This window comes from Mobula hypostoma, chromosome 12, assembly GCF_963921235.1.
Source record: "Mobula hypostoma chromosome 12, sMobHyp1.1, whole genome shotgun sequence".
Classification (NCBI taxonomy): Eukaryota; Metazoa; Chordata; class Chondrichthyes; order Myliobatiformes; family Myliobatidae; genus Mobula; species Mobula hypostoma.
This window is the reverse complement of record NC_086108.1, coordinates 53,620,387-54,663,634: the sequence shown is the minus strand read 5'-3', so window position 1 is coordinate 54,663,634 and position 1,043,248 is coordinate 53,620,387. Positions and strand designations below refer to the sequence as shown.

The window sequence follows — 1,043,248 nt, the reverse complement described above, 5'->3', positions numbered from 1 at the left end:
TATCTGAAACAAAATTTTTAGGTGTCATAATAGATAATAAATTAAGCTGGAAACCACATATAAATTATGTCAAAGCAAAAATGTCAAAATCTGTTACAATACTGTACAAAATGCAAGATTTCTTAAATCAAGAATCTTTGTATACATTGTACTGTTCACTTATAGTCCCATACATGACTTACAGCAGTTATAATGGGTGACTTCAATCTACATGTAGACTGGGTGAACCAAATTGGTAAAGGTGCTGAGGAAGAGGATTTCTTGGAATGTATGCGGGATGGTTTTTTGAACCAACATGTCGAGGAACCGACTAGAGAGCAGGCTATTCTGGACTAGGTTTTGAGCAATGAGGAAGGGTTAATTAGCGATCTTGTCGTGAGAGGCCCCTTGGGTAAGAGTGACCATAATATGGTGGAATTCTTCATTAACATGGAGAGTGACGTAGTTAATTCAGAAACAAAGGTTCTGAACTTAAAGAGGGATAACTTTGAAGGTATGAGTCGTGAATTAGCTAAGATAGACTGGCAAATGACACTTAAAGGATTGACGGTGGATATGCAATGGCAGGCATTTAAAGGTTGCATGGATGAACTACAACAATTGTTCATCCCAGTTTGGCAAAAGAATAAATCAAGGAAGGTAGTGCACCCGTGGCTGACAAGAGAAATTAGGGATAGTATCAATTCCAAAGAAGTAGCATACAAATTAGCCAGAGAAAGTGGCTCACCTGAGGACTGGGAGAAATTCAGAGTTCAGCAGAGGAGGACAAAGGGCTTAATTAGGAAGGGGAAAAAAGATTATGAGAGAAAACTGGCAGAGAACATAAAAACGGACTGTAAAAGCTTTTATAGATATGTAAAAAGGAAAAGACTGATAAAGACAAATGTAGGTCCCCTGCAAACAGAAACAGGTGAATTGATTATGGGGAGCAAGGACATGGCAGACCAATTGAATAATTACTTTGGTTCTGTCTTCACTAAGGAGGACATAAATAATCTTCCAGAAATAGTAAGGGACAGAGGGTCCAGTGAGATGGAGGAACTGAGCGAAATACATGTTAGTAGGGAAGTGGTGTTAGGTAAATTGAAGGGATTGAAGGCAGATAAATCCCCAGGGCCAGATGGTCTGCATCCCAGAGTGCTTAAGGAAGTAGCCCAAGAAATAGTGGATGCATTAGTGATAATTTTTCAAAACTCGTTAGATTCTGGACTAGTTCCTGAGGATTGGAGGGTGGCTAATGTAACCCCACTTTTTAAAAAAGGAGGGAGAGAGAAACCGGGGAATTATAGGCCGGTTAGCCTAACGTCGGTGGTGGGGAAACTGCTGGAGTCAGTTATCAAGGATGTGATAACAGCACATTTGGAAAGCGGTGAAATGATTGGACAAAGTCAGCATGGATTTGTGAAAGGAAAATCATGTCTGACGAATCTCATAGAATTTTTTGAGGATGTAACTAGTAGAGTGGATAGGGGAGAACCAGTGGATGTGGTATATTTGGATTTTCAAAAGGCTTTTGACAAGGTCCCACACAGGAGATTAGTGTGCAAACTTAAAGCACACGGTATTGGGGGTAAGGTATTGGTGTGGGTGGAGAATTGGTTAGCAGACAGGAAGCAAAGAGTGGGAATAAACGGGACCTTTTCAGAATGGCAGGCGGTGACTAGTGGGGTACCGCAAGGCTCAGTACTGGGACCCCAGTTGTTTACAATATATATTAATGACTTGGATGAGGGAATTAAATGCAGCATCTCCAAGTTTGCGGATGACACGAAGCTGGGTGGCAGTGTTAGCAGTGAGGAGGATGCTAAGAGGATGCAGGGTGACTTGGATAGGTTGGGTGAGTGGGCAAACTCATGGCAGATGCAATTTAATGTGGACAAATGTGAAGTTATCCACTTTGGTGGCAAAAATAGGAAAACAGATTATTATCTGAATGGTGGCCGATTAGGAAAAGGGGAGGTGCAACGAGACCTGGGTGTCATTATACACCAGTCATTGAAAGTGGGCATGCAGGTACAGCAGGCGGTGAAAAAGGCGAACGGTATGCTGGCATTTATAGCGAGAGGATTCGAGTACAGGAGCAGGGAGGTACTACTGCAGTTGTACAAGGCCTTGGTGAGACCACACCTGGAGTATTGTGTGCAGTTTTGGTCCCCTAATCTGAGGAAAGACATCTTTGCCATAGAGGGAGTACAAAGAAGGTTCACCAGATTGATTCCTGGGATGGCAGGTCTTTCATATGAAGAAAGACTGGATGAACTGGGCTTGTACTCGTTGGAATTTAGAAGATTGAGGGGGGATCTGATTGAAACGTATAAGATCCTAAAGGGATTGGACAGGCTGGATGCGGGAAGATTGTTCCCGATGTTGGGGAGGTCCAGAACGAGGGGTCACAGTTTGAGGATAGAGGGGAAGCCTTTTAGGACCGAGATTAGGAAAAACTTCTTCACACAGAGAGTGGTGAATCTGTGGAATTCTCTGCCACAGCAAACTGTTGAGGCCAGTTCATTAGCTATGTTTAAAAGGAAGTTAGATATGGCCCTTGTGGCTACAGGGGTCAGGGGGTATGGAGGGAAGGCTGGGTTCTGAGTTGGATGATCAGCCATGATCATAATAAATGGCGGTGCAGGCTCGAAGGGCCGAATGGCCTACTCCTGCACCTATTTTCTATGTTTCTATGTTTCTATGTTTACTGTGTAGAGGTATGGGGAAATATATACAAAACAAATACAAACTCAATTTTTCTACTCCAAAAAAAGTCATGCGAATTGTAAATAAGACAAGTTATTATGAGCCAACCAATCCACTATTTATTCATCTTAAAACACCTTAAAATTCAGAGATTTTGTAGATTTTAAAATAATACAAATTATGTATAAAGTAAAAAATGGACAGCTACTATAAAGTATTTAAATGTTGTTTAAAACGAGAGAAAGTCAACATGATTTGAGAGGAATATGTATATTTCAAAAACAGAGGATAAAAACAAATGTAAAAAATCATTGTATTTCAGTCAGAGGGGTGAATCTATGGAACAGTTGTAGTGAGAATTTAAAAACATGCACCATGCTTAACAAGTTAAAAAAAAATTGACAATAATTTAATGAACAAATATAAAATACATGATTTAAAATAAATGGGAGTAATGTAAATAAATGATACTTGGAATTGGATTTTGTGGTAAAGGATTATTAAATTTTTTGCTTTGATGTGATGATTGACACCAAATATGCTGTTGTATAAGCAAGAGGGGTAGGCGTAATAAGCTGTAGCTTCAGCCTACATCCTTCCAGTCTGTTTTAAAGAATATCTATACTTTTTGTTGTAATTTTGTCCTATGAAATCATCGTTGAAAATGATGCTTTTTGTTATGATGGTACTGACCGAAATAAATATCATTCATTCATTCATTCTACAGCACAAATGGCCTGCCATGCTTAGAGTTTTGGTGCAATATAAAAGGCAAGTATACTCAATACACAGCTGAAGTTCTTCAGTGATATCCCAAAGAATAGCCTAATTAAATAAAATTAAAAGAAGATTTCCTGGGATAACAGATTCTTCCGTCTTGTGAAATTGTTTGGGATACAATTATGCAAGACAAAGACATCTCAGATGAAGATCAGTTAAAAGCCTACCTGGAGTGATATTTGCAGACATTTCACTATTTATAATTCACTTAATAATGTTAGGATGAAAATGCTCTTCAGAGGCACATAGAGATAAGAAAGCATCAATAATAACAGTACATTCATGTGTCTAGAAGAAAATATGTTATTTATAGCCGAAATAAGTAAAATGTGGAGAATTTATGAAAAATACTCTTCAATTTGCTGTATTTCTGCCTGAAATTTTTCTAGAAAGAATGGCTCAGCTTTGGCTGAATGGCTCGAATCCTGGCATTCAATAGAGAATGGGATGTAGGGCCAAATCTTGTCTGTTTCTATCCCAGTAAATGTGTACAAGACTCCCTTGGTCCCTGAAGAAAGAATAAAAAGCAGTAAAAAAAAAGTGATCATCATAAAACAATAAGCTCCCGAAAGCCAAATCTGCATAGCTCAGCACTGACTCAGGTAATAGGAGGATGATCTTAAGCCAGTTTACTGAATCAAGCTGTTTACAATCTACTCTCTGCTCGAAAAGTACTGAGCAGTAATGGCACTGTTCCTAGAGTTTGCATAGACTAAGCTTTGTCTACAAGTACTTGAGAGGAGGATCAGGAAATAGTCAGTCAACAAGAGGCAGGCAAAAAGTGTGTTGAAAAACCATCTGTTCTAGGCATCTCAAGAACACCCAAACCAAACTTTCTGAAAGAAACCTAAAATGCTCCTGCCTAAGTATAAAACAAACAACACTAAAGAAATAGCACATTGTCCAGGATGACGCAGCTGTGAATTAGCCCCATGTTAACCCACCAACTCAGCTTAATTGAAGTCAGTAGCATAAAATATGGCAGTGTTTAGGACAATCATCAGAACCTTCTCCGAGAATTTTGACTTCAAAAGGGGGACTCAAGTTATTGTGTGCTTTTGAAAATATGTACAGAAGAATCAGTACGTAAACAGAATTTTCATTATGTGTTGTTATATCATCACAACGTGATAAATAGTGAAAAAGTATCACTTTCACTATCACCAGTACAATACGCTTGGGCTTAATGAACAACTTCTTTGTATGTTATTGCTAATTGACTCACACTGGCATGTACTGTACCAAAGACTAATCATCAAGGTTTTTAAATAAAACTTACAATATGAATCTGTCCAACACTGAAAAATCATTAAGGCGTGGATCCCTCTTCTCTGATGTAGCTGTCATGTTTCGATTGGCAGTGAATAAGATTGAAGACAGTGATAGAATGGGAAACAGGTAGAGAAAGATAGGGAAGCAAGAGAACAAAAATAATGAGGAGAAAAATAAAGAATGAGAAGGATAAAAGTGGAGGGAAGAAGAGAGCATAATACATGAGATGAATGGGAGAGGGATCTGGATGAAATTGAAAGAAGCATGACAGGTGGTGATTAAAGATTAAATATCAGTTTTATTTGCCACATATACATCAGAACATCGAAACTTACAGAGGAATGTTTTGTCTTGAGTCAACAACGAACCCAGTCTGAGACGTCCTGGGGGCAGCCTGCAACTGTCACCATGCTTGCAGCACCAACATTGCATGCCCACAACTTACTAACCCAAACTCGGACGATTTTGGAATGTAGGAGGAAACCAGAGCATGCAGAGGAAACCCACACAGTCACAGGGAGAACGTACAAACTTCTGCTGGTACTGTAATCCGTTACGCTAACTACTATGTTATCTTGCCACCCTAATTGTGGAATTGTGAACCACATTATTGAAGTAGGAAAGAAGAGAATGGAGGAGGGAGGATAAAGAAAAGCAACGAAGCAAAGGGGATCGGAAAGCAAGATACCCGTCAGCAAACCTAATGTCTTTCCTGGGTTAGGAAACTGCTTCATTTGGGCTGGGGGAAGTGCAGTGACTCCGGCGTAGCTACTGTATTTGGGTAAGCAACCTGATGGAGTTGTAAAGTTGCAGGAAATAAAGTTATATAAATCATTGCAGAAAGGAGTACAGTTGACTCTGTGAGATTGGGAAGTAGGCAACTTGCCTCCTTCCTGGGGAATCAAAGATGATTTTTGGTGAAATCATGCACCTCAAAAACTAATCCAATTTTAGGGTATGGCTAAATTCATAGCCTGAACATTTGAAAAACTCTTCACTTCTCACTCTACTGGTTCTGTGACTTTACTGAGCAGCAAAATCAAACAGTTGAAGCCACAAAGTTATTCGCAAGTGTCTATTTGCTCCACTATCGCCATACTGCTCTTATGATTTACAACAAACATTTCTTTTTCTGTACTTTTAATGACTTAAAGGTCTGTTGTTGCATTACCTACTTCTACTGTACCTATTCCAGGCAGAGAAAATGTGTAGTTGCATGAATGGGCACTTAAATCTAAGTGGGAAGAAGATGGCAGCAGCGAACAATTCAACCAAGGACAACATACTCCGGACTGTTCACTTCTTTTCCTTTCAGATATGGTTCTACTGCTGATGGAGCCTGTGATCTACATTTTGGTGATGTGTATTCAGGCTGATTGGGCAATCTGGCACTTCGCTGTCTCTGAGGTGTTCGATGAGGCTTCGAGCAAAGTGTACGACCTTGAGGCCAAGAAGCCTGGAGATGGCACGAGCCCATGATCAACTCCATTCCTCACCGATTAAAGCACTGAGGAAGAGTGAGTCATCTAGGAGAGTGCAGAAGGTGAGAAGATGCTCAGCACCATCTACCAGCCTCGCGCTTGCAGCTGCCAGAGAAAGGTGTCTGCATGTGATGGTTTCCCTCTCCCTCTCGCTGGCTAGTCCCAAAGGATCATCCCTGCATTTGAATGGTCTCTCTCTGCCTTGATAATGTTGGAGGAGAATTGAAAAAACAAGAACACAGTCCTACAAAGACCCTTTTAAGTTCATTAAATGTCTCTTCACATCAGAAAAAAAGTGGAACTTTGAAAACATCAAAGCAGGAACTGGAAGAACACCTGGAAAAGATTCACACCAACTTGAAAAGGCAGGAACATATGATCACTCCATCCAAAATCCCACCAATTCAGCCCCCCAACTACCACCTGGATTTTGACCCTCCAAAGTGAAGAGAAGTGGAGAAGGCAGTCCGATGGCAAAAGTGGCATCTGCTCCCAGACCTGATGGGGTACCATATGGCCCTTATAACAACGCACTGGATGTCTTGTGGTTTCTCTGCAGGCTCATGAAGGTAGTGTGGCAGAGGTGAATAACACCCAAAGCATGACAAAGGGCTGGCGGTGTCCTGATTCCAAAAGAAAAGGATGTAGAAAACATAAGTTAATTTTGACTATTCTGCCTTCTGAACATCAAGGGGAAAATCTTCTTTACTGTAATAGCACAGAGGCTGGCCAGCTACCTGGAGAGAAACAAGTACTTTGATACATCTGTACAGAAAGCTGGAAGTCCAGGGTTCTACAGACATTAGGAACATTCAAGCATGATATGGCACCAGTTCCAAGCAGCTAGGAAGGACAAAAGAAATCCTTGTGTGATCTTCCTGGACTTCGCCAATGCGTTCAGCTCTATTCCCCATGCACTCTTCTGGGAAGCATTTGACTTCTTCCAGGTACCAGAACTCATCACAATGCTGGTAAAGTTGTACTTTCAAGACCTGCAATTGTGCTTCACAACAGCAGATTTTACTACACATGGCAGAGACTGGAAGGAGGCCTTGTGGCAGGTTGCATTGTATCACCCCTGGCTTTCACAATGGCCATGGAGATCATTATCAGGGCTTCAAATTGGATGGTAGATGGTGAAAGAACAAGTGCTGTACTTTGTCTTCCGCCTATTAACACGCTATAACAACACCGACCACTACTGCAGCATGCACCAAGCAACTACTTGGAAAGCTGCAGGAAAACATCAAGTGGGCAAGAATGGAAACAAACCCAGCAAGTCACGAAGCAACTCCATAGTCAAGGGAATGCTGAAAGACATAAAGTTCTTCCTCAGTGATGACTCAGTTCCAACAGTGTCTGAACAGCCTGTCAAAAGCCTGGGTAGATTGTACAACACCAGCCTCACGGTCAAAGAGCAGGTGCAGCAACTAAAGCAACACATCACCAATGGCCTGGGCAACATTGACAAGACCATGCTCCTCGATAAACTGAAGCTCTGGTGTTACAGCTTGGAATCCTACCCCAGGTGATGAGGCCACTCACTGTCTACAAGGTCCCACTGACAACCGTGAAGAAGCTAGAGTGAACCACCAAGTTGTTCGTAAAGAAATGTCCCATCAGTAACATCAGTCTCTATGGTAAAGGAGTCCTTAAACTACCTTTCACTGGCCTTACAGAGGAATTCAAGCATTCTAAGCTGTGTCTACAGATGACACTCAAAGACTCTCATGACAAGACCATCAGTAACGCTACACAGACCTTATCAACTGGGTGGAAATGGACCCCAACTGATGTGCTGCAGCAAGCAACAGCAGCCCTTAGACACAGAGACATAGTGGGACAAGTCCAACAGGGCAGAGGCAGGTTTCGTCTGGCAGCAAGTGGACCACTTGACACAAGGCCACAATTACAAAGCAAAGGAAGATGGTTGTCAAGGAAGTGCGGTAACAAGAAGAGTCAGACAAAAGTGCAAAGACTGTCTCCCTGGTTAACCAGGGGCAATGGATGTGGTGGGAAAGCATTGAAAGGAGGAAAATCATCTGGAAGGACATATGGGAGATGGAAGCAAACAAACTTAGCTTTCTCATCAGAGCTACATGTGATGTGCTTCCCTCACAAAAAAACCTCCACCAGAGGTTCAGTGAGGACCCAACTTGTGCCCTATGCCCGATTCCAGCAACCCTCAAGCATATCCTGGCAAGCTGCAAAACCAGCCTCACACAAGGCAGTTAAATGTGGCATCACAACCAGGTCTTGAAGTGTCTGGTAGCAGCAAACGAGACCAAGAGGATAGCAACCAACTCCTTGCCCCCTAGAATGATTAATGCTCTGACACCAGCAGCATTTGTCCAGGAGGTAGAGAAAAGACCAACTAATCTCCCTCCTAAGCCAAAAACAGGACAATTGAACATGGCCCATGACTGGAAAATGCTGGTGGATTTCAATAAACTCACCTTTCCACCCTTCCAGATAATAAAAACTGAGCTAAGCTGAATATGCCTGAATATGTCTGTATTTCTTGTGCTTTTTTGTTGCTGTTTGCGCAATTTGGTTTTTTTTTTTGCACCTGGGGGAGTTGATGTTTTTCTCTGAATAAGTTCTATGGTTTTCTTTGTTTCGTGGCTGCCTGTGAGGAAGACAAATCTCAGTGTTGTATACTGCACACATACTTTGATTATCAACGTACTTTGAATTTTTGAGTCTTTAAATCTGTCCAGCAAAATTTTAATGGACAGATTCCATGACCCATTCAGTGTATTCTAAACATGTAGAATTCATTATGACTTGCTTGCTGTTTGTTTCACTTGGTTTCATGTGGAGTTACCTGATCCTCTTCCAGTTTTCTCTTCTCTGGCCTTTCTTGTCTTGTCATCCACTGTCTTGATCTAATTATAACCCACTCTTCAGCTCCCATTGTTATTGCTCTTAGCTTTCCAAAGGAATCCAATTGGTTTAGCATTCCAGTTAGGAATTCAGTATTTAATAGAAAGGAAATGAAACATTTTGGGAGTGCGATGGAGTGGTTCAGACACTCTGTTTCAATTTCTGTAACCGAGTGTCCAGATTGATACGGCAAAAATTTCTTCTCATTTATAAATGTCTGCATGATGGACTGCAACAAACAAAATGGCAGTTTTAAGTGGCAGGCATTTGCTAGGTCACTGCAATTAACGCACACGGTCCAGTAATTATCTTTAACATTATCTTTCCCTTAAAGTCCCACAAGAAAATGTATCATAGAGTTGTATATAGTGATATATATGCTGTGGGAATGCTTCACTGCAGCAAGCCCTGGAAGGCCTGTGAAGGTAGAGGGTGAAATACAGGGAAATCCTGGACGAAAACCTGATGCAGTCTGCAAGAGAACTGCAACTTGGGAGAAGATTTGTTTTCCAGCAAGACAATGACCCAAGCATAAAGCCAAAGCCTCACAGAAATGGCTTAAAAACATTGAAGTTAATGTCCTGGAGTGGCCAAGTCACAGTCCAGACCTCAATCCAATTGGGAATTAGTGGATGAACTTGAAAGGGCTGTTCACTCATGATCCCCATTCAATCTGACAGATCTTGAGCAGTTTTATAAAGAAAAATGGGGAAAAATTGCAATGTCCAGATATGCAAAGCTGATAGAGACCTATCCACACAAGGCTGTAATTGCTGCCAAAGGTGCATCTAATGAATACTGACTTGAAGGGAGTGCAATCAATTAATTTGTTTTGTATTTGTAATTAATTTATGTCACTTTGCAGAAATCTGTTTTCACTTTGGCACAAAAGAGACTGCGGAGGCATTAGCAAAAATCTTTCAAAAGTCAATAGATTCTGGCATGGTTCCGGAGGATTGGAAGATTGCAAATGTCACTCCACTATTTAAGAAGGGGGCGAGGAAGCAAAAAGAAGATTATAGACCTGTTAGCTTGACATTGGTGGTTGGGAAGTTGTTGGAGTCGATTGTCAAGGATGAGGTTACAGAGTACCTGGAGGCATATGACAAGATAGGCAGAACTCAGCATGGTTTCCTTAAAGGAAAATCCTGCCTGACAAACCTATTACAATTTTTTGAGGAAATTACCAGTAGGCTAGACAAGGGAGATGCAGTGGATGTTGTATATTTGGATTTTCAGAAGGCTTTTGACAAGGTGCCACACATGAGGCTGCTTAACAAGATAAGAGCCCATGGAAATACCGGAAAGTTACATACGTGGATAGAGCGTTGGCTGATTGGCAGGAAACAGAGAGTGGGAATAAAGGGATCCTATTCTGGTTGGCTGCTGGTTACCAGTGGTGTTCCACAGGGGTCCGTGTTGGGGCCGCTTCTTTTTATATTGTACATCAACGATTTGGATTATGGAATAGATGGCTTTGTGGCTAAGTTTGCTGATGATACAAAGGTAGGTGGAGGGGCCGGTAGTGCTGAGGAAACAGAGTCTGCAGAGAGACTTGGATAGATTGGGAGAATGGGCAAAGAAGTGGCAAATGAAATACAATGTTGGAAAGTGTATGGTTATGCACCTTGGCAGAAGAAATAAATGGGCAGACTATTATTTAAACGGGGAGAGAATTAAAATTCTGAGAAGCAATGTGACTTGGGAGTCCTCGTGCAGGATACCCTTAAGGTTAACCTCCAGGTTGAGTCAGTGTATTCTGACGTTTACAAAGGATAGCAAGGATACGTCATAGAACTACAGGCCAATCAGAATGACATCAGTAGTGGGTAAGTAATTGAAGGAATTCTGAAGGACAGAATCTATTATAATTTGGATAGATAGAGGAGTCAGTGTGGCTTTGTATTTAGAAAGTCTTGTTTGATGAACCTTTTAGATTTTCTGAAGGTAGATGAGAGGATGGCAGTGGATGTTGTCTATCTGGACTTCAGAAAGGCCTTCAAAATGGAAAAGGAATGGGTGATTAAAAAAACACAGAATATAAAAACCATAAATCTGAAAAAGTCCACAGTCCATAGATTCAGTAATCCAATCCATAAATGCAGATTCACGATATCATCTGACGATACCAGCGACAGTCATCAAAAGAGAGGGATACTACATGAGGCAGAGGGGTAGGCCTACCCACCTGCCACAGCAAGCCACAAGATGATAGGTTGCTCACAGACTCCTCTTCTGACAGCGATCAAAAGGCAAGCAGATTCACCTAGGCTCTGGTGTCAAGTAACAATGGAGTTACTATCTCATTCACAGTCACTAATTCATTTTGTCTCACATTCTGTAGAGAATCTACAAAGACTTCCTCCATTTCCTCAGCAACAGTGTGTACCATTCTCTTGGTAGCCCCAGCTATGCAGCACTTGGCAAAATGATTATTTTCCCACAATTATTGCAGGACTTTCCAGAAGCAGGACACATCTTTGGAATGTGGCTACCTCCACACATGCTGCATTTGCTGTTTGAGCCTAACTCTGTGCTTTGCTGTTGCTCTGGGGGACAACTTGTGCTCAGCTCCTCTGTTTTCACAGCATGCACTGCTCATTTTGCCCTGTGCAGTTCCTTAACCTGTGCTTGTGTGGTCTCCACTGCCCTACATTTCTTCACAACCTTGTTCAGAGTTAAATCTTTTTCACGGAGCAATCTTTCTCTGAGCCCATTATTTGAAGTTCCACAAACTGTTTTGCCTCTAACTAGTCGTCTCTCAAATCTCCAAACTCACAGGACTTGCTCAGTAGGCAAAGCTCAGCCAAGTTTTGGTCAAACCTAACACTTATTTGTGGTCACAGGAAAAGAACTTATATCTCTCAAATGTGATGTTTTAACTTAGGATAAAATACTTCCCAAATTTTGTCAACAGAGTGTCCAAAGTAAGGGCTGTCACATCAATTTGAAAGCCACTGTACATGTCCAAATCATCTTCACCAATTACATGCAGGAAAACAGATACTTCCAAATTTTTATCCATCCCACCGGCTCTAATCACTGCTCTAATTATTTATTGAATTGCTGTTTGAAACATATAAGATTATTAAGGGATTGGACATGCTAGAGGCAGGAAACATGTTCCCGATGTTGGGGGAGTTCAGAACCAGAGGCCACAGTTTAAGAATAAGGGGTAGGCCATTTAGAACGAAGTTGAGGAAAAACTTTTTCACCTGGAGAGTTGTGGATCTGTGGAATGCTCTACCTCAGAAGGCAGTGGAAACCAATTCTCTGGATGCTTTCAAGAAAGAGTTAGATAGAGCTCTTAATGATAGCGGAGTCAAGGGATACGGGGAGAAGGCAGGAATGGGGTACTGATTGTGGATGATCAGCCATGATCACAGTGAATGGCGGTGCTGGCTCGAAGGGCCGAATGGCCTACTCCTGCACCTATTGTCTATTGTCTACTGTCAGATATCATTTAGATTGCCAGTAAGGGAGGAATTAGCTTATCCATGACTGAATTTTGGGCTGTCACCTGAATCTCTCTTGGTGAATTTGGGAAACAGCAGCAGCCTAAGGACACAGTATGCTCTCTGGCTGGCAGATTTTCTCCGTCGGAACTTAGTGTTCTTTTCTTAATCACTCACGGTACATTTACTCCCCAAGTTTAGTCCTCGCACCGACTTCTGGCACCGCGTTATGCTTGTTCCTAATAAAGACAATCAGTGTGGATAAAGCTAACACATCGTTATTTACAAAATGGCTCTAGCTCCATACAAGCGTGCAAGACCAGCTCATAGCTTCAGCTTGACGTGGGTGCATGCAACCCGCTCCCTGACGTCACTTCCAGTTCCGGGTGAACTGCCCGCATTGCACACTGGGAACTGAAATTCTTTATTATGTACACACGTAATAACTCAGAAAGCTGATGCAAAAAGGACCAATCCTTAATGCATAATACATGGTTCTGAGTTTGTACTTTAAATTGTACTAAAATGGTGTTTGACCACCAATGCTAATATACACCAAACAGTGGCAGAGAGTCCTTGCAGCTGTGGTACATCATGTTCCAATGTTCTTGCAAATATTCAACACATTTTCTCTGTTTGGGTTTTGTTACAGCTGAAAAATCAGAGAAGCAGTGCCAACACTAGGCTGATACTGGAAGCCACAAAAACAATACAGTTTTCTTTTTGGGCTTTGGCTAGAATAATCTACATCTTTGTCTGAGATAGTACTAATGTATTCTTTTTTCAAGATGAACGCCACCCCCCCCCCGAGATCCTTGTTTTCCCACATTAAAATACTATTGTTTTTAGCAACTACAGAAGAAACCTTTTATATAACTAGTCATGATGCAAAACATGTATTGGATTATATAATTGACTGTGTGTTAAAAATGTCAGAAAACCCATTCCCTTCTCTTCAGTGAAACAGTTCATATGAAGGAGTGATCTGTGGAGTCTCCTCCTCTCCTTTGGGAATTTCAATAAGCTGTTATTTGATGGGGCTTAAGGCCTTGCCAATGATTCAGTTAGTTAAAGTACCATCCAGTGTGGTTTTCAAAATAAAATCCCATAATTAAATCAAGATGCAATTTGAACAAGGTGAATTCTGACAGTGAGAAAAGACCGCAACTGGCCTCTGCTTCTTCAATTAGAAAGTGCCAAAGATTCTACTTTTGACTATTAACACATGAAAAATTTTTTTAGTCAGAGGGTGGTGAATCTGTGGAATTTGTTGCCACGGGCAGCAGTGGAGGCCAAGTCATTGGGTGTGTTTAAGGCAGAGATTGACAGGTATCTGAGTAGCCAGGGCATCAAAGGTTATGGTGAGAAGGCGGGGGAGTGGGACTAAATAGGAGAATGGATCAGCTCATGATAAGATGGTGGAGCAGACTCGATGGGCCGAATGGCTGACTTCTGCTCCTTTGTCTTATGGTCTTGTGATCCATGCTGAATAGTGGATAAACATGCTCTTTAGAGTGAAGATGGGATTGGAATAACCTGTGAGCTTTCTTTGTAGAATAATCTGCTGGTTACTCACTGTCTAAATTCACATAGAAGGAATGGTTACAGGTAATCTAAATCAAGGGAACTTTTGCCTATGGATTGTGTCCGAGATCTCTGCTTTCAAAAGAATAGTATGTAGAACTGTGCAGAGAAAGCATTCACTTTGCAGGAGATAAAGGAGGAAATACCATGCTTTGAAAAAGTAATCAGCCCCCAACCCTTTGTTCACATAAATGAGTATTACAACCAGAGATTTTGATCAATTTAACTGAGAAATTTTATTTGTGAATCACATGCTCCTTTGTTCATAGCAGAGCTCAAAAACAGGAAAAATTGTAGAGCATAAAAGCAAAAAATTCAAAAATAGTCATCCCCCTTTGCTGAGTAATTAGTTGAACCTCCTCTCACAGCTATTACAACCAGTAGTGTTTTTTGGATAAGTCTCCATTAGATTTGCATAACATGATGAGCAAGATTTTCCCATTCTTCCTTGCAAAGTGTCTCAAACTGTGCCAGGTTATTTGGGGAGCGAAGGGGGACTTGAGGTGTTGCTGGAGATGTTTGATCGAGTTAAGGTCAGACGAGTTACGCCACTCAAGAGCATCAATTTTCTTCATTTGAAGCCACCCCATGGTTGCTCTGGCAGTGTGCTTTGGGTTGTTGTCTTGCTGAGATGGTGTTACCTGGCTGATGTACATTATTAGATTTATGCCAGTCGTACCACTAGTGTTGAGACCAAAAAGTATCACTTCAGTCGCATCCGACTATTAGACCTTCTTCCACGTCTTTACAGTATCTTCTAAGTTATGCTTTGCAAAGTCTTTATGGGCAAGGATATGCATTTTTTAACAGTATGTATGGCTTAAATTTTATACTGTGCATCGGCCAGGTAATACCAACCCTACTGTAAAGTATGGTGGAGTTGCATCATGCTGTGGGGCTGCTTCCCAGCAGCAGGGACTGCCAATCTGGTCAGGATTGATGGGAAGATGAATGCAGCTAAATACATAGAGATCCTGGATAAGAACCTGCTAGCCTCTGCCAGAAAGCTTAAACTGAGGGAGGAAGTTTGTTTTTCAGCAGGACAATGACCCAAAGCACACTGCCAGAGCACCCATGGAGTGGCTTCAAATGAAGAAAATTGACATCATTGAGTAGTCCAGTCAGAGTCCTGACCATAACCCGATCAAACATCTTTGGCCAGACCTCAGGATTGCTGTCCATCACCAGTCCTGAACTACGCTGGCATAGCTTGAGCAATTTTGCAAGGAGAAGTGGGCAAATCTCACTCCATCACATTGTGAAAAGTTGATCGAGACTTATCCAAAAAGACTACTGGCTATAATAGCTGCAAGAGGTGGTTCAGTTAAGAACTGAGCGAAGGGGGATAAATATTCTTGAACTGCTGACATTTCTGGTTTTGGATTTTTAGTTTTTCATGCTTTACAAGTGTCCCTGCTTTATGGGTCTACTGTGAAAATAGGAGCAATGTGATTCACAAATAAAAATTCTCAGTTAAATTAATAAAAAATCTCTGGTTGTAATACTCATTTTTATGAACAAAGGGTTGGGGGCCGAACACTTTTTCAAGGGACTGTAAATACAAAGGTGACAACAATGATGTCAAATTCCACCTTCTTCATGGTGATGTTTTATTCCCTTACGTATATTCCAACACCTTTTTCAACTTTCCCAACCATCTCACTTGCCTTTCATCCCATTTACAATCCATCCTGTTTGCTCTCCTCTCCCTTCTCCTACTCATACATCATCAATCCTGTTCATCTTTCCAGTTCTGATGGCAAGACATCAACCTGAAACATCACTTTTTTTTCCTCTCTATCTTCAGAATCTGTCTGTCATGCTGAGTATTTCTGACATTCTTTTCTTTTATTAATGAAAAAGCGGAAAATTACAAATGTAGGGCTTAACTAATACCTCATTGTAGAAATGCAACATCCCCACTGACTCCTGGAAACCTTGAACAAATAGCCAATAAAAACAGAGGATGTGTGCTTGTGAGAGTACTGAGAGCCTTGATAGCAGACGGAAAACCACATAAGTGGCACAAGGAATAGGCAACTTCACAAACTACCACATCATCCACCTCTTGTCCCATCTGTGGAAAAATCAATGATTCCCACATTAGCCTCATCAGTTACCTCAGAACTCACAAACCAGAATGGAAGGAAGTCATCCTCAATCCCAGGACAACCTAAGAATATAAACAATAGCCTAATGGTTATAGTACTGGACTACCAACCCCTAATATCTGTGGGCTAGCCAAAGGAATAAGATGGCAAAAATTCTATATTTTCCCAGATATGTCCTCCAGGTGGTATAGTAAAACTGAGAGCAATGGAATCATAAGAAAATGCATCCAGTGCTTGGGGTGATAGAATGAGATGAAAGTGGTTATCCAATACTAGTCATCAGTCTTAGAAAATCACAATAGGAGTTGCTCAACAGTCTTCTGTTGAGGATAATCTTCACTCTGTCATGAGGTCTGTATTGGGGTTCTTCTATAACAATTTCAGAATTTAGTTCCAGTCATAACACCTACAATGAAGCAGCTCAACCAGTGGGGTTTCCTAAGTGACAAGTAATATTACAGACAGGAATTAACTTAAACAGGGAAAAACTAACCAGATAAATGCTTCACACAGGGCACGGATGAGATCACATCTGGAATACTGTGAACAGTATTGTTTTCTTAAAAAAAGAGCTTAAAGAAATTTTACCAATGTATATATAATAAATCAATCAATAAATAAGCAAGTGGATGAATAAACAAATAAATAACTAAATACATGGATGAATGAAGGAATACATAGTGTAAGAGAGGAATAGTGAGGTAGTGTTCATGCATTCATGGTTTGTTCAGTAATCTGTTGGAGGAGAGGAAGAAACCTTGAGCGTGCATCTTCAGGCTCTTGTACCTCCTCCTTGATGGTAGTAATTTATATCACTTCAAAGTTCAAAGTGGATTTATTATAAAAGTATGTATACTATATACAACCTTGAAGTTTGTCTTAATACAGGAAGCCATAAAACAGAGAAACCGAATAGAACCCATTAAAGAATAAAGAAGATGGTCAAACACCCGAAGTGCAGAAAATAACAAATCGTGCAAACAATAAAAAGGAGCAAATAGCATTCACAACTGAAGTTCATGGAAGTGAGTCCACAGCCATCACTGCAGTCGATTCAGGAGGCCATTTGTTGCAAAGCACATCCTCAATTCAGCACAGAGATGAATAAGCCTCAGAAAGCAGCAAGCTGAACTCTGGCCCGTCCTTCGCCTCCATCCCCAACACCCTGACCTTTTCCATCTGGCCCAGCGCTTAAATTGGCCAAACTTCGAGTCGATCCTCGCTCTCGAACTCAGGCCCTGCCACTTGATTTTTGTCTTGGTTTTTCCAGTGCATTCTAGATGCCTGAAGGGCATTCCATGTCACACATCACTTTGTGATGTTGCTGGTCATTCATGGCTGCTAGATCAGCATCCCAGATGTTTCCGCCGACATAATTATCAAAGCCCTGTTACCATAAGGCCGACAATGGTTTGTGGAGGAGGCAACTGCACTATTAAACAAAGGCTAGATATAAATCAATTCTTGTCACACAGAAACCTGATGTAAGTGCAAGCAGTTGTCCTGACTTCAACTACCGCCTCTGGTAAATCATTCCTTTGACACATTCCTTGCCCATTTTCGGAAATAATTTTATTGATGTCTCCTTACAAACCTTCCTACAGGAAAAATATTCTTTCCCTTTTAGTCATGTGATGCACTGTAAGGTTTCAGTGTTAACGTATTGGCCTCTCTGTAATGTTTCACTGCTAATGTAATGATTTGTCTGTAGCAGCAATGTTTGGGTTATGACTGGAGATAATGCGGCTTGGAATGTGGGGGGGGGGGCGGGCCTATCCAATGAGAAAAATGTTGTTGTTTCTTGTGAGTCTGGAAGAGAGATTTTCCCGGTCTTTGGTCGGCAAGAGGAGAGGGAGGAAGACGCGAATGCAGAGAGAGAGCTGGGAGACCACCAGACGGTGGTCTGGAGAGAGGGGCTGAAGGTTGGCAGCACTTGGAGGAGGTCGATGGTTGATGAATGGCTGTATTTGTGAGCTTCAACGTGCACTTTTGACGTTTCTCTTAAAATGGGCCCTCTTTCTTCTGATTTTCTTTGCTCAGATATATATATCTTTACTCAGATATATATTCAGATTAAGATTTATTAAGTTCAATCAGTTAATTTCATATGGTGTACTGTCTGATATTTTGCGGCTCGGATTTGTAACCGGGCAACACATCACGCAGCATCCACATGAAGGAGATTTCTCGGTTTGGCGGGGCCAGAAGTTGTCTTCCCCTAGATGAGCACGTGCTGGCGAGCCTGAAGGTTACAGTCATTTCACAATTTTTCATAATTACAGTCTTTTCTTGATAATGGAATGAAATATTGAGGTAAAAGAGGATCAAACAAGTTTTGTTGCCTCTCTGTTATCACCAATAAATAGCTTTCGATTTAAAAGGGATCAGCCAACAAAAGTAACAAGGGAAAAAGACCATAAGACCATAAAACATAGGAGCAGAATCAGGCCATTTGGCCCATCAAGTCTGCTCCACCATTTCTTTAGAGCAGATCCATTTGTAGGGTAATTAATGGGTGGAAATCTATGAATAATTCACAACCACCAACATTAGATTGAAGTTCACTTTAAGAAGCTGGTCTGATGTGATGACATAACAACATTGTTTATTTTTCTTGGTTGATAATAAAAGTGAGTTGTTACAGTTTCCCTTAAACGTAAAACACCTCTGCCATTTTAATTACGAAAACCTTTATTGGTCACCCTGATGCTCTAGGACCATTCCAGAGTTATTCAACATGTCGGCCAACACAATCACTTTGAAACTGTTGGAGTTTTGGGAGCAAAATGCCAATGCTTGGTTTCTACAAACTGAGGCCCAACTTGCGCTGTGAGAAGTTTTGAAGGACGACACCAGATATTGCTATGTGGTAGCCTCACTCAGCAGTTCCATGGCAGCAGGAATGGTGAGTCTGTTTGAATGCAAAAAATATTGCACACTGAAAACTCACCTTTAATAGACTTTTGACTATCGGAGTCTCCCCTTGCCCAGCCTCAGGGATGCTAGGCCTTCCAAGCTAATGGACCATATTCTGTCTCTCCTGGTAAGTCACCATCCTTATTTTATTTTTAAAGAACTTTTCATGCAGCAAATGCCTAAGAAAGTTTGTACAGCCCTCGCTAATGCACCCATGAAGGACTATAGGGAGCTTGCTAAAATGGCTGGTAGGCTACACTCAGCCAGGCAGAGATAGATCATTCCTCCTCCTTTCCCAGCCTCAGTAAGCCCGGTCAGCAGGGCCTCCAGCACACACACTCACACGGCTGCAAAGCAGACAATGCTGGGCCTATGTTTTTACTATGCTTGCTTTGGTATGAATACTAGGAAGTGCCAACGGCTTAGCAGCTTCAATAGTGCCAGAGCATCTGGCATCAGGACTCTGTGAACACCATGGATTCCAGCTGCCTGGGCCATCGACTCTTCATTCCAGGCACCCTTTCAGGGCGTCGATTTCTGTGTGACACGGGCATTCAAGTGAGTGTGCTGCCAGCGTCACCTATTGATGAGAAGGCAAAAGAGTGACGAAACCTCGCTGGAGGCTGCCAATGGCAGCAGGATCCAGACTTACAGGACATGACAGGTGACGCTCTGCTTTAGTGGGTGATGTTACACATGAGACACTCTTCTTGGCTAAAGTGGTTAGACCTCTGTCCGGTGCGGATTTCCTGGACTGTTTGTTGACTTTAAGAACTGCCGGCTTGTGGATGTCAAGGACTTTGGATCGGTACTCTACTTGTCCAGTAAGTTCTCCACAACAACTCTGTCAAGCACATGCACCGCTACATGTGAGTTCACTCGACTACAGGGCGAATTCCCAGACTACATTCAAAACTACAAAGCTTCAAAGGTTCATTTATTATCAAAGTATACAATTCTGAAATCCTTCTTCTCCAGATAGCCACGAAACCCAGAAGGCAAAGAATGGAAGCATGATAATCCCCAAATCCCTCCTTCCCACACAAGTAATGAACAAAAATGGAACAGGCACATCAACCCCAAATCCCCCTCCCTGCACACAGACAAATTGAGAAAGATTGGGCGAAAACACAGAATACAAAAAAAACCATAAGGTTGAAAAGGAGTTGACAAACCAAGTCTACATCCAAAATGCAGAAAACCTGGGCAATATTCTCCCTCTTCACAGCAGAATGATCTCACCATTGATACAAAGAAAGTCTCCCCTTTCCATAGCAGAGCAATCTCGCCAGCAATAAAAAGGCAGTCCCCCCTCTCGGTGGCAGCGCAATCTCACCAGTGATAAAAAGGCAGGCAGTCGGCATTTAAATCTCCCTTATCTTTTTAATTGGAAGTGTTAAGGTTCCTGCACACTGCCTCTGCTTCCCGGAATCCCCTTGGAGACTGCAGAGTGCTGAAATACCTAAAAGATCTCCAAACTGCAAATCACAGACTCCAACAGTTCCAGAATCATAATCAATGCAAAACAAACACGTAAAATACATAAAAGAAGGGAAATATATAGTTTCATGATCTATCCAGAAGATGTCAACTAAAGGAGCATTGAATGCAGGTTCCATCTCAAACAGAAGTTCCAACGTCACAAAACATGGGCTTGAGCGCCACATTTCCACAGCTGGCCTGCTGGTCCATGCCCTCACATGTAGACTGGACCAAGAAAAGCTGGCAACCATGAAGGCTGAGTTTGCCAACATGAAAAGGCTTGGCATTGTACACCAGTCGAATAGCCCCTGGGCTTCACCCCTCCACATGGTCTCCAAGTCCGATGGTAGTTGCTGCCATGTGGTGATTACCTACTCCTTAATGAGGCCACTTCCCCCAATCATTACCTGGTCCCATATATCCAAGACTTTTTGGCACGGTTAGCCAGAAAGTCAATTTATTCAAAAGTTAACTCAGTTTGTGGCTACCATCAGGTATCTGTGTGCTAGGAGGACATTCCTAAAATAGCTGTGATAACCCTGCTTGGCTTCTTTGAATTTCCTCGCATGCCATTTGGGCTGATAAAGACAGCACAATTTCCAATGGCTGATGGACTCTGTATTAAAGGACGTAGATTTCCTTTCCGTTTATTTAGATGACTTACTTGTCGCCAGTGTATTCAAATCTGAACACACATCTTGACACACTTTTAGAGTGCTTAAGCCAACACGAGTTGAGTACTAACCCTGCTAAATGCCAGTTTGCATTGTCAACCATTGACTTTCTCGGCCATTGCATCTCAGCAGAAAAGTGCAAAACCCCTCCCATCAATAGCTACTATTATGGATTTCCCACCACCCCACACGACTAAAAAATGACAAGAAGTTTTAGGTACGGTGAATTTCTATCGCCACTTCATTCCACAAACTGTTGGAATTATGCTCCCCCTGTATAGTGCCTTTAAAGGCAATGCCTCTAATTGTGTCACAAACAACAGGAATTCTGCAGATGCTGGAAATTCAAGCAACACACATAAAAGTTGCTGGTGAACGCAGCAGGCCAGGCAGCATCTCTAGGAAGAGGTGCAGTCGACGTTTCAGGCCGAGGCCCTTCGTCAGGACTAACTGGAGGAAGAGTGAGTAAGGGATTTGAAAGCTGGAGGGGGAGGGGGAGATCCGAAATGATAGGAGAAGACAGGAGGGGGAGAGATGGAGCCAAGAGCTGGACGGGTGATAGGCAAAAGGGATACGAGAGGATCATGGGACAGGAGGTCCGGGAAGAAAGACAAGGTGGGGGGGGACCCAGAGGATGGGCAAGGGGTATATTCAGAGGAACAGAGGGAGAAAAAGGAGAGTGAGAGAAAGAATGTGTGTATAAAAATAAGTAACAGATGGGGTACGAGGGGGAGGTGGGGCATTAGCGGAGGTTAGAGAAGTCGATGTTTATGCCAAGAGGTTGGAGGCTACCCAGATGGAATATAAGGTGTTGTTCCTCCAAACTGAGTGTGGCTTCATCTTTACAGTAGAGGAGGCCGTGGATGGACATGTCAGAATGGGAATGTGATGTGGAGTTAAAATGTGTGGCCACTGGGAGATCCTGCTTTCTCTGGCGGACAGAGCGTAGATGTTCAGCAAAGCGGTCTCCCAGTCTGCGTCGGGTCTCGCCAATATATAAAAGGCCACATCGGGAGCACCGGACACAGTATATCACCCCAACCGACTCACGGGAGAAGTGTTGCCTCACCTGGAAGGACTGTTTGGGGCCCTGAATGGTGGTAAGGGAGGAAGTGTAAGGGCATGTGTAGCACTTGTTCCGCTTACATGGATAAGTGCCAGGAGAGAGATCAGTGGGGAGGGATGGGGGGGGGGATGAATGGACAAGGGAGTTGCGTAGGGAGCGATCCCTGCGGAATGCAGAGAGGCGGGGGGAGGGAAAGAATTGCTTAGTGGTGGGATCCCGTTGGAGGTGGTGGAAGTTACGGAGAATAATATGTTGGACCAGGAGGCTGGTGGGGTGGTAGGTGAGGACCAGGGGAACCCTATTCCTAGTGGGGTGGCGGGAGGATGGAGTGAGAGCAGATGTACGTGAAATGGGGGAGATGCGTTTAAGAGCAGAGTTGATAGTGGAGGAAGGGAAGCCCCTTTCTTTAAAAAAGGAAGACATCTCCCTTGTCCTAGAATGAAAGGCCTCATCCTGAGAGCAGATGCGATGGAGACGGAGGAATTGCAAGAAGGGGATGGCGTTTTTGCTAGAGACAGGGTGAGAAGAGGAATAGTCCAGATAGCTGTGAGAGTCAGTAGGCTTATAGTAGACATCAGTGGATAAGCTGTCTCCAGAGACAGAGACAGAAAGATCTAGAAAGGGGAGGAAGGTGTCGGAAATGGACCAGGTAAACTTGAGGGCAGGGTGAAAGTTGGAGGCAAAGTTAATAAAGTCAACGAGTTCCGCATGCGTGCAGGAAGCAGCGCCAATGCAGTCGTCGATGTAGCGAAGGAAAAGTGGGGGACAGATACCAGAATAGGCACGGAACATAGATTGTTCCACAAAGCAAACAAAAAGGCAAGCATAGCTAGGACCCATACGGGTGCCCATAGCTACACCTTTAGTTTGGAGGAAATGGGAGGAGCAAAAGGAGAAATTATTAAGAGTAAGGACTAATTCTGCTAGACGGAGCAGAGTGGTGGTAGAGGGGAACTGATTAGGTCTGGAATCCAAAAAGAAGCTTAGAGCTTTGAGACCTTCCTGATGGGGGATGGAAGTATATAGGGACTGGACATCCATGGTGAAAATAAAGCGGTGGGGGCCAGGGAACTTAAAATCATCGAAAAGTTTAAGAGCATGAGAAGTGTCATGAACATAGGTAGGAAGGGATTGAACAAGGGGGGATAAAACCGTGTCGGGGTATGCAGAAACGAGTTCGGTGGGGCAGGAGCAAGCTGAGACAATAGATCGGCCAGGACAGGCAGGTTTGTGGATCTTGGGTAGGAGGTAGAAACGGGAAGTGTGAGGTGTGGGAACTATAAGGTTGGTAGCAGTGGATGGGAGATGCCCTGAGTGGATAAAGTCAGTGATGGTGTGGGAGACAATGGCCTGGTGCTCCTTAGTGGGGTCACGATCGAGGGGTAAATAAGAAAAGGTATCCGCGAGTTGTCGCTGTGCCTCGGCAAGGTAGAGGTCAGTACGCCAGACTACAACAGCACCGCCCTTATCAGCGGGTTTAATAATAAGGTTAGGATCAGTGCGGAGGGAGTGGCATGAACATCATCGACTTCTCTAACTTCCGCTAATGCCCCACCACCCCCTCATACCCCATCTGTTACTTATTTTTATACACACATTCTTTCTCTCACTCTCCTTTTTCTCCCTCTGTCCCTCTGAATATACCCCTTGCCCATCCTCTGGGTTCCCCCCCACCTTGTCTTTCTTCCCGGACCTCCTGTCCCATGATCCTCTCTTATCCCTTTTGCCTATCACCTGTCCAGCTCTTGGCTCCATCCCTCCCCCTCCTGTCTTCTCCTATCATTTTGGATCTCCCCCTCCCCCTCCAACTTTCAAATCCCTTACTCACTCTTCCTTCAGTTAGTCCTGACGAAGGGTCTCGGCCTGAAACGTCGACTGCACCTCTTACTAGAGATGCTGCCTGGCCTGCTGCGTTCACCAGCAACTTTTATGTGTGTTGCCTCTAATTGTGTGCTTGACTACCCAGTGGGCACGACCAGAGCATTTGGAAACACCTAACGAGCTCTTTCTAATGTGACCCTACTGCGCACACACTCCCCAATGCACCCATAGCCATTACTACTGACAGTTCAGACTATGCTGTGGGTGCTGTGCACAAACAGTTGGTTGGAGGCGTGTGGCAGTTCTTTTCATATCTGTCCTCCTGAAAAAGAAGTACAGCATGTTTGACCATGAGCTTCTTGGTCCCTATCTGGCTAGCCACCATTTCACAGCATTCATTGACCACAAACCCCTCACACACCCGATTTCACAACTGATAGACAACATATCAAGGGGAATAATAATGCTGTGGCTGATTGCCTTTCACAGCCAGCCATTGAGGCCATTTACATAGAGGTTGACTATGCCACTGTGACAGCCGACCAAACTACTGACCCAGAGGTCTAGGTTTACCAAACATTCGTCGCCAGCCTGCAGTTAGCTGACATTAAGTTCAGGGAAGCTGGGGTTTCTCTTCAATGCGATGTCTCAACCAGATGCACTCACCCCCTAGAGCCCGCAAACTGGAGATGTACCGTTTTTAAATCCACTCACGGACTCTCGCATCGGCTGGGAGGCCTCACAGAAACTGGTTGCACTAAAGTTTGTGTGGCACAGCCTCAGAAAGGACATGTATGATTGGACATAAGAACATAATATAAAAAATAGGAGCAGGAGTAGGTCATCTGGCTCATCAAGCCTGCTCCACCATTCAATAAAATCATGGCTGAGTTAGCCATGGACTCATCTCCACCTAACTGCCTTTTCCCTATAACCCTTAATTCCCCTACTATGCAAAAATCTATCCAACCTTGTCTTAAATATATTTACTGAGGTAGCCTCCACTGCCTCATTGGGCAGAGAATTCCACGGATTCACCACTCTCTGGGAAAAGCAGCTTCTTCTCATCTCCATCCTAAATCTACTCCCCCGAATCTTGAGGCTATGTCCCCTAGTTCTAGTCTCCCCTACCAGTGGAAACAACTTCCCTGCCTCTATCTTATCTATAAGATTGGAGTGCAGCCTGTGTTGAGTGCCAGCGGATTCATTTTTGGGTGCCATTGATACCTTTTGAGATCGCTGAGCAATGGTTTGACCATGTCACCGTGGACATGGTTGGTGTTCTTCCTTCTTCTGCAGTTTCACATACCTGCTTACCATGGTGGACCGTACCACCAGGTGGCCAGAGGTCATCCCTCCAGCATCGACGACGGCCACAGACATGGCTCGGGCGTTCATCAGCACCTGTGTTGCTCAGTTTGGCATCCCATCTGATATTTCCTCTGACCGTGGTCCCTTGTTCACATCAGACTTCTGGGCTGCGATGGCCCAGAACCTCAGTGTGAGGTTACATCACACCACGGTATATCAACCCCAGTCCAATGGACTATGTGAGTGGTTTCACCGCTCCTTAAAGCCTGCTCTGAGGGCATCACCGACAGATGAGTGCTGGCATGATCATCTCCCATGGGTCCTGCTGGGGCTCGGAACAGCTCCAAAAGAGGACCTGCAGTCGTCTGTAGCTGAGTTGGTATACAGGCAGCTGTTCCGAGTGCCAGGTGATTTCATTCCTGATGCCACGAAGGCCTGACAGGCCTCTCAACAGTGTTCCACCTTCCTCAGTAATTCAATTCCCTTGCACTTAATCCTATCTCCCATCATGGCGAACAGCACTCTTGGGTTCCTATTCGCCTCGTTCATTTTTGCCCGCCATGATGCACACCAACATGCCCTTAGGACCCCTTACAATAACCCATCTGCATTTTGGAATGAAGAGGAAAGATCTTTATCATAGATATGAGTGTATTTCAGTAGGTTACCTTAAAGCAGCCCACCAAGACTTAGAGGATTCTACTGTCATACCCCGGCATCACGACATGACCATGAGAGTATCAACACATGTCTGGACAAGCCAGTGGCATCTGCTGTTACTCCACCCATGGAACACAGCACCCAAGCCGGACAGCTCGTCTGAGCTCCAGACAGTAGAAACATATGCATAATTCACAACCACCGACATTGAGTTGGAGTTCACTTTAAAAGGGTTGTCTGACATGATGACGTAATGGCGTGAGATTTTTTACCGCACTTTATGTTCTGTGTTTAGTTGAAACAAAAGTGAGTTGTTACGGTTTCTCTTAAACTTAAAACACCTCTGCTGTTTTATTTATGAAAGCCTACAAATTTCCCTCTCAACTCCATTCTCATGCCTTCTCCCCATAACCTTTCACACTCTGACTAATCAAGAACCAATCAACCTCGGCCTTAAATACATGCATTTACCTGGCCTCCACAATTGCCTGCGGCAATGAATTCCAGAGATTACCACACTCTGGCTAAAGAAATTCCTTCTCATCTTCATTCTTAAAGGATATCCTTCAATTCTGAGGCAGTGCCCTCTGGTCCTAGATGCCCCCACCTCCCCACCATAGGAACCATCCTTTCCGCATCCACTCTATCTGGACCTTTCAACATTCAATAGATTTCAATGAGATTCCTTCTCATTCATCTAAATTCCAGTGAGTACAGGCCCAGACCCATCAATCGCCATTCATACAATAACTTGTTCATTCCCAGAATCTTTCTCATGAACCTCCTCTGAATCCTCTCCAATGTCTGGACATCCTTTCTTAAAAAGAGGGCTTACAATACTCCAAGTGAGGCCTTACTTGTGCCTTCTAAAGCCTCAGCATTACATCTTTGCTTTTGTATTTTAGTTCTCTCAAAATTAATTCTCACATTACATTTGCCTTCCTCACCACCGACTTAACCTACATACAAATTAACCTTTAGGAAATCCTGCACAAGGACTATCAAGTCCCATTGTTTCTCGGATTTTTGAATTTTCTATCCAGTTTGAAAATAATCTCTGCTTTTATCCCTTCCACCAAAGTGCATGACCATACCCTTCCCTACACTGTATTTCATCTGCCATTTCTTAGTCCATTCTTCTCATCTGTCCTCATGCAGTCTCCCTGCTTCCTCAATATTACTTGCCCTTTCACTTATCTTCATATCATCCACAAGCTTAGCCACAAAGCTGTTAATTCTGTCATCCAAATCATTGACATACAACATTAAAGAAGTGGTCCCAACACTGACCCTTGTGGAACACCACTAGTTACCAGCAGCCAATCAGAAACGACTCCCTTTATTCTCACTCTTTTCATCCTACCAATCAGCCAATGCTCTGTCCATGCTAATATGTTTCCTATAATACCATGGGCTCTTATCCTGTTAAGCAGTCTCATATACGCCAACCTATCAAAGGCCTTCTGAAAATCCAAGTACACAACATCCTCCGATTCTCCTTTGTCTACCCTGCTTGTTATTTCCTCAAAGAGTTCCATCAGATTTGTCAGGCAAGATATTCCTTTAAGGAAACCATGCTGATTTTGGCCTATTTTATCATGTGTCTCTGAGTGCCCCAAAACTACATGCTTAACATTCCCATTCTGACATGTCTATCCACGGCCTCCTCTACTGTAAAGATGAAGCCACACTCAGGTTGGAGGAACAACACCTTATATTCCGTCTGGGTAGCCTCCAACCTGATGGCATGAACATCGACTCCTCTAACTTCCGCTAAGGCCCCACCTCCCCCTCGTACCCCATCTGTTACCCATTTTTATGCACACATTCTTTCTCTCACTCTCCTTTTTCTCCCTCTGTCCCTCTGAATATACCCCTTGCCCATCCTCTGGGTTCCCCCCCACCTTGTCTTTCTTCCCAGACCTCCTGTCCCATGATCCTCTCGTATCCCCTTTTGCCTATCACCTGTCCAGCTCTCGGCTCTATCCCTCCCCCTCCTGTCTTCTCCTATCATTTTGCATCTCCTCCTCCCCCTCCAGCTTTCAAATCCCTTACTCACTCTTCCTTCAGTTAGTCCTGATGAAGGGTCTCGGCCTGAAACGTCGACTGCGCCTCTTCCTATAGATGCTGCTTGGCCTGCTGCATTCACCAGCAACTTTGATGTGTGTTGCTTGAATTTCCAGCATCTGCAGAATTCCTGTTGTTTGCTTAACAATTGACTTCAACATCCTCCCAACCACTGAAGTCAGGCTAACTGGCCTATAATTTCCTTCCATTTCCCTCCCTTCCTGAAGAGTGGAGTGACATTTGCAATATTCCACTCCTCTGGAACCATGCCAGAAACTACTGTTAAAATTTCATTACTAATGCCTCCGCAATCTTTTCAGCTACCTTTTTCAGAACCCTCTGGTGTAGTCCATCTACTTTCAGACCTTTCAGTTTCCTAAGTTCCTTCTCCCTAGTAATAGCAACTGCACTCACTTCTCCCCCCTCCAATACTCTCGAACTTCTCACTGCTCTAATTATGTACTAACAGATGAAGAGAAGAAACTCACCAGATATTAACCTCACCCAAGCCTGTTCTCTGTTCTCGCCAAAACCTGATAAGCTAAAGCTTCCCCACTCTAATATTAGTCCATTCAAACAATGGCTGCTCCGCTTGTCCCTACCTTAGTTTTATTTGCCCTTGCTAATGAATAGTGACTGTACCGCTGAAGAAAGCCAAAATCTGTGAAAGCTCTTTTTTGAATCTCTCTCCCTAACAGTATGAATTGTAAATGTTAAATCCCTTTAATCATATCACAATAAATAATCTGAAACCAATCTGTCATTCTTCAATATTTCCCACCAGTGAAAGCCTCCAATGATTTCCCAACCTTACTGTATATTTTTCACAAGCACTCTTCCAATTTCATCTTGCAATGTGAATCACTTCAGGAGATTTGCTTCATCAAAGGTTTCTTATAAATAAAAAAGTATTTTCTTTCTAATTTGTAGAAATATGTAACTGTTTTTGTAGTATCTTTGTAATAATGGAACTTGGATGCAACTAGTTCTAGCATCATCATCACGCAGGATTAAAACATCCCCAGTAATGTCATCAGTTCCTGCATGTGAGGAAAAGATCATTTAAATTGTAATGAAGAACAGAATCATGGCAAAATACATTTTAAAAATTATAAAATATCCCTCACAACAACTAGATTAATTGCTGGACTGTATCTTTAAAGACACAATATTTGAGGTAAAAAGAAAATAAGACTGACAGATAGTGCCTCATATTTAAACTTAAATTAGCCTTTATTTATTGCTCTGAGCACGAGAACATTCTTGAACTTCAAGTCAGATAGTAGAGTAAATAATATCAGTTGTTTGTATGGATTAAGTTCTTAAAAAACATTATTGTTTTATCTTAATTACACTACAACTAAACACTTAATAAACCCAATACTTAGGAACATAGAATACGGTACAGGAACAACCCCTTTGGCCCACAATGTTGCGCCATTGTTGCACCAGATAGAGTAGTGATCTACTCCATCTCTGCCTCTCATCATCTTATAAACCTCTATTAAATTTCCCCTCAGCTGCTGCTGCTCCAGAGAAATCAACCCAAATTTGTCCAACTGCTCCTCATAACATTTGTCCTGTAATCCAACCTCTGTAGCACCCTCTCCAAAGCCTCGACATCTTTCCTATAATGGGGTGACCAGAAGTGAATGCAATATTTAGGATGTGACCAAAGAACCAGAGTTTTATAAAGCTGCAACATAATTTCCCGACTCTTTGAAGGATTCATTTGGATTAAGATTTTAAAGACTGGTCCTTAAAGAAGATCAGAAAGTGACACAAATGACCATCTCATGCTCGCTCAATACATCCCTGAGATTACAAAATCAAGCTTATTTTTCTGCTAGGGTCCATCTACTTAAAACTGCTCCTGTTTCATGAGTTTAACTACTTAAAATAATCTCCATTAGCGAAAATATAGAACCAGTGTTTTGTATCAGCCCCACAATGTATGAATCTATATGAATGAACAGACTTTTTTTTCAATTTCCTCCAATTCCTCATTTTTATCTGATTTTCCCTGGTTTCTGTGGACTACTCTAATCATAGTGACACAGCAGAAATCAAAAATGCACCAGTGCAAATGTTAATGCTCAAGTTCTACCATTCAGCGCTATCACTGCTATATTATAGGTACACACAGTGGCCATCTTATCAATTGCACCTGTACACCTGCTCGTTAATGCAAATATGTAATCAGCCAATCATGTGGCAACAAATAAATACTTGCAGACATGGTCAAGAGATTCAGACCAAATGTCAGAATGAGGGAGAAATGTGATCTCATCGACTTTAACTATAGAATGATTGTTGATTCCATACTGGGTAATTTGAGTATCGCAGAAACTGGGATTTCTTGGGATTTACATGCACAACAGTCTCTAGAGTTTACAGAGACTGATTCAAAATAAACTTCCAGTGAGTAGCAGTTCCATTGGCAAAAATGCCTTATTAATGAGAGAGATCAGAGGAGAACGGCCCAACTGGTTCAAACTAACAGGAAGGCAACGGTAACTCAAATCGGCACGTGTTACAACAGTGGTGTCCTAAAGAGCATCTCTGAAGGCACAACACATTGAATCTTGAAGTGGATGGAATACAGCAGCAGAAGACTATAAACTCAGTAGCCACTTTATTAGGTACAGGAGATACCTAATAAAGTGGCCACTGACATTTCTTCAGTCAGTAATAGATTAGGGTCTGTTTATGTAGAAGACCAGGTCATGTGTCTTTGAATATTACCAGAGGTGTAATTTAATGAATGCAATATCTTTTCATCCTGATATGAAATGCCAAAGCAAATTTCTGTAACTACAGGCAAAAAGATTATTCCCTATACAAAAGGGAAGAACTCTTCCACTTCACTGACGAACCCATCTGGCACTGAATTTTTCCTTCAATGTCTCAAATGGGATGTTCAAGTAAATGAAAAGATCAAAATGGTCGATATTATCTGCCTGGGCTAGCGTATGGGAGAAACCTAGTTCATGCATAAAAGATCATATTATCAGACAATTATTTGTCAGTAAAACCAGCAGGAGGAGCTATTCTTCTAAATGTCGAAATAAATCATCTGCATCTGGACATTCTTGGCATAAATATTAAAATGAAATTTTGGAAGCCTTTTCTGTGTGCATGTTTGAAAAGTTAATATTATGAATAAAATTAAAGTACACATGCAAATAGCTTCAGACCATTAAATGTAAACTGTACATACTGCTTTTTATTATATTAGGAAGCTTTGAAGTTGTTGGTAGCAGCTGTTAACAAACAATTTAGCAATGTTATACATCAGTATGGTCCCTATCCCAAAATCACTCAGTCCAAGATTCTTAGAGATAGAATTTACTCACATCTGTAAAAGCACTGATTTATTTATGATAGTCAGCAGATTTCTAAATGGGCATTGAATCCATGAATGTGACCTCATTATTCCTTTTTCTCTATATCTATTTATTTCATAATTTATAATATTTATATCTTGTCACCGTACTGCTGCTGCAAGAGAACACATTTCACATTATATATCACAGTGGTAATAACCCTGATTCTGATTACCATGTCTTAAAACTAAAGTGGTATTTTTGAGGAGGTGATGAAGCTAACTGATGTGGGTAGTGCAGTGGATGTTGTCTACATGAACTTCAGTAAAGCTTTTAATCAGGACACTTGATGGTAGGCTAATTGAGAAGATTAAGACATATGGAATCCCTGGTGACTTGGTGAACTGGATTCAAAATTGGCTTGGCCATAGAAAATGGAAGTTACTGGTGGAGGACTGTTATTCTGACAGAGTCTGTAGCCAGTCGGCTTCTGTAGGGATCAGTGTTTTAACCTCAGTTGTCAGTGATATACAGTATATGAATGATTTGGACAAAAATATAGATGATCTGATTGGTAAGTTTACAGACAATTCAATAATTTGTGACAGTGAAGAAGGTTGTCAAAGGATACAACGAACTATATACTAGTTGAAAATATGGGCAGAAAAATGGCAGATGGAGCTTAATCTAGACATGGGTGGACAAATATTAGAGAAAAATATGAAGTAAATGTCAGGACCCTTAGGAGCACTGATGTACAGAAAGATCTTGTGGTACAAGTCCATAGACTCTTGAATGTGGCAACATAAGTGTTTAGGATGATGAAAAAGGTGTACAGCATTATTGCCTTCATCATTTAAAGTATTACGTATAAAAGATGGGAGGTCATATTGCAGCTATATCAAATTTTGGTTAGGCTGTTTCTGGAGTATTCTGTGCAGTTCCAGTTGCCCCATTAATGGATATAGATCCTTTGAAGAGGCTGCTGAAGAAGTTCAGCAGGGTGTGTCTGGATCAGAATGTATTAGCTATAAATAGAAGGTGAATGAACTTGAATTGTTTTTCTGGAATGCTGAAGGCTGAGGGATAATCTGACAGAAATATATAAATTTATGAGAGATATTGATAGGGTAGATAGACAGTCTTTTTCACAGGATGAAGATGTTGCATAGTAGATGGTATAGTTTAGGGTGAGAGACGGAATGTTTGCAAGAGATTTATGAGGCAAGATTTGTTTAACACGGGTGCCCGGAATGGCAGACAAAGTGATGGAAGGAGTTAAGTTAGCAATACTTAAGAGGCATTTAGTCAGATTCAGGTATCGAGGACTGAAGGGATAGTTCCTATGCTGTTCTGTTCTGTCATAATTACAACATAGTTATTGCCACCCTGGCTAATGTTGCAGAACTCACTGACAATGCAGGAATCAATTCTACAATCATTTTTGTCTGCACAGCACTTTTTCACACAGGGCAGAAAAGAGAACTTGTCACACATTTGTCAAGCAACTAAGATAGAAAATCTGGAGCACAGCTCAGAAATCTATATTGGTTAACTATCTGCTGCGGGATGAAGGAGACTAATAACTTGGGACGCATCTTTTTTCCTTAGCTAAGCTTTGGTAGTATATCAGAACATTATTCACAATTTGTTTCAGGTTCCTTGAACTAGAGGTGGGAAAATATGTTATTACTCCTCATTTTATGTCCGACAATTTCTGCTGTAGTTGGTTATATGAATATTTAATAAGAAACTGAAGGTCAAACATGCTTTTACTTCTCGAGTTCACCGTCCTCATGTAAAGGAAATCCAGCTGGAAGCTAATTCATTAAATAGAATGTGCAGAGAGCAGTTGATGGAAGAGATTGTACACCAGCTATGCTCAGATCACTTCAGATTTAAAGCTTGGATTGACAATGGTTTGGGACATTATCAGAGAATAGGAAGCATGTGTTAAACATCAGTCTGGACTGCATAGCATTCACAAAAAGGATTATTTTCTTGATCAACACCCAAAGTGGTGCAACATGCAGTATTAACGGTAGTGCTCATAATCTCTAACATTATTAGTTTTATTTTATAGTCTTTCAATCAAGTGGCTCTGGTGTTCTTTTATGAAGAAATCAACTCCTCCCTAGTGTTAACTCAAAGCAGTTCAGGCATTGTGGACACAGTGGTTTCTATTAGCGGAGAGCTGAACGGTTGACTCTGAGTTATCTGAGAAAGTGTATCTTTGGAAGGAGATATTATACCCTGCTCCACTCCTCAATCATCTTTGACTTTCCCTCTCCACAAATAACATCTTCTTGTGCCCATGTAGAAGATTTAACACCTGCTTTTTGTTCTTCTTCCTTCTCTTTGACACAGTCATGGGCTCTTTTTCAGGTCAAACAGAAATGTTCTTGTCTTTTAATTTCATGATAAGTATCTGCTGCAACATGTATGGTTTCTCCAACACTGGAAGTATCAAATAAAGATTGGGTCTTGGCCCGAAACATCAACTGATTATTCATTTCCATAGATGCTGCCTGGCCTGCTGAGTTCCTGCAGCATTTTGTGTGTTTTGTTCCAGACTGGATAATACTTTGCTGCACATCTTCATTCAGTGGCCAAGTATGATCCTGAATGTCCAGTTATTTGTCACCTTGATTCTCCATCCCACACCCACCCTGAGCTCTGTTTGTGATCTCCTATACTTTCACATTGAAGCTGACGATCAGCTTAAGGAACAACTTTTCTACTTCCAATTTGGCAAATGTCTGTCTTGCATGCTCAGTAGTGATTTCAAATAGTGATCCTCCAAAAACTGTAATGTTGAGATCTGGAGTATGAATGTCTACTGACCCTTTGCCTCCATAGATTCTGTCTGATCTGCTGAGTTCCTCCTGCAGTTTCTTTATTGCTACAATACTTCGATTCCCATTTACACCTCCTCTTAACCACTAGTTCTTTCTTTACTTATCACATTACTTTTAGCAAACTGTTCTGTTCTGACATTCCTTCCATTTGGCCAGCTAAATTCCCCAACATGAGGTTTAGTAATGTTCCTTTCCTTATTGGTCTATCTACAAACTGCATCAAAAAGCTCTCTTTGAGACCCTTCAGAAATTCCACCTCTCTGGGTTTTAAACACCAGATAATTCCAGAAAATATCTGGCAAAATGAAATGCCTTAGGGTGAAAATCCAGGTCCTGAGTGGCAACTCCTTTGATTGCATCTTCAGAAACAGCTCTATTTCTATCTTTAAGATCTCTATTTTTCCTTCTCAGGGTTCTTTGGAAGACTCTGACCTGGAGTTACATGTGTTCTTTGCGGAAATGGGACCCGCTCTCAGGGTCTCACGACTGGCCGCTATTCAATAGGCCGAGGACACGGCCTAGAAGACTAGCGGGCTTTTCAAGTTTCTGGGATTTCATGGCTCCAGAGCCGGGTGGACTCAAGGTCAGTGCTGCCACAGAAAACTGGTGTGTCGAAGGAGACGGAAGATCAAAAGCAGCAAGCTGGCTGCTGGCTGTGTGCCCAGAGACCCGAGTTCTTTGGGCACAGAGATTGGAAGAAGTGACACAACGGACTTTTAACACCATAAATCAGCGAGTTGTTTTGTTATGTCTTCCCTCTCACTGTGAAACAGGGACACCTCGTTTTCCCTCATTAGGACGAGAGAGAGAGAGCCTGTGGTATGTCGAATACCACGTGAATGAGTAGTCTTTGGGGCACTGCAAGTTTGTGTCTTTATTAATGCTTTGCTGCACGTTTGCGAGCTCGGTGGGGTGGGCTATTGCTTTTTTGCTGGTGGGGGAGGGGAGGTCAATGCTTTGCTGCTGTTTATGTGTGGGAGAGGGGGAGCTTGGGGGTCTTTGGGGTTCTAACATTTAACTGTCATTCATTCATTGGGGCACTCATTTGTTTTCATGGATGTTTGCAAAGAAATATAATTTCAAGATGTATATTGTATACATTCCTCTGACATTAAATGTACCTATTGAAACCTATTGAAAAGCCTGTAGCAACATCGTAGTAGGGAAGATGTTGGAGAAAGCTCCGAGATAGAGATTTAATGATCACTTGGAAAGACAGAGACTAATCAAAGAGCCAACGTGGCTGTGTCAGAGGCAGGTCTGGTTGATCAATTTAATAGACTTCTTTGAACAGGTAACGAAGTGTATAAATGAGGATGGGGCAGCTGAGGTGATTTACATGGACTTAGGTAAACCCCTTGACAAGATTTCATATGGAAACTTGTTCAAACGTTTGGGCCCATTGGATCCGGTGTTTAATTGGTAAACTGGATTCAAAATAGACTCGGCAATTGGAGACAGAGTGTCATGGCTGAGGGTTTTTTTTGTGACTAGCGGTATTCCACAAGGAAACTTTGTAATATATGTAACTGACTTGGATATGCATGATCAAATAGTTTGTAGTGGATCATAATGTTAGGCTGGAGAGAGAGATCGATGTGAGGGTGAAATGGCTGGGCAATGGGTTGAAGCTGGCAACACGAGCAGAAAATGTGGTTAGGAAGGCATTCAGGATCCTGGTTTTCACTAGTCAGGGCTTTGAATACAAAAGCATATGTTATCTTTATAACTTCTAGGCAGACCTCAGCTGGAGTACTGCTTGTATTTCTGATCATCAAGGTAGAGGAAGAAAGTGATCGTGCTGGAGAGGGCGCGCAGGAGATTCACTAGAATGTTGCCTGGGATGGAGCAGTCCCATTATAGATAAAGACTGGAATGAAGATGGCTAAGAGGGGACATGATTGAGGTATATAAAATTATGAGGGGCATAAAGTGGGGAGACTACAGGAAACTTTTCCCCATGTCAGAGGTTGATAAAACATAGATTTACGTTCTAAGGGGACAGAGATTCAGAGGGGTAGGAGAAGAACTTCTTTACCCACAGAGTCTTGAGTATCTGAATGAACTTCACTAGGGAATGGATTTCTGGGTGGCTGACAGCATTTAAGGATTATCTAGATGAGCACTTGAATGGCTTCAGCAGAGAGGGTTATGTCTACGGGGGTAAATATGGAAGAATGTCCACTGATCATGTCATAAGGTGGGGTGGCTGTGAGTGGACCCAAGTGCAAGACACGGACATTGAAGTACTAGGGACAGGACTAGAATACAGGGGGATGGCAAGGACATGGACAGGAAAACCAGGAACCTGGAACAGGACTGAACAAGAGAGCTGGGAGCCCGGGCTTGGACTCCGAGCCAGAGACTGGACAAGGACCCAGTACCTGGATCTTGTCTCTGGCTCGGACCCCAGAACTAGGCAAGGATGAGGCTTGGCAGGCAGGCAGCACGAGGCTGGAGTCTTCAGGCAAGAGGCTAGAAGCTAGAGACTTGGCTAGGCAAGAGACGAGGCAAGGCTTGGCAGGAGGCTGGAGGCTTGAGACGAGGCGAGGCGAGGCTGGAGACTGGAGACTTGAGACGAGGCGAGGCGAGGCTGGAGACTGGAGGCTGGAGACTTGAGGCGAGGCTGGAGACTGGAGGCTGGAGACTTGAGGCGAGGCTGGAGACTGGAGGCTGGAGACTTGAGGCGAGGCTGGAGACTGGAGGCTGGAGACTTGAGGCGAGGCTGGAGACTGGAGGCTGGAGACTTGAGGCGAGGCTGGAGACTGGAGGCTGGAGACTTGAGGCGAGGCTGGAGACTGGAGGCTGGAGACTTGAGGCGAGGCGAGGCTGGAGGCTGGAGGCTGGAGACTTGAGGCGAGGCGAGGCTGGAGGCTGGAGACTTGAGGCGAGGCGAGGCTGGAGGCTGGAGACTTGAGGCGAGGCGAGGCTGGAGGCTGGAGACTTGAGGCGAGGTGAGGCTGGAGGCTGGAGACTTGAGGCGAGGCGAGGCTGGAGGCTGGAGACTTGAGGCGAGGCTGGAGGCTGGAGACTTGAGGCGAGGCGAGGCTGGAGGCTGGAGACTTGAGGCGAGGCGAGGCTGGAGGCTGGAGACTTGAGGCGAGGCGAGGCGAGGCTGGAGGCTGGAGGCTTGAGGCGAGGCGAGGCTGGAGGCTGGAGATGAGGCGAGGCTGGAGGCTGGAGACTTGAGGCGAGGCTGGAGGCTGGAGACTTGAGGCGAGGCTGGAGGCTGGAGACTTGAGGCGAGGCGAGGCGAGGCTGGAGGCTGGAGACTTGAGGCGAGGCTGGAGGCTGGAGACTTGAGGCGAGGCTGGAGGCTGGAGACTTGAGGCGAGGCGAGGCGAGGCTGGAGGCTGGAGACTTGAGGCGAGGCGAGGCGAGGCTGGAGGCTGGAGACTTGAGGCGAGGCTGGAGGCTGGAGACTTGAGGCGAGGCTGGAGGCTGGAGACTTGAGGCGAGGCGAGGCTGGAGGCTGGAGACTTGAGGCGAGGCGAGGCGAGGCTGGAGGCTGGAGACTTGAGGCGAGGCGAGGCTGGAGGCTGGAGACTTGAGGCGAGGCGAGGCGAGGCTGGAGGCTGGAGGCTTGAGGCGAGGCGAGGCTGGAGGCTGGAGATGAGGCGAGGCTGGAGGCTGGAGACTTGAGGCGAGGCTGGAGGCTGGAGACTTGAGGCGAGGCGAGGCTGGAGGCTGGAGACTTGAGGCGAGGCGAGGCGAGGCTGGAGGCTGGAGACTTGAGGCGAGGCTGGAGGCTGGAGACTTGAGGCGAGGCTGGAGGCTGGAGACTTGAGGCGAGGCGAGGCGAGGCTGGAGGCTGGAGACTTGAGGCGAGGCGAGGCGAGGCTGGAGGCTGGAGACTTGAGGCGAGGCTGGAGGCTGGAGACTTGAGGCGAGGCTGGAGGCTGGAGACTTGAGGCGAGGCGAGGCGAGGCTGGAGGCTGGAGACTTGAGGCGAGGCTGGAGGCTGGAGACTTGAGGCGAGGCTGGAGGCTGGAGACTTGAGGCGAGGCGAGGCTGGAGGCTGGAGACTTGAGGCGAGGCGAGGCGAGGCTGGAGGCTGGAGACTTGAGGCGAGGCGAGGCTGGAGGCTGGAGACTTGAGGCGAGGCGAGGCGAGGCTGGAGGCTGGAGGCTTGAGGCGAGGCGAGGCTGGAGGCTGGAGATGAGGCGAGGCTGGAGGCTGGAGACTTGAGGCGAGGCGAGGCTGGAGGCTGGAGACTTGAGGCGAGGCGAGGCTGGAGGCTGGAGACTTGAGGCGAGGCGAGGCTGGAGGCTGGAGACGAGGCGAGGCTGGAGGCTGGAGACATGAGGCGAGGCTGGAGGCTGGAGACTTGAGGCGAGGCGAGGCGAGGCTGGAGGCTGGAGACTTGAGGCGAGGCGAGGCTGGAGACTTGAGGCGAGGCGAGGCTGGAGACTTGAGGCGAGGCGAAGCTGGAGGCTGGAGACTTGAGGCGAGGCGAGGCTGGAGGCTTGAGGCGAGGCGAGGCTGGAGGCTGGAGACTTGAGGCGAGGCGAGGCTGGAGGCTTGAGGCGAGGCTGGAGGCTGGAGACTTGAGGCGAGGTGAGGCTGGAGGCTGGAGACTTGAGGCGAGGCGAGGCTGGAGGCTGGAGACTTGAGGCGAGGCTGGAGGCGAGGCGAGGCTGGAGGCTGGAGACTTGAGGCGAGGCGAGGCGAGGCTGGAGGCTGGAGACTTGAGGCGAGGCGAGGCTGGAGACTTGAGGCGAGGCGAGGCTGGAGACTTGAGGCGAGGCGAGGCTGGAGGCTTGAGGCGAGGCGAGGCTGGAGGCTGGAGACTTGAGGCGAGGCGAGGCTGGAGGCTGGAGACTTGAGGCGAGGCGAGGCTGGAGGCTGGAGACTTGAGGCGAGGCGAGGCTGGAGACTTGAGGCGAGGCGAGGCTGGAGACTTGAGGCGAGGCGAAGCTGGAGGCTGGAGACTTGAGGCGAGGCGAGGCTGGAGGCTTGAGGCGAGGCGAGGCTGGAGGCTGGAGACTTGAGGCGAGGCGAGGCTGGAGACTTGAGGCGAGGCGAGGCTGGAGGCTTGAGGCGAGGCTGGAGGCTGGAGACTTGAGGCGAGGTGAGGCTGGAGGCTGGAGACTTGAGGCGAGGCGAGGCTGGAGGCTGGAGACTTGAGGCGAGGCTGGAGGCGAGGCGAGGCTGGAGGCTGGAGACTTGAGGCGAGGCGAGGCGAGGCTGGAGGCTGGAGACTTGAGGCGAGGCGAGGCTGGAGACTTGAGGCGAGGCGAGGCTGGAGACTTGAGGCGAGGCGAGGCTGGAGGCTTGAGGCGAGGCGAGGCTGGAGGCTGGAGACTTGAGGCGAGGCGAGGCTGGAGGCTGGAGACTTGAGGCGAGGCGAGGCTGGAGGCTGGAGACTTGAGGCGAGGCGAGGCTGGAGGCTGGAGACTTGAGGCGAGGTGAGGCTGGAGGCTGGAGACTTGAGGCGAGGCGAGGCTGGAGGCTGGAGACTTGAGGCGAGGCTGGAGGCTGGAGGCTGGAGACTTGAGGCGAGGCGAGGCTGGAGGCTGGAGACTTGCGGCGAGGCGAGGCGCGGCTGGAGGCTGGAGACTTGAGGCGAGGCGAGGCTGGAGGCTGGAGACTTGAGGCGAGGCGAGGCTGGAGGCTGGAGACGAGGCGAGGCTGGAGGCTGGAGACTTGAGGCGAGGCTGGAGGCTGGAGACTTGAGGCGAGGCGAGGCTGGAGGCTGGAGACTTGAGGCGAGGCGAGGCTGGAGGCTGGAGACGAGGCGAGGCTGGAGGCTGGAGACTTGAGGCGAGGCTGGAGGCTGGAGACTTGAGGCGAGGCGAGGCTGGAGGCTGGAGACTTGAAGCGAGGCGAGGCGAGGCTGGAGGCTGGAGACTTGAGGCGAGGCGAGGCTGGAGGCTGGAGACGAGGCGAGGCTGGAGGCTGGAGACTTGAGGCGAGGCTGGAGGCTGGAGACTTGAGGCGAGGCGAGGCTGGAGGCTGGAGACTTGAGGCGAGGCGAGGCGAGGCGAGGCTGGAGACTTGAGGCGAGGCGAGGCTGGAGACTTGAGGCGAGGCGAGGCTGGAGGCTTGAGGCGAGGCGAGGCTGGAGGCTGGAGACTTGAGGCGAGGCGAGGCTGGAGGCTGGAGACTTGAGGCGAGGCGAGGCTGGAGGCTGGAGGCTTGAGGCGAGGCGAGGCTGGAGGCTGGAGGCTTGAGGCGAGGCGAGGCTGGAGCCTGGAGACTTGAGGCGAGGCAAGGCTGGAGGCTGGAGGCTTGAGGCGAGGCGAGGCTGGAGGCTGGAGACTTGAGGCGAGGCGAGGCTGGAGACTTGAGGCGAGGCGAGGCTGGAGGCTGGAGACTTGAGGCGAGGCGAGGCTGGAGGCTGGAGGCTTGAGGCGAGGCGAGGCTGGAGGCTGGAGACTTGAGGCGAGGCGAGGCTGGAGGCTGGAGACGCGAGGCGAGGCTGGAGGCTGGAGACGCGAGGCGAGGCGAGGCTGGAGACTTGAGGCGAGGCGAGGCTGGAGGCTGGAGACTTGAGGCGAGGCGAGGCTGGAGGCTGGAGACGAGGCGAGGCTGGAGGCTGGAGACGAGGCGAGGCTGGAGGCTGGAGACTTGAGGCGAGGCTGGAGGCTGGAGACTTGAGGCGAGGCGAGGCTGGAGGCTGGAGACTTGAGGCGAGGCGAGGCGAGGCTGGAGGCTGGAGACTTGAGGCAAGGCGAGGCTGGAGGCTGGAGACGAGGCGAGGCGAGGCGAGGCTGGAGGCTGGAGGCTTGAGGCGAGGCGAGGCGAGGCTGGAGGCTGGAGACTTGAGGCGAGGCGAGGCGAGGCTGGAGGCTGGAGGCTTGAGGCGAGGCGAGGCGAGGCTGGAGGCTGGAGACTTGAGGCGAGGCGAGGCTGGAGGCTGGAGACTTGAGGCGAGGCGAGGCGAGGCTGGAGGCTGGAGACGAGGCGAGGCTGGAGGCTGGAGACTTGAGGCGAGGCTGGAGGCTGGAGACTTGAGGCGAGGCGAGGCTGGAGGCTGGAGACTTGAGGCGAGGCGAGGCGAGGCTGGAGGCTGGAGACTTGAGGCGAGGCGAGGCTGGAGGCTGGAGACGAGGCGAGGCTGGAGGCTGGAGACTTGAGGCGAGGCTGGAGGCGAGGCGAGGCTGGAGGCTGGAGACTTGAGGCGAGGCGAGGCGAGGCTGGAGGCTGGAGACTTGAGGCGAGGCGAGGCTGGAGACTTGAGGCGAGGCGAGGCTGGAGACTTGAGGCGAGGCGAAGCTGGAGGCTGGAGACTTGAGGCGAGGCGAGGCTGGAGGCTTGAGGCGAGGCGAGGCTGGAGACTTGAGGCGAGGCGAGGCTGGAGACTTGAGGCGAGGCGAAGCTGGAGGCTGGAGACTTGAGGCGAGGCGAGGCTGGAGGCTGGAGACTTGAGGCGAGGCGAGGCTGGAGGCTGGAGACTTGAGGCGAGGCTGGAGGCGAGGCGAGGCTGGAGGCTGGAGACTTGAGGCGAGGCGAGGCTGGAGGCTGGAGACTTGAGGCGAGGCGAGGCTGGAGACTTGAGGCGAGGCGAGGCTGGAGGCTTGAGGCGAGGCGAGGCTGGAGGCTGGAGACTTGAGGCGAGGCGAGGCTGGAGGCTGGAGACTTGAGGCGAGGCGAGGCTGGAGGCTGGAGACTTGAGGCGAGGCGAGGCTGGAGGCTGGAGACTTGAGGCGAGGCTGGAGGCGAGGCGAGGCTGGAGGCTGGAGACTTGAGGCGAGGCGAGGCGAGGCTGGAGGCTGGAGACTAGAGGCGAGGCGAGGCTGGAGGCCGGAGGCGAGGCGAGGCTGGAGGCTTGAGGCGAGGCGAGGCTGGAGGCTGGAGGCTGGAGGCTGGAGGCTGGAGACTTGAGGCGAGGCGAGGCTGGAGGCTGGAGACTTGAGGCGAGGCGAGGCTGGAGGCTTGAGGCGAGGCGAGGCTGGAGACTTGAGGCGAGGCGAAGCTGGAGGCTGGAGACTTGAGGCGAGGCGAGGCTGGAGGCTTGAGGCGAGACGAGGCTGGAGGCTGGAGACTTGAGGCGAGGCGAGGCTGGAGGCTGGAGACTTGAGGCGAGGTGAGGCTGGAGGCTGGAGACTTGAGGCGAGGCGAGGCTGGAGGCTGGAGACTTGAGGCGAGGCTGGAGGCGAGGCGAGGCTGGAGGCTGGAGACTTGAGGTGAGGCGAGGCTGGAGACTTGAGGCGAGGCGAGGCTGGAGGCTTGAGGCGAGGCGAGGCTGGAGGCTGGAGGCTTGAGGCGAGGCGAGGCTGGAGGCTGGAGACTTGAGGCGAGGCGAGGCTGGAGGCTGGAGACTTGAGGCGAGGTGAGGCTGGAGGCTGGAGACGCGAGGCTGGAGGCTGGAGGCTGGAGACTTGAGGCGAGGCGAGGCGAGGCTGGAGGCTGGAGGCTTGAGGCGAGGCGAGGCTGGAGGCTGGAGACGAGGCGAGGCTGGAGGCTGGAGACTTGAGGCGAGGCGAGGCTGGAGGCTGGAGACTTGAGGCGAGGCGAGGCGAGGCTGGAGGCTGGAGACTTGAGGCGAGGCGAGGCTGGAGGCTGGAGACGAGGCGAGGCTGGAGGCTGGAGACTTGAGGCGAGGCTGGAGGCTGGAGACTTGAGGCGAGGCTGGAGGCTGGAGACTTGAGGCGAGGCGAGGTGAGGCGAGGCTGGAGACTTGAGGCGAGGCGAGGCTGGAGACTTGAGGCGAGGCGAGGCTGGAGGCTTGAGGCGAGGCGAGGCTGGAGGCTTGAGGCGAGGCGAGGCTGGAGGCTGGAGACTTGAGGCGAGGCGAGGCTGGAGGCTGGAGACTTGAGGCGAGGCGAGGCTGGAGGCTGGAGGCTTGAGGCGAGGCGAGGCTGGAGGCTGGAGGCTTGAGGCGAGGCGAGGCTGGAGCCTGGAGACTTGAGGCGAGGCGAGGCTGGAGGCTGGAGACTTGAGGCGAGGCGAGGCTGGAGGCTGGAGACTTGAGGCGAGGCGAGGCTGGAGGCTGGAGGCTTGAGGCGAGGCGAGGCTGGAGGCTGGAGACTTGAGGCGAGGCGAGGCTGGAGGCTGGAGACTTGAGGCGAGGCGAGGCTGGAGGCTGGAGACGCGAGGCGAGGCTGGAGGCTGGAGACGCGAGGCGAGGCTGGAGGCTGGAGACTTGAGGCGAGGCGAGGCTGGAGGCTGGAGACTTGAGGCGAGGCGAGGCTGGAGGCTGGAGACGAGGCGAGGCTGGAGGCTGGAGACTTGAGGCGAGGCGAGGCGAGGCTGGAGGCTGGAGACTTGAGGCGAGGCGAGGCGAGGCTGGAGGCTGGAGACTTGAGGCGAGGCGAGGCTGGAGGCTGGAGACGAGGCGAGGCTGGAGGCTGGAGACGAGGCGAAGCTGGAGGCTGGAGACTTGAGGCGAGGCTGGAGGCTGGAGACTTGAGGCGAGGCTGGAGGCTGGAGACTTGAGGCGAGGCGAGGCTGGAGACTTGAGGCGAGGCTGGAGGCTGGAGACTTGAGGCGAGGCGAGGCTGGAAGCTGGAGACTTGAGGCGAGGCGAGGCTGGAGGCTGGAGACTTGAGGCGAGGCGAGGCTGGAGGCTGGAGACTTGAGGCGAGGCGAGGCTGGAGGCTGGAGACTTGAGACGAGGCGAGGCTTGGCTCCTCCTGGGCAGGGCACGGATCTCCTGGGCAGGGCGCAGATCAGCACCCGACAGAGGCAAGGGACAGGAAGGGACAGAACCAACCCCAGGTAACGGCAAGACGGCCTGGCTTACCTGGGCAGAGGCAAGGGACTGGAAGGGACAGAACCAACCCCAGGTAACGGCAAGACGGCCTGGCTTACCTGGGCAGAGGCAAGGGACAGGAAAGGAGCTAGGTACAGGGTGGCTCCAGGACCAGACAGCAAGGCAAGGCAAGGCGAGACAGAACTTCAGGCGAGCCTAGAGTTACAGGCAAGGCAAGGCAAGGCAAGGCAAGGCAAGGCAAGGCAAGGCAAGGCAAGGCGAGACAGAACTTCAGGCGAGCCTAGAGTTACAGGCAAGGCAAGGCAAGGCAAGGCGAGACAGAACTTCAGGCGAGCCTAGAGTTACAGGCAAGGCAAGGCAAGGCAAGGCGAGACAGAACTTCAGGCGAGCCTAGAGTTACAGGCAAGGCAAGGCAAGGCAAGGCAAGGCGAGACAGAACTTCAGGCGAGCCTAGAGTTACAGGCAAGGCAAGGCGAGACAGAACTTCAGGCAAGGCAAGGCAAGGCAAGGCGAGACAGAACTTCAGGCAAGGCAAGGCAAGGCAAGGCAAGGCAAGACAGAACTTCAGGCGAGCCTAGAGTTACAGGCAAGGCAAGGCAAGGCAAGGCAAGGCAAGGCAAGGCAAGGCAAGGCAAGGCGAGACAGAACTTCAGGCGAGCCTAGAGTTACAGGCAAGGCAAGGCAAGGCAAGGCGAGACAGAACTTCAGGCGAGCCTAGAGTTACAGGCAAGGCAAGGCAAGGCAAGGCGAGACAGAACTTCAGGCGAGCCTAGAGTTACAGGCAAGGCAAGGCAAGGCAAGGCAAGGCGAGACAGAACTTCAGGCGAGCCTAGAGTTACAGGCAAGGCAAGGCAAGGCAAGGCGAGACAGAACTTCAGGCGAGCCTAGAGTTACAGGCAAGGCAAGGCAAGGCGAGACAGAACTTCAGGCGAGCCTAGAGTTACAGGCAAGGCAAGGCGAGACAGAACTTCAGGCAAGGCAAGGCAAGGCAAGGCGAGACAGAACTTCAGGCAAGGCAAGGCAAGGCAAGGCAAGGCAAGACAGAACTTCAGGCGAGCCTAGAGTTACAGGCAAGGCAAGGCAAGGCAAGGCAAGGCAAGGCAAGGCGAGACAGAACTTCAGGCGAGCCTAGAGTTACAGGCAAGGCAAGGCAAGGCAAGGCGAGACAGAACTTCAGGCAAGGCAAGGCAAGGCAAGGCAAGGCAAGGCAAGGCGAGACAGAACTTCAGGCGAGGCGAGGCGAGGCAAGGCGAGGCAAGGCTTCAGGCGAGAAAACAGAAGGCAGAGCAAGGGATACAAGGAGTAAGGACAAGAACAATCCAGCGGCCACACCCTGGTCTCTGGAGGTATTTATACAGCCAGCCCCAACTAGCATCAACTGACTCAGTTAGAGCTCAACAAGAACAGAAACAGGGCAGATAAGAAAACCTGGAGCAAGGGTTGGTGGACCGGACCATGAACTGGAATGCGGACTTAGTGGACCGGACTATGACAGATCAGTGTAGTTGAGTTGGGCTGAATGGCCTTTTTCCAGGCAGCATGATGCGGCAATTCAATAATTTTTTATTCCCTTCCCCTTTCTTGTATTGTAGACACTTAGATATGTCTTTTTTTAGGGAAGTCTTTCACTCTGAAATATTAACCCCATTTTCTCTGTGTGAGCACATTTTCTGATATGCTAAGCACTTAAAGTTTTTAATTCAGATTTCCTGGGTGCTCATTGTGGTAAAAGATCTGCCATGCTGGGTTTGACAGTTAATCAAAATCTGATCCAAGCACTTCCTCACTGCTGTCATGATGTTAGCCCAGCCACTCCCTAAGAAATGCTGGAGACTGATGGCTTGTAAATCCCATAAAATTGAGCTTTTAACAATATCTTGCTTTCAAAAATTGATAGCAATGCAAGTTGAATATAATTCAGACATCCCACCCTGCAAAAACTCATTTCAGGGAGGTAACACCATCAATTTACAGGAGACTTCCGGGAGAGGTGGGATGTCTGCAGTAGAGTAGCTCCTTAGCAGCTGGCCAGCTAGTTTAAATAACGTTAGCAATGCTAATGAACGAATGACACCAGTTAAACTCACCTCAACATGTCTTTTACAGTCTTAACCCACCATGGGCAATAGAAAAGTCACTGTTGCAAACAGTGCAGCGAGCAACACTGACATTATTTTGACCCCTATTAGGCAGGGGTACACTTTAGTGTAATCTGGGGTGACGTACGCTTTATATTTTTTTTGGAACACTCTGCCATGGCGTGCTCTCGCTCGCGCTCTCTCTCTCTCTCTCTCTCGTGGTCGCTCGCACGCTCTCAAGTGCTCTCGCACTCTCGCTCTCAAAAAAATTGATTTCCGTGATATTGTATACAATTTGCGGGCATCAGGGAGCCACTATTAATATGCGGGACACTCCCGGAACTTCCGGGAGAGGTGGGATGTCTGATAATTACTGCACTAAAAATTGCAACCACCCGCTCATAGGCGAAGGTTATACTGAGCAGTACCAACTTACTATTGAGGTGCAATTACTGTACTTAGAGCTGCAGGATTTTTTTATGAATCGAGCTCGTTTAGCCATTGATCTATTCCAGTTGGAAATTCATAAGGCATAGAGTTGGTTTGGGCTCCTATATATTCATTAATTGTTATCTCTTTTTTGATTTCTTTCCTATAATCTCTCACACAGCTGTCTTTCAGGATGCCATTACACGTCTTCCAATTGCCAACCTTTATATGTGACCTTAAAAAAAATGCCAGCCGTCTTTTTACTCAGAAGTAGAAGAGCTAAGACAGATGTTATCCTGACACAATATCCAAAAGCACTTACATTTTCCACTAAGGTTAATGTTTTATAACTAAGAGTTTGAACCATGGCTGACTTTCCTGCTGTCTGATTTAAGAGTGTGGAGGTTATTTATCATCCCCAAATGCTGACTTTAGCAAACTCAGTTAATAATGAGCTTCAACATAAGACTTCTAAAAATAAACAGTTTCACAATTGACAGAGAAAATAAAACTGAGATATGAAAGAAAAAGCCTACAAGAATGCTGAATGAAATAATAAAAAGTATGAAAAACATTATGTTTGCCTGCATCAACACCTACTACATGTTCCCATTTTCACTAAAATTACATTGGCCACTCCATTTTCAGCCTGCACTGCCATTCAATAAGATCAAAGTTCCATATTCATTATTGTCCTAACATTACAAAAGAGATTCAGTTTTGATATTAATATTCGCCTCATAAGCCATGTCTGGAAGAGAATTTGAAGTTCCCTCTACGCGTCTGTATGCAAAAATGCTTTCTGCCATAAACGCTAAGCAAACCACAAAATTACGTATATGTTCAACAGATCTGGCAACGTCTTGGAAAGAATGCTAAAATCTTAAATAAAAGACCTCCCATCAGAACTTTTCCTGACAAATCTCATCGACCTGAATTTTAAGTTCTTTTATTTCTCAATGAGTGCCTCCAATACCTCTTGTCTTTATTTCAGATTTCCACCATCTGCAGCTTTCTATGATTTTCACAACTCTTGAGCAACTGGTTGTGATATCCTATTTGTCTGTGCTACTTTACCTGTATCAACCCTCCTACATCCTTTATCATAAATGCCACAGTTCAGAATCAGGTTTATTATCACAGACATACCCTTAGTGGCCACTTTATTTGGTACAACTATACACAATAAAAACCATAAGAAAGCATAAGGAGCAGAATTAGATCATTTGGTCCATTGAGTCTGCTCTGCCATTTCATCATGACTGATTCATTTTCCACCTCAGCCCCAACCTCCTGCCTTCTCCCCATATCCATTCATGCCCTGACCAATCAAGAATCTAACAACCGCTACCCAATGACTTGGCCTCCATAGCCGCCTGTGGCAACAAATTCCACAGATCCACCAGTCACTGGCTAAAGAAATTCTTCCTCATCTCCATTCTAAAAGTACATCCCTCTATTTTGAGGATGCGTTCTCTGGTCTTAGACTCCCCCACCATAGAAAACACCTTCTGCACATCCACTCTATCAAGGCCTTTCAACATTTGATAGGTTTCTATTAGGCCGCTCCTCATTCTTCTGAATTCCGGGGAGTAGAGGCCCAGAGCCATCAAACACACCTTTCAATCCTGGAATCATTTTCGTGAACCTGCTGTAAACCCTCCCAATGTCAACACATCCTTTCTTAGAGAAGGGACCCAAAACTGCTCACAATATTCCAAGTGAGACCTCTCCAATGCTTTATAAAACCTCGACATTTCATCCTTACTTTTATATTCTGGTCCTCGCGAAAAGAATGCACTGTCTAGGAGAGCAGCATGCATCATCTCGGACCCCCATCACCGAGGCCATGCTCTCTTCTCGCTGCTGCCATCAGGAAAGATGTGCACGAGTCTCACGTCCCATACCACCAGGTTCAAGATCAGTTACTACTCCTCAGCTATCAGGCTCTTGAAGCAGAGAGGATAATGTCACTCGTCTTCACTCATCCAAACACTGAACAAATGGACTCACTTTCAAAGACTCTTCAGCACATATTCTGGATATTTATTGCTTATTTATTTATTTTGGTTTTTTTTCTTTTCATATTTGCATAGTTTAATGATTTTACATATAGACTGCTTGTCTGTCTTTGATCTATGTGTTTTTTCATTGATTCTTTTGTTTCTTTGTTTTTACTGTGAATGCCTGCAAGAAAATGAATCTCAGGGTAGTGTGTGTACTTTGTATTTTGATACATGTACTTTGATAATAAATTTACTTTGAACCTTTTCAGCCATTGAAGGATGTTGTGATTCATTATTAGACAACAAATGGAGAAGCGAAATGGATGTGTAGGATTCATGCAAGTTCGGAGCAAGACAGTAAATTTCACATGAGCATTCATTGAGGCAGTCAAGATGGAGATAAAAAATGCATAATTAATCTGATTCCACATAATCTGTCATTATAACTTAACATTTTATGCTTTGTATCGTTCTGGTGAATATCCAAGGACAGCACATCTTTCCTAAAGTGTGGAGCCCTGACTAATCTTAAATTCTTCTACCATTGATTTATTGGATATGGGTTTCACTGACAATTTCCACACTCTTCTTCAACTGAGACTTGCTCAGCAAATGAGTTAATCACAATGCTATCACAGGACGTAGAATATAGAATAGCATTTCGAAAAAGACACTGGCTGTCCACTCTGTCCATGCCTCTTATCATCTTAGTCACATCTTTCAAAGAGCCTCTTATCTTCCTTCACTCCAAAGAGAAAAGCCCTAGCTTACTCAGACTTTCCTCTCTAACACATCTTCTCTAATCCATGCACTTCTCTCTGAAGCTTCCACATCCTTCATGAGGCAATATAATACTCCATGTGTGGGCTAACCAGATACAGCTAGAAAACTTCCTTGCATCTCTTGAATTCAATCCCCTGAATAATGAAGGCAAACACACCATATGCCTTCTTAACCACCCTATCAACTTGTGCACAACCTTGAGTGATATATGGACAGGAACCCCCAAGATCTTTCTGTTCCTCTATATTGTTAAGAATCTTGCCATTAACCTTGTATTCTGCCTTAATGTACCTTCCAAACTGTGTATCACTTTACACTTTTCTGGATTGACCTCCATCTGTCAATTCTCAAACCAGCTCTGCTTTCTATCTATGTCTCTGACAACCTTCCACACTATCCACAACACAACCGACCTTCATATCATCTACAAACTTACTAACCCACCCTTCTACTTCCTCAACCAAGCCATAAGAATCACAATGAGTCGAGGTACCAGAACAGTTCCCTGCTGAATACCACTGGTCACTGACCTCCAGGCAGAATACACTCCATGTCTCTGCTTCTGTGGACAAACTAATTCTGAATCCACGCAGCCAAGTTTCCCTGGGTCCAATGCCTCCTGACTTTCTGAACGAGCTTTCCATGTGAAGCCTTGTCAAATACCTTACTAAAATCCATATTTACAGCTATAGGTGCAGAAAGAAGGTCTGGAAAATCATCGGGGACACCAGTCAACCCAACCATGAACTGTTTCAGCTGCTTCTGTCTGGCAAACGATATCGCAGCATTAAAGTCAGGACCTACAGACTACCGGATAGCTTCTTTCTACAAGCCATTAAACTTATAAATTCACATGTCTATACATTGTGACAAAGTCATAACGCTAAGATTTTTACTCCCTCAGATTATGGGATGGATGTAAAATTTAAATAAATGCAAATTCACATCCTGATTACCTTATAACTCTCAAGAGCCCTGCTTCCTGAACCATATGTATGCTTCCATCTTCCTCTAGTCAAAGTTAAAGTTCCTTTAAGCTGCCATATTTTCCCTGCCTTAATGGGACAAACCTATCCAGAACCCCATGCAAGTGCTCCCTAAATAATCTCCATATTCCTGCTGTACATTTCCCTGTGAATATCTGTTCTCAACTATGTTTCCAAATTCCTGCTAATTCCATCATAATTATTCCTCCCCTGATTAAATATTTTCCCATACTATCTGCTCCTTGTCCAAGACTGTGATAAAGGTCAGGCAGTTGCAGTCATTGTCTCCGAAATGCTCACCCACAGAGATATCTGACACCTGGCCAAGTTCAATGCCTAGTATTAGATCCAGTATGGCTCCTCCTCTAGTCACTCTACTCATATATTTTCTCAGGAATCTTTCCTGGATACCCCTAACAAATTCTGCCCCATCTAAGCCTCTTGCATTAAGGAGGGGCCAATCATGAGAACAACCTGGTTATTTTTTTGCACCTTTCCAGAATCTCCTCTTGCAGGATGTGAGAAGGCAGAGTGACCTGCAATCTGTAGTGATAGGGGAACAGACAGGGGGTTCTGTGGATGAGAGCTTAATTCCCAGATGGTATGTCATTTCCCAGCTACCAGGGTCAAGGACATCTTAGCATTCTTAAGTGGAAGGATGAGCAGCCAGAGGTCATGGTCCACATCCGTACCAATGACATGGGTAAGAGGGGTGACAAGCCCTGTAAAGTGAGTTCGGGAGTTAGGTGCTAAGTTAAAGGACAAGATCTCCAGAATTATAATCTCATGATTGCTACCCATGCCACATTCTAATGAGGTCAGAAATAGGAAGATCATACAAATTAACATGAGGTTAATGAGATGGTGCAAGGGAGAATGTTTCAGATTTCTGGATCATTGGACTCTCTTCCAGGGAAGGTGGGACCCGTACAGAAGGGGGACTAATATCCCAGCAGGAAGGATTGCATGTGCTGTATGGTGGTGGGGGATTCTGCAGGGGATGGGAACCAGAGTGCCAGAACAGATAGTGGAGTGGTGGTGGAGAAAGATGTTGTTAAGCCTACTTACAAAGTCAGCAGTCAAAAGGTTGAGCAAAGTGGGGCTAATGTTCTGAGCTGCAGATATTTCAGTGCAAGGAGTATTGCAGATGAGTTTAGGGCATGACAGACCGGAGAGCTTATCTACTGAGGCTTTATGGATAGAATTGAGGAATAAGAAAAGTATGACCACATTAATGGGATTATATTATAGACTGCCCAACAGTCTGTAGTATTTGGAGGAGTAAATTTGTAGGGATATCACAGTCTGTTGTAAGAAACATAAGGTTGTGATAGTAGGTGATTGTAACTTTCCACATATTAACTTGAACTCCCATACTGTAAAATGGCTGGATGAGAAAGTTTCCTTATAAGTATCTAGAAGTCCCAACCAGAGAAGGTGCAATACTAGATCTTCTATTGGGAGTGAAACAAGACAGGTGACAGGAGATAGTGTAGGGGAACACTTTGCATCTAGTGAAAATAATGCCATTAGTTTCAAGGAAATTATGGAAAAAAGATAGGCCTGGTCCTTTGGTTAAGATTCTTAATCAGAAAAAGGCTAGTTTTGATGATATCAGAAAGGATCTGGCCAGAATGGATTGAAACAGGTGGTTTTCTCGTAAAGGTGTACTCGGTAAGTGGGAGGCCTTCAAAAGTGAAATTTTAGGAGTACAGAGCTTATATGTTCATGTCAAAATAAAATGCAAGGGTAACAGGTTTAGGGAAGCTTGGTTTTCAAGTGATATTCTGGCCCTGGTTAAGAAAAAGAAGGATGTGCATAACAGTCAGGAACAATTGAGGTACTTGAGGTGTATAAGAAATGCAAGAGGATCCTTAAGAAGGAAATCAGGAAGGCTAAAAGAAGACATGAGTTTGCTCTAGCAGACAAGGTGAGGGAAATTCCTAAGGGCTTTGACAGATATATTAAGAGCAAAAGGACTGCAAGGGACAAAATTTGTCTTTTGGAAGATCTATGGCAATCTATGCATGGAGCTGAAAGAGGTGGAGGAGGTCTGAAATAGATTTTTTGCATCTGTATTTACTCAGGAGACAGTGAGGACTTAAACCGTAAACAGTTTACAGGGGAGGAGGTGTTTGCTGCCTTGCAACAAATTAGGATGAATAAATTCCCAAGGACTGACAAGGTGTTCCTTCAGACCTAGTGGGAGGCAAGTGCAGAAATTGCAGCGATATTTAAAACATCCTTAGCCACATGTAAGATACCGAAGGATAGGAGGAAAGTTAATGTTGTTCTATTATTTAAGGAAGGGTCTAACAGTAAGTCAGGAAATTATAGTCTGGTGAGCCTGACATTAGTAGTAGGAAAATAGTTGGAAAGTCTTCTTAGGGATCAGATATGTAAATATTTGGATAGACAGATTGGATTGTCTGATTAGGGGTAATCAACATGGCTTTGTGCATGGTAAGTCATGTCGAACCAATCTTGTAAAGTTTTTTGAGAAATTTACCTGGAAAGTTGATAAAGACCAGGCAGTAAATGCTGTCTACATGGACATTAGCACGGTCTTTAAGAAGGTCCTACAGGGGAGATTGGTCAAGAAAGTTCAGTTACTTGGCATTCAAAATGAGATAGTAATTGGATTAGACATTATCTTCGCAGAAGAAGCCAAAGAGTGTTAGTAGATTGCTGCTTCTCAGAAGACCTGTCAATAGTTGTGCGCCACAGGGATCAGTGCTAGGTCCAAAGTTGTTTGTCATCTACGTCGATGAGCTGGATGATAATGTATTAAACAGGATTAGTAAATTTGCGATGACATAAAGATCGGGGATGTAGTGGACTGCAAGGAAGACTATCAGAGCTTGCAGTGGGATATGGACAGGCTAGTGAAATGGGCTGAAAAATGGCAGATGGAATTTAATGAAGACAAGTGTGAGCTATTGCACTTTGAGAAGACCAACCAGGGTAGATCTTACATGGTGAGCAGTAGAGCACTGAGGAGTGTGGTAAAACAGAGGGATCGGGGATACAGATCCATACCTACTCGAAAGTTCCATCATAGGAAGATAGGGTCATAAAGAAAGCATTTTGCACTTTGGCCTTCATAAACCAATGTAAACATAGAAAACCTACAGCACAATACAGGCCAACCAATGTAGTGAGTACAGGAGTTGGGATGTTAGGTTGAAGTTGTATAAGACATTGGTGAGGCCAAATTTGGTGTATTGTGTCCAGATTTGGTCAGGAAAGATGTAAATAAAATTGAAAGAGTGCAGAGAAAATTTACAAGGATGTTGCTGAGACTTGAGGACCTGAGTTGTAGGGAAAGGTTGAATCGGTTAGGATGTTCTTCTCTAGAAGATAGAAGAGATGAGGGGAGATTTGATAGAGGCATACAAAATTATGAGGGGTATAGATAGGATAAATACAAACAAATTTTTTTTACTGAAGTTGGTAGATGCTAGAACCAGAAGTCGTGGGTTAATGGTGAAAGGTGAAATGTTTAAGCGGAACATGAGGGGATTTTTTTTTCACCCAGAAGGTGGTCAGAGTGTTGCCAGCTGAAGTGTTGGATGTGAGTTCAATTTCAACATTTAAGAGAAATTTGGATAGGTAGATGAATGGAAGGGGTATGGAGGGCTATGGTCTGGGTGCAGGTCAAATAGGACTAGGTGTTGTGTTCGTTATGAGGGAGAGTGCAGATCACACACCAGCACTGTAGCATGCAGGCTATTCAACTGAACTTTATTGATAGCACTGTTTGTACAATATGTGAACTCCTCCTTTGAGGGGGTGGCTAACTGAGCAGGACAGGATTAACCCATTAACTACCATAACATCTCCCCTTCTTGAGAAAAACTAGATATGTACTTCTTGTCTGTAGAAGCGCATTGAAATTATAGTCACTGAAATTGAGCAATTCAGTTGACTTTACCCATAGCACATAACTTATGCTCCTAACATAAATAAAATAGAATTTTAACTGGCTTTCTCTTTGTTTTTAATTGCCTCTCACTCTCCTTACTTTCCTCGTTTTTCACCAATTCTTTTTTTAAGAACAGTTTTATTTTGTGAAATATTTTCAATATTAGAACGCTTTTTAAGAAAACACTAAATCTAATGGAGGTCAGGATCGAATAACGGAGCACACTGGCAAAGTGAGAGGAGTATTCTGCCTCTTTAGTCACTTGCCCTAAGCATTAGGCTCTGGAGTATATCTCCAGTCCTCCTCAGAGGATCAGAGGTGGAGACGGTTAACAACTTTAAGTTCCTTGCTGTTAACTATTTCAGAGGACCTGTCCTGGGCCCAACACATAAGTACAATTGTGAGGAAAGGAGTCTGTGGAGATTCGGCATGATATCTAAGACTTTGACAAACTTCTATAGATATATAGTAGAGAGTGTCTTGCCTGGCTGCATCACAGCCTGGTATTAATACACCAATGCCTTTGAATGGAAAATCCTACAACAGGTAAGTAGATTCAGCCCAGTAAATCAGAGGTAAAGCCTTCCCAACCATTGACCACATCTACATGAAACACTGTCATAGGAAAGCAGAATCCATCATCAGAGATCCCCACCACCCAGGACATGCCTTTTCTTGTTGCTGCTACCACGTAGAAGGTACAAGAGCCTCAGGACTCACACCACCAGGTTTAAGAACAGTTACTACCCCTCAACCACCAGGCTCCCAAACAAAAGGAGATAACTGTTTTCACTTGTCCATCCGTTGAAGTGTCCCTACAACCAATGATCTCACTTTAAGGACTCTTTGTCTTATTAATTCATGTTCTCATTATTTATTGTTATTTATTTATATTTGCATTTGCACAGTTTGTTGTCTTCTGCACTCTAGTTGATCTTTCACTGATCCTTTTATAGTTACTATTCTACAGATTTGCTAAATATATCCACAAGAAAATGAATCTCAGCATTGAATGTGTTGACATACATGTACGTTGATAATAAAATTTTTTGAACTCTGAACTCTGGTGGCACAGATGAGCAACCACATCTGGTGTAGGTTCCTGAAAGCAGTGGAACAGACGGAGATTCTTGACCAGGTGCAACCACCTCAGGTAAGTGGTCTTGTCATAAGCATCTGGCCACTCTAAATCTTCCTCTGGCTTTTGTGGATGGCATAGGATTACACGCCTGTTCTGCCTGATTTCACGTTGTGATGTTCCGATCACAAATGATCATGGTGCATGCTGCCAGAATATTGTTCTTTTGGTGAATTGGTCTGAAACACAGAAGGAGCTTCATCACTCCTGAGCAGTGACAAAGAATTTGCTCCGTGTCTGAGATCAAACATGCTCTTCATTGTCTCATGCTGTGTTGTCTCAAAATTTCTCACTTTGTCTGTCCAGTAAGTAAGGTTGGAGAGGGGAAGGAAGAATGGGTAGGCTTGTTCTCAGTCTTCGATCCTTTGACGGCTCTGATGGACTGCAGCCATCCGCAAAAAGTGTGGAGCGATAAGCTACAGTGCTTTGTTGGGGTCCTTTGCATTCAATAGGAGACTCTGAACAGTTTGCACCGCTCTTCCCACTTCTCCATTTCTCTATGGCTACTGTGGACTGCTTGTCAGATGTTTGAGCACAAAGACCCTAGCAAAGGCTTTAAATTCTGAGCAGTTGAATCGTGGACCATTGTCCGACAGAAGTATCCTTGGTATTCCATGATGAGCAAATACAGTTTTCAGGTGCTTTATAACTCTTGCTGAGGATATAGAGGACAGCTTGGACACCTCAACATTCCATGAATAGTAATCCACAGTGAGAAGATATTTGTCTCTTTTCAGCACAAAAGTGTCTGTGTTTGCAATTTGCCATGGAAAATCTGGGAATTCTGTGGGACAGAGAGGCTCAGCATGATTTTTGTGCAGTTGTCTGCATGCTTCACATTGTTTTACATAATCTCCCAGTGGTGAATGCAGACCAGGCCAATACATGTACTGCTTTGCCCTTAGGCAACATGTTTCGATGCCTTGATGTCCTCAGAGAATTTGACTGAAGATTTTGGCATGCATAGAAGCAGGAATGACGAGTCTGGAGCCCTTTAGACCATAAGACCAAAAGACATAGGAGCAGAATTAGGCCATTCAGCCCATAGAGTCTGCTCCACCATTCCATCATGGCTGATCCCAGATCCCACTCAACCTCATACACCTGCCTTCTCGCCATATCCTTTGATGCCCTGACTGATCAGGAAACTATCAACTTTCATTTTAAATATACCCACGGACTTGGCCTCTTCCACAGTCTATGGCAGACCATTCCACAGATTGACTATTCTCTGGAAAAACAATTCCTCCTTACCTCTGTTCTAAAAGGTCATCCCTTAGTTCTGGATACCCCCACCATAGGAAACATCCTCTCCACATCCACCTTATCTAGTCCTTTCAACATTTAGTAGTTCCAATGAGATCCCCCCGCTTTCTTCTAAATTCCAGTGAGTACAGGCCCAAAGCTGCCAAACACTCCTCATATGAACAACCCCTTTATTCGCGGAATAATCCTCATGAATCTCCTCTGGACTCTTTCCAATGACAACACATCTTTTCTGAGATATCAGGCCCAAAACTGTTGATACTACCCCAAGTGTGGCCTGACTAGTGTCTTATAAAACCTTAGCATTATCTCCTTGCTTTTATATTCTATTCCCCTTGAAATAAATGCCAACATTGCATTTGCCTTCTTTACCACAGACTCAACCTGTAAATCAATCTTCTGAGAGTCTTGCATGAGGACTCATTAGTCCCTCTGCACCTCTGATGTTTGAATTTTCTCCCCATTTAGATAATAGTCTGCACTATTGTTCCTTTTACCAAAATATCTTATCATATATTTCCCAACACTGTATTCCATCTGCCACTTTTTTTGCCCATTCTTCCAATTTGTCTAAGTCCTGCTGCAATCTCATTGCTTTCTCAGCACGATCTACTCCTCCATTTATCTTCATATCATCCTCAAACTTTGCCACAAAGACATCAATTCCATTATCTAAATCATTGACAAACAATGTGAAAAGTAGCAGTCCCAATACAGACCCCTGAGGAACACCACTAGTCACTGGCAGCCAACCAGAAAAGGCCCCCTTTATTCCCACTTGCTACCTCCTGCCTGTTAGCCATTCCTGTATCCATGCCGGTATCTTTCCTGTAACAACTTTCCTGTAGGATTTATTTTGTTAAGCAGCTTCATGTGTGGCACTTAATCAAATGCCTTTTGACAATCCAAGTAAATGACATCCACTGGCTCTCCTTTATCCACCCTGCTTGTTACTTCCTCAAAGAACTAACAGATTCGTCAGGCAAGATTCCCTTTTACAGAAACCATACTGGCTTTAACATTTTATCATTAGTCTCCAAGTACCCTGAAACCACAACCTTAATAATAGACTCCAACATGTTCCCAACCACTGAGGTTAGGCTAACTGGCCAATAATGTCCTTTCTTTTGTGTTCATCCTTCTTAAAGAGGGAAGTGACATTTGCAATCTTCCAGTCCTCCAGGACCATGCCAGAATCAAGTAATTCTTGAAAGATCATGACCAATACATCCGTTATCCCTTCAGCAGCTTCTCTCAGGACTCTGGGATGTTGTCCATCTGGTCCAGAGAACTCATCCACTTTCAGACCTTTGAGTTTGCCTAGCACTTTTTCCTTTGTAATAGCAATGACACTCACTCCTGCTCCCTGACACTCACGGACCTCTGGCACACTGCTAGTGTCTTCCACGATGAAGACTCTTTGTCCCTCATTACTACCTTACCTGTATAATTTTCCAGTGGTCCAATGTCAACTCTTACCTCCCTTTTACTCTTTATATAACTGAAAAAACTTTTAGTATCCTGCTTTATATTATTGGCTAGTTTGCCTTCATATTTAATCTTTTCCCCTTCTTTTTGCTTTTTAGTTGCCTTTTGTTGGATCATCTAACTTCCCACTCACTTTTATTACCTTATATGCCCTTTCCTTGGCTTTTATGCAATCAGCTTCAAATTGCCTATCCTGCCATTTGAAAACAACTTCCTCTGTGGGACCTATCTATCCTGTGCCTTGTGAACTATTCCCAGAAACTTCAGCCATCTCTGCTCTGCCCAGCAGTATTCACACCACCCCCCCCCCCCCCACCAATCCACCTGGGCAAGCTCCTCTCTCATTCCTCTGTAATTCCTTTTATCCCATTGCAATACTGATACCTGTGACTTATGTTTCTCCCTCACAAACTGCAGGATGAATCCAATCATATTATGATCACTGCCTCCTGCGGGTTCCTTTACGTTAAGCTTTCTAATAAGATCTGGATTATTACACAACACCCAATCTAAGATAGCCTTTCCCAAATAAGGCACTAGCACAATCAGCTCTAAAAAGCCATCTTAGGAGTATTCAACAAATTTCCTTTCTTGTGATTTGGCACCAACTTGATTTTCTAAATCCCCTTACATATTGATGTCCCCCATTACAACTGTGACGTTACCCTTATTACGTGCCTTTCCCAGGTCACTTTGCAATCTTGACCCCACATCTTGGCTACTATTTGGAGGTCTATATATGATTCCCATAATGGTTTCTTTACCCTTGCAGTTTCTTAACTCCACCCACAAAGATTCAACATTCTCTAACCCTCTGTCAACTCTTTCTAAAGATGTAATTCCATCCCTTACAACAGAGCCACACCACCACCAATGCCTTCCTGCCTGTCCTTTCAATACAAAGTATATCCTTTGATGTTCAGCACCCAACTCTGGTCTTCTTTCAGCCACGACTCAGTGATGCCCACAACGTCATACCGACCAATCTGTGATTGCGTCATGAGTTCATCCACCTTATTCAGAATGCTAAACACATTTAAATAAGCTCCTTCAGTACTGCATTCTTCACCCTTTTGAATTTTGCCTCTGTGGTACAATTTCTTTGTTCTGTCTGCATTTGTACCCAATCATTGTCTTACCCTTCCTTACATTCATGTTATACCCATCATCTACTTGTAAACCTGCTGGCTCATCCTCAGCTCTATCATACTGGTTTCCATTCCCCTGCCATATTATTTTAAACCACTCCCAACAGCTCCAGTAAATCTGCCTGCAAGAATATTGGTCCCCTTCGGATTCAGGTGCAACCTGTCCCTTTTGTACAGGACACACCTGCCCCAGAAGAGGTCCCAATTATCCAGAAATCTGAATCCCTGCCCCCCTGCTCCAATTCTTCAGCCATGTATTTATCTGCCACGTCATTCTATTCCTCTCCTCACTGTCACATGGCATGGCCAGCAATCCTGAGATTACTACCCTCAATGTCCTGCTTCTTAGCTTCCTTCATAACTTCCTGTATTCTGTTTTCAGGATCTCCTCTCTTTTCCTACCTATGTCATTGGTACCAATATGTACCACGACTTCTGGCTGCTCACCCTCCCTTATCGGGATATTGTGGGTGCAAACCATCAAGAATGATGAGTATGTCTCTTTCAAGCCAGTAAATCTGGGTTCATGAGCTCCTTCTGGAACAGCTGGACATCCATGCTCAGAGTATTGCATGACCTTGCTGCAGATCTGGTCCTTTTTCAACTCAGTGTGAACATTCTCTAATATTGCAGGAAAACTTTCACGCACCTGAGCTAAGTAGATGTTGGGATCTTCCATGAGGGCAGAGTCAGCTTCTGTCCACTCACTTTTGCGTGCCATCCTCAACAGAGTGGCTGGTGTTGTGAAAGATTTGCCAGGGATATGTTCAATGTCATAAAAGTATATCAGCCTCATTCTGAACCTTCACAGACGTGGAGGCAAGTCATCCGAGCTTTCGAGCTGAGGAGGCTGACAAGTGGCTTGAGGTCTGTTTCAAGTAGGAATTTAGTGCCTGAAGCATTCACAAGCCCACATGAAAGCCAGCATCTCCTTTTTGATTTGGTGTAATGGAGTAGTAGTCAGTGCTCTTGATGCATATGCCACCAGTTTCGATACACCACTGCAGTCTTGCATGTGCACTCCCCCTAGGCCAAAGAAGAAAGCATCTGCTGAGACCTTGGTTGCTTTGTTTGGATCAAAGAATGCCAATGTTGGCAGAAAGTGACTTCTCCTGAAGTGCATCCCGGGTCCAAATGGTTCTCCAAGGAAAGAGGTCACATAATGGCTTTGTTTTCTCTGCCAAGTCTGGAATGAGTTTTCCCAGTTGCTTTACCATGCCAAGGAAACTGTGGATCTCAGATACGTTCGTAGGTTGTGCCACGTTCCAAACTCCTGCCAGTTTGTCTGAATCTGGTTGCACTCACTCTGGGGACAGTTGGTGGCTTAAAGTTTTCACCCCCAACTTTACAAATTCACATTTATTTTTGTTCAGGGTGATTCCAGCCTGTTACAGTTTATCAAAGGAAGCTTCCACTTTTGTCATGTTCCTCACTTGAGCCTCTGAAGATCATCCATATGGCAGACTACTCCTTTCAGTCCCTCCAAAATTTGGTTCATTCTCATCTGAAAGAGTTCAGGGGCTGATAAAGATGCCAAAAGGGAGTTTCTTGAATGCATAGCATTCACATGGTGTAATAAAGGGTTGTGAGCCGCTGTGACTCAGAGGCTAAACAGTCTGCCAGAACCCTGAGTTTGCATCTGGTTTGATGAGGAACTTTGCCCCACCCAACATACCCAATGTGTGCTCAACAGAGGGGAGAATAAACTTCTTCCGCCTCACTGCATTATTCAATTCTGCTGGATCAACACAGATCGTCACTGTGTCATCAGTAGGTCCTTTCACTTTAGTTATGGCATCAAGTGCCTCCATTCTCTCAAGTTCAGCTTTGACTTTGTTCATCAATGGGATTGGTGCCTCATTGCCTCATTGTGGTCAGAGAGTAGGGCATCACTCCTGACCTCAGTTGAATAAGGTACTCTTCGTTTAGTACCCCCAGGCCTGTGAACAACTCCCAGTACTTCTTCTGCCACTGAACATGGTTTAGTGAATCCACCCATGCAATGATGTTCAGCTTCTCAATGGTGTGTCGTCCCAGTAGAGATGGGAAGAGATTCTGAACAACATAGACATCCTTTTTTTCATGAATGGTAGTAGGAAGCTTCTGTTTCCCTGGCTCCTTGAGTAGTTTTGTGGACAGACATTTGGGAATGGCTGTGACATCTGCTACAGTGTCCATTGTAAATGCCACTGCCTCATCTTGCAACTGAAACATTGTACATTAGTCTTGTCTATTTGAATCTAGAACCCCAAGGAAAGCTCTCTCTTTGTCTGAAACATGGTCGTCTTTGAAGTCCTGAAGATCAAGTGACTCTGATTTTTATAATGGCCAACTCTATTGCACTGGTGGTATTTCACTTCTTTTACTGGATAGAGCTCTTTGATGTGGAATGAAGACTTGCCACATCTCCTGCAGCTGGACATTTTACTTGCTGGTTGTTTCGCTTGTCTGTTTTATTTGAACTGAGCTCTACTCTCACCTCTTCCTGAAGTCTTTATGACTGCACTTTGTACCCTTCTTTTTGTGCAGCTTCTAACTTTACTTCACCATCATGTTCATGCCTGAGTTCTGCCTGTTGCTGACAAACATTGTCTGACTATAGTAACAGCTTTCTCTAGTGTGAGATTTGCCTGCAACTGAAGTCTCTCTGACAATTTTGTGTCTAGTAACCTGACAACAATCCTGTCTCTAATGAGCTCATCTCTCAGATTCCCATATGCACAGTGATTTGACAGTTCTGTGATTAAGTTAGTTGCCTTTCATCCAGCTTCTCTTTTTTGGAGTTGAACTTTGCCCTCTCATATATTACATTTCACTTTCTTGTGAAATATTCTTTGAATTTGTTCTTTCTGCATTGTTTTATTCTCTTTTCTCTAAGATCTGTCGGTCCTAATCCACCCATGATCTCATCTGCTTTGTCACCCATGCAGTATATCAGTGTGCTTACTTGATGCTCTTCTGAAGCCTGAGTGAGATTGCTTGTAACCCTAAATCTCTCAAAATGTCTGAGCCATCTCTCAAAGTCCCCTGGTTTAGAGAAATCAGATATCTCAGGGGGTTTTATTTGTTAAGGAGGTACTGCAAGAATTTGCCCCATTTTCCAGTTTGTTTTTTTATTAATTTATTTATTTGGACTACGCAAGTCTTTTTTCTCTCCCTGGGAGTTTGACTCACTTCTCTGCTGTGTCTGTGTACTTCCCCAGGCTAGGGGCCCACAGATTACCACAGTGTATCTACTTTTGGGTGCAACTTGAAGGCATTGCCTAGCAACCATGGCCAATTCTCAGCTCAGTTAGCAAACTAGCATCAGCAGTTTAGCTTGATAAGTCTCCGGACATCTTTTGTAAGTATATGCAAACAAGAACAGTTTTACTGTAAATTCTCTCTCGTTGGGGATCTCACTTGGTCTGCAGCACAAATACATCAACAGCCAACCACTTCTAACACCATGTTGTGTTTGTTATGTGGGAGAGTGCAGAGCACACCAGGATGGCAGTGAATGTAGCTAAATTAGTTGTTAAATTATATTGGCTGTTAATCAGTCAGAAGAGGAACAAATATCAAATTCAGCTTTTAAGACCATTGAGCAGTTAAATCTTGCATAAAATAAAACCAAAGTGTCCAGGCATCTGGGAAGACTTGACTCTCAACATAGTTAGGCTTTGCAGAACAGCAATCAACGAAGAATGCAAAGCTACCAAGCCAAAACCAACAGAATGCAATTAAATAAATATTCAAACAACGTACTACTCCATTCAAAGAAAGCATTGAGCAATGTGTCTAGGCCAACCACAAAAGCAAGTAAGGCGGATGATGAAAAGAATTGAGTAAGTTCATATCCAAAACCCACTCAAAATTACACTGGCAAGGAGGCAATTGTTGAAACTGTTCACTGTGAAATTCATATGAAGTTTTGCAAAAATATGGAACAGACTTCCCAGTAATAGAGATGAAAATTTTTTAATGGTTCCAAAACAATTGGATACAGCAATTGGCAGATGCGAGATTAGATGTCTTTCTTTAAGGATGAACAAAGTGGGCTGTGATTTTACTCACTGACGGATCAACCATTTCTGTGTGATCCAGTTTTTAAACTGGTGTCTAGCAATTTTAAAAAAACAGTTGAGATAAATACAAAAAGTAATATAGATAGCAAACAGAATTATCTCCTTTGTCCCTACGTAAATTAGTAGTACGAAGATGAGGCAAGAATTGAGGGGGCAAAATGAAACACGTATATAAATTATTCATGATGTAACTGAATGGCAGAACAGGATTTGTCAATCTGAATGGTCTACTTTTCTTTATTCAACATCAATTTGCATAGTAAGCATAATGAAGCATTTTGGCACATGGCATAATTTTAAATAAGCAGTTAATCTGAGTGGCATAAAGTCAATTAGGTCAGATGGCAGGTAAACTTTTATGATGTACCTTGAAGAAGAACTGAAGAAGTTTCAACAAAGAATGCCTAATTTAAAGATCTTAGCAAATGAATGTTTAAAGTCAAGAGTTTTGAATGAACAGCACTTATTTCTAATAGAATTCTGGGCTTGGGGGAAATGCAGCTGAAATTGGAAAAACGTGGGATAGTTGCCATGTTTTGTGTGGGGAAGTCCTGTTTCGTAAATCTGCCTTTTTAGACGAGTTAACGAAGTGAACCCTGCTATAATGACCACTCCGTGGCTATTCTTCAGGCAAAATAGGTACGTGCATGTAATGCAGGTGTTTTCATTGATTGTGTAAGCTTCTACTCCGTCAAAGGTAAACAAATGTATCACCACAAAAAGATGATGCATGCAGGTCTGTAGTGAACTGCTGCTGGGTGCCAAGATGCCCTCAACGTCTCTGAATTCTCAAGATGCAGCTGTACTAGCTGGTTGTCGAGCTAAAGTATATGTAGTAAAGCTATCTTGCAGCCTCTCGCTATCACCACACAGTAGAGAGTACTGGGACTGCCTGGCTTGCAAGGGACAGAACCCACAGACCCTCATAAGGTAAGAAGGATAAATGAGAGGCAGCCAGTCGAGCAGAGAAAATACACGTTACAGCTCTCGTTATGGCAAAGTTGAGTTGGGCACCGTCAATCCAGGAAATCAGTATATACTGTTTTATTAGTTCAACTCAAAAGTATCCCCACAACAGCTACTGTATATATGCTTGTTTTAACGCCCCATCCAAATGCTTGACATCAGTTCATCCTTCAACATAAGTGAAATAGCTTTACATATATCAAAAACTTAGCAGAGTACAAGCAAACATTAAACTTGTAAAACACACATAAGCAACCCCGTACTTATGTAGCAGATCTTTACTGATGCTCTTCTACATGTTTCCAAATGATACAACTGCTGTAGCTTTATTTGAGACAGAAGAAGACTGCTTTGAATCTGACAGCTCGGGTGCTCTAGACTGAATTCCTCATGGATTTGAAGCCATGCATTGCTTGATCTGCATCCAATGTAGAGGTAGGTAACCGTCGGATGTGGGACATCAAGTAGGGTACTGAGGGGACTGTGTTAGCTGAGAACGAGTTGAGCCTTCACTTTTTGTCCACATTCCCCATCCGTTCTTATGGGCTGCTTACACGTCCCTGCCAGCAATCTCCCAATTTATGAGAAGTGACCCAGCTTTTCCAGTGTCTCAAAGTGGATCATTATTATTGGGAGGCCATACTGTGCAGCAACATGGCACACAACAAATGAATGATACTCTGCAGCAAGATCAGTACGATCTCAAGGCCACACTATCCTAAGTCGCTCTCATCATTATCAGACCTTTTATCAACAGCATGCAGATCAGTCCTCTTTTTGAAACTGCAACTTGACTTCTTATCTTTTTTTTCTTGCTTGTGCAATCCATTTACTTTTGTCTGCCTGACATGCTCTTTGTATGTGTCCTACCTTGTTGCATTTTCTGCACATTTCAACTTTATATTTGTGTTGGTCTGGTGTATGTGACCCCTGCCGCAGTGGTAACACAACTTGTTTGGCCTAGCTGGTTTTTATTTAGACACTGCCATTTTGTTCACACGCACTCTCATTCCTGACTGACTACAACTCAGTTGTGTCTCTGTCTGCTGTTTACATGAATACAGCTATTTCAACTGCTCTTTTAAATGTAAGTTGTGATTCAGTTAGGAGCTATTTTTGAATGCTTTCTTGCAAGATTCCACAAACTAAACAATCTCTCAGTGCATCATTAAGCCCATCACTGAACTGACAATCCTCAGATAATTTCTTCAATTCTAAATTACACCTCCGCATGCTTCCTACAAAAATGAATCACCTCATATTAAGATGCAGTTGTCATACATCTGCCTATCTCCTATTGCAATCTATCACTATCCTCTTCACAGTACTACTCAATTTTGTGTCACATCTGAAAATTTAGAAACTGCATCTCGCCCCTGTCCCCCATCCTTTCATCGGATCATTAATATTAACTTAAGAAGAAGCAATGTCTCTAGTCCTTGAGAATGTCACCATTCACCTTCCTACTGCATAAAAACAACCACTGACCACATTAAAACTGAATAGTGCACTGCAGAGACAAGCAAGTGTAAACTGTGATGTGATGAAATCTTACCTTCATTGGGAGTTGGGATACTATAGGATGCAGATGAACATGGAATACTTTTTCTTTCCAGGTTCAGCTTGCTGCTAGAAGTTCATATGTACACCTTGCATGGATTCCTTCTTCGGACAACCCTAGCCACATTTTCTTAATTCTGGCAGCAGTTTTTTCTTTTCTTTACTGGGGTCATAATCTACTTCCTCGTCCTAACTATACACAATTGTTTCAAGGAACTCTTTTGGATGCAGATTTTCCTTCTCCGATTCTCTTCCTTAACCACTTCAAAACTAAAATGTAAAAATGTAGAAATGAAACACAATTAGGCCAATTGGCTCCATGGACCTACTCTGCAATTCAATAGGACCATGGGTGATTTTTTAAACCTCAAATCCACTTATCTGAACTAGCCTCCTTTCCCTTGATTTCTCCTCATGTCCAAAAATCTATTGACCTTTTAAGTAGTAAAGCTGAATGATACAAGTCCACATCACACCATCTCACAAAATTTTGACATTGAATTCTAACAAGGCAACTATGGAAATGTACTTGTAGTAACAAAATGACATACTTTCTGCAACAAAATTGAACCTGGATTATACCAGCGTGTTTTGCTAATAGTGTTCATGCAACATTATGGGATGGAACCTGAGTACTTGACAAACTGCAGAAAGATAAGTAGGTTCAGTTACTGGAAGAATGTGAAGTACTCTGGATAAGCATATGAATGGAACACACCCTGTCCTTGAACAGGTGTAGTTTGCTAACATTTGTGTATAAAGGAGTGATGTCTGCTTTCTTCAAAGCTATCGCTGGCACCTCTGTGGTGCTAGACTTCCCTTGCTGCAAGTAAAATAAACACGCTTATGATTGATCCACTCTGAGTTAATTATTGTTTGTTATAAGACATAGTGAAAAGTTGCTTGTCACATTTCAACTGAAATTGTATATTCACAACATCTGCTGTCATTTGTTTGGACAATCAAAGTAATTTTCTGCTATAAGTTTTCCGTTGCTAGAAAAATAGAAGAAGGGGATGGTAGATAAAGTTGGGTGTGACATTATAGTGCCTCCTCCACCATCATGTGGATACTTTTAAATTGAAGAAAGATATAGTGATTTCAATTTTACAAGAAAGGAACCCTGACACCAAAGCCAAATACAGTTGACATATCCATCTGAGAAATTGCAGCCTCTCTGACCATGATGGTACAGCAGTCAACACTCCCACATCACAGTGCCAACAAACCTGGATTTGAAACTTACTTTGGTTGCTATCTTGGTGGAAGTAAGGGGCATGAGTAGAGGGACCTTGTGTTGGAGGAGGCAGTATAACGTCACACCCAGAACTTTATCTACCATCCTCTTCTATCTTTCTAGCAATGGAAAACTTATAGCAGAACATTACTTCGATTGTCCAATTTTTAAGTTACAAAGCTGGAGGGAAATAAGGACTGGGGGATTTAGATAGATGAAACTGCACTCCTGTGAGAGGCATGAACCAGAGGGGATGAACAGCCTTTTTTTTTATTTTACAGTATTTAAAATTTCACAGACTAAATCTGGACTATGGATGTAGCCCAATCACCTATGATTTGTGAGACGAAAGCTCTGGGAGAGAGAGGTGAGAGAAAGATAAATGTTTGATAACCTCTGCTGTTCACAACACCATCATGAATTACCTTCAGAAGGCCCTTGCTGCTATGTTCGACAGTTCTGAGAGGCATATGAGCCTGAGGAAGTTACGATGGTTCTCAAGCAGCTGTATAATCTCCATTGTTGGTCTGTGGTTGTGTCCTCCCTGTAGGTGAGACTGTCACTGATGGATAGGAATCAGCAGCCAGGAAAGTGTACAGTGACATACGCCAAACTCCATAAAGAGCGATAATGCCATAGTAGGTTAAAGCCAAGCAACTACTAACTCACGAGGCAGAGAGTTTGTTTAATAGTCCGGTTTGACTTTGTGACATTTCAAACAAAGTTTAAATTTGCATTCATACAGCACAAAACCTTTGCAGAATTCCTCATAGAGTCATAGAGAAGAACAGCACAGAAACAGGCCCTTCATCCCATCTGGTGCATGCCAAAACCCTTTAAAATACCTCCCCTCCATTGACCTGCACCAGGACCATAGCCCTCCATATCCCGACTATCCATGTAACTATCCAAACTTCTCTTAAATGTTGACATCGAACTCATATGCACCACTTTTACTGACTGCTCATTTAATACTCTCACAACCCTCTGAGTGAAGAAGTTTCCCCTCATATTCCCCTTAAAATTCTCACCTTTCACCCTTAACCCATGACCTCTGGTTGTGGTCCCACCCAACCTCAGAGAAAATAGCATACGTGCATTTACCCTATCTATACCTCTCATAATTTTGTATACCTCTATCAAATCTCCTCTTATTCTTCTACATTCTAAAGAATACAGTCCTAAACTATTCAATCTTTCGTCATAACCCCAGTCTTTCAGACCTGGCAACATCCATGTAAATTTTCCCTGTACTCTTTCAATCTTGTTTACATCTTTCCTGTAGGTACTGTAGGTGACCAAAACTGCATAGAATACTCCAAATTAGGCTTCACCAACGTCTTACACAACTTCAACATCCCATCTCCTGAACTCAGTACATTGATTCATAAAGGCCAATGTGTCAAAAGCTCTCTTTATGACCCTATCTACCTGTGACGCCACTTACAACAAATTATGGACCTGTATTCCCAGATCCCTTTGTTCTACCACTCTCCTCAATGCCCTACCATTCACTGTGTAAGACCTACCCTGGATGGTCCTACCAAAGTGCAAAACCTCACACTTGTCTGCATTAACTTCCATCTGCCATTTTTCAGCCTATTTTTCCAGCTGGTCCAGATCCTTCTGGAAGCCATGATAGCCTTCCTTACTGTCCATTACACCCCAAATCTTGGTGTCATCTACAAATTTGCTGATCCAGTTAACCACATTATCATCCAGATCATTGATATAGATGACAGACACAAATGACCATGCACCAATCCCTGCAGCACACAAGTCACAGGCCCCCAATCAGAGAGGCAACCTTCTACTACGGCCCTCTGATTTTTCCCACAAAGCCAATGTCTAATCCAATTTACTACCTCAGCCTGAATGCTGAGTGACTGAACATTCTTAATCAGCTCCCATACATTATTATCCAGGTAAATGTATCCAGATAATTGTTCAAGACGGATTATGCAACATAAACCAATATCCCAGCTAAATTAGTCATATTAAATTTATCCCAACATGTTTATCTATTTAGAAATTAACTTAATTCCTAATCACTTCATTAAGGCTTACTCCTTTCAGACTTTACCTTCAGTTTAATCTGGGTTTGTTTTTGCTGCTCAGAAAAAAATGATTGATTTTGGCTATGATTCAATAACAGGCAATAAAATGCATCAATCTGTCATGTCCAAAAGTGCAGCTAAATAGAAATAATAACAAATTATTGCATTGAAACCATAAGTCTATGCTCAGAATTTGTGACTGTGTTGAAACTGTAATATAATTTGAAATCTCTTTCCCCTGATTTTAGAGAAATATTTATGTGGCAGGTCTACCATTTGCCAGATGCAATAATAAAGGTCAATTTTAACTCTGCCACACCTGAGGCTGGTATTCATAAATCATTCAAATGTGCTTGGAAACCGAAGCACCTCTATATTGAAATCTGGCTGCACTTGGATTTAGCACCGAAAGGGATCCAGTTCGTCATAATGTCATGTTAATTTTCTTCTATCATTCATGGCACTGGAGGCAATCACTGCTGGCCAACTTTAGCAAAATCTTCATTTCCTTTTATGCAATCATATATTTGCTTTTGGATATTTTGTTGATTTACAACTACTTTATTTACTTCTCCGTTGCCCTCATTTCCATCATCCAATTTACAAAGTACCCTGTAAACCTAGCATGTTGCTTCCCAAGTGCCAATGTCAGAGATGTCTCAGATTGGGTCGACAGCATTATTAAGAGGGAGGGTGGACTGCCAGAGGTCATAATTGCATATTAGTATCCACAACGTAGACAAGAAAAGGGAGGAGGTCCTGAAGAGTGAATATGGGGAGCTCAGAAGGAAGCTAAAAAGCAGGTAGTAATCATTGGATTGCTGCCTGTGCCACACACCAGTGAGGGTAAGAATAGGATAACATGGCAGATGAATGTGTGGCTGGATAACTGGTGTAGGGGGCAGGGTTTCAGATTTTTGATCATTGGGATCTCTTCTGGGGAAGGTATGACCTGTACAAAAGGGATGGTTTACATCTGAACTTAAGGGGGACCAACGTACTTGTGGGCTGGTTTGCTAGAGCTGTTGTGGAGGGTTTAAACTCAGTTGGCAGGGATGGAAGCCAAAGTGATAGGCCAGATGATGGTGCAGTTGGTGTAAAGGTAGATGCAATGTGTGGAGAGACTGTAAGGAAGGAGAGGCAGTGGGTCAGGCATAAATGCAATCAAATGCAGGAGTGCAGAAGAACAGAGGGATTGGGGAAATACAGATCCATAATTCCTTCAAAGTGGCGTCACAGCTAGATAGGGTCACAAAGAAAACTTCTAGTACATTGGCCTTCTGTGCTGATGACAGAAATTGGGATGTTACATTGAAGTTGTACAAAATATTCGTGAGCCCTAATTTGGAGTATTGTGTGCAGTTCTGGTCACCTACCTACAGGAAAGATGTAAATAAGATTGAAAGAGTGTAGAGAAAATGTACAAGGACGTTGCCAGGACTTGAGGACCTGAATTATAGGGCAAAGTTAAATAGGTTAGTACTTTATTCCCTAGAACATAGAAGAATGAGGGGAGATTTCATAGAGGTATACAAAATTATGAGGGGTATAGATACAGTCGGGTGGTGGGGTGGAGACATGTTTCTACCAAAGGAGGACTAAAGCCTTCTTCCCTTCGTTACTCTGCGGGTCACCCACACGCAAGGTTTAGCACCTGCTAAGCCCTCCAACTGCATCATGTGAAGCCATGGGGGCAGGTGGTGAATGGTCGTATGAACAGCTGGTGCACAGCATAAGTCCTACTTATGCGATCACTGACACTAGGCAGACAATCTCTGAAGAGTATTGATAATGGCTGGAGTCACCTGTCTTGCAAAGACACTGCCCAGAAGAAAACAGTAGCAAACAACTTCTGTAGAAAAGTTTGCCAAGAACAGTCATGGCTATGGAAAGACGAGGACGCCTGTGGCATAATGGCAAGGCACATTATGAATAAACGGTGGATAGATAGGGTAAATGAAATCAGTGTCAGGAAAATGTAGAGGAGGGTTGACCCAAAAGCAGAACAGTGGAGATGATTCAGAGGTGAATGATAACTTTAATAATAGACCAGAAAATGACAAGACACAAAACAAGAGAGAACAGAAACGAAACACAGTAGGCAACAAAGTAAACTTCAGGCAGGGAGAGTGAAAGGCCGGAGCAGCTGGTTCGATGATGATTGAAGAGGACAATGGATGAAAACTGGGGTTAAATAAGCTGCACATGATGAGTCTGGACGAGGGGCAGGTGAATCCTATTAGCTGGGTGGAGACAGGGAGGTGCCTGCATGTACAGACTGGGAGTTGTTAGCGGAAAAAGACCCGACAGGACCTCCCCCATCCCACCTGTGGGCGGTTCCCGATGACCCAGGCTGATCTGGATGGGTCCAGTGGAACTCATCAACGACAATGGTTCCAAGATGACACCAAAGGCCTCTCCGCTAGGCCGTACCAATCCTACTCACCTCTGTCCATGACAACATGGATCCATCAGGAACCGTGTAGACTGGGCCGGGTGCACTGAGTGCAGGCAGCAACAAACAGACATACAGCTATGGTCATGGTGGGCCAGCTGAACCAGACTCACTGAAAATCCAAAGTCTGTCATGCACCTGGATGGCTAGAGAGGGGTGTGGAGTGGGCACACTGGAGTGCTTCAGAGTGTTAAACCGCCGACATGTAGATGTGACTGTCAGATGCGTCAGCCAGAGGAAGCTTATGCTTTAGGGCCTGGTGGATCTGATTCTCAAGTTTCCAGGTGATCAGGTTGAGGACCTGAGTTAATGGAATGATGGTCTAAGGGTCGGTCTCCATTTCAGCTGGAATGGACCATCACAGGGTCCATCGCAGGGTTTAGATGGGGCAGAGTTTGTTAAGTGTGTCCAGGACGGATTCCTGTCACAGTATGTGGACAGGCCGACCAGGGGGAATGCCATACTAGATCTAGTACTAGGTAATGAACTGGGTCAGGTCACAGATCTCTCAGTAGGTGAGCATCTGGGGAAAAGTGACCACCGCTCCCTGGCCTTTAGAATTATCATGGAAAAGGATAGAATCAGAGAGGACAGGAAAATTTTTAATTGGGGAGAGGCAAATTATGAGGCTATAAGGCTAGAACTTGTGAGTGTGAATTGGGATGATGTTTTTGCAGGGAAATGTACTATGGACATGTGGTCGATGTTTAGAGATCTCTTGCAAGATGTTAGGGATAAATTTGTCCTGGTGAGGAAGATAAAGAATGGTAGGGTGAAGGAACCATGGGTGACAATTGAGGTGGAAAATCTAGTCAGGTGGAAGAAGGCAGCATACATGAGGTTTAGGAAGCAAGGATCAGATGGGTCTATTGAGGAATATAGGGAAACAAGAAAGGAGCTTAAGAAGGGGCTGAGGAGAGCAAGAAGGGGGCATGAGAAGGCCTTGGCAAGTAGGGTAAAGGAAAATCCCAAGGCATTCTTCAATTATGTGAAGAACAAAAGGATGACAGGAGTGAAGGTAGGACCGATTAGAGATAAAGGTGGGAAGATCTGCCTGGAGGCTGTGGAAGTGATCGAGGTCCTCAACGAATACTCCTCCTTGGTATTCACCAATGAGAGGGAACTTGATGACGGTGAGGACAATATGAGTGAGGTTGATGTTCTGGAGCATGTTGATATTTAGGGAGAGGAGGTGTTGGAGTTGTTAAAATACATTAGGACGGACAAGTCCCCAGGGCCTGATGGAATATTCCCCAGGCTGCTCCACGAGGCGAGAGAAGAGATTGCTGAGCCTCTGGCTAGGATCTTTATGTCCTCGTTGTCCGCGGGAATGGTACCGGAGGACCGGAGGGAGGCGAATGTTGTCCCATTGTTCAAAAAAGGTAGTAGGGGTAGTCCGGGTAATTATAGACCAGTGAGCCTTACGTCTGTGGTGGGAAAGCTGTTGGAAAAGATTCTTAGAGATAGGATCTATGGGCATTTAGAGAATCATGGTCTGATCAGGGACAGTCAGCATGGCTTTGTGAAGGACAGATCATGTCTAACAAGCCTGATAGAGTTCTTTGAGGAGGTGACCAGGCATATAGATGAGGATAGTGCAGTGGATGTGATCTATATGGATTTTAGTAAGGCATTTGACAAGGTTCCACACTGTAGGCTTATTCAGAAAATCAGAAGGCATGGGATCCAGGGAAGTTTGGCCAGGTGGATTCAGAATTGGCATGCCTGCAGTAGGCAGAGGGTTGTGGTGGAGGGAGAACATTCAGATTGGAGGATTGTGACTAGTGGTGTCCCACAAAGAACTGTTCTGGGACTTCTACTTTTCGTGATTTTTATTAACGACCTGGATGTGGGGGTAGAAGGGTGGGTTGGCAAGTTTGCAGATGACACAAAGGATGGTGGTGTTGTAGATAGTGTAGAGGATTGTCGAAGATTGCAGAGAGACATTGATAGGATGCAGAAGTGGGCTGAGAAGTGGCAGATGGAGTTCAACCCAGAGAAGTGTGAGGTGGTACACTTTGGAAGGACAAACTCCAAGGCAGAGTACAAAGTAAATGGCAGGATACTTGGTAGTGTGGAGGAGCAGAGGGGTCTGGGGGTACATGTCCACACATCCCTGAAAGTTGCCTCACAGGTAGATAGGGTAGTTAAGAAAGCTTATGGGGTGTTAGCTTTCATAAGTCGAGGGGTAGAGTTTAAGAGTCGCAATGTAATGATGCAGCTCTATAAAATACTGGTTAGGCCACACTTGGAGTACTGTGTCCAGTTCTGGTTGCCTCACCATAGGAAGAATGTGAAAGCATTGGAAAGGGTACAGAGGAGATTCACTGGGATGCTGCCTGGTTTAGAGAGTATGCATTATGATCAGAGATTAAGGGAGCTAGGGCTTTACTCTTTGGAGAGAAGGACGATGAGAGGAGACATGATAGAGGTGTACAAGATAATAAGAGGAATAGATAGAGTGGACAGCCAGCGCCTCTTCCCCAGAGCACCACTGCTCAATACAAGAGGACATGGCTTTAAGGTAAGGGGTGGGAAGTTCAAGGGGGATGTTAGAGGAAGGTTTTTTACTCAGAGAGTGGTTGGTGCGTGGAATGCACTGCCTGAGTCAGTGGTGGAGGCAGACACACTAGTGAAGTTTAAGAGACTACTAGATAGGTATATGGAGGAATTTAAGGTGGGGGCTTATATGGGAGGCAGGGTTTGAGGGTCAGCACAACATTGTGGGCCGAAGGGCCTGTAATGTGCTGTACTATTCTATGTTCTACAACATCTTTGGAACTCAGTCAGAAGAAGATGATGAAATTAAATTGTTTTGAAGAAGATAACTCACCAGTGGGAGTGGTGGTGAAGCATCATTTGAGCTCCTCAAAAGCATGGCTCATGGCGGCAAACCAGGTTATCCGTGAGGGAGGTGAGAGGAGTGGTGATCTGGCTGTAGTTTCTGATGAAACGGCGGTAGAAGTTGGAGAAACCCAAGAAGAACTCTAGGTGCCTGGTCAGGGTCATTCAACAACAGCACGTACTTACTCCAGGTCCAAGGTTATGCCTTGGGGTAAAAAGACATAGCCCAGGAAGGAGATGGCTGGGGTGTGGAACTGGTACTTCTCTAACCTGCAGTCAAGTTGGTGTTCAAGGAGACACTGAAGGACTGAATGGTCGTGGCAGGCGTGGTTCTGGGAGTTCTTGGAGAAGATGAGGATGTCATTGAGGTAAGTGAGCACAAAACTGTGCTGCAAATCTTGGAGGATATCGTTAACGAAGGCTTGGAAACCGTTGGAAGATCCGAAAGGCATCACTAAGTATTCATAGTGGTCAGTGGGTGTGATAAATGCCATCTTCCACTCATCCCCCGGCAGATGCGGATCAGGTTGTATGCACTCCGTAGCTCCAGTTTGGTGGAGATTTGGGCCCCGCAGATGCACTATCCATCAAGAGGAGAGGGTAGTGGTTCGTAATGGCAATTTTGTTGAGTCCACGATAGTAAATGCCTCCTCTGCACGTAGAGTCAATGAAATGTGGAGGAGGACAGAGAGTGTGACTGGTGCTGGAATGGGGGACCAAATAGGAGGCACCTCGTTTCTATGTGGGGGGCACCACTTCCCGGCTGCTGTTGGTGGTTACTGCTCTGCAGTAGACTCATGTTTTTTCTTCACCAACACACGTTCTTAGGTGGGAGGAGGGGGGGTCAAGAGAGCTCCCCCTAATGGCATGTTTTCTGGAGGCATTTGTAATGGAGGTTCTGAAGCTTGAAATGATTCTGGGAATGGAACTGGGGCTCTGGCAGGTCGTTCCATGAGATACTTGTCAATACAGAGAGCCAGAGTGATGAGGCTTTCAAGGTCGATGGGATCTTCGGGGGAGACAGCTTGTCTTTCAAGCACTCTGAGGAGCCATGATGGTAAAGGGCCAGCAGCGCCAAGTGCATAAATATGTTAGGATGTTTAGACATCAAAGTGGAGGAAGTGTTATGTCTCCTAATGAGTACGAAGATGGGTAAGCCCCAGCTCCTGATGGAACTTACCCCAGGTTATTGAGGGAGGCTAGAGACAAGATTGCTGGGGCCTTGACCAGTATCTCCGTGTCCTCTCTAGGCACAGGCGAGGTTCTGGAGGACTGGTGAGTGGCTAACGTTGTAGCTCTATTTAAGAAGGGAAAAAAGGGAAAATACTGGAAACTATAGACTGGTGATTATCACGCAAGGTGTAGGGAAATTACTGGGGAAAATCCTTAGGGATAGGATATAAGAGTACTTGGAAACCCATAGCCTAATTAAGGAGAGGCAGCATGGCTTTGTGCAGGTAAGTCATGTCTTAACAACTAAATTGATGTTTTTGACAAAGTGACGAGAGAGTTTTGTGAAGGTCAGGCAGTGGATGTTGTCTATGTGGATTTTAGTAAGGTGTTTGTCAAAGTCTCGCATGGGAGGCTAATCCAGATGCTTAGGGAGCATGGTTTTCACGGTGAATTGGCTGTTTGGATTCCAAACTGGTTTGCATGTAGAAGAGAGGGGTAATTGTTGAAGGGGCCTATTCGAGCTGGAGGTCTGTAATTAGTGGAGTTACACAGGGATCTGTGCTGGGATCTCTGCTGTTTGTGATGTATATAAATGATCTGGATAATGTAGATGAGTGGGTTAGTAAGTTTGCAGATGATACCAAGGCTGGTGGAGTTGTAGGGAGTGTAGTTGCAGATATCACAGATGGAGTTTAACCCAGATAAATGTGAGGTATTGCACATTGGTAGGGCAAATGCAAGGAGACAGTACACTGTTGAGGGCAAGATCCTTAAAGCTGGTGCTGAGCAGGGAGACATTGGGGTTCAAGTTCGATAGGGTGCTTAAGAAGCAGGGCCAGATTAACCTAGTAGCAAAAGTAGCATATGCTACAGGCCCTGCATTTTCAAGGGCCCTGCACTAAATGCTTGCAAGCTGCAGTCTGGTGAAATCGGCATCTCACCGTATTCTCACGACGATCTGGCAACGCTGTTGTTTTCATGTCGGGGGAGCTGCATCGTATGTGTGTGTAGGTGTGTGTTGGCTCCTTGCTGTGTCGTGGTGACCTTTGCGTTATCTCCCACACTCCCAACCCGCTGCAATGTGCGCTGTTACGCCGCTGGAGGGCGCACCGCTGACTTTGACTTTGCGCTACATTTTGCCATCTGGAGCAGATGAAAGATTTCTGATATTTTTGGATATGGAAGGTCATAGCGCTGAACAGCTCGCTCAAAGTTTACTTGACTTTTTAAAGGAAAACGACATTGATAAAAAAGACTGATGTGATCAAAGTTATGACAATGCCAGCAACATGAGTGGCAAGTATAGTGGCTTACAAGCACGAATTAAAGAGCTGAATGTGTTTGCAGATTACATTCCATGTTTTGCACATTCACTAAATTTGGTTGGAAAATGTGCTGCTGAATGTTGTCAAGAAGCATTAATTTTCTTTCAATTTGTAGAAAACCTGTACACATTTTTTTCTGCTTCTACTTATCGGTGGGATCTCCTTTCTGCTGCATTTTCTGATGGTGGTGGTCATTTGCCCATTGTGAAAAGAATGTCAGATACCAGGTGGTCAGCTCGTGCAGATGAAACAAAAGCACTTTTACAGTTTTTCTGAAATAAAACAAGTCTGGGATGACATTTCAAATAACAATGATCAGAAGGCAGAGTGTCGACAACAGGCTCATGGACTACTTTCAACCATGATAAAATTGGAAACAGGAATAATGGTCATATTGTGGGATCAAGTATTACAGCGTTTTCAAATGACCAGTGCTTCTTTGCAATCTTCTGGCCAAGACTTGAACAAAGCTTGTGCACTCTATGAATTCTTGCATGGATATATTCAAGTTGCACGGTTTACTTTTTCAGACATTGAGCAAAAAGCCAAAGATCTGACTAAGTGTAAAGATTATCAACAGCAAACTCGAAGAAAACGCAATCAAAATTGCACTTATGATGATTTCAGTGGTTCCAGCACTCTTGATCCACTTGTTGAATCTCAAACACCTTCCCAGAAGTTTAAAAGCCGAACATGTTTTGCCATTATTGACAGTTTGCTTTCTGCCCTGTCAAAAAGGCAGAACACTTATCTAAAGGTGAATGGTGTTTTTGGATTCCTTCATCAGTTACAGTCGTTTACACCTGAAGAGATCATAAAGAGGTTATCAAATCTTATTAAATCATATCCGGAAGATCTGGAAGAAAGACTTGATGAAGACCTTGTGTAGTTTACTGAACTGTTGAAAACTAATCTTGCTTCTCATATTGGCGCCAAACAAGACCTTGTAGAGTTACAGTTGTACCTTTGATAACTGACAATTCTTTGGAGTCGTGTTTTCCAAATGTAGAAAATGCCTTGCGCATCTATTTGTCACTCATGGTTACCAGCTGCAGTGGAGAACGCTCATTTTCAAAACTGAAAAGGTTTAAAAATGAACTAAGGAGCACCATGGGTCAAAACAGATTGAATAATCTCACTCTAATGAGCACTGAATATGAACTTCTGCGTGAAATAGACATTTCCAGTATCATCAACAAATTTGCTCATGCTAAGTTTAGAAAATATATCTTTTAAATTGTAGTTTTGTTACTTTTGACATTGGAAACTGATACCTACATATAAGTAATATTATTACTGAAGTGTCAGACATCTGTTGTATTATCTGGCTGTATAGCAAATGAAAAAATTGAATTATTTATGTTTTAATACTTATGTGCATTTTTAAAATTTAGGACCCCTTTATAACATATGCTACAGGCCCCGCACTAGCTTAATCCGGCCCTGTTAAGAAGGCTTATGGAATGTTTGCTTTTATTAGTTGAGGCATTAAGTTCAAATGTCAAGAGGTTATATTGCAACCTTACAGAACACTAATTAGTCCATGTCTGGAATATTGCATACATTTCTGGTCACCCCATTATAGGAAGAATGTTGAGGCTTTGGAGAGGATGCAAAAGAGTTTTACCAGGATGCTTCCTGATTTAGAGGGCATGTGCTGTCATGAGAGGCTGGACAAATTTGGGTTCTTTAGTTTGGACTGGCAGAAGCTGAGGAGAGATCTGAAAGAGGTTCAAAAGATTATGAGATTATTATTGAACAGATATTCTCTGTCCACTCTGTATATGATGTGGTAAACCATGTATATAGGTTGTAACTGGGTTACCTGTCTGGACATGCCTGGACACGCCCCTCTGCTGACTGCTCCTGTGGCTCCTCCCACAGATCTCTGAATAAAGGCGATTGTGCCTCTGCTCCTCCTCTCAGTCCAGGTCAGATACTCAGCATGGACGTGGGTCCATTTACTGTTATAAAAGCCTTTCAGTATTTACTCTACTTCTAGTCTTTTGGAGTAATTGATAGTGCCTCAATGATAGAGAGTGAACAGAAGAGTATTTGTTTCCCAAGGGGGAAATATCTAATACCAGAGGGCATGCATTGAAGGTGAGAGGGCATAGGTTCAAGGGAGATGTGAGGGGTAAATTTTTTACTCAGAGTTCTGGGTGCCTGGAATGCACTGCCTGGTATGGTGATAGAGACAAATACACTAGAGACTTTTAAGAGATGTTTAGATAGGCACATAAATATGAAAGATGGAGGGATATGGGGATTATGTAAGTAGGAGGGTTTTTTTTAATTTACTTTTTAGTTGATTTGGCACAACATTGTGGGCCAAAGAACTTGTTCCTATTCTATTTCAACTACACTCCGCAAGGCCCTGTATTCCATGGTGTCATCCAGTACAGTGCATGAGCCTTGATACAGGCAAAATATTAGATCTGCTGCTACCCTTTCTCTTCCAGGATGGTCAAAAACCTGGAGCGTCTCAGCAGTGAAGTCCCCATATTTGTTGCAAATAGGGATTTTATTGTCCCAGTTAGCCATGGCCTAGATTAGAGCTCGGCCAGAGAAGAGAGAGGTGAGGAAGGCTATCTTGGCCCGGTCCACAGAACAGAGAGACGGCAGGAGTTGGAAGTGTAATGCACACTGGGACAGGAAGTTGTGATATCAGGTTGGAGATCCACCAAAGTGTCTGGGCACAGGAAAAAAAGGGCTCAGTGGGAATGCTACAGAGTTACTGTACTGAGATGGAGAGGTGGACGAGTGTGGCGAGCAGAAGGTCAATGGGTTCCTGCTTCTTCTGTATCGTGTACTCGTGGCAACAAACAATTTCCTTTAGGTGGGTAAATCGAGGGTTCATCCTGTCAAGAAATGCAGAGGAAGTTTGACCCAAAAGCAGGGCAGCAGAGATGATTCAGCAGTGAACAATAATTTTAATCATAGACCGCAAACAAACAAGCCATAAAACAGGAGAGAAAAGAAACTGTCAAATGGGGGGTGTTAGTAGTGGACCCAAATGCAAGATACAGACACTGAAGTACTAGGAACTGGACTGGACTAGGCTTAGGGACGGGACAGGACCCAGACTGGGAGCTGGGACAGGAACACAGACCTGGGCTAGGACTTGGTTAGGAAAGCGGGACCAGGACAAGGAACTGGGAACTAGGAGCTTGGGCTTGGACTCCGAGCCAAAGACTGGACAAGGACCCAGAACCTGGGTCTTGACTTGGGCTCGGACCCCAAAACTAGGCGAGGATATGATGAGGCTTGGGTTCTTCGAGGCTTGGGTGTGGACTCTAAGCCAGAGACTGGGCAAGGACCCAGAACCTGGGTCTTGACTCAGGCTCGGACCCCAGAACTAGGCAAAGACATGATGTGGTCTTGGGAGACAGGAGCCTCACAGCTTTGGACGAGGACTGGACACTCAGAGCCTTGGACTTGAGAGACAAGAACACAGAGCCAGGACCCCTCTTTGTGAACAGGACGTGGAGCCGGGACTCATATACAGGATGCTGAACTCAACAAGAGAGTTCCCAACACAAGATAGCAGCAAATGGCCAGACCTACCTAGCAAAGGTGTGGACACAGAGACGGTTCCCAACACAAGGTAGCAGCAAACAGCCGGACCTATCTAGCAATGGTGAGGACACAAAGAGACAGTACCAAACAACGATAGACAGTTTCTTATCTTGACACAGCAAGGCTCCGGTCTTGCTATAGCAGTAGAACTTGACAGTGAAACAGGCAAGGCTTCAGAAGGAAGGGGAAGAGAAGGGAACAGCCCAGCCTCAGGGTAACGGCAAAGACGGCCTGGCTTACCCAACAGAGGCAAGGACAGGAAGGGACAGATTCAACCGCAGGGTAACAACAAAGACAGCCTGATTTACCCCGCAGAGGCAAAGATAGGATACTGACAAGACAATCCAGCACCTACAATCAATCCCAGGGCCACATATTCCCAGCCCCAGGACGAGCATCAGGTGCCTATGATTAAGCCCAACTGAAACAAGGGACAGCTGGAAGACCTGGAGTCCGGAGTCCATGGACCGGATTGTGAACCAGAATGCCGACTTCACAGACCGGACCATGACAGAAACTAAACACAACAGGTAAAAAAGTAAACTTTAGGCAGGGAAAGTGAAAGCTAGGAGCAACTGGTTGAGTCTGGCTGGTTCAATGAGCAAACAAGGACTGTGTGTGAGAACTGGGGTTAAATAGGCTGCAGGTGATTGGTCTGGAATTAGCAGTAGGTCCTCTTCTTATCGTGTCCATGGACAATCTATACATGGCCCAGCCAGAACTGGACACATTTTTGCGCCTTGTTGTTGAATTCAGCAAGACCTGCAATAGTACAGGGTTCCTCTAGCAATGGGCATTGCAGGAGAATTTGCATAGTTTGTGGCACAGTTCCACATTCACAAGTTGTCGGGCTGGTTGTATATCCCCATTTGCTTAGTGACACCTTTGAATGACCTACACCAGACCTAAGTCTGTGAAGGCACTTCCAGGTTGCCCAGTTGCAATTAGCTCCTGGGGGAAGGCTTTCATCCGGTGGAATTTCCATCGTTGGGGGTTGTTTGAGACTGGCGAGCCGGTCTTTCCACAAGGCGATGCGCGCTTCAGGTGGGATTGATTGTAATGGAACAACACTGTTCATGAAGCTTTTCCTTGACTTTAGGTGGCTGGGTGTAGGTGTATGACCGTGTAGAGGGTGCCTCTCATCTGATGTTTGATGGAGTCGTTCTTTCTTGCTGGCTACCCTTCTTCTTATAGCGGGGGAGTGATACCCGCCAGGATATATAGGCTGTTGGTGTTTGTTGGTTTTAAACAACCTGTGATAAATTGAAAGCTCGCATTCAGAGTGGCATCCATCTTCTTAACATGAGTAGATCTTTCCCTTGCAGGGCAGGTGTATTCAACAGTAGAATAGCAAAGAGCAAGTGCACTAGATCGCAATGTTTTTGAGCTTGCTCCCCATTTTGTGTTAGTGATCTTATTCAGAATGTTGTTTCATGCACTCACTTTTGCCTTTGTCTTATTGATGTGGTTCTTGAAAGTGAGGCATCTGTCAAGGGTGACTCCTAAGTAGATAGGGTGCTCACAATGCGTCAGTGTTGCTCCACACCAGGTCACTTTAAGTTGGCGCTTGGCTTCATGGTTCCTGAGGTGGAATGCACAAACTTGTGTCTTTGATGAGTTTGCGCAGAGGTGGTTTTCTTCATAGTAGGATGTTAATCCCCTCCAAGGCCTCAGAAAGTGTTTTCTCCATGGTGTTAAAATCAGTGCTTTAGGCAGTGGTGCATAGGTCATCAGCATATATAAAACGGCGTGTGACATCATCTATAGGTTGGTCATTCGTATAGATGTTGTACAGAGCAGTGCAAGCACACTTCCCTGAGGAAGACCATTCTTCTGGATACGTCACTTACTGCGCTTCCCACCTCGTTCAACATAGACCCGGCGATTCTGAAGCATGCTTTCAAACAGCTCTGTTAAGTGAATATCTTTTGTCATCTCTAGGATCTTGCAGAGGAGACGTCTATAGTTCACTGTAGTGTAAGCTGCTGACAAGTCTACAAAAATAGCACCATCCCTTGCTCGAAACCATCTTCGATATATTGTGTGAGGTTGAGCAGTTGGCTTGCTGTTTATTTGCCAGGGCGGAAACCTACTTGCTCTGGAATGATCTTCTCATCTATAGTTGGTGCTATCCTATTGAGTATCAGGCGTTGAAACAGCTTATTAGTTTGGCAAAGCAGTGAGATTGGCCGAAAACTCTTAGGATCTGAGGGATCTTTTCCGGGTGCTATTACATGTGACTTCTGCCAAATATTAGGTAGCTTGTGTGTTGCCAGACAGTTGTTGAGCAATTGTAGGAGCCATTTCCTTGCTTGCTGTCCAAAATGTGTTATCTGCTCCAATGCTATGTTGTCAAGACCAATTGCTTTCTCATGTTTTAGACTAGATATACCAATTTCCAGCTCTTCCGTGGTGAATGATCCAGTGAAGCCAGGGTCATCACTGTACTTCTTCCTATCTAGCTGTGCTCTTGGTTGTTTCTTGTTGGTTTTTCCATTTAGGAGCAACTGGTGTGCAACTTGGTTAGCAGACGCATTGGGATGTGGGGCAGCTTTCTTGGGATCGCCTCCAAGTTTGCGTATGCGAGACCATGCCTTCTTGTTTTTTTTTGTAAGATCTGTTGTCTCTATCAAAGGGTTCCAGGTGTTTTGACGCTCTTCAGAGATACTTAACATCACCCTCTCACCGGTAGATACTGTTTCCTCTGAGAAGGGTCAGATTCAAACATTGAGGCATACTCCCTGTAGAGTTCAGCATTTTCTTTGGTGAGACCAGAGACGTAGTGTGCTCTGCAACCTCGGGGGATCGTCCTTTTGGCTGTTTTCTGGACAGCTTTTGCAAACAGGTTGTAGTGCTCAGGTAGTGGTTTAATACGTTTAACCTTACGGTCAAGTGTTCTTGTGAACCCATTCCAATCGGCCTTCTTGAGGTTGAAGCGCCTTTTGAATGGTACGACGGTTGGTAACACTGCTGCATTTATCTGAATACCAATAGGACGGTGCTGTGTCTGTGGTATTGGGTCTGTGACAAGTTTCTTGCAGAGGCCAGCGATGTCGTTGCTGACAATGGCAAGATCTGGGTTATAACAGGGCCGCGACGTGAACACTTCCACCTTGGCCGCAGCAGTAGGTGAATCCCATTAGCTGGTTGGAGACTAGGAAGTGCTTGCATGTATAGGCTGAAGGGTATCAGAAGGAGCAGGCCTGACAAGCAGGTTTTTTTCCACTGAGGTTGGGTGAGACTATAATTAGAGGTTATTGTTTAAGGGTGAAAAGTGAAATGTTTAAGAGGAACATGAGGGGGAATGTCTTCACTCAGAGGGTGGTGAGAGTGTGGAATGAGCTATTTGTGGCCGTGGTGTATGTGGGTTTGATTTCAACATTTAAGAGCAATTTGGATAGGTACATGGATGGGAGGAATATGATGGACTATGGTCCGGGAGCTGGTCGATGGGGATTGGCAGATTAATATTCGGCATAGACTAGCTGGGCCAAATGGCCTGTTTCTGTGATGTAGTGTTCTGTGACTCCATGACTCTAATTGGTCGGGCTGAGGTGTGTTTACTTTAATACAAGAAGTATCAGGAACAAGGGCAATGAACTTGGAGCATGGATTGGTATATGAAACTATGATATTGTAGTCAGTACAGAAGACTTTGCTGTCATAAGGCAGGAATGACTGTTGGATGTTCCAGGATTTCAATATTTCAGAAGGGACAGAAAATTTCAAGATTCAAGTTTATTTACCATGTGTACATCATTTGAATTAACAACCACCACACCCGAGGGTGGGCTGAAGGCAGCCCACAAGAGTCACACTACATTTCAGCACCAACATAGCATGCCACAATGCTTGTCAGAACAACACGAACCACAAAACAGAATGCAGCAAGCAAGAAAAGAACAACTGCCAAACAAGCCCCGTTCCTCCCTCCTGTCACACACCCACCCATGCAAACGCAGTCCCCTAACCCCAGAGCAGGCTGTCTTCAGCCTCTAGTAGACCTAGACATTGGACTTTGATCTCCCTAGTGGACTCATAGTGTTACATATGCAGATTCAGGGCTCTGGTCAACAGGTCTTGACTTCTGGACTTCCAGTTCAACCCTCAGGCCTCGATCCTCAGCCCGCCAGTCTCTGAATACGAGACCTTGAGCCCCAGACTAGATGAAGATAGGAACCTGAACACTAGGCCTCAAAATACAGTCTCACCAATTTGCAGACTCAGGGAACCATCAGGCCTTGTTCCTCCTGCACACACGGAACTCAAACTCCAGAACCGCCGACAACTTGCTGACCCTGGGGGGGTGGATAGTGACAGCCATTACTCATGCTGGTTTACCAACTGGACATCCAGCTGAACATCCCGATCCAGCCCACAGATAACCCATGTCTGCACTGCTGGCCTTCGAAATCGGAGCAGACACAAGACTGCGACCTAACCTCTAATTCCCCCTCATCCACGTTCCTAAACCCTAACCTGATCCCTAACTCATCTCTCTGTCCCCAAAGCCATTTCTATGAAACTAAAAAAAAATCTAAATCTCAGCCACAACTCAATGAACTCAACACAGAGGGAGTCAAGAGAGTGGCATTACTAATCAGTGATAGTATCAAAGCTGCAGAAAGGGAGCACGTCATGGAGGGATTTTCTGAGTCATGTGGTTAGAGGTCAGGAGCAAGAATGGAGCAGTCACATTGTTGGGAGTATTCTATAGGCTGCCCAATAGCAGCTGGAATACAAAGGAACAGATTGAGAGGGAGATTTTGGAAAAGTGCAAAAATAACAGGTTGTTGTCATGGGTGACTTCAACTTTCCTAATATTGTTTGGCACCTCCTTAGAGCAAGAGGCTTAGATGGGACAGAATTTTTTAGGTGCGTCCAGAAAGGACTCCTGACACAAAATGTGGACAGGCTGACTAGAGGGGACTAGAGGCCAAACTGGATCTAGTCCAAGGCAATGAACCTGGTCAGGTGAAAGATCTCTCAGTAGGTGAGCATTCTGGAGATAGTGACCACAACTCCCTGAACTTTAGCAGAGTGTTGGAAAGTATTTAATTGGGGGGTGAGCTAATTATGATGGAATAAACAGGATCTTGGAAGCATCCATTGGGAACAGATGTTCATAGGGAAATGTACAACAGAAAATGTAGAGGTTGTTCAGGGAGCATCTGCATGGAATTTACTGGATGGAAGGGTGAAGGAACCATAATTGACAAGAGAAGTGGAACATTTAGTCAAGAAGAAGAAAGAAGCATACAAAGATCAGATAGAGCTCTTGAGAGTTTTAAGGTAGCCAGGAAGGCGCTTAAGAAGGGAATTAAGAGAGCTAGAAGGGATCATGAGAAAGCCTTGGAAAGTAGGTTTAAGGAAAACCTCAAGGGTTCCACATATACATGAAGAACAGAAGCATGACTGAAGTGAGGGGCGGACTGATCATGGATAGAAGTAAAATATGTGCCTGGAGTTGGAAGAGGTATAGAAGGTCCTTAATGAATACTTTGCCTCAGTTTTCACCATTGAGAGGGACCTTGATGAATGTGAGGCTAATATGCTGGAACATGTTGAAGTTAAGAAAGAGGATGTTTTGGAACATTTGTAAAAATGTTAGGATAGTTAAGTCTCCAGGGTCAGATGGGATATACCCCAAGTTATCCTGAGAAGTGAGAGAAGATATTGCTGCACCATTGACACTCATCTTTGCATCCTCACTGGCCACAGGAGTAATACCAGAGTGGAAGATGGAAAATATTATCTCTTTGCTCATGAAAGGTATTGGGGATAACCCTAGGAATTATAGATCAGTGAGTGGGAAAACTATTGGAGAGGATTTCTAGAGGTGGGATTCATGATCATTTGGGGTCCTGTGAATAAATATATCAAAGAAGTAACAGAACAAATTGATGAAGGTAGATCACTGGGTATGGTGCATATAGATTTTAGTAAGGTACTCAACGAGTTCCCCACAGTAGACTCATTCTGAAAGTCAGGAGGTATGAGATGCAAGGAAATTTGGCTGCATGGATTTGGAATTGGCTTGTCTACATTAGCAGTGGGTCGTAGTAGATGGAGCATATTCTATACATGACTAATGGTTTTCCTCAGGGATCTGTTCTGGGACCCTGCCCTTCGTGATTTTGTTTAATAACTGACCTAAATGAGGAAGTGGAAGGGTGGGTTATTAACTTTTTCGGTGACATCAAGCTTAGAGGCCTTGTAGATAGGGTGGAAGGTTGTCGTAGGTTACAATGGGACATCAATAGGATGTAGAGCTGGTCTGAGAAGTGGCAGATGCAGTTGAATCCAGAAAAGTATGAAGTGATTCGCTTTGGAAGGTCGAATGAAGGCAGAGTACAGGTTAACGGCAGGATTCTTGGCAGTGTGGAGGAAAAAAGGGATTTTGTGGTCTACATCCATAGATCCTTCAATGTTGCTATGCAAGTTGATAGGGTGGGTAAGGAGTATGATGTATTGGCTCTCATTAGAGAAGGCATTCAGTTCAAGAATTGCAAAATAATGTGCAGCTCTATAAAACTCTGATTCGAGCACACTTGGAGCATTATGTTCTGTCCTGGTGGCCTCTTTATAGAAAGGCGTGCAAGCTTCAGAGAAGGTGGACGGGAAATTTACCAGGATGCTGCATGGATTAGAGAACATATATTGAAGAGGAAAGCTTGAGCAAGCTAGGGCTTTTCGCTTTGGAGTGGAGGAGGATAAGAGGCGATTTGATAGAGGTGTATAGGTGATAAGAAGCATACATAGAATGACAGCCAATAACTTTTTCCCAGGTCATGACTGGAAGAAAGGAAGTTGGGGGAGGATGTCAGAGGTTGTTTTTTTTTCTACATAGGGTGTAGTATGGCTGCACTGCTGGTTTGGTGGTGGAGGCAGATATATTTGGGACATTTAAGAGATTCTTAGATTGGCACATGGATGAAAGAAAACTAGAAGGCCATGTGGGAGGGAAGGGTTAGATCCAGGAGTAAGTTAAAAGATCAGAACAATATTGTGGGGCACATACTGCCCTATGTTCTAATCTATATGTTTGCTCTGAAGATGGATCTTGGCCCAAAACGTGGGCTCTTTATTCAAATCCGTAGATGCTGCCAGAGCTGCTGCTATTCTCCAGTAATTTGTGTGTGTTACTCTAGATTTCCAGCAACGGCAGAATCTCTTGTGTTCATCTTCAATATACGCCAGCTCTGTTGCTCCTTCCACAGATGCCATCTGACTAGTTGAATATTTCTACCATTTTCAACTTTATTGAGGCAAAGTATAAATCTGGCATAACTGTCATTTATTGGGGAAACAACAATATCTTCAATATAAGATACTGCGATGATATCGTGTTCATTTTTTAAATTTCAAAATTGAAGTCCTATAGTCCATGCACTGAATTTGCAAGCTGATATTTTATTTTGCCATTGTATTAATTAGCCTCAAATTACAAGGTAGAAATATATTCTTCATTTGCCATTTCACAGATGTTTAGATTCTTGACCAGTTTTTAATTCAGCCAATTGACAGATCATTATAGGTTCCAAAAGCCAAATAATCTGACAACATTTGTAATAAATCCCATAGAAAACCATAACTATATGCATACTTCCTTCTCCTGAAGTTTTAAAATTGAATAATGCTGTGTTTTTATATGCTTTAAGAGAAGAAAATATTGGGTTCATCTAAAGTTTAAGATTGAATGAATGTACATTTGCACTGTTTGTATTTCTGCCTTAAGCTGATCTTCAAGCTACTTTTAAGTTTTTTGGCATTCAATAGGTAATACTACCGCTTGAAAAAATATTGTTTAGTTCATTCCATTTTAAGATTCCATTTTATGCCAAGGGACATTACAGTAATTTGTTTTGGATTGTCTCAAAGCATTGCAAAATAACTTGAATTTAGGGTTGTAACTCATCCCTCAAAAAACCTGCAGGATTTTCATGGTGCATTAATAACACAAAGCCATGTGAATGGGAAATTTCTTCAGATCTTCCACCCCTGATTACATTGCCTTCATTTTAAGATTGTCATGTCTCACTTTTGGACTACTGTTCTGTCCCTTGTGGTATCTGATCTCATACTCTAACTACCTAGGTACCCATGAATATTAGCTTGGTCATTGTACTACATTGGAAAAAAAATGTGAACAATACTAAAACAGTTGGGTTAAGTTTTAGATTAGCTTTGGACTGAAAGAAGCTAGAAAGTTTGTAGTTCTGAGTAACCACCTGCTGCCTGACTCCATAAGTAAGAATGTATGTATGAACCACTAGAATAATCTGTGAAAATAAAAATCAAGTTCAAGTTTGTTGTCACCTGACTGTATAGATACATAGTCATAGTCATAGTCATACTTTATTGATCCCGGGGGAAATTGGTTTTCGTTACAGTTGCACCATAAATAATAAATAGTAATAAAACCATAAATGGTTAAATAGTAATATGTATCTTATGCCAGTAAATTATGAAATAAATCCAGGACCAGCCTATTGGCTCAGGATGTCTGACCCTCCAAGGGAGGAGTTGTAAAGTTTGATGGCCACAGGCAGGAATGACTTCCTATGACGCTCTGTGTTGCATCTCGGTGGAATGAGTCTCTGGCTGAATGTACTCCTGTGCCCAACCAGTACATTATGTAGTGGATGGGAGACATTGTCCAAGATGGCATGCAACTTAGACAGCATCCTCTTTTCAGACACCACCGTGAGAGAGTCCAGTTCCATCCCCACAACATCACTGGCCTTACAAATGAGTTTGTTGATTCTGTTGGTGTCTGCTACCCTCAGCCTGCTGCCCCAGCACACAACAGCAAACATGATAGCACTGGCCACCACAGACTCGTAGAACATCCTCAGCATCGTCCAGCAGATGTTAAAGGGTCTCAGTCTCCTCAGGAAATAGAGGCGGCTCTGCCTCTTCTTGTAGACAGCCTCAGTGTTCTTTGACCAGTCCAGTTTATAGTCAATTCGTATCCCCAGGTATTTGTAATCCTCCACCATGTCCACCCTGACCCCCTGGATGGAAACAGGGGTCACCGGTACCTTAGCTCTCCTCAGGTCTACCACCAGCTCCTTAGTCTTTTTCACATTAAGCTGCAGATAATTCTGCTCACACCACGTGACAAAGTTTCCTACCGTAGCCCTGTATTCAACCTCATCTCCCTTGCTGATGCATTCAACTATGGCAGAGTCATCTGAAAACTTCTGAAGATGACAAGACTCTGTGCAGTAGTTGAAGTCCGAGTAGTTGGTAGTTGGTACACAACCAAATGAAGCAATGTTCCTGCAGATCACAGTGCACCCACAAAGCATATATCACAAAATGTTATGCACGCTGCAATTTAAGCTAAGATTATCTAACAGGATGCTATGCACTTCATTTCTTAGCAAGTGGTGTGCATGTCCTTGTATCAGTGACTTCTTAAGCCAGACAGCAGTATTCAAAAGTATTTCACTTGTTCCAACTAACTTGTTAGAACCATGATGTAAAGTTAGACATTCTGGTGATGCTACAACTTCAGAGAGTTAAAGTAGATTTTGAAGCGTCTATTTCTGTATAGTTGACTGGAATATTAAAGTCCATAATTAGGTGCCTCATTCTGGACAATTACAGCAGCTTCAGGTTGAGAGTCTCCTCAGGGTCAGTAACATCCGCCTGGCATCGGCTGGAGAAGGGCACAATCACTGGCTGCACAATCTCGGTGCCACTCTTCTCACTGGCCATGAACCTGATTGTCAAGTCAGCGGAGGTGGAATGTAGAGGCCCCATGTCTAGATCTGGTACTCGGCAGCCCCCAATAAGAGCACTCATGGACGACCTGAAGGTGATGGCAACATCCGTCCCTGGGTGCAGATGGCTCCTTCAAGGCTGGAATGGCTCATCTCATGGGCAAGGATGAGCTTTAAACCAGCCAAGTCCAGGTCTCTGGTCCTGAAGAAGGGAAGAGTGGCCGACCGGTTCCGCTTTACCCTGGGAGGGATCCAGATTCCAACAGTGACAGAAAAACCAGTCAAGAGTCTGGGCACGATCTTCAACAGTTCCCTGAAGGACACAGCCGCACTTCAACAAAGCAGGAGCGACTTGATAACCTGGCTCACTGCGATTGATAAACCTGGGCTTCCAGGAAAATTCAAAGCCTGGATGTACCAACACGGAGTCCTGCCAAGGCTACTGTGGGTGTGAATTAGGATGATGTTTCTGCAGGGAAATGTACTATGGATATGTGGTCGACGTTTAGAGATCTCTTGCAGGATGTTAGGGATAAATTTGTCCCGGTAAGGAAGATAAAGAATAGTAGGGTGAAGGAACCATGGGTGACAAGTGAAGTGGAAAATCTAGTCAGGTGGAAGAAGGCAGCATACATGAGGTTTAGGAAGCAAGGATCAGATGGGTCTATTGAGGAATATAAGGAAGCAAGAAAGGAGCTTTAGAAGGGGCTGAGAAGAGCAAGAAAGGGGCATGAGAAGGCCTTGGCGAGTAGGGTAAAGGAAAACCCCAAGGCATTCTTCAATTATGTGAACAAAAGAATGACAGGAGTGAAGGTAAGACCAATTAGAGATAAAGGTGGGAAGATGTGCCTGGAGGCTGTGGAAGTGAGTGAGGTCCTCAATAAATACTTCTCTTCAGTATTCACCAATGAGAGGGAATTTGATGATGGTGAGGACAATATGAGTGAGGTTGATGTTCTGGAGCATGTTGATATTAAGGGAGAGGAGGTGTTGGAGTTGTTAAAATACATTAGGACAGATAAGTCCCCGGGGCCTGAAGGAATATTCCCCAGGCTGCTCCACGAGGCGAGGGAAGAGATTGCTGAGCCTTTGGCTAGGATCTTTGTCCTCGTTGTCCACGGGAATGGTACCAGAGGATTGGAGGGAGGCGAATGTTGTCCCCTTGTTCAAAAAAGGTAGTAGGGATAGTCCAGGTAATTATAGACCAGTGAGCCTTACATTCATGGTGGGAAAGCTGCTGGAAACGATTCTTAGAGATAGGATCTATGGGCACTTAGAGAATCATGGTCTGATCAGGGAGAGTCAGCATGGCTTTGTGAAGGGCAGATCATGTCTAACAAGCCTGATAGAGTTCTTTGAGGAGGTGACCAGGCATATAGATGAGGGTAGTGCAGTGGATGTGATCTACATGGATTTTAGTAAGGCATTTGACAAGGTTCCACATGGTAGGCTCATTCAGAAAGTCAGAAGGAATGGGATCCAGGGAAGTTTGGCCAGGTGGATTCAGAATTGGCTTGCCTGCAGAAAGCAGAGGGTTGTGGTGGAGGGAGTACATTCAAATTGGAGGATTGTGACTAGTGGTGTCCCACAAGGATCTGTTCTGGGACCTCTACTATTCATGATTTTTATTAACGACCTGGATGTCAAGGTAGAAGGATGGGTTGGCAAGTTTGCAGGTGACACAAAGGTTGGTGGTGTCGTGGATAGTGTAGAGGACTGTCGAAGATCGCAGAGAGACATTGATAGGATGCAGAAGTGGGCTGAGAAGTGGCAGATGGAGTTCAACCCAGAGAAGTGTGAGGTGGTACACTTTGGAAGGACAAACTCCAAGGCAGAGTACAAAGTAAATGGCAGGATACTTGGTAGTATGGAGGAGCAGAGGGGTCTGGGTTACATGTCCACAGATCCCTGAAAGTTGCCTCACAGGTGGATAGGGTAGTTAAGAAAGCTTATGGGGTGTTAGCTTTCATAAGTCGAGGGATAGAGTTTAAGAGTCGCGATATAATGATGCAGCTCTATAAAACTCTGGTTAGGCCACACTTGGAGTACTGTGTCCAGTTCTGGTCGCCTCACTATAGGAAGGATGTGGAAGCATTAGAAAGGGTACAGCAGAGATTTACCAGGTTGCTGCCTGGTTTAGAGAGTATGGATTATGAGCAGAGATTAAGGGAGCTAGGGCTTTACTCTTTGGAGAGAAGGAGGATGAGAGGGGACATGATAGAGGTGTACAAGATATTAGGAGGAATAGATACTGGACAGCCAGTGCCTCTTCCCCAGGGCACCACTGTTCAATACAAGAGGACATGGCTTTAAGGTAAGAAGTGGGAAATTCAAGGGGGATATCAGAGGAAGGTTTTTTACTCAGAGAGTGGTTGGTGCATGGAATGCACTGCCTGAGTCAGTGGTGGAGGCAGATACACTAGTGAAGTTTAAGAGACTACTAGACAGGTATATGGAGGAATTTAAGGTGGGGAGTTATATGGGAGATAGGGTTTGAGGGTCGGCACAACATTGTGGGCTGAAGGGCCTGTACTGTGCTGTACTATTCTATGTTCTATGTACTCTGGCCCCTTCTAGTCTATGAGGTGCCAATGTCAACAGTGGAGGCTCTGGAGAAGACCATCAGTCAGTTTCTCCGGAGATGGCTGGGGCTCCCCCGGATCTTAAGCTGCATTGCCCTGTCTGGGCATTCCACCAAGCTACAACTCCCCATCAGCGGCCTGTCAGAGCAATTCAAAGTCACTCGAACCAGGGAGGTTATGATGTACCGAGATTCCTCTGATGTTAAAGTCACTTCGGCAGGAATCTGTGTAAAGACCGGAAGGAAGTGGCAGGCACAGGAAGCTGTCGACACAGTGGAGGCATGGCTCTGGAAAGGAGAAGCGTCAACTGGTTCAGGACGAGATACGAGCAGGAGTGGAGGAAGAACGATACAGCAAGATGGCCGGCATGTTCAAACAAGGTGCCTGGACTAGATGGGAGCATGGGGAACCTCGCAAGTTCACCTGGACAGAGCGCTGGAGAGCCGAACCATTGCACATCAAGTTTCTCATCCAATCAGTCTATGACGTTCTCCCAAGCCCGGCCAACCTGCACAGGTGGGGCATGGCAAACACTCCAGCATGCCAACTGTGCCAGAGGAGGGGCACCTTGGAGCATATCCTAAGTTGCTGCCCGAAGGCGTCGGGGAAGGGCGATACCACTGGTGCCATGACCAAGTCCTAAGGTCTATGGCGGATGCAATCAGCACAGCGATTCAAGACAGCAAAAATCAGCACACTCCCAAACAGTCCATCACCTTTATCAGAGCGGGGGAGAAGGCTCAACATCGGCCTAGCTCCTCAGGAGGGCTTCTTGCCACTGCACGAGACTGGCAGCTCCAAGTCGATCTAGGAACGCAGCTCAAGTTCCCAGAGAACATCGCAGCCACTCGGACATGGTGTTAATATCGGAGTCTACAAAGCAAGTTGTTCTGCTGGAACTTACTGTCCCCTGGGAAGACCGGATTGAAGAGGCCAACGAGCGCAAGAAGGCTAAATATACAGATCTTGTTGCAGGATGCTGGAGCAATGGCTGGAGAGCTCGCTGTGAGCCAGTCAAAGTTGGGTGTTGGGGCTTTGCTGGCCATTCATTACAGCAGACTCTAAAATTCCTTGGAGTTTAAGGACTGCAGTGCAGAAGAGCCACCAAGAACATTCTGGAGGCCGCTGAAAAGACCTCGCAGTGGCTGTGGATCCGGAGGGGGGGATCCGTGGATTAGTGCGCCACTTGGACATGTCGGGGGCTGATCACCCCCCCCCCGGGTTGACCAGGTGAGGGTGTCAGATGATTAAAGACCCAAAACACCCTACGACCCCGGGTTCATCACTGAAGACGTGTTCAAGTAGCACCAAAAGGTGTATTCTACAACTGCTGAGGAAGCATCAATTTTCACTCAAAAAGGCTGATTAAATATTTCCACTTACCACAATGGAAATGATTTGAGCTGAAGGAATGATATGCCAAAAGAAGATAAAATGAACTGTTTTTCAGCTCACAATTTTCTTAAACAATGTTGATACTAACCTTTAATGACAGAATATATGATGTAGTGCTGTGTGGGGTTCAAAAACTGCAAGATGTTTTATGTCAGTCTATTGTGGTTGGGAATCGTAATTGCTTCGTGTGGGGAGTACTGTATAGAGTTCCAACAATTCAGCCTATAGCTTGATTTCAGGATTATCTACTTTTACTCCATGCTGTTGGGAAGTGATCATGGATGAATAATTTGTGATGAGCAAATCCAGGTAAAGTCATAGAGTTCTGCAGCGTGGAAACAGGCCACCCAGTACTCTACACATTTGATCCAAACTGAGCTAGTGCCATTTACCTGAGTTTGGTCGACATTAACCCTTCCTACCATGGAAATGTCTAAATGTCTTTTAGATGTTGGAGTTGTATCTGCCTCTTCAGCTTCCTCTGGCAGCTTGTCCCATATATCACAAGCCTGTGTGTGAAAAAAATCTTTCACCCCTCACCTAAGACGCTTTGTTCTGTAGCTTTAGGCTTCGCTACTCAGTAAAGATTGAGACCATTTACCTTATCTATTCTCCTCACGATTACAAAGGGTGCTGCTGTCCAGGGAAGGCAGCCCAAAGCTCTGCTTATAGCTCAAGCCAGGCAGCATCTTTGTGAATCAGTTCTGCACCCTTTCCGGTTTAGGCAATCAGAACGGTATGAATGTGGTCTCAGCAATGTCTTGTGAAGCTTCAACGTAAAATCACAATTCTTGCTATCAATGCCCTGGCTAATACAGGCAAGTGTGTCAAACACCTTTTTCAGCATCCTCTCTACTTTCAGGAACTATGTACCTGTACCACCACACATATGTCCCCAACTCCCTCTGTTCTACAACACTCTAACAGAGTCCTGCCATACAATGAGGACAGCTTTTACTGGCTGAATTAAGGGATCCTGTGGGATTTGCCACACTCTCCTGTGCACTGTATTTTTCAATAGTTATCTTCTGATTAGTTCATAAGGCAGATGGGGCTAACTTGTCTTACTCGAGAGGTGAAGGTCGCAACTGACATCCTGGCCTACAGTAAAACAAACAGTGTGCTTCTTCGTACTGAATAGTGCACAGATGTACTGTATTCGCTTTTGAAGTTGCCTTGCCACTGCTGGCCGCACCAAATTCAGACTCCAGCCTGACAGCAGGGAGAGAGCTAAACACCATACTGGGTTAAACTAATAATGCAGGGAATATCTTGTGTGTTCCAGCCTCAACCCAAGTTACCAAAGCAGATTAGCTCATATAGCTTACTTCCAAACTGCTTGCTGTAATTTTCTACACAATAGGAAATGGATTTCACATTGCCATGAAGTATCTGAAGGACATACTTTAGACTACATTGGCACTGGATCAAATAAATCAGAGAATGATGTGCAGACCTCAAAATGCATTTTGGAAAATTCTGCTATGTACGGTTCTCACTTCTAAGACAGTCAGGGATGAGTTGTGTTGGTGCAGCACAGATCATAGCGCACTGACATCAACAGAGGCCTGCATACTCCTATGTACCTAAGAGTCTGATCTTACACTCGCCAAGTGTCTGAGACCAAAATATTTGGTTATTCTCTGAGAGATAACCTTCCAGAGCTAGGCACACCGAGGACGACAGCTCGCAATATTTCGTAAGCCATCTTTCAAACTGGCTAATTGAAGTTAAATTCGGTAGAACGGCTGAGGAAAATAAAATATGGTAGAAAGTAAAGGAGGCTAGACAAAAAAGACACCATATTTTTACAATCCGGACACAGTTCCAGAAAATATGCTTTTATTTATAAAATGTTACATAAATTGTTTCTAAACCGAATACAAAATTAAGTTCTTACAGTTAGAATGTTCCTATATTTAGAGACGATATTTAACACTGAAATAGTGTCTCCTGAAGTTTTACTTATACACAAATATTTTGTAGCCAAATATTTAAATACATTCTACCACAGACTAAAATAATCCTTTTTTTAACATGCTGACACTTAATACAATGTAATTTCAAAACATGATTGAAATTGAAAAATATTCTAATTTTTGATTTTATAAAATTCTAAATTTGCCTTTTACTCCATGAAGTCGTCCTTATTCTCCTGCAATATAGTGTAAAGAGGGATTAAAATTTATATTTCAATAATCGAATTATACAGCATCCCAGAGAAAACCTATACTTATTTTTCCCTGCATAGGAAGCTGGGTATTATTGGTGAATATGGCATTAAAGACACAACTGATCTCGTTATGATAAAAGAATTCACATTTTTACACCGTGATATCGTGTGAGCTAATGCCTCCTTGAAAGTTCACTGGAACCTGATACAGTATCAACTCTACAGCTATCAGATTGCCACCCAAGCGACAAGCATCGAAGTAATGGTTTGAAACAGTGCATGCACTGGTAGAGTGCATGCAGCCAGTGGAAGATTTGGATCAGGTTTTGAGGATTAAATTGTTCCTTCCAGTTCAACATTATAAATTATTCAACAATCTCCCAGATGTAATAGTGGCCAGAGGAACTGAAGGAAATTCGCATCAGGCAGAAAATGGTGTTGGGTAAACTGATGGGACTGAAGGCTGATAAATCCCCAGGGCCTGATGGTCTGCATCCCAGGGTACTTAAGGAGGTGGCTCTAGAAATCGTGGACACATTGGTAATCATTTTCCAATGTTCTATAGATTCAGGATCAGTTCCTGCGGATTAGAGGGTAGCTAATGTTATCCCACTTTTTAAGAAAGGAGAGAGAGAGAAAACAGGCAATTATAGACCAGTTAGTCTGACATCAGTGGTGGGGAAGATGCTGGAATCAATTATAAGAGATGAAATAGCGGCATATTTGGATAGCAGTAGCAGGATAGGTTCGAGTCAGCATGGATTTACCAAGGGGAATTCATGCTTGACTAATCTTCTGGAATTTTTTGAGAATGTAACTATGAAAATGGACATGGGAAAGCCAGTGGATGTCGTGTACCTGGTCTTTCAGAAAGCCTTTGATTAGGTCCCACATAGGAGGTTAGTGGGCGAAATTAGAGCAAATGGTGTTGGAGGCAGGGTTCTGACATGGATAGAAAATTGGTTGGCAGACAGGAAACAAAGAGTAGGGATTAATGAATCCTTTACAGAATGGCAGGTAGTGACTAGTGGGGTACCGCAAGGCTCGGTGCTGGGACCGCAGCTATTTACAATATACATTAATGATTTAGATGAAGGGATTAAAAGTAATATTAGCAAATTTGCAGATGACACAAAGCTGGGTGGCAGTGTGAAATGTGAGGAGGATGTTATGAGAATGCAGGGTGACTTGGACAGGTTGGGTGAGTGGGCAGATGCATGGCAGATGCAGTTTAGTGTGGATAAATGTGAGGTTATCCACTTTGGTGGCAAGAACAGGAAAGCAGATTACTATCTGAATGGTGTCAAGTTAGGAAAAGGGGAAGTACAACGAGATCTAGGTGTCCTTGTTCATCAGTCACTGAAAGTAAGCATGCAGGTACAGCAGGCAGTGAAGAAAGCTAATGGCACGTTGGCCTTCATAACAAGGGGAATTGAGTATAAGAGCAAAGAGGTCCTTCTGCAGTTGTACAGGGCCCTGGTGAGACCACACCTGGAGTATTGTGTACAGTTTTGGTCTCTAAATTTGAGGAAGGACATTCTAGCTATTGAGGGAGTGCAGTGTAGGTTCACGAGGTTAATTCCCGGGATGGTGGGACTGTCATATGTTGAAAGATTGGAGCGACTGGGCTTGTATATACTGGAATTTAGAAGGATGAGAGGGGATCTGATTGAAACATATAAGATTATTAAGGGATTGGACACACTAGAGGCAGGAAACATGTTCCCGATGTTGGGGGAGTCCAGAACCAGAGTCCACAGTTTAAGAATAAGGGGTAGACAGTTTAAAACTGAGTTGAGGAAAAACTTTTTCACACAGAGGGTTGTGATTCTGTGGAATGCTCTGCCTCAGAAAGCAGTGGAGGCCAATTCTCTGGATTCTTTCAAGAAAGAGTTAGATAGAGCTCTTAAAGATAACGGAGTGAAGGGATATGGGGAGAAAGCAGGAAAAGGATACTGATTGTGAATGATCAGCCATGATCACAGTGAATGGCGGTGCTGGCTCGAGGGGCTGAATGCCCTGCTCCTGCACCTATTGTCTATTGTCTATTGTCTATAAAGTTCAGAGGCAGTCAGTAAATCCAAAATAATTGCATTTAAAACAAATTCATTCTTGAGTTAAAATTGAAAGATAGGAAAGAAGTAAGGACACTCAAATTCTGAGTAATTTATAATATGAAAGGACAAATTCTACAACTGCTCAAACATTAATATTAGACAAAGGGTGAAATTTCAGTTTCTAAAATTTCTCAGATTGTCAAAACTTGGTACCTTCGGATGTTTGGTTCAACTTGCTATGTTAATTTGTGAGTAAACATAGACATTGTTAATGTCTATACTTATGGGCCACTTGCAAGGAGCGTTACACTAGTCTTCGTTTGCACCTTAAATGAGAACTTAGCAGATTTCCCTCATTCTCTATTCAAATGGATTACAAGATCAATTGTTATGCCATTTTTTTCCACTGACATCTTTAAGACTGATCAAAATAAAACCTAGAGTCCTGGACTGTGAAGAATGGCATAATGTGAGCCAGTAAAAGATCTCCCATTAACCTACCTACATTCAAGTTTACATCCAAGTTACATATCATCCTGACTTGGCAAAGTATTGCCATTCCTTCCTCGTCTCTAATTTCTGGAACTTCCTACCAAAAACAATGAACAAATATCTTAAGCAGAAGGATGACAGCTACTCATGAGTTCTGATGCAGGGTCTCAGCCTGAAATGTCGACTGTTAACTCTTTTCCATACATGCTGCCTGGCCTGCTGACTTCCTCCAGCATTTTTTGTGTGTTGCTGTCACTCCTTCAAAAAACTCAGTCAAATTTGTGAGACTTGATTTCCCAAGCACAAAGCCAAGCTGACTTTCTCCAATCAGTCCTTGCCATCTTCCAGTCCTCTGGTACTTTCCCCATGAGTAAACAAAGGTATAAAAACTTCACCATTTTTTCCTTGCTTGCCACAGTGTTCTCAAATGCACTGGGAACTTATCCACATCAATGAGCTTCAAGACATTAACACTCCTCTTTCACAATGTTGATATCATTGTTTGGTGCTCCAGATCTCAGCATCTGCAGCCTCTTCTCCCACTTGCCATATATCCCTCTACCTGTAAGCAGCCTCTGCTCATCAACCTTTGTAAGTTCCTGTCTAATGCCATCAAAATTAGCCTCGCTCAGGTTTAGGATGTAAGTTAGCCTATCTTTCTACATAAGTATTTAAAAACCAATAGAAATATGATTCTCCAAATGGCAGGACAAGCTGATAAGGCAGTTAAAATGTATGAAAAATTGGCTTGATAAATGAGGTCATTGGATGAAAGGAAGTCAAATAAATCCAAGTATGGCGTCAGCCTCTTTCTATAGGGGTGGAAAAGGAGCACGATAGATCTTCCGGCCAAGGGTTATTTAGCCATTTTTAGCAACACCGAGAAGTATGTGGTTTAATTATATTACTTTTGAATGGAAATGAAAGTATAGATTATCTGCAAACAGATTAGATTTAATTATTACAGTTTGCTAGAACAATGATTGTAAGGGGAATAAGGATAAGTAAATGAATAATACAAAAAATAATTACGTTAAATTTGGTAAAATGTTATAAGAACATAAGATATATGAAGCAGGAACAGGAGCAGACTTTTAGCTTATCACACTTTTTACCTGATCTCTTACCTCAGTGCTACTTTCTTGTATAAATGCCACATACATTGAATTACATAATGACCAAAAATCTATCAATATCTGTTTAGCATATACCTAGGAAATAAGCCTCCGCTGCCCTCTTAATGGAGAAGTCAAAAGATTCATGATTCTTCGAGTAACTGATATTTTTCTCGTCTCGGCGATTGGCTGCTTGTTTTGAGAAAATTTGTTTCAGATGCCTTAGCTAGGGGAAATAACATTTCAGGATCCTTCCTGTCAGATCCTCTAGATGTTCTATGTTTTCAATAAGATCTCCTCTCCTAACTCTTCCATTTCTAATAAAACAATAGTTGACCAATCAGACCATGGATCCTAACCACGCCTGGGTGAGCAATTAAATGACGCTTTCCCCTACCTGGTTAGATCAAACCTCATTGCATACATCATCTCAGATGATTTACTGTATTACATTGTCTTAATTAGCCATCTAAAGAAAAATAAACTGCAACTAAGCAAACTTGAGTTCGCATTTCTGGAAATCAAACAATTCCCATCAAACTAAAGTCCAAATATATGAAGTCATAGAGAACAGCAGCAAGCCCTTTGGCCCATTGTATCTGGACCACCCATCAAGCACTTATCTCCATTAATTCCACTTTGTCTCCCATGTTCCCATCAAATCCCCTGGTCCCCCTCTCAATTCCCCTGCCCCACCTACATGAGGGATACTTTACAGTAGTTAATGGCTTGACAGCCAGCATGGCATCAAGACATGGACAGAAACCAGAGGTCCCAGGTGAAATGATGTCACCTCAGGGAGAACTCACAAACTTTAGTGTTGAACAGTGTACAGAATCAAACGTGTTAGTTTTTACACACATTAAGTTTGTCTTTATTAAGAATAAATGTAACATGGTGTCAGAAGTCAGTGTGAGCATAAATGAATACCATGATGACTGAGAGACACTAGTTCCAATGAAAAAAAAGACGGGCAGCAAGGTAAGAGAACACATAGTGTCCCTAAATTCACCAGGAAATTCAGGTGAAAGGCTGAAAATTCCCATCATGGATAAGCTAAGTAGTCCCACACCTATGCAGTTTACCTGCAATTTAATGGATAACTGGAAATGCCTCAGACAGCAATTCAACATATATTTTCAGCTAGCAGACTTGGAGCGGTTGTTGAAAAATTGGAAGTCTCTATTTTTCGAAATGTAATTGGTGAAGATGCTTTGGACAACTATAACAGCTTTCAAATTGATGAGACAGGCTTTACATTAGACACCCTGATGACAAAATTTGAGGAGTATTTTGTCCCAACTAAAAACATCTTGTTTGAGAAAAACAAGTTCTTTTCCTGTGACTAGAAACAAGGTGTTAGCTTTGACCAATACTTAGTCAAGCTTCACACACTGAGTAAGTCCTGTGAGTTTGGAGATTTGAGAGACTCACTAGTTAAAAACAAAATAGTTTGTGGAAACTCAGATAATGGGCTCAGAAAGAGATTGCTCCGTGAAAAAAAGTCTGACGCTGAAAAAGGCTGTGGATACATGTAAGGCAGCAGAAACACACAAGCACAAGCTAAGGAGCTGCACAGAGCTGACTCGACAGTGCATGCTGTGAAAACAGAGGGGCAGAGCAGAAGGCGTTTCTCAAAGCAATAGCAAAGCAAAAAGGAAGACTTAAGCAGCAAATGCAGCACATGTAGAGGTAGGCACATTCAAAAGACATGCCCTGCTTAAGGAAAGAACTGCAATAATTGTGGAAAGAATAATCATTTTTCAAAGTCCTGCAAAGCTGGGGCTACCAAGAGAAAGATACACACTATTGCTGAGGAAAATCTTTATAGATTCTCAGCAGATTACTGGTGCTGGTATGAGAGAATGGATTGTTCCAGTGATTGTGAATGAGACAGTAATTCCATTCAAGCTCGACAACAGAGCCTAGCTGAATCTGTTATCCATCGATGATTACAAGACTCTCAAAGTAAAGAGCAATATTTACCCAATGAAATTAAAAGTGACAGGCTATACTGGAGAGAATGTTCTTGCAGAAGCGAACTGTATAGTGACCTCCAAGCACAAGGGCAGCACCTAATGGCGCAGATACCGATTGTAGAAAAGAGAGTATAGCTAATATTAAGTCTGAGTGAATGTGTTAAGGTCAACCTCTTGAAAAGAGTTTTCGTAGTGGCTTCACAGTCCAAAGATGACCAGACTTCACTCATGGAACAGTACACAAATGTCTTTGAGGGGCTTGGATGCTTGCCTGTTGTACAAAAAATTCATATAGATGAAGTATGCTGTTGTCCATGCATACAGGGAAGTTCTGTTTGCACTAAGAGACAAACATAAACAAGAACTAGCACACAAGGAACAGATAAATATACAGAAGATAGAAGAACCAACAGATTGGGTGAGCTCACCGGTCATTGTGCAAAAGAAAAATGGAGCATTGTGGATATTTCTCATTCCAAGAGATTTCAATAAAGCCATCAAGAGAGAGCATGTTAGATTGCCAGCATGGGAGCAGATCCTGTCCCAGTTTGCAGGTGCCAAGTGGTTTAGCAAGCTCGATGCATCATCTGGGTTTTGGCAGATGAAGCTTGACGAGGCAAGTTCGAGACTGTGTTATTTCAGCACACCTGAGGGGAGATATCACTATCTTCGGCTACCATATCGGATCCTGTCTGCACTCGATATCTAATATAAAACCATCCACATGATCTTTGAGGGCATACATGATGTTGAGACCATAATGGATGATCTCATCATCTGAGTGTCCACTAAGGATGAGCATAATGCATGACTGAGACAGATGCTAGATGTGACATGGAATGTCAATTTGAAATTAAATAAAGAGAAATGTGAGTTTGGTGTTAAGACACTGACTTTCATAGGAGATGTCATATCGGAAGAGCGAGTGAACCCTAACCCAAGAAAGACATTAGCCATCGACAACATGGAGAGGCCGCAAAACAAAGAGGGGGTGAGACATTTCCAGGGCATGATGATTTACCTGGCTAAGCTCATCCTCCAATTATCTACTGTGTCAGCACCACTTAGGTCACTCCTTGAGCAGCGAAATGTGTGGTTTTGGTGTCATGAGCAAGAAAAGTGTTTCCGGAGGCTGAAGAAAGTCCTTACTGAAGAGCCCCTGCTGACGTTTCACAATCCGGTAAGGTGTACTAGGATCGTGGCTGATGTGTCTCTGTACGGCCTTGGAGCAGTACTACTGCAGCAGCATGATGACACATGACAGCCTGCGGCCTATGCATCAAGGGATTTAACAAGTGCAGAAGCCAACTACACACAAATAGAGAAGGAGCTTTTCACCAGCACATATGCACGTGAAAGGTTCCATCAGTACATCTATGGACAAGCTTTTGAGAAGGAGACAGACTACTGATATCAATTATGTCCAAAGTATTGAATGACTGTCCCATGAGGATACAGTGTATGTTGATAAGGCTGCAGAAGTATGAAGTGAAAATAATCTACACACCTGGAAAATACTACTGATGTGATGTCTCAAGCAGTCAAAAAGAGGGAAAAGAGATTAATGCTGATATACAGCCCTATGTTGACATGATTGTGATCTCCATTCCAGTATCTCCTGATAGAACGGAGAAGATTAAGAAAGCAGCAGGGAAGGATGAAGCAATGAAAGTACTCAAACAGACAATACAGAAAGGATGGCCAGCAGTTAAAAATGACTGTCCAATGTGTATATCGGATTTTTGGCATGCAGAGCTGAACTGTCAGTAGTGGAAAATATTGTCTTCAAAGGGAACAGGTTTGTGACTCCTGTGCTGCTCCAGGAGATACACAAAGGGCATCTTAGTGAGGAAGAATGTAAACATAGAGCTTGGGAAGTGATGTACTGGCAAAGAATGAACCAAGACATCAGCCTGACCACTGCTTCATGTGAAATATGCCTTACCTACAGACCAAATCAACAAGCAGAACAGCTTACTCCACACCCTGTACCAGACAGGCTGTACTTCAAAGTTGGAATGGATTTGTTTGTTGTAATGGGAACAGTCATATTATTGTAACAAACTACTTTTCCAATTAACCAGAGGTTGCAGCACTGCAATTAACGTCCAGCAAAGCAGTTATCACCTTCCTAAAAGATGTGTTTGTGAGGCATGGAGTTTCAGATGAAGTGGTATTACACAATAGTCCACAATTTTCGAACTGTGAATTTGATTCTTTTGCCTATGACTGGGGGTTTAAACATATAACTTAAAGCCCACATCACTCAAAATCTAATAGCCCAGCAGAGCGTTTGGTAAAGGTAATGAAAGGCCTCATGAAGAAGAAAACACAAGATGGACGAGGCAATTTCCACAGAATTTGATGATTTACAGAAGTGCGCCACTGCAGAATGGACTTTCACCAGCCAAATACTGATGGTTCAATGCAAACACATTAACCTGCCAGTGCACAAAAACCTGTTGATACTTAAAGGAGCACACAAGATCAAACTGGCTAAAGTGAAAGGGAAAGAAAAATGGAAACAGTATCATGACAAGACTGCGAAAAACATATCAGTCCTGAAGCCTGGAGACCAAGTCCGGATCCAAGAGCACAATTCTGGCACATGGTCCATGGAAGAATATGTGTAAGAAGAAGTAGTTCCACATTCTTTTCAGATCCAGGTGTATTGAGGGACACCTCTAAGAAGGAACTGTGTGGATTTATGATCACAATCTCCAATCCATAACTGTGACACATCACCTGTCAGTACACCAAAGGGGCCCGCAGATGTAAAAATTGGACATGTTGATCAGAGTTCTCAGAAATCCATGAATATTAATGCCGCAAATGAAAGCAATATATCTGTGCAAAAAAAATCAGATCAAAAAGGATCAACAAACCACGTCAGAGACTGATTGACAGTTGATAAGTGAATAAGGAACTGTGTTGCTCATTACAATTGTTTAATGTAGATATTTTTGTTCGAAAGTAATATTGTTCCTTGCAGGTTTATGAGGACATAGTATTGTGTTTGTTTTTTCTTTAAAAGGGGAAGATGTGCTAGTACGTGTGTACATAATAAAGAACTTCAGTTCCCAATGGGCATTGTGAGTGGTTCACCCCAGAACCGGAAGTGACAATGGTGAACTGGTTGCACGTGCTCAGTGTTGAACACGGTTCAGAATAAAATGTGTTAGTGTTTACCCATGCTAAGTTTGTCAACCAACAAGAGCAATTCAGCTCTTAGAAAACTAAAATATCATTCAAAAACACAAAAAGTGCATGAAAGCATGAAACAGCAAAATTCGAGATGTAAATCTGTCATTTCTGAAACATACCTTCATGGTTTTCACTACATCAATGAGAAACTAAAATATAAATTTTTTTAAAAGCACAGAAAATACTAACTAAGTTACTTCTTTCTTCTGAGGCAATCTTTCAGAATAGAGGACGGTTTACTCCCACTCCAGTTCTATGTGTTCTGATGGCTGATGGAGTACCCACAGACTTACCGACAGATGAGGTGCAACTTGCCCAGTGGTGTTAATATGTGGGTGGTTTGCAAGGTGCTGCATTCCTTTGACCATTCATACTGGCTTTCTTTTTACTTCCAACACATTGAAGCAAATTCTCAGCGTCATCCCAATCTGTCTCCAACATTAGGTCATGGATCATGGGTTCCAAGAGTCAGAAGGGATTTTGCATTGTTTTGAGGAAGTTTTGAGGAAGCTTTGAGAAAATTTCTTCCCATGATAGAGCTCAGAATAGATTGTTTGTTTTCAAGGGTATGCTTAATGTAGCCGATGGAATGTAATTCTGCTTTCGTGCCTGGGATTTTAGCCCATGAGAAAATAATGATATTCTTTAACTTATGCCTCTGTTTTACTTAATGATTTTGCAGATACATTGTTGCTGTGTTAAACCTTATGCTGCTTTCCTGTGATAGAAGGTTATGCTTCTGCATTGGAGAGGATGGCGAATTGCCTCATCAATCTTCCTCTTTGTCCTTGCAGAGAGGTACCTCCCAAGCTACACTTTGAAGGATATTGCCATAAGGGTGACACTCTACTGCAGACAAGTTTGTCTTGTGGAAGTTGAGTGCAGGCCCCTCAACATATGATTCCGTGAATGAACTGCGACTTGGATTTAGGCCTCTAAACATATCATTGTTTGCATATCACAGCTACTATAATGAGCTTGGATGAATCTTGCTGGTTTAGGTTGAGTAATTTGTATTTAATTCTGAAGATTAGCTCTATTTCTGTGGGATCCTTATTGAAAGCAAAGTGAAGAATTGCAACAAGAAATGCTTTCCTGCCGATCACAACAGAGACTTCACCTTCTTAATTTGTGGAAAGTGCCTCGATGATCTTGTCAGCATCGAATACGTTCATTCTAGTTACAGAAAGTGAAGTGAGATTGCTAGTTTGGATGTCTCTTAAAGTGGTAAATTCATAGACTTGTAGTTGACTCACAATATTATAAAGATTAATAGAACCAATATATGAAATAAAATTCAAGATATTGCAAGAGTTATGGGAAAAGCATTGATTTAATCCACTAATTAAGTTGTTTATTACTGGATGTAATCTGATAATTATCAGATGTTGTGAAGGGCAGGGTTGTTCTGAAATAGAGTTGTTTCCCTATTTCAGAATGCATAATGAACTGCTCTATACAGAATGGTTGTGCCGTTTTTCCTCGTCTCTTGAATCTGCTCCATTTTGATTCCAGCAAGTCCACACAGATCACTTGCTCTACTCTCCAAGTCCACACAGATCACTTGCTCTACTCTCTTCTTTATTCCATGTATTCCTGAGGGCAAATATAACCAAGTCAAGAAGATTAATTGCAGAAACCAGCCGCATGCCAGGAGACAGATAATGATCAGGCATTGTTTTTGTAAATTAGGGAAGATTTTCCATCATATTGAGATTGGCTGTAAATGACCGATCAATCTTGTTTATTCATTGCACTTATCCTGATACTCTGTGCAGATTTGACGAGTTGATGACATCAGTTAATGCTATACATAATGCTGACATTGTTTTTGTTTTCCCAGTGAGCAACTTATTGACAAATTCCTTATGGGTCAAATCTTTCTAATCCTTTGAGGACTCAAATTTCTTTTTTTTTGAGTAAACAAATCTTGTAAATTAGTCGATGAAACTAATTGTACCATTGAAATATAGTTAGGGAAAACTCAGCAAGGTCTGAACTATTAACACAGTCAACTAAAACTAAATGAAAAGAATGAGTACAGTTGTAAAGTAAGCTGGTATACAGCACAACAGCTGAGATATTAGCTAAAATTATGTTTACAATATAGCCATATTTGTGACGAGGTTACCTTCTCCACAGGTGGAGGTCTATGTAAACTGCTGACAGTATTTTTGTACAAAACTTCTCTATAATTCTGATTGTAGCTGGATATCATAACAGCCCCATCACAACACTGACCTGTACACACATTCTTATCAATGTTGCATTTGTGAAGCAAGTTTTATTTTCTCCAGGAGTGAGTTAACTTCAAGTTTTATGCTGGCATGGAAATTAGAATAAAATACTGCTATGTAGTGCACAACTAAAGATATTTTTTTCTTGTTGACATTTTGTAATCATATATCTGAAAAACAAGTTCTGCTGCTTCACCTCCTCCCTTATTTGCTTTCTAATTATGTTTGCTGTCACATTCTGTAGATCTTGATATACATATTTTACAGTATTTGAAATAATTCCTTTCTGTTTATTTGTCTCCTTTTGCACTACTTATTTAATGTTTTATATATATATATATATTTGTAATTTGTATTTTTTATTATTATGTATTGTAATGTACTGGTGCCACAAAACAACATATTTCATGACATATGCTAGTGATATTAAGTCTGATTCTGATCCTGTGCTGTCTACTTCAAACTATTTAAAATAACAACAGTAGTTCACCACTTTTATTGCTGTCAAAAGATACAACTTCTGCATTGTTGCTTTCATCCTCAGTTTCAACTTTTCCAAACGGGGAAGAGATCTCAATTGTGTTGGCAATCTGTGAAGAGTGCTCACATCTAACTTACAGACAGCGATTCATTCCGTAAGGATTTGTCTGTTCTCCCTGTGAATCATGTGGGTTTACTCCAGGGGCTCCGGTTTCCTTCCACAGTCCAAAGACGTACCGATTAGTAGGTTAATTGATCATTGTAAATTGTTCTGTGATTTACCTCTTAGGCGGGTTTCTGGGTGGTGCAGCTCGTTGCACCAGAAGGCCCTGTTCCACACAGTATCTCTAAATAAAATAAATAAAAATTAAATAAAAAATTCAGGTAAGAAGTAATAAATACATTTTGAAATATTAAGTGATGCAAGATCAGACACAAGGTCACTCAAATAAGGAGAAAGCATCAAACTTTGATCAGTTGAAAACTGAAATTCGCAGAAAGTTTTCATCATCTGCCATGTTCATTGAAACATATGATATCTTACAACATAGCAGAAGAACTCCCCAACTCCAATCGCTGCTGTCCTTTCTCCCTTTACACCCAGTCATATCATCTATTCCTATCCCATACTCAACCTGCACACCCTCCTCCTTGGACTCCACAAGTTCTCTCTCCACCTTCCTCCAACTCCCTTCCTATGCTCCCACTTCCCTTCCTCCCATCTCCTACTAAACATACCCATTCCTCCAGCTTTCCCATGCCCTCCTTGCTCTGACACATTCAATTCCTCCCTCTCCCTCCCATACACACCTTCACCTCTCACTCTTAATCCCACGCTCATAATATCTCCTTCTCCTTCCATTCCTCCCACACTCATTCTCTCTTACCCCCATTCCCTTTCCACCCACTACTTCTCAGTTACAAGATAATGTGGTTCCATTCTATCCTGTGACCCACAATCTGCTAAAATATCATTGCACCAGTTCTGGTCCCCTGATTATTTACAATATTAATTTCTTCACCAAAGGTGGTTGTCCTTTGCAAGATTTAAAGCTCTGAAATTCCTCCAAAGCATCCCATCACTCTTTCATCTTTTAGACAGTCCTTAAAATCTCACTTGGTGTTCAAGCTTTTAGCTGACTTGTTATTAAATTTAGTTTCTTAATACTTCTGGAAAGGCACAATTGGATGTTTTGCATTGTTATAAGCTCTCTAAAATACAGTTAGCTGTAATAATTTGCATCATTTACCCAGTATAAATGGTATGGTGACAGTGCAGAACAGGCCCTTCCAGCACTTCAAGTCGTGCAGGCTGCAATCCACCAATTTAACCCTAGACTAATCATGGGACAATTTACAACAAACAAATAACCGACTAACCAATACGTCTTTGGACTGTGAAAGGAAACTGGAGCACCCGCAGGAAACCCAAGCACACATGGGAAGGAACGTACAAACTTGCTTACAGGAGACGCCAGACATGAACTCTGAACTCTGACATCCCGGCCACACTAACTGTTACGCTATTGTAGCACCTCAATGAAATTGTGTATTTCGTACCAACAGAATCTCTGAGTCACAATGTTTAGCAAAATAGTTGTTGGGGCTTTAAAGTCGCAGTGATTCTTTTATGAATGAGAAAATGATAACCTGGATCTTCTTAGCTTTATGCTCAAGCTTAGAAGAAATCATGGGTAAAACAAAAGCCACAACTTTTCAATGGACTTTGACATGGAGTGTCATCATCTAGTGAGATCAATTAAATCTCAATTTCTCAGATTTGTCTGGCTCATTGGATCGTCAAAAAATGGGTTTCACTTCCGCATTTCTCTGCACAGATATTGTTGATTTTTTTCTTTTATTTCCTATCACAAATCGCAAATTTTTAAATAGTTGCCCCTTAAACAATTTCAGTCAGCATACTGTCACAGACATTCCCACTGGGTTTTTCCGCCTTTCCCCCCCCATCCCTCTTCCTCTCTGCAACATAACCTGTTTGATTACTCACTTTCCCAGTCTGATAAGGGGTCCTTGACCAAAAGCATCGACATCGATGCTCTTTGATCCACTGAGTGCTGCCAATGTTTGCTTTTCATTTGTATAGCCCAGATGGTGTGGATCTGGGGCTCTCCACAACTTACACAGTACGTTCTCATTTGCGCACCAAGCCCAGCCTTTCACTAACCTTGTGATTTCACTTTTCCATTTTCTTTGCTTATCTAACAAGGTGCTGAGATATTGGGGAGCAATGAATAGCATTCACTACGTAATTGTTGGCGTGACTTAGCATCCGTTCTGCAATGTTTTGTAACTCCAGAAACTAATTGAAAGAAAAACACAGGAGTCCAGGAAAATGTGTCTACTTCATTTCATTTCGGAGAGGCACTCACATATGACATGGTGGTGTAATGACGTATATCTCACATATAACCCATAATGAATTATGTAAACAGACAAAGAATGTTTAATATTAATATACTACTCTCCTCCCTGCTTAGCTATAAACTCCATCTCAATATAGAATGCATTCAACACAAAAATGCAACATTTTGCTCTCCAGTCATCTTATATACAGTAAAATATATAATACAACTGCTATATAGACATCCACATCATAGTAAATTTTAAATTGTCCCATTCAGGTCTAAAGATTTAATCACTGTGGAAGATTTCTTACTCTTGTGGGATAACGTCTTTCCTGACTAGGGATTGGGGGCGTAGGGTCACTTTTCTCGACAGGTGAGACTTCTGGCTGGGAAACAATCTCAGATTTTGGGGCCTCCTCCAAGGTGGTAGTAGAGATTGACTCTGGGACTGCAGGAAGTTGTTCTGACAGTGGAATCCACCTTTCTGCTCTAACAATTGACTCTGCTCTCCTCAGTGTATCGATGTGTTGTCTCCAAATGATATCAGATGCAAACTCCACTATGTAAGAGAGTGGTTCAGTTCTGTCCTTAATCTTCCCAAGTACCGATTTTTGATCACCGCTGTATTCCCTCACCAGAACTGCTTGGCTAAGAGTGAAACATCCAACCTCTTTGTTTGAGGAATCCTTAATTTGTCTCAGCTGTTAGTCCTGCATACACTTTCTGCGACTGGGCTTGAGCAAATCCAAGTGTGAGAGCAAGACACAAACCAAGAACAGCATAGTTATTGTATTGGAGTGTACTGCATTGCAATATGCAAAGAGAAAATTAGCAAGCTCCTGATTGGGTTCAATATCCATTTTGAAAATGGATGGCAGAGGGGAAGAAGCTGTTCCTGAATCACGGAATGTGTGCCTTCAGGCTTCTGTACCTCCTTCCCAATGGTAAGAATGGGAAGAGGCCATGTCCTGGGTGGTGGGGGTCCTTGATGATGGGCACCGCCTTCCTAAGGCATCGCTCCTTGAGGATGTCTTGGATACTACGGAGGCTAGAATCCATGATGGAGCCAACTAATTTTACAAGTTTCTGCAACTTACTTCGATAATATGCAGTAGCACCCCACACCCCCACAACCATATCAGACAGTGATGCAGCCAGTCAGAATGCTCTATACGGTGCATTTGTAGAAGTTTTTGAGTGTTTTAGTTGACAAACAAAATCTCCTCAAACTCCAAATGAAATAAAGCCACTGCCTTGCCTTCTTTATAGCTGCATTCATATGTTGCGTTCAGATTAGGTCCTCAGAGATCTTGACACCCAGGAACTTGAAATTGCTCACTCTCTCCACTTCTGATACCTCTATGAGGATTAGTTTGTGTTCCTTTATCTTACCCTTCCTGAAGTCCACAATCAGCACTTTGGTCTTGCTGAAGTTGAGTGCAGGGATCTTGCTGTGACACAACTGAACTAACTGGTAACTCACTCAGATCAGTGTACTCCATCCTGCTGACATGGCTTACAGTGCTTTCTGCAGACTCTGGACAAATCTTTTCACCAGGCCATTTGTAGCTGGGTGGTACAGTGCAGATGTAACATGTCTTATAACGTTCATTTTCAGGATGACTGAAACTGTTCCACAACAAACTGTGGTCCATTGTCACCGACAAAGTGTTCTGGAACACCTACCCTTGTGATGAGGCTTCTCAATACATCAGCAATATGTGAGGCTCATCCACTGCCATCAAGAAATCTGTTCCCATGAAAGATCAAACAACATCCACACGAATCCTCTGCAGGGCAATGCAGGCCACCGTTCCCAGGGATGGAGAGGCACTGCTCTTGGCATCTTCTGGACATGCTGGCATCCCAAATGGTACATGGCAAGCCGTTGATCTATCCCAGGTCACCAGACAAAGCTTCGAGCCAATGTTTTCATTCAGACCCGAGATTTCATTTAGGTGACCAGCATGTCAGATGGGATGGTACAACAATTCTCAATCCCTACATAAGGTAAGGGCAAGTTCACCTCAGCACTGGTAAAAATGGGGGACCAGGAATTTCTGCTGCACAGTCCAGCCATTTTGGGTGACCATGCAGACCTGAGTCAGTGTGGAGTCTTTTCTGGTTTCCTTTTAGAACAACTCTGCCACAACAGGGAGACTTTAGGTTTGCATTCAGGAGAATACTTCAAGAGGAGTGTCCTCTTTTGTAAATTTTTCATGTGTTTCCTTTCCCAAGGGTAAACAGGGCAAACCATCAGCATTTCCATGATTAGTTGTCCTTTTGAATTTGATCTTGTAATTATGTCCTCCAAGAAACAGAGCACTTCTCTGCATTTGTGCTGCTGCTGCTGTTAGTGGAACACCCTTCTGTGAATTGAAAATGGACACTACATGTTTTACCCCCTAAACCAGACTCAAGGCCTCTCTGTCAATCTGTGCACATCTTTTCTCCGTAAGGGAATGTGATGCAAAGGCTACGTTGCATTCACTTCCATTACTCAGAATATGTGACATGACCGCACTTGTACCATAAGGCCAGGAGTCACAGGCAAGCTTCATTAGACAATATGGATCATAATAGTGACACCAGACACTGACCTCACACAATCTTCTGATATTTTTAACAACGTCTTGAGATTATGGAGATGCTGTTTGTCACCCTCATCAGTAACAATGATGTCATCCAGGTAAAACTGAGTGTCTGGGCAGTTTTGCAACACCTAGTCCATAGCTTTCTGCCAGGGTACGGGTGCAAATGCTACTCCAAAAATAAACCTCATATAATGAGAAAGCCCTTTATGAGTGTTTATGGTGAGAAACACTTTGGACTCTCCTTCCATCTCTGTCTGTACGTAGGCCTCTGCTAAGTCCATTTTGCTGAAATATTTCCCTCCTAAAAGGTTTTCAAAGGTATTTTCTATAGCTGGTGTTGAAGCATATCAGCTCCTGTCTGAATGCTGACTTGGATCCACTCCAATTCACCCATTGAAGTAACAGGTCTACAGCAGATACTATCTCATTGGCTCTTCACACAACCCTGGAACATCTGGACAGCAAAGATGCATACATCAGGATGCTCTTTATTGATTACAGCTTGGCAGTTAATGCCATCATCCCCTCAAAACTAATCAGTGAACTCCAAGACGTAGGCCTTAATACCCCCTTGTGCAATTGGATCCTGGATTTCTTCACTTGTTGACCCCAGTCAGCTTGGATAGGCAAACGCATCTCCTCCACAAACTCCATCAGCACAGAAGTACCACAGGGATATGTACTTAGCCCCCTGCTCTACTCACTTTACACCTGTGACTGTGTGGCTACGTACAGTTCCAACATCAAATACAAGTTTGCTAATGACACCACCATTGTGGGCTGTATCAAAGAGAGTGATAAATCAGCATGCAGGAAGTAGATTGAAAACTTGGCTGAGAGGTGTAATAACAACAACCTCTCACTCAATGTCAATAAGACCATGGAACTGATTGTAGTCTTTGGGAGAGGCAAACCAGAGGTTCATGAGCCAGTAATCATCAGAGGATCAGAGGTGGAGAGGATCAGCAACTTTAAATTTCTGAGTGTCAATGGATGTCCTGGACCCACTATATAAATATTATTGTGAAGAAAGCACAACCATGGCTCTGCTTCCACAGGAGTCTGTGAAGTTCAGCATGTCATCAAAAATCTTGGCAAATGTTTATAGATGTGTGGTGGAAAGTGTACTGACTGGCTGTATCACAGCCTGGTATGGGAACACTAACACCTCAGAGTGGAAAATCCTACAAAAGGTAGTGGATTCAACCCAGTACATCACGGATAAAAACTCCCAACCATTGAGCACATCTACATGAAACATTGCCATAGGAAAGCAGCATCCATCATCAAAGATCCTCACCATCCAGGCCATGCTCATTTCTCACTGCTGCCATCAGGTAGAAGGTACAGGTATCTCAAGACTCGCACCACTAGGTTCAAGAACATTTATGGCCCCTCAGTCACCAGGCTCTTGATAAAAATGGGATAGCTACACTCATTTAAGGACTATTATATTGTTTGTTTCATGCTTGTTCTTTATTGCTATTTATTTATTATCTGCATTTGCACTGTTTGTTTACAGTTAACAGTTCCTGATGTTTACAGTTTACAGTTACTGCTCTATAGATTTGCTAAGTATGCCCACAGAAAAAGAATCTCAGGGTTGTACGTGGTGATACGTATGTACACTGATAATAAATTTTACTTTGACTTTGACTTATCCTGGGGAGAGGGTGTTGACCTGCTTTCAGTACTGGGCTGATGGTAACCTGAAAATGACCACAGATCCTGACAGACACATTCTTCTTGGCTACTGGGACCACTGGAGTTGCCCATGAACTCCACTCAAAACTTCCTCCAGCCTCCATGTGATCTCGCTCACTGGCTACTTTATCATGGATTGTATAAGGAACCAGACTGCCTTTGTAAACCTGGCATTTTCATTTAACACTATTTTATCCATCCTTGATATGTTTCAGTTTTCCAATTCCATCCTTGAACACTGCTGTGGCACCATTCAGTACCTCTCTTAATTTGCTTTCAGTTGACTCCATTGCAGGGATGTGGCATGCAAATAGTGGACGGGTCGCAAATGAAATTGTGGTTGTCTCAGCCAGTTATGGCCCCACAATGCCTGCTTTCTGTTTTTACAACATATAAGCCAACGTGGCTTATTGGTTGTTGTATTTCCCTGTTACGAGTGTCATTCCCACAGGAGTTCTCTATTTCTCCAGTATAAATACTTAGTTGGATATCTGCAGACTTCAGTCCAGTACCTTTGAAATGCCATTCAAACTCATTTTGTGGAATGTCTGAACCAGCTGAGCCAGTGTCCAATTCTATTTTAATTAATTTGCCATTCACTTCTGGTGTAAGCCGCATTGCTTGTCTTTTGTCAGCTTTCACATTGTAAATCTCAAAGCTACCAAGTCCTGTGTCATTCTCATCATTATATGCAGACCAGTGCTCTTTTTGAATCTGAAATTTAACTTTTTATCTCTTTCTCTTCCCTGTACAGTCCACTTAATTTTGTCTGCCCAACATGCCCTTTGTATTTGACCTACATTGTTACATTTTCTGCAAGTTTTTCCTTTAAGCCTGCATTGGTCTGGTGAATGTGAGCCCCTGCCACAACGGTAACACAACTTGTTTGGCCAGGCGAGTTTCTGTTTAGACATTGCAATTTTGTTAACATTCACTTTCATTCCTGAATGCAACTCAATTGCATCTCTGTCTGCTGTTTCCATTAATGCAGTTATTTAAACTGCCCTTTTAAATGCAAGTTGTACTTTAGTTAGGAGTCATTTTTGAATGCTTTCTTGTAAGAGTCCACGAACTAAACCATCTCTCAGTGCATCTTGAAGCCCAACATTGAACTGACAAATCCCTGACAATCTCTTCAGTTCAGCCACAAATGGACACCTCTTTCTTCTGATTTCACTTATATAACCTAAACCATTCTGTAGTCTACAATGGTTTTGGTTCTAAATGTTCCTATATTACATTCACAATATCAGCAAAACTCATTTCAGCTGGTTTGGTTGGAATCATTAACCTTCTAAGCAAACCCATGAATTTTGTCCATTTCCTGCTTTTTTTAAAACTCTAATGTCTCTCTCCCCTTGTGAAGGAATATGTGCTGCACTTTTTAAAAATTTGAATTTCTCTCTCTCTTTTCCAAAGAAAAATATGTTGTACATTTTTTAGCTCAAGCATTCCCTTCAACAAGTAGGTAGCCATCTCAGGTTCATTTAAAAACCTACTCATCACCATTGTTATGTTTTGTAGTTTCAGAAATTAATTGAAAGAAAAACATTGGAGCCTGGGAAAATGTGTCTACTTTGTTTTACTCTACTGAAGCATTCACATATCATGTGGTGGTGTAATAATGTATGCCATTCACATATTACATATAACCTGTAATGAATTATGTAAACAAAGAATGCTTGTTCAAACAATATATTTAGAATATTACTCAGATGTTACTGAAATATTAAATAACAAGTACTTTAATTTCTGAGTTCAAATATTACAGATACAAGACTAACTCATAATAGACATTCCAGCATCAATGTAGATTTAAGAGAATCTCATTTAATCAAACATGAAAGTTGCTGGTGAACGCAGCAGGCCAGGCAGCATCTCTAGGAAGAGGTGCAGTCGACGTTTCAGGCCGAGACCCTTCGTCAGGACTAACTGAAGGAAGAGTGAGTAAGGGATTTGAAAGTTGGAGGGGGAGGGGGAGATCCAAAATGATAGGAGAAGACAGGAGGGGGAGGGATGGAGCCAAGAGCTGGACAGGTGATAGGCAAAAGGGATACGAGAGGATCATGGGACAGGAGGTCCAGGAAGAAAGACGGGGGGGGGAACGACCCAGAGGATGGGCAAGGGGTACATTCAGAGGGACAGAGGGAGAAAAAGGAGAGTGAGAGAAAGAATGTGTGTATAAAAATAAGTAACAGATGGGGTACGAGGAGGAGTTGGGGCATTAGCGGAAGTTAGAGAAGTCGATGTTCATGCCATCAGGTTGGAGGCTACCCATACAAGGGGGAGGTGGGGCATTAACCCAGGTCAACTGCTTGGAAGGCAGCCTTGCCCCCATCTGTTACTTATTTTTATACACACATTCTTTCTCTCACTCTCCTTTTTCTCCCTCTGTCCCTCTGAATATACCCCTTGCCCATCCTCTGGGTTCCCCCCCCCTTGTCTTTCTTCCCGGACCTCCTGTCCCATGATCCTCTCGTATCCCTTTTGCCTATCACCTGTCCAGCTCTTGGCTCCATCCCTCCCCCTCCTGTCTTCTCCTATCATTTTGGATCTCCCCCTCCCCCTCCAACTTTCAAATCCCTTACTCACTCTTCCTTCAGTTAGTCCTGACGAAGGGTCTCGGCCTGAAACGTCGACTGCACCTCTTCCTAGAGATGCTGCCTGGCCTGCTGCGTTCACCAGCAACTTCTATGTGTGTTGCTTGAATTTCCAGCGTCTGCAGAATTCCTGTTGTTCTCATTTAATCAAATGTGTGACTTATGCGCTACTTAAAGAACAGCAGTTTGGAAAGTTCTCAAGTATGCAATTAGTATTCCATGCCTTTGGAATAAAGGATTAATACAGCAAGAGTGGGGAAAAAAATCCTCCAAAGTATTTTGGAATTGCTAGTTTTACATAACTCTGGTGTATTTACTCATGGCTTCAACCCTTTTCTCTTTTTTGCCCATTTTTTGAAACTCCAAAAAAGAATAGGATTATTCTCCAATGTAGAATTTTAAGACAATGTCTTTCAGCTTTGACTTTGGTAGTGGGTGTAGATCATTTTTAATAAAATTGTTTATATTCTAATTTACGAATTAATTCTGATCTATATGCATATAGAGTAAGGAGTTTGTTAATGTGATTCAATATACTGTACCTGGTATTATTATATTTTTTCTTTTGTTTTTTAATATGTATTCTCTTGAACTCTGTATTCTTCTATGTAGAAATCAATAAAAATATTGGGAAAAGAAAGACAATAACTACACTGCAGTACCTTACTCAAATGGGAGCTCACCTAATCAGTCTAGGCATCAGTCAAGTTTGCTCTGATCTTCTGGTTAATATGTCATGTTCTGAAGCAGATGACCCTATTATTGTGACACTAGCACATTCCGTTGGTTTGATGCCATTCACACAGAATCGATTAAAAGACAATTTTTCAGAACACAAAATTTAATCGTAATTTAACAACTTCAAGTTCAATTAGTGTTATGAATATAACCATTTTGGGACCGTTTAGCATTATGTTATGTTTCCAATAGCCTCAAATATAGCTTTTTGTCAATTGTCTTTCCATTTGACGAACCACATTTAGGAGAAATGCTTAAGTGATTAAATTGCAAATCTGAGGTGGGCTCAGCTCCTAAGGGAATACAGACCGATTTAACCCTTGTCCTTTACCATGAAGCGAGGTATCAAATTGCACACATCATCGAGACTCTTCCCTTCCAGTGAGCAAATATATTATTTGTGCAAAGTGAAAGCTAGCAGTTTGGGGTGCCAACTAACTGGAAGCAAAAAAAAAACAAGTCACAAAACAAATTATTTATTCCAAACAGCAAAAAAAAATCTTACAAGCAGGCAAATTTTTAAAAGATTGCATTCTACTTTATTTCGCACTCCGGGGAGTCGAAGTGGGACCCGGAAGTTTTTTATATATCACATGGCTATGAGATTTAATAAAAACACAAAAATGGCGGCAGTCACATTGCGAGAGTGTATTTGCTGCGTCATAAAATAATATGCATGTAAACAAAGAGAGGAGAACGAGGAGAAGGAGGGAAAACGGGGAGAGAGTGTGAGGGGGAACTGAGCAAGTAGCGTCAGCGATGTGGGAACGGTCGAGCTCCAGACGGGGCACTAAGGACGAGGCGAGCTTGCTGGGGTCTCGGGGGCGCTCTGTGGCTGAGCAAGTCTCCTACTGCAATTGTGGCTGCGTTGGCTGGATATGTTTACAATTTTTTTTTATTTAACAGATATGCCTGTATGTGTAGAATTAAAATACCGTGTATTATAATACAGGTTATTATTGTTGCTAGCCGGGGCTTAAAATTGACAAAAAAAAGCTCAAAGTTTAAGCGTGTATTTTTTTTAAACTGATGGAATTACAGTTAATTCAAAATGTGAGTTCCTTCTGAATTTCCTATGGCTTTTATTTGTAAGCGCGATTTGATTATATTCGGAAAACTGTACTGTTTTCTTCGGTTTCCTGTGGTTGGAGAGTTTTTAATTTATCTTTTCCAGATTTGTATGTTTATTTTTGAAGATTTCTGCTGGCTCGTAAGATTGGAAACAACGTCCAAATCTAACTTGTTTACATCGAGGGTCGTGCATGGAGAGGAAGGGCGGAGCAGCGAATTCCTAATTCCTAGATCTCTGGGAAAATCAGCTCCTCCTCTTCACCCTCTTAAACAAGGTAGGCAATGCGACTGACTGTAAGTGAAGAGTAACCCCCTTTGAGACACTTGTATCATCAACACCAAAATTAAATGGAAGAACTTTTTGGTGTTTTGAATTTAATTTATGAATGTTAACTTTATATTACTTGTTCAGAATTGAGGAGGTGCTGGCAAGACCTCTGTTTACTAGTCATTCAGAATTGGTATCAAGAATGTGGGTTACCACAGCTTTGAGCCACTGTGAACCATGTGTTCCCTGTATAGAATTATAAAGCTCACAAGGAATTACAAAGCATACAAGAAAACCATATGGCCAACCTTATCCATGCTATTTGGAAGTGATCGTTAAATTAATCCCATTTAATTCCAGTACTTGATAATAACTCTGCATTGTACGGCTCTTCACCAGCACATTCAGATGTTGAGGGCACTATTACCAATGGCCCTTCTAATTCGTAATGACCAATGCACTCAAAATTCTTGTACTGTGCAATTTTTTTTGCCCGGTGACAAAACAGGTGCATGCTGAATTTTTAAATGGAAATAAACCTGAAGCTGTTGTAAGGATAATAAGCCATTCTGCTTTAAATAAACACTCTGCTGGGCAGAAGTTTGATCCTGTTTTGAATAAAAAGTGGCACTCCTAGTTCCATGTCAGGCTGATGTCTGATGCGGTGGCATTCTTTGGATGATACTTGTCCCAGGTTTGGAAGGTGTTGCCGATTTAACAGATGGTGTGCCAGTGGTGCAGAAGAAGAATTTTAAGTCTAACTTACAATGTCAGTGAAGTAGGCAGCTTAATCTTCAATAGTGTTTTCCCTTTTCAGTGTTGGATTTGACCAGACAAGTGAAGTGCTCCACTGCAGTCCTAACCAATACGTGCAGGGACTCAGCAGGTCAGGCAGTATCTGTGGGGGGGGGGGGGCGGGGGTGGAGTTCAGCAGTTGATTGTTTCAGGCTGAGATTTTTGATCAGGATTCGTGTGGATGCTACCTGGCCTGCTGAGTTTCTCTAGCATTTTTTGTGTCATTCAAGATTTCTAGCACCTTCAGAAGCTCTTCTGACGCTGCGGTCCTGATTTGATGGTGGAAAATCTTTGAAGAATCGACAAGATATTCACTGTAGCGAAGCAGCAAAACCTCCTTTTGTTGCCCCGAGCTTATTTTGCCTGTCTAGTTAAATATCTAGTTTGGTGATCATTAATAATCCAATAACAAATGTTGGGCATAGATTTGTGCTCTGCCTTCCTCTCCCTTTTACACATGGCTGGCATTGTCAAACACAAATTGACACCAAACCACAGAAAGGATAGTGGGACAGATAAGAGTTTTAAGAAACATGTTTACAGAGAAGGAGTGGAAAGTTTTAGAACTCTGAATATCAATGTTAGCTCGCATGCTAGATGAAGGTTTCTGTAATAGCTAAACTGAGCCAGGGGTGAGGTAAGTGGGTCTTGATGATGAATCAGAAAATGTGATGGGACCAGTAATAGGTCAATATGGTACAGACACTTGTTCAACTTTAATCAGTAATATTTGAACAAACTGTAACTGACCTCAGCAATTCTTATTCAAAATACATATACTTGTATTTTTTTGTAATTAGCAACACACCAAACATTTATATAACAAAGATAGAACATTTAGATATTCTAAGAATCAGGTCATTGCCCAAAAAAACATTCATATATTGCTTATTCATAATTGCCATCAAGAATGTGGTGATGAATTACCACATTAAATTGTCGCAGTCATTTTGTTGAAGGGGTGACAGTGTATTTCCAAGTAAGGAAATGTGACTTGGAGGGAGCTTGAAAGTCTGGGTGTTCCTATGTGCCTGCTGCCCTCAACCTCCTTGGTGGTGGTAGTTGTGAGTTTGAGAGGTGATGTCCTAAGTAGCATAAGCAAGTAACTGCAGTCTACGTTTTGCATCTAGGATGCTACAGTGATGGAGGTAGCGCTGTTTGAGAATGATAGGTTGCAGGAGGCTTTGAGTCGATGATGTTGAGGTAATTGAGTATTGTTGGCACTGCAGAAATCCAAGTGGGGACTATTGCAATCACGTCACTTACTCATGCCTTGGATATGGCAGGAGGGCTTTAAGGTGTCAGGAGGTGATTTGTTGATGCAGCCTACCTACAGTAGCTCCTGGCTTGCTCTTGTAGCCACAATACTTTTGAGGCTGGTGTAGTTTAGTTTCTGGTCTGTGGTGTCTCTGAGGGTGTTAATGATGAAGGCCTCACCACAGTAATGCCCTGCACTGTCAAGTCGGAGTATCAGATTACTTCCCATTTATTAGGCCATGCCTGAATATTGTCTAGGCGCCGCTGCATGCATGTGTGGCTTGCTTTATTTAGTGAAATAAAAAGTGTTTTCACCATTTACAATGCTTAAATTGGAAGGATGCTGCAATGTTTGCGACATGCCTGATCCACTTGTAGAGAAAAGAGCAGCCAGCAAAAGGAACAAGATGACCTGGTCCCTAAACCTGAAAGTGTGTCCTCATTCCTACTTTGTTGCTGGCTGTAAATCATGTGGCCCTGATCCCCTAGCGTCATAGGACTGAAGTGATTCATGATTCCTTCTCTAGAATTGGTATTCAGTAGCATTTATTGGCCTGTGAAAGAAGGATGTTTATTAGTTCCTGGTCCTCCATTCCTCATTTTAAATTCTCATCCACAGATTTTAGACCAATGTAAATCAGAAACAGAACTTCAAAGGAACTGATGTTTAAAATGAGGGGAGAATGGGAGGCCGGGCACTGTGCATTATTTTAACAAAATTAAAAACCTTGATAATAGGTCAAGGGCTACAAGTTTAACAAACAAATAAGTAGTACAGTTTTAAACATCAGACCTGTTTGTGATGCTTTCTATGATTAAATGTCTACCAATACATTGGTTCTGTTTGCCCATGGTCACTTGAACAAGGTGCAAGAGACTAGCCAGCACCCATGGAAGTGGAGGTCATCCTGAGCGTGCATCTTTCAGATAGGAAGGGGGAGCAAAGAGTGCTGGACAATATGCAGAATGGCTTTAATTTCTTGTGATATATCAGTTCTTGTTACATTCTTAACCAGTGGTTTCTCTGTATCTTTGCTATGCTCTTCTATTTCATAAGGGTTGTACTGCATCAATAAGTGTAGGGACTTTCTCATATTGTTAAACCTAGATTCTATCTCTGCTTTTGCTTGAAAGCCCATGAATGAAAATGATCATTTTTGTAGCGAGGTGTTAACATAAGTTGTTACAGTTTAATACTAACTCCAGCAATAGTTTGAAGTAACAAAGTTTATATTTTCTCTTGCCCCCCCCATTTGTTTATGTTCAGTCTTTCAACAATGATAACAATGAGGCAGAAGATTTGTTGTTGCAGGGATGCTGTCAAGATTTGCAACTTCATTTAGTGATACTCTGATCTTGTCAAAATATGGAAGTGATAAAGTGAAATTACACTTTTATAGGCCTCTGAATCAAAGTTTAGCCTTACCTGAACTACAGCTTTCATATTTATCTACTTTCCATAACATCCTTTTCAACTTTGATGGTTTCCTGCACCTTCACTTCTGCCCTTCTTCAATTCAGCTAAGAATTGGTGCTTGCACTTTTCAATTTCGTTATTGGTTCAGTTTAGGATTGTTTTTCAGTTAATGACTTTAATAAAACTCAGTATTTTTAGTTTCTAAAAAAATAGGCAAAACTTCAACATAGACTTTTTATGATAAATTGCAAATGAATCATCAATAGCAAAAAAAGTCCACACTTTGAAAGCTGCTTGTAATTCTACTAATTTGAGATTTTTTCTCCTAGCCTACCCATTATACTATTGTGGAGTGTATTCTATCTACTCCATTTGGTTGTTAGTCTGTGTACATGAACCTTTTGAAAGCCATGTTATAAAATTAAAATGGTTTGCTGAGAATATAACAGTTTTATCACTGTCAAGAAGTTGTTTGTGGATTTTAACAGAACAAAAATGGAAAAACTAATTGAAATGAAGACTGAAAAGCACTTTCATATGTAAACTGGTAAGTATTTGAACCTTTCACTGGTGCAAGTATCATGAATAGGTTGGAGAATTCAAATCTAGAGGGGGCATAGATGGATTCCAGTGGTTCCATTGGGAGATTTTTATTAAGCATGGTTATGTAGAACTCACACTGCAAAATGGCTTAGATTCTTAAAACTAGACAAGTGCACACCAAAGGTGGGGAGAGGGGGGAATAAATAACTGAAAGGCTACAATGTGGCAAGCAAATTGGAAGTAAAGATCAGCTTTAGTTTGTCCAAATGATCCTATATTGCACATTTTATGTAATCTTTTCAAGTGGCTGCATATCTATTTGCATTCTGAGCCTTCAGGTGCGGAGTTCTACAGCAGTAATGCTGTGGGTAGTGGGTGCCTGGCAGTAAATTAAAGTGGCATAAAGTCCTGAGTCTGTATACCCGTATTAACGTAATGAGTGCTTTTTAGTATGGTGTTATCAGAGATGTAGGTGCAGGATTCCCTCAGCTCTAAATGTTAAACAAAAAGGGTTATTGTTATCCAATTAATACAATAAATTTGCTTTTAGCTGATCTCTATTTGTAATCAATAGTTGATGAAAAGACAAAAATACCATTGAGAATTTGCTCAAGAATGATTTTTTTTTGTCTGTTTGTTTTATCATAATTTGGAAGTTCTCACGACTCTGATCTCCCTGGGATGAGTGGAGGTCAGAATTTGGGAGATTGAATGATGCTGAGTGCAGGGTCTGGATCATGCAGTGCACTCTTCCCACCTCTTCCGCCCAGTCCTCTTTCCTCCCTATCCTCTACGTAGAATTACCATATGCTTTCTGACATGGGTCCCAAGTGAGCACTTTTGACCTGTGGCTGAGAGCTTTGTCAGGTTTTCAGCTGCTGGAGCAAGGATGGTAGCCATGGCCAAGTGCAGAAAGAATCTTGTCTGATCGTTTTTTTCTTCCCACCCCAGTTCTGGACCCGAAGCCATTGTTTAAATATCCAGTTCTGTGAGACTGGTAAAAATGCCATTCTTCTGAAAGAAACACTTGCATTTACTTTGCATTTTTCTCCCAAGCAGGTTTATAATTGAATAACTTTCTGAAATGTAATCACTTGTAGGTAACACAGTAACAACTTCTGGGCTGTAAGCTTTCCCAAAGAAGCAGTGTGCTAATGTCAGATGATCTATTTTTATGATCTTTTTGGGGGATGATAATTGGGCAAAGGCTGGGAATGAACCTGCTGTTCTTATTAGAGATATGAAATGGGGTTTTTGCAAGAGATCAGAAGAATATTGACAATGTGGTGTATCCTCACCACTGCCAAGTAAGTGAGCCAAGGATTTGTGCAAAAAGAAAAATAAATTATGAAGATGTTTCCAGCAATCTGGCTGATTTGTATTCCAGATTTTGTTCAAGTCTGTTTACAGCAAAGCCAAGTTTGCATTTGGTCTTTAAATCAGTTGGTTCAAAGCATGGAACTTGAGAAACAAATCTGTATAAATACCATAACTGAATGCTATGAATTTGCACACATCCGTGCTTTAGCAATTTGTAGGTTTTATTTTCCATGGTATTTCCAATGTCAATGGAGATGCCAAATTTTAATGTTTTTTTAAATGCCTACAAAATTACATAACATTATTTAAACCGCTTTTTTGTTTTCTAGTTATAAATCTTACTGAGGACACCTTGTGGTTCTTTAGAATTATTGAAGTAACAAAATTATAGATAAAACACTTGATTAACTTTACCCAAAGGGTGATAGCAATGATTGATAGCAAGTTGTTGCTTATTAAAATATTGCAATACAGCACTCTATAAACATTTTGCTCTTTTAGTTCCTGCTGATACACTCTTTCTAACCATCAACTGCTTTCAAAATCTGCTGGTTATCATTTTTAAACAGTGCATAAGACCTGTCATCCATCCTGTTGCATCCAGATTTAATATTTTAATTCCCTTACCAATTTGGTTACATCAGTACATTCTGATATTACTCCAATTATTGACGATTTTCACATATAAATGAGTAATGATACGCATCCTCACTGACGGTCACCATTCACTAGGCTGTACCATCCTGAGAAAGGTCATGGTTCAAATATTTAATGATCTGACTTCCATCGCCCTCGGGCAAAGAATTCCATAGAAGAGTGGAGACATTTCTGTCCTCAGTTTGAAATGATGAGATCCATATTTTATAGTTGTGTGCCCTTCTTCGTGACTCTCCCAACATTTCCCCTGTCAAGTCTCCTTAGGATCTTGCATATTTGGCTGCCTTCACTTCCTATTCTACTGAGCGCCTACGAGTACAGATCCAACCCTGTGTAGCCTGTCTTGAGAAGACAACACCCTCATCCAGTGAATTTGTCTGGGGATCTCCTTTGTGCAGCCTGCAATGTTACTGCGTATATTAGGCCAAACTCTGGATATTATTCCAGGTGTGACCTCAGCAGTTCTGTGTACAACTGTAACAAAAGCTCCTTATTCTTAAACCTTAACCCCCTTCACAATAAAGGAAAAAAATTTATTTTCTTTTTTAAACTACTTAATGTATCTACCTGCTAACATTTTGTGATTAATGTACTACTCCACCTAGATCCTTCTGAATTTCACCCATTTTCAGTCTCTCCCCAGTAAGATATTAATCCATCTTTAATAGTTCCTAATACCATGACCTCACCTTCAATTTTATTTGCCAGGTTTTCACTCAATCTATTATTATTTTGTTACAGGATCACCATGTCTTCCACACGACATTCGTAACATCAGCAGACTTGGAAATATTAATTTTTTCCTTCATCTGGGACATTAATATAAATAATAAATTAGTGAAGGCCAAGACCCATACTTGGAATACTCCATTAACTACAACCCTCCAACCTGAAAACTGGCAGCAGGAAACAGACTCTTCTGCTCATCAGATTTGCACTGACTATCGACCACCCACTTAAAGCAATCCTATATTAATCTTATTCTTACTCTTCTCATGTTCTCATAAACCTGTCTGTTGAAAACTGGCTGTCACGTAGAAAACAATCTGTGGTAAAAACATTTTCTCCAATACCTTGGATTTTAATTCATTCACCAGCCTCAGATGTGGCACCTTGTCAGACACCTTTTAGAAAACTAAATACACTGTATCTACCAGCAAGAGAAAATCTGCAGATGCTGGAAATCTGAGCAAAACACACAAAATGCTGGAGGAACTCAGCAGGCCAGGCAGCTTACCAATAACTATTGTGAAGAGTGAATTGTCATTTGCCATCTTGAAGTATTCGGTCCCAGTTTTCTTAACATAGAATTTCTGTTGCATCTTCAGGTTTTTCTTCATTAACGCCATTGCATCCACTTCTGTTTTGTTCTGATAGATTTTCCATGAACCTTAAAAGATTTAACCCAGTGTTTCCTTCGATAATAACTACAGCTAACTACTGCATATCTTCCTCTAAATATTTTATATTCCCTACCTCATCCTGCCTGCAAATTGGAGACTAATCTTTTGAGTATTGCTTGAATTACAGAACAAAAGAACAGATGAATTGGAAGCAAGACTAATGCTAAAGATTAATGCTGAGCCACTTGCCTCTTGTAAATCTGCATGCTTTAGTATCAGACCTGCCCCAATGACAGCATGTATATCCCTAAATTAGAACGTTATCTCTTCAAGCTGCAATCCAAAATATTAGAGCATGCAATCTAGATCTGCTCTCCACTGCAGTACTATAAAGTTCAAAGGAACTTGCATTTGGCAGGGCAAGGCTTGGAAAGTATACACCTCAGTTGTCATTTTATTCCACATTCTTTGTTGTTTCCAAGTTGCCAACTTGACTTGGAACCTAAACTGTATTAGATTAAACCTACTGCAAAGTTGAAGTCAACACTTGAGTAATTTGGTCAGCTCTGCTCGTCTCTTAAGTGACAACAGGAATGTGATCAATTTCATCAATAGAATCATTCTCACATATGGCTGTGCATGCTTTGGCATAATGGTAATTCCTAGGTTACGTTTTTAAAATTAATTCGGAACCTCTATCTAAACTCCTGTTGTCTTTGTAAGACTTGAATCCTTTTTCTTATGTCGCTGGTTTTGACATGAGCTACAACTTGCAGCTGAGATCTTACTTCACAGTGATTTCTGAAGGAGCTCAGCATAAATTTGGTAAACAATGCATATGAATAGTTTCTTTGCTTGTAACTTCACTAATAAATATCCTACCTACATTCCTACGGTACCAAATGCTGCTGTGGTTTTCCTTATTATTTCCATTTCCTGGCTGTATCATGGTTGTCCAAAAAGTGAAACAAATCTGACAGCTTCAGGATCTGTGGTAGTTTTGGTACTCTTTCATCCTGCAGTTTCCCCTTCTAAATACTATGGTACATGGTCAGTCAGTTGCCTTGCATGGTTTCATTATCTTTGGTCTTGCAATAGGACAAGAATCTGTTCCAGTGTCAATTTTCAGATCTCTTTTTTTCCTTTCTCGATGTTTGAACTTCCCTAGGCCATCTGGAAGTGCTTTTCAAAGCTGATGATTTTATAGATGGAGCTTTATTGTGTTCAATGGCCAGCTGCTGTTGTTCAACCCTATACCTTTGCACTTTGGCATTTCTTTCCACCTCTAGCTTTGTTGGGCTATGTTTCTAGAAATGGTAGGTGAGCTCAATTACCTTAGAGTGTGTCCTTACAGTGCTGGTCACTGAGTGTGCCTGGATATTCATCAGAGGAGGCATATTTTTGGCAAATTTTGCTTAGGCTGACAATCACATGTGCATGTCCCAGCAAAGGTCATTGTGCTGGCCCTCAATCTTGCAAACAGTGAAGCCGAATTGTTAACTACCCTGAATCTTCAGAGCTCAATGCTTTTCCAAGAGCTGCTTTCATTTGTAGGCTACTGAAGTAACTTCTGTTTTTCTAAATATAAACTAGGTCCTTTCTAAAGGGAAGAATTGCTATGAAGTAATTCTGTTTGACAGCAGAAGGCATCCAGTGTAATCCATAGGAGAAAATATTTGCTATGTTTAATCTGTTTCTAAGTTTTAAATATTTTCTCCAGCTTGAGTGTCTGGCTTCCATTTATGCTGCAACAGAACTCAACAAAGTATGGTGGCTTTGATGTCTGCCTGAAGGCTGAGCAGAGCTATCAAAATATGATGAAATTCAGACATCTCAGGCAGCGTCTCAGAGCAGTTGACGCAACACCTTCAAGAGGGAATGGAAAAACTTAAAAACTGCTTCAGTATTTTTAAATTGGGAAAATGTGATTTAAATTAAAAGCCAATCAAATTTCAAAACCGCCAAGATATTCACTGATTGTAGCACTTTATGTAGGTCACAGTGTCGTGTTTATAAACATCCAGATTCACACTATCCAATTAGCATACCACACACTATAGTCTGATGTGGTATAGTGTGTCTTTGTCGGTTGAGTAAGGTATGATAACTGACTTAAAACGTACATGTTGCTGAAAGTGAAACCGTCCAAACCAATAGGAAGTTTTTTTTTGTATTGGCTGCAGTAAAAATAATCCTGAAGTATTCTTTCTTCATTTTCAATAGCCTTGGTGTTAGGCAAGTGAATGCAGAATTAATTTTATTTCAGGTATAGTCCTGGGGCAATCAGAATAAATTTATATTAGATTACTGTATCTGCAGCTTCTCTTTACCTTGGCTGTCATATGTATCTTATTTCAAGTTAATACAGGGATGCTGTCTCTATAAATAATTGCCCTGCCCTGGTATATAGATGAGTAAGATGATATGGGACTGTCTTCAGAGTGTTAATGCTCATTCCATTTGGTATCTGATGCAAGTCCAAGATCAGGCCGTTTACTTCACCGCCATCTCAATTTTAGTGTTTGTGTGCATCTCCTTCCACCATTCTACATCTAACCTCAGTAAAAATATCATCCTGTTCCTTTTTTTTTGCTCTATCTGTTTATCTAACTTCCTCTTAAATGCATAATTGCTCTTATTCACCTAAACCATTTTTGTATGACACCTGGCTGCATGTTCCAGTAATACGTTGCGTAAATAAGTGTCTTTTAAATTTTCTATGCATGACCATGTACATGCCTTCTCTGCAAGTAGAAACTACATCTCCATTTATTCTCTATCAAGCTTTTCAGAATGTTGAAGATCTAATTGTTAAGTTGCCTCTCTCTCTTGTATCTGGAAATGTATATAACTTCTCAGTTCTGGTGATCTCCTGTTTGTTTTTGCACCTTTCATCGACCATTGCTATCTACTCGTATATGAACCTTTCACAGTATTCCAGGTCTAGCCAAGTTCAAATAAAATAATTAACGCAAATATCCATTTGGAGATGAGCAGAGTGCTTTGATTTATTAATCCACATTGGTATTTCAAGTGACTTGTACTTTTGGACTCCATATCCATCACCAGATCTATCCTTTTTAGTGATAGAACTAAGCACATTTATGGTGCAGTGTAACACCATGCACCTGGCAGAAACACAGAATTCAAAGGCTAGGTATTCTATGGAGAGTGACTTGCTTCCTATCTACTCAAAGCCCTTCCACCATCTGCAAGACATACGTCAGGGTTGTGCACATGCTTGGATGAGTGCAACTCCAGTAACCTTTAGTGATAAATGGTCTGTCTGGTATCCCATCTACAGTACTCAAACTCATAACCTACATCACTAGGTCCAACAACATACCTGAAGGCGTGCCACTACCTGCAGATATCCCTCCAAATGAAATATATTGTTACTGCTTCATCATTGCTGAGACAAAATCTTGGAGCTCTCCACCCTCATTAAAGAACTGCAGCAGTTCAAGGTAGTGGCCAGCCTCATCTTCTGTAAAGCAATTAGAGATTTATGTTGATGGTTTGCTAATGATACTCACTAAACAATATATGTGGGATAAAGAACTGATGCAAAGAGATGGGAACAGACTTGGTCTTCCAGATAAGTGTTCTCAAATGGGCAAAGCACTGAATGGATTGTGAATTGGCCCTGCCACATTTGGGCTCAGTTTTTCTTGATTATATATTATTGATTGATTCCTCTGTATAAGAAAAAGTATGTGAATACTGCGAGGTCAAGAGTTGGTTTACTAGTTACATAGGCTTGAGTCCATGAGCCTTACCATACAAATATGGAAAAGTTGGCAGAATACAAGGAAATGAAATGGATTTTGGCAGTGAACATCCTGAACTAAGTTCAATTCAACATGCAAAAGTGTTGAGTTGCCTGTTGGAGAAAGCAATAGCTTGAAATGTAAAATGTATAAATCTTCCCAACTTAACTTCACACTATAATTAGATAAGGGTTTACTATGAAACACTTGAATATGGCAATGTATCTTTGGTCTTTCAGCTAAGAACCTTGACGGCAGCTGAATGCTGACAGGGAGTGACTCTCTGGCTGCCCTGGCTCAGTTATCACAGTGCTGATGCTGTCCATTCTCAAGGTACAGTACTGTGATAACTGAAGGATGGCAGCCACCTGGACATCAGAGCCCTTGCAAAGATATGAGAAGGAACATGTATTGGATTCGTGAAATACTCACCCCAGAACCTGCTGGTAGGTTACTTCCTTCTCAGTTCCATTTTGGAATTGAATAGAAAAAAAAAATTCTGGAAATTGGTCTGCTGAATGCTTCACAGTCACAGGTGGAATTGATGGAGTGACCTGGTTAAATTGTTCATTGTGGTAAAATATTCAAAAACTGATTTTGTTTGTGAATTATTTTGTGACAAATGTGAACATGATTTTGCAGATTAAAAAGCAAAGTAAAGAGCAGATCTCTATGACTATACAATGTATGCAGCTTTATTACAGAGGTTCTTGTGTATTGGGAAACTTTACAAGATATTTTGTCCTATTACGATTTGTATTATCCATTTATTTCACTTCTAATTTTAGATGCGTGGTATACTGCTGAAGGGAGTATTTTAACAGCTAGAAATTTTCTGGAATTTTGCTGGTGTTTTTTAATTCAGTATTGATGAAAGGATGAATTTCCATAAGACATTGGAGCAGAATTAGGCTATTTGGCCCATCAAGTCTGCTCTGCCATTCCATATGGCTGATTTATTATCCTTCTCAGCCCCATTCTCCTGCTTTTTCCCCATAACTTTTGCCATTCTCTCTAATCAAGAACCTATCAACCTCCTGTACCCAATGACTTGGCCTCTACAGTTGTCTGTGGCAATGAATTCCACAGATTCACCACTTTCTGGCTAAATAAATTCCTTCTCATCTTTGTTCTAAAAGGGTATCCTTGTATTCTGAGGCTGTGCCCTAGACACCCCCACCCTGGGATCCACCAGAGGGCTCATGTCCACTTTATCTAGGCCTTTCAGTTTTCAGTAGGTTTCAATGAGATGCTCTGTCATGCTTCTAAATCAAGCACTTCTTATGCATTAACCCTGTTATTTTGCAGGCTAGTTTTTGTGAACCTCCACTGTACCCTCTCCAAAGCCAGCACATCCTTTCTTATATAAAGAGCACAAAACTGCTCATAATACTCCAGGTGTAATTTGACCAGTGCCTTCTAAAGCCTAGTCATTACACCCTTGTGTTTATATTCTAGTCCTTTTGAAATGAATGTTAATGTTACATTTACCATCCTTAACCACGGACTCAATCTGCAAGTTAATCTCTAGGGCAGTTTGCACGAGGACTGTCAAGTTCCTTTGCCCCTCTGATTTCTGAATTTGCTGCCAGTTTAGAAAATAGTCTATGCCTTTATTCCTTTTACGAATGTACGTAACCATACACTTCCCTGCACTGTATTCCATCTGCCACTTCTTTGTCCACTTTCCCAACCTGTCCAAGCATTTCGGCAGACTCAACACCTCCTAACCCTCCAACTATTTTAGTATCATCTGCAAACTTGTCCACAAACCAATTAACTCCATCAGTTTTACTTTAAATTTTTGTTCTGACTTCGTTCTTACACATGAAGTGTCTGGTTGAAATTGTGTGCAGAACTTGAAGTGCTCAACTTGAAGTGCCGACTTTGTGCAAGGCAGTAACAGTGTTACAGCAAGGTAGAGCAGCTGCCTCAGACTTGTGACGGCCCAAATCAATCCTTGTTTGGCTCTCAGAGCCAGCAAGCTCAGTGAATAACCAGGATTGATATGAACCACAAGGGACAGCTTTAAAAAAGAGGACAAGGAACAACTAAAATATAATTTTCCTGAAAAATAATTTCACTGACCTTACAACAATGCATAGATGTCCTATGGAGCTCACAGGTGCACTGTCAATCAATGAAACTGATACAGAGCTGACTGTGGTGAAATCTTCGTAGCTCTGGATTGGTGAGTTACAATGTGTTTAAGGAATTTTGGCGTTAGAGGGAGGTTGGAGATAATGGAGGTTGCAGATACAATTGGGTCCTTTAAGAGCCTCTTAGATAAGTACATAGAGCTTAGAAAAATAGAGGGCTATGTGCTTGGGAAATTCCAGGCTGGTTCTAGAGTAGGTTACATAGTCGGCACAACATTATGGGCCAAAGGGCCTGTAATGTGCTGTAGATTTCTATATTCTATGAATGGTAGCAAGAGTGAAGGTGAAGGGATAAAGTATGGAGCTTACATGTTCTCACACTTGACGAAGTGAGTTCCCCTTTCGATACTCAGTTCCTTCCCATGTCCCAAAAACATGCTGGTTTTTAGTTAATTAGCTGTGGTAAATTAGCTTTGTTGATGGATATATGAGAAGAGGTTATGGGGAATAAGTGGGATAACAGTATTACTGGGATTGTTCTGCTCTGGCATAAGCTCAGTGGGCTGAATGGTCATAAGAAAATGTGAAATATTTAAATGTTTTGCATGGTTAGGCAGCAGTTATAGAATAGTTTGTACAGTTCTGGTTGTCACACTGCAGGAAGGTTGTAATAGTTAATAGAGTTTGTGCAGAAAATAGGCACCAGGATATTGCTTGGAATGGAGGTCTCTAGTTAAGTGGAGAAATTGGATAGGTCAAGTTTATTCTCATTGGAATATATGAGGCTGACAAATGATCTTGGAGATTTATAAAATGGTAGGCTTAGATAAGTAGATAGTCAAAATTTTGTCCCAGTGAGGGGGATGTAGAATTACAGGGTACAAATTTAAGAGGGGAGAAAGTAATATTCATCTGAGAGGCAAGTTTTTCCCCACATGAAGAGAGTAGTAAATATCTGGAACAAGCTTCAAGGTAATGGAGGCAGATAATATGTTTAAAAGGTAATTAATTGGACATGCACTTGCAAGGGAAAGATAGGATATGGATCTAATGCAGCCAGGTGTGATTAGCATAGAGTCAACGTGGATGAGGTGGTATGGAAGGACATATTCCTGTGCTATACATTCCTGATTCTATGAACAAGTAGTACATGGTTCCTTTGTTGCTGTTTATTCATACCCATGGAAAATAAAGTGCTTGCAGGTATTTTTAATCTGTGTTCCCCAGTATATTGATGGATGTCGATGTGAGTGCAGTGTTTATGAGGAATTTAGACAACCACATGAAGAGGCAAGGAATTGTGGGATATGGAAGAGAGCAGGCCGTTTAACTTGACATCATAGTTGCTACAGAGATTGTGGCACAAAGAGCCTATTTTTGTGCTGGACTGTTCTAATCTCTGAACCATTCGCTCTTTTAAAAAAAAAAATTCAGTTCTTTACACGCAAAAATCCTCATGGTACTTAAAAATGGGTAGGCGTGCTTTTGTGGAAATCTTGGCAATAGGGAATTGGCACAAGAAAGATTTACATACGGTAGATCAACCAGGATCGCTTTGGGTAGCACACCAATCTTGAACTATTTGCCGCCTCCTCCCATTTTTCTGTACTCCTTTTGCTACTGATGGAATGGAAAATAGCAGCAAGATATTTGATTCATATTTAGTGTTCATTATTGGAGAATGTGCATGACTTACATTCAGGCCCTTTTTGAAATACTTGAGCATATTTTTGATTGAGTTGATATTTGTAGACATATGTGGCCTACTTGCCCTTGTTAAACTCCTGTGGCATTGCAAAGAGAAGCTAATGTTGGTGGTAGTTTTCAATCAGGGCATGTTTGGAGAAGGAAAATTCAGATATAGTCTAACTTCCAATGCACTGAAAGTTTTCTGCTATACATATCATTGAGTCATTAAAGTAAGACAGTGACTGTCGTACTGAAGATATTGCAAGTTATCACACTTCAGAAGTTTTTAAAAAATATTTTAGTGGAAGCAGAGGCTTCAACATCTCATTACAGGATTCATTATTAAAAAATAGTGATTTCTTATTGAGTAATATGTATTATGAATATTTCTATCAAAACATTTTGAGAGTGAATAAATGAATTAATAACTGTATTTAACCTGTAAAACAGTTGAAAAAGCCTTTTTAATTTTGCCTGCAGGGGATTTTTGTTTTGGAAGTAAAATGATCACTAAACCACATTAGTTTCAGATTCAGTTCAAAGGAATAATGTAAAGGGGAAGATAAAAATATATCCAATCATAAATTTTTTTAAGCGTGAAGGTGAGCCACAGCCGCACTCTTATAGACATCATAATGAGCAATATCCAGTTATAAATTTTCTGATAAAATTGCCAACTATTTAAAGAATACAGGTTTTTACAGCAAGCACATCCTTTTGATTTAACACGGAAAGAAAACAAAACTGACTAAAACACAAAATTGAGTTCCTCTTGATATCTGAGGCTTCCCCAATCTTCTTCAGATCTGAGGTGTTTGGGAGAAGTTCTATATTAGGCTGTTAGTCATGGTAAATGTTGGGTAATGGGATTATATTGACCAGTGACTGGTTTTGAGTGCTCTTATAGAAGAATAGTTCAATATTTGAATGTAGGACCTTCCCACAGCTGCTCTATGTCTGATGGAAATTGGAACTTACTCTGTTAACTGACTTGTCAGAGTTGTCTGGGTAACCATGGTGTAAAATTAGAAATGTTGATGGTGTTTCCAAACAATTTTTAAGCTTTCTCTGGCGTTTCTGCCAACACTACTTTAATAAACTGGGGAAACTCCTCAGAAATTTGAAAATGAAAATCAATGGAGCATATTTATTTTGCTCCTGCGTTTGATGATAGAGTATGGTTTGGGTTAGTGATATTCTGTTGCTTATCTTTGCATACAATATTCATTTTATACTGATCCTTGGAAAAACTATATCTTGACTTGCGTACCACTGGAATTCAAATTCTCAACAGGCCAGCTTGGCCCTTCATTCACCACAGAATTTCTGCAGTAACAGATTTTCTCAAAGATATTCTTGCTTCCACCTTTGATATGCTGATTCCCATTTAAAAACCATTACTTTCTATCAACCTAGCTGTTCCCTAGTTAAACCTTTGTTTGTATTCCCTCATGTTCAAAAGGCAGAGACTTAATGCAGGTAACAACTGATTAAGTAATACACCGAGACCTTCATGAATGACCTTTATTAGTCTTAGGTCCAGCTCTTGAGAGTATTTTTTTTATTCCACACATATAACTTTTCTCTGTTTAAAAATATTTACTGTACTCAATTTTCTCCATCGAAGATTAATTAATTTGTTGATCAATGAGACTGAAATTCTGTCTCTGCTACTTTTCTTCAATCAGGCAATCATTTCAAACCATGAATATTCCTGACCACCCAGTTCCCAAACTTTCATGTTGTATTTGTTCATCTTTATTTGCACAAATTTGCTTTCCAAACTTGTCCATGGGATGTCCCTGCCACTAAATTCAAAAACAAAAACTTCACTGTCCCAAGTCATACCCAGCCATACCTGCTTTCTCAAATATGTTTTAATGGTAAAATATACAAGAAAAAAAATGACCTGTTGCTTCTTGATTAAAATCAGACTTGCATTTACTTAAATATAAAAACAGAAAATGCTGAAAATATAGAAGCGGGACCCCATGGAAAGAGAACAATAATCTTTCGGGTACAGGACGCTGTTGGAATTGATAGAAAATATTGGCCAGGCCATCCACAGTTACCTAACTCTTCTTACCCAAATATAAACACCCAACTTCATTGTTCATATTGTCCTATCACCTTCATACTTGCTAATATCACCCCTCTCAAAAACATAATTACAAGAAAAATCACTCTGTTTTGGCTGAAATTACAAAGTTTTGGGATATTTTTGTTTTTGTTTTGAAGGGCCAATGTGAAGTTGAGGGAATTTTTTTAATGGACTTTAAGATTTGTTTCATGGTTCACTTCACTTCTTGGTTGACCACTAACTGAGTTTATTAAGCTTTGAAACATAGGAACTCAACCCTAGACCTTACACTGTGATAATATTTACATGTAAGCTTACCCATACTATTCCTTCTGCCACCACTCAGACCACAGTGGCAAGCCTTTGCCACTACCTTGTGGTAGACCTGCTTTAAATTTGGAAAGCATGGCAGAAAGTTTAATGGATTAATAGTGTAGCCCAGGATCTTTTTATCTTACTTTACATAATGTGATTTGAAATGCATATGAATCCTAGCAAGTTGTATTTCTAGATAAATGTTAGGCTCTAATATTATACCATTGAATGCACATTATATTAATCCACTCTATGTCCAGTTCTGTCTATCTGATTAAATGTTATTTCTGCTTATCTAAATTTTAAATGCATTTGACAATTCTGTACAATTTGTAAATTACAGTCACATTCCCATGTTCTGCAAATTTGGCTTGTCAGTATTTCCCAGAGTCGAGTTGCAAATTCATATTGAAATCTAAAGTTTTGGTTGGCATTGACTTTCTCATGAACTGTTGAACTGAGATTCCACTTGCTCTTGCAGGTGGATGGTGGTGGGGGAAGCGGGTGGAGAGATCACATGACACAATCTTGATGAGGAACTGGAGAATTTAGTTGGTGCATTTCCTGAGCTCATGAAAGGTACAAAGTAATACAAGTCTGTTATCTTGTATGTTTTTTTAAAAGAAATAATGGGAAAGCCTGAATGGGATTGGGTATTACTTGCAGGACACAAAGTTCATTTATTTCTGAGTTCAATTGGAGGAACAGTCACAAGGGTAATTTTAGGTTATTCTTGTATATTATACCATGCACATTATCCTCAGACACATTTCAATAATATGTTGGTTCAAATAACAAGGTAATTTTGATGGACGCAGATTAAGTGGTTTGAGTTAATTTTCCAAATTAATTTGGCAAAAGCATTTGAACATTCAGTTCATTAAAATTTCAAACATTTTGTGATGTAGCCATTTCTGATGTATATTGTAAGATGTGCTTTGCACTGTGTAAGTTCTACCTGCAGTAATTTTTTTCCACCTCCTCATCAAAGGAAGTGATATTCCAAGTAACAACAGAGCACTATAGTGACAGAATTCTGGGTGTCAGCAAGCAAAGAAGAATCTGTCCTCCTTCCCCTCTTCACCTCATGTCACTTGTATATGTGAATTGTGTGGGAGGTAAAATTACAAACTCACTTTTCTGATACTACTTTCTATCATTCAAGGACCCCTCCAGAGCTAATACCTGTTTAACTGACTTTATTTTTAATTGATAACTTATTGCCCATTGTGCTGCTGGCATTTAGGGCAACAATGAATATCCTCCATCATTGGCAGTGTTTAGGGATTCCTTCATCATGCCATTAGTTTCCTGTTTGTTTAATTGATAGCTAAGTAAATGTATAATTTTAAAGACATATTACACATTTCAATTAAATGTTTTCTGAAGCAATAATGATCGTCTCTCTACTATTCCATCCAATTAGGTGGTTCTAAATTCCTTTATTTACAGTCTGTTATAGTTAATATTCAACGGTTTTAAATTGCAATGGCAATGCACCATATTTTAAAAAAATATTGGACATGTTTTAGCATTTTAAATAATCTTAATGAAAAGTTCTTAAATATTTAATTAACATTTATTGATAGGTTCAAAATGTGCAAGCATAGCTGAGCAAGAGTACTTGATGAGCAAAAAGCTCTATAGGTTTTGGGAAATCCTGAAATAAAAGCACTGGAAGTATTAAGTTGGATGGGCAGTGTCAGAGAAGAGAGAAACTTCTAATCGTGTGTGTTCTGATGAAAGCCCCCAAATGGAAACGTTAAACCCTTTTTCTCTAGATCCTGCTCAGTTTGACAATTATTTTTTTCTGTTTTAATTACTTCATTGACAGGTATGTCTTTAACATTTTCATTTAAATAAAAATGAAATTACACACTTGCCAAAATAAAATTGGATAAAAATGGAAGAACTTTTCACTTCTGAATACTTAACCAAAATATGCTTTTGCAATTTTGTGTTAGTAGTGTTTCATGAAATCGGGGTTCTTCGGTTTGATGACTGTCAATACTTGTGAAACTGAACTTTTTTTTTAGGGAAAAAAAAGATTTTTTTCTTCTGAGTAGCAATTTTTCAAAGTGTCATTCATTTAATCTTAACTTCTCACTTATTAAGACTACAATTTTTCAGATTAGGTTTATTTGAATTCAAAGTATTGTAGTTAGTGTGGTGTATTAGATTCCCAAATCTTTGGGATTGAGGATGACATGTTATTTCAGTTCTACATGCTCTCAGGGCTGGGGCAGGAGGTGTATGATGGGAGTAGATAGTTTGAGGAGCATTGTGCTTCTGCCATTTAGTTTGAGTTTCTAAGTACTCTCCACAGGTGGACATGAGGCGTGCAGTTGACCTCTTGGTAGGACCAAGCTCCGAAAAGATTATCTGTTGTTGGGTATGAGGAAAAAAACACACTAAAAAAACTGGGAGATTGATCCCTAAAGTGGGTGGCTTGTCTATGAAGAAATTTTAGATATGATATGTGAGTTAATAAGAAAGGCAATTTGACAATTTAGAGACGAGGAATGGATGTGCAGAAAATACTTCTTCTTGTGGGAGAATCGAGAGATGGAGGGTACAGTTTAAAAATAAAGGATGACCCATTTACTCTGAAGATTAGGTGATTTTTTTTCCCCCCTGAACATAGTAATCTTTTGGGACTGTCAATGTGTGGCAAAGTGAATTTTTAGATTATCTTGAAGATAAAGTTAGAAAGCTATTTAATGAAGGGGTGAAATTCACTGGTAAAATGATGGGAGGATGGGTGATAATATGTGATTGGGATTAGCAAATCAGCCGTGATTTTAAAAGGTTGTGCAGAGTGAGGGGACGTGGACCATTCCCAAGGCTTGAATTGGACCTAGTGTAAAGTACCTCGCCCCTGGAAGTTTTGGGTGGCCTGCTTACTCATCAGTTAATGTGGGAGGATTTTGTGAAGACAGTTGGTGTCTCTTCACTGCTTTGAATCGGCTGCTGCAGGAGGCCACGTCGCAGAGAAAAGGCAGGGGTTACCGCTGGCTGGTACACGGTTTGTGCTGGGTTTGAAATCTTGATAATCGCTTACTTAATTATTCACATACACACACGCCCTCTTGTTCATTTACAACCATTATTTAAATATTACCGAGACGAGCAGTTAACAGTCGAAACTATTCTTCACGACTATAATACGAATCATTACGATAATATCGCACTTGAAATAACTTCTTGTCCACGTTAATGAATCGTTTCCGGCAGAATGGAAAATCTATCTCTTCAAAGTCGAGCAAAAACTGCTGTTTTAGTTTGTGCGTCTGTGTGGAGGGAGATCACAAGAACTTGCACTCTTAGGATTTTGCTTTGGGAGTTGCGCTATTTAAAACAATAAATACCTTTGTGTTCACTATTTGTTGTTACTGTTCTCAACTCCATAATTTCAAGCAGTTTCTTTCTCAGAGGGGAAAAGGATTTTAGGGACCCTTTAGCGTACAGCCAATAGCGGAATGCCCCTCGCCGTTGATCAATTGTCGGTACAATGGTGCAATCAGCTATTAATAACCAAGTTTGGCCACGGAATCTACGCAGCAAACCTGAGTATGAGTGAATTAGCTCCTTTGAGTTACCGCGAAGCGGTCAAATTCCTGGAATGTTTCTACTGGTACCAAAGTAGCGAGTACTGTTTCTGGGAATACATTTATTGAAGGCGTCAATCACGTAATAAATGCTTTCTTCTGGCAGTGTCGGTGCTCTAAAAGCGTAGATCTTAGTATAGACAAAAAATAAAAAGATCCAATCAAGTGGATGAATCTGCACATCGTGTTTTGCATCGTTGTCAGCAGGAAATAATATCTGCAATTTTAAGATTTATGGATGTGCATGGTAAGTGAGCCGTGAAGTTGATCTATAAACACGCTTCGGCAGATGCTGGCCTGCCTCCCTGCGCGTGGAAACATTGTTAATTGATTTCACGTCCGGGCGTACGAAATCGATATTCCATGGTATGTAATGTAAATTAATAGGCCAGTTATAAATTAATCCAGTGACAGTAGCTTCCAATTCGGGTTGTTTGCTGGTGAGCTGAGTAATACTCTTCGTAGTCGCTTTTAAAAGTAACATTTAAATTTCTCACAGATATGGGGATCAGTCACTTTCCAGAGGCGAAGTTGAGAAGCTGTGGTCATTTTCTCATCAGACCACAGTTTAAAATCTTCAGAATTTCTCTATTTTACATACAGGCAGTTATGGGAAATTAAGTGGGCAGTTTCGTCTTGTTCCAGAGATCGGCTACAGCGTTCCCATACTGAAAGATTATATAGAAAGTTGTATTTGAGCTTCTATATCACGAGATTGTATAATCTTCCTTTCTAGGACTGAGGTAAAATGTGAAAACTACAAAATACTACAGTGCAATGTAGGGACTTTATGGAGTTGAGTTCCTAGAATGAAGTGTGGTTTGCTGCTGGGGCTTGAAACCCTCTGCAGTCGGTAAACCATGACGGTAGAATTCGCTGTTCGTAGTGAGTATTGCAATGGCGAGAAATGACCGTCCTATTGTAATACGTGTAGCACTGTATATATAGATCATCTGATTTCCCGTAAAGTTAATCTGGTTAAATGCACTGCGCCTCCGCTCTCCCTGAGTCAGGGATATTAATTTAAAGTGAAAACATTTCAGGAAGGAATAATTTTCAAGTCCATTCAAGTTTTTGCCTGGCGCGCTATTAATCTAGTTCTTTTAGAGTTAAAAATGTACTGATTTGATTACCAATTCTCCCTAAACGCTCATTGCTCCGCGCGCACACAAAAACAAATGTTATGGGAAATGTGCCAATCAGCATGGAGCTCAATCGGCAATTATCCTCAGCCCACGTACGCTTTCTGGTTACTGCGTTTACGCAACCGTTTCTTTTCAATGCGGAAGTTCCACCCCTCAGCTCTGATAAATATTTTTTTTAATTCCTCCGCAGGAGTATATCCTCAGTCGCGCTTCCCCACATAGCAAAGCTCAGAATAGATTGCCCAAATCGAGGAGGTCAATTGAAGATAAACATAGAGCAGAAATTCTGCAAATCACTTAAAAATAAAAGAAATTATGTTTATTTAATGCATTACATTCTGTTTCATCATTTTTATTAAACTTGTCCTTGCAATTAGTTACTTAGTAAGCATTACATATAAGAAGGGCTTCAGTTACCAGTTCTTTTTGTATTAAACTTTCATACCGTTGCAGAGAAATAATTAAACAAGGAAAATTAGTTCTGACTGACACACAACCGTGCAAATGCCTCTGTAGAGAAGTAAGAGTAGCTGAAATTTTATCAGAGCTGAGGGGAGGAACTTGCACATTGAAAAGAAATGTTTCTGTAAGTGCAAATATCTGAAAGTGTATGTGGCAGAGAAAATTAAGGGAAATCCAAAGAAATTTTATAAAATATATTAAAGGGGGAAAGAGTTAAGAAGTGGAAGAACAGGGCCCCACAAAGACCTCATGGGACATCTTTATGTGGGGGGGGGGCGAGGTCCTTATTGAAAATATCTTCCCTGTTGTTACCATGGAAAAATACATGAAGACTTCAAAACTAGGATCTATATATTCTGCATTGTAGTAGAGGAGGAGGCTGGGTGTCTTAAAAGCTAGGAAGGTAGATGTATCTCCAGGGTTTGACCAGGTATATCTAAAATCATAGCGAGGGGCTATAAGAGACCTTGCAGGAGCCCTGGCTGAAGTCCATATAAACCTCGTGTACAAGGCTGCCCTGATCAATTTCCTTTGTCACTTCACCAAATAAAAAATCCTGTTCATGAGAAATAATTTTAATTTTTAATTTAATTTTTGTTTTAATAAAATGAAAAAAATCAGCCAGTGAGTGGCATTCTAACATGCTGTATCGCTGCATGGTACGTGAACTGCACTGTGGCACACAACAGCTAGACAAACTACCCAACACATCGCTGGCACCATTCTACCCACCATCAATGACAAATGTACAGAAAGGTGTCAGAAAAAAGACCAATAATATCATGAATGAACCCACCCACCCACCCTGCCCCTGGACTATTTGTCCCATCCCATTAGGGATGAGGCTATATAGCATGGATGCCAGGACCACCAGACTTAAAAACAGTTACTTTCCCCAAGCAGCGAGGCTGATCAACACCTCCATCCACTGACCCACCTCTCCACACCTGCCACCACCTCTATCAATTCCTGTAAGTCACCTTTTGTACAGGCACTCCTGTACCTAGCATCAGTTTAGGTACATAAATCAATCTATATATACAGTGGTGCTAGTTTGTGAATCCTGTTGTCTGTTTCTCCATAAATATGACCTAAAAGGTGATCAGACCTTCACATGTCCTGAAACTAGATAATGAGAACCCAATTAAATAAATAACAAAAATCATTATTCATTATACTTGTTCATTTATTTATTAAGAAAAATGATCCAATATTACATGCATTCATTGGGAAAAGTATGTGAACCTTTGCTTTCAGTAACTGGTGTGAGCCCCTTGTATAGCAATAACTTCAACCAAACATTTCCAGTAACTGTTGATCAGTCCTGCACATCAGCTGGGATGAATTTTAGGCCATTCCTACTTACAAAACAGCTTCAACTCTGGGATGTTGGTGGGCTTCCTTGCACGAACTGCTTGCTTCAGGTCCTACTGCAACATAGGATTAAGGTCAGGACTTTAACTTGGCCACTGCAAAAAGAAATGTTCTTTTTAATCCATTCCTTTGTTGCCTTACTCGTGTCTTTTGGATCTTTGTCTTGTTGCATTATCCAAATTCCATTAAGCTTCAGGTGACGGACTGCTACCCTGAAGTTCTCCTGTTAAATATCTTGATACAATGTTGAATTCATTGTTCCCTTAATGATTGCAAGCTGTAGAGGCCCTGAATCAGCAAAGCAGCCCCAAACAATAATCATACATCAAAGTTGCTGGTGAACGCAGCAGGCCAAGCAGCATCTATAGGAAGAGGTGCAGTCGTCGTTTCAGGCCGAGACCCTTCGTCAGGACTAACTGAAGGAAGAGTGAGTAAGGGATTTGAAAGCTGGAGGGGGAGGGGGAGATGCAAAATGATAGGAGAAGACAGGAGGGGGAGGGATAGAGCCGAGAGCTGGACAGGTGATAGGCAAAAGGGGATACGAGAGGATCATGGGACAGGAGGTCCGGGAAGAAAGACGGGGGGGGGGTGACCCAGAGGATGGGCAAGAGGTATATTCAGAGGGACAGAGGGAGAAAAAGGAGAGTGAGAGAAAGAATGTGTGCATAAAAATGAGTAACAGATGGGGTACGAGGGGGAGGTGGGGCCTTAGCGGAAGTTAGAGAAGTCAATGTTCATGCCATCAGGTTGGAGGCTACCCAGACGGAATATAAGGTGTTGTTCCTCCAACCTGAGTGTGGCTTCATCTTTACAGTAGAGGAGGCCGTGAATAGACATGTCAGAATGGGAATGGGATATGGAATTAAAATGTGTGGCCACTGGGAGATCCTGCTTTCTCTGGTGGACAGAGCGTAGATGTTCAGCAAAGCGGTCTCCCAGTCTGCGTCGGGTCTCACCAATATATAAAAGGCCACATCGGGAGCACCGGATGCAGTATATCACCCCAGTCGACTCACAGGTGAAGTGATGCCTCACCTGGAAGGACTGTTTGGGGCCCTGAATGGTGGTAAGGGAGGAAGTGTAAGGGCATGTGTAGCACTTGTTCCGCTTACACGGATAAGTGCCAGGAGGGAGATCAGTGGGGAGGGATGGGGGGGGACGAATGGACAAGGGAGTTGTGTAGGGAGCGATCCCTGTGGAATGCAGAGGGGGGGGGAGGGAAAGATGTGCTTAGTGGTGGGATCCCATTGGAGGTGGCGGAAGTTACGGAGAATAATATGTTGGACCCGGAGGCTGGTGGGGTGGTAGGTGAGGACCAGGGGAATCCTATTCCTAGTGGGGTGGTGGGAGGATGGAGTGAGAGCAGATGTACGTGAAATGGGGGAGATGCGTTTAAGAGCAGAGTTGATAGTGGAGGAAGGGAAGCCCCTTTCTTTAAAAAATGAAGACATCTCCCTCGTCCTAGAATGAAAAGCCTCATCCTGAGAGCAGATGCGGCGGAGACGGAGGAATTGCGAGAAGGGGATGGCGTTTTTGCAAGAGACAGGGTGAGAAGAGGAATAGTCCAGATAGCTGTGAGAGTCAGTAGGCTTATAGTAGACATCAGTGGATAAGCTGTCTCCAGAGACAGAGACAGAAAGATCTAGAAAGGGGAGGGAGGTGTCGGAAATGGACCAGGTAAACTTGAGGGCAGGGTGAAAGTTGGAGGCAATGTTAATAAAGTCAACGAGTTCTGCATGCGTGCAGGAAGCAGCGCCAATGCAGTCGTCGATGTAGCGAAGGAAAAGTGGGGGACAGATACCAGAATAGGCACGGAACATAGATTGTTCCACAAAGCCAACAAAAAGTCAGGCATAGCTAGGACCCATACGGGTGCCCATAGCTACACCTTTAGTTTGGAGGAAATGGGAGGAGCAAAAGGAGAAATTATTAAGAGTAAGGACTAATTCCCCTAGACAGAGCAGCGTGGTGGTAGAGGGGAACTGATTAGGTCTGGAATCCAAAAAGAAGCGTAGAGCTTTGAGACCTTCCTGATGGGGGATGGAAGTATATAAGGACTGGACATCCATGCTGAAAATAAAGCGGTGGGGGCCAGGGAACTTAAAATCATCGAAAACAATAATGGTCCTTCCACCATGCTTCACAGTTGGGATGACACTTTCCTGTTGGTGTACAGTGCCCTTTTTCCTCCTAAAACAGCAATGTCCATTTCTGCCAGAAATTTCAACTTTTGTTTTATCTTTCCAGAGAACATTGTCCCAGAAGCGTTGTAGAACATCCAAGTGGCCTTTGCAAACTTGAGATGTGCAGCAATTTTTTTTGTTTGGAGAGCAGTGGTTTCCTCCGTCGTGACCTTCCATGAGTATCATTCTGTGAACAGAGACTTTAGCACATTCTAGAGATTTCTGCAGGTCTTTAGCTGTTGCCCTTGGGTTCGTTTTCACCTCCTTCGCCGCTGCACATTGTGCACTCCATGTGATCTTTGCAAGATGCCTGCTTCTAGGGAGAGTAGCAACAATACTCAGTTTCCTCCACTTGTAGACATTTTCTCCTGTTGTGGACTAATGAACACGCAGGTCTTCAGAAATGCATTTTCCAGCTTCATGCATCTCTACAATTCTTCTGAGGTCCTCTGAAAGTTGTTTTGATTGAGGTATGGTGCACATAAACAGATCTTTCTTGAGAAGAGCGGCCTCTGTCAGTAGCCTGACTTTGTGCATCTTTTTTATAGGGCAGGGCACCTCTACAACCCACACCTCCAATTCTATCTTGTTGATTGGAACACAACTCCAAAAGCTTTTGTAGACGACGTTACCCCAAAAGTTCATGTGCTTTTTCCAACAATTACATGTAACATTGGAACAATTTTCTCAATATATAAATAAATAAATAGACAAAAAGAACCCAATTAAATAAATAACACAAACAACATAATAATGTGTGCTGCTTATAATGTTTTTGTGTTTATATAATTGGGTTCTCTTCATCTAGTTTTAGGACTTGCATGAAAATCTGATCACATTTTAGGTCATAATTATGCAGAAATAGAGAAAATTTTATGGGGTTCACAAGCTTTCTAGCACCACTGTATAAGCTATCATGGTTTTTTTTAAATTATTAGATTCTTTTATCTTATTCTGGCTTTATAGTGCTGCATTGGATCAGGAGTAACAATTATTTTGTTCTCCTTTACATGTGTGTACAGGAAATGACATTTTACAATCTTGTGAAGGATGTTTGTAGATGGTCTGTCTCCAGAGAAGAATGCAGAGAGATCATGAAAGGGGAGAGAGGTATTGGAAATAGGCTCAATTAACTTCAAGGCAGAGTGGAAGTTTGAGACAAATGTGATGAAATTGAGAAGCTCAGTATAGGTGCAGGAACAGAACCAATACAGTTGTCAATGCAACACTCACAACATGCTGGAGGAACTCAGCAGGTTGGGCAGCATCCGTGGAAACGATCAGTCAACGTTTCGGCTGGAACCCTACAGTTGTCAATGTAGCAGAGAAAGAACTATGCAAGCATGATGAATTCTGCAGATGCTGGAAATTCAAGCAACACACATCAAAGTTGCGGGTGAACACAGCAGGTCAGGCAGCATCTGTAGGAAGAGAAAGAATTATGGAGTGTTTCCAGTGTGGGAGTTGGGGAAGGTACAGTGGACAATAAAGAAGGTTATCAAAAATTACAGGGGCATCTTGATCATCTGAGTAAGGAGGCTGAGGAATGGCAAATGGAGTTTAAATTGGATAAATGCAAGGTGTTGTATTTTGGAAACTCAAATCTAGGTATGACTTTCACGGAGAATGACAGAATCCTGAGGAGTGGTATAGAACATAGGGGACCTTGGAGCTCAAATATATAGTTCACTGAAAGTGGAGTCACAGGTAAGACAGGGTGGGAAAGAAAGCTTTTGGCAAGCTGATCTTCATAAATCAGGGCACAGAGTATGAAAGTAGGGAGGTCGTGTGCGGCCATTAGGGTACTGGTGAGGCCACCCAGCGTATAGTACTCAGTTTTGATTCCATGCTATAAAAAGGATTTTATTAAACCGGAAAGAGTGCATAAAAGATTTACAGGGAATGCTGCCAGAACTTGAGGGAGAGAGTTACATGAAATGTTGGACAGGCTAGACTTTATTCCTTATAGTTTAGGAGACTGGAAAAGGATGCAAGCAGGAAGGACAGCAGAGCAGCAGTGGCTGGAGTTTATGCAAGAAGTGAAGAAGGTGCAAAACAGATATATTCCAAAAAAGAAATTTTCAAATGGAAAAAGGATTCAACCATGGCTGACAAGAGAAGTCAAAGTCAAAGCCAAAGTTAAAGCAAGGGAGAGGGCATACAACGAAGCAAAAATTAGTGGGAAGACAGAGGATTGGGAAGTTTTGAAAAGCTTACAAAAGGAAACTAAGAAGGTCATTAAGAGGGAAAAGATGAACTATGAAAGGAAGCTAGCAAATAATATCAAAGAGGATACTTAAAAGTTTTTTCAAGCATATAAAGGGTAAAAGACAGGTGAGAGTAGATATAGGACCAATAGAAAATGATGCTGGAGAAATTGTAATGGGAGATAAGGGGATGGCGGAAATTTTTGAGGAAATTACAAGTAGGCTAGACAAGGGAGATGCAGTGAATGTTGTATATTTGGATTTTCAGAAGGCCTTTGACAAGGTGCCACACATGAGGCTGCTTAACAAGGTAAGAGCCCATGGAATTACGGGCAAGTTACATACGTGGATAGAGCATTGTCTGATCGGCAGGAAACAGTGAGTGGGAATAAAGGGATCCTATTCTGTTTGGCTGTCGGTTACCAGTGGTGTTCCACAGGGGTCCGTGTTGGGGCCGCTTCTTTTTACATTGTACATCAACGATTTGGATTATGGAATAGATGGCTTTGTGGCTAAGTTTGCTGATGATACGAAGATAGGTGGAGGGGCCGGTAGTGCTGAGGAAACAGAGAGTCTGCAGAGAGACTTGGATTGATTGAGAGAATGGGCAAAGAAGTGGCAAATGAAATACAATGTTGGAAAGTGTATGGTTATGCACCTTGGCAGAAGAAATAAACGGGCAGACTATTATTTAAATGGGGAGAGAATTCAAAGTTCTGAGATGCAACGGGACTTGGGAGTCCTCGTACAGGATACCCTTAAGGTTAACCTCCAGGTTGAGCTGGTGGTGAAGAAGGTGAATGCAATGTTGGCATTCATTTCTAGAGGAATAGAGTATAGGAGAAGGGATGTGATGTTGAGGCTCTATAAGGCACTGGTAAAACCTCACTTGGAGTACTGTGGGCAGTTTTGGGCTCCTTATTTAAGAACGGATGTGCTGACGTTGGAGAGGGTTCAGAGAAGATTCACTGGAATGAGTCCGGGAATGAGAGGGTTAACGTATGAGGAACATTTGTCCGCTCTTGGACTGTACTCCTTGGAGTTTAGAAGAATGAGGAGGGACCTCATAGAAACATTTTGAATGTTGAAAGGCATGGACAGAGTGGATGTGGCAAAATTGTTTCCCATGGTGGGGGAGTCTAGTACGAGAGGGCATGACTTAAGGATTGAAGGGCGCCCATTCAGAACAGAGATGTGAAGAAATTTTTTTAGCCAGAGGGTGGTGAATCTGTGGAATTTGTTGCCACAGGTGGCAGTGGAGGCCAAGTCATTGGGTTTATTTAAGGCAGAGATTGATAGGTATCTGAGTAGCCAAGGCATCAAAGGTTATGGTGAGAAGGCAGGGGAATGGGACTAAATGGGAGAATGGATCAGCTCATGATAAAATGGCAGAGCAGACTCAATGGGCCGAATGGCTGACTTCTTTTTTGTCTTATGGTCTTATGGACTGAGAGGTGATTTTATCGAGACATATAGGATCATGAGGGGCATAGATAAGTGAATGCACTCAGTCTTTTTCCCAGAGCTGGGGTAGCAAAAGCGAGAGGAAATAGATTTGAAGGGAACTTGAGTGGCAACATATTACACAATGAGCTTCCAGAGGAAGTGGTTGAGCTAGGAATAACTTTTAAAAGACAGTTGCACTGGCATATGGGGTTAGCTTGCATGGGGCATTTTAGTGGTTGAAGGGCTTGTTTCTGGGCTGTATAAGTCTATAGTAATCTTAAAAACTCTAATGATTACTCTATGCTGAAATAAATGTGTCTTCTCTCAGGCAGATGATCTGATCAATCATTCTAGTTAGCCCCCACCCCATCTATTACCTCAGTCACTATAATGCACCGTAAACACTTTTAAAAACAAGTCTTGGTGGAGGATCTCTGCCCAAAAAGTTGAATCAGAATCAGGTTTATTATCACCGGCATGTGACATGAAGTTTGTTAATTTAACAGCAGCAGTTCAATGCAATACATAATATAGAAGAGAAAAAAAATAACAATAATAAATAAATACATCAATTACAGTATACATATATTGAATAGATTAAAAATGTGCAAAAAAAAAGAAATACTGTATATTTAAAAAAAGTGAGGTAGTGTCCAAGGGTTCAATGTCCATTTAGGAATCAGATGGCAGAGGGGAAGAAGCTGTTCCTGAATTGCTGAGTGTGTGCCTTCAGGCTTCAGTACCTCCTACCTGATGGCAACAGTGAGAAAAGGGCATGGCCTGGGTGCTGGGGGTCCTTAATAATGGACGCTACCTTTCTGAGACATCACTCCCTGAAGATGTCCTGGGTACTGTGTACGCTAGTACCCAAGATGGAGCTGATTACATTTACAACCCTCTGCAGCTTCCTTCGGTCCTGTGCACTAGCCCCTGCCCCCCATACCAGACACTGATTCAGCCTGTCAGAATGCTCTCCACGGTACATCTATAGAAGTTTTTAATTGTATTTGTTGACATACCAAATCTCTTCAAAGTCCCAATGAAGTATACTCGATGTCTTCCCTTCTTTATAACTACATCACTATGTAGGGACCAGGTTAGGTCCTCCGAGATCTTGACACCCAGGAACTTGAAACTGCTCACTCTGCCTTTGCTGCCGAGTTCCTCCAGCATTTTGTGTGTGTTGCTTGCAAACACTTTAAACCACTTTTTATAATGCTATTCACATTGTAAATGCATGCTGGTACTTTTGTACTTGTGCATATTTTATACTATATCTGTAACCTCATACTCTATAAACAAGTTAAATTCTTTATTAATAATTGTTGAATGTTGCGTGTCATATTAACACACCTCTGCAAATTCCTAATACATGTAAATTTGCACACAGTGTACACTTGCTTGTTATTGCAAATGCCTAGTCAATCAGTCAGTCATGTGGTAGTAACTCAATGCATGTTCAAGAGCTTCGGCTGTTGTTCAGACCGGGGAAGAAATGTGATCTAAGTGATTTTGATGGTGGAATGATGGTTGTTGCTATGCTTTGAGTAACTGCTGATCGTGTACAACAGTTTACACAGAATGGTGCGTCAAACAAAACAAAGCATCCCAGTGAGTGGCAGTTCTGTAAGCAACAAAAAAAGCCTCGTTAATAAGAGAAGTCAGAGGAGAAAGGCCAAACTGGATCAAACTGACAAGAAGGCGACCGTAACTCAAATAACTGTGTTATAACAGTGGTGTGCAGAAGAGCCCCTCTGAACTCACAACATGAGTAACCTTGAAGTGGATGAGCTCCAGCAGCAGAAGACCACAAACGCACACTCAGTGGCAAAGTTATTAGGTACACTAGCCACTGAGTGTATATGGCGAATGAAGTAGATTCTTGACACGAGAGAGACTGCAGATGCTGGAATCTGGAGGGATAAACAAACATTAAAGGAGGGATTTAGCAGGTGGAATAGTATTCTGGGGAGAAAGGAATTGTCAATGTTTCAGGTTGAAATCCTGGATCAGGACTGAAAGAGAAGGGAAATAGCCAGTAGAAAAAGATGGCTGGGACAGAGGCTAGTAGGAGTTTGATGGACCGAGGGCAGAGGGAGGGAGTGTTGAAGGGTGGTGGAACCAGTTGGGGAAGGGGGAGGAATAGAATTGGGAAACTTCATACATGGACCCAGGATGTGGGTGAAAAGGGTGAAGGTGGGCAGTTTTTGGAAAAGCAGGAACATAAAGGCTATCAGTGCTGGAATCTGATAAGCAAGGAAGGTGATCCTGGGAACCATTAGGGGAGAATCTGGGATCTGATGTGATGGGGTGAGCAAGGGAAGAACCAGTGGGTGAAATATATGGGTAGGTGGATGGAACCAGCTGGGGGACAGAAATGGTGTTGGGGAGGGGCCATGTGAAGGGTATGGGAAAGGCAAAAGATAGTCGGACTAGAGGAGAAGTGGAGGGAAAGAGAATGGAAATGGAGGTGAAAATTACTTGAAATTGGAAAATTAAATGCCCATACAATTAGTCTGAAGTGGCCTGTTGAAATGACCTTTTTCCCCCTTCCCATTTCCACACCAACCTATCCATTCTCAGCCTTCTCCATGGGCAGGGTGAAATCCAACACAAACTAGAGGAACAACACCTCACATTTCACCTGGGTAGTCTGCAGCCCAGCAGTATGAATATTGAGTTTTCAAACTTTGGGTAACTTTCTGGGCTGCATAGCTCTATAACCATCTTAAAACTCTGATGATGACTCTGCCATCTTAAAAGTTTCTTCCCCCAGTCAGTTAATCTGATCAATCATTTTAGTTAGCCCCCCTCACCCCTCTCTATCTATTACCTCAGTCATTGTAATGGTTTGTAAGCACTTCAAATCATTTTAATAATGCTGTTTACATTGTAAATACATGCTGGGATTTATGCACATTTTATATCTGTACTTTAAACCTCCCACTACTCTCTCTCCTTCCAAGCTTCTCACATTTTTCCCTTTTTCCACACACCCACATCTTCCCATGACCTATTTTTGACCCCTTCACCCTCCCACTTTCATCCACTTGTTCACCCCATATTTCACCCATTGGATCTCTCACACTCCCTCGTCTGGTCCCTGTCCTACACCGTTCATCTCCGCACCCCCAGTGGTTCCCTTATAGATTCCAGCACTGGTAGCCTTGGTGTTCACAACACCCACTCCCTCTCAGTGTACCAATCACTTCTGACCTCTGCCTCGCCTCTCCTCTTTATACAGGCTAGATCCTCTCCCCATTCTCATCCGAGATACAGGAATTGATCCAAAATGTCAACAACTCCTCAGTCTCCGTAGATTTTGCTCAACCTACTGAATTCCCATCGTAAATTGAGAAATGGCTTGAAACTGAATAGGGTCACTCAACAATACGTATGCTGAGTCCAGACTATTGCTGATTAATGCCAAGACAAGTTCCCATATAAAATCACTGGCCTTGAACATGTTATAAAATTATAGCAGATGGAACATATTTTTTAAAGTTTGTAAGTCTTAAATAGGTAATTTTCTTTGCATCATGCGTAGTTAAGAGCGACCTATTTCTTCTTCTACAAAGTCTATTTGTCAATTTCTCGTTTTAATCACTGCTTGCTGGGAAAGTACAGAACAAGAGTTATTTGTAAAGAAACTGAAGCTTGTAATGACCTTGATGAAACCCGCCTGTTCTGTTGCAAGCTAGTACATTGATGTTTCATTTACCTTATTATTCTGTATCATATGAACACGCAATAGGTCTATTTGAGCACGTGTAAATGTTTTAGAAGATTAAGAAGGAGGCTCAGCGTTGCCGATTTAAATGAGGGTGAAGCGATGACCTAAAAAAGTGCTGTGAAGTTTGGCGTCCAGTGCATTCAGTCATTGCGGATTTCCCCTGCTCTCCCCTAATTCCCTTTATTTCCTCGTGCGCCACCGGGTCACACTGAGCAAAAAAATGTGAACTTTATGGGTGTCGTTTCAGAAATATCACGAATTAATAAATAAATATAACCGGCTATAGATAGAGCTGGAGCAAACACAAAACTGTAAACAGGGTCCCACCAATTACAAGCGCAAACTCCAAAATGACTCTTGCTCTTTAGACGATCGTGTTCTCGGAGTTTCCGTTTATTATTTTTTTCTTTGTCATCGTGTGGGTAGACTTTGAATTATAAACACACAAAAAATTACACTCGCGCATTTCGTAATTTAAATATTTGGAAGACTACAACTCCCAGGAGGCGTGTTGAGTCCAGGGCCTTTGATCGCAGGAACTGCTCACCACGTGACTATGTCGGCGAGGCCGGGGAATAGGCCCCGCCCACTGTCAATCAACGCGATTCAGGATCGCCTACCAAGTGTAGCGCGTTGGAAGGCTTGTTCGTGTCAGGAAGTTTAAACAGCTAAAATAGTAAATATAGAGTGTATCGTAAACCAGAAATAACAACTGAACGGTTTGGAAGGCCTTCATAGTATTCTTCTGTCCGAGGAACAAAAATTGGAGGCTTTATTTTATGTTGCCCGAGGAGAATTTTCAGATAAAGACGAAGAGGATCTAACAAGGAAGTGGTGAGTAATACGAAAGAGTCGAATTCAGTGACATTTGTAAAATAGGTTGATATTTGTTAATAAATGAGAACGTTCATATGATCGCTGTTTACGGTGTTTCTTCAGAAACAAATGTACAATATCAAGCACTGTACTGTAAATTTAAAAAATACGGTCGGCGGCGATATTAATTGTAAGTGCAGATTGTTACGAACCCTGTGATAAAGGAGCAAGGGCTTGTTATTTGACATCAGTGGAATTTCCCCTTTCCCTGAACCAGAAGTTTGGCTCCGTCAGTATGGATGGGTAACCTTTATTGGAATTAACCATACCGAATTTAGGCAAGTGACATATTTTAAACCAGTTACCCAAGTTTGAATGAGTCGGCTTTGGGTGGCTGGGGGGACAAGGAGTTGGATATGGATGCCACCGTTTGTCGTGCTTCGCAGAATATGGGGATCACGGTAGATTCATAAACACGAGAAATTCTACAGATGCTAGAAATCCAAAGCAACACACACAAAATGCTGGAGGAACTCAGTAGGTCAGGCAGCTTCTGTGGAAATGGTCGACGTTTAGGGCCGAGACTTTTCATCAGGACGGAACGATGCCAGAATGAAAGGGTGGGGGGGGGGGAGCGAAGGGGGATTAGCTGGAAGACGATTACATAGAACACAGAATAGTACAGCAACGTACAGGCCCTTTCGGCCCACAATGTTGTGCCGACCCTCAAACCCTGCCTCCCGTATAAGCCCCCACCTTAAATTCCTCCATATACCTGTCTAGTAGTCTTTTACACTTCACTAGTGTATCTACCTCCAAATTGGTGAAGCGAAGTGGTTAGGAAAGGTAAAGGGCTGGAGAGGAGAGTGAACCGAAGCAGAAAGGGAAGGAGGAACGGGCCCTGGGGAAGGTGATAAGGCAGGTAAGAAGCCAGGGTGAGGAATGGGAGGGGGAGGGAATTTTTTTTTACTGTAAGGAGCAATCGATATTCATGCTATCAGGTTCGAGGCTACCCAGACGGAATACAAGGGGTTGTTCCTCCACCTTGAGGGCGACCTCATCTTGGCACAAGAGGAAGCCATGGAGCGGGAATGGGGATCGGAATTAAAATGTTTTGGCCACCGGAAAGTTCCTATGTTGGTGCATGGCGCAGAGGTTCCCCAGTTTATGACGGGTCTCAACAATGCCAAGTGGCCTGCATCGGGAGCACAGGGCACTATAGACGACCGCAGCGCGTTCGCCGATGAAGCGTTGCCTCACCTGGAGGAACTGTTCGGGGGCCTCAGTGGAGATGAGGGAGGATTGAATGGGCATGGCCATTGGATTTCCACCGTCTGCAGAGTTTCACGTGTTTACAATGTAGATATAGGTACCACGGGTCGCATAAATCTTGCTCAATGAGAAAGAGAAGTTATTAAGATGAAATAAAGGAGACAACGGGGGAATAGGGACATCTAGACTTGTGGGGGTGTATCTGAATGCTTTTATATTTCAAAAAAATAACCTATGTTGGAAACAAATCAAAACCTAAGTTCCTAATTATCCATTCCAGGAAAAAAAAGAATAATTTTACAGAAATATGCAGAATTGCAACACGGTATTTGTCTTACTATTTTCTTTCCAAAGCCAGAGAAGGAATATTTTTGGTAATTCCTCAGTAACAAGTTCTGACCCCCCCCCCCCGCCGTGAAGATAGAAAGATTTTCTCAGGTGTCATTTTTTTTCGAGAAATTCTGGTCAAAATTACATCCTTTCCAAGGAATGCAAGATGTGTGCACACCTGATTTCTTTTGATACTGTTGTTCACCAGTCACGGCACAGATCTCGTGAGCGAATTCTTGGCCCAGTGGTAAAATGGTTTTTGTCAGACACGCGTGATTGGCAGACATACACAGACAAGCAGTATCTTCAGCAGTTGTTCAGTATCCCCTTCCTCTTTCAATCACCTCTTCCCGAACTTCTTGTCTTCCAAGACCCTTCACTCAGACCTTTCTCCTTCAGTTGCCAGCCTCTCTCTTCACTTTGGCCTATGCTCTGATAAACTGGGGAGTAAATTTACAGCCGTTGCTGATTCCCCCGATGGCAGGCTCTGGTAGACTGTCCTGGCACTGCCATTAGACCTCCCATGAAGCAAAGAGTGAACCCATTAACTTGTTGCACGTCATCATAAATGTTCCCTTTTGTTTTGTAGTATACCAATATACTCTCCTCAGTTGCAATTAAACTCCATTACATAACCCAAGGAGAGTTCAATAAAGGAATTCTAGGGCTGCACCCAGATGAAAAAGTTAGCTCACAGGTAGAGATGAGATTGAGTTTTGTGGACTGGGCCAGTAACAAATTTGGCAGCTGGTGCTAACCGGCTGTTCAGAGCACCCATCTGCAAGAGTGAAGTGGGGCTCAGTTTTTGCCACATCTGTGGTGATCTGACAAACACTGCAAAAAAGATGTTCTAAAGATTGTCAAGTTGATATGAAGCCAGAAGTGGAGTGGCCCACCTGATTCCTGCAGCTACACTCCTGGTGAGATCGAGCACCGTGAGCTGGGTGGCTGTTAATCCCATCACCTCCAGTTATTTACCATGTTATAACAGCACTGTGCCCACCTCCTGCCATTCTTCATCACTTTAAACAAAACAGAACTATTGTTCATGATCCATAAGAGACTGCATTATTTTTAGTTTGAAACTTATTAGAGAATGGCTATCTTTTGGGTATTATTGACAGTTTAAATGTTTTTAGATTGTTGATGGGAGAAATTGTATTATCAAATAATTTAAATAAGGTTTGAATTGTTTTAAAGTGTTTCACCTGTGTTTATTGTAAATCCTTGTTTTTTTTTGAAGAAGAAGATTGAATGTTTAAGATGTGCAAAGAGATCTTTGTGGTCTTTCTACCTGAGTGCAGTTATGATATTGTTGCCCTGCTTGTCAGTTTGTGGAAAAGATGGTGTAGTGAATATGAATTACAAAAATAGGTCCCTTGGCACAATGGATCCATGTTGGGTTTATGCTCCATTCAAATGCCTGGCTGTTTTTGCTCATTGTTATCCTCTCGTCCCTTCTCCCTCCAATGTTCAGCTTGTATGACCACAATTGAATCTATATTAATTTTAATTGTTTCCTATTCTCAATGCACTGTGGTTGAAAAAATTACTTTTGAATTCCTTATTCCATTTCTATCTTTTATTCTCACTACCTTTTTATAAATGGTCTCGAGACTAGATCTTTCCAACAATTTTCATAATTGTAAAGTCATCTCTTTGGCCACTTTATAGCTGGTTTGAAAACAGATACAATGTGTTAACAGGTATATAAGCAGACATTTTAGGTTGAAGCCTTAATGTATTTTCTCCCTTTCTCTTATCATTTCTGTAATTTGGAAACCAGAATTACTAGTGCCTTGTTCTCTGAGAGATTCAGGTCACTGAGTTCCATGTATTGAATTTGGGTAAAAGATTGGATAATCAGCTCAGTCCCAACATCATAGACAATGGACAAGACAAGGAATATCTAGAAATAATTCTTCATTTCCCAGAATTTCCACTAGCCAAATTGGGAACAGTTTGGCCTCTCCCCAGAACCAATAGATAATCTTAGTAAGGATAGTTCTGGATGCATGTCTATTTTCCATAAATCTATGCTACATTAACAAGGGAAAGATGTTATTGGGCCAGAGTGAGTACAGAGGAGAATTATAAGGATGTTGCCTGGAAAATTAGAACAATTCAGAGTTTTAGCTCTGAAGACATATTGGACAGGCTTGGCTGGAATGGTCGTGTGGTTTGGAGATAAGGAGGCTGAGGAGAGTCTTACTGGAGGTGCATTAAATTATGCTGGTCTTGTATTTAGCAGTTTTTAAGGATCTGTTTCTGTTATAGAGGCATTGTGTTTTTGTCTTTTGCTGACTGTTGTAACCTCAGAAATCCGGGGTGTACTTCTAAGTTTTTGATAGATATGTCAGAGGAGAGATGGGTGGTGCGCAAGTGGAACAGGTCAAAAGCTTTAAGTTCCTCAGGGTCAATATCACAAATGACCTGACTTGGTCCAACCAAGCAGAGTCCACTGCCAAGAAGGCCCACCAGTGCCTTTACTTCCTGAGAAAGCTAAAAAAATTTGGCGTGTCCCCCTAAAACCCTCACTAATTTTTATAGATGCACCGTAGAAAGCATTCTTCTGGGGTGCATCACAACCTGGCATGGAAGTTGTCCTGTCCAAGACCGGAAGAAGCTACAGAAGATCGTGAACACAGCCCAGCACATCACACAAACCAATCTTCTGTCCGTGGACTCACTTTACACCGCACACTGTTGGAGCAGTGCTGCCAGGATAATCAAGGACACGACCCACCCAGCCATCACACTTTTCATCCCTCTTCCCTCTGGGAGAAGGCTCAGGAGCTTGAAGTCTCATATGGCCAGATTTGGGAACAGCTTCTTTCCAACTGTGATAAGACTGCTGAACAGATCCTGACCCGGATCTGAGCCATACCCTCCAAATATCCAGACCTGCCTCTCGTTTTATTTTGCACTACCTTACTTTTCCTTTTCTATTTTCTGTTTATGATGTATAATTTAAATTTTTAATATCTACTATCAATTTGTACTCCAGGGAGCATGAAGCACAGAATCAAATATCGCTGTGATGATTGTACGCTCTAGTATCAATTGTTTGGCAACAGTAAAGTAAAATAATTTTCCTGTTCCTGTGCTGTGTATTCTGTGTACCACCAACATGCAGAGGGGGCAGGGTTCTGGAACTTACTGCATGAAATGGTTGTAAAGGCAGAAGCCATTACCATATTTAAAAATGCCTGAACATACACTCAAAGAACCTGAACCTTTTTGACCTAGATCAAGTGCTGGAAGCTGGCATTAGGCTAGGTAGCTAATTTTCAACCAGCACAGAGGGAGGTCTAAAACTAGAAGGTAAATATTTCAATGAGGGAAATATTTAAATGAGACTTGAGGGAAAAGTTTGTCATGCAGAGTGTGGTGGGTTTGTGAACAAGCTTCCAAATGAAGTGGTAGAGGTGGGTGCAACAGCAGTATTTAAAAGACACTTGGACAAGTACATCGATAGGAAAAGTTTAGAGCAGGGGTTCCCAACCTTTATTATGCCATGGACCCCCCATTAACTGACGGGTCCATAGACCCCAAGTTGGGAGCCGCTGATTAAGAAAGATATGTGTCAAGCACAGGCAAGTGGAACTAGCCTAGGCAGGCAACTTCATTGGTATGGATGATTTGGGCCAAAGGGTGAGTTTCTGTGCAGTATAAATGTGTGACTGTATGAGTCAAATAAAGTTCAAAGTAAATTATTATCAAGATGTGTATATGTCATCAAAGACTACTCTGAGATTCATTTTCTTGCGGGCATTTACTGTAGATCCAAGGAAACACAATACAATGTATGTAAGATTAAGCACAATAGAATTGATGTAAGATTATACACAAAGAGGGACAAACATCCAGTGTGCAAAAGAAGGTGAACTGCAAATATAAAAAGAATGATAATAATACAAAAAAAATATAAAATTAAGAACAAGTTTTGAGCCAGCAGCCTGCAAGCCATCGCTGTGCATCAAGAGCGCCATCTTGAATTTTCAAAATATTACAAGTTTATAATTGTTCTTTTCCAGAGTTATCAGGATTTTCATCCTTGGGTTTATTGCAAAAGGCCATGTGACTCAGGCCATGATTTGTCACTTTCTTTGTAATTTTAGTGAAGTTCCATTGTGAGGTTGATTGGATGAAACTTGTGGGGAATTATGTAGCTTGAGTGTGTCATTCTAACATTAGTAATGTTTTAATGATTGAGTTCGCTGTAAACCATGCCTCAGTGGTGTAAAACATGAGTTCAAGCCCTTTGCTATAATCTAGGCAAAGAGTCAGGTTCACTGCTGACTGAGTTTGCACTCATGCTGTTTTTCAGATGAGTTGTTTTTGCTCTCTTAAATGGACGTAGTATACAGTATACTTCATTATTTAAAGGACTGTTTTTCCATATCCCTGGCCAATACTCAATAAACATCTCTAAAATTAGTTACCCAATTAACATGTTGATTGCCTGCTGCAATGCCTTTTTACAACATTGACTGTTCGTCACTTTCAAATCACTTTGAGATGTTCTGAGATGGAAAGGGAATGGAAAGGAATTGGTTTATTGTCACGTGCAAAGGTACGGTGAAAAGCTTGCATTCTGATTGTATAGATCGAATGATTGCTCAGAGCATTAAGGTAAAACAAGGCAATGCAATAACAATACAGAATAAGTGTAAAATCTGTAAGTGAAAGTGCAGTGAAAGAAAACAATGTGCAAGATTGTACTGAGATAGGTTATGAGACATAACCATGACATTCTTATTGAAACAGTGCGCTTATCACAAAGTCTGTCTTCCATCTTAGTTCAACTGCTACATGCTATTCAATTCAGTTGTTCCTCAAGCATCTTATTGATATTTAACAGCTAATCATTTGGATCTAAATTGTTAAATCTGTCGCTTTTTCTCAAATGAAACTTCTATTTCAAGATTTACCAAGTAGTCATGTTAATCTCTAACAGAAACAAATCCACAAGCCGGAACATTTGATTGAAAGGAATGTCTGGTGAATGGTGCTTCACTAAACAATAAATCAAATTGAACTGTTCAAGTTGGGAAGACTTAAACTAATCAGAAATGAGAAAATCTGCAGATGCTGAAAATCCGAGCAACATACACAAAATGCTGGAGGAACTCAGCAGGCCAGGCAGCATCTATGGAGAAAAGTACAGTCGATGTTTCGGGCCGAAATCCTTTGGCAGGACTGGAAGTTTGAGAAATCAATGTTCATGCCATCAATTAGGTTGAAGGTTACCCAAACAGAATATAAGATGTTGTTTAAGTGTGGCCTTATCCCGACAGTGGAGGAGGCCATGGATGAACATATCGGAATGAGAAGTGAAATTAAAATGGGTGGCCACTGGGAGATCGCGTTTGTTCTGGTGGACGGAGCGTAGATGCTACCAGGGATAGGGTGATAGGGTTCCTCTTGTCCTCACCTACCACCCCACCAGCCTCTGCGTCCAGCACATAATTCCCTGAAACTTCCGCCACTTCCAACTGGATCCCACCACGAAGCACATCTTTCCCTCCCCCCTCCCCAACTTTCTGCTTTCCGCAGGGATCGCTGTCCCTCCCCACTGATCTCCCTCCTGGCACTAACCCTTGCAAGCGGCACAAGTGCTACACCTGTCTCTACACCTCACTTCCATTCAGGGCCCCAAACAGTCCTTCCAGGTGAGGCAACACTTCACCTGTGAGTCTGCTGGTGTGATATACTGTGTCCGGTGCTCCCGGTGTGGCCCTTTGTATATCAGTAAGATCTGTCGTCGATTGGGAAACTGCTTCGCTGAGCATCTACACTCCGTCTGCCAGAACAAGCAGGATCTCCCAGTGGCCAGCCTTTTTAAATCCACTTCTCATTCCCATTCCGATATGTCCATCCATGGCCTCCTCCACTTTTGGGATAAGGCCACATGGGTTGGAGGAACAACATCTTGTATTCCGTTTGGGTAGCCTCCAATCTAATCGATGGCATGAACATCGAATTCTCAAACCTCCAGTAATGCCTCCCCCCCACCCCCAGCCACTTCACCATTTCTCATCCCCTTGTCCCTCTCTCATGTTATCTCCTTACCTGCCCATTGCCTCCCTCTGGTGTCCTCCCCTCCTCCCCTTTCTTTCTTTCATGACCTTCTGTCTTTTTCACCAATCAACTTCCTATCCGTTTCCTTCATCTCTCCCCCTCCAAGTTTCACCGATCGCCTAGCGTTTCTCTCTCCCCTCCCCCCACCTTTCAAATCTACTCAGCTCCTTTTTTATCTCAAGTCCTGCCGAAGAGCTTCAGCCCGAAACATCGACTGTACTTTTTTTCCATAGATACTGCCTCACCTACTGAGTTCCTCCAGCATTTTGTGTGTGTTGCTAAGATTCAAACTAAGTTAGCAGGGGGACGGGATCCAGAGTGATAGGGCTGAGGATGGGGCAGTTGGTAGATAAGTCGACGCAGTATGTAGTGAGACTGTGAGGATGGATAGGCAGATGAATGGGCAAAACTACAGCAGGTGGGATGAGGTGGTGTAACATGGGGGCAAAATCAAAAAGGAATGAATACAGGACTAAAGGTGTTACTTAAATAAATGCTGCATACCGAATTACTACACTACAAAATAATAAATCTTAAAGTTGGGCAGGAATCATGTGGGCATCACTGAGACGTGCCTGAAAGAAGATCACAGTTGGGAGCTCAATAGCCAAAGGATATACTTTTGTATTGAAAGGACAGACAGGTAGGCAGAGGGCCTGGGGAAGCTCTGTTGGTAGAACATGAAATTAAATCCTCAGGCAGAGGTGACATAGGATTGGAAGAATCCTTCTGGGTAGAATTAAGAAACTGTAAGGTAGAAGGATAAACGCAAGAAATTCTGCAGATGCTGGAAACCCAAAGCGACACAAACAAAATGCTAGAGGAACTCAGCAGGTCAGACAGCATCTATGGAAGTGAATACAGTCGACATTTCAGGCTAAGACCTTCCATAGAAGCTGCCTGACCTGCTGAGTTCCTCAGGGATTTTAAGGGTAAAAGAACCCTGATGGGCGTTATATACAGAGCCCCGAATAGTAGCCAGGATGTGGGTTATAAATTTCAATGTGAAATAGAAAAGACAAAATAAAGGCAATGTTATGATAGTCATGGGGAATTTCAATATGCCTGTAGATTGGGAAAATCAGGTTGGTGCTGGATCCCAAGACAGAGAATTTTTTAGAATGCTTACGAGATGTCATTTTAGTGCAGCTCATGTTTGAATCCACTAGGGGAAAGGCAATTCTGCATTGTGTAATGAACCAGATTTTATTAAGGAGCTTAAGGTAAAGGAACTCTTAGGATGAAGTCAGATGTATCAGTATTACAATGGAGTAAAGAGAATTACAGAGTCATGAGAGAGGAACTGGCCAAAGATGATTGGAACAGGACACTAGCAGGGGTGACAGCAGAACAGCAGTGGCTGGAGTTCTGTGGGCAATTTGGAAGGCACAGATTAGATACATCCCAAAGATGAATAAGTATTCGAAAAGGAGAATGAGACAATTGTGGCTGACAAGGGATGTCAAAGACAGCATAAAAGCTAAAGAGAGGGCATAAGATATTGCAAAAATTAGATGGTTAGATAAATTAGATGATGGGGAAGCTTTTAAAAATCAACAGAAGGCAAAGAAAAAACATAAAGAGAGAAAAATTAAAACATCAAGGTAAGCTACCCAATTATATCAAAGAGAATATATATTTTTAAGATATATAAAGAGTAAAAGAGCGGCAGAGTAGATATTGGACTGCTAGAAAATAAATCTGGAGAGGTAGTAACTGGGGACAAAGAAATGGCAAGCAAACTTAAGTATTTTGCATCAGTCTTCACTGTGGAAGACAATAGCAGTAGGCCAGAAATTTGAGTGTGTCAGGGGGCAGAAGTGAATGCTCTTGCTATTAATGACGAGAGGGTCCTTGAGAAGTTGAAAGGTGTGAAGGTAAATAAATCAGTTGGACCAGATGGACTGCACCCCAGAGTTCTGAAAGTGGTAACTGAAGAGATTGTGGAGGTATTAGAAATTATCTTTCATGGATCACTAGATTCTGGAATGGTTCTGGAAGACTGAAATATTGCAAATGTCACTATGCTCTTTGAGAAGGGAGGGAGGCAGAAGAAAGAAGATTATAGCCCTGTTAGCCTGATTTCAGTGGTTGGGAAGATGTTAGAATCCATTATTAAGGAGGATGTTTCAGGGTACTTGGAGGCACATGATAAAGTAGGCCAAAGTCAGCATGGTTTCCTTAATGGAAAATCTTGCCTGACAAATCTATTGGAATTCTTTGAGGAAATAACAGGCAGGATAGGCGTTGGATTTTGTTTACTTGGATTTTCAGAAGGCCATTGACAAAGTGCTGCACATTAGGCTGCTTAGAAAGATAAAAAGACCATAGTATAACAGGAAAGATACTAGTGTTCATAGAAGATTGGCTGACTGGCAGGAAGCAAAGAGTGGGAACAAATGTGGCCTTTTCTGGTTGACTGCCAGTGTCTAGTAGTGTTCTGCAGGAATCGCTGTTGGCAGCTTCTTTTCATGTTACATTTCAATGATTTGGATGACTGATTTGATGGCTTTTGTGGCCAAGTTTACAGATGATGCAAAGATAGATGGAGAAGCAGGCAGTACTGTGGAAGCAGGATATCTGAAGAAGGACTTGGACATATTGGGGAAAGTGGTAGATGGAATAAGGTGTAGGGAAGTATATGGCCATGCACTTTAGTAGAAGGATAATGGTGTAGACTATTGTCTAAATGGGGAGACAATTCAAAAATCCGAGGTGCAGAGGGACTTGGGAGTCCTTGTGCAGGATTCCCTAAAGGTGGTAAGGAAGGCAAATGCAATGTTAGCATTCATTTTGAGAGGACTATAATGTAAGAGCAAAGATTTGATGCTGAGCCTTTATGAGGCTATAAAGTCTTACCCATCTTATTGGTCAGACTGCAGCTAGAATATTGTAAGCAGTATTGGGCCCTTTATCTAAGAAAAGATGTACTAGCATTGTAGAAGGTCCAGAGGAGGTTCACGCAAATGTTTCTGGAAATGAAAGGGTTAACGTATGAGGAATGTTTAATAGCTTTGGGCCTGTACTCGCTGGAACTTAGAAGAATGAGGAGGATTTTCACTGAAACCTATCGAATACCAAAAGGCCTAGATAGAGTGGATGTGCAGAGGATGTTTCCTATAGTAGGGGAGTCTAGGACCAGAGGGTACAGCCACAGAATAGAGGAGCGTCCTTTTAGAACAGAGATGAAGAGGAATTTATTTAGCCAGAGAGTAGAGAGTCTGTGGAATTCATTGCCGTGGATAGCTGTGGAGGCCAAGTTAAGGAGTATATTTAAACCAGAGCGACAGATTCTTTGTTTGTTAGGGTGTCAAAGGTTACGGGGAGAAGGCAGAGAATGGGGTTGAGACAGACAATAAATCAGCCATGATAGAATAGCGGAACAGGCTCATTGGGGTTAGTAGCCTTATGGTCTTGTGGTTTAGGTGACATCATGATTCGAGGGTTTAAAACTTGTAAGGTTGTATAAAGAAGAGATGAAGTAGAATAAGAAGTCACATAATTTATGAGGACACCATAAAATCATTGCTGTGATATTTGACTGAAGACTGAGGTAGTCAAATACTTCAGTGCATAGCTACAGGGTAAATAGATACTTAATTGATCCCAAAGGAAATTAGTATCACAGTAGCATTACAGGTGCACTGATATAAATATAAGAAGAGAAGTAGAAAGGATTAAAAAAAATACCACAAACAGTCTTAACAGCAAGGGAGTCATCACTTCCCCATCTATAAGTTGACTCATTATAGAGATTAATGGCTGAGCGTAGGAATGACCTCATACGGCACACACTGGAGCAGCACGGTTGTCTTATGGTGCAACATTCCTCTATTTAACAGAATAATTTTCCAGGTATTCATCATTTAATGTATGTTGGTTCTAATCAGCTAACAGAAAAATGTGGTATTCCAAGAAGAGGTCAATTGCATCTTCCTGCTAGCAAGCTTTACTTAGTTATCTACTTCAGACAAACAAACTGAATACAAATGTTGTTATACTTGGGGATCCATAAAATATGATGATTAGCTTAATGCTAATAAGTTGAAAGATGTTCTGTTCTTGCAGACGTATATGAAACCATTTAACTACCTTGTGGAGGCTGGGTATGTCTAAAATTGCAAAAGCCAAAGAAGCCTTCTGCAGGCATGCTATAAAAATCAGGCATGTAATAAAGATTAGTGCTGGAAAAACTATCGGGATAAAATACTTAGTCAAAATAATCAAATAGAATCAGAGCAAAACACACACTAAATAATTGAATAGAATCAGAACAACACACACACTAAATAATCGAATAGAATCAGAGCAACACACACACAAAATAATCAAATGGAATCAGAGCAGCGCGTGCGTGCACGCGCGCGCACACACACACACACAAACAAAATGCTGGCAGCATCTATAGAAAAAAGTACAGTCGATGTTTGGGCTGAAACCCTTCAGCAGGACTGAAGAGAAAAAGCTGAGGAGTAGAGGGTGGGGGGAGGGGAGAGAGAAATGCCAGGCAATAGATGAAACTTGGAGGGGGAGGGATGAAGCAAAGAGCTAGGAAGTTGATTGGTGAAAGAGACAGAGGCCATAGAAGAAAAGAAAACAAAGAGGGGAAGCACCAGAGGGAGGTGAATCAGAATCAGGTTTAATATCACTGACCTATGTCATGACATTTGCTGTTTCATGACAACAGGGGGATATGTTTTTTAAAAAAAGTAAAACTACCTACACATGACTGCACAGCCAAATACCTGAGTAGTCATATTGTCAAGTTCACCAATGACACGACAGTGGTGGGGCTTATCACCAACAATTATGAGACGGTATGCAGGGTAGAGGTGGGAGAGCTCGAGGCTGGAGAAAGGCAAATAACCTCTTCCTTAATGTCAACAAGACAAAAGAGATGGTTATCAACTTCAGGAGAACCCGCACCACTCATGCTCCTCTTTATGTCAGCGGCACAGCAAAAGAAACTGTGAGCAGTTTCAAACTCCTGGAGATGCACATCTCGCACAACCTCTCATGGTCCCAGAGTCCATTCCACATAATCAGGAAAGCTCACCAATGCCTCCATTCTGAGGAGACTGAAGAGAGCTTGGACTATGCACATCTATACTCGCATTATTCTATAGATGCGCAGTAGAGAGCACTTCAGCATGCTGCCTCATTCACTGTGGTGGACAGCAAGGCTCTGCAACAGGTAGTCAAAACTGCTTAATGCATCACCAGTACCAGCCAATCGGCTATCAAGAACATGTATGCGGAATGGTGCCAGAAACGGACCATTAAAATCATGAAGGATCCCGCCCAGCCTGCTCATGGACAGTTTGTTCCACTCCCATCAGGGAGGAGACTAGTAGCATCCATCCAGGACCATCAGACTCAAAAACATTTTCTTTCCCCAAGTAATAAGGCTGATTAACATCTCCATTCACCCCTCCACAACCCCCCCCCCCCACTACTTTCTTCCTGTCGGTCACCTTGAGTGGCGACACTCCTGTGCCTAGTGTCACCTTATGGACATGCATTCAATGTATGTATATAAGCTAGCTTGTGTATTTATATCTATTATTGTATTTTTTGTGTGCTGCATTGGATCTGGAGTAACAAATACCTCGTTCTCCTTTACACTTGTACTGGAAATGACATTAAACAATCTTGACCATCTTGACCTATTTGTGCACTGGTTGGCAGCCAGATGGTACTTGGTATCAGTATTATGAAAGAAGAGCTTGAAAAAGTATGGCCATCATGACTGGAAAGAAGGTTTCTCAGGGTGACCTTAGTTTTGAGTACAAAAAACGTTGATTTGGAATATAACAAATGTGCATGTAAGAAGGGCATCTAATTCTATTTTGGTAACTTTTGGGATATGACATCGGGAAAATTCTTTATGTATATAATGACCAGTAGCCAAGTGGCTAAGGCATCAATCTAGTGATCTGAAGGTTGCTAGTTCGAGCCTCAGCTGAGGCAGTGTGCTGTGTCCTTGAGTAAGGCACTTAACCACACATTACTGTGCGACGACACCAGTGCCAAGCTGTATCGGCCCTAGTGCCCTTCCCTTGGACAATATCAATGGCGTGGAGAGGAGAAACTTGCAGCATGGGCAACTGCCGGTCTTCCATACAACCTTGCCCAGGCTTGCGCCTTGGAAACCTTCCAAGGCGCAAATCCATGGTCACGAGACTAATGGATGCCTATATATATGTGAAATGCAGAATAAGTAAACATTGGAATCTGTGTAGCTGAGGTTTTGTTGGATTTTAGGATCCCTCTAGCTGGATGAATCAAGATGGGTTAAATTTTTTTTGCCCATTATTATCTTGGATATCTTTGTGAACTTATTGCCTGTTTGGTGCATTTCTGCTCTTTTCAGTTGTAGATGTAGTTGAAAGCATTGGAAATTAGATCAGTGGTAGATTGCTTGGGTTCTGGCCTAGCACTTGCAGTATATTTTTATGTTTATTGAATGTGGGTGTTGCTGGCAAAGCTAACAAGTATTGCCCAATTGCCATTGAGGACATCAAGGTGGTGAGTCATTGCTCTGAACTGGTAGAATGCTTCTAAAGAAGGAAATTCTGTATCGATGTTGTTTGAAAGATACTTCCAATTAATTATGTTCCCCATGTGTTTGCTGCCCTTGTTTTGTGGTGAAGATTTGAGAGATGCCTCTGGCATGAGCCAGGCTATAGCTAACTGTAGTGCAGAGCCTTCTGAAGGGTGAAACTCCATTGCCAAAAATAACCATCTCTTTTGCCTCAGGGCTCCTTGTTGATGAATGTTGAGTCATCAGGGTTTTCTCTGGGATTGGATGGCAGTTCCATAAATCAGACATTTGAATTTGTCTTTTAATGTTCAGTTCTCTTACTCCATTTTTATATTTACTTTTAATTTGGTATCTTTCTACAAATCTGATATTCACAGAGCTAATCTTCATTGAAGATTTGGAAAAAGTGAGTGTAGGATCATTTGTGACATGATATAGCTGAACAGTAGTTTGCTTTCACCCACCATATACAAACAAAATGGGTTAAAGAGCGAAATCAATTGGCAGGAGGAATCCATTTGAACTTTTAGACCTTTTCAGCTATTTGGGAAGATCTTGCTGATTTTCTACCTCAAGTGGTATTTTCCTGCCCTATCCCCATATCCTTCGAACAATCAGAAAAATATGCATTATTGTTTTGAATATTTCGGCCTCCATAGCCACCATGGTAGAAATTTCCAAAGGTTTGTTCTGCTTAAGTAAAGAGACCATTTCTCCCCTGGATTCCTTAACTGGAGAATTAATGTCCATCCTCTCAAGCCCTGTAATAATATTTTAAGTTTTCAAGTATTCAAGTATTTTAAGTATTCAGTGAACTCTCCCCATGGCAACTATAGCCTCTTTTTTTAGGTAGGTCAAAACTACGCGTTGTACTCCAGGTATAATCTCAACATAATTACAGCAAGAATTGTAACTGGAATTCATTTCATCTGCACCAAAGCTGAATGCTCAATTTAGAGGCTCGTGTCTAGTTGTTGGAATAGTCAAGCCTAGAGATGGTAAAATGCAGATGAGATGTCAACAAGAGATGAGCTGAAGTGGGAGCAGATATATGGAGGTGGAAGTAGACAGGCTTAATGGTAGAATGAATATGTGAGCACCGTGGTGTGAAATAAGACCGCAAATTCCAAACTCTCTGGTTTTGAATACTTCCCAAGGAAAATTAGTGAGTAAGGAATCAAGTTTGTTGAAATAACCAAAATGGAAGTTTTTTGTACTCACCAGTGTTTAGTGGAAGGTTTTGGACTCCCCAGGAGATTCCTGGACAAACAATGTCGACAATGGTGTGCAGAGGTCAAGAAGTAAGGCAGAGGTGAAATCTGGTACTTCCCTGTTTAGATAATGTTTATGTGGAGGAGTTGTAACAAATCCTTGAGAGACACTGGATAAAATTCTACTTGGGTGAGCAGAGGAGCCATTGTGGTTGATTTCTGAGTAAGAATGTATAGGTAAGAAAGGAGCCAGGCGAGTGTAGCCTCATTCAGCTGGATAATGATAGAGAGGTTTTGAAGTGAGGTTGCCAAAGCAATATGACAAGTTATGAAGAATAGATTTCCTCTTCCATGGTCTTATTGGTTGTCATTAGCTCTTTCTGCACGACGGCAGGGGTTCAGACAAATAGTTCTGTCTTGGACGGGCCCGATGCTGGCCCCCTAGGCCTGAGTCAACATAGTAGTAGTAGTGGACGGGCATAAAAGTGGGAGGCTGTTACAATTTCAAGGACTTCTGGGAGGAAAGGGAAACTGGGAAGAGAATAATTCGTTCTGATAGATTTGAGGTTTGATTTTTTTTCCACCGTAGGAGAAAGATGATGATGGTATATTTAAATGATAGTGTTTGAGCATAAACTCTCAGTACTTTTAGCTAATATGGAGACAAAAGTGAGCACTTGAGTGGTTATCTGTTTTATGGAAATGAGGTCACAAGAACAGGAAGAGAGTTTGGAGAGCTTATTCAGCTTGATAAGGCATGTAGGGACATAGGAAGGAAGCTGTTCAAATTGAAATGAGGAACTTGTAGGGGTAAGCAATGAAAGTTCACCCTGGCAGGCAAGGAGAAGGAAAAGTTGTGGCAGAGTTAGTTGATTAGATGGTCTCCAAGTTATTGAAAATAAGCTCACAGAGTTTTGTATTCAAGATGTCTGGGGTTTATGCAGGTGGTTTGCAGTAGAGAAGAATATGGTTACATTAGCAGCGTGGATGTGTCTGTAGTTATGAGTGGTTTTAGCTGGTGGTAAATTACTAAACCCATTATTTGGCATATCTGTTCAAGTCTTGGCATAAGTGCACACTGACAGAGTAAACAAGTATAATGGTTTTGTTTGGAATTAAGGGAAGTAGGTGAAGGCAAGAGTGTGGTTAAGTTAAAGTTAAATGCAGAATACAAGGATAATGTCTGGTAAATTAAAATTTTGCAAGTGAACTGCTTAAGAGTATTTCAGTGTACAGAAACCAAGGAAAGGGTGTCATTGATGGTGAGATAATGTGTTTAGAGAGCAAATGTTCAGATGTGACACTTCTCCGGTTGACATATTGGACATAGTGAACTTATATGTTAAAGCTAAAGAGATGGCTATAAAATTGGATTGGGAAGTTTTATATGACGGATAAGATTGTGAGTACATTGAACTCTGAAGGCAATGATGAAATACAAACCATCTCAATAGTCATGGAGAGCAGTTTTTGAAATTGCAGTAATTAGATGCTGACATTAAATAATCTAAATCTGCTCTGTTAATGTAATCAAATATAATGCTTCTATAATTGATGATGCACACTGGCAATAGTTCAAACAAAATGCTATCTTATTCTCAAAAGACTAGGCCCTGCATAGTTGCAATGTTTATTGGGCATAAATCTTGACGTGTTGGGTAGGGACAGATCGAGCTGCAAAAATGCTAAGAAAGCAGCTTTGATAGCTGGCTAAATGTGGCCCTTGGCATGGCCAAGTGATAGCATGGTCAAAGTATTGTAAATGTTTCTGATCATCAGAAATTTGTAAAAAAAAAATCTGAAGCTATTAAGACAATCAGTTTTTAGAAGCAAAAACAAAACAATTGAAACATTAAAATATTTAAATAACTCATAATTATCAAAAAAATGTAAATTAAGCAAAACTTGGCCCATACTCTCCATTCAATTAAAGGAGATATTATTTAGGTGCCAGGTCCAACCAGGTTTATCTGAGTGTGTTCCACATAGTACAGGCTGGAGATTTATTGGAACATTGTACTTTGCTGCTGAACTTCATCAGGAACCCAGGAACAGTCAGGAAAGTTGTGGTAAGCCAGTGCATTTCTGTTTATGCATACTTGAACAGGAATTCCAAACCTGATGTATCTTTTGGTCAGCAGTAATTCAGGTTGGTGATGTTTATTTAGTATTACAGATTGAGTACCCCTTATCCAAAAATCCAACCTCTGAAAACATGGGAAATCTTGAATGTTTCTTGAGCACTGGCATGACATCACAGATAGAAAATTCCACAAGGTGTTGGGAAGGTTCCTAGGTGATGCATAGGTTTCTGCACATTACAGACAGTTCTGAGAAGTGACCTGACGTGTGTAATATACAGAAGTTAATAACAAATAGAAAAACACTGCATAAAGCGAAAAATTGAGATCTTGATTGTGTATTGAAAGGGTAGGTTCTTCAGCATTGGAGTGAAGCTATGCTGCTTAATGGTATGCTGATCATCATGATCTATCATGACAAACTGAAGGTAATTGTGAATATTCAGGCTGATTGCAGAAATTTAAGAAAAGGCAGAGCATTACATTTGTAAAGATTTGTGGTGATAAAGAGTCTACTGATCAAGAAACTGCGGAGAAATTCATTAAGGAGCTTGTCAAGATTGTCACTGATGAAAATCTAAAATGTTCAACAGCTACATCAGTACTTATGTGTGATAGAACAAACATAAGATGAAGACTGCTTACCAGTAGCACATAAACTGTCGGAAATGAAGGCAATCCCAAACTATATGTTCCAAAATCCAAATCTGGAACACTTTTGCCCCAAGCATTCCGGATAAGGGGCGTTCAACCTGTATAACTATCATTATTGTAAATGTGTTTTTCTAAATCTGTTGTTGAGTTGTGGTTTAAGGCAGAGGTTCTAAACCAGGGTTCTGCGAGAGATTGTGATTTTAAAAAAATAGATACTGTTTTTGAACTTTGTGCAGTGCTAGTGTTCGCAGTGGCGGCAGTAGCCAGGCAGACCCGTTAGCAATCTCGTTAGAGGTCTGTCAGCCCAGTGTGGCTGAGCTCAGGAGCCACTGATCATTGGTGAGCGCTACTTTCAAGAAAATGGTAGACCAGATTTTGCTGAGTGCGAAGATGAAGAATGGCTGCAGAAACTCTCCTACTTAGCAGACATTTTTCATCATATGAACCCGTTGAACAAGTCTCTGCAAGACCCTGGAGAAAATGTTTTGACTTCAAGTGACAAGATTCTTGTATTTAAAAGGAAACTGAATCTTTGGAAAAATCATGTTGCAAAAGGAAATCTTGAAATGTTTCCACTGCTGCTTGGGCTTGAGAATGAGGAAGGATATCACGAAGTCTCAAGTCTTATTGAAAACCACCTGGGAGAACTGCAGAACAAAATTGAACAGTATTTTCCCTCGCTTTCAACACAAGCATATGACTGGGTGAGGGACCCTTTCTTTGTATCTTCTGCTCAGCCTGAGAACTTGACTTTGAGAGAAGAGGAAGAACTTTGAGTTGCGGTCTGATCGTGTACTCAAGATGAAATTTACTGACCTGCCCCTGGGCAACTTCTGATTTTCTGTGAAAGAAGAGTATAGGAAAGTAATGGACATTTTGCTGCAGTTTTCAACTTCTTGCATGTGTGAGCAAGCTTTTTCTGGTTTAATAAGCATCAAGAACAAGGATAGAAATCATCTCATTTCAGTTGAAGCTGAAATCCATGTGTGTTTATCTCAAGTTCAACCCAGAATTTAGTATTTGTGCAGCAGAAAACAAACCAAGGTTTCACATGCTAGGCCTACCTATATTTGAGCCTAATCATGTCACTTAGTAAGAAAATGTTTTTCCAAAGCCTTATATAAAATTGTGTCTTAAGCTATAGTTTTATTGATATTCCTTATGGTCTTTAGTAACTTTAGTATTCAACATGGTCAGTAAATTTTCATGCTGTAAATAGCATAAATTAAAATCCATTTACAACCTTCATTTAAATTAAATTTACCAAGCCTACCTTTTAAAAGAAACTAAATTCCATTTTGGGTTAAGCCAGTTATTTAACAGAAATTTATTATGTTTGCCTTGTGAGTTTTTTAATTTTATGAAAAGATATGAAATAGATTTATTTCAAGAAAGGTAAGTTAGGCTTAACTACCTTTTTTTTTTCAAGAAGGGTTGGCTAAAAATTCATTCTCTACTCAGAAGAGCAATGACAATTATTTTTGGATTATTATATCTACAATTTACTGGTCACGCTAATGTGCGGTAAATGTAATTTTTATGCAGGGGTTCCCTGAGACCTGAAAATTATTTCAAGGGTTCCTCCAGGGCAAAAAGATTGAGAAAAGCTGGTTTAAGAGTTTGAAGGTTAATAAATGTATTTCATATTTTAAAAAGCAGCAGTAGATAAACAGAGTTATGTCTTGGCCTCTGTCTCCTGTACATATTAGCATTTCTCTTTTGATGAATTGTCCAGGTATGATGAAATTGTTCATCATAGATTAGATAACATGGGCACAGACCCTTCAGAAACTCCCAGCTACTCATGAGTTTAGTGTGTTTTGAGTCTAGTAAACACTCAGACTTGCTATATCTAAAACTTTCTTACATGCAGATTTTTGAATGTTATTTTCTTTAGAAATCCAAGTCTACATAAAGTCTTCATAAAGCAAATAGTCTCACATTCTATAACCAAACAGTTTTTTTGATAAACAAAATAGATATCAAGAGCATATTTAATTGGGAAATAAAATTTATTTCCATTTTTTGAGGAAATATGTAATTACAATTTGAAGCATAATTTTTTTCCCAAATTTCTCTTTGAGAGCTTAATTGATGTAAATTCAGGTTAAAAAAAAGAGGAGCCCAATGTCCAATGACTAATCTAGAGTTTTGGCACATGAGGAAATTGCTAGGAATTAGAGTATCAGAAATTGATTACTTATTCCTGAGGCTCATTGGACTTTATTGAAACAGTGTAAGAGTATAAAACATAGGCATGTCAGAGCAGTGGTAGGAGAAAGGATTGAAACTTCAACTCATTCTTGCAGATGGAATGGGTGCAATCTTCAAAGTGCTCATTTAACCTGCATTTAATTTCACCATTTACTGCACACTGTGACCCCGGTATGTAGTGCACTTAACTAGTTGTACAAAAAAGTATCTGTTCTGGCTGAGAGAAACAATGTACATTTAAATGGCAGTTTTTGCAAAACAAGAATCTGACAGCCAGACAGATTGCATACCTAATGTATACAGAATGCTATTTAATAGGTGGAGTTGCATAGCAAAACAGAAATAGATCAACAGTGTATTTCAACTACTCAAACCAGTTCTGTAAATAAGAGTGGATTAGGAATTTACAAATCAGGTTTGTGTTGCTTAATCAGAAACAAAGTGGCATTGATAGGGAGCAATAGTGATCCTAGAACATAGAACAGTACAGTACATGAACAGGCCATTCGGCTCACAGTGTTGTGTCAAGCTAATTAAATTAGTACTCAAATGTCTAACTAAACGAATCTCTTCTGCCTACACAATATCATCCAACTCTTCACTTTCATTGTAACGTACAAGATGACTGTTGATTTTCATAATTCCTAACCAGTTGAAGTAGTGAAATCGTTTCATTTTCATTCCTGGCCATTTCTGGCATTGCCAAGCCTGAATGCTTGAAACTGCAGTGATCAAAACAGCTCTAAATTGTCTTGCTGTTGTTTCTCACCAACTATCAGTGACAAAAAAATCACTGCTTTTTGAACACAAACACAAGTACCAAAACTATTTTAAAAACTGTTTGCTCTAAGCACAGTGTAGTATCTAATTGCCATGCAATTGACATTAGTTGGAAACTGTTAAGCAACAGTCTCCTGTCCCAATTAAGTGGCATAGTGCCCAAATAAACTAAGGGAGTCCTGGTTATTTTCTCGATTTAGTTTATGTTCTTCAAAAGTTGTCCCAAATAGTGGGTAGGTAGCTGAAATCTGCTGTGCTCAGCAAGTTGATTTGGGTTATTTCATTGTGAAAAGATCAATCTGTTTTTCTTTCCACAGATCCACCCTGACCTCATGAGTTTTTTCTGCATTGTCTGTATTTATGTGAAATTAATATTTCATAGCCAGATAGGGGATTTGACAATAATGATCGCACTGTGATATTTAAAAACTTGCACTGTTGAGTGCATCCACCCTAAACGTTTTAGCCATTCTCTGTGTGGAATTAGTGATGTGTCTTTTGCACATTGGTTTGAGGAACTGAGGATATTGGGGAAAAAAATCATTTTGAACCTATGTAACCTCTGGCTAAAAGAATCATTGAGACTGAATAGGAATTTTTAAACTGAAGTAAACTCTCTCTTCAGCAGTTAGCTAAGACAAACTCATTACCAGTTCTCTTTGGCTTACAGAGAGACATTGGGAGGTTGATAACATTATACTTTGTACCCTCATTTGAGTAAGGGGAGGAGGACTCACTGATAAGGACAGGAGTGAGCATCTGTTTGGAATTAAGTCAGGGCCTTGCAAAGGGAATAACTGATAAGGAATCCATCTGTACATCCATCTGTAATTAAACCTTGATTTAGTGGACTCTATTATCTAAGTAATTAGGTTTTGCACCAACAGACTTGGTGGGCATAGCAGTTCTAATAACGTCTTGCAGTAGTAATGTATGGGGCTTACTATGTATAAATATGTGGCTGTAACCTGACTAAGGGAGTCCACTTGTTAGATGGTGGCAGTACTTACGTGCCTTCCCTTTGACAACTGGGTCTCAAACTCCTGCAGGAGAGTGCACAATAAACTGGTGACGATAAGAAGCTGGTCTCCTGAGTTTTACTCAGATTCGACTTTAACAGGTTGTTTGTCTGTCTTTCCCTGTGTATAGTTTCTCATAAATTCTATTGTATTTATTTTCCTATAAGTATCTGCAAGAAAATGAATCTCAAGGTAGTATGTGATAACATATACTGTATGTACTTTTACTCTGCCCAATACAGCATGTACTTTGTTAGAAATATTTAGGCCAGGCCACCTCTGTGAGTTCTTGTGGGACTGTTCGTGGGGATGCTTTAAGAACCCTTTGTCTCCTGTTTGATAGGAACATCTGTAATTGTGTATTTACCATTGTAGTTGCCAGAGAGAGCCAGAGTCCTGAGAGCTTTTGGCTTTAATTTTGTTGTTAGCTAAAGATAATGATTCCCAGATACAAGCCTCTGGTATTAGTGGCCAACAAGTTGAAAGGCCTGCTTAGATAGTCACCAATACTATTTAAATAGCTTTCCATGTGCTGTGTGTCATCTATAGAATACCCTTACAGGGAATTTGTTAAATTTTTGTGGGTATTACCCATTATGTAATTTAACATTGCAACAGTTAATAGTTCTTTGAAAATAGAGTGAGGTAGGAAAGTGAGCATCTGGTGGTCAAATGCCCATTTTCTCTGCTGAGGGAGTTTTCTGCCATCTTCCTGCTAGTGGTGTATATTTCACCTCTGGCCAATATCAGGCAGGCATTGGAGGAGTTGAGCACCATGATCAGGAGTCACAAAACAGCACAACTTTCCCTATCATTTTGGGGGATTCAACCTGGCCAGTTTAAAGAAGTTGTTAACCAGAGGAGCCAATAGACTTGACCACAGTTACACCACCATTAAAAATGGTTATTGAGCCATCTCACACTGGAACTTTGGAAAGTCTGATCACCTAGTTGTATTCTACTTCTTGTGTACAAACATAGAATGAGGACCACAGTACCAGTGGTGAGGACCACAAAGGTATGGTCAAGGGAGGCAGAGGAGTGCTTACAGGATTGCTTTGAATTGATGGATGGGACAGCAGTTATGGATTCATCTTCGAAGCTGAATGCATACACCACAGTTGTCACTGACTTCGTCAAGACCTGTGTGGATGAGTGCATTCCTCTAAGAAGATATTGGACATGCCCAAACCAAGAGCCGAGGATGGGCCAGGAGATCTGCAATCTTTTTGAGGGCTAGATCTGCAGTATTCAAGACAGTGTGGCAGGCCCTATTCCACACTGAATCTCTAGGCAGATAGAAAGATAAATAAATTAATCGGTGGCATTCAAAATCGGTGATCCAGAACTATATGAGAAGTCCAGGTATGCCCAAGGGAAGGCTATTTTAAGAGCAAGAAAGCAATTCTGATTGAAGTTAGAGACGGAATCAGATGCACATCAGCTCTGACAGGGTTTGCAGGCCATTACTTCCTCAAGGCAAACCTAACATCATGAAAGACAGTGATGCTTCACTCCCGGATAAGCTCAACACACTTTACACATGCTTTGAAAGGGAGAATATAACTACACTGGTGCGAATCCCTGCAGCATCTGGTGATCCTGTGATTTAAGCCAGCATCAGAACATCTTTCAAGAGGGTAAACCCTTACAAAGCATTAGGTCCTGATGGTGTACCTGGCAGGGCATTGAAAACGTGCCAACCAGCTGGACAAGTTCACCTTCAGTTTCTCACTGCTGCAGTGGAGATGTTACATCCTCCCCAAACCTGGCCAGACTCTCATTCTGACAGCAAAGTAGAAATTCATTTGGAAAGTGGCTGCAGAATGGGCTTCCTGATGCCAGTAAACATGAGAGCCTACAGCAGGGGTGGCCAACCTTTTACATTTCATGCATCAATTTTCTCACTCATGAGTTCAGATGCGCCATACAACTCTTGTACCCCCATTCAATTCTTGTAAAAATATGTTAATACAGGTGTCCCCCGCTTTTGGAACATTCGCTTTACGAAACCTCACTGTTACGAAAGACCTACATTAGTACTCTGTTTTCGCTTTCAGAAGGTGTTTTCACTGTTACAAAAAAAAAGCTGGCGAAAAAATCAGCACATGCCCTGAGCAGGCGCTCTCCCCGGATTCGGAGTGGCATTCTAGCTGGCATTGCTTAAACACGTGCCTGTGAGCAGCCACTTGCAAGATGAGTTCTATGTATTGGAAAAGCCTAAAAGAGCTCTTAAGGGTGTTACACTTAGCGAAAAACTAGACATAATTAAGCTTTTCGATCGTGGTGAACGAAGTAAGGACAAAGTGAGTTTGGCTTGTGGAAGCTGACGAACATGATGTTGAAGAGGTTTCGGCATCCCATGACCAAGATCTGATAGATGAAGAGCTGATGCAATTGGAAGAAAAAAGGATAACAATCGAAGCCGAATGCATTAGCAAACTGAACGTGAAGCAACTGCGTGAGATTTTCGCTGCAATGATAAAGTACGACTTTAATTTTGAAAGCGTACATAGGTTTAGGGGATATTTGCAAGATGGTTTGAGTCCTTACAAGGAGCTGTGTGATAGAAAAATGCACGCGGCTCAGCAGTCAAGCAAGCCTTCCACATCAGCCACAGCAGACGATGAACCTCGACCTTTGACCTCGAGGCAGGAAGAGATAGCAGATGACCTGCCTGCCCTAATGGAAACAGACGATGACGAGATAACACCCCAGTGTCCCACCACCCCAACCCCCAGGCCACGGACAGATACCAATTCGCAGAGAATGCGGTGGTAGCCGGGAGGCACGCAGCACAGCTTTAAGAAAAAAGCCGAAACAAACAGACTAATTAATTAGGTGCCGCCTGACATGTAGTTGTCGGCCCAGATCAGAGATGACGTAATCGGAAATCGGCACTGATCTGGGCCGACAATTACGTGCCGGGCGGCCCCTAATTAATTAGCATGTTTGTTTCGGCTTTTTTCTTAAAGATGTACTGTGTGCCTCCCGGCTACTGCTGCACCCCTGCATGCTTCGCGGTTCGGTATCGGTTGGTGGCCCGGAGTGTGGGGGCCACTGCACCACCCCAACCTGCGATGACTCAGCCTAACACATGATCATCAGTGTGCTTGGCGCTGAACCAATTCCGGTAAGTGATACTACACTGTACATACATTATTTCTACTTTGTATAGACCGTGTATTTTTACGTGTTATTTGGTATGATTTGGCAGCTTCATAGCTTAAAGGTTACTGGAGAGCGCTTGCACCGTGTTTTTACTAACAGCGCTTGTGTGAGATTTTCTGCCGACCGCGGTTGCATGAGATTTTCGCTACGGAGAACGGTGCAGTAATGATTGTGGAAAAGTATTTCTACTTTATATAGGCTGTGTATTTATCATATCATTCCTGCTTTTACTATATGTTACTGTTATTTTAGGTTTTATGTGCTATTTGGCATGATTTGGTAGGTTATTTTTGGGTCTGTGACTGCTCACAAAATTTTCCCGTATAAATAAATGGTAATTGCTTCTTCACTACGACATTTCGGCTTACAAACTGTTTCATAGGAACGCTCTACCTTCGGATGGCGGGGGAAACCTGTATAGACATATTTAGCATTTTTACATGATATATTGATATATTTTAATATAAAAACAAGATAAACATTACTTACCTTAATGAGACGTTTGAATCTGTTTTGATTTTGCCAAGCTTTTAATGTTTGGAGTTAAATTAATTACTGAGAGCCACAGAGAATTGTTACATATTCCGTCAGCATGATGTAATTATCTTGTGAGCATTATGTCATTATCTCGTGATGGGCATGATGTAATTGTCTCATGATAGCAGGGTGATGATGTCACGTGATGGCATGGTATAAAAGAAAAGCCCACCACTGTGATGCAGTTCTCATTTTTATTATTGGTGCAATGTTGTTGCTACTGGTCGGATGTTTTGGAGATGCCACCGGTTTTGTTTGTTGCACGTTTATTTTTCCCTTACAGTCCAGTATCGGAAAGTGAAGGCATTACCAGAGTTATCTGAGCTCAAAGGACTGGGTAAAGTTAATGTCGTTCAGCGTCTTGGGAATGATCGACCTTTTTGAGTTTTTGTTTGGGAATTGTGGCTTGCACATTTGAGTTAAACCCCTGCAAGGTCGGGAAAGGTTTGTGCAGTGACCACCCTCCAGCCAAAAGGTCAGATCCTTTATTTCTTCATGATTTCTTTGGACAAGGCACCTCTTAGCTGTGATCGGCAGATTCGTCATTACTTCGAAGGAATCGTTGTTTCGGGGAACTCTCTCCTTAATGACTGAATAAATCACTTGGACTTTTGAATTTATCACTTTAAGTCTGTGCTTAGATGAGAACTCGTTAAGAACAGTTCATAACTTTGACTGTTCGATATAGTCGCCTAACTGTTAATTTCCGATTAAGTTAGTCGTTTGTTTACTTTTCTATATTTTGAGTAGAAGTTAATAAATCTCATCGTTTGTTTATAAAACCTGACTCACCTTTATATTCATTGCTGCTGGTCCATAACAGAATCAGTCAGTTGTGACCTCATTTTGTTTTTAATCAATTTCATGGCTGAAAATGCTTGTTCACATCAGTACGTCATTCGAAACGACAGATAAAACTCTGGGCAAATTTTCTTAGTTATGGAAAATATTCACAGGGTAATGGTCGCCAGAAATTAATCATGCCAGAAACATTTGGGACTGAGGGAAGCTCATCAAATTTCATGTGAGAAAGTGTTTTCACAAACAATGCACAATAGTTTTCCTGGCGGACCCACTATAAATAAGAACTCATTTTCCCACTGTTCATTGAATTCATGCTTACTATCACTGTAAGGGTTTTCTTCTTTTAGTTTATTGTTAAGGCTGATAAAATTGGCTTTGTTGTTATAAAAATGGCTTCTCTGTGATGTTAACTGCTGAGACAGTGGTTCTCTCTAGCAGTTAGTTTGGGTTATATTACTGATAAAGAGAATTGTATTCATTTGCTAGCCAATTGGGATAGATGTTATTCTTGTGTGTCTGTAAGCTATTGTTTTCACGGGCTTTGGGGCAGAAGGCACGATGGGGACAGGGAGAGGAGGCGCGATGCCGTAAACTGGGTGACGGAATGGACCCCAAGCAGGAGTCCGAGGCCCAGGGTTTTCGGGAGGAGAACCGAAGAGGAAAGACGTGCTGGACGCTCTCTGGTCAACCACCGTGGTTGGTCCCAGGCAGCGGGTCGAGGAGGTCGGAGGGGGTCGAATGGTGGAAAGAAGACCCCGTTAATTGAGCTCCAACGGTTGTGCACGAAGTGGTTAAACTTTGATAAGTCTGGTGCCTTTTACTTTCCTTTCATATTGTATCTCTATTAATTACACAGTCAAAGTAAGAGTGATAAAGTGTAATCATTTAATCGCAAATGGTGTATTATCTGTTATTTAGCATGGTGGGGTACATCACACAGCATCTACACAAACTTGATTACCCAGTTTGGCGGGGCTGAAGGCTGCTCCCCCTAGGCGAAAGTGAGCTGAGTGAGCCTGAGGCTTACCGGGGGGCTACGTTGTGGGGTTACTCGTCCGGAATATAGATTTTTGTAGGAAGCGGTGTGATTGCCCTCTTTAAATTATGCATGCTGTGGGGACGGAAATCTGGTGTGTCTCTGTGGGATTGCTGGTTGTTACTGTATGCATGTTGGGTGGGGTGGCTGTTGGTACCCCAGAGGTCTTTATTCGAGTTCAGACTAGTGCTGACGAAATGGTGGTGGGACTGCCAGTGTCTATTGGTGCCCCAGGTGAGGCAGGACCATGGGCTGTCCATATTGTTAGGAGAGAGAGGAAAGAGTGGTCTGATTCGGAGGTAGTGTCTACGAATAAATGTTCCAGCTATGGCAGGCTCCGCCTGGTTTTTGGGATAATGTCCACCCCTAAAGGGGCGGAGGCATACAAGACGTGGACGGAGCGGATCTCTCACTTGTTAGATGAGTGGCAAAGCTCGGTTGAGGGAGAGCAGCAGGGATTGGTTGAAAGTTTGAGTAGGCAGGCTGTTGATGTTGTCAGAACTGTCAGGTTCAATTACCCTGCAGTGACAGCTGCCAGTTATCTGAAAGCGGGGGAAAATGCGTCTGGTTCAACTGGAAGTAAAATGCAGCACCTGGGGGCTTTCCATACCTGTGTTAGGAGATTGGGGAGAAGCTTTCAGTGTGTCTTCTCTGGCTGGGGGGGCGGGGGGGCGGGCGCGGCAGCTAAATTGCTTGCAGTGCCAGGGGGATCATTTAAGGGGATCATCACTTTCTGCTTTTCTCTTGCACTATGATGGGTAACTGAATGTAAAAACAAGGCTTAATTTTCGAAAAAGTACAAAACTGCAAATGTTCACAAAGGACGGACAAAGCACAACTCCGTAGTGCACGAGTGTCAATTGTAAATTGACTGGCAAAAACATGCGATGCACCGCTGGTGCAGACGCCTGGTGCCTCAGGATCAAATAAGTATCAAACGTGTATTGAACAGTTATGGAACGACTGCAGAACAAAAGTCCTTCTTTCCTAGTTTGACTCATTGAACATTTTTTTAAAAATTGAAAGCAGATTAACGTGAAAGAAGATAACATTCGCCAAAAGATGTGCACGAAATAATAAAATCATTGAACATAATGTCTAAGTTTTAGATTTATTCTCAGTAAAACCCATTTCTAGCTCTAAGCTCCTTGAATTCCTGTTATAGATTTTTTTTTCTGCAGATCAGTTTTTGGTTAATACTTTTTGCGTGAGTAGGCTTACTTTTTTATTATTATCACTGGTGTGCAATGCACCACTTCTAATCATCCAGTGCGCCACAGGTTGCCCATCCCTGGCATAGAGAGATGTAGTAATCAAAGTTCGAAGTAAATATATTATTTATCAAGGTACATGTATGTCACCATATACAACTCTGACATAACTTTTCTGGGCGTACTCAGAACCATAATCGAATTGAATCAAAGACTGCACCAAACTGGGTGGCGAAGCAGCCAGTGTGCAAAAGATGACTAACCGTGCAAATACAAAAGAACATAAATAAATAAATAAGCAATATATATCGAGAACATGAGATGAAGAGTCCTTTAAAGTGCAAACAGTTCAGTGATGGGACAAGTGAAGTTGGGTGAAGTTATCCCCACTCATTCAAGAGCCTGATGGTTGAGGGATAATAACTGTTCCTGAACTTGGTAGTGAGAGTCCTGTGGTTCCTGTACCACCTTCCCAATGGCAGCAGCGAGAAGAGAACACATCCTGGGCAGTGGGGTTCCACGATGATGGATGCTGATTTCCTGCGGCAGCGCTCTGTGCAGATGTGCTCAATAGTGGGGAGGGCTTTAGCAGTGATGGACTGTGTCATATCCACTACATTTGCAGGATTTCCCGTTCACGGGCTTTGGTTTTTTCCATACCAGGCTGTGATCCAGCCCGTCAGTATTCTCTCCATCACCCATCTATAGAAGTTTGTCTACGTTTTAGATCTCATGCCGAATCTTCTCACACATCTAAGGAAGTAGAGGTGCTGCTGTGCTTTCTTCGTAATTTCACTTGCATACTGGGCCTAGGATAGAACACATCTGCTAAAATGATAACACTGGAGAGTGAAGGTTGCTGACCTCTCCACCCTTGATTCCCCCGATGAGTACTGGCTTATGGACCTTTGGTTTCCTCCTCCTGAAGTCAATAATCAGCTCCTTAGTCTTGCTGACATTGAGTGAGAGGTTGTTGCTGTGGCTCCACTCAGCCAGATTTTCAATCTCCCTCCGATATGCTGATTTGTCACCACCTTTAATTCAACCAACAGCAGTGATGTCATCAGCAAATTTAAGAATGGCATTGGAGCTGTACTTAGCCACAATTGTAAGAAAAAAGCACAGTAGAGCAGGGGACTAAGCACTCAGTGCTGATGGAGATTGAGGAGGAGATCTTGCTGCCAATCTGACTGGGCTCTGGAAGTGAGAAATTCAGGATCCAATTGTGAAAGGAGGTATTGAGGCCAAGGTCTTGAAGCTTATTGATTAGTTTTGTGGGGAACAATAGCGTTGAATGCTGAGCTGTAGTTGATAAAGAGCATCCTGATGGATGCATCTTTGCTGTCCAGATGTTCCAGAGTTGAGTGATGAGCCAATGAAATGGCAGCTGCTGTGGACCCGTCGTGCCAGTAGGCAAATTGGAGTGGATCCAAGTTGCTTCTCAGGAGTTTTATGCTTCATCGCCAACCTCACAAAACATTCCATCACAGTGGATGTAAGTGCTATTGGACGATAGTCATTGAGGCTGGTTACCATGTTCTCCTGAGACACTGGTATGATTTAAAACCTGTTTAAACAGGTGGATACCTCAAATTACTGAAGCAAGAGGTTAAAGATATCAGTGCAAACTCCTGCCAGTTGATCAGCACAGGTCTTTAGCACTCATCCAGGTATCCTCTCTGGGTCGGATGCTTTCCGTGGGTTCACCCTCCTGAAGGATGCTCTCTCGTCAGCCTCAGAGACTGAAATCACAGTGTCAGTGGGGGCTGTAGGAGCTTGTGAAAGTTCTTCCATGTCCTGACGGTCAAGGCAAGCATAGAAAGCATTGAATTCCTCTGGAAGTGAAGCCCTGCCACAGCTGTTGAGCATCATTCATTGAGTTAAGTTTAGCCTGGAATTGCCACTTTACCTGTGAGATGGCTTTCAGCAGATCATACCTGGACCTTTTTGTATCTTACTTCGTCACCAGAACCGAATGCCTCTGACCTGGCCCTCAGCAGATTTCAGATCTCATGGTTCATCCAGGGCTTTTGGTTGGGGAAGACTGAATGATTTTGTGGGGACACAGTCATCTACAACTGTTTTTATAAAGGCTGTGACAACAGTATTCATTCAGATCCACTGATTCGTCCTTGAACACAGAGCAGTCTGCTGACTTGAAGCTGTCCCGTAGCCACACCTCTACCTGCTGCAGTCATCTTTCTTGTCCTTATCAGGAGCCTTGCACTTCACCCTCTGCCTGTATGCCGGGAGGAGCTCAGTCAGGTGATCAGATTTCCTGAAAATGGTCTGAGCATGGTACGGTAGACATTCCTTATCATAGTATAACAGTGGTCACCTATGTTGGGTCCTCTGCCACTCCGTGTTATATGTTGACAGATTTCTTCAGAAAAGCCAGATTGAAGTCCCCATCTGTGATCTGAAATGTGTCAGGGTGGACTGTTTCCTGTTTGGTGACCTCAGCATACAGTATCTCAAGTGTCTGATTATAGTCGGCTGACAGTAGGTAAACTGTGGTCAGGATGACGGAGGAGAATTCTTGGTAAACAGAACAGTCGGCAATGTTCCAAGTCAATGAAGGGTGGGAAGGGGTGTGGGAGGGACAGGTATGACAACAGCAGCACAGAGAGTTTATCATGAAACCTTTTTCCTTTTCTGAATCAGCAGTTCGGTTCATCGAGGTGCCTTCAGATCTGATTGCCGAACCTGGTGTGCTCTGAGTAAACCTTGTCTCGGTAAAACACAGAACACAACAATTACTCATTTCCCTCTGCTACAGCAATCTTGCCCTTGGGTTTTCAATTCTTCAATCTTGTTCTCCAGTGACGACATCATTTGCTAACAAGTTGCTGCGTAGAGAAGTTGTTCCTCTGTATTTCAGCCTGGCTTGGATTCCCCCTGCCTTGCTTCTGGCCTTGGCGATGAACCCTCGTAGGTGCGGTAACTGCTTGCCTGAGAGTTAACGGTTGAGTCCTTCAGAAGATTTTGAAATCTGTAGTTAACATTGTCAGTTCAAAAGTACATTGTTTTAACGTGCTGCAGATTGCAGTGAGAGTAATTCACAAGAGGTATATTGACAGCCGCGGTGGAGGGAATAAAATCCCTGGGCAAAGGAGGCCTAAGGTTTACTTGTGGTATCAAGTGCAACATTCCTGACTCTTGTGGATGTCATTGTCAGTGCAAGCTATCTCGACTTACTCTTTCACTTTTAACCAGTGGTCTGACCCTGCAGTTATGATTGACATGCCTGCATTGTCACCACTCTCCGCCAACAATAGGATTGCAGTCATATTACAACCTGCAGGGTTGAAGCAAGGTTTCACTGCATCACTATTCATGTCTTGCTTGCCTGTTGAAATGGTGGTTTCTTTGCCCACATATTCCATATTCCAGTGAGACAACAGAATTTACTAGTCACCTGCACATAGCATTTGCGTCTGCTATTTCTGGTACTGTCATCCTCTGTAATTTGGGTTGCCAGCTGATTGGTGAAGCACAGCACAAGGCCTTCTGATTGGAACTGACAGGTAACGCCCCCAGAATTGTTCTAAGAGCCAAGTATCTCCTCTGCCAGTCTTGCAGGGTTTGCAAGACATTACTTCTTACAAAGCGAAACCCAATAGCACGAATGGCAGCGATGCTTCACTACCAGATGAACTCAATGCCTTCCATGCCCGCTTTGAAAGGGAGAATATAACTACAGCTGTGAAGATCCCTGCTGCACCTGATGACCCTGTGATCTCTGTCTCAGAGGCTGATGTTAGGCTGTCACCAAAGAGAGTGAACCCTCACAAGGCGGAAGGTCCCGATGGAGTACCTGGTAAGGCTCTAAAAACCTGTGCCAACCAACTAGTGGGAGAATTCAAGGGCATTTTCAACCTGTCACTGCTACAGGTGGAAGTTCCCACTTGCTTCAAAAAGGCAACAATTATATCAGTGCCTAAGAAGAATAATATGAGCTGCCTTAATGACTATTGGCCAGTAGCACTCACTGTAGTGACGAAATGCTTTGAGAGGTTGGTCATGATTAGACTGAACTCCTGCCTCAGCAAGGACCTGGATCCATTGCAATTTGCCTTTTGCCACAATAGGTCAACAGCAGACGCAATCTCCATGGCTCTCCGCACGGCTTTAGACCACCTGGACAACACAAATATGTACGTCAGGATGCTGTTCATCAACTATAGCTCAGCATTTAATACCATCATTCCCACAATCCTGATTGAGAAATTGCAGAGCCTGGGCCTCGTTACCTCCCTCTGCAATTGGATCCTTGACTTTCTAACCGGAAGACCACAATCTGCGCGGATTGGTGATAACATCTCCTCGCTGACGATCAACACTGGTGCACCTCAGGTGTGTGTGCTTAGCCCACTGCCCTACTCTCTCCATACCCATGACTGTGTGGCTAGGCATAGCTCAAGTACCGTCTATAAATTTGCTGATGGTACGACCATTGTTGGTAGAATTTCAGGGGGTGATGAGAGGGTGTACGGCGGGGGGGGGGGGGGAATATGTCCACTAGTGGAGTGGTGTCGCAGCAACAACCTGACACTCAACGTCACTAAGATGAAAGAGCTGATTGTGGACTTCAGGAAGGGTAAGAGGAAGGAACACATACCAATCCTCACAGAGGGATCAGAAGTGGAGACAGTGAGCAGTTTCAAGTTCCTGGGTGTCAAGATCTGAGGATCTGACCTGGTTCCAACATACTGATGCAGTTATAAAGAAGGCAAGACAGCGACTATACTTCATTAGGAGTTTGAAGAGATTTGGAATGTCAACAAATACACTCAAACTTCTAAAGATGTACCATGGAGAGCATTGTGACAGGCTGAATCACTGTCTGGTATGGGGGTGGGGGGGGGTTGCTACTGCACAGGACTGAACCAAGCTGCAGAAGGTTGTAAATCTAGTCAGCTCCATCTTGGGTACTAGCCTACAAAGTACCTAGGACATCTTTAGGGAGCCGTGTCTCAGAAAAGTATTAAGGACCCCCAGTGCCCAGGGCATGCCCTTTTCTCACTGTTACCATCAGGTAGGAGATACAGAAGCCTGAAGGCACACACTCAGCGATTCAGGAACAGCTTCTTCCCCTCTGCCATCTGATTCCTAAATGGACATTGAATTTTTAGACACTAACTCACTTTTTAAAATATATATTATTTCTGGTTTTTGCATAATTTTTGATCTATTCAATAAACATATATTGTAATTGATTTACTTATTATTATTGTTTTATTTTTTCTTCTATATTTTGCATTGAACTGTTGCTGCTAAGTTAACAAATTTCATGACACATGCCAGTGATAATAAACCTGATTCTGATTTTACTAGTTATTAATGCTGTTTTTGAGATTGAGTGTCTGTGGCAAATTAAAGTTATTAAAATCTCTATGAATTTATAACATAAAAAGTGAAAGCTGGGTGACAAACATACTTGACTCACCTGAGTTAAGACAAAACAAAATTGAATTTTGTGTTTGTGCTTCTTTCCTGAACTGTTTTCTTCCTACTAATATTAATGGCTCTACTAAACTTGCACAGAATCAGGCTTGCTGGCCCGATTTCCCAGTACGAGTGCTTGAAAATGTGACAAGATTTGCTGGGTTCCATTCTGGCAAACAGGGCTCTGGTTCTATTTGACTAATCTTGACCAGCTGCACATATTGGAAAGAATGCAGCAAAATGAATCGGTTTACAGCTTTGACCTTTGGCCTTGCAGAGGCTGAAAGAGCTGTGTATGATAGTCCAGTAGGGAGCATGTCCAGTCATGAGAGCTTAGAAATATTGGATTAAAGGAAAAAGCTTATAATCTCACCAAAAAGATCATTATCCACGGATCAGCAGAGAAGGATAAAGTCACTGAGAAACCAAAGTAAGATATAGTCCAATCAAAGCTAGCAAAAAGCATGGAAGTAAATTGTAAAAGCTTCTAAAGTGTTAATGGGGAAGATTAGCTAATGTTAATATAGGTCTTTTACAGAGTGAAGTGGTAAAAATTATATTGTGGAGTAGGAAAATGGCAGATAAATCGTTTGTTCATTTGATATGTGCTCTGCCGTGCCGTGTTGTTTGATGTAGCTGAACGTGGTCTTTCTATAACCATGATGGTTCTTCGCAGGTTTTTCTGCAGAAGTAGTTTGCCATTGCCGCCTTCTGGGCAGTGCCTTTGCAAGACAGGTGACCCCAGCCATTATCAATTATCTTCAGAGACTGTGATCGCATATCCAGGACTTGCGATATGCTCCAGATGGTCATGTGATCATCCACCACCTGCCTCTACCGAAGATGACATACAAAATCTTCTGGAAATAGTGGTGAAGAGCAGGTCTATAGTGAATGAGAAGCTGTTGGAAGTTATCATAAGTTTAAAAAAAAATGAATTGGATGTATTAAGGGGTTTGAAATATGATACATTCCCATGATCTGGAAGCCTGCATCGTTTTGTTTTGTAAGAGGTGGCAATGGGATAAGTAGATATTCTTAATGTCATTTCTGAAAACAGTATCAATTCCAGAAAATTCTATTGGATCGAAACAGTAAATATAAGCCCTCTATTCAAGAAAAGAGGGAGAGGTTAAACAGGGCTAGAATCTTGTAAGAAAGCTGCATGAGAGTAGTTAGGACAGAGTAATTGGTCTGAGCAGAGTCAACGTGGATTGAAGAATAGAAGTTGCATTAAACTATTGCACCACTGAAAGCACTGAAGTAACTCAGCAGAGATCCTACAGAGCTTTGTGTGTTGCTCCAGATTCCAGCATCTGCAGTTTCTTGTATCACTGTTGTACAAACTGCAAATGGATTGTGTGGACTTGGTGGATGGAGGACCTAGTTGTGGGCTGTAAGATATTACTGTAGCCTCGCTTTCAGGTTTGTGGTGGGGGGCGGAGGGGTGTTTGCAGTTACTCTTCAAATTTCTTTTGTCAAATAAAATGGTCTGGTGTTTTGCAATCCCTGATGTGACGTTGAGCACCTTTGCTCCATCTGCAAAAAGGAGTATTTCCCGCTGGCAATCCATCTTAATTCCAATCCCCATTCCCATTTCAATATGTTGTTCCATCGCCTCCTCTACCGCCATGATAAGTCCACTCTCCAGTTGGAGTAGCAAACCTTGTAGTTCATCTGGTTAGCCTCCAACCTGATGGCATGAACACCAGTTTTTTTTCCAGCTTCAAATAATTTTCCCTCATTCCCCTTCTCTTCTCCAATTCCCCATTCTGCACCCTCCCCCTGCCTCTTCTCTTATCTTCACTTGCCTATCACCTCCCCCAGGTGTCTGTTCTCCCTCCCTTTCTCCCTCCCTTTCTCCCTCCCTTTCTCCCTCCCTTTCTCCCTCCCTTTCTCCCCCCCTCTCCCCCCCCTCTCTCCCCCTCTCTCCCCCTCTCTCCCCCTCTCTCCCCCTCTCTCCCCCCTCTCTCCCCCCTCTCTCCCCCTCTCTCCCCCTCTCTCCCCCCTCTCTCCCCCCTCTCTCCCCCCTCTCCCCCCCTCTCCCCCCTCTCCCCCTCTCTCACCCGCTCTCACCCTCTCTCCCCCTCTCTCCCCCCTCTCTCCCCCCTCTCTCCCCCCTCTCTCCCCCTCTCTCCCCCTCTCTCCCCCTCTCTCCCCCCTCTCTCCACCCCCTCTCTCCACCCCCTCTCTCCCCCCTCTCTCCCCCCCTCCCCCCTCTCTCCCCCCCTCTCTCCCCCCCTCTCTCCCCCTCTCTCCCCCCTCTCTCCCCCCCCTCTCTCCCCCCCTCTCTCCCCCCCTCTCTCCCCCCCCTCTCTCCCCCCTCTCTCCCCCCCCTCTCCCCCCTCTCCCTCTCTCAATGCGCTCCCCTATCTGATTCTTTCTTCTCCAGCCCTTTACCTTTTCCACCTATCATCTCCCAGCTTCTCCTCCACCCTTCTGGCTTCACCTATCACCTTCTAGCTTGTACTCCTTCCCCTCCACCTCCACCTCCCTCACTTTTTATTCTGGCTTCTTCTCCCTTTCCTTTTCGGTCCCAACGTAGGGCCTTGGCCCAAAATATTTACTCATTTCCATAGATGTTGAGTTTCTCCAGGATTTTGTGTGTGCTGCTCTGGATTGCCAGCATCTGCATCTGTAGAATCTCTTGTGCTTATGATTCATAATACAACCAGCTAGGAAAAATATTTTGGTATTTTGATTTGCTGCAATTCAGTGGTCCTTTGTGTTTCGCATTCTGGGAGGCAATGCAATGTTATCCAGGTGATATATTCATCTACAGCCTTTGTCTTCTAAACCATCCAAAATTAAGTAAACTAAAATGAGAATTAACTGCAAGAAATTAATCTGACTTTCAGGGTCGAAAGTCCACACTTGAGTGGATAGTTAGTTTTTACAATTTGCTTGATATGCTCTGCACAGACTTCAGCGGACAATGAAATTGGCCAAGTCCTTTGCAATGTATGCAGAATTTCATCAATTAACATTGCTGCCTTAGGTTGCAAAAGTAGTGCACTAAACCAAACTCATCCTAGTTTCTGTTGCAATTTCACTTTGTGTTTTTAAACGAAATAACATTTTGGTATTTGTTTTATAGGATCTAAATGAAAATAGACCTATGTGATGGACTTCTGCTTGAAAAAAAGCAAATCGTATATCTTGCAGATGCAGCCGGTAGTTCCCAATAAAGGCATGGAAGTGTTCAGATATGTAAACAATTCAATCATCAAATGTCAAGAGGGCGAGCATACAGCTGAGGATTTGTGCATTGAAGCTGCCAAGAAATGTGGTAAGAAAAAAAAATGCTGTATTCCAAGAATACATGAACATAAGAAAGGAAGTGGTCTCTTGCATCATTCTCTCAGTCATGTTGTTTTATGGATCATCAAATTCCAATCCAATTCTGATGTAATCTCCCACGATAATTCTGAAGGGATAAAATTGGAAATCAAACTTGTCCTGTCAATGTCTCTGCTGCTGATTTATCTAAATGAAATTTTTTTTGCTCAGTTGGAAAAGGAATAGCCACATCAGCAATTCTTGTAATTGGCTGCCTACCTTTAAATAGAAACAGACAGTGTTAGCAGTGCTTTCTTCTTTTTGTTTGAACATTTATTGTACTGTTAGGTGATCATGTGACATTAGTTGATTCTCGATATTTCCAAATTGTTAGTCAGTATAATGTTGGCAGTCCCTTTCTTACTGATGTAGGTAACTTTGAATTTTGGAGACCACTCAATATTTCTAATATTTTTGTAGGTAGGCAATACTCTTAGGCTAATGTTGAATGTTCTTCCATGAAATATATTTGAAATCAAAATCTTTATGAATTGTGATCGGAGTTTGACTTGGAACAAGATGGGCCCTGCTAAAAGAGGGCACATGACTTTACCCTGATTGCTATATACCAGGTTATTAATTACACCTCTACCATCATTTATTTGCTAAGTCCAAATTAGTTGCTTGCTTGCCGAAATGGGAAACAACATCTGTTGCCTGCCCACTTTTCCATTGTTTCCACTTGTAGCTGCATGCGCAAACTGTTTTTAGTTTCGATATCTGAGTGCAAGCTGAACACGAACATAATAGGTATAGGAGAAATCTGAAAATTCAAGCTCATTTAGATTGTGGACATACTGGAAAATTGATGCCAGAATGTGGTGAATCTGCAGAATTCTTTGCCACAGGCAGTTGTGGAGCCCAAATCTTTATGTATATTTAAGGCAGAGGTTAATAGATTCTTGATGGGTTAGAGCATGAAGGGATAGAGGGAGAAGGCAGGAGATTGCGGCTGAGAGGAAAAGTGGATCAGCCATGATGAAATGGCGGAGCAGACTCTATGGGCCAAATGGCCTAATTCTACTCCTATATCTTATGATCTTCTGGCATCAAACTGCCCTTAATAAGATGGTGATATGTGTTGCAGTGAACTCCAAGGTATTCAACCAATTACAGAAACAGATTGCAGAAATATGCCCACTCAAGATGGTGCGTGTCTTGGAGTTAATTGTGTTCCCACATATTTTCTGCCTTTGTCTTTTTTGGCCATGAAAATTATGGGTGTGAGAAATGTTGCCAAAAGCCTAGATAAGGGGCAAAAAAAAAAATCAATCTTGTTTTGGGTGGTTGGTGGAAAGGAGTTGGGCATGGCAGACTGAAAGACCTTTATTACTATCTCTATTTTCATTCATTTGAAAATGTTAAATTATTATTTGATTGACATAGATGACATAGTCCTGCTCTCTGACCAGATGGAGGAAGCACAGCAGCTACTGACAAAAGTGGAAATTGAGTGCAATAAAGTTGGACTTCACCTAAACGCTAAAAAGACAGAGTACATGGTGTTTAACTGCGACGAAGGTACTCTCAAGACGTAAAGAATGATACCATTAAGGAAGTCTTTGACTACAAGTACCTCGGGTCAAGAATGATGAGTTCAGAGAAGGACATAAAGATACGGAAGGCACTGGCGTGGAGGGCTATGAACGACATGAAGGAAATCTGGAAGTCGAACCTGACCAGAGGGCTTAAAAAGAGGATTTTCATAGCAGTCATAGAGTCCATTCTCACGTACGGATGCAAGACATGGACACTCACCAAGATGATGTGAAAGTCTCTAGATGGTTGCTATACACGAATACTCCCGATGGCTCTTGATGTGAGTTGGCAACAGCACATGACGAACGTCGAGCTGTATAAGAACCTACCGATGCTCACCATTAAAATTGAGGCGAGAAGACTGCAACTAGCGGGGCAGTGTCTACGCCAACCCGAGCTACCTGCCAGCCTAGTCATCATATGGGAGCTCAAGCACAGGAGGATGAACCCTGGGCGCCCTCCCAAGACTATGGTCAACAAGCTCCTAGGAGACAGTAGCACGGCTAGTGTAGATGAACTGAACACACTGATGAGGGAGAGGGAGAAGTGGAGAGTCCGTCATCGTGTCTGATGCCAGCCCCCTAGGCCTGAGTCGATGTAGTAGTATTAGTGATTGTTGTAGTCAATATTACATTGTTTGCCGGATTTCATTTTGTGCTTTAGGTAACATTTTGAATTTTTCTTTTTCAGGTATTTCTCCATTATGCCAGAATCTCTTTGCGTTGTATGATCCAAATAAAAGACTATGGTTTCCTCCAAATCACACCTTCAAAGTTGATGACAAAACAGCCCTATTGTTGCATTATCGGATGAGGTAGGAATTCATTATTTTTTTGGAAACGATGCTTTAGAATACATATTTCATTAAATTTCCATGGGAATGCTTTTTCTTCCTCTCCCAATAGCTGTTGTTTTCTGTTGTTTTATTGGCTACTTTACATGTGCGGGCTTTATTTATTTATTTTTCATTATCAGGGCCGTTGATGCCAAAGCTAGCATTCATTCCCCATTGCACTTGAGAAGCTTGTAGGATTTAGGTCAAGCGTCAACGAAGGAATGGTGCTTTTTCAAATGGAGAAGTTGAATGGCGTGAGGGGGAAGCTGAACAGTAACTGCAGTACATCTTGTAGCTGGTACATGCTGCAGCTACTGTGTGCTGAGGTAGAGAGAATGAAAGTTCAGGGTAGTCGATGGGCTACCAGTTGGGCAGGTTTCTTTGTCTTGGATGGTTTCTTGAGTTGTGCTGTAGCTCTACTCATCTAGGCAACTGAAATGTTTCCATCACAGACTTGATGGATGCTGGCTCGCAGGGGGTGATGTATTTGCTATGGAGTACCCGGCTTTTGACTTTTTCTTGTGGTCACAATTTTTTTATGGTTAATGCTGTTGAGTTTTCAGTCATTGGTGATGCTAGAACATTGATCATAGGAGAGCTGATAATTGTAATGCCTTTCAATGTCAATGGTAGATGGTGAGACTCTCTTTTGGGGAGGGTTAGAGCCTGGTATTTTTGTGGCATGAACAATACTTGCCACTTATCAGCTCCATTGTCTCAAATGTGCTCCATGTGGACCTGATCTGCTTCATTTGCTGAGGAGCTGTAACTGGAATTAAAAATTGTGCAACCATCAGGGAACATATCCAGTTCAGATCTCTTAATAAACGGAAGATCATTGATCAAAGGACACAAGATGGTTGGGCCACGGACACTGCCGTGAGGAACTCTCACTGTTGAATTACTGGGCTGGGACACTTTCAATAATCTGCACCATTTTCACTTTGGTGAAACAGAACTCAGATCACTGGACTTGTAGAGTCAGTGGGCATTGAGATGACAACACTCTTATTCAGCAGGAAATTATGGACCTTGTGTGTCAGGAACAAGGGCACGAGCCCTTTGGCCCAACCAGTTCAAGCCTACAAGATGCTCAGCTAAGCTAGTCCCATTTTCCTGCCTTTGTCCCATATCCCTACAACCTTTTTCTATCCTTGTTAAGTGTTTAAGTGCCTTTTAAATGTTGTTAATATACCTGGAGTGCAGTGCTAGGTAGGCATGGTATTGACAAGGTGAATGCAAATTGCATGATGCTACTTACTGTTTGCTCCGAGCATAACCTTACCATAACCAACACCTTCACCTTCAACCAACATCTTCCAGCAGAAGGCAAAATATAAGACCTCGTGGATGCACACTCGCTTTAAACATTGGCACATGATAGACTTCATCATTGTGAGACATAGTGACATCAAGGATTTTCTTATCACCCGTGCCATGAGAGGTGCAGAGTGCTGGACTGACCACCGTATGATTGTGGCCAAGCTGCATATGAAAGTGCATCCCCCCTTGCGGCTGCAAAAACCCAATAAAAAGCGGCTAAATTGCAACCGCCTGAGAAACACAGAAGCAAGAAGTGAGTTTCGACGCATCCTAGCTGAGAAACTAAGGGAGCTGGAACCTTGTCTGAGCTCAGAAAATACCATGGAACAACAGTGGACCTATATCAGCTCTGCACTCTATGAGGCAGCAGCCCAATCCATCAGCCATAAGAGCAGGAACCACCAAGACTGGTTTGACGATAACCCAGACACCATGCACAACTTACTTAAGGACATGCACAAAGCACACTGGGCAACCTTAGACTACCCGTCATCCCCCAGCATCGAGCAGCATTGGCAGGCAGCTCGGAGGAAAGTGCAAAAGGCAATACGGGCATACAAAATGAGTGGTGGACTGAAAAGGCACACGAAATCCAGTTCTTTGCTGATAATAATGACATGCATAATTTTTACAATGCTGTCAAAACCACCTACGGCCCAATAAATCGATGTGTTACTCCCCTGGAAACAGCAGATAGTCTAACACTTCTGATGAATCAGAATACAATTCTGCTGAGGTGGGCTGAGCATTTTAACACCCTGCTTAATCAGGACTCTGACGCAGACCCCACCATCCTGGACGAACTGCCTGAACTTCCTCCTATCCACAACCTCAGTCTACCACCAACCTTGCAGGAGGTTCTGTCAGCTGTCCATTCCCTTAAGAACAACAAGTCCCTTGGCACTGACAATATCCCTGCTGAGTTACTGAAGAATGGAGGGTACATGTGTATGCACACACTCTACTAGTACATCACAAAGGCCTGGACTGATGAGAACATCCCACAGCAATGTAGGGACAGGATTCGTATTCTGGAGATGGAAAGAACAACCAGAAGACGGCAGAAGAGAGCCAGGAGAAATGCAGCCATGGTTGCCACCACTACTACATATACATGTCCCACCTGCAATAGAGCTTGTGGGTCCTGGATAGGACTGTATAGTCATCAAAGATCTCACCGTTAAAGGAGTGGACGTCGTCATCGGATTTCGAAGGACAACCGAAGAAGGAAGAAGATGAATGTACCTGGCACAATTACTTCCTCTGGCAGCTCATTTCATCTATAGAACAAAGTCCGTAATTTCCTCCTGAATAAGAGTGTTGTTGTCTCAATGCCCACTGCATTCAGCTATGCCAGCAGGTTTTTGTGTCACACTCAGTAAGGTACTGCCTTGGACAGTGATGCTCATGAGGTCAGACTGGTCCTTTATGTAGATAGGCATCGCATTCCACAGGAATAATAGGCTGGTAATCAGAAGTGAGATGGTGCTTTTCCTCTTTCTTTCACAATCCAAGAAGAAAAAGCTTGAATTGTGGCTAAACTGAATTTGACATGGAAACCTGTTGGTCATCATGCAGAGAAACATATTTGGAGTCCAGAGTGACCAAGAGAGGAAACTCAGAAACCCAAGTCATATAAATAATAAGCAGCTGTAGAAATGATTAAGGGCTATTGAAAGCAATAGCACACGTGGCCATTGAAGTTGCACAAAGTTTTACCTGCCTTGTGTTCTCCATGCCAATCGAATGTCTATTCATCTCTCGTTTATGGAGAGATACCTGAACAGTAATAGAGCAATTTAGAGGAGTTGCACCAATTTTTGCTAAGATGCCATGACTTTTTGTTTAGCCTGTGTAGTTAGCCACAATTTATCACTCTCTCTTAGGTTATATTAGATAACCTACTGTTATTTAATGGTCTGAGTATTGAATGAATTAAACGAATTGTATAAAGAGAGCATAGGAAGAGTACATGATTGCTTTAGGTTCCAATTAACATTTTAGTGATATTCAAAGTGTAGGTGAGCATGTTCTGATACTGTTCAGCTACATTTACAATATTTACTGGGAGAGTGTGGAAAGAAGAGAAACCAGTTATAAATATGTGGGCATTCCTCCAAAAGTCAACAAATTGAAATTCCTGCAACTATCCCTGCTTACATTACAGTTCCCTGGTGTAAGCTACACTCTTGTAGAACTGAGTTAGTTCTGGGTATTTCCTCATCGTTTTGAATGTTTGAGGGATCGGTGTCTGAGGGAATGCTTTGGGATAAAACTTGGTATCAGGAATAATTCCAGGAGCAGAAACTATTGAATATTTGGTGCAAAGGTGTCTGCGAACTGGATATTAACAAGCAGAAGTGCAGCCAAAGTCAGTTTGCGTCACCAAATCTGAGCAATCCATTCCAACAACTGGGAGCACATTTTCACAGTTGTGTGTTTCGGTGACCAGTCATATTTGGTGCTTTTTCTCATCCCTAGGAAACCAAACCACAATTGGCAGAGTTCCAGTGGGATAGGCCTACCAATGCACCTGGCGCTGCCAGCTTCACTGTTTACATAGTCTGGAGAAGCAAGTCCAGGCCACTGCCTGTGTCCTTTGTCCTCTGCCTCTTGATGTTAACCATTACAGACATATATTTCTGTTGTTTGCACTGTTCTTTTGTAAGAACAGGCCTTTTGGCCCACAATGTCTGTGCTGACCGCGGTGCCTTTTAAATTATTGCGATCTGCCTGCATCTGGTCAAACTCCCTCCATCCCCTGCACATTCACTTGGCTGTATAAAAGCCTCTTAAATGTTGTTCTTGTATCTGCTTCCTTCACCTCTCCAGTGAGCATGCACCAGCCAGCTACCGCTGTGTGTGGAAAAAAAAAATCCCTATCTGTACATCTTGTAATTTTTTTATATATATACTTCTAGCAGATTGCCTTTCACCCTCCAAACCATGACAGAGAATGCAAGTTTATTACTAATGGTAGAAACTACCATTTCAAGCATTTAATTTACTGGTTCATCTGTAATTTCAGCACACCAACTGAAACTTCAGTGACTTCTGTGTGTCTGCGCCACATCCCGTCTGCTAGCTCAACAGAGCAAATGAAACTCTTTTGGCAAACCAGGCAAATCCCGGTGAACTACTTCTCCACTGTCTGGAAAGCCTCCTCATCCTGCACGGTGGCTTCAAATGTGGCCTAATCAAAGTTTTATAGAGCTGCAATGTGACTGCCCTACTTTTCTGCTTAGTATCCTGACTGATAAAGACAAGTATGCCGTTTGCCTTCTTTACTACCCTGCCTACTTGTGTTGCTTCCATGGAACCTGCTATTTATTGTATACTTTCCTCTTGCATTTAACCTCCCAAAGTGTAACACTCTCACTCGTTTGGATTAAGTTCCGTGTGCCTACTTTTCCAAGTCTGCTGTATCCTCTGACAGCATTTCTCACTTCCCCCAACTTTGCCAACTTTCTTTTCATTTGCAAATTTACAAACCTGCCCACCTCCATTTTCATCCATTGGTCTGATGCCTTCAGTCACATCAGCATTCCTTCACCCCTACTCTCATGTTCTGTGGACAAACCAATTTTGAATCTAATCTACCAAATCTCTGTGGATCCCATTTGTCTTAATCTTCTGGATCAGCCTACCAGAGGATTTTGTTGAGTGCTTTACTGTAGACAGTATCCATTGTCCTACCATCATCAGTTATCAGATTTTGCATGCAAATTCCCTGCTGCGTTTCTGCAGTTAAACTATTTCATGCATCTTGTGCAATGACCAGTGTTTGTTTTGTGAACAAAGTACAGCAATGTGTTCTCTGATCTTTTTTGGTATTTAGCAGTTCCATTGTATTTGCTTTAACTAAAGGTAGTTTAATCATAATTTAAGGTCAAGCCTTTTCCCTTGATCCATCAGGAGTGCTGAAGTTCTGATAAGAGTCCCTGGGATAATCGCCGGCTTGCTTTAAGGTGTAAAGTGGTTCCTTTCAATATAGTTGCGAAATTGAGATTACTTTTGGTGGAAATTTCCATTTCAAACATTTCACTTATAATTACACTTATAACAGCTCAGGATACCAACTAAAGCTTTAATGAATTGTGTCCTTCTGTGCCGTGCCCCCATCTCCCCGCTCTCCAGCAGCAAATTAAATTATTTTCTTGGCAACCATTGCTTTCACCTGAGCTCATTGATAAGTAGCAAACTTTGGGAACAAGCCTGTGACATACAAGGCCTGTTTTGTGGTCTACCTGAACAATTGGTTTGAAAGGTTCAGTGGTTTTCCTTTGCTGCCTTTGCAAAGCAGCAGCTTGATTCTTCTATGCACTTTCCAAAATGTAGCATCTGTTCCAATAATAAATGCATCGGTAGTGAGTCGAACTTTCAGTAAGAGGTCAAACAAAATGGCTAAATGCAGTGCTTATGCATTGTTAACCTGAGTTGCAGAAAATTTAGTTTGGAGTAATATAAACACCAGCATTGCCTTATTTCCTACCTCATGCTATGGAGGTATTGTTTCAAATCTTTATCAATGTGTAAGGACTCTCTCAGGAGGTTGGGAAAATCATGTAGCGCTATTTGAAAGAAGACAAATGGCATTTTCCATGGTGCCTTGGCTATAATTAATCCCCAAATTTACTTGGTTGTTTTCTTCTTCATCTTGTTCTTCTTGGTTCTGTTTCCCAATCACCATCATGTCCACTGGAACTCTGGATGAAAGGAAGCTAGACTGTGATTTGAGGAGCAGCTCTTCAACCGCAGAGGGGAATGAGCTGAGAAGAACCTTGGTGACAACTCGCACTCTGGCAGAGACCAGGGAGATCCCCCTATACTAGAACACTGTCGGAGTTCTGTCTGGTCTTGAGGATGTTGTTCCTGAGGTCTTCTGCAATAACCTCATATTTGATCAGGCTGTGAATTTGTGACTGAAGCTCTTCATTTCTGGTTGTTTTTGTGTTGCTGCTGATAGAAAGTTGCTCCATGCAAATTGCTGTCTTTCCTTTATGTAACAGTAACTTCTGCAAAAGTATTCCATTGACCATGCAGCTCTCTGCCACTAAAGACTCTTGCAGAGTTTTCTGAAGGTATGGTGGGGAGCATTCTGACTGATTTTTATCACAGCCTGGTGTGGAGGCTGCAATGCAAGAGAGTACAGAGGATTTTAGACTCAACCATTTCCATCAAAGGCACAACCCAACCATCTTCAAGGAATTTTGAAGAGAGAGTGCGTGACGCAGCGCGCGCAGCTCTCCGGTGAAATGATATCGGATTTGTAAGTAGGATGCCGTGCACAATTCTGATTTGATGGAGACAGACGTGAGAAGGCTCAGAGGAACATCTGGAGAAATTTCTGAAATGCCCATTTCACTGCCGCTGCTACTGTGCGATCGAGAATCTCCGGAGGGAAGGCCCCAAAATCCCCAGCTTTGCCTGCTGCTGGCAGCCGAGGCTGAGGTCGAAGCGTTCGGCAGAGATGGTGCTCGGTACTCGGTGTCAGAGGGCTGACTGGAGCTCGAAGTTTTCGGACGACTCAGAGTCGGACTGTGGTCAGGCATGGCAGGGAGAGTTTTCTTCCTTCTCCCGTCTGTGTGAGATGTGGGACTTTGAAGAGACTTTGAACTTTTTTACTGTGCCATGGCCTGTTCTTCATCAAGTTATGGTATTGTTGCACTGTTGTAACTATATGTTATAATTAACACACGTCAAAGTTGCTGGTGAACGCAGCAGGCCAGGCAGCATCTGTAGGAAGAGGTGTAGTCGACGTTTCAGGCCGAGACCCTTCGTCAGGACTAACTTTCCAGCCGTGGTGCAGACCAAACAAACCAGCCACACACTGACCAAAACCAAGTCGTTTGCACAAAACTTAAATTTGCCAAAGTTTTCTAGAGCAGAAGTTACTGAGTGTAAAATTCCCCCTTTTTCACTTTCATTTTCCTTTTTATTGCTGAATGCAGAAAAACTTCGTTAGTCCTGACGAAGGGTCTCGGCATGAAACGTCGACTGCACCTCTTCCTACAGACGCTGCCTGGCCTGCTGCGTTCACCAGCAACTTTGATGTGTGTTGCTTGAATTTCCAGCATCTGCAGAATTCCTGTTGTTATATGTTATAATTATGTGGTTTTTGTTAGCTTTTCAGTCTTGGTCTGTCCTGTGATTCTGTGATATCACACTGGAGGAATATTGTATCATTTCTTAATGCATGCATTACTAAATGACAATAAAAGAGGACTGCGTGTCCTCATAATCTAATCTAATCAAGAAGGCAGCATCCATCTCTAATCACCCTCGCCATCCAGGGCATCTTTTGTTACTCTGATCAGGGAGGAGGTAGAGGAGCCTGAAGACTCTCACTCAGTGAATCAGAAACTGTTTCTTCTCTTCTGCCAACAATTTTCTGAATGGCCCATGGACATCCCCTCTTTTTTTTCACTTTGTATTTTGTAAATTTTAGTAATTTTATATCTTTGCACCGTATTGGTGCCACAGAGCAACAATTTTCACATTGTATAAATCAGTGATAATAAATCTAATTCTGGCTCTTCTCCCATTGTGAAGTAAGATGATTGCATTTTATATCCATGATGGCATGAACTAAATTGCTCAAGGAAGGCGTTTTGCACATAATCCACAGATGACATAAATTTAAGTGTGATTAGTATTTCAGATTTCTGCCAAAGTTTTTCTGCATTCAGCAATAAGAAGGAACTTGAAAGTGAAAAAGGGGGAATTTTACACTCAGTAACTTCTGCTCTAGAAAACTTTGGCAAATTTAAGTTTTGTGCAAACGACTTGGTTTTGGTCAGTGTGTGGCTGGTTTGTTTGGTCTGCACCACGGCTGGGAAAAATTAACTGGCATTTAGCAGAAAAGCTAACTGAGGGAGAATCAACATTAGCAGCTCTTAACAATTTGTAATGTTACCACCTATAGTTTAGGACATTTGAAGACCCCTTAAAGCTCCTAAATGTACTTAGTTACAGAGGTGGATCACAAATGACATTACATTGGAGAGGGTGCATGCACCAAAGCAGGAAATAGGCAACAATGTGTGTATGTATTTATTTATTTAGGTGATACAGTGGGGAGTAGGCCCTTCTGACCCTTTGAGCCACGCTGCCCCAGCAATCCCCACCAACCCTGCTTAACCCTAACCTAATCACGGGATAATTTACAATGACCAATTAACCTGCAGTCTTTGGACTGCATGAGGAAACCGGAGCACCCAGAGAAACCCCACGCATTCCACCGGGAGGATGTACAGACTCCTTACAGAATGGCACCAGAATTGAACTCAAAACTCCGGAACATTCCAAGCTAACTGCTGTGCTGTCATGGCGCCCCTACCGTGTTATAGCAGAAAGATGCAAGGGAAAGCATTAAGAATGTGCCCCTAATAGTTCCACTTTGGGATTGTGTTCCAGCCAGCTCTCTTTCTCTGAACATGTCATGACTGATTTGCATCTTTAACAGGAAGGATGCCCACCTCTCTTTCACAACGTAATGAAATCATTCATGAAGTGCAGAATACACAAATACAAGAAATTCTGCAGATGTTGGAAATCCAGAGCAGAACACACAAAATGCTGGAGGAGCTTAGCATGACTGGAGAGGGATAAGTAGTCAATGCTTTGGGCCGATACCCTTTACCAGGCCTGGGAAGGAGGGGGGAAGAAGCCAGAATAAGAAGGTGGGGGAGTGGAAGGAGTCCAAACTGGCAGATTACAGATGAAATCTGGTGAGGGGGAAGGTGGGTGGGTGGGGGAAGTGGGATGAAGTCAGAAGCTGGGAGGTGATAGTTGAAGAGGTAAGGGGCTGATAAAGGAGGAATCTTATTGGAGAGGGCAGTGGACCGTGAGAGAAAGGGAAGGGGCAGGGCACCAGATGGGGGTGATCAGCAGTTGAGGAGAAGGGCTAAGAAGGGAGCCAGAATGGGAAATGGAAAAAGAAAGAAAGGATTGGGGGAGAACTTACCAGGTGTTAGAGAAGTTGATGTTCATGCTATCAGGTTCGAGGTCAGACAGAATTTGACTTGCCATTCCCATTCCAACATGTTGGTCTATGATCACCTCTATAGTCACCGTCAGGTTGGAAGTGCAACACTTCATGTTCCAGCTAGGTAGCCCCCAAACTAATGTCATGAACAGTGATTTCTCTAACTTCCAGTAGTTTCTCATCCCTCCCCTTCTCCATTTTGCCATTCCCCTTTCTGGCTTCCCTCTTTCATCTTTTCTTCACCTGCCTATCCCATGCCTCTAGAGCCTCTTCTCCTTCCTTTTCTCCCATGGTTTACTATTCTCACCTATCAGATTGCTTCTTCTTCAGCCTTTTACCTCTTCCACCTATCATCTTACAGCTTCTTACTCCACCCTCCCACTTCCACCCAACATCCCCCTCACCTGGTTTCACCTATCACCTGCCAACTTATATTCCTTCCCCTTCCTCTACCTCCTTATTCTCACTTCTACCCCCTTCCTTTAAAGGGTCCTGGCCCAAAACTTCGACAGATATTCCCCTCCATAGGTGCTGCCTGACTTTCTGCGTTCCTCCAGCACTTGTGTCTGTTGCGGCAGAGTACACAAACCTCTCCCCGACTTTTTCTCCGCAACATCGATGATTGTACTAACCCAGAGATTTCCCTGTGGCAACAAGCTCCTTTGAAGAAATTTCCAAGTTGGGGAGAGTTGTGCAGATAATACGAGAGGGAAGACAGCAACGTCCACACATGCAACAAGTGGTGACAACAGACTATCGCATTTGGATGGTCAGTTAATGCATTGAATAGGTACTACTGGCCTTGGTCTTGCTCCAGTACCATAGCCTCACAGGCAGCTTCCCTACACTGTGCTGTGAGATTGTGAGATTACTGCCTGGTCCCTGGCATAGCAGCACCCAACCCTAAAGGGGACAGGGGTTTGCATGAAGATCCCAGTACAGCACTGCTGTGAGTAATGTTTCTTTGTGTGTGGCAGATTTCTTTACAGATCTCGTTCCTGAGAACTAATATGGTTCCAGATTAATTTCTCCTACAGATGCTGTGACTGTACAACTAATCTGAGCTTTCAGTAGTTGATTTCAGTCGCAGAGACCTCCATGCTGCGGAGCGCCAGATTGTGGCTGACTTCTTCTGATAATACAGCTCTTGGCTACAAATGAATTGTCACACTGCATATCCCCGTGGGAATATGGCACAAATTGAGTATGAGGGAGAATGCCTGGTATGTGATAAACTGCAGGGAGAAAAACCGTGGCCATCCAATATGATCAGACAAGAATTCTTGTACTTGAGATTTTAAATGGATTTTTTTAGCATGAGATCTTAAACGGATTTTTTGTATCGGTATTAACTTGAGAATGGATGCAGAGTCTATGGGAGTGAGGCAAAACAGCAGTGAGGCCACAAACTGTATAGAGATTACAGAGGAGGAGGTATTTGTTGTCTGAAGGCAAATTAGAATGGATAATTCCACAAGGCCTGGCAAAGTGCCCCCTCAGACCATGTGGGAGGCTAATGGAGAAATTACAGAGGTATTTAAAATGTCCTTAGTGACAGACAGGTGCTGGAGGACAGATAATGTTGTTCTGTTGTACAAGAAAGGCTCTTAAGAATAAACTGGAAAAGTATAGGCAGATGAGTCTGATGTCAGTAGTGGGTCAATTAATGGAAGGTATTCTAATACAGTAATAGGATACATAAGTACAGTGGATTCCAGTTGATTGGGACATACTGATCAGGATCAGTACATTTTGACCCAGTTAGCCAAAATTTCATGAAAATAGTTAAAAAGATATGAAAAAGGGAAACTGCCGTTTAACTGAGTAACAATTTATGAACAAATTAGAACCTTACCAATATTGCTATAATACCATAAAACTATTATTTCGTAGTAGCTATTGACATGCAGTGTATGCTACAATATTATTTTTGATTGACTGTAAACGAACAAAATCAGTGGAGACACCCCAGTGCAGACACTTTAGATGAATGTATCTTCCAAATCTTCATTTTCATTGTAACATTGAAGGTAATTGTTGATCTCTTCAAATTTTTCAGTTCCTAACTTGTAAATTGAAATAATTTCATTCTCACTCGTGACCATTTTTGGCTTTTCCAAGCCTGAATGTTTGAAACTGTCCTGAGCAAAGCAGTTCTGAATTCTTACTGCTTATTACTCACCAACTAACAGTAACAAAATCACAGCTTTTTGAACACAAAGAGGAATAGTTTAGTCTCTGCTACATGGGTGCATGTGACTGACACTAGCTAGAAACCATTCGGCAACTTTTAGTCTCCTATTCCAATTAAGTAGCATAGTGTCCCAAATATGCTAAGGTAATCCTGGCTATTTTCTGAATTAGTTTTTGTTCTTCAAGAGTTATACCAAATAAGCGGCTGCCCTGATTAGCTGATGGTCCAGTTAACCAGAATCTACTATAATTGACAGGGCCTGATTAGTGATAGTCAACATGGCTTTGTGGATGGCAGGTCTTGTCTAACCAATCTTTCAAGTTCTTCAGGGAGGTTACCAGGAAAGTTGATGAAGGCAAGGCAGTGGATGTTGTCTGCATAAACTTTAGCAAGGCCCTTTACAAAGTCTCACTGGGAGGCTGATCAAGAAGGTTCAGTTGCATGGCATTCAGGATGAGGTTATAACTTGGATTCAACATTGGCATAGTGGGTGAAGCCAGAGACTAGTAGTAGATGGTTGGCTCTTTGACTAGAGGCTTGTGAATAGTGGTGTGCCACAGGAATCAGTGCTGGGTCCATTGTGGTTTGTCATCTACATCAATGACCTTGACAATATGGAAAACTAGATCAGCAAATTTGTGGATGACACCAAGATTCAGGGTGTAGTAGACAGCAAGGGGAAGGCTTTCAAAGCTTGCTGGAAAAATTGGGTAGTAAATGGCAAATGGAATTTAATGCAGTCTGGTATGGGATATTGCACTTTGGGAGGGCTTACACTGTAGAGTACTGAGGAATGCTGTAGAACAGAGGGATCTAGGAAAAATTTCTTGAAAGTAGCACTTCAAATATGCTTTTAAAGAGAGCTTTTGGCAGATTGCATGCTGATTAATAACAGTCCTGTATGTGGGGAGAATGTGCATGATCTACATTGATCAGCATGTGCAAACTGCAAGAGAAACTTAGCAAGTCAGGCAGCATCGCTGGAGAGGAGTTTAGGGCCAAAAGTCTTCATCCTTTCCTACAAATCTCCTTCATGGCACTTATCCCTGCAAGCATGACAAGTGCTACATGTGCCTCTCCACCTCATCCTTCACCTCCATTCAGTTCTTCCAGGTGAGGCAACATTTCACCAGCAGGTTGTAGAATCTCTCACTGGTTGCCCAGTTCAATCTGACTTCCCATTCCCATCCCAATATGTCTGTCACGGCCTCCTTTGCTGCCACTTTCAGACCATACTTGTGTTGGAGAAACAACATCTCATTTTCTATTTGTAGCCCCTAACCTGGTAGAGAAATCAATGTTTATACTAACTTCTGTTTCTTCTCTCTTTTTCCTTTCCCCATTCTAGTTCTCCTCTCACACGTTCTCTTCTTTTCAACTGTCCATCTCCTTCCACTGTTGCCTACACCCCCTTCCCTAAGAAGCGTGTCCCAGCTTCTTACTTCATCCCCCCCCCACCCACCCACCATGCCCTTCACCTGGTTACACCTATTAAATGACAACTTGTAGTTTTTCCAGCCCACCCCTTCTTATACTGGCCTCTGCCCCCTTCCTTTCCAGACCTTCTGAAGGGTCTTGACCTGAAACACCAACTGTTTACTCATCTGCCTAGATGCTGCTTGACTTGATGAGTTCCTCCAGCATTTTGCGCGTGATGCTGAAGATTTCCAGCATCTGCAGAATTTCTTTTGTTTAGGATCTACGTTGAGCAAGCAGTTCGATCTTTTCTGTATGCGTAGGGTGAGTTATCATCTACAGATTAAGTGCATATCAGTTGCTGATATTTATGCATTAAAAGAAAAATATACCGCTTAACTTATTTCTAGATTTTGACATTTGGACCCTTTAATAAATTTTTCAAACAATTTTAGAGCTGGAAATCTCTAAAAATATTGTAATGGTAAATCTCTTGCTTTAGCTTAAATTATAGTAATTAACTCTAGAGGTCTTTAACTGTGCTCTAGGTAGAGGGTATATTCTGAGCTTCTTGGTGTTATATTGCTGTTCCTTTTGTTTTATTGTGGCACTGTCATCAAGAATCTCTTGTTTACTCTCTGGTTTAAGTATTATGAAGATTGAATACTAGGTAAGTTCAAACTGCTGTTTCCACATCTCAGAGTGTGTTTTCATTATTGGCTTTTTTTTAACTTTTGTTCACTGTTTTTGACCGCAGAACTTGAACATTTAATATGATAATAAAGAGTTAGCAGACCTTCTGGGCCAAAGGACCTGTAATGTGCTGTACTGTGCTGTTCTAAAGCATTAAAAGCCCATTTTGAAATCCTCCAGATGCTCAACTAGGAACATTATTGCCTGCAGTGGATTTGAGTCATGTGCCTTAAGAAGGCCTTGAACTTGATTGTCATCCTGCATTGCCTTTTGCAATTCAGCCACATGCTGATATAGTGAAGAATGTCCTCTTAAATACCAAGGAACTCTAATATTCTATCTCAGAGCTCAGAAAAAATAAGCGGGACGCTGTGTAGAAAGCTGCTGATGTATTCAGTGACCTTTATCAGGTGCACATATACAGGCCATTAATGCAAATATCTGATCAGCCAGTCATGTGTAGGCAACTCACTACATAAAAGCATGCAGGCATGGTCAAGCGGTTCAGTTGTTGTTCAAAACAAACAGAATGGGGAAGGAATGTGATCTAATTGACTTTGGCTGTGGAATGATTGTTGATACCAGGCAGGGTGGTTGGAGTATCTCACAGACTGCTGATCTCCTGGGATTTTTCACACTACAGTCTCAGAGTTTACAGAGAATGGTGTGAAAAACCCAAAACACATCCAGTGAGCACTAGTTCTGTGGGTAAAAACACTCTGTTAACGAGAGAGGTCAGGGTTGAATAGCCAGATTGGTTCAAGCTGACAGGAAGGTGACAGTACCTCAAATAGCCATGTGTTACAACAATGGTGTGCAGAAAAGCATCTCTAAATGCACAAAACATCGAACCTTGAAGTGGATGGGCTACAGCAGCACAGAAATCCACTGCTGTACCTCATGAAGTGGCCACTGCATATATATTTGTTTTGGTGTGTGTTAAAGAACTGCTATTACAAAGTAGCTCAGTATGTGCTGGCCCGTGTAAGTTCCTGAAAATGGGTAGTCGCTTTCTGTGTTTCTGGCCAAAGATGCTGTTTTGTGGTTGATGGAGCTCAATAAAACAAAATTGACTATTCTGAACAAAGTTACACCTGCCCCCCACAGCAGGTAATTTTAAAAAACGGAAGACTTCACCTCAGTGATGAGAATAACAAATGCATCAGCTGGTGCTGCTGTTTGGTAGAATCTTCATTTAGCATTGTAAAGAAAAGTAAAATGGTTAACTATTAAAATGTGTTAAGCACAGGGCAAATAAATTTTTATAATTTATGAAATGCCATTGTTTTAGAATAAACGGGATGTGAAATTCACCTGAAATTTATGAGCACTATGCACACATACTTTGCATCAGTTATGTTTTAAGGTTTGCACATTGCTGCTTTCATAAAGTTAAGGTTGGTTGATAATTTATGTATCTAATTTAAAGCAGTGAACGTTTTCAACATTCTATTCCATATTTATCATGTGTTACTTATGCATGCAAGCAGCCTTCTCCTAGACCTTCGCCAATTTTGTTTTAATGTAATAGAGGGAAGAGACATGAGGTGAGCGTATCAGAGGTTCCTGCCCTTCTCGTTGACTCAAGGTCATAGCCCAAATGATATGGAGCTGGCAGCTCAGCAGGAAAGATGATGGGCTAGGGGCTACACAATCTGGTGGTGTTGTGGCTGATTTGCCAGGCATCAAAGTGACTCATGCACTGATGTACCTAACAGTTCATTGCTTTGATGGTCTGTTTACTCCAGTAGGGTTGAAAGCTATTGCAACACAACAACAGGCTTATTTTAAAGTGAAAAATGTAGATCTAAAATGTCTGAATCAGTAGCTGCAAAGAGAAAATGCTAGTTACGATATTTCAGAAAAACTTTTTATCAACGTGTAAGGATTTGTGTTTAAAAAATTATGCTTTAGCTTTTTACAGATATTGGCTTTAATATTTAACACTTGACATTTATTTTATCCTGGTTTTGCTGCTGCTTTCCATTAATTTTCATAGCAGTCATAGAGTCCATTCTCACGTACGGATGCGAGACGTGGACACTCACCAAGATGATGCGAAAGTCTCTAGATGGTTGCTATACAGGAATGCTGCGGATGGCTCTTGACGTGAGTTGGCAACAGCACATGACAAATGTTGAGCTCTATAACAACCTACCGATGCTCACCACTAAAATCGAGGCGAGAAGACTGCAACTAGCGGGGCACTGTCGACACCACCCCAAGCTACCTACCTGCCAGCCTCATATGGGAGCCCAAGCATGGGAGGATGAACCCTGGGCGCCCTCCCAAGACTATGGTCAACACGCTCCTAGAAGACAGCAGCGCAACTAGTATAGATCAACTGAACACTGATGAGGGAGAGGGAGAAGTGGAGAGTCCGTCATCGTGCCTGATGCCAGCCCCCTAGGCCTGAGTTGACGTAGTAGTAGTCTGTTAATTTAGTTGTTTGCCATTGCTATATACAGATATATGCAATGTACAGTGGATTTTTAAGTCCAGAATGTAAACAACAATTTGACACAGTCCTTTGTGGCTATGTCTTCTTATCAGGAAAGCCCAGGTTTTAGATGGTTGTTGCTGTGTCAGCTTGGGCAAATGTCACATCAAGTGAAGCTGAATTTTCTCTCTGTGTTTAATTACATTTATTAAAGTTCATTAGACTTTGAGATCCTCTTGGTAAGTGCTCTAACCGTTGGGGCAGTGTTCATTGAGATAAGGATAACAGTAAGTTAGATGCTCATTTTTAATTGAGTTAGTTGTTCCTGGTCTGGTTGGTTGTGCAAACTACTTTAGCTGTACAGCTTTTCCAGCTTCCTAATTATTATCTGTATGCTGTAAAGTGCATGCAACCAGCTCTTGCATGTCTTATAATTGGAGCTTTCCAACATCCCGTATGTCCTGATAACTCGTACGAGCTGAAAATCATTGGCTAGCACACTTAACCACAATGATTCAGTTGTTCATGGTATTTTGAAAAGTCATTGACTCAGTATTTCCTTTCTAAGCCTTGTGTAATGATGTAAGCAATAGACTTTAGATAAAGGCCTCTGAGGTCTCCTGATGCCTCAGTTAGGATAAGCTGAAGATTGTTGGTTGACACCTGTTGATACTTAAATGTGAAAAAAAGGTGATAAAGGCAATGCTGGACTTCGGTTGAGGTTTTTCCATTAATGCCATAAACAAGGCAGATCACTGGTGGGAACTTGGAAAATACAATGGGTACAAACAGGCCATGGTGCAATCTGCTGCACATCGAAACCTGTGCCACTGCTCTCTGTTTGTCCATAGCATCTATTCTGTGTGTCATTATTGTACGTTGACTGATTTCCAGAACCAACTATGTCATATTTCTTCAGGTTCTTCTTTGGCAACTGGCATGGATCCAATGAAAATGAACAACCTGTCTGGAGACATACTCCTGCTCGAAAGCTGAAAAATAATAGTGACCCTCAAAATATGGAAAATGGAACTCCTCTCTTGGATGCAAATTCCTTGGAATATCTATTTGCTCAGGTATGAGTTTTGTTTAATGATCTTGAGTTTGAGAATTATCAAAACCAGGAAGTTCCTAACCTACAAAGACCATATTTTAATTTGTTGCTGAATCAAATACTTCAACAATCCTTGTGGGCACTAATAATTCCTCATATGGTTGAACATAGATCATTACACAATACCCTGAATTGTGCATGCACATTGAAGTGGCTACCAGTCTGACTTATTCATCTGGTACACTGTGGGTACTTGCCCTCAGTGGCCATTTTATTCAGTCCCTTCTGTACCTACTGAAGGTGCCACTGAGTGTATGTTCATGGTCTTCTGTTGCTGTAGCCCATCCATTTCAAGGTTCAACGCATTGTGCATTCAGAGACGCTCTTATGCACACCACTGTTGTATGGCTATTTGAATCACCTTCCTGCCAGTTTGAGGCAGTCTAACTGTTTTCCTTTGACCTTTCTCATTAACAAGGTGTTTTTGTTGACAGAACTGCCACTCACTGGATGTTTCCTGTTTTTTTTTGTAACATTCTCTGTAAACTCCAGAGACTGGTGTGTGTGAAAATCTCAAAAGATCAGCAGTTTCTGAGATACTCAAACCACCCTGTCTGGCACCAGCAATCATTACATGGTCAAAGTCAGTTAGATTATATGCATTCCCAATTCTAATGTTTGGTCTGAAAAATGACGGAACCTCTTGACTACGCCTACGTGCTTTTATGCATTGAGTTGCTGCCACATAATTGGCTAATTAGGTATTTATATTTACAAGGAGGTATGCAGGGTGAACCTAATAAAATGGCCACTGAGTGTATTAGCAGTTATTGTCATGATTCACTGAAAGAATCATGAATTGTCCAAGTCGTTGATTATTCATGATCATTTCCACTAGCTCAAACAAGATTCGAGCTCTAGACTCGTATTGCCCCTTCTTCCCTTTTTGCATTCCGTAGATTCACTTTACGATTCCCTGGTCTGCTCTTCTGTCCTTGACTCCTGCTCCATTATCCTATGGTATTTTCCCTTGCAATTGCATGAAGGAGGTGCAATATCTGTCCTGTTACCATTTCTTTTACCAACATATAGGGACGCAAATGCCTCTAATTCCTCAGACATTTCTCCCTCAATCCTTAGCAATTTTTATCACAGAAAGCATTCTGTCTGGATGCATAATATCTGCACGCGACTGCAAGAAACGGCAAAGATTTGTGGCCGGAGTTCAGCACGTCACAGCAACCAGTCTCCCAACATGGACTCTGTCTATTTTTCTTGCTGCCCTCAGTAATGCAGCCAGTATCATTTGAGAACCCATCCACCATGGACATCTCTCTTCTCCATCTCCCACTGGGCAGAAGATAGGAAAATCTGAAAGCACACACAACCAGGCACAAGGACAGCTTCTGCTCCAGTGCTATCAGTTTCTTAAAAGGACCTCTTGTATGATTAGATGGACTCTTGGCCTCACAATCGACCTTGTTATGATCTTGCTCTTTATCGTTTACCTGCACTGCACTCCTTTGGTAGCTGTTACATTTGATTCTGCATTGTTATTGTTTTACCTTATTCTAACTCAAAGCACCGTATAATTGTTTGATCTGTACAAAGATTATGCAAGATAAACTTTTCACTGCGTCTTGGTACATGAGAATAATACATCAATATCAATGCATTCTTCCAGGTGAAGCAACTTCTGTTCTAGACTACTACATTTAGAGGAAGTCACAAGATTAACACTAAAATGGGGAAAACAAATGCATATTGGGTGATCACTTTGCAGAACACTTGCTCTTTGTCTGTAGGAATGAACCTTTTATGACTGCCATCCTTTTCTCTTTTCCTTTCTGTGTACAGAATATTGTCTGGCCTGTCGAATTGGTTTCACTGCACAGCTGCCCAAGACTATTTTATGCTGCCCTTTTCTCAGGTCTGACAAAGGGTCCCTCATCTGAATCATTAACTGATTCATTTTGCACAGATGCTCCCTGATCTGATTAGCTTTTCCAGCACTCCTTATTTTCAGCCTCCCCCCCACCCCCCCCAACCCCATGCTTAAGTCTAGCCTGCTGGGTGTCCTCCCACCTGAGCAACTCATTACATAGACCTAGAAACTAGAAACGTGGTGAACCAAGAACTGTCCCTATTAAGCCATTTTGACTCATCTTAACACTGGCACTCCCTTTATTCTACATATTTCTGCCCCGCCTTCCCTCCTACAGAAAATGAATTTGCATCCCTCACTTGCCCAGTTTCATCAAAGGCTGCGTATCCAAAGTATTGGATGAATCAAGATTAGATTTATGTTCACAGACAGTACTGTGCACATGCATATAGCTAGGGTGCCTGAGACTTTTACATAGTACTGTAGTAATTTTATGTAAAATACTGTACTGCTGCTACTAAAAAAAAATTAATTTCATGACATATGTGAATAATGATAAACGTGGTTTTGCTACGGGTCTCTATTGTGGACTGAGAATGGGAAGAGAGTTAGAAACACTAGAGAGTCATTCTGTAATGATCAATAAACCAATTGTTTGGAGTCAAATGACCTTGCCTGATGTCTCAGGGCTGGGTGTGTCTACACTCACACCACCCCTCCCACCCTGGCACTACTTCTCTGCCACCCGTTACACACCCCTCCCGCAGTGCTCCACCACATACAGTGCAAAGACATAAAAATCTATAAATTATAAAGATAAGTGAAGTGCAAAAAGAAAGGAATAACAAGGTGGTGTTTGTGGGTCATTCAGAAATCTGATTGCGTAGATGAAGGAGCTTTTCCTAAATCAGTTAATATGAGTCATTCAGCTCCTGTACTCCATCCTGACGGTGGTAATGAGAAGAGGGCACGCTCCAGATGGTGGGGGGGGGGAGTCCAAAGGTGTCACGATCCAGGGCATGTTCCTGGTGGTGAGGTTGCTGAGTTTTTCTAGCACTTTCTGCACTTTCTGTCTTTGTTTCAGACTTTCAGCTTCTGCAGTCATTTTTTAATTCAGGGAGTGATGGTCCTCTGGGCAAAATGTAGTTATGAAAATCATGCCAAAGTGCAATGTTTGGTTGAAGCTTATAACTGTCTTCTTACTTTAGGGGCAGTATGATTTGATTAAAGGCTTGGCACCTGTTCGAGATCCCAACAGTGAAACTGAATTTCACGAGATAGAGAATGAGTGTCTGGGGATGGCTGTCCTGGCCATGACTCATCAGGCTCTTAACCGCAAAATCCCATTGCAAGAGATCTCCAAGGAAATGAGGTGAGATTGTGATTGCTTAGGAGTAGAGCAAAAGGCAATACTATTTTGGAATGTAATTTGTTATGTAGTATACTCTCTTTGAGAATTATTCTCAGAGTGAAGAAAGTATGTAAACATTAAAAATGGGAAATGGTCATGAGATTCAATCATCATCATCTTCAGGTGCCGTGCCCAGTCTGAGCTTTGACTGCCATGGCCCACATACTCCTGTTTCGGGTCAAGTGGATCAATTCTTTGGTATTCATTTCCAGTTCTCTGGCTGCTTTTTCCATCATCATTTGTCTTTCCCTTCCTCTTGCTTTCTTCCCTTCAATCTTTCCCATAATTACCGTGCATTCTAACTCCTCTTTCCTAATCACATGTCCAATGAAGTTATGTTGTCTTTTCGTGATCTCATACACTATTTCTCTTTTTGTGCTTGCTCTGTTCATGACATCCTCAAGAGATATTCGTTTCGTCCATGATATTCTTTGCATCCTCCTCGAAAACCACATCTCTGCTGCTTCAATAACTATTTTTACAGTTGACTGCAGTCACCTTGATCTATTTTTGCTGTAAATCCTTCAGTCTTTCTCCTGCTGGAAATGTACAGTATTTAATTGTTTTTGAATCCATTCTTATAATGTTCTGATCTAACCCTTGTTCTTTCCTCAACTCTTTGCGCGATTTTATCTGACTGCCAATTTTGTTACTGGAATTCGTGCAATGCTTTTACACATTTCCTGTCCACAAAACCTTATTTTCCTGTTGACAGGTTGCTTCACACTATGTAGGTTTTCTCAGTTAAATACCAGTCAGGTGACTGATGGGGAGAACTCCTAAAAACTAAACAACATTGACCTCCCAATATGTTCATTGGCCACCACAGTTACAGAAGGTGTCCAACAAAGCAATTAATTGCAATGGTTTCGGTCTTTCTACATACCACAAGGATCCTGGTCTCTGTTTTCTGTTTGCAACCACAAAGGAAGACTAAAAGGCTTTGCAATACAGTGGCTGTGAGCAATTTACAAACTAACACGTTGATTTTTTAAATTTCTACTTATGAAGGATACAACATTTAAGTTTTTAAGGAGTTAACCCCTTACTTCTAAATTATCATACATTGCATTGTACTACTGCTGCTAAGTTAACTAATTCCATGACACATGCCGGTGATAATAAACCTGATTCTCATTCCAAAATTAACTTACTAGCAAGTGAATTACTATTGTCATATCCACTTGTCTTAACTCACATGAATAACCTATGATTTCAAGGACAAATAGCTGTTTTTGCACAGAGAGAAATTGAAGAATAGATTGGGAATATTTCATTTTCTGATTGCTGCCTCCCTAATGTTCAGTTATTCACAACTGAAATCCTTCAGAAGTAAACTGTTGTGTTAGATGGGAGATTTCAAATAAAGTTACAGTGTCACTTTCTATTAATTAGATGTATTGAATAGATGAATTAGTTTAAATGACATTTCTTTAATCTCCAGTACCTCTGAGTTAATAATGCAGAGTCCCACTAACGGGAATGATTTACACAGTGAAGGCTCCCAGACTCCAAAAAAAAACTCTGCAGACAGATTGATATGATGAAAGGTTGGGCGTTTTATTTAGAACACATGAGAAACTGCCAACTGTAGTGGGGTACGCAATGGACAGTGTTTCTGTCCAGGGTTATTTATGCATGTCCAGCTTTTTACTGAACTGTGTTTGAACACATATCAGATGTACAATGGAGAAGAGCAAAGTCTGTATAATGGATAGCTAGTCTGCTGCAACAGTTTCCTGCCCGATGCAGGCTAAAACTGATTCTTTTTTTGTGGTAGATTTTATTTCAGTCTGCTTCCCATTACCCCGTATCACCCAGCTGCTATTGTCTGAATTGTTTCATCGTCAGTTCCATTTTTTATTATTTTAAGCCTATTGTGTTCCCAAGTGAAGATGGGAAATTAGAGCGGCCAATCAGCACCATCCACAGTGTGGTTATGGGTATAGCTGCCAAAGGGCACAGACAAAGAAGTGCTTTCCAAGTAGGCATCAGCTACAGAAAGCTTCCTTCAATCAGAGCTTTTATCATGGAGCTCTACAAAAAATCTCAGCCTGGATGATCTTGAAAGCTCTTCTGCCATATGAATTCAGTACAATTATTAGTCAGATGTATTTTCATTTTCAATTTCCAGTGGACTTTTAGTGTTACTTTTAAGATTGTCTTCATTTTTTTTCTTCTTCATTACAGTGAGGTAGTTCCTTTCATCCACTTGAAGGAGGCGTGTATGATTCTGTCTTCACAGCAAAATACCTAATTAACCTCCCAGATATGTAGGTGAACCAAGAGTGCAGTGAGTGGGAGGAACAGATGGAAAAGTATTAGAGTAGAAATAATACCTGGGAAATTAATGGGGCTGTAGGCTGACCAAATACCTAGAGCCTGATAATCTACATCCCAAGTAGTCAATGCACAGATGGTCATCCTTAAATTCTTTAGACTCTGAAGTGGTTCTGGAGGGTGACAAACAAAACCCCAGTCCTTAAAGAAAAAGAAGGGGGGCAAAGATCACTAATGTCAGAGGTACTGAAATGCTGGAGCCATTTTAGAGAAGCTAGTAGCAAAGCACTTTAATGGGATTAGAAAGTGTCAACATGTTATTATGACAGGAAAATCATATTAAACCAATCTATTGGAGTTTATTTTGAGAAGATAACAAGTAGAATGGATAAGCAAGTGGATGTGGTGTATTTAGACTTCTAATAGACTTTTGATAAGGCCTCATAGAGGTTGGTGTGATATTGAAGGTAATATATTAATCAAGGATTGAGAAATGATTAATATACAATAAATAGATAGTAGGAATAATCATTGCTATTTCTAGGTGGCAGGCAGTGACTGGGACCCTGCTATTCACAACATATGCCATTGATTTGGCTGAGGGAAATACATGTAATGTTTCCAAGTTTGGAAATGACATAAAATTGGGTTGAATGGAATGTGAGTAGAGGTGAGTGGAAAGGGGTTCCATTGTGACTTTGACAAGTTGTGTAACTGGTAAAATGATAAATAAAGCATGGATTAATATGAGATTAAACAGAAAGGCAGATGAGCTGAATGATGATAGATTGGAAAAGGGGAAGATGAAATGTGTCCTTGTACACCAGTGACTGAAAGCAAGCATTCAGGTGTAGCAAGGAATAGGGAGACCTATGACATGGTGGCCTTCATTGTAAGGGGTTTGCATACAGGAACAAGGCCTTGCTCTTTGGTCACACTTCAACTGAGGATTTGTGTACTGGTGCATGAAGATAGATTAGGTTGGTAGGACCATGATGCATGAAGATAGATTAGGTTGGTAGGACCATGAGGGTTTCCCCTGGATGCTTCCGTTTGTCTCACATTCCAAAGACAAGTGGTTGGTGGGTGGCTTAGTAACAGTAAAATTGTTTCGAGTGCTTGTGAGTAGTGGAATCTAGGAGGAGTTGTTGGGAAGATAGAGAAAATAAATGGGATTAATTTCAAAGGGTTCCTGATTACAGTGTAGACCTGTTCTCTCCTCTATGACTCTAGATGTGTTTCTTGATGCTTGAGTGGTCGAAGAGTTTGGAGGGAAGGCACGAACAGAGTATTAAAGTGGATAATCAACCATGATCATCATGATCACGTTGAAACTTGGACTTAAACTGAATGGCTTCTCCAGCCACTATTTTCTATGAAACTTGGGAGCGTAGACTGCCAGTACAAATCCGATAGTTTTTTTTCTTTTTGGTGCAATATTCAACAAGTGTGCAGAGGGGAGGGAACAATAAGTAGCATTCCCAGATGGAGATGGTTGCTGAGGTTGGCATTATCATAGAGTTCTTCCAACACTACCACTGTAAAGGCATTCCAATGCTTCTGGGATGGATTTCTATAGGGTTTGGGGCACTGTTATTAAACCTCATGGGATGTTGAATTAATTTGGACAAGAAGTACATTTTATAGGGCAATTATTGGAAGAGTTCCTTAAATCCAATTTAAAATAAAAGGGATTTGCCAAGCTAATTGCATTTTTTCCTTTGCAGAAACATCATTCAAGTACAAGGTAGCATGCTATTGTGAGGTGACACTGTCTTGTTTTTTTCAGTTACAAGAATTACATTCCCGAGACACTGAATTCAAGTATCAAACAGCGAAACATCCTGACCAGGTGTCGAATCAATAACGTCTTCAAAAATTTCCTGAAAGAGTTCAACAATAAGACAGTGTGCGATAGCAACGTATCTCCTCATGACCTCAAAGTCAAGTACCTAGCAACCCTGGAATCCCTGACTAAGAATTTTGGAGCGGAAATATTTAAGCCAACAAGCCTATTGATCTCAGCAGAAAATGAACGCTTGATGACCAGCTATGAGCCTATTGAGAAGGAACAGAAGGAGAAAGAACATGAAGTGATGATCACAGGAAGTATGGGAATTATGTGGAGACGCATACTGAAAGAGGTACTGTGAGTCATAATTTCTCATCTCTTCCCAGTACATTGCTTCCTGTATGAGAGCTGTTGTGGCAGCTCAGGAGCATACGTACTGGTAAAATATTCAGTTTAGAAACCCAATTGTCTGATGCCCACACTAGTCAATATCTGCCAAGTGTTAACGAAGTAGCAATGGGAATGGGTTGCTCCTTCACTCTTTTGTAGTTGCGAAGAATTTTATTTTAATTTAGCCACTCCCATTTTAATTGTTGTGACTAAATATGAGACTTTGAAAAAAAGTTTGTACTACCACTTCATTTCATGTGTTAGTTTATTTCTGTTTGCGCTATAATTACAGCTAGAGGGCCATTGGGGCTTGTGAGTGCTGTACATGAGATCACGTTGAGTGCAGAACAATTCGTGAGTTTTGGTGTCAAGTTCGAAGACCATTTATCGGTTGATGATGTTTTTCTTCAGTCGTATTGCACGGCGCTGAACAGGCTCTTTGGCCTACCACACCAGTGTGACACTTTGCTCATTCCCCTACACTAGGCCCATATTTTTCTGCGCCTTGCTGGTGAGGTGCCCACCCAAAATTCTCTGAAAGTTAGTAATTGTGTTTATTTCACCACCTCCACAGTACAATTTCAACTATTTTTGTGGAAAACAACCCTCCCCCCAAATCCCCTTCAGAATTCCTTTCCCTTGAATTTGTGCCACCTTGTTCTTGATATTCTAAGCACAGGATAAATATTATGACTCCTTGCCCGATCCTATACCTCTTGTGAGTTTTGTATACCTCTTTCAGGTCATACCTCAACATCCTTTGCTGCAGGGAAAACAAGACTAGACTATCTAATGTCTCACCAGAACTCAACTCCGTCAATCCAGGCTGCATCTTAGTGAATCTCCTCTCTACCAATTCTAGCACAATCACATCCCTCCTAAGATGTGGCAACTAGAGCTGCTCACTATACTCTAAGAGGGGTCTAACCAGTATTATGTAACATTTTTAATTTTATATTCTGTGTCCCACGCTATGAAGGTAAGCATACCAAATGGGTGCCTTTGCCATCCTTCCATCTGTATTTCCACCCCAGTGAACTATGGGCTTGAGGTCCAAGGTCCACTGGAGTGTTGTGCTCGGTTCTGGTTGTCTCATTAGAGGAAGAGTGTAGAAGCTTTAGAGAGGGTGCAGAGGAAATTTACCAGGATGCTGCCTGAATTAGAGAGCATGTCTTATAGGCTGAGCGAGCTAGGGTTTTTCTTTTTGGAGTGAAGGAGGATGAAAGTTGGCTTGAGTAATGTATATAAGATAATGAGAGGCATTGCTAGAGTGGACAGTCGGTGCCTTTTTTCCAAGGAAGGAAGTAGCTAATACAAGGAGGCATAATTTTAGAGTGATTGCATTATGTCAGAAACAAGAGAAAACCTGCAGATGCTGGAAATCCAAATAACACACAAAATGCTGGAGGAACTCAACAGGCAGAGATGCCCGAAATGTCAATTGTACTTTTTTTCCATAGATGCTGCCTGGCCTGCTATGGAAAAATATGTACAGCATGCTGAGTTCCTCCAGCATTCTGTGTGGGATTATGTCCGAAGTAGTTTTCATTTTAAACACAGAGTGGTGGGTGCATGGATTGTGTTACCAGGGATGGTGGTAGAGGCAGGTACCTGAAGGACGCTTAAGAGATTCTTGGGCACATGGATATGCAGGAGGGAAGGATTAGATTAATTTTGTTAAAAGGTCAGCACAACACCGTAGGCCAAAGGGGTTGTTCTGTGCTGTGCAGTTCAATGTTCGATGTCCCTCTGTTCATCAACGTTCCTTGTTGTTGACTGTAAATGCCCTGCCTCGATTTGACTTCCTAAAATGCATTATTTCCCACTTGCCAGGTTTGAATTCCAACTGCAAGTGCTAGCTCCAACTGTTCTTAATAGGTTTGCTTTTCCCATTTGTCCTTTACCAGATTTTGTGAGGTCTGCAATATTTAAATTTAACAGTCATTATTTATCAATGCTAGACAATCATCTAAACAAAGGGCTCCTCTTATCCATTAAGAATACACAAATGAAGAAATAAAATGCACTGTTTATTTGAATAGTAACTACATGCCTACATGAGCTTGCTGTAATTAAAGAAATGTAACACTCATAAACGGGTCTCCTGGGTACTGTCATTTTTAGGACTTTGCTTCCCAGAGTAAGGTAAGATTTGGGCTTTGAGAATAGAAAAATGAATAATGAATAAATGGACCCTGTAATCTTACTGGTGTGGAAGGTTGGTTGAATATAGCCTGCAAAGCTAATTCAAAGTTCAAAGTAATTATCAAAGTACATGTTTGTAACCAAATGCAACACGGAGATTTATTTTCCAGTGGGCATTCACAGTAATTACAAGAAACACAATAGAATCAATGAAAGACAGTTCCCAACAGGACAGTCAAACAATCAATGTTCATAGGGCAGCAAACAGTGCAAAGACAAAAAGAAAAAAACACAAAAAACGTATCAAAAATACATAATAAAAGACCCAATAAATTCAAGATGCTAAGTGTAGAAAATGCCAAAAAAAACAGAAACAATCCAACACATTACAGGATCTTGTAGCAGTTTTACGCAATCTGATTACTTACACAGGAACAATGAAGTTGCAAACATCGTTCATCAAAATCTTGCTTTAAAATACAAACTCAAAAATGAAATCACACCTTGCTGTAAATACAAGCCTGATCCAGTTTTAGAATCAGAAGACCACAAATTATAATATGACTGATCAGTTATTACAGATAAGACAGTCCATAATAACTCTCTGGATATACTAATACGGGATAAACAAGCAAGAACAACTTATTTAATAGATATAGCCATTCCAAGCACATATAACATACAGAAGTCAATAAAAACACCATAAGTATGCTGAATTAAAAGAGGAAATTGAAAGTCCTTGGAACATGAGCCAGGTGTATATTGTCCTGAAGTAATATCTGCATCTGGTATCATCCCAAAGGCATTACACATAGCATTAACCAATGAAGGCATTAAACAAACAGTAATATCTATGTAAATCTTCAGAAAGCCACAGTACTAAACACCACTAGAATAGTCCAAAAGTTCTTAGCAATTGACAAATGAGCGTTCTTGGTTATGCCCGTACCTCAGGTTTACCAACTTGAGCTGAGATGATAATAATAAATCAGCAAAATAATATTGAGAATATGAGGTGGAGAGTCCTGGAAAGTGAGTCCATAGGTTGTGGGTACAGTTCAATGATGGGACAAGTGAAGTTGAGTGAAATTATCCCCTTTGGTTCAAGAATCTAATAGTTGAGGGGTAATAACAGTTCCAGAACCTGGAGCTGAGGCTCCTGTACCACCTTCCTGATGGCAGCAGGGGGAAGAGAACATGACAGGATGGCGGGGGGCTTTGATAATCGATGATGCTTTCCTACGACAGTTTTCTGTGTAGATGTGTTCAATGGTGGGGAGGGCTTTAAGCATGATGGACTGGGCCATATCCACTACTTTTTGTTGGCTTCTTCTGTTCAAGGGCTTTGGTGTTTCTACACCTGGCCATGGTGCTCTTCACCACTCAACTGTAGAAGTTTGTCAAAGCTTTACATGCCATGCCAAATCTCCACAAACTCCTGAGGATATAGAGACTCTGCGGTGCTTTCTTCATAATTGCACTTACTTGCTGGGTCCAAGAATTTAAAGTTGCTAACCCTCTCCACCTCTGATCCTGGTGAGGACTGGGTCATAGACCTCCGGTTTCCAGCTCCTGAAGTCTATAATCAGTTCCTTGGTCTTGCTGACATTGAGTGAGATGTGGTTACGACACCACTCAGCCAGAATTTCAGTCTCCCTTCTATATGCTGATTCGTCACCACCTTTGATTTGGCCAGCGGCAATGGTGTTGTCAACACACTTAAATATGGTGGTATAAATTGATCAATGAAGAGGAAAAAGTAATTAGAATGAGGTTTGTTGGTCAAGTCATTTTTATTTGGGTTTAATATGAGTTCGTCCTAAACACTGCCATCTCTGTGTTGCAGTTTTCATCCATTTCCACTGCTTCGGCTCAAATTTACTTCTAATTAAGCAATACCTTAGTACTGCATTTCTTACCCCAATTCCAAATGCCTTATGGTCATGGGTCCTGTTTCAGTAATCTGCAGCCTTACCAAATTTCTGCAGTGTTTTAATTCTGTCCTCTTGTTCTTGAATTTTATTTCCTCTCCATTAGTAGATGCCAAGGCCTGAGCTCCAGTCTTTTTATCTGCCTCAAATTTATTTTGCCTTCTAAGATGTGTTATAAAACCCAACTCTGTCATTTGCCTAGTAGCCACAATGTGGGTCTTATGTTAGTTTTTGTTCAATAATACTCATGTGGGATGTCTTGGTATATTTTGAAACATTAAGGATAATAGAAAAAAGGTGTTTGTTGGCACTATATTGGAGGTGTGGAGTGAATGAGGAATTATATTGAATATGGTGTCTTTTTGCTGGAGCGTAATTGGGAAAAAATTCAAATTGGGAAAAGGTTTTGAGCTGTGCTATTAAATGCAGTGTTCAGCATGAAACAGGAGATGATAAGTGGCTTTGGAAAGATTTATTGTAGATATAATGTAGACATCAGACCCTAAAATGCCATTGAATTTTATTCTAAGAATATATACCTGTCAGTTTTCCTGTCTGTTGCTGCACGAAATACTCTTTGAACTTCACATCACTCACTGCCAGTTGCTGTTCAATCAAATAGTGTTAGAGTTGTGATTGAAATCCCTATTCCTAACTCCAGTCTACCAGGAAATAGCACTTTTATTTCAGTTAGTTGACAGTCCTTCACTCTATCGGTGCAGGGAATTCAAATCAGAACCATTGATCTCCAGATTCTCAGACTATTTCCATTTATTTTGATTTTTAAAAAAAATTTAAGACTGGCGATGTGCAGAATAATTTTGATATTTTTAAATGTACCCATTTTTGAAGATATTTGAAATAATCCTTGATGAATGCTTTGCGATCTAGAAAGATGGGGGGCAGGCAGGATTTATGGTAACGTAGTATTTTTCACTCAGGTTTTCAATGAAGTTTGAAAGGGTTTCAATGTAATTTCAATGCAAAGGAAAACAGTTTAGTTGTAAAGCTGACTTACATATACATACAGTAATTGCATACGTGTTACTGTTAAAGACTAGTTTTACCCTTACAATCTTTTACACAAAAGTGTAAACTTCCATACAACCACAGTGGGAGAATCTAGCCCACGGGAACTTTACTTGTATAAAGCTACTTAGTTTCTTGGTGTGTTGTTTGCAAGCTACAATTTTGAGGAAGTGGCAACTTTTTTTTTGTTGAAACCACTTCCTCTCAACTCGGCAAAGTGTTTTGAATACGTGTGTTTTCTGTTTGTGTGTATGTGTGTGTGAGAGAGAGAGGGAGGAAGAAAGAAAAATGCCACGTAAATAAAAACATTTGAGAGCATATTTCTATGTCTCCTAGATTATAAGTTATAGTGGACAAAGTTGGATGAACTGACCCTCCAAGAATATCAGATCTCTGGTTTTATCCTGATACATGCTGTGTGTTAGTGTTTGGGTTGGGCAATGAACTTGTGCTCTTTTTGTCTTTAAGCCAATAGAGCATAAAGCTGGGCTGAGTTTATACTGAGTGCCTAGCCCACTAGACACGTTCGCTTGAGACCTGTGCTCCTGCACAATTATCTGAGAAAGCTAACAGAATTTGACTGAAAGCCTGAAAGTATTCGAAGCAATCCTCCATAGGTCACTCCTGACACAGCCCCGCAGCATGTAAGCAAGCACTTACAGGTTTTGTAACCTGACATGTAACCAGCTGCAATATGAAGTAAATAAGAAAGCACAATGCCCTAGGGGAAATCCATTCACTGAAATGGAACTAGGGCTTTACTCTTTGGAGAGAAGGAGGATGAGAGGAGACATGATAGAGGTGTACAGGATAATAAGAGGAATAGATGGGGTGGCTAGCCAGTGCCTCTTTCCCAGGGCACCACTGCTCAATACAAGAGGACATGGCTTTAAGGTAGGGGATGGGAAGTTCAAGGGGGATATTAGAGGAAGGTTTTTTACTCAGAGAGTGGTTGGTGCGTGGAATGCACTGCCTGAGTCAGTGGTGGAGGCAGATACACTAGTGAAATTTAAGGGACTACTAGACAGGTATATGGAGGAATTTAAGGTGGGGGCTTATATGGGAGGCAGGGTTTGAGGGTCGGCACAACATTGTGGGCCGAAGGGCCTGTAATGTGCTGTACTATTCTATGTTCTATGTTCTAAATTAGTGGCATATGCTCCCCCTTGATACTTACTTTTACCATCAAGTATGACTCATTTTTTGTGCTTTCAGCTTCTGCATTTGACTTAAAATATATGAATCATTGAATTTACTGCAGACTGTCCAAAGGGAAGAACCATGGTCAATCCTTCCAATCTAGTTAGTTTATTTACAAGGAAACTCCATCTCTGCATAATACTTTACAGAGTCAGGTGCACTCCATCCTCTCATCATTTCATTTACAGTCATTCCAACCACCAGTGGTGCTAGGATCTCCATTCACATGGAACTTAACTCGGGCCCAGACCATTGAGATTGTCTGGATGGTGTTTGCATGTTCTTCTTGTGATTCTGTGGCTTCCCTGCTGTGTACTCCCTTATTTTCTCTCACACCTGAGACAGGCTGGTTGGCAGGTTAATTGGTTACTGCTGATCACCACTAGTGTAGTAGATGGCATGAGAGTTAGCTAGAGGTGTGAAAGCTGATGGGGAGGTAGGAGAGAATTGGTCATTGGGAAATAAGTGCACAAATGGGATTTCTCTGTGAGCTGACGTAAACTTGATTGGCTTCTATATCATAACAAAATATGAGAAATATAAATAGATTTCATCCTGCTTTCTTTCTCTCTTTCCTCCCTACAGCATTGGTTCTAGTTCCTACATATGCTATAAATTAAAAATATTGAAGAACACAAATTTAGATGTTACTGAATTAGTTAAAATGATAAAGATCCTGTTGTGTATTAGTTGAGGATGATTAGCAAAGTTCGAAGTGGATTAACATGTCCAATGCAGAGTGACAGACAGCAAAACAATTTTAATTTTGAACATTATAGCTAAAATTGTATATAACAAAACTAATTAAATAAGGCAATATAGATTATTCTACTTGCAGCCATACAATTTAATCAGAAATTCAAAGTAGTAGTAAAGAGCAAACAATATAAAGTCTAGCAAAAGAATCAAAGGTATCAGAAACTGTGAAGTGTTCACGTATGTTTGTTCTGAAAGTGGAAGGCTTAAGGAAATCCTTTTGGAGCATGCAAGATACTTAAAGGATTGGATATATGAATCCTGAAAATAATGTTTCAGATCCCACAGACTTTCGCATTGGGAAGCAGCTTCAAATATAAAAGTAAACTGATCAGGGATTTGAAATTTAAGTATTTTATGCAGGGAATTATGAATTTATTGAATGGATTAACTGAGGAATCAGTAGAGACAGATCATGTGAGAGAAAATGGAGAATTTGGAAACACAGTTGAGAGGCCTAATTGAGGGATTTCCAGTTTTGAGACTGAACGAACTGTAGCATTCTTTAAGCTGTACAGTCCAATTTGTCTTTACCACAGTGTGCCAATGTTGCATTTCTGGGAATCCTTCTCCTTTAACTATTAGCTGATAGTCAACATTTTGGGCCTTAACTTCCTCCATTTTTTCCTTCATTAAAGTCTGTAATGAATATGAAAGAGAAAAATAAATTGAAGAAGAACAAGAAAACGAACAAAAGCAGTAAGAATAGTGCAAGTAAAGGTGTTCAGAGTGAGAACTGGATTCAGTTTGCCGACTTCTACGAGATCACACACATCATCATAAAGGACTCCATAGTCATGATCAACAAACAAGAGAACAAAAAAATGGTAAGTTATTTAATGATCCCAGTTTTTCACTTTGTCTCATTGACATTTTGGGTTCCAGTTTGTTTATTTCAGAACCACGTTCTAGTCTTTCTTTTAACAAGATTCAGGCTTGTAAGTTTTCTTGAAAGATGACTGAATAATGATCTAGAGCAAACAAAATTCATATAGACTATTAAGGGATGTGGTGCGAAGGCAGTTGAATGATCTTGAAATACACATCAGTAAGATCCAATAAGGTGGCAGAAGAAGCTGGCGTAACTCGCTGACCTACTTTGTTGCCACATTCTTGTGTTTTTGTCTATCAAGTTCTTTTACAATTACGTTTTTCAAAGTGGCAGACTTTACATATGATCAGAGTATAGACATCTCACTGTGTGCATTGTACTAATATTGAGGCCATTTCTTATGAGGATATGAATTTGGAACTCTGGGATATTTTAATGATAATAGAATAGTATTGGGTGTTAATAAGTAATCTCTGAAATGTTTTTTTAGAGCCAATTGTTCTAAGTTTAAATTCAAGCGAGGATAATTCATAATAATTTCCTGCTCATTCAATGATGCTCTGCATTGGGCTTTGAAATATTTTCACTAATTTTATCAACTATTGACCAGCCCTGAACCGGTTACATCAAGGTCTTGCGATCTTCTTAGCGAGGTCCTTCTGACTTTCTGAAGCATGTCCATTGGCACCTGATTCCACAGATTTACTCATAACATTCCACCTCAGGGGTCTTCCACTCATTTCTGTCATCAATCACATACTTCGTACTGAATTCATAGCAAGACACAGGTTCCTCCCTGGACAGGGAAGGGAGACATATTTGACCACAGACATAATCTGAGCTGAGGACCAAGGACAATTCCTTTGATCTTTACAGCCTTTTAAAAGATTACCCAGTACATCAAGTTAAGGTTGGCAGTCCAATTTGTTGATGTAAAATTAATTTATTCCCAAGCTGAACTTTGTATATTGCCCATTTCAAGGGTCTGCTGCAACTGGCTGTGAAGTGTTATGTATATCATTTAGTCCAGCTTCGGTGCATTGCCAAACACTTGCAAATAGTAGAAACTGAGTCTGATGCAAGGGACAGAAAAATAGATTTATTTTCCCTCCCTGCCTGCACATATTGATAATGAGACACTGTTTTAACTTTGGCTAGCCCATTAGGCAGTGTGGACACAGCATAGTCAAAATTACTGCCAAAGGTGGTGCAATTAAATCCTTGAATTATCGGTAACATTAAGTTCTTTGAAAATTGTTTCCGTCACGTCTTTAATTTTTTTGTGTTTTAGGAGCTTGAGCTGTCTTGCTATGAAGAAGCACTGTCCATGGTTTCTTTGATTGACGGTTACTTCCGCTTGACTGTGGATGCCCATCACTATCTGTGCACCGACGTGGCTCCGCCCCAAGTCGTGCACAACATTAAACATGGCTGTCATGGGCCAATACGGTAAATGGAAAATGATGTATTCAATAAATATCAGTTTTTTTTATGGAAGAGGAGTAGAATAATTCTACCTAAAGCTCAGAATGTAAGTGCCAAAAGAAATATTATGCTGTTAAATCTGTACTCACCAAGGTACTGAAGTCAGCAACAATGTTCTCCAACTTCTCTGCAGAGGCAGCTTCCTTCTCTTTCTAGCTTCAGTGGATCAAAATCAAATTTATTGAACGCTTACTGAGTCTTTAAAACAATTCAACGGTTTTTAAAACCAATATTGATAGTACCTGCTCACTTTCAAAATCCCCATTCTTTCTAATTGTAATGGAGAACCAATCTATAGTACAGAATATTACATGAATTCCTCAGTTTTAGAATAGTTATCAGATAAGGAGCAGTTGGATTGCATTTTCACCAGATGAAATTTGGTAGCAATATTCAACCAAAAATGGGCTGTCCTCCATGGCCTAAATCATTTGACTGTATTTAAAAGTCATGAATAATTTTCACACTGCTACCTGTTACTTTTGCTCACCACATATTTAAAATGTTATGTGTGGCAAGTGAATGGGAATAAATTGTGTCTACATAGCATTTTTCACTTTAAAGAAAACTTCTCTAGATCCCCATGGGTCGATGTAGCATCAGAAAGTGGGAAATAAAGGTTTCAGCTTATTGAGAGGGATATAGTTTCAGAGTGTTGGTGATGTTTGCATGTAGTTAAGTGCTCAGTTATTAAAAGATGAGTTAAATTACTGCAATTCACACCATAAGACATAGGAGCAGAATTAGGCCATTTGGCCCATTGAGTCTGCTCCGCCATTTCATCGTGGCTGATCCATTTCCCTGTCAGCCTCAATCTTCTGCCTTCTCCCCATAACATCTCATGCTCTGACTAATCAAGAATCTAACAACCTCTGCCTTAAACATACCAAATGACTTGGCATCCACAGTTGCCTTTTGATAACTAATTCCACAGATTCACCACTGTGGCTAAAGAAATTCCTCCTCATCTCTGTTCTTAACTGGGCACCCCTCTATTGTGAAGTTGTGTCCTCTGGTCCTATACCACACACCATTGGAAACACCCTCTCCACATCCACTATCCACTATCCACTTTCAAAATTCTGTAGGTTTCAATGAGGTACCCCCTCATTCTTTCGAATTCCAGAACCATCACACATGCTTTATATGACAGGCTATTCAATCCTGGAATCATTTTTGTGAACCTTCTTTGAACTTTCCCCAGTTTTAGCACATCTTTTCTAAGATAAGGGGGCCAAAACTGCTCACAATACTCCAAGTGAAGCCTCACCAGTGCTTTAGAAAGTCTCAACATTACATCCGTGCATTTATTTTCTAGTCCTCTTGAGAGGAACACGAACATTGCATTTGCCTTCCTTCACACTGACTCAACCTACAAACTGACCTTTAGAGAATCCTGCACAAGGGCTCCCAAGTCGCTTTGCACCTCAGCTTTTTTATTATCCTCTCCATTTAAAAATAGTCTAGGCTTTTATTTGTTCTACCGAAGTGCATGACTGTACACTTCCCAACATTGTGTATTCCACTTCTTTGCCCATTCTCCTAATCTGTCTAAGTCCTTCTGCAGCCCCTCTGCTTCTTCAACACGACCTGTCCTTCCACCTATCTTCGTATTGTCCACAAACTTGGCCACAAAGCCATCAATTCTGTCATCCAAATCATTGACATATAACATAAAAAGATTACAGACCCCTGCAGAACACTGGCAGCTAACCAGAAAAGGCTACCTTTATTACCACTCTTTGCCTCCTGCCTGTCACCCAATCCTCTATTCATGCTAGTATCTTGCCTCCAATACCATGAGCTCTTGTTAAGCAGTTTCATGTTCGGCACCTTGTCAAAGACCTTCTTAAAATCCAAGTACACAACATCCACCAATTCTCCTTTGTCTATCTTGATTGTTATTTCTTCACAGAATTCCAACAGATTTGTCAGACGAGATTTTCTCTTAAAGTAACCATGCTGACTTCAGCCTTTTTTATCATGTGCCTTCAAGTACCCCGAAACCACATCCTTAACAATCGACTCCAACATCTTCCCAACCACTGAAGTCAGACTAACTGGCCTATAATTACAGTTCTTCTGGCTCTTTCCCTTCTTGAAGAGTGGAGTGACATTTGCAATTTTCCAGTCTTCCGGAACCATGGCAGAATCTAGTGGTTCTTGAAAAAATCATTACTAATGCCTCCACAATTTCTTCAGCCACCTCTTTCAGAGCCCTTGGGTGTAGACCATTTGGTCCAGGTGACTCATTTACCTTCAGACCTTTCAGTTTCCCAAGCACCTTCTCCCTGATCATGGCAACTTCACTCACTTCTGCCCCTGACACACTTGAACTTCTGGATATTATTTGGAGGTCTGTATGTTACTCCCGCCAGGGTCCTTTTTACCCTTGCAGTTTCTTAGCTCTACCCACAGTGATTCTACACCTTCCAATCCTGTGTCACCTCTTTCTAAGGATTTGATTTCACTTATTACCAACACAGCCATGCCACCCCCTCTGCCTACCTGCCTGTCCTTTTCATACAATGTATATCCTGGATATTAAGCTCCCAGCTGTAATCTTCTTTGAGCCAAGATTCTGCCAATTCTAAGGTTTTCTTACTACCTAAAGGAAACACCATGTAAAAAGATCAGGCTTTATTCCTGATCTTTGACATGAAACATTTGCTAGTCTTAAAACTTCATGGAGTTTAGTTTAAAGTCTTCTGCTTTCTGATGTACTTTATTGACTTTTCTCATAACTTGAATAAACATGTTTCAAAATAGTGTCCTTTTGTCTGCTTTCTTCTTGTCAGTACTGAATATGCTATAAACAAGCTGAAGCACGAAGGCAATGAAGATGGAATGTATGTGTTGCGATGGAGCTGCACAGATTTCAATCACATCCTTATGACGGTAGCATGCAGTGGACCCTCTGAGGTAACTATAGTGAATGCTTTTGAGCAATACATTTCTTCTGTTTCTTTAAATCTCATGTTGCAAATGATATCCAAGGTGAACATTTTTTGTAGAAAACTTAAGCTGTCCTCGTCAGGGGAAAAGAAAACTTGCTATCTTTTTTGAGGAAAAGAATTAAGTATTCAAAACACACATAGACATGTTTTGTATTTTACTGGGATCAAGCACTGTTCTTAAAAGAAGGCAATCAGAATTTCAAGTCTCTGCAATCTCTTCTGCTCACTGACCTATAAAACCAGCAGATTTTCAGAAGGATAAGCAGCTGACCAGTTACATTATCAGATCAGCTATCATCTACTAGCTAAGGCCATAGATACTAGTCGTTCCTTGATTTAGAAGTTCACTTTCATTTGATTGTAAATGAGTGATTCTATTGCTGGGAAATTACTTCTTCAAATGAGTTTGTGCAGTGGTAATATTCCATGTAGAATCTTTCAATTAATATTCCAAGTAATATCCCAGTATTCTATAGAAAGCTGTTTCACAGTGACACAAGACAGCAGCTAATTTCCATTTTTAGATGTTTATTTTTGAAGTTGTAAAATTTTGTCACTTAATTGTCAGAGTTAGCATACTGCGTACCCCTTTATGTTTGCCAGTAAGGTAAGTTTATCCACACATGGGTTGGTGGTTATATGGAACAAGCTGCTAGGGGAGATGATGGAAGCAAGTACAGTTACAAGATTGAAAAGGGTTGGTTTGGTATTTGGGTATGAAGTTTGTAGAGAGGTACAGACTTAATTCCAGCAGATGGGATTAGTACTGGTAAGCCTTGGAGTTGGCATGGATCTGGTGGGCAAAACAAGCTCACTTCTGTGCTGCACAATTTATGATTCTGTGACCTATTGCACTGCAAATAGAAATACTGGGACTGGAAGCAGTTGGCCAGGCATGTACGATGTTAAGCCAATTGATACTGTTTTACCATCAGACTCCAAGATGGTCTGAAACACTGAAGAAATATTGTCAGCTAGAAAACAAAAAATACAAACAGAAACATTTCAAGCACTTACTGGGGGTACATGCAGAACAATGCAAAAAAAGAAATTGCAGCAGTCTTGACTTCTCTAATTTCCGTTAATGCCCGTCTCCCCTTCGTACCTCATCCCTTATTTATTTATTTATCTCTCTATCTCTCTCTCTTCCCCCCCCTTTCTCTTTTTCCCCTCTGTCCCTCTCACTATATCTTCCTCTGATGCTTCCCTCCCCCTTTCTTTCTCCCTAGGCCTCCCGTCCCATGATCCTCTCCCTTCTCCAGCCTTGTATCCCTTTTGCCAATCAACTTTCCAGCTCGTAGCTCCATCCCTCCTCTTCCTGCCTTCTCCTATCATTTCAGATCTCCCCCTTCCCCTCCCACTTTCAAATCTCTTACTATCTCTTCTTTCAGTTAGTTTTGACGAAGGGTCTCAGCCCGAAACGTCGACTGTACCTCTTCCTAGAGATGCTGCCTGGCCTGCTGCATTCACCAGCATTTTGTGTGTGTTTCTTGAATTTCCAGCATCTGCAGATTTCCTCGTGTTTGAGTCTTGGTACTGTATTGTTTTTAAAAGTGGTTTTGTAATAGAAAAGAACCATTGGGTTTATTTAGTTGAGGAAACATTTGTTTCAGGGATTACTCTCTTTAAAATGTGGAATATCTGAACTGTGCCTGGGAACATTGTGCAATCTCAAAAATAGATTTAGTGCCAGTATAATTGCGTTAATTATCCCAAGATCTTTGTGCATGGGATCAACGGTATTGTCAATTCATTGTTGTTTTTGCATAAATTGTAACTGCTTGGACTTCTTGTAGATGCACTTTGCAGAGTAAGGATTCTGCCCATTTGTCTGGGTAAAATAAATGAGAGCCCAGCACCTAAACCACAGGGTCTACTGTTTCTGCAGAAGTTTAACAGCTAAGCTGTAGTGATCAATTTGTTCTGGAGTATATGAGTGTTACACACAGTGACGTTGCAATAAATTTTGTTCCTGGAAATATAAAATCTTTGGAAGTCGAGAATTTGAGTACTAATGAAAGGGATATTTTTAGCCAAGACTAATTTCATCTAAACATGATTAAAATTTGCTGACAAAAGCACAACTATTTAGCCTAATTCAATTTTAAACTGGACTCAGTTAATCTGTATTTCAAAGGTTGTGTTATTTTTCTCACAGGGCTCCACAGGGAGGAAGGAGATAATGAAGGAAAAAAATAGATCAGCTTATTACTTAAATGATGAAAGTTTGCAGCATGCTATTGTGCAGAGGGACTTGGGAGTGCTTGTGCATGAATTGCAAAATGTTGGTTTGTAGCTAGAAAAGGTTACCAAGAAGTCAAATGGAATGTTGCCCTTCGTTGCTAGAGGGATTAAATTAAAGAGCGGGAGGTTATGCTGTAACCATAAAGGGATCTGGGTTACTGTGTGCAGTTCTGGTCTCCCTGAGGAAAGACATACTGACTTTGGTTGTGGTACAGAGGATGTTAGTGAGTTTGATTCCAGAGATGAGGTAGTTAATCTATGAGGAGACATTGAGTTGCCTGGGACGAAACTTGTTGGAATTCAAAAGAATGAGAGGAAATCTCATAGAAACATATTAAATTATGATACAGATAGTTAAGTTGGAGGCAGGAAAATTATTTCCAACTGGTGAGACCAAAACTAGGGAAATAACCTCATGATTCAGAAGAATAGATTTGTGATGGAGTCAAGGAGAAACTACTTTTCCCAGAGAGTGGTGAATCTGTGGAATTCTCTGTCCAGGGAAGCACTGGAGGCTAACTCATTAAATATATTTAAGTCACAGTTAGTTAGATTTTTGCATAGTAGAGGAATTAAGGGTTGTGGAGAAAAGGCAGGTAGATAAAACTGAGTCCATAGCCAGGCCAGCCATGAACTTATTGAATTTAGAGCAAGCTCGATGGGCAAGATGACCTACTTCCTGCTCCTATTTCTGACATTCCTTGTTAAGCTTTACTTGAATTGAGTGCACTTTAAGATTACTGACAGTTCATATTTGTAGTACAGGGTCATAAAGAAGCCTTCATCCAGCTTCACCATGGCAATGCCTAAACAGTTGTAGGCCTTGGTTTGGTAAGTGGAGTTGGAAATTGGGCACTGTTGGATTTGCCTCTCATCTTTCTCAAGTCAGTAATACTAATACAGGATATATACTGCTTCCTCTAAGATGTCTCACCTGATTGCTTTAAAGTCAATAGCCACTTCACTAGAGCTAAAATTAAGTTTAAGCACATTTGTGTTGTAGATCTCATCTACTTATAAAGGAAATGATGGCCCACATTTTCTGCAAGGACTCGAAAGCCAGTGGCAAACTTTGCCGTAAATTTCTGAGATTGTCATTTGTTTTCCCCCTAGCACATTGACTTTTGTGATCGAAGCAGTGGTTCGAGAATGCTAAAGCAGTACAAGAATTTTCAGATCGAGGTGAACAAGTCGTCTGGATACAGACTGCATGGCTCCGACAGTTATTTCCCAAACCTCAGGGACCTCATGAATCATCTCAAAGGACAGATTCTTAAAACCGAGGATATCAGCTTCCAACTGAAAACCTGCTGCCCACCAAAACCTCGAGGTAAGGACAATGAGAGCAGCTGTATTTTCAAAGTGAGAGGCCTGAGTGGAAATACCTGGGGCCTGCGGGCAGAGACCCATCAAAGTTGCATTGTGTAGCAGAGAAATTGAAGGAAATCTGGTGATAGTTTTCTGGTGACAAGATTCGCAAAGCCTTCATATCTTGGAATAACAAAAGATCAAGGACTAAGCCAAGTTCTGAACTGGAATATGTGAAGAATCTATTGGCTAGAAGTTCATCCTTGGTCAGAAATGCCATCTCAATCTACATTAGTAGCTGCAGTTTGGAAGTGGGGCAGGAGAAGCAGTTGTATTGTTTCCCTAGAGCAGTAAACTGTACGTTATCAGAACTGGCAGTGCTCATGCTATGGGAGGTACTACTGAATTCAATGTCCTCCTTTCATTCCACTTTCTGCCTAGCCCACAATCTCTTCTGCTGTACAGGATGAAGATGGTATAAGCACCTGTTTGTTGTTAACCAACACCATCCCACCTTTCCCTGATAACTTTATATATACTTTCTCCTTCACTTTTGTTTGACAAGGGTAAATTGACCTGTTGGTCAGCAAGAGATAATGGTGAAGATATAATGCCGCTTGGTTGTGCACCTGATTAGACACAAGATATGCATGTGGAGAGATATTGAGTTCAAGTGGTCAATAGCAATAGCAGGGGATGTGGGTAACTTGGGTGCCAACTTGCTAGAAGGGGAGATCTTGGAGAGGTGCGAATCTTGATAGGCTTGCTTTCAGAAGTAGGTTTATGGGGTAGATTCCTTGGAAGAGTTCAGAATGTTGGAAGGCCTGCTGAGAAACGTTAAGAAGCATGGAGGAGTCTGACTCCTACTGAATAAAGGGTTCTCTTAAGAGCTTGGAGCTCACCCTTTCTGGCATTGAAGGAACAACCAGGTTCCTCCACAGCCCTGTGGACTGAGTATGATGCATTGCTGACAGCTGCCATCTCTGCTTCTACAGCATCAGGCATGCCCACCCCATGTCTGGATGCAGCAGTGGAAGTTCAGGTTGAAACCTGCAGGATATCACAGTGGTCTCAGAATCTCCTCCAACAGATGACTTGGTTGTTCATTTTCTTTTCCCCTGTAGTGGTGAAGGGTCCACTGAGCACAGGCCTGCTTTCTCCCCCAGGTCAAGGGCATTTGTACTTCAGTCTCTGTAAGCCCAGCAAGTGTCCATGCTGTTGCCTGGGCCCCATCCCTGAGTTCATACGGAGAGGGTGTAACCTGGAGCTAGAGGTTCCAAGTCCAGGAGCCAGTCAACAGACAGCTGCAGTCTTCCCATTGAAAGCGTGTTTGACCAGCCATGCTACAGTCAATGAGGACACGGCATGGGAAGACCAGTACACTCTAGCGCACGGCACAAACTGGCACTAGAAAGCACACTGTGATTTTTTTTTCATGTCCTTTGCCACGATTTCACTCTTATTCCAATGTTTATTTTGTGTTAGCTATTATATTTGTTTTATGATCAAATAGTTTATTTTACCAGTGACAGGGAAGGTTAAGAGTGTGGGGACTACAACTGAATGGGGAAGTAGGATTAAGGTTGCTAACGCTGTGTTTGACTGCTTTGGCTGTGAGCTCCCTTCCCCTGATTGTCAGCCACTTCTTGTGAGATTGACGGTGGCTCCCTCCTCATAATGCTCTAGTTTGTGTTGCAAGTCCTGAGACCAGTTCTTCCGTTGTTTTAGCAGGTCTTCAGGCACAGAGCTCGAAAAAAGCAACATAATGGACTTTTAACATTGTGAACCATCGGGTTGTTTGTTATGTCTCCCCATTAGCTGGGTGTGTTCTCATGTGCTGTGGAAACATCGTGCACATGAGTTCAAACTGGAGCCTTAAATCCTGTTAATCCAGTGAATTCTCCCTGTTGCATAAAAAAGAAACCCTTTGGTTTGGTATTACGAATACAGATAGCATAGTGGATTAACAAAGAGTAAAGACGGCTAAACTGCTGCAAGAATACTGTGAATTGACCTATATAGTCATTGAGTGCTACAACGTGTAATGAGACCTCAGTATGAAATGGGGCCTGTGGTCCACTGGGTTTGCACCGATCACCAACACCCGTTGACACTGAGCTCAGTTTCGTTTCCCTTGTATTCCCATCAACTTCCCCCAGATTCTACCACGTTAGGGGCAACTTACAGTTGCCAATCAAACTACTGAATCATGAATCTTTAGGATGTGGGAGGACATCTGGGTCACTCGGAAGAAAACCCAGGCAGTCACAAGCAGAATGTCTACATAGCCAGCACCTGAGGTCAATGTTAAACCTAGGTCATGAGAGCAGCTCTAGGGAGTGGAATCCTTGTTAAGTTGAAAAATAGCAAGCTCAGTGTGTTTAATTGGTGACACATTGCTCATGGGGAAACCCGCTGACATTGCCAGCCCTTATTTTCATTCCAAATGCAAGCCTATAAAATGAAACCAACTCTCCCTGAATGACAAACTTTAGTGACTGATGGTTAACTGCCATATATGAATTTGCCAATATGTCCAGCTCAAAGCTGGCAGCACCAGGTATGTGAATGTTCATAGCTGTTGTCAACTCCACAGCCATGGGATGTAGTCCTTGCCTTTGGTCTGAGTTTGGGACCAGAGAAATCACAAACTTTATTTGTAGCTTCTGTCAGTTAGAAATTCTTCCAGTGCAGCCTGTCTGAGGGTTATTGCTTCATGTAGGAACCTCCGAGAGTCGGTGTTTGATGATTAGGCTGGTGGGAGAACATCATACTGCTTAATGTGTGTCCTAGTGTGGGAGCTTCTGGAGTTGACAGCAACTGAGGTTGACACTGAACCCAGGTGTGAGGCAGCAGCTCTCCCAGCTGCACCACTGTGCCATCTCCAAGGAGTGGCATCCTTGCTAAGCTGAAATGTAGTGAGCTTGGGTTTTAGTTGGTAGCATATTGGGGAAGCCTGCCATGGAATTATTGACCTACTGAATGGCAGTGTGGTGAATGACATGATCTGCATATCTCCATTAGGGGTTAAATGAACTTGCTAATACCTACGCCAGGAAAGCAGCAGACATAGTTTCTATCTTAAATGTACTTTGTGCATCATACATGTCATATTGGAACACAAAGGTTGCATGCACTACCCAAAATAATTGGTATCTTGGTTCTGAAAAAGCTTAAAACTACAACGATGGGTATGTTTGAAGTCATGTACTTGGATGCGCATAATGTGTGCAATAGAATACAACACAGATTTTACTTGTTTATAAAAACATAAGGTGAATCAGAAATGTTATTCATGAGTTGCAGTTTACTTACGGAAAGCATATGGCAGGCACCATGGAATTATCCTCCACTTATCAAACAGTTTACAGATTGAAATGATCCTCAGTAAGAATATGCTGCAAGTTTTATTTAAGGCAATATATTATTCATTAAATACAAGTAACTTTACATGACTTGTGAATAAAAATTGGCTTATGATGGTAATTGACAAGGTTAAATTTCTCTAATTAATTAACCTAATTAATTTAATATATGTTTTGCCCATTAGTCGATGCGGATCTGTTTTCTTTACGTGTTTATTGCAGAAGGAAGTTTCTTATCAAAACATCTTGCTCTGACTGACCTTTAGATGTGGCGGGTGTGATTTTCTGCAGACCATATTACGCTTAACCTTATTTCAGAATCCTTATTTATATGTTGGAAGTGTATTTGGAGAGCTAGTTTAAAGAAATACTGATTACACTTTATGCCAGAAACTACAGAAATTTTTGACATGGAACTTTACAAACATTTTATTGAACTCACTGTTGCTCCATCATCCCATTCTGCCTTTTTATTTTAAAGATTTGAGACAAAATCCAGTGCAGGAAGGACAGAGTTAATGTGGTCTTTCTTTGTTTATCAAGTTTCTGTTTCCTGACTGACTGAAGGAACCTGTTGACTGGCTGGAATTCACTTGAAGATATATCTGTCTTTGCAATGTTTTTAAAAAGTGCTAAATTCCAAGCAGACTTGATGTTAAAACTGTGAATTTGTCTAGATTTCATTTACCTGTAAGTTTCTGTACATTTAAACTTTTCCCATTTAGACATCCTTTAGCAGCCATTCTTTCTGCTAGCTTTCACACAGTGGTCTGCCACATGAAAACTATCAGTCAATGTAAAGTTGCTAAAATGATTTGTCAATAAATAATTTGTAGCACACATATAGACACTTTGGCTGATAGGCTACAAAGCCACCATGTATACACCTTTCCTCCTTTGAACCCACACTTACAAGCCTACGCACTGCTAAAACCTACACGTACTATGCAGTCCCACATGTACACCCACGCAGTTCCCTTAACAAGCCCACACATCATACATTTTGAACTTTACAGCTATTAACACAAAATTAAAAAGAAACGAAAAACACAATCAAAGGGAAGTTATTGACTCACTGACCAGAGATAGTGCTGTTATGGTCAGAAGAGCAACGCCAATTACAGAGTTGCTTTAAATTGAAATGGCCACAACTGACTTTTTTAAAGTTCAATTTATTTTTCATAAGCAAAGAATGCAATTCTGTTTGTGCTTTGTCTATTTAACATCTAGAACTTGCTCTGACATTTAGTGAGAATGTGATTGATTTATTCCTCAAGTTCAAAGGAAATTTATTATCAAAGTATGTGTAAGTCACTTTCTGTAACCCTGAGATTCATTTTCTTGTGGGTGTACTCAATAAATCCATAATAAAATAATAATCATAATATAATCAATGAAAGACTACACCAACTTGAGTGTTCAACTAGTATGAAAAAGACAACAAACTATGCAAATACAAAAAGAAAGAAATAATAAGTAAATAATCAATAAATATTGAGAACATGAGATGAAGAGTCCTTGAAAGTGAGTCCATTGGTTGAGGGAACATTTCAATGATGGATCAAGTGAAGTCGAGTGAAGTTACCCCTTTGGTTCAAGAGCCTAATGGTTGAGTGGTAAGAACTGTTCCTGAACCTGATCATGTGAGTCTTAAGAGTCTGGTACCTTCTTCTGACAGCAGAAGTGAGAAGAGAGTGTATCCTGGGTGGTGGGGGTCCCTGATGATGGATGCTACTTTCCTGCGATAATGCTTCATGTAGATGTGCTCAATGGTGGGAAAGGCTTTATGGGTGATGTGCCAAATCCACTACTTTTTGTAGAATTTTCCTTTCAAGGACATTGGTGTTTCCATTCTATGATAGGCTATGATGCTGCCAATCAATATACTTTCCACTCCACATCTGTAGAGGTTTGACAAAGTTTTAGATGTCATGCTGAATCTTCACAAACTCCTAAGGAAGTAGAGGCACTGCCATACTATGTTTGTAACTGCGCAAGTGTCCTGGGCCAGGACATGTCCTCCAAAATAATAACAAGCAAGGAATTTAAAGTTGCTGACCCTCTCCAACTCTGCTCCTTCAATGAGAACTGGCTCATAGACCTCTGGTTCCCTCCTCATGAAGTATATAATCAGTTATGATATTACTGAATAATGATTCAGACAAAAACCTGTTGAGCTCAGAATTGAAAAGTTTTGTAAACATAGAATTGATCTGGTGTCCAAATTTCCACCACTCTGTGCTTTTTAAAAAAATATATATTTGCTGATTTAACTCTTGAATGACTTAGTCCCAGTTTTAAGATTACTTTCTATGAATGCGGATTCCCTCACCAACAAAACAAGTTTCTAAATATCAACCCAATCAACTTCCGTAAGTATTGTAATAGTTGATTGGGTTCATACTTATCCTATAGACTTCTAGACTTGACAGAATATGATTCACATTTATGCAACCTGCTCTTACACCTAATGCTGTAAATGCCAGTATTTCTGGATGAACTGGCACTGCATCCTTCCAAGATCAGAATATCTTTGAGGGAAAGCCATGGCCAAGTAGAGCTCCAACTCCATTTGGAATTGAACAATCTATACAATGGATTCACCATAATTTTTCTTCCTTTAAGGCTTACTTGATAAAGGAACAACTGCCATTTTGTCTTTTTCCAATTGCTTACAGTGCTTCTAATTTAATATTTAACACCATGAGATATAGGAGCAGAAGTAGGCCATTTGGCCCAGTGTGTCTGCTCCACCATTTAATCATGGGCTGAGTAAAGTGTGTGACTAAATAACCTTTTGTTTCTCTGCGGTTCCTGATAGAAAATATTCCATCTTTGTGGAATCCAAAGAGGAAACCCATCTGCTGCTCCGCAGCAAGCTGGCGGCTTTGTAGATGTTCCCCCCCTTGTAACTTCCTGCTTCCTCTACAGAATGTATGGTGCCTCCAGACTCATTGCTATCTGCAAATGTATAACATGAGTCACTGACTTCAGCAGATTTGACCTACCTTCCACTTTGCAGTGATGTTTACAATTGTCTGCTCCAGCTGATGAATGCTATGTTCCTTCCCTTCTCTTATTTTTAGGTTCTCGCATCCTCAAACAGTAAGACTCAAAATGCATAGTTTACAAGTTAACTATTTCCTTATTATTCATTGAATCAGGGATTCCCAACTTTTTTGATGCCATGGGCTAATATCATTAAGTAAGTGGGCTGTGCGTCCTAGGCTGGGATCCTTTGCATTAAATCATCAATTAAATTTATGATTAATCATCTAACTTCCCAGATTCTCCTTTATTTCAGATTGCCATTAACTCTGTTCCTCATATTTACAGCATTACTTTTCATGTTTTTCTCATCTCTATTTTCTCTATTTACTCCTTCTCTCAACAGGATATTTGCATTAACAAGCCTTTGTTACATACTACCGTCACTCCTCATATACACACACAACTAACAGCAATCTGTCATCCATTTACTGTTGGTCTTTGTCCTGTCACAGGTATTCTCTTTTACTCCCCTCACCTCTCTACAACTGAAAATTATGCTGCAACATTAAATCAATCAATCTCCTTCTCCCCTCTCCCTTCTCCCCACAGGTGCTTTTCTGCACACTATTTATAGCTTTTTCAGTTTCCATTACTTTCATCATTTGTGCTAGTCCCGGAGAATGTGTGAATTGAATTCTCAGTGTAACCATATTTTATTCCACGGTTCCCTAATCTCGGTACTCACTCACTCAACGTCACATTCACTCATAGTGTTGCGTGGTCTATGCACACTGTTATTATTTCCCATTTCTACACACATGATGAACCTGATGAAATTTCACAATCGTCAATTAAAGTAGTGGACAGGATCTGATCTATCTGCACTTCCAGAAGACATTTTATAAAATTTCTCACAATAGACCGTTCACTAATCTTTACAATTCATGGAGTTGAAGATAAATTATTGACCTACTTGCCCGTGCATCCAGAGACAAAGCTCAGATTCTGAGGAAGATATGATTAGTGAGGTCCATAATTGCTAGGGTTAGAAGGGCACATAATCCGGTTTGTTAGTGGCATAATAATCAGCGGCATTCCAAGCCACTTGGACAAAAACAAAATACCGCTTTGGATCTATTGGGAGGGAGGGGTGAGCTACCAGGGGGAATCTGCAGTGACTGATCTCTGTGGCTCAGAAAGGCAGGGGGGAGAAGGGGGTGTGCAGTGGTGATAAGAGTTTGCATAATTAGATGAACAGACAGCAGATTCTATGGACACTGAGATAGCATGTTGCCTCCCAGATGCCAGGGTCAGGGATGTCTCAGACTAGGTCCACAGCATTCTTAAGGGGGAGGGTGAACATCCAGAAGTCATGGGTAGGAAAACAGAGGAAGTCCTGAAGAGAGAATATTGGGAGTCAGGTAGAAAGCTGAGAAGCAGGACCTCCAGGCTAGTATTCTCTGGATTGCTGCCTGTGCCACACACCAGTGAAGGTAAGAATTGGATGATTTGGCAGATGAAAGCGTGACTAAAGAATTGGTACAGGGGCAGAGTTTCAGATTTCTAGATAATTTGGATCTCTTCTGGGGAAGGAATGACCTGTACAAATGGGGCATGTACGCCTAAACCCGAAAAGGACCAATATTCTTGTAGGCAGGTTTGCTAGAACTGTTGGGGAGGATTTAAGTTAATTTGGCAAGGGGATGGGAAGCAGAGTGATGGGGCAGTAGGTAGCCAAAATAAATGCTGTGTTTAGTGAGACTGAGGAAGAGCAGGCAAATAATAGGGTAAAGTTGCAGTCAGTGGGAAGAGTTAAAAGGTAATGGGGACAAAATCAAAAGTGGTGATGAATGCAGGACCAAAGGTGCTATATTTGAATGCACACAGTAGACAGAATGAGGTAGGTGATCTTACAGCACAGTTAGATATTGGCAGATATGATATTGTGGACATCACTGAGAAGTGGCTGAAAGGAGATCATGGTTGGGAGTTTAACATCCAAGAATGCACATGGAATCAAAAGGACAGGCAGGTAGGTAGAGGAGGTAGGGAAGCTCTGATGGTAAAAATTGAAATCAAATCCTTAGAAAGAGGTGACGTGGGATTGGAAAATGTAGAATCCTTCTGGGTAGGGTTAAGAAACTGCAAAGGTAAAAAGACACTGATGGGAGTTGTATACAGACCTCCGAACAGTAGTAAAGGGAGTAAGAAAAGACATGCCAAGAGGGCAATCCTGCAATAGTTACAGGGATTTCAATATACAGGTAGATTGGGTTGATTAGGTTGGTGCTGTATCCCAAGAGGGAGAATTTGTAGAATGCCTATGGGATGGCTTTTTAGAGTATCTTTTGGTTGAGCTTACTAGGGGAATGGTAATTCTGGATTGGGTGTTGGGCAATGAACCATTTTTGATTAAGGGGCTTAAGATAAAGAAACACTTAGGAGACAGTGATCATAATGTAGAATTCACCCTGCAGTTTGAGAGGGAGAAGTAAAAATCAGATGTATCAGTATTACAAAGGGAATTGCAGAAGAATGAGAGGGGAGCTGGCCAAAGTTGATTGAAAGGGGGTACTAGGAGGGATGACAGCAGATAAAATCCAACAGAAGACAACTAAAAAAGCCATAAGGAAAGAAAAAATGAGACATGAAGGTACGCTAGTCAATAATATAAAAAAGGATACAATACGTTGTACAAGAGAAATTAGAGTGGATGTCTGTCCACTGGAAAATGTGCTGGAGAGGGGAACAAAGAAATGGCAGACAAACTTGATATTTATTTTTGTTTCAATCTTCACTGTGGAAGACACTGGCAGAATGTCATAAATGCAAGGGTGTCTGGGGGCAGAAATGAGCGCCGTTGCTATTACTAAGGAGAAGGTGCTTGGGAAGCTGAAAAGTCTGAAGGTAGGTGGAAGGTGGACTACATCCCAGAGTTCTGAAAGAGATTGTGGAGACATTAGTAATGATCTTTCAAGAATCACTAGCTTATGGAATGGTTCTGGAGACTAGCAAATTGCAAATTGCCTTACCCCTTTAAAAAGGGAAGTTGGCAGAAGAACGGAAATTACATGCCAGTTAGCCTGACATAAGTGGTTGGAAAGGTTTGGAGTCTATTATTAAGGATGAGGTTTTGAGGTACTTGGAGGTACATGATAAAATAGTCCAAAGTCACCATGATTTCCTTAAGGGGAAATCTTGCCAGACAAATTTGATGGAATACTTTGAGGAAATAACAGGCACAAAGGAGAATCGGTGGATGTTGTTGATTTGAATTTTGAGAAGGACTTTGTTAAGCTCCCGCACGAGGCTGCCTAACAAGATAGAAGCCTATGGTGTCACAGGAGAGATACTAGCCTGAATAGAAGATTGGCTGACTGGTAGGAGACAAAGACTGTGAATGAAAGGAGCTTTTTCTGGTTGGCTGCCAATGACGTGGTATTCTGCAAGGGTTGGTGTTGGGACCAGTTCTTGTCATGATATACGTCTGTGATTTGGATGACAGATTGATGGCTTTGTGACCGAGTTTGCAGATGACACAAAGATGGGTGGAGGGGCAAGTAGTGTTGAGAAAGCAGGGTATCTGCAGAAGGACTTAAAGTTGGAGAATGGGCAAAGAACTGGCGGGTGGAATACAGTGTAGGGAAGTACATGATCATGCACTTGATCATGGTAGAAGGAATAAAGGTGTGGACTATTTACTAAATAGATAGAAAATTTCAAAATCAAAGGTGCAAAAGGACTTGGGAGTCCTCGTGCAGAATGCCCAAAGGTTGATTTGCGGGTTGAGACAGTGATAAGGAAGGAAAATGCGACGTTAGCATTCATTTCGATAGACTAGAATACAAAAGCAAAGATGTAATGCTGAGGCTTTATAAGGCATTGATAAAACTATATTTGGAGTATTATGATCAGCTTTGGGCCCTGTATCTGAAAAAATGATGTGCTGGCATCAGGGAGGGTCCACAAGAGGTTCACAAAAATTATCCCAGGAATGAAAGGGTTAACATGGTCCTTGATGGCTCTGGGCCTGTATTTGCTGCAGTTTAGAAGAATGAGGGGGGATCTCACTGAAACCTATGGAATATTGAAAGGCCTAGAAAGAGTGGATATTCCCTACAGTGGGGGATTCTAGGATCTGAGTACACAGCATCAGATCAGGGACATCCATTTAGAACAGTGATGAGGAAAATTTATTTAGCCAGAGGGTGGTGAATCTATGGAATTCATTGCCACAGACAGCGGTGCAGGCCATCACTGGCTATATTTAAGGTGGAGGTTCACAGGTTCTTAATTATTCAGGACGTGAAAGGTTATGGGGAGAAGGCAGGAGAATGTGGTTGAGAGGGATAATAAATTGGCCATGATGGAATGGACTTGATGGGCCAAATGGCCTAATTCTGCTCTTATGACTTTTGGTCTTAAATTTAAATTTGGAGCAAATAAAACTCTGGCAACTGGGATTTCAAGATGGGCAATTTTGACGTCCTCCACTGTAGTTGTAACAAGAAGATAGAGATCTTTAAGCATGTAAAATCTAATAGCAATTAATATATTGACTGGATTTTTAGAGTATAGAAGAGAAGGGCATCACTTACATGTTCATTGTTATGGGCAGCTGTAAAAATCATTCAAAAGGTTCATGAGTTGCTGCCCTTTATCCCAAAGCCTGGATTATAAAGGTAATAATTAGACATAGCTTGCGGGCACCTGTTTAAACTACACCTGGAATACAGTGAGCAGAGCAGTTCTGGACTATTAACATGTTTTTTTTTATTCTCTTGGCCTGTCCCCACTTCCACCGCTGGAATAGAGTGCACAGACTGTCATTCATAATCTAGAATGAAAGTTTCATAATGATCATAAAATGGTATGAAACTGAGTAGAATCTGAAACACACCAAAAGCATAGAATATTGAAATGCATAGATTTACAAGAATACAGAAGTAAAGTGGACATTCAGCTTCCATAAGTGAGGCATTGTTTAAGGATCCAATGTATATAATTTTTTTTAAAACACAAAGCAACCTTTCAAGAAGACTGTCTTGCACAGAGTTCAGAATGAAAGTTTTCCCAGTGAAGCTGGGCTGATGGCACAGAGACAGCTAGAAGTAAAATCTATTTCTTATTTATGCTACAGAAATCTCTAATCTGTTGGTGATGACAAAAAGCTGGTCCCAAATTTCACAGCTGACTGCAAACACCTACAACTTAAGTCAATTGAGCTTCCATCGAATCCGCAAGGAGGAGATCTGTGAGGTAGGTCTTTCAACACTGTTCCATTATTACAAACCTGTGCTGGAGTTTCAGTAAGCCCAAAACAAATCACCAATCTTTATTTGTGTGCCTGGTTTGTAAAGTAGGCAATTTTGATATTGAAGATCAGTAGAAGTGATGATTCGCAACAACATTTTGTATGGAATTGTTTTCTGGTGTTGGCGTACTAGTGGTATCAGAGGTAGTGCCAGGTGACTGCTTTTAACAATCTCCAAGGAAGTGCAAATCAATAATGATGTGACTGGAGTTTACAAATGCTGAGATAGAAAGGCGTATAATTACATCTGTTAATGACATAAAATGTCAATGTGATTGTAACATTTAATTACAAAGTGATATTAATAAATTGAGCAAATGGACAATGATAACGAATTAATTTCGATGAATGCAATTATGAAATTGGGTCTAAGTAGAATAGAACAGAGTGCTCTCAAACTGAGAAAAGCTAAAACCAATAGAGGTCAAAAGGGACAAAGCTGGGTGGGGAGGGGAAGGAGGGAGGTTCCAATCTATGTATTCAGTATAACGTTGTGGACAAGTATATAAAAATAATAATCAAAGGTTATTGGATTGTTGAACTTTATCAAGAGTACAAAGAGAGAGAATTTAAGCAGCTATACAGGCCCCTAGAACTCAGTGAATGTGCTTTTTCGAGGTTGCCTTTTTCCAGCATTGCAGCATAGTGCATCTACTCATAACGTTACTGCTTTATACCGTCTAATCAGATGGTATAAAACACTGACTCAGCCAAGATCAACCTATAGAGCAGTGGTTCCCAATCTTTTTTTATGCCATGGACCCCTACCTTCAACTGAGGAGTTTATGGACACCAGGTTGGGGACCCATGCTATAGCGTGTAAACCAGGCAATGAAATTGGAACCAACGTGGTTTCACAGAGCTTTGACTTCCTGACCAACTAGGGAATTTGGTGTTGCAGTGTAGCACAAATTAGAAATTCAGCACAAGGGGAATTTAGTGAACCTCCATTTGGTGTGTGGTACCTGAGCACACCATTCTGTTCCTTTGTTTACAACCCCAACACAACTGCTGACCTCAATCAGTCGTTCTACTTCCTAATTTGTTTCCACTTCCTACTTTAATGTTGTTGTCTCACAGCAATAACAGTTTCTTTGTTGAGTTCCTTTTTGTGTGTCTTTGTGTGGTTTGGCACCAGATCTGATGCAGGACCTTTATTTGATTTTACCCAATAGAATGAACACCTTGGAAGAGGAACCAGAACAAACATTTATTCTGGTACACTGAATTACAAAGATGATGATGAGGAGAATGCAAGTTTCTATCATCCAAAAGACTTACGAGTGGTCCTTAAAATCCTTGATCCTAGTCACAGGGACATTTCGCTGGTAAGCTGTAGCTGTCCTGCACAGCAGTAACTTTGTTTGAAATAAATAATAATTTATTGGAATTAGGTTTGGGTGAGGTTGAATACTGCCCATCCTGGTTTTTAATTCTAATATAGTTTGACTTGATCCTATCTCTTGACTGACTAAAGAAAACACTGATATGCTTTCAAATGTAGTTTGTATTTTTTTAAAGAATGGAAATCAGGAGAAAGAAAATTATTTTTACTGTTCGACTAAAGACTGAGCCTTCTTTCAATCTGAACAGAGTTTCAAATCACATCCTCCAATATTAGGAAAGCAGTCTATACTCACCTGTGTGTTGCCCTTCTTCCTCTCCATGTCAAAATATCTGCACAGAATTCATGATGTTATCTTTAGAGTCAAGTTTTACAATGCTGCGATTCACCCAGTTCCAACTCTTCTAAATCTCATGTCAGTGATATCCTGTGCCAAGCTTCATTTGTTTAAATCTTTTCCATGCTCTCTACATCATTGCCAATTTCTCCAGCGTCAACCAGACAGATGGGGCTTGTCAGCCATTTCCTTCTCATCCAGGAGAAGGAAAACTGTGATCTCAAACCTCCACTGCCTTGCATCTACGCCCACTCCTGGGGCTTCTGGAGTAAACCCAGAAGAAAAATCTGAGGCTGCAATCCCTAAGACAGTCCCATGTAGAGTTCAACGTTGACGCGCACTTCCTGCAATGCCACTGGTGCCAAAGTGTATCAGTCTCTACTGTTCCTTTGGATTCACCAGCTGTGTGGAGGGGGTGAGGGAAACCTACTACATGGGTAACATCTATGGTCAACCCTAACTAATGGACCCCATAATGCCCCAAAGCATCATGTCCAAATCCACAGCCTCGTTTCTCTAGGCTTTTCACTTCCTTCAGCCCCAGAACATGTGAAGTTTCAGCTTAAAACAGTACTTGAGATACTTGCAGAAAATCAGTATTCTCTGAAATACTGAACATTATAAGATACTTTGGTATTAATCCACAGTCTTGTATTGTATGGGTTAATGTATTAATCGATAGTCTTGTATTTTATCAGTAAAGCAAATGTTATTCCCTTTGCAGGCTTTTTTTGAAACAGCTAGCATGATGAGGCAGGTTTCTCATAAGCACATTGTACTCTTACATGGAGTTTGTGTTCGAGATCTTGAGAGTAAGTAACATTTTATTTACTAACTTCCCAGGTGACAGGGTATCCTATCAGCTTTGAAATGACATTTGAACTCACTCTGGACCAGGGGTTCCCAACCTGGGGTCCATGGACCTGATGGTTGATGGTAGAGTTTCACAGCATAAAAAAGGTTAGGAATTCCTGTTCTAGACTGATAAAAGCGACCTGCGTTTATTTATTTATTTAATATGGCCCACTGCCAGACTAACAACTGATGAGTTGTGCCAACAATTTTGCATTCTAGAACTTGATGAATTCTTAGCAAGTACATTAACTGTCCTGTGTTAAAGTCTACTTTCAAAAACCCCTTGTATTTGTATACATAATGTAATGCACACAATTTAAAAAATAAATGCATATTTTAATTTGTTAATGTTCAACAAAATGTGGTACATGTTTGGAACGCATATTGAGCACCAGTTGGGCTGTGGAGTAAACAGATTCCGATGTTAAAGGTTTGCGGAAGTTCTTGTTATCCTGCCCTCTCCTTGTTCATTCTGGTCACAATGACCAACTTGTGAATTCTGTAATGGTCAAAAAGGATTGTGCAAAACAGCTGCGGTTCCTTTATCCCAAGGAATGAGAGGGTAGGAAATGGAGTGCTGAATCACAGAGTTTGAAGACTGACAGCTGCTGCAGTAGTTAGTTATGTATCATTGTTACATGTTATCAATGGTCATCCATTTTTGTGCTAAGTCCCATGTATAAAACTATCTATGGACCTTTGTCATGAAAAATTGAAAATTCTTTTATTTAGGGCTAACCCCAGGACCTCACAGTGACTAATAGCCTAGCTTATTTGGAGGTGAATACGCCTTTTTAAAAATCGAAGCATCATTATAACGTAGAAGGAAGCCATTTAAGTGTGTGCCTACTTCTGCTGAATTAATTCCATCAACCCCATTCCCACAGACTCTTCCCATAGAGCAGCAGATTGTTCTCTCTCTTGAGTGTTTAAAGACAGATTAATTCTGAATCTGCTGCTGACATAGAGGATGAATTCCAGATGGTAAGTGCTGAGCAGAGGTCTTTTTGCATTTCTCTTTTTCAACTTTTGCCCAACGTTTGAAGTCTGTGCCCCTGAGAGAATAATGAATCTGAAATACGGAAGGAATTAAATGTTTCTCTTGGTGGTTGATTTTAAAACAATACATAGCCAGTCAATGGAGTTGTTGGTCCTGTATAGTAACAAACTTGTGAGTTGTCTTTTTTTCCTATTTAAAAAGTGTCCAGCTATTTATGTTATTTAAAATTGACACAAAAGATTCATTGTTAGAGTCATTAAATTATGGCATTAAGCAATATTTAAGTTGTCTTGCCTATTACATCCTTACATAGATTAAGTTTTTAGTCTGCAACCAGCATTTTATATTCCAATGACCAACTCTGTTAATGTACTCTAACATGAGTACAATTTTATTAAGAATGGACACAATGGAGAGGCGCCTCTATATCTAAAGTTTGCTTATCTTCAATCACAGTCCAGTGGTCTCAGTTAGAATCTAAAGAGTAGCTGTTCTAGGTGATCAGTAGACTTGACCATTGTAAGAAGAGAAACCTTAATTTCAGTATTTCATAATCATTCTGCTTCTCGGAACATGCTGCATCGAACTGATCTAATCAGAAATGATGATCTGCACAGACTGTTTTGTTTCTGTTGCTGGATTACTTGACTGTTTTTAGAATTTCTCCCATTAGAGCAAATGTGGGTTTTTTCAACAAGAAACCTTGATCATCTGTAATATCTCTCAAAGTTTCCACTAAACTAACTATAGAATGTGGTGCTGATCCTTAAGGAGAAGAAATTTGGCATCTCTAGGAGGCCCAGAAGCTAAAGCTGTTTTGTTTAGTTCATGATGCTTAAAATAAGACCTTTACATCATCATTGTCATTTCCGTTTATACTTATAGAAAATGTGCCTGAATAACAATTGCCATTGCCTTTCATACTGTTATTGATGAAGAGCTTAATGGTGACATATTGTGCATAAATTGTCTGCTCTGAAGCTTCTTCAAATCACTGGTATAAAAAACAAATGAGGGATTAATATGTGCACATACACCTTTCTGTAAAACAATTCAAAGAAAGTTCAATTTTCTTTTAAAATTCTTTTATTTCTAATCAAAAAGTTGGTCAAATAATGATGAAGGTTCAAAATGCCATCTATATTTTTTTCTAGATATCATGGTTGAAGAATTGGTTGAATTTGGACCACTTGATTTGTTTATGCATAGAGAGCGTGAACAGCTTTCAAATTTCACACCTTGGAAATTTCTGGTTGCTAAACAGTTGGCAAGTGCATTGAGCTATTTGGTAAGAGTGCTATATTAAACCTACTAAAATGTATATGCACATGCATAATGTAACTTGTACATTGTAATAAAGAGAAAGTGCAGTCCAAATAAATCTGAGACTGGAGAAAGATGCTAATGACATGATAAAAACAAATAACAGATTGACCTTAGTATTAGTGAATGTGAGTTCCTGCACTTTTAATTTGAAAATTTTTGGAGAAAGCTGAGTATCACAGAGCAAAGAGATATATGGGGGTTTATATGTTCAACAGTTTATTTGGTTTAAAAAAAAATTGCAAAACTTGATGACAACAATTAGTGAAGAAGATCATCAAAGGATACAGTTGATTGTAGATCGATGCAGATACAGGCAGATAAAGTTTAGTCTAGGCAAATATGAGGTACTGTATTGCACTTTGGTAGGTGAGTTGGAAGGAGAAAGTATACAGTAAAAGGCAGGACCCTGAGGAACATTGATGCAAAGAAGAATCCTGATGTCCAAGTCCTCAGCTCCCTGAAGGTGGATATCTGCAAGTAAATGTGGTGGTAAAGAGTGCATGTGGCATGCTTATCTTTATTATTTAGCCATTGGGTATGAGTCTGGAAGTCATGTTTCAGAACTATAAAACTTTGGTTAAGCTGTTTTTAGAGTATTGTGTGCAGTTCTAGTTATCGCGTTACAGGAGGCTTTAGAGAGGGTGCAGAAGAGCTCCACCAGGATGCTTCCTGGATTGGGGAGGATTTGCTATATGGAGAGGTTAGACAAACTTGTGTTGTTTTCTCTGGAACATCAGAAACTGAGAGGAGACTTGATAGTGATTTATACAATTATGAGTGGCATTGACAGGATAGATGGTCTTTTTGCAAGGGTGGAAATGTGAATGCTAAAGGGCATGGCTTTATGATGAGAAGGAGAAAGTTGAAAGGAGATGAATGGGATAAGGTTTCTACAGAGTTGTAGGAACTTACTGCCAGGAGTGGTGGTGGAAGTGGGTACAATATGGCATTTGGGACATTTATTTGGACACTTGAATGTTCAGGGAATGGAAAGAGATTAATCCATGCAGACAGATAAGTTTAGTTCAATTTGGTATTATAGGCTAAAGGGCTTGTTCCTGTGCTGTATTGCTCTGTGGTCTCCGTTCGAGATTAATTGATTTCGTGTCAGGAAGTTCAAAATATGCAAAGTGATTATGAATGATTTATCTATGTAAAATCTTAGGAAGATTGCAGTAGACACACACAATGCAGTTTTAAAAACGCCAACACGAAGAATTCTGCAGATGCTGGAATTTAAAGCAACACACATAAAAATTGCTGGTGAACGCAGCAGGCCAGGCAGCATCTATAGGAAGAGGTACAGTCGACGTTTTGGGCCGAGACCCTTCGTCAGGACTAACTGAAAGAAGAGATAGAAAGAGATCTGAAAGTGGGAGTCCCTCCTGTCTTCTCCTATCATTTTGGATCTCCCCCTCCCCCTCCCACTTTCAAATCTCTTACTACATCTTCTTTCAGTTAATTCTGACAAAGGGCCTCGGCCCGAAACGTTGACTGTACCTCGTCCTATAGATGCTGCCTGGCCTGCTGCATTCACCAGCAATTTTTATATGTCAATGCAGTTTTAGCCAACAAATCAATAAATACTGAGGCAATATTATTGTTATTTTTAAGAGTGTATAAAATATTTAAGAGTTCAAGATAGAAACAGTTGGTGGTGATTCATGACTCAATGGAATAATGTTTCTGTATAACCAGTTCAAGAGAATAAGCAAGAGAAACCTTTCTACACAACTGTGACAATAGTAGATAAGACATCCATTTAAATAGTTGGCAGGAGTTGGCTGCTGATGACAGGGAATTTAGAAAGATAAAGAAAAAGCAATTATTATGGAAGCAAGATTATTATAGTTCTTACATGGTTTGAGGGGACAAATGTGGAGTTAATGTTTTCCCTGGGTGGTGTAACTAGAACCAACGATTACTCAGTATAAAGAGTTAGACATTCAGGACGGAGAAGGAATTTCTTAACCCAAAAGGTGATGAACTTTAGGAATTTTCTACCAAGGAGGATTATGCAGGCTTGTTGAGTATATTTGGTATAGATGTTGACAGATTTATAGATAATATGGGAGTTGGTGAATATGTGGTTAGTGGAGGTAAAAATAAATGAAGCTGAAATAAAGCAACAACCATGATCCTATTGGATTCACTGAGGCTAAGTGCTACCAATATGTTGAGAAAAGACTGTTCTTAGAAGCACAAGGCTGAACCTCTATTTGGAATTCGAGAAAGCAAAAATTGAAGGTGCTTCACCTGAATGCACCCAGCTTTGGTCAAAGCTAAGTCAACTAAGGGCATGGAACAAAATAATTAAGTACAAACTCAGTAACATGTTGCAAAATAGGGGTTGTATATAAACCTTTGGACTGGCCAGTGGTATAACTCTGGACTTTTGAGATGCATGGTCCTGAGTTCAAATCCAACCAGGTATAAAAACCTTTGGACTGGCCAGTGGTATGGCTCTGGACTTTTGAGATGCATGGTCCTGAGTTCAGATCCAACCAGGTCCCGACCTGGGCCGCAGCTGCACTTCTGCAGAAGAATGGCCTGGCAATCTACTTCCTTATCTTGCCATGAAGATCTTATGGACAACTACATTATCCGTAGGGTCACCATGAATCGACGACTTGATGGCACTCAACAACAACAATATAAACCTCCAAACTACAATGGTAAAGTGTGGCACCTTCTGAAAATCCAAATACTTGGAGTTAAATTCAGGAAATTGGAGCTATAAGTAACAACAAATACACAATATTGATAGGGGACCATATAACCTGAGCAAGCTAAATTAGCAGAAAATAACCCTAGTTTTTAAAATTACAGAAAGGGGATAAATGGAGAACTGTAGACATGTTACCCTGTCATCAGCAGTAGGGGAAATACTGAAATATATTATTGAGAAAGTAGCAATTTAGAAAGTCAATATGATTGGGCAGTCGGGTAGAAGTATGTAAAGAAAATCATATTTTGATGTTGTAAATTACAGAAATACAAAAGAGCAAACTACTTGATTTTGTGCATTTGGATATTTGGAAGGTCTTCAATAAAGTGCCACACAGAAGTAGTAAACAAAATGAGTGGAAACTTTTTCTGGCATGATGTCAAAACAGGTTTACAGAGAATTAGTTTTTTTTCTGGATTACTGATGAGCAGGGATCAATGTTGCATTGAATTGACTTTATTATTTACATCCTTCATGTACATGAGTAAAAATATTTACATTACATCTCCGTTCAAATGTACAATCATAGTCATTTAAATATTATGTACAATAGGATAGTCTATATAACATAGAAATACATGTCTCAGCATGAATAAAACAGTCTGATGGCCTGGTGGAAGAAGCTGTCCCGGAGCCTGTTGGTCCTGGCTGTTATGCTGCGGTATCGTTTCCTGGGTGGTAGCAGCTGGAACAGTTTGCGGTTGGGGTGATTCGGGTCTCCAATGATCCCCCGGGTCCTTTTTACACACCTGTCTTTGTAAATGTCCTGAACAGTGGGAAGTTCACATCTACAGATGCGCTGGGCTGTCCGCACCACTCTCTGCAGAGTCCTGCGATTGAAGGAAGTACAGTTCCCATACCAGGCAGTGATACAGCCAGTCAGGATGCTCTCAATCATGCCCCTATAGAAAGTTCTTAGAATTTGGGGGGCCATACCAAACATCTTTAACCGTCTGAGGTGAAAGATGTGCTGTTGTGCCTTTTTCACGACACTGCCGGTATGTACAGACCATGTGAGATCCTTGGTGATGTTTATGCTGAGGAACTTAAAGCTGTTCACCCTCTCAACCCCAGATCCATTGATGTCTCCATTCCTCCTGTAGTCCACAACCAGCTCCTTTATTCTTGAGGGAGCGGTTATTTTCTTGGAGACTACAAGCTGTTCACTACGTACTTCAATGATGTGAATCAGGGAATCGACAGCTAGCTATGCAAGTTTGCTTGTGATGCAAAACTGGGTGACAGTGTTGCCTGTGAGGATGATGCAGAAAAGCTTCAAAACAATATTTACTAGGAATATGAAAGGGCACGGGCAAGGACAAGGGTGATGGAAAAGTGTAGGGTCATCCACTTTGTTAGTAAAAAATCGTGGCATTTTTAAATTCAGTTGTGTTGGATAGCAAACACAAAAATATAGAAGGCATGTATTGCATTGGCTTTTCCTGCAAGGATTTCCTTGCTTCGACTATACAGGGCCAGGATGCAACCTGAAATATTTTGTACAGGACAGGTCTCCAAAACTGAGTGCAGGTATACTAGTGATAGATTGTGGTGAAGGTTCACCAGATTGGTTCAGGGATGTCAGTTTGGTTGGATGAGGAAAAATCAAGCAGGTTGGGGTGCACTCTTTTCCAGATGAATGAAATGTGATGCCACTGAAACTTAGGGGTTGGTGCAAAGTTGTTGCTTCTCATGTTCGGGGTGTCTAGAACTGGAGATATTATCTTAAAATAAGAGCTTGTCCTTTTAGGATGGAATTGCAGAGGAATTTATTCACACAGCGAATAGAGAATCTTCAGAATACTCTTTCCAAGATGGAAGTTTAATAGTAGTGTGTATATAAGACAGAAATTGATAGATTTTTGGATATGAGGTGAGTACAGTAAACTAGTACTGAGGTAAAAGATCAGCCATGATAATACTAAGTGGCTGGCTCGTGTACAACTGGTGTTTTGTGGTCATGTTCTAATGCATTTTGAAGTTAAAAGTTGAAACACATACCATTTAACCTTATTAATATGTGGTTTATTGACAAAAGGGAATAAATGGAAAAGTAGTTGGAAGTTTGACTACTTGGTGTGAAGAAACCTTAACTACTGATTAATGAGATGATTTGTATTCTAATTTCAATCATGATCTTGCTTTTTAAAAACTTTTTAAAGCAGATTTTGTGATTAATTGGGTGATACGGGATGATTTAGGCTTAAAGCGCTGAGCTTCCTTTTCTGCTTTCATCATCTTTTGCACGATTTCCATCGGATGGAGAAAAATTGACATACATTTAATCATCTCTGAGATCAAGTATGGATCTAATATGAATAATTTCATTAATAGGAGGATAAGAATTTAGTGCATGGAAATGTATGCACAAAAAATATTTTGCTGGCAAGAAAAGGGATTGAAAATGATGGAGGTCCATTCATCAAACTGAGTGACCCAGGAGTTCCTCTATCGGCGCTGTCCAGAGAAGGTAACATTACCAGTATTTTAGAGGCTCTGAATTTTAGGGGAAACGCTGTTTTGAAAGCATAGAGTTTATTTTTAACCTAAATTATCAGAGGAAAATCAGTTCTTTGTCATCTTACAACAAATAGTACAACTGTGTTTACCTATGGGATAAAGATAGATAGATACTTTATTGATCCCAAAGTAAATTAGTGTCATAGTAGCATTGCAAGTGCACAGATATACAAATATTAGAAGTAAGAAAGAATAAAAACTAAGTTGCCTCAAACAATCTAACGGGGTGGGGGAGGGGGTCATCACTTCCCTGGCTATAGGTTGATTCATTATAGAGCCTTATGGCCGAGGGTAAGAATGACCTCATATAGCGTTCTTTGGAGCAGTGCTGTTGTCTTGGTCTATTACTAAAAGTGTTCTTCTGTTCAGCCAAGGTGACATGCAGAGGGTGAGAAACAGTGCAGAATTGCCAAGATTTTCCAGAGGGTCCTTTGTTCTACCACAGCCTCCAGTGTGTCCAATTTGACTCCTATAACAGAGCCAGACTTCCTAATTAATTTATTGAGCCTGTTGACATCACCCATGTTGATGTCACCACTGTACGGAAAATTGTACTGGTAGCAATAGACTGGTAGAACATGTGAAGCAGAGGCCTGCATACTCCAAAGGACCCCAGTCTCCTCAGGACGTAGAGGAGACTCTGGCCCTTCTTGTACACAACCTCTGTTTTGGTTCTCCATTCGTCTGTCAACCAGGTGGATCACCCCTCCCCCCGATACTTGTAGGTCCTCAGCACATCCACATCCTCACTATCAATAGTAACAGGGAGCAGTGCAGGATTAGTCTTCCTAAAGTCCATCAGTAGCTGGGAGCTCTCCCCACAGCAGTAAGGGCTGTGTGGTATTGAAGGCACTTGAGAAATAAAAAAAACATGATCCTCACAGTCCTGCCTTGCTTATCCAGATGGGAGTAGGCTCTATTCAGCAGGTAGATGACAGCATCATCGATTCCAATGTGCTCCTGGTAGGCAAAGTTCAGAGGATTGCGGGCTGATCTGACCAGGGGTTGGAGATGAGCCAGGGCCAGCCTCTCTAGGGTCTTCATGATGTGTGAGGTCAGGGCCACTGGGTGGTAATCATTCAAGACTTTTGGTTGGCCTTTCTTGGGTAATGGAACCACACACAACGTTTTCCCACACAGTTGGGACCCTTTCCACGCTGAGACTCAGGTTGAAAATGTGGAGAACTCCACACAAATGCTTAGGACACTCCTTCAGGACCTTGGGGTTCACACCAATGCTTTGCTGTGTCTGAGTTTCCCCAGAACCCTTCTCACCTGCTCAGTAGTGAAGGTCAGTCCATGATGATTGGGGAGCTGAAGATCAGGATGATAACAGGTGGTATGTGAGAATCTGCTTTGAGTTGCAATGAGGTGGGAGAAACAAAGGTTTAGGTGGAATCTTTTGAGCTTGAAGGTGTGGCAAAGTTCCAAGATGATCAACAGATGCTGATAGCAGCAGATTGGCAGGAAGGCACTGATTGGTATGGAAATTGCTGGAATGGCATGCAGGCGGAATGGAAATGACAGCTTTGGGCAGAATTTCAGGTTAATTGGTTTTAGTTTGATATATAGAAAGAATAAATCCCATAATTTTACAGGTAATGGAAAGCACTGATACTTTCCCAGACCTGGCCCTGTAATCAAACGTATAGAAACATAGAAACATAGAAAATAGGTGCAGGAGTAGGCCATTCGGCCCTTCGAGCCTGCACCGCCATTTATTATGATCATGGCTGATCATCCCACTCAGAACCCCGCCCCAGCCTTCCCTCCATACCCCCTGAGCCCCGTAGCCACAAGGGCCATATCTAACTCCCTCTTAAATATAGCCAATGAACTGGCCTCAACTGTTTCCTGTGGCAGAGAATTCCACAGATTCACCACTCTCTGTGTGAAGAAGTTTTTCCTAATCTCGGTCCTAAAAGGCTTCCCCTCTATCCTCAAACTGTGGCCCCTCGTTCTGGACTTCCCCAACATCGGGAACAATCTTCCTGCATCTAGCCTGTCCAAACCCTTTAGGATCTTATACGTCTCAATCAGATCCCTGCTCAATCTTCTAAATTCCAACGAGTACAAGCCCAGTTCATCCAGTCTTTCTTCATATGAAAGTCCTGCCGTCCCAAGAATCAATCTGGTGAACCTTCTTTGTACTCCCTCTATGGCAAGGATGTCTTTCCTCAGATTAGGGGACCAAAACTGCACACAATACTCCAGGTGTGGTCTCACCAAGGCCTTGTACAACTGCAATAGTACCTCCCTGCTCCTGTACTCGAATCCTTTTGCTATAAATGCCAGCATACCATTTGCCTTTTTCACTGCCTGCTGTACCTGCATGCCCACTTTCAATGACTGGTGTATAATGACACCCAGGTCTCGTTGCACCTCCCCATTTCCTAATCGGCCACCATTCAGATAATAATCTGTTTTCCTATTTTTGCCACCAAAGTGGATAACTTCACATTTATCCACATTAAGTTGCATCTGCCATGAATTTGCCCACTCACCCAACCTATCCAAGTCACCCTGCATCCTCTTAGCATCCTTCTCACAGCTAACACTGCCACCCAGCTTCGTGTCATTCGCAAACTTGGAGATGCTGCATTTAATTCCCTCATCCAAGTCATTAATATATACTGTAAACAACTGGGGTCCCAGCACTGAGCCTCACGGTACCCCACTAGTCACCGCCTGCCATTCTGAAAAGGTCCCGTTTATTCCCACTCTTTGCTTCCTGTCTGCTAACCAATTCTCCACCCACACCAATACCTTACCCCCAATACCGTGTGCTTTAAGTTTGCACACTAATCTCCTGTGTGGGACCTTGTCAAAAACCTTTTGAAAATCCAAATATACCACATCCACTGGTTCTCCCCTATCCACTCTACTAGTTACATCCTCAAAAAATTCTATGAGATTCGTCAGACATGATTTTCCTTTCACAAATCCATGCTGACTTTGTCCGATCATTTCACCGCTTTCCAAATGTGCTGTTATCACATCCTTGATAACTGACTCCAGCAGTTTCCCCACCACCGACGTTAGGCTAACCGGTCTATAATTCCCCGGTTTCTCTCTCCCTCCTTTTTTAAAAAGTGGAGTTACATTAGCCACCCTCCAATCCTCAGGAACTAGTCCAGAATCTAACGAGTTTTGAAAAATTATCACTAATGCATCCACTATTTCTTGGGCTACTTCCTTAAGCACTCTAGGATGCAGACCATCTGGCCCTGGGGATTTATCTGCCTTCAATCCCTTCAATTTACCTAACACCACTTCCCTACTAACATGTATTTTGCTCAGTTCCTCCATCTCACTGGACCCTCTGTTCCCTACTATTTCTGGAAGATTATTTATGTCCTCCTTAGTGAAGACAGAACCAAAGTAATTATTCAATTGGTCTGCCATGTAACTTGCTCCCCATAATCAATTCACCTGTTTCTGTCTGCAGGGGACCTACATTTGTCTTTACCAGTCTTTTCCTTTTTACATATCTATAAAAGCTTTTACAGTCTGTTTTTATGTTCCCTGCCAGTTTTCTCTCATAATCTTTTTTCCCCTTCCTAATTAAGCCCTTTGTCCTCCTCTGCTGAACTCTGAATTTCTCCCAATCCTCAGGTGAGCCACTTTCTCTGGCTAATTTGTATGCTTCTTCTTTGGAATTGATACTATCCCTAATTTCTCTTGTCAGCCACGGGTGCACTACCTTCCTTGATTTATTCTTTTGCCAAACTGGGATGAACAATTGTTGTAGTTCATCCATGCAACCTTTAAATGCTTGCCATTGCATATCCACCATCAATCCTTTAAGTGTCATTTGCCAGTCTATCTTAGCTAATTCACGTCTCATACCTTCAAAGTTACCCCTCTTTAAGTTCAGAACCTTTGTTTCTGAATTAACTATGTCACTCTCCATCTTAATGAAGAATTCCACCATATTATGGTCACTCTTACCCAAGGGGCCTCTCACGACAAGATCACTAATTAACCCTTCCTCAATGCATCATTACAGCAAACAAAATGATTACTCATCATATTTGCTATGAGATTTTTCATGGTATTTTAGTTTACAATAGCTTAGAACCTCCCTTGCTGCTGCAGTGACACATCATCTAATACAATATGTTCTAAACCGGGACATGTTGGGAAAAGCCCTAGATACAGAGCTGGCTGTTACATATTGATAATTAACCACTTGGCTTGTGTCAATGGCTGAACTCTTCCAAACAACAATAGGCTCATTGCGCTGAACCTCAATTTCCCAGCACTGAGGAACACAGAAATTCTGTTCATGATCATCAACTGTTGCTATTGATTTACAGATTGTGGAAGAGAAATGCAATTGGTGTGAAGACAAATTTCATTGCACCTGAGTAGCCAGGCAGCACTTTTTGACAGGCCTTGCACATTCAAAAGGCCGCTTTCAGATCCTAAAGGTACAGTTGACACAGAGGAGTTATAGATGACCTGGAATCAGTGTGTCAGGGCAGCAAGAAATCCAAGTCTGTGTTCAATAGGTGGACTTAATTATTTTTTAGAATCCATTAAGTTTCACTGTAAATGTAAACTCCTAAACATAAGTCTTAATCATGATCATAAAAGATTTCTTTCTAGCATACTCCACTTATTAATTTGTTTCTTACTATTGTAGAGCGTATTGAACGCATTCCATGGATTGCACCGGAATGTGTAGAAAATTCCAGAAACTTGAGCATTGCTATAGATAAGTGGAGTTTTGGTACCACCCTGTGGGCCATCTGCTATAATGGAGAAGTGCCTCTGAAAGATCGCAGCTTGGCAGAGGTATTTTAATTATGAACAACGTCTTCCTTTGTTTTACTATTTCCAAAGTATGTCCATTCCTTTTACCTTCCTTGTGTCATCGATTTTTACTGTTGTTTGAGTCAACATTTTCTATTATATATTTCTTTGAATACAAGCAATTTAAAAAAAGGACACAATCGAACAGGAATGTAAATTTATCATCTTGCCTAAGGATGTTGTTCACCAGGGTCCAATTCTTTCAAAGTGATAATCACTAAATTCTTGGTCTGCAGCTAAAATTTATCTGTCCAATATGAGGATTTAACTCAATTAAGAAACAGGAGTTTTTGTATTGATCAATTTGTTTGTTTTTGTTCTGTTTGAGAGGATATTGTTTGTATAAAAAAGACTGGAGCAGAATTGTAATGATGTCCTTAATCTTTATTCCTGACAAAGAATTTTAATATGAACTATTTGGTAAAGCTTTGATAATTTAGTCTTCACCTTTTCCTCCCAAATATTTCTGGAGATAGTTGAACAGAAACTTAAATGATAATAAGTGCACATCTATGGTTTTATTTTAGCCATGTTTTGATACTGGGAACTGCATTTGAATTGTATTTATGCTCTGGGCATTGTTTCCCAGGGGGTATTAATACCAGAGGGATCTTTTCCTAATGAATTACATTTGGTGCCCAATTGTAGGTATGGTATCAGAATGGTTATATTATTCATCTTGTAATCCTCGGGTTGAGTTAATTTACTAAACAGACATTTGTACAAATTGCACCTGGCAACTGAGTAGTTTACATCCAATTAATTATATCTGGGATTAAGTATTAATTAGTAACAATGACAATGAAGCCTTCAGATTATGTAAAATCTAATTTCTTCTGTTAAATATTTTCACCAAATAAATCTACTGATCTATGAGACACAAAATCCACAGCAGATTGGCCTTGTAGGTCATTATGCAGTGACGAATTTTTACAGTACAGCCAACATGCTTTTTGTTTTATCTACAAGGTAGTCACGTGTTGTCCTTACTCCAACATTAGGCTATAAGCTCTAGTCTTCTAAACATCAAGACTAAGATCACTGAACATTTTCATTTAATGTATATTGTTCCCTTAACAGCAGTTGCATTCAACACTTTGATAATTTATCTACAGCTTGTAATCTGCATATTATAAAATGCTTTGCTTTTTGTGACACAGAAAGAAAGATTCTATGAAGCTCGGTGTAAACTAACAACTTCATCCTCCTGTAAGGAACTGGTTGAACTAATGCAACAGTGCATGACCTACAACCCACCGGAGCGACCATTCTTTCGGGCCATTATGAGAGAGATCAATAAACTGCAAGAGCAAAGTAAGTTAACTAAGATGTCAGGAAGATTTTTTTTATTAGTTACTTTGTCAGCATCTTATAAAATAACTGTTTAAGTCAATAGTTCACATTATACAGCCCAGAGACTTTGGCAGGCCCCTTTTCCCTTATCCTAAGCCCATTATCATATTTATACCCAGTACTCTTGCACCTCCTATGGTGACCAATCATGTTTTCATAAAGTTGACAGAGTTGTAATTAGAGTAGTGCTTGCTGCTTTTTAAATATGACAATAAAGGAGAAAAAAGATTTTATTACATGCTAGACCTAAATGTTCTTCAATGCAAGTGAAAAGGCATTACGAAAACAACATTAAGAATAGTAGGTTTGCGTAGATTTTCCTTTGTCATCATTATGTAGAATTGCTCATCTGTGACTGAATTGGCATGGAGACATGAATAATTACTGAATCAATTAGGATGGAATTACTGACATACATGCACATCACATTATGGCAAGTTTGTATGTGTGATATGGTAAAGAACTGATTAATGGTTATTTGCATTGTCTTTTTAAAAAAAAATCAAATAACCACTTAATAGACACAATAAAGGTTGTCTTTTTTTACATTTGCTTCAAAAGTCTTTTTAATGCTTTTTACCAGATCCAAATATAATTCCAGAAGATAAACCCAGGGCAGAAATTGACCCAACCCACTTTGAGAAAAGGTTCCTACGAAGGATACGGGATCTTGGTGAAGTATGGAACTGGTTTTATTTGCACTTGATTTGTCATATTATAATTAGATATGTTAAGTTATTGAAAAACATGAATAAAGGTTGAAAGGTCCAGATGGAAGTGAACAAGTTTGAACAAGGTAGAAAGCAATGTAACAACAGAAAGTGCTGGAAACACTGAGACTACGCAGCAAACTTTGTAAGTAAGCAGCTCCAAATTTGAGGCATAAGAACAACTGTAATACTCATGAAGTGTATCTTGATCAATTAAGATTTTGCTCAGGTTTATTTAGAAAATGATGGGTAATGAGAATATAAGCTGCTATACATGAAGAAAAATACAAGGTTCAGAAACACAAACTGACACTTTAAATCTGCAGGCTTTATTTTTTCCCCCAAAATAGTACTCTAATGCCTAGCTATGCCAATGCTGTACTCCACCCATAGCCATAGCCTTGGGTGCCAGGACCACTAAAGATTTCTAATATTTTCTCTTTTAATTCCTTCTAAAAATTCATTTGCCTCAACTCGAAGTCTACTAAGTCTTGATTTGCTTGCAGGCAGGGTTCACTTTTGATCCTTAATTTGTAAATTGGAATTTTGGTTCCAATGAATGTTTAACAATTTAAAAATTGATAAGTTAGTTCACATTTATAAATCATTCGAAGATTCATGTTCCAGTCACTGTTTGGTGAACTGAAAAAAAATTCTCATTGATGTTGTATTCTAGCCTCCTTTATTGGTGTAAGACCAAGAGTATTATTTTAATTCACTTTAAAAAATTAATACAACTGGCAATGACATTGGGGCATCTGGGATGAAACATAACTAATAAAATGTATAAAATTGTGATTTAAGCTAGTTGTTTAATTGAAGGGACCAAATGACACTAAATGATCTGTTGTGTTTTTCATGTAATGTTCTGTCAAGAACTGGAGCTTTGCTGACTGTAGTTATTAGGTCTGAGGTGGGTTTGATTAACAAAAGTTGCAGGTCCTTGCTATCAGATCAGATTCAACCAGTTTTTCCAGAAAAACACTAATCAAATTGTAGTCTTCTCGTCTTATTTGCTGTACAATGGTGTGTACAACAGTCCCAGATGCATGTGCTGATGAGCTGGAAGAGAACATAATCATAGACTGCTAAAGTCTTTGTCATCAGTTTGGCCGCACAGTCCATTGAAAGCCATTGGAATTGTTAGAGTCCCTAACCTTAGCCTGAGAAATCTTGGCTCTGTGTTATGATTATTTTGATGTCTGACCCAAATGAAGCAGAACTTCTCAAGCTGAGTTAATCTTCTGTCTGGGTAGATCACTATCAAGAAAGAGCTGAGCAGACTGGTACAGATTTAAACTCTGACTTAAGCAGCAATTAATCTTTTGATGAACCTCTATGATCAACTTAGAGTCAGCTATTCTGCAAAATAGTGACTGTGGTCAATCCAGTTTGAAATTAATTAACTACATTTTTTTAAAATTCGTAAGGGTCACTTTGGGAAAGTTGAGCTCTGTCGTTATGATCCAGAGGCTGATAATACTGGAGAACTTGTTGCTGTCAAATCAATGAAACCAGAAAGCAGTGAAGAACACAAAGCAGATCTCAAACGAGAAGTTGAAATTCTGAAGACTCTCTACCATGAAAATATTGTTAAGTATAAAGGAATATGCACAGAAGAAGGTAATGTTCTATTAACTTTCTTAGATGTTTCTGAATTGTGATTTTTCTGTCAGCTTCAACCTTTTGTTACCTTAAATGCTCATTTGGTAAATGTAGTGTAATGTAATGGTTGTGAATACTACAGACCAGGGAGTTTTGCAAATTTAGTCACAGATTTAGTCGATTATCCAATTAGGGTATTGGTAATTCAAGTGCTTGGCTAAATACTTAAATGTTGTGAAAATAGCCATCTCCATCCTGATTTTGGGCAGTGTATTTCAGATTTCAGCAATCTTCTAGATTAAAAAGATTTCCCCTCAGATCCCATCTATATCTGCTAATCCTTACCATAAACTTAGACACTCTAGTTTTAGATGTACTGTAGTTGGTATGGGAAAAATTTCATATTATCTATGCCCCTCAGTGTTTATGAATGTCTCTATCAGGTGTCTCCTCAGGCTTCTTTGTTCTGAGGAAAACAACCCAGTCCATCCTTATAAATGAAGCACTCCATCCCAGGCAACCTTGTGTTGAATTTCCTCTGCACCCTCTGCATTGTAATATCATCTTTCCTTTTGTGTATGCAGTATTACAGTAATACTGTACCTTGGCGCACTTCCACATAACCTGCCTCCAGCGCATCCTGGGAATTATCTGGCGTGAGCGGGTGCCTCACAGTGAAATACTTGTAAAGACCAACTGCAGAAGTACTGAGGCCACGATCACCCAGCATCAGCTGCAGTGGCTGGGGCACGTGATAAGGATGCCCCCATATCGGCTACCCCGCAGAGTGTTATACGGCCAGCTACATCATGGTCGACGCTCAGCTGGAAGGCCAAAGAAGCGCTATAAGGATCAGATGAAGAATGCTTTAAGGAAGTGCAAGATCAGACCCGAGGACCTGGAGGAGGTTGCTGCTGACCGTACCACTTGGCGACAGCTGTGTAGGGACGGGGTTCGTATTCTGGAGATGGAAAGAACAACCAGAAGACAGCAGAAGAGAGCCAGGAGAAATGGAGCCACGGTTGCCACTACAACCACCACCACTATTACATATACATGTCCCACCTGCAATAGCTGCTTGTGGGTCCAGAATAGGACTGTATTGTCATCAAAGATCTCACCGTTAAAGGAGTGGACGTCGTCATCGGATTTCGATGGACAACAGAAGAAGAATTACACTAATGGCCAAACCAATGTTTTATCATAGCCTCTTATTCTTACGTATAGTTCTTTGACTAATGAAGGTAAATATCCAATATATTCTTCACCAGCTCATCTATCTCTGCTGTTATTTTCTGGTATCCTTGTTTCCATTTATAAATCATATCCCCTATATCCATATCACCAATATATACACTAAACAGCATGGACACTTGTGCTACAAAATTAGTCCGAAGCTTCCGATCACAAAACCTTCCACCATCACTCTCTTCCTTCTATTACAAAACTAATTTTGGATCCAGTTTGTAACTTTGCCCTAGTGCAAATGGGCTCTTAAGTTTTGAACCGCTTTCCTCATGTGCAAACTTGTCAGAGGCTTTAGGGAAATGATGTAGACTAGATCAATCACATTGTCCTCATCAATACATTTTGTTACGTCTTCAAAAATGTTCTAGCAGCTTGGTTAGAAAAATGGCATGCTATCAAACCCATATTGAATATTTTTGTTTAATCTTTGCCTTTCTAAGTATAAATTTTCCCAAAAAACTCTCCATCACTGATGCTGCTTTCTTATGCCGTGGGACAGGGGTTTCCATTCTTTTTTATGCCATGGAGCCTTACCATTAACAGAGGGGTCTGTGAATCCTTGGTTAGGACCCCCTGCTTTAGAGGCAATATGTCAATGCAAGCTGTTAGCATTGGTGTCAAAACATCAGCTATAGTTTCTGGGTGACACTCTGGAAGTGTTTTGGTGAGTGAAGAATTGAGTTTAGTTGCAAAGCTACTCATAGACATATAACTAACTCTTGGTTCTGGTATGAGTGAAATTCCATTGAATATCTCAGTAATAGTCATTACGTTGATAGCTCATTTTAAAATGACACAGAAGGCCATTTGATCTATTAGATACATGCTTCCTGGACTGCAGTCCGATTCTCCCCTCATTTCCCTGCCATGCTGCAAACTAATCTCCCAGGCATATGCCCATCAAATCTTTTGTTCTTTTTGTCTTGTACCAATGGATAAATTACAATTGCCTGTAAGAGGAAACAGGAATATGTGGAAGAAACCCACTAGGTCACTAGAACATGCAAACCCCACACATAGAGGACCCAAGGATTAAAACTCAATGCCCAGAGCTCCGAGGCAGTAGTGTTAGCATGCTGACAAGCACAGCAGTTATCAGTTGCCTGGGCTCTAAGTTCAGAATCAAAATTAGATTTATTATTGTTGACATATGTCGTGAAACCTGTTTTTGTCGCAGCGGTACAGTGCAAGAAATAGCGTAAGCTGCAATAAAAAATAAAAAAAAATAGTGCAAATAGGAATGGTGAGGGTGGACTGGGCTGGTGGACTGTTCAGAAATATGACTGTGGAGGGGAAGAAGCTGTTTCTGAAACATTAAGTGTGTCTTTACACTTCTCTAATGGTAGCACGTCCTGAATGGTGAGGGCCCTTAACAATAGATGCCACCTTCTTGAAGTAATGCCTTTTGAAGATGTCCCTCCTTAATACCCCAACATTTTGCTCCCACACAAGCAGTTCTTCTTCATTAGGCCTGGTTTCACTTACATTGCAAAAGTTAATGTTTCTAATTTAAGAAAAACATCTTTTGAAGGAAAATTAATAATAGGAAGTAGAGGATGGAGGTAGAAGGTTGTTTTATGATCGGATTGCTCTGACCAGTGGTGTACAACAGTGATCAGTGCAAAAGCTTTGTATTATTTACATAGATAGCGTGGATACAAATGCAAGATTAGTAAGCCTGCAGACAACATGAAAATGAATTATGCTGACAGTCGTAAACAGGGCGATGCTGATCAGTTGGTAAAATGAACAGAGCAATGGCAGATGGAAATTAATTCTGATGTGCAAGGTAAGGGTGGGGCATTGACAATGAAAGGTAGGATCCGAGCGCATATTGCAGAATGGTCAGAGCTCAGTGTACTAGTCTGAAGATCCCTGAAGGTGGCAGTACAGGTATACAAGGTGATGCAGGTATGAAAAGCTACGTACAACAGTTCTGAGAAACTGAATTACTATAGATAGATACTAGATGGGCAGTGTGGATGTGGTGGGCTGGAGGACTTGTTTGGAATTGTATGACTAAGAATCTTTAAAGCAAAACTTAATTTTAATACTCTAAATTGACAACAATTAAATTGCACCATTATTTTTAAACACTGCCGAACAGATGTTGTGCCAATTGTCTGTTTGCTCTATTCCAAAAGAAAACAAGATTGGTGGGCCTAATAAAACAGTACAGACTGGTTGTGAAACAATGGTATCAGTAAAAGACAAATTTTAACTTTCAACTGTGGACAAGTTATTGCAATAAAATGGCTGCATTTTATGATTTGCTCACACTAATTTCATATTTTTACATCATTTTACAATGATTGTTTAAATACAACCATTTTTAATGGTTGTGTACTGTTCTTGTATACAAAAATCACAGATTCTGTTATTTTTACACACCGCTGGTGTAGCAGTAATTCAGTTTAAAGGAGACAACAATGGCACCCAGTCACATTTTAACCAGGCCTGAAAACATATATTGCAATCTAGCTGCCATGCAAATCCGCACTGTTAAAACTAGAGTAACCAAACAGTATCCTTTGTCAGACCAAGAGGTCAAGATTGGATCTTGTATCACAAACAACATTAGTAACAGCAAGGATAGACACGTGTACTCTTGTCCATCAAATTATGGCTGATCCCTCTAAGTGACTTCAGTTACATTTTTTTTAAAGATTTAAAATAAAGCCCTGCCTGCTCTAAATTTTCCCCTTCCAGAACAGGAACAAAGTAAATAATTAGCTCAGTTAATACAGGTGCAGACCAAAACAAGATTTAAGGTTTCTGATTGATTGCTTCTTCCAATTCTGATGCTAGGCCATCAACCAGAAGCAAAGATTCTTTCTTCACAAATCCTGCATGACTGCTCACGGCAGCTTGTCCAGTTGTTGCTGACTCTTTGGTGCAGGCAGCTTATATCTGTCCCTTGCCCAACTGGCAGAATGCTATTACAGCTCTGGCCTCATACTTGGATCTCTAAGTGACCAATTATCAACTGCTCAAACTCAATTGGCATTATAAACTGCCACATAACTATTCCCTAATGTAGCCATAATTGTTATTGGATTTCTCTTTCTTACTAGCTGGTAAATTCAAAACCCGACTTGAGGATGTAAATATAAATCTTGTTCATGCAGACCAGGAAGATTTTTCATTTTATGACTTGTTCATGCCAATTTAGTTGGTATTAATTCTGTGAATGTATAATATACAAGGTATTTAACACAGATGTATTGTCACAATCAGTTTGATACTGTTAAAGTTCTCTTGAGCTAAGTATTGGAAGTCAAGGAACTGTATGTATCAATAAAAAGATGCAACTTAAAAAGGTTTTAAAACTTAAAAATAAAAAACTTATTTCTAACACAAGATTTGTTAAATATCCATTTCAGACGGAAATCTCATATTGTGGAGGCAAAAAGTTATGCTTGAATAATATTGATTGTAAAATCCTTTTTTCTTTGATCTACTCTGATAGAATAAGGAAGAAAAAAATTCATCTGGAGGTTGAATCACTGGAGGAGACTTGAGGAGAAACAGATTAAATGGGCTAAACTGGGTCACTTTTGCTTTCTTGCCTGCATCTGCAATTTCAAACTAATTTTTTATTGGTTTTCAGGTGGAAAAGGGATGAAGCTGATCATGGAATATCTTCCTTCTGGAAGCCTTAAAGAATATCTTCCCCGACATAAATCGAAAGTGACCTTAAAAACTCAAATTAAATATGCATTGCAGATATGTAAAGTAAGTAAATATCACGAAGTGGGTGTCAGTAATTATTTTGTCTTTCTAGTTGGTCCAGGTGGTTGACTATTCCTGGCCCAAACAATAATTTCCCGTTAGTATCTCTGGATTATTCCCAGTACCACATGCTTGTCATGGCAGGAATAGGATGATAGTACTAATGAATGAGTGGCTGAGGAACTGGTGCAGGGGACAGGGGTTCAGATTTCTGGATCATTAGGATCTCTTCTGGGGAAGGTCTGACCTGTACACAAGGACGGGTTACACCTGAACCAGAGGAGAACCTTTGTGGTCGAGTTTGTTTGAGCTGTTGGGGAAGGTTTAAACTAACTTGGCAGGAGGATAATAACTCAAGTGATAGGCTGAAGATGGGGCTACTGGTAAACAAGCTCCCAAACAGCAGACAAGACGTAGGATATAAATTTCAATGAGAAATAGAAGTCATGTAATGAGAGTAATGTTGGAGATTTCAATATACAGATAGATTGGGAAAATCAGGTTGGCGCTGGATCCCAGCAGAGGAAATTTGTAGGATGCCTACAAGATGGCCTTTTAGGGCAACTTGTGGTTGAGCCCATCAGTGAAAAAGCAATTCTGGATTGGATGTTGTGTAATGAACTATATTTAATTAGGGAACTTAAGCTAGAGGAACCCTGAGGAGGCAATGATATTAATATGATAGAATTCACCCTGCAGTTTGCGAGGGAGAAGATGAAGTCAGATGTATCAGTATTACAGTGGAGTGAAGGTAATTACAGATCCATGAGAGAGGACGCAAGCAGGATGACAGTATAACAGCAATGGCTGTAGTTTCTAGGTGCAAATTGGAAGGTGTAGCGTTAGGTACATCCCAAAGATGAATAGTATTCTAAAAGGAGAATGAGACAACTGTGGCTGACAAGGGAAGTCATGGACAACATGAAAGCAAAAGCGGGCATGAAATATTGCGAAAGTAGAGGATTGGGAAGCTTTTAAAAACTAACAGAAGGCAAAAAAACAAAGTTAAAACATGAAGGTAAGCTACCCAATAATATCAAAGATAATATATTATTCAATTAGATAAAGAGTAAAAGAGAGGCAAGAGTGGATATTGGACCACTGGAAAGAAGCACTGGAGAGGTAGATTCTGAGAACAAAGAATGGCGGATGAACTTAAGTATTTTGCATAAATCTTTATTGTGGACAAAATAGCAGTATGCCAGAAATTTGAGAGCTTCGGGGGCAGAAGTGAATGTAGTTGCTATTACTAAAGAGAAGGTGCTTGGGAAGTTGAAAGGTGTGAAGGTAAATAAATGATTTGGGACCAGCTGGACTCCACCCCAGCAGTCTGAAAGAGGTAGCTGAAGAGATTGTGGCGGTATTAGTAATGATCTTTCAAAAATCATTAGATTCTGGAATGGCTCTGTTGGAATGAAGAATTGTAAATGTCACTGCTTTCTTCAGGAAGGGAGGGAAGCCGAAGGAAGGAAATTATAGGCCTATTAGCCTGACTTCAGTGGTTGGGAAGATGTTGGAGTCCATTATTATGGATGAGGGTTTTGGGTATTTGGAGGCACTTGATAAAGTGGGCCAAAATTAGCATGGTTTCCTTGAGGGGAAATCTTGCCTGACAAATCTGTTGGAATCTTTGAGGAAATAACAGGCGGGATAGACAAAGGAGAGTCAGTGAATGTTGCTTATTTGGATTTTAAGAAGGCCATTGACAAGGTGCTGTACATGAGGCTGCTTAACAAGATAAGAGCCCGTGCTATTACAGGAAAGATACTAGTACAGGTAGAAGATTGGCTGACTGGCAGGAGGCAAAGAGTTGGAATAAAAAGAGCCTATTCTAGAATTATTTTAGAATTAATAAAAATAGATACCCCTCTTATTTTATTTACTGATAAAGAATGGCATAAGGGTCCCTTCCAAAATCTAAAAAAAACAATTTTCATCCTGCCTATGGATATGAGTCTCCTGCACAAAAATAATATCTGCAAGAAGTGTTTTTGATTTCTTAAAAATCTTTCTGCACTTAATAGCTTGGTTCATACCATTTAGATTCAAAGATATTATATTAATTTTATTAAAATCCATATTTAATTTAAAATTTTTATGAAGTAAGCTAATGCGCAGACAGGGACTGCTTCTTTTTACATTATACATCAATGATTGGATGACAGAACTGATGGCTTTGCAGCCAAGTTTGCAGATGATACAAAGACAGTTGCAGGGGCACGTCATGTTGAGAAACAGAGTCTGCAGGAGTTGGACAGGTTGGGAGAACGGAGAAAAATGGCAGCTGGAATATAGGTGTAGGGCCGTGCACCTTGGTAGAAAGAATAAAGATGTAGACTATTTTCTAAATGGGGAGAAAAATTTAAAATCAGACGTGCAAAGTGTCTTGGGATTCCTTGTGCAGGATTCCCTAAAGGTTAACTTTCAGGTTGAGACAGTGGTACAGAACAAAAATGTAATGTTAGCATTCATTTTGAGAGGACTTGAATATAAGAACAAGGACAGGATGCTGAGGCTTTATAAGTCATTGATCAGACTGTACTTAAGAATATTGTAAGCAGCTTTGGGTCCCTTTTCTACAAAAAGATATACTGACATTGGAGAGGGACCAGAGGAGATTCATGAGAACAATTCTGGAAACAAAAAGAGTTAACGTATGAGGAGCGTTTGATGGCTCTGGGTCTGTACTGACTGGAGTTTATGAAGAATGAAGTAGGACCTCATTGAAACCTAATGAATATTATAAAGGCCTAGATAAAATGCACGTGGAGAGGATGTTTCCTATAATGGGTGAGTCTGGGACCAGAGGGCACAGCATCAGAATAGAGGGACATTAATTTAGAATGGAGATAAGAGGAATTTCCTTAGCTAGAGGGTGGTAAATATGTGGAATTCATTGCCATGTATGGCTGTGGAGGTTTTTAGTTTCTTGATTAGTCAGGGCGTCAAAGATTATGGGAGAAGGTAGGTTGAGAGTGATAATAAATCAGCAGACTTGATGGGCCTAGTAGTCTAATTCTGCTCCTATGTCTTGTGGTCTAATCTTTGAGGGTATTAATGATTACCTTCTCATCACTGCTTGAGAAATTGAGGCACAAGGTAACATTTTTAGAAACTGATTTATTTTGACTGTGGGGGAAAAAGTGCATCAGATGTCATGCATATCTAAATGCAGTCTGTGAATAGTGAGGATGGGACTAGTGTGGATTTGTTGGATGGTAGAGTAAGAAAAAGATGAATCCAAAAGTCTTTTGCTCCCTTTATGGGAACAATTTAAAATACATTAGATTGCTCCCAGTATGTCATTACAGCCTGATGTGTCACTCAAGGTGAAAACATTGAAGACGAGGGGAAACATACAAACTTTATATTTAAAAAAAGTGGGTATATTTGCTCAAAAGTCAACAAAACAGTATTTAAAACTCAGCAAAATGTGATTTCAGGGAATGGAGTACTTGGGATCTCTGCAGTATGTTCATAGAGATTTGGCTGCAAGAAATGTTCTCGTGGAAAATGAAAACAGAGTAAAAATTGGAGACTTTGGACTAACAAAAGCCATCCAGACCAACAAGGAGTATTATAAAGTGCATGATGATTTGGATAGTCCCGTGTTTTGGTAAGATTCTAAAGTCTATAATTTTCACATCAGGATTAGATTTTGTTTCAAAATCTTGATGTTTTGATAGGAAAATATCAGAGACAGAATAAACAATATTAGACCTCATATAAAATATCCTTCTGTACCACAATGCTTGGTAATATAAGAAGATAAAAAAGAGACTGGAGTAAGCCATTTTTCATTCCTTAACCTTGGTTTGCCATTCCATTATTGTGTTTTTGTTAAAACTTCAGCACTACTTCAATGCAGTAATCTATATCCCTTGATAATCTAAAAATCTATCCATCTTGAATATACTTAACCACCAAATCTCCACAGCTTTCCTCAACAGAAAATTCCAAAGTTCTGCATCAAGACTTTTTTCATATTTGTATATTTGTCCAGCATACATAGCTGCCCCTTATTTTGAAACTTTGATACTTGGTTCTAGACAGCTTAGCTAGGGGAAACATTAACTCCATAACTAGCTTTTAAGCTATGGAAGAAATTTTGTTTCAATGAGATCACCTCTTACTCTTGCAAACATAAGAGAACTCACAACAGTTTGTTTAATACAAACTCACCATTTGCCAGGAATCAAACTAAAGAAGTGCATCTTTAGATAGGGGAAAATCAATATTCTGGACGCTGTTATCCGAATTGAATTTACACAGCCTCTTGCAGTGTGCACTTGCCTGACTTGTTTGCTGGATCAGCACGTTAACATTCAGTAATGACCAGAGAATAATACCTAGGTCCTTCTACACACCAACAGTTTTTAATCTCTCACTTTTTCTTTCTCCTTCTTTCACTGAAGCAGAAACTCTTGTTTTCTGTGCTATTTTATCTGCCTATTGACTAAAGCTGTCAAAAATCTGCTGCAACCCCCTGTGCATTATCTTCATAACCCACACTGTCACTTAGCTTGGTTATCAGCAGCAAATTGGATATATTGTACTTGATTCCCTCATTCAAATATCTGGAATAGACTTTGATCAACTAATGCCCCAGTGAGGGCATCATTCCATTTGCCCACTGAAGGACATGCAGGTAACTCCACATTTAAAAAAAAAAAGTAGTACTTTTCTCATGTTCTTAATTGCTTTGGTACTAAGTTATACTGCTGAATGTGAGAGGTGGCCACCTTTACTGCTGGATATTTCATATGTTTATGGCACAAGGCCTTACAGCCCTTCAAGTCCATGGTAACCAATAACCCATGCAACTTACTTTCACACGTATGACCCATACCCTACATCAAGATTAGATTAGATTCAACTTTATTGTCATTGTGCCAAGTACAGATACAAAGCCAATGAAATGCAGTTAGCATCTAACCAGAAATGCAAAGAACAGTGTTATTTACAAAATAACTGCGAATAAAAAGTAAGTGCTACAGCACACAAGTATAAAAGTACTGAGACAGTACAATATGGGCGCAATAGTGCTTAGCGCTGTGGTGTGAGGTTCAGTAGGGTCACAGCCTCAGGGAAGAAGCTCTTCCTGTGCCTGCTGGTGCGGGAGTGGAGGCTTCTGTAGTGCCTACCGGATGGGAGGAGAGTAAAACGTCCATGATTAGGGTGAGATGCATCCTTGATAATGCTTTTCACCCTGCCCAGGCTGCGTTTACGGTAGATGTACTCTTTGGTGGGTAATTGGGTGCCGATAATCTGCTGGGCAGTTTTCACCTCCCGCTGGAGTGCTTTGCAGTCCGATACGGGACAATTGCCATACCACACTGAGATGCAGTTGGTGAGTATGCTTTCAATGGTACAGCGGTAAAAGTCCGTCAGTATCCTGGGACAGAGGTGAATTTTCTTGACGCCCTGCAGGAAATAAAGGCGCTGTTGCGCCTTTTTGATCAGGATGGAGGAGTTCAGGGACCAGGTGAGATCCTTGGAAATGTGGACACCAAGGAATTTGGAGCTTGATACACATTCCACTACAGCTCTGTTGATGTAGATGGGGACGTGAGTGTGGCTCCTAGCATGCCTGAAGTTCACAATGATCTCCTTGGTCTTCTGGGTGATCTAAGTGATGATGTGTTAAATTAGCCTACCTGAATTGGGAGGAAACCAGAGCAACTGGTCATGCCAACAATGTGCAAATCTGCTGTACCAGGCCTAGGCATTTCATGCAAGGCCATTGGTGTATGAGTACTAACAATTAAATCACTGTTGAATCTATCGTTACTGAGACACCATTTATCACTCCTTCTCCTGTCATTTCTTAATTAAAAGCAAGTTTTGTTCAACTTTCCCATGGTTTACCATATGTTTCGTGCAGTCTGCAGTAGTCTGCATACAAGACAATAAAAATTCTTACCATATAACTCAAGGTTGTTGCAGCATGAAGCTTTAATTAAGGAAAACTGTGCAGCCACCATGTGACGAATTGGGCACACATGTGAAATAAATGGGAGTTTACCACAGTTCTCTAATACAAGGGATGCAGCTCCAGTAGGATTCTTCGCATCTTCATCAACTCTGCTGCTAGTCTAAGTCTCTCATTATACATCATTGAAGATATCCTAAAAAAGGAGAAGACTAGAAAGAATTACTGTCTCGTGCCATTTGGGACATCAATAACTTTCATTTAGGAAGTAGAAATTTTTGCAAATGTTCAAATAAATTGTAGCATTTGGAAGAAAAGGGTGCATAGCTATATACTGGGATATTGGGGAATAAAGGAAGACACCAGTGTCCCAACACAATTTCCCTCAAAATACCGAGTACTAAACAGGGTGGGTGGGAAAATATTCTGATCAATGTTACGTGTATCTCTTACTTTGAGCAATAAAGAATGCCAATTTAAAATGATCTCTCCAGTATTCAATTTAAAAGTGAAAGCAAGTTTATAAAGAGTTCTAGTCTCACTTGTAACATTACTAATACATTGCAAATGGATTTGTTTCTGCAGGTATGCACCAGAATGTCTGATACATTGCAAATTCTACATTGCTTCAGATGTGTGGTCTTTCGGTGTCACTTTGTATGAATTAATGACATATTGTGAGTCTGAACACAGTCCAATGAATGTAAGTTCTTGTGTCTTTCCCAGCATTTCTAATTGGACCTGTCATAATTACAGTATCTAAAATTGCACAATTTTTGATCATTTCTCAGATGTTCCTGAAATTGATTGGTCCTACTCAAGGTCAGATGACTGTCACAAGGCTTGTGCGTGTACTTGAAGAAGGCAAGCGTTTGCCCTGTCCAACACATTGCCCCGAGGAGGTATAATACTCAATTATTGTATATATTATCACTCATCTGATCAACAGTACAATTCAACTTATCGTCATGAATTTAATCAAAAATAACTTAAAAACTATTCAGTTTGAATGTTCTTCAGAATTGTCCTTAAAGGATTCACCAAAGCTTAACAAGCAGATACTTGGGAGGGGAAGTATGTAGTCTTTCATTGCAAGAGGAATTAAGTAAAAGACCAGAAGTGCCTTGCTCCAATTATTAGGCCAGCAGCACTGAAACATAACAGCAGCTGTGATCTTTCTTAATGGCATTAGGGGGAGAATGGCCTCCTTTAAAAACATGTCATGTTCAAAACTGAACATGAGTAGCATTGCTACCCTTGGGTTGGGCAGTGAAAAGGGGAAAGATTGGGATAGAGGCATATTTCCAGCAGTAGAAATAGAACATAAGACACTTAAAACCTGAATCTGCTCAACCATTCATCCAGATGTTGTCTGAACTACTTCAGCACTATATTTCTGAATTGTAACCATAACCCTCTTGTACAGAAAACTACTGATCTGTTTTTAATTAACTCAATTACTGGGCCTCCAGAGTGGAGAACTCCAAAGATTCATCACCCTTAGAATAAAGAAATTTATCTTGGTCTTCTGGCTTATTATCACTGACATATGTTATGGAATTTGTTTTGAGACAGCAGTACAATGCAAGACATTAAAATTATTGCAAGTTACATAATAAATAATGTTCTATCAAATCTCTCATTTCCTGTAACAATTTTGTAGATAAGCTCTTTGAAATTATCCTTTGAGTTTTAAATGCCTAGTCCACTCAATTGGGCAAACATGTTATCCTTCGAATCAGCCTTGGGAATTTCCACTGTAATTATATGGCAAATACTGTGGATTCCAGTTAATTGGGACACATCAGTACCAGTATATTTTGGCCCAATTAAGTGGCTGCTCCAGTTAGCCAAAGTTCATGGAAATAGTTAAAAAGGTATAAAAAAGACAAACTACCATTTAACTGAGTAACAAATTGTGTACTTAAATGAAATACAGAATAAATTAGAGCACTATCAATAGTATAAACTGTATTTGTTCCTAATAATTATCGATGGAGACATAACTGCCTATTGTTTGACTGTAAATGAACAAAATCAGTGCAGACACCTACTGCCAATAAAAGGCTGCCTTCAGCCAATGCTTTTGACTATTGCATCCTCCAAATCTTCATGTAACTTTCAAGATTATTGTTGATGCCTTCAAATTCTTCTTGGGTCTCTGACTGGTTAAAGAAGTTAAATTGTTTCACTTACACTCCCGGCTGTTTCTGGCACCTCCAAGCCTGAATACTTGAAACCTCAGGGATGAAAAGAGTTCTGAATTGTCTTGCAGCTTATTTCTTGCCATCTATCAGTGACAAAAATTGCTGCTTTTTGAACACAAGCAAATACAACTGATGCTATTTAAAAACCAATTCACTGTAAGCATGGTGTAGCCTAATGGCTACATAAGTACACGTATCTGAAGTTAGTTAGAAACTGTCTGGCAACAGTCTGCTGTCCGAATAAAGCGGCATAGTGTCCCAAATAAATGAAGGTAATCCTGGCTATTTTCTCACTTGGCTTTTGTTTAAGATTTGTCCCAAATATCCAGAATCCACTTTGTATTCTATCTTTAGGGAAGGAGAGTAAATGTGTTCAAAATGTATCAAGACATCATGTTTTGGCCAATGAGAATTCATCCTTGCATTTTCTAGAATAGCAACGTTACTCCCTTCCCCTAGTAACACTGGCGTTTTCAGTATTTGAAATGCAGTCTGTCCTGTTTAAATATCTGTTAAGATCCCATGTTCAAATCTTATTGCAATTAAAGCTTGTAGGATATTTATTTCTAAATTCATTCTACACCACCTTGTTAGCTTGCAGTGATGTGGAAGTCTCCTCTTCTAAAATGTAATCACTTAAAAAAAAATACCAATTTTCTATTTCGTGCAAGGTGTTCTAAGCTAACATTTTTCTGGATAATGTTTATTTGTCATATGATCATCCACTTAGTTGTTGATACCTCAAAGCCTCTTACTATATTTCTCACAATCCCACTTCTCAGCAAAATTGTCAATATATCAGAATTGAGAACAGGGTACAAAAACTCAATTGCTTGTCCAAGATTGAGTAGAAAGGGCAGCATTCGAGCCAGTTTGGTATTTTGAGCAGTGGCCAGTCAGCATTTGGGATTGCTTGACAAGGACAAATTAAAATAAGGCAGAGAGACAAGTGAAGCAGCCATTGTTGGAGTGGCCAGTCAGAGAAGGCAAATAAGTTGTAGGTTGAATTTTTTTTTGTTCCCCACAGTTTATCATTTTTCTTCCTTTATAATTTCTCAGAACAGTAGAGATGGCAGCCAGGATAGTGGAATGCTCCTCTTAGGGGATGTGGGAAGACAGAGATACCACTAGTGTCCCCAATGATTACACCTACAAGAAGTTTGGTAAGGGTATGGAGGGCTGTGGTGCCAGTGCAGTTTAATGGTTCAGCATGGGCTGAAGAGCCTGTTTCTGTGCTCTACTTTTCTATGACTAAGTAATATCAAAATTCATATTTCCACTTAGTTAAATAGGGACATTAGATGTGATATCAGATAAATACAATGACTGCTCAATCTGTACTACACAAAATGCAAGCCATGATTATGCATAACTGCAGCATTGACTTTAAGAATGGTCAAATTTCTCATGGCTCTGAAAAATTCTTAATTTATTGTTATTGTACTTATTTGCAGATTTATTCTCATATGAAGAAGTGCTGGGAACACAGTCCAAGTAACAGAACCACATTTGAAAACCTTGTGAATGTATTTGAGTCTTTGCTTCAACAAATGTCAGATTAAGAGGACTGACTGTATTTTTTTTAAACTGGGTAATACAACTGTTATGTTTAAACTATCTATGGTAATCCAATGTAAATAATGCACTGCTATACTGTGCTTAAATGAGAACTTTAGAAGGCACAATGCAGCAGTATCCTTAAAAAATTTTAATCAATGTTATTTACTATTTTCCAAAACTTCAATTATTCTTTGAACCATGCAATTGAAATGTCTATATTTCCCTTGCAAAGATGACAGATATTAAACAAACCATGAATTTTGTAAATATTATTCGAGAGGATTGAGGTAATTTTCTGAAAAAGAGGCCATTATCCTTTGTTTGCCAATGCACATCTCATTTATACACAGCAGCACATACAAAGTGCTGGAGGAACTCAAAGTCAGGCATTATCTGTGGAGGGAAATAAACAGACGTTTTGAGCTGATGCCCTTCGTCAGCAAGGGTGAACTGTTCATCCTGAACCAAAACATCAACTGTTTATATCCCTCCATCACTGCTGCCTGATTTGCCAAGTTCCTCCAGCATTTTGTGTGTTGCTGAAGATTTCCAGAATCTCTTGTGACTACGATTTGTACACACACAATTTTAGTAGAGATTGTGGGAAAAGAACTCTGGTGAAGACCATCTTTTGGATTAGAAAATAATGGACCTTAATCACATTTGGTGAATGTTTTGAGGTGCTCTTTGTATTCAGTGTTGGCTCAGAATCAGATTTAATATCACTGGCATCTGTCATGAAATTTGCTTCACAAAAAATATCATTAACACATGGTTATTGTGAGCACTTGCTATGTGCAAATTGCCTTCAGTATAGCAATGGAAAACTTTTGCATTAATGTTTATGTTTTATATTTTGTAATATAACAATCAATAAATATATTTCAACTTCACGCTGGTGCAGACTTAAAAACTTATGACAGAACAATTCATTTCAAACCAAGTAGAAAATGTGAATGACAACTTTGTTCAGGTGATTACTTATTCACCTTTAGCCATATATCATTTGTGTTCAAGAGTATCATAGCTTCTTCAAATGATGTGCTTATTTTCTTTTCAAAAAGGCAATTTAACAACAAGTGTCTTGTGCATTAAACTACTTTTAATTCAATAAGTAATTTGACATTCAACTTCAATATTATGATTGGAGTACAAAACACAATTGTGTAAATTTCTTTGTTTAAATAAAATCCAAAAACTGTTAAGTGCTAAAATATATATAAAGTTGATCCAAACATTTTGGGATATAACACATTGAAATTTAAGAACAAAATGATATTCCCTATTGTTTCTATCATCTCTTGCAAGTAGTTCTGTGCATACATCAGGTATCAAAGCACACAGCAGAAGTGGTCGCGAGATGTCTTTTCTATGGGAAAGGAATGCACTGAACAAACTGAGAATCTATCAATGTCACTCAATTTCTTAAATACCTTAATTCCTGAACTTCACTGCATTTTAACACTATTGCTATAGCCACAAGTTTCATTGTGGTTTAACAGCTTTATGTTCTCTTTAATCCCTCCCAAGAATTACACTTTGCACTGGAGAGGAATTTACAAACAAGGCTAGATGAAAGGAAGGTGTAGTTTAAATAGCAGCTGGTTTAAAAGCATTGCAGTCTTGCATTGAAACTAAGTTTATAAAACCTAAAGGAAATCCACAATCAATATGCAAGATTACTTCAATTACTAAAAGACAAACAGAAAAGGACTTGTTTGCTGATAGTTAATAAAATAGAGTGTCTCTTCCTTGATTTGTTATTGCAGCAAATTAATCAAAACTTGAGTTCATAATCACATATGGTGGTCTAATTCAACTTAATTGCTGTTTGTGGTAAGTCTGTCCATCGTTTCAAGAGCCAGGTAGAGCCAATAACCAAATTTACTTCACTAACAATAATTGTATTCAACTGATAATGTCATGAACTTATTAAGTGTCCAGATTAGGCACATGGTTATTCTGCAAGCTATTGTGATCAATACCATCGAAAATACGTTGCATTTGTGTAAATGCAGCAGCAGAAGTGAAAATCCTGGATCACAAGACTCAAGGTATCCAGGAACACAAACTGGAGAATACAAGTCTCATAGAAAACAAGTTTCAATGCAGCAGGTAAGCTGGACTACTGCATTTCAGTGTTTGTCTAGAGGGGCACAGTTTTTTTTAGATCAAAGGGCAACTTCTAGAATAAGTTTTAATTAAAAGTTAAATTCCAAAAGCTACAGTAAGCTACCTTTCTATTCCACAGATTGCATTAGAAGACCCATCTTGAAAGGACTAGATTATTACAAATTCACTGATAACTTTAGTGTGGAAATATAATCTTTATCTCTGTTTAGAATTTGACTTCAACAATATGGCTGATCCTTATAACCAAGGGAAGTTGTCAAGTTACAATTAAACTCAAATAAAAACAGACTGTCAACCACAGAAAATTTGTAAAATATAAAAGGTATAGTACTCCAAATAACCTCGTGAAGTCCCCCCATTAGAACGAGAGAGCTGTTCTGCAAACCAGCCATTAAGGCTTGTATTTTTTTTTACCCAATGTCAAGACCCCTCAATCAAGACCATCCAGTTCCACCAATGCCAAAAAGGTGGTGACAGATGTCAAGGTCAAGTAATGTTGCCTCTGGGGTTTTGTACATTGGCTTTGGATTCATGTTTCATGGCATCACGCCAAACATGGGTAAGTAAAGTTTGATTACTCCCTCTGATAAAGCAGTATTAGTGAAGATAATAACATAGAATATAGCCTGAGGAATGAAAAATTTGATAGCATGCAAGGCCTGGCCAAATCCCAAAATAGCAGCTTACATGGATTTGGAAGCATATAGGGAAAGCCAATAGGGAGGGGAAAAATACCTATTCAACATGAAAAAGGATCTTGTGCTTTCCCGGCTTATATAACGAATAACTCTTCTTGGGGAAAATGTATGGATGATGCCTGGGCATTACTAATCTGGTGGTATTTATAGCCCTCATAGTCCTTCCCTCCTGATTGGATGAGGACTAACCAATCAGATTTCCACTCTCCCACCTCTTTTACAATTGAATGCCAGTTCTTAACTAGAGACCTTCATTGCTAAAATTCTTTTCCTCTAGTTTTATTTCAATGGCTTCCTTTACCAGGCAACCCCAAAAGCCATTGGCACGGCACAGTTGTTTTGTGCGGAAGTCAATCCTATTGCTATTGTGAATGCAATGTTCTGCTACCGCCAATTTCTCTGGGGAATCCAAACGGATACACCTCCTGTGCTCCTTGTTTCCACCATGCGTCATGTCTGGCCGATATACAAAACTACAATGCCACAGCAATGGCTTTTGGGACTGCCTAGTGAAGGAAGCCATTGAAATAAAACTAGCGAAAAGGAATTCTAACAAAGACGAGGGTTTCGCTCTAAGAAAGAACTGGAATTCTATTGTAAACAAGGTGAAAGAGTGGAAATCTGATGGGATGAGGACTAACCATTCAGGAGGGATGGACTACAAGGGTATAAATACCACTGGACTATCTCAGGCATTATCTCTGACGAGATAGCAGAGTTTGTCATCGAAATGTCGATTATAATCGATACCTGTACCCGACTGGAAGCCTGAGAAGAGTTTATTCACCTATTCAACATCATCCACACTAAACTACTACACATTGTGTATGACAATGTTACTCAGATTGACCACCACCCTGTCGCTATGGAGATAAAAATCCCAGCTTCATGCCAAGGACACGCATCTTGTTCTTTGAAAGAAACAATATGGACATCAACAAGGCACTAAAAGCTTTCATTCACTCTGCTAATTGCCTTCAAACTAGGGAATTAACCCTTATTAAGCACAGAAATAGAAGTGCAGTCAATCACTTAAGGCTATATAGAAACGTAGAACCATAGAAAACATACAGCACAATACAGACCCTTCAGCCCTCAAAGCCGTGTCGAACATGTTCCTACCTTAGAACTACCTAGGCTTTACCCATAGCCCTCTATTTTTCTAAGCTCCATGTAGGCAGGAGTCTCTTAAAAGACCCTATCGTTTCTGCCTCCACCACCGCCACCAGCAGCCCATTCCACACACTCACCACTCTCTCCGTAAAAAAAACTTACCCCTGACAACTCCTCTGTACCTACCTCCAAGCACCTTAAAACTGTGCCCTCTCATGCTAGCCATTTCAGCCCTGGGAAAAAGCCTCTGACTATCCACATGATCAATGCCTCTCATTATCTTGTACACCTCTATCAAGTCACCTCTCATCCTCCATCACTCCAAGGAGAAAAGGCTGAGTTCACTCAACAACACACATAAAAGTTGCTGGTGAATGCAGCAGGCCAGGCAGCATCTCTAGGAAGAGGTACAGTCGACGTTTTGGGCCGAGACCCTTCGTCAGGACTAACTGAAAGAAGAGCTAGTAAGAGATTTGAAAGCTCAACCTATTCTCATAAGACATGCTCCCCAATCCAAGCAACCAACTTGTAAATCTCCTCTGCACCCTTTCTATGGTTTCCACATCCTTCCTGTAGTGAGGCAACCAGAATTGAGCACAGTACTCCAAGTGGGGTCTGACCAGGGTCCTATATAGCTGCAACATTACCTCTTGGCTCTTAAACTCAATTCCACGATTGATGAAGGCCAATGCACCGAATGCCTTCTCAACCACAGAGTCAACCTGTGTAGCAGCTTTGAGTGGCCTATGGATTCGGACCCCAAGATCCCTCTGGTCATCCACACTGCCAAGAGTCTTACCATTAATGCTAAATTCTACCATTATTTTTGACCTACCAAAATGAACCACCTCACACTTATCTGGGTTGAACTCCATTTGCAACTTCTCAGCCCAGTTTTGCATCCTATCAATGTCCCATTGTAACCTCTGACAGCCCTCCACACTATCCACAACACGCCCAACCTCTGTGTCATCAGCAAATTTACTAACCCATCCCTCCACTCCTCATCCAGGTCATTTATAAAAATCACAAAAAGTAGGGGTCCCAGAACAGATCCCTGAGGCACACCACTGGTCACCAGCCTCCATGTAGAATATGACCAGTCTACAACCACTCTGTGCCTTCTGTGGGCAAGCCAGTTCTGGATCCACAAAGCAATGTCCCCTTGGATCTCATGCCTCCTTACTTTCTCAATAAGCCTTGCATGGGGTACCTTATCAAATGCCTTGCTAAAATCCATATACACTACATCTATGGTTCTACCTTCATCAACGTGTTTAGTCACATCCCCAAAAATTTTAATCATGCTCGTAAGGCACGACCCGCCTTTGACAAAGCCATGCTGACTATTCCTAATCATATTATGTCTCTCCAAATGTTCATAAATCCTGCCTCTCAGGATCTGCTCTATCAACTTACCAACCACTGAAGTAAGACTCACTGGACTATCCCTACTCCCTTTCTTGAATAAGGGAACATCTGCAACCCTTCAATCCTCCGGAACCTTTCCCGTCCTCATTGATGATGCAAAGATCATTGCCAGAGGCTCAGCAATCTCCTCCCTCGCTTCCCACAGTAGCCTGGAGTACATCCCATCCAGTCCCGGTGACTTATCCAACTTGATGCTTTCCAAAAGCTCCAGAACATCTCTTTCTTAATATCTATATGGACGTACTGGAAGTAGCATGATTTTAATAAAGTTTTGCCAGCCTACAGAAAAGGATCAGAGCAGTTGTGATTGGCAGTGGATGTTTAGTCAGCTAACAGGAAGAGGAAGTTTAGTGAACATCCTCATCCCTGATTATGGTGGAGCACTTAGCAAGTGATGGGTGAATGACCATTTCAGGATTCAGCTAATGTGCCAACATCAGAAAAGCAAGTTTTCAGTTAATTTGATTCCCACCGCATGATTACAAGGAATAACCATTGGTGACTGTGGATAGCCAAGGCCTGTAGCATTCTAGATGTTGTGCTGAAGACTAGTACTCCAGAATCAATAGTATCTTTTGTCAAACTGATCCAATTAAGCTTCAAATCACTAGACACTCAACAAAGTAAAAAACTTCCCAGATACACCCTGTCCATAAAAGAGGACAAATCCAGTTCAGTGAATTACCATCTCTTTGATATTCCTTCAATCAACAAGAAAATATTTTTAAAAAAACCTTGGACATGGCAACCAATGTTAACCGGCAGTGGAACAAAACATGTAGTAAATTCTAGAGAAATGGCATCAAAGTCAGCAGGCAAAAATGCCCATGTTTGTGAATACTGCACATAGATTCTGCACATTAAGTTTTCTCAATAGTACACAGCCATGGAAGAAGGCAGGTTTTCCAGCCCTGTCACAGGTAATGTCACTTTAAAGGTAAGTGCACTATTTTTTTGAAGTGTTGCTCCATCTAATGTGGAAATTTAAGGCAGTTAAAGCACCAGATGCATTGTATACTCTAAGGAATAAGAAGATTTTGAGAGACGTTCCAAAATAAAAAGCACTCTCACTCAACAAGATGGTCTGATCCTGACATTTGAATTTCTTGTTTAAAGGTATATTGACAAGCTGTATAATCTTTAAATTTTTATACAGCAAAAATATTTCAAAAGGAATTAAAAGTTAGTCAAAAGTTGTGTAGAAGTTTTCAAACAATTATCAAAAACTGGAAATGCCAAACGCTTAAACTCCAGCCTTTCGTAGCTTCATTCCATGTCAAATGCTTGTTGTAAAGACATTTTTCTCCATAATTCATCATTGCACTGTTTCCATGTTATTCTTCAGTCCAAAAGCAAAACCATAGATACAACTAAATTATTATATGTTGTGCCAAGAGCTGGATGTTCAATTCAAAAAGCCCCCAGAGTTGCAGAAAGCAACAAGAAGCCACATAAAGTACAAATTTAAGAAAAAGATGAGCAAAAGCATTCAACAGGAACTCAATTGTTGTAAGGAGTTTGAGTCTAATTAATGTAAAATTTTCTTAATAGTATGTTATTTCACACATTTTATGAATAATTAAGTTAACTAATGCAGGTGTATACTGTTTACACATATACACAAGCAAAATAACAAACATCATTTAACCCTTTGAAAATAAATTCATAAGACTATAAGACATAGGAGCAGAATTAGACCATCTGGTCCATCAAGTCTGCTCTGCCATTCAATTGTGGCTGATTCTTTTTTTCTCTTCCTCAACCCCAGTTCCCGGCCTTCTCCCCGTAACCTTTGATGCCACGTCCAATCAAGAACCTATCAATCTCTGCCTTAAATACACCCAACAACCTGGTTTCCACAGCTGCATGTGGCAACAAATTCCACAAATTCACCACCCTTTGGCTAAAGAAATTTCTCTGCATCTCTGTTTTGAAAGGGTTCCCCTCTATTCTGAGGCTGTGCCTTCTTGTCCAAGTCTCTCCCACCATGGGAAACATCCTCTCCCATATCTACTCTGTCTATGCCTTTCAACATTCAAAAAGTTTCAATGAGATTCCTCCTCATCCTTCTGAGTTCCAGCGAGTACAGACCCAGAGCCATCAAACATTCCTTGTATGATAACCCTTTCATTCTTGAAATCATCCTTGTGAACCTCTTCTGGACCCTCTCCAATGCCAGCACATCTTTTCTAAGATGAGGGGTCCAAAACTGTTCACAATACTCAAGGTGAGGCCTCACCAGTGCCTTATAAAGCCTCAGCATCATATCCTTGCTCTTGTATTCTAGACCTCTTGAAATGAATGTTAACATAGCATTTACCTTCCTCACCACCAACTCGACCTGCAAATTCACCTTCCGGGTGCTCTGTTCAAGGTCTTCCAAGTACCTTTGCATCTCAGATTTTTGGATTTTCTCCCCAGTTAGAAAATAGTCTGCACATTTTTTTCTCTTACCAAAGTGCATGACCATGCATTTTTCAACATCGTATTTCATTTGCCACTTTCTTGCCCATTCTCTTAATCTGTCTAAGTCCTTCTGCATCCTACCTGTTTCCTCAACACTACCCGTCCCTCTACCAATCTTCAGATCATCTGCAAACTTAGCATAAAAAGTAGTCCCAACACCAAACACCACTAGTCACTGGTAGCCAACCAGGAAAGGATCCTTTTATTCCCACTCACTGTCTCCGACCAAACAACCAATGCTCTAACCATGTTGGCAACTTTCCTGTAATACCATGGGCTCTTTACTTGATAAGCAGCCTCATGTGCGGCACCTTGTCAAAGGCCTTCTGAAAGTCCACAACATCCGCTGCATCCCCTATATCCATCCTACTTGTAATCTCCTCAAAGAATTCCCACAGGTTCATCGGGGGGATTTTCCCTGTAGGAAACCATGCTGACTGTGTACTATCTTGTCTTGTGTCACCAAGTACTCCATCACCTCATCCTTGGCAATTGACTAACATCTTCCCAAACATGGAATTCACTAAAACTGAACATTTTGCATAAGCTTAAATTGGAGATTGCAGTTTATACTCAATTTGCACTAAAGACACATTCAAAATGTTGGGCCGACGAGGAACACAATACAAGCCAGTCAACCTAATGCCATTAAGTTCTGTGATGAAAAATCTCAGAATATATCCAGAGTTGGCATCCCTAGCCTTAAAATGGACATCAGCCAAATTCCAGGCCCTGAAGAGAAACATGGATATCAAGACAGCATTTCAATAGTTGTGGCATCAAGGAAGCCAAGTAAAATTCAAAACAGAGGAGAACCTCTTCAAAGGGTGTCCTATGAGGACACCAAATAATGGTAGGTTCAAACACATTCAGCTGTTGTAATTAAATGTCTCCCCACTGTAAAATCAGCAGTCAGGGCTTTAACTGATTACTTCTCTAGAGGTCTAGTCCATTTACAATCATTCAGTAGTTTGTTTCTGCTTTTAGGAAGTCATGGGTGATATACTAGTAAAGGCTTGTAGGAGGCAAGTCATATTAATTTCTTAAAACACCTGTACCTAACTTAGCTTTGCCAATCTTTCAATCCTCATCCATACATCGTTTTGACATGAAAAATTTACAAATACATGCTGACAATATCCACTTTTCTCTGTTAATGCACTAGCAAGGTTTATATTATGACTTTATTACCTTTTTCATTCCACTCTTTCATTCATTTATAATAACTGAAGTCTTCAAAGTCCTAATGCAACATTAATGTAAAGGTCTGCACTATTTCCTGCACTTTAAGCAACAAAGAATTAATATTCAGTCTTAGTAAAATTTTAGTTGCCTCAGCTAAAAGATTATTAAAGAGAAGCAGCTTTAATAGTCTTTTTTGCCCCTCCCAGAAGATTACCAAGATGAAAATTAAAATAAATGCCTTGATTTGCCTAGCTTGCAATACCTCTAAGATGATCTCTCAGTGATATTAATTTCAAGATTCATCTGCATAATACACGATTCAAAATGCTAACACCATCTGTAGATTATAAGGTTATGATTTTTGTGATATTTTACTATCTCCAACCAAGCAGAATTGGATACGGTAATCCTAACAAGCAGTCTGGCCCAAATATTGTAAAGATTTGTGAAGGTTAACATAAACATCCTTATCATAACACATAAGACTGTAGGATATAAGCTATTTGGCCCATCAAGACTGCTCCGCCATTTCGTCATGGTTGATCCAATTTTCCTCACAGCCCCATCCTACTGCCTTCTCCCCATATCGCTTCATGCACTGACCAATCAAAAATCTATCAACTTCTGCCTTAAATATACATAAAGGCTTGGCCTCCACAGCTGCCTATGGTAAAGAATTGCACAGATTCACCACTCTCTGCCTAAAGAAATTTCTCCTCCTCTTCGTTCTAAAAAGGCGCCGTTCTATTCTGAGGCTATGTTCCATCATAGGAAACATCCTCTCCACATCCACTCTATTAAGGACTTTCACCATTTGATAGGTCACCCCTCATTCTTCTGAATTCTAGTGAATACAAGACCCAGAGCTATTAAACACACTTCATATGACAAGCCATTCAATCCTGGAATCACTTTTGTGAACCTCCTTTGAATCCTCTCCAGTCTCAGCACGTCCTTTCTAAGGGGCCAAAAACTGCACACAATACGCCATGAGAGGCCTAACCAGTGTTTTATAAAGTCTCAACATTACAACATTGCTTTTATATTTTAGTCCTCTTAAAATGAATGCTAACATTGCATTTGCCTTCCTCACCACAGACTCAACCTGCAAATTAACCTTTAGAGTATCCTGCACAAGGACTCCCAAGTCTCTTTGTGCCTCAGATTTTTTTGTATTTTCTCTCCATTTAGAAAATAGTCAACCCATTCATTTATTCCACCAAAGTGCCTGACCAGACACTTCCCAACACTATTCCATCTACCACTTCTTTGCCCATTCTCCTAATCCAAGTCCTTCGGGAGCTTCTCTACTTCCTCAAAGCAACCTGCTCCTCCAACTGTCCTCATATTGTCTGCAAACTTTGCAACAAAGTCATCAATTCCATCATCCAAATCATTGACACATAACATAAAAAAAAATCACTCCCAACACAGAACCCTGTGCCCTGTAGAACACTACTAGTGACTGGCAGCCAACCAGAAGAGGCTCCCTTTATTCCCACTCTTTGCTTCCTGGCAATCAGCCACTGCTTTATCCATGCTAGAATCTTTCTGTAATACCATGGGCTTGTTGCTTGTTAAGCAGCCTCATGTGTGGCATCTTGTCAAAGACCTTCTGAAAATCGAAGTACGCAACATCAACCGACTCTCCTTTATTTATCGCGCTTGTTATTTCTTCAAAGAATTCCAACAGATTTGTCAGGCAAGATTTTCCCTTGAGGAATCCATGCTGACTACAGCCTTGTTTATCATGTGTCTCCAAGTATCCCGAGACCTCATCCTTAATAACTGACTCCAACATCTTCCCAACCACTGAGGTCAGATTAACTGGTCTATACTTTCCTTTCTTCTGTCTCTTTCCCTTCTTGAAGAGTGGAGTGATATTTGCAATTTTCCAGTCTTCCAGAACCATTCCCGAATCTAATGACTCTGGAAAAATTAACACTAATGCCTCCACAATCTCTTCAGCCACCTCCTTCAGAATCCTGGGGTGTACACCATCTGGTCCAGGCAACCTATCTTCAGACCATTTAGTTTCCCAAGAACTTTCTCTCTAGTAACAGTAACTTCACATACTTCATGACCCCTGACACCTGGAACTTCCACTATACTGCTGTCCTCATCCATAGTGAAGTGATGTGAACTACTCATTCAGTTCATCCACCATTTCCTTGTGCCCCATTACTACCTCCACAGCATCATTTTCCAGCAGTCCAATATCCACTCTCACCTCTTACACTTTATGTATCTGAAGAAACTTTTGGTATCCTCTTTAATATTACTGGCTTGCTTACTTTTGTATTCTATCTTTAACTTCTTAATGATTTTTTTTTAAAAGTTGTCTTCTGTTGGTTTTTAAAAACTTCCCAGTCCTCTAACTTCCCACTATTTTTTGCTCTGTTACATGCTCCCTCTTTGGCATTTTGGGTGGCTTTGAATTCTGTTAACCACTGTTGTGTCATCTTGCCGTTAGAAATCTCCTTCCTATTTGGGATGTATATATCCCGTGCCTTCCGGATTGCTTCCAGAAATTCCAGCCATTGCTGCTCTGCCATCATTCCTGCCAGTGTTCTTTTCTAATCAATTCTGGCCAACTGCTTTCACATGTCTCTGTAACTCCCTTTATTCCACTGTAATATTGGGACATCTGACTTTATCATGTTATTGTTTAGGTGATTCTGTGTATTGGTTCTATATGCTTAGGTTGTAAATGCACCTGAATTTCCACCAACTTGACCTGACAAAATCAAAGCCTTCTGCTGGTTCCCATAAATACAACCGTTAATACAATGGCATTCTAACATTTGCGCACTATGCCTGACATCATACCGTCAAGTCTAGATACATCCATGTCTACATCATCACTTGCCTCCATCCTTCCAAGACCCTAGAAGAGCCTAAACTGTACTGAAATATGCCTTTTGATTTTGTTTTCCTTTTTCATTCTGTATTTTCACTCTTTTTCTCTGTTACCTTTATGTGGGGGAAGGGGGTTTCATGTTTGATGTTTTTTCTTTGGATGAGTTGGTTCCATGGTTCTTCTTTGTTTTGTTACTGACTTTGAGGAAGGCAAATTTCAGAGTTGTATACTGCATACATACTTTGATAATAAATGTACTTTGTACATTCAGTTCATCTTATACCAATAGCAAAGTAACATTGAAGAAAATGGCACCATGGTAGAACATCAGCCATAAAGTTAATGAATGGCCGAGCTGGCACACAGGACACTGGCAATTCTTACTCTTATTTCTTAGGTTCTCGTCTTAGCCCTCCAAGCTTGACATATAACATGAGCCTTCCATCACAATTCATTGTATCCAAAATCTGATCTTTAAGCTCATCCTTCAGGTAAACGTAGACTTTGATAAATCTAAAAACTTCATTTTTATCTGTATTTCAATATCAGTCCCAGCAACCAATTTTCCAATGTCAGTGTTTCACCAAATTCCTCCATTCCTACATTCTTTTCTTCTGATGCACCCACCCTGACAAATCCTCCTTATAATACCTTCCATCTTGCGATTTAATTTTCCATCAGCAAAATCCACTACTTTTCAATTGCATCTGCACTTGTATCCTCTCTCTCTGCCTGCTTGATTTTGATGGGTTGCCTGTACTGATGTCCTGAAAATTAGTCATTGCCTCCAAGACCAGCTTATAATCAACAACTAAGAGATGGCAAGTGGCTTTCAGGAGAAAGCAAAAAAAAAGAGAAGCTAATTGGAACATTTCTTATCCTTCCCATTTATAGCCATTTCTTTTGGTGCTAAGGCCTGGGAAAGCTGCACAAAGCCAACTTACAACTGGAAAAATTAGACTGAAAACATTTAGAAACCTACACGAGTATTAATTTGGTAGTTGAACAGAAATCCAGTATCAGAAGGTGTAATGGTACAAGCTATTTATTTGCATATATGGAGATATGGACAAATTAGAGAGTAATTTACAACATACCATATGGTAAATATCAAAATATCAAATACCATATGGCAAGTATCAACCCGAATGGCACATTATTTACCATCTGCAAGATAAATAGAGATTTCTTCAAAAGATTTACATTTTATGACACTGATTATTCTCACAATTATAGCTGGTCGTCTGTCATATCCAACAATGACAAGAGGCTTGTGTGGGGGAGTTTTAAAGGAGAAAAGCCATTGCACTTGGACAATTCCGTTCTTTTGAACTTGACCATTATAAAGGTATTTAAACAGCAAATAGATTGTAAATTATTTAGATGGTACAGAGTAACCTTCTGGATTACTTCAGAAGCTATCACTTCTGGATTATCATTGCCTATTTGATTAATTTGTGGATGATATATTCACCATTGAATGAAGAGGATTGCAGGATGGACTTGTAGGACTCCAAAACACAAGACAGAACTAGATAACATTAACTTCTGCTTCAATCATGACTAAGAACTTCTGATAGTTAAATTCAACTCCAAAAAGGGTGGATAATGGGCAGGTTGAACTTGTTATCTGAATCTCCTTCCTTCCTTTAGAGCACTGCTGCATCACTTACACCTTGTTAACCTTGTTGACACTGCACTTTCTGTTCCAAATAGCTGCTTCTGCACAATCACCTTCATCAAGGGTAACCACATCAGTATCAACAAACATAGCATGGATTGTCAGTTTCCTGCTTCCAGCTTAGAGTATTACAAATAAAGTCACCATATTCAAGATCTACGAGGGATGATTGATAAGTTTGTGGCCTAAGGTAGAAGGAGTCAATTTTAGAAAATCTAGCACATTTATTTTTCAACAAAGTCCCCTCCTACACTTACACACTTAGTCCAGTGGTTGTGGAGCATACGGATCTTGGACCTCCAGAAAGTGTCCACAGCAGGGGGGTGTTTGATAAGTTTCTGGCCTAAGGTAGGAGATGAGTTATACAGCTCTCGTTACATGCACATGCAGTTCAACTCTTTGAGTGATTATGCAGAAAGTTTGAAGTTAATAACTCAACTGGGGTGATTGATAAGTTCATGGCCTAAGATAGAAGGAGATGAGTTACTAACTTCAAACTTTCTGCATAATCACTCAAAGAATTGAACTGCATTTGCATGTAACAAGAGCTGTATAACTCATCTCCTTCTACCTTTGGCCACGAACTTATAAATCACCCATGCTGTGGACACTTTCTGGAGGTCCATGATCCGTATGCTCCACGACCGCTGGACTAGGTGTGTAAATGTAGGAGGGGACTGTTGAAAAATAAATGTGTTAGGTTTTCTAAAATTGACTTCTTCTACCTTAGGCCATGAACTTATCAATCACCCCTCGTATATTAGTAGCCAATCATTAAATTTCAAATGGTTTAAAAACAGAGGAACAACCATCCGCACTGAATCAAGCACTGCACATGTGCAAAGGTTTTAAACAATTCTTGAATTAAATTATTAACTAGAGTCAAAGTTGATTCCATATAATCCAAGTTGACTCATAAAATAGAGTAAATCAGTTTTCTCCAGGGTGTCCTTCACCAATGCCCTTATGCGGGTCAAGTGTTATTCTAGCTTCACTGAATAGCTTAAGTGTTAAAGCATTATCACAAAATAATGTCATACAGAAACCACTAATTTATCTACATTATTATTCAGATCAACTTAAGTGGCCATTATTATTTTGTACATCTGTAGACAACTTATAGAATAAGTAAATATTGAACCCACTGCTATTTGCTCCAAAACTTTCCTTATCTCATTCCACCCTTACACAGCTTAATATTTGTAAAGGGAATGCCTCCTGGGATCATTTGATATCAGGACTTCATCCACGAAACTCATTAATAAATTAATCGGCATACTTGAATTTTCCAACTCTCCCACCTATCTATTCTGACACAACAGCAGTGAGCAAAACAAAAAGGCATTCTGACCTGTATTAAACAGACAATTTTATTTCCAGAACAAGTTGTATTTGACATAGTCACTTCAGGTTTTCCCCCAGATGCCCTTTTGGTAAAAACTGAGCTAGATCATGATGGTTTCAGGTAATACAAACAATATTACAGTTTCACAATATTAAGATAATGCCTTGGGACAGCTGAGAAGAATGCTTTTTTAAATCTTAAATTCACCTAATAAAACAAAAGAGGACAAAGAAAAATGGGGGGGGGGTGGGAAATCAAGATTTTTACTTTGCTTTGCTCTTCAAAAACAGGCAAAAGATGTTTAAGGTTCAACTGCAGTGAAATTACTCCCATATTTTTCCTAGGCAAACACTGCAAACCCAAACATAGTCCCCAAACAATTCCATTCCACTAACCAGTATGCAACACACTAATAAATTGAAAATTCTCAAAATAATTATCCCATCAAGAAAACATGGATCCAGGAGAAACATTCAAAGCAACAGGAAAAAAAAACCATCTCATTGAGGGAATGAGGGAATAAAAAAATATTGCTGAAAATGCATAAGTATTAAAATCTTACACAAAAATGAACATTTTTGCTTTGATTGGTGTGAGACAGTGTGTACTGCACAGTGTAAATCTAAAGACAAAACTATATCAAATAAACAAGTCCGTGCAGTCAGAGAGCAAGTGGGTCATTCATGGTTAAAACTTATTTCCATGTACATTTTAAATGTATGATATAAATTTGTGACCTAATTATATTTTAAAATAGTGTATTTCAATAACTAAATAAAAGTGTACATGATGTGAAATGATTAGAGGGGTAAAGTAAATTGAAGTGGGAAAGGAATTTACATTTATCTTTTCATAGTCCATTTCCCTCCCCCAAACACCATCATACAGTGAAACATTCAAATATTACTATGAACTGCTCCAAATTCAATTAAATATGCTAAAGTTGGTTCGACTCTGCAAAATCTTTGAATTTGAAACCAGATTGTACAGCTAGATTCAAACAATTATGCCTGAACAGCTTGCATCAAGCGTGAACGTAAATGCATGCTAATCTCTCAACCTGCTTCAGGAGTGCAGTGCAGAGGAGGTCAAAAGTTTGTTTTTTTAAAAATTCAATTTCAACAAATAAAATTTAAAGAACTTTCATTAAAACTTAATTTAAAATCTATTTTTTCTAAACAAAAATGAACCGACATTGGACAGTTGCACATTTCAAACAATGTCCCAGTATTAAGTAAAAGAAAGAACAGCTAAGTAATTGCATATCAAAATATTCTCTTTTTCTTGTAATAGGAATCAGCATAATGACCACCCAGGCCTTGCGAGTGTTGGCCAACGTAGCTGCCATCAGGGCTCACTTCTGGGGAAGGTAGGAGGTAGGTAGATGCACGTTTCTGGCCAGTCACTGGAGACTTAAAGAGAAACAAGAGCTCAATCTCAAATTCAGGCAAAAATATGCGTCAATAGTGATAGCCACACTAGTTTTTCCATGGAAAATCAGAATATCAGATAAAGATACTCCAGCAAATGAATCATACGTAACAATAAACTATCAGCTTTGACCTTTGATCACTGTTATGACCAATGATGGTGTCAGCTGTGGAGAAAGATTAAAGGAGGAAAGAGTGTTTAAAGGTGAAGAGCAAACAAATTGTTTCCATTTCTAATCATTATATAATAACCTCCAATGAAATGGACATATCAAGACTCATTGAAGTAGTCTGAAATCACATCACCTTATCAAGGGTCAAACTATATTTCAAAACTCAAAGCACCAGAGTTCTGTAGATATCCATTGTTCCTCAGGACTCCCTCAAATTATAAGGGCAACTCATCTATAAAGACCTTCATTGGAAAACTGACCCATTCTAAAGTAGAGGCTTCATTGCAGTTTTTCAATCAAAACAATGGCTCCAAGATTTCTGCAGTTTCTATTGAATTCTGCCAGACTTCCATACTCTTAAATTGGGAATTCTACTGTTGAAGCTGCATCAGTTCAATCTGGTGGAAGTATAGGGAGCTGCTTAAAATGAGAGCAAATCAGCTATTGGAGGAAAAGGTAATACCCGAAGTTGAATATTTTAAGTGTTTTAAATAACTACACAATGATGTGGAGGAGGTGGGGGTGGGGGGAGGGAGTTGCATATAGTATACAACTTTTCTTTTAACTTTTACAAACACCAAAATGTGTAACCTTTTTAATTTCTATCTAGTCCAGAGCCCAGACAATAGCTGAACTCAGGACTAAAGACGTGCACACAGATTTCATTGCCCAGTACTTTTTATATATGAACATGCAATGTTTAAGCTGAACCACTTTTACTTCATCGTAAAGAGAACAAATTCGTATACAATAATAAAAATGTCTGGTCAAGATAATGTCAAGGTGCAAGGTCCATTGAGGTTATGGCTTAGACGTGCTTGTTTTTTAAAAATTCATAGGGATATTCATTTTAAAATATATATCATGGAAAAGGCCCTTCCAGCCCTTTGAACAGCACTGCCCAGCAACTCCCATCAATCCTGATTGAACTCAACCTAATTATGAGACAATTTACAATGATCAATTAACCTACCTGGTACATTTTCAGGACATTGTGGGGTGTTAGGGGGTCAAATTAGGATTTAGGGACAGGGATGAGGGGGTGTTAGAGATTAGGGGCAGTAAATGGTAGTAGGAGTCCACGTCAGAGGTTGAAGATAAACAATCTCCAGGGGTCAGGCAGCAGGCGCTGAGGATGAAGACCAGCGATCCCTATGGTCAAGGACTGTAGTTGGGAGGCCCCGAGGATGATGCCCAGGTCAGCAAGTCCTGGAGTCAGAGGTCTGTGCAAGACTAGAAATCCAAAGTCTTGTGATCAGCAAATCTTGGGGTTGATACTGGAGGCCAACGTCAGCAAATTTTGAGATCAAAGCCTGAAGGTTGAAGCTTCTGTCAGCATATCTGGAGGTCGTAAGTCTGATGTCTGCAAGTCTGGGCCATGGACTGAAGGCTGGAGACCCAATTTTCTGCTAGTCTGAGCGCCCAAGGCCAAGGACTGCAGGTTGGAGACAGCATCAGTGTCTGAAATTTGTGGATGGTTAGGAAAGGGGTTTGATGCTGATGCAACATACATCAAAGTTGCTGGTGAACACAGCAGGCCAGGCAGCATCTCTAGGAAGAGGTACAGTCATTCCAAACCTATTCTGGTATCTGTCCCCCACTTTTCCTTCGCTACATCGACAACTGCATTGGCGCTGCTTCCTGCACACATGCTGAGCTCGTTGACTTCATTAACTTTGCCTCCAACTTTCACCCTGCCCTCAAGTTTACCTGGTCCATTTCCGACACCTCCCTCCCCTTTCTAGATCTTTCTGTCTCTATCTCTGGAGACAGCTTATCTACTGATGTCTACTATAAGCCTACTGACTCTCACAGCTATCTGGACTATTCCTCTTCTCACCTTGTCTCTTGCAAAAATGCCGTCCCCTTCTCACAATTCCTCCGTCTCCGCCGCATCTGCTCTCAGGATGAGGCTTTTCATTCCAAGACGAGGGAGATGTCCTCCTTTTTTAAAGAAAGGGGCTTCCCTTCCTCCACTATCAACTCTGCTCTGAAATGCATCTCGCCCATTTCACACACATCTGCTCTCACTCCATCCTCCCGTCACCCCACTAGGAATAGCGTTCCCCTGGTCCTCATCTACCACCCCACCAGCCTCCGGGTCCAACATATTATTCTCCATAACTTCCGCCACCTCCAACGGGATCCCACCAGGAAGCACATCTTTCCCTCCCCCCCCTCCGTTTTCCGCAGGGGTCACTCCCTACGCGATTCCCTTGTCCATTCACCCCCCCCCCGCCATCCCTCCCCACTGATCTCCCTCCTGGCACTTATCCTAGTAAGCGGAACAAGTGCTACACATGCCCTTACACTTCCTCCCTTACCACCATTCAGGGCCCCAGACAGTCCTTTCAGGTGAGGCAACACTTCACCTGTGAGTCGGCTGGGGTGATGTACTGCGTCCAGTGCTCCCGATGTGGCCTTCTATATATTGGCGAGACCCGACGCAGACTGGGAGATCGTTTTGCTGAACACCTACACTCTGTCTGCCAGAGAAAGCAGTATCTCCCAGTGGCCACCCATTTTAATTCCACATCCCATTCCCATTCTGATATGTCTATACATGGCCTCCCCTACTGTAAAAATGAAGCCACACTCAGCTTGGAGAAACAACACCTTATATTCCGTCTGGGTAGCCTCCAACCTGATGGCATGAACATTGACTTCTCTAACTTCTGCTAATGCCCCACCCCCCGGTACCCCATCCATTATTTATTTATATACACACATTCTTTCTCTCTCTCCTTTTTCTCCCTCTGTCCCTCTGACTATACCCCTTGCCCATCCTATGGGTTCCCCTTCCCCCTTTTCCTTCTCCCTGGGCCTCCTGTCCCGTGATCCTCTCATATCCCTTTTGCCAATCACCTGTCCAGCTCTTGGCTCCATCCCTCCCCCTCCTGTCTTCTCCTATCATTTTGGATCTCCCCCTCTCAAATCTCTTACTAGCTCTTCTTTCAGTTAGTCCTGATGAAGGGTCTCGGCCTGATACGTCGACTGTATCTGTTCCTAGAGATGCTGCCTGGCCTGCTGCGTTCACCAGCAACTTTGATGTGTGTTGCTTGAATTTCCAGCATCTGCAGAATTCCTCGTGTGTTGTTTTGCTGATGTTTTGTTTTGTTGCTGTTATGTCATTCTGCTGACATAAGTGTGGCAACACTTACAGGCTGCCCTCAACACATCCCTTGGTTATGTTAGCTATTAATGCAAATGACACATTGCACTTCAGTTCTTCCCAATGCAAACAACTGAGCCTCTGCTAGTTTCTTACAAATTGCCAGCTATTTTGCTCATTGTCACACTCACATTTTCAACTATTAACATTTTTCCCTACCCAGCAATTCCCTCACAATCAATTAAACTCTATTCTTTACGTCCTGCTTGGAATGCGGTACGAATTCTGGACAGGGAGTTGAATAATTGAATTGAATTGACTTTATTACTTACATCCTTCATATATACGAGGAGTAAAAATCTTTACGTTACATCTCCATTCAAATGTGCAATTATAGCAATTAATAATAAATATTACTTACAACAGGATAGTCAGTATAAAATAGAAATACAGTTGCATCAGCATGAATTAAGCAGTCTGATGGCCTAGTGGAAGAAGCTGTCCTGGAGCCTGTTGGTCCTGGCTTTTATGCTGTGGTACCGTTTCCCGGATGGTAGCAGCTGAAACAGTTTGTGGTTGGGGCGACTCGAGTCTCCAATGATCCTTTGGGCCCTTTTTACACACCTGTCTTTGTAAATGTCCTGAATAGTGGGAAGTTCACATCTACAGATGCACTGGGCTGTCTGCACCACTCTCTGCAGAGTCCTGCGATTGAGGGAAGTACAGTTCCCATATCAGGCGGTGATGCAGCCAGTCAGGATGCTCTCAGTTGTGCCCCTATAGAAAGTTCTTAGAATTTGGGGGCCATACCAAACTTCTTCAACCGTCTGAGGTAAAAGAGGTACTGTTGTTCCTTTTTCACCACACAGCCAGTATGTACAGACTATGTGAGATCCTCAGTGATGTTTATGCCAAGGAACTTAAAGTTGTTCACACTGTCAACCCCAGATCCATTGATATCTATAGGGGCTAGCCTGTCTCCATTCCTCCTGTAGTCCACAATCAGCTCCTTTGTTTTTGCGACGTTGAGGGAGAAGTTGCTTTCTTGACACCACTGTCAGGGTGATGACTTCCTCGCTGTGGGCTGCCTCATTATTATCTGAGATTAGGCCAATCAGTGTAGTGTCGTCAGAAAACTTAATTAGCAGATTGGAGCTGTGGGTGGCAACACAGTCACTGGTATACAGACAGTAAAGGAAGGGGCTTAAAGGAGGGGCACCTGTGTTGAGGGTCAGTGGGGTAGAGGTGAGGGAGCCCACTCTTACCACCTGCCGGCGACCAATACTGTACTGTTGATTACATATTTGCTCTTTTAGAAGCTTTAATTTTAGGAGTCAGTGTGATGACAAAGCAGCAAATGCTTCTGCCTCATAGCTCTGGGGATCTGTGTTTGATCCTGTCCTCAGATGCTATTTGTGTGGAGTTTGCTCTTTCTCTCCAACTCTTCATGACTGTGTGGTTTCTGCCAAATGCTTGTTTCCTGTGACCTACCAAACACTTCCATGTCACTAATTTGCTGTGAGTAGTATAGTTAAGTAGGAAGAAAAACCAAATTTTCTGGATCATCCATGACTGATCGAAAAACAAGACAAAGATGACCTTCTTAAATTCTGAGACAGATAAGCAAAGCACCTATCTGAGATCTTCACCACCATATGTATTATGTACATGCAATCTATGTGTAACGTTACATTTTTCTGTCTACTTGTACCTATTTATTATCTAGATACCATGTGTAAATAAGAATAGGCTTTGATTCTCTTGGTTTGATAGCTTGCCCAAGACAAAATCACAGAAAAATACTATAAATCATCTTTAACACTGTAAAATATTCCTGAATATTTTTCTAAATAATGACCAATAAATATAGTTAAGTACCTATACAGCATAATTCAATATACAAAAACCTTTAGAAGAAAATGGCAAAGGGAAAACAAAGAAATATTTTTGACATCAAAATAGCTAATTAGATTCTATCTATAATATCACTTCTCTTCAAAGGGAAAAGTCATATTTGTATTTATGAAACAATTTTTTAACAGAAAAACTTATTGTAAATGTTGAAATATAGTTAGGTTACTATTATGCAGAAAACCAGGCAGCTAAATTGTACATTGCAAGTTCACACCACATCATTGTGATAAAGACCACATCATCCGTTTTATTGATGTTGACCGAGTGATGACTTTGACAATTCTTTCATACATTATTTTGACAAAATAAAATACAAATACAACAAAGAAAGAGGGGCAGATGTTTCATTTGAATGATCAAGTTATTGCTGGCATTGTGTTACTTAAGCACTATTACTACACAAATCCATTGCAACCTGAACAGAAAGCATAACTTTATTCTCCCTACATGGTACTTAAACGAGCAATAAAAAATCTATATTTAAATTCTTAGACCAGTCAACTGAAATGGATTTGACTGTTACCTTGATATTATTCATTATGTTTCCCAAAGGTGCTGGACCCAGGATTCCATCCCCTCGGGTAAGTGATTGTTGTGCTGAAGATGGAGGATCCTGCTAAGGAGAGAAAAAAATCAGATGTTTCTATATAAAAGCCAGGAGACAAGGTTTAAAAAGAAGGGGTCATCCAACCCTGTTTCTTATTCTATCTTCCACCTCCATCCTTTCTAGTCCTGAGGAAATGTCTCAGCCCAAAACATCAACTGTTTATTCCTCTCCATAGGTGCTACCTGAGTTCCTTTAGCAATTTGTTTTCCCCATATCACTACTTTTGCATCCAATTTTTATTGTAATAAAAGAACACTGTTAGCTTTCTTAATCACTTAATCTACCTGCAGTAGTTTATTTTTGCAAAACATGCACTAATCCCAAAACCTTTCTGCAATCTCTTACTTAAAAATAACTTTCTATATTTCCCATTCCCCCCCCGCACCTCCATCATATAACAATTACAGCACGGAAACAGGCCATCTCAGCCCTTCTAGTCCATGCTGAACTCTTACTCTCACCTAGTCCCACCGATCTGCACTCAGCCCATAACCCTCCATTCCTTTCCTGTCCATATATCTATCCAATTTAACTTCAAACGACAACATCAAACCTGCCTCAACCACTTCTGCTGGAAGCTCGTTCCACACAGCTACCACTCTCTGAGTAAAGAAGTTCCCCCTCATGTTACCCCTAAACTTTTGCCCTTTAACTCTCAACTCATGTCCTCTTGTTTGAATCTCTCCCACTCTCATTGGAAAAAGCCTATCCACGTCAACTCTATCTATCCCCCTCATAATTTTAAATACCTCTATCAAGTCCCCCCTCAACCTTCTACGTTCCAAAGAATAAAGACCCAACTTGTTCAACCTTTCTCTGTAACTTAGGTGATGAAACCCAGGTAACATTCTAGTAAATCTTCTCTGTACTCTCTCTATTTTGTTGACATCTTTCCCATAATTCGGTGACCAAAACTGTACACAATACTCCAAATTTGGCCTCACCAATGCCTTGTACAATTTCAATATTACATCCCAACTCCTATACTCAATGCTCTGACTCACAAAGGCCAGCATACCAAAAGCTTTCTCCACCACCCCATCCACATGAGATTCCACCTTCAGGGATCCATGCACCATTATTCCCAGATCCCTCTGTTCTACTGCATTCTTCAATGCCCTACCATTTACCATGTATATCCTATTTTGATTACTCCTACCAAAATGCAGCACCTCACATTTATCAGCATTAAACATGTCCATACCTTAGAAATTACTAGGCATACCTATAGCCCTCTATTTTACTAAGCTCCATGTACCTATCTAAAAGTATCTTAAAAGACTCTATCGTATCCACCTCCACCACTGTTGCCGGCAGTGCATTCCATGCACCCACCACTCTATGAGTAAAAAGACTTACCCCTGACATCTCCTCTGTACCTACTCCCCAGCACCTTAAACCTGTGTCCTCTTGTGGCAACCATTTCAGTCCTGGGGAAAAAGCCTCTGACTATCCACACGATCAATGCCTCTCATCATCTTATACACCTCTATCAGGTCACCTCTCATCTTTCACAATATTTCATTTGGTGGATCACCATCCACTCACTTAACCCATCTTTCTCTTTGTGACATCTTCATAATTTTGCTGTCCTTTGTCTTATCAGTAAATTTATCAACTGTATCACTGCAGCTTAAGTTCCTTCAAATCATTTATGAAAATAGAATAAGTTGAAGCCCCAGTATTGATCTCTATGGTCTATCGTTCAATAAATTTTTCCATCGCAAAAAAGACAAAAATCCAAACCCAGTCTTTTTCTATTAGTGATCCAATTTTCCATTCGTGCCTATATGTTACATCACAAATCACTTGCTTTTATCTTCCAACAAAGTTTGATGCAACACGTTACCAAAAGCCTAAAAATACATGAAGCACAAAGGAGCTCCAATAAATTAGTCATACACAATTTCCTTTCAAAAAAAGGCTTGCTGCATTTACCCAAGTAATGGCCTGCTACAGTACCTTTGAACAATCACTTTAAACATCTCCCCCTCACCCAGGGAATTTTGGCAAGTTTAAAATAATATCAACTATTACTTTAGAGATCTTTGGATGAATCTATCATAATCCAGGGAATTATTAGTTAAATCTTTGAAGAAATCAGCAAGTACCATTTCCCTAGATAATGTAATTTTTGCTTTCTACTTTTTCCGCAATTTACTATAGGTCCACAATCCCTTATCCGAAATCCTTGGGGCCGGTTGCATTTCAGAATTTTTTGGATTTCAGACCCCGCCCCCCCCATACCAAAAAACACACGTCCTCAAGTCCCTTATTTAACCTGTATCAGTGCGGTGAACTTTAGGACCAGGCGGTGCACCAAACCTATGCACATCCTCCTGTATACTTTAAATCATCTCTAGATTGCTTATAATACCTAATACAATGTAAAAGTAAATGCTATGTAAAGAATTGTTATACTGTATTGTTTAGAGAATAATGACAAGAAGAAATGTTATTTCCAACAAAAACATTCAATAAAACATAAAAATATACAGCTTCAAACGAACCGAATCAAACACATGGTAAATGACCTATTAGAATAAATGTAGAACATCATTGTCACTGTCACTATAAAACTTCAGTAACTTGTCTTTCTGTTTATTTAAATTATATACAGTGGTAGTTCTGACACTATTTTCTTCAGTAAGACGCCGCACAGACACACCACCATCAAGCTTCTGCAATAACTCCACTTTCTGCGTTATTGATAATGATAGATGCTTCCTTCTCTTTTTCTCATTGTTACCCATAGGGGTATCTGCAGCTCTTTTTGACATTTTCACAGTGAAATTAAACACAAAGTCAACAGTGAACACAAAATGTCAGCTAACAGCAAATGCACATGTAACCAGTACGAGCGCTGTCTGGTGACCTCTGCTAGTGCTGCCACGTCACACCTGAGTGACGTCAGCTGTTGGTGAAAAAAACTTCGGTTTTCAGAGCTTTTTGGATTTCAGAATTTTGGATAAAGGAATGTGCACCTGTACTAGATTTGGGATGTTACTTATAAATAATTGTGAAAAGGATCCAAGTACTCATTTTATTGATTTTTTGTCTCCTTGATTTGTATCATTCCCCTGATGCATTTTCTAAAATTAACTTTTAAAAGTTATATAGAAACACTTTTTTGACATTACTTGATAGCTTTGTCTTGTACAAACAAGAGAAAATCTGCAGATGCTGGAAATCAAGCAACACACACAAAATGCTGGAGGAACTCAGCAAGCCAGGCAGCATCTATGAAAAAAAGTACAGTCAACATTTTGGGGCGAGACCTTTTGTCAGGACTGTAGAAAAAAGCTGGGGAGTAGATTTAAAAGGTGGGGGGAGAGAGAAACACAAGGTGATAGGTGAAACCTGAAACGGGAGGGGTGAAGTAAAGAGCTGGGAAGTTGATTGGTGAAAAAGATACAAGGCTGGAGAAGTGGGGGGTGGGGTAAGTCTGATAGAAGAGGACAGAGGCCATGCAGCCATGAAATAAAGAAAAGTGGGTGAGGAGCACAAGAGGGAGGCAATGGGCAGACAGGAGATAAGAGGATGGATGAGGAAAAAGAGAAATCCTACAATAGTAACATACTGTATGTCTACTATATGACAGTATACATCGTTTACAAAGCACACCTCCCCCCCCAAAAAAACGTGTAAAGGCTATCAAATTGACTATTTGGCAAAAGTTATAAACAAATGAAATTTCCTAACTATTTCCAGACAAAAAAAACTCTTTATTTTATGAAAGACCAGATAAAATTCAGAAACTCAGGTTCAATCTCCTCTTTCCAGTGGAAATGAGTAAAGCAGAAAGACATGACTGACATCGATAAGCTACCAAGTGAACATGTTTTTATACATAGACCAGTTCTTTGCAGTTTTGCAAGATCCAATGTGACCATAAAGGCCAATACAAGACCTGCAGACTCTGGCACAGCTACTGTGAGAAGTGGTGTGGACCTTGCACTATTTACACTGAGGCTCTGTGTATTCCCTATGAATGCTACATCTCCACTTTGAGTGGTCAAAGAGCAGAAATGACATGCAGATGAAGTCATATTCATCGTCAACCACTGTGAGAAGCCAATTAAAGTAGGCTCTGGAAATGAATTAACTGGTAGATAGCAGAAAGGTTCCTCTGTTACCATCACAATTAAACTTCAAACTCTTGAATGTGGCCAAAATGTTACAGCTCTGGAGTTACTAGGCACATCCTCCTCTTCCCAGATGTAGGTGAAGTGGTGAACTCCAAATCAACCGACTCTGCCAAACTATAGAACATCAGCTCAAGGTCTCTTATTTTACCGTTTGGCATAAGGACTCTGTCTTGGTGAGGTGATGCTGAGGATTAACCAAACAGTTTGCTGCAGGACCAAATCAAGAATGCTCATGTCAACATCACAGTTTGAGTCTTTCAAACTGTTGCTCACAGCAGGAAGTGACTATCTCTGCCTATAATAGTTCATCATTAGGGTTAGTAAAATGATTTTCAATAGATGAATTGAAAGTACTTTCAGATAAGAACACGTTCATAATTTGCAAACAGAATTAGCCACAAAGCAAGGAGATGCAGGGATTTAATTTAAAATAACATCTGTATAATGCTCAAATCAAATCCTCTGAGTAATTTCCAATAATGCAAAACCCCAACTTGTGCATTTAACATCCCAGCTCTTCTCTGTATCATATCAGTTTATTTATTTACTGACTCACAAACAAAAAGTCATTTTTGCATGGCACTTCCTGGTTTGTACTCTGCAATCAGAATTCATTTTGTGGATTGCTGTTTTACTGTTACTGTGCATGTTAGGAGGCCACATTAATGAACATAGAGATATAACCTATATATATTATCTATATTGGTTCACATAATGTGAATCTTACTGGGATTTGTTTCCCCTATTTTCATTCTCATTTGCCCATGAAGTGCAATAGCTATAAGCAAACATTTTGTAATGCTGCAGCTCAAGTTGCAAAGACACTTGTGCACTGCCATAAAAAAATTTTGACCTAGTAACGATGAAGATAGTGAAATATTTTCAAATGAAAATGGTGAATATTTTAATGAGGGGCTTGTGCGCATTGCTGTTCCCATGTGCTTTCCCACACTTATCCTACCAGGTGTTCAAAATTGTATGTTTGTGTGGTGCTGGCAAAGCAGTTCTGACGTGAGCAAGCATCTAGCTTTCCTTCTCATAATAGTGTGGGTTTTTTAGTTGTCTCAAGAGTATAGGGAAAGGCTGAATTAACCAATTTGTTGCAATCTTTTGTGTATGCATTTTCAAAATCATTACTAATCTTCATTTACTCCCTCTTCAGATTTTGTGCTTCTCGTCTGCCAATCCTGATTAGCATTGCCCAAATGTGATCAAAAGGAATTCAATTTCCAAATAAATATACGTATACAGCTATGTGGAATTACTTTTTTTCCCCCAATCAGGAAACGAACTTTAAATGGGAAAGTCTGTACACTTACAACATCAAAAGATATCTGAACCAATCTTAAATTCTGGTTCATTCCTTTATCTTACCATATAAATTTTGCTTGTATGTACACTTCTAGGAAAGTTGGTCTGTCTTTCAGTGTAATATGAAGGCATCACTTGTACAGCCATGCCATAATCCACATCGGCATTTGTAGATATATGCTGAAAGGAAAAGTAATTGTCAATTCTTGAAATTAGCCTCTTTTTTTAAAAAAAGGAAGGAAAAGGCATCACTTACATTGTGAAAGAGCTTAAGCAAAACTTTCTACCTTCTCTCACTGTACTACAGCAAATTGCTATGAAAAAATCTTACAACAGTTTTCATGAGTTGGATAATTACTTACTACACTCAATTACCACTTTATTAGTTACACCTGCTCATTAATGCAAATATCTAATCAGCCATGATTAAGAGGCTTGGTTGTTGTTCAGACGAAACATCCAGAAAGGGGAAGAAATGTGATCTAAGTAACTTTGACCATGGAATAACTGTTGCTGCCATACAGGGTGGTTTGAGTATCTCAGAAACTGCTGATCTCTTGGGATTTTCACCAACAACAGTCTCTAAATATACAGAGAATTGTGTGGGTGACAATGCCTTGTTCATGACAGAGGTCTGAGGAGAAAGGGCAGACTGGTTCAAGCTGACAGGAAGGTGACAGTAACACATATAGTAATGCATTACAACAGTGGTTGCAAAGTGCAACAAGTCGAACCTTGAAGTAGATGAGCTACAGCAACAGAAGACTACACCAGATTCTACTCCTGTATCGAATAAAGTGGCCACTGAGTATATATTAAGTCTGTCCAACAATCTCAATTTCTTAGTACACTTAACACTGAATCTCAATCGCAACAGGCTTTCTGAATAAAGTTTACACTCTGTAAAAGACAGTTGCATTTCTACAATCTGCCCACTGCTGAAAAAAATTCACTTTATTTCACATACACAGCAAACAGCAGTGACTAAAACAGAAATATGCCAGACGTGCAAAGACATATGTCAAGGGAATGGGCTACTCAATTCCCCTACCCATTTACTAAATAGCTGATTTGAGTGCAACCTCTTTTTTTTAATCATTGCCTTCTGCTGGTAACCATTCACTCATCTATTTATCAGGAATCCAACTCTGTCTTAACATTCAAATACACTACTTCTGCCAACATTCAGAAAGTGATTTTATCTACTCAGGACCTTCAGAGATAAAGATACCCCAGAAAAAAATTACATATTTTCCCCATTTATTTGCTCTACCGGGATGAAACTTTTTAGATTTTAATGATGATTGTGAATTTCAGAGTTCTGCAATCCCTCACCATTTAGATTTTATGCTGCCAGACCTTTCTTGCCAATTATTTTCCACATTCTACTTCATTAGCCAGATATCTGCCCACTCATTTAACTCATCTACATACCTTAGCTTTCTCCTCCTCATTGACACTGAAGGTAGGGCTGTCCATCAAGTTACTCCTATGACCAATTGTTTAATTTCCACAATTACATACAAATTGTGCGTTAGGGTTGAAATTTTGACCTGTTTATTCATTAAGACCACTTAACTCTGTCTATCAAAATCAGCTTTCACTGGCTAGCATGCACTGTGTCTTGTAGATTACCAATTTAGGACATTGTTTTACATGTATAAGTGCAGCTCCTGAATAATGGCTACAGCAAAGGCCAAAGCTCTGGAGAATTTTGCTCCAGAATTGAGCCGCACCTTTAGATGCATTTTTCAGTACAAATAGAGTACTGGCATCTATTCAATTTGTTTGGCCTTTTTTTTTTGTTTTAGTATACAGAACAAATGCAATTTGGCCAGATATAGTTTTACAGCCTACTCTCAAATCTTGAAAATAATAAAAGGTGCCTTGATTATTAAAGAGTATGAATTAGCAATTGTCTGCTATAGTGGCACATCTCTAGCCTTCATGACTGATTTTCGGACCAAAACTGTAAAACAAAAACAAACTCCTGAGGGGAGTGGTGATAATTACTGTGCCTGAAATAAAAGCAGCGATAAGGAGCTCAAGTAAATTTGGTCACAGGAAGATTCAAAATATTTGCATTAGCTGCAGTTGAACCTAGCAGAAAGGAGAATAGCCATATCCTCTAGCAACCAATCAGCTTAGCTCTAGAATATTCCCTCTAAGCAAAAGGACATTATAGCTGGAGGATTCAATGGTGAAATTCTAGAACAAGTTACCACTAGAAAGGAAGATGCCTTAGATGGCTTAAAGGCAGATACACCTTTGGAGGCTGATGCAATGTATTCCAGGCTTCAACAGGAGATGAACGAGGACAGTGCGACAGTTCTGACGGTTTTAATTCTTCACTGGTCACAAGCGAGTTGTCAGAGAAGTCAGGGACAGCAAATGTGGAACTTTTATTCAAGAAAGTAGCTGGAAGAAATAATTAGAGATATGTGCAGTTCTGACTGCCGCACCTTAGGAGATTGTGGAGTAATATTTATCAGGATGGTGCCAGGAATGAGTGTTTCAATTATGGATGAAAGAAGCCATGCTTATTTCTTTTGGAATGGAAAAAAGTACGGGTACAGTTATCTGACTAAGGGATACAAATTTGAATATGAAATTACAAAAGAGAAAATATGACTGAAATACGAGCATGATTAGATACTGGATCATGCCAAGTGTCTTCCCATGGCAAAGGTACATAAAATCAGAGGAAACAGGTTTAAGGGATTGGAGACTGTAAGGGGAACTGAAGTAGTACTTTTTTCTATCCACAGTGCCATTGATTCTATAAAGCGTTACACAAGTGATGCTGATGGAAACAGGTATTTCCACAAAATTTTAGCAATAAATTTACACCAATTGGCAAGGTGTAGAACATCACAGATCAAGTGCTAGAAAGTGGGTCTATCAACAGGTGAGGTCCCAGAGGACTTAAGAGTAGCCAATGCTGTTCCTTTGTTCAAGAAGGGAAATAGGGATAAGCAGGCATTTGATGAGGTCCTTCATGGATCAGACATAATTAGGTGAAAAGATGGTCAAGTGTTATATCGCAAGTAACTCACCCTATAATTCCACAAATACTTGCACTACCTATGAAGCACAGAAATGTGACAGAATACTCTCCATTTAACAAGCTGAGTACATTTCAACACTCAAATAGCTCAGCTCCATTCTGCAAAAATCAGCCCAATTATTTGGATTGCCATCAACATACTGGCATTTACAGTTGGTCAGAAACTCAGTTGGGCAAGCTACATAAACACTATAGCTTTGAGGACAGATCAAAATCCAGAATACTTTGGTAAGTAACCTGCCTCCCAAACTTTTCCATCATTTACATGCACATCAAGAGGGTGAGGCAACATTCTCCAACTTATTGGATGAATGCAGCTCAAATAACACTCGTTACTCAACACAATCTGAAACAAACCAGCCCCTCTTGTTGGACCTTATTAATTCTAAGTAGTACATATTGGCAGTAAAGCTGTCTGCAATTACCTACCTACATTACTCTGACAGGACCTCCCAAAGCCACAATTATAATAAAGGAGGACAAAACCAGTATGCACTTGGAAACAAAACCAATACTTGTACATTCTCCTCCACATCAACCCAACTATGAAATATACATCTAGATTCACAATATAAATATATACTTCCTTCATTGCAAGTCCATAACCTGTGAACATCAAATAAAGTGAACAGTGCAAGATCAGAAGCGATCAACCAACATTCAGCCACTCATATCTATTCAGAATGTTCAGCTACAGGCATCCTGAATGCTCATTGTAGACACCATGCTCCAGGCCAAGGTGTTTTCAATACGGCACATGGACCAGAAAACTGCATAAGGACAGCGGCTGTTGCGTGTGCTTCACAATAAACTCATCGCAGTATTTGTATATAGCGGTCTTGTCTTCCTCTTGTTCTCCCAACCTGGAACATCGAATGGCTAAATGCCAACTGTTCTACTTACTGAGAGAGTTCTCCACCATGATCATGCTGTTTACAGACCACCTAAGGCAGATGTCAAGCAAGCACTTAATGTATTGAGTGCCATGATTAACAAACAAGAAACTGCCTACCCTGATGCCTTTCTCAGCTTTCAGGGACTCCAGTAAGGCCAGCCTGAAGAAATCTCTGTCCAACTATCATCAGTGCAACACCTACAGCACCAGAGGACCCAACACAAATGACCACTGGTACACTGACATCAAGAATGCCTACCAAATTTCAACCATCATCCTCATTTTGGGAATTCTGACCATCTGGCCGTCCTTCTATCCACATATAGGTAGAGACTCAAGAGCAATGCACCAGAAACAAGTACAACAAAGAGGTGGTGTTCATGACTGACAATCCTGAAAAGTAGCAAAGATCCTGGTATGACTTCAAGAAAACCATCTGAGATGCAAAGTGGTAAATCCAGACTAAACTTGAACCACAGAGGGGTGTGAAACAGCTATGGCAGGGCTTGAATACTATCACCTCCTACAAAGGAAAAACAGGCACAATACAGTAGCTATGAAAAGTATTCAACCCCCTTGGAAGCTTTCATATTATACTGTTTTACAACATTGAATCACAGGGGATCTAATTTGGCTTTTGTTTTACCTTTGTTGTTCTTAAGCCATTCCTGTGTAGTTTTGGTTTTATGCTTGGGGTCATTGTCTTGCTGGGTAAACAAATCTCCCAAGTCACAGTTCTCTTGAAAACTGCATCAGGTTTTCCTCCAGGATTTTCCTGTATTTTGCTGCATTCATTTTACCCTCTACCTTCACAAGCCTACCACGGCCTGCTGCAGTGAAGCATCCCCACAGCATGCCACAGTCACCACCACCATGCTTCACGGCAGAGATGGTTGTTTTTGATGATGTGCGATGTTTGGCTCATGCCAAACAGTTCAGTTTTGCTTTCATCAGACCATTGAACCTTCTTCCAGCTGACTTCAGAGAGACTTTTGCCATGTCTTCTGGCAAACTCAAGCTGAAATTTCATGTGAGCTTCCCCCACCCCCCAACAGTGGCTTTCTCTTTGCCACTCTCACATAAAACTGCAACTGGTGAAGCACCAGGGCAACAGCTGTTGTATGCACAGTCTCTCCTGTCTCAGCCACTGGAGCTTGTAACTCCTCTAGAGTTGTTATAGGTCTCTTGGTGAACTCCCCCACTCATCCCCTTCTTGCATAGTCACTCAATTTTTGAGCATGTCTGTTCTAGACAGATTTACAGCTGTGCCATATTCTTTCTATTTCTTGATAATTACCTTAAATGTAATCCAAGGGATAACAGGGACTTGGAAATTTTCTTGTATCCATCTCCTGACCTGTGCTTTTCAATAACCTTTTCATAGAGTTGCTTGGAGTGCTCTTTTGTCTTCATGGTGTAGTTTTGGTCAGGATATTGACTCACCAACAGTTGGACCTTCCAGATACAGGTGTATTTTACTACAGTTAATTGAAACACCTTGACTGCACACAGGTCTCCAAAAACAGACCTTAACTTAACTAATTATGTGACTTCTAAAACCAATTAGCTGCACCAGTGATGATCTGGTGTGTCATATTAAAGGGGGTGAATACTGATACAATCAAGTATTTTGTGTTTTATATTTGTAATTAATTTAGATCACTTTATAGAGATCTGTTTTCACTTTGACATAAGTTTTTTTGTTGATTAGTGTCAAAAAAAGCCAAATTAAATCCACTGTGATTCAATGTTGTAAAACAATAAAACATGAAAATTTCCAAGGGGGTTGAATTCTTTTTATAGTCACTGTACAGGAGTGTACTTATAAAGGGGCCACAGAAATGGAACTTGGTGAAGTCTCCTGCTGCTGTAGCCCATCCACTTCAAAATTTACCTGTTGTGCATTCAGAAATACTCTTCTGCACACCATTGTTGTAATGCGTGGTTATTTGAGTTCCTGTCAGCTTGAACCAGTCTGCCTCTGACCTCTCTCAGTAACAAAGCAATTTTGCCCACAGAACTACCACTCACTGGATGTTTTATGTTTTGCGTACAATTCTCTGTAAACTCTAGAGACTGTTGAGTGTAAAAATTCCCGGAGATCAGCAATTTCAGAAGTTCTCAAACCACCCTGTCTGGCAGCAACAATCATTCCATGATCAGTCACTTAGATCACATTTCTTCCCCATTCTGATGTTTGGTCTGGACAACTGAACCTCTTGAGTTGTTGCACGTGATTGGCTGATGAGATATCTGCATTAACGAACAGGTGTACAGGTGTATCTAATAAAGTGGCCACAGACTGTATACACACTTTGATAATAAATTTTACTTTGACTTACTTTGATCTCAACTTTCTTAGACTTTGACGCCTTACTTTGAGAAGTGTTCAGAAAAGATCATCCCTGCATTTACCCTGTCAAGCCCCATAATAATTTTGTTTCAATGAGCACATCTCTCATCTTAAATTTGAATTTAGAATGAGTCTGCTTGGTTTCTCAACGTAAGAATCAATTTAGTGAATGTCAATGGCAATTAGTCTACCATAAATCTATCTTATTCATTTTTTGCTTAAATTACATCCAATTATAGCAATACTCAAACAATGCAAACTCTTTAATGACCAATAAAATTATGGTATTGAGCTTAACATGAATCGCTCAGCACTGCAGATGGACCTTATATTCCGCCTGTCCTATTTCCAAAGAATTAGACACTGCAACATCCCCTAGGTCATAGGACGGTATCTTACCAAGTAATTTACAACATTTCAATGGTCACAAAATATTATAACATTAAGTAGTTCTGAACCATCATTCATTTATGTAGTGCCAAGCACCCCATCTTTCAGAAATTAATTTGTTATAAACAGCTGCCAATCTAAAAACAGCACAAGTAAACTGCACTACATACAAAATATAATAAAAGGCTTTTTAAATATATGTATAGCAACACACACCCAATCCTGGAGGAACTCCACAGGCTAGGCAGCACCTATGGAAAAGAGTAAATTGTTGATGTTTTGGACTGAGACCCTTCATCAGGACTGGAAAGAAAGAAAAGTCAGAGTAAGAAGATGAGGGGGCGGGGAAGAAGTACAAGGTGGCAGGTTATAGGTGAAACTGGGAACGGGGAAGGTGAATCAAAGAGCTGGGAAGTTGATTGGTGAAAGATTTAAAGGGCTTAAGGGGTAGGAGCACCAGATGGGTTGATGGACAGGTAAGGAAATAAGATGAGAGAGGGAAATAGGAATGGTGAAGGGGGCAAGGCATTACTGGATGTTGAAGGAAACTATGTTCATGCCATCTGGTTGGAGGCTACCTGGATGCAATATTATGTATTGCTCCTCCAATCTGCATGTGGCCTCATCGTGGCAGTACAGGAGGCCATGCATGGACTGATATCTCGGAATGTCAGGAATAATGAACAATGAACAAAAATGAATAATGTTTACTCATTTCCATAGATCCTGCCTGGCCTGCTGAGATCCTCCAGCATTCTGTGTGTGTTCCTTTGGACTTGCAGCATTCTGCAGATCTTCTCTTGAAATATATACATTGATTTATATTCTGTGCACTTGCATAAGCATTCTAATTACAACCCCATTAGTCCAATCAGGAGTCGAATTGCTTTTGAGACTACAGTAACCGCAAACCTGATCAATAATACCAAAAATTCTCCAAACATTAAAATTTAGCGGAAATGCTAGTTTGCATAATAACTGGATAACACACTCAATATTCCCTAATCCTACAGATGAAAAAGACAAAGATACACCATTTGATTTTTAGATATTTAACAAAAATGAGTATATAGTACACCTTCATTTAAAAAAACAATGAAAATTCACTTGGAAAATGCACACAAAGATAAAAACTAAATATCTTCAGCTTTAAAAACACCTCTCTGGAGAATAAATAAAACATGGTTGAGCTAAGCTGATTTGGAGTTGCAAAATGTGATTAACATGCACAATGTAAAATACCCAGCTGAAAAGAGGAATTGATCAAGTGACAGGGACATAGTACCAAACTTGGATAATTAAAATTGAAAAGCAGGAATGGCAGCAATTATCTTTGCATTTAGAATCTGTTCATATTTTATTGGCTTGAATTAGACATTAGGAAGTTATTCAAGGGAACTCTGAGAAATATTTCACTAATATCATATAGCAAATTATATATGAAATATAAGCAATTGGTAAGCTTCTGACAAAAGTAGAAACTGAGCAATACATAGTGATAGATTATAGTTGCTGCATATTCAGTTTCTTACCTGGTTATGGAATGCTTCATGAGGAGCAAATGATGTCTTAACAAAAGTTGGTGCTGGTACCTAAACAGCAAAAATATAATACCTTAAAAAAATTAAGGTAAAACTTATCCAATGAAGAAATAATAAATTATGATAAGACAGAAATGAATGGGAGTGTCTTTTCAATGGGAAGAGGCTGAAGGACAAAAGGTGAAAATTTAAATCAAAGTAAAAGCTCCTGACCCTTAAACTCAGTGCCTCGACTAATAAACAAAAACATGACATATGCCATCTTTAACCACACCACCTCCTCAATTTGTGCAACCACTTTCAGGGAGCTATGGAATTGCACCAAAGTCCCTCTGTTAAGGATGAAGTTATGTTCAGTAGGTGAACATAAGCCACAAGCAGCACATTTCATTATCATGAAGGATTCATAACTAATTTTCTTAATAATATAGAGGTTATTGATTAAAGAAGTTTTGGGACATTACAAATTGGCTACACACAACTTACGAAAATGCTAGAGTGCCAAAAAGAGAATATTATCTTTTGCTACAGTGGACACTTCCATCCCAGTCAAACACATTGCCGACAGTGTCCATTTCAACTCATGCATGAATACATCACATCTTATGAACGATTGAGTTTTTCAAGGAGATGACAAAGGTGAATAATGAAAGTAGAGCAGTGGATGTTGTTTAGGGACTTTTGTAAGGCATTCCCCAATGTTCCACAAGGCAGGCTGATCCACAAAATTAAGATGCTCAAGATCTATGGTGACTTGGCATTTGAATTCAAAATTGCCTTGCCCATAACAGATAGTTGTCGATGAGTTGCATTCTGGCTGGAGATCTGTGACTTAATGTGTTCCACAGGAATCCATACTGGGGTCTCTGTTGATGTACATACAGGTTTCCCCCACCATCCGAAGGTAGAGTGTTCCTATGAAACAGTTCGTAAGCCGAAATGTCGTAAAGCGAAGAAGCAATCACCATTTATTTATATGGGAAAAATTTGAGCGTTCGCAGACCCAAAAATAACCAACCAAATCATGCCAAATAACACATAAAACCTAAAATAACAGTAACATATAGTAAAAGCAGGAATGATATGATGAATACACATCCTATATAAAGTAGAAATACTTCTCCACAATCATTACCGCACTGTTCTCCGTAGCGAAAATCTCACACAGGCGCTCTCCAGTAACCTTTAAGCTATGAAGTTGCCAAATCATACCAAATAACACATAAAAATACACAGCCGATATAAAGTAGAAATAATGTATGTACAGTGTAGTATCACTTACCGGAATTGGGACAGTGCCGAGCACACTGATGATGGTGTGTTAGGCTGAGTCGTCGGAGGCTGGATTGGTGCAATGGCCCCTACCCTCTGGGTAGCAAACTGATACCGATCTGCGAAGCATGCAGGTGTACAGCGGCAGCCGGATCGCACCCAGCACATCTTCAAGAAAAAAGCCGAAACAAACAAACTAATTAATTAGGTGCCACCCGGCATGTAAATGTCGGCCCAGATCAGAGGCAACGCAATCGGCAATCGTCTCTGATCTGGGCCGACATTTACATGCCAGACGGCGCCTAATTAATTAGCTTGCTTATTTTAGCTTTTTTCTTAAAGATGTGCTGGGTGTGTCCCGGCTACCGCTGCATTCTTCGGGATCGGTATCTGTCCGCGGCCTGGGGGTTGGGGTGGTGGGAAACTGAGGTGTCGTCTGTTTCCATCAGGGCAGGCAGGTCATCCTCTTCTATATCTGCCTGCCTCGATATCGAAGGTCGAGGTTCGTTGTCTGCTGTGGCTGATGTGGAAGGCTTGCTTGACTGCTAGCCTCGCGCATTTTTAGATCATACAGTTCTTTGTAAGCACTCTAACCATCCTGCAAATATGCCCTAAACTGATGTACCCTTTCAAAATTAAAGTCGTACTTTATCATTGCAGCGAAAATCTCACGCAGTTGCCTCACGTTCAGTTCCTAGACAACTTTACTTTCGGTCTGTTCGCTACTGCATTTGGTTTTGATTCTTATCCTTTCCTCTTCCAATTGCATCAGCTCTTCATCTATTAGTTCTTGGTCATGGGATGCCAAAACCTCTTCAATATCATCTTCGTCAATTTCCACAAGCCAAACTCACTTTGTCCTTACTTGGTTCACCACGATCAAAACGCTTAATTATGTCTAGTTTTACGCTAAGTGTAACACCCTTATGAGCTCTTTCAGGCTTTTCCGATACCTTAGAACTCATCTTGCTAATGGCTGCTCACAGGCACATGTTTAAGCAATGCCGACGAGAATGCATTTCCGAATCTGGAGGAGAAGCGGCTGCTCGGGGCGCACGCTGCTTTTTTTCGCGCGCTGCCTTTTTTCGTAACAGCGAAAACACCTTCTGTTAGCAAAAACAGGTAGCTAATGTAGGTCTTTCGTAACAGTGAGGTTTCGTAAAGCGAACGTTCGAAAAGCAGGGGACATCTTAACTTGAATAAACATGTGAATGAATGGATTGCGGATAACATAAAAATTGCCAAAGGATTCAGCTGGATATCAGCTCAGTTGTAGAAATGACAGGTTGAGTTTAATCCAAGCAAGTGTGAGGTGTTGTACTTTGGTAGATCAAATGTAAAGGAACAATACACAATCAAAGGCAATATCTTTAACAGAGGGATTTTGTGGTGCATTTCCATAGCTCCCTCTACGTGGTTGCACAAGTCGATAGAGTGGTAAAGATGGCATATCGCATGCTGCTCTTTATTAGTCGAGGCATTGAGTTCAAGGATCAGGAAGTTACATGGCAGCATTATAAAACTCTAGCTCAGCTGCATCTAGAGTATTGCATTCAATTCTTGTCATCCTATTATAGGAAGGTCAAAAAGACTATGGGGAAAATGCAGAAAGTCTTACTGGAATGCTGCCTGGACTACAGGACAGGTGGTACAAGGAGAGGTTGTACAAACTAGGGCGATGTTCTCTGGAGTAGTATAGGGCTTGGGAAGACCTGATAGTTTATAAGATTATGAGAGGCATAAAGAGACAGATGGTATTTTATCTCCACTCCCCCCTCCCCAGGTGGAAATGTCTAATACTAAATGGCATGCATTTAAGATCAGAGGGACAAAGTTCAAGGGATATGCATGGGAGATGCATTGGGTAAGTTTTGCTTTATTACAGTGGTGCTTGCAGTGCACTCCCGGTAGCTGTGGTGGAGGTAGATATGATAGAAGCGTTTATGAGGCTCTTATGAGACACATGAATATGTAAAAGATTGAGGAGTAAGGATCTAATGCAGGCTGAAGAAATTAGATTAATTAGGTGTCATTACTATAATTATTCAGGATAACATTTACTTTTATTTATTTATTGAGATACAGCATGGAATATGCCCTCTAGCCACACCACCCACCCTTATTTAATCACAGCCTAATCATGGGTCAATTTACAATGATCAATTAACCTACCAATTGGTACCTCTTTGGATGGTGGGAGGAAACCGGAGCACCCGGAGGAAACCAAAGCAGTCACAAGGATAACTTACAAACTCCTTACAGGTAGCGGTGGGAATTGAACCAGGTCATCTGTACTGTAAAGCATTGTGCTAACCATTACGCTACCATGCTACACACTTCACACATGTATGGTGGGCCGAAGAGCCCATTCCTATGCTGTACTGTGCTCTAATTTAGTACTCATAGATAAATTACGTTTGTAGAACGTCAGCCTACATTTTTGTGATTAAGTCCTCGAAGTGGGAATTGAACTGATCACCTTTTAGTACAAAGACAAGAGCCCAGCTGGCATAAAGAGAAATCACAATGATTTGATTGCACCACTTTGAAAAGGTGATGATATTTGCTTTACAGAAGATATTGAGTAAGAAAGTATTTCACTTTTCTCAGTAGTAATTCCAAAGGATGATTCTTTCTAAGTTATCAGTTACATTTTAGACATTGCACATTCCCAGAACCCTTTGGATAAATTGCCCCTAAGAGCACAAAATGTCAAAGCAGCAATTCAGTTTATATTATAAATCATGTATTTTTTTTCTTAGGCAACTGATTCAGTGTTTGGATGGCTTTTATGTGAAGTTATCATTGATCTTAAAGGCTACCAGCATTGCACTTACCACTGCCACAGCCTCTGCCAAGCAAAAGCACACAGACACCATGGCACAATTTAAGAGTGTTCTTATATAATGACAGAGCATGTTGGAGCAATGGAGCAACAGTGAAGGGTTGAATCTAAACCAAGTAATTTCTGACCTGAACTGAAACATCACAGCAAAATTACTGAATGGAATCCAATTGAAATTTTACTTGCCTCACATTGTTCTTTTCCACACTCTGGAATAAATGCCTCAGAAGAGTTGTGAGATGTTACAGAATTCTGGTGCCACTGTTGCATGGTCTCCTATAAACATATAGACAGGTTCACAATTTCCAGACTGAAAAGAAATAGTGGCAGTGAATTCATCTTTCATAACGTAACAAAGTTCCATAATCAAAAGCAATTGTTCATAGATAACCAAGTAAAAGATGTAGTTAAAACACCAAAATAGCAAAGCATTTGATAAGAAACCAGCTAGAATTCATTTAATTGAATCCAAAGGACACTGCAAATTAGAATGTTCTGCATTGTGAATCAAAGAGTAAATTCAAGTACTGTGGAATTCAGAAGGATTGGGGAGGGTGGGGAAAAAAATCATGTTAAAACTTGCCAAATACTGAAAGGCCTGGATAGAGTAGACATGGAGAGGATGTTCTCATTAGTAAGAGGGACTAGGATCTGAGGGCATAACCTTAGAATAACAAGACAGCCCTTTAAAACTGAGATGAGGATGGATTTCATCAGCCAAAGAATGGTGTATCTGTGGAATTTGTTACCAGAGGGCTGAGGAAGCAGTCATTGAGTGCATTTAAGGCAGAGATGGATAGGTTCTTGGCTGGTAAAAGAATTAAGGATTACAGGGGGAAGACGAGTACATGGGGTTGAGAGAAGAAAGAAAACAGCCATGATTGAATGGCAAAATTGATGGGCCGAACAGCCTTATTTGCTCCTATATCTTATGGTTTTTTTGGAATGATGATTTATACTTCAATGAAGTCTGCATCATATTGACCACCATTTAAATATATTTTGACAACATGAAGGGCAGCAATGTGAACCATAAAAGATGAATGAACTGTTGAACATAAACAGAATTGATCCAGTTGGAAGTATAGTTACTAGCAAATTTCTATAGATCTACCGAGAGCATTCTGACTGCTTGCATTAGCGTCTGGTATGGAGAGGCCACTGCACAGGATCAGAAAATGCTGCAGAGAGTTGTAACATAGCTAGCTCCATCAGAAGCACTAGCCTCCCCACCACTGAGGACATCTGCAATAGGTGATGCCTCAAGGTGACATTCATCATTAAGGACACTCACCATCCAGGACATACCATCTTCTCATTGCTATCATCAGGAAGTACAGGAGCCTGAAAATGCACACACTACTTCTTAGGAACAGCTTCTTCCCCTCTGCCATCAGACTTCTGAATGGACACTATCTCACTTTTTCGATTACTTTTTTTTATATTTTGCAGTGCAGCTTATAGTATTTTTGATGTATTGCACAGTACTGCTGCCAAAAAATCAAATTTGATGACATACTGTATATCAGTGACGATAAACTATAATGGAAAATGGAACATATTGGAATGCAAGAAGAAAACAGTTTATATATAAAGCTTTTCTTTAATGAAACTTGTCATCTGGACAACTTTCAGCTCATTTCTATGTGGCACAAATATTCAGTGGCCACTTTATTAGGTATAGGAGTGGAACCTGGTATGGTGTTCATCTGTTATATCCCATCCACTTCAAGGTTCAACATGTTATTTATGGTTAGAGATGCTCTTCTGCATACCACAGTTGTAATGGGTAGTTATCAGCTCATGATAAAATGGTGGAGCAGACTTGATGGGCCAAATGGCCGACTTCTGCTCCTTTATCTTATGGTCTTATTTCAGTTACTACTGCCTTCCTGTCAGCTTGAACCAGTCTGCCCATTCTTCTGAGTCCTCTCATTAACAAGACATTTTCGCCTATGGAACTGCTGCTCATTAGATGTTTCTTGCTTTTCCACCACTATTCTCTGTAAACACTAATGAAAGTTGTGTGTGTAAATCTCAGGAGAATAGCAATTTCTGAGCTATTCAAACAACTTAGATCACATTTCTTCCCCATTCTGTTGTTTGGTCCGAACAACTGAACCTTTTGACCCCGTCTGCATGCTTTTATGCATTCAGTTGCTGCCACATGACTGGCTATTTGATATTTGCATTAGCAAAGTGTACCCAATGAAGTGGCCATTTAGTGTATATAAGCCTCTTACATGAAGTACCTAAGAGCTCACCATTATAAGAGAACCACTATATGTGCTGCAATAAGTTTTGTATCTACAATTCCCAGATAAGATGAGCAGATTTTGACATGTTCTGTTCAGCACTTCTAAAAAGTTGTGTATCCAAATCACTTGTTTAAAATGTAGGAGAAAAAAAGCTGTTCAGACTAATGATTTCTGTCCTTGGAACAACAGGAAAACTGCAGTTAAATTAAAAGACAACTTTGACATTCAACTAATACAGATGGGCATCTGTGACACTACCTGTGTATAATCCCCATAGTTGGGTGCATACGTAGTATAACAGTCAAATGTGCACTGTGAAGCAGAGGTCTGCAACTTTTTGGCTGCTCTAGAAATGGCTGGATTCAATATGGATTCCAGAACTGCATCATGCTGTTGTACAGGAGTGTGCTTATTAGCATTTCCAACTGAAAGGATTTAAAATAAAAATGGTTTCAAATTGGTACAAAAATTTAAACCAACAATAACAGCAAAATACTGCACATAAAACATGGGATTATACAGAAAAGGTTGGAAATACTAAGGTCAGCATAACCTTAATACTAAAATGTTCACTTATCTAAAGTTTTAAATTGCTTCTATCTTCACTGAAGCTACCTGATATGAATACGTCCATTGTTTTGCTTAATCAGACTGGCTGTACAGGGGAAGAGAAGGCAGCAAGTTCTGATGGTTGTGAAGAAAATCCCCTTGTTGTCGTCACATAAATTCTAGCCAGTTTCCTCCTTCGTCACAGCACCCCATGCCTCCACACCAACACCTCCACATCTTTCCATAGACCCCACTCTACAAACACACATCCCAAGTTAATTCCCATTAACAGAATGTACACCTCCTCAGATTACTCACCATGAAAATTCGGACTTGGCAGCATATTGCAAAAGTTAAGATAGGGATTGTTTGGTATTTTTAGATCATTTGGTGGGACTCCTAGCAATAACGATTGGTTGCTCACTGCAGCATTCTGCACAGAAACAAGACTTTGAATTAACAAGTTTATTTTCTTCTACTAATCAGCCATTATGGAAGTTGAACTGTTTTAAAAAATCAACTATTTTCTTGACTCACATAGAATGATATTAGGTTGAACCGTGCAGGCTGCAGCCAGTGATTTTGAAAGATTGCATATAAGTACACCCTGGATCTGAAGTACAGAGCTGGCTTATAAAGAGAATCTCCTATTCACTTAAAAAGCATCCACAAATGGAAGCCAAGTATTAAAAACAAATAAGGACACTTAAAACAGGAAAACATTTTATTATTTTTAATTATTTGCACTTTAATATTTAAATTCTAAGTATATTTAGAATTTCTTCAAATAAAATGTCAGAAACATTAAAAAACACACTGTTATGAGTATTTAGGCTCAAAAGAAATGAGATTTTATTTCCCAGCCCCTATTAAAGTCATCAAATCTTTCTAATGTGAAGTCTCAGTCTGAAACTACCCACAGCTTAGTTATCAATTAGGGCTTGCTAGATCTCATCAATAACTTCATAGGTCTCATTGGATAGCAAGATTCACTGAGGCCCACATCTCTATCTAGGGCTGACATGGTGTAGAGGAGCTATTGAGTGAACTAAGCATAATTCAAGCGAGCTGATTTAAAGATAAGTAGAATACATTTAGAGTGATTGAAAGATAAAATTGAAATCTGATGATCAAATACAAATATCAGGTTCCTTACAACTAAAGTCAAACTCCTCACTTCCTCCTCACATTTCATATCTGAGCACCAGCTTTGACTGGAGATAGTTTCTGCAATACCATAAATATTTACATTTTGATCAAATGACAATGCTTGTGACTTAAAAAACATACCAAGCAGGTTCCATTATTAGCTCATATCTCTCTGCTATTCCAGCAAACATGAAATGGTTTGTGTCCTAAACAGCTGCCATTAAGAAAATTATTTTTTTACAAAATAAGACGCATGGTTAAAAAAATGCATACATTATTAAAGCTTTGATTTAATTAGATTACAATATTGGCCAAGCTGACATTTATCATCTCGTTCCCTCTAACAAGTGGAAGTACTTTTAGAGTTGGAAGTTCAAAATAAATTTATTATCCAAGTACATTGACGTCACCAACTGGCCTGCAAATACAAAAGGGTGGGTGGGTGGGTGGGTAGGTAGGTAGGTAGGTAGGTGAGTGAGTGAGTGAGTGAGTGAGTGAGAGAGAGAGAGAGAGAGAGAGAGAGAATGAGAATGAGAATGAGATGAACATGAGATGAAGAGTCCTTGAAAATGGGTCCACAGGTTGTAGGAACAGTTCAGTGATGGGTGAGTGAAGTTGATTGAAGTTATTCCCACTTGTTCAAGGCCTGATGGTTGAGGGTTAATCTGTTCCTGAACCTGGTGGTGAGGATCCTGAGAATCCTGTACCCTCTTCTGAATGGCAATAGCAAAAAGAGAGCATGGCCTGGGTGACAGGGCTCCTTGATGATGGATGCTGCTTTCCTGTGACAATACTCCGTGTAGATGTGCCCAATAGAAGGGAGGGCTTTACCCATGATGCACTGGGCCATATCCACTACTTTTGTAGGATTCTCCATTCAAGGGCATTGGTGATTCCATACAAGGCCGCGATGGAACCAGTTAATGTTCTCTCCACATCTATAGAAGTTTGTCAAAGTTTTAGATGTCACGCTGAATCTTCACAAACTTCTAAAATAGAGGTGCTGCCATCTTGTCTTTGTGACTGCACTTATGTGTTGGGCCCAGGACAGATCCAGTGATATTACACCAAGGAATTTAAAGTTGCTGATCCTCGCCACCTCTGACCTCCCAATGAGGACTGGCTCAAGGACCTCTAGTTTCCTTCTCCTGAAGTCAATAATCAGCTCCTTGGTCTTGCTGACATTGAGTGAGATGTTGTTGTTGTGGCTCCACTCAGCCAGATTTTCAATCTCCCTCCTACATGCTGATTTGTCACCACCTTTGATTTGCCAACAGCAGTTGTGTTGTCAGCAAACTTAAGCATGGATCTGAAATAGCTAAGACCATTAAGAATAGTAGACTCCATTTCCTGAAAACTATTTATTGGACATTAATAAGTGTAGAGTTTCATCATCTTGTTATCACAAGTAACAAATGTTGCTGATGTTTTAATGTCTTAATACAATACTCATTGTACTGTATTTAGCAAGAGATTTTTAAAACCAGCACTATTGGGCTTCAGGTTTACTAAATGTCATGTAATCTACATTTGTTATATCCATGAACTATTGTCCAAAGTTTCAGCTTAGTTTTAAACAAACACTCTCCACACTGATAAGAGAGTCAAGATTATCAGTTAGTGGATAGAAGAAATAAGTTTATATTCATTTGATTAATTATTGCTGAGTTACTTCAGATACAAGGTTATTTCCAAGGACATCAAATGACACAATAACAGAAGATATCCTAATTGCAGATGACATAAATAAAAATATTCAATTGATTTTCAGGGTTTGAGACAGTGCTATTCCACATGGCATGCTTTCATTATATTTAAAATGCAGGTATTCAAATAAAACTAGCATTAATTTAAGATCCAGCTTTTGCACAATGATACAGTAGATTTTTCATCGTACATTACAGAAACATTATCAGACAGCATTACTGCAAGAACTACAAATTCAAGTCATATTTTCCATACTTCTAATTGCTAAGAGATGGGAAGTAGAAAGGATGAAAAAAGACAGCAAAATACTTACCCAAAAGTTCCCATTCATAGGAGTAGTTGGTCGAGTTTGCTCCTTTTGGTGGCTGGCCAAAAAACCACCTGGAACAAAATTGGGAATGCCTTGAAGATGAGTCTGTCTAACAGGAGCAGAAAGTGGCGGTGGCCCCATGACCAGATTTGACTTTTCCACGAAGGTTTTCTGCTCAGTCACTTCTTGCCCCAAGAACCTCTCACTGGACCAAAATGGCAAAGTCCCCACTGCTGGTTGTGCAGCTGCTTTAGCAAGTTCAGCACGAAATGCAGGAACTGGAACACCTGTGATGAAACAACATCTGTTGATTCCAGAATAGTTGAATTACTGTCAAAATATGTTCAAAGCAATTGTGAGCATTTTAAATTCAAATTTTGTTTTGAAATATGAATACATTTCTTTTAGTGGGAGAAACAATGCAAATAAAGCCAATATATTTCACCTTCTAGTTCCTTCACTTTACAGGTTCCCCCGCCATCTGAAGGTAGAGCAGGTTGTAAGCCGGAATGTCGTAACGCAAAGAAGCAATTACCATTTATTTATATGGGAAAAATTTGGGAGCATTCGCAGACCCAAAATTAACCTACCAAATCATGCCAAATAACACATAAAACTTAAAATAACAGTAACATATAGTAAAAGCAGGAATGATATGATACACAGCCTATATAAAGTAGAAATACTTCTCTACAACCATTGCCACACTGTTCTCCATAGCAAAAATCTCACGCAAGCGCTCTCAGCAGAAACACTCTCTCCAGCAACCTTTAAGCTATGAAGCTGCCAAATCACACCAAATAATGCAAAAAAATACACAGCTTATATAAAGTAGAAATAATGTATGTACAGTGTAGTATCACTTACCGGAATCGGGAAGACAGCACCAAGCACACTGATGATGGTGTGTTAGGCTGAGTCGTCGGAGGTTGGGGTGGTGCAGTGGCTCCCACCTTCCAGGCCGCCGACTGATACTGATCCGCGAAGAATGCAGGGGTACAGCAGTGGCTGGAACGCACCCAGCACATCTTTAAGAAAAAAGCCGAAATAAACAAGCTAATTAATTAGGCGCTGCCCAGCATGTAAATGTCAGCCCAGATCAGAGGCAACACAATCGGCAATCGCCTCTGATCTGGGCCGACATTTAGGTGCCAGGTGGCACCTAATTAATTAGCTTCTTTATTTCGGCTTTTTTCTTAAAGATATGCTGGGTGCGTCCCGGCTACCGCTACATTCTCCATGGCAAAGTATCGGTCCGCGGCCCGGGGGTTGGGGTGGTGGGACACTGGGGTGTCATCTCATCAATCAGGGCAGGAAGGTCATCTTCTTCTATGCCTGCCTGCCTCGATGTCAAAGGTCGAGGTTTGTCATCTGCTGTGGCTGATGTGGAAGGCTTGAAAAACGACAGTATGCTTGACTGCTTAGCCTCGTGCATTTTTCTATCATTCAGTTCTTTGTAAGGACTCAAACCATCTTGCAAATATGCCCTAAACCAACGTACCCTTTCAAAATTAAAGTCGTACTTTATCATTGCAGCGCAAATCTCACGCAGTTGCTTCACGTTCAGTTCCTGGACGACTTCACTTTCGGTCCGTTCGCTACCGCATTCGGTTTCGATTGTTATCCTTTCCTCTTCCAATTGCATCAGCTCTTCATCTATTAGTTCTTGGTCATGGGATGCTAAAACCTCTTCAACATCATCTTCATCAACTTCCACAAGCCAAACTCACTTTTTGCTTTCTTCGTTCACCACGATCAAAACGCTTAATTATATCTAGTTTTCGCTAAGTGTAACACCCTTAGGCTTTTCCGATACCTTAGAACTCATCTTGCTAACGGCTGCACACAGGCACGTGTTTAAGCAATGCCGGCGAGAATGCAGTGCTGGGGGAAGAGTTTAGCTGCTCGGGGCATGCGGCGCACTGCCTTTTTTCATAACAGTGAAAACACCTTCTGTTAGCGAAAACAGGTAACTAATGTAGGTCTTTCGTAACAGTGAGGTTTCGTAAAGCGAACGTTCGAAAAGCGGGGAATACCTGTATTATCTATACATAATAATCAAAATCCAAGTAGATGGCGAATGTGAGGAATATCGCATTCATACACAAAGATGGTTAAGGTTTGGTCAAAAGGTAGTCCTATGTAATGTAATGAGGTTTTTTTTTGTATCTTTTATTTACAAATATAGATTTATAATACTGACACAATCTGATTATTTGTTGGTTCCTTGACAACAGTCCAAGAAGAAATTCACCACAGCCTTCACCAGTCCAGTCTCTCAAAGCAGCCTTTGAATTCCAAGCCCAGTCATGGTAAAAGTGTCATCTTGAATGCCCCGTGGACATTCTTGAGCATAAGTAAATGTGATTCCCACAAGTCAGTACTCCTACTGACCTGTAGTAATCCTGGCCTATGATCACTCAAAATGGAGGAGCACCATACAGGACAGTATTTGAGTTTATTCCATTCACTGGGAAAATACAGAAATCCAGCATGAATAATGGAAGGATGGCTCCATTTCCTCATCTACTCATTCCCTGTCCCAACTACAGCAGATTCTCCAAGCTCTACAATGGCCTTGTCAAATGATTTCAGGGTGACAGTAGAGATCGGTGCCCAAGTCCAATGAGTTCAAAACCTGTATCAGTGATATGCATCAGCATAGCATGTAATAAATATCTATTATTATTGATGAGAAAGCTGGAGGGCAGTAACAATTATGAAGTTATAAGAACTACACAGGAATTTTGTTACTCCATTCTGAGGAACTCACAAGCCACAATAGTTCCACAATGTTTATAATACATTAGTTTCAAATCTTTAATATTCATTTCATTCATGGATTGACTCCGGTGATCCTATTATTTATTGGTAATGCAACTCAAAAGATTTCCATTTACCCTTTGATGATTCAGCCAAAATCCCTTTCCCAGGATTTGATGTAATTTTTGATCCAAGCTCCATAGCTCCCTGAAGTAACAAGGGAGGATCTCCAAGTAAACTGGACTTCTGGAAATAAAAAGTCAAGTAAAAAGTGATTATTGTTTTATTTAAAGAACGTTTTCACTTAAAGAAACCAACATGTTCCTGATGTATTCACTGCCTTGGAGTATTTTTCTTGTAGCCATTCTTCATGCAGGATTTATGGGCTGGTCCACAATACCGTGTAAGATCAGAAGGAACGATTTTGTTCCTCAAAATACACTTTTGAAACATGCATAACAATCAGAAATACAAACTCTGATTAGTTTGGGGTGTTTTCCCTAGCCAAATCCAACAGATACCACGGGGATTAATGCTGAGATCTAATAAATTCCAAACCGACATTAATGATTTAGAAAAACAGACCTTGTAGTATATCCATAATTATTGAAAGTTATAGGGCAGCAAGAATTGAGGGAGTATCTACAAGTTTTACTCTTTCTGAGATATTGCTTGTATTAGACATGTAAGTCCCTTTAGGGGGTGTAGACATACCAAATGGATAGTGAGGAAAGAAAGATAGAACATGATATGGAAAAATGTTACACCAGTATGGCACATAAAATAGATTTGTTTAAATGGCAAGAGAGTGAAAAGTGCTGCCATTGAAAGGGGCCTTTGTGCTCACATATGATGCAATTAGGAAGGTAAATTGCATGATGATCTTCATTGCTAGACAATTTGAATAGAAGAAAAAAGCTACAATACAGGGTCTGAATAAGACTGCAACTTGAGCTCAAATCTCATCTCCCCATTTAAGGATATATTTGCAATAGAGGGAATAACACAAAGCTTCCTATCATTGATTCCTAGAATGAGGTGGCAGGAGGATTAGGATAAATTGTCCAGTGAAGATAGATGACTTCATCTACTTTCTAGACTGAGGAACAAGAGGTGCTATCAATAAATCATGCAAAATTCTCATTGGGTATTAGAGGCAGATGTAGGGATAAAGTTTTTCTTACGTGGGGTGTCCAGAATTGAGAAATGCAATGAGAAAAAAAATTACCCAGTGAACAGTGAATGTTTAGATTTCTCAATGCAAAACGACTGTGGTGACTCATCCCAGTGCATATTAAAGACAGATCAACTTTCTTGCATACTTAAGGATATGACGTTTGAACATGAAAGCAGAACATATAGAAGATCATCCATTTTTAATCAAATGCTGAAGCAGCAATAAACATTTAATTTCTGCTCTTGCTTATTTTAAATCATTGTACCAGCTCTACCACCAATTAGCTGGTGAGTAAACAAATGTGGATGAAAAATAAAATGCTTATTAGAGAAGTAGAGTATTAAGAGAGCTAGCCAATTGCTCCCATCATGATTTTCACAAAATCAACCACTTTAGTTATCCAGAAGACAAACTGCCTAAACTGTCCTACAGATTCAAAAGTTCTAAAATGAAACTGTTCATTTCAGCATGTCTAATGATTGTGTTAAGTTCATCTTTTTATATATTTTACATAATATTACCTTTGGAAATACATATCAATCTTCAACTAAACCCACCTTTTGTCCTACACTAGGATTCAGAGGTATCATTCCTCACTCACATACAATATCCAAAACAACGAACCAGGCAGAATGTGAATCTTACTAACTAAACACATTTTTGAATGATTATTTTCAAGGAGCAAAATTAAGAAACAAAAGCCCAGTTAATTTGGGATGATAGTCTTTAATGTAATCCAAACTATCACATTAGAAATACTGGTGTAGTAGATAAGTAGAGTAATTTAAGTACACAAGATTTCTCATTAAAGAGTTCAGAATCAAGTGGTTTGTGGGAACACAGAGCTTAACAACTTACCATCACCCTTTGCCCTTTTAACTCTCAGCTTCTGGAAATTTAATCTGATCCAATCAATTAACTTAAAATGTGAAAACTGCTCTACTGTGGCAGGATACTTGGTATTGTGGAGGGACAGAGGGATCTGGTGGTACATGTCCACAGATCACTGGAAGTTGCCTCACAGGTAGACACGGTAGTTAAGAAAGCTTATGGGGTGCTAGCTTTCATAAATCGAGGGCTAGAGTTTAAGAGTCGCGATGTAATGACGCAGCTCTATAAAATTCTGGTTAGGCCACACTCGGAGTACTGCGTCCAGTTCTGGTTGCCTCACTATAGGAAGGATGTGGAAGCATTGGAAAGGGTACAGAGGAGATTTACCAGGATGCTGCCTGGTTTGGAGAGTATGGATTATGATCAGAGATTAAGGGAGCTAGGGTTTTACTCTTTGAAACATAGAAACATAGAAACATAGAAAAAATAGGTGCAGGAGTAGGCCATTCAGCCCTTCGAGCCTGCACCGCCATTTATTATGATCATGGCTGATCATCCAACTCAGAACCCCGCCCCAGCCTTCCCTCCATACCCCCTGACCCCTGTAGCCACAAGGGCCATATCTAACTCCCTCTTAAACATAGCCAATGAACTGGCCTCAACAGTTTGCTGTGGCAGAGAATTCCACAGATTCACCACTCTCTGTGTGAAGAAGTTTTTCCTAATCTCGGTCCTAAAAGGCTTCCCCTCTATCCTCAAACTGTGACCCCTCGTCCTGGACCTCCCCAACATCGGGAACAATCTTCCCGCATCTAGCCTGTCCAATCCCTTTAGGATCTTATACGTTTCAATCAGATCCCCCCTCAATCTTCTAAATTCCAACGAGTACAAGCCCAGTTCATCCAGTCTTTCTTCATATGAAAGACCTGCCATCCCAGGAATCAATCTGGTGAACCTTCTTTGTACTCCCTCTATGGCAAAGATGTCTTTCCTCAGATTAGGGGACCAAAACTGCACACAATACTCCAGGTGTGGTCTCACCAAGGCCTTGTACAACTGCAGTAGTACCTCCCTGCTCCTGTACTCGAATCCTCTCGCTATAAATGCCAGCATACCGTTTGCCTTTTTCACCGCCTGCTGTACCTGCATGCCCACTTTCAATGACTGGTGTATAATGACATCCAGGTCTCGTTGCACCTCCCCTTTTCCTAATCGGCCACCATTCAGATAATAATCTGTTTTCCTATTTTTGGAGAGAAGGAGGATGACAGGACACATGATAGAGGTGTACAAGTTATTAAGAGGAATAGATAGAGTGGATATCCGGCGCCTCTTCCCCAGGGCACCACTGCTCAATACAAGAGGACATGGCTTTAAGGTAAGGGGTGGGAAGTTCAAGGGGGATATTAGAGGAAGGTTTTTTACTCAGTGAGTGGTTGGTGCGTGGAATGCACTGCCTGAGTCAGTGGTACAGGCGGATACACTAGTGAAGTTTAAGAGACTATTAGACAGGTATATGGAGGAATTTAAGGTGGGAGGCAGAGTTTGAGGGTCGGCATAACATTGCGGGCTGAAGGGCCTGTAATGTGCTGTATTATTCTATGTTCTAACTATGATGACCCAATGTATCTGTTACTTCTCAAAATCCCTTAAAAAACGGGAGGTTCTCAGAATTTTCAGCCCGAACCTACTCTTCCACTGGTATTCTCCTTTCACAGTATTTTATATTGGATTCACCCAGTCCCTGAAGATATTCCTTCCCCTTCACTTTACAGGAATGTTTCTTAAGGTGCAGTAGGAAAATTATTCCAGGTACAATGAAATAATACCCAATTCAAAATACTTTCCAGATTAAATAGCATTCATATAGGATGAGGGAGTAGGAAAAGGTGAATCAGAGAAAGGAATGAGTAAAGCTGATGCAACATAGTTAAGAGAAAGTAGCATCAACCTGGGGCCAAGGAACTTCAACAAAAGGGCTAGCACGAAGACTGGTTTAGAGTCACAGAACCCTACAGCACAGAAACAGGCTATTCAGTCCATCTAGCCTGTTCTGAACTATTAATCTGCCGAGTCCTACTGACCTGCACTCCATATACCTCCTGTTCATGTACCTATCCAAATTTCTCTTAAATGTTATAATCAAACCCAAATCCACTACTTGCACTGGAAATTTGTTCCACACTCTCACCACCCTGAGTGAAGACGTTCCCCCTCATGCTCCCCTTCAACATTCCACCTTTCACCTTTAACACATGGCCTCCAGTTGTAGTCTCACCCAATCTCAATGGAAAAAGCCTGCTTGCATTTACCCTATCTATACCCCTCAACTTTGCATACCTCTATCAAATCTCCACATAATCTTCTATATTCTAAAGAATGAAGTCCTAACTTATTCAACATTTCCCTATTACTCAGGTCCTCAAGCTCCAGCAACATCCTTGTAAATCTTCTTTGCACTCTCAGTATTTCTTACATCTTTCCTGTGGGAAGGTGACCAAAACTGCACCCAATACTCCAAATTAGGCCTCTCAAACACCTTTTACAATTTCAACATAATATCCCAACTCAATACATTGATTTATGAAGGCCAATGTGCCAACAGTTTTCTTTACGACCCTACCTACCTGTGACTCCACTTTCAAGGAATTTTGGATCTGTATCCCCAGATTGCTCTGTTCTACACCCTCCCTAGTACCTTTCTGCTCACCAAGACCTATGGTCCTTCCAGAGTGCAACACCTCATACTTGTCTGCATTAAATTCCATCTACCATTTTTCAGCCCATTTTTCCAGCTGATCCAGATCCTGCTGCAAGCTTTAAATAGTCTTTCTCACTGTCCGCCACACCCCCAATCTTGATACTATCTGCAAGTATGCTGATCCAGTTTACATTATCATCCAGATCATTGAAATAGATAACAAACAACAACAATAACTGCAGCACACCACTGTTTATAGGCCTCCAGTCAGAGAAGTAACCATTCACTACCACTCCGTGGCTTCTCTCGCGAAACCTATGTCCAATATAATTTACTACCTCACCTTGAATATCAAGTGACTAAACATTCTTGACTAACCTCCCATGGGGGACATTGTCAAAGGCCTTGCTAAATTTCATGTAGACAACATCTACTGCCTTACCTTCATCAATTTATCTGGAAACCTCCTCAAAAAAAGTCTAAGATTGATTAGGCATGACCTCCTAGGCACACAGCCATGTTGACTATCCTTAATCAGTCACTGTCTATCCAAATACCCATATATCTAGTTCATTAGAATACTTTCCTAATAACTTCCCCATTACTGATGTCTGGTCCACTGGCCTATAATTTCCTGGCTTATTGGGGCACCACAGTGGCATAGTAGTTAGCACAAAGCTACTACAGCTCGGGCTGTCGGAGTTTGAAGTTCAATGCTGGCATCCTCCAAGAAGTTTGTGCATTCTTCCCATGTGCATGAGTTTCCTCCAGGTGCTCCAGTTTCTTCCCACAGCCCAAAGACGCACCAGTTAACAGGTTAATTGGTCATTGTGATTAGGCTAGCATTAAATAGGTGGGTTGCTGGACAATGCTGCCCAATGGGCCAAAAAAGCTTTACCTGCACTGTAACTCTGAATAAAATAAATAAAATAAATTCTTAGGGCCTTTCTTAAACAACTGAACAACATTATCTATCCTCCAATCCTCTGGCACCTCAGCCGTAGCAAAGATGTTTTAAATATCTCTGCTAAGGTTCCTGCAATTTCTACACTACTCTCCCACAGGGGCTGAGGGTACACCTTGTCAGGTGCATTTTGCCCTGAGGATTTATCCACCCTGATTTTTCTCAGGACAGGAAACAACTTCTCCTCTGGAACATCTGGACAGCAAAGGCACATACAACAGGATGCTCTTTATTACTACAGCTCAGTATACAAAAACATCAACCTCTGAAAACTAATCAATGAGTGTCAAGACCCTAGCCTCAATACCTCCTTGTGCAAATGGATCCTGAATTCCCAGTCAATTCGGAATGGTAACAACATCTCTTCCACAATCTCCATCAGCACAAGTGCACCACAAGGTTGTGTGCTTAGCCCTCTGCTCTATTCACTTGTGTGGCTAAGCACAGTCCCAATGCCATATTTAAGTTTGCTGATGACACCACTGTTGTATGCCGAATCAAAGGTGGTGATGAATCAGCATATAGGAGGGAGACTGAAAATCTAGCTGAGTGGTTTCAAAACAACAACTGCCCACCCAATGTCAGCAAGACCAAGAAACTGATTATAGATTACAGAGGGAAACCAGAGGTCCATGGGTCAGCCCTCATTAGAGGACCATGGTGGAGAGGATTAGCAACTTTAAGTTCCTCAGTGATATTATTTCAGAGGACCCATCCTGGGCACAGCACACATGTGCAATTATGAAGAAAGCACAGCAGAGCCTCTACTTCCTTAGGAGTTTGCAGAGATTTGGCATGACATCTAAAACTTTGACGAACTTCTATAGATGTGTAATTGGGAGTATATTGGCTGGCTGCATCACAGCCTGGTATAGAAACACCAATGCCTTTGAATGGAAAATTCTGCAAAATTAGTGGATATGGCTCAGTCCATCACAGGAAAAGCACTCCCAACCATTGAGCAAATCAGGGACCCCCATAACCCAGGCATGCTCTCTTCTCGCTTCTGCCATCAGAAAGATGGTACAAGAACCTCAGGACTCTCACCACCAGGTTCAGGAACAATTGCTACCCTTCATCCTTCAGGCTCTTGAACAAAGAGGATGACTTCACTCAACTTCACTTGCCCTACCACTGAAACATTCCCACAACCAATGCACTCACTCTCAAGGAATCTTCATCTCATGTTCTTGATATTTAATGCTTATATTTATATTATTGTTTCTTCATTTTACATTTGCACAGTTTATCTTCTGCACTCTGGTTGGGCAGCCTTTCATTGATATTGTTATAGTTACTATTCTATTCATTTGTTGAGTATGTCCATAAGAAAATGAATCTCAAGGTTGTATATGGTGACATACATGTACTCTGATAATAAAATTTACTTTGAACTTTGAACTCTAATTTTTATATGGTCCATGGCTTCATTTATTCCTACCTGCCTATACTTGCTATACAACTCTTTTTTTCTTAACCAGGGCCTCAAAATTGCTCAAAACCAAGATTCCCAATACCTGTTACCCTTGCCTTTTACTCTGCCAGGAATATACAACACTGTACTCTCAAAATTTCACTTTAGAAGGACTCCCGCTTACCAAGTACACCTTTGCCAGAAAACAGCCTGTCCCAATTTACATTTACCAGATCCTTTTTGATACCATCAAAGTTGGCCTTTCTCCAACTCAGAATCTCAAACAGACCAGATCAGACCTATCTTTCTGCATATTTACTTTGAAACTAATAGTATTGTGATCACTAGATGTAAAGTGCAAATGTCCCTGCTGCCCTATCTCATTCTCTAATAGGAGATCTAGTATCGCACTCTCTCTAGTTGGGATTTCTACATACTGATTAAGGAAACTTTCCTGAACCCATTTTACAAACTCTTTCCTATTTATCCCTTTTACAGTATAGGAGGGTCAGTGAATATGTGGAAAGTTAAAATCACCTATCCAGACATCCCACCCTGCAAAAACTCATTTCAGGGAGGTACCCCTACCCCCCCACAACACCATATCCACCCCACCCCCTCCGCCCATCGACCTCCACGGGTGTATGTAATACTTTGTTTAGTGATTTTGTCTAATCTGCAAACCAAGTTGGGTATATGCAGAAAATGTGACATTAAAATATGCGCTTATATTATACATCACTCACAGCACACTGGAGGAACTCAGCAGGTCGGGCAGCATCAGTGGAAAAGATTGGTCGACGTTTCGGGCTGGAACCCTTCGTCAGGGCTGTAGGGGGAAGAGGAATAGGCCCTATAAAGAAGGTGGGGGGAGGGTGGGAAGGAGAAGGCTGGTAGATTCCAGGAGAAAAACCAGTAAGGGGAAAGATAAAGGGGTGGGGGAAGGGAGGCAGGGAGGCAGGGAGGTGATAGGCAGGAAAGGTGAAGAAAGAATAGGGGAAAACACAATGGGTAGTAGAAGGAGGCGGAACCAAGAGGGAGGAGGTAGGCAGCTGGGGGAGGGGGCAGAGTGACATAGGGATAGGGGAAAGGAGGGGGAGGGAATTACCGGAAGTTGGAGAATTCTACGTTCATACCAAGGGGCTGGAGACTACCTAGACGGTATATGAGGTGTTGCTCCTCCAACCTGAGTTTAGCCTCATCATGGCAGTAGAGGAGGCCACGTACGGACATATCTGAATGGGAGTGGGAAGCACTGTTGAAGTGGGTGGCTACTGGGAGATCCTGTCTGTTTTGGCGGACGGAGCGGAGGTGCTCGACGAAGCGGTCCCCCAATCTGCAACGGGTTTCACATCGGTGAAATCCTCTACATCCTCTACATCGGTGAAACCCGACGCAGATTGGGGGACCGCTTCGTCGAGCACCTCCGCTCCGTCCGCCAAAACAGACAGGATCTCCCAGTAGCCACCCACTTCAACAGTGCTTCCCACTCCCATTCAGATATGTCCGTACGTGGCCTCCTCTACTGCCATGATGAGGCTAAACTCAGGATGGAGGAGCAACACCTCATATACCGTCTAGGTAGTCTCCAGCCCCTTGGTATGAACGTAGAATTCTCCAACTTCCGGTAATTCCCTCCCCCTCCCATCCCCTATGTCACTCTGCCCTCTCCCCCAGCTGCCTACCTCCTCCCTCTTGGTTCCACCTCCTTCTACTACCCATTGTGTTTTCTCCTATTCTTTCTTCACCTTTCCTGCCTATCACCTCTCTGCCTCCCTTCCCCCACCCCTTTATCTTTCCCCCTACTGGTTCTTCACCTGGAACCTACCAGCCTTCTCCTTCCCACCCTCCCCCCACCTTCTTTATAGAGCCTCTGCCCCTTCCCTCTACAGTCCTGACGAAGGGTTCCAGCCTGAAACGTCGACCGATCTTTTCCACTGATGCTGCCAGACCTGCTGAGTTCCTCCAGCGTGTTGTGAGTGTCGCTTTGACCCCAGCATCTGCAAATTATTTTGTGTTTGCACTTATATTATATATTATCATGTTTATTCTATTACATCTTTAAGCAAGTCTACACAGAGTTTGGCCTCATCACGTAGGACATCAATAGCGTAGCTCCTTAGCAGCCAGCCAGCTAGTTTAAATAACGTTAGCTATGCTAATGAACAAATGACACCTGTTAAACTCACCTCAACATGTCTTTTACATTTTAGCCCACCATGGGCAATAGAAAAGTCACTGTTGCAAACAGTGCAGCAAGCAACACTGTCATTATTTTTGAGGTCGACTGTAAAGCCCGCTCATAGAGAAAACTGATAGGTCTACTTAGCAGGGGTCCCCAACATTTTTTGCACCACAGACCGGTTTAATATTGACAATATTCTTGCGGACCAGCCAACTGGGGGGGGGGGGGGGGTATGTTAATCACGACCAGAATATACGTGATAACATTTTAAGTAATGTTTGGATATTAAACACACAGCGCATATTTTCCCCGTATGAACGTATAATATCATTGCAACACACCAATATCGCCGAATCAGTGCGAGCCCTGGGCTTGTTTCCCTGCAACAAGACAGTCCCATCGAGGGGTGAGGGGAGTCAGCAATACTCGAAGGGGGTTCCTTATGTCCAGTCTATTCCACAATTTAGTTTTCGTTGCATTCATTGCAGAAAACTCCGCTTCGCAGCGATATGATGTTGGAAATGGAAGCAACGTTTTCAGTGCTTTCGTGACTATCTCAGGATATTGAGCCTTGACTTTGATCCAGAATACCGGCAGAGATGTTATGTCAAACAAACTTTTCAGCCCATCGTCATTTACAAGCTCGAGGAGTTGATCTTCTTCCCGCACTGACATGGATGACACGTGTGTAATGATCTTGCGTGCGTTCAAGTTCAACAGTGCGTGACAGGGAATGAGGAAAGGTGCAAATGACTCATATAGTTACATATCGCCAAATCATATTGTTTCCTCATGGCCCAGTGGTTGGGGACCACTCTTAGCACGAAGAGAGACCAATCAGGATGCTCGCTCTCCCTCTCCCTCGCGAAAAAAACTATTTCCGGGATATTGTATATAATTTCCGGGCGTCGGGGAGCCACTATTGATATGCCGGAGACTCCCGGATCTTCCGGGAGAGGTGGGATGTCTGCCTATCACAACCTTATGTCTCTTAAAAACAGTCTGCAATCCCTCTAAAAATTTGCTCCTCTAAATCCCACAGATTTATGAGTAGTCGCTAATATCATCCAATTGACATGGTCATAGCTTTTTTTATTCCCCATTTCTACTCATAAAACCTCATTAGACAAGTTCTCCACTGTCTTTACTGAGTACTACCACGACATTTTCCCTGATTAGTAATGTCAACCCTCCCCCTTTAATTCCTCCTGCTCTATCAAGTCTAAAGCATTGAAACCCCGAAGCATTAAGCTGCCAGTCCTGCCCCTCCTGCAAACCTCACTGATGGCTACAATGTCACCATTGCATGTGTTGATCTGTGCCCAAAGCTTATCGGTCTTTCCTACAATACTCCTTGCTCAATCTTCCGATTCCTGACTTTGTATGTAGGCTTAACAACATCTTTCTCCACAACCACCCCACTATCCACTCTGGTGCTCCAATTCACATTTGCCTGCAACTCCAGTTTAAACTCCACCCCCACCCCACCCCATTTCCCCTGTGTAGCACAAGCAAACATTCCTGCAAAGCTACTAGCCCTCTCCAGTTCAGGTGCAAACTGTCCGTTCTCTACAGTCCCACCTTCTCTGGAAGAGGGTCCAATGTAATTGGTACTTAAGTGAATCATGAGTTCTGGCCACTCACCCTCCAACTTAAAAATGCTGTGGACTCAGTCCACAATATCCTTGACCCTGGCATCCTGGAGGGAACATACCATCCGGGAATCTTATTCTCGTCCTTTCTGTTCCCCTTGACAAAGAATCTCCGATCACTGCAGCTCACCTCTTCTCCCGCCTTCCATTCTGACCCAGAGTCAGACTCAGTGCCAGAAACCTGACCATTGTGACTTTCCTCTGCTAGGTCATCCCCCTATACAGTATCCAAAGCGGTATGCCAGTTGTTGAGGGGTACAGCCACAGGGGTACTCTACGCTGACTGCCTATCGACTTTACCCCTCTTGAAGGTCACCCAGTTACCTGTGTTCTGCACCTTGGGTGTAACTACCTTCCCATATGTCCTGTCAATTAACAGCATCTCTAACCTGATCTATTAGAAGTTGCAGCTGGATGAATTTCTTGCGGGTATAGTTGTCAGGAACACCGAAGGTCTCCTTGCCTTTACACATACACAAGAAGAGTATTCCATTCTCCTGTCTAGCACCCCCACTGCTCTAATGGTGTAATAGGAAAGAAAAAGTAACAAAAAAAAATCTATGAGCTATGCCTCTCCTTGCTGAAGCCTCAATAATCCAAAGCCTCAACTCCCCATCCAATATTGGCCCTTTCACACAATGGCTGCTCCACTTAAACCTAACTTTTTATTGTATCTTGCCAAATGCCAAATTATGCACAATGTCTCTTTGGGAACTGTGGTACACAAAGTGACTACCTCCACAGGCTTGTTCAAACTCCCTCTCCCTCTATGCAATCCAATGTCTCCTCAGGAACTGTGGCACACAAAATGTACCAACTGCCCTTGCTCACTTTTTTTTTAGGATGCACCCAGAAGTTTTCTTTACAATGCACCCAGAACTTTTCTTAGACTTTTATTAGATGTCCATTGTGTTTCTTGACGTGCAGCACACCATTTACGTTTCAGAGAGGATGAGAGGTGACCTGATAAAGGTGTATAAGACGATGAGAGGCATGATCGTGTCAGAGGCTTTTTCCCAGGGCTGAAATGGCTAGCACGAGAGGGCACGGTTTTAAGGTGCTTGGAAGTAGGTACAGCAGAGATGTCAGGGGTAAGTTAGTTTGTCTTTTTTTTTTAACTACACAGAGAGTGGTGAGTGCGTGGAATGGGCTGCTGGTGACGGTGCTGGAGGCAGATACAATAGGGTCTTTTAAGAGACTCCTGGACAGGTACATGAAGCTCAGAAAAATAGAGAGCCAAGGGTAACCCTAGGTAATTTCTAAGGTAAGGACATATTCGACACAGCTTTGTGGGCTGAAGGGCCTGTATTGTGCTGTAGGATTTCTGTGTTTCTAGTTATGGCAAATTCTTGTAATAACTTCCCTGCAGCAGTCAGTATACTTCCCTATAATTATTTCTCCTTTTCTGAAGATGGTCATATTCATAGCATCAAATCTCTCTGCGTGCTTTCCTTGTCAAACATGAAGGGAAGGTTGTCATGAACTTGCGCCAAGAATAATTCTGGCATGTTATTGCACATAGCAGGAATTTGGTTCATTCAAGAAGTTTTGTTTTTCTACTTGGGCTGGATTCATACTGGCTTTATAACAGATATTATTCAAACATATTACTTGTATATGTGCATATTTAGAAGCCATACATATAAGATGGACCTTAACAGTTACATCTGGAAGCCTGAGGTCCTTCACTTAGAATAATGTCCACTAAGCAACTACCTTCCATTAATTCATATCCATCTAGAGATTCTGTTTAATACTAATTGCTTCCCATTTCCAGGAGCCACCTGCCAGTTAGAGTCTTTTGTTAGGTGCAGAAGAATGTGTTCAAGGACCAAGGCCTCAAACAACACCAATTTTAGTGGCTGTGCATTAGTAGTGACCCCTGCTTTCTTTTATAAATGAAAAACACAAATGGACATGTTATGAAAATATACACAATACCTTGGAGTACTACAGCACCCCTGCAGTCCTCCAAATCTGTCTGCAGGATGAGTAAACCAATGTCAGCACCCTCTTCCAAATCAATATCACAGTGCTCAGCCTGCTTTGATGCACAAACCGCAACATCTGTAATCCAACATCCAATTTCAAAGGCAACCATTCTGTTCCAAATACTATCACAGCCATCAATTTTCAAGGTACAACTTACAATTAACAGCCTCATCAACTCTTGGATCATTTGCCCAATATTGCTCAAAGTAGTGAAGAAGCATCCAGTATGGCATAGAATACTTTGAGGTTCCCTTGTGTGAGGTCCAAGAACAAGCAAGAGAACTGCACAAGAACCCAATCAATCTATGCACTAGCCCACTTAGCTACACCTTTCTGATGAATGGTGAAGTCTGCAGGTCCCACAGAGGATTCAATTACCTCAAAAGGTAGATAACTACCATAAAAACAAATTATGCTCAATCCTGAGGGACTATTTAGGAAGTCCTAGTATTTTTTATAGCTACAATTAAGTTACTAATAAATACTAGTTTCTTCATGACTGCTTCTGACAAAGGGTCTAAATTTCCAAGTGAGATATTGGAGGTGTCTCATATCTCTTAATATCTTGTTTGTGCCAAGCATGAAGCCATATTAAACAAATCCCTTCTGCCTGCACATGATCCATATTCCTCCATACTCCTAGCTAAGAGTTTCTTTAATGCTACTAAGATAACTATTTCCGATACTACCCAGATACTAACATCTCTCCAGGGGAAAGAAAATTGCCTATGTATCTCCTTTAAAATATGCCTCTCTCACCTAAAATGTATACCCTCCAGTATTCAACATTTCTATCCTGGGATAGAAATTCTGTGATCCTACTTATGCTCCTCAATGTTATAAACTCCGAACTGGTCTCCCCTTAGCCTCAGACTCTCCTGAGATAATAACCCAAGTTTGTCCAACCTCTATAACTACAATGCACATTCCTTTATCTGAAATTCTGAAATCCAAAAAGCTCCGAAAACAGAAGTTCTTTTCACCAACAGCTGACGTCACTCGGGTGTGACATGGCAGCACTAGCAGAGGCCACCAGACGTCAGTTGTGGCTCAGCGTTTGTACTGGTTACATGTGCATTTGCTGTTCGCTGATATTTTGTGTTCACTGGTGACTTTGTGTTTAATTTCACTGTGAAAATATCAGAAAGAGCTGCAGATACCCCTATGGGTAACAACGAGAAAAAGAGAAGGAATCCTCTCTATCAATAACGCAGAAAGTGGAGTTATTGCAGAAGCTTGATGGTGGTGTGTCTGTGCGGCGTCTTACTGAAGAAAATAGTGTCGGAACTACCACTGTATATGATTTAAATAAACAAAGACTAGTTACTGAAGTTTTATAGGGACAGTGACAATGACGTTCTATATTTATTCCAATGTCATTTACCATGAGCTTGATTCGGTTTGTTTGAAGCTGTGTATTTTTATGTTTTATTGAATGTTTTTGTTGGAAGTAACATTTCTTCTTGTCATTATTCCCTAAACAATACAGTATAACAATTATTTACGTAGCATTTACATTGTATTAGGTATTATGAGTAATCTAGAGATGATTTAAAGTATACGGGAGGATATGTGTAGGTTTGGTGCGCCGCTGGGTCCTAAAGTCCACCGCACTGATACAAGTTAAATAAGGGACTTGAGCATACGTGTTTTTTTGGTATTGGGGGAGGGGGGTCTGAAATCTGAAAAATTCTGAATTCCGAAATGTAACTGGCCCCAAGGATTTCGGATAAGGGATTGTGGACCTGTAATACCCTTATAACAACCTGGAGAAGGTTTCACTGCTAATGTAATGGTTTCTCTGTAGCAGCAGTGTTTGGGTTATGACTAGAGATAACGGGGGCTTTGGAATGTGTGGCGTCCAATGAGAGAAGTAGTTTTCTTTCTTGTATGTCCGACAGCGAGGTATTTGTGGGCTTTTGTTTGGCGGAAGATAGAGAAGATACCAGAATGGAGAGGTCGTAGACTGCAAGACTGAGTGGATGTGGAATGGGGTCGGGAGTTGACAACGCCCAGGGAAATCGATGGAGAACAAACTGACAGGAAAATGATGTGCACCAACGTGCGCATTAGACTGTTTCATTAAAATTGGCCCTTTTCTTTGTTTTCTTTACTAACCCGCTAGTCAAATTAATAATTATAAAGCTAAATCATGTAATTGCATATGGTGTACTGTTTGTTATTTCGCTGTACTGATTTGTAACGGGGAAAACATCATGCAGCATCTGCAAAACGAGATTTCACAGGTTTGGCGGGCTGGAGAGCATCTTCCCCTAGACTAATGCCACTGACCGAACCTGAGGGTTACACCCTCTAATCTAATTAGCATCCTGATCAAATTCTCTGAACCTTCCCCTAAAACCTCCACGTCCTTCCGGTAATGTGGTGATCAGAATGTGTGCAATATTCCAAGTGTGGCCTAACCAACGTATAATATAACTGCATCAAGAATTCCAAACTCTTATACTCTTTGCTCCAAGCAATGAAGGCATACATCTTCTTTACCAATATCTATCAACACTGTCACTTTCAGCAAGCTATGGACATGGGCACCAAAACCCTTCTGTATACCAATACCATGAATTAAACAATCAAAACTTCTCCATCAATAACAACTATTCTATATCCTACTGTGTCCTTTGATGAGCATCTTCACTGTCCACAATTCCACCAATCTTTGTGTCATCTGCAAGGTTACTAACCAACCCATCGACATTTGCAGCCAAGTCAGTATCAGCATTGATTCCAGCAGAGCATCACTGGTTACAAGCTTCCATCTAGAATAACACTTTTCCACCGCTACCCTATCTGCTATGGATGTGAATTCCAAATCCAAACTACTAATTTATGCACACATTCTTTCTCTCACTCTCCTTTTTCTCCCTCTGTCCCTCTGAATATACCTCTTGCCCATCCTCTGGGTCACCCCCCCCCCGTCTTTCTTCCCGGACCTCCTGTCCCATGATCCTCTCGTATCCCCTTCTGCCTATCACCTGTCCAGCTCTTGGCTCCATCCCTCCCCCTCCTGTCTTCTCCTATCATTTTGCATCTCCCCCTCCCCCTCCAGCTTTCAAATCCCTTACTCACTCTTCCTTCAGTTAGTCCTGACGAAGGGTCTCGGCCTGAAACGTCGACTGCGCCTCTTCCTATAGATGCTGCCTGGCCTGCTGCGTTCACCAGCAACTTTGATGTGTGTTACTAATTTACATGGATTCCATGTATCTTAACCTTTTCAATCAATCTACCCTGGGGGACCTAGCCAAAGTCCACATAGATAACATCCACTGCCTTACCTTCAATCACTGCATCTTTTGAGGAGGCAACCAAAGAAAGCCAAGCTGACTGTCCCTAATTAGCCCATGTTCTTTCAAATGTGGGTAAATCCTATCCCTAAGAATCCTCTGTCTTCAATACCTTTAATGTGAGGGTCACAGACCTACAATCTCCTGGATTATCCCCATTTCCCTCCTTGAACAAGAGAACAACATTTGCTATTCCATAGACCCTCAGGACCTCATCCAGCAAATGGTCCCTTTATCTCTACTCTCTGCCTTCAAAGCTAGAAAGTATACTAAGATCTTCAAAGGCCCAGCAATCTCCTCTCTTGCCTCTCTCAATAACCTGAAATAGATTCCATCAAACAGCAATGATTTATCCACCTTAATGCTCTTGAAAAGACCCAACACAATCTTCTTCTTGATCTCAAAATTCTCCAGCATATTAAAAAACTGAACACTAGTCTCACCATACTCCATGTCCTCCTTCTGAGTGAATACCAATGGAAACAACATCATTGCTTCACTGACATCCTTCAACTCCAGGCATAAATTCCTTCATTGGTCTTTGAACTGTCCTGCCCGCTCCCTGGTCATTCTCTTGTTTTTAAATGTATTTACTATGACATGCTAAGGACATTTTACATCTCCATTAGGCACTCTTAATTCCTTGTGTTGTCGAAATTCCTCAAATACCCTCACCCTTACATTTACTTCCTTTCTGACTAAATTTACAACTTCTCTCATCATCCAAGCTTCTCTTGCATTACACATTTGGACAAGTTAAGCTCTTTTTGCAATTTCTTTGCCCTTATCTACAACTGATCTATATCCCACTGTATCCTTTGGCAATATTTCACACCACCAGCACTTGATTACATTCCAACTAACCTACTTACCATTATTAGCATTCCTTCCTGGCTCCTGTGTAAGCCGGCATTGTAATTGGTACCTTCCCTTTGCTGTTCCAACCTCACCAATAAAAGAAAAAGAGGCCACCAGCACCTGCCTGTCCTTTGCCATATCTTAAGGAGCCTCATTAGAATGCAAAGATATTCAAACATCTTCAGGGATTTTGTCTCACCTGTGACCAGATTCCAGGAAAAGTAAGAGAGGAATAATGAAAGTAAGTCAGTTAATGGTTAACCAGCTTTTAATGTTCTCCTACAATGCATTTGATTAGTAGTACTTCCTCACAAAGCTGCTGGAGCATCACATAGCTTTCAAATGCAGATGATAACACTGTACTGCTGACAAATCTTTTAGAATTATTTAAGGCAGTAACAAGCAGGTTAGACAAAGGAGAGTCAGTAGACATTATGTACTTGGATTTTCAGAAGGTACCACTGATGAGGCTGCTAATCAAGATAACAGCACAATGTGTTAGGGCAGACTGACTGGCAGAAGGCAGAGACTTGGGATAACAGTATCCAGTTGTGGAGTTCCACAACAGTCATTTTTGGGACTACAACTTTTTATTTTATACATTCATGATCTGGATAAAGGAACTGATAGCATTGTGACCAAATTTGCAGATCATACTAAAACAAGTAGAGGGACAAGTGACAGAAGTTTATGTAAGGAAGCACTTTGCATCTAGTATAATCTAGTTACCAGATAATTATGGAGAAGGATAGGTCTGGTCCTCATGTTGAGATTCTAAATTGAAGAGATGCCAATTTTGATGGTATCAGAAAAAATCTGGCAGTAAAGGTTTACTCACTCTAGAGCTCTTATTATTCCAGATATATGACATGATCACAGATTCTATCAAAAAACGTTTTCGGGACAAAGGATGGAACAGCTTGAAACGTATATAAAAATTGTGGTAAAATTGTTATTTTTATAGCATTTATTCAACCAATTAACAACATCGTCATAGGCGACCATTTGGAAAGCGTTTGTTGTGTATATTCAATTAAAGGAAGAAAATTATATTTATATAAATCTTTAAAATTTTTAGTAATTTTAATACCAATATAGGTAAAATAATTTTAGCAATATTAAAAGGTATTTGATATTGATCTGAATAATTATTAAGAGGAAATAATTCACTTACTGAAGAAATTAAAAAAAGATGGAGGCTTGGCTTTACCAAACTTTAGATTCTATTACTGGGCAATTATTATTCGTTATATTACTTTTTGGATTCACTCTATAGATAACCAGGACTGTCCTCCATGGTTGGACTTGGAGGAGAACTCGGTAAAGGGTTTCTCTTTGGCTTCTTTACTGGGAGCTCCTCTTCCCTTTTTGTTTTCTAAGATTGGTAGACAAGATCTTAGTCCCATTAAAAATTTACATTAAAAATTTGGTTTCAGTTTCGCAGATTATTTGACTGAAATAACTTTGTTCTTTCTAGTAACATCCATTTTAACTATTTTTTTAAACCATCAATTTTAGATAAGGCCTTTTTAATATGGAAAACAGAGGGAATAAAAACTATTTTAGATTTGTTTTTAAAGGATTGTTTAATGTCTTTTTCACAGCTAGTGGACAAATATGATTTATCTAATGCACAATTTTTTTTTAGATATTTACAAGTCAGGAATTTAATTTTTTGTTTACACAATTTGTTACCGAATTACCCACTTGCTCATTTACCAAATATGATATATGTCATCTTTCAGCTTAAACCACTTCAAAAAGGAATGATAGCCATTATATATAAATGGCTATTGAATTTAATGATAAGGTTAAACATGCTTGGGAATTGGAACTTCAAGAATCACTTTCAGATAATCAATAGAATAAAATTTGTCATCTAGTTAACAATTCATCTATCTGTGCCCATCACTCCTTGCTTCAGTTCAAGGTAGTGCACAGGGCGCATGTGTCAAAAGATAAACTGGTGCATATTTTTTCTAATTTGAATCCTACCTGTGATAGATGCAACACTGAGGTGGCTACCTTAATTCATATGTTTTGGTCCCGCATAGAGTTAAATAATTTCTGGAGAGATGTTTTTAGAACGTTATCAAAAGTCATAGGTTTAGACCTACAACCTAATTTATTTATAGCAATCTTTGGGATTATTCCAACGGAAGCAGGAAACATTCCTGCTTCCGCTCAATGCATGATAACCTTCTCAACTTTATTGGCTAGGAGAGCTATTCTATTGTACTGGAAAGGATCCTAATCCACTTACTGTTTTTATTTTTGGCTCTCCTCTGTCATGTCATGTTTAAGTTTGGAGAAAATTAGGAGTCGGACGGTTGATACATCTTTTAAATTTGAGCAAACTTGGTGACCCTTTATTCAATATTTTCATATGATCTAATTCTTTTTACTTTTTCAGTTAATTCTTTTTTCTCCGCGAAGTTTTAGATTTGACCAGAGGATTTTTCCTTTCTGTAAAACTGTATCCTCAAAATGGACTGCCCAGTCCCCCTTTTTTTTTGTTTAGGTTAGTTTAGTGGGCTTTTTTTTCTCTCAATAACAGAAATTTTGAGTCTTTCTTTTCTATGAACTGTTAAGAGGAGAAGTGTTTTTTTTTCTTTATATAAGCTTAATACTATATATGATTTTGACAGTGTATATTCCTTTCTTTGTACTATTATTGAAATATGTATTTGAGATAACTTCTCCTCTGGTTTGTATTTATCCTTATTCTTTTAAATCAATAAAAAAGATTGAAAGCGAGAAAAGATTTGGCAAGTGTGGATTGGGACAGGTTGTTTTCCAGCAAATATGCACTTGGAAAATGGGAGGCCTGCAAAAGTGAAATTTTGAGAGTACAGCGTTTGTATGCTCCTGTCAGAATAATAGGCATGGGTAGCAAGCAGGTTTAGTGAATCTTCGTTGTTGAGAGATATTGAGCCCGGTTAAGAAAAGGGAGCTGTGTAGCAGGTATTTGCAGGAAGCAGCAAATGAAGTTCTTGAGTAGTACAAGAAATTCAAGGGTACACTTAGGAAAGAAATCAGGAGGGCTAAAAGAAGGCATAAGGTTGCTCATGCAGCAAGGTGAAGGAAAATCCCAAGGGCTTCGACAGATATTTAGAGCAAAATGATAGCAAGGGACAAAATTGGTCCTCTGGAAGATCAGAGCGGTCATCTATGCTTGGAGCCGAAAGAGATGGGGAGAACTTAATAGAGATGGAATTTTTGCAACAGAGCCAATATAAATGAGACAAAGCAACAGTGAGGTCATGGACTGTATATAGATTACATAGCTTGCTGTCTTGAGGAAAATGAGGGTGGATAAATCCCCAAAGCCAGACAAGGTGTTCCCTCATATCCTGTGGGAGGCTAGTGCAGAGATATTTAAAACATCCTTAGCCACCAGTGAGATGCTAGAGGATTGGAGGATAGTTAATGTTGTTCCTTGTTTAAGAAAGGCTCCAAGAATAAGCCAGGAAATTATAAGCCAGTGGGCCTGACATCAGTAGTATGCAAGTTATTGGACAATATTCTAAGGGACCAGATATATAATTACAGTGGATTCCAGTTAATCAGGGCAGCTGCATATGTGGGATAACTCTAAAAACTAATTGAAAAAAATAGCTGTGATTCCATTAGTGTATTTGGGACACTACGCCACTTAATTGGGATAGGAGATTGTTGTTGAACAGTTTCGAACATACACTTGTGTGTCCACTACACAATGTTTAGAGTGATATTCCTGACTTAACCTCAGGAATATCCTGGGGATATTAAATAATGCTGGTGTTTCCTTAAATTCACCATCCTCAATACCTGCAAAAGCATCTATAGGAGTCACGTATCTATTTTATGTATGTCTGAATTGTATTTTGTTGCACGTTTATTGTAGGTAATTTGTCACGTGGGTTGGGACGTTGTAGAAACGAAGAGTACAGTTATGCATTGATGCTTTGTCTTAGGTCAGTTCAGTCTAGGTAGAACCAGAGAAGCAGCCAGAATTATTTTTTTTGTTGATCTCTTAAGAACACTTAAGAATGCTTAAGTATGTTATGATCACTTATTAATGTTTAAATACTCTTAAATATGTTAAATTGCTAATGTTACCACTTATTTCATTATATCGCTACTTTCAGTCTCATTAGTTTTTTTTAATCATTACAAGACTGTTCGTCTTTGATGACTTACTAAAGAAACAAACGTACTTTCTTTGATTTTGAACTTCGCTATTGTGGAGAGCGCGTCACAGTGTCAACCCCCCATGCTTAGTCTCCGAACGGTTTTGGTTTGTTTTCAAGTAACTGCTACAGAATCCTTGGGTATAGGTCCAGAAAACATCAGGATTGGTTGAATGATAATGTTAGGGAGACAGAATAATTTATCTTCAAGTAAAGGAAAGCTTCCTGTGCCTGGCAGAATGGTAGTAGCAGCAAGGCCAGAAGAGAAGCCAAGGCAAATGTCCAGCACAGGGAGAAGGGGCTAAAGAATTTTTGGTGGACTTTGGGGGAATTTTTGGGACACTATCCCCCATTTAAGTGGCATAGTGTCCCAAATAAACCAACAGACTCACAACTATTTTTTCGATTAGTTTTTGTTCTTCAAGCGTTATCCCAAAGCCCTGGAAATCCAGAGACTGGCAGACTCCAGTGACACGAGAGGCTTCTTTAGTACCAGTATGGCAGTCTATGGTCCAAGTTACTTCTGTAGCCCCCCTGTAAGCCTCAGGGTCGCTCAACTCGCTGTCGTCTAGGGGGAGCAGCCTTCAGCCCTGTCAAACTGGGTAATCAAGTTTGTGTGGATGCTGTGTGATGTACCTCACCCCGCCAAAAAACAGACAGTACACCATATACGATTAAATGATTAAAATATAAGAGGAAAGTAAAAGGCACCAAACTTATCAAAGTTCAACCTCTTCGTGCACACCAGTTGGAGCTCTAGTAACAGTCCTCTTTTCACCATTCGATCCCCTCCGACCACTTCGACCCGCCGCCTGGGACCAACCACAGTGGTCGACCAGCCGCTCCACATGAGTCTGTCTTCGTCTCCTCTTCTCACCGAAGACCCAGGACTTCAGACTCTGGCTTGGAGTCCATCCCATCGGCCAGCTCACAGCATCGCGTCCACTCTCTCTCTCTTTCTCCCCATCGCGCCTTCTGCCCAAAAACCCGCGCATACAATAGCTTACAGACACACAAAAAATAACATCTATCCAAATTGGTTAGCAACGGAATACAACTCACTCTATAAACCAAACAAGCTGCTAGTGAGAGAACTTTCCCAGCAGTTAACATAACAAAGAAGCCACTTTAATTAGCCTACAGCAGTAACATAAAAGAAGAAACCCCTTCCTCTCTCCCCCCACCAAATAAAGTCATGTCCTCATGACTTCTAAATAACTCGCCAACCATTCCTGCAGACAGAAAAACCCAAACCAGGTACAAACAGTGACATTGCTCCCCAAACAGTGGACCTTACGCCCGATCCCACGGGCACTACATAGGCCAACCTATCTGGGAGTTTCCTAATTCTCTGAGACCTCCGTACCCCCTCACCTAAACCCTTGAGGCTCAGACACTACCAGGGATACCTCGAGTCTGTTTGCCAACTCCTCTCTCAATCTCTCACTCATGCCCCCACTGCAACTCGGAGCCCTCTGCTCCGTGTCCGGGGCCCCATTTCTTTTCCTTCCGGGTCCTGCTGTAACCCAGGCTGCCCACAGCTAGCCCTCCTCACTACACCTGACTCAGTGGGGGAAGGACCAAAAGTTTCTTCCTCAATCAAGGGGAAGTTAGCGAAAGGCAGCATGTACCACATATCCAGCACATCATCCTTCGAAGATCCTCTGCAGCCTCTTGCAGTCGAGACGTCAGCTTCTTCTCTGACTCCTCCAACTCTCGCCCCAGTCTCAGCAATTCTGACCCATTCTTCATGTCCATCTCCATCTGGGATGCAGTTACACCACCAGCTTCTTCCAATCTGTTCTGGATCGATGCCTTGATCAATGCCTGCTGATCCTTTTGAAGGTTGGTCATTGTTTCGTCTCTCTGGATTAATTCAACAGTACATGACCACAGTTTCAGCTCGGAATTCCGTTTTTCCATCTCCACTTTGACAAGCGTGAACGTTGTCCCAGGCTCCAGCCCTTGCCTCACATCATTGTCCCCCAAGGCGAATCCAAACCCTAGGTGTTCATCCACATACGCCAAAACTCCAAACACCTCTACATCCCCCATGGACTTCCTCATGCCCCGCGGAAAGATTGCAGGGGCTCCGGATATGCCCTGGGGCACCTTCTCAGATCGAAAGAATCCTAGGGAACCTATAACGGCTGTCTTCTCCTTGTTGGCCTCACTCATCGGGATCTGGCAATATCCACTCCTCAGATCCAGCACATTAAACCACGTCGCACCATACAAACAGACCATAGCGTCTTCGGCCCTCAGGACCGTATTCTGGTCAATGACAGTGAGCCTGTTCAGAGTCCTACAATTCACACCTACACCGCCTACGTCTTCCATGGCTACAGGGTCCAGTCACCGCGACCTCTCTCTCACCGAGGTGTCTTCAGCGGTCAACTCCCCTCCCTCATGGTATTTCGGAGCTCTACTAAGAGGGTCTCACCCTCAGATACTTCCCCCAGGCCGTACCACAATCGGCTCTCGTTTAAATTTGGTACCAGCCCAAGGCTGCTACACACGTCCTCACAAGCAGCTTGAAACGCTGGGTGCACAGACAATGCCCCCATGAACACCAGTGCACTTAATATTGTCAAGGGTAAATGCTTCAGACATTGGTTGTAAAATGAACTGTACAACAACTTGACCTGCGCCCCGGTGTCGAGGATGGCTTTAGCATAGCTTCCATCTATCCGTAACGACACACAGGGGCGTGGTCCCTCTAAGCCTTCAGGAATAGGGTCTTTTCCTTTCGGAAGTTCCCTGATACATTGCTGGAAACGTGCTCCCCCAGAGACCCCAAGCCGTTCCCCCACAGGGCCTCCACTAAGTTTCCCGACACCCCTCTGCTCAACTGAACAACTGAGGGAGGGGCTGATCCCTTGAAATGATCCCCCGGCACTGCAAGAAATTTAGCTACCCTCCTAGCCACAGAAGATACACCGAAAACTTTTCCCCCTCTTTCAGATAACTGGCAGCTGTCACTGCAGGGTAATTGAACCTGACAGTTCTAACACCGTCAACAGCCTGCCTACTCAAACTTTCAACCAATCCCTGTCACTCTCCCTCAACTGAGGCACTGCCACTCATCTAACAACTGAGAGATCCGCTCCGCCCACATCTCTTATGCCTCTGCCCCTTTAGGGGTGGACAATATCCCAAAAGCCAGGCGGACACCGCCATAGCTGGAACATTTATTCGCAGACACCATCTCTGAATCAGACCACTCTTTCCTCTCTCTCCTAACAGTATGGACAGCCCCTGGTCCCACCACCAACTCGTCAGCACTAATCTGAACTCAAAGACTCCACTCAACACGCATGCAGTAATAACCAGCAATCCCACAGAGACACACATTACTGATTTAAACAGGGCACTCAGGCAGCACACCACTGAATCCAATCTCAGACTAAGCCCCCAAATGTAGCTCCCCCTGGTAAGCCTCAGGCTCGCTCAACTCACTGTCATCTAGGGGGAGCAGCCTTCGGCCCCACCAAACTGGGTAATCAAGTTTGTGTGGATGCTGTGTGATGTACCCCACCCCACCAAATAACAGACAATACACCATATACGATTAAATGATTACAATTCATAGATATTACTGGAACTATATAATTAATAGAGATAAAATATAAAAGGAAAAGGTGCCAAACTTATCAAAGTTCAATCTCTTCGTGCACACCAGTTGGAGCTCTAGTAACGGTCCTCTTTTCACCATTCGATCCCCTCCGACCACCTCGACCCGCCGCCTGGGACCAACCACGGTGATCAACCAGACACTCCACGAGTCTGTCTTCGTCTCCTCTCCTCGCTGAAGACCCTGAACCTCGGACTGCGGCTTGGGGTCCGTCCCATCAGCCAGCTCACAGCATCGCGTCCACTCTCTCTCTCCCCATCGTGCCTTCTGCCCAAAAACCCGCGCATACAATAGCTTACAGACACACAAAAAATAACATCTATCCCAATTGGTTAGCAACAGAATACAACTCACTCTATAACCCAAACAAGCTGCTAGAGAGAGAATTTTCTCAGCAGTTAACATAACAAAGAAGCCATTTTAATTAGCAGGGTGTCCCCTGCTTTCAGAACGTTCTCTTTACGACATTTCGCTTTTACGAAAGACCTACATTAGTACCTGCTTTTGTTAACCAAAAGAGGATTTTCACTTTTACGAAAAAAGACACTCACTTTAAACCAGGCACCTTTAAATCAGTCCTGACGAAGGGTCTCGGCCCAAAACGTCGACTATACCTCTTCCTAGAGATGCTGCCTGGCCTGCTGCGTTCACCAGCAACTTTGATGTGTGTTGCTTGAATTTCCAGCATCTGCAGAATTCCTGTTGTTTGCACTCACTTTAAACTTGTGTTTACCCCGAGAAAGACTACCATGACCATGAAGCCTTGCGGGGGTAGGTGTGTGCACGTGTGACATGCGAATGCGTGTACGTGTGCATGCATGACGTGCGTGTACATGCAAATGCGTGACGTGCACATGCATGTAAACACCGATTTTTTTTCAACAAATTGATTTTGGCTCAAACTCCCTGATTCTGTTAAGTGAAATTACACTGTACATACTTTATTTCTACTTTATATAGGCTGTGTACTTATTATATCATTCCTGCTTTTATTATATGTTACCGTTATTTTAAGTTTTAGTGTTATTTGGTAGGTTATTTTTTGGGTCTGGGAACACCCAAAAATTTTTCCCATATAAATCAATGGTAATTGCTTCTTCGCTTTACGCCATTTTGGCTTACGAACAGTTTCATAGGAGCGCTCTACATTCGGATAGCCGGGGAAACCTGTACTTACTTTAGAAATTACCTCAGGTTACCCATCGCTCTCAATTTTTCTAAGCTCCATGTACCTATCCAAGAGTCTCTTAAAAGACCCTACTGTATCTGCCTCCACCACCGTCGCCGGCAACCCATTCCACACACTCACCACTCTCTGCATAAAAAACTTGCCCCCTGACACCTCCTTTATACCAACTTCCAAGCATTAAAACTGTGCCCTCTCGTGTTAGCCACTTCAGCCCTAGGAAAAAGTCTCTGACTATCCACATGATCAATCCCTCTCATCAGACAACCTCTCATCCTCCGCCGCTCCAAGGAGAAAAGGCTGAGTTCACTCAATCTATTCTCATAAGGCATGCTCCCCAATCCAGGCAACATCCTTGTAAATCTCCTCTGCACCCTTTCTATGGCGTCCACATCCTTCCTGTAGTGAGGTGACCAGAACTGAGCACAGTACTCCAAGTGGGGTCTGACCAGGGTCCTATCTAGCTGTAACATTACCTCTCGGCTCTTAAACTCAATCTCATGGTTGATGAAGGACAATGCACCGTATACCTTCTTAACCACACAGTCAACCTGCGCAACAGCTTTGAGTGTCCTATGGACTCAGACCCCAAGATTCCTCTGATCCTCCACACTGCCAAGAGTCTTATCATTAATACTATATTCTACCATCATATTTGACCTACCAAAATGAACCACCTCACACTTATCTGGGTTTAACTCCATCTGCTACTTCTCAGCCCAGTTCTGCATCCTATCAATGTCCCACTGTAATCTTTGACAGCCCTCCACAGTATCCACAACACCCCCAACTTTTGTGTCATCAGCAAATTTACAAACCCATCCCTCCATTTCCTCATCCAGGCCATTTATAAAAATTACAAAGAGAAGGGGTCCCAGAACAGATCCCTGAGGCACTCCACTGGTCACCAACCTCCATAAAGAATATGACCCGTCTACAACCACTCTTTGCCTTCAATGGGCAAGCCAGTTCTGGATCCACAAATCAAAGTCCCCTTGGATCCCGTGCCTTCTTACTTTCGCAATAAGCCTTGCATGGGGTACCTTATCAAATGCCTTGCTGAAATCCACAGACACTACATCCACTGCTCTTCCTTCATCAACGTATTTAGCCACATCCTCAAAATTCAATCAGGCTCGTAAGGCACGACCTGCCTTTGATAAAGCCATACTGACCATTCCTAATCATATTATGCCTCTCCAAATGTTCATAAACCCTGCCTCTCGGGATCTTTTCCATCAACTTACCAACCACTGAAGTAAGTCTCACTGGTCTATAATTTCCTGGGCTATCTCTATTTTCTTTCTTGAATAAGGGATACTCTGGAACCTCTCCCATCCCCATTGATGATGCAAAGATCATTGCCAGAGGCTCAGCAATCTCCTCCCTCGCCTCCCACAGTAGCCTGGGGTACATCTCATCCGGTCCCAGAGACTTAACCAACTAGATGCTTTCCAAAAGCTCCAGCACATCCCCTTTCTTAATGTCAATATGCTCAAGCTTTACATCCTCTGTAAATCATCCCTACAATCGCCAAGATCCTTTTCCGTAGTGAATAATGAAGCAAAGTACTCATTAAGTACGTCTGCTATCTCCTCCGATTCCATACACATTTTTCCACTGTCACATTTGATTGGTCCTATTTTCTCACATCATATCCTCTTGCTCTTCACATACTTGTTGAATGCTTTGGGGTTCTCTTTAATCTTGCTCACTAAGGCCTTCTCATGGCCCCTCCTGGCTTTCCTAATTTCATTCTTAAGCTCCTTCCTGCTATTCTTATAAATTCCCAATACCAGATCAAGTACAGCCTCTCCTCTTGTAGGCTTATCTGCATATTGTGTCAGGAAACCTTCCTGAACACACCTAACAAACTCCACCTCATCTGAACCCCTCCCTCTAGGGGGATTCCACTCAATATTTGAGAAATTAAAATCTCCTACCACAACAACCCTGTTATTATTACTCCTTTCCAGAATCTGTCTCTGTATCTTCTCCTCGGTGCCCCTGTTACCATTGAGTGGTCTATAAAAAACACCCAGTAGAGTTATTGACCCTCTTCCTGTTTCTAACTCCCACCCACAGACTCAGTAGACAATCCCTCCATGACTTCCTCCTTTTCTGCAGCCATGACACCATCTGATCAGCAGTGCCATGCTCCCACCTCTTTTGCCTCCCTCCCTGTCCTTTCTGAAACATTTAAAGCCTGGCACTCTAAGTAACCATTCCTGCCCCTGAGCCATCCAAGTCTCTGTAATGGCCATAATATCATAGCTCCAAGTACTGATCCACGCTCTAAGCTCAGCTGCTTTGTTCATGATGCTTCTTGCATTAAAAAAGACACATCTCAAACTAGCGGTCTGAGCGTATCCCTTCTCTATCACCTGCCTATCTTCCCTCTTGCACTGTCTCCAAGCTTTCTCTATTTGTGAGCCAACCGCCCCTTCCTCCGTCTCTTCAGTTCCAGTTTAAACTATCCCCAACAGCCTCAGCAAACCTTCCCACCAGGATATTGGTCCCCCTCGGATTCAAGTGCAACCCATCCTTTTTGTAAAGGTCGTGCCTGCCCCAAAAGAGTCCCAGATATCCAGAAATCTGAATCCCTGCCCTCTGCTCCAATCCCTCAGCCACACATTTATCCACCACCTCACTCTATTCCTATACTCACTGTCATATGGCACAGGCAGTAATCCCAAGATTACTACCTTTGAGGTCCTGCTTCTCAACTTCCTTCCTAACTCCCTGTAGTCTGTTTTCAGCACCTCCTCCCTTTCCCTACCTATGTCGTTGGTACCAATATGATCCATGACCTCTGGCTGTTCACCTGGACAACAAACTCCTTCCTCTGTCTGAAGAAGTACTCCCAGAATCACAGTGTGGTTTCCACCCGCTAGAGGTACAATAGCAGTACAGGTTCCCCCACCATCCGAAGGTAGTGCGTTCCTATGAAATGGTTCGTAAGCCAAAATGTCATAAAGCGAAGAAGCAATTACCATTTATTTATGTGGGAAAATTTTGTGAGCGTTCGCAGACCCAAAAATAACCTACCAAATCGTGCCAAATAACACATAAAACCTAAAATAACAGTAACATATAGTAAAACCAGGAATGATATGATAAATACACAGCCTATATAAAGTAGAAATACTTTTCCACAATCATTACTGCACTGTTCTCCGTAGCGAAAATCTCACGCAAGTGCCGTCGGCAGAAAATCTCACGCAAGCGCTGTTGGCAAAAACACGGCGCAAGCTCTCTCCAGTAACCTTTAAGCTATGGAGCTGCCAAATCATACCAAATAACACATAAAATTACACAGCCTATATAAAGTAGAAATAATGTATGTACAGTGTAGTATCACTTACCAGAATTGGTTCAGCGTCGAGCACACTGATGATGATGTGTTAGGCTGAGTCATCGCAGGTTGGGGTGGTGCTGTGGCTCCCACCCTCCAGGCCACCGAGCGATACATTGCTGCGAAGCATGCAGGGGTACAGCGGTAGCCGGGAGGCACACAGCACATCTTTAAGAAAAAAGCCAAAATAAACATGCTAATTAATTAGGTGCCGCCCGGCACGTAATTGTCGGCCCAGATCAGAGCCGATTTCCGATTGCGTTGTCTCTGATCCGGGCCGACAATTACATGTCAGGCGGCACCTAATTAAGTAGCATGTTTATTTTGGCTTTTTTCTTAAAGATGTGCTGTGCTCCTCCCGGCTACCACTGCATTCTCCGCGAATCAATTATCTGTCCGCAGCCTGAATGTTGGGGTGTCATCTCATCGTCTGTTTCCATTAGAGCAGGCAGCTCATCTTCTCCTATGACTACCTGCCTCGATGTTGAAGGTCAAGGTCAGTCGTCTGCTGTGGCTGATGTGAAAGGCTTGCTTGACTGCTGAGTCTCGCACATTTTTCTATCATACAGTTCTTTGTAAGGACTCAAACTATCTTGCAAATATCTCCTAAACCTACGTACCCTTTCAAAATTAAAGTCGTACTTTATCATTGCAGTAAAAATCTCACGCAGTTGCTTCACGTTCAGTTTGCTACTGCATTCGGTTTCGATTGTTATCCTTTCTTCTTCCAATTGCATCAGCTCTTCATCTATCAGTTCTTGGTCATGGGATGCCAAAACCTCTTCAACATCATCTTCGTCACCTTCCACAAACCAAACTCACTTTGTCCTTACTTTGTTCACCACGATCGAAACGCTTAATTATGTCTAGTTTTATGCTAAGCGTAACACCCTTACGAGCTCTTTCAGGCTTTTCCGACACCTTAGAACTCATCTTGCAAACGGCTACTCACAGACATGTGTTTAAGCAATGCCGGCGAGAATGCTGTTCTGAATCCGGGGGAGGAGCAGCTGCTCGGGGCACACGCTGCCTTTTATCGTGAGCTGATTTTTTTTTTTTCGCACGCTGCTTTTTTCGTAACAGTGAGGTTTCGTAAAGCGAACGTTCAAAAAGCGGGGGACACCTGTAATCTTCATAATACCTCAATTATAGGAAAACGTCATGTTCAATGGCAATCCTTGTACTTGACTTTCATAGACTTGACAAAGGTATTTGATACAGGAGACTGCAAAACTCTCTGGCTTATATTATCAAGACACAAATGTTCTGACACAGGGAATCCCAATCATATACAGAATGGACAATAGGATTTTTAATCTTGACTGGTTCAAGGCCGAGAATAAGTTCAGCACCACCACCACCATGGAACTTTAGTATGCAGATGACAATACTATTGCAGCACACTCTGAAGAAGTATCTTGAATGCCTTTGACAATGCGTATATAGCCCTGAGTCTTGTTTTGAGTATTAAAAAGCCACAGGTCCTGTGGCTGATCCTTTTTTTTCCTCCTCCTTAACCTAGATCCAGGCCTTCTCCCTGTAACCTTTGATGCCATGTCCAATCAAGAACCTATCAATCTCTGCTTTAAATACACCCAACGACCTGTGCTTCACAACTGCATGTGGCAACAAATTCCACAAATTCACCACCCTTTAGCAAAAGAAATTTCTCTGCATCTGTTTTGAAAGGGCGCCCCTCTATTCTGAGGCTGTGCCCTCATGTCCTAGACTTTCCCACCATGGGAAACATCCTTTCCACATCTACTCTTTCTAGGCCTTTCAACATTCAAAAGGTTTCAATGAGATCCCCCCTATCTTTCTGAATTCCAGCGAGTACAGACCCAGAGCCATCAAAAGTTTCTCGTATGATAACCCTTTCATTCCTAGAATCATGCTTGTGAACCTCCTCTGGACCCTCTCCAATGCCAGCACATCTTTTCTAAGATGAGGGACCCAAAACTGTTCACAATACTCAAGGTGGGGCCTCACTGGTGCCTTATAAAGCCTCAGTATCACATCCTTGCTCTTGTAATCTAGACCTTTTGAAATGAAAGCTAACAAGGCATTTGCCTTCTTCACCACTGACTCAATCTGCAATTTAACCTTCAGAGTGTTCTGCACAAGGACTCCCAAGTCCCTTTGCATCTCAGATTTTTGGATTTTCTCCCTGTTTAGAAAATAGTCTGCACATTTATTTCTATGACCAAAGCGTATGACCATACATTTTCCAACATTTTATTTCATTCGCCACTTTCTTGCCATTCTCCTAATCTAAGTCCTTCTGCATCCTGTTTCTTCAACACTACCTGCCACTCCACCAATCTTCATGATCATCTGCAAACTCGGCAACAAAGCCATCTATTCCATCATCTAAAACATTTATATACAGCATAAAAAGAAGTGGTCCCAACACCAACCCCTGCGGAACACCACTAGTCACCGGCAGCCAACCAGAAAAGGATCCTTTTATTCCCACTCACTGCCTCCTACCAATCAGCCAATGCTCTAACCATGTTAATAACTTTCCTGTAATACCATGGGCTCTTAACTTGGTAAGTAGCCTCATGTGTGGCAACTTGTCAAAGGTCTTCTGAAAATCCAAATATACAACATCCACTGCATCCCCTTTATCTATCCTACTTGTAATCTCCTCAAAGAATTCCAACAGGTTCGTCAGGCAGGATATTCCCTGAAGGAAACCATGCTGACTTTGTACTATTTTGTCCTGTGTCACCAAGTACTCCATCACCTCGTCCTTAACAATTGACTCTAACATCTTCCCAACCACCGTGGTCAGGCTAACTGGTCTATAATTTCCTTTCTGCTGCCTTCCTCCCTTTTTAAAGAGTGGAGTGACATTTGTAATTTTCCTGTCCTCAGGCACCATGTCAGAGTCCAATAATTTTTGAAAGATCATTTCTAATGCCACCAAAATCTCTAACACTACCTCTTTCAGAACCCTAGGGTGCAGTTCATCTGGTCCGGGTGTCTTATGTACCTTTAGGTCTTTCAGCTTTTTGAGCACCTTCTCTCTTATAATACTAACTGCACCCACTTCTCTTCCTTCACACACTAAACATCAGGTATACTGCTAGTGTCTTCCACAGCGAAGACTGATGCAAAATACTTATTTAGTTCATCAGCCATCTCCTTGTCCTGCCTCATTTTCTAGCGGTCCTGTATCCACTCTCATTTCTCTTTTATTTTTAAACATATTTGAAAAAAAAACTTCTAATATCCACTTCGATATTATTTGCTAGTTTGCTTTCATATTTCATCTATTCCCTTCTAATGGTTTTTTTAGTTGCTCTCTGTAGGTTTTTAAGAACTTCCCAATCCTCTATCTTCCCACTAATTTTTGCTTTGTTGTACACCCTTTCTTTTGCATTTACAATAGCTTTGACTTCCCTTGTCAGCCATGGTTGTACTATTTTACCATTTGAGTATTTCTTCATGTTTGGAATACGCATGTCCTGCACCTTCCTCATTTTTTCCAGAAACACATGCCATTGCTGTTCTGCTGACATCCCTGCAGCAGCTCCTTCCAAATTACTTTGGCCAACTCCTCTTTTTTTTTAAATTTTATTTTTATTTGGATAAGGAATTCACAAATATCGTACTTTTTCCACACATATAACCTTTTCCATTTTTTTATATGTATTGTTACGAGAATACACATAAAATTAAGATGTTTGCTGGCCTGGGCTAGCATCAGTGGCATCAGCAGTTGGTCTGCCACCTGCCCTCAGGGGAAGGAGAGATAAGGAACAATGGAGCAGCGTCTGGAGATGTGTAATGAAGGGATGTGGGAGGAAGAGCTGTCTGGAGCGGCTCCCCCCTTTGAAGCCTGAACTGTTTGAAGTGATGGACAGGCGATACCCCAGCAGGGGGATAAAAAGGGACAGGTTCGCTAAGACAGACACACGCCACCCGAGGTAACGAGACCCTGGAAGCGGTGCGCTTCTCACGAGTGGGTGAGAAGTCCCAGACAACGACAAGGGTGGAAAGGTACGATCAGCGGGAACCCGGTGTGTGTCCGCCCTTGCCTGGGTGCCGGGTTCACTGCAGAGGATCGACCGCATCTGGAGGAGGGGTCACAGTCGGTGACCTCAGGTGACATCACCAAGGACCCGCCCAAATGCTGTCTGTGAGCCATCTTGCTGGTCTGTGAGTGAAGCCGTTCTGAATGATGAGTTGTTCCTATTCTATCTCTCTCTTCCCCCACGTTGTCCACCGCCATGGCAACGATTACTGCGAACTGAACTACTAAACTGGACTGAACTTTGAGTCATTTTGAAATTGGTCATTTACCCCTAGACAACGATAGAGCTTGATTGATGCTGTTATCTTAATTCTGTGCACATGTGTGTTTATCATCACTGAACTGTTGCATTTATTATCCTTTCGATTACTGTGTTGCTTGTTTCTTTAATAAAACTTTCTTAGTTCTAGTACTCCAGACTCCAACTGAGTGATCCATTTCTGCTGGTTTGGCAACCCAGTTACGGGGTACGTAACATAAGTGGGGGCTCGTCCGGGATTTTGAACGCTAAATTTGGGACGGAGTAAATTGATTGGGTTAAAATTCCCGAAAGAAAGAAAAGACAAACAGCAGAAATGGAGGTTGAGGAATTTATAAAGGCGCCGACCTTGGAGGCATTAGAGGATGCCAGGAAATCGGAATTGATAGCTGTGGCCAAACGGGTGAATCTTGCTAAGGTGAAGTCGACAATGAGGAGAGAGGAGATACACAGAGCTATTGTAGAGCACTATGTATCTAAAGGTGTGTTTCCCCAAGGTGAGCTGGGGGAGGTGTCTATTGAAAAACCTGCTGGAGACGCGGTACAGGTACAGCTTGAAAAACTGAGACTCGAGCACGAGTTCCGGGTACGGCAGTTAGAACACAAAGAGAGAGAGTTAGAAAGGCAGGAGAAAGAGAGAGAGTTAGAAAGGCAGGAGAAAGAGAGAGAGTTAGAAAGGCGGGAGAGAGAGAAAGAGGTAGAAAGGCAAGAGAGAGAAAGACAGTTGGAGAGAGAAGAGAGAGAGAGGGACAGGCAGTTGGAGAGAGAGGAGAAACAGAGGGAAAGGGAATTTGAGCTGGAGAAGTTAAAGATAAGGGCCGAGCAGGGGCTCGTGCCGAACCAAGGTGGAGGGTTCCGGGCGACCCAGGAGGTTAGGCTGGTTCCCCCATTTGACGATACCGATGTGGATCAGTACTTTCTCCACTTCGAAAAAGTAGCTATAAGTCAGGACTGGCCGAGGGATAAGTGGGTTGTCTTACTTCAGAGTGTACTGAAAGGGAAAGCCCAACAAGCTTACTCAGCTTTATCCGCGGAAGATGCCCAGAAGTATGAGGTGGTGAAGGAGGCCATCCTCAGGATTTATGAGTTGGTCCCGGAGGCATACCGGCAGAGGTTCCGGAATGCGAGGAAGCGGTGGGACCGCACGTATTTGGAGTTTGCTCGTGAGATGCAAACATATTGTGAGCGTTGGTGCGCCTCGAAGGGGGTAGAGGGGGATTATGACAGACTGCTGCAGCTGATTCTGATTGAGCAGTTTAAAGGTTGTGTCCCTGAGGGTATGAGACCCTACCTCGATGAGAAAGAGGCAGCCACGTTAGCCGCAACTGCTAAGTTAGCGGATGAGTATGCGTTGACGCATAAAATGAAGGTTGCCCCGAGTAAAGGCTACCAGAAGGGTAGTCAGGACGGCGGGGAGAGTCCACCGGAAAAGTCAGAAAGTAAGCCGGGGACTAGTGAAAAGGATAAGGTAGACCGGGAGCAGTCTGGTAGGAAGTCTCCTGGGGTCGTCTGTTATAATTGTGGGAAAGTCGGACACTTTGCGTCCAGGTGCTTTGCCCCAAGGAAGGAGACGGGGAAAGGAAAAGTGGAAATTTTGAATGGCTGTATTGAGCTGTTAAGCGAACCGCTAGGGAAGGACAGGTCTGAAAAAGTCCAGGAAGGGCGCGAGAGGTTTATCTCGGCCGGACTGGTGTCAGTGAAGGAGAGGTTAAAACCAGTTCCAGTGCGGATCTGGAGAGACACGGGAGCGTGTCAGTCACTAATACTGAAGAGTGTATTCGAGTTTAGCTCAGAGACCCAGACTGGGGAGGTAGAGGTCAAAGGTGTTGGGGAAGGGACAGAGTCAGTCCCTTTGCACCAGATACATTTACAGAGCAACCTGGTCTCTGGACTAGTCACGATCGGGGTGAGGTCCGAATTACCGATGAAAGACGTGGAAGTCTTGCTCGGTAATGACATCGCCGGAGGAATCGTGTTCCCAGTCGTGAGATTGACGGGTCAGCCTGCCAGCATGGAGGCCCCGCCCGCGATGGTGAATTTGGCTGAAACATTTCTGCCAACCTTGTATGAGACAGGGTGTAGTGAGATAAGAGGTAGTGAGGGAGCTGGGACGGACGTAGCAGTAGCCAGGAAAGAATTTGTGCAGACGCAGGAGCGAGACGAGGGGCTGATGGTTTTGGCCGAGACAGCTCTCTCTGACACAGCCTTGACAAGGGAACTAGTAGGCTATTGTGCGGATGAGGAAGTGCTAAGGAAGAAAGGGAAATCAAGTACAGCATCCGCAGATGAGGAGTGGGGGGTGGTGCAAAAGAGTTACGGGGATGAGGTTTTTAACATGGCCCACGAGGTACCCCCCGGTGGACATTTTGCGGTGCTGGAGGAAACAGTTGGTGGAATCATGAAAGAGATTTACCGGCTGCCCAGGGGGAAGAATGTTATTGATCATGACCGACGCGAACTGAGACGGTCACCGGCTTTTGATATGCTAACAAACCTAGTCGGTGTTAGCGTGGAAATCAATGAAGCTAGGGGCCCCTTGATAAGAGGAAAGAACCATTTTGAAAAGATTAGGATGGGATCGGTCAGATGGGAGAAGGCTATTGTTTTGGCCAGGTCTACTGATAAGGTCTCTCCCTTAATCCCCGAACAAAGCGAATCTTTAGAAGGAGTAATTAAACGACTCGCACCTATGTGTTTGATTGTCCCGAGGAAATGCAAAGAACTGGGACGTTGGGTTATGTCTGTTACAATAGGGCAGCCAAGTAAACAACACCCATATTTTTTGAGTAATTCAGTGACTAAAGGGCTGATGAACACAGAGGTGTGTATTGGCAATTTAACACGGCTGTCTGAAGCCAGCTTGATAGTGAACCTTGGAAAAAATGAATTCGGCCACAAGAATGTCACTTACCTGGGAATTGTGGTGACACAGGGGCAGCTGGCAGTGATGCAAGCTACAGTGCAGGCTATCGCTGACCTCCCAACCCCGACAGACAAGAGGGCCCTCAGAAGGCTTTTGGAGATGGTGGGGTACTGCAGGAAGTTTTGCAATAACTCTGCGGTCAATACCCGTCCCCCTCCTACTAAGCCCTTGCGAGAGAAAATTGAGTCGGAATGGGACGACCCTTGTTGTTGTGGTCCGGGACAAAACCAAATGAGAGGTTACATTGGTCGCAATTCATCAGTGTTTTTGGCCACTATGAAGTTTGCTGAGTTGGAGCCTGGTCTAAGGGATTATAAATAACACGTGTAAAAGGAACAGAAAATGTGATGACTGTCTGTCAAGGTGTTGACAGCTTCAAATTCTCTGTATTAGCTAAATAACTGTTAAAGATGTATATTGTGTATGTATCAGATAATGTAGTCATGTTTGTAATTTTTACCTCCCGGTAAAAATCCTTAAAGGGGGGAAGTGTTACGAGAATACACATAAAATTAAGATGTTTGCTGGCCTGGGCTAGCATCAGTGGCATCAGCAGTTGGTCTGCCACCTGCCCTCAGGGGAAGGAGAGATAAGGAACAATGGAGCAGCGTCTGGAGATGTGTAATGAAGGGATGTGGGAGGAAGAGCTGTCTGGAGCGGCTCCCCCCTTTGAACCCTGAACTGTTTGAAGTGATGGACAGGCGATACCCCAGCAGGGGGATAAAAAGGGACAGGTTCGCTAAGACAGACACACGCCACCCGAGGTAACGAGACCCTGGAAGCGGTGCGCTTCTCACGAGTGGGTGAGAAGTCCCAGACAACGACAAGGGTGGAAAGGTACGATCAGCGGGAACCCGGTGTGTGTCCGCCCTTGCCTGGGTGCCGGGTTCACTGCAGAGGATCGACCGCATCTGGAGGAGGGGTCACAGTCGGTGACCTCAGGTGACATCACCAAGGACCCGCCCAAATGCTGTCTGTGAGCCATCTTGCTGGTCTGTGAGTGAAGCCGTTCTGAATGATGAGTTGTTCCTATTCTATCTCTCTCTTCCCCCACGTTGTCCACCGCCATGGCAACGATTACTGCGAACTGAACTACTAAACTGGACTGAACTTTGAGTCATTTTGAAATTGGTCATTTACCCCTAGACAACGATAGAGCTTGATTGATGCTGTTATCTTAATTCTGTGCACATGTGTGTTTATCATCACTGAACTGTTGCATTTATTATCCTTTCGATTACTGTGTTGCTTGTTTCTTTAATAAAACTTTCTTAGTTCTAGTACTCCAGACTCCAACTGAGTGATCCATTTCTGCTGGTTTGGCAACCCAGTTACGGGGTACGTAACAGTATAAAACTACAATTATTTATACATTCTTAAGTACACATTGAGATGATATAAAAGGAAAATAAACACTTAAATAGATAATTATGTACTCTGATAAATCTAACCTATTAGGCTAAGTAATAGTATTAGTTGTTAAGAAAAATGGTAATAATAGTTTCCATATAACCCTTCTGGACCATTTCCACTGGTCCAAAATGTTGTATATAAGCCTATGTAACAACCATTGTAGGTGTTTATATCCAAATTTGTTCATGCTTGCTCCTGCCCGCAGACATAATTATCCAATCCCTATGTACTTATTTACTTAATTTTTTCATTTTTTTTTATCCCTTTCCCAAATCTTTCCCTTTACTTGTGTTAATTCTCTATTTTCCAAAAGAAAACAAAAAAAAAGACATTTAGACTAGGGGTGCTTACGTTAGCAATATTACTGTGTTGATGGGAAGAGCAGTATAAATCATTAGGAGAGTCATCTAAAGTCTGCTCGCATTGGGGTTATATATTCAATCCATTTATTCCAGATTTGATAAAATTTTTCTTTCTGAATTCTCAGGGAGTAAGTCAACTTTTCCATTTTAAATATTTCCAAGATAATTTTGTGCCAATCTTCGAATGTAGGTGGTATTGGATTTAGCCATTTTCTAGTGATTGATTTCTTACTTGCCGCTAAGAGGGCCTGCAGCAACTTTATATCTTCCTTCTATTCAAGAAACAATACATGCCCCAAATAGAGCGTCTCAAAGTTCAGAGGTATCTGGGACCTAAGTACCTTTACTGATGTTCTATGAATACCTTCCCAATATAGACTTAATTTAGGGCAATCCCAGAAAATATGAAAATGATTTGCCTCCTTGGAGCCGCACCTTCTCCAACACATCACATTTGTATCTTTATATTTTTCCTGATATGGGGTCTTGAAGTATCTTATAATGTTTTTCCAACAATGTTCTCTCCAAGTCAAAGAATTAGTCGAGGACCATTGAAAGCTGCAGATTTTCCCCCAAGCCTCCTCTGAACGTACCAACCCCGCTTCTTTCTCCCACTTCTCTTTAATATACAGTGTATTTACATTTTTAGCATGGGAGAGTGCATTATATAATCGAGAAACTGATCTACTAGGTATTGAACTGCAAGCCGACTTCAGAATCTTGAAACATTCTAATTCTACTGTTGATAGGTCTGTATATCTACAACTCTGGTTAACATAGTTTCGTACTTGAAGGTACCTAAAAAAGTCATTATGTTCTAGGCCATGTTTGTCCCGCAGGATTTGGAAACTTTGTAATACTCTTTTATCTATAAATGAGAGGTAGGTTGTAAGACCTTTCTTTATCCATAGCTCAAATCTTTTATCTCCTCTGTTGGGAAGGAATTCGGTATCATATGCACACCATCTAAAGAGTTTTAACATGTTATTAATTCCACATGAATTAACCACCTTCTGCCATACTTTTAATGTAAGATTTATCCAACCGTTTTTAAATTTTTCCAACTGGGCCATCAATCCTTTGTCAGCTATTGAGGCCTGTAGAGGAAAACTGTCAACTAATCCAAATTCTATTTCCTTCCATCTAGCCTTATATTCCCTATTACACCAATATAACAGAGGGGTTATCTGTGAGGCATAAAAATAATTTCTCAGGCAAGGAAGAACCATACCTCCTCCTTCCTTCCCTAACTGTAAGGTGTTATATCGAATTCTAGGTTTCTTTCCTTGCCAAATGAAGCGGGAAATCCATTTGTCCCATTCCCTGAATTGATCATCATCCACCTCCACCGGTAAAGTACGGAAAAGATACAATAACTGAGGAAGAATATTCATTTTTATAGTATTTATCCTTGAATTTAAACTTAAAAAGGGGATAAGATTCCATCTATGCATATCTGCTTTTATCTCTGAGTTTAATGGCCCATAATTTACCTGTGACAGTGTTGAAAGATCCTTCGGCAGGGTTATTCCTAATTATTTTAATGATTTAGCTTCCCACTTAAGATCGTATGTATCCTGCAATTTTTTGGATGGTGTGTAATTTAGGGACATAACCTGCATTTTCTTTACATTTATTTTATAACCTGATATTTTCCCAAAGTCATCCAACAGTGTAAACAATCCTATAAATGATTTTTCTGGTTCACTCAGATAGACCAAAACATCATCTGCGAATAACGCCACTTTCTATTCAATCCCTGCCACCTTGATACCTTTTACGATTTCGTTCTGTCTTATTAGTTGGGCAAGCGGTTCAATATATAGCACAAAAAGGAGAGGAGAAATTGGGCATCCCTGTCTAGTGCCTCTAGAGGGAAAGAGTAATATGTATAATCTTTACTAGTAGGATGTAATTCCCTCCAGACATCTATAATTCCCAACTCCTCCATCAATGAATTCACTTTCCGAGACAGAGGTTTATTCTGAGTAACTATTCTTGAAGAATCTAATATAGGATTTAATCTAATATTAAAATCCCCTCCACAAATTACTACCCCTTGAGAACTGACCATTAGGTCAAAAATGTGTCTATAAAATGACCATTCACAACCTGGAGGAGCATAAACATTCAGCAATATTATTTCTGTACCTTCTATTCTTCCTGTGATTTTTACAAACCGTCCTTCTTTGTCTCTAGTCTCTGAAATATGTTCATAATTAAGAGTACTTGATATTAAAGTAGCTACCCGTCTTTCGTGACTCAATTTACATGATGAATAAAATACATGCTTAAAGCCCATTCTTTTTAATTTTCCATGTTCAGATTGGCTCATATGTGTTTCCTGGAGGAAAGCTATTTGTGCCCTCTCTTTTTTCAATTTAGACATAATCTTATTTCTTTTAATTGGATTCAAAACCCCATTAACATTACAGGAAATTATTTTTACCAATTCAGTTTGCATTTTTCTCTAGTAGAAAAAAAACACTCCTTTTCTAACCAAACAGTAAGCAATCCCTTTCTCAACAGTAAACCAAGACATATAACCACACCCTAGACATTTTTGAACGTGTAACATTTGAAAATTTCTCCCGACTTCCCACAGTGAGGCCTGAGCACTGACCCGCCTCAGTTCAGAGGGATAACCTCCATCTTCACCCCGTGTTAGAGGGCCCTCAGCAGTTTGAATAATCATAGAGAATTTTCTCCTATTTATGTCTCGACCAAATTGCTATCATTCAAGTTATTCCGCCTAGTTTATTTTCAGTTACCAGTTTTCATTTTACCTTTAAGTCCGATTTACTCTTTTCAGTCATTTCTCTTAATTAATCTGTGTTCTCTGTACATTCGCGTCTGAATATTTGCAGCTTTTCTTTGTAGTTTGACACTCTGGCTCATGTGGAGCGTCCTCGCCCCACTAACTGCCACGACTTCTGCCGAATCCTCTCCAGTAGCAACTCCGGTTGGGTGATAACTTTAATAGGTAGTCTCCGGTCCGCCAGGTCCGACGTTGCCTCCTCCACCGTAGCGTAAGTTTTTGTCCCTTCGTCGTAAAAGACTCTCAGCCAAGCTGGATACAGGGTCTGGAATCTGATGTTGTTTTCCTTCAGGACTCTCCGTGTTTCCGTATATTCCTTCCGTCTGGCAAGAATCCCCGGTGCGTAGTCGTGGTCTAAACTGATTTTACATTTGTTCCACATGAAACCTTTCTTTTGCCATGCCCTTTTAAGCACCTCTTCCTTCGTTCTGTAACTGAGAAATCTGACCAGAATCGATCTGGGCTGGGCGCCTGCCGGAGGCTGTGGCGCCAACGCGCAGTGAGCCCTTTCTATCTGTAGGTCTTTTGCGGCCGGTATATCAAGGTTCTCTCTAAGTAGCTTCTCCACGAAGGGAATCATCAATCCGGGTTTACCTTCAGTTCCTTCGGGAACTCCGTAGATCCTCACATTTTCCCTTCTCGAGCGGCCTTCTTGATCTATTAGTTTCCACTGGAGCTGGTCTTGTAGCTTCAGCATTTCTGCTATCACTTCCTCGGCGTTTTGTAGCTTCTCTTCAATTCCAACAATCCTCGCTTCGGCTTCATCTATCCGCAAGTTAGTTTTTACTATTTCTCCTTTAATATCTTCCAGTTGTGTGCTGTTATCTTGTCGGAACTCACGAATCTCTCCGAGAATCAAAGACAGAGTCACTGATTCCCCCTCATTATCTCCGTCCTGGCTTGCCGTGGGGGAGCTAGGCCCGTCGCTTTGCTGCGTCTCTTTATGTTTATCAGCCTTCGGAGCGGACTTTTTAATCTTGTTCTTAGACATTATCCTTGCCCCTTTTATTAATATAGTTATGCAATATTAAGTATTTGTCTAAATTCGATTTTGGGGCAGTTTACCTTCTTTTTTGTCGAGAGACCTTTTCCTTACGCCGCCATTCCCTTGATGACCCGGAAGTCCCCCCCGGCCAACTCCTCTTTCATACCACTGTAATTTTCCTTACTCCACTGAAATAGTGCTACATCAGACTTTACTTTCTCCCTATCAAATTTCAAGTTGAACTCAATCATATTGTGATCACTGGTCCCTCAGGGTTCTTTTACCTTAAGCTCCCTAATCGCCTCGGTTCATTACATAACACCCAATCCAGTATAGTTGATCCCCTAGTAGGCTCAACGACAAATTGCTCTAAAAAGCTATCTCTTAGGCATTCAATAAACTCACTCTCGAGATCCAGTGCAAACCTGATTTTCCCCAATTGATCTGCATGTTCAAATCTCCCATGACTATCATAACATTGCCCTTTTAGCCATATAACAATTACAGCACGGAAACAGGCCATCTTGGCCCTTCTAGTCCGTGCCAAACTCTTATTCTCACCTAGTCCCACCAACCTGCACTCATCCCACTCACCTTTTCTATTTTCTGTTATAATGATTGAATGGCAGAGCAGACTCAATGGGCCAGATGGACTAATTCTGCTCCTATGTCAGAATTATCAGTCCTGTGACTGTGCGGCCAAGTACAACTTCAACACCATATACAGGTCCGCTGATGACACCACTGTTGTGGGCCGTATCAAAGGTGATGATGAATCAGCATCCAGGAGGGAGAATGAAAATTTGGCTGAGTGGTGTAATAACAACAATGTCAGCAAGACCAAGGAACTGATTGTAAACTTCAGGAGAGGGAAACGAGAGGTCCATGAGCCAGCACTCATCAGAGGATCAGAGGTGGAGATGGTCAATAACTTTAAATTCCTTGGTGTCACAATCTTGGAGGATCCGTCCTGGACACATCATATAAATGTAATTGCAAGGAAAGCACGACAGCACCTCTACTTCCTTAGGAGTTTGCAGAGATTCAGCATGTCATCAAAAACCTTGACAAACGTCTATGGATGTGTGATGGAAAGTGTATTGACTGGCTGCATTAGAGGTTGGTATGGGAACATTAATGCCTTTGAGCAGAAAATACTACAACACATAGTGGATTTACCCCAGTATATCACAGGTAGAGCCCTCCCAACCATTGAGCACATGCATGAAACGTTGCTGTAAAAAAGCAGCATCCATCAAAGATCCTCATCACTCAGGCCATGCTCTTTTCTCACTGCTGCCATCAGGCAGAAGGTACAAGTGCCACAGTACTCACACCACCAGGTTCAAGAACAGTTACTAGCCTTCAACCATCAGGCTCTTGAACAAAAGAAGATAACTATACTCATTCTAATTCCGGTGTTCCCACATTCAACAGTCTCACTTTAAGGACTCTTTACCTTATTGCTTTATGCTCTCGTTATTTATTGCTATTTATCTGTATTTGCATTTGCACAGTTTGTTGTTTATTGATTCTATTTACAGTTACTGTTCTACAGATTTGCTAAGAATGCCAGCAGGAAAAAGAATCTCAGGGTTGTATGTGGTGATATGTATGTATTCTGATCATAAATTTTACTTTTAACTTTGATCAGTCATCGCCCAACCAGCCATTTATGTGGCCTTCCATAATAGTTGATGATAATGCCCTTGAAAACGTAGACCACTTTCTTTACATTGGCAACATTCTCACCTCAAAAGCAAACATTGACTCAGAAATTAACCACTGCCTGAGTAGTGCTAGGAGTGCCTATGCAAAGTTAAGGAAAAGAGTCTTTGAAGACCGCAACCTCGAGGTCCTTCCTACATTATAGTATGGAGCTGAAACATGGACCACCTCCTATAAAATCCTAAAAGCCCTGAAACAATTCAGAGTGAGGTTGAATGAGACATCAGATGCCCATCAACTCTGGCAGGTTTGGCAGACCATTACTTGCTACAAAGCAAAACCCAACATCATGAACGGCAGTGATGCTTCACTCCCAGACGGACTAAACACTTTTATGCTTACTTTCAAAGGGAGAATAAAACTACAGCTATGAGGATCCTTGCAGCACCTAGTGACCCTATGGTCTCTGTCTCTGAGACCAACATCAGAATGTCTTTCAAGAGGATGAATTCTCGCAAGGCAACAAGCCCTGATGAAATACCTGGTAGGTAAACCTGAAAACCTGTGCCAACCAACTGACGGGGGTGTTCAAAAACATTTTCAATCACTCTTTGCTGCAGTCAGAAGTTCCCAACTGCTTCAAAAGGGCAACAATTATACCAGTGCCCAAGAAGAGCAAGGTGAGCTGCCTTAGCAACTATCGTCCAGTAGCAATCACATCTACCATGATGAAGTGCTTTGACAGGTTGGTTATGGCTAGAATCAACTCCTGCCTCAGCAAGGACCTAGACCCACAGAAATTTGCCTATGCAATAGGTCTACGGTGACCGCAAACTCTTTGGCTCTCCACACAGCCTTGGATCACCTGGACAACACAGATACCCCTGTCAGAATGCTGCTATTAACTACTGCTTAGCATTCATACAAACTATCATTCATACAATCCTGATTGAATAGCTCCAGAACCTGTGCCTCTGTACCTCCTCCTGCAACTGGATCCTCAATTTCCTAACTGGAAGACCATAATCGGTGCGGATTGGAAACAACATTTCCACCTCACTGACAATCAACACTGACACACTTCAGGGATATATGCTTAGCCCACTGCTCTACACTGTCCATACCCATCAGTGTGTGGCAAGGCACAGCTCATATGCCATCTATAAATTTGCTAATGATACAACCACTATTGGCAGAATCTCAGATGGAAATGAGAGGGCGTACAGAAGTGAGATATACCAGCTAGTTGAGTAACAACCTTACATTCAACATCAGTAAGACCAAAGAACTGGTTGTGGACTTCAGGAAGGGTAAAATGAGGCAACACAAACCAGTCGTCATGGAAGGATCAGAAGTAGAGAAAGTGAGCAATTTCAAGTTCCTGAGTGTCAATATCAGTCAAAACCTTACCTGGACCTAACATATTGATGCAGTTATAAAGAAGGCAAGATAGCAGTTATCTTTAATTAGGAATTTGAAGAGAGTTGGTATGTCACCAAAACACTCGCATATTTCTATGGATGTAACATGGAGAATATTCCAACTGGCTGCATCACCATCTGATATGGGGCGGGGGGGGGGGGGAGAAGAACTGCACAGAATTGAAATAAGCTGCAGAGAGCTGTAAAATTAGCCAGCTCCATCATGGGCACTAGCCACCGTAGTAGCCAGATCATCTTCAAAGAGCAGTCCCCTGAACGGCAGCGTCCATCATTAGGGACCTCCACCACTCAAGACATGCCCTCTTCTCACTGCTACCATCAGGAAGGAGTTGCAGAAGCCTGAAGGCACACATTCAATTATTTAGGACAGCTTCTTCCCCTTTGCCATCCAATTTCTGACTGGATATTAAACCCTTGAACACTACCTCACTACTTTTTTTTAATTTCCTATTTTTTGCACTACATACAGTGCCAATAAAAAGTATCCCCCCGCCCCCACCACCACCCCAGAAGCTATCTTGTTTTACTGTTTTACAACATTGAGTCACAGTGGATTTAATTTGGCTTTTTTGACAATGATCAACAGAAAAAGCATCTTTCCTGTCAAAGTGAAAACAGATCTTACAAAGTGATCTAAATTAATTACAAATATACAACACAAAATAATTGAATGCATAACTATTCACCCCCTTTAATATGCAGTCAATTGGTTTCAGAAGTCACATAATTGGTAAAAAGGAGATCTGTTTTTGGAAACCTGCGAGCAGTCAAGGTGTTTCAAAAGACTATAGTAAAAATACACCTGTATCTGGAAGGTCTAACTTCTGCTGAGTAAATATCCTAGCAAAAGCTACACCCTGAAGACAAAAGAACACTTCAAGCAGCTCCGTAAAAAGGTTATTGAAAAGCACAAGTCAGAAGATGGATACAAGAAAATTCCCAGTGAGCGGTAAGGCATTGAGTAATATGGTGGAGCAGAGGGATCAGGGAATACAGATCCATAATTCTTCAAAGTGGCATCACAGATAGATAGGGTCATAAAGAAAGCTTTTGACACACTGGCATTCATAAATCAAAGTACTGAGATGTTATGTTGAAGTTGTACAAGTTGTTGGTAAACCTCATTTGGAGTATCGCGTGCAGCTTTGGTCGCCAACCTACTAGAAAGATGTAAATAAGGTTGAAAGAGCGCAGAGAAAATTTACATGGATAGTGCCAGGATTTGAGTTTATAGGGAAGGGTTGAATAGGTTAGGACTGTATTCCCTAGAGTGCAGGAGAATGAGGGGAGAATTGAAAGAGATATACAAAATTATGAGGGATATAGATAACAGTAAATGCAAGCAGGCTTTTTCCACTGAATTTGGTAGAATCTAGATCATGGATTAAGGGTGAAAGTGAAAGGTGAAATGTTTAAGGGGAAAATAGGAGGAATTTCCTCACTCAAAGGGTAGTGAAAATGCAGAACATGCAGGATGTGGGTTCAATTTCAACATTTTAGAGAAATGTGGACAGGCACATGGATGAGGGGTGTACAGAGGGTTATGGTCCAGGTACAGGTCAATAATACTAGGCAGATTAACAGTTCGGCATGGACTAGATGGACCAAAGGGCCTGTTTCTGTGATGTGGCATTCTATAACTCTACTACACTAATGATGCAACCAGAATTGAATACAATGTTCCAAATGCTGCCTAACCAGAGTTTTATAAAGCTGCCAACACAACCTTTCTAATTCCTGAACTGCAACACACATCAAAGTTGCTGGTAAACGCAGCAAGCCAGGCAGCACCTCTAGGAAGAGGTACAGTCGATGTTTCAGGCCAAGACCCTTCGTTAGAGTCGGCTGGGGTGATATACTGCGTCCGGTGCTCCCGATGTGGCCTTCTATATATTGGCGAGACCCGACGCAGACTGGGAGACCGCTTTGCTGAACGCCTATGCTCTGTCCGCCAGAGAAAGCAGGATCTCCCAGTGGCCACACATTTTAATTCCACATCCCATTCCCATTCTGACATGTCTATCCACGGCCTCCTCTACTGTAAAGATGAAGCCACACTCAGGTTGGAGGAACAACACCTTATATTCCGTCTGGGTAGCCTCCAACCTGATGGCATGAACATCGACTTCTCTAACTTCCGCTAATGCCCCACCTCCCCCTCGTACCCCATCCGTTATTTATTTTTATACACACATTCTTTCTCTCACTCTCCTTTTTCTCCCTCTGTCCCTCTGACTATACCTCTTGCCCATCCTCTGGGTCCCCTCCCCCTCCTTGTCTTTCTCCCCGGACCTCCTGTCCCATGATCCTCTCATATCCCCTTTGCCAATCACTTGTCCAGCTCTTGGCTCCATCCCTCCCCCTCCTGTCTTCTCCTATCATTTTGGATCTCCCCCTCCCCCTCCCACTTTCAAATCTCTACTAGCTCTTCCTTCAGTTAGTCCTGACAAAGGGTCTCGGCCTGAAACGTCGACTGTACCTCTTCCTAGAGATGCTGCCTGGCCTGCTGCATTCACCAGGAACTTTGATGTGTGTTGTTTGAACTTCCAGCAGCTGAAGAATTCCTGTTGTTTGCGTTAATTCCTGAACTGAATACCTTTAATAATAAGAGGTAGATCTACTACATGTCTTTTTTTACTACCCTCTCAAATTGTGCAGTCATTTTCAGGAAGCAATGGACAACATATACAACCACAATCATAAGATAGAAACTGTGGATAAAAGATCTCATCAGGAGATCAGGTCAATGACAGTCTCGGAGACTGCGATCTAGTCTTTCCATGGGTTTGATAAAAATAGCAGATTTATTCTTCACTGACTGGAGTGTTTGTTGGAAAGCAGGTAGGTTAAAGTAACTAAGGGAAGTGGAGATATTGAAACAGTCAATATTGGTTAGCTCATTTTCCCTCCCTCCACAGGCAAGGTCTGATCCATTGAGTATTTCCAGCACTTCCTTGTGGTTTCAGTAACAGTTTAGCTTGCACAGTTTTAAATGTTCTTTTGTTTTCAGTCTCATTAACTGCCTTAATTACAGTAAGTCTATTAATAATGCAGCTCTAAACCTACCTCTGGTCATTCCTTCCAGAATATCTCTGCAAATTAAATTTGACTCTTTCCACTGACAATGCCTGATCTGCTGAGGGATGCCAGCATGCAACTGTTTACACGTCAGATCATCATTTAAAAGAAAAACAGGACAACACAAATCTAGATAAAAATGAGGCAGTTACAAACTCACATTGTTGATTGCTGTATTTTCTTTGTTCACAAGTAGTCGTTGCTGTGCCAGGTGCAATTGAAGTAGATTCTGAAACAATCCATTCCCCAAAGCAGCATTCTAGGTAGGAAATTAATTTGTTAAAATGTAGGTTGTATAAGCAAGTTGATCAATTACTGACACAAAAATTATCTTCCCAAGTTGCGAAGCATTAAAAGAATATTTTATTTTTTGCCACATATCAAGAGGAGTAGATACAATTACTTTCACAGATAACCAGATTTGTAGGTTTGAACAGCACTAGTTGAAAGCCAAAATTGTTCAATCAATAGATCTCTCAAAACAACACTGCTCTTTTTATTTATTTAGTTTTTCATTTAGTGATACAGTTTGGAGTAGGCTTTTCCAGCACTTTGAACCACACTGCCCAGCGACCCCAACAAACTGGTTAGTCCAAACCTAAACATGGGACAATTTATAATGACCAATTAACCTACCCAGTGGGTCTCTGGACTGCGGGAGGAAACTGGAGGACTCGGAGAGAACTCACGCATACCACTGGAAGGATGTACAGAGACACTTCACAGAATGGCACCGGAATTGAACTCCGAACTCCAGAACGCTCTGAGCTGTAATAGCTTTGTACTAACCGCTATGCTACTGTGGTGCCCGCTTTCTGTCAGTGAAGCCTATGGAACAGTCTAAAGCAAGAGCCAACATTGTAACATTCCATTCAGGGAAGAAATTTTAGTTTTGAAGAGACAACATTGCATAATCAAGTACCTTTAGAATTGGGAAGAGTATAGGCTATTGGATTCCTTTGATAAATGAAACAATTCTTTGATTTTCATAAATGTTTAATACAAGTTTCACATGTCCTTCAGTAAAGCAAAACCAACTAATAGAGAAATGAGAGGGCAGTGTAAGTATAGGGAGAACAGGGCCCCTCAGACAACAAAATGGAAAGCTGTATGGAGCTATGGCAGGTAAGTGAGGTCCTCAATGAATACTTCTCTGCTTTTACTGTGAAGCAGGAGATCATGACTTTAGAACTTAAGATGGCTAATGGGATGTCTTGGTATAGTTTGTTTGCAGTGGAGGTGGTACTGAATGTCCTAACATATATGAGAGCTTCAGAGGCTGATTGGGTATATCCAAGAAACTAGAGAAGAAACCATGGGAGCCCTGGCTGAGATACATGCATTACTATTAATGATGGGTGAAGTGCCAGAAGGCTGGAAGGTGACTAATGTGCATTTATATGAAAAAGGTTGAAAAGAATCTGGGACTGATACACCAAATAAGCTGACATCTGTGGTATATAGGTTACTAAAGGGGTTTCTGTGGAACAAGATATACATGTATTTGTGAAGATGGTGGTTGATTTGGGATAGACAGCACAGCTTTGTGGATGGGAGATTAGTCCCACAATTTTGAGTTTTTGTTTGAAGAAGTAACCAAGAAAGTTGATGGGAGTAGGGTAGTAAAGGTAGTATATACACAGTGCCTTGTAAAGGTATTCATTTCCCAACCCTTTGTTCACATAAATGAGTATTACAATAAGGGATTTTAATCAATTTAACTGAAAAATTTTATTTGCGACTCTCATGCTCCTTTTTTACACAGTACAGCCCCTAAAAAATGGAAAATTGTAAAACATGATAAACTAAAAATTCAAAACCTGAAATGTCAGCAGGTCAAAAATATTCATTTCCCCTTTGCTCAATACTTAAATCACCTCTCACAGTGATTATAGCCAGCAGCCTTTTTGAATAAGTCTCTATAAGTCATTCAATGTGATGGAACAAGATTTGCCCATTCCTCCTTACAAAATTGCTCAAGCTGTGCCAGGTTAGTTGGGGAATGGCGGTGGACAGAAATCTCGAGGTCTCGCCAGAAATGTTCAATCAGGTTAAGGTCAAGACTCTGACTGGGCCACTTAAGGACATCAATTTTCTTCATTTGAAGCCACTCCATGGGTGCTCTGGCAGTTTACTTTGGGTCATTGTCCTGCTGAAAGACAAACTTCCTCCCCCAGTTTAAGCTTCTGGCAGAGGTGAGCAGGTTTTAATCCAGAATCTCTCTGTATTTCACAACATTCACCTTCCCATCAATCCTGACCCGATTGGCAGTCCCTCCTGCTGAAAAGCATCCCCACAGCATGATGCTACCTCCACCACACTTTACAGTAGGGATGGTGTTACCTGGCTGATGATCATTATTAGATTTACACCACACGTACCATTTAATGTTGAGGCCAAAAAGTTTCACTTTAGTCTCATCTGACCACAAGACATTCTTCCACATCTTTACAATATCTTTTAAGTGACACTTTGCAAAGTCTTTACAGGCAAGTGTATGTCATTTTTAAAGCCGGGGCTTCTTCCTTGTTACTCTTCCATAAATACCCTTTTTGTACAAGGTCTTGGAAGTTGTGGAGACACAAACTTCATCTCCAGTTGCAGCCACTGACTTCTACAACTCACTCAGGGTGACTGTTGGCATCACAGTGGCCTCTCTTACCAGTAGTACCATTCTTTGCAGGCAACTAAGATTAGAGGGACGGTCTGACCTACACAGTGTGGCTGTAGTTTCATATTGTTGCCAATTTTTCAAAATGGACGATACTAAACTCCGAGATATATCCAGTGCCTTCAAGACCGTCTTGTACCATTCCCCAGATTTGTACTTCTCTGTAATCATTTTCCTGACTTGTCCTGAATGCTCTTTTGACTTCAGGTTGATTTGGTCTGTGAAAAATCTACCATATTGGTAGACATTACAGAGGGAGGGGTTATATATCCTTGCAAATTCATTGAAAGCAGATGATCCTCCAATTTTTTACAGTACATCAACAAATTGGGTGAGTCGCTAAGGTAATAGAGTACATTGCACCTGAGGAAAGTTAGCATAGTAATTTCAAAGGGGTTGAAGACACATTCAGCCTCACAATTGTGGTTTTTATTGTTTAGTAGATTATTCACAGGTTTTGAAATTGTTACTTTGATTGAAATATCATGCACCATGATCAAAAATCCTACTTCAATATATTTTACATTTAGAAAAACAGACAGTAAACTGCCAAAGTATCTGTAGGGGCTAAATACTTTTTCAAGGCACTATAGACTTCATCAAGGTCATTGATAGGGTTCTACATGGCATAGTGATGCTGTGGGGATGGAACTGGACTCTCTCACGGTGGTGTCTGAAAAGAGAATGCTGTCTAAGTTGCATGCCATCTTGGTCAATGTCTCCCATCCACAACATAATGTACTGGGTGGGCACAGGAGTACATTCAGCCAGAGACTCATTCCTCCGAGATGCAGCACAGAGCGTCATAGGAAGTCATTCCTGCCTGTGGCCATCAAACTTTACAACTCCTCCCTTGGAAGGTCAGACACCCTGAGCCGATAGGCTGGTCCTGGACTTACTTCATAATTCACTGGCATAATTTACAATTTACTATTTAACTATTTATTACTATTTTCTATTACTATTCTATTACTATTTATTACTTCTATGACTATTACTATTTACTAATAGTAATATTACTATTTATTATTTATGGTGCAACTGTAGCGAAAACCAATTTCCCCCGGGATCGATAAAGTATGACTATGACTATGACTATAGGCTGCTGTGGAATCCAGGAAAAGCCAGCTAACTGATAACACAAGTGGCTTGATAGTAAGAAGCAGAGGATAATGAGGTTGTTTTTTCAGACTAGGGACCCATGACTAGTGGTGTTCTCTAAACGTTGGTGATAAGTCCATTACTATTTGTCATTTATATCAATGATATAAAACAGCAGTTATACTTCATGAAGAGTTTGAAGAGAATTAGCATGTCAACAAATACACTCAAAAACTTCTATAGATGTACTGTGGAGAGCATTCTTACAGGCTGCATCACTGTCTGGTATGGGGGGGGGGGCGCTACTGCACAGGACCGAAAGAAGCTGCAGAGGGTTATAAATTTAGTCAGCTCCAACTTGGGTGCTAGCCTACAAAGTACCCAGGACACCTTTAGGGAGCAGTGACTCAGAAAGGCAGCATCCATTATTAAGGACCTCCAGCACCCAGGGCATGCCCTTTTTTCGCTGTTGCCATCGGGTAGGAGGTACAGAAGCCTGAAGGCACACACTCAGAGGTTCAGGAGCAGCTTCTTCCCCTCTGCCATCCGATTCCTAAATGGACATTAAACCCTTGGAACACACACAAAATGCTTGTGGAACACAGCAGACCAGGCAGCATCTTTTGGAAGAAGTATAGTCGACGTTTTGGGACGAGACCCTTCGTCAGGACTAACTGAAAGAAGAGATAGTAAGACCTTTGAAAGTGGGGGGGGGGGGAGATCCAAAGTGATAGGAGAAGACAGGAGGGAGGGATGAAGCTTCAAGCTGGAAAGTTGATTGGCAAATGGGATACAAGGCTGGAGAAGGGAGAGGATCATGGGACGGGAGGCCTAGGGAGAAAGAAAGGGGGAGAGGAGCATCAGAGGAAGATGGAGAGCGGGCAAGGATTTATTGTGAGAGGGACAGAGAGAGGAAAAAAAAGAGGGGGAGAAAAAAAGGAGAAAATAATAAATAAATAAGTAAATAAGGGATAGAAGCAACACACATCAAAGTTGCTGAACACACCAGGCCAGGCAGCAGCTCTAGGAAGAGGCACAGTCGACGTTTCAGGCCGAGACCCTTCGTCAGGACTAACTGAGAGAAGAGCTAGTAAGAGATTTGAAAGTGGGAGGGGGAGGGGGAGATCCAAAGTGATAGGAGAAGACAGGAGAGGGAGGGATGGAACTAAGAGCTGGACAGTTGATTGGCAAAAGGGATATGAGAGGATCATGGGACTGGAGGCCTAGGGAGAAAGAAAGGGGGAGGGGGGGGAAACCTCAGAATGGGCAAGGGGTATAGTGAGAGGGACAGAGGGAGAAAAAGGAGAGAGAGAAAAAGAATGTGTGTATATAAATAAATAATGGATGGGGTACGAGGGGGAGGTGGGGCGTTAGCAGAAGTTTGAGAAGTCAATGTTCATGCCATCAGGTTGGAGGCTACCCAGGCGGAATATAAGGTGTTGTTCCTCCAACCTGAGTGTGGCTTCATCTTTACAGTAGAGGAGGCCGTGGATAGACATATCAGAATGGGAATGGGATGTGGAATTAAAGTGTGTGGCCACTAGGAGATCCTGCTTTCTCTGGCAGACAGAGCATAGGTGTTCAGCGAAACGATCTCCCAGCCTGCGTCGGTTCTCGCCAATAGATAGAAGGCCACATCAGGAGCACCAGACACAGTATATCACCCCAGCCGACTCACAGGTGAAGTGACGCCTCACCTGGAAGGACTGTCTGGGGCCCTGAATGGGTGGTAAGGGAGGAAGTGTAAGGGCATTTGTAGCACTTGTTCCGCTTACAAGGATAAGTGCCAGGAGAGAGATCACTGGGGAGGGATGGGGGGACGGGGGGGGGGCACGAATGAACAAGGGAGTCGCGTAGGGAGTGATCCCTGCGGAAAGTGGGGGGGGGGGAGGGAAAGATGTGCTTAGTGGTGGGAACCCGTTGGAGGTGGCGGAAGTTATGGAGAATTCGACCCGGAGGCTGGTGGGGTGGTAGGTGAGGACAAGGGGAACCCTATTCCTAGAGGGGTGGCGGGAGGATGGAGTGAGAGCCCCATTCCCATTCTGATATGTCCATCCCATTCCCATTCTGATATGTCGTCCCATTCCCATTCTGATATGTCTATCCACGGCCTCCTCTACTGTAAAGATGAAGTCGCACTCAGGTTGAAGGAACAACACCTTATAAACCATCTGGGTAGCCTTCAACCTGATGGCATGAACATTGACTTCTCAAACTTCCGCTAATGCCCCACCTTCCCCTCATACCCCATCCATTATTTATTTATATACACATATTCTTTTTCTCTCTCTCCTTTTTCTCCCTCTGTCCCTCTCACTATACCCCTTGCCCATCCTCTGGGTTTTCCCCCCCCTCCCCTTTTCTTTCTCCCTAGACCTCCAGTCCCATGATCTTCTCATATCCCTTTTGCCAATCAACTGTCTAGCTCTTGGCTCCATCCCTCCCCCTCCTGTCTTCTCCTACCATTTCGGATCTCCCCCTCCCCCTCTCAAATCTCTTACTAGCTCTTCTTTCAGTTACTCCTGACGAAGGGTCTCGGCCCGAAACATCGACTGTATCTCTTCCTAGAGGTGCTGCCTGGCCTGCTATGTTCACCAGCAACTTTGATGTGTGCTGCTTGAATTTCCAGCATCTGAAGATTTCCTCATGTTTGCGTTTTTAAATAAGAGATGGGGTAAGAAGGGGAGGAGGGGCATTAACAGAAATTAGAGAAATCAATGTTCATGCCATCAGGTTGGAGGCTACCCAGACGGAATATAAGGTGTTGTTCCTCCAACCTAAGTGTGGCTTCATCTTGACCGTAGAGGAGGCCATGGATTGACATATCAGAATGGGAATGGGACGTGGAATTAAAATGTGTGGCCACTGGGACACTGCCTCATTTTTTTTTAGTATATAGTATTTCTGTTTTTTTGTACAATTTTTAATCTATTCAATTTATGTATACTGTTAATGATTTATTCTATTATTATATTTTGTTTTTTTCTTCTATATTATGTATTGCATTGTACTGCTGCTGCTAGGTGATCACATTTCATGTCACATGCCAGTAATAATAAGAAATGTGATTCTGATTTGGATGAAAATATACAAGGTAAAAATCAGTAAGTTTGCAGATAACACTAAAACAAGTGGTGTTATCAACAGTGAAGATGATTACAACAGAGGGATCTTGTTCAGTTCAGCAAGTGGGCCAAGGAATGGAAAATGAATTCAGGTAAGTGTGAGTTGTTACATTTTGGGAACATAAATGAGGGTAGGACATCCATGATAACTGTAGTGCCATTATGTGTGTTTTATAAGAGGCACCGAGGAATTGGCATTGCAAATAGACAGGGTGGTGAAGGTGTCTTTTGGCATGCTGGCCTTCAGTATAGAGTGGGATGATGTAAAAAATGTTGGTCAAACTACATTTGGGATACTATGTTGTGTTTAGGTTTTGTCATTCTACTGTAGGAAAGATGACATTAAGCTAGAAAGAGTGCAGAGGAGAGGAGAGTACAAAGATATTGCTAAGACTTGATCGACTGAGTTATATAGAGAGCTTTAGCAGATTGGAACTTTTTCCTCGGAGTGCAGGAATGAGAGATGATCTTATAGTGGTATATGAAGCACAGATAGCTTTTTATTTATTTATTGGAATGTGCTTGAGAAAGAATGATTTCAAAACAGCTACCTGTTGTGCTTGACTTATTTGAAGCAGGGCTGCAGTCAGTATAGGATTTGGCAAAACTGGTAGGCCACAGGTAGTCCCCAGCATACCTTAAGGGAACAAACCAAATTTGAGAACGTGAACAAACATTTTTCTTCCACAAATGTTCATTTTGATTTTCTAAAAAAAAATCAAGGTAATAACAAGGAAAATTACTCAAAATTAGTCACACAAACATTGGAACTGCTCCATATCACACACATCAAAGTTGCTGGTGAACGCAGCAGGCCAGGCAGCATCTCTAGGAAGAGGTACAGTCGACGGGACTGATGAAGGGTCTCGGCCTGAAACGTCGCCTGTACCTCTTCCTAGAGATGCTGCCTGGCCTGCTGCGTTCACCAGCAACTTTGATGTGTGTGGCTTGAATTTCCAGCGTCTGCAGATTTCCTCGTGTTTGCGTTTTTAACTGCTCCATATATTTTTTTGTATGTGACATATTTTGCTCATGCTGAGTGTCACATCTAATTCACTATTTATCCAATGCCGAGAAGTGTCCAAGAGAAAAATCAGGGTTTGATTAAACATAAAACATCTTGCTTCATTTTATTTGCAAAAACCTACAGGCATAATTTTTAACATCATCTTTAGATTAGAATGCTGCACAGCACTAATTAACTAACCTGAGCATATGATTCAGCTTTACACAAACTTTAAATGCTGAGTAATATTAATCTTTATTACACCAACACTCAATCTCCCTCCGAGTATACACAAAAGACTCTATAGCAATAAATGAGAATAATCAAGAGAATATTGACCCCAGGATGCCCTAAGCTTCTGGCTTGAAACTTCAGCATCAGCTAAATATAGATCAAAAGTTCAAACAAAAAGCTGCCAAAAGTTATTGTGCTTCTTGTTGATCCCATTTTTGAACTTGCCTTGCAGGTAGGAAGACTGTTTAGAACCCTTACCCACCCACTGCCCATTAGCCCCTCCTCATACACTAACTGGTAAAAGCAACCCAAACATTATAGAAGTTGCAACAGAATTCATGGCTTCACTGACATTCAACAATTCAAGCTTAGCTATCTAAACATTATCTAAGTGTATACAGTTGTAGAAACTTCCATGTGTTGCAATTCTTTTTCCTCAGTTTTGCATCACCTAAAAAATTATTTTTGGCATTTTCTATTTTAATACCAAAGTAGTTACAAGATTTGCACACATCTCGGCTCCAATATTGGACTGGTAATCTTAAAAAAAAAGGTTTAGGTAATGCTAAGGAAGGTGGTTTGAATTCCATCCACTGCCTCTCACACTAGTAGTTTAAAGCCTTCAAGCCATCTAACCCATCTAGACATTCATCTGGTCCAGTTTAAGCAGAATCCATCCCAAAAGGATTGGTCCTGCCAGCATACCATGGGACTGAAATTGGAAGTGAAATTCCTTCCTTCTGTGGTACTCTGAACCATGCAGTTAACACTGATCTCCTCTACCCTGTATCCGTTTACAAATGGCTCCAGTAAGAATTGTAATTCTCTGAAGAATCTCAATCTTTTGGATATCCATTGGATTAGTTTCTCCCTGAACTACTGTATAAAAACTGTATCCTCTTCCTTTTGTCATTATAAGCTCTTCACCAGTTCCTCGGAAAAGTCCTCAATCTCAGCTTCTACAAAAGCAACACAGGCTTTACCATTAAGTTAGACCTAAAGAGAAATATATCAATCATTATACTTTCTCTTAACATTATTACGTTTCTTTTTTACTCTTCTCATTGGAATGGTCTATTGTACCATGTTGTGATAGTTAGATTGCCCACTCTTCCAACAATCTTTGTTCACATCTATACAAGCAGAAAATCCCTGGAACAAATACAATAAGGAAACATCTGAAGACTCCTGAACCATTACCTGCTAGATACCCATACACGCTTGATAAAGACAAATCTAAAAGTGTTACATATATTTCTTTGGAAAGAGCTGCAAAGTAACTCACTTTTTTTGCCAGCGTGCCCATTGAAGTAAGGTCTCAGGAGCAACTGCAATACAGGATTACCCAGGGCGTTTATGAACTGCAAAGGGTTGGGTGCAGGAAGGAGACCTTTACTGCTGTTTAACAACTTAAAAGGAAATTTAATTCAGTTAGACATCCAACTACTGCAAAACCATATATGTAGGAATTTATATAACAGCAAATGCATCATAAAGGAAAATCATTTACAAAAATAATTTAAAAACCATGAAAAAATAATTTATAAACCATGAAAATTTAATGAGAATGAAAATGTTTGCAGTGAAGCGAAACATTCATGATTTGATTCAAAATAATTTTTATTCATGGAATTATTGAGACACTTACATTCAGTTGAGACTGCCACCTGCATTTTTCCCAGATCCAAATGTACTTTTTATGGCTCTGTGAATCCAGTTTCATAGGAGAACTTTCTGCATGTTTGCTCATTGAGTGATCCATGAGAACTGAATACACCTCAAGGACTGAACCCAAGGCCTACCCTCACAAATTGCCTGATGGCTTTTCACACTTAAACTATTTTGATCATAAAAGAAGTGGTGCGGTGGGAAAGTAAGGGACTCTGGCAGGCTATTAAAGTATTCAAGTTTTGATTATACAATTCCTTTGCTGTCCTTTAAAATACGAAACATAATTCTATTGCTCCCAAGTAGAGCCATGTATAGTCAAAAGAAAAATGGGCTTGCAACTCTCAATGTCTTTATATAATGCTGAAAACCAATTCAAGTCTCAAGCCTCATTATCAGTAATGTTGCTCATCACTGAACTAAAAATAAAATGAGGGCCACAATCTATTAAATACAATTCTTCTTTTGCAAGAGGTTTAAAGATTATTACTTACCAGCCTTTGGGCAGCAATAAGTGCTGCTAGCATACTGCGTCCCGGAAGCCCTGGAGCACAAAATGAAACATTGACATGGCTACCCCCAATAAGCATTCCATTAGTGGATCGTTGAACTAATTCAGTTTGATCAGCAGTCTGGTACTCTACGACTGCAAAGGACGGTTGGCTACCTGAGCCCCGGGCAAGCTGACAAATAAATGGAAGAAAAACAAGCATATTAAAAAAAACACTTGAACACCACTAGCTAGCCACTCATGTAATAAGTGGTGGATAGTTGAAGGAGTTTCACTGGGAGCATTGCTTTCTCAACCTTTCTAAACTGAATTTGGTCAAGTTAGACAAAAGGGCTGGAGAAGAAATGGCTTTTTGAAGGAACAAGAAAAAATACAATAAAAGGAGCAATTTAACAAAGTATAGTGGATTCTGGTTAATAGGGCCATCAGTTAATCAGGACAACTGCTTATTTGGGACAAAAACATAGAAACATAGAAAACCTACAGCACAATACAGGTCCTTTGGCCCACAAAACAGTGCCAAACATGTACTTACTTTAGAAATTACCTCAGGTTACCCATAGCCCTCTATTTTTCAAAGCTCCATGTACCTATCCAGAAGTTTCTTAAAAGACCCTATTGTATCCGCCTCCACCACCGTCGCCAGCAGCCCATTCCATGCATTCACCACACTCTGTGTAAAAAACTTATCCGACATCTCCCCTGTACCTACTTCCAAGCACCTTAAAACTGTGCCCTCTTGAATTAGCCATTTCAGGCCTGGGAAAACAACAACTACTACTGCTGCTACTACTACGTCGACTCAGGCCTACGGGGCCAGCTACAGGCAATTATGCCTTACAAGGCGTGAAACAAAAGACTGTGTTACGCGCCACTCCTCACACAAACAGTAGGTGGCCGTTGACTGACAAAGAGTTCATCCGCCCTCTGACAGGTTTTGTTTTTAGTCCTGCTGGGTGCCACACACCCTCCTCCCTGGTTAACCGAAGAGCACCAAGGGGTGTGCCGGTTGAGTCGCCGACAACCCGACCCGAGACAGGTAGTACTGGGCTACGTGGTACCAGTAGCAAGGTAAGGCCCTGACCTAACATTATCTGGGAAAAAGCTTCTGACTATCCACACGATCAATGCCACTCATCATCTTATACACCTCTAACAGGTCACCTCTCATCCTCCGTTGCTCCAAGGAGAAAAGGCCGAGTTCACTCAACCTATTCTCATAAGGCATGCTCCCCAATCCAGGCAACATCCTTGTAAATCACCTCTGCACCCTTTCTATAGTTTCCACATCCTTCCTATAGTGGGGTGACCAGAACTGAGCACAGTACTCCAAGTGGGGTCTGACCAGGGTCCTATATAGCTGTAACATTACCTCTTGGCTCTTGAACTCAATCCCACGGTTGATGAAGGCCGATGTACCGTAGGCCTTCTTAACCACAGAGTCAACCTGCACAGCAGCTTTGAGTGTCCTATGGACTCAGACCCCAAGATCCCTCTGATCCTCCACACTGCCAAGAATCTTACCATTAATACTATATTCTACTATCATATTTGACCGACCAAAATGCAACCACCTCACACTTATCTGGGTTGATCTCCATCTGCCACTTCTTAGCCCAGTTTTGCATCCTATCAATGTCCCACTGTAACCACTGACAGCCCTCCACACGATCCACAAATCCCCCTGACATTTGTGTCAGCAAATTTACAAACCCATCCCTCCACTTCCTCATCCAGGTCATTTATAAAATTCACAAAGAAAAGGGGTCCCAGAACAGATCTCTGAGGCACACCACTGGTCACCGATCACCATAAAGAATATGACCCTTCTACAACCACTCTTTGCGTTCTGTGGGCAAGCCAGTTTTGGATCCACAAAGCAAGGTCCCCTTGGATCCCATGCCTCCTTACTTTCTCAATAAGGCTTGCATGGGGTACCTTATCAAATGCCTTGCTGAAATCCATAGACACTACATCTACTGCTCTTCCTTCATCAATGTGTTTAGTCACACCCTCAAAAAATTCCATCAGGCTCGTAAGGCATGACCTGCCTTTGACAAAGCCATACTGACTATTCCTAACTATATTATGCCTCTGCAAATGTTCATAAATCCTGCCTCTCAGGATCTTCTCCATCAATTTACCAACCACTGAAGTAAGATTCGCTGGTCTATAATTTCGTGGGATATCTCTATTTCCTTTCTTGAATAAAGAAAGAACATCCGCAACCCTCCAATTCTCCATAACCTCTCCCATCCCCATTGATGATGCAAAGATCATTTCCAGAGGCTCAGCAATCTCCTCCCTCACTTCCCACAGTAGCCTGGGGTACATTTCATCTGGTCCCAGTGACTTATCAACTTGATGCTTTCCAAAAGCTCCAGCACATCTTCTTTCTTAATGTTTAGATGCTCAAGCTTTTCAGTCCTCTGTAAGTCACCCCTACAATCGCCAAGGTCCTTTTCCATAGTGAATACTGAAGCAAAGTATTCATTAAGTACCTCTGCTACCTCCTCTGGTTCCATACGCACTTTTTCACTGTCACACTTGATTGATCCTATTCTCTTGTGTCTTACCCTCTTGCTCTTCACATACTTGCAGAATGCCTTGGAGTTTTCCTTAATCCTGCTCGCCAAGGCCTTCTCATTGCACCTTCTGGCTCTCCTAATTTCATTCTTAAGCTTCTTCCTACTAGCCTTATAATTTTCTAGATCTCTATTATTACCTAGCTTTTTGAACCTTTTGTAAGCTTTTCTTTTCTTCTTGACTAGATTTTTAATTCCTTTGTACACCATGGTTCTTGTACCCTACCATGCCTTCCCTGTCTCATTGGAATGTACCCATGCAGAACACCACACAAATATCCCCTGAACATTTGCCACATTTCTGCCGTGCATTTCCCTGAGAACATCTGTTCCCAATTTGTGTTTCCAAATTCCTGCCTGATAGCTTCATATTTCCCCTTACTCCAATTAAACACTTTCCTAACTTGTCCGTTCGTATCCCTCTCAAATGCTAAGGTAAAGGAGATAGAATTGTGATCACTATCTCCAAAATGCTCTGCCACTGAGAGACCTGACACCTGACCAGGTTCATTTCCCAATACCAGATCAAGTACAGCCTCTCTTCTTGTAGGCTTATCTACATACTGTGTCAGGAAACCTTCATGAACACACCTAACAAACTCCATCCCACCTAAACCCCTTGCTCTAGGGGAGATACCAATCAATATTGAGGAAATTAAAATCTCCCGTCACAACAACCCTGTTATTACTGCACTGTTCCAGAATCTATAAAGCTGTCTTCTTTTTTTCTTTCCACCAGTCTAACTCGCTAACATCCACTGCCTGCGTAGTCGTGCCTCAACAACTCTTAAATAAGAAAAACTAATTGAGAAATTAGCCGGGATTCCCTTTGCCTATTTGGGACACTATACTGCTCAACTGGGATAGGAGACTGTTGCTGAAATGTTTCTAACTCGTGTCAGTCATGTGTACTTGCATGGCCATTAGACAGTATGCAGAAAACAGTTTTTAAATAGCATCAGATGCAACTAATTGTGTTCAAAAGGCAGTGATTTTTGTCACTGATAGTTTCCGAGAAATAAGCAGCAAGACAATTCAGAACTGTTTTGCTCACTGAAGTTTCAAGCATTCAAGACTAGAATGGCTGCTAATGAAAATGAAACTATTTCTCTACTTCAGGTTAGAAACTATGAAGAATTTGAAGGGATCAACAGTTATCTTGAATATTACAATGAAAATAAAGATTTGGAAGATGTAAATATTGAAAGCATTGTATGAAGACAGTCCATTATTTACACTAGGTGGCTGCGCTGATTTTGTTCATTTACAGTCAAAAGAACATGGCAGTATATGCTGGATTAATTCCTCTGTTGATAATTATTACAAACTAATACACAATTTTATAGTACTGCAGTAGTATTGGTAGAGTTCTAATTTGTTCTGTATTTTACTTAAATACATAATTTGTTACTCAATTAAATAGCAGTTAGTCTTTTTTTTAAATATACCATTTTTACCATTTCCATGAAACTTTGGCTAATTGGGGCAGATGCTTGATTGGGCTAAAATGCACTGGTCCCAGTATGTCCCAATTAAATGGAATCCACTTATTGAAAATCCAATGAAATGGCCATTGACAACTTTGAACTGATTTACTCAATATACAGTGTAACACTAAAGCATTAAAACAAAAACTCAGTTTGTGAGATACCTAAAACAAGCAGATTTTCCAAAGTAAAATTACCAGGAGTATGAAACAAAAGTGCTTTCTAAAGACTTGGCAAAATATTTAAAAGATAGCTTCATAAAAATACTACCATTTTAATCTTATACATCACACAGAGACAAGAGATTCTGCAAATGCAGTTAATTTTGAGCAACACACTCAAAATGCTAGAGGAATTCAACAAGTCAGGCAGCAACTATGGAGGGAAATGAGCAATCTATGCTTTGAGCCAAGACCCTTGATCAGACCTGGAAAAGAAAAAGGCAAAAGATAGAATAAAAAGTGGGAGAAGCATAAGCCTGCAGGGAATAGGAGAGTCCATGAGAGAGAAGAAAGAGTAGGAGGAACAGTCCTTCCAGGTGAAATGGCGCTTCACCAGCAAGCCTGTCAGTGTAACTTATTTAATCTGGTGCTACCTATGTGGCCTCCTCTACATTGGTGATACCTGACGCAGATAAGGAGATAGCTTCGTCAAACAAATTGCTCCATCTGCGTCAAGAGCCAGGATCTCCCAAAGCTCAGCTACTTCAATTTCACCTCCCATTCCCGCAATGATGCATTCTCCTTAATGCCATGATGGAGCCAGAAGCAGGTCATTAGAAGATAAAACATTATAACATTACAGCATGTTACATATTCTTCAGCCCACGATGATGTGCTGACTTTTTAACCTACTCTCAGATCAACCCAATTACATAGCCCTTCACTTTTTCTGTCATCCATATTTATCTGAGAGTTCTTAAATGTTCCTAATGTGTCTGCCTCCACCACCACCCCGGCAGCACATTTCTTGCACGCAGCACTCTGTATAAAATAACTTACCACTGATAGCGCCCCCCCCCCATGTTTTCCTCCAGTCACTTTAAAATTATGCCCCTTCTTTCTTTGCTCTAAATAGAAAAGCCCTACCCTTTTAAGACACACTCTCTAATCGGACAGCATCCTGGTAAATCTCCTCTGCACCCTCTTCAAAGCTTCCATGTCCTTCCTATAATGAGGTGACCAAAGCTGACCACAATATTCCAAGTGTTGTCTACCCAGGATTCTATAAGAGCTGTAATATTACTTCGCAGCTCCTGAACTCAATCCCCCAACTAATGCTGGGAAAAAAACCATATGCCTTCTTAACTACCCTATCAACTTGCCCGGAACCTCCGAGGGATCTATGGACATAGTTCCAAGATCCCTCTGTTCCTCCACACTGCTAAGAAACATGCCATTAACCCTACATTCTGCCTTCAAATTTGACCTTCCAAAGTGAATCACTTCACACTTTTCTAGATTGAACTCCATCTGCCACTTCTTAGCCCAACTCTGCATCCTGTCAATGTCCCATTGTAACTCGTGACAACCTTTTATACCATTCACAACTCCACCAACCTTCATGCCATCATCAAACTTAATAACCCAGCCTTCCACTTCCTCTTCGAAGTAATCCCAGAGCAGATCTCTGCAGAACACCACTGGTCACTGACCTCCAGGTAGAATACACTCCATCTATGACCACCCTTTGCCTTCTCAGAGCAAGCCAATTCTGAATCTACAGTCAAGTTTTCCTAGATTTCATATCTCCTGACTTTCTGGGTGAGCCTACCATGAGGAACCTTATCAAATGCCTAGCTAAATTTTGCCTCATCAACTGCCTGTCCTTTCTCACAGTCTCTCTAAGCCTTGCATCTACAGTATTGAGCAAAAGTCTTCGGCACCTATATACAACTGAGGTGCCTAAGACTGTTGCACAGTATTGTACTTGTTACCATGGAGCGGAGAGCAAGTTTATAAATCTGGCTGGAGCAAAGGATGCTGGTAATGACAAAGGTGGAGCACTGAGGGGTGTGAGACAGGTGCCGGGGAGGAGGGTATGTGTGTGTGTGTGTGTGTGTGTGTGTGTGTGTGTACACAACCCAGCCTTGAGCCACCAGGCAAGATCATTTGATTCAAAACAATTGGTTTATTGATCATTACAGAATGCCTCTCGGGTGCTTCCCTCTCCCTTCCTCTATTCTCAACAATAATTCCCCTCTCCTTGCCCTCTTGCTACTCAGTCCACACAAGAGATCAATATCAGAATCAGGTTTAACATCACTTACATGTCATAATATTGTTTTTTTTGTGCCAGCTCTCAGTGCAATACATAAAAATTACTACATTACTGTGCAAAAGTCTTGGGCACCCTAGTTATACATATGTGCCGAAGACTTTTGCACAGTACTGTACCTGTACCCCAACTGTCCCATTCACCACCCTATCACTCTGGTTAACTCCCTGCCAATTCAGTTTCCAATTCAGTTTAAATCCTCCCTAACAGCTCTATCAAATCTGCCCGCAAGGATATTGGTCTCCCTCTTGTTCAAATGCAAAACGCCCTTTTTTTACAGGTCATACCTTCACCAAAAGAGATCCAAATAATACAAATCTGAAATCCTGCCCCCATACCAGTTCCTCAATCGCACATTCATCTGCCAAGTCACCTTATTCTTCTCCCACTAGTGCATGGCACAGACAGCAGTCCAGGAGTTACTACCCTTGAGGTTCTGCTTTTCAGGTTCCCATCTAGCTTCCTATGTAATCTCTTCAGGATCTCATCCCTTTTCCTACTTATGTTGTTGGTACCGATACGTACTGTGACTTCTGACAGCTCACCCCCCCCCCCTTTAGAACTCCTCTTCTGCCCAGTCACCCAGAGACCTGCCTTCGCAACTTAGGAATGCCTAACCCCCACCCCCACCCTCCCCCCTCCACATGGCTCTTAACTGTCACCCTCTCATTCTCCCTATGAGCCACAGGTCATCCAGCTATCACCTCCAAGTGTCTTACATCATCCCCTTTCATCCTTCCTCTCCCACCCACCATTCCACTCTCATCTGGACTCACCTATAGTATTACCTGCAAGCTTGTCCTCCTCCCCTTCCCCCTATCTTTTTCTAGCTTCTACCTTCTTTCCAGTCCTGATCAAGTATCTCTGCCTAAAATGTTGCCTTTTCATTTCCCTCCACAGACGCTGCCTGACCTGCTGAGTTCCTACAGCATTTTGTGTGTTGATTATGCATCACACAAGCAGCCAAGAGGGCTCAGTCACTCCAGATAACACAAATAATCCATTTAAAAATACTAAGCTGTCCAGACGAGAAAGATGGCTGATTAAATTCCAAATTCTAGATAAGACAAAAATCATGTTCAAGTCAATATTTAGTGATCCATGCTGGAATTAGGTGGGGTTGCACTATGTTTTAACAAAATCTAAATAGCTTTATTGTGAATCACAATACTATCAAATACAATGAAAAGCTACTGCCACTCAAAGAATCTTCAGCATAAATGTATCAGTAATGAAAGACAGATTTTGAAAAATCATTTTATCCTAACTGCATTAATCTAGGTTACTTTTTATTTAAATATTCTTCATATTCTCCAATTTTAGCAATGAGTTGTGGAGAGGGGTGAAGTGGCAGGAGGTAGTCAAAAAAGTATGGAAAGAATATTTTGAGTGAATACAAATGAAAGATTTGTGAACACTTCTTTCAGATATCTTTCTGGGAGAACTTCAAAGGCTTGATCCAAATTTCTACAAGAATAGAAAGCACTGCATTTAGAGTGGAATCCAGTATAATTGTAATGGTCAAGAAAGAGCGAAACTCAGGAAGCATTCGGAAAAACTGGGAACTACATTGAAAATACAACACTAAAAAGGCAAATAGGTAATATTTAACAAAATACATAACTTATAGTACTTAAAGGCAAAAAACCCCTACAGTAAAAATAATTTGGTCAAAAAGAGCAGGAAACATGAAAATTAGGCAAATTTCAGGGTACAGCCAATGAGAACCAAGAAACTGCTATTCTTGTCATGAAAAAGCTGCTTGAGCATATTCCACATACCTGACAGAAAACTGGTTTAAACATCTGAGAGAAGAGTTGTGTTAGTTCCTCTGCATCTTTGTACTCACAGGGAATTTTACCAATGCAAAGACACTTTGAATGAAGGAAATCAGGTGACAGATGATCAACATCTGTCCAGTGCACATACAGGATGCAAGATCCCAGTTTTTTACCCATAAGTTCAGATTTAGCTCGAGCAGCAGAGTCCTTCTTCATGTATTCCACAAAACCATAGCCTTTAGAATGCCCAGTAGTCTCACTATAAACAAGGAAGCATCGCTCCATATTTCCATAGCGGTGGACCAACTCCTCAAACTGTTGTTCTGTATAAGAATGCGGCAGCTGAGTAATGCAAAGCAAGCTATCTGTTGGTTGTAGCTGAACAGATATCTCTCTTCCCTGGAAATTGGACTTATGAAATTTGCGAATGGCATCTTGTGCTTGCTCTCCATTCAGCAAAGTAACAAAAGCTGAAAAAGAGAATCCCAGTAAATCAGGAAGTAAAGAAATAGTGTTTTTTTTAAACCTGTGTTTTTTCATCAATGGTACAGACTATCTCCGGGATACAAAAGTACAAATTACGGACAACTCTACATACGAACAAGTTCCATATTATTAAAATTCAAAAAGCTGATACCCATGCATAATTTTGTTCTTATGGAAGGCAGAGCTAGTTTCCTCTTTCTCTACGCTTAGTAATTGTTTTTTCTCCCCCACATCCATCTTACGTCCTCTTGATGGCATTTATTACAATACCATGCAGCTGTGGTTTTCATAACGAGAATTGTGTGAATGTTTTGATTTATGAACAAACTCAACAATGAATGTCTGCAAACATAACCAGTTGTTTAGCCAGTATCAGGTTCTATTAACTTTTCTTTACTCAGATCAAAAACTAATTTGTTCTCCAACTGTTATTCCTAACTACTTAATTATTTACTTACATGCCAACTTTAGATAAAAGAAGTCTGTTGTCTTTGATGAACAAGATTTAGTTTAATAAAATAGTAACTCCCAAGTCTTCAGTGAGTCATAAATTGACTAGCATATATTACAACCAGCAAAAGTGAAAGTTGAATGAAAGATACCTCCCACAATTTCTGCAATGGAAACTAGATATTAGCTTCTATTGGTTATTTTGTTAGCTTCACACAGTTAAAACTGACTGCTTTGTCCCACCAGTCTAACAAGTTTAAACATCATATAAAGACACAAGAGACTGCTGATGTTGGAATGTGGAGCAACAAACAACGTGCAATAGGAACTCAGTAGGTTACACAGTATCTACGGAAGAAAAGAAACTGTCTAGGTTTCAGATCGACACATTCCAATAGGACTTGAAGGGTTTCAACCTGAAATGTTAACCATCCTTTCCTTCCACAGATGCTGCGTGACCCGTAGAGTTCCTCTAGTATATTGTTTGTTTCTTGAAATTTAATATACTTAATATTTATTTTCATGCTGATTTAATGGGCTTTCTAAAATTAAATAAAATTCATTGAATGATGCTTTCAAATAGCATCTTGGTAAGTAGTTAAACAACTGACCTAAGTCTCTATTCTCCCCTGTGCAACTGGATCCTCTGTTTCACCTGCAAACCCCAGTCAGTTTGGATTAGCAACAACATCTCCTCCACAATCACTATCAGCATAGGTGCACCACAAGGTTTAGACCCCTGCTCTACTCACTTCATACTTATGACTGTGAGGCTAAGCATACCTCAAATACCATATTTAAATCTACTGATATCACCTTTTTTGACTGATTCAAAGATGGTGAAGAATCAGCATACAGTAGGAGAATAAAAATCTAGTTGAATGGTGCCACATTCTCACTCAACATCAAAGACTTGATTATTAACCCAAATAGCTGACTATTTACTACAGGAGGAGAAGCAAGAGATCCATGAGTCAAGATCAGAGGTGGAGAGGGTCAGTAACTTTAAATTCCATGGTGATATAATTTCAGAGGATCTGTTCTGGGTGCAGCACAAAACTGCCATTACAAAGAAAGCATGGCAGAGCCTCTGCTTTCCCATAAATTTGTGCAGATTCAACATGTCATCTAAAACATTGACATACTTCTATAGATGCATAGTGGAGAGTATCCTGATGGGCTGCATGATGGTCTAGTATGGAAACACCAATGCCCAAGAATGGAAAAGTCTACAAAAAGTGGTGGATACAGCCTAGTCCATCACAGAAAAAGCTCTCCCCATCATAACATAGAAACATAGAAAACCTACAGCACAATACAGGCCCTTCGGCCCACAAAGTTGTGCCAAACATGTCCCTACCTTAGAAATTACTAGGCTTACCTATAGCCCTCTTTTTTTCTAAGCTCCATGTACCTATCCAAAAGTCTCTTAAAAGACCCTATCATATCCACCTTCACCACCATTGCTGGCAGCCTATTCCAAACACTCACCACTCTCTGAGTAAAAAACTTACCCCTGACATCTCCACTGTACCTACTCTCCGGCACCTTAAACCTGTGTCCACTTGTGGCAACCATTTCAGCCCTGGGAAAAAACCTCTGACTATCCACACGATCAATGCCTCTCATCATCTAATACACCTCTATCAGGTCACCTCTCATCCTTCATCCATCCAAGGAGAAAAGCCCGAGTTCACTCAACCTATTCTCACAAGGCATGCTTCCCAATCCAGGCAACATACTTCTGCTCTGCACTCTTTCTATGGTTTCCACATCCTTCCTGTAGTGAGGCAACCAGAACTGAGCACAGTACTCCAAGTGGGGTCTGACCAGGGTCCTATACAGCTGCAACATTACCTCTCAGCTCCTAAATTCAATTCTACGATTGACGAAGGCCAATACACCGTACGCCTTCATAACCACAGAGTCAACCTGCGCAGCTGCTTTGAGCGTCCTATGGACTTCGACCCCAAGATCTCTCTGAACCTCCCCACTGCCAAGAGTCTTACCATTAATACTATATTCTGCCATCATATTTGACCTACCAAAATGAACCACTTCACACTTGTCCGGGTTGAACTCCATCTGCCACTTCTCGGCCCAGTTTTGCATCCTATCAATGTCCCGCTCTAACCTCTGCGAGCCGTCCACACTATCTACAACATGCCCAACCTTTGTGTCATCATCATATTTTCTAACCCATCCCTCCACTTCCTCATCCAGGTCATTTATAAAAAACACAAAGAGTAAGGGTCCGAGACCAGATCCCTGAGGCACTCCACTGGTGACCAACCTCCATGCAAAATATGACCCGTTTACAACCACTCTTTGCCTTCTGTCGGCAAGCCATTTCTGGATCCACAAAGCAACGTCCCCTTGGATCCCATGCCTCCTTACTTTCTCAATAAGCCTTGCATAGGGTACCTTATCAAATGTTCTACTGAGATCCCTATACACTACATCTACTGCTCTTCCTTCATCAATGTGTTTAGTCACATCCTCAAAAAAATTCAATCAAGCTCGTAAGACACGACCTGCCTTTGACAAAGCCATGCTGACTATTCCTAATCATATTATACCTCTCCAAATATTCATAAATCCTGCCTCTCAGGATCTTTTCCATCCATTTACCAACCACTGCGGTAAGACTCACTGGTCTATAATTTTCTGGGCTATCTCTACTCCCTATCTTAAATAAAGCAACAACATCTGCAACCCTCCAATCCTCCGGAACCACTCCCGTCCTCATTGATGATGCAAAGATCATCGCCAGAGGCTCAGCAATCTCCTTCCTCACCTCCCACAGTAGCCTGGGGTACATCCCTTCCAGTCTCAGCGACTTACCCAACTTGATGCTTTCCAAAAGCTTCAGCACATCCTCTTTCTTAATATCTACATGCTCAAGCTTTTCCGTCTGCTGCAAGTCATTACTACAATCACCAAGATCCTTTTCCGTAGTGAATACTGAAGCAAAAGTATTCATTAAGTACCTCTGCTATTTCCTCCGGTTCCATACATACTTTCCCACTGTCACACTTGATAGGTCCTATTCTTTCATGTCTTATCATCTTGCTCTTCACATACTTGTAGAATGCCTTGGGGTTGTCTTTAATCCTGCCCGCCAAGGCTACTCATGGCCCCTTCTGGCTCTCCTAATTTCCTTCTTAAGCTCCTTCCTATTGGCTTTATAATCTTCTAGATCTCTAACATTACCTAGCTCTCTGAACCTTGTGTGAGCTTTTCTTTTCTTAACTAGATTTATTACAGCCTTTGTACACCACGGTTCCTGTACCCTACCATAACTTCCCTGTCTTGTTGGAACATACCTATGCAGAACTCCACACAAATATCCCCTGAACATTTCCCACATTTCTTCCGTATTTTTCCCTGAGAACGTTTCCAATTTAAGCTTCCAATTTCCTGCCTGATAGCCTCATTAATTCCCCTGACTCCAATTAAACACTTTTCTCACTTGTTTCTTCCTATCTTTCTCCAATGCTATTGTAAAGGAGATAGAATTATGATCACTATCTCCAAAATTCTCTCCCACTGAGAGATCTGACACCTGACCAGGTTCATTTCCCAATACCAAATCAAGTACAGCCTCTCCTCTTGTAGGCTTATCTAATATTGTGCCAGGAAACCTTCCTGAACACACCTAACAAGCTCCATACCATCTAAACCCCTTGCTCTAGGGAGATGCCAATCGATATTCGGGAAATTAAAATCTCCCATCATGACAACTCTGTTATTATTACACCTTTCCAGGATCTGTTTCCCTATCTTCTCCTTGATATCCCTGTTACTATTGGGTGGCCTATAAAAAGCACCCAGTAAAGTCATTGACCCCTTCCTGTTCCTAACCTCCACCCACAGAGACTCGGTAGACAATCCCTCCATTGCACCCACCTTTTCTGCAGCCGTGACACTATCTCTGATCAACAGTGCCACGCCCCCACCTCTTTTGCCTCCCTCCCTGTCCTTTCTGAAACATCTAAAGCCCAGCACTTGAAGTAACCATTCCTGTCCCTGAGCCATCCAAGTCTCTGTAATAGCCACACATTCATAGCTCCAAGTACTGATCCATGCTCTAAGCTCATCCGCTTTGTTCACAACACTCCTTGCGTTAAAATAGACGCATCTCAAACCTTCGGTCTGAGCGCGTCCCTTCTCTATCACCTGCCTATCTCCCTCTCGCACTGTCTACAAGCTTTCTCTATTTGTGAGCCAACCTCCTCTTCCCCAGTCTCTTCAGTTTGGTTCCCACCCCAACAATTCTAGTTTAAACTCGCCCCAGTAGCCTCAGCAAACCTCCCTGCTCCCCTGGGATTCAAGTGCAACCTGTCCTTTTAGTACTTTAAACACATCTTCTTTCTTTTCACTGGTCTGAGACTAGAGTACACCACAAAAATTGCTTTCTCTTTTATAATTCTGCTCGAACTCTTGGGTCTTCTTTCACCAGTCTCTTAAATTTAAACAATCCCCCTCAAAAGATTACTGACATCAAGTAAACAAAAGCTGTTGTTGACTGCAGATCATGGCATCTCTTTGGGTGCTTTGCTGTTGCTTGGTGGGTGGTGGGCACTGATGCTTTTTGCTGAAATGGGTGGAAGGGGGAGGGGGAGGTTGATGCTTTCTGCTGCTTGTGCAGGGGAGGGGGCAGAGGGGGTTTTGGGATTCTAATGTTTTTCTGTCGTTCATTCTTTGGGGTTTTTCTGTTTTTTTGTGGATGTCTGCAAAGACAAGTATTTCAGGTTCTATACTGTATACATACTCTGATAATAAACAAAACCATTTAAACTGCAGAACTCAATAGCTAATACTATAAGAGATGCAGACTCATTTGACACTTAAATGCCAGCTCAAAACCTATTTATTTAACTTTGCTTTTAACTAACATCTTTATTTTTCATGTTTGCAGGTTATTTCAGTTTGATCGACATCATTTATAAGAAAAGTGCTCTATGAATAAGTTATTATAATCCATGTTATGTACCAGCAGCAAAAGACCACAAACTGAGTCAGAGTTTAATGTTAAACCACTATACAGGTTTCCCCCACCATCTGAAGGTAGAACATTCCTATGAAACTGTTTGTAAGCTGGAATGTCGTAAAGTGAAGAAGCAATTACCATTTATTTATATGGGAAAAATTTGTGAGCGTTCGCAGACCCAAAAAATAACCTACCAAATCGTGCCAAATAACACATAAAACTTAAAATAACAGTAACATATAGTAAAAGCAGGAATAATATGATAAATACACAGCCTATATAAAGTAGAAATACTTTTCTACAATCATTGCCGCACTGTCCACCATAGCAAAAATCCCACGTGAGTGCTCTCTGCAGAAACACGGTGCAAGCGCTCTCGGCTGAAACACTCTCTCCAGTAACCTTTAAGCTATGAAGCTGCCAAATCATACCAAATAACACATAAAAATACATGGCCTATATAAAGTAGAAATAATGTATTACAGTGTAGTATCACTTACTGGAATCGGGAAGACAGCGCCGAGCACACTGATGATGGTTTGTTATGCTGAGTCGTCGGAGGTTGGGATGGTGCAGAGGTCCCCAACCTCCGGGCCGCCGTCCGATACCGATCCGCGAAGCATTCAGTGGTGCAGCGGTAGCCGGGACGCACCCAGCATATCTTTAAGAAAAAAGCCGAAATAAACAAGCTAATTAATTAGGTGCCACCCAGCACGTAATTAATTAGCTTGTTTATTTTGGCTTTTTTTTCTTAAAGATGTGCTGGGTGCGTCCTGGCTACCGCTGCACCATTGCATGCTTCGCAGCAATGTATCGGTCTGCAGCCCGGAGGTTGGGACCACTGGGGTGGTGGAACACTGAGGTGTCATTTCATTGTCATCTGTTTCCATCTGGGCAGGCAGATCATCTTCGTCTGCCTGCTTCAATGTAGAAGGTCTAGGTTTGTTGTCTGCTGTGGCTGATGTAGAAGGCTTGAAAAACGACAGTATGCTTGACTGCTTAGCCTCGCACATTTTTCTATCATACAGTTCTTTGTAAGCACTCAGACCATCCTGCAAATATGCCCTAAACCTACGTACCCTTTCAAAATTAAAGACATACTTTTCTGCAATCATCGCAGCGAAAATCTCACGCAGTTGTTTCACGTTCAGTTCCTGAACGACTTCACTTTCGGTCCGTTCGCTACTGCATTCGGTTTCGATTGTTATCCTTTCCTCTTCCAATTGCATCAGCTCTTCATCTATCAGTTCTTGGTCATGGGATGCCAAAACCTCTTCAACATCATCTTCATCAACTTCCACAAGCCAAACTCACTTTTTCCTTTCTTTGTTCACCACGATCAAAACGCTTAATTATATCTAGTTTTCGCTAAGTGTAACACCCTTAGGCTTTTCCGATACCTTAGAACTCATCTTGCTAACGGCTGCTCACAGGCACGTGTTTAAGCAATGCCGGCTGGAATGCAGTTCTGGGGGAAGAGCAGCTGCTCGGGGCGCATGCAGCCTTTTATCGCACGCTGCCTTTTTTCGTAACAGTGTAAACACCTTCTGTTAGCGAAACCAGGTAACTAATGTAGGTCTTTCATAACAGCAAGGTGTCATAAAGCAAACATTCGAAAAGCGGGGGACACCTGTATTTATTAGTATCTACTCAAAATATAGAAAATTAAACAAACTACTCTTCTAAACAGAAGTTAACAGTGTTATGCATTTGTGGCTCCCAAACCTTCAAGCTTAAGAACAGTTCTTAAAGTCTTCAAGCTTCAGCTATCCACGGAACAGCTGAGGGGAGAAACTTGTAAACCCATATTAAAATGCAATGAGGAGGCGATCACGAAGAATTCTACATGTTCCATGCTGGGAAAACGAAGTAACAGTCACAGAAGATCTCAGCCATCGAGTTGTATTCCAAAATCCACGTAGAGATATTACAAGGTGACAGTCACGGGATATTCCTTAGCACAAGTGGACACCACATAACACACTCGAATCCATGTAAGGGTTAACGAAAGTGGTCGCCACAGAATACTCCAAAAATCCACGTATGGATCATAAGAAGTGGCAGTCACATACCCAATATGCACTGTGTGCCACTCATTCACCCAATCCTTTGGGCATGGGAAAACATCAAACTTCACCCATTACTGTTGCAAGCGCCAGCTCGCAGTCCAAAGTCTTAACACTCTCTCTCTCTCTCCCCCTCCCTCCCCCTCTCGGAGTGTCCCAGCAGTCTGTCCGCATTTTGTTATACTGCCATCATCCACCCGCCTCGTCCAGGCGCTCAAAGTGACACCCACAGTAAATGAAACCCATGGTCATGTAACATCTACAAGGAGCATTGCCACAAGAAAGCAGCATCCATCATGCTCTTTTTTCGCTGCTGCCATCATGGAGGAGGTACAGAGACTTAGATCTCACACAACCAGGATCAGGTACTGTTATTACCTTTCAACCATCAGGCTCCTACACCAGCATGGATAACTTTACTCACCTCAACCGTGAACTGATTTCATAACGTATGGGCTCACTTTGAAGGACTTTACAACTCATGTTTTCAGTATTATTTATGTATTATCATTGGGGGTTTTTCGTATTTGCAGTTTGTCTTCTTTTGCACATTGGTTGTTTGCCAGTATGTTTGTGTGTAATTTTTATTGATTCTATTGTATTTCGTTGTTCTACCCTGAATGCCTGCAAGAAAACTAATTTCAGGGTTGTATACGGTGACATATACATACTCTGATAATGAATTTACTTTGAATTGGTTAATAACTAATCATCACATGAAATTCAACATACCCTAGATTAATAATTACAAGTGTCCCATCAAATAAGTGCATATAAAACTTTAAAGAGCTTCACAATTTAAATAGATTTGTTCAAATTACATACAATTTAAATGGATATCTGAAAGTATGTTGAAAATAAAGTGTTTTTTTTTAAAACCTGAAAATTCAAGCCTTTGTACTTGTTATTAAGGTTACAGGAGCCCCAACATTCTAGACTGTTTATTGTTTGACCTCACCTTTTATGCTTTGCAATGCTGCACCATTTGGGGCTTTTAGCTTACACAGCACTGCCTAGTGTAAACAGAAACCACAAAAGATCAGCACGCATGCACTCTGATAAAGATAGAATTCAGAAATAAGGCAGTATTGTCCAAAAGAAATTGCTGACCAGTCAAGTTCAAAACAACACTTCAGTCACATGCGCTAGATTTATATGGAAAACACAAGCATAATGGGAAATGTAACTGGTGGTGGGGATGGGGGTATGTGGGGCAGGTAAAAGTTCTTTCATAAGGAATGCAGTTTAAAGTATACCAACAGTATTACTGCATTGTTGTATGATGTTTCATTGCAAATGAAGAATCTACTTCTCTACTAATAGGTGGAGAGAATGTTCAAAATATTGAGATCCTGACTTGAAAATGAAATTCTGCACTTCTTCCAATTATAAGATCATGCAAATACAAACATACACTATTTGGCCTTTCATGTCTGCTCTGCCATTCAATAAGATTATTGTGATACAACCTCAGTTTTATATTATTAAACTCCAGTAACCTTTCACTAACTTTCTAAACAAAAACTTACTCAAAAACGATTCAAAAACTCTGCTCCCAACACACCGATAATGAAAACTCCGAAGTTTCAACCCTCAAAAATCTCAACTCTTCCGTCATAAGTCAGCAATCTCTTAATTTTATTACCAAAGGGAAATACGTTTTGCGAACTTAGTGATCGTATTATACTTCCATCTTAAGAGAAGTTAATAGCCAAGAAAGTGGATCATGCAGTATATCACTCTGTACTGTACAACATAATTTCAAAAAAAAACAGGGAAAAAAGTGGACTTCAAGGAAGTTCCATCAAGTATGTAATTTTTCTTTTAGTTTCTTCAATCATTTGACTTGCTAACCCACAAAGGAAAGTTAAATGCTGAAGGAGCTCGCCCTGAAATGTCAACTGTACTCTTTTCCATAGATACTGCCTGGCCTGCTGAGTCCCTCCAGCATTTTGTGTGTGTTATTAGCATTTCCATCATCCGCAGATTTTCTCTTGTTTGTGATTAAATAAATGTACCCCTGGATATCCTTCGTGGATCATGCATCTGTGGAGCTGTTTGTGAAGTTAACTTTGTTATTTTAAAAAGACACGATCAAGCAGCTTCAGGCTATGGAGTCTACACCCTCCATCATGACAAAGACCAAGTCTTTTACTTAACTGTCATGATGACTTATTCTGAAGCTCCTTCACAACCCACAATTCCACTTAAGTTCCCCTTACCCCCTTATTAATCTGCCAAATAACCTCCATCTCAGCCAGTTCTAACAACTACCACTGCTTTTCAAACATCACCCACCTCCCATAATAATCTTCCAATCATACAGCAGTTCTGTCATCCAAACCCATTATAGACATAGAAGTACAGCACAGAAACAGGCCCCTTGGCCCATCTAGTCCATGCCAAAACCATTGAAACTGCCTACTCCCATCAACCTGCACCAGGACCATTGCCCTCCATACCACTACTATCCATGTACTTATCCAAACTCCTCTTAAACGTCAAACTCACATGCACCACTGCTGCTGGCAGCTCATTCCACACTCTCACAACCCTCTTGAGTGAAGTGGTTTCCCCTCATGTTTCTCAAACTTCTTACCTTTCACCCTTAACTCATGACCTCTAGTTGTAGTCCCACACAACCTCAGTGGAAAAAGTGTGCTTGAATTTACCCTTGATAATTTTGAATACTTCTATCAAATCTCCTCTGTCTTTTACATTCTAAACAAATACAGTCCTAACCTCTTCAATCTTTCCTTACAACTCAGGTCCTGCAGACCCAGCAACATCCTTGTAAATTTTCACTACACCCTTTCAACCTTGTTTACATTCCTGTAGGTTGGTGAGCAAAAGTGTACACAATATTCCAAATTAGGCCTCACCAATGTCTTACACAATTTCCATATAACATCCCATCTTCTGTACTCATTGATTCATTATTTACGAAGGCCAATGTGCCAAAAGCTTTCTTTATGATCCTATCTACCTGTCACTGTCAATGAATTATGTACCTGTATTCCCAGATCACTTTGTTCTACTACACACCTCACTGTGCAAGACCTACCGAAGTGCAACACCTCGTACTTGTCTGCATTAAATTCTATCTGCCATTTTTCAGTCCATTTTTCCAGCAAGCCATGATAGCTTTCCTCCCTGTCCACTACACCCCCAATCTTGGTGTCATCCACAAATTTGCAGATCCAGTTAACCACATTATCATCCAGATCATTGATATAGATGACAAACTACAAAGGACCCAGCACCTAATCCCTGTGGCACACCACTAGTCACAGGCCTCCAGTCAGAGAGGCAACCCTCTACTACCACTCTGGCTTCTCCCACAATGCCAATGTCCAATCCAATTTACTATCTCATCCTGAATGCCCAGTGACTGAACCTTCTTGACCAGCCTCCCACATGGGACCTTGTCAAATGCTTTCCTGAAGTCCACATAGATAACATCCACTGCCTTGTCTTTATCCACTCCCCTGGTAACTTCCTCAAAAAAACTCTACAAGATTGGTTAGACATAACCTACCATGCACAAAGCCATGCAGACTATCTTTAATTAGTCCATGTCTATCCAAACACACATATATCCGGACCCTCAGAATACCTTCCAACAACTTTCCCATCTCTACTCAGTTTGCTGCACAAACACCCCATTTCTGACAAGGACCTCTCACATAGCTGTTTTTACCTGCAGTTCCTTTACACTAACATGCAGGTCCAAACCCCACTACAAATCTCATTCACGGATTCTGCAGGGAGTGCTCATGGAGTGAGGTCGTTTCTTTGGCTTCGCTCCATTCCCGTTACCCTTTTTTTAACCTATGATCTCCTTGATCTAATCAACTTTACGTACACCAGAAGATTTACTTGATCTTCTTGATTTACTGATTAATTGATTTCCTTTTGTCAACTGTAACTCTCGAGCTTAGAGAAATGAGTACGAGATCTAGAACTAAAGATGGGAAAGACGCTGATGGGAACGGAGGAAAGAAGAAAGGTGATTCCAAATAAACGGAATTAACTTACGAAGTTATAGAGGAAATGTTTGAGCAGCATCGGATAAAATTATCTGAAAGTTTAACTGCTCAATTTGAACAACATCGCCAAAGCCTCAATGAAGATTTAAAATCAATCACGGACTCTTTGAAATCCCTGGATTCTGATGTTCAAAAACACGATGCAAAAATTTCTGAACTGGATACTAAATCTCAGAAGACGGATACAAAAGTTGAGATCTTAGAGAAGAATCTAGCTTCGACTACTAAACAACTCCAACAACTTAAATCCAAAGTTATTGATCTTGAGAATCGATCGAGAAGACAAAACTTACGTTTAATTGGCTTACCCGAGGATGTTGAGGTTGGAGACCCTGCAATATTCTTTGCTCAACTTTTAAAGGATTCGTTCGGTTCAGTTTTTCCCAACGATCCTCCATTACTCGACCGCGCCCATCGTGTACTGTGGATAAAGTCGGCAGCGGCTATTTCTAAACCCAGACCAGTTATTCTTCGTTTCCATTATGTCAATGTTAAAGAACAACTTCTCCAGACTGCTCGTCGACAAGGGATGATCAAGTATCGCTAGCATTCCTTCAGGATAGTTCAAGATTATAGTCCTGAAGTGATGAAGGAACGACTGACTTTTAAACCTCGAATGTCGGAATGCTATCAAAAAAATCTCAAACCGGCACTATTGTATCCTGCACGTCTCAGAATCTCTCTTCCCGATGGAAATCGTCGTGTCTTCCACTCTACCACTGCCGCTCGAAGCTTCTTGGATGATAATTTCCCATCTGATACAGACACCCTCTCTTAATCTGCGTCGGGTGCTTCCAGCACCAATTTTTTTTTCTTTCTGGTGTTTTTTTAAAATAAACCTTTTACTACCGTGTGATGAAGGTTTTTTTTTATGTAAGTCCAAGATTTTTGTTCTTTGTTTATTACTATAGCTGTTATTCTATACCTTATATAGAATACTTATCTCCTGTGAATAACATCATTTTTCTTTCGTTAACCTCTTGTTTTAACTTTTCCTTTTTCGTTATCATTAATGATCTGATCTGACGATCAGTTTTAGTTATATGTTTCCTATTTTTGGTTTTCGCATAATTAAAATGGCGACTGGTCTTTCTTTTTGTATAACCTCCTTTGTTTTTTTTCAGGACGCCACGTTCTTACGCTTCTTCTTCCCATAATCCTTTTTTTCCTTTTGGAAGTGATTTTTTATTTACTCGTCTATAACTAATTATACGTATTGACTAAGTTTTTTTTAATTTCATATATTTAGTAATTTTTACTATGTAGACTAATTATTATACTGGTTATTTTTTACATATATTAGTCTCTGGGAGGTCACCTATTTAACATATATTTTTGGAGTTGCCCCCTGCAGAAATGGGGTTAGAGTTGGTTTTAGTTAGAGCTTTCTTCAGCCTTCTTTGGCTTCGTTCAGGGTTCTTGGGGTTGGGAGATGGGATAGTCTTTTTCTTTTCTAATTTTTTCTATTGGGCTGATTCAGAACTACAAAGATGTCCGCAGTGTCGAGATTTCCGGTTCCTCTCTAATCATGTATTCCTCTTCCGATTTCATGAGCTCACATTATGGTTAACCCCTTACTCACCAAAGGGTTAATTCTTAATTATGGCTCATACTATTAATTTTGTCTCTTGGAATACAAATGGTTTAAACCATCCAATAAAACGGAAAAAAGTTTTCAAAGTGTTCCAAAGACAGAATGCTCATATTATTTTTGCACAAGAGACTCATGTAAGGAAAGAGGACAATCAACGCTTCTTTAAGTTTTGGAAAAAACAACAATACCACTCAAATGCTCAAGCCAAAATTAAAGGCGTTTCAATTTTTATTGATCCTTCAATTACATTTATTCATCAAGACATTATTTCAGATCCTAATGGCAGATTTCTGTTAATTACTGGGGTACTTTTTAATAAAAAGGTCGCTATGGTTAATGTTTATGCTCCGAATGTGGATTATCCTGAATTTTTTAAACACTTATTCACTTCCTTTCCTAACTTAAATGAATATATGTTGATAACGGGCGGTGATTTTAATTTATGTTTGAATCCCATGTTGGACAGATTCATAGCTAGTCCGGCTTTACCGAATAACTCCGCTACTATTATTAACTCTTTCATGTTGGATTCTGGGATTTCAGAAATTTGGAGATTTCTACATCCAAATGATAAGGAATTCTCCTCTTTTTCACATGTTCATCGTTCTTTTTCCCGAATTGATTATTTCTTGATTGACTCTCGTTTGATTCCATATGTAGTTGATTGTAATTATGACATTATTGTTATTTCAGATCATGCTCCAATGAAACTTTCCATCAAGTTAATGGACACCTCTTGCACTAGCAGACAATGGCAATTTAACCCTATTTTGCTTCAAGATCAGGACTTTGTCAAATTTATAAAGGAGCAGATTGATTTCTTCTTTTCAACTAATACTACGGAAGAAGTTTCCAATGGAACTGTTTGGGACGCCTTTAAAGCTTATATCCGTGGTCAGATTATTTCCTATTCGGCTGGTTTGAAAAGACGTGTTAACAATGAAATACTTTTGTTGGTTGATAAAATTAAAGAAGTCGATAAAAAAATATGCTATTTCTCCCAGTAAGGAGCTGTACAAACACAGAGTTGAACTCCAATTGGAACATAGCTTATTATTAACATCCTCGATCGAAAATCAATTAATGAGAACTAGAAGTGATTTTTATATTCATAGCGATAAATCGGGTAAATTACTGGCTAACCAATTGAAATTTGATTCGGTTAAACGTCAAATTACTAAGATTCGTAAACAGGATGATACTTTCACAGTTGATCATGCTGGGATAAACCAAACCTTTCAAGAATTTTATACCTCTTTATATCACTCTGATTTTCCTCATGATTCTAATTTCATGCATGATTTTTTAAGTAAATGGAGTTTTCCGAAATTATCACCTGAAGAGTCCCTATCATTAGAAACTTCCATTTCAGAGGAAGAAGTAATAACTGCAATCTCATCATTGAATTCTGGTAAAGCACCCGGTCCGGATGGGTTTACAGTGGAATTTTTAAAATTTTTTTCCTCCATTCTTTCTTCTAAATTGTCTAGAATATTCAAGGAAGCAATCAGTTTAGGTAAATTACCACAATCGTTTTATGAAGCCTCTATTTCCTTAATTCTTAAAAAGAATAAAGATCCTACTGATTGTGCATCATACAGACCGATATCTCTTCTGAATGTAGACACTAAAATTTTTTCGAAAATTCTAGCAACTAGATTGGAGAAGGTGTTACCTCAAATTATTTCTATGGATCAAACCGGATTTATTAAAAATCACTATTCATCCTTTAATATTAGGAGGTTAATGAATATTGTTTATACTCCCTCATTTACTACCCCGGAATGTATTATCTCATTAGATGCTGAGAAAGCCTTTGACAGAGTTGAATGGCCTTATTTATTTAATGTTCTTGAGAAATTTAATTTTAATTTGACATTTATATCTTGGATTAAATTGTTATATTACTCCCCGGTAGCCTCGGTTTGTACAAATAATTATAGATCTCCTTTTTTTCGTCTTTTTCGTGGCACTAGGCAAGGTTGCCCTCTTGGTCCTTTACTATTCAATATTGCTCTTGAACCTTTAGCAATTGCTATTCGTGACTCGCCAAATATTGTTGGTATTACCCGTGGGAACGAAATACATAAATTATCATTATATGCAGATGATTTGTTGTTATACATCTCTAACCCGGAGAAGTCAATTCCTGCCATCTTAGATCTGTTAGCTCAATTTAGTAACTTCTCTGGTTACAAATTGAATCTTAATAAGAGTGAATTATTCCCTTTAAATAAGGATGTACCTACTTATGGACGTTTACCATTTAAATTGGTTACTGATTCATTTATATATTTAGGGATAACAATTACGAAAAAATATAAAGATTTATTTAAAGCTAACTTTTTACCTTTAATTGATCAGATTAAACTTTTATTTACCAAATGGTCGCCAATCTCTTTGTCTTTGATTGGTCGGATTAATGCTATTAAGATGATCATTTTGCCCAAATTTTTGTATATATTCCAATCGGTTCCAATTTTCATCCCCAAATCTTTTTTTGATAACGTAGATTCAAAAATTTCCTCACATATTTGGCAGAATAAAAATCCTAGGTTAGGTAAAAAGTATCTACAGAAATCTAAAAAGGAGGGGGGGCTCGCCCTCCCGAATTTTAGATTTTATTACCGGGCAATTAATATTCGATATTTAAAATTTTGGTTACGAGATTTGGACGTATCTTTAAACCCTCATTGGGTAAATCTTGAATCTAATTCATTACAAGGGTTTTCCTTGGGTTCGGTTTTAGGAACTTCACTTCCTTTTACTTCTTTTAAATTATATAAACAAATGAATAACCCAATAGTTAAGCATACTTTACGTACATGGTTTCAATTCCGAAGATTTTTTGGGTTTAATCAATTTATTCTAGCAAGTCCCATTATATCAAATTTTCTTTTTCAATCTTCCACAATGGATCAAGCTTACTTTGATTGGAAAACCAAAGGTATAATATCTTTTCGCGATTTATTTTTGGATAATTGTTTTGTCTTTTGATCAACTCTCTAATGAATATAACTTACCCAGATCTCACTTTTTTAGATATTTACAGATTAGAAACTTTTTAATTACTGTTTCCACACCCATATCCAATGGCCATTTTGGAAAAAATCTTGGATTTATATCTCTCTCAGAAAAGTGTAGTAGCAATTATATATAATATAATTATGAATTTATGTCCTGATGCTTCTAATAAAATTAAAGCTGACTGGGAAAGAGAACTTGAGATTAACATGCCGACTGAAAAATGGGAAAAAATTCTTCAGTTGGTGAATTCATCCTCTGTGTGTGCTAAACATGTGTTGATACAGTTTAAAGTAGTGCACAGGGCTCATATGTCCAAAGATAAACTATCTCGTTATTACTCTTATATTAATCCAATATGTGACAGATGTCATTTCGAGATAGCTTCTTTAACTCACATGTTTTGGTCATGTCCCTTGTTGGAGAAATATTGGAAAGATATTTTTGATATTATTTCAACGGTCCTAAATATAGACTTACAACCTCATCCAATTACTGCTATCTTTGGACTACCAATGATAAACTTAAATAATTTAACCTCTTCATCACGAAGGATGATTGTATTTCTTACTTTAATGGCTAAAAGGTCCATTTTGTTGAATTGGAAAGAGATTAACCCTCCTAAGGTATTTCATTGGTTTTCACAAACTATGGTGTGTTTGAATTTGGATAAGATTAGAAGTGCAGTTTATGACCCTTCTATTAAGTTTGAAAAAACTTGGAGGCCATTCATTCAGCATTTTCATTTGATGTAATTTGATCATTTCCAAACTTGTTTTATCTCTCTGTACTGTTGTTGGAGGGGAATGGAGTCATCGACACTAAGGTTTTCTTCTTTTCCATTTTTAAGTTGTTAGTTTTGCCCAAGTCTTTTGGTTTAGTTGGTTAATTTTAATTTTCTTTGGGGATGGGGTTTGTTTTTTTTTGGTTTTGTTTTTTTTTTCTTTTTCATGATTTTTTTTCAGGTTTTTTTTGATTTGTATTATCCGTTGTCAGTTCTACATGATTGGGAGCTTTGTTAACTTACACTATTTGATTTTACAATTACTTTTCTTAAGTGTAACAATATATCTCCTACTATTTGTATTATTGCTATGTTTTGTTTCTATATTTCGAAATTAATAAAAAGATTGAAAAAGAAAGAAAACTCATCCACATTTCCAAAAGCAGAATTACCCCACTTCTGTCCTCCTTCCATTCCCCAAATGATGATGACTTTAACCCCACTAAGTGACCTGTCAGCTGTATCCCATTTCTAAATGCCCTGCACCAACCACCTTGCCTATCCTAAGAATGTGCCATCTATTAATTCTGGGCTGATCATGACTGCCCAGTGATCCTTTCTAAACCTGGTTAATCCCATGCCTCCAAATCCCATTTTAACTCCACCACATCTCCAAGTTATCCAATTTCTTTCAGCATCATACAGTATCTTTTTAGGTAACATTAAATTTAAAATTCACTTTTTAATTTGCATGGTTCAAAGCAGCATTACACTGAAGCAAAACTCAACCTGCTATTTCATTTTCCTCCAATGTCAAACAGAACTTCATGGTATCTGAATTAGCGTGAGATTATGGCCAAATCAAACAATATTAGGTAAGGAGCACAAATACAGAACTAGGTTAATAACTTGCACTTCCAACTTTTCTTCTCCACTTCCACACTGACGCTGTCACTTTTGAACTGACTGGGGAAGCTGATGCAGCAATTGTGGGTGATAGAGGCCCTTTCCACAGATGAGAATAGAAGCTTGAAGTGAGTGGGAGAATGTAATCTACTCACTTTATAAGATGAAGTGCTCCTCCATTTATTCAGGGCTTCTACATGCTCCTATTGCATTGATGTAATGCTCCCTCTGGAATGATCTTTCATTATTTTGAACACATCCTTGAATACCTTCCTACAACAGAAGTCAGACCAGAGTGCCGCCCTCAAAACTGGAGATAGGTGTCTAAATAAGGAGATCAATATCACAAACTAATTAAGCACAGACCTTAGGCTACATCTTGTACCACTGAGAGAGCAGACCTCCAACTAGAGGTTGTGACTCAGATGGCATGGGGTGACCCTGAGAACTATCACCATTAGCCTTTAGATATGTATGCCTTATGGCATAAGATCAGACATGGGCAATCAAACCTCCTCTTGATTACCAGTCATTGCCCTCACTTAGTTGAGGAATCACTACTCATTCATGTTCAGCAAAACAGCACTGAAATTAACAAGAGCACACAGGTTTTTGGGTGGGGGACTGCAACGTCTTTGACCAGAAACCAAAGTGATCCAGTTCTGAAGGATAGGGAATGAATGAACCAACTCAAGGGATATACTTATTTGATCTCATCCTTACAATGCTCAATTCCATTTACAACTCCACAGCAACTGAAGCATGTATGCATGCAGCAAGATCTAAGTAACATTCAGACATAGAATAATTTGTTGCAACTAAAATTTCCAGTCAGATACCAACCATTTCTAGTAAGTTTGATCACCTACCTATTCTCCTGACCCCAATTTTTTGTTTTTTTTTAATATAATTGCAAGAGCAATGCAAAATTCTTTGGGATATTAACCCAGGATTCATGATTATAAACTAGAGTTTATCAGTAATGCTATCTAGCTACAATTATTCAAACATGGCATCAGTAAAATCAAGTCAATGTCTTCATCACCTGATATTCCACAAATTTAACAATAACCATATGAGAAAACAACAAGTTTCAAGGTCAAGTTGACATAGGCCTTGGAAGAGAACTTAGAAGTAATAGTATTCCTACATATCAGCTTGTAGGAACATTGCTTGTTTTGCTTTGGAAGGTTCTTATTATGAAGTCTTCTCAACTTACTGGCAGTGTACCTTGTAAGGTTCAAAGAAGCCACAATGTGGGCCTGCGTAGATAAGAAAAGTGTGCATTAAGAGAGCTACTCTCTGGATGGTATTCATTTTTTTTAAAACACTGTTCGAGCAGTATTTAGAAAGGGAAGAGGAACATTTCACTGTAATAACTGCAAAACAGGTTTGCCCACTATGGATGTTGAAGCAATTTTGAGGCGTCAAGGACCACCCACCACTGAATAACCAGCTTCACTGCTCTAGTGCACATGTTGCTGGTGCAGCCAGTTCATAGAGTTTTTTATGTCAATAACAAAAATTAGTGCATTACTGGCTGGGGATCAGCAATGGCAATAATATTAAATGTCAAAGCGAAGTGGCTAGTATATAAAAGGTAGCCATTCATTGTATGTCATTTGTATAGCTAGGACATTAGTTTTCATGCATCACCTCAATACTTGCCAGCTTTGGTCTCACTGGACGTGAGAAAAGACTGCTTCATTCAGTGGCAGCAAATGGAGTTAAACAAAACAATGAAACAGGTATAGGGCAAAGACTCAAACTTGCTCTGTCAATCAACGAGATTCTCCTTAACAGTGCTTCATTCATATTCTTAGCCAATCCCCAAGTAGAATAACATAATTATTACAGTATATATACTCCATACAGCAAACCATGTCAGCTCTAAAGCTCAGCTTTCCCCAGAGGTCATCAAATAATTCTCAAGTATCTACCTATCCAATACACTTGTGAAAACACTGTGGCAAATTCCAGGACTGATTTGAGAACAAAGAAGGTTTTTCCTCTACTTTCTACAAGCAGATGGGTTTCTCAATGCATATCAAACTGGTCACCTTTCATATTTTGTGTATTGATACTTTGGGAGGCAAAGTGAAGGTACAGCATCTCTTGAAATGGCACAGCAAGATCCCTACGTACATCAGTTTTTCACCAAGTATTTTGATTTTTCCTACATAATACATTTACCACTTTGCCTTTTTCTATTTTGTTTAGGTAGACACTAATATTGCAGTTGTACACATAGGAACAATAATTGGCCTGTGGCATATTACTAAAAGTCATGTACTTTCTAGGTCACTTTTTAGATCAAGGGGAATGCAAGTGATTGCACAATATCTCCTCATAAATGTGTGTTTCTTAAACACTAAACAATTTCCGCTTACCTGTTCCTTTGTTCTTATCTACATAGCAGTATTTCAATTCATAATCTTTCAACAATTCATATACATCCTGAAAGATAAGAAATTAAAATTACCTATATATGTCAAAGTTAAGGACTAAATGCATAAAGCAACTTGTGTTTCATTTCCAGATAACTTTGATTAGTCAATTAAAGCTTAAATTTCAAAGGTAGTCACGGAGCTTAAGGTAATAATGAACATTACCTCAACGACTTCTGTGTAATTTTACAAAATTAGAAATAACAGCTTTGATAATAATAATCAACAGTTTTACCAGAGGCTCAGTACCTAGCAGAAACGTATTACATGCACATCATTTAAAAATGCAAACACAATACATCATTAAACAAGAGGAATTCTGCAGATGCTGGAAATTCAAGCAACACACATCAAAGTTGCTGGTGAACGCAGCAGGCCAGGCAGCATCTCTAGGAAGAGGTACAGTCGACGTTTCAGGCCGAGACCCTTGGTCAGGACTGGCGAAGGGTCCTGACGAAGGGTCTCGGCCTAAAACGTCGACTGTACCTCTTCCTAGAGATGCTGCCTAGCCTGCTGCATTCGCCAGCAACAATACATCATTAATTAGATAGCTTTTAGATATACAGCAGATGCTGTTGCAGCTATCCTACTTAATCACTAATTTAACAATACTATCAGCCATATTTGCAGACTTCAACACAATCATACTCTCAGTTCTATCCAACAAGCTCCAAACTCTGTGCCTCTTTACTTCCCTCTGCAAATGGATCCCTGACTTACTCACCGAGAATCAGTGTGGATGAGAAATACTATCTCCTCCTCACTGACGATTAACATTGGCACACCTCAGGGATGCATGCTTAGCCTGCTGCTCCACTCTCTACATCCATGACTGTATGGCTAGACACAGCTCAAATACAATCTATAAAATTGCTGATGACACAACTATTGGCAGAATTTCAGATGGTACAAGGAGGCATGCAGGAGTGACACAGATCAATTGGTTGAGTGGTGTCACAACAACAACTTTGCACTCAAGGTAAGACTAAGGAATTGATTGTGGACATCATGAAGGGAAAGTCGAAGAACACAAATGAATCCTCATCAAGGGATCAGCAATGAAAAGGGTGAGCAGCTTCAAGTTCCTGAGTGTCAATATCTCTGCAGATCTATCCTGGGTCCAACATACTGATGCAATTACAAAGAAGACACAACAATGACTGTATTTCATCAGGAGTTTTTAAGCAGACTTGGTATGTTGCCAAAGATTCTCACAAATTTCTACAGGTGTACCATGGAGAACATTATAACAGTTTGTACCACTGTCTGGTATGGAGGGAGCACTGCACATTTTTAACATTATGCACTGAATGTATTGATGCCGCAAAACAACAAATTTCACGACATATGCCAGTGATATTAAACCAGATTCTGATTGTAAAGATATTTCAACAAAATAAATTATATCCAAGCAGATAATAATTAACTGTTACAGCCCCCATTTGGTTGACAGTAGATGAAAGACTGACAGCTTGCTGTAACTCAGCCTGTCAAGAGATTGTTGAAAATATAATTTCTTTAGATTTTGGCTCCAGGAAATTTCAACAAGGAGACAACTGGTTCTTGGACATCAGTACACATATGCTATCTATGGTCGATTAAGCTCTTACGGATATTTTCCTTGGTGAAAGGTATTTGATTCAAGGATGTGATACAAAATAAGAATTCATAAGTAATGAACATATTAGCAGGTATGGTGAATTAAAGGAACAAAAAAAAGTAAAGAATATACTGCCTTCTGTCACAACAGGTCAACAGCAGATGCCATTTCATTGGCTACTCACTCAGCCCTGGAACATGCAGACAGTGAAAATGCAGACATCAGGATGCTCTTCGTCAGCTATAGCTCAGCATTCAACCCTATCTTCCCCTCAAAACTAATCAATAAGCTCCAAGACCTAGGCCTCAATATGTCCTTGTGCAACTGGATCCTTGATTTCTTCACTTTCAGACCTAGTCAGTTTGGACTGGCAGCAACATCTCCTCCACAGTCATCATTAACACAGGTGCACTACAAGGCTATGTGCTTAGGATAAAGGGGGGGAACAATTGCTTGGATACAGAAAATGTAAACATGGTACTTAATGAGTACTTTGTATCATTATTTACCAAGGAAATTGATATGGAGGGCCAGGAGATTGGCACTGAGTGTATAAATATGTAGGGCATTTCAGGGTCAAGGAGCAGGAAGTATTTGGGCTCCTAAGGAGTATTAAGATGGATGTGCCCAGGGTCTGATGGGATTTACCCCAGGCAAGAGACAAGATTGCTGGGCCCTTGAACAGTACTTTGTGTCCTCTCTAGCCACATGCGAGGTCCCAGGGAGCGTTGTACCTCGATTTAAGAAGGGAACAAGGAAACATCCTGGCAGCTATAGATCAGTGAGTCTCACATCAGTTGTAGAGAAATTGCTGGAGAAAATTCTTTAGGGAAAGGATACATGAGCATTTGGAAACCTATTGCCTCATTAGGGAGAGCCAGCCTGGCTTTGCACGTGGCAAGTTGTCTGTGGTTACCAGAGTAGGCTAGGAATCCTGTTGCATGTAACTCACCTCCTGACTCCTCAAAGCCTGTCCACTATCTACAAGGTTCAGGTCAGGAGTGTAATGGAATACTTGTCACTCGCCTGGATGAGTGCAGCTCCATCAACACTCAAGAAGCTTGACACCATCCAGTACAAGGCAGCCAACTCGATTGGTACCCCTTCCACAAGTATCCAATCCCTCCACCATTGATGAACAGTTGCAGCAGTGTGAACTATCCAGATGCACTGCAATAATACACCAAAGTTCCTCAGGCAGCACCTCGCAGACCCACGACCACTACCATCTAGAAGGACAAGAACAGCAGATACATGGGAACACCACCATTTGGAAATCCCCCTCAAGTCACTTACCATCCTGACTTGGAAACATAACACTGTTCCTTCATCGTTGCTGGGTCAAAATCATGGAATTCCCTAACAGCACTGTGGGTGTACCTACACCTCAGGGACTGTAGCAGTTCAAGAAGGCAGCTCATCACCACTTTCTCAAGGGCAACTAGGGATGGGTAATAAATGCTGGCCTAGCTGGTGATTCCCACATCCCATAAATGAATAAATTTTTAAGAAGTTGTGCCATACCAACTTCATTGAGGTCTTTGACAAGGTGACAAGAGAGATGGATCGGGTAGGGCAGTGGATATTGTCAACATGGATTTTAGTAAGGCCTTTGACAAAGTCCCTCATAGGAAGCTAACCAGAAGATTAAGATGCATGGGATCCGTGGCAAAGTGGCTGCTTGGATTCAAAACTGGCTTGCACATAGAAGACAGAAAGTAGTGATTGAAGAGACTTATTCGCGCTGGAGGTCTGTAATTAGTGAAGTTCCACAGGGATCTGTGCTGGGACCCCTGCTGTTTGTAATGTGTTGTAGTGTGGATGAAATTACTGGAGAGACAGTCAGTGGTAGATACAAAGCAGCTTCTTTATTCGACACAAAGTACAGCAGGCATCTCGAGACGCTTTCCGCAGAAAGGTCTGCTAGCTAAATGTGGGCTCGATATTTATATGCTAATCACAAAGGTAATCGCTACTCAATAAGTTACAAACAATGCTTCCTATTAACTCTAAAACCCATAATATCTGGATCAATTCTGATTAGTTCTGCTAATGGCTCTATCGCCAGTACAAATAAAGCAGGTGATAATGGACAACCTTGTCTAGTTGACCTTTTTAACTGGAATGGTGTTGAAATTTGAGAATTTGTCACTACTTTAGCTTTAGGGTTAGAATTTAAAGTTTTAATCCAATTTATAAAAGATGTTCCTAACCCATATTTTTCTAATACTTTAAATAAAAAATCCCATTCTAATCTATCAAATGCTTTTTCTGCATCCAAGACTGCTACTATACTCTTCTCATCCCTTTTTTGTGCCAAATGAATTATACTGAGTAGCCGGGTTACATTATCTGCCAATTGTCTAGTTTTAATAAATCCTGTTTGATCCATATGTATTAATTTTGGTAAATATTTAGATAATCTATTCAATAAAATTTTTGCTATTATTTTATAATCCGTATTCAATAAAGAAATAGGCCTGTATGATGTTGGTTTCATAGGGTCTCTGTCTTTTTTTGGCAATACTATTACAATCGCTGTTGAAAAAGATTCTGGAAGTTTATGTATTTTTTCTGCTTGACATATTAGTTCTATAAAAAGAGGAAATAATAAATCTTTAAATTTTTTATAAAATTCAGGTGGAAAACCATCTTCTCCTGGAGATTTATTACTTTGGAGTGATCCTAAAGCTTCTTCAACTTCTTTTAATGTAAAAGGCATATCTAATCCCTTTTGTTCTTCCAAATTCAATTTTGGAACAGAAATTTGTGATAAAGACCTTTCTATCTCATTAACATCATTTTGGGATTCTGATTGATATAATTCAGAATAGAAATTTTTTAAAGTTTCATTTATTTCAAGAGGTTTATAAGATATTTTATTTGCCCTTGTTCTAATTGCATTTATTGTTTTGGAAGCTTGTTCTGTTTTCAACTGCCAGGCAAGAATTTTATGTGCTCTCTCACCTAACTCATAATACCTTTGTTTAGTTCTTATAATTGCTTTTTCCGTTCTATATGTCTTAAGCGTATTATATTGTAACTTCTTATTGACAAGTTGTCTTCGTTTTTCTTCTGACATATATCTTTGAGATTCTTTTTCTATTTTTGTAATCTCTTTTTCCAATTGATCTAGTTCTGCCATATATTCTTTCTCAATTTTAGACGTATAACTTATTATCTGGCCCCTAAGATATACTTTCATCGCATCCCATAATATAAATTTATCATCCACAGAATGAAAATTTGTATCCAAAAAAAATTGAATCTGCTTTTTCATAAAATCACAGAAATCTTGACGTTTTAATAATGTTCAATTAAATCTCCATCTATAAGCCACTTCTTCCTTATCAGCCATTATTATTGTCATTAATAAAGGGGAATGATCTGATAATATTCTTGCTTTATATTCCATATTTTTCACTCTGTGTTGAATATGCATTGATAATAGAAACAAATCTATCCTTGAGTAAGTTTTATGTCTATGGGAATAGAACGAATAGTCTCTTTCTTTAGGATTGATTCTTCTCCATATATCAATCAAATTTAAATCCTTCATCAATGATAAAGTTAAATTTACTACCTTCGATTTTATAACAGCCTTGGTTGATCTATCTAAGACTGGGTCTAAGCAAAAATTAAAGTCTCCTCCAATTAATATTTTTTCATGTGCATCCGCCAAATTCAGAAAAGCTTCTTGTATGAATTTTGCATCATTTTCGTTTGGTGCATAAATATTCATAAAAGTCCATAATTCAGAAAAAAGTTGACAATGTATAATCACATATCTCCCTGCAGAATCAGTTATTACATTTTGTATTCTAATTGGTAACGTTTTATTGATCAAAATTGCTACTCCCCTCGCTTTTGAATTAAATGAAGCTGCAACAATACTTCCCACCCAATCTCTCTTTAGTTTCTGATGTTCTGTTTCTGTTAGGTGCGTTTCCTGTAAAAGAGCTAAATCCATCTTCATTTTTTTTAATATGTGTTAAGATTCTTTTTCTTTTCACTGGTCCATTAAGCCCATTAACATTAAAACTCAAAAAATTCAATAAATTAGTCATTATTCTTAACAAAGTTACTCCAATCTAAAACATTACTTATCTTCTCAACTCTCATAGTTCCTTGGGGAATCTCTTTAAACTTCACCATGTTGCTATGTGTTTCCCTCCCAACCTTCCAGGCAAAAAGAAAAGATAGAAAGAATACAAAAAAAGAAAAAACAAAATACACCCCCACTAATGCTGTGAATGAAAAGATACACAACACTACCCCCCTCCATTTTACGGGTCGTGGCAAAAGCCACGCTTGCACACATGACTAGCGTAGCAATCGATCAGTGCTTCTTCCAGCTCCCCCGCAACAAAAAAAAAATTATATATATATAGGCAAAATTAATGTTACTATTCCCAACTAATATTCCTCCAGTTTTAACCTTTCTTAGCCCCCTCGTATAATTAATGATATATTTATACATTCATCCAGCTTCAAAAATCCCAACAAGTCCATTCTTTAACCCAATCTTCATCTTCAATCTATCTCGCTCCCCTGGATTTGTTCTTGTATCTGGTGAATATTCAGAGAATCTCGCACAAACTGCTCTGCTTTCTGGTAGTCATCAAAAAATCTTTTTTCTCCACCAGGCAAAAAAATCTTCAAGGTTGCAGGATAACGCAGTATAAATTGATAACCATGATCCCATAGGGTTTTTTTCACTGGATTAAATTTCTTCCTTCTCTTCAAAAGTTCATAACTTATATCAGGGTAGAAAAAAACTTTGTTCCCTTTAATTATCAATGGCCCTTTTCTATCCTCGGCAGCTCGAGCAGCTGCCTGTAGAATCTTTTCCTTGTCTTGAAATCTTAAGAATTTTATTAAAATCGATCGTGGATATTGGTCATCTTTTGGTTTTGGTCTTAGAGCTCTATGTGCCCGCTCAATTTCAATTGGTCGAACCTCCTCTTCCATTTGCAAAACATCCGGGATCCATTTTTGAAAAAATTCTATTGGTTTTTCTCCCTCCGTACCTTCTTTAAGACCAACAATTTTAATATTATTACATCTACTGAAATTTTCCAACATGTCCACTTTCTCCAAGAGTCGATTTCTTTCCGAGTTCCAGACAAGCAGATCATTTTCTGTTTTTTCCACTCTATCATTCATATGCCCCATTGCTCTTTCCATCTTTTGAAGCTTCTTATCCATTTTGTCCTGTCTTTCCATAACTTCATTATAGCACATCTTCGTATCTCTAAGCTCTTCTCTTATTTTTCTTAGTTCAGCCGTTAATTGCAATATAGCCTCTCTTATGTCTCTATCATCTCCTTTACTTCCAATCGCTTCCAATTCTTCCTCCTCTTCTTTATCTGTGTTCTCTGCAGAATCCAATTCTGACTCTGAGTCATTTTCAATTGCAGTGGCTGTCTGTTCTTGTAGTTGGCGTTGTCGATTTGCGCACGCGCTCTTCTTTGCGCATGCGCATTTCCGGTGTCTTCTTCGAAGAACCCGTTACCACCGCCATTGCTCCCTGTTCTACCGAAGGAGATCCAACCTGAGTCCGAGGCTCCATCGTTGCAGTAGGCCCTTTTTCCTTCCCCTCTCGTGGCTGCTTCACAACAGCAGACTTCTTTTGTTGCGGTTTAGGAGGCATATCGTAAAGTAGTCTTACAAAGTTTATAAATAGTTTTCAGAAAATATCTATTAACTTTGTTTTGTTTAAACGGTACTTTACTGATTTGTTGCGGGAGAGCTGGATTTACACGTCTCAATCCCACGTCATCACGTGACGCCCCCCCGACAATGCTTCCTATTGAAGCTACACACAAAATCTCACACCATCCTTTCCTCCCGATGCCAACATGTCTGGGTTGGTATCTACAGCCTTTAGGAATGTAAGTTAAGTCTACAATACATTTATTTGGCATTTCCCGTGCTAACATGGAAGACAATTAATACCATTAATACTTAGAATGTATAGGTGATACTGCCTTCGAAACTACATTATCAGGTCAAACTACCAGAAGTATCTGGTATTCACACCTTTTAGGAAGTCCATTGTGGTGGATTCAATCCACAGTCCTTTGTCAAACAGTTAAAATAGAAGTCTGGTGGCCAAAGTCATTTAAGTGTAAACAAATCATCTACCCAAAAAGAAATCCACTAACATAATGTATATAAATAACCTGGATGAAAAAGTAGATCGGAGGTAGGGTTGGTAAATTGCGGATGATATCAAGATTGGTGGAGTTGTGGATAGTGTAGAAGAATGGCAAAGAATACAGCACGATATAGACCTGGTGCAGATATCAGCTGAGAAATGGCAGATGGGAGTTTAACCCAGATAAATGTGAGGAGTTGCACCTCAGTATGGTAAATGTAAGGAGACAGTACATTCTTGAGGGTAAGATCTTTAACAGTGTTGATGAACAGAGAGATCTTGGGATTCAAGGTCGTAGCTCCTTGAAAGTGGCTATGGTGGTTAAGACGACTTATGGAATGCTTGCTTTCATTAGATGAAAGAGTGAGTTCAAAAATAATGAGGTTATGATGCAACTTTTTAAAACTCTAGTTAGGCCACATCTGGAGTATTGCATACAATCCTGGTCACCCCACTACAGGAAGGATGTTGAGGCTTTGGAGAGAGTGTAGAAGAAGTTTACCAGGATGCTTCCTGGTTTGGAGGGCATGTGCTATTTCAAGAGGCTGGATAGACTTTCTTGATTGGGAGGTTTTTAAGATTATAAGAGACATAGATCAAGTGGACAGAGAGTACCTGTTTCCCTGGGTTGAACTATCTAATACTAGAGGGTATGCATTGAAGATGAGAGAGGATGGGTTCAAGGGGGATATGAGGGGTAAGCTCTTTCACTCAGTCACGATTGCCTGGAATGCACTGTCTGGTGCGGTGGTAGAGGCAAATACATTAGAGGCTTTTAAGAGACATTTTCGAAAGACATATGGATACAAGGAGGATGGAGGGATACAGACATGGTGTAGGTTGGGTGTTGGGTAATAACCCGACCCTTGTTAGGGAGCTTAATGTAAAGGAACCCTTTGGAGGAAATAAACATAATATGATCAATTCATACTGCAATTTGAGAGGGTGAAGCACGAGTCACAGGTATCAGTATCGCAATGGAATAAATGGAATTACAGAGGCACGAGAGAGGAGCTTGCCCAAGTGTATTGGAGGAGGATACTGGTGGGGATGACGGCAGAGCAGAGATAGCTGAAGTTTTTGGGAATAGTTCACAAGACACAGTATAGATAGGTCCCACAGAAGTAGTTGTTCTCAAATGGCAGGGATAGGCAACCGTGGCTGACAAGGGAAGTTAAGGACTACATAAAAGCCAAGGAAAGGGCGTACAAGGTAGCAAAAGTGAGTGGGAAGCTTTTAAAATCCAACAAAAGGCAACTAAAAAAGCTACAAGAAGGGAAAAGATGAAATATGAGAGCAAACTAGCCAATAATATAAAGCAGGATACTATTTTTATTCAGTTATATAAAGAGTAAAAGGAAGGTGACAGTTGATATTGGATCACTGGAAAATGATGCTGGTGAGGTAGTAATGGGGGACAAAGAAATGGCAGATAAACTTAATGGGTATTGTTACGTACCCCGTAACTGGGTTGCCAAACCAGCAGAAATGGATCACTCAGTTGGAGTCTGGATTACTAGAACTAAGAAAGTTTTATTAAAGAAACAAGCAACACAGTACTCTAATCAAAAGGATAATAAATGCAACAGTTCAGCAATGATAAACACACATGTACACAGAATTAAGATAACAGGATCAATCAAGCTCTATCGTTGTCTAGGGGTAAATGACCAGTTTCAAAGTGACGCAAAGTTCAGTTCAGTTCGCAGACAGTGGGGGGGGGAAGGAGAGAGAGAGCAAAACGAATGAATATTCAAACGACTTCCACACACAGACCTTCGCAGTCAGCTTTCGTGCGAGCCCTTTGTGATGTCATCTGAGGTCACCGACCGTGACCCCTCCGTTTCCAGATACGACCGTTTCTCTGCGGTGAACCCGGCACCCAGGCAAGGGTGGACACACACCAGGTTCCCGCCGATCGTGCCTTTCCACCCTGTGCGTCTATGGCTTGTCCCGCGACCAGCCGGCCAAAAACTTCCCACCGACTTGTGGGAGACGCACCGCTTCCGGGGTCTCGTTACCTCGGGGTGTCGTGTGTGTCCTGCCTTAGCGAACCTGTCCCTTTTTATCCCCCTGCTGGGGTATCGCCTGTCCATCACTTCAAACAGTTCAGGGTTCAAAGGGTGAGCCGATCTTGACAGCTCTCCTTCCGTTAGACTCTCCCGTCCCTTCATTAACATCTCCAAATGCTGCTCCATTGTTTTCCTTATCTCTCTCTCTCTCCTGAAGACAGGTGGCAGACCAACTGCTGATCCTACTGGTGCCAGCCTAGGCCAGCTAACATCTTAATTTATGTGTATTCTTGTCACAGTATTTTGCATCAGTCTTCACTGTGGAAGACACTAGCAGTGTGCCAGAGCTCTGTGAATGTCAAGGAGCAGGAGTGAGTGCCATTGCTGATACAAAGGGAAAAGTGTGAGGCTGGATCAAAGGTCTTGAGGTGGATAAATCACCTGGACCAGATGGAGTACATCCCAGAGTCCTGAGAGAGGTTGCTGAAGAGAAAACAGATGTATTGGTCATGATCTTTCAAGAATCACTTGATTCTGGCATGGTCACAGAGGACTGGAAGATTGCTTTAACAAGGGGGTAAGGCAAAAGAAAAGAAATTATAAGCCAGTTAGCCTAATCTCAGTGGTTGGGAAAGTGCTGGAGTCTATTATTAAGGATGAGGATTTCTGGTACTTGGCGACTAATGATAAAATAAATCAAAGTCAGCACAGTTTCTGTAAAGGGAAATCTTGCCTGACAAATTTGTTAGAGCTCTTTGAGGACGTAACAAGCAGGGTGGACAATGGAGAGGCTCCTGAACCAGCTTGGATAACCTCACATCAACACTGAACTGACTCTACAACCTATTGATTCACTTTCAAGGACTTTGCAACTTATGTTCTCAGTATTATCTACATACATATTAATTTATTATTAGATTTTTTTCTATTTGCAATTTGTCTTCTTTTCCACAATGGTTATTTGACTTGTCAGTCTCTCTTGTCATTATTCTATTGTATTTCTTTGTTTACTATGAATGCCTGTAAAAAATGATTTCACACATATTGATACTTCAATAAATTTTGTTACTACTGGAGTGCTATAGGTATTAGAAATAGTCCCTCGGCTGTTCATTTAATTTTAATGACTTGTAGGAACAAACAAACATATTTATGCTGATAGCATCAAGTAAAAAAGCGAGCTACAGGCGTTCTACAAAATGGCTGTAAACACATCAGGAAAAATGGGCAAGATGGAAAACAACATAGAACATGGCAAACTGTGGGGTTAATCCCTTCAATAGAACACACCATTTTTGAAAGAAAGTGAAAAGCTGGTAAATTGTTGAACACAAACCATGTCAGAAGATTGGTAGATTAGATTAAACAATTGGCCTTTGAGAAGAACCTGCTAAACAACAACCCATGGTATTACAGGAAAGAAATTAGCATTGACAGAAGATTGGCTGACTGGCAGAAGGCAAAGAATGGGAATAAAGGAGGTCTCTTCCATTTGGTTGATGCTGACTAGTGGTGCTACGTAGTGGTCAATGTTGGGACCGTTTATTTTCATTTTACTTGTCAATGATTGAATGGTAGAATTGATAGCTTAGACGCCAAGGTTGCAGACCATATAAAGATAGATAGACAGGCAGGTAGTGTTGAGGAAGTAGGATGTCTTCAGAAGGACTCAGACAGATTAGAAAAATGGGCAGAGAAATGGCAGATGGAATACAGTGTAGCGAAGTGTGTGGTTATGCAATTTAGTAGAAGGAATGGGGAGTGAATTCAGAAATCAGAGGTGCAAACTGACTTGGGAGACCTAGTACAAGATTCTCTAAAGGTTAACTTGCAGGTTGAGTTGGTAGTAAGGAAGGTATTGTTAGCATTTATTTCTAAGGGACTAGAATATAAAAGCAAGGATCTAATACTGCGATTTTAAAACATTGGTCAGACCACACTTGTAGAGTACTGGGAGCAGTTTTGTGCCCCTCATCCAAGAAAGGATGGCTGGCATTGAAGGGGTCCAGAGGAGGTTCATGAGAATGATCCCAGGAATGAAAGGGTTAATGCAGTAGAAAGTTTTGTAACTGGCTGCATCAGAGCCTGATCTAGAATGTCTAGTCTACAAGAATGAAAGAGGCTACAGTGTGTGGCGGACTCCGCAAGTTCCATTATGGGTATAGTTCTCCTCAAATATTTCAGGAAGGCAGCATTCATCATCAGGGACCACTACAATTTGAGCCTTGCCCTCTTCCTGATGTTGCCATCAGACAGGGGTACAAGAGTTGAAGATCTACACCTCACAGTTCAACTACAGCTTCTTCCCCACTGCCATCTGCTTCCTGCATAAATATAATTAGTACTACCTTACATTTTGCTCTATCTTGCACTACTATCATTATGTTTATTTCATTGCATATTTTTGCATGTATATGTATGATACATTAATTCATGCTAACTTATGTTTGGTCCTCATCTTGTATGTATATTCTTCTGCTATTGAAAAGTATTGTATACTATTCTATTGCTGCCATAAAATCCATTGCATTCTTTCTCTGGGTATGTATGCCCATGACAACAATAACTTGAACCTGATATACAAGTGCAAATGGAGAATTTTAAAATAACCGAATAATCAAAAGGCTAGTCACACTGTTAGATTTAACCAGTACGTTAAACATATCCCATCTGTGCTTGGAATTCCCAATATGAAAAGCTTACATCAGGAACAGGAAATTATTTCTTTAAAATAGTAGAATATCATTATTGGCACGTGGTGATGGTTGAGCTAATAAAAATGAACTCCGGTGATGTAGAGCAATGGTCCCCAACCTCCAGGCCGCAGACCGATACATTGCCACGAAGAATGCAGTGGTGCAGCGGTAGCCAGAACGCACCCAGCACATCTTTAAGAAAAAAGCCGAAATAAACAAGCTAATTAATTAGGTACCGCTCAGCACGTAAATGTCGGCCCAGATCAGAGGAAGTGTATGGTAGAAGGAATAAAGGTGTAAATGGAAAGAAAATTCAAAAATCAAAGGTGCAAAGGATCGTGCAAATCCTTGTGTAAGGTACCCTGAAGGTTAATTTGGCTGTGGAGTCAGTGGGAAGAAAGGCAAATACAATGTTTACATTTGTTTCAAGAGGACGAAAATATAAGAGCAAGGATGTTATGCTGAGGCTTTATAAGACACCGGTAAGACCACACTTGCAACATGATGAGCAGTTTTGGGCCCCTTATCTACGAAAAGACATGCTGACATTGGAGAGGGTCCAGAGGAGGTTCATAAGTATGACTCTGGTAAAGAGAAGGTTAATATATGAGGAGCGTTTGATGGGTCTGGGACTATACGCACTGGAGTTTAGAAGAATAAGAGTGGATCTCATTGAACCTTATCACATATTGAAAGGCCGAGATGGAATGGATGTGGAGGGGACATTTCCTATAGTAGATGAGTTTAGGACCATAGGGCACAGCTTCAGAAAAGAGGAACGTCTTTTTAGAACAGAGCTGAGAAGGAATTTCTTTAGTCAGATGGTGATGAAGTTGCGTAATTCATTGCCATGGATGGCTGTGGAGGCCAAGTCATTGAGTACAATTAAAGCAGAGGTTGATAGATTCTTGATTAATCAGAGTGACAAAGGTTATGGGGAGAAGGCAGGAGAATGGAGTTGAGGGGGATAATAACTCTGCCATGATGGAATGGAACAGCAGACTCCATGGGACGAGTGGTTTAATTCTCCTATGTCATATAGTCCTTCTGGCTGTTCGTCCTCCCTCTTGAGAATCTTCTGCAACCACTCAGACATATCCTGGACCATAGCACCCAAGAGGCAACACACCATCCTGGCATCTCTTTTGCAGCTACAGAATCTCCTGTATCGGGCCCCCCCAAGCCAGCAAGACACCTATCACCTGTCTTTACACTTCACTGGTGAGCCTCAAAGTCACAGTTCCTCCCCCACCCCCAGCAGTATCTAAAGGGCATACTTTTGCTGAGGGGAATGACCCTTACTTCTCCTGGTGGTCACACATCTACTATCTGAAGCCTGCTCTGAGTGTGACCACATAAGTAAGTTTCATTTATGAGGCTTACAACTTCCCGGATGGTCCTGAGTACATCCAGCTCCAGCTCCTTGACTTTGTCAATCAGGAGATGAGGTTGGCTGCACTCCCTGCAGATTTGGGATTCAAGGTACCAAAGTTTCCCTGATGACTACATCTCAGAGGAGGAGCATTCCACTGCATTACTACCATTCTGCCTACACTTGCCATAACTCTAACTTGTCAAGCTTAAATTCTAGCTTGCTCCTGTTCATGACTAAGCCTATTGAGCCAAAGTCTGGCCACTCTAATACTTTTCACTCCAACCATGGCCACACCAGCTTTTCACTCCTACGTGTTTCAAGGCCACCACCATCGTCCCCATGCCGAAGAAGTCTTCAGTGTCCTGCCTCAACGACTACCGTCCCGTTGCACTCACATTCATCATCATGAAGTGTTTCGAGAGGCTCGTCATGAGGCATATCAAGACCCTACTGCCTCCCTCACTGGACCCCCTGCAGTTCGCGTACCGTCCCAACCATTCAACAGACGATGCCATTGCCATCACCCTCCACCTGGCCCTAACCCACCTGGACAAAAAAGACACGTACGTTCAAATGCTGTTCATAGACTTCAGTTCAGAATTCAACACAATCAGTCCTCAGAAACTGATTGGAAAGCTGAGCCTACTGGGCCTGAACACCTCCCTCTGCAACTGTATCCTAGGCTTCCTGACTGGGAGACCTCAGTCAGTCCAAATTGGAAGCATCTCCAACACCATCACACTGAGCAAGGGGGCCCCCCCAGGGCTGTGTGCTCAGTCCACTGCTGTTCACTCTGCTGACCCACAACTGTGCTGCAACACACAGCTCAAACCACATCATCAAGTAGCTGATGACACGATCGTGGTGGGTCTCATCAGCAAGAACGATGAGTCAGCATACAGAGAGGAGGTGCAGCAAACTGGTGCAGGGCCAACAACCTGTCTTTGAATGTGAACAAAACAAAAGAGATGGTTGTTGACTTCAGGAGGGCACAGAGCGACCACTCACCGCTGAACATCGATGAAACCTCCGTAGAGATCGTTAACATCACCAAATTTCTTGGTGTTCACCTGGTGGAGAATCTCACCTGGTCCCTCAACACCAGGTCCATAGCAAAGAAAGTCCAGCAGTGTCTCTACTTTCTGCAAAGGCTGAGAAAAGTCCATCTCCCAACCCCCCCCCCCACATCCTCACCACATTCTACAGAGGTTGTATTGAGAGCATCCTGAGCAGTTGCATCGGAAATTGCACCATCTCAGATCGCAAGACCCTGCAGCGGATAGTGAGGTCAGCTGAGAAGATCATTGGGGTCTCTCTTCCCGCCATTACAGACATTTACACCACACGTTGCATCCGTAAAGCAAACAGCATAATGAAGGACCCCACGCACCCCTCATACAAACTCTTCTCCCTCCTGCCATCTGGCAAAAGGCACCGAAGCATTCGGGCTCTCATGACCAAACTACCTAACTTCCTCCCCCAAGCCATCAGACTCCTCAATACCCAGAGCCTGGACTGACACCAACCTACTGCCCTCTACTGTGTCTATTGTCTTGTTTATTTATTTATTGTAATACCTATACTGGTTTGTGCACTTTATGCAGTCCTGGGTAGGTCTGCAGTCTAGTGTAGTTTTTGTGTTGTTTTACATAGTTCAGTGTAGTTTTTGTATTGTTTCATATAGCACCACGGTCATGAAAAACGTTCTCGTTTTTACTGTGTACTGTACCAGCAGTTATGGTCGAAATGACAATAAAAAGTGACCTGATTTGACTTACATCTACGTGTACTGGAGGCTGTTAGAGTGGGTGGTGACATTTCAATTCAATCTGTTCAAAATGTGTAGAGAATGCTCAATAGAAAGTGAGGTGGAAAATCTAGTCAGGTGGAAGAAGGCAGCATACATGAGGTTTAGGAAGCAAGGATCAGATGGGACATCTGATCTATTGAGGAATATAGGGTAGCAAGAAAGGAGCTTAAGAAGGGGCTGAGGAGAACAAGAAGGGGGCATGAGAAGGCCTTGGCGAGTAGGGTAAAGGAAAACCCCAAGGCATTCTTCAATTACGTGAAGAAAAAAAGGATGACAGGAGTGAAGGTAGGACGGATTAGAGATAAAGGTGGGAAGATGTGCCTGGAGGCTGTAGAAGTGAGCAAGTTCCTCAATGAATACTTCTCTTCGGTATTCACCAGTGAGAGGGAACTTGATGATGGTGAGGACAATATGAGTGAGGTTGATGTTCTGGAGCATGTGGATATTAAGGAAGAGGAGGTGTTGGAGTTGTTAAAATACATTAGGATGGATAAGTCCCCAGGGCCTGACGGAATATTCCCCAGGCTGCTCCACGAGGCTAGGGAAGAGATTGTTCTACGGGCAGCCTTATGTCTGTGGTGGGAAAGCGGTTGGAAAAGATTCTAAAAGATAGGATCTACGGGCATTTAGAGAATCATGGTCTGATCAGGGACCATCAGCATGGCTTTGTGAAGGGCAGATCATGTCTAACAAGCCTGATAGAGTTCTTTGAGGAGGTGACCAAGCATATAGAAACATAGAAAATAGGTGCAGGAGTAGGCCATTTGGCCCTTCGAGCCTGCACCACCGTTCAGTATGATCATGACTGATCATTCAACTCAGAACTCTGTACCTGCCTTCTCTCCATACCCCCGATCCCTTTAGCCACAAGGGCCATATCTAACTCCCTCTTAAATATAGCCAATGAACTGGCCTCAACTGTTTCCTGTGGCAGAGAATTCCATAGAGAGTCTGTGTGAAGAAGTTTTTCCTCATCTCGGTCCTAAAAGGCTTCCCCTGTATCCTCAAACTGTGACCCCTCGTTCTGGACTTCCCCAACATCAGGAACAGTTTTCCTGCATCTAGCCTGTCCATTCCCTTTAGAATTTGATACATTTCAATAAGATCCCCCCTCAATCTTCTAAATTCCAGAGAGTATAAGCCCAGTCGATCCAGTCTTTCATCATATGAAAGTCCTGCCATCCCAGGAATCAATCTGGTGAACCTTCTTTGTACTCCCTCTATGGCAAGAATGTCTTTCCTCAGATTAGGGGACCAAAACTGCACACAATACTCCAGGTGTGGTCTCACCAAGGCCTTGTACAACTGCAGCAGTACCTCCCTGCTCCTGTACTCGAATCCTCTTGCTATGAATGCCAGCATACCATTCGCCTTTTTCACCGCTTGCTGTACCTGCATGCCCACTTTTAATGACTGGTGTATAATGACACCCAGATCTCGTTGCACCTCCCCTTTTCCTATTGATGAGGCCAGCATAGTGGATGTAATCTACATGGATTTTAGTAAGGCATGTGACAAGGTTCCAAACAGTAGGTTTATTCAGAGAGTCAGAAGGCATGGGATCCAGGGAAGCATGGCCTGGTGGATTCAGAATTGGCTTGCCTGCAGAAGGCAGAGGGTCGTGGTGGAGGGAGTACATTCAGATTGGAGGATTGTGACTAGTGGTGTCCCACAAGGATCTGTTCTGGGACCTCCACTTTTCGTGATTTTTATTAACAACCTGGATGTTGGGGTAGAGGGGTGGGTTGGCAAGTTTGCAGATGGCACAAAGGTTGGTGGTGTTGTAGACAGTGGAGAGGATTGCCAAAGATTGCAGAGAGACATTTGATAGGATGCAGAAGTGGGCTGAGATGGAGTTCAACCCGGAGAAGTGTGAGGTGGTACACTTTGGAAGGACAAACTCCAAGGCAGAGTACAAAGTAAATGGCAGCATACACGGTAGTGTGGAGGAGCAGAGGGATCTGGGGGTACATGTCCACAGATCCCTGAAAGTTGCCTCACAGGTAGATAAGGTAGTTAAGAAAGCTTATGGGGTGTTAGCTTTCATAAGTCAAGGGGTAGAGTTTAAAAGTCGTGGGGTAATAATGCAGCTCTATAAAACTCTGGTTAGGCCACACTTGGAGTACTGTGTCCAGTTCTGGTCGCCTCACTATAGGAAGGATGTGGAAGCATTGAAAAGGGTACAGAGGAGATTTACCAGGATGCTGCCTGGTTTAGAGAGTATGCATTATGATCAGAAATTAAGGGAGCTTGGGCTTTACTCTTTGGCGAGAAGGAGGATGAGAGGAGACATGATAGAGGTGTACAAGATAATAAGAGGAATAGATAGAGTGGATAGCCAGCGCCTCTTCCCCAGGGCACCACTGCAAGAGGACGTGGCTTTAAGGTAAGGAGTGAGAAGTTCAAGGGGGATATTAGAGGAATGTTTTTTTACTCAGAGAGTGGTTGGTGCGTGGAATGCACTGCCTGAGTCAGTGGTGGAGGTAGATACACTCGTGAAATTTAAGAGACTACTAGACAGGTACATGGAGGAATTTAAGGTGGTGGGTTATATGGGAGGCAGGGTTTAAGGGTTGGCACAACATTGTGGGCCGAAGGGCCTGTACTGTGCTGTACTATTCTATGTTCTATGTTCTAGAAAGGGATGTGCTGCTAGAAGTAAAGCTGCCCAACTTCATTTTGTAGCCATTACGGCATGTAAGCCCTACCACAACTGATAGCTGGTCTGGGACTCAATTTTGGTCTGTTAAAATGTTCTTGGCATCCCTGGTAGTTTTACTGAGGTTATAGCTCAATTTTTTGTAAAGGTCAGGATCACATGAATGCTGCAGTCCTCATTTATCCCCTTTTTCATTTAAAATTTCTTAGTAGCATCAAGTACACGTGTTGACATCCTACAAACCTTAGTGTATCTTCGAAAGTTACAGTCTTGCTCTTACAGCATTGCCAAGCCTTCTTTAAATTTCTTCAAAGCTGTTAACAATACTTTTGCAGTGAATTTCTCCAGGTTCTGGGTTTCAACTTCTTGTTCTTTCCTCTCCCTATCTAACAGCTGTGTCCAGTTCCATACTGCCTTCCTTGTTTAGTTCTTCAGCACGACATTCAAGCAAGTTGGTGATATCCTCACTAATCTCAAATTGAAGTTGGTTACCAAAGATTACCACTTATTCCTTCATATATTCTATTGTCTCAGAGATAAAAATAATCTCAAAAATCATGGACATTAGGGTAAAGCTTCTTCCATACACCACATTTCTTTGTTTTACCTCAGTCCAAGGATCTACGATAGTCTTCACAGCATCATGACTTCCAAAATTCTCTTAAAGCAGGGATCCCCAACTTTTTTTGCCATGGATTCCTACCATTAGCCGACAGGTCCAAGGACGCCAGGTTGGGAACCCCTGCCTTATAGTCTTGCCTTCTGCTGCATTAGTTACTTTAACAAGCTTGAAAAAAAATGATCTGCAGACATAGTATGCTTTAAGAGATGTAATCACATTATCGTTTACTGGCTGGAGAATGGTTGGTGAATTCAGTAACAAGAAAATCATCCAAAAATTCCAGAGCCCAGAGGCATCATTGAGTATCAATTAAGTCTTAAATGACATGATTCAGAAGCACACCATCTCTCTATTTCATGAACAAAATGGTTCATAAACCAGTTATCGAAAAGGAACAACTGCACCCAAGCCATTTTGTTGGACTTCTAAATGATCTGAAGAGATGCCTTGCAAATTCCTTCAAGTGCCCAAAACAGGAAAGGCTTAGTTTGTAATCCTGTAATTTTTTTTACCAAAAGGGTCAGTCCTTTTGCTTGTTTATGTCCTGGAGCATTCTTTTCCTCCTTCGTACTAAGTACATTCCAATATCATCTTGTCACATCCACATTGAAGACTTATTAGACACAATAATTCCCTTCCCTAATCATCAGCCCCCAAACATCAGGAAATGCATCAGTGCAATTTGGTGAATACTTGGTGCTTCCCTGTTATTTTAATATTATGCAGTTTTTCTCTTGTTTTAAGTCTATTAAATCACCCTCTACTTGCAAATGTCTCCACTTTCATCAGCATGCTTTTTCTTCAAATATTTGAAGAGGCTCCTTGATTTTCTCTGAATAATCAGGCTAATAGGTATTCAGTGTTGATTTTTATCTTCAAGAAAATCACCTACAGGTTTTTCAACTCAATTACCAAACCATTTCACAATTTCCTATAATAGTAGCTTGCATTGGAGCTGATCCTTTAATGTGATCAAGGATGCATGTTTTGTCCTTTCAAATTTCAAAGTACATTTATCAAAGTATATTTACATTATACAACTTGAGATTTGTCTAACAGGCAGCCATGAAACAAAAAAACCCAAAAGAACCCATATTAAAAAAATGAACACCCAATGTACAAAGAGAGAAAAAAAACTCACAAGCAAATAGTGTTCTGAACTGAAGTCTGCGAGAGAGTCCCATAGTTCAGAGCAGAGACCAGTAACTGTCATGGAGCAACGATCTGAACCAGTCTGCCCCTCGCCTAGGGTCCCGACTCAGTGATATTTTTAACCTGGTCCAGTACCTAAATCAACGCCCAAACATCGGGTTCAATTGCCTCGATAGGCTTTGGGGCCTGGACCTTACCGCCTTGATTCAGCACAGCGCTCAAATCTCTGTGCAATCATAGAGTTCAGTTGTCTCAATCCACTCTGGTGCTCGAACCTCGCCACCTTAATTCAGCCTTCAGCCCAGCACTTAAATCGAACTTCAGGTCCTCCTCGCTCTCGGTGATGACTCCGAGCCTGCCACCTTGCCTTGGTTCTGCCACATCCAATTGCCTTCAAGTCCAAAGGGAAGTTACAGATCATTTTTGTTTTGTGATGATCATTTGTCAGAAAAAGTGTGATAAACAAAGTATTTAGTTGTTTTCCTTGTTTCGTTAGCCACCGGGCAGAAGTTGCTGAAGTCACCAGTATCATCTTAACCTTTAGGATGATTAAAACTGTTGAACATACAGTAGTACAGCACAGGATCAGGCTTTTCAGTCTGTGCCAAACCAATTAAATTGGTGATTAAGTGGCCAATTAAATTAATCTCTTCTGCCTGCGCAATGCCCATACCCTTCCATTTTCCTCACATTCATAAGTTTATCTAAACATCTCTTAAAAATCTGTACCAGTCTGTGTAAAAAACTTGCCCCTCACATCTCCTTTGAAATTACACTCTCACCTTAAATGTGTGGCCTCTGATATCAGACATTTCAACCCTGGGAAAAGAAGATGCTGTTTGTCTACTCCATTTTATCCCATAATCTTATAAACCTCTTATCATGTTTCCCCTCAACCTTCGCTGCTCCAGAGAAAACAACCCAAGTCTATCCAACTTCTTATTACAACTCAGGCCCTCTGATCCAGGAAACATCTGGAATGATTGAAAACCAACACTTTGGCAATTTTCAGTGGCACCCCTCTCTTTTATATCAATTTTAACCTCCATTGTAATAGTTTTCATTTTTATAGATTCACTAGCACCACACACTTTTGTTTGCTTTTGGGAGGCATAGCAATGACAAAATATTGTATCCGAAGAATCACAAATGCTGCTAACCAATTTAGTGCTCTAAAGATGACTTTCTTCGTGTGGTAGGCTCCAGCTGCTTTGGCATCACACATTTTCAAATGCCTAGAGCACAAAGGGAACTAGTTCTGTCATTCATAACAAGAAATTACACACATTGAACTTTTGTTTATGGAAATTCAATCAAATGTATAGGACAATGGGGATGGCCTGTGCACTCTTTTAGTTTGTCTCCTAATCATCAAGACATTCTTGGTGGGTTTCTATTTCCTTATCCTCCTTCCTTGTAGAAATGAGTCTATCTTGCTGCTGATTCAACTCCATTATTTATTTAGCAATACAGCACAGAGTAAGCCCTTCCAACCCTTCAAGTCACGCCAACTCAACAACCCCCAGCAACTCCGGTTTAACCTTAACCTAATAACAAGGACCAATTAACCAACCCAGTGTGTCGTTGGATTGTGGGAGGAAACCTGAGTTGCCAAGGGAAATCCCGTGCATTCATCAGGGAGGATGCAGACACTCCTCACAGGTGACGGCAGAATTGAACTCTGATCTCCGACACATCAAGCTGTAACAGCGTCTCCCTAATCACTCTACTACTGTGGCACCATTTTTGTTCAGTTTTGACTAACAAGCTTCAAGCTGCAAGCTGCCATTTTACCCCAACCAGATTTGTTCTGATTAAAAATGTCCTTTCTCCAAGTTAATAATGATAAATAGAGACTGATATCCTTTTCCACAGACATTCTCTTATGATTCCATTTCCTAGGTATTTACTCAGAACTGAATACAGTGGTGCCACTGCTGGTAAGATGGTGGCACATTCAGACACAGTGGCCTCTCGAAGACTAACCAAAGGCGTTTTTTTTCCTTTGTTAAATGCCTTTTTTACTGTCACAAAGCAGTGCTGGGCCAAGAGCGTCAGGTGCGGTGTCTGTCCCACCTGCTCATCGATCAAAGTAGCTGATCTAGGTGTTGGAGGAACTGGCCTGGGTACAGACCATGTGGCTGCCTGCTGCAGGGGGCATCGGGGGGGGGCGTCAGGGTCAGGGTGCGAGACCGATGTACAATGTGGCCATGTGTAGTTGTCAGTTGTCTCAGATATTCCTCTTGTAATCGCAAGACCCTGCTGGACACTGATAACGTAAGATGCCACAGGCCTGCTTTCCTTGTTTGGTGGATGGACTGACAGGCAGCAAGGTGGCAAGGCACCTACGTGGCCTCAGTTGTAGCCACTGGTTTGACAGCTGCTGCAGTGCAGGCAAGGAGACACTGTAGTGTCTGTGCTTGCTTGGGAGTTGGCCTCTCCCATCAGTGCACCCCTCCAGTGTTCGACTGGTGGAATGACAGACTGGATTGTGTGTGTCTGCACTGTACCATCAATTTGCGAGACATGTCGTTCAGGGATTTGGGTTCTGTACATCTCTGGTTTTTTCCCATTACTATGTTTATTTCTGCTCACTACTTTGAATGTGCTTTGTTATGTTTTGCACTTAGATTCGGTGGTATTGATGTATGATTGAATGATAATTACATTTGAATTTGATTTGATTTCTTCATTGTGCCAAAATTTAGAGAGATCCCAAGCTTCCACACTCAACATCCATTTGCACTTCATTTGTAAACTTCACTCCATTGTCAGGATTGCTAAAAAATTTAACCTGTATAACCATCTTGAACATTTATTATAGGGAAAAATAACATACTTTGATTTTGATTGAGGGAGTGGGAGATCAAAGACTTAGAAAATGGCGGAAAATAAAAAAGAGAAGACGGAAATACTTGCATGTTTTTCCACAACATTGTTTCAGCAATGGAGCAGAGTCTATGATAAAAATCAATCAGACAGATTTAACAGTTCCGGAGAATGGAAGATTCCCGAGATGGTCATTCCACAGTGTCGCTACTCCGGGGAGACCCTAGGCTGGTTACGTGGTAGGGTCAGAGTTTACATCAGTGGGGCTCGGTTATTTTTGGGGAGGGTCAAACTGATGACTCGGATCTCTTCAGAGGGTTCCAGCATGGACACAGAACCCCATCTCCCTGAGAGGTCTCCCCATAGTCACTCAGACCGCTCTATGGTCCTGTATCGTCATGGAGTCCGGTGGAGGAGTGCCAGCTTCCTGGAGTTGGGTTACAGAGCTGATCTGCCCACTGACCCCATTCTGGATACGACCCGGAGGGGTTTCAATGACCCCAGACTCATTTCAGTGGTGGGGCAATCTCCAAGGAGTTGGGAGGAGACTGCAGACATCATCGTTCACCAATTAGTGGGATAAATTAATGGTCGCCATGGTAACGTAGTGGTTAGTGCATCGCTATTACAGCTCGGGGTGTCGGAGTTCAGAGTTCAGTTCCAGCGTCACCTGTAAGAAGTCTCTGTCCGTCCTCCCCATGGAATGCATGGGTTTTCCCCGGGTTCTCCGGTTTCCTCGCACAGTCCAAAGACTGTGGGTGGGTTCATTGGTCATTGTAAATTGTCCCATGGTTAGGTTAGGATTAATCGTGGTTGTTCATGGTTGCTGAGGTGGTGTGGCTAAAGGGCCAGAAGCCCTACTCCATGTTTTATTGCCAAATAGACAAATAAATAAATAACTAAAACAGATTTAACTTTCAGTTCAAATGTGGAGAAAATGTCAAGAATTAGGAGTTATCCTGGAAACTACAGTGTGGAACGAGCTGCCTGAGCAAGTGGTGGATGCCATTTCAATTTCAACGTGTAAGAGAAGTTTGGTTGGTACATCGATGGGAGAGATGGACAGCTATGGTCTGGGTGCAGGTTGATGGGACAAGGCAGCTTAAATGGTTCAGCATGGACTGGATGGGCTGAAGGGCCTGTTTCTGTGCTGTAGCTTTCTGTGACTCTCTCTCTGTGACAACAACCGAAGTCTAGAACACTACTTTCTATAAGAGGACTTGTCTATTATGGTAGTAATTATAAACCTTATTCTTTTTTATCCTGCAATGCACCACCATGCAGGTTTCATCATGGCTAGCATCATAAAGTTAAAAACAGAACAAAAATGTTGAAAGTTCCTTCAGTGTTTTCACTCATGGCATCTGAAACTTCCTCGCTCTTCTATAGGTTAATGTGCAAGGACGAATGCACAAATAACAAAACCAAAACAAAATAATGCAAGCCTGAAAGATGGGATGAAAATACTCCTTTTGATCGAACAAACTCATTCTTTCTAATAAATTCTGTAATACACTTTTATGGATTTATTCCAATTTATCTAACGCAAGGGAGTATCTTGCATTTTCTCTAGCATGTTCAGAAAAAATATTACATCATCCATTACAGATTATTTGACATTAGTTTTAGTGTTAAAAATAGCCAGAGGTTAGAAACCAGATCATAAATTTTGCTTTGTACAAGACATCTCAGATTTAGCTTCACTGGTACCCAAAGTTATTTTCAGCTTTCTTCTACAAAAAAATGGAATTTTCTCCCTTTCCTGGCATCCATTCCATAGCTTGAGTAACAAATGATGACAAGTCCATTTGAATTATGTATGCTTCCCCAATCTTTCATTGGGAGATTGACCAGCAAAGTTGCAACACCAGATAACAGTCTAACAGCAAAGATTTTTTTATTGTCAACCATTACATTAATTTTACCAACCTCTTTACATGATAGCTTTCTTGAACAGCATGCTACTGAACCTACAAGGGAGCATGGATCTGGTCCTGTGCAATGAGACAGGTAAAATTAGCAATCTTGTAAGTCAGGTTGCTCTTGGAAAGAGTGATCAGAGTCTGACTGACTTTTTCAGGCAATGGAGAGTGCAATAGTTCGATCTAAATCCACTGTACAGGGAGAACTACAACAGGATGAGGGAGAAGTTGTATGGGGTAAACTGGGAACACAGGCTATACGGTGGGACTGTTGAGGAACAGTGAAAGACTTTCAAAGAGATTTTTCACAGAGCTCAACAAAAGTACATTCCAGTTAAAAGTAGGACAGCAAGGGTGGAGGGAGCCAGCTATGGATAGCTAAAGAAATAAAGGAAGGCATCAATCTAACATCTCATGCATATAAAGTTGGCAAGAGTAGCGGAAAACTGGAAGACTGGGAAAACTTTAAAAAGCAACAAAGAACCACTAAGTGAGCAATAAAGAAAGGGAATATAAACTATGAAAATAAACTAGCACAAAATATAAAAACAGATGGTAAAAGTTTAAATTATTATATAAAGCGGAAAAGTGTGGCTAAAGTGAACATTGGTCCCTTGGAGGATGAGTGGCAGGAATTGATATTGGGTAATGAGGAAATGGCCAAGGTTTTGAATGACTACTTTGTGTCGATCTTCACGGTGGAGGACACATCTAACATGCCAAAGAGAGATGATATGGATGCAATGGGAGGTGAGGACCTCAATACAATAGCTATCACTAAAGAGGTAGTGCTGAGCAAACTTGTGCGCTTATACAAAGACAAGTCCCCCGGTCCTGATGAGAACTTATCCCAGGGTACTGAAAGATATGGCAGAGGTTATAGTAGAGGCTTTGGTTATAATTTACCTAAATTCTCTGGGCAGGTCCTGGCAAATGTCACACCACTGTTCAAAATAACGGATGTAGGCAAACGTCAGATAACTATAGGTCAGTTAGTTTAACATCTGTAGTTAGGAAAATGCTTGAAGCTATCATTAAAGAAGAAATAGTGAGGCATCTGGAAAGAAATGGATCCATTAGACAGATGCAGCATGGATTCAGCAAAGACAGGTCCTGTTTGACAAACTTACTGGAGTTCTTTGAGGATATAATGAGCGAAGTGGATAGAGGGGAACAGATGGACATTATTTACTTGGATTTCCAGAAGGCGTTCCATAAGGTGCCACATAAAAGACTTATCCATTAGATAAGGATGCATAGAGTTGGAGGTGATGTATTAGCATGGGTAGAGGTTTATAACCAAAGGAAAGCAGAGAGTTGGGACGCATGGGTCTTTCTCTGGGTGGCGATCAGTGGTGAGCAGTGTTCCACAGGTGTCGGTGTTGGCAATATACATTAACGATCTCGAAGAGGGGATCCAGCATAGTGTATCTAAGTTTGCTGATGACACTAAATTGAGTGGAAAAGCAATTTGTGCAGAGGATACGGACAGTCTGCAGAGAGATATAGATAGGTTAAGTGGGCGGGATAGGGTCTGGCAGATGGAATATGTTGGTAAATGTAAGGTCATCCACTTTGGAAGGAAAAATTGAAGTGCAGATTATTATTTAATGGTAAAAGATTGCAGCATGATGCTGTGCAGAGGGACTTGGGAATGTTTGTACATAAATCACAAAAGGTTGGTTTGCAGGTGGGTGCAGCAGGCTATCAAGAAGGCAAATAGAATGTTGGCCTTCATTGTTAGAGGGATTGAACTTAAGAGCAGGGAGATTATGCTGTAACTGTACAGGGTACTGGTGAGGCGACATCTGGAGTACTACACGCAGTTCTGGTTTCCTTGAGGAAGAATATACTGGCTTTGGAGGAAGTACAGAGGAGGTTTATCAGGTTGATTCCAGAGATGAGGGGGTAAGACTATGAGTAGAGATTGAGTCACCTGGGACTGTACTCACTGGAATTCAGAAGAATGAGAGGAGATCTTATAGAAACATATAAAATTACGAAAGGAAAATTGTTTCCACTGGTAGGTGAGATGAGAACTAAGGGACATAACCTCAAGATTCGGGGGAGTAAATTTAGGATGGAAATGAGAAGAAACTGCTTTTCCCAAAGAGTGGTGAATTTGTGGAATTATCTGCCAAATGAAGCAGCATGCTGAACATGTATTAGCTTTAGAAATTACCTAGCGTTACCCATTGCCTTCTATTTTTCAAAGCTTCATGTACCGATACAGGAGTCTCTTAAAAGACCCTATCATATCCGCCTCCACCACCTTCGCCTGCAGCCCATTCCACGAACATGTTCTGATAGGCTAATTCCTACAGGTCCACATTTCACAACATTTACATTCCTTTCTGGGTCCTCATCAACCTCCCTTATTAACCCATCAAACTAACAACCTTATCAAAAGTTTAATATCATTCCAATCCCTGACCTCACCCTATGTCCTTCGTCTTATCCATCACTCCCTGCAACTTAAAAACTACAGGTGACTCCAACATAATGTAGAGTTTATGTTCCTAGGAAAATGGTTTCTATGTTGTATCTGGAGATGCATTACTACAGGACATCTCTCTTAATGGGGAAGGACCACAATTTAGGGTTCTTCTCCTGCAGGAGTGGGAGGGGTCGGGTGGCGGGGAGTATACCCCTCAACAATGGTGTGGGAAGGCAAACCAACAGATTACCACATGGGTGGCCAAAGTACGGATATCTAGAGACCATAAGGGAAACGTATGTAAAGGATTGAGAGCCATTGAATGGTTTATTGTATATAATTTTATTTTTTAATAAAGTATATTTTGAAATATTAAAAAAAACTCTCTTAATGGTAATGAAAGCACCATAGCTGCTGGTTCAGGGCAGGAACCATTAAAGATTTATTTGTCAGTTTCCAAAACAGCTGAGTTTGGAGCCAAGTAATTTAGAGTATAAAACAAACTGGAGGCTGGAAGGTAATGGCAACTGGTATAGGTAGGTATGGAATCAATAAATCAATCACCTTCCTTGATCAGATTCTAGCAACTGCAGCCTTTTTTGTCTTCATTTTCAGCTTAGACTTACAAGTTGCTCTTTAACTTACTGGCGCTGTTTCAGACATTAAGGATAAATAATATTAAAAATGCTAGACAGTAATACGATCAACCTGCACTAGTTTGTACATGCACCATGAAATAAAAATTGGAAAAATAGAAGTACACAGAAGTACACAAAATTCGTTTTTTTTACATTTGTTTATCTTATTCCTCACTCACATAAATTTCACAAGAGTCAATTTGATTCTGTATTTGATCTTGTATTTTTGTGCAGTGATGTGAATTCCATAAAGGGGAATTTCCATAACTCAAACAGCAGTAGTGGGGGTGGGGTTCATCTGTACCTTGTTTTTTTCCCCTTTACCAGGTCTGGGAATGTTTTTTTTAAAAAAATTAATATGAAACACCTGTAACATTTCTTCCCTCAGATATATCATGCGTGTGCCTAGTACTTTCTGTATTTTGTTTCAGAATTTCAGAAGCAGGAAATATTTTTTTATTTTATTAAACACACTTGTCGGCTTTAACAGAAGAACCAAATCTGCCTCTGCCAAAGATATTTTGGGGAGAAGATCAAGATATTACACAATAAAACAAAAACTCTGGCCATCCCCATTCAGCTGGATGACGATCTTGACTACTTTTAAATATAGCATGCAAGATTTGAAGAAAACTCTTGCCAGAAGAGGTTTAGTAAACACACTAATTAAAGTGACTTGATTTAACTGTATTTAAACACATTCTGCACAATGACAGGTCATGAATTGACATCTGGTCACATCTCAGAACATCTCTCAAGTCCAACTGATGCAAGGTTCAGGAATTTGTCTAGTTCAGATTACTTCTTTCTTCTTAGTCCTTCATTCTGGGTAATTAGATATTGGGAATCCTGGAGACATCAGTTAACATCTCATGAGTTACTACCTCTGCAACTAGTTCATACAAACAACCAGCAAAGGGCGCAAGCTCCAACACACAAAATTACAGTGTCACTTTACTTATTTTGTTTAGATTGATTCTTAGCTTCCAGCCCATCTGATTGCAAAGCTCACAGCATTCAGTAACATTCAGGGTACAAATCTCATGGTTCTCTCCAAAACATGCTATTCTTGTACATGAGGTCACATTTCAGTTCATTGAGTGAGGAGTATAAGAGCAACTCTGCATAGAAGGAGGGAAAAAGTACCCAAATGTGCCGGATGTATTTTTAAATTGCCCAGTTGCTACAAGTTCAATTATGATGTAGCAACACTATGAAGTAAACCAGCCATTAACTAAAGTTTTACTCAAAACATACAGGAACTATTAATAACTCTGGTTTCGTTTCATAGCACATTATGAATATAGAGATAAAGCAGCTGCAGAAACTATTTGTATGACTTTCCATGATTAAATGTTAATTATTTGTTTTCCAAGGGACAAAACAAATACATTGATATGAAACGGCCATTGTACTAACACCTGGTGCAAAAAAAAGCGACCACAAGGGGCGGCTCATTTGTGGAACTTATTTGTTGGTGCAGGTGGTGAAACCAAAAATATTGAATACTAATTTCACTTTAGGAGTAAATATATCGCTGCAATATGTTGAAATGGTGATGCTTCGAAAATGCACGGTTTCGAAATTAGTGCCAAAGGATGAAAAATAAATTTATTTACTAAATAATCGATAACTTTAAGGAGAAACAACTGGGCAAACTTCGTTCTACAAAGTACATTCAAAATAATACAATATATTGTTTAAGAAAAACATAACTCAAGCAGAATATCACGTTAAGAAATATTGCATAAATTATTTGTCAAAAACAAAATCGGGGTTGGGCAGTTGTGTCAACGTGGATCAGCTCAATAGCCACTATCATCCCCATCCTACACCTTCAAAAAAAATCAATGACTAGAATCCACCAGTCATTAAGTAGTCTAAACACTAGTCGCATTGCTCTCTCACTCACGACAGCCAAGCTGCTGCGTGCGTAAATTAAAGTGTGCAGATAGCAGACATCCATACTAAGAAGAATAAACGCTGGAAATGCACAGCAAACGGGGAGAGAAAAGGTTAATGTTTCAGGTGGACTCCTCATCGCCATGTTGACCACCACTTGGCTCCGGACACATCAACTGGCAGCAGGAGGACCCGTTCCCTCCCCCGTCAGCGGCAAGTGGTCAGGATCCGAGACCGGCTGCAGGTGGGTGAGGCTGCACCTGTACCTGGATATGGACCACCCCCCCACCACCCCGGCACCCACCTGCCCCACCCGTCTCGCCCACCTGCCCCGGTACCTGGCTGCCGCTGTCCGGGGGCAGGTGCTTCAGCAGGATCTTTCTCCTGTTGCTTAGTGCTCTGCGGGTCCTCTGCAGCCGCCGCTTAATTTCCTGAGGCGAAAGTACCGGCAGCTCTCCTGTCACCGCCGCCAGATCCCGCTGCAGCAGTGCGGACCGATGGTCCGACGGTGCCGCCGCCATTTTCGAGAGGCAACCGTTGCAAATTGGAACGGCCGCGAGCCCGAGGCTGCTTAAAACAAGGGCGCAGGTAGCGCCGCCCGCCGCCCGAGCCCGGTACCGCAGGGCGCCGGCAGTGCCGCCCGCCGACCGAACCCGGCGGCGCAGGTAGCGCTGCCCGCCGACCGCCGCCCGAGCCCGGTACCGCAGGGCGCAGGCAGCGCCACCCGCCGACCGAACCCGCTAACGCACTTACCAATGATAAAGATGAGGATGAGCTGCCGCTTAAGATCCGCGGTGATCAGTCAGGCGAAGATACTCCTACAACAGGAATTCTGCAGATGCTGGAAATTCAAGCAACACACATCAAAGTTGCTGGTGAACGCAGCAGGCCAGGCAGCATCTCTAGGAAGAGGCGCAGTCGACGTTTCAGGCTGAGACCTGACGAAGGGTCTCGGCCTGAAACGTCGACTGCGCCTCTTCCTATTGATGCTGCTTGGCCTGCTGCGTTCACCAGCAACTTTGAAGATACTCCTACAATGCTGTTGGTTCAGGAATGCCGAAGCTCATATCCAGCAATGGTGATGTAATAAACTTTCAAGGTATAGTTGCAATAGCGGATCAGGAGCAGTAAACAGTCAGCCCCTCAACTCTGCTCCTCAATTTAATAACAACAAGAAATTCTGCAGATGCAGGAAGCCTTTAGCAACACACACAAAATGCTGGAAGAACTCAGCAAGTGAGGAAGCTGCTGAGGAGAATGCACAATGGGTGTTTCTGACTGTGAGGGGATCCAGGAGTGCCCCTTTTAACTGTTTGGAGGGACACATTTATCATTGATGGTTTGTTTAGAAAGGAGAGAGAGACAGAGTTATTTACCACCAATATGTTGCTTTTGAAAAGAGAGAGAGAGAGAGAGAGAGAGAGAGACAAAGATTAATGGTTGGACTGTCACTTTAAGGCATTGGAAGTAACTTTGGATTTTTACTGAGTTTGGAGTTGGAGACAGCACAGAGCAGCTCAAAAGTTGCTATGGTGACCGAAGGCAGTGTTATTTAGTGGACACTCGATGTTATGATTTTCAGCAGGTTGTTGATATTTCTTCAAGGACTTGTTGCCTGCTTGTGCATTTCCTTTACAGATGAAGGAGGGACTCTTTGAATGACAGGTGATGCTCAGCACAGAGAATTAAATAGGTCAGATGATACAGACCTCAGACACATGATCCGGACACTGAATGAGCATTGTTGTGCCCGCAGAGAAAGTGGGTTTCAGAGGATCGATCAGGCGGATCGATCCAAATTGCTATTCCACCGCTGAAGAAGGGGTTGACTGGTGGGGAGTTGTCTATGTGTCCACCCTTGCCGGGGTGATAGCTCCAGCACCGGAAAACCGGTCCCCCTGGTTAAAGTCACAGCCAGTGACTTGTAAAGGATTTCGGAGGACGACGAGAAGATCGATGGCATTAGCTCACCTGAGGACTTGAGTCTGTCTGTCTCTCTCTCTCTCTCTCTCTCTGTCTCTCTCTCTCTCCCTCCCCCTCCCCCTCTCTCTTTCCCCATCACTACTCAACTAAATACCACGAGCTGAACTGAACTTTACTCAACATCGTAAGACTGTATCATTTTACCCCTAGACTTAAAGAAGCTTGGTTTTCATACATATATATTCCACACTTACTTTTATATATAATCATTGCTAACCTGTTTGATTTATCTACATTTATATTACTGTATTGCATAGTTACTAATAAATATTAGTAGTTTATAGCAATACTGGACTCCAAAGTGTTCTCTATTTCTGCTGGTTCTTTATCCCCGTCACGGGGTACGTGACACTGACCAAGGCCCTTCATCAGGCTGGAAAGACCATAAGACATAGGAGCATTATTAAGCTGTTCAACCCATCTCAAATCCATTCTCCTGCCTTCTCCCTGTAGCCTTTACTTCTGGATGGCTATGGAAATAGGTGATCTACATTTCAATGTGTTGATGGAGATTCCTGCAAGTTCCCTTTAAAATAGCTAGAAAACAATTCGAGGGCCATCTTCTCCAGCAAACTAGAAATGGACCCAATATAAAGTAAGGCAGGGTTTATGTCCAGATCACTCTTCTTCCATTTCCATTATAAAATTATACTTAATTGTAGATCTCAGCCTTTTTTTTTTAAATCTCCCTTTTTTGCCATGCACTCAAAAAAAGCAGCAGAGAAAAATCAAGTCAATGTAGTGTTGAACAATCGTTTGATCAGAGGACATGGTAAAAAATTAAAAACCATTCCTAGCATCAAGCTAGGTTCATACTTTCCAACAGAGGTCCTTGGATAGTAACTAGATAATGATATATTAATGGTATTTTATTTCCTTGTGTTAAGTACTAATTAAAGAATTTTGCAATGGTTCCAAATCACCTCATTAGGACTGTGTAGTTTGTAACCACATTGCTCATTATTCAATTTACCATTTTGCAGAATATTAATATTTTAAAACTTTTCATTATGAAACTGTGAAATAATAAGTAAATAAAAAGAACTTACATTCACGTCAAGTTACTTAAAGCTTTGCTGGCGATACAAATTTAAGTGATGATCTATAAATGCAAAATTCCCTGACAAATTAGTTGGTCTAGTGACATCCAAGGCATCCCGTGATACATCTACCCTTGATAACATTCACGTCCTCTAACTCTACACCCTTGAGATGGTTATTGCCTCCCACTTATGAATGGCCAATTACAAACATTCCAACAGGTGAGAGTGACTTCAGGTGCAGAGGCTCTAGGATGCAAAATTCTCTCCCTGAATTTCACATTTCTCTGTCCTCCTTCAGACTTCAAAACTTAGAACTTTGATCATGTTGCTCATCCTTATACGTAACCTTGTTATTAAATTCAATAACTCTGAAATTAAAATGCTGGTCTTAGTGACAATGACTATCACTACCCAATGTGCATCTCCTGACCCACAAATGTGGTTGACTATTAATTTTGGTTTAGTTAACTTTATCTTGCCTAGTTATTTAAAAAAAAACACCATTTCATCCAGGATTTTAAACTATTTTTTAACACCAGATGTGAATTTGGAATTTTACATCAATTACTTCCACACAAAAATGTACTTTTCCCCCTACATATTTCCTATCATTAACACCCAACACTCACAGCCCATGTATTTTCCTTGGTCAGCAAGATCTGCAGGCCAAACCAAAGGAACAAAGTATCTCATATTTCTCAAGTCCTATTAATTTCAGTTTCTCTGTGTTGTACTGGTCTGCACTGAGTTGGGATTAATTGTGGACCTAGGGATTACGATTATGGTTTGCATGGCAATGTGAAGCAAATTAACATAGTATAGAGAATAGTGGAGCACATCTTTCAGCCTACAATATCTTTGGTGACCATAATTCTGATTTAAAGTGCAAAATAAACTGCACTGTCACATACTTCATGGATATCTTGTGACTGTCTTTTGAGGATGATGTAATGGTCTTGCGGAGGTCACATGATGTAAATTTTCCCGCTGATGTGAGGTCACGTGATGACCTGTTCTCAACAGGTATATATAAGGGTAGACCCCTGGTGACGCAGTTAGTTTTCCCAGTTGAGTTTTAAGTTTAGTTCGTCAGTTACTCCGTATTGCTGCATATTTTTTTATGACGCAGTTTCATTTTAAAACGGAGTTTTACTTGCTATTGTAAGGTACAGAAGTGTTGGGCCGGTAGTTTCACCAATCGCTGCCAGGTTTGTTGATGTATCTTTTCAGTAGTATTGGAGAGTGAAGACAGAAACCTGAAGGAGTCATTCAGCAGTTTTGGAGAGGATCGACCATTATTGAATTCGTTCAAGTAAGAGTGATCTGTATGAGATAACCTCTGCTAAAAGCAGCAGAAAAGGTTGTGCAGTATCTAGTCTACGGAGGAAAAAGGTTTTTTTAAATCGTTGTATTTCAGTCGTTGTGAGTCCTGCGGACAAGGCAGATGCCGGCTGGGATTGACAGTAACGTCGAGTCTTTGAGGAATTCTTTACTTCAGGAAAATTCCTCCTAATTGACTGTATAAATCTCTTGGACTTTCAAATTTACCATTCTAAGAACTGTGTTCTAATTTACCACTTTAAGACTGTGTTCGCATTTACTGCTTTAAGAACTAGTACTGAATTTGTTAAATGGCTGCATAGCAGTTTACTTCCAGTGAAGGTTTTCGTTTGTTTATCTTTTTACTAATTTTGAGCAGAGTTTAATAAATGTTTTTTTGTTTATAAAACCTGACTCATTTCTATATTCATTGTTGCTGGTCACGTGACAGCACTATGCAACTATGCCATATTACCACCCTATTTACTTGTGTTGACACATCCAGAGAACTATGGACTTGCACACCAACATCCTTCTATACATCAGAGATGGAGATAAATTTCGATAGCAGCTGAAGTCTGTGGACGACTCTCCAGAGTATGAGCAATCGATGAGTGAGGTCAGAAAAGGCCACGTGTCGTAGTTGCTGCTGCTCCTTGAATTTCTGCATGTATTCTTATAGTGAAGGTCTTGTCGACTGCTTGTTGATGGACAGAATGTGCATTAGAATTCAGAACCTAGAAATAACTATCTCTCTGCCAAACACCTGGAGACTTCTCTGTTGTTACCACAGCTGGATTTATTACTTTTCTTGATAATTAGCTAATGGCTGCACAACACTGCCCCCCTGATGACAGAAAACTGGGGAAATAGTTCACCATCTCTCACATCTTGGGAGACACATTTCAGTGAAAGCTGAAGTTCACCACCTCTCCTATTACCGGCAAAGCTTCAGGGCATCAGAAGAAGTCACTTTGATCTCAAACTTGGCACAAGACTAGGGGCTGACGAGGCAGTAATGATTCCTTGCTCCTGTGACATAGGCTACCTGCAGCAGGAACCTCTGTGTACTGGGGAGACATCACCAAAATTGTCTCTGCAAAATCCTTGGTGTTCTCTACTGGATAAATGACCTAACTTCAGCGTCCTCCCCCAGGCCAATATCCCAGAAATGAAGTCCTTATTAAAAAGTTCTAAGTAAATTTTATTTTCAATGTACATGTTACTATGTACAACCCTGAGATTCATTTTCCTGTGGGCATACTCAGCAATTCTATAGAACAGTAACTATAACAGTATCAATGAGGGATCAACCAGAGTGTAGGAGCCAACAAACTGTGCAAATGCAAATATAATTAAATAGCAATAAATAACAAGAACATGAGATGATGAGATAAAGAGTCCTTAAAGTGAGATCATTGGTTATGGGAATACATGATCAACTCCAATTCCGCAAGTCTCGCCATTCACGCACCCAAATCTAACCTCTTAAAATGGAAACAGTTTGCAACTTTGTCGCAGGAAGATACAACTAGGTGGACAGAGGAGATGTTTCCAGGATTACTTTGAACATCTGCATCAATCCAGGGATCCCCATGACCACTCAGTGCAGAGAAAGAGTATTTAGTTAGGATCAAACTGAGAACCTTGAGTTCCTAGCTCAGAATGATACACAACAACGTTGCAATTGGTGGGGGGGGGGGGGAAGAGCATGCCAATTCACACCACTGCCCATCTCCTGGCACACCTGTGGCAGGGTTTGCAGCTGCCACACTGGCCTTAGAACCCACATAACTGAAGTGAAAGTTGACCCTGAGGGACTGTGCTAGGACTTCAAAGTGCAACGATGAAACACAGTTGTGCTAAAAACTTCTCCCTGCCTTCTGCCGCAATGTTCAACTAATATTGACACTGAACCCATGAACACCATCTCACTTCTATTTGTTTTTGCATTATTTTTTAATTTAACTATTTAATATGCATATACTTACTGTAATTTACTTACTTTTCTCCTATATTATCATGTACTGCATTCTACTGCTACCACTAAGTTAGCAAATTTCACGACATATGCCGGTGATATTAAACCTGATTCTGATTCTAATGTTTGGAGAGCCGAGGGCCACATTGCCCTGATATCTTGTGTTATCTTACCACACCCCAAGGATAGCTTTGACCTCATTTTTAAGTCAAAGTAGTTGCAGTGTTCTGTATGAGCTGAGGAAATAAATAAGCACAGGCTATGGGAAACTGAGAATCAGGTCAAGCATGAACTATCTTGGAAAAATATAGCTGGGATGAAATAATGTATTTCGAATGTAAATACCTTGCATGGAAAGTGTGGCTGTCACAATGAGAATTTAATGTTCAGGGCAAGAGACCAGATTGTTTAACCATCGTATACTGTGAATAATCTGGATTTTGTGGTCCAAATCCAGCACTCACCACTGACCACAAAGATCGCACATTTTGTGTGAATTTCATCTTTATGTCTGGAATCAGCTTGACAGAATCTCTGGCATCTAGGAACAGTGGTATCATAAAGCAGAATGAACAGCACCAACCACAGTCAAGGACTCCCACAGATCCAGCAAATCTTGTAAACACTTAAAAAAAAACTGACTTTGTAAACATTTTAAACCACAGAAATAATTGATACACAATGTAAAAAATACCAAGCAATTAAAAATGACTTTAATTGCATTTGAAATACTCATCTGCAAATTTTCCAGAAATACAGGATTAGTTTTCATGGCACAGAATGCCGGTTTAATGCTAACTCAGTACATGAGTGTCATTAAAATCTCATTAACATCTCATGAAATAAAGGCTGTGTACATACATCTATTGATGCTTCTGGACACATCTTCAGTGATGTTCCTGGAATCATCAGATGTTTCGGGTCTTTCAACATCATACAACCTCCTCCAGGTGACCCAGCCAGGGCTGATCAGACCCCAGCTTGTGTCCAGATGGCTAGCTACTTATGACTCCATGGCTCCCCTCTTTTGAGCCACAGCCATCTTGAGGCCCTCTCTGCCGCATCGGTGGTACTGCGGATGGCTCTCCTCTTCCTCTCTCCCTCGATGCCCAAATTGCTGAAGGCTCTAACTAAGGAACGGGCTACGAATTCCCTACAACCAACCTCCACTGGGAAACAAGTGCCCTTGCACAGCCGCTGAGGATGTGCTGCAGGGTTCCTCGCTTGGAGCACAGTGGGCACGCAGATGACTCTGCCTTGCCCCATGTCATTAAAATCTCATTAACATCTCATGAAATAAAGGGGAATACTTTCAGATTTCTTCCAAATCTGCCAAGGGAGAGAAGTCCTGGAGTTCTCATGTTTACTGATTTCAGAAGGTTGAGTGGGGAATCAATGCCATGAGCTTTCAGTTCATATTCAACAACTCCGCAAGTTGAGCCTTTCTTCTTCTATTCTAATGGCCCCAATATCCTACTGTTGATTTTAACTGTAATTTTTGGGTCATTGACTTCAATATTCTAACAAAATATAAAATGACAAACTTCATTTTATTCACTTGAAAGATTGTAAACCCACCAATAAACTATCACATTACTCAAATTTAATAACTTAGCTATCTAGAACCAGTAAAACACAATAAATTATTCAAATTCTTTTAAAATTTTCAATCAGTTACCTTTACTAGGTGTACTTAAAAAACATCTACCAAAGTAGACATTCAAAACAGCCTAAGTATTGACAAAAATAATAAATTTCATTTTTATAGCAAAACAACTCATTAAGAAAATATTACTGAGTTCTCTGACATCTGAGATGTGACATGATTCAAGAGTTACCTGGAGAGTGGCAGAGCAACAAGGTTCAGTGAGATAATTCAAGGGCTTAGAGATGAAATCTTTGCCAGCTGAATAAATGAAGACACAAGAGACTGCAGAAGCAAGAATCTGGAGCAACATTCTGCAAGAACTCAGCCTAATGAAGGGCATCGACCCAAAACAATGACAATTCCTCTTCCCCCATCTCCCCCCAACAAACACTGCTTGGCCCAGTTGTTGCAGAAAATGAAGATACAGTTGAGCATTTAAAATTGGAGTGAAAAAAAAGATCAAGAACTGCATGCAGAAAAATGCACAAGAACAAAAATAAACTGAACTATGAGTATTCTATTTGGATTGTAGGTGAAAAAAATCTTTGGAACAACCATAGTACTGTTGAAATCCCAGATGAGATGACAGAGGTTCATGCCAACTAAAGGCCAGCCTGCAATTCTGCTTTGTATATCTCAGTTCATTACCAGGCAGTACATACACAGGCAGTACATTACCAGACAGTACATTACCAGGCATTACATACACCATTGAATATCAGAACTCACATTTGACAACAACAAAGGGCATCAGAAATTTAAAGCACAATTTAATGCCTGTTGTAATTAAATTATTATTTCCAGCTTGTTTTGGATCGTCTAAACTTTTATTGTGTGGTAGAAGTCTGTTCTAAAGGTAAACCAAGATTAACTTGATTTTGACACGAAGAAATCTGCAGGTGCTGGAAATTCAAGCAACACACACAAAAAGTGCTGGTGAACGCAGCAGGCCAGGCACCTTCTATAGGAAGAGGTACAGTCGACATTTTGGGCCAGGGCCCTTCGTCAGGACTAACTGAAAGAAGAGCTAGTAAGAGATTTGAAAGTGGGAGGGGGAGGGGGAGATCCGAAATGATAGGAGAAGACAGGAGGAGGAGGGATGGAGCCAAGAGCTGGAAATTTGATTGGCAAGAGGGATACCAGACTGGAGAAGGGAGAGGATCATGGGACAGGAAGCCTGGGGAGAGAGAAGGGGGGAGGGGAGCCCGGAAGGTGCCCGGTAATGTACTGCCTGTGGTATGTAACACACATCAAAGTTGCTGGTGAACGCAGCAGGCCAGGCAGCTTCTATAGGAAGAGGTACAGTCAACATTTTGGGCCGGGGCCCTTCGTCAGGACGAACTGAAAGAAGAGCTAGTAAGAGATTTGAAAGTGGGAGGGGGAGGGGGAGATCCAAAATGATAGGAGAAGACAGGAAGGGGAGGGATGGAGCCAAGAGCTGGACAGGTGATAGGCAAAAGGGGATACAAGAGGATCATGGGACAGGAGGTCCGGGAAGAAAGACAGGGGGGGGGACCCAGAGGATGGGCAAGAGGTACAATCAGAGGGACAGAGGGAGAAAAAGGAGAGTGAGAGAAAGAATGTGTGCATAAAAATAAGTAACAGATGGGGTACGAGGGGGAGGTGGGGCCTTAGCGGAAGTTAGAGAAGTCGATGTTCATGCCATCAGGTTGGAGGCTTCCCAGATGGAATATAAGATGTTGTTCCTCCAACCTGAGTGCGGCTTCATCTTTACAGTAGAGGAGGCCGTGGATAGACATGTCAGAATGGGAATGGGATGTGGAATTAAAATGTGTGGCCACTGGGAGATCCTGCTTTCTCTGGCGGACAGAGCGTAGATGTTCATCAAAGCGGTCTCCCAGTCTGCGTCGGGTCTCGCCAATATATAAAAGGCCACATCGGGAGCACCGGACGCAGTATATCACCCCAGTCGACTCACAGGTGAAGTGTTGCCTCACCTGGAAGGACTGTTTGGGGCCCTGAATGGTGGTAAGGGAGGAAGTGTAAGGGCATGTGTAGCACTTGTTCCGCTTACACGGATAAGTGCCAGGAGGGAGATCATTGGGGAGGGATGGGGGGGACGAATGGACAAGGGAGTTGTGTAGGGAGCGATCCCTGCAGAATGCGGGGGGGGGGAGGGAAAGACGTGCTTAGTGGTGGGATCCCGTTGGAGGTGGCGGAAGTTATGGAGAATAATATGTTGGACCCGGAGGCTGGTGGGGTGGTAGATGAGGACCAGGGGAACCCTATTCCTAGTGGGGTGGCGGGAGGATGGAGTGAGAGCAGATGTATGTGAAATGGGGGAGATGCGTTTAAGAGCAGAGTTGATAGTGGAGGAAGGGAAGCCCCTTTCTTTAAAAAAGGAAGACATCTCCCTCGTCCTAGAATGAAAAGCCTCATCCTGAGAGCAGATGCATCGGAGACAGAGGAATTGCGAGAAGGGGATGGCGTTTTTGCAAGAGACAAGGTGAGAAGAGGAATAGTCCAAAAGTTAATAAAGTCAACGAGTTCTGCATGCGTGCAGGAAGCAGCGCCAATGCAGTCGTCGATGTAGCGAAGGAAAAGTGGGGGACAGATACCAGAATAGGTACGGAACATAGATTGTTGACTTTATTAACTTTCCCTCCAACTTTCACCCTGCCCTCAAGTTTACCTGGTCCATTTCCGACACCTCCCTCCCCTTTCTAGATCTTTCTGTCTCTGTCTCTGGAGATAGTTTATCCACTGATGTCTACTATAAACCTACTGACTCTCACAGCTATCTGGACTATTCCTCTTCTCACCTTGTCTCTTGCAAAAACGCCATCCCCTTCTCGCAATTCCTCTGTCTCCGATGCATCTGCTCTCAGGATGAGGCTTTTCATTCTAGGACGAGGGAGATGTCTTCCTTTTTTAAAGAAAGGGGCTTCCCTTCCTCCACTATCAACTCTGCTCTTAAACGCATCTCCCCCATTTCACGTACATCTGCTCTCACTCCATCCTCCCACCACCCCACTAGGAATAAGGTTCCCCTGGTCCTCACCTACCACCCCACCAGCCTCCGGGTCCAACATATTATTCTCCGTAACTTCCGCCACCTCCAACGGGATCCCACCACTAAGCACATCTTTCCCTCCCCCCCCTCTCTGCATTCCACAGGGATCGCTCCCTACGCAACTCCCTTGTCCATTCGTTCCCCCCCATCCCTCCCCAATGATCTCCCTCCTGGCACTTACCCATGTAAGTGGAACAAGTGCTACACATGCCCTTACACTTCCTCCCTTACCACCATTCAGGGCCCCAAACAGTCCTTCCAGGTGAGGCAACACTTCACCTGTGAGTCAACTGGGGTGATATACTGCGTCCGGTGCTCCCGATGTGGCCTTTTATATATTGGCGAGACCCGACACAGACTGGGAGACCGCTTTGCTGAACATCTACGCTCTGTCCGCCAGAGAAAGCAGGATCTCCCAGTGGCCACACATTTTAATTCCACATCCCATTCCCATTCTGACATGTCTATCCACGGCCTCCTCTACTGTAAAGATGAAGCCACACTCAGGTTGGAGGAACAACACCTTATATTCCGTCTGTGTAGCCTCCAACCTGATGGCATGAACATTGACTTCTCTAACTTCCGCTAAGGCCCCACCTCCCCCTCGTACCCCATCTGTTACTTATTTTTATGCACACATTCTTTCTCTCACTCTCCTTTTTCTCCCTCTGTCCCTCTGAATATACCTCTTGCCCATCCTCTGGGTCCCCCCCCCCCGTCTTTCTTCCCGGACCTCCTGTCCCATGATCCTCTTGTATCCCCTTTTGCCTATCACCGGTCCAGCTCTCGGCTCTATCCCTCCCCCTCCTGTCTTCTCCTATCATTTTGGATCTCCCCCTCCCCCTCCAACTTTCAAATCCCTTACTCACTCTTCCTTCAGTTAGTCCTGACGAAGGGTCTCGGCCTGAAACGTCGACTGCACCTCTTTCTAAGCAGCCTTTTTTAACAGTGCACCTTTGTCTTTTTCCACTAGACAACTATTTCCTTCCACTAGATGACGACTGAAGGTTGGCCATGGGCACAGACCACTGCCTTGATATTCTCCAGGTATTTGGACTGATGCACGGGCAATTAAGGAACAACCAGAAGCACCTGCCTCTAATACCAAGGGAGGTTTGGCTGATTGTCGTACCCTCACTACGGTGATCGATAAGTCAAATCCACCAGTGGACCAAATCGTAATACAGGAAACTGAACGATCATCATACAAGCTTAGATACTCTTACTTGCTGAACAGCTTGATATTTCAATTGCCAATTCAGTCAGAGAGAACTTGTTTGGAAAGAAATAAACTTAACATTTCTCAGATAATGATCATAAATTGATTCAGAAAATGCCAAAGTGGAACAACCAAATTCCGATTTTGGTATAAAATGCAAAAATTATTTATAAGGCTTAAGGTATAAAACAGAAGTAATCAAGACTCCTTTTACAAATTTAATTTAACTATTTTGCTGTTTTCTCAAAATTTTTCCCATCTTCCCTGCCAAATCTTGCTGCTATGTACCTTGTGAATATTGGCAAGCTAGAGCCTGGTCCTCATCCAAGTACATGCGGAGCCTGGACAGTTACCATTTCAGACCTAATATAATAATGGAGCTATTTCTGTATTTATCCAACGCTATAATTCAACAGCAATTGATAGGAATCTGACAAATACCCTTCCCCCTGGCCTATATGTGTAGCACCAAGGTGGTGAACCTCACAACTCAACATTTCAACTTTTAAAATTATAACATGGCTTCTGCAACAGAATCATGCTTTGCACAGGAAAAAGCAGAGGCTGAAAACCTAGTTATTTTCAAAAAAACAGAAAATGCTGGAAGTACCCAGCAGGCCAGGCAACAACTGTGGAGAGGGAAACTGTTCTCAATTCAGTGAATGATTTTTCCCTGATTTGTGTTTATGAACTCAGCTGACACTGATGCTTCCCAGTTTTAAACAAAGACTGAATTTATAGATTCTTCTGCCTTAAGGGAGAAGGGCAGTAAATAATTCATGATTCTGAATCTTAGTTACTGAAACGTTGAGGCCACACTAGGAAAGTTTGAAGATGATTGGCATTATTAGACACATGTCATGTTTCCAAATATTGAAACATAGTAAAATGCATTACTCATGTCAAATCAAATCAGTGAGGATTGTGCTGGGCAGCCTGCAAGTGTAACCGTAATTTTGTCACCAAGATGGCATGCAATACTTTGGCAAAGTTGTCTACATTTGAAAATTCCAATGTTGGAAAGCTAAAAACACGACTCCACTATTTGAAAATAAGGAGGAGAAATCAGGCAATCACACCCCTAGAAGTTTAATATCATTGATGAGGAAACTGCTAGATTCTAAAATAACATATTGACTGAGTGCTCAGATAATCATTCAAATATCAAGATCAACATAGATTTATTATCATCTGATTATTGAATCCTTAAACATCAATAGTACTGTAGGTTGTGAAATCTCTCTTGATAGTATCCAAGTACAGTAGATTTGGAAATTTCTCTTAATAATATCTATCAAAACTTCCAGGTGACATTCAATAATAATTTGCAGAGGAGATTTTTTTTAAAAAAGCATTTGGAATATGGGCAGTGTTCAACCACAAGACACAGAAACAAATTAGGCAATTTCTTACCCATTGGGTCTTCTCCACCATTCGATCATGGCTGATATTTTTTCCCCTCTCAACCCCATTCTCCTGCCTTTTCCCCATAATCTTTGACACCCTCACTAATCAAGAACCTATCAACCTCTGCTTTAAATTTCCTTAATGACTTGGCCTCCATAGCCATCTATAGCAATGAATTCCACGGACACATGATCATCTAGCTAAAAGAATTCCTCACCTCTATTCCAAAAGGATGTCCTTCTATTCTGAGGGTATACACTGTGGTCCTAAACTCTCCCACTATTGGAAATATTCTCTCCACACCTACTCTCTCACTTTCAACATTCAATAGGTTTCAATGAGATTCCCCTCACCACCCCCCCCAAGTCTTCTAAACTCCAGTGAGTACAGGCCCAGAACCATCAAATGTTCTTCATATATTAATCTTTTCATTCTTGAGATCATTCTTTAAGCCTCTTCTGGATCTTTCCCAATGCCAGCACATCCTTTTTTTAGATATGGGGCCCAAAATTGCTCACAATACTCCAAATACAATTTGATCAATGCCTTTTGAGGTCTCATTATTACATCCTTGCTTTTATATTCCAATTCTCTGGAAATTAATGCTTATACTGCATTTGTACTTTCTTACTACCAACTCAACCTGCAAATTAACCTTCAGGGAATTCTGTACAAGGATCAAAGTCTCTTTGCACCTCTGATTTCTGAATTTGCTTCTCACCTTTATTCCCCCGACAAGAGTGCATACTTCCCTGTGCTGTATTCCATCTGCCACTTCATTGCCCATTCTCCTGATCTGTCCAAGTCCTTCTGCTGACTTCCTGCATCCTCAGTAGTACCTCCCCTCCAGCTACCTTTGTATCATCCACAAAGCCATCAATTCTGTCATCCATAACATCAAACATGAAAAGTAGCATACCCACCACCAACCCTGTGGAACACCACTAGTCACTGGCAGTCAGTGAGAATAGCCCCCTTTCCAACCCCCTCCCCCCCAATCTTTTTGCCTTCTGCTGATTTACTAGTATGTTTCCTGTAATACCATGGGTTCTTAGCTTGTTTAACAGCCTCATGTGCGGCATCTTATCGAAGGCCTTTCGAAGATGCCAGCAAACAACATCCACTGTTTCTCCTCTGTTCGTGAAGGACTGATAGTTGAGAGATGCCAATTTTTGTGGTTCCCAATTAAAGGTTTGCCACTACAAGGTTGCATGGAGGGGACCAACAAGTCACAAAGAATCGTAGGCAGAGAAAATGAGTGAGCAAAACTACGGAACATAGAATGCAATGTAATGAGTGCAAGAGTTTTCTTTTGCCTGAAATATATTCAATCATTTAATAACAAATAAATTTACAGTTTAATCATGCAGCAATACAATCATTATTGTCTTAATTTGGGATAGCCACCATTGAAAGACAGTAGAGATAAGAACTTCTTGTACACAGCTGTGATATATGTAGATATGGGTATATAATCCTGCATGAAAGCTTTTAATGCCAATGCAGGGTTTAAGTCCATTGTTTTAGCAACCCAAGGTATTGTAGCAGCTTTGAGAAGTGATAACAGTTCCATGGTTATGTGACATCTATGCTTTAGGATAGGGCTAGGAGAGAGGGGAATTAGTAAGAAAATAATGAGGCATTAAGGGAATGTGTACCCTTACTTCAACTGTGCCACTTTAAGTCCAGAAATATTATGCATTAAGGTGTTATACACAGGAGGGTATCCTTTTTGTTTGAAAATAATCTTCGTTCAATTCATTGGGCCGGGAAGATTAATCTATCCAGAAATTTTGTAGATTTCCCTTATACTCTATAATATTGAGTGATTTTATTAAAATATATCATTCTTAAGTGACTGAAAATGAAAGTGAAAATATGTTTCCAATGTCTAAGATGGCTAGAACTTCAGAATCACGTTCTTCAAATAGATTATGCATTTAGGACAGTGATGAGAAGGAATTCTTACATTCAAGAGTAGTGAATTTTTGAAATTCTCTGTCCCACAGAACTGTGATGCCACAGATTTAGGATATTTAAGACCACATCCTTATAGATACTTTGAGATATGTAATGTGGGAAGGTAGACTTGTGGTAGAAGAGCTTGTTCTTGTTCTGCTTCTCTGGACAACAAAAGAGAAAACAATAAAGTGTCATCAATATGATTTTCACTCGACAAAGTACCTGTCTCTTACTCACAATGGAGTCACATTCTTACACTGAAGAGTGTTTTCTTAGGAAGGGAAACAAAAGGGAACTGGCCTGATTAGGTTGCAGTCTCTCTTTGTAATAAAATGATTGTCGAGTAAAAACTTGCAGTCATATTTTAATGTTTGTATGTGCACTGAGTGATGACTGTTTTGGTGAAAAATATTTGGAAAAGCTTTTCCTACAGAAATTAGTTTCATTTTACAACTTTTTCACATGCGGTTCACTTCATAGTGTAACACAGCCTTATAAACAAAAACATGCAAAATACCTCTTTGAAGTTACACTCCTTTAATTTTACAATTATATATCCTTCACACGTAAAATCTATTTTAAGATTTTGTTTAATAAAAAGACTTTACAGTTTAAAAACATAGGAATACAAATAATTAAAATTTTAATCAACTGTAACCATAAAAATAAAAAAACAACTTTACAATTTCATTAAACCATTTTCTTCGGGAGAACTGACTGGAGAGCATATGAACTGTACATGAATCATGTATTTACTAGTATTCTCCCCTCCCCTAAACTTCATGTAATTATCAGCAGCAATTTCAGAGGATTTAAAAAATATTACATGTAGGATCATAACTGACTGAAAGAGCAACGATCACTAGAGATTAATCTACAGAGGACATAGTTATTAAAAAAAAGACTTTGCAGCATCAGTTGCTCTTCAGGTTATGCTATTTAACACCTAACTTTAGCTCAGAGCAGTGAAGTTAATTGAAAACTCTGATATTTCAAAAATTTCCACTGCACCACAAGTATTTAACACTAACATTCCAATATAAAATCTCACTCCAGACTGGTCTCATAACACTGCCACTTTAAGACAGCAGCAATAAGAATGATATAATAATTACTGCCTGCCTTATAGTAGTGCTCATAAAATTGCCAGATGGCCATTTGAGCTAAGACTTTGTCCTTACCTGTGAGCCCTGGTACCATTAGTACACCATACACAGCCTGCCTAAATGTAGACTGTAAATCATGCTGAGAATTCCTATAACTTTGCTACAACAAAAGGTGATTTTCGAACTTTATTAAGAGGCAGGAATATTCCAGATTTTATAACAAGTGAAAGCTGCTTGCTATAATAGAAACACTGAGCCAAATGAGTTACTTTATTTCCTGTGGTTTTAAGTACCTGACCTCCGATTAGCTTACTGAGTAGCATGATCAAAATTAGGTGCTCCCTATATGGGATAATCCAATTTGCACAACTGCATTTCATCAACTCTTGCTGTATTCTTGAGTGATCCTCAAGACGTTGGCTGAGACTGTAGCTCGCAACAAAAAGTTAATAGTAACACTATTCTGAAGAGGTTTGTGGAGCTCATGCAATTGACACAAACTAAACACAAAGTGTTGACAAACTTTTGACTCAGATATAATTAATTCTTAGTCATTATCAATGTAACTTTGTTCGTTCTTAATCCATGATGCCATCCATCGTCAGGAAGAGAATAATTAGTTTATTTTAAAGAAACTGCTTCCCATGGTCCACTTCTGTTAAAAGGTTCAATAAATAGTAGAAAAATAATCCTTTATTTAAAAAAAATCTGTGATGTATTGTTAACACTTTAAATTCCCAAGTGAGTTGTTTTGATGGTTGTCAGGGCCCCTTAAAAATCCAAGAGTTTTCCCCATTTGACTCAAAGACTGATGATTAAAACACAAGTTGTTGCAATTCCTTTTGATAGTAGCTTCCACTGAATGGGGAGGACACAGGGTTCAGCATTCTGCATCCACAGTGTGCACGGTAACTGCTGCCTGTAGATGATGGCTGTGATGGAGGGAAGGATGGTGGTGAAGGCGATAATGGTGGAATTTGTGACTTAACAAAGCAGCAGTCTGAGGTGGCGTGTCCAACTCTAAATCTTCCTCATGATTGCCAACATCCACTCCAGCAGATAATGGATCATTATTGCATGGTGGGTTTTCACTGTCCTCCTGGGGACTCATCGTACTGTAACCTGCAGATGATTGCAAGTTCACAAAATTAATTTCTAAATACATCGTTTTCAGAAACTACAATGCAAAATTTTCAATTATCTCCTAGCTTTATTATTTATAAAACTGAAAATGATTATCAGTGGTTTGAAAGAAACAGTTACATGTTTGGCTTGTGAATTGCCCATACTATAAACACCTCAGACATTTTGACCATTAATCATCAGCAGGAAACCTAATATTAACTGCAGACCACTGTAAAAAAAATAAGTAAATATAGAGCAGGGAACCTATGCAGCTAAAGACTACGTTGGTCACGACATTCACTCTCCATGTTGAATATGTATCAATTCACTTCCACCTTAAGATCTTTGGTAAACCATACCCTCAAGGCATCAAATTTAACATTTTAGTGATAGTACTCTAGGTAGAACAGGTTCTATTTGGACTGAATCTGTTCTCTCCACTCCTTCAATAAATTTAATTTTCCATTTTCAAGATGGTGACTGAGACAACAAGAATTCTAATTCTCCATATAAATGAACGTAATATATTTTAAAGTTGCATGAATTGCAAAATAACTGGGTGGATACATCCCAAACACCAGCTGTGAAAACATGTGGAAGCATTTCAAATGTTTTATTACGTCATAGATTTGTCTGTTTGACATAGACACTAGTTTTCAGCTGAGCAATTCTGTCAGATCAGTTGTACCGCTAAATCCACATAGAACCCCATTCATTCAAATCCAGTGATAGCTTGGTAATGCATCTGCATATTTTATACAGTTAGCAGGAAAATAAAGTACACTGAGGATGAAGATTTATAATTAAAGGTTAAAATAGCAGCAAGGTAACAGAGGTTCCAATTCATTAAAATCATTGCAACATCCTCGTTTAAACAATGCTAAAATAATGCACTTACCACATACACCAATACAATAATTATAAAGTTTATATTTTCTTCCAACTCAAGCTACATCTTGAAGTATTTGTTCATTTTGAGTACAGGTTTCTTACGTACTCAGAAACCTAGCTTAAGAAAACTAAACACTGTCAAACTCACATTGCTAGAATAGAACCAATTCAAGGGTGCTCTGGACAGTGATTCAATATTATACAAACAAAAGACACACAGAATATTTTTGGAAATATTACACTAAAATGTTGAGGTGTTAAAATAATGACCAGCAGTTCAAGCGTTGTTTATCTCCCAAGAATTTTTCTGGGGATTCTTTCACCTATTAAAAGATAACCTGTAGTTGCGAACTTCCCATGATTCAGGACATTTACAAGGACAGGTGTGTAAAAGGGGCCCGTAGAATCATTGGGGACCCGAGTCACCCCAACCACAATCTATTCCAGCTGCTACCATCTGGGAAATCAGGTCCAACAGGCTCTGGGACAATTTCTTCCACCAGGCCATCAGACTGATGAACTCACGCAGATTTGAGTGTACTCTATATTACATTGACTGTTCTATTTATTATAAATTACTATGATTTCACATTGTACAGTTAGACAGTGATGTAAAGGTTTTTACTCCTCATGTATGTGAAGGATGTATGAAATAAAGTTAATTCAATTCAGTAATTCATTTCTAGTTTTGACTGAAGTTCCACATCAATTACAGCCCACACAGATAGGACCAGTTTCTTTTAGACAGAAATGAAATCACTTTCTAGTTTCTGAAATGTTACATATTATTCAGAGTTAAATGGTACTTTCTTTCTCCATTGAGTGATGTGCAAGACCATTGAACTTACCGTGATCACTTTCTGTTCCTGATCTTCCCCAGTATCGTCGTCTGCGTTCTGGACTGTGTGCGTGTCTTTCAATTACAGCCGCAATAAATCTTGTGTTACTGACTATTCAAAAGAACAATTAAGATTCAGTAATCAACATTTCTAAATGTACATCTCTAAGTAATAGTGAATTTAAAATTTCAAGTTCATGCAGTGCCTGAGGTGGGGGAAGGGCAAGGGAATATGAAGCAGAGGAGGTAGGGGGAAAAAAGAGCAATTAATGAACTGAGCAGGTACTTGTACTGGTATTCCACTACCAGCTCACCCATCAAGTACAAATCCAGAGGTAAAAGAGATTCTTAGTTCTCTTCCCACGTACAGTCCCAGACCTAGTCAACACTCACCACCCCCAAGCCCAGTGCAGAGTGGGAGGAAACTTAAGGTCTCTCAGGAACTGAGGTTAAGAAAAACCCACAACTATGATTATGATAAGAGGGAGTGGAAACAACATAGCACATTCATTCTGAACTTTCATTTTTAAACTTAGCTACTTTGAACGCTTTTAAAAACTCACACCATTTTACCATTTGCCATCTCTCTCCTTGCTTTTGTTTTACATTTTGTTTTCCTCATAGATACAATTACTTCATAATGCACTTTGACACAACTTCAGATCGTTTTTCATGCTAATCAAAAAAGAGGGCATCATACCAGCAGATAATACCATACATGTTAGAAGACCAAAGTTATTTGTTTTCTATCATTTATTTAAGAATATATTCCACTTAGAATAGAATGCAAGTATCATCATTACCTTAAACACACAAGTGTAACTGCAATTATTAGAATACAATACTTGTTTCTAAACAAACTTCAGAAGGCAGAAATCCAGAAACATATTTGAGTTGGAAGAAATAGAAAAATTGTCCCAAATGTAACATAATGTAACTATTACCAAACAGCCCTTGGTTGCTGTAACAAAGTTCACATTTCAAAAGTTTAAACTATGATTGCAAGACCCCAAAACAAAAGTTACTGTGGCATAATACATGATCAAAACAACAGTTACCCTCTTCCCTCCTGTAAGCAGCAGCTCACAATTGAGTACGTATTCAAATTCTCAGGCAAGCATTATGATCAGAAATTGAAATTCTTAATGTTAAGTCTTGTCAAATTATGTTGTAAGGTTCTGTCAATAATCTAAATAGGGACCAGCTCAACTTAGAAATGGTATTGCAAAAATTCAAGGTGAGTTTGGCAATGAAACTTGGGTATTAGATTTTACAAGGTCAAAGAAACAAGCCAATGTTAGCTGAAGTGATGAGAGATTAAATTTGAAGATAGCACTTTTGATAAAACTGTGGCAAACACTTTTAAAAAAGTATTTGTTATTCTCTGTGAACATACATTTCCATGTGGGATGAACCCTTCACGGGGAAGTAGTACCACCACGGAGAGCCAGAGCAGTTATGGAAATTATTAAACTAAATAATTTATAATGCTGATGTGTGAAAGGGTTTTTAAAAATCAGTCAAGTTTGAACAGGAAGTTGACAAAGGGGGATAAAAATGTTAAAAATTGCTTGTAAAAGAGATGAAGAAAACTAAATTCAAATCTGTTTCAGGTAGAGACAAAAGAAATATCGGTTAAAAATCTTCTGTATCTTTCTTCAATACGTTATATGAGATGAAAAATCAAGGTGGTTGATGAGTTGGAGAATCTTATGTTTAAGGCTTATGGAGATGTCCTCTGCTACAATTCCTGAAATTGGAAGATAGCAAATACACTTCCTACTGTTTAAGAAGGGAAAGGAAAGCCTGTTTTCCTGCTGTACGGTTATGCCATGATTGTTAAGGATCTTTCAAGTTTTCCTCTCTACTAACTCGTGAAAAAACTCACACATGAACATCTGTTGACGTTCTGAACCTTGCATAGTTACTGTGCCTCTACTTGAACCATTGCATCATGAAAAACCTATTCTGTCCATACCTAACTCCAATATATACGAACTTCAAGATTAACAAGAGTGAGATGCCAGCTGATTTACTTCCTCATTCTTTGCCAGGGACAAGGCCCCTCTTACCATCTCAGGCGAAACTACACTGATCAGGAAGGGCACCTCAAGCTTCCTGATTTAGGTCATTCAACATCACATGGAGCAGTGTAGTTGTCAGAGTCACCGGGCAGCATTTTCTCATCTTCTGTTCATTCTCAGAACAACAGTTGCTAAAAGTAAGCTTTACCCCATGACCTTCCAAGATGTTAAATTTAGAATCACAATGTGACTGGAGCAATTCACTTCACAAATATCTTTCTTTTTATCTTCACTGTAGGTAGTACTTACTGATTCCTCTGTCCTCATGACTGTCTTCATCCCTCTCGTCGCGGTCATTTTCTAGGTTGGACATTCGGACAGACATCTCTGTTCGCATATATACAAAAAGAAGTTTTAGATGCAACCTTTTGTTTAAAGAAGCTTATGTATATATATTTTTTTTCCCATCAGGTTATATCATTTTTATTCTTTAATGTGGGAGGGAAAAGTATCTTCACAACATTAATTCAACTCTGGAAGCAGCATCAAATCAAAGGAAGTTTAAGGCATAAAAATAAAATAGAAACAAAATAGAAGAATTTATAATGAAGCAGTCATATTGCTACAACAATCAGGAAATTTTAATGTTGCACTTAGAACTATGAAGAAACTGGCAACACTTTGGAAATAAACTTCAAATTGGAGTCCTCTAATCTTCATGACTGAGAAAAGTTTACCAAGTAGTGCTTTAACCACAGGGGAACAAATAAAGGGCAACTTCTGGTCAAGATGGTGCCAAGTTGCAGTCTCCGGTGACATCGTAGCCCAGACTCAGTTGATTTTTAAGCTCAAGGAGATAGTTTTGGGGATAGAGACTGGAGTTGGAGATCACATTAGGGTTTAGGGACAGTGATCTGGGGGATTTAGAGTTCAGGCCAGAGGTCCGCATTCAAAAGCTGCAACTCGGACAAGTGACAAACGACAACCACAGACTCGGCCTCCACTTCACACTCAAGGCCAGAGATATGGACATGAGAGGAAGGACATTCATAGATGTTAGAAAGTCCCGGGCTGGTGGGTCCTGGGAGGCATGAGGGCCAGTGATTTGGAGTTCAAATCTGGATTGACTAATGCAGGGGTCGACTGAAGCCTAAAAGTTGATCGGAAGTCCAGAATTTGAAGCCCAATGGGTGTAGCTTGGAGGCTAGAGGCCTGTTCAGCAGTTGGAGGGTGAGTAGGCGAGAGGAAAGGGATTTGTTTTGCAGTCGTTGTTTAGATGATGGTTATGTTCTGTGCAGTTCTGCCTAGCACCGTGGCCACGTTATGTTGGTGATGGAACGTGTGGTAACACTTGCGGGATGACCCAGTACATCCTTGGGTGTGTTGGTTTTTGTTACGCAAACTATGCTTTTCAAATTATGTTTTAGTGTACATGTGATAAATAAATCTAAATCTGAATTCTAGAAGGTATCAAGTATGGTGAATGGAACATTGTCCTCCTTGTCTAACAAGTAATCCTTCCCCTCCCTTCTACATCAATTTCATATATCCCCAGTTACACATGTCAAACCATAAATTTCCCGGACAGCGAACCAGGGAAGGCTAAGTTCTCACCTTGTGCTGCAAGCGGAGACATATGCTGGTGACTTCTCCTGTGGATCTGGTGTCGGTAAGCGTACACTGCCAGAACAAGAACCATGATGCACCCCATGATCCCACCAGCCACGGGGCCAACTGGGGCACTTTTGATCATGTTCAACGCTACAACCTCATCGCCTGTAATTTGGCAAAAAAAAAAGAAAATTACCCGAAGGCTACCTGGTTCATTGCCCGTCCTATGGTTCCAATATACAACTAAACAACTAGATGGAACTGAAGCACAAACTACAGATAGCCATTATGTCCTAGTAAAGGAACTTTAGGACAACAGACATTACCTTTTATCACTGATGGTAGGTAAGGAGAAGCAAGCCCTCCAGAAGATTAGAGGAAAAGCAGTCAGTGAAGGATTTGGTGGTCCACAGACTGAAGAGAACACAGACTCTAAGTGTGGACTCTAAATGGAGCTGTGGAACAATGTTGACAGCACACCCTTTGAAAATAGCTAAAGACCAGGTGTGGCTTAATGGGAATTTGCTTGACGTTAACTTTTTAGGATCGTGTAAAAATGAGAGGTAAAATGTAAAGATCCATCATTTGTTCAAGTTGATGTGGTCCCCATGCACTTGGTAAACCAGCACAGAGCACAGCAAGATTGCACGGGAGCAATATAAAACACATTCCAGAATGCCCTACAGGTTAATCCTGGGAAGGGACCGTAATAGTAATAGTTTATCGCTGGAGCTGTTGGCAAAGCAATATTTAATGAATTCTAGATGAACTATAATGTAATCAATATACTGCCAACAAATTGGTATCAGAATTCTTCCGCGCCTCCCCCCACCCAGTTATACTCAGAACACGTATCTGATCATCTTGGACTGAGCTCCATGTTGTAATATTAACAGTGAACGTTTGACAAAGTTTCCTTGTCACTAACAAATAGAAATTACAAATGAGCATGGTCCAAGAGTAGCTCATTTTGATGCACACCAATCACAAGTTCTGGGACATGATAAATGACATGCTGGGCTTCTTATTTTGAAGTTATACAGCTTTTCTCTTTATGGTCACGTGGCCAAGTGGTTAAGGCATTGGACTAGCGACCTGAAGGTCGTGAGTTCGAGCCCCAGCCGAGGGAACGTGTTATGTCCTTGAGCAAGGCACTTAATTACACATTGCTCTGCGACGACACTGGTGCCAAACTGTATGGGTCCTAATGCCCTTCCCTTGGACAACATTGGTGTCGTGGAGAGGGGAGACTTGCAGCATGGGCAACTGCTGGTCTTCCATACAACCTTGCCCAGGCCTGCGCCCTGGGGAGTGAAGACTTTCCAGGCGCAGATCCATGGTCTCACAAGACTAATGGATGCCTTTACTTTACAGCTTTTCTCTGACAGGTCAACTGATTTAAATGTACTGGTAAGAGTTAAAAAAATAACTCACTAATGTTGGATTCAAGTAGATGGAGGCCAGTATAATGTGCAGCGGGCTTGCAGATTGAAACAATGTGCACTACTCTGTGGAGGGGAACTGCTAAAGACTTTAATGAAACCTCTCATCAAAAATGAGAATTTCATGTTTCCGTAACTATGAAAATATGCTAAAGAGGAACTAATTTGAGCAGTAAAGTTTTTAACGACAGGTGCCTCAGTCAGTCAGCTCGCTGAATCAGTGCAGCAGCTGTTGAACAGAAAATAGATTATGGATTGAATATTGTATCATTTCTTGATGCATGCATGCATTTCTAAATGACAATAAATGACTGAGTGTCCTCATAATCTAATATCTCTACACTCAATAGTCTTTAAACACCTTTCACAAGCATAGACCTCAAACTTCCACTTGGTAGTGCACTCAAAGACATGGCTCCAAATGCCCATACTTGTGACGTGAGGAAAACGAAGAGCCTTAAAAGGAAAAATTGAGCTTCAATGATTTGCTTTCAGGGCAACAGAAGATGATTTTGAATCCTGAGAATAGCAGAATAGCGTTTGCACTGAGCAAGGTTAACGAGTAAGCACAACAAGGCCTTAGGCAAAGAATCATATACTGAAAATACTGGAACAGTAATGTTTAATTGAGGATGCATCTCAGAATCAAGCAGCCTGTGTGGGCCACCTACAGATTAGACAACAAATGAGAGAATGAAATAAATAGAAAATAATGTTAAACCATCTCTGTTAAGGGAACAGGAAAGAAGATGGCAGTCATTTTAATTTGTTGACATAAGAAAAAGGTATTAGAGTGAATTAAATTCACATCTAGAAACTTTTAAGTAGTAAGTATTTCACTTATTTACATTCTCGGAAACAAGAGCGCAGACCAGATAGTTTTAAAAAATTTATATATGTCACAACTCAAAAGGAGCTTCTGGTCACCTTGGCTGTTCGTGGTGCACATAATCGAACTTGACGTGAAAATCAAGTATTACAGGCAAATTTATAATAATATGGAATGAGAATTGGGGAACGTCTTATTCTTAGAAAATGGCAATGCCTGCAAATAAAATATGACATTGTTTTAGCTGCCAATTTATCACCTAACAAATCTCCACAAGAATGGCTTGATATTTGTTATTAGTACTTTATTAGTAATCATTTTATAAATTGGCATTCAGCATTTCAAGATTAGTAAAGGATGTACTATATAACAGAGCCTACCACTACGCTTCCGTTCACTGTATCATCCTTACCCAAGGCAGGCATGTCATCGATATAGGGACTCTTAGCTCCAACAATTCCTCCAAAGCATTCTTTCTGGGATGTGCAGTATGGCTCATCCAGATGTGTTTTTCCATCACTATCCACCACACACCATTCACAGTCTAAAACGCCAAAACAATCTCTGAAATAGAAAGAAAGAGCCAGTCAATTGCCACTGGCAGCCATACATAGTCATTACCATTCTTCTTTTATTCTTCTACAGAGGTGTAGTAGAGAGTATACTGACTGGCTGCATCACAACCTGGTATGGAAGCACTAATGTCCTCAAATGGAAAACCCTACAAAAGTAGTGGATACAGCCCAGTCCATCACGGTTAAAGCCATCCCAACCATTGAGCACATCTGCACAAAACTTTGTCGCAGGAAAGCAGCATCTACATTCATTAACCCTCACCACTCAGGAGATGTTCTCTTCTCACTGCTACCATCTGGAAGATGGTACAAGAGCCTCAGGACTCGCATCACCCAATTCAGGAACAGTTACTATGAGGCTCTTGAGCCAAAGGGGGTAACTTCATCTTGCCCACTTGAAATGTTCACCCAACCAAGGGACTCACTTTCAAGAACTCTTCATCTCATGTTCCTAATATTTATTGCTTATTTATTTATTATTATTTCTTATTTTGTATTTGCATAGTTTGTTGTCTTCAGCACTCTGGTCGAATGCCCTAGTTGGGTGGTTTTACATGTATTTTGCTATAGTTATTATTCTGTACATTTATAAATATGCCCACAAGAAAATGAACCTCAGGGTTGTATATGGTGACATACTTCGAACTTTTGAACCTTGAACTCTTTGGTGGATGATAGCTTTGAAGGCACCAATTCCCTCGATACTCTTCGACAACTGGTAATCTTATGTGAACTTCATTTCTACCCTGGTTGGTAGTGGGAATCCTGATCTTTATCCACTTTCAAGGAAAGTTGACAGGTTAGCAACCTGATTTTGCTGCTTTCATCTTTAATAAAATGGGGCAGAGGTTTACCTCATCTACTCTCCTGCCTAAGAACAGTTAAAGCTGAATACGCGAGCACAAAGCTTTAGTAATGTTTCTATTCCACCAGTGGTTGTCCTTATATCAAAAGCCAGTCACTTACATTAAGGAATTGGTTTGTATATTACCAGAATAAGAAATATGCAAATGACTAAGTCAGAAATTAATGAAGCAAGATAAAGAATAGAGTTGTACGAAATCAAGATTAATCTATTCTTGTCTATTAGCCTTAGTAAAAGAATAAATCTATGCTTGTGACACCTATTTCAAACAGGGAGAAAAAGACTGCCTGGCACACTTCCAGGCTGCAGATTTATGTGCTGTAAGCTGGCATTACCCGCTCAACGTCCTTTGGCTGCATCTGGTGTTGATGCACTGTGGGAGGGTTTCTTGTAGACTGGGATCAAAGGCAGCAAGAGTCAGTGGCTCCTGGTGGACTTCACAACTTGGATTCCTGTTATATTAAAATACAAAATCAATTATACACAATGCAAGCATTTGTTGTCACACTATCTGAAGTATTATCCACTCTCACCCTCACCCCCACTTATCGCTCCCTATCTGTGCTAGTGGTGTGGATTTCTTGTCAGCGTTTTGTTCTAGGTTTATCAGCAGTACAATACACTGACAACACTTCCTTCTTCATGATTAAGCCTATGCAATATGTTTTGACAAGCCTATGCAAAGAGAACAGAAGAAATGAATCGAATCTTGTCCTTAACGCATAAACGGACATTAAGGGTCGTCAGGAGCAAAACTCCACCTGACCTTCGTTTCTCTCCAACACAAGGGTCCTGAACCCATAGTAACAGCCCACAAACTCCGACCACAAACATCATCGCTAAAATTGAATTCAATTAATGAGGAAGAAGACAATGATGTCTTTAATTATTTATCGTAACTTTGGCTCCACGAAGACCAATTACTCATCCATAACCACAACTGAGAAGCTGGTGGTAATCTGACTGACTGAAATGCTGAAGATCTTCTAATTAAAACAGACCCAGTTATAGAAGAAAACAGCACAGATACAGGTCCTTCAAGCTCATGCTGACCACCCAGCTAGCCCAAATTCCCTGCGTTCAGCCCATTCTCTATAAGTCCACCTTCCAAGTGCTTCTTAAATGATGCTATTGTACATGCCTCAACCATTTCCTCACATTCCATATGTTCATTACCATCTGTGTAAAGAACTTGACCTCAGGTCCCTTTCAAGTCTTTTCCCTCTCACCATAAAATCTAGGCCTCCGGTTTTGGTTTCTCCTATTCAGGGAAAAGACTGCTACTGTCCATCTTATCTATAATTTTAAACATTTCTATAAGGTTGCCCTTCACTCTCCTCTGTTCCAAGGAATAGAGACCTAACCTGGCCAATCCCTCACTTTCAGTCAGACCCTCTAGTCCTGTAAATGTCCTTGTAGATTTCTTCTACACTCTTTCCAGTTTAACCACATCTTTCCTTTAAGGTCACCAGAACAGTGCACTGTTCCCAAAGTGTGACTTCCCCAACAACATAGCCACTGCAACATAATATCCCAATTCCTATACTCAGTGCCTTGACTGTAGAGAGCTAACATGCTAAATGTCTTTTTCACCATCCTATCTACCCGTGACACCACTTTCAATGAAGTATACACTTGTACTCTCAAGTCCCATTGTTCTACTACACTCCCGAGTGCAAGTCCTATTCTGGTTTGACTTTCCAAAATGCATCACCTCTCATCCACAAATTTACTGATCAAGCCTTGTGTATTCGTATCCCAAGCATTTATTTTTGAAAATGAATTAACAGGATCCTAACATCAAACCCTGCAACACGTCACTGGTCACCAGCTTCCATTACAAAACACAACTGTTGGTCAGAAAGAACTACAATCAGTGAACAGGAATGGGGGCAGCTATTTTGTGAGACTGCCCTTGTAGCTGCCACTCTGCGAACTGTTTGATGAACTGATTCTTGCTTTGAGATAACTTATTCAGAGCAAATGAACGTAGAGACAATGAGTTTCTGATGATCTGTTAAACCTGCGACCATTCCCAAATATGTAGCTGTTTATTGTGTAAAATGGTAGGTTTGCAGCAGGCCCAGTGTCTGGGTGACACAGTTTGACTGGTTTGAACCAGTCAGAGTTGAATAGAGTAAAAGAAATCACCTAAGGCATGAAGTTGAAGGCAAAGGCCATAGAACAATATTGCTTGTGGCCCTGGATTACATCCAACAGGAAGCTGACACAGGTCAGTCAGATTACCTCGAGCCAATGAAACTAAACATCGGAGATTAATATAATAAGGGAAAGAATAAGAATGAAGGATTTTGGGAGCACAAGCAGTGACAACTCTCCGGAGACCACCTTCATCCATTGCGGATGTGGATGACCCCACGTCAGGCATGTGGAGATCACATCGGGACCACGAGGAATATCTGGCCAGCACAGACTTTTTGCCAGGTATTATCTTTTCTCTTCTTTCACTATTCATGAGGGGTCAGAGAAATTTAGTAAGTGTTCACAGTTATTCAGTTGTGTAAATGTGCATGCTTGTGAACTGAGCCAAAAAGGTACTTGCCAGTAAATATAAATTCTCTCTATGCCTAACTGATCATTATTACTAAGGGGCAATCCTTGTAACCCAACCTACTACCATCTCTGCTTCCTAACTTGGAGCCAATTTTGAATCCACCTAACTACAGTGGCTCCCCCTGAATTCCATTATGCCTAACGTTCCAGGCCTACCTCCATGTGGGACCTTGTCAAAGGTCTTGCCCATGTCAGAATAGACATCTACTGTCCTATCCTCACTTACCGTTTTGGTTTCCTCTTCAAAAACGTTGAAAGGTTAGTCAAATACAACTTCCCATGAACAAAGCCTGCTGACCTCCTAACTTGACTCTGACTATCCAAATCGTGGTAGATCCTGCCCCTCAGAAACTCAAGTAACTTCCCCACTACTGATATCAGGCTGACCATCCTGGGATTCCCTGCCTTGACCTTACTACTCTTTTTTTAAGCTATCTTCCAGTCTTCAGGAACATCGCCACTGGCTAATGATAAAGCAAATACTACCATCCTGGTAATATGCCTTCCAAAACATCTTCACTTGATTCTTTTACCTGCTGAGCAATGACTTTCACCTCAGTAAACAACAAGAAGTATTTAGATTAAAATCCCATCACCTCCTGCAGGTGGCCCTGCTAATCTCGAAGGGGCCCGACTCTGCAGGAACCTCTTGGGATTTTCCTCACCCTTCCATGCGAGATCCATCTCATACCCTCTTTGTTATCTTGATTTCCCACTTACAAGTATTTCTAATCTCTTTAAGGTCATCAAGGGATTCACTCAATTGCGACCTCCTAAACAAAATGTATGACTCCTTATTTTTGCTGGCCAGAGCCTCAGTACCTCCCAATAGCCAAGGTCCTGGGTGGAGAGGATCAGAATTTAAAACCCAAGTCCGTTCTGAATGCAGTCTGAAGGGAATGTGCAAGTGGCGGTACTCTCACGCTCCGGCTCTTCTTGTGCTTCTTACTGGTAAGAGTCTGTAAATTTGGGAGCGACTGTCAGAATAACCTAGGCAAGTAACTCCAATGCATTTGGTAGATGGTACACTCTACAGCCAGTGGACTGGTGACAGAGAGAATGAATGCTGAGGGTGGTCAATGAGGTATGAATTATGTTACTATTTTCTGGATGGTGTTAAGCTTCACAAGTTGCTGAAACTTCCCTGATCTAGGCAAGCGGAGAGTATTCCATTATTCACTTAACCTGAGCCTTGCAGAAAGTGGAAAAGTTTGCGGAGGTAAGTCACTCACTGTGGAATACACAGACTCTGACCTACTTTTGTAACCAATGCTATCTATGGCCAGCCCAAATGAGTTTCTGGTCAATAGTGATCTGCACGATGGTGCTGGTGTGAGCTTTGTAATGGAGATACTACTGAATGGCTAAGATAGGTGATGAAACTCTATTGTTGGCTGCCACTTCTGTAGCACAATTGTTTGCTGCTTGGATCAGTTTGTATCCAAATGTTATTTGTGCCATGCTGAATGCAGGATAAGGAGTTTTGAATAGAATCAAATCCTGTCCAACTGTCAGTGAACATCTCTAGTTCTGACATTAATAAGGAAGGAAAATCACTCATGAAATAGCTCATGATGCCGTCCTGCTGCTGTAATGTCCTGGAGTTGTGAGGATTGACCTCAGCAACCTCAACATCTTTCATCATTCAGGTATACTCCAGTTCCTGCAGTGCTTTCCTCTTGATGCCTATTGGCTAATTCTGCCACATCTTTCTGATACCACGCGTAATCAAATGTTACATTGATGTCAAAGGTGAAACAGTCTCTATCGAATGTATCTTTGAATACACAGGACACTGAAAATACCTACAAAAATATGATGGGTATGAAAACCAGCTAAATTCGAGACTTTGTTTAAAAGTAATCAAAAACCAATGAGCAAATTAGGCAATCACTCAAATCCGTTTACTAAGACTATTTCAAGTTAAAAACATAATTTAGGAGAAATCTTGCCTGCTTTCAGCATTGGTCAGGTTGCCAGTACATTCATTCACCTCCAGGGGGCACTCACAGGGGCACTCACATTCATTTTGTTCCATTCTAAATAAAACAAGGTACATGTTACATGAGAACATAATTGATAGCCTCTCACCAACTTTTCGTATAGATACATTTCTTCCTTGTGCTCAATGAAATAATAAAACACTTCCTTTCAGTTATGTTAACACTCTCCCCATCCCCAAAATCCTGGCCAAACTTCTCCAAAACAAGCTTATAGAATCTAACATCAATTATTGCTTCAAAGAGGATAATTCACTTGCTGAATAAAAGCCTTATGTGCAACATCACTGTTGTCCCATTGTTATAAAGAGCCATAAAACTTTGAGTTATCATTTGCCACAGGATCTGTGCTGTAGAAAAGAATATTTCCCCCATGAGAATTATAAATTTAAACTGCGCTTTGAAGCAGTGTATGGCAAATCAGGAAAACATAACAGCTCTAGGTTCAGTGGGCCAGAGAGGATTGAAAGGTGCAGCATCCCACAACTTATTGTACAACTCAAATCCAACAAGCTTTCTTACAATCTGTCATGTAAAAAGATGCTGAAGGTGAAAACAGTAATCAATGCCTCTAAACATTCCTCAGTTCTCAGCATTCACCTTGAATTAGAGATAGGCATTTTCCAGCAAATTCAATTACTTTAACATCCATCTAAAGGATTCTATGTTCATTGTATGAGTTGGGATATTAATATTTCATAATAACATAAAAGGCAACTGTTCAATCAACTGAATCTCTGCTACCTCACAGAACAATCTCAACCCCCACTAAATTTCCCTGTAACCAATTCATCACACATTTCCAAAAATTCTATTAACCCACCTACATGAGGAGTAATATACAGTGGCCAATCAACCCTCCAGGTGGCATGTCTTTGGATTATGGAAGGAAATCCATGCAGTCACAAAGAGTTCTCGTAGAAAAGAGAAGTGAGTTGGGACTAAACCCAGGGCACTGGGCTGTGAGGTAGAAGTTCAACTAAGTGCACCAAATTGCCTTGTTCTCCATCATTCTTCCCCTCTACCACCCCGTTTCACCTCCACCTGCGAAATTGACCATGGACTTCATAAATAGCATGAATAATTGAAGGACCAAAACACTTCCTGAAGAACCATTACTTAATAAATAAAATTAACTCCAATCTTCACTTCCACAAGTGATTTGATGTCTCTGTAAAGTAGCGGTCCCCAACCACCGGACCGCAGACCGGTACCGGGCCGCAAAGCATGCGCTACCGGGCCGTGAGGAACAATATGATTTGGCGATAGGAGTCAGCTGCACCTTTCCTCATTCCCTGTCACGCCCACTGTTGAGCCATTACACATGCGAGGTCATTACCCGCGCATCATCCATGTCAGCGCGGGAAGAAGATCAACTCCTCGAGCTTGCAAATGACGGCGGGCTGAAAAGTACGTTTGACATAACACCTCTGCCAGCATTCTGGATCTCAAAGTCAAGGCTAAATATCCTGAGATAGCCATGAAAGCACTGAAAACGTTGCTTCCATTTCCAACATATCTCTGCAATGAATGCAACGAAAACCAAATTGTGTAATAGACTGGACATAAGGAACCCCGTTCGAGTATCGCTGTCTCCCATCACCCCTCAATGGGACCATCTTGTTGCAGGGAAACAAGCATTCAGCCCAGGGCTCCCACTGATTCAGCGATATTGGTGTGTTGCAATGATTTTATATGTTCATACGGGGAAGATATGTGCTGTGTGTTTAATATCCAAACATTACTTAAAATGTTATGATGCTATTGACTTACTTATATAACCATATAACAATTACAAGCCACCTCTGCCCTTCTAGTCCGTGCCGAACGCTACTCTCACCTAGTCCCACCGACCTGCACTCAGCCTATAACCCTCCATTCCTTTCCTGCCCATATACCTATCCAATTTTTCTTTAAATAATATCGGACCTGCCTCTACCACTTCTACTGGAAGTTCGTTCAACACTTACTTCAAGCTCCCCTGATAATTGACTTATCGCTATATTCATGCGAGGAAAATATGCGCTGTATGTTTAATATTAAATTCGTTAGATAAACCCTTTTAGAAATGAAATTGAGTGTATTAGCCACTTAGCTATATTCCGGTCGTGATTAACATCCCCCGCCCCACCAACAGAAGCGCCAAAAACGATTTGTAGAAAACATCGGCACGTACACGCATATGCAAAGCACGCATGCGCACTGGTGCCCGCGCAAGGCTTCATGGTCATTGTAGTCTCTCTCTGTAAACAACGTATTTGGCTCTACTCTTGTCCGTTGGCAACCCTACCCCCCACTCCCCCCGGGTCGGCCGGTCCGCAAGAATATTGTCAATATGAAACCAGTCGGCAGTGAAAAAAAGGTTGGGGGCCCCTGCTGTAAAGCAAGGTTATTCATAAATAAATAGCCTCATCACTACACATTGGGATGAACACAGTGGAAAGTTACCCAGTAGGGATCATCTTTACAAGAGTGCCCCTGATGGGGCAAAACAATGTAGGACATAACATTAGACAAGAAACAGCTCACTAAACAAAATTTTTGCCTTTTGCTTAATTTCAATGACAGGCTTTAACAAGCCTTCCTCTTGCTAATTGCCAATATTTACTGAGCAAACCTTGGAAATGAGCTTTTAATCATATAAAGTAAGCTACAAACACATAAGGAACTAAAATGTAGTGTCCTTAGAAAATGTCAGGGCCATGAAAGTAATCGTACAGAATTCCAAACAATTTACTAATATTTCCAAATACTTGTGTTCACTATTTATGGCAGGGAGAGTTTTTCTTCCTACTCCCGTCTGCGTGAGATGTGGGACATTTGAGAGACTTTGAACTTTTACTGTGCTCATGGACTTCTTCATCAAGTTATGGTATTGTCGCACTGTTGTAACTATATGTTATAATTATGTGGTTTTGTTAGGTTTTTTTTCAGTCTTGGTCTGTCCTGTGTTTTGTGATATCACACCAGAGGAAATATTGTATCATTTCTTAATACATGCATTACTAAATGACAATAAAAGAGGACTGATTGTCTTCATAATCTAATCTAATTCTTATTTCTATTGCATACACAGATTAACTTTGTTTTATATGACAATTTCAGATAATGCTCATTTCCATTTTTTGCCAACATAATGCCACGCTATCTTCAATCATGAATGACACAGAAAATCTACTAACTTATTAACCTCCTTATGATGTTAATGTACAATTCTAATCCAATTTAAGTGACACAACACTGACCTGTGACAGTTCAGGCAAAGTCTGTCCACCATGCTGCAGGCACAGAAAGCAAGTGCATCACATGTTTCATTGACAATTCCAAGAAATGCATTGGTGCCAGGAATCCTGGTCAATCGGTACTTCGAGCAATGGCTACCATGAACAAGATTTGTCAGATCACCCTATCAAAAGAAAATGTACAGTAATATCATGGAAAGAAAATAGTTTCAATAAATTGGGTTAAAGATTATATTACTGCATTCAATCTGAGGTTCATGTGATCTTATCGGGGAGCTAAAATTAACCTCATTATTTCTGGTTGAAAAGGAAGGTGAGCATGGGATCTTAACCTTGGCTGGTGTAATCCACACCAAACGGTTTGTGAAAAATTCTAGACAATTTCCAGACTTAATTCATTCGTATTGCTTCAGGCTGAAGTTTAAATGGCTGCATTTTGCATACCAATGTGTAGAAAACTGCAGGCAAATCCAGCACAAGGAAAAAGGAATACTTGGAGGAACATTGACACACAAATCACTTGCGAGACTAATGGAAAGGAATGAAAAAGAGAAAACTTGCATACTAATAACATGACAATGCAGCATTAACACCCTGGTGAAGAAAACTTGCTGTTTACGATGACTGGAAGATATAGCTTGTGTGCTACACCATCTCCAGAAGGCAGTACTGAAGCATGGTGTAAGAGAGTGAAGCAGAGCTTCACAAATGAGGACAGCAGGTGTATGACTTGATAGCAAACCCAGAGGTGATCACTCCCTCCACTCACTGTTACATATTTAATGCAGGGCTGTTAACATAATGGCACTCCAAAATTACTTTTGAAGCTTCTTTTGTACAGAGGAGCCTGTGTCTACAGTAATCACCTGCCAAAATGAGGTACATTTCTCTTTGGTGGCAGTGACAGCTATAAAACCAACAGTCATAAGGCACAGATCATCTCTTCAAAGTTAAAGCTGAGTTCATTGTTGTATGCACAGGCGCAATGAGAAACTTGCAGCAGCCTCACAAGCACACTGTATTGGAAACAGTGCATTCACATAGAAAACACATTAAAACAGTTCAGGACGGCCCTGGAGAGAGTGGAACTTTGCTGGCAGTTAGCAGCAACATGCCCTGATCGTACCTGCTCTGTTTGTGACCTTAGTTCATTTTCCTCCACTAAGAAGGTTCTCATTATTGACGAGCAATATGACCAAAAGCTACAAACTAACCAAAGTCATCTTGCCAGAACATTAATCTTAACCTTGGCTCCGTATCAGGATTTTTCCACCTGAAGCGAGAATGTTGTGGTTTCAGGTCACGCTTACTGGATTTAAACACAAAAGTTCAACCTGATTAACCCCGATCAGTTTTGAACAGTTAGTTCATCCTCAATACTTGCAGGTGGAAAGCAAAGGCCTCACCTGCCTTCTCAGGTGGAGGGAAAAGTTCAAATGGCAGTATCTGTAGGGCATTCTCTCCAATGCCCTGGGCACTATTTGCTACTAAACTGACCCTGTCCAAAGTTACAGTTAAAGAGAAGTTCTTCCAGCATTAAATCCCTTTACCTACTGTGTGTCAAGAGAAATAAGAATGTTACAACATACAATAAATTAGGCTTCTGTGCCCACGAAGTTGAGCTGCTGTTTGCATTGGCTTGCCAGCAGAGAAAGCTTATTCCTCAAATGTGGCAAAACCCCCAAGCTTCTTCCAGCAACCCGGGGCAAAGATTTCGGAATAAGGATTGAAAAAAAATACTTAGCACATAATTCTATTTAGTTGCTGGTGCTGTGAAACAAGGGCACTTTACTACAGATGGCAAAAAGCCAAGTTGTCTTTTCAATAATATTTAAAAATCGTGCTGAATTCGTATAAGACATTGTTGAGGCCCAACTTGGAGTATTGTGCGCAGTTTTGGTTACCTACAGTACCTACAGTAAAGATGTAAACAAGGTTGAAAGAGTACCAAGAAAATTCACAAGGATGTTGCTGGGACAGGAGGACCTGAGAAAAGAATGAATAGGTTCGGACTCTATTTCTTGGAACATAGAAGATTGAAGTGTGCAAAATTATAAGGGGTATAGATAGGGTAAGTACAAGCAGGCTTTTTCTATTGAGGTTAGGTGAGACTGCACCTAGAGGTCGTGGGATAAGGGTGAAAGTGAAAAGTTTAAGGGGAACATGAAAGGAAACTTCTTCACTCAGAGGGTCGTGACAGTGTGGAATAAGCTGCCAGACCAAGTGATGCATGCAAGTTTGATTTCAACGTTTAAGGGAAGCTTGGATAGGTTCATGGATGGAAGAGGTATGGAGGGCAACGGTCCAGGTGCAGGTCAACGGGAGTGGGCAGTTTAAATGGTTCGGCACAGGCAGATGAGCCAAAGAGCTTGTGTCTGTGTTGTATTTTTCTATGACTATGAATTCTCAGACTTGGAAAAACATCATTAGGCTCACCCCAGTTTGGATGGGTTGAAGGCAATTTTAAGTTAAGAGTTATAATTTTACACATGAACAGCATTCAATTTTCTGAAAATTGCAGATGGATTTAGTTCAACCATCGACGTATTTAGAATTTCCAGACATGTGTGCCTATCAAGGAGCACATTTTGATTTGTCTGGTTACAGAACTTTATTAAGATCACGATCTTTAAATGAGATGACGCATTATTGCACATGCACCGTGCATTTCTCGAAATAGCCTCCTCCTCCATACATGGAGGCTACTGAAGCTGCAGTGACATCAATTGGCTTAAGTCACATGATCTTTCACCATGAATTTGGTTTAAAAAGGCTAAGCAAGCATACATGTGTGGAGATTTAAACACTGTTCCTACTTATCGCCAGCAACCCAGGCACTGCAAAATCACCCAGAATAGGTCACTCATCCCTTGGAATCTGTTCCTAGTTTCTCCTAAAGTGACAATAAGGCTCAGAAACTTCTGTTCTGATTTGCAATGCCTTTAGACAAAGTATGCCTTTGGAGTTTTGGAATAATTTCTAAATCGTGGTGTTTAAAGACAGACTTACTACAATGCTGGTGTTAAATTTGTAGAACCGCTGCACTGTTCTGTCACTGAAACTGTTGCAAAGATTTTTCTTCACAAAATTAGGATGATTTAGAATGTCATTTGCCACCAGAGGTTCCTGATTAAAAAAAATAAAGAAAACATTTAGTTTCAATTCTATTAAAATGTTACAATTGCATAGATCTTCAACTCTCTGACAGCACAGCAAGAAAACACGTACACTTCATGACTGCATCCACACGCTGAAGAATTGTCTCATTATTTACTATTTTAATTCTTACAACTCAGAAATCCATTCTAATGGCCGGTATCTGAATCAAATTGCTGGCTTATGCATATGCCTTCATTTGTCTGATATAGGCATATGGTTGCCTTTTGGAACACATTCCATTCTCATACATTATGATGGGGTTAATTAGCTCTCGTTATTCACAGGGGCCTGCAGGAGCTTGGCTATTTAAATCACAAAGGTCATCAGCACAGGACACTCATCCACCTAGGGTCACTTAAAAATGCAACAGTATTATCCAATAACAGATACAGCTATGGAGACACTGTTTTAGCACCAATTTCAGCGGAATTCCTTGCAAACAGCACAAATAACACATCATAATCTAAGAAAAGTGGGCACCACAATCGATAAAAACAAATGCATATTGAGCTGGCAAGCTTACCACTTTATCACAAATTACAAAAATGTTGAAGTGCATATGGACATGGCCTACAAGTATGAGCATTGCAAACGTGCTCTATAGCTATATTTATTAATCAGAAAAGCAATCGATCCTGTCTAGATTTCCTGTCTGGCTGATAGCTAAGTCACTGAGTTACAATGAATTATAAAATTGGATTATTCAAAGTCACTCAGAACATACAAGTCCTTTTGAGGATCCATCAATTAAACAGTTTGGGTAGTCAATCATTAACAATGCTCCCAAAACACAGCCATCTGATTCTGGTATCCAGCTATCTTGTCTACCTCAAAGAATCAGATTCAATTTAATATTTTATCTCCAGCAAGAAAACACATTAAGAAGCCCAATTACGTCTTTGTAGAAGAAGTCTTACAAATTTAAATAAATTATTTCCGTTTTTTTTTAACAAAACCTCCATATACCAAGTCAACTAAGAATTAATGGGATAAATCAACCATCCGGTACTTTGACCAAGTAGTGAGCAGTTGCAATGCAGTTTGCAGCGAAGTTATACTCGATATTTTTTTTAAATGAACTCTGCAAAGCTACACATTCACGTGATTTTTTTTCCATTACTTTGTGGGTGATGTGTTGCTGCTCCACAGGTGCATGGCCTTTGGGGTCAATTAGAGTTGGATGTGCCAAGAGATACCCTTTGTCTTCCATGATAAAGCACCTAATGAAAGAAAGTCAATTAGTTCAAGGAATTTCTCAGCAAAATAGCAGCTAATGCTTTAATGTAGCAAGAAACAAAAATATAAATTCTAATCAGAAAGCAACATCGGGCAACTTAAAACATGTATATTATAATAAAACTCGATCATAAATGTACCAATCTGAAGAAATGATGACCTTCTACCAAGAACAGAAAGACCACTTAAATATGCATCCCTCCCATAGATGTAGAAATATCTTTTTCTTAAAATAAAAATGAGATCAAATACAAAATGACTTATTTTCTTCTTTAATAGATCCCATGTCATTATAAAGTTGGCCATCCCTCAGCTGGAACTACCTGATTTTGTTGCCTCCATCTTGATTGCAAATGGGTAACAAATCCAAAAGAACTTTGTAAAAGTATCGCAGGGTGAAATCCACTCCCATCACAGCCACAGCATGTCCTGGTGCCAAAAGAGACCTTGGGGAGAAATTTTAAAAAACAGTACTTTGACATATTTCTTACCAATGTCTGACCTGAAGTTCCTCTAGCTAACTTCAATGTGCTTCCACAGCAATGCAAGATTCCTAAACTCCAGAAGTAAATGCCAATGAAGGTTATGAAGCACAATTTCTCTTGTCAAAATATCGCTGCATCTTTTCTGCTGCAACAATCAGCAACTTGTACATTCTGAAGCAACATTTACAGATGAACGTCATTTATCAAGTTGAACGAAATAAACAAGGTGATGGACCCGCACATTACCTGGATGAATGAATAGTGTGGCTCAGTGTAACAACGTAACCAGCTCCTCCAACATCAAGATATGGGCCAGTGAAGGTAATCAGAGCAGGGTTTGCCATTGCATGCAGATACCTAGCAACAACAGTCCAATTTTTACAGAATTAGAGAACTCTCCAAGGGCGTGATTAAAAGGTTTGAAGATACTCTTGAATACAATGCAAAAGATTATTTTCCCTAAATTATGTTGTCCCACACCATGCTGCTCTAGGTTTTTACCAATATCATTTAACAGGAAGAAAATGGGAGCCACCTAATTGGCAAAATTTCTCCATGTTTCTTCCTGCAAGATTCTGAATAGCTTCAGTGTTACTCCACAATAAACTGAGCAAAGCAGTGACACAAGGACCACATGCAGTCACGAACCCTGGTGCACTAATCATGTACACTGAATGCTCATATTGCTTTGACCATAGGCACATTCACATCAGCAATAAAGGGGCCTTAATACTGCCCTCAGTGTATGGGCTAGAGAAGGGAGAGCCCCTTGATAAGTGAACAAGAGAGCTTGATGGCACTGCAGCACAGTTAAGGGGCTCGCTCCCTCACAGAATGAATAGCAATACGAGGTGAGGGAAATGAAGAAATTGGGAGTGCGTGGTAGGGGAGTGTTAAAATATTACCTTTAAAGCACTTTGTTGAATACAACTGAAACTTCAGTTTTAAAGGAGAGTGTGTTACTGTTGGGTTACACAGGATGTCCTCAATCACAGAGGAAATACATTCAGTACGCTCAAACAGAAAAACAACCAAGCAATCACTAAGTTCAGAACAATACAAACAAACTAACAGACAACTTCAGATGCGACATCATCAAAATGCTTTGTTAATTATACAAACACAAATAACAACATTAATCACTTCAGTGCTCAGGCAAACTCTGCTCACTATGGTGAGAAGCAAACATTTTTTTTCTAAGAGACTTTGCTTTAGAGGCTACTTGTAACACTCTTCCTGTGGATCTGTAAAACTCACCACTGTCTCCTGGTGGGATCAAATGCTTTATCCATGAGAGAGCCAGGGTAAATCCGAAGCACCCCATTGGGCGTTGCTATGTAACGACGGACAATGTAACTGTTTAGGATGCTGATTTCCATTTGTGACATCCATTCATCTGTTACGTGACTGGTAGCCATGACTTCGTTTCTGACAGAGGACTACACACAGGCAGAGAGAAAAAAAACAGGACTACTTAAAGATATGCCCAGAACTTTTCAAAGCTGTGAATCAATCCTGTTAATATGCTTTTTTAATCAGACTGTATAAAATTGCATGGACAGCTTCCCTCATATATATAAAATAAAGATTATGTGCGGATTTTAGAGTTTCAATTTATCCAGACAAGGGAAAGATAATAAGCTTAATTTCACATGTGAATACCTGAAGGGATTCCCTTTAAGAACTGACTTTAAAAATTGAAAAACCTAATGAAGGATCAGGGGTCACATTGCTGGATGCCAGAGAGGGAGGTAACAAAGAGCAGCTCTGGGATCCCTGAGCCTGAGATCATCATTGAATACAGCAAGAATGCAGGAGGGATCAAACATATGTAGGTGATTTATTTTCACTTAGGAAAAACAAAAAAAAAATTCGTTATCTGTCAACATATACACTTCACAAGATTTAGGTGTGTAAAGATATTCTTGACAACCAGGTTTTAATTCAGCCCTACTCTCCAAACCCCCTGCTGCCCCTGGGTTTCCACACTATTGAATGGCTGAGGTATCACCTCGCACTCACTTCACCCTGCAGTTCAATTACTGATTGGATCGTTTTTATTTCTAGAGAGCACTTTCAACTGAAAGGTACTAGCGAAAAGTAATGGCTGAATTGAAGCACAAAACAAGAACTGCAACCACAACACACTGAATTGTTTTTATTTTAAGTTTTGCTCCCAACTCTGGCTATTGATGCAACACATGAAGGGTTAATGATCACTCCACAAGTCCAGGGAACATATGAGGCAAGATGCAAAATGGCCATTAATGCTACAACTAAAGTGAAAAAAATCCCAAGAATACATTTATGAAGGAGTATCTTGTACCAATTTGAAATAAATTTGATTAGAAATGCTGCTTCAGGACAGACAGATGCATTTTCTACAGTGGAACTATAATTATTTGAAAATCTGTCACTTGCTTCACAGACTTTGTAAAAGCACACTGTGTACAACTGCGCTCTGTCTGGTCACTTATTTATCTCCTATCCGAGAATAATAAAGCAATATTATTAACCACCCGCACTTCAGAATAAAGGATCCGATTTTGCATTACTGCTCAGTGAACTAAGCATAATACTGTCTACAGAATATTATCTCTTCACCTTTGGCTCTGGAAAGAATTGCTGCACCACTTGCCCCTGAGTTCCAGAGCAGGACTTGTGCTGCTGTGAAATTTCTGCCCCAGTCAGCAAGAGAATGTTATGAGTGGGTGGTTATCTCCACTTTTCTGCATCACAAAATATGTGAAGGGTTCAGTTCCTGTGATGCCCTCAGAGATTAAACCAAACTATTTGCAATCTTGACATCTTGTTTGATTGCAAACATGGTTTTCAAACCCCCAAGGCAACATTTCACCATCAACAAGTTGCAAAATAAAGTTAAACACATTGATTAAAGTGACAGCACAAAACTTATAGAAATCAAATCTCACTTTGAGTCCTGGATTGGCGATGAGGCGTGTGTTGTCACTCAGATAAGCTGTATAATGCTCCACCATTCGTTTGGTCTCTGCTTGACTGAGGTGTTCAAATGGAGATGAAAAGCTGCCTGCAGATAGCATGACAGTGGGGCTTTCTGCAAGAGACACAAGAATTAAATAAACTCCTCTTAATCGTGCTCAGTACTTAATGGCAACTGTTGTTGGTGACGATGACACAAACTTAAATCTAAGCTTTGTTTAAATATTTGAAACTCACACCTAATGGACATCGGTCAAACTTATACTGAAGACAAAATGTCACACTAAGAATGGAAATGATGGATGTGAAACCTGTTGTATAGAACTTTGCCCCCAAGTTTTCTCCTTTTCCCTTGCAAATTCTAGCTCATGTTGGGATAAGGACTCATGGGCAATCCTTGGATACCTCACACTGTCGCATAGCTGGATTCGAAGGCCCACTGGTATTAGGAGTTGGACACCTACGATCCTCCTGTGAAAGTTGGCAACTCACACTTCAAGATGATAAGGAAGCTGACAACAGGAACTTGGATTCGAGCTGAAAAGGTTACAGTGGGAGCCTTTATTGAATATGCCTGGACCTGATTCTAATTCTGCAGAATATGGCCAAAGTATTGAAAGGCAGGACTTTTATTTTAAAAAAAGTTGATTTATTGTTAAAACAGTGTAATTGTGTGCTATTAACACTTCAGTTTTAATTTGTAATTGCAATTACTTGTTACAGCATCAACAGAGCTGTTCAACTGCACAAAACCCAATAGAAGTCTTCTAGTTCCTGTTCTATGTGACTCTGTTCCAGACCATTCTCCTCTGGGAGCTGGAAGTACAACTGGAAAGCACTAAATACAAATGCTGCGGTTTAGGAAATGAGACAAATCCAGAAGTTAAATACTACTGTGCTGGGAATCTGAAATCAATGCTGGAAAATCTCAACTTGTCAGGGAGTATCTGTGGATAGAGAAACAAGAGTCACTGACCAGATCTCTCTGACCAACTACTCTAGCACAGTAGTGTTTGGGAAGTTGGCTGGACTGGTCAGAAACAAGTACCATAAAAAAGACATGTATGTTTTATATTTAACAATCCAGTAAAACAATCAAAATTGTTCAAAAGAAAAACAGCTGATGAAGACTCTACAATTTCCAGCTCTGCTATACCCAACATGCTAAACCAAAGACTCATATAATTTGACCTAAAACAGAATTCTTTCATCTATGCTTGAAGATTAACAAATATGTGTGAGAGGCACAAAATGAGCGATGTGTTTCCTGTGGTTTCAGCTTTTTGTTCATACTTAAAATATGCATTCCAGTTCATTTTAAATCCTTTTAATTTTGAAAATAAACATCTACTTAAAGTAAAATTAAAAATTAAAGTTATATTTGTATTGATCAACCAAATCAAAGGCCGCCGTATGAATTACACTCCTACATCCAGATTCCACCACCGACCCATTCACAGAGACGCTAATCCCTTCAGATCCAGTTCAAGAGACACCATGGGGCATCTTATCCTCCATCTTAAATTCTCCTGTCTTTCTAGGCAGTAAAAGTTACACACCAAAGCAATTCATAAAAATTAACATGCTGTCAACTCCTTCCCACTAATTTCAGTGGATGGAGTTACAGCAGCAGCACACCTGTGATGTTCTAGCCTACTTCAATAATACACAACACTCTAGTTGTAGTTGCACCAGACCTTTGGCACATAACCAATATACCAGTAATATCAAGGTTAAATCTATGACCTTCAATAAATGAAATAAATGATTTCTTTACCAAAATTTGAACACTATTCATCAATATATCAAATATTGTAAAAAAAAATTGAATAACTCCTCACCTCGATTTACAACAAACTTGCTAAGCTGCATTTCTTGTGACTACAGTATACCATTGCAACTCTTTCCCCGAATGTTCACTTCCACTTATGGAAAAGTGTGCTAGTTAACCTCGTTATTGGGGGCTCCTTTACCTATGCAATTAGGTAAAGTTGTTAATTTAAACTTATATCCTGTGATTAAGTATTCTTTACAAATTTGGCTCCAGTTCTGCAATTTTTTTAATCTTAAAAAATTTAAACTTTGTAGTTTAATTTACCGAAATTACTTTTTTAAGCCTTCTTTGAATCATCCAATTTTTCTACTTTGGAAAAATAAAGGTATTAATTCTTTTTTGGATTTATTTAAAGAAGATAGATTGATGTCCTTTCAACAATTAATTGATAAATATTCTCTTTCATATTCACACTTTCTGCAATACCTTCAAGTTAGACATTTTTTACAAAAATATTTAAGTAATTTCCCTTACATATTGGAGGCTGACCTGTTAGATACTATTATGAGTATGAATCCTTTGATTAAGGGTTCTATTGGAAGAATTTATATATTATCACAATGGGATAAGTGTCCTTTGTCTAAGACTAAACAGGATTGGGAAAAGGAACTTAATTTGACTTTTATGACGGAGGATTGGATGCGGATATTGAAGTTGGTTAACTCTTCTTCAAACAACAGGAATTATGCAGATGCTGGAAATTCAAGCAACACACATCAAAGTTGCTGGTGAACGCAGCAGGCCAGGCAGCATCTCTAGGAAGAGGTGCAGTTGACGTTTCAGGCCGAGACCCTTCGTCAGGACTAACTGAAGGAAGAGTGAGTAAGAGATTTGAAAATTGGAGGGGGAGCAGGAGATCCAAAATGATAGGAGAAGACAGGAGGGGGAGGGATGGAGCCAAGAGCTGGACAGGTGATAGGCAAAAGGGATATGAGAGGATCATGGGACAGGAGGTCCAGGAAGAAAGACGGGGGGGGGGGACCCAGAGGATGGGCAAGAGGTATATTCAGAGGGACAGAGGGAGAAAAAGGAGAGTGAGAGAAAGAATGTGTGTGTAAAAATAAGTAACAGATGGGGTACGAGGGGGAGGTGGGGCATTAGCGGAAGTTAGAGAAGACGATGTTCATGCCATCAGGTTGGAGGCTACCCAGACGGAATATAAGGTGTTGTTCCTCCAACCTGAGTGTGGCTTCATCTTTACAGTAGAGGAGGCTGTGGATAGTCATGTCAGAATGGGAATGGGATGTGGAATTAAAATGTGTGGCCACTGGGAGATCCTGCTTTCTCTGGCGGACAGAGCGTAGATGTTCAGCAAAGCGGTCTCCCAGTCTGCGTCGAGTCTCGCCAATATATAAAAGGCCACATCAGGAGCACCGGACGCAGTATCTCAGTATATCACCCCAGCCGACTCACAGGTGAAGTGTTGCCTCACCTGGAAGGACTGTTTGGGGCCCCGAATGGTGGTAAGTGAGGAAGTGTAAGGGCATGTGTAGCACTTGTTCCACTTACACGGATAAGTGCCAGGAGGGAGATCAGTGGGGAGGGATGGGGGGAACGAATGGACAAGGGAGTTGCGTAGGGAGCGATCCCTGCGGAATGCCGGGGGGGTGGGGAGGGAAAGATGTGCTTAGTGGTGGGATCCCGTTGGAGTCTCCGGGTCCAACATATTAACCAGCCTCCGGGTCCAACATATTACCTCACCTACCACCCCACCAGCCTCCGGGTCCAACATATTATTCTCTGTAACTTCCGCCACCTCCAACGGAATCCCACCACTAAGCACATCTTTCCCTCCCCACCCCCTGCATTCCGCAGGGATCGCTCCCTACGCAACTCCCTTGTCCATTCGTTCCCCCCATCCCTCCCCACTGATCTCCCTCCTGGCACTTATCCGTGTAAGCGGAACAAGTGCTACACATGCCCTTACACTTCCTCACTTACCACCATTCGGGGCCCCAAACAGTCCTTCCAGGTGAGGCAACACTTCACCTGTGAGTCGGCTGGGGTGATATACTGCGCCCGGTGCTCCTGATGTGGCCTTTTATATATTGGTGAGACCCGACGCAGACTGGGAGACCGCTTTGCTGAACACCTATGCTCTGTCCACCAGAGAAAGCAGGATCTCCCAGTGGCCACACATTTTAATTCCACATCCCATTCCCATTCTGACATGTCTATCCACGGCCTCCTCTACTGTAAAGATGAAGCCACACTCAGGTTGGAGGAACAACACCTTCTATTCCGTCTAGGTAGCCTCCAACCTGATGGCATGAACATCGACTTCTCTAACTTCCGCTAATGCCCCACCTCCCCCTCGTACCCCATCTGTTACTTATTTTTATACACACATTCTTTCTCTCACTCTCCTTTTTCTCCCTCTGTCCCTCTGAATATACCCCTTGCCCATCCTCTGGGTCCCCCCCCCGCCACCTTTCTTCCCGGACCTCCTGTCCCATGATCCTCTCGTATCCTTTTTGCCTATCACCTGTCCAGCTCTTGGCTCCATCTCTCCCCCTCCTGTCTTCTCCTATCATTTTGGATCTCCCCCTCCAACTTTCAAATCCCTTACTCACTCTTCCTTCAGTTAGTCCTGACGAAGGGTCTCGGCCTGAAACGTCGACTGCACCTCTTCCTAGAGATGCTGCCTGGCCTGCTGCGTTCACCAGCAACTTTTATGTGTGTAACTCTTCTTCAATTTGTGCTAGCCATTCATTGATTCAATTTAAAATTGTACATCATTATCATTTGACAAAGGAGAGACTTTCTAAAATCTTTCCTAATGTTGATAGTCATTGTGATAGATGTAAAACAGAGATAGCTACACTGACACATGTTTTGGTCTTGTTCTATATTGGAACAGTTCTGGAACTCTGTTTTCTCAACAATTTCTAAAGCACTTAAAAGTAATTTACAACCTAATAAATTAACTGTGCTTTTTGGAATAATTCCTCAAAATATTCATGGTATTTCTGTGTCTGACCAACATGTTATTGCATTTGTTACATTGATAGCTAGGAGGGCCATTTTGTTGAAGTGGAAGGATACATCAGCTCCCACTTTGTCACAGTGGTTCTCTCAAGTGATGCTATGTCTTAGTTTGGAGAAAATTAGAAGTCGAACCTTTGAACCTTTATTTGATTTTGAGAAAAGATGGGGCTCATTTGCTCGTTATTATCATTTGAGTTAATTGATATAATTTTTCCACGATCTAATTGTAAGTTCTTTTAGTATATTTTCTTTTCTTGCTGGCGGTTTGATGTTTATTTTTAGAAGCTTTTTGTATGACGCATGACTCTGGGGTTGTACACCTGATGGGTTCTCTTCTTTTTTCTCTCACTTTTCTGCCTAGTAGGTTTTTTTTGTTATCACAAAATTTTGTTTTCGATCATTAAGATGATGGTTTTTTTTGAGGCATTGTTAAGTGTTGTTACTTCGATGTACTCATGTTATTTTTCCTATATATACAATAAAAAGATTTGAAAAGAAAAGGAAAAGTGTGCTAGTATTGGCTACTCTTTTGTCCCTCCATTGGAAAGATAGTTATGGATTCTTTCTTGCATTCAGTATAATCACTTGCAGGCAAATGTCATTGTTCTACAATAATTTGCAGAAGCATGCAACAGATTGCCAAAGAACAATTGAGAAACTGAGAAATAGATAATTCACATCTATGCCACAAACTTGTTAAGAGTTAGAGAAATAGATGCTATAAAAGCCAAGTTAAAACTTTATCAACCATGAAGAAATAAAGGTACACGACTGCAATCTTATGATAAAGTGGCATCAATTTGCAAATCAGTATTCAATGAAACCTCCTTGTTCAGTTGAGTATTAATACAGTGTTCGATAAGAGCTGGATAGTCTAATCTTTTGTTCCTTTCTTGCTTATAGTACAAGTCGGAGTATATTGGAAAGATCATCTGTGAAAGTTAATTATTCCTTACATAAATAGAAAGAAAATTGACAAAGGGAGTTCAGGTTATCAAGATTCTCCACTGCATGGCTTGTACTCACTTCAAAATAAGACTGATGGAGATCTGTGGTATCTAATGTAGTTGGCTTCTTGGTGACTTTGGGTGCACATGTGAGTGTGGAAAGCGAAGGAAATTGCAAATGGAAGAGCAATATGGAATATTAGAGGCTGCAAACCCTCAACACATTGCTTCACAGTTAGCTTCTTACCTAGTGTTGCCAACTGCTTGAAATGCAAACAGGAGGTAGGTTGACCCAGAAGATCCAGCCGATGGTAGAGAAGCTTACTACTTGGGGCAGTATTCAAATTTTTCAGGTGTCTGACTGGCACTTCAGGTTGGACCATCACAATGCACAGAATAAATGATGTGTCTTGCACCTGCATAGATAAAGGAGTATCAGAATTTTTATAACCAACTTTAAATGTCAGTTCAAATTTCCAGCGACTTTCTACAAAACTGATAGAAAGATTTCACTGAACTATTAAGTTCAAGTTTATTGTCATCTGACTGTACCTATGTACAACCAAACGAACCAAAGTTCCTTTGGACCACGATACACCCACAAAACATATCATACACAGCACATAAACCAAAATATTACCATAAATAAGTTAATAAAACCCAATTCAAAATATATATAGTGCACAGCATAGATTAACAGTAAATTGCTGGTTGTCCTAGTGACAAGACCTTGATGGTGGCAGGGTATTCATTAGCCTCACTGCTCAAGACTAATGGTTTCCATCTCTGCAATGACCTCCATGACTGAACATAGTATTGTTTTCAGTAATACAGTTAAAAGGGCAGGATTGAGGGGTACAAAATTAGTCAGTGGACAGCAGAATTAAATCAAAATGGGGCCAAATTTTTGAGGTCACATCAGTTACACATGTGGAAGCTAGGAAGCAAGAGCTCTAGTTTTGAAACACTACCCAAGCGTAATGCACACAAAATGTTGGAGGAACTTAGCAGGTTAGGCAGCATCTCGGGAAATGAATGAACAGTGGAGATGTCAGGCTGAGGCCCTTCTTCAGGACTGAAGGAAAGGGGAAGATGTCAGAATAAATGGGTGGGTGGAGGGAAAGGTGGACTAGCTAGAATGTGATAGATGAAGCCTAGTGGCTGGAGAAGAAGAAATCTGATGACAGAGGACAGTGGACCATGGGAGAAAGGGAAGGAGAAGGAGGGGCACGGGGGGAGGTGATAAGCAGGTGAGTAGAAAAGATAAGAGGCTAGAGTGGGGAATTGAAGAGTGAAGAGGAAGGGAGAAAAATTACCAGAAGTTGGAGAAATCCATTTTCATGTTATCAGGTTGAAAACTACCTAGACGGAATATGAGGTGTTGCTCCTCCACCCTGAGAGTGGCAAAAGTAGCAGCCATGGATTGACATGTCGGAATGGGATAGGGATAGGAATTAAAATGGCTGGCCACCGGAAATTTCACTTTTGGCTGATGGAGTGGATGTGCTCAACAAAGTGGTCCCCTAATTCATGTTGAGTCTCACCAATGTAGAGGAAGCCACAACAGGAGCACCAGATACAAACAACAAAAACCAATAGATTCCCAGGTGAGGTGTTGTCTCACCTGGAAGGAATGTTTGGGGCCCTGAATGGCGGTGAGAGAGGAGGTGAATGGGCAGGTGTAGCACTTCTGTCACTTGCAGGGGTATGTGTCAGGATGGAGATGAGTTGGGGAGGGATGAATGGACAAGGGAGTGATCTCTGTGGAAAGCGGAGGGGGGGGAAGGAGAGGTAAAGATGCGTTGGATGTGGAGGCTCATGGGGTGGTAGGTGAGGATAAGCAGAACTCTATCCCTGTTAAGGTGGGGGGAAGATGGGATAAGGGTGAACGTCCAGGAAATGGAAGAAAAGTGGGTGAGGGCAGCATCAATGGTGGATGAAACAGAACACTATTCTTTGAAGGAAGAGGACATCTCTGATGTCCTGGAAAATAAATCCTCAGTCTGGGAACAGATACGGCAGAGACAAAGGAACTGAGAAAAGGGAACAGCATTTTTATAGGAGACAGGATGGAAGAGATGTAGTCAAGATAGCCATGGGAATTGGCCGGTTTATAAAGATATTGATAGACTGCTTGTTTCCAGAAACGGAGACAAAGAGATCAAGAAAGAGGAGAGAAGGGTCAGAAGTTAACCAAGTGAAATTAGGGGCAGGGTTAAAGTTGGAGGCAAAGTTCATAAAATTGACGAGTTTATCATAGGTGCATGAAGCAGCACCAATGTAGTCATCAAAGTAGTGCAGGAAGAGTTAGGGAGGCTTGGATCATGGACTATTCTACATAGCTGGGGCCCATGAAGGTGTGCATGGCTACCTTGAGTTTGGAAAAAGTAGGAAGAGCCAAAAGAGAAATCGTTTAGGGTGATTTCTGCCAGACCGAGGGTGGTGGTGGTGGAGGGGAACTGGTTAGGCCTTCTGTTGAGAAAAAGCAAGCAGCTTTAAGGCCTTTTTGGTGGGGGAATAGAAGAATATAGGTACTGGACATCCATGGTGAAAATGGGAACTGAAAGTTGTTGATGAGATCAAGAGCATGTGAAGTGTTGCGGATATAGGTGGGAAGGGACATAACCAAGGAAGATAGGGGCATCCAAGAATGCCCATGAGTGAGGATGAAACAGAATTCAGAGAATAGTTCACACCACCCACTTCCTTTCCCCAGAGAAATCTGTGTTAGTAGAAGCACAGAAGCACCTCAACTCTGCCTTGCCCCTGCGCTTTTTGTAAGAACCACGTAATCTTGAAAGTAACACTGAGCAAAAATAAATGGACCTGCTCACATTGACACTGTTTATATTCAAGAGGCACATCTTAAAATGTCCTGGCTTTTGCAGTACTCTCGAGTTCCCAGCATTTGGAGCTTTGATTTGACTAAAATATCCTACAAGTAAGCACAAGCAAATCTGTTTCCTCACAATGGACTGCGGAAGGTTTCTACAGCGGAATGAGAGAAATACGTGCAGCGTTGGATCACACAGGCAGGCAAGTTATCACCCTGCCAATGAACGGGAACGGCGACTAATGGTGCCCCTGGAACTTGTGCTTCTGCTGCCCTTGGGAATCTGATGCCATTAACTGAAAATGGACAGATCAACCAGCTCTGGCGCATCAGGAAGCAGCTGTTTACCTTTCACAATCAGACTCCTGGAGACAACAGTCGTATGATAAGTAAAATCAGAAGACGAGAAGGATTGCTGCTGCCTGAACTTCTACATTGCAAATGCTTCAGAGAAGGAGCCCTGCTTCAAGGATTTTTAAATTCTAAAAATAACTCACCAAATGCAATCAGCCTTTCATTCATCAGCATTCCCAATTTTAAAAATGTTTAACTCCGATTAAATCTAATTCAAATATTCAAATACTTAGTGGTCAGCCATTACTGAGGTAAATAAATTGAGCACTTGTGAAAAGCATCCTTGATTAAACACATTCTTCTGGTTTAAAAAACACAATCCTATACATCTTAACAGATCAAAGGGAAACAAAATTTAATGGCATACTTGGAATAACACAACCTACCAACTTCCAGGCATAGCTGACATTGTAGGCGTCCTTACTGGTTTCTCGCAGCCGATTTATATGCCAAGATAAAGAGGAATTTACGGGTACAGTAATAACTTGACTGCCCAAGGGGAGACTGCACAGAGATGAAGGAAGAAAAACATTATTTGCATGTCTATAATTTACACTGCCACAAATTCTAACTTTCAAAACACGTCTGACAAAGTTTACAATGATGAAATGTACCCTGGACAATTTAAGGACGATGAACAGGACTACTGGGAACACTTATTTTTGCTCACAATACTTAATCAAAGAACACTAACCTGAAGTGTTAAACACTTCTTTCCATACATTTGAGCAATTTCAGCATTTTCTTTTTTAAAATTCAGATTTCCAGAATCCGCTGGAATTGCTCAAATTTTTGCTTTTATTCAAGGTTGTTGCTTGAAGGTAAAAAAATAATCCTTGTTGAATGGAAATCCAATGCTTCATTCAAGCGATTAAATCGTCAGGCAAGAAGGACCCAACAACTTCTGCTGACTCATTACTATAGGGATCAAGTTCATGTTCAAGTTTAATTTTCATTCAACCATACATGAAAATCGCCAAACGAAACCACGTTCCTCCAGGACGAAGGTGCAAACTGCACACAGCACATAAGGTTACGATAGCAGAAAGTATAGTCACAAAAAAAAATATACAGTCACCCAAGTCTCTGAATAGCATGGCCTGTAGAACAGACAATTTCGAATGAGGTTGGAGGCGACATCGGATGCATAGCAATTCTGGCAGTGTTTGCAAGACATTACTTCCTACAAAGCGAAACCCGATAGCACGAATGGCAGCAATGCTTCACTACCAGATGAACTCAGCACCTTCTATGCCCACTTTGAAAGGGAGAACACAACTACAGCTGTGAAGATCCCTGCTGCACCTGATGACCCTGTGATCTCCGTCTCAGAGGCCGATGTTAGGCTGTCTTTAAAGAGAGTGAACCCTTGAAAGGTGGAAGGTCTCGATGGAGTACCTGGTAAGGCTCTGAAAACCTGTGCCGACCAACTAGCGGGAGTATTCAAGGACATTTTCAACCTCTCACTGCTACGGGCGGAAGCTCCCACTTGCTTCAAAAAGGCAACAAATTATACCAGTGCCTAAGAAGAATAATGTGAGCTGCCTTAATGAGTATTGCCCAGTAGCACTAACATCTACAGTGATGAAATGCTTTGGGAGGTTGGTCATGACTAGACTGAACTCCTGCCTCAGCAAGGACCTGGACCCATTGCAGTTTGCCTATCGCCACAATAGGTCAACGACAGATGCAATCTCATTGGCTCTTCACACAGCTTTAAACCACCTGGACAACACAAACACCGATGTCAGGATGCTGTTCATCGACTATAACTCAGCATTTAATACCATCATTCCCACAATTCTGATTGAGAAGTTGCAGAACCTGAGCTTCTGTACCTCCCTCTGTAATTGGATCCTTGACTTCCTAACCAGAGGACCACAATCGGTACAGATTGGTGATAGCATCTCCTCCTCACTGATGATCAACACTGGTGCACCTCAGGGGTGTGTGCTTAGCCCACTGCTCCACTCTCTGTATACACATGACTGTGTGGCTAGGCATAGCTCAAATACTATCTACAAACTTGCTGACAATACCACCAATGTTGGTAGAATATCAAGTGGTGATGAGATGGTGTACAGGAGTGAGATATGCCAACTAGTGGAGTGGTGCCGCAGCAACAACCTGGCAATCAATGTCAGTAAGACGAAAGAGCTGATTGTGGACTTCAGGAAGGGTAAGACAAAGGAACACGTACCAATATTCATAGGGATCAGAAGTGGAGAGAGAGTGAGCAGTTTCAAGTTCCTGGGTGTCAAGCTCTCTGAGAATCTAACCTGGTCCCAACAGATTGATGTAGATATCAAGAAGGCAAGACAGCAGCTATACTTTATTAGGAGTGTGAAGAGATTTGGCATGTCAGCAAATACTCTCAAAGACTTCTATAGATGTACTGTGGAGAGCATTCTGACAGGCTGCATCACTGTCTGGTATGGAGGGGCTACTGCACAGGACCAAAAGAAGCTGCAGAGGGTTGTAAATCTAGTCAGCTCCATCTTGGGTACTAACCTACAAAGTACCCAGAACATCTTCAGGGAGCGGTGTCTCAGAAAGGCAGTGTCCATTATTAAGGACCTCCAGCACCCAGGGCATGCCCTTTTCTCACTGTTACCATTAGGTACAGAAGCCTGAAGACACACACTCAATGATTCAGCAACAGCTTCTTCTCCTCTGCCATGCAATTCCTAAACGCACATTGAACCATTTGGACACTACTTCACTTTTTTTAATATACAGTATTTTTGTTTTTTGCACATTTTTTAATCTATTCAATGTATACTGTAATTGATTTACTTAATACTTCGATTTTTTTCTCTTCTATATTATGCATTGTATTGAACTGCTGCTGCTAAGTTAACAAATATCACATCACATGCCAGTGATAATAAACCTGATTCTGATGATGCATTGGATGTTATCCTGGTCAAGCTTGCTCTTCCACTGAGCAAACACCAGAGGGCAGCACCGAGCCAACACAAGAGAACAGCACTGGCAGGAAGGGACAGCCCCAACCCAGCACAGGCTCCAGTGCGGTCACAGAGGCCTCTGCACTCTCCCACACCACCTTGGTGTCTCCTCTTCTGTGCGGCTGCAACAGGCAACTCCATGGTCTGAGGGCCTCATCCTAGCCACAACTGAGGCAACACAGCTCATCTGCCGTTGGTCTCACCAAAGAGCCAGCGAACCAGATTTATAATGTCCACAGTCCCAACGTCCAAATGAGTCTTGCAGTCACAAGAAAAATTTCCAAGACAATGACTCGCACCTTTTTTGGGACCACACACACCTCGGCACAATGGCAACAACACAAATACAGTACATAATAAGTCCAGCTCCATCACTACTGAGCAACTTGCTGAAGGGTACTTGATATTGTTGATAACTAGTAGCGTCTTGCCATCATAAAACGACAAGCAGCGCCACCTTTGGTTGGAATGTCACTGTGTCCGAACGTGCCCCCATCTAACGCACCATCAGAACAACGTATATGGTGGAAGGAAACATCATCAGAAAAATATCGCTGACAGCGTATGTATCATGACCTGCCAGCCAGTATGAAGCTCCTATGCTACATAACTTTGAGCTACACATGGTAACTTTCCAATTTAATGAGCTCTGGGAATATAGGATCAAAATGCTTACTGGAACACAGTGAGATCAGCTAACATAGAGCAGGAGATCAATTCAGGTGATTTCCGAGCACGAGCTGTTCACACTGGATAATTAAGAGCAATTTACTCTATTTAATAGTTGACTCATAGCTTTTGTTTTTACCTTAGGATGTTCTGCCTGACAAGCTGAAATCTTGGAATGTTTTCATAGTGAATTATATCCGTGTGGAGTGGTGGCTCTGTGAGAAGATATGGCCGAGTCAAGGAGGGATGCATTAGGGTGTAACCTGAAATGGAAAGGGAAAGTATCTAACAACATCGTATTCAAAATCCTGTACAATTTTCAGACCCATTTCCAGTATTCCAATAGGGAGACAATCAATTAACAAACAACAGGTGAAATGAGAACATTAATTACAAAACAATCAAATTCACCCTGGTTCTATAGTGCTGGTTAAGTTTGGAACAACCACTTCAAAATGACCTTTCGTACCCTTTTCCTGTTTGGGTAGGTCTGATCTCTTACATTTTGGAATTCAGTCAGTTTGCTGTGTGACGGGTAAAACATGGAAATCTCTGCTTCACAGATAATGCTGGCCTGAAGCTCTAACGCTGTTACTGGTTTAAAAAAAAAATCACCTTCTCACCTTTATTATCTATTAAGAACGTGTAGGAAGCAGATGAATCGCGGTAGTAAGTTACGTCCTCCAGAATATAAGCCAAATTCACATCCACTCCCACAATTCCCAATAGCATGTTTCCAAAATAGCACGGTTTACTAACAGTCATGATCAATCCTGTGAAAGTACATTTTCAAAAAGGTTAAAAGAATTGGAGGATTGCATAATATTATTTTGGTCTCATGAGGCATGCAGGTTCCAGCAGTATAGATACATTTTGGGAATGGGGCCCTGGATAACCAGAACTCCTCAGCAACTTGCATGAGGCCAAACTGAGTGCTGTCCAGTTGCTCATGGAATACCTCACATTCAAACTCAGTATTGCCTTATCTAATGACCAAGCACATGCCCATTTCACTCTTTGCTCAGTGGTAACGTCCTCAGAGTTAAGGTGTTCACAAATTACTCCAAAAACATCAGCACATAATGCAAGCTTACATTTAAAGGCAGCACTGAGAAGCTGCTACACTGTTGTTGGAGATGCCATCTCTCAGAAGAATTATCAACAAAAGACCCCAATACACTGAAAGGGGAATATATTAATAAAATCTAGTAGTATTCACAATTGTTCTGGGCCACATTTATCTAACAGCTAATATTGCAAGAGCTTACCCAGTTACATATCACTGTGTTGATTCCAGAGACAACTTAACCCGTCTATTTCCTGATGCAACAGTACCCATAAAAATTGCCATGAACTACCTTGGGACATCTTAAAAAATTTTGGTAAAAGGTTTTTTTTTAAAAATGCTGGAATTTTCCCCCTTTCTCATGGAATCTGAGCCTTGATTGACTTTACCTCCTCACATAGTTGAACACTTCCGTTAAGTTCAGTAAAACACAGATGCGTTTCAATATAAACAACAGGAATTCTGCAGATGCTGGAAATTCAAGCAACACACATCAAAGTTGCTGGTGAACGCAGCAGGCCAGGCAGCACCTGTAGGAAGAGGTGCAGTCAACGTTTCAGGCCGAGACCCTGAAGACCGAGACCGAGACTAACGAAGTTAGTCCTGACGAAGGGTCTCGGCCTGAAACGTCGACTGCACCTCTTCCTACAGATGCTGCCTGGCCTGCTGCGTTCACCAGCAACTTTGATGTGTGTTGCTTGAGTTTCAATATAGATACTTTTCAACCTCATAATTCATTGCTGGTTCATTTGACATACAGTAGCCACGAATTTTTAAACAGACCTTGTGGAAGATGCATACATTGCTGCATTGATAATACAACGGCCATTTGCCAACGAAATGAAAGAGGTACACCATTTTTGATAGGGATGCTAATAAGAAACAAGGGAATATTGGGAAGAGAAAACACAGAAAACTTCAAAAGGAAAGACCAAACCTACCATCACCCATTTCATCCGTGTATGGTAGACTAAACACAGCTTCATCTATCATTCGGTTTGGCAGGTTTGTGTAAAACCGTCCTACAGTGGTCTCCAAGTGACTCAACTGGTTCAACACCATCATTGTCCCTTTTACAACAGGGAGCGACGTGCGGTCAGGAAGTCCGTATTTTGCTGAGTTCTGTTCTGCTAAATCTCGAAGAAAGGCAAGCTCCTTCAAACCAGTTATGCCCTCTAAAATAAAACAAATAATATTAAAGCTGGAAATAGTTGTGTTACTGACAAAGCAAATGAGATTCTGCTCTATTTAATGCATATTTGACAGGAAAGCAAAATGGAAAAGTATTTTGAAAACCCTCTACTATGCTACCATAGCTCCCCCCCCCCACTGCTAAAGTCTGTGTGTTTTGCATTCTCTTGCAAGGCATTCAGAGGATCCTCAAAAACAGGCCAATGCACTAGAGATGTACCCATTCTTTTTTTTTTAATCACCACCTTATCATCTTATACATGTCATCTCTGGTAGTAGAGTGAAACAATGCTTAAGATGCCAACCACGCAGACTTGCTAACGCAAGAAAATCTGCAGATGCTGAAAATCCAATGCAACACACAAAATGCTGGAGAAACTCAGCAGGCCAGGCAGCATCCCTGGAAAAAGAGTAAACAGTTGGCATTTCAGGCTGAGACCCTTCTGCAGATATGCCATTAATTCACAAAAGTTCATTCACTCAAGTTAATAATGATAGCCGATAAATTGATATGGCAACTAATTCTTTCATAATTTTAATTACTCCACATACCCACTCTACTTCCGAATTCTTTGATCAATCATATGTATCATTGCTTTGAACATTTCCAAATCATTTAACATGATCAGACAATATCCTTCAAACAAGTTACCAGCAGAAGCACTCTATCATGCTGTTATGAAACCTGTCCAATTTGCTTTCAAATTGCTCTGTGGTATAGATGATAGTACAAACTTTGACATTTTCTTCAACACTAGGATCTCCCTGCCAATTCAATAATCTCCATCATTATTCAAAGACCATAAGATATAGGAGCAGAATTAGGCCATTTGGCCCATCGAGTCTGCTCCACCATTTCATCATGGCTGACCCAATTTTCCTCCCAGCCCCAATCTCCTGCCTTCTCCCCGTATCCCTTCAAGCCCTGACCAATCAAGAATCTAACTACTTTATCCATTCTTCTGATAGATATTCAATTCGAGCATGGTACACACTGGAGTGGCTGTTCAGCCCATGATGCCATGCTGATCTTGATGCCAATTTACACTAAATGTCCTCCTCCTGTGTATCACCCATATCCTCTATTCCCTTCAATACTTGTATGTCTATCTACAAGCTTTTTAAACTGCCGGCTTCTACTACCACACCGGTAACTCATTCCAGGCATCTACTACTCTTTGAGTGACAAAACGTGCCCCCCATGTTGCTTCTAAACTTCCCACTCCAACCTTAAAAGCATGTCCTTCTCTCTGAGAAAAAGAATCTGACCGTCTATGCCTCTATCAGATCTACCCTCATCCTCTAATGCTTTAGGCAGAACCATTCAAGTTTGTCTAATCTTTCCTTATAGCTCTAATCCAGGCAGCATCTTGTTAATCCTCGTTCGTGCCCTTTCCAGTCTCCATACCATTCCTAAAATGGGACAACCAGATCTGCAAGCACTACTCTCCAAGAAGTCTGACTAAAGTTGCACACAGCTCCGGCGTAACTTCCTTACTCATACTCAACCCCATCAATGAAGGCAAACGTGCCATACACCTTCTTTACCACCTTATCTACTTGCATAGCCACTTCTAGTGAACTATGACCCTAGACCCTAAGATACCCTTGTACCTCAATATTATTGAGAGGTCTACTATTAATATTCGACTTCACTAAGTGCAACACCTCACAGTTGCGCAGATTAAACTCCTGTGCCTATATCTGTAACTGATCCACATCCCGCTGAGTACTTTGATAGCCTTTTACTCTGTCCACAATATACTAATCATGGTGTCATCCACACTCTTGTTAAACCACTCAACTACATTTTTCATCCAAATCATTGATAAATGGCGTTGTCCCATATACCTTAGGTCAACCACTTGATGAGTTCTTTCAGACTTCACATACCAGCAATCAGCCTTCAGACCCCACATTACATCGGTAACTGTTGGTACGAAAGCTTTCCCACATCATTATTAAGCTACTTCAACCTACAGTAGTTTTCAATTCTTGAAAGACACATAGTAGATGTTCATTGCCATTTGAGCACTAAGCATATCCGATGATTATAGTGGTGAGAGTGAAGAGTGTCATTTCGTCTCACTGCTTCATCAGTACCCCACCTGCAAATTTCTTCCATTGTCCACTAGGTCTAAAATCATACCATCTAAATGGCAGCATGAATTTCCTTCAGGCTTTCGTACAAGTTTTAGCTAGGGTATTGATCTGTGACATGTCACTTCAACAGAAGAAGACTACTTTCCAATTGCTCCTGAACCCAAGAGTTGACTCTTTCAGCTCTTGGATGGGCTTCTGGTCAGCAAATTGGAATATCTGCTGACCTCAGCAGACTTAGTCCACTGGTTAAGGTCTACTCTTTGGGGGAAAAGTGGGAATCAAATTGTTTTTGCACTTCTACCACTGGGGCAGAGCCATCACAATTTTGACCCAGTTATGTTAGTTGAGATTTGGCAAAAAATCTGTGATGAAGGAAAGGAGAAACCAAGGATTAAGAGTGACTCATCTCATAATTCAGCCTGGACAGCTGTGGAGGGTCAGTCACAGTCTGTGCATTCAAGGTAAGGGACATTTTAGGTTTCTGAAAACAAGGATAGTGCAGGAAAATGGCAATGAGAAAAGATTGTTCACAATCATGGTAAGTGATGGAGCAAAGAAACAAATGATATACTCCTACCCCTACTTCTCTGCTCTTTAGCTCTTAAATCAATAAGACTCCAATGGCTGCATGACCAAAGGCAGCAGATATTCTAGTCAACTAACCAGAAGCTCAGGCAAGGGCCGAGAGTAAAGAGTGAAATTTTCACTCCTAAAGAAATAGGAAAGTAATTTTAGCAGTTGGAGTGTCACCTCCAAGAGTGATACCCAGCGTGAACCTCAAAGAAAGCACTGTATCATTGCAGTGAAGCCAAGAAAAACAAAGATCACTTTGGTAAATGCCAATAGCTGATTTCAGTTTGGCCATCTGAAACATGATTGTCTTCCAAACAATTACATTAGAGCTTTGATGGCAAGAATAACTCATTCAAATTTACTCAACTTTATATCTGTGCTCAAAATGCACTGCCAGAATAAGAAAATCAGTATCTTACCATTCATGAGAGCATATGTAAGGATCATCACAGAGTTATTGAGATGTCTGTTTTCCTCACTAATAGCACTCAGGGTCGCCTTTTTCTCTTCTTCAGAGGAATCCTTTGAGGTGATGCCAGATGACAAGTAGATGATCACCATGTCAGTGGCTATGATTTTAAAATGATATCTTTAGTAATGATTCCATTCTGCATTTTAGTTTGCCGCTACTCTTCTAACCATGTTATCATATGGCTGAAGGCACAGTGTTATGTGCAAATCACGTAGTACAACCCACAGAAACAAACAGAACCAAATGATGACACACTTGAACTCTAAGCTAGTTTTTTTTTTAGCATGTCATACCGGACATTCAGCCATTCTTGTCTGGCATGTGGTGTCAGGATTAACCGGGTCACAATATGAACGTTCCTGACTTGACCCTTTTTTTTTTAACGAGGCCGAGTGGCTAGCTTGACACTCAACCCGGCACGGATGGAAAGTGTGCTCAGGGGTGGCCCGACCTGGATTCGAACTCGGGAACCTTCGCTCCAGAGTCCGGCACTGATCTCACTGCACTACCAAACTAGTTAATCCCTGTTAAGACTTCATAATTAAAACTGTCCTCAGATCTATTATATCACTGCAGCAAATCATCTTTGACTCTCACCGGATAGTCTGCATTTGCATCCCGTTACCTTTCCTGAATACCTCTCCAGGTTATCGTTGTCATATACCACCTTCCTGTATTACTATTGGTGAGGAGTCTGAAGTCCCACACCAGCAGGTTGAAGAACAGCTATTTTCCTTCAGCAACTCAGTTCTTAAACCCACCTACACAGCCCCAAGGACTATCTGTACAACAACACTATGACTACTTTAACCATTTTGCACCACAACATTCATTTTGTTCTAATTGTGTTCTTTCTTGTACAAATTGTTTATAAATTATGCTTATCACGTGAATTCTGCTCATCTCATACTATGTGCCTATGCTGCTGCTTCGGCAAGTTTTCCTTAATGCAACTCTGCACACATGTACCAGCATAGGTGACAATAAACTCTGACTTTGACTTTGCAGAGAAACAGGACCTTCTACCCACTCGTCCATGCCTTCCGGAACTTGTACCATTTGCCTGGATTTGACTAAATCCCTCTGAACTTCTCCTCTCCATGAGCCCCTCTAAATGTCTTTTAAATATTGTAACTGTTTCACCCACTTCCTCTGGCAATTCATTCCACATACTCACAACTCTCCTGGTGAAAAAACTTTCCCAAGGTCCTCTTTAAATCTTTCCTCTCTTACCTTAAACCTTTGCCCTTTAGTTCAGGATTCCACTATCCTGAAAAAGGTCGGCGACTACCTACTCCTATCTATGTCTGTCAGGATTTTGTAAACCCTCACTCCTCAGCTAGGGCAAACAGTCTCTGATTTATCCTGCTCTTCAGTGCTGGCAACATGCTAATAATTCTTTTTCACAACTTTTCCAGCTAAATTACATTGTTCCTTCAGTGTCATGACCAGGATGCACAATCTCGTCCAGGTGCAGGCTCAACACTTTGTATGGCTGTAATATGACAACCCAAGTTCTGTACTTAATGCCCCAAACAATGAAGACAAGCATGCCATACACCAGGGGTCCCCTTTTTTGCACTGCGGACCGGGGGGCGGGGGTGGGGGTAGGGGTAGGGTTGCCAACGGACAAGAGTAGCAGTCAAAACGTTGGGTTTACCCCGGGAAAAGACTGCAATGACCATGAAGCCTTGCGCGGGCACCAGTGCCCATGCGTATTCGTGCCAATTTTTTTTCTGCAAATCGCTTTTGGCGATTCTTTTCAGGGGGTGTTAATCACGACCGGATTATAGGTGATAAGTGGCTAATACACTCAATTTCGTTTCTAAAAGGGTTTATCTAACAAATTTAATATTAAACACACAGCGCATATTTTTCTCGCATGAATATAGCGATAAGTCAATTATCAGGGGAGGACAGGGGAGCTTGAACTAAGTGTTGAATGAACTTCCAGTAGAAGTGGTAGAGGCAGGTTCGATATTATCATTCAATGAAAAATTGGATAGTTATATGGGCAGGAAAGGAATGGAGGGTTATGGGCTGAGTGCAGGTCGGTGGGACTAGGTGAGAGTAGCGTTCGGCACGGACTAGAAGGGCCGATATCACCTGTTTCCATGCTGTAATTGTTATATGGTTATATAAGTCAATAGCATCATAACATTTTAAGTAATGTTTGGATATTAAACACACAGCACATATTTTCCCCGTATGAACATATAAAATCATTGCAATACACCAATATCACTGAATCAGTGGGAGCCCCGGGCTTGTTTTCCTGCAACAAGACGGTCCCATCGAGGGGTGATGGGAGACAGCGATACTCCAACGGGGTTCCTTATGCCCAGTCTATTCCGCAATTTAGTTTTCGTTGCATTCATTGCAGAGATATATTGGAAATGGAAGCAACGTTTTCAGTGCTTTCGTGGCTATCTCAGGATATTCAGCCTTGACTTTGATCCAGAATGCCGGCAGAGATGTTATGTCAAACATACTTTTCAGCCCCCCATCTTTTGCAAGCTCGAGGAGTTGATCTCCTTCCCGCACTGACATGGATGACGTGCGGGTAATGATCTCGCGTGCATTCAAGTTCAACAGTGGGCATGACAGGGAATGAGGAAAGGTGCAGCTGACTCATATCGCCAAATCATATCACTTCCTTGCGGCCCGGTAGCGCATGCTTTGTAGCCCGGTACCGGTCCGTGGCTCGGTGGTTGGGGACCACTGCCATACACCACCTTCACCACTCCTTCTACCTATGTTGGTGCTACAGAGAACCAAGTACTTGTACACTTAGGTCCCTCTGTTCAAAAAGACTACATAGAGCTTTGCCATTCGTGGTATAGGTCCTGGCCTAAAATAATTACCCAATTTGCTCTCATCACTTTAATTATCTGGCATGCCCTTCGTTTATCTCATATGAGGATTTCAAACACGCCAGATGAAGTTAAATTCCATCTGCCATTCATTTGCTCGCTTTACCAACTGTTCTAGATCCTGCTGTAACCTTAAACATAAACAGCCTTCTGTGCTGTCCATGCCCAATGACGAGTACTTGATCACCATGTCAATGGCTATGATTTTGAAAGGAAGTCTTCAGTTCACTTAACAATTACCCTATTCTGCATTTTAGTCCACAAAGTTCCTAACCATGCTACCTACACTCTCATGCAAATTATTCATGAGAAACAACAAGGGCCCCAGCACTAATCCCAGTGACACTCCACATGTCATAGACCTCCAACCTGGAGAAAGAAACTCCACTGCCACCCTTTGCATGCTACCACCAATCCAATTTTGTATCCAACTGGCCAGCTCACCCTGGAACCCATAAGATCTGACTTCATGGACCAGCCTACCATGAGGGACCAAGTCAAGGGCCTTGCCAAAATTCTACTTTCTACAATCATCCAACTCATGGTCAAGGTAAATTAGCCCCGAAGGAGCCTTAGACCAAAACTTCAGAAATGCATTTATTTTCTTCTTATGTCAAAATTCCATTCCAACTTTTGTTTTCCCCACAGTGGTAAGCTTGTTAACCTCACACCAAACTACAAAGCAGTTTTGAACTCTATACTCATTTGGTCAAAAGTGATTGTTAATGATTAATTTTTTCCCATGGTAACTATCATTCCACCGGCATGTTTGAAACCCTCATATGAGATAAAGAGCATGCTAGATAAAAACAAATTATAAACTGATGAACACATTTCAAAAGATATTTTGCATGGGAAAAAAAACAGGGAAAAAGCATTCACAAATTGCTAATCTGCATTTGGGTGTAAATATATTATCTTCCAAATCTTCTTGTTCTTGTTACATTGTGCACTTATTCATAGCCAATCTAACGTAAGCTTCAAAACTGTAAAAAAAAATTCTTAGAGATAACTTCATAATTCTGTGTCCTTCACTAACCTCCTTACTCCTTATTTACCTTGTTGCATCAAAACAGCAGGCAGGCAGGAAAGTATTCCTGCACTCTGACCTGTGTTGCACACGGCTTGGTGGTTCATTGGCCACACCTGTCAACAGGACTTACCAATAAAGGTGCAGGTTTCCCCCTGAAGTTTATTCAAATTTAACTTCTAATTGATTTGTTTATTAAACATAAATGCCAATTAGTTGATACTGAATTCTAATCTTGTCCAAATAATCCATGCATAGATAAGATGAATTGGTTGGTCCTTCTCCCCAGGGTAGAAAAGATACAGATTTAAGGTGGGGGGGGGGTGATTTAAGGGAAAATTGAGGAGCAAATTTTACACACAGAGGGTGATGGGCATGTGGAATGATCTGCCAGAGAAAGTAATAGAAGACAGGTGAAATTACAGCTTTTGAAATTCATTTAGGCAGGTACATGGACAGGAATGGATCAAGGGGATATGGGAGAAATGCAGGCCAATGGGACTAGCTCAGATCAGCATCCTGGTTGGCTGAGACAAGATGGGCCAAAGAACCTGCTTCCATGCTATGCAACTCTAGGAAGCTTTAAGAGGGCCAGTCATTCTCTGAAAGCCAATGCTGTCTAGTGAACAATTTTATAATCAATTTGTGGGATATCATTGATAACTATTGAAGCTCAACTTCCAGCTATAGAGAAGTTAAGTATTCAGCTGTATTGACTCTTCTGTGCACTCACGTGAATGGATCCTTGTGCTGTTGTTTGTATTCTGCAGTAACTGGAATGCTTTATGAAAGCCCAGTGCATGCTGGGTGGCACCATCCACCGACTTTATACTGCCAAGGAATGTGGTCATTTTCCTTTTAGTCTCACTGGTGGCCGGAGACAAGTATGTCTTGTAGCACTGGTCCAGTGAGCATGTCCGGATGGTATCTGCCACAGCCAGCACAGAAATCTGTGAACAAAACAACATATTATTATTGAAATTCTTCACTGTATAGCTCGTGTTGAAGTTAACCTATTCTGTTTCCATTGATCAAATTATAATTACTCACTATTTAAAAATGAATAAGTTTGATCCCAGATATTTTTCCCCTTCAGTTTCCTCCCATTTCTAAAGTATAACTTAATTAGCCTGGTCCACCAACCTGATAACTGATGGATCACAAGCCGACACTCTATTTTCATCTCCTAACCAGATAATCTATCACCTTATGTCTAATTAAGTTGGTTCTGCTCGTTTTGAAGAATTATATTAGATCTTTACTAAGAATCTTAGACTAGATTAGATTATGAGGATACTCAGTCCTCGTTTATTGTCATTTAGTAATGCATGCATTAAGAAATGATACAATGTTCCTCCAGTATGATATCACAGAAACACAAGACAGACCAAGACTAAAACTGACAAAAACCACATAATTATAACACATAGTTACAACAGTGTAAAGCAATACCATAATTTGATAAAAAGCAGACCATGGGCACAGTAAAAAAAAGTCTCAAAGTCCCTATAGCCCCATCATCTCACGCAGACGGCAGAAGGAAGAAAAACTCTCCCTGCCATGAATCTCCAGCGCCGCAAACTTGCAGATGCAACAACCTGGAAGCACCCGACCACAGCCGACTGAGTCCGTCCAAAAACTTCGAGCCTCCGACCAACCCTCCGACACCGAGTACCATCTCAGCCAAGCACTTCGACCCTGGCCCCAGCCACCAAGCAACAGGCAAAGCCAAGGACTCGAGGCCTTGCCCTCCGGAGATTCTGGATCGCACAGTAGCAGCGGCAGCGAAACAGGCATTTCGGAAGTTTCACCAGATGTTCCTCCGTGCTTCTCACATCTGTCTCCATCAAATCAGGATTGTGCACGGCACCCTACTTGACAGATGACAGATATTCATTCCGGAGTGGCTGCTGCGCACTGCGTCACACTGCCATCTTCTCTGGAGTTTCTATTTGGATATACATGTATTGAAAAGGTAAATGTCTAAGTATGTGAGTGAGCATGTGTGCATACCTGGGTCCTTGTTAGACCCAAGAAGTCTAAAAATTGAGAACAGAGTAAGTTTGAAATATTAAAATGCTGAAAATCTGGAGCAAAAACAGGAAATGTTAGAAAAACTCAACAGGTCAGACAGCATCAATGGAAAAAATAAACAGTGAAAATTTTGGGTGTGTGACCTTTTGTCAGAACTCAGTAAGCTCTGCTTCCTTCTCAGAAGCACCAATAAAATGGGGACATCTCCCATTTAACACCCTTTGAGGAGGTTTTGCATTTCCAGTTTTTGAATGATTACTAGAGCAGGAACAAACCACCCACCGAAGGTAATTCATTTGTACTCACGTTATCTGGCCTCAGTACTTTGAAAACATAGATAATATTTCTAGACCAGTTGTGTATCGTTTGGTAGGATAACTTGATGTAGGATAGATTCCACATTTACCATACAGATGGGGCTGAGTAGAGCTTACCTTGTCATGCTCATCAATAGAGGTTAAGATTACTTGTGCAGCATCTTTGGCTATTTGAAGCTGTGTGTCTGTGGCTGAAGCCCCATGATCCACCACGACCACAATATGCTTTGATTGTGGCCTCACTGTGGAAACGTACACAGGCCTGCACCAAAAGAATGTCAAAAAGCTTGTAAGGGAAGAATGGTAGACAATAATTCTTCCACATTTTCCCAATATATAATCAATGTTCCCTCACACCTGATTCATATCTGTGAAGGTACAAAATGCCTGTGTGCATACAAATGTCACTGCTTCCAGGTATCAATCTGTGATTAATTAGCTTGATCAACTAGTACTTACAAATCAGAAAGATCTATTTTCGACTAAGAAATCTCATAACTGGGACCTTGAACTCAGATCATGTGGGGAGGGGAAGAAGAACAGAAAATGGTAGATAGACTCAGCTGGTCTGGTCACATCTGTGGCAACAGAAAAGAAGCTCATTTTTCAGGTCAATAATCTTCCATCACACCAGTGCTGATGACAAGTTATTAACCCAAAATGTTAAATTTATTTCTTACCCCACGATTGCTGCCTAATGGAGTATTCTGTGTGTATTGAAATTTTTAATTTCAGTGCCCCAGAATTCCCCTTACTTTTCTATTTTTTTAAAATCTGAGATTATTCAAATTTAAGGAAAATAATACCAGGTGATCAGAAATTTAACAGCACATCCCAGAAGTTAATTAGAGGGAAATTACACTAAACATTAAAAATAATAAATTGAAGATCAAACATCGTTATCTGTTTCTTATTCAGTAATAATCTGACTATAATAGACAAATTATTTATTATGCTGCAGTTTCAGCTTCAGCTGGAGTTCCTAAACAGAAACAAAATGGTTTCTAAAGACATTTCTTAATACATTCATCTACATAAACCTACTTGGTATATTTTTATTAACATATTTAGTTTAATCAATGTGTTAAAACTAATAAGGTGAAAACTATCGGATAATCAATCATTAAAAAGAAAATGCAAAGCCCTTAAGAGGACAAAACTAGAAATTCCCACCTGCTCCGATGTTCATAGCCACCTTTGCAGCGAAATTTATGTGCTGGGAAAATGGTGAAGATCCCTTCTTCTGAACTGAAATATTGCCACTTAATGCCAGGATTTGACTTAAAGTTGTCAGCAAGAACTGTTGGGTTAAAGAAGCAAGATTGTTTAAAAAATAAATGGAAAAAAATTACTGGGGAATCTCATACAATTTTTATGGCAGGCTCAGTGTAATCCTGCCTGTAGAAATTCTGAGAGAGATGATATATGACAAAATCATAAGAAGTAGGCTACTTGGATCATCGAGTCAGCTCCACCATTAGATCATAGCTGAAATATTTTCCTTATCAACCCCATTCTTCTGCCCTCTCCTCATAACATTTGATGTCCTTACTAATCAAGAACCTATCACCTGCCACTTTAAATACACTCAATGAATTAGCCTCCACAGCAGTCTTTGGCAATGCATTCCACAGATTCACCACAATCTGGCGAAAGAAATTTCTCCTCATCTCATTTTTAAAAGAGATATCCTTCTACTTTGAGGCTCTGCCCTCTGGACCTACACTCTCCCACTATTTGAAAGATCCTCTCCACATCCATTCTATCTGGGCCTTTCAATATTTGTTAGGTTTCAGTGAGATTACTAAAACTCATTTAACTAAAACCCCCGTGAGTACAGGCCATTGAACACTTCTCATACATTAACCATTTCATATCCAGGACACCATTCTCAAAACCGCCTCTTACCAGCATATCCTTTCTTATATATGATGCCCAAATCTGCTCACAATGCTGCAAATATGATTCTAGTCCTCAGTTTTCAAAGCCTTGTCCCCCTACTCTGCGAGTTGACAAAATTTTCAATGTTACTGATCACCTCATGAAATTCTGATGCAATGATTGGATTCAGAGAGAAAAATAAACTTTCAACTTTGCAGTAGAAGACAGATGGGGACAAGCAGGATGTTCAAGCTGGGGTTAATAGATGGACCCACACTTATGCTTTCAGCTCTATTTCAATTGAGAATTAATTAGTAGCCACAGCCCCTACACTACAAGAAAAATAACTGATTTCAAGATATCAGAGCTGTATTGCCGAGATTCCACCTGATATTTTCAAATGTAAATTAAAATTCAGTCTAAACAGACCAATTGTGTTGCCAGTTCAAAGCCAAAATGCATGAGGCCAAATCTGTTGAAAGATGGAATTGGACGTGCTGAACTCTCAGTTTCAAATGCTGAAGATCAACGGCAGCTGGAAGTTGTAAAGTCAACCCCACACGGCCTGTATCAAGTGACAGAACCTTGGTATCTAATAAATTAAAATCCATTTGCCTCTATGAAATGAGATGCGAAAAACAATCTCTCTCCAACAATCAAAATAGAGGGAATACCAAATTGTACAACTGAACTGTTTTTTTGGGTGACTATTGATCAGTTATCTATTTTCCTATTATACATTCCCAGGAACCTATTTTAATAGGTTTTGGTTATAAAAACATGCTGCACAACTTTACAAAGCTATGGCCACCTGCTGACTGTACCCAGCATGTGATCACATTCATAAACCTCTGACCATCACTGTGCATAATTCCACATCACCCAGATGTTCTATTTTAAAAAATAGGGTTTTAGATTTTCACTTTCACTCTCAAATAAACTTTTTGAAAGTTGGTTACTTTTCAGCACAATCTGCTACCACCAAGAATGGCAAAACGTTATTTTAAAATACATTCTAGCTCATATAGCCCACAACAGAATAATAGGCCACCTGGCCCTCCAAGTCTACCCCACCATTCAATATGATCATGGTTGCTCTATGCTGACTACATTTCCTTGATCTTGCAAATATTTATCTGTCTCCATCTTAAGTATAACTAGGGCAGTGTATTCCAGAGATCTGCTGCCCTCTGTAAGAAGAAACTTCTCTGCAGTTATTTTTCAATCAGCACCACCCCATCCCCACCTATCAATCCCCACTGTCCTCTAAAGCAGATCCTAGAAACTCCAGCAGAACTGTGTATGAATAAAACACAAAAAATATGATAAACGTACACTTCATACATACCAGATATCAGCATGATCTTCAGTTGAAAACAAGGCCAAAATATCACCAATTCCCAATGCTGACAATCTCTTGTCTTGCTTAATTTTTGACTAGATTTCTCTAGCACAGAATGGAGCAGAGAGAAAAAGTCCCCTTTGCTTTAATGGTGTTGAGTGATTAACAATCACCCAAATGCATATCCCACAGAGAGAAGTGATTAGAGCTACTACGGAACTACTGATGTATCCCAGGAAAGTAACAGAAATGGTGAAAGTTAGACATGTTTCTTACCACTTTCCCGCAGGAATACAACTTATTTGGATATTAAACAAAAACAACAGGAATTCTGCAGATGCTGGAAATTCAAGCAACACACATCAAAGTTGCTGGTGAACGCAGCAGGCCAAGCAGCATCTATAGGAAGAGGCGCAGTCGACGTTTCAGGCCGAGACCCTTCGTCAGGCTGAAACGTCGACTGCGCCTCTTCCTATAGATGCTGCTTGGCCTGCTGCGTTCACCAGCAACTTTGATGTGTGTTATTTGGATATTACATTCTTTTTGACACAAACTACAAGTTTAGACTAACTAACCTAACAGGTTAAAAAGAATGTTTATATTCCATACAAATTTCCTGTCACCCCACTCCTCATCACCTCTAATCCTTTTTCATTAATGCATCTGTTAAACTTCTCTATAAACATGTAATTATACAGTGTGCGTGATTCCTGAAATGCAGGCTTTTGTGAATAAGGAACTTCAGTTATATTGATCAGTGTCGGTAAAAAGAACTTCACACTGGAGTTGACAGTTTCTAACAGAGCAGTTTGAAAGCTGCAATGAGGAAACTTCTACAGTGTTACATCACAGGTAAGGCAGGTAAATTGATTGCTATTTTCTGTGGGCAATTTGAAGTTAACATATAATATGCAACTAAATTTTAACAACTAAATGTAATTAAACAAAATGATAAATTTCATTAACATTACCTTAAACACACAAAATGGAGGCAGGACAAAGATGTGTGGCTGCTTCAATACGTGGGAGTATGTGGACATTTTTACCCAAGGCAATTACATCTGCACAAATTATCTGCAACTCAGTGGTTCTGGGCTCCATGTTGAGAAGCAGGAACACATGAATGAGACAGAAAGTTCTTGTGACCATTTGCTCCATAAGGTAGAGGACTGCCCCATCGATTAGTGACTGTGAACTCGATCTATAATCAGAGACAGGTGTGTGCAATTGCAAACGGGGAGGCACACCATGATGTTGGCATTTGTCCAAGGCAGTGTCCCCTTATTCAATGGAACCTGCAAGTGCTCTTTCAGATATTACCACACTCAACATTGCTCGCTGAGATGAAACTGTTGAGTTAGTGCTGGATTAGAGATTACAAAACACTGGGTTGATTTGATTTGAGGATCACCTAGATATTATATGACACGTTTTCATCCTATCAGCATTGCTTGAACTTGATTCCAGCATTCAGAGAAGAATGGATGGAGACATGCCTACCCAATTCTTCACAGAGCTTCAAGAATGATTGAATATCAGGAGAGAATGACCAAAGTTTCATCGTAAGATTTTAAAAGGAGTGGGATATTGAAGTATGAGGGGATGAAAAGGGGGCTTTCGGAAATAGGAGACAACATTTTACAACTGTTAAAGAAGAAGGACAAGTAAAATTAATACTTTTGCCCCATCTAAACCTTAGAGTCAAAAACAAAGCAAATGAATTAAATCCAGCACAACCAAAGAACTAACCTGTGTTTAAGTCACGTCCAGGATTAAATGCTCGGCTATTGACAGTCGTAGAAAGTCTGTCACAGCTAATAGTTTTTGAAACATTGGTGTTAAAATTCCCATCAAACCTGTTAAATACAAAATTAAGATGTTTTGAACTTTTCACAGCAACGTAACCAGGAAATGAATTCTGACTCAATTTCGGAATAAGCAGCATGAACAATGTTCTTCATTTCTAACAAAATCAATTTAACTCAGATTTGCATGTTTAATGTACTCAGAAGGAAGAAAATAAAAGTTCATTATTTCCGATGAGGGAAAAATCAAATAATAATTAACAATGGTGGTGAAATGGTTCTAATCCCATTGCAGCAAATCAGGATGAAGAAATGCCGAAGTGTGTGATGGAGAGCTACTACTTTCATGAAATCAATAATTTATTTTCACCACCACCCAACCAATTCTCTTTAGAACATATTTTCATAAATGGGCATTCGCCTTACCTAATTGGCAATTATTTATGCATGCATCATATGACATCATAGCCACTGATACTCATATAACCATGTCTTCTAGTGAGTATCTGAGAAATTAAGCTTCTGTTTTCTTAAGTTCCAGATTTTAAAGCAAGATACAAAGAGAGTGCCACTTGACGAAGCACGAGTCAATATTCATTGTGTGAACGAATGAAATGTGGAAAATACACAGCACCCCAGTCTTCAGTAGGCGGTTGGGAAAATTATTTTGTTTTATTGGACTCTGAAGCTAAACAAACTAATAGACATATTTTGGTGTTTGATTCTGCAACATAGAAGCAGCATAGCTGAAGTGCCAACGCAAGACTAGTTTCTGGTGCTGAAATCAGATTTTAATGTCACAGAAATACAGTTATACACATCAAAATTGAGTAATAACACAAAAGATCTGTATATGCATTTCTAGCATCAGTGTTTCAAGCATTGCCTCTACTGCCTGTGGAACTGTTAGTCGCAGTGCTCCCTTACAGGCACAGGTTTAAACGCACATGGAGATAGCCATCACTTATTAATACGAAAGCAGTATTAAAGCCTTCAAAGCCACACTGGCATTCCAGCCCCATTTCTTAAAATCACTTTGTGCTCTCTACAGTTATTCTGTCTACTTGTGAAACCTCTATGCTGTCGATTGGGGCTTTATTCACAATACCATCCAAATGTAAACTGTTATTGTTACTACACTCGATTGAAAATATATTCTGTAAGGCAAAAAGAAAGCACTGGGTATTTTACTATTCTCTGTTTCCCCTGCAAAATGAAGATCCTACTTCACAACAAACCTTTGAGTCAAGTCTTCCAAAATATACATCAGAACACAACAGTGCTTGTCATCCAAGCTCGTTCATCCACATGTATACAGCGAGGACAAATTCAGGCATGCTTGTTAATGGACCCAAATATAAACTCATGGGAATCGTGTTAAAAATAAGAAAAGGCACAGAAAGAGTTAAATGTATTTCTATAAAAGTTGCATGCCATTATTTCTTTAATTGCACACAAAACTACCCTAGTTTGTTTCAACTTGCCCATTGTACCAAGACTACAGCTGTGATGAGATTCTGCCTGCTCTTGTTGCATGATCAAAAGGCAGAATGAAATTCTGCTTCCAAAAGCAGTCACATTGCTGCAATTTCCCCCCCCCCCCACTTCTTCCTGGATGGAATTTAATGAACAACTGATCGAAACACTGTCTCCAGAGAGAGACTGCAAGGCCTCAGTCATCCTCTTTGATCTCATTCCCTTTGGAAATGCCAGTTCAGTCTTCAACTTGCAAGGCACTTACTTGATTGATATATGCTCTGATGTGCTTCAGCACTTTGAACTTCACATAGTAAAATCCCATTGGATCAACCGGCTTCTATTCAACTGAACAGGATTTGTAAGGGAACTGGGGTTAATGCAGAACATAAAAACTACATACTTTGGCAGTTCTTTGAATTTTATTTCAAAACCCAGACTCCGAGCAAAGTCTAAATCAACTCAAATCAGATTGGCCTTATCACGCGAAACACATTTTTACAAGATGTTTCCTCATATGGAAACTGGAAAGAAAATATATACTCAGACATACTTTCTAAGTCTGCCAGAACAGCTCTTCCCTATTAGTTAACCGATTCTTTTCTCTCCTCAAGCAATATATGCTGCATTTCGAAATGTTTGACCTCACCTACTCACTCATTTTCTCTTCTCCCGGAGCATCAACTATATTGCGGTACAGTTACACAGCGCATTTAAGCTTCAGGCCACATATCCACGCCTGCATCAACTGTAAGCTGGCAATTACTATTCTTCCATGTGGGATGTTAGAAGAAAACTAATCTTAGCTATACCTCATCATGAAACATTCAACCTCAGGCATAACCCGGTTCTTTCTCCCCAGATGTCAACTATAGGATTCCCATTGCTGATCCATCTACGAGCTTTACATCAGTGGAGCCCAAGCTGTAAGCCTGAAATCTTTCTAATTTGGTTTGTTCAATACCACTCAATCAGTTGTGTGTCCATCAACTGAGCCAATGTTTCCCTTTTGTCTGAAGTTACCCAAGGCACAAAATACTGACTTGAACTGAGAGGTATTATGCACACGTCCACCCATCCATCCAATACCATGATATGTGTTTTCCAGCTGATGTGGAAACTGCTTTTTCTTCCCTTATGCTATGCTCTTGGACAGACTCCAGTTGTAACACCTCCAATGCAAGCCAAGACAGCATAGCTCTTGGGCAACATACCAGATGGCTGTTATTTTCCCTTTTGGTGAAAGGAACCCTTAGGAGGCAATGATCATAATATGACTGAATCCATACTGCAATTTGAGAGGGAGAAACACAACTCACATGTATCAGTATTGCAATGGAATAAATGGAATTACAGAGCTACAAGAGAGGAGCTTGTCCAGGTGGATTAGAGGAAGAAACTGGTGGGGATGACAGCAGAGCAGAGTTGGCTGAAGTTTCTGGGAATAGTTCACAAGGCGCAGGTTAGGTACGTCCCACAGAAGTAGTTGTTCTCAAATGGCAGGAGTAAGCAACTGTGGCTGACACAGGAAGGTAAGGACTGCATAAAAGCCCAGGAAAGGGCATATAAAGTCACAAAGGCAAGTGCCAAATTGGATGAATGGGAAGCTTATAAAACCCAACAAAAGGCAATGAGAAAAGCTATAAGAATGGAAGAGATGAAATATGAGGGCAGACTAGCCAATAATATAGAGCAGGATACCAAAAGTTTTTTCAGTTATATAAAGAGTAAAAGGGAGGTGAGATTTGATATTGGATCACTGGAAAATGATGCTGGCTGGCGAGGTAGCAATAGGGGATAAAGAAATGGCAGAATAACTTAATGGGTACTTTGCACCTGTCTTCACTGTGGAAGACACTAGCAGCATGCCAGAGCTCTGTGAGTGTCAAGGAACAGGAGTGGGAGCCATTGCTATTATAAAGGAAAAAGTGCAAGGCAAACTCAAAGGTCTTAAGGTGGATAAGTCACCTGGAGCAGATGGACTACATTCCAGAGTCCCAAAAGAGGTTGCTGAAGTGATAACGGATGCATTGGTCATTCTCTTTCAAGATTCACTTATCTGGCATGGTCCCAGAGGACTGGAAGAATGCAAATGTCACTCCAGTCTTTCAGAAGGGGCAGGGGGGAGGGTGGAAGGCAAAAGAAAGGAAATTACGGATCAGTTAGCCTAACCTCAGTGATTGGGAGTGTTGGAATCTATCATTAAGGATGAGGTTTCGGGGTACTTGGAGACTAATGATAAAACAAGTCAGTCAGCATGGTTTCTGTAAAAGGAAATCTTGCTTGACAAATCTGTTAGAATTCTTTGAGGAAGTAACAAGCAGGGCAGACAAAGGAAAGCCAGTGGATGTCATTTACTTGGATTTTCAGAAAGCTTTTGATAAGGTGCCACACATGAGGCTGCTCAACAAGATAAAATTCTATGGCAATATCGGAAAGATACTGGCATGGATAGCAGAATGGCTGACAGGTAGGAGGCAGCGAGTGGGAATAAAGGGGGCCTTTTCTGGTTGGCTGTCGGTGACTAGTAGTGTTCCTCAGGGATCAGAGTCGTGACCGTTACTTTTTCACATTGTGAAATGATTGTCAATGATTTAGATAACGGAATTGATGGCTTTGTGGCAGTGTTTGCAGATGGTATGAAGATAGGTGGAGGGATAAGTAGTGCTGAGGAAGCAATGCGATTGCATTAGACAAATTAGAAAAATGGGCAAAAAAGTGGTCGATGGAATATACTGTTGGGAAATGTATGATGATGCATTTTGGTATAACATAACAATAGTACAGACTATTATCTAAATGGGAGAGAAGGTTCAAACATCAGAGGTGCAAAGGGACTTGGGAGTCCTTGTGCAAGACTCCCAGAAGGTTAATTTACAGATTAAGTCTGTGTTAAAGGCAGCAAATGCAATGTTGCTATTTATTTCAAGGGGAATAGAGTATAAAAGGAAGGAGATAATGCTGAGCCTTTATAAGACACTAGTCAGGACAGCACTTGGAGAGTATTGTGAATAGTTTTGGGCCTCGTATATCAGAAAGGATGTGTTGTCATTGGAGAGAGTCCAGAGGAAGTTCACGATGATGATTCTGGGAGTGAAGGGTTTAACATACAAGGAACATTTGGGAGCTTTGAGCCTGTACTCACTGGAATTTAGAAGAATGCCAGGTGATCTCAGTGAAACCTACTGAATGTTGAAAATACTAGATAGGGTGGATGTGGATAAGATGTTTCCTGTGGTGTGGGTATTCAGAACTAGTGGGGACAGCCTCAAAATTGAGGGACAACCCTTTTGAACAGCGGTAAGGAAGAATTTTTTTAGTCAGAGAATAGTAAATCTGTGGAATGCTCTGCCATAGACTGCAGTGGAGGCCAAGACCATGGGTATATTGAACGTGGAAGTTGATAGTTTCCTGATCAATCAGGGCATCAAAGGATATGGCGAGAAGGCAGGTGGTATAGGGTTGAGTGGGATCTGGGATCAGCCATGATGGAATGGCGGAGCAGACTTGATGGGCTGAATGGCCTAATTCTGCTCCTATGTCTTACGGTCTAAATATCTCAAGTGCACACTATTAGCAGAAGATTAATAAAAAGTTAAGAAAATAATTTTCCCCAAAGGTTTAGTGAAGTTGGATAACAAGTGCAATAAAATCTTTGTGGCACTGCATGTGTTGCTCTGGTTTTCCAGCATCTGCAGAATCTGTTTTGCTTACAACTTTGAACTTGCAGTTTCTGTTTTTAAATTAGTTTTAAACTTACTGCTGCATTTAATGATTAACTTTGTGTTCATGTTGATATACTTTCAGTGATGATGAACCTACTTCACTCTTGATCAGTTGACGCGGGCAAAGTAGCTCTTTCAAAGGAAACTGCTGCAACTCCATAAAATAAGACTTTGACTAATTGTCCATCGGGAGGTGAGAATAACCTCGCACTCCGTTTCGTGCAACAACTGCAGTTCACCAAAGATACCCATATTTAATCTCCAAGACCTGCTAAAGCTGTCCATGCAGGAATTACATCTAAACAATTACACTAGCTAGATATATGCCTACATATGACCACTTGACAAGTGCCATCAATTGGAACCTTTAACACTGTACAATAAACTCTGATTTCACTGCAATGCAGAATGCCTTCTTGGCAGCTCCTGATTATCTGAGACAGGGAGTGAATAAAAACAAATCACTGACAAGGCTTCTGGTGCCTTGAGCAGCTACAAAGCCAAACAGCTACACCAGTTCTGACCGACAATTTAGTAAATAACGAAACTGATTTTTTTTAAAAACATAAGGCTCTAATTTAAACGGAAATTCGAGACAGCATATTGAAATTCTAGTTAACCAGCACCAAAGATGGGAGAAATCAAAGTGAGGCATGAGAAACATGAAGCAATTATCCATCTGCCAAAATAGGGGCAATGGTACTTAATTAGCCTATATACCAGGGACATTTCTAACATGCCCATCCCTTTTGAGACTTTTCCAGTTTCCTCATGAGAATTGAAAATGCATTTCAGTATTCCCCAGAAGCTGAACCAAAATAACATGACTGGTCTCCATCAAAGACATGTTCATTCACCTGATTGCCTGGTGTACCTACGCCACTTTATGGTACAACGGTGCAGAGATTACTTATCCATGGCAAAGAATTGCCGAGCGACTCTATGGTTCTCAAAGAGTCAGAGACATCTGTGCAGAGATTACTGATCCAGATCAAAGAATGACCAAGCTTGGATTCCCAATGGTCAATAGAAAAGGGAAAAAAGAATCTCCTGTAGTGCAGGACTATTTCTCAGTAAATATAATTCTGTTACCAGTGCTGGGATGTTATGAAGATTATGAAGCATAGATTCTTATTTATTTATTTAGAGATCCCGCAAGAAATAGGCCATTTGAGCCAAGCTGTCAGCAACTGATCTAACCCCAGCCTAATCAAGGGACAATTTACAATGACCAATTACCCTGCTAATTGGTATGTCTTTGGATTGTAGGAGGAAACCGGAGTACCCAGAGGAAACCCACGCGTTCATCACGGGGAGGACATACAAACTCCTTACAGATGACGTTGGAATTGAACTCTGAACTCCAACACCCCGAACTGTAACGGCATTGTGCTAGCCACTATGCTGCCGTAGCACCCTTATCATCAATATGGAGGTCTTGTTCCATTACCAATCCAAGAATACTATTCTGAGATCTGGGCCTGCTGTACCTTTAGCTTCTAAGTTTAGCACTCCCCCTCTGGCAGTTTGTGGATATATTCTGTTTCGATACTCCTTAGACAGCCAGGTCTTCTTTATGATTTATTTATTCCTTTTCCTTTAATTTATCCGCATTGCTTTTTTTCTTATGTAGTAATCTAAATATTACATTCTACACAATTATGAAGACAATAGTTTTACCAATTGATGTAACACACACAAATACACTCAATGAAGGTGCGTAGCCACTTATTTTAATGTAGCTTTACATGACTTAATTTAACAAAGTGCTTCTCAGAAATGTAATCTGAGAAGGAGATTGCTTGACACGTTCGCTTAGAAGACAATGCCTTTCAGGAAACTCCAGAATAAGCAACTTAGATGACTGAAAGTACATGGGAGCAAAACAGACTTGTGGCATGTGATTGAAGTAGTACTAGAAGCCATTGTTGGAGAGACTTGGAGAAGAGTGAAAGAAACTACTGAGAAAGATAATTACAGAAAGATATTACTGAGGTCAAACATTACTTAGAGTGGGCAAAGGTACAGATTGTCGAGCTGTGGACGGATTTGAGAAAGAACTGCAGAAGAGAACTGGCACCCATGTGACACAAAAGCATGGTATTTCACTATTAAATAGAGTGAGGTAGATCCTTCTACACTGGTGGAACAAAATGTGGCCTTTGTGGTGGAATGCAGACCAGGCCCAACACTCAGGTATGTACTCTTCAGGTTAAAGTCTCAGGTTATGAAGAGTTCAGGTCAGTCCAAGACAATTTCTTGGGAGATAATAAAACTACTGAAGATACAGAAATTATGACTTCATCTCCCTACAATCATCCACTTCTCACAGAGACACTCAGCATCTGACCATAAAGATCATTGTGAAGTCCACTTTGGAGGATAGTGTGGGTACAGTTGCTAGTAGATGTAAGGTGAAAATGTCCACATCTATGATGTGCGCTAAATTCAGGTCACAAGAGACTAATCAAGCAAGTTTCAGACACTGAAAGAGGATTTTTCTATATAAAGAAATCATTATATCAAATAAAGATGAAAAACATCCCCAACATCAAAGAGGGAAACAAGAGTACAAGGAATTAGGATGAAAAGTGTAGTGAGGATTGAGTTACGAATTTGAGAAACTAAGTAATGAAGAGAGGAAAGATAAAAGATGTGATGACTGGTTGACAAAGTGAAAAGGAGATAAGGATTGAAGCGATGGGCTCTAGCTGCCCATGCTGGCATGGGCAATACCAAATTTAAAGCCCAGTCTGTGCTGAGTTAGTGGATGGAAGCTGTCATGGGAGTAACAGTACAATTGTACCAATGTGAGCGTGAAAGACAGACAAAACAAAAGCAAAGACTCTGTTATATAGTTAGGCAATATTTAAATGTGCTGACCTTCACAAAAAACTACCCATTACACAACAGTGGGCTTTAACAATGGCACTGAGGCAATGGATCGGTACTCTTGCAGGAATCAACGAATAAGGGAAAGCATAAAACATGTTGATTTGGTTATCACATCAGAATTGCTGCCCTTCTACCGATAAATTTTCAACATTGTACTGCCACATATAATCATCGTTAGAATCTGCAAATCGGTGTAAAAAAAATACCTACTCCATCATCGAGGGCGGAATAGTGCAGCAGTCTTGGATAGCCGTCAATGGTGACGTTAAGTGTGCTGTGTAAGACGCTTCCACTACCTGCTTGTTCCGATTCACTACATCGAGATAGCGATTAAACTTCTCTCTTATCTTTTTAGCCAGCTGTCAGAGGAACACAAAGGCACAACAAAAGATGAGATCATGGATGAGCATTGCTATGAGTTTACAATCACTTGCATCTTAAAATTCTTCTAAACCCATCCTGAAGTACATCATCAGCAGATGAATATCTTCCCAACATCAATCAAATCAATAGCAGTGTATCTTCCAATATATGTTGGGCCAATAATCTCCATAAAATATTCACAGGAATTTGCTATTTGTCATACCCTCCGTACATCTATTTAAAATATAGTACAAACAGTCTTAAGTGGTTTTGGGTAAACTGTTCCGTTTAGCACCAGTCTCCAAGTAGAAATTAGCCTCAAATTAATTTTTGGAGGATGTTTCCAAACAGCGATGAGTAGACAGATCAAGCACAGATTTACAGTTCACTGCATAGTTGAGAACTTGAACCTGTATCTCGAGATAAGACCTCTGCTATGTAACTGATGAACAAAAAATGCCAGACTGATGCTGCACAACCAACCATTACGATAAAGAATCTACCAGTTAATCCAATGATACATAATACAGATTTAGTTACGCAAACTGAAAATTCAGTCTTTACTACACGAGGAGTATCAAAAATGGCCCACTGCTCGTTTTGGCAATTAGATGGCAACTTTTCAATTACACAAGTTTGCAATCAAGTCGTCACAGCAACACATAAAAAATCTTTGCCTAGTGCAAGAATGTAAACACTGACATCTCATTATTTCAAAAATGGGCTGCATTTTATTTTTCAAGACAAAACAACATACAAGCCCTCTGCCCTTGCAGAGTAAACGAAGGCAGATGAGAAAGAGGCAAGAAAAACGAGAAGAAAATCAGCCAAGCTTGCGGCTTCTGATTATAGTGTAGAAAATTTTTCTGCTCAAGATGTAGGTGGATACAGATGGATCAGGCCCAGCTGCAGGCTTTCAAGTACTCCACTGACGCACCACAGCATGAAGAATTACATTTTACACTATATGTAAAATAAACGGAGCACAGAAACGTATGACAGGACACAGCACCTTCAAGTGAAGAGTCGAAATATGTATTGAAAATACACGATTTTTAAAAGCTAAAATGGCGACAGTTCTGAAAAGAACAAAATGCTGTGCACAGAGTATTCAGAATGTAACATCAAAGCACAAATTAATTTATCTGTGCCTGTATTTGCATTACTAATACAAATACTTCAAATATGAATATTTAATAAACCGCATACAAGTTTTACTAAGTCTGTCTCATCTGCAATTGTTAACAGTGATTAAAGCATGAAATTACATGCTTTGAATAGAGCAACCTAAAAATTAATCTGTGGGTCCTCTTTGATCAAGAAAAAGACTACAAAATTTCACAATGTCTAATTTTGTTTTTCATCTGTTTGCAAACAATGAAGGAAACCTAACTAAACTGTGGATCCTTCAAAGTGTTAGCAGATTTAGCATATTGTCGCCACTATACCAGAGGGGGAAACATACTTAAGAAAGTCTGATTTAATATTGGCCAATAAGTTATTTACAAGATAACTTGTAAATTGTTCTGCTTAAATTTTACAACTCTCTGCCATTCACTTCAACTAAAGTTAGAGCTCAAAATGATGTTTTCTAACACCGGAAAGCAGACATCCCACCCTGCAAAAACTCATTTCAGAGAGGTAGCACCATCAATTTGCAGGAGACTTCCGGGAGAGGTGGGATGTCTGCAATAGAGTTAATCCTTAGCAGCTAGCCAGCTAGCTCAAATAACATGAGCTATGCTAATGAATGAATGACACCTGTTAAACTCACCTCAACATGCCTTTTACAGTCTTAACCCACCATGGGCAATAGAAAAGTCACTGTTGCAAACAGTGCAGCGAGCAACATTGTCATTATTTTTGACCCCTATTAGGCAGGGGTACACTTTAGTGTAGTCCGGGGTGACGTACGTTTTATATTTCTTTGGAACACTCTGCCATGGCGCGCTCTCTCTCTCTTGTGGTCGCTCACGCGCTCTCAAGCTCTCTCTCGCATACTCGCTTGCCTTCGCTCTCGCTCGCGCACGCGCTCTCTCTCGCTCACTCTCAAAAAAATTGATTTCCGTGATATTGTGTATAATTTGCGGGCATCAGGGAGCCACTATTAATATGCGGGAGACTCCCAGAAGTTCCAGGAGAGGTGGGATGTCTGGGAAAGTTAGAAGGGCAGAAACTCCATTTGATTGCTAGATGTTTTGCTCATTATTGCACACTAAACACAAGACTTCATTAAAATGCTAATCACACACATCCAATTCGGCAAAATCATCTTCATCTTTCATTGCTAACTGCTGACCCCTGACCTGAATGCCATCGTTACCCACAATAATGACCTGTCACAATGGAAAGCTCCATAAGCACTTCCTGTACTTCCATTTTATATAACCATATAACAATTACAGCCCGAAAACAGGCCATCTTGGCCCTTCTAGTCCATGCCGAACTCTTACTCTCACCTAGTCCCACCGACCTGCACTCAGCCCATAACCCTCTATTCCTTTCCTGTCCATATATCTATCCAATTTAACTTTAAATGACAACATAGAACCTGCCTCAACCACTTCTGCTGGAAGCTCGTTCCACACAGCTACTACTCTCTGAGTAAAGAAGTTCCCCCTCATGATACCCCTAAACTTTTGCCCTTTTACTCTCAACTCATGTCCTCTTGTTTGAATCTCCCCTACTCGCAATGGAAAAAGCCTATTCACATCAACTCTATCTATCCCCCTCATAATTTTAAATACCTCTATCAAGTCCCCCGTCAACCTTCTATGCTCCAAAGAATAAAGACCTTTCTCTGTAACTTAGGCGATGAAACCCAGGTAACAGTCTAGTAAATCTTCTCTGTACTCTCTCTATTTTGTTAACATCTTTCCTATAATTCAGTGACCAGAACTGTACACAATACTCCAAATTTGGCCTTACCAATGCCTTGTATAATTTCAACATTACATCCCAACTCCTATACTCAATGCTGTGATTTATAAAGGCCAGCATACCAAAAGCTTTCTTCACCACCCTATTCACATAAGATTCCACCTTCAGGGAACTATGCACCATTATTCCTAGATCCCTCTGTTCTACTGCATTCCTCAATGCCCTACCATTTACCATGTATGTCCTATTTTGATTAGTCCTACCAAAATGTAGCACCTCACATTTATCAGCATTAAACTCCATCTGCCATCTTTCAGCCCACTCTTCTAACTGGCCTAAATCCCTCTGCAAGCTTTGAAAACCTACTTCATTATCCACAATGCTGCCTATCTTAGAATCATCTGCACACTTATTAATCCAATTTACCACCCATTCATCCAAATCATTAATGTATATGACAAACAACACTGGACCCAGTACAGATCCCTGAGGCACACCACTAGTCACCGGCCTCCAATATGACAAAAAGCTATCCACCACTACTCCCTGGCACATCCAGCCACTGCTGAACCCATTTTACTACTTCAATATTAATACCTAACAAATGAATCTTCCTAACTAACCTTCCGTGTGGAACCTTGTCAAAGGCCTTACTGAAGTTCATATAGACAACGTCCACCGCTTTACCCTCGTCAACTTTCCTAGTAACCTCTTCAAAAAATTCAATAAGATTTGTCAAACATGACCTTCCACACACAAATCCATGTTGACTGTTCCTAATCAGACCCTGTCTATCCAGATAATTATATATACCATCTCTAAGAATACTTTCCATTAATTTACCCACCACTGATGTCAAACTTACTGGCCAATAATTGCTAGGTTTACTCTTAGAACCCTTTTTAAACAATGGAACCACATGAGCAATACGCCAATCCTCCAGCACTATCCCCATTTCTAATGACATTTGAAATATTTCTGTCAGAGCCCCTGCTATTTCTATACTAACTACCCTCAAGGTCCTAGGGAATATCCTGTCAGGATCCGGAGACTTATCCACTTTTATATTCCTTAAAAGTGCCAGTACTTCCTCTTCTATAATCCTCAGTTTCCAATAACTACCCTATTTGTTTCCCTTACCTTACACAATTCAATATCCTTCTCCTTAGTGAATACTGTACTGAAGAAAAGAAATTGTTCAGAATCTCCCCCATCTCTTTTGGCTCCACACATAGCTGTCCATTCTGATTCTCTAAGGGACCAATTTTATCCCTCACTATCCTTTTTCTATTAATATAACTGTAGAAACCCTTTGGATTTATTTTCACTTACTTACCAAAGCAACCTCATATCTTCTTTTAGCTTTTCTACTTTCTTTCTTAAGATTCTTTTTACATTCTTTATATTTCTCAAGTTCCTCATTTACTCCACACTGCCTGTATTTATTGTAGATATCTCTCTTTTTCCAAACCAAGTTTCCAATATCCCTTGAAAACTATGGCTCTCGCAAACTTTTAACCTTTCCTTTCAACCTAACAGGAACATAAAGATTCTGTACCCTCAAAATTTCACCTTTAAGTGACCTCCATTTCTCGATGACATCCTTCCCATAAAACAAATTGTCCCAATCCACTCCTTCTAAATCCTTTCACATCTCCTCAAAGTTAGCATTTCTCCAATCAAGAATCTCAACCCTGTGTCCAGACCTATCCTTCTCCATAATTATATTGAAACTAATGGCATTGTGATCACTGGACCTGAAGTGCTCCCCAACACAAACCTCCGTCACCTGACCTATCTCATTCCCTAACAAGAGATCCAACACTGCCCCTTCTCCAGTTGGTACCTCTATGTATTGCTACAAAAAACTATCCTGCACACATTTTACAAACTCCAAACCATCCAGCCCTTTTACAGTATGGGCTTCCCAGTCTATGTGTGGAAAATTAAAATCTCTCACAATCACAACCTTGTGCTTACTACAAATATCTGCTATCTCCTTACAAATTTGCTCCTCCAATTTTCACTCCCCATTTGGTGGTCTATAATACACCCCTATAAGTATTACTACACCTTTCCCATTCCTCAATTCCACCCAAATAGCCTCCCTAGACGAGCCCTCTAATCTATCCTGCCAGAGCACCACTGTAATATTTTCTCTGACAAGCAATGCAACACCTTCCCCTTTTGTCCCACCAATTCTATCACACCTGAAGCAATGAAATCCAGGAATACTTAGTTGCCAATCACACCTCTCTTGTAACCATGTTTCACTGATAGCTACCACATCATACTTCCAGGTATCAACCCATGCTTTAAGCTCATCCACCTTTCTTATAATGCTCCTAGCATTAAAATAAATGCATTTAAGAAATTTTCCACCTTATACTGTCTGTTTATCACTAATGGTGCAAACAACTTTACTATTTTCTTTTTCTTCCTTCTCCCCTACATCTGTTCCTACACTCTGGTTCCCCCCCACGCCCCACGTATCTAGTTTAAATTCACTGAAGCCTCTCTAGCAAACCTACTGCAAGAATATTTGTCCCCCTCCAGTTCAGATGTAAACCGTCCCCCTGGAACAGGTGCCACCTTCCCTGGAAAACTGCCCAATTATCTATAAATCTGAAGCCCTCCCTCCTGCACCATGTCTTCAGCCTTGTGTTGATCTGCACTATCTTACTATTTCTAAACCTGCCTGCATGTGGCACTGGTAGCAATCCTGAGATTGCTATCCTGGGGGTCCTGTCCTTTAACTTGACACCTAACTCCCTAAACTCACCTTTCAGGACCTCCTCACTCTTCCTACCCACGTCACTGGTCCCTACATGGACCACGACATCCAGCTGCTCACCCTCCCTCTTGAGAATACTGAGAACTCGATCCGAGATATCGCGGACCCTGGCACTAGGGAGGCAACAGACCATCCGGGATTCTTGATCTCTTTCACAGAACCTCTTATCTGTCCCCCTAACTATCGAATCCCCTATCACTACTGCTCTCCTCTTTTCCCTCCTTCCTTTCTGAGCTGAGGGTCCCATCTCGGTGCCAGAGACGCAACCACTGCAACTTGTCCCTGGTAGGTCATCCCCACCAACAGTATCCAAAACGAGGTACTTATTATTGGTGGGAACGGCCACAGGGGTGCTCTGCTCATTCTGTCTGTTCCCCTTCCCTCTCCTGACAGTCACCCAGCTACCTGTCTCCTGACTCCTAGGGGTGACTTTCTCCCTGTAACTCCTCTCTATTTCTGCCTCTGCCTCCCGAATGATCCAAAGTTCATCTAGCTCCAGCTCTAGTTCCCTGACTCGGTTTGTCAGGAGCTGCAGCTGGATGCACCTCTAACAGGTGTAGTCATCAGAGACAATTGTGCTCGCCCTGACTTCCCACATCCTGCAAATGGAGCACTCAGCTGCCCTAACTGCTGCCTCTACTACCTACTCTTAAGGTAATTAGATTTATTAAAGGAACTTACCCGGCCTTACCTCACTTGGAGTGAAGCTCGTCCTCAGCCTCTGCTCGCTAAAGCCTCAGGAGCCAAAAACTTCCTACTCTGTCTCCCTCTACTTCGTCGCCCACTACAACATCGCCCGCTCCATTAATTTTCTCGCGTTTAAATGATTTTACTTGCTTAACAGTCCAGTTTCTGCTCATCAATATTATTCTTTTTGCACATTAATCAGAAAAATGTTTGCTCCAAGAGAATTACTTTGCAAGCAAAATCAATTACCAAGTATGTACTAGCCAAGTACAAATTAACTGTGTTTGTGGTTGATAAATGTTCTTTGACCATGCAGCTATTTGTCAAGTGAGGATTTGACATTTGACGCAATTCACAGAAACAACCATACACGGGCACGCCCAGAATTAAGGAATGTATGGCAGTTTTCAATGCACTGAGAATATCAATAAGTAAAGGCAAAGGTACCATTTGATCTGTTTGACTATCAGCATTGACACAATGCAGCCACACAAGTCAACATGCTCTCATTTGCCATTTCATTGTCAATGCTCTCCACAAAGAGATAAGATGATAAATTGTTGACGACAGAATAATTTTCTGGTCCAGTGCAATGGATGGATTCCCAACCTGAAACAATGCACCCCTGAGGATTCACCAGCCAGGATTGCCTCAGATGCAAATAAAATATCTTCACTTTCATTTGCTTTCAGTACAACTATTTTGTTTCGCTAACACTTGAAGCAGTTCCCTTGTCATTTTGTAAAGTACATATACAAGACCATAAGATATAGGAGAAGAATTAGGCCATTTGACCCATCGTGTCTGCTCTGCCATTTCATCATGGCTGATTCAATTTTCCTCTCAGCCCCAATCTCCTCCTTTCTCCCACATTCCTTCATGCCTTGACCAATTAAGAATCTATCATTCTCTGCCTTAAATATAAAGACGGCCTCCACAGCTGCCTGTGGCAAAGAATTCCACAGATTCACCACTCCCTAGCTAAAAAAAATTCCTCCTCATCTCCGTTCAAAAAGGACTTCCCTCTATTCTGAGGCTGCGTCCTCAGGTCTTAGACTCTCCCACCACAGAAAATATCCTCTCCACATCCACTCTATCAAGGCCTTTCACCATTCGATAGGTTTCAATGAAGTCACCCCTCATTCTTCTGAATTCTAGTGAATACAGGCCCAGAGCCATCAAATGCTCTTCATATGACAAGCCATTTAATCCTGGAATAACTTTTGTTAACCTTTGAACTCTCTCCAGTTTCAGCACATCCGTTATATGTCATATACGTCCTCATATTAATTTCTGCAGGCATATTCAATAAATCCATAACACAATAATAACCCTAATAGAATCAAACTTGGGCGTCCAACGTTGCCCACAGGATGTTGCCTTGGCTCACCGGCGCCATCTTGCTTTAAATTCGTATAAAAAAATAACACCCAACTCGGCCCACATCTCCTTCGCTTTGTCTGGATGACCTGTACACTGGAAGTAGCCAAGTTCCTGATTTCATTGTTTTCCATTCCAACACCAAATCTATCAATTCATGGTCCGCACTAACAAACCTCTTGTCCACATTCCTTGAGAATTCACAGTTAAAGCAGAATGTCTGGCCATTTTCCTTGCAGGGTCACTACATTAAGAATGATTTTAGATAATACAGGAATAAAATAACAGTAAAATCAAAATATTCAAACAAATACACCTTGTAATTGATGTGTGGTGAAGAACAAGCGTGCTGGGAGACACCCGCATCAGCAGCCAAGTGCTACACAAAATCAGACGGGGTCTCCTGTGAAATACAGTGGGGATACTCTTCCCTCTCACCACCAAGAAGTTGTGGAGATCTACACCTATATGCAACAACATTGTCAATACGCTGACACATTGTGCAGAAAAACACATGGAAAGTCAAAGACTCCAAGTTACTAGGTACTGGCATTCTACTATCCCAATTACTTCTAAACAACAACCAATTGACTCAACTCGAGAAGTTCTTCAGAACGCAGTGTTTAGCTTTGACCAGAACCTGCTGGGAAATACTCAATTCGGAGTAGAACTATTTCTCAGCACAGTTCCCTATGTCTAACATCTGAACTTGCTGACCAAAGTTCACCAGCGATTTCCCCAAATGTGCTACTATGCTGCATCTCACAAAGTTCAGTCAGCAGTTGGAAAGCGGCCAGTGAGTGAGTGGGCCAGTGAAGGAGTGGAACTTTGAGGTTTTGACTCGAGAGGCTTCGACGAGAAGAGGCGGAGGACAAGCTTGCTCGCAGTTAGTCTTTACAATGCCTCCTGAGATGGTGATGTGTCTCTCATGTGAGATGTGGCAGTCTTGGGGGAACAACCCTCTCCCACAGAGTCACATCTGCCAGAAGTGCATACAGCTGGGCGATCTGGAAGACTATGTAAGGAATCTGGAGCAGCAGCTCGATGACCTTTGACTCATAAGGGAGAATGAGGCAGTCACAGATGAGAGCTACAGGAAGGTAGTCACACCTAGGCTGTCGGAAGCAGGTCGTTGGGTGACAGTCAGAGGAGGGAAAGCGAAGGTGAGCAGACAGGTAGTGCAGAGCACCCCTGTAGCCATTCCCCTGAATAATGTTTACCGTCCTGGATACTGTTGGCGGGGACGACCGACCAAGTGTGAGCCAAGGTGGCAGGGCCTCCGGCACAGAGTCTGACCCGGTGGTGCAGAAGGGTGGGACGGAGAAGAGGAGAGCTGTCATCATTGGAGACTCTATAGTCAGGGGAGCAGACAGGAGATTTTGTGGACGTGAGAAGGACACCCGCATGGTTTGTTGCCTCCTGGGTGCCAGGGTCCGGGATGTCTCTGACCGGGTGCACGACATCCTGGTACGAGAGGGAAAGCAACCAGAAGTCGTGATATACGTTGATACCAACGACATAGGCAGGAAGAGGGATGAAGTCCTCAAGTGTGAGTTTCGGTAACTAGGCAGAAGACTGAAGACCAGGACCTCAAGGGTGACGTTCTCAGGATTGCTGCCGGTGCTACGTGACAGTGATGGTAAGAATTGGAGGAGATGGCAGTTGAATGTGCGGCTGAGGAGTTGGTGCAGGGAGCAGGGTATTAGATTTTTGGACCATTGGGATCTCTTCTGGGGAAGGTGGGACCTGTACAGATTGGATGGGTTGCACCTGAACTCGAGGGGGAGCAATATCCTTGCAGGTAGGTTTGCTGGCATGGTTCGGGAGGGTTTAAACTAATTTGCAAAGGGGATGGGACCCGGAGCGATAGGGCAGTGAGAGAAGTGGATGGAGTAAAGCCAGATCTAACATATAGAGAGGCTATGAGGAAAGCGAAGCAGAATAAAGGGTGTAAAGGTAGTAAGGTAGAAGGGCTGAAGTGTGTGTACCTCAATGCAAGAAGCATCAGGAACAAAGGTGATGAACTGAGAGCTTGAATACATACATGGAATTATGATGTAGTGGCCATTAAAGAGACTTGGCTGGCACCAGGGCAGGAATGGATTCTCAATATTCCTGGATTTCAGTGCTTTAAAGTGATAGGGGTGGGGGGGGGAGGGGAGGAGGGGTAGCATTACTGGTCAGGGATACTATTACAGCTACAAAAAGGGTGGGTAATGTAGCAGGATCCTCTTTTGAGTCAGTACAGGGGGAAGTCAGGAACAGGAAGGGAGCAGTTACTCTACTGGGGGTATTCTATAGGCCCCCTGGTAGCAGCAGAGATACAGAGAAACAGGTTGGGAGGAAGATTTTGGAAAGGTGCAAAAATAACAGGGTTGTTATCATGGGTGACTTTAACTTCCCTAATATTGATTGGCACCTGATTAGTTCCAAGGGTTTAGATGGGGCAGAGTTTGTTAAGTGCGTCCAGGACAGATTCCTGTCACAGTATGTGGACAGGCCGACTAGGGGGAATGCCATACTAGATCTAGTACTAGGTAATGAACCGGGTCAGGTCACAGATCTCTCAGTGGGTGAGCATCTGGGGGACAGTGACCACCACTCCCTGGCCTTTAGCATTATCATGGAAAAGGATAGAATCAGAGAGGACAGGAAAATGTTTAATTGGGGAAGGGCAAATTATGAGGCTACAAGGCTAGAACTTGCGGGTGTGAATTGGGATGATGTTTTTGCAGGGAAACGTACTATGGACATGTGGCCGATGTTTCGAGATCTCTTGCGGGACGTCAGGGATAAATTTGTCCCGGTTAGGAAGATAAAGAATGGTAGGGTGAAGGAACCATGAGTGACAAGTGAGGTGGAAAATCTAGTCAGGTGGAAGAAGGCAGCATACATGAGGTTTAGGAAGCAAGGATCAGATGGGTCTATTGAGGAATATAGGGAAGCAAGAAAGGAGCTTAAGAAGGGGCTGAGAAGAGCAAGAAGGGGGCATGAGAAGGCCTTGGCGAGTAGGGTAAAGGAAAACCCCAAGGCATTCTTCAATTATGTGAAGAAAAAAAGGATGACAGGAGTGAAGGTAGGACTGATTAGAGATAAAGGTGGGAAGATGTGCCTGGAGGCTATGGAAGTGGGTGAGGTCCTCAATGAATACTTCTCTTCGGTATTCACCAATGAGAGGGAACTTGAAGATGGTGAGGACAATATGAGTGAGGTTGATGTTCTAGACCATGTTGATATTAAGGGAGAGGAGGTGTTGGAGTTGTTAAAATATATTTGGACGGATAAGTCCCTGGGGCCTGACGGAATATTCCCCAGGCTGCTCCATGAGGCGAGGGAAGAGATTGCTGAGCCTCTGGCTAGGATCTTTATGTCCTCGTTGTCCACGGGAATGGTACCGGAGGACTGGAGGGAGGCGAATGTTGTCCCCTTGTTCAAAAAAGGTAGTAGGGATAGTCCGGATAATTATAGACCAGTGAGCCTTATGTCTGTGGTGGGAAAGCTATTGGAAAAGATTCTTAGAGATAGGATCTATAGGCATTTAGAGAATCATGGTCTGATCAGGGACAGTCAGCATGGCTTTGTGAAGGGCAGATCGTGTCTAACAAGCCTGATAGAGTTCCTTGAGGAGGTGACCAGGCATATAGATGGGGGTAGTGCAGTGGATGTGATCTATATGGATTTTAGTAAGGCATTTCACAAGGTTCCACACAGTAGGCTTATTCAGAAAGTCAGAAGGTATGGGATCCAGGGAAGTTTGGCCAGGTGGATTCAGAATTGGCTTGCCTGCAGAAGGCAGAGGGTTGTGGTGGAGGGAGTACATTCAGATTGGAGGATTGTGACTAGTGGTGTCCCACAAGGATCTGTTCTGGGACCTCTACTTTTCATGATTTTTATTAACGACCTGGATGTGGGGGTATAAGGGTGGGTTGGCAAGTTTGCAGACGACACAAAGGTTGGTGGTGTTGTAGATAGTGTAGAGGATTGTCAAAGATTGCAGAGAGACATTGATAGGATGCAGAAGTGGGCTGAGAAGTGGCAGATGGAGTTCAACCCGGAGAAGTGTGAGGTGGTACACTTTGGAAGGACAAACTCCAAGGCAGAGTACAAAGTAAATGGCAGGATACTTGGTAGTGTGGAGGAGCAGAGGGATCTGGGGGTACATGTCCACAGATCCCTGAAAGTTGCCTCACAGGTGGATAGGGTAGTTAAGAAAGCTCATGAGGTGTTAGCTTTCATAAGTCGAGGGATAGAGTTTAAGAGTCGTGATGTAATGATGCAGCTCTATAAAACTCTGGTTAGGCCACACTTGGAGTACTGTGTCCAGTTCTGGTCGCCTCACTATAGGAAGGGTGTGGAAGCATTGGAAAGGGTACAGAGGAGATTTACCAGGATGCTGCCTGGTTTAGAGAGTATGCATTATGAGCAGAGATTAAGGGAGCTAGGGCTTTACTCTTTGAAGAGAAGGAGGATGAGAGGAGACATGATAGAGGTGTACAAGATAATAAGAGGAATAGACAGAGTGGATAGCCAGCGCCTCTTCCCCAGGGCACCACTGCTCAATACAAGAGGGCATGGCTTTAAGGTAAGGGGTGGGAAGTTCAAGGGGGGTATTAGATGAAGGTTTTTTACTCAGAGAGTGGTTGGTGCATGGAATGCACTTCCTGAGTCAGTGGTGGAGGCAGATACACTAGAGAAGTTTAAGAGATTACTAGACAGGTATATAGAGGAAATTAAGGTGGGGAGGTTATATGGGAGGCAGGGTCTGAGGGTCGGCACAACATTGTGGGCTGAAGGGCCTGTACTGTGCTGTACTATTCTATGTTATGCGGAGGAGCCTTGCACAGAATAGAGTGCGTTATTTGACTTGAGAGGAACAAATGAAATGTAATTTACACTTTAGAATTTGCTTCAATAATTTCTGTTATCTAAAACTATTTAGGTGACATAACACTTTAGGTTTGGTAAATGAATTCTTCGGTATCAAGGACCCACACAAACATTCAATGTTTGTGGATGTAGTTTCATTAGCTGTAAACAATTTTTCACACGTTTTATAGGCAGAGCTTGCTCTACATGCCTCTGTGATGATTTTTGATTGGATTTGCCCCTGACACCAAAATATTGTTACTGTTGGATCAGGAATAGACAAGCCCATTGTGATACACGCTCAGAGGCCACTTTATTAGGTACACCTGTACACCTACTCGTTAATGCAAATACCTAATCAGCCAATCGTGTGGTGACAACTCAATGCTTAAAGCATGCAGACATGGTCAAGATGTTTAGTTGTTGTTCAGACCAAATATCAGAACGAGGAAAAATTGTGGTCTAAGTGACTTTGACTGCGGAATGTTTGCTGGTGCCAGACAGGGTGGTTTGAGCTATTTCAGAAACTGCTGATCTCCTGGGATTTTCATACACAATCATCTGTAGAGTTTACAGAGAATGGTGCAAAAAACAAAGAACATCCAGCGAGCAGCAGTTCTGTTGGCGAAAACATCTTGTTAATGAGACAGGTCAGAGGAGAATAGGCAGGCTAATTCAGGCTGACAGGTAAGTGACAGTAATTCAAATGACACACATCAAAGTTGCTGGTAAATGCAGCAGGCCAGGCAGCATCTCTAGGAAGAGGTGCAGTCGACGTTTCAGGCCGAGACCCTTTGTCAGGACTAACTGAAGGAAGAGTGAGTAAGAGATTTGTTACTTATTTTTATACACACATTCTTTCTCTCACTCTCCTTTTTCTCCCTCTGTCCCTCTGAATATACCCCTTGCCCATCCTCTGGGTTCCCCCCCCCCCGTCTTTCTTCCCGGACCTCCTGTCCCATGATCCTCTCGTATCCCTTTTGCCAATCACTTGTCCAGCTCTTGGCTCCATCCCTCCCCCTCCTGTCTTCTCCTATCATTTTGGATCTCCCCCTCCCCCTCCCACTTTCAAATCTCTTACTCACTCTTCCTTCAGTTAGTCCTGACGAAGGGTCTCGGCCTGAAACGTCGACTGCACCTCTTCCTAGAGTTGCTGCCTGGCCTGCTGCGTTCACCAGCAACTTTGATGTGTGTTGCTTGAATTTCCAGCATCTGCAGAATTCCTGTTGTTTGTAATTCAAATGACGACGAGTTACAACAGTGTTGTGCAGAAGAGCATCTCTGAACGCACAGGACGTTGAACCTTGAGGTGGATGGGATACAGCAGCAGAAAGCCCTGAACATACACTTGGCAGCCACCTCATTAGGTACAGGAGGTATCTAACAAAGCGACCTATGAGTGTATTTGCTAGCAGTAAGAGTCAGTAGCTCATCATAAATGGAAAGTTATAATCCATCCACTCCCAATGAATGTTCAGTACAGACGATATAATACACATGAAGAAGTTAGCTCATGATCAAGGCAATTGAATTATCCATTAGATTTAACCACTGAAGGGAAAAAGGGAAATGTATAGGCTCCGCATCTTCATCTCAAGTAATGGTGAAATGTATCAGTTTAAGTAACACATCTTTAAATGCAGGGCAAACCAATCATGAAGTAAATCCGGTGCTGAGGGACACAGAATTGCAGATTGCCGAGCGTGCATCTCTGTTGGGTCATAAATTATAGTTGCTGCATCTCCAACATGTTGCACCTTTAGACACTGAAGTTTGCCTTAAATATTTCTAATTAGTTTTTCTAAAAATGTGCGGGTCCTCCCCAGTTTAAGAACACCCGACTTACGTACAGCTGAAACAAATGAATAACACTTGGCAGAAAGGATTTGCCGGCTGCTGCTGACTTGGTTTCCAGCTTCAGTTCTGATTTGCAAACTGTCCAGCTTATGAACCATTCGGAGGAACAGCAACATGGATCGTGCAGTGGGGGAGACTCCTGTAATTTAACTTATTTCCCCCTGTCCTTTGCATTCCATTCATTCAGGTAATACAAGGAGAAAAGAAAAAAATCCTTTATCTTTAAAGTTTGTACCAATTTCATTTATTGCTCAGCTTATTTATTCCATTCCTTGATTCTCAGTTTAATAGTTTCTCAGCAATACAGTTCAATGTGGGTCAATTATGAAAACAACTATGTTTGTAACACACACATCAAAGTTGCTGGTGAACACAGCAGGCCAGGCAGCATCTCTAGGAAGAGGTATAGTCGACGTTTCAGGCCGAGACCCTTCGTCAGGACTAACTGAAGGAAGAGTTAGTAAGAGATTTGAAAGTGGGAGGGGGAGATCCAAAATGATAGGAGAAAACAGGAGGGGGAGGAACGGAGCCAAGAGCTGGACAGGTGATTGGCAAAAGGGATATGAGAGGATCATGGGACAGGAGGCCTGGGGAGAAAGACAAGTGGGGGGGAGAGAAACCCTGAGGATGGGCAAGGGGTATAGTCAGAGGGACAGAGAGAGAAAAAGGAGAGAGAAAGAAAGAATGTGTGTATAAAAATAAATAACGGATGGGAAACGAGGGGGAGGTGGGGCATTAGCAGAGGTTAGAGAAGTCAATGTTCATGCCATCAGGTTGGAGGCTATCCAGATGGAATATAAGGTGTTGTTCCTCCAACCTGAGTGTGGCTTCATCTTTACAGTAGAGGAGGCCGTGGATAGACATGTCAGAATGGGAATGAGATGTGGAATTAAAATGTGTGGCCACTGGGAGATCCTGCTTTCTCTGGCGGACAGAGCATAGGTATTCAGCAAAACGGTCTCCCAGTCTGCGCCGGGTCTCGCCAATATATAGAAGGCCACATTGGGAGCACCGGACGCAGTATATCACCCCAGCCGACTCACAGGTGAAGTGTCGTCTCACCTGGAAGGTCTGTCTGGGACCCTGAATGGTGGTAAGGGAGGAACTGTAAGGGCATGTGTAGCACTTGTTCCGCTTACAAGGATAAGTGCCAGGAGGCAGATCAGTGGGGAGGAATGGGGGGGGGGGGAACGACTGGACAAGGGAGTCACGTAGGGAGCGATCCCTGCAGAAAGCAGAGAGGCGAGGGGAGGGAAAGATGTGCTTAGTGGTGGGATCCCGTTGGAGGTGGTGGAAGTTACGGAGAATAATATGTTGGACCCGGAGGCTGGTGGGGTGGTAGGTGAGGGCCAGGGGAACCCTATTCCTAGTGGGGTGGCGGGAGGATGGAGTGAGAGCAGATATGCGTGAAATGGGGGAGATGCGTTTGAGAGCAGAGTTGATGGTGGAGGAAGGGAAGCCCCTTTCTTTAAAAAAGGACATCTCCCTTGTCCTGGAATGAAAAGCCTCATCCTGAGAGCAGATGTGGCAGAGGCGGAGGAATTGCAAGAAGGGGATGGCATTTTTGCCAGAGACAGGGAGAGAAGAGGAATAGTCCAGATAGCTGTGAGAGTCAGTAGGCTTATAGTAGACATCAGTGGATAAGCTGTCTCCAGAGATAGAGACAGAAAGATCTAGAAAGGGGAGGGAGGTGTCAGCAATGGACCAGGTAAACTTGAGGGCAGGGTGAAAGTTGGAGGCAAAGTTAATAAAGTCAACGAGCTCAGCATGCGTGCAGGAAGCAGCGCCAATGCAGTCGTCGATGTGGCGAAGGAAAAGTGGGGGACAGATACCAGAATAGGTTCGGAACATAGATTGTTCCACAAACCCAACAAAAAGGCAGGCATAGCTAGGACCCATACAGGTGCCCATCGCTACACCTTTAGTTTGGAGGAAATGGGAGGAGCCAAAGGAGAAATTATTAAGAGTAAGGACTAATTCTGCTAGACGGAGCAGAGTGGTGGTAGAGGGGAACTGATTAGGTCTGGAATCCAAAAAGAAGCGTAGAGCTTTGAGACCTTCCTGATGGGGGATGGAAGTATATAGGGACTGGACATCCATGGTGAAAATAAAGCGGTGGGGGCCAGGGAACTTAAAATCATCGAAAAGTTTAAGAGCGTGAGCAGTGTCACAAACATAGGTAGGAAGGGATTGAACAAGGGGGGATAAAACCGCGTCGAGGTGTGCAGAAACGAGTTCAGTGGGGCAGGAGCAAGCTGAGACAATAGGTCTGCCAGGACAGGCAGGTTTGTGGATCTTGGGTAGGGGGTAGGAGGTAGAAACGGGAAGTGCGAAGTGTGGGAACTATAAGGTTGGTAGCAGGGGATGGGAGATCCCCTGAGCGGATAAAGTCGGTGATGGTGTGGAAGACAATGGCCTGGTGCTCCTTTATGGGGTCACGATCGAGGGGTAAATAAGAGGAGGTATCCGCGAGTTGTCGCTGTGCCTCGGCAAGGTAGAGGTCAGTACGCCAGACTACAACAGCACCCCCCTTATCGGCGGGTTTAATAGTAAGGTTAGGATTAGTGCGGAGGGAGTGGAGAGCAGAGCGTTCGGAAGGAGTAAGGTTGGAATGGGAACAAGGTACGGTGAAGTCGAGACGGTTGATGTCCCGTTGGCAGTTAGCAATAAAGAGATCCAGAGCAGGCAGAAGACCAGAGCGGGGTGTCCATGAAGAAGAGGAGGGTTGAAGACGGGAGAAGGGGTCATCGGTGGGGGTGGAAGAGTCCTTGCCGAAGAAGTAGGTTCGGAGACGGCGGAAGAAGAGTACCACATCATGGCGAACACAGAACTCGCTGAGGTGTGGGCGAAGGGGTACAAAGGTGAAGACCTTACTGAGGACAGAGCGTTCTGCCTCCGACAGTTGAAGGTCGGAGGGGATGGTAAAGACCCGGCACGGATGACAGCTGGGATCAGAGGAGGGGAGGGGGGAGGCTGGGGGTGTCAGTGGAGAGGGGAGGGTTGGGGTGAGAGGAAGATGGAGCCTCTGAGTACCCAGGAGCTGACGATGGGATCTGAGGGAGACAGGATTGCAGAGTGGTGGTGGGGGAAGGGGAGACGGGAGTCACAACAGCAGCACATAAAGACCCGACCTGGAGTTCAAGGCTGGAGTCGCAGTTGGTGGTTGCACAATCGCTTTGAATGTGTCCATGGTCGTTGCTGGAGTCCGGGTTTTGAATATGCCCTGAGGTGTTGGAGCTGGCGAGATCAATGGCAGAGGCCATCTGAAGTTCATGCCTGCTAGTTTCAGGGCCAGCAGGCTCTGGGGTCCGCAGATGTAGGATCTTGTGTTCTTTGCCTAACATGACAAAGTCAAAAAAACGACAATTGCAGGCATGGATCCGATGGAGGATGAAATAACGGGTAGGACCATTATAGACAGCGAAGAAAGTGTCCCAAAGGTGTGGAGGGGTCTGGTAACAACCAGTTTTCCACAATACATTAATACTTCAACAGCTCATTTAGGATCCATCAATTTCAGGAGGCACTTGCAGGTTTTTTTTCCAGTTTCAATTGTAAACGCAGCCAAATAACTTACTGTTTGTACATGCGGAGCAGTATCGTCAAGCACTGGGTCACAGAATATCGGGCATAGTGCATTTACTGAAATGCTATCAGCAGCGAACAGAGTAGCTTCACCCAAACTTCCAAACAGGTGATGGGAAAAACTGCTACCAAGGAAGGATTCTTGCTCACCCCCAAAAGTAACACCATTCCCTCAGAAGCTTAACGACAGATTAATATGACTTGTGTGGTGGCAGCGAAAAGCAATCTCTCACAAGGCAACTTTCAAACGGGCAAAGAAAATCTCATTAATTTGCCACATCAGCAGAATCTATTTCAGTCTTAAAAGCTTCTTCAGTATTCTTTGCAGCATTACTGCAGTTGCGAATTTAGCAAAAGATTTTAACCCAACATACAAGGATGATTTTCTTTCAAAAAGTAACAGTGATTTTTTTTAAAATCTCAAAGCCAGCCAATTCTCCCACATTCTTTAATCTATATGGATCACGCCTTACATTCCAAGACAGCTTCCCAGACGTTCATGGGACGGCATAAGAAATGAAATTGAAGGTGGATTTACAGTATATATGATCCAACTTCAACTCTGACCAGCTGCGCTTGCTGCACTCTGAAGCTTGGCTTGGGATTGAACTTGAGAGTAACTTGCTGTCATTGCAAGAAGCCAGGAGGAACACAAATAACTATTAAGCCACTAGCCCTATTTCATCAAACTACCCCAGTGACTGGAAAACAAATAAAAGTACAGATGTTGGAACCTGAAATAAAAATAGAAATGCTGGAAGAGCTCAGTCAGGCAAGCAGCATCTGTGGAATGAGAAACCAAGTTTTTGATCCAGTGATATTTCTTCAAAACGGAGAGAAGAGTAGAGGGTTTGTCCAATTCTACTGAGGGTGGACTGCCATTTTGAATGCACAGCATCAATAATCAAAGCTGTGTATATTCCGCCCCAGGCTTATACTGACCTGGCTCTGAACGAACTGTACGAGACCATCAGCACCCTGGAGAATGCACACCCAGAGGCCGACTTCACTGTCGCCGGAGACTTTAATACACTGTCTAAAGTCTCTGAAGTTTTGTCAACACATCCAGATGAGCACACAGGGAGATAGTATACTCGACCACTGCTACTCTCCCTTCCGCAACACTTACAAAACGCTCCTTCACCTCCCATTTGCAAAATCCATCACTCCTCTATTTTGCTGCTGCCGATGTACAGGCAGAAGCTGAAACAAGAGGTGGCCATAGTTAAAACCGTCCACTGTTGGTCTGATCAATGGGTCTCCATGATACGGGACTGCTTTGATGACGTCAACTGGAATATCTTTCGTGATGAGGATGTCTCCAAGTTCACAGATGGAGTCATGAGTTTCATCTGAAAGTGTATTGAGGATGTTGTCCCCCAGAAACCGGTCAGGGTCTATCCAAACCAGAAACTCTGGATCATCAGTTCCATGCGAGCAGCACTTAGCATGCGAGACAGAGCTTACGTTGCCAGTAATCAGCAGGAGCTCAAGAAATGCAGCTACAATCTGTGCAAAGTCATTAAGGCAGTGAAACAACAATACAGGGACAAGATGCAGACACAATTCTCCACCAACAACACACGCTGCTTATGGCAAGGTCTGTACACCATCGCAGACTTCAAAGCTAAATGCGATGGTGCTCCCAATGTCGCTGCCTTTCTCCCAGATGAGCTCAATCTTTTTAACACTCAGTTCAATGTCACCAACACTGAGCCCCTGAGGAGAGCCGCTGAAGCGACCTGCACCTTGGTCATCTCTGAGGCTGAAGTACACAGGTGTTTCCAACGAGTGGACAGTGGCACGGCTGCGGGACTGGACGACATCTCAGGGCGGGTACTCAGGATGTGGGCAGCACAACTGACAGGTGTGTTTACAGACATTTTTAATCCCTCCTTTTCCCAATATAGAGTGCCCTCCTGCTTCAAAACATCCACCATTGTTCCTGTACCTAAAAAGACCAAGGTAACATGTCTGAACAACTGGCATCCTGTCACACTCACCTCAATAATAAGCAAATGCTTGGAGAGGCTGGTCAAGGACTACATCTGTGGCATGCTGCCACCCACACTGAACCCCCTACATTTTGCCTATCAACATAACCGATCGACAGATGACACAATAGCCACAGCTCTACACACCATCCTTACACATCTGGAGAAGGAGGATGCTTATTTGAGAATGCTGTTCTTGGACTTCAGTTCAGCATTCAACACCTTAATTCCCTCCAGGCTTGACAAGAAGCTCAGAGACCTTGGCGTTCACCCTGCCTTGTACAGCTGGACCCTGGACTTCCTGTCCGATGGCCAGCAGGTGGTAAGTGGGCTCCCTCACCTCTGTCCCTCTGACCCCCAACACAGGTGTCCCTCAGGGCTGTGTCCGGTCCCTCCTTTACTCTCTGTATACCCATGACTGTGTTGCCACCCCCAGCTCCAATCTGTTAATTAAATTTGCTGGCAACACTACACTGATTGGCCTAATCCCAAATAATAATGAGGCAGCCTACAGAGAAGAAATCATCACCCTGACACAGTGGCGTCAAGAAAACAACCTCTCTCTCAGCACTGCAAAAACAAAGGAGCTGGTTGTGGACTACAGGAGGAATGGAGACAGGCTAACCCCTATTGACATCAATGGATCTGAGGTTGAGAGGGTAAACAGCTTTATGTTCCTCGGCATAAACATCACCAAGGATCTCACGTGGTCTGTACATACCGGCTGTGTGGTGAAAAAGGCACAACAGCGCCTCTTTCACCTCAGATAGTTGAAGAAATTTGGCACGGATCCCCAAATCCTAAGACTCTACAGGGGCACAAATGAGAGCATCCTGACTGGCTGCATCACTGCCTGGTATGCGAACTGTACTTCCCTCAATCACAGGACTCTGCAGAGAGTGGTGCGAACTGTCCAGCGCATCTGCAGATGTGAACTTCCAACTATTCAGGACATTCACAGAGAGAGGTGCGTAAAAAGGGCCCTGCTACCATCTGGGAAATGGTACCGCAGCATAAAAGCCAGGACCAACAGGCTCTGAGACAGCTTCTTCCACCAGTCATCAGACTGATTGACTCACGCTGATACAACTGTATTTCTGTCCGGTTGTACATACTATTTACCACAAATTACTGTAAATCGCACATCACATGTGAATTACACATGTATGTGATGTAAGAAATAAAGTCAATTCAATTTATACATGATGCAACAAAGATATTCCTTCCATAATATAGGGTTCTTACATTAAGTCATTCAAATCATTGTCAGGTAAAAGGTTCTTCACGCTGTATGTATCTTCACACGAACAGAAGCTTGTACAATTTAGTGTTAAAGCAGGAAGATCACCTAATGAAGGAATTATTATTTTGGCTGGTACTGCAGCACATTCTTGGAGGTCAATCACCTGTTCCTCACTTGCTTTCAAGCATTCTGAACCTACAGTCATGTCACTGGACTCAGATCTCATGTTCCCAGTTCATATTCTCTATTAATAGCAATGCTGTCGCGCAGTTTGCAAACACAAAAATTCAACATCTATTTTTCTCAGATGAGCTGTATAACTCATTAACCTTCACTTATTGAGGCTTATTAAGTGGGAAGTGCAGAATTGTCTTGACTATCAGTACCTCTCCAACTCTGAAGAAATTACCGCAATGTTCATGCATCTTTCATTTCCCATCGTTCAATTTTAGTCTAAAGCCTTCCTTCTAATTAAGTCACTAACTATGAGCCTGAGACATTAAAGTGTCGCTTAAATTAAGTATTTGATCTCAGTCAGCTCCTTTAACTTTTAATCCCATACATTATCACAAGTCCCTTTCTCCTTAAAAAAAAGCTAGAGTTCCCTCATCACTTACTTCTAGGGAGGCTTTATTTGTTTTAGCTTACTGCTTTATAGTGAGATGAGGGATAACTGGAATGAGTAGCCTTTGTTTGCAATATTGAGCTTCGGAGTATCTTATTGATTTTGAGTCTCCTCATTCTTGTTTAACAATAATTAGTTCCACCTAAACAGCTCAAGTTATAAGATTATGCATCAGTTTAAAAGAAACTATTCCTCCAAAAGCATCTTCTTCTATAATGGTATAAAATACAAACAAACTTCAAAACCATTAAATATAAAGCAACACACACACAATACTGGAGGAACCATTAAGTCATCTAAAACCATTAAGACAAAATGACATTTAACATACAACTGAAGTACAATCAAAGTTAAAGCTATGCTTCAAGATATTCCAGTATGGTTTGCTTCCTATGCTACAAATGATTGGCTTTCTGAATCTCTTTTAATCATTGCTCTTTGCACCTTCCTAACCATAGATGTTAAATTGATTGGCTTGTAGTTATCTGTCTCTTCATTTCCTTCTTGAATAAGGAAGCCTCACTGGCTGTTTTCAATCAATTTGTACCCTCCCAGAATTCAACAAGTTCAACAAAATCTTCAACTGATCTGTCACTAAGTCCACAACCACTACCTTGAAAACTCTTGGCTGCAGTCCATCCGGTCCTGGTGACTTGACCACACTTTGCCCCACAGGTTTTTTCTCTAAGACCTAGTCTCTGTGACTGAGGATTTTAACTAGTTTTTCCATGCTACTTGAAACCAGCCCATCTTTTAACAGTTGGCTGTCTGCAGTATCCTCCACAGTGAATAACGATTCAAAACAAAATGCTATAACATAAACACGAGGAATTCTGCAGATGCTGGAAATTCAAGCAACAACATCAAAGTTGCTGGAGAACGCAGCAGGCCAGGCAGCATCTCTAGGAGGAGGTACAGTCGACGTTTCAGGCCGAGACCCTTCGTCAGGACTAACTGAAGGAAGAGCAAGTAAGAAGAGCTCTCTTACTAGCTCTTCCTTCGGTTAGTCCTGACGAAGGGTCTCGGCCTGAAACGTCGACTGTACCTCCTCCTAGAGATGCTGCCTGGCCTGCTGCGTTCTCCAGCAACTTTGATGTTGTTGCTTTAACATAACTTCTGTTTCCTAGTTGTTATTAATGCACTAGCTTCTTTACCTAAAGGTCTCTTACTTACCTTAGCTATACTCTTTCTTTTCATATATTCAGAGAAAACCTTATTTTGATACAAGATTTAGGTAATTCCCTCAAAACCAGCTCTATACTTTCTTATAAGATGTTCCTGAAAAATTCCCATTCTTCTGGTCTATCATTAGCCCTTGAAACTTCCAAATTTAACTTTATCCTTGAGCTGCTTTAAGAGAATTGTTTCCTCTTTTCACATGGACTTCCTTTTTTTTTTAGCTGCTATACCATAAGACCGTAAGATCTAGGAGCAGAATTAGGCCATTGGGCCCATTATATCTGCTCTGCCATTTCATCATGGCTGATCCAATTTTCCTCTCAACCCCAGACTCCTGCCTTCTCCCCATATCCCTTCATGCCCTGGCCAAACAAGAATCTATCAACTGTTGCCTTACATACACAAGGGGTGATTGATAAGTTTGTGGCCTAAAGTAGAAAGAGTCAATTTTAGAAAACCTAGTACATTTATTTTTCCTACATTTACACACTTAGTCCAGCAGTCATGGCGCATACAGATCCCTTCTTTGTAGAAGTCGGTGTCTTGGACCTCCAGAAGTAGTTCACAGCAGGGGTGATTGATAAGTTTGTAGCCTAAAGTACGTTTGTAGAAGGAGATGAAGAGAAACTTCAAACTTTCTGCATTTTTACTCAAAGAGTTGAACTGCATGTGCATGTAACGAGAGCTGTATAACTCATCTCCTTCTACCTTAGGCCATGAACTTATCAATCACCCCTGCTGTGGACCACCTGGAGGTCCAAGACGCTCTCGTTACATGCACATACAGGTCAACTCTTTGAGTGATAATGCAGGAAGTTTGAAGTTAATAACTCATCTCCTTCTACCATAGGTCACAAACTTATCAATCACCCCTGCGTGGACCACTTCTACAAAAAAACGGGATACGTATGCTCCACGACCACTGGACTAAGTGTGTATATTTAGGAGGGGACTATGTTGAAAAATAAATGTGCTAGGTTTTCTAAAATTGACTCCTTCTACCTTAGGCCATGAACATCAATCACCCCTCGTACACCAAGAGTTGATCTCCACAGCCATCTGTGGCAAAGAATTCCATAGATTCTCCACTCTCTGGCTAAAGAAATTCCAAAAGGATGCCCCTCTATTCTGAGGCTGCGTCCTCTGGTTCTGGACTCTCGCACCGTAGGAAAGATCCACTCCACATCAACTCTATCAAGGTCTTTCACCACTCGATAGGTTTCAATGAGGTCACCCCTCATTCTTCAGAATTCCAGTGAATACAGGCCCAAAGCTATCAAATCCACTTCATATGAGAAGCCATTCAATCCTGGAATCATTTTCATGAGCATCTTTTGAATCCTCTCCAGTTTCAGCACATCCTTTCTAAGATAAGGGGCCCAAAACTGCTCACAGTACTCCAAGTGAAGCCACACCAGTGCTCTTTAAAGTCTATACATTCTGATGGGCTTTACCAACTAGCACTTTCAGTCCCAGCATTCAATTAAAAAAATTACACTGCAGTGACATGAAAAGTCGAAGTAATAGAGGAAAATATAATTCAAAACAGAAATATTAAATCGATCAGAAAACACTTAATAATCATCTCAAAAGCAAAGCAATTTTCTTGAAAGACCCAAACTTTTCAGCAAACTTTTATCAGCAATCAAATTGTAAGCATCTGAACTAGGAAATTCCTGCCAAATCCATAAATTAATTGGCCTTACATCAAGTGGATCATATTTACTGGTGAATCTTAGCCTTCTTGAGTTACAACATGCAATTCTATCCTCACTTATACATGAAAAAAGATACCCTGATTGGGCTCAAGTTCGGAAAAGATTTGGCAGACTTCCACTAACCCCTGGAGCCTGTCCAAATATTGGCATTAGCTCACAGCTCTCTTAATCGAATGAACTGCTTCAATAGCTGAAAAAGGAAAATATTTTAGTGGATATGGAAAGACCAAACATACAGAAATCAGTTTGTGCTCCAAATTCTTAAAAAAGTTACATAAAATTTACTGTACATGTGCATGTCCTACATCCCAACTAGTTAAAGCTAACATTAACAGAGTCTACAGAGAGACTTAGATTGTTTAGGGGAATGGGCAAAGAAGTGGCAAATGAAATACAATGTTGAAAAGTGTATGGTCATGCACTTTGGTGGAAGAAATAAATGGGCAGACTATTAATTAGATGGGGAGAGAATTCAAAATGCAGAGATGCAAAGGGACTTGGGAGTCCTTGTGTAAGATACCCTAAAGGTTAACTTCCAAGCTGAGTCAACTGTGAAGAAGGCGAGTGTAATGTTAGCATTCGTTTCTAGAGGTACAGAATATAACAGCAGGGATGTGATGTTGAGGCTCTATAAGGTACTCGTGAGACCACACTTGGAGCATTGGGTGCAGTTTTGGGCTCCCTATTTTAGAAAGGATATATTGACATTGGAGAGGATTCAAAGAAGATTCACAAGGATAATTCCAGGAATGAAAGGGGAGGAACGTCTGGCAGGTCTTGGGCTGTATTCCTTGGAGTTCAGGAGAATGAGGGGGGGAATCTCATAGAAACATTCCAAATATTACAAAGCCTGAACAGATTAGATATAGCCAAGTTATTTCCCATGGTAGGGGATTCTAGGACAAGAGGGCACAACCTCAGGATCGAAGGACGTCCATTTAGAACTGAGATGTGGAGAAATTACTTTAGTCAGAGGGTGGTAAATCTGTGGAATTTGTTGCCATGAGCAGCTGTGGGGACCAAATCATTGGGTGCATTTAAGGCAGAGATATATAGGTTCTTGATTAGCCAGGGCATCAAAAGGTATGTGGTGAAGGCAGGGGAGTAGGGATGACTGGAAGAATTGGATCAGCCCATGACTGAATGGCAGAGCAGACTCGATGCTCCAAATGGCCTGCTTTTGCTCCTTTATCTTATGGTTTTATGGTCTAAAACTCCACAGCATCCTCCCTCTGCTTTATACCTAGCTCCATTGGTCATTATTCTAGTCCTTTCCTCTCCTTGTAATCACCTAACACCGTATCAGCAGAGGTTCAGTTAGCAGAATTCTCAGATCAAGTGGTTTGAGCTGAAGTTGCAAATTGGCACTGCACCAGATCTGCTAGAGAGATTTCACAGACACCTTTAATGGTGATTAAATTACAAGGTCAGGAGGAAAGATCAAACACAGCAAGATGAAAACAAATCACTCTCTTCTGTGCTTACATTAACACAAGGGTGCATCCACATACATTCTATGATGTCTGTAGTGATTGAGGCTAATAGTAATTGCCTGTCTCTAAGTGAACTTATAAGGTAGCAATGAACTGCTTTCTTGAAATACATCTGCCTACGGGAGCACGACACACCCCAGTGCTGCAAGGGAAAATAAGTATTCTAATGCAAAAACAGTGACGGAATGGTTGCATATGATGGTACTGTCATTCACCTCTTCCCTGTCCCTTTTATGGAAGCTACCGTGAAATTTTGTTGTGCCGATTCTCACAGATGTGCTGGACCTGGAATGACTGAACGATACAAATGGTGGGTGAGGTGCCAATCAAGTGAGCTGCTTCTAAATTGGTTCTGACCTGCTTAAATGGTGTTGTAGGCATTCTCATTCAAACTCATGAGTTCACTATATTCCTGTCTTGTGCCTCAGAAGCAATGGGACTCTTTAAAGGAAGTCCAAAGATGATTCATATCTCAGGATGCATGACCTCTGACCTGCACTTGAAGACACAGTACATTTGGGGAATTTACCATTAAATATCTGGTTAATGGTAAGCCACAAAAATGTCCTGGGGGGACAGTTAGATCCTCTTGATTTAGATTGGACTTCCGGCACTTTTATCAATGTTTCTTGCAACTTATAAGCCCATGCCTGACTGTTGACCCAAGTCTCATTTCCTGAGGTCTCAAACTACTCCATTATCCGAGTAGCAGCGAAGAGTTGCACAATCAATACATTTCCCTTTTCCTGCTTAATAACGATGAAATTAAGTTCATTCATGGAGCAAATGGGTCTTCCCAAGATGCCGTCAAAACAACCTTCTGCAGCAGAGATGGCTATATTAGGTTTCCATTACATGATTGATAGAGGTCAATGCAAACAAGGATTCTAGGCTGAGGTGGTAGAAAGACTGCACATAATCAAGAATATCCTCAAACAACAAAAATAAAATATTCTTTTATTTTAGAGATGGCTCTGGGTCTGTACTCTCTGGAATTCAGAAGGATGAGGGGGGATCTCATTGAAACCTTTCAAATGTTGAAAGGCCTAGACAGAGTAGATGTGGAAAGGATGTTTCCCACAGTGGGAGAGTCTAGGGCAAGAGGGCACAGCCTCAGGATAGAGGGGTGCCCTTTCAAAACAGAGATGCAGAGAAATTTCTTTCGCCAAAAGGTGGCGAATTTGTGGAATCTGTCGTTGGATGTATTTAAGGCAGAGATGGATAGGTTTTTGATTGGACATGGCATCAAAGGTTACGGGGAGAAGGCCGGGAACTGGGGTTGAGGAGGACAAAAAAAAAGGATGAGTCATGATTGAATGGCAGAGGAGATTCGATGGGCCAGATGGCCTAATTCTAAATCTTATGGTCTTATTCCAAATGAAGAGCCTTGACCTGAAACATGGACTATCTATTTTCCACAGACACTGCCTGATCCACTGTTCTTCCCGCAGTTAGCTCAGCATCTGCAATCTCGCTTTGCCATGGCAATAAAAAACATTGATTTGACTATCAAATCTTCAGCATGGAAATGTTGCTTATGTAAAAAGCCACAATTTTTATCTCAATTTTAATCACAGAATCACAAACACTGCTAAAGCTAACAAGCAAAACAATACTTTTCATCAATGTAAATATTTTAACCCTTCCTTTTCTCTCTTTCTTTAAGAAAGTGACAATGCTTGACTAGATTCCAGTAGTCCAATGGTTATTCTTCATCAAATGGTCTGGAGGGACATTGTGACCAAGGACTGTTTGATTGTGACAAAACATCCTTGCATATGTAAACTAGATGGTGATGATAAACCTAACTGATCTTTACACTGACTGCTTAAATTGACAACACTGGAACCAATTCAAAACTCTTCCACATGGGTGAGATTAGATAGCCCGGTAAAAACTCCCAAATTAAAATCCTTATCTATGTGGTTCAAATTTTATACAGAGTATTGTGAGTAGCAGAGAGGTGCAGCTTGGCAGCCGAGCAGTGCAGATGGTAGTGTTGTTACCTCACAGCTCCAGTGGGGTCTGTGTGGAGTCTGCACTTTCTCCCAATAACTGTGTTCAATTCCTTCCACTTTCCAATTATGTGAGAGATTCGAGGTTAATTGGTCACTGCAAGTTGCCCACAGTACTTGGTAGGTGGAAAAATATGGAAAGAGTTGATGGGAATGTGGAGAAGGAATAAAATGGCTTTAGTGCAAGATTGATTAGCATAAATAAGTGCTGGATGGTCAGCCCGGATTCAGTGAGCTGAAGGGTGCGCTTGCATGCTGTATGACTCCATGTCCTAAAGCAAACACGAAACATTGTTGCCGGAAAATATACTTCAAATAAATGGAAGTCAAAACTCTGAACTACCTTTACCTAATAACACTGGCTTGAAAAAGTGAAACAAAACTATGAGGCGTTACCTTGGCTCCAACCACAGTATCTCCACAATAACAAACTGCTCTCCTTCACAAACTCCACAGGTGCCTAAACAAACGTTTAGCACTTGCCCAGAATTACGAGGAAAAGCACACCTCCTGACCACTGAGGTCAGATAGGTCAATTTCAGAACCCAACATGGCATCTACCCTACTTGACTCTCAGCTTTACCATTCTACAGCATCAAACAGACAGCAACTCAAAGACAGACCTGTGAGCAGCTCATCTTTAATTGTAGGCAATCTCTCTAGGTGTCACAAAATTTTAAAAGTATTAATGCAAATATTTATGATCGTTCATCATTTCTCTTGTCAAAATGCCTTATTGGTTTAATTGCTTCTTACAAAATTTCCCCCTTCTAAAAGTGTACCTGTGGCATTCTGGACCTTTAGTCATTGTTTATTTGTAAATACACTCACCAAGCGTCAGTCAGCTAGGGATTATGGAGGCTGCAAGAAGTGAACAATGCTGCCAAAACCAATTCTACTCTTGCTCGACATCCACATCCTATTCTACAAATTGCATTGTAATTAGGAGCAATAATCTTCATTTATATTTCTCATCCTGAAGCTGGAACTGTTTTATTGACATAAACATGAGGAAATCTGCTGATGCTGGAAATTCAAGCAAAACACATAAAAATTGCTGGTGAAAGCAGCAGGCCAGACAGCATCTATCGAAAGAGGTACAGACTATGTTTTGGGCCAAGACCCTTCGTCAGAACTAACTGAAAGAAGAGATAGTAAGAGGTTTGAAAGTAGGAGGGGGAGGGGGAGATCCAAGATGATAGGAGAAGACAGGAGGGGGAAAGGGATAGAGCTAAGAGCTGCAAAGTTGATTTGGCGAAAGGGATATGAGAGAATCATGGGACGGGAGGCCTAGGGAGAAAGGGGGAGAGCCCAGAGGATGGGCAAGGAGTAGAGTGAGATGGACAGAGGGAGAAAAAGGGGGGGGGGGGAGAGGAAGAGAGAGAGAGAGAGAGAGAGAAAATAACGGATGGGGTACGAAGGGGAGGTGGGGCATTAACGGAAGTTAGAGAAGTCAATGTTCATGCCATCAGGTTGGAGGTTTTTTAATTAATTTATTTTTTTCTCTCTCTCTCTCCCCTTTTTCTCCCTGTCCCTCTCACTGTACTCCTTGCCCATCCTCTGGGCTTCCCCCCTCCCCCTTTCTTTCTCCCTCGGCCTCCCGTCCCATGATCCTTTCACATCCCTTTTGCTAATCAACTTTCCAGCTATCAGCTCCATCCCTTCGCCCTCCTGTCTTCTCCTATCATTTCAGATCTCCCCCTCCCCCCCACTTTCAAATCTCTTACTATCTCTTTTTTCAGTTAGTCCTGACGAAGGGTCTCGGCTCAAAACGTCGACTGTACCTCTTCTTATAGATGCTGCCTGGCCTGCTGCGTTCACCAGCAATTTTTATGTGTGTTACTGTTTTATTTACCTCACTTTCCAAGAAGTCCTCAATTCACATAAACCCAACGTGAAGCAGGATTGAAATGTGGACGTTCCCAGATAAATTTTACTGCCACTTTGGATAGTATGTCTAGTCTTAGTTATGGTGTGAGTGTGAGTGTGTGTGTGTGGGGGGTGGGGGGGTACGGACACCTTCAAAGAGTTTACCTCCTTCAATCAAGGTAAGAAAAAGCAACAGAGTGGTGAAACCACAATTAAAATTCCACAATCGCATCAAGATGTATGCAGGGACAAATTTATCACAAACAAGGAATCATACATTCAGGGTTTCCAACTTGATGGTAACAAGCTGCACAAGCTAAATATTACTTTGGTCCAAAGAATCTGGCAGGCAGCTGTGAAACTCATGAAGCTAGGGGGCCCCTAACAGCTTTGGTAGGGTGAATGCAAATCGAACTGCCAAAACAATTCAAACTGTATAGGCTGCAGTATTCTGCAAACAAATACCCGACAAAAGACTTGTTATGAAGAGAAAAGCAGAAACAATTTTACCTACCTGCTGCACTTCTGTTTCCCCATTGGAGATTTTCTCTACGTAAACAAATGAATTATAGATCGCCTGAAAATTAAAAAGAAGAGGTGAGATAAAACATATGGTTACGCAAAAAAGAAAATGGCGAGTTCTATTACTTTTACAACCACATTCTCTAAACTACAGCCCTGGAAGCTCAGGTAATTGCAATCCTTTCCAAATTCTGTGGGCTGAAATTTTACAAGAATCACAGCCTAGCTGATGTTCAAGGGAGTAGCATTATAGCTAAAATGTCAGGTCTCTGTAGATCACAATGATCTGAATTTAGTCACCACAGACTCCATAGTACAAACTCTCCACACTTTTCTATTTACACTTGGTAATGTAAGTAAAGTATATTTAAAACTCTTGGCAGATTTATTTTTCAAAACATTGACCCAAGCTCTCCCCAGCTTTGTCACAGGTTTTTTTTAAATTAAGACAAAATATTTAAGCTGTGGCTTGTAAATGATGCACCTTTACCTCAAGCAAGCTCAAGATACCACATTTACTTGTCACCACATCCCAAATCCCAAAATCCCCACCCACCTCAAGCCTTACATTTGAGACTCCCATATTCTGCAACCATATGGAGCGCCCAGATTTCCTGAAAGGTGCTCAAATGGTGCTTTAACCAATCAAAGCTTGCCACTGGACTCCTTATGGAGCCTGGAAGCACAGCACACATGCCATGCATTTCCCTAGCATCTATGTTAGGGAAGCTACATTCTGAACCACATCAACAGGATTGTGTGTAATTGAGAATGGCGGCAAGGGGCCTTGGTAACTAATAGGTAGCTCATGAAGTTCAAAGTAAAGTACATATGTCACCATATACAACCCTGAGAATTTTTTTCTCTCTAAATTCAAGAACCACAATTGAAAGACCATACCCAACAGGGCAGACAAACAACCAAAGTGCGAAATACAACAAACTGTTCAAATACAAAAGAGAGAAAAAAAAAAGCAATAAATATCGAGAAAATTAGAAGAGTCCTTGAAAGCGAGTCCAGAGATTATGGGAACAGTTCAGTGATGGAGCAAGTGAAGGTGTGTGAAGTTATCCCCACTCGTTCAAGAGCCTGAATGAGAGTCCTAGGGTTCCTGTACCTTCTTCCTGATGGTAGCAGTGAGAACAGAGCATGACCTGGGTGACGGGGGTCCCCGATGATGCATGCTGCTTTCCTACGACACCACTCCATGTAGATGTTCTCAATAGTGGAAAGAGATCTACCCATAATGGACTGGGCTATATCTGATACTTTTTGTTGGATTTTCCATTCAACGGCATTAGTGTTTCCGTACCAGGCTGTAATACAACCAGTCAATATATTCTTCACCACACATCATTAGAAGTTTGTCAAAGTATTTGATGTCATGCCAAATCTTCGCAAACTTATAATTCTAGTTATTGTGAATGTGTTAAGTATTTTTTTAAATTTAAAAATTGAGCAGGGAGGTCATGCTGCAACTATACAGGGTACTGGTGAGGCTGCACCTGGAATACTGTGTGCAGTTCTGGTTTCCATACTTGAGGAAGGATATACTGGCTTTGGAGGCAGTGCAGAGGAGGTTCACCAGGTTGATTTCAGGGATGAAGGGGTTAACCTATGAGGAGAGATTGAGTTGCCTGGGACTATACTCTCTGGAATTCAGAAGAATGAGAGGGGATCTTATAGAAATATACAACATTTTGAAAGGGGTAGATAAGATAGAAGTAGGAAAGTTGTTTCCATTGGTAGGTGAGACTAGAACTAGGGGACATTGCCTCAAGATTCAGGGGAGAAGATTTAGGACGGAGATGAGGAGAAACTGTTTTTCCCCAGAGAGTGGTGAATCTGTGGAATTCTCTGCCCAGGGAAACAGTTGCGGCTTCCTCACTAAACATATTTAAGATACAGTTAGATAGATTTTTACATAGCAAGGGAATGAAGGGTTATGGGGAAAAGGCAGGTAGATGGAGCTGAGTTTACAGACAGATCAGCCATAATCTTATTGAATGGCGGGGCAGGCTCAATGGGCCGGATGGCCAATTCCTGCTCCTATTTCTTATGTTCTTATTATGTAAAAGTCCAATTTTTATTAATGTTTGATGAGTGAATATTTCTGAACAGAGTTATTTAATAGCATGATGTCAGTTTCTTCTCTCCGTTCCCTCACACTCCAGCAATCATGGGCAAAGTTTGTTCTGGCTCCACAATGGGATCACATTTAGCCCCAAAACAGCATCCAACATGAAGGATTCAGTACAGCTTCTCGAATAATGCCACTGTCTGGAGCTGTGCCTCGTGTAAACGTGGACTTAGAAAGTTAGGTGAACTGTTCCCTGTTGCTAGCAAAATGTGGACCACCATATCACAATCCTTGCTCTGTTTTCAACGTACATTTAGCTCCAAAATCACCTTCCAATTGGATAAATGCTGATAAAGTGTTCCGCAATTCAATTCAGCTTTTCACATAGTTTTAAATAAACCTAGCCAAATGTTGCTGTTTCTTCCAATTAGTTTTCCAAATTCGTAAAAAATTAATGAGCTGCAGTCAAAATGTTGTGTCCAGTTTTATTATCAGGTTGAGACATATCATGAGGAGACTAGAATTCCTCGAGCTCCTGACTATACAGTAGGAAAACCTAGAAGCAAATCTAAGAGGTGCTCCAAATCATGGGATACTGAAAGCCCCGTCAGAAGTACTATGGAACTACTGTGCCTTTAATACAACTGCGTAGCAACAATAAAGAAATTTACTTCATGGATGAAGCTACATGTGACCCTCTGAAGATGCTGTGATTATAGAAATTCACTGCTCCACTATGGCAGGATTGGACACTGCTACAGTGTTGTGAGGAAGGACAGAGGCCTGGGAAAACAGGAACAGTAGAGGCCCGAATTCTCACCTCTAGTTCTTTAAAGTTCCCCTGCACAAAGGTACAAGTTCTCCTTAATGGACGATTTTTAGTTGCATTACAGCACTCATGGGAGACGGTGTATGCTTTGAAAGAAACCATAATAGCAAAAGAAAAGCTGGAGCGAGTGCCACAATGAATGAATAGGAAGTCAGAACGAGGGGAAGCTCAAGTGGTTAGTTTCCAAGCACTTATCCAAAGCAACATACACAAAATGCTGCAGGAACTCAGCAGGCCAGGAAGCATCTATGGAAAAGAGTACAGGTGACGTTTCGGGCGTTCATCAGGACTGGATGAATGAGGAGTCAGAGTAAGACAGGTGGGGGGGGGGTAGAGGAAGAGCCACAAGGTGACGGGTGAAACCCCTACTCTAACCTGGTATCTCTCTCACCAATCAACTTCCAGCACTTTACTTCACCCCTTCCCCACTCTCAGTTTCACCTTTCACCTTGTGGTTCTTCCTCCCCTTCCCCACTTTCATACTCTGACTCATCTTTTTTTTCCAAACCTGATGAAAGGTCTTGGCCCGAAACGTCGACTGTACTCTTTTCCGGAGATGCTGCCTGGCCTGCTGAGTTCCTTCAGCATTTTGTGAGTGTTGTTTGGATTTCCAGCATCTGCAGATTTTCTCTTGTTTGTAACTGGACTTATCCAAATGCCAGCCCATTTCATCCATTGGACAGAGAAGGGTAAAAACATCAGCAAATAGACATTAGCTGCCCTCAAAGGAGTAAACAGTAATTTTAAACTAATCATACGGCCAAGGGATGGATGCGGAGATCAGTAAATAGGGCTCCAGAATTAGAATAGCTACAATTTCACTTAGCGAATGCGAGGATAGAGTAACCTTAAGTGGAAAAAATGATCAAGAAAATGGAAATTAATATGGGGAGAATCCTGCAGCTGAGACAGCAAGAGGCAACGGTCCATAATATAGTTAAGGTGCAAAATAAATGAAACGGTTGTTAAAAATGACTGACAATGCACTTGCGGAGTTGCTGTTCTGGAAGGGGAGAGCTGGTGAAGGGAATGGATATGAATAGAGTGCTAGTGACTAATAACTGTTTAAAACTACACAAAGGCATCTCACCAATTTTTTTAGGAATTTAAAAATCAACAGTTCCATTTTTTTTCTCATATTTGTAACAAGCCCTATGATCAATTGTTAATTTCAGCTTCCAAGAATCACTGAACCACCTGGAGGCACTTGATAAGAAATTTGGCATCGTCTTCAAAGCAAGCAAAATCATCCAGGAACATGAAACAACACACACACAAAATGCAGGAGGAACTCAGCAAGTCAGGCAGCATCCATGGAAATGAATAAGCAGATACTTCAGGCTGGACCCTTCTTCAGGACTGAAAAGGAAGGGGGAAAACACCAGAATAAAAAGGTGGGGGGAGGGCATAGAGGATAGCTGGAAGGTGATAGGTGAAGCCAAGTGGGTGCAAAAGGTCAAGGGTTGAAAGGTAAAGGAAAGAAAGGAATCCGATAGGAAGGGAGAGCAGACCATAAGATAAAGGGAAGAAGGAGGGGACACAGTGGGAAATGATAAGCAGGTGACAAGAGGTAAAAGGCCAGAGTGGGGAATGGAAGAAGAGGGGAGGGGGAGGAGGAGTTGGAGGGTATTTTGTTAACTGTAAGAAGAAATCAATATTCATGCCACCAGGTTGGAAGCTACCCAGACAGAATACAAGGTATTACTTCCCCACCTGTGAAGGTGGCCTCATCTTGGCACACGAGGAGGCCACGGACCAACTTGTTGGAGCAGGTTTGGGAATTAAAATGACCACCAGGAAGTTCTGTTTTTGGCTGATGGAGCGGAGGTGCTTGACAAGGTGCTCCCCCAATTTACGACAGGTCTCACTAATGTACAGCAGGTCGCATCAGGAGCAGCATACGCAACAGGCGACCCCAGCAGACTTGCATGTGAATTGTTGCCTCATCTGGAGGAATTGTTTGGGGCCCTGAATGGAGGCGAGGGAGGATGTAAGTGGGCAGGTGTAACACTTAAGACTGCTTCCAGGATACGTGCCAGGAGGGAGATTAGTGGAGAGGAAGAAATGGACAAGGGAATCATGGAAAGAGTGATTCCTGTGGAAAGTGGAGGGAGAGGGGGAGGTAAAGATATGTTTGTTGTCAGATCCCTTTGGAGATGGCGGAAGTTGCGGAGGATGATGTGTTTAATGCAGAAGCTCAAGGGGCAGTAGGTAAGGAGAAGAGGAACTCTATCACTGATAAAGTGGCAGGAAGATGGGGTGAGTGCAGATGTTCGGGAAATGGAGTAGATGCGGGTGAGGACAGCATCAATAGTGGAATAGAAAATCCCATTCTTTGAAGAAGGAAGACAGTTCTGATGTCCTGGAAAGGAAGGACACATCCTGAGAACAGATGTGGCAGAGATGAAGGAACTGAAAACAGGAAATACCATTTTTACAGGAGTTTCTCCCAGAAGCTTGGTCTCACCATACATATAGAAATATTAGATGTTGAAGAATGAAATACTGAGAAATGTTTTCTACATATAGTTTTGGATAGGCTCATATTCTTTCATGTCCCAGTGTCCCATTTATAATTCACTGCTGTCAGTGGTAGAGATGCAATAAACTACAATGAACTGGGACCCTGATCACAAAACATGTTTCCAGAGGCGAAAAGAACTTGCCTAAGGTTGCAAGAGACACAATGTGACAACTCTTCACTGACAAGCTTGAAACTTGCTGTTTTAAGCATTTGTCCAAGAATAACTTCCAGCATCATCACCCCCCCCCCCACACTACCCATACCACCTGGAAGTCTAAACTGCTTTCATTCCAATTTGCAGCATCTGGACAAAGAGCCTTCAACCTGAATCCTAGACTTTTGTTTCTCTTCCCTCTCTTCCCTCAGATGCAGCTTCATCTGCTGCACCCAACAGGTGAGTAGAGGAGCAGCTAATCACATGATGGGACATAAACGAGAAAAACTGCAGTAGTAACTGGAGCAACAAGGGAGGCAAATGACACGGTGGGCTTAACATGGATCAAGAAAAGAGTGCAAAGTAGCCATTAGTATTAGAGTTTGTGCCTGAAAGGTAACATCCTAACACTCAGAAATCCAAGTAAAGAGAAACATTATAGGTAATGAGGGACTACCCTGCGGGCCTTTTCCATAGAATCTGCATACGAATAACTACTTCTCGCTTCTCTGAGATGCAAATGCCACATTTTAAGATTAATATATTATAGGTTGAGTACCCCTTATCCGGAGATCCAAAATCTGAAAAACTCCATTATCTGAAATTTTTTTGAGCACTGACATGGTGTCACAAATGGAAAATTTCACAAGGTGCTGGGAAGGTTCCCAGGTGATGTGTGCAAGGTCTCTGCCCACCACAGGCAGTTCTGAAAAGTGCCCTCACATATGCAATGAACAGAAGTTAATGAAAAGTAGAAAAAACACTGCATAAAGCAAAAACAGAAGATCCTGATTGTGTATTGAAAGAGTGGATTCGTCAGCAGAGTGAACATTTGTCACTTAGCGATATGCTGATCATGAAACAAGCAAAGGCCAATTACAATAAACTAAAAATTTTAAAGATTTTAAAGTACATTTATCGTCAAAGAATGTATAAATCGTCCAACCTTCAGACTTGTTTGCTCACAGGCAGCCAAGGTAATTGTGAATACTCAGGAGGCTAGTTGCAGGAATTTAAGAAAAGGCATGTCATTAAATTTAAGTATCTGCTGATCGTGAAGCAGCAGAGAAATCCATTGGTGAGTTTGCCAATAGAGTTGCTGATGAAAATCTAACACAAAACCTAAAACAAAAGATAAAATACAAATACAGTGCACTGTAAACTTTAAATGAAAACACGGCATCGTAGGTGGAGACTGAAAGCCTGCCGTTGTTTGTTGTTGCTCAACAGCTGATTCAGGTATTCTCCCAATGCTGCTGTGTTGCTTTTGTTATGAGGTGTAATAATTTTTACTGTTAAGTACATTTGTGTGATGAACAAGTGTAGAACACCAGCAGCACATAAACTCAGAGTTGGAAATTATACTGATCATTATGTATTCCAATATCAGGAAAAAAAAATCCAAAATCCAACACTTCTGGCCCCAAGTATTTTGGATATGGGGAACTCGACCTGTACTCGGCTACCTCAAGAAACCATCAAGCGTAGCCTTCAGGTGAATTCAGTTAGAGGCTTGTGGATAATTAAGCAAAGCTGCACACACAAGATTGTCACAGTTTTTTTGCATGCAACTGATATATTGCAACAAATTTATTCATTGCATCTTGAGAATAGTCCTGGAGAGATTTACCAGAACTGTCTCTAGGATGAAGGATTTTAGCTACAAGGTACTTTGCAAGATCATTAAAGGTTTAGATAGAGTAAAGAATCTTCATCCAGGAGCAGATCGTTTAAAGACCAGGTGACAGAAATCTAAATCGAAGGGTAAAAAATCCACAGGATATGAGAAAAAGGATTTTTTTAAATATATAAACCAGAGAGTGGTGATGATCTGGGTTTCAATGCTTGCAAAAGCAAGAGAAACATTTTTAAAAAAATTATGGCTTTCAAAAGGCAACCACACAGGCACTTGGTGGGGGGGGGCGGAGTTAAGGGACTGTGGGAAAAGGGCAAAAGCATGGAAATGAACATCTTTCTCTACACAAAACTGGCATGAACTCACTGAGATGAACTTTCACTAAATAGTGAACAGGGATCTCCTGAGCATGAGGAGCTGAGCAAAGAGAGCACTGGCCAGATAACAGTATAAATACAGTATGTATATAGTTGGCGATCATGAAAGTTGATAAATCTCAACTGACTTGAGAATGATTTACTTATTCCCGAATTTACATATTCCTGTGCCTCAGCCCCAGATTTTTCACCATCTAGATGAACAATATGGCCAAGAGAGCCACATATCGCATTTCCAAGTTTTCTAACGACACTAAACTACGTCTGTGGCCACTTCTGTGACTAATAAAGTAGCCAATGAGTGTATGATCATGGTCTCCTGCTGCTGTAGCCCGTCCACTTCAAGGTTTGATGTCTTGTGCAGTCAGAGATGCTTTTCTGCACACCACTGTTTCTAATACATGGTTATCTGATGTACTGTCACCTTCCCGTCAGCTTGAACTAGTCTGACCATTCTCCTCTGACCTCTCTTGTTAACAAGGTGTTTTTTCCCCAACAGTACTGTTGGTCACTGGGTGTTTTATTGTTTTTTTGCACCATTCTCTGTAAACTCTAGAGACTGTTGTGCGTGAAAATCTCAGGAGATCAGCAGTTTCTGAGCTACTCAAACCACCCTGTCTGGCACCAACAATCATTCCATGGTCAAAGTCGCTTATATCATATTTCTTCCCCATTCTGATGTTTAGTCCGAAGACCTGAACCTCTTGAACATATCTGCACACTTTTATGCATTGAGTTGCCACCACAGGATTGGCTGAACAGATATTTGCATTTACAAACAGACGTACAGGTGTACTTAATAAAACGGCCACTGAGTATAGGTGTAACTACGAGTATAGAAAATTGTGAGTGCTTGCATACAAGCCCCTGAAGACAAACACACACTGTAGATACAGTATGTGATTGAGAGCAAATACAATGTTATCCTTTATTATGAGGATATTTGAATGCAGGAGAAGGAAAGTCTTCCTGCAATTGTACTGGAACATTGACTACTATTTGTAATTTTAGTCTCCACACAAGAAAGGATATATTAACCAAAGATTGTTATAGCTGGGGATGGTAATGGGAACAAACTCTCACTACCTATTAAATGCTCCCAATGGTCTGTGCCTCAAATAGCCTCTGACAACCAAATCCAGTTCCTGGAATTCATATGTGGCTTAGCTACTAAGCATGACAGAACTGTTTCTACTGACAGGAGAAGGGGCAAAGGTGGGTTACTGGTGCCTTAAAGCCAGTCACTACAGGCAGATGTGGCTCATTAGTCATGGTTGACAGCTCATCTAGGAGAAGCCGTCGTCGTCGTCGTGGCTATCCCTTGAGGTTGAGGATGATGGTGTTCGTTCCGACACACAGCGAAGACGCCTGTGCGTGTATTTGTTTAACGTGTACTTGATGCCGCACTACAAGAAGCACACAATACTTCACAAATCAACCAACTGATTCCAATGGCATGGAAACCATGACAACTGGAGCTCGGAGAAGCAAAGCTCTGATCTCAAACATCCACTGCCTTGCGGCTACACCCACTCATGGGGAAGGCTCGGGAATACACCCTGAGGGAAAAATCCAGAGCTGAAGTTGCTAAGGCAGTCCTACACTGAGGTCAATGTTGACTGGCAACTCCTGTGATGTTGCTGGTACCAAACTGTACCAGTCTCTGCTGTTCCTTGGGGATCATAAGATGCGTGGAGAGGAGGAGCTTGCTAAATTGGCAACAGCTTGCTCTCCATATCATACTGCCCGGGCTCGTGTATCTAGACAGTTAGAACACAATATCCATGGTTAACTCTGACCGACGGAGGCCCTCACAATGCAGAATTATTCACTAGACTTGGTTGAAGGAATGGTCAGTATGCTATACAAGGAGAGAATGAGTAGATTATGTCTACACACTTAGAGTTGAGAAAAATGATATAAAACCACATTAAAACTTTTAAAAATTGTTAAAGGGCATTTGCAGGCTAGGCACAAGGAGAATATATCCCCAGGCTAGGTGTTCCTAAACCACGGGTTGTATGCTCAGAATAAAGGCTGGGCTGTTTACGACTGTTACTAAGAAAAGTCTCTAAACTCAGAAAGTGATCAGCTTCTGGAAGTGTCTACCCCGACACTGCTGTGGAGGCTCAGTCTCTGTGTTCATTCAGCAAATAGGCCAATAGGGTTCTGGATACTACGGAAAAGCAGGAATATGGGGATAGTGATAGAAGATGGAGCAGAGGCAGAAAAGGGTAGGCTCAAAGAGCCAGAAGATGCTCCAATATCCAGTGTTCTACACCATAACAACGTTGGTATGAAAAAAATAGTTTGGGTATAGTTGTTTTTCTGTAGAATAGCTGGGAGTAGAGAGATGGCATTAAACCAAGGAGCTACAGTGCCACAGATGTCAAGTGAAATAATTATTATACCACGCAAACACGAGGAAATCTGCAGATGCTGGAAATTCAAGCAACGCACACAAAATGCTGGTGAACACAGCAGGCCAGACAGCATCTATAAGAAGAAGCACAGTCAACGTTTTGGGCCGAGACCCTTTGTCAGGACTCACTGAAAGAACAGATAGTAAGAGATTTGAAAGTGGGAGGGGGAGATCTGAAATGATAGGAGAAGACAGGAGGGGGAGGGATGACGCTAAGAGCGGGAAAGTTGATTGGCAAAAGGAATACAAGGCTGGAGAAGGGAGAGGATCATGGGACAGGAAACCTAGGGAGAAAGAAAGGGGGAGGGGAGCTCCAGAGGAAGATGGAGAGCAGGCAAGGAGTTATTGTGAGAGGGACAGAGAGAGGATAACTAAATAAATAAGGGATGGGGTAAGAACGGGAGGAGGGGCATTAACGGAAGTTAGAGAAGTTAATGTTCATACCATCGGGTTGGAGGCTACCCAGACGGAATATAAGGTGTTGTTCCTCCAACCTGAGTGTGGCTTCATCTTGACAGTAGAGCAGGCTGTGGATAGACATTATCAGAATGGGAATGGGATGTGGAATTAAAATGTGTGGCCACTGGGAGATCCTGCTTTCTCTAGCAGACAGAGCATAGGTGTTCAGTGAAACGATCTCCCAGTCTGCGCCGGGTCTCGCCAATATTAGAAGGCCACATCGGGAGCACCGGACGCAGTATATCACCCCAGCCGACTCAGAGGTGAAGTGTCGCCTCACCTGGAAGGACTGTCTGGGGCCCTGAATGGTGGTGAGGGAGGAAGTGTAAGGGCATGTGTAGCACTTGTTCCGCTTACAAGGATAAGTGCCAGGAGGGAGATCTCTTACTATCTTTTCTTTCAGTTAGTCCTGACGAAGGGTGTCGGCCCAAAACGTTGACTGTGCTTCTTCCTATGGATGTTGTCTGGCCTGCTGCGTTCCACCAGCATTTTATGTGTATTAATTATTCCACAAGGCAATTACCTAAATAGTTGTATTACAAATACAGTCAATTCCGGTTAATTGGGCTATCAATTAAATGGAACAGTCATTGAGTTGGGACAACTCTTAAAGAAATAGACTAATCGAGAAAATATTGGGGATTCCTTTCAATTGTTTAGGATGCTATGCCGCTTAATTGGGACATAGTTCTGTTGCCAGACAATTTCTAATTAATGTCAGTCATGGGCACTTATGTGGCCATTTGACTATACACTGTGCTTAGAGTGAACTGTTTTTAAAATAGAGTAAATTATTGTGTTCATGTTCAAAAAGCAGTGATTTTTGTCACTGATAGTTAGCAAGAAATAATCAGCAAGACAACTCAGAACTGGTTTGCTCATTGTGGTTTCAAGCATTCAGGCATGGAGATGTCAGAAACAGCTTTTTGACATTTTGGAGTGAACAGTTTTTAAACAGCATCAGTTGCATGTGTTTGTGCTCTGTTATCCATTTGGGCTGGCAGATGACAATTCAAAAAGCAGTGATTTTTGATTATTTTGGGTTTTTAAGTTTGACTTTATGCAGGAAGGCAATGAGGCAGTCCACTCATGATGCTGTCTGAACTGAGTTCGTTCATTTACAATCAAAAGATTGCAGGCCTGAACTATTACCTCAATAACTATTAGGAACTGGTGAACGCAGCAGGCCAGGCAGCATCTCTAGGAAGAGGTACAGTCGATGTTTCGGGCCCAGACCTTTGGTCAGGATCTCAGCCCAAAACGTCAACTGTACCTCTTCCTAGAGATGCTGCCTGGCCTGCTGCATTCACCAGCAACTTTGATGTGTGTTGCTTGAATTTCCAGCATCTGCAGAATTCCTCGTGTTTGCACTATTAGGAACTAACAGTTTTATTATACTGTAGTAGTATTGGCAGTGTTCCATTCTTTCTGTATTTCTATTAAATAGTTTTTTTAAACACACTTTTATACTTTTTAACTATTTCCATGAAATTTCAACTCATTGGACCAGCCACTTAATTGGGGCAAATTGGTCCTGATGTGTCCCAATTATCCAGAATACACTATATTCCTAAGAATTTAGATTGGTTCCAGGAAATGTGCTGAAATAATCATCACATGAAGAACCAAGGATTTCACCCTGCCCTTCCCCAACTCCATCCCTCATCAAGGAAACAGTTCTCAAGGTCATGATATTGTTGTATCGTCAGATGTAACAACCGATTGTTGACCAAATAATGCTGCAGCTTGCTTTGATGAAATTACTTCTTTAGTTCAAAAAAAAACTAAAACACACAACACTTGCTTTTGTGGCCAAATGCTTCACAGCAAAATAGATGTTTGCAAATTCAGCACAGGATGTCTGCTGTTCTATATCCTTAAATAAATAAAACATACTTCCTAGTGACAAAACGGTTTCAATAGATGTTTATTATAAATTCCCATCCCCACACTTATAACATAAACTTAATATGTTGTTGTGTTCACAGCTTCTTAGCAGTAAAGGGACTGTAACTCCCAAAGGTTTGCATCTTCTACTTCCTCGGCTGGCACTCTTGTCCAAATAGCCCCAATCTCTAATACCACCTTATCTCAGTTTCCAGCATCCAGTGCTTCAGGACCTTATAAGCTGGTTATTTCCAACATTCTGAGCTTTGCTGTTCCTCCTTCTACCAGTGACTGAAAGGATACAAATAAACTGGCAGCAGTAGGGTCCTTAGGGCTTGCGATACAGGAGGCCCCTCAGCAAGTCCATAGTCAATGTGCTAAGGACATAAGGAAAAGCTAATCTTCTGGAATGGGCACAACTTGAGGCAACCCCAGAGGACAGCAAACACTTGACCACGCACATATCCACTTATTTAGATTAACTAGACCAGAGACTCCCAATTTCTTCTGCTGAGCCCCACTTTGGGAAGCTTCACTTTTATGCTCCTAACACTAACCTCAGATTCCTCCAAGTCCCCAAAAAGAATTTTTGGACTTAAGTACTGAAAATAATTCACTCTCATGAACCTTTAAAATCCAACCTTCATATTGCAGAGAAATCAAAATTACCACCCAAATCAACCTCCAGCATCATCATGCGTAGAAACTATGAGCATAGCTCAGTCAACCAGCACACAAACAGTCTCTATGCCCCATATCACTTTTCACCTTTAGTGTTCACTGAAAACCCAAAAATCACAATCTTCTTCCTGTCCATCCCCACTAGCTAAAGATCATATAAACATCTCCTTCCCAACCTTCTGAAAATATATTTGGCCAATATTCCCTGCAGAACTTCCTAACTGAGCTACTTGAACAACTACAGTATTCCAAGACTGACATCTGAGCATTATAAAGTGTTAAATACACACACATACACAAACCATAAATGCGTAGGTAGAGTGTTAAAATAAACACAGGTGAATTAAACATGATATATAGTTTGTTAAATAAATAGTGCATATGTAATATATACTGTATAAAATGCTGTATTACATATATTTAAAACCACACACACACACACATATATATATATATATACACATACACATAATAACCTTAGCATACACAAATGAATATATATACTTAGAGGCATGCAAACATATGTAAAGATATGCATACACTTGTAATTTACTCTGTTTAGAATAATTAAGCAAATGTATACTGTGGAGACATGTGGTTGGATGAAGTAGGGGGAAAAATCATGGATTGCTAGCTGGCTTGGAGAAAACTATGAGAAAAATTCATTTCTTACGCAAGAATTCTGTAATGTTGTAAAAACAGTTACATCATGGTAGGTTTGCAAAAAAGAATAAAGAGTCTTAAGGAAGTGAGTCTTTGAAACTGTAGACATTTATGAACTCCTAGAATATATGACAAGTCTGTGAAGGAACCAGGAAGAGTTGATAATCATCGGACACACTGAAGACAGCAAAATCAGTTCCAGATGTCAAATTAAATGAGAAGCATTTCATACTTGGCAGGAGAAAGCAAATGAAATCAAGAAGGCCTTAGTAACGAAGCCAAACTTTGTTCACTCTCCAAAGTTATGATCCATGGGGCGAGATGGTTATGTGAGACTTTAAGAGCGTAAGTCATTTGAGCAGAATTAGGCCATTTGGTCCATCAAGTTTGCACAGCCATTGGATAACAGCTGATATATTTTTCCTCTCATTCCAATTCTCCTTTCTTTTCCCCATAACTTTTGACCCCCAGACTGATGAAGAACCGACCAAGCTCTGTTTTAAATGTACACAATGACTTAGCCTCCTCAGCCACCTGGGGTGATGAATTCTACAAATTCACCACTTGTGGGGGGAGGCGAGGGAGGAACAGCATGGTGGGATAGCAGTTAGCGCAATAGCTTTACAGCCAGTGAGTACCGATCAGGGTTCGATTCCTGCCATTGTCTGTAAAGAGCTTATACGTCTTCCCCGTAACCATGCGGGTTCCCTCCCATGTTCCAATCATGTAGAGTTAAGATGGTCTTTAATCTTAAAGCTAATCTTTAATCTTTGGCAAAAAAAAAATTCCTCTGCACCTTCATTCCAAGGGCAGAGCCTTCTACTTTGAGGCTGTGCCCTCTGGTCCCAGACTCTCCCGCTATTGGAAACATCCTCTCCATGTCCACTCTATATTTGGTAGGTTTCAATTAGATCCCCTATGCCCACCCTCCCTTCCATTTTCCTAAACTTCAGTGAGTGTGGGCTCAGAGCCATCAAAAATGCTCTTCATACATTAACCCTTTCATTCCCTGACTCATTCTCATTAACTTCTTTTGGACCCTCTCAACATTCTTTCTTAGATATGGGGCCCAGAACTGCTCACGATACTCCAAATGTGCTCTTACCAAATGCCTTATAAAGTCTCTACATTACATCCTTGCTTTCATATTCTAATCCTCTGGAAATGAATGCTAACATTTAATTAGCCTTCCTTACTACTGACTCAACCTTTACGGAATCCTGCACTAGTACTCTCAATGCCCTTTTAAATTCTGATTCCTGAAATCACAAAACTATCACCTCACACATCACCCAAGTGAGCATCAGTGCGAGTCTCACCAGCGCACTCTTATTATCTGCTGGTGCAGCTCTCCCTCACAATCCTGAGTTTAATATTTCTTTTAATTTGGTTACTGTATGGGGGTCCTGCTCTGTTTTCTTCAATATCTATATTCATAGTCAGGGGTGGGGGGGAAGGAAGGGGAGGGCATCCTTTTTCAGTCAGGTTAGCATTAGAGGCTCTGCATTTGACTTCAGCAGCCATGCAGCATGGAGTGAAGTGAAATAAAAAATGACTCATCTTGGTTTAAGTGGTGATTTCTATTGGAAATCGACATGTGACAGACGATTGGAAAAGGATACGCTATTATGACCAGGGAATGAGGCCAGTGAGATCGCTGGGGAAGGCAAGAAAGGACGGTTATAAAAGAAATCTGCAGAGCAGCAAGGGAAACCAGGGTAGAAAAAAAGTGATGATAGAATGGAAACAAAACTGAAAATGCGGGAAACACCCAACAGAACAAGCAGTGTCCTTGGAAAAAATGACCCTTCAGAGGTGGAAAAGAGGGGGAAAGCAAATTATTAGGCCTTTAAGGAGGGTAGGCAAGGGCTACATAGCACAAAAGGAATCATTTCAATAGCATGAGATCATGGAGTAACACTGAGGTAATCTGGTTAATAGATTCATAAGGGCAGTTAGAGATAGAAAATGAAAATCCATCAAACCTGTGAGATGAGGGCAATTAGAAAGACAAAACAGAAACAAAGAAATGTAAATTATGTGAAACGCAGAGCTGTAGGGGATGTGGAGCAGGTCAGAGCATGCAAAAAGAGGGAAAAAAATCTGAATCAACTTCACAGATGGATGCCTGCAACAGAACTACTCAGTCCTGACATGGAGAAAATTGTGTTATTGGAAGCTTATTTAAAGTATTTATTTGGGGTAAGAGGGAACAGGTTAAAGGAGATGTGTGGGGCAAGCTTTGTGTTAAGAAATGTAGAGAGCAGTGGGTGTCTCGGAATGCACTGCCGAGGTGTCAGAGGCAGCAAATATGATAGAGGCACCTAAGAGGCTCTTGGATAGGAATATGAGGGTGCAGAGAATAGTGTGATATGGACAGTGTGCAGGCAGAGGGAATTAGTTTAGTTAACCATTTAATTACCAGTTTAATTAGCTTGGAACATATACAAAATCAATGAAAGACTGCACCCAACAAGTTGGACAAACAGCCAATGTGCAAAAGACAACAAACTATGCAACCAGAAACGAAAAAATAATAAATAAATATCAAGCACATAAGATGAAGAGTCCTTGGAAGTGGTTGTGGGAAGAGTTCACTGACGGGGTGAGTGAAGTTTTCCCGCTGGTTCATGAGTCTGATGGTTAAGGAGTAATAACTGTTCCTAAATCTGGTGGTGTGAGTCCAGAGGTTCCTGTATCTTCTCCCTGATGGCAGCACTAAGACGAGAGCATGGCCTGGATGGTGGGAGTCCATGATGATGGGTGATACTTTTCTGTGAAAGCGCTCCAACGTAGATGTGCTCAATGGTGGGGAAGGCTTTATATGTGATGGAATGGGCCATATCCAATACTTTTTGTAGGATTTTCCATTCAAGAGAATTGGTGTCTCCATACCAGGCTGTGATGCAACCTGTCAACTACACATCTATAGAAGGTTGACAAAGTTTTAGATTTCATGCTGAATCTTTGTAAATTTCTCAGGAAATAGAGGCGCTAATATGTTTTCTTCGTAATGGCACTTGTGAAGTACTCATCAGGGACATGTTGTTTGCAGACGATGCGGCACTGGCAACACACTCTGAAGAGCAACTGCAACGCCTCATGGACAACTTCTCAAGAGCCTGCCAGGACTTCAGCTTGACCATCAGCCTGAAGAAAACCAACGTGTTGGGCCAAGGCGTTGAGCACCCCCCCCCTTCCCCGCCATTACCATCAACAACTATGAGCTGGTGGTAGTTCACAAATTTACATACCTTGGCTCCACCATCATGGACAGCCTCTCCCTTGACCCCAAGATCAACAGACGGATCGGACGAGCAGCCTCAACATTCGCCAGGCTGACCAAGAGAGTCTGGGAGAAGAGAAAGCTGATGACGTACACCACAGTTGCAGTCTACAGGGCCTGCGTCCTCAGCACACTGCTTTACGGCAGCAAGACCTGGAGCCTCTACTACAGACAAGAGCGGCGTCTCAACGCCTTCCACCTGTGCAGCCTGAGACGCATCCTGGACATCACGTGGACTGATCGAGTCACCAACAATGAGGTCCTGGCCCACGCCCAGATACCCAGCCTCTTCACCCTGCTCCAACAACACCGTCTCCGCTGGCTGGGCCACGTACACCACATGTCAGACGGGAGGATCCCAAAAGACCTGCTGTACGGGGAACTGGCCTCCGGCAAGAGAACACAAGGGCGGTCCCATCTTCGTTTCAAAGACGTTTGCAAGAGAGACATAAAGTCACTGAAAATGAACATCGAGAGGTGGGAGGACATCGCAAGCGATCGCTCTCACTGAGGCTGGAACTACGCAGAGGTCTAAAAAGAGGAGAAGAGAAGCTGAGGCTTGCTGCTGAAGAAAAGCGCACTCGTCGGAAAAACAGCACCAAGACAACACTGGAGGACAGCGCCTTCAAGTGCAGTCGCTGCAGCCGAGACTGTCACTCCCGTGTGGGCCTCTACAGCCACAACAGACACTGCTCTAACACAACTGAAGCAAGACTTTCTAGGCGCAGATCCATGGTCTCGCGAGACTAATGGATGCCACCACTGCACTTGTGTGCACAAGCCCCTTGAAATAATAACACTCAGAAACTTTAAGTTGTTGACCCTCTCCATCTCTGACCCTCCGATAAGGACTGGCACATAGACCTTTGGTTTCCTCTTCCTGGTCAATAATCAGCTCCTTGGTCTTGCTGACATTGAGAGAGCGGTTGGCGTTAGTCATAGTCATACTTTATTGATCCTGGGGGAAATTGGTTTTCATTACAGTTGCACCATAAATAATTAAATAGTAATAAAACCATAAATAATTAAATAGTAATATGTAAATTATGCCAGGAAATAAGTCCAGGACCAGCCTATTGGCTCAGGGTGTCTGACCCTCCAAGGGAGGAGTTGTAAAGTTTGATGGCCACAGGCAGGAATGACTTCCTATGACGCTCTGTGTTGCATCTCGGTGGAATGAGTCTCTGGCTGAATGTACTCCTGTGCCCACCCAGTACATTATGTAGTGGATGGGAGACATTGTCCAAGATGGCATGCAACTTGGACGGCATCCTCTTTTCAGACACCACCATCAGAGAGTCCAGTTCCATCCCCACAACATCACTGGCCTTACGAATAAGTTTGTTGATTCTGTTGGTGTCTGCTACCCTCAGCCTGCAGCCCCAGCACACAACAGCAAACATGATCGCACTGGCCACCACAGACTCGTAGAACATCCTCAGCATCATCCGGCAGATGTTAAAGGACCTCAGTCTCCTCAGGAAGTAGAGACGGTTCTGACCCTTCTTGTAGACAGCCTCAGTGTTCTTTGACCAGTCCAGTTATGGTACCATTCAGCCAGCTTTTCAATCTCCTTCCTATATGCTGATTCATCACCACCTTTGATTTGGCCAAAGACAGTGGTGTCGTCACCAAACTTAAATATAGCATTGGATCTTCACTTAGCCTCACAGCCGTAAGTGTAAAGCGAGCAGAGCGGGGGGCTAAGCACACAGCCTTGTGGTGCACTTGTGCTGATAGAGATTGTGGAGGAGATGTTGCCAATCTGAACCGACTGGGGTCTGCAAGTGAGGAAATAAGAGGATCCAGTTGCACAAGCTGGCATTGAGGTCAAGATCTTGAAGCTATTAAACTGTGTGTTAGTTCTTTATATTTATCAACAGAGGAATTCACCCAGTGTATATTGCCTTTTTTTTTGACTGACTGTAAATGAACAAAATCAGAGCAGATAATGGACAGCCTTCAAACAATGCTTTCAATGATTGCATCTTCCAAGTCTTCATTTTCATTGTAACATTCAAAATGATTTTAGATACTTTCAAATTCTTCATAATCGTAATTTGCTGAAGTAGTGAAAATGGTTCCATTTTTACTCCTGGCCATTTCTGGCATCTCCAAGCCTGAATGCTTCAAACTACAGTGAGCAAAACTGTTCTAAATTGTCTTATTACTCACTTCTCACCAACTATCAGTGACAAAATGAACTGCTTTTTGAACACAAACATACGCAACTGAAGACATTTAAAAAATTTTCGCTCTAAGCACCATAGTGCTCGCGACTGACGTAAGATAGACACTGTTGCCAATTAAGTGGCATCATGTCCTAAGTAAGTGAAGGAATTCAGTTATTTTCCTGATTAGTTTTAGTCCTTTAAGAGTCGTCCCAAACTGCCCTGTTTAACTGATGGCTGAATTAACTGGAATCAATTGTATATTCAAAATCTCACTTCACTTTTCAGTTCAGTTCTGGGGTCTACCACACTCATTTACTTCGAGGAATTGACAAACTGAGCTATTAAACCTGAGGTTCCTAATCTAAATCATCTGTGATGTTATCAAATTAAAGAGAGCCAGAACAGATTCAAGTGAGACTCACTGGCAACACTCATCCAGGCTCTTAATAACCACTATTTCACCATTCTTTTAAAACAAATTAAGACTCCGTTGTAAAATACTCAATTCTTGCTCCCCTTGTTTTTCCCTAAGTAAAGCAGAACATTCTGGGGATATTCAGTAGGTCAAAAAGCATCTGTAGAGAGAGAAACAGTTCATATTTCAGATTGATGACCCTTTACCAAATGAACTCAATTGAACAGTCCATGGCCTGAAGTGGTAATACTGCTTCTCTCTCTCACCAGACCATTTTTATAACTTTGGCCACAATGTTGTTGGTTATTGGTCTCTGATAAGATTTTAATACTAAATAATATGCTGCTGTTCAGTAATCTCCAGATACCTTTCCCAACTTCTGAAGGACATGTCAGAAATTCCATAATTTCTTCACTTATTTCTTAAAGAATCCCCGGTTTGATCTTATCTGCGACCCAAGGTTTATCACTTTTAAGTTCATCATGCTGGTAGGAAAACAAGTAGTGTTACAACCTTTGTCTGCAGCAGCCTGTTTCCACTTACAGATCAAATAAGCCATGTGACCCCTTGACTTAAAGCAAATGCTCAGATGAACTCCAGCAATCTTTTCCAAAATCTTGAAATATCTCCAAATTTATTTCCATGTGGCCATAACTGAGTAAAATCAATTAAATTATTTAGCTTTTCTGATTCCATTTCTTAGAAGTGGCCTGCCACGAGATTTGCTGTAGGTTACTTTGAAAAAATATAAGCCTAAACATCACACCACAAACTCATCGGTGCTATCCAAGTCAATTTAGCTGATTAACCACATAATGTTCAGTCAATTCATTGCAAGGTTGCTCATCTTGCCCAGACATACATACAACATAAAGACAAGAGACCTCAGGTCTTAACCTGCAACCTCAAGGTAAGGCCAGTCGAACTCCATTAAAATGGTTTTATTTAATCCCCAGGTTGTAAATGAACAGGCAATTCATTTTCTCTCTGAAGATGTTTAAATAAGACAGCATGCTAAGCATCTTGAAGAAATTTAACAATGCTCATTCTAGATATGTTTGTTACGTGTACATCGAAACATACAGCAAAATGTGTCGCAAAATCAGTGAGTGTTGGGCTGGGTAGCCTGCGAGTGTTGCCTTGCTTCCTCCGCCAAGCATTGCGTGTCCTCAACTCAGAGCATGTCACACATTAGGAATGTGGGAGGAAACCAGAGCATCAAGAGGAAACACACACAGTCATGGGGAGAACATGCAAACTCCTTACAGACAGCAATGGGGACTGAACCCTGACCTGTGCCTGCTGTAAAGCAATGCTCTAACCACTATCAGAATAACTCTCAGTTCAAGAAGAAAGGTCACTAAAATCTAAGCTCAATTTGCTGTACTGATCAAGACATACAAGAACACCCTTCAAAACCTTCATCCACTGTAAACTTAAGCAATGCAATTAATGTAAAAACACAGTAGTCAGGGTCAGAGGACAGAATGTTCAGAGTTTAAAGTACACTACATTTATTTTCAAAGTATGTATCCTGCATATAACCTTGAGATTCGTCACCTTGCAGGCAGCCACAAAACATGATGGAACCCATTAAAATAACTGACAAAACAAAGACTGTCAAACACCCAATGTGTGAAAAAAGAGCGAATCATACAAACAATAAAATGTCAACAAATTACACACAGAACATGAACTACAGACTCCCTGAAAGTGAGTCTACAGCTGCAGAGTCAGCTCAGCACTGAGGTGAGGAAACTTTGGAGCAGTGAGCTGAACTCCAGTTCAAATTGCACAAATAGCAGGGAAAAAAAAGGTAAACAAAAGCACATGGAAGGTAAACTGCAGAGTCCCTGAAAGCAAGTCCACAGTCCACAGAAAGTGAGCCCGTTCAGTGCTGAGGCGACTGACTGAAGCCTGTTCAGGAGCATGATGGCCGCAAGGCAGCAACTGCACCCCAACTTGGGAGCATGGGATCTTAGGTTCCTGCAACTCCCGCCCAACAGCAGCAGCAAGACGTGTGGGAGACAGGTCAAATGCAGGCAGGGAGTGCTGAATACCTGCTCCTTCTCCGTCTTGAAGATTTTAATCAGCACGGAGTAATGGAGCTGACCACAGGTTCTTCTTCCACCATCGGGCCTCAACGCAGTGAACACATCCAGTGATAGCCACCCTGACAGTACCCGCACACCTGAAAATCTAGTATGCCAAATTGCCTAAGAACTGCAAAAGTGCCAAATTGTTTTGTTGCTTCAAAAGTCCATCCTTAAAAGGGCAATCACAGGCTGCAGACTGCAGCCATCGCAGTTCAGAAGTATATCTACTAGAGTATCTAGTAGTTTTGTGTGCTGTCTTCAAAACGCCGCCACTGATTGTTGGCACCATTTTGCCTCTGGTGTCTAGTGGCATCTTCTGCCACAATGAGGCCACTCTCATCAGAATGTGTCTGGCTCTGAGCAGTATTTGGTTAAGTCTTTGTACCTGTATTACAATTCCCCTTTGAGAGCCAAGACCATAAGACACAAGAACAGAATTAGGCCACTCAGCCCATCGAGTCTGCTCCACCATTCCAGCATGGCTGATTATTATCCCTCTCAATCCCATTCTCCTGCCTTCTCCCCGTAACCTTTGTCACCATGACTAACCAAGAATCTATCAACTTCTGCTTTAAGTATACCCAATGACTTGGCTCCAAAGCCATCCATGGCGATGAATTCCAGAGTCACCACCCACTGACTCAGGAAATTCCTTCTCATCTATTCTAAGTGGATATCGCTCAATTCTGAGGCTCCCTAGGCTCACTCACTACAGGAAACATCCTCTCCACATCCACAGAGCCTTGGATTAATGGTAGGGGTACATGGCATAAAGATGGTTGGGAATCCCTGATCTAGGCCTTTCAATATTCAATAGGTTTCAATGAGATTCCCCACCCCTCCCCCCATTCTTACAGCAAGTACAGGCCCAGAACAATCAAATGCTCATATGTTAACCCTTCATTCCCAGAATCATTCACATGAACCTCCTCTGGACCCTCTCCAATGCCAGCGCATCTTTTCTTGGATAAGAGGCCCAAAACTGCTTACAATACTCCAGGTGCGGTCTGACCAGCCTTATAAAGATTCAGCATTACAGCTTTGCTCTTGTCAAAAATTAATACCAATTGAAGCAGGACAAGCCAAATGATGGCAAGAACACCACAGCTCAGCTGAAGTATTATCTGCAGTGGAAGAATATGATGCAGCTGCAGTTTCCCCTTTATTTTCTCAAACATTTCACCTAAACCAAGCAGCCTGCCAACACACACTCCGCAGCTCTATATACTGTAGAATATCAATTAGTATGTTTGGAACAGCATGATTCAGTGAATTCAGAAGAAAAATGCAGAGGATACTCACAGAGAAAAAAACAAAAACAAAGCGACAATAAAGTACATGCTGATAGCAGTATCATTTTCAATTGAAAGCAAAAAATATATATAGTTCACTAGTTTAGTCCACAGTGCCATAAGCTTTGAGTGGACAAAACAGGCAGCCATTTTTCCCCACCAAATGCATTCTTCCTGGTAAACAAGATTATCAATTCAGTATTATCAAAAGGCTTAGTTGGCATTATAATGTCACAGCAGGAAAAATAGACATAAATTTCCTAAGATTTTCTGCAATGATTTTCCCTTAAATTTGTTACCTCAAGTGGTTTCCATGGCCAGCTCGGTGCTTCACAGACACTTTTTACAATCACATGGATCAGGATTATATTGTTGCCGTTCTAGCTATACAGTTAGATAAAACTCTAAACACAAAGATGAGTTGGAAACACCTAACTGTGGTGTATTCTGAAAGAGAGATCAAAACTAAAACAGCTTTCTTGTCTTTCACTGCAACAAGCCAACATAAAAGTAGGATTTCTTTAAACAAAGTCCATGTTTCACCTCTAATCTGATGATTACTATCAGTTGCGCAAAAATAGTTACATCTAGCTGAACGAAGTATCACAAATGGTCAAACTGGCCTAAACAATGGGAGAAGGCAAGGACTCCACTGTGTACAGATTTACCAGGATGACGCCAGGGACAGGAAACTACTGTTATGAAAGGAGCCGAAACACATTTAGATTGTATCTACTGGAGCAGTGGCTCCTGAGGAGTAGATTAAATAGTTTGATTGAGTGAATAGGGAATGATTTCTATTGGTTGGAGGACAGTGTTGTGAGGTTATCATCAATCTAAAATTGTTACTACAAGAATTCAAGGAGAGATGAGATGATTTAGTCATAACTATCTCAGCCACCTCCACAAACATAAAGCCATCTACAAACTTGCAGCATGGAATGAAGCCATGCAGTTTATTGTAACTATGCTGGTTCTTTGCCAAAACACTTCAAAACACCTTCTCTTTACATGCTGCTTTTGCAAATTTTATCTACATTTTCCTTTAGATTATATATTACCTATCTGGATTTTCCCCAATGCACAGGCACCCAACGTACCTTCTCTACATATGATTTTTCTTCATGGTTTCTCCAAAGGAAACGGTATTGTCCTATTCCTCACTGCACATTCAAATTGTGCTTTTAAATTTCCTCCTTGCTGCTCTATTTTGATGAAAATGTCTTCTAACTACCAGGCTGGCAAATCTACACGGACTTACTCGTGTGTTTTGAAATGCCTGAGACCACGGCCAGTGCTCTGAACCATTGTTTAATCAATCTTTTGCACCAACTGATCTTGCATTTTCTGCTTCTGTTTACAGTATGTAAAATGCTTTCTTTGCAGGTTTCATCTACATGTAGTCATGCCTTTTTGAACAGCAAGCTACTCTGTTCACCCGCTCACCCACACCCTCCTGTAACACGCCATTGAATGCATAACCCTTTGTCTCGTTTATCCTCCAAAATGATTACCCAACACCAATGCAAATCTGTCAGCTTCCTCCCTTTTACTAACCTGTATTTCTGAAGCTTTTCACCAGTTCCCTTCAATAGTTTCAGATTTCGTCCATTTGCTTCAGTGAGTTTTGAGTTCACGTTCACGATATCTAAATGAAATCATCTTTATACAAGGAACAAAGGTGCACTGAACACTGGGCATGGCACCCCCAATATGATCAATATGTATCCATTCAGATTCCTCAATTCCCATCCATCAATTTGATCATCATATTGCAAAACTCCTTCCTGTGTTTTACATATGAAGACTCACAAGTTTCTTTTGAAATACCTTATCAAAAGTGAGTGAATTTACATAAACATCTCTTCTGCTCTTCGTTATAATTCAATCATCAGCGCTTCAACAACATTCAAAGTCATCAAAAGCAATTAACCCTTTAACAAGTCTGACTGACCTTGATGAACACAATGAGTCTGAATATTCACTAACGGTACCAATCTTTACAACCATTTCAAGCTATTTTTGCAATGTTTACCAAATGGCTAAACAGGCGAACACAGTAGTGGATGTGCTTCTAAACCATGTTAACCAATTTGCAAACACGAGGAATTCTGCAGATGCTGGAAATTCAAGCAACACACATCAAAGTTGCTGGTGATACTAGTTCTTCCTTCAGTTAGTCCTGACGAAGGGTCTCGGCCCGAAGCATCGACTGTACCTCTTCCTAGAGATGCTGCCTGGCCTGCTGCGTTCACCAGCAACTTTTATGTGTGTTGCTTAACCAATTTCCTTTAGTTTCTTGGTTAGGTTAACGCCATTTAAATGATTTTACCGAGAACCATCAGCCACTAACAGGCTTTTGACAGTGTAAGCAGGGATCGCTGTCCCATGCATCTTGTTAGGAAATGATGAACACTGAGCAAGGTCACACACATCCAAAGGCTTGAACAGCCGCAATATTTACTGTATTCATAACAATGCGCACCCATTTTGAGAATCATCTTGAAAATAAAAAAGCTTCAGAAAAAAAACAAAAGCACAAACCATGCAGGAAGTTAAGAGCACACAACAACACTTTTTTTTACATCCTCCATAAACAAACCTATTGAAAACTGAACTGGATCTATTCCCCAGAATTCCCCATTTGCTTGAACACACATGCAGTGGTATAAACCTACTGTACATTGCATACAAAATAGAAGCTGGATCAATTTTAAGTTCAGACTTCCACTCAAGTTTACCTTGTTTCCCATTATCAGACTTCTGAGGAACTCTTGAATGGAACTGCTCTACAAGATATACTCTTGGCCTCATAATCTACCTCATTATGAGCTTTATCATTTAACTGCACTGAACCTCTTAGGTAACTTTTTAAAATTTATTTATTTTATTTTAATTTATTACAAACAAAAAAAAACACAAAAAAGAACAGCACATCCAAAAACCACAACCATAACAAAATCAAATTAAATACTGAGCAGCAAAAGGGAGAAAAATATAAAGGCAAAAGTAAACATACACAGCAGAAGTGCACCACACCAATAAACCTCAGTCCTCACCCCGTGAGAAAGTCCAATACAGGGCCCCATATCCTTTCAAAGATGTCCCCTCTGTCCTCATTATATAGTCTCAGTCTCTCCAAATGTAAAGTATTTGCCAGTTCTCTCAGCCACAGATCGTACGTAGGCACAGAGTCCATTTTCCACATTTGCAGGATTAACTTCTTTTACGTAACTTTTACTCTATAGGCTTCATTGTTATTGTTTTGCCTTCTCCTATCTCAAAGCACAGTGTCAGGATTTGATCAGCTACAAAACCAGCTTTTCACTGCATTTGGTACAAGTGAAAATAATGAACCAAAGCAAAATTTCACAAGAGGTTACAAATCAATGTTCGGCCATCTATTTCAATCTCTGGAACTTGCAGCTATCATAAACTCCATTTCAGCTGCAGCTATCAAAAATCTCCACTAAAAAGTTGCAAGCAGGAATTTGAGAAGAGACTCGGGCAATCTAAACATATATTCATCTGGAATTATGTCCCCAATACAAAATGTCATTATTTAATAAAAGCCAAAAATTAATAATTTCACAACCCTGCTCCAACAGCCAAAACGATAGCTAATGATGTGGAACGTACCTGGGATTATTTTCTGAAACTCTGAATTTTGGCATAATGTTGGAGCAAAATTTTTTTTCAAAGTTTTATGTATACATGTATTATATTCTTTAAAACAATTTAGGCTTGGCAGGCTGAGCTGGCATTCCATTGCCCATGATACTGCTGCCCAGGATATAATGAGATATTTGATAATGGTTAGGCATCCAAAATGGAAAACATTCACTTTCAAAAACATCCCTTTACTTTTTGGAACCAGGAAAACAAATGAAATGAAAGACTGTTACAGTTCATATTTTTTCTGGAATAAAATGCATTTTTGTTTTGTACAATACATAACTCCATCGAGGATGTATGATTCAATTTTACTCCAATTGAAGGACAACAGATGCTTTCATCTTTAGGCCTGGAATTTACTGCTACCAATGTTGCCAAAACCAATATTCCAATGCCAGGTATCAGATTTATAGTGAGAGTTTCAAAGCTTGGTATTTACATATTTGTTCCTTCCCTCACCCTACCATGCACCCTTCACCTAAAAGATGCACCTTTTCCACTGGCATCAAATATTAATACTTTAAATCATGTGAACTTAAGAAATGAACACAAAATTCTGAAAGAGCAAAGTTGAATCTATTTCAGTCTTCATTTGATATCCATTTATTCTTATTTGGTCCAAGATATTTTAATTTCAAATTAAGCTGACCAAAACTTCACAATTTACTCTGGAAAAATATCTGCAACTTGAGAATGTTACATTCACAAGTAATGAAAGGTTATTTTTTATTATTAAAGACTGAACAGTTTAAAAGAATATAGGATACAGATAGTATAATTAACTCCTCACAGAATCATTTTGCATGATTTGACACGAAGAATCATCACCAAACGGTGTCTCAGAAAGGCAGCATCCATTATTGAGGACCTCCAACACCAGGGCATGCGCTTTTCTGACTGTTACCATCAGGAACGAGGTACAGGAGCCTGAAGGCACACACTCAGCGATTCAGGAACAGCTTCTTCCCCTCTGCCATCTGATTCCTAAATGGACATTGGACCTGTGAACACTACCTCACTTTTTTTAATATATAGTTTGTTTCTGCACAATTTTTAATCTATTCTATATATATATACTGTAATAGATTTATTTTTTTTCTTCTATATTATGTATTGCATTGAACAGCTGCTGCGAAGTTAACAAATTTCACATGCGGTGATAATAAATCTGATTCTGATTCACCTTTCCTAACTCAGATGGGATACACACATCGCTGAGTAAGGTTACTGAACAGCATTGTCCCACTGTCACTCTGTCCTATTCCCCTCATCCACAGTGGTTGGGTTGAAAGTTAAGCGGCCTCCCATTCTGAATCTTCTATCTTTAAATTGTTTCACTGTCACTCCCTCCCATCACTGATCCCCTGCAGCCATTGGTGCTCTTTCATTTCTGGTCTCTTGCTCATAGTACAGTTTACTCCACTGTTGTTGGTTTTCTTCTGTTAGCCTTTCTGCCTCCTCACCTCAATTTGTTTTTGTGATTAGCTTAAATCAACCCCCATTTTCTTTCACCAATCAACTTCCCAGCTCTTTACTTCATCCCTCCCCCTCCAGATTTCACCTATCACCTGGAGTTTCTCTCTCCTCTCCCTTCCCCCACCTTTGAAATCTACTCCTCAGCCTTTTCTCTCCAGTCCTACCTAAGGGTTTTGGCCCGAAATGTCGACTATAATTTTTTTCCATAGATGCTGCCTGGCCTGCTGAGTTCCTCCAGCATTTTGTGTGTATTGCATCAAAAATGTTGTACATTAAGTCTTGTTAAAATTCTGCTTGAACTTCCAGCATCTGCAGATTTTCTCGTGTTTGCATTGTTAAAATTTTAATGATTTGGTGTCAATACAAAAAAAGATAAACTCAAACTCCTGATTATTACCTATTTCAACTTGCAATCTAAATATTAATTATCTGGCATAGTAGTGGGTGCAGAGAGCAAATAGATCTATTTCCCAGTAATGCGTGTGCCTCCAGGTGAGAAGCAAAAGAAAGCGCCCAGCCTCTTCAAATTTTCCAACTTTCCGGTTTTTCCTCGACATCTGCAGAATGTATTATATTTGCACGAACAATACATTAGTAATTGCTTTACAACAGTACTAGCTTAGGTTTTCCACTGGCCAGTAAAACACAATTATCACAGGCTACATCAACATCTATTAAACTCCAACCACAATGGGCAGATCACAACAAACAAAGCAGCCCAAGGAATCTGTTTTCTGTAAGGTAAACAGAAGGTTTCAATAACATGCAAAATACATTTCGCAACTAAAGTATTTATAACTTAAATATACATATTCACCAAACAGCAATTTCTTATAAAACTTAAGACTCAATTGAACCAGCTCCCTTCCTATACCTCAAACTGCAATGCACAGCAAACAAGAGAAAATCTGCAAATGCTGGAAATCAGCAAGCATTATACAGTATCCAGCAAGCAGTTTTCTTTGCAGATAATCATGCTCACAATGCAAAGACCAGGGCCGCAATGCATAAAGTCCAGAGACAAATATGTAAAGGTACAGAAAACTCCACACTCAAAAGGCCAATTTTGATTATCAATCCCTGCTTGCAGTGCTTTTAGCTTTGACATATATGTTAAACCACATAGCTGTCGCTAAACAAAAAAAAATCTGGCCACAAATTATTTCTGGAAGACACATTGCAGACAAGCCACAATACAACTAACAAACACAGAATTATCAATAAGATGATAGATACTTGAGGTCATTTTATTGCAATTTGAAAACTCAGGATACAAAAATAGCAGATGCTGAGAATAACTACAACTAGAAAATGCTATAAATACTCACGAGTCCTGTCAGCACCTTGGGAGCAGAAACACATTGGATCAATATTGCAGCCAAGGTTAAATTATGAACACTGGTTGCACTGATTTTGCTTGGTATTCCATTGAGCTCAGTGACCTAAAGAGGTATTTAAGATGTGTATGGGTTGATTGAAATCTATTCCCTTTAGATTGAGAACAAGACCCAAAACCACATTTTCAAAAATTGAGGAGTTGAAATCTAGAATTCTCTCCCATCAAAAATCTATCAATAAAAGGATATTTTTAAAATGAGATTTCTGAAAGTCTTTGATATACAATTAGCTTAAAATTGCAGGAACAGTTACTTGTGGAGTGTAGTGTCAGGTTTACAAAGTTTGTGGACCTGGCAGGATTTTCTAGAGCTTGAAATCATTTGGATTGTGAGGTTATTGGCCCTTGCCAATAAAAAGTTAGGTTAAGTGGGGCCGTTGTTGGAGTGGGACAGAGTCAGAGTGGGATCTGAGGCTTTGGCTTAAAACAGCCTCAGCAAGGAGAGGCAAAGACTAGGTTGAGGTTATTTTTCCCCATCAAGTTTTGTTTTCGTTCTTTTTTAGTGCCCAACTAGAGTAGTGAGAATGGATCTCAGGTCACTGGTGTGCTCCTCATAAGATGTGAGAGATCTGGTAGACCTTTCTTCCTGATTGCTACCTCTGCATGAACTGCAGCTCCATACAGATCACGTTAGGGAACTGGAGCTGGAGCTCGATGACCTATGGCTCATTCCGAAGAATGAAGAGGTGATAGATAAAAACCAGAGGGAGGTAGTCACCCCTAAGTTGCCAGAGGCAGGTACCTGGGTGACTGTCAGGAGAAGGAAAGAGAGTAGGCAGCTTCTGTGGCTGTTCTCAATAACAAGCATGGACAAAATTGGGGGTACAAACTACTGGGGATAAAACCTACGAGGGGAAGCCACAGTGACCAAAGTATCTGACACTGAATCTGGCTCTGTGACTCAGAACAGAAGAGTAGAGCAGTAGTGACAGAAATTCAGTAGTTATGGGAAAAGGCAGGAGATTTTGTGGATGTGAAAGAGATTCCCTGATGGTAGGTTGCCTTCCAGGGTGAGCAGCCAGAAGTCATGAAATATATATTGGTACCAACAACATAGGTAGGAAAAAGGGATGAGGTCCTGAAGAGAGAATATAGATAGCTAGGAAAAAGCCAAAAAGCAGAACCTGATGGGTAATAATCTCTGGAAAGCTGCCTGTGCCACGCAATAGTGAGCGTAGGAATAAGATGGTATGGCAGATAAATGTGTGGCTGAAGAATTGGCGCAGGGGGAAGGGTTTCAGATTTGTGGATCACTGAGATCTCTTCGGGGGAATACATAACCTGAATAAAAGGGATGGGTTACATAAGAGGGAACATGTGCTAGGTTCGCTAACGCTATCGGGGAGGGTTTAAACTAGTTTGGGAGGGGTATGGGAATCAGAGCGATAGATCAGAGCATTAGTGTAAAGGTAGTTGCAGCATGTAGAACAGGGGTTCCCAACCTGGGATCCATGGACCCCTTGCTTAATGGCACTGTCCATGGCATAACAAAGGATGGGAACCCCTATAGAGAAGCTATGAGGAAAGGTAGGCAGCTCATAGGGCATAATTGCAGTCAGTTGGATGGGTTGAAATGTGCCTATTTCAATGCAAGGACACCCATCATCCAGGATATGCCCTCTTCTCATTGCCACCATCAACAAGGAGGTACAGGAGCCTGAAGACACACATTCAATGCTTCAGGAACAGCTTCTTCCCCACCACCATCAAATTTCCTAACAGGCTATGAAACCATGAGCACTACCTCAGTGTTTTTCTGGGTAGCAGTGAGCTGTTAACCCTGTTGGACATTGATAATGTGAGATGCCGTAGGTCTATTTTCCTCATTCGGTAGTGAGTCAGGCGACGAGGCAGCAGTGTGACCTCGGTTGCAGTGATGACGAGGCCTCAACCGGGCTTGCCTGCTGCTGCAGTCCGGGTGAAACGACACTACAGGAGGTGTAGTATAGGGCAGCCATGCTTGGTTTGGAGCTGGCTTTTCCCATAAGTGCTGCCCTCCAGTGTTTGACGTGCGGAAGGACAGGCTGGTTTGCCGGGAGCTGGACCATCAATGTGCATGTTGCTCAGGGACTTGGGCTGTACATGTGTTTTTTTTGTACAATGATGTGTGTCTTTTTTTCCCTCTCTTTTGCCATTTTGAATGTATAAATACACCTGGGCCTCAGAGGAAAGCTGTCTCATTCAACTGTATCCATGTATAGTCTGAATGATAATTAAACTTGATTTGATTTGTTTTGCCTTCCACTATACTGCTGAGAACAGGACTACCCACAGTGGATAACTTGAAATACTACAAAAACACTACTCACATGGCCTCGATTAAATTCTTCAATCCATTGAAAGGATAACTAATGTCAATGTATTCTCCCAAGCCAATTACCACAGGACTGTGACCCTAATTACATTGAACTGGCTCTACTGGGAAAGCCATATCTTTTCAGACAATCTTTTCCACTGCCTATCTAGGGACAGGATTACCAGATGGATAAGGAAAAAATTCAAGGGTGTTCTTAAAGTTTCCTTGAAAGCTACATCTTTGCCTTCTCCTGGGAATTCATAACCCGTGACCACTGAAGCTGCTCAAGAGACATTCAGCAGAAGAGAACTTCAAATTGTAAGAAAAATATTGCCAGTGACCTCTATGGTTTGGTAACAGTTGCCAGACAATTTCATTAACAGGGCCAGATGGCATAACGAGAAGTAAGATCAAAGCTTGAATACTTTGTACCAATTACTCAAGCCCTAAATCAGACCGCTATCTGGTAATCACTCAGCAACGGACACTCAGATTGGAGGCAGGCATCGAGTGCTGGCCACTGCTTAGCCCGCTGTTGTTTCTACACTGCATCATTGGCTTCAACGCCAAAATCAAATGCAAGCATGTCCAATTTTCAAAGTAGCACACGAACAAAGATGCAGTAACAGACGTGCATTGGTCTGCGAAACTCAGCAGATAAAAAAAACAAAATAAAAGGTTGTTGCGTCTACGGTGAAAGGAAGTGAACTGGCGTAAGGAGAGCAGGCTCCAGCATTACATAAAGTACTGTACTTAATTGCTTGGAAAGTGCTTTGGGACATCTGGAGGTTATGAAAGGTACAGCATAAATGGAAGCCCTTTCCTCAAACACATCATTTACAAAGTCTAGACAAAGCAGCAAAGGAGTATTTCTAATCAATTTGATTGCTGGGATTCATCAGCAGCAACAGATTACAAATGTACTGAGAAATGCTAGAAGTTGACAATGTACTGGCTAAAGCAGAGGTCGAATTGTACAATATTTAAATCCAATACTTATACAACAATGAATAAAATTGTGAAATAAACCAGAAACAATGCTAAAATTAAAAGTTATGAAGTTATAAAGTTAAAGAGAAATTTAATAACTGTTTTAAAATAAGAGGTGATTCACAAAGATAAATGACAAACTGCAAAAAATATATTAAATATAACAAATAAACCAGATAATTCCAATGGAATTCAGGAAAGTAGGAACAGATGCCATAAACTTTGATATGTGAAAAGTAAATTTGAAACAGCTAGCACAAAAAAAATGTTTTGCTCAGTGGAACTGATTGTTTTAATCAAATAAGTTTTGCACTTCTTACACGATTACCATAATTGAGTCCTGATGGAGGAACGACGACAACTTTGCCCCAAAGATACAACCCTCAGTGTCCATCAGATAGGTATGGTTATTTTAAAGAGCCTCAACAGTAAATATCCGGAATAATTTTATCACACAATTTGGTCAAAATGAAACACTTCAGTCATGAAAAATTGAAATAGATGTTAGACTGGCAGACAAAACTACTGAAAAGACCGCTTCAGTGGAATAAATGATCATTTTTCCTCAGTGAGTTGTTTTAACTCATTTTAATATTATCATCTTTCAAATGAGTGAAATCATTTGCTTTTTTTAAAAAAACTTCTATTATCATCTGTACCATTTAAGATTTTCAACACGTTTCTGGCAAAATACTGTGTACCAATGTTGACGATTCGATCTCTGCTTTGTGTTGTATTTACTAATCACAGGACTGGAAACAGTGAGACCACCACAATAATCATTATGTAGGAGAATCATTTGTGGCAAATGGAGCAGGCAATTCAAGTAAACATGGAATAAAAGATGGATGGAGAACATAGAAAGTAGGTAGGCTTAACTGCATTTACTTTATTGCAAGAAGCCTTGCAGGTAAGATTGGGGGGCATGGATTAACACGTGGGATTATAATATTGCGGCAATCAAGGAATTCCAAAAGAGGAGGGAGTGTTGCATTACCCAATCAGTGAGAGCTTACGGTAGGATTCAGGGAGGATATCCTAGAGAAACTAGCAATCAAAGTTATAAGAGCTAAACATAAAAATAAAAGAGAGCCGATGATTTCGAATGAATTATGATGTAGCCCTCCAAATAGTCAACTGGATTTGGAAGAACAAATAGCAGAACAATATGAAAGCAATAGAGTTGTCATAGTGGGTGGATTTTACTTTCCCTATGTTGGCAAGGACTGCCTTAGCTTAAGGGGCCTGAATGGGGTGAAATTTGTTAAATCCATCTAGGAAGGGTTTTTAAATTTAGTCCTACTATAGGGAGTGAGTTGTACTTGATCTTACTTTAGAGAACAAGGACAGGCAAGTGGTGTAATCGTCTGTGGAAAAATCCTTTGTGAACAATGAACCAGTAAGCTTTAAGATAATCAAAGGAAAGGATAAGACTGGACCTAGCACCGAGGTCTTAAATTCAGGGAAGGTTGACTTCAACAGTACAAGACAGGAGCAGGCAATAGCAGCAGCTCCCATTCGATAACTGAGAGGAGTTTGAGTTCAGAGTCAGCAGAGCAGGTCAGTGTTACCAGTAAGGTTAAAGTAGCAAAAAAAGACAGATTGGGGAATCTTGGTTAACAAGAGTTTGGTCAGTAAAAAGGAAGCCGAAGTATAGGAAGTTGTTATCAATTGAGTAATCTTCAATGCTTACAGACAATATAGGAGATCTTAGGGAAAAAACAGTTAAGAGGGGGAAAAGGAAGACATGAAATGGCCCTGGTCAACAGAAGTAAAGAAAATTCTAAAGTCTTTTAGAAAATAATAGAAGCAAAAGGGTTGTTTGGGAAACAATAGGTCCCCTCAGGGATCAAAAGGGAAGTCTTTGTGTGGAACGAGGACATACATGTGGTGTTCTGAATAAATACTTCATGCCAGAATTCACCAGGGAGCAGGATGGGGAGGATGGAGAATTAGAGGTGGTGTAGACTGATAGTCTAGAGCATCTGTATATGAGGAAAGAGCATGATTTACAGATATTCATGAAAATTAAGGTGAACAATTCTCCAGGGCCTAATAAAGTCTATACCAGCATGTTATGGGAAGAAAGGGAGGAGATCGGAGGGGCTCTAACAGAGATTTTTGCATGACCTTTAGACGTGGACGAGACTGGAGGGAAGGTAATGTTGTTTCATATTCAAGAGCTGTAGAGATAAGCCAGGAAAGTACAGCCAGGTAAGCATTATGTTGATCGTAGGGTTAACTATTAGATTTGTTTTTAGGAATGGGAGTTATAATCACTTGGAACAGTTGGGATTAATATCATGGAGTCAGCATGGTTTTGTAAATGGAAATCTTGCTTCACAAACTGATAGATTTTTTTTATTATGTTACTAAGGAAGTTTATGAAGACGAGACACTGGACATAGAAGATATGGACATCAGTAAGGCTTTTTGACAAGGGCCTACATGGTTGACTAGATCAAAAAGTTAGAGCACAAGGTCCAAAGTGTTTTGGAAAACAAGCTTAAAGGTAGGTGGCAGAGGGTAGTGCTGGAAGGTTGCGTTTCTGATTGGGCGTCTGCAATGAGTGGTGTACCACAGCGATAAGTGCTGAAGCTTCTTTTGTCATATATTGTATATGTGGCTTGGATGAGAAGTTTTGTGGTCTGATAATATGTTTGCTGATGATACAAAGATTAGTGCAGTTGTAGAACAAGGGAATGGTTGCTCAAGGATAAAGAAGGATGTAAATCAGCTGAAAAAATGGGTGGAGTGGTGGCAAGTGAAGAGGTAATGATCCTGGGTCCTCTAATACTGGCACACATACATACATAATAAATAGAATTGACCTTAAGAAGCTATGACAAACAGATTTGCATTTGGATAAACTTATTTATCACATTTATATCAAAACAGAGTGAAATGTGATGTTTACATTAACAATCAAACGCAACCCAGGGATGAGCTAGGGCAGCCCACAAGCGTTGCCAAACATTCCAGCACCAAAACATCTTGCCCACAGGGACCTTTGGGTGCAAGTTCATAACTCCATGAAAATGGCAACACGGATAGGTAGGCCACTGAAGGAGTTGTTTAGCTTGCTTGTCTTCATAGATACTGAGTGTAAGAATTGGCACAGCATGTTGCATCTTGCATTGTTTGGGCCACAGCTGGAACACTGTGTGCAGTTCTGGTCACCACTCCAGAGAAAGGAAAGGATATGATAACACCAAGAGTGCAGAAGGGATTCAGGAAGATGCCTGGACAGGAGAGATTTAGCAAGAAGAGATTGAATGGTCTTAAAGAAGAGGAAATCTGCAGATGCTGGAAATTCAAGCAACACACACAAAATGCTGGTGGAACACAGCAGGCCCGACAGCATCCATAGGAAGAAGCACAGTCGACGTTTCGGGCCGACACCCTTTGTCAGGACTAACTGAAAGAAGAAATAGTAAGAGATCTCCCTCCCAGCACTTACCCTTGTAAGCGGAACAAGTGCTACACATGCCCGTACACTTCCTCCCTCACTACCATTCAGGGCCCCAGACAGTCCTTCCAGGTGAGGTGACACTTCACCTGTGAGTCGGCTGGGGTAATATACTGCGTCCGGTGCTCCATATGTGGCCTTCTATATATTGGCAAGACCCAACGCAGACTGGGAGATCGTTTTGCTGAACACCTACGCTCTGTCCGCCAGAGAAAGCAGGATCTCCCAGTGGCCACACATTTTAATTCCACATCCCATTCCCATTCTGATATGTCTTTCCTCGGCCTCCTCTACTGTAAAGATGAAGCCACACTCAGGTTGGAGGAACAACACCTTATATTCCATCTGGATAGCCTTTTGCTTTCTCCCCAGGCCTCATGTCCCATGATCCTCTCCCTTCTCCAGCCTTGTATCCCTTTTGCCAATCAACTTTCCAGCTCTTAGCTCTATCCCTCCCCTTTAAATATTTTCTCCTTTAAATATTTTTCTTCTCACCTTGATCCTATTTACTCCAATTTTAGACTCCACTACTCTTGGAAAAAGACCGACTCTCCACCTCATAATTTTATAAAGTAACCACTTAGCCTCCTGTGCTGCAGGGAGAACAGGCTAAGACCATTCAGCATCCACAGGAAGAAGCACAGTCGACGTTTCGAGCCGAGACCCTTCATCAGGACTAACTGAAAGAAGAGATAGTAAGAGATTTGAAAGTTGGGGAGAGGGGGAGATCCAAAATGATAGGAGAAGACAGGAGGGGGAGGGATGGAACTAAGAGCTAGAAAGTCGATTGGCAAAATGGATAGAAGGCTGGAGAAGGGAGAGGATCATGGGACGGGAAGCCTAGGGAGAAAGAAAGGGGGAGAGGAACTCCAGAGGAAGATGGAGAGCAGGCAAAGAGTTATAGTGAGAGGGGCAGAGGGAGGAAAAAAAAGAGGGGGGGAGAGAGGAGAGATAGATAGATAGATAGATAGATAGATAGATAGATAGATAAATAAATAAGGGATGGTGTAGGAAGGGCAGGAGGGGCATTAACGGAAGTTAGAGAAGTCAATGTTCATGCCATCAGGTTGGAGGCTACCCAGATGGAATATAAGGTGTTGTTCCTCCAACCTGAGTGTGGCTTCACCTTTACAGGAGAAGAGGCCGTGATTAGACATATCAGAATGCGAATGGGACATGGAATTAAAATGGGTGGCCACTGGGAGATCCTGCTTTCTCTGGCGGACAGAGCGTAGGTGTTCAGCGAAACGGTCTCCCGGCCAATATACAGAAGGCTGCACCGAGAGCACCAGAGAGCACCGAGAGCAGTATACCACCCCAGCCGACTCACAGGTGAAGTGTCGCCTCGCCTGGAAGGACTGTCTGGGGCCCTGAACGATGGTGAGGGAGAAAGTGTAAGGGCATGTGTAGCACTTGTTCCGCTTACAAGGATAAGTGCCCAGAGTGAGATCGGTGGGAAGGGATGGGGAGGATGAATGGACAAGGGAGTCACGTAGGGAGCAATCCCTGTGGAAAGCAGGAAGGGGGGGGGAGGGAAAGATGTGTTTGGTGGTGGGGTTCTGTTGGAGGTGGCGGATGTTACGGAGAAGTGTATGTTGGACTCAACGGCTGGGAGGGTGTTAGGTGAGGACAAGGGGAACCCTATTCCTAGTGGGGTGGCGGGAGAATGGGGTGAGAGCAGATGTGCGTGAAATGGGGGAGATGCGTTTGAGAGCAGAGTTGATGGTGGAGGAAGGGAAGACCCTTTCTTTAAAAAAGGAAGACATCTCCTTCGTCCTGCAATGAAAAGCCTCATCCTGAGAGCAGATGCTGCGGAAACAGAGGAATTGCAAGAAGGGGATGGCATTTTTGCAAGAGACAGGGTGGGAAGAGGAATAGTCCAGGTAGCTGTGAGAGTCCATAGGCTTATAGTAGACTCTTACTATCTCTTCTTTCACTTAGTCCTGACGAAGGGTCTCGGCCCAAAACGTCGACTGTACCTCTTCCCATTGATGCTGCCTGGCGTGCTGTGTTCCACCAGCATTTTGGGTGTGTTGCTGGTCCCAAGTGACTCTGTACCTTTGGGTCATTCTTTTAGAAATTTGGAGAGTTAAGGACTAAAAATAATCTGCAATAAACTCTGAAAGAGGGCAGATTTTTTAAATTAGTAAGTATCAGGAGAAACCCTAATAAAAATCTAAATTGCTCAGTAGTTAAAACATATAGGAATTGTCTGGCTGCTTTCACAAGACTCAGGAGTGTGCAAAATATTCATATTTCCCTTTTCAAAAATAGAATCCTTCAGTATAGAATTTATTATAGGCTGATCCCAGAAGATCATGGTAAAACAACTGTGCTCAGAGTATAAATCTGCATCCACATTTAGAAGTGATGTTTGTAATCTTATTTTTCCTTTTATTAGCCAATTCTTATTGGTCAGGATTCCCCCACCGTTATCAAAACATGCACAGCCTTCAGAGTTTAAAACATTTTGTTGTTGCGGTAAAAAAAAACACACGAGATAGAGCTTCAATCGAGCCCACAGGGATTAAATGTTCACAGTAAGTTTACCTCATGAATATATGTGATGATTTAGCCAAGGTTATTTTAAGTAGTAACCATGCAATAAAGCAACCAACACAAAACCTTTGCACTTGTTGAAGGGAATGTGTCAAAGGAAGATTAGTCAGGGCTTCAGAATGTATTAACTTTCAAAGAATTGGATACTAATACACTTTATATATACACTTATATACACTTTATCCCATGTTGAAATCAAATTCTATATAATTAGTTTCTATGGCTTCAATTATTCATCTCCAAGACCTTCCCCCCACTTACCTTAAATATGACGTAACATAACTACTAATACTTATTATACTTCATCATCTATTATTTGAGTAATTTTCAGACTTGGCTACCAAATTACCATCTGGGTTGTAATTTGAGCCAATGTAAGTGGAGTGTATTAGGATGGAAGAGATTACTTCTGGACTTGCGGTTACCAAAGATGGGAGGTTGGCCTTGTCTAGAATCTGAGTTTTCCAGAGATTAATTATAGGACTCCACGATTGGTCAGGAAGTTCATCATTACAGAACACAGGCTATCTGAGGCATGCTGTGGTGATAGGGGATTTGTTAGTCAGGGAAATGGACAGGAGGTTCTGTAGGAGAGAATAAGATTCCTGGATCGAGTCCTCAGCGTTCTTAAATGGGGGGCGAACAGCCAGAAGTTGTGGTCCATGTAGGTACCAATGACATGGGTAGGACGAGTGATGAGGTTCTGCAGAGGGTGTTCGGGGAGTTAGGTGTTAACTTAAGGGCATGGCCTCCAGGAATGTGATCTCAGGATTGCTACCCATGCCACGTGTTAGTGAGGCCAGAACTAGGAATATTATACAGTTTAATATGTAGCTAAGAAGTTGGTGTAGGAGGGAAGGAATAAGATTTTTGGATCATTGGGCTCTCTTCTAAGGAAGGTGGGACTTGCACTGAAGAGATAGTTTGCACCTGAACTGGAGGGGAACTAATATCCTAGCGGGAAGGATTTGTTAATGCTGCACAGTGGGGTTTAAACTAGAGTTGGAGGGGGATGGGAACCAGAATGCCAGAACAGTGAGTGGAGAGGTTGCAGAGGCAGATTTTGGTAAGGTTTCAAACAAAGATAGGAATCAAAAGGTTGAGCTGCCTGTATATCAATACAGTAATGGTTGGAATTTCTGCAAGTAATTTGGAAGGCACAGGATATATATATCCCAAAGAGGACAAAACATCCAAAAGGCAAGGTGACACAACCGTGGCTAAAAAGAGAAGTCAGAGTCAACATCAAAACCAAAGAAAGGGCATATAAAAGAGCAAAACTTAATGGGAAGTCAGAGGATTAGAAAACTTTTAAAAACTAATAGAAGATAACGAAAAAGCCATTAAGAAGGTAAAGATGGAATACAAAAGTAAGCAAGCCAATAATATTAAAGAGGATACCAAAAGTTTCTTCAGATAACTAAAGTGTAAAATAGGGGCAAGAGTGGACCACTGGAAAATGATGCTGGAGAGGTAGTAATGGGGGACAAAGAAATAGCAGACAAGCTAAGTATTTTGGGTCCGTCTTCACTGTGGAAGACACTAGCAGTAGGATGGAAGTTCAAGGTGTCAGGGGGCATAAAGTGTGTGAAGTTACCATAACTAAAGAGAAGGTACTTAGGAAACTGAAACTTACCTCGGCACAACATTGTGGGCCGAAGGGCCTGCAATGTGCTGTAGTTTTCCATGTTCTATGAAAGACCCAAAGCTAGATAAGTCAGCTGGACCAGATGGTGTACACCTCAGGGTTCTGAAGGAGGTGGCTAAAGAGATCGTGGAGGTATTAATAATGATCTTTCAAGAATCACTAGATTCTGGAATGGTTCCAGAAGACCGGAAGATTGAAAATGACACTCCACGCTTCAAGAAGGGAAAAGGGCAGAAGAAAGGAAACTATAGGCCAAGTAGTCGGACTTCAGTGTTTGTGAAGATGTTGGAGTGAATTATTAAGGATGAGGTCTCAGAGTACTTGGAGGCACATGATAAAATAGGCCAAAGTCAGCATGAAAAGCTTGCCTGACAAATCTGCTGGGATTCTTTGAAGAAATAACAAGCAGGACAGACAAAGGAGAATTGGTTGATGTTGTGGTCTTGGATTTTCAGAAGGCCTTTGACAAGGTGCCACACTTGAGGCTGCTTAACAAGCTACAGGCCCATGGTATTACAGGAAAGATACTAGCATGGATAAAGCAAGGGCTGATTGACAGAAGGCAAAGAGTGGGAATAAAGGGAGCCTTTTCTGATTGGCTGCTGGTTGGTGACTAATGGTGTTCCACAGGGGTCTGTGTTGGGACCAAATCTTTTCATGTTATATGCCAATGATTTAGATGATGGAATTGATGGCTTTGTTGCAAGGTTTGCAGACAATACGAAGATAGGTGGAGGGGCAGTTAAGTTTTGAAGAAGTAGGAGAGGCTAGAAAAGGACTTAAGAGTATGAGAATGGGCAGATGGAATACAGCGCCAGGAAATGTATGGTCATGCATGGGGAGAAGGCAGGAGATTGGAGAGTTTGGAAAAGTGGATCAGCCATAATGAAATGATAGAGCACACTGGATGAGCCAAAAGGCCTAATCTTGCTCCTATATCTTATCTTAAGAACGAAAAACAATTCCAACTGAGGCAAGAGATAGAATCAGATGCACGTCAGCTCTGGCAGGGTTTGCAATTATTTCCTACAAAGAGAAACATCATGAATAGCAGTGATGCTTCACTACCAGATGAGCACAGCACCTTTTATGCACGCTTTGAAAGGGAGATTAAAACTACACGTGTGTGAATCCCTGAAGCATCTAGTGACCCTGTGATTTTGTCTCAGAGGCCAATGTCAGAACATCTTTCAAGTGGGTGAACCCTCACAAGGCTCTGGTGGTGTACCTGGGAGGCCTCTGAAAACCTGTGCCAACCAACTGGTGGCAGGTATTCATGGACACCTTCAATCTCTCATTGCAGCAGTCAGAGGCTCATACCAGATTCAAAAGGGCAACTATCACACCAGTGGCCAAGAAGAGCAGGGTGAGCAGCCTCAATGACTATCGCCCAGATGCATTCACATCTACTATGATGAAGTGCTTTGAGAAGTTAGTCAGGCCACAATCAATTCCTGCCCAAGGAAGGACCTAGACTCACTGCAATTTGCCCATTGCCACAATAGGTCTACAGTGGATGCAACCTCACTGGCTCTCCACTCAACCCTGGATCATCTGGACAATAGCAATATCCATGTCAGGCTGCTGTTTATTGATCATACCTCAGCATTCAACATTATCATTAACATTATCGTTCCTTCAATTCTATTCAACAAGATCCAAAATGTACCTCTCTCTGAAACTGGATCTTTGGCATCCTACCGGGAGACCAAAGTCTGAGCGGATCAGAAATAGCATCTCATCGCTGATAATCAACACTGGCACACTAGTGCTTAGCCTATTACTCTACTCCCTCTACAGCCACAACTGAGTGGCTTGGCACAGCTAAAACCTCATCTATAAATTTACCGCCAACACAACTATTGCTGGCAGAATTTCAGATGGAGACGAGGGGGCGTACAGGAGTGAGATAGATCAGCTGGTTGAGTGGTGCTACAAAAACAACCTTGCACTCAACGTCAGGAAGACCAAGAACTGATTGTTGACTTCAGGAAGGGGAAGGCGAAGGAGCACACACCAGTCCTCATCGAGGGACCAGAAGTGGAAAGGGAGAGCCTTTTCAAGTTCCTGGGTGTCAATATCTCTGAGGATCTATCCTGGGCCCAACATACTGACGTAGAATCAGGTTTAATATCACCAGCATATGTTGAGAAATTTTTAACAGTGGCAAAAGTACAATGCAATACATAATATAGAAAAGTAATAAATAGATGAATTACACTAAGTATATATATGCTTATTGAGTAGTTAAGTTAAAAATAGTGCGAAAACAGAAATAATAGGAGTGAGGTGGTGCTCATGGGTTCAATGCCCATTTAGAAATCTGATGGCACAGGGGAAGAAGCTGTTCCTGAATCACTGAGTGTGTGCCTTCAGGCTTCTGTACCTCCTTCCTGACACTAACAATGAGAGGAGGGCATGTACTGGGTGATGGGGGTCCTTAATGATAGGCGCCGTCTTTCTGAGACACCGCTCCTTGAAGATGTCTTGGACACGATGGAGGTTATTTCCCAAAATGGAGCTGACTAATTTTACAACTTCCTGTAGCTTCTTTTGATCCTGCGCAGTAGCCCCTCCCCATACCAGAAGGCAATGCAGCAAGTCAGAAGTCAGTACATCTGATGAAATCATAAAGACGGCAAAACAGCGGCTGTATTTCATTAGGAGTTTAAGGTATGTCACCAAATTCACTGGCAGATTTCTGGAGATGTGCCTCGGAGTGCATTCCAACTGGTTGCTCAGCCACTGCACAGGATTGGAAAAAGCTGCAGAAAGTTGTAAACTCAGCCAGCTCCATAATGAGCATCAGTCTCTGTAGCATCCAGGTCACCCTCAAAAAGGCAAAATCCATCAGGAAGGACTCCCAGCAGCCAGGACATGCCCTCTTCTCATTGCTACCATCAAGGACGTGGTACAGGAGCCTGAAGACACACAGTCAATGTTTAGAAACAGCTTCTTCCCCTTCGCCATCAGATTCCTGAATGGACAATGAACTCATGAAAACTAACTCAGTATTTTTCCCCTCTTTCTTGCACTACTTTTTAAAAAAATATATACTTACTGTAATTTATAGTTTTATAGTTTTTATCATGTATTGCAATGTACAGCTGCCACAAACCAACAAATTTCACAACATATGCTGGTGATTCCAACTCAATATTGAATTGACAGAAATTGCAGAGTCAAAGTGAACCATTTGGCCCATCATGTCTGTGCAGGCTAACATATTCATAGTTTTGAGCATAGCTAATTTATTCAGAAGAATAGTAGATCCTAGTTTCTTGGCCTGAAGTTGAGCGCTAAATATGGAGTTTTCAAAAGCTGATGATTTCCTGCTTCCATGATGAAACTAATATATTAACTGTTTAATGTATTTCATCCCCCCATCAAAATACTGCTTCACAGATTGAGAGAAGACATGGCTTCAGTTTAGTGTTTCATTTGAAAGATGGCCAATCCAACAGTACAGAATCTTAACTTACAGAATGGGTAACACACACAAACTGGTGGAACTCAGCAGGACAGGCAGCGTCTCAGGGACAGTGTAAACAGTCGACGTTTCAGGCCGAGACCCTTCATCAGAATAGGTGGCACAGTGGTGGAGAGAACATGGGAAATATCCTGTTTCTCTTTGCATTCACACTGCCTGACCAGCTGTCTACTTCTAATTTACTTCAGTTTCTAGCATTTATTGCATTTTCATTTGATGTTTCTGGAACTTAACTGCATGCAAACTGACCAACAGCAATAACATTATTAATGCTATTCCTCGCACCCTGCAAATGGCTACCTCAGGCAGATAACCATTACTAACTTGGTCTTTATTCATTTAGTGGTGTTCCTCTACTGATGATAAACCAACTGCATCTATTGAGAAGACTGGGAACCATGCAAAACTAATCTGAGATATAACACAATTATTAAACATAGATCTCATCAAAGTGAACAGCATGAATATTCACCAGAAGAATCCCCCACAGAAAGAAACTAAGAGAAAAGTAAAATGATAAATTACTAGGACTTCTGTTTATTAGATTTCTTCTGCATTTGAGCAAGATTCATAGCCAGACGGAGTGAGACATTTGCAAGCACAGTTACTGTGCACTGCGGAAAATCTCAGACCCGTAAACCAGAAATAGTGAAGTCCCCTGTTCTCAGTTCTGGTCAAGTTTGAACTGTTCTTGATACAGGACGTGAAACGCCAGAGAATCAGAAATCAAGGGAAAGTCGCCATCAAATTATGAAAGAACTAAGTTACATTCAAATCTTTTTTTAATTACAACATTCTCTTCCCCTCTCCCTTAGAAGCTGCCAACTCGTGTTGTCATCAATTTTAAAGGTGCTGACTGCCCTTGTTATCGAGCACACACCATTCTTCATTAGCCTATGAGTGTTGGCAGAATAATTGACTGTGAATACATCAAAGAGAAATCTAATCCTGTGCTTAACCAATTTACATAGGCAACCACATTTCCAGCAGAGGTCAGTGGCCAGTAGTTAATGAAAAACTCGGACAATCTTGCTTTTATCTCTGTAGAATTATCAAATGATACTACACAGAGTAGAGCTTAGCAAACCAAATCTGATAGATCGGTGAACTGGTGCCAATTGCCTGCAAATTCTTACTCCTCCCAATTCTCCTGTTACATTATTATTGAATGTGTTTCCACCACACCTTCCAAATCATAAAAATTAGTCTCTCACGTTACTTCAGGCTGTTCCACAGGTCCTCCCTGGAACCATTCCAGCTGACCTCTTCTGCATCACCTGCAAAATTGTTGTGTGCAAAAACAAACGGGAAAGTCACTCCCAGAATTAGAATGGTCACAAAACAGTGAGGGAAGGTCTTCAGATTTATACCATGGCAGGAGCTGAAGCAACATAGTCATTTTCATTGCCCAGCGAGTGAGAGTTTAGTGGTAGTAGACTTTCTAAACAATTGGATACCATTCCTATCAATACAGCAACAATTCTTTTAATCAAAGCACTGGGAAAGATGGGGCCCAGGAAGTCTAAAGACCATATGGGAAACATCATACGGTGATTTACAAATAAATCACACCGTGGATTAGTGCTGGTTGACTGTAATCGGATTTCTAGAATGTGCCACTTTTTGGTTTGGAAGTAAATGAAGTCATGACGAAAGCGCCACAATAGTGTAAAGATATTCACAGTGTCGGCAATTTGGGGCTCAATTCCTGCCGCTGTCTGTTCAGAGCTCGTAAATTCTCTCCGTGACTGTGCCGGTTTCCTCTGGGTGCTCCGGTTTCCTACCACATTCTAAAGGTCAGTGAGTTATGGATATACTACGTGGGTGCCTGAAGCATGGTGACATTTGCAGGCTACCCAGCAGCACAAACACAGACTTGTGTTGATCATTGACACAAACTGCATTTCCCTGTACCATATAACAATCACAACACGGAAACAGGCCATCTCGGCCCTTCTAGTCCGTGCCGAACTATATAGTGTAGTTGTCCACAGGGCTTTCCAGGTTCCAGTCGACACGCTGCCCAGGTTGGGACCTGGCCAGATTCGAACTCAGGACCATCTGCCTCAAAGTCCAGTGCTGATGCCACTACACCACCAGCCGACCCAAAACCATTGATGGCTCAATAAACGTGTGACAAATACAGCTAATCTTCAAGATTTAGCCATCGTTCCTCTTAAATGCAGTATCCAGAATTCGTGCCTTCCTAGATCACCCACAAACTCAAATCTGGGATTAACGCGAGTACATGCAGACTTTTATCTTGTTTCATTGAGGGGTAGGCACAAAGGGAAGCATGTTCTAGTGCTAATATGACATCAAGTTTACAGTAATCATTGAACTTCAAGTCAATGTACTCCTTAGAAAATCAGTTCTGGTCCTTTGTTATTTATTAAAAAACACTACTTGGGATTACAACACAGCTGGCAATATAGAACGCACCAGTCTAATAGGAAGGAAATTTGCCATTCTTTCAGGGCCACATTCAGAGTCTTTTCTGATTTTGAAATGGACAAGTAACCCCAACCCCCCACAACCAAATGGAAAATTAACTAGAGACAGGCTAGACACCAATGTTCACATCCTGCTGAGCCAGTGTCCAATCCAGTCTCACACTATGATCAGGTTATATACCTTTCCAGGAACAACCCAGGGCCTTTCACAGTTTGCATGAGTCAGTTCTACATTTGTTTAGCATTTACTCGCCAAATCACATTGCATTTCACTGCTTCCCATCCCAAAGTTTGCTGAAATACATTGATGAATGTACACTAAATTTAACATCATATTGAAACAGGAGATCATGGCATCAAACTTGAAGTTTACTGCTGCTAATGGGGGAAAAAGCCCTCAACAGAAGAAGGTTGAGCTTATTGTTACTGAGTCAGATCAACAGAGTTTGGTCTCGTCGTCCCTGTACTGGTCTAGTTTCAATATAGAGTGCTAATTTTGCTGGCCTCAAGGAGCCAGAGCTTCACCTGACACCTGCATTAGTTCTTTGATAACTTCGGACTCCTCATGCCTGCCCAAAAGTGTTGACGCCAAAACCCATAAGACATTGAGGTATTCAAAATATCAAAACTGAAGCAAATAATTTAATATTGATCTACTTTTAAAAGGATGAAAACATAAATATTAAACTTGAGATTTTCCCCAACAAAAAAAAAGTAGGAGAAAACCTGCCTTTCCCTCTCTGAGGTCACACAGTGGAGCAGATGTGAGAGCTACTGCCTCGCTTACTTTATCAGCCCAGGTTCAATCCTCACCATCAGTGCTCCCTATACAGAGTTTGCAGGAACTCCCTGTAACTGCACAAGTTTCCACCAAGTGCCCCAGTTTCATCCTATGCCCCTAGGACACTCTGGTTGTTAGTTCAACTGGCTGCTTTAAGTGGGTGAAAGGAAAGTCAGAGCTGACGAGCACATCGGTGAGACCAGGTAACGCCGAAGTCAGTGGGGAAAGGGATTGTTCCGATAGCTTCTGCAGCCGTGCTCAAACGACAAAATGGCCTCCTCTGATTTTATGCAGGTTGGATGTTAAAGATACCTACAGTAAAATCAATGGACTCTCAGGTCCTGCACCAAGTATCACATGTCACAAGATCTTAGAAATAATTCGGCAGAATAGGTGAATCTGAGGGATACTTGCCATTGGATACAGGAAGTGCCGTTGTCCCTGGGTGTCAAAGCCATGGAGGATCTGTTCTGGGCCCAAAACACTGATGCAAATCCGAAGGCAGCATGGCAGTGGCTTTATTTCCTTTGAGGAGATTTATTAAGTCACCAAAGGTTTCAGCAGATCTCTATAGATGGATGGTGGAGAGCATTCGGACTAATTGCATCCAGAATGCATATGGGGACTCCATTGCAAAAAATTGTAACAGGCTGCAGAGGGGTTGTAGACTCTGGCACAACGACGCCCATCACTGAGAGCACAACGCTGCCTACCACTGCCCACAATGCTGCCCACCACTGCCAACGCTGCCCACCACTCAGTGCACAACGCTGCCCGAGTGCACCTCAAGAAGGACCCTCACCATTGGGACATGCCTGTCAGTACTACCAACCTGGGAGGCGGTACCATCGCCTGAAGACACACGCTCAATAACTCAGAAACAGCTTCTCCGCTGCCACCATCAGATTTCTGAATGGTCCATGAACACTAGCTCACTATTCTTTATTTTAGACTATTTATTGATTTATTTTGTAATTTATAGAAATTTTTCATCTTTGCACTGCTGCCTCAAAACAACAAATTTCCCTTCATGTAAGACAGCGATAAACTTGACTCTGATTCTGAAGTACTGGGGAGAGAGCTGCCAGGTCTGGTATTCTAAGCCAGTCAATGCTTTATGGCTTCTAGGTTTGACAATGCATACATAGAAGTCCCAGTACTACTTATATTTAAACATTCAAAACTGCTGACGTTTACCAGCAAGATCCAAACCTTTAACTTCTGACTTCAAGATCATGCTCTAATGCTTAATATACATGGACAGAAATTTTTACAGCATACTCAAGAATCATACGTTGCCTTCCTAGGTACAAATAGTCTTTCTGAGTTTTTATATACAAAGAACTACCACTGCATTTTCCTTTTCAATCAATTTAAAACCTTATCAATGTTATGAACTCTCCACAGTCTTCTCTCGTGTACTTTCTCAGATAGCCCCACAACTTTCACCACTTCCCTGATAACTCACTTTTTCTCTTTAGCATAGTTTCCCACAATTAAACATATTCAAGTCTGATCGTTTGAAAACATTGAAACCATCGATTATATGGCTTCTAGTCAGTCTCTGGTTTATCATTTTAAGGAGACCAATTTTCATTCAAATTGACCTGAAATAATTCATAATAAGAAGAGCACTTTTACAGGACATTTTTCACCTTCTGTTTGCTCAGCCCTATCTTACTTGTAGCAACCCTAATGAGATTTCATTTTGACAGGTGTTGTGTAACATCTATTCCTAAAATCTTATCTATTTTCAATTGAAATACAGTTGGTAGGTTTCATTTTTGTTATCGGCTGGTGCAGTTCAGACAGGAAATGACCTTGGTTGCAGTTGCCATGACATCCTTTGGGTTACATTTGTTTTTTTGAAGATGAAAAGAACTGGCAATCTTTTGAAATTAAGCCACTAATTGGAGATGGCTGTGGGAAGGCAGAGATTTAAGCATGATGAAACCCAGGAGGATCTGCAGCAGCTGTGATTTTTACCATTGCCAAAATCAGTCTGAGGCTCTCCTCAGCTACAGCAATTCAATAAACCAGTTTACAAGATGTTTTTAGGCCTGGTGCTAGAGGCAAAGAAACTGGAATTGAGAATCACTGTTTTTGATTTTAGTATTATTCCACAAATTTTATTTAACAAAGTGCAAGTCACTATGGACCTCATATTAACAGTTTTAAGCACCGTACTTAAAGACTTAGCTCGTTATGTGGAACTAACTTCATTCCAATAAATTATGATTGGTAAGGAAAATAGATTAACAAGCATATTAATATAGTTAGAGGCATTCTTCTCTTGGTGGAAGAATGCAGGCAGCTTTGTTGCCTAACTCATTAAAACCCTACCTGGGTGTACTCGAAGTTGACACTGAAAACCAAAAATGGAACACGTTCCATAGCTAGCAGTAAAATTCCCCATCCTTATTACAAGGAATTTATTAACTATAATTATACATCTTGTATATTTATATTATAATCGGTCAGAAGACAAAGGAAACACTTTTATTTACCTTCACTTTAATTTTTTTCCTTTTCTTGATGATAATTGTGTGTAATTAATTCAGAGTGCTAAAACCGCTGGATACATCATAGAAGTAAGTTAATTTCAGAGAATGCAAGCTGGTAAGTGCCAGCAACCCATTTGAGCATGAAAATGGAGCTTCACAGCTAAACCCAGTCATAGTTTAAAAGGATCCATTATTAAGTCAACTGAGTTTTAAACCTTATCAGTTCTATTGATTAGATATAGCTGATGTACCTAAAACAAAGTGTCTAACTCTTTCTACAGACGAGTCTAATAAAATATACTGAGCCAGATCAACTAAAAGTTATTGGAAGAGACAAGAATGTAAACCAAACCATATTTTGAAAAGCAAAACTAAGGATAATAAGCACCAGCAGATACTGACTTAATGCAATGGCCAATGAATCAAAACAGACACAAGGAGAAAGTGTAAACAGTGAGATTTTGTGAACTGGAATATTCCAAACAGCATGATAGAAGGAGATTCAACTCTGACATTCAAAAGGAAATTGGATAAATACCAGAAAGGTTTGGGGGAGGGGTAAAACAAAAACAAGAGCTATGAGGAAAGGACAGAAGAATGAAGAATCTGAATATCTTTAGAGACAGAATGGGTTGTTCTACATTTCTCTGAAATACAAATACTTCTCCAAAAACATTGCAACAGTAGTTACAATTCAAAAGCATTTTACTAGAATGGCCCAATGTTCTGAAACCAGGCTATATATAAAACACAACTTGGACTAACTGCCACCCAACAACTAGTGACAAGACACAGTGTGCAAATGCTCTCCATGCACATGTTCATTCAATATTTAAGTGTTAACTTCTTGGATACAGTCATATTAGAAGACCATAAGGTATCTGAGAATTAGGCCATTTGGCCCATCAAGTCTGCTCCACCATTTGGTCATGGCTGATCCACATTTCCTTTCAGCCCCAATTTCCTGCCTTCTCCCTGACCAATCATACCCTGACCAATCAAGAATCTATCAACGTCTGCCTTAAATATATATAAAGACTTGGGCTCCACAGCTCTTGTGCAAAGAATTCCATAGATTCACTACTCTCTGGATAAAGAAATTCTTCCTCATCTCCGTTCTAAAAGAACTCCACTCTATTCTAAGGCTGCGTCTTCTGGTCTTAGACTCTCCCACCATAAGAAACACCTTCTCCACGTCCACTCTATCAAGGCCTTTTACCATTCGATGCTTCAATGAGGTCATCCCTCATTCTTCTGAATTCTAGTGAATACAGGCCCAGAGCCATCAAACGCTCACCATATGACAAGCCGGTTAATTCTGGAACCTCCTTTGAACCCTCTCCAGTTCCAGCACATCCTTTCTAAGATAAAGGGTCCACACCTGCTCTCAATACTCCAAGTGAGGCCTCACCAATTCTTTATAAAGTCTCAATATTACACCCTTGCTTTTAATATTCTAGTCCTCTTAAAACAAATGTTAACATTGCATTTACTTTCCTCAACACAGACTCAGCCTACAAACAACACACATAAAAGTTGCTGGTGAACGCAGCAGGTCAACCTACAAATTAAGCTTTAGAGAATACTGCACAAGGACTCCCAAATCCCCTTGCGCCTCAGATTTTTGCATTGTCTCTCCATTTAGAAAATAATCAATCCTTTCATTTCCTCAAACAAAGTGCATGGCCGTACACTTCTTGACACTGTATTCTGTCTGTCATTTCTTTGCCCATTCTCCTAACCTGCCTAAGGCCTTCTCTAGCCTTTCTACTTCCTCAAGATGACTTGCCCCTCCACCTATCTTCATATCAACAAAGCCTCCAATTCCATCATCCAAATCATTAATATACAACGTAAAGAGAATCAGTCCCAACACAGACTCTTGTGGAACACCCCTAATCACCAACGGCAGCCAACCAGAAAAGGCTCCCTTTATTCCCACTCTTTGCCTCGTGCCAATCAGCCACTGCTTTATCCATGCTAGAATCTTTCCTGTAATACCATGGGCTAGTAGCTTGTTAAGCAGCCTCAGGTGTGCACCTTACCAAAGGCCTTCTGAAAATCCAAGTACGCAACCAACATCAACCAATGCTCCTTTGTCTATCCGGCTTGTTATCTCTTTAAAACATTCCAACAGATTTTTCAGGTTGAAGAAACCATGCTGACTATGGCCTACTTTATCATGTAACTCCAAGCACCTCAAAACTACATCCTTAACAATCAACTCCAACATCTTCCCAACCACTGACTTCAGACTTAGCAGCCTATTATTTCCTTTCTTCTGCCTCGATCCCTTCTTGAAAAGTGGAGTGACATTTGCAATTTTCCAGTCTTCTGAAACCATTCCAAAATATAGTGATTCTTGAAAGATGATTACTAATGCCTCCACAATCTCTTCAGCCACCTCTTTCAGAACCCTGGGGTGTACACCATCTGGTCCAGGTGACTTATCCATCTTGAGATCTTTCAGTTTCTAAAGAACCTTCTCCCTAGTAGAGGTTTCCCCCACTATCTGAAAGTAGAGCATTCCTATGAAACCTTTAGCAAGCCGGAATGTCGTAAAGTGAAGAAGCAATTACCATTAATTTATATGGGAAAAATTTTTGAGTGTTCCCAGACCCAAAAAATAACCTACCAAATCATATCAAAGAGCACATAAAACCTAACATATAGTAAAAGCAGGAATGATATGATGAATACACAGCCTATATAAAGTAGAAATAATGTGTGTACAGTGTAGTTTCACTTACCAGAATTGGGAAGATTTAGCCAAAACCAATTTGTAGGGAAAAAAATCAGCACGTACACTCTCGCGCACACACCTGGCTGTGCAAGGCTTCACGGTCATGGTAGTCTTTCTCGAGGTAAACACAAGTTTAAAGCGGGCACCCTTTCTTGTAAAAGCGAAAATCCTCTTCAGATTTCTTTCAGTTAGCGAAAGCAGGAACTAATGTAGGTCTTTTGTAAAAGCGAAGTGGAGTAAAGTGAACTTTCATAAAGCGGGGGACACCTGTAAAGGCAACTTTACACACCTCTGACAGTCTGGAACTTCCACCATGCTGCTGCATCTTCCACAGTGAAGACTTATACAAAATACTTATTCAGTTCGTCTGCCATTTCCTTGTCCTCCATTACTACCTCTCCAGCTCTGTTTTTCAGCAGTCCAATATCCACTCTCATCTCTGTTTTACACTTTATGTATCTAAAGAAAATTTTGGTATCCTCTTTAATATTATTGGCTAGCTTACTTTCATATCCCACCTTTACCTTCTTAATAACTTTTTTAGTTGCCCTCTGTTGGTGGTTAAAAGCTTCCCAATCCTCTACTTCTCACTCATTTTTGCTCATTTATAGGCCCTTTCTTTGGCTTTGGTGTTGACTTTGACGTCCCTTGTTAGCCATGGTTGTGTCATCTTGCCTTTAGGATACTTCTTCCTCTTTGGGACATATATCCTGTGCCTTCCGAACTGCTTCCAGAAATTCCAGCCATCGCTGCTTTGTCATCATCCCTGCCAGTATTCTTTGTCAATCAATTCTGCCCAGCTCCTCTCTCACGCCTCGGTAACTTCCTTTACTCCACTGTAATACTGTTGCATCTGACTTTAGCTTCTCCTCAAATTTCAGGGTGAATTCGATCATATTATGATCACTTGCCCCGAAGGTTTCTTTTACCTTAAGCTCTTTGATCAAGTCCAGTTCATTGCACAACGTCCAATCCAGAATAGCTGCTCTCCTAGTGGACTAAACCACAAGCAGCTCTAAAGAGCCATCTCAGAGGCATTCCAGAAAATCCTCCTCTTGGAATCCCCTACGAGTCAGCCCTGCCTAAGGGTTTCGGCCCAAAACATTCACTGTACTTTTTTTTCCATTGATGCTACCTGGTCTGCTGAGTTTTCCAGCATGTTGTGCGTTCAGCACTATCACTCCAGCTCCCAACCCCCTGCCAAATTAGTTTAAACCCACCCGAACAAATCTAGTCAACCTGCCTGCAAGGATATTGAACCCCCTCAGGTTCAGGTCTAACCCGTCCCTTTGGTATGGGTATGTGCAACCCATCCCTTGTGTGCAGTGGTTAGTCAACAGCAAGGATCATTCAGCTTGTCTGCTATAAATGGGTTTTCAATAGTGTTTCAGATATGTCTTAGCAAGGTCTCAAGTTAGTGTCCAATCTACAAGACCCCTATAGGTTACAAGCATCTCCTACATCTTTTTCACTCTACCCCTTTATGGTTCCACTCTCTGGGGATTATATAAAAGACCTCTTGCTGTGGTAAATTATTCTGTTTAATGGGGAAGGATTCAGCTGGAAGGCAAAAACTAATGAAGCACAGCTTTTAAAATGCTCACTGCGGCACGTGACCATTTCAGGAATGATCAAAGTCAGACTTTGCATGCAACATCCTTTCTGCCTTTTCCAGGCCACAAACTGCAGGCTTTTACTTTTGGACTTAGTGTTCTTTGTTCAACAAAAGAATGAGCTTCCTACGAGTTTCAAACAAGTTGGGTAAAGACAAAGTGAAGTTTCAAAAAACAAAAATTGTATTTAAACCTCTGTGTCAATGGGATGAAAATTTCTCTGACTTACAGGTCACACGCCAAATTCTTGGTCATCTCACTTACAATGTTGAGAGGAGAGGTGGATAAGCAATGAGAAAAGTATTTTCAGTTCAGCAAGTCTGATGTGAAAACAGAAGAAAGATAACTGGTGTGAAAATTGAAAATCCAATTGTTGAGCTATTGACATACTATTGTCAACAAAAACAGCTAAGATTCAAATGTCTATTTTCTGTTCAGTTTAAGACTCCTTTTCCAATCTTTAAATCTTACCATTTGCCATCATCCAAGGCCACAAACAAGCCAATTGCCATGGGCTGGAGGAGAAAAGGAAAACCAACACAGGCTTTTATACTGACCACCATCTGATAACTTGATAAAAATCCATATTATCTGCAATGATTGTTAATAAACCTCGGTTTATATGTGATGCCTCTCTCGTCTGCTCAAGTTCACAAATGCCGAACATCTACCTAACCGAGATCCTGAAAAGAATCCAAGTCACGAAGGGTCACTGCAGGTATCAGAAAAAATGAAACTGGATCGCAGGTGAAAAATCTCATTTGTTTGAACTGGACTTGTATTTTCCTGAAGAGACCTTATTAAAACATACACAATTCTCATGGGGATTCAAAGCAGAATGCAGGATGAATTCTCCCCCGGCTCAGGAGTCTGGAATAAGAGATGTACTTAGGACTGAGACGAGGAGAAACTTCTTTATTCAGAGGGAAGCTGTCCTTTGGAGCTCTCCACCCCAAAGGTTGTTGAGGCTCCGCATTGAGTTCATTAACTTACAGAACTATAAATTGCTGAATTCAAAGATTCAAAATTCAAAGTATATTTATTTTCAAAGTATTTATGCAGTATACAACCCTGAGATTCACCTTCCCACAGCTACTAAACAAAAAAACCAGAGATCTCGTTGAAAGAGTGAAAAAGCACCGAATATTAAACACAAAAACGTAAGAGTTCATTATTGTGGACCACATTATATGGTCAAGAAACACAACTAAAAAAAATCAATGTTGATAGGACCCAAAGAAAAATTTCATTAGTATAATGGATAGCCAAAACTCTGTAAGCAATGGCCAAACTTTTTTTTTAAAAAAAGTACAAATAAAACTTAAAGACTTCAAAGCAAGTATAGAAACCAATTCTTTGCAGGGAGCATGTCATGTGTTAAAGGGGAGCGGTTGCATTAAATGCAAATTTAATTTGGCACCTGAATACCACAAATTTCCCGATGGCGGGGGAGCTGTATTGTCTTGGTTGTTCCATGGACAAGGCCCTCATGCCTTGAGTTGCCTGTTGCGGTTGCTAGCAACAAAGATGCTGGAGTTAGCCGTGAGCCATTGAATTTGTACTGGGTTGAGGGCTGGACATTCCCACCAGTGCTGCCCTCTGGTGTCCGGTCAGTGGAAGACCAAGCTGGACCCCAAGGACAACTCAGGGACTTGGGCTATATATTTTTTCTCTTTATGAGTGTATCTTTTTCTGAAATTGTAACCATATCTGCTATTTGTACTAGATGCTGCGTGGTGTTGGTAATTAGCTTTGCACCTTAGCTCCGGAGGAATACTGTTTTGTTTGGCTATATTCATGCATGGCTGAATGATAATTAAACTTGAAACCTCCAACTACAAACGAGCAACAAGTAGAATCCACTTGTTTTTCTTGTACAAAAATTTCAATGCACTCTGGAAATAGTATCCCACCCCAAAGTAGACTCATGCCAAAAAAAAAATCATACAGGGACACCATAACCACTAACATTTTACCTTTCAAAATAATCCTGGGGAAACTGCAGCAAGGCAGGAAATTTATGGGGGAGAGGGTAGCAAGAGATTCCACATGGCAGTTTTAGAGCAAATATATTTAACAATGTGCAAATAACAAGGGGCACACAGCTCAGTTTGCCTCACTTCTCGGCTCTAACGAAAAGTCCTGTTCCCCAGATGAGTTTGGAATGGCTTGTCCTTTTTTTTTTGAAAAAAATACTTGCACAACTGTTTTGTTAAGTGTGAACAGCAGCAATAACTGCTTGAAGTGCGTGCTGCAAAGACAACAGTGCTGCTTCAAAAAGTGGATGCTGATTTTCTCCCTCCCCACTTCTCCCCATCAAAAATCCAGGGCAACCAAACAGTGCCTATCTCTCGAAATTTAGTGGAGGGTCCTGTTAATTTTCTAACTTCAGAACATTAAACTAATTCAAAGGAATTCTCCTTATTTTTTCCTAGTTTGTGTGCCTTGATCTTGGGATGGTCCATTCAGTTCACCAGAGGATTCTCTTATTAATCCTTCTGTTGCTCCCTTTGTATAAAATTTGATCTCTCCTCTTGGTTTCCTCATCCACAACAATCATCCGATGAATCCTCTGTTTCCCTATCTCCATTGATTTCTTTCTTTTTGGCCTCCCATTCATCAGCTGGGCTTTGGACTTTGCATCTACTTTTACAAGCAGCTTTTTGTCTCCCACTTGAAGTTCATGCAATAACCTTAATGCAAGCAGAGTAGATTCTGGATCTTTATACTCACAAAAGCTAAATGCTTGCAACTTTCCTGAAGCTCCTTGAGCTCTCTCCCAGCTTAAAACCAAGCCATATTGTGCAAGTGACTGCCTGATTAACCTATCAGTAGCTTTCTCAGAAATGTTGCCTACTAAAACTGTTGGGAGTTGGACCACTGCTTTCAACAACTTCATGATTCTTCTAAGCAGCATGGTCCTTCCTTGGTCCAATATGCTTTCCAACCAGAGGCACAGAAGTTGGCACCAGCATCTGTTTTGTCCTCTGTTGGGCAATGGTTCATGGGGTTCAGCACAGACATTTGTGCCATCTTCCAGTACCTTTCTTAATTTTCTTTCAGGTGACCTTTTTGTAAGGGATGTGGCATGTAAATGGTGGCCGGGTCGCCAATCAAGTTGTGAATGGCTGAAACAACTACATTCCCACCATGCTGGTCCTCCTGTTTTTACCACATACCAGCTCAATGTGACTTGTTGGTTATTGTATTTCACTGTCACGAATGTCATTCCTATAGGAGTTATCTTTTCTCCAATATAAGTGCTTAGCTGGATATCTACAGGCTTCAGTTTAGTATCTTTGAAATGCCATTCAAACTAATTTTGTTGAATGAATGAAACAGCTGAACCAGTGTTGAATTAAATTTAAATATTGCTTGTTTATTGTTAATTTTCACCCTCTAAATCTCAAGGCTACGCAGTCCTGTGTCACTCTCATAATTATCAAATTTTTCCATCAACAGCATGCAGATTAGTGCTCTTTTTGAAACTGCAACTTGACTTTTCAGCTTTTTCTCTTGTCCATTTATTTTTGTCTGCCCAACATGCTCTTTGTATGTATCCTACTCTGCTGCATTTTCTGCAAGTTTCACCTTTAAATCTGCATTTGTTTGATGAATATGTGCCCCTGCCACAATGGTAACACAATTTGTCTGGCCAGGTTGGTTTCTGTTTAGACACTGCAATTTTGTTCATGTTCACTTTAATTCCTGACTGCAACTCAATTACATCTGTGTCTACAGTTTCCACTGATTAAGCAATTTAGATAGATGGATAGATACTTTATTGATCCCAAAGGAGATTAGTGTCACAGTATCATTACAAGTTCACAGATATACAATATTAGAGAAGTACAAAGAATAATTAAAAAAATAAGTTACCTCAAGCAATCTAACAGGAGGGGTTTATCACTTCCCTGGCTATAGGTTGACTCATTATAGAGCCTTATGGCTGAGGGCAAGAATGACCTCGTAACGGACTTTAGACCAGTGCAGTTGTCTTAGTCTAAGTGCAGTTGTCTAAGGTGCTCCTCTGTTCAGCCAAGGTGGCATGCAGAGGGCAAGAAACATTGTTCAGAATTACCAGGATTTTCCGTAGGGACCTTTGTACTACCACAGCCTCCAGTGTGTCCAGTTTGACTCCTGTAACACAGCCAGCCTTTTTATCAGTTTATTGAGCCTGTTGGCATCACCTGTGTTAATTGCCCCAGCGCACCACTGCATAGAAGATTGTACTGGCAACAACAGATTGGTAGGTTACGCTTATAAACCTAAAGTGTTCTGTAGTCAACAATGGCTTTGGTTCTAAATGTCCTGCATTACTTTCACAATATCAGTGAAGGTCATTTCTGGGAATTTGGCTGGGGCAATTAAACACCTTTAAACCCAATCCACGCAGCAAAATTGGTACTTGTTTCTCATTGGCTATTTCAGTTGCTTCAAAATACTGTTGATTTAGCTCAGTATGCATGGGCCAGTTACCCACTGAGCAATCAAACGTGTTAATCTTTCTGATATAGCCAGCCATTTCTGTTCTTTTTTTAAAAAAAGGATTATTATCACCCGGTACTTGCTCTTTATGAACCCATGAATTTTTACATTTTCTGCCTTTATTTTAACTCGACAGTCTCTGCAGGTGCTGGGCTGCAATCTTTTATTCGCCATTCCTCGCTGCGTTTTAATGTCTCTCTGAGCTTCAACAGAGCGATAGCCGTCCTGGGTTCATTTTAGAAATACCACGTCAGCACTGTTCTGTTTTGCAACTTCAAAACATTAAGCTAATTCAAAAGGAAGACACGGGAATCCAGGAATGCAGGTATAACTTTCTGCTGAAGCAGGGCGCGCACTTTCACATGGTAGTGTGATGACATATGAAATTCACGTATTTTTGCATACAACCTGTAATGAATTATTTAAACAAGAACGCTTAATCAAACATTATATACGTATGTATACATAAACACATACATACACACGTGCGCACAAGGTTACTCAAATATTACTGAAACATTAAGTGCACAGCAGGTTCCATCTGGTTTTTTTCTTCACTGTCCAGATATTAATTACATTTCATAGAATAGGCCAGTATTAAGAAGACAATTATAATGCAATCATAAATAACCAGCTGTAATCACCAGAGATATTTGGAACTCACATGGATCATGAGAGGATGCAATTCGTATTTTATAGGATCTTTTAAGCATAATTTCCACAATAATCCAAAGGGACCAAAATTCATATAGCTTCAACTCAAGTCACCTGACCCATGCAAACTTTTGCGGAATCCAGCACTGACAGAATGTGCTTCTTACTGGTCCTAGCAAGACCGAGATTGGTATGAAGCCAAAAAGTACAGAAGCAATTTGAACCATATAGTATTTCTAGGAATGCTGGAATCTACAAATTCCGGCATGTTCCCTTGCTTCCGCTGGTTCCATCATTTTACTTCATAGTTCTTCAAAAAGCATATTCGTCTTCCAAATTTCAGAATAATATTGATCTCAATAGGACCCCCCCACCCCCCATTTGCTTCAGGCCACTGGAACTTTATCAACAATTGTGCTCATCAGGTTTAAAATTGCTAGCACCGATTTACTGCACATAGCAAATGCATGAAGGTGTTCAGTGATAGAAGTTATGCAGCAGTTATTTTGACACAAAAACTATATCAAGCTCTGTAACTACAGTGCAATCTGCCACTGTAATAGAAATGGGATGTAGGAAATGAAAGCTAATTTAAAAATATGGGTTTTTGTTTTAATCAACAGAATTTAATCAACTGAACTGCAAGTTACGGACCACATACAACTGATCAATAATGCCATTTTCGTAACTGTGTGAAACAGCATATCCATGTCTGAGTAACGGATGCAGTGTTCACTCTATTGGTAGAGATGGATTCCCTAAATCAGGGAAGATCTACCAAGAGAAACAACACAGCAAACACAAGACATGTATCACTCATGTGAAGTTGCTCATTGATGCTGGTTATGCGCTCAACTATTTCTATGACGCGAATGAGATTCCACGGTTATCGCTGGCAATACCTTCCCACAACCTTTTGAAGCAAAATCACCCAAATGAGTAATGGGGGCAAGTGTTCTTTCTTAATTTCTTTTTACCTTCAGATTTCTCCCTTCTACAAATGGTTGCTCGTGGTTTATGGCCTCGCAGACAGTCATGACCATTTGCAGTTGGCTCTGTTTTCTTCTTCACTCACACACATAACGCCGTCACTGCCAAGGCATGCATGCACTTAATGCCCAACTGTAAATAATTTTCTTGAACTCTTGAGAGCCCTCAGAGTAAAGATCCTGCTGCATTGAGTGTTCCAGGATTTTAAGCTAGCAATAATGAAAGAACATTATGTTTCTAAGCAAGGACACCATGTGACCTAAAGGCTACTTGCAAGTGGTGGTGTTCTGATCTGACATGATGGCTCAAGATGGTGCAGGTTTGTGAAGCATTTGCAAAAAAAAAATTATACAAAGCTTCTGTTGCAGGTCTAAAAGAGCTTTGCAATACAGTATTAATATCTGAAGTGGCGAGGAACAGAATTAGTTCTCAAATGTGTTCAACCAGTCAGCAAGGCCGATCTGTAACCCTTTTACAAAATTCCGTCTGTGCTCTATATTCCAAAATACCTTGGTTCACAAACCCTATCCATCTTAAGCTTTAAAACTAATCTTTATGGAAGTTCTAACCTACCATCTGAATGAAGTAATATTTCCAACCATCACTCTGTTGGAATTGGCTCCAGACTTCAGAGAATGCCACACAATCCTCAACCACTATTTCACTAATGGTAGGATTCACCCTGCAGTTTTGAGAACTCAAAGAATGGTCATAAAGGAAGCCTTTTCTGGTTAGCTGCCAATGACTAGCTGTGTTTTGGACCCTGAGTCCAAAAGGGTCTATGGTGGGTCCACTACTTTTTCGTTATATGTTAATGATTTGGATAATGGAATCAATAGATTTGTGGACAAGTTTGTGGATGATACAAAGACAGGTTTTGGGCAGGTAGTGTTAAGGAAGCAGTGAGTCTGCAGAAGGATATGGCCATTAGAGGAGAAAAGGCAAACTGGCAGATGTAATACAGTGTTGGGATGTGTATGGTGAAGCAATTTTGTTTAAGGAATAAAGGAAAAGACTATAGTTTACATGGGGAATGAATTCAGAAATGGGAGGTGGAAAGGGTCTTGGGAGTACTCATGCAGGATTTTCTATAGGTTAACTTGCCAGGGTGAGTCAGTTGTAAGAAAGGCAAATACAGTGTTAGCATTCATTTCCAGAGGACTAGTATATAAAATCCAAGGATGTAATGCTGAGGAATTAAAAGGCATTGGTCAGACCATATTTGGAGTATTGTGAACAGTTTTGGGCTGCATATCTCAGAATGGATGCACTGATATTGGAGAGCGTTCATATGAGGTGGGTGAGAATGATCTAGAAGTGAAAGGGTTGACATGTGAGAAGCATTTGATGCCACCGGGCCTGTACTTGCGGGAGTTTAGAAGAATGAAGGGAGATCTCGTTGAAGCATACAGGTGTCCCCCACTTTCCAAACATTCTCTTTATGGCACTTAGCTTTTACGAAAGACCTACATTAGTACCTGTTTTCGTTAACTGAAAGAGGATTTTCGCTTTTATGAAAAAAGACACTCGTTTTAAACTTGTGTTTACCCAGAGAAAGACTACCATGACCATGAAGCCTTGCGCGGGCAGGTACGTGCGCATGCGTGACGTGCAAATGCGTGTACATGTGCTTGCATGTACATGCGAATGTGTGACGTGCACATACGTGTACATGCCAATTTTTTTCAACAAATTGATTTTGGCTCAAACTTCCCAATTCTTTTCAGTGAAACTACACTGTACATACATTATTTCTACTTTATATAGGCTGTGTATTTATCATATCATTCCTTTTACTATATGTTACTGTTATTTTAGGTTTTATGTGTTATTTGGTATGATTTGGTAGGTTATTTTTTGGGTCTGGGAACACTCAAAAAATTTCCCATATAAATTAAAGGCAATTGCTTCTTCGCTTTACGCCATTTCGGCTTACGAACGATTTCATAGGAACACTCTACATTCGGATAGCGGGGGAAACCTGTGTTGAATATTGAAAGGTCTAAATAACATGGAGAGAACGTTTCCTATAATGGAGGAGACTAGGACCAAAGAGCACAGCCTCAGAATATAAGCATGTCCCTTTAAAACAGCGATGAGGAGGAATTTCTTTAGCCAGAAGATGGTGAATCTTAGGAATTCATTGCCACAGATGGCTGTGGGGGCCAAGCTAGTGGGTGTATTTAAAGTGAATATTGATAGGTTGATTAGTAAAAGTGCCAAAGGTTACAGGGAGAAGGCAGGAAAATGGGACTGAGAGGGAAAATAAACCAGCCATGATCAAATAGTGGAGCAGACTCTGTGGTCTAATCTGATTCCACTGTGTGCTGCATAGCTTCATCATCACGATCAGCTCTTCAGAGAGGTTCCAGCAGCCATGACCCCAAGTCTCAAGTCACCAACATGCCCAAACCTTGCCTCTACCATCACAATGTGCTTACAGCCATGATTACACAACAAGAAACTCAAAAATCATTTTACAAATTAAAACAGTGACACATTAATTTAAACAGTCACCTTCCTGTACATTCCATTAGTGATATCCTACTGTCGGTATGGTTTTCCCCTTTTAGTTCTGCACACTGCTAGTCCTATTGGTTGCTAGAAGTGCAGTTATCTACCTGTGACCTCAAGTACTTCAACATTCACAAAGGAGTGACCGACTCTGTACTGTATCATTCTGCTTCAGATGGCAGCAGTTTAAGCTGGCTAGGTACAAGACGATAGCTAGAACAATGGTTGCATTATGGCAGACACAGTTGTATTAATGTCATCTCATGGAGTTAGAGCTATAGGCTCATGCCCCACAAAACCATTGCCACTTGCCAGAAATGATGTCTCAACAATACCAGTAATCTGCTGGCAGAATTTCTGAGAGTCTTTACAAGCCACTTTGTGTGGTAAACAACAACCCTAATGGCAACTCTTGTTTTTTTTTTGACAGCAGACAAGTTGCTACTGAATACTGCAATCATAGTACTAGGGAAGAAAAACAAAGCTGACTTGTTGCCTGAAGTCCACTGCTTTGGAGATTGGCTGGTTAGGAAATGCTTGTCATCTGGGTCACAGATCCATTCAAATCCTTGGGAGATTGGGTCCACATTTCAACTTAATTGGTAACAACTGACATGCTGCAGATCAGAGTTCAAATATAGATTCTGAAATTTAGTCTGCCAAGATTAATGCAGCAGAATCCAATGTAAAAATGTTTCTTGGAGGACTAAGCCCCAAACATCAAAAACTTTCACAATCTAGCACTAAATAAATTATCCTTCTTACGAATCTCGTAGAGAAGGCTGGAAGGAGGAATAAAAATATCTCTATTTATAAATAAAAACAAGTATCACACAAAATAAATCAGAATCAAAATCAGGTTTATTATCACTGACGTTGAGCATGTCATGAAATCTGTTGTTTTACAAGACATTAAACTTACTACAAGCTACAAAAATAAATAAATGGGGAAACAGTGGGAAAGACAAATATTGAGGTAGCGTTCAGGAACTTTTCACAAATCTGATGCGGGAGGGCAAGGTCTTGAGGCTCTTATACCTCGTCATGATGGTAGTAACGAGAAGGCGGCATGTCCTGGATGGTGAGGTCTTTAATTCTGGATGCTGTCATCTTGAGGCACAGCCTCTTGACGATGTTCTTGGTGGCAGGAGGGTTGTGCCCAGGTTGTAGAGCAACCCTCTACAGCCCCTCGCAGTCCTGTGCATCAGAGTCACCACACCACGTAGTGATATGACTAGTCAGAATGTTCTCCATGGTACATCCATAGAAATTTGCAAGAATCTTAAGTGACATCTCCTCAAGCTTCCAATGAAGTAGAACCTGTGGCACACCCTTCATGATTATTTCAATGGGTTGGGCACAGGGTAGATTCTCCAAGATGTTTATGCCCAGGAATTTAAATCTACTCACCCTTTCCACCACTGACCCGTCAATGAGGACTAGCGTGTGTGCTTCCAATTTCCCCTTACTTAAAGTAAAATCAATCACTTAGTCTTGTTGATGTTGGTCTACAAAGTTGTTACGACACCACTTAGCCAGCCAATGTATCTCACTCCTGTATGCCTTGTCACCAATTTAGTGCAAGATTGTGAGAGGTTTTATTATTGCCTGGAACTTTCCCCTCCAGGAAATCCTTTTGAATTGGATTCTGTTGCATCAATCTTTAAAAATAAATTTCAGATCTTGTGTTTGAATTCTGATCTACAACACATTAGTTGATCCCAATTAAACAGAAAAGTCTCCCAGGGCTTATACTGGCCTAGGTAATGAACAAAGAGATGGCCTCGTCACCATCTGAGATTCAGCCAACAACGTGTCATCACTGGTAAACTGATAGTTGGCATTTGAGCCATACATTCATGAGTGCAGGGAAATTGAGCAATGGGCTAAGTGTGCAGACTTGAGGCACGCCTGTGTTTATTGTCAGCAAGGAGGAAATGATGTACCTGGCAGGGCACTGAAAACCAGGCTGGACTGCCAGGTACACCAGTGGGGAGAAGTGCTATAATACACAAGGAAGTATCACCAGATTTGGGTATCAATCTGTTGACTTGGGACAATAAGAGGTAAGACACCATTTGATCCTTTACGCTTACTTCACCATTCAGTAAGATCAAGACTAATTTTGATCAGGACTCAACTTGGTGGACCAAATATTTATAAGGTGCCCTGCAGATTCAATGCCTTAAATGAAAAACCCCATATTTTCGGACTAGCCATCCAGCTCTAGACCCTCCAATGAGGGGAAATATCCTCATGAATTTTACACTGGCCAAGTCCCCGTAGCAACACCATCAGTTCTCGTCATTCTAAAAGTTCAATGAAATAGGTCCAATCTCAAAGGTTCAAAGATTCAACCACTCAATCTTTCTTCATAAACCAACCCCTTCATTATACATAACCAATCTTGTGAACATTCCTTCACTACCTACGAAGTATGTCCCTCCTTAAATGAGGGGATCAAAATGCACAGCATTTAAGATGCAGTTTTTTCCAATATGCTGTGGAGTCACAGCAAGACTTCCCACTTTTATCCTCTACTCGCCTTACAATAAGGGAATTTGACATTTAGCTTCCTTTTACCTGCTGCTTGTTAACAATGGATGGCTGAAACAGGAAAGTGGACTTTTTGAACTCAAAACCTCTTGTGATGTGGACAAATATTACAGATATCACTTAGATGCAGAGAATTTAAATGTGAGGCGAAACAAAAGAATCAGTTGCAATAAAGGTTACCCTAATTATGGCTGCTCATTATCTGGCGTTTACAGGAACTTCTGTCTAGGATAACATTTTAAACCTTATAACTGTATTTTTTTTTAATTTGGTCAAGCCACAAAATAGAATTAAAAAGATTTTCCTCCAATCTGCCCCAATATTTACCTCAGTGCCCATTCTCTCTGAGTACATCTTGTGGCTGCAAGCCTTCTTCCAGCGTTATGTTATCAAAGTCCAGACAGCAAAAATAACTAACTGAACTTATCAAAATGAATTTTCAGTTCCAACTGACAGTCAAGTAGAATTCTGTCCTCATTTTCAGCAAAGCCAGTGGTAGATAATGAGGAATCCTAGTTCAAACACTGACCACAATCTTGGCTCCCTCCAACCACCCTGGCTAAAACAGCATAAAATGGAAAACTAACTGTTATTTCAACAGGAAAATAGCACAGTTAATGCAAGAAGATGATTTAATACAATTCTAGTTTATTTCATTAAAAAATGTCATAACATAGCCCAAATTTTAAAAGTTGGAATTATCTCAATCTGGTTGTGAACTCCGTTAATCGCAGGACTCTGCAGAGAGTGGTGCAGACAGTCCAGCACATCTGTAGTTGTGAACTTTCCATGATTCAGGGCATTTACAAGGACAGGCGTGGGAAAAAAAAAGGGCCTGTAGGATCACTCGGGACCTGAGTCACCCCAACCACAATCTATTCCAGCTGCTATTATCCAGGAAACGGTACCGCAGTATAAAAGCCAGCACCAACAGGCTCCAGGACAGTTTCTTCCACCAGGCCATCAGACTGATTAACTCACACTGATTTGAGTGTATTCTATGTTATACTGATTGTTCCATTTATTATAAGTTACTATGATTGCACAATGCACATTTAGATGGAGACATAACGTAAAAATTTTTACTCATGTATGTGAAGGATGTAAGAAATAAAGTCAATTCAATTCAATTCTCTCTTTCCCATTTTCCCCCTCATCAGTTACTGGTTTATAAAGTTTCAACAACATTGACTACTCTCCAGTACATTGATCAACTGGCCAAGCAGTAAATGCCCTATGCCAGTATGGCAGCAGTGCCAATTAACATGCTACTGCCAATAATCTGGCACCCTGTGTATTTTCCAACACCGGGCTATAGATTTTACAAGTGCCAGACAAGTAGGTTTTCCAGATTATTGGACGTTTCTCCAATTATTACCCACACTTTTATCCAACTATATTGTTTTCTTGTTACATAATTTTGTAATCAATTTTGCAGTCACAAAGTATGGTCACTTGAATAGAGGTGTTCATATGAGGTTGGAGTTAGGAATTGAAAAGGCCATAAAGGGAGAACCTACTTAGATTCAGCAGAGGAATGTCTCTGGAGAAATACTACGAGTAATGAAAGGCAGCCCAACTCTGAGACAAAAGAGTACCACCAATAGCATTTGAATACATCAACAATTGCTGAAATTATAAAATGACATCAGTATATTTTACTACAAGTAAGCTAAGTCAGTTTTGAAATTCTAAACACAGGAATGAAAAAAGTATTTGCAATTCTTAATTAAACTAACTGTATATCTATATACACATACATATATACATACAGTGCTGTGCAAAGGTTTGGGCACCCCTGGTCAAAATGTCTGTTACTGTGAATAGCTAAGTGAGTAAAAGATGAACTGATTTCCAAAAGGCATAAAGTTAAAGATGACACATTTCTTTAATATTTTAAGCAAGAAAACTTTATTTCCATCTTTTACAGTTTCAAAATAACAAAAAAGGAAAAGGGCCCGAAGCAAAAGTTTGGGCACCCTGCATGGCAGTACTTAGTAACACCCCCTTTGGCAAGTATCACAGCTTGTAAACGCTTTTTGTAGCCAGCCAAGAGTCTTTCAATTCTTGTTTGGGGGATTTTCACCCATTCTTCCTTGCAAAAGGCTTCGAGTTCTGTGAGATTCTTGGGCCGTCTTGCATGCACTGCTCTTTTGAGGTCTATCCACAGATTCTCGATGATATTTAGGTCAGGGCACTGTGAGGGCCATGGCAAAACCTTTAGCTTGTGCCTCTTGAGGTAGTGCATTGTGGATTTTGAGGTGTGGTTAGGATCATTATCCTGTTGTAGAAGCCATCCTCTTTTCATCTTCAGCTTTTTTACAGACGGTGTGATGTTTGCTTCCAGAATTTGCTGGGATTTAATTGAATTCATTCTTCCCTCTATCAGTAAATGTTCCCCGTGCCAGTGGCTGCAACACAAGCCCAAAGCATGATCGATCCACCCCCACGCTTAACAGTTGGAGAGGAGTTCTTTTCATGAAATTCTGCACCCTTTTTTCTCCAAACATACCTTTGTTCACTGCGGCCAAAAAGTTCTATTCAAAAAGTTCAAAGGAACATCTAAACAAGCCTGATGCATTTTGGAAACAAGTCCTGGGGACTGATGGTCAAAATAGAACTTTTTGGCGCAGTAACCTATCCGGGTGAGTGATTGAATGGGCAATTTTTAGGCCACCTTTTCTAGGCCCTTCCCCAATTGGGCTGCTCAGTCACACAGGGGTCTGCCGAAAACAGATGCCACTCAGTTCCAGCTGCTACTGACCAAATACCCTGTGCCACTGCCATGCAGGGTTCTGACTAGGAGCTCCCAGTCGATTCGTACCTGTTCCCGTTGCCAGACACCCCATCGCCATCAGACTTCAACCATATGTAAGGTCCAGGTATTGTTCACCGTGGTCAGAGATGGAGACCTGCGCAAGGAGTCTTGGTGGTGGAGAGGCTCTGTAGTGGCAGGAGGAGGCTTACACACTCGGCTCCTCTTTTCACCCTCTATTTAAAATCTTCCTTGCGTATCTTACGGTCCCAGGCTGAACTACAGGGGATCTCGGAGCAGCAGTGGGCTCCAGAGACGTGGCATACAGGCCCACCACTGTGTGGACGTACCCTGGTGCCCGTCAACCACTGTCCCAGCTATGGGCAAATAGCCCCACTGCCTTGTGGTAGGTTTGTTGAGACAAGGCTAAGGAAGCACACCCAGACAGAAAAACAATGCACTGGCGGTGCACAATAGGCGGGCCTTAACAGACATATATACATACACACACGCACATGTATACATGGTCACTTGTTGATCATCCAAATTCAGTTTTTTGCATTTTTAATTTGAACCTTGCTCTGTTATTTAAAGTCACTTGTATCTCTATTTGATTAAAAAGAACTTTGTTTCATAAAATGGCAGGCCATTTGTATCTGAGCTGATGGCTGCATACACCCAAGTTAAATCTCCAGTCTTCCCTTGTACTCCCTTTCTTCAGAGAATTTAAGATGGGCATCACAGTGCAAACTTCATATAAGGAAATACGTGCAGTACTTCCAATTCTGGGGTACAAATCTACTGCATGTATGAATAAAACAAGTAACAATAGATACATCAAATCGTTTGTTTTAAAAAAAATTGCATCTATTAATCTACTGAATAACTTTGTAAATTTTTTTTCTTCAGTGTTTGACACATGTTCACAACAAGCTGCACAGGGATATTCAGTTCTTACAATGACATCTAGTCCTGTCCCTTTCTGATTCACAGACTTGAATTAACGCAAAAAATTGTTGAAGATGGTCAAGAATCAAAACTCCAGTTGATTCTTTCCTCACAGACACACAGGAAAACAAGGCTTGCAGTGAATGCTTAAGGGTTTATTTCAGAATCAGGTTCATTATCACTGACATGCGTCAAGGAATTCGTTGTTTTGTGACAGCAGATGAGATCAATACATACATCATTGAGGCTGTCGGGGATTACCTGGAGAGAGAAAAGCAAGTGAGCTGAGCAACTGTAGTAAGTTTTCCAAGATGCTTGGAACAACCTACTAGCTGATTTTCTTACAAAAGTGCATGAGAGTGATCCTCAGAGAACTGCTACAATTTTCAAGGCAAAGGGTGGTCACACTAAATACTGACTTAATTTAGTGTTTCTTTAAACTGTTTAATGCTCTTTCTAGTTAATGTTCCCTCTAATGTGTTTGCCACACACACATATCTTTTGCTAAAAGTACACAAAGGAACTGCATAAACAATCTGCGTGATGAAGATGTACTTTAGGACCCAGGGAGCTCAGGAACTGCTCCCTGCAGCTGCTGCTGAATCCACATGACAGATGCCGTTAACACATTAAAATTAATGGTTTGATAATTCTCAAATCATGTTTATTTCATTTACCACAAATTTATATTGACATTGACTTACTCCTGACTCAGGACTCAACAGCAGCTGCGGGTGGTGGTTCCTGAGCTCCCCAGCACCCCCTGATCCTAAAGTCCGTCACGAAGCAAATTCTTCGTGCAATTCCTTTGTACGCTAGTAGCAAAAGATGTGCGCGCACATACGACTTAGAGGGAACATTGTTTATATTCATTTTTTTGATATTTAGAAACTTTCTATTTCATTATTTTTGTATATAGAGTGTGAAAAGACAGCAAAAATGTGAGACAGTGTTCATGACCAATTCAGAAACCTGATGGTGGAAGTAGAAGAAGATGCTCCTAAAGCATTGAGTGCGTCTTCAGACTCCTGTACCTTGCTGATGGAAGTAGTGAGAAGGCGCTGAGGTGGTGTGGTGCTATGTACATGCTGGAGTCACTGCTGTTCGTTTTGTATTGTGTTCAACTGCAGACTGCTAAAACAGTGATGGAATTAGGGCCATGTACGATGTTTTTGTGTGACTGTATTTTACTGCTATCTTATATATACTTGCTACTTTATATGTGCTCTATGTGTCTTGTGCTGTGTATGACTCTTTGTACTGTGTTTTACACCTTGGTCCCAGAGTAACACTGTTTTGCTTGGCTGTATTCACAGGTATTCATGCATGGGTGAAATGACAATTAAACAATCTTGAAGAGGACAAGAGTGGTGGAGGTTCTTAATGATGGATGCCGCTTTTTTGAGGTATAGCCATTTGAAGATGCTCTTGATGGTGGAGAGATCAGTGCCCATGATGGAACTGGCTAAATTTACAACCCTCTGCAACTTTTTCTGATCCTGTCCAGTAATCTGTCAACACCAGACAGTGATGCAACCAGTCAGAATGCTCTGCGGAGTGGATCTCTGGAAATTTGCTTGAGTTTTTGGGAACATACCACATCTCCTCGAATGAAATATAGCCGCTGATGTGTCTTCTTTGTAACAGCATCAAAATGTTGGGCCCAGGAAAGATCTTCAGAGATGTTGACACCCAGGAACTTGAAACTGCTCACCCTTTCTACTGCTGATCCGTCAGTGAGGATTGGTGTCATTACAACTTCCCACTGGTATTTTTGCAATGTCACTCTGTACTAATAACCCAGATTAATTTTGTCGCAAGAGTAGCAAGTGTCATTTGTGCCTATCCCCAGAGATGTTGGCATCCAGAATTCGAAACTGCTCACCTTTTCCAGGTGCCATTGGGCTGTACTCATGGATGTGGTTTCTATGCATGTTAATGGTGAGCTGCAAATACAGACTGCCTGCCTGACAAGACAGGAATAATTACCAGTGTTACACATTAGCAATTAGAACAAACAGCACCTTCATCTAAATCTTAGATTATGTGCACAGACTAAATTAAATAAATTCATGTTAATCAGCATAAAAGCAGCTCCTCTGTAATTTGCCTTGAGGTCTTTTGAGTTCAGAAGGAAAAATAGACTATCCAGCTTTTTGACTGCTCACCAATGAAATCCATTACAACATGCATACACGAGTTCAGCTCCATTACCAACCACAATAAAGCAAGCATGCCAAAGACAACCTTAACTTTACAATTAAAGAATGGCCATTCAGCACCAAATGAAAGTGAAAAAGCAAATGAAGCCAACTCAAAATTACAGTTGGTGGTTTCGTTTCCATAGACTTGAAGATTTAAGCTCCATTACAACTTAAACCATTAAAAGCAATGACAGCTAGCTACCTGAGGGTGTGAGAATCAGTACTCACTGGGAGCGATAGGAATTGTAAAGTCTATTGTCATGAGTGAAAAAAAACCTAATCTCCTTTACCTAAATTCCTCATTCTGAATGCTAAAGCACACTGCTGGGAGTAGCAAGTGAATTAACTGCACAAACAAATGCCACGATGCATGCGTGTCAATTGCACTGATTGCCTTGCATTCCAAAGCTTATTCGCACCAACCCCCTCTGTGCCCCCTTGCCCCCCTCCCAATTTTCAACAATCCCCATTGTTCTCCACTCAAGCTTGCAGTGATAAGGATTTTTCTCCCCCCTTCTCTTGTCGCAGAGATTTGGGAAGCTCACACCAAGACTAGAAAGCTCCTGAGCCAAATGTAAAGAAAACCTCCAACAAAAAAATACAATCTTTCTTTCATCTCAGCTAGCGGATCTGTTTAATAAGGATTGTAAACATGCATTATGGAAAATAAAGAACTCAAGATGGAGCCTCGCACACACTCCTGAATTAGCCCTATAATATCACTTTACAGGCAAAACAATGCTCCAACACTCAACAGCTCTACACAAACCACAATCCCACAAATGTTTGTTTAGTCAAATAACCCTCAACTTTGAGCTGAATATTAACACTTCAGCATTCCAAACCTAAAATCACATCACAAAAACGTTTTCAGAAATAAGACTTCCTCCCAATTATAATTGGTTTAAGGCCTCCTTGAAAATAATCAAGGTATTATTTTATTTTATGCTAAGTGAAACCAACATTTACATTCACAACATCACTTGTGTTTAACCACAGAATCATTATTTGAAATGTGATGCAACTTACACAACTTAGCTTACTTAACTTCAAGCAATATGGAGACAAAAATTGAAAAGAAGGGTAGTGAACACAGGACTGAAGGTGTTATATTTGAATGCATGCAGAATACAAAATAAGGTAGATGATATTGTAGTGCAGTTAGAGATTGGCATGTATGATGTTGTGGGCATTACAGCCATGGTTGAAAGATCACAGTTGAGAGCTTAATATCCAAGGATACACATCGTATCGAATGGACAGGCAAGCGAGCAGAGGAGGAGAGGTGGTTTTGTGGGTAAAAAATAAAATGAAATTAAATCCTTATAGAAGTGACATAGGGTCAGAAGATGTATATCCATATGGGTAGAGTTGAAAAACTATAACGATAAAAAGAACTTGATAGGAATTATATATGGGCCTCCAAACAGTAGCCAGGATATGGGTTACCAATTACAACAGCATATAAATTTAAAAAGCCATGTATAAAGGGCAGTATTATGGTGGTCATGAGGGCTTTCAATATGCAGGTAGATTGGGAAAACCAGGTTGGTGCTGAATTCCAAGAGAAGGAATTTGAGGAATGCCTACAAGATGTTTTTTTAGAGCGGCGTGTGGTCAAGCCCACAAGGGAAAAGGCAATTCTGGTTTGAGTACTGTGTAATGAACAGATTTGATCTATGGAGCTTTAAGGTAAATAATAATAATTAATAACTAAGAAATAAGTATCAAGAACATGAGATGAAGATTCCTTGAAAGTGAATCCACAGGTTGTGGGAATAGATCAGTGATGGGGCAAGTGACGTTATCTTCCCTGGTTTAAGAACCTGACAGTTAAGGGGCAATAACTATTCCTGAACCTAATGGTGTAAGTCCTAAGGCTCCTGCACCTTCTTACTGATGGCAGGAGCGAGAAGAAAGCATAAGCTGGGTAGTGGGGTTGATAACGGATGCCGCTTTCCTGTGACAACACTACGTGTAGATGTGCTCAATCATTGGGAGGGCTTTACCCGTGATCTTAGTCTTCAGTCTTGGACAAATTAGGAGAATGGGTAAAAAAAAGTGACAGATGGAATATAGTGCAGAGTTGTCTATGGTCACACAATCTGGCAACAAGAATAAAGGCATACATTATTTTCTAAATGGGAAGTAAATTTTGAAATCAGAGATGTAAAAAGTCTCGAGAGTCCTGGTGCAGATTCCCTAAAGATTAACTTGCAGGTTGAGTCAGTAGTAAGGAAAGCAAATGCAGTGTTAGCAAGCAAGAATATAATGCTGAACCATAGAACCATAGAACACTACAGCACAGAAAACAGGCCTTTCGGCCTTTCTAGTCTGTGCCAAAACATTATTCCGCTAGTCCCATTGACCTGTATCCAGTCCATAACCCCGACCTCTCCCATCCATGTACCTATCCAACTTATTCTTAAAACTTAAGAGTGAGCCCGCATTTACCCTGTCAGATGGCAGCTCGTTCCACACTCCCACCACTCTCTGAGTGAAGAAGTTCCCCCTAATGTTCCCGTAAACCTTTCCTCTTTCACCCTAAAGCTATGTCCTCTCGTATTTATCTCTCCTAATCTAAGTGGAAAGAACCTACTCACATTTACTCTGTCTATACCCCTCATAATTTTGTAAACCTCTATCAAATCTCCCCTCATTCTTCTACACTCCAAGGAATAAAGTCCTAACCTGTTCAATCTTTCCCTGTAACTCAACTCCTGAAGACCCAGCAACATCCTAGTAAATCTTCTCTGCACTCTCTTTCAATCATACCGATGTCCTTCCTACAGTTAGGTGACCAGAACTGTACACAATGCTCCAAATTTGGCCTCACCAATGTCTTATACAACCACCCCATAACATCCCAACTCCTATACTCAATACTTTGATTTATGAATGCCAGGATGCCAAAAGCCTTCTTTACAACCCTGTCTACCTGTGATGCCACTTTCAGGGAATTATGTATCTGAACTCCCAGATCTCTTTGTTCCTCCGTACTCCTCAGTGCCCTACCATTTACTAGGTAAGTCCTGCCTTGATTTGTCCTTCCAAAATGCAACACCTCACACTTCTCTGCATTAAATTCCATCTGCCATTTTCTGGCCCATTTTTCCAGTTGGTCCAGATCCCTCTGCAAGCTTTGAAAGCCTTCCTCGCTGTCCACAACGCCTCCAGTCTTAGTGTCATCAGCAAACTTGCTGATCCAATTTACCACATTATCATCTAGATCATTGATATAGACAACAAACAACAATGGTCCCAGCACAGATCCTTGAGGCACACTACTAGTCAAAGGCCACCAGTCTGATAAGCAATCATCCACTACCACTCTCTGTCCTCTCCCACACAGCCAGTTTCGAATCCAGTTTACAACCTCTCCATGGATACCTAGTGTCTGAACCTTCTGAACTAACCTCCCATGTGGGACCTTGTCAAAGGCCTTACTATTGTCAATGTAGACAACATCCACACCCTTTCCTTTATCTACTTTTTGGTAACCTCCTCAAGAAACACTACAAGATTCATTAAACACGATCTACCACGCACAAAGCCATGCTGACTATCCTTAATCAGCCTTTGGCTGTCCAAATACTTGTATATCTGATCTCTCAGAACACCTTCCAATAATTTACCTACTACTGATGTCAGGCTCACTGGCCTGTAATTACCTGGTTTACTTTTGGAGCCTTTTTTAAACAATGGAACAACATGAGCTACCCTCCAATCCTCTGGCACCATACCCGTGGCTAAGGACATTTTAAATATTTCTGCCAGGGCCCCTGCAGTTTCTACACTAGTCTCTCTCAAGGTCCAAGGAAATATCATGTCAGGCCCGGGGGATTTATCTACCTGTATTCACTGTAAGGCAGCAAGCACCTCCTCCTCTTTAGTCTCTATATATGTTCCATGACACTGCTGCTTATTTCCCTTCCTTCCATATATGCCAGTGGTCCCCAACCACCGGGCCGCGGACCGGTACCAGGCCGCAGAGCACGTGCTACTGGGCCGTGAGGAATCGATATGATTTGGCGATACGAGTCAGCTGCACCTTTCCTCATTCCCTGTCACGCCCACTGATGAACTTGAACGCACGTGTCATCCATGTCAGCGTGGGAAGAAGATCAACTCCTTGAGCTTGCAAGTGACGGTGGGCTGAAAAGTATGTTTGACATAACATCTTGGCTGAGAAGGAGTGGTTGATTTAAAACCCGGTTGAGACCAGCCTGCAAGACAAACGTTCGAGGTCGGCCGAGGTGCAACAATTCAAACGAATTCGTCAAAATATCAGCCAATATAATCAAGGTTTGCTCTAGGGGAGCGGCCTGTCGGGGAGAGGCCTTGTCGAGGGAAGTGCAAGTCTTTGTCTTGAGAGTCTTCGGCAAGGAGGCTGAGGGAGGAGACTATGCCACAGTTGGAGAGGGTGAGAAGTGGTGAAGAAGTGACAGGTCAACTGATTCAGTGTGCTGCTTGCATGATGTGGGAGGTCAGGGACATTGATGGTGCCTCTGGCTGCTATAAATGTGGAAAGTGTGTCCAGGTTCAGCTTCTGAAGGACCGTGTTGAGGCACTGGAGAGGCAACTGGATGACCTCAGGTTCATCCGAGAAACAGAAATTTTTCTGGCAGGACCTGCAGTGAGATCATTACACCGAAGATACCGGAAGGGGGGGGGGGGGTGACGATAAGGAAGGGATAGATGCTTGGAGTACAGGAGACCCCGGGGGATGTGCCTCTTGAAAACAGGTTCACCCTCTTGGAAGCTGTCAGGACAGAAGACAGTGCCAGTCTGAGAGGCGGACAGGTCTGCGAGTCAAAAATTGACGCTGAAACAAAGCCCAGAGCCGTGGTAGTAGAGGACTCCATAGTGAGAGGTACAGATAGGGGTTCTGTGGCAACAGGCAGGATTTAAGGATGGTGTGTTGCCTCCCTGGTGCCAGGATCCGGAACATCACGGACCAATTGCAGGGCATCCTCAAGGGAGAAGGTGATCAGCCGGAGGTGGTGGTGCATGTCGGCACAAATGACGTCGGGAAGAAGATGAGAGACATTTTGCAGCGTGACTTCAGAGAACTTGGAAGAAGGCTGAAAAGCAGGACCTCCAGGGTGGTTATCTCGGGTTTGCTTCCAGTTCCCTGTGCTGAAGAGGACAGGAACAGGGAGACAGGGGATCTGAATGTGTGGCTGAGGAGCTGGTGTGGGGAGCAGGGATTTAGATTCTTAGACCACTGGGATCTGTTTTGGGGTAAGGGTGAATTGTACAGAAGGGACGGGTTGCATCTTAACAGACGGGGTCCAGCGTTCTGGCAGGCAGGTTTGCCACTGCTACACGGGTGTGTTTAAACTAAGTAGTGGGGAGCAGGGGACGAACTGGAAATATAAGGATGGAGTTAAAAGGAAAGAGAGATAAGAAAAGTTAAGAAAGACAACAGAATTAAAGGGGCAGAGAGCTCAGGAAGGGATCGGAGAGTATGGCTAAGTGCAATAGGAATTGATGTGAAAGGTGAGGGGAGTAAAAGTACTACTTTAAAAGGATTAAAAGTATTATATATGAATGCACGGAGTATAAGAAATAATGTGGATGAGCTTGAGGCTCAGTTGGAAATTGGCAAGTATGATGTTGTGGGAATAACAGAGACATGGCTTCAAGAGGACCAGGAAATGAATATTCAGGGATATACATCCTATCGAAGGGACAGACAGGAGATGTAGAGCCAGTGTTTATAGAACTGAGAAACTGTAAGGGCAAAAAGACCCTGATGGGAGTTATAGTCATAGTCATAGTCGTAGTCCTACTTTATTGATCCTGGGGGGAATCGATTTTCGTTACATTTGCACCATAAATAGTAATAGAACCATAAATAGTTAAATAGTAATATGTAAATTATGCCAGTAAATTATGAAATAAGTCCAGGACCAGCCTATCGGCTCAGGGTGTCTGACCCTCCAAGGGAGGAGTTGTAAAGTTTGATGGCCACAGGCAGAAATGACTTCCTATGACGCTCTGTGCTGCATCTCGGAGGAATGAGTCTCTGGCTGATTGTACTCCTGTGCCCACCCAGTACACTATGTAGTGGATGAGAGACGTTGACCAAGATGGCATGCAACTTAGACAGCATCCTCTTTTCAGGGAGTTACCTACAGGCCCCCGAACAGTAGCCTGGATATAGGGTGCAAGTTAAATCAAGAGTTAAAATTGGCATGTCGCAATGGTAATTCTACGGTTGTTATGGGGGATTTCAACATGCAGGTAGACTGGGAAAATCAGGTTGGTACTGGACCCCAAGAAAGGGAGTTTGTGGAATGCCTCAGAGATGGATTCTTAGAGCAGCTTGTATTACAGCCTACCAAGGAGAAGGCAATTCTGGATTTAGTGTTGTGTAATGAGCCAGATTTGATAAGGGAACTCGAAGTAAAGGAGTCATTAGGAGGTAGTGACCATAATATGATAAGTTTTAATCTACAATTTGAGAGGGAAAAGGGAAGATCGGAAGTGTCAGAATTACAGTTGAACAAAGGGGACTATGGACCCATGAGGGAGGAGCTGGCCAAAGTTGACTGGAAAGATGCCCTAGCAGGGATGACAGTGGAACAACAACGGTAGGTATTTCTGGGAATAATACAGAAGGTGCAGGATCAGTTCATTCCAAAGAGGAAGAAAGATTCTAAGGGGAGTAAGGGGTGACCGTGGATGACAAGGGAAATCAAGGATGGTATAAAAATAGAGGAAGTATAACATAGCAAGGATGAGTGGGGAGCCAGAGGATTGGGAGACTTTCAAGGAGCAACAGAAGGTAACTAAAAAGGCAATACGGGGGGAAAAGATGAGGTACGAAGGTAAGCTAGCCAAGAATATAAAGGAGGATAGTAAAAGCTTCTTTAGGTATGTGAAGAAGAAAAAATTAGTTATGAAAAATGAGTATGTGATAGCTCTGGGCCTGTACCTACTGGAGTTGAGAAGAATAAAGGAGGTTCTCATTGAAACCTACCAAATATTGAACGGCCTCAATAGAGTGGATATGGTGAGGATGTTTCCAATAGTTGCAGAGCCTAGGACCAGACAGCCTTTAGAACAGCGACGAGATGGAATTATTTTTAGCTAGAGGGTGGTAAATCTGTGGAATTCATTGGCACAGATGGCTGTGAAAGCCAAGTCATTGGATATATTTAAAGTAGAGGTTGATAGGTTCTTGGTTTGTAAGGGCAAATGTTAAAGGGAGAAGGCAGGAGATTGATAATCAGAGGGAAAATAAATTAGCCATGAACAAAAGTTGGAATAGACTATCAGCCAAGTGGCCTAAAACTCTGCTCCAATGTCTTATGGTCTTGTGATCTTTAACTTAATATTGCCTACATTCTAACTTAATCCAAAGAACAGGTTTAGTGTTTATTTATGCACCTTGTCTTTAAATCAAAGACGTATTACAACTTACTGAACCCTTACACTTAAATATTTGATAGTTTTCATTAAGGGTGCAAGTTTATCAGATTGCTAAGATTAAAGATACTAAAATGTAGTAAAAGTTCAAAAACCTATGAATTTCAGCCACATTAATCCCTGTTCACCAATTTGGTGAAAACTCACGAAATCCTGAATGTTATAAAAGGAAGACATCTGTATCTCACAGTCAATCTTTTACATTCCCACACAAAATGATTATAAACTTAAGGCTGACATTTAAGTTACATAATACAATTATGTTCTAGTGGCTTTTAGATATTTATAGCAATGTGGCTGTCACTGATAAAAAAGTTAAGTGCCTTTTTTTAAGGAAAGAAAACATAAAATGGCTAATTCAGTCATTTGAAAATGTACATTTTCAAGGAGTTATTGTATGAATAGTGTACAATACAAGAATACTGGGGTATGTTTTGTTACTGAATTAAACTGGTACCGAGTGTAATCTTCCCATCGGGGGCTCGTATACAAACTCAGCTCATTAGCTAACTCTGCTATCAGCCAAGGCCATCCCTCATAAACAATATACGTCTAGAGTTAGTATGATTTGGGATTCCAACAAACAGGAATGTCGTGATGTTCTGGTTAAAGGAAGCTCAATTTGAGTGAATGCTGTATAAGTACTGCCCATACACAGTTACCGGTCACCCAGAAATGACAGACTGTACACCAGCATAAAATTATAAAGCAAGTACATATACCTGCCCCACAGCTCCCACCAAAAGACCACGAACCCCACCGTCCTTCAGAAAACTCTTCCCCACAGTTCTCTGGAACCTTATTTCACATCCCACAATCCTGATTGGCTGACACACATTCCTAAATTGGACTACATGCCTCCTTATCTTTGCTGAAGACAATACACTCTTTCCAGCACACAGAACATTGCTAATACAAACTACCTCACAGCATAGCAGTAGAAATCTTAACCAGGATATTACACAAGGCAGTCAAAAACTCCTCTCAGTGAAGAGCAGGAAGTTTGATAAACAGATTCATACATTAAGGAGACATCCATAAACTGCAGCACTGCAACATGATAGGTGACCACCAACTTCAAAAGATAAGTTGTATTTTACAACAGTACTGATCTAGCAAATAATAAGCATACACAATGCATAAATGAACAAAAAATTTATGGTCATTTTGATATATTTTACAAAAGTTAATAACCTTTCACAAAAATAGAAACAGTATAATTGAAATACACACCTTCAAAATGAAATAATACAATTGTTTGAAAGATGGTATACAAATTTAAGCATTTCTGAAAAAAGAACACAGTACTACAGAAATTATGAGGCAACATCAAGATCTCTACCTGAAATTGAGTAAGTTATTGGTGTATGAAGGTACGGAATTTTATTCTACTCCCCCTTATCATTTTGCCATGATTTAGCAATTGCCTTCAATGGCAATGCAATCAGTGGCTCTTTAAAATAGGTAAGAGATGCACCAGTAACAAGTTCTCACACGAGGCAAACTTCAGATTAACGCAGAATGATGCATCCCAGGAATGCTTATCCAGGACCTTATTGCTCTTTCAACAACTCTCACATTTATGACCATGAAAGAAAACATTGCCAGGCTAAAAACACCTCACCTCTCATCCACTTTTAATCTCCCCCCACTCGCTTATTTTTAGCAAAAATGCATCGATGCTCTCTATTCAGAAAAAAAATCAAAGATATACCTGTTATATTAAAATCCATTAAATCACTTCCATACTCATATTCTATCAATTCTCCTAAAATAGTGGAATCATCACCTTCTTCATTCATTGCCTTCTAATTCTCAGACTGATTCTATAGTACTGACCTTTTCATTTACTTGGTTTTTTTTCCTCCCTTCTAAATATTTCAGTATGATTTTTAGATTCTCACTATCTCTTATTGTTAAAAAGCTCCTTCTGGAAGACCGAAATAAAATAGTCAACACAACTTCTAACTGCCATTTATTGGAATGAAGTCATCCAAACCTCCATCAGTCAAACTAGGTTTGCTTTCGAAGTGTGCATGCAAAAAAGACCGAGAGCAAAGCGGGAACAAGTCAGGATGGATTATAATAAAGATAAATATCACTCCAAATAGTACAGCCTACGATTAACTTCATTCTTTGGAAAAATAGAAGTAAATTTTGTATTTGAGGACAGCTAAGAATTTGGACAAGCACTGGGCTTTAATAAACAAAGGAAATTCACACTCATTTTAACTTACCTTTAAAACTTTATCCCATGTTAGTGGAGCTGAATGGAGAACCACCAAATGAAAACTTCCACATCCCTCCTCACAAATCATTCCACTGTGTCAGTTCTGTCTAACTCAAAAATTAACACCATAATTCTTAAAGCCACGTCTCTGCCCAGGGGCTTTAGGGATTAAGATGTCTGATCCATATCATGTGTTACTTATCAGTCTGTCAGGAAAAATAGTTTTCTTTGCCATTTTTTCCTCCCACCATCATTTTCAGTCTGCAGTTACCTTAGTTCATGCAATGCTCTCCCTCACAATATAATTTTAGAAATGTAGTCAAATCCGCAGGCACGTATGCATATAGACAACTAGATACACTTCAGTGGTGAATCAAAATCACAATCCGATCTATTATCACTGGCCTAAATGACACAAATTTTTGGTTTTGTAGAGAGTACAGTGCAAAGACACAAGATTACTACAGAAAGTGCAACAAAAAGGAATAACGAGGTAGTTTAATGGGTTTGTGCACTGTTCACAAATCTGATAGCGGAGGGGAAACAGCTTTTGCCAACTCATTCAGTATGGGTGGTCAGGCTCCCGTACCTACTCCCTGATGGTAGTAATGATAAGACAGCATGTTCTGGATGGTAAGGGTCCTTAAAACTGGATGCCAATTTCTTGAAGTACTGCCTCTTGAAGATGTCCTTGATGGTGGGGAGGTTTAGGCCCGTGATGGAGCTGGCTGAGTCTACAACACTATGTGTTTCTGTGTTTTGAAACATCCATACCAGACTGTGATGCAGCCAATTAGAATTCTCTCTATCGTACATCTAAAAAAATGTGTAAGAGTCTATGGTGACCAATCTCCTCAAACCCCTAACACAGTAGAGCCACTGGCATGCATTCTTTGCCTTAAGTGTTGGGCCCAGGACATATCCTTGGAGATGCTGATACCCAGGAACTTGAAGCTGTTATTTAGACCATAAGACCACAAGACATAGGAGCAAAATCAAGCCATTCAGCCCATCAAGTCTACTTTGCCATTCCATCACTGCCAATCCCAAATCCCACTCACCCCATACACCTGCCTTCTCACCATATCCTTTGATACCCCGACCAATCAGGAAACAATCAATTTCCGCCATAAATATACGCATGGACTCGGCCTCCACCGCAGTCTGTGGCAGAGCATTCCACAGATTTACTATTCTCTGGCTAAAAAAAAATTCCTCCTTACCTCTGTTTTACAATTTTGGGGGTGTGCCCTCTAGTTCTGGATACGCTCACCACAGGAGACATCTTCTCCACATCCACCCTACCTAATCCTTTCAACATTAGGACAGTTTCAATGACACACCCCCTTCCCCATATTCTTCTAAATTCCAGTGAATACAGGCCCAAAGCTGCCAAATGTTAACCCCTTCATTCCTGAAATCATCCTCATGAACCTCCTCTGGACTCTCTCCAATGCCAACACAACTTCTCTTAAGCAACACACATCAAAGTTGTTGGTGAACGCAGCAGGCCAGGCAGCATCTCTAGGAAGAGGTACAATCGACATTTCGGGCCAAGACCCTTCGTCAGGACTACCTGAAGGAAGAGCTAGTAAGAGATTTGAAAGTGGGAGGGAGAGGGGGAGATCCAAAATGATAGGAAAAGACGGGGGGGGGAGGGATGGAGCCAAGAGCTGGACAGGTGATTGGCAAAAGGGATATGAGAGGATCATGGGACAGGAGGCCCAGGGAGAAGGAAAAGGGGGAGGGGGGAAAAAACCCAGAGGATGGGCAAGGGGTATAGTCAGAGGGACAGAGGGAGAAAAAGGAGAGAGAGGGAAAGAATGTGTGTATATAAATAAATAACAGATGGAGAACGAGGGGGAGGTGGGGCATTAGCAGAAGTTAGAGAAGTCAATGTTCATGCCATCAGGTTGGAGGCTACCCAGATGGAATGCAAGGTGTTGTTCCTCCAACCTGGTTCCTCCAACCTGAGTGTGGCTTCATCTTTACATTAGAGAAGGCCGTGGATAGACATATCAGAATGGGAATGGGATGTGGAATTAAAATGTGTGGCCACTAGGAGACCTCTCTTAAGATCTGAGGCCCAAAACTGTTGACAATACTCCAAGTGTGGCCTGACTAGTGTCTTATAAAGGCTCAGCATTATCTCCTTGCTTTCATATTCTATTCCCCTTGAAATAAATGCCAACATTGCATTTGCCTTCTGACTCAACCTGTAAATTAACCTACTGGGAGTCTTGCATGCAGACAAAGACTCCCTCTGCACCTCCGAAGTTTGAACCTTCTCTCCATTTAGATAAGAGTCCGCGCTATTGTTCCTTCTACCAAAATCCACTATCATACATTTCCCAAGAGTGTATTCCATTCAAGTGTAATTTATCCAAGTCCTGCTGCAATCACATTGCTTCCTCAGCACAACCTACCCCTCCACCTATCTTCGTATCATCTGCAAACTTTGCCACAAAGCCATCAATTCCATTATCTAAATCTTTGGCGATGGAGGATGAGAGGCGACCTGATAGAGGTGTATAAGATGACGAAAGGCATTGATCGTGTGGATAGTCAGAGGCTTTTTCCCAGGGTTGAAATGGCTGCCACAAGAGGGCACAGGTTTAAGGTGCTTGGGAGCAGGTACAAAGGCGATGTTGGGTAAGTTTTTTACGCAGAGAGTGGTAAGTGCGTGGAATGAGCTGCCGGCAATGGTGGTGGAGGCAGATACAATACGGTCTTTTAAGAGACTTTTGGATAGGTACATGGAGCTTAAAAAAATAGAGGGCTGTGGGTCAGCCTAGTGATTTCCAAGGTAGGGACATGTTCCGCACAACTTTGTGGGCCGAAGGGCCTGTATTGTGCTGTAGGTTTTCTATGTTTCTAACAATGTGAAAAGCAGCAGTCCCATTACTGACCCTTGAGGTACACCACTAGTCACTGGCAATATACAAGCCATAAGTACACTTGCATCAAGAACATGAAATTTCTCTCTCAGCCCTTGAACAACAGGCTCCCTTCCAATATCTACTGTTGGGGAAGGTACAAAAGCATGAAGACCCGCACTCAGTGATGCAGGAACAGCCGCTTTCTCTCTGACATTAGTTTTCTGAATGGTCCGTAAACACTCACTCACTATTCCTTTTCTTGCACTATTTTTAAATTTATAGTAAATTTTATGCCTTTGTATGATTTTGCTGCCTCAAAAAATAATTAGATGAGACAATAATAATAATAAACCTGATTCTGATGATTTTTTTGTAATATATGGTTGTAACCACTGAAAGAAGTCCTGCTCTCTCTTTGCTGCTGGACAGACACCTAAACCATACACGTCATCACTTCATGGTTCTGTGTGAATCTCCCGCTGATTTCCTATTCTCCTTCAAAATGAATTTAAAATTATAGTCCTTGATTTCTTCTAGCCTCATGCACAACCACCCTTCTTCATTCTGTCTCTGCTGCCCTATATATATACATCACCTCTCTTCACCCAACACTGTGGGCAACTTACAACCATCTTACTATGATCCTTTTAAACATTATCATCTTTTCAATTGCCCCCAAATCTCTACTTTTCCATTCCCTTTACCAATTTATCAATTCCCAACCCTACTTTCCACTGGCAGTGTAAGGGAATTGCAAGGCTGCGTGATATAAAGAAGTGCTACTGAAATACAAACTGCCACTTCACCACATGAAGGATAATAGATCAATAGATCAGTTCGATTAGAATGTGGGGCTGTACACCATAAACGCTGAAGAATAACATTCCTGTTGAGAGAAAAACCAAAGTTTAATGTCAACAAGTGGCCCTCCTAATAATTTCTCATAGTCAATGATCACACCATGCTGAAAAAGTGTCTTGGACCCAATTGTATCCATACCAACTGAGAAGTGTATTCAAGATAATCCCATTTCCCAGCACTTTGCCAATATCCCTATAAACCAGGGGCTTCCAACCTTTTTTATGCCATGGACCCCTCCCATTAACCAAGGGGTCTGTAGACCCCAGGTTGGGAACCCCTGCTCTAAACTCTTGAAATCCATACATCTGCCCACATACATCTTCAATGCATCTTTGATTAGTAAGGCTGTCAAAGATTACAGGGAGAAGGCAGAAGAATGTGGCTGAGAGGGATAATAAATCAATCATAAGCAGACTTGATGGGCTGTATGGCCTAATTCTGCTCCTATTGCTCATCTCATATACCTGCTTCAACCACCTTCTTTAGCATCTGCTTCCTCCCATTGTGTAAAAAGAAGTTGCCCCTCAGTTTGTTATTAAACCTTTCACCTCTAAGCTTAAAGCTATTACCTCTAGAGTTTGATTCCCCAACAACCCTGGGAAGAAAAACTGTGGGCCCCATCTGTGCCCCTCATGATTTTATACATTATTATGAGATCACCCAAATCTCCTACACTCCATGGAGTAAAGGCCCATCCAATCTAACCTCTCCCTCCAACTCAGTCCCTCAAGTCCTGGTAACGTCCTTGTATATCATTTTGAACTCTTTCCAATTTCATCATATCCTTTCTATAACAGGGTGGCCAAAACTGAACATGATACTCCAAGTGCAACATTAGCAACATTTTGTACAATTGCAACATAACCTCCTGACTTCTAAATTCATTGCCTAAATTGATGAAGTCCGGCATGCCAAAAGCCCTTGTCCCTGTCCCGACTTCCTGGGACTCCACTTTAAGAGACCTATACACCTATAATTCAAGTTCCCTCTGTTTACAATAGAATCCAGAGCTTTTCCCTTCAATGTAAAAGTCCTTTGTAAATGTAACACGTCCAAAATTTAACACTAAACTGAATTAAATTCCATTTGCCATTTCTCAGCCCACCTACCTGATGATCAAAATCCCACTTCGATTCTTGAACCTCCCCTTCACTGCAAGTTTGTACAAATTTACTATCCATGTCTTCAATTCTTTAATATAGATGACAAATAACAATGGGCCCAGTACTAACCCTGAGGCACACCACTAGTCACAGTTCTCCAGTCTGAGAGACATCCTTCCACCATTACCGTCTGTTTCCTATCATCCAGCCAATTTTGTATCCAGTTTGTGAGCTCTCCTTGCAGTCAATCCAAGCAGGGTGTTAAAAACTGCAGTTTGAGGAGGAATGTCTTTAAGGAGACATTCATTTACTTTCCCAAACTGGAATTAAGCACAATTTTCTTTCTTTCTCTCAGCTATTAAGGTTGCTCGTTAACTCAATTTGGCAAAATTGAAGCCAGTCACAGATGGCACAGAATAATAGTCTAAAACAAAACTGCTCCAAATATTTTAATAAACTGATAATATGATTAATGACAGAGGTCAACAACTGTAATTTTTTTTAAATGGCACCACTGCAGCAGAGCAAATACAAATTAAAATATACCAGCACAATTCAATTTGAAGTTTCCTTTACATTGAACATTCTATTCTGCATGATCTGAAGTTACAATATTTTTATAAAATAAATAAATTATCAATAGTCAACATAATCCATTCCAATGCTAAACTTTCAACCACTGAATATATCTACTGCTACCTTAATTTGCATTTGATTATTTTGTTGGTTCATGAGTTGGAATGCCAATCAACTCAATTCAAAGCCAGCTCACCTACTCAGAACTTTAACTTACAACTTGACTTTAATAGTCAGTATGTTCCATTCCTTGGCACTGGCATATCTAATCATAATCAGATTGTATTACCCCATTCCAAGATCTCTTGTGGTCTTAGGGCAGCATTACTAACTCTTCTATTACAATCTTTGCAGAAGGAGTGTTCTCAAGTTTTCCTGCATGAACACTGCAGATAGCTCAACTCCACAGTGAGGCTCCTTGATTTACAGAGTGTAGACTTTCTACAAGCACAAGTCCAGTACCATCACACAAGGAGGAAAAAAGCCCACAGGACTAATTGTTCTGTTGAATTTCGAACTCCAAGTTGCAGTTAATTTGCATAACGGAAGGCTTCAGACACAGGCTACGTCCTCACTACGCTGGATAATTTTGAAAACGAAGCTTTTTCTCTTCGTTTTGACCCTCTGTTCACACTAAAACGGCATTTTCATCCCTCGAAAACGAAGATTTTCAGGAATGGTCTCCAGAGTGAATAAATCTGCAAACGCATAATATCCGTTGCAGTACATGGTAAACGGAGCTTTTTAAAACCGCTGTCATGATGTGCCGCAACAGATGGCAGCAGCACGGCATTTCATTGTTTTCTTATTATTATTACTTTATTGTCGCCAAACAATTGATACTAGAGCGTACAATCATCACAGTGATATTTGATTCTGCACTTCACAGAACCTAACAATTTCAGAACAGACGGCAGCGAGACTGAAGCCAGAACAGTTAGAAATGTACTCACCGAATACTTTGACCCATAGCTTACTGAATAAATAAGTATACTCACTTTGCCCTGTTTTCTGGCCTCGCTTGTATGAAGGTAAGGACAGAAAACACCCTCCGCCACCTCCAGCTTAAATTCCATGCAGAATATTTTGGAGGATCAAGAACCAAGAACCAAGGTGGTTTACCTATTTATGCAAGTACTTCTGTGACAATAGATGTGTAACAGCCTGATGTAACATTGTATGGAAATACAAGATAACACTGATGCAGACATGTTTTATACATTTAACAAAGTGCTTTATTAATGCAACAGAGTTAGTCAGTTTTTCAATGTTCGTCATTAGCCGGGTCATACTGTCTGTGAACTCCCTGTCGGTTGCCTCCATACGCTCCAGTATTTGTTTTTTTTAAGTTTTAAGTCCTCCTGCGCGAGAGCCAAGAGCAATTCCTTTTAAGTTTTTCTACTCCGTAACCGGACAAACGCGCACCAAGTACACCGTTTCCTTTTCGCTTGTTTTCTGTGTGTCCTGCGAATGCCCGGTAGGAGGAGATTCGCCCAAATATCCGTCTAATGTGGACGGAGATATTTTGAAAAACGCTTAGTGCGGACGCCTGTCATTTTTACTCGAAACCGGCGTTTTCAAAATTATCCGGCGTAGTGTGGACGTAGCCACAGGCAACCTGATATAGTGATATAATTGAGGAGTAACTATTAGTCAAGTCACCAAGAAGATTTCTAGTGCTCCTCTTCGACAAGTGCCATGGGTGATTATATTTTCTTAAGGCAGAGAAGTCCTTGGTTTCAAGTTTCAGCTGAAAGTACCATCGCCTCAGTATTGAACTGAGAGAAATGAAAACAAAAGGCAGGCAATATTCAGCAGGTCAAGCAGCATCTGTGGAGAGTGGCATAACGCTAATGTTTCGAGTTAATAATGTTTCATTGAACTGGGAAAAAATTCAAATGCAAGTTTTAAGTCAAAGGGAAGCATTGGGGAAAGCAGATCAAACAAAAACAAACATTTGTAATAGGAAAACCTGGAAAACTAGAGTGATAGTGGTGGCAATGTCTAAGAAAGGATGTCCAAAAGATGAAAAGACAAGTGGTCTAAACACTTGCAGGTCAGACAGAGAAACAGTGTTAACATTCCAGTTGAATAACCCATCATCCAAACTTGCAAGGTCTGATGCAAATTTATTGACCTGAACCCTCCACACATTCTGTCTGAGCTACCTTGTACGCTTGTAGTTCCAGCACTTCTGTTTTTATTTGATTTCCAACATCCGAAATTCTGATTTTCAATTATACTGGTAAAAGTATATGGGGGGGGGGAACCACGATATAAACGGGTGGCAAGAGATAAAATCTGCAACACTGAGTGAGGATTTTTATTTTCATTTTTTTTGTCAGGCAGCATCCGGGACAACAAATCTACTTAGCAGTTCAGGTCAATACCACTTTTGAAGTAGCATCATCAATTTGAAACATCAAGTTTCTATAAATTTTTCAAACCAGAACTCAAAATGTTTTCTTGACATAAACCAAGACAGAAATTCATATTACTGAATATTTTAATGCAATTCAAGCAAAAGATTTCACTTTCACATTTTATAGAAGTTCACATGACAACTCTGTCATATTCTGAGAAGAATGAAGCATTCCCAATATCCTTGGGGACAAAACAAGATTCTTGAGATTTGAATAAGACCATTTCATCCCTGCAGTTTCACAGTCAATTTAAAACAAGCAAATGTCATTTTCAAATAATTTCACTGCAATTTTGCTGTAAAATTTCCACCCAAAATTCACCACAAAATGTAACTGCTTTCAGACTGGTGTCTGCTAATAGGAATCCTAATTATCAGCCTGTCCACCTTGCTCAGCATATACATTTTTTAATATCTGCCTCAGACAGCTGTGCTCTTGGTGTTTGAAGTGAAATGTCAGTCCTTGCTAATATGACACTGCTTACATCATTAGTGATTTCTGAGCACTTTGATGTTGCAGTTCAAAGCGCGATTAAAAATTCTGATTTATTCTCACAAACCCCAGGATTCTAACAATGGTTCCTCCAGGACGTGCTGAATGTACTTTGTTTTATGCATTTCATGGAACAATGTCATGGTAAAATAAGATGAAAAAAATCCGGTCTTTGGCAATGGTGACATTTTTCAAAATAACCTTTCAGAATGACATTACAGTTGGAAAGAAATCAACTAGCAATCACGTACAATGGAAGATTTCTCCCTGTTCCCTTGTGCACAATGTGCCTTATTTCAAAGGGCAGCACCTTTTCATGAAACTAAATTCCAAATTAAATTGTTAAGCTTCATAACACCAGAGAAACAACAATTTTGTCCATTGAGTTGTCATGTTCCATCAGACAAGCACCATTAATGTATTTTGACAATGTTTGAAGGAGATGTAATATCCTTGGGAGGCTGTATGCAAGTGGGGCCATTCTGTAGTATCACACGTGATCTACTCCAGTAACTACCAAAGATGACCACCAGTCTATGAAAAATCAAGGTGCTACTCCGCTCCCATTTCTTGTATCCTAATACCTGAGCAGAATCCTTTGCACACAATTCATCAGCCTGCACTGCGACACACATCCACATTTCCCATTGTATTACGATTATAATGATTAAAAATAAACGCAACATTTTTTTAAAAAATTGCATTTTCTTAGGTATTTAACTAATAGTTGCTCTCTTTTACTAATAGCACAGGCTGGCGAATTCACCACAAATGAGAACTGAGGTCAGACCATTTATTCACCACAGGGCTTAACGAGCCCTTTGAGCATTTCAAGACACTGAGGAAAAGTTCAGAATCTAGATTTATTCCAGCTTTTACAGCGTTCTTCAGATGATATGCAATTAAGACTATCACATAGCTTGAGAACAAAACTGAAGTCAGATAAAACAAACACTGGCCAATCCACAAGAAATGACTCTCTCTGATATTTGGCTCAGATTAAATTACTGAAGTCCAATGATCAGCCTGATCCCAATTGTTCACAGACTTCATTTTTTGTCAGCAGAAGTTATATATGTTCTTCTAAGGCATTGACTCTTGCTTCGGAACATCTTCACTAGAGTGTATGACACTTCAACTATGTGCAATAATTTTTTTATTATTCTAGAATCCTCATGCGCAAAATGGAAACTATTTTGTCAAGCTTCTTAGCTGTGCAACATAACACTGAATGAGTTATTAAATATTGAGAATCCAACTCACTCAATGCAAAGAATTGTTGGTTTTTCTAAAGGCATGCACAATCTGTTAAATATGAACTACATTCCTGTTTCAGTTCTTGATTTATACTGATTTAGTTAACTATCACCATACCTCTACACCAGTTAATGTAAAATCATCCGTGGCTGCCACGGCCAATTGTTATCCCCACATACCTATTGCTGATTGAAACAGTGAATAGTGATATTGGCTCAAATGCCACACCACAGTAAGATAGTTCAGTAATACTCAGTACCCATGACTGCACACAAAGACTGCCACTTTCTGCAGATTATCAGAAGCCACCATGGGGGGGCCATACTTGTGAATCTATCACTGGAGAAATCAGCATTTCCAGGAGGGCAGAAAGTAATTCAGTGTAAAATTAGTCTCTATAAATAAATTACATTATGTCTATTAGCACCTGCGGGAAACTATGATTTAGGATCCAAGTTATACACATTATCAAAATTAAAATACCATTCTTAAATGGCAAGTTAAATAAATCTGAAAGCAATATTTGATTCCTCGTGAGGCAAGTGCTTAAAAGGAAGACAAATTATTGTGAGAATTACTCAAGTTTAAATACTGTGCCTGAACCTTGTGCTTTTATCAACACCTGCCAATTTGGGCAGAGTTAGAGAGAAGAAAATATATAGAACTCCTCTCTCAAAGGCAGTTGTTTGGTCTGGTATCTTGCTTTTCAAGGCAGTCAAAAGACTATCAGTTCAGTCATCACCATCAAGGATATACCACCCACATACTTTAAAGCAGTGGTCAATAGTTATCAGATGCTAGAACTCAGCTAATACTCCCCTTCCCATCCTGGAAATACAACATATCAACAACCCCACCACTGCCCTTCCCCCCCACCCCCATCCTCAGCTGCTGCATTGGCTGTGATCAACCAACTGTGTACAGATCAGGGATCAAATCTTGGATTTCCTAATCTTGGTTTAATACCTTTTCACACTACACCAAGCACCTAAATCAATGGGGTTCTTCAAGCTTGTCCTTTGTATTATACTACTAATAAAATGCCAATCAATGTTTACTGGCGCCTGACTTAGAAAAACAGAGGGTGAACTGGGGTGCTGTGGGGGAAAGATCTTCATCCACCTATGCAAATCCACCCCACATGTCAAAGTGACACACACAGCCAGCAAGTTTTAACACCTCTTTGATTGTCAAGCCCATTTGCTTTCACCTTTTGTTAGCCCCATACAGATTTAGATGCCATCCATCCTTCTGTTCGTCACTGACATATGTAGGCGAGGAATAAACCAAAACAGTTTAAACGGAGGATCACCCTTGCATTGCGAGTGAAAGAATGCTGATGCATATTTATATACATTTTAAAAACAGCAGTATTACATACATTTGTGATGAGAGTACAAAGTGACATAATATCTGGAAGAGCATTCAAAATAAAACTACAAAATGATGAGAAACAGATCACTGAACCACTCGAAATGCATCCGACTACAAACATCAGCAGCTCTAACACATCACCGATGCAAAGCCTGTAATGCCTGGGATAACAGAATAGAGAAGTCACAGGTCAGAGATACCCAACAATCCCAAAATCCTTTAATCCTCAATCGTGCAACATTATGCCTTCCAAACATGATGGGTCTAAAAGAAAGTATAAAGCATAAATTTTACAAGGAATTATGTTCAAGAAGATAAAAAGAAATGGAGTATCTTGGTATCAAGCTTAGATACAAGATTTCAAGACATGGGTAACTAATAATTGAGAGAAGTCGATGAAGAAATGGAAGAGAACAATGACTGGAAATGGGTTAACGCGTTACAAGCTATACAAAGGCAAATTGGGCAAAGGGATGAATGATAAATATCTGTGTTTCCATAAAATAGGAATAGATTGTATCCAATATTGGGAACTAGCAAGAGCTTTGCTGGGATCAGTGAGTGAAAAGCAAAATGAGACCTTACAGGCGAAAAGAAGGATATTAAATGGTAGACAGTATATTAGAATGGGTAACATTTGGAATGAGTGAAAATTAATTTCATATGATCAGTATGACAGCAGGAGCTAATACCCTGCGATCCAATTACCGGTAGTACACCAGTTCATATATTAAATAAACGAGACAAAACGCTTGCAACCGTACTATTTGCCAATAACAATGGGTGCAATTTCTCAAGCAACTTGTGCACCCAAGATCTTAGACAATGATAAACGACAGAATTAATGGAAGCAGGTTCCCCAAATGGAATATTCTAGCATTAAGATGCATTCCCCATTTTCTTCCGCAAACGGATAGCATCCACCAGAGAAAATCCACGTCCTTACCTGCATGTTGAAGACTCCAAGTTCGCTGGTGGCCAGGATTCGCATCTGATTCGCGAGAACTTGTGCTTCCTCCAGGATGGCGAAGTCTCCGGACTCCGGCGGGGCGGCGGATCCGGGCGAGATGAGCCGCAGCAACAGCAGGAACACGGGGGCGACGAGGGAAACGCTCGGGGGGCTGTAGGCGCGGGCACGGCGGCGCCGGGGAGCTACTGCTGCCGCTGCCCAGGCCGAGAGTCCAGCTCCCATCTCAACGCATCCGCGGCTCCCTCTCGCCATGATGTAAAACTGTGGATGCGACAAGAAACTTCTGAAACTCTGCGGCAAACTTTTCCCCCAATGCTAAAAAACTGTGGCCCACATTCCTAATGTCAACCAAGTGCACAAATCCTTCCAAATGGAAGTCGTCCTTCTTTATTTCCCCACTAATTGTAAACAAAATACACAAAAATGTTTATTCCACAGAGATTCTGCGAGCTAGTACTTTGCTGCTGTGCGGATCCCGCGACACGCTGCTGCTCACTCTTTGGCAGAAAAACACTTGGATTCCAGCAGCAAAGATCGCAGCAAAATCCGCGCTGGATCTCCGCATAGGGCAAGCAAATAACCATGGCAACCTCCCTGACGAAATGCAATCAGCTCCAAACATGGTTGCGGAGGAAATGCACTTTGTCATTTTTGATACATGTTTAATAATCATTCCCGTTAAATATTAACGCAATGAACTACCAAACATGAACACTGCCTTCACTTTTTTTAAGGGCAGTGAATTTGTTGCAACTCCTCCAGGGCTTTTACACTAGATGCAAGAAAAAGATGTGTCTCCTTTGGAATGATTCGCATTCAAAACCTCTCTGTTCTGACACAACCTACCTTATCTTTTATTTTTGCAATAGCTTTATATTTAGTTCTCCTCCAAACGTTCCCATCTTGTTTTCTTTTAAACTACAGATGCACCATCCTCCATGTTCTTCTTCCTCTTTCTTTTCTCACTGCATTGAAATCAAAACTAATCTCATTGTTATCCACTCTTATTCACCCTTTTCTACAGATCTATAACTTTTTTTACTCCTTTAAATCTTCGTTCTTCCCAAAATCTGCTAAGTTTATAAACACAAACATGCCATTACCTAACCTCTATGTCGTTCTGTCACCCTCTCCTTGGTGATGTACTCCAGTACTTTATTTCAGGTAATAAGATATTTGCAAATCCATTCCACTCAAAGAATATAATCCACTCCACTTTTTGTGGGAATGTTTTATTTCCAAATCGGTGAAGGGAGATGCTGAATCACATTTAAAATCTATTGAGAATTTAAGAAATCGTTAAAATTTTGAGCAAAGTGTTAAATAGAAAGAGTACTTTTACAGTGTGTGCTTGTGTGATAAATTGCACATTGCAACATATTCTTCAAAATGTTGAATATGTTTGTTTGCTGCACACCGAGTATCCCCTCTTATCCCATGGAGCTTACCTGCCTGGGCAGACTTGGAAACCTGCTGGTTTGCTTTTCTTTTCTCGTCTGTGGTTTCAGTTTACAATCGAATGTTTTTTTACCAAGCTTTTCCTCCTCAGAAAATCGAATGGTAGCCTTAAAGTGTACGAGATAATCGAATCTTTATTCTAAAAAAAAGGCTCTGTATTTTTTAAATTACTTTCGCACAGTTAAATCTATATTTTGTGGAGGAATTTTTCAAATACCCTTTTAATTAATTTTGAATGTAGTACGTATTTTCTTTAACTATTTGTGATCTAGTTTGATGGTGAGAACTCTTGCATTTTGGAACTCGAATTATTCCATGTGTTTAGTAAAGCTCGGTTGGCTTCAGGTGCTGAATGTTAATTATATCTTCGTCTGTTCAGGCGCCACTAGTTTACACCTTCCATCTCCGATTCGGACTCTCTCTCTCTGGCTTTTGAATTTATGTTCCCCCTTAACGGAGAGCTTGACCTAGTGATTGCTGTTTCCCAGTTTTGTAAACCACCTCTATTCGTTCCTGGGTCTTGATCCTCAACTATTCAATCCCGCATCTTTCTTTGCCCCAGGTGGGAGCAGTTGTCCGGGACCCGAAGTTGATGCTATAAGTGTAGACAATTTTATCACAGCTCAAGACCAATCGCCAGGAGTAAATGGAAGCTAGGGATATAGAAATCCTTCCATCTCTCAACACATCATCAGGCTTATTAGAAAAAAAATCGTAGTACTGGCAAGGTTTACAGTGATCTAGCAGGAACCTCAATAACCCTTGACACACTTGGCTTTGGGTCCTGTTGAAAAAGTCTACTAGAATTTTAAAACTCTTCAATTCAAGAGAGGTTTCAAAGTTTAGACCAGAAACTAATAAATCCAGAGTGTGAATTCAATTACATAATTCCAGGTTTCTCAAGAACATTTGGACTCTTGTCAGTTTAAAGATTCTAACCAGCGGCCATGCAAGACACATAGCACAACTGCAAGGAATTTTTCTACTTCTTACCTTTTAAGTTATCTAAATTTCTTTTAAGCAGGTATTTTTTCAACAGCAACACAGTTTCTAGTGATTAATCCTTCAAAAGCAAGAAAAATATCTTCCTTGCATATGCTCCTGGACAACGGAGAGATGGTTCAAAGTCCAAAGTAAATTTATTATCGAAGTACATATATGTCACCATATACAACCCTGAGATTCCTTTTCTCGGAGGCCTAATCCTTAATAAATATTAAGGATTTATTCTATTAAATCCTTAATAGAATAATAACCATAATAGAATCAATGAGAGACCATTTGTCTTTTGTTCAACCAGTGTGGAAAAGACAACAAATTATACAAATACAAAAATAAAGAAATAATTAAGTTAACAAAGGATATTGAAAACATGAGTTGAAGAGTCCTTGAAAGTAAGTCTATAGGTTGAGGAAACATTTCAATGATGGGGCAAGTGAAATTGAACTTATCCCCTCTGGTTCAAGAGCCTGATGGTTGAGGGGTAGTAACTGTTTCTGAACCTGCTGGTGTGAATCCTGAGATTCCTGTACCATCTTCCTGATGGTAGCAGCAAGAAGAGAGCATGGCGGGCTGGTGGGGACCCCTGATGTTGCATGCTGCCTTCCTGCAATGCTTCATGTAGATGTGCACAATGGAGGAGAGGGCTTTACCAATTACGATGCCAGAAAATTTACCATTTTATTGTCAATCTTCTCAGCAAAGATGTTGGAAGTGGGACATCTTTTTAAATGCATTTGAATTTTTACTTTATTTAATAAATATTAAAATGTATTTAAATATTTATAATATAAACAACAACATATCTAGAGAAGGGAAAAAAAGTAATAGGTTGAAGTTAGAATTTAGATACAAACCCCTGGGTGAGGAGTTGATGTTAACACAAACCAAGCCCATTCCTTGCAAAACACCAGCTGTATACAGATGAGAAAGATTTTATTTGACCTGTTACTGTATCCATCCAAAAGTACTATGTACTTCCTGCATAATAACATCTAGCTGTTTCTTATATAATTCCAAGGGTGCCGTTTCCATTTTCATTCTTGAAAACTATGTGTAGTTAACTTCCTGACATTAGTCCTAACTTAGTTTGTCTATGTAATATTTGTATTGCAGGTGCATTCCAGACCCACATTTTCCTTGACTTTCACATGAGTCACTTGCAAATTAGCATAGGACAAGCAACTCAGTGATGCTGCTGGTAGAGCTTCTGCCTCACAGATCCAGGGACCTACATATAATCCTGACCTTGTGTAAGAGAATCTGGGAGAGGATGAGGTTTGCATATTCTCCCAGTGACAACATGGGTTTCCTCCAGGTGATCTGTTTTCTTCTCTATTCCAAACGTGTGAGGATTGGTGGGTTAATTTGTCACTGTAAATTGTGCAGTTTAGATTATGAAGACACACAGTCCTCTTTTATTTTCATTTAGTAATGCATGCATTAAGAAATGATACAATATTTTGTCCGGTGTGATATCACAAAACACAGGACAGACCAAGACTGAAATAAACTAACAAAACCACATAATTATAACATATAGTTACAACAATGCAACAATACCATAACTTGATGAAGAAGTCCATGAGCACAGTAAAAGTTCAAAGTCTCTCAAATGTCCCACATCTCACGCAGACAGAGAGAAGGAAGAAAAACTCTCCCTGTCATACCCGACCACGGTCCGACTCTGAGTCGTCCGAAAACTTTGAGCTCTGATCAGCTCTCCGACATTGAGTACTGAGCGCCATCTCTATCCGACCGATTCAACCTCCTTCTCGGTCGCCAGCAGCAGGCAAAGCCGGGGATTTTGAGGCCTACCCTCCGAAAGATTCCCGACCGCGCAGTAACAACAGTTTGGGGATGAGATTGGTGGTGGTGAGAGCTGGAGATAGTAAAATGGTTTAGAGTAATATTAATGTAAATAGAAATATACTTAATGATCATTCAGGGGGCCAAAAGGCCTGTTTCTGTGACTTACAGAGAATGGCATACTTAGGTGTGGCAGAAAAGCTTTTGGTTCATGAGCCTCCAGCACCAGTATTGTTGAAAGTTGAAGCTGTACTGTTTGGGGGTCAGTCAACAGAAGGAGATTATAGAAGTTTTTAAACTAAATAGTGGGCATAAAGGATCAAAGTTGCAAGAATGTGGTGATTCAAAGAGCAGAGAGAAGACTGAAGAGGAAAGTATTAACATGGGAAATGAAAAACTGACTGACAAGGAGAAATAGAGAATACAAATGTTAAAGTAGCAATAGGTAAGACAGGGGTTGCAAAAATAATAAAAAAAGAAAAAAACTAAAGATTATACCTGAATGTATGAAGCATTTGAAACAAATGGATTCTTTAAGAGTGAAAACAGAAATTAATAAATATAATCGATACTTATTAGAGACATGACTGCAGGATTGTCATAGATCAGCACCTGAATATTAAAGGTACATTACATTTAAATGACAGGAGACCAGGTAAAGGCTTTCTCAATTAATGATGTTGATAATACAACAGAAAGGAATAATTTTTGTTAAGGAAACCGGGATGAAGAAGTGATTTGGATGGAGATTTGAAATGATGAAAGCATAAAGTCACTCAAGGTGTGGTGTTTTGACCAGCTATAGGAACTCCATGGTAGGTCTGATGAGAAGAAATAATGAGATGTACTAGACAAGTGAGGTGGTAATCAGTGATTTTAGGATGGGCAAAGGAAACTTAAATATTGAGTCCATACGGTATTTTGGGGATAACTTCTTTATACAGCATTTCCTTGAGTAGATTAAACTAGAATTGGTTTTGTGCAATGGATTAGTTAAATACCTCATTTCTGAAAGCGCCTCTGGGTAACAGTAACCATAACATGATTTTATTTTACAGTCCGTTTGAGGGAGAGAAGAATGGACTCAAGACTAGTAATGTAAATAAAATTATAACTGCATAAAAATATGGCTAGCTATACTGAGGTGTCTGCTTTGTCTTGACTGCTTATTCCTTTCACTCACCAGTTAATACTGCTGTACTTGAATCTTCCAAGACACAGTCGGCCTCCTTCACTCTATCCTGTGTAAATGAGGTCATCCAAAGTTCTGCATGATACAAAATCCCATTCACCCTTGTGCTTACTGGCATACATAGTTCTGCACTTTACCAATTAATTGATGGACAAATACTTATTTTCATTACTCCTTGGTATGATCATGAAATAATCTGCTTGGTTTAACATCATCCTTGTAAACTGTTATGTGTACTAAGTAACTTGCGAGTGATTCAGCTAGATCTGAAGTCATGTGTACTTATGATCAAATGAACACGTAAGGCCAAGAGTGAAACTCATTTTTAAATTTTAAAGTAAACTTTATTTATAAAAAAGTTATGTACAAAAGAATGCTGAAATCAACAATCCCATAACATCATTTTACTTCCATTATTCAATATTTGCACATTATTAGTTATCATTCATTTACACCCTTAAAGCAAATAGTCCATGGAATATTAGCACAGATTTCATGTTTTGTATTTGTGATAGCAGGGAAGCCCTAAACTGTGACCCTTCCTTAAAGAGAATGTGCAATGCTTGCATCCTGCTTCAAGTGTGCCTCTCAGCACATAGTCCTGGACTTCTGAGTATGCTATTTTGCGCCACCCAGTCATGGACAACACTGTCTTCGTGATTACCTTGTCCATTCATCCCTTCCCACAAATCTCCCTCCCGGCACTTATCCCTGCAAGTGGCTAAAGTGCTACACCAATCCAGTCACTTCCCTCATCTCCATTCAGAGCCCCAAACAGTCCCTCTAAGTGACGCAACACTATACCTGTGAATCTGCTGTTGATTGTGTCCAATGCTTCTGATGTGACCTCCTCTACATTGGTGAAACCCGTCATAAACTGGGGGACTACTTCGTTGAGCACCCCCATCTCCATCTGCCAAAAGCTGAACTTCCCAGTGGCCAAAGATTTTAATTCCCATTCCCATTCTGACATTCTCCTCTTGTGTCAAGAGCGGCCACACACAGGATGGAAGAGGAACACCCTGCATTCTATCTCAGTGGCCTCCAACCTGATGGCATGAATATCAATTTCTCCTTCTGCAAAAAAAAATTCCCTCCCCCTCCCCTCTTCTTCTATTCCCCACTCAGGCCTCTTACATCTTCTCCCCTACCTATCATCTCCCCAAGTCCCCTCCTTATTCCTTTTCCCTTTCGTCCACTCTCCTCTCCTATCAGATGCCTTCCTCTCCAGCCCTTCATCTTTCCTACCCACTTAGCTTCACCTATCACTTTCTTGCTAGCCTCCTTCTCCTCCCCCTTACCTTTTTATTCTGACATCTTCCCCCTTTCTTTCAGTTCTGAAGAAGGGTCTCGGCCCGAAACATCAACTGTTTATACATTTCCACAGATGCTGCCTGACCTGCTGAGCTCCTCCAGCATTTTGTGTGTGTTGCTGTAGACAACATCTTACCTGAAAATATCAGTGAGTTTACAGCATACTAAAGAGTACCTTTCATTGTATTGATGGTTTCACTCACCAGCTATTTGCTTCACTGTGCGTGTCCTGGTACAGTCTATTCAGCACACAGCCCAGTGTTATGCAGCAGTTCAGGGCAAATCTCCACAAGTATTCCTTAACCTCATACCAAATCTAGTCAAAGACATATTCACATGGGAGGAGGGCAATGGAAAATATGGAACATTTCACATTCTTGTGTAAGAGCAAATTCGGTTATGTCAAGAGACTTGTCTTAGCCTATTGGCTTCAAGGTACCTGTGGCTGGTGGATAAAGCACACTCCCATTCAACTGAAATGGTGCTCTGAACTGCATTGGAAAGTAAGTTCAAGAAAGTTTTTTTTAACTAACCTAAGGCTTTCAACTCCCTTCCAATGTGTTGTTAAGTGATATATTGTTCATCTTTTAAACAACTTTTCTAAAATTACTGAAAACACATCTAATTTTTAAAAATATTCTTATTATCAGAGATACTTATGAGCACTAAAAAAAGTAATTGATAGCAGCAAGCAGGCAAAGGACTATGAAGACTTGGTTGGTGCTTGCAAATCATTTTGCTTCCTGAAGCAGCAGTGGCAACAATGCCTGAAGGAGGTTTTAATTTGCAAGCTGCAATAAGGATACTGAATATTGCAGCGGGTGAATGTGAGAAATGAGCTGGACCAAGGATGAAAAAGCCATTATATCTTCCAAATTAATTTAATGATTACATAATGCATTTACAGACTAGTTTGGGCTCATAAAGGATTTGGATTTTTTTTGTTTCTTAATCATCCTCCAGCTCATCTACATTGAGTCCAGTTGTCCAGTTCACTAAATTATCTACTTCTTTCGTCCACAGATCCTCCTCATTTGCACAGGTGCTGGATTGCTCCGCTTTGATGTTCATCGATAGAGCTGGGCATACTGAAGTTGAAGCCTCTGTAAATAAAATACCACCGTTCATTAACTCATTAAGCATGACCATCCTGAGCTGAATAATCTGACATTCCAAGACTTTTTATTTGATTATCTTCAATTGTACAGAATAAATTTGGGTATATTATTTTCATGTTCTCTTCTAACTTTTAAGCTTTTCTTTTACCAGAAAGAAGATAATAATTATAACATCATTATCATCTCAACCAACACTCAGTACAAACTAGGAATTAAACTTCTGCGAAAATGTGTAGTTCAGTATCATGCTTGGCACCATACAGTACACTGAATTATTACTGATTTTATTCATGAAATTAAACAACAATCCTCACTCCAAATAATATGTTAAACTTTATGGTAAATGTGAAATCCATTCAGACTGGATTTAGCTATGATGCTGCTGATTGACAAACTATCAGCAATACCTTTTATAAAGAAGAAAAGTCATCTCATTAGATAAAGTAATAAAGGAGTACTAACCTCCTTGCATAAATCCAGCCATTCACTCATGGATGAAACTATCAAACAACTCACCAGAGAATCTGTCCATAATGTAGCTCTTCTTCAAGCGGTTGATCCGTTCCAATTTCTTGTTCATTGTTACTTGAGTCATCCTTTCTTTACCAAATGTTCCATAAATAATCTCATCAAATCTATGTAAATATGATGAGAGCATTCAGATTGTCAAGATTCTGTTTAAAGTCAGATCAGCCATAATCTTGTTAATCAGACCTGGCTTGAAGGAGTGAATGGCTTCCTCTGGCTCATAAATAATACCTTATTTTAAGTTAGCCAATATTAATCCCTCCAACACAATAGTAAAATATGTTAACACTCAGAACACGCTGGAGGAACTCAGCAGGTCGGCAGCATCCATGGAAAAGATCGGTCGACATTTCGGGCCGGAACCCGACGAAGGGTTCCGGCCCAAAATGTCGACCGATCTTTTCCATGGATGCTGCCCGACCTGCTGAGTTCCTCCAGCGTGTTCTGAGTGTTGCTTTGACCCCAGCATCTGCAGATTATTTTGTGTTTATGAGTAAAATATGTTATTTGGGTATCTTTACATTACTGTTCACAACATCTTCTGTTTTATTTCAGATTTTCAGCAGGAAATGAAATATTTAACTTTGCCAATATAAGGCGCTGAATGAATGAAAGGGATAGACTCGTTAATACAGCTAGCAGTGTCTGGGTTGGTACTATTCTTGCAAGACTATCATTATGATGCCTAGTATTTCAGGACGTTATAACTATTCTCCATTCATTTCAGTCAGCCTATAATGAAGATAAAAATGCATGCAGATCTCTGGCAGCACCTACTACATTGCTGTTCCCTGATCGATCCCTACAGCTGTACTGCAATCTTAACACTACCATCTTAATTTTTTTCACTTTGGAGAAAATTTGCAGTAAAGCCATGAGAGCAAAATGAGCAAAATCACACGTATAAACCTTATGATTGTCAGTGTTGCCGCTAGGTTTTGAATTCCCTTCACCCTTTCTGGCAGTTCAACTCTACACATTCAGAGCATAAGACAATTCTGCAGTTTAAATAAACTCACAGGAAATTTTACTCATTGAAAAGAAGAGAGACCAGAAAGTTTCAAGAAACTGAAATGAATATGTTGAGTGTAAGGCCTTTCCCCTTGTATTTTTCAATTTCTCCACACAGCTGAATTTGAGGAGGGTACTCCACAGTCCTTATTGATGAAGTACTAATTTCCATGGTTATTTAAAATTGTATCGTCTATTTATCTATTTCTAGGATGGTCCATAGCTCCCTGAAAGTGGCCACAATAAGGCAGTAAAGAAGCTATGTTTGGCTTTATTGGTCTGAGCAGTGGTTCCTTTCTCTGCAGCGGAAGGAACTGCTGCAGAGAAAGTTTATACAATTATGAGAGTCATAGCCAGTCAGAATCTTCTTCCCAGGGTAGAAATGTCAAATTCTAAAGGACATGAATTTAAGGTGAGAGAGGGAAAATGTCATTATGCAGAGAATAGTAGCCGCCTGGAAAAGGCTGCCAAGGGTAGAGGTGGAAGCAGATATGATAGTTGTACTTAGAGGCTTTTATATATGTAGATACACAAATATCTAGGGAATGGAGGGATATGGATCTTGAACAGGCTGAAGAGATTTAGTTTGATTTGGCATTGACTTCAGCACAGACATTGTGGGGTGAAAGGCCCGTACCTGTTCTATATTTCTAGAGCCTTGATCACATTTGATCAACTAGCAGTAGGTCATGTGACAGGTTTCAGAGCATTCATTGATTTTTTTTTTTGGAGCTACATATAATGCCTTCTATGCCTTGCATAGGAAGGACTGAGTCGACGTAGTACATATAAACTTGCAAATGGAGTATATTCCAGTGTACTCCTGATCTGGTCTTGAAATGACTTTAAAGAGGAAGGAGGTGAGGCACTTGCCACAAAATTACTAGCCTCTAACCTGCTCCTGTACCTTCTGTAACTATTCATGTTTCTGGTCATTGGTAAATGGAAATTAGCAGAAGCTCCTATAACCTGTACCTTTAATGTGAAGGTTATATTGAAGAAATACTGCTCACACATTTTGTACTGTTGGCGAAGTAAGTATTTTGCAGCAAAGTCGAAAAAAAAGGATGGACAGTAGGAGTGTGATTCATTGCAACAATTTTTCTTGATTAGGCATCAGCGGAATTTCCTGGTGGCCAACCATTTCAACTCCTATCCCCATTCCTGTTCAGTCATGTCAGTCCACGTGCCCCATGGTGAAGCTACTCAAATTGGAAGAGCAACACCTCATATTCTTTCCAGGTAGCCTCCAAATTGACGGCATGCACACTGAGTCCTCCAGCTTCCCATAATTTTTCCCCTCCCCTTCCCTCTTCTTCATTACACTATTCTGGCCTCTTAACTCTTCTCCTCATCTGCCTATCACCTCCCACTGGTACCCTCCTCCTTCCCTTTCTCCCATGAGCCAATCTCCTTTCCTATCAGATTCCTTCTTCTCCAACCCTTTGACTTTTCCATTTATCACCTCCCAGCCTTTTACTTCATCCACCCCTCCCACCTGGCTTTGCCTATTACCTTCTAGCATGTTCTCCTCCCCCTTGCCCTATCCTTGCTTCTTCCCCCTTCATTTCCAGTCCTGATGAAGGGTCTTGGCCCAAAATGTTAACTGTTTATTCACTTCCATTGATGTTACCTGATCTGCTGAGTTCTGCCAGCATCTGTGCTTCTTGCTCTGGATTTCCAGCATCCGCAGGATCTCGAGTTTAGTCCTTTTGTCCTTCATGGTTAATATTATCTTCTACCTTTGTTGCTTTTTCTTCCAATGCAGTTTATCATTTCCTAATTCCAACCTAAATCTACCCTTTTTTTTGATCTTCCATTCTGTTCCTGGTATTCTCAGAGATTCCATTAGTCTCAAAAATATGCAGCAAGCCTCGATAATCCTAAAATGTTTAGTGAGATATTATTTCAGGGTCTCCTGTCAGAGTAGTCTTCACAGTGAAAGCTATGGCTGTATGGAGATTTTCAACAGAAATTTCCATTGTATAATGACAGTTTTTATGAACTTTATAAAATAGCACCTGGGAAATATAGGCTCTATAATGCATGCCTCTTTTCCTATCTGATGACTCTGTCTAAATGAAGCAATGGAATTGAGAAAAAGAACTAATTATACAACACTAAGCTTGTGTTTTAAGTGTGTGAAGAATACAAGGCAGAAAGACTGAAGAAGTAAAAGCTGGAAATGAATGTACTAAAGTATGAAACTGAGATATTTTAATTTCCAAATCGTGACTTTCTGGGTAGAAGGAAGAAAACACAATTTTGTGTATTTAATTCTTGGGAAACTGGTCATAATCAAAAGTATCCAGAAAAGAAGCACATAATATATTATGAAAGAAATTAGAGGCTAGAAAGAACAGACTACTACCAAATGTCAGATAAAAATGGCTTTTCTTGTACCTTGACCAGAAAAGTGAATGAGGGAAGAAAATATTGGGCACGAAGAAAGAAATTTTACTTATTGCAATTGTGATTTGGGAAATCAATTTGTTCAGAAAAAGATGAGTGCATAAAAATGTGTACAGAAAAAGATGAGCGTACAGAATGTAAAATCTGAGATTGTTACCATCAAAAGATGAAGGTTTTTGTTTTGATTTAGAAAAAAATGAGGAAATTCAAATTTCAGAGATTGTACTAGATATTGCCATACTTGCAGAAGAAACTACAAAACAAGCAGGAGCTCAGTTGTATTGAACAATATGCATTTTTTTACTTTACACTGTCATTGTTTACAATGAGATTAGGGATAAATAATTTCAGAAAAAAAAGACCGTAAGACATGTCAGCAGAATTAGACCAAATGGCCCATCAAGTCTGCTCTGCCGTTCTGGCATGGCTGACTTATTGTCCCTCTGAACCCCATTCTCCTATCTTCTACCTGTATCCTTTGACACCCTTACTAATCAAGAACCTAGCAATACCTACCTTAAATATACCAAATGATTTGGCCTCTACAGCTGTCTGCGGCAATTTATCATTCTCTGGCTGAAGAAAACCCTCATCTATGTTCCCTGATCTACAGCTGCGGATAGGAGAAATCTGGAGTGAAGGAACAAATCAGCAGGAAAGATATGCCTCCTCCCCCCAAGTCCTGTCATCTCCAGGAAATCCAATGACTTGTTAAAGAAAGAAGAGGCCTGAGCAAGTTGTGGAAAAAAGCAGCAGCCGAAGAAAGGGAGGGCATCAACCTCCTTCAAGAGGACCTAAAGCAGAGGCTCTCAAAGCTGTGCAGAGCAGAGAATTTAAGGAAACGACGCAGAAAGAAGGAAAAAGCAAGAACAGACTTCTACAAAGATCCCTTTAAATATGTGAAAGGCATTTTCACAAAAAAGAAAAGTGGATACTTGGAAGTATCAAAATAGGAGGTTGAAAGACATCTCAGAATCATCCACACTGATAAGCAAAAAGATGAACCGATACTTGTCCCAGCTGACATCCCACCAATCTCACTCCCACAGCATCAATTTAACATCAGCCCTCCCAAGCTGAGCAAGGTGAAAGAGGCAGTGGAGAAGGCAAGATCGGCAACAGTGCCAGGCCCTAACGGTGTTCCTTATTGTGTCTACAAGAACACCCCGGATGTTCTGAAATTCCTTTGGAAAAATGTGAGGGTCGCGTGGGAAAAAGCAAGTTATCCCCAAAGCCTGGAGAAGAGCGGGGGGAGTTCTGATCCCAAAAGAAAAGAATTCGTCCACCATTGATCAATTTTGCCAAATAAACCTTCTGAACATAGAGGGCAAGATCTTTTTCAGCATGTTGGTGCAAAGACTTACAAAGTATCTGAAACAAAACCATTTCATTGATATGTCAATCCAAAAGGCTGGCATAGCAGGCTTCTTGGGATGCCTTGAACATACCCTCATCATATGGCATCAAATCCAGATGGCTAAGAAAGAAAGAAAGGATCTGCATCGACCTGGCCAACGCCTATGGATCAGTTCCTCATTTCCTACTGTGGACTGCTTTTGAATTCTTTCAGGTGCCTGCAACAACAACAAATCTGGTAAAACACTACTTCCAGGATCTGCAAGTTTGTCTCACAACATCAGACTTCACCACAACGTGGCAACCACTGGAAGTAGGCATCATGGCAGGGTGCACCATCTCCCCATTGGCCTTCACTATGGCAATGGAGCTCATTATCAGAGCCTCAAAATGGGTTGTGGGAGGAAAAAGGCTACAGTTTGGTCAACGGTTACCACCCATATGAGCCTATATGGACGATATAACAATACTGACGATAACTGTCCCCTGCACCAAGAGACTTCTGGAAAAGCTTCATCAAAACACCACATGGGTGAGGATGAAGGTCAAGTCCAGCAAGTGCAGAACCATCTCCATTGTCAAAGGTCAAGTCACCGATAAAAGATTTCAGATTGACGGGACACCTGTCCCAATTGCTTCAGAAATGCCAGTGAAGAGCTTGGGCCGATGGTATGATGCTAAGCTCAAGGACACTGAGCAGTTTAAACAACTAAAGGATACCATCATGTACACAGCTCGCATCAACAAGACCTTACTGCCAGGAAAACTCAAGCTGTGGTGCTTCCAGTTCGGCATACTCCAAGACTCATGTGGCCTTTAACAGTGTATGAAATCCCCATCAGCAAGGTTGAAAAGCTCGAAAGAATGATCAGCACACATGTAAAACAGTGGCTTGGACTTCCGCGATGCTTAAGTCCTGTTGGACTGTATGGGAACGGCAAATTGGAATTACCAATTGCAAGTCTTGAGGAAGAATTCAAATGCACCAAAGCAAGGTTGGTCATGACCCTCACTGAATCTGAAGATACTGTTATTCGAACAACGGCCCCCCGTGTGGCAACGGGGAGGAAGTGAACCCCATCTGATGCCGTTCAGAGTGCTAAGTCTGCTCTTTGCTTCAGGGATGTGGTTGGCCAAGTCCAACATGGGAGAGCCGGGCTTGGGCTTGTCCCAAAAGCTCCTCAGTGGCACAAGGCAACATCAGTGCAGAAGAGACGGGTTGTGGTGGAGGAGTTGAGAAGACAGGAGGAGGCCGAGCGAAACGCCAGGGCCGTCTCAATGGCCAAGCAGGACCAATGGACTAATTGGGAGAGCCTGGAAAGGAGGAAACTTAGCTGGCGTGACATCTGGGAGGTGGAGGGATCTCAGCTAAGTTTTGTCATCAGAGCCACTTATGACCTCCTACCAACACCCCAGAACCTGAACCAGTGGTGGGGAGAAGACCCCGCTTGCTTTCTTTGTCAAGCACCTGGATCACTAAGGCACATTTTAACAGAATGCACCACAAGCCTCACCCAGGGGCTGTACACTTGGCGGCATAAGCAAGTTCTCAGACAGCTGGCATCAATTTTGGAACAGAGGTGAATCACCACAAATGCTCTCCCACAAACATCGGCAGGAAATGTCCACATACACGATTTGTACCAGCAGGGCAACCTCTAAAGCGCCATATAACATCAAAAGTTGTAAGCACTCTGCAGGTTGCTTGGGATTGGAAAATGGACGTGGACTTGGAAAAAAAGCTTGTGTTTCTCCCAGACATTGCGGCTACAACACACCGGTCAGATGTGGTCCTGTGGTCCACAACAACCAAGCTGGCATATGGGAAGATGGTGTCGAAGAAGCTTATGAGAGGAAAAAGACCAAGTATTCTGAACTGGCAATTGAAGCTGCCCAGATTGGCTGGAAGACCAAGACTTTCCCTGTAGTAGTGGGATGCAGGGGAATCATAGCTACATCTACGACCAGTCTATTGAGGAAGATGGAGGTGAGGGGTCACTCCCTCCAACAAGCAATCAAGTCCTTGTTAAATGCAGCAGAAGAAAGCAGCAATTGGATTTGGATTAAAAGGAAAGACAACAACTGGGCCGCAAGATGAAGACAGGAGAGTATGGAACTGAGGGGGGTGTATCTGGGACACCAGGTAGCACTGTTGAGCCCTCTGGAGATGTCGTGGGCTTATCAACGAAACGTCAAAGGAGGGTGCCCACCTGATGACCCCGATGAGGTACCTACCCTCCCTCCTTGTCACCACTCCAAGCCCACTGCCAACCTCAAGAGTACTGACTTACCATAGGGATTGAAACATCAAGTCCAAGTAGCTCTACTCTGCTAAAGGAATATCCTCCTATTCTGAGGCCGTGCCCTCTGATCCTAGACTTCTCCACTTTAGAAAAAATCCTCTCCACTTCCAGTCTTATCTGTTCTATATTCTATAGGTTTCATGAGATTCTGCATCATTCTTCTAAACTCCAGTGAGTACGGGTCTAGAGCCATCAAGCGCTCTCCATACAGTAACGCTTTCATTCCTGGGATCATTCATGTGAACCTCCTCTGGACCACCTCCAATGCCAGCACATTCCTTCTTAGATAAGGGGCCCAGAACTGCTCACAATACTCCAAGTGTTATCCAACCAATGCATTACATTCGGGCATTTAAATGTAGTGGCACAGCTAAGAGAGTGCTGCCTCACAGCTCTAGTGATCCAAGCTAGATCCTGACCTCCACTGTTGTCTGTGTAAAATTTGCATGGTCTCCCCATGATCATACCGATTTCCTCCGGGTGTTCGTTCCAGTTTTCTCCAGCATCCAAAAATAGGTCATTGGGTTGGTTAACTAGCAACTGTAAATTGCCCCTCGTGTGTCATGGGCCCAGAACTGATGCGATGTGGGAAGCATAAAATATAAATAGTGTAAATGACTGTTTCATGATCAATGTGGATTTCATGGGCCAAAGAGTCTGATTCCATGCTGAGACACTGTTGTCATTGCTTTCCTATTTCTATTATTCTTGAACTAAATGAGGTATGAAAGTTGTAGCTGAAAGTAATTTGAAGAAAATATTCAAGTACTTGATTACAAATAAGAGAAAATCTGCAGATGCTATTATTCCAAGCAACACACACAAAATGCTGGAGGAACTCAGCAGGCCAGGCAGCATCTATGGAAAAGAATAGAGTCGACGTTTCAAGCTGAGACCCTTCAGTAGCAGTCCAGTGTTGCAAGTACTTTCATTGTTGAGTTTGCGATACAGTGCTTACTATATATGCAGACAAAACTCAAAGGCAGATCATGTGATCTGAGTGCAGGGTAAAGAAACATCAGAGTCCATTAGTTCCACCTGAAGACAGATAAAATGACATCATATAACGAGGGGAAAAAGTTTTTTTCTTGCTTTAATGTCATGCATAGTCAGCTGAGAGTACCAATGGGTAGGATAAGAATTTTCGTTAGCATCACCAATATTGGACAATAGACAATAGGTGCAGGAGTAGGCCATTCGGCCCTTTGAGCCAGCACCGCCATTCATAAAGTAATAAAGTAATTTAATCCATTGAATAAAATCAGGCCCAAAATTAAATTTTTCTGAGGTTTTAAATAAATAATTCCATTCAATCCGATCGAAAGCCTTCTCAGCATCTAAAGATATCAAACATTCCGATATCCCCTTAGAAGGAAAATAAATAACATTTAATAATGACCTTCTACAAGTAGTGTAGAGCTACAGCCTGCCTAATGGAGCAGCTTACTTCAAAGCACTAAGAGGAAAGGCAGTGCTAAATCAAAGAGATATGACACAACAACATGTTTTTCTTTTTCATTAGGGTCCACTTTGAGGCTTCCGTTCCACTGAGCAACAGGACTGCAGCTCAGGCATTCCAACTGCATCATGAGAAGACTTCTAATTTGCATCTTACTTAGGCCACTTATAAGATAAATAGACCATCATTGCACAGGCTCTAAGTACTTTTGATCTTTCCTGCTTTCACCGTCACATATTCAAGATACTAATTGGGAGACGGTCTTCAGACCAGAGTTCTGCAAATGGAAACATTAAATCACATATTCCCACCTTAAATTATATAATACAAATAACCTATGTAGCCTCCTATAAAAGTGTACCTGTACATTTAAGTGCAAAGTCATTGAAGTCAGATGAATACTCACTCTTTATTCTGTGCTTCAATTTCCTTTTGTAATTCCTCTTCTCCGCAATATATTGCTTGAAGATTAAGGCAGGGCCTGGGCGCTGTCAAAGTTCAAAGTAAATTTATTATCAAAGTACATATATGTCACCATGTACAACCCTGAGATTCGTTTCCTTGTGGGCATACACAGCAAATCCAAGAAACACAATAGAATCAATGAAAGACTGCACCCAACAAGATAGGGAGGGAGGGAGGGAGAGAATGTCGACTCAGACCACGAGAGGCCTGCGTTGGGCATTTTCATACCTTACAAGGCGCAGATTGAAAGTCTGTGTGGGGCGCCACTCCTCACAGACACTAGAGCAATGTGTGGTTAAGTGCCTTGCTCAAGGACACAAACATGCTGCCAGCTCGAACTGGCGACCTTCAGATCACTAGACGAACGCCTTAACCACTTGGCCACGTGCCCAACACAAGATAGATAGACTACCAAAGTGCAAATATGAAAGAAAGAAAAAAAAAATGATAATAAATATCAAGAACATAAGATGAAGAGTCCTTCAAACTGAGTCTGTAGGTTGTGGAAACAGTTCACTGATGGGGCGAGTGAAAAGTTGAGTGAAATTATTCCCTCTGGTTCAAGAGCCAGATGGATAAGGGGTAATAACTGTTCCTGAATCTAGTGGTATGGATCTTGAGGCTCCTGTGGTTTCTTCCTCAGCAGTGAGAAGAGAGCATGGTCTGAGTGGAGGGAGTCCTTGATGATGGATGCTGTTTTCTTGTGACAGCGCTCCATGTAGATGAGCTCAATGGTAGGAAGGGCTTTACCTATGAGCCATATCCACTACTTTTTGTAGGATTTTCAGTCAAGGTGTTTGTCAAAATTTTAATGTCATGATAAATCTTTGTAAACTTCTAAGGAAGCAGAGATGGTGTCATGCTTTCTTCATAATTGCCCTTACATACTGGGCCCAGGACAGATCCTCTGAAATGATAACACTCAAGGATTTTAAAGTTGCTGACCCTCTCCAGCTCTAATCCTTCAGTGACGACTGGCTCATGGACCTCCGGTTTCCGCATCCGAAGTTAATAATCAGTTCCTCGGTCTTGTTGACATTGAGTGAAAAGTTGTTGTTCTGGCATCACTCAGCCAGATTTTCAATCTCCCTCGCATGTGCTGATTCATCACTATCTTTAATTTGGCCTACGACAATGGTGTTACAACACTTAATATGGCTTTGCAGCTCTGCTTTGCCTCAGTGTCATAAGTATAAAGCAAGTGGAACACGGGGATAAGCACACAGCCTTGTGGTGCACTTATGCTGATGGAGATTGTGGTGGAGATGTTAGAACATAGAAATCTACAGCACATTACAGGCCCTTCAGCCCACAATGTTGCGCCGACCATGTAACCTATTCTAGAAACTGCCTAGAATTTCCCTACTGCATAGCCCTCTATTTTTCTAAGCTCCACGTACCCTTTGCCTTCTGTGGGCAAACCAATTCTGGATCTTCAAGGCAAGGTCTCCTTCCCCCATGCCTCATTACTTCTGAATGAGCCTTGCATGGGGGTCCTAATCAAATACCTTAATGAAATCCATATACACTACATCTATTGCTCTACCTTAATGAATGTGTTTTGTTACATCCTCAAAGAATTCATTCAGGCTCGTAAGGGATGACCTGCCCTTGAAAAGCCATGCTGACTCTCCAAATGCTCATAAATCCTGCCTCTCAGGATCTTCTCCAACAACTTGCCACCACTGAAGTAAGATTCACTGGTTTAAAATTTTCTGGGTTATCTCTACTCCCCTTCTTGAACAAGGGAACAATGTTTGCAACCTTCCAATCCTATGGTACTTCTCCCATCCCTATTAATGATGCAAAGATCATCGCCAGAGGCTCAGCAATCTCCTCCCTTGCTTCCCACAGTAGCCTGAGGTATATCTCAGAGCCGACCACAGTGCTACTGGTCTGGCTGCTACTGCCTTGCCCAGATAGGCCATCCCCTTCAGTAGTATCCAAAGGGTTATACCAGTTGCTTAGGAGAATGGCCACAGGGGGACCCTTCTCCCCTTACCTCTCTCAGTGTTCACCCATCTACTCCCAGAATTCTGCACTCTGGGCTTAACCACCTGCTCAAAAGTCATATCTAAAAGTCGCTCTGCCTCCTGGATGATCCTAAGTTCATCCAGCTCCAGCTCCTTAATGCAGTTTTTCATGAGCTGGAATTGGCTGCACTTCCCACAGGTGTAGTCATCAGGGAGACTATCAGGCTCCATGAATTCCTACATCCTACAGGAAGAGCATTCCACTGTCATATATGCCATCCTGCTTGCACTGTACAATGGGCAACTAAGACCAAATCTTCTAACCTGTTTCTTTCGAAGCTTCTTGAGTCAAAGCCTGACGCTCCTACTCTCACCGCTGGCCTACTCCGAACAATGGCTGCCCCACTTGCCCCTTCTATACTTTTATTTAATACGCAGTTCTCTGCTCCTGATGCTGATTGGACCTCTGGAATATCCAAGTGCCCGCCAGACTCTCCTTTTATAAAAAGCTTCAATGACCTGCGTGTAATCTCTTTGAAGTACTCTGCTCCTGGCGCTGAACGGACCTCTGGAACGTCCGAACATCCGTGAAGCTCGCCTTTTGTACAAGCTTCGCTGACCTGCAAGTAACTTCTTCGAAGTGCTCTGCACCTGACTCTGGAATGCTGTTGCCAATCTGAACTGACTAGGATCCACAAGTGAGGAAATTGAGGATCCAGTTGCACAAGAGGTATTGAGGCCAAGATATTGAAGCTTAATGATTAGTTTTGAGGGGATGATAGTGTCGAATGCTGAGATGTAGTTGATAAAGAGCACCTTGATGTATGTATCTTTGCTATCCAGATGTTCTAGGGTTGAGTGAAGAGCTAATGAAATTCCATCTGCTGTGGACCCGTTGTGCCAGTAGGCAAATTGGAGTGGTTCCAAGTTGCTTCTCAGGCGGGAGTTGATATGTTTCATCACCAACCTCTCAAAGCACTTCAGCACAGTGGATGTAAGTGCTACTGGACAATAATCATTGAGGCAGGTTCCCATGTTCTTCTTATGGCACTGGTATAATTGAAGCCTGCTTGAAGCAGGTGGCTACCTCAGGCTGCCAAAGCAAGAGGTTAAAAGATATTGGTGAACACTCCTGCCTGTTGAGCATAACTCTGTTCTCAATACATCCAGATTAAATTAAAATAAATCGCAGGTATAATATGCTGCGTTTTATTTCTTTGATAGATACATCGTGTAAATTTCACATTGACCAACAAATTTATTTAATTGTTGCTAAATCTACCAGGATGCTTCACAATACAATACATACAGTATGATTGGCAGAAGTATGACTTTAGGGATATATTGAGTTCCCCAGAACACAATTAGTGAGATAATCAGTATTTGTAAGTAACGTCAATTAGGGGAACTATGGCCAACATACTGCAGCAATTCCATGTCCTTTCCAACCATCTATTTTGCTATAAGTTCTCAGAGCATTTATGCCAATATACAAGATCCTTAAGTACAGCCAGGTGGCATGTATGGCCTGTCAAAAAGATTTTGTTTGTAAAAGCAGTTAAAAATCAGCAAGGGAGGTATGATTTAGTCTAAACTAGGTTCAGGTATATTTGCCCTCACAGCTCCCCATCCCCCAATATGTGAATGACTGATCCAAATAGCTTCCAGGCAAAAATTTATTCCCAACACTAACAGCCTAGCTCTTTTGCTTTAAGTACTCCTGCATTGTAACTCTCTAACAATGACTCTAACTGGCCTAAACTATTGCCAGATACCCATTCCTTTAATGGTGCTACTTATATAGATTTCCAGCCATTTGAAGCCAATTCTTGTATCTCACCTTGTTCATATTAGTTTTCACCTTACCATGTTCTCTGGTCTTTCAAAGAGGTAAGAATAGAATCTGAGCATATTAATGAAACAGCAATAGTTCAGAAGACAATGTAGAAGGCAAACCAAAAAAAAAGCGAAAAAACAGATTTTTAAGTCAGATAGAATTGCAATACAACAGAAGTCTAACAGAAAATAAAGAGCTCTGAAGCAGAAATTATAAGTAAAAACAAACAGTTAAAACGACAATACACTGATTCTATTTTATATCCAATAAATTTATGCACTGCATTTCAATTTTTCAGTAAGTCTGCTGAGGTATTGGTCCCAGTGTTTAATGCAACTTATTTTTAGATTTCTTGGCACGGTGTCTAAGCCATGCACTAATATTAGTCACCATGAACATATACAGTAGTTATGTAACATCTGTTAAAGCATCACTTCTGAAAATTTATAATCTACCAATGGGAAATGTATTGGCAATACTTTTCAATAACTTTAAACAAGATCCTTCCTGTTAAGCCAGGTGGACCAGGAGCATTCCTCACACCAGAATGGTATTGCAATCACCCTTCACTTTTCAAGATAATTCTGGCTCTGTTTTCAGAACTTATTCAGGCTTAAATTTACAATGTGTATTCAAATTATCTAGAGATTTGATTTGAATGTCTCTAAAAACTCATTACAGATTTGATATTTATTGCAGCAAAGTCTGATTTCAAATGCCCACCCAAGAAGTATAAAGGAAAGATACTAACTCATTTAACTACTCAGCACCAATAACATGGTTAACAAAATAAGTGGGTGGAAGGGTGGATCATAATGAATATATCACTGTACTTGAATCTTTGCAGCTCTCATTTGATTTTGATGTGGCAATTTCAGTCCACGTCTTGTGATATTCATCGAAAGCAATCATTTTAATTCTGCAATGAGACACAATTATTAATGCCTTTGTCAGAGTTTACTTACTTTAACTTATGTTAAAATGATACACACATTGCAAAATATAACTGATGAGTGAGAAAAGTGTGGATAGTTATTTTATTAATAACTGAGCAAAGGTGACTAATGATTATAAAACTTCACCTATTATAAAATCAAAAGCAAATTCAAAAAAATCAATTGAAAGCTAGGAATGAAATATTAACAGGACATAGAAAATAGAGGTGGGGGTAAGCAATTTTGCCCCTTTAGTCTGTTCCCCTCTTCAGTTATTGTTGCTCCATTATCTCAGTCACATTCCCACATTCTTCCCAAATCCCTTTTTTGTGTCTGGAAGTTAATCTACCTCCTTAAATATATTCAGTAATTTGGCCTCCACAACTTTCTGTGGTGAAAGTTCCACAGATTCACAACTCTGAGTAGTGAAATTTTTCCTCATCTCATTCCAACACATTACACCCCATATTTATTTATATATTTATTGATACAGCATGGAATAGGCCCTTTGACCCTTCAAGCCATGCTGCCCAGCAATCCTACAATTTAATCTGAGCCCAATCATGGGGCACTTTACAATGACCAATTAACCAACCAACTGGTATGTCTTTGGACAGTGGCAGAAAACCAGAGAACCTGGAGGACACCCACGCGGTCATGGGGAGAATGTACAAACACCTTACAGGCAGCAGTTTGAAATGAACCTGGGTCGTCTGTACTGTAAAGTGTTGTGCTAAACTTTATGCTACTGTGCTGTCCGATCCTGTGAACCCAGTTTTAGATCTCCATGACAAGAAAAAGTTCTCCCTCCATCTATTCTGTTAAGCTCTATCAGAATTTTATATGTTTTATTGAAATCAATCATTCTTCTAAAGTCAAGAGAATAGGGAGGGGAGGAGAAGATGGTGGTGCGACGCAGTGCATGCGGCCGCTCTGAAATGATATCGTATTTGTAAGTAGGTACCGTGCACAATCCTGATTTGATGGAGAGAGATGTGAGAAGCACGGAGGAACACCTGGAGAAACTTCTGAAATGCCCGCTTTGCTGCCGCTGCTACTGTGCGATTGAGACTCCCGGGGGGGGGGGGGGTCCCAAATCCTCGGCTTTGCCTATTGCCTGGGCCGGGGTCAAAGCGCTCGGTGCTCGGTGTTGGAGGGCCGGTCGGAGGCTCAAAGTTTTCGGACAGACTCAAAAGTCGGCTGTGGTCCGGTGCTTCCAGGGTGCTGCATCGGCAAGTTTGCGGCACTGGAAGCTCATGGCAGGAAGAGAGTTTTTCTTCCTTCTACCATCTGTGTGAGATGATGGGACTTTTGAGAGATTTTGAGACTTTTTTTTACCGTGCCCATGGTCTGTTCTTTATCAAATTAAGGTATTGCTTTGCACTGTCGTAACTATATGTTATAATTATGTGGTTTTTGTCAGTTTTTTCAGTCTTGGTTTGTCTTGAGTTTCTGTGATATCATTCTGGAAGAACATTGTATCATTTCTTAATGCATGCAATACTAAATGACAATAAAAGAGGACTGCGTGTCCTCATAATCTAATATAGGCCCAGTTTACCTTTTTGCATGACAGACTCACTATCCCAGGAATCAACCTGGTGAACTTTTGTTATATTCCTTCAATGGTAATTATATCCCTTCAGAGGTAAGGAGACTAAAATGCACATAGTAGTTCAGGTCTGATCCCACCAAGACCCTGCATTGTTGTTTTATGATATCCTTATACTCAAAACCTCTTGCAAAAAGGCAGCATACAACTTACAGTATGTACCTTAAATGCTGCACCTGCATGATTGCCTTCAGTGCGTAAGTGACACCCAGATCCCTTTGTTGATCAACAATTTGTTTTTCTGCATTCTTTATTTACAATCACCAGTAGCACTCCAACAATCTATCCTTATGCAAAACCCTATACACCAAGTCAAAGTCTTCAATGGATACCATTAGAGATATTTCTTGGAAGATTTTTGAGAAAGACAAAAGTGGTTATGAAAATACTTCAGTGAGAATGTAAGAAACAAAAAAACGGTCAAATGTATACAGTCAGAGGAATTGAGAGTGGACTGAGGAATCCAAAAATCCATGAAGAGTTCTGAGGATGAAATCTAAATTTTCTATTTTTTTTAACTGCTATATAGAAGATTGTGAATGGCAGTAGGTATGCAGAACTTTGCAAGAACAGAAACGGTTCCAGAAGAAAGGAAAAATTGGACAAAACCCAACTCCTTGATGATTGCTACTTGCATAGATTAAACTTCTGGATCTGCATATCTCAGTTCCACATTGCACTGTTCTTCGCCTGTGTGATTAGAGAAGCTGTAATTTTAATTTTTAAAGCACAACAGGAAAATATGACTGCATTGTGACCATTCAGGAGTAAGCTAAATCCTGTAACAGTATAATTTGGGATGTAGAAAAGTTGGTTCTGCATGTTCATGCCAAAAAAATAAGAACAGACTGGCAGATCCTTCACCGAAAAGAAAGTAATGCTTTAAATCTTTATCCCCACAGCCTTTCTCTTCTTTGTGTCTCTCCCACAACTCCTTCATCTGCCTCTGGTTTGCTACTTTGACCACTTTAAGATCGCTCACAAATTCTTGTTTTAATTAGATAATGGGTATATTTGATTGGTGTGTATTTTGATTTTTAAAATGTCTCTTTACTGTCTCCGTGATCTGGCTGACATTAGTGAAATAGTAGTAAAATTAAAAAGTGAAAATTGTATAATTTTGAATTTGAACAAAACCATGACTGGCCTCCCAACCAATACCAGCAGAATTGGCTTCCCTGATCAATAATATTAATGTCTTGTGCACATTGCATTTAAAAGCTTGCACACACTGGAAGTCTCAAAAACAGCAAGTTCAAGATTGAGTGGATTTCAAAAATAATCATAGGGTCATACCACATAGAAACAGGTTCCTCAGCCTAACTGGTCAATTCTGACCAAGATTCCCATCTAAACTGTTTCCATTTGCTGGTGTTTGGCCCATAGCCCTCTAAAGCTTTCCTATATACATATATGTTCAAGTACATTTTGAATGTTGTTAATGGATGTGCCTCTGGCAGCTTGTTCCATATACTGACCACCCTCTGGATGAAAATGTTGCCACTCAGGTTTCTTCTAAATCTCTACCCTCTCAACCCTAAACCTGTCTTGTAGTTCTTCATTCTCCATCTCTGGGAAAAAGACTGTGCACATTCACCCTATACCCTCAGCTTAGGTAGGAGTCTTGGGCAGCATGGACAAATAATAGGCTTTTCAATTTTAATTTCACCTCTGCAAGATCACTCCTTATTCTATTCTCCAACCTACATAACCTATCTCCATAACTCAGTCCTTCAAGTCCCAGCAACATCCTTGTAAAGCTGCTCTAACTTATTTTTTTATCTTAATAGCATTTTTCCTATAACTTGGACACCAAATCTGAACACAATATTCCAAATGTGGCCTCACCAACATCATGTTGAGCGCACACACACACCTTCCTCCAATAGCTAATCACACACATAAAATGATTATTTTTCTGTAAGTTTCCCTTTGATTTCCTTTGGATCACAAATAACCTGAAGCAACGATTTAGATGGAAGAGAAGAATGCAGTAAGAACCTGAAGGTCTGCTAATGCTCAGCATTTACTGAAATCTGAGATATTTAAGGAAAACCTATTGATCATTATTTATAACAAACACATGGAAGCACTTTCCAGTGTTTTTCTGAAGATGAGATCACATGTTAAGATAAGATTATGCTGGTCACCCAGGTGTTTCGTTCTTAGAAGACTACTAAAGGATAGATACTGAAATCAAAGAAAATTTAAATAAATACCATACATATTTAAAAATAAATAAATTGTGATCATGTGTAAATGATGAAAAAGTCATTTCTTCATACTTTTCTGAAGTGAAGCAGCTGAATATTTGATTAACAATGTGCTGGATTTTCCAGTATAATTAACAGCATAATTAAAGCAGTCAAACAGCAACTTCCAAACACCATAGAAGTACTGTGAAATGTACCTAAATTCCAAAGATGGGTTGTCCAAAATATTCCCCATCTCTGGAAATTACACTATGATATCTGAAGGAAAGTTTTTGATGGTTAATGAATATATATCTTTTGGCAAGAAATAAAGGAAAGTTATAAATCAACAGAACTGAAAGTCTTAAGGAGAAAAAATAAGACACAACCAAATGTCCATTGAATCTTCTGGCTCCAGTCTCATAAAAATCCTTCTATTTGATTGAAATCATGTTGTTGAAGACCTACTTTCAGGACTCAGAAATTATACTTCATGGATGTTTAACCAATGGTTACACTTCAGTAGCATGGAATGGATTGCATCAATCCATGAAAGCCATTGGGTTCAAGTTATCCACAATCATTTGGAAGAAATATTTTTGACATACTATATAGCTGCTAATACCAATTAATTATTCTTACATCTATGGCATGTTGTCATATTAGTGCAGTCATTTACGCCTGGCCATTTGAAGACCATCAGGTTTTCATTAATGGTTGAATTGCCAAAATTCAGTAAATGTCTTTCTAATGATCTTGGGCATTCTCGAAGCAAACCCATTCTCTATGTTCAACCCAGAGAGGTATAGCTGTTTATCCCTTCAATTGTACTGTTTTGGCAATACACCACAATATTCCCATTGACTTTGCTGACTGCTGCTTTCCATTGGCAAGACCTGTCTGGCATTGTCCCTAAATTCTGAAGCCTGATTCTGTTTCAATTTAGACAACTTCAACACTTATTAGCAAGTATTCATCTCAATTGTTTTTACAATCTGCATGGTTTCATCTGCTGTTCTTTACCCACTTGCACATCTAGTCTGCACATTCTCTGATTTCTGACTAGATTTCATTGTCTTTCCTAGTTTTATATCAACAGTGAAATTAATTTCATCTGTTTCTGAATATACAAACGTTCATAGTAAACGTTTAAAAGTCATACTGACACTAACCACTTTAATCAGACTCCATCTCTCTCTGACACAAAAAAAACCCCACATAACTCCTCTAAAAGTAGTTGTTCTTCATAGACTTTGGCCATTTTTTTCTGTCAGGTTTATCTCAAATGTAAGTTTTGAATTTGCCTATTGAGGTACACCAAATTTTAGGAATCTAGTTAAGTCCATTACATTCTACAGGGCTTATCATACCTCAAGCAGTCCAAAGAATTTGGACATTCTGAGTTATGAAAACTAGGTCATTTTGCACAGATGTTGTTATTTATTTTAATAATTAATTTCAATATTTTGCACAATTCTGTTGCTGTCTATAATTATTTGACTCCATTCTGAAATATTCCATCATGTTGACCTGCTTCTCATTTCCTGGTAACACATCTGCTTTCACTGATACCCTCATATTTTCCTAGATTTTCACTGTTGTTCAAAATAAGAACTGTTTCTCTGCTGATTTTTCAGAATTCGCCTTTCATTTTCCTGCTGACTTTTCATGTTTAAAAAATCTGGAAATTCAAAAATACTGAGTTTATCAAAATAGGTGGTAAAGAGATCTCTACTGCAGAGGAAGATCTTCAGTAAGTTTAAAAGCCAAGAGGATTTGACAGCATGGAGATGCTAAGTGAGGAAGTATTTGGTGACTGAGAGAAAATGTAACATGTGTTGCCACTTCAAACAATATATTGCATTTACAAAAAAACTTTGTTGTGTGTGTCTTGAATATCTGAATACTCATTGCTTATACCTGGTTCCATTTATCTACTCACCTCCGCGGTTTGCTGTAAGTTTGGCTTTGAAAGTGAGCCACAGGAAAACATTCAACTGCGAAGTTCACTCCAGCTGTTGAGGATCATAAACAAACTTGAGAGACTCTACCATCCAGACAAAGAATAACATTGTCACATTTTATTTCCTGTTTCCTCAAATCTCCAGCTAGCATTACCAAATTTAGCTGCCAGGTTAGAATCTTCAAAGAAATTACCATCCCCGCAGCATCCTAAATGTGAAGCATGCAGATTACAGAACGTAAACCAATGACTGCCAAATGCAGCATGAACATATTCTATTGGGTAAAAATCTTTGATCTGCATAAATTATTTTCAAAACACACACACATTTGATCTATGTAATTTATAGTTGTTTGCATTCTTCACCACTTCTCTTTATTTCATCCCATTTTCTTCTAATTTACTGAGGGTTATTCTGACATAAGCACTTCCAGCTCTATAGTGTTTGTCAAATTAGCTTTCAAAATGGCCAGAAACACTGGGATTCTAAACATGAGCGTTGACACCCATTTTACTGAATGGGGTGGGGTGCGGTGTCCCCAATAGTAGCTACATAACTGTTACTTTTTCAGACTGTCATTGGACAGCGCTCAAATAGGGATATCCTGAATGATGGACGATTTTCCATCCTCGCAACCCCAAAGTTGTGGAAACCAGATCTGGTAAGCCATTTTCTCGTATGGAAATATCAACACTAAGGAATGGAAAAGATTACAGAAAATGGTGGATACAGCCAGACCATTACAGGCAAAGCCCTCCCAACTATTGAGCACATTTATATGGAGTGCTGCCACAAGAAAGTAGCATCCATCATCAAAGATCTCCCACCATCCACACCATGCTTTCTTCTCGCTACTATCATCAAGCAGGAGGTGCAGAAGCCTTAGGTTCCACACCACCAGGCTCAGAACTGTTATTACCCTACAACCATCAGACTCCTAAATCAACATGATACCTTCACTCACCACAACTATGAACTGATTCTTCAACCTACAGCCTCACATTCAGGGACTCTTTACAACTTATTTTCTCAGTATTACATTTTGTTTGCATAATTTATTTTCTTTTGCACATTGGTTGTTTGTCAGACTTTGTTTATATAGCTTTTCATAAATTCTATTGTATTTCTTTATTTTCCTCTAAATGCCAGCAAGAAAATAAATCTAAAGGTAGTATATTGTTACATGTATGTGCTTATATAAATGTTATTTTGAACTTTGAATTATTTGATCTTACTCGCTTTGAGCTGCCTGCAGGTTCTGACACATTCCAAAACCATTTCTCGATATCTTGGTGGATTCTCCTTTAACATCTTGGCAGCCTCCATATTGACTGGATTTTCCAGTACTGGGTTGGACAACATCACCTAATTGGGAGGGTTACAGCACAACTTGGAATAAAGCTTCCCATAATTAAGAATTTCAGAAAGAAGCTGCCAGACTAATTAAAATTCCAAGGGAGTTGATTTATCTCAGTCTAGTCCTCATTCTGCTAGCTTGAAAACTGAGCTTTCAACCCAATCTAAGTTAAACTTATTTTTATTTATTCACAGTAGCATAGTGGTTAGCCCAACGTTTACAGTACCAGCGACCTAGGTTCGATTCCCGCCACTGTCTATAAGGAGTTTTTACATACTTCCTGTGATCACATGGGTTTCTTCCGGGTGCTCCAGTTTCCTCCCACAGTCCAAAGATGAAACAGTCAGTAGTCTAACTGGTCATTGTAAATTGTCCCGTGACTAGGCCAGGGTTGAATCGGGGGTTGCTGGGCGGTGTGGCTCGAAGGGCCGAGAGGGCCTGTTCCGCACTGCACCTCAATAATTTTTTTAAAAATGGGAAGTGCAAGCATATATAATGCTTGAAGAAAAAAATTGGTATTGACAGGGCAATTCTGTAGACATTCAGATGTTCATGTTACCAGAAGAGTTACAGTACTTTGGTAACTGCAACTATATTAAAGTATTTGTTAATGCTGTCAGTAGAAAAGTGAAGGGAGAAATGTGAAAAGACTGAAAAAGGAAAGTAAGAATGAAAGAAAATAATATTTCCCTAATGACTTGTTATATCCCAAAATGAGCGAAAGAGGCTACGTGAGCATTACCAGGACTGTGATGTAATATTCTGTATAAATGACAAAGTAACCCATGAGATTGGCATCCCTAGGCATTCATTCCCTTCATCACTGCTGTATAGTGGCTGCAAGAGGGACCATCTATAAATGGTATTCTGGTGGCATCTCCCAAACCCGTGATTTCTATCGCCAAGGACAAGGGCAGCAGATATACGAAAACATTCTACCTGCAGATTACCTTTCAAATCACACACCATTCTGACCTGGGAATACATTCTAGTCATTCATCGTAACTGGATCACAGTCCTGGAACTCCTTGCCTATTAGTAATGTGTAAGTGTGCAGCAGTTCAAGAGGGCAGCTCATCACCACCTTCCAAAGGGCGGTTAAAAATGGTTATTAAATGCTGGATTTCTGACAAAGTCCACTCAAAAAAGTGAATTAAAAATAATGGATATCTTTCCAATAAAAAGTATGACATGGTTTGAAGTCCTGACCCATCAAAAATGTATGTTGGAAAGAGAAAAGAAATAAGAATATTTCAGGGAGCAGGCTGGTCTTTTGGATTTGCAAATCAGACAATGGCTCCCTCTGCTGGAATCATAGGTGATTACATCTTATTCGAATACAGAGATAATAGGTAACAGTAGTAAAAAGCAAATAAAGACAACGAATTTAGACAAGGTCATAAAATGCTACAAGGTATAGCGCAGATATGGCTGCATTTATAAAAATGAAGGCATTTTAATAAACACTTGATATCTGCTAATGAAGCAAGCTAAAAGAAGGAGCAGCAGGAAGAGACAAAATGTGTAGAATGTGTGTGCCACTATCAAATTGGAGATGATAATATTTCAAGGAATATTGTGCAGAGTCACTGCACTAAAGGGCTAGAGACAAAACAAGTAGGAAGAGCAAAGTGTAAAAAAGCAGCTGAAGAGGAATTTCTACAACCATTTTGTACGTCCTCTCCATGGATGCGTGGGTTTCTTTTGGGTACTCCAGCTTACTCCCACATTCCAAAGACTACCAGTTAGTAGATGAATTGATCATTGTAAATTGTCCTGTGATTAGACTAGGGTTAAATAGGTTGGTTACCGGGCAGTATGGCTCCTTGGGCTGGAAGGGCCTGTTCAACGCTGTACGGTATCTCTAATTAAAATAAAATAAAATAAAATAACTTGGAGTCCTGCTTGGTGTCAGGGTAAAGGACATCACAGAGGATATGGAATACTCTGCAGGTCCTGGACATGAGACAGACTTTTATACTAATGATACAGCAGAGTATATATACATAAGTGCAGTTATGAAGAAAGCACAGCAATGTCTCTACTTCCTTAGGAGGTTGCAAAGAATCAGCATGACATCTAAGACTTTGAAAAACTTCTATAGATGTGCAGTGGAGAGTATATTGACTGGCCGCATCACAGCCTGGTATGGAAACACCAATGGCCTTGAATGAAAAGTCCACAAAAAGTAGTGGATACTGACCCAGTCGATCACAGTAAAGCCCTCCCAACCATTGACAACATCTATATGAAATGCTGTCGCAGGAAAAGAGCATCCATCAACGGGAACCTCACCAACCAGGACATGCTCTCTTCTCACTGCTGCCATCAGGAAGGTGATACAGGAGCGTCAGAACTCACACTACCAGGTTCAAGGAGTTAATACCCCTCAACCAACAGGCTCTTGAACCAAAGGGGATAACTTCACTCAACTTCACTTATCCAATCAATGAAATGTTTCCACAACCTATGGACTCACTATCTCATGTTCTTGATATTTATTGCTTATTTATTTATTATCATAATTATTATTTCTTTCTCCTTGTATTTGCACAGTTTTTTGACTTCGGTACAGTACATGGTTAAATGCCCAAATTAGTGCAGTCTTTCACAAACAAGAGAAAATCTGCAGATGCTGGAAATCCAAGCAACCCACATAAAATGGCGGAGGAACTCAGCAGGCCAGGTGGCATCTATGGAAAAGAGTAAGCAGCTGATGTTTCAGGCTGAGACCCTTCATTGGGACCTTTCATTGATTCTGTTATGGTTATTATTCTATGGATGAATTGAGTATCGCTGCAAGAAAATGAATCTCAGAATTGTATATGGAGACATATATGCACTTTGATAATAAATTTACTTTGAACTTTGAAATCCTTTGGTCAGACTTGCTGGAGTTGGGAGGAAGATAAAAAGTACCTCAAAGGGAGTAGCTATTTAGGAATTCTTGCCACTGCTATGCCAAAAAAAAATAGTAAAAGGAAGATAAGGCTAATCCATACATGGCTTAAGACTTGGGGCAGGAGACAGAGTTTCAGATTTATCAATCACTGGGACCAGTTTAGGTCAGGAAGCAGATACACAAAAGGACAGTTTGTACCTCAGTAATACTGGGACCAATGTCCTCAGGTTCACAGGTGTAAATGTAGATTTAATCTAAATTGGCAATGGGGGTGATATATAGAAACAAAGGTAATAAGGAAATGAGAGTGTGGAACAGTACTAAATATGAGGCAGTGCCATTTAGCTAAGAGCAGACTATGAAGGACTGTAGGTTTAGAGTGTATGTATGTAAATACACAATCTGGTGAATAAGTTTGGTGAGTACAAGCACAAATAGCCTTACAGGAATGTGATGTGGCAATAATAGAAACATTATATTAAAATGGTGAGGACTAAGTGCACATGGATACAAAGAAGGAAATTGAGTTCTATGTACTGACTGGGGAAGGTAGGTGGGTTTGGTCAGAAAAATACGTATTATGTATGTCAGTTTAACTCCTCAAGTGAAAGGAGAAGTGAAGAACATTCACAGAGGACAAAGAGAATATGCAAATAGAATCAACACACATAAAAGTTGCTGGTGAACGCAGCAGGCCAGGCAGCATCTCTAGGAAGAGGTGCAGTCGACGTTTCAGGCCGAGACCCTTCGTCAGGAAATAGAATGGTAGTTAAAATAAAAAGGAATCAAAAGATGTTCCAGTGTCAGGGAACAAACAAGAGGATAGTAAAGAATGGGGTGAGAAGAGGTGCAGGACAAAGCTAGAACATTAATGAGTAATTTGTATAGGTGTTAACCAAGTAAGAGGAGGTAGAGGTGATAGAAGAAATAGATGGGGTAAAAACATAGCTAGGATGTGCTGTAATGGTCAGTCTATTTTACAGTGGAAACACTGCCTTGTTGAAAATGGCTTGCATTACAGTTTAGGAAGAGATCAGAATATTTGAAGGTCTTAGCATAATCATAAAAATCTCCACAGATACAGGCAAAGTGCCAGAGGATTGGAAAGTGGGAAATGTGACACCTTTGTTTGAGAGCACATGTTGTAACTATAGGCCAATTAGCTTAACACTGGCAATGGGAATGTTTTCAGAAACAATAATCAGGGAATAAAAGTTATCAGGTACCTGCAGAGATTTGGGTTACTGAAGGAAAGTTGGTACAAATTTATCTAAAGTAGATCATATTTGAATAATTACTAGAATTTTTAGATGAGGCAGCAGAGAAGATTGACAAAGGGAATACGGTAGATGTTGTCTTTTTAGATTTTATGCTGCTTTTATGGTCTTTGGGGAAGTATATAAATGACTGCTTAATAAAACTGAGGCTCATGAAAGAAGGGTTAATGTAAGAATTGAGGAAAAAATAGCTTAAGACAGTATGTCATAGAATATGACTACTTGTCAGACTGGAGTATGCTATTCCCCAAGGGTCAGTACTAGGACCACTGCTTTGCAAGTAACTCTCTGGGTCCAATAAAAGGTGTAAATGCTGGTCTTAAATGCTTTTCTTGTCAATGTAAGACCCTGATAGACATAGGTAAAACAAAGTACTGCAAGTGCTGTTCATTGGTTCATTGGAGAGACCGATGGTGGGGGAGTTGTATGGACCAGGTTGTTGTGTAGACCAGGCCCTCATGTCCTGATGTCACATGTTACAGCCACCCCAGGGGAGGAGGTGCCAGAGAGAACAGAGGCACACCAGGTACACTTGAATCCGTGGTGGGTTAGGGGCTGGCCCTCCTGTCAGTGTTGCTCCCTGGAAAACCTTTGTCTGAGGTTGTGGGAGAAGAGGAACTGCATGCTTGTTCTTGCAGCAGCATAATTCCAGCACAACATCCTATACACCATCAATCTTCAGGCCATGCCACTCAGGGACTTATGCTAATAATATTTTGTGACTGTATCCTAACAATAAATTTCATCCCACCCGATGAACAGTCTTGGCTCAATACATCAGCTGTTTATTCCTTTTCATAGATGCTGCCTGACCTGCTGAATTCCTCCAGCATTTTGTATGTGTTATTGAGCAGAATATAGGGTTTCTAATACTGAGGCTAGTTGTGTTCCTGGCTGGTATCTATATAGAAAAGTAACAGACGCTGAATCCTATCTGGTTAGTATGACTCAGTTTCATGCTTATAGTTTAATAACTGAGTTAGTGGTGAGATCTCATCTAACTACACTCCTACCTGAATGCTAAGAAGGATGGTTGTCAAGGAGTAATGTTCATCCCCTTTCCTGGGATTATCTAGAAAGTAGACACATGGCTTGCCTGTGATTGCATCAACTAGGAGACAAAGAAATGAGTACAATCACTGAATTTTACATAAATCATTAAAAAATTAAGAAATCACAATGCATGAACAGATTATATGACAATCTTACCAAGTTCTCCCATTGGCTTACTTACATACTTATCTGCTTCACTAAAAGTACTTAAACTCAATTATGTGCTTCACTGTTATTGATGAAATCACACATTGCAGAACAACTGCACTCCACAAAATCCTTCTAGTCTCCACTAGCAATGTTTCCTTCTCCTCCCAGCTTCCATTTCTTCTGCACAATGAAGTATTTAATTACCTCAGTCTTCAACTATCTCTGCAATTTCCAATGCTATTCTCAAAACTTATATTTGTTCAGTAACTTTATGGAGTTATTTGGAGAAAACTGCTGACAATACCTTGTTCTTACAGGAATATTTTCAGATACTTACCATTGGGGTGAAATGGAATTGTATTGAAAGTGATAGTAGGAGGGACTGACTTGTACTCTTCTGTATACTTCAAGGAGAGTTGAAGGGAAGCACCTTAATGAAGCAAAAAATATTCTGGTCAATAAGGAATTCTGGTACAAAGAAAGAATTAGCACAGATGTTTGAAAGTTAAGATTAGACACTAAACTATAGGTTGTCCATTTCTCCAAAGCTTGTATAAGGGATCACCACCCTTGATAGACCATGAGTTTTGATGTATTATTTACTGGAAGGGCCCATTTCAACATAGGGCCCAGAACCACTGATCTCACATTCTAGAACTAGTTCTGAAGGCCTCTTAGCATAAATAACAGCTATGGACTCTGTACCTTAGCAATAAATGTTATGTGATAGTCTGTTGCTCAATGCAGTATAGGCGTACTGTTAACTCAGAGGATTTCAAGTAGACCAATATTGGTGTTAGAGTAATTTTTGGGTTTAGGTCATTCACACGTAGCAAATGGCTTTGGCCACCAGTCTTCTGTTTATTGACAATTTTTAAGTTGTAACAATGCATTTCCTAAAAGCTGTGAATACCGGAATACCAGTCCAGATGTTGCTGGTGTGAAGGTGTGAAGTTTGCATGCAGTTTCAAAGACAGCATTATCTATACTTTGTAAATATGGATTGTCCTTCATGTTAAGCATGTAAAATAACAAATAAATGTATTGTGAAAACAACAGGAATTCTGCAGATGCTGGAAATTCAAGCAACACACCCAAAAGTTGCTGGTGAACGCAGCAGGCCAAGCAGCATCTCTAGGAAGAGGTGCAGTCGACGTTTCAGGCCGAGACCCTTCGTCAGGACTAACTGAAGGAAGAGTGAGTAAGGGATTTGAAAGTTGGAGGGGGAGGGGGAGATCCAAAATGATAGGAGAAGACAGGAGGGGGAGGGATGGAGCCAAGAGCTGGACAGGTGATAGGCAAAAAGGATACGAGGGGATCATGGGACAGGAGGTCCAGGAAGAAAGACGGGGGGGGGAACCCAGAGGATGGGCAAGGGGTATATTCAGAGGGACAGAGGGAGTAAAAGGAGAGTAAGAGAAAGAATGTGTGTATAAAAATAAGTAACAGATGGGGTATGAGGGGGAGGTGGGGCATTAGCGGAAGTTAGAGAAGTCGGTGTTCATGCCAATGTATTGTGGATTCAGTTTGGAACAATGGATTCCTAAAAGCCCAGTCCAGATGCTGCTGGCGCCAGCGGGATGGATGTAACCGGGGAGTGTGAAGTTTGTATGTAGCTTCAAAAGAAAGCATTGTCTATACTTCGTAAATATGGAATTGTCCTTTGTGTGTGTAGCAAATAAATATCAAGCCCCACGTTGGGCAGCAGATCTTTCCATCGGAAGGGTCTCCGTATGCCTGCTGTACCTTGTTTTGTCCAATAAAGAAGCTGCTTTGTATCTACCAGTAACTCTCTCTCCAGTGATTTCATTCAAGCAACAACAATTGGTACATGTCATTGGATCCCTTGAGAACATGTAATGGAAAGTTGAGGATGGAAGAAATGATCCCCCAAAGCATTGGAGAATTCTTTGATGTCTCCACAAAGTACTTGTAATACAATAGCAGCAATATCAAGTCAATGCCAGCATTCTCTTCCAGGCCAGCACCTCCTACTTCAAGGCTTTAGTCATGCAAGCCAAGTGTCAATAGGTAAGCAACATCAACATCATCATCATTATCATCATCATCATCATGTATGACACTAGGTTGTTTAAATAAGCATTATACTCCAAGCTCCATTAAGATAAGAGACTTCCACGAGGGACATTCTCAAAGTCACCTAAAAAAAACTAACATTCTCATGGATTAGTGATAGTATCTTAAGAGTGACAATACAAAATGGAGGCAATCTCAGAATGGCACTACTGAGGATATGTGCAAACAGTGGAAGGACTGCACATCTCACCGAACACAATCAATTTCTCACAAGCACCAAATGCTACACATGTGGATTCTGGATACTTCAGAACCTCCAGAGCTGCAGTGGAAGCAAGATATTTTTAGCTTCAAGGGGTGACAAAGAAGAAATGACTAATAGATCATGACTTTATTTACTGTTCTGGTAATTTCCAGATGACTTCCAGATGAGTCATATTACTACAAGAACTTTGGTCACTCTGTAAGTGCAATTTCTTTCCAACTAATATGTTTTCTTCTGACATGCAAAGTGATGTTACCGTTCAACAGAAGAATTTCTCTAACTATTTAGCTGAGGAAATCAGCACAACTGAATCCATTCTTGTCCTTGCCCAGCTTGTACACATCCCAGCAGGGATTAATAAGCAATGATCAGGAGCTGAAACATGTGATGCTGTCTCACTGAGATCAGCCAATAGCACACTTTAGGATTTTCCAACTGGTTGGCCCCTTTATTGACAGAATTAATGGGAAAGGTTTGAACTCATTTAAACTTCATGAGAAAATAAAGTAGCATCTTGGACTGTATTCCTTTTGATATTTTATGAAATAATTCAATATTCTTTTATAAAAGAAGAATCTATTTTTTATTATACCAGGACAATGTAAATATTTAACTTTTTTTTGTGCAGGGATTATCAAATGGGAATCAATGTTAAATTAGAACTGCATTCGTGACTTCAGTATACTAAGTAATTGAAGATCTTAATTTTTATCTAACTTATTCCTGTCAATGTTAATTCAGAACACCAGAAAAGAGAAAAACAGCATGGTTTTAATTATATTATTATTCCTAACAGTGATTATTTATTCTATGCAACATGAAACACTTCAGAAATCTTACAGTATTATTTTTCTGCTATAAGCTTTGACTCAATTTTTAACATTGTATTTTCTTTAATCCAATTTTCAGATGTCACTTGGGGTAGACTTGCTCTCCACCCTTCAGCAATGGAGTTCCACAAGACAATTTCAGTGATGTATCAGAAGTACACTAAGATGACTTGAAGTTTATCATCCTACTAAGATCAGAAATCAGGACCTGGTCAGGTGCTAAGGGATTGTGCAGCCCAACTAATGGAGGTTTTAACAGAGGTCCTGACGAAGGGTCTCAGCCTGAAACGTCGACTGCACCTCTTCCTAGAGATGCTGCGTTCACCAGCAACTTTGATGGAGGTTTTAATAGATGCTGCCTCGCTAACAGAAGTCTTAGTGGACATCTTTAAGATCTCTAGCAATAGCTGACTGTCCCTGTAGGCTTCAAGGCAACTGTCTTCATTCCAGTGCTCAAGAGTATGATGGTAACTGGCTAAATGATTACCACCCAGTGGCACTGACCTTAATAATCAGGAAGTGCTTTGAGTGGCTGGTAATGGTTCATATAAAATCCCACCTTTCAGCTACATTGGACCCTTTCCAGTTCACCTACTACTCAAACCAGTCCATTGATGATGCCATAGCCTCGTCCCTCCCCACCGTCCTGTCCCATCTAGAAAATGATGCCTCATATGCCAGGAATTTAACATGATCACGCCTCAGAGGCTAGTGTGTCATCATTAGGACTCAACACACCTCTATATAACTGGATCTTGTATTTTTTTACAGACAAGACCCAATCAGCCCAAGTTGGCAGCAATATTTCAAGCTCCATCACAATGAGCACTGCTGACCCCAGGGCTGTGTGCTCAGCCCACTGTTGTTCAGACTGCTGATTCATGACTGCACTGTCAAAACCAGCTCATACCGCATCATCAAGTTCGCTGATGATACAACAGCAGCTGGCCTCATCAACAACAACGAGTGTCTCGTCCGGCTGTATCATTGAGTGATACTGAAGTTGCAAGATTATACCGAGGATAGCAAAAACTGCCAAGATAATCGCCGGGGTCTCCCTCCCCCTTATTTACTGGGAGTGTGTTTTTGAAGGACCTAAAGCATTGTTGAGTATCCCTACCATCCATCCCACAATCTCTTTGGCCCACTACTATCAGGAGTGGTGTACAGGAGCATCAGGACTAGAACTGCCAGGCTGGGTAACAGCTTCTTTGGCAGGCTGTGAGACCAATGAATATCCTACCACCACTGAGGTCTCATCACCAGGACAGTGAGCTGTTTACTGTTACCTCTGCTGTGCACTTCACCTGCACTTTGAGATATATTTTATCAAGTAATTTGTTATAATATTATGTTTAATGTCCCGCATGCGATATATGTATTGTGGGTATACTGTGGTCTGCAGGAATGTTGTTTCGTTTGGTTGTATATAGGTGCAATCAGATAGCAATAAACTTGAACTTGAAATAACAGCCCATGCAAACCCAGCAAACAGACATCAAGAATTTAGTGGTCCAGGAGAACATGGACAAAATTCCATATACCAGGCAGGTAGGTAGGTAGGCAGGTAGGTAGGTGTGGGTGGGTGGGTGGGTGGGTGGGTGTGTGTGTGTGTGTGTGTGTGAGTGTGAGAGAGAGAGAGAGAGACACACAGACAGACAGACAGACAGACAGATAGACAAAGAGACAGATTGTGCATGTGTAGGGAAAATAAAAACAAGTATAAAGGGGAAGGAGAAAGAGAGATGAATGATCAAGATTGGGAGAATTATGTTAACACTGTTGTAGATGAAAATACACATAAATTCCTAAAGCAATTACCCTGCAGTAAGAACCTCAGAACTGAAGGCTTGGGAGAAAAATAATAGAAAAACATGGGGGTAAAAATAATGATTTTTGAGCTTAAAGCCTCAAAATCTGAAATTAATAGTTAAAATTGTTTACTACAGAATGGAACTTCCTTTACAATTTCAACCCCAACTGCTACCCAATTAGCCTCAAAATGAAATCTTGAACAATAGAAGAAAGAGAAAATGTTAATCTGCTCAAATTCATTAGAGCAGAAAACTGCAGACAGAAAAAAAGGCAGTGTAATTCTAGAATAGCTGAAAATCTGAAACAGACTTCCAGGATCTTTGTTTAGTCTTTTCATTTAAATTATTAATTGACAACTTCTGCTGATGCAGGAAGCATAATTTTTGTTTGCTCTGTACCACACAATCATTTTCAGAAATGATAAATGAAAGAAGTTTAGTTCTATGCTTACCTTCCCAAAGAGAATCTTTCAATCCTTGCACTGTGGCCACCCATTCCAGTAGATCTTCTTTAACTGGGTATGCAGAAATGCCCTAAAGTTGTATAAAATGATATTTTATTAATAAAGTGCTTGTGTGCTTACAAAGACATATTCAGATATTTGGATTCCTCAATGTACAACCACCCTCAAATTTCTTTCCATTGCCCATTTCCGCTATGCACTTAACATCTGATAAACTCAAGTGGTTGGTAACTGCGGATATTTTGGTTCAGTTATGAGGCCTTCAAAGATAAAATCACCCACCAGCATTTATTAATCTGCCTTGTTTCAGAAGAACGATCAATAAGATATGGTATTGGTGGACAGCTGTCGACCATACACTGTATCTCAGCTGAGATCACTTCCCTCAGCAACATAAAGGTTAAAAAATAATTGTCCTTGTACCTAGGTGGAGGGGAAGATGGAGCATTTATGCTTAGGAACCCAATGACAACCTTAGGTCTATAATAAAGCAGCAGTTGAATGAGGTTAATCTTAAGGTCTAACATCAGGAGTGAAGCACTCAACCTTTTCCCGAGGTACTGTTAGAAGTTTGAAAACCACTATATTTCAGCAACTGCCCCACCTGCTCACACATGGCAGCAAGCAAAGTGAAAAGTATCATTTACAGGCAAGAATCTCATAAATAAAACCTCACAGATGGAACTTTTACTGAAGTGGTCACACCCTGAGTGCAGGTTTCAGACAGTAGATGGGTGACTACCAAGAGTGAGAGTGTGACATTGTTACATGACAGGAGTCATTTAATAAGAATAAGTCTTATCGGGTGTGAGTCATTATTGTGTACAGTTCTGGTCACCGAATTATAGGAAAGATGTCAATAAAATTGAGAGAGTAAAGAGGAGATTTACTAGAATGTTGCCTGGGTTTCATCTCCTAAGCTACAGAGAAAGGTTGAACAAGTTGGGTGTTTATTCTTTGGAGCGTAGAAGGTTGAGGGGGGACTTGATAGAGGTACTTAAAATTATGAGGGGGATAGATAGAGTTGACGTGGATGGACTTTTTCCATTGAGAGTGGGGGAAATTCAAACAAAAGAACATGAGTTAAGAGTTAAAGGGCAAAAGTTTAGGGGTAACATGAGGGAGAACTTCTTTACTCAGAGAGTGGTAGTTGTGTGGATCGAGCTTCCAGCAGAAGTGGCTGAGGCAGGTTCGATGTTGTCATTTAAAGTTAAATTGGACAGCTATATGGACAGGAAAGGAATGGAGGGTTATGGGCTGAGTGCAGGTCGGTGGGACTAGGTGAGAGTAAGAGTTCGGCACAGACTAGAAGGGCCTGTTTCTGGGCTGTAATTGTTATATGGTTATATGGTTTTTGAATTAGCAAGTGAGAGAGTGAGATCATTGCAGGGTGGGAACCATTTAGAAACATAGAAAACATACAGCACAATATAGGCCCTTCAGCCCACAAAGCTAGTTAGAACTACCTAGGCTTTACCCATAGCCCTCTATTTTTCTAAACTCCATGTAGCCATCCAGGAGTCTCTTAAAAGACCCTATCGTTTCTGCCTCCACCACCGTCATCAGCAGCCCATTCCATGCACTCACCACTCTCTGTGTAAAAAAACTTACCCCTGACATCTCCTCTGTGCCTACTTCCAAGCTCCTTAAAACTATGCCCTCTCATGCTAGCCATTTCACCCCTGGAGAAAAACCTCTGACTACCCACATGATCAAAGCCTCTCATTATCTTGTACACCTCTATTAGGTCACCTCTCATCTCCGTCGCTCCTAGGAGAAAAGGCCGAGTTCACTCAACTATTCTCATAAGGCATGCTCCCCAATCCAGGCAACATCCTTGTAAATCTCCTCTGCATCCTTTCTATGGTTTTCACATCCTTCCTGTAGTGAGGCGACCAGAATTGACCACAGTACTCCAAGTGGGGTCTGACTAGGGTCCAATATAGCTGCAACATTACCTCTCAGCTCTTAAACTCAATCCCACGGTTGATGAAGGCCAATGCACCGTATGCCTTCTTAACCAGAGTCAATCTGCATGGCAGCTTTGAGTGTCCTATGGACTTGGACCCCAAGATCCCTCTGATCCTCCACACTGCCAAGTGTCTTACCATTAATGCTATATTCTGCCATCATATCTGACCTACTAAAATGAACCACCTCACACTTATCTGGGTTGAACTCCATCTGCCACTTCTCAGCCCAGTTTTGCATCCTATCAATGTCCCTTTGTCCCGATGTTCTGAAACATCTAAAGCCCAGCACTTGAAATAACCATTCCTGCCCATGAGCCATCTAAGTCTCTGTAATGGCCACACCATCATAGATCCAAGTACTGATCCACCTTCTAAGCTCATCCGCTTTTTTCATAATACTCCTTGGATTGAAATAGACACATCTCAAACCACCGGTCTGAGCACGTCCCTTCTCTATCACCTGCCTATCCTCCCTCTCACAATGTCTCCAAGCTTTCTCTATTTGTGAGCCAACCGCCTCTTCAGTTTGGTTCCCACCCCCCAGCAATTCTAGTTTAAACTCTCCCCAACAGCCTTTGCAAACCTCCCTGCCAGGATATCAGTCCCCCTGGGATTCAAGTGCAACTTGTCCTTTTCGTACAGATCACACCTGCCCCAAAAGAGGTCCCAATGATCCAGAAATCTGAATCCTTGCCCTCTGCTCCAATCCCTCAGCCATGCATTTATCCTCCACCACACTCTATTCCTATACTCACTGTCACGTGGCACAGGCAGTAATCCCAAGATTACTACCTTTGAGGTCCTGCTTCTTAACTTCTTTCCTAACTCCTTGTAGTCTGTTTTCAGGACCTCCTCCCTTTTCCTTCTTATGTCATTGGTACCCATATGTACCATGACCTCTGGCTGTTCTCCTTCCCACTTCAAGATATCGTGGACGCAATCAGAAACATCCTGGACCCCGGCACCTGGGAGGCAAACTACCATCCGTGTTTCTTTCCTGCGTTCACAGAATCGCCTATCTGACACCCTAACTATAGAGTCCCCCATCACTGCTGCCATCCTCTTCCTTTCCCTACCCTTCTGAGCCACAGGGCCAGACTCTTTGCCAGAGGCATGACCACTGTTGCTTCCCCCAGGTTGGCTGTCCCCCCCCAACAGTACTCAAGTAGGAATACTTATTGTTAAGGGGGACAGCCACTAGGGTACTCTCTAGTACCTCTCTAGTATTTGAAAAGAACAAGTCTCGTTGGGAGTGAGTTTTACTTGAACCAATAAAATGGAGGGAGGAGTAAGCAGAGCAGCCATTGTTGGAGTGGGCCACTATTAGAGTGATCAAGCTTCAGCTTAACAGGATTTGTTGAGAACAGGCAGGGGCTAAGGGTGCTGATTCATTTGTTACCATTTGATTTCATTGTGGAACATGGGCTTGAGAAGTTGGAGTCAAAAGTATAACAAATTTGATGAGAAGAGGCTGAGTAAGTGACCTAAGTGAGTGCTAAATGCAGAGATTTCATAGAGAAGACACAGGTAAGAACATTTAAGCTTTTTTCCCTTAGTCCTTAGTTTAGTGTAGGCAGGATGGTTCAGGTGGTGATGCTCCTCCTGTGAGATGTGGAATTACGGGGTACCTAACAGTCTCCCTGATGACTACATCAGCAGGAAATGTTCCTGACTGTCAAAGTCATGGAAGGGGAGTGAGAGCTGGATGTACTCAGGATCATCCAGAACTTGAAAACCTCACAGATGAAACTTTCACTGGGTGGTAATACCCAGAGTGCAGATTTCATATGGTAGATGGGTAGCCACCTGAAGTGAAGGGAGAGAGCAGTCACTTCAGGGTTCCCCTGTGACCATTCCCCTTAACACCATGTATACACCTTTGGATACTGCTGGAGTATGGCCTATCAGGTCACAGCAGCAGCAGAAGCCAGGCCAATTGCACTGTAGCCAGCTCTGAAGCTCAGCAGGGAAAGGTAAAGTCAGGCAGAGTGATAGTGATAGGAGTCTTGATAGTTAGGGGAATAGAAGATTCTGTGGCCAAAAAAGAGATGCCAGAATGTTGTGTTGCTTCCCACGTGCTAGAGACCAGGAAGTCTCGGAGCGCCTGCAGAATATTCTCAAGAGGAAGGGGGAAGAGCCAGAGCCTAAGCGTGTGGACGTCAGCCAGGTAGAACAGTGAGAAGAGTTTAAAAGGAGACAGCTTTATAGAGCGGGTGTCAGAGGAATGGGTGAAGGAGTAGAGGGAGACAGTAGAAAGGCTTTGGCTTAACGGGGTTTAGGCATTTACGGGTCGAGGCGAGGTAGGTTGCCTGCGGAGAATACAGACAGAAAGAATGTGTGTGAGGCCAGTATTCTGTGCTTGATGTCAGATGAGGGAAATCCTGGAGACTCAAAGCCTCCTGGACGACCACATCTGTGCCAGGCGAGTCAAGCTGCAGCTCCTTAGGGACGCATTAGGGAACTGGAGGCGCAGCTCAATGACCCATGTCTGGTTAGGGAGAGTGAGGAGGTGATAGAGAGGAGCTATAGGCAGGTAGTTACACCAGGGATTCGTGAGACAGATAAGTGGGTAACAGTCAGGAGAGGGAAGGGAAAGAGTCAGATGCTAGAGAGTACCCCTGTGGCTGTACCCTTTGACACCTGTTTAAGTAATGTTAGGGAGCGGGGGGAGACAGCCTATCTGGGGGAAGCAACAGTGGCTGCACCTGGGGCACAGAGTCTGACCCTGTGGCTCAGAAGGGTAGGGAAAGGAAGAGGATGGCAGCAGCGATAGGGGACTCTATAGTTAGGGGGTCAGATAGGTGATTCTGCAGATGCAGTAAGGAAACACAGAGGTAGTTTGCCTCCCAGGTGCCAGGGTCTGTGATGTTTCTGATCGCGTCCACGATATCCTGAAGTGGGAAGAATTACAGCCAGAGGTCGTGGTACATATTGGTACCAACGACATAGGTAGGAAAAGGATGGAGGCCCTGAGAGCAGACTACAGGGTGTTAGGAATTAAGCTGAGAAGCAGGACCTCAAAGGTAGTAATCTCAGGACCACTGCCTCTGCCATGTGACAGTGAGAATAGGAATAGAATGAAGTGGAGGATAAATACGTTGCTGAGAGATTGGAGCAGAGGGCAGTGATTAAGGTTTCTGGATCATTGGGACCTCTTTTGGGGCAGGCCTGATCTGTACGAAAAGGACAGGTTGCACTTGAATCCCAGGGTAACGATATCCTGGCGGGTAGGTTTGCAAAGGCTATTAGGGAGAGTTTAAACTAGAACTGCTGGGAATCAAACTGAAGAGACAGAGGAGGAGGCAGATGGCTCACAAATAGAGAAAGCTTGGAGACATTGCGAAAGGGAGGATAGGCAGGTGATAGAGAAGGGACGTGCTCAGACCGATGGTTTGAGATGTGTTTATTTCAATGCAAGGAGTATTATGAACAAAGCGGATGAGCTTAGAGCGTGGATCAGTACTTGGAGCTATGATAGTGTGGCCATTACAGAGACTTGGATGGCTCAGGGGCAGGAATGGTTACTTCGACTGCCAAGCTTTAGATGTTTCAGAAAGGACAGGGAAGGAGGCAAAGGAGGTGGGGGCATGGCACTGTTGATCAGAGATAAACACTGCAGAAAAGGAGGAAGTCATGGAGGGATTGTTTGCTGAGTCTCTGTGGGTGGAAGTTAGGAACAGGAAAGGGTCAATAACTCTACTGGGTGTTTTTTATAGACCACCCAATAGTAACAGGGATATCGAGGAGCAGATAGGGAGACAGATTCTGGAAAGGTGTAATAATAACAGGGTCGTTGTGGTGGGAGATTTAATTTTGCAAATATTGAATGTCATCTCCCTAGAATGAGGGGTTTAGTTGGGGTGTGTTAGGTATGTTCAGGAAGGTTCCTTGACACAATATGTAGAGAAGCCTACAAGAGGAGAGGCTGTACTTGATCTGGTACTGGGAAATGAACCTGGTCAGGTGTCAGATCTCTCAGTGGGAGAGCATTTTGGAGATATTGATCACAATTCTATCTCCTTTACCATAGCATTGGAGAGGGATAGGAACAGACAAGTTAGGAAAGCGTTTAGTTGGAGTAAGGGGAAATATGAGGCTATCAGGCATGAACTTGGAAGCATAAATTGGAAACAAATATCCTCAGGGAAACATACAGAAGAAATGTGGCAAATGATCAGGGGATATTTGTGTGGAGTTCTGCATAGGTATGTTCCAATGAGACAGGAAAAGGATGGTAAGGTACAGGAACCGTGGTGTACAAAGGCTGTTGTAAATCCAGTCAAGAAGAAGAGCTTACGAAAGGTTCAAAAAACTAGGTAATGATAGAGATCTAGAAGATTATAAGGCTAGCAGCAAGGAGCTTAAGAATGAAATTAGGAGAGCCAGAAGTGGCCCTGAAAAGGCCTTGGCGGACAGGATTAAGAAAAACCCCGACATTTTGCAAGTATGTGAAAAGCAAGAGGATAAGATGTAAGAGAATAGGACCAATGAAGTGTGACAGTGGAAAAGTGTGTATAGAACTGGAGGAGATAGCAGAGGTACTTAATGAATACTTTGCTTCAGTATTCACTATGGAAAAGGATCTTGGCGATTGTAGGAATGACTTACAGCGGACTGAAAAGCTTGAGCACGTAAATATTAAGGAAGAGGATGTGCTGGAGGTTTTGGAAAGCATCAAATTGGATAAGTCGCCGGGACTGGACAAGATGTACCCCAGGCTACTGTAGGAGGCGAGGGAGGACATTGCTGAGCCTCTGGTGATGATCTTTGCATCATCAATGCAGATGGGAGAGGTTCCAGAGGATTGGAGGGTTACGGATGTTGTTCCCTTATTTAAAAAAGGGAGTAGAGATAGCCCAGGAAATTATAGACTAGTGAGTCTTACTTCAGTGGTTGGTAAGTTGATGGAGGTGATCCTGAGAGGCAGCATTTATGAATATTTGGAGAGGCATAATATGATTAGGAATAGTCAGCATGACTTTGTCAAAGGCAGGTCATGCCTTATGAGACTGATTGAATTTTCTGAGAATGTGACTAAACACATTGATGAAGGTAGAGCAGTAGATGTAGTGTATATGGATTTCAGCAAGGCATTTGATAAGGTACCCCATGCAAGGCTTATTGAGAATGTAAGGAGGCATGGGATCCAAGGGTACATTGCTTTGTGGATCCAGAACTGACTTGCCCACGGAAGGCAAAGAGTGGTTGTAGATGGGTCATATTCTGCTGCAGGTCGGTGACCAGTGGTGTGCCTCAGGGATCTATTCTGGGACCCCTTCTCTTTGTGACTTTTATAAATGATCTGGATGAGGAAGTGGAGGGATGGGTTAGTAAATTTGCTGATGACACAAAGGTTGGGGGTGTTGTGGATAATGTGGAGGGTTGTCAGAGGTTACAGCGGGACATTGATAGGATGCAAAACTGGGATCAGAAGTGGCAGATGGAGTTCAACCCAGATAAGTGTGAGGTGGTTCATTTTGGTAGGTTTAATATGATGGCAGAATACAGTATTAATGGTAAGACTCTTGGCAGTGTGGAGGATCAGAGGGGTCTGGGTCCATAGGGCACTCAAAGCTGCTGTGCAGGTTGACTCTGTGGTTAAGAAGGCATTCGGTGCATTGGCCTTCATCAATCGTGGGATTGAGTTTAAGTGCGGAGAGGTAATGTTGCAGCTATATAGGACCCTGGTCAGACCCCACTTGGAGTATAGTGCTCAGTTCTGGTCACCTCACTACAGCAATGATGTGGAAACTGTAGAAAGGGTGCAGAGAAGGTTTACAAGGATGTTGCCTGGATTGAGGAGCAATGCCTTATGAGAATCCATTGAGTGAACTTGGCCTTTTCTCCTTGGAGCGACTGAGAATGAGAGGTGACCTGATGGAGGTGTAGAAGATGATGAGAGGCATTGATCGTGTGGATAGAAACATAGAAACCTTACAGCACAATACAAGCCCTTCGGCCCACAAAGTTGTGCCGACCATGTCCCTACCTCAGAAATTACCAGGCTTACCCATAACCCTCTATTTTCCTAAGCTCCATGTACCTATCCAAAAGTCTCTTAAAAGACCCTACCGTATCCGCCTCCACCACTGTTGCCAGCAGCCCATTCCACGCACCCACCACTCTCTGAGTAAAAAACTTACCCCTAACATCTCCTCTGTACCTACTCCCCAGCACCTTAAACCTGTGTCCTCTTGTGGCAACTATTTCAGCCCTGGGAAAAAAGCCTCTGACTATCCACACTATCAATGCCTCTCATCATCTTATACATAATTTTTCTTTTCTCGTTATTGTTTGAGATTAGGCCAATCAATGTAGTGTCATTGGCAAATTTAATTAGCAGATTGTCAGAGGCTTTTTCCCAGGGCTTAGATGCTAGTACGAGAGGGCACAGTTTTAAGGTGCTTGGAAGTAGGTACAGAGGAGATGTCAGGGGTAAGTTTTTTTTACACAAACAGTGGTGAGTGTGTGGAATGGGTTGCCGGCAACGGAGGTGGAGGCAGATAGAAAAGGGTCTTTTAAGAGACTCCTGGATAGGTACATGGAGCTTAGAAAAATAGAGGGCTATGGGTAACCTTAGGTAATTTCTAAAGTAAGTACATGTTCGGCACAGCATTGTGGGCTAAAAGGCCTGTATTGTGCTGTAGGTTTTCTATGTTTCTATGAAACAGTAAGTAGATATTTTTTCATTAAATAAGTAGTGTAAGAAGAGACTGAGTTAGTGTTCATGGGTTTATCGACTATTCAAAACTCTGATGGTGGAGGAGAAGATGCTGTTTCTGAATCGCTGAATGTGTATCTTCAGGCTCCTGTACATCCTCCTTGATGGTAGCAATGAGAAGTGGACATGTCCTGGGTGATGGGGGTCTTTAATGATGGATTCCACCTCTTTGAGGTATCACCTTTTGACGATGTTCTGGATCCTGAGGCGGCTAGTATCCATGATGGTACCAGCTGAGTTTACAATTTTCTGCAGCTTTTTCCAAACCTGTTCAGTGCCCCCTCCATATCAGACAGAGGTGCAACGAGTTAAAATGTTCTCCACAATACACCTGTAAAAATTTGCAAGTGTCTTTGGTGATATACCAATTCACCTCAAACTCCTAATGAAATATAGCTGCTGTCATGCCTTCTTTGCATTAATATGTTGGGCCTAGGATAGATCTTCAGAGATGTTGATACCCAGGAACATTTAGATAGGTACATGAGAGTGAGGAAAATGGAGGGATATGTTCATTGTGTTGGCAGAAGAGGTTAGTTTAGCTAGTCATTTTATTAACAATGTAATTGGCTTGACACAACACTGTGGGCTGAAGGGCATGTTCCTGTGCTGTCATTATCATCAGATGCCGTGCCCGGTTTGAGCTTTGACCGCCATGGCCCTCACACTCCTGTTTCCGGTCAAGTGGATCAGTTCATTGGTATTAATTTCCAGTTCTCTGGCTGCTGTCTCCATCATCATTTATCTTTGTCTTCCTCTTGCTTTCTTCCCTTCAATCTTTCCCATAATTACCGTGCATTCTAACTCCTCTTTCCTAATCACATGTCCAATGAAGTTACATTGCCTTTTCATGATTTCATACATTATTTCTCTTTTTGTGTTTGCTCTGTTCATGACATCCTCGTTAGATATTCGTTTTGTCCATGATATTCATTGCATTCTTCTCAAAAACATTTCAAAAACATTCTTCAATTCGTTTCCTCATGGTACTAGATATTGTCCAACATTCTGATCCATATAACACAACTGGATAAACGTAACATTTCAGTACTCTGAGGCGGGTTGTCATGCCTAGTTTAGTATTGGCCAGTACACTCTTCATTCTCGTAAAGGTGTCTTTTGCCATCCCTATTCTTCTTTTGATGTCCATGTCACATCTGCCATCTGATGTCACCCAGCTTCTTAAGTAGCAAAAGTTCTGTACTGTACTTGTTTTATGTCTTCCCCATTTATTCTCAGCCTGCAGATAGGATTCTCCTTCTTTTTGCATATCACCATACATTGTCTTTTTGTAATTGATAGATAGACCCATTTTTGCACTTTCTTCAACAACTATATCAATTAAGTTTTGTAGTTCTTTCTCCGTACTTGCAATTAACACAGTGTCATCTGCATATCTGAAATTATTGATGTTTTTATCACCAACTTTGATTCCCAAGATGTCTCTTATTTCTTGTAATATTGTTTCACTGTACACATTAAATAAATCAGGGGAGAAAACACACCCTTGTCTAACGCCTCTCTTGATTTTCTTAAACTGACTCGCCTCTCCACCTATTCTTACAGTGGAGTTTGTTCCCAGTACAGGTTTCTGATCAGGCAGAGGTCTTTCGAATCTAGATCTAGAGTTTCCTGTAATATTTCAAACAACTTATTGTGCTTCACTTTATCAAATGCTTTTGTGTAGTCGATAAAACAAATCTTTTTGCACTTGAATAACTCGTTCTGATAGTATCCTTAATATCAATATTGCGTTTCTTGTACTTTTGTCTTTCACAAAACCACATTGTTCTTTACCTATTTCAGCTTGTATCTTACTTTTAGCTCTTGTCATCAAAATTTTTATAAGTATCTTGGTGATATGACTCATTAAACTTATGGTCCTATGTAATTCACATTCTATTGCTCCAGGTTTCTTAGGAAGAGTGATAAATACTGATTTTTTTCATCTCTTCTGGTATTATTTCAGTCTCATAAATGTCATTGATTAAATCAGTAAGTTTTTCAATTCCATAATCTTCAAGGGCGATAATTTGTTCTGTTACTAATTCATCAGGACCTGCTGCCTTTCCTTTCTTCATCTTATTTATTGTATTACGAACTTCAAATTTTAAAATACTTGGACCTTCAATGTTTTTCTTAATTTCTAGTTTTTCGCCTCGATCATCTTCAAACAATCCCTGAATATACTCAGTCCATCTGTTCACAATCTCATCTTTTTCCATGATAATGGTACCGCCCTTTGCTTTCAAACATCCACCTGAAGAACAGAGGAGCTTTTAACCAGTGATATTCTTGATTTGTTGATGTAACCTTTTTGGATCAGTAATAGGGATTCTTTCTATTTGCTCACATTCCTGGTTTAACCATTCTTTTTTGGCTTTTTTACATAAGCTTTTAACTCTTTTGTCTAAGAACTTACAAACCCCATTTCCAGAAAAGTTGGGATATTTTCCAAAATGCAATAAAAACAAAAATCTGTGATATGTTAATTCACGTGAACCTTTATTTAACTGACAAAAGTACAAAGTAAAGATTTTCAATAGTTTTACTGACCAACTTAATTGTATTTTGTAAATATACGCATATTTAGAATTTGATGGCTGCAACACACTCAACAAAAGTTGGGACAGAGTTAAAATAAGATTGAAAAATGCACAGAATATTCAAGTAACACTGGTTTGGAAGACTCCACATTAAGCAGGCTAATTGGTAGCAGGTGAGGTATCATGACTGGGTATAAAAGTAGCGTCCATCAAAGGCTCAGTCTTTGCAAGCAAGGATGGGTCGTGGCTCACCCCTTTGTGCCAAAATTCATGAGAGAATTGTTAGTCAGTTCAAAAGGAACATTTCTCAACACAAGATTGCAGAGAATTTAGGTCTTTCAACATCTACAGTACATAATACTGTGAAAAGATTCAGAGAATTCAGAGACATCTCAGTGCGTAAAGGGCAAGGTCGGAAACCACTGTTGAATGCGCGTGATCTTCGAGCCCTCAGGCAGCACTGCCTAAGAAACCGTCATGCTACTGTGACAATTATAGCCACCTGGGCTTGGGAGTACAGGTGTCCCCCGCTTTTCGAACATTCACTTTACGAAACTTCACTGTTACGAAAGACCTACATTAGTAGTCTGCTTTCGCTTTCAGAAGGTGTTTTCACTGTTATGAAACAAAAATTCAGCACGCGATAAAAAACCAGCGTACGAAAAAATCAGCGCGCGATAAAACGCAGCACGCCCCGACCAGTCACTCTCCCCCGGATTTGGAACAGCATTGCTTTAACACGAGCCTGTGAGCAGCCGTTTGCAAGATGAGTTCTATGGTATCGGAAAAGCCTGAAAGAGCTCGTAAGGGTGTTACACTTACGGTAAAACTAGACATAATTAAGCGTTTCGATCGTGGTGAACGAAGTAAGGACAACGTGAGTTTGGCTTGTGGAAGTTGATGAACATGATGTTGAAGAGGTTTTGGCATCCCATCACCAAGAACTGACAGATGAAGAGCTGATGCAATTGGAAGAAAAATGGCTAACAATCGAAACCGAATGAGTAATGATAAAGTACGACTTTAATTTTGAAAGGGTACGTCAGTTTAGGAGATATTTGCAGGATAATTTGAGTCCTTATTAAAGAACTGTGTAATAGAAAAATGCGCGAGGCTTAGCAGTCAAGCAAGCCTTCCACATCAGCCACAGCAGACGACGAACCTCGACCTTCGACATCAAGGCGGGCAGAGATAGAAGAAGGTGAGCGGCCTGCTCTAATGGAAACAGATGAGATGACACCCCAGTGTCCCACCACCCCAACCCCCAGACCACGGACAGATACCGATTCGCGGAGAATGCAAAGGTAGCCGGGAGACACACAGTACATCTTTAAGAAAAAAGCCGAAATAAACATGCTAATTAATTAGGTGCCACCAACACGTAAATGTCGGTTCAGATCAGAGACGACGCAATCGGAAATCGGCACTGATCTGGGCCGACAATTATGGGCAGCACCTAATTAATTAGCATGTTTGTTTTGGCTTTTTTCTTAAAGATGTGCTGTGCACCTCCCGGCTACCGCTGGACCCCTACATGCTTCGGGGATCGGTATCGGTTGGTGGCCCGGAGGGTGGGGGCCACTGCACCACCCAGCCTGTGACGACTCAGTCTAACACACCATCTGCTTGGCGCTGTCCCCATTCCGGTAAGTGATACTACACTGTACATACATTATTTCTATTTTATATAGGCTGTGTATTTTTAGGTGTTATTTGGTATGATTTGGCAGATTCATAGCTTAAAGGTTACTGGAGGTATATGTCAACAGCGCTTGCGTGAGATTTTCTGCCGACGGCGCTTGCATGAGATTTTCGCTACAGAGAACAGTTCAGTAATGATTGTGGAAAAGTATTTCTACTTTATATAGGCTGTGTATTTATCATATCATTCCTGCTTTTACTATATGTTACTGTTATTTTAGGTTTTATGTGTCATTTGGCATGATTTGGTAGGTTATTTTTGGGTCTGCAAACGCTCACAAAATTTTCCCATATAAGTAAATGGTAATTGCTTCTTCGCTTTACGACATTTCGGCTTACAAACCGTTTCATAGGAATGCTCTACCTTCGGATGGCGGGGGAATCCTGTACTTCAGAAAACCATTGTCACTCAACACAGTCCGTTGCTGCATCCAGAAATGCAACTTGAAACTGTATTTCGCAAGGAAGAAGCCATACATCAACTCTATGCAGAAACGCTGGCGAGTTCTCTGGGCCCAAGCTCATCTCAGATGGACTGAAAGACTGTGGAACCGTGTGCTGTGGTCAGATGAGTCCACATTTCAGCTAGTTTTCAGAAAAACGGGCGTTGAGTTCTCCATGCCAAAGATGAAAATGACCATCCAGATTGTTATCAGCAAAAGGTGCAAAAGCCAGCACCTGTGATGGTATGGGGGTGCATCAGTGCCCACGGCATGGGTGAGTTGCATGTATGTGAAGGTACCATTGACACTGAGGCGTATATTAGGATCTTAGAGAGACATATGTTGCCATCAAGGCAACGTCTCTTCCCAGGACGTCCATGCTTATTTCAGCAGGACAATGCCAGACCACATTCTGCACAGGCTACAACAACGTGGCTTTGTAGACACAGAGTGCATGTGCTTGACTGGCCTGCTGCCAGTCCAAATCTATCTCCTGTTGAAAATGTATGGCACATCATGAACAGGAGAATCAGACAACGGAGACCACGGACTGTTGAGCAGCTGAAGTCTTATATCAAGCAAGAATGGACAAGATTTCCAATTGCAAATCTACAATTAGTATCCTCAGTTCCAAAATGATTAAGAAGTGTTATTAAAAGGAAAGGTGATGTAACACAATGGTAAACATGCCTCTGTCCCAACTTTTGTTGAGTGTGTTGCAGCCATCAAATTCTAAATTTGTGTATGTTTACAAAATACAATTAAGTTGGTCAGTAAAACTATTGAAAATCTTTTCTTTGTACTTTTGTCAGTTAAATAAAGGTTCACGTGAATTAACATATCACAGATTTTTGTTTTTATTGCATTTTGGAAAATATCCCAACTTTTCTGGAAATGGGGTTTATATATTCTATAGGATTTGCTTTCTTCCATCTCCTTTCTTCCATTAGATTTTTGATTTCATCTGTCATCCATTTATTCTTTGTGCTTTTTTCTTTTTTAGGAATCACTGACTGCTGATTCTACCAAGGCATCCTTTAGAGAGCTAAACTTCATTTCTACGAGATTGCTATCATCTTCAACAGATTCTGTTTCTAGACTTTGAAATCTATTCCTTACTTCAATTGTAATTTTTGTCTTAAGTTTTCTTCTTCAATTAATTGCCAGTAGTCAAGGGATTGTTCAGGTTTTTGCTTCTTTATTTTTTTAAGTTTTACTTTTACATGACATACTACTGGGTTATGGTCACTATTACAGTCTGCACCTGGATATGTTTTGCATTGAGTCACTGAGTTTCTAAATCTTTGGTTTATAGTAAAGAAGTCAATTTGATTTCTAACGTTATCACCTGGACTTTTCCAGGTCCACAAGTGTCTTGGATGGTTTTTAAAGTAGGTATTCATAATGACCTGATTATCCATCTTGCACCATTCTATCCATTTCTCACCTCTTTCATTTCTTTCCCCTAGTCCAAATTTTCCTATGGTATTTCCATCAGCACCTTGTCCTACTTTAGCATTTAGATCTCCCATGACAATAACAATATTTTGAGATTTGCATCCATTCTTTGCTTGTTCAAGCTCTTCATAGAATTTATCTATATCCTCATTTGTTCCATCTGTTGTTGGTACATATACCTGCATAATTGTGTATAACCTGTGCTGTACTGTTCTATTTTCTTAGACTCCATCAATCTCAACTTGCACCAAACATTCATATGTACAACTACATTTATCACTACTTCAAGGATCACACACTCATAGCGCTTCTATCACCGCAGACTTAACATCCAGAAACATTACAGCACACATATTAAAATATTTCTCCTTCTCCAATGCAGGTCACATACAACTTTCACCAGTAGGTGGTAGCCTGTAGCCATTTGACTCAATAGCCTTTATTAGCCCAACAACCACAATACTCAGTCAGACAAAATGGTGGGCCCACACTATCCATCTTTCAACATCTTGCTTCCCTCAATCCCCTCTTTCTATCAATTCATTTTATGGTATGCCAGCATCACCAGCATTTTTGCCCATCCATAATTGTCTTGATCAGATGATAATGAGCCACCTTGAGCTGCATTTCCACAATTTTAGATTCATGGAGAGCTACATCATGAAAACAGGCTCTTTGAAGTCTGTGTTGACCATCAGTTAACCACTTACACTCACCCCATATCAATCCATTTTTTATTCTCCCCATATACTCATACCTCTTCCCACTCCCAACAACTTCTAGCACTAACTTGCATACTAGAGCACTAGGGACAACTTACAGTGGCCGACCAACCTGCATTTCTTTGGGACTCATGAAAGAAACTCATGTGCTCATTGGGAAAACATGCAAAATTCATGCAGACAGCACTGGATGTTAGGGTCAAAGCTAGGTATCTGGTGCTGTGAAGCAACAGTTCCATTTGCTGTGCTACTATGCTGCCTGTACTATTGGCTAGGAAGTTCCAGGATTTAGAGCCAGTGGTAATGTAGGAATGGCAATGTATTTCCAGGCCAGATTAAGTGATCTTGTAATATTCTTGTGTTTCCGCTGCCTTCATGCTCTTAATGGTAAATGACTTGTGTTTGTAGTGTATTGTCAGTGCATTAACTATATTCCATTTGTAGATGTCACACACAACAGGTATGGTACAAGAGTACTGGAAGGATATTTAGGGTGGCAATGGGAATGCCAATCAAGTTGGGTGCATTGTTCTGGATACTATTGAGTTGTTGGACTTCCCAGTGCCTCAGGAAATATTGCAGTGATATCATGGGGCTGTGACGATGAACATTCAATAAGCACAACAGTCTTTCTTTATGTGAGGTAGGACGCCAAGCACAGGAGTGCTTTCTGTCTGATGCCCCTTCTTCAGCTTTACCAGGAGGCCTTGATATTACACTTGGTCAAAAGCTTTCTTGATATTGTGCTTATCACATCTGTGAAATTTAACTGTTTGATCGACATGTAGTTCAGAGGGAGCTTTGAGGTCTGGAGTCAGTTGGTCTTGATGAAATCCAAACTAGGTATTGGTGACCAATTACACTGGCATGAAAGTACGTCTTGGTAGCAGTAATTATGACTTTTTCCATCATTTTTATGTTAGGTAAATTGATTAGATGGTAATGAGCCTTTTTTGATTTATCCTGCTTTTTGTGACAGGGCGTACCAGAGCAATTTTTCCTTTTGCTTCGTACATGGCATTGTTATAATTTTACTGGAACAACTAGAGATATAAGATTTGGAGGAAGTGCCTATAATCTCTTTCTCGCCCCTTTCTCCCACCCTATTCTTAGACTTTAGTTACTTAAATCAACTCTGCATCTTCCTTATATGCTACATACTGCTTGCGATGCCAGGCAGTACAATTTAGAAAGCAGGAAAATTAGCAGTTAAAAACAGGCATTTAGGGGTTACAGTAGAAAGTTAGAAACAATTGGCAATCAGAATGCTGACATAATTGGTACCAATTTTGTGGCTTTTGTGTTCAGTCCATATCCATAGAGAAAAAAAACAATATTGTTTGCCTGTATGGCATAAAGGATCTGCTTTCCTAAACCTCACACGAAGCGTACTCAACTTAAATTTCAAGGGCCAAGACAACAAGCATTTATTCCCATATTGCATTGATTGGCTTAATTATAATTTTATTCACAGAAAGGCATGTAATTAAAACAATCAAGCAGCACAAAACCAACAAACTTCTTGACCTATTTAATGCCTAGTACAGAAAGCTGTATGGAATAGGCTGAGGATTGTTGCGGTGCCAGGAACAGTGAAGCTAAGGACTGAGCCTCAGGCGGGGGTGGGGGGGGATAGAGAAGTCAGGAAGTGATGAAGAAGATGGAGGTAGCAAATATATGGGTGATAGGAGTTGTATGGAGGAAGGCGAATGTCAGGTTCCTGCAAAACGGAAAAATAAGTGGCGAATTTAGAATTACAATGGCTTTTTCCTTTTTTAATCATGCAATAGAATGGTAGAAACTTGTTAGCTAATTATCAGGAGATTTTAATTCTCATGGTACTGTGTGGAGTTATAGTAACACAAATATGAAAGGACTTTATGGAAGAAAAATGATGCTCAGCAGGTGGCAGTAATGCACCTCATGTTGGTCTGCCCACTGCCATTCAACATTACTAGAAGAACTGTATGGATAGAAAGTATAAGTTTTGAAAGAGTGGCAGAAATAGACTAGACTCTGCTGGAAAGCTGGGAAAACATTTGAGGAAAAGAATAGGAGGAAGATTATGGGAAGGCAGAATTATGTAATAAACAATGAAGTGACAAGAGTAAAAACCAAAAAAAAAGATGGAATACAAAAACAGAACCAATAAACACCAGGAATATGAACAGAAGTGAATAAAGCATCAGTAGATCAAGTTAATAAATAAGAGGAATGCAAATGATAAGAAAATGACAAAATGAAATCTATTCAAATGGAATCCAAAAAACGCTTTCCCAAGATGAGGGACTTCAATTATAAGAATAGATTTGAGGAGCAACAACTTGAGAAGGATGAGGGGAGATCTGATAGAAATTTATGAAATAATGTGCCTGGAAAGCATGGATAATGGGATCGAAGAAGGTAGCTGTATGCTGATTGACTGTGGCTTTAATGGTTTTCTTTGGTGGAAGGTCAAGGGCAAGACCTCACTGGTAAAAAATAAAGTGACAGAGAATTGAAGGAATAAGAGAACTGTTTTAGTTCGGTATTTGGTTAGAATCGAGAATACATTCTGTGGAGGTGGGTTCATTGTGCCTTTGCATGGCAAATTAGATATATATATTGTCACAAAAGGTTTGTGAGAGCAACAGAAAATGGCCTGCTGGGTGGAGCTGGAGTTGATGCGGTCGTGAACAATATGGATACGATGAATTGATTTCTATCTTTCTGTGCAGTGACTAATCTATAAAAATATGAATATGAACTATTTCAACTCACAAAGAATCCAACTTTTTGAAGTTCAATATATTCCCTTTCCAGCAACAAATAAGCCTTGGACTGCATGAGCTTCACAGTTGTTGAGTACCCATCAAATGAAGAATCTTCTTGACGATGTAAAGGACATTTTATATTTTCTCCAGCTTTGTAGCATCAAAAAAAAATTTTTAATTAGATTTTCTAGTAATTTTATATGAACAAATTAAATCAAATATGCTTAATATTTAAATAAACAATATTGTTGCTAAGTTATAACAGTAAAAGATTAGAATGTATTAAATGGCCAAATGCATATGGAATTTGTATGCACACTTGGTTATCTAATCATAATAGTCACCCAATTTACAATACAGTATTTGCAGTAGAAAGACATTATGCTGTTGAAACTGACATACATATATGAACGCAAACACAAGGAAATCTGCAGATGCTGGAAATTCAACACACATCAAAGTTGCTGGTGAACGCAGCAGGCCAGGCAGCATCTCTAGGAAGAGGTACAGTCTACGTTTCGGGCCGAGACCCTTCGTCAGGACTAACTAAAAGAAGAGCTAGTAAGAGATTTGGAAGTGGGAAGGGGAGGGGGAGATCCAAAATGATAGGAGAAGACAGGAAGGGGAGGGATGAAGCCAAGAGCTGGACGGTTGATTGGCAAAAGGGATATGAGAGGATCATAGGACGGGAGGCCTAGGGAAAAACGCAGAGGATGGGTAAAGGGTATAGTGAGAGGGACAGAGGGAGAAAAAGGAGAGAAAAAGAATGCGTGTATATAAATAAATAATGAATGGGGTACGAGGGGGAAGTGGGACATTAGCGGAAGTTTGAGAAATCAATGTTCATGCCATCAGGCTGGAGGCTACCCAGACGGAATATAAGGTATTGTTCCTCCAACATGAGTGTGGCTTCATCTTTACAGTAGAGGAAGCCGTGGATAGACATATCAGAATGGGAATGGGACGTGGAATTAAAATGTGTGGCCACTGGGAGATCCTGCTTTCTCTGGCGGACAGAGCGTAGGTGTTCAGCGAAACGATCTCCCAGTCTGCGTTGGGTCTTGCCGATATATAGAAGGCCACATTGGGAGCTCCAGACGCAGTATATCACCCCAGCCGACTCACAGGTGAAGTGTCGCCTCACCTGAAAGGGCTGCCTGGGGCCCTGAATGGTGGTAAGGGAGAAAGTGTAAGGGCATGTGTAGGCAGAAAGCAAGATCTCCCAGTGGCCACACATTTTAATTCCACGTCCCATTCCCATTCTGATATGTCTATCCACGGCTTCCTCTACTGTAAAGATGAAGCCACACTCAGGTTGGAGGAACAATACCTTATATTCCCTCCGGGTAGCCTCTAGCCTGATGGCATGAATATTGACTTCTTAAACTTCCGCTAATGCCCCACCTCCCCCTTGTACCCCATCCATTATTTATTTATGTACACACATTCTTTTTCTCTCTCTCCTTTATCTCCCTCTGTCCCTCTCATTATACCCCTTACCCATCCTCTGCGTTTTTCCCCCCTCCCCCTTTTCTTTCTCCCTAGGCCTCCTGTCCCATGATCCTCTCATATCCCTTTTGCCAATCAACTGTCCAGCTCTTGGCTCCATCCCTCCCTCTCCTGTCTTCTCCTATCATTTCGGATCTCCCCCTCCCCCTCCCACTTTCAAATCTCTTACTAGCCCTTCTTTCAGTTGGTCCTGACGAAGGGTCTCGGCCCGAAATGTCGACTGTACCTCTTCCTAGAGATGCTGCCTGGCCTGCTGAGTTCACCAGCAACTTTGATGTGTGTTGATACATATATGAATATCTTTTTTGAGCCCTTCTGAGTATCATGGAAGAAATATACCTGTACAAATTCTCTTGTCTATGCAATTTGTGCAAGTTCAGTGGCTTGTTCCTAGGTCACCATTATAGCACATAAAAATGATTGCATCACTTCGCAAATTTTGTGAATTCAAAACCTACTGTTCACTATTGAGAACAGGCCTTGCTTTCCATACCTGCAATAGAGAACGAAACAGGTGTAAAAATATTTAGTGCAACACTTCACAAATCCAGATGTAAGGTCAAGGTTTGACTCCTGCCACTGTCTGTAAGGAGTTTGTATGTTCTCCCCTGAATGCACGGGTTTCCTCCAGATGCTCCGGTTTCATCTCACGTTCTAGAGATATACAGTTAAGGTCAGTGAGAAGTGGACATTCCATGTTAGCTCTGGAAGCATGGCAACACTTGCGGGCTGCCCAGCAGTCCTTGCTGATTTAATTTGGCAAAAATGATGCATTTCACTGTATGTTTTAATGTACATGTGACAAATAAAGCTAACTTTTTGCCTTTAGTGGTTCTACAGTCTATTAACATTGAGCAAATAAATGCTACCAAAATCCTTTCAACATCTTAATTTTAATAATATGCTCAGAAAACAGTTAAGATTGAATTGCACTTTTCAGTGCCAACTCTCTTGCCTATCTTTTAAGCCTATACTCAAAACATTCAAAAGCTTAAGTTCCACACAGATTATCAAAGTGTATAGTATATGCCTATACTTCTGTCTATTTTTCAATGCTTATATTATTAGCAGTGTTTACATTACAAACATTAAATTGATTGTTTGATGATTGTGAAGTCCCCTTAAGTTGAAAGACTTCATATCCAAACATAAATCTAAGTTCCTGCAAGTGGAAGTTAGATACTGCGAAGGCTGCACTAAGGTGAGGTGTTGAAGGCACTGAGATGATAGCAGCTGCACAAACATCTTGAGGAAAGTGAAGGGCAAGTCAGTTGAGGGTGGGTTAGAAAGGCTGAAAAGCAAGTTTAGATGGTCACAGAAAGTTTTGGGCTGCTGACAAATTAAAGGTGTCATTAGGGTACATTTAAGTAGCACTGGGTATGGTCTTGGAGTCACTGGCAGTGGGCATTAGGGGAATACTGAGGGCTGAGTGGTCACTAGAGGCTGGTTAAGGGCACTGAGGATACTATGATTTCAATATGAGAGAACATTGGGAATTGAGAAAGGCGCCAGTGAACAACGCGGCCAACGACAACATCCTGCTGACAGGTCATGAATCTACTTATTTTACTACTACTTCTTTCAAATATGATTCTACTACTAAGCTGTGTGTGATTGGAACCTGTGATCTACATGCTGAAGAGTTTCGGCCTGAAATGTCAACTGTACGCTTTTCCTAGATGCTGCCTGGCCTGCTGAGTTCCTCCAGCATTTTGTGTGAGTTGTTTGGATTTCCAGCATCTGCTGATTTTCTCTTGTTTGTGATTTGAGTTACATTTTAATGGTGTGTTCTTGGGTCGATTGAGCAATCCAGCTCTTTGCTGTCACGGAGGGAGTTTACTGAGGTTTGGAGCTGAGCGTGCAGCCTGGAGACCTGGAGGAAAGGAGACAGGCCTCAAGCTGATGATCAATTCCACTGTTTCTCTCCGAATGAGGTGTGAGAGCACGAGCCTATTATTGACTCCATTGCTTCTCTCTGACTGAGCACTGAGCAAGGTTGAAGTCAATGAAGACAAGAGCGCAGGACGGGTGGGTGTTCAGCGCTGTTTGCCTGATCTTCCTCTCCCTCTCACTAGCTGCTGTTGGAGGAAAGTACTGGACTCTTGAGTTCCATGTTGCAAGGATTGATTGGTGAGGCTGTGGACTAATTTCAGGGGACTTTGAGGTTCATGTTGCTTGTGTTTCTGGATTCTGGTTCCTCTTTATTTTTGCTGTTTCTGAGTGGTTTGATCTGGGTGATCAATGCAGACTCAGGCACTTCGGTGAAGACTGGCCCTGCAACCTGCACTGGCTAGTGCAGCCATGCTGAACTGAACTAATCTGAATACTACTGGACTCCTGGTTTGATATTTGATATTCCACATGTTCTTTGCTTGCTTTCTGCTGTTGGCACTATTTGTTTTGTCTTTGACTTGAATGTGATAGAGTGTATATGAGGTAATAGGGGTTATTGAGGGAAAATTGTGGAATAATGTGGAGGAGTAGTCAGGGTGCTTTCTACGGTGGGGATGGAAATATTAAGGGTAGCACAAGGACACTGAACTAGGAACGGTATTGAGCTGGTATATTTAGTAGGCTTCTGTGCACATTGTGTGATGCAGGATGTGTTGATAGCGTGGTAATAGTATTCAAACCAAAGAGTTATAGAGCACAGAAACAGGCCCAACACATCCTTGTCAAGCAGGTTAACTAAGCTGGTCTCATTTGCCTGCATTTAGCCCATATCTCTTTAAACCTTTCCTATCCACGCACCTGTCCAAATGTCTTTTAAACATTGTAATTCTACCAACCTTTACCACCTCCTCTACCAAGTCATTCCATTTATTCAGCACAATCTATGCGGAAAAACTTGCCTCTCAGTTCCACTTTAATTTTTTTTTCCCCTCTCACTTTAAGCCCATGCCTTCTAGTTTAGTCTCTCCTACCCTGGGAAAAATACAGGGTAGTCCTTCACTTTATTCATGTGCCATGATTTTATAAACCTTTATAAGGTCACACTTCAGTCTCCTTTACTCTGGGGAAAACAGACCTAGCCTATCCAGTCTTGCCTTATAACTCAAGCCTTCCCAGTCCCAGCAACACCCTTGTGAGTCTTTTCTGCACTCTCTCTATATTCTTGCATATTGAGGATCATATAGGGCAATTGAAAGTCTTGTGATGCCTGGTGTCGAGAATATTCAGGGTAGGGGCTTTGAGCGATTGTGGTGGGAACACTAAGATGGAAGATTATTTTGGGAATATACTGTGGATGATTGAACACAGAACATTACAGCCAGTATAGGCTGATGTTGCTCTTCAGCCCATGATGTTGTACTGACCTTGTAAGCTACTTTAAGGTCTTCCCTCCATTTTTCTATCATCCATGTGTCTACTTAGGAGTTTCTTAAATGTCCTTAATGTACTTGCCTCTACCACTATCCCTGGCAGGCTGTTTCATGTACCCACCACTCTGTATTTAAAAAAAAAACTTACCTTTGACATTCCTCCTATACGTTCTTCCAATCACCTTAAAATTTTGCCCTGTCATATTAGCCATTGGAAAATATCCCTGGCTATCCACTTGATCTAAGCCTCTATCAAAACACCTCTCGTCCTCCTTCACTCTAAAAAGAAAAGTCTTAGCCCACCCAACCTATCCTTCTAATACAATCTCTCTAATCCAGGCATCATCCTGGTAAATTTCCTCCAAAGCTTCCACATCCTTCCTATAATGAGGTGTGCAGAACTGAACACAATACTCCAAGTTTTGGGTAACCGGGGTTTTATAGAACTCAATTCCTCAATGATTGAAGGCCTTCTTTAACAACCCTGTCAACTTGTGCGGCAACTTTGAAGGATCCATGGACAAGGACCCTGTGGAGGGTTGCTCCACACTCCAAAGAATCCCACCATTAACCCTGTATTCTGCCTTCAAATTCGACCTTTGAAAGTGAACCACTTCATTCTTTTCTGGGGTGAACTCCATCTGCCACTTCTCAGACCAGCTCTGCATCCTGTCAATGTCCCATTGTAACACTATCCCCAACTCCACCAACCTTGGTAATGGTAATATACAAGTTTCCTAACTCACCCTTCCACTTCCTCATCCAAGTCATTTATAAAAATCACTAAGAGCAGGAGTCCCAGAACACCACTAGTCACTGACCTCCGGGAAGAATATACTCCATTTACTACTGCCCTTTGCCTTCTCTAGGCAGGCCTATTCCAAATCTACATAGCCAAGTCTCCCTGGGCCCCTTGCTCCCTGACCTTCTGAATGAGCGTACCTTAGCGAACCTTATTAAATGCCTTGCTAAAATCCATGTACACCACATCCACTGCTCTATCTTCATCAAAGTGCTTGATCACACCCTCAAAAGAATTCAATCAGGCTCATAAGTTACGACTTGCCCCTCACAAGGGGATAGGTATTTAAGGTGATTTTATGCAGGATCATCATTGAAGATAGTTTTGTGTGGCATCAAAAGCACTAATTGTCATGTGATTACTGGGATAGACGTAAGTGATGGGGTGGAGTGTGGTATTTCATAAGAAGGTATTACGTGAATTCAGGAGTTGTATTGACAGTGATTTTGGAGGAGGATCAAGTAAGTTTTCATGGTTGTATTATGCTTTTAGGGAGCTAATTTTATGCTGAAGGTATTTAGATTGTTCTATGAGTAGAGATAACAAGGTTTATTTTGAAGAGTGGATAATCAAGATATTTCTTTGGAGGGGGTACTTCGGAGGATATTTGGATTTAGTTAAGGGGTTATTGAGGATCTTCTTTGGGGATAGTGTTATTGAAAGTTTTACTGAAGTGGGGTGTGGATGGTGCCTTGTTCCAAACTGTTGCTCCTCCAGTAAGCATCTCTCATTCACAGTCCAGACCATGATTAACCTTATTGTATACCGAGAATGACGCGGAAGGTGGTTATTCGGCCGATTGGTTCCAAACTGGCTCCTAGCTTTATTTCCCTGTAGCCAAGCCACTCCCCTACAAATGCCCATCAACTCCTTTTTAAGTCTCTTGCCCTTAACCTGCCACATAGAGGTGATTTGCAAGCTCCAAGTAACCCACCAACCAGACTTCGAGAGCTGAGAGACAGTCGGACCTGTTCGACACCTCATGCATTTTTATCGACAGTTGTATAGACTTTCGCGCCATTTTGCAAGAAACCGCTTTTCATATTCGCAGCCAACAGTAGACATGCCGTTCAACCCACGGCTGCGTCCCTTACTCGAAGCTGGCCCGAGTAAAATGCACTCACCATCCAACGACTGACGACCGCCCCTCACCCGGCGGACCGAAGGCGGGACGCTCGGATACCGGAAGTATTGTTTTGGTTGCCCGGTGACGAGTCAGATTCTTTCCCCAGGTGCGGCTGTGCCCCCTAGTGGTCGCAAGCCGTCGCTCTTGCTCAGGGACTCAAAAGCATGGTAGAGATCAGAACTCAATTTTCATTACACTCAGAAACTGAGCCTCCGTCCTCTAATTAATTTGATTGCTGTCATCAACTTCGAACCAGAGAATCTCCAGCATCTAAATAAAGTCCCATCGAGTAAGGTAAACAAGAAATCATGTGTGAAGTATACTTGCCACAGAATTGTTAATGTGTCAATGTGTTTTAGATAGATAAAGAGAAAGGTAGAGACTTCATTGATCTCAAAGGAAATGACAGTGTCACAGTAAGTAAGAAAGAATAAAAAAATAAGTTAACTTAAACAGTCTAACGGCGGGCGGGGTGAGGGTATCACTTCTCCGGCTAAAGGTTGACTCATTATGGAGGCTAATGGCCGAGATTAAGAATGCCTTCTTTCTTTCTTTTTAAATCTTTTTATTGAATAAGTATACAAAAAGGTAAGCCATATAGGCACTAATACACTGTTAGAATATAATAAAATTACAGGAGATATTAATACAGAAAAAAGAATGATACAAACAATGTAATTTAAACATAACATAATAAGGTAACATAATAGTATACTACTATATATATATATATATATCAATAGAGAAAAGGAAAAAAACCCAAAAAAAACCTCCAAAAAAATCCACCGTGCATCTAAACTAAAAGCAAAGCAAAGCAATGGGCTAACTTGGAACCAAGTAGAGTTAAAGAACTTAAAATCACGTCCTCAAACCCGACCTCCATTAAAAACAGTAAAAAAAACAAGAAGGGAATATAAATATGGAGCAAAAAAAAGAAGAAAAAAAATTACATTAAATGAAAATATTGAATAAAAGATCTCCAGGTCTGTTCAAATTTAAGTGAGGAATCATAAAGATTGCTTCTAATTTTCTCCAAATTCAAGCATAATATCATCTGAGAAAACCAAAAAAAGGTAGTTGGAGCATTAAGCTCTTTCCAATATTGTAAGATAAATCTTTGCACCATTAAAGTAAGAAATGCAATCATTCTACGGGCTGAAGGAGAAAGATTACTGGAAATTTTAGGTAATCCAAAGATAGCAGTAATAGGGTGAGGAGAGATATCTGTATTCAATACTTTTGAGATAATATTAAAAATGTCTCTCCAAAAAGTTTCCAGAGTAGAAGAATGCCTTCATTAGGCGGTGTTTGTCTTAGTCTATTACTAAAAGTGCTCCTCTGTTCAGCCAAGGTGGCATGCAGAGAGTGAGAAACATTGCCTGGAATTGCCAGGATTCTCCGTAGGGTCCTTTTTCTACCACAGCCACCAGAGTGTCCAGCTTGAATTCTATTACAGAGTTAAACTTTCTAATCAGTTTATTGAGCCTGTTGGCATCACCCGTGTTGATGCCATTACCCCAGCACTCCACTGCATAAAATATTGTACTGGCGACAACAGACTGGTAGAACGTGTGAAGGTTTTCTTGATTGGACAAATGCTGGAGTTGCCTATGATATAATTTCTTGTGAATGAATGATTTATACAAAGTGAAGAAATTTTTTAAAAACAACAAAAAATGTTGACACCATGACCAAAAAAAGTCCCAAACTGCAACTGAGAAACTGCTCAGTTCCAGGAATTTAATACCACAATAAGGACCTAAGTCAGGATGGTGTGTGACAATGAAGTCATTGTTTTTTTTTCCAAAAGTGACCAAAAGAATTGATGAGGGCAGGACAGCAGGTGTCTACCAGGATTTCACAAGGCTTTGGACAAAGTCCCACATGGTAGACTGGTCCAGAAAGTTAGAGTACACAGGATCTGAGGTAAACTAGCTGTGGAAGGTTTTTCATATTCAAGGCTTTCTAGTGGTGTTCGTCAGGAATTAGTGTTCAGTCTCCCGTTGTTTGTCATGTATTGATGATTCGGTTGAGAATGTAGTGGCATGATGACAGTAAGCTTGTTGATGACAGCAAAATGGGTGGTATAGTGGACAGTGAAGGTTCTCTAAGATTAGAACAGGATACAGATCAACTGGGAAAATAGGCAAGGGATTGGTAGATGGAATTTAACTCAAAATGTGAAGCAATACATTCAAACCAGGGCAGAACATATACAAGGAACGGCAGAGTCGTGGAGTGCTGTTGAACACTTAAGGTACAAGTACACAGTTCCCTGAAAGTGGCAATACAGACAGGCAGGATGATGAAGAAGGTGTATGGCATGCTTGTCTTCATTGGCCAAGGCACTGAGTACAAAATTGGGATATTACACTTGTATAGAATGTTAACACAAGGAAATCTGCAGATGCTGGAAGTTCAAGCAACACACACAAAATGCTGGTGGAACGCAGCATGTTAAAAACAACAGAAATTTCAACTGTACTTCTTCCTATAGATGCTGCCTGGCCTGCTGCGTTCCACCAGCATTTTGTGTGTGTATAGAATGTTAGTTAGGTTGCACTTGGAGCATTCCAGTCACCACACCTAGGAAAAATGTGGTTAAGCTGGAAAAGGTGCAGAAAAGATCAAGAAAGTTGTTGCACAGATTGGAGGCCTTGAATTATAAGGAGAGATCTGGGTCGCCTAAAGCAGGCTGAGCAGTTTGATGACCCTTTCTCCCACCTTCAGTTCTCCTTTTCCTCTTGGACAGTCTACTCTGACCTTCTGCCTGCTCTGGATCTTTTCATCTCTTACTGCCAATAGGACATCAACTGTCTCACTCACTTTATCCAACCTCAGCTCCTGGGAATGCATTGCCCTCCACTCTCTCTGTACCTATTTTAACTTCACTATCAAACCCACTGACAAAGGTGATGCTGTTATAGTCTAGCATCTACCTCGCTGAGGCTAGATAGCCGCACTCAGTTACCACCTCTTACCCCTTAAATAATACCCTACTAAGAAGGATCAGGCAGTACCAACCTCATCACTTCTGGAGATCTCCCATGTACTGCCACCAGCCTTATAGTTCCTGCACACCCCACTGCTTGTTTCCACCTCCTACCCAAGATCCATAATCCTAACCATCCCAGTAGGCCCATTGTTTCTGCCTGCTCCTGCACACTGATATTCCCTTCTCTCAGTTCCTCTGCCTCTGCCACATCTGTTCTCAGGATGAGGCTTTCTATTCCTGAACTCTGAGATGTTCCCTTTTCTTTTTCGGAAAACAGGGTTTCCCATCACTGCTTTTGAGGCTCTCCTCTCATCTCCTCCATTTCCCTCACCCCATCCTCCCCAAACGTAACCGGAATAGGGTTCCCCTTGTCCTCACCTACCACACCACATGCCTCCACTGATGTGATAACCAACAATTCATTGATTGCAACTTCTGCCATCTCTAACAGAATCCTACCATCAGGCACATCTTTCACTCCTTCCCCTACCCCATTTTGCTTTCTTCAGAGATTGCTCTCTATGTAACTCCCTTGTTCACTCAGCCCTCTCCGCAGATCTGCCTCCCTGCACTTATTTCTGCAAGTGTGGCAAGCACTATGCCTACAAAGCTATGTGACTTATATCCGTGTCTAGAGTAAACAATAAAAGAGGGAAGAAAATCAGGAAGAAAGGGGAATCATAATATTTTTTGTGTTGAGAACTCATCTCTGTTGACAGCTTATCTACCGATGCCTATTATAAACCCACGAACTCTCACAGCTACCTGGACTATACCTCTTCCTACCCTGTTACTTGTAAAAGCGCCATCCCCTTCTCTGAATTCCTCCATCTCCGCTGCATCTGCTCTCAGGATGAGGCTTTTCATTCTAGAATGAAGGAAATCCACCATCAATGCAGCCCTCAACCGCATCTCCTCCATTTCACGCATGTCTGCTCTTACCCCATCTTCCCTCCACCCTACCAGGGATAGGGTTCCTCTTGTCCTCACCTACCACCCCACCAGCCTCCGCATCCAGCACATAATTCTCCACAACTTCTGCCATCTCCAATGGGATCCCACCACCAAGTACATCTTCCCCCTGCCCCCCTCACTTTTGCTTTCCCCAGGAATCACTCTGTACGCAACTCCCTTGTCCATTTGTCCCTCCACACTGATCTTCCTCCTGGCGGTTATCCTTGCAAGCAGAACAAGTACTACACCTGCCCCTACACCTCCTCCCTCACTACCATTCAGGACCCCAAACAGTCCTTCCAAGTGAGGTGACACGTCACCTGTGAGTGTTGTTGGGGTCATATGCTGTGCTCGGTGCTCCCAGTGTGAACATCGATTTCTGTTCCCCCCCCTTCACTATTCCCCATCCCCTTTTCCCTCTCTTGCCTTATCTCCTTGTCTGCTTATCTTCTCCTCTGGTGCTCCTTTTCTTTCTTCCATGGCTTTCTCTTCTCTCCTATCGGACTCCCCCTTTTCCGGCCCTGTACCTCTTTCACCAATCAACTGACTAGCTTTTTGCTTCATCCCTCCCCCTCCCGTTTTCATCTATCTCCTTGTGTTTCTCTTTCCCCTACTCCACCTTTTAAATCTACTCCTCAGCATTTTTTCTCCAGTCCTGGTGAAGGGTCTCAACCTGACTGTACTTTTTTCCATAGGTGCTGCCTGGCCTGCTGAGTTCCTCCAGTATTTTGTGTGTGTTGTATGGATTTCCAGCATCTGCAGTGTTTGTGATATTTTTTGTGTTGTTATTTTGAGTGGGTCATAGTTGTATAACATTGAAATTAGATTAGATTATGAGGACACACAGTCCTCTTTTATTGTCATTTAGTAATGCATGCATTAAGAAATGATACAATATTCCTTTGGTGTGATATCACAGAAACACAGGACAGACCAAGACTGAAAAACTAACAAAAACCACAGAATTATAACATATAGTTACAACAGTGCAATAATACCATAACTTGATGAAGAACAGGCCATGGTCACAGTAAAAAAGTTCAAAGTCTCTCGGAAGTCCCACATCTCATGCAGACGGGAGAAGGAAGAAAAACTCTCCCTGCCATGCCCGACCACAGGCCGACTCTGAGTCGTCCGAAAACTTCGAGCCTCCTATCAGCCCTCCGACACCGAGTACCGAGCACCATCTCTGCCGAACGCTTCGACCCCAGCCTCGGTCACCAGCAGCAGGCAAAGCCGGGGATTTTGGGGCCTTCCCTCTGGAGATTCTCGATCGCACAGTAACAGTGGCAGTGAACCCGGCATTTCAGAAGTTTTCTCCAGATGTTCCTCTGTGCTTCTCACATCTGTCTCCATCAAATCAGAATTGTGTGCGGCATCCTACTTACAAATACGATATCATTTCACCGGAGAGCTGCGCGCGCTGCGTCGTGCTGCCATCTTTTCCTCCCGCAATAATGCCCCAAATGAAGACTTGGTACCACCACATCCATGTTGACCTTTTTGCCTGTCTATACTGATCCCATTTCGGGTCTTCTCTGCCTTGCTATTTAAATGTCTGATGAAATGCTTCTTTAAATATAATCATTGTTATCATTCCACCACCATCACTGGCAATGTACTCCAGGTATCAACCACACTTGTGTAAAAGATTAGCTCTCACATCCTTTGATACGCCTTACTCACACTCTAAGCCTTTGCCTTCTTGTTTTCAATACCCTATCACAGTAATACGATTCTGATTATCTACCCTATCTATGCCTCTCATGATCTAATATTCTTCTATCAACCTCCCTCACTAAGGGAATACAAGCTCAACCTATTTAATCTCTTCCAGCAATCTAGGCAACATACTGGTGAATCTCCTCCGCGTTCCTTCAGAATAAAATCCCTCCTATAGTGCGTAAGTCAGTATGGTGCTCTATACTCAAGTTTTTGATAGAAGACTTGAGAACAAAGAAAATAGGAGCTAAAGTCGGTCTTTTGATCTTTCAGGGCTGCTGCACCGTTCACTTTGTTTGTGGATAATTGCCCTAAGCCTCAAATCCTTTTCTCTGTGCCAGTTTCACATAGCTCTCAGTTCTCCAATCTTTCAAAAATATATTCCCTTTAAATAATGAGCATTGGAGCCTCCACAACCTGCTGGTTTGGAAAATTTCAAAGATACACCATCCTCTGTGAAAGAGTCCTATGCAACTTTGTCTTAAATGACTGTCCCTTGTATGTATGCATCCTTGTCTGAGACTTGCTCACTAGTGGAAACATCTACCATTTCATATGTTCCCATGTCTTGACATTTCAATTATATCATCCTCATCCTTCTAAACTTAAAGGAACACAGAACCTTTTGTGACCGGACAATCCTCTCATCCCAGGAATCAACCTAGTTAATCTGGCCCATGTACTATGCCAGTTTATCCTTTCAAAACTGTAATGTCAAAACTGTACACAGTATTGCAGGTGCAGACACACTATATGATTGTAACAATGCTTCACTATTTTTAAACTCCAGTCCCTGAGTAAGAAGGCCAATATCCTATTTGTATGCTTCACTGAGCTTTTCGTGTCATTCCTCACTTGTTCATTAATCACTGATTCATCTGGTGCTCAGGAAAACAAAAATGCAAGCTTCTCTAACCTCAGTGAACTGCTGTGTTGACATATACTCAGTGTACATTAAATGCAAGCACTGAAGAGTTCATTGGACGTTCTACTCATATTAGCAAATAACATAAAAGTATACCACTATCCAATGAATTAATATCTTTAAAACAAAAATAATTTTAACATACAACATCTCTAGGAAGAGGTACAGTCGACCTTTCAGGCCGAGACCCTTCGTCAGGACTGACGAAGGGTCTCGGCCTGAAAAGTTGACTGTACCTCTTCCTAGAGATGCTGCCTGGCCTGCTGCGTTCACCAGCAACTTTGATGTGTGTTGCTTGAATTTCCAGCATCTGCAGAATTCCTGTTGTTTGCGTTTATAATTTTAACATACATAGTTTGCATCACCGCAAACAATGAAGAGGTGAGCAAAGGCGAGGCTGAGTCGAGGGTTGAAGCATGCAGCTGTGAGGCGAGGTTGAGGCATATTTGAGATGAAGTCAGGGCGAGGTCGAGGCATATTTGAAAATAAGTCAGGGCGAGTGGAGAAACGGAGGAAAGGCAGTTTAGGGACCCTTCCAGCTAAACTGAGAGCGAGATGCTGGGCCGATTTGGAAAGGTCAGGGGCTGAACTGTGGCAGCGGGTCCAGGCACAGAGCGTATTGATGTGACAGGGCCCAGGTCCCGGTGTGGGGAATGAACCAGTGTTTGAATGATTTAAACGCTGGGCCAGATGGCTTGGAAAGGCAAGGTGTCAGGACCAGAGGCAAGGGTCAGACTGGTTCTGCTTGCTGCTCCACAACATTTACTCCACTTTTCAATGCACTGAGGCTGAGGCTGCTCCAGGCTTTGTGTCTGCGGGCTCCATGATGTTTACTGTGCTATGTGCTGAACTGAGACTGAGGCTGAGGCAGTGGGCCTGTTCTGGACTTCGTGTCTGAGGACTCACTTTCATTCTAAATGCTATTTTCGTACTTGTATTGTTTGCACGATTTGTTTCTCTTTCTCTCTCTCTGCACATTGGGTGTCGGTCATTTTTTTTAACAGGTTCTTTTTGGGTTTCTTGTTTTGCGGCTGCCTGTAAGGAGATGAATCTCAAGGTTGTATAAAGTCTACTTACTTTGATAATAAATGTACTTTGAACTTTTGAGTTTGCCAAGTGCATCCCTTTAACCCAACATTGCTGCCCTGTGTAACCTTTTCTACCTTCATAAATATGTTGATGCTTTCTGGTGGAGTATGATTCTATGATCATTTTACTACAGCATATTGCAAAAAAATGCCTTCCTCACTGTTTTCTGGAAAGGTGATGGAAATATCTGAAGAAATGGGGAAATCTGAGCCAAGATTGTCAAAGTCTTCTAACAAAGATACAATCCTACACAATACTGTATAGTGATCAGAAGTCATGACCCTTGACAGCTCAGACTGTAGCCAATTACACCATCCTTAATGCTGCACAGACCAGAATGATTATGGCCCAGTGTCCCAGAAACAATGGGAGAATATTATCGAAAGAGAATGGGGGAAAATGTGTATGGTTTGCCATTGTCAGCTTATATTGAAGTTAGCATCAGGTCATAGCATATCCTCAGCTAATTGACAGAAATAAAGTCAACTGAATTCGTAGTTAAGTTTAAAAATAATTGACCTCATTCCCAACTTCTCATGAAAGCTATTTACAACCTAACTTTACACAGTTTACTTTGGTAAATGCAAGATCTGATATAATTTTTCTTTAATCAATTAATGATTTAAATTAGGAGCAACCAGTTGACAATTCCACTTTGGATGGTCTAAAGCCTGGTGGAGAAAGGAGGAGGTTTGGGCATGGGGCTAACAACCCCATCCTAGAGTTACAGAATTGCCAACAGAAGCTACAAAGACATCATCCCTGGGAAAATAAAGATCTTCATCCAGAAGACGTACGAAGTAGTGTGATGAAACCTGCAGGTCTGTGGAAGCCACAGAACTAATCATCCTTCTATGATCCAGCAGCACCACCAATAGAACATGGAATTGAGGTCGTCCAAAGAACACCAGGAAGCTGACACCAAGAAGGTGGGCTACTCCTGGGGACAACTTGAATGATTGGCCTAGGACAAACAACTCTGGCAAGCTGTTGTTGGCAGCCTGTATCCCAGTAGGGATGATGGGCTTAACTAACTAATTAACTAACAATTAGTTGACAAGTGCCCCAGTAGATCTGAAATACTATTCATCTTACCATTTGGAAAATTATTCAAACATATCACTAGATTTTCAGATGGAAGATATTGCATAGATTAATATGCAATAATGCTGATCAGCAGTGATAGTGATTTAGTGATCTGCTTGGGGTTTTTAATGGGCAGGTTACTGAGAATTTCAAATAGTAACTGGAACTAATCCAACATTATTTGTTAATGAGCAAAGAAAACTTAATAGTACTTTCAATGCTACTCTGTCAACATAATTTGTTGGAAGTGTCTGAATAAATCAGTGGAATTTTGAGTTTACAGATCTAACAGGAGTTGAGTGTTTTGACCTTGCCCCCTTTCCCAAATATGTTGACATCACAACTATAGCTCTGTTAATGGAGATTGCTGCATACTTTATTCATGTGATACTTTACAGCATATGTTGGCAGTCTAGATCATTTTTCACTTGATGTATCCAACTGAGACTTCAACTGACTACTTTGAGCACTCTTCTCTACAATGGACTTTGTTCTCTTAAACTCGACTTTGACTATAGAACTCAGACCAATTCCCCTTCATTAACCTGCTTCTGAGTGGAAGCACTAATAATTGGGGTACTATGGTGGCATAGCAGTTAGTGTGACATTGTTACAGTTCGGGGCATTCCAGAATTTGGAGTTTAATTCCAGCGCTGTCTGTAAGAAGTCTATACGTCCTCTCCATGGAATGCATGTGTTTCCCCCATGTGCTCCGCTTTCCTCCCACAGTCAAAAGGCGTACTGGGCATGTTAATTGGTCATCGTAAATTGTTTCGTGATTACGTTAGGGTTATTCAGGTTTATTGAGAGTTGCTGGGGCGGCATTGCTCAAAGGGCTTGAATGGCCAACTCTGTGCAATACATAAATAAATTTGGCGACAAGTTCAGATATTTAAACCAGGACCTTGTGTGTTGACTTTCTTTCTTTAGAGTTTCAGGAACTTTTATTTTCCCTTTTGAATTGTATTTGAAATTTCTTAGATTGAATGTCTTGCTTTCTGGAGTTGCCCTGTGTTTTTGGGATTTAATCTTACTCACCAAAAGGCAGAAGCAGAGTTAGGCCATTTGACCCACCATGTCTGCTCCACTATTCAATCATGGCTGATGCTTTTTTTTTCTACTCTTCAGCCCCACCACCCACCCTTCTCTCTGTAACCTTTGATGTCGTGTCCAATCAAGAACCTATCAATCTCTGCCTTAAATATACCCAACGACCTAGCCTCCACAGGTGCCTGTGGTAAAAAAATTCCTCAAATTCTCCATCCTCTGGCTAAAGGAATTTCTTTGCATCTCTGTTTTAAATGGACACCCTTCTATCCTCAGGCTGTGCCCTCTTGTCCTAGACTTCCCCACCATGGGAAACATCCTTTCAACATCTACCCTGTCTAAACTTCTCAACATTCAAAAAGTTTCAATGTGATTTCCTCCCCCCCCCCGCAACCAATCCTTCTAAATTCCAGTGAATTCAGACCTAGAGCCATCAAACATTCCTCATATGATAATCCTTTCATTCCCGGAATCATCCTTGTGAACCTCCTCTGAACCCTCTCCAATGCCAGCATACCTTTTCTTAGATGAGGAGCCCAAAACAAAACTCAAGTTGAGGCCTCACCAGTGCCTTATAAAGCCTCAGCATCACATCCCTGCTCTTGTATTCTAGACCTCTTGAAATGAATGCCAACATTGCATTTGCCTTCCGCACCACCAGCAGGTTAACCTTTTGGGTGTTCTGGACAAGGAATCCCAAGTCCCTTTGCATCTCAGATTTTTGGATTTTCTATCCATTTAGAAAATAGTCTGCACATTTATTTCTACTACCGAGTGAATGACCGTGCATTTTCCAACATTGTATTTCATTTGCCACTTTCTTGCACATTCTCCTAATCTGTCTAAGACCTTTTGCAGCCTTCCTGTTTCTTCAACACTTCCTGCCCTTCCACCAAATTTCATTATCATCTGCAAACTTGGCAACAAAGCCATCTATTCCATCATCTAAATCATTGATATACAGCATAAAAAGAAGCGGTCTCAACACAGACCCCTGCAGAACACCACTAGTCACTGGCAGTCAACCAGAAAAGGATCCTTTTATTCCCACTGACTGTCTCCTGCCAATCAGCCAATGCTCTAAACATGCCAGTAACTTTCCTGTGATGCCATGGGCTCTTAACTTGGTAAGCAGCCTCATGTGTGGCACCCTGTCAAAGGCCTTCTGAAAGTTCAAATATACAACATCCACTGCACTCCCTTTATCTATTCTACTTGTAATCACCTCAAAGGATTCCAACAGATTCATCAGGCAAGATTTTCCCTTAAGGAAACCATGCTGACTTTGTCCTATCTTGTCCTATGTCACCAAGTACTCCATGTAACAGTTGACTCCAGCATCTTCCCAACCACTGAGGTCAGGCTAAGTGGTCAATAATTTCCTTTCTGCTGCCTTCCTTCTTTCTTAAAGAGTGGAGTGACATTTGCAATCTTTCAATCCTCTGGCACCATGCCAGAGTCCAATAACTTTTGAAAGATCATTACCAATGCCTCCACAATCTCTACCGCTACCCCTTTCAGAACCATAGGGTGCAGTTCATCAGGTCCAGGTTACTTGAGTACCCTTAGGTCTTTCAGATTTTTGAGCAACTTCTCCCTTGTAATAGTAACTGCACTCACTTCTATTCCCTCACACCCTTTAACATCTGGCACACTGCTAGTGTCTTGCACAGTGAAGACTGATGCAAAATACTAGAACATATAGAACATAGAATAGTACAGCACAGTACAGGCCCTTTGGCCCACAATGTTGTGCCGACCCTCAAACCCTGCCTCCCATATAAGCCCCCACCTTAGATTCCTCCATATACCTGTCCCTAGTAGTCTCTTAAACTTCACTAGTGTAAATACTCATTTACTTCATCAACCATCTCGTCCCCTGTTATTTCCCCGGCCTCATTTTCTAGTGGTCCTCTATCCACTCTCATCTAGCTTTTATTTTTTACATACTTGAAAAAGTTTTTACTATCCACTTTGATACTGTTAGCTAGCTTGCTTTCATATTTCATCTTTTCCTTCGAATGATTATTTTAGTTGCTCTCTGTAGGGTTTTAAGAACTTCCCAATCCTCTATCTTCCCACTAATTTTTGCTTTATATGCCCTCTCTTTTGCTTTTACATTAGCTTTGACTTCCCTTTCAGCCACAGTGTACTATTTTGCCATTTGAGTTTTTTTTTTCATTTTTGGAATGCATCTATCCTGCACCTTCCTCATTTTCTCACCAGGTTTCATTGGGAATTTAACCACAATTCAGGTTCTTAATCAAAACAAAGCTTCATAAGAAAGGTGTACATCTATGATTGTGTTTATCTTTATTTGCCTTCCCTTTACAGTTCCTGGCAATATTGTACAGTTTTCACAGTTTTGATTCAGTCATAGTTAAATTTATGTTACTGATTTCAAAAAAAAATCCAAATAGTTAACATTTGCAGTTGTACCAGGAAAGACTAAACTTACTGTTTCCATATTCCTTTTGCTGAAGTAGGGTCAGCTTTCTTTACCACTGTCTGTGCTATAGAGTGTGTCACACAATGCTATAGAATCTCTATGAAATTTGTTCCATTAAAATTAACAGAATGGAATTTGAGTTGGTTTTTCCATAGCTGGGTGATCATAGCTACCAGATTACCATGGATGTGGTAACTCCTGTCTTTACCTTTCTTCCTTCCTTTCTGAAACCCTTGTTCATTCCTTCAGTCTCCCTCAGTCTTGTTGCTGTGTATTTCCATTTATCTCCAATTTATTTGTTCAGTCTACAAAGTGTATATTCCTCCTTTATTTCCTTACTTATTAGCATGATTGGAATTGGTGGCTTTGCACCCAGGCAAATTCATGGAGTAGGCCTTTCATCCTTTATTGATCCTTCACCGTGTGAGGGAAAGATCAGGGAGAGAATGATATGGAGAAAATTGCACAGCTGTTGTGTATGAATATCTGAAAAAAGATTGGGGAAGGATGAATAGAGAGAAGAGTCAAAGATTACACTGATAAGGATGGGAATGAACTGGGGCAGATTATAATGGAGATAATTGGGTGAGAAGTTTGTGGGTGAGGCACTGAGATCAGAGGATGGGAGAAGATTAGAGTGGAAAGTCAAAGTACAGGCATATGGAATGAGTATTGAACTGGAGGGAGAGGGTCTGTAGATGAAATAGTAAGGCAGGCAGGAAATCTGGGCTTAGAGAACTGGTGCATTGGGAAGAAAATTATAAGCAGAGGGCTGATAAATGGCTACTTGTAGTGGAAGGAAGTAGAAGATTATTAAGCAATGAGGTGCCTGGGTAGATTGAAGGAGCAGCAAAGCATATTGGAATGCATTTTCCAAGATTGAGATGATAACTGAGAATGTTAAGCTAAAACCAGAAACTTGCCAAAAGGAAGAACTAGCCATGATAGAACATTAATTACTACAGAACTTCTCACCTGTGGCTAGACTGGAATGATCAGGAATGCAATATCAGAGGAGCAACATTCATCCTTCTATATCTTTTAATTGTAGAATTCTTTTTAAAAATATCTTCTGTCTGGGATCCTGCTCACATACTGATGACAAGCAGGAGGGCTCTTGGTCAGGAAGCTTGTGTGACAAGGCCAAAAGCCAACTAGAGCCGGCAAATGTATTGATGAAGGATGAGATCAGGACAGTAGAGCAGCCTCCTCCTAGCCCAAGAATCATAAAATCTTACAACGCAGAACCAGGCCATTTTGCTCATCTCAGTTTTCCTCCAATGAAAACATTAATCCACCCTACTTTCCTATTCGCGTAACGTGCCCTTTTATGGAAGTAATGGACCAGCCACATTCGTGGCAAAGAATTCCAACCTGAATAAATGTATTTATTTTTTCTATTTCCTCTTGATTGGTTATTGAACCCATGGCCTTTCTGGTATTTATGACTCAGTAGCACACAAGATAGTTAATTATTTTCCCACAAACCTTCAAGCAAGTTCCTATTTTTAGTGTTATATTGACTAGTCTATGAGTTACAATGGGAAAGAATCATGTTAAATTCATTACATCACTCATGTTTATGTAGCAGTAAAATACACAATCAATACAATGCAGGGATGTATTTGAAATTCTTCATACAAAACATTTAAAAAACATCTGTGCAAAAATACATGTGGAGAAATAAATCCTGTTACAATATAACCCACATTAAGTAATTAGCCACGAATGCTTGCCTTCTCTTTATAAACATATTATCCGTATCATTGTAAGATATACATAACAATAGATATTCAAAAGTAGAAAAGCACACCTCATCACAAAATATTTGCAGGAAGTGGTTTTGAAAATGAAAATGTCTGCGAGAAGTACAAATCAAATTCTGATCACACTGCGAAATCTAAATGCTAGTGTAATTTATGTTTCATCATTTAAAAAAAAAACTTTATACAACCTCAGTGACTGCATGACATAGCAGCTCACATGCTCAGGAAAGTAATGTGTCCAGTTCTTTGTAAAGGAGTCAGTTGATGCTCTTTCAGTTACATTTTAATCAGATGTTTTGATAAGATTAAGGTCTGTTTGTCCTCAACATTGTTCATGAGAAGCTCCAACATATCCTGGCATTCTCTCCTTTCAGCATCGATCTGAGTATTGTTTTAAAGAATGGTGGTCCTCACTAACACCACAGTTTATTCACCAAATCAGACTCCCAAACACACAATAATCTCCCCATTAAGAAAAGTTGATTGTCATCTCAAAGCTTGCATGTCGGACCAATTTACATTAAATAGTTGCATAGCAACAAAAAAATAAGTGAAATTTAAACATACTATTTATATAAATTTTAAAAAATTCTAAATTATGAGTCTTGAATCAAACATGTTATAACTGTAGCCTTTTATGTTACCATTAGCATTTCCCCAAAACATATGAATTCAATAATAATCAAATCCAACTTTGCTAGAGAAATTCCAAAGAACTACACATTCCAGAGATATGCTTATAAAAGATGTCTTCAAAGCATTGATTTTCGTTTTTAAAAAACTGCAGAATTCTACTTGTTGCACTTTCATTTAAAAAAAGGTTTGTTCTGTGAAATTTGCTGCTAGTAATGCAAGGTTTATTTCACTAAACCACATAACTAAAGCACGTTTACGGTTATATGGGATTCTGTTCATAGAAATAACAAACGTATGAAAAAAGTCATTAAGTAAAAAAAAATTGGTGCAGTTTACAAATAGTCTTTACACTAAAATACACTGCCCAGTGTAATACAGAAATTTACAGACATGAAACTCCTTGGCTCATTCCGTGTTCTGGATACACAAAATCTCATCCAAGCCAATACCTGGATGACTACAACTTGTCTCGGCATTCTCTATTGGCAAAGGGAGGGGAAACATTGATCAACGACAGACCACAATTCAGTGACTCTTGTTGAAAGACCAGTGTGTATCTTAACATCAGCTAGGTCTGCATGAGGTACAGCAATGGTGTCCTCCAACAATGAGCAGCCCATCAATCGAGTGAAGGCTGACTCTGGAAGAAAGGCCACTTGGAAGAGGTACAGGATAATATCAAACATGCAACCCAGCAAAATTTGGGACACAGAGGGAGCAATCAAGCAAATAAAAAGCATAGAAGGCATCCATTGCTGTTTAGTCAGGACCAGAGTACTAAATTGCTAACAGACTAGATGAGCTGTTATTATCACGTATATAACTCTGTTTCGTTCCCTATTTTCTTTCTAAAATCAGATTATACACAATTATAAAATTGTTGAAACAAATTCTAAGAATATATATTTTTATATATATGCATTTTGTTTTACATTTCAGCTCTAATAACAGATTCATTTGCCAACTGGCCATCACTGTCCCCCAGTAGCGTAGCCTGTACTGGGTCCATTTGCATTGTTTTATGGGATATGTGTGCAAAGATTGGCACATTAGTTCCACTTGGATGGCTTGCCATGGATAAATGATGAGAGAGCAATGGAGTATTTGCATCATGATTTGATCCTGAGGAAGGCAAGCTTGTCACGTGACCAGTACTTGTTGATCCACTTCCACTGCTAGGTGACCGGCTCTTTGGAGGTGGACCATGTGGAATGATTCGTGGTGGACCTTGCTGGTAATGGGTAGCTGAATAGGCAGCGTATCCTGCAGGCACCGGGTAACTGTTAACTTGAATAAATCTCTGATGCTGAGCTATTTGTGGACCAATTAGACTTCCAATCTGGCCCTGGGGTAGGCCCTGTGCTTGATATATATGAATTGGATACCTTGTGTTACTGAGGTTACTAACTGGGCTTGCACTCAGAGATGTTGTCTGGGTTGTGGCATTACCACCAGATGGCGTTGTAGAACTGGTATGGCTTGATAGTCCTTCCCAGGATCTCAGCCTGGCATGAATGTCCTTAAATCGTGGTCTTCTGGCTGGGATCTCATGCCAGGTTTCTGTCATTAAATCATACATTCTAGAGGGGCAATCTTCTGGGCATGGGAGTACCTGCCTCTTACGTATCATTTCTATCACCTCTTGATTAGAAAATCCATAATATGGTTGCAGCCCAAAGCTAAAAATCTCCCATAGCACCACACCAAAAGACCAAATATCTGAGTCACTTGAGAACTTCCCAAACAGTATAGCTTCAGGAGGCATCCATCGAATTGGGAGGAGGGACTTATTCTGCACCCTGTAATAATCGGCTGCATATATTTCTCTTGAAAGGCCAAGATCTGATATCTTCACTCTTAGTTGCTCTCCAATAATGATGTTGCGTGCAGCAAGGTCCTTGTGAACAAAAAAGTGACTGGACAGGTATTCCATTCCTGCTGCTATCTGTATGGAGATGTGCAAAAAATCTGCATGGTCCAGGCTGGATTTGACAGTGCCGTCTTCATCACTGCTGCAGCCAACATCAGAATGGGGTGATCTCATGATGAGAAATTCATGAAGGTCACCATGGTTCATGTACTCAAAGAGCATGCAGACTGGTTGCTCCTGGGTTACCACCCCAAGTAGGCAGACAACATTGGGATGATGGAGCTCTGACATCAGGGATGCCTCCTGCTGGAACTCTGCCCAAAGCTGAGAATTACCAAAATCCTTCAGGGTCTTTATAGCAACAAGCTGCGCATGATCCATTCCTGGTAGGTAAAGATGACCTTTGTAGATTTTTCCAAAAGCACATTCCCCTAGCTCTTCCATAAAACGAACAGCAGAAAGAGGCAACTCCTTAGCTTTGCTCTGCTGGAGAAATGGAAAGTAGATCTCATAAGTTTTAACATCAACACAATAAAATTTTAAAAATATATATAAGTTGCGTCATTGATGAAAGGAAGAGTTGAAGCTTTTTCTTTCAAAAACTGCTATAAATTAGATAACAAGCAGTTTGTTTCAAACTCTGCTTACAGAAGCACAATGTGAAAGTTTCAACAGCTGCAATGGATATCTTTTCACCCCACCCTAGGTTTCCCTGTTCAGGTTATGGCAGTCATGATTCCCTGTGTTATCTTACCCACATTTTTTTAACCATTTTTAACCTGTATATCAATTAGATTTTGTGAAAAAGCTATTACATCACTACAAAGCCTAAGACTGCCCTCAAGTGATGTCCAAGCTTGTACTTGCTGTGTATTTAATACTTCAGTAATGTTTGAGTAATATTACATATATATTGTTTGCTAAGCATTCTTTGTTTAAATAATTCATTACAAGTTCTATGTAAAGGTACTGGGTGATAATAATCATAATTTTTCTAAAAAAGCAGAAATTCCTGGCTACATTGGAAAAATAGTTATATTTGATTGCTCAAAAGATAACTGACTCATGTATACTGAGCAAATTGAGCAGTACTTTAAAGCAAATGAAATAGCCAATAAGAAACAAGTGCCAGTGTTGCTGAGTGGATTGGGTTTAAAGGCAAACAGTTTGCTTAGGAGTTTGACTGCTCCAACAAAACCAGCTGAAACTACCTTTGCTGATTTTGTGAAAGTAATGCAGGAACATTTAGAACTGAAGACATTGTTGAATACAGAATACTTTAGGTTTCATAAGCAGAAACAAAACGAAGGGGAGTCCATTTCAGCGTAGGTGCTGAATTGAAGAGATTGTCTAAGCATTGCCAGTTCAGTGATGGGCTTAATAATGCATTGAAAGGTCAATTAGTTTGTGGAATCTTACAAGAAAGCATTCCAAAACAGCTCATAACTGAAACACAACTTATATTTAAAAGAGCAGTTAAAATAGCTGTATCAATGGAAACAGCAGGTGAATACACAATTGAGTTGCAGTCAGGAATGAAAGTGAGCGTGGACAAAATTGCAACACCTAAACAGAAACCAGCCTGGCTAAACAAATCATGTTGGTGTTGTGGCAGGGGCTCACATACAGTAGGTTTAAAGGAGAAAGCTACAGAAAATGCAACAAAGTAGAATGCATACAAACAGTGTGTCAGGCAGACAAAAAGAAATGGACTGCATAGGGAAGAGAAAAAGATAAAAAGTCAATTTGCAGTTTCAAAAAGAGCACTAATCTGCATACTTTTGATGAAAAATCTGGTAATGATGTGAGTAACACAGGACTGAGTTGCCTTGAGAATTACAATGTGAAAACTAACGAAAGGCAAGCAATATCACTTACACCAGAAGTGAACGGTAATTAAAATGGAATTGGACATTGGCTCTTATGTTTCAGTCATTCCACAAAATGAGTTTGTTTGGCATTTCAAAGATACTGAACTTTTAAGCCTGCAGATATCCAAACTAAGACTTTATACTGAGAAAAGATAACTTCTGTGGAAATGACATTCGTAACAGTGAAATACCACAACCAACAAGCCACATTCGGTTTGTATATGGTTAAAACATGAGGGTCAGTATTGTGGAACCATGATTGGCTGAGACAACTACAACTTGAGTGGAGATCCACCCACTATTTGCATGCCACATCCCCTGTAAGAGTCAACTGAAAGTGAATTGAGAAAGATACTAGATGATGCCACATCAGTGCTGAATGATGGCAATGGAAAACTCATACGTATCAAAGTACAAAGTAAATTTTATTATCAAAATACCATATAGAACCCTGAGATTCATTTTCTTGTGGGCACACTCAACAAATCTACAGAATAATAACCGTATCATAACCAAATAAAGACCACCCAACTGGGCATTCAACCAGAATGCAGAAAACAAGCTGTGCTAATGCTAAAAGAGGAAATAATAATATACATAAATAAGCAATAAATATCAAAAACATGAGTTGAAGAGTCCCTGAAAGTGAGTTCATTAGTTGCAGGAACATTTCAATGATGGGGCAAGTGAAGCATATTCTGCAAAGCTGCAAAACCAGCCTCTCACAAGGCAGATACATGTGGTGTCACAACCAGGTCTTTGAAGAGTTTGGCTGCAGCAATTGAGACCAAGAGGATAGCAACCAATTCCTTGCACCCTAGAATTACTAATGCTCTGACACCAGCAGCATTAGTCTGGGAGGAAGGGAAAACTAATCTCCTTCCTAAGCCAGAAACAGGACAGATGAACATGGTCCATTACTGGAAAATGCTGGTGGATATCACAAACAACTCACTTTTCCACCAGAAATTGCTACCACCAACCTCAGGCCAGACTTGGTTCTCTGGTCTAATTCATTACAGATTGTCTACATTGTGGAACTCACGTGCTGTTGGAGGATTCAGTGGCTGAAGCATATCAGGGCAAGAGGCTGCGCTCTGCAGACCTAGCAGCTGAAGCTCAACAACGGTGCTGGAAAACCAGTTTGTTCTGTGAAAGTGGGTTGAAGGGGATTTATAGCCACATCCACCATCAAATTGCTGAAGGAGCTAGGTATCCATGGTCAGACTCTACAGCAAACTACCAGAACCACAACAGAGACAGTCACTGTCTTTGGATCAAGCGAAAAGACCTCTCCCAGGCTCCAAGATATATTAAGAGAGTGGGAAGGCACAATGGGGGTGGGGGGGGGGGAACTCTGGGATACCAGAAGTCATTGTCTAGCCCTCCTGAGATGTAGTGGGCTAATCAATGAAACAGCAAGAAAGGATGGTTTCCACTTCAAAGCCCCTGCATGTCAACCCTGTGCTACTTCCAACATCAAGGCAGTCTCGAGCAAGTGCTCATGATCCATGTGTTATTTTGATTTTTTTGAAACTGAGTCCATTGGTAGTAGGAACATTTCAATGATGGGGCAAGTAAAGCTGTCCCTTTTGGTTCAAGAGCATGATGGCTGAAGGGTAGTAACTGTTCCTGAACATGACGATGCGAGTCCTGAGACTCATGTAACCTTCTTCCTGATGGCAGCTGCAAGAAGAGAGCATGTCCTGGGTGGTGTATGTCCCTGATGATGGATGCTGCTGTGCTGTGACAGTGTTTCATATAGATGTGCTTATATTAAGGATAAAATAGAGTCCAAAGTGTTCCTCACCAGAAACACTCACAAAGGGCTTTCTCATTATAATAGGCTTACTTTTGGAGTAGCATCTGCACCTGCGCTCTGGCAGAAAGCTATGAACCAGGTGCTACAAGGCTGCTCATGTACTTAGTGTTACCTGGATAACATCATAGTTACCAGTATGGATGACAAGAAACATCTTCAAAATCTCAGCACAGTTTCAAAAAAATTAGAAGATTATGGGCTCAGAGCACAATGTAACGTGTGAATTCTTTAAACCAAGCATTATTTACTGTGGTCATACCACCTTTGCACAAGGATTACACGAGTGTGCTGAGAAAATTCAGGCAAAGGATGAGGCATTTAGGATTTGTCAATTAGGTTCCTGCCTAACCTGGCTACTGTGCTCTACCCCTTGAATTCATTACTGCAGATGAGGAAGAAATGGCAATGGACAAAGCAATGTGAGGTGGCTTTCCAAAAGCTAAAGGAAATGGTGAAGTCAGACACTGTACTCACAATTTATGATTCACATTACCCAGTGAAGTTTGCCGTGCACTATTCAGCATGCTAACACGTCCAGATGAAGGGTATCCAGAGCTGCAAACCCGGAATCAACTCCTACAAGCACCACAGAAGAGGCCCCAGAACCTGAGATTGTTTCACAGCCACAAGTCTCACCTGCCAAGTAGAGTGACCCCTCCTCCACCCCGTCAGGAAAGACATTATCCCATAAGAATAAGAAAGCCTCCACAGAAATTAAATCTGTATGGGACAAATAAATATTTACTGTGCTCTAGATGTCTATATAGTAGTTATATAATATATTGTATATATAGTTGAGATACATTGTACGTTGAGTTGGAGTTTAAAGCTAAACAGGAAGAAGTATTGTGTATTTAATATTTGAGTAAGTAATATTGTATATATGTATAATTGTTTGATTAAGCATTTGTTTAAATAATTTCAGGTTATATGTAAAAGTACATAAATGGCATACGTCATCATGCTGCCACATCATAAGCGTGCTCCTCACTTAAAATAACATCAAAACTAAGACTCGTTCTCCTGGGCTCCCGTCTCTTTCCTGTAATTGGTTTTATGTTTTAGAGTTATAAAACCTAACAGGACTAACACTCTAAGATACTGAAGAGTGATCAGGAGCAAGAGTGCTGAACTAGTCTTCCTTTTTTTTCTGGGTCAAAGACATTACAAAAATTGCAGACAACCCAGATGGGAATCAGCTGGCTTGGAAAAGGCCAAGGATCACCCAGGATTTGTTGATTTCTATGACTCAGTATAACGTAAAGCAAGAAAGATGTTTAATCTCTGAGCTTCTAAAGGGAGCTGTAATGACCATACTAACTTTAATGCAAGAGATTCAAGAACAGTTGTCAAGTATTTAACAAAGAACATACTTACATTCCAGCTGCGATACTTCAGCCAGAAAGAAGTAAAACAAAGATTATATAGATCAAAACATTGACATTTACATTCTCTGATTGTGGACCCTCACCTATCAGTGGTGCAAGTCAGGGGAAATGGTGCTAATGGCATATAATTTGTCACTTGCATAAATTAACAGGTGGAAAATTGGGAACTATGAACACAGGGCCTCCCAAGCTACATTCTCAGCAGGTTCAGGCACTCTGCACTGGGACCGTACTGTTGGAATTTTTACCCTTTCAAAACCGATGGTTTGCTCAGAACTACTATGCTGTCAAGAAAAAAAAGAGAAAAGCAAGCAGAGGCATTAACCTCTCAAGTGACTTTGAGTAGGTTTTTCCAAAATAGCCCATATTAAACTAACTTGTAATAGGTGGCTTTAAAAAAAAATGAAAAACACACATTGTGCTTCTAGCAGCACCTCATAACTCAGAATCTTGTTTTAGAGTACTAGAGGCTCTGCCACTTAATAAACACCATTAAGATCCTTCCAAAGCTGCAACAGATTTGAAAAACGAACCCATGCATTGCATAGCAATGGCAGGAAATAAAGTTTCATTATAAGTGCACAGATGGTCTGTATTAAGAGCAAATCCTCAAGGGCAATGTTGTTTTAAGCTGACATACACTATATTATATACCCAGTAATAAAAGAAAATTGACCTCTCCATGACTCCTGGTGGATTTTATTTTTGTCTCTTCACACCGATACTGGATGACTATCAAAAGAGAAAAGAGGAGCCATAACTTTAGAGATCCAAGAAGGCTTACATCTCAACAGGAGGCAGCAAATCTGCTTGGTTTTGTTTGACAGACTGGTCTTGTACTCAGCCGATCAAACTGTACAGCAAACGAAAGATACACACTCGGTTCCCAGCCAAGATAAACTGAACTCAGTGGAAGAAAAACAACTGACTCCAGACAGCCCAGATTTCTTCATTTTCTCTCCCTCTTTCTTGAAAAACCACTTATGTTAAGTACTATGCAAGTCTGGGTTTCATTTACTGTGTTTCAAAAAAGAAACAATTAAAGAGCCCATTTTCCATTGTTTTTTTGTTCCCTGGATCTTCACTGGATTCTCCTTTTAAAAGAAACTGAAATATAAACTGTTTATACATAACTTTAATTTTTTAAAAAAACTTATCATCTCTTATCTTCTACCCAAAAAATAAAATTCTATATAATTAATCTTGCATTCTATAAGTGAGGATATGAATTGGCAAATCCTGAGACTTACAGACCAGGAATAACTTTAGACTTTATTCATTCTGTTGGGCAATTTCAGCTGGAGCAGCCATGGGTTACTCAATTAGCCTCCGTTCTCCTGGGTAGGAGAAAAAGGAAACAAAAGTTGGCTAAGGGCGCTGTTCATTATTCTAGTGCAAAGTATGCTTTCTGGCCATGGAAAAAGGATAAGTCTCAGCACTTATTGCATGTGCAGTCAAACAGATTGTCAACACCACTGAGATGGTTAATTTGAACAACAGCCATTTAGATGAAATACTAGGTAACTGCTGATGGCTTTTGAAGGAGTATGAATCAGGCACAATGATCAAGAGAATTGTGGAACAAAAACTGCTAAGAGAAATTATAGATCAATCTCATTTCATCAGTTTTCAGAGTAGAACTACCTCACAGTCATGGATGAGGATGTAATAGTGAGAATCTCAGTTAACAGATAATTTAAAATACAATGTCAAAATCTATGAGATTATGACTGAGCACATATACATAAACCAAAGTTACTACACATACTAGCCTGGAAATTCAATTACAGGGGTGGTTCTGGGCCTGGTCCTGCAAAATTCAACTGTATCTGAGGCCCAAGGGATGTTGGCAGCAACTAAATGGACCTTACTTAGGAAAGAGGCCTTAACTTGAAGCATTAGGCCATTGTAGAGCACACAAAGGAAAACAGCAGCAAGTCCAGAAAAGTGGCTGGAGTGGATTTGGGTGCAGATACCAATGTAGATTATTTTGGAAACAAAAGGCTGGCAGAAGGAGACAAGAGCTCTTTGGAAGATTGGGGACAAGAGATGGAGGCAGGGAGGTTCATGACAAAGGACTGGGCCACAACAAAGGTAACGTTTGGGAGTGAATTATGTTGGAAAAATAAAGTAAAAGGTTATGTAGTGAGTAGGGGAACTTGCCTAAGGCGACAATTAGCATAGTGGAGACAGGGGTGAGGAAAGGGAATTAGCAGGCTCCAAAGAAAATATATAAGTAAATGTATTAAAGGAACTACCCCAGCATCAAGCTATGGGCTCCTTAGGGAGGCACCCTAAGGTGCCCATAGAATCCAGTGCAATAAAAAAATGTTGTTATTCTGAGAGTGCTCAATGATAGCCTCGCTTTAGAACCACATGGTCAAATCTCCCCATCAATAATATAAACTCACATTGCAGCCATTGCATGTCTGATGCATAACTTGCCTCAATCATGTAAGTATTATTCACAAAAGGGAGCACCTGATCAGATTTCCAGTGTAGCATAAATTGATCCAGAAATAATAATTAAATAGTTCCACCAGAAAAAAAATGATTTTCTTACGTGTGGCATTGAAAAAGAAAACACATCCAAGCACTGTCCAAAGAGAAGCTTGAACTTCTTGTCTTCTGGGCTTTCTCTTGTATTTTCTCTGCTAATAATCTGTGTGAATCTTGCTCTCACTTTCTCAGCACAACATCATTCCCTTTGGTCACAGAAAATTCAAGCCCAATATCTGTTCGATCAATACTGCCAGTCCAAGAACAAAATTAGCCCAATTTTCACACTTCCAGTTCTTGTTTCCTAAGGAAGTTGAATTTGTATTGCATCAATCTTTAGATGCCATCAATATACAGTCGTCCCTCCGTATCCACGGGGGATTGGTTCCAGGACCCCCCGCGGATACCAAAATCCGCAGATGCTCCCTTACATAAAATGGCGTTGTATTTGCATATAACCTACGCACATCCTCCTGTATACAGTACTTTAAATCACCTCTAGATTACTTATCATACCTAATACAATGTAAATGCTATGTAAATAGTTGTTATACTGTATTGTTCAGGGAATAATGACAAAAAAAAAAGTCTGTACATGTTCAATACAGACTCAACCATTGTAGCTCTTCTGGGAATGCTGATGCTGCCTCAGCATGAGCTGCTGCCGATTCTCCCGTGATCTTTAAGTTCTTGAGGCTGCAGCGCTTTACATAGCTAGCCTTAAGGTCCTTCCTCTCGCTCACAATACAAGTAGCAAACGAACGAGACGTGAGGCGAACAATGCTCAAACAATTAGAGCTGGAGAGAGACTGAGGATCTGTGATATGGCGGGGGGCTACAGCAGGGTATGCCTACACATCTCTTCATTCGCGTGGATTCAGCGTAGTGCTCGGCGTGCGGCAAATTCAAGTTTTGCTTTTTGGAACATTCTGGAATTTTTTTTTTGAATATTTTCGATCCACGGTTGGTTGAGTCCGCAGATGCAGAACCCACGGATATGGAGAGCCGACTGTACAAACCTTTATGATCAGAAACTTGTCTGTTGTGCTACAGGGATGAGATGCATATTTGTATTCATCAACTTCAGCATTTCCAATTACCCAGTCTCAGAGTGACAATGCTACAGAGACACAAAGTAAACTCGTCAAAGTGCTTTCCACATTTAATTCAAGCACTGCTGACAGGGAGGATCGGGACGAATGGAATTACCTTTCTTGTCGAACTCTTGCTGTTTCACTTTAGTCTTCACTAAAGAACTGGGGAGTATATATGAAGTGTTTACTCACCTGTGCTCTCAATACGATGTCCAATAAATGGTCATTAAACAGTTCACAGAATATATTACTTCATCTCAGACTCAAGAAGATCTTGCTCAAGTCTCAGTCCATAATAAGTTAGCTAATTACAGCTGGAAGAACTCCAAGTGATCTCAGAATGCACCATTTTACTGATTTGCTTTTAACTGAGAAACAGAAAAGCAAGTTTAAAATTTGTAAGAGGAAGTCCAGGAAGATTGAAGATGAAGATAAATCAAAATTGGATCATATGAAGTTCAGTTTGTAACAGTGTGAGGATTACTGGAAATGGGGAGGATTGAAGGAGGTAAAGCTCTTGTACGAGTTTGAGAAAAAGTTTTGAATTCAAGGGTAATAATATGGAAGAAACAAGAAAGAAACAGAACATTTTTTAATGCAAAATAAAGCAAGGAAGTTTATTAGAGAATAAATTGGTGATAAAGGCAAAGTTGCAATGCAGGGAAAAAGACTCAAGGTTTTGGTGAGTGGTACGGTTCTTCAAATAAAAACAGGATTTTTATTAAATTTTATAAGTGTGAGGCAGGTGCTATAACAACCTCAGATATAGATACAGAAGCAGTAATCACTTTTGGGATATGCCTGAACTTTATAAGACTTGAGAGATGTTGAGACAAAAAGAAGGGTCTAAAGTGAAAAACTGAAACCAGACTTCCTGGAGGCAGCTTAAGCAACAGAAGAGATGGGAATTCTATTTGACCTCACAGCAAGAGAATCCAGTAATGCTGATGGATGAAGTGTGTGGATCTACCAGAAAGAGGAGGTGACAGCTGCTGGTTAGACTAGTGTGAAAAAAAACATAGAAAGGAACAAGACTTTCATTGTCTCACTTTAGGGAACAGAGGGGATCAAGAGGTAATGAGTCAGTTACTATTCTAAGAGATGTCTGTAGATTTAAAGTATCGATGGTGTATGACATGAAAGCATACTGAAAACTATGTTAAATTTATAAGGAACGGACAGTGAGGATCAGAGTCTTGAGAAGAGAATACAGTAGTGAGAAAACCCTGAAATTGAGAACAAAGTCAGGTGTTGAGCTATTGATTATCCACATAATAATTTAAACATAATTTGATAAACAATAAATGGAACAATGTTTAGGCAGGTCACGTAACAATACTTTTTTTTAACAGAACCAGTTTTGAAGTAGTTTGAAGACTCCAAGAGCGGAGCTCTATAATACATAACGTAGACAGCAGGACAATCAATAGAATGCCATGCCAAAACGCATTTAAGTTGTGGTCATGAGGTCAAAACTCTTAAATTATACATAGCATGGACAATTAAGAGCAGCTCCAATAACAGTGGAAAATATGAGAACGGTATGAAATCAGTTAAAGGGCAAAAGATGCATTAAACTAGCGGAAATTTCAAAGCAGAGGAAAGGCGGTCCATGAGTAAAAATGATTGAAGAGATGATGTAGGACTTGGTTAAATCCTAATGCAAACATGCAATGGACAATGATAAAGCTGCTGTCAAAGCAGGAGCCTCAGAAGACTATAGACTGCAGGAAACTGACATTTCTGGCAGGGATATACCTCGATGTTGGATGGTGTCTCTTTGCCAACATTATTAAGATTAGAATTAGAGGACAAAAGTGGGTTAATCTTTCTCTCTGAGGGTTAAGAAAAGTACCACAATGAAGGATGTGGATTTCAAATGAAAATTTCCAAAAATTATGACAGACAGATGTGCATTGTCATGGGGAAGTAGAAAGCAGATGGTTTCTTTCAAACAGTAAATTTGACTTTTCCTAATAATAAATTAGAAATTCCGGCATTTATTATTAGAAGCTCAACATGGATAGCTGATGAACCTGGTGAAGGGAGGGGAAAAAAGTTTTTTAGCTGCAGCAGACTCAAATCAATTGATGCACATCCACAGCTGAGATGTCAAAATGAATATATCTCAGTTTGGATTGTCAGTTGAACTGGATACAATAAAGGAAACTGGAAGGGAAAAGATATTTTGTCTTATATATTAAGTGATGATAACTTACTTAAAAGGACTACCTGAAAGATGGCGTGCTTTTGACATCATGATATTGAATTAGAGACTTGCAAAAACTGTCTTGGCTGCTACTACATCCAGGATTTAATGATGATCCTTTGTCAATTCTACTCACTTCCACACAATCAGCATAAGGGATCCTTCAAACCCCAGAACCCAGGAAAGATTGTAATATAACAATACCCCAGCAAGAATCAAAGCTTTCACATGAAACAGGAGGAAACTTGGCCTCTAAAAATATGCAGTATTCCCCTCACTTCTTTAGCACTGCACTGATGATTAACTGATACAGTTTTGCCTCGATAGTCTACACAAATTTCCCAATAGCAGTTTTACTGAGGGTCCAGCAGAAAACTGTGAAGAAGACCAAGGATCAATCACCTTCACTCACCCTCACCTCTATCAATCACAGAATTGTCAGCAATGCGCAAGATCCAAGGAAAGAGAAGAAATAAACAAACAAATATAAGTCCTCAGTAACTATACTGGATGCAGCTTGATTGACAGAACTAAATTTTGGAAGTGAAGTACAAGAATGTTTAGGTTCTAAAGCTCAAATTTCCAACAGTGAAACTGATAAGGAAAAATCTCTTCCCCAGCTTTTGAAACAGTTTCTGCTCTGAATTATTATTGGATGCCTCCTCTTCAATTCAGTGATGACATTGCAAAACATGTAAAAGATGTCAGGGTAATTTACACTGGTAGAAATTAACTGATTTATGTTGCAGACAGAATACTACAAGTGTTGATATGAAATTTCAACAGACAGAGGGTCATTTAAGACCATGTTATACTGTTGAAACATGATACATAACCATTAGAACAGGATTCATCTTTTAAAAACTTATTTTAGATAGTTTGCTGACTGCATTTCCTTGGGAATATGTCAGAGTATTATTAAATCTGACACTAAATTGCTTGTTAAAGCACAACTGACCAAACAGTGTAAACGATTCTCATCTCAAGCAATCAAGACAGAAGCAGGCATAAAAGCCTGGCCCACACAGCATGAGCAGATTCCCCATACCTCAGAATGCGTACTTCCTTCATCTTGTTTGCATTTTAAACTAATTGCATTATTATCCAAAAACTTTATTGTACCCTGAAACAAGGCTAATAAGAAAGTACTTTTTTTTTAAGCAAAGAGTTGCATCATACAGTCATATGATTTGGTTTTTTATCCCTTGCAAAAAGATATGCGATGCAAATTTTGTAATAGCCATCCGTTATTAGCATTTTAGGGTTCTCAGAGAACTGATTACTTTCAGTTAAAGTTTTGGGATTATCAGATATGAGAGTTCTGCGGTCAAAAAGTGAGATTCTTTTTCTTCTTCAGCCCAAGTGTTGGCATTGAGGACCCCCAGTGAAGAGTACAGGTCAGATGCTGTGTAAAGTAAGTGTTGACTGTTTTCAGAGCAACGTGCTGGGTGAGTCTAATGGAGTGCTGAATGACCTATAGAATTCTGAACATTTCATTCAAAAAATGTCTTGGCTATCAGGTCATCAAACAATGTAAAATGGGGAAACAGCACTACTATGGTGACTCCTTAGTTGTACAAACACCCTTCCCCTGTTGGCTCACAATTGGAGTTAGCATGGTGAATTCGGTAGGTAGTGATCATTTGCAACCAATCAAAAGCTTCAAAGGAAGAACATGAGCTTTACCGATTTAGTCCATTAAAGACTGTCCAGAGTAGGCTGATTCAAAATATACTGAATTTAGCTTGAGCAATTGCAAATGTATTGTTATTTGCCTAAATGCTGGAGATGTCAGAAGGAGAGATAAAATCATCCAGTATTCCCATTTCTGAGTGTGGACATTAGGAAGGAGCAGGCTTTGAAGGTAGCTGTGATGGGCCCCTCAGTCAAACTGCTTACCATTACTGGCGTCTAGGCTCAGCCATGAAGAAAGCTCACTGGGGTGAGGCACTGGAATGCTGGCAGCACCTGTGAACCTGTATTCCAACAAGAGTCAGTAATTTCAGGAAAAGAGGGAAGAGAGCTGAAAAAAAGAACCATAAACCTGTCCACACTGTCCAGGGTGCACGGCCCAGAAGAGGAATCTCTTCAAAGTCATCAAGATAGCAATTTCACAAACTGAATCATTCCATTCTATATCAATTTTCTGTTACAAAGGAATCAAAGGAAGGTGAAATGATATGTTTATTGCAAACACAAATATTTTAAGATTTATGATACGAAATATGATGGAGAAACTATTAGCTGACTGTTAAATCCAAGGATACTGATTTACATGTCAATGCACATCCGTAACAGGGAACAAGATTGATAATTTAACATCAAAAGTATTATTGAGCTCAGGATTATCACATCCCAAACTACCAAACTACGTCCACCCGGTAACCTAAGTATACTATGCTTGAGGCTTACTAAAAGATTCCCAATATGACAGAAATTAAGAACCTTGCAAAATAGTTTCTTGGTTACATCTCTGTTTAACAGCTTTGACCTGTATCCTTCACTTAGGTATTTGATAGTATAAATTCTAAACCAATTTCTGTAAGACATAACAATGCAGTTTTTGCGGAATACTGCTTGTGAACAAAACACCATTGAATATATGGATGGACATCATTAATTTCCAAAAGACGCTTAAAAGACATTTAAAATTTAGTTCCAGTTACCCCTCCTTATTTTAGGGTTTCCTCAATATCTTCAAATACATGGAAATGAGTTTTAGTTTCCACCCTGTTGCTGGTATCCAGTTCCTAAGCCATGAGATGGTCCCAGAGTGCCATGTACTTTGGACCACCAGAAATGCAAATGTCAAAATAAACTGACTGGCATCATTGTGTAGTATGCTGCAAATGCATTTCTGCTCCATGCCAGGAAAAACCCTGCACTGTTTCAGTATCTTTCCAGCTGAGATTGGAGAATGATTTCTATTTTTAAAATGTACATACAGTGGCATGCAAAAATTTGGGCACCCCGGTCAAAATTTCTGTTATTGTGAATAGCAAAGCGAGTAAAAGATAAACTGATTTCCAAAAGGCATAAAGTTAAAGATGACACATTTCTTTAATTCTTTAAGCAAGAAAACATATTTATTTCCATCTTTTACAGTTTCAAAGTAACAAAAAAGGAAAAGGGCCCGAAGCAAAAGTTTGGGCACCCTACATGGCAGTACTTAATAACACCCCCTTTGGAAAGTATCACAGCTTGTAAACGCTTTTTGTAGCCAGGGGACTGATATTTAGGTCAGGGGACTGTGAGGGCCATGGCAAAACCTTCAGCTTGCGCCTCTTGAGGTCGTCCATTGTGGATTTTGAGGTGTTTTTAGGTTCATTATCCTGTTGGAGAAGCCATCCTCTTTTCACCTTCGGCTTTTTTACAGACGGTGTGATGTTTGCTTCCAGAATTTGCTGGTATTTAATTAAATTGATTCTTCCCTGTACCAGTGAGTCCCCTGACCTAAATATCATCGAAAATCCGTGGATAGACCTCAAAAGAGCAGTACATGCAAGACAGCCCAAGAATCTCACAGAACTAGAAGCCTTTTGCAAGGAAGAATGGGTGAAAATCCCCCAAACAAGAATTGAAAGACTCTTAGCTGGCTACAAAAAGCGTTTACAAGCTGTTGATACTTGCAAAAGGGGGTGTTACTAAATACTGCCATGCAGGGTGCCCAAATTTTTGCTTCAGGCCCTTTTTCTTCTTTGTTATTTTGAAACCGTAAAAGATGGAAATAAAAAAGTTTTCTTGCTTAAAATATTAAAGAAATGTGTCATCTTCAACTTTATGCTTTCTGGAAATCAGTTCATCTTTTACTCACTTAGCTATTCACAGTAACAGACATTTTGACCAGGGGTGCCCAAACTTTTGCATGCTACTGTACATCTAATGTGTTTTCTGCAATTATGTGGTAGACTACATGATACTCATTACATGGTGTGATTTTCTTCCACTGGGACACAATTGCCAGATTATAACAACGTTTCTTGCAGAATAATACAACATTCTTCTGTCAAATGATTACTACAACTGTAATCATCAACAAACCACCAACTGTCAATCAAGCCACCTGAAGCAAAGAATTTAATTGAAATTAATTAAATATTAGTTTCTGTAAAAGACCATCTGAAGCAAATGATGTGCTAACAATGATCAATATTTTCAATTCGGTACATCAATGCAGATATTGCCCCCTAGTGGTCTCAATCATAACCTTACATCTTTTTGGTTAACTTCCCACCCACTACCAAATGCTTCAGAGCAAAATGTGTCTAGGTTCCACATTATACATGAGTGCAAAAGCTATCAACACTATGAGTGAAAATGTATATTGAGGATCAATGAAATGGATGTTGGCTAAACTCCTGAGGCACTTTAATGAAAGGGAATTTCTTAAAACCTGCTCTCATCCACTTGGGTTGTTCTGGTGAATTGTGACAGAACACTCTTAATGAGTATGATAAAAATTTCCACTGATTTGCTGTGACGTATTGCAGGTAAAATTGGAATAGTACAGTAATTTCTTGGGAAAGTTTCTTATTATTGTACAGTGGTTAAGTCAAGGTAGAGTTCACAATAAGGACAACAACTGATAAAGTAGACGGAAGTAAAATTGTTGTGCAAAAGTGTAATGGTGGAAAAATACATTAACATTAAAATAAACATTTCTTACCTTTGGTTTGTATGCACTGAGCATGGACATTTCAACATTTTGGCCTCGCATGGGTTTTGGCTGTCTTTGATTGACAGGAGTTGATGACTTTTGATTATTACGACAAATACAGATAAAGAAGAACAAAAGAGCAATTGCCAGAGGAATTGCCACACTGGGGACCAGGATATACAGAATTTCCATCTTGTTGTTTTCATTGGAATCTGGTTAGCACGAAAAAGTTAATGCATTAAAAACAAAATATGATTAGCATACTCCAATAAGAAAAAATCCTTCTATCTGTACAGATTATTTTATTACATCAGGCAATCTCAAAAGTGTTCATAACCACTGGGATACATTTGAAATGGAATTACTCTTATAATTTAGAGAGATGAGGCAATCAACTTGTGACCCGCAAGGTTCCACAAATGGCAATTAGATGGCTTGGTTGGTTATGGTGTACCATATCAACAACTGTTTCAGTCTATTCAAATGGAAGGCCACTCAGTCCCTCAAGACTGTGGATCTGATCTCGCCCTTGACTTCACTTTTCTGTGGGTTTCTCACATAGCTGATTGTTCTAAAATTTACAATTCTCTCTCTCCCAGGCTCAATTTGACTTAATGACAGATTCTCCACAGCTTTCATACAGACTTCCATAGATTCACGGCTCTCTCAGATATGAAATTCCAGCTCATTTCAATTTTAAATAGGTGGCCACTTATCCACAGTCTACATTCCCTAGTTCTAGATTTCCCATCAGAACATGAGAATAAGATGAAGTACTCTGACTTATTGCACCATATCTCGAGTCAACTTAAGAAATTTCGATCGGTGATCCTTACCACACAGAGGAATTTCGCACAACTCCAGTTTAACAGATTCATCCAGTGTAAAGCACCACGGAGCATCTTTGTGATTTCCTGGGTTCCGGCAATAGGAATGGCCACCATTGAGTTCAGGATATTTAACAGCTGTATATGAATGACTATGTGGATATTGGGAGTTCCACGGCTGGCACTGCCGCCCTGATTTGGTCACACTCACTGTGCCACGGTAGTCGTTACCACTGATATTAAAACATTTGTGATCTGCAGGTATAAATAAAACAATTCTCAGCAAAAAGACTTAGTAGGAATTCATGCCATGTTTTCTGGATGAACCAATCAACTTACAACCCAATTACAAACTAGTAAGATTCTTAAGACCACTCCCTAATTTGTGCTGACCTCAGCTGGTGTCAACAGTGAAACCAGAAAAGCCCCAGATTAGTAAAGGCCACATCGAGCCCTTGATAGCCATACATCTGCCCCTGCTGTGAAGACATCATTGGCCCGTTGTGGTAAAAGAGTTTGTTGTAGCTCATTACCACACACGCAATGTGGCTAGTTACTGTCCATAAAACAGTGTTCTCGAAAGGAACCGCTACACTTAGGAAAGGGCTGGGGATGTAGAGAAAACTGGCAACAGAGCAAAAGAATATGCATGTGAGCATTCCATGTTTATGTTAGCAGAGAACAGAACAGTATCTCTTGTTTTCTACTTGTTTGAAGGCAACCCCATATTTACTTCATATTTAATCTACAACTATTTGACCAAGGCACCCAATACTAATTCCCTAGAGGAGCATCACTTTGTGTTGTGCCAAACTATGCACAGCAGGAACTACCTCGAGGTCTCTGATAGCTTAAGCAGTTTGTCTTGAGCTGTGCTAAAAACATCATAATCAATCTCAGTCTCATCTGGAGAAGAAGGATGCTTATCTGAGAATGCTGTTCTTGGACTACAGTTCAGCATTCAACACCATAATTCCAACCACGCTCGGCAGGAAGCTCAGAGACCTCGGTCTTGACCCTGCCTCGTGCAGCTAGATCCTGGACTTCTTGTTAGATCACCAGCAGGTAGTAAGAGTGGACTCCCTCACCTCCACCTCTCTGACTCTCAACATAGCCCTCAGGGCTGTGTACTAAGTCCCCCCTTTACTCCCTGTATCCCAATCACTGTGTCGCCACCCACAGCTCTAATCTGCTAATTAAATTTGCCGACGACACTACAGTGATTGGCCTAATCTCAATAACGAGGTGGCCTACAGGGAAGAAGTCATCTCTCTGACACAGTGCTGTCAGATGTATAGATTGTGGCTGGGGATCTGAGTCACCCCGACCACAATCTATTCCAGCTGCTACCATCCAGGAAATGGTACCGCAGCATAAAAGCCAGGACCAATAGGCTCTAGGACAGCTTCTTCCACCAGGCCATCAGATTGATTAACTCACGCTGATTTGAGTGCATTTCTATGTTACATTGACTGTCTATTTATTATAAGTGATTATGATTGCACATTGCACATTTAGGCGGAGACATAACATAAAGATTTTTACTATTTTTACTCCTCATGTATGTGAATGATGTAAGAAATAAAGTCAGTTCAATTCAATTCCTCCTCAGTCAGAGTTGTTACGAAAGCATTTTGTCAGGGTGCCTACCCCTGATTGCAATGCATTGTGTGCAGCAAGACCAGGAGCATCAATTATGTCCTTCATGATGGAATAGTTCTGATGACGTAATACTGATCATTATCTTATTAAAGAATAGCAACTGAACGAGTTAACTTCCATGTTGTTTATTTAGTCGATTCAAGCTGACATCAGTTGCTGCCTTCCAAAAAGGGTGAAACAGCAAAATATTAAAGGAGAAAAATGTAAAAGCAATATTCTGAAGACAGCTGTCAAAACTAGCACTTTATGAATATTCTCCTTTAGTCAAGTTTACTTACTCTTATTTATAGGTTCTGCCATTGGAATTCCAATGCGCATGCAGTTTGCTGCCTCCGGGCTGTCTGGCATGGGGAGATCTTCACAGTTTGGTAGCTTCAGTCTCATTAGGATCAAAGGATTTGATCTGGCAAAGATATATTCAGTCTTGCACAGATCATTTTCCAGGATCTCACACTCATCTCTGCAAAGGTCACGAGGTTTGGGTATTGACGATGTATCATCACAGTATGGGAATGCAAAATGACAGAGTGAAGGGATGGCAAACTGAGAACACCGGTCAGTTAGATGATTTGAGGTTCCAATCATTGTGAAAGCAGCTGCAGAACAAATAAGAAAGATAATTTACTGTTTCAAGTTTCCCAAATTAACAACAGTAATTACATTAGACAGGAGAAATCAACGCAGAGCCTGAATCAAGATGATGGAAAACTAAAAGTTACAGAGATTCTTTCCTAACTTCATCAGCATAGATGCATTTATGCATGATGTTCTGTTTTGTAAAAAAAGACAGTATTATGTTCAATTGACTGTAATTTCTCATAAATAATTCAACTACTCCTTTATAAATAACTAGAGAAAATGCACTAATAATTGTGTAACTAAGGTGTCACGTACACTTTTAAACCAACAGTGAGTTTTTCTGTTGGGATCTATTATCTCAACTAAGATTGCAAGGGAAATCCTGAAACTGACTAAAAACTTTTTAGAATAAAGAAAGTGGAAATAATCATCCTGGGTTTTCACTCACGCCTGCTCTTCGATGAGACCTGCAGGAATATGTATACCTTTGCTTTCTAATCTTGTATCTAAATTTGTTTTGTTCTGTGATCTAGGCTTGTGTATTTAGAATGGTCATCTGGTTAAGACACTGGAAGTTGACTAGTAATGATAGAACCATACACCATTATGAATCAGCACTTTTCCTAACTAAGCAAATTCCAGAAACCATCTGAAAATTTTTAATCAGCACTGTTGAAAAATTGAAATCAGAAGGGCAACTATAAGCATGTGTGAATACAAGAACAGTTTATTTATTATCCTTCTTATACCTGTAATTTGGTTTTCAATTTCTCCTTGCATCTGTAGAGAGTCCACATAAATGCTGCTGTTTGCAATGAACCTTGCACAGGCGATTCCCCTGTAGGGCTGACAAAAGCCATCTTCTTCAAATGTAACTCTGCAGGATGAAAGGAAAATTGGAACTGAATTCAAGGTAAGCCACAAGTTACTGGTCAATAGAGGGCACTGTTGCAAAAAAATTCTTAACAATTTCAAACCGTTCAATGTTCAGAAACTATCGAAGAACATTTTGAAAAAAATAAGTCACTTAAAAAAAAACGAAGGATTTCAGTGAGCTTCTAATTTTGGCTCTCTTCACTCATAGAAAAAAAATAAAATCTTTTAAGTGCTCATACTTGCATTAAGGGATTGGAGTTCTTTTTCTTCCCAGTTATTCTCCCTGTTCCCTCTGAAATTACTGGCATTTTAATATGATTGGTGATCCTTTATGACTATATCCAGAGAAACTGTCAAACTGTCTGTTCACAATTAAATATTACACTGCTTTAAGCATCATTACAGGGACCATTATAAAACCTATAGGTAGTTGCACAATCTAAGCAGATACAGTGGCAGTGAATCTTCTTAGCATCATCTAAAACAGTATAACTTGCCATTCATCTCATTAGGATTATGAAAATGTTCTCTACTCTTTAAATTGCTGTGTATGCTGATCACACCTGAAAAGTCTCTTGAATGTGTTTAAAAACATCATATCGAAATGTTCCCTCTAATGTCTGTGCACAAAGGAATTTAAACTGCGCACAAAAGGTTGTCACCCTCTACCTCGTTGGCATGTTATATATATTTCACGATCGTGCACAATCATGTCTCCTTTTCCAGTTTCTGATGTAGACGGTGTTGACAACATGGAGTTTCCGATTATTTGCCTGCAGATTTTAGAACTGGCTTATTTATACTGTTTTTATTTTAAAAATTATAGATTCACAATGTCAAATTCCATAGAAACAAAGGGCATGAAGCGCAAAAGAACTGCTAGTTCATTTAAAGCGGAATGGCTTAATGAAACAGTAGAATCTGCTACATTGAAAGCTCATGAGGTCAGGAACATGCAGCTACTAGAAATATTTATGTACAATACAGAAACTAGTGTTAACTGCGTGTATTGTCGCGATACAAAAGTTGCTGCAGAATTTGCAAGTGGGAAGAAGTGGAGTGATATTTGGAAACTTGACTTTTTAAAGTGTCATTTAGCAAACAAATCACATATGGACGGTGTGCAAAAGTTCCAGTGAGAAAATCCTTCACTACCTGCTACAGATTTGCTTCATATATTTTGTGAGAGTGCAGATGAATGAGAGTGAAAATGATCAAACCCAGTTAAGATCAAAATTCTCACTGATAGTATTTCATTAGCTGTTAAAATGAATACCTCTATTTAAATCAGTGTGCACATGCTGTTGCACTGGGCAAAAAATTGCACAGCACAAGATTTTTGTGCACACTTGTCATTACAAATTAGAGGGAACATTGATCAGCCCCTTTTCAATTTTTATATCATTATCATGAAGTCCCCTGATTGCTGTTCATCTTCCCAACCCTTTTAAGACCAAATTTTGGAAGTTAGTTGGAAAGATATGTATCAGGCCGAAAGCTCTATAAATGTTGACCAACAACTGGAAACAAATTGAGAAAATAAATAAAAACAACAGGAATTCTGCAGATGCTGGAAATTCAAGCAACACACATCAAAGTTGCTGGTGAACGCAGCAGGCCAAGCAGCATCTATAGGAAGAGGCGCAGTCGACGTTTCAGGCCGAGACCCTTCGTCAGGACTAACTGAAGGAAGAGTGAGTAAGGGATTTGAAAGCTGGAGGGGGAGGGGGAGATGCAAAATGATAGGAGAAGACAGGAGGGGGAGGGATAGAGCCGAGAGCTGGACAGGTGATAGGCAAAAGGGGATACGAGAGGATCATGGGACAGGAGGTCCGGGAAGAAAGACGGGGGGGGTGACCCAGAGGATGGGCAAGAGGTATATTCAGAGGGACAGAGGGAGAAAAAGGAGAGTGAGAGAAAGAATGTGTGCATAAAAATGAGTAACAGATGGGGTACGAGGGGGAGGTGGGGCCTAGCGGAAGTTAGAGAAGTCAATGTTCATGCCATCAGGTTGGAGGCTACCCAGACGGAATATAAGGTGTTGTTCCTCCAACCTGAGTGTGGCTTCATCTTTACAGTAGAGGAGGCCGTGGATAGACATGTCAGAATGGGAATGGGATGTGGAATTAAAATGTGTGGCCACTGGGAGATCCTGCTTTCTCTGGCGGACAGAGCGTAGATGTTCAGCAAAGCGGTCTCCCAGTCTGCGTCGGGTCTCACCAATATATAAAAGGCCACATCGGGAGCACTGGACGCAGTATATCACCCCAGTCGACTCACAGGTGAAGTGATGCCTCACCTGGAAGGACTGTTTGGGGCCCTGAATGGTGGTAAGGGAGGAAGTGTAAGGGCATGTGTAGCACTTGTTCCACTTACATGGATAAGTGCCAGGAGGGAGATCAGTGGGGAGGGATGGGGGGGACGAATGGACAAGGGAGTTGTGTAGGGAGCGATCCCTGCGGAATGCAGAGGGGGAGGGGGGGAAAGATGTGCTTAGTGGTGGGATCCCGTTGGAGGTGGCGGAAGTTACGGAGAATAATATGTTGGACCCGGAGGCTGGTGGGGTGGTAGGTGAGGACCAGGGGAACCCTATTCCTAGTGGGGTGGTGGGAGGATGGAGTGAGAGCAGATGTACGTGAAATGGGGGAGATGCATTTAAGAGCAGAGTTGATAGTGGAGGAAGGGAAGCCCCTTTCTTTAAAAAAGGAAGACATCTCCCTCGTCCTAGAATGAAAAGCCTCATCCTGAGAGCAGATGCGACGGAGACGGAGGAATTGCGAGAAGGGGATGGCGTTTTTGCAAGAGACAGGGTGAGAAGAGGAATAGTCCAGACAGCTGTGAGAGTCAGTAGGCTTATAGTAGACATCAGTGGATAAGCTGTCTCCAGAGACAGAGACAGAAAGATCTAGAAAGGGGAGGGATACCTCCTCTTATTTACCCCTCGATCGTGACCCCACTAAGGAGCACCAGGCCATTGTCACCCACACCATCACCGACTTTATCCGCTCAGGGGATCTCCCATCCACTGCTACCAACCTTATAGTTCCCACACCCCGCACTTCCCGTTTCTACCTCCTACCCAAGATCCACAAACCTGCCTGTCCTGGCCGACCTATTGTCTCAGCTTGCTCCTGCCCCACCGAACTCGTTTCTGCATACCTCGACACTGTTTTATCACCCCTTGTTCAATCCCTTCCGACCTATGTTCGTGACACTTCTCACGCTCTTAAACTTTTCGATGATTTTAAGTTCCCTGGCCCCCACCGCTTTATTTTCACCATGGATGTCCAGTCCCTATATACTTCCATCCCCCATCAGGAAGGTCTCAAAGCTCTACGCTTCTTTTTGGATTCCAGACCTAATCAGTTCCCCTCTACCACCACTCTGCTCCGTCTAGCAGAATTAGTCCTTACTCTTAATAATTTCTCCTTTTGCTCCTCCCATTTCCTCCAAACTAAAGGTGTAGCTATGGGCACCGGTATGGGTCCTAGCTATGCCTGCCTTTTTGTTGGGTTTGTGGAACAATCTATGTTCCGTGCCTATTCTGGTATCTGTCCCCCACTTTTCCTTCGCTACATCGACGACTGCATTGGCGCTGCTTCCTGCACGCATGCAGAACTCGTTGACTTTATTAACTTTGCCTCCAACTTTCACCCTGCCCTCAAGTTTGCCTGGTCCATTTCCGACACCTCCCTCCCCTTTCTAGATCTTTCTGTCTCTGTCTCTGGAGACAGCTTATCCACTGATGTCTACTATAAGCCTACTGACTCTCACAGCTATCTGGACTATTCCTCTTCTCACCCTGTCTCTTGCAAAAACGCCATCCCCTTCTCGCAATTCCTCCGTCTCCGTCGCATCTGCTCTCAGGATGAGGCTTTTCATTCTAGGACGAGGGAGATGTCTTCATTTTTTAAAGAAAGGGGCTTCCCTTCCTCCACTATCAACTCTGCTCTTAAACGCATCTCCCCCATTTCACGTACATCTGCTCTCACTCCATCCTCCCACCACCCCACTAGGAATAGGGTTCCCCTGGTCCTCACCTACCACCCCACCAGCCTCCGGGTCCAACATATTATTCTCCGTAACTTCCGCCACCTCCAACGGGATCCCACCACTAAGCACATCTTTCCCTCCCCCCCTCTCTCTGCATTCCGCAGGGATCGCTCCCTACACAACTCCCTTGTCCATTCGTCCCCCCCATCCCTCCCCACTGATCTCCCTCCTGGCACTTATCCATGTAAGCGGAACAAGTGCTACACATGCCCTTACACTTCCTCCCTTACCACCATTCAGGGCCCCAAACAGTCCTTCCAGGTGAGGCATCACTTCACCTGTGAGTCGACTGGGGTGATATACTGCGTCCGGTGCTCCCGATGTGGCCTTTTATATATTGGTGAGACCCGACGCAGACTGGGAGACCGCTTTGCTGAACATCTACGCTCTGTCCGCCAGAGAAAGCAGGATCTCCCAGTGGCCACACATTTTAATTCCACATCCCATTCCCATTCTGACATGTCTATCCACGGCCTCCTCTACTGTAAAGATGAAGCCACACTCAGGTTGGAGGAACAACACCTTATATTCCGTCTGGGTAGCCTCCAACCTGATGGCATGAACATTGACTTCTCTAACTTCCGCTAGGCCCCACCTCCCCCTCGTACCCCATCTGTTACTCATTTTTATGCACACATTCTTTCTCTCACTCTCCTTTTTCTCCCTCTGTCCCTCTGAATATACCTCTTGCCCATCCTCTGGGTCACCCCCCCCGTCTTTCTTCCCGGACCTCCTGTCCCATGATCCTCTCGTATCCCCTTTTGCCTATCACCTGTCCAGCTCTCGGCTCTATCCCTCCCCCTCCTGTCTTCTCCTATCATTTTGCATCTCCCCCTCCCCCTCCAGCTTTCAAATCCCTTACTCACTCTTCCTTCAGTTAGTCCTGACGAAGGGTCTCAGCCTGAAACGTCGACTGCGCCTCTTCCTATAGATGCTGCTTGGCCTGCTGCGTTCACCAGCAACTTTGATGTGTGTTGCAGAGAAAATAAATAATTTTGACCTCTACTTTTTGAAAGGATGTGTGGATGAACGCAAGTTATCATGACATATTGAGACATCCAGGGAGTTTGCAAAAGGACTTAGACTGGGAGAAGTGACAGATGGAATATAGTGCAGGGAAGTGATTAGTCCTGCACTTTGGTAGAAGGAATAAAGCCATAGACTATTTTCTAAACAAGGAGAAAATTCAAGAATCTGAAGTGCAAAGGGACTTGGGAATCCTAGTGCAAGGTTCTTTAGAGATTAACTTGCAGGTTGAGTCAGTAGTAAGGAAAGCAAATGCAGTGTTAGCATTCATTTTGAGAGGACTAGAATACAAAAGCAAGGATGTAATGCTGAGGCTTTATAAGGCATTGGTCTGGCCACACTTGGAGTATTGTTAGCAGTTTTGGACTTCCTATCTAAGAAAAGATATGTTAGCATTGGAGAGGGTCCAGAGGAGGTTCACAAGAATGATTCTGGGAATGAAAGGGTTAATGTATGTCATGCATTTGATGGTTCTGGGCATATACTCACTGGAGTTTAGAAGAATGAGGTGGGGGAATCTTACTGAAACCTATCTAATATTGAAAGGGCAGGTAGAATAGATGTGAAGAGAATGTTTCCTATAGTAGGTGGGGGGGGGGTGTCTAGGACAGGAGATCACAGTGATGTCCATTTAGAAGAGATGATCAGTTTCTTCAGCCAGATGGTAGTGACTCTGTGGGATTCTTTGCCACAGAAAGCTGTGGAGGCCAAGTCATCAACTGGAAATTGATGGGTCATTTATTTGTCAGGGCATCAAGGGTTACGGGGAAAAAGGAGGAGAACTAGGTTAAGAGGGGTAATAACAGAGTACCCCTGTGGCTGTCCCCCTTAACAATAAGTACTCCTGTTTGAGTACTGTTGGGGGCGGGGGGTGCAGACAACCTACCTGGGGGAAGCAACAGTGGCTGAACCTCTGGCACAGAGTCTGGCCCTGTAGCTCATAAGGGTAGGGAAAGGAAGAAGGCAGCAGTAATAGGGGACTGTATAGTTAGGGAGTCAGAGAGGCGATTCTGTGGATGTAGGAAAGAAACACGGATGGTAGTTTGCATCCCAGTTGCCAGGGTCCGGGGTGTTTCTGATTGCATCCATGATATCCTGAAGTGGGAAGGTGAACAGCCAGAAGTCGTGGTACATATTGGCACCAAAGACATAGGTAGGAAAAGGGAGAAGGTCGTGAAAACGGACTACAGTAAGTTAGGAAGGAAGTTGAGAAGCAGGACCCCAAAGGCAGAAATCTCAGGATTACTGCCTGTGCCAGTGAGTATAGGGAATAGAGTTAGCTGGAGGATAAATGTGTGGCTGAGGGATTGGAGCAGAGGGCAGGGATTCAGATTTCTGGATTATTGGGATCCCTTTTGGGGCAGGCGTGACCTGTACAAAAACGACGGGTTGCACTTGAATGTGAGGGGGACCAATATCCTGGCAGGGAAGTTTGCAAGGGCTATCGGGAGAGTTTAAGCTAGAATTGCTGGGGTGGTGGGAACCGAACTGAAGAGACGGAAGAAAGGGCAGTGGGCTTACAAATACAGAAAGCTTGGAGACAGTGTGAGAGGGAGGATAGGCAGGTGATAGAGAAGGGATGCACTCAGACTGATGGTTTGAGGTGTGTCTGTTTTAATGCAAGAAGCATCATGAACAAAGTGGATTAGCTTAGAGCGTGGATCAGTACTTGGAGCTATGAGTTAATGGCCATTACAGAGACTTGGATGGCTCAGAGGCTGGAATGGTTACTTAGAGTGCCAGGCTTTAGATGCTTCAGAAAGGACTTGTGGGTGGAAGTTAGGAACAGGAAGGGGTCAATAACTCCACTGGGTGTTTTTTTTATAGACCACCCAACAGTAACAGTGATATTGAGAGGTATTCAGGGAGGCAAATTCTAGAACGGTGTAATAATAATAGGGTTGTCGTGGTGGGAGATTTTAATTTCCCAAATATTGATTGGCATCTCCCTAGAGCAAGGGGTTTAGATGGGGTGGAGTGTGTTAGGTTTGTTCAGGAAGGTTTCTTGACACATTATTGTAGATAAGCCTACAAGAGGAGAGGCTGTACTTGATCTGGTATTGGGAAATGAACCTGGTCAGGTGTCAGGTCTCTCAGTGGGAGAGCATTTTGGAGATAGTGATCACAGTTCTATCTCCTTTACCATAGCATTGGAGAGGAATAGGAACAGACAAGTTAGGAAAGGGATTAACTGGAGGAAGGAAAATATGATGCTATCAGGCAGGAACTTGGAAGCATAACTTGGGAACAGATGTTCTCAGGGAAATGTACAGCAGAAATGTAGCAAATGTTCAGGGGATATTTGCGTGGAATTCTGCATAGGTACGTTCCAATGAGACAGGGAAAGGATGGTAGGGTACAGGAACTATGGTGTACAAAGGTTGTTGAAAATCTAGTCAAGAAGAAAAGCTTACGAAAGGTTCAAAAAATACGGTAATGATAGAGATCCAGAAAATTATAAGGCTAGCAGGAAGGAGCTTGAGAATGAAATTAGGAGAACTAGAAGGGGCCATGAGAAGGCCTTGGCAAGCAGGTTTAAAGAAAACCCCAAGTCATTCTACAAGTATGTGAAGAGCAAGAGGATAAGACGTGATCAAGTGTGACAGTAGAAAAGAGTGTATGGAACTGGAGGAGATAGCAGAGGTACTTAATGAATACTTTGCCTCAGTATTCACTACAGAAAAGGATCTTGATGATTATAAGGTTGACTTACAGTGGACTGAAAAGCTTGAGAGCATATAGACATTAAGAAAGAGGATGTGCTGAAGCTTTTGGAAAGCATCAAGTTGGATTAGTCTCCGGGACCGGACGAGATGTACCCCAGTCCACTGTGGGAGGCCAAGGGAGTAGATTGCTGAGCCTCTGGCAATGATCTTTGCATCATCAATGGGGACGGGAGAGGTTCCGGAGGGTTGGTGGGTTGCGGATGTTGTTCCCTTATTCAAGAAAGGGAGTAGAGACAGCCCAGGAAATTATAGACCAGTGAGTCTTACTTCAGTGGTTGGTAAGTTGATGGAAAAGATCCTGAGAGGCAGGATTTATGAATATTTGGAGAGACATAATATGATTAGGAATAGTCAGCATGGCTTTGACAAAGGCAGGTCGTAGAGCAGCAGATGTAGTGTATATGGATTTCAGTAAGGCATTTGATAAGGTACCCCATGCAAGGCTTATTGAGAAAGTAAGGAGGCATGGGATCCAAGGGGACATTGCTTTGTGGATCCAGAACTGGCTTGCTCACATAAGGCAAGGATGGTTGTAGACGGGTCATATTCTACATGGAGACCAATGACCAGTGGTGTGCCTCAGGGATCTGTTCTGGGACCCCTACTCTTTGTGATTTTTTTAATGACCTGGATGAGAAGTGGAGGGATGGGTTAGTAAATTTGCTGATAACACAAAGGTTGGGCATGTTGTGGATAGTGTGGAGGGCTATCAGAGGTTACAATGGGACATTGATAAGATGCAAAACTGGACTGAGAAGTGGCAGATGGACTTCAACCCAGATAAGAGTGAGGTGGTTCATTTTGGTAGGTTTAATATGACGGCAGAATATAGCATTAATGATAAGACCCTTGGCAATGTGGAGGATCAGAGGGATCTTGGGATCCGAGTCCATAGGACACTCAAAGCTGCTATTCAGGTTGACTCTGTGGTTAAGAAGGCATACGGTGCATTGACCTTCATCAATCATGGGATTGAGTTTAAGAGCCGAGAGGTAATGTTGCAGCTATATAAGACCCTGGTCAGACCCCACTTGGAGTATTGTGCTCATTTCTGGTTGCCTCACTACAGGGAAGACGTGGAAACCATAGAAAGGGTGCAGAGGAGATTTACAAGGATGTTGCCTGGATTGGGGAGCATGTCTTATGAGAATAGGCTGAGTGAACTCAGCCTTTTCTCCTTGGAGCGACGGAGGATGAGAGGTGACCTGATAGAGGTGTACAAGATAATGAGAGGCATTGATCGTGTGGATAGTCAGAGGCTTTCCCCAGGGCTGAAATGGCTAGCATAAGAGGGTATAGTTTTGAGGTGCTTAGAAGTAGGTACAGAGGAGATGTCAGGGGTAAGTTTTTTTTTAACGCAGAGAGTGGTGAATGCGTGGAATGGGCAGCTGGCAGCGGTGGTGGAGGCGAAAACGATAGGATCTTTTAAGAGACTCCTGGATGGCTACATGGAGCTTAGTAAAATAGAGGGATATGGATAAGCCTGGATAGTTCTAGGTTAGGGACATGTTCAGCACAGCTTTGTAGGCTGAAGGGTCTGTATTGTGCTGTAGGTTTTCTATGTTTCTAAGTGTACCACAAACTACAACGGGAAATAGAAAAGGCATGTCAAAAGGGCAATGTTATGATAGTCTTGGGAGATTTCAACATGCACATTGATTGGGAAAATCACATTGGAAGTGGATCTCAAGGGAGTGAGTCTGTTGAATGCCCACGAGGTGGCTTTTTGGAGCAGTTTGTCGTTGAGCCTACTAGGGGATCAGCTATACTGGATTGGGTGTTATGTAATGAACCAGAGGTGATTAGGGAGCTTAAGGTAAAAGAACCCTTAGGAGACAATGATCACGATATGACTGAGTTCAACTTGAAATAGGGAGAAAGTAAAGTCTGATGTAGCAGTATTTCAGTGTAGTAAAGCAAGTTACAGTAGTATGAGAAAGGAGTTGAACAAAGTAAATTGGAAGGAGGTGCTGGCAGGTATGACAGCAGAGCAGCAATGGCGTGAGTTTCTGGGGAAAATGAGGAAGGTGCAGGATAGATGTATTCCAAAAACAAAGAAATACTCAAATGGCAAAATATTACAACTGTGGCTGACAAGGGAAGTCAAATGTAAGGTAAAAGTAAAGAGAGGGCATACAACAAAGCAAAATTTAGTGGGAAAACAGAATTGGAAAGCTTTTAAAACCCTACAGGAGCAACTAAAAGAATCATTAGGAGGGAAAAGATGAAATATGACAGCAAGCTAGCAAACAACATCAAAGTGGATAGTAAAAGCTTTTTCAGTATGTAAAACATAAAAGAGAGATGGAAGTGGATATAGGACCACTAGAAAATGAGGCCAGAGAAAAAATAACAGGGACAACGATATGCAGATGAACTAAGAGAGCATTTTGCATCAGTCTTCACTGTGGAGGACACTAGCAGTGTGCGAGATATTGAAGGGTGCAAGGGAAGAGAAGCGAGTGTAGTTACTATTACAAAGGAGAAGGTCCTCAAAAAGCTGGAAGACGGGGTACATAAGTCACTCAGACCAGATGAACTACACCCTAGGGTTCTGAAAGAGGTAGCGGTAGAGACTGTGGAGGCTCTTAGTAATCATTAGACTCTGGCATGGTGCCAGATGGCTGGAATGTTGTAAATGTCACTCCACTTTTTAAAAAAGGAGGAAGGCAGCAGAAAGAAAATTATTGACCAGTTAGCCTGACCTCAATGGTTGGGAAGATGTTGGAATCAATTGTTAAGGATGAGGTTATGGAGTACTTGGTGACACAGGACAAGATAGGACAGAGTCATCATGGTTTCCGTAAGGGAAAATCTTGTCTGACGAACCTCTTGGAATTCTTTGAGGAGATTACAAGTAGGATAGATAAAGGGGATACAGTGGATGTTGTATATTTGGACTTTCAAAAGGCCTTTGACAAGTTGCCACACATGAGGCTGCTTACCAAGTTAAGAGCCCGTGGCATTAAAGGAAAGTTACTAACATGTTTAGAGCACTGGCTGATTGGTAGGAGGCAGTGAGTGGGAATAAAAGGATTCTTTTCTGGTTTGCTGCCGGTGACTAGTGGTGTTCTGCAGGGGTCAGTGGTGGGACCGCTTCTTTTTATGCTGTATATCAATTATTTAAATGATGGAATAGACAATTTTGTTGCCAGGTTTTCAGATGATACGAAGACTGGTGGAGGGGCAGGTAGTGTTGTGGAAACAGGTAGGCTGCAGAAGGACTTAGGCAGATTAGGAGAATGGGCAAGAGAGTGCAAATGAAATGGTCATGCACTTTGGTAGTAGAAATAAATGTACAGACTATTTCTAAACGGGGAGAAAATCCAAAAATTTGAGATGTAAAGGGTCTTGGGAGTCCTTGTGCAGAACACCGTAAAGGTTAATCTGCAGGTAGAGTCGGTGGTGAGGAAGGCAAATGCAATCTTAGCGTTCATTTCAAGAGGTCCATAATATAAGAGCAGGGATGTGATGCTGAAGCTTTATAAGGCACTGGTGAGGCCTCACCTTGAGTATTGTGAACTGTTTTGGGCTAGGAAAAGATGTGCTGGCATTGGAAAGGTTTAAGAGGAGGTTCACAAGGATGATTCCAAGAATGAAACAGTTAGTGTATGAGAAATGTTTGATGGCCCTGAGTCTGTACTCGCTGGAATTTAGAAGAATTGGGAGGGGGGACCTCACTGAAGCCTTTCGAATGTTGAAAGGCCGAGAGAGAGTAGACGTGGAAAGGATGTTTCCCATGGTGGGTTTGTCCAGGACAAGAGGACGCAGCTTGAGGGTAGAGAGGTGCCCATTTAAAACAAAGATGCAGAGAAATTTCTTTAGCCAAAGGGTGGAGAATTTGTGGAGTTTAATACCACAGATTCTGTGGAAGCCAGGTTGGGTGTATTTAAGGCAGAGCTTGACAGGTTCTTGATTGGACGTAGCATCAGATGTTATGGGGAGAAGGCTGGGGAGTTGGGCTGAGGAGAGGAAAAGAGGATCAGCCATGATTGACTGGTGGAGCAGATTCAATGGGCCAAAGTGTCTGATTCTGCTCCTGTGTCTTATGGTCTTAAAACAGTTCCCAAAATCTGGTTCCCACAGTGTAAATTTTCAACCTTAGAAAATCCATAATTAACTCAAATTGAAACTGTTGGTATTTCAATCCACATATCCAACTACTCCATGTTTCATAATGAGACTTAACCTTCCCCATAACCTATTTAGAAACTGTCAGTTGTGGTAACTGATTGCTCACTAAACACGGCAAAAGTTGTGAGAAGTAATCAGCTTCAGTGGAACTAGTAAGAACCACAAACATTCTGCTTTCTTGTGTTGCTTGTAATGCATGAGCTTGAGGCAGGAACATTTTATTTACTCTCACTGACTTGTTACATAATCTGAATGTTCCCAGTAAAACAAGCTTTCACTGCCCATTTCCATTTGTCCCAGAATACAGAAGGTGAATAAGAGTTTGATTTGGGGTTTGATATAAGACAGCATACTTCCTTCTGTGAGGAGCAGAAGTAGAACAGCTGAGGGGAACTAAGTTGGTTTATTCTTATTATGTATCTATTACATAAACAATAAACTTTGAAGTAACTTGTGAGAACAAGAGAGACAAACCAAACTTCAGCATTCTGGAGTACGTTAGCCAGCTTTTTTGTGAGTCATAATCTTCTGGCAAAGTTCTCTTATGACTCATCCATTTCAAGATTCATGATTGTTTAATGTCATTTCCTGTACACAAGTATAAAGGAGAACGAAATAATTGTTACTATGGGCCCTATGCAGCACAAAAAATATTTTGTGGTGGCATCCAAAATTAGAGGGTGTTGTAACTGAGGAGGGAGGAAGGAGCCCTTTTCATTTGTGAATGGCTCAGATTTACAGTGATCAGCAAAAGGTCTAGGAGGACAATTTCTTTTTGTACAGCAAAAAGCACTGCTGAATAATCTATGTTAAAGAGTGATGAAAGCAGATTCAACTGTAACCCCCAAAAGATAATTCGTTGAGAAGAAGCAAGTTGCAAGGATTTGGGGAAAAAAACAGCCAATGTACCTGATACTAAAAGACCTGGCACAGGAACACTGGGTGAACAGCCTCCTCCTATGCTACTGTATATCCTTCGATAGTTTGTAATAAGTTCCAACTATTGCCTGACTTTGTATAATTTACATTAGAAGTGCAAAAATTATATTATTAAAAGTATTACAAAGTGTAAGTGACCAATGCAGAGCCATCAGTCAAGTCTGCATGAGGGAACAAAATTTAATATCCTTATCCCTGCTCCCACATCCAATACTGACTCATTTATAAATAATTATGGCGCAGTAATTTTAACTTCCTTTCTGACAGAATCAATTAAGAGCACTAAAGGCAAGACATTATTTTTGACCAGAGTAGAGGTCAGAAACACCACTTGTTATGGCACTATGTCCGGCACTTGCTTAACCTTTGTTAAATGGACAAAAGGATGTTTTAAAAATCCATCAAATGAACGTTCACTCCCATCAGAACTTTCACTTTTAACTTAATCTCAACATATTAAAAACAGAAAGTATACACAATGGAATTGTTAATATTGAAAACAAAGTGTAGTAATTTGTATCTAATCTCTTTGTTTTGATAATGTTCAATTGTGTTCATCAAAATAAAAAATATATTAAAATAAATGCACTGGCATGCAGGTGATACGGCTAGTTGACATAGACAACAATCTTCCTTCTCCAGTTTCCTCATTCTGCTCTGAAGACACTAAAACGCTGGAGTATAGTGGCACAAATGACCTCCAAAACTTTAACTAAGCGCCTCTTCATTATGTATGGGCTTCGAGGATGAACGTCAGCTATTTTTTTTTCCAACAATGTAAGTGTGATCTCACCAGGAACCCATAAAGGTAATGTTCCAACAAGGGTCATTGAATGACAATAAGGAGCAGGAGTCCTTAAATTATTTTGTTCTTCTCCTCTTAGCCCAGGAGGTTCTGGGACTAATTGCAACACTGCCATCATTCTGGTTTAGATCAGCATAAAGCAGATCAAAGGCACTGCATTCCTGCTCTGCAAAATTCAATCCCACAAACAGCAGCAATATTTCAGCAAAGTCTTGCGGACTGCAGTCATTTATTAAGAAAATGTATACTACTATTAGGAGCTGTAGATGCTTGAGTCAAAACAGCCAAAGATTGAAAGATTACAGGTATTGATTGCAATTGGAATTCATATCTGATTATGTCAGATTACACTAGTAATTTACCATTTAGTAATTAAAATATTTATGAATCTGTCTCACATCAACTGCTATCAATATTGTAATGCTCAAGTCCTTGGTTTACTTTAACAGAACAAGTCCAGGTATCTCAATCAACCCACTTTTGATCAAAATCTTATTTTGATTGGATTGTATTTTGGGGCTTAACTCTGGACTTCAATTTGGAGAGCTGGTATGAATTGTAGTAACTATTTTGTGTTGCTCATAGATTCATACAGCATGGAAACAGGCCAATCAGTCCATACTGACCAAGATGTCAATTTAGGCTAGTCCAATTTCCCCTGTTTGGCCCCTAACTTTCTGAACTTCTCCTATCTAATGGTATTTTTTAAATTGATATGTATGGTCTCTCAAAGTTCGAAGTAAATTTATTAACAAACTATATGTATTTTGGCGACTGCATACAATGCTCCTTTGGTCAACATCTTCTGGATAGATCATGGAACCATCTTTTTCACTTCTTTTATGTCTTTTATTTGTTTCTCATCTTAAATGTGATTCTGGAACTGTTGGCGACCGTGTTTTGCTGTTTGGAGATCGTTTGGGTGCTTCAGTGCTCTGCAGTCTCCGAGATTCTAGGAGGCAGAGGCAGCATGCGTGCACCTTGTGGAAAGAAGCCTGCAAAATGGCGCAGGGGCCAACGTTTGACCCCATTTCACCGAATAAAGCTTCCATCGTTTGTCCATTAAAGTGATTGAAGCGTCAAGGCAAGTCTAGTACTGTTAGAGACTGTATTTTGCTGTTTGGAGATGGTTTGGGTATTCCAGCACTGTGCAGTTTCTGAGAGGATTCCAAGAGGCAGAAGCAGTGTGCACAAACCTTGTAGCAGGCGGACTGCAGGACAGAGCACAAGCTGATGTTCGGCTCTATTTTGCTGATTAAAGCCTCCATCGTTTGCTAACTAAAGTGATGAGGGCATTTGAAGCATCAAAGTGAGTGTGGAAGGTGAGCTCTGGCTGCTTGTCTTTTGATCGCTCTAATGCACTATCAGAGAGGGGAAAGCCTGCCACTGCAGAGAGTGTTGTCCAGGATTTTTCTGCGTTTTGAATGTGGACCTGGACTATAAAATCTTTTTTTCAGTCTGATAACTTTTATGTTCTGTGTTTTCTCGCCTGATCTTCTCGTTTTATTTTTGTGAGAGGAGGGGAATTTGGGGGTCAACGTGCCTGATCCATTTTGCTCGATTTTTGTGTGAAAGGAGGGTTTTGGAATTGATGTGCCTGATCTGTTTTGTTCATATTTTTGTGTGGGAGGATGGATTTGGGGGTCAATGTGCCTGAACTGTTTTGCTCAGTTTTTGTCCGTGAGGAGGGATTTTGGGGTGTATCTGCCCGCTCCTTATCTGTTCATTTCTTTTTGTGGGGAGGTGGGATTTGGGGGTTGATGACGTGCTACCTTTCTTTCTTGGTTTCATGGCTACCCAGAGAATTGAAGAATTTCTGATTTGTATGCTGTACTTTGATAACAAAATGAACCTTTGATATGTCACTATATACAATACTTGTGGACATTTTCTTGTGGGCATACTCAGTAAATCCGAAATAGAATAATGACCATTACAGAATCAATGAAAGACCACATCGACTTGGACGTTCAACCAGTGTGCAAAAGACACAAATCGTGCAAATGCAAAAAGAAAGAAATAATAATAAAACACCAATAAACAATAAATATTGAGAACATGAGATGAAGAGTACTTGAAAATAAATCCACAGGTTGTGGGAATATTTCAATGATGAAGTAGAGTGAAGTTATCCCCTTTGGTTCAAGAACCTGAAGGGTGAGGGGTACTAACTGTTCCTGAACCTGGCAATGGGGGTTTCTGATGATGTTTGCTGCTTTCCTACAACAACATTTCATGTAGATGTGCTCAATGGTGGGGAGGGCTTTACGCATGATTGACTAGGCCGTATCCACTACTTTTTGTAGGATTTTCCATTCAACACTGTGATGCAGTCAGTCAATATATTCTCCACTACTCATCAATAGAAATTTGTGAAAGTTTTAGATGCCATGCCGAATCTTCACAAATTCCTACGGAAGTAGAGGCACTGCAGTGCTCAAAGTTCAAAGTACATTTGTTATCAAAGTATAAATACATTATATAATTTTGAGATAGGTATCCTTACAGGCAGCCACAAAATAAAGACACCCAAAAGAACTCATTAAAAAAGACCGTCAAACACCCAATGTGCAGAGAGAGAAAAGAACAAATCATGCAAACAATGAAAGTAAGCAATCAGCATTCAGAACCAAAATTTTACAAAAGACACGATGCCAGGCATCACCGCAGTAGGAGCAGGCCACAGCCTCAATTTAGTGCAGAGTCGAGTAAAGATTGTGAGACCACAGACACGAAGCCAGGCATCACCGCAGTAGGAGCAGGCCACAGCCTCAGTCAGCGCAGAACTGAGTAATTGTCACAGAGCAACGAGCAGAACTGGTCCATCCCTCACTTCCTGTCCCAACACCCTGACCTTTTCGTTCTGGCCCAGCGCTTAAATCATCCAGGCATCAGGTCGCTCCTCACTCTTAGACTGCTTAAGTGCCTTGACCCTGCCATCACGATTCAGCTCATACCCACAACTTGGCCTGTACCCAACCTTTCCAATTCGACCCAGTGCTTAAATCGATGAAACATCGGGGTCAGCCCTTGCTCTTGGACCACTCTAGATCCTGCACCCCTGGCACAATTCCACCTGTATCTGACCTTTCCCATTCAGCCCAGCACTTAAATCGATGAAACATCAGGGTACCGAGACCACTCAGAGCTTGTATCCTGCTGGCACCATTTGGCACATACCTGGCCTTTCCCATTCGGTCCAGTGCTCAAATCGATGAAACATCAGGTCTTTCCTCACTCTCGGGGATGCCTCTGCTTCCGCTCACCTCAACTCTTTCTTGTCTTTCTATTGTTAGCAGTGATCATTATTAATAAAGTCTTATTAATAAGTATTTAGTGGTTTTCTTTGTTTTATTTGCCGCCGATAATTAGTCACTAGCCCCATCTTAAACTGGAAGCTTTCTTCATAATTGCGCTTACGTGCTGGGCCCAGGACAGGTCCTTCGAAATAATAACACCCAGGAATTTGAAGTTGCTTACCCTCTCCAACTTTGATCTTCCGATGAGGACTAGCTCATGGATCTCTGGTTCAATCACTTCCTCTGCCTCAATCACTTCCTCTGGCAGCTTCATTCCCAATACATACCACCCCCTGTGTTAAGAAAAGTTGCCCCTCAAGTTCCTTTTAAAACTTTCCCCTCTTGCCTTAAACCTATACCATCTAATCCTTGACTTCCCCAGCCCTGGGTAAAAGATTGAGGGCATTCACTGCATCTTGCCCCTTGTGATTTTATACATCTCTATCAGTTTCCTATGCTCCAAGGAAAACTGTCCTCACATGTCTAATCTCTCCCTATAATTCAGTACCTTGAGTCCTGGCAACATCCTTATAAATCTTTTCTGCTCTCTTTCCAGTTTAATAGCATCTTTCCTCTAGCAGGTTGAACAGAACTGAACATGGTACTCTAAATGTGACCTCACCAGCATCTTGTACTACTGTAACATAATCTCCAAACTACTGGATTCAGTGCCCTGAAGGCCAGTCTGCCAAAAACCTTCTTCACCTTACTATTGACATGTTATTCCACTTTCATGAAACCATGTCTTGTAATCCAGCATTCCTGTGTCTACAACAATCTCCGGGACACTACCATTTACTGTGAAAGTTCTACCTTGTTTTGACTTTCCAAAATGCAATACATTGACCATATCTGAATGAAATACCATTTCTCATTCTTCAGCCCGTTTACATAGCTAATCAAGATCCCCCTGTAATTTTTGTTACCTTTTGATAAATATTACTGTACAGTAAATAAATGGACAACGGGAAGGCATCTAAATATATATATGACATTAGTCAAGTTTAAGCGTGATTGGTGCTGTCTCACAGTTGCAGGAACTGAAACCAGCCTGGCCAAACAAACTGTTCAATTCAGATCACAGTTATTGTCCATGTAGTGTATGCATGTTCTCTCTGTGACTATGTAGGTTTTCTCAGGATAATCTGGTCTCCAAAGACATGGTAGATTACTTGGCTACTGTAATTTTGGTTAAGCAACATACATCAAAGTTGCTGGTGAACGCAGCAGGCCAAGCAGCATCTATAGGAAGAGGCGCAGTCGACGTTTCAGGCCGAGACCCTTCGTCAGGACTAACTGAAGGAAGAGTGAGTAAGGGATTTGAAAGCTGGAGGGGGAGGGGGAGATGCAAAATGATAGGAGAAGACAGGAGGGGGAGGGATAGAGCCGAGAGCTGGACAGGTGATAGGCAAAAGGAGATACGAGAGGATCATGGGACAGGAAGAGGTCCGGGAAGAAAGACAGGGGGGGGGTGACCCAGAGGATGGGCAAGAGGTATATTCAGAGGGACAGAGGGAGAAAAAGGAGAGTGAGAGAAAGAATGTGTGCATAAAAATGAGTAACAGATGGGGTACGAGGGGGAGGTGGGGCCTTAGCGGAAGTTAGAGAAGTCGATGTTCATGCCATCAGGTTGGAGGCTACCCAGGCGGAATATAAGGTGTTGTTCCTCCAACCTGAGTGTGGCTTCATCTTTACAGTAGAGGAGGCCGTGGATAGACATGTCAGAATGGGAATGGGATGTGGAATTAAAATGTGTGGCCACTGGGAGATCCTGCTTTCTCTGGTGGACAGAGCGTAGATGTTCAGCAAAGCGGTCTCCCACTCTGCGTTGGGTCTCACCAATATATAAAAGGCCACATCGGGAGCACCGGACGCAGTATATCACCCCAGTCGACTCACAGGTGAAGTGATGCCTCACCTGGAAGGACTGTTTGGGGCCCTGAATGGTGGTAAGGGAGGAAGTGTAAGGGCATGTGTAGCACTTGTTCCGCTTACACGGATAAGTGCCAGGAGGGAGACAGTGGGGAGGGATGGGGGGGACGAATGGACAAGGGAGTTGCGTAGGGAGCGTGGGTCACCCCCCCCCGTCTTTCTTCCCGGACCTCCTGTCCCATGATCCTCTCGTACCCCTTTTGCCTATCACCTGTCCAGCTCTCGGCTCTATCCCTCCCCCTCCTGTCTTCTCCTATCATTTTGCATCTCCCCCTCCCCCTCCAGCTTTCAAATCCCTTACTCACTCTTCCTTCAGTTAGTCCTGACGAAGGGTCTCGGCCTGAAACGTCGACTGCGCCTCTTCCTATAGATGCTGCTTGGCCTGCTGCGTTCACCAGCAACTTTGATGTATGTTGCTTGAATTTCCAGCATCTGCAGAATTCCTGTTGTTTGTAATTTTGGTTAATGTAGGTTAAGGCCAAGAGAGTCAAAGGGGAGTCAATAAGCATGTTAGAGAAAGAGCACATTGTGTGCTACAAAAGGAAAATTAATAATAAGGTTGCTCCCCTTGGAACCAGAATAGGCCTAATGGATTGAATGATCTTTTGCACCCTATGAGATTATCAGGTTGAGATACCTGGAATTACTTGTTGCAATAAGGCTGGTGATGGAACCAACAAATTGAAGCCAAGCCCCACACAAAGATGCACTTAGAGATCATTTAGTTTGTGGAATCTTACAACAAAGCATTCAAAAAGCAGCCCCTAATGAAACACAACTTCCATTCAAAAGAGCAGTTGAAATCGCTGTTTCAATGGAATCTGCAGAGTCATGATTGAATTGCAGTCAGGAGTGAAAGTAAGTGTAAACAAAACTGAAACCCACCTGGCCAAACAAATTGTGTTATCATTGTGGCAGGGACACAACAGACCAAAGCAGATTTAAAGGAGAAACTTACAGAAAATGCAACAGAGTAGGACATATATATAAAGAGTATGTTGGGCAGACAAAAATAAATGAACTGCACAGAGAAGAGAAAAAGATAAAAAATCAATTTGCAGTTTCAAAAAGAGCACTAATCTGCACGCTGTTGAAAAATCTGATAATGATGAGAGTGACGCAGCACAGTGTAGCCTTAAGATTTACAGTGTGAAAATTAGCAATAGACAAACAATATGGCTTATGCCAGAAGTACACAGCAAATTAATTCAAACGGAATTGGACACTGGTTCAGCTGCTTCAGTCATTCCACAAAATGAGTTTGAACAGCATTTTAAAGATACCAAAATGAAGCCTGCTAAAAATTTATACTGGAGAAAAGATAACTTCTGTGGGAATGATGTTTGTAACAGTGAAATACAACAACCAACAAGCCACATTGAACTTATTAAACTTGTATGTGGTAAAACCAGGAGGACCAGCACTGTGGGGCATGATTGGCTGAGACAACTACAACTTTTTTAGTGATCCATCCATTATTTGCATACCACATCTCCTGTCTCCATGCTGTACACCATGAACTGTTGCCCAACAGAGGACAAACAGGTGTTGAGGTATTGGTGCCAACCTCTGTGCCTCTGGTTGGAAGGCATATTGCAAGCATATTGCACTAAGGAAGGACCATGCTGCTCAGAGGAAGTGTGAAAAGTGATGAAAGAAGTGATATGACTACGACAGTTTTTGTAGGCAACATATTTGAGAAAGCTTCCGATATATTAATCATGCAGTTACTTGTGAAATGTGGTACATTTTTAAGCTGGAAGAGAGTTCAAAGAGCTTCAGGAAAGTTGCAAGCATTCAGCTTTTGTGAGCATAAGGAACCAGAATCTACTCTGCATGCATTAAGGTTATTGTACGAGCTTAAAGTGGGAGACAAAAAGCTGTTTATAAAAGTAGATGCAAAGACCAAAACCCAGCTGGATGAATAGAAGGCCAAAAAGAAAGGAGTCAATGCACATACAAAAACAGAGGGTTCATCAGAGGATATTGTGGATGTGGGAACCAAGAGGAGAGATCAGATCGTAAAGGAAGGACAAATAAGAGAATACAGTGAACTAAATGCACCTTCACATGGTCAAGGTACACAAACTAAAGGAAGTAAAAGGGAGAAGAAAGGTAGCTACTGCTGTCAGAGCCACTTACTGCAGTATCCTACAACCACCACAAAGGAGGCTCCAGAACCTGAGGTTGTTTCACAGCCACAAGTCTCACCTGCCAAGCAGAGTGACCTCCACCATCTTGACAGGAAAGACTTTATCCCACAAGAGATAGAAATCCTCTATGGCCATTAAATCTTTAGGCCTGAATGCGATCATTTAAAATTTACTATGCTGTGGATGTCTGTATGTAGTAGTTGTATTATATAATATGTAAGGGGGTTTCGACTTTTATGTTACTGCGGAGGCTAATTAAAATGGCGTCTTTGTTATGTTAATCTGGGGAATGCGGCTTTGTTGTGTTAAACGCTGAGAAAGTTTGTGCTAGCAGCTTGTTTTTCCTTTAGAGTGTGATAAGTAAGTGCTATTAACCAATTGGGATAGTTGTTATGGTTTTGGTGTATTTGAAGATACTGTATGCGCGGGGTTTTGGGGCAGAAGGCGGGAGAGCGAGACAGAGGATGGACCAGGTGCTGTGAGTCCGCTAATGGGGTCGGACCCTGAGCGGGACGTTCGGCGAGGTGACGGAGACGGACTCGTGTGGAGCATCTGGTCGACTACCCGTTGTTGGTCCCAGGTGGCCGGTCGAGGTGGTCCAAGGGGGTCGCAGGGTGAAGAAGAAGGTCCTTGAGCTCCAACAGTTTTTGTGCATGAAGAGATTGAACTTTGATAAGTATGGCGCCTTTTATTTTCCATTTATATTTTATTCTCTTTTAATTATATAGATCCAGTAATATCTATAAACTGTAAATCATTTAATTGCATCTGGTGCATTGTCTGTTATTTGGGCGGGGTGGGGTACCTCACACAGCATCCACACAAACGAATTACCCAGTTTGCAGGGGCCGAGGCTGTTTCCCTAGACGACAGCGAGCCCAGTGACCCTGAGGGTGGCCGGGGGGTGGGGGGGGGGGCGGCTACAAATATACTGTGTATATCGTTGAGATGTATTATTTATTGAGTTGGAGTTTATAGCTAAGCAGGGAGGAGTGTTGTGTATATAAAATTTCAGTAATATTTGAGTAATCTTGTATATAGATTGTTTGATTAAGCATTCTTGTTCATTTAAATAATTAATTATAAATTATATGTAAAATACGTGTATTACATACGCCATTACACTACCACATGATATGTGTGTGCCTCATTTAAAGTACACACAAAGTTAGACCCACATTTTGGACTTCCATGTCTTCCTTTGAATTAGTTTAATTTTTTAAAGTTACAAAACATAATACTCACTATTCAAAGAATCAGCACAGAACAATTACACAAAATACGAATAGTAAAAGCTATCATACCTGCTCCATGCACAAAAGGTGTTAAATCTACTCCAGTTTAGGGGGCAGAACCAATATTGTCTGATAAAGAAAAATTATGACTCAGAACTTATTGAGTATTCCCAAACATGCTGGTTGTTACTCACCGGTCATTTCTCTTCTGCACTCCAGCATTAGACTCCTGCCTCTGACCCCGTCCTGCTGCCCTGCCTCCATCCCCTTCTCCAATAGCCCACTCTCCTCTCCTCTCCTATCAGGTTCCTTCTTCTCCAGGCCTTTGCCTTTTCCACCTTCCCAGCTTCTTACTTCATTACCCCCCCCCCCCACCCAGACCAACCAAACTTCACCTACCACCCTCTGGTTTGTCCTCCTTTCCCTCTCCCATTTTCTTATTCTGGCATCTCCCCCCTCCCTTTACCTTCCAGTCCTGATGAAGGGTCTTAGACTGAAATATCAACTGTTTATTCATTTCCATAAATGCTGCCTGACCTGCTGAGTTCCTTCAGCATTGTGTGTTGCTTTGGATTCCCAGCATCTCCAGAAATGCTTGTGTTTATATTGGTCTCCTCATGTAGTCCAATGGTGCAGCAGGTACCTGTGATGATCTTTGAGCAATTACACCAAGGAATTCCCCTGGTGAAGCTGTGCCATTTAAACCTGACACAGAAATGACAAATTTATTATTTCCAAAGAGGGTGAATGACTATGAGGAGCCGAGAGAATTGTTTGGTAATTTACTGTACACCTATTTTATATTTCAGTATTCTTGACATGTTTTTAATATTTATTGGTGTGTTTATTTCAAATGTTTTTGAATTTCAGAAACAACTATTCATAGATTTTGACAGATTGAAAAGTTGTTTTTTTTTGGTCAATTTAAAGAGATGACTTGTTCTGCTCATCCCCATCCATACTCTCACCAGCCCATACCATGGTAATTCTATCATGGGAATGTATTGCAATTAAGGGGCAAACCAAAATGCAGAAGCATTTTCACAATGGTGGATCTAGAGTAGAATACACTTAAAATTAATAGTGATAGTAGGCAGCAAGTCCAAACACAATGGGTGCCTTCAAAACAGAATATTTTGATTAATATTCTCCACTGAAATGTTTAGCTCAGATATAAGAATCCAGTGTTCAGTATTATCAAACTGCACTGTAAAGAGAATCTCCAAGAACGGAGTCCTTTGTTGTGTGAACTACTTATTCATTTCAGTAAAGAGAGTAGATTATCTATAATCATTAAAAATACCTGAAATCTTTCAAAGATTCAAGTCAAGGATTTCAGTTAATTTAGTTACTCCTTGCTAGCTTAATTGAATTATACATAATACTTTTTAATACATTTTTAAAAGGTTTTAGTTGTTTTATTGATATTTAAAGAAAGATTGGCTTTATTTGCCACATGTACTGTACATTGAAACGTACAGTGAAATGCATTATGTCAAATCAAATCAAAAGTGAAGATTGTGCTGGGTAGCCTGCAAGTGTCACCACACCTACAGTGCCCATAACTCACTAATCCCAACCATATGTCTTTGGAATGTGGGAGCAAACTCACGTGGTCATGGGGAGAACATACAAACTCTTTACAGGCGCTGGCCGGAATTCAACTCTGATGTTATAACTGGCACTGTGAAGTGGTGCACTAACTGCTCGCTACCATGCCATCTGCAACTGTATATAAAGTTTCCTTCTATAAAACTAATGACCACATCACTATTAATGACCATATCTCTATTAAAAATATAGATTTATTCCTCGCATCTATATTACAATTAGCATTAATAGCTATTCTAAAATTGTACAATACAAAGATGGCATTTAATAAACTGCAAAGCCATGCATTCTCCATGCCTAACCTATTTTGCAATTTACCAAATACAATAAGAAATTTGTCTTCTGCAGAGTGCCAAGTCTAAACCTACTGCTGATTAAGCAAACAACTACAAGTTAGAATTCTGAACACGATTGGCGGAGTGCCGTCAATCCGTTATCCTAAATATAAAAAGATCTCACTTAACAAGGCTAAACCTAGTACAGCATTAAAGTGGCTTGCTGTTAGGATATGCAAGCACAACATAAATGTCAGCTCTTGAAAGGAGGCAGAACGCCTCTCTCACTTCCCTTTGTAAAAAAAACCCTATATGACGATCTCCTCTATACTAATATAGAGAACCTCAAAAGTATTGAATTTTGACCTTTTTTTTATACATCTAATGCTTTTTTGTTGATTCATGCAAGCACTATTCCTTGTTTTCATGGTAGAGAACACCACTAAATTGGAAAAGGGTGTGTTGAAAATTAGATAAATAGTGGTGGTTAAGTTACATTGAAATTGACTTTTGAAACCCTGCAGATTTAGGAAAAAGAAAAGCCCAAGGGTATAAAGAGCTGGCTTGATTTCAGAGGTAGGGAAAGAGCAAGTAGAATATGAGATGGCTGAACAAGTCTTAATTTCAGAACTGCGATAAATAAGTTTCAAATATAAATTCCTTGGGCTACTGTTTCAGCTAATCGTGACTGCAAAAGCACAGAAGTTGAAATGTTCTTTTCCTTTTTATGCTGCCGCATTTCTGGGGGAAAGTTGGCTATGGTATAGTTCCTTGACACAGGGAAGTGATCTTCTCCACTTCTAATTTGACTATAGGGAACATCAGTGGTATTCTCTGAAGATTATTCAGTGCACAGATGGAAAGCCGTAAGGAAATACATACAGAAGTCACAGTATGCCTTGCAGTTTCATTGCTTCAGGCTTACTTACAGCAGTAAAGAACTTGCTATAATGACAAATTCTGTAGGTCTCCAAATTTTCTTTCCCTTCAAAGGAACAATACTGAGTCCCAGCTGGTATTTCAGTAAAATGTATTACTTGGCTGAAACAGTGAATTTAACTTCTGGCTGTGAATACAAAACCACTGAGTACAGGAATTACCTGTTCAGAGTATTAGACACTCATGGCTGAAGTGCAGTGAGCCAATACACATTGTATGAAATGAAACCTAAGGCCTTCCCATAATTATTTCATGAAATAGTATTGAATTTAAAAAAAAATTGTTCTGCAATGATGGGATCAGATTTGAGAGCAGGAAGGAAGCCAACTCCAAAGATTCAGCTGCAGATGAACACACTGTATGCATTATCCAATCAGTACTTTCAAACCAGTAAAGTGGTCTCCTGCAGTCTGTGAGATTCTCAAATCTTTCCTCCAAGCAGTACAAAGGACTAATAATTTGCCTTCCTTGCCAATATTTCTCTTTAAAACACAAAAACAGCAAAATCAGGGTCTGTAATACCAGATGTCTGGATGCTATGTATGATGATTAAGCTGGAATTTTATAAGTTAGTTCTTGGATCCAAATCTTGTGTTTAAGGACATCTGTGCAAATTACACTATTGTCCACTAGAAGCTTACTGTGATATTGGTCTTTGGGTCATATTGATTTGAAGTAATTTCTACCTTGGTGACATAATTGATGCCACGTCTACAATATCCATGAAGAATTAAGTCATTCGCAGCAATAAGAAACCCTCCCTTTGATCTCATGCTACTTAAAGGTGTGATCGATTTTTTGCAGGTTACAAACATTAAATAGCACAGCTAAGACACAGAATCATAAACAGATCAAAGAATGAACCTTTGAAGCTGTGCCTGTACGATTTCCAGTTTGTTATTGCTTATGCTGATTATATGGCACCTTCTTCCTTTAAGAGAGACAGAAAATGAATGTTTTACAACATGCTTGGTTGAATTGCTGGCAGTGAGTAGAAACTATGAGGATGGTGAAGCATTTGAATGTTGTGCCCCATGCCAGATAACCTGAGGCCTGTTGATACACCCACTGGGCTGAATCATTAGATGTGCCATTTGCAGTTCAAAGTAAATTTATTATGGAAGTATATATATGCCACCATATACAAACCTGAGACTCATTTTATTGTGGGCGTACTCAATAAATCTATAGACTAATAACTAACAGAATCAATGAAAGACCACACTAACTTGACATTCAACTAGTGTGCTAAAGACAATAAACTGTGCAAATATAGAAAGAAAGAAAGAAAGAAGCAAGCAATAAATATCAAGAACATGAGATGAAGGGCCCTTGAAAGTGAATTCATTGGTTGTGGGAATATTTCAATGATGGGGCAATCCCCTTTGGTTCAAGAGCCTGATGGTTGAGAGGTAGTAACTGTTCCTGAACCTGGTAGTGTAAATTCTGAGCTTCCTGTACCTTCTTCCTGATGGTAGCAGTGTAAAGAGACCATGTGCTGGTTGGTGGGAGCCCGATGATGGCTGCCGCTCTCCTGTGACAGTGTTTCATGTAGAAGTGCTGAATTACAGGGAGAGTTTTACCTATGATGGACTGGGCCATATCCACTACTTTTTGTAGGACTTTCTGTTGAAGGCCATTAGTGTTTCCATACTAGGGCTAAGATGCAGCCAGTTAATATACTCTTTACAACACATAGAGAGAAGTTTGTTGAAGTTTTAGATGTCATGCCAAATCTTCACAATCTCCTAAGGAAGAAGTGCCATGTTTTCTTCGTAATTGTACTTAACTGCTGGGCTCAGGCCAGATCCTCTGAAATAATAATTCGGAGGAATTAAAAGTTGCTGACCCTCTCTGACTCTGATCCTTCGATGAGGGCTGGCTCAGGGACCTCCAGTATCTTCCTCTTGAAGTCAATTATTAGCCCTTGGTCTTGATGACATTGAGAAGAAGATTGGTGTTGTGACACCACACAGCCAGATTTTCAATTTCCCTCCTAAATGCTGATCCATCATCATCTTTGATTCAGCCTACAACAGTGGTATCATCAGTAAACTTGTATATGGTGTTGGAGCTGTGCTTAGCCACACAGTCATACGTGTAAAGTGAGAAGAACAGGTGGCTAAGCACACAGCCTTGTAGTACACTGTGCTGATGAGATCATGGAGGAGATATCGTCAATCCAAACTGATTTTGATCTGCACGTAAGAAAATCAAGGATCCATTTGTGCAAGGAGATATTGAGGGCAAGGTCTAGGAGATAATTGATTAGTTTTAAGGGGATGATATTATTGAATGCTAAGCTGAAGTTGATAAAGAGCATCCTGATGTATGCATCTGTGCTGTCCAGATGTTCCTCTTGTAGCAGAGTGTACTGCATCAAGCAGAGTAAATGATAAAGTGATACAACTGATGGAAGCTGATGCACTGGGTGTCGTTGACTATGATCATGATGTCATAGTTAGAGTAACACAGCATGGAAACAGGCCCTATGGCCCATCTCATTTTTGCCAACCATGGCGTCCACCAAGCAAATCCAATATGCTTGCATTTGACCTGTATCCTTCTAAATCTTTCCTATCCATTAGCCTTTAAACTCACTGCAACACTACATCCATATTTTTAAGTGTTTAGTTCCTACTATTTGGCTCAGTTGCTGCCTTCTCCCACTACCATTCACCATGAACAGTAATTGGTGGATTTTCATTACTCTGGTGTCTTAGGGCCTCTCTCCTCCCCACCCACCAAGGCCCCAGAGCTGTGCCAATAACTTTGGGAGGGGGGAGCACTATCACCAATGTTTTGCCGTTTTTACAAGCAAATTTTAAAGTTTTCTTCAGTGACCTGCATCATTTATTCCAGTCTCAAAGTACTGTATGTAGTGCTGGGAGGCTTTAATGAGTGCACACCAGATAGCGCCAGTGCTTCTTACAATTTTACGTCTAAGTACTATGCATTAATCCAATAGACAGGACAGTTTTCGGCTCGTTACTGATATCATGTTAAAGAAATTACAACACAAACTTTTTTTGCATATTGCACCAGGCCATTCTGGGTACAGGTATCTCTCATTGGTATATCTTATGCCAGCTTTCCATTGCTCCTCAATATACCCCATCTCCCACACTCTAGGTCACCTCTGCTAATTAGATGCTGGTATCCTTTATAATGGTTCTTTCAAGTGTCTATTTTTTATATTTCAAAAATAAACTTTTCATAATAAAGAATATATATATATATATATATATATACACACACACACACACACACACACACACACACACACACAAAAGAAGAAACAGTTCAAAACTTTTACATTCAGTAGTGTTAACCTATTTTTAAAAACTACAGCACCATTGCCACTTATGTGGCTCCCTAAGGTTATACACTATATCATATCTGAGGAGCATCCCCACTTCACTCAGTCTCTCCATGCACTGTAAAGGATGGAGCCCAAACTGTGGTCCTTCCCCACAGAGCCTTAGTATTGGCTACACCACACTTCAGTGCATCCCTCAGCATACACTGTAGCTAGAATATGCCAATGGCAGCATTCCCTTATGGACATCTCACTGTGCAAGACGACTAACAAGTTTTGGGCAGACCAAAAAGCACCTTTCATTGTTGATAAATTTCCAACAGCATTTAATGTCTGCCTTGGACTTGCCCCTGAAAACAGCTTGTAGAGCAGAGAGTGCTCAGTTATGCAGCTTCTGAGGTTGAACCAAGACAAAAGGATCCTTGCTTTCTTATCCATGCCCTTTTAGTGAATCCATAATCTGCAAAGAGGTGGTTGACTGTCTCTTCCCCAATGCAGCTGTCCCGAAGGCAGCATGCATTAAGGATGATATTTCATCTGTACAGGAAGGATCTGACTGTGAGGGCCTTATGACCACCAGCCAATCAAGGTCTTGGTGCTTGTGAGTTGTGATGGATATTTACTATCCTAGAACAATGGTCTCGCGTTTGCTCATCTTTCTTTCTAAACACAGCATCTAGCGCTTGTAAGATCAAAAACAGATATAAATAAACTTCCAACTAACAATTTGTTTAGTTTCTGGTCACAAATGGGAGTCAGTCTTCAATTCTTAAAATGTAAAGGGAAAACAGTAATCAGTTTGAAGTTATAATAAGGTACTGACTATAGAACAGCATTATTTATTGCATAGATGCTCTATCTGTGAAAACCAGATGCTAGCTCACAACTAGCACCTGTCTTACTGCTCAAGAGTTGCCTAACTTGGGTCGTTTCGAACAAACTAGCTGACTCTTGAATTGTTTAGTTCAAGGAAGATGAATAAAATTTTTAGCATATCAATAACTGATGTGTTTATACAGTAGTTAGGTTTTATGTAGTCAAGAAAGTTAGCTTCACAGCATTTATAGCCTTAGTTGATATCTGCGTCTCCCAAGATGCTTTTATACCGCTTATGTTAAAAGGATATCTGAAGAAATATCATGGGCATGTGAAGTCACCTAAGTGGTAGGAAAGGCGTTTAAGTATAAAGAACATCCCAGGCTTGTTAGGAATGGGATAAGGAACATCAAGAAAAAACGTGGCAGAAACTGAAAGTATCTTCTCCTTGGTAGGGAGAGGGGACCCACCACTTGAATAGTGGGTAACGGCAGCTAAATTCGTTATGGAGAATAAACAGAGAAGTAAACTAGTCTTTGAAGATTCGGTAGTTGCAGTATAATCTTCCTTTAGTACTCATGGATATTTATATCTGATAGGGCTTAAGGTCTTCGTTTGAATTCAGAACTTTGGAGTCAGCAAACCAAATACCATCACAGAGTGAGTTCTGGCAGTGAAGTGTTCTACCAAATTTTTTGGGCTGTTTGTTCAGGGAACCACACTGTAGTATCCATCGAGTCCCTATCATCAGCGTCTGCAATATATTCTATTACTGACTATTGCCTGATGGACTTGTAGTCAAAGGTGTTTGCTTAGAAAAAGTCTTTCACAAATTATTAACTAATGAGATAACTATTAAAACTGAAGGGAAACAAACACACTTTTCAATTACAGCTGCTGCCACATTACTGTTTTTACCTGCTTTCTCTTTGCAACAATATCAACATTTTATTTCCAAAACATTTATAATGAGCAAAAGGAGAGTGATTTAGATTAACAATATCTCTTATCCGTTAATATGTCATGGTAACCCTTAAAACAATTTGCTTTGCTCCTCCCTACTATTAAGAACATTGGGCTGTATCATCAGTTGTAGCAAGAGCTGCCAACACTTAGCAACTATACATGTCAGTCATTGTCAGATAATAATCAAGGGAGCTCCAGCATGAGTTAGCTGACCAAAATTATGAATGACAGCTATTCAAGCTCTTTTGTACCATACTATTCATTTCTGTGAAGGGTTGTGATGCAAAGGTTAATTGAAAACCCCTGAAATGTAATTGGTTGAAAGTAATGTTTGTTTTTAATATGCATCATGGTAATGATGACAGGCTAGATTATGGTGGTGGATAAAAGAAATTAGGTGGTTCTCTGATGATCAAGCCATGTTTTCACAGCTGAAAGACTGGTTAGGCTTAAAATCCTCAGAAGAATGGCACACATAAGTTTACTAGTGTAGTGCCAAGCAAGTGCATACTACACATACTTTTGCATCTGTTATCTCCTTTTAGTTGACTTCACTTGATAATACTGTATGATTTTTTTTGAGAAGATGCCAAAGAGGGTTGATGAAGACAGTCCATTTGATGGATTCATAAATTTTAGCAAGTTGTTGACAAGGTCCCATGTTCAAGGCTGGTCAATGAAATAGATGCCCTGTATTTCAAGGAAGAACGGCAAATTTGAAACAAAACTGTCGTAGTGGCCAGAAGCAAAGGGGTAAATTTCTGTGTTGTAATTTTTCTGTAATTCTACAAAGAAACTGGAAATAACAAAAGAATAAAAACTGGCAAATGTATTTGATATATTGTTAGTTTATGGAATTGTGGGTTAAAATCAAACAAGCTTGAGTTAATGGACATCATTGATTTCATATTTATGAATGCCTCCAGCCCATCGCTCTACAGTTAGCTGCATTGGCCCGAAGGGCTCATGACAGTACCTCCCTCCCTAAGGCCAGTATCTGATGGCTCAGGGAGACTTAATGCTCTCAAGACAGACCTAATGCTGTCAAGGTAGGTCTGGTAAGTTCAAGACAGACCTGATGCTGTTGAGATAGGGGCGGTTTTAATTCTTTGTCTCAGTTTAATCAACTTCAAGAAAAACTAATGGATAACCTCTTCAGTTTAAAATTCTTTCCTCTGGTTGGGTGGGTGTGGTAGGGATCAGAAAAAAAGTTTTTTCTGATTTTCAGTTTCTTTGCAGAATTACAGAAAATTTACAACACAGAAATGTACCCCTTTGCTCTGACCTCTTAGCCAGTTTTGTTTCCAATTTGCTGCTCTTCCTTGAAATCCATGGCATCTATTTCATTCAACTTGAAACAGACCTTATGCTCTTGAGACATTGAATATAACTCAAGAACACTGAATACTATGGGAGACCTAGCAAACCTTGTGGATCTAGAGAACCTTGGATATAGACTGGATACGCTAGGAATGTACACTCGGACCGTAGACTTGGGACAGAACTGAATTTAGGAGGCACCCTTGCCTCTAGTGACCGATGCACAAGCTGTTGATGCACCTCCACTGGGTCCATTGATTGTGAGGTCCTTGTGTCACATTAAGCGTTAGCAACAACTGAACTCAGGTGCAGAGGAACAACATAACTCCCATGTAAAGATGGAAACAAAAATTTATACATAGGAATTCCAAAAGAACATTGGTGGCTCCACCGAGCGACACCGTGAGACAAATCATTCTCAAAACAAGGATCCCGCTATAAGCGCTAATCGGGAGTACACTTTAAATAATCACATCATTATCATCATTATGTGGCATGTCATATGATGTGAGTGACCATGGTCTTATGAGCATTATTGTTTTTGGCAAATTTTTCTACTGAATTGGTTTGCCATTGCTGCCTTCTGGGCAGTGTATTTACAAGAAGGGTGACCCCAGCCATGAATACCCTTCAGAGCTTGTCTACCTGGCATCAGTGGTCACATAACCAGGACTTGTGATATTCACCAGCTGCTCATACAACCATACATCGCCTACTCCTATGGCTCCATATGACCTTGATCAGAGGGCTAAGAAGGTGTTACACCTTGCCCAAGGGTGACCTGCAGGCTAGTGGAGGGAAAGAGCACCTTACACCTCCTTTGGTAAAGAAGGATTTCCACTCCACCACCCTTAAGTAATCCACAGAACTCGGAAAACCTGTCAAAATAAACTTGACGAGATTAAACAGAAAGCACAAGGGTTTAACAATTCTAGTTAAGACAATAATTAACAAATACAGGTGCTGCAGAAACCTCGGAGCCCAGCACTCAATGGTTAGCCACACAGTCCTGAAGGGTTTCTGACAAGTTACTGGCTGTCACTCAGTCCTGAAGGCTTTGCCACATCAAATGTTTGACTGCTGTGGGACTTGATGATGAAAAGGTCTGCCCTTGGGAATTTGGAATGGAGGACATGCAGTCACGTCAAAAGGAACAATGAAAGGTGACTTAGATGATTTAGTCAAATCCTTTTAATGATGCCTAGAAACAACATTAAAGAAAGCAGATCATTGCTACTTGAGTCTTCCATGAAAGTATTCATTGAGAATAAATCAAAACCATTCCATCTGCTTTTCCATGAAGGATGTGGGCAGTGATTAGTCCAGGTCTCAATAACCCGAATAATTTATCTTGTGAAAAAAATAGCCACTGACTACGATTGGCTTTCAGAGGAAACCAACCACTGGCTCATATTACTGAGCCACTGACAAATTTCAAGTAAATTTCCCCAAATGTAGCACAGGGAATATCCAAACAATTAACAGCACCTCAATTATGCTGAGGTTGACTAATTCAGCATAGCCAGAGATAAAATCTAAGACCTTCTACACAGTAACAATGGACAATGATCTATTAAATCTGTCCATTGTCATGCTGCCTGGGGCATCATGACAGGAAAATTCCTATTTTCATAACCCTCTGCCCACGCTCACAATCACATCTTGACTTGGAAATGGTCAATGTGATCAGTACAAAACTATTAAAATAATTAGGTGAATAGAATAATTATGATTTATCCACAAAATAACAGCTGAACAAGGAAGCCAAAAACATAGCTGAGCTAAGATCTTGCAATATCTGAAAAAAATTATCATTACATTTTAATTGCATATTGTCTGTTTTAAGCTCACTATGTAGGTTTTCTGATAAGTATCTTGGTCTAAGCTAATATTAACAGTTCCTCCTCCAATTGTTCTTTTTTCTCTGAGCAGAATGAAATGCTATTTAGATCTCTGTACATAATACTATTGTGTTAAAAAGCATTTGCTTTGACTTCCAAATCTGGACTATATATGGAAATAATGCCTTCTGCATGAGTTCTGTAAATGAGCCTACAACTTGGACAAGAGGTTAACTTTGCACATAAAAAAATGCTGTGCCTCAGTCAGTTTGAGAATGGCATTGTAAAGTTTTTAGCTCGGCATTTTCTCATCTCCCTCCAGATATCCACATCAATTTAAGTTTAACACAAAAATATAATTTATTTTATTAGTGTCCAGTGACTGAATTTTCAGGCATGGATTTAGATGCAGGGCATCTAAGCAGATAATGCCACAGCCTCATCGATACCATAATACCTATATATTAATGCAGTACCAGACAAAACCATGACCTAAGATTTTGACAGGATGAGGTACAAAATGAAAAATGGTGAACCTCCGGGTGGAAGAAGTGAACGGACACTATGGTGGAGACTTTGGAACAACAGACAACACTGTGTAACATATTGCAATCCCACTTTCTCATATTTACCCCCTTTCAGAAAAGTCACCAACCAAGACCCCAGAGGCGCAATGCCATTCAGAAAGGAGCAAGAACGTTAAGTTCTAATTGAAGTTTGCTGATGCACAGACATGACTCAAACAAAATTTCAGTAACCTCTTGGATGTTTGTAGGAACTCACTATGAAAAATAGCATCTACCATATTCCTTGCATAATAATAAACAGTAAAATTCAGAACTATTTTGTTGGCTATAGTTGTTTTTTCACACCCTATGGATTTGAAAGTGTTGTCCTCCATTGAAAGGCATTAGTCTGGTTACACCCTTCCTTTTCTTCAAGTTCAACATAACATTTTTGGGGTAAAAGTACTCCTCTGCCTCATCCATCTTTTCACTATGAACTAATCTCACCTCATAATTATATACAATTGTCTGGAATAGACAGGGTCTGATTAGGAACAGTCAACATGGATTTGTGCGTGGAAGGTCATGTTTGACAAATCTTATTGAATTTTTTGAAGAGGTTATTAGGAAGGTTGATGAGGGTAAAGCGGTGGATGTTGTCTATATGGACTTTAGTAAGGCCTTTGACAAGGTTCCACACGGAAGGTTAGTTAGGAAGGTTCAATCGTTCCTTTATTAGCATTCCTTCATTAATATTGAAATAGGAAAATGTATTCAATAGTGGCTGGATGGGAGACACCAGAGAGTAGTGGTGGATAACTGTTTGTCAGATTGGAGGACGGTGTGTAGCGGTGTGCCTCAGGGATCTGTACTGGATCCAATGTTGTTTGTCATATACATTAATGATCCAGATGATGGGGTGGTAAATTGGATTAATAAGTATGCAGATGATACTAAGATCGGTGGCATTGTGGGTAATGAAGTAGGCTTTCAAAGCTTGCAGAGAGATTTAGGCCAGCTAGAAGAGTGGGCTGAAAGATGGCAAATGGAGTTTAATGCTGATAAGTGTGAGGTGCTACATTTTGGTAGGACTAATCAAAATAGGACATACATGGTAAATGGTAGGGCATTGAAGAATGCAGTAGAACAGAGGGATCTAGGAATAATGGTGCATAGTTCCCTGAAGGTGGAATCTCATGTGGATAGGGTGGTGAAGAAGGCTTTTGGTATGCTGGCCTTTATAAATCAGAGCATTGAGCATTGGAGTTGGGATGTAATATTAAAATTGTACAAGGCGTTGGTAAGGCCAAATTTGGAGTATTGAGTACAGTTCTGGTCACCGAATTATAGGAAATGTCATCAAAATAGAGAGAGTACAGAGAAGATTTACGAGAATGTTACCTGGGTTTCAGCACCTAAGTTACAGGGAAAGGTTGAACAAGTTGGGTCTGTATTCTTTGGAGCGTAGAAGGTTGAGGGGGGACTTGACAGAGGTATTTATAATTATGAGGGGGATAGACAGAGTTAACATGGATAGGCTTTTTCTATTGAGAGTAGGGGAGATTCAAATAAGAGGACATGAGTTGAGAGTTAGGGGGCAAAAGTTTAGGGGTAACATGAGGGGGAAACTTCTTTACTCAGAGAGTGGTAGCTGTGTGGAATGAGCTTCCAGTAGAAGTGGTAGAGGCAGGCTCGATATTGTCATTTAAAGTTAAATTGGATAGCTATAAGGACAGGAAAGGAATGGAGGGTTACGGGCTGAGTGCAGGTCGGTGGGACTAGGTGAGAGTAAGCATTCGGCACAGACTAGAAGGGCCGAGATGGCCTGTTTCTGTGCTGTAATTGTTATATGGTTATATATCCCCCATTTCCTGAGCTGTTTGATTTGTGGCACTGACAGTATTAATAGTTATATTTTTGTTAATGCTACTTTCAACTATTGAGGTTCCCACCGCTAGATTTCCCTCTCTAAACCCTTTCTTTGCCATACACTTCTCTTCATCAAGAGCTTCCTTAACTGCCCTAAACTTGATAATTGAATAATACACAAGGCAGAAAGGGCCCAGTTTTCTTGCCTCCAGTTTCTGTGTTTCTCTTTCACTTTACATTTGTTTCAGTTACGTTTCACTGAAGCATGTTGTATCATTCATGCATTACTTTTCTGCCAGTTCGATCCCACAGCTGATGTTACAGTTCCAGTGCAAAGCCCCCACACAGCAAAGTAAAATTGGGACACAGTAGGAGGTCATTGGCTCCATTGAATTTATAGTGGTGTATACAGAAGGATAACTGATACTGCAGAAACACTGTTCTTATAAAATGCATACTCAAGACATCAAGATCCCTCCACCTTTTTGAATCCCTCAGACCTTCAGCAGTATAGTTTGGGAACAGGATTTTTCTTGGTGTTAACTGATTGAGTGGGTTAAATCAAAAATAAACTTATTTAACAGACTTTGACATAAAATTACATTGGGTTGGAAATCATATATGGCACAATTTGCCAAACCTGCATATAGTTTCCTTGTGTGATTTCAAACTGAGCAGCAGATTTATAGTATGTAGAAATTATTTGAGAGAATAAATGGCCACATAGTAACTACATTGCCTTGAAAAAACATACAGCTCCCACCAATATTTTCACATTTTACTTCCCCATTTAAAAATTTTAAAATATATTGACGTAGGATTTTTTGTGGTAATCTACAAAACATTATGCATCATGTCAATCAAAACAAAAATTCCAAAATCTGTAAACAATGTACTAAAATTAAAAACCAAAATTGTGAGGCTGATAAAACATTCATTCTCTTTGTAATTACTACAGTAATTTTCCTCAGGTGCAATACTATATACTACCTTACAAACTATCCAATTTGTTGATGTAGAAAATTGGAGGATCACCTGAATAAATACCCCCTCTCTCTGTAAGGTCCAACAGTATGGTAGATTTTCAACAGACCAAACCAAAATGAAGACAAAAGAGCATTCAAGGCAAGTCAGAGAAATGATAATAGAAAAACACAAATCGGAGGACGAGTACAAGACCATCTCAAAGGCACCAAGCATACCTCAAGGCTCAGAGCAGTCCATCATAGAAAAGCAGAAAATATGAAACCATAGCCACACTGTCTAAATTAGGCTGTCCCGATAAACTTAGTTGCTGGAAAAGAATGACACTCATAAGAGAGGCTACTGTGATGCCAAAAATCACTCTGAGACACCTGCAAAAGTCAGTGGCTGCAACTGGAGATGAAGTTCATGGCTCCACAATTTCTAAGTCCTTGCACAAAAAGGGTATTCGTGGAAGAGTGGCAGAGAAGAATCTCTGGCTTAAAAAAAAATATCCTTGCCTGTAAAGACTTTGCAAAGCATCATTTAGAAGATATTGTAAAGATGTGGAAGAAGGTCTTGTGGTCGATGAGACTAAAGTGGAATATTTTTGGCCTCAACACTGAGTGGTACGTGAGGTGTAAATCTAATACTGCACATCAGCCAAATAACACCATCCCTACTGTAAAGTATGGTGGAGATAGCTTCATGCTGTGGGGATGTTTTTCAGCAGGAGGAACTGAAAATCCAGATAGGATTGATGGGAAGATGAATGCTGCTAAATACAGAGAGATCCTGGATGAAAACCTGCTAGCCTCTGCCAGAAAGCTTAAACTGTGGAGGAAGTTCGTCTTTCAGCAGGATAATGACCCAAGGCACACTGTCAGAGCAAACATGGAGAGGCTTTAAATGATGAAAATTGATATCCTTAAATGGAGCAGTCAGAGCCTTAACCTTACCCCAATCTTTGGCAAGATCTCAAGATTGCTGTCCGCCACTGCTACCCAACTAACCTGGCACAGCTTGAGCAACTTTCCAAGGAGGAATGGGCAAATCTTGCTCCATCATGTTGTGCAAAGCCAATAGAGACTTATCGGAAAAAGCCACTGGCTGTAATAGCTGTAATGGGGGGGGGGGGTTCAGCTAAGTACTGAGCAAAGGGGCATGAATACTTTTGAACTGCTGACATTTCAGTCTTTCAATTTTTAGCTTTTCAGTTTTTAAAGTTTTCCCCGTCTTTTAGGCTCCACTGTGCAAAAGAGCATGTGATTCACAAATAAAGATTCTCAGTTAAGTTGATCAAAATCCCTGGTTGTAATACTCACTTACATAAACAATGTTTTCTGTTGGGAGCTGAATACTTTTACAAGGCACTGTATTTCTTAATTTTGGCTAAAGATAAGAAAATATTTGCTGTGTAATCACTAACTGCAAGGACTCTGAGACGGTGATCTCAGTGCTGAATCACAGGGCATCTGAGTTTACAGTCTGAGATTAGTGAGCAGGATACACCTTCACTCTCTCTTCGTTGAAAACAATAAGAGAAAACAAATTGCAAAGAGGAAACAAAAAATATCTTTGAGAGTTACCCAGCTTTTGGCAGTGGTTTGTAAATAAAGGTGCATCTCAACTAGCATGCCAGCTGCAGCCTTGCATGTCATCTCAGTTGTCCTGAGTTAATGAGGGGAAGAGTCTGCTGGCATTCCTGCCTTTGTCTTTGTTCATTTAGCTGTTGCTAGAAAATGTGCAAATGGACATGTCAGGCAAGATCAAACTTGCCTATTTAACTGTGTTCTCTGAAGCTCACTGAATACTGTGGTCAGTTGGTGCTGGGTGGTGGGTGGAGGTAACAGGAATTCAGTTTCTTTTTACATGATCACATCCCAATATGTCATTCCTTTCAAAAATGAAAATGTGACACTTGTAGAAGAAATATATAGGGGACAATTTAAAAAAAAGTTACGTTGAAAATCATAAATATTCCACAGTTTGTAATGTTTAGTAATTTTAAAAAAATACCAGAAACACACAGGTTGGTCAGGCAGTATCTCAGCAGGTGAGAAGGGTTCTGGGGAAACTCAGACATGGCAAAGCATTGGGACCGGATGGTGTGAACCCCAAGGTCCTGAAGGAGTGTGCTGAGTAGTTGTGTGGAGTTCTCCAACACATTTTCAAACTGAGCCTCAGCCTGGAAAGGGTCAACCGTGTGAAAAACATCGTGTGTGGTCTCAGTACCCAAAAAGGGCCAACCGAAAGTCTTGGATGACTACCTTCCAGTGACCCTGACTTCACACATCATGAAGACCCTAAAGAGGCTGGTCCTAGCTCAACTCCGATCCCTGGTCAGATCAACCCTCAATTGCTCACAGTTTGCCTACCAGGAGCACACTGGAGTTGACGGCGCTGTCATCGACCTGCTGAACAGTGCCCACTCCCATATGGATCAGGAGGGCAGCACTGTGAGGATCGTGGTTTTTGATTTCTCTAGTGCCTTCGATACCATACTGCCCTCATTGCTGGCAGCAAAAGCTCATTCAATGCAGATTGGTAGTTCCATTGTATCCTGGATAATGGAGTACATGACTGGCAGACCACAGTTTGTGCGGCTTCAGAGCAATGCATCAGGCATGGCTATAAGCAGCACTGGGGCCCCACAGGGGACTGTACTGGCTCCCTTCCTGTTTGCCCTGTATACCTCGGACTTTAGATACAACACTGAGTCATGGCGTCTGCAGAAATTCTCTGATGACTCAGCAGTAGTTAGGTGTATAAAGGGGGGACAAGAAGATGAATACAGGGCTCTGGTGAAGGACTTTGTCTTGGTGATGTTGTGCTACAGATGATTCAGCTTGCACCATTTGACAAATTTGATGTTGATGGAATTTAGGAAAACTAAGCCTGCATTGCTCCCTGTTACTATTGATGGTGAGGACATGGATGTAGTGAGGACCTACAAGTACCTGAGGGCGCACCTGGATGACAGACTTGAGTGGAGAATTAACACAGAGGCTGTGTACAAGAAGGGCCAGAGTCACCTCTACTTTCTGAGGAGACGGAAGTGCTTTGGAGTATTCAGGCCTCTCCTTCACATATTCTACCTGTCTGTTGTGGGGAGGCTGTGGTAGAACAAAGGACCCTACGTAAAGTTCTGGCAGTTCTGGACAATGGTTCTCACCCTCTGCGTACTACCTTGGCTGAATAGCGGTACACTTTTAGTAATAGACTAAGACAACTGCACTGCTCCGAAGAGCACTATATGAGGTCATTCTGACCCTCGGCCATAAGGCTGTATAATGAGTCAACCTATAGCCGGGGAACTGATGCCCCCCTCCTGTTAGACTGTTCGTGGTAACTTATTTCTTATTCTTTCTACTTCTCTTCTAATATTTATACCTGTGCACTTGTAATGCTACTGTGACACGGTAATTTCCTTGGGATCAATAAAGTATCTACCTGTCTTTCTATCTATCTGTGGAATGACAAACAAAACTGACCAAATGCCTTCAGTCTGTTTCCCTTTCTACAGATGCTACCTGATTTGTTTGAACTTTCCATCATTTCTGTTTTTCAGACAAACAGAATCCGTGTTTGTTTTTAATTAATATTCTGTAGTTCTAACATTACAGCAAGAAATGTATCTTTAGTCACTTTCACTTTAAAATGGTAAAACCACGATGTTCAGAAGTGAGTACCACAGACAGCCAATACTTTCACTTACTTACAGCCATTTCCTCCAACAGTGTCTGCAAAAACCTGAACACCAGATTAGTTGGCCTAAACACAACAGGCAATAAGCACACTGTTAATACTTGCTTGCTCTGAAGACCAATGATTATTGCTTTGAAGATCTGGACTCTGCAGGGCAAGTGAGTGATTTATCTTCAATTCTGAATTGCTCCAAAATGACAGATCGTCAAATTCATTGGAAGCTGATTGGTTACAGATGATCTTCAAAGAACATTATTTGTCTGTATTACTTGTACAGTATTCTCCAAAAATCATGGCCGATCTGTAAGACTGATATTCTGTTAACTTTCAACATTTTCTATCCTTCACACAGATACTTAGCACCCTTTTCCTTTCCTTTTGGCAAACAATAGCTGGCTCCAAGCCAAGGATATACTCATTATAAATTCCAAAGAGGCAATGTTTTTAAACTTTTGAAATTGAATTTGAAATTTTTTTGTACCTTTCGATAAAATTAAACTCAGAATCATAATTCCACGTCCCATTCTGATATGTCTATCCATGGCCTCCTCTACTGTAAAGATGAAGCCACACTCAGGTTGGAGGAACAACACCTTATATTCCATCTGGGTAGCCTCCAACCTGATGGCATGAACACTGGCTTCTCAAACTTCTGTTAATGCCCCACCTCCCCCTCGTACCCCATCCATTATTTATTTATTTATATACACACATTCTTTTTCTCTCTCATTCTCTCCCTCTCACTATACCCCTTGCCCATCCTCTGGGCTTCCCCCCCCCTTATCTTGTTCCCTAGGCCTCCCATCCCATGATCCTCTCATATCCCTTTTGCCTATCACCTGTCCAGCTCTTGGCTCCATCCCTCCCCCTCCTGTCTTCTCCTATCATTTTGGATCTCCCCCTACCCCTCCCCCTTTCAAATCTCTTACTAGCTCTTCTTTCAGTTAGTCCTGACGAAAGGTCTCGGCCCGAAACGTCGACTGTACCTCTTCCTAGAGATGCTGCCTGGCCTGCTGCGTTCACCAGCAACTTTTATGTGTGTTGCTTGAAATTCCAGCATCTGCAGATTTTCTCGTGTTTGCCAAAGTGATACTTGATGTGTGGAGTTAAGAGAGGTGAATATCAGCAAGCCTTTCATATCCAGCACAATTCATTGGAAATTGTGTATGGACGTCAAATGAAGATAAGTTCAGAGGCTATCACTGGGCAGCCTGTGGGATTTCATCTTTTACAGCCACATAAGACAAGCACCATGGGCAAATATTACTGAGCAGTAGAGCTCCTGGTGTACCTGGAACTGACTGGGGCTGTTGTTATTGTAACATTTACCAGATTTGAAAAAAAGTCTCAAGTGGCACTGCTGTTATTTGCTATAAGATTCTTGAAATTGGTACTCTGCCACCTATCAGACCATATTTGTGTATTGCCTGGGTCTTAATGCATACACTGATAGACTGCTTCATTTACTGAAGGATTGCAAATGAACTGAACACTGCACAATTACCAGATATCTTCCTCCTGCCTTTGTAATGAAAAGAAGGAGATTGATGAATATGGTTAGGCCAAAGACACTGCTGGAAGGAACTCTTGCAGTGATGTCTCAGTGCACTGTTGGATGACCTCTTACAGCAAAAATCACCATTTTCCTTTGTGTGAGTATGATTCTAAGCGCTGCAGTTCATTCCCCCGATACCATGTTTTACCATGGGCCTTTGATGTCACACTCAGTCAAATCTTGCCTTTCTATCAAGGACGGTCAATCTCCCCTCGCACCTGAATTCCAGTTCTTTGGTTCATCTTTGGACCTAGGGTTCAATAAGGTCCAGAGCTGAGCGGTTCAGGTGAACCCCAATATGGTATCAGTGAGCAGATAATTGGTGAGTAAACAATACTTGACTGCTTTGCCAATAACACCTTCCTTCACTATGCTGATGAATGGAAATGGATTGCTGGGCAGTAATTAAACGGATAGGATTTGTCCTGCTCTTTGAAAACATGACACATTTGACCATTTTCCTGCATGTTTACATTGAAAGTAACATTTTCCCACTCCTGAAACAGCTTGGCTAGAAGTGCAGGTAGATCTTGTGTTCAAGTCCTTAGCTGTGAGGAGTTGCAATGTAATAGGGGAACAAAGTCAAAAAGGGTGACAAATACAGGACTGAAAGTGTTGAATGCATGTAGCATATGGAATAAGGTAGATGATCTTGTGGCACAGTGATAGATTCGCAGGTATGATGTTGTGGGCATCACTGAGTCATGGCTGAATGAAGATCATTATATGGAGCTTAACATCCAAGGATACACATTATATCAAAAGGACAGGCAGTTAGGCAGAGGGGCTGGAAGAATGAAATGAAATCCTGAGAAAGAGGTGACATAGGATCAGATGTAGAATCTTTGTGGGTAGAGTTTAGAAACTGTAAGGGTAAAAAGACCCTGATAGGAGTTACATACAGACCACCAAACAGTAGGCAGGATGTAGGCTACAAATTACAATGGGAGATGGAAAACACATGTCAAAAGCGCAATCAACACACACAAAATGCTGGTGAACGCAGCAGGCCAGGCAGCATCTATAGGAAGAGGTACAGTCGACGTTTCGGGCCAAGACCCTTCATCAGGACTCGGCCCGAAACGTCAACTGTACTTCTTCCTATAGATGCTGCCTGGCCTGCTGCGTTCCACCAGCATTTTGTGTGTGTTGCTTGAATTTCCAGCATCTGCAGATTTCCTTGTGTTTGTGTTTTTAAATTCAAAAGCGCAATGTTAGGATAGTCATAGAGGTCTTCAATATGCAGATAGATTGGGAAAATCAGGTTTGGTGCTGGATCCCAAGAGAGAGAAAATTTGCAAAAGGTCTACAAGATGGCTTTTTAGATCAGCTTGTGGTTGAGTCCACTCCAGAAAAGGCTATTCTTGATTGAGTGTTGTCTAATGAACTGGATTTGATTTGGGAGCTTGAGGTAAAAGAACCCCTATGAAGCATTCCCCCTGCAATTTGAGAGGGAGAAGTTAAAGTCAGATGTATCAGTATTACAGTGGATTAAAGGGAATTTTAGAAACATGAAAGAGGAGCTGGCCGAAATTGATTGGAAGTGGTCACTAGCAAGGATGACAGCAGAACAGCAATGGCTGGAGTTTCTGGGAGAAAGTCAGAAGGCGTAGGATAAATACTTCCCAAAGAACAAGTGTTGAATCATGGCTGACAAGGGAAGTCAAAGATAGCATAAAAGCAAAAAGAGGGCAAAAATATAGCAAAACTTAGTGGAAAGTTAGAGGACTGGGAAGCTTTTAAAAACCAACAAGGCAACTAAAAAGCCATAAGGTGGGAAAAGATGAAATATGAAGGAAAGCTATTGAATAATATCAGAGAGGATACCAAATGTTTTTTCAGATATTTAAAGAGTAACAGAGAGGTGAGGGTAGATATTGGACATTGCAAACTGGAGAGTTAGCAATGTGGAGCAAGGAAATGGCGGGCAAACTGAATAAGTATTTTGCATCAATCTTCACTGTGGAAGATATTAGCAGTATGCCAGAAGTTTGAGAGTGTCAGGGGGCAGGAGAGAGTGCATTTGCTATTACTAGGGAGAAGGTGCTTGGTAAGCTCAGAGGTCTGAAGGTGGATAAGTCACCTGGGCCAGGTAGACTGCATCTCAGGGTCCTGAAGGAGGTCGCTGGGGAGACTGTGGACTCACTAATAAACTTTCAAAAATCACTAGATTCTGGCATGGTTCTGGAGGACAGAAAAATTGCAAATATCACTCCAAGAAGGGAAGGAGGCAGAAGAAAGAAAATTATAGGCCAGTTAACCTGACCTCAGTGGCTGGGAAGATATTGGGAGTCCATTATTAAAGATGAGGTTTCGGGTTACTTGGATGCACATGATAAAATAGGGCACAGTCAGCATGGATTCCTCAAAGGAAAATCTTGCCTGAGAAATCTGTTGGAATTCATTGAAGAAATAACAGGCAGGATAGACAAATAAGAATCAGTTGGTGTTGTGAGATTTACAGAAGGCTTTTGACAAGGTGCCACACCTGAGGCTGCTTAACAAGAGTCCATGGTATTACAGGAAAGGTATTAGCATGGACAGAGGATTGGCTGATTGGAAGGAGACAAAGAGTGGGAATAAACAGAGCCTTTTCTGGATGGTTGCCAGTGATGAGTGTTATTCTGCATTTGTGGGCGATATTAAGAGAGGTAGAGTGGTATATAGTGCTGAGGAAGCCAAGAGTCTGCAGAAGGATTTAAGACAGATTAGGAGAATGGCCAAAGAAATGGCATATAGAATATAGTGTAAGGAAGTGTATGGTCATGAACTTTGGTAGAAGGAACAAATACATAGACTATTTTCTGATTAAACTGAAAATTCAAAAATCCAAAGTGTAAAGGGACTTGAAAGTCCTCATGGTTAACTTGCAGGTTGAGTTGCTGGTGAGGAATACAAATGCAATGTTAGCATTCATTTTGAGAGGACTAGAATATAAAAGCAAAGATGTAATGTTGAGGTTTCATAAGGCACTGGTGAGGCTTCATTTGGAGTATTGTGAGCGGTTTTAGGACCTTTATCTAAGAAAGGGTCTTGGTCCAAAATGTCGACTGTTAATTTATTTCCACAGATGATGTCTTACCTGCTGAGTTCCTCCAACATTTTTGTGTGTTGTTGAGAAAGTGAGAAAGGATGTGCTGACACTGGAGAGGGTTCAGAGGAGGTTCATGAGAATGATTCCAGGAATGAAAGGATTATTGTATGAGGAGTGTTTGATGTCTCTGGGCCTGGACTCACTGGACGAATGGGGGGGGGGGGGGCGGGGTTCGCATTGAAACATACCGAATTTTGAAAGGTCTAGATAGAGTGGATGTGGAGAGGATGTTTCCTATAGTGGGGGAGTCCAGGACCAAAGGGCACAGTCTCAGAATAGAGGGATGCCCATTTAAAATGGAGATGTGGAAGAATTTCTTCAGCCAGATGGTGGTGAATCTGTGGAATTCTTTGCCACAGATGGCTGTGGAGGCTAGGCACTTGTGTATTTTAAGGCAGAGGTTGACTAGTCAGGGCATGAAAGTTACAGGGACAAGGCAAAGAATGGGGTTGAGAGGGAAAATGGATCAGCCATGATGAAATGGCGGAGCAGACTCAATGGACCAATTGGCCCAATTCTACTCCTATCTCCTATAATCTCATGGTCTTATATTGTCTGGTTCCATCACCTTCTTGGTATCCAGTGCTCTCAGCTGCTTCTTAATTTCTCATGGAATGAATAAACTGGAGACTGGCCTTTGTAATGATAGGTATCATATAAGAAATAATCAACTGATCAGCTTGGCATTTCTGGCTGAACATGGTTGTAAATGTTTCAGCCATTTCTTCAGCACAAATCTGAGGGACACCTGATTTACAACTGCAATTTTTATTTACATAGTGAAGAAAGAAGGAAAGGAAAACAATATATAACCACAAGAGATTCTGCAGCTGTTGGAACTCCAGGGTAACACACACAAAATGGAGAGGAATAGACATTTTACATTTTGGGCTGTGATCCTTCATCAGGGCTGGAAAGGAAGGGTATGAACATTAGATAAGAAAGCGGATGTGGGGAAGGAGCACAAGCTGGAAGGTGTTAGGTGAAGCCAGATGAGGGACAAGGTATGTGGGCGGGGAGGGAGATTGAAGTGAGAAGCTGGGATGTGATCATTTGAAAAGGTAAAGGGCTGAAGAAGGAATATGATAGAAGAAGAGAGTGGACACTGGGAGAAAGGGAAAGAGGAGGGACGTGATAAGCAGGTGAAGAGAAGGGATAAAAAGGGGAGTCAGAATGGGGAATGGAAAAAAAGAAGGGGGGGAATAAATGACCGGGTGATATAGAAATCAATGTTCATACCATCAGGTTGGAGGCTACCCAGACAGAATATGAGGCATTGCTTCTCCAATCTGAGAGAGGCCTCAGTTGTAGCAGTAGAAGAGGCCAGAAAATTAGGGGTGTGAAGTGGAATTAAAATGGTTGGCTACCAGGAAATCCCTTGTTGCAGGTGGAGCGAAAGTGCTGAGGAAAGCAATATAGCACATACCAAATAAGAGAAACTGAGAACCACCAGAAAGGTTAGGAATAGAAAGCAAAGAAAAAACAAATTCAAAAGATGTCTTTTAGATTATTGAAGCAAGGAAAGAGATAACGATGCAGAAGGAATGAATAGTTTCAGAAATCAAAAATGTACCTGTTCAACAAACAGCCATTTCTTGTGCAGTGGAGGGTATGCAGAGTAAGATACAGTTCAGTATTAGAAGCAATGAGGCATAACGTAGGAAGGTAATAGTACAAGGCATTTCAATTATAAAATTGAGATGCTTTGACATCTGGAGTGAAAAGAGGTTGGAGAAGGCTGAACATGAAAATGAAGGATGGAGTAAATGAAGACATGAACAAGTAAAAGTTGTATGAAGTTGAGGCGGAGAGATTAGATGTAATGTGGTTGCACTGACACGTGTACATACTGTAGGCTTTGGCAACATAAACAAAGATCTACTGGCAGATGCTGGGAAGATTGACAAAACTCCCAGAAGCAGTTTTGTTAACAGAAAGGTAAGAGAATATGAGCTTGTGGCTGAGCACAATGCTGAAAGGTCATGTCTTTCCTGACTCAGCTTAATTAAGAGAGGGTAAGGGAATGAAGCCAGGGATTCAGAAGTGCTGACAGCAGCACAAGAAGAAGGTCTTAAGTTTTCTGACATTCACCTGGAGGACCTTCTGGCTCATGCAGCTCTTGATAACAGACAGGTAATTTGAGGGCAAAGCAACACACATTTGAACAATGGAGAAGAGTGTTACTACAATATTTGAGGATACAAATTATGAGCATAGACTGCATTTTGCTAGGTTATAACTTGCTTACTGATAGTTCCACCCAAAATCGTGGGATTGGGTTGGAGGGATGGGATTGGGTGTAGGGAAGGAGAGAAAGGTGAAATTTGTGTTCATGTACCAACATATTATTTCATATTGTTTCACAACATCGAAAGAAGCTATTCTGCTCATCAATTCCATACCAACGTTGAGAGCAATCCCACTGCTCCAAGTACTTACTGCAACCCGTTCTCTCTCCCATGCCCAGATTCTCCCACCAGCCACCTGCACTGGTAGCAACTTATTGTAGCCAATTCACCTTATGGTCAGCGCATTTTTGGTACGTGAGAGGGAACCAGAGCATCCGGGGGAAAGACAGACAGTCACAGGGGAATATGCAAGATCCACACATACTACATGTGGTCAGAATCAAACTGATATCACTTACAATCCAAACAGAAAATTCATGGAAAGACACCAAATCCATATTTAGTGCATTTATTAAAGGTTTGAGTGTCTTGAAGCCCTGAAACTTCTAAATACAGCCCAGTAAAATTAGTCATCCTGAACACAGATTTTAAAAACATAGCTTGGTTTTGTCTTTCAAAAAGAATGTTTTGGCTTCACAGAGGGTGCAGTGCAGATTTACCTGATTGTATACCAGGAAGGTGGGACTTCAGCTATCTGGAGAGAATGGAGTATTTTGGATTGTTTTTCCTTGGAACCAGGTGGGTAACAAAATATTTAAGAGGCTTTCAAAACCATGAGAGCTTTTGATAAGTAAGAAGAAACTATTTCCATTGCAGAACGTTTGGTAGAAAGAGATCACAGAAAGGTATCAAAGAGCAAAAGAGGAGATGTTCTTCTTACCTACCTAGTGGTTTGCAAATGATTTTTTTTTAAATTCAGTGATTTGGAATACACTGCTTGATGGGGTAACAGCAGAGAAGAAAGCCACTCAGCTCATTGGGTCTGTGCTAGCCCTGATTATTTTATCTCACATAACCATCTCTCCTTTTCGATCCTTTTGCCACTTATTTCAATAAATGGCTGTGTAGATGCACATTAGTATCCAATTAACCTACAAACATGTCTTTGGAATGCGGAAGGAAACCAGATAATCTGGCGGAAAGTCTCATGGTTATAGAAAGAATACTGCGAACTCCAAAGAGAGAGCGCCTAAAGTCAGGATCAAATCCCTAGAACTCGTGAGTCAGCTGTACTATGTGTAGCACCACCGTGTGGCAAGATGTAAAAGCTCCATCATTAATACCTACTTTTTGGAAAGCAGAAAACATTGACAGAGAAGAGAAGAAAATAACATACAGACTAAGCAGTCTTATTATCATATGTGAAAGCATGAGAAACAAATGCCCACCACTACAGCAAGTACTGTGGCCCGATTGCAATTTGTTTCATCACAAGCAAGGACCATAGTAAAGCATTTTTAAAGACTGGCAAAACAATATCGAACGGGTTGCAAATGAAACAATGTACAAATGATTGCTTTAAAAGAAAGAATGTTTTAAACTTATTGAAAATAACCCCATGCCATTTTCCAAGTTCCTTGAAACTCTTTAAGTACAACTGTGTATGCCTGAAGTAAGAATGCCCGATGAATGTTAGCTCTGGAAATAGGTAACAATATGTAGACGAATACTCACTGCGTTGCCTTGCCTGAATTTGGAGTCGGTGGGGGTCCTGCAAGGAGGGAAATACAGAGAGTTAATATTCTTGAGCTGAGTGATTTTTTTTCCTCATTCTCTGTTTATTCTGGTTTTATTTATCTTCAGGTATCTGTTGCTTCACACTTTGATTCATGTCAAAGCATTGAAAATCAGAGCTTGGTGTAAAGAATGAAGTTTATCAGTGACAGATGTTTTCTGGAAAAATATTCCATTGACTATTGGACTAACAGTTGGATGTATTATCCAGTGTGGAACCGACCCACATGGAGACAAAGATTCCATGTTAAATTCCAGACTCATGTTGAGTTAATCGAGCCACATTCAGTAGGAGGATGTCGTTCATTCAGATCATGGGCTGGGAAGGACAGGAGCAGAAATCTAGCTGTCTACATGCCACCACTGAATGTTAACTGGTTGAATATGCAAAGGCAAGAATAGGATTACATTTGCTAATGCTCTCTCTGCTCCCTAGCTGTCTCATTTGATGAACTTCCATTACAAAGAATACAAAGATAGCAGAAGTCAGAAGGAACCCATCAGGCCTTAGGAAGGGTGTATGCATGTGGGGAGGGGGAACTGAAATTGGAAAAAAAGTTAAAATAGTTAGACATGCAAAAGGAATCTATTGGTGTTGGATTATTATTGGTACCTATACCGAGATACAGTGAAAACCTTTAGTTTTTCATGCTCTCCAGGCAGATCATGCTATAGATAATTACACTGAGGTTTTCAAAAAGAAAACACTGTAGAATACAGTGTTGCAGTTACAGAGAAGATGCAATACAAAGCAGAGAAATAACACGCAAGGACCACTAAGAGGTAGATTGGGAGATCAAGAGTTTATTCTTTAGCATATGAGAGGTCCATTCAAAGGTCTGGTAATAGTGAGATAGAAGCCGTACACAGAGCTGTGTCTCAAAAGTTTCATTCACTCAGAATGTTGTTGCCCATGTCCCCATAGATCTAGCCTCTTGTAATTTTGAACAATATTCATAATTATGCTTAAAGTTAGAATCTTTTTGGATGTTGAATGTAGCAGTTCATGCAGCCACAGAGGATCAAGGATATCAGATGATGAGAAGATACATTAATACAGCAGCAGAAATACTAAAATGAACCTTAGTTCTTATGGTCATGTTCAGGTAAGTAATCAAATTATTTTAAGAGGCTATTCAGCTCCCTGAGTATGTAACAGCTCTCGGCAGAGTAATCCCAGCAGTCCCATTCCCCTGCTCTTCCTCCTTAGCCCTGATTATTATTTTCCTTCAAATGCCCAGTTCACTTTTGAAATCCTTAACAAGCAGTGAATTCCGGATCATAATCATTCACTTTCATCAGCCTTTCAATTTGAAAGTTTGTCCTCTGGTCTATAAGCCATTTGCCAATGGGAACACATCTCTACAACATCTTATTTAAACATGCCATGCTCTTCTCTCAACCTTTTTATTCCAAACAGGACAGCCCTAGTTGTTTTTTTTTGTCTGACTTTGAAGCTGAAATCCTCTATTCCTGGGGCCATTCAAGTAAAATTTTTTTTATAGCATCTCTGATGCCTTCAACACTCTGAAGTGAGATTATTAGAACTGGAGGCAGTATTCCTTATTTAACTTGTTTATTTGTTATGGAATAGAAGGAGACCAGTTCCATGCACAGCAGTCCCAGGAAATGGACATCAGTCCTATATGATGTCCATTTCCTTTAACACAGGGGTCCCAACCTGGGGTCCACAGACTCCTTGCTTCATGGCATTGGTACAAGACATAAAAAGGTTGGAAATCCCTGCTATAACATATTCTCTTGCACATGTCCAGTTCCCCTCCTCTGATTCTCTTTGCCATTAACCTATGCTAAGAGATATTTTACAAATGCCAATTAGCCTCACAGCTTGCTTTTGTAATACTGGTGGAAACTAGAGCATCCAGACAAAATCCACATAGTAACAAGGAGAACACGCTTCCCTGACAGTATCCGAGCTCAGGATCAAACTCAGGTTTCAGCAGCTGTGAGGCCTCATGCCTATCCACCCTGTACCTCTGTTTTAACTGTAAGCTAACCAGTTCCTTTATAATGATTCAAAATTACCTCCCTGCTTTTGTTATCTACACTTCTGTTTATGAAATAAGTCACTTCAGTGCGGGGGTGGGGGGGTTAATCAACAAAACAGGGTGTTAGAATTTTTAAAATGTTTTCTTGCACTCAGCTAGAATAATTTCCACTTCAGAACTGATTCACCATAGATAATCTGTAATTTCAGACGCAGCCATCCTGTACCAACTTATGAACGGTGGTGGAAAAGGGGGAAGTTGTGACAAATGTGACCCAACTCCATTCTCTGATTGCAGTGCATAAATTTAGCCACCATACAATATAACCTTACAGCTACTTAAGAAAAAGCTTTGTTTTTCTCTCCTGATCCTTCTCAAAATCACTTACCATACTTGGTCAAGGTAGGAAAATATCTTCCAGACCTCAGCCAGTGCTATACTAAAAGCAGATGACAAGGGTATTAGTGGGGGTTGGGATGAGCTTGAAGATTTTAAAAAAATTGCATAGGATTTCCATTCCCTCATCTAGGAAAAGTGTTAAATTTTCACTCACCACCTCTCCTCAGAGCTACAAGTGTGAATGAAAAGTGAACAATGGATGGGTTGCAGATGTGCTCCAAGATTTTATTACAGGCCAGTAATTCCTATACCTCCTCCACACCAAAATCGGGTGCTACCAATGAGAGGGAAATTTTCACATTCTACTTCCTCCATTTTGTTCTTTTGAATTTACATTTAAAAAGAAATCAAAGACTCCTCTTTAAAGAAAAAGAGATTTTTCTTTTGACTGGAATATCATGTGGTATCCTAGTCCATTTCTCGCATGCAAGATGGTACAGGATTTCCAACCCTTTAATATTTATTTCAAGCCCAAACCCGTTCTCAACTCCACACCAGGAATCATGATGCAATGATCAGGAATGACAACAACTGTTTGACTTTATTTTTCACTTTTTAATCCAGTATCAATGAGATTGCTAACAGCTTGTCAGATCAGCTAATGCAACACAAAAAAAAGATTTAAAAATTGGGACCAGTCTGGCATCAGTGGCTCAAACTCATGAAGTGACTCATTGAACAACTGAGCCCTTGGGGTGCAAGAGATTTAAATTATAACCATAGCAAAATGCACTGTGGCACCACAAAGGGAGAACTGCAGCCACAGATCTAGTCTTGTAAAGTAAGGTTACTAACTGCAAAGCAATACACTAAAGGGAAAATAAATCCCACTTAAACCAATATTATTTAGTTTTATCAACATATTCCTTTTGTAATATTTTAAAATCCTTAGCCTAAAAATTGTGCAGTGTCCTACAAATGCTATGGGTAGTTATAGTGTCAGGAACTCTACTGCCTTAAGCCCAGGCCTGAGGCAATACTGAATCAGCTCTGCACATTTTCAAATGAAAGTGTGCTGCCTCAGTCCCATGTGGGCTCCAGGCAGACCAGGAGGGAGCGAGAGTAGATAATCAGGTAAATGACTAGTGGTTGCAGGGTAGAAGGTAAGGATAAGTGGCCTGAGAGTCAAGGTCAGGTTGGTTCAATGATCAGGTGTTCTGCCACAGATGGGCAGTGTAGTGAGAGAAAGGTCTGTGGGAAATCATTGTGTAATGGGCCTGGGCTGATCATAGAGAAAGAGTGGGGGAAGACAGATGGATTAATGGGGAGCTCAAGGCCAGAGCCAGTCAGAGGATCAGGAGAAGATTTTGTGCATGTGCATGTGTTTTGTTGCCATTGTTATGTTGTTGTTGCTTATGTTGTTCTGCTGAACACTGTGGGCATGCTATGGTGGTGTCAGAATGTGCAGTGACACTAGCAGGCTGCCCCGAGCACATGCTTAGGTTGTATTGGTTGTTAATGCAAACAATGCACTTTGCTGCATGTTTTGATGTATGCAGACATCCCACTTCTCCCAGAAGATCCCTGTCACGCGCACTGTTGAACTTGAATGCACGCGAGGTCATTACCCGCGCATCATCCATGTCAGCGCGGGAAGGAGATCAACTCCTCGAGCTTGCAGATAATGGCGGGCTGAAAAGTATGTTTGACATAACATCTCTGCCGGCATTCTGGATCAAAGTCAAGGCTAAATATCCTGAGATAGCCACGAAAGCACTGAAAACGTTGCTTCTATTTCCAACATCATATCGTTGCGAAGCGGAGTTTTATGCAATGAATGCAACAAAAACTAAATTGCAGAATAGACTGGACATAAGGAACCCCCTTCGAGTATCGCTGTCTCCCATCACCCCTCGATGGGACCGTCTTGTTGCAGGAAAACAAGCCCAGGGCTCCCACTGATTCAACGATATTGGTGTGTTGCAATGATTTTATATGTTCATTCGAGGAAAATATGCGCTGTGTGTTTAATATCTAAACGTTACTTAAAATGTTATGATGCTATTGACTTATCACCTATATTCCGGTCGCGATTAACACCCCCCCCCCACCCACCGAGTTGGCCGGTCCGCAAGAATATTGTCAATATTAAACCGGTCCGCAGTGCAAAAAATGTTGGGGACCCCTGCTAAGTAGACCTATCGGTTTTCTCTTGGGCGGGCTTTACAGTCGACCTCAAAAATAATGACAGTGTTGCTCGCTGCACTGTTTGCAACAGTGACTTTTCTATTGCCCATGGTGGGTTAAAATGTAAAAGACATGTTGAGGTGAGTTTAACAGGTGTCATTACAGCATAGCTAACGTTATTTAAACTAGCTGGCTAGCTGCTAAGGAGCTACGCTATTGATGTCCTACGTGATGAGGCCAAACTCCTTGTAGACTTGCTTAAAGTTGTAATAGAATAAACATGATAATATAATATAAGTACATATTTTAATGTCACATTTGCTGCATATACCCAACTTGGTTTACAGATTAGACAAAATCACTAAACAAAGTATTACGGGGGGGGGGGGTGCTATCTCCCTGAAATGAGTTTTTGCAGGGTGGGATGTCTGTGTATGTATGAGAAGTGAGTGAGTCTGAATCTGTGTGTGTGTGTGTGTGTGTGTGTGTGTGTGTGTGTGAGAGAGAGAGAGAGAAAGAAAGAAAGTGCACGTGTGTGTGTGTGTGCACTTGCATAGAAGGTAAGGGCGGTGACCAAGGGAGGTGGTGAAAACAGTACCATAGTTTAGTGCGGGTAGGTTAATAAAGGGTAAGAAGTATGATATTTATCCTAGACCAGATTTAAAAGATATATGGAGGATTAATGCAGGCAGGTTATACTGAATAATTATACAATTCTGTGTATGATCAACAATCATCCACACCAGTTTAATTTCCGTGTTATGTTCCAAATGGGGTGTTCCATGGAGACTGATATAATTAGATGGGCATCAGATTACGTTGTGTGTAATCTGATGCACATCTGAAGTGTAAATCAGATCAGGTGTGCATATATCTCTGGAAGTATGACAGGTTTTGATCCAAAATGTCAACTGTTCATTTCCCTCCACAGATGCTGCCTGACCTGTTGAATTTCTCCAGTAGTTTGTGTGTATCTGGTATAGTGCAAATGAGGATGGAAAGGTGCAGCAGACTCAATGCTCCTATGTTTGATGGTCTTATGGTCTAATCCAGAGAGGAGGCTACTATCATCTCACACTCCATAGGTCACTTTTTCTCATGATGACCAATACCATTGCCAACAAGGCAGCAAAGGACAAGAGAAAATAAATTGGATTTCACTGGAAAATGAGCACCAAAATGGTGCTGGTTTGTGCTCATCTGACCTGGTGCAGGTTGCAAACAGAACTTTGTGCCCTTCAAGTCTTTGTCCTTGATTTGGACTTTTCTAAGAGCTGGCATGTACGAATGCTAGAGCAATCCCCAATGTACTGGAGGAATGGAAGGGTGTTGCAGGATACGTGGGAGGAAAGAAACCGTCATTGTTTTGGTCAAAACCCTGTATCGGGACTCATTCTCCTAGCGGACTTCTCTTTTGACTCCTCTCACTTTCTACAAATCAAAGTTAGTTGCCATGGGCACCAGCTATGCCTTTTTTTTGTTAGCTTTGTGGATAAGTCCCTGTTCCGAAGTTTTTCTGGTACCACTCTCCAACTCTTCCTCCATAAATCCCACCCTTCACCAAGTTATTAATGCTCGTTGGTGCTGACGGGAGTTGTGCCTGTAGATCATAAATGAGAAGTACTTCATCTTCATCTTCAGCTGCTGGTGGACGTCATCCCAGTAGTGGTTCATGGATATATGAAAGCCCCCTGACTTCCTGATACTGCTCCATGTACTGAACTGAGGAGCAGAAAGAATATCTTCACATGTAGGTGTTTGGAATTTGCCCAGTTCCATAATGAGGTGGCAGGAGGAGGCACCAAAAGCACCAGGGACATGACTAGAATGCTATAAATTTTATGGTGTTCACACATATGATCTCTTTCTAATCATAAATTCTACATAATTCCATTTGCTGCAAACCCATCAAAGAGCTTACACGTGCACCCATACCTGACATCTATGATATAATGTAACCGTGTAGATGTGCAGGAAACTCTATCTTTTCAAAATGCCCTCCCCCATGAGCCTCAAATCAAAATAATCTACAAATGAATGTGTCACATCGAAGTACATAAGGCTGTACCCCATTGTGATTGGGCCCAAAGCATTGGCTTGAATTTTGGCTTTTCGCACCAATATGAAATTGGTTTTGGAACCTAGAATTCCTTGTTTCATATCCCCATAACCTACGTAACATTTTAATGGAGATCTTACCAAATTTGACAAAAAGCACGCCTGTAGTTGACACAGTCTTTTGCCCATTTGTTGCCACACACTGGAAATAACCTGTGTCTGTGGTGTCGAGGTTTCGTATTCGTAGGCGGGAGCCATAGTTAGTTAGTCGGTAGGATATCCTCCGTGGCTCCTGGACAACTGGAGCGTCGTTCTTCAGCCATCGGATGGTAGGTGCCGGATTGCCAGACACTTTACAGTACAGCTCTGCAGTTTGACCAAGTGATGTTGTGATATTATTCATTGGCTCATCAAGGATTAGATAATAATCTGAAAAGCAGATTTAAAAAAGTCTTTAGCTGCAAGTGAGTAAAACAATTCAGTTAATAAGAAAGAAATGTAAAATGCATTCAGTAATTTAAAAAAATAAGTACTGCAATGATGGGTTAATGGATTATTTCATCACAGGGCATAGCGCAGACAGCAAACATTTTTTCCTAGTTCTACTGTCTATGTTGAATTAGCTGACCTCAACTAAACCAGTAGACAATATGAGAACTTGCATCATTCAGTTGATTAGAGAAAGGAGTCAAAAGCATCAGTGAAGTCAAATGGCCTTACTCAACTGGGCTCAGTGGTAGCATTTTCACCTCTGACCTATGAGGTCATGGGTTCAAGCTTCCAAAATGGTACCCTATCGTTAGGTGGTGCTTCGGGTGAGGTAGGAAACATGAAGAAAATGATAGTGAAACAATAACTCCTTCTCTTAAAAAGCAAAAATCTTGTTTGAAATATAATCACGTAAACTTGAAAACTTTGGAAAGCGATTCACTGGGATTGAAACAGTTCTCTCCTGTCTTAGCTTGCTCTTGTTTACAAATCTTCTCTCCTCGGACAATTTGGTATGTTGTAGACCTAAACTCTCAAAGTCAATTTCTTTTTAGTATTTCTCATAAAACACATTTAACTGCTAACACCCATTGAGCCATCCTTTAAGTGCTGCAGCTTGTACTTCTCTTGGCAGCATTATCTGCTGATTACTTTGTAAATTCCAAGCACTTTGTTACTCTCTTTCAAGATGAGACAAACCACTGGTAGTTCAACGTGGGAGCTACTAGCATTATATGGTAATGAATCATCAAGGCTGTCTGAAGGTACAGGATATACAAAAGAACTGGCAGCCTCATGGAAGTCAATTAATATTTTGAAACCTTCTAAATATGAGCCCCACACCCCCACCCCACTAATACAGTCTAAATTTTAATGACTCTGATAAGGTATTACTAAAACTGTATTAGGCAACTTCTGTAATCGCCCAGTCTCTTCAAGAAATTGTGCGCTTTAATTATATTTTTAAAACTGCTCAAGGAGTAGCTGAGAAATACAGTTGTTCAAGGTCCAATTCATCGTCCTTTACACAGGCTCAGAAAAATACAAATGAACTGCTGTGTGAAACTGCATCACGAGTCTGTTGAGTTTCAACAGATGGAAATGTCGTGGTCACCAGTAAAATGCTCTATATTGCTATTGTGCTCTGCTTTGATACTTGAGGAGACAGCAATTCCACCACTGACATTTGGGTAATGGCAAATATAGTACACAAAATATCTGCAATACAGGATTACTGGCTAATATCTATCCTTCAGAATAACAAATTCCCTAGAAATGTATCTTATTGCTGACACAAAATACCCTGCAGATGCTGGGGTCAAAGCAACACGCACAACACGCAGGAGGAACTCAGCAGGTCGTGCTGCATCCGTGGAAATGTTGACTGTTTGTTTCCACGGATGCTGCCCGACCTGCTGAGGTCCTCCAGCGTGTTGTGCATGTTATTTTATTGCTGTTTGTGGCACTTTCCATGCTCATTCTCAGAATGCCATTTGATCCTTCACTTGCAGCCGGAGGACAATACCTACAGCACAATACAGGCCCTTCAGCCCACAATGCTGTGCCCAACATGTACTTACTTTAGGAGTTACCTCGGGTTACCCATAGCCCTCTATTTTTCTAAGCTCCATGTACCAGAGGTGGTTTAACACCTCATCTAAAATGTGCCTTCAACCACACATCATTCCTTCAACATGACACCGAAGACTCGCATGCTTTGCATGCCCAGGTTTCTAAAATTGGGTCTAAACACAAACTTCTGAATCAGACGTGACTATGTCAAAGCTGACAATATTATACTGGCTGCGTTTAGATCTTTCTTTCGACCTCTTGGTGCACTGCTTTCGTTGGTGAGAGCCACAAACCCTTCGTCAAGATTTACCAAGTAATACAAAAACAGAAAATGCTGGGAATGCTCAGCAGATTAGACCATATTTGCAGAAAGAGAATAAGAGCCAATATTTCTGTTTCTGATGAAGGGTCAACAACCTGCAATGTTGACCCTAGGCTTCCCAACCTTTTTTATTAGATTCAATTAGATTCAACTTTATTGTCATTGTGCCGAGTACAGATACAAAGCCAATGAAATACATTTAGCATCTGACCAGAAATGCAGAGAATAGTGTTATTTACGAAATAACTGCGAATAAGAAATGTGCTACAGCACACAAATATAGAAGTACTGAGACAGTACAATACGGATGCAATACTGCTTCATGCTGTGATGAGAGGTTCAGCAGTGTCACAGCCTCTGGGAAGAAGCTGTTCCTGTGTCTACTTGTGCGGGAGCGGAGGCTCCTGTAGCACCTACCGGATGGGAGGAGAGTAAAAAGTCCATGGTTAGGGTGAGATGCATCCCTGATAATGCTTTTCGCCCTGCCCAGGCAGCGTTTATAGTGGATGTTCTCAATGGTGGGCAATTGGGTGCTGATAATCCGCTGGGCAGTTTTCACCACACGCTGGAGTGCTTTGCAGTCCAATACGGGAAAATTGCCATACCACACTGAGATGCAGTTGGTGAGTATGCTCTCAATGGTACAGCGGTAAAAGTCCGTCAGTATCATATATTTATGCCATGGACCCCTACCATTAACCAAGGAGGCTGTGGACCCCAGGTTGAATACCCCAGCCTTAGAAGCAACTGGACCTGCTGAATACTTACAGCATTTTCTGTTTTTGGTTTAAAATTTCCATCATCTGCAGTTTTTAAAAATTTTTCATCCAACATATAACACCTGATTAAAAAACTCCTTTGCCACTGTTCCAACATCAGAGAATTAATTTGCCAATATACTGAATCTAACTAATTAATGATATTTATTTATTAAGATGAATCTGAGATCCCCTCACTGCAGACAGAGAATCTTTATAGTGCACAATGGTAATTTTAATTAAAATCATTTAGAAATTCAGCTCTCAATTCCCTCCCTCCAACCACCCCCTGTTACTTTCTGTTGAGAATTAACCCCAGAACAACCATTCTTTGTTTTATACCACAAAGAAATGCTTTACATTTTCCACAGCAACTTTATTCAGAACATAAGCTAATTCTCTGCTGGGTTTGTGTTGGCAGCCATATGCAGTGCTTGCTTCACTTTAAACTTATCTCAGATTCTGCAGGGACTTTGGGCTGTTACAACTTTTTAAATTAAAAAAATAGCTTCTACATTTCAGTTACTCCAGTTACTTAGTTCAGTCACATTTTCCTCCAGCTATTTTCTCTCATGGAGATACCTACTCAGGCGGGGGGACAATTCCATGGGCGTCACCCTTATATGCTTCAAGTAAATATCAGTATTCCCAGTACAACAGTTTTCCCAGTACAGTTGCTAAGCACCAATAAAGATTTAATCCATAAAGGGTATTAAGGGGAAAGGAAAAATACACTATGAATCTTTTATAACCTCAGTTTTCCCAAATGGCTTTATATCCAAGAAAATTCGATTGAAATGTATGAAAAGCAGCACCAATTTTATGTACAAAATGAGCCCACGAACTGTAAAGAGCCAAGACAATATTTTGAAAAGGACATTAAGACTCTGGGGTTGGTCCCTACTCTGCAGCAGGAGATCTTTTGATCTGCGATGTGTAAAAATTAGTTACTGTCGCATGGTTCACAAAGAAAATGTCTGATTGATGTGAGGAAGTTGAAGTACAAAGGCTTAAATGTGGTAGCCTCCATGATCAACTTGACCAATGACCCTACGCATGAAGTTCTGGGTTAGGTACGCACCCTAACTCGTGCCGCACCATTAGTACGGGAGGAAATCAAGCCCATCGTAGCTATGTTTAAAGCTAAGCATTAATGCTAACAGGGCAGTCAGGCTGGCAGACATCAGCGATCTAATATATACAGCGCAAAATCAGTCATTCCTGTTCACCAAACAATCAGTGATAGGACAGTTAGCATGGCAATATATTAATATTGCCTGGGCTAAATAGGGCTTTACCAATGTTACACCCACTCTGTAACATAGACATGGAGACGTCTCAAGTGAGGGGGCCAGGGAATTGATTTATAATTATGACTATTCACTAGTACTGTGTGTACCTCTACCATAGAACATTTTCAATCTTATTAGTACTGGTCGGTTTCAGAGTTCTCCCCATTCTCACACAAGGAGAGCAAAACTGGCAAGATTACCCATCACTGTGTAATGGCATCAGATAATTGTAGTCAAAAAGACCACGTCTCTTATAGCTGGTTGTTAATGCAAAGGATGTATTTCACTGGACATGTGATAAATAAATGAATCTGAATCTCAATCTTCTTCTGTGTTTGTTTTGAATCAATGTGCAGAACATTAGAATGTTTTCTTGAAAGATAACATAGAAACCTACAGCACAATACAGGCCCTTCGGTCCACAATGCTGTGCCAAACATGTACTTACATTAGAAATTACCTAGGGTTACCCATAGCCCTCTATTTTTTTAAGCTCCATGTCCCTATGCAGGAGTCTTTTAAAAGACCCTATTGTATCCGCCTCCACCACCATCGCCGGCAACCCATTCCACTCACTCACCACTCTCTGCGTAAAAAACTTACTCCTGACATCTCCTCTGTACCTACTTCAAGCACCTTAAAACTGTGCCCTCTCGTGTTAGCCATTTCAGCCCTAGGGAAAAAGCCTCCGACTATCCACACGATCAATGACTCTCATCATCTTATACACCTCTATCAGGTCATCTCTCATCCTCCATTTCTCTAAGGAGAAAAGGCCGAGTTCCTGCAAGCCTTATAATCTCCTAGATCTCTATCATGACCTGGTTTTTTGAACTTTTTGTAAGCTCTTCTTTCCTTCTTGACTAAATTTACAACAGCCTTTGTACACCACGGCTCCTGTACCCTACCATCCTTCCCCTGTCTCATTGGAATGTTCCTATGCAGAACTCCACACAAATATCCTCTGAACATTTACCACATTTCTGCTGTACATTCCCCTGAGAACATCTGTTCCAAATATATGCTTCCAAGTTCCTGCCTGATAGCTTCATATTTCCCTTACTCCAATTAAACACTTTCCTAACTTGTCTGTTTCTATCCCTCTCCAATGCTATGGAAAAGGAGATAGAATTGTGATCACTATCTCCAAAATGCTCTCCCACTGAGAGATCTGAAACCTGACCAGGTTCATTTCCCAATACCAGATCAAGTACAGCCTCTCCTCTTGTAGGTTATCTGCATATTGTGTCAGGAAACCTTCCTGAACACACCTAAAAAACTCCACCCCACCCCACCTAAACCCCTTGCTCTAGGGAGATGACAATCAATATTTGGGAAATTAAAATCTCCCACCACAACCACCCTGTTATTATTACACCTTTCCAGAATCTGACTCCCCATCTGCTCCTCGATGTCCCTGTTACTATTGGGTGGTCTGTAAAAAACACCCAGTAGAGTTATTGACCCCTCCCTGTTCCTAACTTTCACCCACAGAGACGCAGTAGACACTTCCTCCATGACTTCCTCCTTTTCTGCAGCCATGACACTATCTCTGATCAGCAGTGCCACACCCCCACCTCTTTCGCCTCACTCCTTGTCCTTTCTGAAATATCTAAGATCTGGCACTCTAAGTAACCATTCCTGCCCCTGAGCCATTCAAGTCTCTGTATTGGCCACAACATCATAGCTCCAAGTACTGATCCACGCTCTAAGCTCATCCGCTTTGTTCATAATACTCCTTGCATTAAAATAGACGCATCTCAAACCATCGGTCTGAGCGCATCCCTTCTCTATCACCTGCCTATCCTCCCTCTCACACTGCCTACAAGCTTTCTCTATTTGTGTGCCAACCACCCCTTCCTCTATCTCTTCAGTACAGTTCCCATCCCTCCCCCCCAGCAATTCTAGTTTAAACAAGTTTATATTGTAAGCCACCTAGCCACACAGACCCAGGGAAGTTCCAAATATAATCTATACATTTATTGGCTCACAATCTGATCTCAATCAAATGATATACTACAGTTAGTCTCAGCATATTTGGCTGGAGAGGGGAATAAACAAACCAGGGCAAACTAATGTTTTTGTACAAGAATGGGATGGGGAAAATGGTGAAAAGCATAGTTGCAAACAAGTAAATCTACTCAGGAAGATACAAATCAACAGATAATTATTTTCCAGTGATTTCCTAGATTTCCAAATATTAAAGTGGAAGCCTGGAAACGCTGGTGGTTTGTATCATGTTGTTTAGGTAGTATGAATGTGATTCGACACTTACTGGCTGACCTCAGGATAACTAAGCCTGATCTGTGTGCTGCTAAAAATCCTCAATGAACATTTCTGTGATGCAGTCATTGCAAACCGTTAGTGAAGAAGTACATTTCTAATAAAAACTTCCAAGCACGTTATAAGATATGCACATCCTTCTTCTAATTCTGGAAAGGCGCAAGTACAGATCTTCGGCCAAGTTTTCTAATCTATATCTAGTGGATACAGAATTACAATACTACACTAGATACAAAGAAATCAAAGCAGAATTATTGTCAACATATTTTATTTGGGATCAACACCATACAACCTTCCACATTTGCAATGTTATACAGAATCCCTCATAACAATGTAAACTCCAATTTTTGGAATGAAAAATAACATCAAAAAATAACGTCAAACAACCAAAAAGCATCAACATATGTTACATAGCATTGTCCTTTTGCAATTAGATAATCACAATTCTTACAACTTTCTGTGGGCAGAACCATGAAGAATCTGATGGCATGTAACTATTAATTTCAATAAATGATAAGTATAATGCACATTTCCTATCTATCACATTCAACTTATATCCCACTGCAAAGAAAAGTTGAAATCAATATAAGCTCTCCCAGAACACAAATACCCATAGTTTCAAACGTAGGGATTTAATCTTTATCCTGATTGCAACGTTTATATTTTTGGCATTTGTCCAATCTAATTCCACAAGTAAAGTGGGATCTCTACTTAAAGTCATGCAGTCTTGTAAGTTAATAACAGTGCTTCAAAAAATTTGCTTTTTTGCACCAAAAATCTGGAATACTCTGCTGACTGAGATACAGGAACTGAGATACACAGTGGAACGTTTCAAAACACTGCTAAAAACCTACTTTTTAAAATTTGGCTTATTTACAGGATTACTTAATGCCTGTTGATGCTGATTACATTTATATAATTTGGTATATTCAATTACATTTTATTCCATACAATGTCTTTATTGATGTTTTTTAATTTTGTCTAGTATCTTTATGATTACATTGATTTATCATTACAATCTATTTACAGCGAGCGTTGGAAAAAAACTACAATTGAGCATGTGCTAGTCCATAACACATCTTAATGTATGAAAGATGCTATACAAAATAAAGTTATTATTAAGAAGTATATGTTGCATAGCAATAAACCAAAAACTGAAAGGAAATAGGAAATAGTTGGTCAGGACATAAACTTAAATGAACTTACTAAGAACATATGAAAACAACAAGCAGTCTGCAAATCTAACAAATAAAATTGGGCAGTTGTAATCACAGGTTTGGCTTTATAAAAAAAAATCTGTCTTCAACTCCTCTATAAACAATGGAAATTCACCATGTACTGTAACAAAGTTCAAATTTGGAAGGAACCTCAACAAAAATACCTCAACTTAAATATAGTAATACAGTATAGAAGTTTCAGTACAGTTGCAGGGATACTTTAAAGAAAGGAAGGTAGAAGTAAGTGTAGATTTTTTAGAATGCACAGATGCCCAGGTTTAAGTGTGAATAAAAGGCGGGGGAATTATTCATCACCTCAAGTTATAATTAGCTCGTTTTGTTCTTGTTATAGATTGGTTTTATAATACTTAGCAACATTTGGAAGACGGATAATATTTCCAGTCTGCAAATATGGTATGCAACAATGTAATTTTTATTAGTCATAATGGACATAGGAATTTAAGATGGAAAATATTGCCACAGAAAGCACATACATATGTATGATTTTTTAAAAAAAGTATGTTGTGGATGTAACTGAGTGGAGCTGATTTTCCATTTAGACTTCTCAGTCTCTCTTCGGTAAATTAAATTGGTAAATTGTTTTCACATGTACAGTTGAAAAGCTTTGCTTTGCATGCCACCATACAGATCACTTCATCACATCATGCACTGAGGTAGCACAAGGGAAAACAATCAGAGAATGTCAGATAAAGTATTACAGTTTAGGACGGTGATGAATACTGGTAGCTCGGGTTGAGGCTTCTTACGTTCCGGTGTTTGCTGAGTTTGGCTGTTAGCTTGCAGACGTTTCATCACCAGTCGCAATGTCACCTTGACGGGCAATGAAGCGTCTGCAAGCTGATTGCCAAACCCAACGAACACTGCAACATCAAAGTGTTAGCGGTTACATAGAAAGTGTAGAGCAGGAAGGCAAGAAGGCGCAAGACCATAACGAGGTACATTGTGAAGTTACGAATCCATCTTATCATGATAGATGACTATTCAATATTCCGACAACAGGAAAATAGAAGCTGTCGTTGAGCCTGGTGGTACCTTCTTTCAGACTTTAGTATCCGCTGCTTGAAGAGAGAATGTCTAGATTAGGTGGGGTTTTTACTCATGTTGGTTGCTTTACCACTGCAGCAAAAAGGATAGACCATAAAGTCCATGGAGGCGAGGCTGGTTTCTGTAATATGTCCACAGCTCTCCGCAGTTTCTTGCAGTCGGATAGAGCAGTTGCTATGCCAAACCATGATGCACCTCAGTACCATTGATGTAAACAGAAGCACGTGCCCCACCCCCTTCCTGAAGTCAATGACCAATTTTTTGCTGACATTGAGGAAAAGGTTGTTGTCATGACACCTTATCACTAGGTTTTCAATCTCTTTCCTATACTCTGACTCATTAATTGAGATACAGCCCACCACAGTGGTGCCATCTGCAAACTTGTTGATGGAGTAAAAGCAGACACTGGCCACATTGCTGTGAGTATTTAGCAAGTAATTAGGGGGCTAGGGTCACAGCCCTGTGGGGTACCAGCACTGAGAATAATCATGGTAGAGATACTGCTGCCTATCCTTACTGATTCCTGGAGATGCATTACAAGAAGAACATTTCGGTAACTTAAAGCATTTGAAATTCTAGGAGAAATGGTTTATGTTGCAGCAACAATTGTAGAAATAGTCACTTCCCATTTGAAGATATCACCCACAGATTTCCTTTGAGTAGAAATGTACATCCATCCACTGTCCAGAAATGAAGATACAATGGAGATACACAGGTAACCAATTTAATGAATTCCTCTTCTGTTTCAAGTATCCTTTCCCAAAGTTGAAGTCTCATGAAGGACTTTTAATGGGTATTGCCTTTATATGGACTGTCACTGGGTTATTCCTCAGTTGAAAGTGCTAAAGCTAATTTCAATTTGGCTCACTCTATGATCGCCACACATATATTTTCAGGAAGTATTACCATAAGGTCTCCTCCCAAGTTTCCCTCACAGTGCCTGCAGTTTAGAAAGGAACTGGAGAATCTTTGCCTGTCAGAGACTAGCTTGCTCACCACAGACCATGCCCTGGACCTGGAAACACCTTGCTTTATACATTCAAAAGCAGACCAACTGCTGCATTCACTCACTGAGCTTTTGACACAACTTTGCAATTATTATTATTGAGAACAGCTAGAAGAAGTAGACTTAAGAATTTTTAAAAAAATCTATTTAGAGATACAGCACCATAACAAGCCCTTCCAGCCCACAAGCCAGTGCCGGCCAATTACACTCATGAGATCAATTAACCTAGTAACCCATTCGGCTTTGGATTGTGGGAGGAAACTGAAGCACCCAGAGGAAACCCACGCAGTCACAGGAAGAACATACAAGAGAGCGGGAGGAATTGAACCCAGGTCACTGCTGCTGTAATTGTGTTAAACTAACCATAAGTTTATCAATACCCTGATATTAGTTTCCATTGGGTGTAAGAGAGGCAGAAAATCTCTCACTGCTTTCCTCTTGAAGTTTATTAATTTGCTAGCTATAACTTTGCAATTGCCTGCAGCAACTTTATCTCTGAATAAAACTTGGTATAAGAAGCTCTTTCACACCCTCAAAGTCACAAGCAAAATTCCTGAGGCATGAATAGTAATCATCTAGAATAGCTTTGAATGTACTTGACCGGTTTAACCCCAAACAGACCCCCTTCAATAGTTTTCATTTAACTCAATCAGAATAATCTTCTATTCCTTTTGCCCTTCACAATACTGTATGTACCAAGGCTTCCCGGAAATTAATCTATGCTTCTTGCCTCAATCATTCCTCAAGATTGCAAATCCCATATTCTAACCACCCAGAGCTAAAGATGATTCTTCTGAATTCGCTTTGGGATTTATTACTGTCTGATATTAATGACATTTCGTTTTGGACTTCACCACAAGCAGAAACATATGCGTGGCTATCATAACAAACTCTTTCATAATTTTAGAAACCACAATATGCTTAGTCTTCTCCCTCTAAAGAGCCTCAGTCTGTTTAAACTTCCAATTAGAATAGCCACAAAAACAGCAGGAAGAATAATGGTTGTTTGTAACAGTGGGGATTGGTGACTTTTGAGGAAGACCACATTGAATAAACTGGGAAAAGCTTCAATCAAGAGGTGGAAGCAGTAGTAAGCTTTTCTGTTTCTCTTAATGAAAGGAAGGGAGAGATAAATGAGAGTTCCAGAAAACCATACCTTATGAGATGTGCAGTTATTTCATAAAATGTTATGTTTTTGAGTAAAGATTGCTTAATTTGAAACCATGTGATTTCACTGGAGTGTCAGCTACAGAGCCCTCTAACTACCACAGGATGACCTCATCAAAGCTCAAGGACTTCGAGAGATCATTGAAACACACATCCTGTTTGAATTACAGTATCATTTTGGTGTCCCAATGTCTCAAGCGAGGCCTCAGCAAAACAAATACTCAGTAAAATCACTTGCAGATGTAGAACAAATATTTCATTTTTCCAGAGTGTCTTCCAGTTCGAGTTTGAGAATACTAATAGTGTCAATGCAGTTGTATGTACAGTATGGCAGATGTGTTGGAATTTTTTGCAGGGAGGAGATTGTGGATGGATGGTGGGCGTACCTTTCTGTTTTGCACTGAGCCTTATGATAATAAAGAATTGCTTACCTGAATCACTGGAACTGTTCCATGCTGGGGTGGATTGCTGCAACTGAGTATCATCTGGTAAATCTGTTCCTGGAGGAAACCAAAAGGAAATACTTATTAATGTCTATAATATTAACCCTGAACATGAGTCAAACATACTTCATATCCTTACAAGGAAATATAAAACCTCTCTTGCTTAACTTATAAATGCCACAGGTTTTTCACTACTGATGTTTATTTTGTAAGTGTGCATTGCTTGAGGTAACATAAGTAACAAGAGGTTTTATTCTTTGCAGTCACTGTCAGTATCGAGCATTCCCCTGCTCCTTCCATTGCCCTCCAAAAATATGCCTTGGCCCAGGTTCAGAGGAACAGCCACTCCACCAAAGTAAATTCACATTTCCACACCAGACATTCCCTTGGCAGTTCAGAGCAAGATTGTCATTCACTGCTAAATTAGCTTCATCACTCACTGGTCCTGGAAAATGGGTTGAAATTACCTAAATACAGGAAAGCATCTAGTCTCAGCAGGGCCTGGGCCGCAAAGAGAGTGCAATCCAGTTGCCAATAAAAAAATATTGTGGTTAAACATAGAAATAAACCCCGAGTGAATTGTCATTATATCATAAAGGCTGTTAGTAGCAAAACAATGGGCAAGGGATGAAAAGTAAAGATTTGTAAGTTTAACAGGACCAGATGTACTTCTGTCTTTGCGTTGTCATGGATCGAAGTTGCCACATGGTTGATAGAGGGGCTATCTACTAATGTCAGAGCTGGCACGTTCTAGCATGAAGCTGAGATCTGGAGAATTCAGCATTTTAGCAAAGATCCCTACAGGATCGGTAGACAGGGAAATCACCATGCAGACAACTAGTTTATCTATGATCTGGTAAGTATAGCTTATAAGTTCTGGTAGTTATAAGAGTATCAGTTGGTAGGCTGTTGGAAGATATGTGCCCCTCACTCCCAACTATTTATAGCTAAATGCATCTTAATTCCAGTTTAGAGGAAAGGGCCTCACTCATTTCTTCCCTACCCTAATCTGGTAAGATGTAAATTGCAGCAAGTTAGAATAAGTTGCTGGAGCCTCTCTAAAATGCAGAACAAGTCCTGAAGATGCAATTGTGATTTGATCTGTCACTTTAAATTGAAATCTGAATGAGGGAGCAGTGAAGGCACTCTCACCAAAAATAGTCATAGTCACACTTTATTGATCCGGGGGAAATTGGTTTTCATTACAGTTGCACCATAAATAATTAAATAGTAATAATAAAACCATAATAGTTAAATAGTAATATGTAGATTATGCCAGGAAATAAGTCCAGGACCAGCCTATTGGCTCAGGGTGTCTGACCCTCCAAGGGAGGAGTTGTAAAGTTTGATGGCCACAGGCAGGAATGACTTCCTATGACGCTCTGTGTTGCATCTCGGTGGAATGAGTCTCTGGCTGAATGTACTCCTGTGCACAACCAGTACATTATGTAGTGGATGGGAGACATTGTCCAAGATGGCATGCAACTTGGACAGCATCCTCTTTTCAGACACCACTGTCAGAGAGTCCAGTTCCATCCCCACAACATCACTGGCCTTACGAATGAGTTTGTTGATTCTGTTGTTGTCTGCTACCCTCAGCCTGCTGCCCCAGCACACAACAGCAAACATGATAGCACTTCCTCGGCATCGTCCGGCAGATGTTAAAGGACCTCAGTCTCCTCAGGAAATAGAGATGGCTCTGACCCTTCTTGTAGACAGCCTTAGTGTTCTTTGACAGTCCAGTTTATTGTCAATTCGTATCCCCAGGTATTTGTAATCCTCCACCATGTCCACACTGACCCCCCCGGATGGAAACAGGGGGCGCCGGTACCTTAGCCCTCCTCAGGTCTACGACAAGCTCCTTAGTCTTTTTCACATTAAACTGCAGATAATTCTGCTCACACCATGTGACAAAGTTTCCTACCGTAGCCCTGTACTCAGCCTCATCTCCCTTGCTGATGCATCCAACTATGGCAGTCATCAGAAAACTTCTGAAGATGACAAGACTCTGTACAGTAGTTGAAGTCCAAGGTGAAGAGAAAGGGAGACAAGACAGTCCCCTGTGGAGCCCCAGTGCTGCTGATCACTCTGTCGGACACACAGTGTTGCAAGCACATGTACTGTGGTCTGCCAGAGTTGGAAAAATGTGTTGGAAATAATCACAAGAGCCTGAAGTGGCTGAGCACACAAAGTTTTACATTTTTTTAATTTCCTTTTGGATCTGAAAACAAGAATTCCATTTTATCTGTCAATGCTTCTATTTGCACCAGAAAATCTTTAATATTTAAAAACATCATACAATACAAATGATATTGCTTTTGTTGTGTTCTCTATGGTGAAACTAACACCAAAGCAACTGACTCTGACTGAATTTCTGCCGGATTTAGTTGAGAAAATCTGTTTACAAAACCGGCTTCTTTTTTTCCTGCTTCAGTTACATGACCAGGCCACTTGCACTGACTTCCAGAAGCTAAATGAAGCCCATAGTCTTAACTGGGCTATCAGCTGGGCAAGCAGAGATTATTTTTTAAACAAGAGATTAAAGGAGAGAGGCTTGAAAGCATATTTACTCATGCTGGTCTCATGAACTACTTGGCTGCTGCTGAGGTGTGGATCAGGATTTGAGAGTTAGACCATTGTTCTCAACTCATTCAGAAATTAATAGCACAGCACTTTGAAAAGAGGAAATATGGTACCATTTCCAGCTGAACTACAATCTCTAAGGAGATCAGTGGTCTCAGGAGACACCACTTACTGCCAGCAACTGGTTGCTGTGGAACCTAGTGAAAGCTAAACATGAGGTTTCACTTGATGAATAGAAGATAGCTTAAATGAAGAAAAATTAAAATATCCATAATATATTTGAAGAGCAATTTTGACATTCTTTATTCCTATCTTTACATTCCCCATTTCGGTGATGAGAAGGTCTTGACCAAGACTAATGTCCAAAGGTTTGTAAATATACACCAATGTGATATTACACTTTAATTAATGAAGGTACTCATCACTATTTGGGGATTATGTTCCTATCCAGACCAAATTTCAATCCACAGCTCATTTCTAGAAAGACCAATTCTCATATTAATTAGCCAGGGTGAACAGGAAAAACAGAAATGCTTTGTAAAACAAGGGTTTTGGCCTGAAACATCGACTATACTCTTTTCCATAGATGCTGTCTAGCCTGCTGACTTCCTTCAGCATTATGTGTGCGTTGCTTAGATTTCCAGCATCTGCAGATTTTCTCTTGTTTGTGGAAATCTGCAGATGCTGGAAATCCAATGTAACACGCATACAAAATGCTGGAGGAACTCAACCGGCCAGGGAGCTTCTATGGAAAAGAGTAAACAGTCAATGTTTCAGATCTTCCAAGTCGTTATGAAGGGTCCTGGCCCAAAACATCCGACTGTTTACTCTTTTCCAAGGATGCTTCCATTCACCATTGGGTGCCACAGTAGTGTAGCGGTTAGCACAACACTATTACCATTCGGGGCATTCCGGAGTTTGGAGTTCAATTCCGCTGTACATCCTCCCCATGGAATGTGTGGATTTTCTCCGGGTGCTCCGATTTCCTTCCATAGTTCAAAAACATACAGGGAGGTCAACTGGTCATTGTAAATTGTCCTGTTAGGGTTAGGGTTAATTGGGGTTGTGGGATTGCTAGAGTGGCATGGCTCAGAAGGTCAAAGGGCCGACTCCATGCTGCATCACTAAATGAATTAAATAAATCAATCAATCCAGTGAAATTACAAAGCAGCATTAGAGAAAAAAATCTGTTACACTTACAAATTGCCCTGGGATTTGCAGCTTATTGGATTGCCTGCTTGAGTTTGCATTTAATTGGAGTACAGAGAAATACTGTAACATGATAAATAGCCAATTTTATTCTCAAATCAGATTGAATCCAATGATAGTGGCTCACCAAGTCAAACTGATGAGATTACTCTGCTATCACTGTCTGCTGAAGTGCAAAACTGAGTGATGATGGATTTTCAGAAAATTACCTTCTTCAGCAATTATTACTGTTGAGTTCGACAGAAGAGAAAATAATTGTTGGAGTCACTCAGATTAGCCCCTATGCCCAAAACACCAGGGTGGATTTTCACCTTGTAGAGTTAACATTTCCGGCCAAAGATGCTTTGTCAGAACTTGGTAAGTGAAGAACCAAGTTTGTTCTATGTTGCAGGGAGAATGGGAGAGAAACGGCCAAGCTAGAGGGAATTTCAGAAAGATACATACTCCACTCACACCCACCATCCCTCAATAGAATATCAACTTGTTTTCTCTCTTTGTCTCCATTCCAACAATGGATTTCAGACCTGCAATGTTAACTCTGTTTTGTTTTTCAAATTTGCTGCTTGATCTGCCGAGGATTTTCTGTGTTTTTTTAATGCAGAGATAAGGAGGATGCTTGGACTGGACTACCAGGGGTAATGGTGGAATCAGATAGAATAGTCATGTATAAGAGTCTTTTAGATAGGTACAAAAATATGCAGGGAGTGGATGGTGGGGCGGGAATATCAATTACGTGAAGGCAGAAGAGACCTAGTTTAATTTGGCATCACGTTCAGCACATAAATCAGGGGTTGAAGGGTCTTTTCATGTGCTGCACTGTGCAAGCTTCACTGGTTCCCAAGAAAAATCTCCAGCTGCACACTCTCTGCTTATTGAGTCCCTGTTTGTTCTTCTAGCTAGATGCACTTTGTTTTGATTACCCCTCCTTTTAAGCGGCACTCTTACAAGAAACAAGTATGATGCCAGAAGATTTTGAAGAGTTCAGAACTTTCACTGCAACTGCAAACACTTAGAAATTGCCTAATTAGTGAAAAAGCAAACATTGGGTGGTTTGCCTGAGAGCAAGTTGCTAATGCTTTTAAATATAATTGGAAATGACCATGTCACAATCTGTTGCAATGGTTGAGGTTGAGAACAGGATACGAAGAGCACTATGGGCAGTGACCAAAATAGTAGTCGAGTAATAACTCTGTCATTTAAGCTGACTTGCATTTATTAATGAGGGCCCCGTGGGTACAGGAGGATACTCTGGCTGCCAAAAGCAAGGCAAACCCAAGAATCAGACTAAGGGGAACCCAAGTGTTAAATTCATAAATTTAATTCAATGTACTATATTGATTCTGCTGTTTCCCTCTCAAAGTGTACATGGCTGGCAGAGAAACAAAGTCAAAATTATTATGTCTGCGTTTATTAACATTAGACAAAGTGAATGCATCATCCGAAATTCATGTTATTTTCAGAGGGAAATGAATTACGATGTAATTTTCAGAAATAATATTTTTCATTCTTTTTTGTTTGCCTTGTGTTTAAGATTGTGTGATTTGGAATGTGACTTGATGAGTTCTCTTTAAGGATTACTGAGCGTTGGATGGATCAGTACATTTTTCTGCCACCACACACAGGGTGCATGGTTCCACACAGAATGCCAAGATTACCAGCATCTCAACCAATCCTGACATAATCCACAACAAGCTGTGCAAACATAGGAATACTGCAGTTAAATACTCACTCCCCTATCCTTGCCTCACTTCCACATGTGCACAATTTCAGTAAGGATTACTGGATGACAATCAAGAAGGAATCTCACTTGATTTTTCCTTGATATGCCAAGTCTAAATACTGTACGTTGTTATTTCATCTGAGATAAGTTTAACTTTCTACATAGTAGGTATCAAACTGGGAACTTTGCAGTTGGTTCTCAACCAGTATCACAGCGTGTTACCAAATCTTTGTGAGGGGGGGGTTAGATTGGGTATTCCCTTTGGCAATTGTGTATTATACGGGACCGTTTCTGATGCCTGAGGTAAAGGTGTCCTACTCCTATGTAAATCATCCAACACAGAAGGCTATTCATGCAGGTAATGATACTGAGAACAAAGAAATAAATTAGTGACACAGAGAACCTAAGAGACAACAGAAAAAAATCCATTTAGACATTATACAGTAACCAACAGAATGTACAGAATGGAGAAAGATAAATGCAAAATTTGTTTTATTAGGCTGCTCTGAACTGCCTGCAGCACGAGAAAATTTTTTTTAAATTATAGATTATGAGAACACTCAGTCCTCGTTTATTGTCATTTAGAAATGCATGCATTAAGAAATGATACAATGTTCCTCCAGAGTGATATCACAAAAAAAGGACAAACCAAAGACTAACACAGGAATTCTGCAGATGCTAGGAATTCTGCAGATGCTGGAAATTCAAGCAACACACATCAAAGTTGCTGGTGAATGCAGCAGGCCAGGCAGCATCTCTCGGAAGAGGTACAGTCGACGTTTCAGGCTGAAACGTCGACTGTACCTCTTCTTAGAGATGCTGCGTTCACCAGCAACTTTGATGTGTGTTGGTTAACCAAAGACTAACACTGACAAAACCACATAATTATAACATATAGTTACAACAGTGCAAAGCAATACCATAATTTGATAAAGAGCAGACCATGGGCACGGTAAAAAAAAATCTCAAAGTCCTGATCAACTCCCGATAGTCTCAGATAGCAGGCGGCAAAAGGGAGAAACTCTCCCTGCCATAAACCTCCAGGCACCAACAACTGCCGATGCATTGGAAGCACCCAACTATAGCCGACTCTGAGTCCGTCTGAAAACTTTGAGCCTCCGACCAGCCGTCCGATACAGCCTCCCGAGCGCCATCCTCTGCCAAGCGCCTTCGACCCTGCCCCAGTTACCGAAACAAGCAAAGCCGAGGATTCGGACCCTTCTGCTCCGGAGATTCCAGTCCACACAGTAGCAGCGGCAGCGAAGCGGGCATTTCAGAAGTTTCTCCAGATGTTCCTCCGTGCTCTCTCACGTCTGTCTCCATCAAATCAGAATTGTGCACAGCATCCTACTTGACAGATAACAGACATCACCGGAGTGGCCGCGCGCACTGCGTCGCATCGCCATCTTCTCCTCCTCCTCCTTTTGATTACAAGTCACCTCTGCCCATTCAGTTCTGTTGATGATGTACAATGGCATGCAAAAGTTTGGGCACCCCTGGCCAAAATTTCTGTTACTGTGAATAGCTAAGCGAGTAAAAGATGACCTGATTTCCAAAAGGCATAAAGTTAAAGATGACACATTCCTTTAATATTTTAAGATTACTTTTTTATTTCCATCTTTTACAGTTTCAAAATAACAAAAAAGGAGAAGGTCTCAAAGCAAAAGTTTGGCCACTCTGCATGGTCAGTACTTAGTAACACCCCCTTTGGCAAGTAACACAGCTTGTAAACACTTTTTGTAGCCAGCGAAGAGTCTTTCAATTCTTGTTTGGGGGATTTTCGCCCATTCTTCCTTGCAAAAGGCTTCCAGTTCTGGGAGATTCTTGGGGCATCTTGCATGCACTGCTCTTTTGAAGTTTATCCACAGATTTTCGATGATGTTTAGGTTGGGGGACTGTGAGGGTCATGGCAAAACCTTCAGCTTGTGCCTCTTGAGGTAGTCCATTGTGGATTTTGGGGTGCGTTTAGGATCATTATCCTGTTGTAGAAGCCATATTTTCATCTTCAGCTTTTTTTTTTACAGACAGTATGATGTTTGCTTCCAGAATTTGCTGGTATTTAATTGAATTCATTCTTCCCTCTACCAGTGAAATGTTCCCCGTGCCACTGGCTGCAACACAAGCCCAAAGCATGATTGATCCACCCCCGTGCTTAACAGTTGGAGAGGTGTTCTTTTCATGAAATTCTGCACCCTTTTTTCTCCAAACATACCTTTGCTCATTGCGGCCAGAAAGTTCTATTTTAACTTCATCAGTCCACAGGACTTGTTTCCAAAATGCACCAGGCTTGCTTAGATATTCCTTTGCAAACTTCTGACATTGAATTTTGTGGTGAGGATACAGGAAAGGTTTTCTTCTAATGACTTTTCCATGAAGGTCATATTTGTGCAAGTGTTGCTGCACAGTAGAACAGTGCGCCACCACTCCAGAGTCTGCTAAATCTTCCTGAAGGTCTTTTGCAGTCAAACAGGGGTTTTGATTTGCCTTTCTAGCAAAACTACAAGCAGTTCTCTTGGAAAGGTTTTTTGGTCTTCCAGACCTCAACTTGACCTCCACCGTTCCTGTTAACTGTCATTTCTTAATTACATTACGAACTGAGGAAACGGCTACCTGAAAACACTTTGTTATCTTCTTATAGCCTTCTCCTGCTTTGTGGGCATCATTTATTTTAATTTTCAGAGTGCTTGGCCGCTGCTTAGAGGAGCCCATGGCTGCTGATTGTTGGGACAAGGTTTGAGGAGTCAGGGTATTCATAAAGCTTTGAAATTTGCATCACTTGGCCTTTCCAAACGATGACTGTGAACAAGCCATAGCTCTAACAAGCTAATTAAAGTCTGAGACCTTGGTAAAAGTTGTCTGAGAGCTCAAGTCTCTTGGGGTGTCCGAACTCTTGCATGGTGCTCCTTTCTTTTTTTCACTCTAAAATTGTACAAAACAAAAATAATACAGTAATCTTGCTTAAAATGTTGAAAAGGTTGATTCATCTTTAATTTTATGACTTTTGGAGATCAGTTCATCTTCTACTCACTTAACTACTCACAGTAACAGAAATTTTGACCAGGGATGCCCAAACATTTGTATGCCACCGTAAATGCAGGTTGTCAACAGGGCAATAAAACGTTAGTAAATGATCCTCTCCATTGGTAAGTGCAATGCAATTCTGTTGTATCAGATTCAACAGAGCGGAATCTGACAACATTTAATTACATATTGTAGACTAATTTCAAGAATTGTGTTAAATGGAAAACATGGTTTACTTTCACTATGGTACAATTATCTAACAAAGAAAACCACTCCATTTAAACATACAAGTAGAAGAAACACCCCAAGTGTAAAGGGCAAATAAATGAATATTGATATGGAGAGATCTAATAAAATAGTCACCTATGTGCTTTATAAACAAAAGCTCAAACATCCTGATTTTTTTTTAAATGTCTAGTTTATAGAAAATCCATCAACCTGTATTTCTCTCTTGGAAATCACGTTATCAAGTGTTAATATGGTAACAATTTTCCAAAGAATAAACTAGCACCAACTAAAGGATCCAACAAGCAAAAAGAATTCACCTAGAAATTCTTAAAGAGAGTAAGTACTAGCCCTTGCTGACTATTAGCCCACATCTGTTCAGGCCAAATATGTTTACAACCATTGTTTTCAGAACCCAACACGCTTTGAAACTCTAAGCTTACAGGTCTTAAAACTTATACATTGCTGCCCAATTTATTAGCATACTGATATCAGGGTCCAGACCTTTGAGAGACCCCACCACCCCAACAAAGCCTCAGTACAACTACAAGTATGTTCCAAAGTGCCATTACAATAACAAGCACTCTGTGCAGGAGACAGATTGCGCCTGGTATACCTCAGATAATAGCTTAATATCTCAGTTAAGGAACCACAGTTTAGGAGCCATGTCCTGTGTAACTGGGGCTTCCCCGAGTCAAAATAAACTTAGGTGAGGGATTTCCTTTCAACTTTACAAGTCAGGACCTGAACCAAGAGTGGGAGAATTTAAAAGTGGTAATTAGCTCATTGTTTGTTAATAGGCTATTAACTAATTAACAGCCAGTGAAAGGAAGATTGGCTCAAGCAGAGTGGCCATTGTGAGCATCAGCCAGTGTAGGAATGGGGGAAGGATTTGGTACGAATATCTTTAATAAGGCAAGTCTCATTGATTGGCTAAATGAGTGGGAGGAGCACTTCATCCAATAAAATGAAGATAAGGTTAAGCAGAGCAGAATTTGTGAGTTGAGGCTTTGGTGAGGAGGTATTGATAGGTAATGTTTTAGTCTGCTGGTTGAAGAAGAAAGCAATCAGCTTTATTTATCACATATACATACAAACATACAATGAAACATGTTGCTTGTGTTGAATCAAATCAGCAAGGATTCTGCCAGGCAGCTTACAAGTTTTGCCATGCTTCTAGTGCTGACATGACATGCCCACAACTCACTAACCCTAACCATATGTCTTTGGAATGTAGGAGGAAACTGGAGCACCATGGAGAGAGTGGTGAGAATGTACATATTCCTACAGACAATAGATCAGAATCAGGTTTAATATCCACAGCCATCCATGGCAAATAATTCCACAGATTCACCACCCTCTGGCTAAAGAAATTCATTCTCATCTCTGATCTAAGTGGACTTCCCTCTATTGGCTGTATCCACTGCTCCTAGACTTATCCACATGTTGACCTTTTCATTCCTGGGATCATTCTTGTGAACCTCTCTGGACCTGTCCAATGGCAGCACATATTTTTTTTAGATAAGGAGCCAAAAACTGCTCACGATGCTCCAAATACAGCCTGACCAATGCCTTATAATGCCTCAACATTACATCCTTGCATTGTATTCTCATTCTCTTGAAATGAATGATAACATTGCATTTGCCTTCCTTACCACCAACCCAACCCACAAGTTAATCTTTAGGGAAACCTGCACAGGGATTCTTAAGTCCCTTTCCTTTGTACCCCTGAGTTTTAAATTTTCTCTCAATTTAGAAAATAATCCACATCTTTATTCCTTTTACCAAAGTGCATGACCATGCACTTGCGTACACTATATTCCATCTGCCACTTCTTTGCCCATTCCCCAAATTTAAGTCCTTCCGCAGACACTGTTTCCTCAACACTACCTGTCCCTCCATCTGTCTTTGTATTGCCTGCAAACTTGGCCACAAAACCATCAATTCCTTCATCCAAATTATTAACATATAACATGAAAAGAAGTGGTCCTAACACTGACTCATGACCCACCATTAGTCGCTGGCAGCCAAAATAAAAAGGCTCCCTTTATTCCGACTCTTGACCTCCTACCAGTCAGCCAATCTTCTATCCATGCTAGTATCTTTCCTGTAATACCCTTGCTCTTATCTTGTTAATCAGCCTCACGTGTGGCACCTTTTCAAAAGTGTTCTGAAAACCCAAATAAACAACATCCACAGACTCTCCTTTGTCTATCCTGCCTGTTCTTTCTTCAAAGAATTCCATCAGATTTGTCAGGCAAGATTTCCTCTTGAGGAAACTGTCCTAATTCTAACCTATTTCATCATGTGCTTCCAAGTACCCCAAAAGCCTCATCCTCAACAAGTGACTCTTACATTTTCTCAACCACTAAAGTCAGGTTAACTAGCCTAAGATTTCCTTCCTTCTGCCTCCTTCCCTTCAAGTGTGGAGTGACAGTTGCAATTTTCCAGTCCTCCGGAAGATGGATACATCTCCAGGGCCTGACATAGTGCGACCTTGGACTTTGTGGGAGTTTAGAAAGGAGATTGCAGAGGCCCAAGTGAAGATACTTTCTTCATTGTAAACCACTGGAGAAGCTGCAAAGACTGGAAGGCGGCTAATGTTGTTCCAACAAATGAAAGAACTAGAGGTCAGTCAGCCTGACATCAGTAAGTCAGGGTAGGGGCATCTGAGAGCCAGGTTCTAGTATTATTTGGATAGACAGTCTGATTAGTGGGAGTCAGCATGGCTTTGTATGTTGGAAGTTGTGCTCGATGAAACTTTTAGTTTATTTTTGAAGAGGTGACCAAAATGGTAGGTGAGTGTAGGGCAGTGGATGTTGACTACTGAACTTTAACTAGGCCTTTGACAAAATTCCACAAAGTAGGTTGTTCTGGAAGGTCAGTCCCTACAGAATTTAGGGAGAGATAGTTTGGCAGATTCAGAATTGGCCCAGTGTGTGAAGTAGGCGATAGTGGCCAAGGTTGTTTCTTGACTAGTGGTGCGCTTCAGGGATCAATGTTGAGACCCTTGTTATTTGTTAATTATAGAAGTGATTTGGATGTGAATACACAAGCGACCGAGGTGTCGAGTGCATAGTTTGCTGCAAGAGGCATCACAGATACACGGTGGTGTAAAAGGAGTATAGGAGTTGTGCTTTTATGTCAGAATCAGGTTCATTGTCACTGACCTACATTGCGAAATTTGTTGTTTTATGGCAGCAGATAGTACAAAACAAATGTCACATGCTACCATAAGAAAACAAAATAGTGCAAAAAGAGAGCCAAAACTGTGATTTACTGTTCATAGACTGTTCAGAAATTTGATCATGAATAAATTGTCCCCTACATACTGAATGTGCATCTTCAGACTCCTGTACCTCTGATGGGAGTAATGAGAAGAAGGCATTTCCTCATTGTGAGGTTGCACTTGGAAGTTCTGTATACAGTGTTGTTCATCCTGTTATAGGAAGGATATGGTTAAAATAAAAAAGTGTGCAAACAAGATTTAAGAATTCAGGGATCAATGTTGAGATCCTTGTTATTTGTTAATTATATAAGCGATTTGGATGTGAATACACAAGTGACTTAGGTCTAGGTTAGGATGCAGAAGTGGGCTGAGAAGTGGCAGATGGAGTTCAACCTGGAGAAGTGTGAGGTAGTACACTTTGGAAGGACAAACTCCAAGGCAGAGTACAAAGTAAATGGCAGGATACTTGGTAGTGTGGAGGAGCAGAGGGATCTGGGGGTGCATGTCCACAGATCCCTGAAAGTTGCCTCACAGGTGGATAGGGTAGTTAAGAAAACTTATGGGGTGTTAGCTTTCGTAAGTCGAGGAAAAGAGTTTAAGAGTCGGGAGGAAATGATGCAGCCCTATAAAACTCTGGTTAGGCCACACTTGGAGTACTGTGTCCAGTTCTGGTCGCCTCACTATAGGAAGGATGTGGAAGCATTGAAAAGGGTACAGAGGACATTTACCAGGATGCTGCCTGGTTTACAGAGTATGCATTATGATCAGAGATTAAGGGAGCTAGGGCTTTATTCTTTGGAGAGGAGGAGGATGAGAGGAGACATGATAGAGGTATACAAGATATTAAGAGGAATAGATAGAGTGGACAGCCAGTGCTTCTTCCCCAGGGCACCACTGCTCAATACAAGAGGACATGGCTTTAAGGTAAGGGGTGGGAAGTTCAAGGGGGATATTAGAGGAAGGTTTTTTACTCAGTGAGTGGTTGGTGCGTGGAATGCACTGCCTGAGTCAGTGGTGAAGGCAGATACACTAGGGAAATTTAAGAGACTACTAAACAGGTATATGGAGGAATTTAAGGTGGGAGGATTATATGGGAGGCAGGATTTAAGGATTGGCACAACATTCTGGGCCAAAGTGCCTGTACTGTGCTGTACTATTCTATGTTCTAAGAATGTTACCAGGACTAGGGGGCCTGAGTTAAGAGGAGTGGAACATAGAAGAATGAGAGGTGATAAAAATGTTTAAAACTGAGTCAGATGAGTTGGGTGGCAAGTCTTTTTCTCATGGTAGGAAAGATCAGAACTAAAGAGCACAGACTTAGAACGACAGGGGAAAATTTAAGAGACCCGAAAGGCAACTTGTTCATGAAGAAGTTGGTGAGTCGATGGAATGAGCTGTCAGAGGAAATGGTTGAGGCATTTAAGGAGCACTTGGATAGGTACATGGAGGGGTGGTGGTTTGGGACAAATGTTTAAAATTGGGACTAGCTGGGAGGAAATGACGCTCTGCTAAAGGGCCTGTATCTGTGGTGTTATTTAGTTATTTAGCAATACGAAGTAGGCTCTTCTGGTTGTACTGCTCTGTGACACTACAACTCGTAGCTATAACTCAACAGCTGCTCAGTGTGATGTGATATGTCTGAGTGTTGCAGACTTGAAATTTTACCAGATGTATCACATAATCATAGTCACAGATGAGCTGAATGGCCCATTCCCATTAACTGGGCTATGCTAAGATTCCCATCTAAACTAGTCTCGTTGGTCCCCGTTTAGCCCAATTCTCTCAACCATTCTTATTCAAGTACCTTTGTAAATGCCATTAGTGTAACTCCTTCCATTGGCAACTCATTCTACATACTGACCACCCTCTGGGCAAATGAGTTTTACTTCAGATTCATTTTTAAATCTCTCCCCTCACCTTAAACCTATGTCTTCTCGTTTTAGAATTCCCAACCCTTGCAAAATAATTCTCTGCCCCCTCATGATTTTTTGCACTTCTATAAAATAACTCCTCTTTCTCCTATGCTCCAATCAAAACAAAAATCCCAATTTACTCAATCCTCAAATCAATAAGAATAATGATGGTGTTTCCATCTCTGCTGTGAGGACTATTACATAACAAATAAGAGCAGGAAACAAAGTAGGTCAGGAAGCCCCTCAAGCCTGCTCCATGATTCAGCAAAGTCATGGCCGACTTCTCAGCAGGACCCTACAAACAAGACCACCTGCAGTAAATCACCGATCCTGTTAAAGATGTCACCTAATTTAAGCCTGAAATGCTCAAACTGAGCATGACAGGCCATGTGATGTCACTCCATGTATGCTCTTTTTGCATACAATCTGCAGTATCCCACAACCAGAGGTAATGTTTTAGCAATTTATTTACAGAATTTAAAATTTAGTCACCCATGCTTAAAAGCCACAGGCGTACGTGACCTAATGCCCACAGAGTTACATGCAAGAGATCTATACATAGATTTTCAATTCAAGACATTTTGTGCGGACCTTGAGCATAGCTCTGACTCATTACTTGGAAGACTTTTCCAACAGCTCCTACAACACAGCTGGTTAGAATACAATGATAAAACACCTCATGGCTGATCCCTCTACTTCTGTCCCTGTCTGAAAGCATCCAGGTATTTTTCTCTGAAGGAGATTACACACAGTTTGAACTAATCTATTATTGAGTTGAAATCAGATTAATCCAGTGTTTCCTTCACCATGTTTTTAACCATGCTTTGTTAAATTGTGAATGTGTTCAAGTTATCTTGTAAACTAGAGCTTATAAAAAAAAATCGAATTTTGACTTTCCTGCACCTCTTCCTTTAATTAATTTGACCTTCCATCCATTGTTTCCTCATATGTTGCATCCTGGGGCTTGGTACTTCCTACATCTGTTTAGAAAAAAGATTTACAATCTTACTGACCAGAGCTGATCTGAAATAACACGGAAACATATGATTTCTAGAGTAGTCAAACTGAAAAGCCCAAGTCCATCAGAGAATAGGATTCAATATATGCTTTAAGTATGAAGTCTGATCTGCCTTCAGGGTTCTTGTTATTGGTTGTTATTTTAAGTACTTTGTTCCCAAGGCCTAGTGGGGAAATGATCCAGCAGAGTTTGTTACTGAATGTCTTGAAGAAAGTTCATGTTTGCACAGACATTAGACAAGAATGGCAACAGCTTAAACATGTCTCCCTTGTTGGAGTCACAAAGATAGCTTGCACTGTTTTGCCTCAACAAACCTGAGTTAAGTTAGGGATGGGAGGATGGCCAACAGCAGTGCAATCATTTCTCAAGTACTTTGTAGGGAAAACAACAGATGAGATGGGGAAATTAAACTGCTTGTTATTGGTGTCATGTTGCTGCTTCTCCAAAGTTTCTCAATATGTGCTGTTTTTTTTTAATGCAGCATGACATTATTTTTAATGGAAAATTGCTCTTTAAGAAATAACATCAAACTGACTTGCAAAGAGATTTTTCTTATTTTTTCACTTTATGCCATCATTCCCAAGAATCCCATTTCCCCATTTATTTCCCTGTGGCCTCTTATCTCCCACACTTACCCACCAATACGAGCATACCAGGGAGCAATTTACAATGGCCAAATAATTGGGCAACCTGGGATCTGGAGCATCTAGGCCTCTGCATCTTCCACAACACAGGTGCCCTGCAGGGCTGTGTGCTAAAGCCCACTGCTGCGCATTCTGCTCACCAGTGACTGGACAACCAAACATCACATTGTCTTTGGCGAACTTGACACGACAGTGGTGGGGATCACCACCAACAATGATGAGATGGCCAGCAGAGAGGAGCTGGAAGAGCTAAAGGCCTGGCGCCAGGCAAATAACCTTTTCCTCAATGTCAACAAGACAAAGGAGATGGTTATCAATTCCAGGAGAGCTCACACAGCTCACACCCCGCTTTGCATCACGGGCACAGTAGTGGAAACTGCAAGCAGTTTCAAAACCCTGGGAGTACTCATTTCACCCAACCTGTCATGGTCCGAGAACACATTCCATACAAGCAGGAAAGCACACCAACGCCTCTATTTTTTTTTGAGGAGGCTGAAGAGAGCTGGACTATGCACATCTATACTCGCATCATTCTACAGATGAGGAGTAGACACCATCCTAACGTGCTGCATCACTGCATGGTATGGTAAGTGCACTGCAGTAGGCAGGAAGCTCCACATTGAGTAGTCAAAACTGCCCAATGCATTACCAGCACCAGCCTACCCACCATCAAGGACCTATATACAGAAAAGAGCCAGTAATGTCATGAAGGATCCCACCCAACATGCTCATGGACCATCAGGGTGGAGACTATGTAGCACCTACGCCAGGACCATGAGACTCAAAAACAGTTATTTTCCCCAAGTAGTAAGGCTGATCAACACCACCCACTAACTCACCCCTCCACAATGCTCACCACCACCACCTTATCATTTCCTATCAGCCACCTTAAGCACTCCTGTGCTGAGTGTTAATTTATGGGCATACAATCAATCTACGTGTATAAGCTATCTTATGTATTTATATTTGTATTATTTTTTAATTGCTTTCTTTATCTTGTCTTTTTTGTGCTGAATCAGATCTGGAGTGATTGTTATTTCACTCTCCTTCATACTTGTGTACTGGAAATGATATGAAGCAATCGTGATCTTGAGCACGTAAATCTGCGAGGTCACAAGGAAAACAAAACAACTCCACACAGATAAACAGGGGACAGGTTCGAGCCTGGGTAGCTGAAGCTTTTGGGCAGCAGCACCACTGCTGTGTCTCCATGGTTCATGTCAAAAATCACAGCATTAAGACATGTGTTCATGTCGAATATCACAGCATTAAGATGTGTATTTCTTGTAATATTCAATCCGATATTTCAGTGCTATTACTTTTCTTCTCACTATTGAAGGGCTGCTGATTATATTCCACCATGGTTCATTTTGAATAAAAGGAAAAACTACTGTTCAACCCACGAAAACCACAAATTACCTACATTTTCTTACTCTGACTCATCTTTTTTCCCGGTCCTGATGAAGGGTCTCGGCCCAAAATGTCAACTGTTTACTCTTTTCCATCGATACTGGCTGGCCTGCTGAGTTCCTCCAGCATTTTGTATGTGTTGCTTGGATTTCTACTGTCTGCAGATTTTTCTCTTGTTATTATCTATACTTGACGTAAACTTCAATTCAGCACTCAATCTTCTGAAGATTCTATAAACTTGTTCTTGCCTTATGCACCATGATACACCCCAAAAACTGACTCTCCTTGGTGAATTACGTTAACAAATCCAGTAACACAGTTATTCCAGTGTTCCACATGTGATTTTTGTCCTTTTGTACCTATCCTGCTTCCATTTGAAACACTGTTTATCACTGTTTCTCCAAAGGGGTAAACACAATGCTATTCTCATGTGGAGTTGATTGAATATATGCTGATATAATTAGATTCATTTCAAACATTTCAAATTTAACATTCTTCTAAATTCCTACTTGAGCATCATCACAAGTCACTGCCTTTTAAGGAGGATGAGAGAAAATAAGTGGTCAGAAAAACAAACTGACTTTAATAGTAGTCTTTAGTCTTCTGAGTTTAATCCAACCAACTCCTTGAGAAAAAGCTCAGGTCCAATGCTGGTTTTGTATTTTTTCCCCACCCTCTCCTAGTCACATGATCCTTATGTGGCCACTACCAGGAGAAGAAAAATCATTTTTCTTTACCCCATGCACTTCTTGCCTATCAAGATTACACATTTTCTGTTAAAAATCAAAACTATTGAATTCTAAGGGAAGTTTTAAATCCTTATCACCAATGCTGCTGAGATCAATGAATTGAGCAGAGACCAGTGTTTATGACCTAACTGTTCATTGTTGGTCTATCAGGGAAGATGAAATTTCACACTTGATCTCAAAGAGATGAAAGAAATAGTTTAGTTTTTGAATCTGCAGATAGTTTACATAAAACATTTAGCAATATGTCAGAGGAATCACAGCCGGAGTGGATTCCAAGTGTGCTGACAGTTCATGAAATCTCTGAAAAAGGTGTATCTACCAAAATATCACTTGAGAGGACTATATCGATGGAACAAACCACTCTAAAGGGGTGAAAAGTGAAATGTTAAATAAGACACTTTTACTCTAAAAATAGAATATTTCTGCATGTCATGGTATTAGATAGAATTGTATTTGGTTTGAGATAAGATAGTACAGGCCCTTTTGATCAATGTTGTAATGATCTTTCACCCTATTCCAAACCTTCCCTACACGCAGTCTTCCATTTTTCTTTCATCACTGTGCCCATGAGTCTCTTAAATACCCCAAACGTATCTGTTTCTACCACCATTCCCAGCAGTGCATTCCATGCACTTAACAGTTTGTGTATTTTTTTTTAAAAAATACCTACCTCTGACATTTCCCCCCCCACTTCAATCACCCTAAAAGTACATCCTCCCATTAACCATTGCTGCCCTGGGGGGGGGGGGGCGGGGGAGGCTTTGGCTGTCCACTCTATTTATACCTTTTATCTTATACATCTGAGATAAACCCACAATCCTCATTATTAGCTAAATCTTGAATCATAAATGCTAATAGTAAATACTAATACTAACTAGTACAGTGAACAAACAAAAATCTGTAGGAATTCAATGGGTCAGGCAGCAGTTATGGAGGGAAATAGACAGCTTGATGAAGGGTCCAAATCTGAAACACCAAGTGTCTATTTCCCTCCACAGATGCTTCCTGACCTGCTGAGTTCCTCCAGATTTCCAGCAACTGCAGTCTGGTGTCTCAATTAGTAGTGAAGAGTTTTTTCTATATCTTATTGAAATAGACAGGAAGCACCTTATCGTTTGAGCTCAAATGCAAAAATAAGTTATCTCTTTCTTGAGCTGCTTCAGTATGTTTAGCATTTTCTCTTTGGAAGGCAGCTGTATGATCTCATCTGTAAATGGTTTCACTGAATTCCATTTCAACCTGAGGATGGTCGGGCTCTCCTTAATACCTCAGAGTTAATCTTTTCGTCTCTGAGACTGAAAGATCAGGAAGATTAAATGTTCAGCCTGTGCCAATTGAAGTACTATAATTGACGACGTCTCCCTGGGTTAGCAAAAGCACAATTGGCTAGTGTACTATAGTCCTTGAGAGATTTCCACAACAGTGGCTTTATCTGGCACAATGTATGCACAGGGATATAATTTATGCTTTCAATTTTTGCCACCAAATCATATCTAGTGTCTGAAAAATGTATGGGCAGGCTTGTGATGGATAAGCTGAGCACTCAATACCAGTGCCTCCTGGGACCCCAGGGAAAACCTCTTTGGATAATTTTCAGGTTTTTCAGACAAATAGCATATCACTCTTTGGAACTCTGCAGAGCAGCAGTGTTGGGTTCTCTCAAGTAGCATTTTATTTGCATATATCCATGATAGAGGAGTAAAGGAATGGGAAGAACTTGTAAATACAGAGAGTAAGATATTACACAAAGATTCACTAGAGGGAAAAAAAAACAGTCCATTCAGTACTGGAGGGAGAAAGGGGATGGAGTTTTAGAACATAGAGCACAGTACAGGCCTTTTAACCCACAATGAAGTTTTGCCAAGTGGAGGTCAGATCCTTGTCAAAAGAAATGGGGAACAAGTTCAAGAATGAAAAGAAAATGTACAATAGATTATTATCATATTTGTACAAATGGTGTGAAACAATCAAAAATGATATGTTCAAAACCTCGTGCCATGCACTCCAAACCAATCACAAACTGAATCACAGTACATTGCCAAAATATCAAAAGGAAAACTCTTCTGATGGCTTGCTTTCTAATTGCACTAATTAGTGCAGTACCGAGCCATGCAGCCAAGAAAGTTCCACTTCAACCTCTGGTCTAAATTTTGCTCGTGGAAGAACAACAACTTTGGTTGATTGATTATGATTCCTACCAGAAAGTATTTAAGATGAATATCTTGCAGTATTAGCCTTCCTTGCAATTCTCGGTAAATAACTTAGTAAAACTTGCTGCAGATGTGGCAATATTGGCAGAGAAGGTGACTCAAAATTAGCAATTTCAGTTATTTTCCTATGGATTGAGTTCTCGTGCTGTCTTACTTGTTCATGAGGAAAATAGATTTTGTGCCAAAAGCACATTAAATAAACTGTTACAGAACACAAACTGGTTGGTCAAGTGAAGCAGGCAATGAGAATGCTAAAACAATGAAAGTGCCTCAGGGGATGAATTAATTACATCCGGCAGGCTATGAAAATTGCGACTATGGTTCACCAGCAAACAAATCTTGTGGCATTCATTTTGAGTTTACCAGTGAAAGAAGGTTGCATATGGATATTCAGATTCACATAGACTGGCAGATACATGCTGTTATTTTGTGTCACTAGCTGGCCCAACTTCTCATACCTGCCTAGTTTCTCAGAGGACTCATTGGTAGGAAGTGCTCAGTACATCTACTTGTGATGAAGAATCTTCTAATATTGCAGGACAGCTGCTGTATCAGCAACAAGTAGCACTTGCAAGAAAATAATGATCCCGATTCATATGGTGCCCAACAAAACCTCAGGATATGCTGATGTGCTTTACATTAGAGGTGCAGCTATAGTTCTAATCTTGGAAACACAGCAACCAATTCTTGCAAAATCAGACCAAACAATGTGTACCATGACAAACAACAACAACAGGAGATGCTGCCTGGCCTGCTGCGTTCACCAGCAACTTTGATGTGTGTTGTACCATGACAATATTGGCAGAGGGATATTAGAAAGCTCATCAGATAAAATCTGTTTCTCTGTTGAAGAATGGATATGGGATCAATTACACCCACCTGAGAAAGCAGATGGCGAGCTTTATTTATTTTCTGTGATTTCGAGAACACAGTCTGGCCCTTTGAGCTGTGCTGCCCAGCAACCCACCAATTTAACCCTAGCCTCATCACAGGCCAATTTGCAACGGCCAATTAACCTAGTAACCCTACGTCTTTGGACTGTGGGAGGAAACCGGAACACTTGGAGGAAATCCACATGCAAGAACATACAAACTTGTGCTCAGACGCCCCGAGATGTCATAGCATTACGCAAACCACAACGCTACCATGGTGACTATGTGGCATTTAATTCCAAACAATGACATCGATAACAATGTTACATTCTCGCAGTGTCAACTTGTGACATCTACTCAAACCTTTGGAGTGAGGCTTGAATTTGCTAATTTCTTGATCAGAACTAGCTATAAAATTAAGCCACAACAGAAACTGTATAGAGGCTCTGATATAGCCATCAAGCATTGAACTATATTAATCACATTCACCAGCACTTGGCCCATAGCCTGCTATGGCATGGTAATTCATGTTTGTTTAAATACTTAAATGATGCAAGAGTAACTACTTCCATTGCCCTGACCCCTGTCCCCATCAGGCAGTATTCCAGATTTCAACCACCTCTGGATGAAAGGTATTGTTGTTTGGATGGTGATCTGAATTGAAAGTAGTGTTAATCTTTGTGTTTTCCTGCTGTCACCCAAGTTCAGAATCTGCGGAAATTAGGAACCATGCCTGGTGCATTCGTTGTCTCCGTAGATCAGTCCCGAATTCTTGGATGGAAAGAATAAAGAACCTAATCAACAGGTTGGAGTATTCACAGATATCTTTAACCTCTCACTTCGGCAGTCAAAGGAATCCACCTGCTTCAAGCTGACTTCAATTATACCGGTGCCCAAGAAAAATGTGGTGAACTACCTCAATGTCTATGGTACAGAAGGACTTGCATCTACTGTGATGAAGAACTTTGACAGGCTGATGATGAAACATATTAACTCCTGCCTGAGAAATGACTTGTCTTCTCTCCAGTTTGCCTCCCTTCACAACTGATCTACAGCAGATGCATTTCACCGACTTTTCACTTAACCCTAGAACATTTGGTCAGTGGGGATATATACATCAGGATGTTTTCAAGTTTAATAGTCCTTCAACCAAAAATGAATACCGCCAAATGAAACAGCATTCCTCCGGGTCAACAACACACAGCACATATAGTTACAATAACAGAAGAAAAAAAACAAACAGTTGAAAAAAATATCTAGCCCAAGTCCCTGGATAGCATGGCCTATAGATTGATGGTGCATGAGATGTTGTTCTGGTCCAGCATGTCTTCCACTGATCGAACAACGAAGGGCAGCAAACACCAGCACCCAGCCCAGGGTGAACAGCAGCATGCCCACAGTGGCCTCTATTCTCTCCCACACCACCTCTGGTGTCTCCTCTTCATAGTGGCTGCAATAGGCAATACCACAGTACGAGGTCCTGGTCCAAGCGATGAATGAAGCAATGCAACCACCCTGCAGTTGGTCTTGCCAATGAACCAGTGAACTGGACTTGCCGAATTCTATGTTACCAATATCCAGCTGGGTCCTGTGATCACAATAAAAATGTCCAAGACAATGATTTGCACCATTCGTCCCTTAATACAAGCACAGCCTCAACACAACAATGTCCAAAGAGTCCAGGTGACAACATGGTAATGTGCAGCTGCATCTCCAGCAAGCGATTCAAACGGACTAGATCACTGATTACAGCTCTACTTTCAACACCACTCAATAGGCTCCAAGACCTTGGCCTCAGTACCTCCTTGTGCAACTGGGTCCTGGAATTCCTCAGACCCCAGTCAGTTTGGATTGGTAACAATATCTCCACAATCGGCATCAGCACAGGTGCACCAGAAGGCTAAGTGTTTAGTCCCCTGCTCCACTCGCTTTATACTAATGACTGTGAGGCTAAGTGCAGCTTCAATGCCATATTCGAGTTTGCTGATGACACCATTTAGCGAGGCTGAATCAAAGGTGATGATGAAACAGCATATAGGAGGATTACTCAAAATCTGGCTGAGTGGTGTCATAACAACAACCTCTTACTCAATGTCAGCAAGACCAAGGAGCTGATTATTGACTACTGGAGGTCCATGAGCCAGTCCTCATTGAGGGATCAGAGGCAGAAAGAGTCAATAACCTTAAATTCCTCTGCATTATTATTCCAGGGGATCGGTCCAGGGTCCAGAGCATAACTGGCACTGTAAAGAAGGTATGGCAGCAGCTCTACTTAGAAGTTGCAGCACATCATATAAAACTTCGACAACATTCTGAAGATGCACAGTGGAGAGTCTATTGACAGGTGGCATCATGACCTGTTGTGGAAACGCCAATGCCATTGAATAGAAAAGCCTACAAAAAGTAGTGGATACAGCCCAGTGCATCATAGGTAAAGCCCTCCCTACACAGAGCACATCTACAAGAAGTGCAATCGCAGGAAAGCATCTATTATCAAGGACACCCACTATCCAGACCATGCTGTCCTCTCACTGCTGCCATGCAGAAGGAGGTGCAAGAGCCTTGGGTCCCACGCAACTAAGTTTACAAACAGTTATTAGCCCTCAGCCATCTTACTCTTAAACTACAGTGGGTATGTATGTGTATATATATAAAACATAAAATATAATATACTAAATTTTTTTCCTTTTTGTATTTGCACAATTTATTGTCTTTTGCACATTGATTGCTTTTTTAGTTTTGTATGCAGTTTGTCGTTAATTCTATTGTGTTTTGTTTGCATTTACTGTGAATACCCACAAGAAAATGAATCTCAGCACATACGGTGACATATATGTACTTTGATAATAAATTTACTTTGAACTTTGATGGAAAGGAATTAGACCACTAGGTCTATAAGGATGCAGGCATAAATCAGGTGCATTTATAGATATTCATTGCAAATCATTTTGATAAACGCATTCTTTCACAATAACGGGATTACCAAAAGCTGTACAAAGGACTCTTTCCCCCCCACCACCCACATCTAAGCTGAATTTAACAAGAGAGTAACTATTCCACTTAGAGGAGATAGTGGCGGCACAAGAACATCTTGTACATTGAGGCACATATCGCAGCATCATAGATAGAGTAGTGTCACCTCTGCCACTCAACCACAGCAGCTTGAGAACTATTGTAGACTAAGATGGTGTGGAAATATGAGAGCAAAGCAGGTACCAGATCACAGTAGACTGCAATTAGAAGAGGGGTGGGTTCAGAGTTGATGAATGAAATGCTTGCCAAAATGATGCATCTTAAAAGGAGTAGAGAACTAAGAATAGTTTGGAAATGGAATCCCAGGGAGGTGGATAAAGCTGGCTATCAATGTAGCAGGGAGGGGATGGAGGATGAGTGGAAGGTCAGATCTCTCTTCATCTAATCCTTGCTGTATCTGAGCTGGAAGTTAGGCATGTTATCAATTAGGTATCAGAATCAGGTTTCTTATCACTAACCTACATGATGTGAAACCTGTTGCTATGTGTTAGCAATATAATGCAAAGAGATCAAAATTACTATGCATTACAAAGTAAGTGGTAGAGAAAAAGGAATAATGAAGAGCTCATAGACTAGTTCTGGTTCAGAAATCTGGTGGCAGAGGGGAAGAAGCTACAGTATTTGTAAACCAGTGAACATGGGCCTTCAGGCTTCTGTACCTCCTCCCCAATAGTAATTAGAGGAGAGGATGTCGCAGATGTTGAGTGTCCTTAATGATAGGCATCACTTTTTTGAGGCACTGCCTCTTGAAGCTGGCAGCCTCCTTCAGCCCCTTGCAATCCAGTGCATTGGAGCCTCCATATCAGGAATGCTCTCCACGGTACATCTGTGGAAATTTGCAAGAGTCTTTGGTGACATACTAAATCTCCTCAAACTTCTCCTTCCTGAATTCCACAAATGATCTCCTGGTCTTGCTGACGTTGAGTGTGAGGTTGTTGTTGCAACAGCACTCAACCTGTCAGTCTATCTCACTCCTGTACACCTTCTCATTGTCATCTGAAATCTTACCAACAACAGCGGTGCCATCTACAAATTTATAGTTGCTGTTTGAGCTGTGCCTAACTACACGGTCAAAAGCTTAGAAAGAGTAGAGCGGCAAATTAAGCATGCTAAGTATTTGATTTATTGACTTTACATTTATCAATTACCGTGATGAGCCGAACATGAATACCTTCAAACAGTTGAGATACTGCCCAATTATGCAAGCAGTCTGCAGCACTGGAAATGATTTGGCGACAATATTCTGGTATTACATTGGCTGCTCATGCCAGAAGTGCATTAGAAGTTCAATAGTTGATATAGTTTGCTGAGAGCATTTCTGGCACTGATCAGTTTTTTAAAAAAAAGTCTAACATATTTGTACAATGTTTTTTCACAGCCACATGTTGTCCTAAATCATTTTAAAACCAATAAAAGACTTCTGAAGTGTAGCCACTGTTGTAATGTAGAAAATGTAATGGGCAAGTTTGTGCACAGCAAACCCCCAGAAACAACAACGTGATAATGATTAGCTATTCATGTTTCTGACATTGACTCAGGGATAATATTGGTCAAATTACTGAGGATAACTCACCTACTTTGAAACTGCGACAAATAAACTTTTAGACCATCAGCAACAGAAGCAGAATTAGGCCAATCAGCCCATTGAGTCTGCTCCACCATTCCATCATGGCTAATTTATTATCCCTCTCAACCCCATTCTCTTGCCTTCTCTATGTAACCTTTGATGCCTTTAATAATCTAGAATCTCTCAACCTCTGCTTCAAATATACCCAATGACTTGGCCTCCTCAGTCATCTGTGACAATGAATTCCACAGAGTCACCACCCTCTGGCTAAAGAAATTCCTCCTCACTCTTTTCTAAAGGGACACCCTTTTATTCTGAGGCTCTGAACCTAGACTTCCCCACTATAGGAATCATTCTCTCCACATCTACTCTATCTCAGCCTTTCAATATTCAATAGGTTTCAATGAGATCACCCCCTACTTTTCCAGCCACATGAGCAGACAAGGAATTAATTTATCACCTTCTGACCCTGCAGTCCCACCACAGGACTGGAATGTGGGGCCGGCTGAGACTTTTAGCTTTGTCTCTGGAGTGGGGCTTGAACACACAATCTTTTGACCTACAGGATAAGAATGCTGCAGAGCCACAGTTGAGACCAAAATAACATTGAGTTCAATTCAGCATTGAAAATGATCACTTCGCTCTTGGGTTTTCTGCTCTCGAAGCCAACTCATTGGCACCTAGAACAGTACAGGAACAGGCCCTTCAGCCAACAATGTTGTGCTGAACCTATTACATTAGTAATCAAATGGTCAATTAAACTAATCTCTTCTGCCTACATAACGTCCATATCCTTCCACTTTCCTCATTCATGTGCCTATTGAAACATTTTTTTTTGAAGTCTCTAGTGTATCTGTCTCTACCACCACCCCAGGCAGTGCCTTCCAGGCACCTGCCACTTTCTGTGTGGGAGGGGAAACTTGCCCCTCACATCTCCTTTGAATTTACCCCCCTCACCTTAAATGCATGTCCTCTGGCATTAGATATTTCAACACTGGGAAAAAGGTACATTCATAAGCATTCAATAACAACACTGGATGTTTACTTTTCTATCTCTATCACTTCCTTTCATCTAACTTCTTCCACTTCAGGTCATCTATTTCCTTCATGTTCGTAGAAGAATGCTGTGCGCAAGTTGTCTACCTTATTTAGTGATACTCCAACAGATACTACATTCAAATGTACTTTAATCGGGTATGGGCTTGAGAAATGTGGTGCTTTATTATCCCTCTTGGGTAAGCACACATTCACTGACTCTAACACAATATGTGCAACGCAAGCAGGCACTGCTCTCCAGAATGACTCCAGATTATTAATACACATATTTTGCTACATTACCCTCTGCTCCTAAAACTGAGACACCATGCTGTGGAAGTTCACTTTCGGTCAGCAACACTAAGAAACCATGATTGTATACACTTCCAATTTCATTAAGATTGATGGAAGTGAATGTGTGAAGATGAGTGTGACTGCAGCCATAGCTCATGCATGTGTTCAGTTAGCATTGGTGACCCGAGATTCAGTTCTCCTCTTATCCATGTGCTCCACATCAGTTATCAGAATGGGTATATTTCAACTTTCATAGAAGATAACAAATGATCCTTTTGAGGACCTCAGCAGCCCAACTGCATCAATGGAAGGAAATCAGTCTCATTCCTCCATTGTACTGCTGCACTGCAAAGTCTCTTCAAGGAGTGCCAGCTTTGAAGGAGTTTTCCTCCTCTCTCTCTCAGATGGAAGTTCTGTGAGTCCCTCTTTCTGCCTCCCCTCTGGTTTTTCACTAGGTCCTGAAACAGGATTTTGATCTGAAATATTAACACAGATGCACTCAAATGCTGTGCTCTTCCAGCAGATTGATCGTTGCTTCAGATTTCAGCATTTACTGTCACTTGTGTCTTCATTTCACACAAGATCTTGCCTGGATAAGAACTCCAGTCTCTCACAAGCTGCACTAAGACTGCGCAAGCCTCATGAGTGTTCTCAGATATCCTGGCACGCACCAATTTTCCTGAGACATCTGGTCAAAGAGGCACCAGAAGGTGGAGTCACCTAATGAAAACACCCAGAAAGAACAAACCAAAAATATCCACAGCAGAAATAAAAATCAGTGCAGTGCACTCCTGTTGGATTAACTCTAATTACGCGGAGACCCTGAACTCGTTGATTTAACACTCCTGCTCTGCTCTAACTTCTAGAAAACTAAGACCATCTGCAGTTGACTGCTCAATGAATCGCCCTCCAGATGTGTGCTTACCCAGCTGGATCACTGGATGGCGATCAGGAGTAGATTAAATTTATTTTTCCTCCTGTTTCTGTTCTCCGGCCATGCCTGTGCAGCAGGAATGTTGTGGTCTGGCTGGGATCAGATAACTACCAACCACATACTGAACCTGGAACCATCCTGTTCTTTATTTTCTGTACTAGTGCAGTATATTTATCTGCCTTTCATTTTAAATTTCTAAAAGACATGTGCAGAAAAATAGCCTAATCTAAGCAAGTTACTCCAATAATAATGCAGGACAAAACAAGCATGTTCTCTAAGAAAACTTGAGCGCTCCAATATGCTATATGGTTATTTTGAATAATACTTGGCATTTTTTTTGTTCCAGGGCATTTATAACTTATTGAAATGCTGGAACTGTTCCAATGCATTGCCTCATTGATGGGCGCTTGCAGTAGTGACATTTGCTTCTAATGCCAGAAATCTGTTATCTAGTGCATCAGCGTATATCAATTATGGACAAGAAGGGATAACAAATGCTATTTGGATAAGAGTCCCAGAAGAATTTAAACAGGCATTGCTATTATTCAGGGATTGCTTTTGACAATCTTTTCCTGAGTCAATTGAAGAGTCAGTTTCAGTGTTGTGTTGCACGTCTAATATGCTTTCTTAACTTATCAACAGAATACCAAGGTTGTTGGGAACATGGAGGAGGATGTCCTTTGAATTTAGTACAACAGTCACAAAACATAGAAATGTAGAAATCTACAGCATGTTACAGGCCTTTCGGCCCACAATGTTGTGCCAACCATGTAACCTACTCTAGAAACTGCCCAGAATTTCTCTACTACATAGCCCTCTATTTTTCAGAGCTCCATGTACCTATCTAAGAGTCTCTTAAAAACCCCTATTGTATCCAGCTCTACCACCTTCGCTGGCAGTGCATTCCACTCACCCACCACTCATTGTGTGAAAAACTTGCCCCTTGTACCTACTTCCAAGCACCTCAAAACTATGTTAGCCACTTCCTGAGAGAATGCAAAATATTATTGAGTGTTAATTCTACTGTATTTTGTTTCTTCCCTGTGGAATGCTGAACCTCGTCCCATATCTGAAACTGGCCATTTCTCATGTTCTGGTCTCAAATATTTACACCAGCAGGTCTTTCAAACTTTTAATCAACCTTCAAACCTGTCCTGAATTTGCAGAATGCCCCTGAATTTGTTTTGCTGTACTGGAAAGACCAAAACTTATCTTCACGAGTACTTTCTCTACCCCATTAGATATGATCAACATCAAAAATGAAAATGGAATTATGTATCACCTTCCACAATTGTTAGATGTTCCAAAATGTTTTGTAGCTAATTGATTACTTCAGGATCTGTTAGTGTTATAGAGGAAGCCCATGTGAAGACAACAAAACCTCACAAAGAGCAAACAAACATATTGCCAATTAACATCTCTGAGGACTCTGCATTATTTATTTTGCTTGTTCCCTCTGTGCATGGAAATTAATGTTATAACCCAACATTTACAACACTCAGGTCATCATTTGGCCCACTGCGTCTGTGCTGGTTAAAAAAGAGTTAACCTACCAAATTCCATTTCCCTCCAGATCACAATGCATCTGATACAGAATATACTCATCTATATCCTGGTAGACCACTTTAATCACACTGACAAAGCAGATAACATGGTACTTGCGTGCAGTCTGGCCAGTTTCACCATGGCCATTAGGAACTTGAATCCACAATCCATGCCTGGGATAGAACCTGCCCAGTGATTATTTCTAACACGGCAGTAAGAGTGTTACTTCACAGTGCAATATTGTAATTTGCAAGTTTTCACTTTGGACTTTAATTTCCATCATTAGTCAAATGCTGAACTCTATTAGTTTAAATCTTTGCTGTATCATCTGAACACAGAGTCCACTGCTGCCTCACTGACCCAGCCACGAAGTTTAATATTACTGTATCTGGGAATTGAAACAGTTTGCAACAAGGATGCAGCCCCTGACAGGATATGCAAGCCTGGGATAACGAATCCAATGCTTTTTCAAAGGCTCTTTACCCAAGACCTCCTGTGAGCTTCAATCATTGGTAACTGTCTGGCACTTTATCAGAATTCAAGGACTGCATTGATTGAAGCTTTCAGGATTTTGACGGGATTGACAGAGGAGCCACTTCCTTTGGTCATGATATCTAAGACAAGCGGATATAACTTCAAAATCAAAGCTAGCCTATTGAGCAGATTAGTCAGGAATCATGTTTGTTTTTCCAAAGAGAATGTGAAACTCTCACATGCAAAAAGCTGTAGATATAAGTTCAGGGAACATTATATGTGAGATGAATAGTTTTTATTTCCTAAAGACAAAATATTTGATGTGAGACACAATTAATATTCATAGTAAAAGAGGTTCATTACTGACAAAGGAAGCAAAGCAAGAGGCAATTGTATAGAAGCTATGATACAGTGTGTGGTGAAATTGAGCAACTGTTCCATGCTTGAAGCTCTCTATTTCTATTAACAGAATTGGAGCCAGAACAGGAGGATAGAGTCAGGGTGGAGATTAAGTCATGATCTTATTGAAAGACATAAAACACTCAAGGGTTGAATGGCCTACTCTTAGTCTGACGTAGTCCATCAAATTGGGATGTCAACTGGATATGCTAGTCAGATAGTTATGACGAGATCTTCGATGGTATCAACTATCATTTACCAAATTATTTTCTAACAGAATTTTAATATTAATTTTATTAGCTTTACTTTTAGTGAGCTCAGGTCTGTTCCTCTGCCAAATGCTTATTCTATTGTGTTGCCATGTTATGATAATGGAGGATCCGAAACTCTCTTTTTCTTTCCCCTGAACCTTCCTCCTTGGATGTTCTGACCAGAATATGAAAACTGGAAAAGAATTAGTCCTAACTTCACTTGGTTGCAATTCTAATTCAGTCCTCCTCCATTACCAACACCGCAGCTGTAAGAATTAAGTTTAAAAAAATATCCTTGGTACTGTTCCCACTCCACCAGTTTCTGTGCTGGTAATACGGTGGAAACTCTGCCAAGAATAAGTGCTTTAAGGAAGCTTGCAGCCTTTGTTTCCTGTAGTTGGTCTCAAACTATTAATAATAGTACCAGTAACTCATCCATCCAAAGAAAAGGTCTTAAAATGCAGCATCCAGGTTCAGCTGAAATATTATTTATATTTCATTAACTTATTAATATGAACTAGTCAACTATTTTCCATTTCATAAAATAAATACTGCACCATATGTTCAAATGATTTTACAACATGGTCAAAAACTCTGAGCCAAGCATTAAGCTGGAATGGATCATTATACCACTTAAGATCAGGGAAACAAAGAAAATTGAGAGCTTGATCAGGGAGAAGGAGGAAGCATATGTCAGGTACAGGAAATTGTTATCAAATGAGTCCCTTGATATTTATGGAGGATATAGGAAAGACTTTAAGAAAGCACTTGGGGCAATAAGGGCACACCAAATGGTCCTGGCAAACAGAATTAAGGGGAATTCCAGAATCGTTTAAAAATACATCAGAGGTAAGAGGGTAACTAGGGAAAAAGTAGGTCTGCTCAAAGATGGCAACAATGTTGTTAAATGAATCACATGTGGTGATGAGTCAATGCATAAGAGTGAGCTAGAATACCTGACTGACAGGTGCCTCAACAACAGCCTCTTGCTCAACCTCAGTAAAACTGAAGAACAGACTGGTGACATTAGGCTGGAAAACACGCTCCAGTCTATATTGGTGGATCAAAGGTGGATACGGTCAGTAGTTTTAAATTCCTGGACATTAACTATTGGATGACCAGTGCGAGCCTCAGCACATAGATGCAATCATTGGAAAGGCACACCAGCATCTTTACTTTCTTAGAAGGTTTATCATGTCACTGAACAATCTAACAAAACTTACACATATGTACTGTTGAAAGTATCTTGATGGTTTCACCGTGATCAGGTAGGGGAATTCAAATGCACAAGAATGCAAGAAGTTGTAGAGAGCGGTAGACACAGCTCAGTATATCATGGGCACATCCCTGCCCAGCTTCAGTCCTACCTACAAGAAGCACTGTCTTAAGATGACAATATCTATCATTAAAGATCCCCTCCATCTGGACCATGCCATATTCTTGTAGCTACTGTCAGGCAGGAGGTACAGAAGTCTTTTGCCTTACATCAAGGACAGCTACTTCCCTTCAACCATTCTGTTCTTGAATCAACCTGCACAACCCCAATCATTACCTCAAGAGAGCAACACTATAACCACTTTACACTATAATGCAGGAAACAAGAGATTCTGAAGATGTTGGAAATCTTGAGCAGCATTGCTTTATTATAATTGGCTTTTTTTGGGTTCTGATTGTGTTCCTTCTTGTAAAAGTTGTGTATACAACATAACAGCACAGTACAAGACCTTTGGCCAGCGATGTTGTGCCAAACTTTTAACCTACCCTAAGATCAATCTAACCATTCCCTCCAACATGGCCCTTGATTTTTCTATCATCCATGCGTCTAAGTGTCCTGAATGTATCTGGCTCTACCAGCATCCTTGGATGTGCAATCCATGCGCTCACCACTCTCTGTGTAAAACACTACATCTGACATCCCCCCTACTCTTTCCTCCAATCACCTTAAATTATGCCCCCTCGTATTTGCCATTTCCACCCTGGGAAAAAGTTCCTGGCTGTCCACTGCATCAATGCCTCTTTTCATCTTGCACAACCCTATCAAGTAATCTCTCATCCTCCTTTGCTCCAGAGAGAAAAGCCCTAATCTGCTCAGCCTCTCTTCTTAAGACATGCTCTGCAATCCAGATAGCATCCTGGTAAATCTCCTCTGTACCCTCTCTAAAGCTTCCACATCCTTCCTATAATAAGATGATCAAAACTAAACATTATATTCCAAGTGTGGTCTAAGCAGAGTTTAATAGAGCTGCAACATTACCCCATAGCTCATGAACTCAGTTCCCTGATTAATGAAGACCAGCACACCATAGACCCTACTTAACAATCCTGTCAACTTGCACAGTAACTTAAGGGATCTAAGGACGTGCACCTCAAAATCCCTCTGTTCCTTCACACTGCTAAGAATCCTTCCGGAACCTTATATTCTGCCTTCACATTCAACTTTCCAAACTGAAGTACTTCACACCTTCTCAGGTTGAACTCCATCTACCACTTATCAGCCCATCTCTGCATCCTATCAATATTGTTATAATTTATAAAAGTCGTTGGTGTGCGTACTGTGGGGATGGAACTGGACTCTCTCACGGTGGTGTCTGAAAAGAGGATGCTGTCTAAGTTGCATGCCATCTTGGTCAATGTCTCCCATCCACCACATAATGTACTGGGTGGGCACAGGAGTACATTCAGCCAGAGACTCATTCCACCGAGATGCAGCACAGAGCGTCATAGGAAGTCATTCCTGCCTGTGGCCATCAAACTTTACAACTCCTCCCTTGGAGGGTCAGACACCCTGAGCCAATAGGCTGGTCCTGGACTTATTTCATAATTTACTGGCATAATTTACATATTACTATTTAACTATTTATGGTTCTATTACTATTTATTATTTATGGTGCAACTGTAACGAAAACCAATTTCCCCCGGGATCAATAAAGTATGAGTATGACTATGACTATGTGAACGCAGCAGGCCAGGCAGCATCTCTACGAAGAGGTACAGTCGACGTTTCAGGCCGAGGCCCTTCATCAGGACTAACTGAAAGAAGAGATAGTAAGAAATTTGAAAGTGGGAGGGGGAGGGGGAGATTTTGCCTGGCTTTTGTGTGTGTTGCTTGAAATTCCAGCATCTGCAGATTTCCTCGTGTTTGCGACGTTACAATTTGGTTTTTTTTGTGCGTGAATGCTGCTATGTACCTATGATACTGCTGTAAGTAAAAGTTGTTCACTGCTCCTGTGCACACTTTCATGTACTCCTATGATTTTTGACTTTGCTGTGTGTATCAGGAAAGAGTAGTGTTAGATATATTGATGCACACTAAAGTGGACAAAATTCCAGGTCCTGATAAAACCTCTCTCAATGATGGGAAGCAAGGGAAGAGATTGCTGGGGCTCTGACAGAGATGTCTGCATCTTCTTTAGCCATGGATGAGGTATCAAAGCACTGGAGGGCAGTGAATGTTATTCCCAAGTTCAAGAAGGGCAGAGGCAATAAGCCAAGAAAACTACAAGCCTTTGAGCCTGATCTCTGTAGAAGGGAAACTACTGGAAAAATTATAATCACTTGTAAAAGCAAAGACCAATTGGAAGGATTTGGCACAGTTTTGTGAATGCGAAATCCTGCCTAACACATTTTGGGATCCCCTTCCAAAGTATTTTAGATGAAGTTACTAAGAAAATTAGTGAAGGCAAGGTGGTAGACATGATACACGTGGTCTTTAGCAAGGTTTTTGACAAGGTCCTACATGGCAGACTGGCCAGAAAGTTAAGGAACATGGGGTCCAAAGGGTTTTGTGAAAATAGATCCAAAATTGGCTTGGTGATAGGATGTAGAATGTGGTGGTGGGGTTTATTTATCTGAAAGTCTGTAATCAGTGTTGTACCACAGGAATTGTTGCTGGAACCTTTGATGTTTGAATGTGAAGTTCTGTGCTCTGATAAGTAAGTTTACTGATGACATGAAGATTTGTAGTTAGCGAGGTTAATTGCCTATAGATAGAGAAATTTAGATCAGCTGGAAAGTTGGGTGGAGTAGTGGCAGATTAAGTTTAATCAAGACAAGTGATGTAATGCATTTTTAGTCATGTAATATCAGCAGCTCATGTAATGGGGATTTAACAAGCACAGACATACAGGGAGACTTTGAAGTTCAAAGTCCTAGCTCCCTGAAAATGGCAACATAGGTGAATAGGGCAGTGAACTTATTTGACTTCATAGATTGAATATAAGAGTTAGGATGTTATATGGCAGCTGTACAAGGTATTGGTTAGGTCAGACTTATAATACTGTGTGCATTTCTGGTTACCACACTATAGAAAGGATATGGTAGCAGTAGAGGTTCACCACATTTTGGCCTGGTTTGGAATGCTTCAGTTATACAGCAGCAACACACACAAAACGCTGGGGGAGCTCAGCAGGTCAGGCAGCATTCATGGAAAAGAGTACCTTTGACATTTTGGGCCGAGACCCTTCAGCAGGACTGGAGAAAAAAAGTTGAGGAGTAGATTTAGAAGGTGGGGGAGAGAGAAACACAAGGTGATAGGTGAAACTGGGAAGGGGAGGGATGAAGTAAAGTACTGGGAAGGGGAGGGATGAAGTAAAGTGCTGGGAAGTTGATTGGTGAAAATGATACAGGTCTGGAGAAGGGGGAGTCTGACAGAAGAGGACAGAAGGCTATGGGAAAAGAAAAGTGGGGAGGAGCACCAGAGGGAGGTGATGAGCGGGCAAGGAGATAAAGTGAGAGAGGGAAAAGAGGATGAGGAATGGTGAAGGTGACGGGAGAGGGACATTACTGGAAGTTTGAGAAATTGATGTTCATGTCATCAAGTTGGAGGCTACCCAGACGGAATATAAGGTGTTATTCCTCCACCTAAGTGAGGCCTCATCACAACAGTAGAGGAGGCCATGGATAGACATATCAGAATGGGAATGGGAAGTGGAATTAAAATGAGTGGCTACTGACAGATCCCGCTTTTTCTGCTGCAGCGTAGGTGCTTGGCAAAGTGGTCTGCCAATCTACATTGGGTCTCACCGATGTACAGGAGGCCACACCAGGAGCACCGAACACAGTACATGACCCCAACAGACTCACAGGTGAAGTGTCGCCTCACGTGGAAGGACTGTTTGGGGCCCTGAATGGTAGTGAGGGAGGAGATGTAGGGGAAAGTGTAGCACTTGTTCCTCTTGTAAGGGTAAGTGCCAGGAGGGAGATCAGTGGAGAGGAACAAATGGACAAGGGAGCCATGTAGGGAGCGATCCCTGCGGAAAGCAGAAAGTGGGGTAAGGGAAAGGTGCACTTGGTGGTGGGATCCCATTCGAGTTGGCATAAGTTGTGGAGAATTATGTGCTGGACACGGAGGCTGCTGAGGTGGTAGGTGAGGAGAAGAGGAACCCTATCTCTGGTAGGGTAGCACTGAGGATGTTGAGCTTTTCTTCTGGAACCTCCATCTCCGAGCCTATTTCTTTGGCAAGGACTCTCCACCCCACACCAATTACCCCTTCTCCCGTGTTCAACACTCCTCCTCTTCCTGGACACCCTGCCCTGGTCTTCTGCCTGCTCTGGATCTTTACACTGCCAACTGCCAATGGGGCATCAACCGTCTAAACTTCAACATTCCTCTCTCCAATTCCAACCTGACTCCTTCCGAATGCTCTGCTCTCCACTCCCTCCGCGCCAACCCTAACCTCACCATCAAACCCTCAGAAAGTGGGGTGCTGTATTAGTCTGGCATACTGATCTCTATCTTGCTGAGGCCCAGTGACAACTCTCAGACACCTCCTCTTACTTACTCCTTCAACAGGACACCACTAAGGAACACCAGGCTATTGTCTCCCACACCATCGCCAACCTTATCGACGCTGGGAATCTCCCATCCACCACCACCAAACTCATAGTTCCCGCACCCCGCACCTCCTGTTTCTACCTCCTACCCCAAGATCCACAAACCCACCTGTCCAGGTAGACCCATTGTTTCAGCTTGGTCCTGCCCCACTGAAATTATATCTGCATACCTCAACTCTGTTTTATCCCCCCATTTCAGTCCCTTCCTACTTACATCCATGACACTTCACACACTCTGGATCTTTTCAATAATTTCAGGTTCCCTGACCCCATCACCTTATTTTTACTGTGCATGTCCAGTCCCTATACACTCCTATTTCCAACCAAGAAGGCCTCAAAGCTCTCCATTTCTTTCTGGACACCAGACCCAACCAGTTCCTCTCCACCACCACTCTCCTCCGCCTAGCAGAATTTGTCCTCACTCTAAGTAATTTCTCCTTTGGCTCCTCCCACTTCCGTCACATGAAAGGTTTAGCCATGGGCACTCACATGGGTCCCAGCTATGCCTGCCTACTTGTTGGCTACATGGACCAGTCTATGTTCCAAGCCGACACCAGCGTTGGTCCCACACTTTTCCTGTGCTACACTGATGACTGCACTGGTGCTGCTTCCTGTGCTCATGAAGAACTCATTGTCTTCATCCACTTTGCCTCCAACTCATACTGCTTTCAAATTTACTTGGTCCATTTCTGACACCTCCCTCCTCTTTCTTGATCTCTCTGTTTCTATCTCTGGAGACAGCTTATCTACTGATGTCTATTACAAACCCATGGACTCTCACAGCTAACTGGACTATACCCCCTCCTACCCTGTTACTTGTAAAAACACCATCCCTTTCTCTCAATTCCTCCGTCTCCGCTCCACCTGCCCTCAGAATGAGGCTTTTCATTCCAGAACGAAGGAGATGTCCTCCTTCTTCAAAGAAAGGGGCTTCCCTTTCTCTACCATCAACACTGCCCTCAACCGCATTGCTTCCATTTTATGCACATCCGTTCTCACCTCATCCTCCCGCCATCCTACCAGGAGATAGGGTTCCTCTTGACCTCACCTACCACCCCACCTTTCACAGTGTCTTGAAAGCATTTGCACAGGTATGGTGGAAAATGAGATTAGCATAGAAAGGCATTGACTATTTGGGACAAAAGATCTGGTTCCATGTGGTTCGACTGTGTGATGCTATGATTATAAATCTCAGGGGATAAGTCCAGATCAAATTGTTTTCTGCACACTTAGCAAGGAGCCAGACTCAATTTGGAGAGAAATAATGGTGTGGAGTGGTTGGTTCATGCTGAAAGTCAGGAAGACCTAGAGAAAAATAAAATGAAATGACCACTTGTATTGTAGAAATATCTTTAATCATGGAAACTCCAGGATTAAAAATACTTCTAACATAATATATTCCTATATTTGCTTCCTCTCTCATCGCTCACACAAGTGGCACCTTCTCCCCCAGCAGTCAGGACAAACAGTACTTCCAACAGCTCAACCATCATGTCTGACCCTATCCCACCGTCCACTTCCACCTTCACATTGGAACAAGTACCGTGGTTGATTTCTCCCTTCCCTAATCCAGGTCTCACCAAGACTAACGACAACTATTAATCTGGTTAACAAAAAATAATTTACAGACTGAGCTTTGATTTTTTTTCTCCACTGTTAATTTGACTGTCTGGCATGCTGGAAGGCACTTTTGCCTTTTGTCTTCCCTAGGCAACCACTCAACTCCTTCACCTAAACTTTCCCCAGGGTTGCCAGTGTCCAGCTCACCAATCCCCTTCTTCACAGGGATGGGAGTTAAATGTGAACCTTCCCTCCTTCAGACTAGCAGAGTGGCACAGCTAGTGGAACTGCTGCCTCAGAACTCCAGTAAACACAAAATAATCTGCAGATGCTGTTGTCAAAGGAACACTTACAATGCGCTGGAGGAACTCAGCAGGTCAGTCAGCATCAGTTGAAAAGATTAGTCGACGTTTCAGGCCGAAACCCTTCCTCAGGACTGAAGGAAGAACTTTGGGGAGGGTTTGAAGAATGCTGGTAGTTGAAAAAAACAGTAATTTGAAAGACAAAGGGGTGGGGAGGGGAAGCAAGGAGGTGATTGGCAGGAGAACAATAGTAGAAGGAGGCGGAACTATGAGGGAGGTGATGTGAAATAGGGATAGAGGAAGGGAGGGGGAGGGAATTACCGGAAGTTGGAGAATTCTATGTTCATACCAAGGGGCTGGAGACTACCAAGACGGTATATGAGGTGTTGTTCCTCCAACCTGAGGTTAGCCTCATCATGGCAGTAGAGAAGGCCATGTATGGACATATCTGAATGGGAATGGGAAGCAGTGTTGAAGTGGGTGGCTACCAGGAGATCCTGTCTGTTGTGGCGGACGGAGTGGAGGTGCTCGACGAAGCGGTCCCCCAATCTGCGTTGGGTTTTACCGATGTAGAGGAGGCCGCACCGGGAGCACCAGATGCAATAGATGATGCCAACAGATTCGCAAGTGAAGTGTTGCCTCACCTGGAAGGACTGTTTGGGGCCCTGAATGGTGGCAAGAGAGGAGGTGTAGGGACTGGTGTAGCACTTACGCTTACAGGGATAAGTGCTGGGTGGGAGATCCGTGGGGATGGATGTGCGGATAGGTGAGTCACGGAGGGATCAATCCCTGCGGAAAGCGGAGAGGGAAAGATGTGCTTAGTGGTGGGGTCCTGTTGAAGGTGGTGGCCCTCACCCCATCTTCCCACCACAACAACAGGGACAGAGTTCCCCTTGTCCTCACCTGCCACCCCACCAGCCTCCGGATCCAGCACATTATCCTCCGCAACTTCCGCCACCTTCAACAGGACCCCACCACTAAGCACATCTTTCCCTCTCCACCCCTCTCCGCTTTCTGCAGGGATCGATCCCTCCGCGACTCACTTATCCGCAAGTCCATCCCCACGGATCTCCCTCCCAGCACTTATCCCTGTAAGTGCAAGTGCTACATCAGTCCCTACACCTCCTCTCTTGCCACCATTCAGGGCCCCAAACAGTCCTTCCAGGTGAGGCAACACTTCACTTGCGAATCTGTTGGCGTCATCTATTGCATCCGGTGCTCCCGGTGCGGCCTCCTCTACATCGGTGAAACCCGACACAGATTGGGGGACCGCTTCATCGAGCACCTCCACTCCGTCTGCCACAACAGACAGGATCTCCGGTAGCCACCCACTTCAACTCTGCTTCCCATTCCCATTCAGATATGTCCATACATGGTCTCCTCTACTGCCATGATGAGGCTAAACTCAGGTTGGAGGAGCAACACCTCATATACCGTCTAGGTAGTCTCCAGCCCCTTGGTATGAACGTAGAATTCTCCAACTTCCGGTAATTCCCTCCCCCTCCCTTCCTCCATCCCTATTTCACATCATCTCCCTCATAGTTCCACCTCCTTCTACTATTGTTCTCCTGCCAATCACCTCCTTGCTTCCCCTCCCCACCATTTTGTCTTTCAAATTAGTTTTTTTCAATTACCAGCATTCTTCAAACCCTCCCCAAAATTCTTCCTTCAGTCCTGATGAAGGGTTTCGGCCCGAAACGTCGACTACTCTTTTCAACTAATGCTGATTGACCTGCTGAGTTCCTCCAGCACATTGTGAGTGTTCCTCAGAGCTCCAGTGTTCTGGGTTCAAGCCTGACGTCCAGTGCTGGCCGTGTGGTATCCGCACATTTTCCTTGTAACCACAGGAGTTTCCTTGTACATCCCAAAGACAGACAGGCTGACAGGTTCATTGTTCACTGTAAATTTGCCCAAGTGTGTATGTGAGCGGGCGAACTCGATGGGTTTGGGAGAGAATAATATGATATTAGTGTAAGAGGGTGCTTGATGGTCGGCACATACTCAGTAGGCCAAAAGTCCCATTCCTCTTGAAGCTGGCTCCCAAAGAGGTGGAGTCCTTTGTACTGTAGGGCCTCCTGCACTACAAAGAGATTTGTTTTGACAGCCAGTTAAACCATGCACTTGCATCACTGGTTTTCAAACGCCCACAGAGATTAGACTGAACTTTGCACTGCGTTTGCTGGTTGTCTGCCTGTTAAAACCTCCTTAATATGAGTCGGTGCAGCAGGAAGTACCTTACAAACAGGAAGCTGGTTTCCATCTGACTGGGGAGGCATGTGTAGCACAGTCCTTCTAGATTCCCACTGAAATTCTTGTTTGACATGCACAGCCTCAATTATAGAGTGAGTACACCTTCCCCAAATAGCTCAGCTAAGCTGTTCAATTTCCCACGTGCCTTCAACATGCCTTTGGAAGGGAAGTGGGAAAGAAAAACTCCAAAAAGGCAAGTTCGACAAAATGCCTGCTGGTTGAGACTGGGTGAAGAGAGGACAGTGCTACTCTGTGGTGGCTACCTTCCAATCATAAACAATGCACTTCCTGGTCAGGCACACCAGGAAAATGACCACCTTTAAATCTCTATCCAATACCACTTTCAGCAACAGTACAAAGAAAGAGACTGTGTCAACTTTTATCTCTGACAACCTTAGAGCTCTGAAGATGGCTTGCAGGATAATGAACACCATTAGCTGGGACATATAATACAATGGCAGAGAGATTATCATACAACTATACAAACCATTGGTTAGACCACAGCTGGCGTAGTGGGCAGTTCTGGTTGCCACACTAAAGGAAGTATATGATGGTACTAGAGAGGGTGAAGTGGAGATTCACCAAGACATTGCCTAGAATGGAATGTTTGTGTGTGGAGAGACTGATTAGGCTGGGTGTGTTTTGCCAACAACATTGGAGGTTGACGGGAATCTAACCCGGCTATGCACAATTGTGAGGGGAATAGACAGGCTGGGTAATAAAATTAAATCAGAGATCTTAGGTTTAAAGTAAGGGGCAGGACTTTAGGGGGATTCTGAGGAAAATTTTCACCTAGACACTGACTGGAATCTGGAACACACTTCTTCTGCAGGTGATGGACAGGTATTCCCACAGTATTTAAGGGGTATTTAGACAAGCACTTGAATAAACAACACTGAATACTATGAGCCAAGTGGTTGAAAGTGGGATTAGCAGTGATGGGTACTGGATAGTTGACTTAAGGGCCTGTTTCCCTGCCGTGTGACTCAAAATCTGTTCTTCAGTTTTGACCATTGGGTCAAATGCCTTCTCTGATAGTCAACAGAACCAACGTGAAACAGTGTTAGGTAGTGTCAATTCATGTTTCATCCAGCAAAGTCACTAAACACAAGCAGCACAGAATTACCAAATACATATCAGTAGTCAGAGGTGGTCAAACAATGACAAGGGAGCTAAATGGAAGAAATTCAGTGTGATGCACTCGAAAGCAATCTTTGAAGTTCAGGTGAAGGCAGATTGCTGGGCCACAGTTCGCAAATGACTTTCCACTGGTCTACTAATCTTCAGAGCTGAAATAGCAAGTTTCCCTCCATTGTTCAGCTAAGCTCATTGTAGCAAGCACAAAAACTTAAATATAAAACAAAAATACACTCAGTGGCCAGTTTATTATGTACACCTGGCTGCTAATGCAAATCTCTAATCAGCCAATCATGTGGCAGCAACTCAATGCATAAAGGTATATGTGGTTAAGAGGTTCAGACAACATCAGAAAGGGGAAAAAATGTGATTTAAGTGACTTTGACCAAGGAATGATTGTTGGAACCAGATAAGGTGATTTGCAGATCTTAGAAATTGCTGATTTTCACACACAAATCTCCAGAGTTTACAGAGAATAGTGCGAGAAACAAAAAAAGACATTCAATGAGTGGCAGTTCTTAACACCTTGTTAATGAGTTTGGTCAGAGGAGAATGACTGGACTGGTTCAAGCTGATAGGAAGGCGTCAGGAACTCGAATAACAATGTGCAGAAGAGCATCTCTGAACACATGACACTCCAAACCTTGAAATAGGTGGACTACAGCAGCAGAAGACCATGAACATACACTCAGTGGCCACATTATTAGATAGAGGAAGTACCAAATAAAGTGGCCACGGAGTGTAGATAGCATTAACTATGATGATTGTGTGCAGGCTGCTTTTGATATGGTTGTTAAGGTACTGCAGAATATTTCTTCATGCGGCATTATGTGTTGAGAGAATGATTCTAAGCCTGACCAAAGACACAGAGCAGGTGCCTCAAAGAGCCAACTTTACTCTTTACATTCTTTCCATTCAGCAATTTTAAACCATTGATTTTAAGAGACGTCTCTTGGACACTAATATTGCAGATGGCATATCGGTAAATCCACAGGATATCTTTTGTTTTTACTTGCTATTAACACACATGCGTGAGCCACTAATGTCTTGTGACATCCTTGACAAAATGGAAATTACGTAATCTCTGTTGGCACCACTCTGCTCCTCTACTCATATTGAGTTGGCCTGGTACTGATTATATACCATTAAATTCACAGCCAATATTCTTCCAATAAATCTAAACCAGTTTACTGAAAAGTTCCCTCAGGTAAATTACACACACATGTTGATCCAAGCCGAATTTATCAGAGACAGTTTCATTTAAATTTAAAGAATGAATATGGTGTACCATGCAAACATGCATGAGGAAAAAGTAATGCTAAATGTTGGAAAATGCTAGGTTTTGGTACTGAGGAAGAGAAAGTTCTAAACAAATTGAAAAATCAGTATGTGAAAAGTATGTGACCATTAATCTGCCCTGATGGTTTAAATGAATGGAACTGAGCTCCAGTGTTAATACCCAGTCTGTACTGAATTAGCTGATCTCAGTTGGAGTTCTGAAAACTGAAATTGGGGGAGGGCTCAGCTTGTGAATGATATCCAATGACTCCTGATACAAAATATATACTGTACGTTGATTTAACCAAGTTCAGGGTGAGACTTGTAGTAAACCCTCTATGTTCAAATAATTGGAACTCTTGGTTCACAAGGTAATTGCCGAGAAATTATTTCCCTTAGTGGGGGTATCAAGAATTAGGGGCCATAATTGCAGAATAAGGGGTGGTTCATTTAAGGCATAGATTGAGGAACAATTCTTTCTTTCAGAGGGCTCTGACTCTTTGGAATTCTGTAACCCAGCGGCTGTCAGTGAGCATTCTCAAGGCAAAGATACGTAAATCACAAGGGTGACAGGGAAAGAGCAGGAGAGTGGTGTTGAGGTCAAGATTGGATCAACCAAGACTGTACCAAATGGTGGAGCAGACTTGAGGGGTCAACTGGTCTACTCCTGTTCCTGTTTCTCAAGTTCGTAGAAAATGCTGGAGCCTTAGGTCAAGGGTATAAATGTGACTGTTCTGATTTTAGGATGTGTAGCCATAGTTAGACTGGATGGTAAGCACAGTGTGACTGGACAGTCCAGATCTTGTGTGTCGACACCATCATACATCATGCATTGATGACATGGAGCCATAGACGGGCTTGTTTTGTAACTGATCAGTGTAGCTTTTATAAGAATGCTGCATGTTGCTCCACACTTTGACAGGACTGTAGGCAATCCCACTTTGACCACGAGCAAAGAGAGTGCCTGAGAATTGCATAGGATTGAAGGAGGCTATTCAGCCCACCAAGGACAGGCTGCTTCAGAGACTTCTATAAAATTTTTCATTAGAGTTCCTTTTTGAACATCAACTACTTCTGGCATCTTTTCAAGCAGTGTATTCAAATTTGCCTGAACACAGATCTTAAATATTCCTGTCCAGGTTTATACCTGTGCCCCCTTACTAACATCTCTCCAGCTGGTGCAAATAATTTCAATTTATTCACTCTACGGAAATTTCACATAATTTTGGTCACTTCTTTTGAATCTCCCCCTTTATCTTCTCTGCTCTGCAGAAGTCATTCAAAAAAGAAAATCACCCAGTATTCTTGCTCCTGAAAATGAGCACAGTTGAAAGAAAACAGCAACATCTCGAAGATTGGCTCCTATGTCTGTAACTAGAGGGTCATGGCCTGAAAACAGGAGGGGGGCAATTGGGATTGAGATTAGTACCAAGGTAGTAAATCTCTGAAATCCAGCTGTGGATGTTAAACATATTTAAGAAAGATATCAACAGACTTTGAGATGTTCAAAGATCACAATATGTGGCAACGTGTAAGGTTATTGAATGGCAGAGCAGGTGTGAGGGACAGAATAGTCTATTCTTAATTATTTCTCCAATCACCACCCGCCCACTGCTCTCTCTCTGAGGAAACTTCGCCTTGTCCACAACAAATACGATAATTAACCTTGCATATTCACCACTGCAGTCCCACATTCTGAAACCTAACTGCACTACTCATTGGAATGAAGTCATTTAACCTCCTGTTTTGTCAATGCCCCACTCCTCCCCTATCCATTACATTGTCACAATCCTAAAATATCACTCCTTGTCTTGCAACATCTTGTTCTTTTTCTGTTCTTACTACCACAAATGCAACCTCGTGAGAATAAAGATGTCCCCTAGTTTCCTCCCCATTCAACAGTTAAAGAGCATCATATTTCCCTTCAATAAAAAGGCAAACCGTTGGTAGACCACCAAGAACACCCCTCTCTCTGCGCAGATGAAATGAGATAAATTATGTATCCATGCCCCATTCAAACACTCTTGTCCTCCTACATAAGGAAATTGTCCTTGGTCTACTGTTCCCATCCACCACAGAAAATTAAACTATAGTCTGGGAGCCTGTTTTTCATCAGCACTGTAATTATTTTATCATCATTATCATTTTTCATTCCACTATCATCCTTGCACACCACCTTCTCTCCACCCCCCACCCTCACCCTCACCCAACCACAATTTTCCCTTCACTATAACATAAAGATATAATTTTGGTGGACAGCTTGCCTTATTATACTGTAATGTACTTTGATCAGTTTCATATTCTGGATTAATATTAAACTGAGTTTCCAGCTGTCCTTTTAGCTGGATGTGGGGAACTTCTACAGCATTAATCATAGAGTGGCAAGGTTCTTTCTTAATCTGCAGTGGTATAATGGAAAAAGTACTTAACTGGATGCCAAGTCCTTTGAAACATTGTGATTGTCCACTTGATAAACAGTTTGTTTTCCTTTAAATGTTTTTGCCAGGCGCAGTATGTGATAAATATTTAGATAATAATTCAGAAGCATAGTGCTTGGGTGATGGGGTTCTCATTTAAACTTTCTCAATACTGAAAGGCCTGGATAGAGTGAATGTGGAGAGGATGTTTCCATTGGTAGGAGAGTCTACCATCTGAGGACACAGCATCAGAATAAAGTGAAGTTCCTTTAAAATAGAGATGAAGAGGAATGTCTTCAGCCAGAGACTCGTGAATATGTGAAATTCATTGCCACAGAGGACTGTGGAGGGAAAGTCACGGGGTGTATTTAGGGCAGAAATTGACAGGTAAACCAGTTAAAGGTTATGGGGAGAAGGCACAAAAATAGGGTTGAAAAGTAAAATCAGTCATGGTCTAATTCTGCTCCTGTATCTTATTAACTCTTTATTACTAGATATTAAAAACACTTTTTAACCTGAAAAATTAACTTACTTTTTCTTGCCAGAAACTAACTGAGCTAATGAGAATTCCTTGGCTTTGCTTTTTCTTTTCTTTCAGATTTTCAGATCTGCAGTGATTTTGATTTGCACTTTAAATCCCTATTATTAAGCAACTTACCATGAACAATGTAGTAAGCATTCACATATTTCAAAAATTTTAATAATTATATTATACTTTATGTGAATTCTATTATACAAAATCACATGGCAAAATATAATCCAAAACACTATTTAACATTTTAAATGTTGTTATAACAAGAGTGTCATGACTATCATGTATAAACAGTACAAGTTAGATCAACAGTAATGCAACACAGGCACTTACAATATTGCGAAAAAGTTTAGCAAAACAGTCTTTACACATTGGAATTAAGTGCAATAATCAAATGAAGGAGAAGAAACGATTTTCCCAGCTGAACCTGACATCCACAATGTTCCTCAAAATTAATCCAGCAGATTGGTTCAGGGCAAATCAGACATTATAGGATTCGTTAGATATATTGTAGAATTATTAAGCTACTAAATAGTTCTTAGTTCTAAGACCAGCATTAACTTATATGTTTAGATTTAACCTTGGACCGTGAAAGAAAAAATATATAAATCACTACAATAATGGCTTACTTTTCTGCTGAATTATTTGTCATAATTACAGGTTATGTCATTTAAAGATCATACATTATTTTGTGGGCTAGGCATAAGACAGCTTAATTACGGTAAGAATTGAACTATTACTATGAAGTACAATGCATTTACATATAACAGCAGGGGATCTACTCATTTTTCTTTCATAAAGACTGCTTCTGTATTTAAAAAAAGGAATAATTGGAAATAGACACAAAGTGTCAGGAATAGCTCTGCAGAGATAAACAGAGTTAATATGTCAGGTCCATCATTTATCATTAGATGAGATTTGATGAAAAGTCACTGAAATGTTATATCTCCTTCCACCTTCACAGACACGGTCTGACTTGCGGAGGTTTTGCATCATCTTCTGTTGTCATTTCAGATTTCCAGTGTCTGCAGTTTCTCACTTTTACAATAAATTCATCTGCATGCAGTGGCAGTCACAAGGCCAGTCACCCCAGACATGTTCTCATCTCCCGCTGAAACTTTGGCAGAATTTCTGTGGAATCCCCAGAATGGATACTAAACAGCCAAAACCTCTCAAGTATCTAAACTGTAATTATTGTGCTGGGCTTTACTCTATGATTGAAAACTCTATCCTTAGTGTCACAGAATAAAGAAAGTTAAGCAACCAATTACACTCATGAATTTAATTGCTGAGAAATTCATGTGAGTAACTGGTTGCTTAACTTTCTCTATGCTGATAATTAGCCAAGGCGTACAAGTGACACAAAAGATGCCTTTGTGACAGTTAATTCTCAATCTATATGTTTCCTCAGTGAGAAACGCACTGACTAAAAATAGATTAATTATATAATTTTTAGATGCCAGCAGATGTTCATACTAATTCACCAGAGAGAGCTATAGAAAAGTAGCAGAAGACCACTCATCAGACCAAAGTTCCACAAGCACTGGTAGCCACATGGCATTTCACTCAAGTGAAACTAACGTCTGTACGTGCATTTGAGGAAGAGCAATGTCATTGAAAACCCACCTGCTTTCACTCAGTATTCGCACATAAATTTCCTACTAGCACAATGGATAGGGACAGATTGGTCCCTTTACCTTGACTCCCAACTATCATATTTACCTCCAGCCCCCTGTACATCTCCTCCTCCACGTGCTGCAGAAAGCTCACATCTTGATGAACAATCTGGCTATGATCAGCTACTCATCACTGACCTAGATTAAACATTAGCTCACTAAACGAGCAGAACATTTATAGAGTCACATTTTCAGATTGATGAAAACATTAAGTGTTAAAACCCAACAGGCACTACAGAAGCTTTAGAGCTTTCAGCACAATATTCTTGTTGTTAAACTATTGGATCCATCCCATAAACATGAAGTGGATGAATAAATAAAATGTGTCCTTAATAAGTATATTAATTGCTTGTCATTTCTTTTCTAACTACGGAAGACAGTCTGTTGTTCATAGCACCATGATTGTAATTGTATGCTCCATCAAAGCTTTGCCTCAGACAGTCTCAAGGATTCCCAGGTTCTGTAGTTGAATTTTCTCTGACATAGTTTATTACATTGTTGAAACATCTCTGAATGTTTCAATTCATAAACCAAACTTGCCAGTTTTTGAAATATTATCTTTAACTCAGAGATAGTACCCTCTCACAAATCAGAAGGTTGTAGGTTCAAACCTCAGTCCTGAGCACAAGATCTATGTGTGTACTTCAGTGCAGCACTGAATGATTACTGCAGTGTCTGAAGTAGTCTTCCAGATGAGATATTAAACCAAAGTCCCCGCACCCCCCCCCCCCGCTCTCTCTGCTGGAGGCACATCAATCTTAGAAGAGTATGGGATGTCATCATGTCCTCAACGATATTTACTCTTATACCAAAATGACAAAAGCAGATTTACAGGTCATTACCCACTGATGTGCACACAGTAGCTAGTGTTCTGCGCTTTGCAAGAGTGAGTACTACTTAATGCTCTTTGTGATGTCCTGCAACTATGAAAGGAGTTTTTGAAAATAGAGGATCTTCCTTAATTATAAATGCAGTGTTACATGTATTACCACTGTAAGAAATGGTTTTGATATATTTTTGCAAATTAAATAGAAAAATAAGTTGAAATGTCGTTTAATCACTGATAGATGCCTCTAATGTAACAAAAACAATAGAATAATCTTCTCAATTACTACTGCAATCAGAAAGTTGCTATCTAGATAAGCTCTTTTTTTTAATGAGACTGTACCTCTCAGAATCAAGAAAAATATCAAGAAAATATCCAAGACATCTTCAAGGAGCAGTGCCTCAGAAAGACAGCGTCCACTATTAAGGGCCCCCATTACCCAGGACATGCCTTCTTGTCATTGTTACCATCAGGAAGGAGGCACAGAAACCTGAAGGTATATACATCAGTCAGGAACAGCTTCTTCACCACTGCCATCAAATCCTAAATGGACAATGAGCCCATGAACACTACCTCACTTTTTAAAATATTATTTCTGAATTGCACTATTTTAAATCTAAAATACTGTAACTGATATACTTATTTTTTCTTTCTACATTATCATGTATTGCATTGTACCGCTACTGCTAAGTTAACAAAGTTCACACCACATTCTGGTGATAATAAACCTGAATCTGAAAATAACAAGGTTATTAACAGAATGCTTCGTAACCTGCCTGAATCCCAATGAAAATGTAACCAATCAGTACAGTGTTATGATCTTTAAGGCTGGCAATGATTTGAGAGCAAATATGTACCAATTTCTCATGCCTTATTAGTGGGAGCAGATAAAGTTGGGAGCAATTCCCTTTTGAAGAAAATTCAGATATTTCCTTAAGTTAAGATACCAGCAACATTTTACACTTTAATTCTTTCATAAACAGTCATAATTATAAAATACTCTCAAAATAAAACTGTGATGAGTATCAAATCAATTTAAAAAATTACACAACATTGTTAAAGTCCAATTTTTCAGCATCTTAGCTGTATCTTGGGATAAAATTAAAACACATGGCCTCCTTTAATGTTACTTTATGGAGCTGCAGTTACTTTTTCATGTTTAGATATTAAAAGCACCATTAAACAGGCAGTAAAAATGTTTCACATTAAGAAAGTGGGGTGATAAGTTTATAGCTGAGCAGCACTGCTAATGGCATGAGCCACTGCAGCCCAAAGGCATTTAAGCTTTTTTGGAAATTTGATCCCTCATTTTAGTGTCTTTTATGTGCCCTTCAATTACCCCTGAGTAACCTTATTTAATGTTCCCATTAGAAATTCTAACACAGGAAGGGTGAATAACTGGATCTGGTTTCGCTATGTCCTTCAGTAAATGTGAGACCACAGAAATCATATCTCCCCATCTTAAATCATACTGCCCCGGTGATACTTAAATTATATTGTGTTTGCACTGTTACTCCGGACATATTTCGATATCAGGTTCCAAATCACAGAGAGGGAGTTTTGTAATTTAGACTGAAGACACTTTTAAAGTTAATAGTACCTGCAGTTAATCAGTCCAGAATGACTTGTTATTGTATGTTAAATTTGTGGTCAAACAATACAGAAAATGGACACATGCTGTGACCCTGCCAGCAGTAGCTGGTTACAGTGGACAGAACAAGCACTATTATGATTTTGTCTTTCTTGATAAGTGAAGATGAAAACTCCCAAAACACTCTTCAAGGAAAAGGAACCAAGATACCAAGGACAAAATATATCCTTCAATCAACATCAGGAAATCCAATTGTTAGAATAATTGTCTAAAAATTCATGATAACACCTTTGTAGTTTGCACTTTATATTCTGCTCCTTTGCCTACAAAACATGGGGTATACTTCAAAAATCTTCATTGTTTATGCAGCAGTTGTTTATAACGATTTTGGTGATTGTTCTTTACCAAAAACATTTTCTCTGCCTCTTGCAGATGACCGAAATCATATCAAGAAAAAAGGTTTACATGAAAATACACTTTTCCTTTGACTTCCTGCCTCCATTTATGCAGTGTAATCCTTCCTAAGATACTAAACCTGCTATTCTTTTATCCATGCCATCTATACACTTTGTGAAACTTGAGGCCCCAGGGCAGATTTCTGGAGAACGGCATCTGTCACATCCTGACAATATTTCTTTTATCCCTACCAACAGTCTCCCCTCTCAACTATTCACTATACATCTGAAGTGACATGGTTGCCTCTGATTCTTCATATTCCAACTACATTGAGGAACACTTGCAAATGCTTTCTTAAAATCACTGGGGAACATTCACCAAGTAGCTCCTATTTACTAGGATGCAAATAAAAATCAACAAAATTAGTCTGCATGTGCTATCCTGAATAAGTCCAAGTCACTAATAAGATTCCCCTAACTTCCCTATTACTGTTGTTTCTCAAATGTCTTTTACAATCTCCAAAAGATGTAATTAAGAGTACCTCTTAAATCAATCTTCTGAAAGAAATTTAAGTGAAAATCAACAGCCCTTTACAGTACTTCACAGCTGAAAAATATCTTCTCTGTGGTTTATGTTCAGAAAAGTGAAATTTTTTTCTGAGGAAGGAAGTTATAAAATAATGAATGAAAACAAAAATATTAGGATAATGGAAGTGTACATTAGAAATGAGGTACTGGAAATACTCAGCATTCTCAGATAGCATTCTGAGGACAGAGAAAGTGTTAATCTTTCAGGTCAAAGACCCACTATCAACACTGGAAAGGGGAGGAACATGTGTTTTAAACTGTAGAGAGTAGAGATGGAGAAGAGATGGAATTAAGGTTCTGGACGGAGATCCAGTTTATCAGTGTGATACAATTCTTTCAAAATGATCTAGTTAATATGAGCAGTTAGAGGGGGAGGATAAAACAAGCAAAAAATCATGCTGGAATATTGAGACATGGAACAATGCATTAGCTAAAAATCTGAAACAAAAGACAATGTTGGAAATACCCAGCAAATGAGGTAGGATTTGTCGAGAAAGAAAAGTTAATGTTAGCCTTACATCAGAATTGACCAGAAAAGGCTGGTTATCTGAAGAGCTGAATTTGTAATTGAGTTCTGAGTGCAGCAATACATTTGGACTGAAGATAATGCACTGTTCCTCTTTTATATTGAACTTAATTAGAATAGTAAACAAACATATCTGGGAGGGAATGGATGGAAAACGGAAAATAAAAGTGACAGGGCACAAATGGCCAGATCAGAAGTGATCTGAAAGTTGCCATTCAATATGCATTTCTCCAGTACAGTGGAGGTCACATCATGAACACAGAATGGATTACAAGAACTGCAAGTGAATTGCTGCTTTACTGAGAAAGGTTATTTGGATCTCTGGAGATTGTGAAGAGCAGTGTTGAATCTCCAGTGTTGTTTGGGGAAGGGCGATAAGAAGGGGAGTGACTGGTGAAGGGATGGGGAGTCGAGAAAGGTACAGGGAAAGCAGATGGGAGGGGAAATGTGTTTGTTAGAGGAATCTCATTGAAGATTGCATAAACTACAGATGGTGATCTGCTGAGCATGGTGGCTGGTGGAGTGGAAGGTGGGGACAAGAGGAACTCCATCCTTGTTGGGCTGGGAGGAGTTGAGAGCAGGAAGGGCAGAAATAGATGAGATGCAGCTGAGAACCCTGTGGCCTTTATTAGAGAAGCTGTAGTTAAACAAAAAGAAATGTTATCCCAGAATGAATGTTACAGAGACAAAGACTGAATGGAATCCTTACATGAAGTGGGGAGGGAAGAGGTGTAATCACGATAACTGTAAGCTTGTAATGGGTACCGGTCGCTATCTTGTTTTCTGAGAAGGAGAAACAGTAGAAAGGGAAGAGTTAAGTGGAGATAAAAGTAGAACATGTGAAGGCAAGAGAAGGACAGTAACTTTCAGCAAACAATAATGACATTATCAACTTAATTACATTTGTGGTCTCAAGAGCAAACTGGTTGAAATCAAGACCACTCAGCATAGACCACGCATTAAGCCAGAGAGACTTTAATTTTATGGTGAAAAATCATGCATTTACCTGTTACACCACCTGCAGAACTAATGGAAAGCATGTAATATGATGAGATGAAAGGTTTTTGTTTTCTTTTGCTGTGGTTGGAACAGGAAAGCCATGTGCGGAACTCAATATCAACATGAGGGTTGCCATCTGTGTAATACAACCTAAGTCATGCCTGTCTCTCAAGATTAGAGTGGTGAAAGAAGATACACGACAAATATCAGTGCAAACAATGGCCAAACCAGAATATTTTTTCCCAGCTGTCAAATCTTCAAATTAGAGCAAGCAAATCATAACATTATAAAACATACATTATCTTCTTTAGCTTACTCATTCCAACAGTATTTTTATAAGAAGTCATTTAAAGACAGCTCCAGCTGATGCCAAATGGACTGAATTCAGCTCAAGGAGGCAAAGTGAGTGACCTGACTATATTGAGGTACGGTTTCTTCAGCACCAGTTTCACTCTGTTGATCATATTTAGTGCGAATATGGGAGCCTGCAGAAATGGAACAGCAGTCACCGCTGCTGCTCCTCAAATCTGCTCCACTCAAGAACATCATGGCAGACTCTGTCCCTCACGTATCCTTTTACACATGATTCCTACATCACTTGATTCTTTGGGTGCCCAAAATTCCTTCAATGTCAACCTTATATGGAACCCTGAATAATTGGAACAGAAAGGCACTGTTGGGAAGCAAGGATGACACCATAAAGAGCAAGTCAGATGACAAAGTCAAGACACAAATTGTACGAAAACAAACTTCTCATTGTTTGTGATTTTGGACATAATGTTAACAGTTACAAAATTAATACTTACTGTGTTGTGAATATAAAGTGGCTTCTCTTCATTTTATGTGATTTAAAATGAGACTCATAGGCAGAGAGACCATTCAGCTGGTTTTTGGAACTTTTCAATGCAAGGGATGATGTGGTATTTCAGAATTCTGACTTTGAAAGGTTATGTCAATCTATTACATTTATGAGATATCTGCCAATCAATTCTGTGAATCGACCAGGTTCAGCAGCTACCATGCAGCTAGTGTTCCTTCAGACAGCAAGTCCCAGCTGGAAACATCCAGCTTTAGGAATGATGGCTAATGCCTGAGAATAGGAGTTGGAAAGATGTAAAGGAATATAAAAATTTCCTCTTGTGGTTTCTTGAGAAAATGAATAAAGGGTCAACGGTGTGATTAGAGAACTCACTTCCTGCTTAAGATAAATTAACTAGTTCTCTCTTTGGCATAGTAAAGGGGCAATCAATTGGATTCATAGGATTAAAAGAGGTAGAAAGAATATTGCCCGGATTTTTATATAGAAAGCCTCCCTATCACATAAATTATTAGCATTCCCTAGCAAATGGAGTGTCGGAAAGGTAGAAAGGGAAACAGTTTGTCCTCTGAGTAAGAAGTGCCACATCAGTCTCAGCTGATCACCATGTTCGCACACGATCTTCATCCCATGACCCCCATATAATACATTGTATGTGCTTAATTACATCAAAAGTGACAGAGATCTATGAAGACTCTGGTCAGTTTTGAAAAAAGGGAACATCTCTGACTCCACAGTTTTAAGCTATTACTTGAAACTCTTCAGCCAAGCTTTAGCTCATCCAATCAGGTAGTCTCAGCAAGTGGTGGAGGTATTAAAAGAGGACCTTGTGTGGTATTTACTGTGGATAAGAATTTGGAGGGCAGGTGGAGTGTGGTATTTTGAGGTTGAGGAGGAAAAGGTAGTGCTGAGACTCCTGAAAAGCATTAAATATTTTAAGTCCCAAGTGCACGATGGCATATATCCCAGAATGTTGAAGGAAGCAAGTGAGGAGATTCTGGGCTTTGACAAGGATTTTTGCAACAATCAAGGTCCTAACAAATGCTGTGCCTATGTTCAAGAAGGAAACCTTGTGCTAGTGGAGGCTATGCAAGAATAATGAAACGAGTCTTTGCAGACTGTAACCTACAGGTCCAAACAAACCTTTTGGCCTATGGAGCAGTCGAGCTTCCTCCATTACTGTATGGAGCTGAATCATGGACAATCTACAATAGGCACCTGAAAGCTGGAGCAATACCACCAAAGAGCCCTGTGAAAGCTGGAGCAATACCACCAAAGAGCCCTGTGAAAGCTGGAAAGACAGATACACTAACAGCAGTGAATTGTGGGAGGGAGAGACATCAAAGATATGAGAGACAAGGATAGGTAGACAGTCAGAATCTTTACTTCAGGGTAGAAAAGTCAAATATGAATGGCATGTTTTTTAAATTAGAGGAGAAAGTTTCACAGTGATGTGAGGGGCAAGTTTTTTTAATGCAAAGTGCAGTAAATGCCTGGATTATGTTATCAGGGGTAGTGGTGAAGCAAGCAATTTGGTGGAGTTTAAGAGGCTTTTAGATATGAAGGGAATGGATGGATACGGATGATACACAGGCGAAGGTCAATTAAATAAGGTGGCATCAAGATTGGCATAATGTTCTGCACTGGATATGTTGTCCAGTTCTATACTGTGTTCTATGTTGTTCTAAATGTCCCACTTGGTTCAGTGGCCAGTTTTGTCCAGATATACTGTATGTACACACTTCTTCATAGTCATAGTCATACTTTATTGATCCCGGGTGAAATTGGTTCTGAAGAACTTTGAGATATTTTCTTCTGTTAAAGGTGCTTCTGCAGACTCATTTTACTGTAAATAGTCAGCACAGACTCAATGGGCCAAAAGGACTTTTTCGGTGGTCTATGAATCTTTGCCTCTAATTTCAGTGCATGGGGCAGCCACCTAAAGCAGTCGAACCATACAAAGCCTAGGCTGCAATATCCCACCTGCTATCATACAGTCAACACCACAAAATATAACTGTTTGTCAAATGTATCTGCAATTAGACAGACCTTTGGTAGTTATTTGAGTCATTCAGGAACGTCAAATTTATTCTTATTGCTAGAGGAATTCTATCATGAACTGAAAACAAACTTGGCATGGGATTTCCTAGAATCTGTCAACCATTCAAGGGTTAAGCCATCCTGCATGAACAGGAGAAACAAATTTGGCACACACTGTTACATATTAGCAAATGACTGTCTCAAACCTCATTACTGTGGTTAATTTGAAACACAGAGATGTTTTCATTGTAAACATTTCATATCAATTGTTCATCTAGATTTAATAAAGCTAAACTGGGCATTGATATAAAAAACTGTTGAACTAAGGTAGAGTGCTAAATCCAGTTCATGAGGCGCCTCAGAGATGGACAATTTTAACCAAGCATGCTGAACGAGAAGTAAAATTAGAACTAATTATACTTCTGATACTGCTTGAACTCTGGATTGTTCATCCACAAGTTGTATCAGAAACCGACCGAGAGCGATCCATACTGTGCTCCATTGTAATGGAGGATATCTCTAACTGGAAAGGGCACTTGGGGAAGATTTACGTTCTGATCACCCCAGCCATAGAATCCTGGAGGGGAGCAAAAGCTGAAAATTGGGGAAAAAAGGAGGAAAGGTAGCCTCTGCCAACTGTGGTCTGGACGCAATGAAGACAGAAATTCAGCCTTACTGTCCAAATCCCACATTTATTCCTAGCACCTTCACATGGACAGCTCAAATAATCACCACTGGGTTAAAAATAGAAAATGCTGGGGGTTACTCAGCAGGTCAGGCAGCATCAGCAGAGCAAAAAAAAAAACAGAATTAATGTCCTAGATCAAATACTTTTTAAAAATCAAAACTGGAGGCGAGAGAAAAAAATAGTGTATGCCGAGTTACAGCGAGGGGAGCATTTAGAGAATCAGAATCAGGTTTATTATCACTGGCATGTGACGTGAAATTTGTTAATTTCACCTTAACAAATAGAAAGAATGTCTATGACATTGTGGGGACACAGTTATTTCAGGTGCCAGCTGGGAGAGGGATCAGTCTTCCCATGTACAAGTCAGTGAAGATGAGTGTGGGCAGCAAGAAAGAAAATCACATTAGCAATTTTGGAACTGTAAGAAGCAGAACACAGCAATAAAGAAAATCTGAAACAAAAGAGAACTTTTAATGACCTTCCAATTTCGATAGGCTAACCAAGCTCTATAAAGGTACATCAGAGGCTGATATAATCTGAACGTAACAGTCAGCCAAGCGCTCTAGCACTCTCTCCATTTATTGGCACTAAATATGAAACATCCCAACCATGGCGTGTTACTTAGGAGAAAAGCAAGTACAAGTTTCATGAATTTACAATCATTGCCTCTAGGCAACATTTTCAAAGCATTTAATTAGATTGTCAAGCCCTTGTACTTGGTGTTTTACAATCTTTTAAAAATATGTTCAGAAAACTGTGAGGCGCTTTCCTCATCCACATACCTCCAGTGAACAAGGCATTACACAACTCTGGAACAAATGCACCTGCAGTCTTCACACCAAGGTGAACTCACAGATTAAGAATTAAGAGGTTAATGTTGGATCCCAAATGCAAAGGTTCCCTGCATATTTTGGGTCATTGCAAACAGAAGCCACTTAGCCTTACACAAAACATGCAGGTAGCAACCTGCAGCTTACTTAATCTTCCAGTAAATGCATACGGTTTTCCCTATAAAATTGCCATGGGTCGTGATATCTGTAATCTCATGTGGCTTTAGCCACTTCCTGGCTACATAGCCAGAGTGAAATGCTTCACCATCCCTGATGGTTTCTGGGTGAAGTTCACAGCTCGGCAATGCTATGGAAGTGTCTTCCCAACAAGAGCTGCTGCAGTTCCCCTTTCCAGGCCAACCAGAGATGCCACATTCCATGGGAAAACTGAAGGGAATAGTGAGAGGGGATGATGCAAACACAGAACTAGGCTTGAATTTAAACAGTGCTATTATTCCCAGATAAAATTGTATCATTGTAACTGGTTGTTGACTGACACGATGAACAGCGATTTGCTATTTTCCTTCTAGAAAGAGCTGCAGTAAAGTATACTGTGTAGAAGTGGAGGAAGGATATGTTGGTTTATTTAGAAATCAGCCATAATTGAAGGGCGGAGCAGACTCCGTGGGTGAGTGACCTGATTCAGCTCTTACCGTAGCTTCAGGGTTGATTTTTCATTGGCACATGTAGCAAGAACATTTTCGAATATCATTCTTTTAACTGTCCTGGGATTTCAAGTGAAAGATTTCCCAGCTCCTGAGAGATTACATAGCTCATGAAAGATGATGAATCATTATAAAATGAAGGTTCAGGTCAGATAAATCAGGAAGTCTATTTCCTTTCTTCAGTTAGAAGTACAGTTTGTCTTGTACTTGAAGTGCCTTAACATATTCCAATTGAATTTACATATAATACATTAAATTGTGCTGATTCTGTTTTGTAGATGTGCATTTAATTTTTGTGCATCCAGGAGAATTCTAATTCTTCCACCCCCGAGCTTAAGACCATTTTCACTTAGGAAAACCCCCCTTCACCACAACCTTGCACAAACAGCAATGTGATGTGGCACTAAAATCTCGGCTGAAACTTAAATGCAGAAGAATGAAGTGCGCTCTGGTAGTCAACTAATGGGCCGAGGAGGACCCTCACTGGACCCTCTTCTCAATAACTGAAGTTTCTGATTCCCCTTGCTTTTTTCAGTGTCAGCTTCAGCTGAAGTTGGAAACACTTCTGCCTTCAAGTGAGAAGGCTATGGGTTCAAGCAATACAATAACAACTAGATAATCTGTTTTCACACTGCGGAAGGAGTGATAACTACTGGCTCCATGACATGAAGAGAACTCGCAGACTCTTCTTCAAACTTGTGCTATGGCACCCTTCCAGTCCAGTGGTGAGGGCCGATGGGGATGGGGATTCAGTTTCATGTCTCACCTGAAAAACGTTATCTTTGACCATGGTATTACACCTACATTTAGTGCTCAATAGCAGAAGTTGTGTCCATAACCTTCTGACTCAGAGGCATAGGCTCTACCAATGGATAACACCTACACTGAGGGGCTGGATGGAAACCAAGATGTGATCTCCACCATGTCCATACTAAACTTATCCACGGAAACAGCCATCTCCTGTGTTTACTCTGTTTAACAAAAATGGACAGAACATGATTTAATAGGGGGAAAAAACAAAGTACTTTAACGAAAACAAATATAAGTATCCTTTTAAGAATGATATCATCCCAATCTATGATAACATCTGCCGATGATGCCCACAGTAAAATCTGATACTCCATAAATATCTGCGATTTCCACTCTCCCAACCCTGGAGGCACACATCTAATTGAGGCTATTATCAAGTCACCACACAGCTCTTCTACATGATCTATTTTGACACTTCTACACCACAAGTATGAAGTGGCATAAGTCTTTTCAACCCCCCCCCCCCCTTTGCCTCCTGAAAGTACCAAGAAACTATACTGGAATGCATTGTAATGGATACCAGCAATCCCTACGAAACAATCCTTCAGTATACAATCCTCTGGCCAAGGCAGTGAGTGTCCAGATTGTTCAACAATGAAGAAGGTCACTGTTTTCAATTCATGCAAAAGCCACACTACAGTATGAGTCAAGTGTGAGATATCTGGGTGGATTATTCTGGTAACTTTGTCCCTCTTCTCAGTCTGCTAATGTTTTGATCAATTAATGATTCTGCTTCTGTGAAACAATCTTCTTTAAAGCAAGCTATGAATGGAGCTTGAAGCCTTCCTGAAATGTGTAGCTCAAACAACAGACTGGGTCACTTTCCTACTGAGCCATTGACTTAGCCTGTCATAATAACTTGATGACATTAAAGGTTTTAGCCAAATTGTTTGTAAAAGTGAATGTCAAAGGACCACGTTGATATTATTTCAATGCAGAGCTGATGAGTATGGCTTTCCGTGAAAAAAAATCAAAACGTCAGTCCTGCCATGCTCTTGTTAGATGTGCAAATCTCTTAATAATGTCATCATTGTGAGGTTAATTAACTGCAGTGCCCTGATGGTCAAATGCTTTATTTCAGGGTATGACCAGGAGCATGGAGAGAAAAGAGCTCTCTCTGTGTGTGAGAGGATGCTTTGCATGGCCAATTGATTCCTTTCCTTCCCCATTAACGATATTTAATCAATTAAAGAAGATCAATCTTCAACCAAGGGTTTACACCATGGAAACACAAAACAAACAAACAGATGACCAATCGGGGACAAGTACCGCCTAATCCTCCCTGCATGATGGCACAGCGTTATTCTTCACTGTCATTACTTATCAGCAGGTAAAATCCCAGTCATTGTTTGTCCTGCTTTTTCTCTCTTCTCTCCAGATTTACATTCTTTTTTAAATCCTTACAGAACGTACTCTTTTCACCATTGAAATCAATTAACAAAAAAATCCGGCAGGTATTGTTGAGAAAGGGTACCTGCAGTGAAATAGCTTTCACAAGCTGGTAACTGGTTCAATATGCTGGGCACAGCAAAGAGATTTTTTTTTAAAAAGCATTGTTTTAGGAACTTTTCTGTGGTGGATTTGTATTACAGCAGGAAAATGAAAATAGAAACAAAACGGCCCAGTTTCTCCAGTGGCAGACAGAACCTTCAGACCAATACGTTCCATATACAAAACATGGTGTTATCTTTGACTGCCTCTGAGACAGCTGATCACAATTCAAGCCTCACTGTAGAATTATCTTGCACATCGTCAAGGCTGATACTTCAATTCAGTACAGTTCTATTCATTCCACAAATGTGGAATTCCAGGAACTCCTAAATGTATATCACATTAATTCTGCACATTACTCCTTCTCAGACTTGTTCATCCTCTATCTCCTATACCAATCCAACAACGTTCGACATAAATTCGCTTTCTTTCTGGACCTGAAGTTCAAAAAATTCAGTTAATTGGCATTTATGGAATTCCAGCATCCACTCTGCCTCCCTCCAATAATTCACATCCTCTTCAGACTGACCTTCTTCGCCCCAATGACTGCAGGTTTTGTCTTACACATCACTTTAATTGTCATTTGATCTCACCTACCTACTGTTTCGCACATTATCTATTTGTTATTATCTTTCCCACCCACCTTTCTCTTCTTAAAATTCATGTTATTCCTTTCTCAGTTCTGATGAAAAATTGTCAACCTAAATCTTTTTCTTGCCACAGTTACTGCCTGACCTGCTGAATGTTTTGATTTTATTTTGGATTTCCTACACCTACTGCATTTTGCCTTGGAATTCCATTTCAGGAATTAGAATTAGAATTTACTTAAATCTTACATCCATCCCACAATGTGAGGGAGTAAAAATCTCTGCGTTATGACTCTGTTGTAATGTACAGACATGTGAATTTACAAGTCTAATGGCTTGTAGAAAGAAGCTGTCCCGTAGCCCACTGGTCCTGGCTTTAATGCTGCGGTAGCGTTTGCCAGACAGAAGCAGCTGAAACAGTTTATGGTTGGGGTGAACGGTGTCTCCGATGATCTTCCAGGCTTTCTTTCTGCACCTGCTGCTGTAAATGTCCTCAGTGGAGGGAAGTTCACATCCACAGATGTGCTGGGCTGTCCATACCACTCTCTGCAGTGCCCAGCGATTAAGGTTGGTGCAGTTCCCATACTAGGAGTGCTGCCTTGGGTGAGAAATATCCCGAGATCGTGTAGGCCACTATAACAAAACAAGTCACTTTTTCATTCCTTATCACCTTCTTCACTTGCCCACATTTGAATGTTCTTGTGACGTAAACACGTCAGATTACATCCACCAGAAACAGTGATACTTGTATCCATGTATATGAAATAACCAGCAAAGCAGAAATATAATTGTGACATACAATGTGACTACCCTGTGGCATACAATGTTTCTCAGCCTCTGCATCAATACTATGACAAACAAGTTTAGAATTTGAAAATAATGCTTTATTTGTTACTCAAATAAAGTCAGCATTTCCCTCTTAATGTAGTATTTCCAGGAGTGTAGGGTACAAACAGAAATGCAAGGTGGCAGGGGTTTGTAGGGAGAACGGATCAAACTTACCCTTCTGACTCGCAACGGCCCATATCGAGTTTGAACTCTACCACTTCCACAACCAATAAAATTCAAAAATGCCAGGCATTAAAATAATAACATAAACAAACTAAAAGCAATTAACAAATAGCACTCTCATCATTTGCTACAGTATGAATCAGCAAGTAATTAAAGTGAGATAAGTACTAGACACAGTAAGTCTTAGAAGGATCTTATTCTATCATGCAAATTAAGGAAGAAGATCCCTGATACTGAACATCTCTCTGGCCAGGACTTTACAACAGCAAAGACATACTATACTTACTATAGCTCACAAAAATGAATGGTCATCTCTTGTCTTTTACGTTGTGATGTAGGAATCATTACATTAGCATCACATGACCAACTAATCCATCATAAAGCTGCTCTTCCAACAGTTAGCTGTTGGCCTGTCAGCATGCTTCACTTTTCACAAACATTGTACTGTCTCTTTCATCTTTGATGTGGTTAATGCAAGAATTGGGTGTCTCCCACAAGCTAATAACCTGAGACTTCTTCACTCTAAATAGCAACAAATGAAACTGTGTATTTTGAATGTGAATTCAAGACATGTACGTTCATGTTCAGAACTCACTAATGTAACTGTGCTGGCAGTCTCACTGTGAACTTTAACACATCCGATAACCTGCCATTCAGAAGTGGGGGTGGGGGTCGATTTTAAGTGCCTGCTGGTTTCTGGTGTGAAACCACTTGCTTGATTCAGATTCCTGTCGGTTGCCTGTGGCAATCTGAGGCTACAACCATTCCAACTTCATGGCCTCATTAACGCACCACCAGCGTTGGGCAGGAAGCAGCCGTTGGCCTTGACTCAGCATCGAGAAAAGGGTTCTGGGCAGTTACATTAAAGGGAATCCCATACTTTCTGACAAGACATGAAGCTGCCTGAGGAATGCAGAACTGCTTTTTACTAGGACTTTTTTTTGCTGTGCTCTTCACTGGGAAAGGCACAGTGACATCTTTACTCAGGCCAAGTGACATCATCAGCATTTGTGAATTAGGACCCAATGGTTGTGGACTGGGGAAATTCCTTTTCCAGAACTGTTTTAAAATCAGGCTGTGTGTCCTTTAGTTGGTTAAATAACCCTGGGTTTTTTATTTGCCTTTAATACCTTTAATAATTTGCAGTGCCTTATTAAATCATTTGAACTTTTCAAGTGTGAAGATACCCTTTGGAAAATTTAGTATTCTGTTGAGCTTTTCAAGATTCAAGATTGTTTAACGTCATTTCCAGCACACAAGTGTAAGGAGAACAAAATAATTGTTACTCTGGATCCGATGCAGCACAACACAAACACATTAAGAACACAATAGTAAAAAATATAAATATATAAGATAGCTTATATACACAGATTGATTGTATGTCCATAAATTATCACTAGGCAGAGGAGTGTGTGTACATAAGGTAGTTGTGGGAGCAGTGGGTCAGAGAATGGACGTGTTGATCATAATGCTGCTTGGGGGAAAATAACTGTTTTTGAGTCTGGTGGTCCTGGTGTGGGTCAAACAGTCCTTGAGCTGGGTGGTGGCATCCTTCATGATGCTACTGGCTCTTTTCTGTACATACAACATGTCCTTGATGGTGGGTCAGCAGGTGCTGGGGATACACTGGGCAATGTTGACTACCCGTTGTAGGAACTTCCTGCCTGCCACAGAACAGTTTCCATACCATGCCGTGATGCAGCCTGTTAGACGCTCTCTACTGCACACCTGCAGAATGATGTGAGTACGGATGTGTATAGTCCAGCTCTCCTCAGAACGTAGAGGCGTTGGTGAGCTTTCCTGATTGTGTGGAATGTGCTCTAGGACCATGAGAGGCTGTGCGAGATGAGCACTCCCAGGAGGTTGAAACTGCTCACAGTTTCCATTGCCGTGCCGCTGATGTAAAGTGGGGTGCGAACGGTGCAAATTCCCCTGACAACTCCTTTGTCTTGTTGACAGTGATGAAGGGATTATTTGCCTGGCATCAGGCCTCAGGCTCTTCCGCCTCCTCCCTGTAGGTTGTCTCATCGTTGCTGGTGATGAACCCCACCACTGTCGTGTCACCAGCGAACTTGACAATATGTTAATCGGGTGCTTAGGCCATGTGGTCATGTGAGGGGAGTGTACTGCATTGGGCTTAGCACACAGCCCTGGGGGGTGGGGGTGGGGGAGGATGAAGGGGAGGGAGGAGCAGTTGTGTATCCTGACTATCTGAGCTCTTTTGGGTAGGAAGTCCAACACCCAGTTGCACAGCAGTGTATTTAGGCCAAGGAGAAGGAGTTTGTTCACCAAGGTTTGTGGGACAATAGTGTTGAATGTCAAACAAAGCATTCTGACATGTGTCCTTGTTTTCTAGGTGTGTCAGGGCTAGGTGCATGACAAATGCTATGACATCTGTCATAGAGTGGTCCTATCGGTAAGCATATTAGTGAGTGCTCAATATGGTAGGAATGGCGTTTTGATATGTGCCATTACCAGCTGTTCAAAGCACTTCATCATGATTGGCGTCAGAGCCACCAGGCAATAGTCGTGTAGTTTTGAAGATGTGGAATTCTTTGGCACCGGGATGATGGTGGCTGATTTGAAGCCTTTGGGGACAGCAGCCTGGATGAATGAAATGTTGAATATGCCCACAAATACATCAGTGAGCTAGTGTGCACACTCTCTGAGTACTCAGACTGGGATGTTGTCTGGCTTGATTGTCTTGCAGGGGTTGACTCTCTGCAGAAATCTTCTCATGTCTGTGGCTGTTACAGAGAGTGGCTGCTCACTTGGCAGAGGGTAGCTTTGTGCTGCATGTCTCGAAGCATGAATAAAAGGTACACACACAAAATGCTGGAAGAACTCATCAGTTCAGGCAGCATCTATGGAAATGAATAACTGATTGACATTTCAGGCTGAAATTCTTCAGGATTTGAAAGGAAAGGGGAAGACACCAGAAAAGGTGGGGAGAGGGGAAGGTGGCTAGCTAGAGGGTTATGGGTGAAGCCAGGTGAATGGGAAAGATAAAGGGCTGGAGAGGTAGAAATCTGAAAGGAGAGGAGAGTGGATCAAAGGAGAAAGGGAAGGAGGAAGAGGAGTCCTTGGGGAGGTGATAGGCATATGAGAACAGGTAAGACACTAGAGTGGGGAAGAGAAGAAGAAGGGAATTTTTTTTTACCAGAAGGAGAAATTGATATTCATACCATCAGGTTGAAAGCCACCCAGATGGAATGTAAAGTGCTGCTCCTTCACCTTGAGGGGTGCCCCAATTTGGCACAAGAGGAACAAGAATGGGAATCAGAATTAAAATGTTTGGCCACCGTGCAGTTCCACCTTTGGTGGATGGAGCTGATGTGCTCGATGAAGTGATCCCCCCAATTTACGATGGGTCTCACCAATGTAGAGGCGGCTGCATCAGGAGCATCAGGCACAACAGATGACCCTAATTCAAACTGAAGTGTTGCCTCACCTGGAAGGACTGTCTGGGGCCCTGAATGGAGGTGAGGGAGGAGATGAATGGGCAAGTGTGGCACTTTGGCTGCTTGCAGGGATAAGTGAGGACGGGAGATTAGTGGGAAGGGATGGATGGATAAGGGAATCACAGAGGGAGTGATCCGTCTGGAAAGTGGAGAGAGGTGGGGAGGCAAAGATATGTTTAGTACTAGGTTTCCTTTGGAGACGGTGGTAGTTGCGGAGGATGATGCGTTAGATGCGGAAGCTTATGGGGTGGTAGGTAAGTTGTTTAGAGCAACAAGGAGGGAGGCATCACTGGTACAGTAGGTCCTGTTATTCCTTGTGTAGTCAGTAATGCCCTTGATGCCCAGCCACATACACTGGGGTTTGTTACTGGGCAGGTGATGCCGAATTTTTTTGTGTGTCGGCGGTCTTTGCCCTCTTGATGCCTAAAGTGAACTGGGTCTGTGTTTTCTCTGTTTATGGTGGCCTCCTTGAACATCTGCCAGTTAGTCCGTTCAAAACAGCCCTGAAGCATAGAGATTACAGTCGGCTCTCTTTATCCGTGAGTTCCGCATGCACAAGTTCAACCGACCGCGAATTGAGAAAACCCGGAAGTGCTCTTCCAGCACTTGTTGTTCAAACATGTACAGACCTTTTTTTTTCTTGTCATTATTCCCTGAACAATGCAGTATAACAACTATTTCACATAGTATTTACATTGTATTAGGTATTATAAGTAATCTAGAGATGATTTAAAGTATAAGGGAGGATGTGCGTAGGTTATTGTGGATCTGGATCAAAAAAAAAACGGAAGTTCTCTTACTAAGTAAGTTGGAACAGGTACATCCGGTATTATTTAGCATCAGTTAGTCAGACATTTGTCTTAGTATATAGTATATATTTTACCTTTCTATGCATATAAAATATTTAAGAAAAGTATGTTTCAGCGCCGGGCTCGGGAACGGAAATTCCCAAGTTCAATCCAGTGACAGATCGCTCCCAAGTGCGCTTTTCATCCCTGCCGGGATGATATGGAGGACCAAAAACCCAGAACCCCAAAACTCAATAATTAAACCACTGCGTTGCTTAGTAATAATTGTAGCTTTAATCGGGCAGGGCCTTTCTCATTTTATCCTTTAAAATTGTTCCGATCGTTGACCAACATTAACCTAACGCTTTTCCAATGACCCATGGCATTTCACCTCTTTCTGATCGCTTTATTATTTCCACTTTATTTTAAATTGCGATTGTGGTTATTTTCGTGAACAGAAATACTGCGGATTAAGAGCTCCGCCGCGAAGTCCTAATGCCCACCGCACTGAGACAGGTTAAATAAGTTCCAGGGTTCCACTGGGTCCTAAGGTCCACCGCATTGAAACAGTCTGAATAAAAGATTTGAGCATCCACGTTTTTTGGTATCCGCGAGGGGTCCCAGAACCAATCCCTCGTGGATAAGGAGGGCCGACTGTACTTCATAGGCCATACAGTGATAGTCCTCTTGACTGGTTTCTCCATTTTCAGCAGTGGTCACTATGCTAGGATTAATATTATGGAGATGTGGTCAGAGAGCCCCAGATGAGGGCACGAGATGGCTTTGTAAGTACCACATCCGATCTGTTTGCTTGCCTAGTGGCTATGGTGACATGTTGGTGGAATTTAGGTAAAATGTCCTGCAGGTTAACATGACTGAAGTCTCGCACAATTAGGAAAAGGCTGTCCTGAGGCTTGTTTTGTAAAGACCTGATAAAGCAGTCGTGCATCCTTGGCATTCGCACTCGGGGTGGGGGGGGGGGCGCGCGAGAACATACGAATACTACAGTAAACTCCCTCAGCAGGTAATGTAGCTGACTTTTAAATACAAGTTGTTCAATTGCCCTGAATAGTAGCTATAGATGAGTTTGTGCACCAATCTTTGTTAACGTATGCACAGATTCTACCTCCTTTAGACTTCCCTGGCAGGGTGCTTCTGTCTGGGTGGAACAGAGTCGTCCCATTGAATTGAAACACTGTCAGGCTTCTTGTTGCTTAGCCACGTTTTGTTGAGAACCAGAATGCAGCAGTTTCTCATCTCTTTCTCTTTAATTTTCTGCTTTTACCCCAAATAGTAGTTCATAGGTATCTGTGGTCATTCTGGGACCATATCTGGTCCAGAAAGTCATGTAATTAGCTGTTTTATTTAAATTATACAAACAAAGCTTTAAGAAAAAGTACTTGCCCATGCAGGAACCTAGCAAGCCCCCCTCCTACTATTTGCCTGTTTGCTTTCTACATACACCCCATCACATTTTGGAGTATTCTACTGCTTCCACTAACCCTTCAGCAAGTAAAAATCCTAATAGCTTGCTGCAGCAGAGAGGCATAAGTAATAAATTCGCTTCTGATTTTGCAGCCAACTAGCTCAAATCGATACTCTTATGTTCATTGAAACAATTTCATTTTGGACCCTCCATCAAAGTCCCATATAATTTCAAACACCTCTTAAATCTGACCTTATCCTTTCTGGTTGATGAAGAACAATCCAGGCTTTCCTAATCTCTCCACATTACTCATTTCAGATATGAAACCAGAGAATGTCCTCTGTGTTTCCCCTTGGCATCTGTCCCATGACCTGGTCCAAAAGGTTAGACATAACCCACCAGCAGAGATCCAACCAGTCTTTTATGTAAGTTTTAGCATATATTCTTTGCCATTCTTCTCTGGGTTTCTAATTTTTTTTAAATCTTATGATTTTTGACAGCTAAGGCAATGATTTGCAGAAAAATTTCTGGTCAGTTCACTTCAGTCCTCACTCAAAACTTACACAAATGCACTTTCCAATTGAACAAGTCTAGTTCAGCCCTTCCTAAGACCAGGTCTCCAAAGCTGATAACAGACTGAAATTCAATAAACTGTCAGCTAATGGTATTAAAAATCACATCCTCTTAAAGGAAAATGTACAAGATTGATTGTGGGTCATTTTGATAGACACCCACCTAGAAAGTAAATTTCACTTTTGTTTTGGTCTGCTAAATATGCACTACATACAGTGCTGCGGCTCAATTGTGTTATATGCACAGAAATCTGAAAATGAGGAAAACTATATTAAAAATTCAACTACTGTGGTTTACAGTTTCACAATAATCTGTGCAGTTCCCAATATTTTAAACTAGTATGCCTTTATTGCACTGATCACTGGGAAGATATCAGATCTTACGGTATCTCTCCAAAGAGAGCAGCTGCATAAAAGGTTACTATGGAGGCAAAGAAAAACATACCTATCTTCTTTGTGTGTGGCATCCTCCATGTGATCATCTGCCTTGATCAAATCCCATTCTCTGAGCGGCCCCAAGGCTCTATGAGATGTGAGATGTGAGGTTACAATACATTAGTCCACAGTACATTAGCGCACTGTGTATGAAGACGATGCACTCAGTGATGAAACAACTTATGAAGAGGCTTCAGGCTTCATACTCTGAGCAGGAAAAGCACGCTGCCGGCAGACGCTCTGCGCATGACTCAGCATAACAATGGAGACCCTTTGATGGGCACCTCATTGATTATCACATTGCAATGTGCGCCCAGTTTTTAAACAACTGTTCGGTGCAGCTGATTTGCAGTAAGGAATTGCTCCGGTTATTTTAGTAAGAGAGGAAATGCTTGGTGTATGAGTTGCAATATCACTAGGTGTGACACTGACACTAGAGAAATATCTGCAGACTAAGACAAAATGCACAGGTAGCTTCCATGGGCCAATTTTCTAATGGCTGAGATTTCATCTCGAAATGATTGGCCTAACCTTTGAGCATGAAAAATAGATGTTAATCAACCCAATTTCTAGGTCACCTGCATTTTGTGTTGGTAAATAAACCAAAATAAATTTTTTCTCAGCTACTTTTTCATGAAGACCGTGACTTCTCAAACTCTTTCAATGTCTCATTAAAGATCTGGTATACGTCCTGTGTGGACTTGCAGACAGGAACCCACATCAGATATGGCCAGGTTTTAATCTTTTAATCATCAAGTCAGAGGAAAGAAAAAGCGTTGTTATGATTCACTATAATCTTGGCATGCTGGGACTGGAGTAAAGCCTGAAATAGTTCTTTCTGGTGGCTCAACAATTCTGAGGAAAATGGGATTGTTCAGAGCAGACATGGAGACTAATAGTTGATACTTCTAAAGAACACAGTCTAATCCATTTGGTCCATTCAAATCACTTTAGGTTGTGAGCTTTTGCACACACTTTAAAAAGAGGCTTCATAAATGCTAAGTAATAGGAGAGGCCATTAGCCTCATCGCAGTTGTCTCTTTGGTGTGATCAATCCCAAATAACCATTTTCTTAGCCTACAGTTTCTTCCTTCTCTCCGAAAACAGCTCTTGTTGTGCCTGGAATCCACTCACATAGCCTGCTTTCACTCTGACTCAAAATGCTCTGCATGTCTTCTGTTCTCACCTCCAAGGTCTCAAATTTCAGCTAGTTTCCTTGTGCTCTCACTGTTCCACATTGTGAATGATTTGCTGGGGCCAACCTGATCAATCACAGTAAACTGCTCCTTGTGGAATTGCTTCGTTGCATAGCAGCCACATCTATGAAGAGCAGAGAGATGACTGTGCAGTGACATTGTCACCGAGACCTTTTACTTCTATGATTACCAGTCTGCCACCGTCCATACACTTTCAACAAACTCTTGGCTCTAATGAATGCAGATACTAATAGACATGTTCCCTATCCATTACTACTCTCTGCTACTGTGGAATGCCAGTCAGAAATAAATGAAATTACTCAAAAATATGAAGAAAAGTGATAATACAAGTCGCATGCTGGTTTGACTTTCCAGAATGCTTCACCCCACACTTAACTGTATTAAAATCCATTTGCTACTCCTTGACCCATTTCCCTAACTGATCAAGCTCTCCTTGTAATCTCCAAAAACCTTCACTGTCCTAATTTTGTTATTCCATATTCCCTACTACTGATGTCAGGCTGTAGTTCCCTGACTTGTCCTTGCCGCACACTTTAAATAATGGAACAACATTTTGCCAACTTTCTAGTCAGTATCAGAATCAGATTTATCATCGGTGTCTTATATGATGCGAAATTTGTTGTTTTGTGATAGCATTACATTGCAAAAATACAAAGTAACTAAAAATTACTAGGTAAATAAATATTGCAAAAAAAAAATTGGGAGTAATGAGATAGTGCTTGAGAGTTCATGGACCACTCAGAGATCTGATGATGTAGGGGAGGAAGCTGTTCCTGAATTGTTGAGTGTGTGAGTCTTTAGGTTCCTGTACCCCTTTCTCAGGTGGCAGAAACGAGAAGAAGAAATGCCTTGGGCAACTTCATCAGTGGCCAACAACGAAACAAGTATCTCCACAAGACCTCCACAATTCCTTCTCCAGCCTCCCACAAAGTCCGAGGATGCACCCGGACAGGTACTAGGAATTTATTCAACTTATCATGCTGTCAGGCTTCAAGTAACTCCTCCCTAGTAATATGAATATCCTCCAAACATCTCCACCTGTTTCCACTAACTATTGAGCAACCACAATTTTTTCCTCAGTAAACACTACATTAAAAATCTCACCCATCTCCTGTAGCACAAGACATAAGCAGTCCTGCTGATCTTTAAGAGAACCTCCTCTCCCCTTAGCCACACTTCTATTGTTCAAGTAACTATAGAACTTCTTGGGATTTATTTATACCCTTTCTTTGTCCTCCTTATTTCCCTCTTAAATTGTATTTTTATTTTTTTCAGTTGTTGAGTTGTCAGACTTTTGGACTCTGAACAAATTCAGAATGAATTTGGACCAGGCAGGTGGGAGTGAGGAATAAATTTCTGTTGTAAAGTTTAGTTTCCCCATGTGTCACTTGTAGCAGCCGAGCCCGGTTGACTCCTCTTGAATCCTCACAAAAGCTATCACACTGTATGGCAGTGAGTCAGTATTCTAGATGTATGGGGTGCAGGGAGGGGTAGCCCCTCTGATGGGGAAACATGCCACGTCTGTTTCAAGGTGGTTAGTCCACCTTTGGTCCCCACCTGGCACTCAGCTCTCACCTGTGGCTCCCCGAGCTGTTTGCATGCGACAGCGGCCACACCCCGGGCAACGGCTTCGAAAAGCCGGCTAAACCGGGTGAGGGTAGCCGACGGGTCTCAAACCCTTGGTGAGATAGGGAGTTATCTATCCCAGCATGTGAAGACAGACTCCAGCAGATTCAGTGGTTGAGACCAATGGAAGGTTCAACGGTCAAGAAGGCGGTCTCTGCAAGCGTCGTGGAACAAGTAGAGCAGGATCAGACACTGAAGACGTCCTGGTCATCCACTGCGCCTAGTCCCATCTCCAGCTGTCTCGACTCTGTCTTGCCACTGGATCCGATGGGAATTGGGAAGAGAGAGTGAGGCTGATGCTGTGCAACTCTCCCTCACTTAAATCCAAATCACGCACTAGTCTCAACACCATCAAATGATGTCGAGGTCCTCATCGACGTCGACGATGGACAAACACATTCTAGGTACATTGTGTTAACTCAGCCCTGGGTTCCCAGCTGACAGCTTCAGACCCCCAGGTCCTACTACCATTGTCACTGACTCCATAGCTATGTGTACTTCACTCTCATCTCATCCCCTACATATGAAATCTCACTCATATTTGGATAATTTAAAATTTTTATTCCCATTTCTTCCCTGCTAAATCACCTTTCCCTAAATTAATCAAAGCTAAAAGCCTGTACCTAGCTCTCTGCCAAGTCTTATTTTCCCCTCACTCCACTCTCATTGATCATACAGCCTCTCAGCCTGGCATCAGTGGTTTCAAATCTCACTGTAATCTTCGATTCTCTATATAATCTCAGACCACTCTGTCCCCTCCTCCATTGCATTCTCCCAGCCATTTGAACATGATCTGTTTAAACCTTCAGACATTTTGAATTTCCTCTCTGTGACATAGTTAAAAAAATTTTTAAAAACTGGAGGATACATAGAGTTAGACAATGGATGATCAAGAAGAACAGTAACAGAATTAGAACAATAAACGTATTTGTCATTACAGGAGATTTATTTTCTGTACAATTAACGTTCACTTTGTTTATCAGCCAGTAGAGATCAGGCATTATTTCAACCAGTGTAACCTGTCTTGATATTTCTCTTTCCTCCTCACCTTCCTAGATCATTCTTGGTCACTTCTCTTCTTTTCTGGTGCCTCCGAGTTCTATATACTCTATTCTTCATATTGTCCAGTCCACCATGGGAGAGTTCAGCTGCAAAGCTCATGATTAAAAGAGGGGAAACCCTTCAAGTCTGTGACAGCTGATCTCTGGACTGCAATATCCTTGAGAATGGATCCCCACTGGGAAAGTTAGATTGTAGGAAATACTTCCATACCCATCAATATTTCAGGTCATTAAAAATTGCCCACTGCACAAAAAATAACTTTTAAATCCACTTAGTTTAATATTCTGACAATGTATTTTCCATTTTTTTCCCAATACGAGATAGAACATGTGAAGTTGAACTGAACAAACCCTAGTAAGGGTTCAAACCCTCATTGTTAATGACCTAATTGACATCAGTCAGGATTGCAACAGAAATGCTTAAGTTAACCTTGGTTTTGACAAGGGACAATTCCCAGTTATTGAATTAGTATTAACTCTGGCTATTCTGACTGCACAAAAAAAGAATGGCCATTTATCAAAGGGTAGCATCTCGCAGCTATGAAGTTGTAACTAAACAGGAATCCATGTCTTTAAGTGGATGGAAAAAAAGAACAAAGTATGTTTTGCAGCCTGCAGTTCTCTGCAATAACAAAATGCCATGCAGATGACATTCAATATTCCATCTAAGAAGTAAAGACTGGTCAGTTGCAACAACTGCATAAGAGAGATCGCTGTTCCTGGGGCACAGGAATTTGACTGGCAAAATGTCTAATCAGCAACAGTCAGTCAGTCGTAGTAACTGCTGAAAGAAAGTTCAAACAACAAAGAAATACCAGACCTCCAAGTAATCAAGGCATCAGCCTGTCATTTTCTGAGAAATCCCTGTCTATCCTGTGTCATGAAACCTTGTCCTATTGGAAATTGTAACAGAGCTTCCTCAGACTGCTTGCTTTATCGCTATATCTCTCTTTTTTAAAAAAAAGTAAGGCATAAAGGCAAATGGGCAGTATCACCTGATACTCATTTGAAGCAGTATGGGAAAGAGACTTGATCTATTACAGCCACAGGAAAGACTGAGTGCGTTTAATAAACTGCCCAGACTTAGAAAAGTACAGAGTTTACCGACAAGTACAGGTTCAGGATTCCAGTAGATTCCTTTCACCATAACAGAAATAATAATGAAGGTATATAATTGAGAGAAAGGGACATGAACCATGATTTATGCTTCTGTTGTATGCAACAGTATACTACCTGCAAAGGCTGGGCAAAAATAGAATTAGAATGTAGTTTTGCTTTAGAGTTTTAACTGGAGGTCTTTTTCACAGTGATATACATAGCATGGGTGTCATGGTAACATGAGGGTTAGGCATTGCTTTACAGCGCCAGCTAGAAGATTGGAGTCCAATTCCCACCGCTGTCTGCATGGAATTTGTTCGTTCTCCCCATGACTCTTCCAGCTTCCCCCCCAACATTCCAAACACATGTGGTTAGGGTCACTAAGTTGCGGGCATGCTATGTTGTGGTTAGGGTCGCTAAGTTGCGGGCATGCTATGTTGTGGTTAGGGTCACTAAGTTGCGGGCTGCTATGTTGTGGTTAGGGTCACTAAGTTGTGGGCTGCTATGTTGTGGTTAGGGTCACTAAGTTGCGGGCTGCTATGTTGTGGTTAGGGTCACTAAGTTGTGAGCTGCTATGTTGTGGTTAGGGTCACTAAGTTGCGGGCATGCTATGTTGTGGTTAGGGTCACTAAGTTGCGGGCATGCTATGTTGTGGTTAGGGTCACTAAGTTGTGAGCTGCTATGTTGTGGTTAGGGTCACTAAGTTGCGGGCATGCTATGTTGGGGTTAGGGTCACTAAGTTGCGGGCATGCTATGTTGTGGTTAGGGTCACTAAGTTGCGGGCATGCTATGTTGTGGTTAGGGCCACTAAGTTGTGGGCATGCTATGTTGTGGTTAGGGTCACTAAGTTGTGAGCTGCTATGTTGTGGTTAGGGTCACTAAGTTGCGGGCATGCTATGTTGTGGTTAGGGTCACTAAGTTGCGGGCATGCTATGTTGTGGTTAGGGTCACTAAGTTGTGGGCATGCTATGTTGTGGCTAGGGTCACTAAGTTGTGGGCATGCTATGTTGGTGCCGGAAGCAGGGCAACAATTTCAGGCTGCCCAGCGCAATCCTCGATGATTAAATTTGATGGAAATGACGCACTTCACTGCATGTTTCAATGTACATTTGACAAACTAATTTTAAAATATATTTAAGCAACACACAGAAAATGCTGGAGAAACTCAGCAGGCCAGGCAGCATCTATAGGAAAAAGCACAATCAACGTTTCAGGCCGAAACCTTTCGGCAGGACTGGGAAAAAAAAAGGCTGAGGAGCAGATTTGAAAGGTGGAGGGAGGGAACAGAGAAACACCAGGCAATTGGTGAAACTTGGGGGAGCAGGGATGAAGCAAGGAGTTAGGAAGTTGATTGATTTATACTGAAATTCCTCACTCATTTTCACATTTCTTTGCATCATCACCTGTAGCGCTCCATCAGGCCCTTCCTTGCCCTTCATATAGTGAGTGACAGACCAATAGTACCATTTTGTTATGTAACTAGAAAAATAATTGCTAGCTGACACCCAGCCCTCCGCACTAACCATAACTCACTTGGAGCCACCCCAGTCTCTTGTGCCATATTTTCTTTTACGTACTTGACAGAGGTCATGAAGGAAACACACGTAAACAACAGGAATTCTGCAGGTGCTGGAAATTCAAGCAACACACATCAAAGTTGCTGGTGAACGCAGCAGGCCAGGCAGCATCTCTAGGAAGAGGTACAGTCGACGTTTCAGGCCAAGACCATTTGTCAGGACTAACTGAAGGAAGAGTTAGTGAGGTTTTCCAGGCCTTCAGGTCACCATTGATGATTGGAGGGGAGAGTTCATGACAAAAACATCCTTGTGCCTACTGTGAAAAGAACACATAGCACTCCAATTTCAAAGCTTGCATTTATGCAGCACTTTAATGTGGCAATAATTTACTGTCAGGCACATTAACAAAGAAAACTGATGTACAAAGTGATATTAGGCTAGATGATTAGGTTAGGTCACTTCCAACTTTAAGAAAGGTCTGAAAGAAGAGAGAGAGGATGATAAGTTTTATGAGGGAAAGCTCATTCTTAAGAGTTCAAAGGTGAAGCATTTCAAACTGGGAAGATCAACAGAATCTCTTTTGGTATATCAGGAGAAGATTACAGAGTAATCAGACCTTGGAAGATTGATAAACAAGGATGAGGATTAAGGTGATGCTGTTGTTTTAACTGGGTGCCCATACTAAGCAGGCACAGGCATAATGAGTAAAGAGGACTGGGTACAACATCCAGGAGTACGTTCTCAAACTTGACTTTCAGTAAGATCAAGGCTCACCCTGGACCTCTCATTGAGAGAAAGTAGAACGAGGAATGAGCCAGGAATCCCTCAGAAGTGCCAAGCCTCGAGGTAGCAAATGTGTGAATTAGACTTTAAGAGTAGAGGACCTGAGACAGGCACAGATGTGAGTGGGGAGGCAATCAGTGAAGACATTAAAAAATACATAAAATAGGGGACATTGTGAGTGACTTTAGAATAAAAAAAGCTTTGTTATCAGGAGCTGGCTATTTAAGACGGAGGTGGGAAACTTCTCTTTATTCTGTGGCTTGTAAACTTTGAGAATGCTCTTCCTCAGAGGAGTATGGACGTTTAGTCATTGAGACCATTCAAAAGTGAGACAAATACACCTTTTGGCATGAAAGCAATCAAGAGGAGTTAGGATCAGGCAGAAAACTGTCAGGATATTAAACACTCACAACCTCAGAAAAAGTTGGACCTGGCTTAAGAAGATCAGCCTCTTCCTATTTCCAACACTTATAGTCCATGGCACAAAACCCAGTTTCAAGTCAAAGTTTGCAAAGATTAATGAAATCATTAGTTTGTAAACAAAGATGGAAGTAAAGGCTGAACACTCCCACTCACACAGTACTGGGCACTGGGCAAATACAAAGTTTGTAATTCTCAAATTTAAGTACAAAGGTCAAGAATAGTCATGGAAAGGGAGAGCTTCTGTCAATGGCATAAGATCTGCACTCGTATTTTTCAGACAATGCTCTTTGCAAACTAATGGGTCAAAATGTAAAGAAACACTAGTGTAATGATGGAGATAAGGGAGGAGAAACCAATAATAGACAAGTGTGGTGCACCAGTATGCAGTGATGACATAGCTACATACTCCCCCTATTTTCGACATGAAGTAGTTCAAACCACGGAAAGGACTGAGATTTGTTTCCATTTCTTTTTGCATATACCATGCACATGCATGCAATTCATTGGGGTCAATCTCTCCACCTTAATTTCATGCTTCTTAAAGCCTGTGACTCACATTGTTTTACAGATGGACAGGCAATAGCAGTGCTTTGGTAACTTGCCCAAGTAATCTTTCCTCAGGCAGACATATAGAGGAGGCATGCAAGTTAATTAGCCACGGGGCCATGACAGTAAAATCTGTTTTCTCTTTGTTTCTACCTTCAATTCTCTTTCCTTACAGCCGTTCTCAGAATGGTGATTAATGGGAATGCACAGTTACACAGGTCAGGGTGGCCCTCTGGTCATCCCTCATAATGCTTTCCTTCCAGGAGACCAAAGGGCAAACAGATTGGAAAAGAGCAAAGCCCTCCTTTTTATTGGCTTTGTACTGTCTGAGAGCTCTTGGTCTCAACCCGATGAAAAACCCAAACCATCCACTCTTGTTTTCCTTTCCACAGATGCTCGCTGTCCTGCTAAGTGTTTCCAAGAATTTATTCTATGCTAGTAAGAAGAGAAAATAGGATAAACTATTGACTACAGTCTACAAAAATGGTATCAGTCATTGATCCTTACAGAAGGCTGTCTTTCTCCAAGTACCATAAAATTGTTTTTTAAAGGAAAAAAGAATACAAGTAGGACAGAAGCAGCCCATTCACCCCCTTACGTCTGCTCCACCATTCCATGAGATCATAGCTGACATGATTTTACCTTATTACCACTTTGCCTGTACCAACCCCCCGTTTCTTGATTGCCTTTTAGCAGAAAACTTATCAGTCTCTGGATTCAAGTAATTTTGTTCGTCCTTTGGGCTGATTAGATGAAGCAACATTCCACACTCATCTTGACACTCAATGTCTTTCCCTCATATATGAGTTTCATCAGAGTTGGATGTTGACTGTGCCATATCATGAAAAACTGCAGAAAAACAAAGACAACAAAACACACGTTGTGGACATTCAGTCTTTCAGAATATTTACTGCATGAAGTGGAGCCAGTCAGAGATGGAGGTTGTCAAGGTGACAATTAATCACTAACACGTCAGGTCTACCCTTCATTATTTGCTCGTTCCTGACATCTGTCGCTTGCATGTCAGCAGGAAAGTGCTATTTGTCTTTTATCCACCTCAAGAAGCAATGAAAGCAAAGAAGCTCTCTGATGGACCGGGAAGGTACCTCACCCCTCTCAGGTTTCACTGTAGCGATCTTCTACATCTATTCCAAGTGTGTTGATTCACCATTTTCAGCCAAATATATTAACGACTACAGCACTCTTCTCTTGGTTCAGGAGGTTGTGTGTTCAGATCACATTCAGGCCTGGGCACATGAATCTATGCTGACACTTCACTGAGACCTTGCTGCCTCCCCAGAGCTGATATTTTTTGGAGGGTAGCAAGTCTAATGTTTCAAGTGGATTGCAGAAGAACAAAGACAATAAACCACTCCAGCTCTGACCATGTATATCAATATTTTTTTGAATGGTGCAGCAGTCTCAAGGGGCCAAATGCCCTACTCCCGTGCCCAACCTCAAATCCACATTCCCAGCTGTCTCTGGAAAACTTTCACCTTTTCATTTTTCAAGAGTACACTTAACTCTTTTAAAAATATTCAAATAATTTGCTTTCACTGCCTCTCGGCAATAAGAGTTCTTAAGAGTCTCAGCCTTCAGAGAAAAGCATCTGCCTCATTTCAGTCCTAAGTGGGTGAAATGTCATTTTTAAAAAGTGGAATTAGATTATCTTTCAAGGGAAAATATTCTCTCCACATCTACTCCTCCAACCTTGCTTGTCCCTCTCAATCTTAGATACAAGCTTAGCTTGTCCAACTTTTCCTCATAAGACAACCCTTCCTTTCCAGTTTCAAACTAGTAACTCAGGTAGCTCAGAAAAAGCTCATTATAGAGTGTGCTTCTTCTATTCCCTCCTGCTTTGTCATATTCAAGGACAGTATGAACTGTGGGATGGTAGAATCTTGGACTCAGGTTATACACCCTCAGTAATCCCAACCATCTTTATGCCCTTTGCACGTACTTTATGCTGTTTTTAAGCTGACCTCTTTAACAACTATCTTGATTATAAACTCTGGTACTATGCTTCAACATCTCCAAATTTTGATTTTTTTCTTTCACAAAACTCCATAAAAACAATCAATTCAGCCAACCTCCTTTTCTAATGTCTCCATTAAACTCGGTATAATTACCAGCTACTGTTAACAGGGACTCCTGCTGGAAAATGCACTTCAATAAATATTAGGTAGAAACAGAATTGCCACAAACTCTCTTTGATATCCTCCAGCTACTCAACATCACGACTCAGATAAGATCCTCCAGTGCTGAAATGGATCATTCAACACAAGTCTTTTGGTTTCAAGCACATGATCAATCTGTCCAATATCAATCTCCAATGCATTCCTTCTGTTTTTAATCCCTCTTGTAAAAATTAATTCCCTATTTAAAAACTTAAGTGTGTAATGAAGAATACCTCATTCTGACCATACTCAAACCAAACAAATACTTATTACTTTCATTCTTATAGATTATCTGAAATGAGAGCTTTCATATTACTGTTGCACCATCCTGTGCTATAACCCCTAATAATCCCAAAGATCTCCAATAGTTTGTTCACTAACCTTTTGGTCATTACTTGTCACAATTCTCTTCATAACCCCAACTTCTTATTGCCAGTAACATGCTAGTAAGTCTAAACTGCACTATCCAATTTGTTTTTAATTGCTAATTAGTGGTACCATAAACTATAGAAAGCTCCTCTGGTCTAACCAAAGCCACATATGTTCAAAGATTTCTCTTTAACTTTTCTTTTTTGATACAAGTCTATTGACTTTTAAGTTCTTTCTCAATGATATTGCCAACTTCAGTAATTTTTTTCTCCACGTTCTGATATCTCTTTGCTTTCCTAAGCTTTTTAAGATCATGTTATTGATATAATATTTTCTTTTCCTTTATTCCCATTTCCAATATTTACAGCATCTCCCATTCTCAGATTTGGTAATACATGGTGACTACCACTTATCAGAAATGCTTTGGGCCAGAAGCATTTTGGATTTTGAATGTTTTCGGGTTTTTGGAATATACAATGAGATAGTTTGTGATTGCCATCATTTCTTTGTAAGCACCCTTTGTCTTACACTTGTTCAACACACATATGCACTGATGCAGCCATTCAGTGTGTTAGATTTTCATCAGCAATGATCTAGGAAAACTCATCAACGAATTTCTCTGCTGCTTCGTGATCAGCAGATGCTTTATCACCACAGATCTTTTTAAAAAATCAATGCCATGCCTTTTCTTAAATTTCCGAAACCAGCCTGATGAATATTCACAATTACCTTCAAGTTTCAGTTCATTATGATAGATCTTTGGTCACTTTATAAACAACATATGTTCACTCTGACACTGATGAATCCACTCTTTCAATACATGATCAATATCTTCATTTATCACTTTATCAGTGTTTATCTATTTTTCATTAACTTCAGTTCATTCCAGATGTGAGGTCTCAGAACAGTCTGTGGTGTGCAGAGACCTACACATTGCCTGGAAATTTTCCAGCACCTTGTGGAATTTGTGACATCATGTCAGTGCTCAAAAAAAGAATCGCAGATTTCAAAAGTTTTTGGATTTTGGAATTTTGGATAAGGGGTATTCAACCTGTATTTATTCCTTCCTAGAATATAAATGCATATTGATTTCATCCTGATGTCAATTGGCATTAAAGTACCTTGCAGCAAAAAACTATTGACTTTGCCCAGAAACTGCTTAAGCAAAACAAAATGTACTTGGATAATTCAAAACTGCTTATTTTGAAAGTGAATATCAGATGGGGACTAAGTAACTGAAAATTCTACTCACTCATCTTGGACGTCTAGCCCTTCTCTCATGGCTGTAACAATACAAGGCTATACAACCCTCATACTATTTAGTCTGTGAAGTAAAATGATAAGAAACAGACCATCCATTTTGTAGGGCTTAATAAAGTTGTGATCATTTCCAGCAGAGCTATTTTAAAGTTATACAAATTGATTGCATTTTTAAAAAAGATACTCTCCTCCAGCACTACTGAAATTTTTCAGTCACCAGCAGAATATAAATTAGATTTTTTTTGTTGAAAATGTGCAGAAGCCTTTACATTTCACTATGGCTGTATTCAGCATTAAAGTATCTGCGATATTTATTCTGGACACTGATGGTGATAAGGAGTTTTGCAGTCAGATAAAGGAGAACCATTGAAATTAAACACAACTAATTAGTTACAGTGCTCTGGGAGCTCAGTTAGAGTCATAAAGGCATAGAAAACTACAGGACAGAAACAAGCCCTTCAGCCCATCTAGTCCATGCCAAACCATTTATGAGAAATATTTGTTCATCTCCTTGAAACGACTATTTGAGCAAAATCCTTTACCCAAGTAACTAAACATCACTAAATCTATCAACTGTGGGCGTAAATCCAGCATTCAAATTCACTTTGTTTTTGTCCAGAGCCAGTTAATGACAATTAGCAAACAGTGCCCTTGGTGATTCATCTGGATAGAGGGCCCTCAATTTAACTGTGGTACTCTTGTGCCACCTCGATTGAAATCAGCTAATTCAGACAATAATCCAACCAAGAGTCTTGCTTTATACAGCTCAAATGCAGATTGAAGATAATTCAGTATATAATTATTTCCAGTTTTTCTTGATTTTTGTGTTTTTATCCTGGAAATTATTGCTGTTCCAGTTATTTCAACAGAGACATATCATTAAGAGCTCATTGGGTTTTGAGTCATTGATTGCAATAAGGTTCGTGATATAGTAGGTACAAGGACTAGTGAACAATGGCTTTTACTTCAGAAAGTGTACAGTTACATTGGTGAGACCTGTGAAATGTCTGCAGTCCAACAGAATTGGTGTTGCACACGATTTACAAAGAATTTTGTAAAAATAGGCTCACTGCCATTTGTGTGAATCTGTGATGGAAGTATAAACAAAAGGAATAATATGGCACTAGTATACTGACGATTTGAGGAACAAGATGATCAGAGTTGAGCAGAGAGGTGCAAACATGGTCTATTTCCCCAGTTGAGACATCTTCGCCTCATTCACTACTAACCCTGAGCCCCCTCACTTGTCCCCCCCCCCAGTCTCTGACCTAGATCCTGTTTTCTTCCCCTACCAATGTCCTCTGTGGTGAGCAAGACAAGCTCCTGATCTTCACTCAGGTAAATGGCCATTTTCCCTCCTCTGATCTCTTTTTCATCTTCTCTCTCAATCTTCTTTGTCCTCCTTCTAATCTATAATCCCCTCCAACTTCCTTTACCATCTCCATTCTAAACTCTCCTTGCACTCCAATCTCACTTCCAATTTCCTTTCTCATTCACACATTCTTCATTTGCTCTTAACTCACACTTATTTCCCAATCCATTCGCTTCTTTCCTGACATTTCATCCTATGCTGATCACTTCAGTCAAGTCCTCCAAGTCGCCCCTTTCTCCTGATTCCATTAATCCACACTATGTCCACTGCCACTCCTCTCAATCTACTCCCCTAACCTCTTACTCCCCAATCCTCCTCTCCCAACGATCTCTTGACCTTCTCAAAGCAAGCAGCAAGCTGATAGAAAACAGCAGGCAGCAGAGATGCAGAGTGCTTCAGGCCGCAGGCAGATGTGTAACCACAACAGCGGGTGCACAGGCACAAGTGGGGGATGGGGAATGGCCCCAAGACATCATGCCTGCAGTCACAGTTGTGCACTTAAGGAAATACAATATGAGTTTTATTGAAAAAGCCTTTTAGTTTTCTTCAGTATGTTTGCTATTTAGCAGCCTATTAACAAGTTAACCATAGCAATATGTAATCAGGTAAAGATGAGGTAATTACTGGTTTGAAACACTCATTGACAGCATCTCTAATTTATCTGAATTTTATGGAGAACATGGTAGATTTGTAGTGCATTCAAAATGAAGTCATTATTCAAATGTCTGAGTGGAATTTCATAATGTTTCCTCTACAATCCAGATGGTAAATATTTTGCCAATTGAATGAAGGCCTCTTTCCTGCTCACTAAGGTTACTTTTATTGCTGGGTGACCCCAACAGTACCAAGATCAAAGGGGAAGAAAAGCCATTCCATTGTGTCACCATTCATTTAGTCACCATTAGAATGTCATAATTGAGTTTGCAGAAAGCTTGACTGGTGACTCTGTCAAAAACTGAATTGCTGAGTTTGGATCTGAACCTGACTTGGCCCAAGATTAAAGCTGAGCTGAGCAATTTCAAGCAAGGTGGCAGTCAGGCCATGAACGTCAGTCTCCTGGGGTAATCGAAGAGAAAACTTGGCCCAAGTTCCTCCTCTTGATTGCAATGTATTGCCTCTTAAAAAAAATGGACGATCAAATACAGGCATGGTGGCTGGTTGTCAAAAAGTCCTGCAAAACTCAAAAGGAAAAGAAAAAGAAACACTTGTGGTTATCAAGCACTCGAATAGAGTTTCAAAAGTAAAAAGTTTAGTTATTCATAATTGAGAAAAAAAATCTTTACCCAAAGGATAATGAATATTTGGAAATCTTTACCCAGGAGGGGTGCGGAGTCTCAGTCACTGAGAATGCTTGACAGGAACAGGTACTTTTTTTGATATTAAGGTAATCAGGGGGTGCAGAAAGGGTTAAGGTCACTTGCATCCTTATTGAAATGTAGAACAGATGCAAAGGGGAAAATGGCGTAACCCTGCTTCTACTTCTTATGTTCTTACCCTAAGGAGATATGTGGGGTTGCATCCACAGCACTCTCCTAGTGACGGGCTGCTCATTCTGCGTGGTGGGGTAGGAGTGGATAACAACGCCCTCTTCTCATTGCTACCATCGGGGAGGAGGTTCAGGAGCCTGAATGTACACACTCAATGTTTTAGGTACAGACTCTCCCCACTGTCGTCAGGTTTCTGAATGGTTCATGAACACCCCTCGCTATTCCGCTCTCATTTTGTACTATTTATTATTTATCTTTCAGATTTCTTTTCAAAAGTTACAGTAACTTTTTTTTCAATGTCTGTACTGTACTGCTGCTGAAAACAAAACAAATTTCATGACATACTGTATGTCGGTCATCATAAAACTGACTCTGATTCCGAATGCCGTGACTAAACATCCAAGCCAATACTGTGGCCAGCACTTTCAGCAATGCAGCACTTCCTCAGTTCTAGACAGTGCAACAGAGGAGGGAGCACTGTTGGCTTGAAAACTGGTCATCTCTGCAACAGTCCTGCCAATTGACTTGACGCCCTTCCGGGAAAAGAGGCAATTAATTCTCCACATTCTGTTGTCCACTGAACACCAACCCCCCCAAAAAAAAACTGTTAATGTCACTGTGCAGAATTGACCTCCCAATCTATTGCAAAATGTGCTTTCCACAACAGTACAAACATTCGTCAAATCACGGATATTTCAAGCACATAATGTACACTCAGTGACCACCTGCACACCTGCTTATTAATGCTCTAATTTAATCAGCCAATCATGTGGCAGCAACTCAGTTGTTCAGACCAAACATCAGACTGGGGGGGGGGGGGGGAAGAAACGTGACCTAAATGACTGACCGTGGAATGATTGTTGGTGCCAGACAGAATGGCTTGAGTTCTCAGAAACAGCTGATCTCCTGGGATTTTCATGCACAACGGCCTCTACAGTTTACAGAGAATAGTGCGAAAAACAAAAAAAAATGCATTGAGCAGCAGTTCTGTGGGTGAAAATGCCATGTTATTGAGAGAGGCCAGAGGAGAATGGCCAGGTTGCTTCAAGCCGACAGGAAGGTGACAGTAACTCAGATAACCACGCTTTACAACAGAGGTGTGCAGAAGAGCATCTCTGAATGCACAACATGCCGAATGTTGAAGTGGATGGGCTACAGCAGCAGAAGACCAAGAAGATATTACAGATAGCTAACAAATTTTATTTATTTACTTAGCACGGAGTAGGCCCTTCTGGCTCTTCAAGCCACACCGCCCCAGCAACCCCACAGCCTCAATTAACCCTAACCTAATCATGGGACAAATTACAGTGACCAATTAATGTAAACACAAAATAATCTGCAGATGCTGGGATCAAAGCAACACTCACAACACGCTGGAGGAACTCAGCAGGTCAGGCAGCACCCATGGAAACGATGAGTCTAATTAATGTACCCAGCAACACACATAAAAGTTGCTGGTGAACGCAGCAGGCCAGGCAGCATCTATAGGAAGAAGTACAGTCAACGTTTCCGGCCAAGATCCTTTGTCAGGACTAACTGAAGGAAGAGCTAGTAAGAGATTTGAAAGTGGGAGGGGGAGCAGGAGATCCAAAATGATAGGAGAAGACAGGAGGGGGAGGGATGGAGCCAAGAGCTGGACAGGTGATTGGCAAAAGGGATATGAGAGGATCATGGGACAGGAGGTCCGGGGAGAAAGAAACGGGGGAGGGGTGGAAAAAGCAGAGAGGATGGGCAAGGGGTGTAGTGAGAGGGATAGAGGGAGAAAAAGGAGAGACAAAAAAAAGTGTGTATATAAATAAATAATGGATGGGGTACGAGGGGGAGGAGGGGCATTAGCGGAAGTTTGAGAAGTCAATGTTCATGCCATCAGCTTGGAGGCTACCCAGACGGAATATAAGGTGTTGTTCCTCCAACCTGAGTGCGGCTTCATCTTTACAGTAGGGGAGGCCATGGATAGACATATTAGAATGGGAATGGGATGTGGAATTAAAATGTGTGGCCCCTTACCCTGGCAGACAGAGCATAGGTGTTCAGCGAAATGATCTCCCTGTCTGCGTCGGGTCTCACCAATATATAGAAGGCCACATCGGGAGCACCGGACGCAGTATATCACCCCAGCTGACTCACAGGTAAAGTGTCGCCTTACCTGGAAGGACTGTCTGGGGCCCTGAATGGTGGTAAGGGAGGAAGTGTAAGGGCATGTGTAGCACTTGTTCCGCTTACAAGGATAAGTGCCGGGAGGGAGATCAGTGGGGAGGGATGGGGGGGAGTGAATGGGCATCTGCAGATTCCCTGGTGTTTGAATTAATGTACCTCATACATCGTTGGACTATGAGAGGAAACCAGAGCACCTGGCCACTGAGTGAAAAGGTACTGAAAATAAAGGTGGTAATACCTTTAAAAATTTGAAGGAACTTTAGGGGACACAGCCTCAAGTTTTGGGGGAGTAGATTTAAGACAGAGATGAGGAGGAACTGCTTTTTCCAAAGAATGGTGAATCCGTGGAATTCTCTGCCCAATGAAGCACTGGAGGCTACCTCAGTAAATATATTTAAGACAAGGTTGGATAGATTTTTGCATAGTAGGAGAATTAAGGATTATGGGGAAAAGGCAGGTAGGTGGAGATGAGTCCATGGCCAGATCAGCCATGATCTTATTGAATGGCGGAGCAGGCTCGATGGGCCAGATGGCCTACTCCTGCTCCTATTTCTTTTGTTCTTATGTAAAAATGATGGCGCAATTTTCTTTGCAACCTTTCCTCAACTAACACAGCTAAGTGAGTGCAAGAATCCCAAATCTTAGCCACCACTTAGCAGAGGAAGGCAAGGATTTTAGTGGAAACAAGAAACAACTTCACAGCAGACAGAGCAGTGAGAAACTGTTTTTCATCACTGAATTTCAACTTATCACTTAGGATGTAGTGGGGGGTAGGGGGAGTGTTTTGTATTAAACGGTTGAACATGCTAGTCAGTTTGAACAAGAAACCCTTTTCAGTCTGAAGTGACATTGAAAAGAACATAATCTACTTCACAAATAGAGTCAGCATTGTCGAGCTTCTAGGTGGATAAGCATTGAGCTCACCCTTCGCCATCCGGCTCTGATGGAAGCCATGCGACTTTCAACCCATTCTATCATCAGCTAGCACACATAGCCCCACAAATCACTACCTTACACCTCATTAAAATCTTTGCCAGCTGAGGGTGTCTATGGATGTACAACAAGCATCACCCCTTTCAGCTCCTATGAATGTGAATACATGCTTAGCAGAGAATTAGCGCTGGAACACTATCAGCAAAAAATATTCAGACATGAGCTATTAAATCAAACAGAGATAACAGTATTTTGTATGAGCTGCTGAAGTTGGAGAATACATTTGCTGAATGGAGTATACACTATTATAACTTGTAAAGATTGCTTTGCCACAGCTCAGTATCAAGACTTGTTGAGACTACTGTCAATCACCTGCTATAAAAGCACACTGCAGAATTTACACACTATTTTATTTCAAATTATGTATTTCAAATTCTGCAAACACTGTTTTATATCATACAGTAGTGAACACATTGATTTGCGCTTTGTGCATACAAATTTACAATGGCTCATCTAAAACAAGGTAAAATTATTGCATTTTAAAAACTCTTGGTGGAAAGTTTATTTTTCACCAACTCATTCCCTTGTCCTGCAAAGGCTCTCGACTCAGTCTGGGTAAAGTTCTATGGGGCCCAGCACACTGTTCAATAACTTACAAAACAGCCCCTTACCAGCTTTCAAACAGCACATTTATCACAAACATCTGCAGCACCGCTGAGATGTTTCACTCTGATCTGTGCTGAAATAGTTTTGGCTAAATCTTTTGCCTTTCATCCTTCTCCGCTGAAAACTTCAGACCAAGCTGCCGTGCAATCCCAAGGGTGCACCAACTCTTTGCAATCTGACCCACCGAAATTCTTCAAGCCTGAGGGTAGACAGTGAGCTTTGGCAGGCTTTTCCCCCAAATAATGGTTCTGTACCAATCACTCCCGGCACCAGGTCTGAAATAAAGTTTTATGTCTGATACATTTTCTGGGCATACAAATAATTTTCATATGAGAATGCTCAGGCAAAGTTATTGAACAGACTGTTTTCTTCCAACCAGCTATCAGGCTGATGTATAGCCAAGTTAGATGACACTGTGACACATCCAATTAACTTCAAAAACCAGAACTTATGTCATAATTTTTGGGCAATAATTCAAAGGCTAATTATTTCCTCATTTCTTAACCTCCTTGCTAACCCTCAGCTCTTTCAAACATTGGGTTTATTATAAACATCTGTAAAGAAGCAGCCCTGAAAATAGTTGCTGTGATATTTTGATGTGATCTGTGTAGAGCTTTCCCTTCTGATTTTTCCCCTTCCGTCCACCCGTCCTGAAGTTGGTGAACCCAGCTGCCGCCGCACTGTCGCAAGGGTGCACGGCAATCTTATCCAAATGAAATCCTTCAAATGAAAGACCAATCAGTGAGTGTTGGCAGGCGAGGCAGAAAACTCCCGCTTCAGTGCAATACTGTCTCTACCTAGCACTGATAATGTGCAGTTTCCAGCAAGGTTCAGTGCCCCAGGATGAAAATTGAAATCATGGATCGTTTTCCCTATTTGCTTAGACTTTTGGAGATGCGAATTGAACGTAACAAAATTCTGTTCTATAAATCGTAATCTACAGTACTGTGCAAATGTCTGAGGCTGTGGTGGTTAAGGCCTTTGTACAGTATTTTAGTAATTTTATGCATTGCACTGTACTGCTGCTACAAAAAGAAGCAAATTTCATGACATGTGTCAGTGATGATTAACCTGATTCTGTTGTGGACTGAGTGTGGGAAGAGAGCAGGGAGAGGGGAATCATGACTGGTATAAGGGGAAGGGAAAGAGGAGGGAGGAGGAAACACCAGAGAGACATTCTGTCATAATCAATAAACCAATTGTTTGGAATCAAATGACCTTGATTGGTATCTCAGGGCTGGGTGTGTCTGCACCCGTGTCACCCTCCACCTGCACCCTGGAACCCCTTCTCTGCCACCTGTAGCACTCCACCCTCACCATTCTTAACATCATTTGCTCCTGCCAGATTCACAAACTTGCTCTCCGCTCCACATTGACAAATGCAGTACTGTGCGAAAGTCTTGGGCACCCTGGCTATATATGTGTTCCTGAGACTTTTGCACAGTACTGTAACTTCCTAACAGTTATGCTCCAAAAATGCTCCAGTACCCAAGGCAGCCAATCAAATCAGGCCATTCCTATTGTGCATCCCAGTTCTTTCTACATTGCCCTGCAATTGTTTCCACTTTCAGTAATTATTCAATTCCATGCTCACAGTTTATTACTGAGCCTGAATTTACCACCCTTTCAGATAGAGCCAAAGAACACGCAGGTCAAAGTTCAAAGTAAAATTATTATCAAAGTACATATATATTACCACAAACAATCCTGAGAATGCGGGCATTCACAGTAAATACACAAAAACAAATAATAATATTATTAACAATAAATAAGCAATAAATATTAAGAACATGAGATGAAGAGTCCTTGAAACTGAGTCCATAGATTGAGGGAACAGTTCAGTTTTGGAGGTGAGTGAAGTTGTGCGACGCTATCCCCTCTTGTTCAACAGCCTGATGGTTGATAACTGCTGAACCTGGTGAGGCTCCTGAACCTGGTGAGGCTCCTGAACCTGGTGAGGCTCCTGTACCTCCTTCCTGATAGCAGCAGCAAGAGGAGAGCATGGCTTGGATGGTGGGGATAATGGATACTGCATTCCTGCGACAGTGCTTTTACCTGTGATGGACTGGGCTGTATCCATTACTTTTTGAAAGCTTTTCCATTCTAGGAACTAGTCAATATACTTTCCACTGCACATCTATAGAAGTTTGACAAAGGTTTAGATGACATGCTGAATCTTCACAAACTTCTAGGGAGGTAGAGTCACTGCTATGCTTTCTTTGTAATAGCACTTCCCAGGATTAAACCTCTGAAATAATAACACCGAGGGATTTAAGGTTGCTGACCCTCTCTACCTCTGATGCCCCGATGAGCCCTGGCTCATGGACCTCTAGTTTCCTCCTCCTGAAGTCAATAATCAGCTCCTTGGTCTTGCTGACATTGAGTGAGAGGTTGTTGTTGTGGCTCCACTCAGCCAGATTTTCAATCTCCCTCCTCTACGCTGATTCGTCACCACCTTTGATTCAGCCAATGATTGTGGTGTTGTCAGCAAACTTAAACATGGCATTGGAGTTGTGCTTAGCCTCACAGTCATAAGTATAAAGTGAGTAGAGAAAGGGGTCCAAGCACACGGCCTTGTGGTACCCCTGTGGTGATGGTGGTTGTGAAGCAGAGATGTTGTTGCCAATACAGGGTCTGCAAGTGAAGAAATCAAGAAACCAGTTGCATTGGGCCGGCTGGTGGCGCAACGACATCGGTGCTGGACCCGGGAGCGGAGGTTCCCATGTCCGACCCAGTTGAGTCCGTCCCCGAGTACGCTTTCCATGCATGCCGGGTTGAGTGTCGAGATTGCAACTCGACCTTGTGAAATAAAAGGAAAAATACTGCAAGAATGTCTGTGTGAGGAGTAGCACGACACACAGTCTCTCTCTCGCTCCGCGCCTTGTAAAAGCCACGAAAAAGACATCATAACGGACACGCAGACACAGACGCGCACGCACAGGCTCACACACACACGCCAAAAAGAAAAGAAACCAGTTGCACAAGGAGGTATTGCAGCCAAGGTCTTGGAACTTATTGATTAGCTTTGAGGAGATGATAGTATTGAATGCAGAGATGTAGTCAATGGAGAGTATCCTGATGTGTGCTTCTTTGCTGTCAGATGTTCCAGGGTTCAGTGAAGAGCCAATGAAATGGCATTTGTTGTCGGCCTGTTGCGGATGGTCTGGATTTTATTTTTGATCAGCAGCTGCAGTGAGGAAGAGATGGGGCATGAAATGAAACCAAGGTCTCATTTCAAAACAACACACACAAAATACTGGAGGAACTCAGCAGGTCAGGTAGCATCCATGGAAATGAACAAACATTTAATGTTTTGGGCCAGCAGCCTTCTTCAGGACTGGAAAGGAAGCGGAAGTTGCTGGAATATAAAGGTGGGCGGGGGAGGGGAAGGGGGATAGCTAGAAGGTGATAGGTGAAGCCAGGTGGTTAGAAAAGATAAAGGGCTGGAGAGGAGGGAATCTGATAGGACAGGAGAGTGGACCATTTGAGAAAGCGAGGGAGGAAAGGCCCTGGGGAAGTGATAGACATGTGAGAAACAGTAAGAAACCAGAGTGGGGAACAAAAGAAGAGAAGGCGGGGGGAGGGAATTTTTTTTTAAACCAGAAAGAGCAATCGATATCCATGCTATCAGGTTGGAAGCTACCCAGATGGAATACAAGGTGCTGATCCTCCACCCTGAGGGTGGCCTCATCGTGGCACAAGAGGAGGCCATGGAACACATGTCAGAATGGGAATGGGAATCACAATTAAAATGTTTGGTCACTGGGAAGTTCCGCTTCTGTCAGATGGAGTGGAGGTGTACAGCGAAGCAGACCCAATTTTTGACAGGTCTCACCAACGTAAAAGAGGCAACATCGAGAGCACCGGACACAATAGACAACCCCTCTGGATTTGCAGGTGAAGTGTGCCTCACCTGGAAGGGCAGTTTGGGTCTCTGAATGGAGGTGAGGGAGGAGGTGAATGGGTAGGTGTGGCACTTTGGCCACTTGCAGGGATAAGTGTCGGAAGGGAGATTAGTGGGGAGGGACAAATGGACGAGGGAATCACAGGGGGAGCGATCCCTGTGGAAAACTGGGGTGGGGGGAGAGGTAAAGATGTGCTCGGTGGTCAGATGCCTTTTGAGATGGTGGAAGATTGGAAGATCATGGGGCGGTAGGGAAGGTCAAGAGGAACTATCACAGTTAAGGTGGCGGGAAGATGGGGTAAGCATGGATGTTCAGGAAATGGAGGAGATGTGGGTTAGGGTACTATCAATGCTGGAGAAGGGGAAACACCATTCTTTGAAGGAGAACATCTCTGATATCCGTTCTTTGAAGAAGGAGGACATCAAAGTTCTTCTGTGTGCAAATTAAAATAGCAATGTCATGATGGTTGCTGCAATTTAACAATGAAGACAGTGGCTCACCACTAAAACAGATGAAGTACTGAAGCACCAAGACCAGAAAGACCTGCTGGTGTCGTGCAAGCTGACCTCAGACTGGTAGGGTCATGACAAGAATACAGCATGTCTCACTGGCAAAGTCTTAGCAGCATGTAAAGTGTCAAACTGTGGAAAGAAGGGGATAATGCTACAAAGAGAGGGTGGTAAATGAATGCTAGATTGCATTAAAAGGTAACAAATAACTCAGAATGAAAAATTGACCCATTTTCATCAAAGTGGATCAAGTTAATGAGTTCCAGTCCAATTCTCAGTTTATGATGAATTAGATTCTTTCACTTAGGATGGCAGTCGGCATGCCAGTGCCCTTGGCTACATTACTACAGTGACAACACTGAGAAACTACTTTGTTGCCTGTGAAGTGCTTTGAGGCACACAGACATCATAAAAAGGGCAAAATAAATGTAAGCCTATTATTCTCAGCCAGGCAGAGACGGTATCCAGTGGACTACACAAGTTACCAACAAACAAAATCAGGTTTTAATGTGGTTCTTTATGCAACTCAACAAGCCAAAGTACCCACTTTTCATGAAGAATAGTTCACTTGAACAAGACAGATGAGCTGTCAGTGTCCATGAATTCAAGCCACAGTAAATGTTGTGCTTTCAAAAAGAATGGAGAAAATCTGCATCAAACAGATATCCAATTATATAACTTTGGAGCACAAATGTAACAAAGACCCCTCAGGGAAACAAAAAGTTCTTTCGGCAGACTATACTTTAAAAGGGATTTGAGCTTCTATGGAATGCACAGACTGCAATGATCCCCTGTTGCTGATATGGGTCAAGATATAAGAAGGGTAATAAGTCAAAATAGAACAAGGGAGATGGGACATTTGATACCTTGGAGCTTTCATTCATTAGTTTCTGTCTGGATAATAAATGAACTCAGTAGAATCTGAAAGGGTGGACTCTATATGGACTTTGATGAAAGGAGTTTGCAAGATTAGATGGTAATTTTTCCACTTTAAAACTCCTTACATAATATATAAATACTAATTCTGAACCCAATTATAGGTGTGGCAATGCATTAAGAAACCAAGGTTAAATTCATCAAGATAGGTTTGTTTACAGCCTCTCTGCTGGGACAAAGATAATCCAGTTTCAATCCAGGAAATTACTGACAACTCAGTAGATGTGACTGGGAGTTTGCTCATCTGCCTCTGGAATTTGCCAGTTTATCACATCCACTGCAGCCAAGATACATCACAGAACAATCAGCTTGCCATAATCACTCTGCCACAGTACTCAGAGATTAAACAGAACCCTAGATTGTGTTCAATTCCCCAATAATGCATCCAGAATGCAATCTTTACACCCAGGCAGATAAATCAATTTGTCATGAAGCCTTGTGGATCGTTTGCGCTTGCAGTGAATGCCCAAAATAATGGAAATTAGAAAACCGGCCAACCTCTTAAACTGATTTGCCAGATTGAAATCTACCACCTTAAGGATATAACATTTCACGTTTTGTTTCTAAAACAAAGATCCTCTGAATCTAACATTACATTCTACTTGAGGCTTAGCTGACAGTAGATTTCTGACTAACAGTATGGGTAGTCCATTCCATTGGGAGTTCTGTGGCAGTCCACTGAGATGCACAGCATCAAACACGAGAGGATGGAAAAAATGTTGCAGTTTCAAACGGAAAATTTTCCTCTCCTCCTGTGTTTCTGGCTGTCAGTTTTGCCAAAGGTTACAACAATTAACCTTTGCTTTTGAAAAAGGAGCTGCAGAATGCCTGATTCAAATTCCTCGGATGGCTGCATGCCACTGAATTTTGTTACTTTCAACCAACTGAATTGGAAAATATTCCCAATGTGCCAAGAATAAAAGGAATATACTCTGCTGGATATCTGACATTCCAAACAGCTGTTCAAGGTGTACAGTGGGCTTCAAAATCAACAGTTCCCTCTCTTAGTTTGGTGTCTGCTGCAATGAAAGATGAACAGGTGAAACAGAAAGAGACTGCCATGCAAATCACGAACAGGAGGAGGCCACTCAGCCCCTTCAGCCTGCTCTGCCCCTCAATACCAAGTGTGTAACTTCAGCTTCACATTTCCATCTACCCAAAATAAACTTGCATTCTCCTTGTTTAGCAAGTATCTACTTCTGCTTCAATAACTATTTATTTTTCAGAAGTGGCCACTGATTCCAGATTATTCACAACTGGAAGTGTCCTCTGTGTATCCATCGTGTCAATCCCCTTGGAATCTTATGGGTTTCATCAAGTTGTCTCCATTCCTCTGAGCTCCAATGATACACATATAGTCTGTCCAACCCTGTCTTCGTAAGTCTACCTGCCCATTCCAGGTATCAATCCGGTAAATCTTCATTGAACTTCTTCCAAACTACAAACATCCCTTCCGAAATAAAAAGGCAACTGCCTCCATAAATGAAGCAATCCCCATATATTTGTATTCTCACAATAAGTATGAAAGATCCTATTGGCTTTTCTAATTATTTTCTAAACCTGAGTACCAGCTGTTAGCAAATCATTCACTTGGACATGCTGAGTTTGCATGGGAAACTAAATGTGAATGGTCTGAGTGGGAAAGATGGAAGAGAGGACCCAGAATTTGCAAAGGAAACAGTTGTTTCATAATGCTAAGACGTGGAGGAGAAGACTTGTGGAGAAGGCTGGAATCTCATTGAAGATGACGGAAATTGAGAAAGATAATCTGTTGAATGTGGAGGTGAAGAGATATGTGGGAAATAAATGTAGTTACCAGCTATGAGGGGAAGTCATGGCTCAGAACGAAGGAAGACATTTCGGAGGTACTGAAGTGGAAAGTCTCATCATCAGACCTGTTTATGCAAACAACCCCTTTACTTCTTCCCTTTTCATCATCCAGTGACTGGAGCATTCCTTCCAGGTGAAGCAGCAATTTACCTGTGCTTCTTTTAATCAAGTCTATTGCACTTTGTGGTCTCCTCTACACTGGAGAAGCTAAATGCAGTTTGGGTGACTGGTCTATGGAACCCCTATGTTCAGTTCACAGGGGTGATCATGAACTTCTAGTTACTTATCCTTTAGTTACCCATCCCATCTCTACTCTGACCAATCTATCCATGGCATCCTGTACTGTTGTAACAAATCCAAATGGAAATTGAGGAACAGCATCCCTTCTTCTCTCTGAAAATGTTGCAGCCTTTGGAATGCAATATCAAATGCTACAACTTCAGGTAAGTCACCTTCTCTATATTGGAATTGGCCATTTCTGCTTTAGGTCACCCACCATCAATATAGACTCAGTTTTCTCCCTCACTCAATAAGCATTTAAAATTTTTAAAGGGGACCCTTGCATTCTGTAATACACATATACAATTCACAGAAATATATTGCAAATTCTAAAGTCAAATCAAGGTAGGACTGTCACAGTGAACATTTGGGCGCTGGGAAGTGTTGAGTTCAGGTACAAGGTTCCCTGAAAGAGTAGTTCCAGGTATACAGGTTGGTGAAGAAGGCTTTTTGTATGTTGGCACTCTTCAGTCAGGCCATTGAGTATAGAAGTTGAGAAGTTATGTTGCAGTTGTATAAGACACTGGTGATGTCACACGAAGTATTATGCTCAGTTTTGGTCACCCACCTATAGGAAAGATGTTATTAAACTGGTAAGTGTGTCAAAAATATTTCTCACCCTCTATCATCAATGCCACCCTCACCAGCATCTCCTCCATTTCCCAGACATCTGCCCTCATCCCATCTTCCCATTCCCATAAATGAGATGGAGTTCACCTACCACCCATGAGTTTCCAAGTCCAACAAATTATTCTCAGTAACTTCCGTCACCTTCATTGGGATCATATGACTAAACACATCTCCCCACCACTCTCTGCTTTCTGCAGGGATTTTCTCTCTACGTGACCCTGTTGTCCACTTGTCCCTGCCCACTGATCTCCCTCCTGGCACTTATACCTGCAAGCAGCTACCCCTCCCCCCTCATCACCTTTCAGAGCGCCAAATAGTCCTTCCAGATGAGGCGGCTGACACTTCACCTGCTACTGTATCTGGTGCTCTCAGTGCGGCCTCCTCCATATTGGGGAGACCAGATGTAGATTGGGGAACCCATTTGTCAAACACCTTTGCTCCATCTGCTACAGACGGTGGGTGTTTTCCAGTGGCCACCCATTTTAATTCCACTTCCCATTCCCATTCTGACACGTCAGCCCATGGGCTCCTCTACTGTTGCAACGAGGCCACTCTCAGGCTGGAGGAGCAACACCTCATATTCTGTCTGGGTACAGCCTCCAAACTGATGGCATGAACATCAATTTCTCTAACGTTTAGTGATTCTTTCCCTCCCCTCTCCTTTACCATTCCCATTTCAGGCTCCCCTCTTAACTCTTTCCTTCTCCTTACCTGCCCGTCACTTTCCTGTGATGCCCCTTCTCCTCCCTTTTCTCCCATGGTCCACTGTCCTCTCCGATCAGATTCCTCCTTCTTCATCCCTTTACCTCTTCCACCTATCACTTCTCAGCTTCTGCCTTCAAACCCCACCCACAACTCACCCACTTTCCCCCTCACCTGCTTTCACCTATCACCAGCCAGCTTGTACTCCTTCCCCCTCCTCCCACTTTCTTATTCTGGTCTCTTTCAGTCTTGATGAAGGGTCTTGGCTGGAAACATCGACTGTTCATTCCCCTTCATAGATGCTGCCCGGCCTGCTGTATTCCTCTGGCATTTTCTGGACGTTGCTGTAGAAAATATTTACAAGGATATTGCCAGAACTCAAGGGATTGAGTTATAGGGAGAGGTTGGTCAGGCTTGGTCTCTCTTCCATGGATTGTAGGAGTATATATGAGGGGCAGAGACATGGTAAATGCACTTAGTCTTTTCCCAGACTTGGGGAATCAAGGACTGGGGAGTTCCGGTTTAAAGTGAGAGAGGAGAGATTTCAAAGGAACTTGATGGGCAACTTTATTTTATACAGATTGGAACATATAGAGAATGAGCTGCAGGAGGAAGTGGTTGAGAAAGGTACAATAACAACTTTGAAAGGTCAGTTGGACAGGTACACAGGTTTCAAAGGTTGAGACAAGCTTGGATGGGCATCTTTATTGGAATAGACCAATTGGGCCAAAGAGTCTGCTTATCTGCTGTATAAATCTATATATAAAAAAAGCGGTGAACTTTTGTTTCTTAGAGGGAAGTTACAGTGAAAAAAGGAAACAGCTATGGGACTTGGATCATGCCTTGCTTCACCCAGCTCTTTGAAAACTTAAGTACACATAAAGGAAACAAATGTTTGGGTCATATAAGATAAAAGGGATTAAACACAAATTGTTCATCTTCTGTTCTGTGTAATAAATGCATTTTGTAATGATTTTTAAAAACACCTGCACTTTTTAGAATGTGCAGATTTTTTTAAAACCTTTACAAAATGCATTTACTAGAAAAAGCCAACTTTTATTGCCTATCCCTTGAGAAGCTGCTAACAAGTTGCCTTCATGAACACTGACTGTAAGTAACAGAGCAGTAAATGACAGGATCATTAGGCCATCTCTGAGTGCAGTTAAGAATCAAGCCTAGATAGAGTGAACATGAAGAGGATGTTTCCTATAGTGGGGTAGCCTAGGATCAGAGGACACAGTCTCAGAGTACAAGGATAACAGAGATGAGGAAGAATTTCTCTAGCCAGATTGTGGTGAATCTGTAGAATCCATTGCCAGAGATGTTTATGGAAGCCAAGTCATTGGGTATATTTAACATAGAAATATGGAAAACCTACAGCACAATACAGGCCCTTTGGCCCACAATGCTGAGCCAAACACGTACTTTACTTTAGAAATTACCTCGGGTTACCCATAGCCCTCACTTTTTCTAAGTTCCATGTACCTATCCAGGAGTCTCTTAAATCCTCCACCTTCATCGCCGGCAGCCCATTCCACGCACTCACCACTCTCTGCGTAAAAACTTACCGCCTGACATCTCCTCTGTATCTATTTCCAATCACCTTAAAACTGTGTCCTCTTGTGTTAGCCATTTCAGCCCTGAGAAAAAGCCTCTAACTATCAGCACAATCAATGTCTCTCATCATTGTATACACCTCTATCAGGTCACCTCTCATCCTCCGTCACTCCAAGGAGAAAAGGCCAAGTTCACTCAACCTATTCTCATATGGCATGCTCCCCAATCCAGGCAACATCCTTGTAAATCACCTCTGCACTCTTTCTATAGTTTCCACATCCTTCCTATACTGAGGTGACCAAAGCAGAGGTTGATAGATTCTTGATTAGTAAGGGTCTCAATGGTTACCAGGGAGAAGGCAGGAGAATGGGATTGAGAGGGGTAATAAATTAACCATGATAGGTTGGTGGGACTAGGTTGGGCATGGACTAGAAGGGCCGAGATGGCCTGTTTCCGTGCTGTAATTGTTATATGGTTATATATGGAATGGCTGGGCAGACTTAATGGGCTGAATAGCCTAATTCTTCTCCTATGTCTTATGGTCGACATAGACCATGCAAAGAGGTTTAGATTTTCTCCCGTGAAGGGCACCTGTCACCACTACAGAGCTAGCAGTTTCTGTTTGCATTGAGTTGAGTGAATACAGATCACATGGTGGGATTTGAAATCAAGTTAAAACTGGTTAGTTCACACAGGTCTCCGGAAAACCAAGTTGAAAATGTAATTGCATCCCATGCGCATTGAACTCCATCTTAGAATATTGATTCTATTGACCAGATATCAACAGTGGAGATGAATAGGCTTGTCCACTATTATTGTATCACTATCACATTTAGAATCTATGACCCAGGACACATTTCAATCTTAGTGTCCCAACTTCCATAAAGTGACACTCAGTCCAAATCTGGCAGCAATCACTGTGACTAAACTAAAGTTGCAATGATTGAATTAAACTTGTAATTCTGATAATCTGTGCTTTAATCTCCCACTTTCAGAAAAGCATTGCCCTGCCATGGTATTTATATTTCCCACACCAACAGTATGCGTAGCTACTTGGATCAAAGTCATTTTGCCCTGCGGACTTCCATGCAGTCCATTTCTCAGCTTAATCCTTTAAGACTACCCAAAAAATGTTTTGGCATACCAGCACTTAACAGTCTGGAATTCTGTCTCTCCTCATAGATACAGATTTAACAAAATTCATGCTGAAAGTCTGGACAGGCATCAAAGTAATCAACTGTCTGAGAAAATCAGTGAAAATACTTCTTTAAAAAAAAGACATATGCAGATAGTTAAAACTCAGTTGTACCTCAATCTCATTATAGATAAGATAAAGGATCATCATGATTTACGTTAGAATTTTAGCCAAACCGAACGAAGCTGTTACAATGAAAGTGTTACAACAACCACTTTGCTTCTATTGCATTGCTTGCTATTGCATTCTCCCTGACTGAATGCTTTCCTAAATCTGGGCTTGCCCCTCCTTTCCCAGAGATGTCACAGTGGAATAGGATCACTGGTGTAGGTAATCTCTGATGCGATGTCCTTCCAATCAATCCTTGATTTTCCCCAAAACCTTTCCAAGTACAACACATTTATACAGTGTCACTCACAGTAAAATATGTTTCCAATGCTGTCATTCACAGCACATGACATATTATTCCAGTTATTCACATTATGCTCCCATACATCAGTTTTTCTTTCACACATTTGTCCTTATCACCTTCTGCAAAAATAACAGGGTTGTTATCATGGGTGACTTTAACTTCCCTAATACTGATTGGCACCTGATTAGTTCCAAGGGTTTAGATGGGGCAGAGTTTGTTAAGTGTGTCCAGGACGGATTCCTGTCACAGTTATGTTGACAGGCCGACTAGGGGGAATGCCATACTAGATCTAGTACTAGGTAATGAACCAGGTCAGGTCACAGATCTCTCAGTGGGTGAGCATCTGGGGGACAGTGACCACCGCTCCCTGGCCTTTAGCATTATCATGGAAAAGGATAGAATCAGAGAGGACAGGAAAATTTTGAATTGGGGAAGGGCAAATTATGAGGCTGTGAGGCTAGAACTTGCAGATGTGAATCGGGATGATGTTTTTGCAGAGAAATATACTATGGGCATGTGGTCGATGTTTAGAGATCTCTTGCAGGATGTTAGGGATAAATTTGTCCTGGTGAGGAAGATAAAGAATGGTAGGGTGAAGGAACCATGGGTGACAAGTGAGGTGGAAAATCTAGTCAGGTGGAAAAAGGCAGCATACATGAGGTTTAGGAAGCAAGGATCAGATGGGTCTATTCAGGATTATAGGGAAGCAAGAAAGGAGCTTAAGAAGGGGCTGAGAAGAGTTAAAATTGGGAGTTAAAATTACTAAGAGACATAAGGATCTATTCAATTTCAACCTTTTACCATTAATTAATCAGGTTAAACAACTGATTACTAAATGGTCCCCTTTGTCTCTATCACTGATTGGCTGTATTAATGCTATTAAAATGATTATTTTACCCAAATTTTTATATTTATTTCAAGTGATACCGATTTTTATTCCTAAATCTTTTTTTGATACTATTGACTCTAAAATTTCCTCTTACATATGGCAAAATAGAAATCCCAGATTAAGTAAAAAATACTTACAGAAATCTAAGAAAGAGGGTGGTTTGGCATTGCTTATCCTAAGATTTTACTATTGGGCAATTAATATCCGATATTTAATATTCTGGACACAAGATTGGAATACAACTCCAAGCCCATATTGGGTAAACCTTGAAGGCCATTCTGTACAAAGGTTTTCTTTAGCTTCCATTTTAGGAACTTCACTGCCTTTTGCACTATCTAAATTGAATAAACAAATTTTCATAGTTAAACATACATTGCGAATATGGTTTCAATTTCATAAATTTTTTGGCCTGAATGAATTTATGTTATCAAGCCCTATTATATCTAATTTCTTTTTCCATACCTCGGTAATGGACCAAGCCTTTTTGATATGGTAAACGAAAGGTATAATATGTTTTCATGATCTATTTCTGGATAACTGCTTTATGTCTTTTGAGCAGTTATCTGAGAAATTTGATTTGCCTAGATCCCATTTTTTTAGATACCTACAAATAAGAAATTTTTAAAATACTATGTTGCCTACCTTTCCGACTTCAAATCCTTCTGGCATTTTTGATAAAATTTTAGGTTTTAATCCTTTGCAGAAGGGATTAATAGTAATAATTTATGATATAATTATGAAATTACAGCCAGATATATCTGATAAAATAAAAAATGAATGGGAAAGGGAACTTCAACTTTCCCTACCTATAGAGAAATGGGAAAACATTTTTCAATTAGTTAGTACTTCTTCTATATGTGCTAAACATACATTAATACAATTTAAAGTAGTACACAGAACTCATATGTCCAAAGATAAACTAGCTCGTTTTTATTCCCATATAAACTCTACTTGTGATAGATGTCACTCTGAAGTGGCTTCTTTAACTCATATGTTTTGGTCCTGTCCTCTTTTGGAAAAATATTGGAAAGACATTTTTGATATTATTTCAACAATTCTACGCTTCGATTTAAAACCCCATCCTATTATGGCAATCTTTGGATTGCCAATGGTAGAACATAGATCTTTGTCTTCTTCAGCCTGTCGAATGATAGCTTTTGTTACTTTAATGGCGAGGAGATCTGTTTCGTTGAATTGGAAGGAAACTAATCCTCCAACTACATTCCAATGGTTTTCTCAAACCATATTAAGTTTAAATTTAGAAAAAATTAGAAGTTAAATTTTTGACCCTTCGATTAAATTTGAAGAAACTTGGAAACCTTTTATGCAACATTTTCATATGATGTAATCTGACCTTTCCGAATCTTTTTTCTAAACTTAAATTACATGATGACAGGAGCGGAGTTAACGACATTATTGAACGTGTCTGGTACATGCTGTTGGTCTAGCCCTGTTTTGCTTTTTTTTTGGGGGGGGTTCTTTTTTTCTTTTGGGTTTTTTTTTGTTTATATATTTCTTTTCTTTCTATTTCTTTTTTTAATGATTAATTTCATTATGAGTTTGGAAGTCTTTTATATCTATGTTACTTAAAATTCATTTTATATATGCTGATGAACAATATTCCAATCTCTTTGTACTAACTTTGTTACTGAGTTTATAACTTTGAAAAGTTAATAAAAAGATTTAAAAAGAAAAGAGAGGAGCAAGAAGGGGGCATAAGAAGGCCTTGGCGAGTAGGGTAAAGGAAAACCCCAAGGCATTCTTCAATTATGTGAAGAACAAAAGGATGACAGGAGTGAAGGTAGGAACGATTAGAGATAAAGGTGGGAATATGTGTCTGGAGGCTGTGGAAGTGAGCGAGGTCCTCAATGAATACTTCTCTTCGGTATTCACCAATGAGAGGGAACTTGATGATGGTGAGGACAATATGAGTGAGGTTGATGTTCTGAAGCATGTTGATATTAAGAGAGAGGAGGTGTTGGAGTTGTTAAAATACATTATGATGGATAAGTCCCCAGGGCCTGACGGAATATTCCCCAGGCTGCTCCATGAGGCGAGAGAAGAGATTGCTGAGCCTCTGGCTAGGATCTTTATGTCCTCGTTGTCCACGGGAATAGTACCGGAGGATTGGAGGGAGGAGAATGTTGTCCCCTTGTTCAAAAAAGGTAGTAGGGATAGTCCGGGTAATTATAGACCAGTGAGCCTTACGTCTGTGGTGAGAAAGCTGTTGGAAAAGATTCTTAGAGATAGGATCTATGGGCATTTAGAGAATCATGGTCTGATCAGGGACAGTCAGCATGGCTTTGTGAAGGGCAGATCATGTCTAACAAGCCTGATAGAATTCCTTGAGGTGACCAGGCATATAGATGAGGGTAGTGCAGTGGATGTGATCTATATGGATTTTAGTAAGGCACTTGACAAGGTTCCACATGGTAGGCTTATTCAGAAAGTCAGAAGGCATGGGATCCAGGGAAGTTTGGCCAGGTGGATTCAGAATTGACTTGCCTGCAGAAGGCAGAGGGTCGTGATGGAGGGAGTACATTCAGATTGGAGGATTGTAACTAGTGGTGTCCCACAAAGATCTGTTCTGGGACCTTTACTTTTCATGATTTTTATTAATGACTTGAATGTGGGGGTAGAAGGGTGGGTTGGCAAGTTTGCATAAGACACAAAGGTTGGTGGTGTTGTAGATAGCGTAGAGGATTGTCGAAGATTGCAGAGAGACATTGATAGGATGCAGAAGTGGGCTGAGAAGTGGCAGATGGAGTTCAACCAGGAGAAATGTGAGGTGGTACACTTGGGAAAGACAAACTCCAAGGCAGAGTACAAAGTAAATGGCAGGATACTTGGTAGTGTGGAGGAGCAGAGGGATCTGGAGAAAGCTTATGGGGTGTTAGCTTTCATAAGTCGAGGAATAGAGTTTAAGAGTCGCGATGTAATGATGCAGCTCTATAAAACTCTGGTTAGGCCACACTTGGAGTACTGTGTCCAGTTCTGGTCACCTTACTATAGGAAGGATGTGGAAGCATTGGAAAGGGTACAGAGGAGATTTACCGGGTTGCTGCCTGGTTCAGAGAGTATGCATTATGATCAGAGATTAAGGGAGCTAGGGCTTTACTCTTTGGAGAGAAGGAGGATAAGAGGAGACACGATAGTGGTGTATAAGATATTAAGAGGAATAGATAGAGTAGATAGCCAGCGACTCTTCCCCAAGGCACCACTGCTCAATACAAGAGGACATGGCTTTAAGGTAAGGGGTGGGAAGTTCAAGGGGGATATTAGAGGAAGGTTTTTTACTCAGTGAGTGGTTCGTGCATGGAATGCACTGCCTGAGTCAGTGGTGGAGGCAGATACACTCGTGAAGTTTAAGAGACTACTAGACAGGTATATGGAGGAATTTAAGATGGGGGGTTATATGGGAGGCAGGGTTTGAGGGTCTGCATAACTATGTCGGCCGAAGGGCCTGTACTGTGCTGTACTATTCTATGTTCTATGTTCTATGAGATAAGTTCATAGTTCAAAGTACATTTGTGTCACCATACACAACTCTGAGATTCATTTTCTTGCAGGCATACTCAATAAATCCATGAGAGATTAATAAACACAATGAAAGATTAAAAAAAAAATCTTGGGTATTCAGCCAGTGTGCAAAAAACAAGAAATGTGAGAAAAAAACAAAAAAGAAATAATAATAATAAAAAACAATAAATATTGAGAATATGAGAGTCTTTGAAAGTGAGTCCATAGGTTATGGGAACATTTTAATAATGTGGCAAGTGAAGTTGAGTGAAGTTATGCCCTTTGGTTCAAGAGTCTAAAGGTTGAGGAGTAATAACTGTTCCTGAACCAGGTGGTGTGAGTCCTAAGGCCTTCTTCCTGATGGCAGCAGTGAGAAGAGAGCATGACCTGGGTTGTTAGGGTCTCTGATGATGGATGATGCTTTCCCCTGACAATGCTTCGTGTAGGTGTGTTCAATGCCGGGAAGAGCTTTGTCCGTGATGGACTGGGCCGTATCTACTACTTTTTGTAGCATTTTTTGTTCAACGGCATTGGTGTTTCCATACCAGTCCATACCAGGCCAGTCAATATACTATCCACCACGCATCTATAATAATTTGTCAGAGCTTAAGATTTCATGCTGAATCTATGCGAACTCCAAAAGTAGTAGACGTACTGCTTGCTTTCTGTGTAATTGCACTGATGTTCTGGGCCCAGGACAGTTCCTTTCAAATGATAACACTGAGGAATTTGTTTCTGACCCTCTCCACCCATGATCCTTTGATGAGGACTGGCTCATGGACCTCTGGTTTCCTTCTCCTGCAATCAATAATCAGCTCCTTAGCCTTGCTGACATCGAGTAAGAGGTTGTTGTTATGCCACCACTCAACCAGATTTTCACTCCCCCTCCTATATGCTGATTCGTCACCACCTTTGATTTGGCCAACAACCATAGTGTCATAAGCAAACTTAAATATGGCATTAGAGCTGTGCTTAGCGACACATAAATGTAAAGCGGGTAGAGCAGGGAGCTAGGCACACAATCTTGTGCTGATGGAAATTGTGAAAGAGATGTTGCTAATCCAAACTGAGTGCATCTGCAAGTGAGAAAAATTGAGGTTCCAATTGCACAAGGAGGCATTGAAGCCAAAGTCTTGGAGCTTATTGATTAGTTTTGAGAGGATGATGGTATTGAATACTGAGTAGTAGTCAATAAAGAGCATCTTGGTGTATGCATCTTTGCTGTCCAGATGTTCCAGGGTTGAGTGAAGAGCCGATGAGTGGCTTAGTTCCTTAAAGTTCCTTAGTAGCTCCTCTTGAGAAACCCAAATTGGTACAGATGATGCAGTAACTCAGGTGCACTTTAAATTGGCAGCCTTAAAATCGAATAAAATCCCAGAAGTATTACAGGTAGGAGTTATTGATCACACTGGTTCAGTGGTTCTTTGTATGAGATCATTAACCAGAAGGCTACTGGCAGCCAGAACAGAAGAGTAACCAGCACTGTCAAAATACTTAAATGAACACTAAGAGAGAAACAGGATTTCCCATCCACCAACTGCAATGTCTTTTGGTGCAAACATCAAAAATCTGCTCCTCAGCTTCACCATCATGGGGCACTGGTGAGTACTGCCATCTCCAAAGGCAGTAGAGACTGTATACAAATGCAGCCTAAGTCAATACAGAGTAAAGGAATGCTTCGTGAGATGAGCTTTTCCAATGAAATGCTAAACTGGAACTTTTGAAGGCAATAAAGGGCAATTTTAGCATCAGTATTTCCCCAACACATATTCAGTATAAATTAGTTCAAAGACAGAGAGCTCACAATGAACACTTGGCAGCTGAGCATCCACGGTTGACAGCTGGCAACGGATCACATTAACAAATCAATAAATTCGATACTAAATCTTTAACATCAACTTTTAATCAATTGTCTTTTCAAATATTTCCCTCTAGTTTTCTTCCCTACAAATCTAGTCCTATACCTGGAGCTGGTAAACATTAATACCAGCCACCTACAGATTATTCCACATTGAGGAAAGAAGGTGAGAGTAGCAGATCATATGTTTGTTTATCCTGTACTAATCCGAAGTCCACATCCCTATCTATCCTAGCACAAGCCACTTTTTAAAGCATCTTAAATGGAACCTCCATCTCAATGGCCTTCTCCCCACCCAGAGCAAGTATACTAAAGCCAACTGCAATTCCTCCGGTACTATTCTGGCTACTTCACAGATATTGTCCTGCTCTGGCCCCCCGCCACACCAGAAATGTTTCCCAACTGAACCACGGGCAGGATAAAATACTTTCATGTGCCACTTAGCAGTTGATTTATTTCATTTCATTGTCAGCATACGTGCCTTATTTTATATATATTGTACAGATTATCTGCATCTGGTAATGCAGTCTCTGACATTAATACTTCTTTTCCAAAGAGCAGATGTTCCTACATTCTCAATAAATCTACAGAAACTTCCCTGAGAAAGCCTGTTACCAGGATCTTCCTACATGATTTCAAAAGCAAAACACAGGTGTCCACTGCTTGTTCAAAAGGAAATAGTCCACTGATTGAAACTAGAATCTCAGCAAGAGTGGAATCTCAAAATGTAACCAGATCAGTTTGCGATATAACTTGTACCCGGTGCTTACAGACCCTGCATTGATTAGTCGAATTTCTCATGTAATCTTATGCAACTTTAGCTTAGTGCAGGAAGCAACTCATTCCCTTAGGGAAAAGCACAGGAGACTAAATCTACACTAATCTACCACAGGATTGTTCTAAATATAAAACTTATATTGAGAAAATACATGGCCTGAGTTTTGCAAAACAAAAAGTTGTTCATTATTCATGTCACTGTTTTCTTCAGAGACGCATGGAATAAAATCTGTGATTGAAGGTTTAAAATCTTATCAGTTTATGTACCAACACTTTCCAATGGCTCAGTTGTAAATGCCAAGGTCAGTATTGTCAGATCAGGTTTAATAGCACTGGCTTATGTCTTGAAATTTGCTTTTTTGTGGCAGCAATACATAATTTTTAAACATCTATAAATTATAATAAATTACAAATGTATAGCTAGGGTGTCTAAGACTTTTGCACGATACTGTATTTGTCAGGTGGAGCAGAGAGAAAGTTTGTAAATCTACCAGGAGCAAAGGATGTCGGGAATGGTGAGGGTGGAGTGCTGGGGGAGGGGCGTGGGTCAGGTGGCAGAGAAGGAATGCCAGGGTCAGACACACCCAGCCCTGAGACACAAGGCAAGGTCATTTGATTCCAAAAACATCACAGAATGTCTTCATGGTGCATCCTGCTCTCTCCTCTCTCCCTTCTCCTTTTCCCAGCCATGATTCCCCTCTCTTTCTCACCCCCTCCTTCCCACTCTCAGTCTATAATAGAGACCCATATCAGAACCAGGTTTATCATCACTCACATATGTCATGAAATTTGTTTTTTTTCCCTGCGGCAGCAGTACAGTACATAAAATTACCACAGTTCATTGATTGTGTTGTGTATGGTATTTACTGTGATTGCCTGCAAGAAAAGGAATCTCAAGGTTGTATATGGTGACACAGAGATACTTTGATAATAAATTTACTTTGAACTTTGAATCCCCCACAATGTCTGGGAAAGCAACAGGATGTGCTGTTTCGTGTCTGCTGATTATGGAGCTTAGCTCCTCTGGTGATGGTCCAGGTCAGGTGAACAGAAGTGAGAAAGAATCACCACATATGTGCAACAGATGAGTTGATCATAAAGCAAACTCCACTGCCTCTGCCTTTAAAGGACCGAGCTGTCCTGTCTTTGCAGAGAACAGTGAAGCTATCAAGCTGCAGAGCTGCATCTGAAATGGTGGGGTTTAGCCATGTTTCTGTGAAGCAAAGTACACAGCAGTCCCTGATGATCCTCTGGTACTGCGATCTTGCTCTGAGGTCTTCAATTTTATTTTCTCGAGTGTGTACGTCCATCATCAGGATGGTCCTGAGTGGTGATTCTAAAGGCTTTGCATTTCGATTGTACTTTAAACTGGCTCAGCTTCCGTGCTTCTCAAACTGAGTCCGCAGTCCAGGATCCATTAACTTTTGAGTATGATAGATATTTTTTAAACATCTTAAAACTACGTTGCTTCCTGAAACACCCATGGCGGTGACTGTGGATTTCAGCTGTAATAATCCTGAACGGGAAACTCTGATGATTCCCATTGGAGCTGCAGCCAAAGAGCTGCCTTTTATCAGCACTATCTTGACGGTCTGAAGATGTGATGTTCTCACATTGTGTTCTGAATTTATTAGATATATATGTAGGCAGTATGGTTATTAAAACTGCATATAACATTTCTAGATGAAGTGGATAAAGCAGTTAGGCTCCCATTATCCCTTACAAAGGAAAGGCTTGGAAATGGGGAAAAGGGGAGTCATTTGAAGTTTAATTTTCCATTTCAAGTGTTCTAAACCATCTCACAACAAATGTGGTACTTTTAATGTATAGTCATAACAGAGACTGTATTTAGGAAGTACAATAGTCTGTGCACAGCAAGCTCTCATTAACTGGCAGGACACTCTGAGCAAGTAGTGATTTTGAGATATTGATTCAGGACTCGACAGCGGCCCGGACATCATGGAGAATATCTGTGTTCTTTCCCCAAACGGTGTCATTTGATCCATTGAGAATCAGAAAGTACTACATCTCAGGATCAGCTCAGACTATTTTTGAATCTCAGGAATGGGACCTGAATCTGAGGGGTCCGTGCCCTAAAAACCTGCACTGCCCTTCAAGCTGTAGCACAGAAGTCTTTACATATCTGTGAGGGCTGGGGAAGGTGCAGGAAATTAGTTTTTATCCAGGGCGTGTTGAAATGTTATGAACTTAATGGGTACTTTGCCTCTGTCTTCACTGTGGAAGACACTAGCAGTGTGCCAGTGTCCATGAGTGTCAGGGAGCAGGAGTGAGAGCCATTGCTATTACAAAGGAAAAAGTGCTAGGCAAACTCAAAGATCTTGGGTAGTTGAGAGGGGCACACCAAACTTAACTTCATTTTCAGATGGGACGGGGTGCATTGGCCTCCCCTCCTCTGGGCTCCCACCTGATCCACTTGTACTTTCGGCACTCAGAGACGAAGGTTAAACTTATAGATGGATATTGGAGAAGGATACTTGGAAGTTAGGCAATGCAAACACAATATAAAAAAGTAGACACCATTTTAACTTTCTAACAATCCCAGTTATGTCCACATCCATTTGTCTCACATCAAACTACTGCACTGTATGAAAAAGTCTTCATTATTAATACATTACATGTAATCTGTCAGTGAGTCTCATTCCAAACAGTGACGATCCCCCCTTGAAAATCTTCTGATGTTCTTACAATAGCAAACAGACTTGTTTCAAAACTTGACCACATTCCTGTCTCCTAGTAACCATGAAATATTATTCATAACAATACCACAATTTATTTTTCATGGCTGTTCAGACTTCCAACGAGATTCATTAAACTTCTTGAGGGTCATACTAAATCTTGTTACATTCCTCTTCCTCACTCCTTCCTCCTTCTCAGGAGATGGACTTTCCTTGTGCCCTGCAGATACTGGCTACTATTCGGTACTATCTGTGCAAACCAATCAGTAATTTATCCAACTATGGAAGGTATCATAATTGGTTTCAAGCCCTTTATATGTTAGTCGGTGATCTCACACATTTAGTTTTCAGTCACTGAAGAGTTTCAGGAACATGAACTCCAGTCGGAGGGTACCGAGGGAAGATGCTTCTTCCTGCCCTAGGCAGTTGCTCTGCTGTAGAACATCATGTTTCCTCCCTCAAACAAACTGCATTATTTTGCTGCCTTTAAGACTGAAAAATCTGCTGGAGTCAGCCAGCTGCATCAGTCTGACCAAAGCTGGATTATATTTCCATCCTGCACTGTTGAGCGTTATTACTACAGCTTCCTCTACCCTGCATTTCTCAAAGGAACATTATTAAAATATTCACAATTCCCAGCACTGCCCGCCTAGATTCGACCACCCAAATCGAAAGGAATTAAATGAACTCTCCAGTCTTTATTGCTTCCCCCCCCCCCCCACCAACCTTACCAACTGCATTTTGCAGACTGATGTTGCCCCTTTAATGTTAGGGAACAACAATTTCCTATAGATAAAACAAATAAGAATGCTTTACAAATGAAAAATTCACTCCACATCATAAAGGGTTTAAACCATATAGAGCAACAGTATGTAATTGCAAACAGATTGTCCAAAGTATTATCTCATTGTTCGAAAATGTTACCCCAGTTCATGTAAAACTCTTAACTTCAGCTAAGATTTTTTAAAGAAAGCATATCCTCTGTTAATTCCTTTTCTTCAGAAGTTGTTTACTTTGGATTCCTGGGAGTATGGTCAACATAATGCTTCATGAAACAATGTCCAAACACAAAACTGTTGTGTCCCACTGCACTAAATCAGAATGACGTTTTCATACTGCTTGCTGCCTCCACAAAAGATGCAGATCACTGCCCATCAGTGAGCAATACACCCCTTCTCCATTTTACTTACATTAACTGACTGTCATATGACCTCCATTAGAATTAAAGGGTTGTAACACTATATCAGAAATGTTTTGTTATTGTACATTTTTAATCCCTGTATTACAGGAGAAATTTCCTTCAGTAATTTTCTTATCCTCCCAAATGCAGGTCAGATTTCACGTGCGCCTCCATCATGTAACTCTTTACCTCCCCACCCCACTTCACCTTCCACAGGGATTGCTACCTCCATAATTCCTTTGTCCATTCCTCCCTCCCCACTAATCTTGTTCCTGGCACTTAACCCTGCAAGCAGTGCAAGTGCCACACCGGTCCATTCACCTCCTCCCTCACCTCCATCCAGGGCCCCAAACAGTCCTTCCAGGTGAGGCAACACTTGTCCTGCATATCTGCTGCGTCGTCTATTGTGTCCAGTGCTCCCAATGCAGCCTCCTCTACATTGGTGAGACCTATCATAAATCGGGAGGCTGCTTCATTGAGCATTTTAGAGCTTGTTGATTAGTACTGATATCATGGTGTTGAAAGCTGAGCCATAATCCATAAACAGCGGCACTGTTCCCTCTAATCTGCCTGGGTGAACAGCTCCTCAATAATTGAATTGCTCCTGCACACATAGCCTTTGTTGCTGCACAGGTGGAATTTTCTTTTATATAATGTTAATATAATTTTGAAATTATGGTAATATATTTTGAAATCTATATTAATATAATTGCAAAATACCCTGCAATTATGTTTTAATGAATATAATCCATAAATTTCTAAATAATAAATGTACCTCAACCTTTACTTTGAAACATTTTAAAGCTTCAATATATTTATACTGTCAGTGTTTCAATTTACAATACTGTTACAAATTGTAACAATAAACACAGAATGGAACTCAGAAGCTCATTGTTAATAAACCACTAGGCCGCTGAACACTGACATTTGTAGTTCTTCCTCCCCTCCCCACACTTTTTTGCTCTAACTTCTCATCTTTTTTTCCAATCCTGATGAAGAGTACCATCCCAAAATGTCGATTGTTTACTCTTTTCCATAGATGCTGCATGGCCTCCTGAAATGTCGACTGCATTCTTTTCCATTAATGCTGCCTGACTTGCTGAGTTCCTCCAGCATTTTGTGTGCATTGCTTGGATTTCCAGAATCTGCAGATGTTCTCATCTTTGTGCTACTACTACACTGTGAAGTCTCTTCCAGGAATGCCCACCCTGAAAAATTCAAATCTGTCCTTCAAAGGGAGTTCGAGAAACCCTCTCTCACTGCGCCCCCTCTGCGATCTCTATGCCCTCTGACACCCTGTACTTCTTTCTCCCCTCTCCAACCTTTTTTTCCCCCAGTCCTAATGAAGGATCTTGGCCCAAAATGTCGACTGTTTACTCTTTCACGTAGATGCTGCCTGGCCTGCTGACTTCCTCCAGCATTTTGTGTGTGTTGCTTGAACATGGACACTGTCTAATCAAAACATTTCGCTTTTGCCACTGTGATACAAAATTAATCTGAACAGTGTTTATAGACAATGGATTTGTAATAAAGATGGATGAGAAAAAGTTTACGAAATGTGAAAGATTTTCTTTGCTTTATTGTCTTTCAATTTACCCTTGAATTAGTAAATAAAATCTAGAGTATATATGCATCTGTTGTAGACCTATTGCAGCAATAGGCAAATTACAGTGAGTCCAGGTCCTTGCTTAGGCAGGAGTTGATTCTGGCCATGACCACCCTCTCAAAGCATTTCAACACCGTAGACGTGAGTGCAACTGGGCAACAGTTGTTGAGGCAGCTCTCCCTGCTCTTCCTTGGCACTGGCATGATCGTCACCCTTTTGACACAGGTGGGAAGCTTTGACTGCAGCTGTGAGAGATGAAGATATCTTTGAACAAGCCCACCAGTTGGTTGGTACAAGTTTTCAGTGCCCTACCTCATGCACCATCAGGTCTTCATGCCTTGCGAGGGTTCACCCTTATGAAAGCTGTTCTGACATCAGCCTCCGCGACTGAGGTTACAGACTGACCACTGCCTATGAAGCCTCAGCATTATATCCTTATTCTTATATTCTAGTCCTCTCAAAATAAATGCTAACATTGCATTTGCCTTCCTTACCATTGACTCAACCTGCAAGGTAACCTGTCTTTAATAGAAGACACCATTATCTTCCCAACCACTGAAGTCAGGTCAACTGGCCCATTCTTTCTTCTCCCTCCCTCCATTCTTAAAGAGTGAAGTGACATATACAGTATAATTTTTCAGTACTCTGGAACCATTCCCGAATCTAGTGATTCTTGAAAAATCTACTAATGTCGCCACAGTCACTTCAGCTATCTCTTTCAGAATCCTGAGGTGTAGTCCATCTGGTCCAGCTGACTTCAAACCTTTCAGCTTCCCAGCACCTTCTCTTCGTAAAAGGCAACTACACTTACTTCTGCTCTCTGACACTCTCGAATTTCTGGCATACTGCTAGACTCTTCCACGGTGAAGACTGTTGCAAAATACTTAGTAAGATCGTCTGTCATTTCTTTGTCCCCCGTTACTACCTCTGCAGCGTCATTTTCCAGCCACCTGATATGTACTCTTTGCCAATTCACATGTAGGTTTAGTGGCTTGTCCTGAATTATGTCAGAAAACCTGCTGTCTAGTCTGTCCTCAATGTCTTCTATTACAGGCAAGTATAGTAAAGGTTGTTTGGGATTACTGGCTTCAAATGCAGTTCTAGTTTCTAACTTGTGCCAAGTTTTAATGGAAGCTTTAAAGTTCAAAAGGTTGCATGGATCAGAGGATTCTGGAGATTTACACTACCGTCTGAGAGTTCAGAACTTTCGTCACTGTCCCAGTCACTCTCATCATTCTCACTGCTGTCATCTTCATCACTATCTGAGCCTCCTAAAATGTAGGCTATTGGCTATTCTGAAATGGTAGAAACAAATACAGCAGCAATGCTAAAGGGGTATTAAATGAGCAGGGAATGGAAAAAGATAGGCTGTGAGCAGGCGGATGGGATTAGTTTAATTTGGCATCATGGCTGGGGACAGACTTCATGAACCAAAGGTCCTGTTCCTGTGCTGTACTGTACTGAAAGAGCTTCTTCCCCTCCACCAGCAGATTTCCAAATGGACAATGAACACAACCTCACTATCTTTGATCTCTTTTTGCACTACTAATCTAATCTAATTTGATTTTATAATATTTCTTATTGTAATCTATACTTTTTTGTGTATTGCACTGTACTGCTGTTGCAAGGCAACAAATTTCACGACATACGCGAATGATATGAAACCTGATTGTGATTCTGTTCTAATGCTCTAAATTATCATGAGCTGGAGCCAAGCCAGCTCAACAATCAATAGTACCAAGCTGCCTCAATTCTCAGCAATTAGTTAACTCAATGCAGACCTATGATCAAGCACTGGCTATTCACAAGAATGCATGGCTAAGTTTCACACCATGTGGTAAATGCATCCAGTGTACTTTGAAGTTAATTAACTAGAGGGCACAGCAGGGTAAATGTACAGACTGCCCGATCTGGAACCAGCATTCAAACCTTGTTCTCAAACTGCGCTGCTGACCGCAAAGGCACCATTTGAAATGAGCCTGGTCAGTTTCAGTCTGGTTCCGATTAAATGTACATCTATTGCCCAAGTTATATAGAGTCTATCCCGTTTAGAGTCCAGATTCTACAAATGGGAGCAATCTTAACACAACATAATAATTTCAGATTGACTAATTCCAATCTTCAGCATACATCTAAAGTCTCATCACAGTGTTGATAATCAACAGCCAATGACCTTAATCTGTCATACAGGTTCTCGGGACATTTGCAATTCATTTAGTCATTTTGAATTCAAATTGAACCCAATTATATTTCAAAAATTAAGTTTCTGCAGTACCTGAGTTCAGGTAAGCTCAAGGGAGCTGCATCTAAAGCCTCTTGCAAAGGGCAGATGCACTTTACTTTGGGATATTCAGAAAACTATCTTGGCCAGACATCATGAACTAACAATTAAGGGACCATTTGGGAGTGTGGAGAAGCCACTGACCAAGAAAAAACCACAACTAGCCTGGAGCAGATGAGGCTAAGGGGTTGTGGGGAAGTGGTGGCCAATATTTTTGAAGAAGTCAGTGATGTGAATGTATTGTCTTTAGGTTTGGATGGAAGGAAAATGGAGAGCTATGTGAGAGGGAAGTGTTAGATTGATCTTGGAGTAGTTTAGAAGGTTGGTACATCACAAAGGGCCTGTACTGTGCTGTACTATTCTATGTTCTATGCTTGCTGATCACTTAATTCTCAATGGCACTCAACCGGTGGATTCAAAGAACAATCAGCAAAGATTGTTGATCAATATTTAACTCAGTTTCATTGATTTGTTGCATCACGTTTTCAATTTCATCCAGAATACAAGTACGATTGTATCCATTAGCAATCACAAAAGGAGGTAGCATTTCAAGGAGTCATCTGGTGGTGACAGAAATGTCCCATATGGAATCCCTAGACCCTGCCACAGGTGGGACAGGTGAGATCTGATGGGATTGGTGAGCTTTTAGAGATGTTCTCCCCTCCAAACACTGTTTGCATTTGGTCTCCCTGTGTTCCTGTCGCAGAGACCAGAAGTCATCAGTACTCTTTCACCATTTCCAGTGGTCACAGACCACTCAAAGATAACCATGAACTGGCGAGAATGATACCATTTTGCAGAGACTTTTGAAAATATTATTTAAAATTTGTTTGGTTCTCCTGAAAATATCTTGTCCTGGTGGCACTTTGAGCAGAGTGCTTGTTTCACAGGTCTGCCATGCACACAGTAGACAATGTGACCAAACACCAGCTTTAATGTTGGAGACACTGACCTGTCAGAGAAACTTGACACCGTTTGCCTATTCTGCCAGTGGATTTGGAGAGCTTTGTAGAGACACTTGTACTTCTCCAATACAGAGAAATGCCTCTTACAGGTTTAAGCCTCCTTCTGAAGGAGATAGAGGCCAGAGATCACAGTCACCAGGAGGCCATGACTTTAATGTCAAGTTTGTGGCCTTGGGCTTTTCCTCCAGTTGTCCACAGGCTCTAGTGGCACACTGGTGGTAATGATGGATAATGTCATTGATGTTAGTCTTTACCAGGAGTTGGCTCCCAGATTTGAAAATGGATTTTGATCATTACGGGCTTTGCTGATCTTGTAATAACAAGCAGCCAGTTTTGTCAGTGAGACAGGCACAAGGCCTAATAGAAACACCCCTGATCGAAGCCCCAGTACCTGAGACATTACATTACAGAACGAGCAGCAGATCACAGAGATGTCAGCTACAACAAATGCTGACAATTGCTGATTAACCACTGCTTCATCTGCTATCTCTGGTCTCTGTTTAATGAGAAGTACAGAAATACAGCATGGCACGGACACCCAGCAAAGTCATCTCTACTTGGTCAGTGCCACACAGAAAACCTGATAACTCCCAACCAACAGAAGCTGTGTTGTGTCCACAGTCCTAGAATGCCTTGAAATCCTTTGTAATCAGCACCTGTGACGAGGCTCATCACTTCCCTTTCAGAAAACTGTAGGGCTAGCTTCATGAGAACAAGCAGGGGATCCAAGATAAAATTTGAGATTTGCTTAGATTGGAAAAATCATGTCTGCATGGAAAGCAACAGATCTACAAAGGGTTAGACTTAATACCTAAAGTAATCTAAATAGATGAAAGATCCCTGGGATTCAGTAGTAGTTGATAGCCACAACATGCATGGATTCTTCAGCACTACCCAAAGGAAGACCCATCTGACTGAAAGCCAGGAACTGAGGAGATCTTTTTGATCTTTTCCAGAACAGAGTGCAGTTGATAGTGACTGGATGGAACAAGAGTTCCAGATGCAATTGCAATGAAAATTCCATCCAGCAAGAGGTACAGTGGATGTGATTTTCACTTCAGACAAATCCAAGTACAGGACACTTTACGTGGGCTCATGCAACCTCGTTATCCTTTATCTGTCAATTACAAAGATTACAGGGACTCTTTCAAAAATTCTATTACCTTTCTCTATCTGCTGAATGACAATATCGATTCTAATCATCTGGTCCACTACAGAAAAAACTTCAGTGCATGGCATCAACTTTCAGTCTTCCTCCCAGAAAAACTGTACCTCATTGCCAAAGCTCCCTGCTGAAGTGGAATTAATCTACAAGATGAATGAGAACCTAACCTCAAAACAGCAAAGTATAGTACTCAAGATGATACCTGCATGTCTACACGAGGGTTTAGCCATAAGTCATTGAAGACTCACTCACTGAAGTAAACAAGAAGGTAAACCTCACGTAAAAGCACCTGGAAGACAAAGGTCCTCAACCAACTTGTCTCTGTTCCAAACTAACTCTGTAATATTACACAGCTCCTCATTAATGAAACTATAATCTCTGCACTTTTACCTGCAGGCCTCTCAAACTCCACCATTTGCAAACTCCATTTCTTCTGGAATTTCATTCTTTACATCCCATCTGATGGTTGTCACACTTATTCTATTAACATATTTCCCTATGACAAAGCGAACTAAGGAGAAGCCAAACAGGTCAACAACAATTTCAAACAAGCTCTGAATGCACCAAGCGGAGGGAAAATGCTAGAAGCTTTCATTAGAAACATAGAAACAGAGAAAATAGGTGCAGGAGTAGGCCATTCGGCCCTTCGAGCCTGCACCGCCATTTATTATGATCATGGCTGATCATCCAACTCAGAACCCCGCCCCAGCCTTCCCTCCATACCCCCTGACCCCCGTAGCCACAAGGGCCATATCTAACTCCCTCTTAAATGTAGCCAATGAACTGGCCTCAACTGTTTCCTGTGGCAGAGAATTCCACAGATTCACCACTCTCTGTGTGAAGGAGTTTTTCCTAATCTCGGTCCTAAAAGGCTTCCCCTTTATCCTCAAACTGTGGCCCCTCGTTCTGGACTTCCCCAACATCGGGAACATTGGGTTAGAAGTGGTTCCCTCAGACTGACATAGTATGGATTTGTGAAGGGGAGATCCTTTTGAGAAAATTACTGGAGTTCTTTGAGGATATAATGAATACAGTGGATGGGGGAAACAGGTGTATGTTGTATACTTGGATTTCCAGAAGACATTCGATAAGATACTGCATAAAAGACTTTAGCCATAAGGTAAGGATGCACGGTGTTCGGGTAATATATCATAAGGATAGACAATTGGTTATCCAATGGAAGACAGAGTACTGGGATAAATGGGTTGGCAGTCAGTGCTGAACAGACTACCACAAGGTTCAGTGCTGGTCCTGTAACTGTTCGGGATATATATTAACAACCTGCAAGGTGGGACTGAGGGTAGCATATTTAAGTTTGATGATGACAATAAATTGACTGGAAAATCAAACAGTGCAGAACACGCTGAGAGCCTGCAGAGAGATATCAATAGACGAGGCGAGTGGGTAAGGATCTGTCCCAAAGTAGGATATGCCTTTCCAAATGGGTATGAATCCTATCCTTCAGTATCCTCTTCAACAGCTTCCCTACCACTGACACAAGGCTCACTGACTGATCATTACCTGTGTTATCCCTATTTCCCATCTTGAGCAAAGGCACAACATTGACACTCCCCAGGACTCTGTTGTACAACACTGGTGAATACAAGGTCTTCCACTTTGGAAGGAAAATTAAAAGATCAGGTAATTATTTAAATGGCAAAAGATTTGCAGCATTAGTGTTGTGCAGAGGGACTTGGGAGTATATGTGTGGGAGTCGCAAATGGTTGGTTAGCAGGCACATAAAGAGGGCAAATTGAATGTTGGCCTTCATTGCTAGAGAGATTGAATTTAATAGCAGAGAAGTTAAATGCACAGGGCACTAGGAAGGCTGCATATGGAGTACTGCATGCATCTCTGGTCTCCTTATTTGAGGAAAGATATATTGGTTTTGGAGATGGTGCAAAGCAGGTTCACAGTTTTGATTCCAGAGATGATGGGGTTAACCTATGAGGAAAGATTGAGTCACTAGGGTCTATATTGAAATTCAGAAAAATAAGGGGGGGGATCTTATAGAAACATATAAAATTGTGAAAGGGATAGATAAGGTAGAGGCACGAAAGTTGTTTCCACTGAAAAGTGAGATGTGAACTAAAGGACATAGCCTCAAGATTCAGGGAAATAGATTTAGGATGGAGATGAGGAGAAATTGCTTTTCCCAGTGAGTAGTGAATCTGTGGAATTCTCTGCCCAGGGAAGCAATAGAGACCGCTTCATTAAGTATACTCATGACACAGATCTGAGTTTTGCATAGTGGGAAATTAAGGTTATGGGAAAAAGGCAGGTAGATGGAGCTATGTCCATGGCCAGATCAGCCATAATCTTATTAAATGACAGAGCAGGTTTGATGGACCAGATGGCCCAGCCCTGCTCGGACTTCTTATGTTATTATGAAGCTATTGTATCTTCTCCTACATGCTAATTAAAGTAAAAGCAACTCAATCATTCAGTACTGACAAGGATAACCTCATTTAACCCCATATATTTATCTTGGCCAATAGAAGCTGCAGCAGGTTACTTTAGGGAACAGGAATTAGGACTAGAGGTCATAAGGCAAACACCTAATGCCTACAACAGCAGCTTATCAATGCATCTAAAGATCAACATTTCCGAAATTCATTGCCTTCTGCCACACCACCCAGATCTAAAGCAGGGGGGAAGGAATACACCATTCCAAACAATAGTGAGCAATATATCCATGAGATGTGCTTTGTTCATTGAAGCTAAGACATTGCCACATTGAGCAGGAATCCCAATAGACAAGCAGTCTTTGTGTGGTGTGAAAAGCTTCCATCTGAACTGGCTGTCGTGCTCTTGATGAGAAAAGACTGGTCATTTTGCTGGGCCACTGTTTGTTTTAAACATCATTTGTTGCTTCATCAAGCATTCTCCCTTTGCGTTGTTTAAGGAAGCTTTTGTACAAGTGCCAGACGTCTAAGCGTGAGCACTCTATGCAAAGGTCAAAGGCAGCAACTCGAAAGAACTGGAAATGGGGTCACGTTAAGAAGAGAATCTGGAAAGCAAAGTAAGCCCTCGACACAGCAACATGGCATATTTGGCTCCTTCTTAGGGGTACAGCAGGGCAGGCCGTCACATTAAACACTCCCAGAACGTGCATTTACAACCACTCCTCTAAGTATAGTACAGTCATATTCATTCATGCACAATGTGACTTAATTATACTGACTGCCACACTGGCTTCTCCTTAGCTTCTGCCATTTATTCCAGGCACATCAAAACTCCATATGTAAAAAGCAAAATACAACTACAGACCTATTCTGAGGAAAGGCATCAATCCAAAAATTTAACTCTGTCCCTCAGCATCCATACTACCAGTATCATCAGCATTTTCTCTATAAAGCAGTTACTCTATTGGGGATATTCTATAGGCCCCCTGGTAGCAGCAGAGATACAGAGGAGCAGATTGGGAGGCAGATTTTGGAAAGGTGCAAAAATAACAGGGTTGTTATCATGGGTGACTTTAACTTCCCTAATATTGATTGGCACCTGGTTAGTTCCAACGGTTTAGATGGGGCAGAGTTTGTTAACTGTGTCCAGAACGGATTCCTGTCACAGTATGTGGACAGGCCGACCAGGGGAATGCCGTACTAGATCTAGTACTATGTAATGAACCGGGTCAGGTCACAGATCTCTCAGTGGGTGAGCATCTGGGGGACAGTGACCACCGCTGCCTGGCCTTTAGCATTATCATGGAAAAGGACAGAATCAGAGAGGACAGGAAAATTTTTAATAGGGGAAAGGCAAATTATGAGGCTATAAGGCTAGAACTTGCGGGTGTGAATTAGGATGATGTTTTTGCAGGGAAATGTACTATCGACATGTGGTCGATGTTTAGAGATCTCTTGCAGGATGTTATGGATAAATTTGTCCCGGTGAGGAAGATAAAGAATGGTAGGGTGAAGGAACCATGAGTGACAAGTGAGGTGGAAAATCTAGTCAGGTGGAAGAAGGCAGCATACATGAGGTTTAGGAAGCAAGGATCAGATGGGTCTATTGAGGAATATAGGGAAGCAAGAAAGGAGCTTAAGAAGGGGCTGAGAAGAGCAAGAAGGGGGCATGAGAAGGCCTTGGTGAGTAGGGTAAAGGAAAACCCCAGGGCATTCTTCAATTATATGAAGAAAAAAAGGATGACAGGAGTGAAGGTAGGACCGATTAGAGATAAAGGTGGGAAGATGTGCCTGGAGGCTGTGGAAGTGAGCGAGGTCCTCAATGAATACTTCTCTTTGGTATTCACCAATGAGAGAGAACTTGATGATGGTGAGGACAATATGAGTGAGGTTGATGTTCTGGAGCATGTTGATATTAAGGGAGAGGAGGTGCTGGAGTTGTTAAAATACATTAGGACAGATAAGTTCCCGGGGCCTGATGGAATATTCCCCAGGCTGCTCCATGAGGCGAGAGAAGAGATTGCTGAGCCTCTGGCTAGGATCTTTATGTCCTCGTTGTCCATGGGAATGGTAGCGGAGGATTGGAGGGAAGCGAATGTAGTCCCCTTGTTCAAAAAAGGTAGTAGGGATAGTCCGGGTAATTATAGACCAGTGAGCCTTATGTCTGTGGTGGGAAAGCTGTTGGAAAAGATTTTTAGAGATAGGATCTATAGGTATTTAGAGAATCATGGTCTGATCAGGGACAGTCAGCATGGCTTTGTGAAGGGCAGATCGTGTCTAACAAGCCTGATAGAGTTCTTTGAGGTGGTGACCAGGCATATAGATGGGGGTAGTGCAGTGGATGTGATCTATATGGATCTTAGTAAGGCATTTGACAAGGTTCCACATGGTAGGCTTATTCAGAAAGTCAGAAGGCATGGGATCCAAGGAAGTTTGGCCAGGTGGATTCAGAATTGGCTTGCCTGCAGAAGGCAGAGGGTCGTGGTGGAGGGAGTACATTCAGATTGGAGGATTGTGACTAGTGGTGTCCCACAAGGATCTGTTCTGGGACCTCTACTTTTCGTGATTTTTATTAACGACCTGGATGTGGGGGTAGAAGGGTGGGTTGGCAAGTTTGCAGACGACACAAAGGTTGGTGGTGTTGTAGGTAGTGTAGAGGATTGTCAAAGATTGCAGAGAGACATTGATAAGATGCAGAAATGGGCTGAGAAGTGGCAGATGGAGTTCAACCTGGAGAAGTGTGAGGTGGTACACTTTGGAAGGACAAACTCCAAGGCAGAGTACAAAGTAAATGGCAGGATACTTGGTAGCGTGGAGGAGCAGAGGAATCTCGGGGTGCATGTCCACAGATCCCTGAAAGTTGCCTCACAGCTGGATAGGGTAGTTAAGAAAGCTTATGGGGTGTTAGCTTTCATAAGTCAAGGGATAGAGTTTAAGAGTCACGATGTAATGATGCAGCTCTATAACACTCTGGTTAGGCCACACTTGGAGTACTGTGTCCAGTTCTGGTCACCTCACTATAGAAAGGATGTGGAAGCATTGGAAAGGGTACAGAGGAGATTCACCAGGATGCTGCCTGGTTTAGAAAGTATGCATTATGATCAGAGATTAAGGGAGCTAGGGCTTTACTCTTTGGAGAGAAGGAGGTTGAGAGGAGACATGACAGAGGTGTACAAGATAATAAGAGGAATTGATAGAGTGGATAGCCAGCACCTCTTCCCCAGGGCACCACTGCTCAATACAAGAGGACATGGCTTTAAGGTAAGGGGTGGGAAGTTCAAGGGGGATATTAGAGGAAGGTTTTTTACTCAGAGAGTGGTTGGTGCGTGGAATGCACTGCCTGAGTCAGTGGTGGAGGCAGATACACTAGTGAAGTTTAAGAGACTACTAGACAGGTATATGGAGGAATTTAAGGTGGGGGCTTATATGGGAGGCAGGGTTTGAGGGTCAGCACAACATTGTGGGCTGAAGGGCCTGTACCGTGCTGTACTATTCTATGTTCTATGTTCTATTTTCTGTTTACCATTACAGAACTCTTTGTAGTGGGAACATCATACATATATGTGATTAAAACTCCATTAGAAGATCAAATGGTTCCAGTTTTCTCTCAGTATCGATCACTCAAAGAACAACAGAGCATTATCGCACTCATTCAAACCTGAAATACACAGCTATTTAACAAATTCTAACAGAATTATTGGCATACTTATAGGGAAAATGAAAAAACGCGGCAGGAGTATTTAAATGTATCTTTAAACAATATTACATCAGCTGCATTCTGACGTGTTTTAGTTCTGCAATGAAATTAAGCCAGGATTTTGTACTGAAATGCCTGCATTGTTACCAACACCAGTAGTTATGGCTCAGACATCAATGACTTAGAGTGGCCACATAGTCTCTCAGAGCAGATTCAGTTTGCTTTTTGAAAGAGATACAGCATGGTATCAAGCCCTTCCAGCTCAATTGTGTACACGCCACCCAATTACAACCACGTGACCAATTAACCCAGTAACCCGTACGTCCCAGGAAGTGGGAGGAAACGGCAGCGCGTGGAGGAAAGTCACATGGTCATGGAGAGAATGTAAACATTTATTACAGACAGTGGTAGAATTAAACCCGGGTTGTTAACATTGTATTAACGTTATGCTAGCTACCATGCTCAAATATGAACACATCACATCTTTTGAATTGAAGGTGGGGGAGGGAGCCACATGTTATCCATATTTAAGGAGTCTTTTTGTGCTAATTAAAGTTTATATTTCTTGCAGGCTTGTGTTTTTTTTTTAAAGAGGTATGGTATAACTGAATGATTGCAGAACAGGAGGCAGCCCAATCAAGTCCTTGCTAACGCTTGGAACAACCCAGCTGGTCTCACTTCTCTGCCTTCTCTCCACAGCCCAGCGCATTCTGTCCTTTCAAATACATGTCCAACTCCATTTTGAAAGCTACATTTAAATCTGCTTTTGCTATTAACCCTGTCAGTGCATCTTAGACTCTAGCCATTCACTGTTTAAAAATAACTTTTTTTTACAAAACTTTTGGATTTTGCTTGTAATGAACATACATTCCTGGCTGCCGGATTCTCGACAATCTGACAATGGGAACAGAATATATCAAGTCTGTCAAAGTTCTTCATGATTTTAAATACTTCTATCAAATGGCCTCTCAAACACATCTGTTCCAAGGAGAACAATCTCAGCTTCTCCTCTTAATTCACAAAAGTCAGCCACTTCGAAAATCATTGAAAAAAATCTCTCTGCTGCACCCTCTCTAAAGCCTTTACACCTTTCCTAAAGTGTGTCACCAAGAATCAGATCGAACAATCCAGCTATGACTAAACCAATATTTTGTAATGTTCATCATGTCTTTTTGCCTCTTGTACTTGGATGTTCACAGAAGCTGCTCATGGACTGTTTGTCCCACTTCCATCAGGGAGGATGCAATGGAGCATACATGCCAGGATGACCAGACTCAGAAGTCGTTACTTTCCCTGAGCAGTAAGACTGATCAACACCTCTAACCACCCCACCCCTACTTTATCATTTCCAGTCAGTCACCTTATGTAAGGCACTCCTGTAGCTAGTGTCAATTTATGTGCATTCAATCAATCTATGTATATAAGCTATCTTATGTATTCATATTTATTGTGTTTTTTTATCATTGTATTCTTTTCCTTACTGTGTTTTTTTGTTTGTGCTGCATTGGATCAAGAGTAACAATTATTATGTCCCCTTTTACCTTGTGCACTGGAAATGACATTAAACAATCTTGATTGCTGAATCTTAACCATCAACACAAGTTTGGCTCACCACAAATAGCACATCGTTGAACACCAATCACTTCACTGCTCGAAGTCTGTCTGTGTAATTAGTTTCTCAGGGTTTTTTTTTGAAACAATGGTACTTGGAATGTTCTTTGCTTATTTTACCACATCAACTTTTATAATGCTAAGACACAGACGATACAACATTATTAGGGACCTCGTCATTAAAATAATGAATAGCACTTATTTGGCAAGGCTTTCTGCCACCACATCCCTACCTCCCTACTTTGCCACCAGACATTAACTCACACTGGCAGTCTTGACTCATGGTCAACAACATCCCCTCTGTATCTCATCTACACAGTCGTGCAACATGTGTTAAAACAAAGTTCAATTCTCCAGTAACAGATGAATCATTGCATGGCACCTTCACCATTCTTTCGCCATTACTTCTAAAATCTCAAAGGAGGAGAGTGTTAACCTTTCTCATCATTTACAGTAGATGCTGTGTCCATGCATCTCTCTGCCCCAAAAGTGTGAAGGACATGTATGTAATGGGAGTTTAACATCCATGAATATCTTAATCACAACAACATTTTGTATATATATATGCTCTACTTCAGGTAGTCATACCACCCATCATGATTTTAAAGTCAATTTTTAAGATGACAGTAAAATCGTGATCTAACCATCCATTGAGGAATTTACTTCCATAAGCCAATAATATATTTTCCATCTTTGCTTCTTTGCTTTCCCTAGATTCTGACACTGCAGTTCAAAATCCTTAAGGGGCTTGATGGTGAGGTGCAGGATTGACACAGGGAGGACTAGAACTGAGAGTCACTGAGGGTGTTGAACAATCAGAAGGAAGAGAAATTTCTTCACCCAGAGGCCAGTGACTCTTTGGAATTCACTATCCCAGAGGCACGTGGAGCCTAATGATTGCATTCAAGATTGAGAATGAAGGATTCTCAGATATTAAAATCAAGAATTGTGGAGTTTAGTGCAGCAAACTGCAGCAGAAATAAAAGTTCAGCAATGTTTATACCGAACGGCAAAGCAGACAGAAGGAGCCAAATGACCTGCTCCTGGTTCCCCTTATGTTTTCCTTGCTGCTTATGAGAAAGAGCAGAGAAAACAGATTGAAAAATTACTGTTAATGATACTGTGGAAAAGCCATTAGTTAATAAAAACATTGAAATTACATCCAACCCAATTTACCTACAGCATGCAGTGTACATGAACCCTTCACAGTGAGGGCAGGAGGACAGGGAATGGGCCACCAGGCTGCCAGAGACATGATTGGGACAGTGGAGGTAATTTGCCAGCACTAGGCTGCTGACTGATTGCTATCCCATGTCACTTGCTGGAAAGTACAGGTGTGTCAGGATATTAGCTGAGGAGAGGCTCAGATTTGGCTAAACGCTCAACGCTCTCATAAAACATGGCCACCTGGACAAGTTGCTGGAATGCAAGAACAAAGAGAAACAAAGACCATGTGTGCATTTCTAATGTGTTCTATGCCCTAAGATGTCTAGTCACATTACAGCCTGTTCTGCTTTAATAAATACAGAAGTCTACCAGGTCCAAGGAGCAAGATCTTTGAGATAAGAGTGTATTTGTTCAATCTGAATGACATTATTGATTTAATAAACTGTATATGTGGCACAATAAAGATCTTTTGTGATTCTGAGAACAACTGTATTTCAAGCCAAAGCAAAAACAGAATTCCCATCAATTTTAATACTGCATTTTTGTCAGGGAAATTTTGTGGGCAAATAAGTTCTTACCTCAAACAGTAACCAGTATAAATGAACAAAGTTGGTGATGAAAATATACCTCCATAAAAGTTTTCACAACAAAGATAGGATCTCGTGGATTAGAATACCATCTGGGGCCAGTGTAGGAATGAAACGAAGGCTGTAATAAATACAAGCCTCGAGTGCAAGTGTCCAAATGAAAAAGATTAAGACCAGATTCAATCCTATTCCTATTAATCCACATCACTAAAGCTCAGAGTTTTGCTCTTAAGTTTGACAATCTGATTTAGATCTCCACTGATCACAAAAAGATGTGGAAAATGGGAAAGGTTGCACTGACATGTTCCAGGGTGCGTTTTTACTTGAGAGGTTAAAGCAACAGATTTACTTTCATATCAGCCTGTGGTAGCACTACATCTCGGAATCAGAAGATCGTGGATTTAAGGAATTTTAGACACTTCAGCACAGTCCAGTGGAGAAGGAGTGCCCAGAGGAGTTAATTGAAACTGTATGCCCTCTCAACTACAAAGCCCCAAGGTACTATTCAATAAACAGAGGAATTCTGCTGGTCCTTTGTGACATTTTGCCGCCATCAAAAAGGCTTCAATAAAGGTGAAAAATCTTCTCATCTACATTGCTGACTGGAAGCAATCCCGAAATTCTCTAAGGAAGGTAGGTTTCTTCATACCAAGAATGACCTGCACCCAAGCACAGAGTGCTTCCTACTTCCACTTGTTGAAACGGGACAGATTTTCATCATGAACAACGAGTGGAGGCTAATAATCATGGAAGCGAGCAATGCGAGTTTGAATTGGGAGAGATTTACATCATGAACAAACTCATATTACTCACTTCCATGATTATTAAACTTAACCAGAGATTGTCCCACACTGACCTATTCACTTTTAGCAGCCTGCAGCCAATTATTCACCTGATGAATAATGTGAGAGTAAGGATGGATTTCTCTTTAACCAAACATACTCTGTGCATAAAATAAGGTTTATCTATGCATGTCCAGTGAATATGGCTAGAAAGCAGGCTGTCATAACAGGTGCAGACTTCCAGGCATCTTAAAAACCTCAGCGATTTATAAACTCCTTCAAATGGATATCACACTGTCAGAAAGCTTAACATTTTATCTCAGTGTGTTGGAGTAATACACACTCTACTATAACAGTGCTTCTCACACCAACCACCTACAAACAAACTATTAGTTTATTTTTATGTTGCATTTATATTGAACTAACTCAAGCACAGCTAGTGCACCGAAACTTTGATCCTGTGGAATCCGGAGATGGTTCTCTGGTGAACTGGTCTTAACAGTTCTAAGAGAATCCATTTGTTCACATTCTACCCCAGCAGGGTGTGACTGTCAACCAGCAACAACTGACCAGTACTGACCTGTGAAGTCACGATGAGTTCTCCATGTCGACAGTCTGAGGGCAATGGTGAGGGATTGCTGATGGAAATCAAGGTTAGTATCACTAATCAAAGGAAGAGCTGACCTGGGTGGAGACTGTGCTGCTGCTGGTACTCAGAGGCGCCAGAGTTGGTGCCTTCAAGTCGGATCAAAGGTGGCGTACAGTGAAACTGTGAGTGACTGTCTTAGACGTTTCTTTTGCAATCGCAAGACCCTGTTGGACACTGATTGCCGCAGGCCAGCTTCCCTTGTTTGGTGGGAGTCAGGCGGTGAGGAGGCAATGCCACCACGGTTGTAACTAGAACTAGGCCTCAGCCCTCAGGCTTGTGTTATAGAGTGGCGTTCGGGCTCAGTTAGGAGTGGCCTCTCTCGTTGGTGCTGTCCCCTGTGGCTGCCAGGCAGTCAGGAACTTGGTCTACAATTTGTTTTCTTATGTAACTATGTGCTTTTTTCCTATTTCTCATTATTTTGAATGTATGGGTATGTTTTTGTACCTTGGCCCCTCAGGAACGTTTTCTCATCCGGCTATATCCGTGTGAGATTTGAATGACAATTAAACAATATCATTTTGATTGATTTTCTCTAAAATTCAGCTCTGCATCTTTCCTCACAGATCTAGCCTAGCCACTAGGGTACCTCCAGCATCCTTTGCATTTAACATCCAAGAGCTGATCACTGTGGGTAAACTGCCACTGTACAGGGTGAGGGGCAGGAGGTGAAAAGTTCCCTATTTCTCCCACCCCACCCAAAGGTAAACAGGTTAAGAATCAATGTCCTGAATTCTGAGTCTGAACCTTTCACCACCCCTCAATTCCACAATCACAAATTAACAATTTTTGATACACCCGTGATGCATTTACATGATACAATAAAACAGAGGAGGAGGTAATAAATCAACGCTGGCTTGCCGAGCAATCCCAATAGCTCTCTGATTTCTCCTGGAAATGTATTTCCTCCTTTTCCGTCTATTTCCTCCAGATTAACCACTCATCTACACACCAGGATATTTTACAACTGCCAACTAACTTAGCAGCCTGAAAATTTTTGGGAAGTGGGAAGACACTAGAGCATAGAGGCAGCGCCAGGTAACTGGATTACGGGTTTTAAATGAAAAGGGAGCATGCAGAGGTTTGGTATTTCACCTGTGCATCGTGTATTTGTGAACACTTCTGCTGAATCGCTTATATGATCAACTACTGATCTCACAGTCTAACTTGCAATGGCCTTGCATCTTATTGCTTGCCTGCACTGCATTTTCCCCATAACTGTAATATTATATTCTGCATTCTGTTATTGTTTTCCTATGTACTAACTCAATAGATTTATGTACGGAATGATCTCTCTGGGCAGCGTGCAATCAACTCTTTCTCAGTTGATGTCACAGTAGTAAACCAATTACCAATTAAACCACTTTACCTCAAAAAACAGACATAAAACAGGCCATTCAGCCCCACTGACCTATGCCTGTATTTATTTTCCCTATGAGCATTCCCCTAGATTAATCACCTTCTCTTCCATATTTCAGGCCCTTCGGCCCACAATGTCGTGCCAACCATGTAACCTATTCTAGAAACTGCCTAGAATTACCCAATCGCATTGCCCTCTATTTTTCTAAGTTCCATGTACCTATCAAGGGTCCCTTAAAAGACCCCATTGTATCTGCCTCTACTACTGTCACTGGCAGTAGATTCCACACACCCACCACTCTCTGGGTGAGAAATTTACCCCTGATATCCCCCTTGTACCTATTTCCAAGCACCTTAAAAATGTGCTATCTCGTGTCAGCCATTTCAGCCCTGGCAATAAGCCACTGGCTATCCACACGATCAATGCCTCTCATCATCTTATACACCTCTATCAGGTCACCTCTCATCCTCCACCGCTCCAAGGAGAAAAGGCCAAGTTCACAATCTATTCTCATAAGGCATGCTCCCCAATCCAGGCAACATCCTTGTAAATCTCCTCTGCACTCTCTCTATAGTATCCACATCCTGCTTGTAGTGAGGTGACCAAAACTGAACACTGTACTCCAAGTGGGGTCTGCCCATCTGCTTCCTTTCCCTCCAAGCACCTTTTCCTCCGGCCGCCATAAGGGAGGGGAGCTGTCACTGCCTCGTATTAATATGAACTGGAAAGGTGTGAATATAAACAGGTCATTTTCCCCTTGTTCTGACCCTCAGCTGGTACGACCATCTCAGATGGCCCACTGCCCTTGGCTGAGTGCGGTCAGTGATGGGTGGCTGGGGTAGCTACTCTGTGGTCAAATAACTGTATGGATACAATGGGCCTTGGATCCAAGGTTGAATCAGCACCTCTTTCTCCCAAGATCAACAAGGGTGGGTGTGTTAACAGCACCATTCCAACAGCGATGGAGCATCCAAGAGCTCAGGAAGCAGAATCCCTGTATGGGACATAGTCATTCACCGCAGAAGTTTCTGGAAGAGGTAAAGAAATATGTAAAATTCCTGGAAAATTGAATTAAAACAAAAAATAACAAAAAAAGGCCTTTTCTTCTGGAGGTGACTTTCTTCTTGAGCTTTCTCAGTCGGCCCAGCAGGAAGCTGTAGCGGAAACCAGTCTTTCTTCAATCAACTTTTTTGTTCTGCATTAAAATGGCTTCCAGCATTTGTCTTGACCCCCAAGAAATGTTTCAGACCTGGTTAGACACAAAGCAGACATGCCGAGTCCTCTGTCAGCTTCAATTGAAGTTTGCTTGCTGAGTATTTCTTTCCTGACACGGAATGGTTTTTGTGGGGGGATGGGGGCAGTGAGGGGAGGAGAGACTAACCCCCGCCCCCACTTCATCCAGCCAGCTTTCCCATCATATAATGACACATGGATTTTAACTTAATGAACAGAACTGCTAACCCCAGTGACCTGAAACCCTCCCCCATTCCAGAGAAAAAACAAATTCCCCTGGACCCTAGTGATTTGCAGCTCGTGCTCTCGTTTGAGAACCTTGGCATTACTTTTCAAGGCTAAAAGGCACTGCTTTTTTCTTCGACATTTGCCACAGAAGAATAGCTGGTGATCAGATCTGACAAAGGAGAAACTCACGTGATTCTAAAATTCCTCTCCCTAAAAGATCTTTCTTTGAAAGTCTAGTGCCCCAACACATGTAATTTAAAGCAACAGTTTCAAACGAGCTTGGTTAGTACTGCAGCTTTTCGGAGCCCACTGCCTGTCACAAGGACAGTTGCTCATAGGCACAGCACAGTGACCACCCTTTGCTCAGCCACAGGGTCAGTGCCGTGAAGAGCATCACTCAGAACTTGTCCTCACCCAACACCCAGAAATGTGAAGTCCCGATGAAGGGTCTCTCATTTCCGTAGATGTTGCCTGGCCTGTTGAGTTCCTCCAGCATCGTGTGTGTGTGTGTGTGTGTGTGTGTGTGTGTGTGTGTGTGTGTGTGTGTGTGTGTGTGTGTGTGTTGCTTAAATTGGGAGTCCCTTGTTCTGGTCAGGACTACAGGTGATTTTAGTTTATTAACTTCCTTGGAGGCTAGAGTCCAGGGGAAACTGTTACACTTTCACCACTTGGTCATTTATCATCTTGATGGCAGTGGATGCTGGTGAAGAAGGAGTGAGAAAGCACCTTTATCAATATGTATATATATGCACACATATTTGCCAGTTACTCCTGCATTTATATATATCACTTAGCCGTTGGGAGAACACTTGCACAGTCACGGGATCCTGGAAAATGGACACAAGGTGTTCAGGCTTCAGTGAGTTGATCACAGGTATAATGTGCTTCTGTCAGGCCAGCAGATCTCACCATCTATGGGAAGTGAACCTGAGTGCACTTAATAAATGCTCTTGGTCAGATCTACAGAGACAATCATCCACTGGTTCAGACCATGACTTTGACAGGTCACCACTTATGCCGACAGCTTCCAATGTGCCTGAATCCACAGTCACCATTGCGGACATTGATCAATCTTCCAGAGGTAAACCCATAGAAAGCACCTGGCCAGGATGGATTCCCTGGCCATTTTTTTAGATTCTGTGCAGATCAGCAGATCAGGGGGTATTGCACGGCACTTTACACTCCTCCCTGCTTCAATCTGTTTTAAGATCAAACTGCACTTGCTTTAAGAACCCTACTACATCCCGGTACCTAACAACTACCACTCAGTGGCTCTGACATCCACCATCATGAAATGTTTTGAGAGGCTGGTCATGGTATGGACCAACTCTCGGACAATCTGGACCCTCTGCAGTTCAGCATCTCCCTGGCCCTATATTCGTCTCTGAAGGCTCTACACAGTAAATGCACCTATGTTAGCCTATTGCTTATTGAGTACAGCTCCCCCCTTCAATACCATAATTCCAAGGCAACTCATCTCTAAACTCCTAGACCTAGGTCTCAATACCTCCCTTTGCAACTGGATCCTTGACATCCTGACCAACAGACCAAATCAGTAAGAATAGGCAGCAATGCCTCCTCCCCATGAGGCTGCATTCTCAGTCCCCTAGTCTACTCTCTACACTGCTGACTGCACGGCCAGATCCTTTACACTTTACACTTTACTGTTGCCAAACAATTGATACTAGAGCGTATAAGCGTTAGATCCTGCTCTAACTCCATCTGCAAGTTTGCAAATGATAGCACTGTAGTGGGGCGAATCACGATTAACAGTGAGTTGTACTGGAAGGAATGGAAACATGGTGTTGTGACAACAACCTTTCCCTTAATATCAGCAAAACCAAAGAGCTAATCATTGATTTCAGGAAAGGGGATGATGGAGATACTCCTGTTTACATCAAGTGCTGAGTTCGAGGGAGTCGAGAGCTTCAGGCTTCCATGAGCGAACATTGCCAATATGCTGTCCTGGTCCAACCACGCAGACACTATGGCCCAGAAAGTTCCCCAGTACCTTTGGAAGCTAAAAAAGTTTAGCATGTCCCCTTTGACCCTCACTAGCTTTATCAATGCACAGCAGAAAGCCTCCTATCTGGATATATCTCACCTTGGTATGACAATTGCTTTGTCCATGACTGTAAGAAACTGCAGAGTTGTGGACAGAGCTCAGCACGAAAAGCAGCCTCCCCTCCTCGGATTCTGATATGGACATTTCACTGCCTTGGTAAAGCAGCCAGCATAACCTATCTAACCTGGGACTAACACGTGAACGAATTTCAGAGCAGAAAGAATTTTGCCCTCAAATCAGGGAACAGGATCCTCTCTTTTCTGTTGGTAAATAGAGGCACATCAGGTACCCCTCTCATCATCACTGCTGTTAGGTGGTCAATTACTCTTTTAGCAAAATTGCAGATGACACCAAGATTGGGGGTGTTGAGGACAGTCAGGAAGGCTATCAAAGTGGGATTTGGACCAGCTGGAAAAATAGTCTGAAAAATGGCGTATCAAATCTAACACAGACAAACATGAGGTGTTGCATTTTGGGATGACATACAGAGTGAACGGCAGAGCACTGAGGAGTGCAGTAGAACCAAGAGATCCTGGAACAGTGATCCATAATTCATTGATAGGTAGATAGGGTCACAATGAGAGCTTTTGACACATTGCTCTTCGGAAATCAAAGTATTAAGTCCAAGAGTTGGGACGTTATGTTAAATTTGCATAACATGCTGGTGAGGCCAAATCTGGATCATTGTGTGGAGTTCTACAGGAAAGATTAAAAGAGTACAAAGGAATTTTACTCAGATCCTCGAGTCCCGGATGTTGCCAGTGGAAATGGTGGATGTGGGTTCGACAGCAACATTTAAGAGATATTTGGACAAGTACATGGATGGGAGGGGTGTGGTCCAGATGCAGATCAATGGGACTAGGCTGATTAACAGTTCAGCATGGACTGGATAGGCCAAAGGGCCTGTTTCTGTGCTGTAGTACTCTCCAACTATATAACTAAGTGTTGCCCCTCCTTCAGTTACGAAAGCTCTCTGTAGCCAGGAACTAGGTCATTCTCCCACGCTTCATTTCCACTCTACAGACCAAATCACTTCCATAAACACTGCCCTGCACCAGCACACCACTCCCCAATCGCCGATTAAACCATTCATGAAATTATTAACTAAAAATCACAAACTACCATTTTTATTTGCCAGCTACGTACCCACCACATTGTTTTGCAGGGATAGTTAGTATTAAATGGCATTACAAATAGCTTCTCTTTGGTCGTGAAACAGCCAGTGACAGCAACAGCAGAGTTGGAACTCTGCAGTGTTGTGGAGAGTCTGTGAAGTGCACAGGTCATTTAATGCATATCCCAGCACCTCTGCTGAAGCTGCTGGTGACTGTGCCATACGCAAGGTATCTGCAGCATCAGAATACTTTTCTGTGCAATAATTTAAAACAACTGAACAACCTAAGTAAATTGGGCCCTATTCTACAGACAGACACTTGTAATTAGCTCAAAGGGAACCATACAAGTACGTATTTAGAGGGAGGTATGTTTCACATACTGGGTGAATATACTAGACGACTACAACCTGTCTCTTCAGTAAGGTGAAGTGTTACACGCTCTGACTTGATATCTGATGTCCATTGCTTGCAGTTCACTCAAGAGCCTTGTGCAATTACCCTATCCTCTAGTCGTGCTCTCAGCAAGGGCAGTCTGAAAAACCATTGAAAAGCAGGCACAAAATAATGTGAAACATAAATTAGGAACACAGCTGAGAACAATTCGGTCTACACCTAATCATAGAGAAGGCATAACAATTAAGAATTGGCATATTTCTCCTCCTTAACCCCTGTGAAATACCCAAATTTTGAGGGATAACTGTACCCCTCGCTCTCTACAGCCAACACAGTCAACACCACCAGGTCAGCTGAGGTCAGACAGATCGGAAACCTTAAAGCACACTCTTTAAGGACTGGCACTGCACCACATGTCTTAGTTTCTGCATTACGCGTTTCTAAACTCTCTCTGACTGCGATGAAAATTCCAATCCATAAACTGCAAAACAGATATTTTGAGTTAGTTGCTTTGCTAATTTTGGCATATCTAAGACCTAAGAATGTTTCGCTGAAGTGACAGTGACCTTTCCCAGTATCATGCCAACGACGTGTCAGACCATATCAATGGTGATGTTATATTCCAGTCCACTGACTGAACCTACTTCAGTAGCCAAGCTAGTTCTACTTGTGGATAAACAGCCCACAGATGGTTTTTAGACGTCATAGAGTCCTACAGCACAGAAACAGTCCCTACCAACCTTCAAATACCCAAATACATTAACCCGAGACTCACCCCACTTACTATTTTCCACACATTTTCATCAATTCACCTCAGATTCTGCTACACAATAGGGGCAATTTACAGCAGCCAATTGGCTACCCACCCACACCTACTTTGAAAGCGGGCAAAAAAACACAGAATACTGAGGAACGACATGTGGTCATATGGAGAACTTGCAAACTCCACCTGGGCAGTGCCAGAATTCAGAGCTGAACATGAGACAGCAGTTCCGCTGCATTCTAGGACCCATGTTGTTCTATAATTATTATAGAATATTAAAAGATGCCAATTCCTTTTTAAGGTGAATATCCATGGGCTCCAGACACCTTCATTCCAATCAGCCACGTTTTGGTTGTGAGGGTGACATCAGGGTAGTTGAACACAGGGAACGTTATACGTAGCTGAGTCAAATCCTGTTCTTTGTTGACGTCTACAGCAAGGATCACCAAAGAGGGAATGAGACTGAGGTTTTCACTTCCTACAGATCAGTTATCTGGATAGTTAGAAAGATTCTTCAATCTGAAACTCAACTCCTGTTTCTCTTTTCCCAGACACTGCCTCACCACTTTCAGCATTTTCTGAGTCTGTACCCCGACCTGGGATTGGACTTACAGAACAGGACACACAATCGGCTCAGCTGCTCAATCAAAATTGAGAATGGTGGAGGAGCTCAAACCAACATGATTACAGAGACGAAGCTTGCAATGAAGAGGACTACCTGGAATTTGGCTCATTGATAATGTAGCAATGTCATTTTATGCCTAGAGTAGCATGCTGCAAAAAAAACATGGAAAGCACTGCTGAAGTTCCTTACTGGAGGGGGTAAAGGGTTAAGAAAAAGAGTCCAATTTGAGATCATAAAATCAGAAAAAAATTGAAATATAGAAACAAAAGAATGTGTTGCAATTATATAGCACCCTTCACATCTGTGTCAGGTTTATCAACCCCACTATAGAAAATATTTGGAATTATCTGCATATTTATAATGTCGGGTCAGCAAATTATATTGCAGAATTAAGGAAAATCATGCAACTCAAATTCTGAAGTATTTTCAGGATCGGTTAGCTTCCGTTATTCACTGGGTCCCGTGATTTTCGGTCTACTGATTAGAACAGCAAGGCCTCTCATTAACAGATCCACAGATATAGCAATTCTTGTTTACTTTAAAGGGACTGTTAGCTCTGAAAGTTGTTTGGCAAGTTTTTCCTGTCTATTCTGAACATACAGGCCAAGTAAGCTAAAACACCACTGTATTATAAAAATGCACAATGACTTGATGAAAACAAGAAGGACATTGCTCCCTTGTAAGAACATTTTTCACATCCACAGATTCAATCATTAGCATTCTGATCAATGAAACTAAAATACGCTCCCTATTGTGCTAAATTCATAATATTTGTGTTAGTTTTTTATTAAAAACCAAATGAAAGGCAACTGTAGCCAATTTGCCTACTGCCATTCCCCAAGACCCACTGCTTCCTTGACATGAGGAGATCTCTTGCTGGTCCCCACAGTCACTCATCAGGAGGAAAGGAAACCGAATCCAAGCAAAACACATTAACAAAGGGCAACAATACCAACTGACATGAGAGAAAGTTAAAGTGGAAGATGTGCAAAAAAGAGAGGTGGAAGAACAAAGATGAATGAGGAATGAACAGCAACATGAAGTCTTTGATAGAAAATTATTCAAGAGCCCTGGTACCAATTCGTTAACCCATTATAGTTTATTCCACAACATAATTTCTCAGAGAATCACCATCACTTGCATAGAGCTCCCAAAGTTAATGTGATGTATGTTCTAAAGTCAATTCATTCCATGTCAGAGGTCTCCGAGAGCCAGTAAGGGCAGGGTTAATGATAAGCACAAACGCTGCTTGTTCAGCGAGCTGTGGGAGGTGTGGCATGAGCTTAGCGAGAACAGCAGGAGCCCTGATGGAACTTCACATCAATGCTGAATGCTGTCTAGTCGGGCATCTTAACTTCCCATCGTGACTGGGTCTCTGTTTTCTTTTGTGCCGCCTATCCCCAGAATTCATGGTCACAGCGAAATCATACTTACAGCAGGGAGCAGGAATGGAAAAGTTTACCCAAGATTACTTGCTTAACAAACTTGATCAACTGTTTCCACAATGCAACTGCATTTATTCAAAATGGAGATATATAAAAGAGGAATAAAAAAATAAAAGGTTGAATACAAAAAATTTTTAAAAACTTACATCAGTGCAGTACCTTTTATAAAGGCATGATGTTGCAAAACCATTTATAGACAATGGAGAACATCTGCAGTATAGTCACTGCAGATGTCTCTCCTGTCCTAATATAAGAGAGACTGGTTTGATAATCACCAGACAGTTTGTTTTAGGGATGTTAACTGTGGGATATATAGGTCACATTATCAGCATTCACTTTCTTTCTCATATCAAAATACTGCTACATGAAGTTCTATCTTCACCTTAGACAGGAGACAAGGCTTAGAGTTAATATTTTATCCACTGTCAGTGCAATGTTCACTCAGTGCTGCAGTGAGATGCCAAACTGGATCCTGTGCTCCAGATACAGCGTCCCTATCCGAATATCAACAATCCTTCTGTCCCCACAGATGTTGCTCAGCACACCGAGCTCTTCCAGCAGTTTATCTTTTGCTGTTGATTCTGTGCTCCATCCCTAGACTGGGAGTTGAACCCTGACCTCCCGACTCAAGGTGAGGTTAAGATTAATGTACACCGAGATGAAGCAAGTTTTTGTTGACTGAACTAAGAACAAAAATACCTAAGCTTTTTCCTTTGAAATAAGCAAGTGGGTGGGTGGGGGGGGGGGAGGAATTTTTTGCACTTCTACTCACTTCTCCCATCCCCTGCATGAAGCTTTCAGTGATTTATGAATTTTGTGCCTGCATGAGGCAGTCTGATTCCCAATGTGGCCCATTTATCTCACACACTACAAGGTCCAATGTCTTTTGATGTTTCTCAAACCCCTTAGCTCCATAGCCAATGTACTGTTTAAGGTGGGGAAAAAAAATCACCGTTGCATTATTCAAATATTTGAACTGGAATATAGCTTCCTTCAGATGAGATGCTTTCAATTGACTTAAAACATTTCTTGGCACTACTCTGAAGAAGAGCAGGGCACTTCTCCCTAGTATGCAGGCTATTATTCAACCATCCACCAACATCACCAAAGCACAATCTGGACAGAATCACACTACTGTTTATATGTGCCTGTCATGTGCAAAATTGGCTGCTACATTTCCTACATTACAAGAGTGACTGTAATGAAAAGCATGTTTCGTTTCCTTGGAAGTGCTGGAGTGGTAAAAGGGACAAGGGAAATGTGCCTGTTTTTAATCCTCAACTCCACATTTTGATAGTCTAGCACCCCACAAGTCAATGCTAAAAGAACACTTTCAGCTATTCAAGTGTTTAAACATTTACCTTTTACAAACCACTAAGAGTAGGGAACTGCTTGACCAGTTAGTCGAATCACAAAAGATAAATGAAGGACAAAGTCCTCCTTAGGCCTCTATCCCTCTGAAACCCAGGTACCACAGGCAATCTTCATGTGAGGTGTAGACACTGTCCCACTTGGATGTAGCCAGGCCTTATGATTCTGCTAATTGACTCTCAGGGTAAGAAGTACTGACTGGCAGAACTTTCTGCTGTATAACTGAGTCTAGAAAGGAATGGTACCTCGTCAGATTTGCATGAATCTTCAGAAAATTGCTTGCCTGCTTTTTATTGGGGAAGTAAAATGAGGGTTTGAAATGATGTCCCCATTAACAGATAGGTAAGAAACAATGAAAAAAATTGATGTGTCAGAAAAGCCTTAGGACTCTTGTTTATTTATTATTTATTACTGATACAGCGCAGCGTAGGTCCTTCTGGCCCTTGGAGCCATGCTGCCCCACAACCCTGATTAACCCTAACGTAATCACAGGACAATTTACAATGACCAATTAACCTGCATGGTACATCTTTGGACTGTAGGAGGATACCAGAGCAGATGGGGAGAACCCACACGCTCTACGGGGAGGATGTACAGGGACTCCTTACAGATCGGCACTGGAACTCTGGAACATCAAGTGAAAGGACTGACTGCAGCAGAAAGCTCTAAAAGGGAGGGATATGTGGAGATAGGTGTTCAAAGAAAATCATAAACTATCTTTTAATAATAAACCAAATTTACAGCCTTTCACCTCAAAAACAAAACATTCACCCCGCAATTAACTACAGATAATGTGCTTTAGATTATGGCCAGAAGATCCTTCTGTAAAAACGAATTACAAGTTGTACCAATGATGCAATTTCACACCATTCTTGCAAGGATGTGATCCAAAGGCTGCTTATCGTGTTTGTTATTGTTTGGGATTTCTTGTTTGCACACATCACAGTGAGGGATGTTACCACTGGCAAGGACCATTTTTATTTGAGAGTGCCTGTTATTTCCAATTCAAGTTCAAGATCAGTTGGATATACAACATATGAGGTAAAGAGAATTATCACAATTACTCTGCCTAAAACTATGAATAAACCCTGAGAGTACTTTGATATTTTCTGAATCAGTCTTGCTTTGGTGATAAAAAGCATAAGGAACTAGTGCTTTTATGGTGTATATGACAAATAAACTCTTCTCAGGCATCCAGCTGGGTTCAAGTATCGATTTTATCCAACATTTTTTTTGACCAACTCTGTCATCTTCATCAGGGATGATGCCTAGGCAAGTCTAGTCCAGTGGTATGTATACTTCCATTGTCCGCCCTTCTTGATCGGTAGTCCTCATCCAATCAGGTTTCCGCTGTCCTACCTTGTTTACAATCGAATTCAGGTTCTTACTTGGAGTGAGACCTTCATCTTTGTTAAAATTCTTTTCCTCCAGTTTTATTTCAATGGCTTCCTTTACCAGGTGGTCCCAAAAGTCATTGGCATGGCACAGTAGCTTTGTGCTGTCGAAGTCGACCCTATGGCCATTTCAAATGCAAAGTTCTGCTACCGCCAATTTCTCCGGGTAACCCAAATGGATACACCTTCTATGCTCCTTGATGCGGGTTTCCACTGTACACCCTGTCTGGCCGATATACACAGCTCCGCATTCACAGGGAATCCTGTAAATGCCAGTCATCCTGAGTCCCAGGTCATCTTTTGACCTGAATAAGCTGTGATTTGAGCTTCCTTACAGGTTTGTGGATGGTATTATTCTGATATTTCTTCAGAATCCTGGTGAACCTTCTAGACACTGGAAATATAGGGCAGACAGAACAGACAGTAGCAAGGCAAGGCAAGTTTATTTGTATATCGCTTTTCAAACACCAAGCAGTTCAAGGTGCTTTACAAAGGACAAGATATAAAAATCAAACATCGAATTTCAGACAATATAAAGAGAATAAAATCACACATAAAAATAAAGAAATAAAAGTTACAATGCAGGAGATTCTAATTAAAAGATACAGTGAAAAGAAAAGTTTTAAGCCTCGATTTAAAAAGAGCTTGAAGTTGGGGCAGACTTCAGATCATCTGGAATGTTATTCCAGATATGTGGAGCATAGTAACTAAAAGCTGCTTCACCATGTTTAGTTTTGATCCTGAGGACGGTAAGCAGACCTGCCCCAAACTACCTGAGAGCTCAGGAAGGTTCATAATGCAGTAACAGATCAGAGATGTATTTTGGCCCTAGGTGATGGGTTCCTCCTCATTGTTGTTTAACCGTTGGCGCTTTTAAGGGCCTGATTGATTTCCTTTGGTTGTAGCCATTCTGCAAGAATGTTGTATATAATCATCTTATTTCCTTATGGAAACTCTCTGGGTCTGAAGTAGTTAAATTAAGGAATTGTGCTAAGTACATGAATTGAAATTAAATTCAACATATCAAAATTTGACTTTGATATACATCATGTGAGTAAGGAGACCTTACTAAGGAAATTAAAGAGTACAGACACAGAGTCCTCGGAATCCTGGTATATAAATCACTAATAGTAGCAAGGCAGGATGCTGGAGTCACAAAGGATACAAAGTGTTGAATGTCTTCTGGAGAGAAACAGAAATTTAGAAGAGGGGCGGGGAGGGTTAATATTGTCCCGTTATTCCTATCAAACCTTGAAAAGACCACATTCTTAGTGTGCATATCCAGAAACAGTTCTGGAAAAGGGACACTGGAAAAAGTGTAGAAATAATTATGAAGATTTTCTTACACAGAATGTGGATAATGCAGAATTCACAGCTACATGCAATGACTGAAGATAGTCAGATTTAAGGAGAGGCTTGATACATTCATCAAAGAGGAAACTAAAAGAAAAAAGCATCTGGTTAATTGCACCACTGTTCAATTTCTGTGCCTTTGATTCTTTACACATCTATGAATATAACTGTAAATAGTCAATCTGTTAAAAGAATTGAGTTCTACACGGTATGTAAAAGGAAACAATCCCAGACATTCAGCACTTGCTCGATAATACACAAGATCCAATACAAACATAGGAATCTACAGCCCTCAGTTTTCGACTAAATGCCACAATTCAGAAATGACTATTTGTTATAAACCAAATTAGTGACATTGCAGAACTGAGCTTTACATATAGAAAATGTCCAGATTGATTTTAACCCAAGCAACAAAATGAAATCTTCCAATTGTTTCTATATCCTTGTCCCAGGAAAGAGTTCTCACTCTCAACATCAATTGGCACAACTTGTAAATCGATTTCAATGTTCCCATGACCCTGGTTCTATCCCGACCCCTGTGCTTTTTGCGTGGAGTTTTCACATTCTCTCTTTGACTACATAGGATTTCTTCAGGTGCTCCAGTTTCCTTCCAAATTCAAAGATGTTGGGAGGTGAACTGATCAATGTAACTCAGTGCCAGCCAAACCAAAGAGCTAATTATTGACCACAGGGGAAAGAAAGCAGAGATTCATGAGCCTGTCCTCATTAGGGTATCAGAGGTGGAGAGGGTTAGCAACTTGAAATTATTTGGTGTTATCATTTCAGAGGATCTGCCATGGTATCACCATGTAGGTGCAATTACAAAGAAGGCATAACAGCACCTCTAATCTCTTAAAAGTTTGCACAGATTCTGCACATTATCTAAAACTTTGACACACTTCCAGAGATGCACAGTGGAGAGTCTCGTGACTGATTGCATCACGGCCAGGTATTGAAACACAAGAACCAAAGAATAGAAAAGCCTACACAAAGTGGTGGATACAGCCAGTCCATCACAGGAGAAGCCCTCCCTACCATTGATATATCTACCAGAAGCACTGCAACACAAAAGCAGCATCAATCATCCCAGACCCCCGCCATCCAGGCCACGCTCTCTTCTCACTGCTACCAACAGGAAGGTGGTACAGGACCTTAGATCCCACAGGACTACGTTCAGGAATAACCATCAGGCTCCTGAACCAGCATGGATAACTTCACTCACCTCTACACTGAACTGATTCCACAACCTACGGATTCACTTTCAAAGACTCTACAACTCATGATCTCAGTATTACTTATTCACTTATCTATTGATTATTATGATTGCTATTTTGTATCTGCACAGATTGCCTCTTTTGCACATTGGCTATTTGTCAGTTTACTCCTGTGTAGTTTTTCATTGATTCTTCTGTAACTCTCTGTTCTACCATGAATGCCTACAAGAAAATGAATCTCAGAGTAATAAATGGTTATAGTTAATATAGTACAAGTTGTATATTTATTTATTTACTTTTACCTTTTTTTTCTATATTATGCTTTGCCTTGAACTGCTGCTGCTGCTAAGTTAACAAATTTCACAATGCATGCTGGTGATAATAAACCTGATTCTGATTCTGATATGGTGATCTATACATACTTGAATAATAAATTTACTTTGAACTTTGAATTTTAAATTACCCTAGTGCAGCTGGATGGTAAAATTCTGGATGGAGTGATTGGGAATAAGATAGGGAGAAGATTTATGGGGAGATGGAATTGCTTTGTGAGTCAGTATAGACTTGATGGGCCAAATGGTCCTATATAGTAAGGAGATATCAAAATGTGAGGTACCCAGTACCTTCGGCTGAAAATGATATATTTGCAAATGCAACAATCTACAGCAGAGGATTATGAAGCAAAAATACTTCATGAAAAGCACAACAAATCAGCAACGGGATGTCTAACTTTGGTGCTGAGTTACCAGCTCAGTGAGGATAATGTGGTTGTGATGATTCTAGAGTTGATTTCATGTCCCTAAAACGAAGAGAAGGAAAAGACATTCATACTCCACCACGACCTGTCAACTCTTTACCCCAAAAATGTATCTGCTGATGGTAGGAATGGGCAATGGATGTGTCTGTGTCAGAACACACACAAAAAAAAGCTTGCCAACTCACTTTGCCCAGGATAAAATCAGAAAGATTGGCTATTTGTCTCAGGTATCATATGACAGTGTTACGGGAGCTCAGCATGAAATATGAGAAAAAGTTAATCAGAATGAAAATGGAGATTTAAATTTATTTTAATACAAAATTGTGTTTTAGCTTTCTTTTGAGCATGAAGCACATAGAAGATTTTTATAGCGAAGTACTAGATTGAGAATTATTCTCTTAATCAAGCCTGATAACAAGCTATTTAGTTCTAGAGGACATTGTTGGAAAGAATTTGTCCGTGCAAATGCATTACAAAGGAACCTTTACTTTGTTTTCTTCAGTAAGAGTGTTTGCTGGAAAAAAAATGACAAGAATGTTTTTTTGCAGATGAATGCTTCTGCTAATGGAATTTGCATAACTTGTGAAGAAGAACAAAGGACATTTTAACCCCACACACTGAGACCTGGTGTACTCATTAAAACACAAACAAACCCTCGGGCCTCAAGGGTGATGATGAGCGATGGATTATTAGAAACGACAGCCATAATGATAAGGGCGAACACATAAACAGCCCAAAGGGAGCAAAGGAGGGGAGGCCCATAACAGAAGGAGATTCACATGTGGTACTTCAAAGTCTATTGCTGTCCCCAAGGACAAACCAAAAACAGCAGTGTGTTTAGAGGATAGGCAGAGGGAAATATGATAAGAGATGGGAATGCAAGGTGAAAAACAGCAGGTTTTAAGGAGCATAAACGGCTTAGTGGTAAAACTTGATGAAAGAGTGGATCTGCAGTGACATCATCAAAAGCTTTCACTTTTAGCGGATCCTCTTTAGGCTTCATCCATCTCCGTAATTGGTTTGGTCTAACCTAGTCGACAGTTCTACCTGATTAGAAATCTTGTCAGCTTCGTTTTGGATCTGCTGCTGATATATGTTACACATTACAACCTCTGTGCAATTATTACTCTTCTCCAGTAGCACAATGGACCCAGTAAGAAAATACTCAACTTTAAACAGAGCCCCTCGTGTCCCCTGGCAGTTCTAAACTACTTTAATCACCAAATAATTATTTTTGAAATGAACGCACTGTAGTACAGAAGCTGGCAACCAAATTTCATCCATTTAAGCTCCACAGTCAGCAGTGATTTGGCTCTGTTGGTGGAGGAATTGATTTTCCCTTTGATGCTGGGAGCACACTCCTGTTTTTCTTCAAATAGCACTGTGGGATCTTTTAGCTCTGCTCGAGGCTCTACTTAAGGGAACAATTGGAATCTTGATTCAATCTCTCCTCTGGCAGTGAAGTAGTCCCCCACTCCTGTACTAATATATCACTGTGAAAAAAAGTAAAAAAAAAGACCAAGTCTGCTGACAGCGAAGCATGGCTGACAAATATTTAAGTCAAAAACTGAACTAAGCTCAAAGGGCCTCAAACCTGAGGCTCCTCTCACCACTTCCAATCACTTCTCAACAGTAAGATATCCGATAAAAGGGTCCATTGAGGGTTGACAGTGGGTGGGAAGTGGTGATGCAGAAACCAACAGATTCGAGATAAAGAATCAGTTGATTTGTTGCAGTCTCCAAAATAGGTCGGAACATCTTTTCATCGAGACATTAATGGGCTCCTTATGTCATACCAGAGGATGCAAAATCTGCAAGGGAAAACCTTAAGATATCTGCCCTCTTCTTCTTGATCGTCCTCAAATTAACTGATTCTCCAGGCGTGTCTGCACCTTCAGCTGTCAAGGCTCAATACTTCCGGATTTGTTCCCTAAATCTTTCTGTCCACCCACCTCTTTGAGGTCATGTGAGAAAGCTTTCACTAAAATTGGTAAACTGGTTTATTATTGTCATAGGTACCGAGGTACAGTGAAAATAATTGTCTTGCATTGTGTTCATACAGATCAATTTATCATAACAGCACATTTAGATAGTACGAGGTTAAACAATAACAGAGTGCAGAATAAAGTGTTTAAATTACATTGCAGGTAGACAATACAGTACAAGGCTATACTGAGGTAGACTGTGAGGTCAAGAATCCATCTCATCTTCCTAGAGAACTGTTCTATAGTCCTATACCAGTAAGGTAGAAGCTGTTTTTATGCCTGGTGTTATATCTTTTCAGACTTTTACTATCTTCAGCCCTATGAGAGATAAGAAAGAATGTCTGTGTGGGTGGGATCCGTCACTATGCTGGCTGCTTTAACACGATAGTGAGAAGTGTAGACAGAGTCCATGGGAAACCAGCCTCGGTTTCCATGATGTGCCAAGCCTTGATCACAGCTCTGTGCGGTTTCTTTTGCTCATAGACAGAGCAGTTGCCACACCAAGCTGCAATGTACCCAAATAAAATTTTGTTCTTCTGTCCTCATTACTCCCCCAAAGCTCACAGAAGTGCCTTGGGATATCTTGGTGCAATAGATGCTGTTTCTCCTTGAAAAAGAAGGATTCTTCAAAAGCATCAGGGCCAGCATTTGCAACCCAGCTATATCATTGCCACAAAAGATGGTTAACATTTGCAAAACATAAGCTAGTTGTTTGTTTCCTTCACTACAACGATAGTGCACCACAATGTAGAGGTTAGCGTGGCACAATTACAGCTCAAGGCATTCCGGAGTTTAGAGTTCAATTCCAGCGCTGTCTGCAAGGAGTTGTACATTCTCCCCATGACCACATGGGTTTCCTCTGGGTGCTCTGGTTTCCTCCACAGTCCAAAGACGTCCTGTTGTAGTGTCATCATCAGCCGAGGACTTTCAACGGACCAACGTTTCTTTGGCAGCGTTTCCCAACTTCTGCCACGTGGAAGGACAAGGGCATGGGGAACACATATATATCATTACAGTACCTCCAAGTCACAGCATCCCAACTTGGAAGGATGTTGGCACTTAGTCGCAGTCCTGGAAAACTCTCCTGAAGAAGTGGTCATTGCTCTGTCTGCCGCAGTTAAGGAGACACTTTCACAGAAGCATTTACTCGTGGGTTTAGTGATGCCCACAAGCCATGAAGGAAAACAGGGTCACACCTCAGCAGGAGCCATTTGATGAGTATGGTATATCTAATATTTTTGATTAAACACACTTTCACGACTGCCACTGGTTTAATTCAAAGCCTGTGTCACCAACTATCAGCAAAACAAAAGAAAATGATTTGACCAGTACAGTCAAGTTGGAAATAACATTTTAAAGTAATTCTAATAATCCAGAACAATCAGGGAAGAAACAGGGTGCCTAAGTATAAAGGGGGCAGGGAAATCGGATATACTAAAACCTAAAATCACACATCAAATATTAGAACAACTATTTTTTCTGGTAAAGATATACATTATCATGGACCTCAATTTTACACAACTTTATTTCTCTCCTTTTCAAGACAGTGAATCAATACGGAAGCATTTCTCTTTGCCACCCTTCCATTGCAGGAATCATTCAACTGTCCATTATTTACATTGGGGTAGAAAACATACCAGGAGGGTAATTATGGACAGCAGGGTGTTTGTGCCTGATCCTACTTACATATTCTTTCCAGCTCTCAGCACTCATCAGGGACCTTCAAGAGAGCACATCCGACTGTACTACTCGTCTCCCGAGCTGCAAGAAGCAGTGGCTAGCACTAACTGCAGCCCTCTCCGAAGTCAGCAAGCTCAGTACAGATCAATGGGATCTTCCAGTCTCCATCTTCTCCATCACTTACGCCACAGCACCTATTCACCTCTAAACAATCAGCAATGCGCCCCCTAAAGCTCACTTTCAGCAATGTTTAGTTAGTGAATGACTTTGGTCTGGTAAGTACCGTAGATGTCTATCTCAGTTTCAGGCAATTGTTCTTTGATCTAATTAATATATTAAGGTCTGAATTCAAACTTCTTGTAAAAGTGCTAAGGTGCTCTTTTATGTTTTATTCAGCCTCAAATCCTCAAACAAATAATTTACAACATCAGAGAATATGAAACTAATATTGGCAAACAATAATTAAAGCAACTTTAACATCAAACTCCCCAAGTTATGGCAGTTTGGGTAATGGAAATTTGCCCTTTCAGAAATCACAAATCAATAACGAAAGCTTTGTGCTATATAATAAAATTTGCTCTTGCAGAATTTGTGTGAGGAAAATAAAAACTAAATAAACACATATTTTGTCAATTTCAGTCCAAGGATTATGTAATGGAAAACTGCGATCTGGACAGTTTTCTCAGAATGCATTCCCCTGTAGCACAGGGTGCTCTACACATAGTTCGGATTCCAAATGGAAACTTTTTTTTTGGAAATCAGCATTTTATAAATTTCTGAACAATTTGAACCTGAAGATGTTTGAGGTCATGAAAGGGAAAGCTGTCCACTTAAAGGAATGTTTACTCTATACAGACAGTAGATGAAGTTCCTGCTTTAACACTTTTCTCTCTTCTTTTTCATTCCTGGTTATATTATTCCATCACCTCCTAATTAAACGTATTCTTTGCCAATACTATAAAATTGCTTCACTCTTTCTGTTGTTGCTGCCATAAATACAACACCGGCTGAGTTCCTCCAGCATTTTGTGTGTGTTGTCAGCCATTTACATTGCAGTTTTAGTGCATTAATACTTCACAATTACTGCAGAGTGGTGATATTAGGTTAGACAACCAAATCTGGTTGAATAGGTGACTCTAACAAGTGTCAGAAAGAAGTACAGAGAGGCAGAGAGATTTAAGAATTTAGGACCTTGGTAGCTGATGGCACAGACAAAGATAGAACAATTAAATTGATGGATAATCAGAAGCCCAGAACTAGAGGAACACATATTTCTTAGAGGCTTACAGTGCTGGAGATAACTGAAATAAGCAAAGGCCACACTATGAAGAAACTTCAAAAAAAAGCAAAGAATTTAAAAATTGACACAATGCTTAAGTGAAGGAAATATACTGTAGATTGTTGGAAGATGAGCAAATGAAATGGTCATAGCATAAGTTGCAGAGTTCTGGATAAACACTAGTCCATAAAGAGTAGATTTTGGGAAGCTAAATCAGTCAAGTGCAAGGATGACAAAAGGCATGGCTAAAGTTGTCCAGGGTAGATGAGCTGAGCAGGGCAGGACAGTAGCACAGTGTTTAACGCATCGCTTTGCAGTGCCAGTGAGCTGTGTTCATTTCCCACCACTACTTGTAAGGAGTTTGTACAGTTTCCCTGTGACCGTGTGGGTTTCCTCAGGGATCCGGTTTCCTCCCACATTCTGAAAATGTACGTTAATAGGTTAATTGGCCACAGCGCAGTGTGTAACGGGGCAGCACAAGCTTGTTGTGACAGAAGGGCCTGTTACTGTGCTGTATCTCTAAATCTAAAAAGTACAGGCAATGCTACAGAGTTGGAAAATGATGGCCCTCAGTCATGGAATGGAGCTCACTTCAAGGTCAAATATACCATCAGGGTCACTTTCATAGAGTTAGAAATGAAAGGGATGATGACAATAAAAGAGCTGGAGCTTCTAGAGGTGCTGTCTCAAAGCAGCAACATCGATCAAAGGTCCCCATTACCTCGGCCACGCCATCTTCTCACAGCTAGCACTGGGCAGGAGATATATAAGCTAGAGGTCCAACATCACTAAGTTCAAGAACAACTACTGCCTTTCAATTATTTTGTTCTTGAACCAGCTGGCACAACCCTAATAACTACCTCAGTACCTCAGTATAACAACACTGTGACTACTTAGATCACTTTACTCTAAAATGGACTATTTCTTTTGTTCTAATTGTGTTTTTTCTTTAAGAAATGTGTACAGCTCATAGTACATTTAAGTTTTTCCTATGAATGTTGCTTATATGATGTTATGTGCTGGGACTTAGCTGCTTAATGTCCCAGCACATAACAACTGTACTTGCATGCGATTGTGAAAATGGCAGGGAAGTCAACTTTGACATGGGCCTTCCTCCTGCATTTGCTGGATTTAACCACAGCGTCCAGCAGCATTAAATCTTCGAGTCAAATCCACCACTTAATGGGCAGGAGAAGTGCCTGGATTGGGACTTCAGGGATTGTACAGTGGGAAGATGCCGACAGGGGCTCAGGGGAAGTCATGAAAGAGGCAAACCCAAACAAGCGGTGGAGCAGGAGTAGCAGTTGGTGTTAATACAGGAACATCCAAGTAAAACAAGAGACAGGGATGATTTGTGAAAACAGCATTTCTGCAGGTTCAACAAAAACAGTTTACACAACGATAAACAAATTGGAAAATCTAGGTATACTGCAGTATCAAGACTAAAGGAATCCCGTGTCAACCACCGGAGGTAATGGGGTATCTTCTCCAAGTGCCCTATAGAATGTAAATTCTGATGCCCACAGTACTTACATCTCTTTTAGGATTTAATGGATTTAAAAACTGTTGTCCCTATCATCCGGTGGCATGGTAGTATAGCAGCTAGCGTGACGCTACGACAGCTTGCGCTGTCAGAGGTTGGAGCTCAATTCCGGCATCCTCTGTATGAAAGTTTGTACAAAGTGTTTCCTCCAGGTAATCTGGTTTCTTCACACTGTCCAAAGACTTATTGGTCAGTCGGTTAATTGGTCATTGCGATTAGGCCAGGGGTTAAATCAGTGGGTTGCTGGACTAAAATACAATTACTTACTCTGGATTAAGATGTTTCTAGGCCACTGAGTAGTGTTCTATCTCAAGTTACTTCGGGGAATAAGCTTGCCACCAAAACAACACAGGGCGGTTAGCGTAGCATAGTGCAGCGGTTAGTCATTAGCGGGATGCTATTACAACTCATAATTCAGAGTTCAATTTTGGCACTGATCTTTAAGGTATCTGTTCTGTAAGGAGTCTCTGTACCTGAGGAATGTGTGAGATTTCCCCATGAGCTTCAGTTTCCTCCCACAGTCCAAAGACCTACCGGGTCGGTTAATTGGTCATCGGAAATTATCCCGTGATTAGGTTAGAGTTTAGCTTGTTTGTTGGGGGTTGCTGGGACGTGTGCCTCAAAGGGCCAGGAAGGGCCTACTTTGCATGTATTGCTAAATAAATAAATGAAATAGAACACATCTTAATCCTGATTGTCTTATGTGCTTATCATTCCGAACCAGAGGTCTAAAACTGTAAAGCAGACCGCCATTACAAAACACTGGACTTCCTCCTATCTGGAACAAAGGCCACTCCCAATGGTCATGCAGGTACATTTCCCTCAATTAACTTAGCTAAGTGGCCAATTTTACCCAAGTCAAGATGATCGGCTATTTGGATTTGGAGGCCTAACCCAGAGCTTCCATCCATCTTGTGCAGTGAATGCTACATAGCAACTTACAGTGTAAAGATAGTTAAGCTTTATTTTTTCCCTCCCTGGCTTGGAGACCTGGAAGTCATTGAAGTTCTTCTTCTTCAGTTTGCCAAGGTGAGGTAACTCAGAACCATACTGAATGTGGACTTCTCAATCTGTATGGCTCGGTTCTTCACTATTAAAGTACAAGTCAACCTTCACTAATCCGACTATCTGTAATCCAGTTCCTTCGATAATCCGGCACTGATTATGCTTAATGTGATCCTTCTGTAATTTGGCATTTTCACTAATCCAGCACTCCTCAGGTCCCAATGGTGCCGGATTAGTGAAGGTCGACCTGTACTATGCCCATAATTAAGAAATATTCTTTCCAAATGCAATTTACAATTTTAATTCCTGTCTTACAAAGTAGGCATGCTCATCTCTTTCACGATGTAGCCTTTACAAACTTGTGAGGCTGTTGAATCTAAACGTTTCAGTAAGCTGTGTTGATATAAAGTTCAATAAGTAACCAGTTGAGGTGATAGAACTTGAACAGAGCACAGAAACTGGCCCTTCAATCCTCAATGTTATGCCAAATTGATTAAATTAGTGATCAAATGGCCAACTAAACTCACCTCTTCTGCCAAAACAATGTCCATATTCTTCCATTTATCTAAACATCTCTTAAAAGCCTCTACCAACACACCGGGTGGTGCACTCCAGGCACCCATAACTGTGTAAAGAAACTTGCCCCTCATATCTCCTTTGAAATTATTCCGCTTCTTTTCACGTTATATGGCAACAATTTGGATGATGGAATTGATGGCTTTGAGGCCAAGTTTGCAAATAATACAAAGATATGTGGATGTGCAGGTATTTTGGGAAAGCAGTGAGTCTACAGAAGGAGTTCGACAGATTGGGAGAATCGGCAAAGAGGTGACAGTTGGAATATAGTGTAGAGAAGTGTATGGCCATGTACCTTGGTAGAAGGAATTTATGCATTCACTATTTTATAAACAGAGAGAAAATTCAAAAATCAGGCAGCCATCCAGAAAAGGGCCCCTTTATTCCCACTCTTTGCAGCTTGCCAATCAGCTAATCTTCTATCCGTGATGGTATCTTTCCTCTAATATCATAACCTCTTACCTTTTTAAGCAGCCTCATGTGTGGCACCTTGTCGAAGGCCTTCTGAAAATCCAAGCAAACAACATCTACTGACTGTCCTTTGTCCATCCTGCCTGTTACTTCATCAAACAATTCTAATATTTTTCAGGCAAGAGCTCCCCTTAAAGAAACCATGCTGACTTTGGCCTACTTTATCAGGTGCCTCCAAGTACCCCGACCTCATCCTTAATAGTGGACTCTGACACATTCTCAATCATTGAAGTCAGGCTAACTGGCCTCCCTCCCTTCTTAAACAGTGGAGTGATTCTAGTGATTCTCGAAAGATGATTACTAATGCCTCCACAATCTTCTCAGCTACCTCTTTCAGAACGCTGGGGCGCAGTTCATCTAGTCCAGGCAACATCTACCATCAGACCTTTCGGCATCACCAGCACCTTTTCCTTAGTAATAGCAACTACACTCACTTCTGGCCCTTAACACTCAGGTCTTCTGGCATTCTGCTAGTGTCATCCACAATGAAAACCGACGCAAAATACTTATTAAGGTCACCCACCATTTCATTGTCCCTCATTACTACCTCTCCAGTGTCATTTTCTAGCAGTCTGATATACACTCTTGCCTCTCTTTTACACTTTATATATCTGAAAAAACTTTCAGTATCATTATACAAATTCCCTCTACAGGGATGCAGCACTAACATGATTTCCCTAATCTACCTGCATATTGAAATCCCCCATGGCTATTGTAACATTACCCTTTTTAAATGTATTTTCTATGTCCCATTGTGATTTATATACCGCATCCTGGCTACTGTTCGGAGGCCTGTATATAATTCTCATCACGGTTTATCAACTTGCAGGTTCATAACATTACTCACAAGGATTCTACACCTTCCAATCCTCTGTCACCTCTTTCTAAGAGTTCGATTTCATTTTTTGCCAACATGGCCACCCCACCTCCTCGGCCTACCAGCTGTCCTTTCAATACAAGGTGTATCCTTGGAAGTTAAGCTCACAACTATGGTCTTTGAGCTACAACTCAGTGATGGCCATAACACCATACTTGTCAATTTCTAAGTGCACTTCCAGATCATCTACCTTATTCCATATACTGCATGCCTTCAAATTTAACACTTTCAGTCTTTATTCAACACCCTTTCTGATTTTGGTCCCCTGTTACACTAACTCATCCCACTGACTGCAATATTGCCCTATCATCTGCCTGTCCTTCCTCACAGTCTCACTACACACAGCACCTAGTTGTATACCAAAAGCCTCCTCCTCAGCCCTGTCACTCCTGTCCTAATACCCCTGCCCAATTAGTTTAAACCCTCCCTACCATCTCTAGCAAACCTGCTTGTAAGGATATTGCAAACACGAGGAACTCTGCAGATGCTGGAATTTCAAACAACACACACAAAAAATGCTGGTGAATGCAGCAGGCCAGGCAGCATCTCTAGGAAGAGGTACAGTCGACGTTTCAGGCTGAGACCCTTCGTCAGGACTAACTGAAAGAGGAGCTAGTAAGAGATTTGAAAAGGGGAGGGGGAGGGGGAGATCTAAAATGATAGAAGACAGGAGGAGGAGGGATGGAGCCAAGAGCTGGACAGTTGATTGGCAAAAGGGATATGAGAGGATCATGGGACAGGAGGCCTAGGGAGAAAGAAAGGGGGAGGGGGGAAGCCCAGAGGATGGGCAAGGAGTATAGTGAGGGGGACAGAGGGAGCAAAAGGGGAGAGAGAGAAAAAATTTAATAATAATAAATAAATACGGTCTCCTCTACTGTAAAGATGAAGTCACACTCAGGTTGGAGGAACAACACCTTGTATTCTGTCTGGGTAGCCTCCAACCTGGTGGCATGAACACTGACTTCTCTAACTTTTGTTAATGCCCCACCTCCCCTTCGTACCCCATCCGTTATTTATTTATTATTATTATTAATATTTTCTCTCTGTCTCTTTTTCTCCCTCTGCCCCTCTCACTATATATTCCGCTGGGCTTCCCCCCCACTTTCTTTCTCCCTCGTTCTCCCGTCCCATGATCCTCTCCCTTCTCCAGCCTCGTATCCCTTTTGCCAATCAACTTTCCAGCTCTTAGCTCCATTCTCCGCACCCCCCTCCCATCTTCACCTATCATTTCGGATCTCCCCCTCCCACTTTCAAATCTCCTATCTCTTCTTTCAGTTAGTCCTGACAAAGGGTCTTGGCTCGAAACATCGACTGTACCTCTTCCTATAGATGCTGCCTGGCCTGCTGCGTTCACCAGCATTTTGTGTGTGTGTTGCCTGTAAGGATATTGGTCCCCCTGTGTTCAGGTGTAACCCGTTCTTTTTGGACAGGTCATACTTACCCCAGAAGAGACCCCAATGATCTAAAATCCTGAAACACTGCCCTCTGCACCACTTCCACAGCCACTCATTCATCTGTACCATCATCCTATTCCTGCCCTGACTAGCACGTGGCACTGGGAGTAATCCAGAGATTACTATCTTGGAGATCTTACTTTTTAGTTTATTCCTCAACCCCCGATACTCACCAGGCAGGACCTCATCCTACGTCATTGTTGCCAATGTGCACCATAACCTCCGGCTGCTCACCCTTCCTCTTGAGAATCTTCTGCTGCTTCTCTGAGATATCCTGGGCCCTAGCAACTGGGAAGCAACACACCATCCTGGTGTTGTTTTCGTAGCCACAGAATCTCCTGTCCACCCCACCCCCCACCCCACCTTAGCTATCGAGTCTCTTATCATTACCACACTACCCGTCTTTCCCTTCCCTGCTGAGCCTCATGGCTGGTCATCGTGCCACTGGCCTGGCTGCTGTTGCTGCATCCTGATAGGTCATTCCGCCACCCCCAGTGGTATCCAATGAGGTATATCGTTTGCTGAGTGAAATGGCCACAAAAGAACCTTGCACTGACTGCTTACTCCTCTTATTTCTCTTGGTGGTCACACATATTATATATAGGTTTACATGTACAGGTTTACAAAATTATGAGGGTATAGACAGAGTAAATGTGAGTAGGCTCTTTCCACTTAGATTAGGAGAGATAAATAAGAGAGGACTCTTTAGGGTGAAAGGGGAAAGGTTTAGCAGGAACATTAGGGGGAATTTCTTCACTTAGAGAGTGGTGGGAGTGTGGAACGAACTGCCATCTGACATGATAAATGTGGGCTCACTCTTAAGTTTTAAGAATAAATTGGTTAGGTACATGGATGGGAGAGGTCTGGGGGTTATGGACTGGGTGCAGGTCAATGGGACTAGCGGAATAATGTTTCGGCACAGACTAGAAGGGCCGAATGGCCTGTTTTCTGTGCTGCTGTTTTCTATGGTTCCATCTATATGCTGTCTGAAGGCTGCATTCTGGGAGTGACCACCTCAGTAGAAGACACATCTATGATGCTTTCAGCTTCCCAGATTGTCCTGAGTACCTGTACCTCCAGCTCCAGTTCCCTGACCTTGTCGGTCAACAGCTGAGGTTAGGTGCACTTCTTGCAGATGTAGTCATTAGAGAGACTGTTAGGTACTCAGCCACCCCACAGTTTACACGAGGAACATTCCACTGCCTTAAATACAATCTTGCCTACACTTGTTATAGCTTTGGCTCTATCTTCTTAAGCTTAAATTCTACATCAGCTAAATGATTCCAAAAAGCTCAACATCTTTAGCCTCCAGTCACAGGTAGATAGGGTCGTAAAGAGAGCTTTTGGTACATTGGCCTTTATAAATCAAAGTACTGAGTAGAAGAGCTGGAATGTTATGGTGAGGTCGTACAAGGCGTTGGTGAGGCCGAATTTGGAGTATTATGTACAGTTTTGGTCACCAAATTACAGGAAGGATATTAATAAGGTTGAAAGAGTGCAGAGAAGGTTTACAAGGATGTTGCCGGGACTTGAGAAACTCAGTTACAGAGAAAGGTTGAACAGGTTAGGGCTTTATTCCTTGGAGCGTAGAAGAATGAGGGGTGATTTGATAGAGGTATATAAAATTATGATGGGTATAGATAGAGTGAATGCAAGCAGGCTTTTTTACTGAGGCAAGGGGAGAAAAAAACCAGAGGACATGGGTTAAGGGTGAAGTGGGAAAAGTTTAAAGGGAACATTGGGGGAGGGGCTTCTTCACACAGGGAGTGGTGGGAGTGTGGAATGAGCTGCCAGATGAAGTGGTAAATGCAGGCTCACTTTTAACATTTAAGAAAAACTTGGACAGGTACATGGATGAGAGGTGTATGGAGGGATATGGTCCAGGTGCAGGTCAGTGGGACTAGGCCAGGGGTCCCCAACCTTTTTTGCAGTGCGGACCAGTTTCATATTGACAATATTCTTGCGGACCGGCCAACCGGGGCGGTGGGGGGGTGATGGTTGCCAATGGACAAGAGTACAGTAGCAGTCAAATACGTTGTGTTTACCAAAAGACTACAATGACCATGAAACCTTGCGCGGGCACCAGTGCGCATGCGTGATTGCGTATGCGTGCACGTGCCGTTTTTTGCTACAAATCGTTTTTGGCGATTCTGTTCGGGAGGGGGGCGCTGTTAATCACGACCGGAATATCGGTGATAAGTGGCTAATACACTCAATTTCGTTTCTAAAAGGGTTTATCTAACAAATTTAATATTAATCACACAGCGCATATTTTTCTCGCATGAATATAGCGATGTCAATTATCAGGGGAGGACAGGGGGGCTTGAAATATGTGTTGAACGAACTCTCAGTAGAAGTGGCAGAAGCAGGTTCGATATTATCATTTAAAGTTAAATTGGATAGGTATATGGACAGGAAAGGAATGGAGGGTTATGGGCTGAGTGCAGGTCGGTGGGGCGAGGTGAGAGTAGCGTTCGGCACGGACTAGAAGGACCGAGATGGCCTGTTTCCGTGCTGTAATTGTTATATGGTTATATAAGTAAGTCAATAGCATCATAACATTTTAAGTAACGTTTGGATATTAAATACACAGCACATATTTTCCCTGTATGAACATATAAAATCATTGCAACATACCAATATCGCTGAATCAGTGGGAGCCCTGGGCTTGTTTTCCTGCCACAAGACGGTCCTATCGAGGGGTGATGGGGGACAGCGATACTCGAAGGGGGTTCCTTATGTCCGGTCTATTCCACAATTTAGTTTTTGTTACATTCATCGCAGAGATATGTTGGAAATGGAAGCAACGTTTTCGGTGCTTCCGTGGCTATCTCAGGATATTCGCCCTTGACTTTGATCCAGAATGCCGGCAGAGATGTTATGGCAAACATAATTTTCAGCCCGCCGTCATTTGCAAACTCGAGGAGTTGATCTCCTTCTCACGCTGACATGGACGACACGCGGGTAATGACCTCGCGTACGTTCAAGCTCAACAGTGCGCGTGACAGGGAATGAGGAAAGGTGCAGCTGACTCATATTGCCAAATCATATCGTTTCCTCGCGGCCCAGTAGCGCTTGCCTTGCGGCCCGGTACCGGTCCGCGGCCCAGTAGTTGGGGACCGCTGGACTAGGCAGAAAAATGGTTCGGCACAGCCAAGAAGGGCCAAAAGGCCGGTTTCTGTGCTGTAATGCTCTATGGGAGATGAGGTTGAGTACAGGGCTACGGTAGGAAACTTTGTCACATGGTGTGAGCAGAATTATCTGCAGCTTAATGTGAAAAAGACTAAGGAGCTGGTGGTAGACCTGAGGAGAGCTAAGGTACTGGTGACCCCTGTTTCCATCCAGGGGATCAGTGTGGACATGGTGGAGGATTACAAATACCTGGGGATACGAATTGACAATAAACTGGACTGGTCAAAGAACACTGAGGCTGTCTACAAGAAGGGTCAGAGCCGTCTCTATTTCCTGAGGAGACTGAGGTCCTTTAACATCTGCCGGACGATGCTGAGGATGTTCCACGAGTCTGTGGTGGCCAGTGCTATCATGTTTGCTGTTGTGTGCTAGGGCAGCAGGCTGAGGGTAGCAGACGCCAACAGAATCAACACACTCATTCGTAAGGCCAGTGATGTTGTGGGGCTGGAACTGGACTCTCTGACGGTGGTGTCTGAAAAGAGGATGCTCTCTAAGTTGCATGCCATCTTGGTCAATGTCTCCCATCCACTACATAATGTACTGGGTGGGCACAGGAGTACATTCAGCCAGAGACTCATTCCACTGAGATGCAACACTGAGCGTCATAGGAAGTCATTCCTGCCTGTGGCCATCAAACTTTACAAGTCCTCCCTTGGAGGGTCAGACACCCTGAGCCAATAGGCTGGTCCTGGACTTATTTCCATCTGGCATAATTTACATATTATTTAATTATTTATTGTTTTATATTGTTATATTTATACCTTATTCTTGGTTGGTGCAACTGTAACGAAACCCAACTTCCCTCGGGATCAATAAAGTATGACTATGACTATGGTTCCACCTGTTCTCACTGAGGCCAGTTTAGCCAAAGCCTAATACTGGCCCACTCACATAATGGCCGTTCTGCTTATACCTCTCTTCTTTTTGTTTGCACAAATAAATCCAAGTATTGAGGACAGTAGATGGGAAGTTGTGTTGACATTGTATAAAACATTGGTGATGCCTAATTTGGAGTATTGTGTGCAGTTTTGCTCACCTAACTACAGGAAAGATGTAACCATGGTTCAAAGACGAAGAGAAAATTTACAAGGATGTTGCCGGGTTTGGAGGACCCGAGTTATAAGGAAAGTTTGAATAAGCTAGGACTTTATTACTTGGAATGTAGAAGACTGAGAGGAGATTTGAAAGAGGTATATACAATTATGAGGGGCATAAATAGAGTAAATGCAAGCAGACTTTTTCCACTGAGATAGGGTGAAACTACAACTAGATGTCATGGGTTAAGGATGAAAGATGAAAAGTTTAAGAAGAATATGTGGGGAAATCTTCTCACTCAGAGGGTTGTGAGAGTGTGGAATGAGCTGCCAGAACAAGTTATGCAAGAAGTCTGGATAGGTACATAGATGGAAGGCTATGGTCCCAGTGCAGGTCAAATGAGAAGGCAGTTTAAATGGTGCAGCATGGACTAGATGGACAGAAGGGCCTGTCTGTACTGTACTTTTCTATGACAAATAAGGATGACTCCCAATGAGATTTGCAGCTTTCAAATGGCTCCTGCTGTCTCACTTGCTATTCCAAACAATGATTCTCATGATTGGTGGGAGAATCTGGGAGAACTGATGGCCACTTGAGAGAGAATAGGTCACAGGTGAATAGATGGGGAATGGGATTGATGAGAATGCTTTGAAAGCTGGCCAAGACTCCAGGGACCAAATGACCTGCTTTCATGTCATAAAATTTGTGCACTTTAACAGCACCTTTGCAGGTGGCAGAAATTGTTAGAGTCAGAGAAATAAAGGTTAATACTGATAGTTTCACCACCATTATAACCACAAATCCTTGCTAATACTTTCTTCATGCTTTGGGATAATGTAAAAGTACAATTTCAAAAATGCATTAACTCCACCCATGTTTTATTAGGGATAGTGGGCATCACTTTAGCACAATGGTAAAACTGACATAACAATGGAGAACAACAACAAAGAACATACTGTTCTGAATCACACACGTTTGTAGCACACTCCCTAACAAGCACACTTCAGATAATTTCATTTGAAAATCACCCTGTATTCCTTCCCATTCTCTTTACTGATCAGCTACCGGACGCATTCCCAAATAGAGATCAATGTTTAAACCAGCCTTTCTACCCAGTTTACCAGCTCAAAAGCCAATTGTGACCATTCTTCTGTAACCCTCAGGCTCAGCCAGCACACATTTGTCTAGGGGAAGACAGCCTCTGGCCCAGCCAAACTGAGTGATGTGTTGCCCAGTTACAAATCCCAACCGCAAAATATCAGACAGTACACCACATACAATTAAACGATTGAACATTATATTTCTTAATCTGACCATAGGGTTAGTAAAGAAAATAAAAAGAAAAAGGGCCCATTTTAATGAAGCCACCTAGTGTGCACGTTGGAGCTCACGGTTCCCTCCATTCGTTCCCCATCAACCTCCTCTGAGCATCGCGGACCCTTGGACCCTCGCTCCAAGTCCACTTTGTCTGGCGGTCTACCAACCCTCTCCACTCGCATCTTCTCTCCTCATCTCTCACTGGCAAAAGACCGCAAAATCACTTCCCTCAGACCCACAAGAACAACATGCCTCTCATTGGATGGTGCACATTCCAAAACCCCGTTATCTCTAGTCATAACCCAAACATTGCTGCTACAGAGAAACCATTACATTAGCAGTGAAACATTACAGAGAGGCTAACACTAGCAGTGAAACTTTTCAGCGCATTACACTTCTATCACCGTATCAGGAACTGGTCATGTACAGAGCACTGACTGACCTAAACCAACATGGGACATTACGGCTAAAATCAATCCTTGAAAATGTATGGTTGACTTTTGCAAAAACTAATTACTGAATTCCAGTTTGTGCATGTTGGCAGCATATCTGGCGATTTTCATGGCATGCTTCAGCTTCTCCACTTATTTATGAGCATTACAAAGCTCAGAGTACATTGCAGGAGGAATGGTCCAACCCCATACCCAAAACCGCAACCTCTGGGCCGCATTGTCAGTCGACCCAATTGTTTTCAAGCATGCTAGACGATTGTGCTACATGTTGAGAACTGTGGTTTTCCTCTCCACATTCATAAACCCTCAGATTTATTAATGTATATTTTATTTTAGTTACTGCATTTTTCATGGAAAACATCCCCAAGAAACTAATCACAGAAACAGATAGAAATTCATTTTGTTTTAAATACAAGCACTGAAAAACCAAGTTTTGTTGATTAAAGGACATTTTGTATTTCTGATTCAAATAAGTGCTGCCTTTTGTAGTGTATGTACTATTTGTGATATTGTGATATTTGTAATATTGAAAATATATTGTTTGATTAGGCATTCTTTAATTCATTACTGGTTATATGTACAAAGTACATGAATGGTATATGTCATTACACCACCACGTCACAAAAAGAGAAACTAAGTGTACACACACATCCCAGCTCCTGTGTTTTTCTTTCAATTTGTTTCTGGAATTACGAAACATAACAGTGGTGACGAGGAAGTTTTAAAATGAACTCAACATGACTACCTAATTGTTGAAGCGCAACAAGATGTTCAAGTTTTGAAAAAAGCGCAGCAAGTTTCTCTTCGGAAGGGGATGGAGATGGTTGAGTTTTTTAAGAAGGCAGAAATCAGACAAAATTCACAGGTTCATAACCATTGAGTACCAGGTGATAATAACCATACATTTTAAAAAAGCAGAAATGGCTGGCTACATCAGAAAGACATTCAAATGCAAAACAAATAACTGGGTAATGTATACTATATGTACTGAGCAGTATTTTGAAGCAAATTAAATAGCTAATGCAAAAGGAGTGCCAGTTTTGCTGAGTGCAATTCGTGGAAAAGCATAGAGTTTACTTCGAAGTTTAACTGCTCCAACCAAATCAGTAGAAATGAGCTATGCTTATACCATGAATGCAATGCAAAATAATTTAGAACCAAAACCATTGTTGATTGCAGAACACTTTAGGTTTTATAAGTGGAGTCAAAAGGAAGAGTGTCCATTTCAGCTAACTTGGCTGAATTGCAGAAATTGTCTGAGCATTGCCAGTTCAGTAATGGACTTAATGGTACACGGAGAGAACGTTTAGTTTGTGGAATCTTACAAGAAAGCATTCAAAAATGGCTAACTGAAGCACAACTTACATTTAAAAGAGCAGTTGAAATAGCTGTATCAATGGAAACAGCAGACAGAGACACAATTGAGTTGCAGTCTGGAATGAAAGTGAGTGTGAACAAAATTGCAATGTCAAAACAAAAACTAGTCTGGCCGAATAATTTCTGTTACCATTTTGGCAGGGGCTCACGTACACCAGACCATTGTAGGATTAAAGGCAAAACTTGCAGAAAGTGCAACAGAGTTGGACATAAACAAAGAGCATTTTGGGCAGACAAAAATAAATGGACTGCAAAGGGAAAAGAAGAAGCTAAAAAGTTAAGTTGCATATTCAAAAAGAGCACTAATCTGCATGCGGTTGATGAAAAATGCAATAATGATGAGAGTGACAAAGGACTGAACAGCCTTGAGATTTTCAATGCGAAAACTAACGAAAGACAACCACTATGATTTACACCAGAAGTGAATAGCAAATTAATTAAAATGGAATTGGACACTGGCTCGGCTGTTTCAGTCATTCCACAAATTGACTTTGAACAGCATTTCAAAGATACTCAACTGAAACCAACAGGTATCCAGCTAAGAACTTATACTGCAGAAAAGACCATTCCTGTGGGAGTGACATTCATAACAGTGAAATACAATAACTAACCAGCCACATTAGGCTTGTATGCAGTAGAAACAGAAGGGTCAGCATTGTTGGTCTGTGATTGGCTGAAACAACTACAACTTGACTGGCAATCCATCCACCACTTGCATTGCATCCCCTGCAATGGAGTCAACTGAAAGCAAATTTAAGAAGGTACTGGGTGATGCCAGAGCAGTGTTCAAGGACGGCATTGGAAAACTCAAGCATATTGAGGGTAAAATAGTGTTAAATGAAAATGCCACATCCAAGTTTTACCAAGCCTGCCCGGTTCCTTATACAACCTGTGATAAAGTAGCCGGTGAGCTAGATCACATGGAGCCTGAAGGAATTCTTTCCAAGGTTCAGCAAAGTGGACTTAGCTGAGGCCTACCTACAGACGAAGATGAAGAAGAATCCAAAGAGTTTCTCACCATAAACGCTCAAAAGGGGTTTTATCGCTATAATAGGCTTACTTTTGGAGTAGATTCTCCATCTGCACTCTGGCAATAGAATATTGACCAAATGCTGCAAGGCTGCCCAGCCACTCAATGCTACCTGGTTGTCACCAGTGAGAATGACAAGGAGCATCTCCAAAATCTCAAGATAGTGTTAAAAGAGATTAGAAGATTATGGGCTCAGAGCACAATGCAACAAGTGTGAATTATTTAAACCAAACATCACTTACTGTGGTCAAAGCATCACTCCCTCTAGTCACAATATTGATGTACAAAGATTACACAAGTGTGCTGAGAAAATTCAACAAGTGGTGAATGCCACAAGGCCAAAGGACACGTCATAGTTGCAGTCCTTTTCAGGATTTGTCGATTACTATAACAGGTTCCTGTCAAACCTGGCTACTCTGCTCCACCCCTTGAACTCATTACTGTAGATCGGGAAGAAATGGCATTCGACAATGCAGTGTCAGGTGTCTTCCCAAAAGGCAAAGGAAATGGTGACATCAGACATTGTACTCACATATTGTAATCCACATCATCCAGTGAAGCTTGCCTGTGCTGCTTCACCTTATGGTGCAGCTGCACCAATGTCACATGTTATGAGTGAAGGAAATGCCTTTGCATCACACTTCCTTACCACTGCAAAGAAAGAGAATGCACAGATTGACAGAGAGGCCTTGAGTCTGGTTTGGGGTGTAAAAAGTTTCAACTAGTACTTGTTTGGGAGACAGCTTACTCTCATTACTGATCATCAGCCCTGGTGTCTATTTTCAATCCACAGATGGGTGTCCACTGCCAGCAGAAGCACAAATGCCGAGGTGGGCTCTGTTTCTTGGAGGACACAATTACAAGTGCGAATTCAAAAGGATGAATCATGGAAATGCTGATGGATTGTCCCATTTACTCTTGGAAAAGTTACAAAAGAGGATATTCCTCCTCACATATTCGAATCAAAAGTCTCCCTATTATAGATGAGATGACCCAAAGGGAAACCAGAAAAGATCCCACACCATCTCAGCTCTAGGGTACATAACCACCCAAAGTGGCTGGAATGTGCAGCAGAAATTCCAGCTCCCCCATTTTTACTGGGTCTGGACTGAACTTGCCCTTGACAGAGGTTGCCTTATGTGGGGATTGACAGTTGTACCATCCGAACTGAGATCTAAAGTGTTGGAGGAGCTACATGTGGTCATCTAGCCATGATCAAAATGAAAGCATTGGCTCGAAGCTTTGTCTGGTGGCCTGGGAAAGATCAGCAGCTCGAACAGCTTACCACGTACCACTTGGGATGCCAACATGTCCAGAAGATACCAAGAGAAGTGCCTCTCTATCCCCGGAAACGGCCTGTATTGACCTGGTGGAGGATTCAGGTGGACTTTTCCAGACCATTCATGGGCACAAATTTCTAGGTGATAGTGGATGCAGCTGCAAGGTGGCCAGAAGTGTTTCCAATAGCCTGAACTATAGCCTTGCACATTGTTGATGTGTTGTAAAGCCTCATCTCAAGGACTGGTGTTCCAGAACACCTAGTCAGTGACAATGGATCACAGTTTGCTGTGGAACAGTTTCAGTCATTCCTGAGAATGAATAATAATAGGCATTCGTTAGTCTCATGAGACTATGGATCTGCACCTTGGAAGGTTTCCAGGGCGCAGGCCTGGGCAAGGTTGTATGGAAGACCAAGACACCGATGTTGTCCAAGGGAAGGGCACTAGGGCCAATACAGCTTGGCACCAATGTCGTCGCAAACTAATGTGTGGTTAAGTGCCTTGCTCAAGGACACAACACACTGCCTCAGCTGAGGCTCGAACTAGCGACGTTCAGATCACTAGACCGACACCTTAACCACTCGGCCACGTGCCAAGTGTACACAGTATACTACAGCTGCACTGCACCACCCAGCTGCAAAGGGCTTGGCGGAAAGTTTTGTCTGGAGTCTCAAGAACACACTGCGAGCAAGGTCAGCAGAACACACTGTACTAACTCTGAATCAGAAGCCTGCCAATTTTACAATGCAGCACACTCCACAACAACTCAGCAGCTGTGCTGTTCCTGGTCGTTCTTGTGCTCACACTTGGGTCTCATCAAACAAACCCAGTCTCAGAAGGAGTCTGCAGGAGAAACAGCTGAGACAAACTGATGGCTCCTCCAACAAGAAGGTTTGATGTTTCACTCCTAGGTGAGTAGTCATGGCGAAGAACTACAGAGGAGATCAAATGTGGGTACTTGCAAAGATTAAGGACAAAACTGAACCACTTTGTGTATAGTATAGGTATTTGAGTAGAGGTACATCTATATTGAGTTGGAATTCATACCCAAACAGGGAGGAGTGTTGTGTATTTACTATTTCAATAATATTTCAGTAATATTGTAAATGTATGTTTGATTAAGCATTTTTATTTACATAGTTCATTCTGGGTTATATGTAAGAAGTATTGTACGTGAATGGCATACGTCATTACACCACCACATCATATCTGAGCGCCTCACCAAAAGAGAAATTATGCATACCCAATCATCCCAGCTCCCATGTTTTTCTTTCAGTTAGTTTCTGGAATTGCAAAACATAGCACTTTTTTGCAAAAAGACCCTACAAAATGCAATTAGAGGCTACTCTCTTCCTTTTTCTGAGAGGGCTTGCAATGCCGAAATTGAAAAAGGTCAAAAAGCCGAACAACTCTGTACACACCGAACAGTAGTCCCTTTATCATATACTAAGAAGTTAAATAAACAGAAGCTGGTGTCTGATTGCGAGCTACAATTTGAAACAACCAGACAACCTGGGCCTAAACAAACAGGCTTTTCTTCATTGCTGCTGCAGCAACCAGTGCTCCAACATCATAACCCCAAGTCAATTATAAATGGATGAGTTGGAGCAGAGACTAACTGCTCATTACTGACATTTGTTTTTTGCTGGGAGATAGATCTGTGTTATCTGTCTGATAAGGGAAAGGATAAAACTATTGACTATAAACTCACTGACGAGCATCCAACTATCTTCTCTGTGCAGGCCTCAGCTTGACATCATTTCTGTACTGAGTCAACAGGCCTCGGATCTTTCAGATCTGATACATTATGCACATCCACGTGGGCTACAAATTATCCAGGATTCCTGCTGCTAACCCCTGATGAAAAAGTATGAGTGTACAGGCAGACATCCCACCCTGCAAAAACTCATTTCAGGGAGGTAGCACCTCCATCCCCTGCAACCCCATATCCCTCCCCCACCCCCGGTCGACCTCCAAGGGTGTACATAATACTTTGTTTGGTGATTTTGTCTAATCTGTAAACCAAGTTGGGTATATGCAGAAAATGTGACATTAAAATATGTACATATATTATACAGTCAGCCCTCCTTATCCTCGAGTTCCGCATGTGCGAATTAAACAACCGCGAATCGAGAAAACCCGGAAGTGCTCTTCCAGCACTTGCTGTTCGAGCATGTACAGACTTTTTTTTCTTGGCATTATTCCCTAAACAATGCAGTATAACAACTATTTTACATAGCATCTACATTGTATTAGGTATTAAAAGTAATCTAGAGATCATTCAAAGTATATGGGAGGATGTGCGTAGGTTATCGTAGATCGGGATCGAAAAAAAAAACGCAAGTTCTCTTACTAAGTAAGTTGGAACAGGTACATCCGGTATTATTTAGTATCAGTTAGTCAGACGTTTGTCTTAGTATATACTATACATTTTACCTTTCTATGCATATAAAACACTTAAGAAACGTATGGTTCAACACCGGGCTCGGGAACAAAAGCTCCCAAGTTCGATCCAGTGACAGATCGCTCCCGAGCGCACTGTCCATCCCTGCCGGGTTGATGTGAAGGATCAAAAACCCGAAACCCCAAAACCCAATAAATAAACCACTGCGTTGCTTAGTAATAATTGTAGCTTTAATCGGGGCAGGGCTTTTCTCACTTCATTCTTTAAAATTGTTCCGATCATTCACCGACTGTAGCCTAATGTTTTTCCAATGACCGATGGCGTTTCACCTCTTTCCGATCGCTTTATTATTTCCACTTTATTTTCAATTGCGATCGTGATCATTTTCGTGCACAGAAACACTACGGATTCAGAGCTCCACCACTGGGTCCTAATGTCTACCACACTGAGACAGGTTAAATAAGGTCCGGGGTTCCGCTGGGTCCTAAGGTCTACCGCATTGAGACAGGTTGAATAAGGAACTTGAGCATCCGCATTTTTTGGTATCCACGAGGAGTCCTGGAACCAATCCCTCGCGGATAAGAAGGGCCTATTATATTATCATGTTTATTCTATTACAATTTTAAGCAAGTCTACAGGGAGTTTGGCCTCATCACGTAGGACATCCTTAGCAGCTAGCCAGCTAGTTTAAATAACGTTAGCTATGCTGTAATGACACCTGTTAAACTCACCTCAACATGTCTCTTACATTTTAACCCACCATGGGCGATAGAAAAGTCACTATTGCAAACAGTGCAGTGAGCAACACTGTCATTTTTGAGATCGAGTGTCAAGCCCACCCACAGAGAAAACTGATAGGTCTACTTAGCACGAAGAGAGAACAATCAGGATGCTCGCTCTCACTCTCCCTCTCAAAAAAATCAATTTCCGGGATATTGTATATAATTTCCGGGTGTCAGGGAGCCACTATTAATATGTGGGAGACTCCCGGAACTTCCGGGAGAGGTGGGATGTCTGGTACAGGTATCCAAAATGGACTGGAATTAGTCCAGCTGTAATCATACCATTGTCAGTAATGCATGGACACTTATTATTTGGACTCATCCATGGAGGGCAGCAGCTTGCAAGAGTTCCAGAGAGAATCTCATGCCATGGAATCAAACCCTAAAAGGGCCAAGTAAATTGGAAGCAGAAAATAACAATTGTGGAAGACTGTGAGAGGTGGTGTCCCATAACTAGATTCTTTCTCCTGGATATGGTGTTTTGGTGAGACATTGGGGCCCAATTCATGAGATTCACCCACTTATCAGAACTTTCAGTTGTAACTGAAGGAAGTCTTGCATGAAGGAGGGCAGATGCCTGTTCATAAGCAGCAGCTGTATCTAAGCACCAATTCCCATCTTACTCCTGATACTGGCATTACCCACGGAGAAGGCACACGGAGTAGACAGTGACAACAGGCTGCAGCGATTGGTGAGGTCAGGGTGTGGACAGTGACAACAGGCTGCAGTGACTGGTGAGGTCAGGGTGTGGACAGTGACAACAGACTGCAGCGACTGGTGAGGTCAGGGTGTGGACAGTGACAACAGACTGCAGTGACTGGTGAGGGCAGGGTGTGGACAGTGACAACAGGCTGCAGTGACTGGTGAGGTCAGTGTGTGGACAGTGACAACAGGCTGCAGCGATTGGTGAGGTCAGTGTGTGGACAGTGACAACAGACTGCAGTGACTGGTGAGGTCAGGGTGTGGACAGTGACAACAGACTGCAGCGACTGGTGAGGGCAGGGTGTGGACAGTGACAACAGGCTGCAGTGACTGGTGAGGTCAGGGTGTGGACAGTGACAACAGGCTGCAGTGACTGGTGAGGTCAGGGTGTGGACAGTGACAACAGGCTGCAGTGACTGGTGAGGTCAGGGTGTGGACAGTGACAACAGGCTGCAGTGATTGGTGAGGGCAGTGTTAACGCAGAACAATAAGTTATAGAATCAATTCTGGTAAAACAATCATTTCAGTAAGCAGCACTGTGTCTGCTTGTGAAAGAAGTAGTGAACCAAATTAGGAAGCAAAACAATCAATAATTATGAAAACAGTGAAACATTCTCCAGTGCATAATGACTACTTTACTGATGAGTTATGTTCTAGGGTATACAGAAGCAAGCTTCCCTAATTCCTCATCTAAAATTCTGTAAAGAAAAAATATTGATTTATCATCACTGAGGTAAAGCAACAGAAGCTTCATCAAAACAAATGTGTGTCCCCTTCACCTGACAGTCTGTAGATATACAATGTGGGTCCCCTTCACCTGACAGTCTGTAGATATTCAATATGTGTCCCCTTCACCTGACAGTCTGTAGACACTCAATGTGTGTCCCCTTCACCTGACAGTCTGTAGACATTCAGTGTGTGTCCCCTTCACTTGACAGTCTGTAGACATTCAATGTGTCCCCTTCACCTGACAGTCTGTAGACATTCAGTGTGTGTCCCCTTCACTTGACAGTCTGTAGACATTCAATGTGTCCCCTTCACCTGACAGTCTGTAGACATTCAGTGTGTGTCCCCTTCACCTGACAGTCTGTAGACATTCAGTGTGTGTCCCCTTCACCTGACAGTCTGTAGACATTCAGTGTGTGTCCCCTTCACCTGACAGTCTGTAGACATTCAATGTGTGTCCCCTTCACCTGACAGTCTGTAGATATTCAGTGTGTGTCCCCTTCACTTGACAGTCTGTAGACATTCAGTGTGTGTCCCCTTCACCTGACAGTCTGTAGACATTCAGTGTGTGTCCCCTGCACCTGAGTCTGTAGACATTGTATGTGTCCCCTTCACCTGACAGTCCGTAGATATTCAGTGTGTCTCCTTCACCTGACAGTCTGTAGATATTCAGTGTGTGTCTCCTTACCTGACAGTCTGTAGACATTGTATGTGTCCCCTTCACCTGACAGTCTGTAGACATTCAGTGCGTGTCTCCTTCACCTGACAGTCTGTAGACATTCAGTGTGTCTCCTTCACCTGACAGTCTGTAGACATTGTATGTGTCCCCTTCACCTGACAGTCTGTAGACATTCAGTGCGTGTCTCCTTCACCTGACAGTCTGTAGACATTCAGTGTGTGTCCCCTTCACCTGACAGTCTGTAGATATTCAATGTGTCCCCTTCACCTGACAGTCTGTAGACATTCAGTGTGTGTCCCCTTCACCTGACAGTCTGTAGATATTCAGTGTGTGTCCCCTTCACCTGACAGTCTGTAGACATTCAATGTGTCCCCTTCATCTGACAGTCTGTAGACATTCAGTGTGTGTCCCCTTCACCTGACAGTCTGTAGATATTCAGTGTGTGTCTCCTTCACCTGACAGTCTGTAGATATTCAATGTGTATCTCCTTCACCTGAGTCTGTAGACATTGTATGTGTCCCCTTCACCTGACAGTCCGTAGATATTCAGTGTGTCTCCTTCACCTGACAGTCTGTAGATATTCAGTGTGTGTCTCCTTCACCTGACAGTCTGTAGACATTGTATGTGTCCCCTTCACCTGACAGTCTGTAGATATTCAGTGTGTGTCCCCTTCACCTGACAGTCTGTAGACATTCAGTGCGTGTCCCCTTCACCTGACAGTCTGTAGACATTCAGTGCGTGTCTCCTTCACCTGACAGTCTGTAGATATTCAGTGTGTGTCCCCTTCACCTGACAGTCTGTAGATATTCAGTGTGTGTCTCCTTCACCTGACAGTCTGTAGACATTCAATGTGTATCTCCTTCACCTGACAGTCTGTAGACATTCAATGTGTGTCCCCTTCACCTGACAGTCTGTAGATATTCAGTGTGTGTCCCCTTCACCTGACAGTCTGTAGACATTCAGTGTGTGTCCCCTTCACCTGACAGTCTGTAGACATTCAGTGTGTGTCCCCTTCACCTGACAGTCTGTAGATATTCAGTGTGTGTCCCCTTCACTTGACAGTCTGTAGACATTCAATGTGTCCCCTTCACCTGACAGTCTGTAGACATTCAGTGTGTGTCCCCTTCACCTGACAGTCTGTAGATATTCAGTGTGTGTCTCCTTCACCTGACATTCTGTAGACATTGTATGTGTCCCCTTCACCTGACAGTCTGTAGACATTCAGTGTGTGTCCCCTTCACCTGACAGTCTGTAGATATTCAGTGTGTCCCCTTCACCTGACAGTCTGTAGATATTCAATGTGTCCCCTTCACTTGACAGTCTGTAGACATTCAATGTGTCCCCTTCACCTGACAGTCTGTAGACATTCAGTGTGTGTCCCCTTCACCTGACAGTCTGTAGATATTCAGTGTGTGTCTCCTTCACCTGACAGTCTGTAGATATTCAATGTGTATCTCCTTCACCTGAGTCTGTAGACATCGTATGTGTCCCCTTCACCTGACAGTCTGTAGATATTCAGTGTGTCTCCTTCACCTGACAGTCTGTAGATATTCAGTGTGTGTCTCCTTCACCTGACAGTCTGTAGACATTGTATGTGTCCCCTTCACCTGACAGTCTGTAGACATTCAGTGCGTGTCCCCTTCACCTGACAGTCTGTAGACATTCAGTGCGTGTCTCCTTCACCTGACAGTCTGTAGATATTCAGTGTGTGTCCCCTTCACCTGACAGTCTGTAGATATTCAGTGTGTGTCCCCTTCACCTGACAGTCTGTAGATATTCAGTGTGTCTCTTTCACCTGACAGTCTGTAGACATTCAGTGTGTGTCCCCTTCACCTGACAGTCTGTAGACATTCAGTGTGTGTCTCCTTCACCTAAGTCTGTCGATGTTCAGTGTGTATCCCCTTCACCTGACAGTCTGTAGATATTCAGTGTGTGTCTCCTTCACTTGACGGTCTGTAGACATTCAGTGTGTCTCCTTCACCTGACAGTCTGTAGATATTCAGTGTGTGTCCCCTTCACCTGACAGTCTGTAGATATTCAGTGTGTGTCCCCTTCACCTGACAGTCTGTAGATATTCAATGTGTCCCCTTCACCTGACAGTCTGTAGACATTCAGTGTGTGTCCCCTTCACCTGACAGTCTGTAGATATTCAGTGTGTGTCTCCTTCACCTGACAGTCTGTAGACATTCAGTGTGTGTCCCCTTCACCTGACAGTCTGTAGATATTCAGTGTGTGTCCCCTTCACTTGACAGTCTGTAGACATTCAATGTGTGTCCCCTTCACCTGACAGTCTGTAGACATTCAATGTGTGTCCCCTTCACCTGACAGTCTGTAGATATTCAGTGTGTGTCCCCTTCACTTGACAGTCTGTAGACATTCAGTGTGTGTCCCCTTCACCTGACAGTCTGTAGATATTCAGTGTGTGTCTCCTTCACCTGACAGTCTGTAGACATTCAATGTGTATCTCCTTCACCTGACAGTCTGTAGACATTCAATGTGTGTCCCCTTCACCTGACAGTCTGTAGATATTCAGTGTGTGTCCCCTTCACCTGACAGTCTGTAGACATTCAGTGTGTGTCCCCTTCACCTGACAGTCTGTAGACATTCAGTGTGTGTCCCCTTCACCTGACAGTCTGTAGATATTCAGTGTGTGTCCCCTTCACTTGACAGTCTGTAGACATTCAATGTGTCCCCTTCACCTGACAGTCTGTAGACATTCAGTGTGTGTCCCCTTCACCTGACAGTCTGTAGATATTCAGTGTGTGTCTCCTTCACCTGACATTCTGTAGACATTGTATGTGTCCCCTTCACCTGACAGTCTGTAGACATTCAGTGTGTGTCCCCTTCACCTGACAGTCTGTAGATATTCAGTGTGTCCCCTTCACCTGACAGTCTGTAGATATTCAATGTGTCCCCTTCACTTGACAGTCTGTAGACATTCAATGTGTCCCCTTCACCTGACAGTCTGTAGACATTCAGTGTGTGTCCCCTTCACCTGACAGTCTGTAGATATTCAGTGTGTGTCTCCTTCACCTGACAGTCTGTAGATATTCAATGTGTATCTCCTTCACCTGAGTCTGTAGACATCGTATGTGTCCCCTTCACCTGACAGTCTGTAGATATTCAGTGTGTCTCCTTCACCTGACAGTCTGTAGATATTCAGTGTGTGTCTCCTTCACCTGACAGTCTGTAGACATTGTATGTGTCCCCTTCACCTGACAGTCTGTAGACATTCAGTGCGTGTCCCCTTCACCTGACAGTCTGTAGACATTCAGTGCGTGTCTCCTTCACCTGACAGTCTGTAGATATTCAGTGTGTGTCCCCTTCACCTGACAGTCTGTAGATATTCAGTGTGTGTCCCCTTCACCTGACAGTCTGTAGATATTCAGTGTGTCTCTTTCACCTGACAGTCTGTAGACATTCAGTGTGTGTCCCCTTCACCTGACAGTCTGTAGACATTCAGTGTGTGTCTCCTTCACCTAAGTCTGTCGATGTTCAGTGTGTATCCCCTTCACCTGACAGTCTGTAGATATTCAGTGTGTGTCTCCTTCACTTGACGGTCTGTAGACATTCAGTGTGTCTCCTTCACCTGACAGTCTGTAGACATTCAGTGTGTGTCTCCTTCACCTAAGTCTGTCGATGTTCAGTGTGTGTCCCCTTCACCTGACAGTCTGTAGACATTCAGTGTGTGTCCCCTTCACCTGACAGTCTGTAGATATTCAATGTGTGTCTCCTTCACCTGACAGTCTGTAGATATTCAGTGTGTGTCCCCTTCACCTGACAGTCTGTAGATATTCAGTGTGTGTCCCCTTCACCTGACAGTCTGTAGATATTCAGTGTGTGTCTCCTTCACTTGACAGTCTGCAGATATTCAGTGTGTGTCTCCGTCACCTGACAGTCCACAGCCATGCAAGGAGACGGCTCATCACTGCTTTTGTGAAGATAGGTCATACACGTCAGCCTTGGTGGCACCTCCCGATTCCAATCATAAAGAAAGATTTCACATATCCATGGTGGCTCTCTGGAATGCATCTCCAATAAGGTGCTGTATCTACTGTTACTACTGCACATAGACAAGGAGAGAAGGAGGAGAAATTGCTTCAGAGTTTGTCAAATGGGAGCCGGAGCATACGACAGAATATATTAGGTGGGATTGGGGAGGGGGTGGTTGAGGGAAGGCATATTTGAAAGAAGGGTGTTAGAGAAAAGAAGATTGGTGTTACAAGGAGATTATCCAGTAGGAAAGCAAAAGTATCATAAGGAGTAATATTAATTGGGATCATGAAGCCTGGCAAAGGATTGAAGTGAGAAGGGAGAGAAGGGAAAATAGATCCAAAATTAACCTAAGTACACACTCCAGCTCGAAACAGGTTAGAGGCATCGGATTGAGCTACACTGCTATCACAGTGCTGTTCATTTAGCATAACACAGCTACCTCAAAAAAAAGCCCAATCTCAATTTATCACCCTAGTTAAAGGCACATATAATTAACTTCTAAAAGAAATGATAAATACAAAATAAAGAAAAGCTGATGACAATAAACATGACTGGAAGAAAGTACACAATCACAGCTCACAGTCTGGTCTCCACTAGGATTCCATATACGGCTTTAACGTGGCAGAGACAGATACAGCATGTACAGAGGAGAGAGTTAATCACGGAACACTTTTATTGAAGCAAATTTCTATCACTCTGCAGTCCACTAAAGGTGCCCACAGATCCAAAGGATTTCTTCACTCAGGTTTGCTATATCCAAATGAAGTTTGGGTTTTCTCCAACATGAAGAATGGGTGCAGCATTTTACTTTGTAAAAGGCCTTCTGCTCTGGTGGTTGCATGGGTGTTTACAGCCAATACAAGGTTAAATCTATACAAATTATCACTCTGGGTTTAAATTTTAATTCCTAGAATGATTACTTTGTTACAAAACATTGTCAATTATTCCACTTCGTTTGATTCTGAATAACACTGCTGGAAGTACATCCCAAATGTCTCCCTTAACTGAAAAATCATTCATTAGGGGCTCATTTCTGGGACCTGACTGCAGCCTTCTTCTCCTGCCACCTTGATTGACGGTAATGACTCCGTGCTGTAGTGTGGTTCCACAGGCATCTGGCTCGCTTCATCACCTCTGTCATGTGAGCATCATTCATTAGCCTGCTCTGATAATGAACAGCACCAATCTGATAGCGAGCATCGTGGCGAAATGAGAGTAGTGGAGGGGTGAGGAAAACCAACACCAATTTTGCCTTCATCTGATGTTCATACAAGAGTACATTTCATGGTGAATAGCTGAAAACTTTCAGTCAGTAAGCATAGGCTTCTTTTTCCTTTCCTAACTCAAGAGTTGCAGCCAAATAAAGCACCAATCATTCCCATCCTCTCCAGCAGGGATCACTAATTCAGCACAGAACAGGATCAGCTCCACAGCCTTTCCATTCTGCCTGGGACAGCAACAATACTGGATAAACTTGTTGAGCCATTAGAGAGCCCTTGACACAAATATTCTTTGGTTCTTCCTCTCGGTAAAATGAACTGTGATCACAAGCCAACTCTCTCATTACTGAGTGAAAACAAGTTGTCTATATTGCACAAGATTAGCAAATTAGCCAATCACATTCTTAACATTCTGCACAGATACCCCAGCAATGTTTATTAAACCACTGATCTCTGACTAAACCCTCTTAAGGCAAAATAATCTTCAAAGGGAAAGGAATCCTTGAAACTCTGACTGGTTAAAGGGATTACAATCTCTATGGATACTGATGTCAATTATAGTACAAAAACTCCATCTGTAACTGAATAAATTAAAAAGCAATAAAACTTTTGCAAAGGGCAATTAATCTCATTGTACCTGTTTTCCAAAAAAGAGACATTATGTTCATGATCAAGTATCCCAACAGATCCATTTTTGTTGGGGGCAGAATACTTGCAAAGCAATTTGTGTCATGGTATCATGCACAACTGATATAATGAGATGCACAGATGATTTCCACTTGTACTGATTCAAAGAAGGGAATTCTGCTGGCTTAGGGCAAAGAGAGGTGAAGGTTTGATCTTCTCCTTTTTAATACAGATCTTCGCATGTTCCTACTGAAAAGAAGCTATTTGAAGGAAGCAGTGGAACCCAACAGGTCTTGGTCTACCACCCAATCAATATAAAATGAAACCAGCAGTGAACAGGAAACCAGTGGTTAAAGAAAAAGAAACAAACTGCTGGAGGAACTCAGCAGGACAGGCAGCATCTGAAGAAGCAGAGGGATGGCTCTGCGTCAGGGAAGTGTGTTGAGGCGAGGCAACCAGCGTAGAGGGCTGAGGGGAAGAACTGAGGCAGGAGCTGGCAGCCGATCAGTTGACCAGATAAGGGAGGAGTTGTGCATAGATGGAGCAGTGGTCGGGGGTGGGGGGGGGGGAGAACATTGCAGCCACACACAGAAGAGATAACTGGGGACAACAAAGGGCTGCAGATTCCGCAGTTTGATAAATAAAGGAGTAGAAACAGCTTAGAGAGGGGTTGTGGGCAGATGGAACTAGATAGGGGTGAAAGAATCTGGGTAATGGGGGAGGGATTGGAAAGAAGGGAGGTGGTGAGTGAACCTAGATGGGTCAAATGGAGAAAGGACAGAGGCCTAGGTTATCTGAACTTGTAAAATTCAGTGTTCACACCTTTTAAAGCACCTAGGCATTGCTCTCTGAGTAAGGGCTCACCCGAGCAGTGGAGAATGCGAAGGACAAACAGGTCAGTATGAGAATGGAAAAAGGAGTTGAGATGGCATGCGGCCTGGATCTCAGGCTAGCCGCTGCTGGCAGAGCCGACAAGGAATGGCGTGCTGGATGTGGAGACGTTTGGGTGAAAGAATGGGGCCAAGAGAACTCCATCCCTCTTCTGTCTAGTGAGAGGCAAGGTAGGAGCAGAAGTGTGGGAAATGGAGGAGATGTGGGTGAACCACAAAAGGAGGAGAAGCTATACATCCTGAAAAAGGACATTTCACATGTCCTGGAATGGGAATCCTCATGAATGAAAATAGAGGGACTGAGAGGAAGGGATGGCATTCTTACAACCAGGCAGGGTGGGAGTCAGTATAGTAAAAGTCAGTGGAGAGTTTGTCTATTGATATTAGAGAAGAGAGACCCAGAAAAGGGAGAGAAGTAGCCAATGTGCATTGAAGGGTGGGGTGGAAGTTAGTAGTGAAGGTAATAAAATTGACAAGTTCCTCACAGATGCAGAAGGCAGCACCAATGCAGTCATCATTATAATAAAGGAAGACAGTAGTTGGAAAGTGGTACTGAGCAGGTCTGGAACAAGGACTATTCCACGTAATCAAAGGCAGACATTGCTAGGACCTCTGCAAATGCCCACGGCTACACCTTTGATTTTAGAAAGTGACAGGATTCAAAATAGAAGTTACAAAGGGTAAGATCAAGTTATTCCAGGCAAATGGGACGTTCATCAAACAGAACTGATTGGATGTATGTTCCAGTAAAAAAGGACCAGGGCCCAAGACCTTTCTCATGAGGGGATGGAGTGTAGGTACAGGACATCAATGACGAAGATAAGGCAGTGTGGGGGCAGGGAATTGGAAGTTGTGGGCGTGTAATATGTCCCAGATGTAATAATAGTAATAATAATTATATTATGACCAATCCATTACAGATAGACAATCCATAATAATCATCTGGATATAATATTACAGGATAAACAAGCAAGAGCAATTTACTTAATAGATATAGCCATTCCAAACACACACAACTTACAGAAATCAATAAGTGAAATAGCACCAGAGATATCCTGAAGTAAACAGGGAAGATGAAAAGCTATGGAATATGAACAGGGTGTACATTGTCCCAATAGTAATATCTACAATTGGTATCATCGCAAAGTCACTACGCAAAAGCATTAAACAATTTGACCTGCACAGCAATATTTAGTAAATCTCCAGAAAGCCACAATATTCAATCACCACTAGAATAGATTGAAAATTTGTAGCGATTGAAAAATGAGTGTGCTTGGCTATGCCCATACCTCAGAGTTTACCAGCTTGAGCTGAGAAAAAATAAAAATAATAATTACTTATTTATAGGGCATTTTTCATACAAACAAGATAGTTCAAGGTGTTTCACAATGGGATAAAGTGAAAACATGAAAACAAAAGACATAAAGATGTTAGTTAAAAGCAATTTTAAATAACTAGGTTTTGAGCTGACATTTAAAAATGTAAACTAAATATGCATCAATTATAGTCTTAGGTAATGAGTTCCATAGTTTAGGGCAGAGAATGAAGACATGTAGTACTAACAAAGACAAAACATTGCCTTTCACTACTTTGGCATATCCAAAAGCACATCATAGGCAATAAAGTTCTAAAGGCAGGGCAGTGCATGATATAGATATTCTCAGCAAAATAAATTTCCATCATCCTGCTCCACAGAGACCTGCCTGGTCAAATGGGAGGCGAGAAAGCTAGATGGTCAGCCATGACAGAATGGCAGAGCAGACTCAATAGGCTGAATGGCCTAATTCTGCTCCTATGCCTTACGGTAATTTGACTTCTTGGGTTTGGATGACACCAAACTGATTTTCATGGCTTGGAGCATGAACAGCTGGGCTGCAACTCCAGTCACCAGGGATAATCTGCACTGGGACACGTGTGAAGCTAGATGTCTGATGCCGTCAAATAAAGCCACAAGAACCTTCATGAACTTTTTATGTTTGAAACACATGGAATAAAAATCTCCCTCCTCCTTAATAGAGATTGGGTAGGGAGGCAGAAGGATAAAGTGCAGGTGCACTCACTTCCAGGGAAAAACATCAAAAATAAAGAGCAAAATATTATCTAAAGATGTCCACCCACATTGCAAGTAGCTGCTAAGTCCTTTTTTTAAAGCTGCAATTTCTACTTGCAATTCTGGAGGTCTCACTGAGGCTACTGCCCATACTTTTGGCTTTAGGTCAGTAGATAAGGTTCTGCTCAATGTCAGGGAGGGCCATGAGGGCAAGTTAACAATGCATGGTTGTAACACGTCTTACTGATCAGACACGCTGAGTGTTGAGCGGCATACAACACTGAATAGAGAGCTTTAAGTTTAGATGTTGCACTGTAGAGACATACTCAGTCTATCAATGGTTAGGAAGAAGACTGCCACTATCTGTACTCACAGAGCTATCCAAGGTGCTTTGCAATCAAATTGCATGGTAGCATCCTCAGCTTCCACAAGTCTTGGCAGCAAACTGTGTATATTCCTGGGCTACTTCCAAAAATATATTGGTAGTGTGAGAGACAGTCCCCCTCCAGTAAAGACAAATAACTCTGCCCTCATGACTTCCAGGCGAGAGGCATCAGATGACACGTCTGACTATTCATGTGTTAGAGGCAGTTATCAAAGTGCTAGGGTCTAAAGGCCAGTGAATGCTTGTGTGTGAAATCATCAGATGTGACATTTCTGACAGGCAATGAATTGTGACCATGATCCTGCTGTTTGGGAAACAGGCGATCAGATATCAAATTACGAAGTATTTTGAGCACAGAGGATTTTTTTGAAAGCAGCTGTTACCACTCCTTCTATCTTTACTCATAAAGCCTTTCTCTGGGGTCCCAGGTGACTGTTAAAGAGAGGGCTCCTGCGTGTCACTTTTAAGAAGATCTTGTGGCCCCGTGAGGTTAAAAGGTAGACAATCTGTGAATTGTGCTCCATCTGTAACATTTGTCTATTACCATATTAGATTTCCACTGGCTACTCTCTCCTCTTCCTTCAAAACAATGCAGAGGGAAAAAATGCAATATGTGGGGCTCTGAAAGAGCTGCCTGCCTGAGTGGGAGAGTACTTTGAATCCAGTGTATTCATCTATTTTGAAAGATTTTGTGAAAGATGGTGATAAAAAACATGCCTTTCAGGAGACATCCCATGTTTTTTGGAACAAAAATTGGACAACAGCTTCAGCACTTGCTCTTCACCAAACACTGGTTCTGATGAAAATTTACTTTAACTCTGCCCTTCCCTTTTCACAAGTACTGCCACACCTGACAAGTAATTCCAGCTTTCTCTGATCTTACATCAGGCTTATAGCATCTTTTCCCTCCCCAATTTTAATCGCTTCTCTGTTCGTCAGTCTGATATCTCTGTAGTTAAGAAGAGCATAGATTCTGCCTGTCAAAAAGTGCTTAAGGCTCTTCTACTACAGGCATTCTCTCCACCTGCAGCTTCCAATTCCACTTTCCTCATAAGAACTTCTGCTCTGTCGCTTGCTGCTCAAGGAACTGAATACTCAGAAAACAGTATTAGGCACCACCCACATAGCAAATGCCTAGACACTAATAGAAATGATAACTTGCACTTACATAAAATTTATTTTCTAGCGTCCCTAGGAACTTAAAAATAAATTTCTCGCAATGGCCCACTTGATGACCTGGCTGGTGATTGCAGCAATTATAGCACACACACAGTAAAAGGGGCAGCATAAATTATGGGGCTCTTAGGGACAGAGGAAATGGTTCTGTGGAGTTAGACAGCATAATTGAGGCACTAAATGAATATATTGTACCCTCTGCCATGCCACAGTAAATTATGTAGTCGGAGAAAACAAATGGCTAAAATGAAAAGTGACCCTGAAAGGTTTAAAAGCAGTCAAGGTTAAAAACGAAATCACCTGTTCCAGACAGGATCCAGGATACTGAGGGAAATTAGGGTTGAAATTGCAGGGTCTACAGCCACTATCTACCAATTAGTTTTGGCGGTGGGAGAGATCAGACTGTGACAGAATCGCGTATATTATATTTCTGTTCAAACTATCAACTGCAGGAAAGAGTGCTTCATGCCTGCCTTAGTAAAAGCTTTAGAAACAATAATTGGAGACAAGATGTATTGGAATGTGGGAAAATGTGGGTTAATGTACAAGTCATGGCCATACTGACCGCTGTTGCACTTTTGATGGAGTAATCGCCTTCTTCCACACATTCCAGACTTTTACTACCATGTACAATCAGTTTCAATCTTGCCCGGACTTTGATGTTAGTAGCCTTGAATTAGCTTGGCCCAGTAACATCAAAGACAGGATGGAAATAAAGAATTAAAGTCAACAAAAATTTGTTAAAGACAAATCACGATTAACTAACCTGATGAAGTAGTTTGATGCTGCATCAGAGAGGCTGGTGAAGGTACTGTGGTTGATGACGTGTATACTGATGTTCAAAAGCCTTTGTCAAAGGGCACTTTGCAAAGTAGACTCATTAGCAAACTTAAAACCAATGGGATTAAAGGGATGGACACAAAATTGGTCAAGGGACAGGAAGCAGAGGATATTGGTGAATTTTTGCAGTGGTATCACTCACAGGTCACCAATAGTGTTCCACATATGATGAACTCAACTTGGGCACAATTTCAAACTGTATCAATGATCAAGACTTGAGAATGTTACCTACAGCAGGGAATGAGAACAGATTTCAGGGGAGCACAGATAGACTGGTGATTGGCAGTGAGAAATACATTTAAAATCTTTTAGATATAATGATGAAAAGGTAATAATAACTAAAAGGCACAAGGTTAAACAGACAGAGTCAAGATCAACCTGTGAACCAGATTTTGAAAGTGGCAAGACAGGCTGAAAAAGCCATTTTAAAAGATCCTTGATTCTCAGCTTTATAAACAGAGACACAATGGCAAGGAACTAAAGTCTTATTATTCTGTGAAATTCGGTCTCAACTAGCTTATGGATGGCCATTTCTAGTCAGAACAGTAGGAAAAATACCAAAGCCTCAGAAAAGAGCAGATGAGATCCAATAGAATTATACCGTGGTTGAGAGACTTGGGTTATGCTTGGAGTCTAGAGAAACAAGTGATGTTTTCCTTGAGCAGCGAAGCCTTGAAAGAAGTGATAACTTTGAAAAGTTTTGATCGGTTAAGTAATGAACAACTATGTCCATTGACAGGAGGATCACTAACCATTATATGCAAATTTGATGTCAATAGGGCGAAATATTTCTTGCAGTAAATTGTTGTGATCTGGAGTATACAGAAAGTGAGGTGAAAGAAGGTTCACCAATAACACTGAAGAAGGAATTGAGATAAAATAGAGCCAAACAAAGCATGATTGCCCTAGTGGCTTCTTCCTGCACTCAAAAAATAAGTGGAATTTATGAAAAGGTAACAAATTCGAGCTGCATCTGTGATGGCTTCACTTCTCTCAGCAAAGTGCTGGTAGTGAGCAGTTCAGTAGATCCCCAGTGAGAGGCACGGGGCAAGCCAAGGCTCCTGCTCATTATCAGCATCTACTGCCCCTGCCGCAAATGGTGTGGGTGTGGTTGCGAAGGACAGCATCCAATAATGCTGAGACGGATAAACTACCTTCAGGCTCACCAAAATGAACTGACAACACCCACTGAATTGCAGCCCAGCCTCTAGGAAGAAGAAGACAAAACCAGGAGGAGAAAAAGCAAGAGCCTAATGCTCTTGCTGACCTAGTTAACACCAGGATAATGTGTGAGATGTGGACAAGTGCACCAAAGGAGTTCCTAATGCCTTTTTCATCCTACGAACACACTCCATCCATTCTGGGAGAGGAGTTACAGCAGATCACTGCCATCAACTTCATCCGAATGTCCCTGCTCTGTTTCTAGTGGTGCGGACTCTCGACAGATTTGGCAGTGAAGCTCCTACTAGTCAAATACCTGGGACTGAAGTTTCTTTTCAGTTCAGTACTCTTACTCAGTGCAATTCTCCTGAAGTCAATGTAACCGAACCAAAAACATTACCCGGACTCAGCACAACTGAAGTTACTATTTAAAAAACAAATAGCACGTAGAACGTTGGCCCTGTCCACAATTTAGCTACATTGCAGGATCAGTATATCATTTCCTAGAGCTTCACTCATTGTGTTCATTCCCAGGTCTTTGAGGACGAAAAGTAGCGTGCTACTTTTAGAGGCAAAGACATTAATAGGAGTGTTTCCAAGCTGGTGAATATGTTATGAACATTTACCAATAAACAAACTGAGCAATTCTTGGCAGGTAGTCCAAAGAAAACAGGCTGAATAAGGATGAAACCCCTTCACTTGTGTTAACCAATAGTCCGTTTACTTGTGCTTTCTGCTGATTTCACCAACTCTCCCAAAAGCAGACACTCTACCCCAGGCAGTGCTTGAGGCTTCACTGACAAGAAGTGGCAGGGAACAGGGTCTGAACCCTTCACTGACTCAATAAGTATAGACACACCTAGCAATCTGGAGCAGGAACCATGACTGACTTTACTCCTTCCTGCTCTAGAGAAAACCATCCAAATTTGTCCAACATCGCCTCATCGTCAATACTCAATATAGTTAACACTCCAGAGGTCAAGGCCCTTAGGTCGAAGTCCCTGGGGTGCACGTACAGAAATTGGAGGTCCAATGTCTGGAAGAGTGAGAGTCTGGGCAAGCGACTGGAAATTGAAGACCTGAGGTATGGAGGTCAGAGATGGTGGGTGGATGGGTGGGAGGTTGGGAAGGGGCTTGTTTTGCTGTTGTGCTTTGCTTTGCTGCAGTTGTTCTTTGTGTTGAACATTGTGGGCACACCCCGGCACACCCTTACGCTGTGTTGTTTTTAAAGCAAATGACACATTTCACTGTATATTTTACAGTAAATGAACCTAAGATCTTGATCTACAGTACCAGCGTCCCTGGTTCAATTCCCGCTGCTGCTTGTAAGGAGTTTGTACACTCTTCCTGTGACCTCGTGGGTTTCCTCTGGGAGTCCCAGTTTCCTCCCACAGTCTAAAGGTGTACCAGTAGGTAGGTTAATTGGTCATTGTAAATTGTCCCGTGATTAGGCTCATGCTGCTGTGCAGCCCTGGTAGGGCCTACCCTGCACCATATCTCAATAAATAAACAAACATTTTTCCTGTAATGCAGCAATCAGAACTACACACAATACTTCAAATGTGGCCTAACTGAAGTTTTGTATTGCTGCGAAGTGATTTCCTGACTTTAATACTCAATATCCTGCGATGGAAAAGCATGCCATCTCTCCTCTTTGCCACCCCATCTACTCATGTCGCCACTTTCAGGTATCAATGAGATTCCTCTGTATATCAGCTCCGCAAAGGGAACGTACTGCATAGTTCATTCCTCATACATTTGACCTCCTAAAGTGCAACATCTTACGCTTGTCTACATTAAACTCCATCTTCTCTTTCTTTGCCCATATCTGTGGGTTGATCTATATTCTGCTGTACCCTTTCACTACCAATTTTTGTGTCAAATGCAAACTTACAATTCAGTCCATCTACATTTTCATCATTGTCGTTCAGATGTATCTCAAACAAAGGTCCCAGATCTGATCCCAGCAGAACGCCACTTGTCACAGAACTCCAGTCCGAGAAACACCCTCTACTCTCTGCCTTCTATAGCCATTCTAATATTGAACTGAAATCTATAAGTTTACTGATGACACAAATATAGTTGGCAAATTTTCAGATGGTGAAGAGGGGGCATACCAGGAGTGAGAGATCAGCTGGTTGAGTGGTGCTGCAACAACAACCTTGTACTCAATGCCACTAAGACCAAGGAACTGATTGTGCACTTCAGGAGGGAGAAGTTGAGGGAACACACCAGTCCTCATCGAGGGATCAGCAGTGGAAAGGGCGAATGGTTTCCAGTTCCTGGATGTTGACATCCTGGGCCCAACATATTGATGCAATTACAAAGAAGGCACGGCAGCAGCTCTATTCCATTAGGAGTTTGAGGAGATTTAGTATGTCACCAAAGCCTCTCGCAAATTTCTACAGATGTACTGCAAAGAACATTCTAACTGGTTGCATCACCATCTGGTATGAAGGAGCCACTGCACAGGATCAGAAAAAGCTGCAGAAAGTTGGCAAAGCACAGAGAGTTCCATCATGGTCACTAGCCTCTCCAGCTTCAAGGACACTTTCAAAAGACAATGCCTCAAAAAGGCTGTATCCATCATTAAGGACCCTTGTCACCCAGGACATGCCCTCTTCTGATTGTTACCAGCAAGGAGGTACAGAATCCTGAAGCCACATACTCATCTTTTCAGGAACAGCTTCTTCCCCTCTGCCATCAGATTTCTGAATAGACAATAAACCCATGAACACTATCTCACTTCTTTTTGCTCTCTTTTTGCACTACATATTAAAAAATATATACATTTAAATTGTGGTAATATTAATATGTATATTTAAATTATGTATTGCAACATCAGCAGCAAAACAAATTTCATGATATTTGCTGATGATATTAAACCTGGTTCTGATTGTGCCTTAATTTTTAGGATCAGCCTATTATGAGGAACTCTGTCAAAGCTCCACTGGAGTCCACGTAAATAATTTCCTAATTTCCACCCTTAAAATAAGATATTTTAAAAATCTTGCTTAAAATTTTAAAAAACATTTATAGAAACTTCATTTTTGTTTTGAAGTATAAAACTAAATCCACTTGAATGGAAATTACCTCTGAAGTGGTGTGGCACTGAGATTAAGTTAGAAGAGATGAGATCAACTGGATAATAATAGCTAGGCAAATGATTTTTTAACTTTAGTAATCTGTGAAATGCTAAACTTGGCAGAGTACACATGGGCTGAACAACCTTCTTCAGTGCTGTTGTTTTCTCTGATTCTAAATCTTCAGGCTGATAGTTTTGAAGTTGTGGTAGACAAAAGAAACGTTAGCAGTGGTGACAAGTCTAGAATGGTAAAGAATTGTAGTATCAACAGATTCAGCCAAGTCAGGGCAAAAGCAAAGTTGTGAAATCACAACAGTAAAAACAGAAATATAACTTAGCAAGGTTGAAGGTGTGAGGCAAAGAAGGAATAGTTATCAGAGTAGTTTTCTATTTGTAACTGTCCAGTTGAGGAAGATAAATGAACAAGGCATTTTTCAAATGAGAAGATTGCTGAAGCATCCTGGTTTAATGATTTGTTTCTGCTGAAGGTAATTCTACTCCCTTACAGCAAAGGTTTCTGGAACTGTTCCAAACTGGTTTCTCCACAATTTCAAACACAGTTTAAAAAGAAAGAAATTTATTAAAATGGAAACATTATAAAGAAACTCAAAATGGTGGCAAAGATAAATATGAATTTCTTTCACAATTTCTTTGATTCAATGTTATGAAAAGTTACAAACCATTTTCAAAAACCTTTCCAGAATGAACTCATTACCTACACTCTCCAAAAGGCTCTGCAGTAAATACATTGCCCTGTGTAAATCTGAACAGGAAGGCTCCAAGATTGAAGCCAAGATAATCAACCATTTTGCCCCTGGGATAAGGTAGGGAATTGAAATCGGAATCAGCCAATGAACATGATTGGTCAATTCAACTTTCCTGTTAGAAAGTACACGTGGACACTGGGCAATGGCAGATTAAGACTGACCCCAAGTTTCTTGTCGTCAGCTACCCTGCGAATAGATCCACATCATGACTTCAGTGGTTACAGCCATCGCATCATGAAAGGAATCCTTCTCGGCTCACCTCAACCCCATTCTCTCCCAGTATGTACGTAGCTTTCAACAGGGAAGATAGAGTGATCGGGTAGTAGAGAGCTATTCTGTGTGCAGGTTCAAACATGTCCTTTTATCTACAGTGTTATATGTAAAGTCTAGCAAATTTCTTTCCTTCCTAAACACATATAAAAAAGCACAGGTGTTTGATTCCAATTCATATCATTTTTGGCTTTCCCAATGAAGGTATCATGAGGCCATGATTATGTTACTGAAATAACCCAGAGGCCTAGACTAATAAATTGTGACTTCAAACCACACCAGGAGAGTCTGAGATAAATTCAAATAGTGTGCACAGACATTCCCTTCTCTAATAGGGAGTTAATGGACAATTATAAATTCTAGTTACAGTTGAGATTAAGGTTCCTATCAGATACCATCCTGCTTTCTTTTGCTCACTTCATTACTATATCTGGTATGTTCTATTTGTAAATTTGGAAATGAATAAATTAAGGATTGTTTAACACCGATCTGGGGGTAAAACCAGAGATACAGCTGCTAAATTTACAACTTATTTTTTCAATTTAGATAGTTAATTCTAATAATAATTCTACTTTTTAAAATAATTAACATCCGTACATTGCAAAGTATCAATATATTATTTACAACTACAAATCCTTCAGTAGTGAGCAATATACACAAAATGCTGGAGGAACAGTAGGCCAGGCAGCATCTATGGAAAAGAGTACTCCGTCGATGTTTCCAACCAAGACCCTTCATCAGGACTACAGTAGTTAGGGTTAGTGTGGCTGAGAGGGAGCACTCTCACAGCTTGTCAAGAGCATAATGGGCTCATAATCCAGATTAGAGTGGTCTGGGCCAATCATCACAGTATTAATTCAGAGAAGGAAATGCCGCCTCCGTCTCAGTAGATTAAGGGATGCAGGCTTGCTTAAGTCTGCGGAGTAGAACACAGAACAGTATAGCACAGGAGCAATGTTGTACTGAACCAAATAACTTAGTAATCAAATGGCCAATTTCAATAATCCCTTATGCCACTCCAGGATATCAGAGACATCCTCCTTCTTCAATGAACGGGGTTTCCCTCCCTCCACTATTGATGCTACCCTCAGCCACATCTCCTCCACTTCCTGTACTTCCGTGCTCACCCCATCTTCCCAGATTCTTAACAGTGATAGAATTCCTTTTGTCCTTATCTACCACCCCATGAGCCTCTACACCCAAAATATTCTAAGACCATAACATTTTGGAGCAGAAGTAAGCCATTCGGCCCACTGAGTCTGCTCCGCCATACAATCATGGGCTGATCCACTTCACCCGGTCATCCTCGGTCCTCTGCCTTCTCCCCATACCATTTGATGCCCTGACTAATCAAGAACCTGTCCATCCCTGCCTTAAGTACACCCAATGGCTTGGCCTCCACAAATTCGTGGCAACAAATTCCACAGATTTACCACCCTCTGACTAAAGTAATTTCTCTGCATCTCAATTCTAAAAGGACGTCCTTCAATCCTGAAGTCATGCCCTGCACAACTTCCAGCATCTCCAAAGGGATCCTGTCACTAAATATATATTTACCTTCCCCCCACCGCTCCACTTTCCTCTGCAATTCCCTTGTCCATTTGTCCCTCCAACTTATCTCCCTCCCAGCACTTACCCCTGCAAGCGGCCTAAGTCCTAAACCTACCCATACATCTCCTCCATCACCTCCATTCAGGGCCCCAGGTAGTCCACCCATGTGTAGCAACACGTCACCTGCAAATACACGGGGGTCGTCTATTGTGTCCGGTGCTCCGGATGTGGCCTCCTCTACATTGGTGAGACCTGTCATAAATTGAGGGAGCATTTCATCGGGCACCTCTGCACTATCTGCCACAAGTGGGACTTCCCAGTGGCCAAACATTTTAATTCCAATTCCCATTCTTGTTCCAACGTGTCAGTCCATGGACTCCTGTGTCACGATGAGTCCACCCTCAGTGTCGAGGAGCAATACCTTATATTCTGTCTTGGTAGCCTTCAACCTGACTATCTATATGATGACTATTTCTCCTTCTGGTAAACAAACTCCCCTTCCCCCTTCCTCTATTCCCCACTCTGAACTTTTACCTCTTCTTATCAGTCTATTATTTCCCCTGGGTCCCCTCCTCCTTCCTATTACTGTCCACTCTCCTCTCCTATCAGATTCCTTCTTCTCCGGCCCACAACCTTTCCAACCACCCCCCCCCCCCCGCCAACTCTGGCTTCACCTATCATCTTTCAGCTAGCCTCCTTTACTTCCTCCCACCTTTGTATTCCCCCTTCCTTCTCAGTCCCGAAGAACGGTCTCAGCCCGAAACGTCGGCTAGCTATTAATTTCCATGGACACTGCCTGAGTTCTTCCAGCAGTCTCTACGTGTTGCTTTGGATTTCCAGCATCTGCAGACCCTCTCATGTTTATAGTCCCTTATGCTGATATAATGTTGACATCCTTCCACTTCCTTCACAAATGTCTAAACGTCTCTTAAAAGTCCCTAAGTCCCAACCCAAGCAGTGCATTCCAGGCACCCTCCACTCTGTGTGTTAAAAAAAACTTGCCCTTTACCATCTTTAAAATTACCCCCTTTCTCACCTGTTCCTCTGGTATTAGGCATTTCAACCTTGGGAAAAAGATACTCCCTGTCTATTCTATCTATGCCTCTCGTAATCTTATAAACCTCTATCAGATCTCCCTTCAGCATTTGCTGCTCCACAGAAAACAACCCAAGTTTGTCCAGCCTCTCATTATAGCACATGCCCTCTAATCTATTCAGCATCCTGGTAAACCTCTTCTGCACCCTCTCCAAAATCTTGACATCCTTCCTATAATGGGGCAACTAGAACCGTATGCAATACTCCAGGTGTAGTTTTATAAAGCTGCAACACCACTTCTTGACTCTTGAACTCAATGCCTCGACTAATAAATGCAAGCATGCCATATGCCTTCATAACCACCTGATCAACCTGTGAAGCCACTTTCAGGGAGCTATGAACTTGGACCTCAAGATCCCTCTGCTCATCAATGCTGTTAAAGATTTTTGCTCTTAACAGTGTACTGTCTCTTTACATTTGACCTATCAAGGTGCAACACTTCACTTTTCTGGGGTTAAACTCCATCCGCCATTTCTCCGCCCAGATCTGCATCTGATCTACTATATATCTCATGAATTCTTTGCCAGTCATCTACGCTATCCACAACAGCACTAATCTTCGTATTATCTGAAAACTGACTAACCCATCCACCTATGTTTTCATCCAGGTCATTTATATGCATCACAAACAGCAGAGTCCGGAACAATGCCTGTAGAACACCGCTAATCACAGATCTCCAGTTAGAATAAGTCCCTTTGTCCACAGTCCTGTCTTCTATGAGTAAGCCAGTTCTGAATCCAAACAGCTAATTCACCACTGATCAACTTAATTTTCTGGATGAGCCTCCCATGAGGGACACTGTCAAATGCCTTACTAAAATACATGTAGACTATATCCCGCAGATCTAGCTTCATCAATCACCCTTGTCACTGCGTCAAAAATCTCAATCAAGTTAGTAAAACACAAGTTGCCCCACATAAAGCCATGCTGGCTGTCCCCAGTTAGGCCATGGTTTTCCAAACACTCACAGATCCTATCCCTAAGAATTCTCTCCAGTATCTTGTGTATCATTGACATGAGATCTACCAGTGCAGTCCTTCAGGATCTCACCTGTACCTGGAGAGGACACAACGATATTGGTCACTTGCATCTCTCAATAACCTGGGGTGGATCCATTCAGGTGCCGGGGACGTATCTATCTTAAAGTTTTTGAAAAGACCCAACTTTACCTCTTCTTGTAGCTTGAAATGCTTTAACATCTCAGTACTGATCTCCCTTTCCTCCATGTTCTTCTCCTTGGTAAATACTGATGTAAAGTACTCATTAAGAACCTCACCCACACCCTTCATACCCAAGCATATGTTCCCTCCTTTATCCTTGAGTGGTCCCAGCCTCTCACTAGTTACGCTATTGCTCCTGGTGTATGTATAGAAAGCCTTGGAATTCTCTTTAATCGTTCTCAGTCCTTGCTGGCTTTCCTAATTCCCTGTTTGAGTTCTTTTCTGGCTTCTTTATAACCCTCAAGGATACTGTTTGATTCCAGCTTCCCAAGCTTTACATAGTTTCCCTTTTCCTCTTGACTAAATTCATCACCTCCCTTACAGCCTCTTTTACCTTGCCATCCTTGTCCTTCCTTCTGTCCTAGACCCTGTGTAGTTGGTCTTTAAACACCCTCCACGTGTTAGCTGTGGACTTGGCCAAAAACAGCTGTTCCTAATTAACTTTCCCTAGTTCCTGCATAACGCTCTCATAAATATTCCGGATCCAGTTTAATACGCTCCCACAAGGGCCATATTTATTCTGGTTTGATAGCTGTGCTTTAAATTGCAGAGAGGGAATTGGTAGAGTGCAGGGAATGTCAGTGGTAAGGTGCAGTCAGAAGAATCCATTGAAATGTGCACTATTTGTGCAGTCTAAGGGAGTGCAATAAGGGCAAAGAGATCTGCATGGTAGGGGTATAATTGGAAGGAGATGAGTAAGTGTAGAGGAAAGAAAACCTGCAGAAATTGTGAGTCTCAGAACACAGCAGTCACTGGAAATCTAAAATAAAAGGGAAGGCTAGAAATACTCTGGTTCCTCACCCGTCATTAAACCAGATCATCTTCTCCTTGTCAATCTGCTGTTCCTGGGAGCTTGCTGAGGGCAAACTGACTGCAATATTTCCTTCATTACAAGAACAACCAGGGTTCAAAGTCACTTCATTGGCTATTAAGCTCGTAATGACTGTGAGGAGCCTCTGTTATAAACACACAGTGCTCAAAAGGAAAGGAAATTACACTGACCTAGTGCCTGCATGCCTCTGTCAGGATGTCCCCAAGTGAGTTACAGCCAATTTCTGTGGTGCAGTCACAATGTAATGTAATGTAATGGTTGACTTGTGTACAGTGAAGTTCCACAAATCTGTCTATGAGCTGTAGCTTGAGCAATTAATATTGACCAAGGCCACTGAGGGTAATGTCCATGTTTTTTTCTAATAAATCCATGGGATCTTTTTAAATCTACATGAGAATGTAGACATAATGTTAGTTTAAAGTTTCATCTGAAAGATTTTTCCAGCAATGTGGCACACTCATGCACTGTACTGAGGTATGAGCCAAGGATTCTTTGCAAGTGGTACATAACACACAAACTTCTATCTCAGAGACAAGAAAGTCATCAATTGAGCCATAACAGTTACAAGGGGCATGATGTCCTGCCATTGCACCAGAACTGGCCCAGGCACAGTGAAAAGGAGAAAATGCAACTCTAAAAATTATTCAAAAGTTGTAAAAGAACTACATAGATTTGTTGGAAACAATTATTTAGTATTTTTTTAAAATGCAGAGTTGAGGTTGGGTAACTATTCAACTAAGCACAGCTATGATGCAGTTTCAAGTACCCAGGGACGAAACTCATTCATTCCATTTATGTGCAAACCGAAATCCAAGTACAACACTCCTTTCTAAATCAGATGTTTATCAGAATTTAAACAGTGGTGCATTGCTGTGCTCACACTGCTCCAGTTTTCAGCCTTTCTTTAAGTTTTGTTTTCCTTTTTGACTGGTTTATATTTCCTTTCCAGTCCTTTCAATATCAAGCATTTTTATGGCATGTCCAGTCAGTGAGGAGACGCGCAAAGTATATCAAACCTGAGATATATAACTGTCATCCTCAACTCAGATCCAAATAAACACAAGGATCAGCTGTGTCTCTGTAGTTAGCATTTTGCCTCAGAAATGTCCGTTTGTGACTTCAAGTCCCACAGCAGAGATTTGAACACAAACTCTGGGCTGAAATTCTGGAGAGGTGCAGTGTTACCAGATATGCTACTTTTTGGATGGAACGTTGAAACTGAGCGTTGGTATGCCAAGTCAGCTGTTTGAACAGTGAAAAGCACTGACCAATGTTTATGCAAATAATACCTCTAAGAACACGTTCTTGGGACCATTTTGCATCCAAAATTGGCTGGCAAGTTTCCTACATTCAAAAATAGTTCACCAACTGCAAACTGAAAGATGTTATATGATGTCAATACATTCCTCATATACCGGTCATCTGCAGACCCAGACCCGTTCTAGTCGTCCTATTGGTGCCCTTATTGAACTTGTTGATAGGACAGAATGAAAATAAAAACCTCATGGCTTCTGGTTCCTTACAGCTCAGCTCAACAATATCACAGACAAGTTCAAGATGATAAGGGAAGCCTATTCTTGTTACATTTTAAGGAAGACACCACAGGAATGAGAGAAAGCAAAGCCATCATAATATATCATGCAGAAAAACTGGAAATAATACATTATAAGTAGCTGAACAACTTGAGACGGTGTAATCAAAGGAACATGGAGCACATGTTTTTGAAGATCTTTGCAATAATAATTGTAATTACATGCTTTTGATATTTTAAAATATGTTACTATTTTAAGTAAACTTGCTTGGAGCAAAACGGTTGAGATTGCCTTGGCTGAGGAATAACAACACCTCTCTGTTCATGTTGTTCGGCCAGGAGCAGAGGTAATTGTGACTTTGCTTCCCTCAATGTTGATGTGAAAGTTGATGAGAAATGCTTGGCTTTTGCGAGGAGTCCAAGATAGTCAATCCAGGGCCAGAAAATATCAATACCTTCCCTGCTAGTAAGCCACTCTGTCCAACTTACATACAATTCATCAGCGAAATGGGATCCACAGTACAGCTCTACCTGATTAAACCTTATGGGCACTGACTGGGACAAATGGCTTCGTTAAAATAAATGTGTGCAAATGAAGGTGTCAGGAAGCAAAAATTTATAATGTAAAGGCACAGTGGCATGTCAAAGATGATAATTTAATTTCATGAGAAGAATCACATCAGTTATAACCGAATGTCAATTAATGGACAATAAATTGATTCACTGTCATAATGTTGGCACCAAGTAAGGCAAGGGATACCATGTGGATTCAAAAGAAAGACCGTGTTAAGTACTAACTTCAGGGCTATCACATGTGGAGGAATCAACCAGCCAGGAATAATGGTGTGCTTTTGCTATAAAGATGTACCTTTATACAACGGGGTATTTCCAACCCTTGACACCACAGTTAAATCTTTTTTTGATGAGGGCCAGACACACAAGTTCAACTCACAATTATCAGACAGAGATCAAGATCTCACATCTTACCATACTGTGGAGACAAGGAGAATACAGATACTCAGCACCTAACTTAACCCCTGGATAGAAACCTTTATTAGCAGCACTAATTTATGATACAGACTGTGATGGCAACCATTAGTAAAGGTAGCAGTTTACCTAGATCAACGAGTAACTTCTTATGTATAAGTAACCCTGAAATCAGTGACATTGTCTTATAGCTGTTTCCTTTAACATCCACAAATGAAATGAGGCCACTTGTATTTCAAAGAACAGACCAGAGTATGAAACAGACCTGTCCGTCCATCATGTAATGTTCTTTTTTCTTGGACAACCCATCCTTTGGTACTAATTTCTTATTATCCCCTACGGCCGGTGAAGTTTTCTTTCAAACAATTATCTGATTCTCTTCTAGATAAGGAATCCATCTGCATTTAGACATTACATTCCAGATTATAATAACCCTCTGCCTTCAAGGGAACATTTTCTCACGCTGCCGGAGAACCAGTAGCAATTACTTTGGGTCTATGCCCTCAATTGTTGTAAACTGAAGGCCCACTCAGTCAGCAAAAGCCTGCAGTTCAATCCTCACTTAGCTGATTCAAACCAACATACGTGCATGCTTCTCAGAAGAATCAACAGAAGGGATCACTAACTCTAGTGCAGGGAAAAGGGAGGGGGTGGGGGGGTGAATGGTTGTCTTTATTCATTGACACTCCTAAAATGTACACATAGATTGTGAGTGAGAGAGACTAAGCTTCAGCCAGAAAATGTAAAGCATCCTCAATTGCTTAGTCTCTCACAATTACTGTCCAGCTTATCAGAATGGGTACCAGAATACAGGAAATATCAATTCAGCCAACCAAGAGTAAAGCAAGAGAAGAGAATATAAATAAACAGAGAAAAAATAGAACCATGAAAACACGACCTCTGAGAGGTCAGATGTGTGGTAATAAGTTGAATATTTGGGATATCATTCGAACATAATGTTTATGTAACACACAGCGATTGCCCAATATAGTTTACTCTGAACACAAACATGCCATTCAGAAAATTATCTTGATCTAAAGGACTTTTAAAATGAGCACAAGATCAATCTTTCTAAAACTATGCACTAAAAATTTAAGCGAGATGCTGCCTGATTTCTTCTGACCCTTTCGTGATCATCAAAATAGTCTAGGTGGGAGTTTACTTGAACGAGTTCGATACTGTGAGTCTGTCTCCAATGGGTGCTCTGCTGGCTTGCGCAGTCCAAGCACATAACTCACACTAACACATGGAATGCAAAAGAGCAGGAATGCGAGTGGCTTGCTGTCCTGCTTAAAGATTAGTATTCAGGCACAATACACTGCACTTAGAGCGAAAAAAAACATATCCTGGGGACACATTACATTTTCAAGAGATTGGCTTGAACACAAAAGACAATTATAAAATATATAGTTAACAAAACCTTTAACAAGATTTGTGCAATATTAATCTGTGGCGGGGGTTGGAAATTGAGCTTTCCAAGACATTAACTAGGAAGCCCATTGGCACACTTCAACCTCACCTTCTGACCCCTGAGCTTAATGGTCACAGAATCACCCTATTCAGTACAAGGTAACCTGGATCTTTTAGCCAGCTCTAATCAATATTATGATAAAGGTGCTCAGGACCTGACCACTTTTAACAATCGCAAATCATTCTCTTTTACCAATGCAGTTCTTTAGCCAATGGTGCTGACTCGGGGACCAAATGATAAATCTTTACAAGTGTTACAGTCTGTCACAGATGGACAAAAACAGCAAAAAACCAAGCGCTATTAACCCACCCTGTTCACCTATAAGACCACAAGAAATAGGAGCTGAATGAGATCGTTCAGCCCATCAAGTCTGCTCTGCAATTCTATCACGGCTGATCCCAAATCCCACTCAACCGCATACATCTGCCTTCTCACCATATCCTTTGATGCCTGACTGATCAGGAAACAATCAACTTCCGATTTAAATATACCCATGGAGTTGGACTCCACCACAGTCTGTGGCAGAGCATTCCACAGATTCACTACTCTCTGGCTAAGAAAAATCCTCCTTACCTCTGTTCTAAAGGGTTCCCCTCAAATCTGAGGCTGTGCCCTCTAGTTCTGGATACCATCAGAAACATCCTCTCCACATCCACCCTACCGAGTCCTTTCAACATTCGGTAGGTCCTCCAACTTTTTCTCCAACTTCATTGCCCACCTGAAGGAGCTGCTCACCTTCCATTCCAGCTCCCTAGGCTTTTTCCACAAGCTTACTCAGGCCACCATTCGTGAGCTTCTAGAGGAGAATATCAGGTCTCTTCATTGTCGTGGGAAGTGGGGTGGAGGAGGGCAGTGGGCATCACACCACTACCATCAAGCAAGAGTTACAGGGGCCTGGGGTCTCACACCACCAGGTTCAGGAACAATTATCAGCCAGCAGCCTCCTGAGCCAGTATGGATAACTTCACTCACCTGAACACTGAACTGACTCCATAACCTACAGACTCCCTTTCAAGGACACGACAACTCAATATTATTTAACTACATCTTTATATTATTTTGCACGATTTGTCTTCTTTTGCAGTTTGGCTGTTTGTCAGTCTTTGTTCCCTGTAGTTTTTAATAAATTCTGTTGTATTTTGATTTTTTAAATTTATTTACAGATAAGGATCACACTGCCCAGCAACCCGCCTATTTAACACCAGCTTAATCAGAGGACATCCGACAATGACCAATTAACCCACTAACTGGTACTTCTTTGGACTGTGGGAGGAAACTGGAGAACTCAGAGGAAACCCACATGGTTTACAGGGAGAACGTACAAACTCCTTACAGATGGCATGGGAATTGAATTCCGAATTTCAGAATGCTCCAAGCTGTAATAACGTCACGCTAACCGCTATCCTACTGTGCTGCCCACTGATTTTTCTGTAAATGCCTGCAAGAAATCTCAAGGTACTATATGGTGAAATATGAATGAAAGAATGGCTCCATCTGTCTAAGTAGACAATGGATGCACCTGTTTGGGGGCACAGACCTGGGCGATGAGTATGGAGATCCTGGGCTGCCCAGACATCAAGATCCCCCTCTCGGCCTCGCGGATGTGGTCCAAAGGAATGTGAAGCAGTACATTTGGCATCAGCTTGGCTGCAGGAGCTGCTGGGAGGTGATGTGATAAGACATCCAACCGCCTCAGGGGCTCCACTCTGGATTTGTGTAGGGTTTACTCCTTAGCCTTCTCCTCTCCCGAAGATACCCACAAGGCAGTGGGATCCGTAACCCTGGATAGGGGCCCATACCGGGTACTGTCAGCCGGAGCCAGCTGAGCCCGGGTGATATATATGCAACTTGATAATAAATTTACTTTGAGCTTTAAATTTTGCTTCCTTCCCACAACTCCCAAACAAAAATTGCTGGGACCAATGACAATATTCTTGGGATCTTCCTGTATTAATAAAGGTCAGGAGTGCCAATACCTTTATTCATTGCATCGTTGATTAAAAAAAAACTAACTGAACAATTTTTTTTAAAAAGACTTGCTAAATAACAACTGAATGGAGACCCATCAATGTTGCAAACAGTCGCTTCATTTAAAGCAAAGCAAATGAGAACAAAGTTCACGGGGACAAGAGAAACAATGAAAAGTGGGTATGGTAATCTGTCGGAGGAAGTACAAAGACAGGGAGTTCTTTTTGTAAACATCTTTAAAGCTAATTGTTTCCGACCCATTGAAAATTGCTTCAGAGGAATTCAGAAGCCAAGCAAACTCACTTTGAGACTCTGTCATAGGCTCACAAAGATCATCATCAGCCAGGAAATTCTTCTACCTATATTTCATTGTCCACTTGAATCTGAAAGTCCTCAGGTAAGAACCCAAGGGCACCAACACACAGCCAACTCACTCACATCCCTTCATTTATTCAACTACAATAGATGATTCGGCCAGTTACTGAACTAACAGAGGTGAGGTTGCAGGGGAAGATTTGGCCTCTAGGTGGCCCTCATCCTGATGGCAATCTTTGTATCATCAAGCTGTGTGAAGATCCTGGATATACTAAAGGCTGATTTATACTTGTGCATACGGGCTACGCCGTAGGTCTGATTGATAATTTTATGTAGCCCTATGCTGTAGTGAGCATGTGTAGTTGTGTCTGCGTCGCTCTGCAATTCACTGCCAAAACACTAGTTGGCGGTGGGGTTTCTATGCCACTGTGTTGAGTTTCTTCGTGAGAGACATGGATGAGGAAATGCATTTCAAATATTTTCTGATGTCAGCAGGTAGATTTGACGATTTGGTTCATCGTCTCCAACCATTTATTTCGCATCAGGGTACAGACATGGCGGAGAAAAGCAACCGGAAATGCGTAGGAGGAAATGCGATGCTACCGAGCGGGCCAATCACAGTTGTTGCGGTCTGCGTCGCCGCGACGCGCGAGTTACATTTTTGGGGAGGTGCACGCCAACCTACGGCGCAGGGTACGCGGTATCTACAGCATACATTTGATACAGAAGTATAAATTGGGCTTAACACTGTACAACAATGTTCTGAGGTTCTGTTTGTCTCCAGCCAAGGACTGTCCATTCAGTTGGAATGTATGACATCACCTGTCCTTCACAGAAGAGCGCCTGTGAAAAAGCACCTTCAACCACAAATCCATTACGTAGTGGTCTGCTCAAAATATTCTGAAGGCCCTGCAGAAGGAGATGGGGTGATCCTGTAGGGTAGTTCCTTGAGGAAACTGCTGATTATTTGTCAGAATGAAATTTGCTTGAGGGTGGTAAGGAAGGTTCTCCCTGTCTGATCCTCACACACAGCTGTCACACACTCCCATCATCTGCTACCCCAGCAAACATGTTGCAGTGTGGAAGAGACAAATGCCCACCTCCTCATAGGCTATGCGTTGATCTGGAAGGTCTGGAAAGGGAGGCAGTGGTCCTTGTTGAAGCAGCTGTGTAACAGTACTCTGCTTGCTGGGCTATTCCCAAGGACACACACTGAGACAAACGTTACCTGCTGCTAGAAGATCATCAACTCAGAGAAAGGCACACTTTGGTGTGCCTGCAATTTCTTGGTCTTCCAGAGCAAGGAAATTTCTGCATTTGCATGCTACTGACTGGCACATCCAAAGGTGCAGCAGTTTGGCTCGAGTGAACCACTGATGCTCCGTACGTTCACTGCTAACATTCTGTGGGAAATGATCACAATCCAAGGTCCAATAGCCATTAGACTCTGAACATGAGGGCTTCTCAAACGCTTTATGGATGAAACTACAAGCTAATGTATGGAATTGCTTGGTACACTGAATGAAAATAACAAATGTGTGAGTTATATTATCATTTATAATAAGAATATGATTTTTAAATAAAGAATCACAGAATGTGACAGCACATCAAGAGGTCAGTAAACCTCTGAAGTTTGGAATCATACTTTCTTCTACAAGAATGCTTTCCATATCCTTTAACATTTCTCTGTTTTTAATCAACAATTTTGTTAGCTTTTCAAAGAACTTATCAGCTGCGTGTGAGCGCGCGCGTGTGTGTGTTTATGTGTGTACACACATCCACAGGTCAGAACAGCTCTGTGATTGTATGCGCAGCAGATAGTGTCACGATGTGTGTGATCGAGTGAGCGAATGTGTGCAGGTGTCGGGGCATGTCCAAGCACGCGCCTGGACATGAAGATGTGGGCATGCTGGTATTTCTGCACAGACCAATGAGAGGGCAGGATACCACTCACTTCTGGTCCAGTTTTTCACTTCCGGTGCAACTGAGCCTCCAAAGTTACTGTCACAAACTTCCATCTAATTCAACCGCAACAAGATCCAGCTTCATCCAGTTTGCGTTCACCAGCAACTTTGATGTGTGTTGCTTGAAGATCCAGCTTCTTATTTTTAGCAAAAGTGGCCAGAGAAATATAGTGCTTAAAATTACGTTGTGTTATACTGAGGCATACAAACTAGGCAAGGCTAATCTGTCACTTCAGCGTAACAAGTTCTGTAATCAGGTCCAGTTCCTTCACTGTCCTCTTCGTCCTGCAAACTGAATTCATTTCTTATGCAACTAAAGCTCTGCATGTATAATTAGCTGAAGTTACTTCCGTAACGTCAGCCTTTAGACCAGTGGAAGTAAGACTGGTCTGGCGCAGTGTGAAAAGAGAGAGAAAGCAAAAGGAGGCCGAGCATATGTGTATACTTATTTCAAAAAACAGAATTATTCAAAATAAAAATATATACAAAGGAAGAAAGGGTGCAGAAAAAAATTTACATTCATGGTCATTATGTTCAGTAATGTAAACTTTTAAAAATGCACCGTAGTACCATTCCCTCTCACATGGTTTCCCAAGGTCATACCCCTTTCATTGTTCAAGGGCTTTTCCACCCAACCCCACCCCTCCATGTGCAGAAATACCAAGAGCCTAGGCTATGCTCCTTCCTCATCAAACCTTAGCACTGCCTGCCCCAAGCTTCCGTGCATCCCTCAGCACGTACTCCTGCAGCATGCCTGCAGAATTCCATTACGGACATCTTGCTGTGCTGGAAGACCAACAAGTTTCGGGCAGACCAAAGGCTGTCCTTCACTGAGATGATGATCCTCTAGCAGCACTTGATGCCTGTCTCGGTGTGTGTCTCTAGGAGCAGTCTGCAGACCATAGAGTCCTCTGTTATGCAGTTGCTGGGGCTAAACTGAGTCAAGGACGTTGCATCCATCTCCACACCCTCTTAGCAAATCCACAGTCTGCAAAGAGGTGGGTGATTGTTTCTTTCCCACTGCAAATGTTCTGAGTGCAGCAATCATTGGAGGCGTTAGGTCATCTGTAGAGGAAACTTTGACTGGCTGATGGTGAGACCTTGGTGCTTGTTGGTCAGGTTTGGCAATGAGGCCTCCCGTCCCATGATCCTCTCATATCCCTTTTGCCAATCAACTTTCCAGCTCTTAGCTTCATCCCTTCCCCTCCTGTCTTCTCCTATCATTTCAGACCTCCCCCTCCCCCTCCCACTTTCAAATCTCCTACTATCTCTTCCTTCAGTTAGTCCTGACGAAGGGTCTCGGCCCAAAACATCGACTGTACCTCTTCCTAGAGATGCTGCCTGGCCTGCTGCATTCACCAACAATTTTTATGTGTGTTGCTTGAAATTCCAGCATCTGCAGACCTCCTCGTGTTTGTAATCAAAGGTGTTTACTTGGAAGTACTCTTCCACAGAGGACAGGTAGTGTGGCATCATCAAGCTGACTGGGGTTCATGGTGCAGTAGTGGGGCCAGGCCTGTCTTCCACAACCCAGGGTTAGGTAGAACTCAAGCACATAGTGATATTTAGTGCCCACATACATTGGTACATACACTGCCTGATACAGCTACAGTGAAGTGGTCATCAGGATGGGGGAAATGCTGGGTAAGCTTTTGCCCCCATTCTCTATGGACTTGTACAACATGACTCAATGGACTTGCTCCATTTTGAACCCCCAGATGAACTGGAAGATGTCCTGGATGATGGCAGAGGAGCGAGGAACAGGGCACACCTGCGCCAAGTACAGCAGCCCTGTGGGCATATCGCACCGAATAACCAAGTCCTTCCCAGTTATTGACAGAGAATGGCATTTCCACCAACCCAATTTTTGTTTTACCTTCCTAATCTGCTCTGCCTACTTCTTCTTACACACTTCAGTCCCTCCAAACCAGATCCCCAGAACTTTCAGGTAGTCGGACCTGATGGTAAAGGGGATATTGGAGCGGTCAGGCCGATTACCAAGGAGTGGTTGACTCAGGCCCCTAATGCCCAACATGAACTGAGTACAGATGCTGATCAGTCTGTGAAATTTCAGTGGATTCAAGCAGAACACAGTGATGTTGTTTCCTGATCAGTCAGGGCATCGAAGGATATGGTGAGAAGGCAGGTATATGGGGTTGAGTGGGATCCGAGATCAGCCATGATGGAATGGTGGAGCAGACTCAGTGCGCTGAATGGCCTAAATCTGTTCCTATGTCCTATGGTCATATGGTCTTATATTGTTCATGTACAGAGAGGTTTTGACGTGTGTCTCCACTACCTGGCAATGTCACTCCTCTTATGCCTTCATCCTTCCTGAAAGATTCAGCAAAGGGTTCTATGTGGCACATAAACAAGGGAGAGTGGACAACCCCGCTGACTTCAGAGTTGAAGGGGAACTTATTTGTTTTCCATCCAAATTTGGACTGCAATATTACACAACAAATTTCACAATATGTGCCAGTGATATTAAACTTTATTTTAATTTATTTATTTTTGTAACATAATTTTTTAAAAGCCTTGCACTGTACTGCTGTTGCAAAATAACATATTTCATGATATATGTCAGGGATAATAAACTTCCTTCTGCCTACAGATATCTGTGTGGAGCATTTGGATAATAAATCATATCTGTCATGAACGTGAGTTATATCCTACCAGTGTCATTCTCCTGGTCCTCGCTGACCAGGCAGGCATCTATCCCCCTGTCCTGCACATGGGCAGTGGTATTGCTGAGCAGTGCAAGGCTATTAAATATTGCCCTGAGAGATACAACACAGGTCTGGTCTCGGTGGATTACCTGTCCCAGAGCAATGGTCTTCGATAGGATCTAATGAGTCCACAATCGACATTGAAATGGTTCTCCAACCTCTGATGTCCTCCTTCTTCCCCTTCTGCTTGTTTATGAGGGTGATGATGCCCTTCCTAATAGTCTAACATACTGCCAGCAGACCCAGGCACACCCATTTCCACAGAGCCGGGTACAACTCTGCTGGTAAGCCATCACTTCCAGAAGCTTCATTTGTGCCAAGGGAATGGATGGAGTCAATCATCTCTTCCAGGGACAGTGCTGATCCAGACTCTCCACCTTACTGCCACCTAGCACCTCTGTGACAGAAGACAGGAAGTTCCAGGGGGCTGTGCTGTGACATACAGACTGGTATTAAGGGATCTGGAGACCCTTAGTATGCCTCTCAGTGAGGATATTACTGAGCCTTCCTCTTCCCTGAGGCTGTGGATCACGGAATTACTCCTGTGAACCTTTTGGAAGAAGCATGAGCATATCTCATTCCGCTCCACAAAGCAGATGCTGGATCAGTTGATGATCTTGGAGGATTCAGAGACAAAGAGCACAGCATGCCAGCTCTTCACCTCTCACAGTTCCTTCCTCACATCCACTCCCTCGACTGTAAAAGTTGCTGCAAGTTCATCTGGAGTTGGCACAATTCCCTCCGACTCTGTCTTGCTTTCTGGACAGCTTTGAAGATAAAGAACTTTCCAATGTTCTCATTGGTTGTTTCCCAGAAGTGAATCGGAAAAGTCATAGAGTAACTTCAGCTCTCCAATCTGGGTAATCCCACTTTAGTTCCTCCATGTTTGCTGTGGTCAGCAGTTTGATGTTCAACTTTCATATCCTATGCCTGCCTTCAGGTCTTCCTATAGGTGATAGAAAGCTCAAAGGAGGCAGTGATCAGAGAGGAACACTGGTATAATGTCAGTGGATCTGACTGCGACTGCCTTTGACCCAAAGAACAAGCCTATCCAAGAGTCTGCTGACTGCCTGCCCTGATCCAGATGCATCGTGGTTGAGCTCTGCCTGAAGGGTGGTTGCACAGCTTTATACATTTAACCAATTGAGCATGTATGTGTATGTTAATATAGGTCAAGTGAATAAAGGTTCAACCTCTCAGGTGAGACCTTGCATATTTGAATAGCTAGCTGCTGGTCCCATCTAGGTAAGTATGTGAACCATGGTTGTTGGACAAAGCATCACAAGGCCGCCTATACCCATGAGAATTTCATTCCGGCAACACTTAAAACTTGAGAGAGAAAGAGGAAAATCTGAAAACAAATCTCATTGATGGAAGTAGACCACACTGTTGCTCCTCTCCCATCTTCAATATCCAAGCTAATTGTGACCCACGCCAACCACAACTTGAGAAGGGTTCAGCAAGTGGTGCAGTATCTGCAGAACACCCACTCACTCCATTCCAACTCTCACTTTTTGTCTGTTCATTTCCCTGTGGTCAACTCAACTTTGCTTTATTTGCATCTGAGTCTTAAACTTTAAGTGTTTCAAATTCCAGATGCATAATACAATTTCAAAAATGCTTTTTATCATCACCAAAGACTATCATTATAAATTGTTAATTTTAATTCTGCCAAATTACAGTACATACTGATACACTATCCCTTCTTCATGGACCAATGAAAATTAAAACTTACTTTGCTGAATAAATTGAAGGCACATTGGGGGTTAGAAAAATAAACAGAGGGAATGTCTACAGTTTATGACAGTTGAAATACCTCACAAATCCCTCTATACTTTTATTCAGATTAAAGTCCATGGACTGGGGAACAGAGCAGCAATGAATTTTTCAAGCACTGGGGTGATGAATCAAAGATGAATCAAAATACAGTGTTTGAATGACGGTAGAGAATGGAAATAATGACAAAAGATGCATTTTGAGATAAGAGAAAAGAGCAAGATCAGAGTAAAGGCCCCAACTTCAACAGTGCAGATGCTGTCAGAGATGTAGCTCAGCTCAGCGTAGCTTTGCTGACGCTCAGAAGCACAAGGAAAACAAAAGTTCAGAGAATGAATGACCCCTGCAGAATGGACAGACAAGAAATGGACTGCCTTTGCCCAAAAGACAAGAAAGGTTGGCTTATAAAGAGCCAAATTTTCTGCCAATATAATGAGTTACAAATCTGTACGCTGTCATTCATGTGTAAGTTGTCAGGCAATTCGTAACCTGGGTAACCAGCCCTGAGAAGCACGAGCTGCTGGATGATAACCTGGCCAAAGTGCCAGTTCACCTTCTACTGCCCAACAAATCTTGCGAAGTTGCTGCAACTGTGTATTCATTGCTAATTCATCATATCTCAGAGGTTCAAGTTGGTAGTTTTTTTTTAAAATCAGGAGAGTCATATTCCACCAAGGCATGTCTAACATAGAGACAGAACAACTTAAAATGTGGAACCTCATACTTCTGCATAGTGATTCTGAAAATTTGAAAACCTTAATTCATCTCTGGATACCCCTCCAATTATCTTTCAATACCCAATTTGATTCAATTCTACTTTACTTCCTTCTCCTTTGCATTATCTTTTCTTTCTCAAAAGTTTAAATTTTATAATTCAAAAGGATTAATTTCAAATGAACAAAAACTGTATGTCCTTGAGTGAAATGTTAATTCTCTCTCTACAGATGCTATCTGATCTGCTGAATGTTTCCAGCATTTTGTATTCTAATTTATTTTTCAGCAGCCACAATATTTCTCTCGGGGGCCAGCTGCTTCTCAAGAATGCTACATTCTGGAATAATATGGAATCACAATTCACTGCAAACTGTATATTGGATGATCAAGATGCCTCCCAACTTCCAAGCAGCTTTAAAAAGCAGCAAGTAAAAAGGAACAACTTGTTAACATATAATTTCAAGATGCAGATTTTATAGAATGCTGGAAGGCCTTTATACTTGGATTAACTTTCCCATACAGCTCAATTAGATCAACAGTAACAGCAACAACTCTCCATTCTGTCTCTCCCTCATTGGCAAAGCAACAGCACAGTGGCCTATTGTCTCTACAACAGAGGGACGCATCATCCTGGTTTAAGTTTCCCTTAATCTGTTGTTTGCTCTAACTATACCAGGCTGTTTTGCAACTGTAAAATTACTAGTTTTAAAAAATCTACCACTTTTATACTCTATGGCATTTCAGTATGAAGTAGACACTAAACTACATTCCATGTACCAAAAGAATTTGTGTTACCCAAAATATGAAGTGGAATGAAATGAAGTGCAAAAACTCTGCACTGCTTAAAATTAACAGATAAAAGCAAAGGGATATTTAATTTAAGAATCCCTTAGGTCTGAAGACCAGTGAAAGTGATGATTCATTCGCAAACATCACCTATTCTTCACTGAAGTACTTACCCAGAGTATGTTTTTTTGTTATTGGTTAACCCGGAGATTTCACACCGGCTGTCCATTTACAGTTTGCGGAGGATTGAGTAGGAGAGATCTCCAGCTGGGAACTCACTCATCTCCAACACGAGAGTCAGATTGCATTGTACATCGGCTGGGACTGAGGCAGCCCTTGGCACCCCACGGGGAGAGTGAGGGCGTGAAGTGCCCGATCCTTCAGCATTTTTAAACGCTTATTGTGCCGACAGTTTGGTCGCAAAGTACTGGCTGCCACGGCATCTCCCAAAATTGAAAACTCCAATTCACAATGGAAAGGTTTGCAAAGCGTACATCCTACGCTTAAAGAATTAGAGTTCCAACTTAAAACAACTTAAATGGCATTTTAAACATAAAATATTTAAACTCTGATTCCAAAGACAAACAAACAAAAACAGAGCCGGACCTCCTGAAATTTCCTGTGATATTAATGTTTTCAACACAATGCAGTTAAGACTAAAAGATAACGATAAGAATGGTCCCGCGAGATTGATATTTCAGTGTATTTTTTTTACTAATTTTGCACATTTTTATCCAGCAAATATACTCAAATTCCGAACTCCCACTTGCACAGAACAATTTTGCACCAGGTGTATTAAAATTAAAATATCTCTTTAAATCCGAAGTAATCCCGAATTTGCTTTAGCCATATCAGTTTATGGGAAAGTTAACATTTTAAGTACAAGCACACACGAAAAAGACAACACAAGTTGCAGTGATTTTTGCATTCTTACCGTGGGCGAAGTGCCGAAGCGCCAGGTTGGATGCCAGTACGAAGAGAACGGTTTGAAAGCACACAGCCTTGCCGCGATCTCCGTTTGTCGCTCCTTGTTGGTCCATTGCCGGATAGCCTCAGTTTACTGCACCGTCCGCCGCTGCTTTTTGTCGCATCCACGCTCGCTTCAGGTTTCCCCTCGAGGTTGCTGCTAAAAGAGAGGTAGTTTTGTCTGTGTCCCTTGCTGCCTCTTCAAGCCCGGTGCTACTTTATCCTCTGCGAAAACTCCGGCATCACTTCTGACCACCCGTACGCGGGTTGCTGTCCGCTCTGAGTGGCGATACACTGCGTTCCCACAGCGAGGAGCCCGGGCGGAGCGGCCCGCAGAGTAGTTCCCTACCGCCACCACGTGGACACAGAGGGAAGGGCAGGACCACTTCCAGACAGACAGCGCTACCCTGCCAGGAAGAGAGTACGGTATTACTGGATTGGCCCTTGAGAGGGGATGCAGAAAGCAACACTCTGTGGGAGAGAGGGTGCTACAGGACTATCCCAATGCGGGCGTGAGTTGGAGAAGCAGAGAGGCAGAGACCGATACAGACAGACAGACAGACAGACAGACAGACACCGCGTCAGAAAGAGAGAGAAGCCACACGTGGGTGGGAGGGCATTATAGAACTGCCCCATGAGATGGTGAATTAGAAAGAGGGAGAGGGAAAGAGAGAGAGAACCACCCTAGAGGTAATAAAATTACTGAAATCCCTTGTAGGCACAGGAGGGGGTAAAAATTTACAGCACAACCTCGAGGGGTTATTTTAGAACTGCCTCATGAGGGTATGAGAGCATCACACTACAATGTCTGGAATGCAGTGCAGAATATCTGAGATGCCAGAGTGTGGGCAAAGTGAAATACTGTTAATGTGTGGGGGATGAGAAAGATAGATTTATGCCTTGGAAGAGCAGGAAGGACTCACTAAACACTTGGGGCTCAGAGAAGTCCCGCAAATATGGCTGCAGGCAGGCCTGGGAATCACAACTGAAGAGGGATCAGAAGCTGAAGTGGGATTGTGGGGAGTCAGGGGCTGCAGACAGACAAGGTGACAGGTACACTGCGAGGGGTGAGGAGGACCAAGACGTGCTGGCAAACAATCGGCTTCCTCACAGACGTCTCAGTTTGGTGCTGCGGTTTGAAGAAGTTTTACTGGGAGTGCCTATAACAAGGGATGCCCCAGAACAGGGTAGTCCAAGTTCATCTGCAGTAGGTTAACAAAAGTTGTTACACAGGGCATAATGTCCCCACAGGCATGCAACAGCAGCAAATTCACAGAAAGGTTACAGCCCCTTAAGAGGCAATTTGAGTCCATGACAGGGTGTTACAGGAGTATTTAACATAGCCCTACTCAGTATAACCCACAAGTGCTCTTTCAACCCTTTTGAAAGACATAATTAAGTCTTCCTCCACTACCCTGAACCTGGCCGTACTTTCTGATCCTACAGCACATTCCAGACCATGACCACTGACTCCGCTAAAAAAAGAAACATTTTCTTCTTTTCACTTTTGGTTCTTTTGCCATACATCTCTGATGTGGAAATCAGATCAGAGTTCCATGATCACATTTCTGAGAAGAAATGACTCAGAAATGTTCATTATTGTGTTATGGTCACAGAAGAAAAACACTTGCACTTTTCCATTAAAAATGCTTTGCAGTTTATCTTACTTTTCATCTGTTGTTTTGTTTGGTCAGGAGATCATGGTCAAACAGGAAAGGTAGGAAGAAGCTGTGGTCAGCCAGTAGTCCCTAGTCCCTCTGCCCTTTAGTAAGATCGTGGCTGATATTTCAGCAGATTGCTATTCTCAGCACCATCCTCATATCCCTTAACTCCTCTCAAATCCATAGTCTATCAAAGTCAGTGTTGAATGTCTGATCATCTATAGCTCTCCAGGGGAAGCAAATCCCAAAAGTTAACCACCTCAAGTGACAAAATTTATTCTAATTTCCATCCTTAATGGCCTACCTTTAAGTTTGAGACTGTGATCCTTGGTTCTGGACTCATTAGTTGGGGAAATTTTCTCCCTGTTTTTACCCTGTCAAACCCTCTTAAGAAATCAGTGCTTGTCTGTGAGGTCTCCTCTCATTCTACTCTGAAGTATCTCATCGTTTATGAATATCCCTTTTCAAGTGTGTACTAAAACATATACAAAACTGATGGCATAGACTGTCCAGAGTGTTATTAAACTTCAGCCTCTGTTGGTTTGTTCTGCGCTGTTTATTAATTCTCCTGCCTCTTTACGTGCTTTTTGGTCACCCCAATGTTTGACTCAACACTGAAAAGTTCTCCCATAACTTTTGCAAGACTTTCTCTGATACTCTGTATTACAAAGTTCGCACAAAATGTCTGTTCATTTGCAACACCAGTGAAGTCCTTCTGCATTTATTTAGCTGTTGCCCTTCCCAACAGCACTCACAGCTTAACTAGTCTGAAATTTAACAAACTGCCAACTTGTTTCTGTGCCCAAGTTGTTTATTGAAATAAATAGCAAGAATAGCCTCCTGAATTATTACTCTTAAGTACTGCCTCCAATCTGACTCTATAACATCAACATTATAAATCTGGGCTGCTTGCAGGAAGCTTCATTCATTGCCTATGCTTACTGTAGATTTGAATGCTGTATTTCTGATACATGTGGCTTTGGACCAATGTCCTAGTACTAACATAAAAACGACGCCATCAAACATACCTAACTGCTCACTGTTTTCTGAAGTGGCTTGCTGACCGGTATCTAGGAGTCAAGAAGTCGTAGGTCTAAGCACCATGTCTGGCAGGTGAGCACTTTCATCCAGGCTCACAGTCTGTGCACCACTGTGAAAATGTTTACACTGCTGGGTGTTAACCTGGGGTCTTCTTTCACGAAACAGTAAAATATACTGTGGCACTGTTTTGGAGAAAATTGACTGCACTGCAAGAATAACCACACTTCAAAGACCGTAAGAGATAGGAGTAGAATTCGGCTATTTGGTCCATTGGGTCTACTGGCTGATTTACTATCCCAGTCAACCCATTCTCCTACCTTCTCCCCATAACCTTTGACATGCCTACAAATCAAAAACCTGTAAACCTCTGCTTTAAATATATCCAATGACTTTGCCTACAAAACCAATGTTGCAATAAATTCCACAGATTCACCACCCTCTGGCTAAAGAAATTCCTCCTAATTTCTGTTCTAAAGGGAGGTCCTTCTATTCCGAGGTTGCGCTCTCTATCCTAGACTCCCCCACGATAGGAAACATTTCTCCACATCCACTCCAGCCCTTTCAATATACAAAAGGTTCAATAAGATCCTAAACTCCAGTGAATTTCATTTGCTGTAGGGCATTTGGGACATTCTGAGTTTATGATTGGTCTTTTTTAAATTCTAACATCTTGCTTACTTTTATTTCAAAGTTTATTCTGACATCCTACGTCTCTTTTATTTCAAAGTTTAAGTCATGCTTTGAAGCAACTAGTGAGAGATCAGGATCTGAGCAGAGTGGGAGCTATTTAAAAACAAGTCTTGTTGGGAGTGAGTTTTATTTGAGCCAATATACAGAAGTGAGGTTTAAGCATTGTTGGAGTTGGCTGGGGTTACAGTGGCCAGGTTTTGGCTCAACAGGCTTAGACAAGCTTATGGAATCTCTAAGTAAGTTTCTAGAGAGTTTTTTCTCTTTCTCTGCCTATTAGTATATAGTTCATGTGATGAGAATGGATTCAAGGTTAATAGTATGCAACACACACAAAATGCTGGTGGAACACAGCAGGCCAGGCAGCATCTCTAGGAAGAGGTACAGTCGATGTTTCGGGCCGAGACCCTTCGTTAGGACTAACTGAAAAAAGAGATAGTAAGAGATTTGAAAGTGGGAGGGGGAGGGGGAGATCCGAAATGATAGGAAAAGACAGGAGAGGGAGGGATGGAGCTAAGAGCTGGAAAGTTGATTGGCAAAAGGGATACGAGAGGATCATGGGACAGGAGGCTGAGGGAGAAAGAAAGGGGGAGGGGGGCACCAGAGGAAGATATAGTGAGAGGGACAGAGGGAGAAAAAAGAGAGAGAAAGAAAGGGGAAAAAATAAAAAATAATAAATAAATAAACAAGGGATGGGGTAAGAAGGGGAGGAGGGGCATTAACGGAAGTTAGAGAAGTCGATGTTCATGCCATCATGTTGGAGGCTACCCAGACAAAATATAAGATGTTGTTCCTCCAACCTGAGTGTGGTTTCATCTTTACAGTAGAGGAGGCCGTGGATAGCCATATCAGAATGGGCATGGGACATGGAATTAAAATGTGTGGCCACTGGGAGATCCTACTTTCTCTGGCAGACAGAGCGTAGGTGTTCAACATTCTTGCTTTCCATTTTCTTTGATGTCCTGTCTCAGTGATCTTGACAAGTAGATAAATAAATGACCCAAAAGCTAAATACTTCAGATGCTGGAAATCTGAGGTAAAAACAGAAATGCTGGAAATACTGATGCAGCATTTATAAAGAGAAACAATGTTTCATTTAAAGCCTGTCATCAGAAATTAGTTAATCTGAAATCCTGTAACAATCTTAATAAATCCAATATTCCTTTTATTGTGATAGGCCGAACGAATACTCGCAGATTCAGTAGCCCAATCTGCCTTTGAAACTAACTACAACTTCTTTATACAATAACTTTGTGTGGGCATCAGCAAATATACATTATCTTGAATACTAAACTGCAAGGTAATGATCCAGTATTTTAGTCATTTTGTTTCTTTTTGCCAGGCGTACCCCTTTTTATTTCACGAGCGGCAGTAAGTTTTAAAACAATTAGAAAATAACTGTGTGGTCCAGAATCTCCGGAGGGGAAGGCCCCGAGTCCTCGGCTTTGCTTGTTGCTCGGCGGCCAGGGCGGGGTCGAAGTGCTCGGAGAGGCTGTGTCAGAGGGGCTGGTCGGAGGCTCGAAGTTTTCGGACGGACTCAGAGTCCGCTGTGGTCGGGTGCTTCCAATGGTGCTGCATCAGCAAGTTTGCGGCGCTTGGAGGTTCATGGCGAGAGAGTCTCTCCCTTCTGTCGCCTATGTGGGATGATGAGGTCTGGACTTTGAGACTTTTTTTTACCGTGCCCATGGTCTGCTTTTTATCAAATTAAGGTATTGCTTTGCACTGTTGTAACTATATGTTATAATTATGTGGTTTTGTCAGTTTTAGTCTTGGTTTGTCCTGTGTTTTCTTGTGATATCATTCTGGAGGAATGTTGTATCATTTTTTAATGCATGCATTTCTAAATGACAACAAATGAGGACTGAGTGTCCTCATAATCTAAAAATATAAAAATCTAATCTAAAATAAGTGTATGCCAGCACTTGTCTGTTTTAGTGTTTTTAACAGTAAATGAAATACAAGAGAATGAGACTTTAAGCAACACACATCAAAGTTGCTGGTGAACGCAGCAGGCCAGGCAGCATCTCTAGGAAGAGGAACAGTCGACGTTTCAGGCCGAGACCCTTCGTCAGGATGAAGGGTGCGTTCACCAGCAACTTTGATGTGTGTTGCTTGAATTTCCAGCATCTGCAGAACTCCTGTTGTTAGAATGAGACTTTAACTGTGATTCTGTATATTAATGACAGGTCCAGCGGGTGGGAGCAAAATTTCACCTGTGTGTCACTGCAAAATAAACAAATCTGTCAGCGCAGTGGCAAGTTCTGAATGAATTATATGTTGTGGCTTCAGATAGGTATGCAAACTAAATTCTTGACTAAGGCCAAAGTTGGGTATAAGAGCAAGATCTCCTTTAAAGTTAGAATGCTGAAGAATGTCCAGAGCCTGCAGAGGCCCTGAAGTCGGGGTAGGAGTGTGAGTTAGTCACACTCAGGCTTGTTATCCATTGTCAGCGCAGGTTCACTGTGAAGGTTTGTGTTGCTTCCATGCCATTTGACCAAGTGCCTCACATAACGAAGGATTATCATGTAAGATCATGAAAGGAAACCAGTCGTGGTTGTAAGCAGTAAGAAGTCTGCTGACATTTGTATATTCTAAACAGGCTCGAGATAGAACATTGGACATAGAACAGTACAAGACAGGAACAGGCCCTTTGGCCAATAATGTTTGGGCTGAACATAATGCCAAACTAATTCTGTTCTGCCTGGACATGATCCGTATCCTTCCATTCCTTGCCAAACCGTGTGTCTATCTTACAGCCCTTTAAATGCCACTAATGTATCTGCTTCTACCACTATTTCCAGCAGCCCATTCCTGGGACCTACCACTCTCCGGGTGGGAAAAAAAACTTGCCCCAGACATCTCCTTTAAACTTTCTCCCTTTTGCCTTGAGCCGAGGAAAAAGATTCTGCCTACCATATCTGTGCCTCTTGTGATCATATAACTCCCTCTAGCAGGCCCCCCTTTGGCTCTCACATTCCCCAGAAAACAAGCCACGTTTGCCCATAAACAACAGAGGCCCCAGTACCGGTCCCTGTAGAACATTACCGTTCACAAACATCCAACCAGAATAACACCCTCTGTCTGCTAAGGGCTAGCCAATTCTGAATCCAGTTTGACAAGGCGCCATGGATTTCATGTATCCTATACTTCTGGATCAGCCCAGCATGACAGACCTAGTCAAATGCCAAGTCCATATAGACAACATCTGCTGCCCTACCCTCATCAATCACCTTGGACACCTCCACAAAAAAACTTAACTACATTTGTAAGACATGACCTGCCCTGCGGAAAGCCATGAGCAGAAGTTTTAGAGATGACACTTGTGAATGGGTGGACTGGTTTCCAATATGAGAAAGGGTGTTGCTTAACAGGTGGATGGTTTAAATTGTTTATAGCAGACTTAACCAACCTCTCAGATGTTCCAAGTCTTATGACTGCCTTCCAGGATTGCCTGCACAACAGGAGAATGAACATGACATAATGGGGTACATGTTCTAACGAACATCTTTTTGTCTTATTTTCATAGTTATAGAAAACTACAGCATAGAAACAGGCCCTCAGGCCATCCAGTCCATGTCAAGTTGTTTAAACTGCCTAGTCCCATTGACCTGCACCCAGACCATAGCCCTCCATACCACTCCCACCCATGTACCTATCCGACATTCTCTTAGATATTGGAATTGAAATCGCATTCACTGCTTGCGCTGGCAGCTCATTCCACACTCTCACCACCCTCTGAGTGAAGAAGTTTCCCTTCATGTTCCCCATAAACTTTCAACCTTTCACCCTTAACACATGACCTCTAGTTGTAGTCTCACCCAACCACAGCAGAAAAAGCCTGCTTGCATTTACCCTATCCATACCCTCATAATTTTGTACACCTTAATCAAATCTTTACTTTATTTTATACTTTATTGTCGCCAAACAATTGATACTAGAACGTACAATCATCACAGCGATATTTGATTCTGCGCTTCCCGCTCCCTGGATTACAAATCGATAGTAAATATTAAAAATTTATATTATAAATCATAAATAGAAAATAGAAAAATGGTAAGTAAGGTAGTGCAAAAAAAACTGAGATGCAGGTCCGGATATTTGGAGGGTACGGCCCAGATCCGGGTCAGGATCCATTCAGCAGTCTTATCACAGATGGAGAGAAGCTGTTCCCAAATCTGGCCGTGAGAGTCTTCAAGCTCCTGAACCTTCTTCTGGAGGGAAGAGAGACGAGAAATGTGTTGGCTGGGTGGGTCGTGTCCTTGATTATCCTGGCAGCACTGCTCCGACAGCGCGCAGTGTAAAGTGAGTCCAAGGATGGAAGATTGGTTTGTGTGATGTGCTGCGTCGTGTTCACGATCTTCTGCAGCTTCTTTCGGTCTTGGACAGGACAACTTCCAGACTAGGTTGTGATACAACCAAGAAGAATGTTTTCTATGGTGCATCTATAAAAATTAGTGAGGGTTTTAGGGGACAGGCCAAATGTCTTTAGGCCAAAATCTCCCCTCAATCTTTTATGTTTTAGGGAATAAAGTTCCAACCTATTCAATCTTTCAATAGACATAGGTGCAGGAGTAGGCCATTCGGCCCTTCGAGCCAGCACCGCCATTCACTGTGATCATGGCTGATCATCCACTATCAGTATCCAGTTCCTGCCCTATCCCCATAACCTTTGATACTGCTATCTTTAAGAGCTCTATCCATCTCTTTTTTGAAAGCATCCAGAGACTTGGCCTCCACAGCCTTCTGGGGCAGAGCATTCCATATATCCACCACTCTCTGGGTGAAAAAATTTTTCCTCAACTCCTTTCTAAACGGCCTAACCCTAATTCTTAAACTGTGGCCTCTGGTTCTGGACTCACCCATCAGCGGGAACATGCTTCCTGCCTCCAGCGTGTCCAATCCCTTAATAATCTTATATGTTTCAATAAGATCCCCTCTCAGCCTTCTAAATTCCAGAGTATACAAGCCCAGTCGCTCCAATCTTTCGACATATGACAGTCTCGCCATCCTGGGAATTAACCTCGTGAACCTACGCTGCACTCCCTCAATAGCAAGAATGCCCTTCCTCAAATTTGGAGACCAAAACTGCACACAGTACTCCAGGTGTGGTCTCACCAGGGCCCTGTACAGCTGCAGAAGGACCTCTTTGCTCTTATACTCAATTCCCCTTGTTATGAAGGCCAGCATGCTATTAGCTTTCTTCACTGCCTGCTGTACTTGCATGCTTGTTTTCAGTGACTGATGTACAAGAACACCTAGATCTCATTGTGCTTCCCCTTTTCCTAACTTGACTCCATTTAGATAATAATCTGCCTTCCCGTTCTTACCACCAAAGTGGATAACCTCACATTTATCCACATTAAACTGCATCTGTCCACTCACTTAGCCTGTCCAAGTCACCCTGCATTCTCATAACATCCTCCTCACATTTCACACTGCCACCCAGCTTTGTGTCATCGGCAAATTTGCTAATGTTACTTTTAATTCCCTCATCTAAATCATTAATATATATTGTAAACAGCTGCAGTCCCAGCACTGAACTCTGCAGTACCCCACTGGTCACCGCCTGCCATTCCGAAGGGGACCCGTTAATCGTTACTCTTTGTTTTCTGTCAGCCAGCCAATTTTCAATCCATGTCAGTACTCTGCCCCCAATACCATGTGCTCTAATTTTGCCCGCTAATCTCCTATGTGGGACTTTATCAAAGGCTTTCTGAAAGTCCAGGTACACCACATCCACTGGCTCTCCCTTGTCCATTTTCATAGTTACATCCTCAAAAAATTCCAGAAGATTAGTCAAGCATGATTTCCCCTTAATAAATCCATGCTGACTCGGACCAATCCTGTTATTATTACCCAGATGTGTTGTAATTTCATCTTTTATAATTGACTCCAGCATCTTTCCCACCACCGTCGTCAGGCTAAACGGTCTATAATTCCCTGTTTTCTCTCTTCCTCCCTTCTTGAAGAGAGGGACAACATTAGCCACCCTCCAATCCACAGGAACTGATCCTGAATCTATAGAACATTGGAAAATGATTACCAATGCGTCCACGATTTCTAAAGCCACCTCCTTAAGTACCCTGGGATGCAGACTAACAGGTCCTGGGGACCTGCCAGCCTTCAGACCCAACAGCCTATCCAACACCATTTCCTGCCTAATATAAATTTCCTTCAGTTCATCCATTACCCTAGGTCCTTTGGCCACTATTACATCTGGGAGATTGTTTGTGTCTTCCCTAGTGAAGACAGATCCAAAGTACCTGTTCAACTCATCTGCCATTTCCTTGTTCCCCATAATAAATTCACCCGCTTCTGTCTTCAAGGGCCCAATTTTGGTCTTAACTATTTTTTTCCTTTTCACATACCTAAAGAAGCTTTTACTATCCTCCTTTATATTCTTGGCTAGTTTACCTTCATACCTCATTTTTCTCCACGTATTGCCTTTTTAGTTACCTTCTGTTGCTCTTTAAAGTTTGCCAATCCTCCGGCTTCCCACACGTTTTTGCTATGTTATACTTCTTCTCTTTTAGTTTTATACTGTCCATTACTTCCCTTGTCAGCCACGGCCTCCCCTTATTCCCCTTAGGATCTTTCTTCCTCTTTGGAACGAACTGGGACTGCACCTTCCACATTATTCCCAGAAACACTTGCCATTGCTGTTCCACTGTCATCCCTGCTAGGGTATCGTCCCATTGAACTTTGGCCAGCTCCTCCCTCATAGCGCCATAGTTCCCTTTGTTCAACTGTAATACTGACATTTCCGAGTTTCCCCTCTCCCTCTCAAATTGTAGATTAAAACTTAATATCTTATAGTCCCTACCTCCTAATGGCACCTTTACCTCGAGGTCCCTGATCAAATCCGGTTCATTGCACAACACTAAATCTAGAATTGCGTTCTCTCTGGTAGGCTCCAGTACAAGCTGTTCTGAGAATCCATCTCGGAGGGACTCCACAAACTCCCTTTCTTGGGGTCCAGTACCAACGTAGTTTCCTTTTAACTCATGTCTTCCAGTCCTGGCAACGTCTTTGGTTTTTTTCATTTTATTTTCATGATTCTTCTATAATCCTATTGTAAAACACTTTGAACTACATCATCTGTATGAAAAGTGCTCTATAAATAAAATTATTATTATACATGTTATTAAAGATGAGTGTGAAATGTGGAAATGTGTGCAAAGATATGCAATTTTGTGCATCTAAGCAGTTGAAAGCAACTTAGCCCACTGTAGCATCCTTTGGTGATCATTTGGAAATTTAGAAATAGGAAAAAGTTTGTGATTTACATTTCAAATGAAGGATGTCAATGTGGATCTGCCTGCCACTGCCTGTACACTGGTTAATCAGAGTCATTAATGTTAAGCAAATAGGTAATGAGGGGGGAGGTGTATAATGATATAAACACCAGCATAAGCTAGTTGTTCTGAATAAATTACTATTATTCTTTATGAAGTGTTCCTAACATTCATCTTAAATTTCCAAAATACTTTGATTTCATTTCACTCTGAAACCTAGATTTTTTCAATTATATTCAGTATTTTAACTGTTATTTGGAAATTGACTAAAGAATGATAAAATAATTACTGGAGTTTGTTTGTCATTTTTCATAAATATAATAATTGCTTGAATAAAATTGGAATAATATATCTACAAAATTTGGCATACTTCAGTTTTCATTGATGCTGCATCAAAATTCTGTTTGTTATAATTTTGTGGCAATATTTTGAATTGCAAACTTGTGTCTATCACATAAAAGTGTCTATCTTAAAATGTTGAGATATTTATGATTTGAAGTAGACATTGCTTTTTGTGTTATCATTTCAGAGAATCTGTCCTGGGGCCAGCACGTAAGTGTCAATATGGAGAAAGCACAGCAGCACCTCTACATTCTTAAAGGTTTGTGAAGATGCAGCATGTCATCTAAAACTTTGACAAACTCTTATAGATGTGTGGTGAAGAGTATATTGACTGGTTGCACCTTGGCCTGGTATGGAAACACCAATGCCCTTGTATGCAAAAGCCTACAAAAATAGTGGATAGAGTCCAATCCATCACAGGTAAAGCCTCCCCACCACTGAGCAAATCTACATGGAGCGCTGTCACAGGAAAGCAGCATGCATCATCAGAGACCCTACCACCCAGGCCATGCTCTCTGCTGCCACCAGGAAGAAGGTACAGAGGGCTCAAGACCCACACCACCATGCTCAGGAACAGTTATGACCCCTCAACCATCAGGTTCTTGAACCAGAGGGATAACTCCACTCAACTTCACTCACCCCATCACTGAACTGTTCCCACAACCTATGGACTCACTTTCAAGGACTCTTCATCTCACATTCGTGATATTTATTGCTTATTTATTATTATTATTTTTCTTTTTTTCTTCTCTTTCTTTCTGTACTCGTACAGTTTTTTTAATGCACATTGGTTATCGTCCATCCTGTTGGCTGCAGTCTTTCTTTGATTCTATTCTATTGATTCTAGAGTGAATCTCAGGGCTCTACATGGTGACGTATATGAACTTTGATAATAAATTTACTTTGAACTTTGAATTATGAACAATAATCTTGAGACACCTTGTAAATGATGTTTCCCGATCACTACTTAACACTGTGCAAATTTTAAAAGGTACCAGGCTTGAAAAATAGCAACAAAGACTTTGCTTTTTGACAGCTGGGATAAAGTTTTTAAAAATAACAAATACAAAATATACCTGTGTGTATCTCACAGTATTTTACTCTTTCTTTCTTATAAACCAATTCTTCTTTTTTTTGATAACAGTTGATTAAGTTCCATGCCAAAAAAATTGTTTTGTTTTTATATTTTTGCATGCTAATCAAAAGAAAATCAAAGGCAGGATCAGCCAGGATCTTATTGAGGGCTGGATGGCCTGCTCCTGCTTCTAAGGGAGCTTGGGATTTACTCCTTGGAGAGAAGGAGGATGAGAGGAGACATGATAGAGGTATACAAGATATTAAGAGGAATAGATAGAGTGGACAGCCAGCGTGTCTTCCCCAGGGCACCACTGCTCAATACAAGAGGACATGGCTTTAAGGTAAGGGGTGGGAAGTTCAAGGGGGATATTAGAGGAAGGTTTTTTACTCAGAGAGTGGTTGGTGCGTGGAATGCACTGCCTGAGTCAGTGGTAGAGGCAGATACACTAGTGAAGTTTAAGAGACTACTAGACAGGTACGTGAGAAATTTAAGGTGGGGGTTATATGGGAGGCAGGTTTTAACATTGTGGGCCAAAGGGCCTGTACTGTGCTGTACTATTCTATGTTCTATGTTCTAATCCTCCCATTTGTCTTCTCTGAATGGCTTAATATAAATACATACATTGATCATTATTAAACTTCACACTTCTAAATCAAAAGGAAGAAAGTTTAAAGTTTTTTTCATATTTGCGTTCTGAGGCAGAGCCACAATGGAATGTTGGTTTTCCAATTTAATTTGTGGGGAGAGAAGGTTTGGGTAGTGAGGGGAAGAGTGAACTTTATTCCAGATGTATGCTTTTGATGGCAGGAGAAGCAAAGTCCTTTTATGCTCGTTTTGACCAACAGAATATGGAAGCACCTTCACAAACTCCCACAGCCTCCGATGACCCTGTGATTTCTGTATCTGTGGCTGATATGAGAGCATCCTTCAGGAGGGTGAATCCAAGGAGAGGACCTGGCCTAGACGGGGTAGCTGGCTGAGTACTGACAACTGTGCTAATCAACAGGCTGGAGTGTTCTCTGATATCTTTAACCTCTCGCTTTGGCAGTCTGAGGTACCCACCTGCTTCAAGCAGGCTTCAATCATACTGGTGCCCAAAAAGAATTTGGTAACCTGCCTCGATGACTGTCATCCAGTAGCACTCAAATCCACTGTGATGAAGTGCTTTGAGTGGTTGGTCATAAAATATGTCAACTCCTGTCTGGGAAGCAACTTGTTCTGCTCCAGTTTGCCTACTGTCACAATAGGTCAACTACTGAAGCCATTTCATTGGCTTTTCACTGAACCTTGGAGCATCTGGACAGCAAAGAAACATACATCAAGATGCTCTTTGTTGACTACAATCTTGCATTCAATACTATCATCCCCTCAAAACTAGTCAATAACGTATAAGACTGAGATCTCAATGTCTTCTTGTGCAACTGGATCCCCAATTTCCTCACTTGCAAACCCCAATTAGTTTAGATTGGCAATGATATCTCTTCCATAATCTCCACAAGCACAAGTGCACCTCATGGCTGCGTGCTTAGCCCCCAGCTCTACACACTTTAAGCTTATACTCCAATGCCATATTTAACTTTTCTGACAACACCACTGTCATTGGCAAAATCAAAGGTGCTGACTAATCAGCTTATTGGAGGGAGATTGAAAATCTGGCTGAGTGATGCTGCAAGAACAACCACTCACTCAATGTCAGCAAGATCGAGGAGCTGATTATTGACTCCTAGAGGAGGAAACTAAGGGTCCAGGAGCCAGTCCTCATGAAGAGAGGTTCAGCAACTTTAAATTTCTCATTGTTATCACTTCAGCAGATCTGTCCTGGGCCCAGCACATTAGTGCCATTACAAAGAAAGCACGGCAGCACCTATTCTTTCTTAGAAGTTTGCAAAGATTTGGCATGTCATCTAAAACTTTGATAACTTTCTATAGATGTGTAGCAGAGAGTATAGTGACTGGTTACATCATGGCCTTGTATGGAAACGCCAATGCCTTTGAATGAAAAATCCTACAGGAAGTAGTGGACATAGCCTAGTCCATAACGGGTAAAGCCCTCCCCACCAATGAGCACATCTACATGGAGCACTGTCACCGGAAAGCAGCATCCATCGTCAGGGACTCCACCAGCCAGGACAAGCTCTCCTCTCACTGCTGCCATCAGGAAGGAAGTAAAGGAGCCTCAGCTCCCACACCACCTGGTTTTGGAACAGTTATTACCCCTCAGCCATTAGGCTTTTGAAGCAGAGGGGATAATTTCACTCACTCCAACACTTCCAAGGACTCCTCAACTCACATTCTCAGTATTTATTGCTTTATTTTGTATTTGCAGAGTTTATTGTCTTCTGCATATTGGTTGTTTGACTGTCTTTGTTGTGTATGGTTTTTCATTGATTCTATTGTGTTTCTTTGTATTTGCCTGCAAGAAAATCAACCTCAGCTTAGTATATGGTGACGTATAAGTACTTAAGTTTACTTTGAACTTTGAACATTGTTCAGTGCTGCATACATTGGCAGACCTGCAAGCAATCAGGGTTTAAGATTTTGGCTGGTACAGCCATGTATCAATATTAATTTTTTACCAGCAAAGCCACCCCATCCACTCTGCCTATCTGCCTCTTCTTTTTCAATACAAGGTGTATCCTTGGATGTTAAGCTCCCAACTATGATCTTCTTTCAGCCACAACTCAGTGATGCTGTGCTACAAGATCATCTACCTTATTCTGTAAACTGTGTGCATTCAAATATAACATCTTCAGTCCTGTATTCATCACCCTTTTCAGTTTTGTCCTCTATGTTAAACTTCAATCCATACCACTGACTGCAATTTTGCCCAACCATCTGCCTGTCCTTTCTTACATTCTCATATACACTGCATCTACCTGCATATCAACTGCCCCATCCTCAGCTCTATCACAGTTCCCATCCATCTGCCAAATTAGTGTAAACCCTCCCCAGCAGCTCGAGGTAAACTGCCCGCTGGGATATTGGTCCCCCTCAAGTTCAGGTGTAACTTGTCTTTGTGCAGATTATATCTTCCCCAGAAGGGATCCCAATGATACAAAAATCTGACACCCTGCCCCATGCTCTAAATCCTTCACCATGCATTCATCTATCAAATCATCTTATGTTTACCCTCACTGGTGCTTGACACTGACAGCAAGCCAGAGATTATTGACCTTGAGGACCTGCTTTTCAGCTTTCTATCAAATGCCATAGATGCTTTCTTTCGGACCTCATCCATTTCCTACTTATGTTGTTGGTATCCATGTGAACTACAACTTCTAACTTCACCCTCCCCCTTTAGAATGCGGTGGACCCAATCGGGGTATCCCTGACCCTGGCACTTGGGAGGCAATGTTCCATCTCAGTGTCTCTTTCACGACCAGAGTGCCCCTCTAACGATGCAATCCCCTATCACTACTCTACTCCTCTTCACCCCCTTCCCTGCTGAGCCACAGAGCCAGGCACGGTGCCAGAGACATGGATGCTGCAGTTTACCCCTGGTAGGGCAATCCCCCAACAGTATCCAAAGTGGTTTACCTATTATTGAGGGGAATGGCCACTGGGGAACTCTGCACTGGCTGCCTATTTCCTTTCCCTCTCCTGACAGTCACCCAGGTAGCTGCCTCCTGCAACTTAGGGGTGACGACCTCCCTGTAGCTCCCATTCATCACCTCCTCACTCTCCCGTATCAGCCAGAGGCCACTGAGCTGCGGCTCTAGTTCCTTAACGTTATCAGGGAGACTGGAGATCTCCCGAAGTTTCCACATCTCACACAAAGAACATAACATTAACCCTGCAAACATGAGGAAATCTGCAGGTGCTGGAAATTCAAGCAACACACACAAAATGCTGGTGAACGCAGCAGGCCAGGCAGCATCTATAGGAAGAGGTACAGTGAACGTTTCGGGCCGAGACCCTTCATCAGGACTAACTGAAAGAAGAGATAGTAAGAGATTTGAAAGTGGAAGGGGGAGGGGGAGATCCAAAATGTTAGGAGAAGACAGGAGGGGGAGGGATGGAGCCAAGAGCTGGACAGTTGATTGGCAAAAGGGATACAAGGCTGGAGAAAGGAGAGGATCATGGGACAGGAGGCTGGTGCTAAAAAATTAAATGAAGACTTGCAGGCCTAACCAACTAATACACAAAGCAAAATGTTGCCGAGAATTCACAAAAATATTAATGTAATTGTCAAAAGCAGCTTTCTCACTTTAAGAGGCTGACCAGAAGAGTATCTCCCACAGGATCCTACTCTGTGGGTACTATGAGTAATCTTGTCAGTCGTGCAATGGATGTAATTAACCTTTGCTAACATGCCTTCTGTGCTACTGAGTGGTGAGCCACACAGGTCTGGAAAATACCAGGTTTTATTACTGACCCATTGCTCCATTTTCACCTTCTCTAGTTTGATACAATATTCATAGTTAAGAATACATGGGTAATTTAAAAAAATAGCATTTTTGGTTTTTAGACTATTTTCAGATTATCTGTTCTTGGAAGGTTGTTGCTGGGGAATTAATACCTAACCATTTGAGATGAATGGACTGAGTATCAAGACATCCAAGAACAAGTCTGAATTGATTAGCGATAGAACAAAACTATTTTTTATTCTGCTGTTATGAAGATCCTAAACTCTGCGTTTAAGTTCTCCTCAACGATGCAGTGCTGGGCTGTTCGCTGAAGAACAAGAAAGCCAAATGAAACATGGGAAGTTATGTTTTTCTAGCCACACGACGATGTCTCTCGGTGGCTGACGTAAGAACATCCTTCAAGAGGGTGAACCCTTGCAAGGCATCAGGCTGTAAACCTGCAAGGGACTGAAAACGCGTGCAACCCAACTGGCTGGAGTGCTCAAGGACATCTTCAGCCTCTCACTGCTGTAGTCTGTGGTTCCCAACTGCTTCAAAGAAGCATCAGTCACACCGGTACCCCGGGCTTTAAGCGGGTGCCACCATAAGACGTAGGGGTAGAATTCGGCCACTCAGCCCATCGACTCGGCTGCATCATTCCACCATAGCTGATGTATTCTGCCTCTCAACTCCTTTCTCCCTGTTTCTCTCTGTAAACATTGACACCCTGGCTAACCAAGAACCTGTCAAATCACAAACAAGAGGAAATCTGCAGATGCCGGAAATCCTAGCAACACACACAAAATGCTGGAGGAACTCAGCAGGCCAGGCAGCCGCTATGGAAAAAAGTACAGTCAATGCTTCAGGCCGAAACCCTTTGGCAAATTTGGACCTATCAACCTCCGCTTTAAATATGCTCATTGATGTAGCCTCCACAGCTGTCCGTGACAATGAATTGCACAGATTCACCACCCTCTGGCTAAAGAATTTCCTCCTCATCTCTGTTCTAATTGGACCACTCTGTTCTGAGGTTGAGCCATCTGGTTCTAGACTCACCCACTATCGAGAATATTCTCTCCACATCCACCCTACTTAGGCCTTTCAATATTCGATAGGTTTTGATGAGATCCACCCTAATTCTTCTAAACTCCATCAAGTACTGGCCCAGAGTCATCAAACATGCCTCATACATTAACCCTTTCATTCCTGGAATCATTCTTGTGAACCCCCTCTGGGCAATCTCCAATGCCAGCACATCTTTTCTTAGATATGTGACCCAAAACTGTTCACAATATTCCAGGTGCGGGCTGACCAATGCCTTATAAAGCTTTGGTATCAAATCCTTACTCTTATATTCTAGACCTCTTGAAATGAATGCTAACATTGCATTTGCCTTCCTTACCACCGACTCAACCCGCAAATTGACCTACAGGGAATCCTGCACAAGGATTTCCAAGTCCCTTTGCACTCTGATTTTTGAATTTTCTCCCCCTTTAGAAAATAGTCTACATCTTTATTCCTTTCACCAAGGTTAATGACCATACACTTCCCTATACTATATTCCATAGACCACCTCTTTCCCATTCTCCCAATCCACCTAAATCCTTTTGCAGAAACTGTACCTTGCTTGCTCAACACTACCTGCCACTCCGCCTATCTTTGTATTGCGCACAAACTTGTCCATGAAGCTATCAATTCCATCATTCAAATTATTGATATATAACAAGAAAAGAAGCGGACCCAAGACTGATCATTGTGGAGTGCCTCTAGTCACCGGCAGCCAACCAGAAAAGGCCCCTTTGCCTCCTATCAGTCAGTCAATCTTCTATCTGTGATAATACCTTTCCTGTAATACAATGGGTTCTTTGTTAAGCAGCCTGAAGTGCAACAACTTGTCAAAAGCTTTCTGAAAATCCAAGTAAACAACATCCACTGACTCTCCTTTGTCTATCCTGCCTGTTCCTCAGAGAATTCTAACAGGTTTGTCACACAAGATATCCCCTTAAGAATATTATGCTGACTTTGGCCTGTAGGTTTCTTGCAAATAAAACGGTGGAGACAATTTATGTTTCAAAAAAGCTGTATCAACTCATTTATTGAACACCAAAAAACTGAACTCAAGGTACACTAAAAATCTCTTTATATAATCACTTCAGCACGTCAGGCCAACCTCAGAGTGAAACCCCAATTCAACGTCAGTGTTTGTGTATTATGTATATTTCCACCAATTACCCTACACAGCACCCCCCCACCCTCAGAATTCACTAAAACTGCAATTGTGAGCCTGTCCGAGCTCGGACGAGCTGCCCAGCTTGGGTCCTACGCTCCAAGGGCGGAGGAGTTGCGGGTTCCTCTGACTCATCCAGAGGGGCATTGACATGCTCATGTAATGTTGTGACAGCAGGGCCACGGTAGCGGAATCCTCCAAATCCTGGTGGGCCAATTTAACGCGATCTACTGAAATACGTTCAGGTTTACCCTTCTTCTCTATGATAGAAGCATTTACTCCCTGTTCCAAAATGTGGAACCTGCCATCGTAAGGGGGCCTAAGGGGATGTTGGTGTGTATCATGGCAGATGAAAACAAACGAGGTGGAATGTAGGTAACAGGAACCCAAGAGTGCTGTATGCCATGATGGGAGGTAGGAATAGTTGAAAAGGAATTGGATTTACTGTTATGAGGGCAACTAGGCAGTCATGGCGTCACTCATAATGGCTGTCCATGTACCAACTCAGCCGCAGACGACTGCAGATCCTCTTTTGGAGCTGTTCTGAGTCCCAACAGGACCACAGGAGAGGATTGTGCCAACACTCATCCTTCAGGGGAGCCCTCAGAGCAGCCTTTAAGGAACGTTGAAACTGCTTGCGTAAGCTATTAGCCTGTGGGTGGTCTGCCGTGGTGTGACGTAGTCTAACACTGAGGTTCGGGGCCATCACAGCCCTGAAGTCTGATATGAATTGGGGACAGTGGTCATAGGAAATATCAGATGGCGTGCCAAACCAAGCAACCCAGGTGCTGACGAATGCCCAAGCCATGTCTGTGGACGTCGTCAATGTTAGGGGGGGAACCTATGGCCACCTGGTGGTATGGTCCACCTTGGTGAGGAGGTGCATGAAACCACAGGAGTGGGGAGGAGGACCAACAAGAGCCACACTGACATGATCAAACCGTCACTCAGGGACCTCAAAAAGGTGCCAATGGTGCCTGAACATGATGGTAAAAATTTTGCCCACTGGCACTCCACACAGGCTGCCGTCCAATAACCCATGTCCTTTCAAAGTTTGTGCCACACTAACTTTAGTGCAACCAGTTTCTGTGAATCCTTCTGGCCCAGATGTGAGAGGCCACGTATGGAGTTAAAAACAGTCAACCTCCAGTTTGTGGGCACGATGGGGTGAGGGCAACCAGTTGAGCCATCGCACAGGAGAGAAACCCCAGATGCCCCAAACTTAATGGCAGCCCACTGCAGGCCCATGACTGCTGTTCTATAAGCCTGGACTTCTGAGTCAGTAACTTGGTCAGCTGCCATGATAACCTTATCAACCCCTATGTGTATAGTCTCAATGGGTAGCTGTGAGAGGCAAACAGCCACGTAATTATTATTCCCCTTGATATGTTGTATATCAGTTGTGAACCCGGTTATGTAGGCTAGGTGGTATTGATTCCGTGCAGGCCAAGGGTCTGATATTTTGACCATCGTGTGCATGAAGGGTTTGTGGTCAATGAACACTGTGAAATGGCTACTCTCTAAAAGAAAATGAAAATGGCAGACAGCCAGATAGAGACCTAGAAGTTCATGGTCAAACATGCTGTAACTTCCTTTCAGGGAGATGTCCCCTGACCAAGTGTTCGTATACAGCACCCAATGCATAGTCTGAAGCATCAGTAGTAATCGCTATGGGTCCGGGTGTGCCAGCAGGGTCACTTAGAAAGAGCTCATTTAGTATCTTCAAATGCCTTGGTAATGTCCGCTGACCAGTCAGCCTCTTGATTAGGGGCGCCGTCTTTAAGAACACCATACAGGGGAAGCACAAGTTCAGCAGCTCGCGGAATGAAGCAGTGATGGAAATTCACCGTGCCTACAAACTCCTGTAGGTTTTTAGTAGTGCAGGGCAGTGAGAAATCCTTAACAGCAGCCTCTTTTGATGGGAGGAGGTTTGGATCTTCTGCAAAGATGCGATAGGCGAGAAGGTCAATGATTGACAACCCGAACTCCTGCCTTTTATCCTTGGGCTGTGGGCCTGATTTTTGCTGTTCAGACTGGCTGCTGGTCAAAGCTCTATGAGCTCGTTAAAGCATCAGTAATCGGCACATGGGCAGCAGCCACCATTGGACTTAGGGAACATATGGAGGGGTGAAGCCCAGGGACTATTTGACTGGCGCACAATGTATTGGAAACTTAGGTGACATGTTCTGTTTATAGTAAAATCCAATGTGATGTCAATACTATCTGCAGTATTAGTCACAACTCGAGATGTGCTGGACTAGGCTTCAGTGGGTTAGTAGACATACTAACACACCACTTTGCTGTTTTAAATCTGATTAAATACTTGAATAATTAGATAATTCTTAATAATTATTTTCATGTAAGAGGAAGACGCTAAACTTAAAGCATCCATGACAAAACCAAGATAAGTGACTAACTAGTAATGTATAAAAATTGGTTTGACAGATAAATACATCTAATGATTAAATTGTCACCATGAACACTTCGGCAAATAAGGTAGCCTCAGAGAGACCTAACAAGGCTCCTGAGGCAGATCATGTTCAAGTCTGAAGATGTTTCAGTGCTAGTTGGTTAATTGGTTTCAGAAACATTGTGGATGCCCCTCCTTGAGCATCTACAAAAGTTATGCAGTGGTGTCCCACAACAGATTATCCTGCAAGGAAAAATCACTTGTGGTAAACTATTCCAATGAATCACATTGTGACCATGTTGTTGCAGCTAGAAAGTGTTGGTTAATGGTTATAGATTTGTGTGGAAGCAGGTTACTAGTGGTGCCCTAGAGGCACTGTTGATTTTTAAAAATATTATTTCCAGTCAACTGGCAACAGGCAAGTGGAACTAATACTTGAAAAATTAATAATCAAAATGTGGTCTAAATGCTCTGTGTTGTATTATTCCACGATCCTAAATGTTGTAGCAATGTCGAGAC

At 41.5% G+C, this 1,043,248-nt stretch overlaps 5 protein-coding genes and 2 long non-coding RNA genes across 20 annotated transcripts; 2 read left to right on the top strand and 5 right to left on the bottom strand.

The window, feature by feature from the left end:
* Nucleotides 1-106,730: 106,730 nt before the first annotated feature.
* On the bottom strand, nt 106,731-129,685 carry LOC134354821 (uncharacterized). The gene is made up of 3 exons (XR_010019897.1): nt 126,622-129,685; nt 108,337-108,401; nt 106,731-106,933 (listed from the first exon to the last, which is right to left on the bottom strand). It is a non-coding gene; the product is annotated as an uncharacterized LOC134354821 (long non-coding RNA).
* LOC134354820 (uncharacterized) lies at nt 118,690-126,625 on the top strand. 2 transcript variants are annotated; one of them, XR_010019896.1, is made up of 4 exons: nt 118,690-119,109; nt 119,231-119,402; nt 123,353-123,411; nt 126,126-126,625. It is a non-coding gene; the product is annotated as an uncharacterized LOC134354820 (long non-coding RNA). The 2 variants fall into 2 exon arrangements; XR_010019895.1 differs by lacking the exon at nt 123,353-123,411.
* Nucleotides 129,686-140,517: 10,832 nt separating the features above from the next.
* On the top strand, nt 140,518-280,354 carry jak1 (Janus kinase 1). Of its 3 annotated transcripts, none has more exons than XM_063064132.1 (24): nt 140,518-140,535; nt 191,148-191,339; nt 193,619-193,742; nt 210,736-210,892; nt 213,964-214,127; nt 218,236-218,590; nt 226,328-226,516; nt 227,813-227,970; nt 230,805-230,928; nt 234,321-234,537; nt 246,012-246,130; nt 247,361-247,513; nt 248,592-248,679; nt 250,877-251,010; nt 256,111-256,246; nt 260,945-261,096; nt 262,275-262,428; nt 263,051-263,145; nt 264,608-264,800; nt 269,641-269,765; nt 273,206-273,378; nt 276,280-276,397; nt 276,486-276,596; nt 279,356-280,354. In XM_063064132.1, the coding sequence occupies exons 2-24, from the start codon at nt 191,174-191,176 to the stop codon at nt 279,461-279,463; spliced, it is 3,513 nt and encodes a 1,170-aa protein (XP_062920202.1). In that variant the 5' UTR covers nt 140,518-140,535; nt 191,148-191,173; the 3' UTR covers nt 279,464-280,354. The 3 variants fall into 3 exon arrangements, with proteins under 3 accessions (XP_062920202.1, XP_062920200.1, XP_062920201.1); XM_063064130.1 differs by lacking the exon at nt 140,518-140,535 and adding an exon at nt 153,445-153,672; XM_063064131.1 differs by lacking the exon at nt 140,518-140,535 and adding an exon at nt 180,904-181,165.
* raver2 (ribonucleoprotein, PTB-binding 2) lies at nt 273,400-446,427 on the bottom strand. 7 transcript variants are annotated; one of them, XM_063064137.1, is made up of 16 exons: nt 445,918-446,427; nt 415,709-415,775; nt 395,027-395,496; nt 386,880-387,068; nt 386,003-386,126; nt 384,029-384,114; nt 376,741-376,839; nt 328,305-328,413; nt 325,408-325,691; nt 322,557-322,671; nt 321,948-322,114; nt 319,618-319,707; nt 315,306-315,365; nt 307,132-307,248; nt 301,526-301,618; nt 273,400-275,906 (listed from the first exon to the last, which is right to left on the bottom strand). In XM_063064137.1, the coding sequence occupies exons 1-16, from the start codon at nt 446,098-446,100 to the stop codon at nt 275,877-275,879; spliced, it is 2,283 nt and encodes a 760-aa protein (XP_062920207.1). In that variant the 5' UTR covers nt 446,101-446,427; the 3' UTR covers nt 273,400-275,876. The 7 variants fall into 7 exon arrangements, with proteins under 7 accessions (XP_062920207.1, XP_062920208.1, XP_062920209.1 ...); XM_063064138.1 differs by having other exon boundaries at nt 273,400-275,890; XM_063064139.1 differs by having other exon boundaries at nt 273,400-275,890; nt 301,526-301,615.
* Nucleotides 446,428-460,538: 14,111 nt separating this feature from the next.
* cachd1 (cache domain containing 1) lies at nt 460,539-650,516 on the bottom strand. 3 transcript variants are annotated; one of them, XM_063064129.1, is made up of 28 exons: nt 650,469-650,516; nt 649,342-649,626; nt 556,579-556,641; nt 525,727-525,875; nt 517,365-517,471; nt 513,566-513,692; nt 512,510-512,654; nt 510,775-510,991; nt 506,086-506,235; nt 502,741-502,974; nt 501,357-501,506; nt 500,873-500,996; nt 497,482-497,599; nt 494,156-494,324; nt 488,112-488,254; nt 486,436-486,617; nt 485,425-485,535; nt 485,017-485,139; nt 484,578-484,677; nt 483,308-483,424; nt 480,302-480,462; nt 477,009-477,095; nt 472,818-472,934; nt 471,455-471,606; nt 468,775-468,936; nt 467,470-467,547; nt 465,147-465,248; nt 460,539-463,404 (listed from the first exon to the last, which is right to left on the bottom strand). In XM_063064129.1, exons 2-28 carry the CDS (start codon nt 649,615-649,617, stop codon nt 463,163-463,165), a joined length of 3,906 nt encoding a protein of 1,301 aa, XP_062920199.1. In that variant the 5' UTR covers nt 649,618-649,626; nt 650,469-650,516; the 3' UTR covers nt 460,539-463,162. The 3 variants fall into 3 exon arrangements, with proteins under 3 accessions (XP_062920199.1, XP_062920198.1, XP_062920197.1); XM_063064128.1 differs by lacking the exon at nt 650,469-650,516 and adding an exon at nt 650,212-650,454; XM_063064127.1 differs by lacking the exon at nt 650,469-650,516 and having other exon boundaries at nt 649,342-649,854.
* Nucleotides 650,517-655,219: 4,703 nt separating this feature from the next.
* On the bottom strand, nt 655,220-714,599 carry LOC134355168 (ubiquitin-conjugating enzyme E2 U-like). 2 transcript variants are annotated; one of them, XM_063064945.1, is made up of 13 exons: nt 714,527-714,599; nt 709,617-709,770; nt 707,776-707,918; nt 689,440-689,521; nt 684,379-684,471; nt 683,852-683,949; nt 680,470-680,523; nt 678,538-678,667; nt 677,281-677,353; nt 671,433-671,518; nt 666,731-666,812; nt 657,772-657,890; nt 655,220-657,240 (listed from the first exon to the last, which is right to left on the bottom strand). In XM_063064945.1, exons 3-13 carry the CDS (start codon nt 707,839-707,841, stop codon nt 657,086-657,088), a joined length of 1,038 nt encoding a protein of 345 aa, XP_062921015.1. In that variant the 5' UTR covers nt 707,842-707,918; nt 709,617-709,770; nt 714,527-714,599; the 3' UTR covers nt 655,220-657,085. The 2 variants fall into 2 exon arrangements, with proteins under 2 accessions (XP_062921015.1, XP_062921016.1); XM_063064946.1 differs by lacking the exon at nt 680,470-680,523.
* Nucleotides 714,600-726,675: 12,076 nt separating this feature from the next.
* On the bottom strand, nt 726,676-1,021,909 carry ror1 (receptor tyrosine kinase-like orphan receptor 1). 2 transcript variants are annotated; one of them, XM_063064125.1, is made up of 9 exons: nt 1,021,611-1,021,909; nt 817,754-817,822; nt 806,293-806,580; nt 799,499-799,535; nt 750,425-750,552; nt 749,375-749,692; nt 747,444-747,689; nt 746,617-746,819; nt 726,676-731,553 (listed from the first exon to the last, which is right to left on the bottom strand). In XM_063064125.1, exons 1-9 carry the CDS (start codon nt 1,021,714-1,021,716, stop codon nt 730,126-730,128), a joined length of 2,823 nt encoding a protein of 940 aa, XP_062920195.1. In that variant the 5' UTR covers nt 1,021,717-1,021,909; the 3' UTR covers nt 726,676-730,125. The 2 variants fall into 2 exon arrangements, with proteins under 2 accessions (XP_062920195.1, XP_062920196.1); XM_063064126.1 differs by having other exon boundaries at nt 726,676-731,550.
* Nucleotides 1,021,910-1,043,248: the final 21,339 nt, after the last annotated feature.

Coding starts and splice junctions, on each gene's coding strand:
- jak1 (XM_063064132.1), top strand. CDS start 191,174: ATGGACTTCTGCTTGAAAAAAAGCAAATCGTATATCTTGCAGATGCAG. Junction 226,517..227,812: donor AACAAGAGAACAAAAAAATG/GTAAGTTATTTA, acceptor TTTGTGTTTTAG/GAGCTTGAGCTGTCTTGCTA. Junction 263,146..264,607: donor GGATACGGGATCTTGGTGAA/GTATGGAACTGG, acceptor AAAATTCGTAAG/GGTCACTTTGGGAAAGTTGA.
- raver2 (XM_063064134.1), bottom strand. CDS start 446,100: ATGGCGGCGGCACCGTCGGACCATCGGTCCGCACTGCTGCAGCGGGAT. Junction 387,069..395,026: donor TTAAACCAGTTTTCTGTCAG/GTATGTGGAATA, acceptor TTTATTTGTCAG/CTTGCCCGGGGCTCAGGTAG. Junction 386,127..386,879: donor TTATTGCTGCCCAAAGGCTG/GTAAGTAATAAT, acceptor TTTCCTTTTAAG/TTGTTAAACAGCAGTAAAGG.
- cachd1 (XM_063064129.1), bottom strand. CDS start 649,617: ATGGCGAGAGGGAGCCGCGGATGCGTTGAGATGGGAGCTGGACTCTCG. Junction 477,096..480,301: donor CTTTGCCTGAACTGTCACAG/GTCAGTGTTGTG, acceptor TGTTTTATTTAG/AATGGAACAAAATGAATGTG. Junction 465,249..467,469: donor TCATGAGGACAGAGGAATCA/GTAAGTACTACC, acceptor TCTTTTGAATAG/TCAGTAACACAAGATTTATT.
- LOC134355168 (XM_063064945.1), bottom strand. CDS start 707,841: ATGCAGTCCAAGGCTTATTTGTTGCTGGAAAGGGAATATATTGAACTT. Junction 683,950..684,378: donor AATTCCATTTCACCCCAATG/GTAAGTATCTGA, acceptor TTTGTCTCCTAG/TTGATGCAATCACAGGCAAG. Junction 680,524..683,851: donor CCATCCTTCTTAGCATTCAG/GTAGGAGTGTAG, acceptor TATTTTAATTAG/AGATACCGTACAGCGTTGAA.
- ror1 (XM_063064125.1), bottom strand. CDS start 1,021,716: ATGGACCAACAAGGAGCGACAAACGGAGATCGCGGCAAGGCTGTGTGC. Junction 749,693..750,424: donor AATTGAAAACCAAATTACAG/GTATAAGAAGGA, acceptor TTTGTTCTGCAG/CTGCTTTCACAATGATTGGA. Junction 731,554..746,616: donor TCAGTGCATACAAACCAAAG/GTAAGAAATGTT, acceptor CCATTTCTCCAG/CAGAGCAAAGCTAAGGAGTT.